Raw genomic sequence first — 1153433 nt, 5'->3', positions numbered from 1 at the left:
GCGTAAATCTCCCTTGACCAATTCCCTAAAATTGCAAGATGTTTTGTTTTGTCAAGGTTTGGGGTTTTTTTGTTTTTAATCTGAACACGCTGATCTGAATTGATGGTTCCTTTTTTGCTGCTTTCACATATTTGCTGTCGTCTGTCACACATTTCATCTGGAAGCATATGAGTAACAGTTTGGCTAGAGCGTAGGACGACCAGAGAAACCTGCTTATAAAGAAAGATAATTGACACAGTAAGAGTTCAGGACAAATCCCTTCCACAAACAGTCCCGCTGTAGTCAGTGTGACTAGTTGTGTGAATAAGGCAAACAGGATTTGGCTCTTGCTGCAGTCCCGGCCACCTTTTATCATTGGCGAGAGAGAAAAACACCATAAAATTAAATAGGTATCATCCTCCCCACATTCCTAGTGTAACTGTTTTAACTGGAATGCCTCATAAACAGATAAAGGCACTCCTGAGCTTTGGGATGATCATTTTTTAAATGACCATTTAGGGCTGGATTATGGTTTTACATTTTCACCTTGGAGGTTTTAAGGGTTGTTTGGGACATTAAGTGCTAACCTATCAAAGCCTAAACTGAAAGGCAATGTTGCTTGGGGTCGTATAGCCCAGTGAAATAATACAGTTTTGCTGCTGCTAATAGGTAAATACTTTCATTTGTGGAAGGAAAATGGTGATTCAAAACCGTTTGATGCCCTAAAACTCTCACAGCAGCTGGATATTTTACATTGGTTTCTATAATATTCTTATGATAACATTCCTATCCCGCAGGGGTCTGCTTGAATATCAGAGCACTCATCTTTTTTAAGTTTTGCATAATGTGAGATATTAAAATTAAGGCTGGTGTTTACTGTTCAGTTCTTACACACATATTCCACATTCACAGCTAGATATTATTTCCCTTGGAAATGCTTTCTGTCCCTGCCAGTTACTGAATGCAATCAGATAGCTTTGCATGGGCCAGCATACCAATTAAGTACCATGCCTGGGATGTGCGCTGTTTCCTCCATCAGAAGCGCAGTGGTTCATCGCCAAGTGAGCCGTGTATATTGATAAGGAGAAAGCCTGACTCCACAATGGAGGCAGAATCTATTTCTTGAAAATGCTTTCAGCAAGTGGTTTGAGGAGGAAAGGGGAAAGGGGGCAGGCGACACGTAAAATGGCTAGAAAAATGAAACAGGAGGAAAGATTAATGGAAGCGGGATCAGAAAAATATTCAATTAGAACTTGCAGGCCTGGTCACATTACTCTATGTTACTGTACATCTTGTCATTATCCAAATCTGTTGCTAAACTGTTGGCATTTGTCTTCATTATGCAGTAAAATGGTATAATGAATAGGTTACAAATATGATGGAGGAAATGCCCTGGAATTATCACGATGCCTAAGAATGAAAAATGCCTTAATTTAAATTATTGGTGTGCGGCATCTGCCAAGTGCACAGACAGATGTGAAGAGTGGAATGTGATTTTGTTCTGATGCTGCCTTCAAAGTTTCTGTTCCACTTCAAAGGTGTTTTCAGGCTGAATCCTTCCTTGAAAGCCAATGTCAGGGACGTGATACAACAGAGAGCAGCATTTGACATATTTTGTAGCTGCGAGGAACTGCGCAGCCTGATAGCTGAGGTCCGGTTTTGGAGCCTTCTGCAAGCAGCACTCCCCCACATGTCAGGTGGAGCGCTAGTTAATGTATAGATTATGACTTTTAACAATGAAGTGAGATATGAGGTGGGGAAAAAGCTACTATCTCAGCCTAGTTAATTAGACATAATTTAGTCTTCAGAATTGCACTGATCCGTACAGATGTGTTACCTTTCAAGCTCAATTTTACATTTGACTGATTATAATCTTCTAGAAAGACATTTTCAGGGTATTTAAACCTAACATTTGGCCTACTTTAAAACTGCGAGAGTCTGAAAATCAGTACCACTACATAATAAAGAATTTTATATTAGGATCAGGGTATGAATGAATATTTTACTAAAAGTTCAAATAAAATCTCAAATAATATTAAAGTACTATTTCAGTAGCCTAATCTGGAGCATAGCCCTCCCTTTCCTAGATGTGTATTAACTTTAATAGAGCTTCCTAATGACTGCAAGGACTGCCCACCCAGTCTGAAGTCCAGGCTTCCAAACTCCTTAGGAAGTATGTGTCGTAAAAATAATGTGTGCGTTATAGAAGGAGAATGAGAAGTCATCCAGCAAGGATGCAAACCTGGAGCTGGAGGAAGTCTGTCAGCTTAGTCCTCTGCTAGAGATTTTGTGTGTGATCTTCAGGAGGTCTCGGTAGGTGCCCAGACTTCATTTTTCCATCTGAAAAATGGGCATAAGGAGGGATGGAAGAGGGAAGGCTGAAAGGGGTGTCCTAGCAGGAGTTGCTCTGACTAAGCTGAAGTTTGTGGGACACTCAACAGTTAGAGCAGTGACTGATGGAAACAACCTATTAAATTCTTTCCTTCAGTTTTTGGAGACTGTCACGTACTGCTGCAGTTCGTGGCACACAGATCGTGCAATACGAGAGAAGATGTCTTCTGCCTCGTGTGTGAAAAGTGAAGCACTCCGATGGAGATTTGTACAGATGTTCTTACTAAATTCTTTATCTTGTGTTGATATCTTTACCTTGATTTACATGTGTTACTTTGACATCAGATCAAGTATTTGGATGAGATTTCACTTCCCTATGAGCATCGTTTTATATTGCATTAGATTTAATGGTATACAGCTATCTTTGCTTCACTGTGAATGGTAGCTATATTTTAAACTCGTAATATGCTGAAGCTGATAGGATTGTATCTATCATTCAGAGGATAATTCTAGTCTTAAACTTCATAAATGCCGTTAGATTCTTCATGGTAATGTTTCACTGTTAAATTGCACATTTGGAACCAGATGGCTCAGAAAATTGATAAGATGATACCAAATCTCTCACCTCTCAGTCATTGTTGGGTTGAATCCAGCCCTGGTTCAGAGTAACCAAAAGTTGCTACCGTCTGACAGCTGTTTTGTGGCTTAGAGGTTTCCAAGTGGACAGGTGTCCACAACAGAAAAAAAAAAAAATTAAAAAATCACCTGCACAAATAGAGGGTTGCAGCAGAGGAGAGTTTATTGGCACTGAAAACAGAGTAACTTCTCTGATTGTTGGATATGTGTGTTGCAGAATGGAGTCTACACCTCTTTCTGGAGATGCCTAAAATGTCTAAATTCTGCTGCACCACTTTGGTGCATCAGTGCCTGTCAGTAAGCTCCTGTAACTTCTTTCGTGAGTTATAAATTCACCTAAATGCTGTGCTGGTTTTGGCTGGGATAGAGTTAATTTTCTTCACGGTAGCTGGTATGGGGCTGTGTTTTGGATTTGTGCTGAGAACAGTGTTGATAACCCAGGGATGTTTTCTTTAACTGCTGAGCCGTGCTCACACAGAGCCAAGGGCTTTTCTGCTTCTCACCCCACCCCAGCAGCGCGCAGGCTGGGGGGCACAAGGAGTCGGGAGGGGACACAGCCGGGACAGCTGACCCCGACTGACCCAAGGGATATTCCAGACCATAGGACGTCATGATCAGCATATAGACCTGGGGGAAGGAGGAGGAAGCTGGGACGTTCGGAGTGATGGCGTTTGTATTCCCAAGTCACCGTTACATGTGACAGAGCCCTGCTTTCCTGGGGATGGCCGATGGGATGTGGTGAATGAATTTCTTGGCTTGCTTTGCTTGTATGTGTGGCTTTTGCTTTACCTGTTAAACTGTCTTTATCTCAACCCATGAGTTTTTTCATTTTTACTCTTCCAATTCTCTCCCCCGTCCCACCAGGGAGGGAGGGAGCGAGCGGCTGTGTGGGGCTTAGTTGCCGGCTGGGGTTAAACCACGACAAATGCATGTAAGATGAAATGCTATAATGTTTTCCATCCCTTTGAAATAAAGCTCTGATCTTTACAGCTTACAAGCTAGCTCCCTGATGAACAAATAGTTCATTACAGAACCCGTGTAACGGCAACAGTGTAGGAAAATATTTATAATGATAGCGGGATGCCAGGACTAAAGAAGCAGGATGATCTCCATGTTTTTTTAATCATTATTTCTTAGCATAGCGTGACTGGTACAAAAGGGAAAGAATAGTCCCCATTCTGCAGATAGGGCCAGAGGGGACAATCTATCATTGATAGGAATTAGATGTATATTTACAAGAAGGATGCATGGTATGAGATCTAAAACAGTGATTCTGACTACTTATCATTAATGCCAGGGGGAAACTTGATGCACTGATTCAAGTGGTAGCCTGAAACACGGGAGGCTCATGTCCTCCTTCTGCTTTTGCCCAGAGAGTCTTTTTGCGTGTCTTTGAACTAGTGCCTGTGCTTTAGTTTCCCTAATGCAGAAGAGGGAGGATATCGCCCCGGTTCCTAAACGCAGCAGCGTGAGTTAAATGCATTCGGGTCTGCGTACGAGTGCCTCGTGGTGACGGCCCCGGCAGGAGCTGTGGCTTGACAGACAGAGCTCCCGTCGGACCTCTGAGGATAGAAAACATCAGCGAGCCCGGCTGCGTTTGCTTCGCGGTAGTATTTGTATTTCTTTTCTTTCTCACGCGTCCGCGTTGCCCCTGCACAGCGTGGTGGTGGCGTCCCCAACCTGCAGGCACACAACCAGCGGTGACCGCCGTCCGTGTGCGGCACTGCCCGGTTTGGCCAGAAATGCCTTGAGTCTGAGCTGGGGCCGCGAGTCTCCTGCCGGGATGAGCCAGGAGCGGGGATATGTCCCGTGGTGCCTGGGGTTGTCCCGCTGCCATCGGAGCCAGAGGCACGCAGCTGCCTGGCGTAGCCGGTAGAGAAGGTGCTGCTGCTGAGACGAGGATGGGTGCGGGCAACAGCAGCCTGACCTGCAAGTTCAACATGGTGTGCCCTCTCAGAGGTAAAGCGTGACTTTTGTACTGGGGGCTACCGGTGGAGCGGGTACCAAAGTGGTAAATGTGGCATGGAGGAAAAAGTTGCGCTCTTCCCAGCCGTTTGAGAATAATTATATACCGATTAATTGAAGAAAATGGCATGTGACACTGTCAGTGTTCTGAAATGTCACATATTAGATCCCCAAAAGTAAATGAGACACATATTCATTTTAATTAAAATGTTATCAAGAGGTGCTGTTGACCAAGAAGCCCATTAACAATAATCTGCTTTAGTAACAAGTGAGCAAGTCAATTTATTGAACTGAACTAAAAGGCACACCCAGTAACAACTGCCCACTGAGCAAGTATTTGATCTTTCAGCTTTCTCTGTTTAGCAGAGGGAGGCGTTCCCTGAATATTACAGACTTTTGTCTTCTTCCTCACTACCTTGTGCTAACTTGTAGAAACTGTCTCCACGGTGCAATCAGCATTTGCTCCTCAAACTTAAAAGGGAGCTTTGCTAGCAGATCCAACTTGGAAAAAAAAACATTTAGAGAGAGATGAGTTGCCCGGTACCATTATTTTCTTTTGTGTCTCAGCTGTTAAAATCTTTGTACAGGATGGACCGTTTTCCTTGGCGATCTGGCTATTTTACACACAGAGGTTAGTGCACAAGATTGGGGGTTGCAACAGAGGCTACGTGCAATGCAAAATGACAAGGTTGCACAAATTTACCTTTTTATGTTAAATTCATTACTCCACTCCTTTAGATTGATTACTGTGTGCTGTGTGATTAAACTGGCTGGACGTTCCCTGAGAAGAATTCTGCCTTTATAGGAGGTCTCAACGTGGGCATAAAGCTGGCAATGACGACCTAGTTACTGCTTGTACTGGGAGCACTGGGAGGTGGCAATTGGCCAATAATCCAAGCTGTGTGGTGCGGTCGACACGCTGCAAGGGAAGGGATGCCATCCAGAGGCAGGCTTGAGAGGTGGGCCTGTGCGAACCTCATGAGGTTCAGCAGGGCCAAGTGCAAGGTTTCATTTTATTTTGGAATTTGTGTTTCTTGGTGTCTCTTTCCACGGATATCCTGATCCAAGTTCAGTGGCCAGTTCATTTCCCACACATGTGCGTTTTATTTTTAGGACCAACGGGTGGTTCCTCGCAGAGGGAGCTGGAAGGACAGAAACCCAGTGGGCCACCAGCTCTTCTTCAGCCTGTGGGGATGGGAATCCAGCCCAAAGCTAAACTCCTTTAGCTTCACCAGAATAAGCGATAGATGTGAGCACCCAGCAGTGCTGTCACAGGCTGGTGTCTGGTGCAGCGATGTCTCCTTACCCAGCCTACATGGTGATAAGCAGAAGAGTGAGAGAATTTGACTTAGAGGCTGCAGTAGTCTGTGGTCCCAGTGGTTACTCCCAGCTCAGGACAGGAGTTGGTTTGAACATGTTGCAGATGGTGTTTTCCTTCTACCGTCAAGAAAGGATTGCCTGCTTAAGCCTGCCTGGTTATCATTTGGAAACGACAAGCAGAAGTAGAGCTCACTGAGGATGCAGACAGTTTATTTAATTTTCCTGGATTTTTGTGTGATGACTCAGCTAGCATTTAGCAAAGACTCATAGGAATTAATTAGGCTTGTTGCTGATAATCAATGGCTGGCAACAAGTTATGTAAACCCTGCAGAATATACCGGGCATGGGAGAAGTTACGGCCTGTGATAGATTTACCATCTAAGGGCTAGATTTTTAAATCTTAGTCATTGCTTAGTATTGCAAGAGTAGGGAACTTGGGTGGCTCAGCCAGTCATTCAAAATGTAAGTGCTATTGATGGTAAACACACAGATAGACTTCAAGGTCCGGGCAAGGGTTCTGCCTTTAGAGGATCTTCTATTCCTTTCTATTTGTAGCATAATATAATTTTAGTAACATGGATCAGTGTGTTTGGGCTTTACAGGAATTTTTTTCTTAAAAGATAAAATAATGTTAAGCCATCCTAATTAAATAGCAGGGCCATAATCAAATGTTGCTTTCTGCCAAGAATCTCTTTGAGAGGAATGCCCCTCTGGATTTTTTTTTTTTATTGTTTTATGGTTGAGAAAGCAAACTTCAGAAGATAAATGGCCTTCAAAATTGTCTTATCTCAGTGAAGCCCTTAAGTGTGTGTGGAGGAGGAGATGAGACCATTCAGAATGAGGACTAGAATAGTCAGACACCGGTTTACTGGAAGGACTTTGAAGATGATCGCTCTTGTCCCTGCCCCCAGGTGCAGCGTTGCTGTGCTAGCAATGCAATTCTCCATCTCAGCCCTGAGCACTGATTACAGTAATGTCGTCATGCACTTGTTTGCACTGTGGCAGCGTGTGGCCTAGTCACACGAAATGTTTTTTGTGTAGCACATAGAGGTGACCAGGCATGGCAAAATATAAAAACATTCTCCTCAAAACTTCTTTTTTTTTTTTTTTTTTTTTTTAAATGCATGAAAAATTTAGGGTCTTAGCAAGAAGAGGTAATCTGTATGAGTTCATTGGAGCCAGGTATAGCTTTCCAGATCCTCTCTGGGGAATCAGAGCCCCACTAAACTGTACTGAATAAAAACATCCAATACACACTGACTGCTTTTATTACAGTAAGTTCCTATATTACCAAGAAAACAACACCCAAAATGATAGTAAATGTAAAATTGTCAACATTGTCCATCATTCATACAGGCTGTGGCAAGAATATATGGATTGTAACCATGATGAACTGAAAACAACATTACCAAAATAACTGGAATTTACTCATTACCTGTAGGAGTGCAGCTATTACAGTCTACTATGATGAGTGTAGCTGGAGGTGTAGACATGTTTTGAATGCACAAAACAGCTTCAAGATTGGGCATCTTGCAAACATACTTCTGAAATCTGCTTCTCTTTGTTTCGGTTTCTCTAGTAAAGATAAAATATTTAGGTTAGAGTCAAGCCAAATATTATTCCCTCTTTACTGCTAGCCCTTTTTCCAAATATCTCATTTTCTCCACACTTGTGGATGCTCCCTTGTGGGGCTTTTCATGGCATCTTCGACCTCCTTGTCTTGGGGCTAGTGGAAGATGACATACCACTCAGTCATAACACCATCATCTTTTAATGTGCATTCACAGTCTGGGTTGCTGGCTACTGAATCTGCAAGGGGGCCAGTATACTTTTGTGGGTTTTTTTTCTCTGTTGCTTCAAATCAAGGCTTATTTACAATCATAGGTAAGTATCTCTGCTGACCACCTGCAATCCTTTGGCAGACATCTAGTGTGAATAAATGATCTCAGCCTGGCGCCAGCCTTCGGTTTCCCATTTGCACTTGTCTGCTGTACTTTTGAAGATGGAAGTGGGAATAGCTCCATGGCCCTTCTCCTGGTGCACTGAAGCAACTTCTCTCATTGCTTCAAACTACTGAGGAAGAGGCACTTGATCTTCTGTTCATAAATGTGCCAAACTTCACCTTTCCAAATTTCATGTGCTCTGGCTGAATGAAGCGTTCCTTTCCTGGAAGGTGTTCTGGTCTAGCCCGTTTCAGAAGAACTCATTTCTTTTGGCAAACGTACATTTTAGGAAAAAAGAAAACAGATTCTCAACTGGACACTGCACCAGATGGGTAAATGCTGGTGTCTACCTGCCTTTGAGAACAATGATGAAACTTAACAGTGAAAAGTGAACATTAACATGTTTCATTTTGATACAGAGCATGGAAGTCAAACAATGATCTGGAGGTACAGTAAAAACCAAAGAAAACTTATCTAATGTTCTAGTTTTCTAATGTTTCTGAAACATTATGAATCGAAAAAAAATGGAATATGCAACTTTTCCCTTTATAACAGAATGTATTATATTTATTTGATAAAGCAATTAGCACAATTAACTAACTTTCTTTTTTAAGAGTCAAAATTGCTTTGACAATGCTCTTTAATAAATAGTTTTTTGTTGAATTTGACATTACCTGTCACCAAGGTTAAACAAGGGAAACACTGCCTACTGGTAATACAATGGAAAGCTTTAATCTAAAATCAATATTGTTTTAAAGACAATTTGCTCTAATTAGATTGAGATGGTAACATGACGGATCTCTCAAGAAGTAAATTAGCTTTCTGTATATATGCAGAAGTTTAGTAAATGTCTCATTAAAAATGGGAACTCAGATCAGATCAGGCAATTTGAGTTGAAAAACATCAGTTTGCTCCTGGCTGACCTGGTGATATAAGTAGCAGGGTTTCTAATATGCAAAGAATCAGATTCTTCCCTGGTCTTTTTTTTTTCTTCCTCTTCTTTTTTTTTGTTTTTTTTTTTTGGTTTTTTTTGTTTGTTTGTTTATTTATGTGGATGATTTAGATTTAAATATAATCTGGTACCAAGGAAAAAGAATATGTCAGTGCACTGAAGTTACTGTCAATGTGTGCTGTGTCCTTAATGCCTCTCTGGCCTGAAGAGGAATGGTTTTTTGTTTTATGGTGATTCATAATGATGTGATATAAAATAATATTGGCATAGTGTTGGCTGTAACTTGTAGCAGTCTATCTGAAGGTAGGTATCAGAAGACAGTGGTTAAGTGAAGAGGTTGGTGGCAGAAGCTTCTTTCTTAGGATATCCACTTTGAATAAAACCTTTGTTTCAATGGTGGAAATACAGTGACAGGTGAAGACATGATTTGTACAGATAAGTGATGAAGATGAAATAAAATAGATACATTCCACAGATGTTTCTGGTGCAGGAACACAGAGATTCCTTTACCTATGAGTTGCTGGAAAAAAAGAAATAGGCGACTTCAATATAAGGACATAGGGCTCACCAGAATTAATGTTTTTCCTGTGGCAAGCAGAAAAACCAACTCATTTTCTACAAGCCATTACCTCCCTCACAAGCAGAGAAAACTGCTGAAAGTCCTTCCCAAAACGGGGAACATGATCAGAAACTGCTTCAAAAGAAGGGCATGGTTTTATTGTCATTCGTACTATAGGTAACCCAGATTTTTTAGCCCAAATTGTTGACTGACTTACCAACACTGGGAGGATCAATTTTAAAGCATTCTTGTTCAGGCATCACTACTCGAAGAACTGCAGGAACAGGCTCAGCCCTCCTCCCAAGCACAGGAGTGCACAGTATGCACCTTAGCATCTTTGCATTCTAAAGATAATTTTTTTCAACTAAATACCTTCTTCTCTGCATGATCAAATAGGGAAGGCAACACTGAAAATCATTAGTTTTATTCAGATCTAAAAGATGGTGCTCAAAGTTGGATGTATCCACGTATCAAAGATTCAGTGAATGAAAGAAAAAACAATGTACAATTTCTTACAGCACGGGAGAATTTGTTGTCTACTAGTTCTATTTGCATTTATGATTGAGTTTCAGTAGCAGATGATTGTTGAACATATGTTAATAATCAGCCCTTGGATAGTTCCACAAATATACTGGAAATCACTATCACATTTATGAATGTAACTTGTTGAGTAGCTGATAAATAGGCTGAGAGACTGATCAAAACAAAGCCTTGATGGAGAAAGCGTGCACAGATTTTCTTGAGTTTTTAGTGAACATTACATCTGAACCTAAGTATCTCTTCAATCTCCCTAGGGCCAGAGGAAGAGAATCAATGGAGAGTGTGACTCCAAATCTTCTGAGAAATGAGGTGAAAAGGGCAGCAATGAAACCAATTTCAAAATCAAATTGCTATAGCGTTTAGAGATACTGATAACCTGCTAATACTTCAACAGTAAAAAAGCAGATAAGCAGTGCCACCCCTTCCTGTCTTTTCTTTGTCATCACGTAAATAAAGAAGTGTCGTTATCTCACCGGATATTTAAAATGCTTAGACATTCAGGGACAAAACCAGAAACAGTGGTGTAGGTGACACTGATGGTGGCAAACAGTCAATTGAGACAAGGCTTTGGCAGGGAAAAAGATTTTGCAGGACACCCAGCTGTTTTTATTCCTTAATGGTCCACAAACCTTTTTAGGTTAATAAACATTAACATCGCTCCATGTTAATATTGCTGCGACATTCATCTAATTTTACATTGTCTCAGTAGCATTCATAACAGAGTCAGCCTAAAACATCACATTAAATGCTGTCACCGAAGGTGTCTGTTAACTCTTTCAGCGTCCACTGCAGAGCTGTGACAGATGAAGAACCGCCTTCCAAACTGCAGATGGGTCAGACCCTGCCCTGCTGGTCAGTTTGGTTGACGTCAGGGACAACTAATCCTCAGGTGGGAGTTAGATCCGTCATACACCTTCCTTCGCTGTGCCACCTTAGGGCTGTCTGCTTTAGGAACATTAAAATAGCAGCAGTTGCCAGTGTAACTCCCCATCTTTGGGTTCAGCTCCAGCCTCTTTCGCACACGGTCTGTGCGACCTTGGACATTCACTTAATCTTGCCGTACATTATCCTTTTTCTCTCTTTTGTCAGTCTTGATTGTATTGTCTCCAGGGCAGAGGAGCCTGTTGCTTATCACAGTATGAGGGTATCTGGCTACTATTATTATGCAAAGTTAATTATGAAGTGAAGTTATTAATACTAAATGACTTATACTGGTGGAAATTTAGCATTTAATAATTGTTCGCTGTTTAAAAATGTATTCCCTATCCAGTTGTTTTCATAGCAGTTTACGGCAAAAGGGCATACAGTGGAAGCTGCGGTTGGGGGGAAAGCAATGCCAGCTGCCGGGCTTTTTGGCAGGCCACTGAAATCGGTTGGGACTGTGCCCTTGGAAGATTGAACCGAAAAGTTTTACCACCTTGCCTAGCATTTAAGCAGTATCTATCTCAGCTATTTATATGAAGTTACGCTGTGGTCATAAACCAGTCAAATGGTGCCTCCAGGTTCACCTCTCATCCTGGCAAAGCAGCGGTTCAGTGGATCATCACCACCTTTTCAGCCATCAGCAAAAGCTGTTCTCCTCTTCCAGACATCTTTCCCTGAACTTCTGACAAGATTTGACCCTGGTTATATATCTGACTGGCTGCTTTTTGTGTTTCCCTGAACCCAATTCCACAGAGACTGGAAGAAATCTGAAAATAAAAGTATTTTTTACAGGTGCAGACTCTTGGATGGTGGTAGGAGGGAGCATCATTGTGTCTGGAGCTGGGTGCACTTTTCAGTGCCTGGATTTTCCCCTCATGTCCCTGTTGTTTTCCCTCATTTCCCTACTGTACAATAGAACATACTGCTTTGCAATTATTGACAAACAAACGGGATAGATTTGAGTAAAACATCAATCTCAATATTTGATGAAATAAATGTGCAGGCAAGCGACATTTCCTGGGGCTCTAGTGCGGCAAAAATGTAGGAAATGTTACTTCTCAGACCTAGTGTTGTTTGCAGCCTATCACTACCTTATGAGCAGAAGTGTGAAAAATGTTAGTGGGGATAAACCATTGCCGGCCAGGGCTTCCTCTGGCATTGCGATGCACGTTGAAAATACTGCACCCTCTGAGCTGACCCACTTAAAAGTTTTCTTTTCTTTGATTAATGCATTTTGCAAATCTTAACTCTTAATAACTTTCTGCTGCCAGTACCTGCTGGCCTGCCAATGCACTCACACGCATGACCGAGGAGGCAATTGTCTACTTTGCAACTGTAATTCAGCTACATCTTTTTGAAAGTTAGCCACCGTTGTTTCTTGGGGTTTTGGTGTAGGTTTTTTGATTTTTTTTTTTAATGTTCTTTCTGCAATGCAGCTGTGTCTCGCTGGCAGTCAGAAGTGTCTGTAAGCTACTTTTTTCTCCTGTTGTTCAAGTATTCATTCTGCATCTGGCATCTCTGCAACAGGGACTGTCCAATTTGCGAGTGGGCACTGTTCCATCTGAACAGACGGGGAGGAGTGGAGACAGACAAAAGATCATATGGAGTAGTCAGCTAAAAACTATGGCGTTGAACCCGATCAAGTGGCGTGGATTTTTCTTTATTAGGTTTTTGTTTTTTGGTTTTTTTTTTTTAGAAAATCTTTCGCAAATTCCTTTACAGGGCAGCCATCAACACAATTGACAGTTACACTGCACCCTGAACGAATGTAGGGTTTGAAAACTGAGTTTCACCTCCCCTCTCAGCCCGTGATTTCTTGTTCAGGGGATTAAAACAAAAAACCTCCTACTTTCTGTATTTGGTTTCCATGCCTGTGTCTGAAGTGTATTCAGAAGAACCCTTTTCACTGGTCATGACATAAAGGCTTATACAGCGGTATGAAGAACTGGTGTCTAACTCTGTAAGTCTTCAAAGCGGAGAAAAGCTTCCAAATTTTTAAGCTAGTTACACGGCTGATTAGATTGGAGTCTAACAGGTAACTTAAAAATCAACCCCTGCTTCTGCTTATGTTATTACAATGTAATCTGGGGACAGAGCTTAGAAAAATGTTTTCTCTGGAGCTGTTTTTTTCCTTTGTTTTACAGTATTTGTTCTGAGCTTTTCCAAAACCCTTTCTGTTTTAAGTTGCACCGTGTTAAGTGTCATAGGGTACAGAAGGTTTTAAAAAAATAACCCAACTTCTGTTTCTTGCCTTTTTCATTTCCTTGCTTTTCTTTTCAATCCTAGCCAGTTCCATCTCCTCTTTCCTTTGCCCTTCACTAAGCAAGCACAATTTAATCAGATTTATTGTGAGATAGGAAAGCAGAAATTGAGAAAGAGAAGTGATTCAGCATGGTTACAAGTTACTAGTGCATCTCTCAGCCAATGTGAGCACATATTGGAGGACTTGTATTTCCTCATGCAGTCCTGTGGGCCACTCTAAATTGTTATGTCAGGTAATGTTTCTGGTGGACCAATTAAAGTATTTTCCTTCTTTCTTTTTTGTTAAGGGTTTGCTTTGTCTTTCCAGAGCTTTTGGAAGACAAGCTGTCTGTTTGGTTCTTAATGGCCTACAAAAACTCCATTTTGGTAGGTTGTAATGACCTAAATTTGTGTGTTTGTGCATAGAGCTTACATTCCCAACAAAAATAGATTAGAGCCCATTGCACTCCTCTGTTCTCTGAATTTGACTACTCTGTACAAATTGTGCGCCTTGTCACTGTATCTGTTCACTGATAAGTGTAACAGGTTGTGTTTTTATTATTTTTAGCCCTGCACTACTTTTATTCAGAAAGGTTGCTGGCAAAAATGACCTGCCTGGGTAGAAGAGAATTTAGCCTCATGTGAAATCCTGTCTTGGTAAGATGGACAGCAGAATTTGTTGCCGATTTTTTTTAAACTCCAGACCCTGGTGCATACCAGGTCAGGAGGGGGGCTCCTCTACCAAACCCCCAAATGACTTTTCTTAAAATTAAACTTAAGCTTTTTATTTTACTGGGTAAATTTAGAACCCGTTATTTAAAAAACAAAACAAAACAGGTTTCAGCAGAGTTGACAATGCTTGTCCCTTCCTTCCCGCTAAAGTTTATTAACTAGGTGGATTTTGACAGCCCTGAACTGCAGAATTGTTGCCTCATTCTGTGTCTCAAATGTGGCATATTTTAAAGTTCCAGGTCTGTGCCTCTATTTTTCTTTCTAATGAGAATCTCAGTTCTTCCAAAATCTAAGTGGTTTTTTTTTTTATCTCTTCTGCAGGGAAAAAAATTGAAAATGTAACTTGAATGCACCTTGCAGGCTTAAAAACCTGACCTGCAAATAAAATCAACCTGAAGCTTTTTAGGAAATCTGACAGAGTGGAATCCATACTCTGTTGAAATCAAATCTGCCATCTACTTCACTGAGAATAAGTCTTCATCTCAGATGTTTAAGCTGAATTTATGACTCCTGAAGGTCATGCATTTGTGTGTGATTTTTGAATGCTTGGAGCTGATATGCCCATGGTTTCTTTAAAAAGTTTCCTTCATATTTTCAGCCAGCCAAAAAAAAGAATTTGCCCTCCATCACAGAATGTAAAGAAAATATGCTAACTGCAGATACTGACCCTTAACTTCTCCATATTGTTCCCATTTTATATGGCTTTTGGACAGCTGTTACAAAAGGTGGTGGAATACCTTCCCTTTCACAGTGTTTTGGGTTTGTGTGGCCGGGTTTTGATGGCAGGGGAGGGGCTGCAGGGCCAGCTCCTGTGAGAAGCTTCTAGAAGCTTCCCCGGCTTCAAGCCGGACCCACCTCTGGCCCAAGGCCGAGCCCATCAGTGACAGTGGTAACACCTGTGGGAGAGCAGATTTAAGAGGGGAAACCTGCAGTGGGGGAAGAGATTGGAGTGTGAAGCCTCTGTGCAGATACCCAGGTCAGTGAAGAAGGGGAGGAGGGTTGCTGGAGGAGGGGATGCCCCTGCAGCCTGTGGTGAGATGGCAGGCTGTGTCCCCCCAGCCCATGGAGGGGAGCGGGGGAGCAGATGCCCGCCTGCAGCCAGGGGAGAGAGGAGCCCATGCTGGAACAGGGGGGACGGATGCCCCCCAAGATGGCTGGGACTCCGCGGGGAAGCCTGCACTGGAGCAGGCTGTGCCTGAAGGACTGCAGCCCGTGGGAAGGGACCCACGCTGGAGCAGTTCGGGAAGAACTGCAGCCTGTGGGAAGGACCCATGTTGGAGAAGTTTGTGGAGGGCTGTCTCCCGTGGGAGGGACCCCACGGTGGAGCAGGGGATGAGGGAGGAGTCCTGCTCCTGAGGAGGAAGGAGCAGCAGAGACAACGTGTGATGAACTGACCCCAACCCCCATTGCCCATCCTCCTGCGCTGCTGGGGGAGGAGGGAGAGAATTCAGGAGTGAAGTTAAGCCCAGGAAGAAGGGAGGGGTGGGTAAAGGTGTTTTGAGATTCAGTTTTACTTCCTATTATCCTTGTTTTGATTTGTTTGGTAGTAAATTAAATTGATTTTGTTTTTTCCCCAAGTTGAGCCTGAGTTTTGCCCCTGACCATAAGTGGTGAGTGATCCCTCCCTGTCCTTGTCTCAACCCACGAGCTTTTCGTTATATTTTCTCCTCCCCATCCCACGTGGGGAGGAGTGAGCGAGCGGCTGCATGGTGCTTTGCTGCCGGCTGGGCTTAAACCACAACACACAGATGCAGACAGCGGAGACTCTTCTCTTTTGACTGGAAGGAGGCTTTTTGACTGTATAGTCTGGCAACTTTGCTGAGCTCCTGAGCCTTTCATCTTAATTCCTTAAGACAGCTTTGCAATTGTGATTTGCAGTTTTGACTGACTGTGTTTTGATATTTGGGACTCTAGTGATTCTGTGGCTTCCGAACAGTTAGCATCAGACCTGATATGTGGGGGCCATTAATGTAGATTTGAAACCTTGGCATTATGTAGCATACCAAGCATAACTGATTTCAGATTTACACTATATCATTTGTCTCAGCTGCTGCATCCCTCTCCTTCAGTAGGCATGAAAGCAGTAAACTTCAAGGAAGATGTGGTTTTATTATATGTGTCCTGGTTCATTTTTCTTCCTTCCTGCATCTTTCCACCAGTTCCACCTACATATTTTCCAAGTTGCTTCAGATTATAATGATTTCGGGAATCCATTTTATTTTTGTTGAATTGACTAGGGAATGTGCAAAAGTTTGGCAGCTGTAATTTGGAGTTTACAGAGTTCCTTGTGTGTATTGCAGTCAACAAGGGAACAAAACAATTTAGTTTTCAACTTGCATGATAAAACGTACGGTTCTGTGGTAGTATCTCCAGGCAATTCATAGCATACATCTAGTAATACAGTCTCATTTGTTAGAAATATGTGAGCTGTATCTTTTGCTATGTAGACATATCAATAGTTTCATATATATAACTATATAAATAAAAAATATCCAGGATGTCACTACAGATTATAAAAAGTCTTCTGTGTAGCTTTCATTCCAGAAAGAAGTTTGGCAGAGAAGATCAAAGTATTTTTACAACCTTGCTGATACATGACCCCAGAAGTCCTGCCCAATGAAGAGAGATTCTAAAATGTATTAATACAGGTCTAGGAAACGAGGAGGTTTTGTTTCTCACCCATTGAAAGCAAGAAATGTCTCCTTCCAGCCCAGCAGTGACAAAGGAGGAAGACAAATCCTTGGTGCCTTGGGAATTGCACAGGTACTGTCATTCTGGAGAGCACTAGGCTTGTTCTGCGTGGCGGGGAGGGGGGGAACAGGCTGTGACTGCTGCTTTGACTGGGTCAGAAAGCTGCAGCTGAAGTCTGTTGGCTTACAGGTATGAAAGGGAGGACTTGTACATCCCTTTCTGGGCCTGTGTTTTTCTGTATCGAAACATGCGCAGGGGAATAGTAACAATATGCTGCATTTGTACATAATGCATAAAAGGCAGGAATTTACTCGCAGTACTTTTGCTTTCAAAGATGCTCTCAGAAGAGCAGTGGATGATTTTGGACTAGAAGCCAGGTGTCTGTGTTGGCAACTGCTAGTGCTGGGCAGGGGGGGAGCGGGGAGGGAGCAGCAAGTGGTTTCTGGCCAGCCTTGTCTCTAGTGCAAAGCTGCAGCCATCCTGCAGTTCGCAGCGATGCTGGGTGCGTGTTCAGTACCACAGCTGCAGTCATGGGGAAGAAACGGAGCTGAATTCGACCTCTTTCCACACTGAAAGCTACAAGCGGAGGTGTCGGGAGCACATCATGGGCCCCAGTTTTATACTATTTAGTGCTGGTTGTTAAGCAGGACATGCTGCCGAAAGATACTTTGGTTACCAGATGTCTGGTCGTCGATTTAGCAGCCCACACGGAACAGTGGCCTTGGTGTGGGCTGGTAACGTTTCAGCTAGGGGTTTGGATGGGGCTTTGCAACCTTGGTGGAGGAAGGGAGAAGAAATTTGATGTCTGGCTCAGAGTACGTTGAAAGCAGGCCCTTCATTTAAGGAAAAGAAATAACTGCAATAAGAAAGTTTCAGTTCATTATGATATTGATGAATGTGAAGAGTGTGGCAACTTCCACCACCTGTTTTGGAATAGTAGCCATTTTATTTTCACTGTCAAAAATGGCCTAATGAAAGACTGGAAGCTCTTTGGAGGTATTGAAATTCAGTGATGTAAATACGCTGCTTTTTTTTTCTTATTCTCTCTTTCTTTGGGGGCAAGAGGCCACCAGATCACAGGATGTCTAGGTACAGTATTGTGCAGTTTACTTACATGCATATTGGCCCTTAGGCCCTTTAAGTTGCTATTGGAAGGGCACTGCACTGGAGTCTGCGGATATTCTTATATTTATGAGGGGAGATTACATGTGATCACTGGGAAGCAGGCAGGGGGGGAAAATAAGAGTAAGAATTTAGGAAAAAGAGGTACAAGAAAAGAAAGGGTAGCCCAAGAGTAAATCTCCTGCAACTGCAGAAAATGAAAGAAGCACGGATGGCCATCACAGAAGATGATCTTTTTAGAATATGGTCAGTCAGATGGTGCTTAAATTATTAAAGATTTGCAAATACACTGGCATGCTCATACAGCAGGAGACAGTTACCATGGTTGAGATTAGAGAAGAATTAACAATACGGAAGTAGCCCAGGAATTATCAAAGGAAAATAAGTTGGTATATTAGCAGCTGGTGTGTAGTGCTGGTCATGGTTCTGTAGGTGATTTGGTTGTCTGGTACCCCAAAAGCGGATTACGAGGAGGTACCTTCTGATAACGCTGTGGATTGGGGATGGTGTTCCTTGGGCTTTCCCTACCCCACGCTGGTGTTTAGCACAGTGAGGAGACGATGCCCTCCTCATCCTCTAACCTTGTTGCTAAGTTGCTGGAGCCCATTAGAGGGCTGAAGCCAGGATGATGGGGTGGAGATTCAGCGGAGCTATACAGAAGAAAGACGACCTGTGCCGGATGAGTCGCTGCCTACGTAGTTCCCAGATTCAGCCCTTCCTGTAGAAGTCAGGGGCAAAGTGCTTACTCATTTAAATAGAAACAGGATCTAAACTCTATGCACTTTTAGTGCCTTATACATGATTTGGTTAACATTCTTTTAGTATTTTGCTCTGGCTAATAACAGCAGCTTTAACAATAGAACTTCTAAATTCTAATCTAGCTTTTATGTGCAATAAAAAGGAGCCAGAGATTATTTAGTATTACTTATAAATAAAACTCTTATGTTTCATCTTTTTAATCAGAGTTTGCCATGTAATGATGATACCTCTGAAAACATACCAGCTCCACAAACAGTAAGTGGTAATCGTAAAAGCACTTTCAGATTCCAATTGTTCCCATTCTCACAATTTATAGCCTGAGAAGGCAATTGCTGCAGAGGTTGGAGAAGCAGCTGAATACTCTTTAAGTCTAGCCAGGTTTCTCCTGCATATTACCTTTTTTTTTTTAAGGCATAGCTATTAGCCAGGGCTTTATTTCCTTGAATGCTACTTTCTAGGTAATGAAAAGAATGATATCTTTTGTCTCTTTATGGAGGATAACCTAAGCAGCACAAACCTAGATGCAAAACATTTTTGGATTTAAATAAGCAGAGGTTGTCTTTTGTTTGTGAAGTCTATGTGAAGTAGATTGTTTTTCAATCTGAATTAATGTACCCTATCATTCCTCACCTACCTAGGCTGCATTGTCCCCTTTTCAGGACATACAATAGCAATAAAATTGGTGCAGTTTACACTTTTTCTGCAGGGCAGCTTCCATTCATTAATTCATATTTCTCTTTCCAAGATGTGTTCGTTCTTGCCATTTGCTCTTTAGGTTCGTACCGCCCCATACTGCAGTGTGAGCCCCTTCTTGCACATGGAGTCAGAAAAGGAAATGAGGAAAAATATATCGTTTCCTACTACTATGGATACCAGCTTTCATTGCTGTTCTTAGGCACTTGAGACTTCTTATTCTTCATTTTACACTCTTGGCTACTGATTTAAAAAGAAAGGAGATGTAGTTGCCTCTAAAAGAAGTAATTTAAGAGCTTTTTCTTTAAAAAAAAATAAAAATCTTTTTAATCAAAAGTCATAACAACACAAATTCTGGTACCCAAACTGAATGGCAGATACAACAATACTTTTATTACTTTTTCTGGTGAATTTCGGAAATCTTAGAGGCTTTACAAATACCTTCCCTAGCAATCTTGAACCATTTTGACTCTCTAGTTCTGCCTAAGGAAGGCTTTGCTGCTGCCAGCTGGACTCTGTGCCTGGCTGGGGAATAGATTCAAGCAGGTCCGTCCTTCCCTCGCTTGCTGGAGAAGTGAGACCGACACGATTGCCTTTAAGCTGAGCTGGCTGACTTCGTACCGAAACACCAACAGAGCACGCGAAAAGTCGAATTTGGGTCTTCCGTGGGAAGCAGCAGCCGGCAGCATCCCCTGCCAGCCACGGCCAGTGCTGGCTGCGACCGTGGGAAAGGTGCGTCGGGAAGCTCGCTGGGCTGAGCCCCGGCGCCTGGCGTGGGACCGGACCTGCAGGATGCTCCAGCAAACGGCCAGCCAGGACCGAAAACCGTAAGTACCTAGGCAGATCGGCAAAGGTTTTCTGCTACCCCGGTCTTCCATCCTTGGCACCGTTGCTTGGATGGTGGTGGTTTGAAGGTGTGCGCCGTGCCTTAAAGCGCGTTAAAGGAAAGCGTCGGAAGAGCCCAGCTTTGCCCCCGGGCCAGAGGGAGGAGATGGATGCCTGCAGGGGTGGTGAATCAGAGCGCTTCAGTCGGACACCTGAAATAGTACTGTTGATATCCAGCCCATCTTCTGCCAGTATAAGACGACATCCCTGCAAAGGTTAATCAGTTTGAATGTTAATATCATTCTTATTTTCCAACCAATATCTTTCAAATGTATGGCGTGCGCTCATTGTCATCCAGGATTAACAACGTGACAAGTTTGAACTTTTAAAAGCAAGACACTTTGTAGTTATTGGAGAGCACAAAAAGGTCACAATGCTTTGTACAAAACAGAACCATGTAGATTTTCAGGCCCATAATTTGCCTGCTTTTCTCAATAATTTCTAAAGAAGTGTGGAGTATAAATAGGCCAAATTAGTAAAAGGGACTGCTCTGCTTGTGTGTACAGTGTAAGAGGCAATCAGATAAAAGGAATTGTCCACATAGGTTGGCTCTTGCAGCCTTGTTCTGGTTGGCACAACATCATAATTTCGTTTGTTTCCTAGGAACAAAACCACACTGGGCCCAATTCACCATTCTGCCTGACTCTCTCTACTCTTTTGGCTAGAAGTTATGTTTTGGTTGCAAATAATACTCAGAGAAATGGGAAAATGCATAGGTGTCATTGTTTCCTTGATCAGTGTAAGGCAAAGGAAAACTCAGGTATTTACTTTTCTGCTGTGGCTGCTATTGTCCTTGGGGACTGCTGAAACTTTAAATCAGAGTCCTAATTGGCACTCGGATAGCCATGAAATACCAGAAGCTTCAAAAGGAGCTTAAGAGAGTAGTTGCTGCCTTTTGCCTGCTCTGTCCTGTGCTACCCACAGCACATACATAACAAGGATTTGGGAGATACAGTTATCGGCATTAAATCTTGCTGTGTGACTAGCTCAGACTTTGTAAGACTAGGCGCCCCTGAGCAAGGAGCTGACACCAAAGTCATAAACTTGGAGCAAATTACACTGTGCAAGTGATTGGAATTGTGACATGATTTGCCCTGATTCATCCGCTGGTGGTTTTGCTGCTGTTCAGGTAAGCCTGCAGTGCTTTTAAGAGTTGTGTTGTCATTTACAGCTCTTAAAAATCGAGATAGCTTGCCAAAAGTTAATGTGTTCTTGTGCCCATAGCCTAAGTAGTGAGGAAGGGTGGAATAGCAGCTAAAGGGATGAATGCTACTTGTGTGAGACCGGAGGCAGAGAGGGTCCATGCTTGGCTGGTACAGTTGCTCATCCCTGGTTTGGAGTTTGCCAGTTCAGAGCGACTTGTTTGACTAATGGCTGCCTCCGCTGCTCCCATGTTTCTGGTGGACACTGGACATATTTTGAACCTGTTGTATTGGTTTGGTTTTTTTTTTTAACCTGACACCAAAACCTGTTTTTATCAGAAAGCCCCCTTCAGAGTTGTAGCGATCAGGGTAGTACTCAGGGTAGTAGCGATCATGCAGCATTAATGGAAATTCTTGCTGATCTGTACAGTGCTGGTCCCAGAGCTTTTGAATCCATTCTGTTGCCCTGTGCTAGAATGATGAAGCATGAACAAGCAGAGCTGGAGCTGTCAGGATGTTTTAATCTAGCTGGATGCAGACAGCAATGATAATGGCTATTGGAAACTAGAGAAATGGATTTTTTTTTTTTTTTCTCTCCACACCAAACATTTTCTACTCCTAATTTTACAGTGTCTAGCACAGTTTCATTTCTCCAGGACAGGACTTCTTTCCAGCTGTTGCAAGCTGTTCTTGCTGACCATGCGTACACCATGCTGGAGGGACAGCACAGCTGGGGTAGCTGTTCTTCTCCTTCCTGCTGGCAAAATGGAGAAAAGTGGGGAAGAGACTTGTAATCTCTTGCCAAGACAATGAAAGTTGTTCAAAATTCACTAGAAATAGGTGAACCTTTACTTCCAATAGAAAGCAAAGGCTCCTTGCACAGTGGTGGGGTGGTTCTACCGCACTGCACTTAACAAAGCAGGTCATTTTATGCCTGGGCACTTCAAGCAAGTTTTGCTGGGTTTTAAAGAATCCCCAGAGAACTAAAACCCAAAGCTACCCCCAGAGCTGATGCCCTACCACCCCAGCCACCTCAGGCTAGCATATAGCACTTAGGTACACTGGGAAGACATCAGAGAAATATTTCCTGGTTTGTTCTTGTTTCAGCTGATGTGGGCATGAAATTTGAAAGGTGCCACCATCCCCTACTGATACCCAAAGAGTTTTGCTTCAGTGGTTAGGAAAGGGAAGTGGCTGGACCATGTCCTGAACAGCCTTTGCTCGGAACCTCCGGCTCCAGCAATCCCAAGAAGGGCTATTTAGAGCAGGGAAGACTCAGCATTTTAAGAAGCAGCCATGAAATTTGGTAAGAGAAACACAGAAGCTACAAGGAAAAGCCAATACCGTTTGTACGTCATTGAGACTGGACTGAAACTCTGCTGTTTACAAGCAGATTGTTTGGGTTTGAGTTGTATGAAACAGTTGTATAAGTAGCTATGTCTCCATTTAGAGAGGCTGATCGTTCAAGAGTTATGCCATGGAAATGGCATTTATAGTTTTGTTGATGGAAGAGCAGAGAATGCAGCTTTATAAGATCATTCCCCTTCCTGCACGGGAGCGGCTGTTTCGGCACTCACAGGGTCCGTACCCCCCTGAAAGCCCTCGCTCTGCAGTGCTGAGACTGGTGCTGAGACATCCCTGCGGCCGTGCTCCCATGTCAGCGCCGTCGTGATCTGCAAGCTCACCGGCTTTCTCTCCAAACTCTTCCCTCGCCCCCTTCTGCCCTAACAGTGTGTGTATGTGTGCAGGTACATACAGAAATAATATCAGCAAGCATAAAGATAAAATAATTAAATATAGTAGTAGTGAAAAATAGTGGTGGGAACTACTTACTAACCCTCATATAATTAGTCCTTTGTGAATTCCCAAGTATCCTTATTTTACTAGCATTAGCTTGTTCTCTGAAAAGGAACTTAAAGTGGGTTCTGGCTTTTTTTTTTTTCTTTGCACTTGACTAATTTTGTGTGCAGTATTTTTAGTCTGCGTCAAATGAGATGGGTTGTCCCTTTACCTTTCAGCTGTGGAAGTTCAGCCTAAAGTTGGAGTTAGGGTCAGTTTTCCTGAGTAGTATCAGTTTGGTAATATCAGTTTGGCAGGCAAAGGGCAGTGACACCTGGGCAACCTCTCTGACCAGCCAGGGTTTGTCCATGGGGGACAGGCTAGAACCTGGCAAGCAATTCGGATGGCAATGTGGAGTGACGTGGAGAGAACAGAGTCCATCCATCCCTCCGTCTGTCTGTCTCTTTCAGTGTTGGAATTTCAAGAAAAGTAACATGCTTTTAATTTTGTATAAGTGGGAAGTGCCTGTTTCGCACAGTCATTTCCTGAATGAGAGCTGCATTTTGATTCCAGGTTCCTTGTTAGAGGAACACTTTGATAGGTCTAATCAGTGTGGTGGTTGGGGCGGGTGTGAGTTAAAGCATTATACCTGTATTTATTATATAGTTATGTATGTATCCATCCATTATGCAGGAGTAACTTAGTTTTACTTCCAGGGTTTTTTTTACTGGAAACTTAGAAGCCCCACTGCACAGCTGGAATGAAGAGTAAGTTTCAATTATTCAGTACCTTGATTCCATCAAGAAATATGTATACCTTCTTTCATAATAGTACAGTACCTTTGCAAGAAGTAATAATATGACAAATATTGCTTTTTGCCAAATAAAAGAAACAGCATTTCATAACACTGCAGTCATAAAATATCTGTATTATGTTAAAAAGTTTTACACTTATGAATGCATTAATTTACTAGAAACTTTGTTAAATATTTCATGTTTGTTGGCACAGGCTCTTGTCTGCTGCTTTGTTAGAAGACATCCACTGCAGCCGCTTCAACTTTTGATGTTGCTCTTATTTTTAATCCCCCAAATGCTGTTGGCAGGATTCTTTACCTTGAATCAAGGTTATTATTATAAAAATTCCACAATTCTGCCAATGAGAATGAGATAGTAAGCTATCTTGGCATGCTAATTTAGGTAACTTTTCAGGTATGCTTATTTAAACAAGAGAGGCATGAGAAATGTGAAAAATGCTAGCACTTATCGGAAATGCAAATGTGGCATTTGTTCAGCTTAATATGAATGCCTCTGCACCAGGCAACAACACCAGAAGTGCCAATTAGGATGCAGTCATGGTTCCAAAAATTCACCCTTTCTTTTCAGCTAATATGACATTTATGTGTTGGGTCTTTTTCTTTCGAAGAGTAGCTGTGCTTCAACCTACCTGCACAGAAATGCCAGTCTTGCTTGAATTTTATTTTAACTAAAAACCTGTTATTGTGCCAGGCATCAATACAGAACTGTTATGCCTGTAATGTGTTTTATTATGGCTAGAATTTAAAGAGCTGTGCCATATAGGTCAATCAGTGTTACGAATGACAGCAGTTGTTATCTGCTAGTGAGGACAGCAGTATAATAATAATGTTTATTGCACATCATTTTTCAATGATTTTATGCTATCGTTTAGGAGATGAATGAAATGGCTCTCTAGCAGACATGAATGTAAATAAATTAAACATTAAGAACCAGTGAGTTCTAATCATCTTTCTTTAAGATTGCACTAAATGGTTGCAATCAGTGAAATAGATGAGAGATTGCATTAAATTGCTCTTCCAGATACTATATCATGCCAGCTCAAACAAGGTTCACATGCATTACAAAACAGCTCAGGTTGAAGGAGCAGCTGGAATGCCTCATAGGCATGCATTAGCTGAGAGTAATGCACTGGTTGCGTACCACTGCTTACAGTCTTTTATATTAACATACACCGAGTGACAAAGAGAAACCCAAACAAATAACAAGGGAAAACCTGTACTGTTTTGTTCCAGGGCTTTACTCTTATTATAGATTTATATGAATATATGCCATGGTTTAGGGGATTATGCAGGACCATAGCATCGGTTGCAGTATTTTCTCAGCTCTTTCTTTCGGTCTCTGCTGGTGTTTTAGGACATTATTGGAAATTCACAGGGCGAAAAGATGACAGGTTGGAGAATGAAAGGAGGTTTGTTACTGTTATGAGGAGAGAATACAGCCGCTGTGATATGGGTAGCAGATAGGCAATATCTGAGAAGCTGTCAGCAGGACACGTTAAGGCTGGGTTTTCAGGGGCTGACCTCTTATTCTGCCAGCACAAATCCACAAATTAAATTGTGTGAGCGGTTAGGTCACAGAGAGGGAGAGACTTCTGTATCCGTCTGACCTAAGGTACACGCATGAAAGCGAACCTGAAATAGGGAGGGCCTCAGGGTCAGCAAAGACAGATTGGAAATCTGTCTCTTTAAGTCGCAGCACAGTAAGCACAATTAAAATTGTGGTTGCTCAGGTCCTCTGCTGCCAACAGCAGGAGCAGCGTCCCTTTTCATTTAAGGGTAATACGGCCCAAAGTTATTTCCTTACCGATGGTGTGCTAGTCCCCGGCTGCGCGGCACTGCCTTGGCGGGATGCTCCAAGCATCCCTCCAGCAGCTGCTCTGGAGCCAGCTGCAGCCCTCGCCCTTAGCATGAGGCTGTGCTGGGAGGCAAGGGAGTCTGTCACATTTCCCAGCTTCTGGGTTCAAGTCCTGTTGGACAGTTGTCCTATTAAGAATTTAAAAATTCCATATTTCTAGATTTCCTTCCCTCCCTCCCCAAGCAGCAGCTGTTGACCGAATACTACTCGCCTTCCTCCTCAGCCCTCTTACTTTCTGTGCCGGAATTTTCCCCATCTTACTGCACGGTGTGTGTTTTGAGAGGATTTTCCTGGAGTGCAGAGAGGAGGGCAGGAGTTAGCAGTGTGCAAACCGCGCAAGGTTTGGCATTCACCTCTTCCCCAAAACATGCCTTGAACTCGCTCTCATGCTCTGCTCCTGCCTCTGAGGGAAGTTGGCTGCACCCTGGACAGAAACACTCCTTTTGGGGAGGTTAAAGTGACATTTCAGTTTGTCTGGGATTTGATATCTTCACCTTGATCTGTAGTTTTAGACCAAATTCTGAATCCAAATAACCTGGCACTCAGGTTTTTGAAGATAGGACTCGAGGTTTCTTCAGGTTCAGAAAAATGTGTTAATATTACTATATTGTTTGTCTTGGTGTTTATTCAGAGCATTGTGGGCTTTCCCATTAACAAGAAAGGGAAAGAAGTCTGGGAACAAAAGAAACATTTACTGAGACATTTTTTGTGAATGTGAGAAACCTATGGACCACCAAAAAACTGGCTGACATCCCCGCCCCCCAAAAATTTTTTTTTTACCTTTTTTCATCATTGTGGTCTTTGTTTTCAGTGCTTTTACACTTTTTCCTGTTGTCCAGCTCACTAACTTCATTGGTGAGTTTGTTTTGTTTCAAATCCATGTCAAACTTCAGTGCTGACTGTGATGCTGGGGGCTCTCGGGTGGCAGGAGGAGCCGTGCTGGGCTCCACGCTCTCCGCTGCTTCTGGTACAGAGCTACAGAAACCAGAGACGGAAGAAAGATGTGCTCTGCCCACTGTATGGTACAGCCTGGTTTACGGTAATGATGCACTTTTTTTCCTGGACTTTCATTTTTAGTATTCATATCGCTTCCAACAGGAAAACCAAAGATACTGACGAAACATTCCTTGAGAGTGCCAGCTTATTACTTAACTGAAATAATGAGTCTGTGTTGAATACTTAGATGTAGTACATCTTCACCACGGTAAGAGAAAACAGTGGATGAAAGAAAAAGCTCCATCCTCAGGTTTTATCCAGCCTTTTCAGTGACTACTCAAATTATAAAGCATTTTTTTGTTGGTTTGGTTTGGCTGTTTTTGTTATTTTTGTTGTACTGCACATTCATTTGGTAGCTTTTACTCAGGAGCAGACAGGAATCAGCCAGGTCATATCCTACACAAATATCAAAACAAACACTTGAGTCAACATCTGGGTATGTACCTCATAATTGCATGCTCTTCACAGTCCAATATTCTTTTCAAAGAGTGACACCTAAATCTTTCCTTAAATGCCTTAAGATTCAATAAAAAAAGACCTGCAGTACGATAGCTCTTTCAAGCCACAGTGGGAGAAAAAAGGAATCATTCTGGATTTTTTTTGTAGTATTACTCATCCTTATCAGTGGGCCAAAATTTATGGCAAGGAGCAGCAAGGTTAACAGAGTACTTCACCAAGTGTTTCAGAACAGATACTGAGTCACTCCACAAAGGGGAAAAACTTAATCCTTATCTCATAACTGCAGGGAAAAAAAGATGGGAGCCCTTAAGTTCTCCCTGTGGCTCCCAACTTTACTCGTGATCACCACAAACTTCCTTATCATTGGAAGTCTGCAGCATCTGCTGCTTTTAAAATCCTAAAATACTCCCAACAAAAGCGCTTTTCTGAATCCAGCAAGAATTTGCTCTCTAGGTTCAGAGATTCTTCAGCCTACAGAGGACTTCCCTTCTGGCACAGGCGGTGTCTGAGGAGCGAAGATATCGGTGGACTACGTTGCAAGGAGACATCATCTGTATTTGGTAAGTAACATCTGAACCTGTTGCCTGCTGAGCAATACCACATTTTGCCTGTGCCTTTCATATATGAGGTGAAATTTTCAGTGCTGCAGATAGCTTCTGACTCCAGTCTCTAAAATGGGAAGCTTTAAGACCCTGCAATTCTCACTGAAGTTAATGGAAGGTATGAAAGACCTGTACTTTAAACTATAAAAATTCTGGTACCCAACGGGTAGTGAGACTTAGGTTATCTTACCATTAATGCTAGCCATTACACTTGGGTGGCCTGCTGTCCTTTGGTTTATTTAACTCTTCAATCTTTTAACTTGCAGGCAAAAATATGCTTTAGTCCTAAGCATGAGAGCTGGCAACATAACCAGCACCACTTAACCTATATAGATGACAGTTAGCTGTCTGCTGAAGAGAGACAGGACAGGTAATCCTGAGACCTTTTTAGGTTTTTTCCTCCAGAATTTAACTGCAGAAGTTAGAGACTTCCTCCCAGCAGGTATAGCCAGCACTGTTCAAGTGGGATTTTGCCCCTACTTATTAAGTATTTTCTCATATTCCTCTGAATTTCAGAGGTTTATTGCTTTAATCACTGATCAGGCAAATGAGATCAAAACTAGAACAATAGTGTGATGTATAGAGGAATTCCAAGATGATTCTGTTTGAATTATTAGCCAATAGTTGAGATAACGGCTGTAGTCCAGAGCAGCGGGATGCAAGACTGACTTGATGGATGTGGTGACCGAGGCTGAGATTCAGACTTGGTGGTTGTTAAAGTTCTTAACAGAGCCTCTAAAAGAGGTAAGAATCACCAATTCCCAAAGTCTTACGGTTTTGTTGTTGCAGTTTGTCATTGTTTGAATGGTTTCTAAATCCTGTCCGGGTCAATTCTGACGCTAGATACCCATGTTCCCATAGTTAGCAATTTGAAGGTGGTGTCTGTGCTCTGCAAAGGGAGCTTTTCAGCCAAACCCTGCTCTGAGGGAGAAGTGCACTAAAAATGATGGAAGGCACCCCAGCAGGATAAGACAGTCCATCTTTCATTTACCTATGTAGCACGTAGGAAGAGAGCGGGAGGAATCAAGGATACTACTGGTGTCTTGTGTTCCTGTAGTAGAAGTGATTTTGATAAGTGAAACTGTGGTTAGACTGCAACAGAGGAGTAGAAGAAGGGCAAATATTGCCTGAAACTATGTACGGGTTTTGCTGACTGATATTCTAAGAGCTTTGTGATACGCATCCAGGTACTTGAGGCTGTACCTAGACAACTAAAGGGAAAATGCATAAAAAGGGATATGCAAGTTCTGTCCCCTTTCTGAAACAGGTAGAGAGCAGTGAGGTGGGATGTGGGGATGAAAACCTGTTTCTACAGGGCTAAAGAACTTGAAATACACGCTCTGTTTTGAGCGGGGCAGGGGGGCACTTAGCGTGGAAATGGAAGCAGGTCTGCGTCTGGCTAGAGAGGCTAGCAATGCATCTATATATTGCGACAGCTTGCGACTTCACGGTGCGAAACCTTTGCTAACAAAACAGGATAATGCCCCCCAAAGGGAGTGTCCTCCTGTCCAGCGGTGCCAGCTCAACTGCTTACATGTGACAGCTCTGCGAGTTGAGGCAAAAGACCCCACAACTTTCTCTTCCTCTTTGCTTTCTGGGTTAATTTTTCAACCAATTAACCCCCAGGCTGGTTTGCTGTGTGGTGCAGAAGCAGCTGTGCTGATAATGCTGAAATGTGCGTGTGTGATTAGGTTGGGAGGTGGCCAGGAGAGCTGTGACTGTTTCAGGGTGCTGGCACCAGTCATCCTCCCTTGTGCATTCCCAGCTGGCCTGAGATCCACAAAAGTAAAACGTCATCAGCTTTTGTATATGTGTATTGCTTATGTTGGTCTAGGCTTCCACTTGACTGCAGTTTTTTAATTGCTGTAACTCTGTCTGATAAGGGTATGAGCTTTTTGTCTCCTAAAGTTGTAACTCCAAGCATTAGACCAGCATCACAGTGCCTTCTGCCAGTACAGTTTATTACCCTGTGGGAACTAAAAACAAAATAACTTGTGCTGATAAAAGCATTTTCTGTGGGTGAATCTGTGTTCACGCCCAGTTTTGACCCTGGTATATTTAAGACCGCACACATGTCAGGGCTTTATCCTTTTATCCCCAAATGACTGTCAGGTTGCCTCACGCTGCTGGGAAACTGCATTAACCAGTTAGGGTGGACAGACCGGTCCCCGGCAGTGGCTCAAGGGGTGGGTGATATCTGCTGGGGATGCTGCTTTCAGGGTGAGCCTGGTGCTAGGCTGAGACCCAGGTCAGCTGTGACTGGTAAAGAAGGTGCGACTGTAATGTTGATGCCATGCTCCGAGATGACCGGTCCAGGTGTGTGACAAGCGCAACGGTTGTAAATACACCTGAGGGGGATGCTATTGGCTCAGGGACCATTGTCATTCCTCACAATTCATCACAGAACCGCAGGAATCCTTATTTTCCAAAGTTTCTGTAACCTCCTACAGAGGGGTTAGACATTTCTATGGAGCGGCTGCAAATGACCTGTAGCTGGTGTCCGCACCACCGCTGGTTTGCAGGCGTAGAATCGTTTAGGTTGGACCAGTCCACAGCCTGGAGACACTGCTGGCTCCGTGCTGTGCTTGCAGATCTGAAAGTCGCCACACTTAAGACTGTCCTGAGATGTCTTTAAGATCCAGAGACCTTCACATTTCATCTCGCCAAAGGAAAACGAGAGACCTCGGAGGCTGCATGATTAACCTGGAAAAGATTTGTGTCTCATGCTGTTTTCAGAGTAGCAGAAATCCAAGTTAAAATCAGTAAAGGGTATTCTGGAAGGAAAAACAGCAGGGGTTGGGTTATGTGGGGGTACCAAAGCAATGTTCCTGCTAGCTTGGGTAAGTTATTGTAAGTACTCCAAAATCACTGTCATGATGCTATCAAAAATATCCCCATCACCTTTTATAAAATGAGCGGGTCAAGTTAAATCCAGTGATTTCAGGACAATTTGCTAATTGTAATTAAGTAAAATACAGAGGTCTGTTTCAGGTGTCTCTTGCTTCTGAAATTTATTTAGCTTAGAAACAGATGGAGAGAGAGAAGAAGAAAAAACCACTTTGCACTGTTTTATGGAGTGAAGGTCCTTGCAAATAATTATTTTGACTAATTGCACATTTTCCATGGGGTTATTGTTGAGAGAGAGTAGTTTTCGGTAGCATATATTTTAAATGCAAGGAATGTGAAACGCACTGCTAAACCACAGGCTTTGCTGTTGTATTACACCAACACTGGGAAATGATGTTGGATGGGTGATGGAAAATGTATTTTGAAGACAAGTAATAGTGCTAGTAAAGGAACTGAGGCTTTAAGCTGGTAAAGATGTTTCTCTCTACTGCCTGCTAAAGAATAAAAGGTAGGAATTGGAAGCTCCACAAGTCATCAGCTGGAATTATCTTCCTGGAGATCCAGGAGAAAATAGAAGTCTGTGGGCAAGACCACTTCTAAAAAAACTGAACAGTAAAAGCTAACTGAACAGGCTATTTTCCTTGCTGGAAAACTCTAAAAGAGTTTTATTTTACCATCTCTTGTTCCTGATCTTTCTCTTGATTGAGCAGATATTTTTCAAGGGGCAAATGAGAATAAACAGTTCTTTTATTTTTCTTTGATGATGGTTGTCTTTACTCGACAATAATCTGTATGTAGCAGGAATATAGAGGTTCTCAAACATTTTACTCTTAAATCAATTAAAAGAATAAGGAAAAGTCTTACAGCAGACAATCAAAATGGCTGGAGGATTGGTGGCAAGCATACCCTCTACCTCACTGTAGTTATTGTGAGGTTTTTGATAATATGTTGTTAAATCTACACTTTTCTTCACTCTGTCACAGTAGTCAAGGATTCCAAGGATGCAATGTTTCAAAGGGGGTATTAATGGCTTCTGATATTTTGAATTGTTTACACAGAGTGGAAGGGCTGTGGTGGTAAACACTGGAGGTAATTTCAGTGAGAACCCTGAGTGGAGCCAAGTTACACAGAGCAGATGAACGGAGGCTGATGCGGTGTCAGCTGGGACCGGGAGAGCTGACTCTCCTGCTCAGCTTTGGGAGTCAGCTTTTGGGTATCAGTAGCAAAAGTGCAGACACAATGAAAGTTATAAGCAAATTCTTAATGGCTTGACCTTTCAGAAGACTGTATCTACGTGACTTTTGCCCTTTTCATTGTTACCATCCAGTAGCCTTTTCTTAAAAAAAGAAAAAATAAAAAAACCCTCTAGGACAAAACAAACAAGCCCTGAATTAATTAATGTGAATATGAAAAGTTATAGGATGATCTCCTGGGAGACAGGCAGAGATATGGCTGGGATTTTGAAGCATCTTGCTTGCATGTAAAGAATGACATTTCTACACAATCCTCATCATTGTGTATGATGAACTTTGTATCCAGGCTTAATGAGACTGTGTGGCTCCTGTATTTGTTGTCTGGTGGGTTGTTTGTTGTTTTTTTTTTTTTTTAACAGAAACAGTTAGTGGAAATAATAGAGGGAAGAAAGTAGCAACAAGGAAAGTCAGAACCCAGCTATTTAAGAGAGAGAACCTGAGCAGAACCCTAATGGACTTTGGGACACAGCTTTTGCAATAACCAAAGGCAGACTCACAGAGGTTTCCTCTGGCACAAGTCCACAGCTTCGGGTTTCTTCACACACATCATTCCTCTCTGAGCACTTGGACTGAGAGCAGGCACAGCATGATCAACTTTCCAGCCTAAAGCTTTTGCTAGCATAGTAGGATATGCCAACTAAATTCCTGTAAAATTTTCCCAATGTTTAACATTTTTCAGGTGTTTGTAAAAATGGAAACCTAGTGGATCCTCTGCAGGGTTCTCTTAGTAAATGCAGCCAGCAGTGAAAACATATATCCAGTAAGTACATACCCTATAAAATGTAGCATGGGACACTGAAAGGCGATGTAGCTAAACTCCTGGGAAACAGGCTGCAGGCTGGGAGCAGTGGGGTAAGGAGTAAATCAGTTGTGATATGCAGCAGGACAAGAGAGATGTACTATGAGAGGTGTCCGTGAGGTTTGATAACAGTATTTCCCATGTAGTAGTTGGCATATCTGAGCATCAAGGGAAGGATACAATTGCTTATGGCATTAAAAAAGGGCAGTAATGCTATGGAATAGTGGGCTGGAAAATTCTGGCTGACTCCTTGTAAATGCTGATTCTAGCAGCTATACCAGATGAGGAAATGACCTTTCGAGAAGCAGCATAGTATCACTGTTGTATGGTGCATTTACAGTTGCAGACAGACGCTTGGCGCTATAGAATCAAATACAGAATTCAGTACAGTATTGCTCTTTATTTTTCAGTGATTAACTCTGAGAGCTGGGATGATATACCACCTGAGGTTTTCTCTGATGCTAAATCAATTTTCTTTTGCTCATATTTTATTGTTATAGTTATTGGTTCTGAATAACCCCTGAAAGCTTACTGCCATATATGAAACTGTTCCTTCATTAGTGTCTGATGATCCACAGGGATGTTTTCATGGAAACTTCTACATATTGACCTATAATTTTTCTAGGATTTGAACAATCTTAATGATAGCAAAAACCCTCTGCTACTACAGAGAGGGGCAATTATTTATTTGTAGAGTCAGCAGTGACTTTACCCCTAAGCTATAACAAAACTGTTAAAACCAAGTGTTCAGTAACTTCCCAGCTAGGAAACATTTTCTGAACCTTCCCCTGTATAGTTTTCTGTGGTTTGAATTATCATTTGTTAAATATATTATGACATACTATTTACCACAGACCACAGCTTTGAGACCTTTGTGTGGCTATGTCCCCTAGGAATTTCATAAATAAATCACTGAAAACTAGACATGTACTTCAATCCCTTTTGCTGTATTTTACGTCTTCTGAATGATATCTGCTTTGACGTGGATGAGACCAGGTTTATTAATGTTGCTTTATCAGTTGCTAAGGGCTGTGATGTGCTGAAGTGGAATTTGGACATAGCTGCTTCTTAGCATGTGTGGCTTGTAGATCATAAAGCTATTATCCCAGCTGGAGCGGGGGGGAGGGGGGGGGAACAACCCAAAACCAAAAGAAAAAATAAAAGAAGGGGGAAAAAGGTACTTATTATTCAAGACAGCTGAGCAAATTGAAAACTCTTGGTTCATCTGAAAACCTCTACTGAACTTTCCCCAAACAGGAAAATTAATGAAATGCCGCTTGACTATTTTGCTTTTTCTGCATTGTATTTTGACATTAATTTGATCTGAAATTTCATCTTGACTAATAGTCAGCATCCTTAATATTCATCTTATTTTGGTGGCCCAGGTCTGTGCACTCAAGGATTTGCTGCTGAAATAGCAGTGTTTTGTAAAAGTCGGTGTTTTTCCTTGGTTGCTTACAGAAAGTAAATCTAAGAGAATTGGTCTGTTACTGGATGTGCATCTGATTCTGAGTCAGTGAGAGCTGTAGAGGTTCAGCATTTCTCACTATTGAGCCATACAAACAAGGAGGTGCCTCAGACTAGCTCATGCAGACTTTTGAAAAGAAAAAAAACCCAAACAAAACAAAAACCCTCACTCTGAGTAGCTCTGTTCAAATCTTGCTGCTTATCCTTCAGGCCTTGTCTATTCAATAATGTAGCCTTATTATAAAACACATTTAAACACGTATGTGACGAAACCTTAGTCCTTTCTTTGGTGCAGTACTGCATACGGATAGGCCTAAAGGATGTGGGTTTAGATCTTGGTGCTGGAGCAGACGTGAACTCTGTGCAGGTAAGACTCAGCGCTAACAAATGCCCGTGCTGACTGCCTTGCCACGCTGGGACCAATTGCTGTCACCCTGTCTTGGAAAATGCGTTCGCTGTCCTGCTTTTTGTTTGAATTCAATATGATGCCTTTTGCACAGCTTTTGTCTTATTCATTTTGTGAGCAGAAGAAAAATTTTTAATCAGAGGGCCCTTTTTTGTCCTACCTCCATTAAATAGCCAGCTGAAAATAAATGTTTGGAAGTTATATTTACTTTTGTAATAAAAATTAGATGTGGTCCTTGGTCCTTACCTACCATAATTATTTTTTAATCATGCACCATGCTATGCACCTCTTTGGCTATATATAGATTCTTTGACTGTATATATATGCATATATACATAGGTTTTTCAGCTATACTGAAATAGAAAATTATAATTTGTTCTATTTCTTGTTACATACAAAAATTTGACTATTTTTCATGTGTGAATTTGGGAAGTTCTTTTTGTAAATCTGCTTAGTGTATCGTTACTTTATGTATTTCAGCAGAAGGCATACTAAAGTGCTTTGGGCTGTGGTGTATTGAGATCAGCCATCCATTTATGAAATGCCCTCCTGGCATTTAGAAGCAATATCCATTCTGCAAGAGCAACAATGTGTGAAAACCTGTAGGAAGGAACATAAATAATGGTTTATCCAGTTGAACCGTAGAGCCACTGGTTTGTAAATAGGACAGATGTAACTAACGTGCTATAATTTGGAGGCTACTCTGTCATAAACCCAACTGACTTTTGCTATGTCTGAGACATGTATGTCACATAGTGTATCACCTGCTTTGTGCTCTACAGGTGGTGGATTATCTTTGGTGATCTCTGAGAAATTAATTATTAGATCTAAGGGCTTTATGAGATTAGATAAACTCTCAAGCTGAAGTAGAACATCTCCAGTGTATCTCCCTCTGCCTTGGGCCCTCTGAGTTGCCTCTCAAATAATAAGTATCCTATTTATTCTTAATTACAAGTAGGTGATGTGTATTTGCATTAACCTTTGTTTATTCTGCCATTGGACAAAGTAAATTAGTGGCATTGAGACTATAACCTTTATTAAACAGTGTAGCCAACTAATCTGCTCTAATCTCACAGTACGAAGCTGACAAAGGTGTTTATGGAAACTTGCTGAGATTTCGAAACTTAACAGTAGAGAATTAAGCTTTTTGTGTGCTGTGGAATAATTTGTCTTGTAATTTAGCTTTAATTCACATTTTCACAATTAATTAAACATCAACCTAATCATTATACACATAAAGCATTTAAATTGATGTATGAAGAATGATGGGGAATGAATAATGCTTTGAAGATCCATTTCAAATTAGTTGTTTGATTAATGAATATTCCACAAGGGCATTTGTGTGATGACCTCTGTTGATGACTTAAGGAAAGGCATGTCTGTTTAGATAATGAGAAGACGAAGTGAGTGAGAGTTATCTCTGCAAGTAAGCAGTGTAGAATTACAAGGATTAATCTATAGGAAGTATATTACTTTTTTGCATTGCTTGTAAGAGATAACATAGAACTGTAAGTTCAGTAAATAAGTTTGGCATCTGAAGATGCTACTTTACGATAAAATGCACTGGCTGTATATGTCAGTCATCTTTCTCTGGTTACGGAGGACCATAGTGGAAGGCTGTTCTCTCTTCCTAAGCCCATTACTGCCTGCCAGTACCTAAAGGGGAGCCTACAAAAAAGCCAGAGAGGGATTTTTTTTTACAAGGGCATGTAGTGATAGGACAAGGGGTGATGGCTTTAAACTGAAAGAGGGTAGATTTAGGTTAGATGTAAGGATGAAGTTCTTCACTGTGAGGGTGGTGAGGCACTGGAAGAGGTCACCCAGAGAGGTTGTGGCTGCCCCATCCCTGGCAGTGTCCAAGGCCAGGCTGGATGGGGCTTTGAGCAACCTGGTCTAGGGGAAGGTGTCCCTGCCCATGGCAGGGGGGTTGGAACTAGATGGTCTTTAAGGTCCCTTCCAACCCAAACCATTCTATGGTTACAATCCTTCACAGCACTAGACTTTTTGTTTTCTTGCATGCAACAGAAGTAAAATGCTTCAGACAGTAGCTCATTCACTTCCTATTGCTTCTCTGGTTATAGAGATGAAATACAAATGTTTTATCTGGTAACCTTACTTAATAGATTGGGTTTCCAGCTGTTTTACTTCAGCAGTGTACAAAACGTGTGTATAAAAGTAATGGTAGTCTTATACATCAGAAATGCTATGTGCTTTGGCACCTACGGGAGTTTCCCCGGTGCGGGGTTCTGCCCCTCGCCTGGCACCCTCTGAGCTGACTGTTCGAGGCAGGCTGCAGCGCTGGATGGGCCGAGCAGATGTTCAATCTGATCATGCCTACCTTCCATAGTAATGAAAATATGGGGGGAAAAATGTTGCTGGGTATCAGTCTGAACATTTTTTAAGTTTGTCACAAGATCCCAATGAAATATTTCATAAATACTTTGGGCAACAGTTAGCCGTGTCTCTGCGCTCTGCTTTCAGCTTGTAGTATTGGAGCGGTGTAGGGACAAGAAAGACCACCCTGGAAAGTGCTGGAGCCTGAGGAGCTCTTCAACGGGCGAGGGGTACATGGCGGGCACCCTGGCATGGCCACCGATTCCCAGGTGCCATTTCTGGTGCTGTTGGGGTCACTTATTGCTAGTGTGGCTGCCTTTGGTGATCTTACAGAAGGTGTAATTCAGGCAGAAAACCCAGTAGTCTTAGCTTTTCCTTAGTTTCCCTTCTCCTAGGCTGTCCTGACTGTGAAAAAAGGGTGTTATTTTTAAGTAAGAATTCAGCAGGGTTGAGAAAAATCCAGTCCAGCCCCTCTTGAAGATACCTCTGCGTTTCCCAGCTGACAAGAATGTAGACATTAGATCTGGTCATGAGTCTTTGCATAAAGTACTTTTTAAATTGTAGAACGTGGATTTGATGAAATAGGGGGTTTTTTTTGCATTACTAGGCAAGATTTACCAATTTTTTTTTTTTTTTTTAAGAGATAATTTTTCAGGTCCAGGATGGAGCTTGTGGCCCAACCTTACCCTCTAAGAACACAGAAAAGAATGCAATGGCTGAGATCAATAATACCCCAAGTCCAGTAGTCTGTCTGCAGCAATGGCAGGTAGAGAAGCAAGGAAACCCTGAGCAGATAGCTCACATTCCCTGAGCTTCCAGTAGGCCAGGGGTTTCCTTCAGCAAGGGTGATATCTTTGTGTTCAAAAAGATAGATAGCCTGCTTGGTTCAGTGAGAGATTAGGATGGGGTGTCCCACATGCTAGTCAATAATATTTGTGTTCAGACTTTCCCTTTGGTTCAGGGAATATTGGATAATGGAAAGAAAGCCACAATGCTGCTCGTGCACAGATTGATTTAGAACAGAGGTGTGAATGCAGGTTTCAGACACCTTCTCTCACATTTTTTCCCATTCCCGAGTCCCTTTCTTCTGATATGTTTTGTTCTCTTAGTTGCAGTCTCAGCAAAAAATTGAAACAAAATTCTAATAATTCATCTTAACCCAGGCAGCCACGGAGCAGCCAGGTTTACTCCCTTCTCTTTCCCCTGAAGTAGAGAGGGCAGCCAGCACAACACAGCACCCTCTCTCCTCTCCAGCTCATTTGAGCTTGAGTTGACAGCGCAAGGAAGATGTTTTAAATTTCCTGTCAAACGTAAGATTTTTTTCCTTAACCTGTGTGATTTCAAGGGCCACATTTGAGAATCTAAAAGGGTTTGTAAGCAGTGGGGACCGGGACCGGGCGCTCGTGGTTTGAACATCCACAGCTTTTAAACCATTCAGAGTCAGAGAAAAATTCCATCGTTCTCCGGTGCTCGTCCTCTCCGCTTCCTCAGCACAAGGGGAAAACTTTGCCTGGATGTGACGTGCACGTGTCTCTCGATCGAGAGGTAATATTTCAAACAAGTTAATCCTGCTAGGATGACTCCTTTTGTACTGGATGGGTTCTGAGGTGATGCATTAAATTGAGACAGATCCTGTCCTCTTCCCCTTGGCATAACATCTGCCTGCTGGCACCCCTGCCCTCTCAGGCCCGGGCAGGAGGGGTTTCTGCGAACTCTCCGTGCGGGGAGAGCAAGAGCTCCCATTTCCCCAGCTTACAGATTATTAAAAATAATTAGAAGGCAAATTAGAGCAGGCTTGAAGTAAAGGCTAATGCAGTGAAAAGGGTGAAATAAATTTAGAAGTAGAGAATATCAGCACACAGATGTCAATCACAGCAGGATAAACTGCAGTATTTACACAAGAGAAATCAGAACCGTGCCCACTGTGCTGTCTGCCAATATGCTCCTTTGGAAAGGCACTATTTATAGCATGGTACTTTTACCAACAATAGAAGCCCACAAATATTAGTACTTAAAATATAGAATACCTTTGCAGTCATCAATGGATAATCATGATTTGAATTTTATACCCCTAAAAGTGATCTCTTTTAACTTTGTCATTATTCTTTGCTATATTTCTGAATTTTGTTGTTGATAAAATTAATTGTGTTGTGATTGCAGTGAATAAGTGAGAACAACAGGAAAATATATTTATTAATGAGTTCTTTTTAAATAACACTTTGAATCAATAAGTACAGATGAAGCTTCACTTACACAGAACATGAAGCTGTGACCAGAAAAAGCTTTAAAAATAATATGACTATAATGTTAACAATAGTTCACTGCTAACATTCACTTTGCTTTGGGTAGTAGATAAGTTATTCGGATACATCTACATCTACTTTTCAATACAATGAGCACTTAAAAGCTTACGACTGACTTTTGGTGAGACTTAAGGGCATATATTGGAAACTGGAGCACAAACTTATAAGTAAAATATTAACTAATCTTTACCTGGATTCTGATATAGAGCCCCTCAACAAAATTTAGGAATTTACTACATTGTGGAAGTTAGAACACCTGCGGTGAGATGCTAGTAAGTAGACGTGTTAGGCAAGGGAAATGCCATTTCTTGATTCATGCTGAACACCTAATTCCATCTAGTGTAATGTATGGCCTGTCATATGGTATTGATTCAACTGAAAGAGCATCACTAGTTAAATAAAATATCTTTAAAACATTCTGTATAATTAGTTCATTTCTAATGATCCACATACCTACAGGAAAAATCCTAGGAAAGAAAGAAGAAATCTTCTCCCTCAGGAAAAGAGAAAGTGAGTACTCCACTCTCAGTTCCCAGCTGGTGTAAATCAGTGTCCTTCACTGCTCTGGGATTTGTCCCATTACGTACTTGTCTTTGCTTGTGGTATAGCTGAAGTGAAAAGAAGGCAATCGTTTATCTCTAAGCTTCTTATCTTGTGAATAGTGTGCTGGAGTGTGCGTGCATGTGTAGATTCAAAGTTATCGCTGGAATAATGAAACTACCATTTAACTAGAGAAGATTTTTATAAAATTGTAAGCCCCCCCCTGCCCCAAAACCGCAAAACAAACAAACAAAACCCCTCCAAAACCAAAAAACCCACTAAGTGTTTTTAAAGCCCCATGATAGAAGATCAATTGGAAGTTTTCAGCTCCCAGTGCCCAGCGGCAGCTGACTCCCCCGTGCGAATTGCCCTCCTGGTCCCCCCGGAGAGACAGCTCCGGTGGGAGCGATCAGAGCAACCCGGCTCGGCTCAGCCAGCAGCCTGGAGTAACAATGGGCTGGCATTAGTATGCCTTCACTGAAGGATGAAACTCTTCTGCAGTTTCTTTGCTACCTGTGTATGTCGATTTTTTTTTTTTTTTTTTTTTTTTTTTTTTTCCTTCTCTCCCCCTATACAGGCTTCTCCTCATTAGTGCCCTAGAAAGAAATAGCCTTTCTGTGAAAGTAAAATGTTGAAACTCTACTTCTAAGTGTGTACTGTTCCACCCTTGCATTTTTAGTGGTGAAAACTGGTTGTTACATCTACAGCCGAACGCTTCAAAATCCTGAGCTTATTGAAAGTAAAGGGATCAATTTTGAAACTGTGCTGGAAAGAAAAAAAAAAAAAAAACCCCTGAGAAAAAGTATTCAATGACAAGGTATCCAGCCGTGCAAAGATGTTTGGAGAAGAGAGCTGCTCCCTTTATTCTTGAATGGCACAATTCAGAGAGCTTTTAGAGCAATAAAATCACACCTTTGGCAATCACGGGGGATGATTTCTGCACAGAAGCGTCGCAATGTAAAAGTCTAGGTGATGTACCTTGAGCTTGTTTTCCCGGTCCACCTTGAGGAATCTGAGCTGTTGTTTATGCATCGCTGTCCTGGGTCTCCAAACCTACCCACAGAAGCCATTAATTTCCAAAGGGACAAGAGGTTCACCACCTGCCTGGAGGGCCAAGTAGGATCTACTTCCACACTTTGCAGACCCTGGTCCGAAAAAATATTTAGCTTTCCAGGCAGGTGGATTCCTAAATTCTCATCCAAACTTTCACTGCATTTTCAGATTAACCAAAGGTAATACATCAAAATGAAATTCATTGAATCAATGGCTTTATTTTGCCAAGCCTCGATTGAAAACTGTGTGGACCATGAGGCATGCGGTCTGTCAGGTACCTGTCTCTCAGAAGAGAATAAACTGTAGCTCCTGTGAAGCGCTGTGGCAGCTCAAGGAAAGATTAATGTTGAACTGTCCTGAGACAAGATATTTTAATTGTATTTAGCAAACTAAATTAGTTCTGCATGGATCAATCCAACCTAAGCCAATCTGTTTCATTTTCATTTTGTACACTGGAAATTGAAACATGACAGAAAAATTTCAGTTCTCCCAAATTTGCTTTCTATTAAAAAAGTCTTCCCCCTCAAATTCTCTATAAAATTCTCAACGGACATGTAATATTTACTTTTTCCTGGTCGTGGCTAAAAGCCAGATTCCTTCAAGGTTGCTGTTTGCAAAATCCTTTTGCTGGGCGGAAGACATGCAAAGATCAAAGCTGTCCCTGAACTGACTGGTTTCATCAGGGAAAGGTGCCTCTCCAGCTCATCAAAACATACACTCTAAAATCAGGCAAACAGCTCAGAATAAATATTGTATGATGGTTTCACTCAAAGGGGCAGGTTTGGGGTTGTAGCCACGCTGCCATGAGCGTGGATAGCTTTTGGTCAGCTTGGACAGTCGGTTAATGGTGCTTGCTTCTGTCTGCAGTAAAACGAGCTGTTCTGAAGAATCACAAGCCAGCAAATTCAACAGCGGGAAGGAGAGAGAGGGCATCGCCGAGTCGTTGCACAAGGACCGGTAGCTGCTGCTTGCTGGTGAGAGCCATTCCAGACCTTATGCTTGTAATTGGCACTCTAAGATGCTTTTGCTTTTTATGTTTCCAAGTGAGCCATTCAGCTAACGTTAATTTCATTCAATGGCAATAAAGGTGAAATCTCTCTAAAAATAATTCTCTTCCTTTGCATCAAGATATGATCCCTAAGTAAACAGGCTTTAATTAATGGCAGAGAGTATCCTGTCAGCTAGCAGCACTCCCTTCCTCTGTGGAGCTACACTGAATTCATGGAGCTTTTAAAATTACTCTTCAGGCACAGCATCACTGTTTCCCTTTCATCCTATCCCCCAACACCCCTCTCTGCAGTGAGACGCAGTGGTTTTGAGCGATAGGATACGAAAATAGCACCTAAGCAGCTGTACGAAGTGGGTCTGCTGTGCCATTAAAAAGGAGAAAATCTTTCCAGTTTGCTTTGTGGAGGTTCGTACAGTGGTGGCATTTCAATATTTTTTTAAAAGCTGTCATCTTTTTGTGTGCCCGTACTGGGAGGTGATAGCCTCCAGCAAACACGGTGTGCATATCGTCATCGGCTTTGTCTAGGAGTTATCCTCACCAGAAGTCGGGGAACAAGATTGTTTTGGTGACTCACAGATTAGGTAAAACAGCGCTGGACTCTTCATCAGCTGTGGGTTGTCTCTCGCCTTGGTGCTGCGGGGACCGGAGAGACGCAGGAAGGGTCATCTTAGCCCTCAAAAATGTTTAGCAGCAACTTGCTCCTGGCCCGAGGTATCCCACTCCCAGCTCCCTGTCCCTCCCCAGTGTGCGTGGAGTTGGGTAGTGCAGACCCTGGTGTTTCTGAGCATTTTCTCACTGCTTACGGCTATTTCAAATGAGCTCGCTGTGCTGCTAATATTTCTAAACTGATGGTTGGCTGCCTGCTAGAGTGCTGCCGAGTGCGTGCAACTTGCCTTGCAAAATGTAGCTGGAAGGATCCTATCTGTCGCCACCGAAGGAACCGAGCCATGCTAACTCCCCTCTGCTGTGGAGCACCCACGTAACGCAACTGAAAGGGCTTTGGGAAGTACTTCATCCCTGAAGACTTCAACGCCTCCCTTCTGTTACCTCTGTAAGGGCACCTCATTGACAACCTGTGTGTGCTACCTGCTGGCGAGATTGATCTTTACCCTGTGTCAGAAAGATGCTTAATGATCATTCAGATTAATTTCCAAATGTCCTTGTGATATCTCTCAAGGAGGAAGACAAACAGTGGGTTTGCTATATTTAACTGGGTTTCGTGAGAGGTTTGTTTTGCTGATAGATCGAGTCAGTGAAGAAATGTTTGCCGGCAGTTATGACCTCATTGATGCCGTTGACCAAGCGGAAGGACGGCTATTTCTGCTGACTTGCCTGCGCGGGTGCTGGCGCTTCTCCCTCTGCACGGAGCAATAGGGGCATTAGTGGTAAGCGGAGCTTAAGCCTTTACACACTGAGGAATCGCTCGCTGAGAAATCCAAGGAGACAGAACTTCAATTAGAGGGAGGAGGATGAAAATCAAATAGGCGACAGGCATGGTGCTGTGGGCACGGCGTGCTGAACAGCTTTTCGGTGGCCACACCGGCGCAAGCAGCAGCTGCCCCTGCTGCTGGCTCTTGCCCTGCGTTTCGTGCCTCCCTCCTCATCCTGCAGTCCCATGCTGGCACAGCCTTTTTTTTCCAGGCAGGCAGTGAAGCAGGCTGGGAATTAAACACTTTTTTTTTTTTTTTTTTTTTTTAATTTTCTTCCAGAGGGTATTTTTCAGCTGGATCAAGTTTCTGCAGCCTACCTGACCATTTGGACACAAGGGCAGCGGCAGGGACGCAATGATTCACGGCCAGGAGCAAGCCATTGGAAAGGACGGCTGGATGGGGCAGTGACTGGCCAGAGCAAATCTGCCACCAAATGCCAGAGCACAGCTTCGGTCCAGGCGGTATCATGGAAATGCTCTGTCTTTTGATTTAACATGCAAAAACCTGCAAGGTAGAAAGTATGCCAATTCACTAACTGGATTTCTGGAAAGGAGCCCCTATTGTATTTTAAAGAGTTTTGATCGTACAGTCAAAGGAGCATATACACATAGCTTTGGTTCTCCTGTATCTTTTCCCAGCAAAGAATCAATATGGTTGCTGCGGATTTTCAAAGAAAAATGATAACCCCGTGGCAACCGGTTGCTTGTAAAAATGTTTTATGGTGGTTCTTGCCTTACTTGACTATGATGAATAAGAAAGAGATGGTTCTTGCCTTGCTTGACAACTACGAGCAAGGAAGAGATGTATCCACCACACACTCTGTTAACTGGGGAATTCTCCGGCGTTGCAGGCAGGCTCTTGGTCTGGCCCCCCCAGTGCCGCAGGGAGCATCCCCTTGTCCCAGAGCTGCATTTCGGCTGCTGGGCGGAGGTCAGGCCAGAGGGTTGTGAGGAAAACCTGAGAGCTCCTTAGTCCTAGGCCAGGGCAGAGATCGTGAACTGGGATTGTCTAAACCAAAGACTAAATCTTAAATGAAAGCAAACCATAAAAATGGCTCTTTCTGACCTTGTCCAGAAGACCGCAGAGGAGTTTAAAGGGGTCATTCACAGATGGCATAATCGCCACGTAGCAAAATAAACCAAAATTGTGGCTTTAATATCAGAGAGATGATCAAGACTTGGTCTACTTGTTGCACATTTCATTTTATAGGCAGAAGTTATGGGTTTATGTACTGGAACTCTCTTTATAACAGCTTATCAAAAGTGCTTCACATGAACATATGTTTTCCCATGGTTGTGTTTTCTGAGCATGCTGAACGATTTAGTAATACCAGCTAATGATGCAAAATGGGTTTCAATAGCAATTTTAGTGGCTAAATGAATCATACTTAGATAAGGGAAATCTGAAACATTCCAATTTATGCAAAATTGCTAAATGACCTATCCAACATATCTCTGAGGAGAAGTTAACACAGGGTGGTACAAGGAACTGGAAAAATACAGCGATGTTTTCTCCTTTACAAATGAATGGGATTTTAAAGAGAACTTTAACATGCAATACCAACTATTTCCTTTATGCTTGTTATCTTTAAAAAGATTCTTGTAAGTCTTTGGAGATGAACTCTTTTCTTCCTTTCTGCATGTAGTCTGCTGAAGTACTGGTTTATTGTCATTTGTTTTCTTTTTTGTGTGATTTCTCTGTCTTTTTCTCTTTCTTCTTTTTCATTAGATATTAATAAACAGAGGAAAACAGCAAAATACAAGTGATGTGATTAGGCAAACAAATGCTGTAGTGCATGTTTTACCCTGCTTTATCTTATACACTTATCAAGTGAGGTGGTTTCCTCCAAAAAGAGGTTTTCAAATCTGCTTAGAAAATATGAGAAGATTTCTTACACTGTTTTGGACATGCCAGTGTTGATTAACAAAGGCATTCATATCTGTGCAACTAAAATCAAATTACCATAAAACCTACAGAAAAGAAAAATGGAATTAGCTGAGTTCCATGCCATGATTTTTATCAGAAAATTATTGGGACTATCCATCTGCTTTGTATTTTTCTTAGGTCCCTGTCCAAAAGACATGATCTACTAGCGTGTTTGGGAAAACAAGAAAAAAGGAAGGGACAGTAAACCAATGGAAAATCTTGTTGACATAATACCAGGCAAGCTGTCCAGAAAAGTAAGTGTTACTCTTGAGGCACTAATTACTAACGATATTCATGGTATGTGAATTTCAGCCAGTCTTCCAGTACTGGTAGGTTGTATTTCTAAAAATGGTGCCTGAAGAAGTGCTTTATTAAGGAAGCCTATACTATTTACTGCTGCACTGGGTAGCATTTTATATTGCAAAACACTTCTTAACTTTTAAATAAATTTTATCCCTGGTGACAAGTTAATAGATATCACACTAGGCTATTTGCTATGAATTGATTTATGTTGGTAGTAGACAGAAACGGTAGCCTTCTTATTCTGAGAGAAAATTGGGAGTGGGATGTGGAGGAGGAAGTAGAGGAAAAATGAATTTTATAGTGATCTTAATTAGAAAAATATTACAGCACCAGGGTCACACAACGGGAGTGAAGCATTGTTTCACTTCATGGCAGAAAGATTGATAGATTCTGCCTAGGATTTGTGGCAAAAGCCCATTGTAAATTGCTGTAAACGGCAAATAAAAATTACAGCCAGAAACAATTTTTTGTGAAACTGGTCTGCATTGGTCAGGATTTATTTTTTTCTTTCTTAGGATATTTCATATACGCCTATCTAAGGAATCTCCATATTTCCAAAACAATCTCTGCTGAGACATAAAACAACTATCCATAGAATACAGGACTTAAAATGAGTCCGTGAGGGTACGTTATCTTCAGTGCACATAAGGAGAAAAATAGAATTTTTAAAGTTGACATTGACCTATTTTAATTATTTCTGTGCTTCTCAGACATCGAAACACAAAGTTTGGGACCAGCAGCACCTAGAATGTGTCCCCTCAATAGGTTGGAAGCATACTCAGGGACTCTATTCAAGTGTAAAGGAACGTTATAGGGTGGCACGATAACTGATAGAAGATTACAGACTCTGATTAAATTACTGCAAGCCAAAAGCAGTGAAAATAGCACAAGAAATTAATTTACAGAAAAATCGGTCTTGAAATGTTCTCAAGCAACACTAATTTAAGCTTTTCATTGCTTTGAAGAAATGGTGTTACATGAAACTCAGAACACATTTCAAAGGCCTTCAAAAGCCTATAGAGGCTAAAATGATTTTCAAGTCACAGCCCTTCCTACCTCTCTTTTCTTTTGGTATCACTGAGGAACATGGTGGAAAGGTGGAGATCTGCATCGGGAAGGTATGTGTACTTCTTGTATCTGGGAAATAAAAAAAAATCTGCTAGAAATCTCTGAGCTCTAGACATAGGCGTTTCAAGTAATACCTTCAAATATTAAATCTGACTGCCAGATAAGCAAACAAATGCCAGCAAATAGCTCCATGACAGGAAAATTAAGAAAATTCATTATATTTGTGGGCTTCCTTTTTTTTTTTTTTTTTTTTCCCTTTCCCCTCAAGGCTGCAACTTGCATTACTTCAACCATGACATACCCAGGCCAGATCCTTGTTTTGTTCAGTGTACCTCCAGGTGACACACCACAGCGTGTCACGTTCAATGTCCTAGTCTCTATACTTTGACTCTGAGAAAAGGGCACCTCAAATGGGAGATAATTTAGAGGATTGTGTTCTGAGGTAGTGGACACCTTAGATATACTATAGATGGAATGTAACCAGTCTAAATTCAGGTGTCTACATTTAAACACCTAATTTCATATGGCTAACTGTTACCAACCACTTCAATGGAAAGGGTAGGGATTCCTTCCCGAGGCAGGCACGGTATATTCCGCCCTAATAAGTTCCCTGCCTGCTTCCAACAGCTGGAGGCTGACTCCCACCTTGAAGCCTATTCCTTGCCTCCAAGATGCTTTTTATTTTTCAAGTCTTCTATAGGTTAAATGTTCATCATTTGGAAAGGATCTTTCCTTGAATTTGTTAAATTTGATGTTATCATATTCCCATGCCTTCTTTCTCTTTGTTAGTATTTTAATACCTGAGACACAGAAGCTCACAAACCAGGTTATTCTGTATCAATATGTTTCCAGAGAAAAAAGACATCTTTGAATGTCAGGACAGAAATTGAGAGCGTAGATTTTAGTGCAAATCTTATGATTAGGTCTAAAATCAGGAGTTAAATATGTTTCTTAAGAAACAGATTTACAATGTCATTAACAGCTAATTGTACAGTGTTTATATTCCTACTCTCTTAAAGCAAATTGTTTTCTTTAAATTTTTTTTAAGTCTCAAAGCAGCAGCTGTCTAAAAAGAAGACTTACGTTTTGCTTGGAAATTAATTCTGGGCATAGCAAATATTAGAAAAATGATAAAAAGTAAGGTCGCATTCTTCTCCCCCCCCCCCCCCCCCCCCCCCCCCGAAATTATACAAATGACATTACAACATTTCAGAGTGTTTTTTGTAAATAATTTTCACTTTACATTGAATATTTACACATTAATAACTTGAGGATTTTGTCATTTTCAGTGTACTCTTCTTTCATCAACGCTGTGTGATTATTCATAATGAGCAGCCGGTGTCTTTGAAAGTACTGTAGACTGTGCAAGTAAGATAAAAAAAAAATTATTTTTGTAGTGACTGCAAACGAAAGACCTCATTAATCAACTAGATTCCATTTAAACATTAGCATTAGAAGCTTCAGTATATCATCATTATATGTTTAACCCCTTAAAGCTGCACCCCTCAAAGTCACCCCCTGGAACCTGCGCGACAGCGTCGCACAGAGAACGCGTACCCCGAGCTAACGAAACGTGTGCTCCAGACCAAGAGCAGAGCCGAAGCCTCCTCCTGGATGCATTCTCAGACCTCTCGCTGCGTTTACTAAAAGCACTATTTGAGCACTGACGGGAGAAACAGCTCCCTTTCCAAAGCATTTGGATGGGTTAAGAAACTGCTGATTCCACCGTAAAGGGTACGAAGCTGATGTGAATGGATTTTTGTACTATAAAGTTAGCCCAGTAATGCTGACCGCATTTCCCTTTCTCTGTGTGTGTATTAGCATCCCATTTTATATAACTCTTGGAAGAAATATTTGAAGTATTACAGAAATGTACCACTTTTCTCTGAGGAAGCTGTGGAGGTATCTGTTGCAGTCCATGGTTAAAGCTGAGATGCATTTTACATTTATTAGCCGTTCAGCCCCTGTTAATTCTGAAATGTGTATTTTGGGACCATATTCTGGAAACACCATAAGCAAAAGGGAAGACAGCCTGAAACTGTGTATCTTTCAACTCAGTTTAATCAGGAGGTATGAACATAAAACACAAAGTTCCTTACTTGCAAATTTTGTGTTTATTACAGGGTGTCAGCAGAGATACTGCTTTCTTTTTTCTTTTCTTGTTTTTTTTTTTTTTTTTTTTTTTGAGGGGGGTAAAAAGAAAGCCTGCTGGAAGTATTAAAAAAATCCCTAAAAACTTCTACATCTTTCTCAGTTTGCTGTGTTGCATCTGTATATGTTATACTCATCTGCTTTTTCTTGAACACTGCTGAGCCCCACTGGATTCAAGGTTGGATTTTGCCACCCATTGCATCCCTGCAAGAGACAGTTACTTCAGAGGACCAAGGGCTCGGAAGTCATCGAGCTTATAACTTATGTGCTCACTTAGCGGTCTAAGGAGAAGAACAGAGACCTGAAACTGTCAGGCTAAAGAAACACTTGCTGCTGGTTAGGTAGCCACTGTCAATGGTGCGGTGCTGGGTTAGACTCAGATCCAGCTGAGCAAAGCTGTGGCTTCCCTAAAGACCTGAGTTCTTTTGAGGACTGAAAATTAATGTGATCCTTCTGTGGTAGTATAGGGCATGCACTTTATATATGCTAATATAAAATCTGTATTCCTGTGTGATCCCAAGGTGCTGTTTCTAAGCTAGATTCTCTGAAAATCTTTATTTTCACTAACTTCAGCTGGACTCCACAGCTGAGAAGCTGCTGGGCAGAGAAGTCCATGGCCCCAAGGCAACCCATAAACCGTGTCTCTTGCACTGGAAGAGGTGGGAGCTGGGACAAACACTGTCCTCGCACCCTCCCCGAGGGAGCACGCTTACCTGTATCACCCATGCAGTGTCATTTCCTCCTCCTCCTCAGCTTCCCACGTTATGAGACAACAGAAGTGTCCATGCGGACAGGCAACTTGTGCTTGATGTATTGTCGCTGATGCTGACACAAGTAATAAACTCAAAGGAAGATGAAAATTGCCTAGCAAGAATGATTCGAATAACACCTGCCTTCCTGGGCAAAGGAGCACTTATTTGCTTCTCCTCCACTGACAACATACTCACTGACCTTTACAGGAATGGTGAAAACTGCACACATGCCAATATTTAGGAAATTAATGCCTTTTTATATCTAGTCTCTAAACAAACATAAAGGAAAGAGCAGGATCTGTGCTCTGGCACTTATTATATGGCAAAAATATGAAGATTAACTCTCCTTCCAACAAAGGGAAGAAATCCTACTTACTTAATAAAAATCTAAAGATGTATTTGAATGATGTAGAAGATGTGTCAATTCTGAAATGTTGATGAATATTTTGAAATTATGTGTTGAATAAGTGATTTTTGTAACAGCCAGCACTCTCAGAAAAATGGCAATAAGTTTCTGTCCACATATTAAGTGCAAGTTGTGATTCTCCCAAGTGAATGAAATTAAGATTTGAAGTTGAAGAGCAATTTGCATCTTAAAACCACTATACCTCATTGAGCACAGTTGATAGTAGCATTCTGCCTATTCGAATGCCTTCTGGGTTTCAAGACAGGAAATAATTGTTGGAAATGTAGTAAGTCTTTCTGTGTCTTTATAGCTGGAGATACTCCTATATAAAAATATAGACAAATGCTATTTTACACCCAAAGGCCTGCAGAGACGGTGGTACCTCCATGCCAGAGATTCAGAACTCAAGTTGATGAGACCTTGAGCAACCTTCCTTCGCTGGACCAGAAGACCTCTGGAGATCCCTTCCAGCTACTTTGTCCTGTAAGTCCATGAAACACTTCGTGTTTCCTTGCGAGTTCATGCACGCGTTGCATTAAGAATCATGTGATTTCTGAAGGCGTTAAAGGGCTAATAGACGATCCAATGGAGGGGTGAGGGGAGAAGTCAAAGGTACAGATTTGTTAGGGTTAGGGCTGTCAAAATTTCTAGTACCTCCCTACCCCCTTTTTTAATTAGGACCAAAGTCTGGAACTGAACGTCTCTAGGAGAGTGAGGAACGGTGTTGTGTAAGAGGTGTAAAATGGGGATGTGAAGCTCACTTGAGGGTGGTGCTGTTGGTGGGTAGTGCTTAACTTCTGGACCGGTCTTCCTGAGAGCTCGGTGCAGGAGCAGCAATGCTCTGGCACGTCATACACCCAAGAGGGGTCCTTCGAGGAGCGAGATAACCAGCACGTCGCATAGCCGCCTCGTGGGCTGATCTGCTTCCTGCTGTGTCCCAAAGCAGCAAGCGAAGGAAGGCAGAAGGATCACCAGGACTTTTATTTGTTCTCCCCTTCTCAATTGCACCATGACTGCTATGTTGAAGAGGGTGATACGCTTAAGCCATTAAAAAGTCGTCTAGTAATTTTATTTCCTCTTACAGGGACCCTGTCTCTACTAAGGGGATTCTTTTAATGCACACATTTGTTAAAGGTGTTTCTTTAAATGCAGAGTACTGTTTGGCTATCTTCTTTTTTTTTACCTTCCAGGATTTAGGTCAACACAGCTATAGTCATGTACAAGCATTTAAGCAATTAGTACCAGGCATGTTTTAAAATAAATGGCAGTATGTTGGCTCAAGGTAGAAATGCCGGCACAGAGACGTTGAGGTATGGGTAGTACTAAGCAAAGCTCAAAGTATTTTTTACTATTTTATGATAAGATAATATGATTTGAGGGAAATCTCTGTAGCTGGGTCCCTACCTTATTCAGTTGTGAAAGCTTGAGATGGCTAGAGCATCAGAATGAAAAGAAATGGGCTGCCAGTCTCTCCAGTCCCAGTAGGGTTAGAGATGAACAGCTCTTCACACAGCTACAGCTGCGCACCAGGCACGTGCTTTTCTTCATTTAACGCTTGGGACTGACCAAACCTGGAGTCTGATGGACTGCTCAGTAGATGAGTATAAAAGTTCTTCTTTATCATAATTTGCACTGCACTGTTTGGTCAACTTCCATTATAGCTGTCTCCTATGATGATAGATAGCCCATAACATTTGAGTCACCCAATATTCCTTCCCAAATTAAGTAAAAGAGGAAAAGAGCTTAAAATATTTATAACGAAAGCCTGCATATCAAGTTATAGATAACCTCAGTTCTGAGATGGAGTCAGATATCGCCATTTTTCTTGTGTAATTCTGGACATTTTGGTATGAGTCTGACACAGGTCATAGCCCATGGGTTTCTGAGCAGGAGGCTGATAACACTATAAGTTGTGACTGTGGGACCGAGAGATAGGAATATCCTTTAGAGTGTGAGTAATAGACAGAAATGTTTTCTACAATGACCAAATATTATTTTTCATCAGCCCTCTAAAAAGTTTCAACCTGCCCTAATTTTCTCCATTGAATCTAATAGAACTGGATTAAACTACAGGGGAGATGAGAACATAAATTTGATTCCTTTCATTCCATGTAATATTAGGGTTTGTATTCTTTCAAGCTGTAATAACCTCTAGACTTCAGCAAAATTGAAAACCTTTAAATAGCCTTTCACAACCTTTCAGCGTAGTAATGAAGTTTTAAGTGCTCACTGGAGATTTTCAGTTCAGAAAAATCTAAGCAGCAGTAGATATTAAAATCTAATGTTTACTTCAACTCTTTTACAGCCTAATGGGTTTTTCTGACAGCGTAATTTTTAAGAGGCTGGGTTTCATTTATTAATATAGTATACTCACCCTGGAAATCTTTCTTCTTTAAGGACTCTGGTGGGAGCCTTATACTTATACTTTGTTGGAGCACCTGAAAAGCCAGCTAAAACAGAGAAAAGAGAAACTTGCTAAGACTCAACTAGAACAACAAGCAGGTTAAAAAAAAAAAAAAAAGCCTCATGATTTAAACACCACAGGAGGCAAAAAACAAATTAAGGATGTAGATTCCCTGTGTGCACATAATTACAAGTGTGTGAGTCACTGGAGTCAGCACGGTTGCTCATCTACCTAAAGACCTAGAGAGGATGTCTGGCTGCACTCAACTCCGGGAGCAGCTAAACGGATTTTATTTATTTATTTATTAAGCTGTTGCTCAAGGGGGTAGCAATGGGGAGAGAAAATTGCAGGGTGAATTTACACTGATTAAAGAAACGCAGTCTGTGTACACAGGCGTTTCTGAGGCACAGTGTGGGACTGGAAGGATTCGGGGTTTGTGTGCTGCTAAATTAGCGGAGAAAAGAGGATCTGAATTTCATTGAGACAATAACAGTATAAGTCCCAGAGGGATATTTTTCATTGCTGTATTGCTCTATATACAATGTTTTATACATACATATTTTTATTATGCATACAAACAGTTATTAGTATTTGCTGGGAACATATAGTAAAGTGACTGGGAGCTTTGCTTCCTCTTATAATAATGCATTCAGATGGCACTTAGGTATCTTTTGTTGATAGTTTTTCATCTTCTTCTTAAATCTTAAAACAAAAGCAGAAGGAAATACAGAAATAAGGACACAAGGAAATTATCTATAATTCCTCTATCCAACAGAGAGAAGTCCAGTGCTTCTAAATCAACAAATTACAATATATTTTCATTAAGAAAATAAACATCTAGGAGAGGGAGGATTTGCTTATGATTATCTCTTAAGTACATAAACACATGCAAATGAAAAGAAACAGGTCCCAACATAGACATATATGTAATAGCAAAATATCCCATGGCTGGTTTCTAATTTCTAGCTAATTTTAACTCATCAGTGTGTGCTTAACTTTAAGAGCATATTTATTTCTATTGGTTAAACAAAATGCTATCGGGCTAACTACCAGTGCAGTGTCCCCAGCCACCTACTGAAATCCCTGTTATAGGTCCTTGTTTACCCATTCAGGCCAGTGCTGGCTTCTCCAGGAAAGGAGCTTCCTGACTTGTCTGTGATGCTCTGCTGTTGCTTCCAGCCTCTACTTCATGGAGAAGTGTGAGGAGAGTCACAGATCGGTGGTTGAAAGGAAGAGCCAAAAACTATAACTGAAGAACAGGAATGCCTGTGCTCAGCAACTTGCTCGTCCAGCTCCTGGCAGACATACTTCAACTGTTCAGCACTCCTTGCTCAACAGCAGCAAAGTGTTAACGTCTCAGAGGATGTCAATTGTCGAGCAGTGCAAAATGGCACAACTCTTCAATCTTCCCGAGTTGAAAAGAGACTAGAGGCTTTAGGTAAAGGGAAAAGCTAAGAAGTCAGAGAAGTGTTCACAATATGGGGAGAAAAGCACGAGAGAGAGAGGGAGAGAGACAAAACATACACTGAAAGCAGTTTGAGAGAGACATTGCTGGTTCAGAAAATGCAGTCATACAAACATTGGAGAGAAAGATACTTCATTAGAAAGTCTAAGAGACTGAAACGTGGAATTTCCCGTTTCACGTGTCATGTGACGTTCAGGATGAAATACTTTTGTTGGCTGAGACATCTCCAAGCAGTCATTTGAGCCCCTGCCACTGGTATGGCTGGGGCTGCTGCTTCTGCGAGGGACAAAAAGCTCTAGTCAGCTTTCCTCCTTGTCTCCAGGTACATGCACTTTCTGACCATGTGAACGTAGCTTTCTGCAGCACGTATGGTACAGAAATGCAGTGCCAGTGGAGCAAGTCACCTGCTTTTAGTTTTGCAGGCAAAAGTCCCATTCACATTACTTTCCCATGGATTTATTTAAATCAGTCTTTGGCAGATAGGAGAAGGAAGAAAACAAAAGGTTAGGAGCAAGAGGAAATGCTGACAGAGAAGGAAATGCTAGAAAGAATAATTGAGACCTAGAAGAAAAAATGACAAAATGGATCACCGACACCTCTGTTCTCACACAGTTACAGAAGGAAGCAGGGGAATGAACAAAAGGGAAAATGCAATGCAAAGAAATGATAGTTGAGGGATATGAAAAGCTCAGAACAGCTGGTAACACATGCTGGGCTAGCTCTCTCACTTGGTATTGTAGGTATTTGGAAGTGGCTTTATCAGAGTAGGCATGTGTGTCACACCCACAGAGGAGAGCAAACCCAGGTCTACTTCTAGAGTAGTGATGGTGATGTCCTGGCCTTTCCTCAGAGTTAAGACATTGGTGTTCAGTCTCCACTCTTGGGAGATTTGTGTGCCTCTGCCATTCCTGTCGTGGTTTCAGCCCAGCTGGCAACAAAGCATCATGAAGCTGGTTGCTCGCTCCTTCCCCCCGTGGTGGGATGGGGAGGCAAAAATATAAAGAAACACTCGTGGGTCGAGACAAGGACAGGGAGGGATCACTCCCCACTTATGGTCACGGGCAAAAGACAGGCTCAACTTGGGGAAGAAACAAAATCAGTTTAACTTGTTATCAATCAAATCAAAACAAGGATAATAGGAAGTAAAACTGAATATCAAAACACCTTTACCCACCCCTCCCTTCTTCCCAGGCTTGACTTTGCTCCCGATTTTCTCTTCCTTCTCCCCCAGCGGCACAGGAGGACAGGGAATGGGGATTGGGGTCAGTTCATCACACGTTGTCTCTGCTGCTCCTTCCTCCTCAGGGGGAGGACTCCTCCCTCGTCCCCTGCTCCAGCGTGGGTCCCTTCCGTGGGCTGCAGTCCTTCAGGCACAGCCTGCTCCAGCGCGGACTTTCCCACGGAGTCCCGGCCATCTTGGTGTTACCAGATAGGTCTGGGAGAGGTGTTACTGCTGTCTCGGCCTGGGCCAGTGGCGGGTCCGACCTGGAGCCGGGGAAGCTTCTAGCAGCTTCTCACAGGAGCGGCCCCTGCAGCCCCTCCCCTGCCATCAAAACCCGGCCACACAAACCCAAAACAATTCCCCACTGGTCTCCAGCCCTGTGCCCTGCTGGAGCAAAGCATGACATTCAGGCAGACCAAAACAAAAGCACCAGGCATCACAGGAGCAAATGAAAACTCTCCTGATGAAGACAGGCTAATGGACTTCAGAGAGAATAATCTGAGGTATTCATGCACATTGCTGCTTTGAAATTAGCTGTAACCACCAAGGAAAAAGACCAGGATATCACTATGGACAGGTCATTGTAAACCTCTGCTTAATATGCAAATGTGGAGCAGTCAATTAAGAAGTGACCCAGCCAAACTGGTTATCTAATGATCTAGATATAGAATAACACTGAAAACATCAACAGTGCCATGTGTTGAAAAGGCTCCCTTCTCCCTCCAACTCCATGCTGTTGCTCAGCTCAAGCAACTCTGTCTTGGAAAGATACTAACAACGAGAGGGAGGGGCTTCAAAAGACAAATTTCTGGCACAGTTTAAGACAGAGTGAGGTTTTGGGTTGACCAGATGGTCTTTCAAGGTCCTTCCAACCTAGGCTGTTCTGTGATTCTATGATTTTGAAATGACAAGAGGCCGAAAAGTATCAGGACTCTTATGTATGGCAGGGGCATTGCCCAGAAGAGGTAGTTTACTCCTGTGTCCCCTTTTGCTTAAAAACATATGTGAAAAGACAAAGTAAAGCTGATAAACAATGAACTTTTAAAAAAAAAAACCAAAACCCAAACTATTTTATCCGGTATATCCAGTCACTAAAGATACTTCCAGATCCTGGGAGCTGAAACAAGAACTGAACATTTGCATGGGCAATGAAAACCTCCATCTTATCTCCAGATAGGATGGTCTTTTTACACAGTTCTTATTAATTGGGTTTGTAAAAACTGAAGTCATCAGGCATGAACTAATTGCCAGGTGCATGTCTCCACTGCAGAAAGGACTGCTGTGCAGATATGACTGAATTAACTGAGCAAGAGTTGGGGCAGAGATCTCACCCAGAATTGCACTCTCTGTGACTCCAGGCACTTGGGATTACTGTGTTTATAGAGAGTTTGGGTTTGTGTCCATGGCACTGCACTATGCCTGCTGCCTTAAAACCGACGATGCAAGGTATTAACTTCTCTTGTCAGAGATCAGCTCGTATGCCTTGCACCTTTCTCTGATTTTAGAATCATGTAAAAAGATAGACTGAGAAAAGAGTTCAAGATCATCCTAGTCTCCCTCTCTTTGACAGAGGTGGACCAACAAAGTCATGTGTCCCCCTGCACATTTGTCTACCTTTAAGACCAAAGCATGGGCATTCCACAGGCTACTCATCTGCCTCTGTCATGAAAAATAGATTGTCTTTTTTTTTATAGAAGCCTTTTTTTTAATGCTCGTTATTGTCTCTTTCAGTCTCGTGAAATGATCCACTGTAGAACATTCCCATTTCTCTTTCCAGATGTTCTCCAGTGGTATACAGTTTTGTACGTTTTCTTCAAAACTCAGCACAGTATTTTAGCTGGAGATTCTTCAGTGCTGGATGACTATTTTGTGAGCATCTCTATGCTTCTTGGCCTCTCATGACAGCATTTTTGAAACAACAGGGCTTTGGTTATTCACATTAGTAAGGTGGTATGCTTTTTAAGTTTTACGCTCTGTTCTGTCATGCAGGTGGCTAATGGAAATACCAGAGAACAGCAGACTCAGGTGCAATGCACTGCAGAGCCCTGCCTCATAGAGTCCTCTGATAATCAACCACCGGTTGCTACATTTAAACTATTGTTTTTCCAGCAGTTATACCCAGCCTGAAATAAATTCCCCCAGAACACTTTTCCATAGCTTTTTCCTGAGATGGTGTCAAAAGCCTTACTGAAGAGAAGGTGTGTGACATCTACTATAGCTTCCATACCAACGAGTCATTCTCCTGTCACAGGAAGAAATTAGATTGTTTTGATGTGATTGTTCCTGACAAATCAACTCAGACTGTTGCTTATCTTGTTTTCTTTTCAGGGCTTATGAAAAGGCCTTTGTTTAATTGTTCCAGTGCTTTTTAGGGGATTTGAAATTGGGCTGGTAATTCTCTGGCTCCTTCTGTATAAATATCAGCTTTCTGTGGGCCCTTCCCAGTTTTCTAATATCTCACTAGTCACCCATGAATCCTTAAAGGTGGTGGGTAATGATTCTGACATTGCTTCAGCCAGATCTTTAAATACAATAATTGAGCTAATTACTTTTTAACCTCTTATTTGCCTGCATTAACCTGAGGTATTACCCCACTGTCATTGGTATTGCTGGCTCCTATATTGTGGCTGGCCTCTCTAGTAAAGACAGATGCAAAAAAGTAGTAAGCTTTCATCTTCTCATCACTACCTGTTGATAATTTTTCCTTTGCAATTTGTGTTCCAACATATTTTTTCATCTCCCGGTATTACTAATATTCTTGAATGATTTCTAGTTATGCACCATGTCGCTTCATAGTTGTATCTCATTTCATGCTTTTGCAAGCCCATCTCTACTATCTTTTGCTATTTCTGTAAGCCTGCCTGTAAGCTGACGCAATTTTTGCCTCCTGTATGTCTTCAAGTATTCCTGGTAAGTGAAAAGATTACTGTTTACTGAACTCTCTGTTAGTTTCTCTGTCTTAGAGTTTGCACTTGTGTCCTTAGTACAGTCATGTCGAGGAACTGCCATTTCTCCTTGCCTATTTTTCCCTTTCAGCTTAGTTCCTGGAGAGCTGACCAGTCAATTTTTTGAGGTTATCAACATCTTGAAACCCATTGGTTTCTGTTTTGCTGTTCTTTCTCCATAAAGATGCTCACTTGACCTGTTTTCTATATTCAGGTTTTCAAATTCCTTATGCGATTAGTTAGAATCAAATATAGAAATACTTTGTTTCTGGAGCTTCCTCTGCCATCTGTATCTAGCAGATGTTGCCAGAGTATCTGAAGAAGAATGGGATTCTGTGTCCTGGTATATCCAGTTTCCATTAGTTGCCTATGTAGCTGAAATGCTTGAGAACCACCAAGTCCTTTCATTTAAATGCTTCTGCTTATTGCTCATAAAAGGCTCTTCCACCAGATCATCCTGTTTCGGTGAACTTTAATAGATTCCTGACATGGTTTAACCCCATCCAGCAACTAAGCATCACATAGCCACTCGCTCATTCCTCCCCGCTCCCAGTGGGTTGGGGAGGAGTATCGGGGAAAAAAAAAACAACTATTGGGTTGAGATAAGAACAGTTTAATGACTAAACTAAAATAAAATACAATAATAGTAATAATAAAAGATAATAATAATAATAATTGTAATGAGAAGGGCCATAACAAAAAGAGACAGAAATAGAATCCAAGAAAAGACAAGTGATGCACAATGCAATTGCTCACCACCTGCTGACGGATGCTCGAGCAGCGATCCCCGCCTCCCGGCCAGCTCCCCCCAGTTCATATTCTGAGGGTGACGTTCTGTGGTATGCAATATCCCTTTGGCTGGTTCAGGACAGCTGTCCTGGCTGTGCTCCCTCCCTGCTTGCTGGCAGAGCATGGCAAACTAAAAAATCTTTAACTTAGGATAAGCGCTACTTAGCAACAACTAAAACATCAGTGTGTTATCAACATTATTATCACACTAAATCAAGACACAGAACTGTACCAGCTACTAGGAAGAAAATTAACTCTATCCCAGCCGAAACCAGGACAATTCCCCACCACTTGTATTTCCCTTTAATCATTACTTAAGAGCTCTCCAGCTGCTCCAAAGGTCTCTGCATTCTGTGATCTCAGAGCAAATAAATATGTCCTTAATATTTGAAATATCAGATCCTTCCTTTTTCCTCTACCTCTACTTCTTGAGCGAGTTTTGTATCACCTCATATACTAGTTCTGAGAATGTGATTGGCTTGAGCCTCTTGGGCCAAGTAAGCAATAGTTTTGATCGTGTATGAAGAGTTCAGTCTTCTCTTGTTTTTTCCATGTACGTGTGTATTGGTATGCGGATGTGTAAGATAATGACTAAATTTCATCCACTCTTCTCTTCTTTGTCTCGTCTCTGACCCTATTTCCAATAGGTCCATCCTCCCAAAATTTTACGGCTTGACCAGATAACTCCCGTTAATAGGTATCCATGGTGGCTTGCTTGCTTTGTCACCTCTCCCTTTCCATCCCAAAGACAGCTCACGTAGGCTTTACTGGCTCATGTGCAAAGATTGACCTCTGGTGGATTAGAGGGGCTACTGGTGTGACCCATTTGGGCTGTTCCTGCATCTCCTATATATGTATATACTTGGGAGCTGAGGTTCCTGAGAGTGGCAGGTGAGACCCTACTTGGTGCTCTCTGCCTCTGTATGAGCTGGAGCCTGATGGCCCCTCAGGTGATCTATCTGTCAAAGTCTTTCTACTTCATTTGTCTTGAAGTATAAACCTGAGAGTTTTAGACGTGTTTTATTTATAAGCAGAGTCCAGGGAGGGAAGTGCAGCAAGTGGGAAGCCAGGAGGAAATAACTTCTCTGCAGCTGCACTGGATGTCCATCTGCGTTACCCGTTCGCCAAATCAAAAGCGGTGGTTACTTGTGGAAGAGCTTGTGAGTAGCTGTCTGGAAATCACAACGTGGTCTTGAGCTTGCAATGTGAGACGCAGAACTTTACTTTCCTTGTGATGTCTCTTTTCTGTGGATATATTTGAGAATTTTATTCTGAACAGTGTATGCACCCCAAGCAAGTGCTGCGCTTTACTCTAGACTACACTGTGTGTTGTCAAATTAGCTTTGACACCAGTGGTACAGCATTCACCTTTTCACCCTCTGCACTCTTCAACCCAGCTACAGCAGCACAACAAGTATGCGTCCAGCACAGCGTAAATCAGCATGTTTATTTTTAGATTTTTTGTGTCTTATGTCTTTGTTTCTGTAGGTATTTTAACTTCCACAAAACCACATCTGTGGGCAGCGATGTCTTCTGCTCGGTCTTCAGGAGATGGTGCGTATTCGTTTCCAGGATGGTATAAAGAACACAGAGCAAAACCAATGACTTGAAAAATTCAGGGAACACCTGGGTTGCTCTATTGCTGGTGTGTCCCCAGGGGCTGCCAAGGAGAAGTGCCCAACCCAGGCTGTGCCCAAAGAGGTACCTCCCCCGGGGCTGCTCAGCTGGAATTGGGCTCCTCTCGGGATGCTTGGTCCTTCTCAGGCTACCAGGCAGCCTGGTGGGAGAGGAAGACGTGGGGATGGAGGAGGAGGTTAGCTCTCGCCCAGGTGCCCCGTGGTGAGAGCAGTCACCTCACCCTGGTGGGGCTTCCTTGTGCCAGCAGAGAGAGGAGAGGAATCCAGCAACCTCTTTTCTCCCATTGACTTGTTCAACCGAGAAGCATTCCTCCCTTACTTGCTCACTAGTTTTGGAGGGGTTTTTCATCTTTTTTTTTTTTTTTTTTTTTCTGAAAGTTATGTGTTTTCTTTAAAAGAATTGATTTTTTTATTGATGGATGCTGAGAAGCATGTTCAAGTGCAGGAGTTGGGTGGACATGAAACTGCTGCTGCTACTCTTTTAACTTTGTCATCCTGCTGTTAGAGATTTATTTTTAAAATTGTGTGTAAATGCAATTCACATGCTACTGTGAAAGATCGAGTTAGTTAAGAACCGCATGAGCTGCTTTTATATTACAGACTCAGACTGGATAAATAAGGAGAAATTCCGGGGCTGGGGAGTGGCGGTAGGGGAGGCCGAATTATAGGCAGTAAAAGTAAATGTTGCCAAATCCTATACATTTTAAATAACAAAAAAATGATCTTTTTAAGCTCTTTTCTTTTGGCAGTGCTTTGTGTTGAACTGTTCTGATGGACAAGACTACAAAGCCATGGGGAAATTCTTCAAAGGTCTGGCACAATCTGGACCCTTGGTGTGCTTTGATGAATTTAATCGTATAGAGCTGGAGGTAATTGTAGTTCCAGTTTCTTAGCAAAGTTGGTATTCAATGGAAGTGACAAGCTTGACAACTTCATTAACAGTACTGACATTAAACAACATTGACTGAAGCTTACTCTTAAATGAAAAAAAAAATACAATTTTAGTACATTTTAATCAAACTCAACTGGTTGTCTATGCCAAATCTTTCCTTGTGATTTTTTTATGGTTTCTGCATTCTCTACTGTAAATAATAGCCAGAGAAATATTGCTGTTGCAACCTTCTCAGCACAGTGACAGAGGAGGTTTGTGGGGAGACATTGTATTTTGTTCGTGATAGATTAGCGGCGAGATTTCTCTTCCGCACTGGTATGCAACCTGCCACTCACAGTGTTTTGAAAGACAGGAGTTAACTTTCATCTACAGAAAGCTCACAGCCAGGGAGAGAGACTGCTTTAATACCGCATTTATTACCTTGTTGGGGGCGGGGGGGGGGGGAGCAACAGAAACCAAAAAGGAACCCTGCAAAGAGGGATCTGCAACAAATGAGAGCTCTGGGTTTCAAGAAGGTAATTTATTACACTTGCACAAAGCATAATTAAATGTCCACACAGGGAAATACTGCATAACTTATTTTCTTGCATAAACTGAGGTGATCTGGTTGATCTTCTATAGATCCTACATTTTTCTGATATTTTTTTCTTCCTTTTAAAATCGCAGCTAGTGACAACCCTTGGTAGAAGGTATTGACATTGAATTAGGTTATAAAAATTCATTTAAATTTCTGCTTCTAAGGTAACACCGAAACAGGCTTTAAAAATACAATATGCTTGCTGTATTTTCCATTATCTTGTATTAGCCCATTAGAGATACATAGCTATTTCTGGAAGATGCTATGGCTTTAGCATTTTCATTCATTTAACAGGTTATCATTTGATGCATAGGGAATTTTCCAATGCATTGGGCAATTTATTAGCTGAAGGGTGTGATGGATTTTTGCTTTTATTACATTTAGTAGCACATTAAAACATCATTTTAAAGTTTAAAAACAAATGTGCTGGTGTTTTCAAACCAGAAGTGTGTTGAAGAGCTTGCTTTGTGCTTCCCTTCAATGCTCTTTGTAGCTGTTCAGCAAACGTTGACCCTTCAGACACGGGGTCTGAGCAGGTGCAGGTGTAGGACGATATGGCTGGACTCGCCCCCCACTACGTTTAACGTCAGCAATTTGGGTGGGCTGGTGGAGTGGAGCTGTCGAACAATCCAAAGGAACAATAGTAGAACAACTTTGCCGGGGTGGACAAAACTATAGGATCATTTCTTCCTTATCACAGTTTGCTCTCTGTTAGACTTAGATTTTTTCCCTAGATTGCAGTACCATGAAGAGCAACTGTGCCTGCATTGGTTCTTTTTCAATAAAAAGGCAGCGTGCACGCCTTTTTATGTTAGAGTGCAGCATACACCAAGCAAATGCCTGAGTGAAATCTCTTTTGCCTTTGTGCACTTTTTTCCTCTGCCCACTGACAGGAGATCCCTCAAGACCAGCACTAAGCTCCTCTTCATTAGAACCTGGTTTTCAATTTAAATTTTAATTAGAATGGATGACTAGGATAGTTACCATTCGCTGTAATTTCTGCATGCCACTAATCAACAACCAGAAGTATACTTCTTGTTTTTATTTCTAAAAACTAAGTTCCTTTTCTGTAAAAGGTTTGTCGCTGGCAGTTAAAATTATTGTAGCTCATCCCATATAGTTTCATTTTTGATCAGGATTCATGCTTGCAGAAGGATAGTCTTTTTTTCACTCTTTTAATGTAAGGTCACCTAGAACCTGGATTCTTACATTAACTTAGGGCTAGGGTGCAGTTAAGGTTAGGGTTAAAATGCATACATGTGCAGTTCTAAATGTGTTTTTTTAACACTTTTTTGATCCATTATGATATATTGTATTATGCTATATTAATGTATTATCATACACTGGATATAATGATATATGCTTGATGAGATTCAACTGGAAGATTACACCTTTCCAGTGTTGATTTTACTCATCTTTTTATCCTTATTTTTTGTTTGTTTTAATTCTGAGACGTAGTTTGAATTCTAGATGTCTTCAAACTGGAAAATAAACTACTAGATCTAAATATTACCTATGTGGAATTTCTGGTCCTCAAACTGCTGAAGAAATTTATTTCCAAAGAAAGAAGTGCCATACAAATGGCAAAGGATTTTATCTAACTAAAAGGCAATATACCTGATTAAGGAATTTCTCAGCCCCTGGCACCCAGAGGCTGCCATAGACGGAGTGAGCTGGTACAGGATAACTTTGGTAGAGGCCACCCAAACATTTGAATGGTCTGATATAATTTGAAGGCTTTTATCACATATTTAGATCAGTGCCTGGAAATCCATCAGAGGCCAGTAGGTATCTTCTTCTGGTTTAGGTTGCTGGTCAATCCCCACAATCGTTCCCAGCCACCGCTCATTATCACTGTAATTGCCTGGCAGTAAGACAGTTGGGTCTGTGTCGGAGCACTAACATCAGAGCTGTGAGTCAGCTTTGGGGTTTCTGAGGCTTTTTCATGTCCTAAAAAGAGCTCAGATCTAACGCAGCTTCTAGTCGGTAGACTTCAATACCATCTCTACATGTCTGGTTTCTTCCCTCAGTCCAATACCGTGACATCGGTCTCCTCTGCACAAGCTCGGCTAAGCTGCTATCATCCACTCTTCAATCTAGAAATTCACAAAGTTATTCATCCCTTTGTAAGTGTCGAAACAGGCGAGAGAAAAACACAGAGACTGTAAATGTCCTGTAGGGAGAACCATTGGGAATTCCACTGGGAATTTTGCCATTGAAGTGAGTAGATCCAAAATTTTGCCTCATCGTCTTTAATTGCTCTTCAAAAGCTCTAATACTCTCACTCTTAATTTTGTATGAGTATTTGCACAAGAACATCCAGAATACATAGTGGGGGTTTTGAAATTTCTAAATATTTTTAAAGTCACACACTTGAAAATTTTCTTAATGACACATTGTAGGAAAGAATAAATGGCAGAAATGGGAAATAAAATATTCCCTTGCAATTCTGAGTACTGAGATCTAAATAAGTTCACCACTGGTGTGTTACTGGGCCTGAAACTGTGTCACAGGGGTAAGTATGTACAAGAATTTCAGACTGTAGAGGAAGCTAGCTAATATGCCACTGCATCAGGCCAGATATTACATTATAATGGATCACACAATTCAAATAACTTCAGAGTTTCTCTCATTTCATAGAAAGATATTATGCTGCTTCTGCGTGCTTAAAGAAAGTACACTTTGACACAGCTATAATCACAAGAAAAGTAATACTCTAACAGGAAAATGAAATAGGACATTATCATGCTGGTAGATAGCAAAAGAAGTGAACTCATCTTTTCTGCAAGTGCATTCCCCAAACTGGAGATAAAAACAGTGATTTAATTTCTGTAATAAATATTCTAAGAGAAAGAAATCCAACCTTTTGCTTTCTGACCCCAACAATATTTGTTATTCATAATAAAGTGTTTGGATTACTAGCTTCAGCTATTTTTCCTTTTTTTTCTTTAATCTCTTCCTTCGTGTTCTGTCCTTTTTTTTTTTACAGTGCCTGAATAAGTAACACAATTCCAAGTGTGGAAACAGTAGCTGTGAGGGAGCTGTAGAGAAATAAGCAATACAGTCTTACAGCATCTATCAATAGTATTTCTTTGTCATTCTCCTTCTGGAGCTTCCATAGGGTGTCACCCACCCAAGCACCCTGCTTGGACATGAGGGAGAAGGAGGCATTGCATCGGGCCATGCGATCACCATGAAGGCAGCACACCTGGATGAATCTGGTTTTCTCCTGAGAGCCAGCAGAAATGAAGGATGGGTGTGAAAGCTGTTTCACACACACTTTGGCTGAGCTAGTGCAAAGATGGTCATGTTATGAAGTATTATTGAAGAAGGTGGTATCCATCGATGCAATAATTTCTTCAGCCCGTCATCGAGCTGGTGGTTGGTCTCAAGGTATCCAATATCTGCTTTGTTATTGGCATTTATAAATAAGAGAAATTGGTGGAATTATCTTAAAGGAGGGCTTTACTCCCAATTCACATGAGGTAAAACAGGAAATAAATCTCTTCTTTTTGTCTCCCTGCACCTACTTGATTTGAACCCCAGCATGTACTTTCCCTCATTGCCAATTTTTGTATCCCCGTGTCCAGCAGTACCCTTCTCTTCCCAGCTTCCTAACCTCACCTGCCCATTCTCTGCCACCAATTAAAGTCCAGTTTGGGTTCCTTATTTCTGTATTGTCTTGTAGAAGCTGAAACATGCCCTCAGGTTCAGATTTAACACTATCTTCATAGCCACGTGCTCTATTCTGGGACAATGATAGAAATGTTAATTTGAAATTTGAGAGTCCTCCAAAGTTGACTTCTTAGTGCTTCCTCCCACGTCGGAGGAACAGGACAGATTCTGCCTGATGCAACCTCCCTTCTCGGTTCCCCCGAGGTGACAGTCCGCTCCCAGGGGTGCGATTCAAACTGTCACACTGAGGTCTACAATAGCGACATGTGTTGCATGCAAAGACTTTTGTATTACAAGATCATCTCTCACTTTTAGAAACATTAATTTTTAGAAACACAAATGCTATTTACTGGAAGGTTCTTACTTCCAGCCTGTGTCTTCCAGACCAAAATCAACAAGAGTGAGACAGCTCGTATTTTTTCCTTCACTGAGACAGAGGTAAGGGAAGATCCATCCTGCTCTCAAGTGTGATTTCCTGATCTATAACCAGTTCCCTCACTTGCAACCCACTCTGGCACATTGATCTTTGTGCATTTAAAATATCGGTAAAATAGATTTCAGTTCCATCCCCAGTTTTTCCGCCATCCTGAAAAGATGTGACACCCTCCAAGTATAGGATGTGGCTAATCGAAGGCATTGAGTTGAGCAGGCAGAGTGCTAAGGGAATCTTGCACCAAGCCCATACACTGCCCAGCGCTGGTCCTGTAAATTTTGTGCATGAATTCTTTCAAAAAATGTGCTTTTCCCATCAGTCAAGCATCTTCTGGTGTGTATGTCTGTATATCAATGATGGTTGTCTATTTCTGTGAATTTTACAATACTTGTTTATTTTATGGTAGCTTGCGAGGCTGTTCAATTTTCACTGCTGTTATATGACATTCTCTTGTGCAAGGTATCACTTTACTATTGTTCTTTTATTTTTTTTAATGTGCATGTGTTCACAGAGCAGCCTTGAGAACAGCATGCCATGATCATTTTTCCTTACAAATGAAGGGAATAGCTGACTTTTCCTATTCATTTTCCAAATGTCACTTCATAAATTCAGCTGGTTTGTAACCACTGAAACCATCCTGGGTAGGTTCTGCTGTTTACTTATTTCCATAAGCAAACTTTTAAACTCATTTGTCCTGTTTCTAACATTTTCAATGCTCTTTCTTTGAAAGCTTCAAAGACGACTCAGGATAATTAGTTTAAATCCTGAAATCCCATTTTAACTTGTGGGTTGTCTTGATATTCTTGACTATGGGGATGAAATGTCAGCTATTTATAGACTTTTTTTCAAAAAAAACAAAGTATGAAAATATTTATTTTATCCCTAAAAAAAATTATGCTTAAAAATAATCCTTTACTATACCCTCCTAAAATTCTCATGCAATGTACCTCTCACTCTCTTTTATATCAAATGTGTTCAGTTTAGAAGACTGAACATGAAGCGTCTTAAGATCTAACATTTTCAGATGGATCTGGACTTTTTTCTGCTACTTAAAATTTTATGCAGTGCAAAGAGGGTGCTCTGGGAATGCTTGCCAGCACCTTTGCTAGCAATGCAGAAGAGAATTTAGCTTGTTCCTCCAAAGCTCTGCACTAGCTCTGCAGTACTAGTCTTGGTAAAAATGCTTAAAGTATATGTAGTAAAGCAACTTGAAATCCTGACCTTACAGCAGTCAAAGAAAGCCTGGCCGTTAATTTTGAAAATGTTATATGCTCTCTTGCTAATTTAGCAGTGCATGTTGGCATGTGACTAATGAAAAGAACTGCTCAAATTGGTTTACTTGACTGGGGCTTGGATCTGTGCAGATTTCAAAATGTATGTAATATATGTGCTTTTACATTCATTTTTCCCTTGTGACTACAGTACTATAAAACATTGAACCTTTATTGGACAGTTGTTTTGTTTAGGACGATGGTCTTATCCTTAAATGAATAATTCACATATCAGAGTGGTATTTTCTTCGTGGACATATTGCCAAATTTATATTGAAATCCACTTTAATATCTATTCTTCACTTGCTTTATTTTTGCGTGTTTATTTTATGTGCCAGGAGTAGATATTCTGAGTGGCCCAGAGATGATATTGTAGCAGAATTGTTATTACCCTGGCCATTTTAGATCTAACTGCACACTAATTTTTCAAAGCTTTTGATTATTTGTCATTAAATGTATGTGAAAGTCGCACTTGGGTAATGGGACTGATGTGTTTATAACATGTAAAAGACTCACTTGCATTTCAACAGTGTATTTGACTATGCTGGTATTTATTTCAAGAATATAAATTTCCCAAATTGATGACCACACATCTGTGTGTGTATTTCATCCTGGTGAAAGGTTGCAATATTTTCCCCAAAGAAAATACATCCCATATTTCATTTCCTCATGCAGCTAATGTTGAGAGAGGGGTTGGGTTGTTTTCAAACTAAGGGCTCAAGACGATGTTTGTTTTCTTATTTGTTTATTTGTTTAAAAGAAGAGTTAGGTTGCTATACTTAAGTGTACTGCCCTGTTTCTTTCAAAGTGAATGGTAAACCAAGCTTCTAGTTAACTTGAATGTTTGAAAGGCTTTCTTCTGAAAAGGCGTATTCTTCTGTTGGAATTTTATATTTCCTTATCTTCAGCAGGGTCAGACTTTAAAGGCCTGAAAGCAGCTCCCATTGATTTTTCTGCAAGTCCCTAATCAAGTATCCGAGAAAGAAATTTGACCCTAAATAAGGATTTCTGGGGCAAGGGGGATTTGTCCGGGCAGTCTGTTTCTGAAGGAAGAAAGCTATATTCTTTCCTCTCTTTGAAAGGCAGTTGATGAAAGAAACATAAGGAACGGCTTGGCAAAAGGAAAACAAAAAGGTTCTAAACTGCAGGTAGAAACAATATATCTTTTGATAAAGCTAATGTTGCTTTGTGTTAAAAGCAGAGTTCAGATTGCCGGGAGTTACACTCTTTGTGCGATGATTTCCTGCCTCGCGCCATCAAAGACTCGCAAGCACCATGTTGAATAAACTACCACTCAAAAAGAAAACCAGGGGAAAAAAAAAAAAAAAACCCAAAACAAACCCCGAAGGTAAGAGATGATGAACAGGTATTGCACTGTCTTTCAGAGAGAGCGGGATGCCGATCTCGAAGAGCGAGGTGGCGGGGACAGAGCCACGGTGGGCTGGCGGGGTTTGGCCACCGCAGTGCCTTGCCTCCGAGCAGAAACGCAGCGCAGCTTCGAAACACTCGCCTGGTGTTCAAGCAAAAAGCCCCCAGACCATCATGACCCCAGAGAGAAGGTAAAAGAAGTGTTTGGACCTGGATTTTTGTGCAGAGGCATACCCGCAGAAATACCCCAACTAAGTAGTTGCCCGTTTCCCTTTTTTTAAATGGTTTCTTCCTCTTTGGGGTTTGGTTTTTTTTTTCTTTTTTTTTAAACCACATTCCTAACCAAGATAGTTTGTGATGTAAAAATCAACAAAACAGAATCCAAAACTTCTGAGTAAATATTCTATCTGCTACCCCAGCTTCGATAAGCTAACGGCTCCATTTCAAATAAGTAATTTATTTTTGCCTATTATGGTTTTAAGGAATAGGTTATATTTAGCATGCTCGTATTAAAAAGGGGCTATTTATCTATGTTCTTTTTAATACAACATGGGGAAAGTGATTAAAAGTCAAAATAAAATTGAATATTTATTATTTTTCCCATCTGTTAGTTACATTTGTTTTTTGCATCCCTGGACAAAGTGGAAAATAAGTTTGCATTAATTAATTCAAGCAATTCGCTGTTGTACTATCCAAACATGATGTGTAATATTTGCAGCCTATTTCAGGTCTCAAAATATGTGAAGGGAAAAGATCCAGATATATTTGAACAGGTGTAGTGATAATTTTGCAGGGTATATTTTAGGGGTGAGGGAGGTTGTGGTTTGGGGGTTTTTTGGTTTGGTTTTGGGTTGATTTTTTTTTTTTTTTTTTATTTCCTGGTGTAATTGCCTTCACACACACACACACACACACACACACATACACGAAAAAAACCTATAAAAATAATCACTGAACTTCCTCCTTGCTATCTGCAGTTAAGTTGGAAACAATGAATTCTCTGTACTTCTTGCCCCTGCCCTGTATGACAGCACCATATCTTTGATGCTAGATTTCCAGTAGGTAACCTTGTTACTTTGATGAAATGTCTTTGAGAGGTGGGTTCACAGTAGAGTTCGCTAGTCTTACTGTCATAAAATGGGAATTTTGAAAGAAACAACAAAAATGTAAGCTGCTTGCTCTTTAGGCTTAAGGAAGGCTTTGTTTCACTCCAAAGCCTGCAGATTTCATGCATAACCCAAACAGAAATTATTTTCCCATTAACTGGGTCTCCTTTCCTGACAATTTTATTTTATTTTATTTTATTTTATTTTATTTTATTTTATTATTTTATTTTATTTCTTACTAGGTTATTTTAGAGCTGTGTCCAGCAGCTAGTACAGAGAGCAGGTCACATCACCACTTGTCTCCACATACCACTGCCACTCTCTAGGTTGGAAGAAGAAAAGGACCCAGTATGGCTCCTACTGGGATCCTACCAGTCCCCAGTAGGGTGTCAGGATGATCTGCTGGTTGAAAATTTGGGAGTCAGCAGAGTTCTAGCATCTACAGTAAAGAAAGCCACTATTTCATTACGTGGCTTGTGGCAACTCTCCAACTTTTCTTTTTAGCAGTCAACCTTGCCGTTAAATTGTGGAAAAGCAAAACCTTGTGGAAGAGCAAATATTTCATCTAAGCTAAATTGTCTCTGGTAAACAAATTTTTTAAAGTTAATTTGCTTGAGGTTTGCCATTATATTCAAGAGAGATTTGTCAAACCTTTTTCTTGTTTCCGTGTGTAATTTTAGAAACTCCAACTAGTGAAACATTTTTACAGCTAAATAAGTAGTTCAGCTTCACTGGGGAGTAGGCTACGGAGACTGCAAGCACTGACAGTTTTGCTGAGATAGTTTCATGGCCCTCTAGCACAAAGTGATGAGCAAAGAAAACACCAACTCTTGATTAAAAAGAAATCCACTTATTTAACAGTCTTACTTTTAATATCAATTTAACCTTCAACTAGCCAGTGTGAAAGCAGATGCAATGTGGCATGTCTTGCTGGTATGCATTAAGCCCTTGAACGCTTTCATTTTAATTTGGAGCTGAAGTTTGACCTCATTTAAAGTTTTCCAGTCTTGTAATTATAAATTGGATGTATTCCAATGGCTAGTGTTACATCAGATATATTTTTAAAATGAGTTCCAAATTTTTAGTTCTTGTCACAAGATCTGTCTTTGCAACCCGTGGGTGACAAGAGTAAAGTCTGTTCCCGTCCTCACTGGAAATCTGAAAGTTAATTTCCAGATATAGGAAGTGCTGGTTCCCAGCAAAACATTCAGAGATGTCAGCTTGCCAAAATTAACTCATCGTGCTGGTGGCAGAGGGCATTTTACTTGGAGGCATCTATTTTATAGTCACATTCCCTATTGTCTGCTTGTTCTTGGGAGGAACTGGTGGAGTGAGAGCCGAGTTCCTCCTGCCCCACTGCCGAAATGCTTTTTCTGACCATTACAGAGAAAGCAGCTCAGTGAAACTATTTCAGTTTCAAGTGCGTTAGCACATTCAATCATGACACATCAACTACTCCTTTACAATAGAAGGCAGCACGTTCAGTCACGACACATCAACTACTCCTTTACAATAGAAGGAAGCACGTTCAATCACGACACATCAACTACTCCTTTACAACAGCAAGCTTCCTTGAATGTTTATGCTGTGGTTTTGCATTGCAAACCAGCTTCCTTTTTACATGGGAATTCATAGATTTAGCTTACAAAATTCCTCTATGCGGAGGGCAGCGGGTTTCTGGGGTGCCAGGCTGGGAAAGGGGGAGCGAATGCCCTCCCACAGGAGCACAGACCATCTCCTCACCTGCTGCTCCAGGGCAAGAAGTGTCTCTTGGACCTCTCGGCCCTTGCCATGAGCATGGAGCAATATGTCTGTTCAAAACCAGAACCAAACCGAAGGCCCTGACAAAACTGAGCGCTCCGCTGCACTCCCTGCTCTCCCCTTGGAGAGAAGAGCGGAGAGGGAATAAAACATAAATAGCAGGTATTAAATGTGGTGCTGAACATGTGGCTGGAGGGTATGCCTATGAGACCTATCATATATACTGATAAAGAATGTAAATACATAGTAGATAATGAAATTATATAGATAAATATATATTAACAATATGTTTGATTTCCTATTCATGCTATGCAGTAGTATTATTGTTAAAAAAACTAGTATGATGTGTTGTTTAAAAACGAAAAGCGGGCACGTTTTGTCAGGATGATTTAAGACCATACAGAGTAAAAATAATCTATCATAGAGAAGAATTAAGCTTTGGCTGGAGACGAGACTAGCATGCGATCGTCAGAGGTTAAGTACTGGCAGTGCGATGTGTTACCACCCGGCAGAGGAGCTGCCGTGATTGCCCCTGCCAGCAGGGTGAGCCTGGCTCAACTGGGAGGTAAAGTGGGTTGGTCCAAACCTCGATAAAATAGACTGAGGTTAATGCAGGTAGGAAGAAGTTTCAGCCGCTGCGTTTTGGCTCATCATTGGGGAAGGCTCTATCAAATCAAAGTTGGGGTTTGGTCACTCAACCGAGAGGCGGTAAGTTATTAAGCTGTTGTAATTTGGTCTCGTTCGCTTGAGCGCTTTTGTCTGTGGGTGCCGCTGTGGGCGGGTGGGAACCGACTCGCCGGTCCCGCGGATGCTGAGCAGGATATGTGTATGCAATACCGTGCTTTCTTACAGCCCAGCCGTTCGTACAAGGTTACTTTGCCCTCATGGGGTTTTTTGTTTTATTAGTGTTGCTCCCCCACTTGTTTTTGGACAATCAAGAGTATGTTTCTTGGTGTTTTTCTCTGGGAAAATGTACACAAGGTTTTCTGGGAAGAGAACCATCCTAGCAAGTCACTGGAAAAAAAACATGCCTCTTGCATGAGCCAAACCCCAAACTGGGATTTCCACTATATTTAAACAAGCTATGATCTCTGCATATCAGAAATCATATCTCAGTGGAGACTTTATCAGACATACTCAGTATGGCCCATTATGGTTGGCAATATGACCCTTTAAATCAAAATTATTTTAGGAGGCTATTTGTTGCTGGAAATGAAAAATGATATATTCTAAATGGGCTTCTAAACTAAGGAAATAAAGGACTTGGTGTCTCATTGCTGGATTTGGAAACTCTCCAAGGAAGATTTTTAAAGTCTATATCTTGTTTACAGTGTGTTCTCACTCACATATCAGATAAAATGTTATGTTTTCTTACCTTAACAGTGACTGATGGAAAATGTTTAACAAACAGCCTCACACAGGAATTTACAAAAAATAATGTCCAGGAGAATACAGAAGACAGTTCTATCCAAGATGAACAGTGTAGCTCATCAAAGTAGAAGCATTTAGTTTTATTTATTTTTACCATCAGTTTGGATGTAAATTCATGAAGCTCACACCAAGTTTGAATTTGGTTCATTTTGTCTTATCTTTTTTTAAGACAAGAAAATGAGAACAAAGCCATTAATATCTCCAGTTCATGTTCTCCTCAGTTTATAATGACATACCAGGAGACTCATAAGGACTAGAAATAAATGGCTGCAAAACCCCTCTGTGTTCTTTTTCTTCTTAGTAGGCAATTGTACAGTCAGAGTTGACTTTTTACTTCAACTGGTGTATGAAAAAAACCTGTCTAAAACATTGAAGATTCTATTCTAAAATCAATCAAGCAACTTCCAGACATGAAACCCCCAGTTCACATCCACCTTATGCTGTAAATGATAAAGCAGGAGCAATTTCACTCTCTTGTTACAGTTTTGAAAAAAATTTGTGAACTTTATGCAGTAAGATTTTAACACCTATGTTCTGAAGGTGTAATCCTTACAAGAGTAGCAATTTGCCAAACTTGAGTAATTTTTATGGTTTTTAATAGAGCTGATGTTTTTGGTTTGTTTTGCAGTCTGAAAGTGAGAGATGAAAACGAAGATGGAGATGGAAAGGGGTTGTCCGTTATAGTTGTAGCTGTACCGTATTTATGAAGCCTTCTCAAACCAGTATGTACAGAGCCATCTTTTCAACAGCTATTAAAAAGTTGCCAGTGAGTGGCCAACAACTACATCGACCTGCAGACTAGAAAGTGGAGAGGGGTTGCTCTATCCAGGGTGAAAAGCAAACAAATTCAGGGATTGTGGAAGAGGCAGGGCATTATCCAAAAGATTTTTGTTAATCGCAGATCTCCCTAACCTCGAGCGTATGCATAATAAACCGTGTCTAGTTAAGGAATCTCTTTGCTGAGCGTTTATTCCTTGTTTGTAACGTAAGTAGTACATGACTTCTGGGTTAAATACAGCCTTTTTGGTATCTATTGTCAATTCTATGTACAAACACGTGGCCGGTGGTTGGTTTTAGTTGGGACAGACTGAGAAAGATGTATCTTTTGGGCTGGGGACATCAAGCACAGTATTCTCAGTTAAAGTAGCTAGAGGATCTTTTTGACGTGATGCTTCTTTAAATCCTTATAGATTTTTAAGGTGAGACTTGGCAAGGAAGCTCTATTTATAAACAGGTTATAAAAGATTAATGGCTTTTTTTACCTAGTGGTTAACCAAATCTTACAGCATACCTCCTGACAGGTTACTTATGTTGATTCTGTTTGTGTCCTTGTTACCATTTGTACTTTGTAGCTGCCTTTGGCTTCACCTCATAAACATGTGGGACATTTTACGCTCATGCATCAAGTATGCGATTCATTAAACCCTCTGGTAATCTCTTGCAATTTGTATATAAAAATGGGATGCACTGAACCCCCCTGAGATTCACCCCAAATAATTCTGTGGCAATAATAGAATTATGAACACCCACTTATATATAATTGATAATAAAATCTTATCTAATTTTGAAAGATGCTGTAAATTCTGTATTAGAAACATTTTAAGTGATGATGCTGTACAAAAAACCCCCCCAAACTCCTCCCAAACAGTATATAAATCAGGTGTTTTTTCTGTGAAATGCTCTCTACCTTTTCCATATAAGGAAATCATTGCCTAGTTAACCAGACAACAACGCTAGAGCATTAAAAAATGTAAATCGTGTAAGTACTATATGAAACGATGGCTGTTGCTCCATTTTGAACTGGGGAAGAGAAAGAATAGTCTAGTAGCTAGTTGGGCTTGAAAGATGAGATCTTTTTCCCAGTACTGCACTTTAGGTAAATCACTCTTAGGCTGGGCTACGTTTCATCGGACTCTGATCTAATATTAAGACGTCTAAGTCTGAGCCGATGACTTTGCACTGCCCTGGCAGGAGAGGTAGAGACAAGGATGTTTCCAGAGGGTTAGTCAGCGGATGAGCCTGGGGTGACATCTAACTTTAGCTACTCGAATTAGGGCAGACAAACATCGTGCTTTGTTTCTCTGACTCACAGGATAATGGCAGAGAGAGGCTGGGCGGTAAACCTATTTAATCCAGAGAGGTACTCAGGAAGCCTGCTGTTGGAGGCAATATCAATATCTCAAATGGATACGCAGACAGATTTTGCCAGGACATTCCCAGACAGGAGAGCACTTCCAGGTGTTCTGGGATTTGTTTTGGTTTACTTTTAGGGTCTGTTTGTTCAAAGTATGAGTGAGGTTTTAATTGAGCGGGAACTTGGGAGAATAAAGCTCCTTTGGTAAAATAATTAACATTAATTAATGTTAAGTAATTAATGTTAAGTGAGAGAAAAGAGATTTACTCCTCATGCCCTGATTATGAATTAACCACTTTTGTGGGAACTTTAAAGAAATGTTCACAATTTCATTAAGAATGTAAATCTTGAAGGTGCTGAGCTGCTGTGAACTAACTCAGCTGGAGTTGGGGAAAAAGAATCGGTAGCAGCGGTTTTGCACTGATCTGGTTCTTCTTTATTATTCACATACCTGATCAATTTACAAAGTTCCCACCCCACAGACAAAGAAAATTCCTCTTAGAATAGGTGTTATCAGATTTATAATAACTGAAAGCAGATTGCAGCATTCACACGAAGCTAGGATTTTTATTTTAGATAAAATATTAAATAGAAAGTATAGCATTTAACATTTCAGTTTGTATACATTGATTTAATTTTTATATCACCATTTTATTACCATTTTTGATACCCCTGTGAAGCTGTTCCATGAAAACCCTTTCTTTCAGTTAGAATTCATTTTTCCTCTTGGTTTGCATGGTAAGAGGCATAGTTACTTGTATTGAACATGAGTATTCATAGCAACAGATTTCAATTTTGCAAGGAAATTCCAAGTACCTATAAAGAACCTTAATATGATATACTTTAAATTCTAAGGAGGGCACTATCTAGTCTGGAGCACAGTTTAGTGGTTCTGGAAAATAAATTGATGGAAATAAATTAAAAGTTAACTGACTTTTATTTAATTATCATGTTGCTAAAGTTTTAAATGGCAGATGTCACTTGGAATAGATCCTATTCTCCAGATCCACAATCAAAATAATCAATAAAACACATTCGCTTCAATGCTTTCTCTGCATGTAGAAAATAGAAATTCTGCCTCTCGTCTGCAATGTGCCGCTCCTGATTCTTATGTGTTAAAGGTGCTGTTTTCCATGGTGAAAATTAAGAAGAAAACGTTTTCTGTATCCCTAGCTATTTGAGCCTGCTCCAAAGAGCCGGCTGGCTCCAGCATTTTCACACAGATGCAGGCAGTGATAGTCAGATGGCTCCGTAAGTGCTGCTGCTCAGTTTTGGGTGCAGTTCTGGCCACGCTCAGGCTGGGATTTTTCCATACAACAGCACTGTCCTTTATCACCTCTATAAATCCCAGAAGGAGTAAGAGGGGATAAGTGGGAGAGGGGGATGCACACCCGGGATTTCATGGGAATAGCAGCCATTTCTGTACTATCTGTCTTAAAATGGAGACCAGTCAAGGTTTGCTCATTCTACAGAGAGATAATTTTCTGCTTGAGATCCCGCAAATTAATTGCCAAGTGTCTCGGCTATCCCAGGAGAGGCGGTGGAAGGTGTATTGACAGTACCTGCAGATAGCCGGGAGAGATGAGCAGTTAATGGGATTCACCAAGTCACCTCCCCGACGGGGGAACGCGCTTCTGGTCTTAACTTAAAAATCAAATTCACCCGGCGGAGAAGCTCTCCGGCTTTGCAGGCGAGGAGTTTCTCTCCACACCCAGGATTCCTAGGCTTAACTGCACGATTTCTGCCCAAAGTCAGGGGAGTTTGTCTTGGCCGAGCCTTGTCCCCGTCACGGCAGTGCGAGGGCGAGCAAGAGCTCTCCTTGGGATAGCCAGTGGAGACTGCCCTGCTGGGGCTCCTTCCCATCCCAGTCCTGGGGATGGGGTTTGGGAAGGGCTGGGAAAGTTCCCTGTGGTGATGACACAGGCTGTAAAAGGTGGACCTAACTGAGTAGACGTTTCAGAGCTACCTGAGCACCCAGCTGGGGCGCGGGAACCGCCGGACTCGCCGCCGCGTGCTGCCGCGGCGGGTGGGAGCGCTGCGTCCATTCCTCGTTAGTCCCGGGAATGTATCAATTAAAAGCCGGGAAACTACTGTCTCCTAGGACTTTACTGGTGAGGCTTGCCAAGCGAATGAAGGAGCATCGCCCATTTTAGCACGCTGGTGCCTGTGAAATCTGCGACCCCTTAAGAATCAGGGTAACTTTGCACAGCCTCTGCCCCGCTGGGTGGTGGAAGTAATTCCCCACACACATAAACCCGGTGCCACTGCAGACTCCAGCACATTTCAGGGCCAGGGTCACACAATTTGGGAAGGTTTAAAGAACGGTGGAAGCATCTGCACGCACAGGGCTGACAGCCAGACATCAAGGTAAGATGCTAACGCTCGCAGGTTGTATTCAGCAGTGCAATTCAGCAGAGAGCAACCTGGGGGACTTCAGCAGACGGTGGAGTAAGGAGGTGCTGAGCATTCAGGTAAAGTGTGTGCAGCTGGGCAGCCAAGCCTGTGTAGCAGTGATTTGGGTGAAAACCTAAGTGTGCTACAGATTCCTTGTTCACAAATTTTACCCAGAAAAATATATATAAAAGCGAGGTCACTGTCAACAACTAATTCAAGCAGAATGAAAGCCTTAAGAAATCGGGATTGTTTCTTGGATAACAAATAAGACGCTTTTCTCATCTTAATATTTTTATTAATGTCCATGAGATTTGGTGTCTGGGGCTGTGAGAGAGGGGTGATAGATACTAGATTGGATCAGCTGAACATATAGAGAGAAATGCTGCAAATCAATTTTCCTTGATACATGGACACGTATACCAAGTGCTATAATATTGCCACCCCAAATGAGTGCCTGTAAGTCTTAGCAAATACTGCGCTTACCTGTGTGTGGGGGTGCCCAACGTGTCTGATGAAATAAGAAATGTTACAAGCTCTCATCTGCAAGTGAAAATGAAGTAAAGTCTTTCTCAGGTTTGAAAAGTTCCATTCTATGAATTTTTCAAATCATCATTGCCTTTTCAAACCGCTCTGCACCGTCTGGGAAGGGGGAGTAAAAACGTTCACCATCTCGCACTTCGGCTTGTTTACATGAGATTTCAGGTTGGTCCTGCAGGCCCAAGGGGCTCGGCTGATCACCTGGACCATATAGTGAAACAACCCCCAAACTGTTCGAAGTTCATCTGTCGCTACTCCTCAGCGAAACTAACGAGCACGATTACGTCTTTGTTTGCAGCTGGGGAGGGGGGCAGCGGCACTTGGCTCTGCGCTGTGTTTCGTACCCTGCCAGGCACGACGGGCTCCCCGCGCCAGGTTCTCCGACCCCCCCCGCTGAGCCTTTCTCTCCGCTCCCAGCCGCCCTCCTTACCTGCTCTCCCGGCTCTTCCCAGCTTCTTCTTCCAGCTCCGAGGCTGTCGTTAGTCCCAGCTGGGGCACTCCACACCTCATGGGTGCCAGCCAGCGTGTTTCAATTACTAAAGCTAACAAGTGATTTGACACGTTTCCCAATTATGATGTGCAAAGACGTCACGCAAAACAACCCCCAAACTCTGTAAAAGTTTTGCTTTTACAGAAATAGCAATGGAAAGGGCAAAACTTTCCAAGAGGCAGGAAAGGGGCCGTGGGAAGGAGGCTGAGAGAGGTGTGAGGGCATGGAGCAGGACCGTACATCTGGTCGGGCTTGCCTCGCACCACAGCTGGGCCCCCTCTTTGTATCATCAGCCACTCCAGCAGCTGCTTTGGGGATATGTGCGTGGGGAGGAGGACATTTTAAATGTCTTAGCCTATTTCCTGCATGGAAAATGACTAGACTTTGGAAATTTAAGATCGGGTCTCTGAAGAACTTTGCTAGCTTCTTCCCTAATCACCCTCTTTCACACCCATACCCTCCAGAGACCCCTTTGTATTTGGATCTTTCCTGCCAATGGGCTAAAGACGGGTTTATATATGTATTTGGTAAATAAAGGTGGGAAGGAGCCATTTCAGCTGGGCTTAGCCGCATCTGTCAAACAAAGTGTGTGTAAGCATAGCTAATTACAGAAAGAGGACCCTAATATTTGCCTAATTTGGAGGTGAATTTCCTTGGCAAAAGGGGAAACTAACCGAGATGAATCTAGACAAGGAAAAAGGGTCTACACTAATGCATCCTTAATAGACCTCCCCAACAGATGTGTAAGAGAATCTATTTCCTTGCTCAGATATCTATTGTCTATGTGTATGTATATATAAATATAATCAAAGCTTTATACCGTACCATGCCATGTTTTCCTAATACAATTGCCTACTACTGTCCTGCTGAATTCCTGCCCCCAGCTCCTGCTTTCTTCTCTCCCTGGGAAATATGGATTTGCAGTGCCTGACAGGTCCACATTGACCTTAATAGAATTGCTTCCAATCTATGCTGGCGTCGATGAGAGGGACGTCTTGTCCTTTTCTGTGCCTATTGTCAGCAAAAAATCGTTCTTTCATAGTTGCTACAGTATGTGATTGGGGAGTGTCTGGGATACTGTTGCAGGTATTGGGAATTTGAAAGTGAAAGGATTTTACCTATGTGAATCTAGTCAGTCTAATCTATAAGAGAAATAGAATTTCTTTGCCGATCAAACTTAATTTCATTAGCTAATGACTCATGTAATTAAAAGCAATGTGTCCATTTTCCTGTCTGGCCAGACAGCTCCTGGTAGGTGTTGCTGATGCCACCAAACGAAGGGGACTGCTGGGAGCACAAAACGAGTTAGAGAGGAACTGAATACTGACGGCCTCTTTGCAAGACAAGTTCTCTGCACTGTAGACATCTACAGCTTCTTTTTATGAAGTACGATCTCCGTGCCGGGCACCTTCTCCGATGATAACCCTTAATTTAAGAAGCATGCTGTCACGAGAGAGAGGAGCGAATAGGAAATTGCTAAGGATATTTTCTCTTCCTAAAACAAGAGGTATTTTACTGTGAGAGAGATGTAAATCACAGCAGGGAAATTGGCCAACTAAACTACCGGGGGGCGAGATCTGGGGAAGAATTAAATTTAGTCTCTTTATTACATACCTTATGAAGACGCAACATTTGAGATGCAGGTACGAGGGTGGGAACCTCGTGTCTCCTGTACCCCCAGCCACAACGAGCTGCTCCTCGGGTCCCTTTGGAGTGCCGGCTGCCCTGCAGGCTAGCTGCCCCAGGATGTGCCAGCCTCCCCGGAGGCTCACTGCCTGCTTGGACAGAAAGTCACATCCCCAGGGCAGCTCCAAGGCAAGTTTTGTAAGCCAGTCCAATTTCCCATGGATCCCGCAGCTTGCAGTGCCTCCAACCTGCTGCTGCCAGGGCCGTGGAGCAAAAAGTGAAAAGTTTGTTTTCTATAGCTTTAGCCAACAGAGTCCTAAAAACATATTTTTTTACCTTTTTGTGATCTTGCACAGAAGGAGATGACTTGCAAATATGTCCCTCTATGCTAGATTCTATTTCTTTAGTTCCATGACGTTCTGCATTGTGTATTTGCCAAGTAATTCCAGGTTGTAATTCATTCTAAACAAAGGGGTTTGTGTGGTGTTTATTCTTTAATGATTGGACAGTGGATTAGAGCAGACTTTTGGCAGAGATCCTTCAAACTTGTTTACATTTCCATCTGTCTCTGCATCTTCTTGAGGTTTTTCAGGTTATTGTGCATGTACCTTATTTCATATTCCTAAGAGGAAGAGGCATTTTAAAAATAGAAGTAAATGAGATATTTCAGGTTTTGAAATTTCACACTTAGGTATTCCTCAGTGTCTAACAGGCAGTTTTTTAGTTGCCTTAGAATTCTGAACACTTTTGTTTCTTCTACAGCTAATTTATTATGCCCTCCTTGAGAAAACCAGATTGCTTGTTTTTTAGCCTTTAAATGCTTTGGTATAGCTTTTAGTCGTTGTCTTGCATTAATGCAGTGGATCTATAGTTAGGGAGACTAAGAAATATTTCGCTTTCATGTGTTGGCTTCAACACTTTGAAAAATAGATCTTAGACTTGGTGTTTCATATTCATCTCCATTTTGCTTTTGAACACGCATGGAAAAGTGGCATGGTAATTTAAGTTGTTTTGGCAGGGAATTTGCTAGTAGCCTTTACTCCCTGAAATGCATTTGGAAATGCTTTTTTATTCTTTGAAAAATCTCACAGCATCATTACAGCCATGTAGCATTATTAAATATATATTTTAATGGAAACTATGAACTGTTATTTTCCCTTGGATGCACATCTGTATGTGTATGGGGGGGGATTGACAGGCTTTTCTTCTGGAAGTTGCCATTCTCCTTGTTGATCTGAATTATTGTGTAATAAATTTCTTTTTTTTATGGCATGAAACCTCCCTTCCGTGTGTTTATACTGCCTTGCAGCAACCCAAGTGTTTTAAATGTCACAGTGAGCAGTTCAAGGTGTCTATGCGATTTGATCACAGAGCAGTTTTCAACTGTTTCTTTTGGGCATGATAGTAACCTAATCTCTGATAGGACTAAAGGCACGCTGACAAACCAGATGGTTTTTGCCATTTGAAATTTGGATTTTAGAGATTTTTATGTGTTGAAGTAATATGGCATTGGCAATCTTAGAAATGCGAGTAATGGAATTTTTACGTACTTTATCTGAAATAGCGTTCTTTCAAACTACCTGTTTGTGAAACCCACTCTAGCTCTGCCAGCTCAAGAGGGGAGATCAAATTAGGACATCTCAGAAAGCTTACTGTTCAAATCAGGTCTATTTAAATGTCATTCAACTGAACAACCAGAAACAATTCGCTGTTGAGAGTCTTCGGCATGTGTATCCAACACACAATACGCACATACACTGTGTTTTGCTCTTTGTCCTTGCATATAAGGGTACATCGTTTAAAAGAAAGAGATACGCAGCATCTACTTCTGGATTGCAGTGGTAGAAACAAGAGATATGCCTGTTCAGGTATCCCGCTGAAAAACGACAGCTTGCTGGTGCCGGCCATCTTCCATAGCTGCAATATCATCACTAAAGTAACCTTAGCTTGTTTAACGGTCTCAGGGGACACCCCTGCCGGGGTCCCTCTCTGTGCAAGCGGTTGTCAGCAGGAGTGAGCCTCCCCTCCCATTCCCGACCTCGACCTCGTGCTGATGCTGCACATTGGGAAGATGAGGCTGGAAACTAAGGATTAGAGACCAAAGAGGTTGTTTGGATCCAGGTAGGGTGTCATCTGCTTTCAAAGCTACAGGAGAAAACCTCTCCAAAATGCAGAAACTTCTGGTTCAATTTCAAACTCGCTGTTGAAGAGAGATGGGGAACTGCTTGGCTGAGTCGACTGATCCAGAGTAGATTAATTTATTTTCCTGGGTGCATACATCTATCTCTCTCTATAAAATAAGAACAATAGAAATGACGAAGAGTAATGATGTCTCCTCTCATGTTAAAACAACGCCATGTCCTAAATCTCTCAAGGCAGCAGCACTGCTCACTCCGTAGGTCATTCTGATGGCAACAAGTTTAGAAGAAATATCATATACGGGGGAAAAAAGGACAAACTTTTAGATGCACAGGTTCTTTTCTAGTTCTGAAACAGAATCAAGAAAGGGTCTTCTTTACAACTATTGTTGTTGTTAAGCTCTTTGGGTTGGATTTTTTTTTTTTATGTATTCCCTCCAGAAACTCTTACTTCACAACAAGACATTCAAAGGTGGAAGAGGTAGTCCTGGCTACACGACAGATGAAAAAAACCAATCAGATCAAAAGCAAATACATAGAGAAGAATGGAAAAGATCTTTTCTCCTACGGCATTGTAGCTCTGGAGCTGGTCCATGGTGCCTGCAGCAGTGTCCTCTCATTAGCCTCTGGCTTTGGTCAGAAGCGGGACCCCATCTTGTAGCCCTTTTGGCTCTTCCCTGCTCCCCTTCCCTTCAGTATTACCATTTCTCAGGCAGACTAGTGAGCAGGGTGGGCTATGTGCCCCCCCCGGGCTGGCTGTGCCTGCATGCCCACTACTCACCCCACTGCCCCTTCCCATCCCCGGGCAGAGCGGCACCAGCTCCTTGGCCAGGGGTCTTCGGTAGCCAGAGATATCTGAGCAGGGCTTGTCCCACCGTGCATCGCCCCACCCGACAGCCAGGCTGGAAGACAAAGAGGGGATGCGGCGGTTTTCCGCTGGGACCTGCACGGGTCTGCCTTAGGCTGATACAGGGAAGGCACGCAGGCTCTCGCCTCCCCTCCATACGACGTCAGGCTTAGCCCTGGGTATTGAACAGGACTTTGTTTAGCAATCCAGGGCTATGAAAATAGCTTATTTTGTGTGCGAGTTGCATGTGCAAATATCTCATCTGGGTCTAAAAGAACGCAGAATTTATGTATGCACAGTTCCTTTTTTATACTGTTATTCATTGCTGTTATGAGAGTCCACGCTTAACATTAATTTGGGGTCGTTTCCCTGTACATACCGCTTCTATCCTTCCATGTACCTGGTCTGTCACTATTGGGTAACAGAAAGATAATCTTTGCACCTTTAATGGGTTTCCTTTTATTTTAAATGAAAAATTATTTTCCAAAATAGGTGGAACGCTCACTCTCTTTGATGCCAGCTCAGTATACCACCGAGTATCATCTTAGCTTATATCTTCACTACTCTGTGGTGGGATTTCAACAATAAACTGTTCATTTTTGCCAGTTTTTTAACTTGTCACCCTCAGAGATGTTTGAAAGAGACTTTTGATTCACAAAGTTTTATATGTATTTTAGATGATGAAAGGCCAGAATTTTACTTTTATGTTTCAGCAATAAATGTGGAACCCTCTGAACTTTTTTTAAATAGCAAATCTTATTAATTGTAGATGAAGGATTAAAGGAGATTTAAATAAGAGAAGCTAAAATGATTACATTAGCGGTGGCCCTGGCCACACATTCCTTATCTGTTTTGTTTTTTTTTTTTTTTAATTTTCTGTGTCTGTCCCACAGCATTCTGTTCTCTGATAGCATCATTTCTGACCTCTTCCCAGGGGTTGTTTTACCAGCTCCTGACCACAGCATCCTGAATGTATCCATCAGGGAAATCACAGAGAAAATGAATCTGCAGCTGGTTCCCTGGTTCATTGGTTAGATAATACAAACCAGGACATCTTTCTATTTAATACTTTAAAATGTGAATGCAGAATTCTTCAGTTTAAGAAAATAATGTGAAAGCATTCCAGTGAAATCATACATAGCCTTTCACATCTTTAAACAGTTATTGTTCTGAACTATGTATACGCACTGTTTAAGCAAGCTGATAAATGGACCTCCAGGGCAAAAGCTTTAGAAATGAAAACAGGTATCCGTGGAAAAAAACAACCTTTCCTTTAAATCTATCCTCCTCTCCTTGCTTCCCCAATATCCCACTCTCTTTATTTAGGAAAGTTGCGATATATTCCTTAGTGGATCTGGTACCTTTGTATATTTTTTTTATCCATTGAATCAATTTTATGTATTGCATATTATAACTTTAGGGGTGTAGTACCAGTCCTTCTGCCATCCTCCATTAGAAAACAAACAAACAAACAGACTTTTTTTAGGACTTAATATAAATCTTGTCTTTTTAGGGGGGTAATTTAGACTATGCATAGCAACTGCTGTCATGGAAAACCGAATGATCTCTTGGTTAAGCATTTTATCTCCATAAATAAATGTGATTTTTTTTTTTTTTTGTCTTTGAAAGGTCTATGAACAAGTGCTAGTTTGGTATGGTTTTATGTTGGTGGAAAGCCCTCTAGGGTACATAAACCTCTGCTTTGAAAGTACTTGCTGGATTCTTGAACAGCAGGAAGGAAAAGGTGTAATGGATGAACATAGAGTAGAGCATGCTTTCATATGCCCAAGAACTATCACTATGAAGCAGTTGTATGGCAGATTTGATCCAATTTCACATGAATGGAGCAATGGCTGGTGTTTCAGAGAGCAGAACAGGGCTCCTGTAGTGAAAACTACTAACCACTTTAATTATATTTTCATGCGTTGCCTATTTTATAGTGCAATTTTCCTGAAAGGCTTACAATTTGATTTCTCAGACTCAGGAGATTAGTTTGGTTAGGGTTTTCTTTGAAAACTAATGGACACCTGGCAAGCTTTTTTTTTTTTCCTTCATGCGTGAATGTAGGTTACAAATAAACCTTACAGATAAACCCTTAAACCTATTTTAAGATGTGATAATGAGCAAAAGGCCAGTCTTAACCAGCAGTGTTCAATATGAATAAGTGAACTGCAAAAGACTGAGGAACTGGTTGTGATGAAGTGCCCGGCTACTGTTCACCTTGGTTCAGACTGTCTTTGTGGTGCAGGACTGAAGTGGACTGGATGACCGTAAGCGTACATGTGCATATCTCTCTGTCTGTAAAGCAATGGCCTCAGCTTTCTGGATGGTCCCTGCTCTGACTTACAAGCTGGTGTGTCCCTGAGTAATAGCACAGTTAAGCGAGCTGAAGATCTGAACAGGATTTGGCTGGGGGTGGGAGAGAATAAATTCTAAGCCCATGTTTCTGACTATATAAATATTGGAGGAAAAACTGTTATGGACTCACTCTATTTACAGAATGCATCTTCCTTTCAGTACAGTCCCTGTTAGTATTTGCTGTGAATTGGATAGTATAAAGAGATTATTTTGCAGTATAGTTTAATCTGTTTCTGAAACAAACTGTCATAAGGGAGCACAATGCAGAAGCTGTCCAGAGATATCAAAAACAAAGACATTTAGCCAACATGATTTTCCAAAAGGAAAACAAAATTGTGTCTTGAATCAGCAGTATATAATCATGAACAGACTCGTTTTCATAATGTCCTTGAAACAAATCTGCCATACGAGATAAAAACATAATGTATAAAGATACTGTGGCAAATGCAATGCAACAAGCTACTTCGGCATAACCTGGATCCAGGAACCTGAGACAACACTAAATAACAATATTAACATATAAAATTATATTGCTGAGAGAAAGGAGAAGGAATTAAGGAGGGCAAGGGAGAGAAAATGTTGCCAGCAGTGAATTGAAGTGAGATAGAAAATGGGTGAGACAGCTGATATAGGAAGAAGTTTCTCGCAGATGGTGGGAGCGTGGAGGGGGGGCTGAATGCTCCTGAGAGTAGCAGGCATTTCAGAAAAAGGGGGGATGGCAGTGCCAGCTCAGTGGAGGGAAGGAGAGCACAACAGCAGAAAATAATTCCACATTCTATTATATGCGCGTTAAAAAACTGGCTCTGGTGTAATTTTGTGGCATGTCTGTGTGTTCATCAATGAAGACCCTGGTTTTAGTGTTGTAGGGGCAGCTGCTCAGGCTCTCAATAGCTCTCCCACATGAGGATTGCCCGCTCACAAAGAACTGCGAATAATAGTGATTTTTTTTTTCTCCTATTTTCAGGAAGATAAAAATCCATGGAGAACATGTTCATTTTAATGAGGTCACAGGTTTGCGAGTGGGACTGCTCTGAGACTTATCTGGCAAGAAATGGTTTGTTTGGTGTGGGTCGTCTTTTCTGCCCCAGACCCCTCACCTGCTATCAGTTCATCAGCCAGCTGGGACTTCACTACCCACTTCCACACTGCCGGGTGAAGTGGCTTACCTTTTCTCCTGTCGTGGCTGAGGGCACCCAACCGGTTTCTTCAGCTCCGGTTTAGCGGGGCAGCCCGTGTGTTTCACGCAGCAGCCTATGTAGAGCAGGGCAGAAGGACCTGACACGTAACTTGTGCAGGAGCAGACTGCCCACTGCCTGCTGCAGTTTCCTCCGGGCCAACTTACCCTGCCAGCGCCGGAGCTTCTCCCCTCTAACCAAATGGACGTATCCTAGACCTCTAGTCTTTAAGTGACTTTATTAAAGTTTGCTCAGGAGTCTGCACATGCAAGCAAAAGTGCCTTTTGGATGACTGATCCTGCCCTCAAGACCAAAAAAAAATTCATTTGTTCTTACTTTGAGGAATCTGTTCCATTCTCCTCCACTTCTCTCTTCTCAAGGATCATTGAGATGTACGATCTCAATGGTTGTACAACACAGACTCAGTGAGAGTAGCTATTAGCAGAGACGTCTGTCCTTCGCAAGAAGGTTTCCAGGAATTCTAGAGTGGATACAGTGAAGTAGACCAGTACGATGCAAGGAGCCATGACACAATGAGACAGAGGAAAGACAATTCAGAGACAGCAAGACAAAGGAAAAACAATTCAGAGGAAGACATGACCCCAAAGGTGAAGAGGAGGCCACACAACCAGTTTTCTTCACGCGAGAAAAGTCTTGCTAAAGAGAACTAAAATCTGTAACTACTTCCATAACACGTCTATTCTGCACACACAGCTACGGCAAGTGCTCCAGGGAGGTTGTGTAATCGTGACTGGGAGGCTGGGAGGGAGGGTGATCACTCTATTAGAATGTGGCCCACACTGTGAGAAAATAATAATAAATGGATTGCTGCATCTTCAACTCTTAATTTAATTTAATTTAATTGCATTTAATTAATATGATTTTTTAATCAAGAAGCAAAATCTAATGTATGATAATAACTCTGCTCTTCAGGAGAGGCTGTGAAAATCATGCATCTTGTTTGTAGATGGTACCAAAAGCTGTTTAGCCTGGGGGATAGATGCCTTATATTTCAAGGATATTGAGTTCAAACCCTATGTAGTTTGTACTTTCATTAAAATTTCTATTAACTTTTTCCATTGGTATAGGACTTATGATTTAATTCTTTCTTTTTTTTTTTTCAAAGCAGAAATTGATTTATAAGCTAACTTATTTCTCATGTAAGAGAGGCAAATTAACTGAGAGGTAAAGTAACTGTTCATCAGCTAGTGACTATCTTCATGCCATTTTGGTAGTTTATTTGTTTATTTCCAATATTCACTTTTCTTTCAATACATAAACTATTCTTTAAAATACTCAGAAAAGCTAAGATCCAATTTGGATGTTGCTCCGTTTTTTATCTTCTCTTGCTACAAAGTCCACAGCTCTACATATGTATAAATAAGTATATAACAGGCTTCCATGAGGTGTCCAATACCTAAACTAAAATGTCATGATGCTGAACAAATACCTTCACTTCATACCCTGGAACAGGATGGACTGTCAGTGAGAATTGTCTGTGATAGTTCTTCTGTCTTTTTGCCTTGAACACAGTGAAATGATAAACCTTCAGAATGCTAATAAAGTCTGTAGGACGTGTTCCGCACTTGCTGCATTTGCTGACACCAAACTGTGAATTTTCATTACCATGGGGCAAATGCCAAGTCCACATTTGTGAAGCTCTTTTCTGGCTATGTAGATGAACATCCTGATGGGGACAATTTGGCCTAAAGCACCCACAACGCGCTTTAGACTTCTGTTCCATATGGCCCAGTTGCCTAGAGCTAAAATATCAATATAGAGCTGTAGGATGTCTTGTCCAGATGACAAGGGTGTTATTAACATGTTAGAAGAATAACAATAACTAAGTATTCAGTGCTGAGACAGTTCTTCTCATATACTATGCATAACTTCTTCTTATTATTGATATTTAAAAATGCACCTTTCAGGCTTGGTTCTGATTCCATTTGTCACAGTGCTGTTTTTCAAGGTCTCTTTTTCCTACACTGATGTATTATTCTCCAGTCTGAAAAGTAATCGCAAGTCCTTGAGGCTCATAAGGGATTTAAATCCTTTGCTGACTAAGGATGCGATTTAAATAAATGCTCATCATTAAGCAGGTATGTAGAAGCTGTGTTACACTGGAACCTCAAAGTGCTCTAAGTGGAATTTGGTACTATAAAGCACAAAGATATTTTTCCCCAAAGGACCCTTCTTGGAAAGGTTTCACATGAAGAAGAAGAAATGAGTGGGAACAAGTGACTGAACTTTCTGAACTGCTCTTTCATAATCCTCCCTCTGTCCTTTCACTCCTCTCATCTTGAAAAGAAGTGACACGGTTACCATTTTATTGCACTGTGAACAAAAAATGGCTAAACTCCTCTTGGTTTCTCTGGACGCGGCAGACCAGCGATGTAGGTACCTCCAGAGCACAGGTATGTCTGAGGACCTGCGCAGCCAGGGTGACCTTCGGTCACTCCTTACCTCTACAGGTTAGAGTTCCCTTCTCTGGGTAAATGCAGCAATGGTTTGTAGTTTGTGCTCTCTGTTCATATTAAACATAAACAAGAGTGCTGGGTATTATTATTATTATTGGTGGTGGTGGTGGGTTTATTATTATTATTTTGTATTATTAGTATTAGTATTCAGCTTTCCAACCCGCCCTTGGTTTTTCCTGTTGTCTCTGTGGCTTTCCAGGACTGTCAGCAGCAATTCTGGCTGCTCTGTGAGAAGAACGCCACTCTACGCCTGGCATCAGGTGAAGCAAACCGCAAGAAAAATGTTCTTTTCAACAGCTTTGCTGAAAAACGCCCCTTATTGTTCTAAACACAGGAAGGGGTCGTTGGGATGCAAAACAGAGGAGCCAGCCATGTACTTGTGCACTGTTTCTCTCCCTCACATTTGAGCACTGGCATTTCTCCTTTCTCTTCTGCCTGCAGGGTTTGTAAAGCCAGAGAAGAGACGAAGAAGTCCCTCAGCTGCAGACTCTCCGGTCCTTTCCCTCCTTGGCCCTGCAGTATCGGCTGCTCAAAGACCTGGGTCCTCGGTGACCACAGCGAAGCGTGGGCTCATCCCTCCACAGCAGAGCAGCGCGAGGTAAAGCCCATCAGCTCCCTCCTCTCTACCTCTGTTGCGTGTGCTCTGCTCAAGCTGTCCCCACGTTCTCCCTCCTTCCCCCATGAAATCTGTGGTTCTCCCCACCTCGCTCAAACCCTGACTTTGGTTTCGCTTGGAAAGACATTAACGCGCCTCTGAGCGCACGCAAGTGGCTGGCGAGTGCAAGGAGTTTTGCAGAACCTCTAAAGTAGTCTTTGCTATTTGCAGTGAGATCAGTAGAGTCTGGGGAAAGACCCCGGCGGGCAAGTGCTCCTTGGTGTCAGGCTGTGGGAAGTCTGGAATTCTGTAATTTCCCGTGTCAGACAGGTCGGACCAGAGAGCAATGTCCGCTAGTAACTAACAGCCTCTCTCTATCATCTCTCTGTACCTTTTCTTTTTCTTTCAGTTACCTGGCTCTAAGATATTGAAATCACGTAAATGTCTCGGCACCAGCCAGCACCGCTGCCCGGCCCTGAGCCGCTGGTTGGAGGCACGGAGCCATCGGCCGCGAGGGAGCACGGATCTCAGGTGAGGTTTCTGCATTTGGCCACTCAACTGGTGGTGGTGTTTCCAGGGGTAACTGCTGGGCATGCTTCATTTTTACATTTCCTTTCGTTTCAAGCTGCCCGAGCTAACCTGAAGATCCACAACCAGGAGAAATTTCTGACTGCGCCTGGACCTCGGGGAAGGTAGTGCTGCAATTTCATAGTGGTTTCTTTCAGCTTTTCTTGCCCTCAGTCTTAAAAGCTCTTGGTGATGCTGCTATGACCAATAGCTGAAGGAGATGGTGGGACAGGCATTGACTATGTGATTTGCGTCTAGATCATTAAACCATTTCCTTCTCAGCATTTTAACTGCATCCCAAAGATTCTCTAGGCTAATGGTATCTTGACCCTGCTTTCCTCCCAAAACAAGGTTTCTGTGACGCTGTCTGCATGTTTCTGTGTCTAATGACTTGTGAACCGGTCGGTCGAAGTCAATCAGATCTGCCGTAGAGGCACTGATCAGAGAACGCATTCACAGACAGATTCACGCTTTCCTGCCCATGTGCGGTACAGTCTGACCTGTGATCCTCATACAAGAGCAGGAATTCACGTTTTCTCCCTCCATACAGGTTTCACCTCCAAGCCCAGGTGTTGCCCTGGTGCATGGCACGCTTGCACCACTGACCATGGAAAGCTTCTGTGTTCCATACTGCAGACAGGGGAAAAAAAAAAACCCAAATCTTAAAATCCTTCAAGTTTTATGCAGGAGGAGCAGAAAAAGGGGACCAAGAAGGAGCAGGAGGGGACCAAGATTTCTGGAGTGGCTTGAGCTGGAGGGAAGGCTAGTCCTGTGCTAGACTTTAGCAGATCTGTGTAAGTAGCGAGACGTCCTTGCAGCACACCATGCACGCATGAGCCTCCAAGCAGAGGACACAAATATGTTGGAAACTCATCTTCATTAGTTCACAAATACTTGTCTGAAGGAAAAAAAGCACAATGCTGTTTCCTTCCTTCTTTCTTCCAACTCATATGATTTTAACTTCACACTGTGCTAGCCCTAAGCCTCAGCATGTGCAATATTTTGTTAGAGACTATAACTGTTTTAGAGGCTGAAAGTCAAAAGCTCTTGAGATTTAACCTCAAGCAATGTTTTCTTAGGAAAGGGGAGACTTTCAAAGGGGTTGAATGAACACTAGAATTCAATATTAGAAGTTAAATTTATTGAATTATTATATTCAAAAAATTGTTCTGGTAACTTCTATAAGCTTTCTGTTCCCTCAAGGCCTATTAAAATAACATTTGGAGTATTAAAATATCTCTTGCTTTATAAATAAGTAAGTGGGAAAACAGTGTATTTAAAAAGCAATGATTCAAAAGACTTCTGAAAGAGGTAATCTATAAAATATGTGGTGTATATAAAAATATATTACTAAAGAATGATGTGTCAGTCTAGAAACTTGGACTGGAAACCAGGGCTTCCTTAGCTGGGGCTTGAGCTGAGAAAAGTAGGGTCAGAAGAAAGCCCAAGGTGGGTTGGGGCCACTTCAGGATAAATTAGACTTTGTGCCCAGCTGGAAAGTTGCTAGGCAGCCATTTTCTCTGAGCTAGTTACAAACAACAGATTCCTCCTCTTGAAATACAGAAAGTTCCCAGTTTGGTACTGCTGACCAAAAAAAAAAGTATTTGCATTTTAAGTTGAGCACCCAGAGAAATCCCATGAGCAGACGCTCATGACGAAGTAAATAGTTGCAGAGGTACTGGGACATCCTTTGCTCAGCCAGAACATCTGGAGGTCAACAAAGGAATAAACTTCCATTTCATAAAAAGCAAAAGTAGTTCCACTGGAAGGGCAATACACGGAAAGAGGAGGAATTTTTGTCATTCAAGTTCAAAGAACTTTATGGAGTTGTTTACTGCTATGACCTTGTCTGTGTGACATTAACATTCTTTTAATATCCAGTTTATGTACGTGTCAAAGATGTGTGTGCATATGCATACATGCATGCATGCGTTAATATAAATATATTTTTACAGTCATTTTCAATCATTTTCATACTGCTAGATATGCATAGGTATAGAGACACTATCAATAAATCAAGGAGAAATAGTGCTGATAACAAGCAAGATCACCCCAGGGCAGAAAATGAGAAAATGTGCTGCAATACCTTAAAGACAGAGAATAAACATAGAAAATTATTTAAAATTTCTTTGGGATAAGTGAAGTATGAATGTGATTAAAAGAAAGAAAGAACAAGATAGAAAGAAAAGTGTGGAATGAGTAGGACATACTCAAAGCATATAGAGTTTATTCAATAGAAGATTTGCTAGCTAAAGTTTGTAATGATATATAACGAGATTGACAGTGAGGCAAGACGAGGTATGTACAAAGATCCAACCCTGATGTGCATCAGTGCCTGTTATGTGCAGGCCACATGCACATAATGGTGATCCCTGGCCCTCAGACTTTCTTGACCTTGCTTGCAGATTTTCAGTCCTACTCCTCTCCTCCTTTCAGCACTGTTCTGGGCTCTTCAGACACATGCAGTGGCTTTAGTTTCACTCCATTGGCTTGAAGTTATTCTTATTCTTGTTTGGATATGTGGTTGGAAAGACTATATTCTGCTATCTCTTACCATATGTCTCCACCTCTTGAAATACAGAAAACAGTAAAAAAAAAAAAAAAATTATATCTATATATACACACACACATATGGCAAAAGGAACATAAAAGTTGTAAAGTCCAGCATTGAAAAGTTAGGCAATGTCAGACTGAATTTCTCAGGGCATCCTTAATTTTGCCTCCTGGTGAATATGTATTATGATACAGTTTTAATTACAAAGTTGCATACTATTACTTGTCCCCAGGACACCTGCTTCAGCAGGGCACAGGATGGATGGTGTTCACTTAATGAGCAGCTCTTCAATATGTTCTTTTATCCTCATTGCTTGGCCTTTGGCCCCAGGCCTTATTTACTGCACACTGCTCAGGCATGGTTCTAAAGACAGAATTATTCATTTCCTACTCGACTGGTTCTTCTCACTCTATCTGAACATGTTACAAACTTCAATGAATCTTTACAATACCCTAGGAAGAGCAGGGTCAGCTACCTTTTATAGGTAGGGACCTGCAACATTTCCACTTATCCTTGGTTTTAACATTCATTTCAATTGCTTTTTCCTCCCTCCTTTCAAAAGAAACCTTTTTTTCAAGATGGGCTTCTCCCCACACCTTATCTGCTGAATGTTGTGGCTGAAAATTTCAAAAACCAGTGCAATTTAAGGTAGCAACCCCACACAGAAAACATCGGTCCCTTTGACAGAGCAATAAGCTCTGCGAAAACACAGCGCTGTCCCTACAAGACCCACGAGTGACACTCTCGGTGGCAGAAGCTGCGCCTCACCTTCCCTCTAGTATTTCTGCAGGTGGGAGTTTATGTACACGTGCACGAGATGTAGGCGACATGCAGACCTCCATGTATAGGGGTACGTATAGAAAGTCCTGCGTACAGAGAAACGGGGGGTATATGGAAACAAGGCTGAGCCCCTTCCTCAAGCGACCCTTCCCCGGGCTTCAGCGCGGCTTTGCCCAGTCCCTCCAGCTGAGGAACTGGTCGGTGACGTCACGGCCGCTTCCTTAACGATAGAATCGACAGATTTGCTTACAAAATCTAAACCTCATGAATTATATTTTTTTTTAAAGCCTGGACTCTTTGCCTGCATATTACACTCTAAAGCCTTCTGTAGCATGCCTGTTTCTAGTAACACGTGGAGTTTTAAACCACCTTTGTCTAAAAAGAAAAGGAAACTGGGCAGAAAAATTGGATCTTCCCTTTCCTTGCTTAACCTCTTCTGTTTACCGCATAAAAGCAGTAAGTTAAAATAAAGACCTGGTAATATTCTACCCTGGGCCAGTGAAATTCAATATCCAATATCCTTTGGTGGATTTTTTTACTTAAGAAGGTGGCGGTTTGCAGGTGCGTCAGAGAGATTAGCCTCTGTTTAGGAATCACTGAGAGGAAAGGGTGGAAATTATAGCAGAAACAATCTCTTTGGTGTGCAGCTGGAAGAAGATTAAAACATTGACAAATTACTTAAGCACTGATGTATTTTTTTAATATTCTTTTATAGAAATCAGTAGAGGCCAGTTGGGCAACTTATACAATTTTTTAGCTGAATATGTTTGCTGAAGTTCGGCAGAAAACTCAGCCAAGTTGAGATTAGCTGGAGAATTACTGGCATGCAAGATGAGAACATCTGAGCCTCCAGAACCAGGTGACCAGCTTTTTTAATAAGTAGGTAGACAGGCATGAGGTTCAAAGCCAACTGCTTTTTGCCATTTTTCCTTTTTTTATTTTTTTTTTCCTTTTGGCTGGTCAGAGCCTTCAGGCACTTTGAATACCTTGATCCATCTTCTCTGCATTCATCATGCCAGTCTGTGAATCTATGCCTTTAAATAGACCATTCTTATTGATGGTTTTCTGAACATCATTCTCTGTAGAAGAATATATTCTTTTTCTAGACTATATGAATCTACCTAGTAGGAGACGAGGACTCACTACATTACAGAACAGTGTCTGTAGCTAAACTTTTTCACTTTTTGTGAATGCCCATATCTGATGCTGCAATTTTGAATATCTCAGAGTTCAGATGTGAATTCAAATGTTCCCAAGTTTTGGGTGAGGGCATATGACTTTTGGAAATCAAGATTTGTTTGAAAATCATAAAAGCATTCCTGGAGAGAAGACCCCAAAACAGCCGTACCCTCCGTGGCCTTTGTGCAAAGGTTTTGTAGTCACTTTGGTTTGCCGGTGGAGGACCTCTCCTCTTCTCTTTTGGCACTGAGGATACGGTGACATTTTTTTAGCTTTGGCAACTAATGAACACTGTCTTCTGAAATGCCATGAGATCAAGGAGAGAACTTTGGGTGAACTAGATTAATCAGGACTGTGTTGTTTTTCCCTTTTCCGGTTCATGGCATATTCTCATTTAGTTCACAGTTTACAGTGCAAGATAAATGGGCAAAACACAATCACAAGAGACTGAATTTTCTTTCTTCTCTTGCCTGCTATTTGTTGTGTGTACATTCTCTTTCTATCTTTCCTGATCTCAGGCTTAAAGAGAAATTGAGTCTTTCCCGAGGGACTGATGGGAGAAGGAAAATCTGTTCTCCTTAAAAAAAATGTATATTCAAAGACTTTATTAAAAATTTCGTAGTCTGTAATTACAATTACAAATAATCTGTAGAATAAGTGTAATTTGATTTTCAGGTGGTTCAGACTTCCAGTTGGAATAAGAATTTCAGATATGCTCCATCTTCTTCTCTTGTGTCCCATTCCATACAAATCTTTCTTTGACCATCTGCTGAACGACTTTTCAGAATGGCGGCCCAGATTTTTTTGGCTTTTGTTTTTCCTCTTTTCCTTTTTTTTCCCCTTGGAATCTTAACAGACTGGTTTTTAAATTATGGGGCATGTAACCTGGTTAGAAAATAACCTCAGTTTGGATAGTAATATAATTCGCACTGATTCTGCACCATTAGATATAATATAGCATATCACTGTGGTAGAGAAAAGGGCTTTTGCTCCATTAGACTTCCTGGCATTTCATTGTCCTTCACCATCAAAGATGTTCACACCCAGGTAGTTCAACTACCAAGGAAATGGCAAAACAGAGGAATAATGATTGACAGGAACCTGGAAATAAAAAGGCAACTTCACTGGGCAGGTACTTCACTGCTCTGCTCTTCCTGTGATACGCCTTAGCAAGTAAGTGCTTACAACAGCAACAGGTTATTCTTAACATTGATCACCTCCCTCTACTTCTACCACTGTTTAAATCTTTAATATATTTATCCCAGACTTTGCCACGAGACTTTCAGCAGACTGCAGACTCCATTTGCAAGGACTCAATCTGTTTTCTGTGATTAATACAATTCTGATACCAGGTATGGCTGGTTTTTATTTGAAAGGGGAATACATTAGTCTGTCATAGTACTTCTTTTTCACCTGAGCAATGAGAAAAAGGCAGACTCTGAGAAGGAAGGGGAAAAGTTTCTGTCCTGGTACCTCCCCTCTGGGGATGCTCCAAGCAACAAGATTCAAAAGATACTCTGAAAAATCCAGCAAGTTCAACATCAATTATCTTCCTGTGGTGTTTTCCCCATCCTGGTGACTGGTGGCACACAATATGATGCCAGAAAGTCATCAGTCTGGCAGCTGGGGTGTTTTTGTTTTGTTTTGCTTTGCTTTTCTTTTCTAACACTGATCCAGTAAATATTTGCTGGGCCATTTGCACCATCTGCCATGCAAATGTTAGTCCAAGGAAGAATGGCAGACATAGGGGAATATCTATGTTAAAGCGCCATTTAAAGTGGAAATGCTGGTGCCAGTGGCAGGAAACTATGAGAACAAAGAAGCTGAGCAAGAAATACAGAGGAGAAAAGGACACAGCCTCTGCAGCTTTTTAGAGAATCATCTGCTTCCCAGCACCTCTGACCAAAAGTAGGGACCACACATTTAACATGCTTCTCTTTCCCCAAGACACTATGAACATGGAAATCCAAGGACCTACATGTGAGTGGCTTGGCACTAGGAGAGAACAAACTGGTTTGGCTCAATTAGAAAACAAACTGAGCCTTTGTCCAATATCTGCAACTAAAAATACAAATTTATGTGGCTCAAAACCACTTTGGTTTCTGTCTGTTGCTCTTGTGTGCTCAGGGGTTGCTGTCTGAGTCAGAAGCTGGAGGAGGTGTGATTTACAGCCAAGTAGGGATCATCTCGAGATATGGCAGTGTTGTTATAAACAAAACGCCGTGAGATGCACTGATGTAATGAAATGCCCGTGTTGCCTCAGGCCAAAGAGGAGGACTTGTGATATGCTTATGATAAGTACCTGGGTTTTGGTCGCCTCCTCAATTGTGTGAGTCAGCTCTACATCTAAAGATTAAAAACTCATCATGTTTCTGAACGCTCTTCCTCTTAATGGAACCAGCTTCCTTTTGAGTTTCTTTGATACCCCCTGGATCACTTCAGATGAACTCTCAAAGAAAAAAAGAGAAGAAAATACACCTTCCTTTTGTTTGACCTGTGGTACAGAGAAAGGGGAAAAGACCATGATATCGATTTTCAGATGGCGTGTACCTCACCGCAGGTCAAGTCAGCTTACAGTAAAACACAAGGATCTGTGTAACACAAAAGGAAACAATAAAAGGTGATTTCCTGGGCATCAGCCACTCACAGCTATTGTTGCTGCAGCCGTACAAAACCCTGCGTGCTCCTGATGCTTGACCTTCAATCACTGTAACAATGACATGTGGTTATGAAAGCACCGAATTTCACTTTCTTCCATTGTAACATTCTCCACTGGCATTTATGATAGGAATGATTGCTGTCAGAGGAAATGAGGTGTCAAGATGCTTGGACAAAGCCTCACAGCCATCCGTAGTGTTAGGAAATCACATAAACAAACCAACAATGTCATGACCAGTGTACGTTAATGGAAGAATGATTGTTTCAACAGGGGGAAATAAAAACAACCCTTAAAACAGAAAACGTCTTTCTCCTTTGGCAAAGTGATGAAGTGATTACCAGTGTTGTTGTTCTAATTAGTGACTCCTGCTTGTATATTTCCAGCTAATATTTGATGCCTTTTTGCAGCCTGGTGGTAGTTCTGGTCGTTTTTCTTCACTGTGGTGAAACCAAAAGGATACATCTGTGCAACAAAATGCAAAGTACCGACCTTCTGGCTCAGCTCAAGTCATGGTAAGAGTTCACAGACAAAGGGGACACCGAGCAGCTGTATCTTTTGATGTTTCAATGGAAAGTAAAACCAAAACAAAATGATCCTTCCTATTGGGAGAAAGTATAACAAGTCAGAGTTTGGAAAGCCAGGGTTAAATGAAATTACTTACTTACTTTCATTGTATAAATGATAAAATTATTTTCCATGTGCTTGATTGCATTGGGTTGATATTTCTCATTTTGTATGTGCACAACAGTGAGAGAGAGTTTGAATTTTTTCTTTCCCATCCATTTTCTCAGTGAATTCACTGACTCTTTCAAATTTGAAAAATACAAATTATACTGTCAGAAGGGAAATCAGGATGGCATTTCTTGCTTCCAGACTTCCTTTGCTGCCATGTAGGTTATGCTTGCATGTGCTGGAATGGGGAGCGTTATACACTGTATCAGTGATGGAGTTGCTGTTGTGGATTTGCAAAAAGACAGTGATGTGAGTGAATCTGAAACTGTCATCTTTTTATTGTTTGGTGAGACAAAAGGTAATTTTTAACTCAGTCCCATGTGTCATTCACATGTGCTCAGCGTTGTCTGCAGCATCATCCATCTGGCACCTTCACCCAACCTGAGGACTGGGAAGCCCATCTCTAGCAAATGGAAAGCATACATTAAAAATAATGAGCACTGGTTTTGCAGCATTCCAGAGCAATTTTTTTCACTGAGGTATATGTGCAGGCTTATTTATTTCAATTGAATTTTGTTTCTGTTGTTTGACTTTCATAATAGGTATACCAGCTATCAACCATCAATTGATTCATCATAGATGTATTGATTAATCTCAGATGTCGAAGAAGGTCAGTGCCCAACTGTTTCCAATTTTAATTCCAAATGATGCTTTTTACCATCTTGATTTAGTGGGCTCCCACTATATTCAGTTCGTTGTGTCTTGCTATGAGAGGGATGCATCTTCCTTTCCTTTCAAGCTGACTGACAGCCACTTCCAGGCAGGAGATAGCAGCTGCAGCAAACGCACATTCTTGTCTTCCTTGTTTGCCCTAAGTGAGATGAAACTATATAAAGGGAGTTTATTCTCTGAGATCACTAAGGCTGAGACTTGGGGCACTGTTCTCTTATGTGCCACAGGACTGCCATAGATAAGCCATACAGTTTTCAAAGACAAAATTTCACATGTTTTTCTGAAAGGGATTTAAAGTTTTGGAAGGATGAAACGTATTTCTGAAAGTACCTGTGTAATGACCAGATCTAGGAAGATGACTTTGATAAAGGGCATATTGTTACATTACAATTTGCAGTGTCGTTGCTACTGGGACACTATAGATGTATGCAGCGCTTTAAGGGGCCTGCATAGTTTAGTGGCTCACATACATTGTATTTCTCAGAGCAATTGCCTGTTGCCTGGAGGAGAGGAGAAATTTACTCTATTAAGCAATAAATATAATGTGTAATTGTGTTTAAATGCAAACTCATATTTTTATGTTATTTTTCTTTTTTAAGGGCACACCCTGAAGGTAATAATTAATTATAAAGAATGGCTGGACATCCAGAGTGACTTTATGAAATTGTAAAGCACCCCTTGACATACAAAATCTGTCGGTTTGCGGTGCCGGCACATGCTTGGTTTTCGTTTCCCTCACTTTTTCTGGATATTTAAGTTGGGCACGAACTGAACAACACATGATATCTCTCGCAGATGCACCCAAGGTGCCAGAGCATCAGAGCATTTAACCTTGTCAAAGTGAGATCTATGGCAGGAAAGATGGCACTGTGAGGATCAGGTAGGGTGTTTGGCATTCGTTCGGTGCCTCTGCCACTTCTGCGTGCTCGTTTTCCCTTTCAGACAGATGGACCTCAGCACAGCTTCATTTAGGCCAGACTCCAACGTTTATATTCTCCAGGTAGATTCTCACTCTCTGCAGTCCTCACCTTGGGGCTTGAGAAAGGTCAGTCACACTACCCTTATTAAAAATGGGAGTAGCTGAGGATGCAGCAAGGTTTCCCCTGCTCCAAGAGTACACGCTACCCGTCAACATCGTGGAGTTTCTAGAGGTGTGCACCCTTGTCTTCTCCGGTCGGGCGATGCGACAAAGTAATCTCTTGCCGACAGAGCAGACCTTTGGCTCAGTGCCGATCTTGGACTTTTCTGAGAGCTGTGCTGTCAACTTCGAAGGCAGAAGGAGAAAATTGCAAAACTTCTGGCTCCATTCCCCGGAGGGGAAACTCAGGGACTGGGGTTGACGTGCCGGAACCTGATGGGGCTTTCTAGACGGCACGCTAACGCGAAGGAAGAGGTAATTAGTATTAAGCCTTCAGGAAGTACATTAACTGAGTTAGGTTAAACAGTAGTATTTCTGAGAGTTTTTTGTTTCCTGATACCAATCAAGAACAATTAATCTGTATATAAATATTATAATTATGTAGGAAGATAAGGATACATGAATTGCACCTAGCTGAAAAAAAATTTCTGAAATATTTCTTGAGAAGTCCCTTTTCTAGTGGTTGGGGGGTTTGGGGCTTGAAAATCAATTTTCATTCATGTCTCAGAAGGTGGGGGAAGGTGACTAAAACACTTTTTGACATTTTTTCTTTTATTCAGTATTTTTGCCTTGATTGAATCTAGTCAGTGAGCAAGCCACAGGTGACTCAGGGCTGACTGTATGGAAAGGATGCTGTTGCTGGGAGGAAGGGCTTCTGAAGCAGAGGAACGGGAGTCTCATGTAAGTACAACTACTCACATCCTGATGTCTTTGAAGCTCTGGGCTTCAGTCCGCTACATATTGCAACCTGCAAGGCAGATCATTTAGCAACTGATGGAATTCATTAGAGTAGAACAATGATGACATTTGTATTGGCAGCTGTCTAGCAGCAAATATTTTAGTTTCATGCTAAGCATGATCAAGCCAAACAGGAATTGATTATAAACCCAAGTCAATATTTTGCTGGCAAAAGTAAAATATTCAGTGAGAAAAAAGTGGCCACTTTTCAGAGAAACTTATTGTAATGTATTATTAATGCAAAGATGATCAGATAAAAACTGGAACTTGGCAAGCTGTCAAAAACTCGGAGTGAATAAAAAATTTATAAAACACTATTGAGTTATAACAATCCTATTATAGATCCCAGCAATCATTTTTGCTGAAGCACGCTCCTTAGATTATTTTACTGTTGAGACATTAGGATACAAGGATTTAAAGCTTTGAAGCTTCTCTCTCATTCACTCTCTTTTCTTTTGGAATAGCATAAAATTAAAAATGAAATTTACACAGTAAATTATTTAGCTTCACTTCACATTTGGATTGAATAAGAACAATAGAGTTTAAAATAATGGCAGTATTTTTCCTTTATGGATTGTATTTTGCTGACTTACATGAAAAATTACTGCTATTACATTCAAGCAGAATGAATTGCTTTATGAAATCTGTAAACTTAATTTGTGCATGCACTCAACCACTAGCTGCAGACATGATGCTTTCAGGGAAAAAAAAATAACCCTGGTGAAATGCTTCTCCATCTATGGATTTTCTCTGCTTGCGAATGTTTTAAATTTTTATTACCTGTGTCATTCTTATATATGAGATCCATTCTTCCCAAATGCTGGGCAGTGACATTAGGTGGATACATTCTGAAATGGGCACCTATAACCGTCCATATCTCTGAGTGTCTGTCCCTTTCTGCACAGGGATGTCTAAAGTGCCTGTATCACTCTTGTATTTAAGCTTCATTTTTCTTGCAGATAGCTTAAAGCAAGGGATGTCTTGAAATATCGGTTCTTCTGCTAGATTTCAGCTTTGTCTGTCTCACTTAGGACTAAGCAATTTTTGTTCCCTAAAAGTAAGGCCAGCCCTGAGGTTTGCTAGTTTAAAGCAATGTAGTTCTGAAATAAGGATAAAACTTCACTTTCTTTCTTAACGCAGGTGTCTCAGAGCAGAACATGAGCTTACCAGGTCCTGCCAGTCCTAGGTACCGCAATGCAACTGCCGTAAATGCATACAAGGGGGAAGGTGTTACCTGGACCTGTTTTTTGTCAGATTGCCAGCTCTTTCAATTCGTATCCATATATTAATTTAGCTAAGTGACAAGGTAGCTGCTTTGCAATAATTGACTTTCAGCACAGGGAGCAAGGTGTTCAGAAGGGACCTGGAGGATCTTCCTTTTAAGCAGCAGTTCTCCCACGGCCGAGGCACGCCGTCACGGGAGAGCGCAGGCACACGGCCAAGGTTTGTCTGCGGGGCGCAGCACGGCTCCCATAGAAAATCCAGGGATGCACTGGCGCGATGCTGGGACCGAGCCGACGTCCCGGCTCCCGCAGCTGGCTGGGTAGCCACCCTAAGCGCCCTGCTAGCCACGGGCTCCCAGCGTCCCGCTCTGGGCTAATGCAGACCCTGCAGCTCAGAGTGCGAGCGGAGCCCACCAGCATCTGCCTGCCCCGCACTGCGCAGAGCATCTTGCGTTCTCATTTGAGGAACATGGGGGAAATGAAGACTCTTTGTAGGTATTTGAATAATTGATAGTCTTAGAAGAGAATAGATTAAGCTTTTCTTCACTTACCAGCTCACCTAGAGTCTGAACGCCAGAGCACCTTTCGTCTGCTCACAGACGTAATGTAATGAAACCACATTTGATACCATGACCCATGAATTGTTATTTTTAACTTGACATTTCTTTCACGTCACTGCAGATGTTCTGAGGAATGGGAAATAAATGAAATTACTGGGTTCTTTTGAACTAACAGTCTATTGTCAGGTTTATCATGTTACAGTGGTAACAGCAATTGCCTTAAGTGATTTTTAATGGATAACAGTACACATCAAGTTATGATCTTGTCAGATGTGAAAACTAAGCAGGGTTAAGTTTCATCAATATTTGAATAGAAAGCTAAAGAAAATCCTGAGGGCTAAAGAAAGCTGGGAGAACAAGAGGTTATTAGGAAAAGAAAATAACAACAGGAAAACTTAGTACAGTTAATTAAAATTAATTGACCATCCTGTTTTCAAAAAAATAATGATTGCAGCTGTTTATGCAAAATACGGGTGATTACTTTGTAATTAAAAAGAACGGAAATTTGATAAGCACAGTCACAATTACTTCATTTAGATATATACATGTGTGTGTTTGTATATACATATATATAGATCGGCTTCATATTCTCCAGTCTGACATCTGCCAAGCGAAGGTGTCACACTGCGATTCTAAGTACACACATCATGAAGAGCCACGTTCTGCTGTTCTGACATCATATAGGATCTAATATGTAACCAGTAGCTTAGGATCCGTAATACAAACATTGTGATACAGTCCAAAAAGCCAGTTGGTTCCTGGATCCCATTATGCTAGACTCTGACAAGCATAAAAAAAGAAACTATCCCTAGGTTTTCCAGTCAGACAGAGGCAAAGGGGCTGGAGATAGACCGTACAAACAAAGAAACAAGAAGAAGAGTTAACTTCTGCTAATTTACATGAATTACAATTTTGGTCATTTTTAACTAGGGTGCATAAGGGCAAGAGGATAAGGGCAGCCACAAGGGAGAAGAGAAATAGTCCTAGTGCATGACATTCAGTTTAAGGCGCCTAAATTTAGCTGGCTACCTGTGTCTTTTCATCTGCTCTGCATGTCTAAGCTCCCACTGTGTTCAGTGGAGATTTAGCTGAGACAGGGGAATCAAAAGAGCCATTCAGCTCGCATACCTCGTGGTTTGTCAGCCAGATTGCTCCCAGAGACAGTGCTGTGGGCATGGAAAGGAACCTACTCCTCCACTAGAAGGGACTTATTCTTCCAGTAGACCATTATACTGAGTATGGCAATCACCTTCCTACCTGAATGCATTGCTTCGTAGCATTCAAAATGCCCTTAATTTATCTTAATTCTTAGTTGAGGCAATATCTGTATGAGGCTGCAGTGCCACAGAGGCTTTCCTCTCACTCTATGAGGTGAACGAGATCCAGCTCAGCCATACAAATCTTCCCCAACCCTTCCATAGCTCAGGTGTGAATTTCTGGTTTGGATGTAACTGTTCATTTTTATTTATTTGACCTTTATTTTGTCTTATTTGGACTGCTCACTTGAATGATGCTCCACACACGTAAACTTAAACAGGCTTTTTGTATTTGGGCTTTTCAAAACCACTCTGTGCTCTCAGCATCTGAACTCGGCACCCATGCAGAGCGAGTGAGCAGGAAACAATCTCCTGGAGTAATTTTAAGAGCCTTTCTGTAAATGATGTTGTACCAGTTACCTAACGGTGCACGAAAGCAACATAAAACTGGAGATGCTCTTACTGATGTTTCTGTGTAATCACAGCATTAGGACGTCAGGTGTTTGGGCTGGAACTTTTTGAGTGGCATAGTATAGTTCAAGTATCACTTGATGCTCAGTCCTGAGTCATGTCCCTTCTGCAGAGTGAGTGCATTAAAGTCACGGTGGGATTGTAGCTGGTGGTTTTCTCAGATGCTGCTTCAGCGTCATGAATCAGATTTTTATCTGGGGAGAAGAGTAGTTGCATGGACAGAGCTGTCTTCTAACACCTGAGGTTAATCTTGGTTCTCTCCATTTTCTACCTGTATTGCAGATAAAGTGAATTGTTCCACAGGTACTGTTTCCACACGGGGAAGCCACCAGCCACGTCATTACCGCTGAGTTACCTAGAACTGTGTTTGCAGCTTCTTGAATTCTTGTGCTGGGCTTGCTGCCTCCTTTCCCCCTCTGCTCCCCTCTGTCCTATTTGGCTGTTATCTGCAGCTCTGGGCTGTAGAAAGGACATGCCATGGGACTTAGGAGCAGACTTTTCAGCTTATTAGCATCTCAGCCAGTAAAGCATCTGAGTCCAGAAGGGCCTGTCAGTAAGCCTAAAGGAAGGTCTTGTCTGCATTAGGATCTATTTGGCTATTTGTAAGTGTTGGCCAGCCCATTAAACTATCAGTAATAAGAACTACCAGCTGCATTTGAAGCCCCAGTACTTTGCAAATCTTCAAAATTCCTCCAACGTGTATGGTGACCCATTATCTCAAATGAGCTCATTGCAAATACAGTGTTTGGTGACTATTACCTCAGTGTGATTCACTAGAGTGCTGGCTAATGTGTTGCTTACTTCTGTTAGTTTCAAAAGAACAACTGTAATAATCAATTATCAGCGGGCGGTGGTTTCCTCCATGTTCAAATGCATCAATTGCCAGTTGCTGCCAAGCTCGGCTGGGTGCATCACAAATTGTCATAGCCTCCCGGTGCTTCTGTCTCTGGTACTTTGCACAGTGGCAATGATTTCTGACCATTTTTACTGTCTCTGCGTTCATGTTGGCCCAATAAAGTCTGCTTGTTGCCCAGTCTTTTGCATAACGCCATCTGAGGTGTCCTCATGAATCTTTTCCAGACTCTCTTGGTGCATTTTAATTGGAGTCTCTGTTTTCCCCTCTTTCTGCACTTGCTCATTCTCTCAGTCACCTCTGGGTTTTTTCCATTCCAAAAGTCTCCGGTAGTCAAGGGAACTAGTTTCTGTGCAGCCCAGTCTGAGCTTATTATTTCTTTTAAAGGACTCATTGCATTGTCACTCTCAGTTTCTCTCTGTTTTTCAACTCGCATGTTTTGCAGATCTAGTAACCATTACAGCAGCGTGTGTGCTTCTTCTTCCAAATACTTTTCTTTGGCTTTTTGTTTCGTTTTGTTCTGTTCTGCATTTTGTCCTTCTTTGAAATTACTCAGTTTTCTATTTCGCATTTGAGAAGTACTTTGATAACTCTAGCACTGAGCATGGAAATCACTGTGGCACAAAAGACAAAGCTTTGTCAAGAATGTCCCTGTACTCACATTAAATAATATAAGAGCATCCAGACTGGGTTGAGCAAAGGTCTATCCAGTCCCGTATCTTACCCCCGGCAATGGCTGACAGTAGATGCCAAAGAATGAGTTTGAAAAGCTGTTGGCCATCTATGAGAACACTGAAATATTCTCCAAGTGTCCTACAAGTTGCAGGTCAGTGGCTTCCTAAACCAACATATTGGGGGGTTTGGGAATCTTATTTATTTATTTATTCTGCGTTTAATTACCCTCGCACAATTCTTCTTCTCTTAATTGAATCATAGAATCAAAGACTGGCTTGGGTGGGAAAGGACCTTAAAGATCATCTAGTTCCAACCCTCCTGCCATGGGCAGGGACATTGGACTGGTTGCTTTTCAAATCTGTGTAAACTTCTATGTAAATCCCCAACAATCTGAAGTGAGAAGTTCTGCAGCTGAAGTATAAGCTGTGTGAAGAACAGCTTGCTTGCTTTTTTTTTTGTGTGTGTATGAACCTACCACCTCTGAGTACCAATAGATGCTTTCTTGTTCTTGTACAGGAATAGGTGGCAAATAGTTCTTTCCTGGCTGTTCTCTCCCTGCCCTTCACAATTTCATAATCTTCCATTATATGCCTCCCTCAGTCACTGCCTTTTCAAAGCATAATGTTGTTTTCTGTTTTGTTCTGTGTTCTTTTCCTGATAATTCTTTAGGTTGGTTTTTAATTTTTTTTAGCCATAACTCCACACCTTGCTGACATTTTCACGGAATTTTCTACTTATCCATTAGAAGCCTAGGATCTTGGTCCTGAATGGTAATATCAGATAAAATTGCACAATTATATATCAGAAGTTCTTCCTCATTTTCCTCGTTGTACATTTCTCTACATTGAGTTCTGATGTCCAGTCATTCAGCTTTAAGAGGTCCTTATACAGTTTTCCACTGTTGGTCTTCAACTTTCCTACCCTGCATAACCCAATATTCTCAGTAAACTTTGTCACCTCACCGCCCACCCTCTGTTTCACAGCATTTAAGAATATGTTAAACAGCGTGAGTCCCAGCACAGTCCCTGTGGGACTCCATTGGTGACCTCCCTCCACTGTGAAAATTGGCCATTTACTCTTACCCTTTCTTCCAATTGTTTAATCAATTATTTATTCATGCAACGACCTTCCTTTTTATCCCATGCCCGTTTAGTTACTTTAGGAGCCTTTGTAGAAGGACCTTGCTGAATGTCTTTTGGAAATCCATGTAGACTATCAGCCAGATCTCTTTTATCCACATGAATGAAATAAGCAGTTTTTAAAGTGTGAATAATCTGACCTATTTCCAGTCACCTACATCAGGATGAAATGAAGTTACCCTTGGAGTGTTTATTCACTCCATTGACTTGAGAGGGAATCTAGACATACAGCCATTGGCTTCAGTGAGCTTTCCACTAGACAGCACAGGTATCCCTGCCTTTCTCTGTAAAATGTATAAGGAGATATATCTACCACTTTCTGGCCCACAGATCATTTATCCATTGCTGTCCCACAGAGTCAGCTCTTCTCTCCAAGTCCAGTTTTCTGAAATAGTTCTTGCTCCAGAGTCCCTCCATTTGTTCTCCTGTTCCACTTAGTACCCAAATTTTGTCATTTTTCTGACGTTGTGCCTTACTTTGCTTTGAATGCTCACCAAAATGCAGAATTCCAAGCAGGACAGGGAAAACTAGTAGAGAAATTTTAATAGGGCTTTTAAAGGCTGACTTCACTCAGCTCAGCTCAGCTCCATACACCTGGACACAGAAGCAGGATCCCAAGACACTTCCTTTGTGCCCTCGAGGGTTCCAGTCTGGCAACTTGTCACATAACTCTGTCTGAACACATGCACTTTCCATTATTTAATATGTTTGTTTTCAAAACTGTGAGGCTTGGTTTTAAACTGTTTTTTTGGTTCCTCTAGCTTGCCTTTTTTTTGCATAGACTGTCTAATTTTCTTTCAAAATGACCCTTTTCCATGAGTGAAAAGGTACAAATTCACATGTTCGATATCTAGCTTAAATATTTCATCCGCTCATATAAATTGAGAGAAGTATTGATATATCTGTCAGATATTCTTATTGTAACAGAGAAATAACCATTCATTTAATTCATTATATTACTATAACAACTATTACTATTTGACCTTGCGAATATGTTTCTGTAGATGCTTGTCGTTTGAGAGTTTCGTTACTCAAAGATTTCAAACAGTTGTTAGAACTAACCCAATCAGTTTTCCTTTGTGTTAATGATATTAATTATTAGAACTCGGATAGCTATGCTTCTCTGTCTGTATCATCTTAGCATACCAATTCAGGTTTATGTAACAGTTTGGTTGGCTGCATTTCCACTGATAAAGAATTTGTGTGGAACGGCTTCTTGGTCCTTCTGGTCCACCGTTTTTTGTGTTTTCAGTTTCCTAACAGTGCCTGCTTATTTACATTTTCTTTTCCTTAATCTGCTGAGTATATTATTTAATATGATTAATTCTGAAGTAGTTTTTTCCATATCTCAGATCATATAGTAGTACCTATTTCAAAAGCTTGCTGGCAGTTTGTGATTAGGTAATTTTAGTCTGAATGAGCTTAAAGTCTTACATGTTATTCTGCGGCAATAACTACAGCTGTCTTTCTTGATTTAGAATAAATGCCTATAATTCTATAGCTAATTAAATTAAATCTTTGAATGCCCTATCTCTAGACTTAAATATCAGACTACTTTAGCAATATGAATATTTTAGGGGGTTAAAATTAGATGATTTATAGTAATGTGTCTGGGGATTTTATTATGCCTCCTTTGAAATACGTAACATTATTTAATTCCAGATTAATATGTTTAGCAGCAAGTCCCTCAGTGTTTCTGACTTGTTCTTCACAAGCCCTTCTCCCAACATCTGGCTACTGTTGCTCTTGCCCATGCTCCCAGACCAGGCCCATCAAATGTCACTTACTTTTGGCCTCGGCCTCACACTCTTTCAGGGTGGTATTTCTTCCTCACATGTTGCATTATAGCGCTGAGGCATCTCTCCTGCTTTTGAGCCTCAGGAACGACTGTGGAGCCCAGGTCTTCTACCGAGGTGTGCCCGACATGGGGACCTCCCTGCGGGAATAGACATCAGTGCAGAGCTCCAGCCTCCATCAGGGCTTTCCTTGTCAAGGTCACCCCTGCGGCTTCCCCTGGGGTACCTGTCACTTTTTGTCATGTGCGCTCCCACACGCACAGGTCGTGGTGCTCAGTCCCACCACATCGCCCCAGCCTCCCAGAAGGTGGTTTCCCAGAGCAGGAACAGTCCCCACCAAGGGTAGGGCCACATCGGGATGGATGTGTCCAAACACATCACGTCACATCCCATTTTCTGCTTGTTTGACAGAGCAGGCAAAGGCTGGAGGAAGTAGAGGCTCATCGCTGCCAGGTGTGTCATGGGGGACGCAGAGTCATGGAGAGATGGACTTACTTCCCCACGGTTGCACGGGAAACATGTGGCCGAGTGGGGAATTAAACCCAGACCTCCCAGCTGCCCAACAGTGCCTTAACTCCTAGACTGAATGTCTCCACTGTGATGATGAACTGTTTTTCGGATGAGTTGCAAAGCAGTCAGCTTGCTCCTCTGCAGTCCTTAAAGATCTCAAGATTGCTTTTCATGAGCTTCCAGTAGCATTACTTAGCTGAGTGTCCTGGCTGCAGTCCAGCCTGGTTTACTGCAGACTGCATCTCTAGACTTCTGTCATTTCAGCTGTGTAACACAAACCATCTTAACACCTCACTCAGCACCGCTGATGCTGCTAAAAAGTTCCGTAGGGTTGCTCCGTAGCCACTGTAAAGCCATGAAGTGAAGCAATCCTTTTATGTAAATGCTGTATGCCACGTACAGTCAGTCTGTCTGTCTGCACTTCCAGTGCATGGAATTTTTCGTTGTCTTTACAATTGTTATTGTTATCGTGTACATTCATATATCATCTCATGGACCAAGGAGCTCTGTGAAATGGCAGTCTTTTGCCCTGAACTTGGAACTGATTGTATACGCAGAAGTCAAGGTCGTGTTTCAATAACAGCTTTTTGGGACACTCTGGATACAGACAGAAAGGGATGAATAATTGTGATGGCTCTCCAGACTCTTAGGCAGAGTCCTAAGAAATTTCTGAGCACCTCTTGAGAATTTTCTTTTCATTTTCATATTAAAACACCCATAGGGTCTGAATTAATCTGCTTCCTTTTCTGCTGGATGGTCCTCTCCAGACAAGCAAAGCCAACGCCAATGAAGCTCTGTATGTGTGATCCTGGCGCAGTCAGATCCAGTAGATCTGTTGTGTAGTTTCCTAGGTTTGACTGGCCTGTTTAATCCCAAGGTGAAGTCCCACACGGTCAAGGATTTTCACTTTTCCCTTCTTTGCTAATGGGGTAAGGCTGTGTTTTCAACACTTCACCTTCTTAGGGAGATAGTCAGGAAATAAGTCCCAACACAGGGTACAGCCTCCCTGGCTATAACTCACACCAGGCACACCTTAGGCCAGCATTTACCAATTGCTTGCAACATGTATGCTAGCCCCAGAACATGTTATAAGCTTTGCATTTTTTGGTAGTTTTATTAGTTTTTAAAATACGTCATGCTAATTTTATGAAAGTATTGCATTGACTCCATCTGACAGTTTTACATAGTATGCTCTTAAGCACCAGCAAGATATTCATCAGCTTTCTTGAGAATTTTTGCCCATTTTCCATGCAGAGACTTTTGCCTCCCAGTGCTTAAAATAGCGTTCAGGTTCAGCTTGAGTTTCTTCCATGGATTTTTCCACTGTTCTATTTTTATGTACTCATTTCAAAGCCAGTAGAGTCCTTTTTCAGATATGTAGAGTGGGCAAAATATTCTCCAAGCACAAGACCATCAGTAGACTTCAGTTGCTTGCTTTCTTTCCAGCTAAGTATATATAGTATGTCAGCACAGGGTTTGGATGTAAAGCCTTGTGTATGTTGAGCTGGTTTAGATTATCTGATTTTATTCCCATCATTCCTTCAGAGTCTAATCCATTATACCAATGCTGTATGATATAACTGGAATAGCGTGTAAGACTTGATTGGAATATTAATTGTCCCTGAGAATTATTTCTTTTCTGGGACACATATTTTGAAACTTTACTGCAGAAGAAGTGGTTAGTAATTTTTTCTTATTATCCTATTCCAATTGTATTTCTTATATTAGTTAGAAGTGTGAGTTAATATTTGAGACCTCTCAATAGGTCTTTTCACTTCCTAGAACCCTGACAAAGGTGCCATGGCATTGTCAGCCTGCCTTTTTGTTATACATCCTCAAAAAGTTTGCTAAAGATATCCATTCCTGTTAAATGAAATCCAACATTTGTTATATATACTCACAGAAATGTGCTCTAGAAATTGCAAAATATAACCAACTTGAGAAAATGAAATCAATCACTACCTCATCCACTAGATTATCAGAGCTTGAGTTAAAAAAAAAAAAAAGTTGCTAAAAAGAAAGGCCCAGAAAACCAAAACGTAAATTCCCCTTGTCACGTTCCTGTATTATTGGCAGATGCCCCAGGCAACTCTGCTTTCTCTGTCTCGGAAAGTGGAAACTATTACCCCAGAGCACGGTGTCTGAAGAGATCTCGGAGCTCAGATAAACTCCAGGGCAGCAGACTGGGTTAACAGGGATGAGGGATGATGAGGGCAAAGATTTCCAAATCCCACCACCTGCAGTTCTCTTTTATTGGAAACCTGAATGCTTGGGTACACGTTTCAGTTTCAATACTTTCGCCCCGTGGTCGAAGGGGGTATGGAGCTGGTCAGGGCTGTCGACACAACCAGCTCTGTCTGTCCGTTTGTGCTGTTTGTCCTCCCAGCAGAACGAGCTAGGGACAAGCGTTGCCAACTAACGGCAACAATTTGCTCTTAACACCGCATTTCTTCCAGCCGCTCTTTATGCTCCGTCCTTCCAGAGAATATGGGTCTGCTTGCTTCAATCCATCTGCAGTAATTTGCGATGACACCAGATACCGTGGGGGGGGGGAAGCAAGCATGACCCCACCGCAGGACTCTGGCTCCTGCCTAGCAACAGCATCCACCGGCGTGCTGGTGGTACGCTCTTCCTCCCCACGCTAGAAGAACAAATGCTAATATTCTTCGCATGTGACTCCAGAAACTGAATAATAGGAGCTGACCTGACCAGAAATGCCAGGATCACAAAGTCTCAGGAGTTTAGTCGCTAGCATAATGCATCATTATGCTGGTGAACCAAACTCCTTGCTTGCTGTTTGCAGCCACATTAAATATAAATAAGAGAACTAAACAAACCACTGAAAAATAGTCTAATTAAATTGTGCAGTGAGATAGGCCCATGGCTTTTAGTGCTTTTAATTCCCCATGAAAAAAAAAAAAAAGCGTCTTCTCTTTCCTTCTTTTTCATGACATTTGTTCCCACGCAGAAAGGCTAAAAGCAGCTGGCGTTGGCTTGTCGTTAATAAAGGACTTTCTCCTGCGAACTTGCTTGTGAATGACTTTGCAGGGTTAAGCAAAGTATCTGCAGGACCGAAACAAGACTTAGATCAACAGTGAATACGATCAAACTTCATCTGTGTGGCCGCTGACCTCCTCTGCAGAATAACCCCGGTGCCTGGCAGGGCCCTTTGCTCTCCGGCCTGAAGAAGGAGGGGAGTCAGGGGCACGGCACGGCACGGCACGGCACGGCCCGGCACGGCACGCTCCCACCGCGCCAGGTCCTCTTCTCTGCCCGGGCTGAAGACCATGCTCAGCTGCAAGCACGTCCTTTGGGAGCCGGCGTTCCTACTCACGGGCTGAAAGATAAGCAGGTGCGTAAATGCTGTGTAAGCCAAGGTCTAATGGGGAGTACTTGTATCTCCTCCGTGTGAAGCGTGTCCTACGCAAGTTTTACAAAAGTTTGAAGTGCCAGGCTCCATAAGTAGCAGTTACAGCCTTTTAGTTTTCAGGGCTCCTTCTCACTTGAACGATTCGTAAAAACAACTTTCTTCAACTCTAGCTGTCTGCACTTCTCCCTAAAGGAGAAGTATCTATTAAACTTTTTATGATATGTAAACAAGTGCATTTCCTTTAAAAATGACAGTGTTTTCACAAACAGTGCCCCAGTCCCTGGATTTAGCTCCAGAGAGGTATTTCATGGAAAATACCTTCCAGTCACTCTGCTTCTGATTACAATAGCAGATCTGAAAAATGGCCACTTGCCACATAGTCCTCCAAGCACTCGTAATATCCCCCTTTTCCCAAATCAAACGCATTTGAATTTCTTTGCCTCATAGAATCCAGCAGCTTTTTTGGGTGAGGAAAAACACGTATTCTGGAAAATGAGAGGCTGAATATTTCCCTCTGGATTCGGGTTGATAAATATTAAAGAATGGCAGCAGTTCTGATTCGCAGAGAAGAAAAAAGACACTACTCCAATCTCCTGAGCCATATTGGAAAGCTTATTTTATTTAGCAAAGAGAGTGATGAAAATTGCACTGGAGACGTCAACACTTTGGTAGCCCCGAAGCATTTTGGCACTCTCCGATTACAGGAACTGAATCGAGGGAGACTGCCCCATTGCTGTGCTCGCTGCCTGTCCTAACAGGTGTATCAGGGAATGTTTGCCAAAAAGGCGGAGAATGGTGCATTTCTGATGAGCCAGTGGATGCCATGCAGCCAGAGAAGTAGCTCGATGATAATAATATGTCAAAACACAAGCAAAACATAACCTTATGTGAATCTCTGAGTGCTTTTTTTTACTTGCCGTCTGTAGCCTCTTGAAAATATTAGGATTAGGCAACGTATTTTAAATCACTTCAACAGCCATTTTTAGAAAAGAACATGCTGTCTGGGCTCTACGACTCACCAATCACGTAAAATGAGATAGGCCACAAACACCCAAACCTAACCCCTCTTTTGGTCCTTAATCAAAACGTGTAACATTTCAAAATTCTCTAGCAACAGCTTTTCTAAAAATAGGCATTTAGGCTATCAGTGCAGAGTATTCTTCTAACCTTTTCAAAAGTGTTTGCAAATGACAAAATTGTTCCTATTGTAATTAATGGCATTATGTTGAGGAATATTGGGGAAACATACCTAAAGGCTCTGACAATAATTTTGTTACTAATATATTCCCCTGGTTTGCCTTTGAACTCTGTTATTCCTTGCCTTGCAGCTGTGTTTAATGAGTGGTGAGATTATTCAAATGAGCCCACAGCAGAACATTGTTTTCTTAGTTCCTAGATCTTGAGAAGACATCTCCTGCCACAGTCAGTAGGTAAAACCTGATTCACAACCTTAGCATCGAATTCAATTTTATGCTTAAGGGTTTGTAAGTACCTTTGTACCCTATAAATATAATTGTGCTCGGTTGTGATGGAGCTGATCTCTACTTACAGCAGCTGCCAATGAGCCGGCAATAAAACAAAGGGAGAAACAGCTCAGCCTGTCACCGATGAGTGAGAAGCCAAATGTGACTGTGCTTATGCCGTGGCATACAGGCTTCTGCGAGTAGATTGCAAAGAGAGCTTACAGGACACTCAGATGCAGCAGATTTGTATATGGGAGCTTGTTGCCATCTGTTATTTCCCATTCTTAACCACTGGGTTTAGTCCCTGGGAGAGAAAAGGGAGACAGAAAGAAATTTAATTCCTTACGAAGATATATTGCATGAGAGACATTTTCCAGCATGGAAAAAAAATTAATAAGGTCCAATTTAAAACTGATAAATAGTCAATTCAGTATGGTAGGATTAAGGATTTTTCCTAAGGAATTTACCAAGAGATAAGCATCTCATGAATAAATAAATTCAGCTGCAGCACACTAATGTATTTATTGATTCACAAGCCATTTGTTTGAGAGTTTGCCCCTGAGGAGCAGAAGGTACCCTATTATTATTGATAATATAAGAGTTACAGTTATATTCAGAAACGACAAACTACATTTAAATGATGTCTCGGGGTTAGAACAAGAACCCACCAAAGCCAGGAAATTCAAAGTTAAGTGTGACACTATGTCAGAATGCATGGTGTCAGGAAAAATGACAGTTGTGTCTTCGCATATGTTGGCTTCTGTGGTTTATATCTCAATTTTAATGGCATAGAAGTGATATCATTTCCCTCTAAATTCATTTTTGTTTTACTTTATCATAAATAAAACAGAACAGGGCAGGACTGTGCATATGGAAGGAGGCCACAACAGCTCTCCTGAGGTAATATCTGCCCGTGATAGAAATGACTCTTTACCACTTGTCTGAAGACCTACTTTCCAAATTGCTTATTATTTATTAGTTGCATGTTTGCCTGGTTAAACAATTTACTGATAGCTTTTGCAGGCAGGTATAAGGACAAAATACCTGGCCAAGAAGCTTACAGAGAGGATAGGCGACAGAAAAACAAGGTTTGTAGGGAGGTTAGGGAAATCACAGGAGTGCGGCTCTGAGCGGTGCTGGGACTTAGAGCTTTTTCAGAGACAGAAAGATTTTTATTTTTTTTTCCCGGTTGTCCCTTTTGCTAACATCTTCTGGGGGAAAACATCTTGAAAACGACATCCACCATGCTGGAGACTCAGATGTCACATCCGTGCTCTGCCTTGAACAGCGGCTGCTGGTGCTCCTACGTCCAGTTGGGTGCTGTGTAGTCAGGGCGGCTGAGCTGGTTCCTACTGCCCGTCCTCCCTGAGGAACGCATCCCCTCTCCTGGGGGGGTCTCGGGGGAGATCTTGCAAGAGACCTTTGATCTTTTCATAATCCACATCCTTGAAGGAACAGAAGGATCTCCTGCCTGTGTACTAGCTAGCTGTGCTGTACGCGTAATTTCCTTGCAGGTGGAAAAAGGTTTAGCTAAAACTATGCTTTCCTAGGTAGGGGAAAACCCACATTTGCCTTTTACCGTGCCCTGGTAGGCAATTCATGAAACTTAAATTATAATTAGTTGGAATAAGCTATGCTCCTAATCCTCTTTATTTGTGCAGCTCACAGGGGTCTCCCAGGTTACGGAAACTTTTACCCTTCTGTATCTCAGCTCCTGGATCCAAACGGGAACCCCACACCGTGAATTTGTTGCACGTTGCAGAGGACACCGCATCTGCTCATCAATGGCAGGATAATATTCGCAGATCAATGTATTCGTAGAAATTACAAAGGTTACACTCCGGGTTAACTTCCAGGCAGCAAGTTGGGGGATCCGTCCACTTTAGGGAGGGCGGTTCAGGAATGCTGGACTATTTAAAGGGCTGACATAACAAGTGTTCGGTAGGCTGTTTCTGACACGTGTGACAAAACTGACAACCTAGCCCCTTTCTTTACGTATCTTAGTGCAGTGAGAGATGTAAGGTAGATGCCCAGGTGAGGATCCTCTGTCTGAATATGAGGCTTGATAATTATATTTCCCTCAAAGGTATCCCAGCCGAGGCTTGCCTTCAAAAACAAACACAGTACATATATATATTTTGCACACAGCGGGCAAATTCACAGGCAGCAACTCTTGAGATGTTTGTGTTCATAAAAGTCCATCATAGTAATAATGAGATTTTTTTTCAAAGGTTGAAGAAATAAAGCCATAGATGTGATGAATTTCAGGTGGCCATTAATAGTTTGAACTTGGCTAAGTTACAAAACTGCCAGAAATTCTCACAAAAGAATATGAAAAGCTGGTGCAGGTGAGATCTGTTTGATCTGCTTATTGGAAGCGGGGTGGGAGATAATGTTCTTTGAAGGCAATTTTACAAATAATTTCTACTCTCATAGACCTGGTCAGCATTTCAGCATGTGACTAATAACTAGGCTCATGGACAGGGCCTTCTTTTTTTTTATCCCTGATACCCTTACAGCGGTAATCATGCATCTTGTCAGTTGTTATAAAGATAAAGACAAATGTTCTCCATTGCTGTACTGTCAGCGCATTTCAGTACAAGCAGAAGGGTAGCACAGCACACCTGTTAGATGTGTGGAATGTACCATTTGTCTTGTCAACGCCGCAGAATCGGGTGTACCCTGAGATGACAGGATCTTCGGCGTAGGAAAAAATTTAGGTCTGCTCTTTACATTGCCGTTGACCATTCTGCTGCCATCTGTGCACCTCCCCAAGGCTCATCAATAAGTTAGGAGATAGGGAGCAAGATTCTCTCCAAAACCGATTCTTTTTACATGCGGAAAAAACTTGCCTTTTAATTTGGCACACCTCATATAGAAAACCAGTGAGCTATACATTCATTATTAAATACATGCAGTGTGACTTGGAGGCAGAAGTTCATGATCGTGACCTTTCTTCTTTTATTACATTCAGCTTTTGAAGAAACAGATGGGGTTTAGCTTAACTGTTAACATAAATTGCCGTATGGAACAAAACACAGCTGATTATTATATTAACACTGATTTTAATATGTTTCATCATGTTATTGCGGCTCCAGTTGTCAGGCTATTCTGTTCAGTATATTCATTCAAGAAATTTAATGTTGTATCTTACAAATTGAGATCCTATTACAAACATATGGTGTATAAATAGATTTTGCCACCTGGTGACTGTTAAAAATCTGTAAGGAAGAGATTGCCATAGTGTTAACTCCTCCCTGCTGGAAGTCAATTTTCCAATCACAGACATTTTAAAGAAATGCGAAGAGGTGGAAGCTCTTGATTTGCTGCTGTGACAAAGGGTTAATTGTGCTAATTGCATTGTAATACCTGCTCAGTTTAAAGTCTTTCCCTGTTGTGATTGTCTTGGGAGTCAAATTGTTTTTAAATTGGTTTGTCACTTGAATGCATTTGGAACTTTGTGATTAGGGTTGTGGAAACCAAGATAATGTCTAAGTTATATAACAGTTCCTTCCATAATCAATCACTGTCTCGTTTTAGATCTACCTAAGAAGGTTCCTGCACACATGGGAATACGCCGATTGAGGTAATGGATGAGGTAAGCTAGCTGCTTGCTGGCTGTGAACATTTGCGTTTCTTTGCACCAGTGAGTGCTGTATGGAATATTTGTGGGCTCTCTGCTTTCTAGAGTCAGGCCCATGACCTCCATGAGTTATGGTACACCATGAAATGAGCAGTTAAAAAAAAATCCTCTCCTAAATCTCAAGAACGTTTGCTTAATCGTGTTGCTCTTGTCTGCTCTAACAAACAAAGAAATAAGGCAGCAGACCCTATTCATTGACCATTCGAGTCAATGGACAGATTTTTATGGGCCGAGCACCAGGCCTGGGGATCTGGCAATTTGCAAAGCAGGTGGGGAGCATTGTTACTCATGGCAGCCTGTTTAGCTGCGCCTGACAGAAAAGACCTACAAATACAAGTCCTGCAGGTTTGTTCCTTTGTTTACAGATTGGTAAAGGTATTGAAATGTGTATATGAGGTAGTGAGAAAGGGATGAGGTTGCTAGTAAGAATACCTAATTAATGGGTTGAGTTTTAAGGAGGTGGCTCCAATGGTAATTGGTGATCTTGGCAAAGGTAGCGGTGCCTATGCTCTGTAATGACCCGAGCACCATAAATGCTGAAGATAGATGGGTAGACTTGATAGCAATACAGTTACTCCAACAGTGTTATAGGGGCCAAGTAAAGGGCAAGTAATTCCCTAGGGAGGAAACTGATAAAAGGCATCAGGGTAGATTGATGGAAGGAACAGGAAATGGGTTAGCTGAAATTTATTGCAGAGCTGGGCAGTGCTTGCTGCGGATAGAGTGGAAATATGAAAGAGAATTGAGTGGCAGTAACAGCCAGATAGACAAAGTGGAAGCAGCTAACGGGGAAAGGAGACTGAAGAGGTGATTCGGATGCTGGATGGAGAAATGCGTATAGGTGGGAGCTGGGTGCACAAAAGCAGGCGTGGGAGGCTGGGATGTGGGCGATCTGAGTGGGACATGGGTGGGGGTTCAGGGCCACGCGGGGATGAGCAGTGAAGAAGGGAGCAATGATGAATGGGGCCAGTGAGCGTTGCGAGCAGGCTGTGGATGTAGTGAGCTGTGACAGGGACAGAGGGATGAACTGAAAGCCGTAGCATCCTTAGCACGCTGGGGACAACGAGCAGGAAACGCTCTCTTAGACCTGTATGCAGCTCTGAGGTGACGGGGCCTTTGCCCGTGGCTATGGTGTGCCTAATAAAAAGTCATTGCCTAAGGTACGGACCGATGAAAGCATGGGGATTGTCGGTAGCAAAAGATAAAGCAATAGCAGCACAGAGAAGTGAATTCTCTCCCCAGCACATCCTTAATTCACTGCACAGTCAGCCTCCTTAAACCAGCTGAGCCAGGCGACCCATAGGAGGACTATGGAAAAATTACTGAAGCCTTTTGTATCTAAAGCAAGTATCAGAGGTGCTGTCAGGGCTGGAAACAAAATGGATAAGATACAGAGGACTTGTCAGGCCATTCATGTGTCCCACGCCAATGCATTAGTGTCCAGTTGCTGCGTCACAGCAGCTTCTGGTTACCCAACGGTCCTGGTTACCCCGTGACGTATGTTCATTGGGTTTCCTTGGCTGTTATCCCACAACTGAAGGGAAAGTCTAGAGATCTGGTCATCACCAGAATTTCTGTCTTCACTCTGGAATAATCAGACCTCTTTCTGTTTTGATCTTGCCATGGGCAAACTATTTTAATTTTGACTACTGCAAGCAGGAGTGTGTTTTTATCCATTCATTTTCTTACCTTCTCTGGACCTGGTTATTTTGCCTTGGCTAAGATTTTGTTGAAAATAGGTACAAGTTTGTCCTGCAGCCTTCTATTGTGCATCTGACCCTACTTGTGCTATTTCTTTTTCCTGTAAAACTGCTTAAATCACTACAGTAGTTAATGATGAAAATACTATATAGCATATGATATCATGATGATCACATAGAAATTTACAATCAAGATAAATTATTGTCAGTATTTTTTCTAGTATTTTTTGTCAGATAGAAACTGCATAGAACACAACTTGTTAGTGAGACAGAAATGTACTGTATCAAGCTACTGTTCTGTGGCTTCTAAATGACTTTAAATCACATTGTATCCGATAATTACTAATGCTCCATTAAAGATCGGAAAGGCAATTTATTAGGGACTCCCAAAAGTCTTCTTTAAGCAGTGCAATCTGTGTTTGGTTAAAAGTTTACATAAAATCAATACAAAATTATAGCAGCATAAATAGTTAAACAGTTCTCCGTTAATGTTATACTTGAATCAGTTCTGCTCTTGACAATTTGGAAAATGTAAGCTACAGAGGAAGGGTAGCTGAGATCTCAGGGAAGGAGGATGCAAATGATTTTGCTGTTCTGAATGCCATGTGGAATGGAAGACCATCAATCTATTACTTGCCAGTGATGTCTTTGTAGTCTTTTTTTCATCTCCTGGAGGAATCTTGAAAGTGTCATCAAAATAATAGCAAGAGAAAGTTTTTACTGCATGTTAGTTCTTGCTAGCAAAATGTTTAATATCATTCCTTGGTCAGAAGTGGTTCTAATTTTAATTAAGGTCCAAATCATCTCCTCTCTACACAAAAATAAGAACAGTAAAGCAGCAGGTGCTGAGGCTGGGGAATAAGTGTTTCATCCCTTAAAATAAAATTGAGGACAAAAAAACCCTCCAAACAAACCACAGGTGAAAAATAAACTAAGGAAAATTACTTTCACCTCCACCTACTCTGCCAATTTATTTACTAGGACATTATTTACCTCTGTCTAAAAGTCTTATAACCTTAAAAAAAAGAAAAAAAAAAAGCTAAACCACTTGTCAATTTTCCAGCCTTGCAGGGTAAATTCCACAGTTTGATTATGAATTGAACATATGTTCTACTTACTGAACTAAAGCAATGGATTAGTCATAGCTGGTGTCGAAAGTTGGTTTTGTTTACAAAGTGGCGGTGTTGGGTATACCTAAAGAAAGACTCCCAAAAGTCACATTTGTACCACAAACAAATGGTTCAAACCTCAAGCTGGAAACACACACATTAATTCTTTTTCTCTCCTTGGCAAGTAAGGTAAAAGAAATCATCTCAAAAGTCAGTTCAGAGCACTGCTGCTGAGAGGGACATAACAACTGCACAAGACAGAGCAGGGGCAGAGGCGGGTAGTCTGTTGATTCCCATTGTATTAGTCAAGAATAAAGGAGGGGTGGTTTGTATCTGATTTGGAAGGGCGTAAGCAGCAAAGTATTTGCAAAGGATTTAATCGGTGTCCCATATTGCATGTATCCCGTTTGTTTCTCTAGCTGGGTCTTTGAAAGCCTCCGCTGTCTGGGCTTTGAGAAACCCAGGCAAAAGGACTTCCATTCTTTAGGGCTTTTCATCCCACCCAAAAGCAAAGCGACCTGTGACTTTGCTCCACAGCAGGTTTCATAACTCTCTTCATGTGAAGAACTTCTTCTGCCCATCAGTACTCTGGACACCAGGGAGACATGCAATTTTAAGGCAAGTGAAGGATATGCTGTTTGGCAAAAGCGTTGCTTTTCCTGGTAAAGCAGACTGAAGGCGGTGGTGTAATGAACTTGCTTGGCTTACCACAGATCAACCTTAGGAAGAAAGGTCTGTATTTAGGATGTATGAAAAAATCAGCAGGCCTTCCCTACCTGAACATCCTATTTGCTTTAGACATAAAATCTAATTTCTTAATGAGGGTATGTGTGGATCTTATCAACCTGCAGTTAATGATAAAAGCAAATCTTATAAACAGGCAGACTTTAAATAACACATTAAGCCTTATCACTGATGATATCTTTAATTACAGTAAAGCAAATTGTAAGACAGTCTAATGGGAAATACAAATTACTTGTTAAAATTATTAACAGAGTTAATGTGCTTACATTTGTTTATGTGTACAGGAATCATTTCAAATATTTGACTGCAATGACAATATGTGTAAAGATCAATTAAAAGTCAGGAAGATGAGATATTGGATTTTCAGACCTTAATAGGATTTCATCTGCACTTGTTATATTATGTTATCCACTTATAATTGAGCTTCCATCATATCATAGAATCTGTCACTTCACCAATTTATATTTCTAACCTCTAATGAAACTTCTATTTGCTAAGGAGAATTTTTGAAACCCATGATCCTGGTGGAGCTGCCTGGTACAAGCATTAATCTGCCCCACTCAGAGATTGGGGTTTCAGGCTATCGACACAAAAAACAAATGTAGCAGTGGCAATGCCTAGGTAGTCGCCGACTTCACAAACATTGCTACATTCACAAGTTGATCTCATAAGTAGCTTAGGTGGAGTAAAAGGCAGTTTTACGTATAAGAAGCAAGGTAAACTGGTAAGATGAAAATTGCTAGGAGTCCGTCTAATATTAGTTTATTAAATTCAGCGGAATGAAAGTAACTGCCGAAAATGCAACAAAAATACTTTCGTTTACTTGTCTGCTCTGTCGGCCCTGCCCCAGCTGAGGCTTTGTCCCTGGAATGGGTCTGTGATAATCCACCAGCACCATTTTTGGGGTCCGCTTGGAGTTGCTCAAACTCACTGGTGGTTTCCCGCCATGCGACGCTGATGGGGACCCCCTACAAGTCCTGGCTATGGCCCCGCTTCATCCAGCCCTGTCTATCCTTTGCCTTGGCTGGCGAGATGCAGTCACTCCAGCGGAGTGATCTATTGGCACGTTGCCTGGGGAAGCGCGAGTGCTAGGATGAGCGCCCTGTTACGTGAACACAAGCTCAAAAATAGTGTAAAGCCAGGGTCTTTCAGTGTTCTCAGGCTGAAGCTCTTGTAAACAAAAGGGATCGCTCTAAACAAATACCCTCGTAATTTAGCTTATCTTCTAGTTTCCATGCAGTATTCCAAGACAATAATTTGTGCATAAAGTGGACCTTGGCCAAGGTATTTCTATGGAGAGCTAACATTTTAGCAGTACTTTATTGTAACAGCAAGCTTAACCTTGAAACCAACAGATGTTGCTTTGAAATGATCTGATGTAAGGTAGTCTGTAAGACCAAGCTTAGATGATAATGATGGGAAAAACACCAGACACAGAGGATATACTGATGCTGTGTTTGAAAGCACCTATCCATATTAAATTTTCTGGCAAACAATATATATATATTTTAAAAACTTTTTAGAAAGCAGAAGAAGTTAAGTTTTTCCTGACATCAGTCTGACCCTTATTTAAACTCTCCACTGCTAGAGATTTTCTCAATTGATTACACCTGGGACATTAAGTAATGTGCTACAAAGATACCACATTGCACTCTGTCTTCTCTGGTATTTGTTGCTTAAAATAAAAAAATATTTTCAGAAAAAAAGCATGAGGAGAAAAAAAAAAAAAGGAGAGAATATGAAAGAATATATGCCAGGTTCTCTGGCGGTATAAACTGGTATTGCTCCTAGCCTAGCCCCAGGTTTATTTACAGAGCCAAATACTGTTGCTGAGCTGATTTTTAATGACATGAGAAAAAGCTGAATAGAAATAGACTTGCAAAATAAGCCAAAGCACATACGATTAAAACTACAACAACTTTCAGGAAAACAAGTCTCTAACCACGGGTTGTCCGCGCTGACCGGCAAGCGTTCCCTGTGGTGCCCTGGTCACCAGCTGTATCGCCGTCCTCCAGCTGAACAATAACCCCATTTTAAACACTGAACATAGAGTAGCAAAAGTTTTTGTATGAGCGTAGGCACCCGCAGCTGCGAGGACCAGTTGTGTGCATGCTCGTCCCCCCGCAAAGGCGGTCAGGGAGGGCTCTGAAAGCCAGCAGGAACATCCGAGACCACCAGGCAGCTTTACCAGTGCTCTGATTTACGCCTCTCCTCTCTGAAGTATTGGGGTCCCCGTTCCCAGGTAAGTGTCCTGAGCACCACAGTTGCTCTGGGGGTTTAATGACTCGGCTCCCAGCGATGTGTTCCCCGCTTCAGCCAGGGTGAGCACCCCGCAGCAGACAAGGTTTTGTGGGCATTGCCCCCTCCTCACCCCGCAGTGCTCCTGGCTGGGCGCCTGGGGCAGAGACCCTTGTCCCAGGGATCACCCTTTTGGCATCTCGCTGTCCCCCATGCCGGCGGGCTTGGGATGCTCCCTTCTTGTCCGCTGCCTTTTTTCAAGCAACCCAGACTCGCCGTGCCAGCTGCGACAGTTTTAGGTGCTGAATTTTCCTCAGGCACCAAACGGGAGTTCATGTTTCAAGCACAGGGCTCTGATTTTCACTAGGTGGTACAAAAACCCTACTCTATTCCTTTAGTTCGTTTCACCCTAATTGATTTAATTGCTTTGGAAATGCCAAACTATGTATCCGTATCCATTTCCACAAGAATGTGTTATTTGAAAATCTTCTCATTATCGAAATTTCTTGATTTGGGGTGCTTTGCTTTTTGGCCTTAGTTTTCTTTTAATAAAGCATTTTGAATGGAGCTCTCTAGATTTTTAGAAAAAGAAAAGAAAAAAACCCATCTCCACTCATTGCAGGACTAGGTTCTGGGTGACTCTCAAATACCCATCTCATGCAGCATGGGGCTCAGTGAGGCAATTGCTCCTGCACTCCTCTGAATGCTAAAAATGATCGTATGGGGGGATTCAGGATCATGCAGATCTGGTATGTTGCACGTGTAGGCATAAGTTAGAGTTGCCTCAGAGTGTACGAAGTGTTGAACTTCCAGAGCCAATAGGCCAAAATTTGTAGTTTTCCCCTTAAAAACAAGGAACTGCTTTCATTATTTTATTTGCTGGCTTGTTACTACGGCAACATTATATGAATAATTCATTCCTTCTTCAACTTTCTCTTAACAAAGTCAAAGACTGCATCCTAAATATCTAAGCAGACCAAACTCTTTTTTTTTTTTCTTCCACTTCTTCCAGCTAAAATGGTGTTGCAATCCTTTAGTATTATTATGCCTGAGACAAGCATTATTCTCAATTATTATTGGTCATGGCCTCAAATTATTAAGCATTCAGTCCTTTCCATGATGCTTTCACTTAGAGATTATTTTAGTCTATTCTTTTTGTTAATTGATCTTCTTAAGCCAAAACATTTTAAAAAATTATATGTGTGATATTAGCCTTTAAAAACCCTATAATTTCTCCCAGTTATTTTCCCCTTGCTGATACTTGCTAATTTAATGAGAACGACTAGCCAGACATGGTCATCGAAAGCCCCAAATTTCACTTTGACTACGAAGTGCATCCCTGCATCTGCAGTGAAACTGCCGGACGCGTCAGATGGTGGCTGCCTGTGATCACACCGAGTCGGCCAGGAGAGACGCGCTACAAAGCTCCAGGTCCTGCAGAAAGCGCCGCAGACCTGGCCGGCAGCCGAAGGCAAAACGATTTTGCAGAGGAAGCGAATAGCCTGGCAGAGGACTTGGTGGCACACAGAGGGGCAAAAGGCTTAATGAAAAGCAGGAGAGATTCCTCCCGAGATCAGCCCGTGGGCGACCACGGCGGTGGGATGGCAGCACAAAGGTAGAAGGCGAGCGGCACCACGCAGCCGTTGCAGAAACCCAGCATCCTGGTTACCCCCTTGGGTTGCACTTTGACAGCATCCTAAATTTTCTGTTGGTTTTAATTTACCGACTGTTTTCACCAGAAAACTCATGGGATTGCTAGGAGCGCCTTTGGCCCCCCACTAAAATATTTCAAAGCCACTCGTACCTACAGTTGGAGGAGAAAGATGAGCTCTTCAGATTGCCTTTTGCAAAATGTTTTTTATTGTTGAAGGGATGTGGAGCTGTTTCAAAGATTTTTTGAGTGATTTCCAGTGTCTCAAAAATTTTGTTCTAATTTAGTAGATCTTTGAAAAGAAGCAATTCACTTGATGACTCTTCAGCTGCTTCACTTTTCATCCCATTTCCTCTGCACATAGCCTGATACTTATTGACTTAAAATCATACAAAAAAAAAAAGATTTGTGGAACTTTCCTAGAGTTGCAAATGAGGAAGCCTGTCAATACTTTTCATAATCCAGAAAAAAGCCACTTAGGGATAGCTGACATTTTACGAAATCAAAGCAACTGTTCTGCTATATTTTTAAAGATTTGGACAACTCCTGAAAAGAAAAATGAGAAAAAGTGTTCCCGACTCTGAGCAAATACAGATTTTTTTTTTTTTAATGACATTCTCAGTCAATTTCCTATGTAATATGAATGATCAGCAAGCAGAGTTGTCTGATTTTTGTCATATTTATTAATGATGTACAATACTAGCATGGTACCTTGTGCAAATTATAAGCTGATTAGTTTTCAGCCGTGTCAGCTAGTACTTTGATCCTGTCTGAATTGATATGCTAAGCAAGGAGAAAGTAAATCATTGCTTAGGTGGGAAGCCTATATCAATACCACATGCTTCTTAGCAAGGCAGGAGAGGAACAACATATAGTTCATCTAGGTTGTTTCTTGTGCCCGAGCCAGCCCAGCCAGAGCTGGCTCAGGTACACTGAGCACTGTTAGCCTGTGCTGCATAAGAGTATAGAAAAAATATCTCCGTGCTGCAGAAAACGGCGATGGGCATTTGGTAGGTCCAGGTTGAGTCAGTACCAAGTCCAAATGGCAGCAGAAATCGTGCTGCCGGCAATGCTCTGGTTTAACTGGGCCGTGAAGCTGAGGGTCTCCCCACCTTTGTGCACTGCAGACAGCTTTGTCTTTAAGCCTCTGACTATTAATCCTGATGGCTTTGCCAAATCTCAGTTTGTGACTGCTTTGCTCCTTGCAGCTCCCCCTGTAGCCAAGCCCCCAACTTCTTAAAATTAATGTGCATGACTGCATGCCATTAAATAGTTGCAAGATTTCACCCTCGAAAGGTCATGTTTTATCGGTAGACAGGGCACTTCTGTTGACAGCTTGAGTTAGGCAATGTGTGTATGCACATCTGGGCGTGTATATGTCTATGACGAAGTGCTGTGAGCAAGATATAATCGTAACGTTGGGCAAAGGTTCAAGAAACTAGTCTGTCTCCATTAGGTCAAAGCAACACTGTCCTTTAATGTAGCATTATAAAAGTGTGACACAGATAACTAGATTAAGAATGCGAACTCGAAGCTAACTACTCTAATTCAATAGTTATTTGAATTACAATACTGTGAAGATGCATAACATGTCTTGTGACAGAAAAGAGAAAGGCTTTAATAGTTTCTATTTAACAACTGCAACACATCCTACAATTTAACTCTTCTCATTATGGCTTTTATTTCAATGCACTGTACAATATTTTGCTGTGAGAGATCTGTATATCTGTGTGTATGAAGTAAGGTGATGGCTTTACAAATATCTCATTCTGACTGCGTCCTGCAAATCATTGTGCAGGGAGGGAAGAAAGAGGGAGCAGACGGGTTGCATGGGAAATGACTGTAGAGCATAATCTTTTAAAGCACCTTGTCACGGAAGCACAGTTAGGACCATATTGATCACAAAACTCACTACCTTGTAGGAATGATGCAGGATATGCTAAGGCATTGCAAACAACGGGAAATGAAACTTTCCATCGTTAGACAAATGGTTTTATTATTCCTTACTGCTTTGTGGAAAACAAATAGACGACTTTGTCAAGGTGGGAAAGGAAGGCAACAGAAAACACATTGCATTCTCATTATCAGATGAGACCGTTGTGTTTATTTCTCTTATTTTATGTGTTACAGTTTCAGTCTGCTGGTACTTTCGCTGCTCAGAGGCAAGACCCAAAATGAATCTGATCGTGCCTGGCACCAAATATGAAAGCCCTTGATATATTTCTTTGCTCTGTTGGGTGCCTATAGTGAACACCATTTTATTTTTTAGTCATCCATGTTATACACAAGAGTCCAATCTGGTGAAGTTTTCTTGCTCAGAAAGCCATATAGGCATGGACTTTAATCAACCGGATTTAAAGTGGGCTTTAAAATAAGTCTTTAATAGTGTAGTCCGTGACAGCAGTGTAAATGGACTTATGTATATACTTAAATGTATTCCTGAGCTAAAAATATAATTCATATGAGAAATCTCTGAGACACCGGTAAGCTCTCAGCTGCAGTTATGTCCTCTGTAAAATGGGAGTAATTGTACTGATAGCATAAGCCTTTCAGGAAATCCGTGATATAATGTTGAAAGCAGCTTGCATACAGCAGCCTCCCGAGGGACGTGATTCCCTTTGCTGTCCGAGTGAAAGACGTGGTCCCGAGGTGCTGACAACGTTGCGGGTTGCACATGAGGGTATGAACACATATGCTATAGGAGAGGGACACAGAGCGAGGGAGCTTGGCTTCGAGAAGGATCAGAAAGAAGGGGGATGAAATTTTGCCGGCGGTGGTCCCAGAGCTGCCCTCCCTGACGTTTTTAGCCACAACTGCTTTCCAAGCCTCCTTATCAGCAGCTGCTCCCACAGAAGAGAGAGAGGGCGACCAACTTTGCCTTTTGCTTGCTCTTTCCAGTGCCTTCCTGATAAGGCTTGGCTTATCCATTGAGTAGTGCTGGTTGAGGGAGCGGGAAAGTAACGGTGGTGTAATCACAAATTTCCTGCTCAGTGGGAACTTGGTGTGTTACTTCCCCAAAAGAACCTGTTGGAGCCATCTCATCTGCAGCAGCTGGAGCAGGAAATCTCTGCTGGGGGGATTCAGTCTCCTGGTTCCTGGAAGCCGTATGCACCAGCGGGAGCAGGCAGAGACACAGCGGAGGTCAAAACGAGCTGTTACCTCAAGTGCTGTCAAGCGGGGTATTGCTTGCCTGGCAGCCACATAATCTGTGAAGCAATCCACAGATTTAAAGTTTTGCTGAGAGGTCTTCTTGGTAACTTCTAAATTTAATTTTTAAGTCAAATCTTGAGTTTGAATTCTGTGATTATTGCTTAGGGGTCAATTAGTATCCCAGATACTGTATTTTTCACAAAGAAGGAACATCTAGATTCAAACACAATGTCTGAGGGACCCAAGTGGGATGCCTGTGCGATAGGCTAGTCCTTCAGTATATGCATACAGAGACAGGAAAAAAAAATTATACCTTTTCCAGACAATTTCCACATCATTTCCCATTCCATTGTGACCATGCTGATCCCATCACTTATTCCTCAGTATCATAAACAAGTCATAATATATTAGTCAAAGCAGTTGCAAAGAGTTCATATAGCTGACAGGAATCCTGAGAAATAGGTTATACAGCATTGATCTCCCAGGAGGCCTTAAATAACAATCTAAAATGTATGGGACAGTGATCACTGGGTTTGTTACTGCCATTTCAGCTTGATATTTTGCAATTTATAGTTTCTTGATAAATTGGAATCCATTCAGCTGGTTCATATTATGTGGGACTATGGAACTGTCTACGTTACACTGAAGGATTAAAGTGAGTTGCAAATGACTTGGAGGTGCCTAATGACTTTGCTTAGCAAATTAATGTAGATGGGAAATCATCTCTGCCCCATTAGAAGGAATAAGATGCTACAAAACATCAACATGCAAACAATGCATTAGTTCAGGGTGCTTCTCCACTCCAAGAGGACATTCCAGCCCCTATTTTCAGGATTTCCCACTTGACTGTTTGAAACTATTGCCTTAGGCTAAAACTTGTATTTGTAAAACAAGGTTTCAGGTTGGTGATATATTATTTTCCAGTCACATTTTTAACATTGGAGAAGGGGGTGGGGGTTGAAAATCAAGTTGTCATTCAATTTGTAATGCTCTGGGAGTACAAAAAGGAATATTTGCGGTTTGAAATGTACTTTCCCCTCCTAATTAGTTTCTGGATGTTGGTAACAATCTGGTTTTTCTGTTAAAGAGTTCCAATGGTACAAGTGGACATACCATGAAACGTTCACAAAATATTTCGGGAGGTTATGCTTTTCAAGCCAGCACCTTTGAGACTCGCAAGATTGAACAGGGATTGGTGCCTTGGGAAAAGTTTGCTAAAAACATAAAAGTTGACAGAGTCCTTTTGTTTGAAAATCGATCTGCTACATGTGAGTGATAATTTTCTTTCAACGTGAAATACTTATGGATTTTGTGTGTTCAATATGGAAACTTTTGCGGAATGTAACTGGTGATCTGCCACCATCAAGGGTTTGCAGAGTTCCTCTCTGCAGAAAGGACTCACTCCCTGATCCAAGGGACCCCAACACTCAGCACTGCAGGACTGACTTCTAGGTGTCTCTTTTTGGTCACTTTGGGGACATCCTGCTGCTGGAGCAACTGACTGGCACTATCATTTCGTTTTGTCCTCCTTTGCTCAGCCACTGCACTGAAAATCCATTTGGCTGCTTTCCTGCAGAAGTCAAGTGGACAAAAGCCACCCAGCAGCTGGCAAGCTGTTGGCCATCATTTGCAGCAGAGCAATATTTTGCATAGATTTTTCTGCTTGGTTATTTTTAATTTGGATCATTTCAGCAACCTGTTTTACAACCTGGCCGCACAGAGAGAGGTGCCAGGACAGGTCTGGAGCAGGGCTGGGAGGGCTGCCTGCCCTCCTGGGAGCAGAGGGAGGGCAGCAGGAGGTCTGCTGCCTTCAGACCATGGTACTTCACTAGAGCTAAGATGAAGCACCTTCACTTCCCCAAACCAGGTACTGAAGATGTCAGATCTTCAGCACTATGTTTTATTCTACTGGTCTGGTCCCATGCCACAGCTTGGTAATTGTAGGTATAGCCGACAGCAAGTTTTGGCTGCTGTCGACGAGAAAAAGGGTGAAAATGCTGAAAAATTGCAGTCTTTTCAAAGCAGGTGTTGTGTCACTCATTTGAAGTATCCAGCTGGTCTTGCCATGATGCTGCTGCAGAATTGGGATATCGCTGGTGACAGCAAGCTACCCATGAAGTTCTAATGGATTAAAACCAATATCTTTGGTGAGTGTTTTGCTCATTTAGAGATGTAGTTACTAGAAACCTCGCTTCCCTGCTTCCGTAATGATTCCTCTGTTTTCTTGCCGTCTCTTTATGCAGCGATGCATTCTCGGCTAGCACCACTCAGAGAGAGGGTACGGCACTTGGGACAGTTGTAAAAGACGTGCCACTGGTGGGACTCTCACATGAAGTGGAAGCTGGGGTCAAGGCCATTTCCCTTCTGCCTGTTTCATCCTCTCCCCAGTGTGAAGGAGATCACTCCCCCTTCATTTTCTCCATACAATTCACGTCTCTGTAAGCTTTAATCTTACCACCCCTCAGCCGACTCTCTTCCAGGCTGAGGAATTCTCATCTATTCTTCTCTTCTTGAAAGGATGCCATACCCTGGCTCTCTGTTTTCTTCTTCCTCCCCGTGTTAGTCAGTTCTCTCACATTGCTTCTGAGGTGACTAAAATTGCACACAGTCATAAAAATGTGTGTGCGCCCTGAATTCGTAAGTGACATAAGGTCTTTTCTGTTTTGCTCTGATAACTTTTCCAATAACTCTGAATGTCTGATTTGCCTTTTTTACCCATGATTGTGCTGAGGTGCCTACATTTCTGAGTAATAATTGCTAAGTTAGAGCTCATCCCTGTACATTTATAGTTATATAGTGTATAACACATATGCCGCTTCATATTTATTACCACGGAATATCATTTGCTATTTGATCACTCAGCCACATAGTATCAGTAGATCCTTCTGCAATTATTCACAATCAACTGTAGTCTGCAAATGTGGTCACCTCGTTCCCATTTACAGCTCAGTTCTACATATGCTGAAGAGCACAGATGCATCTGGGACCTCACTGTAACATTTCTGCACTGTGAAAACTGGGCATCTGTACTTACCTCATAGTACTTTGTTTCCCAGTACTAACTTTACCTTTTAATCTCGGGTAATCCCTTGCAGAAATTTAAAGCAATTTCATATCGAAATTATTATAGCTCCTTGCCTTCAGTTTGGAAGGCTGAGTCTGGGACTTTGCTTGTAAGTGTTTTTCTGAATTCCTCTCTAGGTTTTCTGGTATTTGTTTGAAGTTCTGATACTTGTTTGGGATTTCTTAATGATTTCTGCAATGCTGCATTTTTATAGAGAAACAAAACAAAGTATTTTTGCACTTTCGTGATGCAATATATAGGTATAGTGTTTATTGGGTTTCTATTATTATTATCAGTATTATAAGTAGTTCCATGACTTGCAGAAATCACGCAGCCTCTTTTTTGTAGATTCTCCTAAGTCTAATAAGGATTGCCCTTGTTAGCCTTTCAGTGGGATCACTGGATTCCTTCTGCATAGCTGTTTATCTTTGCAAACCTTGTGGGAGATTAAAAACCTCCTCTCTTTGTCAAATTTGGTTGAAACTGGGTTCAAAAGTTGCGTGGGAAAGACAGACACACAGGCATCTGCACGCAGTGTGACGGCATGAGCCCTTTCCTTAGGCAGCTGGGCTAAAAGCAAAGTATAGAGGATGTACTCTGAATTCTCCTGTAGTCTTGTATGCTCACTCCATTGCCATGCATCTGGCTCTTTGTAGTCTTTGTCAGAAATCTGACATCTCCAGGTATGCATAATGCATACTTCAAGAAAAGACAAAAACCATGTTGCTATATATACAGGCTTATAATAACAGCGATACATTAATTGTTTTGTGAGCTTCCGAAAGTATTTCTATAGTGTCAACTAATGTTGAATGGAATAATGTGAGTTTAAGCAAAAGCAGTTTCCATGGTTACACTGGAGGTATTCTAAATATAGCAGATGATGTAATCAGTTACAGGGACTAGATACAAGATTGCTGTGTATTTCAGTAAGAAGTTTCTTCTCTGGAGATACCTGTGAGAAAGTGTCTATATTACTTGAGGATACTATTTTTCAAATTATTTCTGTTGTCCCATGATTTTCTGCTCCTCAGAGCCTTTCCATTTTTCCATTTACAGGCTGGTAGCTTCTTTATAGTTATTATAAATCATATACATCAGATCACTTTAATGCTGTTACAGAATCCTTAACACCAAATGTAACATTCCAGAAAACAGTTTCCACATCTGGCCAGAGGAAGATTGTAGGTTTTGTAATCTCTTCTACCCATATATTAAAACCCTGTTATCAGCATCTGTCATATCTGTCTATCCATCTTATCTGTGTATATGTCCATCTATCTTTGCTCCCATTGCTGTCATGTCTCCAGTGCCCTCTGATCTGATTTTATCCAGAGAGAAAAGAATGGCTTAATGATCCGAACACATCTCCTTTTCCAAGATGTGTAATAAAACATTCCCCTTCCTCACCCCCAACTGAGCAATTATTTCCCAATGGAACAAATTTCACTCTGTGAAATTTGGACTAACTACTTAGCACGCAATACATAAGAATGAGTAAATAGGTAGGATGAAGATTTGTTGTCACTGGGGAGGAAGAGGGAGCAGGAGAAAATACTCAGAGAATTTATTCACAGTTGTTTGTCCAGCTCTCCTTTGTGTCACTTTTCTGGCCCTACTGCGTCCTGTTGAAATTCTGATTTCTCTCTGACAGTGTAGTTCATAGTAAGTGCTAAGGGAAAGTAAGTCACTTGCTACAGACAGAGCAGTTTGCTTCCACAGCAAGCTTTTTTAGTATATCTAGCTTCAGTCATTCCTGCTTTAACCAAGAATTCCTTTCCATTCCCGCTGTTTCTTTTACCGTTCTACTCCATTTCAACCTTAATTAATTTTAAAAATTACACACTGCATTTCAGGAGTGCTAAGAAAAAATACAGTAGGTTAGATAAACTGGAAAAAATGTCCTTCTCAGAAAGCACTGCTATACTCCAAGTCAGGGTTTCTTTGTTTATTAATAGCAACTGGCCAACAATTACTTGTCTTCTCAGAGCAGAGAGTTGCAAACGTGCTGCGTTTCCAGTATCAGCAGAAACAGCATTCCTGTTTTCCACAGGCAGAGAGTGACAACATATGTAAGATGCTGCATTAACAGCTAGAGGCTAAAAATCATGCATCCTATTGCATTTTCACCCCTTCCAATAAACCTGTTATTAATCTTAGCTCCTAAACATTTTTTTTTCTGGTGCAGATAGCCTGAAGACGATGATGTGACAGTGACGAAAGACTGCAATAAAGGGCCGCTGAAACTTTTGGGGAGAGGTTTCTACTTTCACAAGGCAACAGGCAGTGGCAGCATTCAATGAACAGAAATTAATTCTATTTTCAAAATATGAAAGCTCATAGAATTATAGAAATTATGGAAGAAAAAGATATATAGGGTCATCTTTTCCATACTGGAGGCTGTGGCAGCTTTGTCCCTGCCTTATAAGGTACTTTTTGAGTCTAGATTTAAGGTCTCAGGAGAAAGGGCTTAATGGTTTACTGTGAAAAACTGTTCCCCTGTATAGCAAGTTTCATTATCAAAGCTTGGTTTTATATTTATCTGTGAATGTATCATTTCTGAAAAGATGATCCTACTACTGCTCCTGCTTTTATCTGTGATACCACTTTAATCAACTCTTTTCCGTCCTTAGTGTTCAGGTGTTTCTGGTCCTTCTGGATGGTTCGTGTATCCTCCCACTCGTACTTGGTGCTTGGCCAACCTAGTCATATTTAGGTTTCTTACCTTTCCATACAAGTCAGGCCCTCTGACTGTCAGTTAACCTTTCTTGGCAAATGACTCTTCTTCCAGATAGGTTATTGATGCAGTTGAGTAAGGTTTTACCTGAGAGTAAAATTGTTTCTGCACTAGAGTTAACCATGTTTAAGGCTGCAGCCAGTGCTGTATTCCTGAGTGGAAGTTGATAGTAGTAGACTTGAAGTGAATGAAATGTAAAAAGTATCTGAATAAGGTAAATGTCAATTAAATAGACTCACTGGGTGAAATCCTAATCACACTGAAGTCAAAGACAAACTGCAACTGGCCATGATGTCTCTTTGCCCTTGTAATCAAAGCAGAGCTGCCCCTGAGAAGTCTTTTTTTCAACAAGGTTGTTAGATAAAGTCCAAATTAGGGCTGTTAGGTGGGCACCTGCCTGCCAAGGATCACTTTCAAAAACAATAATACCTTTTTCTTTTGCTCGTTCTTTTGAAGGTCTCCTGGTCCTGCCTCTCCATAGGTATCAAAATTCCTGATTTGGCATTTGGCACCCAGGAGGGAGGGAAGGAGGAACAGGGTGGAGGGAGAACTGTCAAAGGCAGGCTTTCCTGATGGAACAGTCTTCCTCCAGCAGCCGCCGATCTGCCCTAGAAAACTCCCAATGCAAACCACTAAGTCTCCATCCCTTTCCCTCCCCTGTGAGGTCTTTCTGCTCCCCCCTGTAGCTGTGCCAGTTCAGCAGTTTATGTGGTTGAACTCTGAAGGCACAGACAGAATACCTGTGATTTTTATGTTTTGTGGTGAGATTTTTTTTTCAGTTGTGCCTACAAGGCAAAATTAACAACCCCAGTGTAGGTTAACTCAGTTCTCTTACAGCGTATGTGCTTGATTCAAAACCGGGGGGACTCATTTAGTGACTTGTAACCTAACAGTGATTTCTCTAAAACTTACCTATGGCTCCCACATGTGGAGTTTTGCCACTAATTTCAGTAGGGTAATCATGCACCCTCCTGTGTGTCAGTTGGGTGAATTCTGCTCTCATTCCAGAGTCTGTGCAGAGAAGGTAATCAGAGTTGTCATGCAAGTCTATGCTAGAAGATGGCCCAGGAATCTTCTACATGGACTGGCCATATGACAATTAGATAGGGATGAAATTGGGTACCTGGCCCTTTCTGCCCAGCCAGCACATTTGTACAACAGCCATCAAGGAGTTTGGGAACATATTACCAGCCTTGGAAGGGAGCTGAGAAACAGAATCATCCTTCCCATCCAGTCTTTCAATGTTTCAGAGGCTCAGGACAAGGTGGGAGATACATGGTTTAGTCAGCAAGTTTATTACCTTTCCTCATGATCATTAAGCAATCCAGGAATGGCTCTACGGCAATAGGTCAGCCATCCTCCTTCATTAATTTCAGCCACTTTGAGGGCTGCCGCAACCACTCTTCAGGCATCATGCCAACCCGTTGCTGGTATCCCATTTTCCGCTCTTCATGCATGAACTATCAGGTTGGAGAGAGGTGGGTTTCTTCTTGCTTTGAAAGCAGTGCAGAAGAGTTTGGCATGAGGCAGGAGTCCACCTGTGGTGAGACAGAGGAAAAAAGAAGGAAGGGAAATGCATATTATGCTCAAGAGAAATTCATTAAATAACAATGAACAGGGGTTTGCAGCTGAGACAAGGGCAATGCAAGGCCATGGCACTTAGAGGCAAGAAGTTTCCAGAATGGCCCCAGCCCTGTCCTCCTGCTATGCACAGCAATACACAGGGGTCTCACCAAGCAATGGGGTTATTTCTTTGCTCACCGTGTTCCCCCAGTCCCCAGCTGCACAGTGTCTCCATCAGCAAAATGTCAACGCGGACCACAACTACCCACAGGGCAACGGCGAAGCCATCAACCTGAAACTAGTTTCCTGCTACCACACGTAAGGTGAGTGTTGGGAGGCTTCAGAGGGCAACAGTGACCCTCTCCTCTGTGAAGATGGGTGCACCCAAGCCCCCCAAACTGTTCTGCATGCTCTAAAATTCCAGAGCCAGGCAGGCTGCTACAGGTTCATATGACTAAGTACTCATCCCCCTGGCAAAAATATCCTCCCAGTATGGAGGGAGTGAATTAGGCTACTACCTATGGGCAAGACCTGTGAGAAATATCCCTTGGAAGCATGCTTTCCATTTCCTGCAGATCAGGGACCGAATGTATGTGAAGGCAGTGGTGTGTGTGAAGACAAGCGCGCCGAGAGGCCTTAGCTTGCCTCTGATCTTACGCTACCTGTCTATTTGCAGTCCTGCCCTAAACCTGCCCATGGTACTCCTGGATGCATGTGAATTTCAAGTTCTGGAATATTATAATCATCTCCTACAAGTCTCTGTCAAACATTTCCTACAGCTACTCTACCTAAACCCAACCTCTGGCTCTCGTAAAAGTAGCCTACAGTTGCAGCCTCACTTTCCTTCTCTGACTTCCCCATCTGTTGTGAAACCCAAGAGGCTAAGACTGGAGCTGGGGGGCATTTTTCTATTGACAGTAAAGCCTGTGTTACCATTTCAGAAGTCCCAAGCTGGTGTAGCTATGGTTTTGGCACAACGAATAAAATACCAAGTACAGTGTTGATGGCCAAGATGGGCGCCAGACATACCGAAGTGGAGGGCAGATCATGAGAGGCATGGGTCTGGTTCAACCTCCTTGCCTTTGCAGATGTACAGGGTGTGAGCTCAAAGGAGGTGCAATGTTCTTGCATGGTTGGGTGTCCACCTGCATCTGGCAGGCAAGCGGTGAGACTGAGAGCAACCTTCCCACCTTTCCCAAACCACTGCTCTTCTGGCAGCTAGGGTGAATGGAGTACAGACAGCAGCTATCCCAGTTATCTTCTGGACCAAGGCTGTGGAGAAAAGGGATGCCAGAAACCTGGAAAGGACCTTCTTCAGAAGGAAAATAATAGAAAGGGCACTTTATGGAAAAAAAGTCTTTTCCAGAGGAAAAGAATGAAGTGGAAAATTCCAAGCGGTTCTGCTGGTTTTACCCATCAACTTTCTTCTGGTGTTTCATCTGGGGGTTATTTTTCTTTTCCGTACGCACTTTGCTGTTTCTGACTCCTTAAAGCCTATCTCTCTATTCTGCTGTGCAAAGCATCAGGGATGCATAGCAAGTTGATTATCCTCATGAAGCAGCTACCATAACGTTGAGATTCAGGCATTTTCTTTATCATTAGCCTAACAAAGCATATAGAGTTGTAGCTAACTGGAAAGATACAGTACATTATTGTTGTTATTATTTCTATTTTTGAAAACCAGGACACTGTGGTGTGGGGAGGGGGTGGGCTGCATGGGTGCGTAGACAGACAGTCATTTAATCTGAAATGGAGAGCAAAATGTAATTGGTAGGCTTAGACTCATTAGTATGCTGCAGCCTGGGTCTGTGATTCCTATTAGAAAAAATATTAAAGGGCCACTGTTCAGGGAATTGAAGGTGGCACAAACAATTTAGTGGAGTTTTTCATCGATATCTTGCAGAGGGGTTGCACCTTTTTTGACTTTTAAGACTAGAATGCAATATTTAAGCAGAATGTACTCCATCAGCTGTACTTGCAGCATAGCACATCATCCTTTGAAGTATAAATCTTTTGAAAACAGAATAATTTCTTTGTTAGTCTTCAATCTGTACCCTTGGGCTGGAATAGTTATTTGGGCTTTTGGTTTTATGTGGCTTATGTGCACAAAAGTAAAACACAAACAAAACAAAAAGCCAAAAGGAAAACGCCATTCATGTTCTTATGAGCAGGCAGAAAGAAAAAACATTAAAAAATCAGGATGTGTATGTTTTTCTTGCATACTTCTAATCAGAAAATAGGGTGAATTATAATCTTTTCATTAAAATAGTGGTGCAATGAAAAGTTCAAGGCTTCAGACAAAATTAAACTCCTTTCTTTATAAAAATATTAAGTATTTAAAAGAATTGAATTCATTATGTATTATTTATAGTCAATAGTTCATTTTTAATTGTGACTGAGTTAAGTTAGATTTCTTGCCACACTTAATGATGAGCCTTTTTACATGAGGTATTTTCTCAGTGTGCTAGAAATGATCATAAACTCCCCGTTCTCATGAGAAAAATAAGCCTATACAAAACTTTACATATATGACAGTAGTGGAGACACATAGCATTTGAGCACTTCATTGAACTGCTGTTATGAAGTGGGTTTGTTTTAATACACCAAGGTATGACTTAAAAGAAAGCAAATGAAAAAATTCTGTATTGAGTCCCCAAAGATGGAATGTATCTATGCCAAAAGTTACAGTTCAGAAGATCTAAAAAACATGGTATAATTTCTTCCCTATTAATTATTTACATGTTTTAATGATAAGTTTTATTTGGAAGAAACCCCTTTCAATTTTCCAAAACTATCACATATGCAGTAGCTAAAATATGTTTTAGAAACCCTCACACAAGCAAAGACTAAAGAATCACCCTAATTCCTTTCTAATACAGAGATGCCAGCAGAGACATTTTAATGTATTATTACATTTAATCACAATATTGTAATCCATTCACCTAGAAATTCATTAATCATAATCATGCTGCAAGAAAGCATATTAAAATATAGTGATAGTGGGCAAGCAAATCTGTGTTCACAGCAGTGTTATTTAAACAACCATATACACTTGTAGTTATGCAATTAACCTGCAGGAATAATCTCTGTTACTACTAATATACATACCTCATCTGGAAGACGGCCTAAGCTGGCAGTATAAATAGCACTGAACTAAAGGTTTTACCTCGGCTGGCGCACTGTTTCTCCCCTGTAAACTGAACAGGCAACTTTTGGGGACCCCTGAAGTCTTCACATTTAGGCAGAGTTTTGGTCCCGCTCACTTCACACTCTAACTCTGGGCCTGAAACAGAAGTGCTTATGGCTCATGGGTCAGAGATTCAGATATGTTAGAAAGAAGGATACTTTTGCTTCTTTTGGTTTCTGTTTATACTTTTCTTTGTTATGGTGTTTTTCATTTGGTATGGATGAGGCTTCTATCTGCCTGTTTGGCTAGGATGAAAATGACAATTGTGAAAATTGTGAATAGTATTGTCATGTCATTAGGAACATTATGAATTATTTATACAGCATGCACAGGGTGCTAGACATCTTATATGCACATAATCAGACAACTCCCTCTTCCTAAAGTCAGGAGTTGTTACTGAGGAGTTATTACTAATAAGTTAGAGGAGGCTGCAACAGGATACAAGCATACAAACCCATGACCGAAATATTCATTGTAAATTCTGTAGTCTTTTTCCTTTTGCCTTTTTCAGGACTCTCTCTCATTTCCCCATCCCAGCTAATTTCACAGCCAGCTGTGCCCCCAGCTGCCCCCATACTCGGTGAAAGCAGCCAGCAGATACCACAGCGGTGCATTGCTGGTCCCAGCTCTTCAGAGCGCTTTCGAGGCACTAAGGTTGTTCTGGGGTGTCCTGTGGGCTGATAAGTTTTTAACAAATGTCATCTTTTTGCTCGGAAGATGCTGAGCTAGTTCAGGCAGGAGCTAAGACCGTTCTTAGGGGATCCGCGGTCTCCACCATTCATTTCCAGCGCTGGATCTCACAGCAGAGTCTAGAGGTACATCGTTATGGAGGGCCTACCACACCATCCAGCTCACGAGTGCTGGCATGGTCCTTCCTCTACACGTGAACCGTGCCAGCCTGGGCTGAGCCTGAAGTCCACCACAAGCAGGTCCTTTGAGCAGAGGAGATGAAGCAATGCCACTGGCATGGAAAGGGGGTGGGTTGATGCTCAGCTCCGGAGCCCTGAGGACCTGAGGTGCTCAGGCAGCTCCCAGTGCTTAGGTGGGAGCTGGTTACGCCGAGCCGAGAGGAGAATAAAAAGCTCGTTCACTTGGTAGGGTGAAAAATTAGGCTTGTGCCTCTCCCAGAAACTGTATGCTAGTAGGGCGGTTGACATTTAGTTTATTTGCAGAGACAATCTTTTTACTGCTGCCGGTCAATGGGGCACACTTCAAATGCTGCCTGCAGACCTGGAGGTGCTTTGTAATAGGTGACTCCTGTAAAAAATGACAGAAAACTCATTCGCTGACAGCTGTGGGAACAGAGGTTTGTAATAGAATAGCAGTTTCACAATACATTGCTTATCAAGTGATTACTATTTACAGTCAAGGAAATCAGCATCTAGCCGAACATGGGAGGTGTTGCATGATATTGGTGTGAGGAGGGGAGAATCTGACATTTCAGGAGCATCAGGCTGGTGCAGCCTTGACCAGGAGGCAGCGTGGTGAGCCTGGCCGCAGGGCAAATATGAGATGCCAAAAAACGTAGGGTGGGTCAGGTTTTTTTGCACCAGTCCGCTACAAAAAGCCCTCCACAAATACAAGTTCCAAAGCTCTGTAAATGATGTGAAAATCTGACAGATTCTGGTAATTTCAGTGTCGGCAGAGGCATGGAGGTGACCCAGGCGCAGCACTGGCGGCAGAGATCCAACCATTCCCGGTGTTTTCTACGTGAAATCTTGCAGAAAATGCCGGACCCTGGGGTACAACTGTCAGGGCCCTGCGGGGGCCGAGGACTCTCCATGGGAGACCCAGGACCCGTCCCACCGCCCCAGCCAGGAGCAGGGCGGCTGGGGGCCACTGGGGCAACCCCGGGGGTCCAGGCAGGGACTGACGGTGCCGGGGATGCCCTCAGGGCCACGGCAACAGTCACTTGGAGCTGTTGGAAAAACGTGTTTTCTGTGTGTACATTCAGAGAAATGCGGGCGCGTGTGTAAGCACCCAGTCGCCGGTTACAAACCAGACCTCAGAATTACGACTGTGAGCACTTAGAAGTAATGATATGGTGGGAGAATCACCATATGCCGCTATTTAATCCTGTCTCTCCTCCCTGGAAAGCACCTATTTTGACTGTGAGAGTAATATATGTGCTGACGTTTGGAGGAAGAGACACCTTGAGTGTATGTGTGCTGTTTAGATAGCTTATACATAAAAGCTTATGATTCAAGGAGCTGACTGTCTAGCTGAGATAGGCAGTACCAGAAGAAGCAGCATTAAACCGAGAGATGAGATAGCGTGCAATAATGCAAAGGGAGACAAGCAAAATCCTCTTGGCTAGCGTATGCTGTGGGTGCAGATGTTGCGGCGTTGAGCTTACGCTTCCCAGGTTTCCTTACGTGCGGGCTGATAGCCGAGCCTGGCACTGCAGTGATAGCAGAGGTTGTCCAGGGAACGGAGCACTGCGCTGGCTGAGAGGACCTGGACCGTAACCACAAGGCTACTGTGCCCAGTGGAAGAGAGAAGATATTCAAACCGCAAAAAGCGCTGTTAGCAGAAGTTCAGGCATCTCCAATAGGAAGGGGAGTAAGAATCGATAGTTGATAAAACACCGTGACTGTGAAGTTGCAGAGGAGGAGACGAGGGCTATGGGGCAGAGGGTGAAAATAGAAAGGGTCTGGAAGAGGAGGCTGAGCCATCTGACGTAGAGGGAACTCTCAGGGACTGAAGCAGAAGACTGCAGGTCCCTGGATGTCTGGCTTACAGACAGGAGAGAGCCACCTGCAAACAGTAGATTTTGTGGTTGGCTGTCAAAATGAGTATCAGCTTTACTACGGAAGGAACGTAGGGGTCGGTGAGAAAAAGGAAAGCTGCAGCAGATGCTGTTATGAGGATGACCTGGTAGCTAAGTATGTGGGGTGGGATACAAAGGAGGAAAAGACAGGAAAATACGTGAATGGTACAGTCTCCCTCGGAGCAGTGAGAACCAGCCTGGTGGAGCCTGCAGCTAAAACCAGAGCAGAGCACAGTAGGTCAGACAGGCTGGGAAAGCTGGCAAAAGAACATTACTGTATTTAAAATTTAAAGAAAAAAAAAAGACAGCTGTAACTGTGCTTTTGACAGTTGATTTAACTACTCACTTTTAATTATATTTTGTCATTTGAAGTGAAACGTATTCGCTTGAAACATTTTATTCACATGGCTTTTAGCCTTTCTTCCAATTACATCGCACCCATCCTCTTAAAGATTAACAAGCTTTAATGAACTCTATTGTTGCTAATTCATCTCCCTTTTATTTTGACAGTGTGACTTCTGTTTACAATTAGTACAGCTAACATTATGCAGGGTCATGTGGGTCGAAAGAAGAGGATTTCTATTCAACACGGTGAGAAAACAAAAGAGTCCTTTCCTCTGGAGTACTTGTTACTTTTGTTTTGGTTTGGTTTTAATGAAGAAAAATCTCCCAGAAATAGATCTTCTGGTGGGACTTAAACTTGAGCATCTGATTCCAAAAGATATCTTTGAAAACTCCCCTTCACTGCGACCTACCTCTGGAAGTACCTAAGGCTCACAGGTACTGTGGATTTCTGCCTAGTTTCTTAAGGAAGTAAGACTGGTGTCATCATCCAGTATACATTTGTTTTACCTACAGATTCTCTTCAAGTACATTTGGAACTCATTATTTAGTTTCAACCAGATTTGAAAGTAGAATGACAGTCTTAAGTATATTAAATTCCAGACGTTTGATGAAAATAAACAGCTGTGTAGAGGAGTAAGACTTTAATTAGGGTGCCCACTATGAGAAAGCCTGCAGCATGAGCTTAATCCTTATTAGACACTGAAGACTCTGTGAGGGAGAGAAGGAGGGAATAACAAGTCCCAGCTGTGGTCTCAGAAATCTCCAGTCAGAACTCATATTCTGTCAGAGAGTAGATAATCCAAGAAAGAAACCAGCTTTTGGATGCATTGCTCACAGAGTTTCTCCTTTTACTCTATTATTACTTTAGTTAATTATTTTATGCATTTGACTCCGAAAATGCCTAAAGACTCATGTGTGATCCCTGTCAACTTCCCCCTGCTTTGAGAGAGCTGAGCAGCCCATCCCCAACCTGAGGTCAAACCCAGAGGAGACTTTCCCTCTGAAGGTTCACCTGTGCACCAGCCTGACCAGCCTTCGGAGGCCATGGGCAGCCAGATCGAGCTCCCTGGTGCTCCGAGAGCACCTACCCCCTCTTTACCTTCATGTAGAACCTTCACCGTGGTTACTGTGCTCATCTGCCGAGTGGTCCGCCGATCACTGCTCAGGTCCGCTTTGCCCAAAGCGCCCTCCTAAATCCTCTAACCTTCAGTCCCAGGACTGCTCTGGGGCAAGGACAGAGGTGCCTCGGAGCCTGTGCCAGTGTGCACTGAACAAGTTCAGAGGTGTCGTAGACTGTACGGGTCCTGAGGCTCGCTTGGGATGACTAACTCTACATTTTGGTCCTTGTGCTGAGGTTATTGGATTAAACAGTGCTGGAACCCAGGCCTCTCTTCTCACAGGTGAGCATCCTTTCCTTAAGCTATGGGGTTTATAAAATCTTCAAGTTTGCTCTTCAAATATCTCTCATCAGCCCCTTCTTCCTAGTTCCTGTACCTACCTTGCATTATTTTTTATAGAGTGGCACACCTTCAGCGTAGGGGCTGCTTAGCATCCTTTCCCAAGCTAGCCTACAGCTTCCTGCTTTTGCCTTTGTGCGAGGAGTAGAAGAAGAATAATAAGAAGTAAGAAGAATAATAAGTAATAAGAATTACCTCGGCAGTAGAATTGACATCAAGAACTGAGATCCTGCTCAGGCCTTGGGCAGAAAGAAAGAGTACAGATGTCAATCTTCAAGGGAGAGTTCTGGTGGTGACTTCTGCCTGAGGGACAGGACTTAACACTTATCGTTGTCATTAGCTGCATATGTCAGTTAGCTCTAGGCAGCTTCCTGCCCAGCATGCTGGTTATTTCTGAGCCCGTGTTGCATGTGAGAATGCCTGTGTGACGCGTGGCTTTGTGGTGCCCTTGGAGACCAGGCTGGATACACCGTCAGTTGGGGAACTGGTGCTGGGTGTCGTGCAGTTAGGGTGTAGTTATTGCACAGGGCACCCCATGGCCATCTGAAACTCTACTGTGCCGTGTTGGATCTGGATCTGTTGTTTACCCACTGCAGTGCAGAAGCCCAGTAGCTCATGCCAGTTTGCCCTCTTTCTCAAGACTGCTTCAAATTCTAGAGATAGCTGGGCAAAACTTTGCGTGCTGTTGCCCTGCACGGCAATGACATACAAGATCACCTATGCCAGCAACCTTTTAGGTCGCATGAGGGATCTGGAATCTCAACAGGAGAAGGCAGCTAAGAGTTCAGCACTGTGGGATCTGGCTTTTAGTCCGTTTTATTTTGAACCTAACTTTTAGTCTTGGTCATTGACCATCTGTCTTTTCGTTAATTATTTTGGGCGTTCTGAAACTCCATATTCTGTCAGTCTTTGTAGTTGTATAATGAATTTAAACCTCCTGTAATTCAACCTGAAGAGCTATAAATAGATTTTGCTTTGGGCTGCCTTTCATTTTCAGCAAGCCCAGTATCTGTGGCTAACTGCTGTCTGCCTATTTGCATTTTTACCTCTGAATATAATCAAGTAGGTACCGTGTTCTGACTCCTTTATTGTTTCTGCTGGTGTTCTGCATTCCCATGCAGGGAGAAGTCTTTGCTCTAGTACAAATGATAGCAGTGCATCTTGTTCCCTGGCACGCTGCTGACTCTTCAGGAATGCATGGGTCGTACAGTCCTACCGCATCACCTCCTAGGTCACACGCACACAGAGGCTCTGCGAGCTGCTGAGCTCCTTTAGTTCCTGCAGGAGCCCTGGTGTTAGAACTTGACTAGGATGGGGAGCTGGCACTTCAACAGAGAGCCCCAGGGTAAATAATGATCACAAGGAGCACAAGTATGTGGCTTTTCAGACCTCTTCTGGATAATGTGAGAGGCTGATGAATGTAATCTTTTTCTCTTTAATGTTCAACTATCCTTGGCATAAAAATCTTCTCAGGCCTATGGCATCATGGAGGTGTCTGACTCAGAACAGCGAATAGCATGAAAAATGCAATGTTCACAACTTCTATTTTTATGCATTCATGCAGAGGAGGTACCTTTAGATTCCTCTGGCGGCTGGTGAAATCTAAACATAAAACAGTTCCCGTCTTTGATAAAGTCAAATATCAGACTCCTGAACTGAGATCAGACTCCACAGAGGAACATTTAGATGTAGGCACACACAACTTTGTTTGTTGTAAGTTTTCTCCCAGGAAAAAGGAGATGATCAGTGGTTTCAAACTGAGCATAGATTTTAATTGCTTAGTTATTTGCCAGGAGGTAGTAGTCACTAATATGTGACTGCACTGTACAAATTATTCCTGTAAAGTAAACTGGTATTTTTACAGGAACGTGAATGAGATGCTCAAACTGCATTTGAATAGAATCGGAGCAGCTGACTCCTTAAATCCCTTGTGAAAAGCATGGGCATAGCCTATTACCACTGTACCAGAGCATGTTGGGAACACTAAGGATTGGGATTTTTTTCAGAACCTGAATAGCGTTAAGTTTGAGCCATTTCCCATTCTGTGACAGCAAAACAGATTAATTGTATCTCAGGCTCCATTTTCGGTATGTTTGTCACCAGATTGGGTGAATAGGATCATAATCCTTCTATTCAGCTGAACTGCAGCTTACTGCATGACCTTTTCAACAAATGTATTTTAATTAGCTGTATGTTCACCTTCTTCCTACTGCTGAAAGCAGGAAAAATGGATTATTGACAGTATGGAGTATTATATATTTAACCTTTTAGGCGGAGAATTTGGGCTGGAGTGAAACCAATCTGTAAGGACAGCTACCAATATTGTACAGGTCAAACTGTGGCTAATTCACAGCTTAATTGTATACACTCAGGTGTATACAGTGCACATCTCTGGAGCCACAAAATATCTGTGGTAATTAAATAGTCTTTGGAGTTTTCTGTTCTTCCCTGATTCTTCTCTTTCCCCTTTTCTATGGCAGCCTCAAGCTCTGCATCTAAGGGGCACGACAAGGGCCCCTCTTAGGTGATTTGTGCAGGGGTGAGGCAATACTGAAAACGTTTGCCCATCTGCAAGGACGTCTAATTCCAGCCCATCGGTAACGAACAGCCAGGCCCAGGGCCAGCTTCTGGTCAGGGAGGGGGCTGATTAGAGAGACGGTACTTCAGGACACACTCCAAACAGAACTAATTCGGTTTTTACAAAAACGGGTGGGAATCCCAGAGGAGAGGCCATATTCTACTGCGGGAGCATTGGCCAACTGCTTCCTCTTCAATCTGCAGCTTTAAAAGGCTTCAAAGGCTTCTCATTAAAGTAAAAAGGACGTTGTTAGATCCCTATGCACCGATGTATTTTGTGTATTTGGCCATGGCTCTCTGTAAACGTTACAGACATCCTCACTAGAGGATCGTGCGTCTTATCCACCTCTGCTGTTCACCGCAGCATCCCGCTGGCAGGGACCCTGGAGTAAGTCACAGGCAGCCAGGGACTCTGTTAACTTTTTTACCCCAGAATTGCGATTTTGACCTTGGGACATCGCACCACCTCTCTGACTTCCCTCCCCCCAGCTTTTATCTGCCTTGTCAGTTCATAGCAGGGGCTCTTGCAGGAGGTGGGTTAGCTTTACCCGTGTGTCTGCGTGCTGCCTAGCAAAATGTTGCCGCGCACAACATAGCCAGTGTGGTGCAAATGCATTGTCAGTGCTAATCCGGGACAAACAAGGGAGGAGGTCTGAGTGGTTCGACCTCAACCAAAGAGAGGGTTCCTATGAAAAATACAGCATTACGTGACAGCTTGCTTTCTGCAGTCCTCTGCACTTCCACGCCTTGACCTAAGGTACGGCACCAGAGCCCACGCTGGTGCTGGGAGGTCTGGTAGCGGTGCTGAGGCCAGGCTGAGGCGGGAGGAGAGCTGCCAGCCCGCACGCTGAGGCAGGCAGCGCAGCCACCACGCTGCTCGCAGCCCTGGACCGCCACGGAAAATGAGGTACTGGCAGCCACGGCTGCTCAAAGCACAGTTTGGACCCCAGTAGAGGGGACTGTGGATAGCTTCTGGTTTTCAGGAAACATAAGTGACAAGCTATCAACCCCAGCAATTGGTTTCTATCAGCTTATATTGGTTACATTTTCAAAGCTATGTTCAAAAGGAAAAGGGCAGGAAACATAATGCTTCAATGATACTGCCATTTGCTAGATTCCCTTAATAAGCCAGCTGTGAATAGATGAAATTGCTTTGTGAACCTGCTGCATGAAGCACGCGTCCCTTGTAGCTTTCTCACGCAGAGGAATAGCCGCTGAGGTCAGAAAACGCCCCACGGATCAGCAGAGCAGTTCTGCCGCCGATACCCGAAGTTAGGGTAACTCCTTTGGAAGGGTGCGAGGGAGGAGTGCGTGCAGCGAGGTCATTTTGACCTCTCTCCAGCCAGACACAGGCACCTATAGCAGCGATGAGGGCAGGAGGCTAACCCAGATAAGGGAGAACAAAATAAGTGCCAGTTTGATATACGAGTACACACCAAGCTTTAAGCCTGGCTCCTGCCCTTTTCTGTGTGTAATAAATGAAATGACCTTCCAGTTAAAGTGTAAGAGATTGGAAAAGACAAAGCAGAGCAGCGAGGCCCTTTTTCCCAGTGTATACTTGCATTAGAATTCTGCTCTCACACTCCTGCAAAGGAAAACTGTAGCTTGAAGAGAAAACAACATAGCATTAAGCCATCCCGGTGTCAAATATTGTAAAAGAAAACAGTTAACGACACTGCATTCTCATTACCAGCTTTGGGTATAATAGCCTCCCTCCCTCAATACCAAACAGGATTTCTTAGTGCTCTTTTGTGCTTAAGTCTCCAACTTGGCAATTCCACCCAGCCCGCTGCTCATAAACTGTAACTCCTTTGTCATTCCTAGGTATTTTCTGTAGTTTTTGCTTTTATTGTGACCCGAAACTATTTTACGACTGAGTTCTATTGTTGTTCTGTGTACAGTGGGTAATGAAACACCTTTATCTGCATCTTTTGGTTCTTTCTTTTATTCTCCCAGCTTAATGACATTACTGTGAGCACCACTGGGACTGTTATGCAGATGTACTGCATACCGGAGAAGTTGCTGCTTCAGGATAAGCCATTACTTTTTGTTGCCCCCACAGGCCTGGGAAAGATAGCTATTACAAACAACTTCCTGCGACAGTTACCTCATGAAAAATATGTTGTATGTCAAATTAACTTCTCAGCGCAGGCCTCAGCTAATCATACCCAGGACATCTTCCTAACGAAACTCGAAAGGTACCCAGAGTTTTAATTAAAATCAAATATGTAATTGTGCTTAGTTTACTCCACAGAGATTATCCACAAAATAATATGAAATGCTCTCCTTCCATTTCTGACAGAATAAATGAAAGCTGATTTGTTTCTCCATGTAATGTTTATTACCGGGGAAACTACACTTTAATTGATGTTGAAATATATTCTGATTTATGGGGTATATAGAACAGCACATAGTCCGGAAAGCACGTCTACTTAACTTTATCTTCTTAGCTGTTTTTGCTTTAGGAGAATGAATCAGCGGCTTGTCCCTGGGTATTCTTCAGTCTAAAGCATATTAAAGGGAATCACCAGATTGGGTCCCAACTAGTAAAGAGAGCCATCTGTTAGGGAAAGATCTGAGCAGTAGGCTATATATGGTACTCGCCAACACACGGAGGGCAAAAAGATCAACTGGAAGAATGGCAGCATCCAGGGGATTATATCTAGAAAATGGTTAGCTCTCCAGCATCTAAATCATGCATTTTTAATTCATCACATGGCAGACAAACAAGTCAAACATTAATTGGCATGATAAAAGGGAGCTCATACTGTATTCTGCACCTTTCAATAAGGAGAGGGTTGCTTGCCAGCCAGCCTAGACAAAACTTCAAACTTTGTATTTGCAAGCACCAGAAATGAGACCTGTGGGCAACATCCTGCATCAGTTAATGCAAAAATAAAGAAAGAAATAAAAGTGAAGAGAAAGTGCTGAAAGTGCTTAGTGTGGGCATGAGTCATTAAGAACATTATGGATTATATTTTTGGTGTTAAAACTTACTGTAATAATTGCAGTAAGTAATAAAAGCAAACAACTAAGATTTTGACTCAGCTGTAACATAAATAGTCCAACTACATAAAGAATACATTTTTATGCACACTGGAGTTTGATAAATGCTATTATGAAAACTGACAGACATTAGTGAATGAAGAAATATATCCTACCAACAGTACAAAGGACTAGAAAATGCCATGAGGGTATTTGCCGAGGGCCTTACAAGTCACAATCATTTTAATCTCTGGATATTCAAGGTCAAACCACTTGTTCAATGTATTTTTGTTTTATATTTATGCTTTTCTTTAAGCTGTGTTTTCAAACTTCTGTCATTAGTCTAGGCAGAAGATTTGGAGTAACTAGACATCCAAAAATAATCAGTCCCAATCCTGGCAAGGTCACCATAAGCTTTTGCTCTCTGAAGTGGGCACCTGCACTGGTTTAGCCCACACTAAAATAGGAATTTTCTCTCAAATGAGGAAAATTCTCAGAACGGGACTGTTTTCAATTTATATAAAGTACATAGGCAAGAGCAGAGCAGACTCTAGGAAAGGGCTAGTTCAACACAGCGATGGTCAAAAATTGCCAATTTTTGATTACTCGCATTTTGATTTTCCAGTTCATAAAAAAATATTTGAAAAGTCTTTCTGTTTGGGTGAAGGATTGCAGTGGACTAGCTATGAAATGAGTGAGAACATGCAGCTTCCGAATAACGTAATAGATGTCTGGAAAAACTGTTAAATATTTTTTAAAAAGTGCCTTTCATGCTCTTTTTATATCTGCTTCTGAGCCAAAAGCTGTTGAAGAACCTGAAGTGTAGTGTTCCAAACTGTATGAAAGAAATGTACTTTTTTTGAATGAGAAACACCAGCTACCCAGCTTAGACAGTTTTATGGACTAGATGAGGTTTCTTCCCTGATTATGCCTGGCCAGGATCACTTGGGGATTATTTATTACAGGCCAGGATCATAGTGGTACAACTTGTAGCATAGTTTCCCAGAGTTACTTTGGCCCCCTCAACTGAAGCAGATAGCGAACATTTCAGAAAGATTTACTCAGAGTGAGTGAATCTTTAATGTATGCATCTACAAGCACTTCCTGGGAATGAAATCAAACTGTAGTACAGATGTTGCAGAGCTTCATTTTAAGGTTTCCAGTTGATCACAGAGACTTGTAAAAGCAAAGAACAGTTTAACTATTCTTGTAAGAAAGGTCATTGTTTGGATTTTATTAACTTTTTAATTGCTAAACATCTGCCACTAAATTGGAAGCCCCAGCACAAAGCATTTTGCATTTTATGTACAAATCAACACAATCTAGTGTAGTAAAAGTCAATGCCGGAATGACACGGTACCCGACTTGGTCCACACGGTGTAGGTGGCTGTCATCTCGAGGTGGGTGCTGTGAAGGTTAGATGTGTGGAAACACAGGTAGCAATTTGGAAAACGCAGCCTAGCTATTAAGAGAAGGCTGTGGGTGGTCGTGGCATCATGGAAATCCCCCCAAAACATCTCCAGTGCAGACGTTCATGGGTGAGGATCAAAGGGAGCCTGGGCAGGGTGCAGGGCTCTCCTGGGGGCACAGAATACTGGAGTAAGACGAAGGAAGCCAAACGTATACGGGTCCATCTGGACAGCCATGGGCTGAGACGAGGGAGGAGGGAGGTGGTGGCCCCAGGGGAGGGAGGAAGGACGGAGTCAGTCGTATATACATGGTTTTCAGGCGGAGCGGAGGCAGCAGGAGGCTGTGACAGCGATGCGGGGCGTACCTTCACCGTAACAAACGCTGCCAAACTGCCTGATCAAAGAGGCGCTTAAGCTACATGCAGCACAAGGCAACTTTCTGGTCTATAAAGAAATCAGCTAAAGGAGAACCCATCCTGGATCTGTCAGAGTGATTCAGTCGGTGATTATTTCAGTAGAGTATTTGATCAAATGACTCAAACTTCCAGGCATTTTGTCAACTGACTGAAAATGAACACCAGACGTCTGACTACATGCCTGAAGTCACGTACTGAATTAAGCAGTCAAATAAATAAGGGGACTAACAGTTAGTGCCCAGTGTGCTCTCAGAAACGAGATTTCTTTCATCCCCTGATGACAAAGATTGGACTGCCCTTCTTTCAACTGGTGGGGGAGGAGGGACAACCTGTACTTCTTTGCCAGTGTCTCCTTGGTTTGTAACTTGTCCAAACCCTCTGCTGAAGGGCAGTGAGGGGGAGGCGAGGGCTGCAGCGTGCCCTCTTCTGTGTCAGTCAAAACACTCTGGCCTGGAACACGAGATGGGGAAAGATGCTCTTCAGGGGCTGGAGAAGCAAAACTTCATCTTCTTCTGTGGAGCTTTTCTTGTGCTGACTCTCTCTCTCGGAGCAGAGTGCATTTACCCACCTGCTGGAGCAAATGTGGGTTGAGTGATTTTTGTAGTTTGATTACAGCTTCTGTTTTGAAGTTTTTTTGCCTGAGCTGCTTCACCATTCCTTGGTGACCACATTTAATTAATTCTTGAAAAAAAGAGGGAGATCTTTGCCAAGTAACTTCTCTCACAGACAGGGTCTTTTCAGGGTGTACACTTAGGCCCCTGAGTGGAAACTTAGCTGCTTGCAGCCCTATTTTCCATCAGGGCAGATAGGCAGGTTGCACTGTTAAGCACATCACTTCACGCCTGCTTGGGGAATGTGAAGTGCTGTACTGAAAGGCAAGAAGCGAACTAGCACTTTTCCATGCTTGTCTGCACAGCCCTCTGGTGAACGAAGGGAACTCCAGATCCAAGTTCTCCCCGGAGAGTTAGTGATTAACGCAAACAGTTCCTGTGCTTCCTCCAGGAGAGAGATGAAGAGACGAGACTGTCCTTACGAGCATCGCTGGGCCCATTGGGCACTGCCGGAGCTGATGCTTGCTGCTGGCCCAGAGATGCAGCCTTACGAGCGATTAGAATATAGAGAGAAGCTTCGTGGCAGATCTCCCAACGTGCAGAAATCTAGAAAGGTACTTTGTGAACTGAAAATGAAACACGCCTGTCTTTGGGAAAAGGCTTCGCTTATCTAAACATATTCCTGTGGGTTTGTTTTGCTCAGCTTCAAGCAGAAAACAGCTCTCTGGAGCCCTCCAGGCTCCCAGTCCCCCTTTTCCTTTGATGCAAGGAAACTGCCTGAGAATCCATGGCTGTCCAGCTGTTCTGCGTGGAGGAAGAATGGCCTGCTTTAAGTACTGCAGGCGGTTCCCTTCACTGCCGGAGAGAACCCCCTCACAAATGGCATCCTGTTGGTATTTCTGCAGGGTTCCCTCATCCAGAAGGTTTCAGAACAGATCTTACTCATCTGTGTGAGTTACCGCTGCCATTTATTCCAGGCAAGAGGCCTAAGTTAAAATGGAAATTAATGTATTTGTTAACTTTCCTCTCATTTATGTTTGTTAGCTTTTCTCTCATGCACAGTGTATATTACAATGAATTAAAAAATAATAATAGCTAATCGCAGCCTGGCAGGGATTTTTAATGGATTTAATTTTTCTCTATCGTGCTTACATGTAATCTCTAACATTCAGTGTTTTATGGGCTTGTTATCACTCTAGTAGTGCTTGCAGAGTGTGCCTGGAGTGCTTGCAGAATAACTGTGGGAAATACAAGCTCCCCCAAGACCAACAGGTGCCGGTTCCCGTTCCCAAGCCAAGCAACACGTCCTGTGTCTGGATGGCTGATTTAGCATGATTCACATCATAGGGGTTTCTGTCTTTCCCGCAACCACTTTGAGGGAAGGGAGCACTTAACGGAACGACTTACATCACATAATCGGGAGGTGGAAACACGCTCAGGCTCAGCCCTTGAACTGCCCTTGTTGTGTTGAAGCTGACAGACTCTCCATGCTTTTTGTCAAAATGAAAGGTGGCTACCTTTCACTGGGTTGTGACATATTACATATGAAATTATGGCATTATTACACGTGAAATGGTAGAACCTGAATGTTGCCCATGTGGGTACGAGTGAGGTGCGTGTCAGCTGCGTGGGGGATCAGGACCAGCTGGGGTTCATCACTCTCCCCACACAGGTCCTGCCGCTGCCTGGGGGGGATATTTGGGTTTCACCACTCAGCTTCTTTTTATAAAGCATGAATCCATTGTAATGCTCCAAAATAGTGAGGATTGTTGGTCCGTGCAGTGCAGGAAGCACTGTTGCTATGGTAACCAGTCCTGTATAATTTTTGTGTGTTTCTGTAATAAAAACCAATATATATATATATGTGCATTACTTTTATTAGATTGTTGTACCTTCGAAGAGCATTGCTCAGCTTTTTACCTCAGAATCAACAGTTTAATTTCAGACTGGGTCGGTATCAAAATGATGATCATTATTATTCCAGATGCTTTTTTGGTGGCCTTTGTGAATTTACTGATGGCCCCAGCTCAATAGATAGTGACAGGTGTCTACACTATTAGTGTCTACTACAATTAGCACTAATTGGTACCTCTATTGGCAGCAGAGGTTGGCTAGGGATTTAATGGAGATGAGAGATGAACATGCTCTCTCTCTGTTCTTCCCTTCTTTCCCCAAATATAGAGCAAAATGCATCTGAAATAAGTCCTCATGGTCAAAGTAAAGAAGAGAGAAAGTTTCAATATTTATTACTTGGTTTGTTCCTGAGTGGTGGCTTAATGGAAGCATTCAATCTCTGAGACTTCCAATTTGGCACTTTTCAGGTGAAATTTTCATTACTAGCCTAATTTTTTCCAGGTGCACTTCTGCAGCTGCGATGTATTGTGCCATAATTTAGCACCTGCAGTTCTTTCTAACAGCAAGAGTTTCCAACCAGGAAAAAAAAGGTTGGGTCCAGCCTTGATTTAAGTAAGTAAAATTTAAAAAGCAACCCCATCATGAAAAGGGCAACAACAAGCTGCTTTTAAAGAAGGTTTAATCAAGCAGAAGCATTAGTGATACAATATTCTTTGCTGATAAGCATTAATAAAAAGAGGAAGGAATCTCTGTGTATTGCATTTTGAAGGATTTTCTACAAGACTGTTCATTTGCTTAATTGTTACTTCCCTTTGTAGGAAAATCTCCCCCATTTGTTAATTTGTTTCTTTTCTTCTTATGCCTGACAAACAGCTCTAACCATGTTAAATTGTTCGCTTGTGATAGGGGAAAGGGGTTTTTTATTTATGCCTGTGAAGTTAGTTGAAAGTCTTAGAAACGTGAAATTTATAGCAAGTTCAAAACAGGTGAATTACACTCCAAGTAAGTGTTGGCAGCTCTTTATCTTTTCCTTGTTTTCCATATTTAATTCCACCCTTGAAAGATGGAATATGCATCATTTCCCCATCATCTCTCTCTGGTTCACATTGAGTGAAGTGTTTTGAATTAATTATGTTAAATTATTAATAGCTCAAGATTTGAAAACATTACAGGATTTGAGTAATGTTTTATCAGGCAGTAGCTGTATGATAATTCTGACGTTTTCATACAGCAGAGTACACTTCCAGCTGACTGATAGGTAAAAATGATGACTATATGTTGGAAGCACCGAATTCAGTTCATTGTGAAGCATAATGAGGTAATGAACGTTTAAGCTGCATATTAGAAAAAAAAAAAACTGTTAATGAATAGACTCTGGGAAAAACAATGAAAGCAGCATTTCTCAGGTCATGTAAAATGAACTGTACAGAAATATAGAACACAAACCAGCTCCATATTGGTAAGGACATGAATGACATAAGAGGCCTTTTCTGCCTCTAATTCCTGTGATTGTCTAATACAAAATATTATCTGATATATCACCTCTATCTGTCAGTAATTAACTGATGGCTAGCTAACAGTTCATTTGTCAGGGAAAAGGAAAAAAACTGCTAACGCTAGGCCCTCAAGACAAGGCATTGAGCTGCTAGAATTCTTCTAGCATAAAGGGCCAAATACAAAGTTTATCTTCTGTTAAATCTCCCTGACATTTTAACTAGGGCTATAAAATAAATGGTCATCTAAATCAAGCTGTATTAATTTCAAGTATTATTTTGAACCTGTTTTATGGCACTACAACCATCCGACAGCATTTAAGGGAGAGGCAAGACAGCTGACAAAAGACCTGAGAATTAGTTCTATAATTATTTGCACAGGGAAAATGGCTTCTTTCCACATTCAGCCCACAGTGTAGCTCTTGATACATTTCATCGGCCTCGCGTAATAAACCCTGCGGAGGAATTAAAGAGCCAGGAAATATAGGTTAGACTCACAAGACAGACGCCGGCACTTAGCGCTCGTTTCAGCCCCCCCCGGGCGTTTGCAGCCCACCTCCCCTGCTCTGCCTCCGTCTCCCCGCGCTTCCCCGGGTGGGAGCCGAGGACCGGGGCTCGGGCACCCTTCCACCCGGGCAGGGATGGATGCCGTCGCTCAGGAGAGCTGCCCTACCCAGGGCATCTTCCCGGGCTTGGCACGGTTTCGGTTTCTTGTACCAAGCAACGAGCTGTTCTGTGGGCTGACGAGAAAGGAGAGCAGAGGGCTGCCCGACTCTCCTTGAAAAGTGGGATTTCGCCTGCTCTGATCCTTGCAGTCTCCTGGTGGATGAGGTCCTTGGATGGTGGCGTTGGCGGGTGGGAGCTCTGAACCTGTTCTTCTCCCCACGGCATGGAGAAACCTCGAGCATCCAGCTGTGGTTTCCTTAAGAAGGCAGAGTGCCTGTACGACATGACCTAAATCTTCCTTGTGGATCTAGACCCATCTGAGTAACAAGCTTTAGTGTAAGAGACAAAATATGTATACATCTGTCCTTAGATATCTAACCATAAAGGGTTGTATTTCCTAAGGTATTTAGACATCTGTTGAGTCATGTAACTGCTGGAGTGATTTTCAAATGTACCTTAGTAGGTTTGACAGCCAGTTCTTATTTCAAAGAGTTATTTAGACAGCCAGAAAGACTTTCAAAGCATTTATCTATTTCTCTGAGTATTGCACATCTACTGAAAACCCAGACCACAGTCTTTTGCAGGGAGAAGCGTGATGCCGTTCATATGCATCTATAACATCACTGACCATTTTATAACATATTCTATAAGCCTGGGCGTCTGATTCAGTGCTCGCAAGGACTCCTGCAGGACTGGGCTTCACTAAGATGATTAACGTCTTCTCCAAAAGAAGCAACGGCTTTACTTTTCCTCCAGCCAGTAGGTTTTCAGCTTGTTTCACCACTTTCACTCTTGGTAGCTGGTATTTCAACACTGCCTCCTGTCCTCGCGCTGCCCAACCCTCCTGTCTCTTCAGTATGTTGGACGTTCCCCAGGGACCCAGCACAACAAATCCAGCTTGAGTAGAAGTAGGACCAATGTCTTATTTTTGACTCCTTAGCTTACCTAGTATCCACACTGGAGCACAGTATCCATTTGCTGACAGCCCAACCAGGTGCTTTTTTTTGAGGGGGAAAAGAAAGGGGGAAATTCTTGCAAGGCCTGTAATTAAAATTTGTTGTCGTACTACACGCTGAACTGCAGGGTGTCATATCTCAGCTCTCTTCCATTTATGTTGTTATTTCACAGTGTCACAAGTGTTCGTGGTGTAATCAGGATACAGAATGGCAGAACTGAAGCAATCTGCTCCGTAGTTGCCATTAGTTCAAGTTCTCATTGTCTTGTAATTAGCTGGAGTGAATGCGGCTCCCCAGCAGCACACTGCACACCGTGACATGCTTTGGAACGAGGCACAGGGCTGGAAATAAAAGCCTTTCACTCAGGGTGCCAAAGTGCCTACTGTAGGTGCAACACCGAAGTTCGCTTATTATAATCCCTCTTGCCTAATTAATTCCATTGATACATTCACGTTCATCAGAGTTTTGTTGACAGTCTTTAACAAAGATTTTTTTCCTTTCCTTTTTTTTTTTTTTTTTTTGTTTAAACTGGAATAGTTTTATTAGCTTGTTTACTTCAGAACAACGTGCCACCTTTGATTAAACTCCATGTGGATTTATAACTATGTCCTCCCCATGTTTCTGTGACCTTTACGGCACATCTGATAAAAATAAAAGGTCATGGATTCCAAAAGAACTGGTTCTAATAATAATGTCAGGCAGGCTCCCCTGAAAGTGTGTGATTTCCCTTCTTTCTTCTCTTCTTTTCTTCTCTTCCTCTCTCTCTCTCTTTTTTTCTGCTTTTTCAAAGTAAGATGAAAATTAACATGAATAAAATTAATGGTTTAATTTTGCAGGAGAAAGAAGAGGGTTTACAGTGCTCCACTGGGGAAAAGGGCTTTTGTCTTTGTTGATGACCTAAACATGCCTGCCAAGGAGAAATATGGTGCCCAGCCTCCCATTGAACTGCTGCAGCAATGGATTGACCATGGCTACTGGTTTGACAGGTGCAATAAATATTAATTAGTGTGCTTGGCTACAGAGGAGTAATGATATACACTGTTTCTCTGAAGCGTTAAATTGTAGTGTTAGTCTTTTATAATTCCTCATCTTCTCAGTCACAACAGGAAAACACTCCGAGTTACATGACTCCCTGTATAGGAAAAGGAATAAAGGCTTATATGTTGCAGTGAATTACAGCATGAGAAAGGCAAGCCTATATGGGAGAGAGGCACAACGTGCATTTTTGTGTGTTTGAGAAAACATCATCAGTATTTAAGCCAGCACAACAGAGTTTCAAATAAATTTTTAGATCTTGGTTGTTAAGGACTAAAACAAAATAATTTGTCTTTCAGCAAATGACTTTGAGGTTAAAATGCAGTTGAAGATGCTTTTCTAACATGCAGTCAGTGTTTAGAGGAAGAGTGTGTAATAGACTCAGGCACTTTTCTGCATGATTCATGTTAATACTGGTTGTTAGAAACACTTCAGATTCTCCCTTGTTTATGTCTCATATGCCTGAATTTAAAAGAAGTTTCTGTTGTTTAAGAGTAAGCCTAGTTAATCTGCAGCTTTAAAAAAAAAAAAAAAATCTAGATTTTGAACAGGAAAAGTAAAAAAGCACCTAGCCATGGAGGCTCCATTACAGTCCTTGATTATTAGACAAATGTAACCATACCTTATGATACACTTAATTATATACACCTAAGGTATAAAGCAGCTGCATTTTTACAAAAGAATGGGCCATTAATTAGGAACTGGTACTTCTTGTATGTTTTATTATTATTATCGTTCACAATTATGCTTAAACCAGTCATTACACACATTACTGTACTTAAGACCTTGTTTTCTAGTAATATATGTTTAACATTGTATTACGACTTTACATGGCAGTCTCAGCCTATGTTCCCTCTGTGCTTTTCAAAAGAGAGGCATGAAAGATGGCAGGTAGTGTCTGCATTTTAATTGGAACTCCTACCTTTCTCTTTACCCTTAACCAAATAAAATAAAGGCTTCAGCTTTTCTGTAGTACAATACAAAAGAGCAAGGAAATAAAGGAGGAGAAATGTGGGTGTTTTCAACTCTGATGTTTTCTCAAAACTATATTTCTTAATATTTTCAAAGTGAAATTGCACTAGAAGCCTAAAGCATTAGGTAGAATCTTTTTATCATTTTATACTGAACTCAGGAAACGGTGATTGAAATGCATGTGATTTTCCCGCTCCAAAATCCCTCATTTTCTAACAAATACAGCAGAGTTTCTTTCCTTTTAGGAACAATAAGGCTTTTCATTGTCAGAAATGTTCATACTACCCTACCCTCTGTATAAACCTTGAGAGGGATGTTGGGAAGAAACAGTGGGGACAATGAGAAAACAAACTCATGCCATTTTGAGTACAAAGGTTTCGCTCTTTTATATACTCAGAATTACTTCTGCTTGTGGGTGCAGCTTGTCACTTGTCAGCTTGTCTGGATCAGCAATATACACAGAAAGAACAATTCAAGGAAGACGGTCTTCGCTGGATAAACAACAAAGCATTAGTTACCTGGAAGGCAAGAAGACTGGCATGTTTTTTCCCCCAATGACAGTCTATAACAAGCAAATATTTGCTGATAACGTCTGACAATATAGCCACAGGAAGAAGCAGCTGAGGTAATTCTAGGTAGTATCCTTTACTGTCAGAGGGATCCATGACTTTCTAAGGTGATTAAACTGTTGGCGGCAAAGCCATTGAAAATGCTAAATAGGAAAGATTTGCTAGTAGGAGACCCAAGACTGCCTCAGAGCCTGCTTTCTGTCACACGCTATCTGCGTGGTTACTGCAGACAACGAAAAAGGTTCCTGATTTCATGCAGGTAAGAAGTCCCAAGGAAACCGTGCTCTTGCGTTTGCAGTGTCTGTCAGCCCCTGCTCCCTGACAACTTGTGAACCAGTTTTGACACAGCTATTGCAGTCCTGGAGATGAAAAAGCATCCTGAACACACAAGGCGTGACCCCAGTGAGGAAGACAGGAGTGGTGCGGGAGCAGGACCAGCGTGTGCTGGGGTACTGGGGTGGGAGGGCTCTGGGGGACACGCTAGGGAATCCGAAGCTGTAGTGCTGCATGAAGGAGTGAAAGCTCCCTTGGTTTCCCAGTCTATGAAACAAGTTATATTTTATAATAAATAATCAGAAGAGCTTTGCAACTACTTGCCTGGACAATCTGTTTCATGGCATATTTTCATTTCTTTACTGGTCTGAGTCCTTCTATAAATTACAGTCCCCTAAAGATCCCCCTCCAGACCGCTGGAGCCCAACATACCAAGCTCTGCACTCAGACTACCTTGAAGATGCCCAAATACCTGCATCGGAGGGAAAAGCAGACGGTATAAAGTCATTCCTACCAGAATTATCCCACATGGAGGCTCCTCAAATAATTCCCAGCTGGATGTGAGTAGCTCCATTGCCTTTGCGCTACCCAAGCAGAGCAAAGAAGCAGGAGCCAGGAGCTAATATGTGACCTCTGGAATACCTCCACCTGGCAGAAAACCACAGCTGAGGGTCCTTTGGTGAAGATCCCTTCATGGCGTGAGTAACACAACACTCTTTAAAGGGGATGGTGAACTGCCAGAAGGAAGTAACAAACAAGACTCACTTTCTTACAGCTAAAGCTGTTATGACTTTTAATCTCCTTTATGGGAATTTGTTTAAAACCTGTTGCGAACCCACAAGGTATACTTGTGTTTGCTCATCTAGGTTTATTTGTTTGCGTCGGTGCGTATCGCATTCAAGTCTACTGGGGGTATGTCTTGAATACGCTAATGAAATGTTTTGATGAACACGTAGATGCCCCGTGCAAACAAGGTGTGGGAGGGGGAGTCACGGTGCGCTAACAAGGGAAGGAAGATCTAAGTTTAGTTTTGGATGAGGAAGCCTTGCTGGCTGGAGCTGCATGTATCGCCAGCAGAAGACAGGTGTACTCCACAGGAGAAGCAGAATAAATCTGATTCTGAGCAGTATCATCATCATTTTGTATCCACAGCACGTTCCTCCGCGTGTTTGTGCATCTGTTGTATACTTAGGTCTTTGTACTCCAGCAAGCCTTAAGTTATGTAAGTGGTTGCACGTCTACACCTAATAGACCATATGTTACAAAATGGCTCTGAGGTGGCAAAATAAGGATGGGCTCAACATGAAGCAGAAAGCTTAACTGTACTAGGAGTGGAGAAATGGAGGGGACGTGTAGCAATAAAAAGGAACAAATCCTGCCTTAAGATACATACTGTGAGGTGGGTAGCTTTCCCCATGATGACACAACCCTGTTATTTCCTGATGCTAGTAAAAAAAAGAAAGAAGAATTACCACTTGCGTGAATCTCTCTTTCTCTCTTTTCCTCTCTCCTTTGTCTTCCTCCTCATACATGGGCATCGATTTCTTTATTTACCAATACTGTCCCTGAGGAAAGACTGTATTAAAAAGGTTAATTTTAAATGCAGTACAGCTCAGTCTGATTTCTTTCAGAAGCAGGTCCTACAGCCAGTGCTTGGCCAGACAGTCTTGTGTACTCAATTTACATTACTTTAAATCTTTGGCTTTTCAGTGGCACAATTCTAGTGATCGATGAAAAACTTAGTGGATGTGTTCCTTAGATGGATCAGTCCTGATTTTGGAAGTTTTTTCATTAAGCAGGACTTGGCCTTTGAACTTGGTTTGAAGGAATGCGTAATTGGAGAATTTTATAAAGAAAGAGGAGATCTGTTCGCTTGGCCCTTTGTAGATCATATGGGTGGTTGAATTACTGGGCTGTTTGACTGAACCCATCTGAAATAGTCACGTTCAGCTCCAGGTAGAGTAAGAATCCGTGCTCCCTCCCAGGGCAGGCAAATGGGTGGACAGCAGTTCTTGCTGGGGACGAGCAAACAAAACTATGTCAGCGAGTCAAAGATGACAGAAGGCTTTCCTCACCACTCTTCTTCCATCCAGGTATACCATAAGACCCAGAAGATATTACACATTTGATAAAGGTCAGGATTCTGGCACATTTTGTGTAGTATTTTCTATTCCTGTAAATATCACACGTTTCCTGGATTAATCAAGAACCAGCTGCTTCATCTGCCCACTACTTGCTTCTGACCACTTTAAGGAGAAAGACACACGCATTTATCTGTCTGTTTGTCTATCTATCTATCTATTTATCTATCTCTGTGTTTGTATGCATATATATATGTATGAATATATATAAATATAGTTAGTATACTATCATACAGGTAGCAAGTAGATCTGGGGATACTTATGCCATTTTATGTAGATAAGAACACAGTAGGGAAGCAGTCCATCATGTGAGGCTTTCCATCATAACAGTTGTTCAACAAATCAGCATCTTTTCTTTCATTTATCTCATTAGGAAAAGTCTCTGCCTCCTCCCTGCCCATCGTTCAAGAATCCTGTGACTTCGGCTGTTGGAACTCTGAAGACTGCAGCAGAGAGTAAGCCAGATATCACTGCAGGCTGTTCATTTTGGTAAGGGATGGAAAAATTCTAACTCACCGGCCATGCTGAATGAGGACAAGAGGTCTGGAGCATTACAGTTTGCATTACGGACCTGTGCGACTGTACGCTGAAGAGTCAGGCAAGTGTCACTCTGCACTGCTGTCAGGGCTGAGCCCAAGGGCTGACTGCCTGGGCTGGCCCCGCTGATGCTCACTTGAAGTAGCTTGAAGCTACTGGAAGGGCAGTCACGGCAACACAAGGCTTTGCAGGGGCTTTTGCCCAAGCTGCAAATCCTGCCTGAAAATCTGTGCAAATGCTTAGTTGTCTGTGCCAATTTGTTGACTGCGCTGCTTGTGCTGTCCCAGTTAAACAGTATTACCCAAGCTAACTCATTTAATATGGGTTCAAGCATGTCTCTGGAGGCTGTAGTCACAGCAGTATCCGTGGAGCAGAGCAATCCTAAGGATGTACACATCTGGGGTTTGGCGTTTCAGTTCTGCTAATGAACAAAAAAGGTCGTGAAATGTGGAAAATTTGGGTGGAGATCGGCTGAATTCTCTGCAACTTTTCATCTCCTACATCCTGTCTCTACAGCTATTGCTCCTCTGTTCCTACCCTGCCAATTTTCCCCCTCGTTTCCTTTCCAACCTCTGTTTTTTTAAAAATGAACCCCCTGAGTCACACTTTTTCAATTTTAGATATAACATTTCATACTCTTCTATCTCAGGTGGTTCTGAGAAGTCATAGACACGTGAAACCAGCAACATTTGGTCCCTAGCAATTGTCCCTACCTTCTCCAGGCTGAAATCAGCCCAAAGCGTTAAATCCCTGATGCGGACAGAGAAAATGAGTTGAGCTACCTGCAAAAGGACTGTTGCAAATGGTTTGGCTTCTCTGTAGGGCACAGAAGGAGAACAGAAAACATCTTCCCCTTACTCCTCACGTGATAGATGGTATGAATCTTCCTACAGCAATAAAATATTCCAGCAGCATCTGAAGATGCATTACAGGGTGTATCATTTATTATTTCTTCATACAGTCATACTTATCATGAGATTATAAAGTTAAATTTATGTATATCATATTTTGAAAATTACCAGAGCCAACTGTGTGGGCTATTTATGCTTGATCTATTAATGAAAGAACTCACTTGGCAGGCACAAAATAAGAAAAGAAAAACATGTTTCAGTCCTTTCTTGGATTCTAGATCTTGGAGAGTATTTACATGTAGAAAAGTTTCAGAGCTTTAATCTTTTTAATGCCCCATCGTCTAATACATTATTTTAGAAAGGCAGGAGGGAAGAGAGCGCACCATTCTTCTGTTGATCGCAATTCGCCCTTAGAAAGTTCATTGAAATTGTGCAAAGGATGGAAAGGGGAGACAAGATTCAGCTCAGAAACCCCTTTCTTTCTCTTGATTTGTACCTCACCATTGCACTTGCGAAGTCTTTCTGTACATCACAGAGAACACCTCCGAGAGGGAACTGTATAATGGAAACAGACCCATCTCCACGGATTCCTTAACTGGTGATTTACAGGAGGTTTGAATATACTTGTCCAACCCTGCCTATGATGATAGAGTTTATATAGACCGTATGAGATTTAGCTGCGTGTTTTTCTTCTGCCCCTTTTCTCAGTGGCCTTATCCCACACAAATCCTTCCTTACATGATGCAAGATGACATTCTTCCTATGTGCTGTCCTGGTTGATTCTTCAGACAGCTACCGGGCAGTTGCTGACTGTTTCTTCCCCTCAAATGCAGACCCCGAAGGGCCCCTTGGTCCTTTGCACACTCAGTGCAAAACTTTCCATGGAGCCTAGGCAAGGATCCTAGCTCGCTCTCCCTCTCTCGCTTTCAAATTCTTTCAGATTCCGTAACATATTATACCCACCACTCCTTGAATGATATTTACTTCCCACTGTATCTTATGGTCACTCCACGGTTTGAAAACACAGACTCCTGGAGGTCGCCGATGAATGAATGGAGTTTAAAAGTTATGCATAAAATCCAGAATTGTTGTTTCTGAAATGATGGTTTCAGAAGTGTTAAGTCTAACATTTTGGGAGTGTTGCTATTTCCACTCCTTACATCAGAGCTCTTAGAAAACAGCATATGCATTTATCAGAAAATTGAGCTATGCAAACAAGACCATATCTTTGGCCCTATCACAATTATTTTAGTTCTATTACTCACTGAATAAGACCATGAGTGTCAGACATTTCTAACAGCAAAAAAGTTCTTGCCAAGAAATTAAGGTGTTTTTTTCAAGAAATAAGGACATCTTAAAAGAAATTCAAACCAATCCTGATAAACAACAGAATTCACTAAAATGAGTAGCTGGGAAATTTTTAATAAATGTTTTCTATTGAAAATCCTGAAACATAACTAATGTTATTTGGCTTTGGTTTATATTATGATTTTATTCTATTTAATTTTTTTAAACAAAATGCTCTATACTCACTTATTCTGTTATTGTTCTAATACCTGCTGGTTTATTTCTCCATCAGAAGTGCTCCCAAAGTTGATAGTATAATTATATATATATAGCCTGTACCCATCATGCAACTCACATTTTGAGTCAGGGCCTTGTTTACCTTCTCCAGTGTGTTTTCATCTTCAGCTTGGGAATATTTCGGAGAAAAAGAAGGGGATTGACTATGGAGAAAGGTTACACTTCGATAATTTTCTGTTGACATGAAGCATTCTTGGTCAGAGAGTAGCCAGCTTAAAAAAGTCACTCCACTTACAGCCTCATAACAAGGTGGGGGATTTGAACGAGCCTTCCTAGGGATGAAGCCATGGGAAGCCATGAAGGACAGGTTTGTTTTACAGCCCAAGAAGAGAAGGAGGCAGAGGGAGCCCCAAGGATGGAGGAGAAGATGCCTCCTGAATGCTTTAAAAGAGTCTGACACTTCAGATCGGTAAGGAAACTGAATCAGGGAAAAGCAGGTAGGAGTTTGACTGTTTTGCATGTATTTCTTTATTTCTTGTGCAGACTTCATGTATAAGAGCAGCAGGGTTAGAAGCCTCTGCAAAGCCTGGTGGACTTTTTGATTATTGCATATTTGTGGAGAGCTAAACGGCAAATCAAAGAGCCTGCAAGGCTTGAACACTGGTAAAATCTCGGGTTAAGCAGTGGAGAGGCTGTCAGTGGCCCCGAGAGCTCGGCAGTCACGCCGCGGGTCCCTGCCTCTGTAAGGGGCAAAAGGGAGCCTGTGCGGAGGAAGCCTGAGAAGGAATCAGAAGACGGGGAGTTGCCAAGCGCACTCAAAGCAGGAATCAACTTTTCCATTCATTTTATGTGTAAATTCTCCCCAGCTGATAATAGTCATTTTCAGGGAAAGGATGGTTGTCCAACAAACACTGACGACTGGGGAACTTGTGTGTCAGTGAAGAAAAGGACATCGGGCTCTCACCCCGCTTCGGGTTTTGCTACCCCTCTATCACTGCGCTCTGCCTCTTGCCCCCGTAGGTTGGGGTGATTGACGGTGGCATCAGACAGCATCGCATTTCAGATCACAGCGGCAACCCTCTGTCTTCTGCTTTTTTTCATGCGTGAATGGAGCGTGCGATTCTCTCACAGCAAGCCATAAAGAAGCTGAACCACCAGATGGACTGGTCTAGCACCAGTCACGCTGCACTTTTCTAAGGCTCAGGCTTCATCCACTTCTGCCCCCCATCCCACCCCCTCCCAGGGTAGTAGCTTTATGAACTGGAACAAAAATGCGATGAGGCTTTCAAGCCTTCTGACGCTGCAGTTCAGGCTCTTTCCTTACCCGCTGCACATTTTCGGTTGAAGTTTAGCAGCAGTTTTTCGGAGAATGGAGTTTGAGATCTGTGACATGGACACATTTGGATGACTTGAGATGGGCAACACGTTGCTACTGTGGCAGCGGGGAGAAGGTGCGAAAAAAAGAAAAGTTGCGCCGAGCAAAGGGAGAGGAAAGAGACAGTGAGTTGACAGAATTACTGCCTAGGCTGTTTAAACAAAATAAAAGAAGCAAAGGAAACAAAAGCAAGGGAGAAGTACTGATTTTCAAGAGGGAGCCTGAGAATTATTAATAATCAGGGACTAAGTATCGGCTCTGTTAGGCTGGTGTAGCTGGGGGCACTGGTGATGGCAGAGGTCCCTAAGCAAAGTTCCAGAGAAAGGAGTCAGCTCCCGCGTACAAGCAGAGGGAAAGAGGGTTGCTGGGCTAGTGCAAACACTGAGGAAATGTTGCGTGTGCGGAGGGTCCCCTAAACTCACCAGGTTCCTGCGTGTTACAAAAGAATGGCCTTTGGGGGGGGGGAATAATGCCCATCTCGGACGACGAACCTGAGCAAGGCACGTTCTGTGGGGCAGCGGGTTTGCCTGTGCGGAGGCAGGCAGGAGGACCGGAGACAGCAATTTATTCCTGTAATGTTTTTCTTGTTCCTGATTGGCAGGCCAGAGATTAGGCCTGTTCCAGTAATTTCTCTGAGAATGCAAATCTTAATTTGCTGTTTGTTAAATTCTTAGCTAAAGTCTGAGGTCATTATTTTAAACTCAAACTGTTAGAATAAACACTGTCAGGCATGCATTTGCTTTAGAGAATAGCTCTTCCTGACAGCGGCGGAGATGCAGTTACCTTTTAATACCAGGCTGTGAAAAGCTCACCCCCCCAGCCCAGCCCCCCCGCTTTCATCTGCAGTAAACAGCATAGCCTGTCCTTATTTTGTGCTATGACTCTATTCTGCTTTCTGAGGTGCATTTAATAGCAGAGGGATAGCGTGGGGTGCTTTACTCTATCCGTTAAAGAGAGCTTGTGGAGGGAGAGCAGGCAAATTCATTGGGTTTGGGGGTTTGGCAACGACATGAAAAAAAAATTAAGTCATTTTGGGGTTTGATGGAGGAAGACAGGGGTGTGGTACAAGTCAAGGACATGCTCTTGGTTGCAGCTATGGCCCCTCCTGGTGGTGGACGACATATAGAGACTCCTCGGTCTCCCTGTTGGGTTTTGATGTAATCTCCACAGAAGCCTTCCCTAATGAAAACAGGACAGGTATCTTTCCATGAAGAGCTGATTGAACATTTTGATGCAGAGTTCAACGCTTTTCTGAAATCATATCCAAGCTTAAACGCTTACTAAGTTTACTAACTATGTATCGTGCCTTGCCTGCCCGTATTGCCAGCACGATGAGCCAAACCCTGTGCCGAGGAGTTGCACCCCATGGAAGTGAACGGGACTTCTGCATTTGCCTGCAAGGGAGAAAACAGCACTATGATTATACCATTTTTCCAATAAAGATAACAAAAAGCCCTTATATGCATTCATTAAAATAATTTCTCAATGGTTTTCAGGGCTGTAAGTCATGTATTAGCTATTTCCTACATTTAGGTCAGAACCAAGGTCTGTTTAATGCACTATTCTATATCCAAAAGTAACTAAAAGCAAGTGTTTTGATAAGAAGGGATAAGACTTTCGCTGTAGGCAAACGCAGCATGCCCTGCTAAGCTCTTAGCTAACTTGATATACAGCCCTGTTCAGGAAAAGGGAATCGTCACTAAATTGTTGCCTTATTTTACCCTTCAGTAGGAATAAAATTGGCCTATAAGAATGAAAAATTTTAATACATCTCTATTACAATACAGTCTCCTAATTGGTATTGATCTTCCCTGTGGTACCTGAAATGCAAGAAATTATTTCAGCGAGATTTGAGCTAACACAAATGGGAAATGGAGAGAAAGATTGACACCGAAGAAGGTGGTGGGGAGGGGTAGGGGCTGGCAGAATGTATGGCTTCAGCAGCAAATAAAGAAAATGCTTTGTACAAGGGGAGCGAGCATAAAACAGTCTGAGATTGAAACTGAGATGATAAATAGCCTTAATAGGAGAGAAATAGATAAAATACAGAGCAAGGAAAAAAATTTAAGAGTCTCTAAAGAGGAAGGACATCTTTTCAGTGAACTAGCTAGGTGAACAAGCTTCAGGAATGGATTTAGTTGGGAATGTAGCTCATGTCCAGCAAGATCAGATGAGGTGTGACAACTCCCTGTTGGCAGGTCAGAGGCTCAGGAAAGCAGCCAGTGCCAGAACCCTGCCAAGAAACGCCTCTGCAGGTGGCAGCGTCCTACAAAGAGGTAGGATTAAAGGAATTCCTGAGCTTAGTCGAAGCACATATGTCTTGGGATTTTTGTTTAGTTTGTCTTGCATCCCCTTCAGTTCATGAAGTTCAAATTATCCTAAACTCCATCGCGCCAAACAAGCAGAGACACTCTTCTCTAATGCACACGGTGGTGACAACCCAATGGGCTGCATACAAGATAATGTTGTTTGCTAATAATACAATCCCAAATGTATTTATCTCGCAACAGAGCACCAGGTAAGTAATTAATTAAAAAGTTGATACATATGGCTTTCTTGAATTGGAGAACAGCATTAGTTCTGAAACATCAGATTTGTGATTTAGTGAAGATATTCAGCATTCTGTGGAAAGCCTGGTTAATCACAGTTTTTCAAAAGCCTAGTCCCATCCTCGTAAACAGAACAGAGTAATAATGAGGCTCTCTGTCACGGTGTCATAACAGAGCAAGGAGGGCAAAACTTCATTACACTCTTTTGACTCACCTTCCATCAATGTGAGTGAGATAAACACAGGGACCCAAAATATTCCATCAGTTTCCAGATGTGTAATTTAGTTCCTTGGTGGAAAGTTCTTCATTCTTCTTCAGCAAGTGAGGGGGAAGCCCCTGAGACAGTATAACCCTCAAACCTGAGCAAACTGGGCTGTATAGAAGTTTTCACAAAGTGCTATGCAGCTTTGAAGTGCAAGTTGTTCTTAAACAATTTGAACAAGATGCATTTTTTCCTGTTTTAACCTTATCTGCATGTATTCATCCATATTATTTTGCAGTTGTGGAGCTACTTGGAAGATGGTACTCCAGCCAGAATACAGGTGCTGAGTTTTGTCTCTGAAACCTTCCTGAGCTGAATTTGGGCACAGCCCGAAGTGACATAGAACAAATTCAGTTCTCAGCCTTCATTCAGTATTCAACAGCATCAGGACGTGAAAGGTCTGAATTATTTCTCTTCTTTGCCAGGTAAACTTCAAATTCTATAAATTATTTCTGACTGACATGAATGTAGAGAGGGAAAGCAGTTTTGGCATGCACATTCAAAAAGGAGAAAATTATATTTTGCGAAGAGTTCAAAATTATACTACTCATTGTTTTGTAATGTTCCCAGGCTGCACTGAGTGAAGGTGCTTATTCAGGACCTAATTTTCATTTGCAAGACAACTGTAACACTGTACTTTGGGATATCCTTTGGGCTCTAACTCTACTAGAGTTTGGTTTTTTTTTTCTTTCTCAAAAAATCAATGCAATCCTTGGCTGTGCAAGTCCTTCTTTCGGGGCGCTGACATCCAGCCAACAGAGGGAGCGCTAGCTTAATTAGCAAACCCAATTTCCGGCACTGCCAATGTTGCTGCTGGCTGCACAGATAAGGAGGTCATTATGGAAAAGCTATGCAAGCCTTTTCCCCTAAGAACTGGAGAACTGGAGGAGGACAAAACGATTGCCAATGGTACAAAAAGGAAACCTAGTGAGGAATCATTTTCAAGGCATTGTGTGGATTTGACAAAAAAAAAAAGGGGGGGGGGGGGGGGACATGACACAAAAATATGAAGCATTACCCATTAAAACAAAAGGCACCTCCCAGGGTGCAGCCTAGTCCTGGGGTTCAGCTGCTACCTGTGAAAAAGCAGAGCCCTCTGAGCCAGCGCAACCTTGTATTGAATCTGGGGCCATCTGTCACCTCATTTATTAGAACTGGTTTAAAAAAAAAAGATTAAATTCTTTGCAAAGAGTCCTGCTGGTGAATTTTGGCATTTTTTTCAGCGAGGACTTAATTGCAAATCTTATTTATCCAGTCGTCAGATCTGCCAGTCTCTGTCTACATGGTAATATGGCAGTACACTGCTACTGTGAGCTGGAAAACCAAACCAAGCCAAATAAAGTTTTGCATGCTTCTTTGTTTTCTTCTTTCTAAAAAAGGTCTCTGGCATTGTTTTGACAGGGAGTTGTACTCAAAGATTTGATCTCCCTTAACAAATTTCATGTTCAGGGTTTACTTGTCAGCATCTTTAAACTCAGGTTTATTCTTTCCATAGCTCTGCAGAAGAAATTCAATACATCAAATCTGAACTTAAATATATATATATACATACATGTATGTGTGTATATATATATATATTTCCTAAGAACTGTGGTTGCACGAAACTGAGAACTTATAACAAGGCAAACTCTCTGGTCCTGAATCCTACTGTGGAAGTGAATAAGGAAACTTTTCACAGAGGAGCCCCAACACTGCAGGGAAAGAAACGTGCTTATGTCAAAAGAGCCCTGCGGACACTCATCTCTGCTTGCCTGGCTTTTTTCCTGGTGCAGGCCACTGCACAAAATAACCCAAGTAGGAGAATAAGGCCCTGAGATAATAAGGGAACTGCAAATGGCCAACCCTGAGGAAAAGTTAGGTTTTATTTGGGTTTTGAGTCTTTCAGAAAAACCTTCCCTCCTGCTGACAACAGGCTTATATCCCTGGCTTCTCTAGTGTACCTTTTCCAGTCTTTCCTGGCTGTAAAGGCTGGTAGAGCCCTTTAAAATACCTGGAAAACATAAAATGAGAGGGAAAAATGGGGAAGATGCAAACAGAGGCTTTGGTAATGTAGGAAGCAACACCTAAGAGCAATGAAAATACCAGAGAAAGCCATGGATGAATTAAAAAGATAAAGTAGTCATCATGTTAAATTTTTATTTCCTTTAATCATTGACTTTTTCAAATTGATTCCCTTTCTCTTGTGTTTTGATTACATCCATGTTTAGTCCTGTTGTCTGATCCAACTTACAGCTTCCCTGGCTTGATTGTCTAGAAATATGATCAAAGGGCAGATGTTTATAACTCTGGAAAGTTTCCTTTCACACAAGTTTATTGCTCTACTTGGAGGCCAAGGACACAGGAAATGCAGGCTACGTCCAAGCTCACTTTATCACCAAAGGATTTCTAAGAACTGCACACTATCATAAACAAGATTTGGCTGAACTCTTGACTGACAGGCCAGAGCTGCTGTTTGATATCGGTGTACCCAGTTTCCTGCTGATAAACCTGAGCTCTAAAGTGGTGCTTTGAAACATCAATATAGGTGTACTTTTAAATTCTATTTTTTTATTTTTTTTATTTTTAAAATCTCCTCTTATTCCATTTCTCACCTTGCCTCTGTTCCACAACATTTTTGGGCAACAACATACATGAATGACCAAGCTGTGGCTGCTGTTTATGTAAATCTTCTTACATCTTCCCCAGAAGGGATTTTTCAGCATACTTTCTGGGTAGCATGTTCAGTTTGAAACAGCTAAATATAATCCATGTATTTTTGTGACTCCGTAAAGATGTAAGTAGAAACCCGTGTTCCCAAGAAAAAGAAAAAAACGGGAGAGGGAGGGTTGGTGGGTGGAAGAAGTTGTTTGTAAGGTGCTTTTTATATTCCTGGACCTGAGCATACTTGAGGGGATGAAATTGCAGAGCAGTTTAGAGGTCCATTTTAAGTTATGCTTCACCAGCACAGGGAGGACTGGGTTGCTGAGGGTGTCTACTGCATTATGCTGCACTTAGGAAATGGTCAAAAGCAAGGAAGGTCAAGGTTGTGTACCTGGTCTTTCAGTTTTATGCACCAACCCAATAGAAAGTAAGAACACCAGAAACTGAGGTTAGACTCGAACGAGCACTGCTGCTGCAGTGTGGGCAAATGTGAAAAGACACGCTTTTGTGCCGGCCACCCTTATCTCTCATCATTTCCTACTGCCAAACTCAGTACTTTCTTTGTAGGAAAGCAAATGCACGCGAGTGTGGAGCTCAGAATGAGTGCTAAGAAAGACTTTAAGAAATCCAGTCATAGCCTGTAAATATCTCAGACTCAGAAAAGCCTCTGTATTTGAAAAGGTTGTACAGTTACATGGAAATTATTTGATATCTTGGAATTTGAAGACTGCAGGCTTCTTAAAAACACATGACATCGATGTATTATTTAGGAAGCAGTGCATTCCCTAGAGCACCCACCAGCTAACTTCATAATATGAAAGGAAAAACGTTGTGAAAAAGAGCAGTACCCCAGCCCTTCACCCAAGGGAATAGCTCCTTGCTGAATGTGGACTTCCCAAGCTGCCTTCAGCTTGCATTATTGCAACCATATCTAACTAGCCTCGTGATTATTCCTTCTATAAGGCTGCCTCGTGAATCCTCTTTGTACCACAGAAATGGCTAGTGAGGGGTTAGCGCTCCCATACTCTACTTTATTCTTTGCCACCTTGTCTGAACTCTGCCATTTCAATGGGCAGCCAACAGGAGAAAGTTTTTGATCAAACTGAAAATCCTTGTGTTTAAGTGGAGCCTGTTTTGTGAAAGCTGAGGGAATAGGCTGAGGAGTTAATACACCCACTCATCATCTAATGTTGACACTGGCTCCTGCAAAAGTACAAGTGAATAAAACTGCATCATTTTCTGCTAGTTTCTGGAGGTTTTGAGATCATGGGTCTTGGGATTTGCTTTGACACTCTGGCTGTCACTAGCATACTTGTGTAATTATTGTACGTATTATCGATTTTGAAAGATTCATATTCTCTGCTTTTTTTATTGATTGGTAAGGGGTGATTTTATTGAAGGCAGAACAAGTACCTCAAGCTATTGAAGGAACATGAAAATTAATGCAACTATGGGTACAGGAAGTCTGCTGGGCCCTTTGTGATGAAGTTGTAGACAGTCAAAGCTGGTAGAGAGGGAAGTTCCCTTCCAGACTGTGAAGGTAATGAGAAAATCAGCTAATGATTTCAGGCAATTCTTGAAAGCCTTGGAGCTTCTAACAGTAGAAATATTATGAAAGATGCACTGACTCTTCTTTCTTTTGCTTGCTTGATTTTTAACTTGATGAGCCCCAAATATGTTCAGGTTAATGAAATTCTGCCCTTGGAACATACATTGTACAATGCAAAGTCAAAATTGCTAATGGTAGCGTAGAAATGAGGTGTTCAGTCTAGCTGGCTGTAAGCTTAATTTCATTTCACAAGTGATTACTGCTAGTCTGCTCTCTGGTTTCTGAGACAGAAATAGTCACCCATTCATTTAGCTTATAATAATAAGCAAAGTCTATATTTGATGTTATTCAGAACTTGCTTTGAACTGTTAAATGGTCAACAGTTACCATGCAACTGAAAGGTGGTAACTTCCCTGTGATTCTTGGTTTAAAAGGAGAGAAATTCTTTGGTTTTAACTCAGTGATGCTGCTTGTGAAACATGCAGCTCAAGGTGTGAGCTATGAAATTCCCTCCCCTGCTGAGGACGAAGAGTCAACAAATGCTGCAACCGCACAGCCTCTTCCAGTCACGTGTGAAACAAAACCTCTCCGGCTCTGTCAAGAGGATGTGTTCAGTGTTCAAAATAGGTTAAAATAGGAGAGAGAGTTCATCTTATTTTTGCGAGTCCTTGCAGTGGAGCTTAGCATCATGCAATGATGCAGGAGGAGACAAGCAACATGAGAAAAAATATAACTGAAGAGAATTTGTGTCTTCAGGCAAGCTCGCTGCCAAGAAATGAAAGCAGGCATGTGCAGTTTGTAAAGCTCCAGAGGGCCCCTTTTGATGAATGAATAATGGGGCAACATCAAAAGCAGATTCCTGGAAATTAAGGAACACCTGATGCAGGTTCCTGCATTTTTGAGATTTCATTATATACAAGAGAGATTTTGTACAAAAAAGTGAGTTGACACCGTATTCATAGCTCACCAGCAAACACACTGAGGCTAGCAGGCCCTCAGCTCACCGTCAGACTTGCTCACTGGGAGATCACAGAATCACAGAATGGTTTGGGTTGGAAGGGACCTTCGAAGGTCATCTAGTCCACCCCCGCTGCCATGAGCAGGGACATCTTTCATGTTTCTCAAAGCCCCATCCAACCTGGCCTTGAACACTCCCTGGGACAGAGCATCCACAACTTCTCTGGGCAACCTGTTCCAGTGTCTCACCACCCTCATCGTAAAAAATGTCTTCCTTATATCCAATCTAAATCTACTCTCTTTCAGTTTAAAATCATTGTGCCTTGTCCTGTCACTACAGGTCCTGGTCAAAAGTCCTTCTCCGTGTTTTCTATAAGCCCCCTATATATATTGAAAGGCAGCAATAAGGTCTCTCCAGAGCTGCCTCTTCTCCAGGCTGAACAACCCCAAATCTCTCAGCCTTGCTTTATTGGAGAGGTGCTCCAGCCCTCTGATGACTTTTGTGGCCCTCCTCTGGACCACTCTAACAGGTCCATGTCTTTCTCGCGCTGGTGACCCCAGAGCTGAACGCAGTACTGCAGGTGGGGTCTCACCAGAGTGGAGTAAGGGGAGAGAATCACCTCCTTGACCTACTGGCCACGCTGTTTTTTATGCAGCCCAGGGCATGATTGGCTTTCTGGGCTGCAAGCGCACATTGCTGGCTCTTACCAGCAACATTAACAGTGGAGAAGGTGTTGTGAAGCTGTGATTCTTTTTTCTGAGCTTTAAATGGGCATATTCCCTGAAATTATTTTCTCTGCTATTTTATTTTCTCCCCTCTTTCAAATCTTGCTTCTTTTCCTCTTTACCTCTGCTTTTTCCTCTCCATTCATCACCTCTCCAACAACCTGGTCTCCTTTAAAGAATGGGGTCTCATTTCTTCTGCTTCTAAGGTGTAGCTGCATTTTGTCATTGCAAGGAAAGAATTTCCCTGCAGTGGAAAGTTGACAGATACCAGCAGACTGAGCTGCAGATATACACGGATACAGCTGTTGCTCATCCTAGTGGCTTCATGAGCTATCCTAGGTGATAGCTCTGGGATTTTGTATCACTGGGGTTTTTTTGGAAGATGGTGACTTTATCACAATGATGCCATTCTTCTACTTGTGCTTTAAGTCCTTTGTCTCATCCAGGATACGGGGGAAAGGCTGGACCTACGACTAGACATCCACCACAAGTATTGCCATATTGCCCAAATAAAATGTCTCTGAAAGACAGTGTAGAAGTATGGAAAAAGAAATAAGAACACACCAAAGCTGAAGCTGGATACAAAACCAGTCAAGGGGGGTCGGAAGAGCCTGTCTCTATGCCAGCAGAGCAGAAAGGGCTGACAGTGGGGACATGGTCCTTCCAGGGCAACACCACTGATGGGGAAGAAATGTAATTACTTCTCAATGTTTATCACAGACCTAGTCTTCTTTCCTCCTAGGTGTGTCAACGCTGCAAAATGGCAAGGGGAATTACTGGAAGCTGCATTGTTTTATTAAGATATTTAACATACTCTGTTTTTTAGAAGCAAATGAACGGCTCCAGCCAAAATTTTGCGTTTTGCACACATAGTACACCGGTATTCACAAGCATGAGGTTCATTTGCACGGGTTAGCTGGCAACACTCATGCTCCTGGAGATTAAATCTTAGCTGTAAAACCCCTACCATTATAGTGCACTATAGCTCGTAATTGTGTCCAGGTGCGTGTGTCAAGAGCAGTCTCAGGCATGTCCATGTACTTTTCATCCTTTTATTGATTCCTTTGCACCTAAAAAGTCACAGCTGCTTCCATTTCAGGAGATGTACTATAGTTCTTTTAAAACAGTATGACACAGTTCAGTAGCTGGAATGTGCTGCAGAGCTGGGACTGCTAGATAGCTTGTTTTTAATTTTCTCCGCAGGAAAGAGTAATGTGTAACTTCTCAGCAGAGTAACTGTCACAAAGAAGATAGAATAAAAGGCATATTTTGGCTCATGTCAAGATAAAACTGAACCAAAAAAAAAAATCTCACAGTTCTGTCTTTATAACTCTGAAACTGAATTTATATCAAGATTTCTGGTTTGAATGAGAAATCGGCCTCAGACACTCATTGGAGACATTGAGACAATTCAAACTTTCCAAGACTTTCAGTGTGTTGAATTCTAGTATTTTGATTGAAACAGATCTCTAATTAATACTGTAAAAAAATTCATGTAAAGAAACCACTATCTGCAGAGAGTGCTGACGCAAGCATAGGGATGAGTAGTTAATTGGGGAAAAACTTCATTACACTTTTACATTTTGCAAACTGCCTTTCACAAATTCATGGGTGGCAATCTTAGCACTTGTAGGCAATGGCTAGGGGGGCACTCTGAAGCAATAGGAACTTGACCTCACTGCTTTTATTTGCTAAAAATATTTAACAACTGCTTTTAGATATTCTGCTAGCATTGGAAGTAGTGATTTCTTTTAATTAAAATCTCCTAAAAACTGATGTGACAGGGTTCTCTGAAAGAAAAAAAAAAAGAAAGAAAAAGAAAGAAAAGAACTGGCAAATTAATTAACTAAACTAGAAGGTCAGTTTTAAAATCCTGCTGCAGACTAATTAAATCCTAGACACTGACATTTTTGGCTAAAAATTGCAACCATAGTAATTAGTGTTGCAGGAAATTTCCATATGCCATTGTGCCAAATGAATGAGAGTATTTCATAATTGTTCCTGTAGGACTTCTTGCAAATAGCTGTGAGGGACATGATCCTATTGTAGGAAATATGCGAAGGCATCGTGGCACTTTTGTTCCAGTAATAGTGGCTCCCCAGGTCAGTTGTGTGAAGGAGGAAGAAGTCTGACAAATGTTAGGAATATTATAAATTATTATTATAGCAGTCTCTCCTTCTTGTTGCCTAACACTTTTATAAATTTTGCTATTTAAAGAAACAGCCACTACTTAAATAAATAGGGCAAGCTATTAGTCAAAAGGCTGTGGATAAATATATGCTGAATATGCAATTAAAAATCACCATAGTGCACAATTTTATATGATAAAACAAAAGGTGCTGCTAATTATTTTATTTTATTTGCATATATTTAACTATGCAGAGAGATTTTTTTTTTTTAAATCATTAACTTTTTCAGGACTACTAAGGATTTGTTAAATGTCAGGCAGTAAAATTAAAATGTCAGTATATGACATAAGGGTCAAGTAGACTTAATAAACCTGAACTACATCATTCCACATTTATTTCTTTTCTACTGGAAAATATGGTAAAAATGTGAAATGTTTTTCATACAGCCCATGTGCCTTTTGGATACAATAGATTGAGTGAGTTATTCAGACCTTTATCTTTTCACAACATTGTGCAAACTTCACTCAAAGGGAAAAAGACTTCTCCCGTCTTGAGGGGCACTGATACAAGACGATGATTTGGGTAGCTTTTCCTTTAATAAATCTGTCTCTTCAAAGAAAATTAACATGTCAGAATAAGAAAATGACCAATTTACCCAATAATTAAAATGAGTAAAAGATAAATGACTGTTTCAGATGAGTATCAAAAAGAGATAGTGCTGCTGTGCTGAAGGACCAGCCTGGGCTCATAGACCTTACGTGCGTGCCTGAAATGGTGCTCCCGGTTCGGCCAGCTTCATCCTCTTGTTCCAGGGCACTGCTCGTTCCTATTATGTCCCTCTTTTATTCTCCACAAAAGTGTCATGATTAGCACTTGGAAAAATAGTTGACGGTCTCCTCTGTGGTCAGCTAAACTGCAAAATGCTCAGCAGTGCCGCACCATATGAGCGGGGAGAGAAACGTTCAGAGTGTCTCCAAGCCCTGCTGGCCTAATGTCCTCAAGCCTCCGCAGTTAGTCTGCAGTTTCTTCTTTCAAAGACTAATGTGATGGTCTGTGACTGACTGCAGCAATCAAAGAGCATTCAGGTGCATGTAGAGAACAATTTTCTGGTTGATGCGTTCTTTCAGGTGAACTCATTCAGTAAAATGACGTTTCATACTTCTCTTAGAAAATTTCAGTATTTTTTATCTTATTGCAGGTGGAGAATATATGTCTCTGAAGCTACTGTTTCAGGCTCTATGCAAACTTAAGTCCTCTCCTGCTAAAACACAGGGTGAGACTGAATAGCAGGGGGATATAATCTGGGCTCATAATGGCAGAACTTCAGACACATGCGGTCTTATAATATCGGTCACCTGTACAGCGACCAGTGGGCAAGGGTGTTCCAAATCCTGGGTGCCCCAAGTTTTGCACCAGAAACTTGAAGTCTTGGGGGATTCACACAAAGCCCGCTCCACGGGGTTGTCCAGTCCATAGTCTAGGAGCTACACTAGCAATCTTCCTATCCAGACAGTCTCCACTGAACCTCAGAGCGGTTTGGCTTTGGGGATGCTCCTGCTAATGGGATGGGCTTCCTTCTCCTTGCAGAAATGTAGTTTGGAGTGAAAAAAATGTGTGTTCCACTGCTAAATACTGCACAGACATACATCTAAGTAGAAATAAAGATACAAACATGATTAAAATACTTGTTTGAACAATGAGACAAGCCTGGGCAGGTTTTACAAATATAATGATACCTGGTTTTTCTGGGTGCCTCAGCACTCGTTTCCCTTGGAAGAACTTACTTCAGCAATGACCTCTCCCACGGCCCATGAGACACATGTCCATCAGATCCTCTGCTAGGTCAGTGGGACATTATCCTTCCACAAAGGAAAAGAAACACTAAGTTGTAAGGAAATTTCAAGTGTTTTGCTCTTGTGGCACCAAAATGAGCTGTTGATCACAATAAATCATGGAGTTCCACAAGAAGGCCATCATTTTCGTTCACATTGGCAAGCTAACAGCTTTGTCCTCTTCCAGAAATAACCTTCCAGGCTCTTTGAATGTTCAGGCAGAGGAGGGGGCTATGCTTTCCCTTCGCTTATCCCCAGAACTGGAGTGCTGAATTTCTGTAAGGATTTCAAAATCTCACCAAAAAGGTGCTTGTGATCTGCAGGGTCACGGAAGTCCTGTAGTCAGGACCCAACTTGCGATAATAGGTATTTGTCCAGTGGTAAACGTTGCTGTTACCTTGATTTAGCTGTCTGTGTAGACATCGTCACTGGAATGCATTTGTCAGTCGTTTAGGAATATTTAATTAGGACACAGAGCAAGGAAATTTTTGATAGATATGCTGTACAACACTAGGGTAGGTACCTTCCATCTCTAGGGTTTATTTCCTCAGCCCTAAGTGGCAATACTGATGCTAAGCCACCCCTGCATTAACCACAGTATGTGTATGATGAGGGTACCTATACTGTTTTTACAGGTTTGAAGTTTGGGAGGAGAAGAGGAGAAGACCGTGGGAGGTCTTTGTCATGCACAATTTGTCCCGTCGCAGCTTTCAGAGCACCACAGTATATTTGCACGAATGACACATTTATATAAAGCTCTCTGAAAACATTTTCAGCACAAGTGTATATCTAGCGCAGACGTAGTGGTATAGTCTCTGGATTTTGAATCCATATTTAAAATTGAAACAGGCTTTCGATATCTTCAAATAGCAGCAGGATGCTGGATAATTTACATTGTGCCTCATGCAGGCAGGCATGTAATCCAGCACCCTGAAGCTGTGCATGCCACACACTGAGTACTAAGAAGTTACTTGTGCTCGTAGCATGTTGGAGAGGAGAGGAGAGTCTGGTAAACTCACCAAACAACGGTGCTTTTCTCAAGACGGAGTTCATCCTCTCTAAAGGCTTTGGAGCAGATGAAGCTGAGCTAATCATCAAGAAACCCTCTCATCTCTATCATTACTTAGGTTTTTATATTGGGCATTGTGACAGCTTTTTCCCCTTGTCATCAGGAGGAGAAAGCAGTGGTTGGTGCTCTCTGGCAAAAGCGGAGCCATTTATGGCAGGCTGAGTTTTTCCACGTTAGTATTCAGGAGTCATACGCAGTTGGTGAATGGAGAGACGATCTCAAAAAGGTGTCGAGAAGGGTCTGGCACAACGGGGGTCTTACGGCACGTTCCTCTCGGCTGATTGTCAAACAAAGGTAGAGCCAGCCATTACTGAAATGTATTAATTTGTGGAAAAATACAAAAATAAACCGGCTACTTAGGGCACTAACTATTACAGACAGAGAAACAATACAATAAATCACTGAAATGAAGAAATGTGGCAAGAGGCACTGAAAACCGAGAGATATTTTGTCACTAAATTGCAACATTAATAGTGTTTTGAAGCCTCACATTTAAATTGCCTATTTCTGACACTCAAAATGCACATTAGGAAAATGATGCTTATTTTATAGTTACTCATTAAAAGGAAGGGGATAAATAAGATGGAGTTTTAAACTATAAATCTCTTTCATAACGAACAACCAATAAGAAAGTGTGGGGCAGACAAATAAATGGATAGTGAAAGAATGATTTTTAAAATGCTTTTGTAATCTAGGGTATAAATGAGCAACTGTCTCATCTGATCTAGGATGAGTCATTTTCAGAAGATCTGAGTATGATCCTCAATGCGGGAGATACTCATATGTTACTTGATAATGAAGAAGAACTAGAAATAATAGAACAGGTTATTTCTTTTCCCTTGCAATAATTCAGGCATTGTGCAATTATACTATTTGTCTCTTCTTTACATGATTGCAATTCTACATGTATTTCCCCACCTACAAATACATCATCTTTCCCCAGCTAACAAGGCATAACTTCAGATTACCTCATATAGACTGTATGACAAATTCAAGGGGAGAATCAGAAGGAACTTACACATCACGGTGGCATTTAGTCTTACTGGAAAGGTCTTTCATGATCACCTGTGTAACTTCCCAGTACTTGTTAATGGCTGCTCAGTAACCTGCTGCTGATCGACTATTTGCATAGCATCTGCATTTATCTAATCTTTATTTATTTTTTAAAGACTGCAAAGTTACAGCTCATTTGCAGTGCTTCAGGATTTGAGTATTAAACAAAAATGCAAATACAGCAGTAAGCCCTTAATGAGATGTATCCAGCTCATTTTTTTCAGCATTAACTCCATTCTTTATCTTGTTTGAGCATCCACAGCATAAACTATTCATCAGCTCCAAAACTTCATTTTATTATATCATCAGCCGCTGCCATATATTTTACAAGTTTAAATTCTAATTTTATCCACAATAAGAATAATAATGATGTTTCAAACTGGCATTTATATTCCAAAAGAAAATAGCTCTAACACTGCAACAAAACATCTTTTCTTCTGCGCCTTGGAGAGTTACCAAGGCAAAATGCAATGATACACGCTTCTGGCTTGGTGGTACTTGACTGCTACTTTGCACTGACTTGAAAGACGATAAAGTCACAAGGTAAGGGGGATGCTAGTTCCGCACACTTGAAGCCATAAAAGGAGGTCTGCTTGAGGCAATTTAGATGCCCTGAGGGAAATCCCTACCTTTGGAAGTATCTGAGCATGCACCACATTTTAGCTCCTAATTTTAATCTTCTGAGGCAAAAGATATAAAACAAACTTTTGCCTCCAAGAAAGGGGAATGTAATTCTCTGCTTAATACGGCAGTGTGGACAAAACCCTCGGGTCTGAGCCACTGGATCACTTGTGTCTCACCCTTGGACCTCTGCTCAGCCTCCCAGCGTGCAGCAGCCCTTCCCCAGAGCCCTCGGAGACCTCCTTCACCTCCCTCACTTTTGGGCTGCATTACCAGGGGTAAGGAGAGGGGATGAAAGGGAGCATGGCTTCCTCTCTCTCTTCAGTACTAGCATTTATTTTTTGTCTCTCCTAAAATGTTAACTGTCCCAGGGAGAACAGCGTGCGGTTCTGGTCACCCATAAATACGACTTGCCAGTACCATTAGGGGTCACATCCTCTCCCCGGCACTGCCAACAGCGCCCATCTTTTTTCATCCCCTTGAGAGCTGCGTGAGAGTCATGGCACCCATAAGGTAGTTTGCTGCCACTGCTGCAGTCGCCCGTGCCCAGAAGGATGACGACAAGTCTTTCATGTCTGGCTTCCTCAGGATTTCCTCTCTGATGATGTGGTCTGCAATAAGGACCATCAATCTCTCCACCAGCTTTGGGAGATCGGGTCTGTCTCTGATCGTAGTGATGGTCCTTATTCTGCTGCTTCCCCCCTGCAAATCAAAAACGAAAAACAAACATCAGAGCCAAAAAATACCTGAATGCTTCATGAGTGCCTCTATTGCAGCAATGACACCATTTAAGCTTCCATGCCAAAGTCAACTCCATTATGAACTACAGAAACCCTTATTTTTTTGCTCAGAAACTGTGCCCACATTCATTAGGGTTCAGTTTTATCCTTATTTTTTAAGAACTCCATCCCCATTCCTCCTGTTCCCTCTACGTCTTGTGCTTTAGCCTGTGGGTTTGTAGATAGTGCAGTTTTGATGAACAGACTACACTGTGTGGGGTGCATATTGCTCTGCATGCCTCATAGCAAATTCCTATTCACATTCATTACAAGCAAAGGTTATAAGGCTCTGTAGGTTTTTCTTGCAATTTTAAAACATGTTCATATGAGTTACTGAATTTTATGCCCAGGTTGGCTTTTATTGTTAATGGGTTTATTTGGGCAACAGAGGCCAAAACTTTGTCACTGTGACAACTTTTATGGCATCTTTGGTATCTTGCTTAGGAAAGAACAATGTTTTGCAATGTGGGGTTGTTGGTCTTAAAATCCTCATGAGAAAGACTTCATCAATGCATCAGCTATAAAGCTGATAATATAATATATATGGTAATATAATAATACAATAAATATTATAACATAAGTAATACAATAAAGATGGTAATATAATACAATCCTGAGGTTTTTAATCTTCTACATTTTCTTTGGATGCTACAATGTTTCTGAATTTTCACAGTGGAAAATTTTATAAGTGGCTTGTCTTTATTGTTAGTTCATTTGCACTAAAGAATTATCAGCTTCACAAACTTCTTTGTAGCTCCCAGTGGAACTAGTGCAATTATAAAGTTGTGCCAATTTGGCTTCTTAGCAGAAGGTATCTGTTGGAAGAAAACAAATCTCTACATTAGATTCCATCATGAACAAACAAATCGTTTTAATTGGCTGCGTAATGAGATGGCCTTTTGTAAAGTACGTACTTGGAAAGTTCACTGTTAAAGTGGATCTCTTAAGTTCTGCACAGGATGAGTGTTGCAGCAAAACCAATTGTATGAAGTACAGCACAGCTATGTTTCAGCTTTTAAAATGTAGATCATTCATGTATTGCTTTTTATTGTCTGTTTAGCTGGTTTTAATAATTTAGCAGACTCTGAAATCCCACTATTTTACAACATTATGTACTTGGTTTTTATTTGTTTAAGAGAAAATGGCAAAGTGTTACACTGCAGTTATAGGTCAGCTTCATTTTAAAAGCATGTTATATTTCATTGACTCCTAAAACATAGCTGATTTCAAACAGATAACTTTGGAGTTTCTAAGACATTATGTTTAGACTGCTTAATTCTACTGCAACTTTTTCTTTCTGAGGATGACTCTACTAATTGTGCAAACCTGTATCTTTCTGGTAGTGGAGCAGAGGCAGCTCTTACCTTTGAGATTATGGGATCCATCTCCACAATAACTTCATAACCCTTTGTAAAATCTTTCTTATCCCTGCCCTGTGGTGAGCATGGCTGGTGCCCACGCCAGCACCCAGCCCACAACACAGCAGAAGTGGAAGAACATGCACGGTGGCAAATTCCCCGGCTATCCCCAAGGTCACAGATGTGGGCATGTGCATGCAGCTTGGGCTGAGTGAAAGGAGGCTTCTAGGATATAATTAGAAGGTCCCAAACCCCCATCTGTCCTGTGATTTTGTCGATGAGGTAAGTGGTAAGGATTTCTTGTATAACTGAGTGCTTCAGCTGTCCTTTTTACAGTGAAGCTGAACAAAGTAGATTGGCTTTGTGTTGGAAAACAAGTTCAATAAATGCATTGCAGAGCTCTTGTGCATTGGTGTGGTAGGTGGCTCTTATTGGGGATTTTCTTGGCTGCCCACAAGCTCACAGAGATGGGCATGTGGCAACTTGGCTGGAGCTTGAAAAGAGGTCAAAGAAGAAATTTAGAAGGGTCTTTACAGGATGTAAAGGAACATTTTGTCTGTTTTCCAAAATCTACCACTAAATATTTTTGTCTTGTTAGGGTTATCTTTCTAATGAAAAACTCTACTGTTGTTTTGTACAATCTTACTCCCTTAAACTTTATTTGCGTAAAGCATATGCACGCACTCACACGCATCTACTACTGTTGAGATCCCCACCAGGTAAAAGGTATCAGCATCAGCACTGTGGTGGATAAGCGTGGTTTCAGAAGACTTGAGCGCAAAATATTTCTGAGGTAAAGGCTTAGAAATGTCTAAATAATGAAAATGAGTCAAGGGAATTAAAAATAGAGTTGTAAGTTTAATGCAAGTACTTCCATCCAGCTTTTAAAACATTTTCATAAGGTATCTTAAGCTATCACATTTCTCTTTTCATTATTGTTTTGGTTTAACCCAGGCAGCAACTCAGCCCCATGCAGCCACTCACTCACTTCCCCCAACCAAGTGGGGTGGGGGAGACAATCAGAAGGAAAAAGATAAAACTTGTGGGTTGAGATAAGAACAGTTTAATAGAACAGAAATGAAGAAACTAGTAATGATAATAATAACAATAATAAAATGTCATTACTAATAAAAGGATTGGAATATACAAAACAAGTGATGCACAATGCAATTGCTCACCACTCGATGACCAATGCCCAGTTAGTTCCGAAGCTGCGATTCACCCCCCCAGGCCAACTCTCCCCAGTTTATATACTGGGCATGACGTCACATGGTCTGGAATACCCCTTTGGCCAGTTTGGGTCAGCTGTCCTGGCTGTGTCCTGTGCCAACTTCTTGTGCCCCTCCAGCCTTCTCGCTGGCTGGGCATGAGAAGCTGAAAAATCCTTGACTTAGTGTAACAACTGAAAACATCAGTGTGTTATCAACACTCTTCTCATACTGGACCCAAAACACAACACTGTACCAGCTACTAGAAAGAAAATTAACTCTATCCCAGCAGAAACCAGGACAATTATGAACAATATATCAGAATTTTTTAAAATTCTGCTTTACTATATATTTTTTGCTACTTTTCTATACTCACTTTTAGTACTTAGAAGATATTATCCCTGCTTGGGCTTTATTACCTTCTCAAGGAGGTGCTGTAGAACATAAAAGCAGAAAGTGAGAAAGCCATATTTGAAAACAAGGTCTTTAAGGTAGAGGTCTCGGTGAAGTCCTGATCCACTGAGACACTTAAACACATATAGCTGGAAGCACATGAACAGTCCCATTAACACCAAAGAGAGTGTGTGTGTGTGCTCAAAGCTTAGTTCGAAGCTTTGCTGGTTCAGCAGCACATGGTGTTCGGGTTTGGGTTTTCAGCTGTAGCCTAAGTTGGTGTCAACAACAAATTGTTATTTTTCTGTGACTATTTTAGTGCCATGTCAGACATGGGATTACTTCCTTCATACCATTCGCAAATTTGGGTTTGCAAAAAAACCCCCACTACTGCAATCTGCATTAGTTAGTGCCTTTTAGTAGAAAAGTCAAAGATTAGATGGGCAGTAGAAATGAGCAACTTTCATGCCTTCGAAGTTGCTCCAGGGCAGCTGGCAGCACACTGCTGGGCCGGCCTGGCTGCTACCTTTGCTGGATTCGGCTGGTACCTTTGGTGCATTTGTTCTGTGGGGGGGAAAAAAAAGTCAGTTTCCATTGTGTCTTTCAAAAGCACTGTGTTCACCACCATTAAATACCTCTCCATTTTATTTCAAAAGTACCTGTTCCTGTGGTAACTAAATGCAATACCCATCGTCATAGTTAGCATTCAGCAGACACTCGCCTTGACCTCACCTCTGCAAGCATCCAAGGTTCGCTCCTCTCCTTTATACCCACCGCACATCCCACGGCCTTTTGCAAAACCTCAGCTAAGCTTCTTGCTTGACAAATGCATCCTTCTCCCTTCAGTAATGATTAGATACAGGTATGAAGTCTGCATTAAAACGGAGAGATTGTTTGAACCATACTAATATTGGGTTGCTGTATTGCTGCTGAAGCCGAGGCTGCACCCTGCCTGACAGCAGTACGGAGGTGCCTGGGCCACCGGGGAGCTTTTTGGCCCCAAAAGTTCCCAGTGCAGCAGCAGTCCCTGTTGCAGCCCCAGTGCTTCAGAAGAGGCAGAAATCTAGGAACTGGTATCCCAATTTCTGTTTTGTATGAGATGACTTCTACGGGGAGTTTGGATGCATGTTCATGAATCAGATATGTTTGAATTATTTACAGAACCTGCTAGCTTCAAAGAACCTAATTAGAGTAGAGTAGCATGTTTTAGGACCAAAGAAAGCAAGCTCTGCTCCTATAAGTAATTCCTGCTCTAATGAACAAACTCAGGAGAGTGAAATGCATAAACAGATTCCATGGGATCAGGGCACAGAACGTATTTTCAAGCCCAAGGAGTTTGTCAGTGTAATATCTATGAAATGCTACAAATATTAGTGGCAAAAGAAATAACAGTACTAAAACTTTATGGTGCAATGTAGTCTATTCAACATCGAAGAGGCAAGTATCTTTTTTTCAGTATGACTTAATACAAACCCAGTATTTACTCATCTACAATGGAATTCAAATATTTGCAGAAAATACTATATTTGAATTTCACATCAAAATGGATCATATTTAGCCTCTGTGCTGCTGACACACCTGTTATCTCAAGTTCTTTGTCTTCATTTCAGCAGTCACAAACTCTACCATAAACCTTAAGGACTTTCATATTCCATAATTCAATTTATAGCAGCTTCTGTTACCATAAGAAGTATCCTTATAAAAATGACATCCAAACATTCCCTACATATTTCTGCACCATAAATTCCATATGAAATTCACTTGGTTTTAAAGTCAATTCAAGATTCTTTGATCAGAAGTGGAGATTCAGCCTGGTAACTTCAAGTTAAACTGTGTTATTTCTGTACTTTATGTATCATCGCTGACTATAAAAACTGTAGAATAAGAACTTAACTGGAAATTCTCCAGGGAAGTGTTTGAGACAGAAAGCAGTATGTTCATGTGTAGCTATATTGCTTCTACTCTGGTGACAGAAAGAAAAATATGTTTTTTTCAGTAAACTGAATGCATATCTCTCAAAAGTCTCACAGGGAATGGTTATTTATAACAGTGAGCTGCCATTTTAAGATGGGTACTTTTTTGGGGGTTTTGACTGCCACCAATAATAAGGATTCCAGGCAGCAAATCAGATCCCATAATGAATATTTTACCACTTTCATTCTTGTCGATGATTTTGAAGGTAATCTTGAACTTCTGTTGAGATACTAAGGCTGAAATTTGGACCAGTTCTTCTCATTAAAAAAAACTGGTCCTAAACATACCAGATCTGTAAAATATAGCCGTATTGGTGATCAAAAAACCCTCACCTGTGGACAGCTGTAAACCTATTTACTTATTACTGTTCTTAAATCCCTGCAGGGTGAAAGAGAAATGAAAGATGTCATAGCTCTCCTCTTTTTTTTATTCGTGGTGTATCTGACCTGTACCTCAGCCCTTCAGTTATGATTTTACTGTGCACTATTTACTAAGCACAGGTAACAGCAGCCTACCTTGTATACTCCCAGTCAAAATCAAAGGCCCTTCTGTATGTCGGGGATATTCTGTTATTAAACCCCAACATTATTAGTTTTTCTTTCCTTTTGACAACAGAAATAGAAACGTGTCAGTAAGAGAAACTCTTCAATTATCTGGATTTTTTTGAAGGGCAGATCTGAGCCTTCTGAACCTTATCCTATTTTTAACAGAGTTTGCTACAAATAGGGAAGAAGTGGCTTGGCTGCTTGCCAAATCCTCCAGATCCGACTTAAACACCCCTTCCCTCTCACTGGCTTTGTCTAGACTAGGATCTGTAGGGGGTTCGTTTGCAAATGTTTGCTCACCCTTTCTAACCTGTGGGAAGGTTCAGGCACTTTTAAGGCAGATTGCCTTTAACAAATACCGATCTGACCCAGCTAAAACTTCCCAGATGTCCGTGGCCATGGTCAGCCACTGAAGCAGTGCCCGGCACCAGCTGCTTTTTCTGAAAGCATCACGTCGGGGGATTTTTCTCCCTCTGAGTGCAGCATCAGCTCAAGGTACCACTAACTGTGGTCCAAACTAAGCCAGCAGATGCAGCACTGAGGCAGACGAAGAGCACGGGCATCCGCCGTGCGTGACTCAACCCACAAAAAAAGTCTTTGTGTGGTGGCTGTTCGATCAGCCTAGCAAAATCCATAGACCTTGGCGAGGGTTTTCTCTGAGACAGAACTGCAGGACTGTACCTGAACCAAATATTTGGGAAGGGAAAGCCCTCAAAGAACACGGGCGCACACATGTGCAGCTGGGGAGGAGATTCAGAAAAAGCACATGTGATGCTCTGTCTTGCGATGTGCATGATCCTCAGGGATTCATTTAGGCACCCTTCAGCAGAGCCAGACTTTGGGTCTCCCGAAAGTTGTATCCAAAGCCTGCAGGTGCCCAGCTTGTAGAAACTGTAAATGTTGAGCTGAAGGTCAGGTTCCATGTTTTACTGTGAGTTTCTGGTCTTTCTCTTGAAAACATGGCCTAGTTATTAAATTCTTATCACAGGTACTTGTTCCTAAACGTTAGAGGATGTTTATAGTCTCCGTCCACTACCATTGCCCTTAGGATCCCAGTATATAGAAACAGGCTTTGTGAGGACAGTGTATAAGGTTTTTCTTCCTTATGAAGACTCTCATGGATGTGAGTGGGGAGATGTTTATCACTGCCATGCAGAAACCCTCCTGCCAAAGAGAAAATTGTTTGCTGACTACCAAAGCCGGAGGAACAGAGAGAGATGGATCTATGGAGGAGCGAACAAAGGGAGAGGGAGAGGCCAGCCCCGAGATCGATGTCATTCTTTTCCAGTGTGAAAGCCACACTCCTTATTTTAGGAGTCCAAACAGTTATGTAGCCGGACATTCTGTTGACCAGCATTTACCTCATTTTTAAAATACAACTTTCATTACGTGTTAGAGCTCATACAATATTCATAAACACAAGTGTCTGCATCGCTTCTCCTCCGACCTAACCTTCAAGCTGCTGAAGTGGAAATTAGGTTCTGTTCTTGTTGCAGTTTTTAACTTGGCATAACGTTTGCAAATGATACTTGCTGGATTTGCTGAGGCGCAGAAGACTGGTTCTGTGGATCACACCCTCACTCCAGAATCGAAAGGATGGGCCAAACAAAAGGGTGGTGGGGGGGAACCTTTGTTTCTCTGACAGACATAATTGTCACTCCAACATGAAATTTTGGCTCATCCTCTGTTTTGAACAGGTGGACGGGTTCTTTGAATCCCTGCTGAGAAAAAAACTTACATGATTCTGACTCCTTACCTTGAATTAATTAAGAGGTTTTCAGAATGCTGGAACATAAGGCTTGAGCTGCTAAATAAGACACATGGGTAAGACTTGAAATATTACACTTTTCTGCTTTACAAGTATATCTGAAAGGTTAGCACCCAGTGAAGCATGCAGATTCATCTTGTAAAAACAAAATCTGAGGTGCATCCATAAAGATTTTTGGCCAAATTAAGACCTGATGTTTAAGCAGGTGCAGCTTCCCCATTGTGTGGGTAGAGTTTGCCATAACTGCAGCCTAGAGTTATTGACATTAAAAAGCAGGTGGAATAAGTTTATCCTGTTTTAATTGGACTATAATATTCTCTCATTAGAAAACAAAGCAGCCACCTTGGCATCACAGGCACAGAAATCATCACGACTTTCTGCTGCCCAGAGAGGTTAGGAAGCTGCTGCTTTTTTCTTTTCTTGTCTTCTGATCAGGTATTTAGAACAGAAAGCTCACATTATGTTTCTTTCTCTCCCAGACCTGGTGATTTTTAATACAATTTTTTCCATGGGCTGTGAAGCCTAAGCTCTTTTCTGGAAGAAAAGAGTAACCATTGTCCCTTGGTGACTATTCAGGCATGTCTGCAGCTTGTGTTGCTATACCCAAATTAGATTGACCTGAGATGCTGGGCAAATTCTTGAAATACCATACACTCATTCTCTGAATTACGAATCCACTGGTGGTGTTTAATTTATGTAGGGTTTTTTATGTACAGATATTTATACTTTTTTATACTGATGATATATCTGAAAGGCGAGAAATGGTTTGAGTGTGAAGAATGTGACTGAGGCTTAGGGGATCTGTGTTCTCCTCCTCCCCACTGCCACTCATTTCTCATCTGACTTTTGAGCAAGTCATTTACATCTCTTTGCATCAGTTTCCCAGTGCACGTAAAAGAGATTTTTACAGCTACTTCAGAATAATTCATTAATAACACTAATATTGTTTCCTATCTTCACCTGTATTGTTCCACTGGGATAGAGACTCTGTGCCTACACAGTAACTGGCAGAAGAAACCCTCTCATAATTGGGGCTCTTTAAGTGTTTGTAAGTATCCAGTTAGTGCAAGCTGGTTTGCCTAAACTATCCTGCCACACATGTGGATGTGGCACATACTCTGGCAGTGAGACACCTCAAAAAGAAGGTGATTTTCCAGCTGTCACTCATCATTCATCTGCCTCCATTCCACTTTCAGCCTCCCTTCCAATGGTAAGTAGGGAGACAACCCTTCCCATTTACAGCAAATACAGGCTACGCACACAGAGTGCGTACATCTCCAGTTTCCACGCTACAACCGTAGTGAACAACCACTTCTCCTGACCTCCTGCAATGCTGCGTGCTCTCTGCTCCACATGAGGATGGAGACAACTCAGTGTTTCTTTGGAGTCCTTCAACACCTTTCAGGTTTGGCCCCTTGGCAATTAATGGATGGCTTGAAAGCTTGCTAGAAAATGTAGTTCTTTAGCACTGCAGCACTCCTTCATTTAGTACTTTGCAAGTGAGTTGTAAAAATTTGCCCTGGAGACAGGGAAATGCAAATATAAATTAGATGGAGCACTAATAACATTACATTACAGAACAATGCAAACCGTTTTGGACACCCCACAGAGAAGAAATCCATGCATTCCTTTCTGAATTATCTTTATGGAAATTTCTGTAAACGTGCTGTTATTAAAAGAGAGTAGCAATTATTTCCTTCTTTGGTTCATCAGTTGCAGGGAGGGGGAGAATCGGCAGGGGAATTAATTTTGTTTTCTTCCCTCTTCTCTTTTTCTTCCATGTGCGTGTCGGAGAGCTCTCGCACGACAGGAACCGAGAGCGCGGAAGCCTCCGCTGGTAGAAGAGAGCAAGAAGGATGGGAGAAGTGGTCAACATCGTTACAGATGGGGCTCTGTAGGTGGAAGTAGTTAAGAGAGTAGCAGAAGCAGACAAGGTTGCGGCTAACAAGGCTACTCAGGAAGCCAAAGCTATTAAGATATGTTGACATAACATTTGCAAGCTTCACAGGGGCCATCATTATAAATTAGATTTAGTATTGATCAGACAGTTCAGCATCGGGGCTGGAGGAAGACTGGACACAGAGTTCTTTACAAAATTGGCACTTCAGATTCTGCCTTCTGATTAACACAGAAGAGCAGAAAACCCCCGTCTCCTGACTGACCTCAAACAGCGTGACTGCTGTCCTCTTCCAGGGGGCAAGCAGAAAGTTGCAGTCATTTGCAGTTGGTATAATCTTTCAAAATTGCAGTTGCAGTCATAACAAGGACATTAAGAACAGGCCTGTGAGATACAAGTTAAATCCAACACGTCTGCAAATGCCAGCGGCTCCTTGCTAGTGAGGCCTAGTAGAGGTTTTGCAAGCATATCATTCAGGATGAAAACCGGCTGGCAGCGTGTGACAAGGTGTACTGGGGAAGGGATCTGGTGATTTAACACACAGGGAGAAAGCAGCTTGTGAGGCTTGTAAGATCAACAGGGACTCTAGCCCCATACTTCAGACTAAATGCCCTCTCTTCTAGCATTCACCTTTTGCTGTGCAACACCCACGCCTTCCTCTTTTTTTCTCTTTTCTCTTTTTTCCTCTTTTTTTCTTTTTTCCTTTTGTTCCGGCCGTCTATTTTCATGGCCTTCCAGTAAGCACCACCAGAGCAGAAAATACCTGAGGTTTATAAGAAAGCCACAGGTAATTCACTTCAACTGAAAGTTTCTTTGTCCAAAATGAAGGTTTCGCTGCACTCTCTATCATTTGGCAGTGTTTAAATTCCCAAAGAAAATTGCTGCCAGCAGCTTGACAAGCATGCAGGCACCGGGCGCTCTCACCATGCCAAACCCCGAATAAAACGCAGTTGGCAGGGGGAGAGGATGGTGATCCACCTCGTCCTCCTCCAATCGCCCAGCGGCCAAATACCCTCCTGTGGTGCCAAGACTGGTTGAGACTTTTTCCCCTGCCCGTCTGACTTGATTTCAAAGCCCAGATCTCCAAGGGACATGCAGGAGTGTGATGGTACTCCCTCCACTCGCTCCTTCCTCGTGCAAGAAAACCGTGATGTTGTCCCAGGTGCGAGCTCTGCGCCGACCCCCTGCCCGTGGCATTTCTTGGTGGTTGGCCTTGGCCTCTCACCACGCGGACTGTAGGTGTTGTTGGTCCTATTTCTAACGCTCCCCGACGCACGGTTTGTTTGGGCATGCCGGCCACCACGCCGGCTGTGTAGAGGTTGCGTGTTGTGTTCACGGTGTCCCGCTGTGTGTCCGGCTCCCTGGGGCTTGCTTTTCCCACCTCTTCCCATTCCCAGACATGGCAGAGGGCATCTCTGGCCCTAGGCAGACGTTCGTGGTCCCTCAGACAGGAATGGTGCTGGTCTTTCCTTACTCCTCTCCCCTCATCCTTCTGGACTGCTGCCTCCACACAAACGTCCCGTGCTTTAAAACACTTCACGTCCATTGGCAGCCAAGAGTCAATGTTTGCTCTTAGGCAGCTGTGAGCTGCTACCAGGTCCCTGGAAGCAGCTGCTGTTAAAACGGAGGAACCCCAGATGCCACGTCAGCATTTAGCGATTCGTACTGAATGAAGTATAACCTCCCTTCTCCTTGCCGGTGAGGAGGGACGAAGCTCCAAGGACAGTGAGGTCTTACTGGGCTCAGCCCTGGTTCCTGGGGATCTTGTCAGGCCACTGCCTTTCATCTGCTCCTCCAACCTCTGCCTGCAGGAGAAAGAGTCTTCCCGGAGTCGCTTCCCACCTCTCGGGTCTCTGGTGGGGACGGAAAAGTGGGAAATGCCCTTCTGAAGAGACAGAGAGGAAACCAGGCCTGCTCCGGGGACACAAGGGGTGGCTCGAAAGTAAATTAAACCTTTCATTTAGGAAGGACTGACTCTGTGCCGATCCCTACATCGTCAGGCTTCAATAACCCTTACGGGATATATTTAAACGCCCCTTGGCTTTAGAGAAGAAGCGCGGGACGCGTGGCCGGCGCCCTGGCAGCCATGGCCGGTAGCCAGGGAGGGGGCCGGGGCGCAGGACGGCCGCCTCCTCGGGGGAGACGAAGCGGAGGAGACCATCTCCCTCCGTCCGCCAGCCGCGGCGACGAATTATAGCCGAGCGGCGTGGGGGAGCGAGCGGGGGACAAAGGCGGGCGAGGGTCCGCCGGCATCCTCCCGCCGCCGCGCTGTGGGATGCTCGAGTGCAACGGGGGTGCTCGAGTGCGCGACCGCGGAAAAGCGCTGGGAGAAAGAAGCTCCTTAAGTGAGGCTGTTCAAGCCTTTATGTCTCATCTCTTCACCCGCAGTGCCCCAGTAAGGAGCAGAGACTGCCCATAAATTGCGGTTTAAATCCATAATACCCCTGCGCTAAACTGTCATCAAATGGTTGCAGGTAAAATAACGAGACAAAAATGAAGGCTGGAGAAGGATTTTTATTGCTTTTAAAAGGTCTCTCTTGCAAGATGCTTGCCTTTTATTTCAAAGATAGTGCTGAAGAGTATTAAGAAGGTGGGGGGAAAGAGACCCCCCACATCTGAAGTGGGAAAAAACAATACTTTAATCACCACTCCTATTTATAACGTAATCTTTCCTACGTTTTGTTTCAGGGCGTTTTATTCAGTACATCTTTTGTAACCATTTCTCTTTTGACTTTCTGGAAGATTATGCTAAATGTCAAAATGTCTCTTTGGGCTCATAAAGTGATGCCATAATAAAGCATCATTTTAACTTAGAATGGGTAAAACAACCTATAAAATAAAATGGAGCATTTTGACATTAATTGAAAAAGTTACCTGCTTTTCTAGTTTCAGCAGATTCATGTCAGCATTAAAAAAAATAAATTAGGTTACAGTTTATTACAACATGCGATGACCTTTAAGTAACTTTATAGCACTTTATGGTTCTGTTGCAGTCTTCTAATCAGCATTGTGTCTGAAGGAAATGATAAGCAGACTTTCTCCTTCCCCCAAAGTTCTGTTAATTTTAATCCCTATGCACGGAGCAGGATTCCTCCTGCAGCTAGGTGAGTCAGTTTATTTTACAGTTATTTGAGTCTTGTAACGTCCTCCTGGCAAGGGGTTTTTTTTATGTTTAGTAACTTTTGAGAGTTTCAGAGCTTTTTTATTGCCACCTACATGTGAATAAAAACTAAATGTGGCCACTACAGCATTCAGACCTGTTCCTCTAACTTTGAACACCAGTAAATAGTTCTGCTAGAAACTGTGCATAATTTTCCATTGGAAGACTTTCTTGTACTAGCTGCCATTTATACAATGAATATACCCTCAAGGTAAATTTATACTGGCAGTCTTGACGCATGTTTACAAAATGCACAACACCGCACAAGCCCATACACAGAAACACACTAGGAGGGTGTTTTAATAAGGCTAAAAAATTATTTTCGAAAGTCCCTGCAGAAAGGTACACTGCAAGTTTTCCTAAGTGGATTTTTCAAATTATTTTTTTTTAAAAAGGAGAGAAAAATACATTAACCAAATGTTTCTAGCTGAAATTAAAATGTCTATGATACATTGCTTGAGTATAATAAATTTACCCCTTCTGTTTTTCCTGTGATTTAGTTATAACTGTCTTAGAATATAACAGAAGATACATGATTTAAATTAAAGAGGTCAGAACTGAACATTTGGGATAGTTCAATAAAAAGGAGAAGAAAACGGTGATGAAAAACAGCAAAGCAAAGAAGCCAGCAACCAAAAAGCCAGCAAGGGATTGGTGCTGCTGCCTTCTTGGTAACAGCTCCTAAGCCAGGGGAAACCTCAGCTGGCTGCTTAGATCAGTTTTCTTCCCAGCATATATCTCATCATTTCTCTTCATGTGTTGGATCTATTATTATAAAGCATTGTAATTTCCACTGTCATACGACTAAGAGAAAATATTTCTAAAGCATAGCAGTAAGAACACGTAATAGTTTAGATGCTATTGTAGTCTTTAATCTGCTAAGCATTTAGTTCCTTTTGTTACAATGAAAATAGTATATTTCTGTTATCGTGTCCAGAGAATTCTGGTGCAAATTGTAAGTTTTCTCCGACAAAGTTGTGTTTGACTATTTCTCTGATGAGGTGAAAGGTCAATTTGCTTATAGTTTCCATGCTTCATTAAAATTCAGCTTCTGTGCTGTGTAATGTGGGTAATATTAATTTTCTAAACATTGATGTACAGCAGCTGCTAACTAATTTCCATAATGGTTGTTCTATTCTAAGGGCATTAAACCTGAAACAAGGTGGATCCAAATGGAAAAAAATGTAGATGATTACTGGCCATCTGCCAAAAAGACGCTTGGGGACGTGAAATTTCTGGAATCACTGAAGGTTCATTTTGATCAAATATTCATATTCTGAGCCATGTGTCAACAATTTTACTGTTTAAAGACAAGGAGGTTGTGGAGGGGAATATTGACACCATCCTTCACGTGGGAGTTTGCTTTCAGACTTCTTATATAAAGGAAAATATGTTGTTAAAGAAGAATGGAGTTAACATTAAGATGCTTTCAAAGGAAGGTGCAAAAGTATCGGAGACACAAATTTCTTCCCTTGGGAAAAGGGAGCGTGGGGGAAGAGAGGTCATAGTAATGCACTCAGCTTTGAAGTCAAGCATAACCATATGCATGACCATTTGGGAAATGCTTCCTGTATTTTCATTTCCACGGATTCATTATACTAATGCCAGTAGACAAGACTACGTTTTTTTAACTGAGGGAGCTGCAGTCCTACATTAATAGACTCACATGCCCAGGTGGAGTCCCAGGCTTGGGGACCTGAACTGGTAAACCAGCCAACACCTTCTGATTGCATCCACTCCGTGACACTTTACTGCTCTGCTCCCCAAAGGCACCTTCTTCTGGGAGAAATTGCCTGCTGTGTCCCATTCGGTCCCGTTTTGCTTATTGCCAGATAGCTCACCCAGATCCATCTGCGATCAGCAATGACTTTCTCTAGCAGACTATTTTTCTATTCCTCAGCATTCCACAAACCGCCCCTCATTTTCTCCAGTGGATTTGATAAGCGGTGTTACTCGAACGTGCATCAGCTCACGAGCTATGCAGAGTGTGGTCGTGCAATTCGTCTTCATTACTGCTCCAGTTTGACTGCACGCCTCCGTTACGTAGCACCGCACATGACGGAGCGTTTTCTTCCTGGTAAGCTGAGCCAAAATGTGATAAACCAGGGAAGCTCTGTGCACAAACGAAATGGTGATGAGGGCTGTTTTGCCAGTGGAGGACTGATCAGTGCTCTAGCTATGCTAGCCCTGCTTTCTTATCGCTTCCATTTCCTCAACATATGTGCTATGAATATAAGTGTGAAAAAAATTAATAAAAAGACAGCCACAGATGGAGGAATTTCTACGGCTGGGAGATCCCTCTGGGCTTACTAAATGCCAGTCTGAGTGCTGTTTTCTTCGGTAGGAGCAATGAGAAGGGAACCAAGACAAGGCCAGGCATTTGGGGCCGTCCCTAGAAGAGGACAGTGGCACTGCCAGGGCTTATTAGCTGGGGTTCATCACAGAGACGACCCACCTTCCACATCAGATGGTGGGCAGAAATGAGGTTTTATACCTGCTCCTGACTGTGCAGACCCATTCTAACTGCCAGGCATTTGCATGTGGGAAATGTCAAATACAGCTTGGCAGTGGTCTATTTTTTACCTTGAATTTCCCTGCTGTCTAGGCTCCCCTGATTTCAGCCTTGTCCCCCTCCCTTATCCCCATCCCAGCAATGATTAAGTCAGCCATTGATAGGATTTGGCTGTGTGTAACCCATGATGAGAAAGTGTTAATGAACATCAGAAACAACTACCCAGCCTGTCTGGGAACTGCACTCACCCCTTCTGAATATTTCTGTGGCCTTCCAACTCACTTGTCAAGGCCTTTCCCTGCACGTGTGCAGACCTAATGAGAAGTTTCTCCATTGCCCTTTTTTTTTTTTTTTTTCTCTAACCTAGACAGAGCTGTGTGTTGCGGTGTGAAACACAGGCTTCATACTCTCTGCCCTTAACAGTGTGTCTAACAGGGACAATCTGGCTCTTCTGATGCAATACATGCCAATGAAATCCCCATGACAAATACTTTAAAAAGGTATTTTTGGTTCTTTGTGCTCTGGTTTTATGACATTAAAATGCCAAGCTGCATGCAATAGTGCATCTAGACCAGCTCCGTTTGATCTAAAGCAAGATTAAATCAAGGTAAGAACCAAGTGATATTTCAGTTTCCCGTAGTTTTAGTGACTTAGCTTAGTGGCTTCCTAAGCCAAAAACTGAGTTTGCACCTTTGTGATTAATAGTCCTTGATGGATGTTTCTTCTGTTAATTTATCTAACTGTCTTTTCAACTGCATTATACTGGGCCCCCAGTGAGACGAAATGGGAAATGAAGACTGTCTTTACTGATGAGAATCCTCACTCTTGGTTTTTTTTGTATTGATATCATTTAAACACAAGTGTAACACTTCTTTTTCTAATCTTTCAGAATAGCTCATTTCTGAAATTAGAAGAAACATAGCAATTCCCAGCCGGAAATGTAGTATTTCAGGAAACGTAGACATTGCTGTAAATAAGGGCTTTGAACAAGAGGGAAAAAAAGACTTCTTAGCTTTAAATATAGCACTGTAATGAAAGATTATCGTGTAGAAAATTAATGACTGTGTTTTGCCAAGCTGAACTGACTCTCCCCTTCTGCCCTCAGAATGGCCATTTGATTTTAACCCTGCTAAGAGCACCACATAAATAATTAAGGCTACCTGTTGGGATGAGCCTGAGGAAAGGGCAACGGGCAGGCAGCGCTGGGAACACTGGTCCTGCCGTGCAGGGCAGCACTGGGGACACTGGTCCTGCCGTGCAGGGCTGCATCCCCATTGCTCTCTCCAGATGCGGAGGACTTGGGACGACTCCCCATTGGCCCTTAATCCACCTCCTCTCCTCCAGGGTGAGACAGGTCCGGAAATAATATCCCCATTTTATAGGTTGGAAAAACTGAGGGGTTTATATTTATCACAGAAAAATAAGGACGAGCCGCACGGGCATTATTTCGGCAGAGAATTAACGAGCTGGGAATGCCAGCACCCGTTCTGAAAGATGTGGTCATGAGCTACCCAAAACAAAGGTGTTATGAAAGGAGAGGGAAAACACGGTTTTCTGTACTCCATTAAAAGTGTTGTTATGGTGCTCTCTGTTCTGTTACTCATTTTATTAGGAGAATAATTTCAGTAAACTACATCTGGCTTTCCTGAGGGCTGTCCCCTCAGGTTAAACAGGCTGTCTAAAAATATCTCCCCTTTTTTTTTAAATGTTCTTCCTTTTTATCTTCCTTTTGATGGCTTTTCATTTGAATTATTTCTCTTTTTTTTACGATTACATTAGCACGTTTTTCCCCTTAATTCTATAATCTTTTCAACTCTAGGCTCCTTTGTACTTTGTGCTTTTGTGCCCTTTTCTTCTCAAGTCCTTTTCATGTTTTCTCCCTTTTGTTTTTCCCTGGGAGCCTTTATTGTCATTTTATCCTTTATTTTTAGTCTTCAGCTGTACAGTAGGAAGTAATGCTAAGAAAATTGAAAAGGAAAAAGCTGCATAAGCCAATGTAGTAAAGAACAGTCATATACTGAGCCATAGGAGAACTTACAAAATGAAGGCACAGTGGTGAAGCCCATATACTTTTGGTCTCTGTGGTGCAATACTCATGAAAAATAAAACAGTGACATTTCCTTTAAAAAACAAAAAAGGAAAGCCAATAAACAAATAAAAAATCCACACCTGTGTGCGTCTATGACTTTGCTATAAAAATGGCCTGGAAATGGACCACTTTGCGATGAGAATCTGAGCTAAATCCCCCACGCATTGAGATAAATCTATTTTTAAGGCACAGATGTGAGAGAATTTGCCTGGAGACTCCTACCAAGTGAGCAGAACCTGACAGTGACTGATTTTGGCTTGTGCTGGAAGCTGACTTACTGTTTTATGAGTTAACAACTTATTGTTTAAATGCTTTAATGCTGATTTAAGCCAAGAGTGCCTGCTTTGTATAAAGAGGTATCAAACCAGCTATCTTTTATATAAATCACGTTCCTGATAAAGTCTCTTTTCCACTGAGGAGACAAACGTGGCCAATTAATATTGGGAATTTGGCAGATTGTTGCTACCAATAAACTGAACTATCTCTGTGTGCATCAAATCCCGTCCTCCTATTTTACTTTTCCCTGCTGCAACTAAAATTGGAGAAAAATAGAAGTTAAAAAAGGGAGGCTCCGAGCAGCAGCTCCCAGGGACGAGTGCTGAGCGCTCGCCCAGGCTCCCAATCTCACCTGCCGCGCAGATGCCAACAGGAGCTGGGGACACTATGGGGCTCTCACTGTCTCTGATCTCCTCACCAGGGCTAACAGAAAGACCTTGTTTTCTTTCTTGCTTATTGTTTTTGTGCCCCTCCTTACGAATTGCTCCCTTGGTGCTGTTGGTTGCCACCAAGCCCAGAGCCGTGGGCAGGTCCAGCCTCCACTCCCCTTGGCAGAGCTACTCCTTTAGTCCTGTAGTCTGTGAAGGTCTTTGTAGCAGAGCTTATTTTTAAGTATTTGATAGCATTAAGTATTGTTAAGAACTATGTGAAAATAATCTCACTGTTTCAATATGACTTGGTGCAAAACTATTAGCTGAAACTATGAACTGGGAGGAAAGAACAGAATTGGGTTGTGGGGTAAAGTCAGTTCAAGAGTTTTCTCATCAGTGTTTCAACCATAAAGATCGGGCAGGTTCTAGATACATCTAAAGCAACAGGCAGGGGACCTGGACTGGAATTCAGCTTCCAGTGTCTAGAAAGAGTCACTCACCAGCCCCAGCACTTGTAGCCAGCAGGGCAATGTCGAGGTAGAGCCAGTGTCCCATCCACAGGCTTGAGCCGGAGCTCAGGCTCAGGCTTGTAACCACTCCACTGCTCACCCCTTTTTGCACCAGGCCACTGTGGGAGGCAGGAGGCGCAAAAAAAGGTCTAAATGTCTGCCACTATGGACTTGCAGGGCTCATGTGATTAGCCAGCTGCATCCAACTGTTCTACAAATATCTCTCCCCCACTCCCAAAAAAATCATAAATTACCATCTAAGTTAAATTCTTCAGTCAGAAGCCCTGGCAGAATGATACTGTTATAATTTTTTATGGAAACATAACCAGGGATGATGAGTTCTTGGGCTGTGATGTTTATTAAAGTGTTTATTGGAACCTTGCGGTACAGTAACAAATGATATCGTAAAACAAATTGGGCTGTTTCTAATCAGCAAAACAACTCAAAACTGAGATATCTGAGGCAGATGCATTTCTTTCTTTCAATTTCCATTCCATGAAAAATTACCGATATCTTTCTGAAATCTTTTCAATCACGCTAAGTTTAGAGCAGTGTACTAGCAAGAATGTCCTTTCTCCTATCCTATATATTTCACCACCTATTCTGTAATTATTTTGGTCTACTTCAGAGTCGACACATCCCTGAAGTCAATCCCTCTGTCTTTGTTTTGAGAGTCTAAAATTTTCAATAGTCATGGCTTATAAACTCAGAGGGGACCACTGCAGATATTTAATATGTCTTAATGTTTTATTCAGACTGTAATTCCCTAAATTATTTTTCATTTGAGCTAGGTGTTTAGAGGGTTAAATTCAACCTTTTCGAGGATCGCAGGGTCGATCATAAAATCTTGGTAACCCTGCTTTCTGTGAGTGATGGTCCCCTAGCCATACCTTATTCTTTTTGAGATGCAGGTCCATCTTAGCACATCTAGCTCTGAAGACGTTACTGATGTCCTCTGTGTTGGGCTGTCATATTTCTTCTCTCTGCTCTCCTGTTTCCCTCCTCGCAAGCCCCTGCTCGTCCTGTCTGCTGAGACTGTAAATTCTTTGTCGCGGCGGCTTTCACGGCCGGAGCTTCTGTCAGCTTTGCGCGGCTGCCGTCGCGGTGCCGTGGGGCCGGTGCACGGCTGACGGCTCCGGTTTGTTCCCCGTGGCCCCGCAGCGAGAGCTTGGGCTGGCAGCAGCCGTGCCAGCACACGGGCAGAGCTAAGGCGTCAGGGCTGGGAAAAAAGGAGTACTTTGCTCGGAGGTCAAGAGTCTTTATGTCAAGTGCACAGGCAGAGGCGTGAAAGGCTTGCGTCGGCTGGGGGAGAGAGGTATCAGGGACCGGGAATGGGAAATGCCTGGGGAGAAGGGAGAGAAGGAAGAGGGCTGAGTGGTGCAGAGGGCTGGAAAGTTTCGGTGGTTTGGGGAGGTTTGGGGACACTATGGAAGACTTTCGGTGGTGCTGGGTGACAGTACAGGTCTGCTCCCTCCTCCTCCCTTCTCCCCGTGAATCCGTGCCCTTGCACAAACGGCGTGGGGAGGGGGTGAAGGTAAAGACATGGAGATCAGCGGTGCAGCGAGCCCGTCCCTCTCTTTCCACCCTGGAGAAATCCCCCCCCCCACGGCACCACGGCTGGAGCCCAACCGCTGGGCAGCGGTGGATCCAGCTGTGCAGGGAGACAGAGGTGTCCGCTCCGAGGGTAGCTGGGGTGGCTCGGACAGCCGGTCCCCGTCCCTTCCAGCAGAAAGGACAGGCAAAAGCGGGCAAAAGAGCCAAAGCTGCGGCAGCCGGTGCCGATCATAATTTTGCAGCCACCGGCAGTTAGCCGTCCGAGGCAGCTACGTGCTCTGCCTGCGCCTGAACTTTGCTCCGGCTGATCTCAAGGTGAAAGGATGATTCAAAATGATAAACTGTGTATGTGTATCTACTCGGAATAAGGGATATCTTTTAGCTTTGGAGACTGGCGAGCGAGCTGAGGAAAACCACTTTAAATAACATGAGATGGGGAAGCATATTTTACCTGTTTATCAGCATTTGATCTAAACCTACTTATATCTATTTCTGCATATTCTACAGATGCAGAATTGAGGCTTAGAATGAGCGGTGGTTTAGGCTGAGCGTATTTGTCCTAAAACACCTCATCTTCCCCACAAACAATCCCTTCAAAATGCAGATCTGTGGAAAGAAGGTTCATGCTCACCCCAGCATGAACGAACGCTGAAGCTGCTGTCACACGCACTGTCACGTCTCCGGCCACAGTCTTGCACGGGCACACAGTGCTCATTTTTCAGCCACAACTTTTATAATTCCCTGCCTAACACAAGCTGTGAGAGGGAGCATCTTCCTTTGACACGCAGATTTTCTGTTTACACAGGTAACTTCTACCTTGGAGACTGGAGCAGGGGGGGGCAGGGGGTCCACCCCCATCAAAATTTTATAAATCTTGCTAAGATTTTTTCATTACTGTTCTGTTTTAATAGTAATATGAATAATGCAATGGAGGTAACGACAAGCTTCATTCAAACTTGTTGCAACATGTAACAGTTTACAGCATGTCGTAACTATTATATAAGAAAACTTCCATAGTTTTTCTTTTCTCTTTATTTTTAGGAGGCTGGAGGGTGTTACCAAGTTCTCATGAGTTTGTGCACTGGCACAGTAGTCTTCAGTGGGGATTTTGCTGGTTAATCCTAGCAGAGATCGACATGTGGTGACAGAGGCTGAGCATGAAAAGGAGCACATTGGAGAAAGTTAAGATGCTAAAGGCCTTTTTTTTTTCCTGACATACAACAATTTAATATTCTCATCTTGTTTAGTATTATCTTGATGATGAGTAACCTATAGAGAATGCCTTTTCTTGTGCTTTGTGACAGAACTCTCTTGAACCTCCCTTGTGTTCAACATGCACACACACACATGCACCAAAAACTTCCTGTTGCCATCCCTACCAGCTCAACGTTGTCTTTGTCCACGAGTCAGCTTCAGTGTGAAGTGGCAAAGATTTACAAAACTCAGGATGAAACCTGGCTGGAAGGCAGCACGTTGTAACTGAGCAGAGAGGCCAATGCCAGCAATCTCTCCGTGGAGAGAGATGTTTGATTTTCTTAACTTGGACAACACAGTAGTCAACCAGGAGGCTCAGGGTTGACCCAGAGATACCATGTGAATATGTCATTAAAAGCCAAACTTTCGATAATCCTTGATTTTAGCATTGCAGATAGAAAGACCGAGGAAATCACAGCAATATTTGCACGTTATTCTCTAAATATTTCTTCACTACCGCAATACACTCGTACCCGTAATTTACTGCCCTCTCCAACGAAAGACAAACCTGGCCTTTTTTCACAAAATGGGGGCACGGGATGGAAGGCAGGGACATAACTGACAAAACCAGAGAAAGGACAAAGTTGTACGCCGACTCCGAGACACGAGGCAAGGCCAGAGCTTGCAGAGGCAACGGAGAGCTGGGGGACGTGACAAGGGAATTCCCGGTGGAGGTGGCGTGGGGAGAGGCATGGGTGAGCCAGACAGGACTAAACAGCTACATTTGAGATGGTCCAGAGGGGAGGGAGTGTAATCAGTGTTAATTAATTACGCTGTGTTTATTTTTACTCTGTTATTCAGTGCCCCAGGTGCTTTACTGGTGGAGAGGGAGGGCACACTAATAAATTGGTATTGCTGCTTATTATTATGTACTAATTTGTTGCAGCAGTTTGTGGGATTTTTTTTTAAAGCAAGTCAATAAAGATAATATTCCTCAAAGGTGATTTCCAGATAAGAAGGCAGTTTATCAGTACTCCCAAATTTCAGCCAGCTGTCATTAAGTGTGTCTCGTCAGCTTGTGAAGGGCTTTGTAGCTGGGTCAGGGCTGCTGGAGACGGCTGCAAGGTTGCTAAGGGAACCGCTCTGTCCTGAGATTATTCTTATGCATCAAACTTTCATCTTGCAAAATTTCTGTAGGCAAATCACTGTGAGATGAATGCTAATATGCTGCACAACTGGGACAAGTGGGCTGAGGTAGCTAGAAGGTCTGAGTCACATTTGTTTGATTTCATTTTCGTATTAGGTGTGTGCACAGATGCATATCTAAGAGGACATAAATATATGGTATTACACATGCATTTGTGCTTCTGATATACCGTACTACAGGGATTGTCATTAATAATATTTGGGTTTGGTGGGGGGGACACCTAGGGTTTTTTGGAAGGTGCTGCGCCAAAAAAAAATCAATGTAAAGGTTATGAGAACAACCTTAAGTTTGGTGGGCTTTGGATCAGGCTGAAGTGCAGGCAGTCTCACTGGAGCATTTCTGTCTCTAAAACAGGAGGCAATAGGCACTCAGACAAGCAATACGGCTTGAACTGCACAACTCTCGGAGCTGAAAAATTTTGGCTAAGAATTTGAAACAAACTTACCCCTAAGAAAAAGGCAATAAACCCTTTAATGTGTGCAGAGAGTAGATCACATGTCTCTTTTTCAGGTCTCACCTTATCAGAGAGGTCCATAGATAGTCTAGCACACTGCACACCATTTATCTATCTCAAAAAGTAGAAGGGTTGAGTGAACCCTGCTGGGATTTAAACCTTTGTTTCCAGGGTGTCTGGATATTTCAAAGCTGATACTTATACTACTAAGCCAACCCCTCTGGCTTAGTTCATTATACAGTGCAGCAGCTTATAGTGAACTCTGACCTGTAGTGAAACTCTTGAAAGTGAAAATCCAGAATAGTTCCAATCTTGGTGCTAGCTTCCAGCAAGAGTATAATTGGTTTATAAACAATTACAAAAGTTACAGAATTTAGTGTACTTTAACTATTGCTTGCTGCAATTTTTTAAGGCAATATTTGAATTTTACACAAGCCTTCATCTTAAATAAGTCTTACATTGGAATGACATGTCTATGACATGGGATACAGTCCATCAAGAGAGGAATGTGATTCCTTTTTGGTCTCAGAAGTTCCCTTGTATTTTCAGCAACTAGCTAATGGGCTGATTTAACATCAGTAAAAAAATTAAAAATTAAATGTTTGAAAAGATTCCTTGTCAACCAAGACCACTACCCCTAAAGAATACAGGCTTGACAGACCATCTGACTATTATAAATTGCTCAGCTCTGCAATCTGCAGGAGCACAGAAGTCTGCTACAACATAGTCTTGTTTGCGTTTGTACTGACGAGTCTGAGATTGATGCAGTTCATAAAGACGAACAGATAACTTTCAATGTCTGACTTAGATCAGCCTTCAGCAGACTGTAAGAAGTAAGTTTTGACCTATATCAGGATTAAGACCTGCAGCATTCCAAATTAAAGTAAATTAAACTTTTGTCATATCATCTGGCTCCACTAGAAAATTCAGTTTACAGGCAGAGTCTGGGCATGCACTTCCATATAGGGAAATGGGTGGCAGTGGAAGAGAGGATCATGCATTTTTCTTTGAAAACATGGTTCTTTGAAATTATGTAATTCAGAAATGTGGCATTCTTATTATAGCATGACAATCCATGGATAGAAATGAGGCAAGGTTTGTAGGGGGAGATAATATCTTTTATTAGACCCAGCAGATTGTTGGAAAAAAACAGACAGCCTTCCAGCTACAAAAGCCATTTTTCAAGGCTGAAATAAAAGCAGCATCTTCAGTGTTAAAGGCAACTGAACAGTTGGTCTGAGTTTAACTTGATTACGTTAAATAGTTAGACTATCTGGGCAAGAAAGTGGTTGGTACCTGTGGAGCAAAAGAGTGGTGTAAGCAAGGATAAAGTTGATAAGGTCATTAGCTCCTATTGGGCAAAAAGAGAAAAAGACAGATAATTCATTGTCTGTGAAAGATGGAGGGGCTTGGAGAGGGAATTACAATGTGCCATAAAGCCAGTCTCTCTATTTAGTCTGTAATTTTTAGTGTCCAGCAGGGGTGTGCCTTTTAGTTCCCCCACTCCTCTTCTGAAGGGGGTTTGTACATCTCCCTGGAGGGTTAGGCCTGAGCAGTTGCAGGTAGAGTGGCTATTTTGTGAAAAGAGTCCTTCTGCTAACTGGGAGCTTCTGTCCTTTACTGACGATCTCTGTGAGTTTTTTCCAGTGTGTGGTTATTGTGATTTTACTGCCATGGAAACCACATGGGTATCTGTCTCACTGGCCAGCGCATAGCGTGTGCTGGGATGTGCTTGTGCAGGAGCCAGAGGTTTTGATGCTTCTGTAGTGGTGCATTTACCGTGGTGGTCATGGGGATGCGTTGGCAAGTCTCACGTGTGTCGCTCAGATGCCGTATGGTTCACAGAGCCATTGACATTTTGATTGGAAGAGTGCTCACTTAGTCCAGAGTCCTGCTTAAGCAGGTCTATGGCAAACACTAAATCAGACTTTGTGGCTTTGTCTAGCCAAGCAAGTATTGAAAACTTGCAAAGACAGAGATTCACCACGTCCCTGGGAAGCCTGTTCCACTGTTGCCCTATGCTCCTAGTGAATAAGTCATTCCTGATGTCCACTCTGAACCTTCAAAGCTGTGATTTGTTGCCATCGCACGTTTTTATACCATCTGCTGTCTACTAGAAAATTGTGGATCTGTTGACTTTGTAACTCCCCTTCAAGTTGTTGTAGGCTGCTTTTAGATTCTACCCTTATGGATCCTCTTTAGCAGACTAAACAAACCCAGCTCCTTTGATCTCTCTTCATTGGCTATAAGCCCCGTGCTCAAGACTGTCACGGTGCACTCCACCAAACCCTCCACAGCTTTTTGAGGGTGCATTCTGTGTCATCATCCATGTTGTTCATGAAGATATTGGACAGTATCAGCCTCACAAGCGCATCAGCCATATCTTTCACCACCTGCTGAGGAGTCCTATCCAGTCCTATGGATTTCAATACATTGTTGGCTGTCCTCCCCGTATAGCACTGATGTGTGCAGAGATCTGGGAGCAGGTTTTCCCTGAGACAAAAAGTCATTGAGTACTTCAGCCTTTTCCATACTGTCCATCACCAGGTTTTCTCCCATTCAGAAATGGACGCACATTTTCTCTGAGTTTCTTTTCACTTCTGTCATGCTTGTACAATCGCATCTTGTTAGCTTTTATGTTCCTTTCCAGTTTTAGCTCCAACTGGGCTTTGGTCTTTCTGGTTTTGTCCCAACATGTCTGAGCAATACTTTTATACTTTTCCTTTGTTGTCTGCCCTTGTTTCCACTTCTTATGTGCTTTGCATTTTAGTTCATTAAGAAGCTCCTTAGTTAGCCAAGTGGGCCTCCTGCCAAAATTCCCAGTCTTCCTGAACAATGGACTGAACAAGCAGTGCATGTTGATCTCCAGAAAACTTGCTTTGGGCAGTGAACTTAGTGAGACTGGAGGGGGTGGGGGTAGGGGTGGGAGGCAATGTGCTGCCAATTTATTTTCCAAGGAAGGAAATAAATTCCAACTTTCTTCAAGTATGGATGATAATTCAGTAGTATTTTCAAGGCTGGGGTGTTACCCAGGCAGCTGCATACAACTGATGTGACTTTTTAAATGAAGTGACTTTGTATATGGTAGTGTGGTGATTTGGTTAAACATGGGGTCTATTTTCAGAGTTGTCTCACACATGATGATCCTTTTTTGGTAGCTCTGGGGGGCGTTGGGTAGATGTTGTAAGGAGTTCCTCAAAGCTAATACACCGGTGTTTCAGAATCTGAGTGTATACCCCAACCTTTTTGTTTTGTTTTAAATGATTGATTGGTGATTAAATGACTGTAGAGGTGGGTGCGCTGGCCTTGGCTCTGGATGTATTCTATCTATTCTTTATGTTCCTGATTGTGACCAGGAAATTAGTGTTTGTACAGAAAATTATTAATGCTGTGGTGGAAATCGATAGGGATTCTAGGTTTTCAGTCCAGATGATGAAGCTTTCTTAAGTTTGTTTGTAGTTATTTAGAATCTCTTTTTCATTGTGACTCCTACAGCATATTGTGGGAGCATGGTCTTCCAGCTGTGAACATGTCTGAAGAAAGCATTTGTTATTGAAGGCAAAGTTTGGGGGGCTAAGGGTAAAATGCATAAGCTGGTCTTGGTGTTGAGGTGCTCCTTCTATCCTACAGAAGCTTCTCTATTCTAGTCTAGCATTCTTCATTGCTCTGAAAGTACCTACTACCTTTTTTCACCGCTAAATATAAACATAAAATCTAGAGCAATTTTTCTCTACTTGTTTTCAGCTCTGAAGAACACCACTTCTTTTTCAAACCTAATAAAAGATATACTTGTTTTTCTCTTCCAGCTACATCAGTTGATCTAATAAAATGTATTACTTCTCTCTACAATCCTCTTCTTCCTCTGACTCAAAGAACGTAGTGGAATGGATGTGAATAGCTGCTCCAATCCTCTCCTTCATTTGTGTCTCCTCTCATTGAGCCACTTGCATGGCAGGAATAATAAAAATCACAGAATCGCAGCATAATTTAGGTTGGGAGATTTCTTGAGGTCATCTTTTCCAATCAGTTACTCAAAGCAGATCTAACTCAGATTAGCTAAAGGTCTTGTTCAGTTATTTTAAATGTCTCCAATTTTCTCCATGCTCCACAGCTTTCTGAGCAACCTGTCCCATGTTTTATTACTCTCACTGTAGACCTTTTTTCCTTAATATCCAGTCAGAATTTGCATTATTGCAACTTGTGTCTATTGCTTCTCACCTGCCACTAAGCACCTCTGAGAAATCTGGTCCATCTACTCTATACACTTCCCCGAGGTAGATGAAGGCTGCACTAAGATCACCAGGTAGCCTTCTTGTCTTCAGACTTGACAAATGCATTTCTCTTAGCCCCTCATACATCATGTGCTCCAATAGTCAGTCATCTTGGCAGTCCTTCACTGTCAGCATCTTTCTCCTACTTGAGACTCCAAAGCTGTATCCAGTACTGCAGATATGGTCCCACTGGTACTAAGTATGGGGAGACAATAGCTTCCCTTTCTAGTCTTGCTAGCTACACCGTTGCTAGTACAGCTTGTATGTGGTTGGTTTTTGAGGGTTCACTGCTGACTCATGTTCAACTTCTTGTTCACCAAACCCCACAAATCTTTTCCTGCAAAGTTGCTTTCTGTCCACTTGGTCCCCAGCCTGTACTGGACTTGTGCAAGGGATTATTCACTCCCAGACGCAGGACTTTGCACTTACCTATTTTGAATTTCATGAGGTTCACCTCAGTCCATTTCTCCAGCCTGTCCAGGTCTGTGAGTGGCAGCCCTGCTCTCCAGCATATCAACCACCCTCCTGCTCCCCATTTAGTGTCATCTATAAACTTGCTGAGGGTGCACTCCAGCCTAGTGAGCAGGTTGCTAATGAAGACGTTGAACAGTCTTGGCACAGGTATCAATCTCTGTGGGACTCCACCAGTAAAAGACCACCGGTTGGACTTTATAGTGTTGATGACAACTGTCTAAGCCCAGCAGTCCAGTCAAATTTTTATTCACTGTATTGTGCACTTGTGCCATCTGTGTTTCACCAGGTTGGCTGTAAGGATGCTATGGGAGACAATGTAAACAACCTCCATTGCTTTCAGGTCATCCACAGATCTGTTCATGTCTTCATAGAAAATTAAGCTGTTTAGGCAGTTTTCCCTTGGTCAATCCATGCTGTTCTGAGTCACCTTCTCATCTTGCCCGTGCTCAGAAATGACACAATCCTCCCAGGAGAATTTGCTTCATAATCTTCCCAGGGACTGAGGTGAGGCTGCATGGCCTCTATTTACACGGATCCCCCTTGCCCTTCTTGAAGACATGAGTGACATATTGGCTTTTTTCCAGTCATTAAGAACCTCCTCTGATCAAAGTCTTTTGAGGGTGATGGAGGCCTTGCAATGACGTCAGACAGACCGCCTGGCACCTTTGCCTGCATCCCATCTGGCCGCATGGACTTGTGTGTCCAGCTGGCTGAAGTCATCCCTGACTCGATCTCCTTCTACTGTGAGTAGTGTTTTGTTCACAAAGAATCTGCTAGTAAGCTCAGGAACTTGGGAGGGCAAATCTTTCCAATAAAAAATGAGGCAAAAAAAGAATTTAGCACCTCAGTCTTTACCAAGTCTTCTGCCACTAGGTTTCCAGGCCCACGGTTGCCTTTGCCTTTTTTTTGCTACCAATATACGTCTTGTTGCTCTTCACATCCCTTGCTAGTTTCATCTCCAGTTGGACTTCCTTAACTCCATCCCTGCAGGCTCAGGCAATGTCTCCATATAACTCCTGGGTAGTTGTTCCCACTGTTTCCTTCTGTGCCCTTATCTGCTGCACTTGAGTTCAACCAGGAGGTTCCTGCTCATCCACGCCAGCTGCCTCCTTCATTTGCTTGACATCCTGCACATCAGAGTGGCTGTTCCTCTGCTCTGAGAAGGTCGTCTTGGCCATCAACCAGCTGTCCTGGGCCCCTTTGCCCTCCAGGACAAATAAGTAGTAGGACCAACTACTAGATTTATAAGAGCAAGTTAAACTATTTTATTGTAGTTTCAGTTGATTGGCATGCAAAAGTAAGAAAGAAATCAGCTCAGTGGGGCTAGAGGCAAGAGATAAAATGTCAGAGGGGACTCGTGTTCAGAAGAAATCTTTCTCTTGTCTTCTAAATCTGAGAAACACAGGCATCAAGCAAGAAAAATTTTATATTAAGAACTTTCTTTTTCTTTTCAATTTACTTTGATCAATATACTATTATCTCTACTAAAAGAAACACTCTTTCTATAAAAAGGTGCAGTATGGAACTGCCCATCAACCAAGAAGCCAAGAGTGATTCTCTCCAGAAGAATATTTTCTAGTGAAGACATCCTAAGTTGAAAAGTATCTTCTATAAAACTTCAAAAAATTGATGTGGAAGAGACAGCTATGCTGATGTCTCTTACTTAGGCAGGTTGGTTCTGAAAAGTCTGCTGAGACCCATTTTATTTGCCCTCTCAGTTTACTTTCCCTTATGTTTATACATAAGTTTTACATTTTGAGTCTCAGTGGCTTCTGAAGATGTTTAAAACATATTCTAGTTTCGCACCTAAAATAATACTCATGCCACTATATTTAAGACTTGATTTTGCACAGCAAAAATCCTACAAATTAAGTAATAGGAGTGAAAAATTTAAAAAATCTGAAAAATCACTTCTGAGCGTGCTTGTATCTTCAGCTGAATATAAGCAGAATAGAGTCAAGTCCCAGCTCTTCCGTGATGCCATCCCACACCCTTTGTCCAGGACCAGGTTGAAGAATGGTGAAAACAGTCCCTGAGAAAATTCACAGGATGACAATGTAGGTCTCCCATCACAGGCACACATGAAAGATTGCTTTGTCTTAAAGAAGTGAGAGCGGTTCTCTGTTATAAACCAAACTACTTTTATTTACGTTCTTTAGCAATTTGTAAACTCTTGACTGTGGCACTGGGATTTGGGGAGAGAGGGAGAAGAGGTGTTGCTGGGTTTTTTTAAAGTTAATAATTTAAAGTCTCATCTATTTTAAGTTAAACCCTATAAGGGAACTTCAGCTCAGGCTAAAAACCTAACAGCCAAAAGGAGAAACCTGTGACATGGGTCTGAGGATCATTGTAGCCCACGTTAGCATATAGAGACCCCAGTATAGCAAGAGCCTGGATTTCATCTCAGTATGCATTGTCAATGTTTCTACCTCCACTGCTTTTCTGTCCTCTTGACTTGGTGACGTCCTTTCCTTACTTCTAACCCCCTCCTCCAGTTTGAGGGCTGCATGAATCTGCCCAGTCCTGTCACAAGGGTGCCACAGGTAGAAACGAATGTCCTCTCACTGCATGTTAAACCACAAAGTTACTTTCTTCCCATTGCACCTACACTGCTTAGGAACAGAGTAGAAATCTTTCATCGAGTATTTCAAGGTTAAGCAAGCGGTGGTCTGCTGGCAAGTTCAGATTTCAATGACCTTTCCTGTTTGGGTTGGCTGCCAAAATTATAACAAAGCCAAAAACTTTGAAGAGGGCAGGCCAGATGGCATACGGGTTTGCAGACCTCTGCTATGATACTGGTCCTAGCTGATGCCAGACTCTTGTGCCTTAATTCTCTAACATGGCTACCTTGCAGAGAGCATATGTGCCCAGTTCCAGACCTTCATGGGAACCAGAAATGAATGCAATGTATCTCCTGAACCAGAAGCCATCTGGCTTCATTTTGCATTCTGCGATTAGCACCTCAGTGTCCATCATCCCAAGTGTGGAGGATGATTTGGTCCCATTAAAGGGTCTTCAAGCAGCTAGCTGCAAGATACAGCTGGCACCAGCTGAAAAGTCCCTGAAATCAACTAATTGCTTGACTCTGGCAATGGTATGTTCACTCCCTTGCTGCGAGCTCTGTGGATTGTCCTGCTTCCCATGTCATTCATCCACCTTTGGTCTTGCAAGCTTCAGCGCACTCATCCGCACTGGTGCAGGGAGGACAACCTCATTCAGCACCATAGCGGTTCATTCAAGGCTGCCTGAGAGTGTTACAGGCGAGCACGTTGCAGACCACTTAGAGACAGGACAGATGCAAGAAGGTCCTTGCTAGCAATGGTGTGTTTCTGGGGTAGATATCAGACTTGTCGGCAGCCCAGACGCCTTGCAGCACGAATACACACGAGGTACCCTTGGAGGCACTGCAGGGCCTGCAGGAAAAACACAAATTATCATCTCCGGAGTGCTGTGTTGGCCATCAAAAGCAATCTTGCAGGTGCCTTGATACCCACACACCAAACTGCCTGCCTGAAAGCACCACCACATACCCAAGCGTGCTGAAAACCTGCCAGTGCCTCCGTTTTGGGTCAGAGTTCCCTGAGCGCCTAAGCAAAGGCTTCCAAATGTACTAAAAACCATCATGTCCAGAGAAATAAACGTCCACTTCAGGTCCATTGCACTTCCCATAACTCGACCTTACTCCTCTCAAAGGCCCCAGCAGGTTAGCTGTGGTCTAAGCGCTCCCGGGTCACTTGGACCGCAGGGAGATCAATTAAATTCACAGCTGTGCCCACCTTCGGCATAGTCGCCAGTGCCGGGCAGCTCCCCATCCGGAGGTGGGATGGCTCCCTGGCAGAAGCCCAGGCCGTGCGCTGCTCCCCCGGAGAGATGCTCTTCAGCCGACGTTAGGAGCCATCTCCGTTCCCATTCGGCCAAAAAGCTGTCTCCAATAGCTTCTCCTGGGGCTGTGCACTCAAGACCTGTTCAGTCCATTTGGTGCTCCTTCTCCCTCCTTCATCCTTCTCCAGCCATCACTGCTTCTCTCTTCTTCCTCTGCTTTTTTAAAAAAATAAATAAAATCAAGTAAATGGAATGCAAAAAATGTCCCTGCAGTGTAAGATAGTGCAGTTAAATTCTCCAAAAAGGCAGAATTTAACTTTCCAGATTGACTGTTCCCTGCTACAGATCTACTATTCCTGCTTTTTCTAGTACTGAGTAAATATATTAAGGTTGTAACAACTACAATACTTCTCTATTAAAATTTTAAGAAATGCTTATGCCTTTGTGCATCACAGTTCACCACATTATTGCTTATCTACCTGCAGCTGTGGTACAGAACATATCAAAATGGTACAGTGAATCAAAAACGGTAACAAATGACCTGTCCCACTGTCACACCATTTAATCCTAAGATCCAACTACATATGTGCTCCTTTTTAAAAGTTTATCCTATATTCAATCCATAGTCCAACTGCTGTGCCTTTCCGGTTAAATTAAAGCAAACAAAGATTGTTCGTTTCTATCTATAAATTAACACACAAGGCAAATCAGAAGGTAGGGCAATGCTCTCTGTTAAAGACCTTGTAGATATAAGAAGCAATAACATATTGAACAACCTGGCTAAAACTCTGTGTGTTTACCTTCAAAAAAGAAGCAAAAAATAATTTAAATAGCTCTCAATTAAAAGAATAATGAAGTTTGCCATTTATAGTTGTATAATTATCGAATTTGCTCCACCTTGGACCATTCTCTAACTGTCTTTTATTGTTTGGCATGACTGACAGATTGGATATTGATAAAACAGTATCTCCTGGAAAATCCTTTTAATTGTTCCACAGATAATGTAAACACATGCCAGATTTTGAGATCTTTTACTTGGTTTTCACTAATCTGGTTTCTTTTAAGTAGGATTTTTAAAACCCTTATCAGAATATATTACTGAAGGAAATCTAAAACTGCTCCTCAAGCTTGTATGTCATTCTGGGCAAGAGATAATTGCTTTCTACATATATTTTAAAAAGATCTCTGCAAAGTGACAGTGATTGGAAGTTCAGAACCACCTCAAACACGCAGGCGAAGAAAAACCAACAAAGTGCCAGTGGCACTCGTAGGAACTGAGTGGTGAAGTAGTGTCCTCCAGGCCCAGCTCGCTCAGATGCTCTCGGAGAAGAATGCTGGGGGAAAACATTGAACTGAAAAAGTAAGTGATTTACAACCTCATTCTCATAAAATGACTGTCATTGTTCTTGCAGGCTAAAAAACTAGAGCAAGCACAATGGGCCACTGAGCTAAAAATGCGGTACAAACGAATTTCCATAATCACAGCCAGAAAAATCCTGCAGCTGGGCATATCTAACCTAGTCCTGCAAAGTACTAGGCTACCTTTGATATAGGTATCATGAAAATGGATGAATGATATGGTTGAATGAAATGGTACTTCAAAAATATCTTTTTTAATATAGAGAAACCACAGGCAGGACTTGGAGATAAGGGAAAACATTAGAATTAATTTTGTGCTCTTTCACCTTCATTTCATTCGCACTTTCTCTGCCATTCTTCTCCTTCTCAATGACTTGGGCACTACAAACCAGTGTAGTAATTAAGACTATTTTGGCATGGTTTGTGTAGATTTTTTTGCCCCTCTATAACCTGCATGTCTCACAGATAATGCCTGATTCCCAATCCTTTCCTCTCAACAGCATAGTTTAAAAACAAACAAACAAAACCCCAACTACTTCAATATTGCTTTATCATATGTGTCAATAGGGTTTAATCCACTGCCATCCACTGAACTGCTGAATTTGGTCTTGGAATAAAATTGTAAGATTGTCTGGTGTAAAACATATGAACCAAACAGCGATGATACAACAGAAGAGCATCAAAACCACCCCTAATCAAATATTTTGTGATGGTCCCTATGGAGCTTCTGCTCCTCAAGCTTCACCAGAGACTTTTTCTTTGAGTCATTCCTGCAGCCTGTCCCAGTCTACAGTTTAAGTTCTTTTGTGGAACACAGCTATTCGTGTTGCTTCAGATCCTGCTGATTTCTTATTAGTGCACCTGCAGATCTTTAAATCTGCCAGCACAGAGGCCCAATGAGCAACTGATTGCTTTGCAGATTTGAAGATAGATTTTATTTTAGGTGCCTAAAAATGCAGATGGGTATCTAGTGAGATTTTCAAATGCCCATCATCACCTAGCTCCCATAGCTTTTATAATTTCTTCTGCATTTTCAGAAGATAGTTTTATCTCTTTGGCAGGGCTTCAAGGTCAAGCTGGCACACAAATTAAAAACACAGGGGGAAATTAAAATCCATTTCTGCAAAGCTTATGATATTTGAACCTTGGAGCTTCTATTTAGGCATGGTTAAAAATGGAAATGCCCTACTTCTTTTAAGTCATATTTTTTACCTAATAAATAATCTGCAACTTCTGGTTTTAGAAAAAAATCCAATTTTCTTACAGTTTCTCATAATATCTGACTTCCTGCAGAGCTGCTACATTGTTCATCCAAATTCAAAACCCACATAAAGCAGCAGAAGAAAACATAAGTACATGAGTAATCAGAACTGTGCTTATTAAATCACTAGAAATTGTCCATCTGCTGATGACAAAGAGCTGATGTAACTTGGAGGGTTGCACTTTGGCATATATCAGGAGAAGCCAGGATAACAGCCTACGCTCTGCAAATGTGTATATGTGTAACTGGAACTTCTTACAATGATAGAAACAGATCCATGAATAAATTTGTGCAGATTAGGATCATATAAAATGCACAGGCTTGTGTAAAGTCTTACAAAGGGACGTAACTAACTTGTACTGCAGTCTCTGGGCTACTGAAGTGGGCAGAAGGTTGAACGTGCTTTGGACCACCAGACCTTTACAACAATTATTGCTCTTTTGGTAGCATGTCAGGATGGTACCTGGCAAACCCTGGTACTTAACTAATGAATAGCAACCACCCCATTTAATTTTGTATAGAATCCCTGAACCATTGCATTACGTCCTGGGCACAGTTTCAGCTGATAGGTCTTTCCTCTGACATCTCTTGGTGTCAGCTCCTTTTTCCTCTCCAGCCAGTCAGTGAGGAAACTCTGTTGAGCTTGCTAGCAATCAACCACTGAATGAAAGAGATTACTACAATCAAGCATAAAATATCAATGCAATTGAACAGAGTAGTCTAATTTTACTCCTGCCTTCAAACATACTGAGTATATGCAATATTTAAGTCTGAAATTCTTTTTAGCTTCGTTTCCTTGGGAAATGAAGCTTCTGCATATACACTACATCTTCAGACATATTTCCTCTCTCCAAACAACATCGAACCCCATAGGCCAAATTTATTTAATAATAATCCTATCTAATAGAAAGATGGTGATTGCAAAACATTCAGCTTTGGTAAGAAGAAAGACTCCACTATTGACTCTTTGGGGAAGGACTGCAGTGAACCTACTTCTCCCTACGGACAGGGGCAATCCCATGCCTCTGGCTCCTTCCCTAGCCCTCTACCAGCATGGCACCAGACCAGAGCTTACCTGGAAACCTCTCCTTTCCAATGGAGTCGGATCACCAATAGTTAAGGAGAAAGATTTTCCTCAGACCTACCATGGGAGTTTTCTTTTCAATTGGCAATTTCATTTTCTGGAAATTTCGAACAAGTGAAAAGATCAGTATTGGACTATTTTCTGCCAAAAGAATGCAAAGAATATAAGCAAAACAATTCAGACAGGGTAGAAAATACATCTATGTTAGGCACATTACTCCCAGGCCCTCAGGAGCATGATTTTATTTTAAACGTGGTATTGCAAAATAAGCATACATGAGCTCATCCCTAATATTTCTTTTGCCTCTTGGCTTGACTGCTCCTTGCATTGTCCTTCAGTTTCCTTGCACCATCACAGGATGGAGTGCAGCAAATTACATCCACCAACAGACAGTCAACTCCAGATGCTAACAGCTACTAATTAGTAAGGGAGAAAGGGAGAACGCTGTTTTGCTACCTGTTGCCATAGCATTTAATAGACTCTGCTCCCTCAAACCCCACAGTTTTCCATCCCTCCTGCTCCCCAGGTGCCATTAGTAGAGAATAATGGTTCCCAAGCTGAGGTCTGCAGATCACAGATGGGCTGCAAAGCCACACTTTGAAAGGTTTCCTAATTGGTAGCACACGCGTGTTTTCCCGGCTGCCGCAGAGTATTAATGCTCGCTCCCTGGCTGGGTGAAAGCAGGTATATTCTCCAGCATGTGAAAGGCCCACGTTAGGTCCAGCTGCTCCTTATTGGTCTGGGGAACTAACAGGAGAGGAGTTCAATAGATTAATTTCTGTTGAGCGGTAATATGTTGCTTCAATAAAAAGTTGTGTCTACAGGCAGTACTTCAAAACTTTCCCGGTTCCTGTTGCAAGCTTTCAATACTATTAAACCAGGACAAAACCGGTACTTTGTCACGTACTTCTAAAACTCACTCACAGCATTTCTGAAACATACAGCTACTGTTTGTTCGTGCGTTTGGGTTTTGACTGTGTCTGTTTGCTGAACATCCATTTGTACCCGGGGAAAGTGATATTTATTTGAAAGAAGCTTATTGCTGAAAGTCAAGGTAAACCTGCCAGATGTTGAGACTTCAAGACAGAGAGGAAAGGGGTAGATATTATTGCCACGTCCAGTGACACCATGAAATCTTTCGTCTACTGAACTGGTTTACATGGAAAAGATTTATTCAGTTATGTGTTAGGAAATTCAAAGGTTGGCTTGTTTTCTATATTTATTCACCGATGTTGGACCCTGCTACTGTTTTCTATCCAGAAGATGGAACATACCTGTTTCAAAATGCTTATCTTAATTGCATTTGCACAGTAGCAAGAATTTTGCGAGAAGTACTAGTCACAAAGAAATACTAAAAAAGAGCAGGAAATCCTCAACAACTTTTATCACCAGCAAAAAATGGACAGTGTGTAACTTTATCTAATAAACCTGTTTTATTATTCTGAAGACATATCTACTATAAACATAACTGCTATAAATGGAGTGCATTACATTCACCGCTCTGCATGAAGAAATTTGCTCCACTAATTTTTCAGTGCATCAAATGCCTAACTTTTCAGGCCGTATTTTTATATTCCCATGACCAGGTGAAATTTGCGCCACTTCAAAAAAACATTTTAAAGAAAAGTTGTTGAACAAAACAGTATCATCCTCCAAAATCCTGCACGAATTTTCCTTCCATATTAAATGGGTAATTAGGGCAAGAAATGGCTTTCCTTCTCCAGTGCCTACAACACAGTTTGGATGTGTAACTGCAGCTTTCCCTGCCACTGCAGGCACAGCGGTGTTCTTGGCAGTCACAGCGGAGGATGGAAGGATTTCCATCTTTCCCCGTCCATTCTCTACTCTGGTTTTATGTCTCCAGTTCCCACTTTGTTGCATGATAATTTCATCCACTCCCCTTTGTCTTACTATAACTATTCCTTCATTCTCTCTTTCTTTTCCCTTCCTCCTGTTCCTCTTCACCTGTGTGCATCTTCATTCAATCACGGGTTTTTTTATCATAAACCCATGGGCCCTGGGGTGTTCAAGCTCCTCTCATGCCCTCTGTGGCTCCTCTGGTCTCTTGGCACATGTCCATGGCACAAACGGTCACCACGCATTGAGGGAGTCTGAAGTACATAAGCAGGGGAATTAACAACTTCATGACATTGATTTTAAGAGTCAGCTGATAACAACCCCTGCTTGCTTTCCCCAAGTCTCAGAGCCAAGTGTCAGCTGTGATAATTCTGGTTTTTAATCAGCTAATTTTGCTGAAAAGGTTAGCTGAGTCCAAGACAGTTGCTCAGGAGGAAAGGACACCAACATTACCTACCTTAACATCTGAGCCAACAAGAAAACACTGGAGTTTCAGGAGACGCCTGGGCTATTACAAGTGAAAATAAGCCCCTCTCATCACAGCAGTGAAATCCATTTAAAAAAATCTTATGCCATAGCTTTTCACTGTGTTGAAAATCTCTTATAAACTTTATGGGGTAGGCTGATGAGCTGTCAAGAAAGAAGGAAACGGTGTCAAATTCGGATCATCTCTCCAAATTCCTGTCTGCCAGGAAGCTTTTCAAGATGATGACAAATGGCTGCTCTGTGCAGAAAATTAGCCTCAGCCAATATCTCAGACCCAGGTTTGGGACGAGGCATAAGAAGATAGAAAAAAAGGTCACCTCCATAAAGTTCAAGAGCCCTGCTGAAGAGCATGGCTGCAAAATGGTGTTGGCTGACTTGGGCGTCAGCCCCGTGGGTTTTCATCCCTAGTGAGAAGCAGTACAATATGGCTGGAAACATCTCTCAATTCAGAAGACAAGACCTTTTTACCAAATTTCTTCATGTAGGTACCAGGACGTTAATCTCTTGGAGCCTTTCCTTTCAGTAAATCAATGCCTGCTCCTGTTCCCACTTGACGGGACACTGCAGAAGGCCATCTCCTAAAGCCACAGTCGGGCAGTCGTCAGTCATCCAGTGTCAGAGGGCTGTGTTTCAATCAATATAATTACCCTTCTCATGCCAGGAGCTCCCACTTCATCGAGTAGTGTAAATGCAGGGTCCAGCCTCCTGCATGGCAGGTGGTGTGCTGCCATCCCATGCCCTGAGGTTTAAAAAGAAGGTAAGCATCCAAAGTTGAGAAAAAAAATAATTTCTGGAGCATTGTGAGTGGATGTAATACACTGACACTGAGGAATGAAAATCAAGTCATGTTCTCACACAGGAGGAGAAAGCTTTTCATCATCTGCTGATGCAAAGGAAATGTTTTCTCCTCCCTGTCTTTTTTTTTTTCTTATGCTGAATATACGAGCTCAGTTTTCAATTAAAATGTTTCACTTATTTCTGCTCACTGCTTAGAAATAAAAGCAAAGCGTTGTATCAATTTAAAGGGAAAAAAACACAACGCTTGACAAGCACAGGACTGTCGAAATTAGTTCATTAGGCTCCATTCAAATGTTGTTTCTTGCTATGCTAAGCAACCAAAGTGTTTTAAGGCTTTTGAAATAAAATTGTTAATTGTTTGCTTCCCCCCCTCCCCCTCCTTCTGATACATTTTTGCTTTGATAGTTTGGGAACATGGTGCTAACTGAAAATCTTTCAAAGGAACTCAATCCTACTCTATAGTCTGTGAAGCTGAGACAGACATTTAAACAAAGTGAAATGGAACACATCCAGTTGGGGAAAGGCTGTTATTCATTACAGCAGGGATTTCAAGCACCACATGACCACCCATCTCCAAAATCCTCATTATCTGCCTGAAGTATCTGTCAAAGTATGTTTTCTCTATACAAGTTACTAGGAAAGGAAATCACAGGGACTAATCAGATACTGTTGTTGTTGCAAAATACTTGATGGAAGAGATAGAAAGGAGAAGTTACCCAAGAAAGGGGTAAAAAGAAAAAAAAAAACGAAAGGAATAAGTAGCTGGAGACTATTGTTTAGGAGTTACAGAAAAAGGCAGAGCAGAACAGCAAAGCTGAAAGGCATAACCAGGATGGCAGTGATGGCAACAAAGCGATGCACTCAGAAAGTATAAAACATTCATTGTTTTTTTGGGGTGGGGAAAGAGGAGAGATAATGTTTGGAAGAACATATAAAAGTGCACTTCATAAAAAGCATCATGGGTTCTTAGAATTAAAGGCTATTGACTCTTTCCAGGGGCTAAAAGGCTGAGTTGTTTCTCTGCAGTGTAGGTCCAACAGTTAGGTTTGGGATACATAAGAGACTTTCAAAGGCGAAAACTTGGAGCAGCAATACTGAAAACACAGAAGGACTCTTGGGTTTTTAACAACTGTGTGCACCCATCGTGGCGCTGTGCATCTACCTTGTGTACAAAATAACCCAACATGCAAAGACAGAGAGTGTCTGTGCATAATGAGGGATCAGGGAGGGCGTAGAGACAGAATATCTGTGATTCCTTCTCAGCTCTAGAAGCACAAACGTATTTGCTCCGTTGCATAGCACCAGAAGCACCAAACCTGACTATTCTGACTCCGAAAGCATCCTGGAATTAAAAAAAGAAAAGGAAGAAAAGAAAAAAAAGTAAACCACGTATAGAAGGAAATCTTTTTTTAATTGTTTCAGTTTTAATTATTTCCAGTTGCTGTGACTAACCCAAGCAAATGCAATCTAGAAACATTTTTCCCTTTAACACAGTGTTTAATGTTAATCTGCTATTCTCGTCACTATGTGGTGTTAATGGATACACCATCTAGTGTGTTTTATGGTACATTTAAACCAGACATCTGGAGAAATAGCCATCAGAGTACTTATCTGTAACACCTATTGTAAAAACAGACTTAATAAAATGAGAACAAATAACAGTGCTGGCAATTACCCTTATCGTGTGTATTCTGGCAAGGAAGGTCAAAAGGTTGTTGGTCTGTATATATATGAACTGATTTTCTCTAATACAGTTTCTCACCTGATTTCCCATAGGTTTTTAGAGGCTTTTTGTTTGAGAGGAGAGGGGGAGGAAAAGTTGGGTTAAGCTACAATATGCTAGACAATAATCATGTAACTAATATGAGAATCTGGTCCCCCTACCAAGTAGTCGTTTATATTAACAAAGAGAGAAAGAATCTGTCAGAGTCTCAGAAGATAAAAGGTTCAGCAATTTCAGAGATTTTACAGATATGTACAGATGTGGGGAGGGAAGTCACAGTCTCAGCTGCTATGCATTACTATCACACCAAACTTCAGATATGATTTTAATACTATTTTTTGTTATAGATCTGTTCCAGGGAACATAATTTTATTTATTTCACCTTTTTCTTTTTTTTTTTTTTTTCAGAGCTTATGTCTGTTGTATGCAGCTCCAAGCATCCTGATGCTCAATAACTCCAGAAGTATAACCAGATAGGAACTGAAGTAGTAAATACAAGGAAATAGGTTTAAATCAGTACAGAGGTAATTCTCCTTTTCCCACAGTTCAGACCCAGGTTTAGAGGAACTACTATGAAGTCCTCTTCCTAAAAACAAAAAGAATGGGTTTTTTCCCCAGGTTGCCTGTAAGGAAATGAATCTGGATTAAATTCAGGCATGAACAGAATGTGGAACAAGTTTGCAAGACTCTTTCCATTATGTATACACTCTAATTCTGGAACAAGAATGCCCTTTCTCTGTTTGATATTAACTCAGCATCTGTGTGGAGAATTAATCCAGAATAGCTATCGTAGTTAATTTCCCCTGGTAGAAATGCCCCAAACAAAAGAAATTATCTTCTCTTATAAATTGCAAGTAAAGAGGTAACGAACAGATGCTTTTTCCATATATTATATCTTAGAAAACTTAAGCCCTCCACCTAATTCAAGTTTATTTCTCTCTAGAACCTATCTAGAATACAAATATTTGTCTGCATTCATGCTCATATTTCCCTACCTTTGTTTTTAAAACTATGTTTTTAAATACTATGAACATCACAGCGCATCCTTGTATTGCATGGGCTAAGAAATATCTTATGGTCCCAGAAAAATAGAAAGTAGTTCTTAAATAAATATTCCAGCAAACTAACCTACAGGTACACAAGGTTTGATTGCAATTTTGATGAATATGTTGGTGAATTAAAAAACAAAACAAAGCCCTTCTCAGATTAACTTTGTCTAGCATCTACACTACTCTGAACTAAGTGCCTAAAATGGTCTGGAATTTCACTAATGGATTTTTGAAAATTATAATCTATTTTAATATCCCTTTATACAAACCAAGCAAAACCAGGCTGCTATTACACAGCAGCCTTATTCAGATGATGTTCATGTTTCTTGAAATAACTTTTTTTTATTTTCCTTGATTTTACAGAAAAGAGGCAAAAAAACTAGATTAAATTTGGGGAGTATTCTCATTGTTGCGAGGAAACATCCTGGAGGATGAATGAGCTATTGACATTCTCTCCTCAAGCAAGAAGCTGTCCCAGGAGATCCATAAGAAACAAGAAATAACAACAAAGACTGAAAAACAAATTGATGAAACCAGAGATGGCTGCAGACCTGTAAATAGCTTTTCACACCGTTGCAGTTACTGTTTGAATTGGATAGTTTAGATTTGCAAATTGATGAAGAAATCCACTCATTTCTTAAGAAAATCCTTGTGAAGAACAGATTTCACATTAAATCCAATTTTAAAATAAATACCAATGCTTATATTTAGCCTGCAAAATCATACCTAGTGTAATATTAAGGAGTGTTGAGGGGACAAGCCATGGCAGAATTTGAAACATTGCTTTTAATACTTCACCTGGGATTCACCGTTTCAATGCTCACAAGTTTGGTTTCCAATGTTTTGTTTGGGATTAAACTGTAAATCACTCAAGCATGTTAATTAGCTTCTCCTCTAACCTGCTTTACATCAGTTCCATGTATCAATACTCTTTGGCTTGGTTTATTAATCCCACATCAGTCCTATTTACAACAGTGAAAAGTGTAATTCATTACACAGAGGATCAGTGACTTTAAAGATCATTATATATACAGATGTATTTAAACATACACACCATTATAGCAAATTTGGGAAATCAAAGAGCTTGTAACTATTGAAGCCTTTAGCAGACATAAAAAATGCAAATATTTCATGGAAATTATTTAAAACCTAGCAGTGATTAAACCATATTGGGATTTGTCCTTGGTGAAACCTGCTGTCGACAAGCACCCCCCTTTAATTCTTTCTTGCTCTCCTCACCGCAGGCTGCTGTCAATGTGCACGTTCAAGTCATAAGCTTCAGCACCACTATGAATATTTCCTTCCTCACAAAGGACACCCTCACGTAAGATATCTTCTCAACATCCTAAAATATTACAAAGAAACAATAATTATGGCTAATTACTCACTCCCAGTACACTTATTTGTGGTCTACAATTTCAAAAGAGTGAATAGAAGACAGGTGCATAAAATAGGCTTAATGAGACCACCAGAAAATAGTTGCTTTAGCTGTAAATTACTACTTTTACATGCTGTATTTTTAAAAGTGAATGTGTTGCTCATAAAAGATATAAAATTAGTAGGGCTAGAAACTGAGTTCTTTTATTTCACCCCGGAAAAGGCATAACATACTGCCAGTGGTACTGAAAGCTTGCTAACGACATAATATTAATATTCACTAATACCTGGTGGGGTAAATTAATATTGCTTGGCATTAGCTGTAGTTTCGTTCACCTCCTGTATTTAGTGCTTGCTGTTATGGTGCAGACTACATCATTTCTCCCACTATGACTATTTTTCCCTCCCTAACTGAGCAACCCTTTCTTGGTCTCTTTCCTTCTGCTTTTTCCTTCCAAGGAAATCCTTCATTCAGGATAACATTTCTGCCTTTCTCCTGGCCCAAACAGGGGGTCCCTTCCTTCACGATATATAATCTCCCTTCCTATTCTGCGGCCGCTTTAAATATTGGGCTTTTTCTCAAGGCTCCCACCTTCAGGCTCTTCTTCTTTCTCCTAGCAAGGGACGAAGCCCTCAGACCGCACGCCCATGCCTTCCTCTCCTCCCCGGCACTGGGCACAAGCCACCCACGTAGAGGGAAGCGATTCCCCTCTGTCTCCTGGCTTTGTTATGCCTCATTTTGCAGGGTGTCTCCGACTGTCAGCTACATGCTAGATCGGACAACATGAGAGGAGAGACAGCAGCTGAAAGCAAAAAAGCTTTAACCTGTGTCGAGAGGCTTGCCTTTTGCCTGCAGATAATTCCTCCTTGCTTTCCTCCTTCTCCTGTTTGAGCGCTTCTGCAGCCTCAGGTCAGGTCTGTAGATGCGAAAACCTGACCTTCGTCATCGAGCAAAGGCCTGAGACAAAGGCGTTCTCTCGCCTTCTGAGGGTAAATATGTATTTTGATCACGGTTAATCTAAGCCAGACTCAAAAACACTTCCCAAAAGATAGAAGACTCTTCAATTTTATCAGCTATACTGAAACTCTCTTAACTTCTTTTTTTTTTTTTTTTTGCTTATGTAGTTACTAATAAGCTAGATTAGCTTTGTTTCCCTTTGGGGGAAGGTGCTAATATCTCCTGAAATCATTGCATAGCTGAGTGCCTACTTAGTTTGCTGGAGGTCCCAGGGATATCCCCTGCTCTAAGGCAAGGATGAAGGATCCTAAGATGTAGAAAGTACTGCCTGAAATTCCCTGGCTTATGTACTGGTGTTGGCCTGGGTGACCAGAAAAACACTGCGCTGGTCCCCAGGTGTATGCAGGTATGCAATAGTCCTCAATTAAAAAGAAGCAATGAATTACCAGGAAAATTATGAAGACTGCAGCCTGGTTTAGTACCTCCAGTCATGTCCCACGCACTCCTGGTTACCTGATGTGGCTGCAAGTCTTCCCCATCAATGTTGATGCTGGATTATCTTTAAAGCTTCTGTGCTTTGTGTATATATATATATATGTACGTGCGTGTGTGTGTGTTATTTTTTCCCTAAGCTAGTTTCTCTCTCAGAACAGTAAGCACTTGAGGTTGAGTTTTATTGCAACACTCTCTTCTGACTACCTATAATCACATAATACCTCTGAACTTCATCAGGTAAGAAGTTAGGTTTAGGATTCACTTTTCTCTGTCTGCCATACAGACCTGGCGTTGTTTCTTCAACATTTCCATCTCTCAGCGTAAGTAGCAATGAATTATGTCCTCTTAACTATAGGTAACCTTTTATACATAATTGAAAATTCTAGTTTCTTTTAAATTGTAGTCTGCCTGGATATTTAATTGGTCCTAGATTTTAAAGAGTCTATCTTCAACATTGGATATTTGATAGATCCCAAGAGCCTTGTTGCTGGCAGCAAGAACTGTCTCTTTGCCTTGTATACACTCAGGCTTAAATAATATCTTTCTAATTGCTTTTCTCCTTTAACTTAACTTTGATTGAGGAAAAAGTCTGTAGCATAATTTGGAAAATAATTTCCTATCGTAATTTCTTATGGCCAGCCTCTTGTGGCTTACAGATTAGTGGTTGACCAAGAGTTTGAATGTGTTAAAAATTCTCAATGCAATGAATAAGGAAGACAGAAATGAATATTGTGTTCCCAGCTGTTGCCTAGATTAATCTGGAAAAAAGGTGTAATGTCAATATGTTTTACAGTGGTTGTATGAGTGGATCTGAAACAGATCCTAGACGATGAAAAGCATTATGTAGGTGCAAGTACTGATAGCATTTCAGCAAAATTCTCTTACCTCAGGTACTATGTAGATGTTCTAGACCTCTAATACAGTCCTTGCCATAATATCCCATTACTAAACACATATTTTCTATCAGTTTCCTCGCAAAAGCAAGCCAAATCCAAACTCTTCTGGAGATCATTTCAGGATGCATTTTCCAGATGTCATTGCACGTGCTCCTGGTTTCTTCTATCAGCTGTCAGAGATCAGGGGGAAGTCTTTCTTGTCCTGAAGGTTTCTGCACACCTGGAAAAGGACATCAGAGGCCCCCGAGCTAATGAAGGTCGATATGACTAGTCTGAAGCACGGCGATTGTCCCAGTGTGCTCCAGAGGACCGCTTAACACAGACGTAAATACTGGGGAGGGTGTGAGGGGATCTCAGCCCAAGCGGCATCTGGTTTTTGCAGGGCGTCCTCAGCTGCTCCGCAGAAGGGCGAGCGGGTCTTGGCTTCTCCGCACGCTGCTGAGGTGCAGACAGTCAGGGCCTGATTATCTGGAACATCTTTCATGGCATCGTATTTTACTGTCTGATTTACTTTACTGTGCTAAGGACATTCTTATTTTTTTCTATTTTTAGTACCGATGTGGCCATCAGTAGGAAGATTTTCCTATACGGAAGGATAAAGGTCATAGGTTCAATAGAAATTAACACCAAATGCTGCACGAGGCTCTCCAATCTGTCCTTGTGTATGCTGTGACCTATTAAATGTCGCTCACGTAGTTTGTAAAATCTCATAGACTCTAGCTTCACGTATCCCACGGAAAGCCATGCTGTGGTCACAGAGGGAAGCAGCTGAGATCTCCCGGCTACCCAGGACTGACAAGAGCAAGGATGGATTCAGAGAAAAGCCCTCGTAGCTGTGGCTGAGCCAAGTCCCAGGCTGTAAAGGGACCAGAAACCAAAGAGCAAAAATATTTCAAGAAATCAAATGTAGCCCAAGAGGAAAACTTCCTTATTTACCCTGAACCCAAGCTTTTCAAAATTATTTCTGCCTGCATGTGGAGCTGTAAGCACCAGTGCCCCAAAGGGAGTGGGGAAACAGGGGGTCGTGCATCCACAGGTCCCAAGGCCAGGAATAAATACCCCAGCCCACCTCTGTCCATTCAAAAAAAATAAACCAGAGCCAGGCATTTTAAAATTTGGTATTTTATCAGATGATCCATTTTAAACAGCAGCTTGAGCTCGAGGTAGTCATGTACAGCAAAAAAAGGAATTAATTTCTTTCTTTCTCCTCCATGTGCCACTGAGGAGTTGTTTCAAATAGGATTATTTTGTCATTCAAGTTTCAAGGTTAAGATTTGCTCCTATTTATGACTGCAACTCTAAAATCCTTCAAACCAGTAAACTATCACAGTAATTCCAGAAACAAAGGATGCATAATGAAAAAACTGAACTGAGAATTGAGAATCCTGTGGGCCACAAGGAGTGGAATATATTAACATTCACCTCTAAACACTTTCCTCGGTTGCTTATATATTAAAAATATAATAATAAAAAAAAAATCCTTGAAGCATCTGTGAGATTGCGTGTTGGTCTCCTTTTGAGAAACACAAATTACTCTTTATATTTCTTCTCTGCGAGGGTTTGCAGCAGAACAAAGGCCCAGTAAACAGTGATGAATGGCTCTTCCTTCTCACTGGGGGAGCAGCTTTGGAGAGCCCACATGCTAATCCTGCCCTTACCTGGCTGAAAGATAAATCGTGGGGTGAAATTCTCTGACTTTCAACCCTACCAACCTCCTCTGGCTGAATGAGCCACTTCTGTTCACATGTGAGTTGTTACAGCATTTTGTTTTCCTCTTTCATTTTTTGCCTTTGAAGAGGGAGTGAATTGCAACTACCCATGCCTATTATTAAGACCTGAAGAGAAAATGTTTAAATTAAAGATTGTACAAACATTCAAGCAGCAGTGTAATAAGCTCCATTTGGGAGGCAATGTAGCAAGTTCTGTATTTTTTATTTGGTTCATTACTTAAAACTAAATAACAATTGCTAGTTTTATTGCTACCATTTAACAATGCTGGGATTTTCTCTGTTGGTGTTGAAATGTAGTATGATTTCAATTTTTTTTCTCCTTGACATTTTACTCTACTAGTTTAATATTGATCAGCAGATACATATTGTAATCTCTGCTTTCTGCAAGCTGTAACAAAGCAAGAAAACACAAAAAAATACCCTCTGGAGAAAGCCTAACCAGACTGTTCTTTATTGTAATATAAGGCTTACATCTGAGACTACTATATCCCTCTGGCTTTATTTCACTTGTTACCTTGAGTGAATTACTTAATGATGGGAGGCAAACCTTTGCTAAAAGGTAATGTGGTGCTTAAATAGTTAGACCAAAATTCTAGCAACCTACATTTATTATTTCTGAAAAAGGACTGTAAAAGGAAGTGCCATCTTCCAAAACTGCTATTTTGAAATATGTTAGAAACAGATGAGAGTAAAGGACCAATTTTATCACCCGCCCATTTGTCTGTCTATACATTTCTGTCTGTCTGTTTACTTCTCAGAAGCTCATTTCATTCTAGTCCTCAGAAGGAAAATAACATTTGTTCACTTAGAAGTGTTTTTTGCATCAAACACTTCCCACGATCTCAAACATTTAAACAGAGACCCTGACAGAGATGCAGCATTACTTCGGCTTGGGTTATGAAACGGAGTGCCATGAACGGCTGCCTGGAATAGCCCGTCTTGCATGCAAGCAATGCGTCGTATGGACAGAAAAGTGAAACTTCGGCACAAGCCAAACAAGCCAGGGGACTGGGATAGAAGAAAATATTTCTGGATCTCTTTATTGCCTTCTTGTTGGCTGGGACTGTAGGCAAGAGACTAGGTGTGCGCGGCGAAGCTGGGGGCTGTTTGGGCGCAGGACCTGGCAGGAGAGCCGGGAGGAGGGAGGGTGCCAGGAGGTGTGGACTGCGTGCCCAGGAGTAGCACCCATTTAACATCAATTACTTAGCAGGAAGGAGATGGCTCTTTGGGCGTAGTTTGTTCAGAAGGCAGAACTCCTGAAACCTTGCAACTTTGGGCAAACACTCCAGAAGGCTCGTGGAGTCCCTCTTACCATTTTTATCCGCTTGTTGAAATCTCAGTGCTGGTAATGCCAGAAATCTTGCGAAAGGGACAAAGTCAGTTTGTCTTTCCAGAACTTTTGTTCAAATATAGCACTACCAAAATTTCTCGGAACATGTTCCCTTCCTGAAGCCTTCAGTGGAAAGCACCCTAGAAAGCACTGTTTGATGTGGTACAGGAGACAATGGTTTGGGAACTACTAGAATAAGTGATTTAATTTTAGGCAAAGAGGGAATGAATGAACAACGGCTATAACTAAGAACTTGTTCTAGTTAAAAGGCAGGCAGGACAAGAGAGAGATCTAGTGCTCCTCTGCCCTGGGAACAGCAAAGTCATTCCTCACAGGACTTCTCTGGACTGTAAATCACTTTATAAATGCAAAATGCCTCGGCACAGTCCCAGAACAGAACAATTCTTGCTGCGAGGAGCTATCAACTTGCTTTGCAAAGAAGAACTTGACATCTGGGATAGTCTATAAACACCAAGAAGAACAAGCTGGGACTGCAACCAAAAGCACAAACCCATTCTTGCGATGTACAGATGGGGCCTACAGAAATATCAAACCAGAAGGATTGAATAAGTAAGTCACTCCTCTCTCTCACCCTCTCCCCCTCTATCTGTCTCTGTTTTTAACAATACTAAGCTTTAGAAATGCCAGTTTTTTTAATCTATAAAACCATCTGTGTAGCTTTTCTCAGTGGTATCCTTTCACTTACATCCTGTGTCATTGGTTTGTCTGTCTCCCTTGATGTTGATAATGTTGTTGGCAGCTTCTCTTGAAGGTTCCTATGAGCATACTCTGAATGACAAAGAGGTGGGGGGGAAGGACAGGCAATGCAAAGCGACTACAGAGCTGACTTTCATAGCCTTGTGCATATAGAATAGAGTTTAGTTCTGTCTTGGTCCATTTTTCTTCAGCAGCAAAATTTCTAAACCACAGAAGATTTTGCAAGAATGGGCGACTTCCCCCTGGCCACCTCCCCTCTGCCCTGCAGCAGGATCCTCCAGGAGGACCTTGAAGCGCTGTGGAAGTCTGGCTGTTGCGATACATTGTCCGTTGTGGATTTATTTGACGAATAAGTCTCCACAACGCTTTCACAAGCTTTGTAAGAAGAGGGCCCTTTGGCTAACCACCTGAGACATGGGATGCACTTAAAATCAGGTGGATTTTTTTAAAGAACAAATTAACTCTTCAGTTGTCATGTAATCCTGACATTTAAATAATACTTCCTGAGCTGCCCCTCTGTGTGTCAAGTCTTTCTTTTTGTACGGACTAAGTGCCCCCCAAAGCCACTTAACTGTAGCCCAAAGTCTAGGGGGACTAAAATCCCTTTATTTCCCCCATGCTGCCAGGAATCCACACTAGCCCTTTTTCTTGAAAATCGCTCATTTTGCTGTTTATGTCTCTCTGGTGCCGAAACTGTGCTGGCTGTATGAGTGGTTAATTCCACAGTTAACCTCTCTTGCTCTTTCTGCCACAGCAGAGGAGTTGGCCTCAGGATCAGGAGGCCAGGGAATAGGATGGTGAAGCAGCTATCAAAAATATATTCTGTTTTAAAAATATATTCTGTTCTGTTCTGTTCAGTTCTGTTTGGTTCTCTTCTCTTCTCTTCTCTTCTCTTCTCTTCTGGCCACATCATTTCCATGCCATCCAGTTTGTATCATCAGCCTGGTGACTTAACTCTTCCCGATCAATCTCCCTTTAGCCCTTGGTAAAATTAGCAAGTCAGACAAGTGCAGTGGGTCCAGCAACTGTGTCAGGGCTAGGCAGCCTCCTCCACAGAGAGGTAATAAAATGGGAATAGTGAAGCTGCCCAGAAGAACAGTTGTCCATCTTTAGCACCAGTAATCTCTGTTTCAAAGGATAATAGAGGACAAGACCCCTTCACGGTCTCTCATCCCGGCACTGGGAGGTCTGTGCACCCCTGGAGCAGGACTGGGCAGCAGAAGGCAGGTGTCCTGCCCAGCACCAAGCCTACAGGCAGCCCCTCCACTTACCCTCCCATCCCGGCAGCACCAGCGGCTAGGACAGATGTTCACAGCTGGACGCGGACGTTGCCCCAAGCCCTTCTCCTTGCTGCTCCTGGTATGCATGGAGCATGTCTTACTGTGTCTCAGCCTGCATTTTGCCTGCCAAGAAATGGACGCTTCTTTGAGGAAATAATAAACTAGTTGCTCTCTGTGTCTTCAGCTGGCTGCATGCAGATGAAAACATAGACAAGAAAAGATTTGGCCGGTGTTTCCTCTGTCTTGGGTATCTCCCAGTGTCCTGCGACATTCATGCTGGCTGTAAGGAGTTTGCAGCTGGATGGATATGCAGAAGGACTCCTCACTCTCCCTGCATCTCTACAGGTCTCTCTCCATTTCTTACCCTAGATTTATAATAAGCTTTGGAAACTCCTTCTGCCTCACTGGCTAGGAAATAAGATCATTCTCATGGGAGTGACCTACCACAAGCTCTTCAAACTCAGCAACCCAGGGAAGTCAAGATTGGCTTTCAACAGCAGGGACTCACAAAGCGTTTTCCAAGTCCCCTTCTGCAATGGCAGAAACGTGGGAATTGACTCGGGAAGTGGCTTGGGAAGTGACTCAGGTGTCCTCATCCATCCCCCTGCACAGCTGCTGGTGGCCAAGAGCATGAAGGAAAGGAGGATATTTGTGGGGGACCTACAATTCGCAGAAAAAGATACTTCACTTGTCCCACCTATCCACAAATTCAGGAAGCTCAGGAACTCTTCTCCAACACACAACAACAATAGCACGGCTGAAGGTTATTCAGAGCTGCTGCACTGTCCTGAAGGACACCACAGAGATGGATCTCCTGATGGACAATTGCAGGTTAGCCTACACCAGGACAGGCAGACTGGTGGGACGTATTGCACGCATCTTATCTGTGCATTGCCAAATGATCTACAAAAAGAGATAGGCAAAAGAATTGTGGCAAATGAAAAATTTACTCCATGTTTTTTATCTCAGAAATTGTCATACAACAGGGCAATTTCAAAGGGTAAGAAGAATCTGGTCTTCTTTCCTGAAGAAGTCTAAAAATAGGCAACTACTCCTCATTCTTGCATGTCCCAAAGTAAAAAGAAAGAAAAAGAAGGTAATTCAAATAATGCCATGGTGATCCCAAGTTGTTTTCCGAGGCAATGGATTCCATCTTCCTATGGTCTAACACTTAGGAACATCTCCTAAAATGCACTGCTTTTCTTTATCCTCAGCTGGAGCAATCCATACACTTAACAACTTGCTTCCTAAGAAATCTTATCCTAACAGGATAGTTTAAAATTGCAATTATTGCACACAGGGGTTGATGCTCTGTCTCCACGGTATTCTATAATGGGAATAAACCCTCTTTTTCTAGACCAAGGGACAAACCCAAGGCCCTGAGACCTTGCTGCCCTGACATATTTAGAGTCCTTGCAACCCTCTACTGTCAGAAGTCCATGGCCTTTTCCCTTGCTTCCCAGTCACCCCCACAGTCTAGGTTTTTGCAGTGAAAAGATCCAGCTCTCCTCACAGACATCACAGAGTGCAGAATTTCAACCCTCAAGTTGCCTTCGCGCCGTGTCTTCAAACACCTGTCTGATCTTTCCTGACAATACCGTTGTTACAGGTCTCCAGTTGTGTAGTTATCAGCCATGTATTTAATTGGAACATGCTGGTTTAAATTCAGCTTCTACCTGCGTGCCTGCCATTGTACTTCCACAACTCATTGTGAACACAAATACCGTTGCTCAGCAGTTAACAAAACTGATTGCACCAGCACAAATTCATTTTAAAATTCATTAAAAGTCAGGTTCATTAATGTGTTGCATATTTTTGCACAGCCTGGAAACCTTCTGCTGGCACAATGTTGTGCTGTGCAAAACAAATCCCATGCAACAGCTTCTGTAACTTTGCTGACTGGTCCTTCCCTCCCCCTGCAAAACTGTGCTCCTAGCTCTGATGTGATGGCCTTCAACAAGAAGAGTAGATGAGATATCTCATATTTGTGGGTGCAGAAGGCAGGGAGATGGAGCATCTTCCTGTAAAAGGCAGATATTTGCAGTCAGTTCTTGACAATGATTTCAGCAATATTTTTCTGGCAATAATTCATCTAGTCAAAAAAAGCTGAAAAATACAAGTGCAGAAAAGCAAAAGTCTCTGGGCTGCCCATCTGTAGATAAGCAGCGAAACTCGTCCTGGTTTCAGCAGTGCAAACTCACCCTTATATTACTGATTGTGGGATACAGGCTCTCCTCCACTGACAAGAGTCCAAACTCAGAGCACTTGCTTCCCCAAAATGGTATTTTATCTGCTAAATTGAAATTCCTCCCATTTGAAAGAATTTCTCCAGCTTAATGTGACATCGCGTGTTACTCCCACAATGCTGATAAATCCAGTTAATTCCCTTCTTCTGTGGAGCAGGATGGAGGCAGACGGACAATGAACTCCAAGGAATCAGGGTAGGGCTGTGGTTTTCCAAAAACTATGTTGTGTCCCTTTGATTAATGATAATCTGAGAAACAAGCCAGGTGTTATGTGTCATAGCAGAGGGTAAATACCCTGTTCTTCAAGGCAAGTAACCAAAAAGAAAAAAAGGGGATGGAGAGACCCACCTTGGGCCAGTGACAGTATAGGGATGGCCTCAGAAGCACAGGACAGAGTTAAGCACAGGCCAGAGGCCACAGTTTAAACCAGCTTTGACTCATCTTCTCATCATCCCCATTTTGAGCTTTTCAGAAGCCAGAGGGACTTGCCCGGGGTGCCCCGGTGACTCCGCAGCATAATCCCCGCTGCGCCGGCAGCTCCCGAGCACTGCAGCCCCATTCCACCCCATCCAGCCCGGACGCTTCACCCCCGAGAAACTTGCTTCCATCACACTTTGGTCATCTCAGGAGCAACGCCGGCCCCTTCGCTGAACAAAACCCGGCTCCTCGAGCACGGCTGGGCTCACGCAGGGGAGGCGGTGGCAGGCACCACGCAAACTCGCGGACGGCCGTAACGTTGCTGTCGGGACCTCAGTGCACTCCAAGTCCAAAGAGGCTTTTGAGGTCAGTGCCTGTAACCTGCTGACAGGTTTATCAGTCAATAAACTGCTTGAGGGGCAAAAACTGTTATCATTCTGCAAAAGCCTCCTAAAAAGCAATGATCACGCTAGGAAGATAAGCAGAGCCATTGTGGCAGGATCTGATCTTTCTACCTTGTGTTTGCAGCCCGTATTGCTCACCATCTTTGGACCCAAGGGTCTAGCCTGCCTTTTTAACTTGTAATTCCCTAATATACATACAGCTCATCGAACATTTGAGATCCCCTCTCAGAATTTAGTGATGTGATCCTACTGATGTCTAAATGTTGCTATAACTTGTATATGTTGATCTGCAGCAGATAAAAGCATACAGGCATTTAGCAGTGAGAGACTTTTGGATTTGAGAGCATCTCAACAGTTCTCTGCATTGAAATCTCAGAGCTGCAATCCAAACTAAGGTTTTAAAATACTGAACAACTTTATTATTCTTTGGTTTGTTTCATTAGCAGGAAAATTCAAGTTCTTTCATGTAGAGTTACTGATAACAAAAGCTGGCTAGTTCCGAATGCCCCGCTGAATTCACAGTGGGGCTTGTGAAACGGGATTGTAAAGCAACAAATGCCAACCGCTTAATGTCTCACTGAATTATAGATTTTGGAAGACTGTTTAATAAGAAGGAAAACAGTTAAGATGGTTTCCACTGAATTTTGCACATGTATAAAAAGCATGGGACTGACATTGACAACATATCTCAGGAGGATTAAATTATTGTTTCACACTCCTTGTAAATTTGAGCCCTTACTGATACATGCATTGCCCCCACTTAGATTATGTATAAAGATATAATTAATATACCAAACATCCGGCAGGTCACATTTTTAAAAGACCTAACACCTTTTTTTTTCCATAGGCAATTGATTTTTTTTTCCCTCCATGTCACACAGTTTTTCCTCTGAAGGTGTTACCACATTTCCAAAAGAGGAATGACTGCAGTGGGTTTCTTTGATTTGTACTTCAGTTGTTTGTATGATTCCATGTTTACCATTTAAATTCAATTAATTTGAATTAGGCCACGACATGAAGCTTTAAGCAATTCTGCATTGGTGAAACATGAGGAGGTCCTAGTTCGTTCAGGATCCCATCCATCACTGGGGTGGGAGTCACCTTCTGCCGCAGTAGGTATGCGCAGCACGGTGCACAATTAATGCCATGGTATTCCTCTGGATTTATTCAGCATTGCCTTCTGATAGGTTCTGCCCTCAGTGGCTGAAACTTACACCAATTTTATACAAACTCCTGCCGTTTCCATCCGCTCAGGATTAAAGCGAACTGTCTGCAAGATTAAGCTCTACAGAAAAGAACAAGTAAAATAAATGAGAGGGCATCCAGCGTCCTGCTAATTATTGTGCTTGTGTATGCACACGTAGTCTGTGTGTGGGTGCATACGTGCATGTATATGCTGCCTTATTAGCAGCAAGGCCACTACAAGAGCTACTCAATAGTAAAGTCATCCAGGATTTCCCTGCTTCATCTGCTAACAATTTTGCTAGACTTTAACCTGTTGGACTGAAGTATTCTAGGCGGATTTTCCTGCAGGCTATATACTTAGGGAAATATCCAACTCCAGACTGTTCTTTTATTTTCCTGAGAACAATTTTAAGGAAAAATATGCCCTGGCCTTATCTTCTTGAAAGGTTAACAGGTCTTTTGCTACTCTTTCGCAAATCAACCCAAATTTGCCCTTGTTACACACCTTCCTAAGATCACAGTCCGAGCACACTTAGCACAGGGAAGCAGTTCAATTCCTCAGAGCCTGTGTTTTCTGGGCATGGTCCCCACTGGGGTGCCCCAGCATCGCCCGGCAGCTGCTGCCCAAGGCTGGGGACGGTCACCAGGGCTGGCAGCAGAGCCCCGGCTTGGCTCGCTCGCGGTGGCACCGGGACGAAAGAGCCTTCTTCAGCTGGAGGCCAGGATGGGGATGGGGGAGCTGGCCGCCCACGGATCGTTTGCTGTGGAGGGGATGAGCAGGCAAGTCTGTGTCTGTCTATGGTACGTTTGCCTCAAAGAGTTTGGGAGGTGCTGGGGGTCCAGCCCCCCCTGTCAGCAAATAGCTGTGACGGCCGCTGGCAAGGCTTTGTTAGCACTGGACCACATAAAGGCTATTGCTAATGCTATCAGCTTTCCACAAGGGTAATTAGCAGAGATTTTTGGTGGCTGAAATTAGTGGAACCTCTGGACTTTAATCTTGCTGCGTCTTTTCGTTCCACCTGAAAAATGAAGATAACAATGTACCCTCATCTCAGAGAGGGAAAACAGAATTCACCGCTATTCACGAGCCACTTGAAAACAATAGCAGTGACTGTCACCAAAAAGCTGCTGATGAAATTAATAATTATGTATCCAGAACACAGACTGAATAGAGTGCAATACCCAAGACATGGGGCCATGTGCTGAACTATGAAGATAAAACAGAATATTGAAAAGCTGCCCAGCAAGTGATCCTAATCCATCCCAGGCACCTGTGGGTAAAAAAACATGTAGCTGTACGATCAAGCGCTCCTTATAATGCAAAAACAGAACAGAACTCAATTAAATGTGCACAGGCAAACTTGATTCTGGCATTTCCTAAGTTTTGAGGGCTTGCTTTTGTAAACAATCATATCCTTTCAAGGTGTATTTTTGAACATGATATATGTATATGTCTTGTGGTGTGTACAAATACAGGTATGTATGCACACTTACTTCCCTGATTTGGCTTTCACCTCATTCTGGAAAAAAATATTGCCTACAATTTATTCCTATCAGGAAGGAAGGAAGGAAGAAAGGAAGGAAGGAAGGAGAGACAGAAAGAAAGAAAGAGTAGAGGGCACTACTCGACCTATTAAAGTGAACAGTACAGCTAGTGATCTCCAGTGCTTTAAACAGAGTAAGGAATTAACAAGAGTGCTCATTTGCATGTTCAGCCTACTTCCAAAGCCAGACATATTACGTGCCTGGGCATATACTTACCAACGTGATTATCATAGCAATCTCAAAATCTTGATCACACAGTAAATTGGTGCAACTGTCATGAATATCCTTGGGTGCACAGTTGCTTATGCCAGTAATTTCAAAGTTCAGCACATCTTTAATTTCAGTACACTGAAGACCACCAGGACAATCACTTTCAGCTGTAGAGACAGTTCATCCTGGCAGCTGAAACCATCTCAATAGATTGTGTTTGCAGCCCTCCTAAAAATTCCCCAAATTGGGGTGCTTGTTTTAGCTACTTGGAAAATCAGTCTTGGGAGAAATTCAACTCCTCTCTGGGTTTTGCTGCAGGGCAGCAGTGGCAGATTAGCCATCTGCATCAGAAAATTGCCAGCTATTGTAGCTAAGGCAGCAGTAATACGAAGGGGGACAGTTTTCAGGAAGAGTCCAAGTGTGCCTGCAGGGGTCCTGAAATATGTAGCTCCACTGACTAAAAATCAGTAAAGCGTTTGCTATTCACAGTCACTGCCACAGTGGCTTTGCTGGGTTTCACAAGTTGCAGAGGAAGGATTTATTCTTTACTTGACCCCACTTCTCTCAACTCCGCAGAATCCTGATTAATGTGCAGCTAAGTGTCTCATTAGTGACCACCCCAAACACTACGGGGACATCCTCGGTCTGCTGCCCACAGCGTATTTGTGGAAGAGGACACCTACAGACATACACCGACCTAAAGTACCACACCTGGGGGAACTGAGAAAATACCATTCCAACACAATTTTTTCCATGCAGGAATTCTCTAACTGGCCGTAAATGAAATGGTATTAATGAAAATGGCCCAAAATAAAAATTCAAAGTCATTATTTTGAACATCTTAATGATTTAGGATTACTAAGCAATTTGCACAACTTAATTGGAGGCAGTAAGTTAAATGCAGTTTTCTACTGCTAAATCAAGCCAGGCCTTTTGGTCAGGAAGAATTCACAAATACCTGTAGCAAGCACATACCTGCCTTGCAGTCCTGATGCTGTCTCCAGTACTGAAATATCTAGCAGTTGAAGCAGAAGTGACGTGGCAGTGCCGTACTTACTGAAAATTACTGCCTAGGTAGGTTTGTCCAAAGTTTCCCAGTGAAACTGCTGACCATCCTATAATCCAACTATGTTTACATTAAATCCTAAAGCCGCCTTCATTATTGGAAAAAGAAGAAATCCTTCCTTTTTCTTCTGGACAGAAATTAAAGCTTACCTTGTAAACACCAGTGAGGATTTATTGTCTAAATGAGTTCTTTCTGTGGTGAAATTCTCAAAGACCTGCCTGTCAATACTAATGAAATCAACCCATCTTTCTTCTTTTGACCAGTGGCTTTAAATTCCTAATTGAGTCCTTACGGCCATGTACCATGCCTGACCAGTCAAAACTCCTATCTCTAATGAGTTTAGACCATCGCAAACTTTGAAAAAGGGTACAGTAGCTACCTCTGAACTTGGTGAAGGCAATAAAGTTGAAAAAAAAAAAAATCTAAAATAAATCTGCTTACTTTATTGGACTGAAACAATTCTTGATATTCCTAACATGAATCTCACAGATATTTCAAAGGTAAAATACAGATGACTCATTGCAAGGTTCCTTATCAGAAAGCTAATATTCTGTGCTAAAGCAATGGAGCAATTTTTACACCTGAGTAATATAAGTGGGCAGTGAGAACACCTACAAATCAAGAATATTTTCTTAAGCAGATGTCTTCTGATTAAGGTAGAGATTACACTATTTTCTGGCTTCACTTACTATACCTAAGTATAAATGTAATGTGAGGGTATCTGATTTACAGTTATTTGGGTCTGTAATTGACACCCCCTCCAGCGAAGGATTAATATGTCAGAAGAAAATGAAAACACTCTATTGGTGATGTAGGTCGTTTGAAATATAATGATTTTTCCAAGCTGCCAAACTCCTTATTCCATATGTTGCTGTTACAAAAGCATGTATAATGTGAATCAGAGAAAGAAAAGGAGGGTTGTATTCACATCCAGACTTCTAACTGTTACCATTTAAAAGGGCCATGAAGTACCTGTAGGTACAACTCATTCTTTTTCTACCAGTGCATTCAGCGGTTTATTCATCTTGGGGAGAGTTTATTTGTTATTTTGCAGGCTGGACTGCGCTGGAACTTTGCGGGTTGCTGTTCTGAGTGGAGTTTGATTTCCTGCTGTCTCTCTTCATCACCTCTCTCCTTTTGTAGATTCCCCTGCCATTCTCCCGCTTGTATCTCTGAACAGTGGGCATGCTTTTCATTTTAAAAATTACTCCTACTGTGAGCTCACTTAACAGGATTGAACATTCGTGATTTTGCTCTTCAGCAGGTCTTTCCGCTTTTGAAGAAAGAGTTCAGGGCTAGCCACTGTGTTCTGGCCATTGCTGCTTCCCTCCAAAATGAACTTCATTTACACTTTTTTTCCCTGCTGCCTCCTTGTCTCATCGGTTTTGAGAAGTGCCACTGTTTCTGGTAGGCTATACACGCAGATATTTGTTTTGCCTTTTAATTCTGACTCTCCACCCAAGAGATGCCCTGGGCCTGGTAGCCAGCAGCACTGGGACGTCACACTGGGGGTCCTGTGCAGCAGAGTCTTTCCAGGCTTGGGACTCCCATGGAGACAATGATGTAACTAGTTTTGGGGTTTCTGACCCCAGGACCTGAGCGCTCCCTCTGCGAGGGAGCCTGCTTCTGACAACCCCTCTGGTGGCACTTCTTGCCAGGTGTTGCATTGTAGACATGCCCTAAAAAACCATGCACTGCTGGTCTTAAGAAGCAGTATCACTTCTCAAAGGACAGTTTGTGGTCATTCCTCATTGCAATATATCAGGCAGGGAGAGCTGGCAAAATTGCTATTGTTTGCTCTACGACCTACCTATTCATTACCATACTGGTGGTAACCGCAGCCTGGTAAAGCACCTTAGTCCTCTGTGACTAAATTTTATTCTGTTCTTTTGGTCCTTCCTTCATTCACTGTAAAGTCTAGCATGTTCCTTAGTCAATGCTCAGTTGTTCTCCTCAGCCTAACATGCTTACATAGGATGAAGCGTTTGAGGCACTGCATCTCATGAAAGAAATATTGGAGCCTTGGACCAGAGATATTATCCTTTCACCCCACTTTTTACTTATTGCATGGCAGTTATTTCCATGGCGGTATTGCACTGTTTTTTAAAATGCAGGAATGTGGGTTTCATTTCGCAGTTCAGAGTCAGGAACATGATCCTGGGAAAGCAGAGGTCTCACAGGGAGTGCCATGCACAGAGATCACTGTGATTAAGCAGGTTTCAATCCTGTGTATCGAGAGCTCTGAACTGTTATGCCCAAGTCCTGAATAGGAAATTAAAATTATGGTAGCACTATGCTAAGTGGAACACTTTAATTCTTTTAAATATCCTCCTAGTGTACCTGTGCATTTCCCTTCTTTACGAAACAGAAAGCTTTTCTAACAATTAGGAAAGTGAAGAAAAATTAGAATGTGGAAGATGAAGGATAACAGAAGAAACCTCAAAGGGATAATAGTTTATCCCTTTTCATCCTCATAGAGTAATATGTTCCCTCGTGATGAAGGTGAGGGATTGTTATTGCCCTCGTTTGCACAAACCTAGGTGGAATAGCATGGGTAAAGGCTTCTCGCACAGCCGTAGAGAGGCATGAGTTCAGGGCTTTCTGAAACATGCTTAGACAGCACCTCTTCTAAATAATGTTCTTTATGGGAAGAGAGTTGTCAGCTACATTACCAAGTACCACACGGTACAGTGGAAAGAAATAAACTGGGAACTGTGAATTACATGTTACTTGTCACCTCCAGGCCACGTATTCAGGCAGTTCTTTAGCTTATCCATTGGTTTCTGAAAGGTCAAAGTTAAGCTGGATGTTTCCACCCCCTTTACAGTAATATTACAAATTTTGGTGCGATTTAAGGGGAACTCACCCTGCTTTCTGCAGGCTTAGGATGCAAAATTAAAATATTTTTTCTTTTATATGCCAGTTACATTAAAAGTAACATTGGTGTAGCGGCACTATTTTTGAAACCTTCTGCTAGAAGGTCTCAGGACTACAGACTCAGTTATCAGGCTTTTACATTACCCAGGAGAAAGTATCTACAAAGCCAGAGGTATGAGTTGTATTAGGGACAAGATCAGAAGAAGAAAAGACTCTACTCTTCGTTGCATTCTCAGCTGCTGACTTTAAGCAGCACCCACGCTAAGGGATCACTCCCTGGGGCTCTATGGTGTGTGGGAGCAAGAAAGATGTCTGAGGATACACACTTCAGAGAAATAGCAAGGAGGGATTTGGGACTCCAACTATAATGAGCTGAACTCACCTTTGTTACACCAGTACAACTTCCTCGGATCTCAACAGGTTGCACAGGTGTAACAGGAAGCTGAGCATTGCACTTTGCACGTTAGCAGCAAAATTTGTTGCTCCAAAAGGAACCTGTGAGAAGTGATGATTAGACAAGGTATAAAGCTTATTTTGAAAAGAGAGGGATTTTTGAAAGCTAGGCTAGAGGTTCCGACAAATAAGAGTGGTATCCAGATGCAATAGCTATAGAAAGATAAAGAAGAGTTGAAGATTTGATAAAAGAAGAGAGATGTACAGTAGAAAGCTGACTCCTAGCATAGTGCCACGTGAGGAGGCTAAGAATACTTTACTGCACAATTAAAGTTACAAAGGATAAGGCAAAAGTAGCTTAGTGTGCTTCAGGTCAAAGCTAAAGGTGGTGTCCATGATCACAAATGATATCACTTCTCCATGGAAATAAGATTTAGTGGAGACTTTTAATAGGTCTGCTCTGGAGCATTCTGCTAAAATAAGCACATAAAAATCAGGTTGTCCTGTTTTTTTCAGAGGTGCTCTTGTCTTTTTACAGAAAAGCCCTCCTTGTCCTTCTTCAAATTGTTATTGTCTGTCATTGGCCACTGCCATTTAAAAAGCAGTTTGTTTCTCTCAAGTGCTTTTTGTTCCCAGAGCTCCTTGAACCTAAAAGAAATGGAGGCCTTTAGAAAGCTAATGGAAGTTTCAGGTGCTCAACACCTGCGAAGAGAAGGCTCTGGTTTTCTAGTTTCTCTCCACTCCCTTTTAAGCTATCTTTAATAAAAACATAATGTTGAATTGTTCACACTAATGTACACATACAGCACTCTGGTTCAGCCATGGTTCTCGTCTTCTGTTTCTGATGTTTGTGACACAGCCCTTTATTTCTTTTTCAGAAAGCTGAGAGGTAAGAGCGAGACTTTCTGTAACAACACAGAAAAGACAGTAATGTTAAAAGCTATACAACAGATTCAAAATAGACAGTCACCCGATGCCTGTTCCATTCCTGGATTTATGCTGAAATATGGGGGAGAGTGCCAATGCATTCATTGAATGCATAAAATCTGTGAGGCTGTCTGTCAGGTGAGAATCAGTCAGGAAGCCTGGAGCAAGGATACCCATAATTATGCCGTCAAAAGGCTTGCAATAAGCAGCAGAATATTTTATTTGCCGTCAATCCTACAAAAAGTCTTTTATAACATCTGTGTCAGCAGATTCCAGGTCCCAAGAGGTGCCACTTTTTGAAAGCAGCAGAGAACTCAGTAAGGATTTGTGGTGTGTTTGCCAAGTACATTCTGTGGAAAACCTCACTGGTTTAATGAAGTTATAGGTGGCAGAGGACATCTCAGTTTTGCTGTTGTTTGAGGCACTGTTTCTCAAGGTGAGTTGGATTTGCACGTTGATTGATGCTCAGTTAATTTTTATTGTTGGTGACTCCCGTTATCTATTACTTGTGCTTCAATAGCAGCTAAACCCTCTGGTCAGGCCCCTCTCACCCCAGTGCTCTTCAGCCACCTCCCAGCTGACACTGGGAAAGGACGTGATGGTGGGGCACTGCACCACATGGTCTTTTCCCCCAGATAGCAGAGACCTGAGCCAAAACTTCCACACAGGGATGCTGTCAGTATTTACCGGTGAAGGTTGTTCCCGTGAGGTGCAGCACCATGGCATACCCACATCACCTCCGGGTACAAGCCAGCTTGCATCTGACGAGCGTGCATCCCTCTGTACGTCGCAGCCTTTTGCATGTCCAGTTCGGGAACTAGCTCAAAGGAAGCCAGTATTTCCAAATTAGCCATGCCTGCTGAGATGCTTTAACAGAGTGGAGCGGTCTAATATAGCCACCACGAAACAGCCAGAAAGTCCAGTTACCGATGCTATTTACCAGAACATTGGTTTTGGCCCAGAAGACTGTTTGTTGCCTCTTCTCTCTCTGATATTGCAAGGCGCATCCATATTAGCGAATAGGGATCGTTCTCTGGCCCTGAGGTCCACTGGCCCAGCACCGCCATCATCCATATGGCTAAACACCTTTTCAAAACAGGGGCCACATCTGGCCTGCAGTCAGGCAGGTCCTTAGCCTGTGCTAACCCTCAGGCTGTATCCAAAACCTGGGAGGGACGCTAACCGGCACAAGCCAAAACCACGTCAGAGACCTTGCTATGCAACTTCCAGTATGGTTGATCCCAGGCCAACACGCAGACCCATGCCCTGGCCTGGTCCACTGCCATAGACAAAGCCATATAATGTCACTTTGTGAACCTTCTGGCTCTGCTGTGCTCATACATGACAGTAGCTTGAAAGTCTGAACTTTTCATTTTGGTGACTGTAAATCAAAGCATCCCACCTGATCTCAAAGAAGTTGAAAAGAAGTTGGGAAACGCAGCTTACCATTTGTATTCAGAGTACTTGTATCTCTCTTAATTTATTTCTCCTGCCTTGATAAACCACTCTGAGGTCAATAGTATCTAATTCAGCTAAACTGTGTCATAAAACGTCTCTTATGACAATTTGTAGTTACGATGCAATTATCTTAATTTTGTCTCTGATGAGGCTCTTTCATCGATCAAGGTTTTGATCGACTGTATCTGTGCCTAAAAAGAAAAAAACGTGGCTGTGCCTTGCTGAAGCTCTTTTCACTGGCTGTTTCATATGGTGCCTGCTCACTGGAGCTCTGTAAGTGATATGTGAAGCAAAAGATTCTGCTTGTCAGCCTGCTTCACAGATCCACTGAAAATAAACACATCAGACACTGAGCTGAGCTAATGGCACACTCGCTTCTGGTTGCTCATTTTTGTTTCGGGTTAATGTCATGCCCCTGCATGTACCATCTGGAGAGGGGAAAGAAAGATTTAATCAAAAATAAAAATAGCTGGTTTAGGTTTAAGTTTTTCTTTTGTACTATGAAGTGCAGGAAGGGAAAATGAAAGGGTGTCATTTACTGTGACCATTGAATAGAATAAAAGCTGTGAATGCCAGCAGGTCTGCTTCTCACCCATGAATCTGGTGCTTCATTTGTTTGGGGGAAGAAGCTTCGCACACCTTTCCAGTGAACCTCAGCAATGCTTCTCGGTATAAACAATAGCTCATATTGTTGAGGAGGCTTATCGAGAAAGTTATGTCAGTAATGATGGGGATTTTCAGCTGGCGTTCCCCAGGATTTGTGAAGCATTTGCTGCCCATAAATGTGTGCTGATAATCAGCTGCTTGCTGATTAGAATATTCTGTTTGCAGTGCAATCGGGCTCCCGTTTCTCTGACAGGTCTCCTCTGAGTCTTAAAAATACCACTAGCACATCAACAGCTTATCACAAGAAGCTATATGAATTCAGAACATGATTCTTTCGCAAGATCGTTCAGGTTAGGTGTCAGCATAGACTGAAAAAACAAGGCGCTAGCAAGAGGTGAACATAACAAGCATATCTCATAATCTTTCAGTGTTACAGCCCTCATTCTCTCATTCCTGCATTTTTTGAATATTTGTAGCCTTCACTGTCCTGGTGTCTGCTTTTGACTGTAGGCTCCTCAGGGCAAGTACGTCTTTGTGTCGGTAATACAGTCTACCCACTAATGGCACTGCACGAGCAGTAATGAGTGAGCCTATTACAAGCAGCTGCAGATACAAATATCAGCAATAGTCTGGATGCCCTGCTCCGTATCTAGGTGCTTAAAACAGGAAATGAAATGAATCACCTGATTGCTCATCTGAATAATCACACGGGAGACCTGTATGTTTAACAAGTTTAAGGCAAATCCACCAGTAGTTGTGCAGGATACTCTCCCATCCTGATGACGGTGTGTAATGAGAGGAGAGCCATGAATGACTGCAGAGATGACTCCCACGTGGAAAGCTGCTGTGCCTAAAATAAGCAGCACTGTCTGGGTTCACTTGGACATTGTGGTGGACACTGCCAGGCTCTTGGAAATTTCACTGCTCCTTCTCTTAGTAGGTGTGGAGAAGGCCAAGGAGAAAAGGATGTGCACACCAACATACCCTTGGCGCTTGTCGACGTCATTTTCGGTTGCAAAGGTAAAACATCACCAGTGTCAGAGCCCTTGTCTCAGGACCTTACAGCTGCTCACTGTTAGGGCTTTCATTCCTTTTTTTTTAAAAGCTCTTTTAGAATTGGTAAAATTTTGCTTCAGAATTGAAACTGTCATAATATCTTCATTAAGCCAGGGGCAGTGTCTAGCAATGGAGCTTTCCTGTGTTGTCTCAACAGCAAATGTCTTCTTGTACAAATCTTGTTAAAAATCCATTGAAAACACTTATTTTAACACATGTTTAAACACTCTGCATTTGCCATGTGTGTGTACAGAAAAACAGATTGGCCCAGCCAGATACCTGTGGTTCCATTGTATCTGCTGTATTTTAGCTGCTCTATTTATATTTTAAATAATTTATGCAATTTTGGATATATCCAAATTCCCTGAAGCCTGTAGGGTGAGGATTTACCTCACCCTTGACCTCTGAGGGCACTGAAGTCCTAACTCAGGTATGCGGAATCGCCATGGGGTTATGTTGTGACTCGGATAACCTCAGATCAGCTCCCACTTTGTCTTTTCCTTCAAGCAGAGAGACCTTGGGCCAGTCCTGGAAGCAGTGAAGAGGATTTCCCGTGCCAGACCAGGAGGGAGAGCCACCACGTAGCAGCAACCCGGAGGGAATTCCCTTCTCTTGCCAGCCCCTGTGCAGAGCCCTGATGAGCGAGCTGCTCTGCCTCCCTCCTCCAGCTAGTGATATGAGGAACCCACAGAGGAGGAGGTACCCTGACATGAGGGGCACAACACAGAGGAAGAGATACCCTATTTCCTTCTCAATATAAGCTAAAATTTCTTCTGGGTTTATTTTTTTTCCTCAGACTGCTCAGGCCAAAATTTCCATGAATTGTAATATGAATTTTTATTGTATAAAATATTAAAGGCCTGTCCCATCACTATTTGTATGCCCATTAAAGGAATTGTGCAGGAAAACCATGCAACATGGTATCTCAAAACCACTTTTAAATTATTGGTTCTGGTTTTGAAACACTTTTACATAGGCTCTGGTTTCGTGTCATGAAGACAAAAACCTCTGAAGAAACTTTTTTCTGTGAAAAGTTTTTCATTTAGCTAAGGAAACCTTAGAGCTTTATGTATTTATTAGTGTATTTATTAATGGCAAGCACCCGTACCTGCAGCAGAGCTATCATGAACAATATGATATACCCTAAAGCAATTTAGTTCAGCCAAAGTGCAGTGGGGGAGGACAAGTCGTCTCTAACTGATACATAGACTTTTTTTGTGAGAATAAAACTAGGACGTCTTGACTGCACAAGGAACTTAACGTACTCAGACTGGCTCCCTTTGTTAAACCTTTTCACCTATTCAGTGGCCGTACGAAGAGTTTAGGCTGTTCTCTATGCACTTTTCTCATCTTGCCTGAGGTCTGGGAACATCTGCCCTGAGTGGGAGTGGCCCAGGTTTAAATAGGATTCCTAATTATCAACCCTTTTCTTCTTCCTTTTGTTTTTAGTTGTAAGATCAAGGTCATCTTTCCATTAAGTTACCCCTGCATTTGAACAAAAAAAAATCCTTTTATTTTCCAGAAAGCAGAGGGCTAGATCCACACAGGCATTGAAATGCTGCTTCTAAAACTCAGGTCTTCATAAGACCCATTCCCTTTACTCCAGAAGCACCTGAAGGCTATAGCTTTTATGGTTTGAAAATCACTTTTTTCTAGTCCAGTACCTGACTCTGCCTCATCCCAGAGAAGCCTCTCTCCCAGCCCCGGTGAGTGGCTCAGCTCCGTCTCAGACAGGGGCACGGCTGGGACCCCCAAACTAAGGACTGTGCTTTTCTGCAGGACTTGCCACAGCAGAGGTTCCCCGAGGGGCTTTTTCTACCAGCACCAGAGCCCCATTTCAGGGATTCAGCTGGGTTGTTGCTATCACTCACCTGTTCTGGAAGGGATTAACCCACTGCTCTGCCTGACAGCCCTGAGGCTGCCCTGACCACAGGCAGCTTGGACTGTCTCCCAGGCTGGATTTGGACTAACTCTGCTCTGGGCAAGTTCTGCTCTGTACAGAATAATCAAATACTTTTTGGAAATGGGAGAGCGAAAGGCAGCACTTGATGTTCTCTTCGTGTGCTTCAGCTCTCCTTTGAAAGCAGAAAAGATGTGGTCTGAGGTCCCAGTTAGTCATGAAGTATTTAGTAGTCAGTACCCAAGAAGAGCTTGGGAGCAAGCTACCCAGAGCACCCTGCTATTCAGAAGCTTGAACATGGCTTGCACAACCAAGGGACACTCAACAACCTATCTCCAGAAAGGAAGACCCTTCCTGAATGCTCAAGTCTGAAGGAGCAACAGGCTATAGACATGTGCACGATTTGTTAGTGTTTGATGTTGCCTATCTTCATCTTCTCACAGCAGAGCAGCTCCCTGGGCTCCGTCTCGAGGCAAGCGCTTCCATGCACGTGCTGTATAGGGAGTCTAACACAGATGTTGAGGATGCTACAAGGTGACTGGGAACAAGGCTGTGATCCCCAAGCACGCCTTTTGGCACCAGAAGTACTTCTGATAGCGTTTTGAAACCTTGTCAATGTTATGTCCATTTTCACAGTTTTCCCAACTTCAATAAATACTGGACAACATTTTTATATTTCATTTTTCCTGTCTATATGAGAAGGTGATAATTTCTAGACCCACATGACCATCAGTATGTATTGTTAGATTAATATTCATGCAATATGCATTCAACAAGGCAGTTATCTGAGCTCTGCAACATTACCATGCACAAAGCAATCATTTTTGAAAGAATAGAGGGCTTTTAGCTTGAATCTCATTGAATCAAAATTACTTATCTACAAAAATGGATACTGTGTTTCAGAAAATGTAATTGCAATTGCAAAACTATTTACAAAAAAATTAGAACGGGGTTTATTTTTCACAACGACTACATGACTTTAGCTTTTGTTTTGTGAATTGTTGGCAAACAATATAAAAGTTTTTCACCTCAATGTAATTCACTGCTAGAATTTATTTGTCATATAATTTAAGCATATATTCTTGATTTATAGTTTGTTCAAGAGAAATTTACAGCAGCATTCAACATTCTTTGTTGAGCTGTATTGGTTAATATTGATTGATAGTGCATATCAGATGATACTGTTCTGTTCCCTGATTAGATTACATTCTTATAGTAAGAGTTTTCCAATGCCAACTCTAATGCTTTTTAATTCCAAAATTACTTTTGATGAGAATTCTCTTGTAATCATCAAAAATGTCACTTGTTTCACCTATCACTCTTGCTAGCTAATATATATCATAGAGTATTCAAACAAGGAAAAAAAAGGGGAGCAAGCACATCCGAAACAAATGCATGCTAATGGAAATTGCTGAATTTTTCACCTCTATTAAAAAAAAAAAACCCTAACTTATTCACTTCATTCTACGCACTCATATGGTTTCAGAATTCTGGATTTAATAAGTCTCAAAAAAATCCCTATATGGAGAAGAACAATTTCCTCTTTAACTCTTTAAGAAGGGAGTATTTATAAAGGGAATTTTTCACAAGCATAAAGAAGTTCATATAAACCAGACCTAGCAGTTTTCACCCAAGAGGGCAGGGAGTCAGATGTGAAGAGTCCCTGTGTCTTATATGCCTGATCAAACCAAAACTAGGAGGGGGAGAGAATTCTGGCTCTGGTCTGGACAAAGCTGAAATCCCAGTGGATGTGCATGTTTGTGAAGTTTTAGTCCAACTTGGCAGTAATGGCGTGAGCGAAACTGATGCAAGCGCAAGCTGATGCGAAGTGAAACACCTTGCAAAACAGTATTTTCAAAACACCAATCCCTAAATCCCACGCAGATCACACCTGAGTCTCTTCCCTGTACACCTCCCCAACTTCAGAGGGAGAAAGCCATGGATGTGCTAGGTTCCTGTGCTAGGTTTTCTGAATGAAAGCCTTATATGGCCATCATAAACTTGATTCCAAAGGTGATTTAATAACTAACCTGGGTTCCATGTTTGCCAGACTAGAAGGTAATTTCAGATAAACAGCATCTTTACAAAGAGAGTGGAAATGGTTTTGGCAAACTGTGGTCCCATCATGCAACCTAATAACCTGGTCATATTGAGTCCTGAGCAGCTCATCCCACCTCTGGAGCTGGGATGGAAACAGAGTCAGGGCTGATGAAGGCTGTGAAGCTGCAGAACAGCCCTGCAGAACCATAGTATCTCCCCCTTTTTTACCCTCTGTGCAGAGTATTGCAATCCTCATTGCTACAGGCAGCGGTTGGTGCACAGGACTGGACCAGACTGGCAGAGGGTAGCTTCGGTAGTGACGGTCACCTGGAAAATCATCATTCAAGGACAAATGGCTCAGAAGCCCTGTCACAGAAACACAATACCATTTCTCCTCAGGGCTGGATGTGAGCCTGCCTGAGCCCAGATGCTGGACTTTGTCAGCTAATGATGCTAGACTGAGTGTGGGGCATGAAAAAACCCAAGTGCGGGAGGAAAGCAGCCTGTGAAAGGGCAGTCATTTGTTGGTCAATCAGGCAGCTGAGAAGAGGGAGATGAAAGACTGCTGGAGGTTACTGTGTAGGCAGATGTTTCACATGTTATTTGTACAGCTGAACCATTGATTTGCTGCTGCTGTTGGTTTTTTTTCCCTAAATTAATGTTCCTTCCTCCTCCTGTTAAAATTGTTTTTGTTTCAAACACAGGCTCATCGTTCGCAAAGGGGAAAGTGTAGTTTCCTAAGGGACACCAGAGAACATACTTGTTTTTCCCAGTGTCAGAATTTGGACATCAGGCTGAAGGCAACAGTTAACTTTCTGAAGCCAGCCCTACACCGCTGCTGCATGGGTTACTCTTGTCATTCAGCCAGGGTCATCCTCCTAGAGGATAAACTTCTGCAGCAGATCCCTCCGAAAGGCCTGATGGGCTGTAGAAAAACTGCCAATATCCAAGGACGTCCATGTGCTGTGCTAGAAGCCATATGCTGTGGTTGTCTCCATGCAACAGTTCACTGCCCCTTTATAGCCCTTTGTGCTTAAGAAACCTGTTGGCATGGGCTTCCACTCTCAACCATCCTGAGCTTTCTGCCAAAGTTGTCCTTGTTCTTGACTCTAAACCATGCTTTTTTGCCCATCTAGCAAACTTCTTAAACAGGTCCTGATTTTCAGGCATTTTCTTCTGCCTTGTATCTACCCTCTGGTCAAATTCTCTTAATATTCCTTAATGATGAGAAGTTCAGTTCTGTGAAGCTCCAAATATAAATATTACTAGTTAGGACTATCCTTTGTTTGTTCATAATGAATGTAACCAGACCCTATAAGCCTTAGGCAATCAACAACTTGTAGTCTTAGAATTAATCTATTATTATCTGTTAGAATGAGTCTCCAAATAGATAGCTGTCAAGTGCAATCTCTTTTTGTAGAGAGAAAAAAAAAGGACAAAAAAAAGATTTAAATCTCTGAAACTCGTAATGTTTTACTACCAGCTGCATGAGATTTTCCAAACTTAATTTCCCTATAATAATGCAATTTTCACTCTACAGTGCAGACAGATGCTTTAGGAGTAATTCATCCTACTTTCTGGTTTGATTCAGTGTTTTGTAGCAGACATCATCTCTTCATTCCCCCTCACTCCCCCAACATCCCTGCTGGAGTTTATCGTTTGCATGTTTTCACACTCCTCCAGCTACTGATCACTTTAAAGGGGGTAGTGCAGGGGGCCATCCCTCCCCCTCAGTCCTACCTACAAGAACTACACCCTGAGATTCAAAGATTTCACTCACATGAATCACCCTGTTAATGCTCTGCAATGACAGTTACATCAGACCTCCTCTCATCAACAAGAATTTCCAAATCCTTTTGCACAATAACTATCCAGGTAGTACTAACGCATGAACTATTCAATTTCTTCCCTTGCCAGCCAGCTCCAGCACTGTTCAATACAAACGTGACTTCCTGAGACTGAACTACATTTTCCTTCCTAGTACCCTTCATCTTTCACGCCCTCCTAGTTGCTTCCCTGATTAGACTATCCCTTTCTCCTTTCCTGCTATATTTTCTTGTCCAAGGGGAAAGTAGCACTGCAGCCCTGAGGGATGATTGCTGCCGTGGGAGAGCAGCTCTATAGCTGGCAGGGAAGAGTTGCCCATGCCCCCACTTGCAGGTTTTGGGAGGTTACCCGACAGCAAAGTTTGTCCGTGCAGGGTAAAGCTAATAGCTGTGCTTTCCTGCTGAGGCTGTGTTCTGCATGGCACACACGGTATGCTGGGCTACTCCACTGAGAGTAAAGCTGTGAGAGTGCAGTGTGGTTATTTGTATCCTCGGGAGAGGCTCCACTCCCAGAGTTCAGGCTCTTCCTTTTGTTAGGCAGCGCATGGGAAGAAAGGGAATGTCTCTCCATCAGCTGCAGCAGCTCGTCCACTGTGCCCCAGGACCTCGAGTCCTGCTCTGCCGCTCCGGGCTGTCAGCAGCTCCCTCCGAGGCTGCTGACACCAGCTCTCTGCTCCACTTCCAGTCTTTGTAGTTTCTACTCAGGAGCCCATGGGGGAATTAATGCCGTTCCTAATACAGCACTGCCCAGGGCTAAGCAGTCTCTTGCAACATGATGCAAAATTATCAATTTGCAAATATACATTCAACTATAAACCGCTTGTGGTTAGAAGGGTCCCCTGAGAAACTGTGGAAAGTGTGGAATGCCATACAACCTGCATAAGCAGGCAATGGGGGAGCTTGTAGGGAGCCTCAAGGCAGCTGGGTAGAGAGTGATCAGGGACTAATCATAAGAAGGGAAAGATGGTGGGACAGACCTGTGGGGAAGACCATGGGAGTCAGTCCTCCAGCCCCCTTTTGGGAGAAAAGGGCTTTTCTTTCCTCCCCTCCTTGCCACCTCTGCTGCTCCCTGCACAAAAGAGAGCAGAAAGGCTGCCTCCTCAGCAGAGGCACGTCTTACCTATGGCAATTAAATCTTCCAGTTGGCAGATCCCAAAGGGTGAGTGACATTTAGCCTGAGCAGCACAAGCAGAGCAAGAATAAACATGGCAGGTGACAACTCGGTGTCTCTATACACAGCCCCTGTGCTGCTGGGGTAAACAGTGTCTATTTGGCTTCCCAGGAATCTGAGTCCTTCTGAGATCCCCCAAAAATAGTGTTTTGGAGGTTCCTGGGTAGGCTATTGTGCCCTCAAAAAGGCAATTCTTCAAAGTGATACCCATGTCTCTTTCCTCGGCCATCTATATACTGGCTTTTAGTAGCTGGTACTCTATAGTTAGGGCATGACCAAGACACAGCTAGTGCCTGAGGGATATTACTCTTTGAGCTGCACTGGTGGCAGCACAGACTCTCAGATTGAATTTGACACTTTGGATCCTCAATACGGTCTATTATATTCACAGAAACTTCCTTGAACTATTCAGTGGTATTGTAAAGTTTAGTTTAAAGGTTTATCTTAGACTCGCATTGAAAATATTTCAGCATGCAGGAGAGAGAAATTCAGAATTCATTCATTTTCCCTGTCCCGGCTGTAAGTCAGCTGTTCCACAGTGGGATTTTCAGAGCCTTATTATGTTTCCCTCCTCTCTTCTCTGTGGTCATTTGACTGAAGCAGCTCCCCAACTTCACATTTACATTTTTCACATCTTTAAATAGAGCTCCATTTGCCTTTAATTGGCTTCACGGAAACACTGGAGTCTTCTGTGAATGTGCACAAGCAATGATATCTAGTAACCCCTCAGAAATCTCCAAGAGAAATGAGCAAAGAGGCCAATTTGGATAATCCAGACTGTGGATTTAAGGCCATGACGGATGAACACACTACAATTGGTGGTGTAGTAAATCCTCCAGCCTACCATCAAATTGTTTTCTATCCTATGACGGCTTTAGTTTCTGACATTCTGGGTGACCAGAAGCTTGTTATTATGAAAAGAAGATATCTTCATTTGGTGCAGGTGTCAATACTTCTTGAAAGCTTCCCAGTGAAGCAAATGAAGGCCCTAGCCTTCTCTACAGGCACTTTTATTTGTTCAGCTGTTGTTTTCTGTGGTCTCTGACTTGGAAGAGCTGAGAGGACTTCAGCAGTTAATGTCTTCTAAGATTTCTGAATGGCTGAAAGCACAGCTTTGTATCAAGCATCTGAGAGCTGGGACTCCTGGGCTCCACTGCTTCCTGATGGAGGTGAAGCATAGGGGTCAAACAGGGACTCAACATTATGCTTTATTTTTGCATCTGACAACAGTCTGGAGCTGTTGATCTGACTGACTTCGTAGCTGGTCACTCTCCCTTTCTTGGTATCAGATAATGGCCATAATAAAGACACTTCAGAGGACATGGTAATTAACACCTATTCATCTTCCAGCAAAGCAATCTCTTATGACTTCTGCTTTGGATGCCGAATTCTGCCCCACATCTTCATGAGATGCAGCAGCTCTCAGGATGGTCCACGTAAGCATTTGGATTTCAGATCACTTTCAGAAGTTAGCTGTTAACAGGCTACTCTCAGACTTAAGTGTGGAGCTGTTTGTTACTGCCCTGCTGCAGGACTAAAGCTTTAAATAATGACTGTACAACAAAACACACACATATCCTTGGGTATATGCAAAATAAATACAAAAAATATCTGACATTTTCATGGTAATAGGATGTATGTGAATACCAGTCCACAATAAGATGACTGCTGCTGGTTAAAGCATGCATTTTTCCCCATAATATTATCCTAGTGTTTGATAATTCATTTTAAGAGAAAAATATGTCAAGTGAATTTGGATATGTTGGAAATTTGCATTTGAGCACCATTCTACATAAAAGTCCTTCCAAAGCCCTTGAATATAAATGAATCTAAGTTATTTCCATAACACGTTGAACCATTATGCCAATGAATGAAAAGCTCCTCCTAATGCTGTCAATTTATGTTCCAGATTGTGTACCAGGAGAGTAATCATACTGCAAAAGTTTCCAAAGCAGGAATACTCACATACACAGTGTTGTATGCTAGCCTAGTTTAAAATGGATTTTACTTATTCTTGTGCTGATAAAACTGCACCTCACTGTAAATATATCTGCAGTGATGGAGAATTTCTGTTAACCACTTTATGATCAGTCATATAAGATTCAGAAGAGAGACTATTTCTGATTTTTCCCATCCAAAACAATAATCCTATCAGGCTTATCAGTAAATATTCTGAACATTTTCTTCAGAAATTACCTGTGACACCTGCAGTATGTTCTCACATATAAGGAGCAATAACATTGTCACTAGAAGCCACTTATTAATAGTGCTTCATGTAATGCAGAGTTATATTTATTACAATTTTGTGATACGCTGCTATCCATTAGTCTAAAACTAAAACAAGGAAAGCTATTTAAAACATATCTCTAGCTGAAATCATCTGTGTCCTAAATCATTAAATGCAGTTTTCTGAATAACAATGCTAAGTCCAAGCTTGCTTTATAGCCTCTGGGGCTATTCTGTCAGAAGTTCAGCTCTGCTAAATCAGCTTAGCCTACTTGTAGGTCCCAGGGATGAAGAAAATAGAGGGAACTTTAAGTCTGCCAGCACAAGACCAGATATACTATCTTGTCCTGCAACCTCAGCTCTGCTGTACAGCTTAAGAAGCTGGGATTAGGACTTTGTGAGTGTTAGGAGACTTGGGGAAATGGCAACTTTCTAAACGTTTATTGATTAGTTCACTTTAACCTTCCTTCCTGCAGATTCTGTTTAAGTTCCTGATAAATTTCTTTTCTCCATTAAATTTGGTTCTCTGCCGAGACATCATTTCTCTTCGGAGATTTATTTCACTTATTTGACTCTCATTTACTTTGTTGTTCCTTCACTTTATTACACTGTTTCCCAGTTTTTTCTATTACCATTAAGTCTGCAAAGCCTAGCACTCCAAACCCATCTTCAAAGACTCATTCCTGAGGCAAATGAGAAGTCCTATCATCTGGAAAGTCATTCAACCAGGACACCGAGAGCCATTCCAAACCTACCACTTGAACAAGATGTGATAAACTCTTCCACCAAGTGGCTAAGGAAATGGTTACCTCCACTTGGGGGTCTGGAAGCATGGTGCAGGTTAAACATCTACCATTTACCCATTTTTCATAGTTACCATAATAGGTGAGGTTACTAACTTTTTAAATAATCATTGCTGGGAGCCCAAGAGCACTTCTTTGGCAAAGTGAGGAGGGTGACAAGTTAAGAGCTAATGAGTCGTGCATGGATTCTGCAACAGAGCTTTCCCATACCAGTTTTGGAGGCAGCTGCCCATCAGCCAAAAGGCCAGTTCTTGTTTCTCACTTCTGGATGTAGGGTCAGCTGTCTCAGCAATGCTGCCCTCAGCATTTGACCATGATTCCGCTCTTCACTGCAAGACTGCAAGTGGGAGGCTCTGTTCATCTCTCCCATTGCCATTCTCCAGTTCCTGCCTGACCAGGAAGACGCCCATCCCCAAATCTCTCCTCTTTTCCCTTTAGGACAACACCAAGGAATCAAGACTACAACCAGCCTGTCTTCCCAAAGGGGATATGAGGAAACTCAGTTCTGCTGTCACAATAAAGACTCCAGTAGTCAGTATTTTACCAAGAAGTGTCTTCTCCTTCAGTCTCAACAATCTTGTTACTTATCTTTGCACACATAAATCTTTTGGCATAAATCTATTTGTATGGAAACTATCTTCTGTGGGCCAGATGGCCTTTGTGTGTATTTTAGCACTACTGCCAACAATCTGGGGAACTGGACAGAAATGAAACTCCTTTTCACAAGTCCTATCAGTGCATTTTAATGATGTAAGACTTCTAAAAAACATCTACGATCAGACGGAACAAGGTTGGTTGGAGTTCTCTGAAATAAAAAAGAGCATATTAATGAAGAGGAGGAAGGTACATGACACCCAGACTGTGCACCATCTATCATTGCTTCTGATAGTGTATGCTTTTAGAAAGGAAATTGAAAATGGGCTTACTTTTGCATAAAGATTTTTCAGCCAGCATCATACATTAGTCCCCAGGCTAGATCATCACCAAAAAAAAAAAAAAAACCTATCAAGTGTTATAAATGTCTTAAGTCAGGATAAAAAAATCTTGAAAAATATTTGGTTTTCCTAAACTTTAATATGTCTGAGAGGGGCAGGTAGCAATTCTGATGGGTGCAGAAAAAATGCTGAAATTGGAGAACAAAAGTGAATTCAAGCCCTGACTACCTGAAAAAAAACCAAAACAACCCTACGGTACCCCAGGGTCTGATTTGTTAAAACCATTTCAGTTTAACGCTAAATTATCTAGATTTTTAAAAGGCAATACAAATAAGATATGATCAAGAATAACAGGAAGAATATATTTGTTTAGGATATTAATGTAGACATTTCCTGCAATTCAGCAATTTGTGAGCAACAAAATGGGTCCCATTTGCATTGAGCTTCTGACCTGCAATATAGCTATAAAGATACCTTTGAGATTTGTCTGTTCTCCTGGAGCTAATCTGCTGGCTTGATTCCTGAATTTTGTTGAGGAACGTGATATGTATTGCATGATAAACACCACACAGAGGGTTTCCTGAGAAAGTTCTATCTCAAAAATAAAATAGTGACATTTTAAATGCCAAGGATTATCAACAGGTGGAAAATAATAAGTTAAGATATCACTCGGTTGGGATTTCTTCAATGCCTTTAATCCGGCAATGAAAATTCAGGACAGATGTGTATGGTTGGGCAAAAAAGGAAAAGCCTGATTCTTTAGCAAAAAATCTACATGAATCATTTCCACATGCCATTCTTCTTGAAGAATGTTTAATATCCATTTACTTGATGTGCACAGAAATCCTAAAGTACCTGGGGGGAAAAAAAAAAGGGTTCTTATTTCTAACCTGATTGGAATTGGAATTACTAGGAATGCTATGAGAGAGCTTGTACTCAGGAGATCCGTGGACTGATGTCTTAACTGAAGAGGTCCAGAGAAGAGAATTAGAATTAGCCATAGACCTTCTGAACACCTGGCAAATCAACCTCCAAAGCTTTGGAGATTTGTCTATTCCTATTTTAATATGACAAGACCTGCAATGGCAAGACATTTCACACCACCAAGCATTCTTAAGTCTGTCCAGTGTGGAGAAGCCCTCAGACCCCTGCACTTCACCCATTCTTAGTCTGGACTAAAGGACTTCAGACTGCAGGGTGACTGCCTGGTTCCACCAAAACTGGTGGCAAAGCTCTCACCGACTTCTGTGGAGCCAGAATTTCAGACTAGGGATCTCTATCACCATTTATGCACAGCATACTGCTGCTTACTTACATTTACACACATACACACACACACTCACACACGACTGCACTGACTTTGTACAAAGCCATACTAGGGATTGGAACATTACTGGCCAGAGAGAAAAATCCTTGGTTTTCTAAGGCAGCAAATTTCCTGAAGTCCAGCAAAAACAAAATATTGGCATCCTGAAACTGTTGCTTTTGATTTGCATTTCAGCCAAAGCTAGGAGGAGCTGCCTTGTTTCCTGGTGAGCTTTTAAAATAGGAAGCTTGAAGGGCAACAGTATATCTGTGTAAGAACCCAGGGCAGGGCTCGTCACAGTACGGGTGGGAGTCCTTCTGCCCTGCGACAATTTCCCGCATCAGTTGGTGCTCAGACTTCAGAGATCAGCCCCATTAGCATGCATACCACCTGTACACGTTTTATTTGTAGAAGTAATGTAGAAGCAGAAAATGCATAGGTTCTCTGCTTGGGGAAAGAAGAGGGTGTGCTGTTCAATGCATTCAAATTAGACTGCCTTTATGGACAGAAGTCCTACTTGTGTGATAAAAGGCAGGGCATTTATCAATGTTCCTCTTTCCTATTGCTATTCAATCCTTTATGAAACTCAGCCTGAAAACATCTGCTGAAACTTTCTTCCTCTTACAGTTTACCTGTTTTAAATAAAAAGGACTTTGGATGAAGCTAAACCATTTTCTTCTTTCACTGTTAATACTGACTTTGCTTTCCAGTTGCTGAAATCTGTCTGCAGCTCAGTGCTTCCCTTTCTGAACATGTAGTTCCAAGACCTCCTTTTTTAACCAAGGAAGATTCACCTGGGGACTGTCTCCTAGGAGATTTAGATGAAGATTTAAGCAGAACATCACATTTTAATCAGATTTGTGCATTTCGCATACAAATAAATTGTCATGTGACAATGAAGGTCTTTCTATTAATAAGAAAATGTATTAATGTTAAAATGGAAAATACTAGCACAGGAGGCTGACAGACATTTAGATCTTATTAAAAATTAAAGCAATCAACAAGTTCACAGTTATTCCAGAGTGGGAATCTGATTTATATAGAGTTTTGATCTAATGCAATACCACTAACATCATTATCTGCAAAATAAGCCTATGAGTAGTATTTATGTTATAAGACAGTCCTGTATGCAACACTTTGGCCAGGTAAATACAAAATAAACTAATTGAACTAAACCTAAAATTCCTGGTTATTTAGTGATTTCATTGCATTTACTGGGGTTTATTTCATTTTCCATTTGACAAAAATTTCTGTTAGTTAAGTACAAAGACCCTGCTGATGGAAAAAATATTAAAATAGCATATATCTGTGAAAAGGATTTTAAAAGACTCTAGACTTTTTGTTAGTATGAGGGTAATGAAGTTGCTGTTATAGCTTTTTTACCTGTTTTTTTTATGATCTGTTCGTGGCTACAGTTGGATTAAAAGGGGATTTTGCTTTGAATTGCCTGTTTTCCCTCTGCAAAATTGGCTCCCTATGCCTCCCGCAGTTTGAAACAAACCCCCTTCTGAACAGGAATTCCAAATCTTCCAAATCACATTAGGAAGGAAGAACTTGGTATCAAAAGGCCAAGCTGCCACTATTTCTTCCTGATGACTCTCATTTAACAGCCATTAAAATGCAAATAGAACTATGATTTTCAGATCACAAAATTAACATTAACAGCTGGAATGATTGATTAAAGGTCATGGCAACTGTATAACTTAATTTCTTATATAATTGTGTTCAGTTTTCTGCAGATTGTTTGGATTTGTGAATTAATTTTAGCTGTTGCTGAACACTGACAGGTGCATTTAGTGGTCTCCCATTTTTGTTAATATCTTCCTGTGTGAATGATTCCCTTCTTTCCAGGAACCAGAAGAGTACCCAGAGGGGACACTCCAGAATTACTATCTTCAACTAACAGGTTTCGCAGCTTATTAGCGGATCTCTCAGAAGTTTTTTATTGACCCAGACAAGACCAAAATGACAATTCATGTGTAGCTAACAAGTTACTCCTCCAGGAGCTTTCTCATGCATGTGTTTACAGAACAGAATAAAAATGGCACGAAGTTCCCAAGAGGCTTTGAGCTAACGGCTCAGATCCTATCTGAGCAGACCATCTTAGATCTGGCTTGCTTTAATGGATGAAATAAGCCACAGGTAGACCAACTTTCATATTACTTTTGAGTCAAGACATCGATAGGATGAGAAAGGAAAGATTTCAAGCAGTACCTGCCTGTACTGTTCCTTAGATGTGCAAAAATGAAACTCAGCTGTAATTCTTATTCTACAGCAAAAGTCGAAGTCATTTTTCAAAAGCTCTCAGAGCAAGATCTGCAAATACTCACCACCCACAAATGCAGCCCGCATTTCAGAAGAATTCAGCCCAAGAGTTTGAGCTTTTTTGAAGTCTACCTGCTTATTTCAGTGCTCAACTGGAAGCACATCTAAAAACTAGGTCCCAGTGACAGGCGCTAAGTGTTTCCGAAAATATGACCCTAGTGAACATGACTTGAGGCCAGAGAGAGTCTAAGCTAGCGTAACTTGTACCTGATCTCGCTCCCATGTCCCAGCAAGAACATGACATCAGCTCCAATGCCTGCACCTCTCCCCAGTGAGAGCTCCGTTCACCATCTTCGGTTCCTCCGTCCCGAGTCTGCTTGCTAAGAGGTGCAGTTGTTGTGTCTGTTGGGAGCCACATGGGATTACCAAAATATTTCAGCACTTGAAAAGATGGGGAGAGTGTGTCAGTCTGAAATCAGGGCGAGACAAAGTGGTGCGGAGATAAAACATGGCATTTTTTTTTTTACTTCCTTTGGTACCACTGCAGACAGACCTCTTTCAGGACCATTGAGACATTCTCACCCGACAAACTCTTTGTTTTTGGAAAAACGCAAGGCAGTGCTGATGCGCTTGCTCCCTTCCTGGGGTAAAGAGTAGCTTCTGAGGCTCCTGCTCTTCCTACTGAAGTTTGTTGTAGAGTATTGGAGAAGGTTTATAGAGCACAGGGGAGGCAAAGAGCCCAGGCTGCGTGTGCCTGCAGGTGACTTCTGATCCCATACTGGGCTTTTGAGTCCTACGTTTTCTTGACAAACTCCCTCTCACACACTGTCCCTTCAGAAGGAGAAAAAGCAGATCTAGAACATGTGCATCAGGGCAGGGAGTGTTGCAACAGCAGTAAGCTAAGCAATCCCCCACATGGGGGAAGATGCTGGATAGTTTTTATTTTTGTAGGCTTCCGCAGCCCTTCAAGTATGAATGTTTAGCTGTAAAAATCCAAGCCGCTTCAGCAATGCCCAAAGGTCTAATTGTTGTTAAAATCAGGAAACGGAGAGCCAAAAATTACCCTGTTCAGGCAAATGAGAGCAAACAGGAATTAGAATGGTTAGTTTTCCACAGGCAGACAAAAGGACTGAAATGAAATTAGCCTTTAAAGTTTTGTCACAGATGGCAGGATAATGAGTCCTTTTCTGTTTAAATGAACTGAGTGTTCTCACAGCAAAAGTCTCATCTCAAAGCCACATCCCTGCTCTCGTAGTCATTATTCTCTGCTACCCACCTTCTGAGATGGCTCATACAGGAGGCAGAACAGAGTATCTTGACACGTATGAGAAGAGGATTTTACCTTGTGGGTTTACAACTAGCACTTGTAAAAACCTGAACTTTTGCCCTTGAAATTCTTTGTTTGTCAGTCAAATACAGATTGCATGAGGAGCATAACAAAAGCAGTCCCATAGCCATTGTCCACATAGCATTATCCCAGTACTGAAGGACTATCTCTAGTGAGGAGAAGGTAATTATTTTTAGGCGCACTAAGTCTTGATTTCTATAGTAAAATTGCCAAAGGGGGGCATCAATATAGGTTATAATGGACTTGACTGCTCCCGCATCCCATCTTTTACGTATGCTATTCAACAGCTGTCAGGTGGGATCCTTTTGGGTTATATAACGTTATCATGGATAAACCAGCCTCTCTTCATGTGAAATTCAAATAAATCAGTTGTATTTTTCAGGAGTTCATTAACATACAGAGAATTCCACCCTTTTAAAAAATTAAATGTTATCAGCATACATACTTTTCATTATGTAGCTGTTAGAGAATGTTAGTAAAGTACCACAGGGGCTTTAGTTCACATCAGTCTAGCTTCATAGACCTATCTCACATTATACCTTTTTTTAATATACAAAAATTGTATTTTTAAAATTAAAATTTTAATTAAATGTTTAAATATCAATTATTAATATATAGGGAGAATTGATCTGTATAAAAATAGCTTTGAATTTTTACAGTACTGCAGTTAGTGGACAAAAGGACATGTACTTTTGCCTGCATGGAAATACTTGGCAAAAATACACTTGTGAAAAATGCACTTACTGGCCCAAAAATATTTTGTGTGTAGCTAACAAAAGACAGTGAGAGCACCTAAGAACATGCCTGAAAAGAGGTGGTTCAGGAACACAGAAAAACTTAAAGAAAACTGTCATTTCAGGGTATGAGATCAGTACTGGTTAACACAGAGTTTTCTCTAAGTGCAGAGCAATGTTTTGCCCAATATCGGTAGGATTGTAAAACAGTTTTAAGAGTCCTCCCAATTCAATGAAAATGTCCTTTCGGCTTAGTCTGTCTAAGTAAATGATTCCTCATTTGCAAAAATGTTAACGCTAAAATTTTGCAAGAAGGTGCAGTTATTTTTTTATATATATATGTGTGTATATATATATATTTCAACAACCGGAAGGATTAATTAGCTATTAGTAGAGCACTCTTGTCGAGCCAGAAATATGGAAGATTCAGACTCATAAAGGGAAGTTTTTAATTTCCTAATATGAAATCCAATAACCTTTTGATATGCATGTTGACGATGCTCCTTTTTCTTCAGTCACAATTTTGCTAAGTTGCATTAGTACTGAGCCCTTGGCAAAAATGTTTCCTTCATTATGTAAGTGATAAGTAGTCATATTATTATTCATTGAGATTCCCTGAATGGTTTTATTTTTGCAAGCACCTGCTTGCTTTGAAATATGCTTCCCCCTTTGTTTTGCCAATATATTCAGTACCTGTGGGTTTTCTGTGTATGTGGGGCAAAGTTTTCGTATGGCAGGCATTTGGGCAGTTTGGATGTTTTATTGCTTTTCTTCGGTATGCTTACATATTTCATCTATACTCCTGCAATATCCCTCTTTCTAATTGAATCTGTAAGTCAGAAGTCTAAGTGCACTTATAGCACACTTTATACCTATCATCATCTTGCTGCTACTTGCTTTCAATTAAGAAAAAAAGCCCGTATCTTTGTGTTGTTGGTATTGGTTCATATTTCTGGAATTGTTCGTATTTTCATTTAAGGTTTTGACACTCTTCTGAAACACTAACTGAAGCCTCACAACCATTCCAGAAAGAAACGAAGGCTATAGAGTAGAAATAACTTGCCCAAATTTACAGACAAAGTGAGGATCAGACTTGAGATTAGATGCCCTGGTTTCAATCCCACCCCACTGAAGCTCGCAGATGATCTGCCATTGATTTCCTTTGGCTTTTGACCAGGCTCTGTATCATCTGTCTCTTCTCACTCTGATTTCATAACGGTTCATTACTGTAATCTTGCTAGGGGTTATGAACTTCACTCTTTTCTAACATGGCAGTTAGTGCATGCCTGTGTTATGAGAGTCTTCAACTACTAGGTTAAAAAAAGAAAAAAAAAAAAAAAAAGAAAAGAAAAAAAAGAATTTAAACTGATCCTTGCATGGATGGAAACAACCCTGGCTTAAATGGAGGGTACTGCAACCACATCAGGTTATGTAGGAGTCTGCATTTTGCCAGCCAATGCTAGCAAAGCCTCTTGAAGCTTTCTTTGACTTTGCTGGTAATTCTGAGGCTGATCCTGCCTCTGAGTGCCAAACTATTCTTGCAATTGGAGAAGATACAGACATTTTTTTCCCTTGTTATTATTTGACTATGGATTTCTTGAATGTATGCATTATTTCAAACACTATATTGAATACTTCCTCAAAAATAATTCCGTCTGCAGTTTATGCTTAAGTAATCCATAGAAGGGATTCACTGTTAAAAATGTCATGTTCTAACTCCTTGGATTGAGCATATAGTTTTCCTGGCATGTTTTTATGCCCTGATTACATATTAAAACTTTTAGACTAGTATTTCTACTTTAAAAGCTCACATTTTTTAAATCCAGTATTTTTTTTACTTATGAATTTATTATTCAGTTTATGAACATTGACTTAAAATATGAGCTTTCAATAAGTAATCTTGCCAGAAAGTTCAGTGACTGAAGTTTCAGTTTTGAATTATTATTCTGGCTGGAAGGTTTTAAACAGAGTCTAAAGAGTTGAATAGTAAGGTTGTTAATATACATAGAAAAGTTTTAGGGATATTTTCCCAACCCTCTTACTTATATAAAGTACCAAACCCACTATTAGAGGTGATAGATTTCCATGCTGGCTCTAAGAGAGAGGACTTTTTTTTGCAGCAGATCCCTCTGCAGAATGAATTATAGAAGTGTATCAGAAATATAACCAAACTTTTTGACATCACAGAAATGTGATCAGTGTGATTTGATTCCTCTCTTCTGTCTAAAACAAAGCACTTGTAGAAGTTAGAGAAACTAAAAGCTTTATGCAGCCCTATCTTGGGGAATATATAGTAGTAACATTAAATCAATTTTTTCATAGTGGTTCTTACAATTGGAAAAAGAGTATTTTTGTGTGAAAGAGACAGCAGACGGGGAGAAAAGAGGGAAATTCTGCAAACATTTGTTCCAAAGCCAGTAAACCCCCTGTGTTTTATGCTTATATTGTAATTTCTTTGAAGTTCAGACTATCACTTAGTTGTATGCTTTCACTATATTTTGAACACTGAAAGAATATTAAGTAATACTGTCATACAACCAGTTATTATTAACAATAATAACAAGCAAACCCAAATTTGATTCATATGATTTGCCAATCTGACAACTTTGCTGTCAGTAAATATTCATGCAGTCAAGCTTCACTTCCACTGATGTTCAAAACATTGATTTTCACCTCTGAATTCTGAGATATTCAGAAAACAAACAAAAAAAACACATTTAAGTTTGATTGTTATAATTTTCATTGACATGGTTGATTGCCTAAGTCACTCAATCAGAGAGCAGAAACAATGCATGCGACTTACATAATTAACACCAGGCTGGAACATAGTAAATGTTTGCGACACCTCTTTATGAGCTAGTCCAACGCAGAAAAGATTTTGGGAGGAAATTCTTAACTATTAAAAACATATGAAAAGTAGACCCCACTCACTCCCTTTTGTTCACTGATCTTTGGATTAACAGAAATGCTGTTGGAGCTAGCCATGAAGTAGTCAATCACTCTTCTAATTTGCTTCAAATTTTTAAAACAACAGGGTTTCTCCATGTTGCTTAATAAAGACTGGGCTCCCAAAGGACCCTGTGTCTCAACCTTGCAATTGGCAGAGGCTAGGAGCCACTAAAGCTGTTTGAAAAGAGGCAGCTGCCGGCATCACATAACCTGCCATGACCAGCTGGTCCCATTATGCAAACAAGAGTGTCCCTTGGCAAAGCAATCCAACAGGCTCCAGAGTGTATGGCTGTATTTCAGTTGGTAGCTTTGAATGAAAAAAAAGAAGTTGCTGAAAGGAAAAGGTGCTGTGTACAAGTAGTTTTCACCTATCCTCTCTCCAGTGTTGGTGGGTGAATGTTGCTCCAACCTTTTGCTGGAAAAGAGAGCTACTAATTACAGACATCAAAGGGTTGTCCTGCAAGGCCAGCATGGACCACATGCTGGTCTGAGGAGTGAACTGTCTTTGGAGCGCCTTAGCTGTGACTATAGTCACAGTGATCTGTTAATTTTCTCATGAGAAATACCTTAAACCCATTTCTCTCTCCTGTGAGGCTCTTACAGAACTGCTAACAAGAAGTGCAAATGTGTGATGATCAACCTTCCCCAGACCCACCAAACTCCAGACAAGATATAAAGGCAACATTTTAGGGGGCCAATAAGACACCCACTGATTCCCCTTCTTAGTTTCCAGCACACAAATTAAGCAAATACTAAAAGTAATGGTGGCAATAAACAGTGTAGTTTGAATGAAAAACTCAGAAATATAGGAAAAGTAAAAGCAAGATGTAGTAGACGTCTGGACTCGCTGAACAAGATTGTCTTTTTCCTGCCTAGAATAACCTCATTTTTTCAATGGTATTTTTAAATTATATTTCCCTAACAATCCCATAACTCCACTAGTACAATTACCAGAGCTGCCCTAGAGAGTTATCTGGGCGATCCCCAGTGGCTTCAACAAACCTGTTGGCAAATCTATCATCAGCATAATTTTGTACAAAAACATTGAATTGCTATCAAGAACCAAGATGCAAATTCCTTACACGGAGTAGGACTAATCAATAGAAGCTTCTGCCTCTCGATGCTTTGCCTGAGACCACTCCTCACACAGGCTAATGCTGGTAATGCAAAAGAAAACTCGTTCTAGCATTTCAATGTTATCAACATGAATTTTTACCTCTCACTGTCCTGATCAGTGAAGGCATTTTGTTTGTTTATGCAGCACAACAGGCATATGGCACCTCACAGGAAAGAAAAATAGAATCAAAAGATCAAGATTCCTGCTGATGGAGCTTTCAGGAGCCACTGGACCACTATCCTCTGGCTCTCCCAGGGCCTCAGTTCAAATTCTGTTGCCACTTAAGCATCCAAAACCAGGTTGTGATTGTGTACACTGAGTATGTCTAACATTAGGTTCTCCAAAGAGCGTATCCTCTTTGGTTTAATAAAAAAAAAAAAAAAGAACTATTCTGTTACGAAAATAACTAGGTGTATAATAACAAATACATTTCTTGGACATGGTATAGTAATTTTCCCTTCTTTCATACAAGAAATAGTTCCTCAGATCCAAAATAAAGCCTTCCTAAATATATGAACCTCTTTGCTTGTTTCTTCTCTTATCATCCTATCATCATAGAGACTTCATAAGTCATAATGCAACAGATGATGTTCCCTGTAGCTCCAGACTGAAAGATGTTTTTCACTTTCACAACATTTTTTTAGATTCTGAAAATGCTGAAGCTGGTGATTTTAAACCTCCTACTTACTTTCAAAGTTGCTGAGGCTGCAGAATCAATCTCTGCAATGGTTGCCTTCTTCAAGTCTCTCATATATCAGTAAAACAGGTATACAGTCTTCTCTTTCTTATGTTGAGTCTGGAATTAAGGTGGATATTAGGCTTGCTTTATAGATTTACAGCTAAAGGTTTTTTCAGGATGTTGTCAAACAGAGCTAAGAAACAGTACAATTCCACTGGGTGTTTAAGAGAAGCCATTTATTGGATTAAAATTTAAGGGATTGTTTTAAAAATTATGAACTGCTAAGTGGTATCACAGCTAGAGATTATGCCACTGCTGGTGATATACTATAGCAAAATAAGATAGCAACCAGAAATCTTGTCTATTCTGAAAACTGGATGCGAATACAAAATCACAGGTATAAGCAGGAAAGAGCAGTGAGAGAGGGGACACAATCATTTAGCATTTGATTCTCTGACACTTTAGAGAGAAACTGCTTGAGCCACCTTCTCTTTATAAACCTAACAGAAGTTCTCTGCCAAAAAAACATTTCTGTAGGTCCATTTTGCAAAATTGCGTGTGGACCAAAATAATGAAAGCAGGAAACAGCAAAATAAAGCAGAGTTTAATGGAGACTGTTGCAAGGACATGAAAGTAAATGGATGAAAACATTTTGCTAGGAAATGAAGGTGCATAAAACAGCTGTGAAGGCTTTTGTTTCCTAGTTAAACACACGGTTGCTGCTGACAAAATAACCAAGTCCAAAAATATTCCCTTTCAGCCTTCAAGACATTTGATCTTTGGCTTACAAACCCCTAAAACATCCTCTCTATTGTAAAAGTTTTCTGAGGAATCCTCTTTTTTTCTTTCCCATCAGGAAAAACAAGCTTCTGCCAAGGCATAAAATATTTCATGTTTCCCACATTTAATTTGCAGTGCAACTAAGAAAACAAAAAGCCAGCTTCCTTGTGAACACTTTCAAGCTTCCAGCTCTCTGCGTCCCGCTCTTGGTGCAGGACTGGCCTCACAGGATTTCCTGGGAAATTTGCTTCTGACCTCAGTGGGCACAAGGTTTCACATTCCACCTCTTTTGCTACTCTGTTCACAAGGATTTTTGTCCTCCCCATCTCCTTGCGAGGTGGTCTTCTTGTTTCTCTCCCACCTGTCACAAGGCAGGGAAAGGACGTATTTCTGACATGCACTCATTGCTCACAACCTCCCTTTCTGGTCAAAGAGAAGAAAAGCTGCAGAAACACTTGACACTGAGTGGTGGATGGGACAGAGTGCCTTGTGGTGGGTGGCATCAGGCATGGGATGAAGGTGTGGGGCAGGCCAGGGGGCCAGAGGACAAGCCACTGCCGCCCAGCTTTGAAGGACCACAGGTCTAGACTCCTGCTGACACTTCCCAGCCCCTGCTCAGCCTCAAAGCGAGGGGGCTGGTCTGGCATTTGCTAGTGACAGTTCCCTTCAGTCGCGTCTTCCATTAAAAGGTCTTTGTAGAAGACACAGGTGTCGACATCCCTGACACCCAGAGGTGTCACACTTTGAAAAGAGAAGCACCATTTTCCTAAAGCGGCCTAGAGGGCAAACACCGGTCCTGCATTAAAAAGGATAACTGTCTTCTAATCTCAATCTTTGTGCAGAGCTGACAAGCCAGCAGCTCATGAAGCAAAGGAAGACATTTGTCTAAAAGGTCAATCATTCCCTGATTATCACATTTCTTGAAGCTTCCCTCAAAGCCTCAGGCATGGAGTAGCTGTCAAGTCCTGGAATAGTTGAGTCTCCATCCTGGCAGTCCTTCTGTCCACCCAGCTCTACAAGCACACAGCACTAAACAGTATCCTAGGTCTCATGTGTTCTCCCATGCAGTCTTGTTCTTCCTTCTCCTTTTCCCATTATTTGATGAGCCCTTGGATTTGACAACTATTATCCCTAAACACATGTCAGTGAACACAAAATTAACAAATCTGATGTGGAGAAAGTATCAGGATATTGTCATATTCAATAGGAAATAAAAGCAATCTCTCAAGTCACTTTGATGTCATTAAAATTGGCAAAAATGTTAATAATGACAATTTATATGATTATTTCACTGCATTTTCAAATCCATCTATCTCCCTCACATCTAGTCGACTTCATAGCACAATAAATGTTACCACACTGAAAAATTCCAGTCTCATTTTACATACTGTTTCACAGTGTCTCTGGACCACTTCTGTGTTTGGCGATGATGTACTACAGAAGGTTTCCTTCTAAGGAACTCTGACTACTGCCTCAGAATACTTATACTGGGACATTAATTTCCCAAAGTTGTTTTAATTTTTGTAATTCCATAGGAAATACAGTGCTCGTATCCAGAAGCTTCTCATAAGTGAACAGAACTGTTTTCCAGATATGTTATTTTAAGTGCCCTCCTTCTTTCTGTCCTAAAGTCACCCCCAAGTCTTACTTGTGGAAGTATTGTTCTTCATTGTTCTCTGTGTTTCCTTAATTTCATTTTCTTGCTGAAAGCTGTTTATGTGCTTCTGCAGGGAGGGTATTTTAGAAATTTATTTCTTGATGACAGGAGAAAATTACTTGTTTGTTTGCCTTACCACAAAGAGTGGAGAAAATCTTGCACTCTTTATTCAGGAAAAGCCCTGATGACTTCAGTAAGAGGTTTGCTAAAATGTAAAATTGAAAGTACCATATTTTGGAAGTCTGCTTAATCTGAGCCCACCACAACGTACTGAAAGAACTCCAGTGTTGACGTATAAGCTTGATGCTGAAGACTTAAATCTGTACGATTAGCTTCAAGCATATGCATAGTTAATGCAGGAACTATTCAATACTTGAAGGGATACACCAGGACAACTCTTGTTGTGATTTGTACCCACGTGTGTCAATATGCAGTCTGTCCTGACTTAAGGTCCCAAAATAAGATATCCAGAGAGGCAAACTTTGATGTTTTTGAAAAAGAAAAAAAGTTACTTAAATCTTTTGTTATTTCAGTAGCACAGAGTATGCCCTTGTCCCTGCCAAAGAGGTCCTATCTGATTTTGGGCAGGGCATTTAGACTAAAATGTTAATAGGTGATCACTATTTGCCTCTTCCACATATATAGAATGTGTAATGTGAATTCCTGGGGCCAGATCTGCATGCACAGCTGCAGCTGTATATTAGACCTATGGCTTGAACTCACTCATTTGAATAAAATCATACACTTAAAAAAGTCAAGCCCTAGGTATTTTGAGTAGGTTATGCAAACGGCTGTTGAGTGCTGTTGAGACTTACCCTTTCTGTATGACTGACCTACTGCATCAGCCAAGAACCTGAGCTCCTAGGCCAACAACAGATGCTTGTTAACAAAAACTCTTTTATGATATACCCTGTAAAACATATTTGGGTAAAGTGTTCAGGGTTTTAACAATCTGCTTTAATTGCATGAACACTTATAATTATTTTTAAAAGATTTCCCTTTTTAAATAATTGACTTAAATATATGCAAACTGATGAAAGTCCTGTCAAAACAAATATTCACACTCAGCTTACTAACACCTGAAGCAATAGCTCCTTAGAGAAATGGTGACCTTATTAATGAATTTCAGTGACGCAAATGGTATCACTATGCTACTGCTAGGACTAGGTTACATCATTTTCTCAGCAAGGTCTAGGCAATGTAAGTCTAATTTATTTTCTGTCTTACTGCCTGGCCGTACCTCAGTTTTGTGTCACAACAGTTTATGTACTTTTGCAGCATATCATTGTTCATGATCAAAAAAGGTGGAAGTGCCAAGTTTGAAATGGCTTGATCAAATACAGATTCACCTTCTGAATTTAGCTCTACACAGCAGCAAAGAAGTGATGTACTTCCCAGACACAAGCTTGTGTACAGCATGAGAGTGCCTGCCAGTATCAGAGAAGTAAAATGTAAGAGCACTTTAATTCTCTAAGAGAGCCATTACAAAGTTAGGGAACACATTGTAAGACTAAACTGAGAACGCTTGAAAGTGGAAATGATCTTCAGATGTAGTTCTAACCTTAGCTCTCTTCCACAGCAATACCAGGCTTTCAGTCCTCCTCTCTGTGTACCTTTTTATCTGTTACACAAAATCTGCTAGGAGCATTCTCTATGATCTTTAGAAGTAAAGCAGAGGATTCAAAGGCTGTGCCAATATAGGAATGAGATTGGATTTTTCCCATATAGAGCAATTCCGAATTCTCTGAGGGCAGGTATGAAAAGCTTGTTGCTCAAAACCAGTGGCAGAGTAGAAAGTGGATCCATTCCTTGATGATTGCAGCATCAAGAAATATCTCAAGAGACAATCTTCCTCCAAAGGAGTCGGTCTCCTCAGAATGAGTAAACACCATATTAAATTGGCCCAGACAGGAATGAATGTACTGTAAACATGATTCCCACAATTACTGCTGAAACCTGCACTGAAACAAGAAGCAAAGATTTGTGAATAATTTCCTTTGAACAGTGATTTTCTGTTTTCTTGCCTGGCATATGGCATACCTGTCAGGTATGTGCTGGTCAGCAATAGATAACAAGAGCTGGTGTATAGAGAGAAAGGAGGCTTTTGTAACATGGTAAGTGAAGCAAAGTAAATAATATCAGAAGTAATTTTTAGTATTCTGTTTTTTTACAACAAATACTTCTAATGATGAGCATTCTTCAACTTTCTTATTTCATTTTGTCTCCCAAAGTGTTACATTTTTCTTTTTAAAAGAGAGAAAAAAAAAAGTGGATTGATATGCCATCTTAGTTCTCTAAGCATTCAGCGTTTTCTTTTTGAGCCATGTTGGTCAGCTGTAATTTGCCAGCCAAGTCACCCAATTTGTGCTATGCTTGTTTCCTAGCTGAATCCAGGTGTGAGTGCTCCCAGCACGAATACTGACAGATGAGTGTAAAAAATTGCTTCCTGAGAATACCTGCACCTGTCACCATGTTACTTGTCACTAGGTTTTCTTTTTCTGAAAATGTTCAGAAATGTTAGGTGAATTTCCACTGCAGGCAAACATAAGGAAAGAAGGGTGAATTCAGCTGGAGGAACTTCACTTCCCATTCTACCCGATAAGCCTTTCAGCCCCAGCACATGATGTCCTTGGGGTCTTGAATTTCATAGGAAGTTTCACAGAGGAGACACTGCAAAGTGTGGCAAAAAAATTTAAAACATATTTTAACACCTGCGTGTCCATAGACCTGAACCAAATGGATAACTTGCCTAACTTATCTGAAATGTGAACAAAACATCTCTCTTTGCTACTCATTGTGGGCCCAATATGTGAAAGAGGAATGGTCTTTACTGAGAATTTCAGAGGTGAGGCCAAGATTGAGTTTACAATGGAAAACAAGTTTTGACCTTAGCTATGCAGAGCCAGTAGCCTCTCCATAATACAACTGTCAGTTCAATTTTTGTCAGCGATATAAACATGGAATTGAAATAAGTGTTAGACTAGGGTTTGGATGAAAGTTTTAATCAGATGAGCACCTGCACTCCAAGTTTTATTAAACCGTTGAGACTGAAATTGTGTGTGAAACATTGCCATCCAGTGGCTGCTTGTACAATTTCCAACACTATCACAAAAACGTTTGTGGAAGAGAAAAACGTTATGGGTTATGGCATTCCTCCTCTTTTATGAAGCCACAGTGGTCTCTGCATTAGCACCACAATGCTAGACAGAAAGTTCAAATACCAAGGGTCTGCAGTTTTTTTCAAGTTGTGCACTTTTTAAGTAAACATTGTTTCTTATAGCAATGCATTGTATTGACATTTAGGTCTCAGAAAAAAAAAATTCACTTCTGCATCTATGGTGTATCCCTCAGAAGAGGAGTTTGCAACTGAGAGGTGAAAGCCCAAAGGGGTGAAGTGGCCAGCCAAAGGCCATACAGCTCAGATCCTGAAATGATGATGAAACATCATTTTTTCCAGCTGAATGTCATTGCTCACTCCCCTTTATCCCATCCTGTCCTGTGCCGTTGGTCCCCTGGAGTTTCCTCCTTCCTGAAAGCTCCACCACTGATTTTTCCCTCTTACAGGGGATTGAAACTTTTGAAAGCTTCACATGCTGCCCCTGGGAACTAACTCCTCTGCTTTACCAAAGGACATCTAGAGCTTGGGCAGATAGTGATTTCTGCCACCTTGTCACCCACAGTCAGCACTGATCTGGAGGGACCACATTTGGTCTTTGTCTCTGATAAATCCTCTGTCCCTCTGTGGAGCTACCCTGAGATTTTTCAGATGGCCAGAGGGAGTTAGAGGCACAGCTGCAGAAATTCAACTGAGAGCTTAATTTCTGTGGAGAACACTGCTGGTTGTTAATAAAAGCATCACCAGCAGTAGTCACGTCTTTGCAATGGAAGTGCTAATCCATAGGAAATGAGATTGAGAATAGCTGTATTAGTTATTACTGTGACTCAGCTCCTTTGAGTCATGGCCCACATTGGATGGAAATTAAGAAACTCTGCTCTTCTCTCAGGTCCATAAACCACCTGGTTCTACTTTCTTCTTATCACCACATTCATCTGATTTCCACCAGGTTATATAGATCTGTTTTCTCATCCTACACAGTCATCACATTGCTATGTCTGGAATCCCATGACAATAGAAGTCCTGATCCCCATTAAGGGAAACTGATGCCCACAAGTACAGGCATTATCTCACCAAGCTGCAAAGTAGTCCTTGTAGCATAAGATTAAAACTTATTCCTCAGCTCTACAGAGTTGCAGCATTTGGACTGGATGGTACACATCCCAAAGGACACAAGACCTTTGCGGGCGGGTAAATACTTGCTCTGTCTGTGGTATCAGGCTGGACTGTATACAGCAGCTAAGTTAAAGGTCACACTTATTACTAAAGATAAAAGGGTTAGTACAAAAATGTAGCTTATTTTGTTAAAAATAAAAGTAACTATAGGATTGCAATACTCAGGGCAAGAAAAACAAAGAAATTAAAAGCTTGAAATAGGCCTGTACTCCCAAACTGTTTCTAGTTTTTCCTTTTGGAGATCTGCCCTGGCTAGCCAAACTCAGGAGCAGTCTGACAGTCCTGTTAAATGGTATCTTCATGGAATAAATCAGAAGGACACTAAATAACTTGCAGCTCTGGGACTGAATCATGAAGCATTACCCTATCTTATAAGTATACCTTATAGATTATTCAGCTATGCATCTAAAGAGTCAAATTCACCAAGCAGTAGCCCATCCCCTACATTCTGCCATAAAGAAGAGGAATCCATGAGTCTTGCTGTAAATCTGCAGAACATCAGAGGATTATAGTATTTAAACAAATCATCAGAGCCTTTTTAGGCTTTCTGCTTTCTTTGCTTTGCTAATTAACTTTTATGTAACTCATTGTATTACCTAGCTGCAACAGGGAGCTGGCACACTAATCCATCTGCAAGGTGACCCCGGTTGTGTGCTATGCAGATTGGGATATTGATATGCTGTTGTGGACTGCAAGACATATCTGTTTCTGTCCCTTGTCTGTCATTTGTAGACACAAAGGGAGGAATGGCTGAGAGTCTAACAAGAGAGCTTGATCCTACCATATCTCTAGACTAATGCAGGGAACAATGAGACTGGGATAACCATCCTCACTTGGACATTATGGTGATTGGCTTCATTACCGTGCCTATGATTGATCTGTGCTTTGAGAGACTTAGTCAAATCAAAGCTCTAAATAGATACAGCTTTTGTGATTGTTAATTTTAAGGCAGCATTCAGTGCTTTTTAGCTCTTGGGCTTATCTTTGCTCTCTCTGCATTTGAATCTATATAATCAAAGCCCCTTTGGGAGCTGTGACTTACTGCAGTCAGACTCGCTGCAGTTATGGAGGCCCACAGAAAAGATCAACACTTTTTCTTAAGTCCTCTGGATTTATTGTAAAGGCATCTGAAATGATGATCACTATAAATATTTTTCAGCGGGATTTACTCTGCTATGAAAAAAAGGCGGGTGTTAAAGTTATTAGAAGTACGTCAAAAGTTTGCCACTTAATACCAGCCCAGAGGTATGTTTACCAATGATAACAACAAAAATGAGAAAAAGAAAAAAAGTTCTACAGGAATTAGGATTTGTCAGGTTATTTCAGAAAGTTTGGGATCATTTTGGGAAAACCAATTTTTAGAAGAGAAGGCTGTATGAAAGCAGCATTTCAGCAATCAGACTCTCTAAATCCAAAATGTAGGAAACCTTTCTTGCATGAAATAGTGTGTTTCAGTTTCTAGTGATATCTTTTAAAGAGTCAGTCAAAGATTATAGAGTTTACTTGCCCTGGGATCCCCAGGTGACAGCAGAAGTGTGGACAATGACTTTTAAAAAGTCATCTTTCACCTGCACAGAGGCCCTGCAGCACCAAGACTTTCCTGCCATTTCTGACACACCATTTAGAACATGCGCCTGAACCTCTTCCTTGCTTGTACAGCACCCCGCATGCTTTTATGCCTGCCAGAGAAACAGGACTAATAACAGATTTGAGAGCCTGTTTGTCATTACATACAAATTATTCCCATATATGTTATGTCCCATCAAAACAGTACTGCATATTCTTCTGTCCCCAACTCAAAAAAAAAAAAAAAAAAAGTGTATTAATTCAAAACAAGCTATGCACAGATTTTGCAGGGTTGAGTTTTCCTGCTGCAATTGCTACAGCAGTCTTTTGAGCAGCCCAAATTTTGTAATTAGTTGCGGGGGGAGGAAGTTAAAAGCCAGAGAGATGTAAATTAATTGTCTGGAAAGTTCCTAAGTGGGTTTTTGAGTGTAGATTTCCAAGAATGTGCTCTTTTGGACGAAAGAAGTGATTTTTGCTGAGAGCAGTGAGTGTTACTGATTTACTAAAGTTGATATTGACTAGCTGCCTGGTTACAGTCCCAGGCACAGAATTATTTGCCTTCCAGGCTGCCAGCATTAAGTCCTTCAGCTCATCTCTATTTACTTCAGACACAGCCCAGGAGGTAGGAAAATAGATGCCGGCTTTCAAAAAGGAGTCAGGCAGCAGAGAAACTGGCAAAACAATGGTTCCATTCACTGGCAGTCCCAATTTTCACAGGTTTGTTCCAGATCCCGCAAGTCCATGTCCTGATCCTATGAAAGGATACAGGGGAGTATTGCCACGTCTCAGGGAGAAGTGGGGTGTCATGCAAGCAGCTCTTTGTAGGTTGGTTGTGCTTATCATGGCAACTGACCTGGTAGTTTGAAAAACCTTCAAAACCACCAAGCATATTAAAACTTCATAACATGAAGGTATTCCTGCACACAGTGCAGTGGCCCATATCAAGATGAGGAGCTGGTAACACCATGCACTGATGCAGTTTCACAGTTTGAAGAGGCTTTTGTCACAGAGGTAACCCTGTAGTTCTTACTGGCATTCCTACTGTAGGCTTGGAAAGGACCTGAGGACATTCAGTACAGCCTCCTGTCATGAAGAGGCATGCATTTATATAGTCTACACTGGAAAATTTTGGTAGAAGACATAACGTGCCTTGATAGCCTGTTCCAGAACATTAACGCCTTTATAGCAGGATTATTTTCCTAATATTTAGCCAAAGTAGCGTTTGCTGAAACTTCAGCTGCTATTTTCCTTGGTCTGTGCTGATGAACAGAGAGAACGATTGATCACTGTCCTCTTTATAATAATCTTTTAAATTATACAGGGTTGAAAGGTTATCAGCATTACCTCTCCCCAATCAGTTACCTCTTTTCTGAAAGCAACAAATCCTTTCCTCTTTCATTTCTCACAGATGTTTTTTAAACACCTCTGACTATTCTCATTGCTCTTTTTGGGAGTGTCTTCCTTTTAATGTGTGGTGCTTTGACCTCTCCGAATGATGTCACACCAGCACTGCAAAGAGTAAATTCTGCTCAGTTCAGTGACACTCTTGCTAATACATCCCAGAGGGAGATTGATTTTCTATGCAACAGTATCTCACTGACTGATTTTTTTTTCAGTTTGTGATCCAGTATAAGCCTCAGACCCTGTTCTGCAGCTCTGCTATCTTGTCAGGCATTGGCCATTTTGTGCTCAATTTCACCTTATTATCATCTTCTGCATTTACTTCTACTAAACTGCACTTTATTGACTTTAGAACCCAAGTTTCTCCACTCAGGCTGGTTCTCCAGTTAGTACAAAGCCACCAATTGCAGTTGCAGGCACTGTTTTTACCTGTAGAGATTCTGCTGGTCAGCAAATGTCCCAGCAAAGTAGGACCAAGGCTGGAGTGGAGCTCTCCAGGATTAGGGTCCTTCATTAAGGAAGGCCCCCCCAGAAGCATGAAGAGGAGAAATAGCAGTAATGTTAGAGACGCAACACTTTCTCTCACTGTATTAGTTTCCTTTCATTGTACCTCTAACACCAAAAAAAAAAAAAGAAAAAAAAACACAAACCCCACCTTCTTTCTTCTACTGGTAATGTCCCTCAAGTGCTTTGGTCTTTAAGATACTAGCATCTGCCTGCAAAGGGCTGGATCCCATGCATGCTCAGTAGGTCATAGCTGAACTGATCCCTTTTAACCAGCAGCCTTCTGAAAGCAGTTCACATGCTAATGCAAAAGACTGTCATAGTCCAGGAAAGTCTTTGTACCTCGATGTACCTATCAGCTCTTGAAAGCACGCTTTATTGTACCCATGAGTAGAACGGGTTGCTTTTAAAACACGACTGTTGTTAAGACCTGTAGATACCAAATAGTTAATGTACAGTGCCTTTTAAATAGGCATAAACCAGCAGATGCATAAATTAAAAATAATACCAATGCCTGTATTCAGATCTTTGGATTCTAGGAGAATGGAGATTCCATCAAAGAGCAACAACAGAGAAAAGATACTCTTGGACTTTCTGAGAAGACACAAGCTGAATAATATTACAGTAATAGGCAGGAATCAGCCTAGATTACTGTCCCAGTGGCCAAGTGATGCTGCTTAATAAAATACCTGCAGGGCTACCATGTCATAGCAGATGACATGAATATTTCACAGTGCTGAATGGAATGTTCTCTTTCTCCACCCCATAGCAAATAAAGATACTGCTTACTTAGGTACTTGTTGCATTTGAACTATGCTCACTCAACACTAAAGAGAAGCCTTTTTCCTCTTTTGACTCATCCTAACCTCCTTGTATTGTCTTTAATAATAGCTACCTTCAGGCATGTCCTGTACATAAGTACCTGAGCCAAGTGTGTTTGACCAAGGGAGCAGAGTATTCATTTTATGAAGACAATTTATAAATAAAAAGTTATGTATATGTTTCCTTTCATCTATAAAATGTGCCACAATTTAGTCTTTTTGGACTGTGTTACACTGGCCTAAGATCCAACAAGTGAAAAACTATCCACAACTGCATTTTACTTTATCACAGAGAACATCCCTGGTATAAGCAGGGGATTTCCAACACTATCTCTGTTCCTCATGACTTCCTTTCATTCACTGCCTAGGATAGACAGTAAAGTATCCACACATAATATTGTTCTACTTTTAATTTTATATAGCATGCTTTGGAGTCTGACTCTTGTTTGGATCATAGACTGAATCCTCTGCAGCTGATAGCAGCTGAAATTCCACTGCAGCCAAAGTAGAACACCTACTTTTGCACCAGCCAGGGGCTTGATACGCCCCATGAAACAAGGACTCAGACTCTTCTTGATATGCATGCTCTGCACACACACCATCGCTGCTTCTAGTTAGAATGTGTATTAAGAATGGTATGAATTTTATTTTATGGGTCAATCATTATTAAAAATAATTACACAGCATTAGGCAGCAGCCACTTTCAAAAATGTCATTATCACAACTGCTGGATTCATCTGAAAAGGAATACCAAAGTGATTCATTTACATTATGGCAGAATAGGCTGCAAGCTTTGATTTCAAAAATCATTTTTTTTATACAGAGAAATAAACCAAATGTATTAAAGAACAGTGGCTTGTTACAAAACAGTCTCAGTTCTGATGACACATCATTAACACCACCAACGGATGAGAAGAGCCTGGTCAGTGGTCCACTCCAGCCATCAGTACCCATGCAGGCAGTACTCTGGGACCAGCAGCAGTGGCAAATATTTTCCGGAAAATCATTGTGCAGGTTCAAATATGCCAAAGGGCTCTGATTCACAATATATGGGGAGTTGCATTCTCACAGATCTCTGCCCCATCACTTTCTGGGAGATTCTCGCCCAGAGGTGAGGCAACAGAAACAGCTGTGTGATGGCTCTCAGCCATTGCACTTCAGACTCTGGTATAGCTATTCCTATCATTTAACTAAAACTGTGCAAACTGATGTATTAGGCTATGAACCAGGTCAGCTGGGAAGCCATAACATACCATATCCTGAGCTACACTGTGTCCACTAGTGCAACTGCTACAGCAGCTCCCACTTGGGATGGGCAAGGCAGACAGCCCCAGGCAATGCTTCCAAAATAACCGCAACAGCTACGTCTGCCATGGCACTGAGATCACTTCATGCTTTAGACTCTTGTCCTGTTATGGTGGAAAGGGGTGGAAAAAGCTACAGGATGGCTATAATGGAAGTCAGATTAATGGAGAGCTAAATCAGTGTAGTTATTTCCCTACCTGTAGGGGATTAGCAGTATAGTCTGAAACACCATTTTTCCTGTGAAAGCACATAGACTCGAACTACATACAATTGTACACTGCAGGCATTTGAATGTTGTCTGGTTTTGATTCATAGGCCAAATATATTACAAAATGCACAGAATCTGTTATACGGTACTTGAGACAGAACTACCAAACTTCACGCGTTACTTTTAGTTTAAAAGTGCAAGATGCAAAGAAAGCCATTCCTGAACCTAATGGAATATAAGATATACCTAAAGATACATTTGGGCCCTGACTCTGCAAAATAAGTCTATTTTCTGTTCCAAATCTGATTAGATACGTGTTAATATGCGGATATTGATAGATATGCTCTGTGTGTTATTAAGTTGGGCAATAACAGACTATCAGAGAAGCTACTGTTCTCTGCAACTAGAAGAATTTTTGTTTCATTGCAGTTTGGTTTCACATTTTCTTTTCTAGCTCCTATGGTTGCCCTTCTTGCTTTGGCAAAAGATCACCTGCGGATTACTCCTATTTTTTCTCATAATGAAATATACAACATCTCACTCTGAGGAGAGAAATGTATACCTGCTCTAGATGCAAACTGTGCAGACTGAAACAAAATGGTTTAAAATACAGACACTGGAAGAAGAAACTAAAAGCAGTCCTGGAATTTAAATTGTTTCTGGTCATGGAGAAAAACTCGTGTGGTTTTGGGGAGCCTACTGAATGATAAACATAGAGGTCTAGAACTGAAATAAGGCCAAAGGGCTTGTTAGTGGGATAGTCTTTCCACCTGCAAAATAAGCAAAAATATTCTAATTTTAAAAACCCAACTCAAAGCTTAATATTCAAAGATCAAAGACAAACCAAGAAAATGTTGCATTTCATTGTCATATGAGGAGTTCCAACAGTAGAAAATGGGTATGATACAAAAAAAACTGAAAAAGGAAATAGAAGAAAATGCAGCCATAAAACAAAATTGCCCATGTTCATGTGTGCATAGCAGTATCAGAGGCAAATCTTGTTTGCCTCCCTTAAGCTAGTTCTATTTACTGAAACTGAATCCTAGATGGAAGTAGGCTGAGCAGAAATTTTCTTTTCATTGGTATTACTGTGCCTATTTTTCCAGACAGATTAATAACAGCTCCTACTTCTTCAGCAGCTGAGCTACATCTGTACAGAATTCTAAAGAAATGTTCAAGTTATTTTAAGCTGCAAGGATGAAGATTTCAAGGTAGTCTCTTAGGCAGCAGCAATCTCCATCAGAAGACTGGTTTCTGATTTCTGTCCACAATTCTCAGCTGCACAATGCAGCAGGAGCTGGACATGCTGCTAAGTGCACATCATGTCAGCAAAATTCATGGCCACTAAGTATATTACTGGTGTTACTGTAATTACTTCTGCCCTGCTGTGGTAGTGCCTGTAGCCTCGGGACCTCATTGCGTTAGGTATTGCATAAGAATATGAAAATTAGATGGTCAGGTGTTTACATGATGTTAACAGAGGCAGTGGCACAGGGGAGTGCAAGGAAATGGTTAGATGGTAGCACTCACTGAAATGAAAGGTGTGCACAGTACAGTGGATGTCTGCCCGATCTTGGAATTTGCAGCAAAGAACATAAAACAGGATTGTGGGATAGAATTTTAAACAAAATACCTGTGGACAACAAATGACCTAATGTAGCATCATCCCAACAGATTTATCTCTATTTTAGTGAGCTGATGTATCAAAATAAATGTTTGATTGCAGTGATTAAAAGTCAAGTGTGCATCTGCTTACCCCATATATGGAATTAAATTGTGATAAAACTCAAGGCTTTACATTTTTTTCATGTTTGTTTCTGTCAGATCCATAAAAAGCAGACTTTACCAAGTTCAGTCAGCATGTCCTTCACGTGGCTGATCTTACGTTTCTACACTAGAGTGTCAAGATGTGGCAGCTGATCGTTCTTAATCTATTTTTAGAAATAAAGTCGATAAAAATCAGCCTCACTGTGGCAGACTTTGCGCAAACACAATGCAGATACTGCTTGACCCAAAAGGGGTTATAAACAATGGGGAGAAAGCATACAGACAGTCAAGTGTAGGTTTAGCTAATACTTTTTAAAGCACAGAGCAGGGCTTTCTATTACCTGTTCCCAGAAAAGCCCAGTATGCTTTTCACCGCTGTCCCTTCATTTTGCTCTTTTCCTCCACCCTTCTGCAGCCCTTATTAAAACTGACAGACACCTGTGTTTCCCCAGATTCTCCTTTTCCCTCTGGACATGTTTACCCAGTGGATTTTGAGGATTTGCTGTATTTGTTTGGGATTTCCATGTCTCTGGGTAGACAGAATTGGCGGCACGCCGTTGCACATGGTCCAAAAGGAAAGCTGTGAGTGGAAATCTTAGCGATTTCCCATAGTATGAGTGTACCGTGCCGGTCCCTGTGCAATGTCCGCGCAGCACATCTTCAGCGTGTCTGACGCGAGTAGCAACAAGGGACTCGCTGCTCAGCCCTCCTCGGCCAGGCCACGGAACGGCACTGCTCTCAGTGCGTCCCTCCCGCCCGCGGTTTGGATCACACAGCGCGGACGGGCCGTTCGGCCTGCTCCCCTTTCAGCCTGGCCCCCTTCGCCTGCAAGGCCAGCCTGGGTAACGCCTGCGTGACCGCGCTGCAGGCCCCGCTCTCGGTTCACAGTCATCGTCCCCCTGATCAGGCTCTGATTAGTGAACGCTAACGGCATCCAGCTCCGGAGGCTGTGTCCCGCTCCCCTGCCTCAGTTGATTTCAAGGCAGGTTTTTATTCCTGCGTCCTGACGCGAGCTGCCGGACTGTCTGCTTGCCTGCTGACACAAAACGCCACACACACAGAGCAACGCCGTTCAGGCTGAGGGCTGCGGCTCCCAGGTGTATATAAAGGTATATATATTCTCTCACACGAGAGACTAAATCCCCGTCAATGAACACCGATGGCAGAAACGCGTTTTTTTCAGAAGCCCTGGGCGCCCGCAGCTCCCCGACCTGGGCTGGGAACATGGATTCCCAGCTCGCTTGCCCGCCGCCCTCGCTTCACCAAACGGACACCAGCTCCAGATGGCGGGAGGCTGCTCCCCTCCGCCAAATGCGGCTAGGAACATTACGGAGACGGCTCGAAATTGCCAGGCGGGACCCCAGCGAGCGTCCCGCTCCCGGCAGGACGCCGAGGGCTGCCAGGCTGCTGTGAGAGGGCGAGTTCTCCTGACTGACCACAAGATGTCCTCCCTACCCCAACGCGCGGCCTGCGGCCCCGCGCCAACGCGCCAGCCTGAGAGGGGCTTCGGCGCTGAGGCGGGGAGCTCGCGAAACGGTCTGAGAGCTAATTAACTCTTCGCTTTGAGATTTGTGATGATTTTTTGTGGGTTTTTTTTTTTCCCCCCCCCCCCCCCAAACTGTGGTCCAATTTGGGAAAAGACGGGCAGCCTCTAGCTGGCGGGCTGCAGGCCGGGTCTGAAGGCTTCACCGGAGTATCTCAGGTGCTGCCGCTCATTTAAACGGTGCTGCGTGGATTTGGACATCGAATCGGACAAAAGAAAGACTTTATGCTAAAAATAATTAACAGGTAGAGAGCAAATAGTGTGTCTGCAGTACTAACATTTTGGCAAAATGTTAATTAAAACCAGAGACAACATGTGACAGACGGGGGGGACAGCACGAAACAAAGAAACGCAACTGTTCTGTATGTTGGGTCATATCGCAAGCGCCGCATAAGGGTGAGAAGAAGAGTAACGAGAGCATGCTGAAGGTCAGCGTCAATGTAGGCCACCATCTGTTTTTTAATTCCAGTTTTAAGTTAACACTGTTTGGCTTCCATACTCGGCAACCAGTCTTTTCTCTCTCCTCAGGCTGATACAAGTAGGTGGAGGAAAGTACGTCAGTTATTTTTGGATATGGTCCATGAGTCCAAGCCCCAAATGGATGACATCCACTGACTGTGAACTGTTCAATTGTATGGGTTCAAATCAAAAAAAAAGGTAGTTCTGCCTAACCTTTTTAGATGATTCTCCCACAGCTATGGAAATGCCGCCACGTTAGATTTAGCTGCAGTGCAAAGTTCGTGGTGTCGTTACATGACATTCACAGCATTGGCTTTCTTTGAAAAACTTATTTGCATTCAAGGATAGAAAAGGGAATATAGGTGATACTAAAATAGTAAAATATGCCCAGCTGTTTTATAATTTGGAAGTCAAATATCTTTCACTATTGAGGAAAATGCAGAAATGTAGCTTCATTATCCCAAATCTAAACACAAATTTGAATACAACTGACAATATTTCAGCTGTAAAAGCCCAGTAGTAACAACACTTACACAGATGTAAGAGTATCATGGACAATATGAAAATGAATCATTTAATTACTAGAAAGATAGAAAGGGAAGTTATAAAATCTAAAATTCACCTTTGAACCTTAAAGGGGTTCATTCTAGTTCCTACTATGTCAGTATTAAATTCCACATATAATTAACCTTTAAGGACCATAAGATATTTCCTGAATAAGTGCTTTCCAAAATCCTGGTTGAGAGAAGAACCTCATAGCCTGACACGGACTATGGAAATTTTGGTTCCTATTAAAGAAGCAAAACCTAGACCAAAAGTGAAGAACCCACATATACCCTTCCGCTTCTCCAAACAGACTTCTACGTTCATAAAAAGGTAGGAATACCGCTCATTTTAAACACCGACACCATACAAACTGTCTTAAAACATGCATAAACTTCAGATTATCAGAAGCCAGGAGCATGTACTGGGAACTACAATTCTTCACATGCAGTTTCCTTCCCAATTTGCCACTTTACAAACCAGCATATTTTGGCCAATCAAGAAGGAAAATTTGTTCATTACTTTCCATTCAAAAAATGGCTGATAATCATGGCAGGCTTTTCAGTATGACTGTGTGATGACTGGGAAAGCAATATGAGGTTAGAGTAAATCAACGGCCAGCAGCCTCAGGAAAGTGAGCAGCCCCCTTTTGACACTTGTTGCTCTTCTCCTGAGGTTGCCCACTGTAGTCTTCCTCCTGGCACTTTATAGGATGTTTTAAATAAACTGGGGCTGGGTCCTGAAGCGTCTTGAATATAGACACCAAGACAGCAGACTGAGCTGAACACTATGGAAAGTGCTTGTAGAGACAGGAGGACAAGTCTGAGAGGAGGCACTGATCCATCCTCTTCATATCAATCCATTCCATCCATATAAATCAAATTTTCATTCTTTACTGATCAGAGTACCTAAACACTGAAAGTTTCAAGTCCTAGCAAATCCAATACTGTAATCTAGCCAAGACTTACATCATCATACTGCTTTAAAAGAGATATAGAGCTGCAGGGAGAAAAAACCCAGACACTTATCCTGAGTGAGTAATACAAGTATTACCTTAGCAGTATAATTATACTAGTGTAATTATGTAGACAAGTACTGAGGTTGCCTTTGTCAGTGTCTCTCTTCTTTTATATAACCCCTCACTATAAAACACTATTCAAACCAATGCTTTATAGTTTCAGAGTATGTTGAATAGTAGGAGGTTGTGGTTTGGCTGCCAAGCAAATTAGAGAGATGACTGCTCTCCCTGGGTAAGAACAAAGGAGTCAGTTCAATAGCAAGCTTGTTCAGGGAATTGAGAGTAGTTATTTCACAGCTTCTGACCCTAGATCTTTAGAGTCACTGTTCAGGGGAACAGAGCAGATGCTCTGTTTGTGCTTTGTCCAAAGGCAAATACAATGAGGTGAAACTGCAAGTCTTAAATGTAGCAACCTAGAGCTGGAGAGAGTGGGACGGGGGTGTGTATGTACCCCAAAATTCCCAAGAATGGCATCTACTAATGCACGCATTCTTAGACTCCTTTCACAAAGCGGTGTAACTGCAATGTGGGATTTCTATTTGGCTAGTTCATCCCATGCTGCTGTCTTAGCATTTTCCCTTGGTGACTGCTGCTGTGTGTCTCAGAACCTGTATTTCCATGTTTGAAACAGGTAGGCTTTAAGAAGCCCTGTGGAGACAGCTTCGGAAATGGGAAGCTAATGCTGTATACATACATTTGCAGATATTATTATCTAGAGACAGGAATTTTTCTGCTGAGAGAATGTAGAAAAGCCTCTTCTCTTTCAGACTAAAAACTCAAGTTGTCACAGCAAAGAAATTCTGAAATCATGGTTTTCAAAAGTCCAGATCTGTTTGTGTTTTTACCTTTCCACAAAGTTCCCCCATGTTCCCCAGGCCTTCCTATGCCAACGTTTGGGGTGGCTGGCCAGCTCAGGGCTGAATACTGAGGATTTCCCCATTGCTGGCTCCTGGCAGCCCTGAGGTGAGATATTTAAAAACTGAGAACAGAGAAGCTGAGCCTGCGAAGAGCCACACATCTGGATCCAGGGCTGCATGCTCTTAACTTGCCATTGCCCCTTGCTTTGTCAAACTGGCAGGTTCTCACACATGCCTCCTCAGCAGACAGCTCTATTCAATTTTTGCTAAAACATCTTCCCACAAAACACTTCAGTTTTGATAAATCAGTACTTTCAGATGAAAAATAGTTCTACCTAAAAATAAACAACTAGCTTCAGCTTTGAGAGATGTGGATTAGTTAATTGTATCAGTGAGTGCTGACTTTGAAGCTTAGATATAATCACATCCTTAATACCCAACCAAGCTCTGCTAAGAAGAAAGGATGATTTATAGAGCAATGCAGAAGCTGGCAGAACCTGAGGCTTGAGATTAAGCCCTAGCTTAATACTTGTTGATATTACTGCATCCTATGCCTCCCAGAAGGGATGATACAATACAGCAGAGAAGGACCAGCTTTTGGTCATGTTGTTTTCTGTTCCTGTCAATTATCTCCCAGGTCAAGGTGTTCGTAGTCTGCACCTGTGTCTGCTAATGACAAAGGATCTGTAACAGTCACACTAAAAACATTTAGCAGTCTGTCCTGAGTAATAAGCTAGAGCAATGTTTTGTCTTGTTTCCCAAAGAATGCTCTTTGGCTTGGGTTCACTTCAAAAATTACATTCTAAATGCTTTTATCACAGTATTTTGACCCCTAAAAGTGAACTCTAAAATTCATAGCTGTCTTCCCCTCCTCTTTCAACTAAAATGGTTTCTTTGTATGCCTTCTTTGAGCAGTTTTCATGGGAAACAGTGACAAGCTATTTGTCTTAGAAACGGTTAAAATGACACCTGGAAGGTTTAAAGTTCATGCCACCTGCTCACCATGTGGATTATATTCTTAACATCATGAATGTAAGGTGGGGAAAACGCATCAAGAGCAGCTGAATAGCTGATCCTGATTCCCCCCAGTTTCATGCAACCCTGCACAGAACAGGGAACACAGTCAAAGCCACTGCAGCCCTTGGCTCAAACAGACACCAATGCTGAGAGTATGTGAAACTGCACTGGCATCATATCGGCTCAAAAAGTGTAGGTTAGGCATATATGGTCCTATGATTGTGAACATAGAGTGAGTGCTACTAGGGCAGTGGTTGGAATATAGATTTATAAACTCTGAAATATTTCTGTGAACTGCTCTGATCCCATAACTGGGAGTTGTGCAGCTAACTGGCTACATGTCTAAGTGCTGGCATTTTGTGTTTGGATAATACGCAAAAGCCTACTCTACAAAGTGCATCCTAATCATCCAACATTTTAAATTGTTTTTAATTTCAAAATAAATGCAATTGAAATTGAATTTGGCAATATCATATGCGGTTTTCTTAATCAAATGCAACATCTATTATATACATTATTCAATGTGCATAATCTTTCAGAGCCTACAAGCAGCGTGCCAAAATCTCCATATTGCAAAGACCAACCCCCATAACAGCTGAAGAGAAGGGACATCCAGCACTGGTCCACAGACAGGTGGTTACAGTAGATCCACAAGATCCCACCACCTCCTTCTCCCGGTTGAGGTTGTGTTGGATGGACAGCTGAATGCTTCTGTGGTCCAGGACTGTCTGTCCCACCACATTGGTCCAGTGGCTGAGGGTTCAGATCACCGCCCAGACTCATTGCCAGTGCTACCCTGTAACTCACCACATGACATAGGAGCAGCAGAGCAAGTTCACATCAATAGCTCATGAGCTGTCCAAGGCTCAAAAATCACATTTGGACATTCTGGCCAGAGGATATGAATTATGAGAAGTTTGGGTGCTTAAGCCAGTGTTAGTACTCACTAATGAGCAATTTCCCAGCTGAACACTAGGCAAAGGACAGAAGGAAGAATCTTCTGTCCCAAAGCATCCTGTAGTTCAGCCTACTCACAGAAGCTGCACTGGTCTAAAGGCTGGAGTATTCACTTTGGTGACATTATTTCTTTAGAAAAATCTGAAGGGAATTTGATGAGCCTCTCTGACCCCCATTATCCTCAAGTTTGTCACAAGACTATCTTCTTCCAATCCCTGTAAGCTATGGCAAGGCAGTGTGTGCTGCTTAGGTGACACTCATATGCCAAGGTTCTTTGGGACTGTGCACCGTAGCCACCTAATCCTCGTTGCACAGCAAAGCTACATCACTTGCTGCACCTGCTGCAGTCATAAAGAACAGCTTGGCCTGAAGCATACTTGGATCTCTCTTGGTATTTTTTCGTTCTTTATTCAGAAATTTGTTTCTGTTTCTCCCAGCTTGCAAATCTCTCCTAACTACTGTCTACAAGTGTAACTACTGAACAATTTAACTATCCCTCTGCAACATTTTTGAAGCTGTAAAGCATGCAGAGATTCAAAAAAGGGAAGAAAATCTGGTCCAGGAAATGAGAGGACTGTTGGAATTCCAGTGTCATATTTTGAAATTCTCCTTTGAGAAAATACGTTGTTGAGAACAGCAAATATATGTGCTAGCTATTTAAGAAACACCCCCCCCTTATGTATCTTTGCCCCTGCCACTTAATACATTCAAGTTTAATCAGATTCTTATTAAACATTGCTACTTCCTTGCCCAAGTCATATTAAAACTTAATTGGCAATGCTTCTTTCCTACATATTTTTATTTATTCTATTTTTCTCTTCCTCCAGGCCAGCTGAGTTTAGCCATAGAGCCCCATTCCCCTAACCTCAAAACCAACCAATTCCTTTTTATGTCTTCATTTTTTTCCTGTTATTATGCACTTTTATCCTGTTGTGGTTTTGTTCCTCTCCAGCCACTGTGTAATTTTTCCTGAGCACCAGCATTACACAGGTTCGATTCTTGACATAAATGTAATAACTCCAGAGAGTTTGTACATGCAGATCTGTGTTCTGAGGCTTTACTCTAGAAATGAGCACCAAATTTAGAACAAATCGGTTACACAAATCAGCTGTTCATATAACTTTTTCCTAGTTTCCTGAGACAGTGGTGCCCTATGCAATCAACAGAAGCCAGTTATCTCTCTGACACTCACTGCAGGTGAATAAAAAACAGAAGGAACACACTGAGATTTCATTTTCTCCTCATCATCATCCAGGTCAGCAGTGAAGAACTGGTTATAATTAGAACCCTTAGATCTTCTGAATGTAAGTGTTGAAGGACTCTTTAAAGCTTTGGAAGGAGTTACTTGGAAGGATTTGAGAAAGAGCTGGGGAATAGTCCTTCCTCCCCATAGCTTGTTAACTAGTACCACTATGGAGGGAATGTATTCCACGCTGGTAAAGATCTATATGTACCTTCTGTTCTCCCCAGACACACGGGTGAATATTGAAATCCTGACTCAGCCACACAGCGGAATGGTGAAATTCTTAAAACATGTCTGAATCCGCTGGTACACTCTGAACGTCCCCCCCTTCCTCCTCCTTCCCCCAGCTTTATATGCTGAGCATGACGTCCTATGGTCTGGAATATCCCTTGGGTCAGTCGGGGTCAGCTGTCCCGGCTGTGTCCCCTCCCGACTCCTTGTGCCCCCCGAGCCTGCGCGCTGCTGGGGTGGGGGGAGAAGCAGAAAAGGCCTTGGCTCTGTCTAAGCACTGCTCAGCAGTAACGAAAACATCTCTGCATTATCAACACTGTTTCCAGCACAAATCCAAGCCCCATACTACCTACTATGAAGAAAATTAACTCTATCCCAGCCAAAACCAGTACAACTGACTATACAGGGAGGGAGTGTTCACAGTATTCTCATTAAGTGTTGCAGTTAGGAGCTAGGAGATAAGTGATTGCAATTTGGGGATCACCGTTATGTGCATGCAGAGTGAGAGAATCAATGGAGGCACCAGAGCTTGCCGAGCTGCTGCATTCTCTGACCAGTAAACTTTTGACCATGTGCATGGCACACCAGCTGTTATTGGACTGCCCTGATACCATCACCCGTCCCCATCCTTTCTGTGCACCGTATCCGACCCTTGAAGACTAGCCATGAAACTGCTGGTTTTGATGTGTAACTTCATGCTGTTTTCCCTTTCAGAAAGTGACCTGGCAAGGGGAGAAAGCACACTGCACAATGACTGTCTCTTGGCTGTATCATTTAAACACATGAAGGAAATGTTGTGGTTTATGGGCTGCAGAAACTGGAGTCGCAACCTTCCAATTTTCATATCCTCTTTCCATGAGTTCTGTGCATATTTTCCACTCTATAAACATAGCTTTCACTACCTTGTCTTTTCAAAAGCCATGAATTCTCTTTATTTCACTCACCAAAATATCAAACTAGGTAATTGTTTTACCACAAGAGGAAGTTTAAATATGGAACTAGCACAAGGCAACACCCAAATTCTGAATGCATCCTGAAACACAAAGGTATTCGAATCTGCGATATGTATCTATCCACAACATTCTTCTCGCAAATATCTCAGCTGAAGTTCTGCATCCGGTCTGCAGAACTGCAATGCTCTTCTGTCCCTCCCTAAATTGTAGGCAAACTCAGATCTAGATCTAAACTTTACACACAGGCATGTCTCTAGTTAAGAGAATAGGGATATTATTAATTGGCCCTGTAGTGCCCATTTTTTAATACAGTTGTTCTTTCACTTCCAAATATAGGGAAAACAGATGGCTACACTCTGCATTTACAGGAGGTAGTGTACGATAAGAATGCCTGTTGTAATAGGATATCCACAATTCATTTACCTGAAAAACCTGTACCATTTTGCTGTTTTAATCTTTGATCCTATGAAAATACAATGTTATTCTACAGGGACGGTCAGACTTTAGGAACTCTTTCCCGTGCATACTAGGGATTTTTTTCTGAATAAAAGTGATGACCAGAAGATTGATTGATTAATCCGTTGAGCTCTCTTCTGAGATATCTTCTGCCCCAAATATACATCTTTTGGTCAGACTCCCAGACTGACTTAAATAGTCTCACAAAGCTGCATCCCATCAACTTTGAAATCTTCTAGGGAATTGTACCAGATGATGGGCACTGTAAAAGTGATTCCGTACCCAGGTTTAAGGATTGACACACCCCTAAGAGTTGAATGCCTTGGTGCTTGCCAATTATACTGAAATTATCCTTAATATAACCCAGATTAAGACAGAAGCAAAGATAAAAAGCTGGGTTTCAGCATTGTTTTGGAACAGACCCCCTCTGCAAAGTGTTTGCTTTCTCTCCTTTGTTTAAAAAAATGCCTTCAGGAAAATATACATGTATTAATCATTATTTATTTAACAGGGGAGGGTTATTTATTAGTAGTAATTAACTACTATTCAAAATATTAATACAATTATTTGTTAGAAGTAAATTTTTATGCATTATGAGTCTACATTTTTAAGTCTCTATAGGAAGAAGAGCTGCTTTACAAATAGCTAGAAAGTGAAAATTTTATCTACTTTAGCTCTTTTTTCCTCTGATTTTACAATTTTGTGTATCTAAGCAATTTAAACATGTTTTCCAGCTTCTAAATATTATCTTCACTCTTCATGCCTTTTCTGGCACTGTACAGGCCTCATTAACATGCACCTTATCTAGGAATGTACTAAAAGTCAGGTTCTCTCATCAACACATATTGCTCTTGACAGTGCTTCGCTATAAATAGTCATGCTTAGCTTTTAATGATACAATGCAGAGTTATGAATGACTTTCCATTCTTAATGCATAGTTTCAATCATTTTTGCCTTTTAAACATGGCTGAAATTTCTTACATTCTTTCTTGGCTCAGAAGCTAGCTTTATTTAAAAATTGGTAACTTATTACTGATTTAATTGATTTTAAAAACAAAAAGGCATTGTCCAAAATTAGTGGGTTTTGTAGACATAAAACAAACACACATTGTGGAAATGCTGAATAATACAGGACTTCCTCGTGTGAAGAAACAAGATTTAGTAATACTGAATTTTGTATTAAATGTTTTAGAATAACATGCTGACACACACAATATATTGCTTATCTGATGGTGTGTGTCTTACAGGTTAAAGAAATGTTCCAAGAACTTGCAGGTATGCAGAATTATGTAAATAGGCCTTAAGAATGCCAAGCTATTATGCTTAAATATACTAGTAAGTGAATCATAGAAAATTCTTCATTCTGTAGTAGACAAATATATATATACTATTCACAGATGTACAGCTCTTACTCATAGTATTGTTGGTTGTGGGTTTTTTTTAAAAACCTGAAATAAGCTGCCTGAAATAATTCTGAAAAGCTCAAATTTCAGGCTCAGTAGACCAATAAGTTCATTAAAAAGTTATGTAATACATTTGTTTAAATTCTTTTGCTTAAGCAGACAAGTTTGTAGGATCAGGATTTTGCCCATGTCAGACTGGGCAAAAATTTGATATCTTCACCTGAATTTTGTCAGAAGTGCAAAATATTGTTGGTATTTAGCACTGAAGTCATTTCAAAAAGCTTAGTCTTAATGCCATTTAGGAAACAATGGTTCTAAAAAATATCTTTAGCATTTCCCTTTTTACTTTCCTTAAACTATGACAGAAAAGATTGTGGCCCCCTCATCTATTTAAACAGAAAAGCCTACACAATTTCTTCCAATATGAGTAGTTAATCTACAGCAAAACTTGACTTTTTCCTGTCTTCCTCTTTTCACAGTTTCTAAAGTGCTGTAATTAAAAGTATATCAGTGTATCAACCCGAGAATGTTCACAGCAGAGTCAAATTGACCAAAAAATACTCTCTCTCTGGTTCCAGGCAACAGTCCTTCAACTGTCAGTTATTATTAAGTAAAAGAAGGAGAAGGAGCATTCATTCATTTGGGAAACCTACCATGTTTGGTAATGAGAACTTACGCTGCAGAGATAGGGGACTGGGATGCAGTGATGATGCAACTTTAATCATTTTCTTCCTCTCAGTCAGTCTTGCTACACTGAGAATGGGCAACTGCAGAGTTACCCAACTCTAGGCAAAAGGGTTCATTTCATCTTTTGCAAAATCCCCAAAATGTGGGTCCTTTGCACATGCATAAGCAGGGGAAATGATCTAACCACTTCCCCATTTCCTGTTCCTCTTTATCCTTTCTTTCCTCTCTTTTCTATATTCATTATTAATAACAAATGGACAAAACCAGGCATCAACTGCACATCTGGTTCAGCTCTGGCAAGAACTCTCAGGATGAAAGTGGCAACAGCTGCCAAGCGCCTTAATTTCAAAATGGAAATTCTCTTATTAAAACTTGCTGTAAGAGACTGATTCATTATTGCTGCCAAGTGAAACAGGCCAGTCCCATAGTTAAGACATTGTTGTAACTCCTCTCCTTTCCAAACACATACTAGCAAAATGCTATCCATGAATTCTGTTAAGAGCATGTGAGGGAGAGGAAATGAGTGATGTTTTTCTCCAGCTATTTTGACCCAGATTTCTAGAATTTCATTTTATGAGCTGATTTTGTGTAAGCTGAATTGGATTTAAGAGATATGATTATTTATGTAATTGTTATATAAAAATAGGAGAAACAAAACAGTAATCTCAAATTTCTGCTATCAAACTGATTTTGAATCAGTAATCTTACTGGACTATAAAGTAGAGCATTTCAGAATGCCACGAGAGGGAGCCAATACAATTGCAAACTTGAAATTCTAGTTCTTTTGCAAAAAAAAAAACCTTACGGAAAGATCATTATCCTGCAAAATAGCAGTAGGCAAAGAAATAAAGATTATTGTTCTGAAGCACAGTGTTTGTGCCTTTTGAAGTAAAAATCTACACAGTCCAATCACACATAATTAGGAACACTAATGCAAATGAAAAAAACCCTTGCTTGTTTTTTTTTTTTTCCCCAGGAATAGATGCATTATTTTCCTCTATGCTGCACTTTAATAACCCCTTATTTTAATTGTTTATTGTCACCTTGACAATGTTTCCCTTCACATTTGGCCCCACGCCAATTCCTCAGCCTTTTTCTCATCTCTTTAAACTGACATCTCCAAACCAGTGATTGCAGATCACCATCTCCCATTCTGTCAGCTGTGAGAAAGCTGTAAAATGTCCTGTGTTCTCAGAATCTGACTCTACCTAGCAATGCATCTGAGATTTTTTCTCTTGTTGCTTTTTCTTTGATTTTACTAGAATTAAGAGCAATTTGCTGATTGTCAGGCAATGTATTGCAGATATGTAGTAGTGGTAAGCTCTTACTTCAAGCAACTGTGCTCTAAGCACATCATTCTCAACAGTTCCTCATTTGTGGTTTTGTCTATTCAACTGACTAAATATTCCTCTCTTGTTTCAAATTTGATTCATTTCTGCACCTTTTTTAAGTGTCAGGGGTTTACCGTTGAGCGAGATGGTTAACCATCCATCCCATCTTGAACAATTGCTGGTGAATGTGAACATTTGCTTTTCTCTATCATGCATAACATTGGAAATGGCAATTAATTTCTGTAAGGGCTTATTAATGTTTTATTTTATACCATCTTCCTTCTTCCATCTGCTAAATCTAAAAATGTGTCCACTTCCCTTCTAGTGCTTATCCACTCACTGAAAACTGTGTCAGAAGCAAAAGAAGCTAATCCCAGGATCTTCTCCTGGCATGGCTGAACAGGACCAGCAGTTTCCTCCAGCCTTCAGGTCGCTTTTTTGCACTCCCATGACTTGGACAAGACATGGGGCATCCTGTTTTTTCTTAAGAAGAAAGAGTAAAACAAAAAAAAAGGGGAGGAGGGGCAGAAGAATAGTGAAAGGGAAGACAAAAAGACTGCAGAGTGGAGAAGCCAGCAGTAGGAGTCATAGTACAACACATGGCAAGGATAAAAACCAACTATTGAAATGAGAATTAAGCCTCACTGGGTTTTGTTAGTCATGAGGATCACCTGGGGTTTCTCAAGGCTTCCCTATGCACATGGATTAATGCAATCATTGGAGTACACCCCTGAGTAAGGAAAAGAATGTGGTTTCCATGCCATGTGGCCCTTGTACCCTAAGGAAAGGAGAAGGGAGGAAACTATTACCCCATCAAGTCGTAGTTTTGCCTGGAAAGGGAGCTATTCTTTTGTTCCCCATGCAAAACACAATGAAGTAGTAAATGGTGGCAACTGGATGATCAGGAACCCACAGTGAAGCCAGCACTACAACTAATTGCTAGAGTGCTAGTAGCTTTGATCTAGTGCTTGGCTGTTAAAATAAATGAGTTGTCAACTTTGTCTTTTGCTGAGACTATTCTTAGCACTTTTGGGTTTTTTAACATCTATCATAATTTTTTTTCAAAACATTCATCAAGCTCTGAAGGTCTTCTCTAATCAAACTCTTAGAGGAAGATTGCTAACAGACATTATATTGTTCATATAAGCTCCATTAACTCAGATGCCATTTAGATGATTCCAAACTGTCATTTGTTATGCCTTCTACTTAATACCAAATGCTTTCACAGACAAAATATACCCTGATGATGCACTATGATGTTTCAGTATCTGCTCACAATGCTGCTTTCTCTCTCAGCTACAGTGTTTTCTAAACTCTGGATTTTGTGAGTCATCAGTACATTTTTCAGTGATGCATAGCTGTCTGTCATGCTGAAACTTCTCAAAACCTTCACAAAAGCAGCAAAACATACATAAATTTTCCTTTATACTTCCATGACACATTCTAAAAGTGTTTTCAAGGTGAGGTCAGTTTTCCTTGTGTTAACTACTAGATAAAAACTAAACTGACTCCTATTTGTTCTTGGCTCAGCACACTGACTTTTTTTTTACCCACTGTTTTTTCAGTACTCCAGCAGTACAATCTGTCAAAATTAGAGAACAGCAAGCGCTATTCAAGGTCTGGGGCATTAGTGTGCTCTGATGTGGGAGCATACAATTTTTTTTTCAAGTCTTCTGCAGGATCTTTTGTGTATTTCTAATTTCATACTGTAAGCAAGCACAGAGGTTTTGGTTTTAATAGCACTTCCTCCCTGTGCTCATCTCTGGTTTCGATGTCCAGTTTCCCCATCATAATTACATGGCCTGCACTTGTCCATGACGTCTATATTGAGTGAGCATTGGAATGCATAAAAGAAGTTTGTGATGATCAGCTTTCTAAGATAAAGTTAAATTCATTGCATATTCCCTCATTTATCATTTTGCAAACCCAATATCTTTAAACATCTCCCCATGCTTTTTACAGTATAATTAATTTCTTTGTATGATGCCTTTATCTCAGGACATCTTTGTTTTGGTGCTTTTTCCTGTATTACTTTCTGTCGGTTTTGCTATCCCATGTTTCTCCTGTCGCTACACTTCATTTTGCTTTATTAGGTTCATGATTCCTTTTTTTTGAAAGACAGTTGTTCACTCCTAGAACCAATACGATGCGAGAGTCAGACCCGATAGTTATATTATAGCTGTATATGACAGTGTTTGATTTTTTTTTACATTTGTCTCTAGAATTTTCCTTCTTGGGCACTACATGATTTGTTTATTTTGAAGCAAATTATTGACAGTTTCAAGATTCTAAGAAATACCCTATTTCAGACCAAGTCAGACCGATGGTGAAATTGTTTGGGTCCACTGTAGACTTTCATCACAGCTAGAAAGTTAGGACTATTCTTGCAGTCATATGGTAGGCATTTTCTAGTATCCAGAACTGCATTACACAGGAATACTTACATTAGTACACAATCTATTCAGGTTTTAGAGTGTCCTGATATGTCTCTAGAGGCTTTGCTGCATAACCACTCTTTTGAGATTACTCTGAAACAATACATCTCATACGCCAAAAGAGGTGTATTCTGCATACAAACTTGATCAATCTTCTTCCTTCTAATTACTGAGTTCTATCCTCTGATTTATAAGCAGGACATCTCTCAGTTTTTGCTATTCTAAAGTTGAAATTATTCATTAAAACCAGCCAGCCTCAACTTTTCCTAGTTTGAATTTTCCAGTTTTTTATGGTATCTCTTCACGACATTTGCTTGGCAATCCCTTTTGAGGGGAAAGGTGATCAGAATGCAGATTCCCTCTGAGAAGGAATTTATTCTTATTGGGAGTATCCACTGGATTTAAACCATGCTACAGGAATAGAAATGGCTAGATTCAACTATTCAACTTTTCTTTCAGAGTGCTTTTTACCTAAAGAGAAAATGCAGTTCTGCATGGGCACTTCTTGTCTATTTTATTACACAATTCTTAGGACATAAATTTTCAAGCCCTGAGATTTCTCCAACAAGTTTTTAAAAGGCTCCATTTATTAGACGGTTCACATGATGCAACACAGAGAGGAAGCTGCCCAGCTGCATGGCTGCATTAATACGGTATAAACTATACTAGGCATGCTAATAGGGGAAAGCCCCTCAAATCCCTCCTCCCACTAATCCACCAGGCACTGGCATACAATGTCATAGTCCCCTTTACCTTGAACTTCTTCATCTCTTCAGCTGTTGATTTTACACAGGATGTCTGATGGCTCATTCCCTTAAGTGATGTAAACTGATTTTTCTAATAACTTCTAAAACTTCATTTTAGCTTGATCAAAATACATTAGCCCAGAAAGAGATCACTAAGTCATACAAACCACACAACAAATCCATTACACTGGACAGAAATTGTGTAAGGCCAAAAACTACACAGAAAGAAGTCCTGTGACTTCATATGCCGTTTGATAACTCATACATTCTTACTGAAAAGCTCATTAAATCCTGTTTCGCAAACTTCACAGGGTGAGGGTTAAACAAAAACTAAATGGAAAATAGAACACAAAGAGCAGACGGAGCGTCGGATATGCATGAATGGGCAGCAATAAGAGCACACAAATAGCTATGAAGAGTAATCAGAGTCAAATGCATCCAATTTGCAGCAGCTCTTCTGGACTGGGGCATCCTAAAAACCACACCAGTGAAGGGCTTCGCTTCTCATCTAGGGTTCGTGTTTTTACATTGATTTAGAAGCATTAACTTCTGCAGCTATAGAAGGTTCTTCCCCCCACGCCCTCCACTGCATATAAAATGACAGTCATTGGGCTGAAATGACTTGTAAGGATAATTTTACAGTCTGGCAAGGAGATGAGGGCCTGACTTACTGCTCACAAAACTTACCTGTCAGCAACTGCTGGTTCTGAAGGCTGTCCTCATTTCTTTCAGGCCACCCAGATTATTGTGGCAACTACAGTTAGGAGGGAACTGCTGGTGCAAGGAGCTGCCCTAACAACATTTTGTCCTACACTTAGCACATTCCTGCTGATGCTTTCTGGATCACTCTATAAACTTCAGAAGAAGCAAAAACACTTCTGTAGTTTTTTTTAAATTTTTCTCGGTTTGGACCCCTAACATTTTTCTAATGGGGTTATAGACCTTTGTACAACAAATATAAACCCACTGACAATTGGTTTGCTTTTCTTACCTTCCTTCACGGGCTCTGGTTTCAAAAACCCAAAAGATAACTCTTCTGTGTCAGGGCAGCTCTCCAGAAGGCTCTAGTGCTTTAGAGGTGACACTGAGCCGGTGTCACTCAGTACTCAACTTGACTAATATGAAGCAGATATATTTTAAAGTATGAATATATTTTAAGCTAACCAAAAGCTACCACCTCAAGAAAATGGAAAGTAATCACAATATCAAATAGCTTCCTATTTGTATAAAATATGGTCAGCAGTGCAGTTGTTTATGTGAAAAGGAAAGCTTAACATATTTAATAGCAGGCATAATTTTCAGAGTATGGTTTAACAAGCAGCTTATACTGAGAGATGCCCTGGTGTAAGAGGCTTGATCTAGTTCAAGACACTGTCACGCGGCCAAATTTTAAGTGGCTACTTCAAATTAGAGATCCTACCTTGACTTTGTACCAGTGTTACTCATGAGCGTGTTGCCGGTCTCCTGCATCGCACTGTGTCAGATCTACTGCTTATGGACTCTGGGATGCCAGGGCAGCTGCACTGTGAGGATATTTTGTGCAGCCCAGCCTTCTGCCTGGGGGACCAGACAGGGCCTCCAAGGCAGCACTGCTGCATCTCACAGTTCGCGTCTCAGCTGTGCAAAAGGAGACCATGGTCTCAGCGTCACACCTGGGCAACCATAGTGCTAGAAGCAGGGGTAGTTCTGCGTGGCAGGAGAAGTACGAGCAGCTGCCGTAGCATGGATCCATCCCAGATCACACTGCCAAGGATGATATCAGCTGTGCTGAACCTCAACATGCCAATAACAACATGTGTTCTTTGTCAAGGTAAATAAGTGGTGACACAGGTGGATGACATCAAATTGAGGGGAGCAACTGATACACTCAAGGGCAGGGCTGTCATTCAGTGGGACTTTGGAAAGCTGGAGAAATGAGCCAACACAAATGTCTTCCAATTCAATGAAGGCAAATGTGAAGTCCTGCAACTTGGATATAATAAACACATAAAACAGCCAGGAGCTGACTTGGTAAAATGCAGCTTTGCAGAAAAGGTCCTGGGGGTCCCAGTGAACAGCAAGGATGGACTTGAGTGCGCAACTGCTCTCATAGCAATGAAAGCTAATCATATACTGGGCTGCGTTAGTACCAGCACAGCCAGCAGATCAAGGGAAGTGATTACTACCCCCAGCTCCATCTGGCACTTGTGAGACTGCCTGCGGAGTACCGTGCTCAGTCTGGGGCACTGCGATACAAGAAAGATATCGACAAACTGGAATGAGTCCAGTGGAGGGTCACCAAAAGAATAGGGAGCAGGAGCATGTGACAAACAAGGAGACACTGAGAGCACTAGGTTTGTTCAGCCTGAAGAAGAGAAGGCTACAGGATGATCTAACTGTTGTCCTCAGCTACCCAGTGGGAGGGAATAGAGAAGACGGAGCCAGACTGTTCTTGGAGGTGCACAGCAAAAATGACAAAAGGCAACTGATCAAGTTGCAACATGGCAAATTCCAAGTAGATATAAGGGGGGGGGGGGAAATTCTTCACAGTGAGGGTGGACAACCTGTTGTGGCAAAGAGGTTGTGGAGTCTCCCATCTGTGATGATATTCAAAGCTCAACTGGACAAGTTGCAAGCTGAGCTTCAGCTAAGCAAGCTGAAGGGGGGGTAACTAGCTTCCAGTTACAACGGTGCGCTAGATCCCAGCCCTACTCCTGCTTATGGTCATAAAGGGCCTCTTGCAGATGGCTGTTGCTCCAGGCAGCAGGTCTCTAGTAGCTAGCTGCTGAACACAAAGCTGGTGCAATGATGAGGAAAGCATGGAACAAGACTGTTAGGTCTGGACGCGTGGAATAGCTGTATGCGAATCCTGAGGAGAAGGCAGGTGCTTCACAGACTTTGGAACATTGATACTAGTTCCTAGTACCTGTTCTGCTTTGCGCTTGCATGTCTCCATGACAAATCAACAAGGAATGCATTTGCTCTGTAACTGCGAGTCATTGCAGCCTTCTAGTAGTCCATCCACTTCAAAACAGCACTTCTGCTGTGCTGACTCATACCTCAATATCTCTTCTTGCTCCCCTTAGACAGCTTCGGATAAGTCATCTGCTTGGTTGGGGTACACAAGGATGTCTTTGAAAGTCTGGCTTCAGAAGTGGGTATAGGCTTCACTGAGAAAACAAAGGTGGTCATTGTTTTCGCCATAGGAGGACAGTTGGTTAACCCTTCCTTAGGGTTGTTTAAGAATTGCCATCACCAGCTCAGGTCAGAGTACGTATTTTTAGTAGATACACTTGCTCTCCCTGCCAAATGGGGAGGGGGAGGAGGTTGTACAAGAACACGAGCTGGCATATTGACTGGCACTTTTGGTTCAGGGTTGCCCTGGTTGGAAGAAGGTGTGGAGAACGTACAAGACGGCTGATGCAGTCAGAAGTAGCTGTCCCAAAATGGGAATGGGTGTGCAGAAGCAGAGCAGTGAGCTGAGGCATGACCAAGGACTCTTGTTACTAAACTAGCTGCTTTCTGATAAAAACACCCTTAGCAATGTACTGAGCTATCGAAAATGGTGCTTCCAAGAGTCTGTCACACCGTGGGCTTTCCCCATATCCCCAGCAGGTCCAGAACTCCCAGCCAGGTCTGCTCTTGCCCTCATGGACTAAGTGGAGAACACAACAGAATGTCTACACAACTTGTTGTGAGCCTGGCGCCGGTATTCTGAAAGTGCTTAGCAATGCCAAAAATTTGCAAGGGATGTTACGGAGATAGCAGAAGTCCTCTTCCAAGAGAAGACAGCCCAAGGAGAGGTCTGTGCAGGAACCTGAGGCAAAACCAGCTCTGAGGTAAAGAGCAGCAGCTGAGGGAGGTGTGACTGCAGCAAGCACCACCACTTACACCAGTGGTCACATCTCAGCTACCTGGCCGCAGTGATCAAGGAACAGAAGGAACTGAGAAGGGACTAGGGAAAAGGTCGAAACTAGCCAAGTGTGAGTGGTCCCACAAAATGCAAACAGGCAATGTTTGATCCACCAGGAAGCCTCCAGGCTTAAAGTTAACCCATCAACATCTTTTGAATAAAATTTGAACCTGCCCAGCAAGGCTGGACCAGCCTAGCAATACTGGTTTTGATCCTGCTCTTGGAGGTTTAGAGCCTATCATCTGATCACAGCCCTACCAGTTCATCTTATTATACTGCCTCTGAAGTAATGAAATTATTATGAGACTAGTTGCTCTTTTTCACTTGTCAGGACAAAAGTTGAATCTGTTGCATCCCCTGAGAAACACATGTTTCTATTCAAATGCTTAAACGAGTAGACCAATTTTTAGAAATGCTTCATTTACGGGTCACTTATATTTAGATGTCTACATATAGATTGCTGTTTGTTCTTTAGCTATGCTTGTCTGAAAAAGCTAAGCTGGGGACCTTTTATCCGAAGAAATATTAGCAGTAGCAGAGACCATCAAAAGAGAAGACCAGTTGTTCCAATCGCTTGTTTATTATACGGTGTTAATTCTTCATCTAAAAAGCTAGCAAATTAAATAGTTTCCAGTCTAATGTCACTGTGATACGAACTTACAACCATGTTACTGCTGACCGAGTCAGTATCAAACCATATGGTCAGTACATGTCCTTCTGCCTTTTACTCTCCAATCCCCAAGTAATTGGTTTCCATTTCTCTCGTTCCCATTTTAGGTAGGTAAGAAGCAGGTGCTCCAGCCCCTTCACCCCAAGGACTGCTGACTCCAGGGCTTCTCGGGTTCCCGTCAAAAGAAACTTGTCTGCGTGAACGAGATGCAAAAACCCAAACGCAAAGACATCCGAGCCGCCGCTTTGCTCCTCACCGCCTCCCTCCGGGCAGCTGCCTTGCGCTGCCCTCCTCGGCGATCCGCGCCCGCAGCTCCCCGACGGCTGGGAGGAGCAAGAAGACAAAACCCACGCGTGTGGGGGGGGGCACAACGCCTCTCCCTCCCCACGCCAGGTCCGAAAGAATCCACGCAAACACGACCCACGCCTAGGAAGTCCTTCCTCCTCCCACCGCCTCCCCTTGCCGGACAAGCTGTAAAGGAAGGACACCAGCCGCCACTTCGCCTTTCGCACATCCCGCACTCGGCTCGCCCGACCGCTCCTGCCCAGCCGCAGCCCCCCCCGAGCCCAGGAAAAAGGAGGGAAGGAGGGATGGGGCGGGCGGGCTCCGGGCAGCGCGGCCGCGGCCACGGCCACTTCCCCGCGGAGCGGCTGCGGGGACGCGCTCCGGGGGCGCGCCGCGGGTTCCTCGTTAGTATAGTGGTGAGTATCCCCGCCTGTCACGCGGGAGACCGGGGTTCGATTCCCCGACGGGGAGAGGCGCGCTCGCGCGCGCGCGCTTTTTGTTTCCTCGGCGCCAGCGGACCCACGCCCGACCGTCAACGTCTGTGTGTCCCCCCCACTCTCCCACCGGGGACCAAAATAGCCGCGGGGCGCCGCGCCCTATCCCGCAGAGAAAAAAACATTCTGCGTGGTCTCCCCGTCGGGGAATCGAACCCCGGTCTCCCGCGTGACAGGCGGGGATACTCACCACTATACTAACGAGGAGCTGGCCTTAATGTTTAGTGTCGCGGGGCTGGCTTTATCCGCAAGGCAGCGCCCCGGCGGGACCGCAGGGGCTCGGGCAGGAGCGGCGCCTCCGGGCAGCGGGAACCGGGACCCACGGGCCCGCGGAGGGCGGTCATGTCGCGGGAGGCGAGCTCGGCACCACGGCGCGGGGGTGTGAGGGAGGTCGGTGCCAGTGGCCGGTGGCGGGGGTGTGTGTGTGGGTGGGGAGAGATAACGTACTGGCGCGGGAAGGCGGGCAACGAAGCAGTGGCGGGGGAGAGGGCCCGGCGCGGGGTCGGTGCCGTCGCCCCCGTCCCCGTTCCCCCCGGCGGCGGCCCGTGGTGGGCGAGTTCTAACACTCGGCGTGCGGGTGCCCAGCAGGACCTCGTGGCGCAACGGTAGCGCGTCTGACTCCAGATCAGAAGGCTGCGTGTTCGAATCACGTCGGGGTCACTTGGTTTTTTTTTTTTTTTTTTTTTTTTCCTCCTTTCCCTTTTGTTTTCCTTACCTCTACCGGCTTCGTCACAGAGGGACGTTAATTTTTCTTTTTTTTTTTTTTCCTCTGAACCTTAGGGTCTCCTCTTTTTGCTTGAACCTGAGAGGGAAAACAGAAGTATAAAACAAGGACGGTCTGAACAGTGGTCACCGATGAGACAGCGGAGAGAAACATGAGAAAGAGGTGTTTGGAGAGCGTCTGGCTTTCAGATTTCAACAGCACCAGTTTGAGGGAAGTACCGGGGTGAAACAGTGCCTCGAGGGGAAAGGAAAGGAGGACACTGCTTTCCTTCCCCGCTGTTGGCACTGGAGGCGGGAGGCCCTGGACCAGGGGTGGGAAAGAAGGGTGCGTGGAGCTAGATGGGAGCAATGGCGCGGGAATACTGGTATACCAGTGTCACTGGAGTACTGCTGTACCGGTGTCACCGTAGAGATCCCCTTGGGTAAAATAGGCACGTCTTTGTTTATGGTGTGTGTGCATACGGGAGCTTCTAATATCACGCTTAAAGACAAAAGGCAAGGACGTGTCAAAGATCTACTTTAAGTTCTACAAAGACAACCCACTGTGTGGAAATGATGAGAAAAAGTCAGAAAGATGTATAGGAAGGTAACTTTAAATTTTAAATGGGACAGAGGCCCCCAGAATGGGAGAGAGACCCTGTTTTCAGCACAGAAGTTCACATGTGAAGGAGTGGAAGTCAAGGCAGGGACACAAGTGGTCCGGACCAGCCAAGAGCTCGGACGGATGCAAACACAAACCTGATGGGGAGGGAGAGGAGAAGCACTTCAGAGGGTGATGGGTTTAGGCTGTGGAACAGACGAGTTTTCTCCAAGTAGACGTTTCTGCACACTGAGGTGCCAGAAAAGCACATAAAGTATTTAGATTTGATCTAGATATGAGACCGAGTCCTAGAAGTAATACTTTAGTGATTTGGAGGGACTGGAATGTTTGACACTTAATGAAATTTAATTAGGAGGGAAACAGAATAGTTTGTCAAGGGCCTGAATTTGAGGGACAGAGAGAAACGTGCCAGAGAGACAATTCTAAGTTTGTAAGAATTGATTATTACTGTTGTAAACCATGGCAGAAAATGAAGAGAATACAGAAGTATTAGAAACCAGACTCAGCAAAGTCATCAAATTATGTGGGGTTTTTTTAAGATAAATACCCTTACAACCTTTCAAATACAAAAATTCTGCATCTTCCTTAAGTCTTCTGTTCCAGTGCTTTGCTATCCTTACTGTTACGAAGCAACTATGTGCAGTTTAACCCTGATGTCTCTTTTGGTGTAACTTAAATCCAGCCCTCGTGCTATTGCACTGGAGAACAGTTTATTCCCTTCCTTTTTATAGGTACTCCTTATGTTTTTGAAATTCGTTATGCCTCTCCATAGCTGTTCTAGAGTAATAGACCATGTTTGCTGGGCCTCTGATTATTTGCATCGCTTGCCTCTGGAGTCTTTCCAATTAAGGTGCATTTTTAAGTGCCCAGAACTGGTCACAGTATTTCAGCTTACTCAGATTTTACCAGGTCTGAATAGAAGAGGAGGACTGCCTCACACGCTCTGCTGACAGGACTTGCATTTATGTGGTTAGTCCTTTTTTTTTTTTTTTTCTTTTTTTAATGCATAATCTGTTAGATGGATGCATTTTTTGTTGGATGCATAATCTGTTAGATGTTTCCCTGGTCCCACAAAATACCTCAGACTCGGCTTGATTATCCATCTGAGAGCTGGATGGAAGAAGTGGTGGCAATCTGCTTGCATTCCTGTACCACTGCCAAAGCAGGTGCGCTGCTCTAGGCATTCCGCGTTGTTGCCAGACAATATCTCTGGCTTGCAGTAAGGGGTTCATCTAATCACAATACAGAAGATCTATTAATAGGAGTGAAGTTTTCAGGGTGTGGTTTCATTTCACACTGATACACCTAACGTAACGCGAGTGCAGACTGTCACAAAACAGTCGGTCTCGCTCTGCCCTGTCCATCCCCGCCTGCATGTTTCCCCCGTTCCACTTGGATCACATCTTGCAATCGTGCAGCAGCAGCTGCTGGCACAGCGTGCGGATCTGGTGGCGCAACTACTAGATCCAACACAAGGAGAGCGTCAGGAGTGCATGGCCTGGGACAGGATAGAGACCAGGATCATCCTTTTCAACAGCAACCGCAACTACCAATGGTTCGGTTAAATTTTTTCTTAGCTGTTCTTTGGAGGGAGAGCCTACTATCCCTAAATCAAAGTAATCTAGTGATGTTTCAAAACTAAATGAAAGAATTAAATGCGCCTTAGCTACGTGCAAACTCTCCCTCTCAATTTCCTATTGGTAAAATGGTGTCGTGGTTTAACACCAGCCAGCAACTCAGCCCCACGCAGCCGCTCACTCACTCCCCCCCACCCAGTGGGATGGGGGAGAGAATCTGGGGAAAAAAGTGAAACTCGTGGGTTGAGATAAGAACAGTTTCATAGGACAGAAAGGAAGAAAGTAATAATGGTAACAATAACAATAATAAAATGACAATAATAAAAGGATTGGAATATACAAAACAAATGATGCACAATGCAATTGCTCACCACTTGACAACCGATGCCCCGTTAGTTCTGAAGCAGCGATTCACCCCCCCAGGCCAACTCCCCCCAGTTTATATACTGGGCATGACGTCACATGGTATGGAATACCCCTTTGGCCAGTTTGGGTCAGCTGTCCTGGCTGTGTGCCCTCCCAACTACTTGTGCCCCTCCAGCCTTCTTGCTGGCTGGGCATGAGAAGCTGAAAAATCCTTGACTTGGTATAAACACTACTCAGGAACAACTGAAAACATCAGTGTGTTATCAACATTCTTCTCATACTGAACCCAAACCACAACACTGTACCAGCTACTAGGAAGAAAATTAACTCTATCCCAGCTGAAACCAGGACAACTGGGGATAATAATTCCCTTTAATCTCACCGCAGCTGTTTTGTCGACTTGACTCCATTAATTCTGAGGCACTCAAGTATGCTGGCGGGTATTTGTCCCTCACCAGTGTTTCTACAGTATGCGTGCTTCTGTGCTTTTGTCCCTGTCTAACTTTTAAATACTTCATTTGTAACCTGACTGATCTCTTAACACAGATGTTTTTTCTTATGAAATTGTTACTAGCTAAATATAGGCAATAACTTAAGTCCACATAAGGTTTAAAAATCTTGGAGCTGACGTAATAGCTTATATATGGTAAATATAGCTTCTGCACTATCTCTGTCCATATATGATAAAATTATATATCCAAATAATTCTTGTTTGGAAATGATTTGGTGTGGGAAACTGCCCTGTAAACTGTCCTTTTCATTTCATTTCTGTCAGTGTACTTAAGCAGGAGCTGATACTTCTGTTTTCAATCCTTGTTGGTACAGGCCTTTGTCTCTCACAATGTCAGCGGTAAGACGTTTTAAAACAGTTATACCACGCAGTTGTACACATTTCTTTCCCTGCCCGGGGACAGTCGTACGGACCACCCACAGCACTGGGCACCCCTGTATTCACAACGAGGGCAACCACCCCTCTTGTCTACCACGTTTACCGGCGACACAGACACAGCAGCATTCCCCAGCCAGTGCCAGTGAGAGTGCAGTCGCCTGGCCTGTCCCCCCGGTAAAACTACGTCCACTGTCAAATTCAGCAGGAGATGGAACTCTTTCTGTAAGAGAATTGCGCTAGAAGCGATATGCTCCGTTATAACAAGGCATGCTTTTTTCTTATTGCTTTGCCATTTCTACTTGGATTATGCTTAAAAAGAGATGTTTCTGGTAAGAAAGCTAGAGTTACTAAAAAGCCACCTAATTTTTCTAAACTAATCAAGAACGTGGAGAAGAAATGAGTGATTCTAGAAACTATAGTTACACTGTGCCATAATGGTTAGGCAACTGCTTATTTTATTTATAGTAATCCTTTCCGGTTTCTATTGCCTTTCTCAGAGGGAGTATTATTTTCATTGTGAAACTCGCTGTGCACCAAGACTGAATTAATGTTTCATATAATTTTTTTACATTTCCATTAGCTAAGAAGATTTCCATATCATCTCAGTCTAAGACAAGAGCATGTCTGTAACACTTCCTTAAATGCCTTTGCCACGAATGGATTTATAGCCTTCACAATGTTGTTGTGTATTATGAGGCAAATGTCACATGTGAATGCAAATTACACATCTATACTTCATTACAAATTAAATGTGACCCAAACCCTCCACTGAATTTAGGATACTTTTTTGAGCACACAGACGTAGAAAATTCATTTTTTCAGTGTAGCACAACATAAACTACCTGTCTTGTTTTTATGGATGGCATTAGAGGTTAGGAATCATAAACTTGGGGAAACTCACACCTAGAAATCTGAGATAGTTTAGGAGGCATTCAGTGCTTTCATGTCAAAGATGACTGTATGACTGAAAATCTCTTTCTCACGCTCAGGAAAGCTAACAAATTCCAGACATTTGGGAGGGTCCTACAAAGGAAGGATTTCTGGCTTCTGCTTTCAGCATATTTCACATTTTTAGGCACGCTTACAGCAGTTTTTCAACCACTGAAAATGGCCATAGTCTCACACCATTTGCGCTTTTTCCCTAAACTTTCCTTCTGTCACCGTTTATACTGACAAGGGGTAAAACGTGACTACCCGTTTCTCAGGTAGAGGCAGGTATTCTGGTCTTTGAAAACCAGAACTTGCTGTTAGGGATAAACATTTAAGTACTGGAATGCTTCATGGAAGGCAAGGCAAAACAACAGCTTTGTACTCCAACCTTTAAGACACAAATTGTTTAATAGGCATATGGACCACCTTGTGGTTTTGGGGGTTTGTTGTTTTTTTTTTTCCTATGTAAAAACATTAGATCTTTTGAGCTTGTTCATAATGAACTCATTCCCTTATCCTCTTTGACTGATGCCTTACGCTACACAAAATGCAAGCTTTCTTTCCTTCAAACAAACCAAACAACAAAGGTGCCGATCCTCAGCTGTACTAAGGTCTGATTGTGGTGACAATTGCAGGTTCCAGTGTTAATCATTATGTATGTGCACATTTTGGCACTCTCTCATATTACTTGCCCTGTCTTCACCTTGTCTGGAGAACACCTGTTGTTCCCAAGGAACGACAATGAAAAGTGTAGAACCAGGGAATAAAGGACAGTTTTCTGCCAAGGATTTTTTTATGGACTTGGCTTGCCAGAGAAGTCTACTGCTCTGAAATAGAGTGACACTGAAGTGTTATACAATGCTTTTTTAGCTTTTGTCACCTTGGAAACAGTTAAAGGTAAGCCAATAAAAGAGACCAGTGTCCACACTAGGAAGTTATATCAGTGTAACAATGTAACAGAGAAAATCATTAATGAAAGATAATACATATTTCTATAGTTAGGGAAATAACTTTCAAAACATAAATGGACTGTAAATATGAACTGTAAGTAATGTTAATCTGTGGCTGTGGCTCCACAACCACTGTATTGGATTTTGAACAAGTAGCCAAACTTACGATGCTGAGTGTCTTCTGTTTTTATGCTTCTATGCCAGTTTTGCCTGACAACAAAAAGACAAAAAATACAGATCCAATGTAAAGCCAGTTAACCCATCTATTTGTTATGACCAAAGCTGAACTGGGAGTGTAACTGTAGTGATTTACTACTTCATACCATATTGATGTTGCATTTTCATGCTACACTTAATGCATTAAAACCAGACTTAACCACCCACGTACTTAGATTGAAAGGTGTAAACTGACTTCAAGCTCAAAAGGTTTCATTCCTTCCACTCCTAAGGGTCACTCACAAGAAAAGTGAGCGCCAACTGTATTGCATATTCTGACCAGTATAATGAGTTGCAAATGGCAGCTGAACTCCTCTAAGCAGCAGCATCAGAAAACAAGCTTCAGGCCTGGAGTATAGCACCATTATTGTCTGTGGGGATGTTAGATGGTGCCTGCACCAACTTTTTAGATTGTATTTCCACTGTTAACTTTGGTTAAAATTTCCCAGACCCAGTTCCCCCTTACATTGCTTTAAAACATGTTAGACTTGATAGGAATTGAGGTTATTTTTCACATTAGTACGATAGCTGAAGAATCCCTCTGCTGCTGCCTTTCTGAAGCATGCTGTGTCAGTCTGCAACTGGTTTCATATCTGGATAAGATGTAAGTTCTTAAAGGTGTGGGAAAGGCACCCAGGGCACCTAGAGGCTTTTCAAAGTGAAACATATTATCTATACTTTAAATTATTACTGTCAAATTTGGAGAGGAATTAAATTCCTTTAAGCATTTCCAAAACACTTGTCACATGATACCCATGTTGTGGGAAAAACTTTGGGTAAGATATGCTGAAAAATAAATAGAACCATCTAATTTGTTCTATTCAGGCTTAAAAGTAAATGATAGTAGTCAATCCACATTGGTATATGAATATTTGCTTTGTATGTGTATGCGATCAATGGAAGGAAGACATTTCTACCCACTGTTCAGCCTCATCTAACAAACTGGAAAGATAAAGTATATACAACACCAAGAACCAAATACTTTCAGATCTAAATTATAATGAACTGCAGATGATGGCCACCTTGTATCACTACTTGCACTACAAGGTAAATTCCCCAAGCTAAGCTTCTCCCTTGTATTAATTACTTTGTTACACCACACCAATTCCTCAGTTGGAAGCATAGGGCTTCTCCTGGGTGGGTCCTTGATTAGCCTCAAAATCACCTTCCACAAAAATAACCCTGAGTACCTTTATCTAGCTGATATTGTGCTAATGGCTAGGTAAACAGGAATGACAGCCACCATATTTTGTGATGGAGCAAACCCAGAGAGGAAATGCCCTTCCTCAACTGTAATTTAAACCTCTTTTTGGAACATAAAGAGGAGTGGGTGCAAACACTAACAATCCTGTTTCATATCCATGATTGATGGGCAAATTAAAACATTTACATTTCAATTCTTATCTCTGATACTGTAACAGAGTGCTCAAAAGCATAGGATATATAGTCAGATCTAAGTATTAAACCGTTCCCATCGTAAAATACAGGAAAATTTATAGCAGCGTTATGTTCCCAGCAAGCCGCGTGTGAGCACATGAAGATTTAAGTCGCTTGTTTAAAGACGGTGCAGTCTTAAACTCAGTCCTACTTCCTCAGCAGGGACACAATGTGAAATTTCTGAAGTCGGCTCAACAGAACGACTATGCACCTTTCAAATTTTGCACTACTATCGAAGCGATCCGATTTTTTTGTTGTTTGTTTTTAACATACAAGTCACCACAACGGCAGCAGTTACGCTAACAGATTAGCTGCCGATTTCCCGGTTGGATTTCTCCCGAAGCCCGATAGCGAACGTATCACGTGAAGTTCCGCACTCGGCTGGCGATCGCAGCAGCTCGGTTCCCCTGAGAGAAAACTCCTGCAAGTCTTCTTTGCCCGGCAGCCGCTTCAACAAACTGAAGCTACAAGCCGGCGGCGAGCTCACGGCGTGCCTGAGGAGCAGCGGCGGGGACAGACCCGGTGGCAGATGTCACAGCAGGTCACAGGGATGGCAGCAGGTTACAGGGATCTCCTTAACCGCCTCCCCGCCCCCGCCTCCGCTCCTCACCACAGGCGCGACGCCGGGCCTTGAACCGCCGCCCTCCAGCGAGCCGTTCCCGCCCCTTCTCCCGGCAGGGGAAAACAGCCGTTCGCCGGAGAAGGACGGCGGCGGGGGGACCCCGCGGAGAAGGCGGCGGTAGCGCTGAGGGGAAGAAGCGCGGTTCTCCTCAGCGGGAGCAGCGGCCGCCTGAGGCAGCGCGCGCCCCGCGTCTTCCCGCCGCTGCCGCCGCCTGAGGCAGCGCGCGCGCCCCCCGCCCCCCCCCGCGCGCGAGCACCACCCCCCGCGCCTCTCCCGCCTGAGCCGAATTTAAACTGCGTTACTCTCCCTCGCGCAAAGCACTAACGCGGGTGGGTCCCGCGCGCCTTCTCCCCTTTTACCGCCCGGCAGCCAATAATAAAGCCGCTTCGTTCTCCTCTCTGCCAATCGGGGCGCGGTTTATTGCTGGCTGGGAGAAGCGCTCGGTGTGCGCGCCCGCCCGCTGTGGAGCTGGGTCCCTGGCGCGGCGCGGGGCAGGCGAGTCCTTCTTCTTCCCCTCCTCCTCCTCCTCCGCCCCCGCCCCTTCTCCCCGCGCTTTGTTGGTGCCTCTCCCGGGAGGCTCGGCGGCGATGCCCGAGTTCCTGTCGGATCCGTCGGTGCTGACCAAGGAGAAGCTGAAGAGCGAGCTGATCGCTAACAATGTGAGCCTGCCGGGCGGCGAGCAGCGCAAGGACGTCTACGTGCAGCTCTACCTGCAGCACCTCACCGCCCGCAACCCGCCCGCCGCCGCCCAGCCCGACTTCTCCAGCGACGAGGAACGGGAGCCCACGCCTCTCGGCGCCAGGAACCGCGGAGCTGCCGCCGGGAGGGTGAGTAACCGCCGCTCCGGGACCCCCCGCCCGCGCTCCCTCAGCTTCCCGGCGGCCTCGGGCCCGTTTTCCCGCCCGAACGGCTCTGTCCGCCCCCCCCCCGCCTGCCGGCCGCGGCTCCGGCTCCCTCTCGCCTTAACTTGAGGCCCGGCCCGGCTCGGCTCGGCCCGAGGGCGCGATCGGTCCCCATCGCCTGGGGCGGAGGGGCCCGGGGCGGGGGGGGGGGCGCGTTGCCAGGCGGCCGCCCCGCACCGGGAGGCGAGCTGGGAACCGCGGGGGTCGGTGCTGGGCAGCCGCCGGCTTCGACTCCCGCCTGTGAGCTTCTCAGCCGGGGAGGGGCAGCGCGATCGCGAGTGGAGCGTGAGGCAGCCCCCCCCCCCCCCCCGACCGTAAATTGGGAAGCCGTGACTTTGATTTGGCGGTCGGTCTCGTCAGTGAGATACTCGGGTGTCGGAGGAGTAAAGCGAGAGAAGCTCCGCACGAGGCTGCAACTTACTTTGGAAAGACGACTCCCATCAGCTGTCCCGGTTGTACTGAAGCAACGCTGCTCTCTGTAAATACCTCCAGATGAAAGGACGAAGCTGTGAAGGAACAGCTTGTTTGTTTTGTTTAACGAAGTGGACTGTTTAGTGCGAAGAGGGTCTGCTTAATGTAGCTGTCTCCCTCGTACCTCTAAGCATATGTTTTATAGCAGAGTGCCTCTGCTGCATGTTCAGTTGCTCCACCGTTGCTTGCTTAGACAGACTTTCTTTTATCATGTAAGGAAAGGGGGGGGGGAGCTGATGCCGTTTGGAGTTTTTGCCTTTGGGAAAATGTGATTTCCTTTTTAATTTTTTAATAAGTGGTCTGTAAATTTGCACGTATGGAGAAAGCAGTCTTTTAAGTCATAGTTCTAAGCTGTCTGGCCTTCCATAAAGGCTCGTGTAATGATTGCCAGCTACTGGAGTTGTAATGTGTGTGATATTACAAGTATTTAATTGTATCTGAAATACTATCTTTCAAAGCTCGTTTGTAAAGGAGAGTGTGGAGAAGGGGACTCCTTTGAAGGTCTTTCATATTTTAACCTTTAAAAAACCCCAACAAACAGTTCTTGAATTAAGAAACTGAAAACTGCATCTAAAAGAGGAAGAGATTTCTAACCAAATTATTTACCTCTTTTTAACATCTGTCTAATTCAAGTACTTCACTGGCATTCACTGGAGAAACTTTACAGTGAACTAGACATTTCTCTGTGGTCTGCCTGTAACATTCGTAAGATGCTTTTGAGTAAAATAGGATGAGCTTGAATCTGACCTGTTTCCCGCTTGTGGGAGAAGGAAAGTCTCATGACAGCTAAAGCTCCTAGATCTGATTTTTCCTTTCCTTTCCACAGTGCTTAAGCTTAAACAATTACGGGTGACTCTTTTGATGTTTACAGAATGGGTGGTACTCCTACACTTCTGTTAACAATGTTTGGAAGGCTCTCCTACTTCTGCTAGTCTTGTGTATTAATATCAGAGCACTATATCATCATAACTTCTGAAACTGAAGCAAATATTCTAGTGACACCTGCTTGGATTTGGGTCCATTGTGCTCCCCCCCCCCCCCCCCCCCCCCCCAAAAAAAAAAAAATCTTGGTTGATGTATGCTTGTTGTCTGCTTAGTGCAGCTTAGGTAGTTCTTCAACTGCTTGTGGCTTGGGTAGCTGTTGTCCGTGTTCATGCCTTCTGCCATAAGGGTGCGTCTCTGGTCAGCTCTCCTTCCAAAAGAGTAACAGACAGACGGGTCTCCAAAGTGACTTGCCCACAAAACAGCTGGAAGGGAAAGGCAGAGTGAAGGAAGTCTGACATCCAGGGAATTGGGATTCTGGTGTGGAAACAAAGTGAAATATCTTGATAAGATTAAGAGAGGACAGGAGGGAAAGCAGTCAGACCTCTGAAAGAGAGGAAACTAGAAATAAGGGGCAAAGGTAGGAAGCTGGGACTGCAAGGCATTCCGGGAAGGAGGAATAAAATAAAGGAATCCCGTATTTCCTGTAAGTCACTTGGTAGGCTCCAGAAACAAAGGTGGATTCAGCAACCTCTGTCTTTTACTCCTCTGTGTACCTTCATTGTTTTATCTTGGGTATTGCTTTTATGGGTATATTTAAAAGGACCAGAAAACAATTTGCACTGGGTGCGTAAGGAAACAAAAGTACTTTATAACATGTACTGGTATAATAACATGGCTCTTTTCTGTTATTGGGTTGAGATCTGAGTAACAAAATTGCAATGGTTTATTAGTTCCATTTTAATGTGTATTACAGGTCTTGGAAATTGTAGTATCGGTTTATATACATTGCAGGGGGTGTTGTAAACTCGCTATTTCAAACTTTTAGGCAATCAACTACTTAATATGTTTCTAGAACACCAAAATACTTGACTGTATTACAAAGCTATTTGGAGTGCTCTATTTTTCTGTATTTCCTGCATCACTCTAAAAATTTGAATACTGCTTAACTTGAAAGTTGCAAAAGTCTTCAATCCAGATGACTCAGTCAAGGCTAGTATTAACTTGTAAAAACATTTGAAAGAGGGCTTACACAGGTTTGGTTTTTGGAGGGTTCTGTCCCACTGTGCTTTCTGCTATTCCTTATTTTTTGGTATTTCTTTGGATATAGCTTAATATTCTTAAAAAAAACCAAAAACAAACAAAAAAACCCAAACAAAAACAAACACCAAAAAAACCCAAAACAAAACCAAAAAACAACCCCCAAAAAACCCCAAACCAAAAAAGCTCCCAAAACCCAGCAACAACAATCAATCAAAAAACCAAACTGATTTGGGAGTGAAGACTCCCTCTCACTCTTGGGATGGATGGATGAATGAATGCCAGATGCATAGAGGGAGAGGTAGAAAAGGGCCAGAATCACTCTTGGAGGAAAGAAACGGGTACTTTGGAATAGAGAAGAGCAACACAGGTGAGAGATGTCACCTCTTTCTTCTTGAGTCTGTGTTTATTCATTAGTAATACTGGTGCAACAGTTGCGAGCACTTAACTTTTTGTGTGCCTGCCTGCTGAAGTCCAAGTGCCTTGCGCGAGTGAGCAATCCTCTGGGTTGCTCGAGTCCCGTGAAAGGATTGGGATCACAGCCAAAAAGCAGTCTGTCCTTACTTACGGGCGTAGGCTGTCGAGGGTGCACAAAATGTATTGTTTAATACGGCTTTTACTGTGGAAAACGTATCGTAGCCGGGATACCCTCGTTGGTCCGAATAACGGGCGGTCCTGACTTGTAGATCCCTGCGGTGACCGAGTGGTGGCGGAGCGTTCCCCCGTCCCTGTGGGAAGAGCAGAGAGGTACGACCGACACCCCCTCTCCCCGAGCCTGCGGTGTGTGTGCCCGTGTGGAGGGGCTGGGGGGGCTCGATTTGAGGGAGTGCTCCTGTTATGTTCGAATCGATGCCTCGCTTGATCTGTCAGCTGACTTGCGGATGCCGAAGCGGGGGAGAGTAGTGTGTTTCTCAAAATGGATATAAGAAACAAGTTCAAAGGAGTATTCCGAATATCCATGTTGCAGTCATTGAACAGGCAGGAAAGCTAAACCAGGTCCCTTGATACTGACAGTTAATGTTTTGACATTGCTGTAGTCATTAGTAATTTTAAACTGCCTACACTGTCATTTTAGTGCTCTTTTTGCTGAAGTTCTGGGCATTTGATAATGCATTAAGGCGCACGTCTTCCATTGATAAAAGCTGTGCAGCAATGAGGCAAAACTCCATAGTTTTAATTCTACTACAAATTATGTCTTTTAAATCCATTGCTCTTCCAGCACTCACTTCCAGAGCTCACTTTGGCTATATACTCTTACCAGGAGAGGAAAAACTTAATATCATGCTTGTTTGGGCCTCAGTCTGATAATATTGTCTGGAGGAGCCAGCTTCTCCAGCTCTACTAATGTTTTTGAGCAACTATTTAGCATAGTGGTACGTGAGGACAGTGGCTGGTATGTGAGACACCTTTTTGCTGCAGGGGGAACCATCTGCATCTGGATGCTCCTGGTCCTTGTTAGTTATGGGCTGAATATCAGGACAGATAGCTCAAAGGAAAAATAACTATGAAATAGCATTTTTTGCCTCTTTAGGAACATTGTTTTAAAGCACATACCAAAAATATCATCTTGACACTGTTGCCAAACAGGAGCTGTTCAGAGCTCAGAATGTGTAGGTTTTTATGACTTAGCTCATCTGGACCTGAAAGGTCTGTTCGAAAGGTTATAGAAGAGACCTATCAGGTAAAGAAGTTTTTTTGTTTTAATCAAATAGCCAAGTAAATGAAGAGCTAGCTTCAGCTCTTTATGGTCAGAATGGTGTGGTAGTGATAATATCTGTAGCTGAGGTAACTGTAAGGTTTCAAGCCCTTCCCTATTGGAAAAGGGAAGGTAATAGTAAAACTGGTAGTTTATGAAGGTTAGGAGTATGGAAGGTGAAACTGCACACTCCAATATGTGAGAGAATGTGAAGCATATATGCTACCCGGTGAAGGAAGAGAATCTGTTCAGTGTTTCCTGTGCGGCTGTGTCTCTTAATTATGATGTGCTGTACCAATGTGACCCAGAATACAGATTAACACCTTTGTGGCCTTTTAAAAAGCACTCATCTGCTGTCTGGGTGACAGCTGTGGGCAGTAGGGGTGAGGTGACTGAGTAATTCCCACTGCAGTGAGAAGTCCTGCCATGCTGTTCTGCACCTTCAGACTTTCTGCAGTTCTAGACTCATGAACTAGGGAGATATGCTTGTTAAGAGTGCTGGTGTAATAATGGTGGTTATAGTTAAATAAAATAATCCCATTGAAGTAATTTTGTCTAGCAGTGCATGTCAGTTGTTCAGCAGGGACACATACACAAGCCAGATCTCCAGGTCAGCATTCAGCTGATTGAGCCATGAGACCATCTGTTAGTTTGGTTTCTTGATTTGTTTTTTGTTGTGAATTTTTACTCTTTCACTTAGGTTCTCTGGAAACAACTCTTCATTATGCAGCATTCATCTGTTTTCAGAGTGGGTACATTGCCTTCACTGAGTAACATGGAATTTAGTGTCTGGGGGTGGAGGGGGTGGAAGGGTTGAGTAGTCCCCAGTCTTATAATTTAGGACTGTTACCATACATAGGCTTGGAAATTCTAAGTCTGGCACCTTTTTAACTAAGGTTAAAAGGTAAAGAATTCTTAAAGTTGCATGTATCAGTATCTCTGAATTACTGCTGCATAATTTCCTTTCCATTGTTTATTTTGTCTGTCTTGTAGCTTTTGGTAAATATTGTCTCGAGGTGTTTGAGGTTAAAAAGTTCAATAGGACTTGGTTTAAAAAAAATAATTCTACTGCAGGAAATGTTTGTGTATGATAAAATAAAAAGTGCAAGGGGACTAGAGACCTCTGTATTTCACAGTATAAGTCTATTATTTAGACTTGGCATGTGCAGTTCCTTATCTCCCCCTCCCCTGAGAGAAATACAGTTATTTGTTACTAGAGAGGACACTGTACAAACTGGAAAATTAAAGACCATTCTGTTGGTGTGGTTTGGGCTTTCTTAGCCTGTCTTAACCTCATTCAGAGAAATAGTAAAGAAGCCCTGAGCCTTTCTGCTTCTAGTGGTGAAGCTGCACCTGTTTGGGATTAAAGACCTTGAATGTCCTAATGTAGGTGCCATTTAACTTGGGATTTTAAAATGCTTCTTTTGGTGATGTCCCATAGTTGTCTGTTATATTATTTAATGGCTTCTTCAAGATGTTACATATGGTTGTCTTTGGTGGAGTAGTGCTAGAACTAGTAAAGGTACCCATAAAGACTGTCTGATAAATTGGTCTGTAGCTGATGGACTTCTATTCACCAGGAATGCCAAAGATGAGGTAAGGGATAGCTTCCAGGTCTGAATTCTCATCACTTGCATTTGCTGCTCCTCTCATTAGTGAAAGAAGGTGAAAGCTTTTTGCTGTTGAGAGATGACACTCTGAGAAGACGAACTTCTTTTATGCTCTTGTTTTCCTGTGGCCCTAGAACGAGAATGCTATGTGGGAGACCCATGCTTATAATTCAGTTCGGTACTTGTTTGAAGGGTTGGGTTCTAGTTAATCTGAAACTGAGCCTGACAGATACCACTACCAAATTGCTACCTCTTTGGTGTGAACAAATCTGTCTCAAGTGAAGTATGCAGATCCTCTTCCATCTTCTGTTTTCTAGAAAATGGCAATGACTAGAAATATTTTTTTAATGCTGCCAGCTCTGGATGGAATGAGAAGATCTTCAGATAGGGATTTATTGGTCTGGGTATAGTGTTGCAAGAATATTTTCGTTACGTGCAAAGTGGTCAGCTGCACCACCTTACTTCAGCAAATCCTGGTGTTTGCCACAATTTCATTTTAAGCACTTCACCTCTGCACCACAGTAAGACAACTTTAACTTTACTAATGGCCATCGGACCAGGGAAATGTGGGTGTGGGTTTGTTTGTTTGTTTTTGTTTTAATTTGCAATGATAAATTTTAAAGGTAGCTCTTTTGATCTGTCTCACGGGCTAGTCCCATGGATAAGTTGTGATGATGCATAGAAAGTGTAGTGGTGCTTTATACTATAATAGTAGTGGTAATTAAAGCTAATGTTGTTGCTGAGGTTAATGCTGTCGTACCACAGCCAAGGTACGGAATAAATTTTTCTTTCCTGCCTGAGGCTTCTAGGTATGGATCTTACGGTCCAGTGAGTGGTTAAATGGCAGCTTTCTACTTGTACAAGTGACATAATTTGCTTCTGCTTTAAGGACAGTAGTTACTCAAAAGCAAAGGTTGAAGACCTCACAGAACACAAGGTAATCAATGCATCTGGCCATATTATTGAAGAACACAGATTACCTTCAACTTTTCATCCTCTCCCTGCCCTTTTTCTCTGCTGAAACTGACTATTCTGATGGTCTCAATGTATGGTAATACTGCAGGAAAAAGTGAAATAGTACTTGGAAGAAAAAAAGTACCAAAGATCCTATGAGATATGTAAGTTTACTTGTGTTAGAGGATGGTATTACACATCAGTTGCAGTTAGATTTCTGGTAGTTAAGATTTCTGTAAAAAGTCTAGTAGGGTGCTGAGTAGTTCTTCTGGTGTATATTCTTATAGTGTCTTCTGTGGCCTCTAAGTGATACAAAGGCAGAGATACATTAAATTAGGTTTCCAGTTTCTCTAAAGTGCCATTGGAATGTTGATTTCCTGCGCCATGGTGGTAGTTTTCTTCTGAAATATGGAAGTAGCATCTTGGCATCTGCTTGGTGATGTGTGCAAACACCAGAGCTGTCAACAGTCTAAACAGATCCCAACAACAAAACCCAGCATGTGTTTTGGAACGCTGTTCCACTGTTTGGACAGTTCAGTAGTCCAGAAAAAAATGCACTGAATACAAATTTTTTGTTAATGTGATACCTAACTTGAAACAGTGTTATGAGCAACACGTTTAAAAGTAAATATAAGTCTCCTATAGCTGCAGATTGGTTCTTTTTTGTGTACTAGATAAGTAGGCTCAGTTGCTTCAAAAACTAATTGGATTTTTGTGTGATAAAGGAATAGAATTACTGATAAAGTGAGTTCTAAATCTGTCATTAGTGAAATCTGCCACTTTAGTGATCCTGTCCTTTCTTCAGAATGCTTGGAATCTATATCTTAGAAATAAGAAATAGCATGAGCTCTTGGAGATTCTATTGCTTTTCAGCAGCTGATTTTAAGTTCATCATGCTGGGATTTTCACAATCCAAGAGTTAGAGGAAAATAATTTAATTGGGGAGTCAGTTATATTTGGGAAATCCTCATACAGTCCAGGTTTAGCTTTAAAATATTAAGACACTTGAGGCAAGACCAAGCTTGCATGCAAACCGGTATTAACTGACATTAATGGCTAGGTAGATAATGTTGACTCTTACCAGTCATCTTATAGCCTTTTAGTGCTATCTTACTAACTAAATACAACAAGAAAAAAAACCCTGTTAACTGTGAGTGAGTGTTATAACATATTTGTATTTGGAATTTTAGTCTTTGGTAAGTACCAGAAAACCCAGATAGTCCCTCTGGGGAACCAAGTTGAGAAACATGTTAAGTGTAGAAGTTGTATCTGTTTATATCCTACAATTTTGAGATACAGATATGACTTACTTCAAAGCACTATCAAGATCTTTCTTAGTTGAGAGCAAGCAGATCCTAAGCATATTTTTTCCTGTCTTACCTCCTTACTCTCTTGCAGATCTTGGAGCTTGAAATGTCTATTGTAGTAACAAAGGCTTCCCAAGTTGAACGAATGTTATGATCACTCTGTTTGAATATAGCGGAAACTGCTAATTTAGGAGTAGCATCTTGGCAGATTATTTTGATAACCATCTGTATGTGGTGGTGGTGTGTTGCCAACTGTTCAAGTAGTGTTGCCAGAGTTGGGTTTAGGATTTGTTAGAGCTACAGTAGCAGAGGCCTAAGCAGACAGGCAGGATTTTGAAAATTTGAGGGTGTTTCTGGTTTTGCCTTTCCTGCACTCGCTTTGTAACATCCTGTAATCTTACAGAGAACACCAGGATAAGTGGGAATGGGGATTTTGGGAACTTGGTTGAGAGGGTGTAGATACTGAAGAACTTGTTCCATGTCATTAGAGGAAGAAGCGTTGACCTACTAGGTAGAAGAAAAATGTGAAGAAATGCCAATGGAACATAAATATTTGTAGCTTAGTATAGTGATGGTGAAACAGCTAGAAGCTTACCTCTCCGGTCATAGGAAAGAAATCCTCTCCTGTTGTATACTTGAACTTCAAATTAAAACACAGGATCAGAATAATGAGTAAGAAATTTTTATTTTTTTTTTTTTTTTACTATAAAGGAGGCTTGTAATGGGTATTTCCTTATGTAAGTAGGAAACTTGTGCGTGTTTGTTTAGTAGGTGTAAATGTTTGAGGTGTTTCACGTAGGCTTTAGTGGTGGTGATGGGGGAGAATATAATTACTATTCCTGGTTTTGTATGTTCAGGATTCTAATATATTCCTGTTACCTTAGAAGAAAAAAAAGATGTGTTCTGTATTAATTGGCAACACTGTGTCTTGTTTCTCCCTTGCACACTCACAGAAGGCCACAAAGAAAACTGACAAACCCAGGCCAGAGGAGAAGGATGACCTAGATATAACAGAGATGAGTAATGAAGATCTTCAAGAGCAACTTGTGAAGTATGGACTAAACCCTGGCCCAATTGTAGGTAGGTCAACTGAACTAGCAAATATTCATCTGTTCAACATATTTGTCACTAAGCCTCAGTTCTGAGTGCTAAGCTTCTCTGATACAGTTACTTACTAAGTTTAGTACCAATACTCTTGCAATCCTACTTCCCACTTAATATGCTTTCATTGAACTATTTACATTGGGAAGACTTGAACCACGGTGGTGTAGCCAAGTCCACAGTTTGTTCCTCTCGTGTTCTAGGCCAGCTGGAGATATTGAACTTCTGCTCTGAAGCTGCGTATCCATTAGTTAAAGTTCAGTGCTGGGGTAATTAGGTCTTCTGATACAGAGGTTGAGATCTGGGGCCTGCTTAAATAGAAAACACATCTTACATAATAACCTCATAGCATCGAGAGCAGAATGAGAACAGAGAACTTCCCCTTCCCTAGAGCATTTCCTACTCACTGCATTGTGCAATAAAGTTTTCCTTTACTAATATTTTTTCTGGCTCCTTGAACCTAGCATTCTATCCTGCATGCTAACCTATCATAGAAGTCCTGACCTCAGCTTAATCTTCTGCCTTGGGCACTCATCTGTGATGTGGGATCAAAGCTCCTTGCCTTTCAGATTGCACACTAAGCCAATGGCAAAGGACTTCGATTTCACAACTCTTCAGAAAAGAGATGGTTGCCTGTAGCGTGCTGAGCCTTTTGTGGAATGTCCTTGAAATCCTGGGTGGATGGAAGTGTCAGTGATGGAGCCTGGAGTCCCATGTGTATTCAAAGTCATGCATAATATTTTCTGCTAGCTGTTTCTGTATGCCTTCCCATTCAACCTATTCCTCTTGAATAGTGCTCAAATCTTCTGAAAAATTCAAGTACCTATGTAGTCCACTGGAAAGATGTTCAAATTTGGTCTAAGTAAAAGCCTTAGTTCTGGATTCTGTTTCTTGTGAGAGTCTGCCACTTCTTTTTAAGGGTGGCTTCCTCTTATCTGAAGTCTTCTAAGGTTAGACTTCTCTGCAGCTAACAGCTCAGGCACCAGTTAACCTCTACAGATTTTTGCCAGCACAGTCCTGACATGGAAGTATGTGCTAGCCTTCATACAATTTAGTTTTAAACAGCTGTCTTCCTAGATCAAGCAAGCCAGCCTGAGGGCTAGGTGCAGCAAACAGAAGTTCCGTTGTTGCTGCTTACTTGCACCACCTCTGATCCTTATTGGACTGAATTTGCCAACAGGGCAAAGGTTAAACTAAGGGGGAAAGGGTGCTAGTTCCAGGGTAAAGGGATTAAGAGGATAATAGTGGAATATGCATGGAAGCTGTCGCTCTTGCAATATCAATCTCCCTAAATTTTCTGGGAGGGCATAACAACTTGTATATTGCCCCATATGAAACAAAGCACCTAAGAAGCAGGTAAGTTCCCTTTTTATAGGTAAATGCTTGTAACTTTCAGTGTGCTAAGAGGTCTAAGTTTATCTTAAGAATTCTCTTAAACCAAAAAGAAGCCTTAGAGGTAGAGTTATATACCTAGAGGTGTATGCTTTGGGCCATACAGATGCATTAAAAATAAAAAACACACTTTCAGAGATTCCCAAGGGATATATAACAGCTGAGTTCTAGCAATCAAGTCAGGAAAGATGAAAACTGTATCTTTAGCATGTATCCTTCCTTGTTACAGCTACTACTAGGAAACTTTATGAGAAAAAACTGTTGAAACTGATGGAGCAAGATCCAGAACTGAAGGCACCTGTACCTCTCCCAGTGATTTCTTCAACTGCTGAGAACACCAGACAGAATGGAAATAATGATTCTGACCAGTACAGTGACAATGAAGAAGGTAAGACTCAAGAGGAACTTGCCTGTGAACTATTCAAATTATACATCAGTAATACTTACAGTAGAAGAAATACCTAGAGGGCATAATCTTCCTGTTAGGTGAGGCTTTGAGATACTGCTCTAGGTACCATGCGAGTCATGTACTTGATCATGCAGTACTACCACAGTGATCCAGGTGCCTGTTCTGGGAAGGGAAACTTTTTGCTACCAAACTGTTCCCTTTTGTCCATTTTCCCCAGACTGGAGCCTGTAAATCTGATAGGTAGGAGAACTGCATATTAAGTGTTCCAGTGTTCTTTGCAATTCATCTTTAAGTGCAAGTGCAATTTTGTCTTACAGTGCTCACAGTAGTTATTTGCTGTGGGATAGCGTATGAATGTTTATTTACTAAAATTCTGTACTTCTTTTGTTTAATGTCTCTCATATGACTCAATCCCTTTTATGCTCTGTTCCTTATGGACTTAGTTTGGGGTAGCTTGATTGATTGGTCTTGGGTGTGGGTTTTGTGGTTTTAATATCAATTTTATATCAAAAAAGTACAGGGGCGGGGGAAGTGGAACCTAAAACACACCATCATACATCTTACCAAAAGTAAAAACAGTGTGGGCTTTAAAGAGTGTCTTGAATGGAATGTTAGAAGATGCTTATTTTCTGTGGTTTGGTTTTGGGAGTGGGTTTTTTTTTGTTTTTACAGGAACTTCCATGGAGTTAGGACAGAAAGGGTTGAAATACAGCTAGGGACTCAATGGATCTCCCTTGTATGCTTGGGCTTGTGTTTGAACTTTAATCTCTTGCACTTTTGGGGGGGAAGGGATGTTAGAGATTTATTTATTTATTTTTAGGGCAGTCAAGAGCCCAGTCACAACTGACAGCTATCTCCTTATTCTTACATATGCTTCATCTAATTACCAAACTGTTCAAACACGGGGGTGGGGATGGGACCAAAACCAAACAGACACTTCCCTCTGCAAAAAAAAAAAAAAAAAAAAAAAAAAAGTTTCTATAAATAAACTCTAAATTTGTTGGTGTAATGCTATTAGAATTTTAGAAAGGGGGTGGAAATAATACATCCTCTTACTGGTAAGATGACTGCTAACCACTCACCCTTCGGCATCAAAAAGGAGTTTATATAAAAGGGCCTATTTTAAAGGAAACAAAACTAACAGCCTAAACAATGTTGAAAAGCTTCAATACCCTTACTACAATCAATAGTATAATGGTACTTTGGTTAAAATAATTGCAACTTGATACCAGTTTCTAAGTGGAACTGCTGGATTGGTCAAAGCATAACTGAAATGTAAGATTTTTAGGACAAAACTGAAGTACTTGGGTCAGTGGTTTAAAATAGTTTTTAAGGTTATTCTTCAAAAGTCTTTGTTCTTCTACATTCAATGGAGAAACTTACCTGTATCTCACAACTTTTTAAGGAAATGGTAACTCATAACAGAGTTATGTTGCCTCTTAAAATGAATTTTTATTAAAATACAATTGATTTAAACTAGTACAACAACCAGTATGTATTATAGAAACTAGTTCTATTAAAACCGGTTACAGATCCGAAGACTGAGCTGAGGCTTGAGAAGAGAGAACCATTGAAAGCCAGGACGAAGACTCCAGTAGCACTCAAACAAAAAAGAGTTGTTGAACACAACCAGGTATGTTTAATTTAGTGGCATCTGGAACAGCTGCTAACTGCAGGTGATGTGTTCACTAAACAGCTTACTACTTTTAACATAATCACATTTGACTAAGTGGGCTATGCTGTTTTTTAAAAGTTCTTTCAGAAAGCCTGTTCTAATACAGCATGAAAATCTTGTGAATTAACTATAGCTGCTGGTTTTAGCCTGTCTGATAACATTCAAAATTATGGTCTCCTAAAAGCTGTTTGTCTGACTTGCCAGCTGCTGCAGCACCTCTTAGAGAAAAATAATAGGCAACTTTAACATGTTTAGTTCTGGAAACTTGACAGGTTTTTAAGTCAGATGGGCTGATGTCATCCTGTTGGATGTTTGTAAACAACTTGATTCATAAAAGAAGCAGTTTCTCAAATAAAAAAAAAAAAGAATTTGGAAAAAGGTTGGGGTTTTTGGGTTTTGTGTTTGTTTTTTTAGAAATTGTTTTAAATATGTATGCATACATCATATTCCTATCTATCTGGCTTGATATCTATAGATACATGTATGCGTTTTGAATACATCTGTTTAATAGCTGTGGTTTAAATACATGAAGTAATGTACTTCTGTTTACACCTATATTTATATATATAGAAGTGTGTTTATGTGTGTACACACATGGACTAGCTATCTATATAATATTTTTTTTCCTCAACTTTGCTCGTAGCAGCAGTACTAGAGTAGACATTAATGAGTTGGAAAGCTTCTCCTAAGAGGAAAAATAATAAATAACAAGTTTAAATCTTGCTGTATGTACCACTTGTCCTTTACTTATAAAAAATATTAGATCTATTGTCTTGGTGAAAGAGGGATTTTACAGAAGCACCTCATGTTTTCAAACTGCTGGCTGAATGCTGGATTCAGTAGTTGGTGGCTGATCTGTCCTTGTGATGTGACAGTGTCACTAAATACCCTGTTCCCCAGCTTAGGTTACTTAGCATCTTTACAGTGTTATTCATCTGACCAATAACTAGTAGAGTTGTGCTACAGTAAAGGACTTGTATAGAAAACGTTCAGTGACTCAAAATCCATCCTGTTAATAGTTTGATGTATTTTAGCAGATCAATTACTTTTCTCACTACTTACACTAAATGCCAGATACTTCCTATTTAGATAGTGTGTATGTATGTATAAACATGCTTTTGCTATGGATGTCTTAAAGCAGGTAACATTGCTGCTATGTGAGCTTGGGTAATACAACACAGTTATGGAGATCTGTAGCTAGTTCTGCTTATTTTTAATTGGATTTTTATGCTACAAGCTGAACAGATTTCACTTCTACAAATCAAAACACACACTTAGTTCAACACACAAAATATTCCTTAATTTATTCGGACAACTCCTGCTCAATGGTCTTTATAATGGACATCTGAATCTTGAGGTTCTTGTATTTAAGGTTTACTTTTTTCTAAATTGCTGTTCACCCAGAAATCCTTGCCAGCCTCAGTGTAATAGAGGTATTTAATTCAGCTATCAACAGACAAAGCTTCCTAGTTTTCAGGAACCCACTTACAGAATAAAAGGGAAGAGATACAGTGATGTATTTTTGTGGCATTTCAAGTGATGAGCGCTTACTCAATTTTTGGTCATCCAATTTCACTGTAATAACATTAGGTCCTTTCCATGTTTTGTCTTGCAATCTTTTATATGTGCAGTATAGATGCAATATGTTGTTACTTGCATATTTTAATTACCAGTAGTTAATCAAAGGAATATCACTTAATCAAAAAATGATCTAATTTCAAAAGGATACCAAATTCTTCAGCAACTTGCTCTCTAGCTTGTTAAACCTTTTACCTTTCAACTCCTGACTGCTGTATTTAAAACAAACAAACAAAAAAACCCAAACCAAAAAAAAAAACCAAAACCCCAAAACCCAAAAAAACACCCCACTGACAAAAAATTACAGCCGCTTGAAGCGAAGAACAGCTCAATGTTTTTGGCTAGCAAATATGTGTAGTCATATATTTTGCTGAGAACAAAAGTGGAAGGTGGGAAGATGTATTTTTTTTTTTCTTTCCCTCTTTCTGTGAAATTGGATCTTAAGTTTGCAGCTACTGTGTCAAGTGACCATACTCATTCTGCAGAATAATATGCGGCTGTTGTGCAGTGTGTGGCATTGGCTCAAAGATTATGAGGCTCTGAAGAGTGGTGGGGCTGAAAACTGGTTGGTAGAGTGGTGTGAGCAGACTTATTAGTCACTTCTTGGTCCTGTGCAGCACTAGTCTTAGTCCAGACGTACACTGCTGAAAATATTGTCTGTCATTTGGCATGGATGGATGTTGCTGTTCTCTTAAGAAAAGAGTGCGAATAGATAGTCTTGAAGCAGGCTGGCACAAAAGAAATTGGGTGGGGAGGTTGAGCAGGCTTATGGGTCTTATCAGTCAGTTAGCAGTGGAGGGCTAGATGAATTTCAGCTTGGCTGTTTGTGCTTAATTGCCTCATCATAGTGAGCTGGAAAAGTTGGAAGAAAAACCTAATTCGAATGCCCCCCTCCAATCAGGTAGGTGAATATAGAATTAGAGTTCAAAACTGGGCCTAATGCCTCACAGTAAATGGTGCTGAACAGAAAGAGGCAGGCTAAACAAAGTAAATGTTAAGGTCTCCTAGCAGTGTAGAACTGCTCTCTCTCATTGAGACTTTGTGTAGTGACATTCTGCATGTGCTGTGTTCCCCTACTCCTCCCTGCATTTTTTTGACTACCTGTATAGCTGGGCTTCTTAAAAATAAAACATGCAGTGTTGCAGCTGCTGGCATACAAATTTCATGTGGCATACACCCAATAAAAAACTTGGTAGGTGATAGCTGAGGTAAACTCATAATCTATAGCTTCACTGCTCATGATTAATACAACAGTTAAAAGCACATTCTGAATGGTACTTGTGTACCACACCATTGTTGCTTTCTCTGGTTATATGCAGGGTGTTGGTGTACCTAAAATGAGGCTTACATTTTGATAGGGTTTAATTAGTTCAAATATTTGTGGGATAAGCAGACAAGGCCTGCTCAATTGACATTGAGGATGACTGTAACTGTAGACAACAATTTTTTTTTATTATTATTATTTTTTTTTTTTTAAATTTTGTCTGTTGAATATGCTCTGCTGAAGTCTGGATGGGTCTTCTGCTGTTTTTTTTCCTGGACTTTTCATGCCAGAAAAAACTTGAAACTTGGTACTTAAAACACATGACTGACAAGCATCTGAAGAACTAGGGAGAGAGGTGGTTACTTACTGAAGTACTTCTAATTCTTCATTAGAAGAAAACCAGTTCCTAGTCAAACAGCCTGGGGCAGGGGAGCTCTCTATTAGTAGGATGAGGGAATTGCCTTACTGTTTTCTTGAGTGGAACCACTCTGAAATTAGTGTTTTTCTCTAAGCTTCTAAGGAAGAACACCTCTCAAATGGAAAGTGTATAGGGGTGAGATGGGGAGTCATGAGTGAAGATTGCAGGTTAAGCTTTTCTTAATAGGGAAGGGAAGCCAGTGTCTGGTGAATATATAAAGAGGGTTGGGAGATCTTTCATCAGAAGTCTGTTTAAATTTAATATTGGAGACTTAGGCTGAAATCTACAACTCTATACGAAACATCTGAATCTGTTTGGACTTGAGGTCTGTGCATAAATACACATCATTTGGCTTTCAAAGTATTTCAGTGACTTTGGAGTAAAGCAAAACGCTTGTGCTCCCTCTGCTGGATATGTAGCAGCTGTAATACAGGACTTAAGAGCATAAAGCTGCTCTGCTTCTAGTTTCACTGGAGTAACTTTGAAGATGCAAGTGGGGAATAGATAAGGGCATTGTTAGACCTTTTTTTCCCCTCTTGATAAATAAATGCTTTCCAGCCTGCTCTCTTAACACATTGTTTTGGGGCTAATACTGTTCCAGTGAAGTTGTCTGCTGGTTAGACCTGTAACTGACAGTTGCACCAGTCTCTCTAACTTCCATCAGCACCGAGTGTAACTTCCAAAAACTTGGTAATACATCAGTGCATGAGGTGTTAATGTGCAAAGATTTCAGTATTAACAAACTAATAATTTTTATTTTTAAACTTAACCAAATCAAAAGGAAAATCTTGTATATAATCTAGAAGAAGCAGACCCTCATCTCCCTTTCCCTCCAGGTCTATGTTTGGAGTTAGGTTTGAGGAGGATTTTTTTCTTTGAGCATAAAATTTGCAATAAGTCATGGGGAAGGGTCTGTGTTTGTTAATGGCTATAAAAGTTTGGCACTTCATGTTGTTACTCAGATTTGTAAAGATCTGTGTCAGGCTTGATTGTTTAAACCTACTGTTGTGTGAAAACTGTGAGTTTCATCTCTGTATGTGGAAACTTTTAAGATTATAAAACATCTCCCCCCTGCAGCTGGAGATTAGTTCCTGTTGAAATGTAGGTGGCTGTGCCCAAAACCATTCCCATCTCTGCTTGAGAGAATAGACCCCTGTCTGGGTAGAGAACAAGGTGATGCTTTCTGCTTATGCTTATAGATTAATTTTTTTGTGTAGGCAGGTAAGGTAATGGGCCTGGAAGCTAGCATATCTGCTGTCCATGACTTGATGTAACTACTTGCAGCATTAGTTACTTCACTCTATTGCAGTGAGCAAATTACCAGTTTTTCCTGTTGTGCATTATCTAGTCAGTTCTGTATTTGAATAATAATGTGCTCTAACGTAAGTATTGTGGTCAACACTATTAATCTAGCTAGCTATTCATTATTGAATGTATTGGGATCCACTTTTTTTTTTGATTGTAAACACACTGCTTCTGGCGTATGCATGCTATTCTGGCTTTTGGTTGTGGGTATCCAATGTTGAGAGCTGGCTTTCATGCATTTGATCATGTGTTTGATGCTTGAATAGACCTATTCTCAAGATGGAGTTACTGAGACTGTCTGGACAAGTGGATCTTCAAAAAGTGGACCTCTGCAGGCATTTTCTAGGGAGTCTACAAGAGTGTCAAGAAGAACACCAAGGAAAAGGGTGATGAGAGGCTTTTTACAATAGACAAGTTTTTTTTTCTCGCTGTTAGGGTCCCAGTGGCTATTTTATTCAATTGTTTTCTTTTGTTTGTTTTAAACAAACAGGTGGAAGCTACAGCACAGTTGCCTGTAGATGATGCTGTAATATCAGAGAGTACTCCCATAGCTGAAACTATATTGACTGCAAGCAACGAGACCCTAGTAAATATGCTTAGTAAATTTGTTTAATAAATCATGCAAGTGGTATTTTTCTGTAATATATCTTTACTGACAGAATCATTCTGTTTTGAACAGATAAAAGACTGTTTTAAGGAAAGTAAGACTAGTCAGTAGTCTTTGAAACCACATATTTAGTATCTGTATTGATACCTAATGCTGTTCACTTTGAAATGGGACTAGGTAGACACCTAGGTCCCATCTAATGTCTTTTTGGGGGGAGAGCTGAAAAGAACCACTTTAAAAGCTTAGATCTTTTCTTAATTTATTTAAATACATGCAGAATATCTGCTTTTAAGTTTGGCTTTTCGTGTGAACTAAATAGCTTTTAAGTTTCTAAATGGCTTAAAAGAAACTACTTGGAATGATAAGAAATGTGTTTCCTGTGCTTATTTCAGAGTATCCGTTACACAACCTTCTGGAGTTAACTCCTAACATGCATATATTCAATGCACGTAAAGGTTTTGTTGTTTGGTTCTGCCACCTTCCCCCCTTTTATTTTGTTTTTTGGCTGATTCTGAGTTTGAACAATTTTGAATCTCGGCAGGTTGTCAATAGGGTGCCTGGAAATTTCAAGCACGCAGCTTCTACACTGTCAATCAGTGAACTCTCAGACATGCCCAGAAGAACACCAAAGCAACCATTGATGACAGCTGAAGTAAATAAATTAAAGCTTAGATTGCTCTTGCTTACTCTGTGAACAAGATCTTGTGTGTATGTGCTTACTGCTTAGTACAGAAGGGGTAGAGGAGATCATTACCCAGGTGGCACTAGCCAAAATAAACTAGTGTTGTCACATGGCATAAAAGAGAGAATATAAACATATGTTTACCTTCCCCTTTTGGATTTGGGATGGGGGGTGTGTGTGTGTGTGTAAATCCTGCTTTTTTTCTTTTTTTCTCTTTCTTTGTTTCCTAAGCCAAATATGTTTTGGTGTGTTATTTCTCCTTGTGCTGCTATTTTATTGAACAAAATGTAGAATTTTTTTTTTCCTTTTAAATTCTTTGAATAGCTCAATGATAGAATTGGGTTTTCTACCTTTTGATCTTGTAAATTAGCCTGTCCTGAAAAAACACAATGTGCCTTAATTTAGGGAATCAAATAATAGGATTACTATAGACCAAAAGCCTGAATTTAAAAAGCATCCGTAGATTCCTGTCGATTATCAAGAAAATGATTCTTTAATGTTAACCTATTCAAGCTGCTGAAATTATATACCTCTTGGAGAACTGTCTAAAGCACTTGCAAGTATATGTAATTGTATTAATGTAGTACTGTAATATTGTGCAATTTTACATTACAAGATAATGCTTGGCTGAATTTAAATGGAGTTCATTGCTACATGTAGTTACTGTAGATAAAACTTGTATTAACAACCGTGAAGCCTATTCTACCAAAGGGTCTGAGACTATGAAATGTGCTGCTTTACTTATTTATAATGTGACTGGAATGTAGACTTAGTTGTCAAATAGAAGGTTGTGGGAAAACTTGATGTTCTGTTTCAAACTGCTGAAGTTTTTTTCAGTTAGTATTTTACTGTACTGTGGCATTGTTTATTACAGCAAGAAGAGACAGATTGCCCACATCAGTGCTTTTTTAATCATGTTGGCCACAACCAATCCTGTGATCTGCTCAACACAGCCATGATAGAGGTGATGGTTAAGTTTTTTTTTGATCATCTACATCATTGGCTGGCAGGTGTATTGTATTTATACAACGTATTCTTTATCTTAAAGGAAACTGAGGAGAGCACTGAATGCTTTAAGACGCCAAAAGTGACCAGACAGCTGCCACTAACAAAGGTTAAACTAACTTCTAAAACCCAAGAAGTAAACTTCTTGAATGTCACTGGGTGACTTGTTCATTCTTAAAATTGCACATGGTTACGGTCACTGAGATAGCTATGCAGGAGCTTTCTGTTTTGCGGTTTGTTAGGTCTATAACTGGTTTTGGTTTCCTAGGTGGCGGAGAGAACTCATACAGAAGAACGAAGAGTAGAAAGGGATATTCTTAAGGAAATGTTCCCTTATGAAGTCTCAACACCTACAGGAATTAGGTATTTCTAAGGTTTATGGGGGCTTGTTTCTTGGTTCTTGTAAACCTGTTTAAGCTGAGAAGTATTCTTTGTTTATATTGGTAGATTTCTGAGGAACAGTTTTGCACTCTGGCTCAATGGCAGTTGAGATGACCACCTAGCTCTTCTGTTCTATATACATAGTTTTGTTAGCCAAAATAGCCTCTTTATTTAAATTTGGGGTGGGAGAACAGGGTAGTAGTATAGTAGGAATTATTACTGGAACTTCTGGACGTTAAATGTAAAGGGCTTCTCTGTGGTAATGGGTCACAATATTTAAATTTTTGGCTAGATGCAACTGCTTTAGGCCTGCTGTTAAATTACGAAAAGGTCTCCCAGCATATATTTGAGCTTTCTTTTTGAGAGCCAAAAAGAATTTTCAGATACCCTATTTTTTTCCTTTAAGTAGCAGTCCTGTTGTAGTCAAAGATTACTCTTAGCATGAATAAGGATGGCACCTAGGAAGGGCTATTACACTTTTCTTTGCAACTTTGTATTTAAACAAAAATTGAAACAACCCTCTGGATAATTACACAATTCACAAAACTTCATTCTGTTCAGAGAATAGGAGAAAAACTTTCCCTATATTAAGATGTGAAATCAACTCCTGTGTTTCCAACATGTTAATTATAGCTTCAGTTTAAACTGCAGTTGCATAAAGTCTTACCATAAGGAGAATACATGGTACCAGTTACTACTGCTGTGGTGTATCTGCTCTCTTGTTTTGAGGTCTTATCAGCGTAGTTAAATCTATACCACTTTTTGAATAAAAATCATGCACGTGTGCTCCTTGTATATAAGGACTTGGCAATGTATGTGGTTTTCTTAACCCATACCGCTTTGTCTCTGGCTCTGTGTATCAGCTTAGCCATCAGTAGATATTCTAATGGCCAGGGACAATATTAGGTTTAGAAATCCCAGTGGGGCTGCCTAAGTGATCATTAAAGATGCAAGTAGAGAGAGTTCCTAGAGTCTTATTGCCAGTTATGATCCACTGATTATGTGGATAGGGTGAAGTGGCATTTGAGGTTTTTTTTTTAAGGGGTGTTTGAACACTGAATTATTAACTTTAAAAATAGTAATGATAGACATGTTACAGTTTGAGACAGATATTTGAGGTACTGCATTCACTAGAAATAATTTTTAGTTCTTTAATTATACTAAAACTTTCCTGTATACCTTAGATTGCTCTTTTAAATATGCAATATTTTAATTTTAATTTTTTTTTTTTTTTTTGGATTAACAGTGCTAGCTGCCGTCGACCAATCAAAGGAGCTGCTAGCCGGCCTATAGAGCCCAGTGACTTCAGAATGGAGGAAAGTTACTCTAAGTATGCTCCAAAATATGGTACCTCAACTGACATCAAGTCGGAGAAGCCACCAACAAAAAAAGAACGCTCCATTCCCCTGTGGATAAAAGTTCTTCTCTTTGTTGTTGTTTTAGTCTTCTTGTTTTTGGTTTATCAGTCTATGGAAACTAATCAAGGAAATCCTTTCTCTAACTATCTTACTATTGGCTCTCCGGGTGGTGCCAAATGAGTATCTTTCTGAAAGGCACACCCTATTGATCTCCTGTTTTTAATTGTAGAGATCTCTTCTGCCCTCTCATCGGCTCAAGGACTTCTTACAAATAATGTGATTGGATCCTGATAAATTGGATAAATGAAGAAAGATAATATTAAATGGACATCGGTAACTTTCTGGACTTTGGACTAGTAGGAGATCACTTTGCCATAGGAGTAACATTTTTTTAGATCTTTGAACTTTTTGTAGGCTTTATTTTTTTAATGTGGACATCTTTTAAATTCATTTTTGAGAAACTATATTTGTTTTTGCAAGAACTTGGAAGCTGAGAAGGGCAAAAATGTAGTAAAATGTGAAGCTGTGTTTTTAAAGCTTTTCCTTTGTACAGAAAAGAAGTTGTACTTTTGTGTCTATAAGATTATTGTGGAGGAGGATTTTAACACAGGTGATAAAGGGAAATGCATCTTTGTATGGATTTTTTCCAGTAACAATGTAACTGAATTTGATCCCTTTTAGGATGTTGGGAGAGTACAAGGACAACCTTTTCTGTAGATTTACTGTAACTTTTTAGTAAATGTAACTGTAAACCTGTTCACATTTCTGTAAGAGTCTTAGTATCATATTAGTAACTCCGTTTAAGCGTAACATCATTTAAATGTATCCCTTCATTTTAGTGCTTAGTGTTGTAGGAGCAGGATATGAATCTAATTGGCAAGGGATGTCTTAGAGGAACTTATTTATTAGTAATATGTGTGGAAGATTAAAATTGCATCAATATAATTTGCTACTAAAATACTTTTTTGGGTCAAGGTTGTTATCTGAAGTAGTCTAAATTCTGACTTTAGCAGTGGTCTTTTTTCTTTTTTAAAAAAGCGAGGTCTTTCCAACACAGCTTTATGTGATTATCTTTGAATGTTCATGTAGAGAAGTATTCTCAAAACGTGAAAATTCCATATGAAGTTTTATTCTTGTATGAAGAGGGCATTGCTGCATTTTCTGCTACAGTTTCATCTTCTAAGGTGAGATTTACTACTTTCATGCAGTTGAATATTTTTCTCAGTGGAAGCATGCTGAAACACTCTATATTGTGTAACTTAGTTGAGCAGGCAGCTGACTTCACTACTACCAATGAAGAGTGATAAGCAACAATTTTTTAAAGTGAATGTATACATTTTGGTGTGCTTAAATCTGCAGCATACAGATGTTCAGTCTTACTGCTTGGTACAAGATCGCAATAAATCATACTACTTATTCTTAAAGTGCTACTTATAAAAAGCTGAGAACATTAGCTAATAGTCAATATCTTTTTACTCTAGGTACAATTATTGTGTAGACTATAGCTATGGGGAAGCTTTATTTTCCGTGAACTTTGGGACAAAAATGGTAATTTGTAGCAAAGCAATAGGTCTTTTTTTCTGTTAAGATTAATGTTTTTTTTTCCTTTTAATCTGCTTTTTTGAGTAATCCAAATAGCTAAACTTGTGTCCATCCTATAGAAAACTGTAACATAAGACATTCACTTTTGATGTCAAAATGCAGAAAAATAAAAATGACTTTAATGTGTGTGGATTTTCCTTATCAAAATAAATGCATTGCTGAAAAGCAGCAAAAGCAAGACAACTGATGTATCAGTGGTGTCATTTTGTGCTGCTAAGTCTTCCATGTTTAAAAAAAAAAAAAAAAAAAGAAAAATCTGATAGTAAAACCAGAGCAGTTCATGTCAACACTTGGTGGGAGGGATATTCATCATAGTTGCACTATAACAATAGTTTAAAACCATATTCCTTTAGCCTATGTTAGGCCTTTAATTCGGACGGGAGGAAAAGTTAGTCTTCATTTGCTTTTCAGTGCTTAAGGAACTTCCTTTTCACTTTGAATTATTTTTCACCCCGCTTTGCTATATGTTTTAACATGAAATATATCTTTCTCTTCTAGTTACATGAAATACTTTCAGTTGACCTCCTTCAGGGATACTGTTAGCATCAAAAAAACCCAAACCAAACAAACAAACTCCAAACTGAACTGCAATGCAATTAAATGTCGTCATTCTTTCATTTATGCACTGTTTTGGAGAATCCTCTCAACTTCAGTGTTACTTCACAGAAGGTAAAGACTTTTCTATGTAAGTCCTCAAAGTAACCTACGTGTAGCTCAGTTGCAGTTGGAAGACAATGCGTCTTCAATAAATGAATGAGCTTCTTGTACTTGAGGCATTTAATGGTGTGAGCCCTGAGAATAATCTCTTCCTTCTTTATTCCCTCTCTTCCTTCCTCCCCCAGCCCCAAATATGGATTTACCAGCATTCCTAAAGCTATTCACGTTAGTTAAGAGTAACACATGTAGTAATAGTGCTACTAGCTGAATAGTTGCATGTGCTTAAAGCCTTCTAAATACTGCTGTATAAGTTACACTGAAGTATACTATAGTCTTTGTATCAAAGTGCTGAAGCAACAGGAACTGGCGTTCCTTTTTTTTTTTTTTTTTTTTTTTTTTTTAAATAATCTCACTTTTGTTCCATTAGTTTATCTTGGCTTCTAGACAGAGCCAGGTTAAACTTCCAGAACCAATCACAAAATAGAGCAATTTTATGGACTTGGTATTAGTATCTGAATTCCAGTTGCAAAAAATTAGTTTAGTTCTGACGTAGTAAATACTGCTTAAGTCCCTTTTAAGGCAAGGGCTACAAGAAGTCTGGAAAAAGGCCTGTGTAAGTTAATAGGCACGACAATGTTTTATTGGTTTTGTTCTCATGATAGGTCATACTGCTTAGAATGCTGTGCTTGAAAACATGGCAGATCTTGATTTGCCTGTCTGAATGAGAGCTTTCTAACACAGAGCTTGTGCTTTTCCCTTTAAATTTTGTGCTAATCTTTTATGATGCACCCAGTCTCAGGAGTCTGGTATTGGGCTATGAGTCACTAGAGGATATCACTTGCAGTGTTGAGACTTAATTTTATGGCACCTGATCCATGGTGAGGCTGTGAGAGCTTACCTAGTGTCTGAGACAAGCTCTCAAGGAGGATCTTAAATTTAAATTCTGTGCGTGTTTTGAAACCTTGCTTTGTATTTAAGTAGGAAACAGTGTGAAGGAACTTTTTCTTCTCCAAGTTTACTTGCTAGCAGTAGGCTCAGTACTGCCCTGCAGAATGCTTTCAGGTCCTTCCTTGGCTTGATCTATGTGTGTTTTAGTTTGTTTCTGGTGGCACAACTTACAAAAATCTTCATGGTATTAAAATCCTCAGTTCCTGCTAATTACCTTCTCAGATGGTTCTGTGGACAAAATATCTTTTAAAAAAAAAAAAAAAATTAACAAGTTTGTGCAGAGTTAAACTAGAAAAGCTGAGTACAAAAAGAATGCCTTTAAATAACAGAGCTCCAAAAGGAGACTGGTCTGCGGCGAAAAATGCATAATTGCAAATGAAGCTTGTAAAACTGCGTGGCATGTCTTGTGTGTGGTATATTTGGCTTGCTTTGATATGGCTGAAGTTGCATATTGGGCTGAACAGATTTAAAAAAAAAATTTAAGAACTTCATCTGACTGATCAAAATAGACACAGGGGTGGATTGTGATGTGTAATTTTAAATCTTGTGCTTACAAACTTGGGAGTTTCAGCATACCCTTTGTTGTCTGTTAATATAGCTTTTACTGTATGTTTGGTAAGTCTACCTACCTTTGTCTAAAACTTTCCTATGACTTTTGCTTTTCTTTTTCCTTAGGGAGTATACCAGGCTGCTTTGCATCAGTGCAACAGCAAGCTACGACAAGTATATACATGCATGCATGTGTTCATACAGCATAGGGTCTACAAGTTAATTCAACTTGTAAAATAGTCCAAAGGTGGCATATACACGTCTAAGTACTATGTATATATTGATATCAAAAAGAATGATTCCTCAGATTTTCTGTCCCACCTCACTTTGAAATTTTTTGTCGGTATTGGTAGTTTGTGGTTAAAAATTGCATCTGCATCGCTGCCTTTATTTGTTATTTAGGGGAAAAAATGTTGTGTTTTATGGAGGAAACACATGTAACGTCTGGGGAGAATTTAGCTTTAAAAAGATTATCAGGTGAGGACACTTACGGCAGTGACTAATAAGAATAGGAGAGGTTTTGCTGCTTCCTGTTTTCAGAGGATATGACGGCTGTCATTCAACCTAGCTAGCTGGGATCCTGTTGAAGGAGATGCTGCAGTGTTAACGCTTCCCTTGGGCTGTGAAACCTACTTACAGCTTGAATTGATCTGTTACTGATTCTCTAGAATCACAGTCTAGTAGTTCTGGTGTTGATACAGTGAATGAGTATGTAAAATACATGCTTACAACAGGAGCAGATGCTACTTGTGCTAACCTGATTATAGAAGGTGTGGATGGTTGTTTCACTATCTCATTGTATACTTCTGAAAACAATAAGTCAGCTGGAGACCAAGCTTGTAAGAGCTTTGATTTTACTTACAGGCTTCACCAAAGTCTTAGAACTGAAAAGTTATTGCAACACAGGACCTAGTCTACAATTTCTTGATTGTATGCTGCTTGGGGTGGGGGGAATGGAGGGTGTGTGTGGTGGGTGTTAATAACAGAAGGAGAGATGTAATTACAAAAACTTTGGAGTTGCCAAACTGACATTTTCCTAAACTTCCCAAATTTGAAAAGCTACTGATTAAAAAGATGGATTGAATTTACAATAGCTCTTTTTACTGTGAATCTGACAGATGGACACCAAAAGGTAATGTCTTTCAAGTCTTCATCTGTTACTACCCTCAGAGTGTGTCAGGAATCAGATTAATCTAGATGGTTCAAATTACAGGCTACTGCTATTTTATTCTTTCACATCTGGGAAAAGTTGAAGAGATTTTCTATGTAAAATGATACGCGTTCAGCAGGAACATATGTTATCCCTGTATTTTCACCGGGATATGTTAGGCTCTGCTGTTTAATAGTACTTGTTAATAGCACAGCTGTTAAAGTTAATTGTCAGCTAAAACCAAAGAAACTGATTGTTCCACAGACTGTAACTCCAAGTGTCAGTACTAGTTGTGCACACAGATTGCCGTTAGATGCATATAAATAAATATAGTCACATGTTCATCCTTCATAATTGGAAGGAGCAGAGGTTTTCTATATGTTAAAAATCAGAAAAGTCTGCAAGAATTGCCATCATTTGTATGTAATTTCAAGATAAAAGCCCAAGTCTCAGTCATGCTTAGAAGTTACTAGTTAATGAAAAAAAAGTATCAGTGTTTGGCTTTTAAATAAAACAGTACCACCAACCATTGTTTAGATGCAAGTGGGTAGAGCAGAACAAGTAATGGCTAAATGAACAATTCTGGCCTGTCTTCGTTGCTGCCAGTGGCAGTGAAGTGAACAGCGCTTCAGGCTCTTAGCTGGTTGCTAAATCAAAGTATTTAAAGAATGCAAGTTTCAGCTGACCTTTTCCTACTTGGCAGCTGGAGTCTAGTTTACTCAAGAGGGACTTAGCCAACCTAGACTTCTGTGACAGTGCTATTAGGCACGTGTCATTTTTGCCTGTGTTTGACAGTCTGCCTGGATCAACTTGGTTGTGAAATACAGCAAGTAGAGCCAAGTCCTAAGGTTGGTGCGGCAGGGAAGTCGATGGGAGCCGCTGAGCTGATGACGGGGTCTGTCTTCAGTGTGGCCGTGCAGGTGTGCTATCAGTCGCATTATGGCTCCGTGCCCAGAAGTAATAGCTGGGGTACTCCGTGTGTGCCTCCTGCTTTGCTGTCCTCTGTGCTTACCTTGTTACAGAGCACTGTAGCGGACAGGATGGTGATGAAGATGGTGAAAACGTGGGGTTCTTATCTCTTTGGTAACTGGGGAGCTGAACTGTGCTGTGCCAGTTCTGTACTTATGTAAATCCACTAAATGGAGTGGACATCACGCTCTGTTAGAAAAGGCATAGTTTAAGGTAGTTAAGGCCAAGCACGCATGCTGTGCTAAATAACACCCTACTTTTAACAAACCAGTAGCTGGCAATTCTTCCATAAGCGGCTGCAGCCGTTGTAGCACAGGCCTTGTCACGCTGCCTTGCCAGCTTGTCCTCCAGCAGTGAAATGCAGCTTCGGCGGCCTGCCTCCTGACCTTGCTTCGTCTGGAACCGTGCTGCGGGAGGGCTGAACCTCCTGCTACGAGAGCAGAGTCTTGCATTTACCAGGCTGTGATTAGAAAGCATTCCTAGATGCAAACTGGAACGTGGGGCGACGCAGAGGACTTCTTCAACCTCCTCTTAAAACCGGGGTGTGAGGCAGAAGCGCTGCAGAGCACGGTGGGGCGAGGTCGAGCAGGAGTTTGGGAGTGTCTCGGGTTTTTGACATTGCCCCGGGCTGTAGCCCAGCTACCTGAAGCCTGCGGGAAGGAAGGCGCAGGAGTTCTGTCAGGGGCTTTGACGTGGGGCGGGTGCCCAAGAAGAAACGTCTCCCTCCCGGCGGACCGCGTTTCTCAGGCCTGTCGCAGCTGCGGCGCACAGCCGAAAGGGCAAGGGCAGCCGTGGGACGCAGGCAGCGGACCGGGCCCGGGCCCGGTCCCGGCCGCGCGGGCTCTGCCAGCCGGGCCCGGCGGCCCCCGGTGTGACAGACGCTGACCGCCCTCCCTCAGGGCGGAGGCGAGGGCCGCGGTGCGCAGGCGTGAGGGCGGGAAGGGCGAAGGCCTGGGCTGCGCATGCGCGGCGGTGCCGGCTGACAGCGCGGCTCCGCCAATCGCCCCGCAGCTTTCGGGGCGCTGGCCCCGCCCCTTGCGTCGGCGAAGGACAAAGTGACGGAGCCGGCCGCCCGGGCAGCCTCTAGCGCCCAGCAGCGGTCCGCGCGCTGCCGCCATCTTAGGAGGTGAGTCGGGGCGGCGAGGGGGCGACCGACCGATCGACCGACCGCCGGCACCCGCTGCTTCGCCCCGGCGCGACGGGCCGCCCGGCGGGTTGTGGGACCGTCGTGGCGGGGCCCGTGGCGGGCCTCCCCGTGCCAACGCCGCTCTGCTCTTCTCGCCCGCCTCAGGTCGCCATGTTCTCGTCCATCGCGCCGCTCGCCCGGCTCAACCCCTTCTACGCGCCGCATTTCCAGCTGGTCCAGGATGGCGTGAGGAAACGCGCGGAGCCAGCGGAGGCGCCTACCGCTCGGCGGGGCCTGGCGGCCGCATCCGCCGCCGAAGGTGAGGAAGGGAGGCGGCGGGGAGGGGGCTTTGGGGAGGGGGATCGCGGCGGAGGCGCCTGTGGCCGTCGGGATGGCGGAGGGAGGGTTAGCGCTGAGGGGGGCTCGGCCGGGCCGGCGAGGAGCCGGCGCTGGGCCTTGAGCGCCCGTTTGGAGGACGAGGAAGGGCACGGGCGGGGGAGGCGCTGGCAGCCTCTTCCGCTCCCCGTGCGGTGAGCGCCGGGTGGCGGCCGGGATCCGGTGGGACCGGGAGAGGAGGCGGGAAGGCTCTAATTCGGAGTAATTGCAGAGACATCCCTCCGGTGGAGGCAGTCTGGGGGATAAGAGAGGGCTTTTTCTGGCTCTGCTGGGCCTGCAGCCTCGCGGACGGAGGCTGTAGGCCCGTAGTTCGTTCTTCCGTGGAGGGGAGCGGCGTGTCAGTCTGGATGGATTTGAAAGACCATCTCTCCCAGCCTTTTTTTTTTCCTTTTCTCCTTATTTTTTATTCCCCTGTTTAGTCGCAGCTGGACATCTGAACATCCAGACACGTTAGAGGCGTCTGCAGCTGTTCTAGTTTCTTTTTGGGTGTTGTGACTTTGGTTGGTTTTTTTTTTTTTCTTTTTTCTTCCCTCCTTCGGAGTTGTGGGGCTTACACCAGATAGCTCTGGTGTCTAAGATACAGTGATGCATTTTAGATTTAAGTGCAGGGGCTTCCTGTATGTTTCTTGATCACTTTTGTGACTTCCAAAGGTCAGACCTTGATGGTACTTTTAATAGCAGAGGTAGATGTAAAAATTCTAATTCTCTTAAGCTGTTAAGAACTTGAAAGCATCTCTGCATTTATTCTAAAAGAACGCAGTAAGAAGTACTTTCAGCACGATACCTCTTCTGAAGTACGACGGTTATTGAAGTATGTTAGTGCTCTTGCATGAGCATTCATGTAATATGTGAAAGAGAGACAGAACTTGGTGTTAGCTTTTATTAAGTTTTCAAGAAAGTACTTCTGGTTATCAGCGTAGTAATCTTGTTGCTAGCTAACTAAAGCCCTAAATCGCTCTTTGGTATGCTAAATATATTCAGTAGGTGCACTTATTTCTTAAAAGCATTATGCTTAATCTTCATCCTGTGTTTAGGCAGATACAGTCAGAGGTGACTAGAGTTTCTTAGTCTTTGTAGTCTTTTCAGCTGTGTTCATTATTTCACGTACCAGTTGGTTCTCTGGCCTTGGTGTTGGGAGAGTAACACGTTGCAGAAGATATCTGAGCTTATGCAAGGTCACACAAAGTCAGTACAAACCACAAGACCTTTTGAGTTCAGCTCAGGGCATCAACCATAACACAGCTTGGAGACAAAGTGTTTTGTGGTCAGCTCTTGGAAATCATCCTTTGTTAACATGTCAGATCAGAAGCAGAGAAATGAAATGGTTACAATGTAGCTGTCTTAATAGAGTAGACATGTTTTTGTGCTATATGTTTATATTTGAGTAGCTTCAGGGTGTTTGTTTAAGCCTAGAATAACTTTCTTGCCTTCTGTACTATGTGTTTAGCCAGTTCTCTTTTCAGGAAAGAGTTTCTAGGAAATTTGACTCTACTTCTGAAATAGAAAGTCTGGGATCTACTATGGCTTTTTTTTCCTAATACTGCTATACCACTATGAACTTAGGTACCTGTAAGACCTCAAGCCTAATTGGTACTGGCTTGCTTTTCTTAATTACTGTTTTGATACCTAGCTGACAGGTCAGTCTGAATAGCATTGTAATAAAGCAGATACATAAAACTACTTTTCAGCAGATACATAAAACTACTTTTTTGTGGCTTCTACAAATGTCTGTCTCTGTCAGTTGAAGAGTATGACTTCTAACAGTAAATTTTTGTGAAAAAGAGAGTGTGAACAAACACTTCTGGTATCTGGGCAGCATGGTAACTACTGCAGTACTGTTGTGCTGCAGGCCAAAGATACAGCTAGACAGAGCTGCCCCGTAATATGGACCCAGAGTCTGTTCTCTGATTACACCTGCATGGAAAGCCTTGTTTGTGTTTGTTTAACCAGTTATTCTGACAAGTTGTAAATGGAGTATTACTGCTGTCTGAAAATCTGCTAGCATAACCAAGCTATTCTAGAGGTATGTGTAAGTCCTGGACCAGCATATTTACAGTCTTGAGCAGTAGCTCAATTTAAAAAAATTCTCGTAGGTTATGCATTATTCTGACTGTTAACTGATTTCTTGCTTTAAGTTTAGGCTTAATATGGTATCTGTGATTTGGTATTTGTAACTTTAGAATAAAGAAAAAATGTCATTTTTGTTGTCTTGGTGATTAATTTTGAAGAGTAAGGTGAGAAATATGAATGTAAAAGATAATGTAAACCCTGGAACATTTCAGGGAAGAAGTTCCCTTATAATAGCGAAGTTAAGAGCAGTATAAGCCTGCTAGTGTTAACTGGTGTTCTGTTGATGCTGTTGAACGTAATTGTAAATTTTTGTTGATGTTCATAAAGGAATTTATTTCAGAAGCAAAAAGGGCAAAGAAGCTCTGAATAAAATGGGGTTTTGCTGTCTCTTGATTTTCATTAGTGTTTCTCTGGAGATAGTTCTTACTAAGTTGGTGTGACACTTTAATGTCTATTCCGTTATATTGAAGTAACACCGCTAGATTTAATAGCAAAAGAACCTAGATTATCCCTTTCTAGTCTGGGGAATATTTTCTACATAACGTATTGTTTTCTCTATGCTTTTTCAGTATATTAGTTTTGCTTATATATTTAAAATGCTAAGCATAGTAGCAGAACTGTGCTGCTACCTTACGCTTATTTCATACTGTTAATTGTAAACGTGAGTGTTTTCTGGTTGCAGATAATCATACCCTCTGTAGCTTCTTCAAAAATGGAAGAGGGAAACTGATTCTTGTTTTTCAGCCTGAGTAACTTTGCTCTATTGGAATTTGTGAAAATTAATAACTTGTTCTTTTTAGACTGGATGGTTTTATACACAGTACTGTATGGAACACTGCAAATGAAGTATCCCTTGATTAAATGTGATCTGAAAGATTCTGTACTGAACCTTGTTTATGAGCATTGAATGTGATGATTAATTTAATAATATTCTGCAATTTCATTAAACAGAAGCTGTAAAATCTGAGATTCTGTATTTGAAAGAAAATTAAAAAAAAATCTGTATAGAGAAACTGAAAAATACCTGAAAAATATATCTGCATAAAGAAAGATCCAATGCTGATCTCGTAGATCTGTAAAGTCTCTACTTAAATAAAGAAGTTGAACTATCACAGAATATTTAACCAAAGCAGCTTTGTCTCCAGAATACTGGAGGAACACTATTCTTGTTTAATTCTTTGATACAAGAGAATGTTGGACATTGCAACTTTGAGTCGTAATTTCTAGTAGCAGCTTCTGGGATTAATTTCTATGGTTTAAGTATGCTGTGAGCGAAAACTTAACTGTTTCTTCCGTTGCTTTTTTAAAGGAACAAACTCGGTTTGGAAGGCTTAGAATCAAATCTTGTCAGTCTAAAAGTGTTAATTTAAAGCACAGGAATTACTTTTGAGTATAACCCTACAGTTGAATAATACAGCATGGGAGATTATTTCAGTTTAATACTTTTGAGAAGGTAGCACTGAGTCAATTTTGTTTCTTTTCTGATCTTTGTTTCCATTTATGATTGACCATATATATGTAATTTTTTTCAATTAACTAGAATACAGCTGTGCATATGGCTCGGGCAGATTCTTTATGCTTTGTGGCCTTGGTGGGATTATTAGCTGTGGAACAACACATACAGCACTGGTTCCTCTAGACCTGGTTAAATGCAGAATGCAGGTTTGTTCTGCATGTTGGTATGTGGTGACATTGACAAAGCATGTTTAGTGTGGTATATTTAATCTACTAATGAATTGGAGGCATAAACTATCCCCTGGACATAATTGTCCAACAGTGCATGAAGTTTATGTAAAAGCATGGTGTGTCTTTATTTTTTGCTGCAGAATACAGTTGTGAATATGGCTCGCTCAAGTTTTATGCTCTCTGTGGCGTTGGTGGGGTCCTAAGTTGTGGCCTGACACACACTGCTGTTGTACCTCTGGATTTAGTGAAATGTCGTATGCAGGTTTGTATTATCTTAAACATCTCTTAAACATCTCTTTCTCTGTGTAGCCAGCATATTAAGAGTTTACAGTAGGGATGCAGTTTTTTCTGGATGACAGGAAGTGAGTAAACTTCAATGCTGCTTTATCAAGTCTACTGCTGTGAGACTAACAAAATACCACTTTCAAGAGAAGCAGAGGCATTTAGGATAATCTGGATGAATTATTTTTGACTACATGTAAGGCACATTTAACTGACTATATTTGCTAAAAGGCACCCGCCACAATATTACTCTTTGCTGGCTGGTAGGCTATCTAGCACTATTCGTGTGCTTTTGGAGAAGGGAAATAGTATCTTTGGTGTTTTGAAGGTTTACTTTTTTTAGCCTGGAGCAACATGCATGTATAATTTGATCCATTAACATTGTGGATATCAATGCATGGCTTATGGACTGAATACTTCCTAATGATGCCACTTTGAATAGAATGAGTAAAACTTGATATGGTATTGGTAAGGCCATCAGTGCTTGGGGCTAATTTCCTTGAAGTGGTTCTTGATTGAACTGAGTGTCATCACATTGCACTTAATTTGTGATACCAGCTTCCGCATTAAAATCATCTAGTGAACAGCCACGGACAAATCTGTGCCTCAAGAAAGAAGCAAATTAAAGCACACTTCTAAATTTCTGGAAATATAGTAGTTAATGAATTCCCCATTGCATAGGCTGACATTGATTATAAAGGTGGCAATTTTGTAATATAGAACTCCTGAAATGAGGAGGGAACTATGAATTAGTTAGACCTACTAGTCACACTAGGAGTACTGCATGTGATATTCTTAAAAATTGTGTTCTTCTGGAAGGCCTTTATTTAGCATTCTTTACAAGAGAGGCTTTTTCACATACTTGAGAGCACATGCAATTCTGGTCTCAAACTAGTAATTCTGTAACACATTGGACAAACACAGGGTGCATCAAATGAGGGTAACACGCTGCTTTCTACAAAATTTGCATTGAGACCAGGCTAACTGTAAGAATTCCGTGTTCCTACTCGTAAGGAATAGCTGTATCTGAGTATGTGTTTTATTTCTGAAAATGCAGCTTAAGTGCACTCTTCTAATTGTTCTTCAAAATCCAAGATCAGTAGCTTGACTACCTATGCCTAAGGTTGAGTTTTCTGAGAAGGAGATTGATCATGGGTAAAGAGGATGTAGCATCTCAAACAGTTGTTAATCTGACTTTAAATTGGGTTAATGGGCAGAAGGCCTGGGAGCTATACAATGCTTCATGTACAACTGGGGAGCAAGGCCTCATACTTCCCAGGCTTCAACTGCTTGGTAGGTACGCTCGGCTTGGGCTGCCAGTCCTGGGCTTCTTACGTGCTAAGGGTGATGATACTTCCCCCTCCTTCTCCAACACTTAAAGGAAGGTGCAAGAGGAGTGTTCCATGTGGATTCCAGGTGTGACCTTGTAAAACCTGTTAGCATTTATCTCTTTACAGATCCAGTACAGAGTATGTTATTAATCCTTCCTAGATTCTGCAGAAATAAACCTGTTGCCTGCCCTCTCATGTCTTTTTAAAAAGAGGTCACCTTTTATGTAGATGATAAGTAAGCATGGTTCTGACACGAACAGAGTCTCATTTTACAGTGACCAATTAAATATCCAATTTTCTGAAATTCTGAATCTTTTAAAATTGACATGTTTAGGTGAACTCGTTCCCAACTAGGTTGTTGCTGGACTGCAAGACAGAATATCAGTCACTGCAGGTTGGCATGCATGTCCCATAGCTCTTTCTGAAAGCTTTGGTTGGCTTCTCATTTGGTATCTTCCTTCTTGCCCTCTGAGGAAATGTTGGATGACGTCAAATATGAAAAGTAACAGTGTGATGTGACTTAAAATTTGTCAGAATGACCTGTTTAAGAATTTGTGTTAAATGGTTTCTTTCCTTTCACATGAAACAAAATTATTCAGGTTGGTCTTTTATTTAATTTCTGATAAGTTTATAATGTAATCTCACTCAAAGTTTTGTGTGCAGAAAATAATTTATATGTAGCTTTTACTGTGAAGTCAAAGTACAAGTGTAGAAGTTCTTGAGTACTCTTTGATCTGCTTTGCTCCATCTGTCTTTGACTGTGTGGAGGGATCAAACTAACAGTGGACAAATAACCTTTTCTGATTAAGACTTGGGTGAATCATCAGGCTTGGTTTGTGGGGACGCTTGAGGCTACATAGGTGTGATGTGTAGAGTGGATGAGATTGCTGACAGAAGCTGTCAAATTTTTAAAGACACTGATCTAAACATACCAATATACTACTGACAGTGTTAGAATAGTGATTTCAGTAAATCCTTTTGATACGGAAAGTTATATTGTTGATTTGGAGAATAAATGTAAAGCAAAATTCAGACAGTTCGGTGGTTTCTGAGTATTGAGGAACATACTGGCTGTTAAAATAAGTTAGGGTTTGAGACTAGCAAGTAACCATTATGGTTACATTAGTGTAACTTTGTGGTGAGTACATGGTCTGTCCAGGGAACCTTAGGCACCCAGCTGTATGAGGAATTTAAGAATTTTATATTTTGGATGGGGGTGTGAGAAGGGAAATAGTAAGCTATATCAAGCACTTAACTGCCTATTCCGTTTAGGTTGATCCACAAAAATACAAGAGCATCTTCAATGGATTTTCAGTGACAGTCAAAGAAGATGGTGTTCGTGGCTTGGCTAAGGGATGGGCTCCAACCTTTATTGGATATTCCATGCAGGGGCTTTGTAAATTTGGTTTCTATGAAGTTTTCAAAATCCTATATGGCAACATGCTGGGAGAGGTAAGCCTTAAGTCGTTTATATGAGGCTACATATCTGCAACATAATGGTATTAGTAATGTAGAGTAATTGCAAAAGCACAATTCATTAATAAAAATGTGTGTTTAAATTCACTTCAGGAAAATGCATATTTGTGGCGTACTTCGCTATATTTAGCTGCATCTGCCAGTGCGGAGTTTTTTGCTGACATTGCTCTGGCTCCAATGGAAGCTGCTAAAGTTCGTATTCAGACACAGCCTGGATATGCTAACACTCTGCGGCAGGCTGTACCTAAAATGTTTGGAGAAGAAGGCATCTGGGCGTAAGTATCTCTTGATTTTAATTTTTATTCAGGTTCTTGATGTTGAGTATGTTTTCCTGATGAAAAACTGTTGCTAAAACTAATTGTGGCTTTAGCTTATAGTACTTTTTGGTCTTTGTATTTTAAGATAACAACTGAACATACTTCAGGGGATCTGTGCTGAACTGGCTGTTAATTCCACATGCTCCTTAGATCCATCTTTGTGAGTATCTTTGTGCTGAGTTCTGCTGGATAACTTCAGTTTCTAGCAGTTCCAGTCAGAGATACTCAGCAACTTTTTGGTTGTACAGTCAAAGATGCTTGAGTCATTGGCATGTAAGAGTACTATAACTGCATGTTAGCTTTCTGTTCTGATAGAAGTGGCTGTAAATATACAAGTCATTTATCGCTATCGGGACTTGGCTGGTATGCAGACATGAGCCTTACTGCACTTGTAGTATCAGTACTGCATTACTGCAATGCTTTGTAATCTGAAAAGTGACTACAAAAAGAGCTGTGCAGTTTAGGGGTCAGGTAGATTCTAATTTGTGTTGCTGTTCCCAAGTTAGCACTTGGGAACTAATAAAACTTAAATTTCTGCTCTGTAGGTATTGAGACACTTAAGCTTACAGTGTCAGTGTTTAGAAGTTGTATTCTCGATAGTAACAATAAGCTAACTAATTTTTTCCAAGTCAGAAATGTACTTTAAATGCTGCAGAAAATGAAACTGAGTTTGTCTCTTCTCTGGTTAAGTTTCTATAAAGGTGTTGCTCCACTATGGATGAGACAGATTCCATACACAATGATGAAATTTGCCTGCTTTGAACGTACTGTTGAAGCTCTCTACAAGTACGTCGTTCCCAAGCCACGAAGTGAATGTACAAAAGCAGAACAGCTGGTAGTCACATTTATTGCAGGCTATATTGGTAAGGATTCTTTAAGTCCTAGACTTCGTCAAAGGACTACCACAACTTTAGAAACTTATCCCTTTTCAGAATATCAAATAGATGTAACTAGAATGGGAGAATTACTTGTAACTTTAAAATGTTCAGGGGAAAAAACTATATTCAATCTGTCAGTGGAAAATGGGTCTGTAGTAGGACAATGCTCTTTAATTGTTCCTATGTATTACCGATGTTAATATCCAAGTTTAGAAACTGCAGATGATTTAAGTGGAAAAAAACTTGCATCTTTGCTAGGGTGGGGAAGGGGAGAGAAATCTGGATGGAAGGGACATTTTCAACATGCAAAGATTCGGAAGGAGTTTTGTTTTAGCAGAAGAGGTGCCGCAAGAGCAGAACCGAGGTGTTTTCTAGTATTCATGTACATGCTGTCCTTTTAGGATACCAGGAGGCTTGCCATAACTTCTGTGCAATTTATTAGCAGTTTATTAGAAGGTGTGGTTTCAGTTGGGTGTATGTAGTGTACATAGTAATGGTACAGCTAAAACACCACAGAACTAATGTCAAATTATTCTTTCAGCTGGTGTGTTCTGTGCAATTGTTTCCCATCCTGCTGACTCCGTGGTGTCTGTGTTGAACAAAGAAAAGGGCAGTTCTGCCTCACAGGTTCTTATGAGGCTTGGATTCAAAGGTATATACATGCTTACTTTCATGTATTTTGGATCAAGTGTTTGTGGTGTTTTGGGGAGGATTTCTTTTTTTCCTGGCTTCTTAACGCTACTCATGCTTTATTTTTTGCTCTACAGGTGTATGGAAAGGTCTGTTTGCTCGTATCATTATGATTGGTACCCTGACTGCACTACAGTGGTTCATCTACGATTCTGTGAAGGTTTATTTCAGACTTCCTCGTCCACCTCCACCTGAAATGCCAGAATCTCTGAAGAAGAAGCTTGGTCTAACTGAATAGACAACTCATGGACTGACTATGCTGGCTGTCCCAGTGATGAGTTTCATGAAACTTTTATATATTTCACTATGTAGAAAACAAACTCTATATGATGTCGTTATTGGCTGTGCCCTCATCCCATATGAGGGTTTAAATTCTATCACTGTCATTGCCTGAAATAAATGAGAAACAGAGCGCTTAGTGTCTGTTTACTACTGCGTATGTAAGCTTCATTTCATAGCAGCAGATACCTCAAATACTCTTCCCCCCACCCAAAAAAAATATATATAAATTAACCTGTTCTCCACTTTAGGAACTAGGGAATTGTGAAACAATCATAATAAAAATAGGCTTTCCCTGTTTCCAGAGAAGTGCCAAGAACCTATCCTTGCAGAACCACAGCAACTAACTGCGGTTCCATGCACTTTGAGTCCACTGTTTTATTTGCCTATAATAAGCTGTTACAGTAGGATAGCTGACCTCCCAAATGGCTGAGATGAGACTGCAGTCTGATAGGGCATCCTGCTCATAATATAGAGGTTGTCCAAAGGAACCATATGCATAGTAGTCCTGTTTCTGCTTTGGGGTGGTCACCCCAACATAACTAACTAATGCCTACTTGACTAATTTCTGCTTCTGTTGGTTTTGAACCACACCAAAGAACTCAGTCCTTTTAGTTGTACTGTGGAATTAAACAGTAGTTGCTACCTTAACAAAAGAAAAGCTGATGTTAACAAGATTCTCAAATATATGTGACCACTAAAAGCTTACTACAGCCTTACAGTAAAATAAAAATGGCTTGCCTCTTACTGTAGAGTTTGACAAACTTGCCAGCTATTCCCTACACTTGGTACTCCTGTAGTTTGATTTTTTGGGGGGTTGTTTGTGTTGGTGTTTTTTTTGTTTGGGGTTTGTTTTTTTTTTTTTTCTAAATTAGATTAACTGTAGTGCTGTTTTGGTTGAACCCTGCACTTCTGCAGTGCAAGAAGCCATACCAATTTTTTTTGGACCTTACTTGATGTGAAGAAATCTAGGCTCCTAGGCCTGCAAGAGGAGATACTCGCACAATGTTTTGTTAAGGCAATGAATTTGTTTTTCCAGTCTTTTACAGAAAGACGAGCATGCTGCCTTCCTGTGTTTTGCCTGTTCAGGAATCCACAGTTGATAATCGCATTGAGAAAATCCAGAAAATGCCTAACGGTATATAAAGGGTTCACTGTATCCAGTACTACTTTGCTCACTTAGTAGAGCTGGAGCTTAAGTGTCTTTTGTGCAAAACTGTTTGGATATGCTGCCTTTCAGCATGTGAGCTGATGATACTGAATTTAGCTTGGCATTCACGTATGTTGTACGGCTCCTTCCTCTTTCCTTGTGTCCCTTGGAGTCAAAAGAACAATTAAAGCAGGCGCTGTTGGAGTAGCATAACTATACTGACTGCTGCATCTTACTGGAGTCTGATGTTCCTGCTACAATTTTAGGTAACGTTGAGCTTCTCACCCTCTGGGAAAACCTTCCAACTTTCCAAGGTTTTGGATGGTTATGCTAAACAAGCAAGCTGAGCCTTATTTTGAATTGCTACCTTTCAAAATGAGGAGTAAAATCTAAAACTGCTCTGTTTCCCTGTTACCATGACAGTAAACACGTTCTTAGAGTGGTTGGTATCTAACTGCATTATACAGCAAAGTCAAATTCTGTAAGTCTAAATGAAACATTCATAGAAGTACTTTGGTGTTGAATTAAATATATTTCATGATATAAGTGCATACATCTTGTTACCCCATTGTGAGTAGGAAGCTTTGAAATTATTTAACAAATCATTAAATGCTCCTAAGAGCTTCCTTGGAGAACAGCATTAACTATGACTTCATCTTGTTTCAAGACCACTGAGGTTAAATCAGCTTTTGAAGTTAACTTTTGTATGTGGTTCAACTTGTTAGAAAAACAGTATCACTCTTGTGTACTGAATATCGTCGTTTCTTCAAAGGCGTGTTTTAACTCATTAGACTTTTCTTTGCTGGAAAATATCTCAAGTTCCTTTTAATACTGGAAAAATGAAGCACTTTTGTCAAATTTTAAGGCCAGCAGAAGAGTGAGACAAACTTGGCTTATGCAGGGAGGTAGTCTGATTGTGAAGTAATCCGATGATAAGCTAAATTTCTCAAGACTCTTGTCATTCTATGTGTGGAGCAAAATTGTGCAATTTTTCTCTAGAATTGGGTCACCTCTGTGCAGCCGTTGTAAATATGTGCACTAATAAGAGAATCTTAAATCTATTTTCTCATTGCTTATAGGCAGACCTGAAACTTACCTTTTTAAAGATGGTCAGATAATTTTATCATGGTAAATCTGAGATAAGACTACAAGGGCAGCTAGCTGTTCCCCTTTTCTTCTGTAACTGAGAAAGGGAAAATATACTTAGTGCTACTTCTAGTGTTGTGTTTCAGTGGAAAACTCGAGACGGGGAGAGAATTGCCTTGCAGCTGCTGATTTCATTGACATTCAGCCATAGGCTTGTTTGGATGCTTGAGATGAAGGGGTTTAATGTATAAAATGCCATTGCTTAAAGGGTCACCCGCTGATATTTTAAATAAACTTCAGTGGGAAAACTGTAGTATTAAAATGCATTTAAAAGGTCAACTTTGTCACTGATAAATGCTTTATAGCATAATGTATGGTACATTTTCCAGAAGTCAAGAAGGTGGGGCAGCGGGGCAGTGGTGCTTTTGATGGACTTGTGCTTTCATTGCAAGGAAAGTCCTGTATTGAAAAGGAGCACGCCGTTTTGAACTTAGGTCCTAACTCCAGACCAGTCACTAAACCCCAAAGTGCTTTGTAAAACATGGATTATGTATATGCTGCTTGTGTGTATTGTTTTATGAAGGAGAAAACTTCCTTTCTTGCTATTACTGGAGCTGAGATCTGCTTTCTGGTTTAAAGCATACTGTCTATATAAATTTGGAATAACAACTCCATTCACACCCTGTGTATCAGGTTGTACTACAGATCAAATGTGCTGATACTTGCTGAAATGTTTGTTGCATATCATTTTAAAATGGGCTGTAATAATACAAACAGTTGTAATTAATTTACATTTCTACATAGAAATGATGTAGTTCACAGTGAAAACAATAAACATCCTGCTTTTTTATAGCAAATATGAGTACTTTGGATAGCTGAGCATAGTAGCTACATGGCCTTGTTACAGAATATGATTTTTGTAACTCCGAGTGATGTGGGAGGAGGATATCGCTCGCAGAAACGTCTTCCCTGAGCTGATGTTCTGGGGCCTAAAAGTAGATTTTAATGTGTTGGTATTACTTTGCTCATGTCACTTTTCAGCATTAATCACTTAATGCTGTTGCTGGTTCATTTGTTTGTTTTTCCCCTGTGAGTTGCTAGCTAGAATATAATTAGCCAGTTCTGTACCTGCACCTGCATACTAAGTTAAAAGCAAAGATGTCCTGAGGATCACTGCAGGTTGGGCTGCGTGGGATGATATGTTTTAAGTAGCATAGCTGTAATTTTCATTATTACCTGGATCTCTCAATCACTGAATAAAATTGCAGAGAGCATCGTTGAGTGCCCCTAGAAATAAACTAAGTAAGGGGTTGTAGTTTTACTGAGCTGATACCTTCCCCGACACTGACAGTACTGGACCAAGGAGGCGAGGTTAGTAGTCTGCTTTAAATTTATGAAAAATACCTCACCCTCTGCCTCATCTTTTCCACTGTAGAAAGAGCTTTGCCTCTGACCTTAGACTGGTGTAATTACAAAGCTACTCTCAAACTTTCATTTAATTTTTTAGTACAGTGGAGGCGTGTGCTTGAAGGGCAAACGAAGATTTGTAATACCTGTGCAGATTATGGGGGAATCACCGATGACTCGCCTTACTTCTGAGGACAATACAGTGGGTGCGTAAACTTTAGATTCAGATTTTTTTTTTTTTCCAGTAAACTTTACCTCTGTGACTTAAACTTTTTCTCTCTTGCTTGTAGCAACGAAGTTTCTGAAAGGATCGTAATGCTTTGGACCTGCACTTCCTGGGAAGGAAGGGTAGGTGGTCTGCATATATCTATAGATAAAGTGAAATTAATGGTTCTGTAAGATTTTTTGCATACTTAACTTCCCATGGAGACCATGAACAGGACTGTATACTTGGCTTTTCACTGGTAGATATGTTGTAAGATTTGGAGGTTATTCATTTGGGGGTTGAAAGTGAAACCAACAGTTGTTTACCCTCACTTATTTTCTGTTCTTGTTCCAAAGAGAGAGTGTGCTCTTTTCATCCAGAAAGACTACTTTGCTGTTAAGACTTCTCTGATTAACTGTGCAGCTGGAACATGTTTTCCATTTCTTTGCACTCATGTAGATAGTGCTCTTCTGGTTCTCCAGTTCCGCCTCCCCAGATTTTTACTGGCTACTGACCACAAATGATTTATTCATGAAGTTGAAAACAGAATAAATAAAATTACTATAGCCCGAGATGCAGTTAATCCACTGGTAACTGTTAACTGTGTCATATGGGCCATAGTGAAAGACACACAGGATAGATTCCTCACACCGCTGTATCGATGTTCTTTTGGCAGCCATGTCTGTTGTGCCAAGTGCTCTCCTTGACAGGACTAACGTGAGCTTGTACACACACAAAAAAACCCAGGGTGGGTGGATTCAGTGAATATCAGGCTTTAATATACGAATGAGATGTAATTATTATGTAAACCCCAAACCCTTATGGTGTTTGTATGTGTGTGTGTGTATATATATATATTTTTTTTTTTTTTTTTTTTTTCAGGTTTGATACACAACACGTGCTTTAGCATGGCTGATCATTCTGGATGTTCTTTAATTTTCTGTCTCCTTCAAATGCCACTTGATTATTTCCAGGGGCTCGCTTAAGAATTACGTGAAAGAGCAAAGGGATGCTGGTTGGTAAATAGTATCTGTGGGTGCTTTCTAGGAAAACTTGTCTTTTGATGGGTTTATCCTTGTGGTCTGTCAGGTGGACTGGAAAAGGGTGAAAGAAAATTGGGAGGTAGGAATGGACCTATACCAGAAGGAGGAAAACTTGATGAAACAAAGCATTTGAGGTTGACTGAGGGCAACGAAGCAAGGAAGGTACGGAAGACCAGCAACATGAAAAGAGCTGGAATGCTGAATGAGGATGAGAACAGTGAGGCAGAGGAATGGTTTTCTCTTCTGTACAGTCAAGAGTCTGGTAGCTGCAAAGTGTTCAGGTATGACCAACTAAACCATTGAGAAGTTATAAAGGCCTTACTGTATGCTTATACTTCTTGATGTAATTTAATTTACAGAGATTTTCTGAATTGCTGTATCTCTCCTAATTGCTTTTTATGGTAATTTTTATTCCTATTTAATGCACTTTCCCCCCTTTCCTCTGCTAAACCCATTTCCATCATCTTGTTACTTCAGTCTACCACATTTTCCAATGTCTCGGATCTCTTAAACTCTTGCTCTTCACCACAGAAATACTGCCAGTGGCTCTGATCAGTCTAACCTTTCGGGACCCGAGCAGCTTCTCTTCGCGAATTCTGCTGCTCCTTGTAGTATTTTACAGGCTGAGAAACAATGAATGAGTAACACTGTTAGGATTCCTGAACAGATACCGTGACACTGGGAGAAAGCCATCGGGGGGTTAGTAGGTCTTTCAAAGCACTGTCCCCAAATAGAGTTCTGTGTTTTAAAGAGTTAACAATGCTGCACAGTAATTGCGATTTACAATTACAAAGCCTCACACAAAAACTTAGATGGAATAATTTGTTTAAGCGTGTGACAAACTTTTTGCAAGGCATCAGCAATATTTCTGGGCATTGCTTGCTTCACTGCATTTGCCTCTTTAAATAAACAATATTTTAAAAAAAAGGGAAAGTGCCACAGTTTACAAAAATCATAGAGTGAATATATTGAGATAAATATTAAATTGCTACTGCAGTTTGACTAACTCTTGTTTAACTCCATCTGGAAACCACAATTTTATTCCTTCCTTTGGAGCAGGAAAGGAAAGCTGAAGCTCTGTCAGTCTTAGGTCCTGCTTTCTTCATGAAAGCAAACTCTAAAGGCAAGAACAACATTTTATGCTTTAATGCTGTTTTATTGTACAAAACAAGCAATTTAGTAAATACAGCACCTGCCATCCTTCAGAAAGACAAATACATGCACAGAGATGTGGTTTTTGTTCACTTTATAGTTTGTCCCTTGAAATCAGTGTGACTTTTTTTCTGTTCTTTTCAAAGGAAGAGGACAAATGTCTAGTTAAGTTTTGGTGTGCTTCTAAATGAAGCCTTTAAATACTGTCTTTCTTCTCAGTACTACACCTGATGGAGTTAACACTCCTCAAACACTACTGTTCTTTAGGCAGTGGCATTTCACAGCTATCAATTCATGTCTGAAATCTTGGTTATTTCATCTTTCGTATCTTTGATCTCAGTTTGAACTCTTGTTAGATTGGCCAATTTCTCATTCAGTAAAGCAATTTCCTTCTCCCGTCGTAATACATCCTCCACTAATCTTCCTATTCTCAGTGTTAGGTCATTTATTAATGGCTCCAAGATGGCAAAATCCTTTTTAAGCTTGTACATCTTGGGTTTTAAATCATTTGCAAATGTAACCGTCTTCAGAACTTTTGCTCTGTCACCTTCGAGATTCAAAAGTCTATCCGAATGCTTGTTAAAATCACTCCTTAACTCAGATAATGCTGTCTTAATTTCCTCAATTTTCCTTGCGTTACTGGATGCCAAGCTCTGTAGTTTTGTACTTCGATCAATACTACTGGTAAGCAGGTCACCTATATTTTTTACCGTCGTCTTTTCACCTTTTTCTACTTTATCTTCGAGTGTTTGCAAAGAATCTGTTAACACAGTCATATCTGAGACTAGGCCTGAAATGCGCCTTATGTCAGTTTTTACTGTCACAATCGTCAAAGTTATGTTTTTTGCTACAGAAGCTGCATTCTGTTCAGCACTTGACACTGCATGAGAAAGAGTTGTTAAATTCTTCTGCAATTCTTCTTGTTTTTTAATTATGCTGCTAGACTGTGTTTTCATTGTATAAATATCTTCCTGCAGATGTTTAATGTGAGAAATTATTTGAAGGTCTTCCAGATGGTCCATTAAGTTCCACGTCTTTTCACACTACAGGGATACAAATAAAAATATTTGACAAGATTTCTAGCTTAACAACTCACATCAAAACTAAAGCTATAGTCTAATGAAATATCTTACTATTCTGATTTGAAATTGAGTGCAAATCCTGTCTTTAGGAAGTACACTTCTGTTGCAACACACACAAAAACGTACTTTTTTTTCTTTTCAGTATACGTAACAAATTCCAGTGTTACTACTTTTTCTATTACAACAGAAATTACAGGAAGGTGCTATACAACTTTCCAGCATGACCTCTGAAAACACAAGTCATCAAATGCAATCTTCTTCTGATTTACAGAAATTTTTGTATGAAGCCTGTAATTTGTGTGAACCAGAAACACACATGTAGAAAGATATTCAGAAATGTTTTAAAAAGATGCCTACTTTAAAATTCTCTTATCCCAAAATCATGGACCGTTTTATTTTGGTAATCATAATATGTATTTTGAACATGTTGTTCACAAAAGAAAACGCCAAAGGAATTAGGCGTGCTTCCCTTTTGTTTAATGTTTTTCCTGTGAAGTATTTTGGTGGCTATTTAAACAGCCTACCTCCATAAAATTACTGAGGGAGCACTCATGCTACTGTTGGATTTTTGGCTGAATTTGCTAGTTCACTTTTTTCCTGTTTTTTTAACCATTGGTTCTTGGTTTTCAAATTTGAGAGGAAGAAAGGAAAATACCTGAGTGATGCTATCCTGTGCAATCCCCAATAAGTCAGTGTAGAACATGGAGAGAAAAAAACAACACTAAACGGGCAGGTAAAACGCATTCTAAGAGGCTATAATTAGTTTCATACTAATCCTTTTCTTGACGCTAGTAGTAAAAATATCACCAAAGAAAAAAGTATTTTTAACTTTTTGATAGCGTTGGTCAGTCCTCGCTAGCACAGAACTGTTTGCTTAATAACAAAATACCAAAATTTAGGTTGTGGGGAGTTGTGGTGGTTTCCTAGTTAATGCCCTCTAAGGATGAGAATTTCCTGTTTGATCTCATGTACATTTGGCTTTCAGTAGGGTTGAGGTTGATGAAAGACATTAAATTGGGGAGCATACCACTGGTAATTTAGCCACCCTTCCCCAAAAATATATGAAGTAGAAACACCCTGGAACACACTTCTGAAAGGTATTTAAAAACCACTTCTGTACAGAATAGTATTTCTTAATGGAACACTGAAGTATTTATTCCATACCCTTTCTGGAAGAGCAATTTATTTTTAAATAGATTATGTACCAGGACAATCCATTACATCATATTTTTATTGAATATTACTAAAGAGATAGAAATCTATACATAAGTAATAAATATATGAAACTGACAGACTTTATAACATTGAGAATTACTGGTTTAAAAGTCTCTTGACTGGGCAGCATTAACTGTTTAGTGAAGACTTCAGCAGAGTTCTAGATAAGTGAATGTACAAAACCAGGATAATTTAACTTAAGCCTGATTAAGTCATAAATGTTGTGGGTTCATACTGCCTACTAAGCAATCTGCTTTCCTGAGTTCAGAAATAAGAAATTATCAAGACGTTAAGTCTGTAGACACAAATTTATGGTGGTCCTGAGATTCAAGTTTCAATGAACAGGTATCAGGCCTATTAGGTAGGACTACATCCTGTGTAAACAGATCTATTAGATCTCAGGATAGATTAGATATTCCCTGCCCTCAAGTACATAACTCCATGGCTGTCATTAATTGCTTTTGCACCTCTTGGTTCACCAAACTTTTGGAAACAATGTCCATGACACTGTAAAGTTTTTTTTTTCCTTTGAAATGCAAAGCAATACCAGACCTGTCATGTAATGCCTAGCAGAGAACATTCTATAGAAGAAAAGGTTAAAACTTGTTTCTAACAGCACCAAAACAAACAAAACCAAAAAAACCCAAACCCCAGACTAATACAGTGACTGATCGCACCAAACTTGCAAATTAAATGATAGGAGAAGAATCTAGCAGGAATATCTGTTAATAAGAACTTCAGTCTATATGTAGTCCAGCGATTTCAATGGCAGAACAAAACTACGCCCGTGATTTTAGGAAGTTTGAGAAGGCTGGAAATGAGGTCTAAGGAGGCTATTTGCATGGGGTCAAAGAAATAAAAGGTAACACCAGCTGCTATGTAAGCCCCTGCTTATAAATACCAATACAAGAGAAGGTTGTCAGTAAGGGGTACTTTACTAGTGTTTTCTGTAATGTTGTTGTATCTCAGCTTCAGCTGTTAAAAATGTACTTGGTGCTTTCTTGCACATAATAAAATATGTAGATCCCAGTACTACCTCTGACATTGAGAAGCCTGTACCGCAAGCACAAAAACATTATGGTATATAATACGTTAAAAGCGACATACATGTATATCTGCCTAGAGATAATAACTTCATTGTGTTACAAGTCCATGGAATATAATACCATGAGTAACAATATAAAAAACTAAGTAGTGAAAACTAAATATAAATTGTTATCTGATGTCTCTGGTTTTGACGTTTTTTTTTCTTAAATCTAAATACTTTGCTTCAAATTCCTTTTTAATAAAAAAATGAACTTTTAATAAATAAGCTGAAAATAATCCTTAATTTAAGAAAGTACTCCTCTCCTCCTTCAACACAGTACTTCTTGCTCTCTAACCTCTTTATTATAAGTTTGCCTTTCAGTCTGATCCAATCTCTATTTAAATTAATGAGAATATTTCGCTATCCTTAACGTATGTTGGAGTCACATTATGTATAATAAATTAAAGTGCTCTTTCATCAGTGAAAGGCCCAAGTCCAAATTTAGTTATCCCCATTCTGGTCAATTTCAAAGTTATAGCTTTCTAAAGTGATTTCTTTTGCTTTTGAAGGTACTTTTATGTCATGCAGTACTTCTTTTAAAACTACTACTTCATTTTGCACTTTCAATATGCTGTCATTGTACTGTATGCCTTCAAGAACCTTTTGCATTGCCATTGTATCAGAAACAGTTTTCAACATATCCTTTTCCACAGTATATAGCTGTGTTGTCAAGTCCTCTATCTTTTTCTCCATACTTAGCAATTCACTTGATAATCTAAGAATAGAGTGAATAGCGTTTTCAATTGTTGGCAAACGGGTCTTGCACTCCTCAATTTTAGGTTCATAGTTCGCAAGTTTCTGATTCAGGTCTGTGTCCTTGGCTACCAGGCTATTCTGTTCTTCTTCTAGTTTTTCAACTGCCTTTGCATGCAAGTCCATCTTTTGTTCAACTCTAGAGAATTCATCATCTTCTTGCCTTTTTAATGTTTTAATATTTCTGGCTGTACTGTCTTCCAAATCTCTTACTCTTTCTGAAAGGGATTTAATTCTTTGTTCAACTTCATTAATTTGGGAAGTAACTTCTGCATGTACGAACTTTGCTTCAGATTTTAAACCACCAGTGTTTGTGTTCATTTCATCCAAGCTTTGTCTCCAGGAATTTGTAACATTTTGGAACTTCTCATTAATACTCTGCATCTTTATAGAGAGAGTCTGTTCATTGTTCTGAATATCATTTATGATGTTATGAAGAGAAGGTATTTCCTGTTCAAACTCAGTCATCACAGAGATGGATGAGGCAGCTTCTCGTAGGATACTTTCAGAAGACTCAAGCTGCATTTATAACACAAAACAATGTCCATGTCTGCTTAACGGAAGTAAGAGTAGAAAACCATTTGCTTTTATTCTCTGTTAAATAAAGTCCCTTAAAAGCCACTTCACTTGTTACAAAGCTCCTATATGATTTGTTTTCATATTTCAACTTTAAAATATTGTTGATTAACCTAGCATGAAGAAGTAACAGAAAAGGGTATGTTTGTTGTTGAATTTCTATAGAATACATGCCATTTGCTTTATTGTCAATCCTTTATTTTCCATGGTGGTTTGTTGTTTGTTTGTTTGTTTTGTTTGGTTTTTTTTTTTTTTGTAAAATGTATCACACTATGTAAATCCCATGCAACATTTTGCAATCTGAAGTGTAGTATATAAATATCCAAATTACATCATGTATAAATGACATCATTATGAGATCAGTGCTAAAACAACATCACTGCCTAAGCCATGCTGTACCCCCATCACCATCTGTAAGATAGAAGGGATAATTCAGCAGCTAGCCCAAGTTTTCTACTTGATAATGTCACACGCAGATAAGAAAATAAAATAGCAATGAAAAAATATTACTATCACTTCATTATGTCTTCATATTATTAGAACAGGTCTACTACAGAAAAATGCCTGTAATTTTCTTCAAATCAATGTGTATTAGAATTATTCACAGAACAGTACTGGTAGAATGAAGTATGTGCACAAATGTACTTTTTTAAAAATAGTTTAGTGTCTAAAAAATAATACTGAGATACAACTGCTATATTCACATACTTGAACAATGGTATGGATTGACATGTTTAGGCACATGAAATATTCCCCAAAGGCCTATTCAGAGGCAAGTACAACACACTATGAAAATGTATTTTAAAACAGTCAATGGAATTTAACTAAATGACAACAAAGTAAAACAACAGCATATCTTCACCAGAGATTATCCAATTAAGATGTTGATGATTACCTTTTCAGAAATTAAGTTAACTTTATTTTCCACATCCAGGAATTTTTCAGCTTCTTGCTGTAAGAAATTGTACTTTTTTTCCATATCAGCAAATTGACCTGACTGCTGAAATAGGAACCTGCAAATTGCAAGTAAATAAACAGTAAACACAACTAGATAATTAGCATATATTAAGTGTTCCAGGACCTGATTCACAGCAATCTGTTTATCTAGAAAAATAGAGTTTATTTAAAACACTTGTGCTTTCATAAATTGATATTTATTAATATATTGAATAGCAATAAGAAGTTTCAAAAGATCTGCAATATTCCATACAGATTAAGTTAGGCAATAAAAGCTGAAATGCTAGCTATAGATAGATGATAGATAAATGCAAACCAGACTTAAACAGATATACACAGAACAGTAAGCAGAAGCATCACTAATTTTATTCTACTATGTCGTTCTGTTTCTCAAAGATTTAGGTAATAAAATCTGGGTGATGTTAAATAAGAACAAATTTTACCTTAATTTTCAGATTGATGTCTAGATTATAAGAATCTGGACTAATTTCTTGCACTAGAGTTCTGAGAATTTCATCATCTCATTTCTGCATGAAGCTCAGTTTCTGATGGAACTAAGGCGGATGCTGCCAAGATATTCTAAAACATCTTTTACAAAGATATTTGACCTTTACTTGAAGACTCCACCTGATGAACAATTTACCACACTGCTGAGCAAGTTATTTACAGAAAACTCTACTTCACTTCTACTGTTGAATTATTTATTACCAGCCAGATGAGCCTTGTTGTACTTATTGTGAGATTAAGTTGCTCTTCACAGTTAGATGTAGTCTCCAAAGCAGGTATTTACAATTCGTGAGGAACGCACCTTTTAAACTTTCAACATGATAGAACAGATCAAGCTTCTATAATCCCTCACTGCATACCAATGTTTCCACGCTTGTCAATACTGCTATTCTCTCCTTGATCGTTCTAGATTTAAAAAGTTTCTACAGTCACTTAACCCAAACACTATATTTAAACGTAACTAATCATATTGCCTGTGGCTGAATACAGTATGGAATACAAAAGAAAATATTAAAATCCACTTTAGAGGGTTACCTACCAGGTCAGCACCAGGCAAAAAGCAAGGGAAATTATGCTCAAGCTTGTCCGTGAATCCATCCAAAAGCAACTCCGATTATTGCTGGTCCTCGGACTTGCCAGCTTCCCACAATTACTGTGCTTCTCAACCTTTTGTGAGCCATCAGTGGTCTTGGATGAAGAAATACCTTTTTTCCTCTGCTTAACTTCAGACATTTTGTGTTTTTAAAAAGCAGAAGCAAAAGAGAGAGCTAGGAAAAAAAACAAAACCAAAAAGGACTAGTTACTTTTAAGTATCTTCAAATATAACCTCTTGCCCTTTAGTTACACAAATACACCCCCAAAAATGTTTCCTTCAGCACTTACTATGTTTTCTAGTTACGTGAACTTTTGTAAAGTCTCATAATACTTTCATAAGACTTTGTGAAAATTTGTTTTCTATACCACAGAGCACTGCTTTCATGTTTTCTCAAACTGAACTGACTTTTGAAACTTTAGCTAATTTCACCTTTCCAGAAATATTTCATCTGTTGTGCAATAAGCCATTTTGAAGATATGTTTAAAATCACAAGGACTGAAAGCATGGTATTTCTTTTTATAGTTGATTACTGTCACAATTTTATCAGCGGTTTCACTGTCCTCCTGTTTTACTCGTAGATCTAGAAAAAAAATTACCTACTCCACATTAAAGGGGAAAATGAATCTTCTCATTTTTAAAAAAGAGATTGCAAATCAAGCTTTAACTTAGAAATGGTTCTCTTGCAATGATTTCATGTCATCTGTAAAACCACGGACACCAGTTAATAGCCATTAATAGAAAAACACAGAATATTGATGAAATACGCATCCAGATAGAAGCCATAATTTCCTCTTTGCTAAAGTTAAGGTCCGCATGGATTCAGGCAATATGAATCTCCAGTTTCGAAGAACGCAAAAGCTCACATTCCAACCAACCAAGTGGAAGTGCAGAGTTGAATTTTTAAGCCTAAAATCTTCCACCACACTGCTCAAAATAGACTAGATCCTTGGTGGGTTTGGTTTAGCGCAAGTTCAGACAAAAACGTTGTGCTTCTTTCCGGATCATTCTGCAGTATTGCCGCTTAGCCACATGTCAATATATAAGTATTTAAATATTAGAGGTACTTACATAGTCTCATACATGTGTAAAGGGCGTTGTTTAAAATCCGAATCTGTCACACGAGTGTGAAGCTTAGAGACGTTTTGAGTCGCAGGACTAGGAAGCGTGCTCCGAGTTTGAGGTACGTAGGGGAAAAACCACCTCTGGCTCCCCCAAAACCCAGCAAAACCGCTACTTCGTAGCTTTTAAAACACCTTTGGGATTGAGAACACGCGTTACGAAGTTAAGGTGAAGAGATCTGAACGGTACTTGGGGAAATGGCTGAGCGCAGGGACAACAACTCGGCTTTAAAGGACAACTTGGCGGCGCGGGGCTGAGGGGGACGAGCCCCTCACCCCACAGCAACCCTTCCCGTCCCCCCCCCGGCCCTGCCTCCGCTCATCCCGGGCCACCGAAAGCCACCGGCTGCCCCCTCCGCCCTCAGGGCTCTGTGGCGGGGGGGGCCCCCCCCCAGCCCAGGAGCCCGCGGAGACGCCGGCCAGCCCCGGCGGCACCCTTCCTCCCTCAGCTCCGCCGACCGACCCAGCGCTTCGGGCCGCCTTCCTCCCGCCGTTACCGCGTTTCCACACCCGTTAACGGCTGGTCGGCGGCCCCGCCGCCTCAGACCGCGGCGGGAGCCACGTCAGGCGCGCGCACCCGCCTCCCCGCCGCTCACCCGCCGCCGAAGCTGGCTCCCGCTACGCGCCGGCCGAGTCTCCGCGGCTCTCTGCGCCGGCGCGGGGAGAACGGGGCTTTGTTCCGTGAAGGGGGCCGGGTTATTGCCGGGGAGGGACACGGGCTGGGCCGGCTCGGCCCCTCATCCCACCCGCCGGGCCCGGAAGGAGGAAGTGTTGGCGGTGCGGGTTGCTCCCCCGGTGCGGGGTAACGGATTTCTCCTCAGGACGAGGCGGGAACTTGTTGCCCGCCCGGTGAGCGGCGGTGGGGGAGAGGGGGGTAAGGCGGGACGGGACGGGCTGTTCCCCGGGAGGTTTCGGTTTCGCCGCGGCCCCCCCCCCTGCCCCGAGGCTGACTCCAGCTCACGGCTCCGGAGCCGTCCGCTGGGGAGGCGGCTTGTCCCCCCCGCCCCTGCCTCAGGGGAGGTGGCCGGGGAGAGCCCCCCCTCGGCCCGGGGCGGCCGGGTTTGAGCGCTCCGGTTTCTGTTTCGTTCGCCCTGCGGCTGGGGACGGCGGCTCCGGTGAGGCGTTGTCTGGGTGTGAGGTAACCCTTTGTTTTGTGTGGTTGTGGGGTGCTTTCTTTTTGTATTTTGCTTCACGTGTGGACTGGTTATTATTATTATTTTATAACCTGGGCGTTTTTCGACCGGGGAGCTTTCACGTCCCCTTCCCGAAGCGGTGCGGTGGGGTAAAGGTAGGGCGGAAGACTTTCTAACCGCATAATTTTCAGTGAAAATAGGAAATTCTGTCAGTACGGCGGAAGAAACACTCCATCGGGTTATCCAGAGGCAGCTGTTCTGCATCTACCCTGCTCCTGAAGGAGGGACTGAAGGAAAAGGTGAGCTTTTCTGCAGGCAGCTGCGTGGCTGCACCGTGGAGGAGCTTGCAATCGCCTTCGGTTTTATTTTCTGTTGTAGTTCTGCCCGGTGCTGTCAGCTGTGAGACCAGTCCTGTTTCTCATCCTGTTGTCCCAGTCACATGATCCAAGGATTTAAAAAATTTGAGGGATGTAGTGGGTGGGGAGGAGACCTTTTCGTAGAGACATTTAGCAAGTTCCTAGTATACGAGAAGCTTGCACAGACTGTGATTCTTTAGTTCTGCAAGTGTTCATAAACATAAATTCAGAGGAATGTGGAAAAATACTCAGTTTTTTTTTCCTTTTTTTCAGAATTAGCAGTATAACATCTGCTTTTTTAATGAAAACTTCCATTCATATGAGCACAGATGTTTTACTATGAGTCTAATTAATTGTTAAAGATTGAAATTCTTTTTATACCTGCTTTATACACCTCCAGGTGGAGCAATCAGAGAAATACCATAGTCAGATTAAGTATAATAATGCTCAGCTGGATGTTTTTATGAAACATAATAGCATATGGCATCTAAACAATACTTCAAGAATACTATTCATATTCACAGTAGCTCATGAACTATTACAACTTAACTATATATATGCCTTTTTTTACTCTGTTGAAAAGGAATATTTGATTTCCCCAGTGTTTTCTTGATGCTGCTGTACTGTCCAGCCAAGCTAGACTAATGAGTCATAAACAGTATAATTAAATTCATATAACAGTGGTATGAAAGTCTCTTTATCACAACAGAAAGTAAAAAACCAACTAAATAGTTTAGCTTTCTGCAGTTTGTAGTATGAGCTTGCCTGAAGATTCACTGTATTTTCCATTAATGCAACTGCTCTGCTCCTTTTTCTGACTTTAAAAACAAAATTGTACTTGGAAGTAATGTTCTGGTTCTGACTTGACTCCCCCCCCCCCCCCCCCCCCCTCTTTTTCACATTGAAGAAATATGGACATCAAGAGTAGAAATTATTTACTTATGAATCGCCAAGCATTGGAAAAAGACATCAAGACATCTTACATTATGGATCGTATGATTTCTGATGAAGTACTAACATTACAGGAGGAGGAGAGAGTGAAACAACAGGTAGAGTTGTCTCTCACTTATTTATCTTCCTAGTCAACTCATATATTTTATCATCGTTTTTAATAATAGTCATTTCAGTCTATCTCATTCCTGGATTCAGCAAATTCTTAAGCGTATGCCTAGCATGCAGTTTTAATTGCACTTTATAAGGTTGAGTTAAGGGCTTGGTCAAGTTGAAGGCTAACTATAAACAGTTTATAATTGACAGAGTGATAGATTAGATGGTTTCTAAGGTCTCTTAGTTCTGTATAACATCTCTTTTAATGTTTTTTCTAGAATACACAGAAGGAGCGAGCAGCTATGCTAATAAACATTATTCTTACAAAAGATAATAATTCATATAGATCCTTTTATAATGCACTACTTCACGAAGGGTACAGAGATCTTGCAGCGCTTCTTCAGGACGGCATCCCTGCCATCTCCTCTGGTAACGGAAAGAGTTCAATGGATGGAATGACTTCATACGGTCAGTGTAACTACAGCAATCCCTGTGCTTGAAAGTAAAAACAAGTTGCCTTTTTTTATTCCTTTCTAAGTGACTATAATAGCTGTTCCAATGAAAAAGGAGTATTTGGTGCATTCACTTGTTTTGGTAGTGTAGTAGTCAGTATCTTTGTATTTCATGTAATTAATATGGCAGGAGAGTTACAACAATTGTGGCTTTTGTAGGTCACCTTGAAAATGTTTATATTAAGTAATGTTTATTTTAAAAGATGGGAAACCTGAAGCTCTCACAGTTTTCTCTAAATTGTAACATTTTTGTTGTATGTGAAAGAAAGACTTCTATTTGTATATATTAAAGAAGTTGAATCTAACATAAAAAGTTGTAGCCTCCAAAATTCTGACATTTATCTTGAAGAGTAATCTGTAATCTCTCAGCCTACGTTCCAATAGTTGATCTTGTTCTTATGTTGCTTAATTCTCTCCACCAGATCTTTTAGTTACCCTACATAAATTCCTAACTTTTACCTACATTGTCATCAGTATCATCTTTGATTGACATGAAATAAATTGGTAGTTTTTAATGGGAAGAACCTTCTAACTGCATATGACTAACTGCCATATTTACTGGCACTCTACATTTTAAGAAGTGTTGTAGGCATGTGGAATTTTGATTATCTGAGTAAGATTTCCCAAAGCTTATTAGTATTATATGGCACTGCATATGGCCACTTTGTGGCCAGCAGTGGACAGATAAAGTGCACGTTTCCTTTCCTGCTATGCTTTATCTGCTCTATTGCAAGTTGTGCTATCTTAGCTGGAATCAAGGGGAGTCTTGCTTGGACCAAAATGCTGTGCTGTTAACTGCAAAGTAAAAGCCTTACACAGCATGCTTTCTTTTCTGCTGCATCCATGGGGCAGTAACTTCTGGCTGAGAAAGTGACTTGATAGTTGGGTATAGTAATGTTGAGCTCCTGTCCTTGCCACAGTTTCTACTGGAGCTGTTAATTATTTTTCACTTCTAGGGATTGCTGTAACTAGCTTGCCTCATAGGTATTCCATTAACTGGAACACTATTGTAGGTGGGAGGCTAGTTACTTGTTAAGTAATTTATTTCTAAAAAGCAGTATTTTTTCAGTATTTGGTGTTGTGAGTCCAGTAGTTTTTAGAGCATTTGTATGGGACATGAGGTGGGAGGGGAGCCCACTAGTTATCTGGGGTAGGGAATCATTTGCTTTGAAGAGGCATCACATTTAGAAGTCACTTTTTATTTTCATGTTTCTTGTTTTTAACCTTAGTTAAGACAGTTCTCTGTGAAGGAGGTGTACCACAGAGACCAGTTGTGTTTGTCACTCGGCCAAAACTGGTAGATGCTATTAAACAGAAACTGTGCTGCCTGGGAAGTGATCCAGGCTGGGTCACAGTTTATGGAATGGCAGGTTGTGGGAAGACTGTTTTAACAGCAGAAGCTTTAAGGGATCATCAGCTCTTGGAAGGTACGTTTAGAAAAACATCTATATTTTTATAAAAATTACTACAGGTATACGCATATTGGACATATACGGCAAAGTATCTTATGTCATCTTGAAAGTAATTTAGGATTTAGGTTTCTGAATTCCTTAGGTGCTTCTGAAATATTTGCTTGCAACTTACAGCTTTCATAACCCTTTAGTGCTCTAGGACCACTAAGTATTTTATTAATTTATGGGAAAAGATTCTGAATAGCTTTTCACCTTGGAATCTGCTTTGGTTTATGAGAATAGATGCATCCTTAATTACACTAGTATTACTTTAGCTTAAAGCAGATCATAAGTTAAAACATTTAATGGGTTTTTTTTGTTTGTTTGTTTTTTGTTTTTTTCCCCCTTACATAGGACACTTGGAGGAGAAAGTGGGACTCAGACTTTAGAAAACATGATGTAGGGATAGAGACTATGGCATTCTCTGCTACACCTGACTCTTCTAGATGCTGCCTTGTTCACTGTTTTGGGATAATTTTCACATTCCAAACTCTGAACTCCTGCAGTAGTACAGAGTTAAAAAAGTAAATGCTAAGTCAGACTAGCAGGAAGATGGATGCAGAGGGGATTGTTAAGGGACAGGCAGGAAGGTGTGTAGAGAGGAGGGACGACAGCATCAGTGGCAGTGTGAATTCTTTGTGGGAACTTGCCCTGTAGAGCCTGTTCCTTTAAAAATAAAAAGTAGTGGTCTTGTAGAACCATCCTTCTGTGTTAGTGGTAGAGTTGCAAGGCTGGCTTGCAATAGACTTTACAGTTTTATGTTTTAATTGAAATTGAGTTATTGGTTGCTATTGTAAGCTGCTATTAAATATTTACACTTTTAAATGTATAGCATGATTAATATTGCTTTTCTTGTTAGATTACTTTCCAGGAGGAGTTCACTGGATCTCTGTTGGAAAACAGGACAAAGCAGGGCTCCTAATAAAACTTCAGAATCTCTGTAGCAGATTAGAACATGACTCTAGTCTTTCACAAAGGCCACCACTCAACATTGAAGAGGCTAAAGATCGTCTTCGTTTGCTGATGCTACGCAAATATCCCAGGTGATGTCAGTAAAATGAAACACTTATTTTAATGGAAAACTTTGCAGAGTAACTTTGGTCTAATTGTCTAAGGTGTCTGTGTTGTGGTTGCATGTCTCTGGTGTGTTTGTGGTTTTTTTTTTTTCTTTTTAAACCAACTTCCTAACTCTTCCACTTTTTCTGTTTTACTGTAGATAATTAGGAAGAGTTATTCAAGATGAAGCTAACAATACGTCTAGAATTTTAATTCTTGTGTAGAGGTTCCTGTTAAAATTTTCTAAATTACTGCCTTACATATGATAAAAGAATAAGTAAGTCCAGATAAGTGTACAAAAGCTGAAAGGTAAACAGATGCTAGAGGCAGATGTATAATATACGTAGTATAACTGTTCCTGTTTAGAGATATTTTTTTTTTTTTTTTTTTTTTTTTTAATCGAGTAACTTAAGGGATACATTGTAGGCTTGTCCTGGGTGTGAATATATTTAGTAGGCTAATAAGGCTTCTGCTAACAAAATATGTTAACCAGCTGTGCAGGAGTCACATTTGCTTGAAAAATTATTAGACGTTGAATAATGAAAGTTGGGAACAAACAGTTGGAAATAAGAATTGCTCTAACTTTCAGTGTTCTCATTGTGTATGTAGAGTGCTTCACTGATGTGTGAGGATCATACAGCAGTAAACGGGTGTGTATCACTCCAGAAGATTTTTCCTTTCTGGAACAGCTGATGGCTTTTTAAAGTGTTTGGTCTAGTTACCAAAGCGAAAGCAGGTTTTCATATGATCAATTATCGCCAAGAAACCAGTTGCTTTCAAACTTCAGGAAAAGTGACTTGATTTAATCAAGCAGCGTCTCAGTCACTGCACTTTTTGTTTTTCATATGTGGGTAATAGATTTTGTTATTTGTTGAGAATTTCATTACTCTCTGGGAAAATCTGTACTAAACTAAACAAGCCTGCACCTGAGTGAGATATCCCAAGAATAATACTCCGACCTTGTGATCTTTATAGATGACATAGACTAGAAGAATATTGGCATTTTTGTACAGGGAAAAAAAAAATCTTTCTTCTGAAGAAAAACTTCGAAAAACACTGCCAGGTCCTCCACGAGAAATCTTTAATTTTTTGTGGAAGTCTTATATGAAAAGTGCAAACAAGACACTTTCAACTGAAAGTGCAGGTTTCCCTGAAGTATGTTAAGTGGTTGTCTCCATTGACACAATTCCTGTTATTTTTTGTTTATTAACAAACAAAACAAAACTCTTCAATACCGAAGAATTTGGATGTTTGATGCACAACATCACAGTCTCTTCTGAATAGAAGGGAGAACTCCGTGTTACTTTCTTGTATGATGTATCCCTATGGCATCATGAACTGTTCCAGAAGTTGGCAGCTACTGTACAGCCAAGTGACATGACAGCCTAACACGGTCGATATACTATGCTGTGCTATACTGTTTGTAGTGCACAAAGTGACTCATTTAAGATGTACTTACTGTGTTTTGTCAAAAGAGCACCTTTATGCTGAGGAAACTAAGGGGAAAAGAGAAAATGCCAGCTTTGGAAACAGTTAGGCGCTTGGTTTTATTTAAGGGCGTATCAATGCCAGCTGTGGCAGTGTCTTCCTTATAGACTGTCAGGTATCTCATGTAGGATGTGGTTGACCTGGCAATGTTCACTAATCTGTTTCAAGATAAAGTAACAGATGTTAGATAGGAATATTGCAGAGGATGACTGCACCTCAAGGAAAAGGGACAAGAATTGATTATAAAACTTTTCTAGTCTGACTGCATTTCACCATTTAGAAACCGTGTTAATGTGATCACACTGTTCATCTTAGTCCTGTTTACCCGTTCCCTTCTCCTTCTCTATCCTAACCACTTGGAGCATATTGCCAGAGTTGACTCTAAAGGTAGGAACTTTGTATCTTGGAAAATTCTGTAAGTTTATGAAAATTGACAGTTGGATAAAGAAGAGAAATCCAAGTAGGTGCCTTCAGTGGTGAAAAGGGGTATACAGAATTAATTGAAGGGAAACATATTTTGTTGTCTTGCTAACTGGCCAGCTTGGACACACGAGCTGGGAACAGGCTACAGCCTGTGCTGCATCCTGCGCAGTTAGAGATATGTGAGAATGTTGTAAGAACAAACTGAAAGCCTTGCTGATGATGGGTTATCTGGGAAATCATAGTGGGCATGGGAGGAGGTAGGGGGGAATGTACTGGGGAGTAAGGTTCATAGCGTGCAAGTGTATTGGAAACCAAGCTTCACTAGTTCTGCATCTTGTGGAGGAGCTTGCTCTGCACTGGAATTCTCTTTGATGACAAAAAGTCACTTCAGCTATTTCTGGTTTCAAACAGTCAACCCAGTATATGTCTTGGGAATCAAGTGTTAGTCAAAGATTTCAAATTGTGAATCCAGTACATTTCTTGGGATTAAAGTATTAGTCAAAGGAAAACTTTCTGAGCCAACACAGCATTATTTATTTTGTTGGATTGTGGTTGAAGAAATTGAAGCTATGATATTCTTTAAAGTTAGAAGTTTCAGTATTAAATGCCCTGTGATTGTTATCACAGTGTTTTGGGGTTTTGTTTCTTGTTTTGTTTTGGGTTTTTTTAATTTTTTTTTTATAATCCTAATTAGGATTTAAGGTTTGTTGGTATGGTTGGAGAAGAAAGTCACTGGTACCAAAAGATTGGGAGGACTTTTAAGTTCTCAGATTAATTAAAAACATAAAGTCAGGCTGTAATTCATGCTGCCCGGCATATTTTCAAGTGTGAAAGTACCACAGAATTAGTTGTTTATGGCTGTGATAGTATTCTTGTAAACCCTCTGATTTATCAAAAGGGTTTTAGTAGAGGAATTGTATAAAAATGAGGTATGGGTATCCAAGACTTTTATGTAACTTTGAAAATGGGCTATAATGTGTATGTGCTTGTTTATGAAGGATAAAATCTTTATTTATAAGCATTGATTGCATAAGTGTCATTTAGCTGAAGAAAAATGAGGAAGTCTTTATACGCTTCAGTGGCAATTGGACAATTTAACCAGTGATTCGTGTAGCTGAAAATTCCATCCTTTTAAAACAAACAAACAAACAAAAAAGGCAGTAAATGTAAACAGTTTGTAGAATTTGGTTTCAATAACTTTCTTTCCACCACAAAACACACAGAATGCAAATAACTGGGTTTTTTTTCATAACTCTACTTGCTAGCCAATCTTTTTAACTTCTTGCTCCCTTGGAACCAACCTTTTAAAAACAGTTTTCACTAACTTCTTTGTCAGATACAGGCAGGTACAGGGAAGTCTACAAACATTATTATGGTGGGATTGCATGTAGTCACCTACAAACGTCACTAGCCACAGGATTTGAATATGCAGTCACTATAAAATGTTGTTTATGTAAAAAGAGCCTCATCATCAAAGGCACTTCCTTCACAAGAGGATTAGTCTCATATAGCTTGCTGAAGATAGAAGAACAAAACTGAAAACTCTCCAGTCAAAAGGATACTGATGTGGTTTCTCCCACAAAGCTTATCACTAGCCTGTGTCAAGCAGAGTTGTTACCTAGTTGTATACAACTTTTTTGTTCATTTATGATACCACATGACTTGAAAAACAGAGTAAATATTTCTGCATTTCCTGATATCTACTAATGGAAATATTTCTCAAAACTTTATTGTTTACACTTCAATTGTAGCTATAAAGCAATAAATGGTAAAAACTTTTTTTTCAGAGACTTGCATTCAACTTCCTTGCACAGTGTTTAGTGCCCTCTTAAGATATTTTACATATTAATATAAAAAATTATGCAGTGATACATTGTAAATTCTTAAAATGTTCTTTCATTATTAAAATGCAAAACTGTATTTTAGCACTAATAGTTGATCTGAAATCTGCAATATTTCTTCTTGCACTAGATCTCTCTTGATCCTGGATGACATTTGGGATTCCTGGGTATTAAAAGCATTTGATAATCAATGTCAGGTTCTTATCACCAGCAGGGACAGGAGCGTAACAGATGCTGTAGCTGGTAAGGAGCAGTTTCCTCTCCTGCACCACAGATTGTGTGTGTATATGTATGCAATTTGTTCTTGTGAACTTTTAAAAGAATCTGATACAATCTATGTCTATCAACTTGTGCACAAGTGGCAAAGTTTTAGAATTCTGCTCTGTGAGACTTTATGCTCTTTGTGAAATAAATGTTATATGTTATCCTGAAGGTTATATGTCTACATTAAAGAGTGCAATGATTCTCAACAGGGTAAATTAACCTCTCTCACACCGCTGCTGTTAGGCCGATTATCTCTACACTATTAAGCAGTCACTGCTACGACATGCCCATAATTCATTTGCAACTATTAGATTATAGTCTTAATTTTTTTGTCTCTGTAATGCAAACTTGATTCTGATAAGTAGAATTTATACTTTTCTTAGTACTAATCATATAAAATACTATGCAAAAAATCATGAGCCAGGTCCTTTGCTCCAGATTTTGCTTGGAAAATACTCTCAATTTCCTTAGGATTTTTTTACATTCTTTTAAATTTTTTCCATGTTCCTATGTCTAGGCAATAAATATGAGGTTCATGTGGAAAGTGGACTAGCACATGAGAAAGGACTGGAGATTTTATCCCTGTTTGTGAATATGAAAATCTCAGAACTGCCAGAACAAGCTAACTGCCTTGTAAGAGAATGCAAAGGTATACATGCTGCTCTTTAACATACCGTTTACCACTGAATGTCTTTTTTTTTTCTTCTAGGTTTTGACTTACAAATAGAGGAAGGAACATTCTTTAATACTGTATGCCTTAAGTAAAACACAAGTGCTTGTTAAAGGCTTTTTGTTTTTTTAAACTAAATAGAAGCATCTCATGTTGGTTTTCGAGTAGTTTTCTTCAGCATATCTTCCCCCTGCCCCACTATTCCACTTAAATTTGGTGAATTTGCAGATGTCTACATGGATGACATGTTTTGTTTGTCTGTTCTCCACACCTCAAGAATTTAATCAATGTATTGGGAAAATTACCTGATTTAGTCAACCAGTTGACTGAATTATTGGATTGTGTTCCTTGAAAACCTCTAAGATTAAATTAATCTTTTCTTTCAGGTTCTCCTCTTGTGATATCCTTGATAGGTGCATTATTACGAGACTTCCCCAGTCGTTGGGAATACTATCTCAAACAGCTGCAGAATAAGCAGTTTAAAAGAATAAGAAAATCATCTTCTTATGATTATGAAGCCCTTGATGAAGCAATGTCCATAAGTGTTGAGCAACTGAATGACAATTATAAAGACTACTATAAAGACCTCTCTGTCCTCCCAAAAGATGTTAAAGTACCTACTAAGGTAATAACAGCAATGCAGAGATCTCATCATTTTTAGTGAGATACAAACAATAACTTTAAAGAATTCTTAAAATTTATAATTGTTGCATATAACTTGCACTGTATGTAACTTAACGGTAATTGCCAGATTGGGTAGGTCAGGTCCATTATTGTGTCATGACTTTTATTGTCAGTAATGAAACTAAAAAATTGTAACTGAATAAATGTATTCATAATGTTTAAGTTTAATGTGCATTTCATATATAACTCTTTAATTATATTGTAATTGAGCTCTCTGAAGGCTCTAAAACTGTTATGTGAAATCTGTCCCATTTAAGAAAAAGATATGATCACAATAAATCAGCACAAATAGACAAAAGATGGGATAACTTGTATTATCTGTCCTGTAGTCTGCTATGGAAGAATTGGTAACTTACTGAATTTATTACCATTTATAATATGTCTATATTTGTTAGCATGTGTTTTGTTGTCAGTTAACTGGTAGCCTTATATGATATTCACACAAGTCATATTACCCCTTAGTTCTGACTCTTTTCTGTCTTAATGCGTTTTTTTTAGGTTCTCTGTATTCTTTGGGATATGGAAACTGAAGAAGTTGAAGATATACTACAGGAATTTGTTAACAAATCGCTATTGTTCTGTGATCGTAATGGGAAATCATTCCATTATTATTTACATGATCTTCAACTTGACTTTCTTACAGAGAAGAATCGCAACCAGCTTCAGGTAGAGTATTGACTAATCTACTTCCTTTTAACTTTGTTCTCTAAAGCTGGGCGTTCTTCAGAAAATGTTCCTTTGTTAAATGGTATCCAGAGTAGCTTCATAGAATAGGTCCACAATGCAGTTAAACTTAATGCTGACTAATTAAAAACATTTATTTTCAACTTGAAACTGTGGAGTGATTTCACAATGGTTCCATTTGGAGCTAAGAAACTGAACTGAGAGAAGACTCTATATCCATTATTTCTCCGTCAAAGACGTTTCCAGCAGGAGATGGAATGTTCCACTGATGGTTCCAAAGGCATCAAGACCCTACCAGAATAGGAAGTTTCTTTTGTAATACAGAGAAGTGCTTTTTACTCCTTTTTTTTCAATTTAAGGCAATACTTGCAGGGAGAGGACCTGTAAGTCGGGCCCAATAAATTTATCAGTTCTGAAGGACAGGGCAGAAAGACGGGCCCAATAAATTTATTAGTTCTGAAGGACAGGGCAGAAAGAGTAGATATGAAGAAAAGACAAGTTTTTAGGCTTGCTTTAGATCCACTTATGTAAGAGTCTTTTTTTATTGGCTACCCACATTTAATGTGCAGAGTGATTTGATAGCTGTTCTCAACTGAAGAAGGAAGGTTAACAGCTTGCTTTTCTGTTTTTTAATATCCAGAGAATGTTCTGGAGAAGTCTTAAGCAATAAATTAGGTTAAATGTACAGTTTTGGAAGGTAAGCTTTTCTTATTTCATTTGTTGACGTATTACGATTGAGAAATAATAATAATATTATTCCTCAATACTATATACAATGTAATGTTAATAATAATTCTAATTCCTCCATGCTGAAAACAATCCATACTTTGGTATAGTATTAACTGAAAGTGTGTTTTGATTCACATTGCAGGAGCTACATAAAAACATAGTAAATCAGTACAAGAAATATTACAAACTTAATACTCCTGTTCCATCTCAAGAGGATTGCATGTACTGGTATAACTTTCTAGCGTATCACATGGCTGGTGCCAACATGCAGAAGGTGAGTTCTGACAAGTGTCCTCTCTTTCCCGTCTTGACCCACCCTTACCCCTCCCTTTCCCCCCAGGCTTTTTCCCACTTGAACCTCTCTTCTCCCAGGCTTTTGTGCAGATGGGTAAACACTCAACATAGAGTTCTTTAGGGACTCCACTGATAATCACTGTCTGTTATGAAAACTACTTTATTTCTACCCTTTGTGTCTTGTTTTTTTCAGCCAGTTCTCGAGAAGATTTCTTATTTTTTATCATAATACCTTCTGTTTTTCTTTTCCTTTTTAAGAAGCTTTGATAAAAAATCTTCTCTAAACCTTTTTGAAAACCCAGGCTTGCTTTATTGTATAATACAAAAAAATTGATTTCTTCAGAGAATTTGATTAGATTATTTACTTTTTTTCTACAGAAGTCTTGTTTGTTTTTTCCTCTTATGTCATACTGATTTGTGTGTAAAAGTTCATCTCCATATTACCAGATTTCAACAGCCACAAAAATCCAGCAACAGTTAGATGGGCAAATCTCTTGTTCCCAGGATTGCCTTGGTACATCTAAAAAATTGCTGTCATTTTTGCCACCTACTGTTCTTTAGGTACTGAGCTAATATAAGATGCAAGTCATGCAGGAAGATCAGTATTTCAGTAGTTTCACTTGAATATCTTTAGAATTCTTGCCTTGAATAGCATTTGGTCCTGGTGGCTAATTGCTTTATTTCACATATACTCAAACCTTTTCAATTGAACCTCTTTTGAGATGGTTCATCTAATTCATCACATAAAATACACTTTGTGTAGTTATATTTTATAGGAACCTTCGTAATTAATGTGAGCTACAAATCTAGTTTTTTTGGATCATACTTATTTCTTTATCTCAGTCTCATTAATTTCAATGTGTTGGAAAAATGTTTTTATTTATTTTGTAGAATTAGCTTCTCAGAGTTCTTTAGCCTGTCTCATTATGACTGTATGCTTCCCAGAGTTTACACTGTTTATATTACTTGTTTCTCAATATTTAGACATGACTTCTATTTGTTGGAAGGGTAATAAAGATGGGAGGTGTTCTTTTTCTTTGTTTAACCACGATAAGCTTTTAATCCTTGCTGTATTTACTGATTTTAAATTGGAATATATTTTGAGCCTGTGCAGTGTTGTCTCTAAGCAGTTTTTTTCCGATCCCAGCAAGTATGTTTTTTTTTAACAAGAAGGGCTTTTTTAAGTATGTTAGTAACAAGAGGAGGTCTAAAGAAAACATTGGGCCGATAATTGTTGGAGATGGTCATCTGCCTAACAGGGATAAAGAAAAAGCGGAAGCATTCAATGCTTTTTTTGCCTCACTATTTAATAATACTGACAGACCTTGGGCTGCCCGGTCCCCTCAGTTGGAGGACCACGAGCATGGGAACAGTGACTTCCCATTTGTGGACGCTGAAATTGTAAGGGGCTGGCTGTATCAGCTGGATGTTCACAAGTCCATGGGGCCTGATGGGATTCATCCCAGAGTACGGAAGGAGCCATCGGATGTTACAGCAGGACCCCTCTCAATCGTCTACCAAGGTTCTTGGAGGTCTCTGCTGACTGGAAGCTAGCCAATGTTATTCCAATCCACAAAAAGGGCGTGAGGGAAGACCCAGGAAACTACAGAGCTGTTAGTCTAACCTCACTTCCTGGAAAAATTACGGAGATTATACTGCATACTGTTGAAAGGCATTTAAAGAATAATACAATCATCAGGCACAGTCAACATGGGTTCACAAAGGGAAAGTCCTGTTAAACTGATTTGATATCCTTCTATGATAAAGTCACCTGCCTAGTGGATGAAGGGAAGGTGGTGGATGTAGTTTTTCTGGATTTTAAGGCTTTTGATACTGTCCCTCGCAGTGTCCTTCTGGACAAGTTGTCCAACTGTGAGCTGAACAGGTACCTGGTGTGCTGGGTGAAGAACTGGCTGAAGGGCAGGGCTCAGAGGGTTTTAGCGATTGGGGCTGCATCTGGCTGGCGGCCGGTCACCAGCGGTGTTCCTCAGGGTTCAATTTTAGGGCCAGTCCTGTTCAATATAGTTATCAATGATCTGGATGCAGGAGTTGAATGCCCCATTAGCAAGTTTGCTGATGATACCAAACTGGAGGTGCTGTTGACTCTCTTGAGGGACAAGAGGCCTTGCAGAGGGATCTAGATAGATTGGAGTGTTGGGCAGTGATTAATGGGATGAAATTTAACAAGTCCAAATGCCAGATTCTGCGCCTAGGACAGAGTAATGCCGCACACAACTATAAACTGGGGGAGAAGTGGCTGGAGAGCAGCCCTGCAGAAAGGGATCTAGAGGTGCTGGTCGACAGCAGGGTCAGTATGAGCCAGCAGCGTGCCCTGGCAGCCAGGAGGGCAAACCCCATCCTGGGGTGCATCAAACACAGCATGACCAGCTGGTCAGAAGGTGATTATCCTGCTGTATTCAGTGTTGGTGCAGCCTCACCTCGAGTACTGTGTGCAGTTCTGGGCCCCGCAATTTAAAAAGGATCTTGAATGTGTCCAGAGGAAAACAACAAAACCGGTGGCAGAACTGGAAGGCATGTCCTAGGAGGAGCAGATGAGGACACTGGGTTTGTCCAGTTTGGAGAAAAGGAGGCTGAGGGGCAACCTCATCGCTCTCTGCAGCTTTCTGAGGAGGGGACCTGGAGAGGGAGGTGCTGAGCTCTGTTCCCTGGTATCCAGTAATGGGACGCATGTGAATGGTGCAAAGCTGCGCCGGGGGAGGTTTAGACTGGATGTTAGGAAGCATTTCTTTACCGAGAGGGCATTCAAACACTGGAAGAGGCTTCCTAGAGAGGTGGTCGATGCCCCAAGTCTGTCAGTGTTTAAGAGGCATTTGGACAATGCCCTTAATAATTTCCTTTAGCTTTTGGTCAGCCCTGAATTGGTCAGGCAGTTGAACTAGATGATCGTTGTAGGTCCCTTCTAACTGAAATTATTCTATTCTCTTCTATAATTTCTGATTACCTTTTAAGTAGCTTTCTCATTTTTAATTTAAATGCAATTACAACAGATCGTTTTGCTCTCATCCAAATTCAGCATCTATTAGGAAGAACAACAGATCACTATTAGCAGAGTGATCTTTGCTAGACTGGACTAGAAGAAGCTTTTTCAGAATTGTATCTTAAACCAGGTCTTGTGTGCTACAGAAGTCAAGATTTGCTTTGTACCCCCATCCCTTCTCTGACTAGCTGTATCAAAAAGCAGTCCTTTGCATTAAAATAACAAGCTTAGCCTTCTATACCCAGAATTTTAAAACAGGAAATTGCCTAAGTTTCTAACTAGACACAATTGTACAGAGGCGTATTAAGTACCTAATGTATTTCCTTTGCTTTTCTTTTTCCCCTTAAGTAGATTCTGTTGTGAAACTTATGCTCTGAACTTAGATTTGTATTTCTTGTAGGAACTCCGTGATCTTATGTTTTCTTTAGACTGGATTAAAGCTAAAACAGAATTGGTAGGGCCTGCTCATCTGATTCATGAATACGTAGAATATAGTTCAATCCTGGATCAAAAGGTATGGTACTAAAAGGTAAATGATCAGTCTGTTTGAAATATATTTTTCTATTTTATAATTGCATTTTGTTGGATGTATGTGTATATGGGAGATACACAGAAAGCTTAAAAACCTGAAACATAAAAACAGTACTAAGTTAAACTTTATCTTGGAGAAAAGTGAAGAAAACTTACTTTTCAGTGTGTGCCCAAGTAACTGACCATGGAACTCAATAGCTAGGGTTAACAACGGTACCTAATGGTTGGTAGATATGGTACTCTGCTTTTGAGGAGGTGTAGAATTTTGTTGGCCATTTGGAATAGTCTTTCTGATATTTCACATTGGCTCAATTTGCTATTGAGTAAATCACTGTTGCCAATATCCTCTATTTGAAAAATAAGGATAATATGTTTTCCTGAATAGGATAATGAAATATTTCAGTCTATCATATGTACTTGCTAATAGAACTAAACAGAAAAATAGAACTAAGTGCTTTTGTAAGGATATTAGCTGTATAGAAAATTTAAAAAGCAAAGGGCACTTAGGAAATAAATCCACTTTCTATGTTGCCAAATATTATCTGCTCTGTACATAGGATAGCACAGTGCGTGAGAACTTCCAGGAATTTCTGTCTTTAAATGGGCACCTTCTTGGACGGCAACCGTTTCCTGACATTATACAGCTGGGTCTTTGCCAACCAGAGACATCAGAGGTGTATCAACAAGCCAAGCTGTATGCACAAAGACAAACAGGAACATTTTATTTGGAATGGATGTAAGTAGCTGCAGTCCATCTGCTGATATGCTGATCCCTTGATCCAAAGAAATAATTTAATGGACAACTAAATACAATGTATGGCTAATATAAGGACCTTTTTAAGATCTGCTGTGTTTTTTTCTGGGGAAAGAAAGTGAAATAATTTTCACGAACTTGTGGGGGGAGGAAAACTCTGGATATACAAGGCCACAGATAAGTAATAATTACATAGAAATAAATAGAGGAATATATTTACTTCTGAACTCAATGATTGTTCCTTTTAAATAACTGTACAAAGATGAAAATAAGATACTCTGAAACTTCTCTAAATACTTTTTTCTTTTTTTTTTTAAAGTTAGAGTCATAGTGCAGGTATTGGGTATGTTACAGTATGGTTTTAGGTTTTCTAGTAAAATGTACACTTTAAAAAGGAGAGCATTTGTGTTAACTTGCAAACTTTTTGAAAGCAGCGAGATGGAAAATACTGAAAGGCTTTGTAATCTCTACGCAATCTTGAAATTTCTCCTATTTAAATAATTCTTTGCTGTTTTCATATTTTTTGGAAGTTGTTTAAGGAAAAAGTATACATATCTAAACATTTTCCCACCACAGTCCAGTAGTCATCTGACCATGTAACTGTCTGTTAGATTCTTCTGTTTGATGTTTCTGTTCTGGTATCTGCAGTACTTGGTAGTTGCAAAACAGAATGACTCTATGTCAGGTGATTATGGTAATAACCAGGCAGGTTGATCCAGGCATGCTTGAATTCAGGTCTTTTCTTTGAATATTTGGTTATTGCATTTTGCATAGCTAACAGAATTCTAACAGAAATGCTTGGAAGTTGAAACAATTCAGAAGAGTTAATCTCCAGGTAGTTAAGGGCTTTCGCCTTGGATGTGGGAGGCTTATGCTGAAGAACATGACTGAAATCAACAGAACACAGATGTTTTTGTCTGCCGTCCTAGGGCAAGGTTCTAAAAATGGTTTGTAGGATATGTAAGTCAATACACTGCTCTCTTGACCAGCAATTTTAGCTTTATTAAAATACGCTAAAAAAAAAAAAAAGTCAGCTTAGGTGAATCAGTATTTTGCAGTGAAAAATTGCTTTCATTCTACAGCGCAGCTACTTTGTTTGAGGTATTTTACCCATTATTTAAATGCTAAGTCTGATGATTGAAACTGGTAATGATAAAAACTTGAAATACGTTGATTCATTTTGACTCTAGAAAAAAAATTAATCTTGTAATAATCTATTCATCAGCAAAAATCATCTTATTACAGTGACAGCTTTCTGTATTAAGATCTGGCTAAACAGGATGATTTTGATTGCTACTAATTCTAAGTTTTTGTTAAAGTAAGGCAAGAGTCATCTAAGGTGTGTTAGATTCTGTACATAATCTCTGACTGAAATGCAGTGATAGTCATAGATGTTATTTAAATATCTAGTGATAAGAGTTGAGTCATTGCTGTGAAAATTAAGTAAATTTACTAAGATCTAAACAAATTTTGAAATGTTTTTGAATAAGCTTGAAAAGGAGCTGCAGGAGAACAAATTCTCAGGAATAAATTTATATTTGGAAATAGCACATACCAGTTCATAAAAATGTCATTAGGAAGGCTGTGTCTTGCACTGTAACAGCTTTGCCCGTGAAGTAGCATGTGAATTTCTGTGCATGTATTATCTTTCTTGATCTCCAAGCTGTAACTATTGGAGGGCAATAAAAACTCTGAGTGAATGTTGGAATTTGTGTTTCCCTTATTACTTCAGCGTGAAGGCTGAGAGGTAAGGTATAGTGGGTTGGTTGGTTTGTTTGTTATAAAGCTTGCTGCTCAAGATGTGTGAAAAAGTGTTATCTTTTTTAGAGAGGATTTTGAATAATAAAAAGGCACTAGGAAATCCTACTCATCCAAAATCAACTGTCTTACCCTGTAGAAATAAGAAATCCTTGAAAAACCTCTACCGTCTGGTTGTTCGTCCACATAGAGATGCAGTTTACCATGCCTGCTTTTCTAAGGATAGACAAAGAATAGCATCATGTGGAGCTGATAAAACACTTCAGGTAAGATACCTATACATGAGTGAAGAGAGATGTTGTGTACCATTTTGATAACATTTGTTAACAGTCCTGTCGCTTTTTTTTCCGCTGTTATGTGGAGATGTTAGGGGTTTAGAACATATTGCAGACAAATGATTGAAAAGGATGTATTATTACATAAACATCAATTTGCGTGTTTAGAATAGTAAGCATCATCTTCTAGTTTGTAAGCTAAACAGCGTGATTTCAGGGTTTATACCCTCACCACTGTAATACGTGAATGTGAGATACCTTTTAATGATACGGAAGAGCTCACAGCTTAAGTAATGCACCCCAGCATATTTAATACTTGCTTACAAAAATGTTATTTCCAGTCAGAGTAGACCTTCTACAGAACTGAGAAACAGTAAGATGTTTTAGTTACAGCTTTACTATTTCTATGGGATGGTAATGGACATTATGCTACATACATTACTTAATTAATAAATTGTCTTATGCAAAAGAAATAAATCTGGGGAGAAAAATGAACCCCTGAAGCTGAGGACAGTATTAGATTGGAAACAGGCCCAAAGTGCTTAGGAAGTGGATTAGGGGAGAGAGGGAGGAAAGTGACTAATACAAATTTGCCAGCAGTCTGCCTGCAGGGGAGCCAGCCAGCTCTCAAGAAAACTAGCAATCAGCCAGCCAGTAACCTGGTAAAGTATCCATATTCCAGACAGCCAAAGGTAAGGGAAAAGAACAACTTTTCTGCAAGCCTTTGGTATTGTTTTGGATGCTTGATAAGTTGAGTACTAAAGTAATAATATTAGTGGTGCTTAGCTGCTGTTCATTTGGCTACTTAATGTGTTGTTACTGTGTTTTTATTTATTTATTTTATTTGCTGGCTTCTACAATATTATGATCATGGCATCCACTTGAGGAGATGCCTGGTGGATGTACTCATTTTATGCTGTGCTGAAGTTGCTGTGCTGGGCTTCTGTACTTAATGGCCTCATTATTGAGACTGCAGATTGCTTATTTTTCTCTTCATTTTTTTACTCAAAAAAGTAAAATCTGTGGATTGCGATTGCATTTAAACTAAACTTTTGTTGAAGACGTAATAGAAAAATTAGTAATAATCCTTTTTTCATTGTTAACTTTGAACTTACTCGTGTTTTTTCTAATAGTGGCCTAAGCTTTTCGGTTTTCAGGGCTACTTCTGCTGTTTCTGTAAAATAAAAAAAGAATGATTGCTAAATTGAGGACAAGTATTCTGCAGAATTTACTGTAAATGTAGATTTCCTGTTACTTCAGTACTTATGTTCTTATTTGGACAAATACCAACCATTTCATTGTCATTGATGCTGCCATTCAATGAAAAAGTAAAGGAAAAAACGGGGATTTCACAACTCTAGTATCCTGAACGCTGCTGTGAAGAACACTGTGTGATTTGTTTGAATAATTAAGAATATGTAACTTAAGGAGGAAAGGGACACCTGATTATTTCCTCCCCCCTCACCGCCCCCATTGTAAAGTTAAATCCCAGAATTTTTGGAAATTAATTAATGTGACCCTTTTCCCCAACTGTCTTTTTATTGCTTATGACTAGCTCAAGACTGAGACTTGTGTCATCCTGTATGACTTTTCACTACTTCCATTTTCTTGTTTGTCCCCCAAATCATCAATTGCTGCTGAAATTCTTACTTTCCACAGAAGGATATCATATATATTTATTTATATTTTTATACATATATATTTATATATATATTTATATATTTTATATATAAATATATATAAAAATATAAACCCTGGAATTTGTAGTTTTAAGAATAGTTTAGATTTTGTTAATAGATACAGTGTTTTGCAGTTGCTATTAAAAAATACTGAGAAAGGACATGGATTTAGGCTTAAAGAGTGAGGATAGAAAAAGTCATTAATGAAACACAAATTACATACAAAAATCTTTTTTAAAATCAGTTTTCACCGTTTCTCTCCCTAACAACTTCTACCATCCTTACAAAATTAAAGCTCAAATTAAATTAAATATTTTTATAAATCTTATGTTAATTTCCCTGAAATTATAAATGCTTTCAAAAGTAAACCAATTTTATGAAGAGCTTATAGAAAGAGAGCTGTTTGAGAGAAATCAAGCTTATATTTGTGTTTTAAAATTGTATGCAAGTTGTAAGATTTTATTGTTTATTGTTTTAGGTGTTTAAAGCAGAAAGTGGAGAGAGACTCCTGGAGATAAGTGCCCATGATGATGAAATACTATGTTGCGCTTTCTCTGCTGATGGTGAATTTGTAGCAACTTGTTCAGCTGATAAAAAAGTGAAGGTAAGGAAATGGAGAGCAGAAAATTTTTTTTTCAAATTAATAATTCTAATTTCAGTTTTAACCAACTCAGGCAGAGCAGATTCTTAAGACTAAAGGGTTTTTTAACTGTCTTAAACCTTTTTTCGATAATTCACTACTTAACAAACAGACAAACAGAAAAGTCCCACTTGTTACATGATGTAAAAGATGCTTAATGTTAACATCATGCTTACAGAATTACCACTTATTTTACTTGTATTATCAGATGATTCTTTTTAAGTAGAAAATAACGTGAGTCCAATCCTATAGATAACTTGAGATGAATGTATCCATAATTCCTTTTTTCATGGTTTTTTTCTGTTACATGTGAATTATTTGGAATGTTTAATTCCTCAGCATTGTACAAAACCTTGGTGAAATGCCAGTATTTATCAGATTCCAATCTGAATTATTACCTTTCATCTCACAACTTGTTTCTAATCATAAATATATATGCTTTCCCTTTATCCTCAAAACATTTTTGAGGTGTTATTAAGAATGTTTTAGGGCTTTATCTGTATTTCAGCATAGTTTACAGTTTGTTGTTTTTTTTTTTTTAATATGAAGTACTTTAAATATATTTAAAACTATTTTTCATCCTTCAATTCTGTCTAGATCTGGAATTCAAGAACAGGCCAGCGTAAGTGTGTGTATGAAGAACACTCAGAGCAGGTCAATTGCTGCCAGTTCAATAACAGAAGTGGTCAGTATCTTTTAGTCACCTGCTCGAATGACACTTTCATCAAAGTAAGTGGAAAAGGTTGATATTATTCTCATGCTGCTTATCATAACAGGATGATTACTGATGTATAAATATATTTAAATGCTATAAATTAAGGGGGTTTTATGAGCCTGGTAGAAGAGAGATGGCAACAGGGTACTGACTACAGCTCTGTAGTTGGTTTTCAACAAGGCAGGAGTGTTTATGCTCAGTAAAGGAGAATCAGTAAGCCCTGTATAGATGGGGCATGAAGGTGAGGGCTTTGGCAAGACTTCTAGAGGGTGGGATGGGAATGGGAGAGTATGGGAGTGAAATACCTGATTAAAAACAGCATAAGAAAAATGAAGGCAGAAATTTAGGATTGAAAACATTAATAATGTAAAAAAATGATGCTGAAAGATTTAAAAAAAAAAAGCATTATGGAAGTGTAGCAGGTACATTTTTTGATTAAATTCATTTGGAATAGTAAAGAAATGAAGGTAGAAGCCAACAAAATAACAGCAATCAAAGCAAGAGGTTTGTCAGGTTAACCAGCTGGCATTGTTCAGATTAGGAGGCAGTATGTATACACAGAAAGAGCAGAAACCGGACAACTGAAGTCTGCGTCTGAGGGAAGGGGGAAATCAGAAGAATCAAGACCCAGACTGTGGCAAATAAGAGTGCAATTTCACAGTAGCACTAAGCAAATCACATAGTTAACCTGCACGGAAGATGCCCTGGCTGTGTATCCTTGCCTTTGTTGCGGTGCATGTGCCAGTCTTGTTCTGCAGTGGTATGGTTCAAGGACCCAACTCTGCAAAAACCTCTGTTTGGTGGGATTGGTTTTCTGCTCGTTTAGTTCCCTGTAGTGGCTGAAATGCCCAGTTCCAGTGCAAGAGAACTGTTGGCAGTAGACAGCAAGGAGTGAGATTGTTAGTGTGGGGGACAACTGTCACTTCCAGCTATAGCTAGCAGGATGTGAGGTGGTGTAATGGTAATGTGAAGTCTAATCTGAAGAGTTCTTGCAAGAGCTTGTGTTTGTGTAAATTGGAGGTAAAATACAGTTAGGATCCGATGTCAAGGTAGAAAGAATAGGCTTTCGTGCTGACCTCCTGGAAGTCTCAGGAGATGCATTTTGCTGTCTGAGGCTGACACCTTGGAACAGGTAGATTTAGAAGGGGCTTGTTTAAAATGATCATTTTTATACTGTAAATGTGGTTAAGATTTTAGACAGCGTTTGACACTTTCATGAGTGAATAACAGAAGTATGCACCTTAATCAAAACGGCCTGATTTTTTTCAGAGAACACTGTACAAAGTGACTGTTCTTGTTTTGAGCTCTCACCTGAACACTCAAATGCATGGTTTTGGTTTTTTGGGGGTTTTTTGTTTTTGTTTTTTTTTTAATATAGGAGAAAGGGAAGAAATTTGGAAATGGAAAAAGGAAGTGTGGACTATAGGCTTGGAAAACAGTGTGTGTGTGAGAGGGGTGGGGAGGAGGATCCCTAAACAAAAAACCATATGGAATGTTCTTTTAACTTTGTTAGTATGGATGTGGCAAGGATGATATTCAGACTGTCCAAGATTAACCTGAGAAATTTCATTTTTGTTATTATGTTTAAGCTACATAATTCTGAACTTCAAAGTTGAAAGGGAGAGAGGCAAGAGGAAGCTTCTTCCTCAGTCTGAGGAAACTTTCAGTAACTTTGTGCTGTTTAAGGGCCTTGTCTGCACTGTACAGAAAATTTAACTACTTCTATGTAATTCTGATATTAATAGTTCTCATACACGTTAGCAGATGAAGGTAAATTGTGGTGTAGCCCAGGCCATAGCATTGAGTCCATGAGCATGTGGGTAAAACTAAGGAAAAAAAAAAAATTGTCATTTTGGTTGCCAGTGCATGATTTTGAGAACAGCATGAACAATCTGTCATTCAGTAATTCATGAATACGATGATATTTATATGTTTATTTCTTATGCAGCTTTGGGATTTGAACAAAAAGTATTGTAGAAATACGATGATGGGTCATGAAAATTCTGTCAATCACTGTAGATTTTCACCAAATGATGAATACGTTGCTAGCTGCTCAACAGATGGAACAGTAAAGGTACACAGTGTATTTTTAAAGCAACTGTTTGTTTTGATGATGGATTTTTTTTTTATACAATGCAAAATAGGTATAAGAAAACTTTGTGTCTCCATGATCAGCTTCAATGAATTAAATCCTGAAACAATTGATTATTGGTCTCACTTTTAATGCGAGATTTTGAAATGGCTTGTCAGTACCAGGAAAGAAAACTTGGGTGCCTGTAGTTGTAAATAAATCCTAGCTAGCCTCATTTTGAATCCTTTACTTTTCACCATATTTTTTTTTTTCCCCTCCTAATGTACTTTGTTAAGAAAACTTGAGGCAGGGAGTGAAACTTAAAAAAAAAAAAAAAAAAAAAAAAAAAAAAAAAAAAAAGTTGCTTTAAGTTTTTAAGTTGATTGAAAGTTCTGTCATCTCTGAAAATGAATCATCAGTAGACATAAAAATTAAAAGCCATTTCTATGTGCTGTTTTTCATGTATGCACTAGAAGAGAATTGAGAGGTTAATAATGTGTTTTCCCTCAGAATGTAAGTATTATTTTTATTGCCTTTGGTTGCAACAGAACTATGCTATTTCAGAACTGCAATTTTTAAAACACTTGTCTTTCTATAGAGTAGCTAAATAAGGAAAGAAGGGTTGCTGTAGCTGTTGTCATTCAGAAGGAAAATTGTGGTGGAGGGAACAGAAATATTCAGTAGTTTTTTGGCAGGTCCCTCAATGAATTTAAGGTGCACAGCTAGATGTATACCAGATTTCTCATGGTGAGTGGACTTTTAATAGCATTGCGGAGCAGGTATTATTTTTGTTTCTATTTTGTTAAGTAGAAGTTGAGATAGCATTGTAGCTGGAATGATACGAGGGAAAACCCCAGGGAGAGGGTTCTGCTATAGTGTAATCATATTTTTTGTGTGGTTTTTTTGTTTGTTTGGTTTGGGTTTTTTTATTTGAATTTTTTTTGCCCCTTAAGCAATCTGGGCTTCTGAATATTCTAATGCTATTACCTCTGCCCCTCTTCTTTCCTAGAAGTGATTGGGAGTTAGCTCTCCCCTGTTGTATTCTGTATCCACATCAGTAAAAACAGGTTTTGTGTATTTCCTTTACTTGTTATTGCAGCTTTGGGAAGCGCGCTCAGGAAATGAACTGAAAAGTATCGAGATAAAAGATTTCTTCAAAAATGCAGATGAGCAACCAGATGATGTGGAGGTTTTAGTAAAATGTTGCTCTTGGTCCAGAAATGGTGACATGATTTTGGTGGTAGCCAAAAATAAGCTTTTGGTAAGTACCTCACCTTAATAATTTTCTGGAGGCACTATATTGCAATGTAGGTAGAAATTGTGATTAAAGATAAAATTCCAGCCTATTAAGATGTTTCAGATATAAAGTGCATGGTTTCAAGTGTGTGTAAAGTAAAAATATGTGGGCAACAAACTTGTTGGCTGAGAGAAATACCTTCTAAATTCAAGAATGTACGCTGTTGACCATATAAGCTATTTGTCTATAGTGAAGTCATTCAGACTGGGTGCTGACTATTGTAATTATGTGTTCACAGCTTTTTGATGTTAAAACATGTGGTTTACTATCGCAAGTCATCGTAAGTCATCACAGTACAATCCAATACTGTGACTTTTGTCCTGATGATGAGTTAGTAGCAGTTGCTTTGTCTCACTGTTCGGTTGAGGTAAGTGAGTGTCTTTGTTACAGTATACTAGGAAAGACTGCTTGTAATATAAAATGTCACATTTGTCTTAATAGTTTCTTGCATGCAGGGGTAAAACAAATGTAGCTACTTTAGCAGGCTTTCAATGTGCTTCATTCTTTTTAATTTTCATTCGCTTCTGAAATGTAAAATATCAATTGGGAAATAACATTTTAAAGTTATATGTTCATTTTGGACAATAGAACTCACGTTTATATAAAAAGACTAGTTACTAAATTTATTTAAAGTTACTGTTGTCACTCTCAGGAGTATTGCTTAAAACAAACCAAACCCTCTCTCCTATGCTGCTACAGAATGTGGCAACTCACTAAAAAGGAATGAAACAGCTAGAGTAATTTTGGGACTGGCATGGCTAGAGTAAGCCTGTACAAGTATCAGTTTTGGGGTCGGCTTTTTTGTTGTTTGGGGTTTTTTTTGGTTTTGCAATCTACATGGTCAAGTTGAACTTGCATTTCTTTAAACTGTGAGTGATTTTTTTTTTTTTTTTTTTTTTTTTTGGTTTATTTTCTTTTTTTTTCTCTCGTCTTACAAAATTCCAGCAGTCAAAGAGGCTGCTGATTCAATTTCCCTGACCATCGAAATGTGATAAGCAGGCACAGTTCTTGTTACGTCTGATTTCAGAATGAGAAGTAAGAAAATCATAGAAGAAATAGTAATTAAGTATGCTGCTTCTTGTTTTGCACTGTTTTCCCTGTAAATGCAATCTAAATCCACTTGAGTTCTTTTTTCATATTTTTATTGTAGTTATGGAATATTAAATCTTTATCAAAAGTGGCATATTGCAGGGGACACATGAGCTGGGTTCACTGCGTGACATTTTCGCCAGATGGATCTTTATTTCTGACATCGTCTGATGACCAGACAATACGCGTAAGATGACATCTTTCTTTTTTGAAAAATGTGAATTTTTATATATATATATATATAATTAAATTATTCATTTAAGAAATAATTTATAAAATTATACATCATATACAATATATACATAATCTATTTATAATATGTATTTAGTCTTTATGTATGTTTATAACCAATATAGATTTGAATATTTGTTACAGAATTATTTAGATACACAGTAAAATGAGCAGGCTTTTTTACTGTTTATTTAAATTTACTGTGTATCTATATGATTTTTTTAAGTCTGGTGGCTGTTCAAGAGTAATTGTAACCTTCTGTTTTGCTTTAGATTTTATCTGAATCTGGAATTGTGAAGCTTTTTGAGGATCCTAGCAGACATGATATTACTTTCATTGTTAGATATATTTGCATGTCAATATTTAGGATAGATTTCTGTAATTGTAATACCTCATTAAAACCTGTGAAAGTAGAAATATAGTTTACCAAAGTAACCTTTCCTTTTTTCCCAAGTTAACACTTATATTCTTGAAATTTTGGAAGCAATTTAAGTATAGAAATTTGTACTTGGTGTTTTTTGTAATTGGATTTCAACATTCTTCTTTGGTTTAGAAAATTGTGGACTTTATAGCTATGACTCTAAACACGGGGAGTCTACTAGTCAGCTTGGAAAAAATTAGTTCTGTTTCATCTGTTGGAATCACTGTAGTAATTGCACAATGTTCCCTAGTAAATAAAAATAGCAGAAGCATAATTTTCACTGATTTAAAAAATCAGTGTTACTTGCAAGTTTATAAGACTTTGGTTTACAGGTACTCTTACTCAGCAAGTTTTATATCTTGTCCTTATAAAACTAATGAAATACTGTGTTCTTCAACAGATTTGGGAAACAAAGAAGGTGTGCAAGTCGTCTGATGCTGTGCTAAAAAGTGAACTAGATGTTGTATTTCACAATGGTGAAGTGATGATTTTAGCAATTTACAATCAGAAGCATTTGCAAGTAAGCTGTGTTTCTCAATATGTTAGTACATATGAATGTTATCTACACATCTCAGTAGGAAATGGAGGAAGCACTGAAAGAACTGCTTGTTCGTGGCTTTCAGCAGTTGAATCTGTAGCAGAAGACTGTATGTATGATAACATTTTTATATCTAGAAACTCTGCCTAGTTTAGTAAGCAAAAAATGAAGTTTGAGGGGGAGTTTCCATACTGATGTTGAAACTGAAGCTGGATGCAGAGGAACAAAACTGTTTTCTCTTCATGACTGGGAGGCTGTGGGCCCTCCTAGGCGGCTTAGATGTGCGCAGCAATGTGTAATGTGTGCACACGTATAGACCAGGTGTTACACAGCATGTGTATGTAGTGCATCAGAACTACTGCGTAATAGCTGAAGCAAACATCTCAAATTGGGGGAGTGAAAGGTGCGAGCCCAGGTCTGCCTGTAGCCTTAGGAGAGCATGGGTCCTAAAGAAAATATTAATAGTGGATACACTTTTATTGCTACAGGCCCCCCCACCAAGTAGTAGAGTACACCAACATCCAAAATATATTTTTACATTCCATGATAGCAAATGCATGCACATATTTTTTTTTTCATTATGATTCTCTAATAAATCAAATAGAGTCAGTTGATAGGACTTTCTTTGAAGTGAAGGCAATACAGTTCATTTAGATTATGCTTCTACTTGATTGTAACTGTTCAAACATGGAAGCACTTTCATATTTGTTGCAAAATACTGCTTACGCAAACTGATTGTGTGTTAAGCCACAAAAGAGGCAATGCCATATCTTTGTCCATGAGAGAGCTATTTCAGGTGTTTAGCCTAAAGCAGCATCTGAATAGGAACGAATCTTTGTTGTGGACTGTGAAAGCAGTGAATTCTTATTGCTGGATGTATAGGTAGGTGAGTGTTGCCTAGATTCTGCTGCCCTGCACTGAGGGACACTGTGCAGGTAATCTTTTTGTGTAGGGTCATGTCCTTTCTCCTAATTTGGCCAAAGGCAAACATGTAAGCTATGTAATCCTGGCTAATCAGCATGACCATTGCCTTTATTTCTAGTTCTAGAGATGCTCAGCTTTTCCTAGGCTGCTACTAGAACGAGAGCTTTCTTTGCAGAAACTTTTCTTGTTTGCTCTGTACTTCCTGTTTCACTCTTCCTGATTATTTTCTGTCCTCCTTCTTTTGTCTGTCCTGTCAACAAGTTAGCCATTTCTTACTTTACTTAAAAATTCTATTAAAAAAACCTTAAGTGGAATGATGGTGATATTTGAATAGTGGGGAATATAGATGTGGAAATAGCTAAAATGTCTCCAATGGGGCCTTGGCAATAAAAAGATTTCAGACTTTGAGCCAACAGAAAGCAGTCAATGTCGAAACTAAAAATTATGTGAGCAAATAATGTGTGAGAAAAGAGAAGCTGCACCTGTTGCAGTGAAGAAATGGGAGAAACCACAACGAATGGAGTTATACCTATTTATGTGGGGAGCAGTTCAGGATAATTGCTACTTTTTAATCTTCCTGAATTGTAAACTCTGTAGCGACTACTATGTAATGGTGTAGTTTGGCTCTCATTTGAATTAGTAGACCTGATCTATTTATTTATGATTAGTATATTTTTGTTGTAACTTTACTTCAACCATTTCCGAGAGAAAAATGGTGCTTAGATTTTCTGCCCTAAATACAATATTCTGACATCCTGTAGAGGTGCAGTCATGAGAGAAGTCTCCATTGTAGAAAGAGAATAGATTTTTCACCCTTACACAAGAAGAGAAATTGACTGCGAAGACAAATTGCAGTTAAACATCTGTGCTGTAATTTAACAGTATATCTCTGCTATCACATCTCTAAAAGTAGTTTTTCTTGCAGCCGTGATGTTTTACCCTTTGTAGTCTGTAATCTGTCAGAATTGGGGTCCTAGTCACCTTTTGATGTGCAGTATGTTCATTTTTAAACACTTTATACTGGTAGCTTTCTATGTTAAACTTTGTAAATCATTGTATTCTAAAGATTCCCCCCCCCCCCCCCCCCTTCCCCTGGGGAATTGATTTGAGGGCGATACTGAGTTGAGATTTGGTGTATTGTATGTGGTATTAAGTTTAAAGTCATGCTTAGAGGATGCACTTGAACTGTTCAGTCTAGAAAAGAGGAGGCTGAGGAGAGACCTGATCGCTCTCTACAACTACCTGAAAGGGGGTTGTAGTGAGGTGGGTGCTGGTCTCTTCTGCCAGGTGGCTGGAGATAGGACAAGAGGAAATGGCCTCAAGTTGAGGCAAGGGAGATTTAGGTTAGATATTAGGAAAAATTTCTTTACTGAGAGGGTTGTTAAACATTGGAATGGGCTACCCAGGGAAGTGGTTGAGTCACCATCCCTGGAGATATTCAAAAAGCGAGTGGACAGGGTACTTAAGGACATGGTTTAGTGGGCATGGTTAATGGTTGGACTCGATGATCTTGAAGGTCTTTTCCAACCTAAATGATTCTATGATTCTATTTTATGCTCCATTTGGCATGAGCTGTAAAAATCTGGCTGGCAAGGTAAATTTGAGCATGGAGCTCACTATATGGCTTTTGAAATTTGGGAGTCACATCTTGAGTTAGATGTAGTCAGACAAACTTTAGAAAGCCTTCTAATACTGAGATGAGTCTCCTGCTGCAAACTCGTCCTGTTCAGAGAGCATTCTATGAAGATAGTTACACTGACCTTAAAAGCAATTGGTTTATGAAGTAACTGATCCTTATAATTCAAAGTCTGAAACTGGTACACTGTTCCTTTAGCATTATAAGCTCTGTATTGTAATCTATTTAAGTTTAAATTTTAAAATATTGTAATAACTTAATTAACTTCTTATCTTGCAGCTTATAAATGGAAATACAGACAGTGTTATTATGCAGACAGCAGCTCCAGAATCCCCCATTTCCTGCTGTTGCTTAAGTGAAGATCTTAAATTTGCAGCTTTTGGACAGGAGAGTGGAACAATAAAGGTATTAAATCCTGAATTTGATTTTAAAATTAGCAGGAAAACACCCTTCTTGGTGCTTTTTCCTTTTAAAGCAGTGCAATTTGAATGACTTTGTACAATAATATTCTTCAACGTAGTACTTTAAAGTGTTTACATTTGTGAGTGATGCCTAAATGACAATAATTTAAAGGTAGTGCTAATAACATAGCTCTGAATTTCATTTTACCAAGGACTAAGCTAATATGAATTTTTGGTTGTTCCAATCCATTGACTGAGAATCAGGTATTTACAATCTCATGTTGTTTAAAAAAGAATTTGCATATTCTTTTCTTCCTTTTCCTCAAGTATGTAAAATAAATATAATTACTGCATTCTTCATTGCAAAGGTCTTACATTTGTTGGATGGGAAAGTTCTGAAGTCCCAGGAGGCCTACAGGACATCCGTGCAGCATTGTCGATTTACCTCTGATTGTCAGACTCTCATTTCAAGTGCTCATGATTCAGTTATACAGGTTTGGAAGATATTTAAAAAGATTATCTTATAATTTATTTATAATTTATTTAAAAAGATCTCTTACACTATAGATAATGTAAACTCAGTAAATGACTACTGTATTTTGTATTGCTCTATCTTGATGCAAGGGACTGTAGAAACTGTAGCTTCTATTTATAACTTATGTGATAACCAGTATTACACAACTTCCATTTTTAATGCTGTTGATGGTAGAAAGGCAGCAACCCCTTTAAGATGGGCGAAAGGAACATTAATCTTCAAACCAGATAACTCAACAGTTCTGATTACGTAAGTGAAGGGTTTGGGACATGACCCAGAAGTGGCTATATGTGGTAGGTCTGTCAGTGGGCTTGCTTACAGTGTCTGAAGGAAGGAGGTAGAGACCTGTCTCTGAGAGGGCTAGTGTGTCCACCTAGTCCAGTACAGTGCTGAATACAGATACTAGCTAGAAATAGAATGGCTGCACTAATGTGGTCTCAAATTAATAAGCTCTGCCTCTCAGCAAGGTAGATTTGCTCTGGAGAAGCATGCTGGTGTGTCTATATGAGCATTTTAGCTCAGCTCAGGGATGCATTTTTGAAGTAAATGTCCTGGTCATTTATGCTTACTGTGCTTTAGTTTGCACTGCAGAGCAGTTGCAGGCATGCTGACAGGATTCCTAAAGTAGAGCACATGCTCCAGCTACTAATGAGCATTCAGCCCACACAACCAAACTTGAGCTGGTTTGAAGTAAAACCTCCAAAACACGAATGGGTGCTGGTCCTCAGCGCTGTTTTGCTCACCAAATCTATTCTGACATCAGTGTTCTACCTACTTGCTGATATACATGTAACCTATGCAGCATCCCGCTTGGGTGTTTGTTTCGATCTGAAGCTAGCTTGAGTGCCGTCACTGGTCAATTAAGCAGTACAGACAGCTCACCAGTTTATCAGCTTTTGGATCCTTCTTTCAGGTCTAAAGTGGGTAGCTTTTCTTCTGGGTCCTCGGCTCGCTCCAGTGGACAGTGCCTCAGTTAAACCTCCAGAACTGTCATCTGAACAACTCTGCTTTCTGTCCTTTCTTTGATGCAGAAAACCTATTAATTTGAAAACTATTAAATCATTGTCATTTAAATTAAATTGATGCTTAATAGCTTCTGTAAAATAAAATTACACTTCTTCAGTTTTCAGTGAAGAGTTGAATTAAAAATAGAAGTGTCATTTTGATATAGAAATGCAAAGCAAAATGGCATTTCATTAAAAATATGCTTTAAAAATAAAAAAGTAAGTTAATTTAAGTATGGAAAATATGAGGTCTGCCAGATGACGGAAGTTTATTTGTTGCAATAATCAAAGGTTTAAAACACAAAACTTCTGGGGTGCCTAGAAAATTATTGTTTTGCTTTTTCTTTTTAAATTACCAGTGAATTTTAAGCATCAAATTCACTTTGAAAATCAGATTATGTGTGTATTATAGGGAGCTCTCTCGTAGGTTGACTATTAAATACTGTGGCATCCTCAATTGTCAGCATCTCTGCTATGGGTATCTTCAATATATCTAAGCTTTTAAGTAGCTGCCATCTCGGTAAGAACTTTTTACGATTCCTGTGACTTAAAAATTAAACAGTTAGTTCATTTGTAACTTATGTTTGCCATTAAAATGTTTTTTTTTAAAAAGTATTTCATCTTTACGATCAGGTATGGAACTGGCAGTTGAGTGAATGTGTATTGCTGAGAGGGCACAAGGAAGCAATCAAGGATTTTAGACTTCTGGAAAATTCAAAGCTTCTTTCTTGGTCATTTGATGGAACTGTTAAGGTAAATAAAAGGCTGTCGTTGATCCTAAAGTGTAAGCTGACTTTTAAGACACATTTTTGCATTTTTTATTTCTAGTAACATTTATACTCCTCTTGTATTTTAACTATACCAGTAAGTGTAACAAAATGTTGGCCATATTAGAACTAGGTAGCTGAGTTTTATCTCTTAATATATTGTTGTGTAAGATGCAGGTGTGTTAACCTTTTTGTAGTGTTACAGAAGTAAACTGTTTTTCCTGTGTATTTGGTAGGTTTGGAATATCACTACTGGAAACACAGAAAAAGATTTTGCTTGCCATGGAGGTGCTGTTCTTTCCTGTGCTGTTTCACCTGACGGTAGTAAATTTTCATCTACTTCTGCTGACAAAACTGCAAAGGTTGGTTGCTTTCTGTACAAAGATAAAAATGATGCCTTATTTGTCCTGAAATGTAGGCTATATTTTTTTTATTCTGAGGTAACTTGCGATTATTTAAGTTATCCTGTTGTATTTCTAGTATTAAATTTCCTGTATCTGTGAATATGTTTCTAAAGCTGTTATACAGTCATTCACAATTGATCTTGGACATAACTTGAAGCTGTCCTGGTGACTTCTGTACAAATAAAATGCACGTTTAATGCACAAGTTTGTGCAGAACACTTTGTTTAGTTCTCTGTATTGATTTGTTAATAGCCTAACATTCTTAATTTGGAAACTTAAGTTAAGAAAAATTTCTGAAACTTCCAGTGAAAGTGCTGTCCATAGGTTCTGGTATTCCTGTTCAGAAGCAAGTGAACTGTTTAATATTCTGGGGCTGTCCCATTAGATTTTTAAAGTGTCCCATTAGATTTTTAAAATACAGCTTTAAACTGGTTGATGAATCCTTTTTCTATGAACAGATTTAAACTTTCTTGTAAATCAGTTTCGTTAAAGAGTATATTCCAAGGAAAAAAAATATACTCACGGTTGTTTCAGTAATTTGTAGCAAATGCATTCTTACGTGATTCAGGTAATAAAAACAGACTACAGTATAATGCATACATAATGCACACATGTATATGCATATATACAAAAAGTCTTATGTACATTTGAATACTAATGCCTTTTTAGAAAGAAGTAATAATTGTTTTTGAACTTACCTTTTTCACTCGTCTTTAATGTTTTCTGTTTAGATATGGAGCTTTGAAAGTTCATCTGTTCTTCATGAGCTGAAAAGTCATGAAGCCTGTGTGCGGTGCTGTACTTTCTCTCCTAACAACAAATTATTGGCCACTGGAGATGACAAAGGAGAAATAAGGGTACTGCTTTAACTTTACTGTTTATTTTATTATTCAATCGGTAGTCAGTTCACAGACAGAAGAGTTCTCATAGTTTGTGTTCTGCATGTCTAATTTGTTAGCATTTTGTTGAACATCGGAGAGTTGAAAAAAAGCACAGTTTGCCACATGAGACAGTAGTTTGTAACCATATTGATGGATTTATGTTCCATGAATGCTGAGGAACCAATTCACATGATTTACTAATAATTCTGCAGTGAATTGCATGTGTGATTAAATCTTCCATATATGATACAGTTCTAAGAGAAGAATTCATTTTTTGGATTATACTGACAGTTCAAGTAGAATGCTTATTTACCAGGTTTTTTTCCTCTAATACAGAAAAATATGTTTCGGCTTTCCTTACTTGAGATTTTTTTTCCCCATTCAGTTTATTTATATACATAATCTTCCCTCTCTTTTAGATCTGGGACATTTTAACAGGCGCATTACTTCATTTCTGCTCCCCAGTTACTGTAGACGAAGGAGAACCAACACATGGTGGTTGGGTAACAGACCTCTCATTTTCTCCTGACAGTAAAATGCTTGTGTCATCTGGAGGCTTTCTTAAGGTAAGCCACGAAATACTAAAATATCCTAACATACCTAATTAAATGCAATACCCTCATAATTCTAAAGGAAAATGCAGACTAATTCAAAGAAACAAACCTGAAACATTTTACTTAACACAAAGCTGCTTCATTTTCATGACTGTCTAGCACTTTTCACTTCTTTTCTTCTCAAATCTGAAAGCCCCCTGAAAAGGTCTCTTAAGATTTCAGACTGCAGACTTGGAGTTTGTTTTCAGACTCCATATATTCCATTTTTATTAGCTTCAGATTTTTATTATCAACGTCTTTCATTAACATCTTTAATATTAAAGATCCCGGTAATTTTTGTCTGCCTTAATATCCACTCAATTTCAGCAGCAATTGTGTTCTTTATAATGAGCAGAAAAATGCTCTATGTCAGGCTTTTTTTTTTTTTTTTTTTTTTTTAAAAATACTGAGTTTTAAATTTTTTCATAAATAGAAATTCAGAAGGAATTGCAAGTGATAATTTTCTGCCTTGAAAGACATTCTATAAGTAATCTTTGGAAGAGGGCATGTCAAAACTGAGAAAATCAGTCTTTTCATCAGTCTTTCATTGGTTCAGACATCTACTGAGCATATGTTTTTTGGGAAGGGGAAGAGGTGATCTGTCTTTCAGTCTGTGAATTGATTCTTTGTAATTGTGGTGATCTGTTTTTCAGTCTGAATTGGTTCTTCATAATTGCAAATTTCTCATGAGGTTGTTGTTTCTTTTTTTTTCCTCATGCGATAGCTAATACCTGTTAGTAGAAACTGTGTGTGTATATGAAATGACAGGTTGTGGAGTTCTCATCTCACAGGGTGCTGGAGGTTAGTTGATTGTTGGTCAGTGTTTAGCTGTTAGACATGCTACCAGACTAATTCTTTGAAGTCAGTTAGTAACCGTTTAACAGAGACTGTTGAATTTTCTAATTTAGCATTGAAAACATCTTCTGACGTTCACTTCATATTAAAGAACAAGACATGCGTCCTGTTTCTAGCTTCCTTCCCATTTTGTCTTGTGGTTATGCAGTATGGTGGTGTGATGCTTCTTAAACCATTCTATGACTCTAGGATGTCAGGGACTTCTGGAACTCATCTAGTCCAGCCCCTTGCTAGAAGTAGTTTGTAGAGTTAGGTAAAGTTGCTTAGGGCCTTGCCCTGTCAAGTTTTGTCTTTTGTCCCCCACTCCAGCAAGGGTGCCTCTGGGCCCTGAGAGGAGAGTCTGACTCGGTCATCTGTAACCCTCTTTTTGGTAGTTGAAGACAGCAGTTAGCCGCCTTCTCCTCAGGCTAAACAAATTCAGTGCTCTGTCTCTGTTCTACGACATCTGTTCTAGGTGTCCAGCCATCTCAGTGACCATGTGCTGGATTTACTCCAGTTTGTTAGTGTCCTTCTTGTACTAGGCTGGGTCTCAACACACAGTGACTGAACTGCTGACTACTACTCTTCGAATCTAGTAGTCCGCCCAGTTTGTCACCTACGTTGTATTCCACCCATCAGTCTTTATCTCTCCAGTTTGACTATTAGGGAGACCATGGGAGACCACATTGAAAGCTTGGCTAAAGTCAAGGTTAATCACATCCACTGCTCTTGCCATGCTATTTGCAGAGCCACCATTATTGTCAATAGAAGTCAGTTGGGTGGTTCTGCATGATTTACCTTTGGTAAATCTGTGCTAGTTGTTCACAATCACTTCTTGTCCTGCATGTGACTTGAAATGGCTTCCAGAAATCTTGTTCCATAATAATCCCAGACACTGGAGTGAAGATTACTGCCCTGCAGTTCCCAGCATCTTCTTTGCCCTTTGTGAAAATGGGTATGCATTTGCCTTTTTCCAGTCATTGGGACCAGATTCAATCACCATGTCTTCTCAAAGTACTGTTTTTCTACTTTTCTTTCGAGATCTACAGGTGGATGTGTATGATGTGCATGGAAACACATAGACACATGCACCTTTTTTGTAGGGAGATACTAGTCAGTGAAAGTCTAAAACATTTGAGAAGTTTGGACCTCTAAGAACTGGACTGGGTTGGATTGTAGAGTTACACAGAAGATACCTTTAAACAAATGAGTCACCTTATTCATAGATGAGGTGCATCCAGCTATGTACTGTTGAACTTGCTGTGTGAGTGGTACCCACTGGCCCAGCACCTGATCACTTATCCACCAACAAAGGTTCAAGAGCTAATTAAGATCCAGTTTTCAATTTGTTTGGGTTTTTTTTTTTCTGGGTCTCCATCACATAACAGACACTTTAGGAAAGGTGTTTTTAATCAGAACATTATAGCTGTGTAGTTGCAAATCTGTATTGTGCACACAACTATAATGTTACATATTTCATGGGATGAGTAAGCTAAAAAGTAGTAGTACCACCTGCTTTTATAGATGATCAAAGCTGAAGGTAATCTGTTTTGGTATTTTGCTACTGCACTCAAATGTTGCAAGAATAGAAGGTAGAGTTCTTATTGGAACAATCAAGTAACAGCTCTGTGCTGGATAGCGTTTGGTTCAATTTTGCATTGGTCTACAGTTTTCCTGAGAAATGTGAAATTTCAGTCTACATTCATGGAGTAAACTGATGGTTGAAGGTTTCTCTGTAGCTTTGTTATTAGTGCTTCCTTTATATTCTAGAAAAAAAAAATTTAATCTCACTGAAAAAACTCTGTCCCGCTAACAAAACTGCAAATGGTTTGAAATGTGTACATGATTGATCCTCTTGTAAGTCCAGCTAAGTGTTGTTTTTTTTTTTTTTTTTTTTAATCCAGCTATAGTTTCAATTATATTGTCTGGCAATGTCTCATGTATTCATTTGGTTATATAAAAATACATAATCTTTTACATTTTGGACATGTTACGGTTTACATCTATTGATTGCATTTTGTGATGGGGTAAAGGGCAGTACCTGAATTTATTATTTTGTGTGCTTTCTTGAAATTAAACAGCTTCAGTCTTTTTGAAGTTTCTTTTTATCTGAAAGTCTTATACCCCTAGTAACTTACACTCTAGTAAACATTTACTACTTAAGATTGCTTGTATTTTTATTTTTCATTCTACCTCTTTGGGGAAAGCAGTCAATTGGGCTTGCCATGCGAAGCCTGTTTATAGAATTTATTCTAAGCTTTCTTCAACTAACCGAAAGTGTGTTGGTTTGTTTTTTGGTTTTTTTTATAGTGGTGGAATGTAACTACTGGAGAATCCTTACAAACCTTCTACACGAACGGAACAAACCTCAAGTCAATACATGTGTCCCCTAATTTCAGAGTGTATGTGACTGTTGATAATCTTGGTATTCTTTATGTATTACAGAAGTTGTGATTAATGTGCTGAAAACTGCAAAGATTCATTTTTTTTTTAAGCTGGAGACAAAATTCTGCTAAATGATTGTCTGACACTCACTAAGCTGTGAATTATATTTCATTGTTGTATTCATGATGTTTTCAGGTATATTAATGTACATTTATGCATGTTTTTTCAAATGAACTTGCATTTAATCTTGTTTTTAATAAGAATTATTATAATTCTTAAGTCTTGATTTGCATCTTAAGTATGTTGCTTCCAATTTTGTAAGGAAATTTATATTAAAATTATTCAAATGAGTTGACATTAATATTAATAGTGAAAAAATACTAGGAATCTAATACTTTGAAATTGTATTTTGTGCTAAGGCTGATGGCTAAATGCTCTCTAGCCATGAACACAACTGTGTAAGATGCAAAAAAAATTTTTTTTTTTACTGTGATGCAAGGATTTTCATTTAGTACAGAATGGAAAGAATCAGGGACATCCTTCATTTGAAAAATGAAACTAGCTATCTTGGTGCTTGACGTTCAAAACAAATCAAGTAGCTGTTCAGTTTACAGCAGCAGTGCTTCCCACTTGCGGTAAGAACCTTCATGCTTCTAACTTTGTGGAGATAAAGTGCATTGTAACACATATGAGCTATTCCTATTAAGGGGAACACCTTGAGTCTTGTTTTCTCAAGGCAAAATCTGAAAGGATATTGCAATTTAAATGGAAGAGATTGTGCCGCATTTCCAGTCAAAGGGTGAATACAGCTAACCAGCTAAACTGAGAATGGAAATGGTTTAAAAGGTATATATTGAAAAATATAAGGAGGTGTGAATTTTAGTTATTTTGCCTTTCAGAATTAGCATTCAGTTCATACTATGGAGACATTTTACTGTTGTCAGCTTTGTTTACATGGGATTCTATGCACAGGGATCTCTTGCCTGGTAATATGTGATTTCCTTATGTGATTTTCTGGGGGTTTTGTTTTGTTGTTTTTTTGGGTTTTTTTACAGTCTATTTATAAATTCAATATAGGGTAGAAATGTTGATGTTTTGTACTAATTATACTTGACATATCTTTTGTGAATAATTAGATAACAAGTTTTCTTAGGTGCCTAGTAAACCTTGTTTAGTAAATTGTCTCTCAACTGCTATGAGCAACTGCACAAGCATTAATATGATTTTCATATTTTTGTAGTTGGCAGTAGAACACTATCTAAGTACTTGATTGTAAAAAGTACATTAGCAAGTGTCTCAACTGGTACTGAACAATGAAATTCTCACTTTAATTATTTTTTTGTGTGCATTTCAGAAGATTTAATATACATTCTTAGTATTTTCCTGGCTTTGACAATCACCATTTTTTCCTCTTTTTTAACTTAAAATTCAACCATTTCTAAGGTGCTACTGAATACGGGTCAGTATAATTAAAGTACTGCTGGCAGAAATTTAAAGAGAAGAAATTCAATAGAAAAAACATGATGTTTTGTATTCTAAGTATTTACAGCATTCAATAAAGATAATCCAGGCAATATTGGCCAAGTTGTAAATTAATTTGAATTCCTAAGTGTTGTTTGGGTTTTTTTGTTTGTTTGTTTGTTTTAACAAGGTAGGAGGGAGGGGGAGCGATGCCTCTTTTATTGTGGTTTTATTTTCAATCTAAACGTAGGTTGTAAAGCATCATTGTATCAAAAAATACTTTGGCAGGTAAGCAACAGTATTAAATATTAGGACAGAGAAAAAAGTGGACAAAGGGAAACTGAAGTCTTGGAACACACCCTGCAACGTTCGGGACAGATTTGCTTCTACTGTCTAGTTTGCACAGACCTCACCAGTTCCCTCCCCGAATAGCTGAAGATTCAAGCAGCAGGAAGCTCCACTTAGCCAGCGTCCCTTGATTGCGTAGGCTGTGCTGTCCTTATTGCACAGGACCGCGTCGGGCTGAACTCAGAGACCCAACAAGGTAAAAAGGTAACAGGATAAATGTTTCACGTGAGGAACCAGGACAGAAAGCTGTCTTTTGTGGCAATGCTAATGAAACTCTGATAGGAAAAACCAATCATGGTTTAACAAAGAAAGTGAACGGTGTATGAGCGGAGTTCATAGACGATTTCAATTTTGAAACGAGTAGGAAGCAAGTAGCACAGAAGCTTGAAGTGTGAGATAAATAGTGCATTTTTGAATTCTTCTGCAAGAATGACAACACAGCAGCATTATACTTGTTGCTGGAACTGAGGAAGCTGTGCTTCATAGAAGGTAGTGTTAATAGAGTCAGGATGGTTGCGTTCATGTGCAAATGTATGGAGTGGGCTGTAAGTCTTTGTAGCTGAGGTGGAAGAAGAGAAATAGCAATGAGAAAGTCTGAAGAGCCGAAGAATAGATACGATTTGCAGGAAGAGGATGACAAATTTTAAATGAGAAATTGTTAACATAGGGGCCAACCGAGACAGCAACTTCTTTAGTTTAGAATATTTAAGAAGGTTAAGGCAGTTTACTGTAATAAAAAATAAAGTCCTGCTGTGTCATCAGATTTAGCTGTTCTCTTTGATGTTAGATGTATTTTAAAGGAAACAAGAGAAAGTTTGGCCAGAAGCAATTTTTATATAGATTGAACATTAGTGCTTCCATTATCTCTTGTACTTCAGATCAAATTGAATCAGTCTGCATTCAGATTTAACTAATGAGCATTGCCAATTTCATCTAGTACTTTAACTGAAATTATAATATGCTTTTGTGTAAACAATTTTTAGGTACACTTCCTATGAATGATGCCTATCAGTTTCTGTAGAAGTTTCAAGTGTCTTCACTTTGGCGATTAGACCTACAGCTCCTTCATAAATCTTTTTTCTCTTTCCTTTATTAACAAAGAATTGTACTCACGTGCAATACAGCTGCTCAAGAGGTTGCTTTATATTGCCTTGAACCGTACCATTCCTTTACCTACAGTGTCCCTTTCCCCCTCTCATCTTACATAGCTGTTTGAAATGGAACTGTGCCATTATTGCCTGAGGCTTTTCCATGTAAAGGTTTATAGATCTCTTGTAGGGCTGGAGTGTGTGGGTAGAGCTGGAACTGGTAACCTGTTGCCAGTAGAGGAACACCCTCCACCCCAAAATTATTCTGCCTGCCCTAGAAAATGATGCAGTTAAACTCCCTATTACAGAATGCTGTGTAAATTGCTGATTTTTTTTTTTTTCCTCCCCAATTTTTTGTTTAGTGAAGTCTCTGTAAGGGACCCATTTCCCCAGGTTGTATCTGGTTATGACAGTCTGTGTCCTTGTCTCTGCGCTCCTGAGGTGTTTTACAGAAGCTGATGCTTTTGCAGGTTTCAGGGGAAAGCCAGGCTGAGAAAGCAGTCTGACTCGGGTGGTTTCTTCTGCCCTCCTGGAACAGAACATTGCAGGGAGGCCCCTCTGCCCCATCTTCAAGAAGCCAGTAAATCCAGAATACCAGTAGGTCACAGAGAATTCAGGTATGTTCTTGCACTTGCCAGTAGAACGTGACCCCCTTACCAAACTGATTGGTTGCCCTTTCTCCTTCATAGCAAGTACAGATGCCATGGCAGTGCTGGGGAGCGCAGAAGTCAGCCTTGGAGCTGAGAGACGATTTCTGGTGTTTCCCTCTGATAGCACACTCTGGTGTGTTTGTCCGCATTTTGCTTTCCTCCTCCTTCTGTCTGCTATGAAGACACAAATTTATTTGGGCTCATAGATGGCGATGATGATGCCCAAGAGCTCTGGCCACCTTATTTCTGTTGTGATTTCAAGAAGAGCTGAGGCCAAATAGAGAACAGGCAGTGTGCCAGATAGCTAGAACATTTTCTGTGTGATTTTTGTGCTCAATTCACTTTGCTCTTTCAAGCTAGGAACAGTGGGACACGATCACTGGCTCTGCTGATATGCAAGAAGATGTTAAGCTGAGACTAGGCTTGTTTGTGGCATGAACTCTGCAGTAGGTTGACCTCTATTTTTCAGCACTTCCAAAACTGCTGTGCAGTGTGCTGCTATCCACGTCTTTGCATGTTGGTGTGGGTTTGGTTTTTTTTTTGGGGGGGGGAGGAGCTGTGGCTTTGGAGGAGGCGTGTTGGGTTTTCTTGGGTTTGGAAGGGTTTTTTCCCAAATTAACTTACTGCACACCTTTCTTCTAAGGGGGCTTTTTATGAGAAACCTTGCAACTGGGTTTAACAGATGCCTAAGCTGGGCGGTTAGGGTGCATCCTAAAAGATCCAGTGAGTATAAAGGAGTAAGATTTTTCAGTCTGCTTGTTTTATTGACAACTTCAGCACTTTCTATATCATCTCCTACAGTCACACTCGTGGGACAGAGCACAACTGTGTGATAGTTGGGCTAGTTGAACTCTAAGTGGCATGTGTGTGTTTATTCAGGATGAGAAAGCTAAAGTATCTTCTAAGTGTTTCAATAGGCAGTTTCTCTCTTGGGGCCTGACTGTTAACAGAACAAATTAGCTTCCTGTGCTTGTTTCCACTTAACAAACCATACGTTGTATGTATAACATGTGCTCCGAGAACGGTTAGATTCAAGTCCTTCAGGCTAGAGAGGATTCTTGTTCTGTACTCAAGAGGGATCATCTCAGTACTTACATAGGATGCCACTATTAGACTCTGTGTTTATGTGTGTGGTATTTTTCATTTCTTCTATTTACTTCTTCCAGTTTGTGTCCCTCTGACTTTTTTTTTTAGCTTTGTCCAGTTTCTCTAATAACATATGAACTCAGGTGAACTTTGAAAATCATAATGTTTAAAATTACTCAAAATGAGGCAAAGACAAATTTACCCAATCCAGCTGTGTAAAAGTAAATACGATGCTGTTTAGATAAAGCTCGTGTTATTTCTAATGCATAAATGCACACACAGTGTGCTTAATATTTAAAATAACTTAAAAAAAGGTATTTTGCATTACTTGCATTTCTAAAGCAATAGGATCTTTTAATTGTTCTCTATATATTTGTTCTCTATAGCAAATTTCATTTCTTTAGATAACCAGTATTTTCTAGCAAATGAGAGCAGGGTTTTCCTGTAGTTCTAAAAATCACATTATTTGTCTGTAATATTCTCCAAAGATAGTAATAACTGTCCATACTCCTCTTCCTCACTAGAGTCAATGTTCAGCTTTATGTGCATTAAGACTTTGTAGCCTGCTGGTTCAAACTCATATTCCAGAGCTGAGAAATCTTAGTCTTGTCATGTCCTGAGAGCAAGTTTTCTGGTCCCAGAGAAACAATGACAGGGACATTTCTTTCTGTGCTTCCCAGTTAGAACCACTTAAATTCATCTTTTAATACTATGATCAGTATTGGTTGTTGTTTATAAGCTCCTTAGCAGAAAATATACTTTTGGTTTAACAGCATTGCACTAATGCATGAGAGGAATGTCATATTTTCAATGTGAGATTTGGAAATGCTTGGTTTTGTCTTTTTAACACTTCTTGGTTTGTGGTGTGGGTTTGGGGTTTTTTATGATTTTTTTTGGGGGGGGGGTATTTTAGTAGAGAATAGATGAATGAACAGACACAGGCATAGGTCAGTGAAAATCTGTCTCTAAATACAGATCAAACATTTTGCTTTAAAGAATCCAACCCGAAGCCGATAGTCATGTCTTGATGGTTAAGCACTCAGCACCTAGACAGTAATGTAAGATATACTTATGCAAGTTGGTAGCTCCTAAATATTTCAATCTATTTGCATGATTTCTTACAATGTGCTGTACGCATATTCAGTACAGGATAGCAATTATGCATTTTATACTTCCACCTGTACAAAGGAGATTGAAGAAGTTGTGTGGAAGGGGTCTTATCAATATGTGACTTAAACTTCAGAACTGAGAACTGTGAGGAGGAACAGTTTAAAGAGTTTGAACATCTTAAATGTTGGTTAAATTTTACCTCTATTTGAGTATATATTTAACAATAGCATGAAAAGAGGTCATCTGAGTCCATCTGAATTTTCAAAGCATTTAAAGAAATATTTTGAACATCTTGCAGATGTTGCACTCTCAGTTTCTCAAAGCCAAACAGTTGTGGTTTTGTCCACTCTAAAAATTATAGAGCAGATAGTAATTTTTTTTTTTTCTACAGTATCAGCTATTAAATTGCTGTTCTGACTCAGCAGCTGGTTTTTCATAGTCTGGAGCACTGGGTTTGAGGTACATCTTCTGGGTACACGTTCATTCAAAAAGAACGGTAAGTGGCCAAACTGAATCTGTGGAAGAATAGTTTTTCACTGCAAGATGGTAGCAGTGAATACCTGTCAGTCAGGTACAGTTCAACTGAACTACATATGACCTGGAATTTTCTTCATAGCATATCTTGAGCATTTAAATTTGGTTAAAAATACATTAAACACAGTAGATGTCAATAAGCTAAAAGCCTACCAATTTGATTGTTTTATCTCCTTTTTCCAGAAATATCTTTGTTCAAAGGGTTAAACTTTTGGTTATGTTAGACATGGAAAAAAGTCTATTCCTTGAAGTTATGGTCTATTTTTTCTCTTAAACCTCTGCTAGCTGTAGAGCTCTTTACACTTCGCAGTTTCTCAAGCTGCTTTACCCCTCATTACATCTCATATTTAGTCCTCAGTTCCTGTTGTCAACATGCTTTCAAGGGGGGGTTCCACTGTTCAGGGTTCCAGTATTGGTAATGTTAGGGGAAGACTTGCTGGAACAATGTTGTACTTCACTCGCCTTTCTTTTATCACAAAATGGCTTTGTGGAATGGAGCATTTTCTCAATTTGTGTTCTGGATCTTTCTGGTTTCTTCAGCATGTATTAGTGGAAAAAAAAGAATGATCTTTAACAAGCTGTTAGCTAAGTGTATTATGCATCATACTGCTTTTTTTGCTAAAATGAATCTAGGAAATTAAGATCACCTTCTCTGAAAATGATAATCCTTCCTATATTTTTTAGTATTAGTTTGCATACACATTACATTTTCTGCTTTTCAAAAAATAAACCACAGTGCCTCCAGTTCATACAGCTTGTACTCCATTACTTATTTTGCTCCTTATTTGAGTTCTGTCATGGGTTAGAAATCATTTTAGGATAATACTATGTATCTGTCCATGTGTTTGTTTTGTTAAGCAGGAACCTATCTGGAAAATGAGAATTTGATCACAGTGAATACTCTGAGCAGTTAGCAGCAAATACAAGAGGTCTTAACTTTGATATATTCTTCTTTCTCACAAAAGCAAAGTTTGGATATCTAAATTGGAATTGATAACTATGACAAGTAGTGAGGGGCTTTGAGCTTGGGTGTCTTGGTTTGAATGCGTTTTGTGCAACTTTTGAGTTCTAACAAAGTGGTTTTCCCTATTGAAATGACCGCACCGAGATATTTTTTGCTATTTCTAAGGTGACTGTCCATTCATGGCTGTTGAGAGCCCTTGAAGGGAAGTACTGGAAGTTCCTAAACACAGTCAAAACTTCAAAGCGAGAACAGCTGAATTAGGTATCGTAACCCAAGGACTTACTTGGTCTGAATGGGAGGACTGCAAAAATTCTTCCCCAGAGGAAGCAAAGGCAAAATTTAAGTGACTGCAGTCAGAGATCAGTAGCACAGATAATCCAGTAGCAGTGGTATGTTGAAGGTGTAACTGTGGCGGTGGTGTTTGTGCAGTGGCTGACAGAAGCAGTACTTTTTTTAACAGTTAAGTGCTTTTTGCTTTCCATTTGAAATACAAGTTTTGCTCTTGCAGATTCTTGGACTTGCTTTTTCTTCCTCTAAGCCAGTTTTAGAGGCTATTTTGAAGAGGATATTCAACTAATTCTGGCATTTTTCCTTAAGAACCAAGTAGAGATTGAAAACTGGGTACCTTAATCTATCCTTCCCTTTCAGAGTTGTTTTTCCCGACAGATTCTTGCTGCATTAAACAAGTGAAGCCATATAACAAACATCTTGGTAATCAGGCCAACATAAAGTACTCATAAATTATCACCAGGCAGCTCTAAATCTGTCATAAATTCTTACTGACTTGCTCACAGGAATGTTTATGTAATTGAAAGAAAATATAGAGAGGAAGTTAAGTCTCCTTTTTACAAGTTAAATCAACTACAGCGAGATGAAAAACACCCACACACTTGGCTTTGGATCAGCGGAGACGTTCTTGAAAAGCAAACCTTTATGAAATCTTTATTATGAAATCAAAAGATGAAGTCAAATTCAAGGTGTAAAAATTAGCAGTTTTCCAGGTGTCACTGGTTGTACTCTGCTTGCATAATCCGTGTATAACAGGGTATCACCTCGACCAGGGAGTTACAGGTTTGGAATCATTCCAGCAAAACAATTTTTGGCATAGCTGGGAACAGAGATGTAATGTAGGATGTGTTAAAGCCGGGAATCATTGAAAGGCGTCCAAGGAGTCATAGTTCTGCAGCTGTGAGAGAAAAAAAAATGAAACCACGACAAAACCCGCTGAATGAGATGCTATCTTACGTGACATCCCTTAAAAAGAGGTGTAGAAGCTGCAGTGAAACACAGATAAGTATATTAGATGTTTATGATACTTTAGAGTGTAATTTACAAATTACGAAGTAAAGTATAGGAGCAACTGATAGGGATTTGTTTGATCATTTGTCCATGATCTAAAACCTTTGGTGATAATGCTGCAGATGATATAAATTGGCTAAAGACTGAATTGCAAGAATAAGTAGCTATCGCAATATGATGTGTGTCTGCTTTGAACATCCAACAGCATGTTTTTGTTACCTTATGGACAAAGTATAGCTTTGTCATACGTAGTAGACTGAAGAATGCCAGTGAGACCACCTTGAAAACGGTGGTGTGGAATCGCAAGTGGATGTTATCATCCACACAAACTCCAAAGCATCTGCGGTGGTACGTAAACAGGGCTTGTGGGCACATAAAGAGGGTCTGTCTTGAAGGAGTGAGGAAGTGATCTATGTGCTTCATTAATAAGACATCAGCTGGAGTAGTGCCTATAGCTCCGGTATTTGTATTTCAGGGACAAAATGGATTCAACCGAAATTTAGAAGAGGACCACAAAAAGTGATCCATGGACTGGGCAAAAGTCTTGCAGTGTAAAGTTTGAGTTGAATTTGTTTTGTTGAATTGGAGAGATGGCTGAGAAATCACCTGTTAGTGAGGTGTGGGAGAGAGGCAGGACAGTTCAGCCTTGCTGACAAAAGAATAACAAGGTCTATTGGCTGGAAGAAAATAATACACCTTGGAAAATCATGTAAAGCAAGGGAATTCTTAATTTCTACTTCTCTACACAAAACTGAGTCTAAACAAACATCTAAAAAATACTCAGTCTCTACTTAAATGCTCCCAGCTGTTCTTATGCTTCAAATGTTATGGATTATTATAAAGCTAAGATCTCTATTCCCTTGCTCTGCATGTCTCACCTAAAAATAGATACAGAAAGGAACTTAAGAGACCCTCTGATAAAGTTCCTTGTCTCAGGTCTGCATAGTCTGTGCTAGGAGAGTGATTGTAATGAAATACCAAGATTCTGGGTTTTTGTTGGTCATCTGTGGATCAGAAAAAACTTCAGTCTTGTAAAGGCCAAATTATACAGTACATCTTTTCACATTCCTTTGAGATTGGCCACTTTAGGAAGTGCAGTTTTGAACACAGGTGAGCTGTGCCTTCAGGTGCGACAGGTATTCACTCATCTTTTTGTTTTCCTAGTGCAGTTTCCTTGCAGACTGCATCACGTAATGACTAGACTGCTGGTTGGGAAACAGATTTCCCCAAAGTCAGATTGGCAGGGATAGCTTTCCCCCTCTTCTTTCTGTAGTATAGGGTGCAGGCTATGCATTATCACCAGCTGGAATTACTTGGGTACTTCTCACTAAGGGGCTTTCCTGCCATGTCAGGGGCTGGGGTTAATGATGACACTTCAGTAGTTTCTTTTCTTTACTTCTTGTAGCAATCGGTTTAATTTTCTAGGTTTGAGGTATTTGGCATAGGTAATTCTTGAAGCTGTACAAAATATAGCTGAGTGAAATGTAATGGCTGTGACAGAGGAATGGCCGTGGTGAATGATCTAACATCTTTTCATATTAACTTCCACTCGTGCACAGCATTCCCAGATACTTGGAGGTTTCAGTAGATTCACTCAATTCCAATGCAGAATTGTTTATCTAATCTGTCACTGATACCTTCCAGACAGTATATAACAATGTAAGTACATAAAGCTAACTTAAAGAAAAAAATACTAATCATCTTTGCTACATAAACTCAAGAAATAAGTAGTGCTAGCCTCAGTTATATACATAAGATATTTTTGCTTAGGACACGCCCAAGCCCTTGATTCGGCAACCTAATAATTATCATTATCCAATAACCACAAGCAGAAGAATGAAGACCACACTGCATCTAATGCATTTTTTAAATTTGTGTAGTCTATTTCTTTTTTCCTCATGGTGTCACTATAGGATAAAGTTAATGCTCTTTGGGTATTCTCTATACTGGAGCATATTTCCATTTCCTTTGTCTCTGACTTTCTGGGTTTTCTATTACGTGTTTAGAAAAGATGACAACAAATATACTGCCTTCAAATTTGGACATGTTCTCTCAAGCATTGACCATCCTTAACATTGTGTGTGAATTTTTCATTTTGTTTTTTAAAAGGATTTAATATTGGAATAAATTCAGCTTTCAATAAGGACCTGGAGAATTTGAGCAGTTCTTCTAATGACTTGAAGGTAGGAATTGCCATGTTTAAAAAAAATGACAAAAAGACATGTGTCTTACAATTAAGTGAGCTTATGATGTTAAATCTGTGTATATTTTCTGTGTGTGAAGAAGTAGTCTAAAGCCCTCAGTTTCTGTCTAAGCTTCACTTTTTCTTATGTGATTGCAAAGTGTTTTGAATTCAGCTTTCTTGATTGATAGAAAAAGTAGTTTTCTTTTCCAAGCTCTTGGTGGCAAGAGGGGAGGGAGAGAATTTTGTTTCATTTACATAACGATAGCATTTTTGTCCCCCTTGTTGTTACCACTTTACCGAGACCCACATTCTCAAAGGTACCTAGGTACCTGACCTCCACAGTGGAAAGGTGAAAGATGTGGCACTACCAAATGCATATAAATGTTAGGTAGGACTGAAGAGAAATTTCCTTGTGGTATTGTGTAAGAGCGGGAGCCAGGCATGGAGGTGCCATTTCCCATTCCGGCATTTGGAACACACCCTTCCTGAAAGGCAAGGACCATGGGCCATTTCCCTGATTTCCCTTTTCTGCCTCTTCAGCAGGACAGCGGTGTTTGGGCTGGCTGCATTCAGGGTCGTAACGAGCATGAGTGTGACTGTCTAGTCAGTAGGAAGGAAATCATCCACCAGTTCCACAAAATCTACGTCCTAGCATGAACTCTGGCTGCAAGTGGATCTTGTACGCTTGTCTGTTAGCTGAGCTTGTGGTCAGCCTCGGACTAGCTTGGGTTATCAGCTCAGAGGTGTGGAAGTTAACTAGAACCAGTGTATTCAAGGGTGGACTCGATAGCAGTATGGTCAGTGTGCTAGTTTAGCAAAGAAGTTGGTTCACCTAAAGAAGTTACAGAGCTCTGAACAGTTAACAGAGCTTTTCAGCAGCAGCCTAAGCGTTATCCCCCTGTGCTTTCCAGCGAGCTGAAAATCCCATCAATATTTCCAGCAAGAGTCCTTTTTTCTCCCACTCTATTCAGCTGGTCTTTTTACATGAGATAACGGATATCCCTCTTATCTAAGTGCCCACACCTAAATATTGTCTCTAATCCTTACGCCACGTCTTTCACTTACATGCTCATCGCTGCCACGCTGTTCCTCTGTACAGTCAATTGCTCTTTGGGCTGGTAGTTTGGAGACAGTTGAAGTTACTATTTCTAGACTGTTGTCTTGATGACATCCTAGACCTATCATCCTCCAGTGAAGTGGGACAGCTGAACAGCACACATTGAAAGAATCTAGGGCAAAATTAAATGAGAGTTCTGCACGTGGCACAAACTGCCTGGTTTGATCTAGAATGGAAGCTATAAACTATTTCACAGTGGGATGTGAAAGTTTATTAGTTGTCTAGCATGCTGCTTTCTTTTCCAAAGGACTGACACAACCTTCTTCGTGACCTGCTAATTCTCTTCCCAACGGTCGCCACTTCATGGCCATGCCAGTTTTTGATGCTGAGATGTTGGCTTCGAGCTGCAGGGCATGTGGAACATTTGAGGTTCTGCAGGAGAAGCAGCCTCTCATAAACTTCTGGCACAATACTAGGACCAGATATGCTGAGTGTCTCCTCCTGCCAGCTGCGGGCAGTAGCTCCTCTGGCTTTTAATAAACACCAGGCCAGGTTGGAGGAGTCACAATGTCCAGTCTGAAATGCAACGTCTGCTTTAGGAAACCCTCCACCTCCACCACGCAGAATTTCCCCATTGTTTTCCTCAGGAGTTTCTCCAGTCTTCAAGCCTTCTCCCAGCAGCAGCTTTTTTTACCTTGCATTATTAGAGAGCTCACTACCCAAATAATTCTCAAAATCCTTTGTCACCCACACTTACCTCACTTGGATTCCAATTTCCTTATCTTCTCATGTCAAATGCAATCTACTCCCATATCATCTCTCTTCTTTTGCCCGTTCTCCACCCTCCCACTGTAAGGCAGTTGTTGCAATTAACTCCTGGTTTTGTAACATCCAAATGCTCCAATTTCTTCACATACTCTCCTTGACTGCCCCTGCTTCCCTCTTACCTTGAGCAGAGGTCAAGAATAGCAATTTTCCTCACTTTCTGATCTTTTGGAGGTGTCTGGCTTTTTCCCTACCTTCACTTTTAAGACTGACCATTGTCCCCTTATTGCCTATACACTTCCAGGAGACTAGGAACTTGAATGGAAAGTCACCTTGACCAAAAAGGACTAAAGGTCAAGTGGTAACTGCTTTGGGTTAGTGCAGGTTTGTAGAAGTCTCTTTGGATCTGACGAAAGGAATGCTGAACCACTGTCCCATGCCGGGGGGGGACCCCGTGGACTTCTCTCCAACTGGCTTACACGAGTATCAGTTAGTGAGGGAAACGTTTCCCTCCAAAATCCCAGGTTTCTGCAAATACAGAAGTGCCTTATGCCTGTTGATTCTTATTTCTCCTTCCAGTTTCAATTTATGTCTGCTGTGGGGTCTCCAATTGTTCACTGCCCCATTGCGTCCCAAAACTTTTCACACTCATTCCCTGCCCCACCCGTCTCCTCTTTCATCAGTCTTGCTAGCCATCCTCAGTCTCTTTTGCCCCAATTATCTCTGCCAAACAAGTTCAGCTGCTTACTGTGCCGCCTTACCTGCTTGACATCTCTTTGATGCAGGAAGAATTTGATCTAGGTTCAAGTTGCCCGTTCTTCCCGTTGTTTCACTCCTTTCCCTTACACCTGCTTTGAGTTGTGCTGCGGCTCCCGTCTCATCCTTTAATTTTAGGGGTCACTGAGCTACAGAAGAGGTGCCCCAGTTTTATAGCCTGAAAATCTGGCCACTTTGTACTTTTGGTGCCTGAACGTGTTTTACCGTAACTCCCTGTGCGAGTCATTACAGGGTGCAATTAAATACAGGAAGTCAGCAGATCAGTAGTGCACTGAAGAACCAGTTAATTAAGGACTTTAAAGTATTCACCATCTGTAAACAAAATCTGTATTTGAAACCAGAACTGTCTCCACAGCAATGCCTGGGTTTGTGTGGGACAAGATCCAAAGCCCAGTGAACTCGGGGAAAGGGGAGGGGAGGACCCTACGCTGATTTCCATATCCTTTGGATCAGGCCCCGTGTTTCCTTTGGCAATGATAAAAGGATGCACAAAGCATTGGGACTGTACAACTTCATTTTATTTTGTGTGCTTTTATAGGATATAAATAAATGACAAAATTACAAAATTTATAACTGGAAGCCCAAGCATATTTACATAAGTATTTGTTGCAGTGAGGCTACTATTTACTGTTCTCCTATACAATTTTCCTTTTGGTACCATATTTTTAGTGTTTATTTTTTTTACTGTCAGTTGACTACGTACATATCAACAGTGAATAGGCAAAAATATGTACAAGGAACTATTTTGTTCAAGTAAATTGAATACTGTATTAAAAGTATGTCATCACTCAGCGCTATGATTAGGTTTAACTGAACCATATACAATTATCAGGTTTAAACCAAGTTCAATTATCCATTTTTTTGGAATTTACCAACTGATGATTCTAACTGAAAACCTCAGCTGGATATGAAATAATAATTAAAAAAAACATTAAGACAACCACACAATTTATCAATATCTCTATAATGAACTTCAAAATGATTCACAATTTGACTGGATAGAACAATATACGTTAAAATGTCATTTTTCTCCTATAGTGATATTTGTACTGTTATAATTTCAGTTCTACATAAATATACATCATGGTATTATACAAATACTCCACAGACATTAAAAAAATTAAAACACTTCAAAGAAAATGTAAGTAAATCTTATTTAATCAAATCTTAAGCAAATGCTTAACTATTTTGTTCCATGAAAACATTTTTATTACTTTGGAATTTTTTTCTTTTTCTCGCTATTTTTATTTAGAAAATGTTTTGCAGTAGAATTTTATCAACACTCTTCCAAACAAGCTTTCTGTGACAGAAATCTTGATAGCAAAATCCATGGTTTTGACTTTTTTTAGAACCACTGAGATTATTTTTTAAAAATACTATTAGAATTCATGGCTATAGCAATGTTGAACTGCATAAACTGTATGTAGGTGTAGTAGAATGACCATTCCACTTTCATTCCAGACTGATCACACGGAACATCCAGTGCACTGATGCTACAACTCTCATAATTTCCATAATGCTGCAATAGCAGTGGTTTACTTAACTTTAAAATAAACACTATTTGTCATAATTAATCTGGCTTCCTTCCATAAATATTCATATGTTTTCCTATAGTACTTCTCTTCCATAAAAATATCTAATAAATGTTTTCTGTGCATTATTAATAACTTTTTCTAACCATTCATAAAACTCTGATCCTTTGTTACAATGCAAGAGGTTCCTATTTCTGTAGAGGATCAAAGGACACCAATGATTACATATAAAACCAGCGCACACAGAAATCAGGGTGCCTAATTTCTTGTCACTTTAATGAGTTCTTTATTCAACACAGTAATTATTAATGAATTCAGTGGTTTCACAAATACTCTATTTATTAATTCTGGTTCTACTTCAATTAAAAACTGCCAAGATTTAAATAAAAAACCAATCAAATATTCTACTCATAGGCAGCATTAGTGTTAGTTTAGAGACCTTTTGTTTTTCTTAAAAAGTAGAATTCTAAAATAAGAAATCAAAGAAAGCACTGTGGCAGAGTCACAAGGGAGAACTGCGTGAAAAATAAGGTTTCTCACTCCTCTTGTGGACTGTAATTTGAAAAGTCTTCATATAGTGTCATTCTTCTGTCAGTGCTGCAGGAAGAAGAACATCACCAGAAATGACCATCAGCCTTTTTTGTTAGTTACAAGGCCACTCATATACAGTGCAGTCTTCCTCTCTGCTGGATTGAAACGTTGCCATAAAGGAAAGGCTGTGCTGTGACTGCTTGGCGTGCAAGGCACAACAAGGAACAGGGGGACAGTTTTGTATCAGAAAATGGTAGTTTCATACTTGGTATTAATGCCTCTTTTGGCTTCTTGTCCAGGTTCAACAATCCATGGTAGGTTCGCCAGAGTCTTTTGTTCAGAGGGATCTATCTGCTTTAAGACAAACGCAAACATACAGACGGGTTACCATCTCTGGGCACAGCATTGCTAGCAGAAGTTTTTTCTTTAAACGAATAGAACACAGAACACATCCTGTATCGACAACGTCCTACAGCAGCCAGTGCGGTGGTCTACGCTCCCACGTACCCACGGTTGCCCTCTTTTTGCGGTTTAGATCAGAGCTGTGTCCACCCCCAAGCTATAGGGCATCATAGTTCGTTAAAGCCATCCTTGATCCTACGAAGTCCTTTTGCTACCGAGACAGATGATGGCATCAGGAAATGTTCTTGCTTAAAATTTTATGGAGGAAGATTCTGTGGCAATGGATGACAAAGTGTACAGTCATACATTTTTTTCCCCTTCCTCTCATCCAAGAATTAAATATCACAGAGTATGGCTCTCACTTTATAGCCAGTGAATATGATACAGTGTGCAGTCATTTTTCCCCTTTCCCTCCCAGATCGCTTGTTTTAAAATAGTTTTCATAATTTTTTTTAAAACCTCTACCATAAAAGAGTATTTCTCTGTCACCTATGCACTTCAGGAGGGCACTTTAAAGACAATATGTAGGTTCCAATGAGCTTGGATTCTCAGGCATTTGGGATTCCAAAGAAAATATTGAATCCCAGTTTTAGAACAGGAGGGTCTGCTGAGGGTCAGAAAAAAAGAAAGGGAGGTAAGAAAAGAAGTTGCTTGGTATGACAAGACAATTGTAAATTGATTTGGGTTTGTAATTTGATTAGGATACGTATGTAGTGATTGTGTACCAGAGAAGTTTGGTGGGGATTTTATTTCTCAACAGGAGATCAGGAAAGTCCATGGAACCGCAGAGTTTTAGAGGTCTGCATTGGCTGTGATCCTCAGCACTTAAAAATTGAATTTAGACCGAATCAATTAAAGCTCTGCAATTACTATAAAAGATATATGCACAACACTAGCCAAGCAACATCTTAAACCGGAGGAATCTGAAATGATCAGTTGTTCGAAATGGCTGCCCATGCTGCAGAGACACAACTTATACTGGCTGATGAGCAGAGGTGGCATGACCGAGACACGGAGCGTTTCTGACTCGAGAGGTATATTTATTTATACAGCTTCTAGTGTATCAACTCTTAACTGTATAGCTGAATTTCATTTTTTTGCATGCACGACTACCTTCTACTTACCACTGACTTCCGAATACTAACTCGTGGTTTGGGAATAGGTTTGGAGGGTTTGTTTTCAAAGCTTTCTGGGAGGGTTGAAGAATGGCCCCCTTTTCGTGCTTGTAGTGCAAGCTGATAGGCCACCTCAAATGCTTGTCCTAGTGTAAGAATGATTTCGTAAGCTAAATTCTGGAAAAAAACCAAAAACAGTTAAAATTGGTGTGAGGTTGAAGTATTGTCAGATACATGAAGTGGGGTAGTACTGGCTACAGAAGTGATTTCTAATGTAAATAATTAAAATCACCCTGGTAATAACTTCCTAAGCCTCTGCAATATTTACATCTGTCATTTGATTTCTCATTGATGAAAACCAATCTAAATGTAATCTATTGTACTGAAAGTCATTACTTCTAAAAACCTTGAAACACATTGTCTCACTAAACATGAAACCAGGAGCGGGTGAGTGTGTGTTGTCTCTTTTTAGAACAGGTACATTAACCCCCCCAGCTCCCACCCATCTTGCACTATTGCACCGACGTGACGTTCCGCCTGGCTCCGTTTCAGAACTCCTCTGCTGACCCGTCCTCCTCCAGAGCTCTGTGCTCCCCCCGAACGGCCCGGGAAGCCGATGCAGCGTTGGTGCGATGCTTCCAAAAGGACAAAAAGCAAATGTCGCGAGTGCGCGCTCTGCTTCACAGATGCAGGGCACCTATGCGCGCATGAAAGTCAGCGCTCCGCTTCGGATGCACGTTTCCAGTGCTGGGGAAACCTTCTCGTGCTTTTGTTTTCTAGAAGTAGAAATGTTTGAGCTTAAACCGGCACGTCAGAAGACTCTTGTAAGTGTGGGCAGGGGGGTTAGTGTGTACCTCCAAAGAAGTCAGGCTCTTAAGACTAAGACCAGTTTAGTGGTACAGCTAGAATACTTTAAGTTCTCATTACATATGTGGAAAAAAACCTGTTGAAAGGTTTATAAAGCATGAATGAGGAACCAGGGGGTCGGTATAAATATTTCTTCAGTACAGTTTACATCTCTGAAAAAAGCAGCTCTGAGTTTCAAATTTGACCTTGTCTAAACTGCAAGTGAATTTTGATGGTAGTTTTTCTTCAGGTTTGTGTGTTTGTTTTGGTGTATTTATTTCTAGGTTCCTACTAGAGCCTATTTCTAGGCTACTAACTTTGCAATAATGTTTTGAAGCCCTGCATAGCAAATGCAAGCCTGCAGGCTTGCCTCCTTACATCCTACAGTCTCCTTTAGAATAATTCGTAAATCTTTGCTGTAATTCGGAAGTTACCCTCTGCTTCCTCAATCTCTGTAGCCCGTAGTTGGAAGCAACCCTGCATTGCATTGAAACTAGGTAATCCCTTAAAATTCCCACGTTTCTGATGTAATTTTAAATGAGATGATATCTCTTTAGCTAGTCAAGTCTAATTTTGAGTTTGCAATAAGCCAGAAAGCAATGTAGGACACTTGGAAGGACACTTTCTGCCCTCCCATCGTTAAAACACAGTTAAAAGGATAAGCGTTTTATTTCATGCCCTACACTGTAACTTCACTGCAGTCATGAAGAAATTCCATCCCTTTGTTATCACACATGTATACTGAGATAGTATAGGCTAAATTCAGCATTTTTAGCTCGTTAGAAGAGCTTCTTACAAAGGTGCCAGGTCTGGTCTTTGTTAGGTCAGACAGAAAACAATTATACTCCTCCACTGGGATATGCTCTCAGCTGTTACGACTGCAGTCACAACAGCAAGCTAGCCAAAGTTTCATAGCTTCCCAAATAAAAATGTCTGCCTGATTTGATAGCAGTAGTCTCCCACTTGTCTCCCCTTTAACTTAAGGGAACTGGCCAGGACTGAGAAACACTGAGGATGCAGTTTGCCAGTGGAGTAATAAATGAAAGACTAAAGCGACTATTATAAAGTGCCCTGCCTTTTAGCAGAACGCTGGCTATGGAATTAAGACCAACAGAGAGTATAATTGTTAAAAATGTGCAGAATAATGTTATTTGAAATGGAGTACGCCTATGAGTAGGACAAGAATATTATTCTAAAGACATCTTAATCAGCTGTCATGACAGTAAGATAGTATACTATATCATCATGGGATTGTCTACAGTGGATATTATTATTGCTAAGGAATACATCAACAGGACAGGGTGTAGTAATGGCTTGGAGAAAAAGCAGACTGTAATACTAGTGGGACTGAAAAAATGCACCATCCAGTGTGGTGTACAAAAGGGTCACAGAGACAGGCCTGAAAAAGCTCTGAGATAAGAGCGGAGACAAGCAGAAAGTTTGCCATGCTGAGCCATAAATCTAGTCTGGGTCCTGCATCTTGTCAGAAGTCACTATGATTTGTTTTCTTTTGTAGTCTGTAAAATGAAAAAATAGGCCTGCCTGGAGCCTGAAAGCCATGGGAAACATGTAACTGTTTCTATGGTTAATAAATATTTGAAATATAGCAAATAAAACAGAACATTCACCGTTCTGTTCAATATTCAAAATGTAAACTGAACCATAACATGTACATAAATTTCATACATTGTGTACTGTGGTAGAGCCTTGCCAGAGAGAAATCTGCAGATGGAGGCAAGGAGGGCTTTAAAACTGTACCTTGTAAAATTTACGAAAGTTATCTGAAAAATTGTATTTTGAAAAAAACAGCAGTAAGTAAGTAAGTTTGGTTTGAAGAATTTCTCCACTGTAGTACTGGGAGAGGATTATGAGGATTAGAGTTGGTACGGATTCTTGCAGGGGCTATACTGGAGAGGTAAGAGAAGGATTTCCTTGGGGATAGGGGCGGAAAACCAAAACCACAAAATCCATAGTGGAATTTCTTCTGAGAGAGTGAGGAGACTATCTGAATTTTTTACATGTGGCATAAAAGGAAGGAAACAGGTCTGCCTCCCCAAAAGACGCTTAGCACAAAATTTGTAGACCCTGTGCTCGCTGTAGAAGACATTGACCCTTACAAATCCCATCGAGCTCCTTAGAAAGGCGGCAAAACTTTTAGGACCGCGGTGCTTCTGAGGCTGCTACAGTCCTGCTCCTTGCTTGGCACAGCAGAGAAGGAACGTGAGTAAGCTAACGCCTTTTAAGCAACAATTTCTGGGAGATGAGAAATTGAATTCAATTGCCTTGTTTGCCATGTAATGTTACAATTCAATGCCCCAGCACAAGCCTGAGTCAGGATTCTTCAGCCGCTTTAACTCAGCCAACCTATTACAACTGCTAATTGTTTTCTTACATTTTAACTGGCTTTTTTACTGTGTTAAGTTGCAGCAGGCACTGCTTCTTCATTGCATTGTAATGCTTCTATAAAGCTATGTTGAGGCTTTGAGAATATTTTAAGAAAGAGAGTAAGATCTCTGTCTTCTGAGCTATAAAAACTTAAAATGTCACTTGCAAAGGAATTTTTGGAAAAACTAACATTTTGCCTTTTTTGGCTAGCACTTTTGATGTAATGAGGATTTTATGGGTTTTTGCTTTTAAGTGATGATTTTTTTTTCTTCTTTAAGATCAATGACAAATCTGATCTTTTTTGAAGATTGAATTTACTGAAGAAGCTTCCTCTGGAGTTCCACAGATGATTAGTGTGAGCTACCCATCACATCGGATATGTAGGAATGTCAATTAGGACACCCTGTGTTCAAGGTACCGAACTTAAAATGGCAGTTGGCAAAATCGAGCAGAACAGAGTATATGGAATCTTTACTTGAAAAACCTGAAAAAACCCAACCCAGTTCAAAATATCCATCCCTTGGGATAAAATCAGTTGCCTACTGTTTAGTCATACTAGAGTCTTCAAGGCCAAATGTAGAGGAATTCTACTATAAAAGCCTGACAAGAAGGGAAGGTTACTTACTAGTAGTGGGAGTTATGAGCGATGCAGAGCTGACACACCTATACATTAACAGTGTTAAGTACACATATGCTTTATCCTTCCAGACCACAGATCTTTTACTTTTGGGTGGATCTAGAAAGGGCATTTGTCTGCACTTTCCACCGTGTCAGCCTTTGTGCATTTGAGGGGAAGAAAGCTCAGCTCGCCAAAGCTGGTGTGATGACACCAACGTAGTTGGTATTTGCTTGCGATGGCTGTGCGCTCCTGGGCTGCATGAGGCTTTCGTGATCAGGCACTCCGGCAACTTAAATTCTTGATCCTTTCTCAAACAGATCCTTTAAAGCAATCGTGGATGGCAAACTCTTCTGAATCCATCTCTCTCTTTTAATACAGCACAGAAAGAGATCTTGTATGCAATGGGAGGATGGAAACAGGCCTTCAACGTGGGCCTTCATGCTGTTGCAAAAGCCATCGATGTAGATGAGAGGAGCGATTCGTTTGCTCATGAGCTGAAAGTTCCTTGTACCAAAGTGTGCTCCACCTCAAGAAGTTTGCCAGGAGCAACTGAAATGTTTTACACATTCCACCTAATATGCCCCAGAGAGGGGGCTGCATGGGCACACTGTCTCGGGGTACTGCGAAGGAAAGACATTTTCTGTTCCGGAGACATGGGGATGCCATGCTGATTGTACCTGGATGATCATACGAACAGAGAAAAAGTCCCCTAATCCCCTGGAAGAAGGCAATGAACAGAACTTTGAAACTTGAATGCATGCTTTTTCTTCTCTGCTAAGTATGTATACTAGCAGTTTCCAATTCTTATCCAGCTGAAGTCTATGCAACAAAGGACAAAAGAACACAGAAAAGAAGAAAAAAGTCTTTGTGTTATGCAGAGCACCAAGTCTAATCCTTGGCACGAGCCAGAGCAGAAATTGTTCCAATTTATGCTGGTTGTCTTCTATTCATAGGTGCATTGGGCAATGAAGGAATATCTGATGGAAATTACTTTGGACGTCTCCCACTTATGAACCGGAATTCGGTATAGGACCTGTTATGGTTTGTTTCTCCAGAGGAATCCTTCACTGGTAGTTTTAGGGCTGGTTTATAAGTGAATGAGAGTGAAGCAGATTTCAAATATTGAGCAATAGATCCTCTTCTTCCCCCAAACCTGGTCCCCTTCAATATTCTTTAATCAAGTCTGATGTTTTTGCAATTTTGATTGTAGAATTTTAACTCTGAGTAGACAAGTTACATGTACAGTCACTCCTAAACAGTATCAGTATCAATGCTGGTAGCTGACGTCACTACACTAAAATGCTTTCCTATCTGCAAAAAAATTGTTCTTGCCCACATTTCCTGAGGAACTGAAGGACTTGACTTAAAAGAGTGAAATTTCTTCATACCATTGCAGGTATTGTATTACCATAATAGATACGATTTAAGATGCATCTTTTTTACACCTTAATGTGGATTTCTACCATTTCAAACCTAATTTTTCTTGACGTCATTGGACTTCTATCCATTGACAAATGGGTAGGATTGTTTCTATTAGCAAACTGGAAGATCAGGCTAATATATGCCTTTTAGACTTTAAATAGAAACTTTAATTTACTGTATGCTTGCATTCTGAATACCTAGCTATTTTTTATGGAGCTTGTACTTGCATCAAAAAAGCTAGATCCTGAGATATAAAACAACACAAAAAGAGAATATTTGAGTAGGTAACACATGCCCCCCCCCCCCCCCCCCCCCGCCCCGGATTATGTTGCAGGAGAAAACTAAGTTAAGACAGTTAGACATTAAAATTTCTGTATTGCTTAAAATAGCCATTTAAAGTGCTTGGGGTATTAAATGCTCCTCCTAAGGTATGGGAAGTGAGCAAAATGTTGCAATTATTCCTGGATTGCTATTCTTTCCTTGCCAAGCAAGGAGAAAATGAATTTCATCTGCTCTACCTGGGTCTACGTTTGTGCTTGATTATTAAACCTATAAATGGAACTGCAGTACTTTGAAACCATTAAGAAGTATTTAAATGGATCAGGAGAAATAATAACCTCACTCAATCAGTCTAATTTCAGTTGATTCACTCATCGCTAAAATCTATATAATGTAACATCTTGTTGACCATAGTCTATTTTTAACACAATTTTGAAGTTTTTTCTACTCCCTGTGGACACAAAAATGTCAGCAGAGAATTTCAACAACAGAAGCACTGAACCAAAACGCTAAAATTCCTCCTAACCTACCTTCCTGTACATCTTGTTATTTTAACTCTCCTACATGCTATCGCTCTGCAGTGACTCTTTCCCCAGTCCCAAACAAAACGCCTCAATTCAGACAGCTCTGGGGTTTTTTAAACTTAGATTCATGTAAGCATGTTTCAAGAATTCATACACATTATACCGTATTAAAATAATTTTTTCTTGAATGATTTTAAAGTTTTAATAGCATCTCAAATTCCTCTTGAGCTTAACTCAAAGGGTAAGTACTCCTGGAAGTTTTGGACAGTAAGCCCCCTCAGTCCTAAAAATTAGAGCCACTACTCATTTCACCAAATTTAGCTGAAAACAGCATGACTGATTAATTGACATGTGTCCATGATTTTTTGAAACACTGGTAGTCCGTGCATCACCGTCTGAGAAGCATACATGGAGGAAGAACAGTCACTTTCCACCAAAAGAACAGGAGCTGTAAGGACTTCTGCTGAATTTTTGAGATTGCTAGGCAAGAAGATTGGAACAACGAAGTAAGAATTGAAGCATTAATTTGCTATTTTCAAAATAAAGGCAATCTTTTTGAAAAGGTAAAGGTGCTCTTAAAATAAAATGTCCTCAAATTCTGTATCTGCATTATTTGTTAAGCTAAAACTCCTGCTGACATGATAGAGAGGAGAGCAGAGCAGAATGGAGGGACCATCTAACAACAACAACAACATAATAATAATAAATAAAAATAATAAAAATAAATAAAATTAAATAATAATAAATAAAAAATAATAAAAAATAAATAAAATAATAAATATGGATAAAATTAAATAATAAAAATAAAAATAATATAAATAAAATTACTAAAAATTAAAATTAAAATTAAATAAAATAATAAAAACTAATAAAACTAATAAAAATTAAAAATAATAAACGATGATAAATAAAAGAATAAATAATAATAAATAGTAATGAAGAAAAATTAATAAAAATAATAAAAATTAACGAATAATAAAAAATAAATAATAATAATCTGTTGACGGTTACAGGGGTAACCTCTTACAGAGGAAGACAGCAAGGACAATGCACAGATCTCTGTTTTCACAGACGTTTCAAATCCTTCCGGTTCAGTGTAGCAGCCAACTATTCCTAGGAGCTCTTGAGCTCTCTAACTAGCTACCTGGTCTCTCTCTGTGGTATCTGTAAGTGGTTTGGGTCGCTGGTTAAAGCAAATACAAACCTCTTCATACCTCCTCTACACATCGGCAGGGGGAGCTTCAGTTGTCGGGTTTATTCAATATAAAGTCAAAAAGTCTAAACAACACTTCGGGAGACGCCCCTTGAGTTACGGGGACGGACCCCGCGTAGCACCGCCGCGGGCGAGCGGGGTCCGCAGGCTGCAGAAATCGCTGCTGACCTCGCGGCGGGACCGAGCGCTGGCTCTGACGCCCGCCGAGCCAGATTTCAGAACGGGTGGGCAAACTTCGTGGAAGGCTATCGCTTAGGCTGGAAGAATTACTCGTCCAGCCTCGTACGAAAAGCTACTCGCTAAGTTTACAGCCAACAGCTGAGAGTATCGAGGCGAGTTATTTCAGATGGGAAAGGAGGTAATTTCAGAGAAAAATCTTTGCTCTTCTCCAGAAATGTCCTTTTACTATCCCATAGCAGATTAGTCTTTTCATGTGGTAAACGAATGACACCTTCCATTAATCACCATATACCCTGAAAATGTTTTAACAGAATTAAAGATGTATTACTGTTACAAAGAACCATTAAATGAAGGATATTCTGTAAACTGACCACATCAAACGCAGTGAATACATGGCAGTAGTGGTGATTAGTCTTCAAGTCTTTAGTGATGTACGCAAATGTAGAAAGGTCTTCAGGGTCTTGTGCAGCGCAGGAAATGTTACGGATTTCATGTTCAGCAATAATATTCTGTTTAAAAAAAAATATTTTTCAATCAATTTAGGAATTAAATGTAAAAGAGCCATAAAAGGGGTGGTTTTAGATTTGCATTTTGCTGTGCTGAAGTATTTCAGAAGTTTCTTAGCAAGATGAGAGTCAACACACCCCACGTGTGATATTACAGAGGTCATTGGAATTTTGACCCTCTCCAATGATGCCTAAAACTGCCAATAATCTGGTAGGAAACAATTACATTCTAGCGTCTTCCCTATGAGTCTGCTTGAGTTCCGTACAATTTATTCAGTGTCCTATGACAAAGGGACACCTCTCCTGGCATACAGCTGTAAATACAGTTTCAAAGCACTACACGAGCATCTTACGATGCTGCTGGTTTTCTGTTTAATGATCACTACATGACACTGGTTCAGTCTACTGATGGACAGGATCTGGTGAAACCCAATAGGCTCAATATCCAGGTTTTTGCATTTGTTTGACAAATTTCAGCTATACTTTTTCAAGAGGAAAAAACAAACCACCAAACATCACTTATAACTGAAACCCTGAGCTCTTGTAAGGCTTCTGCTTAGTAAAAAGATAACTACAGGAGGATCTGGCAACTTTTCTCCATTTACTGACAACAGCATCCTGTAAGAGAGATGTAGAAAAATTAAACCATTCATGCACCGAGCAACACTACTTGCAACAGCCAATGTAAGCTATAGCATACTATTGAGATAAAGGTGGGGCATGGCTGTCCAATGAAACAAAAAAAAGCTGTCTTAAAGCTTTGGAGAAAACTATGAATATTCATTATATAAATTGCTGATATGTAATTATTGTGTTCAGGCCAAAGGAACCATGAAGCCAGAGAAGAAGATACTGCAGAGCAGCTTATGATTAGGCCTTGCTTCAGCAACACACGCATTTCCAATGATTTACTGAAACAGAAGGAGGATTTATTGAATATGAATTTACTTAGCCGTTAGTTTATACGCTTTTCGGAATTGTGGCCCTGCTGGCTGTAGCTCTGGCTTTTCCACAAAACCCCAAAGTGAACAAGCCTGCTGCAGCATGACGTCGCTATTGCACCACAGAACGTGGGACATCTGTAGTGTCCCGGTCCCTCGCAGAGCCACCGTTTGCTGCTGCCTCATGGCATCTGTCCAAGTTAAAACAATCTCTCAGCATCTGTGGGTTCCCTCACCCCTCTCTTTTCCTTCCCACCTCCTCTCCTCCCCTTTTTTTTTTTTTGTTTTTTTGGGGTTTTTTTTAAGGAACAGGAAATATATGCAACTAAGTCACTGAAGGTGCTTTGCCATATCTTCTTTCATTTGCTAAGTGGCAACCTTCCCCCTTGCACGTAGGTGTCAAGTTTTCAAAAAGACACATTAATATATCTAATTGAAGAAATCATGGCTTAGGAAAAATCTTAATAAAAAGCATTCCAAATTTCAAATTATGGAGAAAAACGAGATAAGGAAACCATTACTGAAGAAATTAAATAATCCTCTTAATCTTAAATTGTTGCAACATACTTGATTATTTCTTTTTAATGCATTATTCATAAAAATGACAAAACCAGTACTTATGTTTCAATATATGCCAATTTATAATGACACGTATAAGCTCTGCTTAACAATCACTGGCTTTTTATGTTACTTTAAGCATTTTATTTGCTTTTTTCTCAAATTGATAACTTTTACCCTCAATAAAGATTTTGATGAGAATTACAATTATACGAAACCCAGGGATTTATTTAGATAGCCACAGATATACTTGTAATACACTGTTGTTGATGTTGTATTGGCAACATTGTAGTTTAGAAGACAGAAAGAATTAAAGCTTGGAAGGTCTTAAAATCATGTAAAATATTTACACCAAATCATGAGCCACAAAGTAATCAGCTGAAGTTACACAGGGTACGTGAAGAGAGCTCTGCTATGCTGAAACTTTTCTGAGGTGACCTCGGGTTGACACAGGGCTTTGCACTTTAGTCAAAACTCATTTTAGTCAAAGATTATTTTAATGTTTTAACTTTAAACCAAGTGAAGTTTGGATACGTATCCATATCATGTTTGTTTCGAATAAAATAAGCTATACCAAAAATAAATCTTCTGGATGAAAATCAGTAGTGAAATTGAGCTTTTACCCTAGCTTCTATAGGATATCCTCTGTGATCGCTTTTTAAAATTAAACATGCTTTCAGTGCACGTGTTTACTGTTTCCTGGGGTCACTACTCCAGCAGACCCACGGTCTTATTCCGTGGAAATGACAAGGCTGTGAACCAGCTCGCTGCTCTGGGTACGCTCCTCAGGCTTTGACCGACACTGTACAGTCGTCATTCTAAAAACTGTCACTCCGTTTGGCAAGAGAAACCTCCGGCGCTTCTCAAAAAGCAGGGAAGCTGAAAGCCGGCTCTGGTTCTGCCAAGGAAATACCTTGGAGAGATCAGGTTTTTGCTAAGCAGCCTTCCTTTTGCTTGCCTACCTCCTGTCAGGCAATCCCCCTCCTGGCAGAAACCACCCAGAAGTTAGGGTTAGCTGTGACCCACGAGAAAATTCTGCAAGCCTGCTTTTTTCCTAAGCAGCAATTTCTTTCTGGCCTCACTCGCAAAGAAATGGTGTCATGTCAAAGTGGTGTCATGCCAAGCTTCAAGGCGCCACTGAAATAGCTGTCGTGGAATGAGGTCAGGGCCCCTTTGTCACCTGAAGCTTTGCCTGCTACGACTCGGAATACAAATTCTTAGCTTGGTGGCATAAAGGAAAAGGATGAACAGCCATGAAAGCTGAGTTTTCAAGCACATAACTGCTAGCTATTTTTGTCATTAAAAAGTATGCATTTATTGCTAAGTGGTGCCCAGCGCTATCAACTATAAGCTCGTATGGAAGCGGTACAAGTCTGAATAGGATCTCACCTTATCGCTAATCTGTTTTGGGTCTTGAAGGAATTGGGTACAGCACACTGTGGACCAGGATGATAACAACGCTCCTGGGAGAGTTGCAGGCTATTACCTGGTTTTTACAGAAGGGAAAGGCAGTGCAGATTTTGAACTGGAGAGAAAGCAATCTACCACTTGAGAAAAAACACAGGACCGTGGCATTTTTTACCTCCATCAAATACATCTATTGCACTACTAGGCACAAGATTTCAGTGGGACTGGTCTAGAGCCACCTAATACAATTTGCCAAACTTCTTTCAAGTTTCCATCCTACGGAAAGTTATATGTACTGTGCAAAGAGATACTGGAAGCTCCTTTTGTTCTCCTGATTTTTTTTTTAAACCTAAGGACATTGCAGTTACATCCTTTACACTATGGAGGAGATTTAAGAGCTGAAAACAGCCTTATCCAAGTTAGAGTTAATAGCGTTACAATGTCCTGATTTATGCCCTGCACATCAGAGAACATAAAGGAAATGAGGGTTGTAGAAGCTCAATTTTGAATCAATGGAAGAAAAAGGAGCTGACAGGAATCCCTGGCCTCTCTGCTCTGGCAAATTTGCCAGGCTTTACCTAACAGTAATTTCACCTCTGTTTTTCTTTCATGCCATCTTCTAACCCTAGATATGGCTTCCAAACTCTAGCAGAAGTTCACAAATCTGCTTTCGCTCCTTCACCTAAACCCCAGTTCTAGTTAAACACCTTTAACAACTGACTGATCTGGCAAGTTTGACAGATACTGGGCTAGATGTATCGTGTGGTCTGAATGTTCAACAACACAAAGCCGTTATATACATTATTAACCTGGTTTATATTGCTTAGTGAGTTTTAGTCACGTAACAGAAAAGATAATTTCTTTTCTATTCATAAGCAACCATCAGTATGGATTGCATTTTCGTGCCATTTTAGACACCTGAAGAAGAGAAATTCATGCATTACTTTACTCCTGCTTACAGAGCTTGTACATTTTACTTTGGCTAAGCAATAACCCATTGCTCTATCCATCACTGAGTTCTCTGATCTCTCAATTTCTGCCTTTTTTTGTAAAAGATGTTGGATGTATTTTAAAATGTAAGAAACAAAGCACAGGGGCATTGCCACACAGGAAGATGAAAAAATATGGAATAACAACTGTTAAGAAGCTGATGCAGTTCAGGGAGTCAAATGGCTAGTACCAGGAAAGCAGCCCTCAGAGAGGCTCTGACATTTGAAAAGGACATTCACGGCTCATGTTTCTTATTCTTACAATGGCTGGCCCTCGATAAAACCTTGCATCTTTATTCTTCATTAAGACATCTTTTTTTTTTTTCCCAAAATTATATTAATGAACAAAAATATATTTTTTTTCCTGCATATTTAAGGAACTATATAGGGAAGAACATGGTAAAAGATTCCACAGAGGCTTCCTGCCAAATACCTTTTGTGATAAGCTTGCCTTTTAATGGAAGAAGGTTGGACACAATGTTCCATGAGCCATTAAATGAGCCATTAAAGCTGCTTCACTTGTCCTCCAGACTGAGTTTCTGGAGAATGACAATGAGATTACACCAATTTTGGAGAGAAGAAAAAAAAGAGAGGAAAACACAAAGTGCAAGTGTCTCCTCTCTGGCCTGGTGCTCTTACAGAGCCAGCCTCACAGGTATTCCTATTTGTAAGAAACACAGGCTAATAATGAACAATTGCACATACCTTATTTGTTGCATCAATAAATTTGACTCCCTTGTAAGAGACAGACAGGACAATGGTTGGTACTTTCTTCATCTGTTCTGTAGACTTCTGAAATCAAAATGAAGATGTTGTTAGAGTTGTGTTGCATTGCAAGAACAGTGCTCGCTCTTCTCTTCTGACAAACTAAGTTAAACAAAAGGTACTTATCCAAATATTTGACTTTTTCTTGAGCTGACTATGCTCCGAGCTTTTGAAAAAGCTGCCTTGCAGTTACAAAACTAAAAAGAGCCTTACAGTTTGTTGAGAGGATGGTAAAAATTGTCCTTTTTCCTAGCACAATGGGAATAGAATGAAGTAAGTTTGCCAGGCTTAAAAAAGACCAGACATGCAATCAGGGGTTTCCCAAAACATGCGTGTTTACGACATCTATCTGATACACCTCATTCATCGCTGCCTCCCCTCCCCTCTTTCTGCCCTTCCCACCTGTAAAAACCAACAGCGTGGTACTTCTCATAGTACTGTTTCTTTGCTGCAATTAGTTGTTATTTAGAAATGTTTCACACTCTTGCCTTCTTGCAGTTGTATTTGTGGCACGAGGTAGCCCTGTAGCCCTCTAGGCCTGCCAGTCAATCTGTCAGTCCAACGCCGTATCTTGTCACGTCTGACCGTCTGCACTTCCTCGAGTGCAGCTGCTACTGGAAGCTGCTTTACACATGAATTAGCACGGAGGCTTATTCTGCATTCCCTCCGTGCCAGGTTCTCCTACTTACAGTTCATGTCTTCCTATAAGGCTATTTTTTCTTTTATGCTAGTCCACTTCTGTGTGCCTTCAATGTGACGCACACAGCAAAGATATTTCCTCCTGAACAGATTAGACAAATATTTGGGATAGGTTTAAGTTCCCTGCAGAAAAACCTGTTGATTAGTTTACAGATTAAATTTACCAAAACAGCCCCAAAACCAACCAACCAAAAACCCAAATATGGCATAATAGTTTATAGCTGATCTGAATTCTTTTAAGGTGGAAGGCAATAACAGACCATTCTATACAACGCTACTGTAAAGAAATAAATTAGATAACGTTCAGAGAACACTCACTCATGGGAGTATCTGCAAACAATCACAGAGACCAATCAAACATTTTCTTGAAAGGCAAGAGTAAGTTCAGTTACAGCTAAACATGAAGAAACATCAGCACACAGAATGAGAGTGTAAAGACATTGAAAGGTCTAGAATTGGCGCCTAGAAAGATCTTTAGAGCAGCTGAACAAAAGTAGCAGCGGTGGTTTTGTATTCTTCAAGAAAAACAAAACAGCATCGATATAAGCTTGAAAACACAGACTGTATCTGAAAAAAATATGTCAAAACCAGGTGATGCTAACACTAGAGAGCAAAACGAACAAAAGCTTAAAAGAAAAAACCCTGTAATCAAGTTCCCTTATCAGATCTTGTTCCTTCCAGAATCAAATGATGCTCCATTTTTGCCAGCATAAAATTCAAAGCCACAGATCCAGCTACGTTCTGCAATTCCTGTCTGTGCCATGAAGGCTAAAACCTCTAATTAAAGTTTCAAGGAGAGCCCCACCCATCTGTGTAATAGAGAAGCCCATTGCATCTCTCAGTATCAAACGACAAGAGACTCAAGATGACAATCAAGTGTCAATTTATCCTCGAGAAAGCTTCTTTCATCCAGAAGGCTAGGCATTTTTAAAAAATGAAAGCTTAAATGGTAAAACATTCTGAAGAATCTAACAAAATCTGAAGGAAGACACTAATCTGATTTGCATGTCTCTGAACTGAGCACAGAAAGAAATGGTAACCCTGCCAAAAAGCAGAGCAAGTACATACCTGTGTGTGTCTGTGTGTGTCTATAACAGATCTCAAATGACCCTTTTCATAAAATTCAATTTCAATGCACAGAAAGCACAACAGTGACTGTACGGAAGCTGCAGTACCTACACCTATCAGAATAACAAGCAAAATACCCCGAATATGCTCATAAACAGACAAAATATTCACAAATATGACAACATCACTTTAATCATCTGGCAACCCAGCAATCATCCAACTTTTGTCCTTTCTTTCTATCCTGACAGCTACACTCAGGAGCAGTTTGTCTCCCATTTTGATCATTGTAATTATCTCCTTCCTCACCTCCTTAGCAGCAAAATTCCTCTTCTCCTCCAACACGCTATACAAACACGGCTACTAAGTTCATTTATTTTAGCTTTTTGGTGTAATTTGCGCTATCTTCCATTTGCCATAGAGGTTAAGCTTCCTGTTGGCAAGGCCACGTTGTACTAACAGTCTGGGAGTCCTCTTTCATCTAGACCAGTAGTTTGTAATTTAATTATCTTCCTTATCGGTTCCACATTCACCTGGGTTTGTCTAGAGCAGACCTGATCTTTAGTATTTAATCAAGGTCGTGAACTGCCAGAAGACTGTATCTGAGTGAAATAGCTCATCAAGATACTATTAAATTATAGCTGGCAAATTAGGAAATGAATCAGAGACTGATGGACATCTGTAATTTATTAAGCCAAACTGTCTCAGCTGGTAAGGAGCAGCAGATGTCTCTTATCAGCTTGCAAACCATACAAACCCCAGGATTTGTGCAAAGGTGTTCTGGAAGACCATAGTCCAGTGTAGAAACATGATTTTGGGAAACTATTCTGCACTTGTACCCTCATTGCAACAAAGAGTTGGGCAGTGGCGTAACATCCTTCATTATTATGACAGTATTATCAGGAAAAACACACAGCTCTATTCCCCGCCGCTCAACTCCCAGTGACTGAAGTCCACCATGTAATTACTATTTCCAAGCACCTTCCAGACTTCCACAGTTCTGAGTTGTCATGGAGAGCTCATACTATACGCTTGTTGTTCCTTTCTTTTTAATGGAGGAGGTGGCTGCCAGGATGTGTAACGTGAGTTTTCAGAGCTACAGTATGAATATCATTCACTCAGGCACTGTAACTGCTTTGGCTCTAAATTCTAGGATGTTGAGATGAAGCCCCACAGCTTTCATGGTCAGACATTTCACACCTCTGTGCAGGCCAAGTGGGCATCTCTGCCCAGAATCTGCGAAGAAGGTGGGATGCAGGAGTTACTATTCCCTTTCCTTGGGCTTTTCAGGTTCTAGCCACTGTATCAGCTCTGTGAGGACACGATGAGATGGCAAAATATTCTTGTCCATCTGGTGCCTCTATGGGAAGCAGATGGACCTGAGCCAAAGTTAGAGGAGCCACAGCTGAAGGCTGGCATTGGATGTCATGTGCATGTTGACATATGGTCTAATGCTCCAAGGCATGTTCATACCATGGTAGCAGGATTAGATTTTAGCTCATGTAGAAGCAATCATAGTGACAGGACCCTGTCTTTGGGCAAGTGCTCACTAGCCTGGAACTGGTCATAGTCCCTACAAACTCCATGGCTGGTGACTGCAACTTCGGCTCTTTGTTTTAATACACTTCTTTAGGAGAATCATCTGGATGAACAGCAAGCGCCTTCTAGGCTCGTTGCCACCGCCTGTCTCCGATCAGCTGGTCGTCTCTGTAAGGACAGATGTGCATGCCCTGTCTCCTCAGGTGCACTGCTCCTGCAGCGAGGAGTCTCAGTGCTGCAGTCTGCGTGCCAGAGACTGAGCTGCGGTCCCACTTCGGAAATGCTTCCTACGGGCAGGTAGGTGACTATGTGGAGGCAGGCCATGTGTAGCTCAAGAACCATAAAGCAGGCTTGACTGCAGGCATAGGAAGATGGAAGAAAACATCACCATCCTAAATCTGATGTGACATTTGTTCACATAGAGCCTCTTTTTCTTCAGAATAAAGAGTATCGGGAACAGCAGCCTCTCCTGTATTTTGATGCAGTTGCTGCGATGAAGCTGCTTCATCCCCTCAGCACCCAGAACAGAGATCCGTCCAGTGGAAGGAGGTAGAAGGCATCTTCTGCAAAATTGCCTAGTTACTACAGTGCTTGCTCTTACAATAAAGGTCTGGATTTACAACCCTTCTGAGTTTCCATCTGAACCCACTACTGCCATTACGCAGGACAGTGCCAAAACCCTGAATAGCCCTGGAGAGGACTGGTCCCAATTCCTCCTTTTGAAACTGGTCATCAAGGGGTGCAAGAGCAATGGTGCCAGAAGGAGAGCACGAGAAAACAAGCTTCCTTCTGATCTTGTTTATGAATTTTCTTTAGTTTCACTGAAAAAAACCACCATACTGACAAGCAGACTCTAAACAGATTTCTGTAGTATAGTACTACAAATTGTCTTAAGTGGGTAAAGCATTTCCACCTGTATTTTGATTTTGAGTTAAATGCTGTGCAGAACTGCTAGACTTTTATTTAGAATATAAACTAAACTCCAAAGAGTTTGAGATCCATCCAGCAGTGTACCTAACAAATCAAGATAATTAACGATGGCTTAAGAGGCAGAAGACTTTGTTCTAGGAATAAAGCAATATCAACTAGCTGTTTATTTTTAAAAAGGCCATACATGCAAATATTAAACATATAACCTAAAGGGCCTTTAATCCTTTCAAGACAGGATTGTACTGCAATACCTTGTTCTGCGCAGAACTGAGAGCACTAATCCAACATTTTTGAATACTCCTGTGGTGTACAAAACATGGTATCTCTGTGCACGCACACACACAAAGCAACTGAATGAGAAATTCAGGAGCACACGTAGAACGGTGTCCGAGTAAGATGCTCACCCATTCACCTGATATACTGTAGCACATGGTGTAATCCAGCCCGCACTCACAATGCTTTCATCTCATCTATTTATTTCCTGCCAAGAGGAAACAGGATACACTGGTACTTCTACTTTGTCACGTTGACCACTTTCATGTACTTATATATATGTTTATAACTGGATTACTCAGCTTTCATACAGCAGCCAAAATGAAACCATGTTCGTTTGTAGGTTTTCCTGCATATGTAATTATACTTGATCTTGCAAATACACAGTAAAAAGACATTATTCAACTATGCCAAGTCACTAACAATTCCATATACAAATTTTGAGTACAAGTTTAAAAGCCTGTAAAATCTTAAGATTTCATCTTGGCTTTTTACTTTTGCAAATGAATCTGCTAATTCTGTCTTATACTGTTTTTTAATAGCTATCTGAAGACTGTAGCTGGCAATTTTACTATTCAATTATGTACGGGAATCCACTTCACTAAGAATCTGAACATTTTCCCATACTGGTAGCAACTATTAATTCCAAATGGCATCAAAATGCACATTTTAAAATATGTATTGGTACCACCTACCATCCTACCCATAAGCCTATTACTTATGAAGCCTCATGAAACACTTCCTTTTGAGTGAATCACTTTGACAATATCATGCATGAGATGAAACTGAAATAAAAAGTCAAAATTCACTTTTGCCCAGTTAGTTTTAAAGCCAATTTTGAAACTACAGTCTGCCTTGTAACAAAGATTTACTAACTTTTCTCGGTTCAAAAGGCTTAAAAATGCATCACTGATGTAATTTAATACCTCTTGGAATAAGATAGCATCTGTAATCCCTGTGGTACAAGACTGTTTACTTCTCTACAATTAGTGGATGCCTCCAAGCTACATCATTAATATGAACATGGCACTGGGGATGCACCTGCAACTCATCTGCTTGAGAATGAGAAGTTTTCTGCTTTTGCAGTATCCGTACGTACTCATCTGCTGCTGAAAGGGCAGTGCATCCCTCCCGCACCTTGGACTCGTCTCAGCCACAGAGTTCAAGGACGTACAATCCTCTGAAGGAGGATTTGATGCCATGGATGCTGAATCAAATGGATCCTATCCCATGGGATGGCATGATGTGGATGTGCATAACATCTTTAAGACTTCCCACCACTTCTTTTTTCCTTTTGAGTAATACCCACATGCCTGTTCCACTGCAGGCCCTCCCAAAGCAGTAGCCACATGAGAGAGACAAAGCTGCAAGCCCTAAGAAAGCAGAGACCAAATAATCTAAATTCTCATATACAGTATTTGATCCTGACATGATATTTGCCTGCCTAGTTTCACTATGGAGGACACTTCCACTTCGGGGGGAGAAATCAAGACTGAAAAGTAGAAAGGGATTAGCAGAAACAAGGAGACTGCTATCTATATCCAGCTCCTCCTTCTTTATCTAAGAAGAAGTGAGGAAGGAACGCCCCAGACCCTGCCTATATTCAGAGAGTCAACTCTGCTTCATCTTCCTCTCCAGAGACAGGAGAAGCAGATTTTGTAACAATTCCAACTTTGACATTTTGGTCTTAAGTCAGCGAGATATTTTTAAACACCTGCTTTGTGAATAGAATTATGTTGCTGGTTCCCCAGAACTTTGACGTGAAATGTAAGAACCCCTTCTCCAGCAAGAAAACATTTAAGAAAGACACATAATATTCAGGAAGGTGGCAGGATTCAAGAACAAAATCGAAGTTCTCTACTGCTGCAGTAAATATCTGGTTGGTTCAGACTGCACAACTGGTGTATGCAACATTAGTGATTTAACAATACTGCAAGGAAAGAGTCTACCTTGCTGCTGTGCTCGTGCCAGTAAGTATAAAACTGTCCTCTTCCTATCTGGTCAGGGAATCCAGATGTGTAAATGCCAGATGGGGTCTACTGTAGACAACAAGTCTCCTCCTAGCTCCAATTAAACTTTATTCCTTTTCTTTATTTTGATGTAAACACATTTTATTCTCGCTTCATGTTCCTATGGTGATTTGAAGAGAAGGCAGTAATCTGATTGAAAATAGAACTTGTAATATTTCCTATTCCATGCTGAGAAGGATGAAAGCTCTTAAGTTCTTGAAGGCATCTCTCAAACATAATTAATAAATCTATTCTGGCCAGGACAGCAAGATTTAATCTCCAAGTAGCAAAGGTCAGTTTACAGCAGGTGGGAAGCGGAGATAAGAAGACAGGGCTGTCGACTGCAGAGGGAGTTTGTGAGAGAAAATAGCTGGAAACAAATAGGAAACCATAAAATATAAATCCATCCTTGGAGTGCAAATATGTGAATGGAAAAAGAAAGTATAATCCCTTTAATAGGCACAGTTCTTGCCAAATATCCATAATTTTGGATGGCTGCAAGAGTCTGCAATTTGGGTGGGAAAAAAAAGCATGTATAACCTTGACCCCCATGCTGAGCTCAATCTATTGCATCTGCATGATTTTCCCCAAACAAATCCATCATCTGCCCTGCTGGAGCACGCTGCTGCACAATGCTGAGAAGTACAGTGGAGAGCCAAGAAGAGTTATTAAGATGGAGGTTCCCAGTTGTTTTTTTGTTGGTTTGGGGTTTTGTTTTGTTTTTTTACATTATAGAAGATTTAGGATCTCCCTTCACTCTTAAGCTATAAGGGAAGGAGGCTGCTGTAAGCGCCTCTGCAGAGTGATGTGAGGGATATCAGCGTGATACGTCCCTTGAGAACCAAACCCATCAACTGCAATAACTGAAAGTACAGGAGGCGTCTCCAGCTAACAGGGAGGGATCTGCAGTCAGTGAACAGGTCATTTTGGTTGTTTCTCTGGATCTATGAATGATTAAGGAAGATTGAGACACTTTTTTTACTGATAGGCTTATTTTGTCCTTGTGCCTCTGCTGACTGGAAGGCATCCAGTGAATATCAACACTTTTTTTTAGCAGCATTAGGTTAAAGATGGAGAAGCTAAAGCCACATTGACAGAAAAATTAGCTACCTAATTTTCATACATTCTCCTTAAAAACTATTGTGCGGCTGACTCCAGAAAGATTAAAAACCTGTGGGGAAGGACCTCAACATGGTACAAGGTTATATGTGATGCACTCCCCCCCAACATGTTTCAGATTATAGCATGTTACAGATTTGAAATATATAAATGGAAAAGAAAATAAATACTAAAATTAAAAATCTTGCTCTATCATGTTAGTCCAACCCTATGTAAAAATCTTACTGACTCTTAAAGAGACTGGACAGAATTCAGTACCTGAGAAGCAAATAACATATCTAGGTTTTCACTTCTTTTTTGTAAGTAAGTGAAATGTCCCTTCCAGTACATTTAAAGTAAAATGTAACTATAAAAGAAGCCACATTTTCAATGACAACCCAGTAGTACTTAAATACAATAATGAACAGCACATGAGAACCTCAGGATGGCTTAGGACAACGTGGACTCCCAAGTCATACACACCAACTTTCAGAACACAACCAGAGGGAGAAAGTTTTGGAAAAAGATACATTTTTCTCACTGGGAAGCTTACGCTCAAATAATAATCTGTTCCCATTAAGTCAATGTTTTTTTGCTTCTGACTTGAATAGGAATATGATTAAAAGGACTACATCGAAGGAATAGATGAAATCCTGATTAAAAACTGTTTTACTCAAACCTCTTTGCAATAAAAAACTCTCAAACCAGAAAATAAACGTTCTCACAGCACAATGGTTTCAAAAGGGAATGTAAAAAATAAATTTATATAAACTCCATCACTGTATTATATAAGTGCCCTGTATGGCACTATAGACTACTAGTGCAACGCCATTATTTTTATAGAAAAACTGTATTTTAAATTAAATTTGTTTTCAAACACTTGATTTTTCAGGTATATAACTTAAATTTGCCACATGTAATACTTTAAAAAAAAAAATCTTACCATGGCCATAAATTATTTAGCATGACTTTTTTGATGTTAAGCTTTCTAGTTCAGTCAAATAACTTACTGAAGTTGTCATATGCTACTATGGTGTCAAATTCTGCCCCAAGATCTGCACAGGCATATGCCTAAAAAATTGAACTGCTAAGTCTGACAGTTTGAAAACTGGATGGTATGCTTGCAGCCTGAATTAATTCCCCAGAACACATGTATGTGACTGTAGATCCCTCTGTGTCAAGTTGTTGGATTTTTTTTTTAGAGGAGTTTAAGCCCAGGTAAGGAATGATTAGCATGTAATTAGCTGAAAAGCCACAGATCTTCAGGCAATCTAGTAAGCATGAATTACTGCCAGCCCTTAGCTAAAACAGCTTGTACAAAAGTCTGTGTGCTGCAGATACGTAACCAATAGGAAATAGTTGTCTGATTGCATGAATTTTACACACCTTCCAGCTTTCTAATTGATCCGAATGCTATGTCTAGTGCTCAGAGGCATCTTTCCGTAAAAGACTTATGATCCACAGAAGAAAGGATTTCACTCATTCATCTGATTTTACACGTTTGGTAGATTACCAAACAATCACATTCTTCATTAATTAATCATGCTAGATATGATACGTTCGCCATCTCTATGAACAGGTGCATTCTTATTACAACTACAGTTGGAAATAAATGTCGTAGCTGGCCTGTGGCTTGTTTTGAGTTTCCAGCAGCAGTATGTTTCTTGGAGATAGACTGAGCCTCACTGTAATTTTCTACAAACCATTATCAGGCCAAAGGGCCACAGGAAAACATATTCTTACCAGTTTGAAGGAAACCTAACCACTTTTCGACCATCAGGTGACACTGAATTAGATCCCTTTTTGTCCCTCAATCAGTATGCATGTAAGTAACTCAAAATTAATGGGAATACTTGTGTGAGTAAAAGCATCCATAGGATTATGTGACTGTAGGATTAGACCATACGTAAAAACAATGGCTTTGGTAACATGTCAATATATTTACTAGTACATACTTTCACATAGTAAATTCAATATCTAGACTATCACATACGAGCTATAAATTCTGTTTATAAAAGCAATGTGATATGGGCACATTTAAAGTGTGGCGAAAGTACTTCGAAACATACTCAAAGATTCAAGAGAAAACGCATAATTTGTTTTTCTCTTAGATATAACATGCAAAATAAAAATCTACCTTTAAATTTTGGAATTACTTGAATACAGAACAGAATTCCTACTGAACACCAATATAAATGCAAGGGAAATGGAAAACAAATGGGTAGCAGAACATTACAAAAGCAAAAAGGGCACAGTACAGGTAATCACAAACTGATATCATTTAATATTATCATGCTAGAGAAAGGAGTAGGTTTACTAACTTACCCTCATCTTTGCACATGCATCCTGTGTTGACTCTGTGCCTCTTAACTCTTTTACCAGCATAGAACCTAAATACTAAAATAAAAAACCATTAAACTTAATTTAACTAAAATTCCAGAACAGACAAACATCTGCAGAAATGCACTGAAAATGCCTAAAAAACCCATAGTGGTAGCAGTCAACTTAATATATTGCTTTAGAGTTTTTTTTACTCTGCAGTTCTCTGATAAATCACTTACACCAGTGTGTTAATCAACCTATGAAACAGGAATGCACAGCAACAAGTGTATTGAATCAGACGGAGCCCTTTGAAACGGTATCTGAAAGTCTTCTAGCTTATCACCTCAGTCACTCAAATGACAAGCAAATACTACAGATTCCATTTTAAAAAAGCCATTTGATTAAAAAATGGGGAATCTGCTTTTTTTAGCTGCCATCTGCCCAACTCATATCGCTATGTGTGCAATCACGTGGACGTGAAGGCCAGCAGCGATGTTAACCTCTGTGTACACAATCTGTAACTAATTTATGTGCAAATAGCAGAGCCCGATGTCAGCAAACAGAGGAAATAAATCTGAACTGAAAACTGGTTCAAACCATTATTTCTTCCTAAGAAAAGGCTGACCCTGAACGATTATTTTGAAGCCTTTACTGATCTGAAGGAGGGCTGGGTGAGAAGAAGCAGCAGGGAGCTGGTGCTGGGTCCTGGCTCTGCTCGCTGAAAGCCGCCGTGCTCTCGGAGGAGCCCGCTCATCTCCGAGGATACACAAGGCAGCGAGTGCCTCACTGACACATCCCCTTCCCTACCGGCCTCTTCCTCGCTATGCCACTTGCTGGCACGTGCAGTCTGAGCCCTCGCGTACCCCGAGAGCAGGCGGCGAGCAGCCCTGTTACTGCTGACAGGGCTGCGCGGGAGCCGCGCTCTGCGTTTCTCCTAGAGACGCTACAGGCGTGCGCATTTGTGGATGTGCACAGGTTCATAGAGCTCTCTGCAAACGGGATGCTTCTGTATTTCTGTACGGTGTCACATGCCAGTCTGGCTTAACTGGGAAAAGAGGACAGCAAGCCACCCCTGCTCTTCTCCTCCCCAGGCAGAGAGCTGTCTCTCTTTGCATTCTCACTGCAGCGCAATGCCGCGGCTTCTCTTAAGGCTTCAGCCCTAAGAGAGCAGCAGAGGAGTTGAAGAGAAGTCATGCCACCGGTGAGAACAGGAGCCTCTTCCTCGGGGATGCTGGAGCCCACCACTGCTGCCTGAGCCCTTTCATTCTACCACACTGACTCCCCTTGAAAACAGCCCAAGCTGAGCCAACCAGACAGTGAACCAGCTTCATCTTAAACAAGAACCTATCAAAAATAACTTCATTTACAGCTAAACGCAAGCTGGAGCTGAACAGAAAGTGTACTGGTTCAGCTCTCTGGTCTCCTGATCTAAACGGAGATATTTCTTGAAAACAGCCCAAGCTGAGCCAACCAGACAGTGAACCAGCTTCATCTTAAACAAGAACCTATCAAAAATAACTTCATTTACAGCTAAACGCAAGCTGGAGCTGAACAGAAAGTGTACTGGTTCAGCTCTCTGGTCTCCTGATCTAAACGGAGATATTTCCTTTAAAGCCTTCAGTTCACACTGTGTACCGCAGGAGTCTCTGACCTGCAAGAAAATGCATAAATATTTCAACGTAGACAGTAGCCAACACGGTGATTAGTGAGAAACGCTTTACAGGGCATTATAAATGGAAGGGTGAGCAACACCAACACTACCAGATAAGCACAAGCAGAAAGGAACGAATGAAGGGCATTCCTGGGGGCCTGCAGATGTGAAAGATTCATAAACCAAGCAGCTGCGAGTCCAGCTGGGGGCTCGATGCTGACATGAATAGGGCTTTGGGCACTAATTTGATGGGACGGCTTGAGATTGCCCTTGCAGAAGAACAACAAATTTAAAGCAAGCTCTGAAATTAGAAAATTAAATAAAAGCATATTCAGTTGAATTGTATCTTTCTCCGGATCCTGCTGTCTGACAGTTTTGGCATCCTTAGCCTTCTCTGGGAAGGATGCAATAAATTTCTTCAATTTTTTAATTTTATTATTTTTTTATAGACTATGGTACAACAAATTGTTATTTCCTTGAAAGCTACCAGTTGGTCAGGCACCAGGGAAAAAAAGCAGTGCTTCTGAGCTCAGGGCAGAACAAGAGAAAGAAAGAGAAGAGACAGGCAGCTCCTGTCCCATCTGCACAACAGCAAAAAGCCTCAGCTGCAGGCATTCAGAAATGCTTCCCATGGTGGACTGTGGAATAGACAAACAAATCACAGAAGTACTGTCCAATTTAGCTGTCAGAAAAATCTGAAATTCTAGGAGGGTTTTGCTTTCCTTTGACTTGCTGTACTTTTGGAAATGTTCCTTCTCAAACACCCAGAGCATGCAGGAGCAACACAGAGAACATCCAACAGTTCAACTGAGTGATGTGACATACAACGAAAGCTGCCCTTGTTATAACTTCCAAGCCAGGGTTTTACTCCATAAGGCTGAGGTCATTACGGCTCAGGGAGCCGAGACAGTGCAGTGATGCACAATCCTTAATTAATCAACAATAACTTGGATATTTTGATTTGGTGATTCCTTAATCACCAGGAACTTGGATATTCCTGGTCATCCCAACTTCATTTCTTTAATGATCCACATGCCTTCCAATCTACTACAAAATTACATCTGATTACGAATTTACTGCTGGATCAAGTAATGAGATAAGAGGCAGTCTTGAGATAAACCTGTTCACTTCACTGAAAACTATGAAAAATATTTAAAGAAGTAGAAGTCACTGAGCTTCCTTTTCGATTTGAGGTGCTGCATAGAAGAGATGCAAGACCGAGAGCAGGAGAGGTGGACCTTGACTGTGACTTGCTGAGGAAGGCAGAGGTTCAAGTTCCTGTCCAAGGACAATCACTGCATTCATGGCAGTTTCTACCCCACGAAGGTCTGATGGAAGGTACAGACATGCTCAAGGCCTGTGACACCCCTTCTGCCCTTCCTCAGTGGGAGCCACACTCTTGTCTCGCCTGCGCTTGGTCTCTAATTCCTACCTTTCTGGATATGCTTTAAATCAGATCCAGCAGCCCCCAACTCTCCCCCAAAATGCTCCAGTGTTTGGTGAACAGAGCATTATCCTAAAAAGGAGTGAGGAGTCAAGCTCCTTCAGGTGAAGAGGATCTAAACCCCATGCCCTGGACAAGCGGTTAACCCCCAGCTATCATGCTAAAGGCACTACAACTACTGAGCCCCTTTCCTTTGTAAAATAAGTCAGCCTTGTTTCATTTGGTGGCCACCTCCAAACACGGTGGTCTGGGAAGCACCTTCAGCAACTTTAACAGTGTTTTCCAGCAAAGTCGGAAGGGGAGATGTCAGAGTTTAAACAGGTGGGCTGAGGCACCCCTTCACCTCCCCAGAAGCACGAGCCACCCCGTCCTGTTGATGGGGAACTCAAGGCTTCAGAAAAGTGTTTTTCATTTAAAACCCAAAGTCTTCCAATATGACTTTCTGTACTTCAGGAGACCTTCCTCTCCTTCACAAGCATTTATAACAGCCAAAGAACACTAATTGTCTTTAGCTGTAGAGGGAAGCTCCGTTTCTCCAGGGATGGGAAGTGGGAATCAGTTACAGCTATCAGGAGGTAAAAATAAACACTCCCTGCCCTGAAGGAACTGACTGCTACTGGTACTTCGAGTAGTCATCAGTTTGGGAGAGGTCTGAATGTGCCCTTGTCCCACGGATGGAAAACACTGCTTCAGGACCCTGATCTCCACCTTCCTCAGCTCCCTTCCCCCAAACCAGCTGTACAAAATTCAGGCAAGGCAATACTTACTTTAACTACTGTGCACACAGCATTAAGGTAGGCATGAGGATCCCATATTATGTTTTATTATTTTTCCATAAGTACTAGACAGGGATTTGTGACAGATGAGAAGTAGGGCTGTTTGCTCTCACTGTCACTTCTACAGCACTTAGCCACTTATTCATAATGTCATTTCTCTTAACACTGTTGCTACATGGACTGCAATATATCACAAAATTCATAGCAAAAAGTACTGTGCATCCTTGTTTCTCATTTATTACAATTACAGTATTTCAGAGGAAGTGGCATGTCTCATTAAAAGTGACTGAAAAAATATTATAAATTAAAAAAACAACAGTCTATCAAAATCTAAGATTAATATATCTACCCCAAATCAAACCAATAATTTATCAACACTTACAAATGCTTTATAATCACATGACTGGAAGATGAGTTTCTCTGGATGATGCTGCCAATATTGCACAGGCGTTGATGCTGTGGCTTCATTTGGAGGTCGCAAGGTAATTGAAGGCTCTCCCCAGTCTCCTGTCTGAAAATCACAGTTCGAGATGTAAGAGAGGTTGCAGGCAAATTCGCTATAACGTAGCCCTCCATTGTGCTCAATTAACAATAATTTATTTTTTACACTTAGAGCCATGTTACTAAAATAAGTAAATACAGCTCCTACAACATTCTTCATGATTTAATTTATAATCCAAAGTCATCTACTGTAGTGTTTAATGAGACTTTAATTAAATCTATTTGCTTTGAGAATAAAATCATTAAGCACCGGAAATGTTCCTTAAAAATAACTGTTTACAATACATATATGAGGATGAGAGCACTTGAAAAAAAATCATGAGATGCACAAAAATGCCATTCACAAATTCCACTGCGTGTTTTACAAGCTTCTCTACAGAGTTAATAAGTCTTCCATTATCCAGCACATATAATCGCTAACTAACTTTCCTAAACGGCTAAATAACTGGGACTTTGCTTTGATCTGAAGACTTATACACTCTTCAAACATATGAGGCATTCTTTAATCTCTTCACGAGTATTTACTTTGATCACCCTCTCTTGATGTCTCGTTGTAGAGTTACTAACATTGCCCTTCCACATCCATCAGTCTCACTGATATTGGTGATCGCCCTCCTGAGCTGTCATCTCCCCTCTTTCCTCAAAGCCCTCAGAGAACATGGGTAGGATGGCAGTTTGCTGCCAAATCCCTTCACAGGACACTCTTCTCTCTTCCAAAAAGAGCCAACGCAGGCATCGGTACAGGAACACCCCCAGCACAGCAGTGCTGGTCTGGGTCTCACCTGCCGTTGTGTACTTTTGGACACGGCTTTACTGGACCTCGACTGAGCTCTGGGCTTTTGGGGGCTCCTTCCACCTTGCAGGCCCATGCAAAAAAAAAAATCATTATTTTGAGGTTATTTATTTTTTTAACTGTGATCTCTCTTACTTTTGGTTCACATGTGCCCGCACTGCCCATGTCCTCGACACCAGGGTCACTGCCAAATCAGCGTGAGCTCACTCTAACTGAAAAAGACCCATGGATGGATCCTTCTCCTCTTCCCAAGCCCTCTTGCCCCACTTCTCCCCTACTCTGTCTGGTCTGATCTGTCTCTGACTTCCCCTCTCTTGCCCACTCTGTCTTTTGGGGATCAGATTTCTCCTTCCTGATTCTCCTTCCTCCCCTGCTTGCTCTCTCTCAAACTATTTTACACTCACCTATATGATTATTTCAGTTTGGATTATGCTACTTCTTTCTTTACCTGCACTTATCTCTGTGTATTTTCCATGCATGTCATACTGTTTAAAATACGTGTGGAAGCTGGCAAGGAATTGTCACCAGCATTTCACACAGAATATGGCTAGAAGTTAAGACTTTTAAAGCAAAAAGAAGTTAAGCATCAAAAACACATGAAAAAATTCTTATCAAAGACATTCAAAAGTCTGGCAAACTATCACATCCTACTAATTAAATCAGGACAGAGTAAACAAAACAAGTACATCATTTTCATGTGTCACAAAATAATGAAATGACACACATTTGCACAACTCTGCAATGAAAAGCAAGAGATAAATCTGGAAACATCAACATTATGCTGCCGATATGGTAACTTCAAGCAAGTGAACATCATAAAACAAGTCGAACCTAGTTCATCTTGGCACTATTAGCACATCTACAAATTATACAGTACTGTAATTTCTGTTTTGCCTAGTTAAGTTGCCTATATGCTATGGATATGACTGCAACCTCAAATTTTGAAAGGAAAGCAGCAGGAGCAATTGTTCCAATTTTTGGCATTCTGTATCCACAGAAATGAATCCTTCTGACCACTAATGTATAAAAACCTTCTATCATATTTAATCTGAAGTGGGAATTTGATTTTTCTAGGAAGGAATTCTCCTTATAAAATAAGGTTTCAATCATATTACAAGGGGTAAGGATCCACGTCCTTATTAATGGAGTTTGTATGTAACTACAAGAGAAGATGGATTGCACCCATCACAAATTCTCACAGTGTGCTCAACTGTCTCTTATGAGCTGTTCAAGGCCATAGCTAACAGACCACTTGAAATACTCCTTTTTTTTTTTTTTTTTTTTTCCTAATAAAGATACATTCCTGCATGTTCTATGTGAGGAAGCAGATCTCGGGAGGTACATCCTATCCATTTAGCAAAAGGTTACTATGATGGAACAGGAGTAAATCCAGGACAGAGAAGCTATAAAAGTACATCTTTTGACCACTGGTCTTTCCACTGAGAAAGCATGGGGATGGCCATGAATTTTTATGGAGTAAGTGACCCTGGGTAGTGCTCCAAACCCTTTTGCTGCGCTGGTCTGCAGGTGACTTTCCTCGCATGCAGAAAATGGACAGTACTGACAAATTAAGCAGGGTACATAAGGAATGAAATGAGCACATCATTTTACAGTTTGACTCCCTTTTGCATGAAAGATTAAAAAAAATGGAGAATCACATTGTTTCTGTCTGCAAATGAAGGGCAGTTAACAAGAGGAACAGTGATTACCGCTCATATTGGTTCAGTTTTATAAAGGAGCTAGGAAGCAATAATCACGAGGAAATGAGAAATAATCTTCAACCAGGCTAATAAAGCTAGACCCCTAGACAGGGACTGTGTGGAGACCATTTGTTTGTATCCATTAATTGCTCTATAAATATATACAATCATCCTAGTACCTACTCCTTTTAAATTAGACAAACCAGAATTAACCAGATTGCTGCACATGTCTCTAGGATGATCTAAGCATGCAATACAGCTGAGGTTAAGGGAATGCAGAGATACAGGATTTCTGCTGTTCCTGACAGACCACTGCACCTGAAGACCTTTCATGTATTTCAGTGTGTGTTGTAGAGGGAGCAGCTACTAAGAAAAGCTGCATAAAATGAAACATCATAAGGTATAAATTATTATGATGGATGAAGAAGACATGTTATACATAGTCATAAAATTTTCTTTTGTAACTGTATTGTAAGTGGTTTTTTAATATTCAGCAGAAGTGGCTTCTGGTCTCCTTTCCTCTTTTTTCTTACCAAACTCCTTAGATTTTTAAACCATACTATCGCTAGTATTCATTACCTATGTAGACTGAGTCGTACCAGGGTAGTCTCCAAAGCCCAGATCCATGAAGATGTTTAGAGGTGTAATTCCTATTACATATTCCACATGCAATTTCCTTTCCTTCCTTTTTTAAAGGGAAAAAAGGCTTTTAAACAAGATTTAGACAGCTAAATACTTTCATAAATCTGGGCCTAAAACCTCTACAGGAAGAAAAGGTGCTCCTCAGCTGACTGACTCTAGTCAGATACTGAAATTCTGAGATTTAGGATGTGATGATGGCAATTAACTTCAGGTAAAATACAAAGTAGGAACATCTTTGACCTAGAGAAGACTTGAAATGACAAGTCTCAAGTCTGAGGTAGAAAAATATGAATTACTAGTTGTTATAAATCTGAGGAATTGGTGTGGAACAACTCATGGGTGATGTATTGAGATTCAGGACCTTCATGAGCACCTAAACCACTTCCAAGTAGTATAGAAAAGTTTGCAAATTGCCGTGAAGGACCAGCTATGATGTTTGATTTCATTTTTAAAATAGATATGATAGGATAAGGATTTTCTGGTTTGAATATTTAATTTGCAATTATAAGAAATAATCAAACATTTAAGCTTATGTATGTTTTATGACACAATATACGTATGGAGATTTTTATCTCTCTGATGAAGTAGAAAGGCAAGAGATAATTTATTCCTCATCTAACTTTACAGCTCATCAGACAGCTGTGCAATTTATCACATGGTTTTCGCTGTACTGCCTGCATTTTAGTATTCTAACCTCCCCATGCCTTTAACCAGTGCCTTTCCTCTCTGGCCTCAGTCACCTTGAGAAAGAAGATTTTTTTGCTCCACATTTTGCAGATAAAGAATTTACAACCACAAAACCATCTCAAGTCAGGTGCCAGAGTGGTAAAGATTCAATCCTTTTACAGTGACAACTTTTAACCATAAAGGTCATAGCCTTAAAGACCAGTATCTCATGCTCTTGCAGTGCTTCATAACCCTGAAAATGGGCAGGTGTGTACTTCTCAGTGCTCTAGAAAGGGTCAGATGCTTGATGTCAAATGAGCTACAGAAGCAGATTACCGCTATTAGGTAATTTTTTACAATCATTGCACATTTTTCTATCTCATCCCATTCTCTGAGAACTGTATCTGACTCACATTAAAGGCACCTGGATGCAGAAGCAGTCACAGGTAAGAAGTAATCTCAATACAACTTCTACAAAATCTAACACCTGCCTCATCTTTTTATAAAAATGTCAAGTTAAAAACCCTTCATGCTGGGGGAGGAGGGGGGGGAAGGGACTGGTTTCAAGTGGCTTGAATGTAGTCATTTTTAACAAGGACCATGTGTTACAACTTTTCACCTGTTAAAGCCTCATGCCTAGTTACGGTAACATGCATTAGTCACCATGACAACAATAAATTTGAGCACACATAGATAGAACGCTTCTGGCTGAAAAATTAATGATTTTCTCACTGTAAGAATTTTCGGTGGACCAGCCAAATCCTCATTATTTGCTTACGTTTTAATTCCTAAAGCGAGAGAAATTTTTTTAGCTCCTTATATCTGGCATTTGAAATAATGGAAACAGGTTCGTGGCATATTTACATTTTAAAAGCTTCTAAAGCTCGGTAGCCAAAATGGCCCTCTCTGGCAGAAATGCTCCGAGGAGGCAGTTGTATGACAGGAATTAGGAGAAATCTACAGCTCCTCTGAAATACTAGGCTTAGTGAAACCTGAACGACTGGCTGTCATCCATACCACGCTGCAATACGGATCACCATGTTTGCTCTCATGGGCACAGCACGTGTGCCTCTGTCCCAGAAGTGATGAAAATTCAGAGCACCGTCAGCGTTACCTCTAATTCCCCAAAAGTGCCTCTGCAAACACGGCGTGCTCCTCCGCTAGGCAAAGCCTACAGATTAACACAGAAAGGGCAGCACAACACATTGGGGGGGGTGAAACTGTGCAAACCGAGGTGTTTACACGGTTTCTCGCTTTGGAAAAGTGAGCAAACAAAAACATCAGGAACAGAAGTCAAAGCTCCCCCCAAGCGAGACTGCTGCTGGCAATCCCCCCCGTCCTGTATGTACACCATACAGCCAACAGATGCTAACCACATGGCACGATACACCAATGCGCGCACACAGAGTCCCCAAAGAGGGCGGACAAGTTACGAACTTTTGTTTGTCATTTCAGCGACATGACACCCGTAGATAACACCACGGCAACAGACTGTACATCCATAGAGTGACAACATAGCCATTTATCACTGTATCTTACATTATGAACCTGATGAATCGATGAGAAAGGATATCCTGCATTCTGGTTGGTCCAGATCTCACAGACAGAGGACTGCTAATATAAACAGAAAACTACATCTCATCTTGTAAATATTAATGCACTGCAACTGCCAAAAGGCAAGAATAATTAAGAAAAGGCTTGCAATATCATTAAAGAAGGAAGTAAAACAGCTGTTAAAAGTAATTTTTTATTTATTTGCTGGCAAAATATTTTTGGACTGACTGGAAGGAAACATAGCTTATTCAGAGACTTTAGACGAGGTTTCAAACTGTGAGTACAAGAAAACAGTTTAGTCAGAAGTGCTGGTGATGTAAAGACATAAAGTTATGCAGGCTTATAAACAGCAAATGCAGAAAGCACAAGAAATATTGGTTACTTTCAGTTTTTGGCAGGGAATAAGTTTGAAGTCAACATCCCAATTAAGTTTTGAGATTTGAATCTCTCTCTCTGTTGGAGACTTCCACAGGGAGAGAGGAAGGGAAAAAATCTGGTAATACAGCCAACAGGAAAAATACGTTTTCTTTGTAACAATTACCAGGAAAGAATGCATTGCAATTAAGTGAAGCAGTTGCCCACCATCTCCTTCCAACAACGGTTCCTTTGCACACAAAGATACAGATAATATTACCTTTGGTATTGACCATGACCCCGCTGTCTAAATGAAAGGTTTCAGTCTACCTTCTATGTTATTGTACAGATAGTCTGTAGTAGCAAAGCAAAGTAAGCATACTGTAGCATCTCTAGCAAAAGCAACAGAACCAGGCAAGCATAGCATTCGCCAGCATCTTTTACATATTTCCTTGTTTGGACACTCATCAAGAAAGCATCTGTGACACCTCAGCAAAAGCTAAGATAACATTTTACAGTAGCCAGGCAACTAAAACAAAGCATCAGATGTAGGATCTGCCCACAGTATCTTCGGCAGGCAGCAACAAAAGGCAATAAACACACATCAAAAATGCAATTGCAGCATCCAGAATAGATAGCAATTAATATATCAGTATTTTAAGAACAGCAGGAATGTGCATTGCTGGTTCTTGTCAGCAGCAGCAGCAGCACCGATGCTCAAAACAATCCAAAGAAGTGCAAATCTTCTTAGAAATATGGCTCTTGCTCTTACCTTTTGTAGCCTGAAACCTGGCTGCCTGGCAGGTGACAGACTAGGTTATCGGTTCTGGTTACTGTCAGGGCAGGCTGGCATCCTCTGGACTGACTATCGAGCACTGCCAGACAGGCTGCTGGCTGCCTAATGTTGTTAATTGTCTCTTATTTCCTTCATGATTTGAAATGCATGCGCACACATCCCTTCCCCCAGCTTCAGTAATTCTTAAACTTCCCTGTATCTGGTTAATTTCTTCTCCCTCATCTTGTTTTCCAAGATATTTGCTTCTCCTTCGTGATGTGCAGGGCTCTAAATTTTGATAGCATTAGCTAATAAAAACTTCAACTTTGGTTCACCATCTTCTACCTCATCCTCTGCAACCTGCTACAGAACTGTCCTCCTCTGTGTGATGGACACACACTCTCAGTGCAAGGCCAGTAGCAAACACTGCTCCAGCTACTTCTGCTAGACATTAGAATTAGGACATTTCACTGGTTGGCACTAATGACCTTTTTTTCCGTGTGTCAAGCAAACTGACTTCTGGATGCTCCAGCCATGCCCATCACCGTGATGCGTACGTTTTTTTTGCCTGGAGGTATTCCTGAATGGGAATCCATGGCAGGAGGTTGTGCCTCTGCTTCGCAAGAGAAGAGTAAAAGAGAAGGCATTTCCGTGCCAGGTGCAGCATCCCCAAGCATCTGGTAATCAAGAAAACATACTGCAGGGCTATTTGGACACACGCACTGAGGTCCTGAAAGGAGGAAGGTAAAGCAGCATGGTACCGTATGCTAGCAGGCATCTTATTTCTCCCTGGCACTCGCAGTGCTGGCACGGGGTTGCCGTGATGCCATCATGTCGTACAGCCGGTTCTCACCATCTTGCTATTCTGGAGACAAAGGTGCATCCTTAAATCCTGTCCTTCCCGAGGACTTGCCCTTAGGGAGTGGTGCGGTGCCTCGGCCGGATCAGCCAGGAGCCGGTGCCTGTCCCCACGCAGCAGCGGCGTGCAGGGCAATCCCGGCAGAGCTGCTGCACTGACACAGCGATGCTGCGATAGCGGCCCTACCGTGCTGCAGCGTGCAAACGCAGAAATACACCAGATACATCTATCGGCTGCTTTGGTGCTAACTCAGGAACAGGTATCACGACAATCACGACACTGCAGTAAGTGCGTATGCAAGCTTTAAGTTGCTCCATTTAAAAAAAGGGCAGGAAATCAGTCCTTTCTTATCCATGCTGATGGTACCCACCCTGCCCCTCCCTCCCCAGCTCATCTCCTCCCAAACACAAACGCGGGGGTTAGCACCCTCCCCCCCCAAGAGTTAGGACCTCTCAATGTGATGCCCTTCTCTGACTGAGGGAATTCACACCTATGTATTTCACCTTCCTCTTTCACAGGTTAAAGCAGCAGAAGATAGGCTGTCTGCAACCCCTTCTATAAACGAAGGAAGCCCTTCTTATTATTTGTAATTCTTTCAAGAAAGAAGAGGGCATAAAAGCAGATGTCCGGAGTACTCACCTGCAAGAAACAAGTTCTGGGTCCAGGTCTCTGCTCCAAGGACCGTTCAAGTGAACTGACCCCATTACACTGACCTACCTCCAGAATTAAAGGTTTGGGGGATCTAGGCTTAAGCTAAATCATCTTTAAATACAGGTGACTGAATTTATTAAATCAGTAATACATCAAGCGGACCAGCAGAGACCGAGAATTTCCCATGACTGTATGAATGCCCAGGCAGAAGGGCAGCAGTACAAAACTCATTACTCAGTTCTGCACTCATTAATGTTTGAATGACTAAGGTACTGAAATGCAGTACAGAAGGAACATTAATTTCACAGAAGGTAATGAATTCAAATTCAGAAACCAACCTTTTCCTTGCACCACTGTAAAAATATTTAGCATTTACTATCTACATATTTTATGTCTTCAAAGTGCTGAAATTTTTTAATGAATTATGAAATCCCCAGGAGAAGTACTTAAAGTTGCATATGCTTGCACTGGAGAGGAAGGAACCAAGGAAAGGAAAAAGGTTAAGTGAGTATCTGAGGCCAGAAAATAGGCAGTAGGCGGGAGAATTGGGATTAGGCTTCAAACACTTGTAATTTTCAGCTCCCAAAACATATGCCTTCAAAAAGAAGGAAAGGAATTGAATCTGTGCATGCACCTCCACCATAATCAACACAAATACACTTGGGCACTTAATACCACTGACACAGAGGTTCTGTGAAAAAGAGTTTAACAAAGAACATTTTCTTAAGTAATAGGCTAAAGAGCAGCAACAAAATAGCATCAGCTATTGCCTGATTAGTATCAAACATGCGCTTATCTTATTCTTCCCAAAAGATAATGCTTACTAGTAATATTGCGACAAGACTCTGCTATCACAATGCTATTTTTGTGATAGCTATAGATGTCCCATGCATCAAAGATTTCCCTGCCCGGTCACCGTGGGACACACCTCTGACGGGCAGGAGGGGCAAAGGAAGGGGGAAAGGGAACAGCCGGCACTGCACAGCTCCTGCCTTCTGCTACCCAGGGTACAGGTTAACGGTGTGAGAGGGACGGAGGGAGGTGAGGCTCCGCGTTACCTGCTCTCCACTCATCCAGCTCCCTCCCCTTCCCAGCAATCACAGTTCTGATGTGGTCTCTTCATCACTTTATGATTGTGTTTTAAAAAAGAATTGTTTAAAGACATTTTAACTTCTCCTGTTAATCCTGCTTGATTTGAAGAAAATAGTTCACATAAGAAATAATATTTCTTACTGTTCTCGCTAACCCCCTCCACGACAGAAGACAATAGGGCGTAATTACTTCAGATGCCTGTAGTAAAGTCAGTAGCCAATCATGTTACAAAGTATCTGCATATTTCCATCTGCTTCAAGTCTTTCTAATTACTCCTATATTTACTGGAAAAGCTGTAGGACGGTACACATACAGGTCTTCAAGGTCGTGGGCTGTGTTAGAGACAACTTAGTGTTTCATAAGGTGAACAAAATTAGCTAAGGAGAACTCTAGGCTTCATCCCTATAGACAGGGAAGGCTTGGTTGATAATCTGAAGACAGAAAGTAACTGTACTGAAAGTGATCACAAACCAGTAATATACTGGTATATATGTATATACACACTGATATACTTTCTAAGGAGAGGAAAGCAACAGAAGAGAATACCTGGACAGCATATGCAGAAGAAGCAGGAGCTGGGTGGAAGGCAGTCCTGATGTATTCAGCACAGGTCAGCAAACTTCATTTGATGGCACTTTAGGAGGTGCTAAAGATTTACCTAAACTAGGAGCAATTACCTTCAGAGTGTCATAGAAGATACTGAAAGGACAAAGAAAGGCTAAAAGAATTTTTAAGATGGGAGAAAAGGAAGATTCAGAAAGTTATAGCCAGCCTAACTGCAGGGACCAGCAAGTTACTAGAAATGTTGTTTAAAAATCCAGTCAATATCCTCTGGTGCTAGCGGCCTATGGGACCTTCCAATGCTGCTCCCGGCCACCTGAAATAAACGCTTAGGAATATATGCATGTATGTGCATCTATCTATATCTATGTATATATTACTGAGAATAACAAAGAAAAAGCATAATATTGCCTGCCATGGGTTACCTGAGACAGCTTCTATGGGCCAAGAAAAAGTCAAGATGTTTATAATCAGGTTGTTCAGTATCAATCATCTCAGATCAAATTTCCTTCCTTTGTTGGAAAACTGGCTGACTGAAGCAGCAGCAGGGAGAAGCAGCACACCAGGACTCGGACACCAACTGCGTGACTCCTGATGTGACAACATACAGGACACATGCCCCATACACAAACTAGCCTGAGTCAAAATGCAGAGGTTGCACAAGAAGTTGAAATGCTCTTTTAGAGAATAATTACCGGTATTTAAGCACAACTGATGCTGAGGCAATCTGCAATGACCTGCTCCATGCCGTGGCTTGGAGGAGCGCTCAGGCTCTCTAGGGAGGATCCAGAAGTAAGGGACTTCCCAGAATGGGGTAAGAACTGAAAATGGATTTGATGAACTACAGAAATCAGTCAGATGAAATTCAGTAAAATAAGAGTATTCCTTGGGAATGTAAGATTAAATACACAAATAAAATAGCAAATAAATTAGCAGAGCGATTTAACAGGCAGGTGGGGAGCGGACACAAAAAAGATCTGGAAGTTTTAGTATACTCAAATTAAATACATCAGTCTTGCAAAAGAATAAGCAAATAAATTACAGGATAATTCAGGCTGCAAGGGAGCTCAGGAAGATTTCCATTCCAACCCCAGCTCAAAGCAGGAGCAGCTGTGAGATGGGACCAGGTTGCTCAGGGCTTCATTCAGTCAGGTCTTGAAAATCTCCAAGGACAGAGACTGGACAGCCTCTGTGAACAACCTGTGCCCCTGCCTGCCTCTCCTCATGGGGAGGAACTTTCTCTTGGCTCCTCTGGGCCTCGCTGCAGGGCTGACCCGTGGGAAACGGCTCCCGTCTCCTGGCACTGCAGCCCCAGCGAGGCGCCGGGGGAAGGAGAGAAACAGCGGCAAACCCCGCTCCCTCTGATGCACGTTATCTAGCAGTGACTCGCTAACTATAATTCAGTCTAGCTCCAGAAATGAGGAGAATTTTGGATCACATCCCAGAAAGATCACTCTTGGCATGGCGAACAATCTTTGAAGGTGCAACAGCTGAAAGAAACAAATGAAAATTGGATAATGGGGCTGTCTGGCCCCTTTTGTAATCGTCGCTCAGAGCCGTGGGAGAACAGTTGTGCCGTCTCAGTAGATGCTGCTTCCCTGAATGTTCCCAAAGCTCTGGGGAGAGCCTGTCTTACCGGCAGGAATAATCACAGATCCTCCTTCGAAAACGAGATCTTCAGAGATGGAGAGTGAAGTCTGAAATCAGTATTTCTTTTAGAGAAGCAGAAACTAGCAATAACACTTCTTGTTAGAATAAGTCTATATGTTTTGCATTGCTGTATTTCTTTTGCTTCTCCTGAAAACACTTCACATGAAGATTTCCGGAAAATCACCAGCCGTTTTGGAACAGCGTTCTGGCAGGCAGGCGGCGGGTGAGAGGTGTGAGCACACACTCCGGGTCAGTGCCCGCAGCCAGGTTTCACAAGAAGGTGCGTGCCACAGCCTGCACACCCCGCGAAGGGAGACGACCGGCCCAGCACCACTGACTGTCCCCTCCAGCCCCGCGGCAGGGCGAGAAGCAAAGCCTCCTCCCGCGCCAGGGTCGGTGCTGCAGGTCTCGCACACCTCCACCTCCTGCTTCAGGCAGGGCCGTACACCTTGCACGTTTTTCTCCGAAAAGACTAATAATGCAGCCGCGCTTCCCTCTCAACCGGCCGGCACCCTCTGTCACGCGACAGCGATCTTCTTTGATAGGCCCGCAGTCTTCATTTGACTTCCATCCAGCAACCCAGGATTTGGGTTCCCGCTGGGGAGGACCCACTGAGGGTCTTCCTAAGGATTTCCCAAGGCTACGGCTGCGCTGCCCGGCTCCTGGAAGGTCCAGCTTTACAGCCACAGCTCCGGCCCCGCCATCGGGGCTGAGCAGGCAAGCCTCTTCCGATGGACAACAGCCTTTCTGCTGGTGCTGCCGGAGCCTTTGAGCCTCGCACGGAGGACACAAGCCTCTGGACAAATACCACCAATAAAGATTATGAGGCTGTGGTCCCTGAACATTAGGTAACGGTATCTACATTTTAGTGAAAAATAACAACAAACCAACAACAAAAAAAAGCAGGCGCTTTCAGAAAAGCGCCCCAAACTCTAAGTACAACTTTTTTCCAGCAGCTCAAAAATGTAAATGTTAGATATTAAAATGCAGCTTTGACTCTGAAATATTCAAGTTTTCAGTAACAATAGTTTATTTGACAGTAGAAACCACCTCATCTTCTCCATTTTTCATACAATCCTCCTCCATTTTTCATACAGTCTTTCCAAGGTTGAGCTTCTAGCTCACAAGACTGAGTGTGAAAAACAGTAAATTAATAAAGAACATCTGTCCCCATCTTGAAAGAACATCTGTCCCCTTCTTGGTGTAGTATTTATGGCTTTAGTTTGGATCATTAATACCGAATATAGAAGCGGCTTCCTTAATTCCATATGCTGAAGCAGCATGTAGGTATGATCCACATCCCACGACTTTATTTCTAAAATGCTAGCTTCTGTAACATTCTTGAAAAAATTGTATCTTTCTATTCAGGCAGAAATTACTTAGATTTTTCACAATGTCTTTAACAGTTTACTTGTCCATTAAATACACAATACTCAAGGGATTTACAGATGAAACTTTGCTGAAATTTACAGTTCAAGATAGAGCCCTCTATGGCATTCATATCTGTCTGAATTAAAAAGGCAACTGTCAGTAACACCTATACCAGGCAATAAAAATAGATTCAGTTAAGCATTTTTCTTTTGATGTTAAATTGAAGGTCTTCATAGTTCAGTCATCCTTCCATATTAAAAATAAAAAGCACCTAAAAATATGAACCTTAGAGCATTTTGTTTGGGTTTTACATACTTGTCTTTAAAATGGCTGTCTGTTCACCCCCACAACATATACTATTTTATGCTTATAAAAAATGGAAGAAACCTTAGAAATAACAACAGAATGAAATAATCTAGACAACCGTATTTTTGTATTTATTGCTTCTTAAATCTACTAGTAAAGAATTCTGCTATTTCACTAGTAATTTCAACCATTGATAAAACCCATTGTTCATTGCTTCTTAGATTATCTCATTTTACACACCAGTATTCTCCTGGGCATATTTTCCTTCATTCACTGTAATCTTTAAATCCTTCCAAAGCAGAGCAGGAGACAGGAAAACAAACAGGAAACAAGCAAATAAAAAAAGTCATACTGTGGTTAAAAGTTAAAAAACTGAAGGTGGGTCTTATGAGGCAAGAGTTTTATTTTTGGCTCCTTCAAACTTTCAGTGTCATCTTAGCAAACCTGCAACATCCCTGTACCCCAGTTTTCTTAGCTGTACAATGGAAAAACATGATTTTAAACCACATAGCCCCACAGTGCACTGGAAATATGAACGCATTAGTATCCATGAAGTATTTGGAAGATATTATTGAGTTGAAGGTATTATTTCAGAAAGCAGCAAAATTATTTCACAATTTTCCTATAAACCTGCCTTCACGAATTCTGTCTCTTGTTTTTATTACACTTTTCTCCTATTGTAGATAAAGGATCTCTGGTACTAACTCCATTTAAATGACCGTCTCCTGCACATCAATCCTAATCCTGCAATGAATTATTATATCTCACAAAATAACATTACAAGGCAGAATCCCAACAATCGGGGTAGCTTTACTTCAAACGTACTACCCAGTCATTACAATGACCTTACATTTAACTTCCATTTTAGGAGAAAAAAAAAAAAAAAAAAAAAAAAAAAAAGAAAATAGTAAGAGCCCTCAGACCATGGGACCAAAGAACGCCAAAAGGCGTTCCAAAATAAGTCTGGGTTCAGTATCTTTGGGAAAGAACCTCTCCTGCCAGCCTTTGTGAATAATTTTTCCAACCCTCTGAGATCTTAAAAGGATTCTCTTCCTTCCATCACAGCCCACTGGGGTGCCCCCCATACGGGCCACAACTAGCTTTATCCTACCAGAAAGCTTACTCTGACTCACGACCAGTTTTTTCTCCCAGAGGCAGACACAGCCCGGAGCTTTCCCCGGAGCCCTGAAGAGGCATCCACGCACCGCCTCCCGAAGGGAGAGACCTCTCCCATCTCAGGGTGCAGCACGATGCCTGACCCAGCTGGGCTGCTGCAAGGAACGGCGTGGAGGCTTTCGGCTCGGGGCAGGATGCGGCACGCTGACCGCCGCGGCGACAGGTCTTACGGACCACGGTGGCTAAAAACACCCTATGTCATCGGCTGGAGCAATAAATAGCAACAGCCTCGGGGCTGGAAGCCTGGGACATGCTTGCAGCTAGTACCTAAAGCTTCTCTGCGGCCTGGAGAATTGCAAATCCTAAAGACCTGACATTTTAACTCGTGTATTTTAATGAACTTAGCTATGCTTCCTTCTAACCTCCAAAGCTCTTCCCTGCAAATATATATTTGCACCCCCGCCCCATGATTTCAAGGGTGAATGAAGAGCCCAATCCCTCCAATGGGACTCCTCCTATTGATTTTGGTTCCAAAGTCCTTAGGCTTTGCCTGTATGATTTCAATTCTATTTTAAAGGTTTAGGCAATCTTAAGAACAGCTTCAGCTATTTTAAACTACGTTAATTTGGTCATATTAATATACAGTTTGTAGGCTCAGAATTCAACATCCACAAAGATGATTCAGACTACTAAACCCTTTCTGGATTTTTTTTTTTTCCTTTTTAACTGGAAAACAAACCATCTCGCAACCTTCTGTATTACCTTTTTGGCAGTTGTGATTTATCCAACCAGACGTCAAAGACTTTCAGAGTTGGACAAACAACTGGAGAGCTGGATGACCAAACCTATTCCAGTGGGGAATCCAAATTGGTTAGACTCATTGTTTATATTAGGATTTTCCCCTCTCAGGTCACAAACAGTCTGCTAGGGAACTGTGAATGAAGGTACATGCTGGCCTTGAGACAAAACCACCCACATTAAGTAAATTTAAATCAGTGCTTCCTCCAGGAAACAAAGTGTTGTATTACTTACAAGCAGGTTTGATTATGGTTTAGATAATTGTTTAAACCCATTTAGCAGATCAAAGGCAAACAAATTTAAGCTGATGTGCTCACTTTTAACAAACACTGGTTGATATCTGATGCAAAGATCAACATGCTTGATGACTCCCATGTAAAAGTTTAGTGAAAACACAGGCCATAGTAAAGATGAAAACATCAGAGCTCACCATTTTCTCAAAATATCTTCAGATTTTAGATTTTAAATTGAGACTAAAAATAGTCTTAGATCCTAACATTTCTGAAATAAAATCAAGTTCATGAAAGCAATACCATGAATAAGCTCTCAATACCGTGTCGACCTCTCTCTTCAAGGCTATAAAAATACCTATTAATCTCATCGTCAAGAACATACCTAAAACCATTTAAAAAAATCACAGCTTCAAAGAAGTCTTTATGCACATCCGTCTACTATAGCATCCAGTAAACATGCAGATTCATAGAGCGGCATGCAAGCAGCCTAGCAAAGAAAGGGTTAAAACAAAGAATATCCTCAAAGCAATTCCAGTAATCCCTCTAGATCATTCTGCTTGTGAGAAGTATTCTAGCTGGAAAGCTGGACTGGTATCAGCTCAGAAGTTGTTGTTGATCTGACATAAGCCAAAGGAACCTGCAAACTGCAAGGAGGAAGTTGCTAGGTAAAAAAAAACAACCACGGAGCAGAAGGCTCATGTTAAGAATCAGTTAGACCTCCTTTGTCTTCCAGAAACAATTATTTTACCTTTAATTTCAAAGGGGCTTTGGGGGAAAAGATTGAAGGAAATATAGTTCATTTTAGCAAAGCACATATTGCAAAAAATAAATTTAAAAATCTATTTTTGGGCTAGAATGGTTGAAGAAATCCCTGATTAGCCTCTTAATGGGGTGAGTCCAATTTAGTGAGAATGATCACCAGAGGGAGTCATTGACTTTCCCATTAAAGTCAAAGGGAATTTTACATACATTAGGAGCGCAGAATTTGGGGGCACAGCTGAGAAAGACTCCAAACAGATTGGAGTTCAGGGACTAACACAAAACACTGTTTTATGGATTTCATCTGAATCCATTTTCCTCTTTGGAGTCCCAAAGGATGACTACTATATTCCACAGTGAAAGTTAGAGAGAAGGCACTGAAGTCATTCATTCAGTGGGTACATACTCCCACCAAAAAAAAAAAAAAAAAAAAAAATCCCAGCACTTAACTGGTTTTAAAGTGGTTTGGAGTGGTGTAAGTAGGTACTAAGTGCTCAGTTTTCTCTTTGGATATGCAACATACCACAGTCCTTCTGGAAAAGCCATTTTTAACAGTCCAAAGAAAATCTCCAGGTGCCATATATGAGAGTGTGTCATACCTCTTGGGAATACCAGAACTTCAAACAGGAAAAGAAAAGAGTGAAAAGGAGACAGCTAGTATGCTTTTCGGGGTTGGGTTGGGTTTGTTTGTTTTTTTTTTCTTCAATGTTAGTGACTAAAAGAGGAAGTGAGAATAGGGATTTGTGAACCAAGTGATAAAATGAACTAAGTAGACGAAGCAGCCTACTCAGCCATGAGCAAGTGTGTATTTCACGCTCGAACACCTAAATTTCACGACCTTCAAAGAAATATTTTCATGTTCAGGACTGGGCTTTTCCTTGCTGGACTTCAGCTCAATCTTGTTCTTGCCACAAAAGCCCAGCACTTTGGTTTGAAAACAAGCTCATTCACTAGGCAACTTTCCCCTTAATTCTGTACAATAACATTATACAGCAGCAAATTAGGAGATTAAAAAAAGGCAAGGAAACAGCCCCACCCAACCAAATGCAATTTCACTTCCCCAGAAATGTCCTCTGAACAAATGGAATTCAATTTGTTTCTGTGTGCCCAGGTAACGGCAGCACCTTGTTTTGCTTGTTTACTTAATTACTTCTTGTTCATGCAATTAGCTGAGAGATTGCAGCCTTTTGTTCATTATGTTAACCATAACACAGTTATTTGCATAGCTGTTTCCATTTTGAGGCTGAATTTTGGATAGAGGCTCTACTTTGGGCTGTGGCAGGCAGAGAACGGCTGGGAAGCCTCACGCAGAGCAGCATGCAGCAACCTGCTCCTTCATGGGGTGAGTCGCTCCGGGAACCACACTGGCTGCCCATCTGCTTCTGACAGCAAATCAAAGCCCCATTTCCAACACGTGCTGCAAAGACCTGGCTGTCTTTCATCGTACGTACCACCAAAAACCAGCTGAGTTCATCCTAAAGCATTTTCGCCAACAGGCTGCCCAAGCTTAACTTTACTGCCCTTTAGAATGGTACAAGACATCACTCTGGTCAACGTATGCTGGATTTAAAATTATCATTACTCTTACTGTGGTTGGGTGAAAACATTTAGAGAGGGAGGCTACTTTAGGCTTTCTTTCATGAACAGTTTGATTTAACATCCTGTTGAGTCTAGCACTGTTGCAATGCTCAAATGAGTTGTTGCGCAGTTAAATCTTGTTTTTTAAACACTCAAGATATATCCCCAGATCACAGAATTTAGCAGAATGCTGACCCTCTCCATTAATAAATGCAGCAATCACCAGCCCCCAAGTCCACTGAGCTGCTGGCAGTGAACTGATGTCAGCTTATTTTTATCTATATTGCTCAGAAATTGAGGAATCTGAACCTTCTTACAGCAACGAGAGACCGAGTCAGTGCCGGTGGGAGACTGCATGCTCTGGTGCGCAGGAGGCACCTTCATCTCAGCCTCCAGGCACCTAAACACTCCCAAAACTCTACCTCTCAGGAGAAACTGCACACCAACTTAGACTAGTTGAAATAGAGAGAACTGGAACAGACAGCTTGTAAAAATTGTCAATCTTTGTAGTTTACAATTCAGGCTTCATATATGACCCACAGCTATGGTTAGGATTAGTTCTGTAACAAATTGCAGCAAGGAACAGCCTTTTAATGGCATCGTTTTAACCCTACCTGTGCCATCTGCCTCTCCAGCTTTGACCGGGGAATGTCATCAAAGTAGTTTTCATTTCTTCTTCTCCTCGCATCGCCCTGCATGATAATGTGGGGAACGTCCAGGGAGCCACCAGTAGTGAAAGTGCTTTGGCTAAGTGATGGAGACAACTGAGGAGGAGTGTGGTTACCACTGGGTTCCTGGACAGAGAGGAGAAAAACGCAGTGTAAGAAGAACAGCGTATTGCTGACTTCAAACCACACATTTAAAAGTGTATTTGAATTATTCATACTAAAAAAATTAAGGAACAATTCCTGAAGTAGAGGTTGCTGTAGATGAACTTTTGAGATTTGCTACCTAAGGCACAGAACCCATGTGGAAGGAAAAATAATTCACTATTTACATGAACTAGTAGCAAATTCCCTCTCCGAAACCTCCTTGTGTAATATATGCTCCCTTCTAGGACTGCTAGAGAGATAAAACAGTGAGTTACTTCTTGTCAAGGCCCAAATAAAGCCATGATTTAGGGCTAGCTATTTGTAAGATGAAATACATTCTCACCACTTCTGAGCAGCCACTCTGAGCTGTGAAAGTGATTTGAAAGTGATTTGAACTCTAGCAACATCTCTTGCTGGAAAAAAGGAATGCACAAACGTTTACAAAATATAGACACTTTGTTTGCAGTTTTTATAGGTCTTGCAGAACATCCGTTTAACTTGAAGTACTGGATATCAGAAACAAGCTAAATAGCAATTCCTAGACTGCACGAAAGCATCAGAGTACAAATATTTTACCAGGCTTTTCTTGTAATCTGTGCTGAACTGTGACCTTGTATCAGTCAGTGTGCAAATACCACAGCGAATTGACACATGAACTCTATTCTAATAAGCATCTAAACACGTCCTCCTGATCATACATTTTACCGGGATCTGCCACCACACCGCTCACAGCCAGCCACCGTACGTATGTTTGGAAACACCTATTCTCATGCACATCACATCACTTGTTCAAACACCAGTTGCAAACACTGGTGCCCAGCTCCACCATCTGACACTCTCTTGGCGATGGCAATCAGCAGGAGCAGAGCTACAGCGTACTGGCCAGCCGCACCACCCCAGTCCGGGCTGCAAACCACTGTCACAGCAACTGGGTGGAGAAACGTGTTCCTCTCTCATGATGTAGGTTACTGGGCTCAATTTATCTGACACTAGAGATTTCTCTGATAGTAAGTTCTTTGGAGGCAGAACAAACCCGGGAGTGTGGTTGCACAGTGCAGACCTTGTCTAAATTACCTATTGCTGTAATACTCTATTTCAATGCTGAACAAGAAAAAGGGACCTGAAGATATTAGAGGAAGCAAAGACCTGCTCCAGTGTACATGGAGGGTAAAAACCCCTGCCTTTTTATTTAAAGAAAGAATTAAAGTGGATATTTCATGCATGATTACATTGAAGCAAACCTAATGCTGAAAAGCATCAAGGTACTTTACTCCATGCTGTTAAGAAACAAGGTCTGGTGTAAGAAATCAGAGAGCTGTAATCTCTTCCAAATGGAAAGGAAAGTTGCAATTCTCTGTATGTGTTCACGTGATAGCAACATCTGGTGATAGTATTTGAAACGTAGGAGTCTACGTGACGTTATTCCTTGCAATCACAATAACAGATTAATATTTTCCAGGTTGGTTGACTAAAACCAGGGATACACAGCTGTTTAGCAACTTTTAATTAACTGGGATTTTTTTTTGTTTTTTAGTTCTCTAGCTTTCCTATGATCTGAGACAAGCACTTGACATTTCCCAGGGCAAAGAAAGGAGTGTTTTCCTCTTAGGAATAGTCTTTTTCCCTCCTTCACAAAAATCCACCTACATTTGGCCCAGTTAAAAGCTTCTGAAAAGCTGTAATCTGCACATACTCAGAAGGTTTGGTGAGGCATAATGTCTAAAGTCTCCCTCCGATTCTTCCACGGGCCCAATTCTGACTAGATGCTGCAGGCACCTCTGCCCTGAAAATAACCTGAGTAGAGAGGCACCAAACGAGGTCCTTTCTAATGACCGGTACCTGCTCCTCCAGCAACCTCTCTCTGATCCGAATCCTGGTTCACCCACTGTTAGCAGACTGACAGGGCCATCAGCGCATCAAAGCGACAGATGACCGTGCAATGGACATACAGATTCCAGCTCTAAACGAGCTCTTCATATTTTATCAAACTGCATATAAAGAGGAAATTCACTCAGAGATCTATTATTGGAAGATTGCTGGCAAGGCAATACAGGCAAGAATTACAAAGTCAAGGAATAAAAGAATTACGATGCTGCTGCATTATGGAACAGTATGTAATTGTATGATTTTATGCTATTTTCTCAAAGTCGTCCTTCACAGCACAGATGGATCCTCTACTGTGCAGCATGTTGTCATATACTCAGCACTGTGTTATCATTAGTTATCGTGTAGTCAGTATTTTATTCTCACCTCATTTCATGGCCCCAAACCCCTTCCCTAAACTCTATTCAATTCCTGCTCTGAAGATAGGATGACTAATATTGTCATTTTCATGATGCTCCTAAGTGCTTTACAAATGTCAATCAATTTATTTTCACAACACCCTGTGACTTCTGGCATTTTATAATCACCACTTTAGTGTGGGGGACCTGAGACACACAGACAAAGGTTCAAAAATATCAGTCACTTTGGATGTCCAATTACAATATCTATTGGCTGATTTTCCAAGTGCTTGTATTCAAAACTCCACTTCTATTGATCTAATTTGCAGCACTGTGTGCTCAGCACTTGTATAAATCAGACTCCAGACTCCAGTCAAATATGCAAAATGCCAGTAACATACAATTAGTGACTGTTTATGAGGCAATTACCTAAATAACTTACCAAGCATTATCCAAGGGCTTTGTGGCAAAAGCAGGTGTAAATCTGTATTTTCATAGCTACAGCTATTCCTCTAATCACAAGTCTTTCTACCATTCTTCCTTCATTCCTCTTCCTCACTCCACTTTCTCATCTCCATAACAGATCTGCAGACCAGGCACAGATGCCTGTGCAGGTGCTGTCATGTCCTCAGTACCATGCTACTCTTAGTCACCAGATATTCCTATCATGTTTCCACCTTGTTGTGAATGCATGGATACATGCCCTGCAGGGACGCCTGATCATATATTTCACTATTAAAATCTGCTTCATCCCCACTTCTCAGTCCTACCAGTCACGTAAAGCTGGAACCACACAGGTCGGGGCTGGAAGGGAGCTTAAGAGATCTTTCCCAGGGTGCCTAGGTGCACCCCATGACCTGCAGGTGTTTGTCTAACCCGTTCCTAAAACCAGGAATTCTCTCTAGTGAATTAATTCTTGTGTTAAAATCCAAATTTTCAGCCTAAATTTTTATTCCTTCAGTTCAAATTCCAGCCTCCAGTGCTGAGCAGGTAAGGATGGTGTTCCATGAATAACATGGAAACTGGTCCTGTAATTAAAGATTATAATGCACTCAAGGAAGGAAAGCAAGATTGCATAGGTAGCCTGAGATCCAGCATTTTCTAACTTTTGAGTCTGAAATCAAAATAACTTTTCCTTAGTACACAGTTATTGTGGGAATAACGTATTTTGTGGATACTTTTAACGTTTGTTGCTTTTCCTCAATATTTAACCATTCTTTCCTTTGAAATATTTTAAAAGCTAATACAAAAAGAGTAGAAAAAGATCGAGTGTTAGCCATGCTTAGGCTGACCTCGGGACCTTAAAAGTAGACTCTTTAAACAACAAACTATCTTTTCTACTGATCCAGAGCAACCCGGTCTAGTGGAAGGTGTCCCTATCCATGGCAGGGGGCTTGGAACTAGGTGATCTTTAAGGTCCCTTCTTTAAGGTCCCTTCCAACCCAAACCATTCTCTGATTCTATATAAATCAATCTTCTAGTAGCAGCAGGCAGTTTATTTAAACCAATTTTCAAGCTAAAAATTATTGCAAACTACAGACTAAATACTATGTCCTCATTTCATGTGAAATGACACAGTAGCAGTTGATGGGAAAGAAAACCTTAATCCAAACTGATGTCCTCCTCTTTAGGATTCTGTGTGAAGACTCCAACACCACAAGGTGATGAATGACATTTAGCACTTGCCCGTATCAGTAGCTCTAGCTGTGGAGCAGCAGACTACTTTTTATCATTTTGACTGCAGATGGAGGACATCCAGTTTTCTCTTCACTATTGACTGAGAATATATAGTCCTAACCAATAACATGGGCTGTGGAAACTTTCCCACCTGCTGAAGAGGAACTAATTCCTCAGTCCAGAGCATTGAAAGTATTGAGCAAAAATGTGCGACTTTCAAATGATTCCTCTTTCTTGGGAGTATTTTAACACCTGCCATGCATCAGGAATCATTCACATAATACATAAAAAATAAAATACAAGAAAAATACCCACACGTTTGTGCAACATGCCTTAGAGCAGGACGTTGTAGACTTGCGAGACCTTTTTCAACATGGCATTAGGAATAGGTTGAATTTGGGGTGGGGGTGTGTGTCTAAAATGTCTATATGTGGCATCTGAGAATAAGCGTGGTGAAAACAGACTGGTCACAGAAATTGTAAGTGTATGTAAAAATGAGCCCTCATTCTGTCTTTCTCTATTTCTCTTTACACCAGGAAATTTAACTGGGGAGCACAGACACTCTGACATTTGGAAATTTAGTCCCAAACGCGATTCCAGTCAGAAATGCAGCCCCTTGAAAATAATCAGATCCAATCAAATGCAAAAGGTGTGACCTAAAATATCAAAATACAAAGTGTTGATACGAGCTCCCTTGGAGAGAACACAGTAGGAACGGATCATCAGACCACAACTCGATAAGGGTAACAGACAGCAAGGAAGCAAAGGCATTGGATAGGAGAAACCAAGTGAAGGTGTTGTAATGAGAGGAGATTAAATCTGGTCAAGTGCGGAAAAACCCCACGGACATTGCAACAGGGTTTCTGAAAGAGGGAACACAAATGAAAGTTAAAGACAAGCGGGAACTTTTGATACACAGAAACATCTTAATGGCATTTGTAGCTCAACAATTTCAAGAGTCTCTCTTTAAAGAAAGCATAAAGCAGATCTCTGAAAAGTAAGTGCAAGCATTTGAAAACGTGAAAGGAAAATGGTAACTCTCCTTCAGCAACATCGATCGGCTGGGCTGGGGATTCCTGTGGGCAAATGCAGTTGTGCAGCTTGTACACACCTGGTCCTGAGCTAGTTCCTTGAGCAAAGAAGATAAGCTGGTACTTCTAAGATACTAATCTCATCCTGAGGTAGACATCTGAAACAGATCAGACGAATGACCCTGCAAAAATGTCCATTTATATCCGCTGGCCATACGGGGAGGCACGACTGAGCAGGTCACCCTAAGGCATCTAGAACCCCACTGAAAGCAGCCACTGATTTCATGTGAATGTTACGAAATGCTTGCTGACTTTTTGAGAAATACAAACAAATTTTCATGGGGACTCACCCTGAGGGTTATTGACCGAGGTGGTTTCTGAGGAGGGTCTTCGTGAAGCCTGTCTCCCAAAGATGCCAGAACGCGCTTCCGGTGGCCAATCAAGCTGATTTTTAAGACCTGAAATAATGACAAAAATACCTCATTAAAGAGAACACATTGCAATCATTAAATGAAGAGCCATTCAGAGTGAAGCCATTTTCTCTTTAAACCTTTTAACAAGTTAGTCCACTACACAGGCTAAGCAGACAGAGAGCAGTGCGAGGCAAACAATCAGCAGAGAAAATGAGAGGCGAGATCAAACAGAGGAAAAACCCTGTAAAATGAAGGAAGAAACCAAAGCAGGTACAGATGTGGAAAACTGGAAAAAAAAAAAAAAAGTAGGCTCAAAAATTAATAAGAAGGAAAGGAAAATGAAATAGGAAGAGAAGGCAGCAGACCGGGAGCAAAAACAAGGGAAGGGGAGGAAGAGACTGGAGAAGGAAATGTAGAGGTGCAGGGAAACAGCAAGTGATGAGGATTAAAGGGATTCATGGGATGGATGAGGAAGAGAGTGAGGAACAGCCACTGAATGCTTAGAGAGGGCAAGAAGGAAAAAAAAGGAACCACACAATGAATTAATGTTATCACTTGTAGATCTATTCACCATGCCTTTCACTGGTAATCTCCAAACGACACACACAGTTTGCACAGTTTGCATTATCGTGTAGAATCATCCTTGCATAAGAAACACAGGACAGACAAACTTTGTCCTGGAGGTCTACTACTTTTATCAGATGCAGTGAAAAAAAAATCTCTGTTGCACACAAACGTGACCATCAGTGGATAGGTTGAAATACCTTGCATCTGTCCAAATTCCAAGAACGCTGCCAAAAAGGTGTTCCAAATTTACTGCAACCACTCCCCACTTGTATCTTTCTGTGTCCCTGCCACATAGAGAACCACAGGATAACAGAGAGGGCAGGAGAAGCAAGTTGGAAACTTAAGCATCAGTGGAAAAATAATCTTATTTCAATGCTATTCTTTAATGACTACAATGGCTTCAGAGTGTAAAGCTGCTCTAATTGTAGAAGCAAGCCTCTGCTCTGCAAACAGCAGTGTCCTCATGTAACTCTTCCAGACTGTATATAAGGCTTCATACACCAGAGCTGCCTCCATTCCCTTTCAGAAGACAGTACTTCCCACTATATTTAGGACCACCGTGTGTCAACACCCTTCAGTTGAGAGGAATTTCTCACTCAACCTAGAAAAAGTAATAGTCCCCAAAAAACCCTGAAAATGCTACCTCTTAATTGAAAAATTACCTCGGTTTAAGCAGTACCACTAAGAGCTACCATTCACGAGAACAAGCAAAAAAAACCCAAACGCCAGCAACTCCCCTATGCCATCTCTTAGATCCACTATCTCAGGATATGGTACAGCAACATGCCGTCATTATTCTGGTGGGTGAACTCCTGCCTACCCGTGGGCGCATGAATTCGTCCACACTTCCTCTCTTGGATGTCTCTGCACTATCTGATATTGTTGAACATCAGGAACATCTTGTTTGCCCGCATCTACAAAGCGATGCGCTATGACATGAAACAGATGGAGGCCTTCCTCCGAGAGGCAGATTACAGGGATGCTGCAGACCCTGCAGCTCAAGAGCAGACCCAAGCTGCAGAGTCCCACAAGCCTGCAACGTGCTCTCCTATGAGTCTAAATCTGGAGAAGCACGAGTGAAGCTGAGATAGCGCAGCACGTGCTGGAGGCATGCAGGAGACTTAGTTATGTATTCAGTCTACATTGAATGTTAAACAGAAGGGTGCACAGTTTATCTCCGTATTTAACTATATGAAACACGTGAGTGAACTACAGCTGCTTTAAGCATTACTCAGGTAATGTACTTCAGTGAACTTGCTTCTTTCATAATGCTTCCCCATCACCAAGAGCATTTACCCAGAGATTTTTAAGTCAAGCTACAGTCCTTGGGTTGTTTCGAGGTCCTTACTGCTCTGAGTGCCTTCTTAGCTATATCAAACCACACACAGCAATTCTCTTTGACTTCACAGAGCTGTTGAACAACAGAGAAAAGGACGCGAGTCTTGAGGGACTTTGCACATAAGAGATCAGCAGATGGGTCTAAATGGTTATTATTATTTCAAAAACTGTGCTCAATTTGAAAGAAATACAGATCTTTAAACACTGTAAGCGCTGCTAAGCTTATTCCACATTTTGTTTTTCCATTACAATGGTGGTCACCCCAAATCTGAGGTGGTAGGGATTTAAAGATGCAACCTACAGAAACACATGGTCCTCAGCCAACAGGCAGCTGGAGCCCAGGCTCACCTGGACCATATACCCTGTTACCTGAAGACGGCTGTATTCTTCTGGAAATGGACTCCATAGTAATTTTCTTACTTGGAAAACCTGTTACTCAACTTACAAATATAAAATGCTGTTTTCTGAAACATTTCTGTAGTTGAGTTAGGAGAGTTTAACAAACACCCTGAAACCTTGGTCTGTGATGGATTATCCTTGACAGTATTTATCAAAAATGTCAAATATCATAAATATAGGTCAACGGTGTGCAATGGCAAAGTTGCCTAAAGCAGTATCTTAGAAACATCTTAAAGTTGTGTATCAGGTAACCGTTAAAAGTCTTGCACTTCTTTAGCCCACAAGTTAGTTCCCCATGAATATTTTCTATATACCAGGTAATGGTGAACACAGTAACACTGAGCTATAGGGACAGTCAATACAATGCATGTAAGTGCTATGCAGTGAAGCATTTTGTCAGCTGGATTGTAGCCTACTTAATACAGGACAGTGAAATGAGCTTTGCAGTGTGGCTGCAGGAATCAGCTACAACATGTCATGAAACTGTTCAGAGTAGCTTGAGGTCCTCCACAGCCTATTATTTTGTTACTGTGACAAAAAAAAAAAAAAAAAAAAAAAAAAAAAGCACGTATATGACATGCCTCTTTCCACACCAACAGCAGGATACCTGAGACAAAAATAATACAACTCCATCTCATATATTTGCTTATATTTGATGCTGTAGTAAAATTAAAGGACAATGAATGGGGCAAGTCATTTGTCCAAAGAAATTACACATGCACACAAATTTAATCCTATTTTTACCTCCATATTCTCCAATGATTAGCATACAAAATGAAATTCCACTAGGAAATGTAAGAAATCCACAAATGTAACCAATGTAACACTTTGCATTTATATTTCTGACTTAGTTGACAGATGTTTTAAAAAACAAACACATGTAGCCCAGTAACTCCCTGATGACTGTGTATGTGCGGATGCTGAAATTAACAAGTAATTCCATTTAAAACTGAGCATTATTTTTGCAACGTTCCTCTGCCTGATCTTTTCTTCTGATTGAATAATATGATCGAATACTGTATTTTATAATTATCCTACTTGTTTTTTTTTAAAAATAGTATTATAAAGATTGCTGAAATTAAAGACATCAATTCCCTTTCTTTTGGAATAATCTGGAAAGTTCCTGTATGGGCTAAAATTAGTACCATAATAGCGCAAGCAGTTTGGACTAAAGACGTATCAGCAATCAGACACTAGGAACTAGCTACAAAGTGGAAAACTAGAGAGTGATCAGAATAGTACTAGTGATTCTCTGGTAGCAGCATCAGACACGTCAGAATTTAAGAAGAAAAATGGTAAATACAAGCCAACCAGGTGTGATCTTCCTATCTCTGCAAGTAAACAGCCCAAAACACTAGCTAAATTTGATTTTATTAACCAGTTTACTGCTGGTTATATTGGAATAAACTCCAGGCTATCTGGAATTGCAGGTGAAGGATACACTGAGTATTACCACAGTGCTGCCCCACAGGGCTAATCCAAAATAACGGCAGTGCCCGGAATACCCAGGAAGGGAGCCCAGACTAACCAGTACAGCTCACCTGATCACCATGACTGGTTTAACTGAAAATTTGAAAAAGCATTAAATACACTTGCTATCTAAATTCCCAGCATGGACAACTGTTCAAAATTTTACAAATCGTATTCACAGAACTGCTGTCAGTGATGAACAGTTAAAGCAAAAAAAACCCCATACCAACCAAATAAACAAAAAAGCGAAAAAAAAAAAAAAAAAACCATGCCACCCATGCTGACCAAGATTACATGGTGTAATAATGGGCATATTTTGAAAGATAAATATGCCTGAGTCAGCTGTGATATTGAATGCCCATTGGCTTACCAATACCAGACACAGCCAAACCCAGTCGCAACCATATTAAACTTCTGCTGTGTTTTTCACATTGGGATACTTTATGCTCTTTCTCATCCTGACTGCAACTGCCGATTCCTTCCAACCCTAAATTATCACAAACTCTTACCGTTTTTTAACAAAGCAGGGATTTTCCTATAGAGCCTTGACCGCCCAGCAAAGCACAGGCAGGTGAGAACCAAGCGGCTCCAAATGACCCTGCAGACCAGAGACCTGGTGCAAGGCATCTCTGGTTTCCACGACTGCACTGGAAGCAATTGTTTATCACACCTCTGAAGAGGCTGGTAAGAGACTTATGATTTCGTATCATAATGATATGAAATATTCTCTAAATAAAGGTAATCTTGGTCCCCGGGTTGTTACACTCCTCTGAGCTGCAATGCTGCACATTGCTTGCTGCCAGAGCAGGGGTGTTACAATGCTGTTCAGCTGTTGCCATCCCAGTCAGATTCAGGTGGACGAGATTTATTATTTTTTGCAGAAGTTCTCAGGACAGCCTGTGGTACTACCGAGGCTGCTGGAATTTTTGTCCTGACTTCGCCAGACAAGCCATTTTTGTCATTAAACTGTTTTCTGAATTCTCATTAGTTCAAGAATTGGCGGACTGAAAACACTAGGTGCTAGTACTTTTGGCTCCACTAGAGATAAAAAAAGTAACAGCAATTTTGGGCTTGTAATCGATAACCGTTAGTATTTCAGTGGGAAAATATTAATTTAACTTTTCATTAATAAAAATCAGGAAAATACAATGAAACAAGACCTGGCCAATACTGAGACATGGCCACTTTACCTCCTGAGGATGTGTCTCAGGCTACCTGCTGAACCGCTTTTTAAAAACAAATTTTTAATAAAAAAGAAGTTAAATCCATGGCCTTCAAAAATAAAGTTAAATCACAGTTTAATGATTTTTTAAGCTTCAGATGTAAGGACAAACATTACATATGTGCATTTTTATTACATGAGGCTCAAAACCCCATAAATCAGAAATCCTAAAAGTCTATTATACATACAGACAAACACAAAGATTATTACGATAATGATTACCTATTCCAAGAGACAAGGCTGCAAATATTATTTATGTGAAAAATACCAAGCACTAAGCAGGTCTGTACATAAAGCGAAAACAAGCCTTCTGTTTTCACAGGCAGTAAGTGGAAAAAGTATTGGACAGTTTGAGAGGTGGAATACATTCCTAAACTGAATCCTAGGGGACAGACATCTCAGACTGTTCCCTCCGCTGATGACTTGCATTTCCACCTCTGTGCTGAGCTAATGTCCAGTCACTGGTTCAGGGGTATTATTGCTGGCCAACCTCCTTGAGGTCTTCAGTGTTACTCATCTAGCACTATGAGAGAGCAACTGCAATACCAATATGTTATCCCACAATATTTTGCAGGATCACTTACACAGCAGATAAATTATAATTAAAGTTACTGGTACTACAACACATTTCATAATGAGCTAATCATTTATTTATCTATTTTTAATACGCAATTATCAGCAAAGCACATTAATCTGTACACAAGCATGAAATATAGCTAGTGTAACAAGAAATAGGAGATAAAATACAAATCTCCGTAGAAAATTTTAAAAGCTCTAGAACTGATCCTTTTTCTGATCTTGATTCAATTTCATCACGGACTTAACTCCAAGCAAAAGGAAAAAATACACATTCAAGTCCCTTTAAAGAATGGGACATATTTGTCTACTAAATAAATAACTTTTTTTTTTTTTTTTTTAAACACACTCAAGGTTTCTAATAACATACAGTAATGAATGTCTTCATAATACCAGAAGCAGCAAACAGCTATTCGCTGCTAGGAGTAAAAATGCAGATTACTTTAGCTCACAGTTATAACTAATGCAGTCATTAAAAGGTAAGCTCTGTAATGTGAGAATACAATCAGTTAATTACACAGATATTAATATCTTAGAATTGAAAATTGATTGTTTATTTCTATATCTTGCAATTATATACTCTCATAAAAATGGTAGTAAAAATAATGAAAAAAACCTAAGATGGTGTTAAGTATCTCCTTCTAACAGTACAATTTAATGGAGGTTCTTCTACGCATTTTGGAATTTTAATCATCATCATGTAGATACACAACAACTACAGAAAGAATGTCTTCAACATACAGAAAGAAAAGCCAAACACTGGACAGGAGCACCTGGACCACGCACCAGAACAAATGTTGTTAAGAGATGATATTTAGCACACACTCAGTTTCACAGTATACTTGCAAGCTACCAGCTGTATGCGTGAAGATCTAATTATTATTGTATTAAAGCATTTTCAGTTTAATAAAATTATTTTGCTGTATTGTAAAACATTCACAGTAAAAGCATGGGCTCCACCCTTGAACACCTAGTTCAAGCCAAGCCGATGCGCCAAGGCTACCTCCAGCTTGCATCCAGGCTGTGCTACGGAGCGGTTCGCACAGAACTCCGCACACAGCGGTCCAGAACACACTTATCCCCTAAAGTATTAAATAGCCCAGAGTTACAAACTTGACCATGCGTTCTTGTCCTGCTGCTAGCATTAATATTTATCCAGTTTTTTTAAGGGAAGAGCTGTAAAAGAATCGTAAAGATAAAAATGCGAAAAGCGTTTGATCCCACCTGCCTTACAAAGGGACCTGGGAGCCAGGCGGGAGCAGTTTTTTGCACGGCCAGCTCCTCATCAGCTTCTTTACTTGACCACAGAAGAGCTAACACTGGTACAAATAAATGGGCAGGAAAGTACGACCGAGGATGGGGGAAGAGGAAGGGGTGGAAATCTCCTCTTCAGCAGCTGCTTCTGCTTACAGAGGTGCAAGCCAAACGTGAGATACATCCACCACAGGGAGATCTCAGCTTCTCTCAAACTGGACCACCCGAAAGAAGAGACCAGCTAGCACACACACAAAAAAATAAAAATAAATTTGTAAAGAACCCTAATGCCAAAGTTTTAACAGAAAACACGGTCTATGAGCCTATGCTTTTTAGTATTCAGCAGTTACTAAATTTAGTTTTCTAGCTTGTCTGTCAGGTGTCTGCCATCTTCCCCCTGAGGACTGGAACAAACCTGTCAGAGACAGGGTAGTCATTTCATGAAGAATGTTTTTGTTTCTCATAACTGCTTCCAACTTATCAGTAACCAGTGGAGTCACCCTACTGCAGAGTGGCTACTCAGCCTTGGCCCCACTGCTTCCTTTGACAGCATTCGGCACACTGGATGTAATAAAACTCATTTTGTGATGTGCTAATATAGGCGCCGTTGACTCTCTTTTAGGTACCATGTGTTATGCTGCCCAGGGATGTCACCTCTGTCAAGATCTTAATTTCATGACTTTACAGGAAATAGGCACCTACATACACGACATGATGGAAAGAGGGTCCTCAATTATCGCTCCATCTGCTCTGCAGCAACAGCCAGCTGACCAATTTCATCGCTTTTCTTTCAGCAAGGACACTCCCCAAAAGAATAAACTTTGAATGACTGATAACCTCAGGATAGGTTATGACATGACATACAACCTTCGCATAAAAATAAAAAATCCTCCACCAACTTATCTTCCCAATTGTCTTACACTATCCTGGTTTGCAATCCTTGCTCATTACATAATTATTTAATTAAACTCATTAAAACAATTACTACAGGTTCTGGAAGAAAATAATGGCTTGAAATAAATTGTACCAGCCCCTCTCCCTGGGTTTCACACCTCCCTCCACCTTTGTCAACCAATCTCATCCTTTAACACCAAATGGAAGAAGCTACTACATAGGTAAAAGCTACCAATTCATCTCAACTGCAGCTGTCATAATCTACTGTTTTCTTTAAGGCAGTCTAATTGATTAGCATAACTAAAATAAATTAAGACCAATTTTGTCTAACCTACATTTGGTTTGGATTGTGACGCTGCTTGTCAGATTCTGAACCCCAAACCTTGTCCATTTTCCAACTAGATGATACAGCTTTAAAAAAAGCTATCAGTTCTCCCTTATATCCTTGCCTCGTTTATATCCTTTATGCTATCATAACTGTAGCAACTCTACTACTATCTTAAAAAAAGGCAACGGCCACCATGGCAGAGCAGAATCATACATCATAGCCAGAGCCGGCATCATGCTGTACTTTGACTCTTAATCTGTGAGGAGGAAGCACCGTGGGTGGGAGAGAACAGGCTCTATGAGCACAGCAGGACTGCTGGATTAACTCTGCCAGGGGCAGCAAGGGGACAGCAAATAATTTCTCAAAATATCTTTTTCTTTCATGCCTTGAGGTAAGAGCAGGAAGGAACACCATCAAAAAGTGGGGTTACAAAAGGATACAAACAAAGTAGCAAAAATATTCATCCGTCAATAGCTCAAGTAAGTTCTTCCCTTGTGGCTCCGAGCAACACGACAAATTCCAACATAAAAGATTATTGTCTGCATGATCTGAGATAAATTGAAACCGCAAGGCCGTTCGGATCATACCCATCTTCTTATGCAGATTCCTTCATTAAACATTCAACATTAGTCTGGCTTAAGGAAGAAACATTTTTGTACATAACCAAATTAGAACAAAGCAAGTGGGCAAGCTGTACTGAAGAGCTCTCCAAACAGGAGGCTGATTTTGTAATACAGTTAAAAAAAAGATAAACTGAGCTTCATATTAACACTGAAAACCAGCAAAACTCCGGTCATCTCAAACTTCTTATTTTATAAATTAAAAAGAATACAGATGTGTGTATCTTTTTGAATTCCACAGTTTGGGCAGATACATTATTAATGAAGCATTCTGGCAAAACCCACCAGTGAATGGGTTATCATGGGAAAGGCTTTCTTGCTATAAATTCTATTTGAATTTTCTCAGTGAGAAGGGCTGCACAGGACTCCTCATACAGGGTAGTGTAGCATGTTTTCTTCACCTCTGGTCTTTCTCTCTTTTTTCTTCAGCCTTATCAAAAGTTCCTGAAAAAGGAAAGTTCTCTTCAAAGGGAGTGTCAAAAAGAGGATAAACCTAATGTCCACGGCTCAGGCTTTGCTCTTCTGGTTCTTTACCTTAGGCCCATCCAACCCATGCAATAAAGTTGAGAGAAGGAAAGACAGTGCCAAGGAGTTCATTCTCCGCTTTCCCCATCAGCAGTAGTAACACCAACAGTCGTTATTTTGCAGAGAGTGTTCCGTGAGGGCATTTTTGGACCTGCACGAAACCGAAAAGACTTAGCAGACCTGTGGATGCAGCCAAGTGCAGGACAGCAGCCCCACGCTGCAAGAAGCCAGAGGCCCCAAATCATGTCTATAATGATTCCCAAACCACTCTTAATGTTGTCAAGAATCTCCCCAATGTCTAGTCATGCCTTTTAATAATCCTAAATATGGCAATTTAGCAAAATATCCTTAACCCAACGATTAACCATTCTGATTCTTGAATTATGTTTTCGTTAATATTTAACCTAAATTGTCTCTTCTCTAGCTCTTGTTCTGTCTTCACTGATTTATCAAAATAATTCATCATTATCTCCTTTATAACATCCACTTACATGTTGGCAGAAAGTTATGTTTGCTCTCAATCTTGTTCCCACTGGAAGGAACATGCTCAACACACCAGCTATCTTGTTACAGGGTGAGACACAGCCATGATTTCTAACATACAACACAAGCAGAAAAAAGCCAGCAATCCCTCTTCCCCTCATCTAAAACACAACATAAACACGTAAAAATTTTACTTTAAAAATAAAAAATATAAACCAGAAAAAACCCCCAGTTCGCCTTTCTTTTGCAAGTCACGTATCATAACACACGAGTTTCGAATAACTCTCCCTCCTAAATTTGTTTTAACTGGACATAAGGAATCCAATGTATTAAGCACATTATCCCAGCTGAAACATAAAGGGAACCACACCAGGGGACAGAAATCTCCAAGTTTTTATACACACCCCTCTTGTTAGTATGCACAACATACATTCATATATCACTGTCCTTTTTTTGTGATATGCTGTTGACTAATGTTCAATCAAATACCCAGTAGCTCTACTCCTCTTGCCCAGATTATTCCCCCACTACTGCTGTTCAGTAACATACTCAGAGCTCATTATATTCTCTCATGTGATCTGTACTTCCAAAATAAATCACTTTCACATTTCTTCAATTAAACCTTACATAACTGATTCAGCCCATTTATGCATTATGAAGATTATACTCTCTTTTAATCCTATTTTACAAATGTTACTACAATGTTAAATAATCACCCTTCAGATCAGAAATAATGCCATGAAAATCCACCTTCGTTTGGGACGACAAGTTTGCAGACCTTTAATTTTGCTAGAGCTTGAAATGTTTAAAGCAGAGAAGAGACTAGTTTAAATGAATATTTATAGCCATTAATTTACAGTATTAGGTATAATAGCCAGCGGTATTATTGTGAAGCTGAGTAAGTTTCTACATCATCTTGTCACAAATGTGATCTGTACTGTAGTGCACATTAACTCACTATAACATAAGAAATCCTGTCATGAACATTTTACACCAAATCACCACATGAACTATGATTAATAATGAATCAGAAGAGTAGACTTATATGAATAACAAGCAAAGAGAAAAAACCCTCTTATTACAGACAATTAGATGATAACGTAACTCACATATTTGCTATGTTCTAATACGTAGCCACTTGGGATATCTTCAATGACTTACTTAGAGTTAACATGTATTTCTGAGTTGTACTAAAGAATTAACTAACATTTTGGGTTTTTCAAAAGAATAAGTAAGCCTAAATTTAGTCACTGTTAATTAAATGTAGTTTTAGAAACTCTACTCTTGAAGTACACATCTCATTTATGTGGGGTTTTTTAATTGTCCCCGTATTTGTGATCCAGAAAAGTGTAAGGCTTTTCTTATTTTAAGAACCCTGACATTTCAACTTACTTGTTTCTGCTGTAATATGAAGCTTTGAATCATAAAATATTTTCCATTCATGATTTGTGTTCATATTTTCTTATCAACAGATTTCTCACAGATACTCAACAGCGTAAGCAAACCAAATTTCTGCACAGAACTGAAAGTAAATGACTGTGTTACTTAGTAGTAGGAATGAAAAATACTGAAGGAAAAGGTTAAAACATGCTTTTGAAATGTATGTGATACAGAAACATAACAACAGGCTTACTCAGCTGCAGGCAATTTCTTAATTTTCAGGAACTCATTCGGTGTTTCACCCTAATTTGGTCCGAGACAGGTACAGCTGATCTTTTGTGAATTAATACCTATTACAAGGAATTTACCAAGTGCTGATGTTCCCTCCAAGCCCCCAGGACTCGGGTGCACTCCCTGGCCCTGAGCCCAGAGGACAGGACCAGCATTAGAGCGGTGCAGCCAGGTTTTCCCATGGAAGCGCAGCACGGATGGACCAGGAAAAATTCTCCAGATTCTTCGCGCTTGAAGAGTTGGAACAATAACGTAAAGCTAACAAAACTTTTTAAAAGAAAACACTAGAAGTACTGGCAATTCAGAGCTGCCCAGGAGGTAAAAAATCTGTATTTCAGTTTGGAAAACAGCGGGAGCAGAGCGTGGTGTGCCCACTCGCCCCCTGAAATTTCGAAATGTGTTCCCAGAAAACAGCTCTCCACTGGCAGAGCCCGCTGGGGATGGACACAGAATAGCCAGTTCACAACCAGCATGCTGCGATGCCGCGGGACAGAGGAGTTTGAAGCACAGTGGATGCTTTAATGGACGCATTTCCCCACCACCGTCCCACTGCAAACCAGCGCTGCTCAGGGGCACGCTGAATGTGTCCCTGCGTGCTTCATCGCTGGGATGCGCGGGCAGCACTGAACACCTTCCAAGAAAGCTACAACTATATAACATTACCATCTACATTCGTGTTACAGACCAACATGAACTAAGACGTCGCGCAGGTCAGGAATTCCTCTGCATCCATGGTCAGGGAGCAAAGGGGAAGGCAAATAAATGACAAAACACGGTGTGCAAATCATCAACCAAAAGACGGTGAGAGACACCATGAGCTACAACTAAGTCTTAACTGTACAAGGAATTATATCTGTTGAGAACTTAAAATGCAAATGTTAAGTTTTATTAATCTACTACTTAACTGCAGATACAACCCATGCAAGCTCCTGAAATAATACGGTAAAATGGGAATTTGGAACCTAAGAAAGATAAAATGAGTGCCAGAAATTTTAAGAGGATGAATAACACAGGAGAAGAATACGAAGACCAGAAAATGGGTCATTATAGTAATCAGCTGAGAAATAGCTAATAGAAGGATTTACATGTTACAATAAAATTAAAAGGTAACTATTTGAAGGATACCAGTAGGTGACATCACAAGGCACTTGTGAAAACCAGAGTACATGATTTTATTTGTTTGTTCTGGCTGTTCAGGTAACTTTCCTGTTTTCTTCTTTGCAAATTCAACTTCCTTCCCTCTCATCCATCAAACCTCCCTCTCTCTTTTCACATCTTATTTTCAGCTCAACAGACCCCAAATTCCTTTTCCCGTTGCAGCTTTGCTCCAGCTCCCCTTTATTTCTTTATCGCCCTCCACTCAGCTCAGCAATTTAATCTGCATTTGCAACCATATTCCCACCTCATCCAGCTGACCACTACAGAGGTGACAGGGAGAAACAACAACAAAAGGATGAGCAAAAACTGCTGACCAACAAGCAAAGCAAAAAGCCCGGGGAGAAATGGAAAGGAAGCTGCTGGATAATATCAGATTTGATTTAATGGCATCTGCTCTCTTCCATAAGCACCAAAATAACCATGTAATAAACATTTTTAATGTATGTTTAATGTCTATTATAGATGTCATTTATGGGATAACCACCCAAGCTTGCAGAAAGAGACCGCCTCATCCTTCAGCAATCTCTGTCCTTATTTTGCACCTCTAGGATACCGTTGAAATGGAGAGAAAAAACACCCACATACGTTTCTATTCTTTCGTAGTCTGTACAGTGAGTCTTCTGTACAAGCAGTGCTGCTAGGAGCACTGCAACGAGCTCCCCTCATCAGCTGTGACCTAGGACGACTTAGTATACTACCAGGCATAGTATGACTGTTTAATTATTTATTGAGATAAAACATCTAGAGAAAACAATGTTTTACCAATAGGAAGCATTTTGCAGAATGGCTATTCAATAATGTTTTGAAGAAGTGATTTTGTGAACATGGGCTCCTGCTATGGGATTCTTTTAAATCGTGCATCTAATTTTTAGCTATCTAAAATCTCGTGAAATCTGTTCACCAGGATACATTTTCTTACTGTCTCAACCAAAAATGATTACAGTGTCACGATGCAAATAATATTTGGAAAATATCAAATTTTACTTCTGTATGTTACCATTGTATTATTTTGCTAATAAATTTTGTAAGCCCCCAGGAATTGGCATATATGTTAAAATCATCTAGGGTCAGCTTTAGCAATTTACAAGCTTCAGTGGTTCAGAATTTCATATTTTTAAGAAAACATAGCATGTGTTTGTATCAGCAAGTTTCATCCGTCATTATCCATCTCCCTCCTACACCTTTCTAGTATAAAAAACCCCTTCTGCTTGCTGACAGAATAGTAATTTGGCTTCATTTAAATGCTAAAGCAGCATAGTCCAGCTATCTCATTTAAAATATGTGTAAAGCTGTGAAACAATTGACAAGCACAATGAAGAGCGTCTACCCTAAGATCTGCATGGAATTATTTTTCAATAGACACTAAAAAGCCAAAAGCCTAGACTAGCCAAATTTTTCTTCCACACATCAGGGAAGGGAAAAGGGCAATATTTACCTATCAGCTCACCACTTCATACCACCTGTTAAGATTAAAGGCCAGGTGATGTATACCCAGAATATATATATATATATATATATGTAGGCTTCTATTTGTGCAAGGGCAGTCACTCATTCTTGTAACTTCAAGCACATATTTATTCTGTGTGTCCAATAAGAAAATGTGCATTAACAAGGCCTGCATCAAATATAAAGTAAGGCCAAGAGGAATTTCCATGTACGAATAGTACAAAACCCCTAAATATAGAGCGCTCTATGGACAACAACTGGGCTGGTATCCCTCAGCAGTACCTTCCAGTGACCTGTGTTGACGAGTCTCCCAGACTTCTCTCCTCGTAAAGGTGTAGTTTTAAGGCATAAAATGAAGAGTATAATGAAACTTGAATTGGCATGATTCATCAAGTTGATTCCAAATCTTTGGTGTGCAAGTACACGGAAGTGTGTACATGGGGTTTAAAGAAATACACCCAGCTTTATGTAAAAATGCATGTTGTGTGCTACCATCTTTGCACACCCACACACGAATAGAAAGCAGGAAAGAAAACTGTGCAAGGGACCCCTCACACCACAGCTAGCCACAACATGCCTGAGAAACAGTGACCACCAAGGCCTGGATTTGATTAGCATCAAACTGTTCCATGTCAGAGCAAACTGGGAGCCGAGCCTCGTTATTTCTAGGGTGCACAGCTGAAGAATTATTCACTCGGATGGTCTCACACAGTCTATTTCAAGTTCCAAATCAAGGCAGCTTAGCTTCCCTCCCACAAGCGAAAATGCAGACACAAGCTAGCGTGCTAAAATTTTCCTCACAATGGCAGAGAAGGTACATGGGCAAATGAGATAGCAAAACCTGTTAAACTTTACAACTGAGACTAAGATGAGAAGAAAGCAACCGTCTTTTCTCTTTAAACTCTCTAATTCCTGAGAAGCTAAAAAACCGCAGAGATTTAGCAGCAGAAGAGTCACTAGTAAAATAGTTTGTTTCAGAGGGTAAACATAACTTTTGTTGTGCTGACTGCAAGAAGACAGTAACTGCCATTGGACACATCTATATTTCTAGATATAACCATCTCATTTACAGTTCAGTATTTTAAAGAAATGAAAACATGGAAGACCTGACCATAGTTCTAAACCTGCTTTGTACAACAAGACTAATGCAGGACTGAGTTAAGGAGCTGACCCATATACTGAAAAATAGGATCTAAAATTAAATAGGAAAATGTACATCATTATTTTAACTTAGCTCAAAGTTGCACAGCTAAAATCTCTGTGCAGCAAACTGAAAAGTTATCTACACACTGCAGATTATTATGCACTCAGTGAACACCCAACATTTATATCATTTTTGCTATGTTAGTGGTATTGAATTTTTCATGCATTTTAAAGTTGGATAAATGGTTAGGAAAATAATTCAATAGGTCAGACATTTCATTAACTTAAATATTAACAACAAAATCCTCCAAGCAGAATAAAAATGCTCTTTCCTGTGGACCTATGTACTTGTCCAGGGCAGCAGAACCCACTGAGAATCCTTCTCAGCTTGCCAGAAGGACCAGGGTGCCAGACGCCTGGGGCTGCACAACCTACATTCCCTGTTCAAATTGCTCGTGTTTAGTTCCTAGCTAACACTTTACTTTTCATCTAGATTTACACTGACACTCTTGGTCCAAGGGGCCTTGCTCCCAAAGGAACCTTTGCTTTGCTTTAATTTCTGAATGGACACTGAGTATCAGCTTAACACTGTTTAATAACTTAATCAAGCATACATACATTAGGATTTTGATAGTATCCAAAATATTTTCCACAAATTTATAAATTACCTGTCTGCAACGATCTAATGCCAGTGAAAGAGTCTCTTTCAAATACCACTTACTGGTAACAAGGATGAGAACCTGGTTGTCTTGATGTCAATGGCAAAATACCATTGACTGCAATGAAGCCAGTGTCTCACTTGGACATGCTGTATTCCGATAAAACAGGGATTACACTGCATTGCAGAACTGAAAAGGATGGGTACAGTTAAAATGAAATGCTAGAATGAAAGCTGACTGTATAAAAATAGTATTTTCTTATTCAGCAGACCTACCCTACAAATATATTCAATCTCATAGCTGCTTATACTCACGGCTAGAAAAAAAACCTAGGATTACTTTTTATTTCCATTTCAGAGATGGCACATTTATGGTGAGAGTAAGCAGATTCTGTTTATATTGTCTCTCACTCTTGTGATTTCATCATGAGTCTTACCAAAGTCTGTCTTCCTCCCCAAACCACAAACTTCTGAATCTCAGCTTTTGTTAGGAAGACAAACGCACAAGTCCCATCACTGCATAGAAAGATTTGAATTACTGTATCGGGGGGGTGTGTGTGTGTGTGTGTGTCTGTGTGTGTGTGCCACCCCCCCCATCTTAATTTTCCTATGATATCTGAAGCCCTGAGGTTGACTAGCTTTTCATCATCTGTATAAGCACTAATTAAAGGACAACTGAACTTCCAAATTCTACACACAGGCAGAGCCTGAGTAAGCTGGAGCAGCCCTACTGTAAATACTGCCTGCAGAATCCTTATTACCATGTAAAAGCGAGAAAGACAGCCTTTACAGACACCAAATTAGACTCGCAGGCAACATGCATAGTGTAGTTAGGAGAAACCATTTATTTCCAAACTTGACAATTTTTACCTTGTGGTCCCCAAGACAAAATGAACACGGCACTTTGTTACCCTTCAATAAATCTTCAGCTTTTCACACTGCTGGGTTATGAAAGGTTCTAAGTTGCACTTAGGTAAAAGGAATTCATAATCTCTCAGGGATGCAAAGAAAAGCTTGGACACAACCCAAGTGTAATCAAACTACTAAAACAAAAACCACATGCAAAGGCGAATGAGAGAAGTTGTATGGCAATATTTCTAGCTGGCTGTGCTCCGTAAAGGGCTGTTGAAACTCAGGTGTGAAGGACACTGTTGTTAGTGCTAATCATCTCTTCCCAACCCACTGATATAGCATGTAAAACTGAGGCAGATCCAAGACAAGCTGGGAACAACCTGCAGTTTTGACATGTCTCTCCTTCCTCTTGACCCTAGAGGAACCTCTCCCAGCTGTTGGTGATGGCGGTAAGCAAGAGCCACACATCAGCTCTTCCCAGTCACAACGTTAGTGACATACTAGTATAAGATGCAGATGATAGCAACTCTTACTAATAGCTGCTCTGGATCCTATATTGTCAACTCCCAACTTTTCTAGCCTGCTTTGTTAACACCTGTGGTTTCCTCCAGCAGAAGCCTACAAGGAACTAAAGCAGCCCAGGTCTCAAGAAGAGCGATGCCCATGGTGGAATGAAGGGAACTGGATGCATCCAATTTGGTAAGACTTGCCCTTGCATGTCAGGCACCCAAGACTTCTATCACTCTATGGCAAAGTACGAGAGAAGACACAGCCCAGCAAGATGAAATGAAAAAGGGCTGTAAACTGAACATCAAATGAGTTTGGAACTGGAGAGAGCAGGGAGCAAAGTACATGTGCTCAGACATGGCCTCCTGCTTCACTAGATAAGTAAGAATAGGGTGAGCAATGTGATTCAAGAAGAAAATTATATGACACAGTATGTTTTATTTCACAGCATGCTGAAAAATGATTAAAGAAATGTGAAGAAGAGTAAAAGACTTGCTCTTTTAGCTTTACTTTCAAATACAGCAATATAACACAGAACCATCCTGATATGCTGCTGTATGCATCACTTCTATGCCTATTATCCAGCTTCTTAGAAAAATGAAATCCAAACCTACACATTTTATCTTACAGCAGCAGCACAGGTTTTGTAGAGTGAGAGCTTATGAATGGTAAAACAGGAATTTAGCGCAGTGAAAACACAGTCCAAGCTCAGGGGTCTATTCTCTTCTGATTGCTTTTATATACTTCCAGCACTCAGGAAAATTACGCAGAAGCATTAGGAGTAGAATAGACTCCTGTGAAATGAGCTCACAAATGAAATTAAGAGAGGGAGAGAGCAGTGAATAACTGGATCCCCTGAGCCAGAAGAATGCCACGCTGGAGTCTCACAGGAGGACATGCAACACGTGCTGCTGTGCGCCTACTTTTCATTGGACCCGTGTAATTTATGAACCTGACAGCAATGCCATACATACCCACAGGCTCTTCCTAACCTCCCTCCCGCCCATCAGCATGCTTCCACAGAGAACTGCCAAGGAGACTGACACAATGAAAGTGCAGTGGTTTGGCTGCCTTTCAACCTTCTATATACCCTGGAGACAGAAGGATTACTTATTATTAGCAATTATGAAATTTAATCCACTATACTGCATTGCATATGATCAAGCTTTATTGTACTCTAGTGAGTCTTACCATAGTATAAACACCAGATTATAAACCTATTTTTTAATGCATTGACTTTAATTTTATATAGAGTCAACCTTCTCTGTTGCAATGTGGTCACTTCATTCTGTACTTCTGATAGTGTGGCTCTTGAGTCTGTGAACAATTTAAGTGTATGCTTCTATCAGTGCAGAGGAGGAAAAAAAAAACCACTAACCTGATTTCTCTTTCCTACCTTCTTTTTAACAAATGAAAACCTGAAGAACACGTGGATTAGCTGATAAACTTAAGGCTGCAGATGAAACTTGGCATACTAATAGGAATGAAAACCACTATTCCTAAATCCTAATGCCACGCTATATTCACAAAATCATCCTGGCCTTACTTGCTGTATCCACACAATCTGAATGGGTGAAATAAGAGCCATAAAAAACATCCACCCTGTGTGCAGTCTGGGCAGGCACTCTAAGAAGTGGTTCACAGTCTTCACTCTCTGCAAGTCTAAAATCAGATGTTCCACACTGTTTTCTTATAATGCTCTTTGTTCTCATAAACTAGTGATGGTATTTATGAAAATCACAACACCCTTTCTCACAGACTGCTAGTTTAAGTGAAAAATGATTATGATTACATAAGTGACATTGCATTTACTGATCACATTTATGAAGGAAAAAACATTATAAAAATATGTACTCTTTGCCCAATCAAGGGTTAGCAAATATTAATCCTTGTAAAACAGTAAAATATCTAATTAAAAGAAGAGAGAAAGCAAAAATGAATTTTTAACGTAGCCATCTATCACGACACACCGCCACCTTCCATCCCGGGTGGAAGGTGTGTTTATCTGCCTTTGCTTTCCCTACCCGCTACATAGCGACACGTACACCAGCGAACCCTCTCCCACAAACGCTCATGTTTTGCTAAATCCAGCTACCCTGTGGCATAGGCTTTTCCCCTGGGCAGCAGACAGGAGTGCTTGGTGATCCTTGCCCTTGTCAGTCACGTTGCGCTACCGGAGGGCACTTGGCACAGTGAGGAGAGTGGTACGCGTTGCTACTCCCAACTGAGCAAGTACTTTTACTTAAGCCAATATGCCGCTCATCACACAGTGACTTATTTTAAAGAGTCATCTGATGATTGACGAGTGCCACCAGGAGCGTAAGTAACAGTACACTTTCCTATAGATTTTCACTTATGTCTCCACAATCCTCCCCTTGACCCAGACCAGAACTCCGCCTTTCTCTGTACCTCTTTCTCCTCTGTATTATTTCCAGCTTCCCCAACCCTCACAGTAATTTCAGCTTTCCACCATGGCTCTACTACTCCTTACCTGCAGTTTTTCCCACCCAGCACTGCAAGTCACAATATCCTCGCCACAACGAGGATATTAAAAGGGTTCCCTCTACTCATTTTCATGACAGTTGGGGGAACTTAGTACCTCTGAAATAAACCATTCTTCCAGCTCAGATGCCCAATCGGTTTGAAAGTTCAAAAGACTGACAGCATAGTGCCAAAACCATACTTCTTTAGGTTAAAAAGTATTCCCCAAAAGGAAACTTCAGTGGAGTAAATCAGTGACCAAAAATTCTAAAATACATGTCTTCTAATAATAATTATAGGTCAGAGCAAGAACCTCAGATCTTGTTTCTTATGTAACTAACTACAACATAACCACAGTTAATCATCATTCACCTCATAAAATAAAAGGAGCGTGATACTCTTAGTACTCTTTTGCTACAAACAGAAAAGTTAAAGCACCCCAAATTTAGACTCAATTCTGTCCTTCAGCAGCGATAAAACACAACTCGGTGAAACAAACCAATGCTGTGCATTCGTGTCTACGTAAATGACATGATGTTCATGTAGAGTGAATGTCATTCCACACTCATGTCGGAACAGTGATTAATTAAGCAAGTGTCTTCAGTGATTTCTCTCACCTGAGCATGCACATCCAGAATTTCTACACAGGATTCTTTCGACTGAGATTGCAAAGAGAGGTCTGCTGCTTAGGACAAGCAAGCAACAGATTGATTTCTAAGCTTATAACATGCTCATATAATCATATTAAAAGCATTTTGAAATTAGAAACAATCCAGTTCTTTGATGATTTATCCACTAAGGAAAGCATTTTTATCAAAATAGCCATACAGATAACCTTCTATTCAGGGAAGAACCAAGTAATGAACCTGACTGTTCAAATAACAAGAACATCAAGCAGGCAAATGTTGTCCTCTACAAGAGTCTGATTATTAAGACTGGGGAATTTTAAATAGCAGGGAAATGAATTACACAAAGCTCACTAAATCTGGGGAGTTAAGGGAGTCTTACAGTCCAGGTTACCATGCCTCTGTGTGACAATAATGATCCAAAGACTCTCTAGATGCTCACGCTCCCGCACACCGAGCACCGACGAGCTGCAACTAGGTGCTGTCGTAAGAGCTGAAACTTCTGAAAGTGAAGGCGAGGAGGCGAGGATGAGCAGACAGTTAGTGACCGACCCTGGATGCAAAAGTTTCCTTAATGCACAGCTTTCACTTGATAGTACAGGAAAAAATACAAAAATTATTTCCTCTAACTTCAAGACAATAGAGTTGTATATTCTGAATGCCTCATCCTGCAGAGGCTCCAAATACCTTCCTTTTGATGATTCACAGAAGAGTGCCATCCTCGTGTGTCCTTTTGACTCATGCTGAAGCATAATTGCTGCTCTTTTTTTATTGCTGCACCTATTTTCTCTCATCTGTCCTTTCTGTTTTCCTTTTATTTCTTTTAATCTTCTAAATTTATAGATATAGAAATAGTTTTCTAACTTTTATTCTTTTTAACTCTCTTGTGCTTTGGCTCTTCTTTCTTTTCTGCAACTTTTCAGGAAGCCAGATACTGTCAAAAGTGCCATTTTGCCTCTTTTTATTCAATCTACTAATTTCTTTTGCTGAAATGAAAGTCAAAGGATCAGGAATACTTTAGTTCTTAAGATACTGTCCAAGCCTGCAGCTATTTAATTACGAACTAATTATGTGAATGACTGTGTTAGAAGTCATTAGAGGTCTAAGGGATAGTGTCATGTATGATAGAATATAAAAGCTACAAATAGGTTTTCAAGCAGCAACACAGTATGTTACCCACAGCTGCAAATGCTTGTTAGCACAGGTGAGGCACCTCGAGACCAACTTTGCCATCTATACTATCCTGGTTTTGCCTGCCCATCAACTGTCACTTGCAGACTAATCTTGCTCTCCATCACAGACGGATAAACACCACTTTAATTCTGCTTAAATAAAGCAGGATCTTGCTTTGTAAAAAAACCAAACCAAATGATCAGGACTATAGATAATAGCCTTTTGAAAGGTAAATCCACCAGGATGAGAAAATCAGTATAACTCCTGAGTGGAACTGAACTGTAGCTTTCTGGAGCAACGTGTGAATGTCTGAGAACCAAGATCAGAGTCCAACAGGTGAGCTTGAGGGTTAAAATGATTTGCAACTGCTAAAAATTAACTGACGTGGGGTCAATGTTTGCTCTAAAAATAGAAGAATTATACATGTGATGTATTCTTAAACTTCTGTCCTTGCAAGGAGGAAACGTGTCAAAAATTTAGGCAAGGGTGACTTGAATCATACTAAAAAAATGCTCAGCCATACTACATTCACTAATTTGGCAAATACTGAAGACAACTTTCTTCTAAGCCAATATGGCTTCCATCATGCTGAAAGAACAACTGTTCTTCTTCAGTATGACCACAGAAATCCTACTCCATGCACTCAGACGTAGTCTTCCTGGATCCATGAACAGCAGTGAGACCTGGTTAATACATCTCACCTATCAGACGGGGGTGAAGGTGTTACCTGGCTAAGAGGCACATCAAGACGATCAAGAACCTAAGAGGAGCATCAAGACGATGGGCAATCCACTAGGACCGTACACGCTTCCCTCTCCCAAATAACAGCAAAACCGAACAAGATGAACGGCAGTGACATTTTTGGTCCTGCATACAGCACCCAGCACCACCCAGCCAGTCACCGGGCCAGCCCTGGAGGCAGGTGGCATTAGCATTTGCCCTGAAGGCAGCTCTGGCCATTCTGAATTTCCAGACCCGTGTGAGAAAGGAGATGGTGGAGCGGCCTGCAGATCACCTGCTGGGTCTTCTTGGAGGCAGAACCGAGATGGCAGCCTGCCACCAGGAAAGAGCCAACTTCTGCCCCGGTGACTGACAGGTTTGGTCTTGATCCCTGGAGGAAAATGTATTGCTGCTGGAAAAGCGAGCCTGTCTGTGAAAGGCCAAAAAAAAGTATGAATGGACAATTCAGGGAAATAACTACTCCTTATAACTCCCCTTTTTTCGTTAACACTTTACTTCTTGCTTTGTCTTTGAAATAACTCATTTTAAGACACTAAATAAACGATACAGATTCTGCTGCTTCACTAAATAACTGGACATTCTTAGTAATTAAGCAGGTTTTCTACACACAGCGGAAGGAAATATTCTAATGAACTGATTATATTTTTTTTTTTCCATGGCATGGAGCACATAAAAATAAGCAATTTCAATAATCATTATTACTGCTACAGTATATATTAATACATTTCAGATAAATCACTGCCTCTACTATCAACTCAGCTACTGCTCCTGCAAATAAAGCAATACCTTGTTACCTAGCAACTGAGCAAGTCCCTGCTACACTGCAAAAAAAAAAAAAAAAAAAAAGAAGAAAAGGAAATATATATATTTATATATCCCCTTGGTTTCACGTTGAGAGAACATCCATAAAGAACAAAGAATAATCCACTCAAATGCCCTGAAATTCAATATTTAAATAAAATGTTTGATCCTCCACGTTTCATGAGTATCTTCAGAAGCTAGGTCTAGATTAAACATGCATTACCTCTTACTGACAATGTTCTTGCTATGCATTTCTTGGAATATTTTATTAATGCATATATAAGTACACAGACATTACACGTATAAGTCATGACAGGCTCTTAATGCTACATCTGATCTGTATTAGAATAGGAATAGTTATCACAGGGCTTTTCTGAAGTCCGTTTGCTTATGCTAAATCAGTTCCTTTCCCGTTTAACATAGCAAGGCACAGTATCACCTCTTACCGATGCAATGTCTCTTTTTAGGGTACTGTCATTTGTACAAATTATTCTTTGCCTTGCATAAAAAAAAAACCAAAACCCATATGTACTACAAAACCCACCACTTTGTTGCTTTATATTTCATGTCTGTTTGTGACAGATAGCCAACACTGCGCGGGTCAAAAACGAACAAGGGTACCTTAGGAGTCCTACTTGCGCAGACGAGCTACTGTCCCGGGCAAGACACGAATTTGGCAGCAGCCTCTGAACCCCCTGGTTACCAGCATGTGCCTGCTCCACACTTTACTCTGAGTTGCAAAAGGCAGCAGAAGTATTCACGGCCCCATGACTGCACAGTACGATGACATACCCTTCACTGCGACAAGGACTGCCAATAAGCTTGTGCAACAGAGAGAATACAAAGTCATGAAAATTGCTGTCCTGAAGGCCCACAGTTTCATCAGTAGGTAGCTGTTCTCAATTCAACGCTGTCTAGGTCATCCCGCTGCCCCCAGATCCAATATGAAATACATCTGAAGACAGTGCAAATTTCACCTCAAATTTAGTGGCTCATCACAAACCACCACTGCTAATCACAAATTAGATGATCACTAAACACCATGCAAAGATTTTGAATGCTGCTCCCAGTAGCAACATCTGTAGTGAAAGTACTCCTGAAACATGCTATTAATGTTCTCTTGAAACTTTCTGAAGTCAGGTATCTCTTAGTATACAAGGATATTGGCTCAGTTAATCGTAATAGGAAAGTATACACACTCTATATCATGCTGCCACAAACATCTGCTGCTGCTGTAATCCTTGATAATTCATAGCAAAAATATTCAGAAAATGATATGCTTGCACCCAAAGGCACCTCATTTTGCATGGCTCTTACCATTACTACTTTGAAATCTTTTGCGGCTTGGTTTTGCCCATTTGTTTAACATTCTTGCAGCCTTTAACAACTAGGTACCATAGTTCACCTCCCAGATGAATGTGTGGAGTTCAGTAAAATGCATAATGCATATGGACGGGCAAGGATGAAGTATCAGCTACTGTGGCATTCAGAAGCCTCTTGCAATAACAATTTTAGAAGTTAGTGAAACACTACAACTTATACATCTCACAAGGATAAAGCAAACATCAGAGACCATACCCTACAGGCTTTGCATGACGAAGTCTGTGCATATTGTCTCTCCCTCTGGAACACAGTCTTTAGTGACAGATGGCACAACCACTACCTACAGATGGCTCAAATAGGGGCTCCATAGCTTTGATAAATACTGCAATCAACTCCTAGGATAGGTACAGTTCAGGCAGCAGAGCAAACACAGGGAATAAGTCCCTCAAAAACTTCTTAACTGTCGAATAATCACACATATAGTATTATCCTAAACAGACAGATGAAAGTCCTGGGCTCTTACTGAGCTGACAGAAACTCACGACTACTTAAGAGGAGGTCAGTAGTTTAGGATAAAATTGTTTGAAACGAGCATCACTCAATTTCTTATCTACTTCATCCAGAAAACCATTTCTACTTTCATCATGGACCAAGTGCTCCTGGTGAAAGTATTCTTGCTTTCCAGTGGGATTTGTTATACTTTGGAGGAGCAATCAACCCTATCACTGACAGGGCCTTGGTTTGGTTGGTAGAAAACATCCTTGCCTCAGACGGATGATTCACTACAGTGAGCAGAAGTATTTGAATCACTACTCTAAGAAAATCAAAACTCGTGGACCGATACTGGGGCTATTTGTAGCAGACTAGCATAATCTTTTCTAATCTTCTATAGAAAGCTGGGAATAAGAGCAACTGGAGTGATTTCATAAAGGAGCATTTGCTTTAGTCGAGTACACATCTCGGAGACCCTGCTCTCTCATTCCCTACTGCTGAAAAAACAAATATGACTTTGCAATGCCTTTTGTGGCAACACAGGGCTAGCGATGGGCCACGTTTGCTACATATCTTCAGCCACTCGTGCTCTGTGCCATTTGGGCAAGTTTTTCTACCAAGTGGCATCTTCCAGAATGTTCTCATTGACCAAGCACTGCAATGCTATGGGCAGCACGTATGCAATACAAAATACACCGGTTCCAGAAATTTGTGGACGTTCAGCTAAATAATAGGAATATTGCATTTTCAAGTTGATGTCAGGACACAGAAGGGATGCACTCTGATAAAACTATGATGCCCCTTGCTCTAATATGCATACTCCCTGTTATGTAGAAGTATCTTACGTATCCAAGATAAACATACAAAGGTATAAAAATATCTCCCAGATACATTAGGGAGGGAAGACTAAAGGTCCATTCAGAGTCCTTGGATTACATGGCAAGTTCCCCAGCCTGCACCTGGAGTATAACAGAAAATAATTATCTTTGCAGAATCCTCACAAATACAGGTCAGTAAGTTTTGTATCCCAAAGAGTAGAACAACTCCACCCCACCATTAACAGGCAATATGACGTCTCAAAGCAGCCCTTCCGAAATCTAAATTAGAATATGCCTACTGGATTCTTGTCTGTGGAAGAAGATGCCAGAAGACAAATAAAAACTGTAATCATTTAAACCTTGATTACAGTCCAATTACTACAGTATCTAGAATCTCTCCTGCAGACCTGAAGTTTCTATTCCCTTCTGCCATCGCTATCTTTTCCAGAATACAAACAGACAACATTAAAATTGCCTGTTTTCAACTACTCCTGTCCACAATTTAACAAGTTTCACAGCCTGAAAATGTACTGTAGAATTAGGAGGGAGTCCACTTTGTCAGAGCTTCAAGAAACAGAAAAAAACTATCAAAATTTTTCATTTATGATGAACTACCTCAACTTTTACCCCTTTTCAGATTATAGAAAACCATGACTGACATTCTTCTTTTTGAGGAACTACCATGTAGAGAAGGGAGACAGAGATTGCTATAGTGTCAATGTAATTTCTGAATGCATCACACAATCTTTTGTAGTATGTCAAAAGTATAAACAAAAACACTCCATGTGTCATAGTCTACAAAAGGTATCAGGTTTTATAGCATAATAATGCATGACAGCTCTCTTAATACTTCTGATAATTCAGTAATTATGTAAATGCCTTCAAATTTGATTACACACACACACACCCATTAAAGTTGGAGCCAAACTCCAACTGCTTTACATGTGAACGTTGCAACATGAAAACCTTTAGACTGAACGCAGTTACGTCAGTTTTCATATTGCTGGACTCGACCCTCCCTCTGCTCACTGCAGCCATGTGTGACAAAGAATGACTTGACGTTATACTATGATCCCCTAATCCTCAGTTTGATGGGGTAGAACGTGGGGATACCTCAAGGCTGAGCTAAGCCTCAACCACCCACTCCCTCCCATGTGCAGGGAGATCTAGACCATCATCTCGTCCTCTTCAGTGGGGCCCTGTGTTGAGGTGGGAGGGCAGGAACCGGAGGAATGACGGTAAGCTGGATGGCGAGATCCACCTTGGAGACCATCAGTCAAGAGGATTCTCCACGCACACTCCAGTATGGCAGTTCCACCTCTCCTTCGCCCATGGAGAAGCACCAAGGCACCAGGGCAAAAAGCTAGGATTTGGGTTTTGGAAATGGTAGATGTGAATAACGAAGTATAAGATGCATAATATGTGAAAGTATAAACTTCAGACTCAAGAACCAAGGGGGAGGCAAGTGGCAGAAAAATGTAAGACAAACCAAAAGTGCTAAATTCCACTTAATTTACATGTTTGAATCAACTGTTTTCCTGCTATTACCACCTCTTTAGGAGCACCTGACTTGTAAGGATTTCCTACAGTCCTAATAAATTAAAGTAATACTTCAGGGACGTTACTAGTTTTTAACTAGCTCCCTCACCCTCTTAGTTATGTCATCACTGCATTAGGATCAACATAACAGGCTTTTAACCAGAACAGGTTGTGGTGGCTGAAATAAGATATTCTAAAAATAAGATTTTTATAAATGTGACACATCAGCCCCTAGCAATAGCAACAATACCAGATATAGCTTCTGTATAATGCACGAACACAGACTTACTTCCATGAATCAACAGTTTTGCATTAAAGTATAAAATCATCATCACATACAGATAACTAAAAGTGAAGACTGGTTAGAAAAGAAATTTTATTTTACATGAGTATTTGTACCTCCAGTGATATAATGCGATTATGGAGGTCAAATAACAATTCTATTACTTAAGTTACATAACTCAAAATAGGATGCATGTCAATGCAAGAACAACATGGAAAGACGGCTGCTGTTTTCTATTTATTCACTGCTGCTAATTCAGATTGTTTCTTTTACAGTACTTCTGTTCTAAACTGCTTTTGCAAAAGAAATTTTCTTACAAAAAGTCCAAGTTCTTATACCATAAGGCATGAAAGACGTTTTTTCAAAACCAATTCTATGCTATGCTCTGTAGCTAAAAAGGGATTCTTCTCTTGCAAAGGTCCCAGCATAGACTACCAACCTAGGACACCAAAGAGCAGCAAGCTGGGGAATCACTTCCCAGTCTGACCCAAGTTACTGTCCTCAGCTGGTGTGGTCCCACAGCTACAGGGCATTACCAAGTCCTCCGGTACCACACATGTACAATGCTGCACCACACCAAGAGTCAGCAGAAGCAAGTGGTAGCTTTTCTTTACTTGTGAAAATAATTAGGAAACTGTCTCTTCAAAAGTAAAGAAGCTTCCCAACTTTCTGTTGACTGGAGTGGTCTTTGGTATACATAGTAACAAAGAAAATAGAATCTGAATGCAATCAACTATTTAAACAGGAAAAATTGCTATTTTGGGGGATATGACTTGCTCTTCAGCTTATGTTTTAAATTGCATTTATTTTTTAATGAACATTACCAATACTCTTATTACAGAAGTATAGTCCTGCAGTACTATCCTTAAATATCAAGACCAAAGGACTTCAACAAAATTTTTGACCTAGGAAGGTCACTTGCTTGTTTATGTAGTAGAAAATGGCACCTTTAACGAAATAGAGTTCAAAGCGAAACTTAACACTCTACAGCCAAGCTTTCCAGATTAGGACTGCCTAACGTCAGTTTCCTATTTCCACAACTAGGCATTTCCAGAGAATATCAACTATACTAATGCTTCCTCTAAAGGCACCTTTCCTTTTGAAAACCACACAGTGAATTATAAAATTTAGAGCCTAATTTTTAGGCCACAAAGATGGAAAATATTGGCCTCGAGCTTTCCTCTTCAACATTTCATTTTCTCTGAAGTTTTAGCCAATCAATTGGTCAATGCAAATGAATCAAGAAGTAAATAAAATCATATTAAAAGATGGCATCTTTAGCAAGAGTCCATGGGGCTTCTATCAGTGTTGGGGATCTCATGACAGTGACAGCAATAGGGGGGTGCTTACTACCTTCAGAGAGCTATGTCAGGAGCTGCCCAAACATTGCTTCACTGCAGTTACAACTGAATGTAGTCTAGTGCTTGTCCTTCTTCCTAGCACCCAGGAAGATTACTCCTGACAAAGTACAGGAGACATGATCTTCGGTCTGTGCAGTCACTGAAATCAATGGTGCTATGACAATTTACACCAGCTGAGAACCTTGTTCAAAATCTCTGAGTGCAACTCCTCAGGGTATGTGATGCTTTCTTCTCCTGCCCTACGCTTCCTTGCTCGTATTGTCACTGCAGAGCTACCGCTTAGTCCCACGCAACTCTGTAAAGAACAAAAATGGTGACAGCAAGCCTTAGAGAGGGAGCAGGAAAGGGCACAGCCAAGTGCTAGAGGTGGGAAGGGAGTATTTCATCCAGGTCAACACCAAAGGTTGTCCTGCACTGGCTGGTGGATGCTTATGAAATGAACACGATGCGGATGGCACCAAATAAATACTTGTGATTACGGTGCTGTGATCATGACTAACACATACACAAAGTATTTACAGGCCAAGTATGGAGCTGTTTGGCAGTGTGCTGAGATGGTTGGGTGCAGACACCAGTTTAGAAGCGCTCAAGTCACAGCAACACATGACGACCCCAAAATTAATATCTTGTGCTAAGGCAAAGGGCCTGTTAATGTCTCACACACGTCATAAAAGTTCTTTCAGTATCAACAGAATCCAAGCAGAAAATGGTAGTCACAATTTTTAGTGCTCTTCCCATACTTTCATGTTTAAAGTAGTGCAACTTTGCAGGATTCAGACAATATTAAAGATTTATTGCCATTTTGCACAAGTACATAAAAATCACATGGACAGTCAATTAACTAAATTAATAAGCAGTGGTGAAACCCCTAGGAAAAGGTTAGTGCAACAGGTTTTTAATCCTGTGAGCACCTATTAAACTTAATACTTGTACTGTGAATTTTTAAATGAAGATGAGGTTTGGAAGCCTTTTTATAATATGCCTCCTGTAAAGACAATCTTTGCTTCTGAGACACCTGAGCTGGGCATAACCTGGATGAAGATTGAGAAGTACTCACAAAGGTCTATGAAAATCCTTGAATTCTTGTCTTGCTAGTGATAAGAGCAGGAAACCCACCACATTCAGGTTTTAAAGAAAAATAATAACTTGCATTCAGTTTTGTAATGGCTTCAGTAAAAATACAAATGAGTCATACAATACTTCCCTTAGATTTTGCTGAAGTATTTTTCTGTGTGAGAGTTCACTCCAATATCCACTTACCTCTGTGGTGGTTTATAAATATTAGTACAGAAAGTTGAAGTTCTGTGTATTTTTATCATATAATAATAATGCAGGTGTTCACAAACCAATTGGGTACTCATTGATAATGAGCTTTCCAGGTGACTGCACTATTAACAAAGTAACACTTTTTCCTACATGTTAGAATTACCTCTGAAAATATACCTGGAAAATAAAAGCATTAACAAAGCATCACAATGGTATAACAGCTCTTTGGTTACAGGATCCTGAAGGAGATAATTAGACAGTTTTCAGTTATCTTAAATTTTAAGTGTTTTAACTATTTGCAAACTGACACCTACCCAGCATATTTATTTATGCAATAAGTGACATTATCTAAGACTTTATAAAACAGTAAGAAGTTGCTAGATTATTTCTACAAGCACTTTTTATGAAGCTATTTAAAATTATGAGAGCCTTAATACCAATTTCAAGGAGGTAAGATGAAGCCTAAAAACAGTCAGATGATCATGCACTGCAACAATTAAAACTTTAATTATAAAAGTTACTCCTATTATACATGTATATACACACACCTATACATACACATTTCAGTATTATATAATAAATCTGGATGAACACTGGAATTGACTTTGCATTTTCCTGTATTTGGAATAATTACATCCAACCATTTTTGTGGCTTACCAATTTACCAGTGGCTTTTACCATCATTCACCATACTTAGAAATAAAAATAGTGTTCTTCACTGAACAGAGATACATGAACAAGAAAGAAATTATCTTCAGTATACCCTTGGTAAATGAGACATATATTCTCACTGACATCTTTGCAAAAGCTTTACTTCAAAGTATACGGGACCAGCCAAGGCTGCATACATGCTAATGCCCAAAAGCGTCAAAGGTCTGACTCCACTCTGCAGTCTGGAGGACCAGTCAACTAAATGAAGATGATCATCCACAGCTGGACAAGCAAAACAAGTGTTTATCACCTTCGTGTTTCACTATGTTTAAATGTACTGAAAAACTAAATGTTTATTCTCCACTGTAGAGAAGCGCTTCCTGGAAAAAAGTTCTTCAGAAATTAAAAAACGGGCTAAAATCTGCTGTCAAACAGGCAAAACTCCCTGCTGACTTCACCTGCTATTACTGCAGCTACTATTAAATTCACCCTTTCTACAGCATCAGAACTTAAAATATTCTAAATAACAGAAAAATCTCTTTGGATACTTGCTGACTGCAGGAACCAGGGACAACATGAAGAAGAACAAACCAATTACATGTAACAAACGTCATACAAATCACTTTGGATTTCCTGCATCAAAAAGCTGGAAAAACATAAGCAAAGAGATATATCCTTCCTTAACACATCCCAGTTCCATGTTTCCAGTAAGAGCACACTCCAAAGGCAAAGTCCTGGGAGAAAGAACTTCCATCTCAAGCTTCCTAAGGCCTTTTTTCCCCACCAGACACTTATGTCGGGCACTGCTGATAAGCATATAGCATGTGTGATAGGTTTAGAAAAAACAGGATGGTTGCAATTACTTTGTTCTGGACCAGCTGGAATTTCCAACTGGTTTTCCCAAAGGAAAACTGCCCTTCTTTTTGGTTGTTTAGCAAGGGATCATGCAAGTCTTGGAAACAAGTCAAGATATGAATATCTGCAAGGGGAAAAAAAAAGTACAAATCTTAACCATCCGCAGAGCGAGCATGTCCCAGTGTTGAAGACCACTTTATAATGTCGAGCAAGTGCCCTCAAGTGATAGAACAGCCAGAGACTTTAGAAGATCCTCGAATACACTGTCCTTGCTCGCTACCTCTTCTCTTGATCAAGCTGCATTTCAGCCATTTGACTTTAACCCAATCTCAGTTCTCGGTGCAGGGATATATTGGGATACGAGTCCTAATGAAAGAGAGAGAAATGCTGGGTATTGTCGTTATACTGATAACACAGCAGCCTGTATGTTCTTGTGATTTCTCTAGAGGTATCACAAAGATCCTGTCCAGCCCCACAGAAATGCGCCAAGCAAGGACTATGCAAATATTATCTGTCTTTTAAGAAAGGTATTGCAAAACTCTCTCAAGATGTTCCTCAGTCAGCTGTGTTAGAAGTATCCCACTAGTAGGAGGTTGAAGGCAGTAAGGACTGGAGGAAGACCAGAGATGGTCCTGGATTTTCTCCTTTGTGCTTGAACATTTCCATGACAATAAGAACCTGTTTCACCCGGTGATCCAAGGACAGAGAGAGTCTCCAGGAGGCCTGCCAGCACTTCTCAACCCAGAATCACTTTTCTTTTACCAAGGAAGAAAGGCTATCTCTCTGATGATTTTCCTTTGGTTAAGGCTTGTTCAACACCAGTATCATCACTCCCTTACACTAGGCGTAATGACTGTTATCTGCAGCTAACGTGAAGTTGGGCACAAATGCCATTTGCAATGTTGCAAGATACTTCAGAAAAATTCATTGGAGGGGGGACAATGTCAACAAGATGCTTTCCTTTCTTTAATGCTATGCTCAAGCTTGTGAGAGTGAATCCAGCCCAAATTTGAGGGTTTTTTTAAAATGAAGAATCTTTGGAGAGAGGAAGAAATGTTTCCCAGTTGACTGAAGGACCTTTAAAAAAATTCTATTGCTCCAGAGTCCATAAACAGAAGGCAGGAAAAAAAACCCGAACACCAGGTATCTCTTCTTCTTCTTCCAGACTACTGAGAAGTATATAACTCCATGTCAAAAGCAACACGACCACTGAAACTCTCCCCAAAAATGCCCCACTGTCTTTACATGTAATCCATAAAGAGGATCTCTGACAGGAATTCAAACAAGGGAGCAGACTGATAACATATAGAGCTAAATTGTTAAGAATAAGGTATGAGAAGACCTGCGCCTTTGACTCTCAATGCTCAAAATACTCAATTTAACATGCTCAAAGACTCTACTGAAATTATCAGATTTCGACACTTTTCTCCTCAAAGGCAAAAAAATACAGAAAGACTATGGATAGAGACAGCAATCAAACTATGACAATGAAATGCTTTCCTCAGCTTGATTACCTTGTCAAAGCCAGGTTTATCTAAAGCATAACCCCTTGATACTTGGAACCAAGACTACTGTCTTGTAGACAAGCTGGCATAGTTGGCACATGAACTAAGAGATCAAGTACAAGCAGCCCTCTGTTATTGCCTACACAAAGGGAAAAATTACATTGGATTGTGAAGAGTGCCAGGCTGGTACAATTTTCTGAAGGTGTTATTCTCCAAAATTTGACTGTGATTTCTTAAAAATAAGCTTGTAGCTCATATAACTGTGAAGACAACATTGAAAATGTGAACTAGTATAAAACAACATGTTCCCAAATGTGAAAACAATCCCAAATCATACCTCTCAGAGTAAAAACTGGCCAGTTCATCACGACAATTGTTGATTTGGAAGACTAATATAAATTTTCAACGTTTAGTAAGCAAAGCATTGTGATCATAGGATCATCAGGAAAAAAGTCCAGTCTTATAAATGTAATACAGTCATGCTTGGTATTTGGCAAATGAATAAGATTGGACCCAAAACGATACCATTCACTCTCATCTCTGCTGTAACTTCCAGTCTGCATGCAGAGCAGGTCTCTCAGGACCAAGAGCCAAGACAGCTCAAGTCCAAGGCTTGGCAGATTCTCAGTCTGCTGAAAGCAAGGTGGAAGTCTACTATTTGTGAAGAATATTATACATTATGCCTACCACTAACATTTAACAAATAAATACAAAGACCATTACCAAAATACGAGCTGTTCAATGTTAAAACAAAGCAAAATCTGCATCCTCCCGATTGATGGAAATAAATTAAAATGAGCATTTGCAACATGGAATTCTGATTCCTCCAACATTGAAATGTCTTACTTCTTGGAATGTAAGTCAAATCACGACTGAGCTGGGTCACAGCTCCCTCCTCAAGTTCCTCAGTAGCAAAACTCTTACCTAGAGCCGATCTGCTTTAGTTTCTTAGTTCAGCGCAGCTTTCTTTGATGGCAGCTTCATTGACAGCTCTGTTCCTAATTTTCACATCCTCTACCCTCCCTTTTTAACTCCCTGTGCCCACTTCCAGTTAGAGGTGTCATTCCCCCCCAGAGAAAAATGCTAAGAGAAAAAGCATCAGGCCCTCAGCTTTCTGAATTAATTTTGGGGTACTGCATTTGAATGTCTTCCAAGTAGAATGAATATGTATAGTATATTTTAATTTGCCTTCTTACTGGATTAATTTATCTCTTCCAGACTATCATATCTCCTTTCTCTGGGAAAAAAAAAAAAAAAAAAAAAAAGGAGCTCACCAGCCTTACAGAAAGCAGAGGTTACTTTGAATACATCAGCGAGTTCTTCTAATTCTCATCTGTCAACCATTTGCACAAATTCTTGAAATGGAACTTCTCAGGTGTGGAAGGTTAAGAGGCTCTGTGAGCGACCGCACAACCACGGCTTGTATGAGTTATATACACGTATCAAAAAGAACCGATCTCGTAGTGAACAAGTGTCGCCAGACCAAAATTCATCAGCTAAAATACCTTAGTCTCCATTCTTTTCAGACTATCACTGAAATTTTTAGGATGCCATCAGAATGGAGTTTTAGCTCATTATGGTAATTACACACCGTAGGATCAAGGTTTTGTACTTGGCAAACAAGAATCCACTTTACACGAATGCTTACAATTTGTATTCATATTTATTCAGGAGAAAATGTCCCCATTATCACGCGACAACCTTCTACTGAGTTTTTTTTTAGCAGATTATTATATTTTATATTTTGGCACATACAGAAGATGACACAAATTGGTTCCTCATGCGCATTCAAATGTGAAGTTACTATCCATCACGTCAGGGTCTACTTTAACACTAGTTTGTGTCTCATTAACGGAGTAAGTTAAAATGTTCTTTGAGGAGCCATTACGATACGTTCTATCACTAATTCTGCCACAGACGGACACTCTAGTTTTCCTCATTGATGCCGTTGCTGTTGAGAACAGTATGAAGCACACCTTGATTTCGTGCGTGTGGGCATGCATTGCCACTGCTCACGGAGCAGAAGGAATCTTGCAAGGCATATGGCAACATGCATCGGTCCACATGCTAAAAATCCTCAGGAAAACCGTTACTGCACGTGTGCAGCAAATTGAGTTCCAAATGAAATTCTCGGGTATCATTTTCTTCTCACCCAATACCAACACTGCCTTCTTGCCACAAGGTAAAATAACTGTTCGTTAAGATGCATTTTTCGAACACGAGCCTTTTCTGAGACAACCGAAGCATAAACCATCATTCTGATCTCTACACACTTCTGCTTTTCATCCTTTTTCTCTCCTAAACAACCGTAGCACTTCGCTCAACGGACCTTCCTTAAACCACCGAAAGGACAAACGGCGGTGCCTGGAAGCCGAGACCTCCCTCGCTCGCCAAGTTTCAGACCAGGGCACACCGTGGCCAAGTTACAAGACCGAAGAAAACCGACGTCGGCAATGCCAATACTGACACAACACCCCCCCCCCCCCCCCCGATACCCCCTCCCCACCCCGAAAGCAGCAGCTACCGGCTCTGCCCTCCGTCCTGCCGCTCCCCCCGGGGTGCAGCACACCGAGGCGGGGTGCGGGATGCCCACCTTTTCCCACCCCCGGGATTAACCACAGCTCGGTAACGCGGGGACGGAGCACACCGGGGCAGGCGGGGCTGGCCCGGGGCCGCCTTGCCCCCCCCCCCCCCCCCCCCCGGCCCGCTCAAAACTCACCAGCCGAGAGCACCGGCTCCGCCGGGCGGCTGGAACAACTCCGCCCGCTCCGCTGCCCACCGCCGACCCCCGCCCGCCCCGGGAGCGCGGCGCCCCGCAGCGCCGCCGGGAGCCGGAGGAGGAGCGGGGCGGGGGGGGGGGGGAACCGCCGCCCGCCCGCCCCAGCGCCGGCGGAGGGGGCACCGGCGAGGCAAGGGCTGACATAATCCTGCGAAAGCGGTAACCGCAGGCGCCGCCGGCTCCCGCCCGCCTCCCGGGGTCCGCCGCCGGCGTTTCCCCTCACCGTGGCGGTGGAGGGGGGGGGGGGGGGAGCCCGCGCCGTGTCCCCCCCCCGTCCCCCGCTCCGGGCTGTACGGCGGGGCGGGGGTGGTGCCCGGCTTTCCCCCACCGCGTTCTCCCAGCCCTCCCCTGTCCCCCGGTCTCACCTAGGAGCAGCAGCGGCGGCGGCGGCGGGCTGAGCTGCCGAGCCCGGCGGGGGCGGGGAGGGAAGGGAAAGGGGTGGAAAGGGGGGGGGGGGGGGAGAAGGCCGACGTCTGCTCCGCAGCCGCTACCCCTCCGCGCTGAGCATCTTCCCCGCGGTGAGTCAGTCAGTCAGTCAGTCAGTCAGGGAGGGAGGGAGAACGCCGCGGAGCCGCGCACACCGGAGCCCCCGCCGCCCTCCCCGTCCAGCCGCCGCCGCCGCCGCCGCCGGGCGCTTCTCTCTGTCTCTCCCCCCCCCCCCCCCCCCTTCCCCGTTTCTCCTCACAACTCCCCGCCTTCCGCGGGGGCGCGCGCGTCGCGCGCTCCCGAGGCCGCGCTGCTCCGCGGCGGTCTGTGGTAAAAGGGGCGGGGGGGGGGGGGGGGAAGGTGCGCGCGCGGGCGCGCGCGCTCACCGCGGGCTCGGTGCGGTGCCGGCGTTTGCGCGGGTCGCTGCGGAGCGGAGCGGAGCCGCCGCGGCACCTCCTTCCCCTCCCCTGCCCCCGCCGTTACTATGGATATAGGCCCTGCCGCTCCTCCGCGCCCACCCGCGCAAGGCGGACCGGCAAAACGCTCCCGCAGGGGGAACGCTGCCCCGGGGCCTCGGCGGGGTCCGCGGTGCGGAGCCCGGTGGGGAGGGGGGGGGGGGGGGTGTCTCGGGGGCCCGGTGGAAATCCATCCCCGCCGGCGGCTGGCGAACGCCTTCCCTTGCTCCCTCGGCAAGACCGCTTTTTTCGGTGTTTTTTTTTTTTGGTTTTTTTTTTTTTTTAACACCAGTGTCTAAATAAATCTCGGCAGAGCTCGAATTCCTGCGTTAATACGAGCAAATAAGCATCCCACGGGACCGCTTACTTCAGCGCCTGCATCCCATTAAGCGGCACCCGCGCCGGCTAATAAGGGAAATAAAATACAAAAGATAACGCCCCTGTAATTTAACTTTACAAAATGTCAGAGGACAGAGTTGCACTTTCAGTCCCCCATGGCGGCTCTTATCTCTGACTCCGCTTCCCCGAGGAAGTTACACATTTGATGGCTGAGCACATTATCTGACAGCCTCAGCCAGCGGAGGCTGGAAGAAACATTTTACCGAGTCAAAAAATTGGACTCGGTTCCGGCAGGTGAAGCGATGGGGAGCACAGGGTTTGTCACGCAGGCTGCGTTTCGCTGGCCCGCTCCCAGCAGACCCGTCCGAGACGCCGGCCCGGGGCCCTGAGCCTGCCTTTGGAGCTACCAGGTCTCCAGGAGAAGCGGCTTTTCCGTCTTCCGTGGAATAAAAGGCTTCATAAAAAAAGCGAAGGAAAAATTAAGTGTCGCTCTGCGGGCGCGGTTTGACACAGCCGATTCACAGTGCTGAAAATCGCAGTCGGTTTCAGCCTCTGCAAAGAGGAAGAACACGGACGAATGATGGAGAACCTGCAGACCCGGTACACCAGCACGGCAAACTTTCCAAGCGCACGTACAAGTCCACGGTCTGAATTTCTCAGAGACCTCACATTGACTAAATGTAGAAACCTAATTCACGAGCCCTTTTGTTTGGCATGTCCAACCGCATGCGCTTATCTAGAACTTGAAGTGTGGACGGCTTTGAGCACCTAAATAAATCCTGTTTGGGGCTCTGAGTCTATGTCCCTCAGAGCATCAATTAGGTCTTAAACGAGTGCTAAGCTGCATTTTTTCAAAAGGAAATCTTTCAAGAAGTAAACGATCGTGTTCATAAATGGTTCTTTTGGTTATTAACAGTGTTGATTAACACCTTTTCTCTCCAAAAAGCACTGCTGTAGCATGCGCACAGCCCGCGAGCTCGGCGACGTGTAATGGGTCAGCTGGAGTGACTCAACTCAACTCAGCGCCGACTTTGAATGCACGAGTACGTGTGTGAGGGGAGGCAGAGTAAGCTTTGCTATGAACCACTAAAAGCAACTCTTGATTATTTAAGAGCTGAAAGGAATGCTTAAAGTAGTGATGCAAACTCCTAGAGATAGAGTTTTCTATATCATAACTGGTTTTAGTTAATTAGCCCTGCCAAATCGGGGAACCCCAAGCATTAATTCAAAAGCACATCTTAGGGTGAGGTTTGGAAAGTTATTTTGATTTTAACTGAATACTCTCTGCTGCTTCGCATAGCTCCATTTTTTTCAATAAAATCTTATAGATGCAGTCTGGTGTTTACATAGATTTGATGTAGCCCATACGGAGGAGGGCTGAACGGAACACAAAAGTTTCGTTTCATCCTGAATCAGGAGAAAACATAAACATCTCGCAACGTTTCCTGAATACAATTCCAAAGGTTTAGACTGTAAATATGAAAATGACCATTTCAAAACATTTCTTTTTCATCTTTTCAAAACATGTTGATGCAGTATAAAATATTACATCTGAATTGTCAGTGTCATTTTTGTTCTGAACATGAACAGGTCTTTTCAAAGCAGGCGTTGTGGCAGCATTTCCTTAAAATGTTGAATGATGTTTATGGATTTGTCTAAACTTTTCCAATACCTTGGATCTCTGTCCCTCCAGTTAACAAGACTTTCTGCACAGTTCCAACTGACTTCGTCCTGGATTTTGTGATCTGCATCTATAAATTGAAATCAGATCTTTAGTATAGGTGGGATGTGATCCATTAACAGCTTTCTGAGTTAGGAGCAATACTTTAATGGACTTGCTAATCCGGAGGAGGAACAAGTTAAGGATGTCAGCGTGAGCCCGATGTGATGACGGCAGAGCGCGGTAGAAGTGCCGGCCGTTTTCTATACCTGCCATAAACTTCATTACTTCCATTGATTGTAACATATTGCAGACTATAGCAGCTCTGCATGAAGGAAGCAAGCATGTAACAGCCAGCAAGTCCTAGGGAAGGATGAAGGTTTCTAGCGAGGTGGTGAAAGAAAGGGCATTTTTTAGAAATTCAGAAGCTCGGTGAGGAGCTCAGACGTGAACCCAGACTGTTGTACTATTCTGACAGGGGAGATCTGCGTGATTTCAGCCCAAGGTACAGCTCCCGGTCCGACCGTCTCACCTTCACCTTGCCTGGATGCCTTTCCAGCCAGCAGGTCTTTCTCCAAGGTCTGACCGCCCGTAGCGGTGAGTGGGACATGTCTGCACCTGCATGACGTCATCAGCCCAGACAGTTGTACCCGACGCTGTCACCCGCCTCCTGTTTCGGAATTGAAGACAAGGTTGCCTACCCTGCATCGTGACAGGACCAGATCATGAAAGATAAAACTAAACGAAGCGCTGGACCATTCACCTCTGTCAGAGCGGGAATGTGCGGTGGGATGCTTCACTGTCTGTTCTGTTGGGGAGATCTGTTACTATAAAGAGAAAAATTTTGCCTCCCTCGTAGCCGTGAACGGGCCATTTCTTCAGTTAATGTTCTCGTGGAGGTCACAGGTTGGGCAGAAATGGGGGGTGAGAAGTGGGGACTGGTTTGAGGGCTGTGTGGGCCACTGCGTGTTTCAAGAAGCGTGGTGAATTGTCTTTTCCTGAAGGCAGATTAACAACTTATTTTAGTAATGGGGATCTAGTTAGAAGGGACAGGGATCCATTTAATGAGTTTGAGCAAGTATTTTTCGAAGCTCCAAAATCTTAGATGTATATGTTGAGGCCAGACTCGATCAGTGACGGTATGGATGGATCTGATTAGATCAGAAATAGAATTTTCTTTTCTTAAAAATTCCCTGTGTTTTTCATTGAACTGATCAGCGAAGTATGCTGATGTGCTGAGCACAGCGATCAAAGCTTGGTCCAACATTTCATTTATCTGTTGGTCTGTAGATCACTATGAGGAGCTGCTCTGGTGGCCATGATTCTTCTTGTAAGGAATTGGGCAGCCATGGGACGATCCTGTCAGATTGTTCTTGTGAGTGGCTTCAGAATTTTGGGGGTGCCATTACACATTTCAGCAAGCTTCATCCATTGCGGTTGATTTGTGGACCTGGTTCTCTTAGCTGACGTGATGCTAGAAGGAAACTCGTAAGTCCTAAAAGTTGGAGAACGGTAGACACCATGGGATTCTCCTAACGTGGCAGTGGCTTAGGCTGAGCAGCAGTGGTTCGACGAGGGTATGTTCAGGAATTTCAGATGAGCAGGGCTAGTTGTTAACTAGCCTCATGGGAAAAGACTACCATTATCATATTTGTCTGAATCAAAAAAATATCTGAGCAGTGGGGTAGTATGACGAGGAGGTCTCCATTCCTAAAGGATGGCTAGAACTGGATTTGGTTTCCTATACTTGTAGTTGTACCTATATGTACCTTAAAATCAGGTGCTTTGGGGCATTTGTCATCATTGTGGAAACCGCTTGTAGGCAGAAACATTCATGACCACAGACTCCAGACCTGAGTCGCTTCCATGTGAAAGGAACAGAAATGTCTCACACAACTGACATTTCAGAAATTGGAGTGTTAGATCATTTCTGGAAAAGGATCATCTTAATCTAGAGCATAAAAGACCATTTTAAATAAAGAAACCAGTTATCACATCCATAGAGTTAATTACATCCCAGATTTCCCAGGCTCAAACCACGAGTATCACCGCACTGCTCTTTGATGAACAAGTCAAAATAGACCTAGATTTTTAACAAAATGGCCCGAACAGTTACTTGTCCTACTGACAAACAATGTCACGCATATTTTCAGGGAAAATGATATCTGTCGGAACAAAGGGAGGAAATTTGTTTTCTACTTAAACTTCATTGTTAATAAACAGTTAGCTTCATGCTGGGAATTTTTAGTCATAGAACATTATTGTCCTTTACCAATAAAGTTTATTTCTGAAAATAAGCTGAAGCAGCTTCTTTTTAGTAAAATTTAAAACTATTATATCCTGATCATTCGAATAACTTCTCCAAAAGTTTGTGCTAATTTTTTTTTCTTTCAACAGCACTGAAAAGTTCTGTATTATAAAAATTTGACTCTTTGTTACAGATAAGTATTTGCTAATTTGAACGGCTTTGCTGATATCCATACCCTTACTGGTTGATACTCTATCAAGGGATCTAGAAAGTCAGAGCAAGATAAAATTAATTCTTGTTTGCAAGTAGGGAAGTGATCTTTAATAAAAAGGAAGATAAAATGATTTAAAATACTTAACAGGACTGCTTTTATAATCCTTTCTCAGAGCCAAACACATTCATTTTGAATTGCCCAAATAGGGACCGAGCAGATTGACTGCATACCATAGGTTATTATAAATACACATAAACATTATAATACTCCGATAGTGAGGTAAAATAATTGTTTAGGTATGTTTACTGAGCAAGCAAAATCATATTGTGAATCCAGTAGACAAACAAAAAAGGTATTAGGAATTTTTCCTAGTAAATTATACTTGCCAAAATGACCCTATAGCTGGCTCAGGGTGAGTATACAGGGGGGAAGGGACGCAGGGGAGAGGGAGAGCTGCAAACAAGAGTCACAGAAGTCTGTTACTGGAATTGTGTGCTATGCACGGTCCTTAAAGTTAAGCACGCAATGAAGACTATGCACTTGGTAAAATATATGTACATAATTCTCCTAATAGGTAACACTTCCACCAGTGCCGTAGCAAATCAGGGCAAAGGGAGTACACCAACTGAAGACAGACGAAGGAGCTGTGTTGGCTTGGGTAAGAAGCAGGGAGTTAAGTTTAAAGTGGGGAAGAGAAAGGGAGTTGTCATCTTTTGAACGCAGAAAGCTAACAGAATGCTGGTTTAAGTAGGGAAGTCTCAGGGGGAATTTACTGCCAGTCCTGCAAGCTGGCTTTATTTTCAGCGGTGGGTCAGCACTCAGAGGATGGGATCTTGCTGTATCGGACAAACACTTCCGATAGCTTAAATATTCTAGAGGAGAAAAGTTAAGAACTAGAGGGAAATCTAGCTATTTTCCTCAACCCAGAGTGGTCTTTACACATTTCTTTTAACTCCAATCTCAGAAGCTCAAGTGCCTATGTTTCAGAATAATTCAGAATTAATTTTGATTTTTATTCTTAAAATTGTCCAGTGTTGGAGAGAAGTCCAAAGAAGCTGATAAATTTGGGCTATACCGTCTCTCTGGAAACAGCAAGTCCAAATAAAGTTGTGTGGGCATGCAGTTATTGTGGGACCCACACCCAAACAGGTAACTGGAGCTGTCTTCTGGAACCACTGGAGTCTCTGCAGGGGCTGGTGCTGCAGTGGGGTTTGGGGAGGAATTCTCACTGGCAAACACAGATTGTGCGCTTTTTTTTTTTTTTCCCCCAGGACAATCTCATGGATCTATTAAAAAAATTAAACATCAATCAAACAAGAAATTTAATATCTGAAGATCACCTGATTGGGCAAATAGAGATGTCTCGTTCACGCAGGCTCACCCATCTGGTTCTTGCTTGCTGAGAACTAGCTAGTACCTGAGTGCCAAAGGAACGGAGTAACTACAAACCACCTTAACCCGCCGCTGAATACGGTGTCGAGAAACGAACCGGGAAATTACTGCTGGCGGTGGTGGTTATATACATGAAATATTTGTAAAGACAGTTTCTCTGAGAGCAGACGACAGCACAAGGGAGTTCCTGAGATAGTACAGGTTTGAGGCTTTTCGGTTTTATTTCACTAAAACGACCCCAGAAGTGAGGAGGCATTGCAACCCAAATTGATGTAAAAAAGATACAAAAATAGTTTCTAAAAGATCATATAGAATCTAGTTTGAAGCATCTTTAATTTTTCACATGGAATATCCATATGAGTATAAAGTATAATCTGGTTTCAAGGAGGTTAATGATTCTTGAAATCTTTAAAAGAAACAAAGAAATTTAGGAAAAGTACGTAGATCCATTTTATTCTTGTGACTACAATGGTTATTCTACCTTTGACTAACTAGAAAAGAAAATAAAGGGATGAGCGAACAGATATAATCTAATGTGTGATCAGAAAGCAAAGCAATGAAAAAGAGTGAAAATCTGCTGTTAATCCTGACTAAGAAATGCATAAAGCAGAATATTACCTCAGAATTGTAGAACAGAATATTTGCTTCCTAGTAATCAGACAAGTAAACAGGGACCCATGAAGCGAATGTATGTGAACGTTAGTGTGTGTGTTTTTATTGGGAGAAGGGAAGCAATAATGGAGTATTGAACTGAAGGAAGGAGACACCTGGCTCAGCCCGTTGGCAGTCTTCATGTAGAAAAAGAAAGCATAAAATCTTAAAAGTTGTTTTGTTCTATTATTTTTCCTGTAATAGTACTATCTTTAAAACTTGTAAGTCACAGAGGAAGGAATGAATGGTTCACAGAGAGTTAGAGAGAGAAGGCTAGTTGAGAAAATTAATTTTGAGCTGGACAGTATAGTTAGTCCAAAAATACCATGAGATGATCAGCTTTGAAAAGAAACTTCCCTTGACTTTAGAAATGCATGTGTATGCATGCAGAATGTATATCAACACTAAATATATGGCTTCAAATGTATATTTAGTGGCACCGTAAGTTGCATATGCATGTTTTAAAAAAACCCTAAATACTGAATATTTGTATTGGTGTCAAAGGCCATGCTGCAAATAATTACTGTATTGTAATGGTGGCCATAATATATTGACACTCGTCAATTATTAGATACAAATGGTCTGTTTCTGAGACTCTGCAGGGTGAAATTTGTCAATATATTATTAACAGACTGATAGATGGATTATAGAGTGATCAGAAAAAAGTCAGAAGAGAATCAAAAGATACACAGTATCATTACTAGGTAGCCTATTTAGTTATCCTAATTTACTGATAGGTGTAGTTTCTTCGTAATTAACATATGCCATTAAAAATACTGAATTTTCATTTTGAAAATCTAGTCGAAGCATTTCTTCCTGGAATGGTGTGTTTTGAATAAGTAAAACAAAATGAAATATTCCATTTGAATAACTTTTTTTTTCCTAAGTCAAAAAAACATTGACTAACTTTCCAAATCAGTGACTTTCTCACGGGATCTATAATTAAGATTTCTACTTTTTCCCAGAAAGGCAGAGTCCCTCAAGGTCTGTCTTCCACTACAGTACGAAATTCCTTCTGAACAAGTACCGTGGTGAAAAGGAGGAGGCACTAGGCTACGGACTGTTATGAAGTATGTCTATGAAGAGTGATGCCACATGAAAATGAATGCAGTAGGCTTTTAAACTACAATGCTACTATTTTATTTAGACTGAAAATTAAAAAAAAAATCTGGCTATGTCCAAATTAAACTTTTTCAGAATATTTTCTGCATTCAACATTTTGTGACTTCAGTTTCTTGAATAATAAGAAGAATGAATAAAAGAAATTTGAAAGTTATAGAATATTCACTGGATGAAAAATCTTTATTTTTATCATTTTAAGAAAAAAATCTATTCAAATTTTAGGAAGTAGTCAAAGACAAAACATATGTTGTAAAAATACAAACCCACATGAATGATTCAGAAAATGCCTATCTTCTAGGGCCAGATGGGATTGCTACATAACAAATGCAAAGCAAAGGTACAATGACCTTTAATTCTCTCCCCAGGATCAAACATAAATTGATCCTACGTTAATATTCCACACTGCTGCAAAGGAGAGAAACGTGTTGTTTTTCTGTATTAAGATGCTGGAATGTCAGACCATAAGACAATTTATGGCAAAGGGGCTGATGTAAGGAACCTGTCTCCGATCATGGGAACGCTTGTCTTGCAGAAGGGCGATAACACACCCCCTCCTCCTGGGCTCATCGGCACAACATCAGCTCCTGCTGTTCTGTGGGTACACCTGACAGACACGGGTAAACCAGGAGAGAGAATTTCCAGACCCTCCCGGCTCCTGCCCCTCTCAACGTCACTCTTAATTTTCCCCTTAAATTGGCCTTTTCCTCCTCCTTGTTTGTAGGGTTCCCTTTAGGCTCAGATGTTTTTTTTCCTGCACTCTGGAAAACCACAACCCAAATACTGCGCAAGATGGCTATGCAGTACTCGGCAGTGATTAAAGATCAGAGAATTGTCTAAGGACACGGTATTTAAAAGGATGCGCTCTGGCCAAGGATGCTGGGTAGACTGTAGCTGAACGGAGATGTTTAGGAAACAAGATCTACGTGGTATTATAGAGTTAAGCAAGTGCCATCCGGAGGAAAATGACATAACAGGAACTGTCTACAAATAATTAAAGGCATGTCATAAAGTAGGCCATTTTTTGGATTAATCAAAGAAGACCGAGGAACTCATTTAACATGTAGAAGGGAAAATTTAGGTTACACATTAGGAAAGACTGTATAATATCTGAACAAATAAGAGTTCATATACAAAACTCAGTGTGCTGTCACTAGCTTAAAGTGAAAAACCGTTCAAGCAGTCTTTAATTTCTTGGGGTGATTTAGAAATAATTAAATAAACCCCGTGCTTTATAAGAGAAAGTATCAGGTGACCTCTAGAGGTCATCTCAAGCCCAAGCAACTCTGTAGCTACAACAACCTATGGCTTTTGGTAAAAGGCACCAAAAATGTAAGACCGATTTACACCTTTGTATTGTACACAATTAGACTGTGTTTTAACCACCCTCTAGGTACTTTAGACATTTACCACTATGTATGCAAACCATTCATTTTCATAAATGTTTTGTTTCAAATGCTGTTACATTAAGGACATTAGTGTAACCTTATAATATAAACAGAAAAAGGTGACTTACGGGCATAAGTGAATGAAAAGCAGACTGAAAAGCCACATTATGAAAGAATGCGGGTTTGTAAATTACAACTTTTGCAAGGCTGTGTAAATTAAATAAAAACTGCTATAACATTGAATTGTGCATGACAGTAACTACTTAGTCCCCAATCTCATAATATGCATTGCAGTGAGACAATCACCCCCAGCATGCTGCAAAGCCCAGTCCCTGGCAACTGGCACTGGATGTTGCGTCTTTTCATCCATTAAAAAAGATTTCTAAGAAATTACTTTTTTCCCTCTTCCATTTCATATTCTTTTCTTTGGAGCCCTTACAAATTTCTTTCTCATTTCTCATGAGCTTTTTTGGACAATGGGAATACACTTTTTTTCCTTTTAAATGCTGCCTATTCCTCCCAAATATGTATTAGTCAGTGACTATTTTACCGATCGCATTTTCGTCAAGGTAGAATCTTGTAGATGCTTCAACTCATTATTTTTAAATAGCATTCATAATTACCTACCCAAATTATTTCTTGTATTAGGCACAGTATTAACTACAAAGGCCAGAAGGGCTGTTAATTAGCTGTTAATTAAATCGGAAGGTCTGATAGTTCTTATGAATATGGTTCCAGCATTACATCAGCACTCCACGGTGTGCATGGCAGTAGGAATGTAGAAAGGGTCTCAAAGACAAAAATCTCTCAGAAGATGAATACGGGACATAATTCTCTATCCGTTCATTTGTGACGGGGCAAATGGACGTATCGGAGGGTGGAGTTTTTAGAAGATGGCTTTGCCTGCCTGGAAGGAGGCATAAGCAAGGCAGCCAGGTCAATTCAGTTTTTTGCTATCAAAATTCTGCCAGATGATAAAGTATCCTCCCCACAGTTAGAAAGAAAATAGAAAGGAGTTTAGCTGGCTGTATGACTTAGCTTGATTCACCTGTTTTATGCCAGTTTTTAATGGTACCAGTATCTAGATTAATGACACGAGTGCATAAAAAACCTCAAACTCCAAGTATAAGCACAGAAAAATGTAACTCTGGTAATCCATCTTCCAGGGCAGTTTAGTTTGAAAGATTTTTCGTGCAACAGCCTGAAATCTGCCCACACTTTTGTGGTCCAATACAGCCTCACCTACAGCAATCAAAGGGGTTTGAGTTCCTTTTTGTGAAAGGTTTGCTCAGCCGTTCTGTTGCTTTCGTGCTGTTTCAGGCAAAATGGGGCAAAATACCAGTAAAGCTTGAGCCTGTTCCTGAATAGATACTGGCTTTGTTGCACTCAGGTGAATCTGGACATGCCAGAAAGAAACCTTGCACTTTTTTTTTTTTCTTTTTTTTTTTTTCCTTCAGTAGTGCATGATTTTGATAGTTATTTTTTCATTAGAATATGGGAATATTCACTGGTTACAATTTTCATCTTCACCTACGATCTATAATAGCAATGGCAGGTGGTGATAATGAAACAAGAGCTTTCAGGGTGTCAGAGAAGGTAGCTCTGGGATAATCAGCATTTTGAAGTTGTTTTCCAATCTGGAGCATGAAATCAAGCTGCTTCTGTTTACCATTGATACAGGCAGTTTTGTTGTTGATAAATAAATATAATGTGTATAACCTTTTGCAGCATTTAAATAATGGCTATATCAACTGGTATTTACTCAAGTAAAGCACCATGTCTTATCAAATAAATGACATCTTTTAGAGGCCAAATCACTAAAGCCAATTATAACATGAAATCAATTTTAACAATATATTTACTTCTGCTAAAATAACCTAACAAAAGACAATCTTAAATAAACATGTTGAGCTCAAATAGAAAATCTTAATGATATTTGTATTACTTTCAAATTTGGAACCAATTTTTTCTCTTTCTTTTTCATAGTACCTTGCATTTTTGCCACATGCACACCACTACAGATCTTAGCAAATAAAGAATAATGGAATTACAGGACAGAATAAAATTACTCTTTACCAATCTGGAGTGTAGTAGAGTGATTAAAGCAAGTGGGCCGTGCCACTGGAGCAACCTACCACAACTATAAGATTAGTCAAAAGCAAAACACTTTTCTTAAGTCTGAGCCTAGAGAGGAGCGGAGGCTTCCTGGATAAAAATAGAAGGAAAAATATGCTAATAGCTCGGTAAAGATGCTCAATCTGTTTTTGGTAGACAATTCAGGTGAAGAAAACTTGTTCCTGCAAAACTATTTCTTTTCTTTTTAACTCTTATTTAGAAGTTACTGCTCTCTTGGGATTTATGTAGAAATTAATTCAGCTTTACTATTTTTGTATACCATTTTATAAAAATACAAATTGTTGTGTTATCTGTAATTATTTTTTGCTATCTGCTGTTGCGTAGTCAACAGTGGATAATCAACATCTCTAAATTTTCTCTCCCCTATGTTAGCAGCAGCTGAAACAGTGATTAGTGGAATGAAATAACAGATCTATATTACATATAGATATATATATATTTTATATATATATATTATGGGTGAAAACTTATCTAGCTTCTGCCACCGATACGCTTAGACCTAACTATAATAGCTGGTTTCCAGCATTACCGTTCTCATATGAAAAACTTTTGCTGATATTTTAGAGATATAAAAGTACATTTCCTTACCTCTTTTAGCAGAACGGAAGCCCAGTAAACTTTCAAGCTTGAAAAAGTGATTTGCTGCTCTGTATTTTTCATATTCCAGGACAAAAATTAAGTTCCTTTTCCACCTTTCTGCATATTCTTTGTCACCTGTCTAGTGGCAGACTTCTCTAGCTAGGCCTATTGCCAAACATGCGACCCCCCCCCCCAAACCTGTAACCAAATAACGCAGCCTTCTGGATTTCAGGGATGCTACAAGTGTCTTTACAGTTATGTGCTTATCTAATGTATTGGGTAAAAAAAAAAAAAAGACGAAAAGGATGACAGCATCAGGGTAAGATTCTATCTTAATGAAAAATGTGTGGTCAGTAAGGGATACTTTAAATTAGGTCTTATGCAATGACAGTTATTAGGAAAGGCTAATAACATTGCCTGACTCCAAGATCTGAGCAAAGAGTTGCCAAGAGCAAGAAGTCCAGGCTGGGGCCGGGGTGGTCTTCATGAAGCAGAAGATTGCCTTTCCAGGAAGATAATAATTCAGTTAGAGGGATAAATTGGATGATTCATTTTCATGGAAATACTTTGGTTTATCAGGTTTGGATAAACGAAGGCAATCACCAGAAATATTTACTGTTCTTATTCTCCAGGAAGGACTGCTGAGGAAAAAAGGCTTCAGATCAGTTAACTAATTGCTGCTATGGTTCTCCAATGAAAGCCAGTTTTGAGAGAAGAAAGGGAGAAAATCATGCACTGAGAATGAACTTCCAGTGAGACGTTTCCCTGAAAAAGAAGTTCCTGATCCCAGTGGAAAGACTGGATTAATAAGACAGCTTAAATACTACTGTAAGGCATTTTGGGTGTGTTAAATGACAAGGAACTCCCTAGCCCAGCTAAACGAGCGTTGGCTGAGCATCATTTCCTTACAGTCCCGTCAGCTGCGCAACGCTTTTGCCTCTCTCTGCTGAAAATGTCACTTGGCTTGCAGGTACCTGACCATGGCTCGTCCTGGAAATGGTGACTCAGTCTGAGGCCACAGTCACATATTTCTTAAGGCTATGGAGCGTTGATTTAATGACACAAACCCCCCACCAAAACCACGAGTGTCGAAGTCATTAAAAAACAACTAATGCCAACTTCATACACAACAGACTTTTTCAATATCCTTGCCTCAGTTTTTACAGGATCTTTTCTTCTGAGCATCAGGGAAACGGGTGCTAAGGCTGTCCAAGCTGACAGCCTACACCCTGCTGCAGCATGAGTAAGGAGATTTCACAGTGCAGAACAAAAATTTTCTTTTTTTGATATTATATTTCTCCCCCTCGGGTCCCCTTCCTTATGGAGCAGCTGTCCCTCGCTGCACTTCGACAAAAATAAGAAACCGAGAAATGTATCACATGTTTTCTGGGTAATATTTACCTTCCTGATAGGCCTCTCAAAATTTCTGAAAAGCCACATGCATTCAGAACTGACCGTACAGGATGAAAATGTTGAACTGCTTTATATTTTTAGAGATTATTGCAGGTTGCAGTCTGCTGGAATCATAGTTAAACAGCTTTTAAATTTATCACTTGGATTGTGTAGATGTCAGATCTTAATAATTGCAGTCCTCTTTATTGTGATGGATCTCCTGTAAGGAAAACCCATAACACTGCACACAATGCTTCTGGGGGTTTAATGAATGGTGCTCTTCCTTGTGAGTAAATAACAAATTAGTATACAAACCGCAGGCCATATTACATAAACATTATACCTAATTACTTGCAGTTGTAAGGGGAGAAATACTTTTTAAAAGTTTCCCAGAAAACAGATAAATTTTGCTGACTGACTCTTTATTTTGGATAATTTGCTTCACTTTACTCAATAAATTACCTAAACTGTGTAATTCTCATACTTTTTTCATTTGATGCATCACACTGATCATTATCAATTTTTTTCTGTTACCTCCCCTTCTTTTTCTGCCTATTCTCCACATTTGTTTTATGCATCTTGCATTCTCTGATCTGCACTTAAAACTTTTATAAAAAAGCTATTTCAATTAAAAAAAAACCCCATTTGCACTAGTGTTAAAATACATATGAAGTAAGTATATTCCAGATAACTGAATGAAACACTTGATCTTAATTACAAGTCAGAATTTACTAAACTTCCTAATGAGATATCATGAAGTTTGGTGAAAATGTACTAATATTTTACCAGTTCTACTAATTTACTAGAATTTTAATTATTACATTTATCTAGAAGCATTTTAGTAAAGGAATACGGACACTCACAGGCAGTTATTCTATCATGTTAATCAAAGGGTTTAAGATTCAATTTCAGTACTGATAATACACAAAAATACTGCTAAAAAGATCAGAGCATCTAAATTAAAAAGATTAGAGAAAAATCAGCAGCAACGAGACCCTACTTTACAGATTTTCTGGGAATAAGCACTGACATAAACAGGACTGATTCTGTGCGTGGTTGCAGGACAGAAGCTTGAAGTGGTGAAAAAGTACCAGCAGTAAAGGGCAAACTGAATCTGTATGAAATATTGCTGGGAACTCTGTATTAGTCTGAAATGAGTTTTTATTACATCTTCCAAACTATTAGAAGGTTTAACCTCTTGGGAAATTTTCATTAGTTGTAGAAAAAAATGCCGTCAGCCAGCTTCTCTTTTCCAGTCAGGGATTCCTCTCAAGAAACACTGTGTAGCTGCTGGCTTTGATCTTTGTCCTATTATTTCAGTCTCATGCTTCCTCTCAGAGAGTCTGATAATATCCACTTTATGATAAAAATAATTTAACTGCCAAATGAGAACTCCCCTGATAAATGCAGAGTTTCTGGATGTTATTAAAAACATGATAGAATACAGTAAAAATTAGAATAAAACACACCCTTTTAATGTCTGAAATAAGCAAGATGAATTGTATTACAAAGTAAAGGACTAAAAAGGGGGTCTGGGACAAAAGAGCAATCATGGTAAATATGAGCAAGAGTTACAGTAACATCACCTTTGGAGCAGCATCTCAAGATTTGGTGGTATAAATTGGAAAAGTGAAAAGGAGTTTGTTAACAGTGAGGAAGCCTGGCATCCAGGATGCTTCTACATCCAAGATACTGTCCTAAATTTCATGGTAGGAACCCTAAAAAGGTGATGGTCGTGGAAACCCAAGCAGTAGACATTTGAGGTCCATAAATGAGTGTCCCAAATGGAGACTAGACTTTCAAATTAAGACATTTAAGAGACAAATTTTGTGAACCGGAACTGAACATGCTTACATTTTTAGTATAAAAATCTTATTAATTTTTTTTTTTTCTAAGGAACATCACCATAACAATAATGTCCTCGTAGGTAAGGGCTTGCTCACCTTTACAAGCCTAATTTCTGTCTATAGTTAGTGCCACTGGCCAAGCAAAGTACTTTAGGATTGTCTTACTGAATCTCTGTGTAGTGGTTTCTTCTGGTTATTGCTCTTGTGCTCTGCTGACACATCCCTGTCATTCATTTACTTTCCTAACCACTATCAGATACTGCATCAATGGCTTGAAGTTTCCATCCAGCATCCACTTTTTAATTTTTTTTATGATCAGTGTCCATATCTGACCATTTGAAGCATAATCTCTTTTGTCATTTTCTGTCTTTGACATCAACGTTTTGAGGTTTCCTGCATTAAATTCATTCATAGAAGTTAGAGCTGGAGAAAATCTTTATTAATGTCCCATTAACTCTCTGCAAATATAAGGCTATTCCCTATATTTTCTAGTTTTTGTCCAGTCTAGATTAAAAGGTCCCAAATGAGAAAGTTTTGACTACTTCCACAATAGTCTTATACACTGTATCTCAATGATGTTTTACCTCACTGATACTGAACTCTAAGGTGTTTTTTCTTTTACTAATCTTATGCCTTTGCAGCCATTTATTCTTTTGTGAATAAAATTCTTCTCCTTCTTTTGTATTTCAGTCATTTGCAGACTATTATGTTACTGCTCATGTATGAAAAGTTACGCAAATATTCCTAAAATCTGTGCCCTTAGTTGAACCAGATCTATTTAGTGCTTTATAATTTTTGTGTTTAGTCTCTCAAGACCAAGGTTTATTTGCTCCACTGTAGTTTTTGTTATTTCCCTGTCAATGTTGTTCTCATAATAAAGCTTGATATTATTTTTGCACCCCGTTTCTATAAAGATGGTTCAAAGTAAGACAGTGGCCATCCTAGAGTCTAATAAAATTTTCAGTTTGGTTTAAATAAAGTATTTATAAAGCTGAGTGAAACCACTGTTTTATCAGATTGACCAATAAATACAACGTAAGGAAAAAAAGACAAAACCTAGCACCTAGCCAACCACTAGAGCCAATGAGAATTACCACTGAAGAAATTACAAAGGAACTACGGCAGAAGAGAGACTACAAAGTGAATGCAACCAGCTGCTTCCAATGCAAATAGGTCTGTTAGATGTGGAGCAGGAAGAAAGAAAGAAAGAAGTAGACAATAATCCCTAATAAGTATGCTATACATACTAGGATCATATCAATTCCTGATACTCATCTCTGCAGTAGGAAAAGCAGACATTTAAATAAAATCATGTTGCACACTATTTGTTGAGGATTTCCTGAACACAGATGGCTGAGCCCTGTCATGGCTGTTCTCCTCAAAGTCCCATATTCATTTTCCCTTCCCCGTTCTATTCCCGTTTCCTCTTCTCTGTTTTCCTTCCTCTTCCCCACAAACCTTTTGCTTGTGAGCAAAGAGAGATTCTCTTTGCCCAGGGTAAACTCTGGCTGCACGGAGGGCAAAGCAGAAAATTTCTGTCATTGTGAAATGGGGTGGGTTTAGTGTTCTGAAAAAGAAGGCAAAAAAGAGAATTGGCACAAATTAGCTAGCTTGGATGATAATAATAATAATAATGAAGTTTAATAGACTAGTCCAAAAGTGACAGTTATTTTTGACATGTAGTGGACAGTTGAGGAAAAGCAAACGAGGAAGGAAGTGCAGACCCAGCAATTTGCTACTTTGTGGTGCTTAATTACTACTCCCGGCTTATTTCCTGCCAGAACAGGGAGGAATCGTGCTGCTACTTACGGCAGAGGCTCTTGTTTGACAACACCAAATGGAGCAGCCACTTTTGACAAGTCTTGTAACTTCTTTCTGAGAAGTTTTTATACTTCTGCCAGACACTTTGCATAATCTAAGTCACTTCCCTCCCTATGCTCGCTACAGAAGGGAAGGGATGGTATTCACCTGTCCGTCATATTGAAGAAAACACTTGGGATTTCCCCCAAATTGAAGATGACACAGAAAGACAAAGTGCTGGAAGTATTTACCAAAAAAGTCACAATCTAGACTTGTGAGGGAATTCTACGAGAAAGCATCCTGGGTTTTTGTAGAACAAATCTTGACTGAAAACTTAATTCCTTTCTTGTTAAGGTACTAGGAGAAATAAAAGCACAACATTTTCCCTGAGCCTTTGCTCAAGTCATTGGAAAGATTGCAGGAAAAAAAAAAAAAGTTGTCTTTGGAGCAGAACTGCTTCCAATACCACATTTGCTATATTGTTTATGTTGCTGCTATAGCGGGGTCAGATAGACAGACAGCTACACAAACCACCCACGAGCACAGATTTCTGTGGTAGCCCAAAACTAACTGAAGAAAGTTGAGCAGAAACAATATCCTCCAGCAGATACCTGTAAATTTCTGACCAGAGAGCAAGCTGCAGGAGACGTTGCTGAGAAGAGTTTTACTACCCAAGCACACAAACCGCTTGACTTAAGCTTTTAAATTAGATTACATCTCTTCACGCTACTGCATGGATAGCATAGTAATGCGCTGTTTTTTAAATGCTTAGGCAAAAGTCTGATATATTTGTGAAACTGTACACTGGATCAAAAAAGGGGTTTTTGGTCTTTCTTTATGAAGGAAGTAGTCTCTTTTAATGTGAAGAGGTTGTTTTATGGTAAAAGGAGTATACCATTGAATATAAATGGTGCAGTGACACGTAAAACCTGAGGTTCTAACATATATTCCCAGTTGTATCTGAGGACTTTAGTATGGGAAAACATATTTTTCTGGTCCTGTTTCCTCCTGGGCCTCTCAACCAACATAACTGAGGAGGAGGGAGCTGGACAGTGTCCACTCTTAGGAGCTGTTAGTAAAGCTGTGTGAGCAGTTACCCTTGCACATCAACCCTCCCCTTGAGCAGGGGCTGCGGGGACCGTGCTCGTGCAGTCCTGGCGAGAGCAGGGGAGGTGGGGATGCTATTGCTATCTCCAGCAACCTAACGGGAGCGTGCAGAGCAGATGTCACCTTACTCTTCTCGGAGGTGCACAGCGATGGCGTGAGGGGCCAACCGACAGACACAGGTCGCAACACTGGAAATGCTGGATAAGAGGAAAAAAAACGTTCACGATGAGAGTAGAGAAATACTGGAACGGTTACCCAGAGAAGCGGTTGAATCTCCATTCTTGGAGTTATTTCTACTCGACTGGACGAGGCCCTGAGCAAGCTGATCTAACCTGGCTCTGCTTTGAGCAGGCGTTTGGCCCAGATGGCTTCCAGAGGTCCCCTCCAACTTAAATTACTTGTGATCCTATGAAAGAGACAGGGCAGCACGGGAGTCAAAGCAAATAAGACCTGCGGATATTTTGGTGTTAATTATATGTTAAAAAAGAAACTCTAGCTTCAGTGTTCGCAGCTGGCATTTAGAAAAAATGTCTCTATTTGAATGATGAATTTATATGAGCCAAGTTCTGCCCTCAGTTACCCAGGTACCTTCCCACTGACTCCCTCGGACACTGGAACTTGTTTAAGCAGAATATAAATTAGTTCAGTAAACATGGATGCCACCAGGTCAATTCATTCTGGGGTATTTATATAGTGTCTTTTAATAAGGAAATGATTCGGGGTCAGGCACTGATACGTTTACTTCGAAGGCTTTCAGTGACATTACCACTGAAAGAGAAACTCAGCTCACCGTAACCAAGAAAGGGAGAAGGTAACTTTGGAAGACTTTTCAAAATAGCAAAAAATAGAGTTCAGAAAAGTAATCTTCTTTGTAACTTCATGTAAAAATCTTATCTGACAATTAGCAGTCATATTATTCTCAAATTGCTGTTCCTTGTAATATTTGCAATTAGATGTGAGCATTATACAATACATTTATGTTTATTATATTATAATCTCTATATGAACTTGTGAAGGTTTGCCTATCAGTAAGTTATACAACATCTCAAGCAAACTGTAATGTGCAATAACAACTACCTTAGTTAAATGACAAAATATTTGCCGCATTGAATTGTTATCGCATGATAATTACCAGAAATTAATGTAACTCATTTAAGATGCTATTCTTTCACTATAAATCACTCTGAAAATGGCTACAGCACATTTCTAATCAGCACGCTTCATCTTGTGAAAATTCTGCTGAACGTATTACTTGGCCTGAGGCATTAAGGCAGGTATGCCTCAAGGACTCAAGCCCAAATGGCAGGCGGGGTGTTTGGATCTAAGCAGGGACCACGACCAGGTCTGTTACAGAATGAAAACTCCCCGCATTCAACACGACAAACCCCACAAATCCAAGGGATTTGCCTTTGCCGGTGACCTTTAGCCAAGTCCTGGATATGTCAGAATAAATTATTAAAGGCCAAATGCTCCTATCTGAATAGATAACTCTCTATTTTTTTCCTCATTTCAGTAATGTATATCAAATTTACTGTGATAATTCTACCAGTGTGTGTAATTCAAAATACCTTCATGGCAGTAAAGATATTTGGGGAAAATACCTTGACTCTTCCAGTCTCTATCCATGGGGAAATAAAGTAATGTGATAACTTTTAGCAGAAAGTACTCTTAAATTATGTCCATGGGTGGGTGTTCTCTGTCCTCTGCCAATTAGCACTGCTCTACCTTTTCCCCAGTAAGGCTCAGATGGTTTGCTGGACTTCACTTCATTCCTTTTGAGTGACAGTAAAAAGCAGTAGCAATTCCTAAGTCCAAACTCCCATACCAACAATGAGCTGCTGTTCAGGATAAGATTTGTAACCTTCACATTGTAGTCCTTCACTTCCCTTTTTCCTCATTTGACAGAGTTAAATGCTGAGGCAAACTGCTATTCATGACTCTCAAACCTTAAAATTAAGAACTTCTTTTAAGTACTCTTTGCAAACTTAGGTAGACTTGCTGCATTGTTTTGCTTCTATTTCACATATTTGTTTTTCCACACAGCTTTTAGGTTTTGTGAAATAAAATTCAAGTTCTGGTAAAGAAGAGCTGTTCAGAAGAAATACTAATTTAGCCAATGACCATAAATACCTTAAAAATCAAGCTGAAAAAAAATCAGTGCATCCAGTGGCACAAATTTACAAGTTCTGTGAAACGCAAATTTAAAGATGCTAGAAGTTATTTCTGTTGCGTCCACTAGCGTGCCACAATGACTGTATTTTGTAAACTACTATATGTAAAGTGTTACTATTTGATCCTTCAGTGAACGCATTAATCAATGATAACCTACATATACTACATATAATCAGAAACACCTGGCATTTATGCTTCCAGACGCATAGGGAGTAACCAATGCCCTTTACAACCCAAATACATCCCATAAAAGGGAAGCAGTCAAAACACCAGGACACCTACTAAATATAAAACATACCAAGTAAGCCAGATAATTTCCTACAGCAGAAAGCATTATCAGTTCCTCTCCACACTCTATTTAGCAGTCACTTTCTCTTATTCTCTGTCTTTTACAGTCCCGGTTTCAGCAGGGGTGCAGTATCTCTCTCTGGGTTTATGCCTCTGAGTGTGGTGACCCAAAGCGAGCCCACGGGAGCCACAGGTACTTGGGAAATTGCTTAGCACTTTGCAGAACTGAAATCATTAAAGAGTTCCCAGGCAAGCACTCTGACAGCGTGAAGTACGGGTGATCATCCCTACAGAGTACATCTGCGCTGCCGACAGCGATACGTGGCATACTTAGTCGAAATCAATCTGGTTTTGATCGTTTGTTTTTTGTTGTAGCTGGGTTTTGAATTTCTGCCACATTCGCTCTCTTTACTATAGGAAATGTTTATTCTTACATAACTGTCAGAGGAAAACAGCAATATTTTGTGGGAAAATAGTGATTTAAATGCCTAGGGAATCCACCTCCCACCAGACTAGAACACAAGGTCTAGTCCCCCTCCATCGATGTCTGTGGAGAAGCCAGTGACCCTGAATTCCTCCCTTTTGGACCAAATTCTAATAATTTTAGTTTAATCAAGTTACTGCTCTTAAAAAGGATGGTCAACGAGGTCTGATTCATTATGTTTTAATGACACTTGTTCATACCTGGACTGGACATCGCAAGAGCAAGGCTCCTCTAAAATACCTTAAATTGAGCAGTAGCCTTCTAAAATATAAGATCAATGGCTTTAGTTTAGTAACATTTTTGAACAAATGAAAATCTCCAAGCTACTATTTGCTTTTACCCGAAACCATGCACATGCCATTAAAAAAAAAAAAAAAAAAGAAAAAATGTTGACAGTTGCTCCCATAGCCCACCGATAATTACTTTCCTTGCCTTATCATGAAGAAGATTTAGCATCAACCTCATGCCCAGGTTTCTCAATTTAAGCATGAATGGGTCTGCAGGTGCCGAATGCTTAATCCCTACAGGTGAGGAGGTGTCTGTATTGCCCAGCAGTAATTCTTTCGGGTAGCTACATGGTGTTAATGGGTTCTCAAGAGAATCCTGTTTTCCTAGATCAGGAGTCAGTGATCAACATTAAAAAGTTATTTAGGGTCTTGTCCACAACAGCAGAAAGAACGAAGCAAGAATTTTAAATTGGGAACTTGAGAAGCTCTTCTGAGGCACATTTTATTACCCATATATTCTGAAAAATACTCTGCTCAAGTTTTCCTTGAACTTCAGGGGATTATGGATAAATCATGAGGAGAACACAAATGTTGCTTTAGCTTTTTCAAAGAACGAAAGCATAAATGAAAAGTTCTGTCACTGGGGGAGGAGAGGAAGGGGAAGAGATGACTAAGCCCTGCAGTTCTGGCACATTAAGGGGAGGGGAGGACTGTCCTGCAGCAGGAAAACAATAACCTAAAAAATAAGAAGAAAAGAAAAGTTATTAAAGCAGGCAGAAGAATTCTTCTTTATTTGACTGTTAGTTCAGTTCATAATCAGATTTTTTTTTTCTATTTAATACTGATTTTTAAGAAGAACTGTGTTTTTTATGGATTTAGAATAACAGTAATATTTCAGTGGGTCTTTTTCTAATTCCAAAGAGAGTTCCAGGGCACACACTGGGCAGAATGTCACCGGAAAGGACTTCAATAGTTTCAACTGTTAGCTCAAGGTCCAGGCATAGCAGCCTTTCATAATGAAATATACACTACCATGCCTTCTTGCAGAAATTTCAGCAATAAGGAATGTCTTCAAAAAGAAACATTCAGCTGCTAGCATGACAAGAGTTAGTTAAGAAACTAGACAGAGCACGCTAACAAGAGACTAATTTACAAAAAGATGGATGATGTACAAAGAATAAACTGACCTTTTTTCTTCAGAAAAGCTTTTCTAATTAAAAGTAAACAAACTTGCATTTGATAAAGCAGACCAATTTCTTTAACAGCTATATTTATTATCACCCTCACTTCATGCTTGCAATAGAAAACTCAGTAGAAAGGGGTTCAGATGTCATCTCCAGGGAGACTAATTCCGTAATGAGCTGATGGATTTCAGGAGGATACCATTACTTTTCCTTCCTGTTGCCATGGGCTTTGGATGATGCCCATATTGAATTATGAAAAAACACAACAGTGATACTTATTGCTGAAAATTTTCCTATTATTTGATTAACTACTGGAATAAAGAACTGTACAGTTAACAGTTTTCTGCTAATAAGATAGTATGTCCAGTGTGAGGAAGGAAGAACTATTTTAAAGTGCTCTGAAGTGAAACATTATTTTCTATTTGGATTATGTTTTGAATTGATGGTATTTTGTTACTGGCTGACACTCTGAGATAGCCAGTTTCTCCAGATTTAAGAGATGCTTTTGATTTTTTGTGGAAGTGCTTTTGCTGGCTTCTCCTGAACGATTATACTGAATTGTGAAGTTTTAACAAAAACTGAAAGTCTGTTATGCACAACAATTAAATGTATATATTTGATTATGTGAAATTCATAGAGAGTTTTTTTTCTGAAAAGTTAAAAGTAAGCCTTTCGGCAAATGGAGTCTTTTCTATCAAAATGCAGCTCTTCTCTATACATTGAAGATTTTCATAAAACAAAGTGATCATTTTCACCGTATGTAAAATTGTGCCCTAGGTGGGTCTATTTCATCCTGAGTTAGGTTGTTATAACTATTTCAATTATGTCTTCAAGTAGTCCTCGCCACTATTAACACAAACTGCATTGCTCTACGTCTGGTCTTCTCCGCCTAGAGAACTATGTGTTCTCTTCCATTCTATGATCCCTCTCACCCCATTTATTTAAATGTAGACATGTTCAAAACTCGGCAGTTGGTAATTCCGGCTCATGACAAGGTCTTTGACGGTGAATCAGCTGCATGCAGAAGTCCTGTGCTTCTGAACAGCCATGACACAAGACCCGGGTGTTTCATGCCTTTGGGAAGAGGCACGTCTTTAACTCTGCTTCATGTATGTCCCAGCACATTACAGCTAACGGAGCAAACACAGAAATCCTGTTTCCAAGGGGCAAGTTCCTTGTCAAAGTGCTCAGGGCAAATTACCAAGCACCAAAGAAAAAATAACCTTTCTCAGTGCACCAGTATATTTCCATTCACACTGCACGAGAAGCTGGACCAGATTTTTACCTGGCAGTCACCACAGAACCATGATGTGTGCTGAATATTTTGGGTCTGAGCTGCAATACATCAAACATTTCTCTGAGACCACGTAAGCCCTCAGAGAGTCCAGCCAAGAGAAATATCTGCTTTCAGCTGTCTTCAGCCTGTTATCTGTCCAGTGAGAGTCCCAACATCAGATAGCCTATGAGCAAGCCAAGTAACAATACTGCAGAAAGTCTCTAATCCAGTAGGTACAAAGTGCTTTAAAATAATTCGGTGTCCCATTAGTGCTTGTTGAATAGGATTTGAAAACTTCTGTGCTACCTCCATGTTTTGTAAGTAACAACAGGACAGAAGACATATATCCAAGACTCCAATGCCCTTACGTCCTCCAGCTGCTTAGATTTTTTTCTCATGCTATAGCACATTCAGAGTATTACTCAAGCAAGAAAACAGAGCAGTAAAAATGGTGACATTTTTTTCCCCACTACGTATTTTAATCCGTTATCTGTAAATCAAAATTTACTACTTCTCCCTCCTTTTCTGATTTGCTTGACTATTTCCTATCTTATGACTGCTTCTGATCCTCATTTTTCCACTTGGCAATGTAACACCTTCAGAAATAAATATTAGTGCCCTTGAACTTACCATGGCCGTATATTAAAACAAAAGAAAAGACGTCCAGGAAATATACCAGTAGAAAATTAACAAAAGGTCACAAATTTGGTGCTGTCCTGAACTTTCAGAGATAATAAGATAATAAAATGAAATTAAACTGCACACTTGAGGTTGAATTATTTTAAGCTTTCTTTTAAAAACCATATAAGTGCTGTAAGATATTATTCTAGCAAGGATTATAAATGTTTTTTCAACAAACATTCACTTGTAAATAACATTTAAATTTGTGCCAGGATATATACACCATGATAACTAAATAATTGCTACAGATATTACTACTTCACTTTGCTTTGGAGCTGGGGTTATAAAAGAAAAGTTCAAGGAAAGAGATCTAGAGGCTTGGCTGCATGCTGCATAGGTAGACTTTCCCCTACTTCATCACCATCTTGTGAAAATGGAGGTTGCTCCTGCAGTGTTAAATCAGACTTAAGAGAGAGGCTAAAGTTTCATACTCTGTCCAGGCTTCCTTTTAACAGCCTCGTGTGCCCCCGTTAGCACCCCCTGCCCCAAATTCATGCCTATCTTGAAAGCCAGGCCACTAAGGGAAGGCCATGGTATTTCCAGTGTGTCAGCTCTTTTTTTCTCTGCCAACTTGTGGACCTCTTTTGACCTTATTGACGTTCTGGCCAGAATCCCTTTCCCTCCCACCCAAAAAAGATAAGGCGAGTGGAACCTGAAAGTACATGAATATGTCACATCTATTCCTTCTTCAGGTGTTCTCTCCATACACCGCCAGTCCCAGTATATTTCAATCATTGTTGAACGGGTATTGAGATACTGTTCTGCCAAACTAAGCAGCTGACCTAGAAGCCAGATCTAATTAATACTGGTTTGTATAGTATGAATAGAGATCCTTCAAGAACAGGAATATGCCAGAGACATGCTAACTATATGTCCACTGCTGCTGTCATCAATTTAATCCAAACTCTCAGGGAAGGAAGAAGTGATACTGCCCTATATCTCTTTTCTATATCCTGACTAATCCACCTATATAATGACCAAGAAATAATGTCTTTCTACAGTTGTCATTAAAAATAGGAGATAAAACATAATCATAAGAAAGACAGGTCTGGGTTGTTTTAGAAACTTCTCTTATTCATATTGTAAACTAACTGTTGATTAACCTGAAATGTGTATTTATATTCTCCTTTATGAATAGGCAGTCTTAGAAAGATAAATAGATAAGACTAATATGATACTCAGATCCTGCCTTATCAAAAGGATTCTAGGGAAGGTTAACTTTTTGAAAAAGAGCATCTGCCACCATAGCTAGCAAATTCCTCTAACCTTGCAGATGTCATGGGTCTTACAAAAGCTGTTGAAAAGTAGGTATATGAAATAAAAAATAATCCACCCTATTTCCAAATGGTTCCAGGCTATATCCTTGCCAAATTAAGTTCCCATGATGAGAACTTCATCTTTTACTGGTAGCACAAATTAACAAGACCTTTCATACATTTTTAAACTATATCATGTGCAAAAGCAAATTTATTGTCTGCAGGGATTTAATGTGCTGCAGCTGCTCAGTGACATTCTGACAGAAGACAGAAATTTGTCTAGACCCTTTAAATAGAGTAAATATGCAAAACCGCATTGTACTGGCACTCACATGGGATCAAGGTGCCGGTCAGGGTCTAGTTTAAACATTTAGTTCCATGATACCTTCCTGGAATTAATCATTCTACATCTCAAAGAGAAAGGTTTTTCAAGGACCATTTAAATACTTTATCTCCTGTATAATAAGAGAGCCTGGGTGATAAATGTTCTTGTCCTGTTTATGAACTGCATCTGGTATCACTGGCAGAACACTGCTGGAGAAATGAAGAAACTTCACGTATCTTCTATCTTGTTCACAGAAAATCAATTAGTAATGCTGTAAGTTATGTCTTAATCATGTGTTGTTTAAAAGGAAAGGGCATTTCTCCAGTGTAATGTATTTCTCCCCCAGTTCAGAAGAATCAGATAATGGCAGCTTATCTTTGCCAGTTTGGGGCTGAAGAAAAGGTTAAATATATCTCATTGAACTAGATCTCTTTAAGCCTATTCACGTATATGTGTTGTTCCCTGCTGACTTGATCCTCTATGTCATTATCCTTGCCTACAAAAAGCAGGAAAATGTTGTTTAACGCTCATTGGTCACTCTCAGGTTTTAGGCCATTTGCTAAATCCTTGTTCTCAGGACACTGAGGAACTATAAAGGAAGAGCTGGAAAGGATTCGTAGGAACTAATATAGTAATTTTCTAATGGTGCATCCCATGGTCATTATTGTGCAGAGGACATTCAAACAGTACAAATGCAGTGCATCTTTCCAATTTTCGCTTTTTTGATTAAGAGCATACTTTAATTCTGGAGGTGTGCTGGCAGGTACTATCGTCAATGGAAGGACAGCCTGTCTTGGATGGGTTAAAAAGAAGTTACTAGTCTTACTACTTTTGAATCCTTTGCCTCTCTTTAGGAAGATGTGTGGTAGTCATTGAAAGGCTATTGTTAGACTGTATTGTAGGGAAAACATACTAGAATGAAAAAAAACCCTTTAAAATCTTACTCTTCTTCCTGGAGAATACACAACAGAAAGGGAATAAAAAATGTTCCTTTTTTTAGCACCAATCACAGCACAACATGAGGGGAAAAAACTGGTATCAGTAGTTAATAACTTGCTACATCTCTCAGGGATGAGAAAGGGAATGAAGGAGGAGAATTGTGTTGCTTTAACAAAACCCAGCTGTGCCTCCAAGTCAGCAGGTGAACAATAGCAGAAAAGACGACTTATATTAGAAGAGAAGAACGAGAGAGAGGAACTAGAAAAATGCCAGAAATAGTCAAGAAAAGGAAGACTGGACAGAAAAAGGTGTATTCCGGAGCGGAGGCTGGATATGATGCAGAAGAGGTGAGCTCACTGAAGAACAGTGATTGACAATGCCTAAGTGTATTGGCCTATCTACCCCTGTCCTGAAGCCTACTGAGAACACAGACCACTGAAAGCCTTTTCATTCTTCTAGTTGCACGGGGACAGACAGACCCTCTCCATGTTAAGAATCACGACATGAGCAGCTATGGTCCCTCCTACAAATTGTTGTGGTCCACAGTTGTACAAGTATGCATTCGTCCTGCACATTGACTATTTCTGTGTTACTTTAGTTTTCCAGCCTACTATGTTGTTATACATCAAAGCTATAGTTTTATTACTCTAGAATTGCATTTAACTGAAAAATGCCATTAAGTTGCATATCTCCCTAATAATGTATTTTACTGACAAAATCAAAGTAGATACCTTAGTGTGGAATAATTTAATATACAACATTAACCATTCACAGCATAAAATCTGCTTTCCAAATAAAGCACAGTGTTTACTTGGTCACAACCCCAAAGTCCAAGAGGACATCTGAAGAAAGAGCTTTGCAGCCCATTGAGAGCGTTCTGAAAGACTCTGTATACCTGGTCCCCATCCACCACCTCTGTGTAAACATCTTTCTGATGTGCAAACGCTACAAACATCTACCATATGAAATGAATATCACCCTGTAATTTGGATATAAGTAAAATCTTTCAGCATCCAAATAGCAATTATTTTTGTGAAACAGGGCAGCATGAGAACAGGTGGGTCTTTTAGAATAAGGTCTGGAATGATAGCACCGTTAACACCTATATCAGGCAAGAGTTTCATTTTTCATTGTGTGGAGCAGGGTGAAATTTCAAAATGTCATGGTACAATGGTCCTTTTCAGATATTTATTAATGTTAATGGATCAATCATACCTGATCAACTGGAACTTGCTGTGTCTTTTGCCCGGTGGGGAGAGGGCAAATACTAGCTATGTATGACTATATAATTTAGGGACTAAAAACTATAATTCATCTTTTTTTAACCCAAGTTTTATGGCCAGTGCAGACATATTTTGACTTATCAGAGTACCTGCTCTTACTAAAACACCTTCAGTGGTTGACTTACCAACATTAGAATGGCTGACTATAGGCTGATGCAACTGGAAAAGAAGCAGGTTTCCAGACGGCAGTGGCTAAAGACTTTTCACACCTAAGACGACACAAAAAGCACTCCTATTACAGCTTCACCTAGGTTGCCAGGCCTATGTTCTGTGTTCAGCCTTCTATGTTCTGAAGTGTCCAAAAAATAGCCTTGTCCCGCCAGCTGAAGCCACTTCAGAAAAATATCCTGTAGAAGGAATAACTGGTCTCACCTCCATTCTCTTCTCGATGCATGAAAGTTCTAGTGATCTTCCATGCTTTCCAAAGTCACCAGTCATCACGATTGCTAATCTGTCCAGGGCAACCTGTTCATATGAATTGCCCTGTTGATCACCAATGTTCCCACCCGCTGTTTAACATAATTTTGAAATAATATTTTGAAATCTGTTTTGAAATAATTTGAAAATATTGCTAGCTAGGCGGAAAAGAACGAAGGAATCAGTGGAATTTGATTGTAATTTCAGGAATTTCATTCTGTAGATATTTCAATATTCACTAAGGAAAAGATCCCTTAATGTGTCAATATCCGTCCAGAATATTATGTACTTGTTCTTAAAGGCACTCTTCAAGAGATACCAGCTTCCTAACAGCATAATTTCTAATAAGAAGAGGAGAAATGCCTGCAAAAGTTGAAACTTGGTAAAATTAGTTCATTTGGGAAAAAAAAAAAAAAGTAATCTTGCTGGATATCCCCTAAATAAACTATTGCTGATTTTAAGTGTGAGTTTCTGTACATGTGAAATTTTTTTTTATAATACGAAACTTGATCTACCTTTACTAATGGAAAAAGTAAGGTCCCATACTAGGATCTTATCACCAGCTATCACTTTATCACTATCACCTTATCAATAGCTTCAAAAATATGCAAACAGGCTTTTGTGGCCAGAAAAGATACCTTTTTAAAAATTATTTTTGGTCGTCAATAAGAGGAAAGTGAAAAAACTACCTTTAATAGTTACAATATACTTGAAATGTATGCTGCCAGGTACCATAAAAATGCGAAACAGACGATCCAGCTATCTAGGTATACAGTATCTGTCAGTAACAAGCTTAGAGAAAAAAACACAGTTAAAAATAATCTTCTTTCAGGGGTGTAATAGCAATTAATTATATAGTAATTTTCAGATTTTCTCCCTTTTGATCCTATTCATTATTCATTGTCCTGTGAATTGTTCTTTCTAATTTTCCCTATAGTAATTATTATTCAGTTTATTGTTATATTTTCTTTTTCTGTTCATGTTCACACTTAACTCAGCTTTTCTCTTTTAACTGCTTCCAACTGTCTATGTATTTCTTCAAACCTTTTTTGGTCATTTTGCTCATTCTTTCAAGTTCACAGTCCCCCACCAGATAAGTATATCAGTTCCCATTGCAAACTTCCCCACAGCCCTGCCAGCACTCTTCAAGCCATTTTTGGAAGCATCAGCTCCACAGACATGCGAATAATTTTGCCTTTGAGTACACATAGTCTTTAACCAGCAACACTGACAATTTGTGACAAATATAGAAGCTAGAATGGCAGCCATGAAATACATTTCACGTAGTCCACTCCAGAGTCATCAAATGGCAGTATTAGCAACTCAGTATTAACAGCTTGTGTCAGCTTTGAAGGATTTCAGATCCAAAAAGAAAGAACAGGCTCCATATGATGCTCCTAATTCCTCAGCTTATCTAGCTGCAAGAAAATGTGGATGTGTATGTATGACCTGAAAGGAGTTCACTCTTTCTTGCTACTCAAAAAAACAATATCCTCATCAGTGTAGACATAATATCACCATATATTACCATACTACGCAACCAACAACACTGAGATTTTAAACGGATGCAATACTAAACTGTACCAGAATTATTAGGCACTGATACTACTGTAGCATCATGGTCACCGCAACATGAATCTTGTTCTCGGTTCTGTACAGGACTCCCAACGCTGTTCATCTGCTTTTGCTCCCTGGACCTCTTAATACATTTTTTTTTCCTGAAAGCTGGGGAGATGCCACCTCCATAGTTACCCTACAGAGGGGATGTAAAATGCCTGAAACACATCGTTCCCCACACGCTGCAGCGTTCCTCCCTCTCCCTCCCAAGCACCGAGGCTGATAATAGCTGTGAGCTGGTGGTGTAACGCCCCAGGAGAGAGGGAGTGAGAAACGGTCAGGAGCCCATATCCCAGGAAAGGAGTCTAGGAGGACACTAACAGGACTGCATACAAACAGCACGAGCTTTAGCCTTCACCATACGGTCGAATTCCTCCGTGACCTTACTCCACCGAGACCAGACTGGCTGGACAGGAGGAGAGGGGGAGAGAGAGAGAAAAATCCCACCTATGGCCCCTGAAGCCTTGGTGACTCTGGCCAAAGATTTAATAGAACTGGGATAACTTAAGGCTACCGTGATTCACTTTTGTTACCATCTTTATCAAGAGAGCAGCAAGTTATATAGTTCATTACTAATCCCATGATGCTCTTCCAAGATACTAATGCTTATCTACTGTGCTGTGCTCCATGAGCCATTTGCCACAATTATATATCGTATCAGAATATCTTGCTACAAGTCCTAAGCATTAAAACGGGAATGGAAACAGGAGTAACACCCTAACGTTAAGCAACTCTCTGTTATAAGTAGATGCAGTGTCAAGGCCTAAGCAGTGGAATAGATGGAGGTTTTACTACGGATGTTTTGTTGGACTTCATGTTGATTCGTACTGCCACTTCTCCTCTCCCTCTTGAAATCTTTTTTTGCTTATCTTTATGTCTATTTTTACTTTACACTTTTATTTCTCAGATGTTCAGCGTACCACCGTTCTTCCTACAGCTTCTCAAGTGACAGCAAAAGTAAAGCTATTTGGGCTCTGCTCCTGTACAACAGCACTTTCCCTTTGGCAAAGAAACGGCAATAAAGAAAGGCGCTCATCAGCATCACAGCATTGCTACCGTGCGATCAAGGGCGCCTTTAAAAGTCTGAGGTGGGTTATCACGCCCAAGAGAAAAAAACACATGTGCCCCACTGTATACCTGGCAGTATTTATACTCATTTCACTGCTTCTTGATTTTTTTTTTTCCTGGTGAAATTCTATGCCCCTGAAAGAAAGAGAATGGTATGATTTCTCCCATGAAAACAAACAAAAAATGTTCTCTCCTTCCTTTCTAATGAACATTTTTTAGTAAGCTTAGAGTTTTACTGAACTATTTTTCTTTTCTTGTATGCCCCTACAATTAGGCAATAGCGATTTATGATTTCTTTTCTTGCCAGTCCAGTCCCTAAGGAACAATGCCTTTCAAACTTCTCATTTTCAAAACTTTACTGTTTTTTATCAGTGCAAGGAAGTCTAAAATGTAACCTTGCAATGTGAATCCATCAAAATTACTGCCACCTCAAATAAAAGGAAATGACAGAACATTCAGAGTACTTATAAAATAATTTCAGATATATTTTTGGAGTCATCTGGGAAAAAGTGGCACTACAGTATCTAAAAATACCGATTTTTACCCTGAGGCAGACTACCTATTGCAAATGAGAGACTTTTACTTTGAGAATGATTTTGTATTTTTACAGTAACTGTATTGACTAATTCTGAGCCTTATTTGAAGAGAAATGGAGGGAAAAACAGGAAGGAATAACATAAACAGTCCAACTGAGTAGCAGAAATCCTAAGATGAGAAAAGGAAATGTGTGCCATCTGGAAGAGAAGTTTCTAAACATAGACTATTAGGTTATATGGTTCATGATTAAGATCTGGCAAAAGCCTTCTTTTCTCTGGCAGAACAGACAGTATCTTGACTCTTGAATAATAATCATGATACTGCTGCAGAACAGAGAAGAATATTAGCTTCTAGGGATATGAAGTTCTGGATCCCCTGGGAAGAGGCCAGTCTCTTGTTTGAGTTGAATACATTTCACAGACGAAGAGGAGGAAGAAGAGAGAAAAAGATCTTGCCTATTTCCCCTGGATGTCATCAGTTGAGGAAAGCAGTTTGGCATAGCTCCTTACAGTGGGCTGACATCGCTGGGCTAGCAAGTGTCAGTAATAGTTTTATTTCTTTGGTCAAAAGGACATGACTATCTGAGTCTGTCCTATAAATTATTTGAATTTGTAATTAATCAATATCTATAGTCCAAACCGGAGCAATGAAAAAACTGCTTGAAATGTATTAAAAAAAAATATAAACTTACGGCTAATTTTTTTTAGCTGTGTTCTGTAGGCAGCTGTCCCTTATTAGTGAAATTATGCAAGATAATCTCAAAAAATCTTCTGGGTATCACAGGGGATTCGACAATGACGACACCTGACAAATCATTTTCCTAGGCACTACACCAGAATTTCCTCTATGTGAGGAAAAAAGGAGACTAGAATGAGGAACAGGTAATATCACTCAGAATAATGTATGAAAGATGAAAATCTTTTATAATTGCTTATCTTCACATTTTTATCTGAGAAGAAACCTCTTCAGTTACGACTGCGCAGCACAATTCAGCGCACAGTAGATCGGTGATTAGCAGCATCATAGTCACACCGGAGCGGGGATGTGCCTGGTCCAACATACACAGCTCCTTGGCAGAACAAATTAAAGCAAGCGGAGTGCAATAGTGCAGCTGTATTGCTTCTTGCTAGGGAAGTTGCCACTGTCTCTTGTAAATACCCTCGAGGTTAAGGCTTCACAAAGCCATCTACGTCAGGGACTGCAGCTCCCTTTAAGATTATGTTCCAGGTTTAACTATTACCTTGATTAATCAAGAAACAGAAGTACTGAACTTAGGGAAATGCACATATTCTTCTATCTAATTCTTTTATTTTTATAGAAATTTTTGCAATAATAATGTCAATTCTTTTTTGAGATCATTCTCAGTTCACAAATTTAAAGTATCAAAGATAAGATACTCTCGCTATGTTTTACAATCTCATCCTCAGATTCTAAATAAGTTACTTATGGTGGTAATATTTTCCATTAAATGAATGTCTTGTCTTCCTTAATCAGTCTTAATGTGCACAATAAAATATGACCATAAAGTGGATAAAAAAGGTGCGTGTGGGATAGTTTATTCACCTTGGAGACATTTGGACAAGATCTCTTTTAATACTTAACTATTTTCTTAAACTTCCCAGAGGCTGCAGGATATTCAGGGTCACCTTGCCTTTACAAGGAGGACAAGCAGGCTAGTATCCCTCAGGCCATGAACTATCACAAATGAAGAATCTTTTTCTAAAACTGATGTGAAAAAAAGATAAACCACAACTAATGCAACAGTGCGGTAGTCTAAAGTTTCCAGCATGCAGGCTGCATGGAGGAATTTTCAGATCATGCATCTGTTTAAGAATCAGAGGAATTAGTTCCATGAATTATAAGAGATGGTTGGATAGATTAGATAGCATAACTGTTAAGTAAAATTTGATGAAAATAATTTAGGAAGATTTCATGAGCAGATTGGCGTCTGTTAAGAATGTCAGTAACGTTTTCTTCAGCCAGAGTATGGAAGCTTTTTCCCTTTCGAGAAGAAATGTTGGAGGTTTCTGATTTACTGCAGGCCAGCTGGGTGCAGGAGGCACCTTGCTCTGGAAGATTGCAGAAAGCCATTTTTCACTGTAGGCCTTGGGCAGCTGATTTAGCAGGGAAGTGAAGAGAATGAAGGTAAAATGAGCTAAAATAGCTAGGAAAGTAGCTTCTAGTATTTGAATGCAGAGATACACATACTGCAGCTGTGGCATTACAGAGGCAATTAAATGGGTGTTCCATAATCTTCGCTTGACTCACAAGCCGAATGGGACGTACCATTTTAAAATTCTGCCTTCATGCACTACATACGTGAATAAGTGCTGTATAATAATGTTCTATCTCCAGATTAGTGGATACGACATGACTAAGTGTGCTATTTTAATCACCTTTGCAATGATGATTACTCTACTGTAAGACAGTTTTGAGAATCTTTAATCTAAGACTAGTCATTCATCTCCATTTCTTCCTTGTCACAATCCACCCAGATGCTAACGTGACCTTTCTGCTCTTATTTCACCATGCTGTTTGCCAGAAGATTATTTTTAATCTGTATGCTCCTTCATAACAAATATGCCTTATCTCTCTAAATAGACTGAAAAAGAGAGTGGTTATCGTGATATCTATGATAAGCTGTTTAAAGTAGTACAGTGAAAGGGACTGCACAGGAAATACTTTTATGTCATTTCGTTCTGCCTCTTCTATCCACTCCACCTTTGTTTTTAAAGAAGGGGAAAAAAAGGAGGCACAGGGTATTTTTGTGGAAGGCCAGGAATATTGGATAAAGCTGCTCTGTTCGTTAAAGGATCGTCAGTGGGATACTATCTCTGCAAAGCCATTCGCTGAGGAAATAACCTTTACATTCTTTTTGTGCTACCAAATTTGTACGCTGATAAATAACAATGATCTTTAGCTATTGTCTGAGGATATGAAGCTCATACATGAAAAAAAATTGCAAAACCTGCGTTCATTTGGTGTCAGTTAGTTTGCTCCATCTTCACTACTTCATTTTTACTTAATGTAATAAAATAATGATGATCACAAACTGGTGATCTCAGAGGGTCTCAGGTAAGCCAGCGACATCCTTGTATAAGAATTATGTTAAAGGGGCTTACCCAAAATTCAAATGGAGGGCTGTGTGTTATCTTCTGTTCTTTACAGAAAGTGTAGAAGAGGTGATGGACCAAAACCTCCTACATATGTGGGAGCTCCCATTCTGCTATGCTCCAACAGGTGGCAGGGCTTCCAGGAATTTCTAGGGTTTTTCCTGCTGGGATCCTATGTAAGGTATGGTTGTCCCTCTGCGTGAAAAAAAGGCAGAAGAACAAGCCATCATAAAACATAAGGGGTAGCCTTCTGTTTATTTTCTTAAATGAATTTACATAGTTAGAGAAGGAGAAAGCTATAATTACTCTTTTTGGTTGCTAGATAGCATTGCTGATTTTTTAAGCACATCTCTACAAAGGGCAAAATACAAAAGTTCATCTTGTTCCAAAGATAGTGTTTGTTGTCAGAGCATTACCTGTTTTAAGTGGTGGAATAGCTCTGGAAAAATAACATGCATTTAATTGTGTCTATTGGGTATTCAAGACAGTAATTTATTTACTGGGAACAGCTTCATAGTTTTGTGTAAGGTTGCCAGAAGGAGCATCTGCTAACTACTTGAAATAAAACCCAGGCAATTAAGATACACAGATAGGAGAGGGATAGTGGTTTGTGGAAACTCTGGCCATACTCTGCCCTCAGTTACCTTTCTGTAGTTCCAGAACAACTCTTCAGAAAGTTAATAGTTACTTTGAAATGAGAATATATAACTGAAAGCAGTATTTGCTATACGGTTTGGAAACACAGTGTTAATTTCTACCTGAGACTACAGAAGTGAATGAAAATGGAGGTTAAAATATACCAACTTCAGTAAACCTGACTGGTATTATTTAAGACCCCACTTTACTATTTGTCTTGCTGATAACCATAGCCCTAGAAATGCTACTTGAAGAGAGTTTTTAAGATCATTGGCAATTAAGATGTATGAATAAACGTTTCTGATGTAGCAAACTTACAGAATATTGGAAAGGGTTGAAGGAACTCCATGGAACACTTAAAGCTTGCTGTAAAATATATGTCATTTCTTCTGGTTAGACTAGTATATGCTTGTTTTTAGTTACAACAGAGCAGGAAGAGCCATAGTGGAAATCATAGAGTATTTGCAATTCTTATACGTTACAAGTCTACAAAGAATTTAAGCATATTCTGAATTTTGAATTAGTCCCACTGAAGTCTTTTTTATAAATGTAATTACTTATGGTTAAAGTACATGATATTAAATGCCATTCTGGATGTGACCCTAATGACATCAGGGGTATGAGTCTATACTGATGAGCATATTCTCATGCATAACTTTCTTTTTAGATTATACTAACCACTACACAACTGTGGAGTATGTAATCAATAGATTTTGTTTGTTTCTATCTCTTCCACAAATTATTAGCGGTAAAGGGCAGGTCAACCAAAATGTAATAAAGTATTTCATTCCACTGGGGAATACGTGAATTAGGTAAGCAGGCCAAAAGTGACCGGCTTAATTCAGCATGATGTATCAGCAAAACAGAACAGCTGCCTTGGGGTATTAGTAGGTCAGAGCTTTAATTTTTAATCACTACATATAATTACTCATATGTCAGAAATACACTTTTAATTTAGTTATAGAACTTAGAGTAAGGGAAACGTATATACCTCTTAACCCTACCGTAGAATCAAATATTAGTTCAAGGGCTAGTTCCTTTAGCAGTATCAGAGTAGGCAAACTGTGAATGCAAAAATGAGTATATAGTTGCATCCAGACATTTTGGGCTAGTATTCAGTGTTGATTATATGAACTCGGACACTAAGGAACACTAAATACCTTTCCTTAAGCACAGCACAAAATACCTAAGAATTGCAAATGACCTCTTCTACCCTCCCTCCTCCCCCCAGTTTTCAAGATCTAAATACTCCAGTCATAAAGTCACTTCAAACCAAGTATGTCAAAGCACATTTGAAATGGCCAGTTGATGAGAGATATATCTACCTGAGTAGAATTTCCAGAAATATTTACTTGGAAAAATGCTGACTCTACTGTGGCTGTGTTCGGACTCATTTTGAGTATAATTTTGTGTGCTGATTCAGGCAAAGGAGTCAAAGAGCAGAAGAGTTCACAGAGAAGGACCTTTTAAAATGAATATTAGAGAATAAGAACACAGCAAATTTTGAACTTGTGAATGCGACTAGTCATAAAAATTTATAAGTTTCTTTTAACCAGTCCTGGAACAGAAAAATACTATGTGACTCATACATCCAATCAAAGCTCTTTAAAACATCTTAGATGTTGAATTACAAATATTTGCAGTTGTGAACAATATATACACTAAAACTTACTCAGAGAAATTATCTCATGAATACATTTGAGAAAATTATAAGATGTTCATGACAAAATCACATGCAGAAACAGAGCTAAAACTAATTAAATCTATTATTCACCATGAATTATTTGAAACTTCTAGTCATCACCAATATCAGATACCAAGCTTGTGAAGCAAGAGTAAAAATACTTTAAAGCAAGAATAGTATCATTCCTAGTAGCCAGCATTCACACCTTTCCTCACGATTATATTATTTACATGTATTTTTAGGTATGACAGAATACAAATAGTCATTTTTACATAGTCTTCCATTTTTATTAAAATCTTTTTTGAAAGAGCTCAGCACTGTTACAACTGCTGGAAGCATGCTGCATGACTTACAGTACAAACAGAAGAAAATTAACTTTATGCCAATGAGTTTATTGTAAGAATGCTTTTGCTTCAGCTTTCTGGCAATTTCTTGTAAAGAAGAAAAGACAAAGTGATTGATTATTTGCATATAATCAATATGCACTATATATTTGGATAAACAAGCTTCTGTGCAAACAGATCATGAAGCACCAAAACTTAACATGTTGAATTTGATAATGTGCAGAATAGTTACTTGTAACCTTTAAAACCGTTAATTTAGCATGAAGCCTTAAATCTTAACGTAAGCCCAAGCAGTTACGCTCCATCAACCCAACGGCTTTAAACCTACAATCAGTGAAGTGGTCTGGGCATGGATCACTTAACCTCCACTAAAACTGTTTCCTGTTGCTGGGTAGTCACTAGAGACAGAAAGAAACCTGAGAAAAGCAACCTTTAAATTGGAGATGTGCTAATATTTCCGCACCTAATCAATAACAAATGGCTAACGTGACAGTGCTTTGAGAAGGAGCTGTGAATTCCCCCCAAAGAAATCTATTTAGGATGTGCTCCAGAGGAAGGAGGAAAGTTGTTGCAAGAGCCAGGACCTCAGTTTGAACTTTGGGAATAATGGCCCACAGTAGGGCTTTTGAATATTTTCTCCCTCTACCCAAGAAACTGTGAGGAGACCACTCTCCCTCAAGTCTACAAAACACAATTACATACAGTTGCAAGGTGGAACAACTGGATTAGTAGTCATTAAAAACAATTTGTCTGAGTAATCTTTACTTCAGTGCTTGCAATTTTTAAATTCACATTCATAATTCAAGTAGATGACTCAAAGGCTGGCCTGAGAGACACAGTAATGGAGGAAGGAGAGGAGACATGATACCAGGTATCTCATACAGGTGGAACCTTTTTGGAGTAAAAGGTAAAGAGAGAGAGAGACAGAGAGGGCAGTGCAATGCACTGCAAAGACAGCACTTATTAACGGACTAAATTATTGAAATGGATGTTAATTGTTGCAAAATGTGAAAATGGATTATTTCTATAATTCAGGGCTCTCCTGTAATTCAGTCTCATGATTCACCAAAGGACATAAACAATAACATGAAAATTTGCCGATAGGTTACTTGTCCTCATTCACCCTTACTTCTCCAAGAGAAGACAGAAGGATAATATGAAGGGCAAGCAGTCTATGGAAATAAAGAATGTGTTTCAGAGAAAAACTAGTCGTTGCTCACTAGCAGCAAAACTGTGATTCCCTCTTCATGTTTTGTTACAGTGCTGACATAACTCAGACAAAAAGAGTGAGTCTCTGCTTACCTTTCTTATAGTCATAGGTGAATGAGGTTACCAAGAATAGAAAGTTCAGGATGTCTTGAAAGACTTACTTTTATTCCCTGAAGAAAGGCCAGCCACACTATGCTGGATACAGGGTAAACAGGCAGGCATATGCCACTTCAGACTGGCATGTTGGCAGAAAAGCACAGTGTGGAGACAAACATGGATACCATTCTCTGAAGAGCAAAAAGCTAGATATATTACAGCAGCTTGAATGTCTTAAAATACAGACACCTATGTTTGTATGACAGCAGGAAAGAAAGAAGAAGTTTGTTGCTTGTATTTTTGTTTCTAATGAGAGAAGCCAATAAGGAAGTGTTACAGGAGCTTGGAAGACTTTGCCTTCTGGAGGGTACAGATTCCTCCAGAAGGTTCTCAGAGCTTTTTAGTTTCAAAAAGCAGAACCAGGATACACATGGAATATCACATGTTGCAGAAGAAACAACTGTTACGCATGTTATTTTGGCATATTTTGTTTGGTAACAGGCACTTTGGTTTTAAAGAAAATCTTTTTCCACCTTTGCTTTTTTTTCTTTTTCCCCTACCACTTTTACAGGGGACAGAAGTGTTCTGCTTCTCTGCTAATTCCGGTTTGATATACAACGCACTTGACCAGGGACATTGACAATACAAGAAAATTGGCGAAGTATTTTGCTAAGTGTCTTCATTCTTCAAAAAAACAACCCTAGGAGAATATTTTCTCTTTCTATCTTACTTTTTTCTGCAGTATTTCTTTTTGTTGTTATTGATCCCCCTTTTTTTTCAGTACTGTTTTGATATGCTGAGCATGCAATCATTATGGAAAGTCAAAGGGGTTCACATCCTATTCTTGCTTACTCTCTTCCCCTTCCTTATTCTCCCGGGCTTTTGCTATTCAGGCTATCTTCATGATTCCTTGCATAAAAGGAGGAAGACATGGTCCCTCAGTCTTCTTTTCTTCCAAAACTTCAGTTGCTATGCAGCTGACCTCTCCTCTGGCCTCTTTCTGTTGTTGTATGACCATATGTAATGTCTTCTTACTCTCAACTGCAACATCTTGAAAAAAAATGAAAGGTATGAGGGGGTTAGTAGTGATATTGTGTACTCCATTTCTCAAGTTTTAGATATGCGATATGTGAAAGGTAAGTTGGCAGTGAAGCAACACTAATTCAGATCCTCTGAGGACCTCAACCTTAGTATTGATAAATCCCCTCTATGGAAATGCTCCTTTTTAGAGGATCAAATCAGAGTACAGCAGTAGCTACTGCAAACCTGCACGCTCAGTCCTAATCCAGAAGGTCCTGTTTGCACTGGTTAGCATCAGTTACAGAAGATGTGGAAGACCTCTTGGCCTTGCAAGCTTTAGCTTTCAGTATTAGTAAATTCAGCAAACAAAAGTCAAACTTACTAAACCAGCACAGCAAAAAAAATCTGGATAATGTGAAGCAGCCAACTAAGCAACTACAGACTGAAAACTGGATAGGCAGCTATTCCAGTGCCATCATCTACACATGTTGGTCAACTCATTAATAGTAAGTAGTAGATAGGCAATAAGTAACTAAGTAGGCCAGTTACTTTCTAGTAAATGGATTTAATGTTTCCATTTCTTCTCTGCAATACTGACATTCTGCAAGGCATGTATCTTTTACAGTAACAGTGAGATTCGACTTTCACTTTGGGGGCCAGCATAATTCTTACATCAAAAGTGCATATGAAAAACCCAGCAGCTTCTTAAAGTGAAATGTAAAACTAAGAAATAGTCTATAAAGAATATTGCGATTGACTTATGTGGGTGGTTGGTAGACACATTAGCAAAAAAATATACCATGTCCTGGATGCTGTCTGCTGAAGTTATAAAACATGGCATCCATTCCCACAAAAAACACACACCCATAAGAGCTGTGACATTAAAAAGCAAAATACCTGGTTTGGTGGCTTCATTTTTTTCGACAGCTCTCTGTTTCACTTCTTATAGTAAGCTCTCCTGCGGGTCCAGAGAGGTGCTTTCCCTTCCAGAACAGGTGTGCTCTTTTTCTTGATCACCTTTTTGAATGCTTTCTGTAATACCTGCCCTCCCCTCATTATACAGCAGATTGTTCTTTGGTGCTGCTCAATAACATGGTAGGCTCTGCAAATGCAAAAAACTTCACAATCTATTCCAAATCATTTAGGAAGAAGCAGTTCTATCACCCTACCACAGATATTCATTTGTTTTCCAAACTGAGAAAGACAGGGCTTAGTATTTGGTCCCACGACTCCTTGTTGCTGTGACCAACTTCTGAGTGATACCTGAGGAATGCTTAGAATAATCAAAATGAGAAGTTGCGAGTGTTTCTTAATGTTCCTCCAAGATGCGAGAGCCACCGCATCTTCTGGTTGGTTGAGGATTTTAGTAAAACCAGCTTATATAGTCATTACTGACATGTAAATAGGCCTTTCAGTCAAAAGGAAACAATCTCTCCTACAAATACTGACAATACAGGTTGCAGAACCCAAGTAAGTAATTAGAATGAATTCATTAAGCCCCAAGAGGTAAGCATTTGCCTCCTCCTGGCTCAGGAAGGACCTGTTGCTGTAAACCATCCAGACGCAAGAAGAGTCGTACCATCCTGGAACTCCTACTATGGCACAGGAGAGCGAACTGGGGCAGAGTCTGAACAAAAGCTAAAGTCTGGGACTACAGCGTCATATTTTCCTGGTGTTTTTCTCTAAGCTCTTCTGGGAAAATAGTCTTTTTTGTGCAGCAGGGAAAGAAAGAATTATAGTTCTCATAAAAACAAATACAGACTGCTGCAAATCTAATTCACCCATTGCACCCAAGAGAAAAAGATCAGAGATCTGGATTTGATAAGCTGCTGTATATGTATTCAAATATTTAATTTTTTTTTTCTTCCTGTAGAATAAGACCTGTGACTATGTGCCAGGTCATTTTTTTCTGTACACACAGAACCAGATTACTTGGCTAGGTTGCTCAGAAGTTGTCTTTATCTTGTAACAAAAATGCAGTAAGACTGCATGAAAGAGAATGAGGTATAAGCTGGCACTTATGCCATCTCAGGCACCAAGTTCTGCCAATGCTCCAACAGAGGGGCTCCCATCAATTTGTGTTATACAGCAAAGCAAGAGAAGCAGACCAACAACCCGCTGAACGAGACTAAATCACAACTTGCCTTTGGATCAATCAGCAGTGCCCATTAGCGAGCCTGAAGCCTGCAGAGAAAAGCTGCTCGCTCCAGAAAGGATACCTCTGTTTATGGCTAAACTGCTCAGTGGAACGGAGCCAGGGAGTGAGCCCAGGCACCACACTGCTGATCATCCACGTTAATTAACTGATAGCCTTCTCCCTGGGATGGCCAGTTAGCACTCTCTGAGGTACAGTTCACAGGACAGCCTGCTCCAGGGGCCGTTCTCGCTAGCTAGTTAAGACATGATCACCTGTTTTTGGCGGGGTAAGAATGAGATTTTTGCTGAACAGATACCAGTCAGCTCATGCCACTTAATTTCAGAGCCCACAAACAGTCCCTAACCATGTTTAGTTAGTAATCTAACTCAGCCTCCGTAACACTAGCCCTCTCAAAAATCTTCCTTTAAATAATCTCTGACCTTACCAGTACCTACCTTACCTTAGCTAAGTCCATCAGCTGAGAATGGCCTTGACAGCTTTCTAATACCTATACGCTGTTGCATCATACACAGGACTTAACTGCTTTCCTGAAAAAGCTCATATGCTCTGCTAGTCTCTCAGTGCTCTTAAGGCAGCTGAAAATAGGAAGGAAGGAAGAAAATTCAAGCTTCCAAGCTGTAAATACGACTTGAGAGTAAGAAGTGTTGACCAGAGGATTTCCACAAGCCTGTTATATACTGTCAGCATGAAAGTTGCAGAAATATCACACAGTACTAAATTTTTTGGAATAGGTATCAATTTTCAAATTCAGATATATCTCCACAACTATATGTACATGACTGTTTCCTGAGCGGGAGTATTTTGCTTCAGAAATAAGTTGTTTTCAAATCTTTTTAGAAGAAACTTCCTGCCCTCTGAATTACCCCCCGAACCAAAATCCTTGGAAAACTTGACCTCAAAAAGCATACAGATTCTGACTCCTCTGGCTGTTGCTCGCTTCTGTTAGTGAGTAAAAACATTTCTTTGCTCAACATATATGATGTACTTGATGTAGTAGAAACTTGATTACAAAAAGCTCCTGGGTCACTTCAAGATGATTACAGGAATGATCAGAAACGTTCTGAAATGCTTCCTGCCCTCCCCTCCAAATGAGCCCAGAGGACCTCCACACCACTCAGGTTTGGTGACTCACAAAGCTCAGAGGATTTCTGGCATATTACTCAACACTTAGTCACTGCTATGATGCAAACATTGCTCTCATCCCCAACCACTGCAGAAGTGATCACTATCCATGGGTAATGAGGTAATTTTTCTTCGGGACAGAGCTCAGTAACACAGAATCTGGATATTTTCTTAGCACAATTTTTATTCCCCATCATATGGTAGCCTTTGAACAGTAGAGGTCAAAAGCACCATCTCAAAATAAACCAACAGTTTAGCATAGGATAATTAGTCATGGGAGGTACCTATTTCCCTCCACTGACCTTGGGAAGTGCCTACAACGTAGTGAGGATAGTAAACTAATACACATATGTCAAAGAGTAAAACCACCAAATCATCTATCTACACTTTCACGAACTTAAATATTACAATAACTAACAAATATCTTGTTTTGTTAATAATGAACACAGAAGTTCATCTAACATAGCTTATCTTCTCATCCTTCAAACTGAAAAAGAACTAAATGGTAAGGATGTGATATTTTGTGGAAAGTGTCAGCTTTCTACCAGCAAGCATAGTCTGATCAACTTATTATCTAGAAACCTATGACTAAGTTTGAAATTAATTTGCAGAAATGCAGACAGAACAAACAAGAACAAAATCACCATGCTTCATATACAGCTCAATTAAACGAGCTAGACTGTCACACACAAAGACAAGACAAATAAAAGTCAGATAACCTAGAAATGACTCTTGAGTAGAAACACTTAAAATGTTCCTGTATCATTACTTATACCCTAAAGAGTTTCTCAACAGAAAAAGGTAACCTGCTACATTTATGCACCAGTGATCCTCAGTAAAGTCATCTGTGCTATACCCAGGTTTTGTCAGAAAGGATATAAGCAAGTGGAGCACTGCCTCCAACTCTATGAACTTGTCGGAAGATCTAAACCACCTGGAATCACCAATAAAAAATCACCGATATGTCGTAAACTGTATAAGCAGCGAGATTATCCCATTCTGGAGGAATTTAGCGACGGGAGCAAGAGAAGAAGTCACCACGCATCACGTCACTGTCAGGTGTCGCTCAGCCATCTCTGCGCTTGTGGTGAGGACCCAGAGCACGTCCCCTCCGGCGCCCACGGGAGACCCCCAGACAGCGCTGGACGACCATCTTGGGGCCACGTCTGACCCCAGTCCCCCCACCGCGCCTGATTCTGACACCCACCCGTGGGACGACGTCCCAGTCCAGCCTCGGCCTGTCCCTGTCCCCAGGGAGGTTCCCGATGCCGGGGTCCTGCTGGAGCCCCTGGCCCCGTGGGACCCTGACGCCTCTTGCTAAGTCTTGTTCCTCCGTCTACCCTCAAAATCCGTTCTTTCCTTTTCACCACCGACGGTAAAACATTGCTTTAGATCTTCTGCAAAGTGACTCCATAAACCAGACCGCGGATCTCCGCGGCGTGCGTTACGCGTCGCCTTGGCTCGGCTCTGAACTGCGACGACTCGAAACGACCGCGCTCAAGACTTCCGTCCGCGTCGTGTCGAAGAGTTGAGTCGTTTCTGGCCCAGGCGCTGCCCGCAGTAGGAAAGCCGCGGCGGCCGTCTGCACCCCCAGCACCCCGCCTGCGAGGACCGCCGAGGGGCTGCGGCGCGGCCGGCGCGGCCTCGGGCTCCCCCGGGACGTTCCCGCCGTACCGCGGGACGGGAGCAAGATTCCTGAAGGAAGCAAGTCCCGGGTCGAGACGTACGCGAGCACCAATTTAACAGCTACCCAGACGCGTCACCCCGGCCGTGCCGATACCCGGGTACGCGGCTACTGACAGCGCCGTGCCCCTGATACCACGGACTTCAGCAGGTATCCCCCCGGGTAAAACCCGGGATCGAACGATTCGGTTGTAAAGGATAAACCAGCCTCCGCCGGGTAAGCCAGGATGTACGAGACCTCTGAAATCACACCTTCGCGCTGCAGTGCAGACAATCAGAGCCACCCTGTTGACGCAGAACAGCAGGGAGAGTCCGGCTCGCTTGCTTTTTGCCTGATCGAATGGAAATAAAATTAAAATCACCCGTTATAAAGGAGGGATATAGCTAATTTTTCTTCTGCTAGAGTGCGTAGAAACACTGATCGTGAGTCAGGAACTGACTGTGTGAAGTACTGTGCAGACAACAAGGTGATCCCTGCTCTGAGGAGTTTACAATATTAATGTAGTAGTGTCTACAGAGTGAGCAACAGAAGAAGTAGCCGGCTTTAATTTACGGTTGATGTCAAAGTTAGAAAGCAATCCAAAAACCTCGGTATCGTAGAGCATGAAATTGCTGAAAAACAGAGGAAAAAATGTTGGAAAGAAACAAGATGATAATGGAAGATGTATCACAGCAAATACCTAGATTATTCTCACCCGTACTTTGTATCAACTTTTAAAGTAATTTTTTTTAAAGTTATGTATAGTAATAAAGTAAAACACAGTAATAAGAGCAGGCTGCCAAATAGTATTTACAACACAAATCAAAGGGGTATGCTGGAGTACACATTAAAATTTAAACCTCTCATCTGCTGCTTGTACGACAGTATTGCGAGAAAGACAGAAATGGAATACTTTTGGCACTAATTAAAAATCCCCGTTGAGATCCAAGTCGTTAGAATTTCATATAAAGTGTTGTTATAGCAAGACAGTAATCAAGATGAGTTTTGGTATAACTGAGACAAAAAGGACTGGGAGTTAAATATACATGTTTGTCATTGCAGATAGCACAGGAGATTTTTAAGGTGGTTTAATGCATGTATATAAAAATCATGCTGAGGGCACAAATGCTCCTGCCTTTTCTGAAATACTAGGATGCAACGCAACGAGTGGAAAAATAGAGGAAGCAGCAAAAAAGAATCTTCATTTTTTTCAAGCAGCTCTTCCTAAAAAATATTCTAAGAAGAACTAGGCTTGAGAGGACTGTAAAGAGGAAAAGTGTAGCTGTTTGGTATCATTTTGACCCTTCCTGATAAATTAGTGGTACTTAATTGTTTTTAAATACCTACTTTATGTTAGCAATTTTATAGCTTCTCTATGGTGGCCTGAGAACATTTAGGAAACTGTTAAAAAATGATATAGCACAAAACCCAAAAATTACAGTCAAATAAACTAAAAACGGGCAATATTCTAAAAAAAGATAGTTGAAAAATATCATTTTCAGGTTGACACTGTCCATGTAAGTTCATAACAGCGTCAGGGTTGAGATCCACTCTGAGTCTGAAGTGTGGATCTGTAGCCACAGCAATACATTAAATATGCCCGAGAACATTCCTGGGCATCAAGGCAAAAGTGTATGGAATGGTCTGCACCTGTGTTAGTAAATGCTGACTCTGCAAAGCCGAGGGACAGCACGGCTGCTGGGAATGGCCTCTAAAACATCCCAGCTCCGGATCTGTGCCTGGGAATTGCTGGGGAGAATGCTAGGTGGTATACGCCAAAAGGGTACCTGGGTCCTTCTGAATGTGTGCTCTAGTGCCCGGAGACACTTTCTGAACACTGTTTAATTTACTAATATAGACATAGCTGGGGAATTCATTGTCCTAAAGTCACAACTAATTTGGTAAGGTACCATAAGCCAGAGAGGCTATGTCAGCTGCTTGCTTATTATTGCAGCTAGTACAAATCCATCAGGAATAACAGAAGCTTACATGGAATTTAAGAGGTAATATTCTGGGTGGTCCTGATGGAAATGCATGCAATAATGGCTTTGCAAAACATGGGTGAAATCAGAATTCTAATCAAAACCATTCTTCAAAGTTTTCTGGCTCTAGTGGTGTGCTAAGGTGTCTTGGTGGGTCAAGAACAACCAAGACAATTTAAAATCTGCCAGGCTGATCTGTGCCATTTTATGTGTTCTCCCGAGAAACAACATAGCATAAGAGATTACTCTAGAAAAAAAGTGCACAATGACAAACACCGTTTAAGATCTAATAGAAATATTCTTTTGAAATACCAAGAGAAAAGAAATATACTTTCAGGCTTCTGAGTTTGAGGTCAATTCTGGTACTACCGATTATGAGCCATATGAAATAGTTGTTCATGCCAACATGACTCACCTCTGTGTTCTTTATGTCGAGGAGTAAGATAAGCTTGAAATGTCCAAATGTTGTCAGAAAATTATTTTGTTTTCACATAACACATAAAGTTTGTGGATCATGAATAATGGCATTCTAGAAGTATGTACTATTCCTTTGTTTAAGGTAGGGCTTGTGGGCAGAACTGAAGCACAGTAGTGTTGCTTCACCTACTGTACTGCTTAGAAAAAAAAAAAGAAAAAAAAAAAGAGAATGCTCCTTCCTAGTTCTTCACACCCACAAATGCCTTAGTATTGGTTACAATGATAGTCCCTGGATATGTCAAGCCACAGTAGTCAAAATATTTGAGAAGTAAACTTCCACTAGTTGTTAACTCAGGAGCTTCTGGGTTTTAGTCATAAAGACTGAGTAGTTTTTTTGTATTTCAAAGGCACGTCTGTTCCAACCTCACTAACAAAACTCTGGCAGAAATAAATGTTGCAAATCCACGCATTCCTGCACCCAGAACTGGCTACTGAGTGCTTAATTACATTACACTAAATGTTTGGGTACAAAGAGAATTAATTTCTCTCCATATACAAATTTCTGTGTTGTAATATCTAGTTCTAAGTGGTCTTACATCTTTCTAGAATAACAGAGGTCACAAGGGTATATCACAACCCATTGCACGTTTGATCTTCTATTTATGTGGCATTTTTAGGTGAGCTTTCTAGAGCTTAGAAAGCATTTACATCGCACCTTTACAATACTTCTGATATGGATGGCTGGCTATGGCAAGATGAAAGAATGAGTATGAGTTTTAGAAAAAGTGCACCACTTTTTCTGATAAGCATTTTCCTAAGGTGCCTTCTCCCTTTGTATAGAAAGATGAAGCTTTCTTTGTCTGCCAGCCAAATCAGAGCATTTTTAAATGTCATAACACTTTTCAGACTGGTTTACTCTTCTTGATGTATGTTTTCTGGATGTCTTTGCTGTTGCAATCGTTTGAGATCCTTGTGTATAGGGAAATACCTCTAGTTCTAGTCCTGTTCAATGACTGAAGTAGCTCTCCATTCTACCCCTATCATGAAAAGAAGTAAGAAGGTTATTCTGGTAAAGTGAGGTACCAATCCAGTTTAAATTCCTTGCATAGGTTGTGCAGCATGGCATCAGATGAATGTAGCTGTTGAGTAGATGTTCTGCAACTTTATATTTAATAGCAAATGCACAGCCTGATTTTACAAGCTTTCTTAACAGTGCGTTAAAGAAATAAAAACATCACCTGTAGAAAGCACCCACAAGTTCTGGAGATGATGATTATGTTACTTACAGGAGTACTATTAAACGTAGTACAAACCAGCACAAACACGAGCTCAGAAAAGCGTGGCCGCAAGCACAAATTAGCAGTGATTGTGTTATACAAACTGTTTGTAAAATGGACAAGCTCTTCCAAAAGGTTGGTTCAAGAACTAGAAAAGGCAGAAAAAATGGAAGAATTTATGAAATGTGCTTGCTTTCTGCTTCCTACTTCTTGTGAAATTTGATCCAGGGGGTTTTTAAAAGTCTCATTTGTGAGTACTCAATATTTAAATTGGAAAACTAATGGCAGATGAATTGTAATTGTCTGTAGTACATGATATGAGCTCTCACGTCTGGCGTGATGGGAGTTTGTGTTGCATTGTGGAGCTCTGTGGGTCTGTCAATGATTTCTACTGGCTCAGCAGGGTTATTGTCAATAGGCTTATATTTGCTGCATACGAGCCTACATGTCCACCAGAAAAAGATATAAAAGCACGTATACTGAAGTAGTTTAAAAAACATTAGTTATCAGAATTGGTTTTCTGGTGTGCAGACTTGGAATTTATCATATCGGTTCTGTTGTATTCTCTGTAATATTCTCCATAATATTCTGTAAATTTCTCCCATGAACACTCCTACGAACCTCATTAATTAGCATATTAGGAAAATGCAAACACAGCTGAAGCAAACTTAAGTTCTGTAGTCTGTTTGTGGAAATATTTGCAGTAGTTACCTAGCATTAATAACGTGTGCCACGGTAGCAAAAATAACCAACTCTGTAACATCAGAAATGCCAAAAAAGACAGAAAAAATTTCATACTCTTTTTTAAAATTAAAAAACCCCTTTTGTAGAACCAGCAACACACTCTAAGCCTACTCAAAAGGGCAAGATTTGTAGTAATGAATAACACCTTTTACTAGACCAGATTGACACATTTGGGAGATACAGGCGTTTGGGCACAAAGGCCTTTCTTCAGGTCTAAAATAGCAACAGCAGCCTTTAAAGATGAATACAAGCTAAGAATATGCAAGCTGCGTATCTGAAGTTGCATATCTCAGGCCATCTGAGAGAAAAAGTGGTTGGTATTTGTGAAACAGAGGAATTGCAAAGGGAAAAGGTGATAAGTATAAGCTGATTTCAATAAAAATGCAAGAGTGGCTGCGCTGGGCCATAGCAGAGCTCTAGATGCAGAGATATGTTTAAATCAATATCCTACCTTAAGCAATGGCCCATACAAAAAGAAAGTTCCTGTGATTGCACAGTCGTTCCTGTTCTGTTGTCACATACCACCTTAGCTGATGGCAATGTTTTACATGCAATAAACACGCTCATTTAAAATTCTACAAGACTGATGATACCTCACATAAAAAAACCCCAATTACAAGTCCATTGTGATTACAGTTCAAGAAGGTAATTTCAAAGGCTGAAGTAAAACATAGCTCTAGCAGGTGAACTGATAAATGCTACCTACCTACCAAAGGAATTTCACAATATTAAAGTCTCACACCTTGGCCTTATTTTACCAAGGGTATTTTATCCTTAAACAAGAAATATATTATTAATACCACCATTCAGAATATAAGTAAATGTTTGGATTCTGACATACTCAGAATAGTTAGGAAACAATACAGCAAAAAAAGACCAGAGAATTGGTGTGCACCGGCAGTCTCGATCCTTGTTAGAAGAACACCAGAACCACCTAGTGGAATTTTCATTTATTACAATGACTCTAACATGCCATCTTGTAAGCACTATAGCAATATATGCTGCTTTGTGGGAAAGTTACTACGTGGTATCACCACTGAATGATGGAAGTTAGGGCTGAGGAGACTCCTGCGAGGCTTCCGACCCACCTTCCTGTCATGCAGGGCTATTACTCTATCGTACACTGGTTTTCACCCACTTTAAATGTATCAAAGGCTGATGTTTACACTGCTCATTCGGAGAGACAGGTTTCTAACATTTCATGTCGTGAACAATTTTTTCTTTTAATTAATTTAAAAGTGTCTTTTTAATGTAATCTTATTTTTTTAAAATTTGAATACATTACTCTGACACCTTGCTGGTTTTACACTTCAAACCTGTAAAGTTCTGTCATGTCCCTTCTGTAGTCCATAGCAGTATTGGTAACAGTATTAAACTCTTTTACTGATATCTTCTAAATTGGCTTTGTCAGCTATCTGGTGAGCTTTTTGTTTCAGTTCCCAGAAGCACATCTTAGTACCTTTTTGTTGATGTGTGCAAAACTGTACAAAAATGATGCACAGAAATATCAAGGGAAATTTAAAATATATTTTGATAACATGTCTTTTTATAACTTATATACATTTTTGTATTCTAAACTATTCTCAGGGATATGAGCAGGAGTTGATGATTCTACATGTATGGCTCCTCTGTCTTCAGTCAGCAGGAAAGTATAATCAAATTACATTCCTTCTTTGCCATATATGTACACATTTTCTAAGAGACCGCTAGAAAAATGTTTGTGAAAGTTTTCTAGGTCTCAAATGTAAAGCAGATATATTAGTTGAACCTAGGAGACATACAGAGCTATACTTTCAGCAAGTGCTTGGTTTAACTGCCAAACACAGAATTAATTTTTATTATCTTGCAATGAAGTTTACAAAGTATCATTTTATATAAAACTTATTCTTAGGAAGTGCCTACAGGTTCAAATATGTAGGCATAGCTATAAAGAGCTCAGCCCTTAGAAAATCAGGGTCTGTGCTATTTGAGTGGGACTTACCTTGCCTGAATAAGAAACACAGGTCCTGGGTAGAACACAGAATTTTAAAAAGAGATTCTGGAAATCTGTTTTATATGGGATTATTCTACACTTTTTCCACAAAAATGGCATGTCAGAAAAATGAGATTATTTACTTTGGCTACTCTTTCCATATATAACTAAGAGTGTGGGTTTTGAAAGATATGGTGAAAGTTGTTCTGTTTTGTGATACAAATGCCATAGAAGTAAATGAGGCATATAGTTGCAGGACTGAAAAAACCCCAGAGGTATGATACATGACGTTCCTAAGGAGTAGGCAGTACTCAGCAGTCTGGTACATCCAGTGGTTGTTAAGGATAAAATGTGTTGGTATACAATGGTGTGCTACAATAACCTTCTCAGAACATACCAAGACTTTCCAGTATGTTTCCACAACTGAGAAACAGGTTTCTACGGGAAACAGGTTTCATCTCAGAAGTTTTGATACGGGGACTATTTTATTTTCTGATTATAGCTTATTATTTTTCCTGGATATCACATTTTTAGTCAATAATTTCTATTGTATTTTCTCGTGTACGAGGCCATGTTCAGATTTAGAGTGATATTCATCTTATGGAATGTAAATATGCACAGTAGAGACCCCACTACTCACATAAGGATCCCTTTAATTTAGCAGAGAGAAACAGGCACCTTTAAGGCATGACTCATTTAAATTTAAGCATTTGCTTAAGGATGAGATGAATCATATCAAAGAAATGACTGCATATCTTCAATGATTACAGCAAGAAACTAGACATGTATCTTCTATGACTATGTCTGAGTTGTAAATATGAATTTCACTGATATAGCCAGCAACGGAAATTTTATCCCTTCGTAGGTGCCTCTTTTGCTAAAGTAGAATATGACCTAGCATTTTCAACACAGGTCAAAGAAAACACTAATGACTTCTTTCCAGTTGTCTGAAATTTCAAGTGATTACCTAGCTACACGAAATATAGTTTCAAGATTACACTTTAGTATACTTTAGATTTTTAAATGTAATTTTTAAAAAACTGTATATTTTAAATAAATTTTAAAATTTTCTTTTCAGAACTGTGATACTGTTATGAAAAACAGTGTCTGTTTCTTAAGCCAATTTGTTTTAGCAGAAATAAAATAATCTGGAAAGTTTCCAGTATAGCCATGATTGAATACTGTAGCACCAATCATTGCAAGGAACTTAAAAATTAACACATGTATGTGAAAAGCATAGGATTTTCCAACAATGTGATGTCTTGCTACACTTTCACCCACTTAATGAGTGAAATATGTAAAATGACTAATTAATATAATGCACAGATGAAAGACACAGTTAGGAATTTTGCCCAACATTGCCCTTTTTTGGCATGATTTACTAAAGATGTGCTTTAAAACCCTTTTCAGAAACTCGAAGCATTTTGGGAATGGCTGGTTAGCTGATGCACTCTAAAATACTGAACAATGTAACGGAGGTTCCTTCTGTTTATTCGTGGGAAGAGAGAGACTGGTTGGGTCAAACCACAGTGAGAATATCATTGGTCTTGGTTTTTATTGCTCGTGCTGTAATACCATACGAAGGCTGGCAAAGGAAAAGTCTTAGAAAATAAAAGCCAGGGGAGGGAGGACATGAACAAGTTAAACATAGCACAAGAAGCAGATTGGATAAATATATATTAAATTATATCACCCTATTAAATGATTGTGTAATACTTCTTTTTTTATATTACTATGTACACAGATTTACATATGATTTAAATACCTCATGGTACCTTGCTGCAACAGTCACATCAGTCCACACGTTTAAAACGTTCTCAAGAGCCTCATGGCAAACAACGCACCGAATAAACACGCTGAGTTACAAAACTATCAATGAGCTTTGTGAGGAGATACAGAAGAACTCCAGAACTTTACAGACACACGCACAATGACATATGTACCACCAAGCCAAGATTTCAGCTACTTGCAAGACTGCTTTGGTGACAGCCCCAAAGGTACAAACCCACCAGATCGGTCCCGGGACGGACATCGCACCGACCCGTGTTTGTTCTTTACATAGCGTGACAACTTACTTTCAGCGTGTCAGCTAAACAGGATTGGGAACTCGGGTGGGAAACTCACAGTGAGAGCAAACAGAGCTCCGAAACTTTTTCATGGAAACCGCCCTTGAGATAAAAAGGATGAAGCAGAAAACAAAATGACTAATAAAAAGAATTGATTCCACATGGTATTTTTCAAAGCCAAGCGTCCGCTAGCTTCTGAAATATATAAAGCATGCTACATTCTTATTACTGTTTTACTAGTTGCACGTAAAAATTGACCATGGGTATTATCAGTAACACTCATCTCTCTTACAATTCACTAAAATGATTTCTTATACGGATATCTCCTTTACCGCATCATCCTACACTCACTTTGACAGATAACTGGGAAAGGTTTTTTTTTTTTAAAATAATTTTGCCACTTTCAAGACATCAGTAGGACGTGACAAAGATTGAATCTGAGTACAAGATTTCAGATACTCAGAATTATGTCTGTTGTGATTCTGATGACAGATTTCTGCAGTATCAGTAAACACATTTCTGACTGTCTTATTCATTTAAACTTACCTTGACATTTTCCCATCAGAAGATTTATATTTCAGACCCTCTGAGTATATTTACTGTCTTGATAATTGCTACATGCACAGTCAAACCAAATAAGTGAGTTTCAGGACCAAATAAAATTCTTCACTGCCCTATTAATGGGTCTGTACTGAATTATAAGCAATATCTTCTTTGATTCTCAGAAGAAACATAGAGTAGCTCATTGCACACTTGTACAGAAAAAAATACTTAGGAGAAGAAAACCAAGTGGAATGCTAAAATACTGTTGCTTATGGAAATATAACAAATTGTCAGCAATAAACACAAAATCTCAGCCATTTTGCTTAACAGCACCTCCTGCAAAACAGTGAGGGGGTTTTATCCTTGACACATTGGAATAATCTGTGTTAAATCCCTGGGGAAATGCAGAGACGATAGCAGCCAGTTTGCTTCTCTTCCTTATCTGAATTCCAGAGACCATTAGAAATCTTATGCTGAAAAGCTGAAGTACATTATATCAAAATCCCCAGGAAAATGTTTTGCCCAGAACCTTAGCTTAAATGAAACATCTTCAAAGAATCTTTTTTAAACTCTTTCTCATGTCAAGGTATTCTTGACACAAATCTTACCTGAAACACTACCCAATGTTTTATTTCTTCTATAATATATAAGACATGTGGTCATCTTTCACATTTTCTGTAAATCATCATTTCAATATCCTGTAATTGCTTATTAATAACAGTAGTAAAAATACTGAGAGAAACTATAATTGTAGATCATATTTTAGAGAGTGTTCTAGGAGCCCTCTGTCAATCCCTGAAGATGATTCCCTGCTGCAAAGAGCCAGCAAGCTAAATTGAAGACTAAAGGAAAACAGAAAACCTAATTGTGAAAATAATTTTGACTGTTTGAAACTCTCTATATAGCTGTGTAGTCATTTATTTACATTTTAGATAGACATAAAGTAAGGACTTTAACTTAATCTTTTTCTGTTTTATATGATACTTACATACTCTGTGTAGGTTACTTCAGTATGTATTGCTAGCCTTTCTTGCTAAGCCCATTAGCATCTAATGGCAGTTGTTTCCCACTCTTGACATCTCATCCTTGCACAGAACTCCCTCATTTACTACTAACTCGCTTCAGTTCTCAGTTTCCTCTTTCCCACGCTTCGGTTCTAGAGAATTTCCAAAGCCAACCACTCCATATGCTTAGAGGCTTATTAAACTTCTGTCATTTTTTTTTTTCCTCTCACATTAAGTCACATCTTATGCTTCTGCTTCCCAGGGAGCCACAAATTAACAAAAAAAAAATGTTCACAGATCAGAGCAGATAACCCAAGATAATGAACTTTTTTGGTGGATGTCATGTGCTAGTGCTACTGTATACTTTGCTATTAAAAGCAGGCAAGAAGAATTATTTCTGCTTGCAAATTGTTGCTCAGCTTCAACAAAAGAAGCAGCGTAGATCTATCACTGCTCTTTAATAATGTAAATTTATGAACTAGCCCAGTGTTTAGCCATCCATCCTCCTTCGCTATGGCTTTGACGCTTATCTACTGCTTATATAAATCTTACATAAATTTAACTCGTCAGACAGGAAGCACAAACTACCTTGTGTTTGGTTACGTTCACTGCAAACACAGTAGAACCATATTGCGTGTGGGAACACAAATGTCTAAAATACTTAGCTCTGCGTAATTCTTGTTCTTTTGCTTCATGTGTGCATGTGAGCGCATATGCATTTCTTTGTGGCATACTGGAGGGATAAGTGTTTTAAAGGAAGACATTATGACTGTGTTTTCCATCTTTAAGCAGATCATGCATGTGGAAGAGAGGACGATGAGAAAACCTGTTTGATGATAGACTGCCAGACAGTCATTAGCAGCTCATCTGCAACTCCCCAGTATTATTATTATTGAATTTGTTGCTTAAAATGGTAGCATGGAGTCTAGACCCTGAGAAAATCAGGATGGCTGGGAGCTTGGGCTGACTCCTCCAGAATGATAAAAAATTGCTATTTGGAAAACTGATATATGTCCTTTCCTGATGGGTGTGTTCATGTAACCTAACTGGCTCACACAGGTTCTGATCCAGCTCTCAATACCTGAACAAAAGTATTAGTAAGGTCTAACTATATTTTTTCCAGTAGCTTCTGTCATTCCTGCATCTGAATCAGGTGCTTAATTCATGGAGGAAAAAACACAGGAAAAACCCTGTAAGAGATTTTAGAACTGACTTTCTGTTTTGAACCCCATAAAACTAGAAGGATCTCTGATTTTCTATTAAGAGAGTAACAGATTTGCAACAGCGATATTGTAATTCATTATCTGAATACCATTTGGAATAACATTGCAGAGAGAAACATGTTTAACTGCATTTTCTCAAATTCTTTTTCAAATTATGGCAGTGAATTCAAATCCATACCACATACTACTTTTGGATGAATACTGCATTTTTAAGATCTCTACATGATCTGAAGAACATTCTTTAGAATAAGCAATGAGTAAGTACAAACTGAGGTAGGAATATAAATTGGGAGTTAAATGTACTTAACCTTGCAATGACTTGATCATTATGAAAGGGGTCACAAATACCTGCCAATAACTATTTCAAGGATGTAAACATCGGGGCTGCCAATATGTTATTTACATCTGTAGAAAACTGATAACTGGAGATAAAGGTATGTAATTTTGAAAGAATACAGAGCGAATATGAAACGTTTCTCGGCACCACCAGCTATTAGAATGTTGAATTGCCCTTAATGGAAAGTGACTGAAATCTTATTCCTTTGAAAGTTAAAAACAATGAAGGACAAAATCCTTGAAGATGACTTTAAGGACTCAAGCCCGGTTGGCTGTAGGCTGCAATAGAACCTTTTATAGCTAAGTGAACACGTCCCTTCCCCTCATCTTTACTGTGTTGAAAAATTCTGACCTTACTTCTATTAATAATCTCAGTATAATACTTTTCACTCTTTTTTTTAAATCCAGGACTGCGTCTGTATGATACAAATGCAGTGGATCGCAGGGATATCCAGGCTAGCTCTGAACAACGTGAGAAGGGAGAATCAGGCAGAAGACCCAGGATAATGCTGCTGTCCTATTTCTGGCACATTGATCGCTCTGATAGGTCTATATGGCACAGCGCTGCATTTGCGCCTACACCTTGGAATGTTAACAAAATCTGCTGTACAGGGAAAATATTTCTAAAATGTTTCTGATCTTCAACATCCTTATAGCTAAAATGACTGTCATTCAGTCCTCTTTACCTTCAATTATTAAAACCAGTCGTGAACAGAAGACAAATGATGCTAGTCAAGATCTGATAGACTCTTAGGAATTTTAATTGGAAATATCAGCTCCTCACAATATCCTATAAAGCAATGAAGAAGCAGAAAAAAAAATTAAAACATTTTAAGGAGGAATTATTTCTCCTTTGCACACTGCTGAACGGGAGAGTTAGTTGAAAAAACACAGTAGTCTTTTAAAAGCATCAAAATAGTACTGCAGTCCTTGAAAACATTATGTAATAAATTCTGCAGCTTTATTTCTTTGCAAACAGCAGATACTTCTTTTTTATCACTGCAAATTTCTTCAAAGTAAAGGCAGAAGTATTATTGCTTTACAACATTAACATTACTGTGTTCTTGTTTGCTTTTACCTACCATGAACTTCAAGTATTTTAAATTGACCTTCAATCAACATAATCTGTTTTAAAATGCCATAAACTAGAACTATTAGAGGTAGGTTTTGGGGGCAGCAAATGCAAACATTCGAAACAAGCAATTTATTCCAGCAAAACTAGCACAAATATTGTCTAGAAAAGAAAATTTAAATACTCATACTGAAATTATTTTAGAGGAACTACCTTTTATTACAGTCTACAGTTATTATTGTAATGAAGGATGCTATCCTAAGACTGCACATTTGGGAGGCCAAATGCAAAATAGGATGTGTCTAAAATTTCTAAATTACTATCAGATTAAAGGATCTGAAAAAGGACATTATTTTAAAATAGAAATGGAGTTTTCTCGCTGGCTCACCAACACTGAAAGTGTTAAGCTGGTAAAATATAACTCTTTATCCAGGGCTCTTCTAAGCTACTGAAGGCAGAACAAGTTGTTGCCTAGGACAACAAAATATTTAGTGACTATTTTATCTGTTTTTGTAGAGAACTTGTGGGCTAGGAGGAGAGGTTATTTTCTCACTTTTTTAAAGGGAATAAGAAGTCTTGGGTTGGGCTGCTTCTGCTGTGCTCCCTGGAAAGGAGATCACATTCTGAAACTTGAAATATAAACCTTCTTATAGAACACTAAGATTTTAGACAGAAAATCAGATGATAAGGCAATTTATTTGCTGCCTGAATGGAGACAGATTTTGTTAGGATACTTCAGAGACAGTACCCTCTCTAGCACTAAGCAGAGTAGGTTGCTTTAATAAAAAAATTATCTTGCATTATAAATCAATCATTTGTGCTACCTAGTGTGTTACAGGACAAGAAAATGATCCTGCAGGTGGAACACAATAGGTGCTAAAATTGCTCAGCTTTGATTATTAGTGCTAAAAATTGCTGCCAATCACCACCTGATTATAATTTGTTTTGAAGAGAGCGTGGGGCAGAGGGAAAGAAAAAAGAGAAAAAGAGGAAAAAAACCTCTGGTTTTAAAAGTCCTAATAAAAGAGTAAAGATTTACCTCAGAAAAGAGGTAAAAGTGATTGTTTAAAAATTATACCATTTTGATATGACTAAAATCCTTACATTTAAAAATAAATGCAGGAAATGGCAAACTTATTAAAAGAAATCTGCAAATTTCAATGGTTAGATTTACTGATCAAACATGGTTATTTTACTATCACTTTTTACTCAGAAAACATAATTTTGTTATTATTGCCACAATATAAGGAACTATAAATACAGAATTAGGGAAATTATTTCAAAGTACTTATATAATGTCTTCTATTTAAATAACCTCCAGTGCAAAATGACACCAGATGGATTGCAAAAGAATCATTATACTACCAAAAAATGAATGCCATGAAAATGTTCACAGTGCAAATGTTTTCTCTTTCTTTCTTTACCATGTTGTACTGTAAACTGAATAAAGCACTGTATTTGAACTAAAAGAAGTGTTTTTCCTCCCACTTCTCCTGAGTCTGAGCACTGCCGTGATACAAGGTGGGAGTGGGAAGAGGTAAACAGTGGATGGTTTGAAAAAATTGCCATGGTTTATGTTGTCTCCTGATCTTTTGCAAGTAACAGTATAGAGGAAAGAGGATGACGTCTTTAAAAAGTATTGTGCATTACCATGAGGAACAGATGGAAGTTTGCACATCAAATCCCTCAAAGGCTACAAGATCGCTACCTATGCAAAATGATACATGCAAAAACTGTACATAAGAGTTAAACACGTTATGAAGCTACAATACTGGCACATGGATTTGTTGAGGATAAAGAACTTCCAACAAGATTTCTAGAAACAGCCACTGCAATACTAGCACATAACAACAGTTTCTAAATGATCAGTAACATCCACAATCGTTTAGGAACTGAGTGACTGATGGAGCTGCTGCCAGTATTCAAAGCAGAAAGAATCTGACTGCAGAAAGAATAATTTTCAAATGCAAGATCCAATGGAACAAACTTACTATATGATTGCAATTGGTAAGTATTTCATTCTTGCAAAAGAAACGAAGATGTGCATTATTAAAACCGTTTTGAGACCTCTGTGAGTGCCCGGGATTAAAAAATATCTACACAACTATTGTGTATGGAAACAAAATTGCTATTTGTATAATATCTCATAACTTTTTGCAATGCAATGAACCTACTGATTCCATTTCAAAGGGAAATAGAGTAATTCAGAGAGTTATCCTTTGTATTTACAACTGCAGCATTGTTCTACTAATGTAGGAGCAAGTGAGCACATCCATATATATGTCTTACCTCATGAAGAAATAATGCATCATGATGAAAGCTATTCAGTTCTAGACCCATCTGCAGAGTATTTGATTTGAAACATATAAGCAATTATCCTGTTGTCAAAAAAATGCTTAATATTTGGTCCTATTATTTATAGTAATCAGGACAGTTTTGCAAACAGATGAGCCAAAGAATTTGAAAGCATATTGAAAGTTTCCTTCATATTTCCTCAAACCAATCAAGGTTGTGCATTAACCATTTCAAAATTGTAGTTACTTAATATAAAACCACCACAAATGTAGTAGAAAAGATTTTCTTAAATGTCTTAATGCATCTTATACATAGACTACTACTTTACACTAATGAGTGAGAAGACCCAATGTTCAGTCTGCCTGACAGAGAATTTGAAACATTCCCATAAAACTTTCAAAGGCTAGAAATATCTGTTCCTCAGTACAACAGACACATTTGTTTTTGCAGGATGTCAGAGACATTTTCAAGCATTTTATGCTACCTAGAAACTTTGAAATACAAGACTTCTGGTTTTGCACCGCACATCAACGTGGTTGTCTCCACAGAAGTGGCATTTGCATTTGAAATGTAATAGTCTATCATCTGGCTTGCTGGAGAGTTCATTACTTTCTATTATATACATTTATATATAGATACATACATACACACATATATGTGTGTCTGTGCATAGCTGTTTCAAAAGTATTGGTTCACATAAATTAACTTCAAGTACTTTATTAATCAAGTACACTAGTAATATGCTCCTGAATGTTTGGAAATAGTGAACAAAGAAAAAGTCATTCAGGGAATTTTCTAAACTCAACAACTACCGAAGTTATTTTTAATAACAAAATACCTAATAACTTGAGATCCCACAGCCTATTGCTAATGCAGACTCACGGTCTTGAAAGCTCTTCTGATTATCAAAATTGTTGGAGCCGCTTCGAAAGCCACTACAGGAAGAGCTATGGGCATTTTTATCAGTCAGCAATGTCTCTGAGAGATCAGAAAGAACTTTGGTCCAAACACTCTTAATTCTTTTCAGTGATCTGAAATCAGGCACAGGGCTCTGAGGTAGAGTGGAAAAGGAACAGGAATTGTAGATCTGCAGTCGCAATGTCAGAGAATATGTTACTGAGATGTAATGTTTCACTCCTCTTCAAAAACTGCCTCTGCAGAGTGGCACGCTTGGGAACTTAAGTAATAACAAGAGAAGAGTCGTCACAGGGTAAGATGGCAAACAGAATCTGAAGGACAGCCCCCCTCAGAAAAAGGCATCGTTTGATGCTATGGAGCACGGGAAATAAAGCTGCCAAGTGAGCACGGTACAAAATCCATCCGTTTGGTGTGTATTACCAAATCAAGCTGTGGAGTTGCTATTGACTTTGCTGGAGTAGATGGGGAGGATGCTAAATGAGACACGAACCTGGTCAAGGAATCTGAATGCATTATGTGGTCCATTTTTAAGTTCTTTAAGCAGAGACTACAAGTTGCACTGACATTGTAAGTGCATTAGTCAGGTAAGGCCTCATGAGAGCTTTGAGAACTAAGTTCAATACAGTGGTTTCTATTACTTAGAGCTATAGGCTCAAGCTAAATTTGTATAAAGCAATTCTGACTTTGAAATTAGACATGTATAGCTGGCATTCTGCATATTGGAGCTGCACAGAGAAGGACTAGAAAGATACAGAACAAGGATTTCTGGAAGTATGAAATGGCTAAATGGACTAAGACTCTTTGGTTTGTGAATGAGATGGCTGGAAGGAGAAATGATAGAACTGTGTAACATGAACCACAGCACAGAAAAGATAAATGCATAAGGAATTCAAGGATGAACTTGCTGAATTGCCAGCAAGGATGTGTAACTTTTCCCTTCTTCTTATCTGAGGACTGGAGAGTGACAAAATTGATGTCCATTTTTTAAAAGAGTTTCATGGAAGATTCATGGAAATACTGGCCTCTAAGCCTGTCCCAGGTGAATTAGTAGGAATTTAATAGTGCATACAAGTAGTGGACACATAGATAAATACAACCAAGAAGAGTTAAAGTGACTGTATGTAAAGGCACCGCATATTCAAAAGCCTATTGGTGTTCTTTGAAACAGTCAAAAAACATGTAGAGAAGCTTGATGATCTGTTTGATCTGCTTGTTTGCCTGGACTTCTAAAGTCTTTTGATGAAGCCACTCTTAAATGGCTTTTAAGAACCCCCCCCCCCCCCCCCCCCCCCAAAACCCAGTCATGGCATTAAGGCATAAGAAGAGGTTCTTTCATGGATAAATAGCTGCTTAAACCAGGAAATTGCAGGAGAAAATGCAGTTTTCAGAGTAGAAGAAGGTTTCTAGTGAATTCCTGAAGAGATCTGTGAATGGACCTCTGCTGTTCAATATATTTATAAATTCCACAGCAAAGAAGACTAGCAATAAGATCACAAAACTTGATGATGATAACTCATTCAAGGTAAAAAAGACAAGGACCAGTTAGGAAGAACTGGACCAATTCCAGAAGTCCCTGAGCTGAAAATTATTAATGATTAGAAGAAGGCTATGCAGATTATTCATAATATGCTTGTCCTACCCATCTGTTTATGGCCATTTTTATAGACAGCACAGTGGGTTAGGTAGAGCCTTTGATCTGTTTCAGTATGGCCATTTTCATGCTCTTTCATTCCTACAGTATAAAACCTAGTGGGCTGCAGTGAAATGATCATGTAGCAGCTTTAAATAAAACTAAAGAATCACTTTTTCACACAGCACCTAATTAAATTAAATGGTGGAACTTGTCAATGATGTTGTGGAAGGTCCAAAGTATTTAGCAATGGAACTAATGGAAGGCAGTCCATTGGTAGCTATTTTCTCTCTCTAGTATCTTTGATCTGATCCTGAACAGCAATCATTATATCCTGATGTAAACCAGGAACACTATTTGTGAGAGAGTATCAAGAACACCTCCCCAAAACCTCAAAATCTGGACAATAATTGAGTTTAAAAACTCATTTGGTAAACATTAATTTTACAGAAGACAAAGACCGAATCACCCATGTAAAAGACGGATGTACAAAAATAGAAGCTCACAGTGCAAGATGAACTAATTGAGAAGAAATGTGAACCAGGCCACTTCCATGTAACCCTCCTCCCAGGAGTTCAGCTATCTGTGATTCAAGGCCTACTTTCAGTACAGCGCAGCTGTGCAACCGTTCTCGGTTTTCTTCTGACAAAATTGCTAGGGTGTGAGAAGGAGCTGTGAGAGAGTGCACAGGCTAGAAGCATGCGAGATAAGAAAGGTAAACTCGCAGGCATAAGTAAAATTGTTGAGACAGGGGAAACTGGCACCTTGAGGATTCAAGGATAACACCACTCATATGAAAAGGTATAAAATACCAAGGAAAAAAAGGGAAATCAGAAGACAGCAACTCAGCAACATCACAGATCAGCCTGTTCCAGGGAGCAACAGAGGCCAGCCCTCCCCTACCTGAGTGATGACTACTTGCCCATTAGACCTAGTGACTCATTTGGTGGGGGTTGATTTAATGCCTAGTTCATTAGTCCTACAATATATTTTGTGTGTTAGATGATAAATAACTTGCTTTATGCTTTTAAGCTGTTTATATCTTGCCTGAAGATGTCTTTGGTAAAAGTTCCCTGAAGAAAGTGACTCCCCGAGGGGGAGGGTTACGTAAGTAATCTAGAATAACAGACAAGAATAATATGATTAGTCATGTAGAAGAGCATTTATACTTTAAAGCACAGGTGCACACTTTAGATGGGCTAGGGGATTTCAGAACATAGTGGACTTTTTTTCAGCAGGTTATATATATTTCAGAAAAGTTCCATGTAGCTACAGCATCGATTAAATGATACCTGAATCTGGGTACAGAATCCGACCTCTCTAATGAGCCAAGAAAAGTGGCAGACAAAACTAGAAGTTTTGGGAAAGCCCATGCTGGGAGAAGGAATTCTGAACACTTACAATCCCAGGATGAGGAAATTGGAACAATGCTTCCCAGGAGGCACATACCTGAGAAAGTAATGAAGCAAACAGATCTGGGAAAATTCTTGATCTAAATGACAAATGAGTTAGTGAAACAGAATCTAAATTTCAAAGTCTGGCTTGTGGAAAAAGGACTGAGGATGCTGGTGGGAGCTCACAAGAAACACAAATTAATAACTTTTAAAATTAATCTTCTGATTCAAATGCTTTAAGTAATTGCTGCTTGATTGTGCTTGAAGACACACATAGACTATATATGTATACCTAAAAGTCTGAAAGAAACTAGCATGTAAGTTAGAGCAGACATTACCTTGCTGGAATAATTTGCAATAAAATGCAGGAAGCTGCATATTAAATTTGTTTCTTAATGCCAATGAGGTAGCTGGAGGACCAGAGAAGCTGAGGGAAGATGGCCTTTGCCACCGGTGTCTCAGACCTGCTCCCTCTCTCATGTGCTTGGCATTCTTCTCGCAGTTTTTTTTTTAAAATGTGCTTGCCTAGATGGTAACTTCCAAGGATGGCAAAACACTGTTGGAAATAGAGTAAGAACTGTTCTTTTTAGGAAGATAAGAAGATTCAAAGCTCTGATCATTCCAGCGTCCTGCGGGAGTAAGGGGTAACTCACAAAGGTTAACTTTAATCATAGAGTCATTTAGGTTGGAAAAGACCTTTAAGATCATTAAGTCTATCTGTAAATCTAACACTGCCAAGTGCCACTAAACCGTGTCCCGGAGCGCCACGTCTACGCGTCTTCTAAATACCTCCAGGGACGGTGACTCAACCGCTTCCCTGGGCAGCCTGTTCCAGGGCTTGATAACCCTTCCAGTGAAGATGTTTTTCCTAATATCTAATCTAAACCTCCCCTGGTGCAACTTGAGGATATTTCCTCTCGTCCTATCACTAGTTACTTGATAGAAGAGACCAGTACCCACCTCACTACACCCTCCTTTCAGGTAGTTGTAGAGAGCGATAAGGTCTCCCCTCAGCCTCCTTTTCTCCAGACTGAACAACCCCAGTTCCCTCAGCCGCTCCCCACAAGACTTGTGCTCCAGGCCCCTCACCAGCTTGGTTGCCCTTCTCTGAACACGCTCCAGCACCTCAATGTCTTTCTTGTAGTGAGGGGCCCAAAACTGAACACAGGACTGGTGCGGCCTCACCAGTGCCGAGTACAGGGGAACAACCACCTCCCTGCTCCTGCTGGCCACACTATTTCTGACACAGGCCAGGATGCCGTTGGCCGCCTTGCCCACCTGGGCACACTGCTGGTCATATTCGACCGGCTGCTGACCAGCACCCTCAGGTCCTTTTCCACCGGGCAGCTTTCCAGCCACTCTTCCCCAAGCCTGTAGCGCTGCACGGGGTTGTTGTGACCCAAGTGCAGGACCTGGCACTTGGCCTCGTTGAACCTCATACAGTTTTCCTTGGCCCATCGATCCAGCCTGTCCAGACCCCTCTGCAGAGCCTGCCTGCCCTCCAGCAGATCAGCACTTGTACTAAAGCTAATCTTCTTAGCATCTCTGTATGTCAGTAGGGAGAGGCAAACTCCCCTAGGAAGCAATCCAGATAATAAACCATAATTTACCCACCCTGAATCATCCTCTGGATGACCCTTTCTTTCACCATCCTTTATAGTTTATAAAGGGAATTTAGGGAGGCTAGCTTCATTCAGCTGCAGGGAGACTTTCAAAATATGCTTTCCTCTTTCTGTCTTTAAAAAAATGAACTGTATGCTTTAATAACTTAATTGAATAGATTTATGTCCTGAAGTAGAAGAAAAGTATCTTGGTCAGCATCACACATGGAAGATCAGAGGCATGTGATAAGTAAAACTCACAATAGTATATTGAGATGCATTATGATAAGGGATGGCCTTATTAGTAGTTTAGATCTCAGAAAAAAAAAAATCTAAAACTTCATGAACCTTATCCACAGGCATGTGAGTTGATGATCACAAAAAATGTAGAAAGAAGATAACAAAGAGTTTTCATTTTTTAAGATGTAAAGAAGGGCTTGTGAAAAATTAAATGACTCCTCCTCTCCTCCATCCTTTCCGCTACACTAGTTTACCTAATAGAAGATATTATCTCTACCTTAATCTGTTTCTACACCTCCAGAAGCCATGGATGATTTCACATTGGCTTAATGGAAAAAAGCACCAAATATGGACTAAGGGGTTCCTTGCACCAAAACAGGAATGGCTTTTATGTCAAATTCAGTGGCTGCAACTGTTTAAACTGATGACTAAAATGAAAAAGTTACCATATCTGTAGCCCTTGATACATTTTTATTGCATATTTGGTGTAAGTGCAAATGAACCTTCTAGCTCCATCTACAATTTAAGCACCAAGAGCCACCAAACCAAGGGTACTTTGAGTTCTTTTCAGGATGTTGAGTCTGTTTTTTCTCTTATTTTTCAAGTGCCTGGATTCTGACCTACTCAGGTCAGGAGTCCTATCCCAGAGTTAGTGTCTTTGACCTTTATGCATTCCTTTATGAAAAACTTTCTGTAATAAGCTCTTGTTTGCCATTGCCTGAATGGGAAGTGAGACCTTTGAAATTGATTTCAGACAGCAGGCCTGCTGGTCAGAGATAAGTATCTTGTTCTGCCAGACTGTACAATGCTTCAAACCAATTTCGTGTCCATTTCTGAAAGATTCACCTCAATTGAAACAGAAAAATAACAGTAAATACTTTTCTAAGCTACAGATCTTCTCAGTGAACATTATATCATTACAGTTAGCTGCTATTGATTGGTGGGAATCAAATATATACTGACTGGACTAAAATAGAAATTCTGTTTTATTTACTATGCTTTTGAATAACATAATCCAATATTATATCAGGTGGGAGAAATATTTATCTGTATAGCTATCTATATCTATACAAATACTTAAACAACTGTCTAACAGCTTCTTCTTGCAACTCATGGCAAAAGGGAGTGTTTTCCCAAGAAGTACAGGCCTTCAAAAAGAACATGATGTTAAGCTTTAAAATTAGAGGGATATACACTGGTCTGGTTTATACTAATATTACAGAAGTGTATTCCTGTTAACTTCAGTGCAGGTACTTCCCTTTTCATCAGTTTAAGCAAGTTTGAAATCAAACCACAAGCCTTTAATGAGGTTTTAATGATCCACTTGGGGGAGCTAAAGGGTAATTTGTTTCCAAATTGATTATGGCAAAATGTTTGGGATGCAAAATTAAGTTTCAGGAGACAATGTGAGCCGAGTCTTCCACTTTTTTCAACTCAGTGCTGGCTGTTAATCTATATTAGCTTCTGGAGCAAAGGGGCCCCAGTTCTTATCAAAATTCCAGCCCCTTATAGAAAAAAGAATTGCAGTTATAAATAGCTTAGAAGCAGACACCCATAATAGTATCAATCATATCCTGACTTCAATTATACACCTACAACATACATTGAATGCAACAGACATAACATGTAAGGCAGAGTTTGGTCCTTACTCTTCCTTGACATTTTTGTGCTAGTTAACATTAACTGTAATGCAACAGCAATTAGAGGCAGAGATGCAGTACCTCCCATATTGGAAGGAAGAGCACAGCCTTTTGTCTGCGAAGAGCCAATAAAATATGATGGTTGGGCTTTTCTCCATGTAGGGATTGCCCTAAAGTTCAGAAAAACTGACAATACAGTTGGTTTCAAATGCCACAGCAGATCCAAAGCTATAATCATCTACCTTTTATAAAAGGAAACACCACCATTTCAGACACATGAAAATTCCATTGGCAAAGCTGTACTGTTGATGTCTTCACTGTAACAGTACAAACTTCATCTCACTCCAAATTACTCTGCAGTGCAGTCCACATTAAAGTCTATGGTAACCATATGTGGGCATCTGATTTAACTGACTCATGTAAATAAAGTTTCAAGTAAAAGTGATAATTAAATAAAATATTTTGTTCCTCTAGCATAACTTATTAACTATAGTTAAGGTTTCCTTATTTAATGTTTAATTTAGCCAGAGCATGCGGAAAAAGTAAACTTTACAAGAAGTACTGTTGCTAGGCACTTTAAAAGCAAAAAGACTTATGCTTTGTAGCTATGAACTACTGAAATATATTTTTAAATGTCATTCAGCATCCTGAAGGCAGACACAATCCTGCTGATTGAATACCATACTAAAGACAATGGCAAAGCAAATGGAAGCAAAGGGTACAGTCAACCCAGGTATAGGCATGAAAGCTGTAATCAGTAACAGTACTTGATGACAGTATTTGCAGTGCAATTTGCTTTTGTGCTTTCTCTTTGATATGTAAGGACAAGTACTAGAACGTATTTAGGAGGAACTACTGCTATAAATTGATCAACTTACATTAATTAATTCAATCTCCCAGATTTTTTTCACAAGGTCCATCGATGTATAGCCATTAATTAGAAAGGATTTGGTATAGTCACCCAGTTCAATGGAATCCAGCCATTCAGCTACAGAGGTGGGGTTGTAGCCATCATGACCAATCTGCTTCATCTGAAAAACAGAATGAATAAGAATTACTGATGATATTCATTAAGCATCTTTCAGAACAGCAGTTATGTGTATTATTTTCTTTGGGTCAGAGTTATCTTATTCTCTGATCAACATTCTTTTAATGATTAGTACAACACAAAACAATTTTGTGAGCAAAAGCACTAATAAAACTTAGTGGATCTTTTTCTTATGGCTGCTTGCCTTTTAAGCCAGAGTATACTAAGACTGTAACTGGAGTTCAATTCTTACTAGACATCAGCGAATCCATAAGTGAGGGAAGGCAAAAGGGTGAAAGAGACATTATTACTATCCTGACTCCACAGAAATGTCAGATTTGCACCTAAGATTTCATAGAAGGGGAAGAAATGAGGCTGAGGAACGGATCTTCCGGTATCACACTGAAAATGAAATATATTGCCCTGGTTATATTATTCCTAATTTATTTCTCCTACTAGGTTATCGGATATTTTATAATGGTTGAATTCGCACTGTATTTTTCCACCCCCAGGGGAGGTTTAAAAAAATCTCTTTCCTCTACCTGGTCACATTTTTCATAGAACTCCTGGGAATTTTACATATTTTAGATTGCTCTCTGTCTGTAAAGTTGCTTGAGATTGGACAATCGAACCAAATATTATTGGAATGGAATTGACAGAATGACGTACACAGAAGGGCACTGCTTGCATTTATATAGCAACACAGGCACAGAAAGCATAATCACATATATCTTGTTTTCATAAATAACTAAGAAATACCACTGGCATCTTATTTTTTCTGAATTTTGTTAAGTTACTAAGAAGTAAAGAGCTGCAATTTCTCTTTCACAATTGTCTCTCACTGACACAAGTGAAGATTTTCAAGCTAGCCATTAAAGATAAAAAAGTGTAAAGCCTCTACCTGTGCAGGTTGTTATGCCATGCTGTTTTTGTGAATTTTAAAGTAATTTGCAATAGTGGCAGAAGTAGAACAAAGTAGAAAAAATTATGCAATAACCTCAATTTTCAACAATATTATACGCGTATCATCTTTCTATAGCAGTGTAACTATTGCTAACTTGATAATACACTGAACTGGCAAACTGTTAAGAAGCTTTAGAGGTTTAGACACCTCGTGTTTTGCATGGGATCTCCCGACTGTGCAAGGGTGACACTGCACATGGTGAAAGCCAGTCTCCCATTTCTGCCTGCTTATGTACATTCCTACTTTCTGAGAAACAAGGGAAGTGTGACAGAAACATAATGCTTTGAGCTTGAGTTTGAAGTGAGTGACAAAGTAATTTAAAAGGAGAGAATACTGATCTTAATATCTTGCCTGAACCAATTTATTTCTCACAGTTTATTTGAAATACAACTTGAATTCAAAGCAGAGAAAAAAATTAAAGTCTCCATTTGAAAGCCGCAGTAGTGTTCGTTGATCTGTCTGTTCAAATGCAGAAAGCCAGCATGTCATGATCTTGATCTTGATTTCCTGCAGTATCAGAGAGGAGTGATGCAGGCACACTGCATCGTGGATATGAGAGTTTACGCTTTGGTCTTTTGCTGCAGATGTTGGATATAAAATATTAATGGAAATATTTAAATGATGTAGTGAAATCATTATCTTAAATCATAAAAGAGAGACAAGAGAAATCACATAATTAACAATGGCAATCATAGCCTTTCAGGTCACTTCTGTAACAAAGGAGTCATATTAGAAAGAGAGAGTCCAGTTTTGTTGTTGAACTTGACATTTTGGAATTTAGTTTCATCCTAATTTAGAATGAAATTCTTAGATGTCAAACGCATGGCAAATTCTTCTTTCATTGTCATTCAGACTTACTTCAAATCTTAGATTGACAGTAGTCTGTCCAGCAGATGGCAAAAACATTGGCGGACCCTGGGAGCTCTGACTCCTGGGAAGCTTATTTCAAGAGCTAATTTGAAACGAGGTATGCTTAAACAACTGACACTTGAAAAGAAAGGACCCAATAAACTGAAGGAGAAAAATCTAATACAGAGAAGACATGAAGAAGATGTACAGGGCCCACAGGGAACACATGACTTTTGAAAGATAGAAGGTATTTTTGTTTCCTTTCGCTAACAAAGAAAAGCAAAGCACCTTTGAAACAATTTTCAATGTATCCAGATGGGACACATTATGCAAATTATTTCTTTTGTTTATTACTATTTGATCTTTATGTTTAATAAATCCTGATTTTAACATGATTTTTTTTTTTTTTGACCTGCTGATTGAGAAAACTTATGCAGTCTGGTCCGTAATTCTGGTAACTCATCAGCCTCTATGAAAAGCAAACACAGCACGGGAAGTTTCTGAATTCTCAATTCCCACCGGAGAACTCCATCAACAGCGTTGTTAAAATAGATATCGCTCTACTACGGTGTGTTGCAGGGGGCTGCAGGCAAGCAAACGCAGGCGAACAATCCAATAAGCAAGAGGCTGAGAACAACTGAAACGTACGCAACAACTTCACCCTTTGGATTTGGTGCCAATACACAAAATCGCCATCGGGTCAACTCTAGCCTACCTGAAAATACCCTGGCCTGCTGTTGGGCAGCAGCAGGCTCTGCAAGCATTGTCCCTCTCCCTGTCCCAGCGATTTGGCTGCCTGCGTTCGAGGGCACGTCGGGGACAGTGCAGCTGCGTAGCCTTGGATCAGACCCGTGTGAGAAAGAGCAGCGAGAAGCCCGGCCGGGGCCCCCCACCTTCCGCAGGGGCTCTACGTCAGCTCAGGTCCGTGTCCCTGACTCCCCCAGCTACGCCACAGGTACGCCCGTGCCCGGCCGCGCGCCTTGCTGATCCCCCCCCACCGACTCGCCCTCCTGAAGCGACCTTGTCCCATCCTCTTCCCTGTGGATTTGCCCTGGGACGTGACTGTTGACGGCCACCGCCGCCATCCCTGCCCCACTCGCCTTGTGCCGGTGCTCCCTGCCTGCTCCTGCTGCAGAAAATTAATCTCACAACTAGAATATTTGCCAGCAGTTTCAGCACAAATGCAGTATTTTGTTTTGTCGTGAACCAAGAACCGCTCTCTTATCTAAAACATTTTCTAAAATGTGTCTAATATACGAAAATTAATAAACCTTCAGTATCCATCCTCTTGTATGGAAAGTTTTGTTCTGTCTGTTAATAACATCAACCAGCTTATTAACTGTCATTCATAGCTGGCTGTTTTCCTTTCAAATATCTATTGACAGACAGATTGGTTATCTAGATGCGACGGTATCATTAATAGTATCTGCTTTTCATATAAAATGATATGGAGTTTTTAAATAAAAAAAAATACTTTGTAATATCTGTCTGGAAGTGCTGCCCCTTACTTTATTGGAGCTCCAGTTTAGTTGCATCTTATCCCAGTCCTCGTTAATAGGTCATGGCTCTTGGACTGTTAGCATTTTTTTTTTTCTATACTGCACCATGATCTTAACCTCTCACAGATCATTTACACCCTGTAGATTTCCTTGCTGATGCTATTTGCTGATTGATTTTTTTTTGGAAAGAAAAAAACCCTCCTACCTACTGACTGTATTTCCATGTATAATATTTCAATCATTTCACACCAGCTACAACACATGCACGGGTGGTGTCAAACATCTAAGCAGCTATGTGCATACTGTTTGACTCTGAGCGGTATAAAATCTCTAAGCTTCAGGTCATGACAGCCTTTCAAATATCAACTGCTCATAAATAGAGGCAGTGTTGTTCTTCCTTCCGCAGACACTGCTACTAGTTCATTCGGTTGTTATCTTTAAAGAACAATATCAATGTTAGCTGTTTCACTGCAGAGGATTTTAGCACACTGACTATGGAAAAGGCCAGGAATGAAGCCCATAATTTAGAGAAAAAGAAATGCTTAAGAAAATATGATATAAATGAAGCATAGAAGAAGACACAAACCATAGGAGATTTCTCTCCCGGGTCCTATTGATCTATCACTAGTATCGCTTCCTTTGAAATGAATAGAAAGCAGAAGCCAGAAAGAGCTGTTTCTCATAATAAAATAGTAATATCAAGTAGCATCCTAATGGGTTGAGAAATCCTTTACAAGAGACTGTACGTCAGTCTTTTTACAGGTGCATCACTGCTATATCTATATCGTATTTTACATTAGGATAGAAAGTACTTGAGTTTTTTCTCCGAAGGGAAGAAGCCCAAATAAACATGAAGTAATCACATATGCACCAGAAGCATCAAGGTGAATTCAGTAACATGGACTATTACCAGTTTTCTCTGATCTTCTCAGACAGATCTCAACACTGTGTGTATTAAAATCAAGCTTTTTATCTGCTATATAAAGAGAAAGAGATGACTTGACTTTCACAGCTTTTTAAATGATGGCTATGATTACAGTGAATTCACGCTTGTGTTGGTTTGCAAGAAAGATCTTTTTAGCAAGCACATAATGCTTTCTTTTAAACTGCTGGCCTATCTGAGAGATTTAAGCAGCACTTTTGGGAACTTGTATGAAACTATCAACTACCAATCTGAGTACTTCTGGATGATTGTAATGGGGCGGGGGGTATCGGGTCTTTTTTTCCTTTGTGACTCGTCTGTTGTACATTGTGTACTTCACAAACGTGATCGGTTGGACTTATGTTGTTGGAAGAGGAAAGCATTCCTCCTCTGGAGCGATGAAAAAGGCTCAGGAGAGTGACGCTTCTGAAGACCCCAGGGCTTGGCTGGCCCGGGGCAGCACGTGGAGCCGGGGGACAGGCACAACTCCCTAAGAACCCGAGAAGACTTTGCCTTTGCTGCTGTTGAGAAAGGCACGGAGTGAAAATAGGGACCTGCCTGCAAAGACACAGCGGGTGAGGAAGGGCTGTGTATAAACCTTTTGGTTTTCTATTCTGTCTACCTTGTCACATATTTAAAAAGTTGCCTATTCAAGCTTGTGTTCTATTAATGTTTGACTTTTCTTTCCGCTAATCAAAAGCCTCCTGTCTTCTTGTGGAGCTTACTATAAAAAGACAGTACAGGCACGTTCACTTCACAGCGCTGCCTGATTCAGGATCCTGCCCCAATGGCAAATCCAGAAGACCACAAACTGAGTTCAGAGTTTCCTACCTAAGATCGCCAGCATTGCAATAGGCACCCTTTGTATGGTTTTTGCAGTTGGAATCTGTCTTCTGAATTTAAAGTAAAACAGATGCACACACATATTTTTCTGGAAATATTTAAACAGATCCACATCCAGAAGACTGAAAAGACCTCCTAGCTCTTCATCAGGCAGAATGTCTGGGAGAAGGGAGGAACAGGTCTCATTCAGTGTTACTGAGGATGATGTACGCAACAGTTCAGGACATTTCCATTGCATATAATGTAATCTTAAGAAGACCTAAATCTGGAATTTGTGGACCAAGTGGAAGCTATGGCCTTTGATCTCATGAGTTTCTAAGTATCATTTCTAAAAGCACTCAGGGGTTGAACTAGTGGTGACCTTTTTGGCCCAACAGTACTATGGTTTGGTGCCACAGACTTAAAAGTAATCTGGTGATTGTCTCTCCTTCGCATTGGTTTGCTTTGTAGAATAGTCTGGGTACACACTATCCAGCTTTCTGTTTGGAGGAAAGTAAACTGGAAGATCAGCACCAGTGATGCACCAAACGCATTTCAATCCCTAACAGGGACACAAAGATCTGAATCAAGTGGTTGATAACCTTATCACCAAGTCCTTCAATGGGAGAGAACACACATGTGCACATGGACCAAATGGTGGAAGTATACCCTTGTATTTGCTGTCAACTGCCCTTAACTCTTCATAACTTGTATCCTTTCCTTCCTTGATACTTCTTCTGGTTTAATTGCCTCACTTTCTGTTGCCTTGCCCAGAAGTCTGTTTGCTGAATTTCTTTTTGCTTCTATAACGATTTTATTATCATCCACCACTTACTAATGCTATTTTTTGTGATGTTCAAAAAACCCATCAATCTCTTCAGCTTCACAGGACATCCCATAGGGTGCTAACTAGAGCCCCAAGGAAATGATGCTGTTCATCAACCTGTGCTGTAAGAAAGCTGAAAAAGCTTCCTGATAGTAGGGTAACCTGGTGTCAGTACCAGGAGGCTGCTGACCTCGTACCTGCTGTGAGGAGCCCAGGGGTGTCTAACTATGCTTCTGTGCGGTGACTGGTGGGCCAGCTGCAGAAGCAGCCAGAAACAGATGAAGAAGGAGGCAGGGCCAATCCTGAGGAAGAAACGCTGCTTCCATGGATAGGCACTCTTATGTATCTCATTTTTGCAGACCCTTTCTGGGTGTTCGAGTTGCAACAGACCGTGGTGACGGCTGGAACCTCTTCTGTTCTTCCTACAACTGCAAGTGCTGCTCCTGCCTGTTTTCTTAGGCCACACTGGCCACTTTCTGTCATTGCTAGTCCACTGTGGGCTGTGCCAGCCCTCAGAAAAATGTTTGCGTCATTAGTCACTACGATTTTTAGCTTTTGTTTAATGCTGGATGTCTTCCTAGAGAGTGTGTTCTCTGGGACTGGGCAGCAGCGATTGTGAGCCCTGGGCTGTTCGTGACACCTCCGGAGGCCACCTTGGTGCCTCTCTGGAGACCTCTGAACCTCTGCATGTGAGACAGCTATGGAGAACTTGGCCATGGCATGCTGTGCAGGCAGAGATGTTTCTGAGACTGAAGAGGTCCGGCTGGGAACCCTCTGGGGCACAATGCCTTGAATACAATGTACTAACAGCCCGTTATAAGACCAAAAGGGGAGAGTCATTCTCTGAATGGAGTGTTTCAACCAAAGGCATAGGCACAGGGGAGATGAATCATTGGGACAAAAGCTCTTATCTCACTGGAGGAGGGGGAGGAGGACATAGAGAAGGGTTTCTTGGTGAGAGGGAACACAGAAAAGTACCCTCCGACCTAGCCAGCCCTGACTCTCTAGCTGTCTTTGCGTCTTACTCCTCCTCCTTCCCCAATCACGGCAGTCGCTTACACAGGCTTTGTTAGCCTTTCAGTCCTCCCACCTCACCGACCATCTTCTAGCAGCTCCAACGGGAATTTTTTTATAGTGAAATGGCCTGCAGAGTTTCCAGATGGCACTGGAGACAGCAGTTAGCAGCCACACACCAGTAGGCAGAATAAACATATCTATCAACCCAGTGCCATTAAGGAGTGAATGGGTGAAGCGAGGAAGCCTCAGAGGCCATAAAGACATCTCCACTCCCTTTGTGTGGAGGTGGGAGTGGGGATAGAAATTCAATGACACAAGGAAACAGAGATCAATTTCTTTGCAATCTTCCCATTACATTTGAAACTCTGCAAAAGACATTCAGTGTTAATCACATTTTGCTTGTCTTACTCCAGTCACTCCTGGTTGGCCTTCCCTTCATCTGGGAAGGTGCAGCGACCTGAGGACAAGCACCATCCTTGATGCTCTGAGACGATTCAAAGAGAACAGAGGGCCATGCTTACGGGTGTTGAAGAAACTGGTCTTTGCTATTTCAGTCTGTGAAAAAGTTTAAAAGACTTAACTGTGTCCTCGCAGGGGCTGAGCAGAACACAGCCCAGACCTATAGTTTGGGAAACGCTGGAAATGTTTGTGTCCAGTCTGTCATGCAGCCTGCTATCTTGCAGGCAGGTGGCGAAAGCCATAGTGTCCTTTTACACGGCATGTGACAGAGTTACAGTTAAACTGGGTACTTGCTCCATGTCTGGGTATGTATGGTGTCATGACGTGGTGATGCAGAGGGTGCATAGCATTCCCCATGAGGCAGGCAGTATCCAGATGCTGCTAATACTATTGCTGCCCGTAGAGAAGATGCTAGTGCTCCCTCTGAATCCTGCGCTGGAATTATGGACCGTATGGATATCAGAAGTCCTTCTGATGACTTGAAAATATGTTCATAAATGTGCCTCAGTGAGTAAAGGTGTGGGACAACTGAGTGGCAGTCTCTGTAGCTCATAGCTGCCTGCGGACAGGTTGCAGATGGGAATGTGGATCCCATCAGTGGCCCTTGTGGAGCTCATGAATGAATACATGAAGGGAGAAGGTCTGGGGCAGAACAGCCACACCAGCAAAGACTCCCAGAAAGAAATTGTCCATGTCTTCTTTCTCAGAAAAAAGGATGTGCAGAAAGTCGAAGTCAGCTCATTCAGGCTGTCATCCTAGTCTAGTTGCCATAAAAAGAGAATAGCGCTTCCTCTCATATAGCATATTTCTTTGCCTGCTGACTATTCTCAGAGCAGTCAGTAGGCACTGTGGAGTCAACCACAAATAAGAAAGTATAAAAGAAGCAGGAAGGGAAATAAGACTTAGTGTATGGGCAATGGTGGCAGGACCAGTGACATGCTACTGTTGTCTACATGATACAGATAAATGACAGCATGCCATGTCTAGAGTGCTCACTGATAGGCTCAGTTAGGAAGGAAAATGTTTGTGAGACTGCTTTCATCACACAGTTTTGAAGCACATGCATGGAGGGGATATTTGGTCTATGGGACCAGTCTAAAGCTAGTCTGAAGTAAACACCCTGACCTATAGCATGGATGTATCTAACTGCCTTGTTTTACTGATCCCTTCCTATTGTGCTGCATTACTTAAATAATGTAGACTACACATTTGTGTTTCAGAGTTAAAAAATTCATGTGTTATGCTGGATTTTAACACTTTTTTCTGTCCTTATGGCTAAAGGTCTTATAAGCAGTGTAATGAGCAGCTGAGTGGCCTCCTTCCAAACCAGGAAAGTAATTCCCAGAGGCATTAGAAGGAGGAAAAACAGCACAGTAGAAAGCACTTCCTTTGAATCCTGTTATTCATCTTCACTTCCAGAAGAGCAGAACCAAGCAGTCACAGCCAGAAAGGGTCATAAATGTTATGATACCAATTTGCAGCATCTCCTAATTTGGACACTGTCTTTAGGAATGGAAGTTGGAGTGATCTACCTTTTAGCTGTGCTAAATGGGAGAGAATTAAACACCAGATTCAAATCAGCTTGCTAAGATCTGGGATGTCTAAGCCAATAGCAACATAGCAATAGCAAACAGATGATGTGGTCTTTCTCCGTTACATACACAGCATAGTTAATGTGCATATGCACAGTAGTTCTGTTTTCCTAAATGCCAGACTTACTGTGCTTGCACAAAAGAGTGTTACATATGAGTAATAGATCCAGCACTTTTTGGAAGCACAGCTTTACTGCTCATATAACACTGCTCACAGAGAGCATGTGCTCATAGCCTGCTCATACCCTACTTCTTGTCTGGTTCTGCAAAGCACCCAGGAAAGAGGCTTGGCTGCCTGCACACCACTGCTATGAGATTCCCAAACTTGCTTTGTGCTGAGACCTCTCCGTGCAGGAAGGAACAAGCTGCATACTTTACGAATAGCTCTGAAGCCAGGAGAAAGCTGCTTTCAGCTAACATCTTTTTTCCATCTGTCAAATGAGAGAACATGTTCCCATTATGCGCTGGGAGAAGGAGCCATACACTGAGCATCCCACACAAAACCAATCCTTTTTCTTATCTAAATTCTCAGATAAGCTAGGATAATTCTTATTTTCAAAAACATTTTAGCTTTGAGGAATTCATTGAGAAGTCACTTGCACATAGGTTTTGGATGCTGAAATAACTTGACAATGCTCCTTAGGTTTCCTATGTCACTTAAGTGTGGCTAAAATTTTATGTCATGCCTACTACTATTTACTTAGTCAATTAAGAATATTCTGCACACAATTCTTTCCTCAGTATTAACTTTTTTCTCAAGTCCTTCTACTTGCAACTTCAGTATCTTTTTAGACATTGTGTCTACCTCTTGACATGTTTGAACTGCCTTTTAATAAAACATATAAAATCTTTCTCCAAACATTTATTGATTTCATTCTTTTCACACAAAAAAATATTAAATGCAATATCAAACTCTGCTACCAAAGTTGTTCTAAGACTGATGTCATGTATAAAATATTTCCATTTTAAGAACTAACTTTACAAATGATATTTCTACTGGAGTGTCTTAACCTTATCTAATAATAATAAGCCATAAAGTGCTTTAGTTAATATTAATGTGAAACTTGAATAACTTAAATTACATCAGTGCAAGATGAGAATTTGGGCTACTAGCTCTAATCCAACAAAAATAAAGGGTATTTTGAAAAGCAGAAATCTAACCAAAAGATTTCAACTCTACCTATCTCTTACAAACATACCAGTTTACCCTCTTTGGAAATGTTCTCCTCAAATTCAGAATCATTAGGGAAAAAATATTTTGAGAAATCTGGGTAAACATACGTTTTTATACTGGTTAAAGACTGCATAAGAAATTACAATTATTAATTCATCTATATTTGGAGAGATATGTGGGGGTTTTTTCCATTTAAAACAACTTCAAGCTCTAGAAAGTGGTTCCTAAACAGGCTATTGGTGTTTGAAATCTAGAAATTCATTCTTCAGGAAGCCAGCAATTATGAGTGAAACCAGACAGTGTTTCTTATCAGCCACTAAATGCCTGTTGCATTTTCAGGCTGCAGAGATGAATACTGATGAGAATAACAAAAAGAGCTTTAAAAAAAGAGTATTTATACTTACATAAGGGTCAAAACCTTGACAATAGATTTGTTGCTTGATTTTTGGCCTCTAAGCTTATTCAATACTGCCTGAGTATATGGCTCTAAGGAAGTGCTGTTCCATAGATGTTTTTTAAAGCACTTAACTTCCATCTCAAAATCTGAGTTAAAATGTATCACAAGACAGGAAATATTAATAGTGAAACTAAAAATAACATAATCAGCAATGCTATTAAGTACTAAAACAGAAGGAGTCATCAAATTTTAAATTAAATGAGGAACAGAAAAGAGGTACATGTTCAAAACAAACAAACTAAAAGAATTTTTATCTAATGAGATTCAAATTAGCGAGACTCCAATTACAGTTTGAGATCTTAAAGTATTTAGACGGTATGCCCTATTTTGAATGTATGATGACAGAGCTGAACTTATCAACAAACAAATAGATGTACAGAAATGTTTCACAGTTCCTTGCAGGATGTGAAAGTTTTTTAGATCTTCAGCAAGCTGTTGTGAATACAGCAAGGGTGGGGTTACATTAGATAAAACTTACCATGATCCCAGTTTTGGGGCCCCATAACTATTCAGACAGCTGTGCCTTGAAAAGAACTTGGTTTTGAATAGGAAATTATGTATTTCTACTATGTAAGCTCTCTTGCGTTGCTGAGTCATTTAAGTGAAGAAATGTGATGCACAGCTTCAGCTTTCGACTGCCTTTGTTTTGGCGTAACAGTCTTGCATCAAAGACAGGTTAAAAACATGGTCCCTGAGGACTGTTTTTTCTAGCTCAACAGGGAAGCTGCTAAAGACTACCTCACTGCTGTTCAGCCTGTGCTTAAAGCCGTTCTGTGTTACTTAATTATCTTTGGTTCAGAAGATGTTGATTCTTCCAAGTAACTGCATAACCATCTTGTTCTCAACTGGTTTCAAGAGTATCTCTGGATCTTGATTCTGTCCTCCTTTCTCACATGAAGCACATTTTAAAAAGACCTCAAGTTGGAGTTTTTTGACAGAATCTGTTCTCAGCATTAGTATACTCTCCAGAAGCAGACGTTATTAACAATGTTTTCATAAACACCAGTTACTGAGTGCAGGTAGCACTAAAATGATGCTATATTAACAATCCATTCATTAATTTTGAAAAACTTAATTAAAAAGACAAGAAAGCTGATCTAAGAAGTATGAAAACCAGAAAAAATATTTCATCAGCTAAGAGTGGGGATTAAGATTACAAAATTTTGTTTGAATGATAGCATTGCTGAAAAATTCATAAATTCATAGTTAAACCTTAAATATCTATTGTAATTCACCACCTGCTACTTTTATATACCCTACTACTTGTATCATTTATCTCACTTGTCTAATATGGTATGTGGAACATTGTTGTCTTTAATAATATTTGGTGCTTCAGTGCACAGACTAATATCGTAGGATATATGGATTGACTAACACATCCAGATACAGAAATTGTTCACAACTTCTGATTTTTGCCGTACAGAAGAAACCCTTGTTCACTTTTACAAGTGATCCATCCTGTAAGTTTTGATCCATGAAAAAGCCTCTTCCAGCAATGTCAGCCTCATGCTCTAGACTGAGTAGTCCTTCAATAACTCTTCTCATTCTCCAACATTATCAAACTGCAAGCAGACTAATCTCTATTTACCTCAATTATTCTACACATGCTGGTCCCAGAACACTCCATGCAATTTACACTAGGTTTTATTCCTGCCCCGATACCTTGCACTAAGTATCTGCATCACATGTAGCAGCCTTCTGAGCCTTACTGGTGTCTACTTCTCCTCATTCATCCTCCTTATACAGCTTTCCAAAATCAAATAGTAAGTTTTCACGCTAGGCCCACTATCTCTCCTGTTTGGAATGCTAGTTGAAGCCTCCACTGATATATTCTGGTACGCAAAATATAAGAAGAATCCCTTTCTATCACTGATTTTAAAATCCATAGTTTAAATCAGCTAGCACCAAAAATGATTGGAGAAATGACTGCAAGCTATTCACTCTGCAGCTGAGAAGCAAGATTCATGCACACAGCAGCAAATCAAATATGAAGCCTGCAGGAAGTCTCCATATCTTACATGAAAGGCAGGTATTAGGAAAGCAGTGTTTCATCCAAGGCTTTTAAGAATACTTATATAAGGGGCAAAGTATTTCCAGGCCAACTGCTATGTAAAGACAGGCATCTGGGATTCATCGACAGCCTTATTTACACATATGTAATGACAATCTATAAACAGATTGAAAAGCCAAAAATAATCAAAATACCTTCTAAACAGCCATCACTTCAAATTACAGATTTTACTCTCCTTTGCTTTGTTTCTCAATTACATCTATACAAAGTGAGTCCAATGCAATGACATTACTTTATGCCACATTTGCATATGCAAAAAACATGTCTACAAAAACAATAGAGTTATGTTTATCTCCATTCAAAGAAGTGTTTTAAATAATGTGAAAGCTGTAGGTGTTAGTTGCCCTGCTTGGATAATAACAGAAACTGTACCTTTGGGAGAAGCTGGATTGCTTGGAGTATTCTCTGTCTGTGTCCAGAGTTAAGGATTCCTATTTCCAAGAGATCCTGGTCCTCCATTACATTGCTTCCCTAAAAATGAAAAAAAAAAAAAAAAGGTGGAATAAAAATGAAAAAATAGCAGATGCCTTTAGTAGCCTGCAACAAGACCTTCTGTTGCACTTAAAAAAGAACACTTTGCTTCACTTATAGTACCTGACAAGAATCATCAATTACTGACGATTGCATTCATTTTCATGATGACAAAACATGGTGGAAGGTGACTGAACTCATGGACAACTACTATACTGCTGGCAGCATTGCCAGTGGAGAAATTGTAGCTCTCACTCAAGCTAAATACCAGATGTGAACCTTCCTTCATTTGACTGGAACCAAAGACATGACTACAGAAATGTTCAGAAACTCTTCATTTTTCAATTCCCCTCCTCCCTCACCCAGCTATACATGATGCTCATTTTTCTCCAGACTGGAAAATACTTAACACAGAATAAGATGAGCAGAGCGGTTGAGGATAAAATTATTGTTAGTAAAATGGTGAAGAAAGGGAGTGGTACCAACAAACCCCATACAGTCCCCATCCCCCTAAATTTAACTGTACCAGTGCAATCCTAACTTTACCTGTCACTGCTCTTATCTCCCTGCTCGTGGGCAGGTCAAATAATTCCTAACATGCAAATAGCTGAAGAAGACCATGTGTTCAAACAATACACAAAACAATTGCCCCCCAAAGTCCATAAAATAAGCCTCCACAATTCAAGCCTCGATTCTTAGGAGGTGCTAGCAGTAGGAGAGGACGTATAGCTACACAAACAGGGTAACACGTCTCCTAAGTTGAAGGAGTCTGACGCAACCTAGAGAGTAAGTTCAGCATCTGAAGGTTAAGGGACTTGATTAGCTGGCAGTGACTATTTGGAATCACAGGAGGCACAACAGTAGCTCAGAAAGGGAATTGCAGTCAGGGATCAGATCAAGATGGTTCAAAGTAGGCTGGCAAGCTTGTATTCCTTTTTTAGACCACCTTGTTTCAGACAAAACCTCAGCTTTTTTGAAATTTATTTCATTTTTAAAAAGCTTCTAACTATTACAGTTGCAAACAAAACCTGCAAAAACCAGATGACCTGTCTTGAACTCTTACCCCTGTTGGAGTCTCATGACACTAATTTGTTAGAAGCAAGAATCCTTATTATTCATACTCATTTAACATCATCATGAAATAGCCTTTATGTGAGCAAATCCGCGAAAACTTCATCTCCCCCTTTCCATTTGGCTTGCTGCTTCTGACTCAGTAGAGCTTTCAAGCAGCAGCCAAATGAAAAGCTAATAGGCACACAACAGAACATGCTTAAATACTTTGCTGAATCAGGGCTTAATAATGGATATGAATTCTTTCTGAGTATCAAATCTCCTGTCCCCCAGCAACATAGCTTTCTTTCAAAGAGCACACTGGAATATGCAATACTTCACCCTGCTCAGCTGCTAAATCTTCAGTCTTTTCAGATGGACTGATTAGTTTACAGATGTACTCTTGAGGACTCTCAAGTGCTACTCTGCAGAGTATCCTGCAAAATCTAGGGGATGTCTTTTTAAGGCAATCATGGAAACTTTGCAAAGCTATTACATTTGAAATTATATTTCATAGTAAGTGGTATGATTTAAGGCTACAAGTCTGCAAATCATATCCTGAAAGATTTTGCGTGCAGCATTCCGAGCAGGGGCAGGCAGAGACCTGCTCCAAAGGGAGAAGCTGTGCAATCATGCCGGTTTAAGTGGATCACACGGTGTAAGAGTGCGCGCAGCACAGGCTGTGCAAACAGTGATAGTGATGAGGTGGGTTAATACCCCCTTCAGCTCCCTGGTAAACAAATACAACATCTAATTTCCCCTTTCTTCGTTTCTCCTTTAAATAACCTAAAGGAGGCTGTAAACTTACGGGAAGAACTGGGGGAAAAAAACTTCCATTTTGGGCTGGATTCTCCAGCTGCTGGAAATAGCTAGAATGAATGGATTTAAGGGAACTGAGCCAACCGAGGATCCAGTCCAAAACAAAGGCTATACATTTTCATTCATTTTAATAAATGCAGCTATTTTTTTTACAGCTTTCACTTCCTTTCACTGTTTTTCAGATTTCACCTTTCATTGCTGGATAACGTTGCACAAGCATGGTGTACTCATCACTGAGCTACTACACACTGTTTACTGGTGTCAGTCACCTTGGCATCCAGCTTCAAATATTGCAATGTTTAAAACCCAATTCAACTAACACTTAGGCACAGGAAAAATCCTGTCTATTTGAACATAGTTGCTGCATAGCAGAGAAAGCATTATTTTATTAATTATTTACTACTGGTTTTTCCTTATATATTAGTTCATATATTTTGTTTCTTTGCAGCTGGTATTATGCATTTTTTAAAGTATGTCAAGGTTACAAAATCAAATATTTAAAACTCAGGAAAGCCTGGAATTCATGTTGCCTCCTTGTCCCCAGTCTAAGAAGGCAACAACCTGGTCTTTCAATGTGCTCAGGTTTTGGAGCTTTTGCTGTGCGTTACCATCAGTGCCAACAGTAGCAGACACTCATCTCTCCTGTAGAACAGACTTCATTGTCTCCTGCCATGGAGCTAAACCAGCTCTTCATCTTTCCACAAGGGCAAACCAGGAAACTTTAGATAGTCAGCATAAGCTACTATTGCTTAACACAGAAGAGTAAAACTGATAGTAATAGGAAGCTGCTGTCTGCTTTGCAGGCATACCTGTGAAGAGAAAGAAAGTGTTCCCCGTATTCCTGTCTCCCTGGTGTCTGTTCCCATTCTCCCTTTAATCCCAGTCCCTGATTCTTTTTTTACCTGGTTACTCTTCTTGCACTCCTCCAGTCGCCTTCCACAGGCTCCTGTGTTGAGAGTGAGGAAAACCTAACTCCCTTTTGCAGCAGATCAGAGGCAAGAGGAGAAATTCTCCCCCTGCTCTTAGCTGCCATGCACACACTTATTATAAGCTGGGCAAAATTTAACCTCAATTAACTTTACAGAGATGACATGGTAAATGTAATTAAAATGAATATGAATGCAAGAGTGCCTTTTCACATTATTTCAGCCTTAAAAAGAGCTGAGCTATATTAGCTGAAATGTTCACCAAAAAGATTATTCTAGTAGACACCTAGAGAATTTGAGTGCAAAGATTTAACTTTGATATGCTTATATACAAAACAGGTTCTTATAACAGGAAATATGGGACAGCAATCTCTACTGGGGTTATTATGCTTTTATTATGTAATAAAAACATAAGAGGCTTTGTGATATTGTAGTGTCTTAAGTCTATAGGAAAACTTAGTTGGAAGGAAAACTTACTCCTTGGAATTAAAGCAATAAGAATAAATCAAAATTGCTTATACTAGGACAGATTCAGATCTCATTCACTTCAGCTTACGCTGTTGAAATTCCCGTCTTCTTAATACATAAGAGATAGTCTTACTTATGAATTAGAAAGATCCTGCTTCTGAAGTTCCACTTAGGAAAAAAGTGTGGCTGACCCCCCCCCCCCCCCCAGATTTGTGGTTCTGCACAACTGTCAGGAATATCATCTTTTTCCCTGTAAGCACATACAGGAAGCCAATCTCCTGAGTAAGAAGGCAGTAGTTTCACAGAACAGTTGGGCTCAAGGAGGAAGGAAAAACGACTCTGCATGTGGGAGACTGGAGGCATATGAAAAACAACACAATTTTAAAAACCCAGAAATTTTGCCAAAATCTGAGATAATTCCTATAAATAAGTTCAGAACAAAATACATAATGGTACAGTATGAGATAAAGATTTTACTGGCATTTATTTGGGTTGTTCCACACAAAATCACCTCTGGCACTCTCTACCTGAAGTTAATACAGTCTTTCCTCCAAATGCTGGATTAGACCTTTATTCCAGATTCCAAATGTATAGAAGTACAGATATATGTACACGGAATCTTTAGAAAACAATTTAATCTGGAATATGTCAGAGTTATAGCAAAAAAATGCTCTCTCTATTACAAATAGCCTAATTTTAATACATTAAACAGTTCAAAGAACATCTAAAATCCAATCAAAGCATAAGATTCATAAACTTGTAGACAACTTCATTTACTGTCAAAACAGAACAACTTTCAAGATTCTTAAAAAAAAAAGACCAATACTCATTCTACATCCTGAAGGAGCAAAAGCACTTTGAAGATTTGTCCCTGAATATAATAAAATACGGTGATTAGAAAAACATATTAGGATGGCAGGCATGACTGTATGTTTCTCATTGCCCCCTTTTTGTACCTATGTTTTTAATCTTCCTTCATATATTTTCTGTGCTGGAGACCTATGGTGAAAAGTTCCAATGTTTGGTTCTGTCACCTGGTGTATGCATATCACAGACAAGGCCTGGTGGGTGTTCAAAGGGCCTTGCCAACTCTCTACCGATGCGTATTGCACCGAGTCTCACCCTGGCTGACTGAGACTTGACACTGCAGGAGCACAGCTGGGGGGATCTGAATGGAGGTGGGGCAACAGGTCTCATACGTGGGCTTACAAGGCTGATGGAAATATGACCTGGTGCAGAAAGGAAAAAAGAGAATATGAGAGGCGGTACACTTAGCTGGAGTATCTGAGAGCACCATCATTCTTGCCGCTCAGATAAGAGAGGTGGGAGCAGGGCAGGAGCCGTTGGGAATGTTCTTCCATTATACATGCTTGGAGTCTGAAGTCAGAGATCGAAAACTGAGACCAACAGCACCAAAGAGCTCTATTCTCTCTTATCCCTTCCACCCCAAGTGCATAACTGGGAAGGAAGGGAGCAGGCATCTGGTACAAATGGGAGCAAGGACTGTTAAGAAGCACGTCCTCAACAGCTCACTTAAAACTGCCCCCTCCTCAGTCTGAATTGCTTTGCTTCTCACCCACTTAATCCTAATATCCTTCCAAAGTGCATCCCCTTGAAATAGCTGACATCTAAACTGTCCTCTGTCTAGGAACAAATCAGAGACATCTCATAATGTGGTTAAGGACACATTGAATAACCAGGACTTTTCTTTTTCATTGTCTAAATCATATGCCAGAAGGTTTATAAATTTTCACCACAACACAGCTTTTCCACAAGTTAAAAGATTTTATTTCTTAGAGACTTGCAAGAAATGACTAGAGAAATGTAGCTTTCAATAATGAACACTGCCTCTTATTAGTGCAGAAATTTCAGGCAATGTGTCACATGTTTCATTTCCAAACAAGAACTGGCAAACGACCAGAATTTAGCAAGCTTCAGTATGAGTGAAAAGGTTGCCTCTCACTAGTATTGCCACTGTTAACAAGAAAACAAGATCTGTAAGTCTGATTATTGAGTGAAACGCCTAACTTGTACTTTCAGGTCAGAATGATTTATCAGACTCCTGGAGATACTGCAGAAATTGTTATTTCACCTACAAACTTGACAAGACTATGTTAGAAAAATCCCCTGCAGCAACATGAAATTTTGCCTTGGGGGAAAGAGATTGATTATAAAATATGTTAGGAAGAAAGGACCAAGCATGTTGCAAAATAATAATTTGATAACGTTCTTCCAAAATTATTTTGCTTTTAAACTACTGATACTGATACTCATTCTCAATCCTCACCTTGCTCTATTGTCAGTCTTTACATTTATGAATTTCTTAGCGATTAAAAACCCCACAGAACCAAAGAGAAAACTGGAAGAAAGTTTTCTATGTTACTGTCATTTCGTCAGGAAGTAATAATAAACTGCTATTGAAATGTTGACTAAAAAAGGCCGTTTCACTCATAGCTAAGAGCGGGGTGATAGCAGTTCAGAGCCCTAATTTGCAAACTATGCATAAAGATAGAAGGTGATGTTAAGTAGGGTCAGTTTAAAAAGGGGTCCCAACAGACCTGAGCCCCACTCTACCTAAGTTTTAAAGATCTCTCTCTGGTTCACATTCAGTTCTTCCAGAAGTGAACCTCAAGTAACCACTGCCGTCAAAAGCTTTTCAACTATTGATATTCAAATAAGCATATAGTCACAGACCTTTCACACAACAGTAATAGTTAATTAAAGTACAGTGATAATTAAACTATACTGATAGCTGGGACAAGGATCCTTGTAGGAAGAATTTCTGCTATTTTAATCCCCTCTTCCTTGTAGCACTGATTCATTACAACCAACACAATTGTCACATGCAAATTAGCTGCACAGATAAGGTGGCAATTGAAAAAATTACCTCTGATGTCGCACTTGGCCCACTTAATTACTAACGCTGTTGACCCAACTCTGCCTATTTAGTCATAACAATTCAATAAAATAATTATTAATACTTACCTAAATTACATCTTAATGTCTTGAATGTATATTGTGAAGATAATTTCACTTCATTTGAGTAATGAAAATTCCAGAGAGTCTATATTGTACCATTATTCAGATTACTTGAGATAAATGCTAGTTAGCTTAGATGCTAAATTTCTCAAAGGACCCACTTTAAAATCAATATTACTGTGAGCTAATTAACAGACTTCTAAATTCTCAGAAAAATATTAATTTCTCCAATAAGTGTGTAAGTTTGGGCAGTGCAGAAGGGGGCAAACATGATATTTTCAGACATAACAAAAATGCTGAATACCTGCTCTGCATGTAACATGGAGTTCTGTTTAACCTTGGAGCTAACACTGGTGTTTTTGTAATAAATGTAAGAACTCTGTTCACCTCCCCAAATGTCTCACAGAACTATTTCCTTCCTCACATTTTTATCAACCCTAGTCACGTTGTTTAAAATGTGAGCCACCCAAATCAGGCCGGAGAGGACAAAATGCAGAGTCAAAGACTTTGACTGTAAAATTCTGGGCAGGATCCATGTCTTAAAAATAGGTTACTCACAGAAAGGGTCTGTGAAATTGCAGCAAGGAAAACACACGCTCAAGAAAATACTTAAGCCTTGACACGCTTACGCCCTAAAGTTACAACCGAGGTCTTGGAAGCTCTTGCTCCTCTCCTGCCTGCAGCGGAACCCCGCTCACGCCGGCAGCTTTTCCTTTGGGCTGGCCGGCGTTTGAGCTCTCCGCTCTGAGCAGACAGAGCAGCTTGGAAACCACGTCAGACCTTCGAGTGAGTCTAGAAGGTAAGGCCTCCTCTTGGATGCCATCAGAGCTTGATCTGGTAGGAAGTCTCAGAGCACGCCCAAGGCAGGAACACAGGAGCACGGTGTGAACTGGCAGCCGCTCTTTCTTAAAAATGTGACAGAAGGAGGAAGAATGGCTTTATCTCTCTTAGCGCACAGCCCAGCCGTTAGAGGATTCGTGCAGAAGGCTGGAGATCAGATTCACGTGTCTTTCTGAAACTTGAATTTCCTAAAAAGAGAGCAAGCTATGCAACAGCTGACTCTGGGACTGAGGAGGAATCGTTCACTGGTCCTGCTGAAACTAAATTGCTGTGAAGTTTAGTCAGTAAGCCAGAAAGCAATATTATCCTTTAAACCAGTGACAGCTGGCTGTGGTAAATCAATCTTCTTGTGCTGTTGCTAGAAATGTTTCTGGTTTACATCCAGTGACTGCCAAATATAAAAAGCAGAGAAAAAGCTAAAAATTCAGGACTTTCTATTTCTTTCAACCAAGTATCCTAACTTCTGAGCTACAGACTCATGCTTCTGGTGCATACTGTTATTTGAAAGAAAACAGTGAGCCAGCTGTCCTCATTCAAAGGGACGACTTGGGTGTCAAGATCCAGGGAGCAGCACGGGAAATCCAGCCTCCAAATGGTGTCTAACGCAGGGCTGCAAAGGCAGGCAAAACTTTCAGATATAACTCCTGCTTTGGAGTATCTTACTTGCTTCCTCCGCTTAGCATTGCAACCCCCTTTCTTAATTGCCTTTCTCTTCCTCTTAAGTTACGCAGGGTCTTGTGGGCCTAATTCAATTGCAGGGATCCCGCTCCCAGAGACAGGAACGGTAGAGTCAAGCATGGCGATGCTCCCTGCAGCGATTGCTGTGGCTAACTGCATTTTTAATATCCTCTTGGAGGCCTCACCTGGCTGTTTGGAGTCCGCTCTGTGCGCTGCAAAATGAAGGCACTGCCTGACTTTCAGGTGCCCAAACCATTTTCAGGGCCTACCTGCTAGTAATTGGAGGCTTTTAGGTCAACTGAACTTGCTGTTTTGTTCGGTATTACTAAATATAATAAAATATGAAGCAGTTCCCCAAAATGAGAAATACTGGAAAATGAATGGTGTTTTCTATGCATTACTGATTTGCTATGTTTAAATGCATTTCACGTTCCACCATGCTGCTTTTGATCTGCAGTGGTGAAGCAAGGGTAAAAGGTAAGAGAGCTTGTAAGCTAATAAGGAACTGGAATATACTAACTTTCTCTAGGTGAAAATTAAAAGGGTGTGGGGAAAATACGCAGTCAGGCTTGCCTGCTCAATACAGTCGTTATGTTGAGACCCATTTTAACGTATTCCTACAGATTTTGTTTGCTAAGGCAGGCACAACGAATAGGCGGACTGAATAAGGTGTTGTCGTCTCCCACGGCACACAGATGAGATTTCTGTTGCATGTGATATTTCTTATACAAACCGTTGTGATTTATTTCCACGGTATGTACAGCGACATTACGAGCCAGGCCCCCGAAGCCCGAGAGGTAAGCGGAGATGGCCTCCGTTTCCTTCAAGCCCTTTCTAAAAATAAGAGAACGTTCGATTAAGGGTCGACAATTTTCTTTTCTTCCTGTGCTTGTTCTTGTAATTCATTTCGCGTGGGGAGTGGGCTGTGTTTTTCTTATCCCTTCCAATTCGGCAGCCGGGCGGCTGGCTTTGCGGGCCCACTCCCGTCGCCACGGCAACCAGCGGATCGCTGCGATGCGATCCCAGGCGCTTTGTGTCACCACACGGTGCTATTGTTCTCCGGTAACAACGTGGGAGATGCCTTTCCCTGTTCTCGTAAAGGAGGATTAATTATCGTTCCACCGGTCACCCCACGTGTCGCGCGTGGACTACAGCATCATTTCAGGATGCGTTTCGCTTCACGTGTACCGACTTCAGGAACGGCCGGTTTGCACCGTGAAGCCTGTGTCCAGCACCAGGCAGAGCCTGCTCCTCAGAAACACGCCAGAGAATCTGAATCGAGGCTGTGGTTCTCAAGAATCATCAGTATGACCATACTAGGTGAGATCAAAGGCCCCTCTAACTCATTGGTTCAGTGTCTCTGCTAGTGGCCAAAACTGCCCAGAAAAGCAAAATACATAAGTAATTTGTCTTATATAATTTTTTTCTCGCTCTCATCTTTGGGCTAATTTAAAGTTAAGCATATGGGCATTTAACTACACTAGAGACTGAGTACTGGATACATAGCAGGCAGAAGACCTGATTTTGCTAAATACTAATCGACCGTAGATTTTGACAGATATGTAAGACTCAGCTGCTCTTCAGCATTCGGAGGAAGCCGATTTACCATCCCTTTTCTAGATTGCAACAAGTCATCCCTGCACTGCAAAGCTTATTTCTTTTTATGTGTTGCAGAGATGGCAGAAGCCCTGGACTAGCCTTCTTACAAATTAACTTTGGTATGATATATTCCACATGAATCAAAATAAGACCAGTCCCTTCAAAACTGTGTTATGATGACAGGCCCAAACTTGTCATGTGCATGGAAGAAAGGATAGTTGGAATCACAGAATCAGAATCACAGAATGGTTTGGTTCAGAAGGGATCTTCAAAGATCACCTAGTCCAACCCCCCTGCCATAGGCAGGGACATCTTTCATGTTTCTCAAAGCCCCTTCCAACCTGACCTTGAACGTTTCCAGGGACGGGGCATTCACAGCTTCTCTGGGCAACCTGGTCCAGTGTCCCACCACCCTCATTGTAAAAAAAATTCTTCCTTATGTCCAATGTGAATCTACCCTCTTCCAGTTTAAAACCATTCCCCTTGTCCTGTCACTACAGGCTTTAGTAAAAAGTCTTTCTGTCTTTCCTATAAGCCCCCTTTAGGTACTGGAAGGCTGCTGTAAGGTCTCCCCAGAGCCTTCTCTTCTCCAGGCTGAGCAACACCAACTCTGTCAGCCTGTCCTCACAGGAGAGGTGCTCCAGCCCCCTGATCACCTTTGTGGCCCTCCTCTGGACCTGCTCCAACAGGTCCATGTCCTTCTTGTATTGGTGACCCCAGAGCTGAAGGCAGTACTGCAGGTGGGGTCTCACGAGAGCAGAATAGAGGGGGAGAATCACCTCCCTCGACCTGCCGGTCACGCTGCTTTGGATGCAGCCCAGGGTATGGTTGGGTTTCTGGGCTGCAAGTGCACATTGCTGGGTCATACCCTGTTTTTCATCCATCAGTATCCCCAAGTCCTTCTCTGCAGGGCTGCTCTTAATCAGTCCCTCCCCAGTCTGTACTGATATTGGGGATTGCCCCGAGCCACGTGCAGGACCTTGCACTTGGCCTTGTTGAACTTCATGAGGTTCGCACGGGCCCACCTCTCAAGGCTGTCCAGGTCCCTCTGGATGGCATCCCTTCTATGCATAAAGGGGATATTTCATGCTCTGTCCTTTACTGATCCCTAAAACACTTAAACAAGGTATAACTGGACAATGAGTCCAACGAATGAGGGAAAGACATTCCCTTTATGCTAACTTTACCTAAAAATTAAAGGTTCCATTTTGGAAAACAACTGGGTAGCCACTGATATGTAAGAAGTACGCTCTGGAGTGATTCATTGATCACTACATTTCTTAGTATTTCTTTGCCAACCCATGACAACATATTTTTAATATTAAACAGTAGCATTTCATGGAGCATGGTCTAGCTATGTCACCAATAATACAGTAACTGTCACCCAGAACCTATAAAAAGACCCTGTGTAGCTATTGACTGGATCTCATATAAAATATTAACTACCACAGGCATCAAAATAGTTTGCCCACAATTTTTAAGTATCTTGTCATTGAACAATAACATTTATAAACCTGAAATGTAAAAATAAACAAACACGTTCAATAAACAAACAAACAAATGCAAAATCAGATTTCTGGCTGTGTGAGCCAGATAGTAAACTGTCTACTTTCTGTTCACTTCCTCCCTTCATATCAGCTTCTTCTCCTTGTGCAACTTATTCCCAATCCACATATTATATTCAGATATAGTTCTAATACTGTGATCTTTCTTTCCATTCACGTTCTCTGCTTTATTTACACATTTTTCACTCTTTTGCAAATATTCTTGTAATGTTTATCTCATATACAACACAAAAGCAGTAACTAGACTACCATAGTTCTGTATTTTCTACCCATCACTGAGTAGTTAGAAGTTACAAATACTCACACAACATGACATTTTTATACCAATCCATAAATTATTTGCATATATAATGGCAGGCATAATCTTTTATTACCAGTGAATATAAGAAAAAAGCCCATGCATTTGAAGAAGTCTGTTCTCCGAAATTGAACTGTGAAACTTGACTACAGGCAAAGCAAGTACCAGCTGTGAAACTTAAGTCACATATTGGTCTCATACAGACAGTCCGAGCATCTTGATATAGCTCTTTGAACTATCCCTCCTGCCTAGCAAATAGTATTTGGTTTCAAGAATCTTCTACATAAAGGTAAACTTGTTCTGTTTTTTGTCTGAGGGCCTGATTATTCTTCCCATAGACATACTGCATTTTCTTAAAAATCTGAATTAACATGTTCAAAATTAACGAGAAGACAGCTTGATACATTCTTAGGGTAGTCTTACCTGTATGCAGACTGATCCAGTCCCAAAACACTATGGAAGGGTTCTGCAATGTTGCTACATAGCTGATTTTCCAAGTACGCATGTTGGGATATCTACTGTCAGAGTCCAGCAAGCTGACACTCTAGTACTTCATTTCCCTCAGTCACAAGGAAACCTTTGTGCAAGTCAGTCCACCCTTCTGCCTGATGCTGCTGTGATGAGCATTTCCACCAATCCCTTTCCTATACAGGAATACTGCATTCGACAACTAACATTTAGGGAGTCTTTGGGGCCTCCCCCTATCCAAATTCAAGCAGTTCTTTTACTGAAGCTTTGCAGATTTCTTCGTGAGCAAGCTTTTTCAAATTTAACTTTTGTTTGTGATAAAAAAAATGCTCCTAACGGTCCTGGTGAACACTTATGAGTCTCACTGGTCCCTTCTGCCTCTAATGTCAGGTCCAAACCAGACCAACACTACCAACAAATTGGATAATAAAACTGTATGGTCCTGATCTAGTGACACAAGGTTCTGGGAGACTGTAACTTCGCTTGATGCAATTTCTAGATTTCAGTGCACCTTCTTAAAAGGAAAAGTTACTGCAATGAATAGAACAGACAAAGTAAGAGCCGCTGATTCCCACTACACATTAAAGGAATGTTGCAAAATCACAAAGCTACAAAATACCAGAATGAAGACTGTTCAACACTGGCTAACCACCCTTCACCCCAGGATACATATTCTACATGGCATCATACACACAGTATAATTATATTTCTGAATAATCCATGAATTCAGTGCAGGGGGATGGGTGGTACTTACAAAACAAGATAGCTGATATTTCTTTTTTTTAGCCTTTATCATTCTCTGTGTGGGTCCATGTCTTATATATAGTTTTCCGTTGAAGACCTCACCAGTAAGAATGACTCACTTCAGACTTTTTTTAGACATTCATTGAAATAATATTAGACAGCTCCAAACCCAGGAATTAATATATTTTATAAGACTCCTTCAAGGCAAGGTGGCATTTTTATACCCATTATACAGATAAAGAATTAAAGTAGGACTAATTAGGGCCAGAATTTAAAAAAAAACCCAACAATCTATTAGTTCTCAGTGCCTAAATGCAGGGATTGTTTTCTTCCATCTCAATGAGTACTTAGTATCTATCTACATATGTATTCAAAGGACAACTGTAGTCAAATTCAGTTTTAGCTGTGAGCACTCACACTTCAGCAAATCCAAATTCTGCTCCTTCCCTTGCACATGTGTATCAAAGGGCTTTCAGTGCAACAGTTTTATCAGAAAAGCTTGTCACAATTTGTAGCTAGCTGTCCAGGTAAATTGGAAGCCTGAGACACCTTGGAAAATGGAAAAATCTGAATAATATGATACTACAAAGCATGCTGGAGAGCACGGCCAACTTTCCATAAGAAGTCAGCTTAAGCCCAGCCAAGCAAACTAGCTCTCGCTGGGCACCAGCTCTGTTGGGCCAGAGCTGTCTCCCAAAGAGTGACAAGAACATCTCTGTGAAAACCATCCAGTTAAATGTCCCTCTGCTTTTGTTTCAGGACTCCCTAAAATATTTTAAGTCAGTAAAAGAACTTAGATGTGAAGCAGATATCCTCTGTCTCCCTCTCTGTTTTCTTTTATCCCTCTACTTTCTTCCTCTTCCTCCCTCCCTCCTTCCTTCCTTCGATTTGGAGACAAAAAAGACACACAGTAATTTCTACTGAGGAAAGAGGAGATGGAGCAAGGGAGGACATGGGGAGCACAAGAAGAGTCCAGCTTGCAGGGACGGTGAGGCAGGAGGAGAGCTCAGAAAGACAAATGCATTTGGGGGGAGAGGGTCAGACACAGAGAATCTCAGAAATAGAGAGAGGAAAAGGGGTACCCAGGTAGCTCCAGGAGAGACGAGAGGAATGCTGAGAAACAGCTTCTGCCATGAGTTTGGCTTATAGAGGTAATAAAATGCACGCCTTGAAGACTAAAGTAATGATAAATTACACATAGCTAGCTTATACACAAAAAATGTTCTGGACTCATTTTGCTTGGGGCATAAAAATATTAATAAGTATTAAATACTTGTTTTGGTTTTTTCTGCACTGTTTTTAGCTTGAGTCCAATCCTTGCCACTGAATTTATTCAGAACTTAACTGAAGGTACTCAATGAGATTCCTCAGGCAGTCTGGTTACCTCTGACTCCCTGCTGAGAGACTGTGCTTTCCAACTACAGGTACTTAGAAACCTGTATTATCAAGGGACAGGCTCAAGCAGATAATTGGCCACAAGATAGCTCTTAATATACAGATATTTCTAGCCCAGGATCCTCTCTTGATTTCATGTACATGGGCCAGCAATGTTTCATAATTTCCTAGCCAGATAATTAAGGGAAGAGAGAAGCATCTTCCGCAAACTCATAATCCAAATGAAAGGCTGACTGCAGAAAAGACCCTTAGACACATTGTCCTATGCATTCTCCATGGACCAGGCTGCTTCTGCCTGTGCTAGCGTGTCCTTTATTCTCTTTTCCCCTGAGTCTTCATTTCTTATTGTTCAAGAAGGAAGGAAATCAGCATGCATTTTAAACAAATACATATATGAAGCAAGATGCTATTATATACATAGCAGAGTTAAGAGACAGAGAGAAATCAAACCATACAAGCAGGGACAGCAGAATTTGCTGACAATATTGCCTGATATTACAGGGAACCAAAGATGTGTCTGTATCTGGGTTCTTTGGCATAATATTCCACTCTTGCTGCATAAAGTTATTTTTCTGGGCAGAAAGTGAAGATCTACTATTTCTACAGGCAATAAAACAAGTACTTAAAAAATCAGAACGTCAGGAAATGAAAAGTTCATGGACAGAATAGACACATTTCCAAATTCCAGGAGAGATGGAAAATGAAATAAAATAACTTGCATTGTCAATTTATAATTCCTTTCTGGCAACAAGAGGGATGCCTAGGGAGTTCAGAGAAGCTAAGAGAACTATAATATTCATACTATATTTAAAAATGGATCAAGGCTAAAAATCAATTCAGTATTGTGCAATCTTTTATCCTAATGCAGCATAGCAGCTAAGAACTATTATTTCTTAAACTTACTTCAAGAAGTGGGCTTTCTATGTTATTAAAAGGGGAGCTGTTCAGAGAGAGCATACCTGAAGCAGTGAAAAAGCTGTTGGATAGTGTGGCTACTGAAGAATAGAAGCTATCAATCATTTCAGAGATTTTAAGAGCTGTAACCAGCTGCATATATATTTGTTTTTAGTATGAGCTGTAAGATTCCAGTGAGTAAGATGCAGATATTTCCCCCCATCTTCCTAATTGCAAAGGGGGACTGTGCACAGAGGGCCACTCTCTACCAGTTCATGGCTGCTAACTAGGCACTTGGAGAAAAGGCTGTTTGGGATTTGTATCAGAAAGGTCATTTGATAGGTGTTTATCCAGCACACTTTTATTCGTGGTATTCCAGTTTTTAATATTTAAACTGACTGTTAGCACTTGTATCCACAGTAACCTTATCCCTCCACATCTGCCACCTGAGCAAATACTGTGGCTTTTATATTTCAAAACTTCCATCTAGATCTAGTCTTTGGATCAAAAAAAGTTCAAGGAATTATTATCCAGTCAAAGACTTTCAACACAAATCTAGAGCAGGTATGGTACATCTTGCAAATTTAACCCATTGTTGTTCCCATCAGTAATGTTATTAAATCATTCAGTTTCCAATAATTCAACAAAATACTGCATAAGTTAATACTAATAAATGTCTGAAACATGAGGTTTCAGATAAGTCATGGGCTTATGTACAAGCATATATACCCTCAGTTTCATCAGTACTAGCCAGTCTAAAACAAATACAGTGTATTTTTGCATGGAAATTTTATCCCCTATGCACAGTAACTGGAGCTTAATGAGGGACAGCAAAAGATACAGAATATAATAGGTTCCATAGTGAATAAAATGTTTGAAATGTTTAATGTAGTGTTTTAAAGTCTACAGAAGTAAATTATTTGGGGAGTAAAGTAGCATTTGTATTACTTGTTTTCCTGAAAATATATTTCAGTCAGGTGTGAACTAAGAACAAGACCAGAGACCAGGTGTGAATTTCATTGTGTGACCTTGTATTTACGATGAATAAAAGCTTGTTGTTAATTCAGTCAATTATGCTTATGTGGAATAAAATCATAGTTAAGACAAGGCAGTTTGCTTTGTCTGCACTGGGCCTTTACCTTGCTTTCAGCAGTTGAAGAATATATCTTTTTTCCCATTGAAAGTCAAGAACATCAAACTTTCTTAGAACTGAACCTGTGCTTAGACCCATGTAAAACACTTGGGCAAAGTGTTTGGAGGTGACCGCTGATGCACAGTGCTCAGCTTCTGAAAAATCATGACTAAAGTGTCTCTAACTGAATATATTCATTTTTAATTGTCTAAAGTTATAATCTGAAGTGTTAACCTTTTATCTTCTCTAACCCTTTATAACCCAGTTTCTAAAACGCAAATGCAGATGAGAAGCATGTTTGGATGTATAAGTACTTTAGAGTAATAACACAATTCTAATGTTCCAGATGAACAGTACTAGACAAGTGTAAATCACTGCTGAATAAGAAGGAATGGCAGTTTGAGGGTCTCATCATTATTTTAAACAATGATTGGGCTAAGGTTGTAAAATCATTAAGAAATGCAACATTAGAAAAATAAAAACAGGTTTTATTTTTAACTGCTAGTTCTTTGAAATGTGTGCTTGTACGTATTCAAATCTCAGTACATTGAATGAGGAAGGAATATTGAGGGGAAAAATTAGTAGAGAAACCTGTGATTGAAGACTATCATAAGGCAGATGAATGTGAGGGATGAACTGAGGCTGCACAGCTACTGTAACTCTCCAGTTCTTTATTTCTGAGCACATGGAATTTTTCAGCTTAGTGAATTACCTTTATGTGTAACGTGTGTACGTGTGTGTGCACGTGTGCGCGCGAGTACGTGTGTGAACAGGCGGAATGGCCAGCATATTGTGATGGGCCGGCAGAATGGACAACATGTTGATAGGGGCTTCAGGGGTTTCATTGCTTTTGTCATTACAAAGGTTAAAACTGATGCTGGGGTGTTGGTACCATAAAAAAATATATGGGTACGGTGTGTGGGAGAAGGAAACATTTTCACTAACGTGTGGGAAAACAGAGATCTCTAAACTGAAGGAGAGAAATTTTAGGTGCCCAGGATGTTTAGAAGCAGTCAGGCAAACTCTGTACCAGGACTGGCTTGCTTGCATGGCAATTCTGGTACATCATTCTAGAACAGCTTTTAAAAGGTATCTGTAGTTTTACTAGCAAAATTAAGCTTGCCTCCCTTGTCAAAATTTTAATTATTTTTGATGGAAAAGGAAAGCTTCTCATCTACATTATAAGAGGCACAATGTGTTGTACAATACATCTGTTTCTTTACTGGTTTCCCTTAAATACTTCTTTCATCTCCCAACTGCACAGGTACTACATTGAGCTTTATTCTCTTCCCATTACATCCCATTGCAATATTCCGTTCACTTCCCCATTTTCTCCCCACCAGACTCAGTACTGATGACAGTAACTCTCTACTGCTAATAACATCACCATCCTTCTCCAACAAGGCGTTAGTTGTATGGTGAAAGGTTGAACACAAAGAGGTCAGGAGTCTGGAAATCTATACTGAGGATGAATCCTGTGATCTAAAATACATATTGGTACTACATTTGTATTGTATGTGTCCTCTAATAATTCACTCATTCTCCAGGAGTTCTCAAAGATGATTGGTAAAGGATCTAGTATTTCCTCTTCAGTTTCCTAAGACTCTTTGTAAAACATCACCTAACCTAGATGATTCAGAGATTTTAATTAACAAAGTACTCTTTTACCTACTTGCAGAATGATAGCTTGTCCTCTCGTTCTTTCCCTCTCTCTCTAATATCTCAGTTCTCTTCATTAACACTGTATTTCACTAATTCTCGTACTTTTTTCTTTATGCTAAAACTAAAATCAGTTTTATTTGACTTCTAGTAATGGTCATAACTTTCTTAATAAAGCCTTTTCTGAATGTATTCTACTCACATAGTTAATGAAATGTCATTTTCTCTCCTAATTTTTTCCTTTTTGTATTTTGGTTATTTATCTATACTTTCATGATGTATTCTCTCATTTCTTTATTTTAGATTGTTTCTATTTTTTTCATCTGCATTAATACTTGTTCATATAACTACCTGAGCTTTTCTTACATCATCCAGTCTTCCTTCATAAAGGATAACATGTCCAAGAATCTTATGTTTATTTGCAGTTATCTGTTAGTACCCATTAATCTTTACCTGATAACTCCTTCAGAATCCCACAATGTAATTATCTGTAATCAAGCTCCTCTGTACTGCTGTGTCCTTCAAACATCTTTAACTTAGGGAAGTCTGTCATTGTTTGAGATTAGTTTACCTACTGGTCCAGATTCCATTTAATTGTTTCTTGTTGGACAATGTTGTTCTAAACCAGTAATATACACAACTGTATACTGTCTTCCTTTAAAAATTCCTTTTATTCTATTTTTTTAAAAATTTCATTAAGAAGTATTCCTATATGAAATAACTAAGAATAAGCTGTAACTTTCTATTACAGAGAGGCCACAGGTTTTAAGTCTACCATTGCCTTCCATTGCAAAGCTTTCCATTATTTACCTACAATGTAAATGCAATTATAAACTGGTGGTCCTTTGAATCTTCAATTTTTCACTCTGAAGAGTAAAAACTCTTAGACTTTCCACCTCTCTTAACCTTTAGACTTTCTGTTACTTTTAATGACCTTTACATATTGCCTTGTTTTCCAAATCTTTCATTAGTTATGAAGAATAGCATTATATGCATCATTCTATACACAGACATTTCTAATTCTTGAAGTTTTAGAATTGTTCTTTTTGGTAACAAAATCAGCTGGAAGGTTTTGGTCTTAAATAAATACATAGCAATAACACTGTATCGGCATTACATCTCTTATTTTATAAGTTATTAAAATGTCATGCTTTATTCCAATTATTAGAATATTCATCTGCTTTATCAACCTAACTTTCAGATGAGTTATTTGCAACTAGTTTCTAATAAACTTGTATTCAGGGCCAATAGACAATTCCTCACACATGTAGTCTCAGAATACAGTTCATTGGTGTTTGTACATCAAGATGAAGGCCAGTCTCTGCACTAGGAAGGCTTTTAGCTCAAGCGGAACATTAACATTTAACATACTAGTAGAACAGATGGGACTACTTCCAGTCCTCAAGTACCGTGCTTACAGATAGGTACCATGAAATAGTTTCACTTTTAATGGTGACTGTACATGCAATGGCTTTCAACGTCTGGATTTGGCCCTCTGTTCTTTGTGAGGGTAAGAGTGAGCCCAATACGTCGATATATACATTGGAAAAGCTCTTTTCTCTCAGGCTGCTGCAGAGTGATCTTCCCAAAGAGGCACATGTACACCAGGTGTCACCCACATGAATGGCAGAGGTGAGTGGAAGGACACCCCACCGCACATACTGGCACCTGGCCTGTCTACCAAGTGTACAGCCTGAAGTCTTGTCTGCGTGCCTTGTGTGGAACAACATGTAAATAGGGATGGCCAAATATCCCAGAACAGAGAAACCCTCACCTACAGGTTAACTTAGCAAAACCTGGCAGACAGGCAGATGGACCCATCGCTGATTAAACCTTCAAGATACAACTGTTGAGACAGGTTTAGATGAAAACATACTCCCTCTGACCCTCAAGGAATCCACCATACCCAGGATGTCTTAATGAAGTCAACAATCTGTTTGGAGATGGGTTCCTTATGAATCAATTGTTCAAATGAAAGACACAAAAATTATCTTGTTTTTCTTTCCTCTGTTGAGCAATCGTTACTGCCAAAATTTTCATAAAGCCCTTTGTCAAGTGCAGGATCAGTCACCAGCCTGCACTGCCTGCGTTTTTCACACACACGCGTTACATATATAAATATATAGACATGAAACAGATTCCTCTAAAAGCCCTTTCCACAGGGGAATGAGCACGGCCTCTCCAGATCTGCACGCACTCACATGGGATGATGTAGAAGGGTCTGAGACCTCAACACAGAAAGACAGTGCTTATTTACACATGCGATATTGAGGAGTACAATTAATAAGCCCTTCTGTCTCTCAAACAGCTTGAGGAATACCATGACAGAAGCATTAACTGGAGCATGTGGAATGGGATTATTTGTTAGACCTGCTGCTGTTGCAGGATGACAGGCACAATCTTCCTCTCTGGCACCCACCTGAGCTCCAATTTGCAGGTTTTATAGTAAGAATCTCTACTAGGATGAAAAAGAAGATCTTGAAGCCTCAGGGATGGATGTTCTGAGGGAGGAGAAAAAGCTTTAAAAAAATACTTTGTGTTTCCTTTTCAGTGAACCCTGGATGGATTCTAGCCCAAATTGAGCCATCAAAATTTTTGTGTCTACATGATAGCTTAAGGAGACCTCGTGAAAAAAATCAATACAGCCTAGACAGTGATTCAGCTGACCAGATGAATCTACTTTAATTTATCCTAAAATAAATACCCTGATAGTTAGTCAGCCAGTCAGCTAAATTGCATTCTATGCTCCATTGGCTTTAATGGCTGATTAGGTGCTTCACCTGGTTGCCCACAGATACAAATTTAGAGTCATTTGAGGTGCTGCAAATGTACATTGCCTGGAAACCAACTGAAGCTCCAGACAGTTATGGGTTTTCCATAAATTCTGTACCATATATTCCAGGCCTACGCAGATGTCTCAGACATCTCAAGTGGTTCCAGTACGTGGGCAACTGAACTGAGTCCTAAACATCTACTGACCGGTACACATGTAGATGTCTATAGTTGAACTTTTTCTCTGCCCCACTCTGTTTTTGGCTAACAGGTTGGACTAAGGGAAGAGTTGGCCTGCCTCAGGAGCCACAGTTGCAAAGAGTTACCGAGGTGAAGGAGAGGAAGACTCAGAAGAGAGCAGGGTGACAAAGAGCCACTTTGCTCAGGGAAGAAGCCAAGGCCACACTGGCACAGAGAGGAGCTCCACAGTTTTAGTGTCAAGTTCTGTAGATCTGCCATGAAACTAAAAGCGAGTCCTGGGGTTTGCAGGTAAGGTCCAGATGAGGGGATTGAAACTCGTGGCTCCAGGCATATGTTCTCAGATTTTACTAGATGTACAGAAAATCTTAAACCACAGCTTATTCCAGCATCAGTGGGACTCGTATTCCTTCCACTCTGCTAAAAATGTGGCTTGCTGCATATCACTGACTGCTAGTTTTAAGGTTGCCTTAAACAGTTCTTCATTTCTGGGTAAACTACGCACAAGCAATGCTCTCTAAATCTTCTTACGCTTCAGATGACGCATGAGTGCCCTGATGAGTCCCTGCATAGCCATTATGGGCCCAGAGAGCTCAGAGCCTGGATGTTGCAAAGGTTGATCTGCTCTCCTAAGCACATTAGGAGTTGGCTTCTGAAAGTCACTAAAGTCACTACAGACTAGAACCCTTGTCAAACATTGGCCTCTTTTTCATCATCTGTAGCATGGCTAATTTAAGAAAGGTGTTGGCAGACTGACTCACTCTTTCAAGCTTTCATCTAATGCCCAAATCATCAATCTCTGCACCAGGTATTTTTGGATAAAAGCTGTGGTGGTCTCTACAAGTGCAGGACTTGGAGCCAATGCACATAGACTATTTCTTTCAGGTGCATTTCACTCTAAAGAAATAAAATTGCTTCTGTCCTTTATACTTGATACAGAGTTTAAGATCCTCCAGAGAGTTTAAAGGCAAGAAGAATTACTGGGTATTCCAGGACAGCAAATCCCAGGAATGACACCTGAGAGAGGGTAGTCTCCGGATAAACTTCAGCTGACTAATAAACCTCCAGACCTAGTACAAAAGGAAAGAAAAGAAACAAAGAAAGAGAGAGAGGAAGGGAAAAAGAAAAGTCAAAACTTAACTCAAAACTAAATCCAAAAGGATTTAGGCAGCTGAGGAGAATTGAGAAGGTAGTCCATGCCTAGCACTGTGAAACCAGGTAAATACTTGTGCAGGTAAGTTCACTGGATGAATACAAATACAGAAAATTTTTAGAAGGAAAAGAAATGCATATGCAGCTAAGATATTAGGTGGAAACTCCAGGCAGCTATATTCAGTTCCTAGACATGTCACAAGCTCTGTCTGACCTACAACATTTAAGATTAATTTCAGCTGCATAAGCATCACGACTCTAGAGCCATCTGAGATGCTCGGTGGTATCCCACCTAGACTCCGGCTGCTAAGCGTGAAGGGCCTGGCTGTCTCCTGCCCTCAGTAATACCGGTCAGCCCTGTATGGATCTCCTGGATCCCCTACAGTATCGCAATTGGTACTAGATACCTATGTTTAAGCAACTGAATTGATCTGTTAAACATTACGTTAGTAGCTATTTTAAGAACTAGTGCCTCTTATCTCAAATGTATAAGCAATTTTAAATTCCAGCCTGCGGTCACTCTATGCCTCAGTTTCCCAACAGTGAAAAAGAGAGAATTAAAAAAAATACTTAGGCAATACTTAGATCCTCAGGCAATGCAAGCCATTTAAGTACTTGAAAGGGTAGAGGTGCATGTCTGTAAGTTCACAGCAGCAATGAAAGTCTAGTGTCTAATGCCAATTCAAGTTATTAACTGTTACCAGTGAACAATATTTTAGAATGTCAAAAAATATAACAAAATGCTTCATATTTTTCTGTTAACTCATTTTGTTTGCCTGGTCCCTGTTTCTCTCATAAAGTGTTTTACAAATCTTTTTAAGATATATTATCTTCATCAAATTGCAATATTAAGCAAATGATAAAATTTCAGAATATCTTAAACAATTAGAACAACCTATAAACAGAGAGTCATACGCAGTCCTTAACCAGAACTAGTCCCTACTGGGCAGTGATTTGATTGAACCGCTTTTACCTCCGTGAATCCAGAATGGAGTCTTTGATGAAGCTCCAGAGTTGTAGAAAGCTGCATGCAAAGATCTAGTGACCTCGCATTTATATATTTTCATCTGTTTCTCTGCAATTTAACTTTTTCTTCCTCAGCATACTAAGTTATGTAGGCCTGCAAGTCTGCAAAAAGATTATAGCTTGTCCCAGGGATATCCATGGGACCTATGCATCAAAAAGATGTTGACTGATTCATCAGGTTTCCTTATTGTTTATATCTAGTTCATATACTGCAATTTATGACTGATCTAATTGTTTTCTTGCACTTTAGAATTAGTTTAACCGCAAAATAGCCTTCACATTATGAAACTGCAGTACCATCTGCATCTTCAAATATAGAGCATCTCTGCACAAAGTCACTACAAATTTTTACATCTGAAGGACAGTGCAGCCCATTACACAACAAATTGCCAAAGTTAATAATGATTGCATATAGATACACACACACATATTCAAGTATGATTCTACTCCTACAAGCACATATGAACCAAGTACACTGTAAGTAGAAATAAAGTAGTTCACGAAAACACAAATAATTTTTTAATACTCTGTTTCAACATATTTCAAAAACATATATATTGATAAACTATGGAAAATTATTCATATTGTAAAGTTAATAGGAAACCGGCTGTTTCTTACTATAAAGTCCACACACTTCAGGTAACATAAACAAATCTTCCTAATTCTAAGCCCAGTCTAGTGAATAACTTTCCTAAAGCCCAAGGGGGACTAAACACAAGGAGTTAATTTCTATGATCTAATGAATGATTAACCATGAAATCTTTTATCTGAAAAACACCTTTTTATTAGAATGCTAATTTAATTAATAGAATTTTGCTGTTGAGAGTAGTATAAATAGGATATATTTGTACTCCGATGCATGTTATTCCATGGACATTAATTATAACATTGTGATATTCCCTCTCCTGTTCTGAACATCTAGTAAGACCTATACTACTAAATCATACTTAATAGGAGTGTGATGGTTGTTGCTTAGGCAACAGAATGAATAAATGCAGGTCAGAATGTGCTTCCAGAAAAACAGAAGCAGGAATATGATAGAGAATGAAAAAGAAATATGTCTAATTGACTTTTTACTGCATTGAAGTATTGGAGTTCTTCAATGTAAAGTAGCTAACCTACCTGAAACACTTAATTTAGTAAGATTATAAAACATAGCTTAATATGTAAACCACTTTAATAAAGGTAAAGCAGTTCTCTCATATTAAGGAAGACTACAACACATTTAAGTTTGGAGTAATCTGAATTTTTGTCTTAGCATAGCAGGTCTTTCTTTCATTTTCCTATATACTTTCCAAGTTTAATTTTCTCTAACATTTTGGCTAGAATGGAAAATATTTTTAAAAACACTCATTTAAATTTTCAGGATAGCCTCTCCTTACATAATGCTGATATATTCAAAACAATAATGTAAAAAGAAATTTGTGTTTTCTGATCATTTTTGATTCCAATAAGATATGGGAACTATTCACTTTCTGGTACAAACAAAAACTGAAATCTGTAACAGCATGATGAACAGTGTGAAACCAATAAATTAGGAATTATTAAATTACTGAAATTATATATTTTTTATTACGAGGCAATTTTCCAGCTTTTTGCTTAATCAGTGCATTTAAGAGTCTAATCTTCCATTCACATATGCATGCTACCCCAACTAACATTAAGAGTAATTATGTATTTTACCTACAATATATATTTAAAAACAAACCACTTCAGAAAAGGCTTAAATTAAAATGAAATTACATTAAAACATTAGCTAACACACAAGTATGCAGGCATAACTTAATCTGCCTGATACCTGAAAACTTTGATTTGCGTATTGAATAAGAGAATCTCGTATATAATTTGTATGTTTATGTAAGTATCCTAACAAGAGACGTAGGAAATGAAAGTCTTATAAATTCCCCCCGAGTGTGGTTCAGGCCCCTCCAGAGCCAGGGGATGACTGGAAAACCCTCCGGGGTGGGGTTTTTGGCTCCTCTGGAGCTCATCAGTTACCTGTGGAAGGTGCACCCCTCGGCATTTGTTATGCCACCTACAGCCTCTTGTGAACAATTTCCTTCTGTAATCTCTTTAATACTAAATGATCATCTACTTATGTAACTAAGACTACAACATATAGAAGAATATGTAGTTACATTTTTTGGGAAACTGCAGCTTGAAAGGTATTTTGGAATTTTTATTTTACATTGCTGGGCTGACAGCACACCCTTGCAGCTTTGTTTTCAAGAATATTTAAAGGTAAAGATTCTCATGATTTTTACTGATATAAGCAAAAGATCACATGGCAGCCATGTAAAAGCAGGAAGAAACCTCTACACTATTATAATGTGGAAATGGCAGAGATCTGTGCCTTAATTTTCTAATCAGTAACCCAAAGGCATATAATGATGTTGGCAAAAGAAGTTAAACAGGAAAAACACAACTCGTGATGATTTTATAGCCATAATCTTCATGCTGTTTCACTTCTGTTTCTTATATGCTAGGTGTAAGTTATGAAAAGTTAGAACTGTTCCAATATATTCATGTTTACTAAAAATATCTTTAAAAGGGGCTGATTAATAATATTTTAAGCTCTGATACTTTATAAGAAATGTAGTCAGGATTTTTGCAAGAGGTTTGAGTGATGGGAATACCGAAGCAGGTAAAAAAAAGATTATATAAGAACCTTCCAAGTAAGCTTCTCCCTTTACTGTCAATATTCATTTCAATGGAAAGTTTGTGCGTGACAGGTCTCTGTTACTTTACACCACATGACAATACTGTAAATCCCGAAGTACATAAAATTTTATTGCATTCATATGTTCCTGATAAATGCCTAGAGTTAAAACATGAAAATGGAACTGTTGGAAGGAATGCATTACTTTTCCACACAGGGCATAAGTTTCAACAAGTGAATCCCATAGCCTGATTATCTAAGATGCAAAAACATTTAACTGAGACATCCAGAATCACTTGCATAGAGAGCACACTTCATTAAATAATTTTCTGTTATTAAAATACTTCTCAATGCAAGAATGGCATTGCATGTTATTTAATTATTATTACAATGATGTTAATATTTAAAGAAAAGTAATAATGTGATGTATTGCAGATAGGGGTGTTTACAGCTTTTACATACTGTGAAAATCCTGCGATGGATTAAAAGAACTGTGCATTTTTCCTTTTTAATCTGAAGATTGATGAGGGGGAGAAAGAACCTTAATATTCAGTTTTTCTTTTACCATATTTCTGGCTAGAATATTTTGTAACGTGTACAGCTTGGAAGTTTACACAAGGACAGCTTATATATTAATTTAGCTAGACATAGAAAAGTGAAACACTAAACAGATTTTCTTAGTGCAATGCAGAATAGCTCTAAGGTTTTTATGAGCACAGAAGAGACAGACAAAAAAGGCAGCTACAGTGTATATACAGAGCTATGCACGGAAGATTTCTTACCATAAATTGCACATTGTCAAATCCATTAGCCAGCAAGTGGTTTTCATACTGAGGTAGCCCAATATTTTCCAACCATTGTCCCACTGTCTGGACAGGGCATCGGGGTCCTGTAGGAGGGTGAAGAGGGAGGCGTTTAAGCAACGAATAACCATCCACTGGATAATAGCGGTAGTCCTGGGCTGAGAGGTGGCATTGCCACATCGTGTTCCTGGGAAAGTTGGTATCAAAGGAGCCCGCCAGCTTGACAGATTAATGTTTTCAGCAAGCAGAAAAGTCAGAAGTAAAACATAGTTTACAGGGCAGTATATAGCGTAAGATCTGATCCTAGCTCTACATTTCTTAGTTATTAATCTTTACTACAGACCAGTACGTCATACAGTAGGAAAAAAAAAAAAAAGCAAGCATATCAAGCTGTCAGCTAAGCTGTTCTCCGTTATATGTGATTGTTGGAATACTCCACAATGAGCAATGCACTGCCAGCAGCAAGAATTCTTTTTATCAAGTACTCCTACACTCATCAGTATGCAGCTCCATGCTTCTTGCTCCCCCTCGCTCGCTCCCCTTCATTACCCAGCCTAGGCTACACCTCGCATTTTCAATAATAGCCATCAGATAAGGCAGATTTTTTTTTTGTCTGCAAGCTGTAAGCCTGCTGCTGCTGCCTCCTCCTACACACCCATCCAAGCGTCAATCTTGAATGATGAGAGCAGTCAAAACAAATGCAGAAAATAGCAAGATTCAAAAGCAACCTAGAGCACTTAAATCTGAATAGAATCTTCATACCGGTTACGCTTTACATATCTGTTTGTTGTAGATTTTTACGTTTCACAAGACATTAAGAAATGCAATACATAAACCGTAGCCTATGGCGTGGTTTGCTGTGCCTTCCCCTTTCCCCTTTTAATACAAGATAGGTAGTGGTCTGCATCTCTGCTTATATAATAGCAAAAGCCTTTAATGAATCGATAATGAATACGTTTCACAGTTTCTCTCCTGTAGTACAGCAAAAGACATAAACGGCACAACAATTTTAGTCAAAGTAATTAGATTATCTGCATGATTTCTTCAACCGTAAAATATTATAAGACACAAGAAAACCTTCACGCCAGCATATAATAATTCAACTTGAAAAGGTCACCATTGCAAATGAATAATTAAAAGAATATTTTTACTAAGTAAAATTTTAAGCTTATATCCTTTTCTTACAAAAATGTGAATGATAGCAGGCAGACATATAAGATTTGCATTATTTCTAGAGAGGATGCATATTTTATCATCTGTAACTGGAAAAAATTTAATAAAAGATGATGAATTTAAAATGAAAGCAAAGTTCATTTTCTGCACAAGAAACCAAATACCTCACGATGTAGTTTCCATCAATGTTCCATTTTTGAGACAGTTTCTCTCAAGATGGAAGGAAATATTTAACACCTTTGTTCCGAGAGGAATGTTTACTAAACTTTTACTGTTCATAACAGGATCAAAGGACTTAGTAAAAAAGGCAGAAAATGGGTATATTCAGGGTACAATTGTAAGAAGAATCCTGTCCAGTAGAACTTCACTTATTGAACACATTAATTACTTTTCTTTGTTTTTCTTGTCCATTGTGAATCTCAAGCAATGACCATCTCTAAGGAGGAATTTAATTCCAGGCATAAGGAAATTATAGATATCTGTCAAGGGCATCATCTGGGATTGATGATACTATGGCAGAAAACTGTTTCATAGAAATCCAAACCTACAGTCTGACCGACACGTTATAACACAAAGTCTCTGCAAGTGATGTGCAGAGGCTCCCTGAGCAGTCGCAGAACAGACTAAACTTAGCTGGATATTTAAAATCAAGAATATTATAAGAGTTTCAACTCCAACTTGACTAGTCCTTGGACTAAAACAAGATGACCTTTCACTCTGATATTGCTGCTTGGATTTGTGGAACAACTCACGCAAACTGAAGTCCATAATGATTATGTAGAATAATTTTAGTTGAGCCATAGAAGATATTTCATGAGGTTGGAAAGCTGCCTAAGACAGGTCTGTAAGGAGATCTTATATTACTCCAGGTCTTCTTACTGATTTGATACATTACTACCTGAAGTATGAAAGGTTCATTAGGTGTCTCAAAAAAGTACTGAAGGCTTATCAGGCACTGGTAAATCTGTAATTGCTGAAGAAACTTTTAGGAGTTTTCTCAAGTATTTAATAACAATAGCACGTGAATATATGCAATATAGAGCATATATTTTTGGTAAGAGTACGCTGTGCACAAATAGCTTAATGTACCTCAAACAAAGTAATGGATAATGCATTTTTTTCCTCAGAGAAAGTAGATATACCAAATTGATGGGAATCTAGGTCTCATGGAAATAAAAATGCATTTGTTCACACCTGTCTGTAAATCTTCCCTATTTTGCAGAGTTTTTCTACTGTGAATCAATATCTTTGTACATAGACGGAGTATAATCCCTTCAGGGTTGTGCCCAGTTAGTAGCAAGGCTGTAAGGAGAAGGGTAGGCTATGTTGAGCTGAAATATACTGGACTTCCCTTGGGTAAGCAAAATTGAAAGGCTGGGCAAGCTCTTCAGAGAACAAATTGAGAAGAAAATTATCTTAAACTAGCTGAGAATTAAATCCTTGCTGAATTTTTCTTAGTTGACTGAGAAGTCATGAATTTCTTTGGAAAGGATTCCTGACATTGTCTTCCCCTTTCCCCCATAAGCAGAAAAATTGATATTGGAAAGAGACCTAGTGAAGCGTAATCCCACTCTTTGAAAGGATTGTGCATGATTGGCTCGTGTATTTCCCATACAAGCATAGACACAAATGTGTCTGCATCCTGCGTCCCCCACCAACAAAAATATTCTGCCCACAATAAGGCACAGCCAATAATCAATGTACCAGTTTCATGGTCAAACTGCTTCTTCCTTACCTTACTATAAACAGCATGGAAGTTATGCTGCCAGTGACGAGGAGTGCTTGGCTCAACGCCTAGCAACAGTGTAGGCAAAATTCAGCTTTTGAGTGGCTCCCCAGACACATTTCCTCATGTAGCTGTTGGTACTGTGTCTAACTATCTCCACGGCCCCAGTACGGGATGATTATAGCACTGCTGGTCCCACTGCGCACTCTCCTCCAACTCTGTCCTCTGCTGCTATAACTACAGGTCTGGACCCATCAACACAACATAAGGTTGCTCAGCAAGGGGAAAGAAAATAAGGAGAAACACAGTCAGCTTGCCGCCTTGTCCTCATCCCTGACTACCACCTCATTGCTAAAGTATCCCGTTATCTGCAAGACGTTTTCCCTCTCTCTTCTGCCAAAGATAGTACTAAGGCAAAGGCAAAGGCAGGCACAGAGCAGAGCCAGGAATGCGGGGATTAGGGTCAAGTCTTTCGTTACGGGAACGTGCAGCTCTTTAGATCTCCTTGTTCTTTGCCAGCCCAAGAGACTTATCTTAGGGGGGCTGCTTGGACAGTTTTTCTGAGCCAGTGCAAGTGGAACCTGGAGCAGGTGTTATTGCTTTGAAAGTAGAAGGCTCTCTCTTCATTTTGCTAGTCTGTGATTCAGTGCCAGCCCCACCAGTGTGCCGCTGCAGGCAGTGCCTGCTTTGTCTGTGCCTAAAGCTGGTCCTGGTATTGAAAAACGCCAGGCAGACTGTACGAGATGGTCTCACCTGCAACACATTTACATACTACTGTGTCTTCCTACGATTTCAAAGAACATAAATCCCATGAAAATCCTTCTGTGATACCACAATCAAAAAAGATGTACCTATTCCTGCATGGAAAAACCGACGCATAAGTCTCTTACAGGGATAGCAGTACTTGGTTCTTTCTTCTCCAAGGCAATAGAAGAAGCACATTGAAGTGATGTCTGCAAGAAAGATGCCATCTGGTATGCTATACGATAATTTCTACAAGACGTCTCGTTCCCAATGAGACTCAGAATATCTTTATTATGGCGCTTGGAGTTGACTGAATCTGTGATATCAAAGAGCACATGGTTTCAAACATGTTGTAAGGCAGATTTGCTCTAAATGCAAAGGAATTTAAGGTCTCCTCTATTTTATTGTCTCTACTGTTGACAATGTGGATTTTTCTTTCTTCATTTTTCCTCCTTTATTTTTCGACTGAGGAAAAGAAAGAAATGTAGTGATTATTTGTAGAGGAGGTGCTCCCCAGTCATCACAAATAGATTATTATGAACCAGTTTCTTAGGTAGGTCAATACCTGTCAAACATTGCTAAACACTTGTGGTATTAAGGAATCAAAAACTGGAGAATTTTAGTAGCTACTGACCAAGAAATTTCTGAGTGGAGACTATACCACAATATGAAAGGATGAATTGTTTAAGTTGGCAGCCAGTTTAGCAGAGCTGGAGAAGAAATTGATGCTAGAGTAAGTACTGTAACCTTTTTTTTTTTTTTTTAACTAAAGCTTTCAGCTTTATCCAACACTAAATGGGATATCATTTTCCTTTTTGTATTTATGATTTCAGCTGGATAAAAAAGTTATCTCTCGACAGTGTGACAGAACTTGTGCTATAGCAGAGTTAGTGTGACAGAGTGTTCTAGTGAATAAACTAATCTAACAACACGTATTCCTGGAGAGGAGATAAGAATAGCTAGGAACAGGATGTTGTACGAGAAAAACTATGCCTAACATCCAGCAGACCAATATAATTAAAGACAGTTTATTATGGGAGAAGTACAGTAGGTTCCAAGAAGTGTATGCAAGGTTCTGCTTTATCTTATGCATTTCAGTTAGGCTACTCAAAATGCTTAGATTTTAAATGATCTTTTCCATAAAACTCTGAAAAACCTGGATGCCTTACATAATATCTAACTTCTGTCAGCAGCCTAGCTATTTGGATGATGATGCCACTTTAGATGATCGTGTCTGGTGATGCCGAATATTTTCCTGAAAGTACTTTTAGAGACATTTTTCATGGCATATACAGAAACAAAACAAAATCAATAGAAACAGCTTGAATTTAAATAACACTATCTAGTAGCTATAATCTAAAGGTTACATTCCATTGCTTATGTGTGGCTCATAATGCACAAAAATAATTCTCAGACCACAGCTAACGCAAGCTAATGGAACAACCCTCATTGACTAGGAAAATCATCCTCACAGTTCTTTTCTGAATTTTATACCAATATTTATTATAACTTTACATTACCACTATGTAAGTACAATAACTGTACTTACAATAACTGTAACTACAAAGTCAGCAAAGACAATTCATTTTACTTGACAGATGATTTGTCAACAGTGAACTGTACTTTGTGAACCCCACTGGCCTTTCTACGAGTTTGTGTTTCTGACTGGTGATGTATTATTTACCCAGGAATAGCTCGGTCGAAGCACTCCACTCCATCATCAAACATATATTTATTACAGACACTTCAAAGTTAGGGTATTTTTCATGTTCAGTTGATTGCTTTGGCAACTTTGATTTAGCCTCCTTCAGAACCCATCCTGTACAGTGAATGAGGGAAAGATCTTACTGGAAAATTAAAAGATCTGTTTTCTAGAGTATGGCCACTAGACTAGGACTCAGGGCACCTTGTTCTATTCAAGACTGCCATTACTATGATGCTGAGCAATATATATATATATGGTATATGGTAACATATCACCATACAGTAAGATTTCTTGAGATACAGTTAGTCTTTCTAGATTCTGATTTTATATTTTAAATTAATAAATTTAGGGGATAATTTCTTTCTAAAGACAACAGGAAAATCAAACTCTATTATATAGCATTGCAATAGCCAGGACTTAAGTCAGATTTATATCCTTGTCCTACAGAACAGAAATACAAGATGCAACATACTGAATTGCAAGAATTAGTTAAGAACAGACAGGTGTTTCACTGTGAGACCACAGGATCAGCTGCATTGGATCATACCACAGCTTCATCTAGCTTCATCTGGTTTCAGCCATTCACCAGCTTCATCTACTATTAGATGCCTACAGAAGAGCGTAAGAATAAGATGGACACACAGTGATCCTTTCCTAGCGTTTTCCCAGTTTCCAGCAATTTGCAGCAAAATGCTTTCCTGAAAGAGAAATGGTGTCTATGCTTAATAGTCCTTCATGGATTTTTCTGCCTGTTTGGTGGTTGATGGAATATGCTGGGAGAAAAAGGGTTGCAGGGAGAGCTGGATTCATCTTCCACCCTCCCTCTGTAACTCTGTTCCATGGGAAATGGACGAAATGGAGGGAATGTCTCTGCATTTTGGATGCCACCAAAGGGTAATAGTTTACTGTAACCTTGTATTGCACTTAGGAAAGATACAGTTAAGATGCAATTAGAATTCAGCTGCTTTTTTTCCTCTCTTCATGAGCACTGGAGGAGCTTCTACTGCTGGAGGCAGTGTTGAGCAGGTGATATGAATCCAAATCTCAGTGGATCCCCACTATACTATGAAATAATTCTATCTAACACAAATTCCTTTGGTAGGACAAAGAGCTTTCAGCTGCCTGGCATTTTTTCAGGAATCATATTCACATCCAAAGGGTAAATGTGTACATCCTTGTTCTGGCTTCAATGAAAGTTAATAACATTTTCTGAAAAAAGAGGTTAGTTTCTTAGAGCAATTTCTGTGCTTGCCTCAGGAACTTTTACAGGATAATAGTAACACTACATTCACCACTTATGAGTAATCATTTTCACTGTTTTCATCTAGCAAGAAAAAAAAACCCTTGAAAATTTACATGAGACCATGACCAATCAAAATATTTTATTTAATTCAGTAAAGATTTTAGACTACTGTTAAAAACTAGTATACTAAGTGTGTATATATATACATGTATACTCACAGTCTTGCTAAAAATACTATGCAAGCCCAACCCTTTATGCTATAATTCCTGGCATCATAAAAACAAATTTAGGTAATTTCAAATTTGAGCAAATCTTTGTACAGCTCTGTGCTAAGCAACACTGGACTAGAAAACAAGTAGAACTGGGTAACAGAGAAAAATTTGAAGAAACTGTTCAAAAAAGGTTTGAAAGAACACTGACTGCACAGACCTTTCTCAAGAAGTTAAATACAGCCATTAAAAAATGGTAACCGTAATTTCATGGATTTGGTAACTGCTGCAAGGTTCTGTGGAGAGCTGTGGAAATGAGATGCCTGTACTGACAGTGCAGTAAACTATCTTATCTTTGAAATTAGGAATCTTGAAAGTACACATGATGGAAGGTTAAGGATTTCTCCTGGCGTTATTTTACAAATCAGATTCAACCTGAGACAGTGTGGCACTTTGTCTACTGTTTTCTTTTGCCTTGTCGGGCTCAGAGGCTCCCTTGCCCCCAGCGCACCAGATTTTAGAGTGAACTCCTCCTTGAACTGCTGATCAGGTGAATTCCCTTCTTTCCTTCCTGTTCTTTCTAGCTCCATTTTCTAATTCCTTTTCTACACTCCCAGTTTATCCCACTTCTACTTATTCTCCTTGTAATTTAGGATCACTTGCTCTTTTGTCATCCTTCATCTGCAGCTACAACAATCTGTTGTTTTGTTTCACATCTGCCTTTTTCCTTTTACTTATTTTTTTTTCTCCCACTTCCCCTTACAAGCCTTTTAAAACAAGTAAAAAATGTTCATTTTAAAATTAAATTACTTATCTAAGATTAAATTACCCCCTGAGATTTGTCTAGAGTTCAGACTAGGTTGGATTTAGGTATTTGAGGTAATCCTAACTTAACATGAGCATTTTTATAGATTAGATACAGGGCAATATCTGCTACTTGCATTAGCTCTTCAATGTTAACAAGCAGCTAATTATAAAGATGATACTCTAAATCCATACCGGAAAAAGTGTGTTTAAATGGGAGCAAAGGTAACTTGAAGCTCTTTACTAAAAAAATAACACTGAACTACCTCTCATCTGTTTCTTTCCTAGAACATTCAAAATCTCAGAAAATAATAATAATATATAAATCAGACACCACTCACCCCATTTCACTGATAAGACAAAGTGATAATAATGAATAAAACCCAGAGGTGTCAGAGCTCTGAGGGCACCCATGGGCCATGCTGCCCATGCCCAGCACCTCCCCAGGCCTCCCCCACCCTGCCCAGGACTCCATTTCAGCTTTATTACATAAAAACTCTATAACCACCTTCTGTAATATTCATCCCCTGCTAACACAGGCTCTGCAACACCAAAAGAAAACTGCGGCATCTTTCAATGAATAATAAAGACGTTACTTGAGTGGGTGGCATGCTGGCACAGCTCTGGCAACTCGCTGGACCGTTTGCATATGGATGAGGTTACATAAACGCCGATCGTCCTGTCCGCGAGCTCCGGCACGCCGACTGCTCCGCTCTCGCTCTCCCACCTCCGGAGCAGGAACTCTCAACTGGCCTCCCCTCCCCACAGACGGAGCCCAGGATCCCGTTCCAGGAATCGGTATTGGTGCCTACAGACAGCGCAAACGCCTCTCGTGGCATCGTACTTGGTCCCGTATGGCTTTTTGTTTTAGAAATTGGGGTGATAGAAATGCAGCTCTCCAGACAAGTTTAATAAACTGCACTCCAGGCGTCATTCCTTCCATCCTTCCTTTGTCAAGGCTAGTGGATCGCAGCAAGAGCTCAAGTGGTCCTACAGGTACAGGTTACCTGAAGATGTACTGGTCAGACTGGTTTTGCTAACGTTTTGTAACATGTTAACGATTATTTCCTATACTACAAGCAAGATCAAAACTAGAGCTGGTTCAATAAACCAAACCAACACCAAGAGTTGTTCTCTAAAATTCTGGTCTAGAGCTGTTTAGCTACATTCCTTGCTATTTGCTGTTTGAAAACTTTCTTGAACATGGATTTTTGCTTGCATAAATTTGAGAAGAATGGCTGGTGCCTACATGAATGCCATATTCATACACAAATAGGGGCATTTGTGTACCGACAAGATAATTTATTCTTTGGAATTATGCTCTATAAAACATTTCAAATAGCCTACCAGAAAACAGAATTAGCAATAAGTAACTGAGATGGTCCATCACATCCCATAAATAGAAAAACAGTCAAATTGCAGAGTTCATAAAAAATATTTATCTAAACTCACGCATGAAGTCATGAATAATAAATATACTTTAGAAATAGATACCACAACAATTCACAACTTTACACTAAATGCTATTATTAGCATTTAATTGAAAATTCATATTAGCAATCAATAATTTAACCTCAGCCATCTCAGATTTGTAATAATGCAATAATCTAAAATAAAAAGCTAAAGGCAGTACTGGGTAAAAGTAGAAAAGCAGTTTTGGGAACTTCCTTGTATCATGGGTTATGAAGTAGGGGTGGTAAGTAGTAAATAGCAAATAATTTTTGAAGGATTTGAAGGCATTCAAATACAATATCTTCCTGAATATAGGGCAATGAAAGAAGAAAATACTGATTCTAGTGTTACGATCATGAACCCAGGTTAACAGTCTGGGTTAGAAAGCAAATGAATACACTTTAGTTAGTTCAATATTCTAAATTCCTTCATTTTCTGTAGGTGGAACTAAAAGTAGAAACAATTCTGCGTGCTGTAAATCCTATAATAAGCCAAAGATTTTTAACTACCATGTGATGTTCTTGTGATTACTAGAAATGTGAGTTTCCAAGGATTCATATCTATTTAAATCTAAAGACTACTAGATTAAGAAGGAAACATGAGTGAATCAAGTGAACTTTCAAAAAACTGTTATTAATTCAGTTTTAGTAGACTTAGATCTCTATATAATTTATGAAAGATAAACTTCATCATAGCCTCACTGGCCACAACATCTCTAATCCCTAACATATTTGTAAGAGTATTACACATATCATCTCATGCAAAAGACCACCAAAGATACTGAACAAAGAGATTTGCCCTCAGTAATCACTTTAAGGTTTTCATGCAGTCTATTTTAGAAGTTAGGAATGTTCTGTTCCCTTTAAAGTATTTCCTGGCCACAGGTTGTGAAAGCCTCATTTTTGATCTGATACTTTTAACTTCACTGAGGTGCTAATTCCTATTCTGCATACATTGTTAACCTGGTATTGAACTTAATTCTGCTTTAAGGAATAAATGCTGTTCAATTTAGTGACATCAACTGAATTAAATATTAATATACATGGGTGTAAATGATTACATAGTTGCAAGGTTCAGATTAAACTGCAAGGAAAAAGCTGAACCTAAGCAAGTGACTTATAAAACTCTCAAGCAATCCAATCGTTCTTTTCATGTCATTTATCACGGCTTGAAAAAAATATCACTTAACCTCTGGAATTACAGTAGGATGACTATGAGAGCATTATAGAATGAGGGCACCATTAGCGTCTCACTTTTTAGGCACACCAACAAACACTCTGGCATTAACTTTGTGAAATCCAGCCAAACTGTCCTTGTGGAGATGACATAGATTATTAGTACTCCCCTGGACTGTTGTGGTTCAGTGGAGAAACAGGTAAGACCTCAGTCCTACAGGAAATAACTTTGAAAAATGTTTTAATCTATTTTTTTCAAGTTCTGAAGTCTGCAATCTACCTTTGTTGATCCTTTTATCTCTTATCTAGATGGGCATAGCTCAGCAATATTCAACCCCGTGGTGCAAAAAGATACAGTATGTACAGCTCAGTGACTTCAGGGGTGGGTCTGACAGAGGGGAGAATTGACCAGGAAGAGGAGATGGCAGCATTATCTTCCTCAGAAATGTTTTCAAATCCACTTAAGACTGCAGCATTAACGTTATCATCCCCAGAAATGTTTTCAAATCCACTTAAGAATTAGGGACCCATTTACTACCAATGGAATCCAGGAGGTAATGTGAGTAATGTTGTTTTTAAGCAACTTTCACAACCAATTACTGGTTTTTTTTGTATCAGTGCAATTTTGTAAGGCTAGGCCATAGGCAGGTATATCCAAACTTTTAAAGTGAGAATAACTTTTATTCACTTAATTTGATTTTCTGTAATGTATAAGGTTCTTCTTAGCATTGTCCCCAAACATGCTTATGTATCATACTACTTCACTCTCCATTTTACTATTAGTTGTCAGTATTTCTGAGCTTCATGCCCTTGGAAGTAAAGGAAAATCTGATTTTCTGAGTTTTGTGGTCTGTGTATTCATACCATTTTGCACTCTGTCTCAAAACAAATATTATGGGTGTATATGAATATGGTACAGGTCTACCTCATGCCTTATGTATGTAATGTACTTATTAACATGCATATCTTCTTTATAACTCAATATTATTTAATATAACTCAAAATTATTTAATTTGAGAAGATTTTAAAAATACTCAAACAAGGCTCTAAGAACAGTGGTAAGTACACTATTTGAATTTTCAGAGATTTGAGTAGTATATTCAAACTGCACGTAAATTGTTCATGTCTGTGGTCAGATAGACTTCTATTCTAACCATATTTAACAGTGGAATGTAAGGATCGGATATTAGGTTAAAAACAAAATGAGAGAAGAGATGGTAGGGATTCGGTTTACATTACTCCTCTTTCTCAGATTAAGTCTACAAAATAGAAAACAAGTATCTTTAGGTCTGACAAATGTTTTACTATATGCTCTCCAAGGAAGAACACATATTTTACATTAATTCTGTGAGAAAAAAATACAGTTTGGTTACTCAGAAATAACAGTACAGTTGATCAGACTGTGAAGGTTTAAACTTTTTCCAAAGGAGAAAACATCAGTACTGGAACAGGGTCTGAATCTCCTATGCTATTTCACTAAAACATTACATCTGATGTGGGGAAAAACCCTCTGAAAAGTCTCAGTATCTTAAGTCAGTCAAAATTACATATTAATCCTCCAATTAAAAGAGAGTTTGTAGAAGATTCCTTTGCTCAAGCAGTCCTATTGCAGAGTATCTAAATTTAGCATGACAAGATCTGATGGTCACAAGCAGACTACAAACAAAATTGAGAAGAATTAGGCTATACATTTACTCACTGACTAATGTCAATATTTATGATATTACAGTTCCATTTTCTTAAGTTTCTCTGTTTGCTGTCAATCTTCACTATTCCTTCTAGAAGACATATGCCAGAAATCATTTATTCAAGTCTGTGACTATAATGATTGAATTGCTTTACAAACAGTTTTGGAAAAAGAAGCCTGACATTGAACACAAAAAGCATGGACAGAGATAAAAGGTATATGTTGATAGGCACTTATAGAGAGAGTGGAAATGTAAAAAAAAAATGCATCAGAGTTAGAGACTACATGCATAAATATAGTCTGATGACTTACATTTTACTGTATTTTCAGTTTAGCCTGTGTCTTCATTTGTAGTAGGCTGTTTCAAAACCAGCTCTGATTAATTGGTGTATGAAGAGCATATAGCTGAATATTACGTTTATGACACTACAGGGTAAAACTGCCAATATAATAGGAATACATCAATAACAGAAAATAAAAGAAATGCTTGCAGCTTTTTGCATCCAACTCCCATTGCTTTTATTATAAAACATAGCTAAAAGCTCTACAATTATCCTGCAGTTTGCCCAGTCTTCTGTAAAGTTTGTTTGGGGATTCAATGGATCATTAAAACAGATGCATCTTTATCTCTTGTTTAGGCTTTTACAATGTAGAAGTCAACAAAACATTAATCCAATTATTTGTTATTTCTTCTGTAGAATTTATATGATCTTTGGGTAAGTTCAGTGGCATGCAATGCATTATGACTATCATGTCGTCAGTAAATAAATGCCCCAAGTATTTCTTCTACATATTTTACAGCTGTAAGGCTTCTGTTCTTCACTATTTTATAATCTAGTCTATTACATACCCTTAAATCACCATTCATATACTTTGAAATGCAGAGATTTGTAAAAGAAGTATGAAGATTGATATGAATAATGCATTAATAGAAATGTATGTGTGAAAGCACCAGAAGAAACAGTACTACGAAGGGTTACAGGTGTGGTCTGTACTGACAACCAAGGACACAGCTGACAGTGGTAAAACACTAAGGAATGTATTACTGTCGAGACAAGAAGGAGTGTGCTCTGATAAAACAACAGCACAGATGATTTATCAGCAGAAGACCCTATGCTACATAGGAGGACAGCAACAACATTACAGCACATTGCACGTGATGTTCATCTTCCTGTTATTCCAAAAGGAAGACAGACTGTAGCCTTAAAATATCCGAGATAAGGAAGCAAAACCAACGAGCACCACTGAAGTAAACAAAATTTTGGATCAAAAGGACCATACCACAGCAACTGCTGACTCCTAAAGATTTATCCAAAAAACAGTTTGCTATTGCTAATCAAAAGGAACCCAACAGATGCAATGAGGTCAGCCTTCCATGTCATACGCAAGTGACCATGGACAAGCAACCTGGACACACACACGTGCACACCTTGATGCTTTTGAATATTGAGTGTGAGACTGAGTGACATTCGTAAGAGAACGCGAGTGACTGTAAACAGGTTTGCCTGAAACAAGAATCACCTTCGCCTTCTGTAACATTTCGTACTGACTTTAGCTGCACGAATTCCCCCCAGCAGCTCTGCCATTGCGACTTAAAATTCCACGGTCGGTTTGCAGTTGTTAATAATATACAAGGAAGTGCAGAATCATCCCCGAATGTGTGGCTCTGTTCCCTACAGTGCAGTCCTATAATTGATGGTAAAGACTTCATAGACTTGCAGTTTAAAAATTTCAAACTGCATATGCATTTCCGATTGAGGAGGCATCAAACAGCACTGGGAGCAGAGACCAGCTGCTGGAGCTGTCTCCTCTCATCATGTCCCTCTTCTATCAGCTAGAGTCAGGTTCCCTCTGCCTTTTCTTTTTTTTCGTCTTTATGATGCGACAGATATTTTGGTCTTTTTGCACAGCCTATCAGCTTCAAAGGGAAGGTGGAAGTTGGGAGGGAAGTGATGTTATCCTTATTTTACAGTCTGGTTGTTGTGGTTGGCTACTGCAAAATTAGAGTTGTGGGGTCGAAACTGTAAGCTTAAGATGTCTCCCACTTTGCGAGAGGGTGCATGGCTCATTTTATTAAAATCTATGAATTAAATCCACTTTATCAAAGTGCTTAGTTTAACCACACAGAGATTTAAAAGGGGAAGTAACTGCTGCAAAACAGACAGTAAATTACAATTAAGGTATATACTTTCAAATATATAACTTACCACTGTGAAAGCTGCCTTATGCCAACATGCCTACACTTACCTAATTAAAATTCTGCCTTAATTAAGTACTTATATCTGTTTTCTGCCCTTGGAGGAGGGAGGATATTAACAGCTTTGGAGGAAGACCACTTTGCCAAAACTGCAACCATATGGCAGCAAACAGAAAAGGACCAGCCTAACAAGGTTTCATCTGCTAAAAGAAAGTTTGACTTCTGAGTGAAATTTTAGCTTTTATAGGCAGAATCATACTAGGGAAGATGAAGGCTTCATGCCTGAGTAGTGGCAGTGGAGCAGATGGAATAAAGAGAAGAAACTGAGCATGTAGCTTCTGGCAGTCAAAGGTCTGCGCAATTTCCATTACGTGTTGCAGCTGTGTAGGGCATAACGTGAACTCTCCCTCCTCTCATTCAGCTTTTCTGGCTGTGGTCCCACCTGATTACATCTTTTCCTAGTCTGCTTTACTTTCCCAACCTTTGTGCTCAAAATCACATCTCTCACAAATCTGAAGAGTAAAATTTTTTGCAATATTCCCCACACTGTGAAGGAGGAGTCATTGATGACAATAGCCTTGGTCATATCAGTAGAGAAGGCAAAACAAACAAAGAAAATAACTTTTGTATGATGACTGCCTACAACTTTCATCCTGATATGAAAGATCAGAAAAAATACACTACAAAATGCACTCTAATACAGTGCTCAATGACTACTATCATTCCCTGGCATTAAATATGTACTACATGAACTAGAAACATGCATCTGTAGTGGGCACATCCAGAAGCAATAAAGTCTTGCTTGCGGAAAAACTTGATGCAAACTGCAGTTGCAGGGTTTCTTCTGAACACAGCACAACCCACTGCAGCTCTACTACTTTCAAATGAGATATGGTTCACGTGCAGTGAACTCAGGCATATCTGTCAGTGTCCCAGAGTCCTTCTGGTTTTAAAGTAGCTCTAGAAGAGCCAACTCATAGGTTTCTCTGAAGTTGTAGATGTGATAATACATACTGCTAAAGTAAATATTTTAGAAAATTTGCTAGCTCTGTTCAAAGTGATTTTTTTAGTCTGGTATAATTCTGTTGCATACACCCCTTCCAGTAACAAGCAGCATTAGTCTCTGAAAGGCGCTCAGTCAGGTAGCCTCACTGAGCAAAGGTTGGAGCCTTGATATTGATGCTTAGATATAGATGCTGAATGTGATGCTAGGATTACCTCCAAGCATAAGGAAAAGCACTGTTCTCACAGAAGGGCAACAAATAAACTTTGTAAAAACCAAACTTGCTAAATGTAGTAAGAAATTTGCTTATTTCAGCTGTAAGAAAAAGGCTTGCCAGTATATTATGTTCGAAGCCAAAATTGTAGATCAAGAAACAGAAGATAATTCAGTAAATTGTACCCTGTATGCCCCTAGGTGGAACAATGAGGGCATTCGGCGGTAGGTACATGCTCAGCTGACCAGAGAAATCCTGACTACAGTGCACTTGTGTGCACACAGCAACTGGATAGTGCGTTTATGGATAGCATCCAAACAAAAGGATTCACGATTAGCAGAATTATAAAATCATAAATCACCCTCCATGTGCTAGAACATATTTGACAGAAGTAGTTCTCTCAAAAGCCCAGCAGAATCCTAAACTGATTGTAGTTTATTTTGATACAGAATGACCTTCAACAATTATTTTCCTTGTCATTATTTTCATTGCTCTGACTTGAAACAATTCTTGCTTTAATCATGATGATATGATATCCATTACCCATGTTAAAAAAAAAAATTCTCTGAAGTAGATAATTTCTTGATTATTCCCTTTCAAGTGACTTGCAAATGTAAATAAACTCTGAATCACACACCTCCGAACAGCTACTGAACTCCAACTAACACAGAAATGCTGCTATGCATGCCTTGAAAGACTTCTTTATTGTAGAAAAAATTGTTTATAATGAGGCAAAGAAAATATGAAATTGAAGTGTTTCTTCTTTTTGCTTTACCTTGTAGACAGGTTCCATCTAAATCATGTTATCACAGTGGTCACAGAATCATTACAAAATAGGCTCAGAGTGACTGAAAACAGTGACCTAATCCGTTCAAATGTGTCCCCTCAAGGGACACAAGGTCAGCCAAGGTCAGTTATACCCCAACAATTTTTTTTTTTTTTTTAAATTCTGGCAAATATCCAGAAGTCTTTAAGACTCTGCTGAAGGTAACAGAGGTTATAATCTCCCTAATAATCTATTTGGATGCTTCACTACATTGCCTTTATAATTTTGTCCTGGGGAGAAGAGGATGAGATTCATTTCAGCTAGTTTTAGACAGCTACGTCTGAGGAGATCCTCTAGGCTCTCTTTATAGATACTTGTAGTGCCATTTCCCATGCTTCAGACTTTTAGATATGATGAACAATACCAAAGAAGTGCTGGCTTATCTAACTCAGTATTAGTGGCTCAGACGTACTCAACGCAGTCTACACTGCAGAAGTCTGAATTTAGACATTAAGAATAAGATTCATCTGTCTGACCTACCATTATTTTCATCAAGCCCACATTTCCTTAACTTGCTTATAAGAAAAACATGAGACAATGTCAAAACCTTAACTGAAGTCCAAATACTGGGCATCTACTGCTCCTTCCTTACCTACAAATTCTGCTATCTGCTCCTAGCAGGGAATTAGATTGCTTTGATAGGTTTGCTCTTGGCAAATCCATGTTGTCTCTTACTTACTTCTTTGCTATTTTCTAGCTACTTTGAGTAGTTTATCTGTTCAGTGACTTTTCCATGAACTGAAAATAATTCCCCACATTCTCCTTACTTTCCCCTTTTAAACATAAGTTTTACATCATTCTCTTTTAGTCTGCTGGTACCTCATCCATTCTGCAAGAATTCTCACAGAAACCCACTAACAGATCTAAGTTTTTCAGAGAGTTATATAACACAAAATAAAGTTCATTAAATCAATTTTAAGATACCTAACCTATATAACCTGTTCTTTCCTTATCTACAATTGAGGTTCTCACCCTAGGATTAGCTGGGCATGTCACATGCTCACCAATGACCTTTTCAGTAAACACGTGTGATAGAAAGTCATTGTACGTTTCTGCCTTCTCTGCACCTACTGTGAGCAGCTTTTCCTTTCCTGCAGTACCTCTCTTAGTTGCCAAAGATTTCTTTGTTCTTCTTCCCCCTATTAATGTACTAATATAATTATTTTATATTAAATCTTCATTTCACTTGCTAGTTGCATCTCACTGAGTGCTTTGGCACTTCTGACTTGTCTCTACATGCATGTGTTATTCTACCATGCTTCGTAAATAGAGAAATTCTCCTCATTATGTCTAAGGCGAAAGAAAAGATGACAATTTAGCCAAGCTGATCTTTTACAGTTTCTCTTCTTCACATTGGTGAAGCTTGTACTATGGTCTTTAGTAGTGTTTTGTTGAAGAACTGTCCTGGCTTCGGCTAGGATAGAGTTAATTTTCACAAGAAGCTGGGACGGGACACAGCCAGGACAGCTGACCAAACTGGTCAAGGGGATATTCCATACCACATGACCTCATGCTCAGTACATAGACTGGGGGAGCTGGCAGGAGAAGGAGGAGGGATCGCAGCTCGGGAACAGGCTGAGCATCGGGCTCCGGGAGGTGAGCAATTGCATCATGCCTCACTCGCTTTACATATTCTTTCATTAGTGTTACTGTTATTATTCTCCTTGTGTTGTCCTAGTAAACTGTCCTTGTCTCAATCCATGAGTTTTTACCTTTTTCTTCCAGTTCTCCTCCCCATCCCACCGGGGGTGGGGGAGGAGTGAGGGAGCAGCCGCGTGGTGTTTAGTTGCCAGCTGGGCCTAAACCGCAACAAGAACCCACAGATTTCTCTTTAACTTGCACCCTAAAGAGTTTTTAAAATAAATTCTCTGAATTTATTGACATCTACCTTCTTGAGACTTTTTTTCCTGGGCAGTCTGTAACTGTAATTTCTTTCCCAACACGTGCTGTGGTAACTAAAATCTCCCACTACTATCAAGTCCAATGACTTTGGATACATACCAAGAACAACCATGTTCTTTTCTGCTTTCCTGGACACCAACAGATGTTTAACAGCTCTAACTAATCCTATTTTCGAGATCTCAACTCAAAGCAACCATTATATATTTGAAATACAAGCCAACATTTCCTCCCTTCTTCCCTTCTTACTGAAGAAGTTATGTCCTCTGCATGACTGGACTACTGGTGTAATACATATGATAAATTCTCTGCAATGCCAATTTTGTCATAATCTTCAAGTAATTCTTGTCTATTCCTCATTAATTCTTCTGTTAATTCTTCTTTACTCCTCTTTCTTCTACCATTAGCATACAAACAGTTAAGATACCTGGCAAACTGACCCATGACTCTTTGTCTAGTCACTTCTTTAATCCTGTTTTAAATAATCCTGTCTTTCTCAGAGGTTAGACCTACGTCCAAATTGCATTATTTAAGATGAAGATTTTTGTCCTTGCCACATGGTTCTTAACTTAAAGTTCTCTTCTCTCAGAATAGAAGCCATGTAGTTATATTTAGGGTGTATCTGACTGATGCTTGACTTGGACGTGAGAGGAGAGAAAATAATGTCTCTTGAATCTTCAACCTCTTTATCCACTGCCACAGAGCCTTATAAGTGCTTTGGATTTGCTTAGGATCATTCTTGGCAGTATCATTAGTATTCTTTATCGCACACCAGTGATCGGTAGAATCCTTTGTAACCTGGCAAATTTGGAATCTTGTGAAGAAACGTGCCAGCCATAATGTAAGTGCCAGGTAGTGCAGATGTCTCCGCATCACCTTGAGCAGAAGGTCACTAGCCAGCACCATCTTTTATTTCCTCTTGGTAACAGAGGTTTTGTACTCTGTGGGCTAGTGGGGTGGGTGTGGGGGGTGTTGTTTTGGGTTTTTTTTCGGGTTGGTTTGGTTTTTTTGTGGTTTTTTTTGTTGTTGTTTTTGGTGGGGTTTTTTTTGTTGTTTTTTGTTTTTAAATCATTGAGATTAGTTCTTACTTGCTCCCTGGTCAGCACGCCTGCTTTTGATTTCAGCGGTAAGCTATTCAGATGTTGAAAGCTACATGCCCTCAGAGAACATTGGCAGCCATCTTCCCCTCCGTAGTTTCAAGTTTACTCCTCCAGTACCTGTACTGCTATCAAACTCAAAGCTCTGCTATAATTTTTTTGTTTCTAAATGCATGCTGCGGATGAAGTCCTCACAACCATACTCAGCCGGTTTTGATTCTCTCCTTTCACTGCTCCTCTGATTGCTTCTTAAGAGATTCCCCTGGAGATCTAAAAGAAGTCTTTCCAGATTTCACCAGTAGGAAAATATAGGTCAAAGTTCCTGTAAATCCATTCAAGGATTTCATCACAAGATGTCATCATTGTCTAATTTTAAATATAGCTATTGAATTATCAGTCTATGATATATTTCCTCTCAAATATTTTTCACTGAGCATGAGATACTATGTAGTATAAAAAGCTCTTCATGCCTGGTAGATTAAGAATATTTGTGCTTGAATTTAATATATTTTTGTTTTTACTAACAGTACATAAAAACACAGAAGTATTATATGAAATACAAGACTAAGTAAATACTAAAATGAAGGATTCCATATCAAGCTACATTTTGTCTTCAGTATTAGCAGAAATTTTACTGTTTCCTAAAAAGTTATTAGGCAAGAAAAGTGAAGTTTCCTGAATATACTGCTCAATAATCTAGATTTTTTCAGTTCAGCCCTAAGAGAAATCTCTTTGACTTGTACACTCTGAACATTAAATACATTATTTTTAATCTCTACTGGATAATCTTTTTTACACATATATTCAATTAAAACTAACAAAACTCATATTTATATATAAACTGACGAAGTATTTCAAAATGATATTACTTGATACCATACTACTTAATTTTTATTCCTAAGCAAAAGCCAGATCTTTACATTTGGCTGTGTTATGCTTAGCACAGAGCCAGGAAGGAGAAGAGAGAAGGTGAACGAAAAGTTCTGGGATGGAATTTAGGTCCTCAGTACTCCAACACTTGGACAGATAAAACCCTAAGTAAAACACATAGGGATTCAGACAATCCTAGCATCTGTAAGTAATTAGAGAGGGGCTATGTGAGGCACCTCTGAGGAACACCGAGGCACCTGAGACGCTTCTTGCCAATAAACTATAGGAGTTTAAATAGAAGAAGCACACACACAAAAAGTTGATTTGCTGCAGAAAACTTCAAAGTAACCCCTTCACTGGGGCCAAAGACCTATCAAAAAATCTCTTAGGTTGTATTATCAGTAGAGAAAAACTTGTGTATTGCCTTGTGGTAGTTAATAAGTGGTAATTAACAGAAGCTAAAATCTTAAGTCAAGTAAAACCTGTTGTTAAATATATAAATATCACTGCAACAAGTCTCCGCTTGATTGGTTACTCCAGTCTAATGGTGAGAAATAAAGACTCCTTATTTTCTGCTAGATAACCCTATTACTTTGTTAATAAAACAATAAGAATATACTTGAAATATAACATGTTTGGTCTAATGCATTTAATGCATTTGATATTATAATAGTTCCCTTTGCTGCCTAATCTGTGTTTGACTGAACCTGGAAAAGGCATAAAGGTATGAAAAGTGGAAAACATACATGTGAGCCTGCATATACACCAGCTCTATAGCAGAAAGAAACGTCTTTAGTCCAGTCTGTATGTACAGCAAAATTGACTTAAAGAAAAGTAGTTGTATTTTGATTAAGAGTACATAGCTTGATTTCTTCATTAAGAGCAGAATCAGATTATCGTTCTAAACTAGCTAAAGACCATTAAGAATTGACATAAAAGAAAACGTGTTCGTTTGCAGGAAGCTGCACAACGAATAGAAAAAAAGTTGGGACTCAGAGTCCCCTCTGGGAAAAGAAGAAGTGAAGAAAAGAGTGGATCTCCTGCCAACTGAAAGAGCTGAAGAACCAAATGCCACATTTGAATGCCAAGAAAAATAATGCATGCAGAAGCCACAAAATGGCTGATGACAAGAGTCTGAGATATTTTCTGATCTTAAAAGAAAAAAGTAGAAAAAGCAAAGCAGTGATCAGTCATAGGAAGGGAAAGAGTAGTGCTTATACATCACTAAGTTATGCAAATTTGCGTACGCACACTCGCTTTTGTCTGATGTTGCATTTGGTGCCTGTGTACTACTGTGGTGGGTTGGCTCTGCCTGGATGCAGGTGCCCACCAAAGCCGCTCTATCGCTCCCCTCCTCAGCTGGTCAGGGGAGAGAAAATATAATGAAAGGCTCATGAGTCGAGATAAGGACAGGGAGAGATCACTCACCAATTACTGTCACGGGCAAAACAGACTTGACCTGGGCAAATTAGTTTAATTTACTACCAATCAAATCAGAGTAGGAGAAGGAGAAATAAACCCAAACCTTAAAACACCTTCCCCCCACCCCTCCCTTCTTCCTGGGCTTAACGTCACTCCCGAATTCTCGTGAGTCCTTCCCACAGGCTGCAGTCCTTCAGGCACAGCCTGCTCCAGCGTGGGTCCCCCACGGGGTCACAAGTCCTGCCACAAAACCTGCTCCAGTGTGGGCTCCTCTCTCCATGGGTCCACAGGGCGTCTGCTCCCCCGTGGACCTCCCCGGGCTGCAGGTGGAGATCTGCTCCACCGTGGACCTCCCTGGGCTGCATGGGGACAGCCTGCCTCACCGTGGTCTTCCCCACGGGCTGCAGGGGAATCTCTGCTCTGGTGCCTGGAGCATCTCCTCCCCTCCTTCTGCACTGACCAGGGGGTCTGCAGAATTGTTTCTCTCACATATTCTCATTCTTCTTTCCTGGCTGCAGTTTCTGTTCCACAGCAACTATTCCCCCTTCTTAACTATGTTCTTCCAGAGGCACTACCACCACTGCTGATGGGCTCGGCCTTGGCCAGCGGCAGGTCCGACTTGGAGCCGGCTGGCATTGGCTCTATCAGACACAGGGCAATCTTCTAGCAGCTTCTCACAGAGGCCACCCCTGTAGCCCCTCCCGATACCAAAACCTTTCCATGCAAACCCAATACATTCCACCCCTCGCCTCTGTGAATCACATATTTAAGAATTGTCATTAAAATCCACATTCTTCACACAATATTCACAAACTTCACTCACATCACCAGAAAAAAGATTCCCACACCAAAATCAAAATGTCATTACAACACTGAATGAAAGTGGACAATTTACACACAATCCACCCCTTGTCTCTTCACCACAATTACAACAATTGAGATTCCCCACAATCATCCCGATCTCTAACATTGTTCGGTCCATGTTTTGCCTGTTACCTCTCCCAATTACTCTCCTTGTCTCGAATTCCTGCAGCCCTCCATTGGGCACCAAAAAGGACTTTGGGGGGTTGACCCTGGCTGGACACCAGATGCCCACCAAGCCGCTCTATCACTCCCTTCCTCAGCAGGATGGGGAGGGGAGAAAATGAGATGGGAAAAAAACCCCTCGTGGGTCAAGATAAAGGCAGTTTAATAAAGCAAAAGCAAAGGCCACGTGTGGAACCAAAGGAAAACAAAATATTTACTCCCTACTTCCCATCAGCAGGAGATGTCCAGCCACTTCCCGGGAAGTAGGGCTTCAGTGTACATAGCGGTTGCTCCAGAAGACAAACGTCATAATAACAAATCCCCCCCACCCTTTCTCTTAGCTTTTATTGCTGAGCAGACGTCCTATGGTCTGGACTATCCCTTTGGTCAGTTTGGGTCAGCTGTCCTGGCTGTGTCCCCTCCCAAAATCTTGCCTACCCCCAGCTTGCTGGTGAGGGGGAATGTTGGAACGACAGCCTTGATGCTGTGCGAGTAGGCAAAACGCTGGTGTGTTACCAACACCTTTCTAGCTACCACTACAGAGCACAGCACTATGAGGGCTGCTGTGGGGAAAATTAACTCCATCTCAGCCAGACCCAGTACAACTACCATGATAAAAAATAGTAAGCAGCAAATCCTGAATTACTTATAATATCTTCAGAGATTATTAACTATCTCCTAACCTAGAGCTTCTCTATGAATAATTCTTTTCAACACTGTAAGTTTCAGAAAGAAAAAGGTAGCCTGCCAGGACAACATGTCTAGCACTTTTCATAATATTGCCCCTTACTCCTTTAGAAAAAAATAATCTGAATCTGCTTGTTTGATCTGCAATTATATTTGTATTCACAGCAGTTATTTTCTCTTTTTCCTAGATTCCCTTCTCACTGTCCAGCTACTGTTAAAACAGCTGTGTCAACTCTAATTGGTAAGACACGGTTTTGTCCTGTACAGGTACAATGCTCCGTGAAAGGGACGGTTGTTAAAATACTTTTCTTTTTAAATTTTAAGCGATAAGGTACATAGTCTCCTGCCCAATACATAAACCCAAGTAACTGCATGCAGTTGCTAGCAAGGATGTATCAGTACAGGTGAGTTCACATAGCTTTGCCTCAAGACCAAATTATTTGGACATAAAACTCAGTTTTCCTTCCATGTGTTAGGAAGAAGACATAGTAAAATACTTCCAAAATTCTTACTAGCACAGTTGCACAGGTTTATGCTGACAAACCAAGAGGCTAGTCATGACTTAGAGTTCTTAGAATTCACCGTGGTAGGGGAGGTTTGCAAATTTTCCCATCATCGCTAACACCAGTCACTGGCTATCAGCAACATTTTCAGCCTTGTGCCAAATATTTGCTCAAAGCAGCATTAGATAATATAATGCTTTAAAAAGTGTCAGTAGCTATTGGATATACTCAGGGTCCCATCATTCCAAACAAAAACTCAGCTAAAAAAGATTGAAAAATATCCCCCTAGTAGAAAGGCTTCAGTACAAAGACATTAATGGAATATTTTTTCTGGTAAGATTTCAAAACAACATTAATGACTCCAATATGCTATTTAAAGTAACAGCTCCAGGATACTGGGCCTAATGCATCTCTAACAGTAAACAACATTGATTCTGTTCATGGTTATACAAATACCTACAAATTATTTCAACACAGTGGGTTAGTTAGCAATATCTTATCCACAGTTTCCCTATAGACATTTAAGTCAAAATTAAACAACAGTTGTTTTTCCTTACTTGTAGTGTGATCATTCATCTCCCCCAGTCCAGTATTAATTCCAGCATCTATTGAACTCATGATTTTATCAATCTACAAAAGAGAGAACAGTGAAAACAATTGATGGGCCCCATCTTTGTTACTTTATTTTAGTTTTGCATGCATAAATTTATAGCATTATTACTCTCATTAGGAAAACAACAATCAAAATTGCAAAGTGCAGAAATCAAAAGGTAGACAATTAATTTCTCCACTGATTTTTATTTTGCAACATTTCTATGTTAGCAAAAGCTAAAGCTTGAGACTAGTATTTCTTTTTCTACAGTACAGTTCCTTTCATACTGACAACTCTGGTCATCTAGGTATAACCACTAGAGGTCCATTTAAGCGGTAATATTAACACATAAGAATATTGCTTTGTGTGTTATAAAGTACTAAAGCAATTGTTCAATTAAGATTTCCTGAGAATTTCCTAGCTCCCTTTTTTCCATCTGCCCCAAGGCCAGTGAATAGGTATGAAACATAGCTGTGTCCCACATACTGCAGAATGGTGGTGTTTGTGAAACAGCACTACATTGATCCCAAAACTCATTTGCACACTGCTAAATTACATTGAACTTACTATGTGAACACTATTTTATTTGCCATAAGAACAGGACAAAACAAAAAGTGAATCAAAAGGCTGGCGTTGTCTAAGGATGCAGACACAGAGAACCAGGTTTTACTGAGCTTAATATTAGGACTATTAGGAAAACTGTCTCCTTTTTAAAAACTATGTATTAGTCGCTGGTGACAGAAGAAAATCTGGGAATTATGTCAGCACCTGCAGATTTAAAATTCATAACTTTTTTTTTTTAAATAAACTACATTTTTCTTACTCTTAAGATCAAACCTTGATGTCCCCCTAAAAAGACAAACTTGGACCTGACTGGTATCAATATTTCATAACAATATATCCAAGTTATTGAGATCAAAACCTGATCTTAAGCATCTTTCAGCTGAGAAAGTATCTCCTTTACAACAACAACTACCTTCGGATGCCCTATCAAACCCAACATTTAGATAAGCTGGAAACCATTTTCTACAAAAATAACCAATCACACAAACAAGCTCTGGGGTCTTTCTGAAATAAAATAGCACTCTGGAGATATATACATTTCCCCATAGCAGTTGTTTTAAAGGGAAATTCTTGCTTCTCTGTAATAGCAGTAAAGATCTAAACATTTCCCACTCTTAATTTACCTCAGTAAGATGGGAACTTTTGTGTCTATGAAGAATCATTTACATTCTTGAAATTTAGCACAGGAGAAAAAAAAAATTAAAAATAAGGTGTCTAAAAATTATTTTAAATCTAGTTCTAAAACTAAAATGAAGTCTCTTGTATGAGCAAGCATGTGCACTACAAACTCAGTGTGGACATTTCTTTTAATAGTCCCGAATTCATCGTAGCTATAAGTGTATTCCCACTTCACCCAAGAGTCAGGTATATGCCAAGCATTCTGTACACAGGCTACATACCAGTTAGAGGATATATGTTAGATAGGGGGGGTTTGTAGAATGCATAATCAACCTAAAAATCTTAGACTCTCCATTCCTGCCCTTTTATCTCTTGCTGGCAGGCATCACCATAGTGGGAATTAATTAGCAAATATGTAAATAATGGGCATAGCTACTACGAATTTTACCAATTTTATTAGTGTCAGTGGCTCGGGCTTTAGTAGAAAATAATTTCAATGTCACAACAAATTGTAGAATTACTTCTGGTTAACTTCATTCACTATGGAAACAATAGACTTCATTAAGTGTGCAGCATTTTGAACAGAAATGCATGGCATTTTGTGCCAGCTGTCAAACTACCATGCATTACACTATGACATATTCTCTGAGGATTTGCAGTGTGGAAGATTCACTTTTTATTTTATGTCTGAAACTGATAACAATAACAGCATTTTCACAACACCATATGTTTGCTTGTACTTAAAAATGAACAAAACTTACTTCTTCCCATTCTGATGTAAAGGAAGGTGTTCTCTCTGAATTCCCTTTGGAGCACTGTTGGTTTGGTGTGGGTTCACTCCAGTTGCTTCTTGCTTTTTTGTCATTTGGTGGATGGGTGATAAGATTAGAATCAGATTTTGAAACATTTTTGCACAAATGCATTTCAAGCAAAGTCTTTGGTAACGACCGTATTCTCCCAAGTGTGCACGCTCGCTCCACAAATCCCCCAGCGGTAATAACCCATTGTTCACTTATCCTTGCTGACGTGCCAACCAATGTATGATTTTCGACTGGTTTAGTTTTAGTATGAAATATGGTTCTGTTTACAACTGGTGGCTTTTTTTTCTTAACGGGAGGATCAGCGTTGCTTTCTTTCCGTAGCTGTATCTGCTGCGCTGTGCTCTTGCTCAAAATGCTTTTCTCCAGTGGACCACCGCACCGGTTTGCTTTGCTGTACAGCTGGAGTGGATTTTCAGGTGGGTCACACACAGGTGATGATCCATGAAGTAAACCTGCAAACTGCTCAGCGGGGTGTCCTTCAGGAAGCTCACTTTCGGTGGATGTTTCTCCCTGGCAAAGACACTCTGAAACGAGAGAGTACCTTGTGAAAAAACAGGGCGATAAAATACCACAAACAGCAAAACCCTTACTCTCCGCAAAATGACTTTGGTATGCTGCTTGGTTCTTTCTTCTGTATAGAAACAAAAGACGCTTACGCCATGAATTGATTTATTAGTCTCTTAAAAAACAATTCTGTCCCTAAACTTGACTATTTTATCCTGACTGGTTGAAAAACAGCTGAAAACACTCAGTGCTACACATAAATTCCAGGAAAAAACAAATCTATAAAATAAAATAGGTCATTGCTATTCCATCAACTTGATGGTGTCTCTTAATTTGTTATTGAGTTGAAATGTGTACAAATTATACAGTTTAGTATGATGAATTAGCTAGTTAGTTTGTAGGTAGTAAAACACATGAAGAACCATTATTGTCAGGAGTATTGTTAGTAACTCTTCTTTTTATAGTCATTATAATAATAGTGAATTTACACTATGATGCCTTTTTACTGACAGTCTCTAAAGACTAGATCTGAGCATTGTTTTTATTTCTGGGAACTTTCGAGAATAGATTCAGAGTAATAGTAACCACTGAAAAAAATGAATAGGAAATCAAGACTTTTTGAAACAAGTTTTATATGCAATTTAACACACACACACACACACAAAAGAATCTACAGAAAAAAAAATGCACTTTTTGGCACAGTTCAGAGTGGATTATTAAAAATTTATAGCTCTTTTTATGTCTGTGGCTGTAAGGACTAGGAGGGGAAAAAAAAAAAAGATACTTTTTCTACCTGTGCTGCCTCATTTAAAGTGTTGGTGTGTGTAGCAGAACTCTATCCACACAGCATTAAGTTAGCATATTCTACTCAGAATAACTGTGTTTCCACTAACAGTCACATCTCTATAACTACTTCATTAAAGTTAAATACATTCATCTCATTCCTGCTAGAAGTTGTATGTTCATATGCAGACTCTAACTGTAGGACTGTACGTACAGCACTAGCTACCAGAAGGAATCAAACATAGCATCACGTCATAATTTGCAAAGAAACTGAGCAGTTTCCTCCTATTTGCTAAAATATCTGCTTGTAAAAAACCCCCACAAATCTCAAAATATCACTTCTAAAAGGAAGCGGTATTTGATTATATGAATGATAGAAGAAGGATTTTGGTGTGTACTTCAAAACACCATCAGCTTTTTTACTAGTCAGCAGCTTAAAAATGTAAAATCACATGTTTTTCTTATTTGTTAAAGTATCACAATAAAATTCTAATCAAGATTAGGAGTGCAACCTAGAAAATCTACTTTTCTTCTTTGGGAAACCACTGACTAGAATATACACTTAAGACATTTTGCAACTAAAGAGATGTGGGGTGTTATGGCAAAAGGTTGAATGTAGGACATGACAGAGCTTAAGGAATCAATAACACCAGAAAAGTGCATTTGGGGGAAAAAAGCAGGGGAAGAGGAGGACACAGGACATTCTCACTTTCTTTGATTTCTGAAAGTTGCTGAATTAACTGTATGTCTGCAAATTTGAAGGTGAATTTAAAATGAAAAATAAATGATGCAAACAATGATTGACTCTGGTGTTTTTCTCTTGCATGAAAAACTCAGTAGCTGGGATTCCACACCAGATTATGACATCTCATTTTGCATATCTACAGGGGTAAGAAGTATGTAAACTCCCACCATAGTCAGAGATCAGATTGATAAAGTCAGTGGATCCTAGAGAGTGACGCTGCTCACTGGATGTTGTGGCTGGTCAGGTGAATCACTCCCTGTACTCCGCTAACTGTATTGACTAGACTGCCAATGACTATAAGGGGAGACAGCATCCAGTTTGTGTTCAGATACCTACATTTAGATGTCTTAATCACGAACTGAATCCTATTCTGCTGTTCCAGAGATGTGTTTTACAGCTATCTATTGAACTCATTTAAGAGAGAAATGTTTTTGTCAGGACAAAGTAAGAAAGAAGAACAAATCAGGAAAAAGAAAAGCTTAGACACCTGGATTGCAAGGATTTCACTAATAGCTACATTATCTTCACTAATGTCTTTGCTACATCTATACTACTAAATAAAACCAGCCAACAACTATTGGGAACTAAAGGAATTACTAGGCTCACATCCTTTAAGCTAAACTCTCCTGCTTCTCAAGACAGAGCTGGCCCATCCAAACAATTACTGGGAACGGTCTCTGGCCTCAGCTAAAACTTGTGCTGTGCCTGGGTGCTGCCTGGGTGGGTACCATTCAGTACTGCCCAAACCTTGCCAAAACCCACACACCAATTTAACAGTACAGACTGCCAAGCACCAGTGTTGTCTCATGCCCTGATTTGTTCAGTTTACTACTGTAAACAGAAGACGTTGTTTCTGAGAACTCCCATTCCTCTGTGGTCACTAAATAGATGTAGTGACCACTAGAAAGTGTGTGTGTGTGTGCGTCTCACTTTCTAGCAGCAAGGCAGTGACAACATATCAAAACATTACTTTTGGTTATTGTTAGTTGAAGTGGCAGCAGTTTGGAATGTATTCAGAGACTCTAAGTATATTGTATGAACATTTTCAGCTTGATCTTTCAGTACAGTTATTGTATTGTGCATATATAAGTATATATATTCTACTGTAGGTACAACTTTCTTCTTTAAAATACGTACACGAACACTTTAAGGAAGCCAGGAAAGATGAAAACAAAGGTTGCCTGTGCAACCTTTAGTCTTCTTATGTGTTAGCAGCATTGTATTTCACATTTTATATGATCATCTACTATTTTTCAAAAAACCACTGCCTGTTTCATTTAGTGTTCAGAATGAAGTTTGCTCAGTGAAGGAGAAGCTCTTCAACATTTTATATTCTCCTTGTTCAAAAAAAGTTGTCCTATTACCTATTTACTGCACAGCATTCAAATTCTTTGAATATCAAGTTATTCAGCAGCTCCTCAGATTTTTTATGATGCCCATTATCTAAGGGGTTCACAAATATGAACACACATATCTAGGGTGAGGCTGTAATGTGATAACATCCTAATTTGATAAATGGGAGATAAGGCACAAGTAGATAATGCTGAAAATGTCCAAAAATTTTGGGCATCCAATTTGAAATTCTTTAAGATTTGCTTTGTTCAGAGTACTTAATATTGTATAACACAGAATATTTTCAAAGCACAGTTGTTATTGACTTCAATAGTTCTATAGGTCAGACCTCTAATGTCTCAAATTCAGCATTTGAAAAAACATGGAACCCTGTTAATGACTACTTGGATAAAGTTTGGTCTGTCTTGATCAGCATAACAAAAGCTCTGGCAGAGATAGAGCATTGTCTGTGCGGTGTTCAGCTGCCTCAGCTGTCAGATCTTTTCTTTGATACCTTTTGCTTTAACCAAGAGCTTTGTTAATTATACGACAAAGGAAGCACAGATCTCATAGCTATGCCTTCTTCACCCCATGATTTTGAGCAATGCAAACCACATGTATATTGGGCAATGAAGAAGACTGGGATTGTCAGGGAAGAAAAAGTATGTGGTCATGATAAAGGTTAAGAAGCGAGCACCATTGCAAGCAGCAAGAAGCAAGTGCATGCTGCACTGCAGCCCTACAACAGGTTGTCCAGAGAGGTGGCATCTCCATCCTTGGAGGTTTTAAGACCTGGCTAGGAAAAGTCAGGTCTGCTCTGATGATGACAGTCCTGCTCCAAACAGGAAGATGGACTAGATGACCTCCAGACCTCTCTTCCAACCACCACTTCAATGATCCAATTATAATTCTGAATTTTTTGACTTTTGAATTGATAACTGTTAAGTCTAGTGCTCTTTTAATACAGATTTGTATTATTATTTCAGTTTCCTAACGCAGTTAATGCTTAATACTTTTATGTTCAGAGAATAATGAGAGTACAGAGACGGACTATACCACTGCTCTGAATAGTATAGTAGCCTACCACTCACTGTATTGTTCTAAAGAAATCATAGAAGGAAAAAAATAATCCATGCAATAGATAGTCATAAAATAACTTGCCAGAGTACGCTTTTCTTTCTTATTCCAAGACAGTATTTGTTGACCTAAGACCTGAAGCATGAGAGATTACATAACCTCTTCAAACTGCACCATATCTAAAACTGCAACTACATGTCTTCATTGCTTAGGTGAACATCCAAGATCTCAGTCTCAAGAACTTAAAGTATGAAAAACTCTAAACAGGATAATATAATACTTCTTCTGTATCCTTGCTAAAATAGGCAACTTTACCTAAAAAAAAAAAAAAAAAAAAAAGAAAAAAAAAATCCTTCCTTAGCTTTTAATAATTACCCATATCTGAGATTGGTGTCTTTTTATTGTTGCATATTTCTGCTATAAATTTTAAGACAACTGATACTGAAATCAATATTTCTTCTGAGGCTTATTAGTGATGCACAAAATGTGATATTTTATGTATTATTTTCTGTCTGGTTTTAAACATATCAAAATTATTCTTCTTCTTTGAATACTGCTGTGCATTGAAAAAAATCCTTTCATTAAGTTGTCTATACTGATGATCAATGTCCTGTGTCGTTAGAATTAATCCAAAATCTACTGATATATCTGAGAAATTCAGGCTCTCCATTCCTATTGCGTCCTATTCCCTAACTTTATCATATGCTTTTGAACCTTTTCATTAGATGCTTTTTTATTTGTTTCAACCAACTTAACTGGCACTAAGAAACGATATGATATGCAATTACACTGCATAGGTCTATGCTCAGTGAACAGTAAGTTAATGATACCAGTTTTGCTTTCTCATGGGCTTTTGAGTAAGTCTGAGAACAGACTTTAACAAAGAGCATGGGGATACCAGGGAGAGCAAATAGGTGGAGAAGTTCAAGCTCTTGGATTGAATCCCAATGGAGAGAAGTTTTCTGTTTAAGATAAAGTATTTTTTCTTCTTTTTGCAAGAACATTAATTTTTGTATTCTTAAGAAAAAGTCAACAGAAAGAGATCTTGCTTCCTCAGCAGATACTGCTTGTCCTACCACCTTATGTTTTCACTTGTAAATAGTATTCTAAATACCAGAACACTAAAGATTTGTAAAAATGTCACCTGTTTATATTATTACAAGTGCATGCAGAGCTTACCCATCTGAGTGGATCACTTCTGAAAATCACTGTAATACTGCCATATCTGTGTTGCATGGAAAACATTTACAATTGGAACTACAAATAAATTCAGTTCTGCCATAATCTAGAAGCCACAGATACATATTGCTATTATCACCAGTTTATATACAACCAAACTGGCATTTAGGCAGTGGGCTGCAATTCAATCAGCTATTTATTAACACACTGGTGCACCCCAGCACTGTTGCTTGTGGTACATATATAGAACTCTGTGGAATACAATTTCTCACTTTCAGTATTTGAGAGTTATAATTTACAGATGCTTCATTAAACTCACGTATCTATTTTCTGAATCTGACTCCAAGACTGCAGAGAACATGAAGAAAAGCAGGAGCATACTAAATACTGTGAATTTTGCATTCATGTAAAGTTGGAAATCAGCTTATTCACATTTGTATCTCAAGAGATTCCATGTTCAAAACTAAAGTACATTCAGGAGAATAACAGTTGTTAATAATAGTAATGAAAAGAGCTGTAATAGATAAATTATAATGACAGAGTTACATCTTTAACAGGCATTGCTGTTGCCATGGCACAACTTTCTAATGTAAAATAAAAAATCCACTAGAAATTTGTTCTATAGCTATGGTAACAACTGTATCGTGACACCTGCACTATTAATCTATTCAAGTTCTGTTATCACTTGATCCAGAAAGACGTTTTTAGCAGCACACTCTGCACATGTGTAACATCTTCCCCAAAATGTATTCTCAACTCCCTTTTCCACACACTCGGTTGGCTGATTAACAGTCACAGCTGAGTGATATTTGGAGAGTACCCTCTCATAGAAGGGTGGTAAGCAAAGAAATCATCTTATTTGCATGATAAAGATTGCTTTGGACACACTAGAATACCTCCAGTAGCGATGATACTGGTTGTATTCCCAAAGTGATATAAAATGGGATGATCAGCAAGAAAAGGTATAAGACAGAAAAATCATAGTGTATAAAAACTGAAGTAGCAATATTCAGGAAGGCATTATTTCACACAGAAAACAACATGGTGCTCTGACCAAGCTCCAGCTCTTTGATGGCAGTATGTTGGCTGCAGATATCTTTGATGAGGCAGCGCAATGTTTTCTCACTCTAGTAAATGTTATAGCAAGGTACCACGGACCTGTGTGGGAGATATAACAACACAATTACTAAGCAATTAATGAAGAATGTGCGCTCCTACTGTCACCAGCAACAACAGAAAAGGAGCAACAGTGTCCAGCCAGACTGCTGCGTCTCCTTCTGCTTCCTCCTAAATCTAAAGGAGCCACCAGAAGGTGGTTTGCAAGGTTGGTGTTGGCAGTCTCCAGGCTCCGTGCCCAAGTTCCAACATTACCAGCTTCAAAAAGCCGTACAGCCCCTTAGAAATCACAGTAAAAGTCTCTGCGGATTATGTGTTTGCTCTTACGAGCTTCACAACTGCCAACTCCATCACTTAACATCCCAGGCTGCACTGGACTGTGTACTGAAGGATTTTACTGCCTCACTATCGCTACCTTCTTGGTAGTTTCACTGTCCACATTCTACGCATCTGTTTCACAATGACCCATCAGGATCTGCAATAGATGAGAAAGATTTTGGGGAAAAGACAGTTCCGTATGGAGCTTTCTGAACATTGCTTGCCAGCCTCTAATGAAGAAAAAAAGCTTTCAGTGAGAAAGGATATTAGTTGGTAATTACTGTTAATCCTAACCACATTATAATATCCAAATATAGGTCTTGCCCAAAATTTCAGCAATAGCAGTGTAATCTGGTGCAAACAGAGTTAATTTTAACTCTTATATAGATGTGTGGACTCTCCTGTACATTTTCAGAAATTTGTTTTGATACTTGTAGAGTATGTTCCATATTTGAGGGGGACATAAATGTAATTTTTACGTAGATCACATACAGGGTTAATCTTTAACTGCAAATTTCAACATAGACAAAAACATAGAGCTGCAGCTGCCACCTCCATAATGCCGTTTCCATGAGAATTTCTTTCTCTATGACTATATAAGGCATGCTTCCTAGACATCTTAATGACAGACAGCCTCCCATGAACCATCACATTTTGCAGCACAAGAATCTGTCTTGTACCTACTCGTCAGAATAAGAATCCTTCAGAAAACTAACATGTTAACATGTTTATGGACTAAAAATTTCAGGCAGATAAAATAATGTTCAACATGCCCCAGGTGAAACACTGGAGTAATTCAACACCCACATTCAAGCTAAAATTCTACTAGAATATTTCAACTCTACCATGCAGCAAAAAATTTAAAAAAGCCAGTATTCCTTTGTAACACTCAAGCAATCTTTCATAAGAAATTCTGAGAAATGAATGGAAACTGATGCAAAATGTAATTTTGCAGAAAGATCACATATAATTGCATTGAGAAATTCTGTGGTAATCTCTTCTTGCAGGAGAAAGCTAGCAGTTGAGTGGGTTGTGGCTGTGCTCAGAGAGTACATGTTAATTTGACAATGTAGTACAGCAGGGAAGAGTAATATAAGAGGAAAATTTGGTGACACTTAATAACCAAAATCAGCACAAAGCAATATGAATGTGACAGATGAGCTCCTGAAACCGTACCCTTTTGTTGAAGACTCTAATGAAACTTCGTTAATTGTTCCACTCCTGATATTTCATATATCAAATGCAAAGAAGGAATGACAAAGTCCTCCACCAACTGGGAACAAAACTTACTAATTGTCAAGGCAAAAGAGACTAGAAAAATAATGGATGATTTTTAGAATGCTGTTTCTAAAAGGAGATATTGCTCAACAATTTCAACACTTCTGTTTGGAAGGAAGGATTTGCCTAAGTAACGATTCAGTTCCCCCAAGCATGAGACAAAAGCAGAAAGTATACAAAATATATGTTCTGGCACTTGTACTGATCATACATTTCTGTCTCTCCTAACCTTGGTAAAGAACATATTTCTGATCTGAGCAGTATTTTTAAGATATTTAAGATGTGATACAAAGTAGTTTGTCTCTCCTCATTCCACATACAAGCTCATCTATGTTCTGTTTCACCTTATAATTATGTTTCAAAGCCAGCAAGAATGGAATCAGTGCTTTCATAAGAAATAAAGTAAAATAAAGCGCATGTGTGCCCCCCCCCCCCCCCCATCCCAAATGGCCTCATTTAACTTTTGCAAAATTTCTTCTTAGGTAGTAGAAACAAAGCTGTAAGGATAGAAAGTGTATAAATATTAAAAATGTCTAGAAAATACCTATGGCTGTAGAATCACAGTCCAGATGTAGATATATGCAGTCATGGAAGATTACGTCCAGAACTGCAAAGTTTTTCAACTCTGTGGAACATTTACTGAAATTTTATATAACTACTTACATGTAACTGTTTTGAAACTAATCGCTAAAAATCAGTCTTTTAGCAAGCTTGCAACTCACTACATATTTTTTTATTATAACTAGTGGGTGGGGAAAATTAAGGAATAAAAAAATAGATTCTCCATCTTCATTTTCCCCTAATGATTTATTTGGGGGTTGCAAGTGTGAAAGGATAACCATATAAATTCTTTTGAAAAGTATTTACAAAGCATAAATGATATTAAAAAAAATTCAATCTAAACAATTATGTGCAAAAGAATTTAGCTAAGAATATGAATTTTCTAGGCAGATTGACAATCTCTAAAAGATGTTTACTTTTCACAAATAACTGTAGTTACTTCAAAAAGTAATGTCACACAGGATGCTTAAAAGCAGATTTTGTGAAAAGAAGGAAAGAGATTCAGGTGACTAAATACAGACATATATAGCTATTCTAGATACAGTAGGGTATCCAAGGTGACTGTAAGGGCTGAGACATGACACACAACTTATTGGAAACCTGGGTCTTTCTGGAAAAGTAGCAAGAAGCCAGAAAGGCTATCTGGAGTGTCCAAATTGGTCTAGACATCTCTGTTTAGGCACTTGAATTGTTTCTTAGGGATCAAATGGTAGCAGACAAGGAGTACTGATGGTAGTACCCATGTAAACAACAGATCTCAAAGAATCCATTCTTGTAGAATAGATAATTGCATATGTGCATATACCCCACTTCAGATGACTCAGATACACTTACTTTAGATAGGAATTGAAAACTTGTCAGCATTTCAAGTAATGATTGTTGGATACTTCTACCAAAGTAGCCATCAAGTTAAGAAGCCAGATCACCTGAGTGGCACACAGCATGAAAGGCTGGCTGACCCCAGATATCAGCTCAGGACATTTTAGAAACATATGTGCACTTGGAACATAGAATTAACCTGCTAGGAATTAACTATGACTGCTAGGAGAGTCAATGCGTAGATTTAGTAAGCTACTAGGATGCAGAAAAGCACTTGTTCTATTTCAGATTTAGTTATAGGAAAAACGAGCATTAGACTACAATAGCTCAGACATGGAAGAGCAGTGAATGAACCTGGAAGGCAATTATCAACTTTCAGGCTCCATCACAAATGACACTTTAGTAAGCTCTCATATTAAATAAATAAAAATAAATAATAAAAAATATGATTGTGAAAGACTGTCTGAATCATCAACTAGTTGCTGGTCAGAAGCTCCCACAGAGATATTTCTTTGCTATTTCCAAATATAGGTCAGTTCTCTTGGTTAGAAACAGAGGGTCTGCCATCTACATTTCTGAACTACAGAGTTTGATACAGAGAGGCAAAGTTTAATCCAATTAAAACCCCACTTACATAACTGGTTGAAAAGTCACACAACGCAAGGGCTACACATAGAAATTCTGAATGATTTATCTTCTGTTAGGCTCACGTGAAAGTTAGAAGACAGAGTTTCATTTAGCGAATAGCTGTGGCAACAGAAAACATTACCACTCACCCTGCTGCTCTTCAGCCAGAAGGTATCATTCAGCAGCTCCACTGCCAGAGCTGTTTGTAGGAACAGCCTCTGATCTGCTTAGGGCAAATCAGCTGGGCCAGTTTGGGTAGTTGAGTTCATCTGGCTTATTTTGCTCGAGATGGCTTAGAAAGTTCTCACAGAAACCTTTCTGCTGAAGCCAGATCTGGGAGTGCCCACCTATGGAAGAAGTGCAATGACAAGGAGGCGCTGGTAACATCTTCAGTTGCTTCTGCAGAATTCTGCCATTCACGAAAGGTTGATACATCTCTGCAATGTAAGGGTCAGCTTTCCTCTCTGAAACACATCACGTGGATACTTCCCTAAGGCACCAAATAGCTATGCTTTTCAAATATGTTACACCTACTGAGAATAACATTTTCTCAGATAGGTGGAATAATGTGCATGATGACAATAAATATTAGCATAGTCGAATAAAGAGGACTAATTTACCAAGCTAAAAGGATTTAAGATAGTACAGCTTTCAAAAATATCCCCCAGAGTGGTAGAAATACATGAATAAAGTCGTTTTAAGAGTCTAGAACTGTAAATAGGAAAACCGAATGTGACTCTAAGGGATCAGAAAATACACTAATATTGGTGGGAATTATCTCATTATAGGTCCATAATTGATAGCCCAGATTCTGCTCAGGAAACAGCCTGATCAGAATATCAGGAAGAATAGGTTGTAGAAAATCCTTCCTCCCCAGAGAACCCCATCCAGTTGTTGGCCCATCTTTAATAAGTACATGAAACTTCCTTACTGTGTAATTAGATACTTTGGATTTAGAAAGCAACTTATTTTCAGAGTTAGCTAGTTTTTATCTACAGTGTCAGAGGAAATAAATGCTTCAGTATAGGTTATAACAAGTTCATCAGGTCCTTAAATCCAAAATACCTGAAGCAAGACAGGCCTAGAATGTTATTATTGCTTCATTCTGCTCTAATTTATTTGTGTTTCACCCAGTATGAAGACCGATGAACAAACCGATAATTATGTTTACCTCCAAATTAAGGACTCAGATCAGCCAGACCTGATCTTCCTATCATATATGTATTTCTGCTGTTTAAGCAAGTGTGCTTACATTTCACCTGAGGAACAGCTGAGGAGAGAAAAGGTCACTGTGATCCTGTTTTGTTGATATGTAGATGGGCAGAATCTGCATCAACAGGGAATTTCCCTGTGAATACCAGGTAAGCTGATACATGAACATATACCTCCTGCAGAGTTGTGAATTCTGTCTTGGTTTACCAGTCTCACAACCAGGGATTCCCATTTTCAGCTGGAAACATCAGATGAAGCTGAGGAAGATTACACTTGCCATAAGAGAAAGAACTCTGACAAAGGGCAGGGAATTGCAACTACGAAAGCTCAAAAATTTCATGGAATAATCCATATTTATGAACTGTAATATGTAACAGTTTAAAGTGATAGCATTTTTAAAGAGGGACTGTATATCTAAGAGGGCAGGGATAGAGGAGAGTCGAAAAAGTAGTACAGATTTCCTAAAAGCTTTGTACAGCTGTGACTGCTATTCAGACAGGCTACTATGAAGTGGACACTTGTACGAATGCAGAGAAATAATTAGGGGATCACCATCATCTAATTTTTCTATTCTTCTTCAGAAGAATCCCTTCAAAATCTTTGTAGACCGAACCAACAGTTAGAAGACTTACATTTGAAACAATTTGGTAAACTCAGCTATCTCCCTCAAAGATCAGGGGAGCCGAGAATGGAAATGACAGAGATGGCAACTTTTTTTCATTGGATGAATCACAATCTGTTGGACCTCCTCGGACCCATCATTTTATTCCTAATCCAGTGGATCACTAGGACCTTCCTCTAGTGGCAGGTCCACAGGAGATACCCGGACTTCCTTTGTACTGAAAACAACAAACAATGAAGTTCTGTTCACAGCAATAGGTTTGTCGATTGGGCACACCAGAGTTTTGTACACGTCAGATGCTGCCGACAAAGGTGTCTGAGTGACCAGTTGCCTTTTGGGTATAACAGTCCCCCATTCTTCTGGACCTGGTCCCTGTGGTCAGTCAGGAAGTAGATGGTTCTTCCCATTTGCGGTGTGGTTCCTGACTGGAAGGTTTGTGGGGGTAAGGTGAAAGAACATGCTACATTTCTCTCAGCTGTTCTCACCGAAAACTTAGAAGTGTTGCTTTTTCCTTTCACATAACAACAAATTTCCAAACCTCAGTATTTTTCATAATAGAAGTATCTCCCAGACAATGATTTCAAACACTTCCTCAGTATTGGATGGCGGAGTCAAAACCTTCACATTTCTCCTTTGAGGTTTTAGGATATCTCTTTCTGTTGTTTCTGTTTTGGAAGGGGACTCACTCACAGTGAGTCAGGTGTATATTAATTTTGGTGAGAGTGGCCTGCTTCAAACTGTCCCTTCTGGAACACTTGTTTTCAGTCACTACAGAAAAAAGGTCTGAGATCTTGGGCTCAGCTTCCCCTCACACACTCCTTTCTTCCCTCTCTTACGCCCAAAGCAAACAGCAGTTATTAAAACTGACAGAGTGGCTAAGTCCACCAGTCAGACATACAAACGCAGTAGGAAAGAACAGGCCTCCTGTTTTCTCACACGTGTCGGTCTGTAACTTGGGTGCTAAATTGTCTCTTACTTCCATAGATTAACACATTCGTACTGTGTTTAAGCCTCAACACATCTTCCTGCAGAGTATTTCTAAAACGTGGCCTCTGCCTGCCCAGCTAACAACTGCTGCCCAAACCATTGTCTTGTATCTATTAAACTTCAGGCCGCCTGCTCTTGACCATTCAAGAACTCTTCAACAAAAGTCACCTTCTTGGTCCATTGCAGTGAGCATGTTACATGCTTTGGCTCTCGCTTAATTTTAAGGCAAGTTGTGGCATACAAATTCTTTCTTAATAAACCTTCAAAGTCATGAAATAATTGATTCCTGTCTTTCATGTGCTAGCAATGCTCCATTATTACTGTTTTGCTATTTTTACTTCTGCTGAGAAGTCATGTAGCAGAATTTAATTGTTCCGGTATTTCATGATTCAAAGGGATTGTAAAACAACTGTATATTTCAACTAAATTGACAGCTGTAGAAAAATTAACATTGGTATACATTATGTTGCTGAAAAAGACAATTCCTTGCATTGCCTGAAGCCCACTGTTGCTGTTACACAGATCGGTGGAGGTTCAGGGTCAACTTGCTTTGAAATAACATTGATTCTTCCAGTGTTTTCTTTGATGAAGTTCTGCTCCGGCAAATTGTCTAACGTACCAAACACACTCAGGAGAACTGAGTATGCAGAAGTAGTTCATTAAGTCAATCATAATTAACAAATAATTGCAGAAACAATATTACGATTGTTTTAATTAGCATATTCTTCATTTGGAATAAACTGGAAATCAAATGATCACAGTCTCCTGAGAAATTTACTCAAGTCACCTCTTCCTCTCTTTAAAAGGGCAAATAAGCATCACTAGCAGCTCAATATATGAGGCAGCACTGTAACAGATACCAGAACAAAACCTGGCAGCTGTTTTCTTTTTTCTTTTTATTTTTTTTTAAAAGCTTTTATTGTTAAAATAATGAGAAATGACAATGAAAGCATTTTAATCACTTTTCTGATTAAAAGTGGGCACACACCTTATTGCTCTCCTTTTGTAATAATAGGAAAGAACAAAGACAGGGAGAAGAAGGAAAGAGAGAGAAGAATAAGAGGAAAAGAAAGGAGCCATCCTGAAGACCAAGAAACTTCTGATGAGATTCTCAAATGGGTCCTAAAAAGGACTTTTTTTAATGTGCAAAGTGATTTTATGATTTTTTTTTATTAGTTTTCAAAAATCTCATGAAGATACAAAGATGAAGTGCCAAGTATTTAGCCAATACTTGTGTCTTGAAAGCATTTTTATATAAGCACCTAATGTAAAGAAGCACAGTCAAAAAAAGTCGAGACGGTCATGCCTGGAATAAGTTACCTTGAAAATTATAGTAGTAGTAGCACTTCAGCTTATGTTATTTAATTATTCTGCCTATCTGCACCAACTTAAATGAACGAAGGTTGATGAGGGTGGTGGGAATAAGTGACACGCATTAGGTATTTCCAAGGAGAATGACAGGAGTTCTTAAATGAACAAGGAGTGAACCACCGAGACACGTAAAGTGGCCTCCTCCTAGCCCCGTTAACAGGTAATTGAATTTTCTGATCTTTCCATCTTTAGATGGAAAACAAGGCATTAAGCTATTAAAATCTTCTCTGCTCAGAGAATAAAGGGTGAGCCAAAATTTAAAGTAATTGGGATAGCTACAGTACTCGTAAACAAAGAATGAATCTGTGGAGAGAACAGAGGCATACAGGCTTTTTTTTTTGAAAGCAGTTTCCTTTCTTTCAATCTTCTCTGTGGATATTTATTATAACTGGTACAAACTTAAAAAAAAAGTAAGCTACAAACATTTGAGGAAATATGCCATGTATTTCCAAACCAAAATTAACTCCACAGATAGGACAATTGATCAGTGAAATTTAAAAGTAAATTTTAAGTGAAACTTGATTTAAGTTCACCTAACCTCGCAGTCTGACTGTCAATATAAAGACTAAAAGTCTGTAATTTGCAAGTGCCATCAAAATATCTCTAATCAATCTGACCTTTAATTGGCTTTATCATGTTATAGCAGCCCAAGACATGCAGTAATCACCATAGAGAAGTACAGAAGTCTGAATCAAAGTAACTGCCTGCTTCTTAAAATTGGCATCTTTCTTCTACTTCAGTTAAACCATACTTTATACTAAAGCCAACACAGCAATGTTTTTACCACATGAAAGACAAAGATTCAGCATAAATCAGTCATTTCCAAGGTCTGATACTTTTTGCCAGTTTTTTAAGTCGATTCGTTGATAAAGACTATTAAAAAACAAAGACCATCACAACTTTACTTCACAATTCTCAGGTGAAGAGTTGCAGAGCAATATGATTTTTTCCCTACATGGCTAACTCTCCAAGAATTCCTGTTGAAAAGTAAGAACTCTAAGCCTTTTTGTGGTATGAGTTCTCCTTAAGTTATCTTGACAGTTAGAGAGACTGACTCAGAGCAAGTAAAGATATTTCATCTTCGTTGTGGGTGTGGAAGTATCACTATCCGCCAAGATGCGAGAGGTGTAGAGTGGGGAGGGGATTCTGCCCCCTGCTCTGCTCTGGAGAGACCCCACCTGCAGTACTGCCTTCAGCTCTGGGGACCCCAACATAAGAAGGACACGGACCTGTTGAGGCGAGTGCAGAGGAGGGCCACCAAGATGATCAGGGGGCTGGAGCACCTCTCCTGTGAGGACAGGCTGAGAGAGTTGGTGTTGTTCAGCCTGGAGAAGAGAAGGCTCCAGGGAGACCTTACAGCAGCCTTCCAGTACCTAAAGGGGGCTTATAAGAAAGATAGGGACAGACTTTTTAGTAGGGCATGTTGCGATAGGACAACTGGTAATGGTTTTAAACTAAAAGAAGGTAAATTCAGAAGAAATTTTTTACAATGAGGGTGGCGGGACACTGGAACAGGTTGCCCAGAGAGGCTGTGGATGCCCCATCCCTGGAAACATTCAAGGCCAGGCTGGATGGGGCTTTGAGCAACCTGGTCTGGAGGAAGGTGTCCCTGCCCATGGCAGCGGGGGTGGAACTAGATGATCGTTAAGGTCCTTTCCAACCCAAACCATTCTATAATTCTGTGAGTCTATGAATTTTAAAGATAGGCATCAGACCAAGGCTCTTGGCTGGTTAAAGTGGACTAGAGTTTAAGGCAATGCTAGCCTGCATTCTCCTGAAGCTGATACATATGGTACAATAGCTTTAAAAAGAATATACACACAGCAGTTGGTAACTCAAATTCATAAACTTAAGGTCAGAAAGTGCCATTTGTACCTGTCCTGCATCTAAGAGCATAGAATAAGGAGGTTCCTCTCCCTGAACAAAATGCATATCCAATAGTAGACGCATGGGAGTTAAAAAAGAAGATGAACCCAGTTCTTAGGCATTGTACAGATCAGCTTGTGCCCTCACTCCAAGGCCACTAAATATGAAAATCAGTTTTCAGTTTTAATCACAGGATCATTCTTTCACAATTTTATGTTTATTGAAGTATTTGTAAAAGGCAAAGCCCCTATGATCACACTTATTTCTATTTCACACTGCATTCTAAATGGAATATACAGAAAAGCTGCTTGAAGATTTTGAAAAAAAAAAAAAAAAGAAAGAAAAAAAGACAGCACTTCAAAGAAGAGCTAAAACACCTAAGAAATAGAAAATATTCAAGAATAGTGAATTAGAAAAGCAGAGTGGGAAAACACAGAAGCAGAAGCTAAGGGGGAATCTGAACTCTAATTCCAGGGAACTATTGCATGTTACCAGAACTGCACTGCTCAGCAAGTGCTTTCAGTCTTTTTGCTACATCTGTATCTCCTGTCAGGAAGCTCGTTTGATCAAGATATTGAAAGTAGATGTCTCTGTCTTTCATTTCTGCCATGTTCCTCTCCCATATTATCATAGCTGCTGCAAATCCAAATTACTGCCCAGGTGCAAGCTGAGGTTTTCAAATACTTGACTGGACACTGCTGTTTGCTATCTGTATAGATGAAGTGAATTGCATGGAGTTTTACTGCATACCTTGCCTGAGGTCAATCATGTTTAAATGCAACTTTTCTTACTTAAATAACAATGACATTATTTTGGTATTACATTTGATTTTGCTGCTCTAATTAGACCCATAGATTTGTCATAGACAATTTCTGGACTAAGTCATAATAATGTTGTCAGTATCACAATCATGACAATCATGCGAAAACTTAGAAAAAAAACAATGACAAGTTTACAGTAGCTGAAGTACCTTTGAAAAATTATATACTGACTCAAGTAAAAATAATAGAATAACCCCAAATACTTTGTAGTTATTCTATGACAGGTAGTTTTTCTTTGCTAATCATAATTACATGACAGATGTCCTTTTTGTATTAAAGCTTCATCTTTCTCAGATGTTTAGCTGTGTCAACAGTGAGTTTTCTTAACATTTTCCATATTCACTCAGCAATCCATTCAGCTATGCCATGTGGGAAGCCCAGCCATGCTGTTCTGAGTTGTAAACCAGGTTGTAAAGGCCATTGTTAAGCCAAGATAACCGTCAGCCACGAAGCCAGAATTTTTTCAGAGTCATCAGAGACACCTTCTCAGTCCTTATACACTTATTCCTTTGCTGTACAATCTTACATATGGCCTATGTTTTGACTCCTGAACAAAGATCACTGTATTGATGGGCCTCAGCTCAAAATATTCAGTCCCACGTACCTTCTTCTCCTTCAGTCGTTGTAAGTCTCCAGAACCATAGGAAAACAAAGAAAGAAACAACATCCCAAACCGCAAGAAACTGTACGAAGCTCAAGTAGTAAAAAGCTGGAAGCCAAGCTTCCAGTACGGCTGGAAGCAAATACAAAGATCATAGCTGATCTCTGGACTAACACAAGGAGAAGTCACCACTTTGGGCCCTTGAAGAAAAATCTTCAAGAATTCCAATAATATCTGAAAAACTAAGGGCAAAGGAGGCAAAGCTCAACCAAGCAACAGTCTGAAAAGAAGATAAAAGGGGTCAAAATGAAGGAACAGAATACCAAAGGCATTTTTGACCTGCTTCATGAACCCCTGCCTTTCTTGTGAGGAGGTGGCCTATGCTAGACAAAAAAAATCCCAAACACACATCCCCATTACTATATACTTATTTTTGGCATCACAAACATTGTAAATCAGAAGATAGTCACGCATACACTTACAGACTCTACTTTTCCTTACGCTAACTTTACAGAGGGAACTCTAACCTAAAAATGTAAAGGTTTATCCTACATCCTCAGGAGACTACAAACGCATTCATGGAGGTTACACCAAAGAATCAGAGAAGGGTGCAGGGAAAAAGGAAAATAGTTTAATCAGGTAAAGGAGTCTTCAGCTTCTATCACTCTAAAGAGTATTACAAAATCTAAGGATGAATTTTAGCCTTTTCCCAATGCTTTTCAGCCTTTTGACAAAAAGGTTATTTGATGAGCTATGAAATTGCACACCCTCTCTGCTGCATTCTTCAGAAAACAGAAACACTGAAAATATGCAAGTCCAATGTTTGTGACAGAGCACAAGAAAAGTTTAGAAGCATTATGCCTGAGATTGTTATTGTTCTGCTTCCTCTACAACTTCAAAGACTGTTAATACAATTAGGCTCCCACATATTCTTAAAATAAACTGGTGAACTAGGCAGACTTCTTTCCTAATTTAATGTATAAACACTATGATTGATTTGAAAGCACCAGCCATAACTGAGTGCTAGATGTAGCTATCAGCCTTTGCACACCCTCTACGTGACTAAATAGTAACACAAGGATATCGTGTAGAGCCTTTTCAGTAGCGCTCGCAAAAGTATCAAGAGCACTTAATTGACAGCTGGGATCTTAGAGACACCAACAATCATTTTTTTAGATGTAGTTCATCTTCTCTCGTAGCCCACTCCAACAACACATCTGGCATAAAGGGCACCACTCTCTACAGCGGCCTCCAAGCAGTTGCCTGTCTCCAGCTTGAAGCTTTCTATCTTCTTACAAAAAAATTCCCTTCCTACAATTTCAGTGGGAATACTGCAAATCTGTCAGTAAGTACATTGTAAACGTTCCTCTCATAAATCTGCCATCACGTCAAATTTCCACTATGCTAATTTAAGAGTAGTTTTCAAGGTAGCAACTGCTTTTGTTTGAGAATTTGGGAATGCAAAGGTGCTTTCTTGGAAGGTATTTTTTCACATGACACAGACTAGCTGAATAATAAAAATGATACAACTACATTCACCAATATGAAGCCATTTTGTGTTGGAATAAAAAGGTAGTTCAGCTGATTTTTTTTCACAGTAGAATGTTCGAAACCTACCAAATCAACACCTGAATAAAGATTTCACATGTTTAGAAAGAAACTTGATTTTTACATATGCCACTGAAGAGGAATCATTTTTTCTTGAAAGAGAGCAATTATTTATTAGAATTTTACACACTGTCAAGAATTATGTAAATCAAGAGATTAAGATATAGGTCATTTATTTCTGAAGAAAACTTTTTGAAGTATGAAGGAAGAAAAATTGAACATAATTTAAGCTTCTAGTCTTGGTATCAAACGAAGGCTGAGTCATAAAATCACTTTGAAGACAGCTGTAATGATATAAAATGTTACTGTGTACCAGCTGTTCACTGAGAGTATTCTGTTAAGAGATTGCCCCTTCCAAATATAAATTGTGGTATCCAGTGAAAAAATCTGAACTACCTGAAGTAGTAATTCCCCTTCCACTAAGGGAAAATGAGGTTTTACACAACTCCTTCTAGATACAAAAGAGGATACATAGACCTTGTTTATGAAACACAGACAAAGTTTTCATTACCAAGGTCAATGGCAAATTTGCCTCTTGTCTGAAAGGCTCTCTAGATGATGGAAGAAGTGTAAGAGATGAAAACCAATTTGATGAAAATAAGAATATGTACTGAAATTCTGTAAAATGTCTCTCTGCTCTAAGTATTAATACAAGTGTACACTAGAAATAAACTCTGCAGACATATATACTTCAACACTGTCTTGTTTAATGGCTGCATATCTGCACGCCTACAGAAAATCCATAAAAATCACTCTATTGGAACTTAAAAGGAATACCTTTGTTTGCATCAAGTTCTCTTATTAATATTTAACATTGCAGCTGAATCATGGTAAGGGGACGAAAAGAATAGGTGTTATGAAAAGTCAGCAGAAAGGAATAAAACCAAAACTACTTAAAGGGACACGAGATGTGACCACATTGCATTCATAACAATAACTACAGTGCACTGTACAGACCAAGATAGCTTAAAAAAACCTCTACATAGTTACAGAAATCTTGCAATATCATTGCAACACATAGAATAGGCTGTGAAACTGGCTCCAAATCCCAGAGCAAATTAGCCTATGCTACACTGTATTTTAATACCAGTTCTCAAGCTAGGGGGAGTTCAAAGATGGCACAAGTGCCAGTTTTGTAGCAATATTCTCTACAATTTAAGTAAAATACTGGGGCTGCCAAGAAAGACTAAGGGAGTTAGTTTTTGCCTCAATTTGCCTACCTTGCTCAGTAACCTTTAAAAATACCACCCTTCATATTTTTTAATTTAAAAATCCACAAAACCCATGTTACAAATTATTAAAAGCAACCTATTTCTCTTAATGGAAGACTGCATAACTAAAGCAAATCAGAATGCAGAAGAGAACACTGTAGTCTGAAGTAAAAACTGCTATATTGTGACACAGGAGGTACTCCTGACCTTTTCAGTAGTTTACCAGGTGACTTTGGAAAATCAGTTTAGTATTAGTTTGCCTGAATTTCCTTGGCTGCAATAATACCAATCCTTCTAAAGGGCTTTAAGACCTGCTAATGAAAACAGCACTATATGAGAGCTAAGTATTATCAGCATCTTTTAAGATGCTTATCAGATTTCACCATAAATCCTGAATTTTTCAGAAGTCCTTTAAAAATGCTTATACCGTGCTTTTATACTTCTCTGCTAATGTTTGCAGGAATCTTTTTTAACATGAAAGGAACTGAATATATGAGAAAACAAATTTAACTATAGAGTATACAAAGTGTCATTATATATATATATATAGTAAACTGAAAAATTAGAGAATGTTTTATAAAGCCCTTTGGCTATAATAATGATGTGTTACTTCTAGGCACATATACTTCAAAAGAAAATGTGAAGTTTCATGATTATGGTTTAACTCTAATGGAATGAATTTAAAAGATTTAAATGATTAAATATTATTTTGCAAGACATGACTTTTCACACAGTATGATACAATGAATTTAAATCAGAGGCAGATCGTACCTAGTATTCTTACAACTGAGAAGACTAGTATGTCAGACAATCTACTGTTTTGTTCTGTTTAAAACAAACAGGCTGTCTAGGGTCCTTGAAAGCCATGTTTTATTGGAATTGGAGCTAGTGTTCATTTTAAAGTTTATTTATTGTGCTTGCAGCAGACACACAGAGAAAAGTATGGAGAAAAATTGTATCAGGAGTCTGCAATGTTGTCATGATTGCCAAGTTCAATTCCCCATCTTTCCTGTAGGCCCCCTTTAGGTACTGGAAGGCTGCTGTAAGGTCTCCCTGGAGCCTTCTCTTCTCCAGGCTGAACAACCCCAACTCTTTCAGCCTGTCCTCACAGGAGAGGTGCTCCAGCCCTCTGATCATCTTGGTGGCCCTCCTCTGGACCTGCTCCAACAGGTCCGTGTCCTTCTTATGTTGGGGTCCCCAGAGCTGAAGGCAGTACTGCAGGTGGGGTCTCACTGGAGTAGAGCAGCAGAATCACCTCCCTCAACCTGCTGGTCACGCTTCTTGTGATGCAGCCCGGAATGCAATTGGCTTTCTGGGCTGCAAGCATGCATTGCTGGGTCATACTTGGTTTTTCATCCACTAATACCCCCAAGTCCTTCTCCTCAGGGCTGCTCTCAACCCACTCATCGCCCAGCCTGTATTTGTGCTTGGGATTGCCCCGAGCCATGTACAGGACCTTGCACTTGGCCTTGTTGAACTTCATGAGGTTCGCACGGGCCCACCTCTCAAGGCTGTCCAGGTCCTTCTGGATGGCATCCCTTCCCTCCAGCGTGTCGACCGCACCACACAGCTTGGTGTCATTGGCAAACTTGCTGAGGGCACACTCAATCCCACTGTCCCCATCACTGACAAAGATACTAAACAGCGCTGGTCCCACTACCGACCTCTGAGGAACGCCACTTGCCACTGCTCTCCACTCGGACATTGAGCTGTTGACTGCAACTCTTTGAGTATGACCAGCCAGCCAGTTCCTTATCCATTGATATTGTTTTACTACTACTACTATCACTAAAGATTATCAAACTCTCTTACAAGCCCTTTCTTTACTGAGCACCATCTGTTTGTCTTTCAATTCAGGGAAAAAGGACAATTATATTAACTCAGCCAGAGTGATTGCTTTTTATTTCCAGGTCTTTGTCTTCTGGGTTTCCTGGACTCATTTTTTTTCTTATTCCAATAGTGGCTAGAACTTCATAGAGAAGATGCTTGCGCTGTGCCAAAACAGGTCATTTGTATTAACTACCATCCATTAACTTCAGTTCCAAGAGGAGAATGTGACACTGATGGAGGAATACTATCATTAAATGGTACACAGAGGAATGCAGGACAGCATACCGCATCTAGTCCTTCATAAGAACAGGCACTGGTGCTGCAGAACAGCAGTACTGAAGAGTTCAAAGGCCATCTGCAGACGTGCCATGAACTACAGATCCCAAAACAGCTCCTCAAAACAATTTAAGACATATAGTACAAAACCCAGAACTTATGCTGCAGTAAATTGGCAGGGAGATCAAGAATATTTCAGATGTCCTTGGCTCTTTCATCCCCACAGAATTCTTTGGGGATTTGGAAATACCCAGAGGATCCTCTGATATACATAACATCCATGAAGCTGTTACAATAGCTCCTGACTAATCCTTACGGTGTTAACATCTGCCACTTTTCAATATAATATTCATTATTTCGAGAGTGTCACATTCCTCACAGATAGCATGAATGACTACAAAATAATGATTTTTTGATAATTCTTCTTCTGAGAAAACATAAAATGGTGATAAACTGCCATTAACTTTGGCATGTAAAGCCTTGTGCAAAGCCTACCGAAGTAAATGAAAATATGATGCTGCCTCAGAACAAATTTCAGGACTGTATTTCTCAACATGACCATTTGCTTTAGGTTTTTTTTATGTTTCAGTGCTAATACTTTTTATTACAATTAAAATTTGTGTCTTTAATAAATAGCTAGTAAATAAAATAGATTGTCAAAGTATTTTTAGAAGCAAGTCATTTTTTCCTAGCAATACACAATTATAACTGCCAGAAGTCTCTGGCATTTTTTAGCAACAGATATGTAGTATTCTAACTCTTTATTTTGGAAGCCTAGTATTATATTAAGCTACATTTTTTTATTCTGTTCACACTACTAATATGTAGAGTTTAACAGGATGCAAAGCCTTCTGTTTATTTATTACATTTATTTATGTCACATTGTGAAGACACACAAGTCTTTAAAAAGCAAACCGTATAATGAAACTGTTCAGAAAGGGAATGCGTACCTGCACATGGTTTAAATGCCATTTATTAAGCTTTCAAATATTGAAAACTAAATAAAGCTGTAAATCCAATTCTGTTTGGTATTTACTTTTGAGTATAGATCTTTTTTTCAATGTGGTCTGCAAGTGATTAGTCAGTGTTTTCCCCTGCAGTAAGTGTATTAATATTTCTCATTAGCAATCAGAAGCATAAAACAGATTTGTTCATTCTGTATGTAGAAGAAGCTAATAATAAGATAAAAAATAAGAGCACTAATTTTGCTGTCAATTCTATATCCTGGCAATTACCTCTTAAATAGGCTGGACTTTTCTCATGTTAATTAGTGGTGTTTCAAAAACCTTAAATTGTGGAAAAACATTTTATTTTTTTAAGAAAAAGCTATGTATTTTGACATTTTTTCTAGAAAAACACCAGGTTTATACCTAATTATGTATATGGATAACTTCTTTCGTTCAAGTTGGCCAATTAATTTCAACTTACTTATGTGTCAGCAAAGTCACCCATACATGGAACTGTAACACGGATTGATCTCTCTAAAGACTGTCTTCTCCTGATACAAAAATAGCCACAGGTCTGGGTTTTCATTTTAGCTGTAAGTGTTTTAGAAGACACTCCCCCCCCCCCCCCCCCCCCCATAAAAAAGATACAGTTTATACAAGCAAAAAGCAAACCCATCAGGTACTTTAGCAAAAGGGCTGGTTTAAAATAATAAATTGTCTTTGTACACAGTCCTTTGGTAGCAGAGACACGTTGAACAGAGACATGACTTTTTCATACTCCCACCCAGCCTGGCTATGGAAGAAAAACTTGTAGAAATCCCCTGTCACAGTATTTTAATGTTTTGGCAACTGCAAAATGTTCTCTGTTACAGTACGGACCATTGTGGTTCATAGCTGATGGAAGGTGAGGAAAGGAAAAAATGGAACCCCCAAACCCATCATCTCTCCCTCCAGGTATCAGAACTGTGCACTCAAACAAGTCAGCTTAAAGCATGGGAGTTCCTTATCTGCATCTGCAGGAAACTTACGCTCCGTTAATTTATGCTAAATTCACGTTTTATTTTCTTCACCACTAAAAGGAATAAAAAAAGGAATAAAAGTTTTCATTTTTCCTTTCACTGTATATAACCATCTTCTTAAAATACCTTCTTATTGCCTCAATTTTTACTGAAAATGAAGTAAATAAGATCTGCTATTACAGCCCTGTGGAAAATATTCATAAAAAAATAAAAAAACAAAATTACATGACAAAAGTTGCTTCAAAAATGAATGTGAGATATCAAGTGCAGCCAGGAAAGCCAATGTTCATGTAAGAATTTCAACTTTTCTCACTGTATAAACTCAAACCCCCCAAATCTTTTTAATATATCATTTCTCTGTTTTTCATATTACGGCATCTGATCTGAAGGGTTCTTAATCTAATGAATACATTTAAAAACAAGTTAAGACCATAACATGGTTATTTCTGATTTTCCATCTATTTCAACATAAACTACCAATGAAATTGTGCTGTAGATTAAACAGAGGTAGGAGACTTACTTCAAACAATTAGATATTTTCAATTTGCAGCAAAATAAATCAGACTGATACATTTTGTTGAAGTATTGGGCCTACCATCCACTTTCTGTTTAATCCAAGAGGAGGAGCAGTTAAGTGCCTCTTTACCGAACAATAGCCAAAATGCGGAAACCACCACCAAGACTCCCAAAAATATCCTGCCCAGGAACGCTGCTTCGCGGAGCTACACATCTTTTGGGCAAGACTTGATCTGTATGCAGAGAACATGAAGCTCTAACAAGAGTTTGCGATTGTCTGCACATCTCTACGTTATGCGTATTCTGCTTGTGTCTCCCACCAAGTCACGCCACTTCTCAGTGCTTCATTTTTCTCCCTGATGAGAACGGAGCTAACGAAGCTTCACGTCCTCAGATGTGCACCCTTGGCTCTCTGACCTCACCCAATGCAACAGCTCCAGCTCCGTATTTCCTAGGAGACCCCTCAACATGAAACAGCACAGGTTTTATCTAGTCCAGGGGATTTTATTCACTTTACGCTTTGTAAAGTGTGATGGGCAATGCTTCCCTTACACGGGCACTCGAGACTGGGAGCTCTGCGCAGCACGGACTGCCTTCAGGCTGGGAGAGAGGAAGAAAGCATCAGCCACGTCCCAGTCCTGGTATTTTACTGGTTGCTTAGGCAACCCAGCTCCACTGTGATGAAACAAAACATGGAAAAAGTAATCCCACTGAATGGGAATCCACTTAATTCAGAATCAGTATCCAGTTTATGCAGTAGTACGTTTTTACATAAGATCAGAAAAAACTGTCTGGTTTTGATGCACATTTTACGCCAACAAAATTGGAAAAGAACGGATATCAACAACTTACATTCTTTCCAAAATGCTTCGAATCATTAAGGAAGCTGAATTTTAAATTCACTGTTCAGACAAAAATACTCATTGATATTTAGCAACATCTTCATAAGAAGCAAGAATTAAAATATTTTGGATTAATTTCTGTGATAACATATGCAAGATTTATGGAAGCCACTCTCTTATTAATTTCACAGGAAGTTTTATGTCAGTAAGACATAATGGAGAAGCTCTTCTTGAGCTGAATTACCCAGCTGATGTCCTGAACAGCAAAGCATAGGCTTTATAAAATCACTGCAATCTAAACACTAGTAAGTACTGCAGTACCAGGGTATCAGGGTAGTCATAGCAGAGTTGTGGTACCACCCTTCATTTTGCTGATGTGGTTGTGGTGATGTCTCACCAAAAAAAATTGCAGTAATCTACACTTGCACTATTTAAAAATGCATTAGTAATTAAAAAAAAGAATATTAATTGTAGCATTCATATTACTTACCCCATAGTATTTTAAAAGTCGTATTTACAATAAAGCTAGCTCTAATTTTAGCAATCATTCTATAGCTGCATCTTAAAGCTGTATTCCTAGCTACTCTGAATTTCATTCGAACAGATGAACATCATTTGACACAGAAGGAAATGTAGTCCGGGTATGTTAAGCTAAAAGGACAATACAAGCAATTGAAGAGTTGACACAGGTCCACAGCTAAGAGCTCAGTATTTAGCATATTCAATTGAATTAGAAAAACAGCAGATGCATGGTCACTCCTTATGTTTTAGAAAGGGAGGGGCTCCATCTAAAGACCAGAAGATCAGTGGTAAGGATGTTAGGAAAACAATGATTAATTCCCAGTAACTATGTCCTAGAATAAGTAATTTTCAAAACATCAAACACAGAGGAATAATCTAAATCATAGCAGTGAGGCAAACATTAAAGTAGATACTGAAGCTCCTAACAGCTCTTCTTTACATAGCTTAGTTTAAATGTAAAATTCTAAGAATCAGCATTTAACCCAGTTTCTCAGCTACATGCTAAAAATACATACTTGATTTTTTTATATATGATTTGCACTAATAAGAAATCTGAAAATAAATGTGTCACCTACTATAGTGCCTGCATTTCGTATTTTATGCTTAATGTAGACAGGAGCTTATGTCTCTTTAAAGATAAAACAATTATTAGTTTACTGGTGTGTCACAGGTTAGCTCATAGTCAGACATATTCCTCTACTGTTGGATGTATGCCTTTCTTGCCCTCTTTATTTGATATAAATGCTCAAGAAGTCTAGCTCCATATTTCAGCTTTTAAGAGAAATGGAAATTAATACTTCTGTATATTTTTTTTATTTATAAATATGGTTGCTGTGAGAACTTCATCTTTGGCTGCTTTATAAAATGAATTGGATTCATCTCTCCATTTTTCAGGTTTTCCTCTAGTATTTTACTGTCAGCTTCAACAAAACAAAACCAGAACAATCATCTTCTTTAAACAGCACCTTCATTTCTCAATATCACAAACTGAAAGGCTTACATTACTTGCTTTCACAATGCTGGACTATCTGAACACAGAAAGGTATGCAATAATACTCCTTGCAAAATGCACCGAACTAAATTAATAATTAGAAGCACAGTCATTTGTACAACTGCTTTGATCCAAATATCATGAAACACATTTTAACTACCACTTACAGGCAGCTACCTCTGAAGAACACAATGGAAAATATTCAGCAGACTATGGGCAGCATCACATATCCTTCTGCCATGGAAATTAAAGAATATACTTCCCTTGCTTAGCTTAGCATTTTAGATAGACAAACTATTGTGACCTATATGGGTGAAACTGTGATCAGCTTCTGAATGATGCATGAGCAAGGAGAGAATTAGGATCAGTCACAGCTGAAGTCTTTTTGCTCTTGTTTGTTTTTCATAAAACATTGAAGTTCTGTGTTGGAAATCCTGGGGAAACAGGGCATGTCTACGCAGAAGCATGAACAAGTACTTGCTTAACTCAGAAAAATCTTTCTCTGCATTGAGTTTATAGACATTTCAATTATGGAGGTGCTTAATTTTGTTTTTTCAGTGTTAGTCACATTTGACAAAGAATGTGCCATTTATTATATGAATTAGTTCTGATTATCATGCTGATAATACCAAATTAAATCCGTGTGTTTCTGTTTTTTAATCAAGTAAGTATGACTTGCATTGACTCACTTTGCATAAAGCACATAGCAAGTGCTAGATAACAAAATGTTATGCAAAATTTAAAAAAAAAAAAAAATTGGTAAGCCTCAATTGGGTACTTTAGACAGCAAAACAATTTAAACCGTTAAGACTATTGCAATGTTAAGGAATTTGAAGAAGGGTTATTAGATTGTTATCCTAAACTGACTTGGATATTTCAAACACAATAATGAATCCTTTGATTAAAAATAGTTTTTAGAAACCAATACTTACATCAAGCGATTAGAAGAAATCTTACTTACACTGAAGGAAATGTCTCTGTAACTAAATTAACACTGACAGTTGTTTCATAAGGGCATGATGTTTTACTGATATTTCCCTGAAGAAAGCTCAGTTTCACGATAATATAGCAAAAATAGGTCAAAACTTGAAAGATGAGGATATTATACTACAAGTTTTTAACACAGGAAGAGATCAAACTTCAACCTGCAATTTTTGTGTTCAATTAATCTTCCCTTTAACAAATTACAGTACAATTGGCAGTGATTAGAATACATTGCAATCTTCTTTTTAAAGATGCAAAAGGAGCTTCATGAACACAGCAACATTTTGAGTATCAATTTGAATTCCTTGGAGTGAATTTTTACCATCTGGGAAATGCTTCACACTTAACTTATTTTCAGTAACTCTTTGCAAAATATCAGGGCAGCACAGTTTTCACCAGATCTTTCTTTATCACAATTCTATAATTCCAATATGCTATCTAATTATAAAAAAAATATGCAGAATCACACTTGAACCGTAATTGGGACAACTTTTGCATCTGTTTTGCTTATTCAGGCTTTGAGCTTCAAACAGCTTTGGTAAATACCTCATTGGAAAGGTACATTTCTATTGTTAACCACTTTTCAAAAAAGCCTTCACATTTACTGTGCATTTCTGGGTCCAGACAGAAGTTCAAAGTCACCAAAATATAATCCCATAAGACAATATTCTATATACTTTCATTTCCCAAACATTACACCACATGTCATTACACAATGCAAACACCTTTCAAATTTTGGATAAGCATCTTCTATCCTATTACACTTCCTCATACATGGTATTCGAAAGCATTTAGCAATACATCCAGTTTACTCCATCCAGAAATCTGGACTCTCGGAAAAGAATGTCAGATTAATTTCCACGTTTAAGATATTTATTCTCAACTGTACTTTACATTTTATATCATCAACCAGATTCACTAATGTTTTACACAGACAAAAGCTCCAATGGTGGGTTGTTAAAAGAAAATGTGTCCTCCCAACCTCAAGGCAGGAAGGCATTGTGGGATTTGCACTAAATCTGGGAAGGCTGTGAATAGAAGGGTGGCAAAATGAATGGCTTCAAAAATCCAGTTTAGTCACTGGTGAAACCCTTTTGGTATCCTGGACAGCTCTAGAACCGTCTCCAGCATGATCCAGAGATCCTACCCTTAGTGATAACATGCCCTGCCTTCACTTTATTTGAAATCTCCTTATAATCCGTACTAACATAGGAAGATATAATTGACCCTCAATGCCTCAGCAATAAAGATGACGATGTAACAATCTCATAATATTTCTGAATTCAGCGTTATGCAAAAAATTGCTAGGAAAATGTCCTGAAAACCAGATAGTAGTAATGTCACTATAGCTGTAATGGTCTGAAATACATGTCTCTTTCAAATACAACATAATTCTACATTTTCTATTTATAGACTGCTCTGAATCTACACAGGGCCAGACTGTGTACTGCTCCGGATCTTCTGCGTATGTGTGAACGCCTGCCATAACACCTTACACCAGCTAGCAAGGCAGCTGTTCGAGAACAGCAGACAGTAAGTCTCCCTGAACTCTTTTCGTGCTAGGGACAGAAGAGATAAACCAACCATCTTTTCTTTCGGCACGTTTTACATTAAATATCTGAGAATACCAGGCAAGGAGGTAACAGGCTCAAATTATTTTGCATGAACTTGCACTCTTAAGAAAGGGTCAAAAATACTGGAAATGGAACAACTTTTTCTAACACCCCCATGCTTTTCTAATAAACACCTATCCAGCAGGATTCAGGTAAACTTCTTCATTGGCATAACGTGCCGTGGACAACAGACCCTCCTCCTTCTCCTATTTCCCAGAGCAGACTGTGCCCAACGGAGACAGATCATCTCTGATGCGCCTCCGTCAGAAGAGCTTGTGACTATGTGCCACAATTTAGCCCATAATGTTTTCTGAACGTTAAGTGCTAAACTTAAATTAGGAGTTTCATATTATTCTATTTTTAAAAATGATATTTTTCCTGAGCAGAGATTGACTCCACATCTGAGGAAGCCACAGAGGATGAGTTATTTCATCTATGGGCAGAAATAATTTTGCTTCTGGCATATACTTCAAAGCAATTTTTAGATTCTGAAACAGAAATAAGTGATGAACTGTGCTAAAATGTCCCAAATTGATCTCTAGCCTTAGAAAAACAGGAAGCACGCAGATTTAAATGCTTTTTTAGAGCACAGAATAATCCCAAGTCTTGTCAGTTAAGTGTGCCAGTCCAATTCAAATCTGTTTTAAATCACTGTTCAGACCTATCATGCACATGTTCCACTTTAGAATTATGGATTTAGTTCAGAATGATATCCCACTGGTTTTGAACTAATGTATTTGCCTCCAGTGTTTTTAGAAAGAAAAAGCTCTTCCACACTAGTAATTTTTAATGTGTTGGAGTCTGATTCTATCTGAAATCTGCTAAACTCAATATGAATATTTCCATTAATACCAATAAGCTTTGGATCAGGCCCCTACAGAATTTTAACTGATACTCAGCATTCTAAACACATTTCTTACTGAATTGCATATATTGTCAGTATCAAATAATCTATGACATCTTCTGAAGATAGTCATAACCATAGATATCTTACCAAATATTTTATTTTGCAAAATATATTTGCACATTTGGGTCTATGCAGTGACTTCAAAGAATAATATAGATGTAGTTATTATATAGTTAATATAATATGTAGTTACATATAATATGTAACTACAGCATGTAATTAAAATTCCTTTATAAAAGGCTATTTTATTTTTCAGGTTATGAATGAACGAGTGGTGGTAGCATGCAGCACAATTTGCTATATCCATTAAAAAACAGTGGCAATTTATTTTGTCTGCCTTGTAAGATTATGTAACTGCCTTTATTTGATTTTACGGGAAAGGATGATTTAGGACTTCTTCACATAATTTTCTGCTCTTTTTGGTGGAAAATGTTGATTCATCTAACAAAAGATTCATGAGATGTAGTTGTTGGTTTCCATAATGCTTTCCTGACATAAGATTTCTCAGCTCCAGAAAAGAAATGTATGGATGAAACTAGAGAACGTATAAACAAACAAGACCAGGAGTTTGAGGTATCCATTGGTGAAGTGGAAAACAGAGGTTTAAATCCCTGCTCAGCCCATGTACTTGAAAGAAGGATTTTATAGCGTAGATAAGTATCCTAACCACCAAGCTGCTGACTATTTGCTTTCGCTTTCTCTTCCCTCTTCTTTTTTTGACCTATCTCATTTTTCTTGTTTTTTCTCACACAGTTTTGACAGGTGTCAGTATTCCTAAGTCAGAATAAAAAATACTTTGAAATTTTTCATCAGATATTAGTATAATCATATCATTGACATTTACTTAAGAGAACCACTGGACCTAATGCCGTATCTTTAGTTTATTTCAAGCTTAGCTCTCAAGTTTCCAGGGAATAAATGAGGGGTATAATGAATGCTAAGAAATACATTTCTATTAGATGAAAAATTATTTGCTCAGAAACATAAAAATACCTTTTTTTTTTCTGTATCATGAGTGTTGTTATCCTTGGGTTATCAGATTCAGGACTAAAATGGCTAATAGCTGTGAAATACAGTTAATGTCCTTTTACTACTTTGCATATTTATTTCCTAATGCTATTTCAATGACAGTACTTAGTAATTAATTCTTTAAGCTTAATTTGCTTACAGATAGGATGCTAATTGTACAAGATCTGTTGTCTATGGCGTTGAGGCAGAAGTGAATTACACACAGACTGATGGGTGGGTTTTCCTTTGGTTGAAATTATTGTAGTTCAGTATCAGTACATGACCATGGCGTTTAGTACCGTGAGTGGTCTTACTGGTTGTGATGCAAAAGAACAGAACAGAAGGAAAGTGCATATCCAATGACCAAGCTTGGTTTGTAAGTCCTAAGAAGAGTGCGTATAGCTCCCATAGAAAGAAATAAAGCTCCCGTAAGGAAAACACAACACAATATCTAATTATAAAGAGAAGTTTAAGACATAATAATATGTGATTATTTAAATCCCCAAAGGTGAAGAAAGGAAACAACTATATGATACCGTCTAAAGTAATTGTGCTGATTATTTAGGTAGCTGATATAAGTATTTAAAGCAACCCAATATCATCCATGGAGTAATAAGAGGCAGAGTAGCCTAGACCAAAATACATGACATTATTAAACTCAAAGAGATGTCATCTAAAAAACTAAAATATGCATTAAAAGCATATACTTCATTATGATTCCAGGTAAGCACCATCATGAGATATTTTTGCTTTGATATTATTGTATGTACTACATTTTGTGAGAATGGTTTGCTTTCACTGCTGGAGAAAAAATATTTCCCCATGGCTACTGTTGCTATAGGTGACGTTTCAATTGCTGCTATACTGTGGAAGAATGTTCCTGAGAGAAAGAATATATCAGTTGAGAATTTTCTGAAATCCTGAAATAATCATGTCTGATTATTTCCTGAAATATTCATAAGTCTGATTATGACACTTGATTGGAACTTGAAAAAGGTCTGTTCCAAAATTTTTATTCAAAATTAAGCAAGACACTTAGTACTTCAGTGCTACTTACCTTATCCTTAATTGAGATTAGTGATATTTCCAGTTCCTCATCTTTTTTGAAGTATAGGTACATGATAAGGGGCAACATGTCACTTGAGCATCAATGCTCTTATAGTAACTGGCCACGTGTATACTCTTAGCATTCCTACGTGGATGGTAAGGAACAGTATACTCAGTCCCTGTTCCACTGTGAAGCAGACAAATTCAACACTTGCTGTAGAGTAAAAGCATGAAGGTACAACAGATCAGGTGAGGACCAGCTACTTGTTAAACCACAAAAACATAGCTGCCTGCCTAAATTCTCTGAGTACTTCCGAGTACGTGATATACTGTCCAAGGAGAACTTGCCCTGACAACATGTAGACACAGCATGTAGGAAGATATGGGCTGTCAGTTCCACTGACTTTTAGCGACATCATCGGGGGGGGGTTGCCTATAGGAATTACCAGACTATGGTAAGCTCTGAAGGGGAGTACATCACTCAGAAAGGGAAAGCAAAGATGGACAGACCATAGCAATTTACAATACGAAAAAAAAATTTGGATGAATATTTATTATTCTGTGGTCATAATATTAAACTACCTCCTAGGCTACAAAAAAGCTTGGGGTAGTATAGTCCATGCAGTTCATGTTGCTCAAGAGGAATACTCTATGTTTTTACCTTTGTGAAAAATGCCTAGTAATACAGGAAAAAACAATCTTCCCTGTTCTCTGAACTGGTATTTTTAGCAGTATTTTTCTTTTTTATGTTTTTACCTCATTTATTTCTTTTTTGGTGTCACCTATCCCTTGCCTATGAAGGTGCCATAGGATACCTTCCACAGGAGGAGGGAGAGGGGGGCAATTACAAGTATCATCTCACTTTTTCAGAGAGATGCAAGTGAGCTAGCAAGCAGGTGGGGTTATTCTAGTTGCTTGAATAAACAGAAAATTATTCAAATAACTGAATATTTATGGGTTTAACAATCGGCTTCCTGGAATTTATCTAAGAAAAGCAAAACAATAAGCTTGGTTTTACAAAACCTGTATCTCATAGTCAGGCTTTCTGATATCTGACATGGTAAAAGGGCCAATTGGAACTTTTTCTATAGCTGAAATATTCAGAATCTCTCCTTTCTCACTGTTTTCATTCTTCTGATTCTTTTGTGATTAATAGGAGCTGGTTTATACTGAAGGCTTACAGGTGCATCTACGTTAGTGTTTTAGTTTGGATGGGAAATCTCCTGACAGCTCCCATTTATTGTGTTTTGGTTTACATCCTGGAGCAATCTCAGAGTCCATAATCTGTATTCCTTCTGGCTGAAATTAAATGGGAAGATGGGCTTCAATGCGAGCACTATACCGTTGTTGACTTTTTTTGTAGAAAATACACGATTTGTTCTTCCCTGATTTTTAAGGTGCCACTAAACATTCTAAGACAATATTTAAAATCCAGCAAGTGTATGATATACAGGGTTCATTTGAAGGATACCTGGTTTTTCCTTTTGCCTCAGTAATAACAATATTAAACTGCCTCTTAGAGGACTGTTGCATATGTAAACGTAGCTTTTTCATAGTTTAAACCCATTTATCAGAAACAAAAATCCCCAACAACAAACCCACTCTCCTGTTATGGGAAACACCAAAACTAGTAACATAAAAGTAAATTAACTTCTACTCAATTAATATTGAATTATTTCTATTGAAATATTGAATTAGTATTGAATTATAGTATTGGTTTATAGTATTCTGTGGAATCCAGTGAACATTAAAACTGAATAAACCCACATCTAACTTTCTCCTGATTATAGTTCATGCAAGCTAAACATAACAAGACAGCTCTCAAGCATGAATATATATATGTCTGATACCTTGATAGCTTAATAAATTAAAAGCTGCTAGGGGACCATTATATTTGAAGAAAAACTTAAATTTCAATTTAAAAAAGCAAGCATAGTGGGCCCCAAAGAATTCAAAGAAGTTGAATTTAAACTAAACTAGATTTTAAACAAAGTGGTACTAAAAATGCTACAATGAACTTACTTTTTGGATGTGCTTGGATTTTCACATACAGCTTGAGGTTTTGCATGGATATTCTTTCTTGACAAGTAAGCATTTTGCAAATTATTGTGCAAGGACATACTTCTCTACAGCCACTTAAAACCTGACTGATACCAGAAGCACGGGTCTTACTATCAAAGCTACAAGCTACCTGATACATTAAAAAAGAGACTGTAGATAGCATTACAAATTATTGATCATCAGAAGTGTGACTCAAACTCCTTGGTAAGACTATGTAGAAGTCTACATTTGATTTTTTCTGATGTCCTGGTTAAACCACGACATCTGATAACACAAGATGTGTGTTGCCTCTACTGTTGCCAATATGGATTCTGGAGAGGGAGGATTATCGAGAATCCTGACATTCCTATGAGGTATGTCTGGAGACATCAATTCTTAAAAAAAAATCCTTAGGAGATGAGTAATATTATTCCTTGTGAGCTGTACAAGATCGACCCAGAGTCCTTTCTTAACAGGGTACTTCAGTATGACTTGAATACTAAGAGATAACATACATAAATAATGCCTCTACAGAGTAAGTCTTCAATATTTTCATTCTTGTAAATGTACAAACAGTAAATAGCCACTAATGAGCTCTACAAGACATCAACAAAAGTGGGAATAAGACTTTTCTTTCAAATGATTTAAAAAAGGGCTTCTCTTGATATAAGAAAAATATCCGTAACTAGAAAAAAAAAAGCCACGATCCAAAAGAAAATTATTCTATGTCTCAGGAATTAAAAATCTGAGTTATATGAACAGTGCTGCTGAAATGCAGAAAATTGGCATCAGCTGGTGTCACAATCTGCTGCGTGCAAGTCACACAAATGAAAGCTCTAGAACATAAACAACGGACCCACTTTTCAGCCTTCTGAATTTGTAAATGATGGGAAACAAAAGGTGCAACCCCCTCATGGGGATTAGATATTTAGTTGAGTATGGAACTCCTTGCAATAATATCTTGTGGGTGCAAAAATTTTACATGGGTTCAATGGAGAACAGATAAATCCACAGAACAAAAATCTACTAAGGTTATGTAATACACAGGAAACATCCAGGAGGACCTTGGGCTTTGGAGGACCTTGGGCTGCAAATAGTTGAAGGCTGTAAAGACATTCTGAAGAAGTGTTGGTATGCATTTTTTTTTGCAATTACATAATTCCCAAAGGCATTCATATTTCGTCATTGTCAAAGATGATACAGGGTAGATAAAACTATACTCTTACTCAGGCCAGCCTTTCTAATGCTTTTTATTTTCTGTCCTTCTGTTTTGCTAAACTCATGAGAATTTATTCATTTGGGTCTCTGAGAGTTCTGACATATTTTCAGAGTACAGCTTTGTATCTTCCCTAGACTTGGCCATCTGCCCCTATCTTCTCCATCTGAATAAGTCCAAACTCTCAGTGAATCCTCTGCATACCTCGAAGAAGATAGTATCTCTCACTATGTAACAATTAGAAATGGAAAAACCCCACTCCTTTCAATGTATACAACTTTACAATTAGAGTTACATTACAACTAGAAATACAAAATGAACACTCATATACAGAACTTGTATGACCAAGTCCAAAATTAGGTATGATATATGGTGTTTTATAGATTTTCAAAGAAACCTTTGACAGTTTCAATTTATATTATTTATTATATCCTCAATTTGTGCAATTATTTATTTCTACCAAAGCATAGAAATGCTCCTGAGAGCAAGGAATATTTTTAAATTTTTTCAAACTTGCCAGTATCTTTTTGAATTCTTATCTAATCACAAACTATCAAACTAGCTACTGTGTAGAAGTTATTCACTAACATAGGAAAAAACAGATGTAAATATTTCATCTTGGTTTATAGTAAGATCTATTCAGTCATTCATGAAAGTGTTTCAGATTTATTGACTAGTTCCTGCTAAAAAACGTTTTTTGAGGCTAGAATCAAAAGTCTGGAACTCATGGTGTCATCCCCACTTTAGACAAAATGATGGTGGCTATTCCAGAATGAGGGAGATCTAGGTTCACTTTTCTCCTTTCACTAAATAGCATCAAACTTTCATTTTCCACAAGAATACTACCAACTGCAACGTATTCTGGTATGTGTTTCTTTTACATTGTTCAACTAAAGCTGGTAATAAAATACCTAGTTAATTAATTAATGAGTGAGACTGACTGCCCTAGTTGTTGGATATTCACCAAAGTTACAGAAGGTTTGTTTTCCCACCCATATAGACCATTTTTTTCTACAGAGCACAACAACATAAAAAGAGAGATTTATTACAGCAAATGCTAGTAGCATTACAATTGGATAACAAGGAACAGCGAATAGAAAAAGATGAGTTGAGTTACATCACAGAAAGTAAGAAAGAGAAATGAAAATTGTCTTTTGTTTCAGAATGGTCTTAGGAGTAAAGAAAACAAAAGTTCTTCGTTACTGGTTGGTATGCAATACAGAGAGATTTTGTTTATTTTTTTTTTTTTAACTGGAGCTCACTAAGTATGCTTGGAAGACTAAAAGTTCTTTAAAAAAACAGGCACTTTTTTGCCATTTCCTTCAGTTCTAATCATCTCACATAGGGCTCAGAAATATAGCAGGTGAGCAGAAAGCTTCTAAAAGATACAAACATTCTGCTAAGGAGAAGAAGCAGAAAAGCTATTAAATATGAATAAGAGGACATGATAACAAGAAAAGAAAAATAGATTGAAATGTAAGATAGAATACTCTAAATAATGCTACAAACAGTTTAAATACATCCACAGAGTGAAAGAAAATTGTACCACAAACAGTACAGTGAGGAACTGAAGACTGAAACATCCTAGTGCTCTTTTCTCCTAGCCCTCATCTTGCAATGGCAATTCTTCTGACTGATGAAGTTTTCATGAGCATCCCTCCAGAGCTTGGTCAATCTTATTTACAAAATGTCCAAAGGAAAGATAAGGGAAAAATATAAGGCATGCTGATAGCATAAAGACTAGAATGATCTGTCTCTGCAAATGGTTCCACTACAAGTTAAGGAGTTATTTTGCCTCCAGCTTAGTAAAAAAACCACCAAAACAGCAAAGCACAGAGTTGACTAAGATGACAATCAGATAAATAAGAGTATTGCCTATAGTTACTGTGCTTCTAGAAATGGCTAAAAATTGTAAATGAAACATTACAGAAAATACTTTTTCTCTTGACCTTACATGTCAGGATAGTTATTATAACTGGAAAAATTCACATCAGATACATATAATTAAAAGTGTAATTGTATTGCTTCTAACAATCATAACCTGTTCCTCCAAAGAAGCTCTTTAAAATCTGATGTTCCTTCAGGAAAACATTTTATGATGTGATGAACCACTGTTACCTCTGTCATCTCCCACAGAAGAGGACATGTGCAACTAAATGAAGTGTAGTAGATTTTAATAGCACAAATAGACATGTACACAAACATGCATACATTACTTTATGTTTACTTTAGGAGCAAAAAAAGAGTCAAATAAATAGCTAATACCTAAAGCAGATTGTAGTGTAACGTGTAGTGTTCCTAAGGATCATGAGGGAAATCTTCCCCAATTTTAGGACAGTCTCTAAGAAATTCTCATCTCCAGCATCATCATAGCATTGCTCTATTTCTTACCTTCCTGCTTGCCAGATTGAGGCTTAAGAATTTAGGCTTTCAAAATTAGTAAGTGCATTTAACATATTACATGGGATTTTTCCCCCCTTTGTATTGTCAACAATTGCTAATTGGCTTTATTCATAGTAAGCAAATAATCTGGGGGGAAAGAGCAAATCCTCTGAAGAATAGCCATCTGAATAAAAGATAGGCAAGCACATTGCTCAACACATGCCTATCCACATGTGGTCAGATGATTCAGAATTTAATTTGAAAAGAGATTAGCTGTTCATGTCAGTTCTTGGTTTATTAACATATCCAATGCTATATCTGACAACAGGGCTTAGAGACCCATCTGCAGTTTTAGTCCTCCAATATGCCTGCTTGAAATTTTTTTATTTTCATGGTAATTTACTATGGACTTAGCAATCGGAATATCCACATAGTTAGTGACACGTGAGACAGTATGGCTGGAGAGCAGGTTCACACTAACACCTTCTAAGTGGTTTTAGTCCAGATAATTCATTTAAGCCTGTGAAAAGACTGAAAGATAACACCGTACAGGCATTACTGAAGAGCTAGGTAACACTATCATGAAGTTTAAGTTGGAAAAATATATCTCCAACAAGATTATTTTTAAGTTCAGGTGGCATGGGATTTAGGGGTTTATTGTATCTAACATTTCATGAAAGCACTAGTACAGAAGATCAGTGTCTTACAAAAAAACATATTGTTTTTGAACGGAACGACAGAACTCAGTTTCATCTACAGCTTTCCAAGCATCCCCTCACTTGAGCTTTCTGCTATCAGATCCTTGTACATTATATACTGCATGTTGACATATTTGTAACAGTGAGATACAATTACAATGAGCTTCACGAAGTAGGTTGTTTTGAAACTGGAAGGTGTAAAGACAGTAATAATTAACAAATAGGAGTTTATAATATTAATTAACCCTACCCTACAGTCTGTTCCTGTGGGACAGACTGTATCTTTGCTTTGGCTAACTGTGCAAAGGCTGGAATTAGAAGCAGCAAAAAGAAGGGCAACATAAGGAGACCTTAACATGCTACATCTGCTGGACAACTTAATTAGAACAAAAAAGAAATTGTTTGAGACAGTCCCGAGTATGATCCCCAGTAGCAGTTCCTGGAATAGCTCTACTATGTCTTACTAATTGCACTCAGTTGAACTTGGCTATAAACTGAAGGGAAAAAAGAGGAAATCTTCACAGAAGAAAAGGCCGAAATTAACCTGCTTTGAAGAATGCCTTGGCACATTTTGTTGTATTGTAATCAAGAAGATGATGAAGAAAATTAAAAACCAAGGGAAAAAGGACTTCAATTTGACCTTCTCAGGCATTTCATCCGGAAAAGAGTTCCCAATCAATGATATGTTGATACAGGCTTGTAATCCCATTTTTTTCAGATGTTCCCTCACTGGAGGTGCAGTTGTCCATACACAGGAGATGGGAATACTTTATTTACCAGCATTTGTTGATTATGCTTATTTAATTACATGCCAATATTTTGCCCTTTCTCTGTCACTGGGAAACTATGTGTTCTTTTGGTAATTAGTAAGGTATTGTTAACAGAAAGTGTACCATGAACTTGCATACAGCACACCTAAAAATACCCTCTAGCAGTAAAAGGTATTTTCTTTTTTCTTTGCATACCTTTCATTTCGTATTTCACTTCTAGTAATTCCAAAAATTTATAATTGAAGAAACAAGTCTTAAAGAGTCTACATAGACATCACAGTTTGATCTTTTCATATCAGATCTTAAATGAGATATTTGAATACGAATGTAATGTTGACAAATATGTGACCTACTTCAAATAGCAACTTTGCTAATGTCATGTAAAGGAACATTCCTGCAGCAGAATAAATTTTGACTGTGTCTAGGAATGCAACATAGCCAGGAATTTTAGACCAGACCTCTGAACCAAGTTTCTAATACTTTCTAACAGCCACAGTAATATGCTGAATGTCTTGATTCTCTCAAAAGAGAAAGATAAAAGTGCAAGCTTATCTTCAAGTGTAGGGCTGCTTTGTGCTTCAGAAAAATTGGGCTTGTGAGACAAAACAAGTTGATCAGATACTTACTTTAAAGAAAGATCGGAAGACACTTCAGAAACCTAAGGTGTGACTCAAATATTACTTTTTCAGTGTAGAAGAGAAAAAATTATAGTCCACATATTAAAGACTGAGTTCTTGAATTGTACATTCTGGGTTGTTCTAAGGAACAACATGGCCTTCTTAGATGAATGAAATAACATTACTCATAGTCAGAAAACAAGATATGTAAAAAGAGTAGGAGCTACATTAAGGTCCTACAGTGGAGACAGATTTTGTAACTAAGAGATAAACTCAGTAAATACATTTAGGTACCACAAGAAGATGAGAGAAAAACTGTATGCTCTTTTACAATGAATGGTACATGGAATTTTTTGAAAATTTAAAGATTTTCATGGACTATTGCCATGATATTACCTACAGACAACTGCTGACATTTTTGCTGCATACATGCATCTGAGTACAGATCTATTTTCTGATCTGAAACAGAACAAGAATATCTGCAGAACTGTCTTTTTAATTTCACAGCCCAATTATACTCAGTACGAGAAGACATAATGAAGTTAATATTGGTTAGAGAAAGATCCATTATTCTGACTGATCAAGCAGAAATGAAAAATAAAATAATCCAGAGTGACAATTTCAGCTGCAAGTTTTGATTGTGCCAAGCTGACGTTACCAAGATGGCCACAATTTTGCTGCCTTCAATCTTTAAGATTTACAGTTTCAAAAGAACTTCAGGGATGTATATAACAAGGTACAGAGCTATGATATTAGAGAGGCATCTCCCTGAAAGCCCAGAGTGCCCTCTCCTGGAGTGAATGATCTTGCACACCCAGTGGTCTTTGTTCACGGTCAAAGTTATATGAGGAACACCTCACAAATTAAACCATTGTGTGATTATCAGGTCTTTCGTTTTTCATTTGGGTCATCATACAAAGCCCCTACTAAACATGTATTCAGATGATCAAGAAAATGACTAGCATCTTGCCATGACAGAGTTACGTACAGTAATGACTTCCTTGTGCAATGGAGTGGACTCACTGTTAGTATAGAAAGTTTAATGGTAGTAGCCGACATTATTTGGATCCACTGACCTCCAACGTGAGGTGAAATGCCATGCTATAAAAGTATGATCATTCACTCTGAATTTGAGAACACTTCTGTGAAGTCAATGTTCTTGCTGCAAATAAAGCTGTGAAAATAGGCCGCACCAAAGCTGCGTTTACAGTCTGCCCTATGTATACTGGAGTGAGAGAAGAGTTTCCATCAACTTGTTGCAGGTTCTTCTACCGGTTAAAGTTCAGAACAAATAACAGAATCTTTATCCTTACATTTTAGTTGCAGGCAACCTGATGTTAAGGTATCTTCTGCCATGCATGCAGGCAACATACATGGTTTTGTTTATAGTACAAGGCCATCTGACCCCAAAGCTGAAGCACATACTTACCATTACACATGGACTGTTCAGCTAATTAATCAGAAAATGTTGTCATATGCTGTCAGTTGGATAACATAGTGCTGTGGTAGAGTTCAGTGGTTTTCTACTTGACAGAAATACACTTCTTGAAAATCAGGATCCCTGTTTCAAATCAGGGGATGTAGGGAATTAGCAAACACCAAGAGTAAAAAGTGCGATCCCCAAATACAAAAAGGAATTTTCTCTAATCCACCAAAAGTTACAAGAGATTGATTCTTCTTTGGTAGCAGACTATTGACGTAGAGGTAAAATGATGAAGATTTTAGAATTAGAATTATTTTGTTGTATTCATCTTCACTCTGATCTGAATGAAAACGAATCATTGCAAGTTTCCTGAAGAAAACATAAAAGCACTGAAATTGAGTAGGGAAATACTAATGCCTTATTTAGATGGCAGTTCCTGATTTAGAAATCCTTTAAAAAGCATTTTGATTGTTTCAAAGAAGGCAACAGAAAACTACTAGCTGCAGTTACTATGCCAATGGGTTCCTTCTGCCTACTGTTTCTTTCTGGTCAGCCACAAGACCCTTGACCTCAATAAGCATGATAAAATAATTTGTTGCTTTTTGCTGATGATGCTTTTTAAGGAAAAAAAAAAGACACATAAATGCCCAAGAATATAAGATAGAAGGAAACACTGAAATGCGCACAAATCCTCAATTATTATTGAACTAAACATTCTTTTAAGGTATAGATCTTCCATGAATTTTCAGAACAAGTTGGCAATTCAGAGGATTATAATCAAGACATATGATGAATTGTAATTGTCACTATAGATCTGGAAAAGGAACAAGGAACTTTTCAGTGAATCAACAGCTAGCTAAAGTAGAGAAAAAGCCGTAGCAGAACACTGCTTCTGCTACTCCTTGCTGACCATTTGTATTCAAGGTTCTGCTTTTAACAATCTAGGTAAGGCACAAGCCTCAGAGACTTTCAAGAGACAATTCTGATCTGTTCTTTCTGGATTTTGCTGTTCTCTTTACACATTAGTGCTCCCTGTCTCTTGTAGAATTACAGTGCATCATCTATCATTAAGGAGTCAAAAGGATCTTAACGAATAAAATAAAATGTCGTTTTTTTCATTCAGACTAAGACTGTGTCTAATCTGTGATCCTATATATTACTTAAATAATTCTAGGATAGAAACCATCGGGGGGGGGGGGGGGGGGATATTGCACTTTTACTATAATTATTTCATTTACTGATGGTAAATTAATGATTTACTTATGGTAAACTGTACTCTTGAAAAACCTGTAGAAGACGCCCAGAACTTCAGAACCAGTCATTTTGCCTTTGTTATTTTTTCTTAGCTTTCTAGGCAGAGACAAGAGGAAATTCAGCTTCCACTCAATCCATAAATCAAATCATCCACAAATTAGAAATGTACAGCTCTAATAAGCATGAGATTATAGTTCCAATTTCAGACTAAATGAAATGCAGTGATTAAAAGTTACTGAGTGCAGTCCATTGTAAATTTAACCAAAGAAGATAAAAGTAAAGGAAATCCACATATTATGAAGAACTTAACCAGAACTGTGCAACAGCAGAAATCTGGAGAAGTTCCTTATCTAGCTCCAGTGAATGTTCTTTCTGTTTTCTTATTTTTGCTTTTAAACATCAAGACATATATAGTATCATTAAACTACCCAGAATAAAATTGTAATCACTGAAGAGAATTTACAATAGAGGAAACAAGAACAACAAAAACCACCCAAAAAGCTAAAGAATCAAATGACCCCAGACCTAGGAATAAAAGATACCATTCAAATTAATTATTTCAGTTAGGCTTGAAAAGATTTGCTATATCCATGAATATAAGCACATACTTTTAGTTTCAAAGATAATGACACAGCCAGTCCAAGAAAAACAATATGAATAATTTCTGATAATTTTAACTTCCTTCATCATAACAGACAAGATTTCTCACTCGTAACTTATTTCATGACAGTTCTTTAACAATATAGTTTTGCTTTGATCTAACTATGAAATTAATTATTTTTTTTATCATTTAAAAGCAACAGTTTTCAGAATTTTCAAACCCTACCAACCAAAAATATAGTGGATTCATCTCATTTGAAGACCTATGCTACAGAAGCCAATTGATAAGTTTCTACTGAATTTCAACATTTGCATTATTTTTTTATAGTAATCTACTTCTATTTATACCTTAAATACAGTATCCATTTAAAAGAAACAACTCCATCTGCAGATCACATAAAATAGCTATCAAAGACATTTGTTTCAATATATCAGCTTTCCCAAATACTATACTATTCTGCTACAAGTTTAGCCTAGGTAAAGCAACTCGCATATGAAATTTGAAAGGACAGAAGTAACTAAATGCATGGTTTACTGACACTTTCTTGGTCCTGAAGTTTTGATCTATGAAGAAGAAAATATTTTAATCTTTCTTAAAGCATTTTCATTACGTAAACCTCTATATACAGATAAAAGCTTCACAGTTACAAACACACTATCACTCTAAAGTTTTGCTTTAATGAATCCCATTACTACTGCAGAAACCATGTCAGGTTACTTAGAAATCTCCCCGTCCTCATCTTTACTGATGGTTACATAATCATTTCTAATTACATTTTTCCATTTAAAAAATCATAGTAGAGTACACTGACCACACAATGATGAAAGTAGAAGTGTACCTGAATCATCATAATTTCAAAAACTACAATACCTAAATTCTAGGCATTTCTGTAAAACAAAGTTTGGTTTAATCAAAATAGAACATTCACGAAAAAGTATTTTTAATAATATTGGTCATGAAATATAAGAACCCTTTGTTGAGCAGCAGAAAAAAAAAATCAGGAATGATTTTGTGTATTTATGATAAATGTATTTCACTACCAAAGACAACAGCAATTCCAGCTTAAACCCACAGACCTATAGTTTTATAAAGCTTTGTTGATAGGCAAAGTAAGCTTTTTTTTTTCTATACCTGGAAGTTCTCTCTCTTCAACACTGTATTCCAGAGATCCAAAGGAATAATTAGCTGGACTGATTGCAGGAGTAGAAACAAAACTTGTACAGCCAATGGTTGAGTTGATGTCAAAATAATTGTGGCTGTGTTTCATTCGGTGAAATTCCAGAGAAGATACTATTGAAGTGCGCTGCTTGGGCTACAAGAAAAATAAGTTTGGAGTGAAAAATACAGACTTTTTGTATTGTTTTCATTACTTGACATTTAATAAATTTACCTACAGTTTCTCTCTTTTTACTGTTTTTATTTGGCTCAAAGGTTGTACTGGTAAAAATCATTTCATATGACAAGCTGTGGTGTGTAGAGATAATTTCCTTCCAAAATTTGGATTAATCTTCATTAGAAAAAATGCATGTCTTCATTCTAATCAATTTAATTCAAAATAAAATAGGGCTTTACAGCCTTGCATATAATAATTGCAATCATCTTTTGATAAGAAAGGGAGCTCTTCACCAGCTGCATTGCTGGGTACATCTTGCAAAACAATTAGACCGCTGATGCCTGTATAATGAAATTTACAAAATAATACCAAGCACTCATCACTCGAAAGCAACCCTCTGCTGTTTATTCAATTTATGAAGGGCTGCTTTAAATATTCAAAGACTGAAATGTCTAAAAGCTTAGGGGAAAAATGTCAGCTTAAAAAAACATACATGAAAATCAGACTATCTTCATGAGTTTTCAAGGATTAGTGAAAAACTTGATACTAGTTTGTACCAAGCATTTACTTTTGAAGTGAAACTCTTCATTGACTCCACTTAATGGCTGTGCTTTGGATTGCAAGGCAGCTTCAGAGCACGAGAAACTCATTCCTTTTGGGTGGATCTACACCATAAGGTACATTACAGGATTGTACAAAACGTGCTCCAACTCCTTATGGCCTTTTGACCATGGGACCACGCTAAAGCTAGCCCAAATAAAAACCAATGACATCTATATAGTGTGATCGTCAAGGCAGCAACAACTTTTTCACTACACACATCTGTTCCCATTGCACTGCACTACTTATCAACGCAGACGTCACCTTAGTGCTCCATGTCATGGACTATAAGCCACAGACCACTGATGGTTTGCATTGTCGTGCTAAATAGTCTGTTGCAGCACTCATCTGGCTCCATACTCAAAATATCCCAATGCCACGATGCTCCTTGCTGCTTCAAGACCAATGACCTGAAACATTAAACGTCTCCTCCAAAATAGAGGAGGCCCCGCATTCAGGTGTATAGCTGTCTGTATATTTATTTCCCAACAGTGAAAAACATCTCAGGAGCTGCTGCCTTAGATAACTAAAGCTGGGAAAAGTAAATAGAGAAAGAGAGTAAAGGGTGCTTTAACTCTTCTTGGTTTAGCATGTCAGGCTTAACAGGTCAGAATATTTGTAAAGGTCAGGAATTTGCTACTTATTAGTGTCAAGGCCAAATTATTGCGCTGGGAGCAATAACACCTTCCTCAGACCATGAAGCTATTCACCATCCCTAACTTAGAACTATGTGTTAAAATACAATCTATCCCAGCGGAGTAACTTCAGTTTCATTTGTGGACTATTTCATTTTTAGGTTATGAGCCCTGCAATGTTTGTGTTACAAATACAGAACTAGACTGGTTTCAGTAAAAATTCACTCTTTTTATCAGAATGACAGGAAAAAACTTGAATACACTTAGGTTTGCATAATATTGATTGTTAAGGTTGTGTTGGGCACCATGTGAATTAACTGTGTCCTGTTAAAACTGAGAAAAATTGCAAAGCGTAAATTTGGGCATTCATCTGGAAATCATCTATGGTCTATTGAGGGGATTTACTTTCTTTAATAATTAAAAACAGCGTCTGCTTTGAAAGGCTGATTCCTAGGGCTAGTAATTTCATGGAAGAGTTCAATGAACAGGGACAGACTCCAACATCAAACAGTCTGGGTAAAAGTCATTGTTTGGGACCTGAGCCAAAGTAAGTCTCTGATCAGACCAAAAATATTCATGTGTACTAATTAAACCTAAACTTTTGTAGACAACAAATTCATCAATAACCTAATTATTTCTAAAACTGAAAAAGATCTCTGGTCATTTAGAAACATGTTCCTGGCCTTTTCCCAAACAATGATGTCTTTGTGGTTTTCCAGGAATTCAGCTTCTGACTTGAAAAGGTGACATTTCAAGTAACATGATGTGTGGGATCTCTGATTATTCCTAAACTGAGACAGTACCTACCTAAAAAGGCAGCTGGGATGGTCCAGCTCCGTCTTCCTAAGCATCTTCAAAAACTGCTCTGGCCTTTGTCCGGTCAGGTCTCCAGCCACTGCTTCAACTGTGTGCCCCCTTCTGGGAGCCAGAATTGCAGCATCTGATGCATCATATGGCCTTTTACTAACTTATGGATGATCAGCTCTTTCACTACACCGTAGCTACTGTATCATCTCTTAAAAGTTTCACAAAACCACCCGCAAGGTCTTGGTAGGGGGCAGAGAGAGGGGGGAAACAAACCAAAAAAACCCCCCAAACTGTTCTGAAGTGTTTTTAAAGATCAGTTTCGTTTGCAAATGCTCACATATTCAGAAAATGTGTTTATCAATAAATAGCTATGATTTGCTCTGGAGACACGGGTTAGTAATATAAAATAAGTTTAGAGTGATTTTCAAAGATGATTATGGAAGTTAGAAACATGTTTTCTGTTTGTTCGTGCTAACATGCAACCATCTGCTGACCTGAGTGATACAAAATACCTCCTATATTACTTGGGGCTTTGACATTATTATTATTCAGACAAACATATCTCAGTTAAATATGTCTTTCCAATCTAAGGATTCTGCACAGAACCTCACGCAGCCTCTAGTGCTCTACAGCATAACACTTCCGCTATATTGTTTGGAGTTAACAAGGTCCGTCTGTCCATATGTGCCAATAATTTTTCTACATAATTACACAGGAATCTAGCATCTGAGCTTTTGCAGCTAGCGAGAGGAGCCTTTTGCACCTTTGCTGGCTCCTGTAAAATACTATGTTGTTAAAGTATGCTAATCGTTCATTAATATATGCTAAGAGAGATGCAGTAAACCAGTTTGTGTTGACTGCATCCCTCTGTCTCTCTAAAGTACAATTTGCAAAAAAAGGGTAAAAAAAAATGTTTTTTTCTACACTTAGGATTAAATTCAGTTCCAGATTTAGATAACTAAATTTACAGCATAGCTATTTACATCTACACTAGATATCTAAGCTCCCATTGCAGCCAGTTGACATCTAGTCAATACAATCAATAGAGTCCAGAGAACAACTCGCCTCACCCCAGTCACCTTGGTATTAACTCACTTGCCTTACCGCAGGTGTCTACCATCACTGGAGATTCCCTGGGGCATCCCACCTGGCCTCCAGCTGCCATCCAGAAGCATGCAGGTCTCCCCATGTATGTCCTATATCATACCTGACAGCCTCCATATGCATGTCAAAGATACCTTTACAGCACCTCAGGTGACATTAGATGGCTCTTTTTAGGCACCTGCATCGAATCCTACATCTCTCCTGAGCACGATGGGAGATTTGACATCCAAATCAGACAGAGATTCTTATATACAGAGACAAAAACATAGGTGGTTTTGTCCCAGACTGAATCCCACCTCACGTGTAGACACACTCTGGATACCTTACTTCATTTGTTAGAATCTGGAGTTAAATTCCAGACTTACTGGCAGAATATGTAGCCAGCAATTATCAAGTCACTTACTGGAGTCTCGTACCTTGGTTTCCTGGATTGTATCTGCCAAAGCCAATTCTAAATTACATTTACCAAGATCTTTCAAGATAGGTCCTAAATAAATCTAAGATTATTTACTATATGGGATACCATAATGTCCAGGAAATGTAGTCAGGGGTCAAGGTTTTATAGCTGTGGAGATTGTACAAACACAAAAGTCTGTCCCAAAGAGACGATGCTTCCTTCATTCTTTGCACCAAAGCCAGCTTTGTCAGTCATTACATGTCTGTCTCATACTACTCAGAAGGCGTGCACACAGTTAGATGACCCCTGTGAAATTGTAGCATACTTACGGCTTAACTCCACCCCAGTATGCAAGCTACAAAATCACATGCAGATTCATCCTTAGGCAGATTTTCTTTATTCGTTACATTCATGTATTTAATTTACTTGTTATATGTAAATCTCTTTAATGACTGATTTTGTTTACTTTAAAATGTTTATTCGTTACTATTATTTCAATTGTCATAATCCAACCTAGAAAACCCTAGACTATCCTAAAACAGCATACCACATCAGGCCAACGAGAAACCTTATCATCAATGCAAAAGCAACAATATATCAATAAAAATCTTTAAAGATCTTGCAGTAACAAGATACAGATACAAGATATGAAATAACTTTCAAATCAGGTCTAATAAGCAGAACATTTTCATGGTAAGTCAGTAGTGAACATATATCAATGAAAGATACCACTCTGAACACTGCAAAACAGGAAAGGCATCAAAATACACATACTGAATTGCCTTTCTATCAAAAAGACAAGGACTTAATGCTCCCATGAATGGAAGTTGCATGCAAATTCTGTAATGCTACCATGACTGGCACGTAACACTATGAGCATGCAAGGGATCATTCAAATATTCCTCACCGCATTTAGCAGAGAGAGTAGGGCAAAATTCCTTTCTCAATTTAACATCAAAATATTTCTCCAGCCTAGAAGTACTCTGCAATACAAGCTTATGACTCCGCCTTCGCTTATCTTTGGGATTTGTGTACATAGCACCATCACAGTCTTTAAGGAATTAATTCTCACCACACTCCTCTGCACTATGGCAGAGCTATTAGCCCCATTTTACAGATGCTGAACGAGGGTATAGAGCTTTCCCAAGGGACAGATGTGTGGCTCATTAAATCACTGAGAACCAATCAGCCTAGAGGAAATTCTGCAGCGTTCCTGCCAAATTCCAGCTGCCCTACATAATGTAAAAATGGGTTTCAATTGGTTTGTACCATGCAGCAAACGTATGATAGAAGAGAACTGAACCCACATCCTCAAATTCCAGCTAGCACATAAAATACAGACTTACCAAAGAAAGTAAGAGGCTGTAGCCCCTTCCCCAAGCTCATCTCACATACATAACATAGTATGAGCATAGCCATGTGGCCACATAAATCCCTCATTTTGGCACCTGCCCAGATGATTCCATTATTCTCATTCTCTGATCAACTCACTTCTGCTTCAGAAATTTTCCTTTCTCCAGCTTCCTCATTTCGTAAGATCCTGTTCTCTTTCTACACCGTCATTTTCCCTTTCACCCTTTCCTTTTCTCAGTTTTCTCCTGTCTGCTGTTATATTCCCTCCAAAAGTACTTGTTTTACTCTAAAACACCCTTCACAGTATCCTAGCTGATTCCAGTTCTACTTGGTCTTCCAAAACTTGCTTCTCTGCTTTCTCTATGGTTTTGCCATCAAGGCATCTCAAACAAACTCCCTAACGGTTCTATCTCCCGCTGACTTGATCAGTCACTACATCCCTCTCATAGTCCTTCAATGCATCCAATTTTAACCTCTGTCCTCCCTTTCAAATACAACTTTCACATAATTTTTACAGTTTCTTAGTCTCTGTTCTCTGCCTCAACATCCCACCATCCCATCTCTGTTTCTATCTTTGTCTCTTTTGCTCATGTACACTTACCTAAAATCCCACAACATTCATAATTTTCTTGGTAAAATACAGCCTGCGAGAGTACAGGGTTCCTCACTCACTCCTGTCTCCAGTACCTCAGTTTTGATTTGCAGAAATCAGCAGGCCTGATACATTCTTATCTGTCAATGCTGCTGCCAAGAGTTATTTGATTTATAGGTACTGAACTAAGATGATCAAGTAGCCTTGAAACTGCAAAAACTGGAGATTACAATGGATCTGGGTTTCATTCATCTATGTCACCTAGAAGTGAAAGACTACACTGAACTTTTACTAGACTCCTGAATCAATTATTCTGTCAAGCCTCAAAATTCCATGTTACATAAGCTTTGGCCTCCTCAGGGATGTGCTTGGTAGGGTACCATGGGTTAAAGCCTTGGAGGGAAGAGGGACCCAAGAAAGCTGGTTCAATATTCAAGGACCACCTCCTCCAAGCTCAGGAGTGATGCATCCCAACAAAGAGCAAGTCAGGCAAAAACACCAGGAGGCCTGCATGGATGAACAAGGAGCTCCTGGAAAAACTCAGACACAAAAAGGAAGCCTACAGAGGGTGGAAGCAAAGATAGGTAGCCTGGGAGGAATACAGAGAAATTGTTCGAGAAGCCAGGGATCAGGTTAGGAAAGCTAAAGCCCTGATAGAATTAAATCTGGCCAGGGATGTCAAGGGCAACAAGAAAAGCTTCCATAGGTACGTCAGTGATAAAAGGAAGACTAGGGAAAATGTGGGCCCTCTCTGGAAGGAAATGGGAGACCTGGTTACCTGGAAAATGGAGAAGCCTGAGGTACTCAATGACTTTTTTGCATTGGTCTACACTGGCAAGTGCTTCAGCCACACTGCCCAAGTCGCAGAAGGCAAAGGCAGGGACTGGGAGAGTGAAGAACTGCCCATCATAGGAGAAGATCAGGTTCGAGACCATCTAAGGAACCTGAAGGTGCGCAAGTCTATGGGACCTGATGAGATGCATCCGCAGGTCCTGAGGGAACTGGTGGATGAAGTGGCCAAGCCACTATCCATAATATTTGAGAAGTCATGGCAGTCTGGGGAAGTTCCCACTGACTGGAAAAGGGGAAACATAACCCTCATTTTCAAAAAGGAAAAAAGGAAGACCCAGGGAAGTACAGGCCAGTCAGTCTCACCTCTGCACAGCAAGATCATGGACCAGATCCTCCTGGAAACTATGCTAAGGCACATGGAAAATAAGGACGTGATTGCTGACAGCCAACATGGCTTCACTAAGGGCAAATCACGCCTGACAAATTTGGTGGCTATCTATGATGGGGTTACAGCACTGATGGATAAGGGAAGAGCAACAGACATCATCTACCTGGATTTGTGCAAAGCTTTTAACACTGTCTCTCATTACATCCTTGTCTCTAAATAGGAGAGACATGGATTTGGTGGATGGACCACTCAGTGGATAAGGAATTGCCTGGACGGTCGCACTCAAAGAGTTGTGGTCAACAGCTCGATGTTCAAGTGGAGAGCAGTGACAAGTGGGGTTCTTCAGAGGTTGGTACTGGGACCAGTGCTGTTCACCATCTTTGTTGCTGACATGGACAGTGGGATTGAGTGCGCCCTCAGCAAGTTTGCCCACAACACCAAGCTCTGCGGCGCGGTCGACACGCTGGAGGGAAGGGATGCCATCCAGAGGGACCTGGACAGCCTTGAGAGGTGGGCCCGTGCGAACCTCATGAAGTTCAACAAGGCCAAGTGCAAGGTCCTGCACATGGCTCGGGGCAATCCCAAGCACAAATACAGGCTGGGTGATGAGTACATTGAGAGCAGCCCTGTGGAGAAGGACTTGGGGTTATTAGTGGATGAAAAACTGAATATGACCCAGCAATGTGCACTTGCAGCCCAGAAAGCCAGTTGCATTCTGGGCTGCATCCAAAGAAGCGTGACCAGCAGGTCAAGGGAGGTGATTCTCCCCCTCTACTTTGCTCTCATAAGACCCCACCTGCAGTACTGCCTTCAGCTCTGGGGACCCCAACACAAGAAGGACATGGACCTATTGAATCGAGTCCAGAGGAGGGCCACCAAGATGATCAGGGGGCTGGAGCACCTCTCCTGTGAGGACAGGCTGAGAGAGTTGGGATTTGTTCAGCCTGGAGAAGAGAAGGCTCCAGGGAGACCTTACAGCAGCCTTCCAGTACCTAAAGGGGGCCTACAGAAAAGATGGGGAGGGACTTTTTAACAGGGAGTGCAGTGATAGGACAAGGGGTAATGGCTTTAAACTCAAAGAGGGTAGATTTAGGTTAGTTGTAAGGAATTTCTTTACTGGGAGGGTGGTGAGGCACTGGAACAGGTTGCCCAGAGAAGTTGCGGCTGCCCCATCCCTGGCAGTGTTCAAGGCCAGGTTGGATGGGGCTTTGAGCAACCTGGTCTAGTGGAAGGTGTCCCTTCCCATGGCAGGGGGGGTTGGAACTAGATGATCTTTAAGGTCCCTTCCAACCCAAACCATTCTATGATTCTATGTTACACTCGCTTCTCCTTCAGAAGTCCTCTACTGGAGCATGTACTGAAGGTCAGGGGATTGCTGCCCCTTTCCCTCTTCCACCTCTGGTCTTATCTCAGATGACAAACCAGACTGGGAATAAATAAGGGAAAAAAAACAGAACTTCTCCCAGTTTCCATTTTCCTTGGCTTCTACTTTCATTTTAATTGCAACCATATTGCAGCTGTGGGTTGTGAGGTATAGCAGTCCTGAACACTAAAAACTGTAACACCTTTGTAGTGGTTCCCCTCTTTGACAGATGTGACCAGATTTTGAAAATACACCATTATTCCTATCCTGGGAAATAATTGCTTGAAATGAGCTCCAAATTGCGAGAGAGAAATTTGATAAATAAGAGGAATATCTTATTCCTCAGCTATAAAAAGTTCCTAACTTTCAAAGATTAAAAAAAAGTTTTATTTTCATTGAAACAGTTGGAAAATAGATGTAAGGCCGTTTTCTGCAAAAAAAAGCTCAGCTTCCAGCTGCAAGCAACATCCCAGTTTGACCTACAGACTATGAATATTGCTTATATCATTACATTTGTGTATTACAAATTTTGAAAGGTCAAGGTGATAGGTGTTTTTTAAGTTCCACGCTATGGATACCATGGATGTGTGAAAATGTGGTGTATTTTCAGATGATGATGAGATTACTCACTAAGCTGCTCAAAACTGCCCAGTACTACATAGAAACAAAGGAAAATGCTATGAATCTGGTGAGATACCCGTCAAAGAGCTATAGGTAAGACTTCAATCTTCCAGATTCTGTGTGTGTTACTGTTTCCAAGCATTATATGTACTAGGGCAGGGCGATTGGCATGGATTGGTTCACACTCTTACTATTAAATTTCATTAGTCTTCAAAGCAGGGTCTTCAAAGCAGAATTACCTACTAGGAACGGTCCTTGGCCCATTCGAATTCCAAATCAGGCCTGACAGTGGATACTTTTGGAGAGAGAGAATTGTAAAGGGCCAAAACTATACCCAGGATTGTGTTAACAATTCAACAGTAGAGATGACAACCTTCCAGATCTCAGAAGCTTATTTGATTAGTGGAGATGTACATACCTACCTTTCAGTACCTGAACTATCTTTATGTGCAGTATTTCACCAATTTGGTCTGTTACAAGTTCAGATATGAAAAATGTTCAATTATTCTGTATTATTTATGTTTATATTGAATCAGGAAACACAACCTAGAGAATCTTTCCAGGTAAGCAACCAACTTCAACCAGGAAAACACACACGTGTAGAAGTGATATTCTAAAAACATAACACTGCTGACAATAAAGAGTGTTCTTCTGCTTTAAGTTATACTTGTGCTTTAGTATCCTGTTGAACTGCAATTAAATGCACTCACACATACTGTTTGCTGTTTTCATCAGTACTGTGTATTGGGCAGATGTGTTTATGTTTTCATATCATCTCAGCTCTTATTAAAATAATCTAAATAGAATTATGTTTTATAGTTACTTGTAAAAGGAGATCTTTTACAATGCATCTCTTTAATAATATTTTGGTTAATGTTGTTATTAAATAGAGCATAATAGATACTTTGTGACTAAGGAAATTTTTAAAAATACCCTCCTCTGGAGCTGTTACATGTCTTCTACCCATTAATTCTGCAGTAATACAGGGGGGAAAGAATCAGTCCTGTGAGACAATTCCAACTGTAACAGTTTTTTGTAATTGGTACTCAGTATTTCAGGATAACAGAATTTCATAATATCTGTCCTATTTTCAGTCACGCATCACATCTTAATAGCATTGACAGTATATCTTTTACTTCTTTGTTTTCCTTTTTTTTAAGGACTATTTAGGAGCTTTATTTATCTGTTTGTTTCTTTGTTTATTCATTTCAACATCATTAGAATGAGAAGATATCAAACTGTGTGCAGTAGATTTGCATAGACACTTTAAAGGCTTACAAACAAAATATATATAGAGAGAGAATTTTCTGAAATATATCTCCACACCTAGAATCAACGTGACTGACTGTTGTCAACTACCTTAAAGTCCTTGCAGCCCTAATGGATATATGCCACCTTGGAAACACTACATAACACAGGAGAAGTCTCAAGACCAGGCACACTAATGATGAAGGCTAAATCTGCCCATCTGTGGACCACAGAATACATCTTTATTTTAGTGGGTTTGGGGAATGCTCAGCACCTTTCAAAACTTCATAAAATCACGTACACAAGGGTGGCTTTTACCTTGGAGATGATGGCTTTGATCCTCCACAAAATCAGAACTCTCAGTAAAGTCTTTTTTAAGTCTTATTTGCCTCTTGTGCTAAGCATGGACACTGCACATGGTCGCACAAAGTCCAACACCAAAACATACCAGAAAAAGAAGTGTTCACCCGAACAGGAAGCATAGTGTGCCTGCATGGTATTTCTCCATGGTGATTTTCCTGGTTATTCCCTGACTGGCTGAGGTGGTGTAACTTGGACTGAGCACAGAAAGCAGTTCATGAGAGGAAGAGGGTCCTTACATCCCAGCTGTCCTGGGATCTCATTCAGAAAGTGAGTGGTGAGAATTTATCGCATAACTGTGTTCTCTGGCCCTCTTTTTTATGATAAAATGTAACAAAGCAGATTTTTTGTGTTGCAAAACAAGTTCAGTAGATGCATCACAGACTTCTCATGCATTTGTGCACTGGTGCAACAGCCTGCAGTGGGAATTTCACTAAGTTTGCACACAGGCACGTGCCAACTCAAGTTAAGCGCAATGAAGGATGCGTTTCATTTGGGAAGAACTAAGTGTACTGCAGTAGGGTGTTGACATAGGGGAGGAAACCAGGTTATTTCACCATGGGGAAATAGTGACACTAATCCACTTGAAAATTCTGTTCATGGAACAATTAGTTCTGAAAATTTCGTTTCTGGAACTGTGATTTTCCAGAGTTGCCTCTAGGATGATTTTTTTGTTTGTTTGTTTTTATTCAGAGTAATTCCTGCACCTAACTGCAAAAAGGATGAGATATAATTTCCTTGAGTGTAAATTACTATCACTATTTAGGTCAACTAGAGAGGCTCTGCAGCACATATCTCCTATGGTTGGTCTGTCCATTCATGTCCAGGCTGCTAGAGGGGGTGGAACCTCACGGTCCCTGTCTTTCCCTATGCCTAAGGAAGTACATCTGCATAGGTACACCAGGCTCACTCTGCATGCACAAAATAGTTATACATTAGTCAATGCACACTTGGTAGCCCAAATAAGTGGGATAGGTCTGTCAGAGGCTACAGATGTCCTGCAGGATTGCACTACCACTTGCAGAAAAATGAGACAATTCCTTTCTTCCTCTAACGTTTAAACTATTACCTTCTATTATATTGCTAGATGTCTTAGCCAGAGGAACAATGAACCATAGATGGAATTGTAACTTTGCTTAAAGAGGTTAAAAAAGATAAATAGAAAAAATTATGTCTAATGTAAAGACAGCACATCCAAACCCACAAGAAAAAAAACCATATTATAATGAATAGATTATTACGGATCTTAGCAATAAAGCCAGCAAGAACAAGATAATGAAATTTCATTGTCAGAAACACTTAAATTCTCTGTTCCTTTGTCTTTCTACCAGAAGCCCTCTTTATATCATTGAAATAACACTCTTAGGGAGTTGGGTTATTCACATAAAATGGGGAGAATACTAATTCATGATAGATAAAATCCAAGTCACTTTTAAATAATCCACATTTAGACATCAAAAGCTGTACCTACAGTTAGCCATTGAAACCTATCTTAGACAAAAAAAAGAATATGCAAATGCTGGATTACATTTAGTAAAGAATTTAAAAGGCGAGAAGTCAGAATTCAATTTTATGAGAATTGGCCAATGACCCACAAGTGAATAGCACTGGCAAAAGAAAAAGCCTTAGGAAAAAAGGTGCTCTTTCTCCCTCTATGTATATAGTTTACTTGTTCGAATGGAGCTGAACAAATAAATAAGTAAGGAGAGTCTTATTGAGTGGCTAATACAAAAAATAGGTGAAGCATCACATGCAGTCCAATTTTGTTCAGGCTTCATCCAGACTGACAGCTACAGGAAATGTGGTAGAACAAGCTCAATTTTACTATTACTTTCTAAAATTCCAGTCTGATAAGGTAAGTTATATTTTACCATATGTACTAACGTAACTAAGCTAAAACTTGAAAGAGAGCTTAAACTTTCAGATGCCTTCAGTTAACTCACTAACATACTTGGTCTCCAGCCACATCTCATTTTTAATCCCATGTGCTGTTAGTATACTTCAGAGAGGCATGTGTCTTTAACGTGAATCATAGAATCATGTAGGTTGGAAAAGACCTTTAAAATCATCGAGTCCAACCGCAAACCCAACACCACCATGCCCACTAAACCATATCCTGAAGTGCCACGTCTACGCGTTTTTTGAACACCTCCAAGGATGGTGACACCACCACTTCCCTGGGAAGCCTGTTCCAATGCCTGACAACCCTTTCAGTAAAGAATTTTTTTCTAATATGCAACCTAAACCTCCCCCGGTGCAACTTGAGGCCATTTCCTCTCGTCCTATCACTAGTTACTTGATAGAAGAGTCCAGTACCCACCTCACTACAACCTCCTTTCAGGCAGTTGCAGAGAGCGATAAGGTCTCCTCCCAGAAGCCTCCTTTCCTCCAGGCTAAACAGCCCCAGTTCCCTCAGCCGCTCCTCACAGGGCCTGTTCTCTAGACCCTTCAGCAGCTGCGTTGTCCTTCTCTGGACACGGTCCAGCACCTCAATGTCTTCGTTAATTAGTAATTCATGACTTAAAAACTTACTAAAGCTTGTCTGGACAATCTGGAAAAAAATATCAAGTGATTCAAACCCCGAACTAAATTCTGTTTCTTATCTGCATATATGTAACTTTTCAACAAACCCTCTTTTTCAGAGACTGACCCTGTGAAAATTTGAAAACGAGACACATATTTGCAAAATGTGAGATCACAGGTACAAGCCGTAGCTAAGGTACACAGATAAAAGAGCACACAGATCCCTGAATTGCTGTTAAGTGTGCTAGCTTCAGGGCTGGAAGCACTAGAGGTGGGTGGCAATGGGGCACTGAACTTAATACTGCTTCTGAGATCTGAGTATCTCTCCAGAGTGCTGCACCGTGCCAGGGAGAGACACCATTTCAGTTAAAATAGGCTTCAGCTTTAGTAACGGTACACTGAATTGAATAGTTGAGGCATATCCAGAGAGTTTTAGATGGATTTTAGAGAGCAATGGGATCTCATAAGGGATGAGTGGTAGGGTCACAACAAACTGCAGGTTTCCCTCCTCAAAATTCATCATGATTAACTGAAGAAAGGATAAATTTCCAGAAAAATGAGTGGAAGGTTGGGGGAAAATAGAAATTCCCAGCCAGGTTTGTGATGGCATGTTTTTAATATAAAAAGGGGAATAATTATGGCCAGGTTAAGAGACGACTAGAAGGAAAAAGACAAAACAAGTTTTGAGTGCACTCTGAAGAATCCCTTGACCGTCCATGACCCAGACCCCTCAGGATTCACACTTTGTGTATGGGATTGTTCCTGTCTCACACTTCCCAGCTGTGGTACTTTCACCCCATGGGCTGGCAGTGCAGCATCACAGCCTCCCTCCTCTTCAGGGACCCCACGCAGCAGGGGGAGCCGACAGGGCCCCCCCCGAGCTGGTTTTGGTACATGGGAGCATCTGGAACAGGGGAGAGGAGAGCCCACTGTGCTGTGCTAAACCTCACGTTCATACAAACATCTTCAAAGTCTGTCATGTGCTGAAGCACGCAGGTGCGCTGCCATCATGTGAGCTGGCGTGCAGTCTTGGAAAGAAAAGGCCAAAGAAAGCAGGAGGCGGAATGACCCCCACCTCTGCCTTCAAACTCGGCTCTCCAGGTTTCCCTTTTTCCACTCTCTGCCACCTCCTGCCCTCCCCAGACTGGCGGGAGGGAGGAATCTTTGGTCCCCTCTGCCGCTGCTTACGCAGAAACGCAGTGTTTCTCCTCACTGCGGGTAAACTGTTATATGCACAACCCTCCAGGAAAGATAAGTAAGATAAAGATAAATGAAAGATAAGATAAAGATAAATGAAAATAACAATGGGAGTTGAAAGGCCGGACTTCCCTGGCAGTTTCATCCAAGCTACCAAAGCCTGCCTAGTGCAAAACTGGCTGCTGAAGAGTTTCCCATTCTGCCTTTCACTGGCACCTTCTTGTGCTGGATGCACAAGACATATGAAAAGGGGAAAGGAGTGACAGCTGTTTTGGAAATTTATACGATCCCTGTTTTAGATCTGTTTAAAATCTGTTTGCTTTGCTAGGAAAGTGCAAAGAGGCTCTGGCAGACAACAGAACATTAATTATTTTGCATGCATTGTGTAACACTGTTCATTAGTTTTACATGAGTGGTGAGAGGTCAGTCAAGAATAGAATCCCATTGTGTTAACCTTCAAAGAGCTTGCCATGTAATTGAATGCAGCAGGCATGGAATAAAGGAATTAAATATGCAGGCAGAATTAACACTAACAGTTTGCAAACACCGCGTTGCAAATATCTACAACTTCTTTGTCTAAATTCCTGGGTTGAGATCCTGGGGAGAGGTGATTAGGTAAGCAACAAAAACAAAGAAAAGGAAGAATACTGAAGGAATGTGCATAAAACACATGGAGAAAGGAGAATCATAATGGGACCTGAATGCTATAGTGTATCCAACTTCTCATGCATAGCATAGATTTACAACATACATTAAGCACTAGCCGACACGTGCCTTTCTGTTGTCATTTTCTGCATGGGAAGTATGCCACATGTAGGTCCACATGAGAGACATTTTAGCAAATGTGGTAAAGTTCTGACCATATATATCGCACAGCTAGCTTTTGTTCTGCAGAATGATGAGAATACTGGGAGTCAGTGAATGGTACGATTTAAATTTGAAAATAGCTCCCCGGAATCTGCTGAATCCATTCAGAGGTAACTAGCAGGAGAACATCACCATTCAGTGTTCTGGGTCCATCTGTTGGCAATATCATGATGGAAACAGCTTTTAAAATGCTATTTTCAATAAGCTATCACACGACAGCTTGTTCCAACAATATTCCGATACCTTTCTGTTTGCTTGCCGCCTACTATAAAAAACAGCTTAGAGGGAAGGAGGCATTTCAGTATTATACTGATGTAGGGTGGGAGGGACAAAGAGACTACAGGAACAAGCAAAATGAGAAACAACTATAAAAAGAGAAAAGGAGAAGAAGCTGTGATTTTAGACCCCCTCTGATCTAGATTTAAACCAGGATGTGGAACCCAAACTACTGTAGTGTAAAAGAGGGGTGGTCTGCACCAGCCAGTCTTTAGAATTATTGTGCATTGACAGTGTCAGCCATAGGAAACCAATGGCTCCCACAGAGAAATGCAGGTGCACCTAGTAATTACCTTTAATTCTGCAAGACCTTCTGAACTGCGTGCTCCAATGAGTACCGAAAGGAAGATCCACCTCATCACTGTAACACACTCACTTGTGCGGCAATAAAACAATCTGTCCTATGTAATTCTTACCAAATATCGTGTATCCATCAGCTTACTTCTCAAATAAAATAAATGCCAGCAACATACTGATGATACAAAGCCTGCATCCGCTAGCATCAAAGTAGCTCAGTTGCAGAGATGAGCTGAGCAATGAAGACAGATGGCTGCATTTGAACCCAATGACTGGTAGGAGAGGAATAGATGTTCTTTTGGTTCACACCAAAAAAAGCTTCACAATTAGTCAATTCAGAGTGTAGTTGTCACACCTAGCTTTGACACACCTAATGTCACGCCTTTTTAAGCGGGGAACTAGATAATCCCCTGAGGATTCTTCTGACCTGTGTTATCCTATGATCCTGTGATTCTAAAACTAAACTCCTCTATGCAGATTACCTCTATACTACTGAATCAAGTTCAATGATTTATTTTTTTAAAGCTTTTATTTTAAAAGGCTGTACTCCTTAAAGAATTACAAGGGGCACTCAAGTTTTCCATTCATTAAGCATCTTGTTTACCAAACACTATTAGAAATACATATAGTTAGGAAGGATGAAAGTTGGGAAGGAATGCTATACGAGAAGGTAAACTAAAGAAGGTATGAAACATTATGGGACTGTGTAAATGGAGATACAGAAAGAGGAAAGAAAACCTGAAAAAGTAACAGGGAATTATTACTGATAAAAACAGAACATAAGCTTGGAAGAAAACTAATAGTACATAAAAATACAAAATATTGCATAAAGACTTCATTCATCATTAATGCTGTAAGAAAAACATACTGATATCTCTCTGTACATTGTTAGGGTCATTCATAAAATATTCTGTCTTCTCCTGCTATCAAGATTGCTTCCTAAGTACAAAAAATATTTTGTGTTCTGTTTATCTATCTTTGACTTATTCATATGTGTATAGTGATAACATCCTCTTAGAATACATGCATCATAGCCTGCTTTTAAAATGAAAAATACAACTAATAAGAGGATGTTTATGGTGATAACCTACCTGAGGACGTATAACTTTCACTATATTTTTAAGTGCAGTGTCTGGTGATGGAGGAGAGCAGTCAGGTGTTGGGCCTGTAGAGCTGTTTCTATGGTTACCAGATCCTGGTGCGGTAATTGCTACCTGAGGTGCATTATCTGTGAATAAAAATAGCGTTTATGTGAACTTACAAATACTTCATACATTTTAAAATAAAAAATTATTTTGAAAACAGAAAGCTACTCAGAACACTATTTCAACTTACAAAACCTATTATAATTTAAATGTATTTGGTAAGGAATATATTGCATACCTACACTTATTTTGTCAGCTCAAATATTCATTCTGTGTTAAGGCAGGATATAGCACTCTCTTAATACCTAAATAAAATGAGGCACAAACCAAACACAAATCTTTTACTTTTGTTACCCTGAATTACTGATTGTGAATCCAAGTACTATCACTGTAAGAGGGGTGACTTGAAAGGGAGCTTTATAAGGTAACTCATATCTCATCCTGGAAAATCCTAACACACACGACCGTGTTCAAGAAGTTATATAAACCCATACTTGACGTAGAGCATGCTAACAGCTACCAGTGACAACTTCCCTGGACATGGTGAGCAACTGATCAACAAGGATTAATTACACAAAAATATACCCAGCTTCTCAGATGAAATTTGCATTCTCCATAGAGCTCTGCACTGCAGTAACTACCTTTCTAGCAGTATCCCAGCTAGATAACCTACAGCTGGCTTAAAAACATCTACATACCTGCAGGTACATAGGAAACTGCTGTTCGGACATATTTTGTGATGCTGTTACCATTTTATGGCACTGTGAAAGACCATCAAAGGGACTTAAAATATCATTCTTACCTTCTTTAAATGTTCTTAATGCTGCTTGAACAATGTAAAGTTAGTGAAAATCAGGTCAGGGGATAGAGAGGACTATGAAATAAGGCATAGCTTCCCAGCTGTGATGGTAACCAAGCACCAGAATGACGTAGCAGGAGGCCAAAAGCTCCACGTTACTTCATGCCTTTAGAACTGTATTTTTAAAGAAATACTTTAGTTTGTATTCTGGGGAAAATGCCATTGCCTGTGCATGGTTATGGTAGTCTTTAAGGTGTCTGTGAATTTATAGAGTACCTTTCTTTGTGGGTCACAACGACATGTGCTCCATGTTCCTAAATGTGTTAATAACACCTGCAGCTCTGCATTAAGACAGCGATTACAGTCAAATCTCATGTCTGTGGGCCTCAACTGACAGCCTGCAGAGTTCACAGAAGAAAGCCTATTTATTTGTAATTGAGATGGATCTCCAACATGTGCTTTCACTCTGTGGGCAAATCCTCTCCAGAAAAACCCAAACTCCAAATAAACAAAAGTAGCTCCAGTGCTGTAAGCTGGAGGATTTTTGCCTAACCAACTTCTGCAGGAACACAGATGAGCTCGTCCATTTGCTCAAGTCACAAATGCCTCTGTGAAAGCAAGGACAGAAGCTTCTCCCTCTCAGTCCTACTGACCTGAAAGAATTCTTGGAAGTGTAACAGAGGTATCAAAGGGAAGGAAATACCCAGTTACATTAGCATAGCTAACACAGGATAAAGAGGAATAGTTGCAAGAATGTAAACTTTATGGCCTTTCCAATTTAGAGATACTTTCATAGCATAGATGATTCTAAGAAATACTCCTGCAGAAACGCTACATATCTGGATGAGGTCTGAAAGTTTCTAGTCAAATATAGACCGACAAACTGTTCTTCTAAAGCAAATACCAGGCTGGAATGTTTCAGCAATACTGTTACGCTTAATGAACGTGTGAACAAATGTTCAGGTGGCAGCTTGGCAGACATCCTGTAGATAACCTCAGATGTTACCTGATGTCTGACAAAGTTGAACCCTCCTTGTCACAGAACCAGACAATTCCAACTTTTTTGAAAAGTATGTCATCAAGACTGCCGGTCCTTTAAGTATGCAGTCTGTACACATAGAAGGGCTCTTCCTGAATCATTGCATCACAAGTGTGTGCAGAAATCTTGGATCTAAATTAATTTAATTCAGAAAGTAATACATACATGTTAATATGATGAATCAAACAAATTTTTACACAGCCTTAGAAAGGAACTTAAAGTGTATTTTCATAATAACATCCCTGACACAGAACAACTTGGGTGGCATTCCAGAAAGCCTTGTATCTCTGTTATGCTTTCCAGTCTGACCTGGTATCTAACTGTAAAACTGTTCACATGCAGCATGTGAATGAGTATCCTGTGATTTGACAGCCTAGCTCATCGAAGGAGGGACAGGGATTTGACCAGACACCCCACCAAGGCCTTGCCATACTCTTTGGAAATCTCATAGTGAGGATGAAGGTTAAATATGAGTGTTAGGAGCATCTTAATTGAGCTGAAAGTCTCATCCTCTTTTGCTCCAGAATATGAAATATCGTCTTCTTTCACTCTATGGACAGACTCATCAATAGATAATTATCAGTGAACCTCCTTGACTGAGGAAACAGAGATTTGCTTTGATAGAGCCCTGCACTCTGTTTGTGGAAATACCAAACAAGGGACTACACTGCTGCTGAGACACACGGCAACACAGGCACCATCTACAAAGCTAAGAAATAACTTCTGGAGTGAGAAGTGTTCCACACGAGCCTAGCTAAGTGTACTCAGTGCGCTTATTTACTTACTGGTGTGAGAGACAAACAGAACGACTGACTGACAAAGAGATAAAACTATAAAGAACGCAAGCCCCGGTACTTCAGCCGTCCCGGCCGTGCTTCAGCACAGCTGCCCCTCGGCTGTTTAGCACATGAAAGCCTTGCAAGTGAAGTCAGGGAGTCTTGCAGATGCAGGAGTATCTCAAAGATGCAGCACTCAAAGGACAGATGGTTACAAATACGGATTGGTGCTGATGGCGACAAATGGAGTTTTCTGCCCACCGTTTCATTCTGTTTCAAGGCCTTGTCGATATTCACCTCGGCTTAGTTCACCCACACTTTAAATACGCAGAAGAAGAGGGTAACAGAGCGGTCAAGTTATACGAGCAAGATTTTGGTCTTTCCACAGGAAAGACTTCTTGTCAACCCTGTTCAATGACAGGTCACTGAAGACTAGGTTTTGCCCCTACAGTCCCACCTGAGAAGCATCGAACTGACTGGGAGTGATGTTCTTGGAATGAAATTTTATTGGAAGATATTCCTGAGGGGAGGCAGGGCTGGCGTATGCTCCACTAGATAGGGCTGAAAGGAACTCCTCCAGCTACAATGTGTGCATACAACTATAATCAATTCAGGAACATACATAATAAGCAGCAATCTCAAAAAGGAGTAGTTGCAGTCTTTCCTTCCAAGCAAAATAAAGTGGTAATAGAAAAAAAGGATCATGCTTTTCAAATCTAAAAATAAAGCTTTGCAATAAAAAAAATCCAAATATTTTTCTTTGAAATAAACATCTCAGAAAAAATCCAACTGCTCAGTATTTCATGCCTTCACTCTTTTCTCAAGGGAATAAAGTGTCTGACATGTAATGGTTTCTTGTAAACAATTTCTTTATTACGGACAGCTGTTTATTTTCACAGTAGGATCTTCCCATTAGGCAACCAATAATGATTTACTACCTGGGTCTGCTCCATCAGAGAGAGAATATCGCCATCAAATTAGTTCCTGCAACCAATTTGGGCGACTTCTCTGTTTATGTATGCGGTACTCATAGTTTCATTAAGAATAGTTTTGAATATATTTTCTTTTGTAATTAAATGATACAGTAATTGTGTTTTCATTTCCTTTTCTCTTTCTCTGGTAACAAAACTAAAGCAAACATTTTTTTTTCCCCTTTAGGTCACTGTAATGGTAATATTGTAAGTTTCAGTGGAACATTTCATGGCAAAAGGAACTTGGAAACTTGAGAACCTACCAAATTTACCTAGGAAAGATTAGGTCTCATGCTGAGTTTCTGATTGGTGCTATAGATGGGGCCAACAGGGAAGTATTTATGGCCGTCATTCTCTTCTAGTTCCTGGCTCAAGTTGCAATAAGCTGAGACGTTTCTGTAGAAGTCAGATAACACCAGGCTCCAGGGATCATCTGGCAGCTAAAAATTACTGAACTGCAGCATGCTCTAACAATATTCCTTCCTGCCTCCAACTTGCATGAGAAACTGTCACAAGGATTACATAATTGGAGCTTATTCTGATTTTTAAAAATGGTTACTGAGGACTTTCCATCCTCCGTTTCCTTTGTTTCAGGGCAAAGGAAATGGAATAGAATAGGATAAAGAAAATATACTATATTGTTTTCTATGTCCAGAATAGCCAAAATAGTTTTTTAAAAGGTTAGATAAACTCAGGTTTTGGATTAATTAGACTCATCTAGTGTGGACTATAAAAATAGCTATGCTGATTTACATCCTGGCAAATCTTACTAATTTACTTTGTTAGTTGACTGATTGGCACAGCATACAAGGTTTTAAAGGACAGAAAGTGTTACAATGCCATCATGATCACATTTACCACTAACCATCTCATGGACATATGAAAAAAGATGGTGATTCTTAAATTTCTTGCAGGATTAGACAGCTTTCCACATCTTAATCTTAATTTCCAAATCTTAATGCCTCTTAAAAATCTATTTGCTACTTTTCCTAATTTTTGAAATATTTACAGTAGAAGCAGACTCAGTATTTAGAGCAATGGCCACACTAGTGCTTCACACAACTTCTCTGTGCATATTAGTCTTCTTATGCATCAAAAGACTGTAATTACAAATGATGACATCATTGCTTGGAAGTTGAAGGTCAGATTGTTCCTACCACCATTTGAAAAATTTTTACTCTCAAGCCACACTAGCATTATTTAAATTAGAGCTACACCCTTTGATTGTAGACAGGTGGCTTGATTTCAGTTACACTAAAACCATTTATAATATATAAAACAATTGGAAAAAAAAGAGATGCTTTTTGCGCATAGTGTTCAGTTTTATCTATTACCCAGTTCAATATTATTGAAGCCTAATTAATATAAGTATAGTTATCTTGTTCATAAAAATGTTTAACTATGAAAGTACACTAACCTGTCTCACACAAAAAATATTATATAAGAATTAACGTCAAAACCAATCCTTTCACAGGAAGAAAAGTTGGGTCTACAATTACCAACACTATAGTACTCAGTGATTCGTGCGCAATACAGTCTTTCAGTACAAAAAGGATTTCTGAATAAAATGAAAATGACATTATGTAATGTGTTATATATGTCTATCTAATAAGACTGATTTTTAGAACAAAATTTTAGGGCCTGAAGTTAAACTTCTGTATTCATATGCTAGTAACTAAATTGCTATCCAAAGAAATGGCATTAATTTGTTCTCAGTCTTGAGCAATTTCAGGAACTGATCTTCAGACTTGCAAGGTGGGATTTCTCTAAATACAGCTACATTTCAGTGAGCATGCTAAACTCCTCTATAACTCAATGAAAACTCATTGAAACAGTATTAATTACAATTTAGAATATAGTCTATATTTAGCTATATTATCCTGAAGAAGTATTAGGTCAGAGGAACAAGCCCTAAGCTTCATTGATTATACTAAGATATGCATTAGCTTTAAACAATGTCTAGACAGGTAGCTCAGACACTTTTGTCGTAGACAAACAGGACAAGATTCAACTGCCAAAGCATTGTTAACTAACGCCATCTCAGTGGTCCAAGGAAATTCAGGGCATCTGCAAGAGGCTTGCAGGAACTATGGAATTTCACTGCCCTTCTAAAGCATCAGCTTGGGACACCCAAAAGCATTTCAGATGTCAATAGACAGCTATGTATGGGCAACTGAATCAAGGTCTAAAATCTTGAGGGCTGAATTCCAACTCACAATCTTAAAAACTGTAACTATTGTTTCCAAAAGATCTTTGTAAAAATGATACTTAATTTATTTCTACCCTCATGGTAAAAAATTATAGTCACTTTTTTCTGAAGTGTACAGGATAACAGGAGGTCAACCAAAGAGGGGAGTGCAAGGAGCTCCTATTCATGGATATGGTGACTGCTTTACACTTTTAAGGGTCACTCAGATTTGAGTCTGGAGAGATCAAAATGAAAGTGAATATTGTCATCTTTTAGTATATTGTAAGAGCAAACTATAGTGTTCTTTTACTGCTATCTTCTACTGAGATGTCAGACAAAGACATAAAAATGTTAACTATTTAACTGAAACTATAAAAAATCACATACTGGGAACTTGCCTTTTACTGTGCTGTGTGACAGCAGGAGTCAGTTAGTGAATGATTGTCCCCCTTTATATGGTACACTGCATAGAGAAAAATGCCCTTATGGGTAGTAACAGACCATGTCACCACAGTTCAACAAGTGTTTCATCAACATTTTCATCCCACTATCCATGTACTGTGAGGACAAACTGCTCACTGGAACTTTTCTAATAGGTATTTTTTTCTCATAATGTACTCAAAGAAAAGGCACTATATGTATATAATGCCACAACATTAACTGTTGGGCAGATACCAAGTATACGAAGCAGAACACTTCCTACCACATCTCAGCAAGCAAAATATCAAAAGCCAAAAGTCAGCCCATATTCCAGAAATATAGTTATAATTAGATTTCACCTCAGAAATAAATCTGCACAATGGAACACACAGTTAATCTGTAGTTTTCCACTTTCATTACAGAAACATGCTAGCGTCCCTTTCAAAATCTAGTTATGCCTGTATTAGCTATTACATCAGTTATTTCTACAATTTAGTGTAATGACAGTGGATGAGCAGATCAAAGCAGTTGATCCTCATGACACTTCATTTAGAATATATGTGGGTTTGAATTTTTAGCACTACATAGCATCTTATTTATTCTACCAGACACCCCCACCATACATGTACCTCACAGCTTCCAGAAGGACCCTATACTTTTGGTGCCCACCTAAAATGGAGCTTCAGATCAAAACGGAATCTGGTTTATGTGCTCCAAAACCAGCCTGTGACTGAAGCAATGAATAGTAACTGGGAACAATGATTTATTTCAAATTCACATCCAGTGCTCTGAACCAAAATATAAATGTATACTCAGCCTATTTTATTTCCACATTCCAATTATTTGTGGAGTCACTTAAATACTATATGCTCAGATTTACAATTTGCTATAAGAACAGAAGAAACATGTATTTAACTTCAGAGGTATGGACCAGTAATAATCTAAAACTGGATTATATGCTACACATCTAATGTATGTGTGTATAAATACACTTACTAAATTCTTAAAACCTCTGAAAATATAAAACCAGACACGAACAAAATACTTCAAGCATAAAGCCTAATCATTATGACCTGGTAGAGCTTTATACTATAACCTCAGGACCTGGATAGATTTGTACACTGCAACTCCAGAAGAAAGAAAAACAAGGGTGGAAAATGAATGTGCACATGTATACATATGCATAAATATATATAGATACACCTGCATACATATATAGACAACAACTTCAAAGGCACCCTATTACTAGTAAATAACTTGCTTTTATTCCTCACGCTCTGCTTAGTGTGGAAGATTTCATGCAATGTTTCAAACTACTTGACGGTAGGCCAAAACCCTGCATCTTTTTTGGATACCCCAGCATCAGGATAACGCCAAAATGCAAATAAAGCTCCAGATGGCTTGGTGTTGTCTGGGATCAAAATGCTTTTTAGTGTGGTATCAAGACAGACCTAAGTTTGATCAGTTATAGCAGACTCAATTTGCTAGACTATTAGAAAACTACTACAGAAACACTTTTCCACTTATCCAGTCTGGCAATTTCAATGGTTTTGGATCTGTCTTTAGGAAAAAAAAATATTGGAATGCCTTCGTCTGTACTTGTTATATGTCCTCTTAACATCAAATGTGTTATATGGGGGCACAAAACTCTGAAAAGAACATGGCAATGCTAATCATCTGTCTCGGACAGAAATCAATCATAACCACAATAGAAATCTTGGAAGAGTACAAAAGGAGATCATATGGAAATAGTACTATTTCTGGAGGATCAGTCACCAGTGACTGAATTTACATACATGTCCTCACAGAGCTCACAGCCACCAGAAGAGCTAGTTTCGTTGACTGGCTAAGAAAGGAACATGTTAATTAACATAGGTCCCATCATTGATGGTACCATAAGATGCTCTTCAATAATGGGCGAATGATTATCTAGTCCTTTAAAAAGCTTCATAACCGGAATGAAAGAAGACTTGCTGCTTATAACCACACTGGAGTGATAGATAAACCAGCATTTTCTGATTCCACGGTGTCCTGGTTTTGGGGATAATCAAAGATATGGAAGTTTTATCGGGGATATGCTGATATCCTCCTGCTGAGAAGACGACCAAGAAACTTGCCCAGGTTATGGCTCAGGAAATATTTCCTACCGTTCCTGAGCTTTATCTAAAAGTGAGAGAGAGACCTAGACCCACATGAAGAATCACCTGAATCCTACTCCTTATAATAAAGAGAATTGGGGCACAGTGATCTTCCTGAAGCTTACAGAGGGCTCATTAAAACACAATTAACCCTTTCTAAGGCAGAGCAAGGAGAATCGCCTCATTACACTAAAACATATCCATAGACAGATTTCAGTGCAAGTCTTAAAACAAAATATCGGAACATTTTGTATGGAGCCAGCACTACTTAAGCTCAGTGCATTCATTGTGGGTCAATCTAAGCTGCTGGATTCCACCAGCAGTAAATTTACAAGGCAGGAGCCCAAGTCAACAAGTAAGAAGAAACTAAGAAAGATCCAAAAAAGAGCAGAGCAGCTCGCAAAACAGTAGAAATTGCCCTGATTTGATACAGAGCTGCCCTGTATAAGATTTCTTGGGTAGCATATGTGATAAAAATGTGATGTCTCCTGTACATGGTGGACCCATTGCAAAGAGTTGCAGCAATTGCATACAGTAAATTAAGCCAGGCTGCAGTTCATACAGAAATCCAGAAAAAAATTAGAAAATCTCCTATTTCGTCAGGCAGGTAACAAAAATGTTCGTGTTTTATAGTAGCCCCAATTGAGGGACTAGGCAATTTTCCATAGTATAGGATTCAGCTTTAAAATTGTTTGAATTTGACTAAATCCCCAAAGCAAATCTTCTCCCCTACATGACTATTCAACATGGCATAAATCTAGGAACTACAGATAAGGACAATCGTGTATTTCAGGATTTAAAGGAACGAACATTACAAGAGACATTTCAAAAGAGCAGATGGAATACTGAATAACAGAATCAGTAGGTAGCTACACTGGATGCATCGAGAGAACGGTTGGACTAAACTGTTTGAATTTGCTCTTTTGAATTTGTTTTGTTTCCCACACACTTAAACCTGAATAACCATTGTTCTGAGTAGGATTGTAAATATATATCTGCAACTGTCTTGTTGAAAGCACTTGAAGCTATGACTGGCCCAGTCTTGGATGTGGCAGCTATTTCAGGATTGTGTTTGGAATTAATTACCAGTGAAGTGCATTCCAGTGGCAGCAGGGGGTCTGCTTCGTTGTTTCTGCATGATCCAGGAGAGTTGGGTATGACTATTAGCAACTTTTTATTTCCTCTAATCACCCACCTGCACAAATAGACTTTGGAACTGCTTCAAGCTTGCATAACCCTTGTAATACCAGGCAACTGTCTGGAAAAACATCTCTCATTAAGTACTAATGAGAGATGATGGGTGATTTCCACCATTTCCTGAGTAACCTTTTGAGACTGCCTCTGCAAGCTGTTGATGTCTAATTGAGCATTCAAAAACAATGCTACATGTTGCCACATACTTATTTTTTTGTGAAATGGGTTTTTTTGTTGGCTTTTCCATGTTTAAAAGGTTTGTAGTGAAATGACTGCACTTGCCTGTGACAGATATTTCGTAGATTTTGACATTTGCTTTGTCGCAGCATGTAGTCATGTTTCTGGAAGTTCAATGAAAAGCATAGGGTGTAGTTACAGGTGCCAAAATATTTTTGTTTATTTCAGTCATTTACTAAAAACTGGAATGCCTAGTAGTCTTGTAAAAAACAAACATCCTCCAAAAAAGAATGATACACATTGGGGATGTCTGTGCTTACTTTTAAATTTAACTCATCAGTGAGAGGCCACTGAATACCATCATATGCACGTCTTGGTATTTCACAAGGCTTCTCCTATAATCCAACAAGAATAACCAAACTGTGCTGTGCAGGGAAAGTATACTTCTTTTGCAAATGCAATAGATGATTTGTGAATTAGGATACATTTTCAAATTATCTCAGAATATAAACTGCAAAAGGTGATGACAGTAAGTGCTCTCAAATCATTTAAATAATACTGATGGGAGCCATATTCCTCAGGGATCAGACTCAGTTAATAAAATAATTTAAGCAGTCTTGAAGATAAACCTTCCAATACACATCTATCTTTAGTTGCAATGAAATGCAATTTATGAACAAAGCTGTATTTTCATGAGCTTCAGTTCTTCTGAAGTATCAATTAGTTAATAAAGTTCTTTATCAGAACACTGAAGTCAAAAAGCTAATCAAAGTATCTTAAAGCCAGAGACCTAGAAATGATGTTTTAAGATGTTTCAATATCCAGTTACTCTTATTTAAAGTATCTAAATTTTTGAGCAACTTCAGAGAGCTCAGCTCTCACTCTGAAAATCTACATTTTTGTTTTTAATATATATATTTACATGGAAAAAAATTATTTTGTTCCAAATCTGAAATGTATGTTGTGTCCAGTGTAACAGTACACTCATTAAGCACAAAGAATTTGTCCAACAGATAGTGTGCACTACTAATACACAGTCAAAATTCAGGGAAACTTAAAAGTCTTTGCTGTTCATTTTGAAAGCAATATGGAAACATCTGCACCAGAGTGGACCAGCTACCCAGTCCAATATGTTGCCCTGACAATGTCCAATATTTGGGAAAGATAAAGGAAATACTGTGGATAATTTTGAAATAACCCAATCCAGTTTCCAACCATTAACAGCTAATTTGTGGCACGACAGTATTAGAGTTTTTAGTAACTAAAAAAACCGAAACACTTGATTTTTTTTTAATCTCCCAATTATCTTTTTTATAATTAACATGCCAAAACAATTTTGCCATATATTACTTTTATGTATTTTTATTTACACTTAGCATTTTCTTCTGAAAAATACTCAGATTTTACCCTTTTTACTAATATACCTGCATTAACTTATTTTCTACCTGCTGCAATTTAGATGAAATTTAGGTTACAACAGTATTATATTTTTACACATTATTAAGCTTACCTTCTCACTGACAAAACAGGATTTACATAACTTCTGATCTGAGTGTTTAGAATCTTCTATACATTTCAGCATATTTAATTTAGTTACTGTCACATTGTGCAGTTTGTCTCAGTGGTTTTCTCTTCTTTTTTTTTTGTTTTAGGTTCTCTAAGATCCACAAGCTAGCTTTGCAGATTTCTTAAAATTCTTCCTATTAAGTGTTCCCACTAATGCAACCTACTATATTTCTTACAGAGACTACAGATATGGAGTTTGGATAGACCCCTGGAATTTTTGAGCAGCTAACTATATAAAGGAACGATAAAGATAGCACAAAACGGTACATATATTGAAGACACATGCTATTTGTATTTGCTATTGATAGCAAATGAATAAATCACAATTTCTAGACCATGCAGCCTTGGCGCGTTTGTTTGACATAGAGCCAAATGAGGATATTTAGACAAGAAGGAATATTCCAATGCAGTGGGGCAGAAATGAAGTAGCTGATCCCATCCAACCACTAATACCAAGAGAGGGATCATAATTAAGTATGTGCTTTTTTTTTTGCCAAGTTTTATGGAGAAATATATGGCTAAAAACTATCCAACAGTCCTTAAATTTAAGTCTTAAACTACAACAAAGAATTACTATTAAATTACACTGGAATACAGGTAAGTATTTAGCCAAAACAAAAGGGAGGATTCGCAGAATTCTTGTCACTCTTACTGCCAGAGCTCGTAACCACTAACAACTTCCTATTGCAAATGTCATTATTCTGTTAGAATATGAGTTACAAATTCATTCCACGTTGCATTTATCAGGCTGATATCTAGCAGTTGGACAAGTAATTTATAAAATGTGTTGTTTTTTGTTTGCAATGGCTTCACAAGGCATTTAATACTTTTGTTAAATTTATCAATGGCAAGTCCTTGTTGAAGTTATTACAGGTTGGATGAGAAAAACTCTGAAATGCACTTATATAATTGATCAGAAAAAAAGTATTTTTTTCAAATTTTACTTACACAATATTAATAGAAAGCTTTGATATTTTTTCATCATAATGTAAGACAGAAATAGATATCAAAATAATGGAAAAGCTCTCAGAGAAAAATTTAGTTTCAATCCCAACTCTACCGGTAAGAAACTGGTTTTAATTGTGCTATATTATTTAAGTATCTTCCAGCAGGGTGGGAATGTTATCTGAAAGAAAAAGGACATGGAGTGAACAGCTGGAGCTAGAGTGGAAAGAATATTTTTACTAACAGCTGTTTTTAATATCCTCATCAGAACTGATACTACCACATACAATGATATATTGTATTATAGAAAGAATAATATACCCTGCCCTGGAGAAAAAATATGAAATGGTCCTTCTGAAGACTTTTCCTGCTTTCTGAAAGCAATAAAGCAACTGAGTTTGAAAATACTCTTTCATATGGGTTCTTCCAAATCTGCAGTATTTGAAGGCATATCAGAAAAAAAGGAAAAGACTAGTTTGATATCCTACTTTGCAGCAGAAAATTATTCTACCATTAGCTGCTAGTAAAGGTGTGCTGCATCTATACATTTGTGGATTGGCAATACAAACCTATTCCCACCCTATTTTGATAATACAGCAAAATCCTACATCTCTTCTACACTTCAAATTTCCTTTTGAGGTGGCACAAAGATGAAAATGGTATAAAAAGAACAAAGATGAAATCTCTGTGAAGTAATAGAAGGAAACTTTTTGGCAGGGAGCTACATACTGCCATCAGGACTAGCAGATGCAGAAAGGGAGACAGAAGCAGAGAAAATGGAAGTAAATGAGTGTTTTTTATTTAACTTAAAATAGAACAGGAGGGAATTTTTTTTTTTTTTTTTTTACAGAATGCAACTCTGATTACCTTCACTAGCAATCAATGTTTTTCTACTTTTTAATCATCTCTGACACTGAACAAAACAAATAAATCTGTTCGTTATGTACAAAAATGGTTTATTCTAGTAATTGCTTAATATTTTCACAAATATTTTGATTTTAACAAAATTTAGCAAACTCTGCCAAGATTTCTGCCTTCCAAATCTAGTAAAGTTAGTAGAAAAGTTTATTTAAAAAACTCATAAAACATATCATATTCTCATGAAAAAGTGAGTTCCCAGTAGAACACAATTAAAGGTACTGAAATATTAAATACAATAACTTAAACTTTTCACAAAATTACAACACAAGTTGTTACTTACTGGAGAAGTAAAGACAGTAGAAATAGGGTACGACTTTTTTATCCTAAAAGAGAGTATTTCAGATATGATTCAGGTCAGTGCTGAAATAAAATTATTAGCTTGCATATTCAGTTGATTGTATGATATAAGCTAAAATCATAGCCCAATTTTGATGCAGTCAGTCACAAAAAAAAAAATTCTCCCAAAGATTGTCAGCCAGAAGGACCAGCAAAACTTTTTCAGGTTGTTTGGTGGTGACTAGAGGGGGGAGTTATTCCTATGCTACATCTACCAGGACTGTAAAAAAGAGAGCAAGGTTACTAATTGCGTTCATAACAAAGCTGGTGACTCTTCACTACAACGTTTGAAAGAGCAAAGTAGCTGTGTGGCAGCGGATGATCCCTACAGAGAATGAATGACGTGAAGCGGGCAGAGCCGTGATCCAGAGACCTCAGTGTGTGTCTGTTAGCAGAACCACCAAACTGACGCGTGAATGCAGCGTATAGCTGGTCGTGAAACTTCGGGCAAATTATTTTTTTCACCATATAAAAACTGATTAATCCAAACTGATTTTCTTGGGGAAATGTATCATCTTCAGGATATTTTCATCAGAAATCATTCTCGGAGCAGGATGGAAGTCTGGTGTGTATTTGCAAGAAAGACTAATGGGAAAAAAAAGACAAAGACTGCGGGGCAGGTATCCTACCAAGCTGATCTTTTGATCATTCAGTTCCTGGGTCTGGCCAGAGCTCAGCCCTATTCTGACAGAGCAGGGCAGGGACTGAGTTCGTATTTCTTGGTCTGACAGGGAGCTGGGATGGAGATAGGATGTGAAACGTGGGCCCAGCACTGAATAGAATTCTCACGTCCTGCGATACAGATATAGTCACTCATATTATAGCCTGGTACTTCGGGTTCTCAGCTTGATCCCCCACATCCCAGGTAAGTGCCCTGATATGGGACATAGAAATAGAAGGGATTGCCCAAGTCATCGAATCTAATACCTAAATCAAAGGCAATCGCATAATAACAACTCTGCTACAAGGCACCTGTAGGCTACACATCTGTTCACCATCTACAGCAAGTCACAAAACACTCCCTAATAAACTGTATTAAACTTGCAACCTTTAATACAAAATATCAAAAAAGCCTGGAAAACTACACAAGGAGCAGGAGAGATCAGGAACGCTGTTAACGTCCTAACTTTCTACAACAGCTCAGAATATTTAGATGATCTTAAGATATGTGTATTGCAGTGTCTAATGAGTAATCATTCAGAGTTGAGCAGCTTTATCACCTGAAATTGAGAGACCAATCAGGGGAGAAATTAATCTTCCACAAAAGACAATTCTTTGTGTGATTCAAGACATATGTATATTGCATTTCCAGTGTTTCTGAAAACCAGTTTAGCTTTCTTTATAGTACTTGAACTTTATTGCATTACAGACATAAGTCAAGTGAAACACTAACTCTTCAGCAATGGATCTCAAATTTTAGGACTCAGTTTCATCTGAATACAAAATAGGACAATATGCAAAGTCTTGAGTATAACAGAATAAAAAGTATGAAGTCAAGGCAACTAGTTCCTCCCAACTTCTAATACGGAGTAAGATTCAACCTGAAAAGCTTTGGAGAAAATTCAATTTAAGGTTTCTAGAAAATTCACAGGTGCACCAGGAGGCATATAATATTAGCTAAATGCCTACTGAAGATCTCCATGCAGTACTATACCCATTACACAAGCTTATATTCCTCTAGAATATACCAGATGCATGTCAAATGTAAACAAATTAATGGTAAGATGAAGTTTTACTGTTACTAGTAATATCAGCAATTTGATGGGTTTTATAGCAATCTTACATCTCATATTTATTAAATTATTGCCACTTACAAAAGGTACTATCACTTAGATCTGCTCAGTTATACAACAATCTCAGCAGCATGTTGAAGCATGGATTACTTACTAGAATAGAATATGTTGTATATGGTCTGTGTATATTTCACTCCTGACTCAAAAGTACTTGCAAAGGGTGCTACAACTAACAGTCATTTAACAAAGAAAAACTCAAATCCTGCTAAAAAATATTTGCATATGGGCTTTAAAATGCAAAATACCTCAAAATAATTATGTTCCTTTGAATTATTGTCTTGATTTGAAAAAGGGGTTTTGTCTGACAGCATGCAGTCAAGTGTATAATGAGATCATTCTAGCTGGTAATCACACCGGGATGGATTAAACTGAGTGTTGGTCAGAATGTGTGCACTTTGATGAGCACTCATTTGCAAAAATTGCCCAAAACTCCCATGAAAGCTAATTTTTTTCAACTGTACTTTAATGAATAATAGTAAAAAGCAATGAAACATCAGAAAATGTTTAACATATGTCAAGCAGCAGCCTTTTCCTCTCACTTTGCAGAGAAAATGTAAGCTAGTCCTTTAGAAAGTGGAATTACTTTAACAACATAAACTTGTTCACTAGAACATACTGGATGGGTGGAGACCTGCATGTATTTTGATAACGAACCGGTCACGTGGTATCAGTCATTCCCATGTGCTTTAACTTCAGAAATGACAGAGTATTTTTAAGAATAACATTCCATTGTTAAGGATGTTACCAGAGATGTTATCCAGAGGAGCATAAGATGGGGAGCAATTATCTTAATTATATACTAAAAACCTCTTAGAGGGATGATAAGGTTGTAAAGGAAAGTACATTAGAGCTTCAATATGTAAGAATTGACGTGGCTTGTGCAACCTCAATTCAGCCTCCTGTGCATGTACGTTCTGAAGAAGTCTTTTATTATAATGCTGTTTCTCCGCAAGAGCTCTGCTGCATCAAGGACATAAAGGAGTGGGGGAAATGGACAATGGAACAAACCAAATCATGGCACATTACTCTAGAAATGTGACAGGAGAAGTAATATTATAAAATGAGAGACATAAAATATTTTCCCTAAATATCAAACGCATATGAAAATATCCTCGCATGAAAATATCCAAAGGGAATGTTAAATGAGAGTTACTAAAGCTAGAAATTTTTAATCAACAGATCTATCTAATTTGTATCCAAGGGTTTAAAAAGATCTGGCAAGAAGTTATCTCAACAAATGGTGCTGTTTCTTAATAGCACTTGGAATATTGATAAGATTTGAGAAGACTAAAAGGAAGCTAATGGAGTAACTTTAGTAGTTATAGGCTTTCAGCCTGACATCAGGAATAATGAATAGCTGATATGGATCACCATTAATAATAAATGAAAGGCGCATAAGTCATGCAAATCAGTATTGCCTCAGAGAAACTGGACCTTATTAGTTAACCTGTTTTTTTAAATGAAATTATAAGTTTGTTTAATACAAGTAAATAGAGTTAATTTGACATTCACTTTTATAATACATTTGGGTTATTAAAATTTATTAAAATGGTCTATGTTTGCAACTGAGGTAATTTTAAAAAGTTAATAATGAATGGTTCCAGATGTATGTGCATGAGAAATATCCACTGTATATATCACTCACTTGCTCTTTCCAGACTACCCAAATGAAAAAAAAAAAAAAAAAAGGTAACAATTTTACCCATATTTATCCTACAAATACCACTGAGGGTAGAAGGAGAGTCAAAAAGCCTGTATGAACCTCATTCCTCTTAATGCTCTTCATTGGGATTCTGAAAACCGCCAGTTAAATGGGCAAGAATCAGTCAAGAAAGTACGACACCAGAAACAGCGATCATAGAATGCTTCCACTGCCTGCTTCTCAGTTTGTGATACGGAAATTAGATTTTTCCTTTGCTGGATAAATTCTGCTTTTGTCAAAAGGCAAGAAGGGAAATGAAACAAAAAAAGCAGGACTTTTTTTTTCCCAACACAGCAGAGTCAATTTTTAACATAGTGGTTTGCAGTTAGAGTCTGCCACTCAAGTGATGGCAAATCAGAGGATTTCCATTTTCTAGTTATTGTTTAATACTAGAATTTTATGATAACAGAATTTTGTCCAAATACAAAATTGCTCTGTTTAAAATATAGAATAACTAAGGGAACAGCTGTGTTAGGGGAACCTATGGCTTTATCTCACGCTGCCCAGGACTGCTTAGAGTGGAAGCAGACGGTGGATGAACTATTACTGAAATCTTTTATCCTTCATCTTCTCTCATTTATTCATTTTTCTGTTAATAAGCTTATAATTCGAGTCACACACTAATAAAAATGGTGCTTATTTTGCACCACAGGAGTTAAATTTTATTTTTCATCTTCCTTTGTAATTTCTATCAAGAAAGCTGATTCTCCCATCGTACAAGAAATTGAAACGATGAAGAGTGGCTATGTTTTCTTCTTTAAACATTAGATAGGTGATATATGCACTGTTGGTATAACTCTACTGACAGCAGGCTACAGCCATACCAAGAAAGAATAAGGAACAGGACCTGTATACATACAGTGTATACGGATCACCTGGATCTGTTTCTTAGGTGATATCAGAGACCGATCTTACCAGAACTACCTAGGAATGAAACTTAGCCTGAAAATTCTTTCTACGGTGGTCTCACTCACCTCCTGAAACCTACCCAAAGATAATTAAAATGGGTCATAGCTTTCACATGCTGTCAGAACGTGATTTTAGGGAGGCAGCTAACTGGGCAGAAATCAGAGATGCACACCGCACTGACCCATCTACAGCCACTTCCAACAACAGCAGCATTATAACACCTTAAGAGGTATCCTCTCCTGATTTTAGACAAAATCAGAAGAAAAGGGAAATATTCTCACAGGCAGTACCTCATGTTTCATCTTATGCTACAAGACACACATTTTTTCCTTATCTTATATCAATACTTAATTGACTAATTCCTAATTTTAATAAAGGCCTTTCTTCTGGAAGAAGATATATACAGTGAAAATCTAATCCAGCTGAAATCAACGGCAAAACATGTCGTAACATCCGTGAGGTTAGGAATATATGCCAGCCTCTGAGACTCAGATCACTCGAACACCTACTGGTCAAAATCGGGAGGTTAATAACACCTGTCAACAAAATAGTAATCAACACAGGACCAGAAACTCAAGTGAACAGTGGTCCTCTAAGTGCTATAATACTAAAAAAGCTAATAAAAAGCTTCCTAATTGTACTCCAAGAACTATGATAATAATATCAGAAATACAGAAAATAGGTATGAAAATGTCATTATGTTAAAACAGAACTCCCGAGCTGCTACTATTATGGGGATTTGTACTTAAAGACAATAAAAAGGACTATAAAATGCCAGAAGACTTAAAAATAGAAAATAAATTATAAATCTATAATTTATATTATAGGAACAACTATATCAGCAAGCAGTCTCCAGGCATAATTTTCAGAAATCTTTTTTTTTACTTTTTTGAAGGGTGCTTAAAACAAGTACTGGCTGTACTAAAGAAAAAAAAAACCAAAATGCATGATAGGAGAGCTATTGTATATTTTATTCTTCCATCAGCACTCCCTTAACCTTTATTGAAATGCCATGTGAAATTAAAAAATCTGAACTGCAAACATATGCTAGTGCATTAGACAAAATTGCTTCTGATAAGAAGTGTGCTCTCTATCCTGTGGCAGTAGGAATGACAAATATGAAATGTGTCATCACTGAAACTCAGTCAGGAGAAGGTTAGTTTGGTTTCTAATACACTATGTTCTGGCAAAGATTTGTATCTTGAAGCTCTGTGATCCTTATATCTTTATAAATTAACCTGTTAAAACAAGTAAATGGAGAAATTCTGTACCACAGCCAAATTCTCTCCACATGGCTCAAACACAGGTTAAAAGAAGACAAAGAGCAGAGCAGAGAAAAAAGTATGTATAGGTCTTATAATTAAGGCTGGGCATTGTATTTCACAATGAATAAGTTATTGACTGAAAAACACGGCTGAAAACTGTTTGGTAATTTCCAATTTTCACTTTAAAGTAAATTTCACTAAAAAGCAGTTAAACAGCAAAATAAAAAAAATATTTTCAGCTGGACTAAATATAACATTTAATTGAAAAAATATATCTGTTTTTCAGTTCAACTACTTCAGGTCGTCTTATAATCCTCATAACTTCACTCTCCTCTTCTTACACAGAAAAAGAGAAGGATATTAGGGCAAGGAATGTAGATAGTATCATCCAGATTTCTACAGAGGCCAGTACGTCACATGGATGCATATGTACAGAACTAAGACAAAATAACTTGAACGTACTGTGATACAGAGTACACACCTTTGGAAGACCTCTATGCAACGCTTTACCACCCTTTGGAGCCACCATGACAAGGCAGTAAATATAGACACGCATGAGGGCAATAAGAGATTTTCAGAATCATTCAGGGGCCGCCCAGAATTGCTTCTTGAAGAGTTGCTGGAGAGCCCTGACTTAGCCAAAGACAGCATGTTTAGGGTTCCTCTGTCTTGACTTCAGTTGGCCATGAATACACTGAGGTTGGGAAACGAGAAGCTGCTTAATCATTAGCACAGAAATCAGTGGTTCTGAAACAGGCTTCTACTCAGAGTAACAGGCACAAAACCCCACCTATTTTTAAGATACATCTTGAGAGGTTTATTAAAGGAACTACACAAAGGCTAGAACCTAGCTTTTCTCCGTTTAAGGGGAGTATCCTCATCACGTCAGGTCACCGTGAGACTCTCTTAATTGTTCTTCTCATGGCCTATGAATCTTTTTCTGTGCTAAAGGTAAAGGGGGTTAGACTGTATAAAACACCCTGAAAACTGGGAAGCTTTACTTAATAATGGGAGCATTTCTCTAAGGCCAAAAATTACTTAGAAGAGAAACCACTTGCTGCCTAAGAAAGACTTCAGCTATTAGGTTGTTATGGAAACACAAGCCTCTTTTGTGAGTTACCTACTCCACTAAACCGATGCATGGCTCCCATTACGATACACACCTATGCTTTGTGGTCCTTATTGACAAGCTCTGAGTGGCTCTTCACTTCTCACTCAACATACAGATGAGTTATACTTTGGAGATATTTTCTCCTTGAGTAATAGATGGAAGAATAAGGGACATTGATTATCATTCATATATCATGTCAGGCCCTGAGGCACTAATAAGCTTTGCTGGCCCTGACCAGCCTTCTGAGGTCCTCCGTTCACATCCCCCTTCCTGGAGACACCATTTCGGCTCAGTCCGGGGCCTTTAGTTCCTGGCCGAGCTATGCGGAAGGACGGCCTGTCTTGTGCTTATGCCCGTGCCCTGTGCATCCAGACCCCAACTCGTGGGCTGACTTCCCAGCTTGACCTTGGACCTGGTCTTGTCATCATGAACCTTCCTGGCCATCGCTGGACCTGATCCTGAGCTGCGCATTGACTTTCTAGCTTGACTTTAGATCTACCTCATCAGCACAAACTTGCTTGATGATCTGGGCTCTTGGCTGAACCTGGCCATGATCTCTAGGTCTGCCCTGCTCTTGGGCGGTGAGATAGGGCCCTGACTAGTGAGGCCCCTGCCCTGTCAGCCACAGTAGTCCCCTTCGCTCCTGCCTCCCCGTCCCTGAGGGAGCAGCTGGCCCTTGCTGCTCCCTGACGCATCAGGGCTGAGACTTAGTACTTCGGAAATTCAGCACTCTTAGCAGGGAGGTAGTAACGATCTCGAATATGCACCACACCACCAAAAGCTTTCATGGACAATCAGCTGCTGCAGAAACATTGGTGTCAAATCAGCCTAATTTCATAGACTGTAGCTATTTTCAGATGGTTCTAGACCAACTGTTATATATTGCAGTCACTCTGCTTGATAAGAGACTACCTCCTTTATTATGTTCTTCTCTCTACACAGCCAAGATGATCTTTCCTGATCACTGAAAGTATTTAATCCTGAGGAGTTAGACTGTGGGTCATGTATTTAAGTGCACTATATCCTGCTATCTCTGGTTTGAAAAGCGTGCTTAAACGAAATACGGCTCTACTAGCAGTCCTTCTGCTTGAAGCAATTTGGCTGAGTGGACTTTGGAAAGGTTAGTGCATGATCCTTCAGATCAATTATAGTTTCAAAATGATGAAGCATGGGTGTCTAAGGCTACTCTTGAATTCTATTCATCCAGGCAATTTTGTATATCTGGCAGTGTGATGGTTCCTTTTTGTGGCCACTTTGCACAAGTTTGCTTATAGCTAGGAAATAGCACAAAAGGGAAGGCATAAATTCATTAAACAAGAAAAGATGCATTTGCTACCTTAGTCTCAATCCAGAGAACTGAAATGTCCAAATATTCAGGACAGATGCTGCAAGTATTTGTTACTGAAGTCAGTCAGAAACTGATGACCTGACAAATAGCACTTTATTTACCAAGCCAAGTATTTAATGATTTTGGCAACTATGTAGAAGTTTCATATTTTAATTTTGATAAAAATGTTAACACAGCTAAGCTATTTTTCAGTTCAGGTTTCTAAAGAACTGTCTCCTAGATATCTGTATGAGACTACTGACACAGTGTTATACAGTAGACACAAGAATGCAAGCAGAGGTGAGCTGACACACTGGATACAAATTTTCAGGTTCATTTTCACTGTTATGACAGGAGAGGGATGCCAGGCTGAGAAAGCAAAAATCCCCTAACGTTGCAGTAGATAGGCCAGCTTGGGGACAGTTTGACATGTTGTAATAATTCAGTGACAAGCATTTTTTGTTAGTTTTCCTGCTGTGATTATGAGGCCATAAGAAAAAGGTATCATTAATTACAGATTTATTATCTTGCATGGTCCGCCTTACAAGTTACTAGCATTTAAGTGCAAATTAAATAATTTTTCTAAATGAAAAAACCATCATGACTGACAACAGCAAGATTTCTCCAAAGTACATTTAGCTGGGTAGATGACCAGAATAGCTGCTAAGATATCTCTTTCTTTATGTTTCAACTCCTTGCCTTGTGTTTGTCTGCTACAGGCTAGTGGCAACACATCACGTATCTGAGGACATTTTTATCCCCTTGACAGAAGCCATTTCTTAGATGTACCCACGTAGAGTAATTGTACCAGAGCTAGCCGCCTTTAAAATTGCCGACTTGGGAATTGCTGACTGTGTGGTGGCTGAGAGCTCAGCATAAGTGAAGCCCCTAAGTATTTACCTTACTTCTCAGGTGGATTTTGCAGCCCACCCTGAGCTCTGCATTGCTATAGCTGAGCTGTTTCCAGAGTTGAAGATGGCTCACTAAGGTCTCCTCGACCTGCAGGCACAGTAAAGTAACATAACTGGAAAAAATAGCTCCTTGATCTAGAAATCCCTTATCCAAGGATGATTTTCATGCAGTTTAGGAACAGCAATGTCTCTTCCTGTTATTTTGATTCTGTATTAAAACCTTTGTTAATCTGCATGGACAGATCAACTTTCCCAAAGGAGGATTTTTTTTTTTTTTTCCACTAAGTTATTCATGACAAACAGAGTTTGAAAAGTCCTCTCTAATTCCTAATGACACTCAATGACACCTAAAAATATTTTAAGTAGTACTGGTCATCAATCACTATTATCAAAAATTTAACAAGTAGACTGCCACCTGGTCTCACTCCTAGGGAGTTTCTGCAGTAGAAAATAGAGAGGCAGACTGAAAGAGATATGATCTCTCTATTGGCTATGGACACACACTTAACTCCAATTAAAAAAATATATTTATTAACATTTCTTCTGTAACATACCTCAGGTTTCATTCAATTTTTCTGCTAAATAAAGTGTATGACATTATGAAGTATGGTACAAAATGGCCAAGCTACCAAGGGTGAAAGTTAAGCCTGTAAGGGTCTTCAACAGCACAGGCTCAAATGCAGTATGGTGCTGCACCTAAAGTTCTGTTACCAGTATTCTAGACACTAGAAAACTGATCAAAAACACACTGTCGTGGTTTAACTGCTGCCAGCCACTAAGCACCACGCAGCCTCTCACTCACTCCTCCTCCCGCCTGCAGTGGAATCGGGGGGAGAATCGAAAACAAGTAAAACTCATGCGTTGAGATAAGAACAGTTTGATAATTGAAATTAAAAAAATTAATAATAATAATAATAATAGTAATGAAAAGGAAGATAATAAAAAGAGAGTGAAATATAACCCAAGAAAGACAAGTGATGCACAATGCAGTTGCTCACCACTCGCCAACCGATGCCCAGTTAGTTCCCGAGCAGCTATCCGCCCCTCCCAGCCATCTCCTCCCAGTTTATATACCGGACATGACATCACATGGTATAGAATACCCCTTTGGCCAGTTTGGGTCAGCTGTCCTGGCTGTGTCCCCTCCCAAATTCTTGTGCCCCTCCAGCCTTCTTGCTGGCTGGGCACCAGAAGCTGAAAAATCCTTGAGTTGGTCTAAACGCTACTCAGCAACAACCGAAAACATCAGTGTGTTATCAACATTCTTCTCAGACTGAAACCAAACCACACATTTTACCAGCTACTAGGAAGAAAATCCACTCTAACCCATCCAAAACCAGGGCACACACTAGCTTCATGAAGATACTTGACAATGCCTACTTTAGCATTAGAATTATCCAGTGCCTTGAGCTCTAGCCATTTATTAAAAGTTTACACCTTTTCCAAGATGATTTGTTGCTACAGTTCACAAAATTTAGTTATATCCTTAAGATCAAAAGGGCAATACTAATGCATGCCTTATGAACGAATAAAATTTTATGGTTATTTTTCAAGGTTAAATATATCATGTGATTTCTTTTTTTAATGGAAGGGCAGTCTGAAAATTAAAATGACTAGTAGAAATGTCTGATTTAAGGAATGAGGATACTGTTCTGGAACAGCCCAACAGAAAGATTAGTAAGATCAATTCATAAATCAATTCATTTATGAAATTAATTTTATGAGATTGATTTATGAAATTTTAAATCCAAATGTATATTTTACTTACCAGAAAAATTCATCTCAGTGCAGTATTTCAGAATATTCCTATCAAGTCTTAACTGTTAGTTTAAAAGCAGAGATACTGAGACAGAGATGCTAACACACTCTGCCAACCTTGTCCTATCAATCTACCACAGAAACAAAGAACAGCTGAACTTGAACTCAGACACACATGCAGTCTTTTTTACTCTTAGATTAGTCCTAATTAGAAGCAATTATTTTAACCGCCAGCATAAACCAATAATGTAACTGTTGTTCTTCCCATATAAACCTAATTTCTTGCAAACAGACGTTAACACACGACATAGGATTTCAGAAGTGGAAGTAACGAACTTTATGACTACTTTTATTTCCTTTCTGTTCAGTTTTTCTCCCTTATATCCAACAGTCCTTCACCATTTGGTGCATGGAGTTCTCATCCTCTGCTATTCCCTACCAGTTCATATTATTTTTAATTTCCTGAATCTTATTCTGGGAGAACTACAGAGCAGTCTGGTTTTTTCCCCAGCAGATCAGAGAATGGTGACTGACAAGGTGACTGTTCCCAACCTGTTAGGAGTTTACTGGCAGGGCGGATAATAGTTAGAACATGCAGCTCTACAGCTTGAAAGGCCAGCCAGAATGACCTTTCCTCTCAATACAGGAAAGGGGAATTTTCAATCACTGTGTGCAGTCAGTCTCACTCCTACTGCCAAGAGGTAGTAATGCCCCAGACAGTGGGGAGAGCTGATCAGTGTCCTACCACCTAGGGAAAGGAGACTGACAGATGCAATTTTATGTTCAAAGTGCTGCCTCATGCTCTGAAATGAACTCTACACATGACATAGTACAGCAATTTGAAACAGTATTCCCAAAGTCAGCGTGTCTCAGAGATAGAAAAACAGGGAAATTCAGGAAAAATGGCATGCAAATTAGATATGTTTTAAATGAATGATCTCTGTAATCATACATAACTCGTTCAAGCAATAAATCTGTACGAACTGAAGAGGCAGGCTGACATGCACATACAATTATGCGTAGTGTTAAGTACCTTATAACTGTGAGCGACATGGTTCATTTCATTTGGGCCATTTGTAGTATAACAGCCAACGTGATTACAGATATGGCTTACAAGCCAGACCAGTTAGATAACTACTACATTTATAGCTTAAAATAAAATTACATTTTGGAATCTGCTTATCTATAGAGCCAAATGTTCTTCCCAATAAAATGCCGAGGAAAAGATCATAGTGGTATATGGAAAACTAAGACAGAAGGAATTATAGCACATTTGTATTGTGAACTCATTGACCTTGTTATTATAAAGATGATGGGTCCTACAGCTTCCTTGGTTATTCTCTGGGCCTCTGATACACACCATATTTATATTTAACCATACACAAAACATATTTCCAGATTAAGACCTAAAAATGTCCTTTTTAGGATCTGTTTTTCATACTGATCTTAATGGACTTACTATGCCTAAGAAAAATGCCTATGTTCAGCAGACAGCACACTTCCAAAGCCTGGTATTTTAATACTAATTACAATGGAAAGCTTTGTAGTTGAGCCCTATTGCTACAGAGGCAGATAATGAACTCCGTTGGCCAATTTATGGGGTAGGGGTATGGCAATCTTCCCATTGCAATAAGTATGTTTATGGTGATTAATCAAGTAGAAATCTGAAAAACAAGGATAATTTGGCATTTTTTGCCTTACTGAATGACAACCCGTAATATTGTCCTGCACAGTCTGCTAATTTTTTAGATTATCAGAGCCAAAAAGCCATCAACAAAATAAACCTTCAGTTACACCAGTAGTCATGCTGATGTTCCAGTCAGATTCTGGCCCACTCTGTGCAACTATGCTATAAAGATGCTAGCCTGTTTTGTGCCACCTCTTAGATCACAGTTCATAATGCAGGTTCCCTCAACTCTTCTTTAGCCCAAATTTTATGGAGAGGTGGGAATTATGATCCACTCCACCTCACCTTGCAGATTCCAAAGCTGTATCTGGATATCTGGCCCTTATATACTCTGCCTGATATAGCTCTGGCACTCTTCCAATACTAGTTCAGCTATGAAATCAAGAAGGTGCTTCCCCTTGCACAGACTAGATAGGTAACATGATGTTAGTCAACAATCATCTGTCATTCTTGTATATTTCCCAAATCATGATTCATAATCAAGATAGCACAGGTCAAAAAGTCAATTGCCCATTTCAAATAGGTCTGTGCTGCTGAGAACTGTCGTTTGTCAAAGCAGATCTCAGTCCAATTACTTAAAGTGAAATGATTATATTCTGAAATTCCTGTACCAGGTGGTGACTAATGAAGAGTTCAAACAAGGGTAATGGAAGAGAGCATATAATTTTGGAGAACATAAACAGTCCTTACAGATAATATCATTCAGCTGACTCAGCCTAATCCTATTGTTTTTTAGCTATTGTAACTCATTGCTATTCAAATCTGTATAATACAAACAGCAGTCTGCCAAATGGTCATTTAATATTTCTATCAATTCTCATTCACTGTTTCATTTTCAAAACTGGAGCAGATCTTCCTTTATGTAACATGAAAATACAGAGTACTTTAAATTTTGAATTAGTTGTAAAATGTTGTTGCTAAGCATTTCATTAAAAAAACAGAAACAGGTTAGTAAATAGAATCCTGCAAAAGGCTGGGCTTAAAGAAATTGGATTTCTAATTTGGTTTTTTGCAATCTTATATTTATCCTGGATAAATATATTTAAGCCTCTGCTTTGTTTTCCCTTCTATAGCATCTTGCTGTTAATCTTAATATCAGAATAAAGCTCTTATAGTGGCTATAGAAGACTATAATTATGCTGTGATAAGTAAAGACAGTAGCGTATTCTTAAAAATATAAACCTATACCTTCTACATATAATTCTATACCTTCTGTAACGTTACACTTACACCAAAGACTATGTAAAGGATTATTTGGCGATTTACCTGGTCTCGAGGAAGGAACTCTTGCTATCTCTAGGGAACAAGGTTTTTTGGTCACTGCTATGTCTATTGAATCACAAAGACTGCTGTCATTTTCTGAAGGAACTGCATCCAGAGGTACAGAGGGTATTGCTTCCAATGCATAACCTCTCTTCTTTGAATAAGATTCCTGAAATGCAAAAAATTTAAGTAGGTAAGAGATGTTTCTCAGATGACACACGAAAAGATCCAGGTTCAATAACTCTGGCTAGCAGGGTTTAAAATTCAGCAAATTAAATACCACGTTCTGCTGAAATCCAAACTGTAACAGACTGGAAGAATTACTTGCATGCTAGAAGACAGCACTTGTTTCTTTAAAATTTTCTGCAATATAGTTCTTGTTTAGTTACAGATATGTCTTTATTCATCAAACTATGTATTTAGCAAAAGCTCCAACATAAATAGTCTTGCCACACCTGCTTTGCTAGATTATAATTCAGGGGATGTCTCTTATTCAATTTTTTAATTATATTTCATGAAAGTGACAATTACATTAACCACTGCAATTACTTTCTCTCTGGGGATGGTTTTACAATATATTTATATTATATAAGAAAGCTAAAGATAGGCCATCTACATTTTGGTGGCAGAATCCCAGGTTGAGTATGAAGATGAATTACTGCTCTATATTTGAGTGAACAGCAATAATGGCACAAGATCCTTTAACAGTGATACATATATATAGTGAATTCCCATCATTAGCAAATGCTGAGGGAGGGGAAAAAGGGAATTAGTCAGAAGTTTTGCTGGTACATTAAACTGTCCAATCAAGCAGACTGTCTCTGCTTTAGAACATGAATAAGAAGATACTATACAGTTTCACCAGAGTTTCTTGATTTGTGATTTATTTTTTTTAATCCCAGCAGAAAGCAATTGCATGGGCAAAGACATATTTCCACAACTTTCTTACATTGGACATATGGAAAGTCAAGCACCACACAAATCAAATATGATGTAATAAAACGCAAAAGGACAGAAAGCACCCTGACAGTTACATATTATCATAGACTACTCAGAAAATGATTGCAGAATGTGATGACTAGAACAGGGTGTGGAATAACAATTTCTTCAACAAGAACTCCTCATATTACCTAAGGTAAACTATGGCTGTAGATAACAGTCCGTTTTTTAGGTAAATGATTTAGACTGTTAGTGGATCGTTATACTACTGAACTTTTTGCAGTTTTTCCTGCTCATTGTGTTGTGACCTGACTTTTATCACAATCTGGTAATAACTCAAGGCCTCTTGAAGGATAGGCTTGAGATGACAGCAACAGGAGCTCTGCTTCAAAATTCTACTTGATGACTTCAGTAGAACCAAATTTTAAATCCTAGGTTAAACCACCACTGAATAAAGAACTTGAAAATGAATACTGGAAACAGTGAACAGGGAAAAAAAATATACAAAATAAACAGAATACTAACAAGAATTTGTAATAAAAAATGAGTATGTACTAGCAAACAATACAAGATTAGAAGCCAGTGTTCAAAAAACATGCCTAAAAGAGTAATGTGATTGTGTCTCTACGTCTTTTACCCTTTCCTGTCAGTCAGAGTATAAGCTCTCTGCATTAGCAATCTTACTGGTATGTAATAATAGTAACTAGTTTCAGCTAGCGGACTCTAAAGATGTAACAAGGAATTGGAAAAGTTTGTAAGTGGGCTTACTACAGCTCCAAATCCAACTTTTTAAACTTAAGTGATCTCATTCCATAAATTAAGTCAATAGAAAATTATTTCTGTAGCCCACATCCTCAAAAAAAAGAAGCATGGTTATTAGGAAGAGTACAACTGAAATCAAGAAGTTTACAAATACAGTTTTATCACTAGAATGTGCATGAGTTGAAACCTTAGGTTTAAATCAGAGATGACTTTAAAAACCTTGTAGTTTATAAATAACAGCACTTAACTCTGTATTACATTCCTGCCTTTTTATCACAATATAGAAAATATTTCTCCCTAGACTGCGCTGTGTAATGTGGAGGCATCAAAGCAGCTGAACTGCAACTGCAGAACAAGAGGAGGATTCCTTCCTACCTTGAAAGAAAGGAATTTCTACTTTGTCCATTAAGTCTGCTGTAAAAAGTCAGAGGCAAAAATTTATTTACCAAAGCAATGACTAAACCAGCAGACTTCACTTTAATCCTTGTAGATGCAAGTTTCCATAAGAGTAAGTCAGAATGCCAAACCCCTAGTAATAGTAAATCTGCCTAGAGAAGCCCATGAAGAAATACCACGGCCTTAAGATTGTCACCAAACACCAAAGTGAAACCCTGCCCAGCTCCTGAATTCAGCTACATTAAAAAAAATTAAATATTGATATAGGAAACATAAGAATAGACATTGGATCCTACTTTATGTCTATGTCACCCAATATTCTGTCTACAAAGGCAGCCAACAGTGCTGGCTTAGAGAACGGTGAAACCAGCACAAGACCAGGACAAGCACGTAGCAGGACTTCTCCTACAGCCCTCTGAGGGTCCCACACTTCAGAATCAAAAGCTGATGACTTTGTTTTGCACGTCCACCAATCAAACCTTCTAAAATTACCTTCTCAAGTTGCCTTTACAGCACATTACTTTACAGTTTGCATGCATCCCATTTGTTTTTAGCTATCTCACCAAGCTTGAAATCCCTAATTCTTGTACTTCAGAAGGCAACGAATGGTTGTTCTTTACTTATCCTCTCCTTGTGATTTCACAGACCTCTGTCACACTTCCCTTGTCCTCTCCTTTAGGGAATGAGAAATTCTGATCTACTCACCCAGCTGTTTCAGGCTTTTGACCATCCCTGTCACCCCTCACCCTCTCAGTCTTCAGCGATGTGACAAGGATCAGATTTTCACATGGCATTCAAGGTGAGGGCTCACCAAGTATTCATACTGACATAGCGATGTTCCCTCTTTTGTACTCTACTCCTTTCCTAATTGCTCTTAACTTCCAATTTGATCTGCTAAATGTTATTCAACATTCTGTAATTAACATTCAAGAATATAAATGTCAGAGAAGAATGAATAAAAATGATGGTGTTACTGAGAAAATGGTTGGAATGTAAATTACTGACAAGTAAATTCTTCCCAAATCTCTCCCTAATAAAGCAAATATGATAATAGTATGCCAAGCAGAACTTAAATAAGCTAGAGTCAAAAAAGAATTACTAATACTTTAAAAAGTCTGGAATTCTATCAACTGATTAAGTGAAGACGATAAGCCTCAATTAAAAACTGCACAGGTAGCAAAAAACCCCAAACTTCTCAAGCAATGTGAAGTCTTCTGGTTGCTGCAATGTGTTCTCCATTTTGCAGGTACTGAGCATATTCTAGAAATTTTTAAGTTCTAAACTAATTTAAGTTAGATGTTTGCAGATGACAAAATTATGTTAATATCAGGCATCAAGCAATGCAATTCTGTTTTTTTCTAAGATTAAAAGCTCTTCAGCATTCTTCTCAATATCAGTTCTGTTGTCTCACCTCACCCACTGCAATGAGCAGTAACTCTACAGTAATCCTACATGTCCTAGATATTTTCATCTACATAATAAAACCTTCTAGAAATACTCTTCCATTATAGTTGAATAATCTTTAGTCCCAAAATCAAAATAATCTGAATTTAATTTTTTTTTAAATTAGAGATGATTCAATCTTGAATTTCTGTAAACTATTCCAAAAAGTTGAAGATGACACACATAACTGGCCACCACTATTAAGTCAGAATTAGTTCTTATTTGAAATTACAACTTCATAAAGGTAATGTGCTGGGCTGCCGGTACATTAAAATAAGTATGTTTGTGGAAAAGATAAAGCTACATACACAATAGAAGTGACAGAAAAAGAGAAGAGCAAGAGCAGGTGAGTCACTAGGAAAGCATTAAAGAACAGTTGCCTGTACCAATAAAATACAAATCAGATTTTTGCCTTGTAGAAAGAAGGCCCTTAACTCAGAGACCTCCAGCCAGCTGGGTCTCTTCCGAGCATATGCTCGGTGGTATAATACCTATCGTATATAATCCGAAACCTAAACAGGGCTAGAAAATATAAAGGGTGGCGGGGAGGATGTGATTGTTGATCAGTGGGAATGAATTTGCTTCTAAAAGTATCTATATGGAGATTGCAAATGGTTATATACAAGTGTGAAACAATATTCCATAACACGAGTAAATCTTCAAAAACTGCATGATGTTGAGTTAGGCCTTTTCTTCTACGTTTCTGCCAAGCTTCTCACTACTCTTGCTTCTGCCTTCTAAATACTCTTGCATTCCTTTTAAGAATCAATCTGAATGATGTATGCTCAAGGACTGAGACATAAGCAGTATATACAAATTTGTGTTTGTATGCCCTAAGAATAAAATGATAGAGGCTCAGTAGGCATCTAATCTGAACTGACATTCTGACGAGAGAATTTGTATTTAACTGAAAGTTTTTCCTATCATCCATCTCCTTTCCTACAGAAATCAGGTCAGTTGAAGTTTTATTACTTCCCTGGAACATGGGACAACACATCAGAGTCAGACATAACTGCCGGAGGAGCAACAGCAGAAAAACTGTTCTTTAAAGATGTACTGTTACATCTCATTCATCACCGTGATAATTCATGTAGGTATGTTGTGTCTCACCAGGCAGTTACTAACTTATTTATAACTTATAAATTCTAAATTTATGAACCTCCTGGAGTCTAGGCTACTCACAGTTGAAGGCCACACTGTATCCTGTTATTTGAAAACTTACTAGGTCTGGATTTGCTTAAGTCTCTCTTTTGATATATTACTTCCTTGTCATTAAACACTAACTGTCCTCACAATTTATGTAAGACACCTAATAAGAATCACAAAGATTAGAAGAAATAGTTATTTTAGTCCTAAGGCACTTTTTTAGAAAGTATGGTGAGCAAGAATGCCCCTATGCATATTTATACTTGAAAACATAAATTAAGGACACAGGTTTAGAAAGACAATGATTAGGGGGCAGTTTCAATGGTCTTAAATTGTATTTTCAGATAATTCAGACTTCAAAGAAAACTTTATGGCTATAATTATTGATTATCTGCAAACATATAAGAACAAGAAGTGAAAGATACCCAGGGTTTCCTTTCTTCTGAATAATAAACTTTAAAGGAGAAATATTTTCATAAATGTAGAAAGGAAGAATGCAATTTATCTGCCATCTTCAGAAAATTTCTTTTTCATTTATATAGATAATGAAGGACTACTATTCAATCCTGACATAGCCCTTGAGACCCACCAGAGTATTGTATCTTCTCCCCTGGCTTGCTGCATGCCAGAGGACCAGCATGAAGAATCCAAGTGGCTCTTCTTTCATCATAGTGGGATAAATTCTGCCTAGTTGTTCTTCAGGAGACTACTATGATACTTCTATCAATAAAACTTTGGAGAGTTATTGATCCTAAATGCTCTGTCAACCCAAAGCTAATGATTACCATGAGGGTGAGCAATGACTATTGCATTTATGCCATTTATGTCATAGAATTCTAGAGTAGTTTGGGTTGGAAGGGACATTTAAAGGTCATCTAGTCCAACCCCCCTGCAATGAGCAGGGACACCTTCCACTAGACCAGGTTGCTCAGAGCCCCGTCCAACTCGATCTTGAACGTTTCCCAGGATGGGGCATCGACCACCTCTCGGCAACCTGTGCCAGTGTTTCACCACTCTCATAAAAAATTTCTTCCTTCTATCTAGTCTGAACATGTTTGCATCAAACATACTTCCTGATGTTTGTAAACAGACCGATATATAACATCGTTGGATTGGGACACTTCACACTGAAATATTCATGATAAGTAACCAAAGGCTGCTGAGAGGAATCAAGAATTCAAGCAAGAAAGAAGTCCTGACCAGTGACTGAAGAGAATTAGGATAGTTTTTCTGACGTGCAGCAAAGTGGTGGGGAGAATGCCCAAACCTGAAGGGTGTTGTGTGACTTTGTCACAATAATGTACTGAACAAAAACAATTGAAAGTATTTCCTATGTCATCATAACCCCAAAACACAATTAGGTGGTGAAATATTTATTTTGACCGCCTCTCATTGAAAGAAATCAGGAATATTACTATAATTTTATGGCTAGTAAAAACACTTTTATCTATTACTAATAATTTAACCAAAGTAATTTTTATAGTATCGTGTAATTAGAATAATTTTTCATGAGTCAAACTATGATAAATGTTCACTGTTATGACAACTAGAAACACTTGAATATGTAATTTGCCATAGAACAGATAATAAGATTCACTTCATAATATATTACAGAATCTGGAAAATCCCCAATAATCTCATTCAAGGGTAATGACACTGGAGGATCTACTCTGGTCTGCACAAAATATTTATAATATAGATTTTAAAAGGGTATTTTCTTTTACTTTCTCACCAAGCATCTAAAACAGTGAGTTTGCTGTTGTAGGAATAATACATGTTCAGAGTTATCTGAAATAATTCTTTCCCTCCAGCACCTGAAACAGCCTTTGTGAATAAGTTTCAGTAAGCCTTCCACAGAGGTGAGAAAAATGTTCATTTTAAAAAACATGCTAATTTGTTGTCCTGTATCTTTATATTGTTAGAAATGTAAAGATTATGCGTAATTTTTCAGAAACCATTCCAAAAAGTTAGCTCTGCTTTTTCAAACTTTGTGTTTGAGGAAAAGTGAGCATTACTTACATAGCACCCCAAATGTAGATTTATCCTCTCCTTTTCAAATGCATATTTTCACATACCTTGTTTAGAATCTAAAATTTCATATGAAAACTCTACAGAAGTCAATCCCCGAAAGCTGAAGGTTCCTACAAAGCTTTACAATACAAAACTCACTAACGTAGCCTAAACTATAAATGTCTGAAAATACGGGTAAATTGTGAGCATAATGAATGCAGTGTAAACCTCAGCAGCAGAACCATATCACTATATTTTATGCAGAGTTTTCATAATTCTATCTGGCTGATATTCAGAATTTCAAATGAAGTTAGATTGTTGTAGTCATGTTACATACTTTCCCATGCATACAGCACTCAGGCCATGAAAAAGAGCAGATGCTTCCTCTAATAAATAACTCAATGTGACAAAGAATATACTGCAAGTCTACATAATCTGTTTTATGCAAATGCTAACAGTTGTGTGTGACAACATAGCATAATACAACAACTGGTTTAATAAATGATTCTTAGTTTAGATCAACAAAATGCAATTACAAACTAGAAAGTAATTTCCAGGTTAAATATCCTCCCATTATTTCACTGTTTTCATCCACAACATTAAACAAAAAAACCACATGTTGTTTGCATATCAAGCTATAGGAAAATACCTATTTAAAATAAAGGCTATTATATTAAAAAGATAAAATGAGCTGAAATCTCAGCTCCATGGAAACAATACTTCTATGCAAGTTGCTTATGCTCCAATGCCTAGGTTTTAAACACACACACAAGCAGTTAGCTGAATAGATGGCGCAAATTTTGGTAAATTAAATAAATCAGGATGAAAAAATTAAGAACAGAATGTTATGCATTACTAAGTATGATATTAAAACCACTAATTAATCTTTGTCAAAGTATTCAGATGATATTTCATAGCCAGAACTTCATATATGAAGGAGGGCCCATAAAAACATTTATTTTCATACAATACTTTCTCTAGTAAGAGATAAAATAATTCATTGGAAAATGAGAAGTTTGGGCCAGAAGTTGTCTCAGACGGTGAATGAAGAGGCTCAGAAGAGTGTCACAGTTTCAAGGGCATCAGCTTCAAAGTTCAAAACACACAGAACAGGAGGAAGGCTCTTCTAGTACCTACTGTGGTCAGAAGAAAGAAACTGCTTTCTACTTTCCCAGAGACTGATAAACATGTCTACTTTGTCAGGCTCTGGACTTCATTTGGTAACAGCCCAAAGGTTTGAAGGTGGTTCTGAAGGGACATTTCACACAATATCAGTTTGTTACATAAACAGACCTCTTCACTAAAAAAAAAAAAAAAAAAAAAAAAAAAAGGGTTTTCTTATTTGTAAGAAAAGGATCACAACAGTTTTATAGGAGTGGTAGATCTCTTGACTTCACAGTGATCCCAATAGTATGTGAGTAACAGCTGACTTTTTTTAAAGTCACCATTAAATCACTTTCCCCTAAGCCAGTAAAGAAATATTTTCGACTTTGGGTTAATGTTTTTGAATGTGCCTGAGAGTAGGTGTGAAATATGCACAGAAAGAGTGAATGAGAATTTCTAGTTCTGCCTTTGGATCACAAGGCAGTGAACTATTCATGCTGCCTCTCCCCAGCCGAAAGACCCGTAGGCTTGGTCCAGCTCTTAAGTTTTGTCTCCTACTCTGGTAGAACCTACCAGACTTAGGTTTCCAACAGAAGCAGTGAACATGAAGTAAAAATAATCCCTCATATTATAAGGATCAAAACCATAGAAAATGTTAGATACTGAGAAACCCTGAAGGGGAGTCAGTATTTACTAGACAGCAAATGCAGAAAAAAAAGTTATCACACTATGTTAAGCAGACAGGCTGACATTTTCTCCCATTTTATAGCTTCATTCCTATCAATTACTGTGCCAGTAAATGAAAAATATATAGGTTGCTATGGAGGCAAGAGAGGAATTGAACACACCTAAGTAGGTCTGGAAGCAAAACACATCATCTGTGTGAATAGCAATTTTCACTTTTAACAAAAAACAGAAAAGATCCCTAGAACTGTAAACTGACTTGATTGGAGGGCAGATAACATTACTAAAATGAGACATTATAGAGGACATTTTCTTTGAAAAGAAAGTTTTACCAACAAAGTGTGTTAATCCATTATACGTTACAAATAATCTGTGCCTTTTTAGAAAATATTCTGTATCTGCCCATGCATCTTGTTATGAAGTCATGGTAAATACTTTCACAAATTTGCACAATAGAAACCAATTACTTGATGCCACACACAATGGATTTAATAGAAACTACAAATAAATGCTTGTTATTTCAGGAAAGGGAATCTCCCATGTTTAAAAGTTTTCCAGTTTGACACTGAAGAAATAAAAATTTAATTGTTTGGTATAAAAGTTATTATTGCAATAGTGTAAGCCACAACTCTCTTAAAAGAAACCCCTCCTACACACGCTCCCACAGTAAAACAGAAAGAACAACAAAATGTTTTTTCCAAATATTAAAGTTACTGAAAGTCACATTATCAAAAATGAACAACTTTGTTGTGAATCATACCTTTATCTGGTACACAACTGAAGAGAAAATGAGATACAAAATCAACAGAATAACAACATCTTGAAATTGTTCTTTAAAGGTCCCAGGATGCAAGCAAAGTTTGTAAAAGTTAGTACTTTCTGATTAAATAGGACCAAATAACCTTTGTCGACAGTAAGCATGGTATTTCAGCAGTATGAAAACTGAACCTAACAGTAAGAGACAATCAGAGGGAAAGTAAATTCATACTGTAAGTTAGAATCAATATTTAGAAACTATAAAATAAATTATTCCATTACAACAGGAGAAATATGCACAGTAGTAGTAGACAAATGTTAATACAATGTGATCCGTATCTCTTTTGTTCTTAAAGAACCCGGTAATTTTCTGTTTCAAACCACAGTTCAGAGCCATAGTTCTGAATGGGACCCTGTGAACTCTGCTGTTTCCTGGCCAAAAATGTGCCAAACCCCACTAAGATTCAGAACATGGATATTTAGCTTTATGGATACAAAAAGTTCCATCATCCAGTACTATCTTATCATGCTACCTACATACTTGGCAATTTTATGAGGACTGTCTTGGCCATGTTGAACTCAATTAGCTAAGACTGAAAAATAAGGACAATACATGAATATAGTTACCTAATTCACTACTCATGACTGAAGCAGAAACATTCAGCTAATAAACATGTTACTTCCTTATGGCTCTTTAAATAAGGAATCCCACTGTTTTATGTCAAAGCTCTACTGCTTTAATTGTTACTATAATGATTTCCATGGTACGATAAACTACTTATTTATTGCAAATACTCAGCCTTACTTATTGCATAATGGAAACTGAGAATGTGGAGATTATATAAAATGAAGCGGATAAGGATTATAAGGTAACCAATGTCACATTGTCAATGAAATTTGAACTTAGAAAACTTTCTATAGGTTCACTGCAAGATTCCAGTTTCAGAACAGCTACCACAAAATCATATACCTATTTGGCCAGAATTAAGGAATCTTGCCCCAGATTTGCACTCACACTAGCTGTATGTAATACTTTCACTACAGGTATTCTCTGTTAATGCTGCGTGACCTTCCTTCATATGCAAACTACTATGTCAGTGTTTCACACGAACAAGAAGGTAAAAATTACTCAAAACTCTTTGCCTACTAATGTTGTTGCTCTAGGTTCTGATTCAAGTAATTTCCTATATATCAACAAATGAGTAACTCAACTTCAAAACAGGAATGTAAATGCTTGAAGTTAACATACACTTAAGTAACCTGCAAACTCAAGATCCGTTCATAATTTCGTAATGAGGAAACAGAGTTGGTCAGGAAAAGCAATCTGCTACTCGGAGAGCCTGCATGTCATGTGGAACCACCTAAAGCCAGACAACAGGAAACACTTGCCAGTGGATCTTTCATTCTGGGTCAAAAATGAGATTCTAGCCACTTACAGTCCAAACTGTGGAGTGCCTGCAGTTCTTCTTTGGTCATACAGTCCTGATGAGAAATAATTGTCCTTAGGAGAAAGATGTTAAGATAGCTATCCTTAAGAAGCAGCTCAAACATTGTTTGTGCACTTTACAATAGAACATTATTACATTCAAAAGAAACAAAAAAAGACGCACTCAGTCTGTCCACTTTGGAAGTGGGCAGAGAGGAGTGAAGGAAGGCTGCCTGCTTTGTCAGCTGTGTACCCTCTGTAAGTGCCCTGGTATTTAATTTGTGCACAAATTCGACTCAAAAGCTAGGCAAGTAGTCAAACACGTCCCTCTACTTTGTGTCTCACGCTGGCTGGCTTCCAGTGGCTTCTTGTTCAACATAAAAGAGCAATCAATTGAACATCTTCAGAGATGTCCACGCTTTCTCATTGATGCAGGGAGCACAAGCACCCAGATGGGTTTCTGAATGAACTTTTCTGCTGTCAATATTTATTCATCACAATGCAAAACCAGTAACTCTACAAAAACCAATCTGAATAAGGCAGAATTTAGGCATCTATCCACATACAAACAGACTACAACAGTTTACTCAAAAAGCTTTACATGTATATAGAACTTAAGTATCTGCTAAACATAAAGGCTGATCAGGGACGAAGCTAGTGGGTTGTAAGTACTTAGACAATTAGGTAGGCTAAAACACTGCCTTGAGAGTTATGGACTCAATTTTGCCAAATTAAAAATTAGGTAGAATTAAACATGACTTAACATTGCCTACAGATTTTATTTCCTCTCCTTTTTCACAGTATAGAATGTTGTGAATCAAAAATTAGGATGCTATAAAAGTATAACACCTCCAAAAATAATACAGTCAACTTGATACTGTCAATTTATTAATTTACCTCAATTTCTTCACACTTACATCCTTTATGTTGAAAAATGCTGCAAAATGCAAGGTGGACTGTTATGATTATACAGAGAGACATTTATAACGTGTTTTTTTAAAATGCTATCTCCCTCTTTTTCCAAAGTAACACAACTATTCCCTATATTATTAGTAGTATCACTGTTATTTCTATGTATTATAGTGAGATTTTATGGATCAAGACTGCTTATTGCGTCTGGAAAGTGAATAGAGTATTTGCATTCTACAGCAATACAAATGATTAATACCATTCTAGGTAGAATAACATAAACCACAATGTTCCTCATTTCGTAGCTGAATTGCCTTTCTGAGAGACCTTAAAGTGGAAAGACTTATTTGACTAGAATTGGCAGACCACATTTTCTATCAATAAACAAATCCAAAATACTTTATCATGAACACAAGCAACAATGTAGTCTTACATATTTCCCTTTGATATCTCAAATAGGGACTCTCCTTAAATTCAGTTTCATTTTATTTGACTTCCAATTCATGAGTTCATCTTAATTATGAATTATTAATAGTGGAAAAATCATAACAATCAGGTTTGGATTTTAAAAAACTCTTAGCCTTAGACTGGGTTTGGATTTTTGTGAACACATAAGTGTCTCCCGATAAAGTTCTGTATGTATGGAAGCCCAAATGGGATTAACCACATTAACGATTATGCTTAAGTAGACTTAAGTAATTTTTTGAAGGAGGGTTTATCTCATTTTCAGACTCAGTATAATGGATACTGGTAATAAAAGTTTTCAGTGAAATACAACAGCCAGACATGACATTAAACTCAAGGCAGGCAATTTCTTTTGTACAGCAAGAGAGAATTCACAGTTACAGACTACAAAGTTGTTCTTTTTTAAATGCCCAGTTGTCAGTGGGGTGTTTACTTCAGAAGGAAATCAGGTTCTATCAATTTTACAGACTTCTCCAGGGACTTACTCAATGAAGCTATGAATTTCCCTACTACTAAACCAAAGTAAAAGTAAATAAATAAATAAATCCCTCGCAGTTTCCAGTATTAGCTTGTCGGTTGTTCTCAAATATATTTGTACCACCATCAAAAAACAAAACAAAACAAAAACCCCAAAACCAAAACAGAAAAAAAAGTTGCTAAGCTCAAAAAAAGTCCCAAAATGTCAAGTGCCTTTAAACAGCCCTTCATAGAACTGTAACCTTACCACAGCATGACTTAATAGCTAATCCATGTAGTAAATCCATGTAGTAATCACAGTGCCTAGATATCACCACTCAACTGATCTCTTAACTCCAGATACCTCAAATACCAGCCTTTTGTCTATGAACGCTTTTCCTCCTGTTACTATCATAGAAACAACAAATACAAAGTATCCATGATGGTTTTTTTTCCCCAAAAATGTAATACTAACAGTAAACCCAATTTGGTCAGAATAACCAGGAACTTCTACATAAATTTTCAAGTTTCAACACGCTGCTTTAATACTTCTGATATGAAGCAGCTGAAGTTCAAACATGAAGTTTTTAATACAAAGTTGAAATTCGTTCATGTACAAAACTATTTGCTATGCGTTATTGCTATTCATTTGCTGTGCAATTCAAATTGATTTTTTTTTTCCCCCCATTTTCCCATAATTTGTCAGGCACTACTGGAAGCAAAAACATTCCCTGAAAGCGTGTCTTCTGGTTACCACTAAATTGCAAACCAGAAAATAACAAAATGTAACATACTTATACTATTTAAGATCTCCCCAGTTGATCACTGTGCCATATTTCAGTTAGGAATGTGACAGTGTTCAATTCAACATTAATTTCTACATGAATTTGAGTATCTTTAATAGTAATTAAAGTCCATCTTGAAAACCAGCATGGTCATCAATACTTCAGATGATTTCTGACATGTATCAACAATTCCAGTATTGTTTAACACCTCTCTTCTTTCTCTATCTCATCCCACTTAGTTTCGCTGTTTCATGATCACACCAAGAGACAACACAGACCAGCAGTGCCCAGATTTACACAGGGCTGGACAGGGATAGCCGTGCTTTCACAAACAGCAAGTTACAAACTGAAGAAAATGGAGTCAGTCCTAAAATTTTAAAGAAATTAGCTCATCTGAGGTCACGTATCTAGAATTTTACAGAGAATTATAGAATGTAGATGTTTATGATTATACAAAAGAGATCTCTGGAAGTCATCTCGTCCAAACTTTCAGTCAAAGCAGAGCTATCTTAACCATTAGGTTGCTCTGGCCCTTGTCCAGTCAATTCTGAAAATACCCAAGGATAAATAGATTACAACATCTCTGGTTATATTACATACCTGTGTAGTGGTGTACAACTAGTACAGTACAAATGCATTTGCCACAAGACATCTGAAGTCACGGGCAACTGGAAATGTACACTGGAAATTAAGAAGCTACATACTATATGCAAGAACAAAACACAGCTTCATTCCTTAAAACACAATCAGAAAATGTAGCCTAGCACTAAAATAAGCCACAATTTTTTTCAATATACTTATTTCCCATCACTGTTCAGCAGGGTATAATCATCACCTGCTGATTCTTTCTAGGCAGAATACATATGGCACTTTTCAGTAGCTGCTTCTGTGTGTGGGTGGTGTGTTCCTGAAATTACCAATAAAACTTCAGCTTACTGCAGAAAAGACAACAATGCAAATCCAAAGCTTAGCAGAAATATTTTTTTATAGGTAATATAGCTCTCCATGTCAACCCCATTTAAGTAAACTCATCCTTTAATCCACTAAATTAAGAAGATAAAAAAACTAATCATATTTTTCACTGAAGGATAGAAACCATAGGAAAATATCACAGATACTATAACAATTTTACTCTGGTTATTCGTGTTCCAGATATACTGCATGCCAAAGTTTTCCTGACCAATGGTGGTCCTCCCTGGAAAAGAATTCTGTCTCTACCATGTCTGTATCATCACCCATCAAATTAGTACATCACCAAACAAGATAACAGGTTTCCTCCCCTGTAACATATACATTAGATAATGCCACAAGTCTTAATATTTCTAATTTTGGTGAACATCAGCACCAAGTAATATTAGCCAAATCTGTTTCTTCACCAGTCTAATTTGAAATTACCTTTCAGTGCATTCAGTGGAAGTACAAGTTGTTAGTGAAGGATGACACCATTTCTTGTGTCCAAATTGTTAAAACACTTTAGCCAGTAGTGTTTAGTTAAAAATATGCTCTTTGTTTTTCTCTGTTTTTATTAAAAAGCAAAGAAGAAATACTCCCTCTTTTATACTCCCTCCTCAGCACCTCAACAGTTAAAAAAATTACTATAACACTTGCACTGAGCTTAAAATCTAAGAAATTTTTTAGAGGCAACCAAAAATAGGAGGAGTTCAAACTGGAATATGTTAAAATGAAAATAAACAATGTCTAATAAATTTCCCAATATTAAAATTCTCCAGAAGGAGACAACATAGAGTCATGCTGTCTCTCTCCAGAGAGTACCAGTACAGAGATTCTTTAGGAATAGACTTGATCTCTGTGTGAAACCTGAGTTAGCTCCTTACTTAATTTCCTCATTCATCTCTCAGGTATCCAGAACCGTCTTTGCAATTTTAAACATAATTGCAACACAATAATTTTCAATGTCATGTTTTCTATAGAGTAACCTTAGCCCACTTCTACTATACAAATAAAACACAAAACAAAATTACTCCCCATTAAAAATTACTTTTTAAAATTACGTAAAAAGAGGTACAGACAGACACGATGAACTTCTGGAAAAGTTGGATATGAAATACATAACCCTATTAACTGATGCATCAAACTCCAAACTAAATATTCTTATCACAGCCTATACTGATAAAGAAACAGTATTGTATACAGTTTATCTCCTAAAAATGTAGTCAGGAGTCCACTTTCTCTTCCCTCCCTCTAATAACAGACATTTTTTGGGGAAAATTTCTCTCCCATAGGAGAACCTGTGACAAAGTTGCTAGACTTCCTACCTCTAGGAATCCTGGAATTGTATAAGCAGAACATAGATCAGCCTTACAAGTAAACACGAAGGTCTCCCAGCAGTTCATTGCTTCTAAAAAGATGAAAATCTGACATTAAGCTAGAAACGTAGTGCTTCTTTAAATATTTAAGTAAATTTTCTATATCTGTCTATATTTTTGTAAATAGCCATGCTTCCTGGCAACTGGCAACATGATTTATACTTATGGCTTTTAAATTGAAGTTCAGTTTTTCCATAGCAACTGCACTGTTCTCTTTACAGATATTACTTTCATTTTGTAATAGTTAGACAAATGTGGTGTTCCTGGTCGGCCGTCATGTCAAATATAGGAAATAACTGTCAGGATTTTTAAGTTATACATACAACACTTACTTTAAGAGATGAGGCAGTCAAGCTGATCCAGCAACTTCCTAAATGGGACATACCTAAACCTACCTTATCTCACAATTACTTTATAACACAATTAGGAAAATATGCTGGCATGGCTGTCAAGATTAAGGTGTGCAGACTGCTTGCTTTGAACTGATAATATTGCTATGATCACACAGGACTCTGCACCACCCATCTCTGACATAGCAGACAGCCCTGTATTTATCCCGTACATCAGGCCCTGTTTGCCCCTTAGCAGAGAAATATTTAAAGCACACTATCCATGAAAAAGAAAATGGAATGAAAACTACAGAGTTTCATACAGTTGGAGTATGCTGCTTCATTCCAAAGAAAGTGTGAGTATGTATGTGTGTGGGTACTGATAAACTTTGTAAAATAAATATATTAGGAGCTGAATAGTAAATTAACCTACACTGCAGAATAGAAGATTAAGACCCAAGAAACAATTCTATTACTGGCACACAAGAGTGCTCTACACTTACTTACCATATTCCTTACCCCTTCCTTACCTTGTACCCCTTAACCAATTGATAAAGCAAACAAATGCCCTCCCCAAACTGGTCATTGCTCAAATTGCTTCCTACCACTTTACCAAAACGTGCGTTTAGGCAAACTAGGAGAGAGAGGAGCTATCCCTTGTTCAATCTTCTACGTTTCTGCCACAAGGAGACGTTATGGGACAAATGGCTGAAGCATTCCAGTACCTTCACCTCCAGACCCGAGCTGCTTAATGCCTATTTCACATGTAAATATAATGAGATTGCGGGAGTTAAGGTTCTGTCTTCTCCATAAGGCAGGAGTGAGAGCCAGGAGCAGACCAACACACACAGCACTCTTCATAGCTCGGCCCCTACTCTTACCAGTATTGTTCCTGTATTTGGTTGAAACTCAGACTGGGAAGAAAAATCAGTTGAAGGCTGGATTTCAGAGGTGTCAGTCTCCCAGTACAACCACAGGAGTGATAGGGGTTGCAAAATAGGACCTGGGGCACATGTATTCAGTAACTGAAGGTCTGCCTGCTAGCGATGCTGTGGCTGTCCCTCCACGGTTACACGGTGGCTATCGCTGCAGGCTGCGTGGTGGCACAGCCTCGCAGCCTGACTCCACGGCTAGCCGCCTCGGCACGTGCGTCATCGAGGTCAGTCGCTGTGCTGAAGCCTCTGTTCTTACATCTCCACTGCTCTCGTTATCTGTGCTGTGATCATTCCTCAAGAAGAGCACAAAGAAAGCCGTAGTGTCAGCCCAATTATCCGCAGAACTCTGTCCTGGCAGCCTGTGTTTCTTTGGACATCCTAATAACATGTCCATATTAAGCTGATTATGCTATTTCTACCACTAAACTTTCCGACTCTGTATTTAGCTGAATTATGAGTCTCTTGACTAAAGCTTCCTCATTTAAGATGGTCAATAATAATGACACTACAATGCTTCCAGCTTTTTTTTTCGTTAGCTGGCATTGCTCAAAAATATTGTTTAAGGATCATATCTCCGTTTTCTTTCCAGTACTTACCTACAGCATAGTGAGATCTCTCCAGCTAAATATTATACTTTGTCACATAACTCCTATTTTTGTGGCTACTCTGACAGAACGCTATATAAGAAATATCATATTGTTTTATTCCAGTTCTTGGACAGGAAGACTGTCCATTAGTATCATATTTTTATGATGGCCAGAAATGCAACAATTAAAGCATTAAAAATCTTGGTAGTTACTGTAGGAAGATTTTACAAGAACTAGAGATCCATGGAAGAGGGTCTAGTACTATCACACCATTTATAAAAGCGTTCTCTCAGTTTAACAGACATGTCATTGCAGAGTAAACTCTTTCCAATGAAGCCTGCAATGCTAGAATTTGAGAGTTCTGTAGAAGCACTTTTGGGGTTTTACATCTTTGGAAGTTTTCAAAACTGTTTTTACCCTGCTGGTATTTAAGATTATTAGGAATTCTGGAATCTGTAGAAGATAGTTATTCAGTTATATAGGTGGAAAAAAGGTTTTTCTATTGTACTGACTGACAGTCAGAAAATATAGAACCTGGAATTTCCTAAGAAAGGTTTCTTCAGATATAAATAACTCATTTGTGGAAGTCAACATTTTTTACAAAAATGTACATCAGTATTACCAAGGATGGAGTTTCTAGTTTCTGCCCCCTAAAAAAGACTAATTTCAGAAAAAAGGAATAACCCCACATTAACCATAAATCATAACCTAATGTGAAATTGAATTCACTCTCTGCTAAAATAAGAAGCAGCATTTAAAATGTCAGTCTCCCAAAATCCAGCTGGGTATCCTTGCTCTCTGGCTTTTTTTTTATTTTAGGGGTGGGTGAAGCTGGTTATTAGCTCCATTCTGATGTAGAATTGGGCACTTTCTAAAACCCCTGAAGTTTTTACAAGACACAAAGATTTTCCATCAAGCTCTTCCAGGACTTTACCAATTGTGAGACTGTAAAAGAGAGCTGTTTATTCTGAGAATCCAGGTATTACTGCTATGTGAGGTTTTAAAAGATATCTGCAGAACAATTTACACAGAACTTTCTATAACAACCCTTTCTAAAATGACACTTCCCAGCACAGTACAGACAGAAATGACATACGGCATGTCAGAAGTACCTCCAGCCAAGCCTTTTCCATAACTGCAATAAAGAAATCAAGTTTGTCAAGGAGATAACTGCCCTTTTCTTTGGCATATTGGAAACTGTTAGCTCATTAGGTCACAGATGGACACTATCGTAATTTCACCTAAAATTCACTTGCATTTTACTATTGTACCTCTGACTGTGTATATAAACCAAGAATCAATCTTTATATTTGTTCTCCTTTGATGTGTAAACACAGTATATTTATATTACTGTAAAATCTATTTTTAGCTACAAAAGAACGGGAAAAATGAACTTGTCATTTGTGTTCAAGAGTAATTGATAGACCCTTTTCCCTATTTTGGTATCTTTGGTAGTGTATGGATCTTAAGACATGGTGTCAAGTACCCTTATCTCACTGTTTCTTCATGACGAAGTCTGCATTTTCTGATATGTTAGTGGACTGACACGAGTATCAGAAACACATTTTTGTACTTTTACCTAAAACATGCTGTTGCAGATTATATCTATCATGATTTGTTAGACCAATTCAAGATATTGGGCTTAATCTAAAAATTGAAATAAATACTTTGTGTTCTCGATCCCTTAGAACAAGATGTTCTCTGCTGCATTCTGAAGTAAATGTGAAAGATCCAACAGATTAGCTAATAGCTTGAAAGATTGCATACAGTGATGGCAACACTTTATAAACTGAATTCACCGGTTTGTAATTCCGAGATTTTTCACTACTTAGTTTCTTTCCTTTCTTCCATAAACAGAAAATCAAGAAAAACCCAAAACTGTCTTCAATTTTTATGGAGAGAAACAATCTAGAAAAGTGATCTGTCATTTCATGAATGAACATAGAATGACTATACTCTTTTTTGTACCCATAATTAAAAATCTTATTAGTTCTCAGAGCAAGAAAGATGAGATTTGTAAGGTTGAGTTTAAAATTTAAGTACAATGAATAAAACTAATTGAGGAGTCACTGTCTTAAAACTTACATCATTCTTGAAATTAATCTCTCTTTATAAAACGGAAAAAGAGACCAACCAACAAAGCTAACTTTATCCTATTTTTCAAATGCATTCCTCAGTTTTATAACACACTTTACATATACCTTACATTAAAAAGAAACAAGGAAAACAAAAATGTTTTTTAAAATTAGGAAATCACTCCAAAATGGCATATATGTTCATCATAGGAAAGTTTAACAATAATTAAACCATAGGTGATACATATTTAAATAAGAAAAGTTCCATTTAAGAAATATTTTTTGAAACAAATTCTTAGAAATGAGGAATTAGTAACTATGGCACTCCTATTGTAAAGCAGGATAATTCCAACAGCTCTGCACCTTGCCAAATGTCTAAAATGATAGATAGTATGAAGTAGAAAACAGCTGCTGAAAGGGGAAAGGAATATAAAAGCTCCTTATAAAAAGACAGGACAGCGCTCATTGTTATTCAAGCACATGAGTTGCCATATCCTGTTTCCATTGACTGCAGTGGAAGCTTTAGCATTGACTTCAAACAGGTGCAAGTCCCGTGGGACTAAAGGGAATAAAACCTACAGTCACGGTATGAAAGCAACAGTGTATAAAGTGTGGCAAGACAGGATATGTAATTCCAATCTGGTACACAAGAATCTGACAAAGCTATTTAAATGCAGTGCCAAGTAAGGATGCAACTGAAAAAACCAGACTTTTCTAAATAAAAATTCGGCAGGCCTCCATTCAATGCTACAAGAAAAGCACAGGAAAAATGTTACAGAAATTAGAGTGCTAAACCATAGTGGGGGGGGAGAGAACAAGGGAGACCCAGAAGCAGCAATAAGCATCATCCTGTTCTGTAGCAATACAATATCACTTGTTCAGGACACAGCTGTTGGCATGCCTCGGTGGATGCTGCAGACTGGCCTGCTCTGAGAACTGTTGGGACTTAGGCCCAAGCGCATTACCCATTTTTATTTATTCTCCTCTGTACTATCATGAGCATTTGAAAATGTTTGGGGACTTGTCTTTTAACTTACATAATCTTCAAAGAGAAGTCTCAGGCTACATTCTTACATCAGTTGAGTTATGCATGATGTCCTCAATTAATTCTATAAAGAAAGTAGCTAAGATGTCATTATATTAATTAGAAGCTGGTCAAAAATAGAGTACTTATCCCAAAGGAAACTATGTGACTTCAAAATTTCTTTCCAGATGGAATCAGAAGAGAAAGCTATGCAACACAAAATCTAAAATGGGGGTAATAAACACCAAACAATCTCAACATTAAACTTATCTGGAAGACTATTACAGCAGGATGACCAAACCTCAATGTTTAATTTTAAAACCAGATTTTGATGTTAAAATGAAGACAGAAGGTAACAATTTTGAAGGGAATAAGGCAAGACTAAAAATGACTGTAAGAGGTAAGGCAGAGAAGAGATTAAGCAGCTCTTCTATAGTTAATAAGTTTTATGATTAAAAGGTAAACATATACCTGTGCAAGCATGGGAAATCCAAGGTTCCTGCATCCATTACAAGGTGTCAATGCCTCCCATAAACCTGAAGGACCACAAGTATTTTCACCTGCATCGTCATCTTCTTCCTCTCTTGGTGATAAACATGTTGAAGAAGGCCTCTGTACACAAAGAAATAGCACTTTCAAATTAAACACAGTGATATGTTGTAAAGAAATGTTTTACTTAATGAAAAGAACTTAAAAGATTCCCATTTATAAATTCCAAAAGATAAACTTCTATTTTAATACAAAGTAACTACTCAACTGTCATTCTGCTCTACAAAAATCACACTTTCTAAGGAAGGTGCATATTAACCCATCTGCAATCATACTTTAAATATGCATGAACATAATACACATTAAAAATATGCATTTATTTTCTTTATTATCAAGTAATTGGCAATTACTACTTTATTTTACTTTAAAATTTGCTTTAACATCATTAAGCTTAGGATATCCCACAGTGAATAAAAACTAACATTAAAAAAAACCAAACTATCCCCAAGAAGGAAATAATATAAGCTAAGGGGAACTTGCTTCAGTAGTTATCTGTTGTGTTCAGAAAAGTACAGCTGTATTACATTTGCCTGGATCAGTCCAAGGTTTTGCAGAAAAAAAGATCAATTAAATCAAAATATGATGTTTCAATTTTTATTTTATATCTACCAATAATAAATGTGTTAGCTTATTTTGTAGGCAAAAATTTTATTTAAAAATGACCTGTCTTATTTTGTTTCATTGGCTAGAAGGGATGAAAGGTACTGGGAAAAGTCACTCAGTCATGAGCTTTAAGGCTTCCATATTGGTCTCAGTGATAAGGGAATAATGCTGATTCTCGCTTAAACCAGTATCCTAATTTTCTATGACAGCCAGAAACAGGAAGAGCGGACAGTTCTCATTTATGTTATTTTGCTACACAGGATAGGCCACCGCAACTGAATGAATTGCAGTGGCAACTTTTATTGATTTCAGGAGGAGGAGGAGGAAAGTTAAGCCAGAAATGAATGATTTTTAAAATATCATCATGTTAAAAAAAATTGACAACAACAACAACAAAATGTAAGTTTTACTCACATCTTCTTTGTCCATATTTAAATTGGAATACACAATAGCTGTTCTAGCCTGCTTGGCATTTGTTTGTGCAGCCTACCTGATATTCAGATACTAAATGCTGTCTTTAGGAATGCTTGTTTGTCTTAATCTTTCAGTAGTGGCTGGATTTTTGCTTGATCAACATAATGCTGTTTAAGACAATAGCTGACCACATCTGTTAATCTGGTGGTAACATTAGCTCTAAAGCACTGCTATGAGGCCCATATGGGGAAAAAAAAAAAAAATCAAAACCAAAAAACCACTTAACTGCAGATTATTTTAGCCAATAGAATAAAGAAATGCGTGGAGTCTGCTGCAAGACGGGGAATGCAGAGGTGAAGGAAACGTAGAGGGGGAAAGAAGCAGAGAAACAGCAGCAGTTCTGAAGATGAACACAAGCTGATGGAAACTCTAAGAGAAGCAAAGGCACTGCACAGACAGGCACTAACTCAAACTGTGTAACGTCTGAGGATCATTTAATCTTTGACTTTTGTGCTAACTTCTTATACACAGATGTGGTTGGTATACCATTAATTTCAGCAGGAAAAAATTTTCTAAATTCTATTTCAGCTCACTCACCAAAGATGAGATAAACAGTATATCTGTCGCCACTAGTCCGATTCCCCTCGGTTAGGAAATGGTTGTTCCCTTGTTGCAGATTTCCCGAATCTAGCCATATCTTCTAAAGTTAGGTGGATTTATTTACTTTTTATTTTAAAATCAAATTCTAAAACATTCTTAGCATGGTATTTCATGAGGTTATTTTGACAGTCAAGTGGTACCACAGAATGTGTTGCTATAGCGACCAATATTCTTACACAGATTATTAAAAGGATCGGGTTAACTCTGCAGAGTGTGGGTCGTGAAAGACTATTATTGCTATGCATTTGCATAGACAAACGAAACAGACTACAGGTCTTTCCCTTCTATTTATGACGCCATCTTCCATGGCGGTTGCCCTACGTTTGTATTTTATATCTCTGAATTGTTGTACCAGAGAATAAAGTGCTTCTTGCCCCCTGGAGCAAAAAGCAAAGAACTGCAGCAGTGCTGGGTACAGGAAAGCAGGTAACACACATTAGCTGTGACCTTACAAGCCAATGTAAGTGAACGAAGACAAGAGTCACAGAAAAATGTCAATGTACCTTCTAAAGGCAAAAATTACACACACATAATATTGAAGAGAATTTTTCAACACAACTAAAGGAAGATGAATAATGAAATTCAATATATTTCAATCATTCAAAGGAGAACATATGAGTATTTAGCCATTACAGGAACAGAGTAGAAAAAAATCATACCAAAAGAAAAAATACACAAGCAGAATGAAAGAGAGTTGTATTATTTCCATTAGTTTTTTTTTTTATAAAAATAGCCTAAAATAGAGTGGGGATCACAGGAATTTAACATCAGTATGAATGAAAAGAAACAGGAAATACTATATAGCCAGATCTCCCAATCATTCAAAAAAGGACCAAAGTCAGAGTTCATTAGACGCACTATTGGAATAAATTGACTAGTACTCTTATGCAACTAGACAATCCAGGCTTGAGTAACACAATACAGGGTAATTTACTGACTGCTGCAGAGTAGGGTTGGCTCTTTTTATACTAAAAGACCGATTCCTGTCTTCTTGCCCAGATTTCTGCTGCTGATAAAGCACTAAGAAGGAAGCATTAGGAGAAATGTATGCGAAGGGTCAGGAAACAGTTGCTGCTATCACCTTTCTCATCCATCCCCACTGCCAGAAGACCAGTTCTTCCCAGCCAACAGGCACAAAGGGATAACTGGGAGTTGCTGCAGGGAGGGAGCGCTGCATTTGCAAAGAGGAGGGAAGGAGTTAATAGCTGATGAGAGAAAGGAGAGTCAGAAGTGCCCCAAATGGGGAAGACTGGGTTTGCATACCCTGGGGAGAGGAATGCACCTGGAGGAGACTGGTGAGATACAGAAAGATCTACGGTCAACCCAGGGACCTCAGATTGTCACACAAGCCCGTAAAACTGCCAACCTAGACCACCCAGGTTCCTGCTATTCTGTCCCAGACTTCATTCCTTTCCCAGAACTCCCCCGTTTTTCAGTTCTGTTGTATGATTTAATTTTGCCTCCTTAGAGATCCTTTGGACATGAAAATCTAATTCTGTGTGTGCTGCTGGGAAGCCTTGAAATAGCCCTGTAGGGAGAGTTTTAGTGAAACCAAAGTTATTTATGCCCACTTCTCAGAAAAAAGAAATAAATAAAGAGAGAGGAAGAGATTTCTGTCACCTAAAGAAAAATAGACACAATCGTGAACCTTTTATTCATGCCTGTTTTGACTCAAAAAAACCGAAAAGTAAATGTATTTAGAAAATGCCACCTAGATCACAGTTGCTCAATTAATTGAATTTGACATTGTGAAATGGTGAAGTCAATATAAACTGTAACATTAAGCTTCAAAAAGGCCAACTCTGCCTAAGCGAGAAGAGACATGAGTATAAGCATCACATATCCTCACACAAAACAGACAGAAAACCTTAAAAGATATTAGATATGATATGTAAACAGGAAAAAGTGGTGGGGAAACCACAAGACATTGATACAGAATAAAAGATTTAATAAAAGTTCTGGGTTTTACCGGAACACTGAATTAAGTATTAAAAATTGCTTACAGCAGTAAGAGACTAACAATATAATTTCTCTATGTATAAAAAAGAGAGAATAATAATATAGCAGTAAGATCTAGCATAAGGACAATGGACCATTACAATTAGTGGCAAGTTTTCCTCTGACTACTGGGCCTGACACATCACCTCTGATTTTCATACCTAACGAGCATTTAGATTATGTCTTTGAAAATTTAGGTATGGAAGTCTTCCTCTTCACGTCTCCTTCTACACAAAAGGCAAAATTTGCCCAGCAGGATACTTTAGACTGAAGAATACTTTATAAACAGGCTATTTGTTCTCCCAGAATATGTATGTACATCAGACTGGCTATCACAGTAACTTGACATATCTCTCCTGGTCTAAGAGAACAAGCCAATATTTAGCAACAGACAGAATGATGAGTACAGACAAAAAAAAAAAAAAAAAAACACAGAGAAAGTCTGTTCCACTTTTAAAAGTCAACAGGAAAGAGAGCACCTTTAATCTTAACTATTACTTAAAGCTACCAAGTTCACAGATCATTACGCCATGTATAAAACATACATAAAGTTTTCACTTTCCTTTTCACAGATGCCAACGATTTCCTGGCTACCATATGACCTCATTATCTAGACAAGTTTTCTCTATGAATACAGTAAGTCATACAAAGCCTCTTATTTCCTTTTATACCCTCTTTTTCTCAGGTTTTCATTAAAAACTGGTCTGCTTTCCGCCTTGGCATTGGTAAGCAGCCATTGCTAGGCAAAATGTGATTTAATTCCCTCATTTCAGGATACAGAGAAGACTTTCCTGTAGTAGTCCAGTGGAATCTAAAACCAAACATCAAAATCTTTCTTTACTTTTTGTATCTCTGATCCTTCAGAGCTATCATCCCATTGCAGAAATGTTACAAATACCCTTTCAGAGAGTACCCACTAGAGCAAGACAGCACCAGCAAAACTGGTAAATATGTAAAATAATAGGACTTTTACTGTTTGCTATTGCATCATACTTCTGGACACTAATGTTAACTTTTCATTTATCTTGCAGCATATGACATACTAAGAAAATAAGCTTTTTGAAATGGAGCAGCAAAGACAAAATCCAGAAGGCAATCTCCTTCTGCTTGTGGAAGGTAAAAAGCAACCAGACATTTGATAAGCTAAATACTACCACTCAGTCTGGAACAATGAAGTCAGTAGGAGGTTTCTTCCAAAAAAATAATTTGTCAGACATAGGACCACGCAAATATTTCATATGATCCTAACAGCTGGATTACAAAGGCGTGCCTCTATCTCTCCTTTGCCTGGCCCAAAGGATACGTAACTTCTCGTGAAATATTGTAAGATATTGTACAAAGATACTGTACTTCTTGTATAATACATAGATATTGTACTTCTCGTGAAATAGAAGTAAAAAAAATACAGTTCTATCGTCAAATATTCTCATTTTACATTACACTAAAACCAAACAGAGAGGGGAACTGTTCCTGAAGAGCCTCTATAACTCAGGACGAGCTGTCGCCAGCAGCTGCGGCAGCCAAGCCAGGGTCAGCGGAGCCGGGACAGGCTCCCGCGCTCTCAGCACTCCCCCTGCTGCTGCCCAGCCTGCTCCCCGGGGAAGATGCCTGACGGATGCAGAAGAGAAAAAGCAGCATTTGGGCAAGAAATGTAACACCGTCAGTTGCTATTTTTCCACAGCAGGATGCCTACGTTAACCAAATGTACCCTTTGGGGATTCGGTAAGAGTCCCGACAAGGAGCAGCCTCAGTGAGAAGACACACGCTATTCTTACAGACAAAGGACAGTGAAACGTTTTGGCGGCCTGGGCACACCTTTCCTGTACATCCCAAGGCAACCTTCTCCCTGCTCGGTGGTTTTCCCTTTCCCATCCTCATTACCTTGCCCGTCACCTTACGCTGCACACCCGCAGCCATCCTTTCACAAATGCGTTCCTAGTTTACATTTCTTTCATAATTTCATTTGCAATGAGTCTGGTTCAAGTTTGATTGCACCTCCTGTATTCAGCAAGGGAATACCAGGAGAACAAGGATGGCCTTGTACCTAAAGCAGCTGAATGTTGGAGAAGCATATTCTGTATATTCTCTGCCATAATCCCAGTGGGATGCTGGGCATGTCATGTAAACTTCTGAGATGGTCACTAAGTTTGTGTTCCTTATTTGCTGACTATATTGAAATTGTGAAGGCAAGTTTGCCAAAGTGCCAGGCTACATCAGGAATCAGCATGAGATACTGTGTGACCTTTTTCGGCAGCATGTGAGACTAAGTGCTCTCAAAATCCAAGCTCTAGCAGTCCCAGACAGGGAGAATCTTGACCTCTACACCACTGCACATCAGCCAAGCTGCATGTGATAGTATTTTCTGACTGGGGCTCTGTAAAAAAAAAAAAACACCCTTGTCTGAAGCAGTCACACACTTTGAACTCAAGACCAGTAATGTTTGAACCCAGGAAGAAATTCCTGTAACTTGAAGTTAGCAGAGTCACAGTAATTGACTATATATAACAACAGTAAAATTTATTAACTTTAGGCAAACATGATTAATTCACATACGTGATGAAAAGTACATGAACGTGTAGTTACTGCCCCTCAGTGGGCAAGTGCTATTGACACCTATGACGGTGAGCACCCCAGGAATTAATCATTCTGTCTTCAGAGCAGGAACTGACAGTATGCAGTAAATATACCCTGGAACTAGAGGGCAAGTACAATGCACACTAAATAAGGTCAAAATTGTAAGTAAAAATGAGATTATAAAATGAATGAGTACATCTGAATGTGTATTCAAAGCAGAATATGCAAACATTTCAATTTTTTAATTCATCCTTACATGTAACAAATAATGACAATGAAGACAATTCTGAATCTCTGCACTACTCTCTTAAAAGGTTGCATATATACATATGATATGACAGAAGTTCTAGGATTTAAAAATCTAACAAGCTATTAATCAGAAAATACCAGGCATAAGCTTAAAAAAAAAAAATACCTTTCCTTCCATCAATAAAGGGATCAATATTTTTCAAGACTTAAGATAGCTTTTCATTTGCTAAAAAATAACCATAAAAGAAAAAATGGCCCATCAACAGACTGTCATTTATTAATAAAAAGGTTGATGTTGGCCAATTGATTTTTCACTAAACAAAAACTTTTGAACTGAGTGCTGTAATCTTCATATGAAGAGAATTTCAGCTATATATAAAAGCCACTACTAGGACACTCATATTTAGTGATCTGATATTTTGTAAGTATATGTTAAGTGCAAAGCTAAAGACATCTCAACGTATTTCAGTAAGAATCTTCAACTCTTTTCTAACTCCTGTTTAATTTTGCCATGTGGGTGAAGATTTTCAAATGACAGAAAATTCAAGAATTCAATAAATGAAAAAATTGAAAAGAATGGAACACTAAGTGCTTTTACTAATTATAATTTAACCATAATAAGAAGGTATTTGTTAAGAATGATGTAGTAGATGGAGCCTACAGAATTTTCATGAAGTATCTTGGGAAGCATACACAGCATTTGCTTTTCAGCGTAAAATTAACAGGATGAAGTATTAGCTGCTTGAAGCTGCAATATGCACTGCCCTGATGCCAAAAAGCACTTACAACATCATTCTTTTAAACTAGTTTGAACTCTTTGAAAGCTAGGCATTTAATATAAGCTATTTGTTTAATCTATGGATTAAACTAGTTGTCTGTAATGCATGGAAGTATAGGCACTTCCACAACTTATTTACTCCACCCCAATACCTGTGTTTGGGACAGGATTCAGTTGCCTTCCAAATTAATTTCTCCCTCTTAACATTAGGTAAAATAAAGCAAACCTGTGTTTTAAGCACTCATCTAACTTTGAGCATGTACCTGATACTCGTAAATCAGACTATTTGCACACTTAGTATCAATTTCAAGTCCTTACTACCAAAGCACTGTCAGTGCTTTGCTTGACCAAGGAAAAAGAACTTAGCACATTGAAGCATAAAGCCCCAAGACAGAATTCAACCCAGCAAGCCATGTAGACTGCAAGGACATTCTATGCTACAGAAATGTATTTCTAGGGATGCCTTTCCATCCCACAGGCACAGTAGATTTGAACTAAGTTGGTTCAAGTTTGTAGGAACGGTATACACAAATGTAGGCTGTGCAAAAATGCAGGATTTTGGTAACTTTTTTTTGAGTCTTGAAGTTTAAGCACACGAATAGTTCCAGTTAAGTTAATGGGATTTCTCATGTTAATGACAGGCTTATGTGTCTCCCTGAATCAATATGCACATGACTCATTCCTAAATGTGACTCACTGTGAAAAACTCATGTACCAGTTGAAAAAGAAGAGACTGATAATGAAGGGTATAGGAGCTTGCAGAAAAGCAAAATCAAGTGTTAATATTTTTAGAAATATTAACTAGAATTAAAAGCTTAAACTTATTTACCTTTGCATAAAAGAAAAAAAATATAATTCAAAGTAAAGACCAGCATTTTTTGGCTTTAAATGTCACAAAGAAAATACTGCTTGCAGAATAACTACAGAGGCATCTCTGTATTTAACATCCCTATACTATCTGAATGTTATCATATAACATTTGAAAAACTCAGTGCAATGTAATTGCAAAGCAAATCAGCTGTATAACATGTATTTTTCTTTTTTAAAGTTGTGAAAGAGAGGGTGGATAAGTGGGTGGCAGAATGATGAAACTTATAGAAAATACATTATTTGTCATGAAATAGAGCAGAAGGAACAGAAATTAAAGAAGGGGAGAAAATCAGGTGGTAAGTGAGTAGGCAGAAGTCACCACTTTATTACTCCTCCAGTGCACTGTTTTTTATTTAGCATATTCTCAGTAGAAGTGTATTACTGAAAATACAGTTATGATTCCATTAAGTTGCTGTTGGCTTAATGAAGGACATAAGAGAAATCATACCTGAACAGACAAAGCCAATCTAATGAGGAACTATATACAGCACTGAATTAGTCATCTGAAGATGAACGCTGGTTAAGAGTGGATAATCAAAAAGGCCTTGAAGAACATTTGTACTAGATTATCCACAGATCCATCAGTAACAAATTGCTAGTAGTTTGCCGTATTGTCACCTAAGTGCTAAATATAATATAAAAACAACGCAGTAGAATGCTGACAATCAGTTGAAACGTCTTGACAGGCTATAGACATTGAAGGCCTAACTGGAAAAGATCAGTCATATTGTAATCTACCTTTTGATCTCATAAAAAACATGCAAGCGCTCAGACTCTTCTACAGCCAATAGAAAAAAGGATGACAACCCCCCCCCCCCCGCCCTGTGAGAGATGCAGAATACTATCAACTGGACAACAGCTCTCAATGCAGCCTGGTTTACATGGCAGGTGGAAGTAGAATTCAAAATCATCTTCACTAAGAAGGCAAAGGTTTTGCTATGGCTGGTAGGAAAAACTGCCAGGGTGAAGCTCACATACTGCAAGCTGCTGCTTTTTCCTGTCTTACATAATGAAAACAGTGACTTCACTGCAGTCATCTCAATAACCAGTACTACCAGAAGATTTATGACAGTGGTTGGTCTCCTCATCTGTACTGTTCTTTTTGGCTGTGGTAGATTCAACATATATAGATGTATAGATCTACCGCAATACAAGCACACCTTTATGTTGTTTTCCAGACATACTCCTAGGTAGCTGAAGAGCTAATACTTAAATTCTTTCTTCAGCCAGTCATCATATAGTGTCTTAAAGGTCCTGTAAAATACAGATAAACAAGTCAGTCAGTAACATGCCTTTGTCTATAACTCCTGTGTAACACTATTTCTTATGAAGTACCTGTGGCTAAATAAGTGATCTGTTAAAATCATTGAGATTCCTTAAAGGAAACAGCACTTTGGACAGAGACAGGGGCGAGGTAGTCAATATTCCAATACCCATAAGGAATCAACTATTAATAATTAAAAGACAGACAAGCATAGGAACCAAACGTTTTTACATTTTAATATTATTTTTGTCAAGATTGACAGGCAGTGCTGAGGTTGCTGCTTTGCAGGCTGTGAACAGTTCATATTGCAGAGATATTAGGCAGAGCACCAATATCAACAGAAATAATAGCAGTAGTATTAATAGAAACTGCTCAATCTCAAATAACTACTCAAGCAAATAAAATTGAAGAGCCTCTTCCGAGATTTTCCCTCATGGCACTAAACTGACTTATAATAAGTTTAGGAAGGACAGATGCCAAGAGAAAAGAAAATAGATGATCAAAAATGGTATAAATCATTCAACTCTTACATCCCTCTGGAAAAGCAAAGAAACTGGTGTAAAAACAGATGCATGCGTGGTCAAGTAAGCCTGGTTCCTGCTTCTTATGTCAATTAAAAAACTTATACCACTGAACTCAGCTGAGGGTTTCAGTATATAGTGAAGTTGCAGAAAAGCTAAGGGGTGCAGTTATAGCACACTGTTGATCTGTGTTAATTCCATGGGCAAACATTTCTAATGCATAGTAAATATTAGGCAGTTGCCCCTTAACTCTGAATTACTCCTGACCTTATATTTTATAGAGGTGTAAGAATCTGGTCCAATATATTTTTCTGCTATTTATTTTTCTACTTGCTGAGCTTATTCACAGGGACTGAAAAAGTCTGCCAGCAGAACTGCCAACAGTGAAACTCTGTCATGAGTGGTCAACTACTTCAAGACTCAAGGACAAAAATACTTAATCTTTTTTTATATGCCAGTTATAAAATAAATGTGATTGTTGACATTAGGATAGAATAAAAATGAAAATAAGCAAGTAGTCCAAACAAGTTGCCCAATGTTCTAATTTCAGCTACTAAACAATTTTTAAAGAAAGCGTTCTTTTTTATTAACTTATCATGGGTGGTCATTTTGCCCTGTGAACTATGGCAGAATATTTACCATTAGCATTACTTGTATACCTTTTACTAAGAAGCAGAAAAGGGAAACTAGGACAGCTGCTGCTAAGAGAGTACCTACTTATTCAACTTCAAAAGAATCATAGAATACAATATAATGAAACCATACATTTACACTTATCTCTACCCCTTAATGGATCCTGTAGGGGTTCACATAGCTCTAATGGATTAGTAGGCTCCATCTTCTGTTTACGCCATAGGAATAAAACGGTGCGGTTCCCCTCACTACAGAAAACAACTGAGAGACATACCCATATGGCTCTCTTCTCATGCATTTCCTATCAGATGGTGATCATCAGGCTTTACTGTCAGTTCCAAGCTTAATGACTTTATTCTTATACTAATAGAGTAGACATGAAATCAGTGTTGACTTTAAGTACATACAAAAGATATTTATTTTTTTTTTCCCCTCTACAGTTTGTATCCTGTTGTGTAGGTAGAATACTCATTTATTCTAAGGTCACTATGTATTAAAAAACACAATCAAACCTGCATTGGTACCTGCTGACAAGAGTGATAGAGTTGTAGAAATATTACAGAAATACATACCTCTGTGACATGCAGAAACATCAAAAGCTAAAAAGTTCTAGAATGATGTATTTCTTCTTTAAGATCGCAGGATAGAAAGAGTATATTTTAAAGCATTCTTTCTCATTCTTTCCTTATTAACTCAGTTATCTTCCCCTAGGGTAAACATCTACTATGACTGTGAAAAATAAGTCTCCCACATATTCAAGCTCAGGCTTTTTACAAATGATAAAAACTAATTTTTCAAGAGAGCAAAAGTGTGTTTTCAGAAATTAAAATCTAATCGTACTTAAATGTTGGAGAAGTCCTTCATATTCCTTACAGATCTCATACATTGTTACATACTCTATTGCTCAAATGCGATAAACCAGAGTACTAAAGTTTCACAAACATTTCTCAATCCTTAATGTTAACACTGCCAATCTACCAGAGGGACATTTGGATCTTGATTAAGTTGCCTCTACACTGAGGTGCCTGCGTTTGGGCACCCTGCCCAGCCTCTACCTGCCACTACAGAACACCATGATTTTCCAAGTCCTTTGTCACATCTGCCAGCCCCACATAGATGTCTCAGCTGCTTCCCAGAACAGCCCTAGATGCCTACGTTTATGCACCTGACTTGAGGGCTTATGGTGGAGTTCAGCTGCCAAGCATAGGCAACCAGCGTCATTTTAGATACTACAGAGTAGCTGTTGACCCTTAATCACTGCTCATGAAGGAATGACTGCACCCATGTTAGCCCCACACAAAAAGCACCTTGGGCATCCACAGTGACATGAGATATTTGATGTTAAGGCAGCTGGACCCCACCTTTGGTATTTCAGCACCCATGCTGGCAATACGCTGATCAAACAGGGAGAAAATGAATTTTAAGAGAACCAAGGAAGATCAGGATAAAAAGAACTTTTTGTTCTCTTGTGAGGGAGAAGTTGAAAACTTGATTCTAGCTGGAACACTGGAGAAAAGTCTGAGGAGAGAAGAAACACAAGGGAAACGCAGGGCAGGAGTCCGTGACAAATTTTTGGCAGACCTCTAGGGAAGGTCAGGGCTTTAAGGAAACATCTCTGGTGATCAATATCCTGGTAATAGCAAAAGTCATCAGTCTTCCTGATGATTTGGTTTTGTAATAATGTAACAGAGAGTTGAGGTTAATACTGCAAAATCACCTGTCTGGGTGGAAATCTCACAGTATTATCTTTTTTTTCTGTTCTTCAGAAGTGACTGAAATGCTCTCAGAAGATACCAAATGAAGTTGGAGACTGTAGTTAAAAACAGACATGTTGTACACTATTGCACACTCACAGGATGATGGACACTGAGGGTATGGAAGAAATGGAAGAGACAAGTGTTCTTCTATGCAAGCCTGGCAATGGTGTCGACAATGGCACAGGCAGCTCAGGGATGTTAAAAAAAAAAGCACAAATAGGAATGAAAAAGAAGGTTTTCTGAAGCACTGAATAACGCACAAAAAAGATTTAATTAAAGCAAATATACTTCATATTGGGAAGATGATCTCAAGATCAGTTCTGATAGAGTCCTCAGATCCTGGCTAATCCTCTTGAGATTAGTAGATTTCTTTGGTACTCATCTAAGCATAATGAAACAGAGGTTGGTCTTCGAATTAGATATGTGCTCAGTACTACAACATATGACAGTCTCTGAACTAAAATGGTCCTTGGGAAAAAAAGCAAAAATCTACTGTGGTTAATTTAATAAAACATAACTATCCAATAGGATTCTTGACTAGATAAAACACTACTAACCATTTCCAGGGCACCCCAAATTTACATACAGCTTTATAGCCATAAAGACAAACAAGCTCTTTGATCTGAAAAGCTTATATTATAATTACTTTATATGGAAAAAATGCTACACCCATATCTGAGATCCTTATGTAAAAGAGATTTAGCTAAGATGAAAGAGTCCACAGCAGGGCAAGTGAAGTGGTTGGTAGCATGGCAAGATTTACATAAAAAATAAACTTGAAAATGCTAGGATTACTTAGTCAGGAAAAGGAAAGCTTTAAGAAAGAACAAGTCTGAAGTATTGCAAGTTATGGAGGGTGTGCACAAACTATTTGTTCTTTTCTACTCTGTCAGATTTTGCTATATAAGAATAAATGGAAGCATATAGTCAGCAAATAGAAGAAAATGCCTGTACATACAGCACATGTTCTGCAAAACATAGTAATATAGGGTCATTGCAGTAAACAACGTGACAGATTGGAGCAAAAGGATTAGATACATTTAGGATTCACCAGTGCAAGCTAAACACATAACAGCAGAGAGATTCATTTGTCCGTAAGCTATTTTCCTGCAAGTATCCGATAGTCAAGGAATTTGCCACACACATACATAATTGCACAGACTATTTAAATATTCCAGAAAATCACTCTGGTGTAAAAGGAGTAGGTACTTTTTAATGCAGATTAGATGAACTGGTGGCTTGGCCAGCACCTTCCCCTAGTTATACCTTACTCTATGTAGTTTAAATCATAGTAAGTGTCATCATATTTTGGGATTTTATATTCCTAAATAAGTGCTGACTGTCTCACAGGGTAGGTCTATGCAGCACGCTGGAGGATTGTCTAGCAATACTTCTACCAGAAATCGCAGCAGCAGAGCACTGCAGGCTAATTTAGTTGGCTATGAAGCATGCCACCGGGCAAATTATTCTGTGTAGAGTTCCAAATGGCTGCTGTTAGGATCCCTTTAACACAGAAATCTTTACAAAACTGCACTGAAGCACAGCATAACCTATGGATAGAAAAAAATAACCTATTTTAATAACTCTAGAACATAGGCTAGGGAAGGATACATTAAAAATGTCTGAACTTCCCTTGGCTAGGTAAGCTACCTAACAGAAGGGATAAAAATTTGTATGAAGTTGGTACATTTCCCCCCGCTTCTTTGCAATAACCAGCTCATGTTTAAATAGAAATTAGAAATCATTTTGTAAAGTAGCTTATAGCAAGTATATCATTCTATATTGACCAAGTGGATCCTTGGTACTGGACGTCACATTAGAAATATCTAATGAAAAAAACAACAGCAACAACAGCTCTTCTCAGTGGGAAATACCACTGTGTGCATTAGAAACTGGGACTAACAGATGGGGTTTAGTTGGGTGGTAGCTTTTAAAAACAATTTTTAAAGTTATATAATCTTATCTTCAGAGAGTGGGTAGACCTTTGCAACAAGGGAATCTTAAAAAGTAAGGTTTACATATCCTGGGAGAGATGGCTTTCATTTTTACTTCCCACAGAAATAAGAGTCAGTATATGCTTGCAAAATAAGATTCATAACTGAACTAGGTATAAAAGTTAAAGAGCAACTTAATACAAAATTCTTGCAATGTCAAAATTTGGCAATACATAAATTATCTATCACAATTATAAAGAGGAACTTTGTAAAGCAGCAATATTCCAAACACTGACTCTCAGTACAACTCTCTTTTTTTTTAAAATACATCATAAATACCTGTAAAATACAGCAAAGCTGTATTATCAAATTCAATAAATTTACTCTATTAAATAATTTAAGACTTATCTGCTTCTCTCCACAGAGACCCAAACAATCAGCCCTTGATTGTCTTACTACTCCCTAACGAATAAGTAACCAAAATTGTTCCTGGATGCGTTTTTAATGTATCCTCATTAGCTAGCCGTTGTATATACTTCTGGCTTGCTCATCATCATTGCCATGTGAAATTTTGCCTCACTCCGTCAATAATGCCTATATGCAAGTGTGTGATATTGTTAAAGGTTACCACATTTGACCCAAGATAGTAATCATTTTACTCCAGCATAGTTGGTCACTCTTAGCCATTATATTTCAGCCCAGCCATTATTTGTTTAAATGTTATGTTAAAAAAAACCCACAAACTAAAACCAAACAACAGTATTATTGAATAATGTTACTAAATTGTTTACCTCAAAATTCTTCAACAAATTCCAGTGGTTATTACTTTGTAAAATAAAAAAATCTATTTCTATATGTGTGCTTTTTATCAAAAATAATTGTTCTTTGCCTTAGAGAAAAAAATTAATCAGAATAATTGACTTCTAAAGGCCCATGCATAAATTTTATTCACCTCTAATATATACTTTCTTAGCCATCTTCTTTTGAAAACACACAATTCTATGCTTTCAAGTCTCCCCTTATGTATAAACCAAACCTGATCATGGTTTTACTGCTTTTATATACCCTCATCTTCTCAATATTCTGACATAAGAGAGTAAAAAGTGAATCTTCTCTTTGAATACGTACCATCGCTGTTTTCAACAATGTTAATAAGACATTTTAAGGGGGTTTGTGGTTTGGTTTTGGATTTGGTTTGTTGTTTGTTTTTGGTTTTTTTTTTTTTTTGTTCTCTCAACATACATAAGTATCAACTTTCCTTTCTGGATGACAGAATTAAGCAGAAATTGACATTTATTTGCCTGTGATGAAATCCAAATCTTTTTCCTGAGACTACACAGAACCTTTCTTCATGTTCAAATTTAAATTACTGCTGCCAGCCTTTATTATCTATTACATAACCACATTAAATTTAATCAGATCTACTGCTGCCACTTCTGTGAAATCCCTCTGTAGTGCAGTCATTCTAATCCTACATGGTTTTACTATCTTCAGTTTTATTCTGTAAGCAAAAAAAAATAGGGGCACCTTATAACTTGAGATTCTTAGTATTTATTCCAGGTAATTAAGTAAAATCCTTTAACATATAGTCTGCTGTTAAAAGCCCAGAAGCACTTGCTGGAACTATGGCTTTAAACTCACATCACATATCCAAAGACAGCAAGATATTACACTTGCAAGTGCAAATCAATAATGTAGTTTATGTATTATGCTTGTGAACACAATAGCATAAATGTAAAAGCAAACATTGCAAGCAACCACCCAGTACACAAGATTAAAGGGACTGATCTGAAGAAAATACTTCATTTAGAGCTTCAGTTTTATTAAGTGTATATGGCAGATTATTATTTTAAAGTTAGTTTTAGTTCAAGAATTCTCATGACTTTGCCAAAAATATGGAGAATAGTTATTGTTACTAAATGAAAACACTTTTCAAATTCACTCTGAAGGACTGAACACAGAATGAGACGAACCTTTTTTAAGAGTTAATTTAAAAAAAAAAAAATCATTAAAAGAAAATAACAAGTTTATGAAAGGAAAAGATTGAGAAGTATTGTATCCGATACGTACATCTTGCAAATATAGATATACACTCATACACACACATATGGAAGCGTAGAATTTCTTAATACCCTGGTTTTTGTTTTGCAAGCCCAGGCTGTCCAAAGCAAATAAGTAACATATTCTCCGGTATCCACAGAAATTTTTGCTTACATGGACAAAATGCCCATATTTCTCTTTTCTGAATTTTTTAAAATTAAGAAACACAATGAGCAAATACATTGCAATAAATACAGCATATTTCTGTTTTTTATATTATATTTAGAATAATTTGTTCTCACATGAACCTCAAACCTGACAAGAAACCAGTAATGACATTAGTTAGCACTCCAAGGACAGAGGAATCCGAGTTAAAGCAATTTACTTGCAGGAGCTCAGGAAGATTCCTCACAATACACACTTTGACATTCTTCTGTTCAGTTTCCTGACACAATTTTTCTGGATCACTGCTTTGCAAGTCATACCTGTTTAAATTTTCTTGTTTGCTCTTGGATTCACACAGATTGTTTGAATACAAACTTGATGTGTAACCTGTGTGTTATAATACACCTCTAAATTTAGCCCTGATATTTTAGTTTTTAGTTTAAATGTATGCCACGATGTTCAGTAAATTTTCCTCTTATGAGAATTACAGGTGCTTGTTTTGAAGCAGTTTGTACTATCAACCGTGTTAAAAATGCATGATTTTAACATAGCAATGAAAAAAAGTTGGAAAACTCTTATATAAGATGGCTGCTTTTGTTCTTGAAATTACTGAGCCAGACTGCCATCTATTGGAAAATAAATATTTTTTAAATTATACTTTTAAAAAAAAAAAATGAAACTACTCTAAGTTTTTGTCAAAAGCTGATTTTGGTAGCAATCATACTTAAGACAGCTTGATTTTTTTTAAAAGGACACACCTAAGTTAACTAAACTGTGATACAATCAAGGATTTTCCTACATCTTTTTCCACCTCATGATTTCTGGAACATGTCTCAAAGCACAGCTCCTTTTCTGACCTGCTGAACAATCAAATCCCAGTTATTTGGAGTGAAAGTTTTGTATTTAGCAAACACAGAAAAACTACTATGTCAGGACTTAACAATCCACAAGTATAAAGCTTTCCTAGCTTGCCTGTGCAGCAGCTATCAGGGCTTTCCACGTCTTCGCATACACAGGGGAACTAGAGAGTGTATTCAAGTCACAATGAAAAAAAATGGGAAAAAGAGGCAGACAGGAACTGGGAGTTAAAAAAAAAAAAAAGAAAATCCATGAATCCACCATCAACCCCACCCCATGTACAAGCCTTTGAGAAAAATGGGCAATTCCAACTGAAATTATGCCTATGCGTATGAATGCCTTTTTGGAGCTCTCTCTGAAGTAGCATAATAACCCACATTTCCAGCTGCAAAACTATGTTCAATTTGGCCTTTAATTGTGAAGCCGATGAACAGGGGATTGTCATCTGATCTCATAATATACATGTTTTAATGACTGGTGAAGATAGACTAGCAAACACGGAATTAATATTTTACACGACAGCACATCAGAAGTACATTGAAACACAGCTAGAGTTGCAAAATCAAGCCGTGAAATTATAAAGTTTCCAGTGTATCTTTAACTTGACTTTCTTTAGTTTATTCTTTATAACGTACTCTTCAAATAAAAGATCACGTTAACTTAGTCTCATCTGACTTTGTGCTATTCAGCAAACAAGCATTCACAGTATTCACCCTCTTCATTAATTGCTCTCCTCATTCAGGGGACAGACACAGTCTGCTTTGAGAACCCCCAAATTTTCCCTGATTCCCTTTCAGCTTTTGGAACAGAAGTGTCCTGTGGGGACATCCTTCCTCATCTCCAGATCTGCTCCTATTCACATCTACACTGTGGTGCCTGTTCTTCTCCTTACTTTCATACTTACTGCTCCATTGTACCCTCCCTCTCCCAGATGTTCATGCCTTCCAGTCCTCAAGAACCTCTCCTTCAATTTTCCCATTCAGCTCTTTCCATGTCCTGAGGAAACTTAAGAGTCAACACAGAGGTGACCAGTAACTTGGAATTAAGTTGACCAAACCCAAAATTTTCATCCAGAAAGCTTTTTTTCAGTTTCACCTAACCTCAGAGCTCTGCAAACTCTGCTTCCTGTTTGACTTTAAAATACTGTAAGCACATAAACCTCTGGGTTTTTTAATGTCTTATGTCACACATCACACACCTCGTCAACAGAAACACATTAAATAAAAAGTGTAGTGTTTTCAGTGCTACACTAAATTTGATGAAAAGAAGGAAGTCCCTTAGGCCAAACATACCAGAACAACTTGCTAAGTGGTTGGGTGACTAATTGTCCAATAACTCAGCAAATGGAAGAATGGATTCAATTCTGTCCTTGACCTAAGAGAGTTCCAAGTCACAACTTCTTCAAAAGAAAATGTATTCTACAGGTGCTGTATCACTGAGCAACAAACAATGCAAGACATCTGAAGCCAGAAAAGGAATGGAATTTGCTAGTGAATAGGCAGTCCTAAGTCCTGCTCTCAGAATTGCACTGGTATTTTTCCAGTGGTTGTAAAATCCAGAAAGAATACTGGAGGGGACCAACAGGCTGATGTTCAGTCCTTTCATGTGGAAGACTACAAAAGTGATGTTAAAACCCACCCTTATGCCACAGAGAGAACCGAACGCCACTCTTCCACTTCCCAGATAAAGCCTTTTACTGTCAAGTCACTGCATTAAAAGTCAGGCAACCCCACTACCCTTACACTACACAGTGAGCCCTGCTCTTTCAAATAAAAGCAGCTGACACTTAAATTCAGGAGAGAATTCCAGGCTGTGGATCATAGATAGACAGACACTCCCTTCTGCAGTCCTGAATCAACCAAAACCTTATTTAGCCAGAGCAGTACCACAGGCGATTTGGACCTCTTCAAAAAAGCTTCAAAAAAAGTTTGGGTTTTTTTTTTTAAGAAAAAAAAGCTTTGAAATACACTCTGCTTCCTGATGCTTTCTCTTTCATATGCCCATGCTATCCTCAGGAGGTGGCTCCTGATGCTCCTTGCTCCAACTTACTAAGTTTTTGACCCACGAGCTACTATTCCAAACAGAAATTCCCATGTCTTGGTTTCCTATTTCTCTGAACAATAGCATGATGCAAAAAATGCAGATGTCTCCTAGCAGCCAGTTCCTTTGCAGAACCTCTCTAGGGGTCACAAAGTGTCATGACTTGGGGTTTTGGAACCTGTTCAGATCACTGGGCTACAGGAGAAGTTGAAAAGCCTGCACCAGACATTGTCTCCGGAACCAACATTTGTCAGGGAAATGGCATCACCTGACACATTACCAACAGGGACCCGACTCCTACACCTCCTCAGAGCTGATGCTGGCACAGTCAGCAATGAAAGTTAGGGGAAAAACTGCTGATTTGAACCTGAAGTAACTGCTCTCTTGTAGAGGCACACCAGGCGCAGTTCTCAGCCCTGTGCTGGAGCTGGTAACAGAGAGAGACAACGCTGGGTCCTGCAGGCACAGAGAGTCTGTGCTCCAGTGTCACCACACGCCTGTGCTGCCCCGGCTTCCAGAGGGTCTTGGCATGTGCAGCAGCAATGAACGTGAGCTGAATGAACGCAGACAAGAGAAGACCCCGCTTACCCTACTGAGACTTTTATGGAAGCTTCCCAGGGCTTCAGAAGAAGCTGCAGGAATTTTTCTCTTCTTTAATACATACCCAAGGAATCTATTTCTGACTCTCCGTATCTATATATGTCTCCACATCTCTCTCTCTCTCCATGTTCTTGTACATAAATATTCATTTAAGTTTCTTCAATCATCACCCTGCTGTCACACATCTACCACCATGCTCGCTGGTCCTGCCCCCAGAGTAGTTTGGCAGCATTCACCATTGCACTCATTTTCAGAGCTCAACAGAACTCTTCATTTTAGTGCTTCTTCCCGATTACTCTTTGATGTCTCCTTACAGCACGTGTGCGTTTTCGTATCACCCGTACACTGTACAGGGAGTCTACACACCAAGGGAAAGCAGCACTTCCCCAAAACTAAAAGACAGCATGTCAAAACTGGGAACAACTTCCTTTTTTTTGATGCAAGGCAGCCAGGTAGCAACTGAACAGACTGAGTGACCTTAAAATACCTTAAAAAAACCAAAACAGATGTTTTACATCAAACAGGAAAATCCCACATCACAGCAAAGATTCCTCTCCATACAGGCCTGCATAGTTGGGTTTACTCTAGGGGAAAACACGCTCTGCCCTCCATCCTGACTTCGTGTTGGGAGTGTATACCCATCATCCTGATTGTAGTTTTCTTTGAAAGAATAGCTGGGTGCACTAGTAGGAGAGCACCGCAACATGCTTTAAACAGTCCCCGTTTTTGAAGATCTGTTTTCACATCTAGTTCAATATATAAATAGATGAAATCTCAAAAACCACATTGCCTAATTTACCTTTGTATTTGCCTGCTGCACGTAAATTACAGATTTAGTGTCTGAATACTTCCTATTCACATTGTATTTCACTTAGGTCTGTAAAAGTTTCAGTCTGAGTAGACAGAATTATATGGATTACATTTTCTGCAAAACAGCAGCTGAGCAGATTTACATAGCAGTTAGCACCTAAATACAGAGACACTAGCAATATATATAAAAATGCTTAAATGGGATCGCTACCTTGTTCAGACTGACTTCAACACGGGTTATGTATCTAATCATTCAAACATCTAGATGGGCTTTACAAAAGTATCTACTGCATTTCAAGGCAGCTAACCATCTTTGTAAATCTCATTCTGCCTACATATATTGTAATAAATCCTCTAGAACATAAAAGTCCTTAACTTGCCATGGTTTTCCCCACATATGAGAGCATAATTTTTCTTAACTTATGAACTACATTAATTGAAATTTAGCACTTAGCATTTTCCCTCTGTTCTGTGCTTTATTCCCTGGGCAATCCCATTTACTTTACTTATTGAGGAAGAGAATTCAATTTAAAAAAAAAAAAGCCTCGTTACACTGTAAAGAAAAAATGAATCCTAGAGCACTTTATTCACAGGATTAGTAGTAATGAAGTCCTATTTTCAACTGTAGTTGGAAATCACTGAAGTATCACAACCACAACAATTTTCAGTATTAGAAACTCAGGCTACTGGGAAAGCTATATTGTAACAATAAGAATCATAACTGAAGATGCTTAGCTTCTTTTTGGGGGACACTTCTGATGACATTCTGCAAGCATTTAGACTTCAGTATGGTACTAAGCATACTGATTTCAACTGCTTTCTCAAAAACCCCTTCCTTGCACTCCCCACACTCAAAAGAACAACTAACCTGAACTTTTGGTCCTATTAGCAGTACCATAAAAAGCCATTCTGAGGTGTGGTAAGCAGTATCTTTGTAAAATAATGGGAACATTAAATTCTAAATCTGTAAGGACCACATGTTATCTCATTTTTTTCTATTATAATGTTAGACTTGTACTATTCTCACACTTGTACTATTTCTTTCTTGAATGTGCCATAAGTAAAGCAGATATAACTGAATATATTGTCTTTGTATCCCATCTTACTTACTACATTAAGCTTGGTTTGGCTTCCACTGGTCATAAGTTCTTCCTCTGATACTTTACTAAAATTGTCCAGATAATGGTCTGATATTGTATGAGACAGATCTTCAAAAGAGTATTCCTTTTCTTGACACAATTTGATTTCATCTAAGAGCTTTGATAATTCTCCAGTCACAGCTTCACCTTTAAAAACAGACACACCATTAGTCAATAATTAGAATACCGGTGTAATTTATGCCTAAAAAGGAAATGCACATTCTTTAAATTTTATTGAGTATCTGTTATATTCCATGCCTTATCATCTAAACAGTGATCTTCATGCACAGTTCTCCCCTCAAAAATAATGGCATCTCATTCCAGAATGGGAATCACTGGAGGTAATCTACACACTTCTGCATTCCCCTATACCTTGCATTTAATTAGGATTAATTACAATATATACTTACCCCTTCTCTGTTTACTAATCCTCAAAATTGGCTAGAAATAGCAACTATCCAAGAATGTCAAATTAATCCAGGAAAGGGAAGTTTCTACAAACATACAAAATCAGTGTCCCATACTCTGCATTGGGTTCATGTTTGCTGCTGTAATCAATTAATACACTACATCAGTTCCATAAACCATAAGTAGGTTGGAACAGTTTCCAAGAATGCACATCTGTGCCATCAAAGTAGCCATGTTTTATAAAGAATTCTTGCTCACTTTCCCGGGATTAAATGGAATGGTGGAAGGATCTACCCCGCAAAACCCACAAGTTCAAAACATGCCTCCCTACAGCAGTCTATCAGAAACCCACATTTAGTCCATTCTGCATTGTGTTTTGTGTTTTCTCCTTAATTTATCAGACAACTTTAGTTAAAAAAATCTACCAGAATAGTAAGAAAATGGGCTTTATACATCTATACTAACTGAGGGGCACTATTAGAAATACTGGTGGTAATAAGGATTAGAATCTCATTGAGTGCTAACTTTTCTGCAAATAGCCCAGTGCCAGCAGCAAGACCTCCATAGAGCAAAAAGCTGCTGGTTACAAACAACTGCATTAAGTTCTGATAATCTATTGCATGTGTGTTACACAGCTACCTTCAATAAGGGCAATGAAAATGAGTTAAAGCCTAGTTTTTCTAAGGGCAAATAAGAAACCCCTCCTCTTGACTGGGTTTACAAGAGTCATACTGTTGGAAACTACAGTCCTTAGACTTGATAAAATAGAAAGACAATTCCATTTTACTCCATCTTTGGGAATAAAATGCTGAAAAGGAAAAACAGAGCGAGCATATTAAGCTCAGCATACATATAATGTACATATGTACGTTCATGTAACTAAAGCAGCCCCGGATAAGATTCTAACTGCTCGGTCTAGAGCTCTTTTTTGTGTCATTTTTCTTCATAGTCACTGTTTGTTATGCTAGGTAAACATAAATATTTTAAAATATTTTTTAAATTACAAATATGGCCAGTTATGACTGAAATTTTCAGAGCCAGGAACAAAAGCTGTTAATTAAAAGCATCTAATTGCCTTTTAATATCCAAGCAACAGAAGTGTTGCACTCAAAATTCTTGTTACTCTTAGTCAATGGTAACTTTGCACAAAACTTGTAAAACTAAACAAAAATATAATCAGGTTTATTTATATTCTGCTTTTTAATTGGAAATTTGAAATTATTCCATATTATAATAAGTAAAAATTGGAAGTAAAATACCTAAAAATTAAGACCTATTCTAAAATCATGATGCAGTGCCCTGGAAAGAAACAGGACTATTTTTTCCTAGACAATTATGTTCATGTCCCCAGTCCCATGTTCTCCCACATACAGCCTGCAATATTTCTTACTGGGCAAGAATGAATTGTGTGACAAAACTGGAACTGCAAGGGTGCTGACCAACCTGTGAGTAAGTGTATGCTAACTGGCTGGCCGATTGCTGCCAGAACAAATACATGAAAGACAACTTTTGCCTATCTCTTTCAGTGCAGGTACTAATTAAGGTCTCTCCTCTATCTAGGTACTTATTTTCATGAAAGTCACAGAAAGGTAATTGATACTGCTATCCCTCTTCCAAATTTGGTTTAAATTCTTTGAAATTAGATTGTGAGAGAATGGCAGACAGATGGATGGGAAACAGAATCAAGTACAATTTCTTTCCTTCAGAATCAGATTACACAATAGACACGCAAAAGCCAGCTAGCACTTTTTACAGTATTTATACCTTGAAAGCAGAAACAAGAAACATGAGATCATGCCCTTATCGTTAAGAAGTAAAACATATTTTAAAAATATTTACTACTTAATTTCAGGACAGGTATTTCTATTGCATAGGGTAGTTGACTTCATGATTCTACTAATCTCAAAGGAACTATTTATCTTTTCACACCATATGTCTGTTAAGTACCCCAACGGGAACCATGAATGGAACTAGAGCATTCCTTTACTATCACCATGAAGATCATAATCTGGCATGCAGCAGTAAGCTTGGTTTTCTCATGAATAAAAATTCTCCCTGTAAACATGTGTTTAGTTTTTTGTTTTTTTTTTTAAAACAACACACACACCCCAACAAAACCAAAATAGTGAGGCTTAGTTATTTGCCAGCAGTCAATTACATTTACTGTGGATGATTACAGAAGGCAGAAGTCAGGTTTGGTTCTACAGGAGGATGATTTTCATGGAAGAGCAGGACGACATCACACTTGGGAAGTGCCCTATGTGAGTGGCTGTGGTGCGTAAAGGGTGAATCAGACCATAAGATGAAAGTACATGCACACAACAGTGATAGTCACGGTGTATGAAAGATATGTTACAAGATGAATGGAAGAGCAGTACACACATGATCTCTGAAAGAGGCATCCAAATCTAACACAGTTGGAAGAGGTACTCACTGGGAAAGATAAAGGAAACAATCTTTAACTTGAATGTGAACAATGCCTGCAGAGTATTTTGACACATCTAGTATCTTGGTTTACTTCATTAAGTGTGTAAGGTCAGATAAATTAAAAAGACTTAAGACCACATAATGTAATACATCATAATCCATCAGTGACTTCTCTGAGGGTACAGTTCTTTGCTTTCCTATATGACATGGATTACAGTGTATGTAGTCAAGATAGGTAATTCATGACAGAAAAAAAGCTTCTCAGTATCAATAACTTTCTTAATCTTTTTCATTTTGTATGTTTGTATGAATGTGTCAGCAATGTAATTTTAATATTAGAGAGAAGTTCAGTACAGCTTCTGTATTCACAGAGTACATGTATTTACTTTTAGCCTTTGGAGACGGAGGAACTTCTGGGGACAAAATGCAAGACTGATGTTCTGCACATTCCAGTGGGCGTTCCTCTGAAACACTTGCATTTCCCGTTTCCATATATTCTGCAATTTAAAGATACACATACACTTAAACTCCTGAATTAAGGGGGTTTATTCCAATCAAAAGTATATTTGCTACTTCATTTTTCCTTAAAGCCTTTCCAATTTTTCATATTACAACCTTGTAATTATTCATAAACACTGCTGCAAGGCAATCATTTATTGAAAGTATTATAAAACACTATAATGGCTAATTCTTTAATCTGCTGAAACTGTTACAGAAATCTCATTGTAGGAGTAATGGGTTGTGACTATCCCTGTGTTTTTCCTGTCCCCTTGAAATATCTGTGTAACTGTTCCATTATATTATTACCATTGAAAGAGTCTTCTTTTGTTCTAAATTTGTGAAGAGTTCTTGGACAAGATATTCAGAATATTCAAAATAAGTAGATATACTGATACTGTTAAGAAAACCAAATATTCTGCTTGCAGCACAGAGCTAGTGCATGAGAAAAAAGAATGCAAACTCAAAAATTTAGTTAAAACCAGCAGTCTAAAAAGCAATGTTTTAAAATGTTTGTGCTTTTCCTCCTTAAACTTCCCTTGTCCCACCTTCATGCTGATGTTTATAAAAACAGAAAAACATGGAATGCTGAATGTGCTAAACTTCAATTTCATTACTATTATTTTTGTGTTACTATATACATTATTTTCACATGCTTTTGTACACAGGCTAGCTCAATGGGACACCAAAACCTTAATGAATGTTATTGTAGGACAAATATTTAAATAATAAATTAGAAATTAATTTATGCAATAGTGGTGCTTTTTTCCAGCAGCGTGACTGCTTCTCAGTTCAGGCAGTTATTCTGCATCTGCATTTTCTTGATTTTCTGAAGTTGCTGAAACAAGTTCTTTCTGATACCAGATAGTAACCACAACAGTACATGTTACAAGACACATAATAGCAAACTAAAATAACTGCTCTCATCAATATCAAACTGAAAGACTGAAGAGTTTCTGGGAAGTGAAATCTCTCTGATTTAATTTCTACAGTCTACAATGCGCTTGGTTAGCTTGCTGTTATTCCTGATTAAATGACAAGTCCCAAACCCCAAATACAATCTGTGATAAAATAGACATCTGAGAAAATTAAAATGGAAATGGCAGAGAACAGCATGCAGTTTCAGAATGCTTTGCAGGTTGTTGGGTTTTTTTTTAAAAGAATGTATGATTTGAAAGTGTCATATATTTAGTTTGATAGTTGGCAATGGTCCCCTGGATAACCTGTCATACATTTCTTCATATGAATGTGGGCATTTCTATTTTTTGTGTGTAGCACTGAAAGCAAAGAAGAGCTGTAAGAGGCCATGAGAAAACCAGCAGCATGACAAAATGCTCTGGTATGTTTTCCAGCTGTCAGCTATATTATTTGTCAAGTTAATGTGCACGATGGAGGAGAAACAAAAAGGAAGCTAGACCCAAAGAAAAAGAAAAGGAAAAAAAGCAATTCACGCCTGAAAATATTTGTTTGATAATTGTGCAACCGTCCAAAAGCAAACCTAAAATGAAGTTCTACCAGGTTGGAGTGTTAAAATTATTAGATCAATACAGATATTATTAGGAAAGGAAATGCAGGGGGGATTGCAAAGGACTAACTTTGCTGTCCAATATCATTTAAGACTGTGGTTTTAAAATAACACTCCATTTTTATTCTTTTATTCTTTGTCAGGCCCCACTTTCAGACCAATGCACTTACCTGCTAAAGGCTAGTTCTGAGGAGGAAATCCCAAGTTCAACCTAAGTCTCAAATACTTACTTTACAAACTGCAGAGTTCCTTCCAGAAAACCTCTACAAAAGGCTCAGCACAAGGTATGGTGTAGAGGTTTAGAAAGGGCCAGCAGGGTGCAACCCTTAAAACTTAGACTTCTGTGGGACTTCTACCCCAACTTGGTTTTATACTATTGAAAATTCTATCATATACGTACAAGACAAATAAAGACATGGACTCAGTTGCGAGAGGCTTATAGTCTAGGTAAATGCATACTAACACACAATATTATCAAAGAAACCGATGCAAAACAGGTGATCTGTGTTAGGAGCCAAAGGCAAAGTACATACAAGCCCTGGATGCTTTCATCAACAACCAAATTCTATCCACCTGCAGCTGGCTAGAAATTCACCTTCAAAGCCTGCCCAAACTTATTGAAAAAGGTGTCACTGATACCATCACCTGCTCTGCCTACAGTATCCCTTTCCTCAAAAAAAAGAAAGATAATTCAGAACAAAGCCAAGCTTAGTCAATTATACCACTTAATGACCAGCACAGTTTCCCCAGCTGTGGTCCCACAGAGTTTAGAGAAAAGCCTATCATTCTCACAATCGGGGAGAATAAAGGCTATTTGGGACACAACCAGATTCATAATGTTTCCTTCACCAGCTTACTGTCACCCTGGTCCATGTTTCACAGCCAGCCAGCATGACTAGCATGGAAGGGGTGAAGGAAGCATAGGTTAATATACACCTCGGAGATGTTGCCTCACCGTACTGCTTTGGGAAGAATGGAGTGTTTTACTTCGACTCAAATAGAACATTACAGTTCAGTAAGGATTAATACTAAGACTCTCAAAAACTTTGCCTGTTTAATAGCATTCTTTCCTACAGTTACCTGATTTTACCATAGCCCCACTCAATCTAAATAGCACACAAAAAGTGATAGCATGAAAGGGGTCACACAGCAGCAGAAATAAGAGCAGTGAGGAACACGAACCCCAGAAGGTAACAAGCACTGGAGTGTTTGAACAGCTGGAACTGCAGCTTTTGCAGCTTCTGTGACACCAATTAGGCCAAAGCCAAGCAGAAGGGAAGGTATTTACACGTAAGCGGGGCAACACGGCTGCCTCCTAGCAGAACAGCTGGAGCTGGGAAGGTCAGCCATGAAGAGAACACAGCCCAGCTCAGCTGGAGCTGCTGTTGAACTTCCAGGAACGGTAAAAGCTCAGGCTCCAGAGCACAGCTTGCTTTAACTTCAGGTCCTCTAGCTCCTAATTTCTCAGTGAGGTGAGAGGATCAAGATTTTTGCTTTATTTATTAACCTTGGCTTTTAGAGTAATGGCTACATTAGCCTCAAAGAACTTTTTACTTTTCCTTTTAATGGAAAAAAAGACAAACCCAAAGAATTTTTTTTTTTTTTAATTAAATACAAGCTCCTTTCCCTTTGTTTTTAGAGCCTACTTTGGCCATGCCATGGGGTGGATTCTCATAGAGTTCCTCCCTAGAGTGACTTCATCTAAAGAGACCAAAAAGGCTTTTTAAACTCTAAAAAAGCCAAATTTGGTTAGAATAAATCTGAACACTCACCTTTTCAACCAGAAGGCTCTCCAAGTAACTAGATGGGAGGAATAAAACTGGTTTAGAAGCCACTCCCCTCCACTGCCAATGTCCCTGCAGGGGCATCCTTCTTCTCCTTCACTCCGTGTCTTCCTGAAGGGCACCCACATCCAGAGCACCCTCGGCCCTCCCAGGGGCTCTCCCAGAACCTGGCTGAGGATCCTGCAGCTCACAGCTACTGAGTCCTACCCCAGCCCAAGAGCTCTCAAAAAGCTCCACCCAAGCCAGCTCATTTGCTCCCCTGACAATGAACCCACCTGAGACTCAGTAACCCCATTCCTCTTCTCTTTATAGCAGCAGCAGTTACCAAAAATGACTGGCAGCTGCTACCATCAGGTGTGCTAAGGTTACAAACGAGCTGAGATGGAGGCTGGGCTGACTTCAGTATCCTAAATTTTGGAGGACAATTCTGGATGACTCAAGTTTAACTTAATCCCAGGGAAACCTGAAATCAGTAAATGTTTAAGTTATAGGCACATAAGAAGACTTTTGTGCACGTGTTCAGGGAAGATAAACGGAAACCAGCACTCGAGTACTGCTATGATCCTGAGATAGGTAAGGGCGCAGCTAAACTTTCAGTCCCCAAAACAACAGCAGTTAAATTAATTCATAAACATAGTTAATACTCTACAGCTTTTGCACTACAGCCTATAAAAGGAGCGGAGAAGTCCCCAGGAAAAAAAAAACAACGAAACAACAAAACAACACAGGGGGATTGAGATCCCAATTCTTTTCATCCCGCACAGCTGTAATTAAATCCTTGACTGGAAACCTATTCCATCTTTCCAGTGAGGCTGGCCTCCTGCACTCAAGGGAATGGAAGATCTACTTGTCCAAAGAAAGAGAGGGAGAGAGAGTGAGAATACAAGAAAGCAAGCCAGTGCTAATAACACCAAAGCTATTTAAGTAGAGGGGAGGAGAAAGGAGTCCTGGTTCTGCAGCTGCTTATGCATTTTCCATTTATGAATAATTCGGTAACATGTACAAACAATGTTAGGTTGTTAAGCAGCTTCAGCAGAAGAGAGAGGAAACAGCTTTCCACTACATCTCCCTCCATACTGTCTATGCAGCAGAGCTTATTGTGCCTTCCTGGGGCTCGTGTCATTTTTCATCTGTTTATCTACTAACTCCTTTTTTTCATAATAACAAGAATTCTGCTTCCAGAAATAGTAAAAGAGCAAGACTCTAACAGAGAGCATAGTGGGCTGTGGAGAAAGAGTTGAAAGATGGTATAGCATGCACCTGCATCACGTTCACATGTGCTAAAACTAAAACACAGCTGGTCGGTTTAATTTTAGGCCTACTAGCCTTGGCAGCATCCCTTTTATCTTCAATGCCTAATTATAAAGCCCTAAGTGCCAATACTGTTAACTGCTTCAGCACTGAATGCCGTTGTTTCACTACATCTGTGAAATGCATCCCGTAGACTGGCCTTACTTGGCACAGTATTCTCATTTTCCACTTTTTGAGTACATAATGCCTAAACAGCTATTTCTCCATTACCACAATAAGAATCTAAACTGTAATAAATATTTTTAATTGAGAACAATGCAACTCAGACCTGAGCAAGACACAGAAAATGATGGGACATATATGAAAGAAAAAGAATTAAAACTTGAACTGTCATTTCTAATAATTCCATCTCTAATTAACAGGAAGTTAAAAAAATTCAGGTGGTGTATAGCTTAGCCTTTTTCAGGTTGCTCTTTAAAGTGATTTTGTTATTTATTTTCCTTCTATCAGATAACGTGTCAAAATCTCCAAAAAGACGGCAGACTTTGCAAACACACACAAAAAATATTTTTGCAGAAACTTCAATTACTATTTTCTCAGGATAGCGAGAAAAGATGTAAAAATCACAAAAACACTAGGGTCACTTCTAAAACCTCACTGCAAAAGGTTTTGTTTCTTCTTAACCTATAATCTGTAAAAAGTAGTTTTGTAAATATTCTTAAAAACAGGGAGAAAACCAACGGAAACTTCTATCCACAATTCTTAAATTCTGGAGGCCTCATTCACAGGAGGCTACTCGTCCTGTAGGTTTTGGTATCAGCTGAACGCATTTACTATTACTGCCTCCATGAACTGCTTCTAAAGACAGAAATTACTTTCTTCTCCTTCAAAGAAGTTTCTCATAAATATCCTCAAAACCAAGTCGTTTTCTTTCAAAACTTTTCTTACAACTCCATTACCTCTCTGCGTATAGGACAGAACACTACCTATCAGGCCCACCAGTAATACCAGCCACGTTACTTCCTTGTCTAGTTCTGCCAGTCTATTTAAATACATCCTTCAGTCTTTGTTTTATATTTTGAAAGCTAATGTCTTGTGGCAGGGACAAATATTATGCTATGTTAGTACTATAAACTGCACAAAACCACTCATAACAATGCAAGGGGGAAATGGTAAAAATTAATGAGAATGCTAGGTGATAAAATCTTACTCTACCCTGGCAACAAGGTGAAAGAATCAATTCAATGCCATTGTGTCTGCATAAAGAAAAAAATTAGGAAGAAACTTAGAAAATGTGGTCAGTAATTGTCTGACACTATTAATGTACTTTCTTTTTCCTGTAAGTCTACATGAAGGAGACATGTAAGCTCCTCTAGACAGCCATCTGAAGATAGGAGCTTTACCAGGAATGTATTTGGAAGCCACTGACTCTCTCTCTCAGCAATTGCCCTTTCTTTGCATGGAATTCATTACCCACTGAAGTCGAACTCAATTACAGTACATTCGGGTTTCCCAAAATCCCAGTGCTTCACTGATTTTTCAGCTACAACAGGATAAATGCTCACACTTCAGTGAAGAGTATACTCAGCTGGCTTTTTAGAAGAGAGTAGGTCTACTGTATCATCAGCAGTGCTAGTACTGAATCCTGTCACTCCTGATTTTATTTTTCAACTTCAGCTCACAGTGCAAACTTTATCTTTGATAGTTAAAACTTCAGTGAACCCTCTGCTGATGAAAAAGAATCTCAGTGGGTTCCGCAAGGGAGCTCTGAAGGGACTCCTCAGGTTTTCTTAGGACTCAGAATGACATTTTTGTAAACATTTTTTGTCCTTGCCCATCACTTCTAACTATTAGGCAGACAGAGCAAAAATAAAGAGCTGCTCATTACAAGCACAGTTTCATCACACTAATATGAGCTGAAACTACTAAGCAGTCATCTTTATATCTTCAAGGCACACATGTGAAAAAGATTGCATGTCAAAGCACCAAAAAGCCTTGAAATTTATATATTTCCTTTTTGTGGTAAAAACTAAGGGCAGGTACTGATCCATCAACATGACAAACCCTTGAGAGGGGTTTGGGTGCTCTATTTTTCATAGAGCAAGGGTACTTTGAAGAAAATTTGTTCGTCAATGGGGTTCAGACTGCAAGGTTATCACACTAAGGAGAAAAATGAAACAATACAGAGATACTAAAATGAAAATTAGTTTAGTTGGTGAATGGACATTACAATGAATCTTAGATTAATATCTGAAGGATGATTGATTTGGGTGTCTAACAAAGTGGAAGCTCTGACTGACCCTTTTCCTGCCGCTGAAGAAGTTTAAGTATGATATTAATCCTCTTTTCCTCTGCATAGTGGTATGTTCACGCTGCAGCTCAGTGAGGACATAAAGGTCAAGGTTTCACCATACAGTCTGAGTCAAATTAGGAACTCCCTTCTGCTGATAGGGGGAAGTCCGACTCCCCTCACCCATATCTTCCTCCCCACTTTTTGATGCACATTTCTGCCAGTTACCTGGGATAGAGCTAACTCTGGGACCTGAATCACATAGGAGGCAAGTTCATTAAAACAAGCAAATGTATATTTATATAATTATAATCTTATTTTTATTATTGTTACATACAATATAAGTAATATAAGTAATACAATAACTTACATATTTTTTATATTACTGGCTCACGAACTGAATCAGATCACTTTGCAGTCTCCTGTAAGCAGGGAATATGGAAAAGAACTGTGTAGCTGGAAGTAGGGGAGGAGGAAGGGGTGGAATGGGAGAAAGGGAAAAAGAAAATAGGAAGGAGGGAGAGAGGGAGACCTCAAGGCAAGCTGTTAATTCAGTTCAGCTATAACACGAATCTGCTACTTAAGAGAACACCTCTCCTCCAGCCTGCAAAATTTTTCTTATACTTACAGGAGCTTTGTATCTTCAGTCCATCATCTCACTGGAAAACTTTACTGAAGGTGGCTAACAAGTTTGGAAGTTATTCAGAAAGAAAACCTAAAGGACACAGTGTGGCCACATGACCTCATTTTTCTAGGAAATGTTCTTATGACATAGAGTTATGTGGGAGACTAAAGCATGAGCTAATTCATATGTAGAACCAACACCGAACTGATTAAAATGCCTTATTTAAAGATGGGAATAATCAACACAGGTGGAGATGCAGCAATGGTACCCGCAGGGAACTCCTCTGTCAAACACAGTTAATGAAAAACTAATCTGAAAATGCAGGGAACAAATTCCATAGAAGAGAAGGAATGATATCTTCTAGAGTAAAAAATTGAAGTAAACAATGGAGTTCCATCAGTCTTACACCATGAAAGTAAGATGAGGAATGAGAACAAACATACGTACAACAAAATTATATTATTTCTGCTATAATGACAAGAATTACTGCCTGGTTTAATTTTTTTTTTAAATTTAAGGAAAATGAGAAAAATGCAATGAAATGTTTGAAAAATTTGTCATCATCTTTCAGTCATAGTTGTTATTTATGAACAAATCAAGCATTTCAATTGTAGTTTACCATCACAATTTAATGGAACCGCAGTGAAATATTACAATATGCTATTTCATAACGAAGAATGTACAAAGAGTAACTATAAGTGACACACCATGCTAATGTCTATTGTCCAAAAAGAAGAAAGGGTTTACTCTGAAATTCAGATATTCAACCACTTATTTTTGTGTATCTAGCAAACAAGAATTTTGTCTTTTTAATTCAAAAGACTACTCTTTTGTAAAATGAAATATTTAAAGAGTAGAAATTACTATGTATCTTAATATTCCTCCATGCTATTCTGATTTGTCTCTAACAAATGTATAACTGAATATGACTTACCCTGAAGTAGAGCTGCAATTTGGAGTGACTGCTGAGATGGATGCTCTTTAAGAATATCTAAAACAGTTCTACCCAGACTGTCCTTTATGTTGGTATCAATTCCTGAAAAAGAAAATGATCTGTGGTGGAATTTTTAACCCCAAGTACTTCGGATTATAAATGTGGTATATCAGACTCAATTATGTGGCAAATTGAATGCAAGCGGTTTTACAACTGTAGCAGATTAACAGCTGTGTTATAGCTGAAGTACAGCATCCATTTCTGTTTAAAGCTTGAGTAGCCTAAAATTCACATGCTGACATGGATTGGTTTTATGTTTCTGTAACTCATGGGGATATAAAGTAAGCTTCTTAAACCAAATTTGGGATTATTTTAACAGACTGTTCCTAAGAAACAGGCATCCTGAAAATAATATTTTATAAAATCAAGAAATTCTCTGAATGTTTTTCTTACATTCCTGGATTCTAATTCTCCCCAAACTGCTCTGATTCATTGGGGATTTTCTAGTCCACAGTACCAGTATGTGTTCTGGGAGCAATACTGAAAAAGTTATTAACCTTAGAAGTTTTGTACTTCATGTCGACATGTTTGAAATTCATGGTCTGAGTAGACTGAAATACCCATATGTAGCATAAGGGCTCTGTGAACAGCCAGAGTATTTCCTCACAGACTGCTCAGACTGTTGACAAAGTAATTGTTTGGCTCAAACTGTGAACGTAACCATAAATACGTTTGAGGCTTATCCTGGATAGGTCTCAGAGAACCTGTTGTACATGACACTGCATGACTCTCCACCTTTGTCTTGTAGGGGCTACACTGGAAATGTTTGCCTTATGCTAGAAGACTGAAGTTGGTTTTAGTTTAGATGTACTTTCATAAAAAGTAAAGGCATGAAAGGTCCTAATAAACAGAATGAGATTCTTCTCAGGACACTGAATAGAGGAAATCAGAGGAAGCAGGATTTATAAGGACATTCTGGAAGCAGTGGCAGCTGATTTTCAGAGGCCAGACACACCAACTTACATCTTCCCTTTGCAGTAGCTACTTATAACATCTTCTGAGTCTTTTTTAAAGAAGAACTAGGGAAAAGGGGATTGTTAGATAAAAAAGGCAGAAGGTGGGGAGTGTTGCAGAAGTGCAGAGCATTTGGGGTCGAAGGATTTCACAGTGAAGATTCTGCTCCGCTGTCTTGTACAATTGTACGCTGGCAGAGGCTATAATGTGTACTGTCTATAAGAGGTATTCTTCATCTGTGGTCTAAGGGCTTCCTATGTTTGTGTGATGTTCTCCAGTCCTTCCTCTGTCAGGTGAATTAATATAAAAAGGCCCTGTCTTTTTCAGGTCAGGTGAAGATCCCTTTCTTCCTCCTTCTTATTCATCCAAACAGGAAAGCATCTTGGACAGACCTTTTTTCCTGAAGACAGATTTTAGGTCAGGTATGCACTAGCTGAGATTCAGACGAGGAGCTGTGAGTAGGACATACTTTCTTTAGCAATATATAACCCCACAAGCACTGATAATAAAGATCAATGAAATCCCTCAGTGTAATGGAAGTTCACATATCTCAGAGAAGTAATTTCTAGTATTTTCATTTTCATTGGTCTTCTAATTTATGTGAGAAGACAGTTGTTTAGATGAGTAATTTAACTGCAACAATTCTGAAACTTTTATGTAGTAGACGGGTTTGTAGGGACTCTGTCTATATCCCTGTTCTCCTGTCCTTTCAGGACAAATGCAATTCGCGGAGACACAGTGCCTTCCCCTTTCTTCACAGGCACTCAAAGTTTATCCAGGAAATGAAGGAGCAAGCAGGGTGGTATGTTTGTTAGGAATAGCTAAGTGAAGGAAATAAATGTGAACATGAGTCTTCTGGCCTCTAGATCAAAGAATATTCTTGGCTGTCTTTCAGAGTGAATAGCAAAATTTTATATAGCTATTTTGTCCTCAGAATACATTTATTTTCAGAATACAGTGGCATACACTGAGTCATATATGGAATTTCTGAGTCTTAGTGAAAACATTCCTTTTGTTCTCTGTGTATAGTAATTTCTTATTCTAAAAGAACACTATTTTAAAGGAGAGGTACATGCGATTAGATTTGCAAAGGCTGAGAAAGATAACAGTAATTTGTATAATCAAAACTTGAGGAGGCATACACCAGATTAGGAATATTAAGGATATTTGTTCAGTGTTTCCTGTAAATCAGATTTACCTGTTTCAAGTAAAATGCGTACTACCTCCACTTTTCCAAATAGGGCCGCTTCATGTAGCGCACTCCCTTTTTCCGTCTAGAAAAACAAATATTGTGACATTTAAAATGCAAATTAAAATACCAATAAATCCTTTTGAAAAGAATACATTTAGAAAAGAAGTATTTATTTTTTCCCCTCTATTTTATCTACACATAAAAAACATTGAATGGGCAAGAACAAATACTACCATAATTTTTTTTTAATTATTCAAGATAACAACAAAAATGCTGTCAGTTCTACGATGAAAATTAATAACTATGTAAGAAAATATAGTAGGGGTGTAATACAACTCCCAATTAACAAGCCTGCATTTGTGTAAAATTTCTAAACTCTATTTTAGGCAGTGAAAATCTAGTCAATACCATCAGTGGAACATAGCTTTTCAGCAGAGTCAGCAAGTTTACGTGTGGACATCTACACTTCAGTGTTTTAATCTGAAACTCTATCACGCCCTAGAAGGTCAATTCAGTTGCATGGTGAGAGATGCCCTAGGATATCCCGCCTGGCCTCCAGCTGATGTTCCAGTTGATGGTCACATCTGATCTGCATCATATCTGCCCCATACAGATGTCTTGGATACCCTAAGGCACCTCCAACAGCATTAGATGCCTATGTTTAGATGGTTTAAATTCCACCTTACATGTCTGTGAACCTGATTTTGCAGATTTCTGTGACACAAAATTCTTTGTGAATGGCCTTTTGCTCAGACAAAATTTACAGTACTGAAAACCAAACTACCTCTCTTAACAAGCTACTTTTCTTAGTATTTTATACTGCTGACTGTTACTGAAAAATCTGAACAGAATGCCTTTCCATACAATAGCATTAGCACTAGCTAAAGCACTGCTGGATCTCACTGAATCTCTGGCTCATCTCCTTTTTTTGATAGTAAATTAGATTTTGAGTGGGTTTTATTTGTGGGCACATGTTAAAGGTTTTACTGCTTGAATTTTTTTTTCTATATTTTATCCAAATGCACCATTGTCATGCTTGCTATGGTGGAAAGACTTTAAAGAAACACAAAAAAATTAACTCTGAAATAAAATAGTGATTCATTATTTATTAGTCGTATCAGAATGCACCAGTGTTACAGCGATGCAATCACAGAATATTTAGAAGTAATCAGAGATCCTGAGATGGGATGTGAGAACACAGTAAGTGTACATACGTCCTACCAGTTGAGCCTAAAAACTCTTTGTTATGCCCATAACAGGAACACTCACTTTTTATCTTTCTTCACACTTAGTACATGGATGTATAAAGTAGAGCATGCCCAATGTCATTTACATCCAGCACATCAGGTATACTAACATTATAACGGAGAGGAGAAGGAAGTCAGTAAGAGAATATACATATGAAAAACATATCTCAAAACAATTTCTAATCTTTCTATTTTCAGAAGCAATCCAGATGAACATTCACAGACTTATTCTGATCAAGAAGACTACATATTCAGATTTATTTAGAGATGGTTTCAGAATCCTTTACTCAAACAATATCTACAAGTTTTCCAGTAACTGCAATTGACTTTAACACTGGACAACTCTGCAAGGACATAGTGCAACCGCAAAGGTATGTGCAGAGCTTAAGGTGCAGCTCAGAAATTTCTGGGAATGAAAACAGTTCTCAGAAAAGTCACTGATAGCTATAGTTCTGATTACTGAAAAAGGCTTGACATCAGCAATCTTGAAAAAGGCTTTGACGCAGCCTATTGTCCTCTTTGGTATTTGAGTGGATATGGCATTTCCTTTGGATTGGTCACTTACTGACAGGAATAAATCTCAAGACTATTGAGTCGACCTGGTACTATTAGCATAGAGTTCCCTGTGAAGTCCAGCTTTGACTCCCAAAATATTTGACTTTGGAAAGACAGGTGGTGAAATTCAAAAGCCGCAATGGGGAGAAGTTTGGCACAGTAACCTGCCAGAGAAGAACACCAAAACAGGGACTCAATCACAGATGGTCACTCACTGTTTTGAGAAAAGAGGAATGTCTCTCTCATACTTGAGCATACTCACTACAGTTGAACACATTCTGTCATATCTGAACATACGCCAGCAATGTGTCCTTGCAGCAGAAAAGCTAACCATGTCCTGGGCTGCACGAGGAGGAGTGTTGCCAGCAGGTCGAGGGAGGTGACTTTCCCTTCGGTTCACCACTGGTGAGGCCACTCCTGCAGTACACTGCCCAGTCTGGGCTCCCCAGTACAAGAGAGATCCAGAGCTACCGGAGAGAGTCCCTAAGGTGATTAAGAGAGTGGAGCATCTCTCCTATGAGGAAAGGCTGAGACTGTTTAGCCTAGACAAGAGAAGGCTCATGGGGGATCTCATCAATGTGTACAAATAGCTGAAAGGAGGGTGTAAAGAAGACTGAGTGAGGCTCAGTGGTGTCCAGTGACAGAAGAGGTAATGGGGAAAACCTGAAACACAGGAGGTTCTGTTTGAACATAAGGAAACATTTTTTCCCATGCAGGTGACTGAGCCCTGGTGCAGGTTGCCCAGGAAGGTTGTAGAGTCTCAATCCGTGGAGATATTCAAAGGCTGTCCGGACACGGTCCTGGGCAATCTGTTCTAGGTGACCCTGCTTGAACAGGGGGGTTGGACCAGATGACTTCCAGAGTTCCCTTCCAACCTCAGTGCCTTCTGTGATTCTGTCAGGGATAATAATTAGTGATGTATACACCAACAATGAAATCCACAGAGGTTCAAATGTTAGAGGAGACCTGAGTACTAAATTTTAGTCCTACTGAGGATGAACTGCAGAGACGGGAAGAAGCTGCACCTTGACTAAAACTGTGGAGATCATTCTGTAATAATATTAATAAGGAACCTTTTTTTAATGGAAAAAATGGACATACTTTAGTGACAACAGCTATCTAGAATCCATTGCTGTGGCGTGATCTGAGACTGAGAAAGATTAATGTTCCAGCATGCTGAGTCAACAGCTTTGAGGACAAAGAAGAGGCTCTATCTTCAGACTCCTCAGTTAAGGGGTGAAAAAGATCCTGATATGGTAATTGTCAGAACTGGCAGCTGTCCTTTCTATTGATCAAAATTCCCCACTGGAGGAAAGGCAAGTAATATTTTCCTTGATGAAAGCATACATCTCATAAGAAATGGAATGAAAACTAACATGAGAAGAGGAAATTTCCTGCAGATGTCTAAGGCAAACAAATCTATTTGGGGGCAACTTGAGAGTCAGAAGATAGTTCTGTAACAATGAACCAAAAGCTCAGCTATGCATAAAGGGAGTAGACTAACTTAAGCCACCTACATAGGTAATTCGTAGTGTTGGGAGAGGAATCCAAAGCCAAATGCCAGTTTTTTCATTTTATACTTTCTTGCTGCTTTGTCTATTCTACCATGATATTTCCTGTCATATCTGAACATGATCCTGAAATGCTTTACAGGCACTCTGCACTGCCCTGAATTCTGGGGCAGTCTTTGCTTTACAACTCCAAGCTATCAGACAATGCTAATGAATGCCATATCCCAGAAATGAGATATATATTACAAATAGTCTGTTCAAAAGAGGAATTTGAAAGGCATACCATATAAACAGTGGAATGATCTGTCCACTATATAGGTGATTTTCTGAGCAAAAGGGGAAATATTACCATGAAACTGAACTAAAATCGGTCTGGGAATATGGAGATTGAAAGCACATTTGTAAAACGCAGATGCGTAATCCTGCATGAGATGTCACGAAGATGAATGCTGATGTAAATCTTAAAAGCCCTAGGCAGAATTTCATGGTAATAGTGAATAACTAACAAGTGAATCAGATCCCTCGACCCAAAAACTGTCCAGAAGGCAGAAATGTCCTTGTTACCAGAGAGTTCAGTTACTAAACTCTATTTTAACAGAGGGAAAATACTGAGCCTCCGGATGAGCAGGGCCAGGAAAAACTTGGAGGACTGGCTGAGTAGATACATATCTCTTTGTAGATGTACATGTGGCCTACTACTTGAAGATAGAAATAATGTTGGGGGGGGGGGGGGGTGTCTGGTGCAATAGAGCATGTTACACAAATTGGAAGGATTAAAAAATGTAGTTGCAAATAATTTCTATATATTATTTAAGATGTGCTAGAGTTTTTAGGTAGATCTTTTTCACTTATAACAGTGTACCTATGCACTAATATACCTTTGTTGTCTATAGTACAGCAAGCAAACTTAAAATTTATACACAATATTCACTGCTTTACTTCCTGAAGCTATCATTGCCTTGGATGATGTTTTCCTGGCAAAGTGAAGACTACCATTATATTTGGAAATTCTTCCACAGTGATATTTAATGCAAAAAATGCTGGTAATTTTTCATGAACACAGTGATCTAAAGTCTGCTTGAGTTTGCATCAACGGATTATATACTGGTTCCCTGGCATAAGTTTTCTGTATATGAAATATACAGAACTATAGCACAAATTGTGCTAAGCGTATAATAAACCAGCCCCTGCCCCAAGTAGCTTACAGCTAAATGCAGGTACAATGTCACAGCTGGACACACAAAGCAAGCAAGGATAGAAGGACATTGTCAGTAGGAACACCAGGATGCACAAATCAACTTGGTGTACAATTTGCAGGCTCACATAAAAGCATCAAGGGTTTCATTAGTTACAGACTTTTTTAACCATGTAAATATGCAAGAGCTTGTAATTAAGTCACTTGGCTAGTCCTTATTCATAGGCAGTTGACTATAGTTTTGATATGGATTTCAGACATAATCTGAAGGACGGAATGGTAGCTTTGCAAATTGATTCACGGAATATCCTCCATACATAGTGACAGCAAAAAGGAAGGGGCATAGCTCTTTGCAGAAGAACTACAGTGATAAGCAATGGAAATTGCCATCGTTACTGGAACAGACAGGGAAGGCAAATAGGGATAGATGGAAGTTGGATAAGCAGAAGGGGCCAAGTTTTTAAGGTATTTACAATTATAAAGTTACTGATTACATGAAACACACTGAACTGTGCAGTATCTTATTTACTGAGGGCCCAAAATCTATCACTCACCCAAAACCTGTGTATTTTTCATATGTTTCAATTTAAATGAAACCTTCAAAGCATAAAGAGATGAAGCAGATTTGTATTGCCCACTTCTAAATAATTTCAGATTGAAGGATATTGGATAGACCTGGGAAATGAATAAAATGTGTGATTAATTCAATCAAAAATTAAATGCTGTCTATTATTAGTCCAAATATTTGCTATGATTAAAAGTGCTCAGGGAGTACAGAAGAGAAAGATAACATGGCTAAAGTAAACTTCCCATTTAAACAAACAAATATTTACAATTACAGAGTGATAGCAGATAGGCTACTTCTATAATTGTCTCTCAACATTCTGAGAGCTCTTTACTGCTGATAAACTGAATTTATTTAACGTGTATGAATGTGTACAATTTTATTTACCATACTTTGTATATTGTTCTTTCCCAATCAGTGATGCAGAGCAATTTAATTAATATTAAAAGAGCTGAGTTCAGTTTTAAGTAACAGGCTGATATTGTATGCTCTGCTCAGTTTAATAAGCTGCCAGTAATCATCAACAAAGAATTTTTCAGAGGTTATAGAAGAAATAAGTTAACAATATGTGCAGAGCCAACTTGTCAATATGCTAAGATGCTGAATGAAATGGAACATATTGATGGAGAATATGTATACCGGTGAGAAAATAAATAAATTATATTTCCTTACGGCAAGTAGGACAAACACAGAAGAAACAAGATTATCCAGTGCAAAAAAACAAAATAAAATAAAATAAAATAAAATAAAATAAACCATGTGCCTAAGAATAACTCAGAAAAATAATATAAACTACTTAAAACAAATTAGAATTAAAAAAAAAGAAAAAATCCTAGAATTTTAGTGTAGATGGCAAACGGAACAACATTTCTAAAAGAATCTCTCATTTCTTAAAGGAAGATTGTACAAAATTTGCAGCCACTATATTTTTTAAAGACCAGCAAAAAACTTTTGGTATAACTATAGATAGAAATGGCTTAGGAGAATTCACAGTCGTGCTAAAATTATCTAGATTATATAAGAGGAAGAACACATTTCATAAAAGTATTGTGTAATATTCAACCCTCATGTAACCCTCGGTTTGTAAGTTGCCATGACAGAGGCTATTTTTCTTCAATTATTCTATTTCTTAAGCATCAATTCAGGCATCAGTTTCTTTCTGACTTTTTCCTCATTCATTTGCTAGAGATATTAGAGAAATTATACATTCAGAAACATCTATTCAAGGGTTCTGTTATATGTTGCTTTAGCATTAAACTTTTCTAAATCACTGAAGATATAGTAATAGTAAAGGAGACCTGAAACAAAAGAGCTGCTTGTATTAACCTTTGGAAGTGTATCTCTTTCTAGTAAAGAAAACCAAAAACAAATTAAATTGGAACCAGAATGGTAGGCAAATACACAAGTAGGCAAACTGCAGAAAAAAAAGTGTTTCAGTTTGAAATAGTTTGAAGCAAGTAACAATGCTAACTCAAAAGATACTAGTGCTAATGAAAGTAGCAAAACAGTTTCATCATATTTTCATTTTGAAGGCATTTGAGATTATCCATTTTTAATCTTAAAATATGTTAATATTTTCTGTTTTGCTTTGTTGTTATTTTTAAATCTATCTTTTCTTTCCCACTTCACATTCTTTTCCTCAAAAGTTGAAAAACATTACCTTGACGGAGGAATCCAGAAATAACAAAAGTGCATGGAATCCTATATAAAAGGGAATTATCTGTACAAAGGTGTTTGATAAAATGCACCTAAAGCTTAAAATGGTTATAAAACTCAGTCAAAATTTAGGCAAAGTTCACAAGATTTATTAAGTCACCTATTGGTAAAGAATGCCTGGATGTGACTCTAAAACATATGTAATTATGTTTGTTTGGTGGGTTTATCTGAAAATAGATATAAAGCTGAAACAACCTTAATTCAAAGCATATTATATACACCCAGACAGCAAGAAGGCTACTTTAAATCTGAAGACAAAATACACTTTAAACTCAAATACAGTGCTGTCAATCAAATCAAGAGAAATCATAAGACTGAGGTGAGAATTCACACATAACAGAATCAGGGCCTCTGTAGTTAAAAGGCTCGGACACTTTCCACTACACAGAATTGGACATAAAATTTACTGCTGCTGCACCTTGTATCTGTTCCCATCTATGTCTCTTTCGTTTAGTTACCCCTTTTACACCCTTATAACGTACTGTGCATAGAACTAGATGCACCAAACACCTAACAGGTTGGAGTCAGTAGCTGCAAGAGTGTATTGCTATAGAATTTTCTTTTAGATTTATACAACAAGTGTTTAGAAAAACAGAAAATCAAAATTATTATTACTTAGTAACCTTGGGTTTAGAATGGGATAACCCTGGGAAAATGAGTTCTCAGTGAAGCATTGTTTCAGATTGCTATGACCATTAAGGGCCATAGCTTTAGCAAGTCATCTTAGTATCATTAAAGCCAATGTTGTAAAAAAAAAAATATATATATACACACCTACATGAACAGTTTATATGATTTGTGTACCTACATGTCTCAAGGCAACATTAAAATATACACTCAGCTTTGAAGACATGTATCTTTCTTGAGTTATCCCTTTGAACAATCATTTGGGTCATAAAAAAAAAATCTGTATTATGTATCACCTTGCAGCACTTCTAACAAAGTAAATGCAAGTGTATTTTAAAAGAAAAAATGTAACAAGTTATTTCATTTTAATCATATTCTTGTGATAAAGGAAAGTAAGGAAAGAAAGGAAGAAAGGAGGAAAGGAGGAAAGGAAGAAGGGAAGAAAGAAATTACACACTAACTTGGCAGCTGACATCCATTCCAGCCTCCAGAAGCACCTGTACAACCGCTTTGTGGCCATTACGTGCAGCAAGATGCAAAGGAGTGTGTTTTCTTGTATTACAGTTCATCAGGTTTGGATATGCTTTGATGATCATTTTTACAACACGCAGACGTCCATAAAGTGCTGCCAGATCCAGAGGTGTTTCTAGTTTGTTGTTCCTTATTGTAGGGTCTGTTAGCTCTTCTAACAGAACAGCAACTACTTCTGAATGACCATATTGAGCTGCACAATGCAGTGCTGTTTCATTTTCATTGTTCTGTTGAAACAAAACAAAAGCTTCAGAAATTCATGTTTAATCGCACAGCAGAACTGCTCGGCTTCTATAAATTGTCTCCATGAGATCACTAAACAGGCAGGGTTTGCAATATAATGTATGGTAATGTATGTTAAACACCTCAGAATGACTCCACTAAAATTTTACTAATAATACATCAATACTTCAGCTTTGTGGCTCTTGAGCAGATCAGGTTCCTGTGTGTCCACATTGTTCCCAATCTATTTTTAACACCATGCCCCCAAAAACTTTGTTGCTCATGATATGCCAAAATCTGTAACCATCCTTGATTCAATTTTTCCTGAAATCATGAGTCCTTCTTTCAGAAATACTCTGACACTTATCATAAGTCTCTCTCCTCAGTTGAACTGGCATTAAATCATAGCAGTCTGTTATTAGGGTGGTGAATTTACAGAGAAAAACTGTAATGAAAATATATCAGACACAAGGCTAGTTTCATATAACACTGTAAAAGTTACTTTCAAAACAACAATCCAACCTTGCAAGAAGGTAAAATAGCAACTGTAGAAATTAGAAAGACTTAGCATATCATGTAAGCAGCTAGTCTTCTCAGGGCTCCAGGGAGATGTATGTGTGCATTTTAAGGCATATGAGTATTTTTATGCTGTGATTGAATAAGTTTTTGCTTTATAAAGCAATGACCCCCAAGTCTTTCCCCAAACACTATTTAATAATCTTAATAATAAATAAATATTGAGAATAAGCAGTACCTTTAATTGTTTTCTTCCAGTTCTGCCTGTATACTTGCAAACCCAAACAAATAACTTCAGGCAGAGAGGAAGGAAATAATTTATAGAGCTCTCTGAATTCTATATGCCATCTATATTATTAATATACCTTATCTAGTCTCTATGAAGCCTTAAAATAGACTAGACACTATAAATTTTAGAAGTATGTACATTGAATGCCTCTTCTGATATATGATTTACAAAATGTTGTGACAGTTTTGAAAATGTTGTAAATGTAGAAAGCCAATAAGCTAATATGTCATATAAAGAACTAAAAAATTAATGTAAATTCAGAAAAGATACTAGAGAAGGGTAGAAACATAATTCTAAAGAAAGGAGAAGAGATAAATCTGAATCCATAGGTTGTATTTCTCAAGGAAACAAGTGAAGAAAGTTCTGGGGACAGAGAACTGAAAATAGAAAAAAAGATTTGTCTTTTCAAGGACAGAAAGGGTGAGAGATTCAGAGAAATGAGGCTTTGGCCTCGTAGTCAAAAGCTAGCCAGGATAAGAAAATCCATGTTGCACAGTACTGCCTAGAAAGGTGGAAAGGGAGGAAACCGTTTTTTTCTTTTTGGTAACAGTGTTTCTAATTCTATAATCAAGAACTTAATTCTTGGGTTTGTGGTTTTAACAACATTGCTGTCATTTTCATCTTATCTGGTAATTTAAAACAACTCAGATGGACCTGGGTGACAGAAGAGACAGATCGATACATTCAGATGAATTAATGCTGCAGATAAACTCTTCAGGTGTCTGCAACACCACACAAGATTCCAGAGACTGGAATGTGTTTCCTGCTAAACTGCAGGACCGAAGCTGGAGAAGAGCCAGGTAGAAAGTGAGAAGTTTCCATTGGCAGACATGGCTTGATGACTAATAAGTATTTGAATCATTGTGCATTATTCAGACCACCACATGGTCTTTCTCTGTTACACAGACAGTAAGTTCAGGTTAAAATACGTACTATCACAATACTACATGGCTACAATGATCTATCAACTACCTGTGATATGCTTTTTGTGCTTTCGTGACTTCTAATGTATCCTTCATACAGGACTGGGCAAAGCAATTTTTTTATGTACAGTAGTATACCCACAAATCACAAGCATAGTTTATTAGAATTTATTTTTAGATTTTCAATATTTTGTGGACATAACTGCATAGATGAACAGGCAACTGCAGTCTAATTTTGTGTACAATTACCACAATTAAGTATGAAAATCAGATAATTGCACATAAAATGGCCAATTATGGTAATTTGTGCCTACAGTTACTGTATTTACATATCCATGGGAAATAGTTACACAAAGAAATTAGATGTATAACTATATCAGCATTCTGTGAGGTAAATAGCAAAATACACATTTACTATACAATTGTCAAACAGATATATCTGTCTATCCAGTAACTGCTTATGTTTGAATTTTTTTCAAGCATTTCTGGATATTATATAAAGTATCTGTAATCTTGTGACAACAGTCTAATATTGTAGTTTCAAAGTATTCTGATTAAATTTTCAGACATAAAAATTAAATTGGCTATGGCCTTTTTCTCAAAATGTAGTGACTAGCCAAAATTTCAGCCACATAGAGACCAACCAGTCCAAATCACTGCTGCTGCTGCACAGCAAACCAAAATTTGCTCCCTCTAAATAAAGAATATCCAGCTGAATTTTCATGCAAGGGGGCATATTTACAGAAAAGTATATTTTAAAACAGCATGGTGCATAAAAGCATCTGTAAATCTGAACAAAATGTTATTATTTTCAAATGAACATTGTTAAACATTTCTGTATGGTTTGTTTCTTTCCATTTGCCAAATTAAAGCTACATTTTGGTTAATGACAAATCAAACTGATTCAAAATTTAAAAGAACTAGGTATCACTGAAATAAAATAGAAGAATGCAACCTGGACAAACATGATAATTAAATTACCTACACATATGCAGTCATAACAGGCATTGTATATATTGTGTTATTAGAGCTGAGAGGTATTGCCTAATTAAAACTTAATAATACAACATCCTTCCCTCTCTAAAATGTAAATTAATCAACTCAATTCAGGTATAAAAGACAGAATGATTTTTCACTTTCAAAGAGAGAATTAAAACTTGATTAACTGCCCTCTAAATTTATCTGCCTTGACAATTTAGTACTACTTACATAAAATAAATCACCTTGGAAGCAAGAGGTTTTACTGAGGAGAGAGGATAGTTTTTAAGTAGGTTTTGACAGAGTCTGCCATCTTCAAATTTAGGAAAGGAGGGAACGCCTACCAGATAGACACAGTTAGTTCAGCATTCCCAGGGAGACCCCTAAGATGGAGGAGGCTATGACAGTGTATTTTCTGGACTGGAAGAAAATTATCTTCCTCTTCTCACCCCTCACGGCAAGATGGACATGGATAGCTCAGTGTTGTGAACTTCCTCCTTAAGGCATTTATTTATAGAAGACATACAGTAAGAATAACCGCCGCCCCCCCAACATATGATGATATTTTAAGAGTTGAAGTCATGTGATTTCCTCGCTCCTCAAAATGCTGTTACTTCTGACTTGTCTTTTGTGTGGGCAAAGCTAACCCGGGTGTAACTCTATTGATTTTAAGGTACTGTTTGTCCTCATATCTCTAAAATAGCCTATTATTTTGAAGAAATATTTGAAAGACACGAAAAAATGTTCTTGAAGAAATGAGTAATAATTTAGTGCTATAGCCTACATTTTCAGTCCCAAATGTAAACAGTTGTTTCTGGAGTACAGAAAGTTTATGCGGTAACATTCATTGCAGTGAGCAGTTAACCTGCTATGAAAATACAAATGTCTGCGTGCGAGTTACCATTGTGTAATTAGATCTCCAAATCTGATATCCAAGGGCTAAATAATGCATCTAGTCCTGAAGAAAAAGACTAGAATGCTTTTAAAAATTTCAGATACTTCATTACATGTTAGAAACTACAAGATAGACCCTAAGACTGAAAGAGTCAAGAAAAAGAAAGATCTAGAAATAAGAACCAAGTAAGACACAAAATGTAAGACAAAAAGAGAAGACCAATATTATGCAAAAATTAGTATAAAACAGAAGTCCCTAGTATTCATAATCAATAATATTTTAACCAAGTAGTTATTCATATGGCCCAATGGACCTCTTTCAGAAATAAGGAAGGCATCTTATGATTCAGCTTTAAATCTTTTGTAGTTTTCTTCTTCTTTATTTGTTACATGGGTCTCTTCATGGGCATGGTCCTGACATTTTCTAGCCTTTCTCTGAATCTGTTCTCTTCCACATACAGCCAGAACTCAGACTTCTGTTGCTGCAAACTGAATTATGCCTGCACAGCATTGCATCTGCTCAGTATTGCAGGCTGTACGACATCATTTAGCTACTAAGAATGCGTGCCACTGCAAAATGTAGAACGTATCTTAAGGTCTATTCATTAGAGGACAGATTACCAAATAAGTTATAGAAACAATTACTGTAGCTTGGCAGTCTGATAGAGGTACAGGAGATACCAAGGGAATGAATGGCTCTCATGAATATTATATAGGTCCTTGTGAAGCCACTGTTAAACAGTGGGTATATTTAGGACTTTTACTGCATAGTTGTGTAGTTCTTTATTTTTGCCAAGGAAATTTTAAAGCTCCTAAAGTCCATGCAAACACTGTACAAGCAATAACGACTCTCAAGTAGTGATTTTACAGACCTTTCCAAAGAATGCTCAACTCCTTTATTATCTAAACATTTTGATGATAAATGTGAAAAGGGAGACTTCCTAAATCACCGAGCCATTTCTTTGTCATGTAATCCCAATGTCAAGTAACTGAACAAGACTTTTTTTATGAAAAGCTTTGTGCTATTGCCTCACTTATGAAAGAAGAATTTAAGTTAAAGAAGGATGGAGCAATGGGAGAGTTTGAAAAAGTCTATCTATATACTCAATATACTCAAGAATAGTTAACTAGAGAGGAAAAAAAGATACAAAAATAAGGCTTTAATAATTAAAGAATTAAATAGACAAAAAAATAAACAATATATCCAAGACAGAGAAAGGAATGGTCTCAGGATGGTCTTACTTCATCTATTAAAACAGGAAGCCAGTTTCCTGAGAAGAGAACACCAATATAAGTTAATACTTCTGAAAAAAATAAGGAAGTTTGCCTGACTGATTCAGCAAGTACCATGCCACTGTATTTAATTACTGTGGGAATTAAAATGCTTTCCTGGATGTCTAGGGCAAAGGCTGAACAATGTTACAACAGAAATACAGCCAAGAATGAGGAGAGCTCTTGGGAGCAGCATTGTGACTTTATTGTCCATTCTTTTTGAGGAAGGAAATGGGTTTTTACACTATGCACAGATTTTTACAGTTTATGTGGAAAAATAACTACTAATACCCTTCTTCTTATCACATGACATCAATAAACCTGTCTAATCTGAAAGCCATGAAAGAATTAAAAACCCCATAAATTTCCTTATCACGTTTTCTCTTAAACACAAAACCAAGCATTAGAATTTAGGCATCCCTAATATTTCCAGATATATTTTCAAAATGGATTTAAAAACCAAAGCATTTAAGACAAGACTAAATATTTTTCTTTTTTTGTTCTGCTACAACTGTAATTGTCCACAGATGAAAATTTATTCATAACTTTGCTCACATCCAAAAATTTAGAAACCTGAGAGTTCATACCTATTAGGTGTTTAAAAGAAGGTCTATATTTTATCACCAGATGTGTTTCTCTAACTTCATTGGGGTTTTTTTGAGACCTACCATTCCTGATGATTAAATTTTTTCTTTCATGAGGTCTTGTCCTGTCACAAAATAATATTCCACCAGTGTCTAAAGCTGTCTGCCAAAAGTCTAGCAATATTTTTTGACATGCGGTCCCCTGATGATTTTTAACACAGAAATGAGAATGGGTTTAACTGTAATTTTGAAAAGGCGCTGCATTTGCACAAATGTTTCCAAGCAACATTAATGAGACTGAACAAATGCAAAAAGGCATTTGGGGAGATAAACCTTTTTCAGCAGAATCTGAATGAAATTCTGAACATGGCTCCAATGGGTATCAAAAATCACCCATTGTAGTTTGAATGTTGAAATTATGTAGTTAACACCAGAGAACTTGGCTACGTGCAGAATCAAAACTGAACACAGAAAGTTTAGTGCATGGGCAATTGCCAATAAAAGCAAGTCAAGTAATCAGTCAAGTCAGAAGTTTCAGTTTATCAGACTATTTTAAGAGATACAAGTAGTTTACAATTATTGGCAACAGAAATGTAATAAAACTTAAAGTATTTTACTTAAACTAGAAATATCAGTTGTAAGAGGAGAAATATTCATAAATAACATAGTTGGACATTTCCTTCTTCCTGTAGCACTACTACGTTTCTTTATGTTTTTCTTTAAATCTACAACAAATTGATACTGAGGTACTGAAACTCTTTACTGCATGCTACCCTGCTCCATTTCTATTTTTATCTTCTCAGTGCAGTTTAAGCCTCTGTATTCTAATGCCTAATGAACATTCCAGTAATGAGTGGTGTCCCCCTAGGGTCTGTACTGGGACCAACACTAATTAATATGATCATCAATGACACAACAAGGGGCAATGGTTTTAAACTGAAAGAGGGTAGATTTATATTGGATATAAGGAAGACATTTTTTATGACTAGGGTGGTGACACTCTGGAACAGGTTGCCAGAGAAGTCGTGGATGCCGCATGCCTGGAAGTGTTCAAGGTCAGGTTGAAGAGGACTTTGAGCAACCTGATCTAGTAAAAGATGTCCCTGTCCATGGCAGTGGGGTTGGACTAGATGACCTCTGAAGGCCCCTTCTGACCCACCATTTTATGATTCTATGATTTTATGATTCCATGAACATGTTCTAATGAATATCTTTACCATACAAGAACAATATGATGACAAATAAAGATGTCATTGTCCCATAATTTAGAGAATACTTGGATTTAGACAGTGATATTTTTTCAAAAAAGACAATTTTTGTAAAAGTTATTGGGAAAAATTCTGCTGCAAATTACCTAGTGTGAATCAAAATCAAATCTACTGACTTCCCATTGAAATTCACCTTTATTTATATGGAAACAAAATTAAAAAGTAATTCTGTAATTTGTTTGACTACTTTGAATAAATGTTTTCTTCAAATTTATTGCTGCAATCAGCTCAAATCAAAAAGATTTCTTCTGCATATTTTTTTCTTCTAAAAAGACTATGATAAGAGTTTCAAGGGAAATTCTGAAATTCATCCACATAGTCTCTAATTTAAGGGGATGGGGTGAACATTAAATGCAGAACTTGAAAATTATTGGTTTTGCAGGCTACTTTGGAACTCAGTTGAACTTCTGGAACCCCCTGAGATGTCACTGAGAGAAGCATATAATATCTGTGCTTCATTTTGATGATTTGGGGAAGTCAGTAAATGTTAGATGTTTTTACAATATGTATTTACATATTATGAATGTATGCTGAACTCTTTTCCTTCACATTTCAGAAGAAGTGTGAAACAGCATTAAGGAAATATGAGTGTTTTTTATGACAATTACAATTTGATGCCCAGGCAAATTCTACAGTACATTAAATACATAAATGTAAGGAAAAAGATGTGCTATATGCATAAAGAAAAGCAGGCAGACTCACAAAACAGAGAACATCACTGAGAAATTTCAGAAGTGTTCAGATATTTTCCTCTAAATTTTTCACTACACATATTCTGTATATATGTATTAAAAATTTATTTTGAACTGGTATTCTTCATGTCATTCACCTTTCTTGCATGTGATTTCCTGCATTAATACGAAACACTACATATTGACCTATATGTGGCTGTTAGTTATTATTTATTTTTTCACAGATTAGGATTTCTTATCAATTATGTAATTTTATGATGAGAGTTGCCATAATAAATGTTTGTGCCACCCAGATGTCTTTACATAAACAAACATGTAAGTAATTTGACTGTTAACAGCACAGCTTTATATTATATTTGGTATTACTAACAAATCTTGATCTCATACTACCTACTTGATCTTCATTCAGTTCATAATTTACATATTTTCAAGTCTTCATCAATGAATTTTGAACACGTTTTGTAATTTCACCATATTTTGTAATTTAAAACATACATCATGCATGTCAACTAAGATTCCTGTATTAACATATTTATTGTGCTGTAACCATTTTCTGTGTGTAGAGTTGCCAGTCTACATTCCACCACCCCCATAAAATAATTGTCATTTAACTGTTCGCCTCTTTACTGTTTTTTTCAATTTTATGTAATAGGAACAGTAGGGGGCATTCAGAGCTTTAGATGCTGGATATGGCTGGATATGATCTTATGATGTTAGTTAACTACATTTTAAATGTGTACAATACAGTTCAATTAATTTACAGTATACCATATTAAATCCATTAATTCATGTAATATACATTTATGCACTGTGAGCTTCTCATTTACTTCTTTGTTGTGGTGTTCATTATTTTCACTTAAGTTTTTAGAAGCATTTCTTTTACATAGAATTTTAATAAAATAGATGAAAAGCAAAGATATATGAAAAATTAGTTGCAACAACTTTTAAATAATGAGTAAAATTATTTTCTTAAACTGAAAGCACATACATTCTTAATGTGATCCTTACCCAAAAAAAAACAGGAAAAAAAGTCTGACTTGAGTATATTACTTGCTGTGGTGAAAAAGTGAAAAATGGCTATCCTTCTCCCCAAGTCTCAGAAGAAAAAACAAGGAAGAAAAATAGCCCAGGATTTCTTATAGGCTGTAGCTTCAGCTCCACAGATCTGAGAGAAACTGAGAGCTATGAGGAGCCACCTGCCCTACAGAGCCTTTCAGCAAATAAGCAAAAGCCTCAGAAGCCTCCAGACTCATAAGAATGTACAACAGGTATTAGGGTGAGGATGCCACTCTGGTGTTATTTGAGGATATGTGGGTGGAGATGGCTTTATATCAACATGGCATTTCCCTCGTTCTATGACATGGATAATATTCTCCTGAGTAGAGTCCTAAGTAGCAGGGGAAAGTCGGTGCCGGCAAAGCGGTCCACGAACTAAAGGTGGCCATTGTCTAGAGTGGAACCCCAGGGGATTTACAAGGTCAGAAGGACTGTGTACGCTTAATTTCAAAGTTTAATATGATCAAGATTCCCTTAAGAGACTTAAGGTCCAATGTTTCTTGTGAGGACTGCTCACACATTTTCCATTATAAAGTTTTTGGGCAAAATCCATAAACAGCAGGAGATCTGATGACAAGACCTTTTTTGAGTCAGTGGGGTATAGAATCAGATGTATCCCTGCTTACTTGCTCCAGTGATCAAACCAGAGAGACTGGACAGCACTCCTAATCAAGCTCCAGAATATTCTAGAAGTTTGGATGTATATGTGGGATTGGGGAGAAGTAGGTTCGAATTTACATTTCTCTCTCTGATCTTACTGAAATACATCTTTCACTATCCCCCTCTCTGAAGTTCCTACATAGCTTCCAGTTTTCTGTCAGTAAGTATAAGGAATCTCTTCAAGCACATGGATAACATGCAATCAGAAAGTTGATTTTTTATTTCGTAGCAGAAATAAAACTGAAAAAAACCCCTTCCCCTTGACAAAAGGTAATCCCACAGTTCAACTGGTTTCTTCCCACATGCAACAGCTGATGAGAATGAGAAACACGGAGAAACTCCTAATCTGCAACTCAAACCACAGAATGACTAATTTTGGGTTTTGTAGTTTTTTCTTGGATTAGTCAAGAGTATTATAGGATTTCCCAGAAGACTGTCACATGGGAGCATTTTATTACTTTATTTTCCTATATTCCCTGCACTAACACTTGATATTCATATCATAGTTATTGTATGGATTCCAATGGCTAAGTGTATAACCTTAAATATCAAAGAGATTACTCAAGCAATGGCATCTCACACTGATTAAGTGTTTGCAATTTAGGTCTAACATTTCTTATTTTCTCACAGTTTGCCTTGTGGCCACACTAATGTAGACACTGAGGGTGCAATTCATTTGTTAGACCGTGCTTTGCCATTGTGATGCTGTAGGGTACCATACCTGGAGTCCCTCACCCACTCCACAAGGACACGGAATTTCTAAGCATCCTCTGTCATACCTTCAGGGCCATGCAGATGTCTCAGTTACTGCGGGGCCTTAGAACGTACTGGATTTCTGTGTTTGGGCAAATGGATCCTGAATAACCCTGTTGGCTCCTGTGATTACACTGACTAGACGTCTGTGGAATAAAATGGTGCATATACAGGCAATGTAGACACTAAAATTTAGGTCAGAATCTGGAGCTGAGTCCCACCTTTACATTCCAATAACTTCCTGATTACCCTGGCAAATTGAATAGCTTATGGTCACTACTTATATTTCACAGCCTTCCAGTCCTCAAGCAGTTCAGCTGACTATAGATGGTGTCAGATTTTAATCGCCTTCTTTCTATTTCTAAATACTAACCCTACGAATGGACCATATAAGAATATACAGAATGAAAACAGAAGGTGTGCCATATGTTTGAAAACAGAATGCAACATACTTATCCTGCCCTTACTCTCATAATTTTTCCCTAGTATTTACATGTCCTTTCTGCTGCACATGCATACATGCAGTCCATCTGGTTTGACATTTATCTCTGCATATCAGTTCATTTACAATACACTCAAAATATACCAAGAATATTAATTTTATCTCAAAGTTTTTCAGGAATTTAATATCTAATAAAGTAAAAAAGACACAGTTTATGCAAATTTACATTAATATATATAAGATGCATAGTTAGAGTATGTCTTCATATGATTTTCCAGAAACAAGCAGAAGGTTTTTTCATACTTTTTAAATCTAATATCCTTTAGGTCAGTGCCCATCCAGAAGAAAGATATCTGGTATGCTTATATTGGAAGATTTTATCAGTCTTGGAGAAGAAATTACTGAAACAATGGAAAATAGATTATTTTTTTTTAACTTGGCTATAAATTTGCCAGACCTAAAGAATATGTGCTGTTCTTTTCTGATGATGTATACAAATATTTTTTATCACTTCACCTGTTCATTCACTCTGGAGTGTGATGGCCCATGATGGATGAGAATCTTCACAATGTCTACATCTCCTCTCCAAGCAGCCAAGTGAATAGGAAAATAACCTTTATTATCTGCCACATTAGTTGATGCTTCATACTGAAGTAATTTGAGAACTATATCCCTGGAAAACAGGAAGTAGATCTAAAAATTGACAGGAAGCTTATTTTATTAAGTTTTTCATGAACATACATATTACCAAATTTTTTACCCTGAATAACAGAAAAAAACCCTGTATTTCAAGTGAAACAGCTACAAAAATGAAGACCAATCATTTCTAAGAATGAAACAGATAGTAAAACATAGCCAAAATGTTATTAATTGTAATGGTTCTTACTTCTTATGAATACCCATCAACAATATTATCATCAGTTCTCTGAATCTGTTTCTTGCAACAGGATCACCTGGCCACGGAATCATTTTTAGAATTTGCCAGTCCAGGCCATGTGCATGTCCCTCAAGACAAACCTTCCAGGCACTAAAGGCAGAGAAGTACTCCTGTCCCCATCATTGCTGGGTTCTGGAGGCAGGAAGACAAGAGGGTAGCTTTATGGACACGGTTCCTGCAGGAAGGCTTAAGTCACAGTTTTTCTTCTTGTTTAAGGCATTATCTCAAAGATGGAGGAACCAATTTAATCATGATCTAGTTAGATATATACTATCTTCTGTGGAATAACTGCTTCTCTTTTCATTTCCCACATCCAGCTGCCTGAGAGCAGTGAGGAAAAAAGTGACTTTTATTATTTTAATTCTTATTATATTCCTTTCAGTATTTTCAGTGTGGCTTATCATACATTAAATGAAAGATTAATATAAGCTGATATATTGCATCCCTTATTTTTAAGCAGTCTCCTGTACTTAACTTCAAAAGTTAAATACAAAAATCAGCTGTGTGGTATGATCATGTTATCAAGTATGTCAGAAAGTAAATAAATTCTGCCTTATCTCTCCATTTGTAATCTCATAGTTTGACACAGTCAGGCCTCATTAGTTATTAAGTTAATAGCATCTATGATCCAGTGTGGGCAGTTCTACACACATTTTTGCTGAATATGGAAACACTGGCTCTTACTGATTTGGCTCAAAAACTTGGGTGGGGGAGGTGGGGAGAGGGAGCTCAATGCAGCTTATGTTATGACTAAAAATGAAGCTCTTGACTACAAATTAAGACAGAAGGTAAATCCCAAGGCAATTGTTCTCTCAATCTTGATGGAATCTTATTTAATTGCCTATTGAGAGAAAAACGTGGCAAGTAAGAGTGAATATATCCAGGTCAAAAGAAACTCCAAGTTGTCTTCAAAAGAAATCATAGAGATACCAGAGTCACCACATCTAAGCTTTGAGGGAGACTTTAAGCTGGGCTTTGCTTACTCCTTACAAGGTCAAATAACATGAAAACAACCAAAAAAGAGCAGCTCCACTACAAGAAGACTTTTGCTACACAGAAAGTTCCAGAAAAGTGACACCCGAGAGAAACTTTTTAGTACAGATAAGGTTTGAGAGACTTCTCATGTAATTAATAGTTGGTCTTGAAGTAGATGGTCTAATGAAGGCTAAAGATACGTAGTAGTTTGAAAGGGACACAAATCAAAGGAAACAGAAATAGAACTAAGTGGGAGAAAAACAGCAAAAACCCCTCCACAACTGAAATCTATAGATAATGATATACAGCAACTATTGGGAAGAATCTGTTGCAAGATCCAAGCTACAAAATAGAACCTAGGTCTCCTTCATCCTTCAAGAATGCCCTGACCCATCTCACTTCTCTAGGGTGAGTCTTTTTTAGCGTGCTGTCTGAACTGTTTCATTTTGTAGAACTAAATTTCAAAGAGGAGAAGACTGAGAGTCCTTAGCCCAGTAACATTACCGGGCTAAGTAAAATTACTTAGGGAGAGTGAGATTCAAGTGCCTGCCCCAGATATAATTTAATTACTTATATAAAGCAGAATAGTTTCAAAAGTAAAGAGAACTATCCCAAAATAACCAAGGAGAAGGGAATTCATCACATACATACAATGATCAAGCAGAGACTTGAACACTGGTGTCCAACAAGTATCCCAGCCACAAATTATTGTTTGGGTCATTAAGTCTTATGTTCTCACTTTTCCTGAAAACCTTTGAAATGTCTCAAGTTCATCCTAATGTAAAGTGTGAAAAATTAAAACCCCAAAAGTCTTCAAAGGACAAGAACTTCTCCTCAGTGGGAAGGCTCCTGTGTCAAAAGACTATACCCAATATTGATTTTGAATATCAAGTTTTAAATCTGAAACAGAGTGTAAAGGTATTTATTTGTTATTTGTGGTGACTAATGAAATTACAAACACCAGGTGTCTGTCCAATTCCTTTGCTGACAGTGCTACCATTGTAGCAGGATCAGTATGATGGCTTGGATAGCAGGTCCTGAACCATCATGATTTATCATGAAATACCTCATGATGTATTTCAGTTTACTTTAATATAACAAGCTATAAATGTGATGTCAGTAACTGCTACTTACCCTGCTGTGTGAGGGTAAGGGGTCATAGCAGCCAGTGGCCATTACGACCTTTTCAAAAGCTGCAGTTATATGGCTGCTGTACATGAGTCCACATCTTGAAGTTCTCTCTGGCTTCAGCAGAAGTTTGGCCAACACTGTGTCTGAAAACACTCTCTGGTTTTTGTATGCTTTGGGATTTTATAGTTTATATTGCTAGGATTCACTTGACATCTTTGATAGATTCAGTGTTGATACAGCAACATTTTTACTTTGCTGGGTAACTATTGTCTTATAGTCAGTATTAAACATACTAAAACCAGTCTTCATCTATTTAAAACCAGCAATCTTTGCAAGCTAAGGCTTAGGCTTTTGTCAATCAAAAATGCGCAATGGCAAAGGAAACAATCCATAAACTATAAACAAGAGAAATGTGATTTTCTCCCTTTTTAAAAAAGGCTGAGTTTAATAGACCATATTAAGGACTTAGACCTAATTCCATGGAGGTAAAATATATTAATGGATGATTCTGAATCTTGCTACAGAACTGAAATTTTGGAAAATGCACAATATCTAGTTTAACAGTATTTTAACTTCATTTATTTATTCAGAAATGGAATATCCTATATTCACCAAGGGATTAATCTTGTCTAAAGAAAATATGCAGGTTTCTAGAATACAATCAAAGATACATCCTAAAGTTTTAATTTTTCCAAGAACGAATGCAAAAATTGTGAAATGAGTAAACAAAACATATAATTATTATGGATTTATATGTTATCTTATGGACAGTCCAAAATCACATTAAAGTCAGTGCAAATCACTCTTAAATTCAGTTGGGTTTTGATCAGTTCCTTATCTCCCACAGCGGAATAACCCAAAGCCTTACGTCAATGTTTTCTTTAGTGAAAATCCAGTCAGTGTTAACATGGTCAGTTTATGAACAGGATAGCTGGACTGCATGAAGTGGGGCAGCTCTTACCTTGGTTACAGTGGGGTCCATCCCACTAGAACTTTACAGACCTCATTAAAATCTTTCTTTCGTGTTCTGCCTTAATAACACCATGCAGTCGGCAGCATAATACAATGTAGGTAACATGTAGCAAGGGACAATATGTAATAACAGAGGTAACACAGAACAAATTACCAGGTGTAATAACAAAATATGTAGCAAGTTTCCACATTTTTTCACTGACAGGTCAATGCCTTAAAGCGTTCCCCGCACTGGTATGCCTGTGCAGTACCCCTCAGGGGGGATTTTGCAGGCTTTCCCCAAGCTTGGTGAGACATGCATGTGGTAACTTGGATGGATGGCAGGGAGGGAAAAGCTACAAGGTCCCATACAAGGTAATAGCCATTTTTTTCCGCCTTCAAGTGTATAACTACCAAATATTCTTATCATGCTACTTTTACTTTGATAATGATTAATCTATACTGTTCTTTTGTTTCACAGTATTGCTTCCTTAAACATTCAATGCACTATACGTGTGTATACACACACAAGTATACTACAAAATTTTCTGTTGCAATTTCCCACCAGCTAAAAAGCACTAGAGACACCATTAGCAGCAACAACCATAAATTTACTCAAAATTGAGGAAGAATTTAGAAGAACCAGTATAAAATCAATAGCTTCTAAACTGCATTTCCCATTTGTCTTTACTACATGCTGATATCAATGACAGTATCAAAAATTCTTATATTAATATATCCCATGGGAAATGAGATTATTTTAGTAAGTCAGGGTTTGTCAATTTTCTGTGAAAATCTCAGTGCTATGCTACATATTTTTAAGTTACGCAGTTAAATACCATTCTACATAAAAACTAAATGAGGCACTTACTTGTGTCCATTTAAAGCTGCATGATGTAAAGCAGTATAACCTGAACTGTCTGTGCAGTTTATATTTGGTCCTCGCCAGATGCTGCAAATAAAGCACAATTGTAAAGTTAATTTTTTGGCTTGGCAAGTACAGCAATGTCAGAAATCTGAGGTATAAATAATCTGAAGATCTCTGCAACACGTATGATTAAACCTTAAGAGACAATTTATCCTGAAAAGAACTTAAAATAGCAAATGTCATGTTGATATCAATATAATTTATTTATAAAAATAATTTTACACATTCATCTTTATAGCAGTCATGAACTTAATGTAGGGCAGTCTCAAAGACTAATAACTATTCTGTCATTTCAATTAGATCTGTTCTCCCAGTATTACTCTGGTAATTACACTGAGGATATAATCTGATTTTGCACTACTTTTTTCACAGGTATATATTCATTGAGTTTAGGTCAGTTAGTCTAGATTCATACAAATGTAAGATTAGTGAGAACCAATCATAGCCTTTAAAGGGACATTAAATTTATTCTTTTTACTTGGCCTGATATTTTAGCTCCCATTTTAACCAACTATATTTTAAAATAAATTACTTATATATAAACCAAAAGTTTAATAAACAGTGTTTCTTTTTTTTTTTGTTATCTTTCTGTGTTTTACAGCACTTATTTTACAGTCAGCTTCATTATACGTCTCGTGTAACCAATTTCACGATCTATTATGGACTCTTCACAAAACAGTAAAGTAGATTTTTTGTTTCAAATTAGAAAAATGAGACTGCTAATCTACCATTCCTCACTGCCCCCCCCAAAAAAAACAACAACAAACTCAAACCCTGGAAATGCGATACCAGAGGCATATTGAGTACCAGCAGGTTTTTCTTCTAACTGACTACATTTGAAGCTGACTGTATCATTTGTGGAAACAATTTTTTTATTCCATAACACAGTTTTCAACCATTATTATTACAACAAGATTACAAGTCCTGAATTACAGTCTGTTTTCTTTGGCTTCTAATACAGTGTTAAACAGTCATTGGCAAGCCATATTTTCCTTTCACTTCAACCCTTGGAATCAAGTGCTGTAGTTTAAAGAAAACAATCTGAAGCTAATAGGTAAAAAGAATTTTTCATACTCACATTTTTCATGATCTACATCAATAAAATGATGTCATGCTTAACACATGCTTTTTAAGAATTCTTTACTACTGAATCTGTATTTTATTACATATGGAATACTGACATTGTAGAGTGGTGTCTTTTTCATTGTGTGTGTTTGAATGATTAATTAGCTCATGAATTTAAGCAGTAGTTTTCCCATAAGTAATACTGCATGCATACAGAATTATTTCTCTGATACATTGTGTTCTGCAGCGACTATAATTCTACATAGTGCTGGGTACCTCACCTCTCCCTGCAATTTAATTTCTTGGAAGAACAGGACTGAAATATTTTCTTGGGTGCAAAGAAGCAAAAAATGAAGTATTTTCTTTTTTTAATCTGCTCAGAAGTCTACAGATGTTCTTTTCCACAGAAGGCAACTTCCAGCTAAGAAAGGCACTCTAATCTTTCCAATTAAAAGAAATTATTTTAACTTCATGAAGTAGTAAAAATTGAGTCCTTGAAACGATAGCTCCTCCATAATTGTCAGATGTTATTTACATGGCAGACAGGATGTCTTTATCTATTGGAAGGAAAGAAGTCCTTGTCTATCGACATTCTATAATCTCTTTTATACTTTTGCACAATACTTTGTCTTTGTTAGTTATTTTCTTATTTATTGGATTCTACTTTCTTCCTTTGATTTGCACCAGCTTATAGGAGAATGAAGCAGAAAAAAAGAAAAGTGGTATAGAAAGTCATATTTTAAATATTAAACTAAACACATAAGTGACTGGAATATTAATTTACTTGGTTTTGCTAGCTTGCTTGCTTTGGCTTACAGTTGTTAGGATTTGCCTGTTGGTTGTTTTTTCAAAAAGCAAGGGATCCATGAGTTCATCTATTATTCATGATGCATTAGGCCTTTAAGAAAATTAAAAAAACCCAAAACATCACAGAAACCCAACCAAAACCTAGTTCTTTTCTCCCCTAATTTTCTCCTTTAATCTAGGCACTCTTTAATGTATTGTTGTACTTCCTGACTCTGGTCTTGTGAAATATTTTTCAACTGAAACTACACAGATTTTTTTTTTCTACAAACTGAAACTTTATTAATGAGTATATAAATGCATCTATGTGAAGCTCCTCAGGACACTCACGTTGGGAGACAAAGGACAAAGGAGCGTGTGTAAATCCTGCTGACTCAGAGAGATGAGACAGGATGCACAGACTAATCGCTGTCAGCTCCCAAACGGTACAGAAAGACACGCTCAAAATCAGAACTCGGTTAGCAAACGAAAGAACACAGCAGACATGAGCAGGGCTCGGCTGCAGGCATCTCTTTTCCCTTGGGCCAGTGCAGAAATCCCCTCCTAGGAGGTCTTGCATTGCTACAGTATTGCAACACTATTTCCTACAAAATGAACTGCAGGTTCACTATATACACTGGATATTTATGCTTTAATAACTGACAATCAAATTCAAATTGGGCAGTCTGTGAATAGAAATTCTTACACCCTAAAACTCCCAGCTGTGGTGAATAGTTCACCTAAAGCTTTTCTCTTGTAATCACAATAGAGCAAGGCAAAAGTCTAGTGGTGTATTAGCTCCATAAAAAGCATCTGACTTCAAAGAGAAATGGGGTGGAGAAAGAGAAAAAGCCTAAAGAGCCTTTCTTTGGCATCACAAACATATACAATATATGAGGAATTATCATATTGATTTATCTGTGTATTAAAACACTTCAACAGTTACTGTGAAAGCAACACTGAGAACCTGGAACAAAACAAATTACCATTCAACCCCCAGAAAAGGATATTTGTTGACAGAAGATTAGCAGCTCTTTAGATTACTGTTAATATTGAATTTTCTCAAAAATGTTTCTCCTAATTTTTTGATGCAGTCAATAATCAAGCTTCTTAATTTTACATGCATTAGTAAGTAAGGAAATTTTTTTTCCTATGTACATCAGTAAATTAGGAAAACCTTTCTATGACTTAATGAATTTTAAGAAAGTAATTGAACATACTTTTTGTGCAAAAAAGCAGTTTTCAGTCAATGATGAATTAACATCCTGAATTAAAACATGATCATCAACTAGTTTCTTCCATTATAACTTGCCAAAGTGAGGCACAAAGAAACTGATTGCCAAAAGCAGAAAGACCTTCTTATTACAGTTTGCTTTCACTGTGGACAAAGAATACTGACCTTTTGAACTGATGTCAAATATTAATGGGAAATACTCTTTACTTGGTAAGAAAATTAACTTTTTTCTTTTTTATGAGCTGAAGATAATTACATATAAAGAGCAGCATTTCAAAAGTGATATGAAAATGACAGACTAAAGAAAAAGATGGCTAGTTGATTGATTTGTTATTTTGCTATGCTTTTCTCTATACGGAAAAAAATAATTGTGAAGTGGCTGTTGTTACACACATATGAACACAAAAGCAAGGAAATCAGAAGTTAATTCAGCTATCTTCATCACACAGGCACACTCCCTATCAACAGGACAAGAACTATGCATACATGCACAGAATTTCCATCACAACTTTACATCTGTTTCCATTGTATTTCCCCTCTGTACATATACTTTCATTATATTATTTCATTATTATTTAATTATCCATGAACTAATATTTATGTCTTTATATGGTAGTTTTCCTGAGGTGAAAGGAAAATATTTTAGCAAAACAATGATAAGAGTCTTTAAAAGCCATAAAAAGCTGCCTGACGACATCAGTGTCGATCTGCCCATTGGTTTTACTTAAACCTTATCTGATAACTGACTGGTAACTCTCTTTGGAATTTATTTCTTCTCTGAAATGAAGTGGCAAGGAAGAGGGTGACACTGTCTGGATGGAATCAGTTCCTCTAGCGGAGATGGATACAGCATGGTGGTCATGCCTGCATATTTGAGGGTCAAAACCCTGTTGAGGGCTGAGACAGGCTTAGTATATGCTTAGTCCTCAGCCCCCCCCTCCACTCCCCACCTTCTTTCTCAGGTCTTCAATTTTTGAAAGCTCTTCCTAGAGACCCCCTGGCTCTTCAGGACTGCAGAAGTAGTGAATCTCATCTTGCCATGTCAGTTTTAATAGTGGGCAATCCTAAGCTTCATCCTGTTTCCATTGATGTTGGTGGCAAACACCAACCAGCTCATATAAATCTAGTTTCCTTATTGTTCCATAGAATAAATATGTATTACAGGAATTTGTGTTGTTCTGAGCCAAAATCTTCCAAAATTTCTGTCTATTGTTGTTAGTCTGACAAAAACACATTGCCTAAAGTTATTAGAGCACATAGCCAGGCTCCTATATTCATTAGTGCTCTGCCTATATTCATACACATTTTCAGTCATGTGAACTGAGCTTATACAAAATATATGGACAATTTTACAGAGCATTTTTGAAAATGCAAACTTTTACACAATAAGATGTATCATCAGTTATTCAGACACAAAATAATAATGTTACTTATAGCGAACAGCAGCAAAATAGCTCCCATTCTCTATTTGATGTACAAATAAATCATATAATTGACAACAATGTTGCTCTAACCTATAAAAATTAATAATGTTACTTATCAAATATAGAAGTGTTTCATTTTAGTAAATATGGTATTTTTTTCTTTCTACAGATTCCTCTTTGATGGAATCCAGTGTTACATAAGATATATTATCCTGTAAAAAGAATTTATGTCTTTTGCATGTATGGTTTTACCTATTATTTGCACTACTTCGCTGAATTTGAGATACATTTTCAATACTTCAAGGAAAGTAAATTTAAATATTTACCTTTACTGACAGTGGGAAAAAACCTTTTAGAAAGTCATATTTTAAAGCATAATAAATAATTAATGAATAATAATAAAGTACTCAAAAGTTGCACATGGAAAAACAACATAAAAAAATTCATTTTAGGATTTTTTTTGAGCAAGTGCAGCTATAGGTCTTAAAATGACAAAAGTAGAAGATGTCTTGAGTAAGACTATCTTAGATCTTCTTTTCAGTATTAAAAACAGCTGTTGCATGTAGCAACGGAGAGTTAAAGATTCAGTATTAAAATAATAACAATAAAAAATATTGTTATTATTTTAATTTAAAAAAATTAAAAGGAGAAGGGCAGAGGGATTATCAATTCAATTAATATTAACTGTATTTTTAAAGCTTATTGTATATATAATTCCAATTGTTTATTTAAGTGCTTTTGTTGTATCAGCGTGAAATGTGACTCAAAAACATTTCATTTTTGAATGTGTGGAATGTGCTTATCTCATTTTGATTTCTGCTGTTTAGTTGTCTCAATATAAATAATACAACAAAATTTATGGTCAACTAATTCACGGGATTAAGTATGTTGTTCAAGTTCAGGCTCTAAAGTGGCTTATTCCACCTGTTTTCTTTAACCTTGATCTGTTTACAGTCTTGGCCATAAATAGTGTAAGTCTGGAAAACTGGGGCACTTCACCGAACTGTGATTTTATTTCCATACTGATTCTGTTCAACTGGTAAGTGATTTCTATTTAATATGAAATATTGAATATAGTAAATATTATGAGTTTGATTATTTATTTTACAACATTTACTTCTTACTATGCTTAGAGTGGCTTCTATAGAAGTAGGTCTCAATCCTACACAGTGGTCTGATAATGAGGTACTTAGGTACATAAAGCTCCTTTCTCCTTCAATCACTTACGCAAAATTTTATCTGTCTCCATGAGAAACTGTGAGTCCATATATCTAGGGACTGTTACCTTGAAGTCTCCTAATAGCTGGATAATGAATGAATTTCATTGCAAGTATGCATTGCCTGTGATCAAAACAGAGAACATGACAAACCATAGGTCGCTCATCCTCTCTATAGGTGCACGATCAAGTTAATCCAACAAATCTTATTTCAGCAAAAGGCCTGGGTTTTACAAGATGGTTACCTCTACAAGATCTACAGGTATGGCCTATGTTCCATAAGTTTAAGATTTATCATGATAACATGAAATTACTATAAGAAGGGAGTGCAGAAAATAATTAAAGGTAAATCCAGCCTCCACCTTTCTTTGGCAATGAAGATTTCCAGAGCTAAAGTAAATTCTCCTGTGCAGCATGTGTGTGAGATACAAAGATTCTGCTCAGATATCTCCATTCCCTTCCTATCAAGGAATTATGCATTTCAGCTTGGAAACTTGAAGAACAAGTTGGGATAAGCTATGAAAGGAGCATATAGAGAGCCATTTGATTCCTAATTAGGGAGATATAGTAGATATTCACAAAAAGTACTACTGGGATCCTTCCGGGGTGTCTATCTGTGATTCTACGCTTCTCTGAAAGGCAGAGAAGGGTTTCTTCCTCCCAGCTGTTGTAGAAGCCTCCAGTATACATATAACCCCTTTTGAATGTTAACTGGGAACAGAGATGTGAAGACAAATTAGGAAGAGTCATTCACTCCCATCTAGTCTATCTAAGGCATAGGCATCAATACCTGTTGTGATTGAATTCCAAATTTGGTTTTGCTTTTGAAAACCTGTCTAAGGAATGATATATGCAGTATTAGTAATATCCATAAAGATGGATATCAAGCAGTAGAAAAAGAGAAAAAATTCATAAACTCACAACATTATGAATTTAGCACTACTGTTATGTTTATCTTCTGTCTATCATGCTTCTTTCCTCCATGAAAAGCTACAACAACAGTTGGGTCGAAAAAGATCTTTTTTGAACTATACAAACAGCAGGATCAACACTTAAAGTGATAACATAAGCATGGAAGTAAAAAGGGTAATTTAAAAAAGCACGTAGAACAAAGGCAGCATGTCCAACAATGTAAGACTCAAAACCCAGTATCTTACCTGTAATTACTGTTGTTCAAGTTTTGTGAAATATCACTGCTAAATGAACAGTAACAGATTTAACAGACTGCATCTACCCAGACTAAAACTTGGATTAGGGTGCCAGCATTTAAAAGTGTACGAATAACCTTAATACCAAATAGATAACCTAGTATACTTGCCCATTACCATTCTTGCTGTAACTAACTATGTTTTTGATTGGGGATGGATGAGGCTAGTACAGTCATTAATCCAATCTGCAATCCCCACTTTCTCCAGTGGAAAGAACTAAGAAAAGGCTGATTATAAATGACAGAAGTTCAATGTGTGGCTGAGGAGGGGCAGAATCCCAGACATACACACACAAGTCCTGGATATCCAGAATACCCTTAGCCATGATGAGTCTCACAGAGTCAATGTGACCCCTCACAGAGACAATGTGACCTTATCCTTTGAATAACCTTAGGACAAAAGAAGAATTGCAATTGAAAGAAACAGAAAACGTCTTATAAAAGCATATTTTGATAGAGTTAGGACTTAAGAAGTAACTCTAAATGAACTTCTGAGGCAAGAAATTACAGGACCTGTATATGAGGACATCGTGATTGTGAAGTACCCAAAGAACAGGCTAGAACAGTACTCAGATAAATAGAAACTATACAAAATTTCACACACATGAGTGCTAGGTTATGTGATAAACATCTCCTGTGTACATCCCCAAAGGAGCACAAAGAGACAACAGCAGGTGGGAGAATCAGGTAATACCCTGGCCCAGCTACTCTCAAGCTCATCAGAGAAGAGCCATCAGCGCATTAAAGTCCCATCCCTACAAGTCCAGCAGAGCGGACCAGCACAGGAGCAGGCAGGAACCCAAATTACGGACTCAGGGGAAGAGACACCCTGTTGGGGCCCCTCCCAGGGCTGTCCTGTGAGACCCTCCACCCCATCGTCCGGGGGTGACACTCGTCAAGATGAGGCAACGCTGGAGCACATTTCAGGCTGAGAGGCGCTACTGCCTAGGGGTATGGGACACAGGGGATTGAGCAACACTTCCTACGGGACATTTAGGGGGGGAACCAAAGGCAGGGAGAGAGAGGATTTAAGTGATTTAGGGAGAAACAAGTGTGAGAAAATAGAGGGGTAAGGGGACAAAAAGGGCAGATCACATGTATATAGTTGGCTTCACAGTACAATAGCCTGGCCATGTCCTGCACACAATCTTATTAAATTCCATTTCTATTTTCCTGGGTGAGGGACTCTATTCTGTGTGCATGCATTTATATGAGGGTCCGACTGCCAGCAACTGGGTCAGCTGACAGGCTAGTGAGCACATGTGTCTGTGTTGCCAGAAACTGGAGCAAATGAGGGTCTGGATACCAGAAACTGGAGTGGGACCATGGGTCAGAGGGCCTGTGTGTCCATGGAGCCTGCAGCTGTAGAGCGTGGGTGTGCGAGACAGTGTGTGATTGCTACCGAAGATAAGCTGGACTAGACAGCAAGTAAGTGAAGTAGCCTGGGAGCCAGTTGTGTGTCTGCATGTCTTTCAGGTTGAGACGATGCAAGGAGCTGGCTGTCACATAAGAGCAGGGTGAAGGTTAAATTTTGCAGACCAAAAGACAAGCAGTAGACTTCTGCAGAAGCCACAAAAAGTATTTTGGTTTTTTAGCCAACTTTGAACATCTGTATTAAAAATACTAGAGAAATAAGTGGTCTTGTATGACAGATTTAGGCCACTGGGAGGTATGTTCTAGGATTCTGCAGATTAGACAGTCTGCGCATGTGTAAGTACATGCAAATTTAGATACATTCAGTTTGGGAAATAATCTACCTAGAAAAACATGTTGACAAGCACTCAGTCTCTCCAGTTAAGTACTTTGTGTGGTAAAAACTAAATAAACTAAACCTGAACAAAAGTCACATGAACTAGTTTAACTGAACTAGAACTCCATTTCCTTGAAGTTGGAATCATTTGAAGCTATGTCATTTTATTCTGATAGAGTTAATAGTTATATCAGTTTGAATGTTATTAAAAAATCAGGTAATATGCAAAAACATAAAGGAGAAACACTTTGACTTCTTGATGATGTCACGCAAAGGAATAAGCAATAAATTAGTCATGCTTTATTAAAAGAATCTGTCACATATAAGGTCACTTTGCATTTGACCTTTATCTAACCAGCTTGGTTTCATCATTCTTTGTGGACTACTCATCTCGAAGTACACTGGCTGGGTATAGTGTATAATACTGTGGCTATATTCAGAGAGCAATATGTTCCTGACTAATACTGGTAAGCTTTGCCTTATCGTTACAGTCAAGACCAATTTGCCTGGAGCAGCTAAAAGAGAGAAAGCTTTCATCAGTTATGACAGCATGGTTCCTCTGTATTCCAGTTGTCTATAGGGACAAGCTGGGGTTTTGCTTAGTTCATAGTGAACCTTAGGAACTCCAGCTTGTCAGTGATGAGTCAGACAGATCATTGGATCCACTCCAGAGTTCTGTCCTTGACAATCCAGTCATCCCAACAGGAAAAAAATGTTAACTCTCATTTGGCATCATCCTGCACAAGAACCCTGTGAGAACAGCTACTAACTAAATTATGTCCAAAACCAGATCAGCAGGCAGTATCTTTAATAAGTAAAATCATTCATGTTTAAGCAATGTGAACCATGTTGTCAATGATATCTCCATGTATGATCTTACGTGATGTGAGCAATCTTCAGGGATGCCATATGGCTAATGCTGAAGATCAGTGCATCAGATTAACTGTTCCTATGGAGGGCAATTCCACGCCCTTCATCATGATTTTGGGCTCCCTACATATATGAGGTAGATGGGTTCTACACATTTGTTATGAATCAGACCTACACGCTTTGTATAAGATCTATAGATTGACTAAGATCAGCAAGGAACAGGGCTCCACTGTGTTAGGTAATATTAGGCCATACAACAGAGAAAGACAAAGAATCAGACATACTTGACTGTATCTTTTTCCAGTGTACATATAATACATATATACATATAATACATATATACATATGTACATACCTATATTGAACTTCCTTTATAAATAAATGCTGGGTTCTTTCATCTCCTCCCAGACAACTGCTATTTAGTGAGATTATATAAACAATAATTAATTTTCTGTAAGCACAGCAATGGAAGTGGATCTTCTGAAGGGTTTTGAAAGCCCTTGCATATCTTGTGATTGTAAGATACACTTACATGAATATACCTATGAACACTGAAGTATAGTATATACCATCAGTATTTTGACTGGAAGAAGAGAACACATTCTAAGATAGACCACTGTGACTTCTTCTTTTGTAAAAATTAGATGGCACTAAGTTAAAAAAATACTCTAGTACTTCTCATATCAGAAACACACTGAGCAAAGTCCTATTTCTCTTTCTCTCAAGAATCATAGAATCATAGAATGGTTTGGGTTGGAAGGGACCTTAAAGATCATCTAGTTCCAACCCTGCTGCCATGGGAAGGGACACCTTCCACTAGACCAGGTTGCTCAAAGCCCCATCCAGCCTGGCCTTGAACACTGCCAGGGATGGGGCAGCCACAACTTCTCTGGGCAACCTGTTCCAGTGCCTCACCACCCTCACAGGAAAGAATTTTTTCCTAATACCTAATCTAAATCTACCCTCTTTCAGTTTAAAAATGTTACCCGTTGTCCCATCACTACACTCCCTGATAAAAAGTCCCTCCCATCTTTCCTGTAGGCCCCCTTTAGGTACTGGAAGGCTGCTGTAAGGTCTCCCCAGAGCCTTCTCTTCTCCAGGCTGAACAAATCCCAACTCTTTCAGCCTGTCCTCACAGGAGAGGTGCTCCAGCCCCCTGATCATCTTGGTGGCCTTCCTCCGGACCTGCTCAAGCAGGCATATGTCTTTCTTAAGCTGGGGTCCCCAGAGCTGAAGGCAGTACTGCAGGTGGGGTCTCACGAGAGTGGAGTAGAGCAGCAGAATCACCTCCCTCGACCTGCTGGTCACGCTTCTTTGGATGCAGCCCGGAATGCAATTGGCTTTCTGGGCTGCAAGCGCACATTGCTGGGTCATATTCAGTTTTTCATCCACTAATACCCCCAAGTCCTTCTCCTCAGGGCTGCTCTCAACCCACTCATCGCCCAGCCCGTATTTGTGCTTGGGATTGCCCCGACCCATGTGCAGGACGTTGCACTTGGCCTTGTTGATCTTCATGAGGTTTGCATGGGCCCACCTCTCAAGGCTGTCCAGGTCCCTCTGGATGGCATCCCTTCCCTCCAGCGTGTCAACCGCACCACACAGCTTGGTGTTGTGGGCAAACTTGCTGAGGGCACACTCAATCCCACTGTCCATGTTGGCTACAAAGACGGTGAACTGTGCAGGTCCCAATACCAACCCCCGAGGAACGCCACTCATCACTGCTCTCCATTTGGATACTGAGCTGTTGACCGCAACTCTTTGAGTGCCAGTTCCTCATCCACCAAGTGGTCCATCCATCAAATCCATGTATCTCCAATTTAGAGACAAGAATACAGATACGATGACATATTTTGTTAGGAGAGATATTCCTTTAGCTGTTCTTTTTTCTAATTCAACTGACCTTGAATCTTTAGTAAGAAAAGTTATAGAGGGTTTTTCCCAGAATACATTTTTGGAGGTCCAACATCGTATTCCATCCATCATAAATTCATAGTTTTGCAATTTTAAACACATTCTTATCACAGACAGGCAAAGTCAATATTTGTTATAAAAGGAGATTTTAAAGCCTCTAAATGATTAATTATGCATCCTGGAACACTTACTGAACTTGTTTAAGTGGAATAAAAATTCCTGAAGCTCTGGCACTGGAAGCAGCACTGGGAAGAGTCACAATATATATCACAAATTTTTGAAATATGGATGCTCTTAGAACTATGACCTCATTCCAGAATTAAAGATTGTTCATCCTAGAAACCAACCTGAGATGAGACTCTTTGTTATAGCTCTAGGACACACAGAACAGAATTTGCTATCTATAGATTCCGCATTTCAGCTGGCTTTAATACCTTGTCCTTCCTAATCTGTGTTTCCTCAAAAGTAGAGTAATTCTACTAGACACCAGTAAAATAGGCACCAGAAAAAAATACATGATTCCATTTCCTCTTGGTTCTTGAAGGCCATTCCACACCTCATTCTCAATTTAAGCTGAGATTTGAAAACGAGATTCAGAAATCAACCTATAGTAAAGTCTTAATCCCTGCATCAATGAATCAATCACTAGTGCTCTTGACATATGAGAACGTGACAGATGTAAGAGTCTCACATCTTATGTCTGCATCTACATGGTATTACATCAGCTATCCACATGATCTCCCATATTCTCAGTCCAAAGCTTCTGTATCTTCCTCTCATATCAGCAGCAACAATATCCAACCCTTTTGGACAACCTGCCATAAACTTAACCTAAACTCAGAACACTGGAAGAGTGCAGCTCCAGCAACTAACTTCCAAAATATGGAACGTGTGATATTGGGGCTCTTGAAGTCTATCAACAACCTATAACATACATACAACATATACACAACATTTGTACTTTCTGGTAGAATACTTCCTCAATTACTCAGACTCTGTAGCCCTAAGCAGACAATGAACAAGGCAGAGAATATTAGAAGCCTGCAACAGCACATTTTTGCAAGATATAAGGTAATTGAAAGTAACCTTGATCAAAATGTATTCAAAATAGTACTAAAAACCCTTCCTATCCGTAACATAAAATATTAAAGAATTTGAGTCTGTTCTCTGGAGTAACATAGTTTCAAAACAGAGGTGCACTTAATGTCTTTACTAGAATGCCTAGCATAGAGTATCTGCATGTTACCTGTCTCCATTGAAGTGTTAACACTCATTCTTTCTATCAGCATTATATTAACATTGTTAATATGAACACAACCTAGGAAAGGCATTTGAAAGATATAGATATGACAAATATATGATAGAAATTATAGTTACTGCACAGAAAAAAAAATTAGCACCTGTTAGATTACATCAATTCAATATTTCTTTCTTTACTTCTCTTAACTGGATTAACACATTAAATAAGAAAGTTGATTAGTGTGGAATTAGATATTGCAATAAGTAGAACTGAGTAAAACCAATCCACTCATCACATTTTCTCAGAGGCTTAAACATTGTATTACAGAATGGTGGCTATATCAGACATACTGCATAACCTAAAATGGAATCTTTGCAACATCCAATCTTTAACACATAGAGCTATTATAATGTGACAAGTTTAAATGTTGTTGGCATAGTATAGAAAATCTGGATAAGAAAGATACTCGATGAAACTGTGTTCTCTGGTACAAAAATTACTAAACCAGGAAATGTTATTAACTAAGGACAGTTTGAGCATAAATCCTCTATCCTATGCTCAAGCTAATCAGAATGGTAGGGCAAAAAAGCTTTCCAACAATACAAACATAGTATTAATGCCTTAATTTCTCCTCTCAGCAACATGTCATGTCCAAAATAAACAATATCAAAACAGAATTGTCCTACTGAGCACACATTTCATTTGCTGTGCTTTGCCAACAGAGGTCAGAATTACCTCAGGAGCATCCAAAGCATTACTATGATCATGACTGGAATTACTTTATCAGCACAAAATTACTTTCACAAAGACAAATAACATACTTTAACTAGAGAGGCTAAAGTTTCATAACTTTACATATTACAAAGGTCTTCCAAAGCTTTTGGGTATGTAACAAGAATATCACCACTTAAAATTTCATGAACTCCATTACTGAAATAATTACAAAGGTCATTTCCATCACATCACCAACAAAATATTTGGTAAGATGTACTACTCATCACTTGGATCACTCAGAAAAAATAAATCTTCCAGCATGATGCCTTTTATTGAACAAAATCATTTACGACACATAGTTTAGAAGGCAAAATGTAATTACAGTAAAATATTCACTAAATCTGCAGTCTATTTATGTTAGAATTCCCTATTCAAATCCATTAGAAGTTATTGTTTCTATTCTATTTAAAAGCCTTATCAAATGTAGAAATGAAACCCAAGACTAAGAGGTTTAAATGACACTGAAGCTTCTACTATAAAGGAATATCTGGCTGATGTAGAGCTTTAAACAGCTTAAAAAGAACAAAACCCTCCACTTATTTATAGATATATCTAACGTGAACACTATGTTTCTTAATTCTACAAAAACAATGAAATACTAACAAAGAAACTAAACATTCTTTGCACCTCAAATAGTTCTACTGGGGCATGTTTTCCAGAAAATGAAGTAGCCATCTACTCTATAAGTATTGCAAGTGCTCTGTTCAGTTGCAGCTCCATGGATCATGAACTTTTCAGCAATCTTAAAATAAAAATGCTAAATTTGGGGAAAAATATTTCAAGAATGTTAACTGAATAATCTTGTTATCTTTCTGCTCCTTAAAATAGAACTGATAGGATACTCCACAAAATCTGTTTTGGCAGAAACCTTTATGTAAAATATAAGACTCAGCCATTACAGGAATAATTTAATGTTCTTTCTGAACTGCCTCTTTGGTAAGTAATATCTGAAGAACCCAAATTTGGGTGCAAATATTCCTCCCAATACCACAGAGTTTGAGAAACATTGGAGAAGAGATCCCAGTTCCAATAACAATAAGACACCATGCAAAATGATTCATCCCAACTCTCTCTCCCTATAATCTACTATTAGCTCCACGGTACATACAGGACTCATGAAACCATTACTATGATTTGTTCAGCTGTGTTTAATGCAAATAGTGTTCCTAGCTCTTTATATAAGCAATAAAAGAACAATCCCTAAATATCTAAACTAAACATAACATGTAAGGATAGACTGGCCTACAGCACAAAAAGGGGAAGTGATACACCAAAAAAGGTTATGAAATGTACTTGTGAGATGGCAGATTCCATCTTCTTTTCCTTTATTATGTGTATAAATCATATTTATTTTGTTGTTTTACATTAAAGGTCATTAAATTTAGATCATTTGCAGATCCTTGTTTGCGAAATCTCTAGAAAGGTGTAGATTTTTAGAGAATGATGGAGATGGAAGGCCTGTGACATATATACAGGCTAGGGTCTCTAGAAGCTACTTAATAGTAACTGTTAAAAGAATCCAGACCCACCCACCCACCCCTGAAAAACAGGCCCCTGTTGAAATTACCTTATACTGAATTCACTTTAAATTTTGATTATCTTTAATCTTGGAAAGAAAGATTTTTTTCTACATCTTATTTTAAGGGCACTTTCAACAAGTAGATTTGATTGTTAGTTCAATCTTGACAGTATAATTATTCTGTTAAATGAAGAAATAATCATTTCACCAGAGGGTGCACAATCTGATTTCGAGTAGCAAGAAGAGGGATGTTTTCTTCCAAGTGTTGAAGCCTGTCCAAAAAAATACTTATCATACGTGGAGTCACATCAGAAAAAAAAAAAAAAAATCCTTCTAGTGGAATTAAATTTAAAAAGTGGCTGAGGCTTCACCCAGGAAAATATTAAATTGAACCAAGACTTTGTTTAGGTCAGCTTTCCTGAGTAGCTGGATACCCAGCACCCAGCAAGAACTATAGAAAAAGAGATTCATTCTTTAAATTGCCCTGCTCACATAAGGCCTGACTAGGTGCTGGTTCATGGCTGGTCTCCCTTGGTCCCACTATCCAGACAAAGAACCTCATATAGGTGTGTCTGACATAGCTTAAGTTAGTGCAATCCCAGGAACACTTCTTTCTCAGTGAGGGGGACGTTACAGTAAAAGGTAAATGTTTAAAAACCACCTAGTTACTAGAATATCCATCTCTTCTGGATTTTCGAGAAGCCAACTGAAAAGAGTACAAAGTGATCTGAAGGAACCTGGCATCCTAAAAGGCATGAGAGCTCATCCCAGATTTATATGAAATACCTGCATTGATAATGCACTTAGGTTCAAAAAAAAGATTGTACCACAGCAGTGCTCCTTTAATATTGATAACCGAGACACTGAATTAATTGGGCGTACGTTACTAGCATAAGGAATTGCCAGCCACAACCAAAATAATTCCATACAGACTTTGATCATGCCAGTTCAGAGGAGTCTGAATGCACAGACAACCTGTAAACATTTTCAATAAAAGAGTAATCAAACAAAGCTGAAAGGTTAATTTCTCCTTGGGCACAGAAACAGAATACCAGGATGCAGTTTATGGCTGCAGAAACTTTAAAACTATACCAAATCTACAGCAAATAGAAACAAAACTTCTGACCTCTTTATAAAACAGAAAACTTTAACAGTTCAACATCCAATGAAGGAATAGATTCTCATTGCAGTGAAATACAACTTTTAACCTAGTTGATCATATAGTTCTGCCACGTAGGAGACAAACATTTAGTAACAAATCCAGGCCATGAAATCTTTTCAGAATGGCTTTGGAAGCTTTTTTAAATGGCAAGATGAATTTTACAACTTCAGTTTTGTAGCCACCATGGTTACAAAAATCTTCACCGAAAGGTAAACTGATACTGGATTGTCTCTTTAAGTTTGCAAACAGAAACTGTTTTTCTTTTAGGCTTTCATATATCCCCCAGTTCACTCTGAACAATCTAAAATCCATAACAAATTTTCCAGACAATCATGTTTAGGTAGTGGAGTTTTGTGTACTTGTCTTCCGTGTAACAGAGGTACAATTGTTTTAGTCCTCATTGCACAATTTGATTTACAAAATGGCAGTGGGCAATCATCTGGGATCTAGAATGTTTATATACTGTTGCTCTGCTTAGCTCCCAGAAGTTACGTCACACATTGTAAGTAGGTTAGGACTCTCCATTCTGCCAGAGTCTGAATGCCACGTCAGTTCCCTTGTCACTTCCAGTCTGAACCATCTAGGAACTCAGGCTGCATCAGCAATAGCAAATTAAACATGTTTGGAACTATTTTCTGGCATTGAGGTCACACTGGCATAGAATGCTCCACACCTACACTACTCAAACCTTCCAAACAGGATAGCTGCATCCAGATTGTCTATCAGGCCCTAGGCCCATACTAATTCTTCAGCTGTGCCGGGTAGCTCACTCCTTGGGAGAATGCCACATGGCATGTTCCAGTACCAGAAACGTTCCCTGGCATGTCAAAGTTAGATGTGGCCTCACATTCCTGTCACAGGTTTGGCAGAAGCCTGTCTCCCAACAACAGCATTTATCAGCTTAGAGGATAGAAGAGCAATACTGTCTGAGTTTCGGTCCAGAGAGATCTGATGAGCATCTGTCCACGGTTCACGTTTGTGCTTTATGACTTTGATCCTCCTAGCAGAGGGCACAGAAGAGAGGAATGTTAAACTGACCCCACCTCCTTTTTCAGCCCTTTGCCTGACTGTGTGATAGAGGGGAAGGGGAAGGAAAGTTGTATACATGAATATCCCAAACAATATACTGTTGCTGGTAAGTTAACTTCTTTACTTCTTTTCTCCTTCTTCACATGCACACTCATATTGAGGGAAATTCCTAGCAGTGCATCCATAATTGCACAGTTTACCGGCAAGGCAGTCTAGGAGTCTCATTCTGGTATCAAGCTAAGAAAGAAATCCACAATGGACTCAGAGTGACCTTATTCCAGGAAAAGATTGTTAATGGCTACAGCGGCATGAATCTCCTCAACTCCTTAGCAGAAAGAATACTTACCAAAAAAAGCAGTCTTTAGAAAATGGTTCAGAAAGACAAGATAGGCATAGACCTGAAAAATTCTCACATGAAATATACCCAAATTTCAGTTCTATAGAGGAACAAGAGCTCTTGGAAAAAACTCCCATCCAAATTGTACAGGAGGAACCCAGAAGTGACTGGGTGGGAAAAAAGAATTACTTCCACCAGTACAAAATGAGCTGAAATTAAGGACAGTCAAAGGTCTTACTAAACTAACAGATTTCTCACTTCTGATTTTCCAATCATCACAAATCAAAGAGAAAGAAGCCTTCTTAGCTGAGAGGGACCTACTTAAACATTGGAAATTTGGCCTACTTATCAAAGATAGTATCTCCTGTAATTAATTAGATGGTCTTTCCAGTAGGAAGGACAAGTCCGTGTCTTGTGTGAACAGGTCAAGGATGAAAGTTAGAGTTGGATATCCACACCCATGATGAAGGATGTCGTGGTTTAACCCCAGCCAGCAACTAAGCACCACACAGCCGCTCATTCACTCCCCCCACACCCAGTGGGATGGGGGAGAAAATCGGGAAAAGAAGCAAAACCTGTGGGTTGAGATAAGAATGGTTTAATAGAACAAAAAAGAAGAAATTAATAATGATAATGATAACACTAATAAAATGACAGCAGTAAAGATGAAAGGATTGGAATATACAAATGATGCGCAGTGCAATTGCTCACCACCCGCCGATTGACGCCCAGTTAGTCCCCGAGCAGCTATTCCACCACGCCCCCTTCTCCCCCCAGTTTATATACTGGGCATAACATCCCATGGTATGGAATACCCCGTTGGTCAGTTTGGGTCAGCTGTCCTGGCTGTGTCCCCTCCCAACTTCTTGTGCCCCTCAGCTTTCTCTCTAGCTGGGCATGAGAGGCTGAAAAATCCTTGACTTTAGACTAAATACTACTTAGCAACAACTGAAAACATCAGTGTGTTATCAACATTCTTCTCATACTGAACTCAAAACATAGCACTGTACCAGCTACTAGGAAGACAATTAACTCTATCCCAGCTGAAACCAGGACAAGGATGTCCTGGGATTAGGCACTTCCATGGTGCCAGCCCATCATACTTTCTCTGAGAATCCCTGAAAAAATGGAAATGAAAGGAAAGTATAAATCAGGGAATTTAATCAGAGAAGGAATCAATAATAGAGATTCCAAGGCCTGACTACAGTTGAAGCAGGGCAGGGGACACTTTCTACTGATCTCTGAGGCAAAAAGTATCAGCTTCTGGAAGGCTCAGGTCATAAGATTAAATTATAGAACATTGCCCTAAACCACCCGCTCACAGTTCACAAGCCTAAAATAGGTCAACTTGTCTGATAGTGTATTCAGAGCTTCTAGGAATTCCAATCTTACACTGGATATACCAATCTAAAAGATTAATCAGCTCTCAATACAGAAGAAAGAATTTCCTATCCCCTTGTTTATGTATCACATTGTGGTAGTGCCATGTGCAAGCTCCTGTATCTTTTGATTTGGTAAAGAAATATTTGGCATATAGTTTGAACAGGATATTTGTATAGAGATGAGTCTACCATGAGTACCAGAGAGTCTTTCCTGCAAGGCTTAGGCGCATCTCCAGGGAAGGAAAGAGACATGGGCAAGAATTTGGAATAAAAGAGCATCCGTTTAGAGCCACTGAATGGGATGTGCTGCCGTTATGAAAAATTTAAAACTTACAGGCAAAATTATGGCCTAAATAGTCTTAAAGTGCTTTTCAGTGCCACAAGCAAACAAAAATCAAGTTTATAAAGTCTGTGGATTCTGACAGGAAAGGTCATTAAATGACACCAAGTAGTCTAGCACAACCTGACAGAAATTTGAAGAGCTGTTGGAAGCTGCCTCATTTTTAGAAATTATGAGGAATGTAACTTTTATGAACTCTTACAAGATTTTTGCATAGCAACTCTAGTCAACTCTACTCTATAGAGTAGAGGAAATGCAAATTAAAACCTAATACCTGTTCAAGAGAGCAACCTTTCCATACCTAACCATCACAGTGAGGATAAAAAGGCACTCCAGTCCACCCGAGAATGGGAAACTGCCACTGAGGACACTTGGAGTCACGAAGAATCCAAACTGCAGGATTGTATAGTGGAATTGGTCACAATCAATTTTAAATAAAAGATATTTCCCACAGATAAATCACACTACAGAAAACCAGTCCTGTTGAGATAAACATAAAACAGCATTGTATTTTATCACTTGAACTATGCAGCAAAACAGCTGATTTCTTGGCCACTGTCACCCAAAGCTGAAAGAAAATGGGAATGGTTCTGTACAATAATGGGACTGGGAGGAGACACTTAAATGGATGTTTTAACCAATGCCAGTGATGTCCAGTACAAATATATGCAACAAAAGTAGAGTCCCCCTATTTTAAACATAACTTTGATGAAATCTTAATGAATTATATCATTTCTCCCTGTTTCTGAAAAAAAAAAGTATGACAGTCTCTTAGTATATTAGGCATATAGCAGTATTTTATGCTTCAAATATTGTTGGCAGCTTGGCTGTGCACAGAAACACAAGGGAATCTTATTCTGCAGTGTGCTTCCTTGTGCAACCAAACTGCCAGCAAAGTCTGTAGCACAGAACAGTACAGAACAGTATTTTCCTGGAAAGGTGAGACAGAACCCTGACCCCATTTACTAAAGGGCAACATTACAGACATATGAGCTCTCCTTGATACAGCATTTTCCTTGTGTTGATACCCTTTAGATTGTGAGCTTTGTAATTAATGAGACAAGCTATCATTCATATAACCTAGGGGAACAGCCATTTAATATTATAATTGCCTGAAAAACTCCAATGTTAACATTTCTGGCATCAATAACTAGAAACTGGAAGTACTCATACCTCTTTTTTTTGGATACAGATGAGTGCTGTGACAACACCCTCGGCCTTGGCATTAAGAATGACTATGGTAAGCCCAGGATTCTTACAGTTTTTCTCCAGTATCCTCTACATGCTGCAACAACTCAAGAGTATCTGATAAGAGACGATGACATCACTGTCCTGACCACCATGCACACTGGAAATATGTTCCTAAAGACTCCTGATTTCTTCCCAGACTGTGAAGAGTTCACAAAAGTGGTATCACTACTTGGTTCCAATGAAAGCGATCTAGCAGAGAGAAAGGGCTGAAGTTTTACAGTTCTGCCTTCTCTTCTGATGAAGCCCTAAAAAGTACATAATGGGTACAAACTAAAACACCTATAAAAAACTAAATGCAATTAATATTGTGTATTAGAAATAAACTAAATACAACACAAGAAAAAGGAAGAAAGAAATCAGAAATTCAAATCATTTGAACTGAGCTCCTACTAGTTCAGTCCTGTAATTACAAGGATTAAAAGAACATGAAGACATGTTTGCTGTACATGGTGGATGTAATGAATTACAGACATTGCTGGTCAAAGACTTCTGATTTCAGCTGCATGGACATACGTGTGCAGAAGTCAAGCATGGAGCAAAATTTAGGAAGAGTAATATTTTCAAGTGCTTAATGGATGAGACAATGGAGTAGAAGTCAAGCCCTCATAGATGGGATTGGGTGTTGTCTGTGTAAAGAGAAAAAAGAATGATAAAGGATGCTAATAAGAGAAGAATAATGAAACAAAAGAAGGGAAGGTCCTACTCAGCTACACAGAGTACTGGTCAACCACAAGATTACAAATAATAATAACTAAAGTTAGTTATAGTATAAAAGTCATATTATTTTGTTATTCTTTGTTTACACTTTCTACTGATGTGAATTAAAAGAAGTGTACAGTTCTAAACTTAGACCCCAACCCATGGATCTCAAATGAAATATAAAAGAAGAACAATAATCCATACACACACAATCCACAGTTAGAAATTACATATCTCTTGGCACACTGTATAATGTAGCCTTATTTTAAATCGAAATTATTTTAAATTAGTTATTGCTATAAGCAAAGAAAGCCATCTACAAACACAGGATAAAATAATCTTCTAAATGCTACATACTGTGGAGAGTTTTGTAAATAAGAAGTATATGCATATTGTATGATTATTCACTTCTTCCCAAGGCCATTTCCCTGCTTTGGAAATCATTTTCATACTTAGACATTGAGCTACATGAAGCAGAACACATATTGGTAACATATCTGAGGAAAAAAGTTTCATATTATCCAAAAGACAGTAAGTGGATTTTATTTTTATAAAGGTGCCCATTTAAAGTCTTACTATACTGAACTCAGTCTAAGCTTTGAATGAATAAGATATTATACAAAAGTCAACATAGTTACTATACAAATCATCATCAATATTTCAGCATTGTAAAGACAGCAATATAAAATTATTTTTTACTACAACATTTGGTACTATCCTATTAAACATAAATTATGCATAAAATATTTTGAAGTTGAATGAGCGAAGTTGCTTTGTCAATAATTCAGGCAATACAAGAACAGCAATTCCCCACATATCAGTGCTTCCAACAGCATTTGTTTCTATTTTTATTGGTTCTATTGCTATTTCTTTTTTCTTGTAGTTAAGGTGAAAACATAAAATGAGGTAAGTTATAGCTGTGTAATACATAAATAAAATAGTGATTTTTTTCCTGCTAATTCTTTTTACGTGAAGGGATAAAGTTTATTTAAATAAAGCTACATTTCCAGGATAAAAGAAAACAAAATAAAAAGATTTTACAAATTTAAGTCCAAACCATCAGCATAGTTACTTCCCAATTGTTACTGAGAGAAAAAAATGATTTGTTTAACTTCAAAAACTAAGGGACTGGAGTATCTTTCATAAGAGTAGGGGCCGAGACTGCTGGGACTGTTTAGGCTGGAGAAGGCTTGGGGAGGACCTTATTGATAAGTATTGATGGATGTAAAGAAGACAAAGCCAGACTCTTCTAAATGGTGCCCAGTGACAGGACAAGAGGCAATAGGCACAAACTTCAACACATGAAATTTCATCTGAAAATAAGAAAACACTTTTTTACTGTAAGGGTGGTTGAACACTTGAGTGGGATGCCCCAAGACGTTGTGAAGTGTCCATCCCTGGAAATACTCAAAACCTGACTGGACACGGCCCTAGGCAACCTGTTCTAGCTGACCTCTGCAGATGATCTCCAGAGGTGCCTTCCAACATCAACTGTTCTGTGATTCTGTAAATTAATTTTACATGAAGAGGTATTTATCGTTTTTTTACTAAGAGGTCCACCTCTTGATGTCAGCCATAAAAGTACACATAATAGAAAATGCATCTGTAATCTTTGTTCTTCAGATCCAGAGAATTCAAATTCTCATCTTCAACTATACTGAACTTAATCTAAAAAATAAAGCTAGACACCAGTAAGCAGATTACATCAAGATTAACTCTCATATTGTAATGATGGACTAAATACACCCAGTCGTTTGAAACCAGGGAGGTTTTTTCCCTTCTAACAGATGTAAGGCAGGTGTACCACGTGTCCCATCCTACCTACACTTTCTATGAAACTTGGAGCTAGGACACGTGATGCATTAGTAACATCTAGGCTGCTTTTGGCTGTCCTAGAGAGAAATGTGGGAGATGATACATTGAACTGCATTCAGTACTGCCATAAAGTCTTCCCATTAATTGCTGGGATAAGAATTACGAGACCGGTCAAGAATTGGTCAAATGACTTGTACCAAAAGTAAAACCACAATACCTGACAATATCCAAGCAAACTTGCAAATGTGCTTATTTCTTTTCTCCTGAAAATCTAAATATCTGTGGTCAGGATAGTAAGCCAATTTCAACAATTTCATCTTTTCAGAGTGTCTCTGACAATGTAGGTAATAGGCTGACTGGGAGAACAGAAGCTCAGCCCCACTAAAAGATAACTCTCTAATTTTCAGAGGCTGAAGGAACTTCTAGGTACCAGAACTGCTCCACCATGAAATTATTTGTAGACAACACCACCTTTAACAAGACAGACTTTGCAGCAGAAAACAAAGGGAACATGCAATCATCTCTATCAACTCTTAATGAAGAAAGTAACAGATGAGGAAAGTTCCTAAATTAAAGCACCTTAAATTAGTCAATGAGAAAAAAAGACTATCAAAAGATAGTTACAGAGGAGAACAGCACTCTTGTCCAAGAGTCTCACTGCTTAAGAAGCTAAGTAACAGTAGCAAGTAGCGGACATGATTGATCATGATGAATCCTATGCACGAGCATGAGCACCAAAAGAACTTGGCAGCTGTAGATACTGTTGCCAGAAAAGACACAATGCTTATGGTCAGAAAGCACATTTTGGAAATAACACGCACAGAATGTAACCGTGAAGACTAATAGAATATATGAAATGGACCTTTGCGATCATCTGATTCAACCACTTTCTTTGAGATGGGAAAACTTCAAAGTTGGAGCTAATTTTGAGGTTAGATCAGTTTGCTCGGGATATCGTGCAATCAAGTTTTAAATATCTTCAGTCATGGAGATTTCACCATCTCTCTTGCCAATCTTTTCCAGTACTTGATTACTCTCACTGTGATTTTTATCACTAATACCTCATCAAAATTTTCCTTGTTGTAGTTTGTATCTGTGCCCCTCTTCCCTTTGCTGTGCACACCTGATATGAGTCTGGCTCTTCTCAGCACCAAATGAAGCAGTTGAGGACACTTTAATGAGAACCTGTTCAGTCTTTTCTTCAGACGGAACAAACAGCTTTTTCAACTTTTTGTATGTGAGTGCTCCAGCCTCCTAAAGATCTTCATGTCTCTCTCTGCTGGATTCTCTCCAGTTTGTTTGTGTCTTCTATTGTGGAGTTGAAAACTGTACACCTCTCTGAATAGAGGTGAATACATACTTCCCTCAACTTGCTGGCCATGTATACTGTTGGCCTTCTCTGCTGTGAGGGCACACTGCTGACTCATGTTCTCATCACAGATGGCAGTCAGGTTAGCCAAGTACAATTTAGTCTTGGTAAATCCATGCTGATTCCTTCATTTACCCTCTTGTCCTTCATGTACTTGGACACGGCCTCCTGAAGAAAATACAGATACCCTGATGGGGCTGAAGATATTAAAACAACTGAAGATGATTCAAGAAAGGAATAATCATTTTACATTCTTAATTCTATACATGGTTTAATAGAAGTCCATGACCATAATGATTGGCTTTCAAATCTTGATCTTACTTCCTTATTGACAGACTGAAGCCTAGATACTGTCCTTCAATTCACTATCGGAAAGCCCTTTTATTTTCCTAAATCTCTTCTAAAAAGAAGGGCATACCAAATTGTAAGCAAAAATTATCTGGCTGAAGCTGAAAGGCTTCTATGTTCTGTGCTTTGTATTCAGGTTCCCATGACCTGAAATTCTTTTTCATTCATTTTAAAGTGCTGTTTTGCTTTTTCCTGAGGCCTAGAATTGTGAAAAGGACAGTACATATGAGATAGGTAACACATATATTTTAGATATCTGCCTCCCCAGGATGAACCCTGAGTTAAATACATATGTTACCCACACATATTTTGCATTGCCAGAATTAGGCATCTCAGCTAACACTTCAGCAGAGAATCATCTAAAATGAGAATACACAGTGTGCAGTTCCTTAAAACTAGTCAAGAGGAAACACTGAAGACATGCGTGTTTCTGAAAACCCCTCTTATTTCAAGGATGAGGCATCTCAAGACTAAAGAAAAATGTCCTCCATTTAACACCTATAGTTCAGAGGGTCTTTCATGCTTATAAGCAACCATCTTCTCTTCCCAAAGAATTGAGAAAAGCTGACTTCTTTCTTTCCAAGGTGCTCAGTGATGGTGGCAAATCTTTAAAAAGGGAGATTAGAGCATTCACCTGGGAAATATCCTAGCCTCCAGTCCCTTATCTAGTGAAAGGCTCTATGTTTTACCTTTGGGAAATTCTAGATAAAATACAGAAACAATCACAAGAATAATAGATCAGTTGACACTGGCTTTGCAACAGAACATTTCAAGGATAAAGAAGAGCAAGGATTTTCTCTCAGTAACTATGACTAGTCTCTATGAGAAAGCCTACATGGAATCTCTGAATATAGGCTAGTATCTTGCAGAAAATGCTGCAAATGTCTTGTGTTTTTAAGGACAGGTAGTTTAATGAAAATCAGTTAAATAAAAATAACAAATACACAGTTTGTGGTAAGATATCGATTTTAAAAAAATGCAAAATCTATGGAGTAACACCAAAAGAAAATTAGAACATCTCAATTTTGCCTGTAGTAGCTGTGAGAAGTTATTCCTGAAATGCACCATAATTTCATGATTGACACATTTCTTGGATTTAAGGCTGATAGATTACTACATATCAGAAAGGATAAAATAATTATCCTACACTCCATATGATCTGAAATGTTTCCAGACCCAAATTACAATTAATTCCAGGTTCTGCTACTGGTGGCCCTCCTTGCAGGAAGCAGGAAAGGATGCACATCCCTCAGAGCCAGCTCAGAAGGGAAGAGAGGAGAACAGTCAAAGGATCCAGAATACTTCAGCATTAGGTGGTTGCTTGCCAAGTGAGTAGAAAAAGCAAATGCAGGTAAACTTCATGTAGTTGTGTAGATTTTATCTGGGAAAAGAGCAGTAGGCATCTCTCAGAAGGAAAGAAGATTCAGAGAAGAATAAGATTATGCTGTGAGAGCATATGAGAGAAAGCTGGGAAAAGGTATGGGTATTGTATTAACTTAGAATTCTAAGGGCTGAGACACTTGTCTTATAGGATTAAAGGGTTAAAGCAGCAGATATTCTCATTGCTGTCAGCCTGGTCTGTCAGAGTTCAAATTTACCAATTATCCTGAAGCCAGCTGTCCCTACTATTCCGTTCTAAATTTAATAGTCTTGAGAAAATGTTATCTTTCTAAATTAAAATGATTTGCAAAAGACAGGGTAAACCACTGCCAAGTAAGATATCCACTTAGCCACACACATACATGCTCTTTCACTGTCACTGAACACACTCTCCCTGCTTTTACCATCTCAAACTGTATGCTTGTTCCTGAAGAGCATCCACAGTTTTAACGAAGACATTTCAGTACTTTTATACTTTCCACCTTTACTCCCTTCCTCCTACTTTATTTCTCCCCATGATAAATCTATTTTGATAGAAGCTTCCATTTTCCATTATGCATATACTTAATTCTATGACTTTGCATGCCTACAGAAGTATGAAATTTGTTCAGATTTAATTAAATTCTTGCTTTCTTGGTTTATCATGAATTCTGCAATTGCCCATCAACTAATACATTTTTAATTCTGTGCTCATAAACTAATGGACAGTCTTACATTTTCGTCTTTAAAACTGACTAAAATTGAAGTTCAGTTGAAAACACTGCCATTAAAAATTTGATTTCAGGGCAAAAGATCAAGATAAATAGAGAATAATTTGATAATAACTTGGTATGATACTATATTAATGACAAAAACTAGAAGACAAACATTAACAATAATTATTATCCTTATAGGAACTACTCAAATCTTATTAAAATGTATTCCTAAACAAAAATATTTGAATAGTTGATTTATCTATTAATAAGAAATCAATGACAATTTCAAACTGTCTTCTGATTTTTGTTCAATTTTAAGCCTGACAAAGAATGAGAGATTTGTTTTACTTTGACCACAACTGCCACAAAATCACTTTAAAAGGCAAACTACATGCATGGAAGATTTTTTGGGGATGGGTAATGGTAGGTCTGTTTAAATTAAGTCTTAATGTATTTGATTAATCTGCTATCAGTCAACTGCATGATGTTTCACTGACATTACTCCTTGTCATTTGTAATTCACTGTCTATTATGCTTTCCAGGAATTTTCAGTAATGTACTTCACTAACCATATTCATAAACACCTGAATAGGAAATAATCTAATATACGTGCAATGGAATAATGTCATTCAAAACTAACACATGATGTGCCCATTCCAACTGTTTAAATACAATACTCTTCTCAGAATGTCAGTGCAATACTCTGAAGATTTGCTTAAGACCCTGTTGGCATCAGTAGACTTGGTAATGTACTGAAAGTGAAACTTATATCTCTTGAAGTTCATAGAATCATTTTTGTTCTCAGATTCAGGCTCAAACACCACCAGCTGAAGGTGGGTTTGTAACTTCATTGCAAATTGCATCTTCAAGTGAAAGGACAGAGAGGACAGTTGTCACAGATCCAGTATAAACATAAAGATCTTTTCCAAAACATGGGCACCTGGTTGTCAACTGTAAGTTATAAATAAACATGTTAGGTACTGCCTATAGTCACTAACTTTCACTATAGTGAAAGTCAGCTTATGATTACATTTGATACAGCTTCTGAAAATGAAATGGCTAACCTGTAGATGCAGGGCATAATTTCGTCAAGTGAAAGTAGCACGGATTAGATCAGCTCTCTACTATTATGAGAAAATTTTCACCAATCTGAGGATCTGCTTTAACCTCAAATTATTTAAAAAATTATTGAAAAGATGTCACAACTTACTGCAAGTGATAATATGCTAGTCTTAATACACCATTTAAGTAAAAAAAAGTTCATTACTTGAGATGTCAAGGATAGATCCTGGCTTATTGTGGTAGACCAGCTACATGGCTAAATAACAGATTTTGCCCAACTACCTGCAGGTACTGCCAGATATGAATTCCTCTGGGTGTTTCAACACAAAATGAACTAGGCACCACGATATGTCCCAGGCACCAACTGTATCAGTGACACTATTTTTATTACAGACATCAAAGAAGAGGAAAACAAATACCAAGATGCAACAACTCCTACAGGGCAGTTGGGAAAGACTGAAATTAGAAAAGCTAAAGTTGAAAGGAACTGAATACCAAAATGCAGACATCTGAGGAACTCTACACAGACTCAAAAATACAAGAACCACTTGCCCACACTAAAACGTGTGAAAAGAAATCACAATTCTGGCACACCCTCCTTTTGTAGCCTTGAGAAAAATACAGTATAAAATGTTGGGGTTTTTTCTATGACTTTTGTTTGCCTCTGTTTTTGTACTTAAACTGTTTGGGATTAGGAGTATTCTTACTATATGTTGCTAGAGAATATAGGTACCCTGAGCTTTCCTGAGATCTCTCAATTTTTGTGATAGTATAAACAGAAGTATCTGTATAGAGTAGTTATCTAAAGTATCTGATACCGACTTCTGCATACTCAGTATTCTTTATATACTCTGTCTTTCTAATTTTATTTGTATTCTTACAAATATTCTTTAATTATCAAACTGTTTTATTGAGCTCAACCCATTCCCACAGATTATCAAGGTTTTACTATAGTCTAATTCTGTCCTATAAAGTATTTTGTAATTGTTTCCAGTTTTTCAGCATCTGTCAATTTGACTAATGTCATTCTGGTTTCTTCCTCAAAATGAAAATACTCAGCAGAATCAAGCTTCAGTATGTCCCCAAGTGATAACTTATTTCAAGACACTGAACAAAGGAGAGAAACAGGTTGGACAAACATGACAGCTTTCATACCAGACTTTCTTGAGGTTAGCTTGGGAGTCAGCCACATTTAAATGCATCTTCCTCTTTGTTTTACTGTTAGAGTAACCTTCTAGTTACTAACCTTAAAATTTGGTAGAATAAGCTATTGTTTATAGTCTCTATTTTTAAAGTCTCCTATCTAGTAAAACTTTAATCCATTACAACATTCATATTCAAGCTAAGGCAATGGGTTTTTTTCATAAGTAAGGTTTTAAGAATCACAGTGGCATTTGGTTTACTTAAATCCAATTATATATTTAAAATAAAAATGTTGCATATTCTGTCCTCCTTTCATTATCTAATTTTATAATTCTATTTTAAAATGGAAGTGAGTTTTTCATGAATTATGATTCATGAATCATTAATGCTTTCTGCCCAGGTTCTAGGTAATTAATGATTTTTTCCTTCATATTCAAAGTAAAATGATAGTAAAATATTATATTAGGCTTATAGAAAGCAATATTTATCAGCATATTTTTCCTTTTCGAAAACCATACTGTGGGATTATTTCAGTTCTTCACAATTTTCTTTAAAAAAGAATTCTCAGATGTGGAGAACATTTTCAAGCTCATATCCTTAATAAAATAAAACATCCAGCCTATGTAACAAAAAAGTACTTAAGTAGCTATGCATTCTGAAAGTTGCTCTTTTTTTCAGAAACTTTACAAGGTCTCCTCCCATTACTTGTTAGTTAAATACTTTGAAAATGTATCTTTCATACTCAAGACTGATTTGTAAAAGTGTTCAATGTACTGGCATTCTGAAGCTAGTTCTCCACTTGGAATGTTACCAGTACAGCAGTACTACTGTAAGACAAATTGCCTGTAACATGCATATATGCTGGATGTTAGCAAAATAGTGCTTTTAATGGCACAAAGGAATTCTCCCATTCACTCTCCAGAGTAACTAGTTAAACCAATTAAAATTAAATTCATTTACTGAGGGATTTAATTTTTCCTTTTATATATGGAGATATATATATACACACACACACATAAATAAATGTTCTTTCTTACCCTTTCAACCAGCACATTTTTAATCCACAAATTTTCATGCACTCTCGTGCATGATTTTTTTGAAAAGTCTTAAATCTTAATATTATTTTAGGATTTCTCAAACTATTTCCATACTACTTGACTACAGTATTTCACTCTACTATAATAATCAGATTGTCTTTTATAAACACTAAGTTCCTTGAGTGTATTATTCCACATTAATGTATTCTAAGAATCTGTTCATCCTACCATGCAGAGTTAAATAAATCATGGTCTCCTGTACCAACCATGCTAAAAAGTTACTGCCCATCATTAAAAAACAAATCCGGCATGCTCTTTCTCTTTTTTATGGACGGTAAATTTAGCAAGTGCCCTAGCAACACTGCCTATTCTTAAGCATTACCTCCACTTCCCAGTATTAAATCACATTTGACTTTGCTTATGACTACAACTGCTTTATTTGAGTTGGAATTTCATGTCAGACATCTACCTCAGACTAAACAGTTCTAAGAAAGGAGATCTAGAGTCATAGGAGAAAATATGGGATTTCTGAGGGCAGGAAATGTGAGTGAGCATACAAAGGGAAATTCACAGGAAATTAAAATAAAATTAAATAAGAAGACAGAAAAGAGGACCGAACTAGTACAGCCAAGACCAGAAATTTGGAGAGAGGGAGTTGAAAGAATTAAAATAGCTGAGTAAAAAGACTGGAAGCATCAGCCTCCAGGGTAAGACTAAGAGCTGTGAAAGGACACGAAGACTCACAAGATATTTGGAGTAAAAGCTAAAGCTAAGAAGGCAGTTGGACAAAGCAGAATAGTTGAACTTCCACTGAGTGAGCAGAAACATTTGTTAGAAACTCTGCTAGAACACATTTTCCTAAACTGAATCCCATGGTAACTGAGCAAATGTCAGCAACACTTTCGGCAAAATAATAAACATAGTATCATAGAATGATTTGGGTTGGAAGGGACCTTAAATATCATCTAGTTCCAACCCTCCTGCCGTGGGAAGGGACACCTTCCACTAGACCAGGTTGCTCAAAGCCCCATCCAGCCTGGCCTTGAACACTGCCAGGGATGGGGCAGCCACAACTTCTCTGGGCAACCTGTTCCAGTGCCTCACCACCCTCACAGGAAAGAATTTTTTCCTAATATCTAATCTAAATCTACCCTCTTTCAGTTTAAAAATGTTACCCGTTGTCCCATCACTACACTCCCTGATAAAAAGTCCCTCCCATCTTTCCTGTAGGCCCCCTTTAGGTACTGGAAGGTTGCTGTAAGGTCTCCCTGGAGCCTTCTCTTCTCCAGGCTGAACAAATCCCAACTCTTTCAGCCTGTCCTCACAGGAGAGGTGCTCCAGCCCCCTGATCATCTTGGTGGCCTTCCTCCGGACCTGCTCAAGCAGGCATATGTCTTTCTTAAGCTGGGGTCCCCAGAGCTGAAGGCAGTACTGCAGGTGGGGTCTCACGAGAGTGGAGTAGAGCAGCAGAATCACCTCCCTCGACCTGCTGGTCACGCTTCTTTGGATGCAGCCCGGAATGCAATTGGCTTTCTGGGCTGCAAGCGCACATTGCTGGGTCATATTCAGTTTTTCATCCACTAATACCCCCAAGTCCTTCTCCTCAGGGCTGCTCTCAACCCACTCATCGCCCAGCCCGTATTTGTGCTTGGGATTGCCCCGACCCATGTGCAGGACCTTGCACTTGGCCTTGTTGAACTTCATGAGGTTCGCACGGGCCCACCTCTCAAGGCTGTCCAGGTCCCTCTGGATGGCATCCCTTCCCTCCAGCGTGTCGACTGCACCACACAGCTTGGTGTCGTCGGCAAACTTGCTGAGGGTGCGCTCAATCCCACTGTCCATGTCGCCAACAAAGATGTTAAACAGCACTGGTCCCAATACTTCAGCAGATGAAAATTATTGTACAAATATAAAACTTCACCATGGACAAGAACAGACTGATGATACCCATCTGAAAAGGGAACAGTTTTAAATCTTGTTCAGTGCCTAAACAAATCAAATGTATGACTGATACATGCATAATTGTGTAGTTCTTGCTAAGTCTATAAAAATATAGTCATAATACTTTGAGAGGTTCAGAGTTCTGTACTTCTTTGAAGTCCACACCACAGAGAAAAGTGCAAGTCCACTTCAAACAGTGCTAACATTTCTGAAGCTACTGTGGAAGCACTAACACATTTCTTATTCAAAAATGTCATCACACAAAAATAATGGACTTGAGAAGCGTACTTTAGAAAGGATTCAATATAGTACAAGCAGAACACTCCCTTACTTGGCAACATATTGCCTTTAGAATCCAGTAAAGTGTTTGACTTCCACTTTTTGAGTTTTTGATAATCCACTTCTCTAGGTGAAACTTAAACTAAAAATCATTCTGAAGTGGGTTGGGTTTTTTTTTGTTGCTTCTACTTTTTTAAACAGGAAAGACTAGAATGTGAAACTCAAGACTGCTGGATTATGACGGGAAGATTAAAGTCCCCCTTTACCACTGTTATCTTTTCCAAGAAAGTGTCCTGACCAATAATGCTTGTAAGCTTTGTTTTTAATTTTTTTAAACTATTTCAATACGTTTATGTAACTATATATAATCTTTGGACCAGGGAAAAAGTGTGTGTTGGGTTAACTAGTGGTTAGAAAACTCTCTTGGGATAATGACAGACCGGAGACTTGAACCTGCGTCTCCACATGAGAGGTGAGTGATATGGTTATCAGCTTAACTACTGGTTTGGATTCTCTTACATTCCAAGTCATTTCTATGCTGAGAGACTTAGATCACTACAAGTATCATAAAAACTAGCACTCTTCAAGGGAAAAAGCTGGTATTTCTTCATTACAGCTGGCTTAAAAAAAAAAAAAAATCTTTATCCACTTTAATGTTACTACCTGTTTCCGTAGGTCTACCTGCCCTTCATGGCTATGTCACACATTCATGCACACCTACAGACATACAGACAGACACCTCTGCTTTCTTGAAAAAAGATGGGGGTGGGGGGGGAAAGGATATGTACCTTCAATGTCCTCGTATCATTTGAGGAATGTGTGTCTCTAGGGAAAGGAACTTGTTCTTTTCACTGAAGCATAGATCTATAAAATGGACACAGAGCTACCTATCTGTGACTGCGCTCATCTCCAGAATTTTCAAGGTTTCCTCCATAGGCAAGACATCACTCAAATCTATTTGCAAAATTTGTTCAGTATGATTTCTCCTACTTGCATTACTTTCTTTTATTACCAAGCCCTGTCTCATTAGCATTTAAGTAACATTCCTCAACAGAAAAGAATATGATGATAAAGTGAACAATTATTTACATTTAAGTTTTTAAGCTGCAGTGGAAAATACTGACCTATTGAGAAATTGATAGTCTAGCTCACTATTGATTAACAGTGAAACACATAAACACAACTTGATAGTGTTTCAAATGGAGAAGAGAATCTAATCATCAAAACTCTAACAGAATTTAAGATGTGTAATATTTGGCACAAATGGGAGAAGTAACACTCAGTTACACAGTATCATTTATATGTTCAGTGTCTAGTTACAGAATACATTGCTGTTAGCCAAAAGACATTTTGTTCACTTGGAATGTGAATTAATGTTTAGGTGTGCAAGTCTTCAGCTGTTATGCTAAAGATAAATGATCACAGCTTAAGCCTGAGAATCAATTTTAAGGGATGCATGGCAAAACTCTCTTTGGGTACAGTAATTGCTACTCAGAGCATATGCTTACTGACCAAAAAAATCTGTTCAAAAATCAATCACTTCAATATGATGGAAAAAATCAGATACTGTATCACATACGGCCAACTTCAGCACAGGCACACAATACCAAATTAAGAGACAGATTACATTTCAAATGAGAAGATAAAGTCAGGCCATTATTTCATTTTCTGATAATTTTTAAGGTGGGTCACAAATCACTAATCTTAGTCCAATGTGTTTGTTTACAGTTTTTTTCAGCACTTTGAAATCTAGCTAAAAACTCTTCACATGACGCCCATCAAAACTAAACTGAAAACACTTTTAGAAAGAAAATAATTCTTCATAAATTAACCAAGAGCACTTTAAATACCAACTTTAAATGAAAAACAAATATTTTTATCATTCATATTATTGTCAAGTTCTGTATGTTTAGATGTGCAATAATGTGCCCTAATAGAGTTGCAAAGGGAAAGAGATTTGTCATTAAAACTATAATGCATCTGCCTGTGATGATCCAAATGTGAGGCCGTGTGACTAAAATTGCATATGATTAAAAGAATGCACTGAGACAGGACAGCCCCCTTTGCTGCTCTGATAAATCAGCACTCATTTAAAATAGTTCCTGACAACTCCCTATGTGAGTGTCAATCCAACTGCTTTGAAAGGTAGCATCTGCCTTTTAGTTACAGTGAAAATAAAGCAATCCTTTACAGAGTTTCATATGCTCTGTAGGAGGCTCATCTGATGCCCAGTAAGTGTGGTAGTGCAATAGTCTGAAATGAATCTTGTATATAGATTGCTTTCTATGGAGCTGAGAAAGGAAATCCCCAAAGACCCCAAAATAACTAAAGATACTTTTCAGGAATATAATGAATTGTCAGTTTTACCAAGAGGTTCATTCTTCTCAGGAAGATCTCAGCTGTATTCTGGACTTTTCCAAGAATCCCAGAAGACCGTAGCAATGCATGCTGCATGATGGTTGCTGAAACTACTGACAAGGCCACAGCATCTCGCAAGTCAAGTGAAACTTGGACAAAGATGTGTACTATGAGCTGACCTTCTGGAATAATTGTTCTTAATTCCTCTTTAGAGTTTATTGGGAACTTATCCAGAAATGGTGACATCTTGTGTCATTTAAGAAAGTCATATTTTCAAAGGAGATTTTGTTAATTAGCTACTATGAATTGAAGACTAAGCAAAGTAATATACTTCCTTCCAAAGAGGTCTAGACACTCTGGCTCCATCCTTTAAAGAGTAATCCTGAGGCCTGCTGTCTCATTCTCTCCTGAGTTTTTTTTAAACCCAAGAATACATTTAAACAGAAATACCACAAAGGGACTCAGCTCCTTCCTTCTGCCTTTTTTCAGAGCTGGTGGTTTTGGTTTTGGCATTTTCCCAAGTAGCTAGGCAGATTCATTCACATGTGCTACAGGTCTGTTGGGCAAAAACCAGATGACATCCAACCACTCACGTGTATCTTCTTGTCACTCTCTAAATAAATTTATTTGCCACTTCTTAGCTTTCATCAGTCTTTGAGGAAGGTTCTGAAAGTGGATCTCTACCTCTCTGTCCAGCAAGTTATCATGCCCCACTTCCCAAATCAATCCTGTATCCCTGATCTTATCACTTTTGCCCAGCATTGTGTCTGTTCTTTCAAGCTTCCCAATGAATTCTGCCCTGATTATGTTCAATTTTTCCATGGCATTGTTAAAGCTAGTGCCTTCTGCATTCTCCAAAAGCATTAACTTAGATCTTCAATTTTTTCATACTGGACTCCCTGGCCTTGGGGTGAGTATCTGCAGCAAGCTCCTCTTTTTCAAGGTTGGCATAAGGAACTTCAGGATTCTTCACTTCCTAACTTTTTCCCCCTTTTCAAGCTGGTGTCACAGTGAGAGAAAGGAAGGGGAGAAAAACAGTTATACTGGGAAATGGAGGGATAATGATGAGAAAAAAATCTATGAAAACAATATGTAGTTACTGAAGGAAGGGAAAGAAAGCTCTGTTTGTCTCTTACCAATATCATAATTAGCTGATTCATTCCCTGGAGGTTGTCCACTGAAGTAGGTAGTCTAACAGAGAGGATGTTCCCTTGGCTGTTTAAAAAGCAGACATTTCTTAGCAACCACACTTGCTTTTCTCAAAACTTATTTCCTGAGTCTATGCCCTGTTACAACCAGATGAGCTTTAAAGCAAGAGGAGGAGAAGCAACTGTTGCAACAGTTTGTTTTGTGGCAAAAACTATTTATGCATTGGAAACACATCACAAGATTTCTGTTGCTGTTAATCCTTTTCCGACATTTATACCTATGTAACTCTTACAGAGTTTTGGAGCACTTAAATTATTTCTGTGGCAAGGATACCTTGTCATAACTGCTGCTGAGGGTCTAGGTCTTGGAGTTCTTGTACACCCTCAGGCTTGATCAAAAGAGTGAAGAAACCATATGATTAAAGTCAGCTCCAAGTATGTTTTGAAAACTGACAACAAAAAGCCCATTTTTCCATTATATAATCCTCACAAACAGAAAAATTAAGAGTTTGAGTATCTACCATTGTTAAAATAGTCACATCACAAACTGGCTCAATTTTGTTTAGCTATGAGATGAGTATCTAGTATTTTCTGAGAAACAGTACTAAAAAATTCAACCAAATAAAACTTATTCCTAAACACTAACTGAAGAAGTCACTGGTCTAGTTTGAGTCAGTGAGCAATAGAAGCCAAAGATTTTTCTTCTGATTGTAGGAGACACATTCAACAAGGGAAAATACAGGATGAAAAGAAAATGTTCTTATTTCAGCATGGCTGAGTCTTTTTTTCGCAAGTTAATGCTTTAGAAGTATTTCTGAAATCTAACAATTTTTTTGTTTTGATGCTGAGAGCCCTTTAATTATATAAATTCCCAGACCTTTCAGCAAAAAAATTACTTGTTTTAAACTATTATCTTTATTTTAAAAATATATTTAAATATATTTTTTTAAAAAAGAAGAAAAGATTGCAGTATTTTCAAATCTAGTGCAACATACTTCCATCTTAATATGAAGATTTTGGCACTCTGCACACTTGGAGTGGAGAAGCAAATATCCCAAAATAAACTACTATCCTTTGGGGCAACTCATTAAGCAGTGGCTTGTTAGATGTAGAAGCAGGTGTAAAATACACATACAGATCACTTGACCAAACATCTGCAACTTTAACCCTATGAAACATTTGCCACTTCAGTCCTTGAACTGAATAAAGCATTAAGATGTGTGCTTTTTAAGTACATGCTTCCATCTCTTCAAAGTAAATTTGCCTTTCAAGCAGTGTATTTTTTTAAATAATAGACATATGTGATCTTGATCATAATGAGTGGTGAGTAAAGGAACCCTAACCTGTGAGGTTCTCGAACTCACTGCATTTCTTATGATTCCACTCCCTCTTTCTCAATAGTCCCCCTCTAAACCCAGCTGATGCCCAAGCCTGAACCTGCTCCCCAAGATCAGTTTCTTGGGATTTAGAAGAAATCAGACAATGGCATCATACTGAGTACGTCCCATTGTTTCTCCAGGATTTTCTGCAAAATCTGCATCTGGATCCAAATCCTCTTTCTTGGTTGCATTTCTGATAATCTTCACCATAATTCAAGAAGTGTGCAAAACCAGTTATCACAATAATGTCACAATCAAGTAGTAACATTTTTAGACGGTTATAGGCAGCTCCAAATCAATGACATATATTCTTCTTCAGATCACACGGGATGGGTGTGCCTTCAAACACTGGCATTATGTCAAAATTCTTGGGCCTGCAAGTGTCTAATGAAATTTTCATTTTACCTTTCTTTCATCTATTCTTGCCTGAATGACAGAGACATGGAGGCTGAATGATGAAGTATCTCTCTTTTTTGGTTAAGCAGTACCAACGTGGTAACAGTGACCAGGACTGGCTTCATCTACTGTAAAGCTTACTCCTGAAGTAATTCATTAACTCTAATTTGTCAGTTTAAGTGGGGAAATGATACATATCCCATTTGTGCCTCAAACTATCTTTCTAGGGCATGATATATAGGAGGAAACATTTCATCACTGGGGAGTGACCGTGCTCTTTCTGCAATAACTGTTTCCCACAAGAGAAGAAAGGAAAGTAACATCCTTCCCCTACATGCAGCTGTTTCATTTCCATCTTCACAAATTACTTTCAACAATTAAAGTTTGATTTTCCTTGCCTCATCTTTGCTGCTTCAGGTAATATAATGGGAATCTTGTTCAAATGCATATCATTACTTGCCAAAAAGAAAAAAAGAAAAAAGAAAAAAGAAAAAAAAAATATCCTCCAATATCTTTAATTCCACATCATTTTTTTATAAGGATATTAGATACACATTAGGAGTTGTATTTTTTGTAAATTAATAGAGGCATCTGCAAATTCATTATGTTCTGTTCACCACCACACAGGCAGTCTATATCTATACTCTCAAAAGAAATATATTTTTCTGTTGAAAAATATTTTTTTTCCATGGAAATATATATATAAATATATACAGAAAAGCGCATTAAAGTATTGAGGTTGCAAAGGCAAGGATTGAAGTGCTGGTGCTAAGTCATCCTGCTTACACATATGTATTAGCCTTAATAATTACATGATTCCACATTATTTTTCCCTGTGCAATGAATGCTGATCTTGGAACAGTTGAAGGCCTATCCCCTATAACGGGGATGACTGAATAAGAACTCTCTTCTTTTTGAAAAATCAAAGGTATTAAAAGGTGCGTTGGTACTTACTAAATCAATTAAACAAGAACAGGAACAGCAGTTTAATGCTGCACCACAGAACTGGATTCTATCTGTGTCTGCACTCCAGAAACAAACCTCTGAACATCTGAAAAGATCTTGATACATTTCAACATATAAAATGCTACTTAATTTATAGAGAATGTTCTTCACATAATACTTCATTAAGATGTGAAACCCTTGCTGTGAGATGCTATGAATGCTAAAAATTTGCATTGCTTCAAAGACCAATTGAACAAATGCATGGAAGAAAAATCCACTGGAGCTATTAAATACAAAGACAATACATCTGCTTCAGAAAGCTGCTGTAAATTGTTGGAAGCTGTGAGAGTACACTGGAGGAAATATTACTTACTATATGCTTGCTTTGCTACTATATTCTTCTAAGACCAGCCTCTTAACTCCCAGTCACTACTGGAGAAGAGTACTTGGCTAGATGGACCTTCATTCTGAGCAAGAAGAGCCATTCCTTTGTTTTTACACTAGTTATATTAATACTGTGAAAAGTGAGCTCCTTGTAGTCACCAGTTAGAAACACCAAGTCAGTGGATATTTCTCACCTTAATGTAACTGTGCTTCAGTTAGCATTTGTGAACTGCAGATATTAACACCCCTACTCGGTCATGGTAGTACTGTGACAGTAAACTCATTAATGTTGTGAAGCAGTCAGATACCATAGTGACAAACACCCCACAAAAGCCCAGGAGAAAAATTAATCATTCTTTTTCTAGAGAATAGTTTGAATTGTGTGCAGTAAATAAGGCTTGGGGCTAAACATTGAATACTAAGGATAAAAAATATTTAATAACTGCTTATTCAATGAGCACTGTCTATCCTGGGCTGCAACTGAGGTAAGAACCTTGTGAAAGAAAAGACTACAGGACTGTGTCATTAAAAAAAAATACAATGTCTACATTCAGGCAGCTAAATAAAAACTGCACCAGCAACCTTATTTTTACCACTAACAAAAAAGCAAACTAGAACTCCTGACATTTCCCCCATGTGGTGTCATCTTGGCAAAACTTTACCAGATGATTTAGGATCTCTATATCCATCACAACAACCTCTTCCACTGAAACTAATGGAACAACTGATGGCACTTTATTAGCCACTGCCTATTTTAGCACTAAAAGAAAATAAGACAGTTTGCAAATGCATTTCACAAATATTTGTTATAACAAGGAAATATGAAAATGTCAGGCTTTGAATGAAAACTGTATTTCAGTGGATATACATTTTCTCTTTATTCTGCTGAATGTAACTCCTTTCACCCTGTTCTTTGTATCTTGTCTCCTAAACTTGCTTCTTCCACTCCTCACCAATGCTAACCTCCATGGCCAGCCGGTCTCATTTCTTACTCCCAGTCTCAATTCTTATACCCATTTCCTTTACTAACCATTTCTAGCACTCGAGCCATTTCAGATTTTTATATACAGCCTGCTTGCTGAAATACTCCAAACACTCCTATTCAGGTCTCTCTCCCTCCACCTGTCTTCTAGCCACATCTCCTCACCCAGAACACATGCCTATTCCATTCTTTTAGAGGCTTCATTTTCTGCTTATGTCATGATTTCTATCCTTCTGAAATCAAGACTTACATAGTCTACATGAAAGTAAAAATAGAGGGGATAGATTTAACTATTGTGACAGGCAAACAACAGATTTGTAACACATACATATACTATATACCATATGCTTTATTTCTACATTTGGTATATTTGGTTCTCTGAAATGTTACTTGTGCACATTATGTGAGAAGATCCCTGGCAGATCATTAGACCACTTGGTTATGCAAGATACTGCTCTGCAATAAATGTGCACAAAACAGGAAGCATAGTGATTGCAAATTACTTACGAGCATAATCTGACAAATTAGCTATACAGATGACAAGGAGGATATGGAAGTGGATAAATAATTACTCAAGAAAATTGAAAACTAAAAATAAGTGTAAATTACATTTTTTAGGAAACCTTATCAATGACTTAATTGAGATTCTGGGGTCAAACTGCTAATACTAATATGTTGGGGGCTTTAATCTGCAAAAATAACCTAGACACACAGATTCACTACTCATATCTAGTATATCTATAAATAGAAAACATCAATAAATAGAAAACAATGACCCTGACAAGTCAGCAAGTAAACATGGAAGACATTAAACTCACAGTTAACTCTCAGAACTACCAGTAACAAACACACCATAAAGTTACATCACAAAAGTTTGAAATTCCGGCAATATGCAGAGGGAAAATACCTATTCCAGAAGATATTCCAAATTCTAATTTATAAAACTATTCTTTTTTTTTTTTTTTTTTTTTTTTTTTTACCTTCTCTAAAAGGCATCTATTTCTTGAACACTTCTCACACTGTGACAACATGAATACTTTACAACTTAACCTATTCCAGCACTTGTCTGGGCTATGAAGGGTTAGGAAAAAAACCCACACACCAATCACACCATTCTTACAGGAGAAAGAAACTACTAATGTGTAAACTCAAAGAATAAATGTGATACTGATGTTTTTGCAATGACTAATATGACAGAAAAAGAAGAAAACCACAAAAAATTGTCCAACCTGACATAAGAGCCTGTAGCGGTACAAGAGGTTATTCAGTCCCAGCTGCAGGACTTCACAATGGCTTCGGCTGAATTTCAAGCGGCTCCAAGCAGCCCATTTCTCAACCCTGTCCAGGTCCCTCCTCATAGCAATTCTTCTTATGAACTGTTTCTCCCCAGTTTGGTAGCATCTAGAAACCTGCTATACTTGACATATTGCAATCAATACTGGCCTTTGAATCCTGAGGAAACCCTCTAGTAGACACCAACAGTTGGAGTTTTTACTGTTGATCACAACCCTCAGAGCCATGCAGTCCAGCCAAGTTTCCACCGATCTCATCATCCTCTCAGTCCATAGCTCACTATTTTGACTGAAAGAGACTGCTCTCAAGTAAAGTTGAACAGCATTCACAGTTCTCCCCTTGTCCACCAAGGCAGTTATCTCGTTGTAGAAAGCAATTAAGGTTGGTCAGGCATGATTTGAGCTTGGTAAATCCATGCTGGCTATTCTCAATCACATTCTTGTCCTTCATGTGCCTAGAGGTTACTTCCATGAGGATATGCTCTGTAACTTTCCCTAGGACTTCAGTTAGACTGATGAGCCTGATGACCCCAGAACCTTCCTCTTGCCCTTTCTGAAGATGGGCGTGACATTTTCCTTTTCCAGTCATCAGAAACTTCCCATGTTTGACATGATCTTCCAAAGATAACAGTGGCCTTGCAGTAACATTGGTCCCTTGAATTTAAGTGTTCCCCTGATCTTCCTCTACTGTGGGTAATGTTTCATTGCCACACAAATTTTGCTAGTAGGCTCAGGAACCTGGGAAGGCAAAATTTACCACCAAAAAAACAAAGCAGAAAAGGCAATGTGTCTTGCCTTTTCCATGTGCTTTGTCACTAGGTCTCCTGCCCCACTGAGCAGTGGGTCCACATTTTCTTTTGCTGTCAACATACTTACTTTTGCCCTTCCCATCCCTCACTAATTTCAACTCCAGCTAAGGTTTTCCTAACTCCATTCTTGCACACTTGGCATATTGGTAACAAACCTCATGTGATACAACATCATGCATTTTATGTATTTTTCATGCATGTCTAAATTCAACCATTCAGGATTCTGCCTCTTGACCAGATAATCAATAGAGTACCTAATAGTAATAGTAGCTAATGCCTACTACTTCCGAATTCATTCAAATCAGCTATAAAATACAAACGGAGATAAATTCTACCTGGATTTTGTCTTAACCTATGCTCCCTAACTGTATTGGCTAGATCTCCATTGGCTATAATGGGAACTTAGACACCTAGCACAGACATCAACACCTATAGAAACATAGCTACCACTGGGTCTTTTAAATTGGAACGAAATTGCACTCAAGATGTCATTTTTAGCATTTTTCTTTCTTTAGAAAACGTATGTGCAATAAATGGGAAACAGTGTAAAATGATTTTAATAAAAGCACAACCTTATGGAATTAAATCTCACAGAACCTTTCTTATATTAGATACATGTACGTTATTAGAAATTCATAGATGTTAAATTAGGTACAGAAGAGTTGTTGTATCACTTCTTAAATGCAAAGTGAACATACTGAAAATTCTGTCACCAGGAAAAAGTAATTAAAAAGTAATAAAAGTCTTCCCATAAAGGCTATAAAGTTCAAACAAAATGTATTCCCTACTTCCCAAAAGGATCCATGTACATGAAAATGTCATATCAGTAGGCAGGAATTAACACTGCTTATTATGCCTTACACATTTAATATTAAAAGTTGTCAAAATATTTTACCTGGAAGTAATACACAGGATTAGGATCTGTACTCTGATTGGAAGTGTCCAGCAGAAAAATTCCATGGCAGAAGGGAATTCCAGCTGTGGAACTCTTGTATATGTCACCTCCCCAGGCGAGCAGGATGAAGGAAAGGGAGTGTAACTGCACTCTACACTGTATTGTCCCTTAGGGATTATATACCAGTAACATAAATTAAAGCAGTTTATAGGATGCTTCAACTAGTGCCTGTGTCAGGGCAATAAAAAAAATGGCCTAGAGCCATAAGCAGTTCCTTAATAGCTCATCCATGAATACCCATACAAACTGAAACTGAGGCAAATACAGAATTTACCTGTAGATTTTTAGAAACATGGTTATGTTCTTCTTCATCACTAGTGCAGTGACTGTGAAAATGGTTGTCTTAAAAGCATCTGTATTTGCTCACCATAACATTTCCAACCTTGACAAGTCACAAGATAGCAGACCTTTCAGATTACATCATTCTTCATTTTATTTCATTTATTGCCCCTCTTAGTTCTGCTATAACACTACCACTTAAAAGCAGCAATGTCATGTATCAATTTTAAAAATGTATAAAGCAGCATTAATTCTATTGAATTACCAAACTACTAAAATCATCAATGTCAGACAAGAGGGAAAACAAGATGGTGATCAAAATGGATTTATATGGTCCTCTGCAGAGTTAGACACTAGCTATCTAGTAGCCAAGAATTCTAGAAGAATTCTAAAAGAATTCTTTTAAGTTACAGACATTTCAGCTTTCTGGGCATTTTCCTTACCTTCTCCTTAACATGTTTGTAAAATTTCTCTTATTATTTTTCCTGACTCCATTATAAGCTCCATCAGTCCTCCCAGTACTGCTACATCCCATACCTTGATCCTATCTATGGGCAGATAGTATGACCTCGGTAGATTATACACTAGATACAGTTCTTGCTGGTCATTTTTTACATTTGGTCTAACATTTTAGAAAATTAATAGAATGTATACTTGAACAATACTCAGAAAACAAGATCCAGAGTAAGGAGAAGTGAGAAGTTTATCCATGGAGATTAACTACAGAGCTGTGAATCCCAGATCACACTGAGCTCCTAGGGAGGATTTATTACACAAACTTTGGGAATTGCCTTGCCCTTAACAATGAGATTTCTGCCAGATGTCCTGGATACTGCCCACATTGCTACCTTTACATATGGTAAATGTTTCAAACTTGTGAAGAAATCTAAGGAATTCCATAGATAAAATTTTGTTTACACTTCGATTGAAAGCACTTATCAGAATAAAAATAAGTCTAAGAAAGGTAGAAAATAACAAAATGAAGGTTAAGTTTTAAGAGAAGCTCTTACATTTGAAGGGCAGACATGCAGAATCAAGGCAACAATCAACTATCACTAATACCAAACAGCACAAACTAAGTGTTGCAGTGATCATTAATTTGCATTTCATACTGAAAGACAAAAGGAAAAAAATATGTTCCCAAAAGACTTTTAAGTTTCCTACTCTAACAGGGTAAAGAAGGTAATTGGGGAATCTGGGAATGCTTGTCTCTGCTTTGGACATCAGTACAAACCCCTCCATCTATTAATTAAAAGTAGTGTAACTAAAATTAGAAACAAGCATAGACTAATTGGATGCCCTATTGACCTATATGTAACAAATACTTGCCATTTTATTACCTGTGCTGGTTGTCTGAAATAAATACCTTCTAACACAGAAACAAGTGACCTCAGAAGTATGTAAGCTCAGAACCCTGCTACTGCAAGCCTCATATAATACAATCTCTTTATAAAATCAACCTAAGAAAGTTTCTCTTACTTTAAACAACGCTATTTGTAATGAAAAACAGAACTAGTGCCTTTATTTTTGTTGATAAGGTGATCCATTTGTTATTTAAATTATAACGTGAAAACAACTTTGTTAAAATTTTAACTAAAGCTTCATAAAGTATTTCCGTATTTTAAATACTTTCTGCTCTAGAAGCCATATCCAAGTGTGATCTGATTTTGCGCAGGAAGCTGAATGAATCACAGGGCTCTGCACAAGGATAGAAGTAGATTTGTGTGGTTCTCAGCATGCACTGAGGCCATCAGGCTAAACTGTGGCTTTGCTGCGAGCAAGACACTGCTCTGAGAAACAGATGAGGAAACAGATTGCAACTCGCAGACTGACAATCTGCTTGCTGGGTTTCTTATACTTTAGAGGAAAAATATCTTGGGCCAGGCCTATCCATGGTGTAGCTGCGCTAAGTAAGGACAAGCAAAGAATGGAGCCATTCCCTGCCACAGTCTGCCAAGTGTAGAAGGGGAAAAAACCAGCTCCATGCAGGCTGCTCCGCCCTCCCATGCTGTGTAATGGCAGGAGCCAACAAAGAGCAAGAAGGGGCCAACTCACCCTTCCCTACTACTCTCTGCCAGTTCACATTAATTCATATCCTATCCCACAGCCCTGTTAAAAATCCAAAGCTCTTTTAACACGGAAAGTTTAAAAAGACTAAAAATTAGCATTTAAGAAAGAACTACCCGTTTTTCTTTAGGTTATAACACATTAGTAGGGCAAAAAGGAATGTACATGACTGCACATGGCAAAATTATATAAGGTCTCTGAGATACACAAAAACCTTCAAAGCTATTTTTCCTAAAACACTTTGAAAGAAACGAAGTCTGTCTCTGTCCAGCAACGAAAAACTGGTTGGTCAATAAAAACATGTTACGTATATTCAGATAATCAAATTAAGTAAATTAAAAACACTGGGTTTGTTAGAAGCACATTACTCTTTTTATGTGTTAAATCATTCAATGTACATTTAGGGATTTGGGATGCAGGAATTGAATGATACATTCTGTTAGAGGGACTGTGGGATTTCACTCTCAAGTTTTAAAGTTTATACTGGAATAACACAAAAGCCAGTGAAACAATTTAAAAATCTGTGAAAATTCTCTTTGTAATCTACTACACACCTAAAAACCACTTTTTTTTTTTTTTTTTTTTTTAATATATGAAACAGAGAAAAGAAACTTTCCTTACGCTTCGGTCTTCTAAACGCTGAATGTTTTATGAGGTGTCTCAAAACATCCTTGTTTCATAGTAAAAGAACAGATCCCAGCCCTGCACTAATTTTTTGGGTTGGAGACTGTAGCCTACACGCACGTGTAACACAGCTTTAGGTGTCCTAGTGTATCCCACCTGGAATTTACATATATCTCCACAGGTCATGGTTCTTTGTTAATCAGCCCATGCAGATGCCTCAGAAACTAATGGGCATCTAAAACGCCACTAAACACCTAGGTTGAAGCAACTAAATTACTCTATGCTGGGTGTTTACTGAGGATTATACTCACTCTAGTATGTTGCAATGCCTTATGCTAACTTTTGCATCTGAGGAATTCACCGTCAGTATATTCAGCCACAATCTTTATATTCCAGAGCAAAGTATGGAAGTTGAGGTAGGGGCCCACAGACTGACCCAGAGCCTTCGAATGCTCCTCCTGAACTGGAACAAGTTATACGGTCCACCCAAACATCACTGATCTGTTGTCATTGCTTTAGATGAATCAATTTGGGCATGAGGTCTTACATAGAATCTATTACAGATATCTGGGTGCATATGACCTCTTAATTAAGCATATATCATTTTTATGCACTTCCCACATGCTCTCCTTTAAGCATGTGTTTAAATCCTCACAGGAATTCATTCACATATTTATATGCGTGCTTAAATAGCCTTCTGGAACACTGTTGTCTTCCTGAACTGTTGTCATAATTTAATATAATGACTTATAAGTTAGAAGTCAGCCCTTTAAAAATTAGATAATTTACTCTGCAATTAACATCAATGAATAGGTTCAGCTATAAAACAACCATACATAGCCTTGCCCTATTTCTCCCCCAAGTGCCATAAAATACACCAAGAGTCAGAAAAAAGTTGTTACAAAAATGTAAATAGGAGATCAGAGCTCAGATAGTTTGTTCCTTGTTTCAGATAACAATCGATGCGCATTTGTCAATTCATGAATATTAAATTTCATTCACAAGGTACATAATTACTGCAAAGCAAATTTCCACAAAAAAAGGCATCAAGCCACGGAGAGTTCAGCTGCATGAACTGAGTTGTCTCCAGCACTTAGAAGAAATCCAAAGGGATAGCGTACTGCTACTTAGACCAACACATCAGGCACAGTATTAGTCCATTCTATGCTGAAAGACTTGGACTTTTCCAACCAAATGCTAGGAAGAGCATTGCCAAAAGGAAAAGAAATGGCAACATGGACCTTTCTCACCAGAAAAGGACAGGTACGGTTCTGGGGCACCATTTAGGAACTGAGCAATAATTATGATAAATGAAACACCAGGAGTTACTGTCAAACACAATGTCTCCTGAAGATTCTATAAAAAGAAGAAAAATATGTCCCTATATTTTTTTCTGTTGATTTCTGTTTATTATAACTTTCAAAAGCAGTTTTTAGTCTAATAAACTGTATGCAAAAAATACTAGTATAGCTCTACTAGTACGCTACTTCAGTTGGTTTTCTGTTGAAAAAAATCTTCAGATCACGCCCACCTCAAATTTAGACTTTTATACTGTACAATTATGGCTCTTTTACAACTTTGCTATTTTCAGTAAGTGTTGATTTCCTAAACAGGATCAAGGTGTTAGTATGATTTCCTTTCAGTACCTCCTTCTGTTTCCATGTGTTCTGTACCAAGATAGATCCAACCTTAATCTTGCATGTCATTCTGAACTTAATCTATAACTACTGGCATCAGTTAGATCATACAGTTTCTCAAAAAAAAGCTATGTTAAAATACCTAGCACATATAATTCTTTCTTAGAAACACTTTCTATAATGCATAGTAGCTTCTACTTTGACCATTCCTGGTGAAGTCAATGAAATTATTAAGATTCCCTCTAAAAATCATTATGTTCAATAGTGTGTTAGATTGTGAATGTTTATGCATCAATCCATTATTGAATTGTTTTTAAATGTTTTCAAATGACTTCTTTAAAATTAGAAATATTTTAGCAGCTGTATGCTAAATATTTACTTTTAAGTTACATTTACAGAAGCCATAGCCATTCTTTATAACATTAGCAAGAAATATCATAAATAAAACAGTGCATGTTTTACTTTGCTTTACTTCTCTTTAAGCTAAGTGCACTTCCAGAAAAAAAAATAAGACTGTGGTTGAGTTTACAACCTAAAATACTTAAATTCTGAGTAAAAAACAATGACTGTCGTGATCCATGTTTATATACAAAACACATGGTCAACATGTTCTCTATATACAAAGTAAGACACTGCTGTATAATAAAAAAGAAAAACACAAGCAAATACACTCCCTCTGGATATACAGAACTTATGATATACAACATGAAAGTAACAGTGCAAGAACATAGCACAGGCACTAGCCCTGCAGAAAGTCACTACACAAATCATGCAGTAGAACTGGATTATAAATGGCTAGTCATTGCACTGAAGTGAACTTACTCCTGTACTTACAAAAAATGGGTATCACATTTTAAGACGACTCATATTTTAAATTCAACCAATTATCTGGCATAGTCCTTGCTAAGCAGCCTATTCAAGTACAGCACTGAAAGCCATCGCACAGTGTGTTTTGATTTTGGTCAATGGGCTGGTAATTAAACAATAGTGCAATAACTAATTGAACTGGGGCACCACAGAACTTTGGCAAACTATGAATATCTGAACTGTTGTTGTTTACAGCACCAAAACCAGCTTTAAAATAACAAGACCTTATGATAGAGCTTAAACAGGTGCAATTTGGACAGTTACACTAAATTTTCTCTGATAGGGAACGCTGAAATAACATATTGACGAGGAGGTACTGGCAATAGAATCACAAATATATTTTCATTTAAGCAATTTCCATTTCTCTAGGCCTTTTCCTTCTTTCCAGGAAAAACAAACAAACAAACAAAAAACCCCAAACCAACCAACCAAAACAAACCCCCAGTTTGTTCAATTTCTAGGTCAACAGTGTTTCAGTCAGTCTCCTTTTGCTATGCCTAGTATAGTGTTGAACAGTAGCACTGGACTGTGTGCTGCAGACCTTCTCTTGTTCGAATACTGTCAAATGTCATAAATGCTTGTGATGATGCTCTCACTTAAGAGCACGATGAAACTTAACATCAAAGCCATGCTGTAGATTGCCCGAGATATGACTAATGACTAAAGTTAAGTCCTTTCACCCAACATGGCCAGTAACCCAGTTTCACTCCACTAAATCCAGGTACCTTGAAAGTAGCGCTGCTCTTACCTAACCTGCTCCGTAAGTTTTACACCTCCTCTGCCTTGATGATCTCTCATAAAAAAGATTCCCCTTCTTTGTTTTGTAGGCTTATTACTACAGCATGCCTAATTTCTTCTGCAAGTGAGGGTAGCAACTATGCGTGAGGGTATGGGGTGAAGCTAGGGGGTTTTACACAAAATTCCACAATACAATGCCGTGATTGTGTGATTAACGCTTCCACCTGTGATTAAAAGTAGTGATTTGAAGGTGAAATATCAAAGGGCAAACAATTAGTATATTGTGCATATTAGCCCAGCAATAAAAACATTAAGTTCTGCACCACAGCTAGTAACAGAATGAACGAGTACCTTGCTGACGCATTGAAGGCAAGAAATTCAGTATCGCTATATTAATAAAATGACTGCCTGTGACTTTAAACACGGGCACACTTGTACTTGGCGAGAGAGTGAACGATTTATTGTTACTATGAAGGATGCAGGAAGGGAAAGGAAGATGAGAGGGGCGATGATGATGACAGGGAAGAGGAGGTTAACATCCCCAGGTCTGATGGGGAACGATGTCCCTACCTCAGTAAGCTGGATAAGGGAATAGCTCCAGATCCACTGCCCAGGATCCCTCCTTTCCTCCCAGAGAGGAGTTTCTCCACCAGAGCCACATTCCCAGTGCGAGCAGCTTCCAGCAGTTCCTGGTCCTTCCCCATGGTCAGCCACCGAGCAGCCCCCCACGCACCCCGCCGCGCTCCGGGAGAGCTGCAGCCCGGGCCCCCTCTCCCCACAGAACGACCCCCCCCACCCCAGCCCCTGCCTCCGAGCGGAGCACAGCCAGATTCCTGCAGTCCCTTCCAGACCAGCAGGAGCAGCAGCAGGAGGGAGGAGGAGAATCACCTCCTCCTAGTTTCACTGGATCATTTCTGGGTGGAGTGTGGAGGAGAAGGCGGGGGGGGGGGGGGGGGGGGACACACGACACACACACGACGCGAACGAGGCCAATAAAGAACCTCCCCACACACACACGCTCCCGTGCACACACCCCGAGCCCCGGCCCGGAGGACGGAGCGGGCAGCCTCAGCCCCCGAGCCCGGCCGGGCTGAGGGAGGGAGGGAGGGGGAGAACGACCCTCACGGACGGACAGACGGACCGACCCACCGACCGACTGACGGACGGACTGACTGACAGACGAAGGGAGGGGCGAGGAGGGGGGCGGAGGCTCAGCCCTGACTTGCCAGGCCCGTTGCTGGGGCGACGCGGCTGGCGCTCTCTCACTGGCTGCCCGGCTCCGCCGCCCGCCCCGCCCCGCCCCGCCCCGCCCTTCCCGCCCTTCGCTAACGGCAGCGCCTCGCGCTCCACTGCGGTGCCGCGGGCGGGCGAAGTCTGTCTGTCTGTGTGTGTATGTGTGAGTGAGGCGGGGGGGGGGGGGGCACGCGCGCGCCCTTCCCGCCTCCCGCCCCGTCAGGTGCATCGCCCCCTCAGTCCGGGCGGCGGGAGCGCCAGCGGGGCCGGCTGCTGCAGGTGCGCCGGGAACGGGGGCACGGAGGGACGGGCGGCTGGTTCCTCCCCGCGCTGCGGAAGGGGAAGGGAGGGACGTGGGTGCCGGGGGGTTCTTCCCGCCGCTGGGTGCGGCGAGGGGCGAGGCCGCCCTGCCCCGTCGAGGTGTGTGTGTGTGGGGGGGGGAGAGGAGCGGAGGGCGGGCTCCTGAGGGGCGCGGGCAGTCGGAGGGGGGTGCTGAGGGGCACACGCACACATATCCCACACACGCACACACCGGCCCCCGAGCCGCGGGTGGGGTTGAGGGGACCGTGGCGTTCTGCGTGTGTGTGAGGAGAGCCCCCGAAGAGGGGTTGGCGCCCGCCCGGGGCCGCGGGGCGGGGGGGGGTGGTGGTGGACACACACGCTGCAGCCGAGACGGGAGCCCGGTTCGTTGGGCAAAACCTGGCGGAGCCAAAAAGGAAAATCCGGGCCCCGCGGAGGTCAGGAGCAAAACCGAGTTGCCGGCTCGGCGGATCAGGCAGGCGGGACTGCTGATACCCATCAGATGCCAGGATCGTGGCTTTTTAGTGTTTCAAGGGACGAGAGGTGAAACTGAACATATTTGGTGTCAGATCCAGTCATCCCTTCTGGTACTCTTGGTTCTGGTATGGGTTTCAAACGTGTAACCTTCTGAATCATATGACTTTTCCGGGCACCAATATTAATCGTTCCTTATGGCTTTCGGCTTCTTACAGGCTGTGCTGAAAATCATCAGTGCTGGCCAACTCGTAGGCACATGCTGGTTTAACGCACCATTTGGTACCGTGCATGCGTGAAAAGCCAAACGACGGCCCCACGTTCCTGTTTTAGTTTAGTGATTTCTGTAGGTAGAACCATAGGTACCACAGGCAAATAAGTTAAGACCCCTTACCGTTCCCCCACGCGCATCAGCAGCACTCTCCCATAAACTGTGCTCACAAGATGTAAAGCACAGCAATGGCAAAATAACATTGTGGTAGGCAGGATTTTAATGTTATGTTTTCAGCGAGAGCGTTAATTACTCCGGACATATGGTATGTTCAAGTCAATGGGAAGATCCTTGATTCCACAAATGATTGGGTTTAATCCCTGTCAGTAACAGTTTTACAGGTGTTTTCATGTTTTTATTAGCTAATTCTAATCTCTTAAAAACTAATAGATATTTCTTTCTGGGGTCAGATTTTCTCTTACCAAGGAAAAAAATTATCATCCTGGCGACTTACTGTTCCACAGCAACAAAACAGTATCTGTTTTTTAGCTTAAAAATGTAATTTGCATAGTTTGGCACTTTCAGGATGTGAAATGATGTCTTCTCCAGTGTTGTCAACAGGACACAGAATTGAGCACCAGCATAAAATTATTAGGTGGAGAGACTCTATACTACAGCCTTTCTGGTTGAAAGAGTCTGATACAAATAGCAATTTTAAGGTCTGAATCTGTGATCACAAGTGTTTCATTATAGTTTAAATAAATAAATGTATAATCACATGAATTAGGATTTACAGTTTAAAAGTCCTTAGTCACAGCAGAGCCACAGTGGAAAACAGTAATTTAAAGCTGGAGTAGAAACTTACGTACCTTGTTACCAGCCACTTGAGCATTAACTAGTTCCAAAGAAGTTAGCCATAAACTAAGAATAGCCCTGCATTCTGAAGCTTCTTGATGTCCTCTGTTAAGGCAGACATAATTTCCCTTTATTTCTGCCTTGCGTTTGATTTTTGCATGCGATCACATGCATTGCCTGATAAATACCTTCTCACATGTATCCTTTGCATGAGTAGATTTCTTCAAGTTTGCTAAGAGCCTCTGAAGAGGTGCCAGTATTCTGTGAAGAGCTAACCACAAGGCAGGGGTATGTGCATAAACCTGCGCATTTGTGAAAAATCAGATTAGAAGCAGATACTAAAGAAAACTCAGGTTTTTAAGAATTTGTATTGTTTATGTGGTTGGATCAGCAGATGGCAAATATGACTCAGTATAAACGTTACATAATTCTTCTTGGGAAAATAAAATCTCAAGACTGTGCTCTAATTGAAAAGATCACCCAGAAAGCTGTTGAAGAACAGTATGGAGAATCGGGATAGAAATACCAATGGAGCAGATGCATACAGTAGCCAGCAAATTCAGGAAGATTTTATGAATATAGCAAGGCTCAAAACATACCCCAGTAAACCCATCAGCCTAATGCCCAACAAAACTGCAAAGGCCAAACAGAGGATTTAGTTTCATTAGCAAATAGAGCAGAAAACAGTTCTTCTACCAATTTGAAAAGTAAAAAGGAATTTAAGCAGCATTATTTAATGGAAGGGTTAAACATGGATAAATTCTAAGGGCCACTGAAGTGAAGAATTCAGAACATGGGTTGGTCTCTTTCCAGAGATGAAATCAATAGTGGACTGTAGTAAGAAAAAAAAACGTACCGAGACCGAGTTGAATGTAAATGGTCAAACTTATTAGATCAGGTGGACTCCTTTGTGTTTTTAAATGTCTAATGTTCTTTGTTCCTGGTAATATCAGGTCAGCACTGTGGAGTGTTAAAAATTATATGTACGATGAATATGTTAACTAGACATAGAAAGTAGAAACACAGCTTTATAATTTGCAGCGGTTACAGATGAGAAAAATAATTTGTAAAACAGCCAAGATCTTTCAAAACATGGTATGCTTTTTGAGCAGTGCTGTTCCATACCACCGCAGAATTTTGATTCTATGATTTTAGTATTTGTGAAGACATTTTAAGTTATGACCACTGCAGCTGTCAATGTCTTAAGTGCCATCACACCTTCAATCTCAAAATTTCTCTTAACACAACATATGCCTTACCTTCTGTTTTCTTCCATTTTCTAAAATACCAGAGAAAGCAGTTAGCCTACCTAGAAATTCTTTAACTGGTTTGTCATTTGAAAGGACTGGGATTGACTGTAATAAGCAGGGACTTTCCTTAATGTTTTTACAATGCAACTGTCACTTGGCTTTGTTCTCATTTCAGGGTGACAACTTCTTCATCTCCTCCTCCTGCAGCCTCCCATACTTAAAGGCAAATTAAATGGGTGCTTTCTAACATTTTGTGACTTTCCCCTCTCTGTTTTCAAGCAGGAACATGGAAAGGATCTGAAAAACTGAGTTGCAAGTACTGGAAAAAAACAAATCTGTGTGATATTAAAAATAGCTGTGTAGAACAGCAAACATATTAACATCGTATTTCAGGACTGTCTGTTATCAATTCTCCCATGTAAAGATATAAGGAAGGTCTAAGATCCCTATTACAAATTCTGAGGGATATTCTGAGAGAGCTCAAAATGCTGGAATAAGCCATCGGATTGGTTTGGCAGTAGAAAATAAATCAGCATTAAATAGGCCTAATTATTATTCTCATTTCTGTACACCCATAGTAATTCAGGGACAAAGGCTGCGAAGTGCCCAAGAGAAAGTGCTGTTTCTCATGCACCTAGGTGGCAAGAGTTTTTTGGGCTTGATACTATCTTTTGCTCTTTACAGTATATACATAGTGTAAAAAAGACACAGTGAACTTCAAACAACCATGACTAGCTTTGTGTTTGCGCTGCTCATCTAGGAGATACCTATGCCTCAGGCTCAGAGGCTAAGTCCAAAGCGGAGGCCCTGGTAGCACATCTGAGCTCTTGAGGCCAGGCGGGAATGCCCATCGTGTCCTGGTTCCCTGTCAGGGTGAAACCCAGATGCACATCAGCCTTCCTCTGATGGCCTTCCTCAGGGATGGGGTCAGAAAGTAGATAGGCACAGCGGACAGATCCTCGGTTGAGGTAACTGGGACACACCAGAATACTCACATGCTGCTTAGTTTAGCTCTCGCCACTGAAATATGCAAAAGGCCTTACATCCCTCTCCACTGTAAAAGAAAATTATAGAAACTGAAGGTACTAAGCCTAACTCACGAGGAATATAAAAACACAGAGTGCTATGGTTTCAAAAGAACGTGTGAATGCCTAGACTCACCAGATTAAGTAGAAGCTGAAGTAACATGTAAGGAAAAAGGCATTTTTGATGCCTGTCCTGGTTTTGGCTGGGATAGAGTGGATTTTCTTCCTAGTAGCTGGTATAGTGTTGTGGTTTGGGTTCAGTCTCAGAAGAATGTTGATAACACACTGATGTTTTCAGTTGTTCCTGAGTAGTGTTTATACCAAGTCAAGGATTTTTCAGCTTCTCATGCCCAGCCAGCAAGAAGGCTGGAGGGGCACAAGAAGTTGGGAGGGGACACAGCCAGGACACCTGACCCAAACTGGCCAAAGGGGTATTCCACACCATGTGACGTCATGTCCAGTATATAAACTGGGGACAGTTGGCGTGGCGGGGGTGAATCGCAGCTTCGGAACTAACTGGGCATCGGTCGTCAAGTGGTGAGCAATTGCATTGTGCATCACTTGTTTTGTATATTTCAATCCTTTTATTGTTATTATTGCCATTTTTTAATTATTATTACCATCATTATCATCATTATTATTTTCTTCTTTCTGTCCTATTAAACTGTCTTTATCTCAACCCACGAGTTTTACTTCTTTTTTTCCGCAATTCTCTTCCCCCATCCCACTGGGTGTGGGGGGGAAGTGAGCGAGCAGCTGCATGGTGCTTAGTTGCTGGCTGGGGTTAAACCATGACAATGACTTATCCACAACAACCCTATCTCTGACTATACAATTCTGACCAGATCACACTTTCTGGAAACAGTTACTTGCTTTCAGGCACATTGTCGCGGTATAAATTTGTAATGGAGAAGAACATACAAGGAAATGGTCCCTTAGTGATGTTGCACAGCAGCACGACGCTGTCTCAGCGTTTGCACTGACTGACCCCACTAGATCATTCTCATGGGGCTCCCAACACACTGAAGAGAGCAAGAAATTAAACCATTATTCTGTCACCCAGACACTGACCTACCGTCACCCGAACGTACCGTGGGAAGTGTGCTGCACTCCCCAGAGGGCTGTAATGTCCCACTGCTCCGAAGTCTCGAGTACATACGGGCTGCAGGTTGTGTCTGCGCTGGAGAGCTGAGCCTCCAGAAAACAGTGATGGGATTGTACTGACAGTAAGTCAAATCTGTCTGCCGTGCCATTTCCAGTGCAATTGCAGTTTTGCTTTGATGGCAGATGCCGAGATTAACTGGTATATCTATACATTTCTTTACATGTATTTCTTGCGTGACAGCAGGTGGGATTAGCAGTATAATTATTCATCCAATCCTTCTGCTCTGTCATAGGTTTACATCAGCTTGCTATCAAAATATGCCTAAGCCTGTTTTTCATGCATTAGAGAGAAATGTAGAATCAAATGTGAATACCCGTTGGTAAGAGCAACATGCTGATTAGAAGCCCCAATCCAGTGTGTGCTGACAGATACAATACAGTATTCCAGCTTTGCCTGTACTGCTCAATGCACAGCTTGTTGCAATAAAAATAACTTGTTTCCACCTTTGATACATCGCAACCTCTTTCGGACTTTAAAATTTTTTCCGCTTCTTATCTTCCCTTTAAGATACGTACAACATTGCCTACACATCAGGTTTTGACTGCCTGAAAGAAGGATCATAGGGAAATCTCAGCTGAAACATGCTGGTGATGAGGGACCGCAACTGAAGGTACAGACAGCTGTTAAAATTGCGCACAAACGTTACCCTTCTGCTCTTGAACAGCAGCACACAGGAATGCCACCACAGGGGAACTGCCGCACTGAAAGGCAACAGCATAGCTAGAGGTGTTCTGCCAACAGCTTCCGCTCTGTTTGTGACTCTACTAATAGCAACTATTATATAGGAATATATAGTGGTAAATCACGCCTCAGGATTAACAGAAATGGTTGAGCAAGCACTTGCACATCAGACATCCTTCAGGTATGTTTATGCTTGTGGACACACACTGTGATGACCAATAAGGCAAAATGTATTTGAAATTCCAACTGTGCTGCTCTGCAACACATAGCTTCAGACCTCCTTGGGTCCAAAGAAGAGGGTGATTACTGGAAATGAATCGTGCACAGAGAAGAAAATGGAATATATTTAGGTAATGATCTGGGAAGGCTCAGAACTGTCTATATGTATTTAAAAGGTATCAATCTCAGACTGAAAGCTGGGCGGTAAGAGGTTGATACAACTGGGAATAACAGGAAGACATTTGAAAGGAGAAATACATGACAGAAGTTTATGATTAATGTTGCAGTGGGAATCAACATGGAAGCAAATGGATACTGCGCTGGTTTTTTTCCTCAAAAACCAAGTGGATATAGGGCTGCCAAATACACAGTGAAGGACAATCTTCCACTGATTCTCTCACTAGCTGTAATTGACCAATCTTTGCAATTTCTAATTTTGATTGTTACTCTTAACACAAACAATGCAGCTAACTTTGCACTGGATTCTTGGATCTGGCCAGTTCTTTTTTGAGTGAAGATAACTACTTGTGGTGAAAAAGTGGTGGTCGTTTCAACTACCAGGGCCTTTCTTTACAGGTCAAGTCCAAGGGGTTAACTCAAATTACAGTCCCATAAAAAAAGTTTTTTTGAAACAAATCAATAAATAAAACCAACTTGCCTGGACCAGATTAAATTCCTGAAAGAGTCTGAAGGAACCTGAAATCTAACACTCATGAAATTAAAATGGTGAGGTGCAAGCTACTGTTTCAATTGGCCTTGGTAGTAGATGAGTGGGAGGTAGCAAATGTGACGGTAATAAATTTAATGGGCTTGAAGGGGGATTTGGAGAACTACTGAGTCTGGTTCCCGTGCCTGGCAAATTGGTAGACATCTGGCTACATATAAGAGTGAAGATTCAGTACAGCTTCTGGAGAAGCAAGTCACATCTCATGTATCTATCGGAGTTCCTTGAAGGAGTCAAAGAGCATATGGAAAATGGCAGTTCAATCAATAGATTGTATTTAGCTTTCCAAAAAGCTTTTGACAAGGTCCTTACTGAATACTTCTAAAGAAACTAAACTGTTATCGAGTACAAGGGACGATTCTCTTGTGAACGGACAATTGCTTAAAAGGGGGAAAGTAAAATGGAGGAATGGCCAGTTTTCACAACCGTGAGAAGTTTTCAGGACAGCTGTAGAGATCTCTCCTAGGACCTGCACTGCCCAGCAAACACATAAAGAGTCTCTGAAGAGAGTATGAAGTGAAGTAACAAAGTTTGCTAACGAAACAATAGGTTTCAGAATAGCTTGAACTAAAACTGAGTATGAAAGAGTACATCATGGCATTGTTCTAGCAGACAGTAAAACAGGAGGTGGAATTCAACATTGATAAAAGAAAATAATAATTTCTCTGTTGCAACATAGGAGGGGGATTTTGGATTCCCCTTTTACAATTCCAAAAACTGCTGTTACATCTCCGTAATCTCAAGTTATTGGGGATATCTCTATGAAAATGTCCGTTTAATGCTATATGGTAATCAAAATGACAAAAAAAAAATTGGGAATTATTAGGAAAGGAAATGAGCATAATTATGTCAATGTATAAAACCATTGTGCTTGCCCTGTCTCAAAAAGATTACATCAGAACTAGGCAAGATACAGTAAAGGAGAAGAGGCATAATCAGACGTATAGTACAGCCTTCGTATAGCCTAAATAGACTAGGCCACTTCAGCTTTAAAGAAATTATAACCGTAGGGAGATATAATAGAAGCATACAAAATCATAAGTGGTATGGAAAAGGTAAATATAAAAGCATTATCCATTATTTTTTTCTAAACAAGAACTAAGGAAATACAATGAAATTGTCAGGGGACAAGCTTAAAACAGTTTAATGTATTTTTTTTCATTCAAACATTTTAATTTAGAATAGGCTTAGCATTGCTTTCTATTACGCTTGGTTGCATGTGGTCTTATTCTGATAAATCACCTTTTAGCATGAAGACTGCTACCTATGCGTGCACATTGACAGTAACAGCACAAGCAATAGGTATGTAAGCTTTGCTTATCATCTCACTGACCTATCTTGACTCAGGATACTGCCTTGTGTAAGAGTGTAGTTTAATGTAGTCTTCATATGTAAATTTAAATACACAGAGTATTGCTTGCGATGGTTTTGTACAGGACATGTACAACCACACAGTGATTCTGATGTTAAGGGTGCTTCTGCTATCTGCCAAGAGGAACAATTAATACCAAATTTGTCAGAGAGTGGTTTTGTGAAGCTGATACTTTGCTCCCAGCACAAAATTACGGCCCCTGACATATTTTACTTAGTTAGCCCAACAGTAAAAGGTTCTTCATTCTTAATTACTTCTCCAAGCCCCACAAAACAACATTCTAGAGTGTTTATTAAAATTTGAAAGCCAGTCCTGTACTGCCTAGGGAAGGAAGTTATTGCTTTTTGCATGAGAGGATGTGGTTATGCAGTGAATTTCTAAATCTCATTTATATCTTGTGTAACTGGATTACAGAAGAAAATATTAGCATGAGTAATTTGTTTGCTAATGTGACAACTCTCTCATTTTTGGCCTTCAGACAATACAATAGGTTTTGGTCAAAAATATTAATTGGTAAAGTCTATGGCTAAACCAGCCAATTCATTTGATTTACGCTCATTATTTATCTGAATCAAAGGTGACTATCAACCCCGGGCAAAAAGCCCTACTAATTTTCATTCAGTAGGTAAGTTAAAGCTGAGGGCTCAGAGGCAGAAACATACACAAAAAATATTAAATGTAAGATAAACGTTTAAAGGACACAATAGCATATTGACCTACACCAGAGCATCAGTAGCAAAGGTAGCAGAGAGGATTACAGGAATATCCAGGAATTACCGGCATATCCATGACACTCTTCTAACGGGAGCTGATTCAGCAAAACACATTTAGGAATTAATCTTTGGATTCTTTTCCATAGGAAGAAAACTGGTACGGCTATTCGTGATAGATGTTCTATTTCCATATTCTATTAAGAGGATAGAGAGACATACTCTGCTATGGATATGCAAATAGGCTGGCATCATCCGAGAAAAACATGCAATAATTAATGCAAAGTAATCTTTAATCAAATAATTAAGTAAACCACAAATTGGAGCTAAAAAGATCCCCCTCTAATAAAGAGATGCAGTGTAAGGAAAGCGTATGAAACTGTATTAAAGCAAGGTGAATAACTTAAGTAGGATGAATAATTCAAGTAGGAAAATTCTTAAGTCACATAAATCTGGTAACTGCTGTGATGAATTTTTTCTTACATTTGTTTCTCCTTTCACACCTCTGAACCTGCCAAGCACTGTCGTTTCTTGAAAATAGGTTTAGTAATGGCAAATTAACGAGCTTCTGTGACACCACTAGTTTATCACATCATTCCTTTTTATGGTGAAGATACCATAAAACATTTTTAAAATTGAAACAGCAAAATCTGGAACTGCTCGGTTTTATTTTTATGTTAGCGTTTCACCAAACTATTGCTTCTCTGAGCAATGACTCCGTGAAGACACTACCCTGCATTAGCCTAACACCTTTTTATGACGGGGTCTGTTTCCCCACCACTGCCATTTTAGCAAGGAAGCAACAATTCAGATCTGCTGTAAAAGCCAAGTCAATTTCTTTTGTTTCAGGTAGGATTGTTTTCACATCAAGTCATCTTTTCCAGTTATTTTGAATCTTTTAGTACACTTTGTAATGTACCTGATCTGACGTACATTGTGTATACATGTCTTTGTGGTATCTAAACACTCATACCACCTCATTTAGCGTTCTGCATGTCTTCATTTATTGTGCATTTCTCTCTTGCCAGAATTTTTAAACTTTCTTTCATAAAAATTCTTTGTCCCTCTTTTCTACTTCCTTCTCTTCTTTAATATCACTCCATATTTCTCGCAGGGAAGATGACCCCGTTGGGATGACTGTAGTGAAAACGTACATCATGCTCACGGCACGTTTGAGTTACAGCTCCGCCTCATCCTTTTTTGTGTGCAGCTTCAGTTATCTTCACCTCCAGTGCTTCAGTCTCCGATTCTTCTGGCAGGCCCATTTCTGATGGATCTCCGGAACAGCACTGTGGGCGAGATCTCACGGTATCTGATATAACCAAGTCTCCTGTTATTCATAAATCTCATTTTATGTAGGTTCTCCTGACCGAGGTAAGAAGTTTCCAAGTGCCCTTAAAGTGAAGGGACATCAGTGAAGTGGGAGGTTATGGCAGCGATACCCTAATGGCAGCATTTGTCAGTTAGTAGCCAGCTACTACATACAGTATAGTGTTGCTCCAGGTGCAAGTTTCTCTCACCAGATGGAGAAGAGAAAAAAAAAAAAAATCTGTTCCTGCCTATAAATCACTAATCCCTGCTAGGTAAAAATCTTGCTTTTGACTCCAGCAGCTGTAGATTTAAAGGCAGGCACAGTAACATTAAGAATGACAGCTATTCAACCAGATAGGAACAAGTTTTTGTGAATAAGGTGCCCAGAATTTGCTGTAGTGTATTGTTTTCCCTACACTTATTTCAAATACTCTCCCTTTTTCCTCCTTCCTGACAGCAGTGACTTACAGTAGCTAAATAAGGGACATGTTTTGCATAATGGAAAGGCAAGAGATTAACTCTACGTTGTCTTTGCCTGTTGAAATATTTTGTCAAGTCCCATTTCAAGGAGTCTTTTTAAATCTTCTTAACGTTATGACTTTGAAGGCATACTTTCCTGTTGCATAAGCTGAAAATGCTTCTGATAATTGCAAAGAAAGGTTTAAGAACCTCACTCTCAGATATATCTTCAGATGAGTATCAGTTGGAAACTTAACTTGCAGTTTTCCATGAGTTACATGTCACCGGCTGTTAGTGATTTGGAAGGATTTAGGATCCAGTTAAAGCAAACAGCTTTGATACTGCTTTGAAGAATTTCTCAATGACTGTTTGCAACTTGCCGTGCTTCTGACATTATTCCTGGATAGGAAATGAAATGCTGGAGATGACTTTTTTTTTTTTGTAATTTTTAAGAAAGCTGTTGTATAAACATTTTTAAGTACTCAAGAAGTCTGTAAATAGATATTTTTTTGGTGAATATTGCAGAAATAGTGAATCTTATGTTTTAGATGAAAATGATTTTTCAGGACTTCCTGCCAGGTTGGACCAGAGAAGCCTCATTTCTACACCAAATTCAGTTCAGGTAAGTGGCTGTGATTGTGTTGGTGTCCAGTATATTGTCAAATTCTGCAACATGTTCTAGTATGTGGCATTGCAGGATGACACCTTAAAAAACTCTCCATTGTACCTATCCTGAGTTGCAGACTCTTATTAGAAATAAAATTTAAAAATAAGTCGAAGGAACAAACCACATTAAGATTTCAGAGGAATGAAAAGACATCTGCTTTCTATGCTATTTTCTCTAACTCTTTGACAAAAATAAAGCGACCCATTCCTACAGTATATTTTATATAGATTGCTTTTCTCTCTGCTTAGTCATTCTGCCTATCAGTTTTTGAATAACCAAACAGGATATAAAAAGGAATGACTCCAGATCACTTACCACACACTATAGTGTTAATATAGGCTGTCTTGTTCGATTACCATCTGGTGAAGGTGGGTAAGGTAAGCATTTGTAAAGGATTACATTTGGTCATTCGCAAACAAAACAGGAAACCTCTATATATGCTGCTTTTATTAAAAATGAGTAGAATAAAATCAGAGTTTTTTCTAGTTAGCAAAGAAATTCAACAAATAAATTGATGATATCAAGGTGGAGTTGTTCATCTATGCAATGATAGGAAAACCAGAAAAATTTCCTAAACTTTTTATTTTAACAGATAATGATGAAGCGCAACAAATATGATAAATGTTTTGCTATAAAAGGGACAATATGTACAAAAATATATTTTTAGAATTTATTTAAACGTAAAAGGGGGAAGAAAGTCTTTCTTCTAACAATGTTCAGGCAGTTCATATGATGTATTTAAAGAGGAAAAAATTAGTATGCCATAAAGAAGGCAGCAGTAACAAAGATAAGCTTTCTAAATGAAAAGTGAAAAAAGCCCGATTTAAAATCATGTTTATGAAACTCATCACCAAAAGTTTATAAAAACCCCAAATTGTATCCCGACATTTTCTAGTTTAACGAGACCGTTCGTGAGTCAAGAAACAAGAACTGCTGGTCCCCAGGAGGCAATGAAGCCCCAAGTGACTTCTCGGAGTGCCATCTAGTGCTGGCTAGGGGAGAGGAGTGCTGCTCACCATGTCTTCCTCCTGTTTAAAAGGAGGATGACTGAAAAATTCGTAATTCTGAGAACTGGTTAAGCACTGCTTTTCTTATTAGTAAAACATCATCCACCAGGGACCTCAATATGATAATTCGCATTGCAAAAGTATTTTCCAGTGCTCAAAAACCTCAACAGTTACTAGAACAACGTAATTACACTGGGATAAAAGTATTTGACAGTTGCACCTTCCATGGTAATGGTGTATTGAGGTTTGCAGACAATGTGAAGACGTCCACGTTTGTTCCACAGATAAGTTGTTTAGAGGCGGCTTCTTTATTCAGCACTTACTGGCTCAGACTACCCCTTCTGAAGTGCTCATTTGTTCATGTGTCTCAAATGCTTAAAATACTTACCAATTATCTAACTCAAATCAAATCACGGTGCTTTCAAACATACTCTAACCTAGAAGAACTGCACTAGCCAGTTCATGCATTACGCTCCACACACTACCAGCTCACTCTCGCAGAAGACACAGCATTAGTCCTTATCTCACGCACCTTATAAAGTGATCAGCATTTGCAATGGTTTCTTACCTAGTTGTGATGCATCTTATTTTTACTTCCAACACGATGCTCTCAGAAATTCTGGGGCAACCTAAGATTTAATGCTGAGATTCTATGGGGAAATCTTTAGGAAATATATATACTCCACTTCTGCTCATAGTAAAGTAAGTGATGGCAATAAAAAGAAAAGCAGGAGATAGCAAAGAAATAACAAAATACAGATACTTCAATGTAACTGGTTAGGTATGGCTTGGGCAATGACAGACAAAACCAAAATGACCTTTAAACAAAGTTAATATTTACCCATTTCAGTAGCTGGCAATATGAGAGATTGATCTTTTTGGGATGCAGAAGTTTCCCCTGATTCCGGGAGAGAACACAGGCCATCAAGAGTTCAGCTGATTTTTGAAGATTCACTTCCTGCAACGTGTTTCAACTAGCTAGTAGTGTGACACACTTGTAAAGACATTCCATAGTATTTGAGAAGCTGGAAGTTGCAAAAATATTTTTTAATATTAATTTTGAAGTGTTCCAAAAATACCTTTCATAACTAAAATTGTTCTGATTATATCCCAAATACACAATAGCCAATAAGCAGATTTTAATTAGTAACCAGACAATTCAAAAATAAAATGTCTAATTTCAGAGAGAAAATCATTTTAGAAATGTGAGCTTTTAAAGATTTATGTAAGAATGCTAAAAAATACATAGAACTATAACTACGCAGCTTCTATTTACTATTAAGATTTATGTTTTTTCTTAATTTGATTGAGAAACATTTCCTCCAGCACAAGGCCAGTACACCTCGCGTTTCACTCTACATTTTTTGCATCCCTTCATACTGATTAACATGCTCTTTGTGCTGCTCATGCTTTCAGATTCCATGTCGTTAATAAGTAACACAAGATGAGGCGGTACAGCGCCACAAAACTAACTGGAGCACAGCTTAGCGCCGACTGCCTGCCCCGTTCGAAGCCGCGTGTTTGCCTCAGTACGTTACAGATGCGCTTCAGCACTACAAAGCCTGCTGCGAGGGTCAGTGACAGATGTCTTCACCGAGGCAAGGAAACGGGGCTGCTAGTCAAAAGACAGCGAAAGTGAAGTGGCACAGGTTGGAAGGAAAAAAAAAAAATGGTAAGGTTGTGTTGTAGGACTGTCAAAAAACTCATTTCCCTACTGGGAGGGATGCATGAGTGGATTTCACAGCAAGTACCCACAACTTCATTGCTACTTAACCTATTAGCGAGGTCATTTTCTGTTCCTACAATAGATAAAAAGACATTGATTTATATCAACAGCTGAATCGGAATCTGAAGTACGCTCTAAAGTTTGCAGATAGCAACAGTGAGCTGAAAAACTACTTCAAGCATTTTGTGATGACTGGTTTAAGAACTAGACCAATACAGGCACATTTTTTATATGGAAACCATTTTCTCCACTGTTACTTACCTGAAATCTGGTCGCTGCAAGGAGTTTGCTTCTGCAATACATTCGCACATTTTGTACTGTTGGAATTGTAGATGCTTGATAAAGTCTTTACCTTTATTATCACATTCCTCTTACATTTATTATGAATTTATTATGAATAAAGGTAACCATTATCACGTCAGACTTGGGAAGTGTTCTGTAGCTAGCAATTATCCTTTAGAGATCACTTATGATCCCAGTTTAAGACTCCAAGTCAGTTCCTAGGGGAGACAGTGTACAAACAGACATGGTTGATGGGACCAGGAAATAAAGGACTTAGGCAGGGGAAAAAAAAAAAAAAAAGAAAAAAAAAAAAAAAAAAGGAAAAAGCCGTTCCCTCCCAGGCAGTGCAGTGGTCCCCCGTGCCAACAGCCACGGTGGGTTTAGTCCAGGGACTGGAATACCTACTGTCATGAAGTCAGAGCAGGGACATCGGAGAACAGGCATCACCTCTATGGAGCTGCCTCTCCAACAGGCTTTTTACAAGTAATTCTGTAAGGCCACGTCATTTTGATTTAAAATTGGTGCTTACCAACAACGTCAGAGTTACTGTGAGAACTGGAACAGAGCATGCCAGAACGATTCAATGACCTAGCCCGGGAAAGGGCACAGCCTCAAGCTAACTTGAAAGCTTTATTAAACATTAAAGCAGTATTTCTAAACAAGCTGAATGAGCATTAAGCTAATCTGCAGACCAGTTTAAATTTCCACAGCAAATGTAAAATAAAACTTCTTAACAGTTTGCCTGCAAGACTTCAGGAGTCAGTTTTCTGTATACATTGAAGTTCTCCAAACTCTGTTCCATTTAGTTCTTTGCAGAATAAAAGTGGTGATTCGTTCAAGAGGCTCTACCAACGGTACATATTTCATATCTAGGATTTAAGTTGGTCATGAAAACTAGCAGAGCCCGGAGAATGAATTAAGCTGTTTCATTTAATCTGAGGCCTTTAATCGCTATTTTTAGTATAACCTATTAAGGCTTAGTTTAACTTTATACTTTCAAGCATTAATAAACTAACTCTCCCTCTGCATTTTTTCAAAAGCAAAACTCATTTCAGAGTGACACAGTACTATCACTCTCGGTAACATCAAGTCCACAACCAAGCACACCCGTCTCTTCTGAACTGTCCGCAGATGATGCCCATTACTGCAAATCTGCCACGAAGTAGAAATGTATTCGGTTATAATGAAGTGCAAGAAAGTGATACCCTGAATTTCAACACCTGTACTGAGAAGAGCTGGTTTGGGCTGTTGTTTTGGGTTGGGTTTGGTTTTTGTCAAAAGAAGCAGGTAGTAGCTTGTGCAGTAATAAGGACAGGCATTTGATATTGCTGTTTATTTCTTTTTAAAAATTAGACAATTCTCAATGTATTATTCCAGCAACATGCTACTAAGCACTCTATACATTCCTTTCTTCAGAATAATTCTAACTAGTTCTTGGCAGGGATAAACCGAGTAAGAATTACTGACTTTAATAGTACCAATCAGAATTAAACCAGTTGAGAACTCCTCCCCTGAATCTGACATGGTATTTGTTTGAAATTGGACTACTCATATTTAATACTGTGTTGTCTTGAATACCTTTTGAAATATAAATATTTAGTTTCTCTATTAGAAACAGTTATGCGTGTATTTTTTCATCTTATTCAGAATAATAAGATAAAAATTTCCATGGGCGTTAAAGGGAGTTTCAAGTAGGGGGTCATAAAGCAGGCTTTAAAATAGTGCCTGAACCAGTTCTTCCACAGACTTCTTGATTAACATCTACATACTTTCAATAACTATTTTCAGCAGTGTAAATTATGTGTCCTCCAAAAAGTTTTAATGAAAACCATTTTAATTAAAACTAGTTTGACAGCCTGAATATGCAAAGTCAAACCACAAGATACTAAATACTTTGAGATTTGTCTGCATATCTACAAACAAAACTTCCCTCAAATATCCCATGGAGCAGAAACAATTGTGGTAGCAATTAAAAGATTTTCAGTTGTCAGATTCAAGGTCACTAGTTAAATTATTCAGTCATTTTTACTTCTAGCAAAACCAATCTCTTCCAGGCATGTATGGTTTTGTATGTTGTTTCCTCAATTGTTTAGAAGCACACACTTATATTCTCTATTTTACAATGTTGTGCTTTTTTTATTTATTCATCTGTACCAGTTTTTAGCTGAAAATTATTGTTCAATTTGTACAAATCACCCATGATTTAAACTGTATAATTACATTTCATGTAATCTCACAATTTCATTGGGTAATTAAATGATTCTCTACAGCTTTTTTATCAAAAAAAGCAATATACAATTAACGAATCCCTGTAGGATTTCCCCCCCTCCCTCACAAGCATTGACATTACATATTTAAATACATCGGACCAAATCCTTGGGCATGTCTGATGAGTTGTGCAGAAATCAGACACGCATGCAAAATGGCTCAAAGCTCACCTTTCACAAAGGGCTGGATCCTACTGCAGGGCTATATCCTCTTCACAGAGAGAGGAAAAAAAAGTGTGAATGTGTAAATTACATCAGCTGTACAGATACCCTGGTCCTTCGTGCACAAGGAGAGCCCAGTTGTACGCCCTCTTACTTAAATTGTCCAGCATTTACTGTGGTATTTTAGGAGTGCATATGGAAAGGGTATATGGAACTCTATAGCACCAGAGGATTATTCTTACAATCCTCTCCGGGCAAATTACACTGAATTTAGGGCCAGTTTAGGGCTGGTATTTTAATTTTCAGTAGCTATACTATTCTCGAGGATCTAGCCCATATCATCATAGTGCAAATATAACCTCCTGTATAGATACCTTCTGGTAATAATAAAACAACATAACCTTAACAAACAGAGGTACAGTTCGTTAATGAGGCGTGGTACATTTTACTCCATTATGCACCTAGGCACCTTCTTTCATTGCTGAGCCATCCACTTTTCAGAAAACATTTTAAAAATAACATCTCCTTTGATAATATTAAAAGTAGATGATAGGATTTTTTTTTCTTCAGTAAATTAATAAAAGTACAGTATAAACTGATTTTTTCCAAAGTCATTTCAGTTTAAGATGGGCTGAAAAAAGTTACAATGTTTAATGATAATTTCGGAATAGTAACTAGTTCACAAACATTTTGTTCATAATGAGAAAAATTTGTCTGTGACAAAAAAAATAACCATGTCTTCCAGCAATTTACAAACAGTATTTTAGATGCCACCATCACCTGAAGTTCTGTTGATGACGCCTTCCACCAGAACGCCGTCCTACTGATGATCAACACTCATCTTCTTTATACGATGAAGCAGGGCGTCTTTTTCCATTTGCACCTCAGCAAGAGCCATTTTGGCTTTGGCTAGTTCCTGTTTGAGACATTCATTTTCTTCAATAAGCTGAAACGATCGGGTTAGAAAAGAGCGTTATTAGTACTCCTGCATACTGACCGCCCTTTCCTTTACAGTAACTTTTAAAATACCATATGCTCACATTCGTTGCTGGGTGCGGGTTTGTTGGGGCTGAGTCAATTGCGACCGATTCCCGTCAATGAGCGTGGAACATGGAGGGAGTTGATGCAGTTAGCTCAAAAGGCAAGACACCCAATACCCGATGTTTTAGCTACGTCATTTCCACTCTGGAGCGGAGTAGAAACGACACCAGGTTCTGAGCTCTAGGAACGGATTCTTACCCAGTGAAGAAAAGAGCCAAATCGATACACGGGTTCTGTCATCATCAATTCAAAATCCAGGTATGATTAATGGATTAGTAAGGGTCTGACTTAACAGTCTAGTCCTTTGTCTTTGGCAGTTGTGTGGTACAGGGATGAGGGAGAAGGGGAGAAGAAGGGACTTGCTCCCTCATAAAACTCCCTCTGACGTAAAGGAGAAGAATTAGTCTGCAGTGTATTATTACCCTATTTAGAAAGCAATATTAAATGTATTTTGCATGCCTAAGTGTTGAACCATACTATAATATCCATAATTCATATTTTCCATCTCAAACAGATTTCTAACCAGAAGTAACCCCCAAGCCCACCCCCAGATAATCTAACAATTATGATGATTACTGATTGTAACAATTTTTTTTTTTTTGGGGGGGGGGGGGGCGGGAGTCAAAAGGAATCCTTACTACCTCATTTTTAAGGAAGTCAGCTGAATCACTGCTTGATTTAGAAGGTCTGGGAATTTCACAAGTAGTCTGTGTTGCTTGGTCCTGTGTTTTATGTCCAACAGGTCCAGCTGCTTGCTGCAATGCACTACTTGAATTCTTCATCTTTGAAACATCATTTACTCTTTGATTGTCTATATCACAGAAATACATAGGGTAGAAGGTAGGGTTTTGTGTCTTTTTTGTTTTATAAACTTTGATTCTCATCAGCACAAAAGTAAAACCACCTAAACAAATATACTTGTAATATTAAGTACATTTACATTTACTTCCCAAAAATCAAATATAAGAATAAAAAAATAATTAAAAGTCATATATCCTTTTTGAGGAAGAGAGAAAGGAAAGGAGGCATGAGAAGAAGCAATATGTAGCTTCCAGCTTGAAGAAAATGATCACAGTATCATCACCACAGAATACGCACTCTGAATAATTAGAAGTTTGAGAACTATTAATATTGCTATTAATACACTATCTCCAGCTCCAAATCAGATCTGAAGACTGCAGTTACATTTGAAGACACAGTGAGATAAACCTGCAGGATCAAGCAAGTTTTTAAATTAGAAAATAATTTAAATGACTTGGCATTAAAGAAACTTTCTAGCAGTTATAACTGAAGTGCACTGTAGTATCTATTAAAATATACTGCTGTACACCAAGAGAAAAAATGAGGGTCATGGTTCTTAGTAGTCTAAAAAAAAAAAAACTGGGTTGGTTTTTTTTCTTTTTTAAACATTTCCTTCTAAACAAGAGTTTTCTGTTCATTATCCCCTCCTCCTACTACACACACCTGTGAGGACTCAAAAATGTAGCACTGCAGATACATCAATCACTGCAGCGCAGGCAGCATTTGACCTGTGCTTTTGAAGTCACTGTACCTGAGCAGTCCATGACAAGAATAGGGATCAAAGCACTTCAGCAAAAAGGGGAAAAAATGAGAGCTAAAATGAACCTTAAAACTCCATATTTTCTCACTACATTACTGTTTCTTGCAATGTTTAGTATAAAAAGATGACCAAAATGCATTGAACATCTTTAAACACTCGAACAATGTATTAGATAAGGTGGAGAAACTAAAATACAAGCAAATCATGCCACAGCATACCTCGGAGAAGTCTGGTCCACCTTTGCCGTACCTTTCCATGAGGTAGGTGAAAGGGCCATTAAGATCACCCTGCAGCCTCCTCTTCCTCAAGTCATACAATACACTGCATACTGTTGGATTAATATATTCAGGACCCGGATGAAAGCGGGGCTGCACCCTCTGCAATTTGGTGAACAATACCGAACTGAAGGGTGACTGACACACTGAGGGGCAAGGCTGTTTTTTGGAGGAACCTGGACAGGCTGGAGAAATGAGCTGACGGGAGCCTCGGGAAGTTCAGCTGAAGCCCGTGTGAAGTCCTGCAGCTGGGACTGAATAACCTCTTGCTCCACTACGCGCTGGGGACCAACTGGACAGAAAGCAACATTGCACGAAATGACCTGTAGGCCTCGGTCAATGGGAAGATTTATCATGAGTCAGCAGCGAGCTCTGACAGCAAAGACCAGGCACGCACAGGCTGTACTAGCAAAGGTATAGCTAGCAAGACGAGGGAAGTTATTATTCTCCTATACTCGGCACCAGTGGGACCACGCCTGGAATACTAGATCCAGTTTTGGATTCCCTAGTGTGAGAAAAACACCAACGGCAGAGGACCACCAAGATAATCGTGGCCAGGAGCACCTGATGTACCAATGAGGGGCTCGGAGAGATGCACTTGTCAAATCTGAAGATAAGAAGGCTATGGGGGGATCTTAATGTCGCCTTTGCCTACCTATAGGAAAGGCATTGAGAAGATGGACCAAACTTCCCTGAGGTGCTTGGCAAGTGCTCAAGTGCCTCTGTCTTGAGGTGGCAGGACAGGAGGCAGTAGACACAAGCTGCGACAAATGAAATTCCAATTAGACAGTACCAAAAAAATGAACCATAAGGGTGATCAAACACTGGGACGGATTATTTGGGGCAGGTTGTGGTATCGGCTTTTTGATGCTCAAAACTTGACTGGACAGGGCATTGAGCAACTTGATCTAATCTGCCCCTGCTTTGAGCAAGGAGTAGGACCAGATTAGCTCTAAAGGCTTCTTCCAACCTAGATTACTTTAAGATTCTTTGATGTATCTGTGAAAGACAACAGTAAAGTTCCAGCTCTAAATGTATTGATATCGAGATATCGGGGTGCAGGAACATACAAACCTCTAATAAGAAAAGAGCCATCATCATTTCTTTCTATCCAGAGTATGTCAATGTGTAGTTTTATGGGTACCAGCTCAGATGCCTTGAGATTTTCACGTGGACTGTCATCCTAAAAAATACAAGTATTGAAAAACGAGTTTACCAGGAAATCAAAGTAGCCAATTAAGATGTTCAATTAAACATGGGTGGATTTAATGAAACTCAAAAGGGAACATTTCAGAGTAGCATTTTCTAATGGGATCTCCACTAAACTTTTGCTCCATTTTTTTTCCCAGAGATCATATTAAAGGCCCAAATTTATCTCTGGAGTAAGTCTGCTGAACTCAATACTTCAAAGTATTTTTACAGACATCTCAATAAGATTATATCCCAACTCAAGACATTCTTTAGCTCAGGAGCTCTCAGAGTCAGAGATAAGAAGCCTGTACTACATAGTATCTGATTTTCCCTTGAACTATTTAAAGATCGAATGGGTACAGCTATCATTCTTGAACAGATTTTGCCTTTTTAGAATTGAGTTTGGGATGACACCAGCTGCAGTTCAGTTATATTACTGTACTCAACAGAAGAGAAACTTCACAAATTACTTCTTTTGGGGTGTCCCTAGGAAGTCTTTATAGTTCATTATCCCTGTCAAGCAGAATAATGCAGCCAGTATCATCAGAAACTATACACATCAGCATTAAGCACATAGCAAGAAAGCTGTTGAGATATAAGTGCCAAAGCTTCTCGAAACAGCAATGAGATTGCAGTAGAAAATGCAAAAAATAAAATAACCTTTCTTAAATTCTTCCTCCCCATGAAACACACTGCATCAAGTCTCATGCAGAAGAAACAAAAGAATATACTGCATTGAACAGGCAATGCAGCATAAATTTGAACCATATCCTTTTTCTCTTTATTACCCAACAACTCTATAGAAATGAATCATCTGTATGTCAAATTTGCAGTTTGTCAACCATCATGAGTAACTTCACTGTGACTCGTGTGCACTGCTGAGTGAGCACTTCAGTGCTTTCACTGCCAAGCAGACTCTTATCGCCGGTTTATTAACGTGTATTTCCCACCTCAAACAGCTGCTTCCTCAAGAACATTTTGCTGAAGCCCGCCTTCTTGCCAATAAACCAGCACAATCCTGTTTTTAAATTTAAATGACTATATGTTAAGACTTTCCTTTTTGCATTTGGGCATTCATGTTTGCGACACATGAAACCCAAGGAACAGATCCACAGCTCTCACAGAACGTGCTTGTGCTACTCCTGTAGTAGAAAGGGCCCTAAAGGAGTGCCTAAGGACCCTCAGGGGGTGGAAAAGCTGCATCATGGAGAGAGGGAATAGTGATGTACTCCAGTAGGACACTGTAGAGATAACAGTTGCCCTTCCAGTCAAGAATGATCTTAGCAGAATCAAGGCCTTAGCCCCAGATCCAGAACTGGAGCTGCTGCTCCAGTCCTCACTTCGTTCAAAGTTTATATGGGCAATTATTAATTTCCAAAGCAATGCTATAATTATCTTATCTTCATGTTTGGTTTTTTTGTTGTGTCCCTGCCTGACCCCCACCCCCAAAAAAAAAAAAAGTGTCCTTATCTTTATATTCAATGTTTGTGCAGCACAAAACTCACCATCTCCTTTAAATGTCTGAAAGAAAATCCCCTAGGAGACTTAAGCAGGAGTGTCCTCTTAATGTTACTATTTTAAGCTATGGTGGTGTGAAAAGCTTGCATTTCTTAGTATCTGTTTCCAAGGTAGGGCAGAACGTGAAATCTGGGTCCTAAGAAACAGCATCCAAGTGGTTTGAACAGGAATTCCCATAACCTTTTTCCTTTTTTGTACTGAACTTTCATTGCAAGAACTATCCTCTAAGTAGGAGAGAGAATTAACCTCTAAAATTGTGTTTTGTGATTAGAAAACCATTACTATGCTAAGCAAAAAAGCCGAACCAGAAAAACCCACACTGTGCCCCTAGGAACTTGGCATACCTTGCCTATAAAACTCCCAGACACTTTCACTCTACAGAAGAGACTTGGAGAGGAGAAAAAAAGTATAAAATATTAATTCACATAAATAGCTTTTGTCATGCAGAGAATTCCCTTGTAGGCATACCACAGAGCTAACCAAATCTATGGATTTTTAAATTGGTTTAGTGTTATCTAAAGACCTTCCACAGCATGATAGAAGGTTCTTTGAAGTTAACTGTATCCAGATTAGTAGTTCATCATCAAAGAAACAAGAACACAATTTTTTTAGAGCAGCCAAATAGCTCATTGTTAACATACTTTTAGGTTAATCCTTGCATTAGAAACTTTTATCTTCATAGGCATCACTTCTGCAACAGTTTCGTCTTCTAGAAAATGCTGAATGTTTGTGAGGGAAGATGTTAGAAATTCAGCACTGAAGTTCTCTACATGACACTGAAGAAAACCGTTTTTTACAGCCAGCAGAGAATGTATGACAGCACTAGGCCCACTTTCCCATCTCAAACTAATCTCAGGCGATGAATTAACTGGTCCAGCCACAGATTTACAGTCAGAACCTGTTGCAAAAGGAAAACAAATTTGCATTAAAACTTTGCAATGTGCAAAAAAGCAATTATGATGCAATTACTTCTACCTCTATTGTCCAACTGATTTTCCAAAAGTACTTTTGAAGTATTATCCACAAATTATAGCATTGCAAATACAGAACTTCAGAGCAAATTTCTAAGTATATCACTTCAAGGTACTAAAGAAAAATAAACAGTACATTCAAGGACTAGCATCTCACTGAAAAAGAACAATATAGAAGTATCACCATGCACAAAGAATTTGTTCCCTCAATGTCTTGTTGATGGAAAAACAATTATTTTGCATACTTTCCCACTAACTTCTTCAGTTTTTATTTTAGAAGAACATTTAAGTCAGTTCACTCTCAGGACAGCAGGTATTCTGTTGGAAAGGCAAAATTTCCTGACGCAGGAACTTACTTGCTAACTCACATGAACGGCAATGCAGTAAGATGGAAAACATGAGCACAGGGTGCCTCCATTGTTTGGGTGGCAGTAGATTTGAACCTTAAAAAAGCCCTAGCAGTTTCTTGTTGGTTTCAGTATCTTCAACCAGTAGGGAGATGGAAAAAGAGAAAAAAGGGCAAAAAAAGAAAAAATTTAAGGTAACCAGACTGGGGGGGGGGGGGGGGGGGGGAGGATGGCCAGTATCTGTTTGTTGTACAAAAAAGAGGGTTCACCACCAGAAATAATTATCCCATGCGATTCTCAAGTCATTTGGTCACTATGATGGCTGACCCACAGAAATTATCTGTATGACAAAAAGCATATTCCTAGTGATTATATTAAGAAGCAAACACTGAAACTTGAAAGATAGCTGAAATCAAAGTAACTCAAGTAAAATGAACTGAATTATGTCAATTTGTATTAGTAGAGCATCTAACTGTTAAACAAATCTGAGAATTAAAACAAACAAAAAAATGCTTCTTGGTTTAAACTCTGGTTCCCTCAGGAAAATCCAATGTTTACAAGCTTAGAAATTGGAAAAAAGAAGTGGATACAGTTAAATTTAAAGATGAAGTAAGACTTCCTTTTTCTATTTTTGTTTCTTTAATACTATTCTGTCTCCTCTCCCCATACTACTTACACGCAGTTTATTGTAATCTCCCCTTCTTGATTTCTCCTGGTGCATGTACGAGCAATTACCAGAAAGCTGAAGAGAAGGCACACGGGAAATCTGCTAGCAGCCTTCCAATACCTACCATGAGGTTACAAAGACAGAGTCAGGCTCTTCACAGTGCGGCTCATCAGAAGGTGGAGAGACAACAGCTCAAATTGCAACGAGAGAGGTTCAAACTGAATGTAAGGAATGAGGAAAATTAAGCAGTGGTGCAGGCTTCCTAGAGAGTTGTGCAGTCTCTGCCCTTGGAGGTTCCTTCCAAGAGCTGATGGGATAAAGCCCTGAGCAGCCTGGCCTGATCCGAGAGCTGACCCTGCTTTGAGAACAGGATTGGACTACAGACATCTTGACATCGCCTCCACTCCTCTACCCTCAATTATCCTGTGATCCTATGAAGTGCAGGTTTCCTCTGTGGTGGCTTCTCTGCTGTGTACTATCTAATGCTAAGTAATAATGCGTACTCTCATGAATACAGCGTACTTTACCCCTCCATTTCAGACAGAACCTACTCTGAATAATCTGACTTGTACTGCAAAAGAAAAACACAGTATGCTGGTGGGCTGCAAGTTACATTGCTTCTCTTCAGTAAAGCTTATCCTGGATGCCTTCATATAAAGGAAAACCATACTTCACAGAGTTAGTGTTCCTTCTGAATTACACAGCTGGTTTACAAGGCACTTGGTTAAAAGTCCAAGGCGTCACGGCTGATCACATTACATTTGCGAGACACGAGCTTTTTGATATATCAAGTCTCTATATAGTTATACTCAGGTATCCTGTTAAAGAGAAGGTATTTGCAGCATGTGAACGTATTTTTAAAAGGTATCGTTAGTATGTTGTTAATTGCTACTGCAATGCTATAACAACTGTTCACAGCTCTAGCATTTAAGGATTCGGGTTCTTGATACGCTAAACCAGATGAAGCACAGATCAAAACTGTATAAACCAGATGACAATTCACTAAGTCACACTGACACTATGCTGGGTCAGACTCATTCAAAAGGTTAGGAAGTTAGCTTTGAGTGAATAAAAGTTACGCAGATGAGGCAACGTGTCCACGCTGAAGTTACAGCAGCCTCCCACAGGTATCCCACAGGTCTTTGCAACAATCCCTTTTGCATTCTCCCCAGTTCTTGTCCCCAGGATCAGTATCTCTAGATCCTCAAAGCCTTTTCGAGGTGGGATCATAGAGCATAAGCTTTCTTTATGGATAGATAAAGATTTTCTGTGGTTGCAAAGTTGCAGATGCACTTAGCCTAGTCACTGGCCAGAGGCAGACCCAGAGCCAAGCCCCAGTGATGACTGGTTACCAGTCACAGCAATTTTTCCGCTGGACCTAGGAGGAATTCCTGTTTGCTCTTGGGAAGTAGTAGCAGGGGAACGTTACCTTTCAGTTCCTCTTAAGCAATAAGTGATGTATTATTTTTCAAAACTACAGACCAGATCGCTCTGAGATGCCTCTGCAACCTTCAGCAGCAGCAGCTTATAAAGGGCCTAACGAGAACCTACAAGACGACAAAGGACATTGGGGCAAAACTGGCTTGGTCCAGGTTCCTAACAACTGGAGAAGTGGACCACATCCCTAGTGGGGATGCTGCTATGGCGCCTAGAAAAGTTAAACACCTACTATGTTCCTGGACAATGTGCTTCCTCTGAGAGGGAGCCAAACTAAGGAAAACAGATGCATGCAATGCTCATGGATACCAACTACAATTAAAGATGCTGTCTCCAGGAAAATGGCTCCAGGAGAGTACTGGGAAGAAGGTTTTGAGCAGTCAGGAGGAACTGTATCAGTGTCTGTTTTGTACTTCTCTATTTAAAAAAAAAAAAAAAAAAAAAAAAGTGGGGTAAGAGGAGGGGTGAGAAGAAGGATAATTAACTTTCTATATTCATCCCAGAAAACATGCAGGCTAGTCAACTGTTGCAGACCAAGTGCAGTCAGACAGACATACAGCAAGAGGCAGTACTTTATTCAAGTAATACTGTCACAGCCTGAATGTAGTACAGGTCTGAAAATTGTAATTTCTAGTTTCAGCACAGCATGCAACAGACACTGCCTGGAGCTACAGCAGCCCGACAGAGTAATTAATTTGCTTTCCTATCTGTAGATTAATTGGGTTCCCCCTTCTGTATGGTGCCCAATTCTCATGGATGACCTAGCACAGCAGCAGAGTCAGGGCATACGCACATATCTATTGGCACTAGAGTCACGGCAGATGAACATATCAATCGATCTAGGTTGACAAAGACCAAATGAACATGAGAATCTTCAGCCTCTGCTGTGAACCAGAACCTCTCCCTTTGCTAGCTCTGTGAATAGAGGTTTCCACAACAGCCATGACTCCATCCTTCAATCCTTCCAATGTTTAAGAAGTGCTAGATCTCACATTTCCACCCCCCCCCCCCCCCCAAAAAAAAAGCACAGTGCAAGTATGAGGTACCTTTTGTGGCTCTAGTCCAGACAGAAGAGATTAGCTAAGCTACCAACAGTCCTTGAGAGGAAGGGCAACTCTCCAGATGGGAGAACAATGACCACTCTGTCCAATGAGTCTCTGCAATTGGTTTGGGAAACTTTGTTACCCTCAAGGATCTATATTCTTCCCACAAATACAGAGAAAGAAGTAAGCAGTATGTGCCCTAAGTACTTCCAGACCAGAAAAGAGTGCCTGCGTCATTGCCAGAAGAATCCACTAAAGTGTAGAAAAGTGGCAGAAGAAAAGACCACACATTCAGTCTCAGCCGTGAAGTCAATCTTGTTTATCTGGCAGATATCTGGAAGGGGCACAGTCAGAGGATGGAGTAAAAATTGCATTAAACAATTCAGAAGCTGCTATGAACTTCTGCTCCCTTCTCCTCCAAGCACAACAAGGTCTTAGTAAAAGCACTGCTCTTCCCAGAGTACCTCTGCCATACTCTATCCCCCCTTCTTTTGTTATTGCTGCCAGACAAGATCTGATAAAGGCATGGTCCTGCAGCCAGCCCTGCAGGGAAGTGCACAGCTGCCATATTGCCCTCAAACTTATTCCAGCTATTAGGCACACTCTTCCCTTTCTACACCTACTCCATTAACAGTATAGTAGGTTTTAAATGGTTATTTTTACCCAGAACACCTTTGTAGACTGTAATTATGACTTGATTATTCATTGCTTTGCATGGTTCCTCAGTTTACTGGTTACAATTGTTAATTCAGCACTAGAGAAAGTTTTATTAGAGGTCTTGGGCGGGGGGGGTTGCTTTTATTGGGATATTTTCTTACGCTTTTGCTCACTTGTTCTTGTACTTGTATTTTGTTACCATTAACTCATTTAAATTGTTCCTTTAGATCTAATTCTCACGCTTCTTCCCAACCTTGATCCTCTGGAATTTTTTTTTTTTTTTTTTTTTTTTTTAAACCTGCTTTCTCCCTTAGTTCTTCTATTAGAATAAATGTGGAGATGGGGAGCAGCAGTGGCTGCAGAAGATTCCTGACTCAGTACAGAAAGAACAGCCCTACAGTGAAGAGAAAAAAAGATCAGCGGAGAGAAGATGCACATAACAGAATGGGAGTGACCAGCAATGTACAAAAAAAAAAGGCACTGCTGGCCCACCAAAATTCACCCATCCAGATAGCCACCAGAAAGAGAAAGGAAGAGATATGAAGTGGAAGTATTTGGAGATTCCAATCACATTATAACCTTTTGTCCATAAAATAATCAGCCAATGCACAAGCCTCTCATAATCAGCTGAACCAGAGGAAGCAGGTTCTAGTTTTAGATCCACATGAGAGCAGGAAGGTGGCATGTTCTTACTACTTACTCCCTCTTGCTTTTACAGAGGATATGACAGATAACCAGAAATCAGTTTGCCTGCTGTATGAACTGAAGGTCAGCCATGAGTCTTCCCTGCTGGACCTCCCTCTTGCCTTCAGATGCCTGAATGCAACTGCAGCATCATGCAACAGCTGCTCAGGCAGCAGCTGCTGGCAACCGCTCAGCTTATCAGCAAATGGATTCTTTAGCTAGGGCATCAGAGGCTGCACCACCAAGCACAACTTCCTGAAGAAAATCCATGCTGCTGGAAGGCTGGAAATAAATGGGAGCCAACAGCTGCTATAGCTCTTTCCTGGGAAAGCAGATGAACCAGAAGCAGGAAGCAGGTGCATCAGGGATCTGCCCCCAAACCCCTACAGCGCAACAGAGCTGGCATCCAGCAGTCTGTGTGGAAGGCTGGCAGAGGGGAGCAAAGCAAACTGTGACGTGAAGTGGCACGCCAATACATCATGCCAAGAAAAAAACCTCACAGTATGTGAACTAGGTTTTCTGGCAGAGAATGTGTATGTACTCAGGCCCCAGAACAGCTCTGACAATACACTGGCTGATATAGTTATGCAAATATCTGGCATGGAAATACACCCTGCGTTACTATCAAGCTTAAAAAAAAAAAAAAGAACAAAAGGAAAAAAAAAAGGCTGTCCTTGGAGCTCATCTTTCCTGACACGGAGTCAATTTTTACCTTTTCTTAAACCACAGATTATAAATCTGTTTAAACTGTGGGTGTTAATTTAATCTAGAGAAATAGATCTTGAAGAAAAGAAAGATCCCTTCAAACCAAGGTACATTTAAGCAAAGTATCGTTAGAGCAGTAAGGGAGTTCCATCTTCAAAAAATAACAACATAGTGTAATGCAACTTATTTGATTTGAAAAAAGCAAACTAATGACCAGAATTCAATGCAACACATTTTTTTACTCACACTATCAGAAATAGTTCCATTTTTATTTCTTTCCTTTTTAATGTACAGCAATTAGGAAAGAAATCAGAGTAGATATTCTAAACCAGCACGAAAAGGATGCTATTGTACTAACATAAAACTGGCTTTGTGCTTTACAGCTAATACAGTGTTCTTATTTACTTAGAACAAATGTTTCCAACTCCAATTTCACAACACTGAGATCTAATTGTTAGTTCTTACCAACAGTTCTGTTGCAAAGATAGTGTCGAACACTGATATTTCCCAACTGATTTGGTATCACTTGGTTGACCTGTAGGCATATTTCTGTGTCTTCACCTCTGATGTCAATTTCACCATTAATGCCAAATATTTGGAAAACCACAACAGACATCTGTCAACAAAATCAAGATAAAACAATATGAGATTGTTTTTTAAGTTCTGTCGAAACCTTTTCTCCCACAAAAGGAAAAGAATCTTTGTATCCTTAACCCTTGCTCACAGAAAAGCACAAAGTTTTCTCATTTCTTCTTCTTTTCTTTTTGTACCCATTGGCTTGACAATGGGTTGCTCAATTGTCTGTCCAAAGACAGACACTTGTATTTATAACCCACTAATACCAATTCAGAATTGGACAGAAAAAGCCATGAGAGTGAGACAGACTTTCCCCACTCTGACAAAGAAGCATGTGACCTATGTGACACCTGAAATTTTCTAAGGCTGCATTCAACTTCATGCATATCATAAGCACAACCAAGCATTTGCGGTGCTGAATCAGACCAGGTTAAAGAACCAGGATAGGCTACTAAACTTTGGCTATCTGCATAGTAGTCAGCCCTTTTTCTCTATTTATTGGATTGCTGTATCTTTCAAAAAAAAGTAGCAGCCAGTTTCAAAAGCCAGCTTTGGTATCAGAAGATATATGTCCATCATTACTACTATTTTGAGCTCATTTTTCTAATGACTTTTTAGTTATATTCTACAAGTAGAAAAACATATGCTAACATGCATTTGCATAACAATCTGAATGAATTCTGGTTTCTCCATATTACCTATATGCACAGATGATTGAAAATTTATTTAAAAGGAACCAATCATTGAAGTGAGCTGCTTTTTTTTCTCTCTTCTTTTTTTTTTTTTTTTTAAATGAAGGTGATCCACAAATAGTTTAAAGCAAAGGTAGGATTACATGACTAGCATTACTAAAAAGAAAAATACGTCAGCAAGCACACAACAGATTTCAGTAAATTCACTGTCTTTCTTTGGGCCCATATACTCTTAGGTTTCCAGTTCATGACTTTAACTGATAGAATAATATAATTTAAGAAGCACTGATTAGGGCAAGGATCAGCAAGGTATAAGTAGATAGGCAGATGGAAAAAGTTGGACCCTGCATAATGTCTCAGGGAGGGAATCTCTCTCTACATGCACTATTCTTCTAATCTTCTCAAAATGCTGGGCATTCTCTAAATACTGACATAACCCTGGACAAGAGGCATCTCTGATCTGACCCAGTAGGGCTGTTGTTACACTCCTATTTGCAAATACTACAGAATGCTACCAGTGCTAAGGAAACATCTCCATATAAGAGATGTCAGAGTTATGGTGCTTTCTTTTAGATATACTTGATGATGTTAAAAAAGCTCATTTTAAATATCATATTCAACAGAGCATAGAAGAACATGATGATATTACAAAATATTGCTATGTACTAAAGCAGAAATATTTTCTGACATTTTTAAGCAGCTACTGTCATTTATCAACAGTGGCTATAGAGGAGATAATAAGGACAGAGAATGCTCAGTGTAACTTGGATTATAATCTTCATTTGTACTTAATACAAATGCACTAGATTTATAGGCTTACATAATACACTAACAAAAGTTCCCCAAACTACTTGAAAAATCACCTCTAGAAGCATGAATTTTAGCTCTATTTTAAGGTTTAATTTACTGAAGCATGTATTCTAATGGAATTCAATATTACCATTTCTTCACTAGTCTCATGGGCATTCTCTGAAGCAGCGCTCATGGCATCTGGAGATGACCCATCACAATTTTCAATCACTGTGCCTCCTTCATGGGCATTTTCTGATGGGCTTTGATAGTTTGTGGCTGTAATACCTTCCGTATATACATCAGAAAAAACGCAAAGTTAGCATAGCATAACCTGAATCACTCCTGCATTAAGAATAAAGTCAGTGTCTGTTACTGTATGCATACATTAACTCATTTTTTAAGATGAGTTGAACAACTTATTAAACAAATATTTATGACTGAACTGCCAAGTCCATTCCTCTAACAGAGAGTTCAAAGTTCTAGGTGCTATGCAAGTAAGACAGGATATAGTGACAAAACCAAAATGGCACTCTACATGCATTGTTTAAAAAATTGTGAAGGGCCTTTTTTAGTCTTTCAAATCAAATATAAAACTGATCCAGCAGAAAAAAAGGTTAAAGATTCCAAGCCATGTATCTAAAACACTGCACAGTGCCTTTAGAGCAAATGCTTGTGGTTTTATGTTTAGAGAAATAAGCTACATATATTTTCGTTAGAGTGATCATGGTAATGTTTCCTTGACAACTAGGAAGCATGCAGACTTAACCTGCAGTTAAATATTGTTTAACAAGCTAAAAACACATATAAAGGTTATTTAAAACGGAAAGTATATTTTATGGCATGCTCCCACACAAGCACATGCAGGAATACTACAATGCAAATATATAAGAAGTTTGCAAGTAAAGCATTCTTCTCATTGCTCTAGACTGAAAAGAAATCCTACAGAAAAAAATATTGTCATTCTTTATTCAAAGTAGAATTTATCAGAAAAGAGGTACCAATAGTCGTCTTATCGTATTTCCTGACATTAGAAAATTATTTAATCAGTTTTGCCAGAAAGCTACTAGATCATTACAATTGCATAAGCCCACAATACTACAGACTATATAGACATAATTACCATATGCCTGAATTTCTCCCTCAGATCTGGAGTAAACGCTCATGCACAGATGAGCAAAAATTGGACAAATACCTGCTGTTAGACAGTCGATAGCTAGGTACTGCTCTGTAAGGAACAAGCTGCAAGGAGACTACCAAATCTATCTGCCTGGTAACGAGCATGGTGAGTATTAACAAAAATCCATTTCTTTTTCATCTACTTGTAAAATTAAAGCTTCTTTACCACTTCAAGCATAACACTGATTCAGGGTACAAACCTGTAAACACTTACAGCCAAAGCAACAGCTTTCAAGCAAAGCAGGGAACAGTTCTGCTTAATTCAGAGTTGCAACATAGCACTGCAATGCTTTTACTCTCCTCAAGAGGAAAATTACTTAGTGTTTAATTAAGTAGCACTACGTAAGTAGCATACCTTATTGCTTTCCCTGAAAGCACATGATATGCTGTGAATATATTTGACATTACTGACTGGAGAAGCAAACAGAAATAGTGCTGTAAAGTATCCAGGATTTGCTGTGCTACAATCCTTTTGAGTATTATTTTAGTAACAAACAACATTTTCATGTATTGCTTAAAAATATTTTGTTAAACCTACTTACCTTTCTCCAAAAAGCTTTGGCTGTCACTTCCATCACTCTCTATCAAATGATCCTCTAGCATCATACTATCAATAGAAATGGTATCCAGAGAGACTTGTGATGGACTTCTCTTCATATTCTTGTAAGAAACAGAGAATGCAGGGAGGTTGGACGGGCAGCGTTCCTTAGGCTTTGCACTTTTTAAATATAAAGATATCAGGAAATTATTATTTCAAATTAAAGGAATTAGATAGAAGTTACTTTAAAAAATTCCTCTAAACCAGGCAAGATACAAAAGAAAAAATCTGATTATTCAATAATCCTTTGGCAAGAAAAAGATAAAAGCATAGAAACAACATGCATTCCTGTAGATATTTGTGTCAATATTTTTCTCAATATGTATTAACATTTAAACTGAAAGTAAATAGTTTAAACAATTAACAGCTCACTTTAGCTTTGATTGAATGCTGGATACTGCGTATCTTATATCTTTACATACTTTTAAAATTTTCATCTACTAGATGTTCACTTCCATTGACCATTACTAAAAGTATGTGGCCAAGATTGATAAATATTTTCAAATAGAAAGAAAATTGATTGAATCTTCTGTACCTTGATGAAGACTGGGATGCAAACATTCTAACTGAAGTCACCTTCTCTTTGTTGATTTCAAGCTCTTCAGATTCTAAGGCAGTTTCTGTTTCCAAGTCAGTGACTTGGTTAGGACAGCCTTCAGTTGTGCCTTCCTGTTCATTTAACTTATTTGAGAATATGTTTTTGTCATCCTCTTTATCAATGAAAAATTCTGTAGAATCTTCTCTCTTATTTAAAATGGATGTTGAATCTCTAGGATGCAAGCTACTTTTCTCACTTAGAGGTCCACAGACCTCCTCTGAATCACTTCTACTAAAAAGTCCACTGCTTCCTCCTTCACTCGTATCTCCCAAGCCTTTATCTGACGCATCATCTGAAAATGACATTCCTTTCTGAAAATCCATATTACTGTCCGATTTAAACAAAAGAGGATCTATTAGAATTCCTTTATTAAGTTCAGCATTCAGAGGCTTGCAATCATTTACATAATCAAAATTAGTAACACCAGGTTGCACTATCTTATTGCCAACTAATTTACTCTCTGAAGTAAGAGCTTCCCCATTTCCCAAAGGGGAGAGTTCTGATGCCATGGGACTTCCTTCTTCCACAACTGGAGACTTACAAGGGTTTCCCTGAGTCACTGGATGGAGTAGTAAGGCTAGTTCTGCACTTTTCAGCAGGATCCCAATGCAGACATCAGTTTGCTTTGCAGGTTTTCCTGTCACTGCTTCTACATCATTCCTTAAATTTTCTAGGAGCAATACAAGAGATTCGTGGAGAAACAGCAAAAAAAGATACTGGTAATGATTGATCTGCACGCTCACGTGTTTCTGAACATGGACAAGAACATGTACATCTGCATCAGAGGAAGAGCTTTCAGAAAACGCTCCTGAAGTGTCTGACATCTGAATGCCATTGGTCAAGGGCTCTGTCTCACTGCTGTAATATTCCTTTAGAAGTTTTTTACGTTGCAGTCTATTAGCAAGATCACTAGATTCACTTTTTGGAATGTTCAAAGCTGTCTGATTATGCGATAAAAGCTCTTTTTGTGACTTTGCAAATCTTACTGGCTGGCAAATCCAAAGTGAAAGTGGGAATGAGTCCACAAAGCTTATTGGTCGGCCTTTCCCACTTTTCGTTCCTTCATAATCTATCCAAAACTGGGAAAAATGCAAGGCCCAAACATCAGTAGCTGCAGATGTCTTTAATGCATATTTATTCAATTTTGGGATGATATAACCTTTATAAACATCATGCATTTTAGTATCTTGTTCATGAGCATGTCTTTGGAAGATTGGATGCAAGAGATTAAAATTCTTCTGGGACTTAGGAAAAGTCGTGAAAGTTCGACTGAAAAATTCACAGTCTTTGAAGTTCTGAAACAAAGCTTCTAGATCAGAGTGTCTGCAGTTTGGTGAGTATCTTGTATTTGTAGCAATCATCTCTGAACTTTGAATGGAAAGTGCACGAGGTTGATCTTTATGAATTTCAGGTTTGTTTTCAGACGGGATGATGAACTGCAAGAAAGAAATATATTTTGTCTAGTTAGAAATGTGTAGATTAAGAAGGTATACAATTAAAGAAACAAAATAATAGCCATGACAGCTAAAATAAAGGAACATAATCATAGTTTTATGAGAACTCAAGTACACTAACACAGAACAGGGATAAGTCAGGCTCACAGATTATCACTTATGTTTCCTTTCATTTTTAAGAATGATGCTGTGGCATTTAAAACTCAGTGTTTGTACAAAAATGTAAAGGTCTCAGGCTTTTCTTATGTGAAGGATTTAGATTTAGGTCAGCTATATTAGGCTGAAGTGTCTTATTTCTTCAACTCAGAAACAGCTTGGCAGAAAGTTTCTTCAAGTGTTCCAAGTATTTACAACTTTGAACTCCAAATTATAATTCTCTGGCTTTCAATCTGATTTGTCAAATAGGGTTTTTCACTAGAGTGCTACAGTATTTTATTTCTATGTTAAGATACAAAGAAACAATTAAACATGCTAACAGAGCTAATATTCTTAATGTTGCAGAACACAGAATAGGTATTTTGTGACCATTATCTGATAATCATAATAATTTTTTTCATAATAAAAAAAATACTCCAACTCCTAAAACCCAACAAAATAGTTCAGCATACTGGATTTAATTTAACTTGCATATCTTTAGTGCAAGTTTTAAAGGAAATATATATTTTTATGCCAAATCCTGTAATGGATGTTGTTGACATGGACCTTGGCCACACTAGTTTTGCTAGTATCAGTGACTCTACCTTCTGTCACAACATCTCCATGCTGAATCTAGAAAGATCGGAGTAAAAAAAAGTCATCCTAAAGACACTTAAAAGATGGGAGTGAAGTTTCTTCATGTAAATAAAAGGATTTAGAACAAAATAATCAAATAAGTAACTATGTCATAATTAACTACATGATACGTAAATATCAAGCACACCGATAATAAAAGAGTCATAATTTTCTAGAATAAAAATAATGCAGTTAATACAGGGATGAAATAATTAATATGAATCAAGGTCTGAGGGATCTGAGAATACTTTTATCTTCTCTGAGTTTAGTGAGCTATTCACATGTAGTAACTCACTATTAGATCAGTCTGTATTTGTAGTTGCCTGGTTGTTAGCTCTCAATAATTGTCTTCATTCAGTACAAACCATGTCCTTTTAAAGTTCCATTAAATATGCACCACTACCTTAGGAAGATAACTATGTCTCCATATGTTACCTTTTTAGAATCCTTGAAACCTCTCCTGTGGGCACCATCAAAAAGACTCATTGTTTTGTTCACCTCTGAACCTTGGAAACCAATGCCCAATGCAAATCGGAGGGGGCAGAAATTGTCTGCTCAATAATCCTTCTCCTCCAAAGGAGGAGACAAGGGAAGCAAAAATCTGACGTTCAGCTGCATTAACAAGCATCACTCCTCCGGAATAAACATATAGAGAACTTCTATACCTGAACTACAGCCAAGGGCCAGCGTGAAACAGAAAATGGTGAGAATAGGTTTTGGAGAAGGAAATAAACCTTTGGTTCAACTGCTTTCTTTACTCCAGGCATTCACTAACAAGACAAAAGTTTTGATATACTACAACCAGAGTAACAAGGGAGGGCCCTTGCATTAATACAGAGTGCAAATAGGAATTTTTTGCTAGTAATTTTTACTTTAGTGCTCAATTTTTTTTCTTCTACTATGTCAGCTTCATTGAACACACTGAAATAATCTGTTAATACTCCCATTCAGGTCTTCAATACAAAACCAAAATACCCCTAGGACATAGACGAAGTAGCATGGTAGACAGATGTCTGTCTTCAAACCATCATATTCTGCATAGCTTTCCAGAGCAGCGTTGCTTATTGTGTGGGTTGTTTGTTCATTCATTTGTCCATTTATTCCTTAAGCTGCTTTGCTCGCAGCTATTCAGAGTAAGAGAAAAAGTATTTTCCTCCAAGGAACCACAAAACCCCTCCTCAATGACAGCGTACCTTTAACATTAGTCCATCAACTCTAACATCAACATGTTCATCTGATTTTGAATTGTCATTTAACTTGTACATGGCCATGAACTGAATAAGACTCTGTTTCAAATCCAGCACAAACTGATTTAGCCAAAGAATACTTCTCTCATCCAGGGTGAACTGTAAAGCATTCAGCTGGCCATACAAATTTGGACATGGAACTAAAAGAGAAAACAAAACAAAATCATGAGAGTAAGTAAAATTTTTAGGGGTTGGTTGATTTTTTTTAATTTTTTTTTTTTTTTTTAATGAGTACAGACTTACATTTTCACTGGTATTTTACATCAGAGAAAGAATGGAAACCCACTCCTTTGGTCCCAAGGAAGAATAAATTGTTAGGGGATACCTAAAGTGATGCTTCTTTCTCTCACTTCAAGCAAGTAACTGAATTTTTGAATGTAAAAGCTAATATTAGAATAGAACGAAGTCTGAGGAGAGGGGGAGACTGTCCTCATTACAGAGGGAGGGCAGGACCAATGAGATTTGCTGTCCTCAAGTCCTATCCCCAAGAAATCTACTGACATTTCTGTATATAAAACAGGGCCAGCCCCATAACACATTAATAAAAATAACTCCAGCAGATCTTTGTTGCATCTTAGATACTACTGCAACAGTTTTGAGTTCTTTTATGTAGCCATTGAGTTCTTTTATGTAGCCAGACAGTGGAACTGCAGAAACAATACATGTATGTTGGAGAACAAATAATTTATGTCAGTAAAAATGCTGTGAGTGTTTTCAGACTTAAAAACCATATTTATAAAAAACAGTATTTATAGAAGTTTGCCAGAAGTAAGCACTGTGGAAATGGAGCAGTGTTGTGTTCTTTCCATTTCAGAAAGCCATTACCTATTTCCAATTGTCAACCTGGAATCAGTATTAAGCTTCATAAAGGTGAAAGTAACACACAAAATTTATGGTTTGGTATCAAAAAAAAGTCTTACTAGGAAAGTCCTTTCCATCTGGGTAGTAATATTCAGTGAATTCAATATGAATAGCTGGCATTTCTGGTGGAAGATAAAGTGACTTTTTATTGCAAGAGATCAGAGCTTTAGGGGAAGAACGACATTGGTCTGCTGTTGAAACCTGTAAAAGATAAAAGATTCATTTCATTAATACACTACATTTTTATGAATCATTAAGCATTTGTAGTTGCAAGGCACTGCTCCTAGTAAGGTAACATTCCACTGCTCTCAGATGTAGATCCCCAACTACACAAAGTGCTAACAATGAAAAACCTAGTTGCCTTGTAGTAGAAGCAATCTCCATAGAACAGTTTCACAAGAAAACTACATAGTATTAACAATACCAGACCCCCTTCCTTCATGCCAGGCAGGAGACAGCAGGTCACTTTCAAAGGCATTCAGTAGAAGCCTAGAGTGATCTGGTATCCTTACTGCAAACACTACAGGTACTGTATAAGCAATTAAGCTAGGACATGGTATATTTGCATACCGTCTGTCCAAAAGGATTCCATATCTTGATGATAAGGGATAGATAAGCTAGATAAGTTTATTACACAACTGTTAGGAAGTCCTTGTACTGTCATAAGGACAGATTCCAGTACATGTGCCAACTCTCAACTTTACACTGCTAAGCAAGGTGTTCGGCATGCACCTGGCAGAGGTATGTGTGCTTGGCTATGCCCAAAGGTCTACTTCACAGGAGAATCAAGACACTATAGAACAGTAATCCTCCATTTCTGATTCCTTCCAATGTAAATTATGAAACAAGAAGAGATGACCTTTTGATATATATTTGACCTTAAATTTCTTGGAATGTGCCCTAGTTTAAAAAGTACATTGTCAAAACAAAGTTCTTTCATCCAACGCTTAGTAGGTCAGACTACTAGTTTGAAATCAGCCAACATATTAATATTGAATATATGATGATGTCTACTTGTGTTAGTTTCACTGGAAATAATGAATATATAACCTTTATAAGCCTGCTTCACTCTACGTAGCTGTTTTCAAGCTGCAAACATCTCTGTATTAACACACACAAAAATTCAAGTAATAACAGATCTATTTGGAAAAAGAGCTTTTTGTAGATTGTATAGAAATGATGACAATTAAAAAAATTGAAAATATATTTGTGTAGGGAGGAGGAGGAGACAAGCATCTGAAGAGTAGAAGGCAAATGAAAACACTGACAGTACAAAATGATATTATAAAACCACTTCAAACCCAGATGAAGGCTTCTGGCAGCAAGCTGCAACCTCCTACTCTACCAGAAGCAATATAGCAAAAAAGCACTGAAAACTGGAACAAGAGCAAGTAGAAGTCACAATGACTAAGGGCACACACTAAGCATTTTTGTTAGGACCTAAAATTTAGTAGTAGATCCTCCTATATCACTACCATTCTGCCTTAGAGATATACTCCTCCTCTATCCCAGTTGCCTCCTATCTGCACCAAAGAGTGACTCTGGACCACAACCAGTAACTAAAACTACTCAAACAAATGGGGGGGGGGGGGAGGGGAGAATGATTAAGGTGTCTACTCAAAATATCACTGAGGGAGGGAGGGAGGGGCTGGAGAAAAATTTTAAAAAACTCTTAATTTAACATGTAAAAAAAAAAAAACCCAAATCCATGTACTTTGAAAAAGATAATAAGAAAAGCATGAAATACAAAACCACATATTAAAATATTGGGTACCTAACACAGTACAATGAAAAGATGAAATTCCAAATGTCAGGATTTGGGGAACAGTAGAATTTGGATCAAAACCATAGTTATGATAGGGTATCATCTAATACAAAGTCGGTAAGAAAATATCCACCAATTTTAACAAAGCAGAAGCAGGCCCATAAAGGTCTAATCCAATAAGGAATGGAAAGACTTCTACTAATTTCAATGGGCTTTGGAATTGTCCCTTAAAAACCATAGTTATGTAACAGTCAAGGGCGAAGAAGCCCCAGTTTTACTAACTTGAAGAAATGTACCTGATATATATTGAAATCTGCAAGTCTAACCACAATAGGACTAGACATCAGTTTGCCCTTTGGTTGTTGGGAAGATACAGAGGAAGCCCTAGATGTTCCTTTCGGTATCTGCTCCTTGCCTGTAGGAAAGAATAGTGATGAAATCATTGAAAAGAACAGTCTTTTTTAGAATAGTTTTAACATTTCATGGAATTAGAGCATTAGTGATGCAAACAAAGTACCTGTTTGTAGGTTCTGAGGACATACAGCAGGTGGTGATTTGGGAGGAGAATCTAAGACCTGGTCCTTCACAGCCTGCTTAAGCAATTCAACATTGCTTTTGAATTCATTTAATAATTCTTTGGCCCATCCACTCCTGGTTTTAGTGGCATCACTATAATGCATCCAGTGATTGCAGCTGTCTCCTGCAAATAAGAACAACAGGGGAGATACTAACTCATTTGAAAGTTTGCTTCTAACCGGATAACAAGTTTCCACTACTTCATAATTCTTCTTCAAAATATAATCTCATTGTATGCTGTAATTATAGAACAACAGAAGTTATAACAGACATTAAAACAGAAGTTATATATTACATAAAAACAAGTCTCACTGCTTCACAAAATCACTCAGAAAACAATGTAATATTGCCACCTGCCTTTAAACACCACTAACTAATGCTGAAAATATCACTGAATATTTCCAGTTCAGAGAAATCTGATAATGTTACTGTCACACGTGAGAACATACAAAAAAAAGTTTCACTGAAAAAAAAAAAAAAAAAAAGAGAGGGCAAGTAACAGAGCAATGTTCTCACGCTCATTTTTTCCAAGCTTATCTTTCCTGCCAGAACTGTGTCCTAAGAAATTCCTGGTCCCTTTCCAGAGATATGTTCTTTTTGTCTTGGCTCTCTAGCACCTTTATGGCACACAAACAAGAAGGTAAGTTCAATCAGTGCTGCAGCACACGCAGCCTTAAAAATCAAGCCCAGTGGAAATTCTTTTATTCCTAACATGTTTCTGTTGGTGAAGCATTTAAACCTCTGAAAGAATGCAAGGATACAATACAAGTAACTTCTAACAAGTGGTACCTCACTCTTCAAATACCAGCATGCGAAAACTTACTTTATTTAGGACTTAATAAGGTTTTGAATACTTACACTGGGGATGACTAGATATGGTTGCTATTAAAACAGGAAAATGCTTTGGGAAAAAATTGTGATTTCAAGTCTAAATGCAAAGATGGAAGAAACTTTAAAGGAGCGGCGTACCACAAGAGACAGCGTTTTTCCCATGCCTCACAGTCTTTTGATGGTTATTCATATCTTTCTAGCTAATGAAGAAGAGAAAGGAACAGGGCAGAAAACAGAAAGAGAGCAAGAGGGCAAAGATACGTTAAATTCAAGTCCATGACACTAGGATTCTACAAAACACGGCTGAAGTGGGGTCACCCCAAGCATATGTACATAAACTCTGATGTACCTACAGGACAGTTATAGGGAAAGCTCTCATACCCCTTCTGGGAAGTCAGTATGGGCAGGAGCCTCTCTGAAGTGCTTGTACACTAACACACGCAGCACAGGCAACCTGCGGGAGCAGAAGGAATTGGAGATCTGCATGCAGTTGCAGGGCTGTGATCTCACTGGGATCACAGAGACACAATGAGATAGCACACCCACTGAAATGCTGCAAAGGATGGACACAGGCTCTTTGGGAAGCACAGGCCAAGAAGGCAAGGCGGGCGAGTCACCCCTTCAGTGAGATTGGTGGGAACACATGGAGCTCTGCCTTGGGATGGATGATCAGCCAGCTGAGCCCTTACAGGTCAGGATTAGAGGGCAGACCAACATGGATGATGTTGTGGTGGATGTCTGCTACAGACTGTCTGACTAGGAAGATGATGAGGCCCTCTTCAGACAACTGAAAGAAGTATCATGTTCACAGACCCTGGTCCTCATTAGGAACTTTAGCCACCCCAGTATCTACTGGAGGGACAACACAGCAAGACACAAGCAATCCATGCCACTTCTGAAAGTGCATCAATGACCACCTCTTAACACAAGTAATCAAGGAGCCAAAGAGAGCACATGCTCCGCTGGACTCAATTCTTACAAAAAAGGAAGAACTGTTCAGGGATGAGAAGGTCAGGGGCAGCCTCGGCTGCAGTGACCATGACATGGTGGAGTTCAGGATTCCGAGGTGAAGGAACAAGGCAAAAAGCTGAATGACAACGCAGGACTTCAGGAGAGCAGCCTTTGGCCTGCTTGAAAGCATCTCATGGGATATAACCCTGGCCAGAAGAGGGGCCCAGGAGAGCTGGTTGATGTTCAAGAATCACCTCCAAGCCAAAGAACGGTCCACCCCAAAAAGCAGGAAATCTAGCAAATATGGAAGGAGGCCTGTGTGGATGAACCAGGAACTCCTGACTAAATTCAAAGATAAAAAGGAAGAGTACAAGATGCGGAAACAGCATCAGGCTACCCAAAAAGAATATGGAGGATGGTGTTAGGAATGCCAAAGCCTATCTGGAGTTGAATCTAATGAGGAGCATTAAGGACAACAAGAAAGGCTTCTACAGGTGTATCACCAGCAAAAGGAAGAGTAGGGGAAGCTTGGTCTTGCTGCTGAATGGAACATGGAACCCGGTAACAAATAACATGGAGAAGGCTGAGGAACTCAATGCCCTCTTTGCCTCAGTCTTCACTGGTAACACTTGCCTTCAGAATTCCCAGGTCCTTGAGACCTTTGGGAAAGTCTGGAGCAAGGAAACCTTCTCCTCAGCAGAGGAGCATTACCTTAGGAAACATTTACACTGATGAGGCATGCACCAGTCCATGGGATCCTAATAAGATGCAAACAAGTGCTGAGACAGCTGGCCAATGTCATGGGGAGGCCACTCTGAATTATCTTTGAAAGGTTGTCATTGAACAGTGATGAGGAAAGACTCCTGATGACTGGAAGAAAGCAAATGTCCTATCTTCAAGAAGGAGGATGAAAAGAACAACAGGCCAGTCAGCCTGACCTCAAAGAAGGTAATGGAGGAAGGTAACAGAGAGCAACAGAGCAAATAATCCTGGAAACCATTTCAAAACACATTAAGGACAGGAAGGTGATTGGGAGTACACATGCATGGATTTATGATGGAGAAATCATGCCTGACGAATTTTACAGCCTTCTACTATGAGATGACCGGCTTGATGGATGAGGACAGAGCAGTGGATGCTGTTTATCTCAACTTTAGCAAGGCTTTCAACACCGTCTGTAACATGCTCAGTGACAAAATGAATTATTGACTAGGTAAGTACACAGTGAGGTGGACTGGAAACTGGCTAAACTGTCAGTCTTCAAGGGTTGGGAACAGCAGCACGAAGTCTAGCTGGAGGCAATCATCTGTGGTATAGCCCCAGGGCCAATACTGGGGCCAATATATCTTCATTAATAACCTGGATGATGGGACAGAGTGCACCCTCAACAACTTTGCAGATGGTACAAAACTAGGAGGAACAGTTGATACACGAGGTGGTTGTGCTACCATTCAGAGGGACCGCAAGAGGCTAGAAAAGCAACCCAGCAGTAATCTGATGAACTTCAAAGGGACATCCAAGTCCGGCATCTGGAGTACAGGCTAGAGGCTGACCAGCTGGGAAGCAGCTTTGCAGAAAGAAACCCAAACCTGAGAGAGTAGCGTTCAATATGAACTAGCTATGTGTCCTTGATGCAAAGAAAGCCAACAGCACCTTGGGCGGCTTAGGAAAAGCATTGCCAACTGGTCAAAGGAGGTGACCCACACCCTTTACTTAACCCAGGTGAGTGCTGGGTCCAGTTCTGGGCTCCCCAGTACAAAGCAGCCATGGACTTGCTGGAGTGAGTCCAGCAAATAGTCACAAAGATACTTAAGGGGCTGGAACACCTTTCAAGGAACGGCTGAGATAGCTGGGATCATTTAGCCTGGAGAAGAGAAGGCTCAGAGGGATCTTATCAACGTGTATAAATGACTGATGGGGGGAGTAAAGATGAGGGAGCCAGATTCTTTCTCAGTGGTGCCCAGTGACAGGACAAGAGACAATAAACACAAATCTCCACCCTTGGAGCTATTCAAAACTAACTGGACACAATCCTGGGAAGCTAACTTTAATTGACACCACTTTAACCAGAGGGGTTGGACTAGACAATCTCCAGAGGTGCCTTCCATCTCCAACTATTCTACAATTCTATAAATGGAGATGCCATTGCCACATTTATCTGTGAAAAGTGAAGAGCAGGCCAGATTGTAACAAGAAAACAATATTTTAGTGGAGCTGGCACTGACGTTCCTACCATCTGAATTTATTGCTGGTTGTCCAGGAAGAAAATGCTTTCCAATTTCTCATATTGTCTCAATATATCAGCTTGATCAAGAATTTCCTGTGCTGCAAAATGTCCTACATGATGGCAAAGCAGCAGCTTTCTCTGATCATCATCCAGCAACACATCAGCTGCACAGATAATGGGTCTGGATAAAAGATTCTGTGAGGGCAGGTCTGGGAGGACTAATAAAGCGATGGATTACTGTACAGACAGGTTTACAATATCCAATAAGTCTGGCTTATGTTAGGGTTATCACAGTCAATGGACATACAACCTGCTTCATTTTTGTTAAGTACTATGAAAGGCTATTGTTGGAAGGCTTGATCTTCCATGGGTTAGAAATTTACCCTACAGCAAACATGCCTCAGACTCCCTTCAGAGTCCTTCTATGTGGGGTCTGTTACAAAACCAAACACCACCACCCCACCACCCCCCAAGAACCCAATCTGCAAAATAATTAACTGTTGAGGGCTTTTTCCTGAAGGTTTAATCGCAATTTCCAAGAAGATGATACCAAAAGAGCTATTTCTAGATATTCCGTAGGCCAGAGAGGCACAAAACCAGAAAACAGTCTGGTAACAGTCACAGAAGAATATAGCTATTTCCTCCTTCCCCACTATTATAGAGTATTAATTTGGTGTTGTCCTTCAGTATGCAATATTGCAGAGCCTCGCCTTCAGGATAGGAATGCTCTGCATATCAGGTGATAGCCTGATAACAGCAGTATATAGAGGCATGATACCTACAAGGCTAGAGAACTCCCTTTGAACTTTCAAGACTAATATGTGCTCCTTTGAGTAAAGGGACTCTCCTCTCTGTGACGATAGTTTGCCCACAGAATTGCCACACTCTTCTAAAACAGTGACCTCTTAAAAAGGAAAAAAAAAAAAAAGGATGACCTCTTAAAGTGGAAAAAGAAACTTTCTGGCATGTTGCCTTCCCCTCCACACATCCACCCTATTGGATCAAACACCACCACCTTTGGCAGTTTTTTGTCATAGCTTATCAATGAGACCTAGATTTCTGTTACTTCAACATACTTGCACAGAAAACCATTTAAGACTGCAGGAGAACACTACCTTTAGAGGCACCACCTTTGCTCTGCAGCTGATCTTTTCCATCTCTGGTTTCATGTAGTGGGAGTTATGTCCCATGTAACCATTACCTAAAAGCAGTCTCAGTGAGCTTCTAACATGCCCATCCAAGAGCCTAGAGTGCATGGTTCAACCTAGCTAAGAATCCTTCCAAAAGAAACTATTTATTTCCCTGTTTCTCTACATTTTCTCCGAGGAGAGCTCACAGAAATCATAGACAAATGAGACCCTCACTTCGACATAGTAGAAATCAGAAGTGACAGTAAATGAAAAACATAGCTGGGTCACAAGACAGGCATGTGTTAAACCTCTGTAACTTAAGGTCCCACTTTCATAGGACAGGAAACCAATATCACAAATTTCAAACCATATTAGGACAATCTATAGCAAGGAAAGAATATTGTTTTTCTTAAGCATATTCTTTCCTGTGGCTGTGCATGTTGATTTGACCTATGCTAAATTACATTTTTTAAGGTGCAAAAACTATACTTGCTACTTATGAATGAAATAGATTGACATTACAGGATTCCACCTGCAACCATGAGTGACAACAAGGACATGAGGCAAGCTATGGCTAATTCAATCTTTAATGTACGTGAATAATCACTCCAAAATGAGTGGTCTGTGTTAGTAAGAAGCAAAACAAAACACAACCAACCCTCCCCACCAACTAAAAGCCTCTCCACTGTACTGGATTGCCTTTGATCTCAAATTCAACAGCAAAGATATTTTGTGTCTTCTAAATCTTTTACGTTTCTATAAAACCTATTTACTAGGAATTATTTGTAAGAAATGCTTGTTTGGAAATTTCTAACATCTGTTTAATAACAATTCCTTAAGAAAAGGCTATACAATTGAACCTCTACACACTGGGATTCTTGTTTAGCAAAATAAAAACCAAAACATTGCTTGGAAATGGACATAAAATAGACTTCTATATGGAAAAAAAAATCTAGCAGATTGACTCTTGCAAATATCCAATTAGTGAATTCTCAATCTGCCATACTGCCTTCCTCTGTCAACAGAATTCTTTTCATGTCAGAAATGTGTAAACACCGTTTAGTTGACCAAACAGAACAGCGAAAAGGAAAAGTGTTTGGCCTAAAATAGCTCATTCACAGAAATTAATTGGTTCTCAAGTTGTTGCCTTTGTTGGTTTTTTTTGCATATAGAAGGAAATAAAAAGGTGTGCATTTCAAATGCTTAGAACGTTATTATCCAAGCTGTATACACATACACACACAATTTTTTTAGTATTCAAGCAAGATAGTTAATTCACAAGTAATTCACAAAATGCTCATTTTCATACCTGCTTTGTGAAATGGATAATAGTCCACTGTTAAATAGCTGAAGGAAAGCTGCATTGCCCCTCCTGTAACACGCCTATTTGAGTCTGTAAAATAAAACTACGCTCAGTTCTGCAGACATTGTATTTAGCATGTTAGTTGTTATGTTGCTGCATTCCTTTAAACAGCTACTTCTTCCTCCCCTTTCCTGGCTCTCCTTACAACCTCATTATCTTCCTTCAAAATTTTCATTCAGATAGTCTTCACCGGCTTCTAAAGATCAGCTTTTAGAACTCCTGTGTTCTGTACTCGGTCGTTACTAACAAATTGCATATTGTTTTAAATGCTATTAAAAAGTAGACAACTCTTTGAACACATATTGCTGCAGTTTTTCTGAAACAAAACTTTTCACACTGAATATATGATTATGATCAGTTATTCAAAGTCAACATTTACTTTCAAGAATATTGTAAATACAATTTTTTTATTTTATTTGACAATTATCGCAGTGAAGAGGTCTTCTCAGAGTCTTCTCTTCTGCTTTTTCCACTGCTAAATTTAAACTTCATGGCCAAAAATAAAGGACCAATAAAGAGATCTCGCTAAGAATGATAAATCCCAACTGCAGTAGATACACCACATGTAAGGAAATATGTCTCTAGCCAGTGAGCCTTATGCTCTACTGCTCTGCAAGATTCTTCCCCAATCAAGGAAATACATTCACTAAAACCCAAGTTTCCCATACTCTTTTCTTCAGCAGACCTTGTATGCCTCTAAATTTTTCAGTGACTAGCCAGCTCCTTGGATATACACCGATATGTCATTCTCTTCTGATCACTTTTAAGAGGCGTGAAAGAAGCGTAATTTGTCTTCTTTTTTTCTGATTCTAAATATGGCTATATGCAATAGCCTTTCATTTAAAAAAAAAAAAAAAACCAAACCCCAAAGTACAAGTATTACACACAAAATTATAAAGCCACAGAACACTTGTTCCATTCTTTCCATGTGCTGCAGAGCATACCAAATTCTTTAAATTACTAACAAAAAGAGGACTGCTCTTTTATTAGCCTACATTTTATAAGAGTAATACAGAAGCAGATTGTACAGTGACCCTTTCAAGCCACAGTATTGTTGCCACTGCATTCTTCATAACCCAGTTAACTTATATTATAAAAGAAAAAAACAGCAGTAACAATCAGACTGGACAGAATCAGTTTCTAGAAGACAGGAAAAGCACTGAAGCTACTAGCACTCTTAGCAGTTTTTACTGCGTTTATTCTAAAATAATTACATTTAATAATGAAATGTTGTCCTAATAGAGGCATCTAGTCAATTTTAAATGTGTCTACAGACACTGAAGACAATTCTGAATACTCCTTTAAAATAAAGACAGACTCTTGATTAACATTATCGTATTCCCCCAAATGTCTTCTAAAAATGATTATGGTTCACAAGCATGTTACTTTTTTTTTTTTTTTGAAAGTTACCTTTTTCTTTAGCATGGATATCATCACATATATGTAGGTCCAAATGAGAAATTACTAAGTGATGAGAAGTTTCCTTAACATCAAAATCATTAAACAATTTTACTATTGCATCGTTTTGATCAGGTGCTGCTGTTGTCTGGTGTGCTTTCACCTGCTGAGAGCTGGGTGCAGGGGCAGAGCTCTGAAAAAAATATTTAGTCATGTCAATTTATAAAGTTTATCTTTCCTTTCAACCAGAAATATTCTTTTACTTACTCAAAACAGGCCTTTGAAATAAGGAAAAATCTGCATCGCATGCATTCACCTTGGATCGTTATTGAGATTTAAGTGTGCTGTTTTAGAATAAAGCTAAGTTGAGTTAATGCCTAGGTGTCACAAAGAGGCAATACCAGTGCATCCCCCATTCTCCTCCTCTTCCCCCACACTTCTTTACAGCCCTGTCACTTGCAGCACTGGTATTTTTCTAACTTTTGTTGCAAGCTGTTCAGGGAGCTAAACCAGCAGAAAACTATCAATTTTTTGTTGGGCTTATTTCTGCTAGTTTAATTCCCCAAACTACTTCACAATAGGGTCAAACATGAGCTGGTGCCAGTACCAGGGAATTTGAGAATCAGGACCTCCCTGCTCAGTAACAGCTAGCCATTAGATTGCTGTAGCTAAACCACTGACTCATGCCATAAGTCATCAGCACCACCGCAGGAACTGAACTCTCCATTACAGTACACTATCTTTATTGTAAGAGATTCTATACAAATGAATTTACTCAATCAGCCTTAGTAATAAATTAAGTTTTATTTTTATAGGACTATCTTTTATCAGTGTATTTCTGCTGCTTCTTCACAGACAAGAGGAGGTCCCTACCCCCAACACTCACAAAAGCCCAGCTGGTCTAGTCTACTGTATGTGCTGAAAGACCACCAAGATTTATGTAAAACTATCTTACATGCAGCATCAATATCACACCTATGCCAGCAGAAATATGTTAAAAGCAGAATTATTTTTCACTGTATATTCCAACAAGAGAGCTGCATGATGGAAAGCTCTTACTAAAAGCTAATTTTCTAGTAGCACGAAAACAAACTGGACAAGCACTTTAAATCACTGTAGTAAGCATATCTATCCACACATTAAGGCTACTTTAGTATGTCTTAATTATATTTTTTTTTATTCATAACCAGAAAATATTTGGAGAGCAAATTCACTAAACAGTTAATCAACTGTTAAGTAAATACAGAAGTCTAAATACTCTGTACATGGATAAATACAACTTTTTTCTTTCCTGCAATTAACATCAATACACAAAATCTTGTAAAATAAAGTCTATCTTGTACTACTGTGATTCATTCCCAATGTAATTTAAGATATACGGCTGAATGAAAATGAGTAACTGAACATTCTCCAAAATAAATTAACACAACAAACCACATTGTGTTGTATTTTAGAACACCTGATAATGATAATAGTGAGACAATCAATTATCATACCTGTGCTGTTTCAGAAGCCAAGCTTTTTCTCTGATCTGTTGATTTCTCTATGGCTTCACTAAGAGATTTGGCATACTGCACCATAGCTTTCAACTGTGAATCAGTCAAAACCCATAGCAAATCATCCAGAATCAGAACCAGTTTTGATGCCACTACATTACAATCCTTTAACTGTGGAATAAAAATTTAAACAAGTCAAATGGATTCATTAAATACTTACATTTCTTATACCAACTATAAGAAAAAAGAAGTTGAATGCAAAACCACACCTCCCAAAAAGAAAATTTCTTCCATATAAATAACAAAAATATTTTTTATTTTAAATTGTAATCCCCTCATTAACTAAAAAGTACCTAAGATATAGTATATTTATGCCTCACTTTTTATGTTTGGCATGCATTGGATATTAAACTGATGCATTTCTCTAAATGCAAATAATGTAAATATTGCCCGAATCTAGAGAGGTAAGACAACATGCATCATCATAAACAAAGCTCTGCAGATCAAACGATTTCATTAGTAGGACCTGTGCAATGTCTTCATCTTCAAATTCTGCCTGCAATATTTCTTGTAAACTCTACAGTCTTACCGATTATATGTTATTAAAACTTAATTCAGGGAATTCTACATTATATATGGCCTAAATTTAAAACCTTTAATATGTGCACATATGCATTAAGAGCATAAGTTAAAAATGAATTCATAAAACAATAAAAGATTTCAAACTTTTCAAGTTTACCCTTCTTTTAAGCGTGACCCTAATTTTTGATTGGTTAGTAATCAGTCGAACTGGAGCACTCATGATTTCATGCTTAGAACTCTGGATTGCATCTGCTTCTATTCTGATCATCTGCCAGTTGATTTCTTTAAAAGTCAAAACCTTTAAAGAGAGAGAAAAAGAGAAAAGCACCTTTATGCAATATGACAGTTTACTTGCACCTAAGCACATGCATGTGTATGTATATATATGCACATATATACACACACACACTTACATGTATCCTTCACACAGAGCCATATAAACCGAACAAATACAAGTCACTTGTTATTCCACTTACAGGTCTCAGGAAGTAAAACCCTGATCCTCCCCTCTACCTCTAGAATGCCACAGAAATGTTAAGCTAGTTCCAAGCACACAGAGGTAACAAGCAGCATTTAAAATATTCAGAAGAAAATAAAGGTCACAATCATTGCTTACTAGGTTGCTTTTGGTAGAGGAAAAAAAGAAGATTGTGTAGTTTAGTTTCAAAATGCTAAATCCTAGTATATAGGAAAAGAGCAGGGAGGGAAGCAAAGCTACAGGATGGGAGGTGTTTGGAGTGTTTTATTTCAATTAAAAGAGAAAGTTACACATTGAGCACGTTGTATGCCATATAGACCCCACAAGCTTTGAATCCATTACATGGATATCTAGAAGACACAGCAAGGAAATGTTAGAATAATGATACAAGAGCAGCAAGTACAGCTGGATATTGAAAATCGAATATGGGAAAAGGAGTGATTGTCCAGCAGCAACATCATGGAGAACATCAAACGAACAGGACATCAAGAGGAAAAAATGTTTATACTAGCTTCCCTAAAACTCCTTCCTACATTACTCTGAAGAAATAAAGTTCAGCCATAGGGAAAGTGGAAGAGGGAAGAGTTTGTTTGGTGTGTGTGTTATTTTTCAGCCGTCATTCTCCTTTTGTCAATTTGAAAACTGCACAGCCTATGTCCTGCAAATGTAAGGAAAGACTTAAGTAAAACAGACCCAATGCGTTTGGGAAGGAGGCACGCACAATAATTCACCAAGACGGAAAGGCACAGTGTAAAGCAGCCTGTAAAACACTATTTGCAGAAAAGCAGAGTACCTACCTTCCTCATCCAGAAGATGCAGGATGAATGGAAGCTTCTAAAAAAATTCTAAGGAGATTCCTTATTACATTAAGAGTGTAGCTACAGTGCAAAGCTAAAAGCTTACTCCCTTAAAGTATAGTTTTGCACAAGTTATCTTTATAGTACCATGTTGGTTTTGTTTTTTCAACTTTTCATGCAATTTACTGCTAACAAATCATTCACTATAGTTTCTAGAAATTTGTGTTTCCAGAATGCATTGCAGTAAAAGGAACACGCCCCAGGGAGAGTTCTGTTGTGTATGGAGTGATTATTCAGAATAAAATTCTTCCTAAAAAGCACAAAATCAAAAAATACAGCAATACAAAATTCCATCTAGTCAAACTTCTTCCTCGTTAGATTTCATTAACTCATGAGCATTAGCATACAGATAAGCTCCAGGAAAGACAAACTGTCAGAAAAATAGTTTTCAACTTAGTATTTTGGGTGTATTTTTACCTAACATTCTCTTGGGGTTTCTTTCACTACATAAAAAGCAACTACCTGACTCCTTAACTCTCAGTAAACTCTTTGTTCTGGAATAATCATCTTTAAATGGGCAAACATGGGCAAAATTTGACACACCTATTTATCCAAGGCCAGGTGCATGCTAAAATAAGTCTTTCTCAATACAACATACAGCATTTAGAATCAACCTTGCACTCAGTATGCATTTTACTTTGGTTACATGGCAGAAAGCAAAAGAATGGTATACACCAATCTAGGACTTCCATGTTAAGTTCTCCCAGATAGTAGAAAAGTATGCACTTTACTGCTATTACTTTTTTGTATATGTATGATTTAGTTATTCCAAGAAAAATATTTAATTCTTGCATAGGAACTTGATTAAAATTCAGTTAAAACTGCTTAAAGAAAAAAAAAATCCTTATTAGGCAAATAAATAACCAGTTAAAGCTTTAAAAATAACAAAAATAATAAAAACCCCCAGCACAATGCCTTATCCTTCCACACTTAATATACCATTCCTGTTTTTTTCAGTACTCTTCAAGTCTGGTCCAGTTTGCATTTTAAAATCACAAGCTTGGAGAACATAGGAAGGGAACAGTACATATGCTTGCCCTGGTCTTCGCTCTTCCCTAAGCATCCATTTTGGCCACTGCTAGATACATGACATTTGATCTGACTCACATCTACCACTTTTACATCCTTGTGTTTCTAGAGGACAGGTGAAATTACTGGGCACAGAATGTCTCCATAGCCAGTAACAGCATGTTTCCTAGACTGTATAAGGTTGCAATTCAACTTCCTACTCCTTTACTACAAAAACAAGGGAAAAAAAATTAGCAAAAGATAGTATTTACCTCTCCACGCTGAGCTTCTTGTATTCTGGTAAATCTGAGGTCAGCATGTTCCCAGTTTGCATTTACACTATATATTCTCAGCTGGGAAAGTTCAAACGAAGCATTAAAGGCTTTTGCGCCAATCCTTATTATAATGGAGTTCACAGAAACCGAAATGCCTTCTACCACTTTTTCAGCAAAGCCATATTCACTAGAAAGTGAAATGCCAACATATTAAATACACACCTAATGAAAGGGCAAAAAAATAAATTTAAACAGCTGAAACACAACATGAAACAAACCATAAAATACGTTCCTGATGTATTCCCAGTTATGATTTTTTGTTAAATATACTTGATCTAGTTTACAAGAATTTCCATCCTATGATCCTAATCTCAAAATAGTCATTAAAGAAGATATTTTGGACCAAGATCAATCTCCATGAAGTATAACAATGAATGCAATTTTTCCAGATAAATATTTTATACATATATATAAATGTATAAAAAATAAAATATATATTATACATACATAAGAATAACAGTCTACAGCATTACGTAGAAATCTTACTCTTCTTTACGTATACATAAGGAGTAACTCATGTCAAATCAATTATTTGGCAATTTCAATCTGGTTAGTATTTATCTCTATAAGCTAAATTATTCCACCTATTAAAACTAGTGTCTTTCATGTCTACAAAACAGTATAAAGTATTTGCTTTGTTTCATTCTATAAAAGAGAGGCATCCTAAATCGTGGTTACACTTCTACATCAAATGCATTCTAGTATTAAAAAGATAAAGCAGTTGGAATTAATTTTTTAATAAAAATCTTATGCATTCTGAATGTTTTAGATTAATGAATGGAAAATTGTATTTTAAATCTTCTCTTAACATCTAAAATTTTTTGCCTTTTTTTTTCTGCTTCTTTGAAAAGTAGATTTTATGTGGTTTGTCATTCCTTTCCCTTTTTATAACTTCCATCCTACACAGAATCTCTATGGCAATGATTTTCAAGCTGTACCCTAGGAGACATAGAGGCCCATGGACTGCTTCTACATATTAGGCAGAAGTTAAAATAAGAAAAGCAATTGTATCATCAAATTTGTTTCTCTGTATATGGGTCCCTATGCCCACTGAAAAATGCTTTGGATCCATAAAAAGGAAATGACTGGGGGAGTGGGCGGATGGAAATCACTGATGCAACGCTGTATTGTCCCACCAAATTACTTGACTTTTGGGCTATATAGTGTGCATGAAATCTTTCAGTAAGATTTGCCTGATACAATAAAGGAAATAGAACTTTAAAACACCACACTAACAAATAGCCCTTAATACTGTTTTTTAGACCAAACAAAGGAAAAATAAATTTTTTTTAAAACCCACCCCAATATTATATATATTTTCCAAATAGGTTGAAGGCAAGATGTCTTTAATTTTCAAAAAACTTAATATCAATTAAACTTGGTAAATTTTTGATGCAGTAGTTGCACCCATATGAAACGTGCCTAGGAAGCTCCATACATAGTTCAGATGTTCTCTCCAGGCTTGGGTCTGCATAGTTCCATTATCGCTATACATATGTAACTCCACCTACAAGTAATAAAATTTTGGAGAGAAGGAAATAGCAAGCTGCAACACTACATACTTCCGAAAATTTGCCCAGGATCTAACTGTTTGATATTAATTCAAAATGAGTAATTTAAATTTTTTTTAATTAATTACATGTAAGTATCATCACTGACCTCTGTCCAGATGCAGTTGCTATAGGAGAGGGTCCATTAGGGGCACGTGGCTCTTCACATGTGCTCATTTCCATTACGACTTTATCCAAGGACTTGAAAAACAAAACAAAACAAAAAATTGGAGACCTAAGAGGTAGCGAAGTAAATATATAACATATGAAGAAAAAACAAACAAACAAAAAAAATCACTTGAGAACTTTTTCTGAAATATACATAGAACAGTTCTTACCATGTCAATTTTCCCATAAACCTTTGTAACGTACCCAAATTATCTATTTTTTAATTTGTTCATATAAATTTTTAAGTTTTGTGAATTCTGACCTTCCCAGTCAAATATTGGATTACATAATTCTTGATCCCTGAGTATTATTTATACATCACACACATTTTCAAAAATTCCATTTCGAAAAGGGCAGGATTTAACATGTGCTTAACTCGGTTTTTCTTCCTATACAATTGCTCTTTCAGTGAAATACTTAATACCTCCTGAGTTTTCTAAATGGTTCAGTAAGTTCAGAAAATTTTAATGGAAAATATTTGAAACTAGTCTACTAAAATTCGTGATAGCAGATGAAGTTTTGTTCTGCATCTTTAAAACAGAATCTGAATATATGTAATACATACACATATGAGTGTGTAAACATTCTGTGTATATGCATCTTCAGTAGATCTAGTAAAACAAGTAATTTCTAAAAGATATATTCTAGCATAATTTGCAACACATTATAGTAAAATTGTATGCTATTACTGTATTCTTTGTACATGAGGTAGGACCCTTACAAAAGGGGCTGGGAATTAAGGGAATGAGACACCTAAATCCTATTTTAACTGAAGGCTATATTTAAATAGTAGAACTATAACACATAGATATAAATAATGCATACTAACAGGGGGGTGAACAGAATGGGAACACACCAAATGCAAAACCTTATTCCCAGCAACTGAATAAATCCAAGAATCTCCTAACTTACATTACAATGCTTGTGACCTAAATTTATCATACAACCTGGGAAGGCTCTTAATTTAAGGCTTATAGCTCTGAAACCTTGTCCCATTGGAAGCTCATCAAAACACAAAACAAGCTAATACTACTTCCCTGTCTAGTTCTGACTTTATACCACCCCTTCTGAATTCCTCCATTTACCCTCTCTTAGGTCAGACAAAGCACACTAGAAAGCTTTGTCCTCAATTTTAGATTTTTCATGATTCAACCTGCTCTACCTACTGGACTTTATTATCATATTGTGTTAATTGCACCTGTCTTCATAATCCACTTGCTCCACAACATTTTTCTGTGCTACTCTTATTCATTAAATGCCCTGACTACTACCTAGAAAGTCATAAACTCTCTAGTCCAGATTTATTTATACTTCACTATATTTTGATGCTTAAAGGGAAGCGTTTGCTGTTAACAGTAAATTTGGACATTTTTAAATTATCTTCTCAGCTGTCTCAATGAATAACTTGCCTTGCAAAACAACAGAGGAAAAAACAACACAGAAAAAACAATCCCTTAGTTTGAGGATACTGGGGGTTGGGGGGAAGCCAGGATTTCTCGTTTATCCTAACATTTTTAGATGTTTGACTACTCTTCTAAGGTTTCTTAAATTAAGAGCTTCAGAACAATCTCCTTCACTACATGACTAGTGCAAAGAACAGCAGTGCAATGATTTAAGGAGTTTGCATAATATAAATAGGAGTTAATGAAGAACACCTGGATGTAGATACCTGTCCATTCTTTTCTCACTGGCAACTACTGTACTTTGATAGAGGAAAAACTGCTGCACAGCCTCCTTAGGTCCCCAAAGCACTCCTCAAAATTATATTGTTTATCATATAGAAACAAAAACTGATTATGAGCAAAGATAACTTAGTATTGGCCACTATGTTAACAGACAGATTTTCACAAAGGGCAACTCAGCTCAGTGAAAGTACCTTTGGCTAGACAAGTGGGTTCTAGTTACCTCCTAAGCTATGCAGACAGAGGATGCTATTCCAATTGAATCGAACTCTCAGTAGCAAAAATATCCCCAACAAAATAGTGTAAGTTCAGTGATGTAATAAAGGGCTGAAGTTGGACATTTAGGCCATTGAATTCACCTTGCTTTAGAAGTCAAAAAGGCTGTTGTACAGTGTACTACTGAAGAGTGAACTTTTGTTATCAATTTAGCGCACTTGTTCAAGGAAAGCTTTATGTAAAAAAGGTGACTTTGAAAGCTATATTAGCAATCTCTGAGGCTAAGATAAGTTCAATAGGAGCAAAACAAACAATCAGGCCTTGCTACCATGGGTCAAAGTATGTAATCTTTAAGCATAGCACAGCTTAAGCCGATTTCCTAATTTGGCAGTTGCATCTTACAGTCAAGAGGTTGAATCATCTCACCTCAGCATTACCACGCTTTAAGCTCTGTGTGTCAGGAAGAAGCGGTACAGACATTAGTACACTACAACTGGGTCACTAGCAAACGCATCAAGTATTTAAAACAACATGTCTTTCCGAAGTCTGATTCAGAACTAAGGCATTACAAGCACATTCAGGAATTCAGTGCAAGACTAGGAAGCATGACAGTTAAAGGAATATTCATTCCTAAATAAACACAATTAAGAAAAGTTTAGCCATCATCAAGCAGATCACTTCTGGTGCCACCACATTTCTTAGCATACTTAAAAATGAACAAAATTAAACAAATGCAAGAATTAGCATTACTTCTAACTGTCGCTGAGTCCTATTTACACATTTTACATCCTATTTATATCCAGGCTGAATCCTAGGCTGTTACAGAAACCCTGAACTGTTACACGTATCAAACCTGCCATAACTGAGACCATTGGGTGGAGTACAGATGTAGAATAGAAAAATCCTTCGAAAAGATAGCTCCAAAAGACAGGCAGGAACCTGTAAAAAGGTTAGTTGGACAAATAACCACCCTTCAGGTAAACCCAAATTAAGATGTAAAGGCTGAAGAACTTGACAGAAAATAGCTAACAATCAAACATTATAGTGATGATGCCCAAAGCCATAGGTTAAGAAAACAAACCTACCAAGAAAAACATTAAGGCATTTTGTCTTGATCTGCCGCTACCCAGAGGACACTTAATAAAGGCCCACTGATGTTTTGGTTATTTCTAGAGTCAGGTCAAGAGAACTATATAAATATTTGAGATAAATTCTGCTACACAGAGTGTATTTAGGAGTTGATCTCAAAACTCACCAAAGAGATGGGATGTGTTTTCAATTTTGTCCATGGTATCTGCAAGGGAAAACATTATTCTAAAGCAAAGTAAATATCAAAAATAAAGTGAAATAAAGCATTTGTTTAGATTGTGTTTTATATATACAAATTATATTTATAACTCCTGAACTCAGAATACTCCTTTCAAAATATCAAGTTTATCTGAAAAATATTGTATAGTAAATTTATGCACACACGAATTTATTTTAGGTGTTAAAAACAGAACTTCAAAATCTAATCTACTTATCACTGAGCAGAAAACAGAGGAATAAAATAGCATCTGTCTCTAATACTGAGTTGTCAACACTGTCTTCCACATTCTTTCCTTTAAAAGGAAAGAAAATCCACATTTGCTCTGTTGGCCTACAAGTAATTGGATGCCTGCAACAAAGCATCAAGTTCACTGCATTCAGAACAATCAGGACAATCTCCCATTAAGGAAAACAAAACAAAAACCCCAAAAGACTGAAGAGGTGCCAAAATTTGACCAGATCATAACTTCTGTCAAAAACAAGCCATAACTCCATTTCTTACTCTCATATTAGTATAACCTAGGAGACATGATAAACATTGCTTCAATTCTTAGCAGCCACAAGGACCAAAAAAGCAACGTCTACTAGATTTAGACTGTTTCCACATTTCCCACAGAGACCAGAATCCCTCAGAAAGATATTTTTTGAAATAGGAAAGGAACAAGAGGGAAAGCAACAGAGAGAGAAGGGTAAAGAGAAGAAATAACACATAAAAAAGAGAAAAATAAATAATTATAGTAGACTAATTACCATGGGCAAATACAAGCTTTTATCTCTACCCCTATTTCAGAACATGCAGGAATAAATTCTACTCAGAGAGAGAAAAAAAAAAAAATTAAAAAAAAATCAATACTTATTTTCAACATTTCCATACGTAATCACATGAGAAACAAAAATTAGTAAGAAATTATTGCTGGTAACATCTTTGTTTTTCTCTAAAATTTTATCAAGCACACATCACAATTTTCTACTAATAGAAAGTTGCTTGAAAGTTTACAGAAGCAGAAGGAAAAAAAGAAAGATGTGACTAATTACCATTGCAGCACAATAAAATACTCACCCTAATGGATGCTTTATTGCAAAAGACTTTGTTTATAGCAAGCCATGTTGGAAGATCCAGCATGTTCTGAAGCACCTCTTGATCCAGCTCTAAATTGGTCAGCTGACCTTCGCCCTTTAATGTGCTCAGGTTGATCTTGTCAGGTGACAAATTTTTGGTGAACCTAAAACCAAACATGCACCTTAAGTAAATGCATATAAAGCAATCAGCTGTCCCACATATAGCTGACAATTTAACTTAAAGCAATGGTCTGGGGGTGAGGAAATCATCTTAGGTGCACTTAGGTCCACCCTGAAAAGAAATGGTACCATGGAATTGCTTAGTCCCTCTAAATTTTTGCATCTCATTAACTCCATTTACAAATACATAAACAAAATTAAATATGTTATGACGTATCTTCTAATTTGTCTATCATCCAGAATAACAAATCCTTGATTCAAACTATTTAACAATTTATTTTAAATTATATAAGGTAAAAGTGAATCTATTTCACTCTTTAGTTTTTCAAAAGGAGAAAAAAAAATCCAAAACCTCTACAACTGATACTGTCATTCTTAGAGCAAGCAGGAGTGGCTTAGAATTCACTCAGGAGGAGTAACAAAAAACTACTCCTTACAAATAGTACCTTTCTATATATATTTAAAGTTAAAATCTTGAAGAGTTTTGTTGACATTATTCATTAGGTTTAATCATAGAATTTAATAACATAAACTAGAAATATACATGCACACACATAGCAGCATGGTGTATATAATATATTGGATGAAAGGTCAATCTGATACACAAGGGCTAAAAAAAAGTAACTATTTAAAAGAGTGCATGTGCAATAAATTTCATTACACTTCAAAGGTGCTATGATTTGCTGATACCACAGAACAATCCACGTGACTGTGTCAAATGGTTCACATACTTGTGAGAGAAAAATCATAGGTACTCCACCCTCAAATCAACAGCTGTAGCATTATATCTACCCCAAGCTGAAGAATAGGCTATACTTAACCACACTTCCATTCTGCCATGGAAAATTGTTTCTGCTCATGAATGGGGTCTAATTTTACAAGGTTAGGTAGTAGAAAATACTATTGTTTGCATTACGCTTTGTGACTTTTCCCACCAAAATCTCCCCACGCTGATATTCTGCAGGCAGAGAGCAAAGGGGTTTGTTTGTCCACAAGGATGGAACACCACCCCGAAGCAACACCCCAGGAGGTGCAACTCCAACATTTCCTTCCCATTAGAAACCAATTTCTAACTGAACTATGAGGTCCTTATGAAGTCAGATACTCAGGGGGAGATGGTGGAAGAAGGTGCAGAAAGCTGGCAAGCTTTTCCTCTTAACAGTTTTCAAGTGTGGCTCGAAACATGGCAGGCATTTTCTCAGTCCAACAGCTTTAGTGCATTCTTGTGATGGTAAGCTTTGGAAATGCATCTACCTAGCCTGACAAAATGCAAGCGTCCATTTTACCATAAAAGCGTCCTATGAAACATTCAGCCAGACATCAAAAACTTACAGAGCTTCATCACTTGTCCGTTTAATCACTAAGAGGAACTCTCAAAGATCAAGACATCTGGGTGTGGGGGTGCACAGTGGAAGAAGCTTGTTCAGAATTAAAAGTTCAGTTGTTTATTTTTTTTAACTATACCTGAAATTATTCAGGATGTATTTGCAAATAATACTAGACAAGTTTCTTATGAGAGAAGTGTTGCAATTGTTTCTGTATTGCTTTCAAGGCGTAAGTTATCTGGAAGAAATGAGCTTTGATTCGTGAATATTTTAATAATTTCAGTACTAAAAATACATTAAGATAAGGCTATTAGCAAATATATTTTCCTTGACAACTAATGTGCTTCCAAATGCTCCATTTAGAAACATTATGAGGGGAATAAAGGACTTAAAATTATTTAATTTTCTGGTCACCCTTCCTTGTTCCTTTTAACAAGAAAGCGTAATGAGAAGAGCTGAGTAAGCTGCCTCAGTAAAACATCCCATCAGTAACTGCAAAATATAAAGCCTCCTATCTCAAAAATCATATTGCCAAGTCTCATCTGACTCAGCTAATTCAAATTCCTAGAAGAAAAAAAAAGCAACCATTGAATGTTTTCAGTCACATCATAGTAACTCTTCACTCTTGACTTTCTAGATGAGGGTCAACAAAAGAATCACGAATTGGTGTTATTTTAAAGTCACATTTATACACCGAATGCCAAAATATTCTCCCATTACACACACACACAAAGTCTCCTGAGACACATGCTCTGTGGAAGAAATCCCCCGTTGCTATGCCACACCAGAAATGCCACTCAACTTGGAGGCAGATCTAACGGTCGTCTTGATCTCAACTGCAGACACATCACAGCGAAAGCCAGAGGATCTACAGGAATGGGTTTCCAAACTTCATAGTGAGAAAGACACCAAAATACCATTAAGGAGGAGAATGGAGACCGCAAAGCCGATCTTGAGTTACTTCCAACATCCTTCAGACAAAATAGGAGCCAGTCCCTCCCAACAAGGAGCAGAAAGACAGGGAAATCAATTTCAACAAGGAGCATCATTTCCCCCCCCCCCCATTTCTATTTTTTTTGTAATTTTCTGAGAGCATTGCTTTGAATTTGTTACCTCTCCTGCAGCCAGTGAAAGGAAAAATGCTCTGAGTGCTGCTTCATTCAGCACAGACTGACATAAGAGGATCTCCACCTGTGAGACTACACCCTTCATTTCAAGTCACAGAAAAAAACTCTTAACAGGTGAGCTGTGAGAAGGTATTTCAGGTGGAGGCACCTGTAGCAGCAGATCTCTTCATTCCACTTCCAGGCTGGAATGTGACTGATGAGCGGATGCTGAGGAGACTGTGGTGTTTCCCCAACACCCATAGTAACTTCATAATATACAACAACCCCATCTGCTTTGTCCAGAGCTGATTTTCCACCGAGGATGCCAACACTTTACGTTTCTGTGCCAGTTCCCTGCTCCTTCTAAACTCAGTTGTTCCATAGAATACATTTTTGTTTGTCTGTTGGATATTTTCAGCACCTTAGAACCATTTCGTACTACTTGATATAACAGGAAAAGCTTTTAGTTTTATACAGTGGCCTCTAACTTAAAAAATAAAAAATTAGAAGTTGGCCTATTTGGGCAGCTAGCCCTGCAAAACACAATGTGATCACACCCATTAGTTAGAATTTACAAGAATTCAGATCTTCATGCATAAAATTAAAAGAAGAGCCAAATGACAAAAAGAACAGCATTTTGAATTAAAAATTTTAAAAAACCTTAGGGCAACCACAGTTCTCCAAATGGTATTGTTCTAGGATGCCATGGTACATCAAACAAGGACATGCCCCACTGAGCCAGAGTGCTCTGACTTTTCTTTCTGGTGTGTTTAGCATTCAGTCAACAGAGACTGGAGGAGAAGACATACCACAGACACATCGATGTGTGTCTAGTGCAAGTTCTACTGAACTTGCTGTGATTTGGTATAATCACGACTGACAAAACTGCTACCCACATAAAATCTGCAATTTAATATTTTAATGCTATTAACTTTTAATTTTATTATTAAATTCAATGTTAAAATTATTCTAAATATTCTAGTGTTGGAGACATTTTCTAATATTTATTGCCAGGCAAAAGCTAAGGAGGAGGCAGCACGGCTTTGTAGGTTGGCAAGTTATCTCTATATCTAAAGAACTACTGTGTCTCTTAGTACTGTAACCTAGAATGTTTAATTGCTTGAACTTTGAGAACTTATTAGGCTATCATATTTATGATACCATTTTTATGTAAAGCAGAGAGGTACCGCCCATAAAGTTAAGGTAGAATCATGTAATTCTGAATATGTAGTAATTATAGATCTTTGATTGTGTCATAATGTTTCATGATTAGAAATCTTTCATCAGGGAAAACCATTTAAAAATTCTCTATGAGCTTTTCATATAACTACTCAGAACTAACAACGTCACTAACTTCATTATATGCACACATTCTTCTCTTTTACTTGGCACAAGCAAACAGCTCCCCCCCTTCTTGCCATTTGTTTTTCACCATGGTGTTCATTCCTTAGAATGAGTTAATTAATCCTTAAAAACTGGGTCAAACTGGGAGCAGAGGCCTTGACAACAGGGCCCTTTCCCTGCACAACATCCCATGAACTCCTGACTGATGTTCCTTTTCTAGGGAACAGACAGAGTGCTAATACCCACTACTCGGTACAAGAAGTGAATAAAACAGAACAGAGAAAAGTAAAAGGGAAGGGCAAGAGGAATGTAAGTAAAGGGCATGGCTGAGTTCACCAAAGCTTTACGTTACACTGTTTTGCTGTGGCAGTAAGACATCACTGTTACTGAGGTAATACATACTTGGTTTGCTAACACCACAAGATATTCTTAGCAAAACTGTTTTCATGGATTTAGCTTCAATTTCACAAACTACCCTTCCTTCCTCAAAACATACGATTTGAGGTTTGAATTACTATATCTGATAGCATGAATTTCAGTTCAGTTTTAATACTCAATTCTATGAGGTAGATTAATGTTATAAAATATTTTACACTTTAAATGCAAGAATCCAGAAATATGAAGCTACCAATACCACAAGCAGCCTGACATAGCTCCCTTGGGTACATATATACATACACACACACTAAGTACTACCATGCAGTTAGACAGACAGTTCAACTTTAATTTACAGAGAACAGATTAAGAGTTTAGTGAAAAGCATAAGACTGCACAATAACAGCACAGTAGTAAGAACTGTATGTAGAGTATTAAGTTACAATCATTGTATCTTGTCAGGAACACAACAGTTCTGTTCTTTTCATTCTTTTCTCTCTAAAACAACTAAAAATCTACACAGAAGATTAATTTTCTTCCTTGCCCAAAATATTTATTTTCTAAAGTTTTGTTTGTAACAATGCAGGCTTGGAGGTCTGAATGGAGCACTCCACTACGCTTGCAGAGAAGATGGCCAAGAAGTAAAACTAGAAACAAAAAACAACCCAAACCCAGTAGAGAAGACAGGGGAAAACACTTCTCTTGAGAACACATGGTTTATGGTATATGGTTTGTATAATGAAGGCCACAGACCACATGAAGCTTAGAGTAGCGGTCCTCAAAGGTTTGGAGAGAATACCAGATGCCTTGTCAAGTTCATCAACAGAAACTCCAACCTCTGGTTTTAACGGAGAAATAACAGAAGTCTGGATTGCATATGGACACAGGATTCTCAGCTGTTTTGCACATCTACTCAATAGACAATCTCTTCCACCTGACTCTACCATATGCCTCCCTTGATTTTAAATAAACTTCCTTCAGTGATTTGATCCTGCATGTATGCTTTAATCATGACAGACTATTAAATCATAATACGTGCCACATGTTTTGCTTATCTCCTTATTATGAACTAGAACTCCTTAAAAAGATGTATGGTTCAAAACAACCAGCTCTGAAAAAGGGAAGCATGACCTACCAAGCACTGGCAACTGTATCAATACAGCAGAAATGGAACAGAAAGATAACTGGTTTTTTTTCCTGTTTCACCTGGCTGAACCATGTTATCAGATCACAAAGGAACTCTATATTTCCGAAGCAAGAAAATCAGTCTTTTATCAGTTGAGTTTCTAAGAAGATATCGGCTTCTCACAGCTCTAGGTAACAGAGAGAAGGAAGTCTACTATCATTCTGCTCACTGTACCAGTTCAAATTTTAAGACTTTGCGTTTAAATAGAAGAGGAACAGAACTAACTCTTTGTCAAATCTGCCACAGAAACAAAGCATTGGGATCACCAGAGTGTGTACTGTTATAAGTGACTTCCTCTCATCCAGTGTAACACCACAAATCAAAGCTGATTTTCAACAGCAGTTTTGATCTTAAAAATAAAAATAATAATTAAAAAAAATCTAAATCCCTCTCACCTTTAAATAAGAAAAAAAAAAAAGTCACAGCAAATAGCATGCTGCAGGCAACATAACAATTTCTTCTCTTGTATTTTCTTTCCTGTAGCCAGAAGTATCAGTGTCTCAGGAGCAAAAACATCACCTGCAAATACTGAGTTCAGGAGCATTGCTATACTTTTCCCCAAGGCAGCACATCATTAGTTAAGTCCAAAGTACCAAGATGCTTATATCTATTTAGATGGCAGCAAGTCCTAGATTTAAAAACAACTCCACATACCAGAAGCATTAAGCACAATGACATTCAGAAGAGTTCTTAGTAGCATTCCCTTCTTGATCCAGGTATGACAGGAGAGAAAAGGTGAGACAGACTACAGTCATACAGGATTAAAGATTTAGCTGCCGTTAAGTGAACGGCTCACAGACCAAAGACAGACTTTACAGATGCAACAAGTGATTGACCTGTATTGAAACGGTAAGGCACTAATGAAAATTTTGCGTGGATGTGATAGACCAGGAAAAAAAAAAAAACCAAATACAACCCCCAAACTTCTGTAAAAGATGTCTATTTTAATCCTTCAGACCTATGAAACAAGATTAGAATCAAGCAACTGAAATCTTCTCTTGGTATTTTAAAAAACATCAACCAAAAAGCATCACAAAAGCTGCTACAAAAATTAACTATACAGCAAAGGCTTAAGGTTAGTAGGAATTGGTCAGAAGACTGCAAGAGCAGCAATATCTATTATGTCCAAAGGATACGTAGAAACCCAAAGGCACTGAGTATACTTAGTAATGCCCTAGAAAAACTTGGTGAACTATGAAGTAACAGAAACCTTTGAGTGAATCCTGGCTGTCCTAGCGACATTTTAATTTTAATGCAGTGTATTGAAGTAGTATTTCACCCAGAAAGAAACCATTAAGTATGGTTTATGTAAGATGTGGAGTAAATGACTTTTAGCTCTGCAGGCTGAGTTAAAATGTGTAAAAGTTGACAGATAACGTTAAAGTCACATTCATCAAGTCCACAGAAAACTGACCTTCCGAGGAACCCAAGACATCAGCAAATGGCTTTGCAGCAACAGCTGACTCATTGATGATGCAAAATACTGAACATTTGAAGGTACAATTCATGGAAACTACTGGGTTCTAAGTGAAAGGTATCTTTTTAGGAAATAAAGCTGGAAGATAAGAGAGGGTAAAAAACTGTCTGGGACACATGAAGGTTAAAGTACTTCTATGTACAAAAAACGAATGGTAGGTAGTACTAAATATCACCACAAAATATGATGGCATGCCCTCATCTTGGACACTGCATCCATTTCTGAAAATATTGAAACTAATTAAGAAACAAAGAGGATAAACAAAAACAATAATGACAAAGTAATGAACACTACACAAAAAGTTAACTGGATGCTCATTTATCTTAACATAAGACCAAAAACACATGCAAAACTAAAAGAGAACACATTTAAAGCCAGTAAAAGGAAACACTCATTGCAGAACATTTTAATGCCCAAGAAAACATCAGGATAGAATATAGTACCAAAATCAGAAGCGTCAAAGAATTTAAAAAAAAAAAAAAAAAATTAAGGTACTCGTGGTAGGGTTTGTAGGGAGAGGTAATGCCTTTTATGCCTACAACATAGTAAGATTAACCAGATGCACTCTGACACATAAACACTTAAGTTCTTTACTTAAGAATATTCACAGTACATTAGGTTGAAAATAAACACTTGTGAGGATAAAGTTTAGTATTTCTGAACAAAACCAGTCCCGCAAACAATGGCACTCTCACAGTCTGCACCAGGAAGACAGCACTGCCATAGCACTGTAAAATCTCACCACCACTGTCAGTAGACAGTGGGTAACCAGTAGGCAAATCTACAGCGGACAGAACTTTGGTGGTCTGAGAGACTATCTTCCAACCTTTATCCAGAAGTCATCTGTATCAGCAATGTTGTGTCCTGCATAGATTCCCAAATACCATGCAGTTTCCTCCCAAGAAGCCCCTATCAGTAGATGAACTGCAAGGGCTATCATTCCCTCGTTCTGCAAGCTATAGGGAATCACAAGGGACTCCTAAACGGCAATACCCACTGCAGCAGCTACACCCGTCACCAGACTTTACAAGTACACCCCTCAGTACCTATGATACCTGACTGGCACCTTCTTACACCCTCCAACATCGATTTGTACAGGAGAAGGGTATCACCCCTTTACCCGTGGGTAATGTGGCCACCCCACACGAATGCCTGCATGCTCTATTTAATCACACCTTGAACTTCTGTAGAATCAGGTCAGGTGTGCATTTGGTGGCTGAGTGCAAGATGGAGAACCCTGCGTGGCCCACTGGATGTCCAGCATGGAGAGGATCTGCATGATCTGCTGTGCAGCGTCTCGCCAAGGTGCTCCCAGGCCAACCCTCTGGAGCAGGACAGGACATTCCAGTTTGCACACCCAGCCTGGACCTACTGCTCTCAGCTGGCCACAACTTACAGCACACTAGTCAAGTCCAAAACACTACCTACAACCCTACAGTTTCAGGTGGGACTTTTCAGGCTACTCTACAGGACCTGAACCACCTAACACTCATCAGGCCTTTTGACTTATCAAAGTCCGAAGACAGATCTTCCTTTCCAGGCACTAATTAGGACCCTGACTCAACAAACAACCAGCACTTGTGTGACGCGTCTGGTGTGGTGTCACACCACCCCCCTTATCTCTCCCATCCTAGGAGGTGAAGCACTGAATGGTACATCTGCTTTGCTGATGCTTTCCAAATAATTGCTTCCATTTCATCATGACACAGGACGACCTCGGTGTGGATGACTACTCCAGCTGACTTCCTAAAGACAGCTTAGTACACTCATCCATTCACTCTAAGACCCATTCCATACCTTCTCAAATACTGACATTCCCACCAACTCTCTTGACAGTACATAAAGTTTCCCCCAGTTAATTCTGTAATAATACATACAAGAAATTATTTTCTTTCTATTTGGAAAAACTGTATTGGTGCTTTTTGGGTACAGGCAGAACTGAAACAGCTGCTGTCATCAATGGCTATTATCTAATTATGTGTCATGCAGCAGATCTGCTCATAGCCAAGCACTGTGCATAAATGAGGAGCTTACACTGCATGAATTATAATCATCTTGCAAGTAAAATATTGCTCAAGCAATTTCTCTTTCCTTTATGGTAAATCCTCACACAGACCGATACTGGCTTTTCTATTCTGTGAGTCTTTTCACACACCACTCACGCAAACATAGAAACGGTCAGTATTATCGAACCCCAAAAACTTGTTTCAAACATGACAATCCTATACATGACAGACCTTAATGCATACTTTGAGTACAAGGTAACATAAAATCCTCATGTACTAAACCATATGTAGCCAGGTATACACAACTTCCACATTGCAAGCAGCAAAAATAACACCTCACATTTTGAGAACTTGCTTATACTTGGTAACTATTAAATTCCACTCAAAGTACAACATTCTGCACCTAATGCAAAGAAAAGCCACTTGATGCAAAATAATTTTATAAATTTAAAATCAAGAAATAACAGTGCCATGTAAAAGCATGACAACATCTGCCTTTTGGAAACCACATCATTTACTTATGTGATATTAGCAGATATCTTTTTAACGCTAACCGATCAGATGTCAGAACAGAATAAGATTTTTCAGCAAGACATTAACTAAAAGAACTATTTTAATAAAAAAAAAAAAATCAGCTATTCTCTTCTGTAAACTAGGTAAAAAGCTGACTGATCCTTCAAATATCTATCAATACAGAGGTAATAAACATCAAGTTACAAAAAGGAATTAAGTAGGTGTAAATGATAAACAGCAAATGTCAAACAGCCTAAAGAAATCGAGAAACACCTAGAAGACTACCTCTAGAAAACATACATAAAGATATGTTTATAATGGGATTGCTGATTTACTTCACAAACCAGTTTTGCAAATTTTGTTTAGGACTTAAAAAAAACCAAACCAAAACAAAACAAAAAAACCCAAACCCAATACACATAGCTGCACAGCAAACAATTATTTTTTGCAGAGTTGTAAGTTACAAAACCAAACAGGAAAGAAAACGGAATTAATATTTTATAGAGCTCATTTCACTCCCAAATTTATATAAACACATACCACCTCTTACATTTACTCTACAAAGGTGGGAGAGGGGAAGTTACCTGAGGGCAAGGTATTCAGACAAAAGGCCCCTATTCCTGGTGAAAGCAAGTGGTCAGTTGCCACGGCTTCTGAGAAGCTTCTGGTACTCATTTTGGTGGTAAGGATATTCACAGCAAACCAATCTCCACCAGAGCCAGCTGGGATCGCTGCAGGGAACGGGACACAGGGGACACACAAGGGATCAAGTTCAAAGGGAAAAAGGAGTGATACAATAACGTAAGAGAGTTTTAGCTAAAGATAACTGCAGTTACAACAGTTTGTTACACATCATGACATTATAGAACTAAAAAGGAAATGGATCTCTGTAAAATGCTAGATTCCCATAAGAACACCCCCTGGTTGTCTGATACTACAATACTGTAGCCATGTTTAAATGAACAGCTTACGGAGAAACTTTTAATCTTGCAGAAAAGGTCTATATAATACAGCCAAGTGGTTTCAGAGATACTCAGTAAGTATATTTGGAATGTGAGAAGGAAGATAGCCTGGAGACATAGCATAAGAGGCTTTTATTTTATTTTGAAATGGGAGACAATTTTTCAGTTTTGTTTTGCCTAGCCTGTGATTTCTCAGCCCACATTATTTGTCCCTATTCATGGTGTCTCAACTTCACTTATTCAAAATTCACACTGAAGAAACATGACTTTACAGAGGTAAGGGAACAGGACTCCTCACATTTGTTTTTGTATTTGAGGCAGTACTACAAAGACCCGCACACGTTTAACATTCTGATTTTGCAGGGTATGAAATTTTAGTACATTAAGCTTCTCAAAAATTGAAAGTGAGAATCTTTAATTCGGCAAACCATGCAGTAATTTGAAGAATGAAATTTTGTAAACTGTCTTCACTTTAAAAAAATGCCTCAGCCTAAACGTAATTTCTACCCTTTTACCCTTTTGGGTACAATAAAATCCAAGCATTTGGACAGTGCCCTTAGTAGGCAGTTTGTTGGGATATTTGAACAATGTTTAGGAAATTTATCACTAAAGTGAATTACAGATACTTAGTTAGAAGTGATTTTTTTTTGGCAGACCTCCAGATCCCCAGCAACGGGAGCAACTACAACACAAGAATTGTTCCAGGAGTAAGCAACCACGTAACTTCCAGATTCCTGGGTAGCTGGATCCCAAGGTTGCTTCCTTGGGAGTCAGATAACAGAAGCAGCCAACTTCTCCGAGAGAGTAAAAGCTCTGGTGTTCTCAAGCTACATGGTGAGCTGCGTGACAGAGCTACCACAAAACCTGGGCTGGGGGCATTCTTCACGCAGCAAGGCTCGCACATCCAGAGGGGAGCCTGGAAGTACTAAATGCCACACAGCCTGAGTTGCAGCTCTTTTTTTACTTTTCCTCTCCTGTTTCTTCCCATGAAAAGAGGAGACAATTAAAGAGATCTGAACCCTGGTTAGCACCAGCTCCACAAAGGTGTATGTAGGAACTTCTGCGGGAGCTACCGGATTGAGAAACCTGGGTTTCCCTTCCCTGCAAGCAGCCAAAACCTAGGTATGTTGTGTAATTACTTGGTAGCAATTACTCTCATGATTCACAAAAAATCTGTGAAACAAATCACTTCATGTAAGCCTTCATAATTCCATTAATGTTTTATCAGAAATTATCTGATCTCCTTTGCCCAATCTGCTTGTAAAAGAAAGCAGAAAATAAAGCAAAATACACTTTAACAAGCACCTCTCACTCCGAAGGTTATTTAGTACATACTTTTATAACCCTTTGATGTAAAAAAAAAACCCACGCTAAGGCTTCAGCAGGAGAAATACCAAATTTAAAAAAATGTAACTGTGGGCTTTGTTTTGATACTTACATACTCCATAACCATTTGAACATAAGACACAATTTTATTCCTCACAGGCTTTATTTAAATACCCTTTTTCCTGAGAATGCTTCACACTAGCGTATCACCTACTTGAACACAAAGTAATCTTCAGCATCATTTTAATTCTGAAACTTATTTCCCAGTAAAACTATTCTGAGAATCGTTTAAAGAAAACGATCACATACTATACAAGTAAAATGCTGCTCATTAATTCCTATTGATTCTGCAAATGCATTAATTTTTATTATGTATACATAAGAGTTGTCTGACTTCAACAAAGCTTCAGCAGAACTTTAATTGTACCAATAAAATGTCTGCAGAATCAGCATCCAGGTTTATAATACATTTGCAACATAAAGTAAAGCAAGCTGAAAACTATAAGTCAAATTCTGTGAGTTTATTTTATTAACCCAAATGCTACAGAAAGCTTAAGAGATCTTTCTGAGATGTAACACAAGATTTAATATTAAATCTTAATAAACGTAATGATTAACAATGCTACCAGCAAATACATTATTGCTGGTTTATCGCCAAAATACCTTTATAATTTCATAAAGCACCACAGCAATTTCAGTTTGGCCTTTTGGAAGATGTTCTGTTACAGAAGCTTAAAATGCAATACCACGCATGAAGCTACTAACAAAAGAGAAGAAAGTGAAAGTTTTTTTTATTTTTGTTGAAAAAAGCATTTATTGACTCCTTTATGCTCATCAGAACACGACCAACACATTCACACAGAAAAAACTGTTGGCATTAAGTCTCTATGTAAATACAGAAAGTATTGAATTTCAAACATAAGGGAATTTAAGAAATACAGGATTATAATGAAACTTTAAATTGCTCCTTCTCCTCATTCTCTTCTGCTGTCTCAAGCACCTCTCCTTTACTATCTGTCCTTTTTCAGACTCGTTCTTTCACTACGTGCAGCATTTGTTTAAGATAGACACTATGCTAACACTTTCTGTAAGCATTCAGATTCAACATAGATTCATTCCAAACAATGTAGATTATGTCTGTCTACACTGTGTTTTGCAATTTTCCCTGCATACTACACAAGCCAATAAAGTCAGTTGCATAGAATACACTCTAAAATCTTCAGTACAAGCAAAGAGAGAAGCTGTTTTACACTTAGTCTAGGAAAAGGACACACTGTGTGTTCTATGGCTGGCTAAAAGAATCGTGTAACTTCCACAAAACTAAAGTGACATAGAAGCGGAATACACAAAACTGACAATAAGCAAAAATTCTACTCCTTTTGCTACTAGCAGAAGTTTCAAAGTTCATCCGAACAATTTTGGTCATCTAGTTACAGGAAGGAATGAGCCCATTCTGGCCAAATAAAGATGTTACATTGGTAGATTCTAAAAGGAATCACCTCAGATCTCTTGAGATGGCAACATCCCTCACCAAACAGGAATGTCTTACTGCTATAAAAGCAGGGTGATATGCAGGTCAAATATTTAGGTAGCACATGTATCAGTGAAGTTGTACCAGATGATGTAGGATATCAGTGTTTATAGCAGGATCAGCTGATTCCTGATATCCATACAATTAGTATGCTATTCTTTGTAAAATCCATCTTCATATGCATTTTAGAATGATTTCCCAACTATGAGGTGAAAAAAATTGTCACAAAATTTATTGCAATTTTCTTCTATTGAAATGTTAGTATTTTCACACCTATTGCCTCAGGTGAGCAAAAGCAAGGGTCTAAGTTCATGAAGAACACTACATAAACTGAAAACAATTTGGGTTTCTGCCATACCAAATACTTTTAAACCTCTTACTGTTTTCTTTGTGAAAATAGCAAATAAGGTTCAAACAAAGAATGTATTTTTTTAAGTTGAAGTATGTGTTATCATTGGTAAACTTAAGAGTTAATATCTAATTGAGATGAAGAATGTTATACTCAGTGGAGCTGTTTAACTCAACACAGAGGCAAAGTTTGTAAGCTTTCCTTCATGCTGCTTAGACATATTCTGATAAACAAAACTGTTTTTCACAGAAAGGCATGGATATTGCAGATACTTACACAGAAGAGTCAGACCACTCATTAACTAGAACGGGAATTTCAGACAATGATACTAAAAGCCAAAAAACACCTGAAAAACCCTTATACAAGTCTGTGTCAGTAATACCCAATCTCTGTCAATATCTTGGATCCAAACAACTCAAGATTCAAACCCCTGTGGTGGATATGATCCCCTTATAGCCACAGATAGTATAACAGGAACACTATTGTGAACTTGCATAGTGCAATCTAGAGTCCTACTGGAAATCTTTGACACCATCATTTTACACACTTGCCTACAAAGTCTAACTAAGGAAAAAGAAGTAACGCTGAAGGGTATCTGCTCTTATCATAGCAGAGCAGTGCATGGAAAATGCTGCAATAAAAGGTGCTGTTCAACAAGAAATCTTTCACCTGTGAAAGCATCTAACAGCACAGATGAAGATTCAACACAGGTTTCAGTTCACTGGGGAAAACCTTCACAGTAAGAGTAAGGGATCCCAACACTACACAGAAGAGTCCTAGGCACAGTGTCTCATTCCTACCTTTGTAAAGGATAATGTCATGATCCAGATACTTGTTTCATTTTAGGGCACATGTATTATGAAATAAAGACGCTCCACCATCCACATTCACAAAACCCCCACATCTAACACAATACGGAGCTGACAAAAATTAAAGCCTCCAAATGACAAACTCATCTCTTCAGATTATGTGGGGCTTGGCGTAGGATATGAAACTAATGCTATCTGCTAGAGCTGAAGAACAACAACAACAAAAAGAAGTATTGTGTTCCCACCCCCTTCCCTCCTCATTTTCTTCCACAGCCTTGGAGAAGAGCAACACATGTTGAAGACAGAGGACACAGCTTATATTTAAAAAGTTTTTAAAAGACTATGAGAAAGCTAAAAACTCATCACCAAATCCTGACATAAGATACAGGTTTGTTAGAAGCTGAGTAAATAAGCTCTACTACCTTCACTGTTCTTAAGCTGTAACACAGCAAAAAGAAAAAACTTTTACAAAGGTAAAAAGTCATTTAAGATACCAAAACTGTTCCAAAATGCAGTTTGGATCTTCTTCTTCTTCTTGATCTCTGACTTTAAAGACTCATACCTGCATAAAAAGTTTCCCTAGCTAACAGGCTCCTTCACAACACCAGTGTCCGTATCAGTTCATCTAAAAACACTGTAAACTGCTAAATGGAAACTACGCTGCTGAATGACACAACGCTTCTACATTTGCATATACAGCATCTAGATGGTAAGAAAGCTGAAAATTGCCAACAGATCAGTAACAGATATTGCAGCAATCTTCATGGCAAATATTGCTAAATCAATGATGATTTGGGGGACAAGCTGACCTCCAGAGATCCCTTCCAACTTCAACCATTCTGCAATTCTGTGATTTGTGGCAAAAAAGGAAAGTACTTCTCTGTAAATGAAGGTACGCGTTCGTATCTTCTGTTTTTTGAAGTACATACTAGATTTGGCATTCTTCAAACATAAATACAATCATCAAAAATGAAAGTAAATTGAGATAACAGGATAATTCTTTCCACTCTTCCTTTATTATATATGGACTTCTTCCAGTACATTTTAATCCTGCCACTAATACCTGCTTTGCTGAAGATGGCAGATAGGCGTCAGTTTTGAGGAACTATGAAAACTGCAGAACAGGAACCAATATAGTAATACAGTACAAAGTGAAAGTCTCCTTTGGCACCCTCTTTATTACAGGAAATTGCTTATGTATGTGGCTCCACGCTGAAATAAAACAGTGTGTGAAGCCTACCTTAATCATGTTCTTATAAAACGTATTAAAGAAAAACCTGAAATAACGAACAACATTATCATTTTTGTTGGAAAACCAAGTTCCTCAAATTTAAAAAGCCACCAGATTTACAGGTGTTCATGTCATTTGAATTCTGTTTTCTTGTGTAACCAACTTCTGGAACCACTGAAGCACCAGTTCTGCAGGGAGAAAAGATATTATCTGATCATATGATTAAGAACACCCATAATAAGGGGCTAATAATACTACTATCTGTATTTTAGGTAGCAAACACACTCTTTTAATGTCGACATAGTGTAGATCATAAGGCTCAACTTCAGCTTGCAAACCTCAGATTGTTAGATATATTCCATAAGCTTTTTAAAAATGATGAAACTTGTCACAATCATTTGACTCAAGGCTGATGACATCTTCGTATTGCGTTTCCATTCACACAGTGCTCAGTTATTTTCATGTGAAAACAAGATTTCTCTACCAGCATTCCCAGCCACAAAACTCAGGAGTAGGGTGAGGGAGAAAAATTATTCTACTACTGCTTCATACATCATCTTTAGAGGATAGATATCAAAGGATTTGGGATGAGAATTGTGTTTTCCTTGTGCATCATCAACAGGTTAGTCAAATGACAATCTGTCATTTAATTCGGTTTGATTTTCTCTATTTATTAGCACTGATGAAAACAAACACCTGTCAGAAATACCACACAAAAATAGAATAAAACATTTTGAAAAAAATAAGCAAATAAGGGACCAACATTTCAGGTTGTATTTTTTAATTTATAAAAGTAAACTCCGAAGAATAACAACGCTGCGGTATCATGACACATCAAGTACTTAAGAGGTTTTTGTCTCTCTTTAGAAAACGGGAGAAACCTAAAGTGGCTTTTCAAAATTGTATCAATCGGGTTGTGTACGTCCTGTAGTTTTTCCAGCAGGCGACACTGACAGCTACAAGATTTTACCGTAGAGGGTTTTGGGTTTTTTGGGGTTTTTTTTTTCCCCTTTGTTTTTTCTGTTCTAACCCACGAGGCACATTAGATAGGATTCCAGGCACCCAGAAAACGTCGAACTTACTTCACCCCTTTGGCGTACACCGGAACGCGTCTCCTTTGTCAGGAGCCCTCACCTGCGCCTGCGAGAGCTCGGATGTCGCGACAGGACACACCCCGAGCCCCCCGCACCCCCCCCCAGCGTACCGGCCGGGACGGCGCCTGTGAACACCCCCACCCCCCCCCCCGCCGCCTTCGAATCACGACGGGATTTGGGGTTTCTTCCCCCCCCCGTTCTTTTCCACGCTCCCCCCTCGCACGCCTTCTCGCCGCCACGGGCTGCTCTGGGGCGGGGGGGACGCCCCGCGGGCCCCCTCAGCTCCCGCTCCCGGGGGGGGGGGGCTCGGGCCCGCTGCCACGGCAGCCCCCGCCCGGCTCGGCTCGGCTCGGCGCTGCGGGGGCGGGCACCGTCTGCCCGGCGGGGAGGCGACCGGAGCCCGGCGGTGACTCACTCCTGCGCCAGGCAGGCCGAGCCCCCTCCTCGCCTCGGGCGGGCGCCTGCACCGCCGGGGACCGAGCGAGGGGGGCTAGGGGCCACGGACGCGGCTGTCACCGCCGGACAGCCCCGCACAAGCAACCGGCCGCCCCGAGGAGGCGGCTCCAGCTCCACCCTCGGCGGGCTGAACGAAGCCCGGTCCCCCCGCCCCGCTCCAGGCCCCGGCGGCCGCTCTCCGCCCGGAGACGCGGGAACGGGAGCTGCCGCCGCCGCCCCCCGCCTCAGCCCACCCGCGGCACGGCGCCGCACTGACCTGGAGAGATGCTTCAGGATCTGCTTCTTGATAATCCCCGCCATGGTGTCTGCCGGCCCGCGCCCCTCACGACGACCAGCCGGCACCGGGGACTCGCCTCATCCCTCCGCCTTCCCCTTCCCGAGGCGGGGAGACCGCCGGGAGCGGGAGCCGCCGCCTCCGCTCTCTCTCACTCAGCGCCCGCCGCCATCTTGGCTGCAGCATCGCCTAGTGACGGGGGAGGCGGCGGCGGAGGCGGTAACGGGGAGGGACGGACCCGGAGCCACCGCCCCGCGCCGGGGAGCGGCAGCCCCGGGCAGGCGAAGGCGGAGGCGGGGAAGGGGCTCTGCCGACCCTCGCTTGCTCGCAGGGTACCCCCTGCCCGCCGCAGCCGGGGTCCGCCTGCTCAGCGCCGCCGTCCCCCCCGCCTCAGCCCCGGGCCCCGCCGTCCGCCTTTTCCGCGCTCTCCTCCGCCGGCTGCTTCTTTCCTCCCTCTTCGGCTTTCCCGTCTCCAGAACTCTATAAAGGCGTCTCTCTGCGTCCCCGCCCGTGGAGCGGGTCCCCCGTGGGCCCGCACTCCCCCCTCACCCCCATGGCGCCCAGCCCGCGCTCTCCCCCCGCACCCCGAGTGACCGACACCGGTTGTTATTGTTTGTTGAAAATCTGTTACAAAGTGCCCACTAAAAGGGCTTCTGCTAACAAGAACAACAACAACAAAAAAACAGGTTCTAGCATCCAGCAAGAATTCCTCTTGATAAAATGCTTAGTTACCTGCGTGCGTTAGTACCTGCGCGTCATGTTCTTCCCAAGTGATCTCCAGAGCTTGTTCACAGAAGCAGTATTTAAAGTTTTTCAGATAAACTCCTTTACTCTAGCTCTTTCATAATACACTCACCTTGACTAGCCAAGTGAGACGTTTACCCTTTTTATGCCTCTGTTTTATAAGCAATATTCATTTCCAGTTACAACAAGCGTTCCTCAAATTTGTTTCCGTCTGGGACCCCTGAAATCGTTCCGAAATGACACACTGAGCAAGCAAACAACCCCAGAAGCAACAAATTCGACCCTGCCATCTATTCTTCCAGAGGAAGGTGGAAAAGTTGCTCAGGCAGCAAGCCTTGCCCGAAGAGCCGCGTGCCTGATCTTGGCCCAGCGGAAAGCCAGGACGGCTACGGCTCCTACAGCACCACAGCAGAGGAACAAGGCCAGGTAAAAGGAAGAAAAGCTTACTGACAGAAACTTATAATCATATGGCAGTAAATTCCTATGTATATACACATATATAATGTTTCCCTTAACCCAAATTCCTCAGCAATTACTCAAACCCACAGACTTGTAAAATCAGGTTGTTCCCCAGGTGCTTACATTTCGCTGGGTATCTGTGGCAACTATAAAGCCTACAAGTTATTTTAATTTTGACAGAATAGCTTCTCATGCTGTAGCAAAATTTCCAAGTCAGTTAAAAAATAAATGTCTTGTATTAGTTCTGTTCATCCAGTAACCCTCTTCTCTGGGGGTCCCTCATTCAGAAAAGGTATCTTGAAGAATTTCAGTGGTGGGTAACCAAGTACCCTAAAGAGCAGTATTAACTGGAAAAAGAAAAAAAAAAAATCAATTGTAAAACTAACAAGCTTTTCAGATGTGACTTCTATATGAAGGATGGCTTGCTGCCTCTATAATATAGTCTAGGGCTGCAGAGGAAAGACATCAGATACTATTTTCTTTGCTTCTCATATACATAACAGATTAATAATTTACATGCAATGAACCAAAACCCCAAGGATCTTTAAGTCAGAAATACGAAGCAGTAACAGAAAAAATAGGTCAGGAGATGAACGTTTTCAATTGATTTTTGCAGGCATTTAAAAATCAGTCAGTTGTGTAATACTGACCTCATTATATTCTTTAAAGGGATTTATAAAGTGGGAATGAGCTGTGTATGAAGCTAACTCTTCTATTCCTGTTTTAAGTTCAATTTTCTCAACTAGAAAACATTCTGCCAGTATCTTGGAGAAACGACTCTCATCATCATGATGGATCAGCTTCTCATCAAGAAAGAAAATACGAGGCGCAAGGAAAGCAGGACCCATGCTGTGTGTTCCCATTCAAGTGTCCTGCAAGCGTGGCCCTGGCACAAAAGGAAAAGTCCAGAGGCTCTTCACTGACGTGAGAACTGGAAACCAGAAATATTCCTGTCCAGCAGGGTTGATCTGAATCGTGACCTCATGTTCTCCCCCATCTCCTGGAGCACACTGAATGGAGGAATGGAGGAAAATAGCACAGATCAATCCCCCACCCCAGGGAACTAGAAAGGCATGTGATAAGGAGCCCAGCTTATCCCTTGGTTCCAGCAGAGCATGTGACACTTCTTTTTAGAGCCTGATGCAAATTAGTATCAGGATATCTCCCGACTATGTTTATTAAGACTTTGGACTGATTCTCCAAATCACAGTCGCATGTTTGCCAGCAGATGAATTTCTGCTAGCATGTTCATGATAATTAGACCACTCCTATGTGAAAATGGTCCTTGATACAAAGTCCCAAAGTCTAACTCCTGCTCTGAACAGGGGAAGACAACCATTTATGAAGGACCTCGTGTCATTAGCTGTCACCTTAATATGATAACCTCAAAGACAAAGAGTGGCTTAGCTTTCCTGACTACTTTGCACTTGCAAACATTGCTATGTAGGATTTCTTCATTTAGCAACCAAGGCTCTTTGCTCTTGATTTACCAAAACGACTCTCCACCCAGTGAGGAGAAACTGTGTCACAGGAGAAGAAAAGGGGTGGCTGTAGTGGCGGATCATCCTATGTGTTGCCATGGGTCCCGCTGATCTGGGTCCTGCTGATCTGGACCCTGACCCACCAACTTTCCATGCTGACTTCAGACCTGCCTGGTCACCATGGACCTGCCTGGTGACCCCTGGGCTATGCCTGGCCCTTGTTCACCTCACCAGACCTGATCCTGATCCTGACTTGAGGATTGACTTATGGGCTTGACCTCAGACCTGCTTCATTATCACACACTTGCCTGCTGACCTGGGCTCTGGGCTGCCCTCCCACCCCTGCCTGCCTTGCTCCCCGGCTGGAGCTGGTGGGACAGGCCCTGGCTGGCAAGGTCCTGCCCTGCTGGATACAGTATCCCCCTCAGCTCCTGGCTTCCCTCCCTTAGGGAGCAGCTGGCACTCATGCCAGCAAGAACGAACCTCACTTGCGAGTGTATCCAGGATACTAAAACGATCTCAAAGAAGAATTTTGGCTTATATTTACCAGAGGTAATTTCTAGGGCCTATCTGTGAACTCTTCCAACTCAATAGAAGACCCAAGAACCCAAGGATGTACAGAGTTTCCCATCAGGCAGTCATCTCATCCGCCAGCCTGGCCTTCACCATCACCTATAAAAAGAAAGGTGCGTGGAGTTCAGTTTATGGATGCTAAGTTGAGGATAATGCCCCCCTGTGTCAGGGTCAAAGAATGCAGTAACTTCTTCCTCAAGGGTAACTTTCTTTGGAAGCTCTAAAGAACCTGCAAACTCTGTAGTTGACACCATTCAATCATTCTGAGGCTGCACATTCCTGCAGAGTTGAGAGGAAAGAAAAACAAAAACAACTAGAGCCCAAGCGGCTTCAGAAACGTGAAGGTCACAGAATTAACAAAAAGTATTTGTTGTTTTCCACATTAAATAAAGCAGTAGCAAATGTGACCTAAGAAGTTCTGATTTAGTTTCAGTGAGTAGTTTGTTTCATAAATGCAGAATGAGAAATTCAGCATAGCTTCATATGCATAATGCAAAAGATGATGGTCTGCCTTCAAATGCAGACGTGCAAGGCTTAAGTAGTCTGGCAGACCATTGCTCAATGTTAAAGAGCATCACAAAATATCAATTCTAAGCTATTTTAAGGGTCAATGTATGAGGTTTACTACCATGTGCACATTTGAAAGTCCTATTTATTTGTCCTTGCTATATTATTGACTTTGTCTTTGTTAGGTACTCATATCAACAACAACAGAAAGCATTATCAGAAGAGTCATTGCAATACATGGGTGAATATGTAAACAAACTCAATAAATATGTGAGTTGCCCTCAGTTAGCAATGACAGTAAATATACTAACTTTAGCTCCCAGAGATTTTAAATATTTATGTGTATCAGCACTACACATAAATCTACGTGAACTGTTAAAAGCCTGGGACTTGTCCTATAGGTCCTAAAAAAAAAAACAAACCAAAAGTAACTCTGAATTCAATACAAGTCATTGAATGATAACAGATGAAGTCTCATAGAGCTGGAGCTAGTATCTAGAAGAGAAAAAGTGATTCATTAAATTCTGGCTTTCCCCTTCATTTTCACAAGGCAAAAGTTAGCAATAGCTATAACAATCTTTTGTGTCTATTATTCTAAAAACTTTATATTATTAATAAAAGGATAAAGTAAAAATTATGTGATTTTAAGAGTAATATTTTATGTTTGTCTGTAACGCTGTGAATACCTAAAGCATTTGTCACAACTCTAAGTTTTGTGTATTTTGGGGTTTAGTTACAAAACCAAAATTTACTACTACTATACCTGTTGGTGGGCAGAGAAGGAGAACAACCAACACTTTACAGTGTTCTTTAAAATCCATAAACTCCTGAACCGGAAAAACAGGCTTTTGATAATTCCTGTGACCTCTCCTCAAGAACCAAAGAATGTATCTGCTCCAGCGGGGATTAAGGATGCTGTCCTTAAGATACTGACAAGCATGTAAAGAGGATTGGTCTAAAATCAGATTGCCATGCGTTCTGCTGAACACCCTGGCTCATGGAAAGACATTTGATATTTGTTAGGGTAAAGAGTCATCATACAGAGTAGCAGTTATTTTTAAGTTCTGAGATTTCCGAGAAAGCCAATTACATACAGATACAAAACCGTAATGCACTTTCTGTTTTATTGGATAACAACAAAGATACTCGTGATGGTAAGTAAAACATGTAATAAAGCAAAATTCATCATAAAGACAAGCGCAAGATCCTGCACGTGAGACGACATGACCGAAGAGCCCAGTGCAGCGAGGATCTGTGTGGCGGGGGAGCAGCCTGCTGAAAGGGACCTGGGGGTCCTGAGCAAGCTGAAGAGGAGTCAGCAGCGTGCTGCTGCAGCAACCGAGGCAGATCAGATCCTGGGCTGCATCCACAGGGGCATTACTAGCAGAGACAGAGACATGATCATCCTACTCTGCTCAGCGCTTGTGTGACAGAGGCACTCGACCCCACCTTAACCAAACCAGCAGTAGTTTGGTACAGGCTCCAAAGGAGGTAAAGGACTGAGCCAAGAACTGCTCTAGGAAACCCACAAAGGAGCAGAGCAACGCAGTGAGAACAAAGAAAGTTGCAGATACAAGGACTCTCGTGCATACCTCTCCCATTGTATGCAATTTGACTACAAGCCGACCACTTTGTCCCATAAATACGACAGCCTAAGCGAGCCTGCTTTGAGCTCTCCCTGCTAGGCAGGGTGGCTGCATGGCGGCGATATCCCCTCAAATCGGGACACCTCTGAACGTTGCTCCTCAAAGCAAGGAGAACTTCTACCAAGGACGCATTGTTGAATGAGCCCAATTTGAGTTCTCCCTGGATGGCAACTGGACTGCACGCCAGGCAACTCTGCCCTTGAGCAGGGACACCTCTCAATGTTAAGAAATATTAGTTGTTTAGCTTAAATAAGTAAGTTTTAAAATAGAATGAATCACTTAGAGTTATAATGTTGTGTGATTTAGCATGCTGTTTGCTTAGCTTCACTTAGCATGAGTAGCTAGATTTGCTGAACTTGTACTGAATGTGTACCTACTTAGTCAAAACAGGGGCCTCCAGAGCCAGCATAAATCACAAAATAAGGAGGTTTCAGGGCTACAACCATCAACAGCAGCTGCAACTCAACAAGGTAACAGCCTGTCTGGAGACAGTGAAGGAATCCAACAAAGGGTCAGAAGATCTCAGACCAGAATCACTACTGGACCAAAGGGTGCGTGGAAGGCACGTGAAGAGAGTGTGAAGAGTACGTGAGGGGCAGGTGAATAGTCTGTAAGGGTATAATTGCCCAGGGATTTCTTTGTTCCGGTCAGTCCCTCCCTGGAGGCACCCAGCTCCAGCCGATCCTGCTGCTGTACCACTCTATTAAATTATTTATTTTTATAAGATTCAATGCCTGAGACTGTTTTGGGAAACGTACGGTTTGAGCTTTGGAGCAAAATAACACCGGACGCCTGGATGGAAGATAAGTGATGAACAGCACACTAACCTTTGAAATCCTAAGTGACATAAAGGATTGACTGTGCACATATAATTCCATTAGCCATAAACTGCCAACCAAGCCTGGGACTAAGTCTGGATCCAGCCACACCTACACTCCTCTCTGAGAAGGAGTTTAGAAAGCAAGGGGGTCTGCTCTGAACCTCGTGACTCAACGGGAGGTTTTCCTTACCCTTTGTACCTCTTCCATTAGACATAAGCTGTTGCCCAAACATGAGACTAGGATTGGACCTAGCCACCCCTAAGCTCCATCAGGAGTTTATAAAGCAAGGGGGTCCGCTCTGAACCTTGTGACTCAACGGGAGGGTCTCCCTTGCCTTTTTGCACCTCCGGTCTCTGTGTAGATCATTCTAAATCCATTCTACCTTGACTTTCCTTTGTATATTTCTTCCATGTAGTAAGTTACAGAGTGAATATTGCCATTGAACTCTGTTAAGTGGCGCTTTTAATAATTCATGCTAAAATCACTTTTGAGAATACCTTTGATGGTGATTCTTTAAGTGATCTAAACCACTCCTAAATCGGGATCTGCGACAGCTTGTCAGGCCACACCTGGAGTACTGTGTCCGGTTCTGGTCCCCACAATTCAGAAAAGATGTGGACAGACTGGAGAGGGTCCAAATGAAGGTGGCCAATGAAGGCCAGGCAGGTGATCAAAGGGCTGGAGAACCTGCCCTGTGAGGAAAGACTGAGGGAGTTAGGTCTGTTCTCCCTGGAGAAGAGAAGGCTCAGGGGGGGGGACCTCATCACAGTATTCCAGTCCCTAAAGAGTGGCTACAAAGAGGATGGAAGCTCTCTCTTCACAAGGAGAAGAGGCAACAGGTATAAGTTGCAGCAGGAGAGGTTTCCTCTTGATGCAAGGAACTTTTTTTACAGTGAGAACAATCAATCACTGGAACAACCTCCCCAGGGATGTGGGGGAGTCCCCGTCGCCGGAGGTTCTCAAGACGGGGTTGGACAGCGTGCTAGATCACCTCCTCCCGGCGCCCCATCCCACGGAAGGTTGGACCACATCATCTTTTGAGGTCCCTTCCAGCCTGGGCCGTTCTACGGTTCTGCGATTCTAGGAAGCCACGTGGTAATCGACATGGACTGCAGTAAAGCAAAAGCTGGTCAGTGACAGCAAATACCAAGAGCACTGGGTTTTATGCTATTTACAGTAAGAGCGTTAATTACAGGGCACTTAGAGCAGCAGTAAAATAATGATGGTGGATCGTACTGCCTTCTCCCTTTTCATTTCGCGCCATTCTCTTGATAGCATATTTCCATACATTCTGTATGGTAGGTCTAAATATGTTAATGGTTTTAATATTTTGTACCAGCCGTGGGAACTGGTTTGCTGCTAGGTGACTGTAAAAGTGAGATTTGGTAAATAATTATTAGAACTCTTATACTAACACTATGATTGAAACAATAGACAAAAGTATAGCCAAGCAATTAACCAGTAGAGGTAGTTACTCGTAAGTTTTGCAGTTCTTTGCTCTTATGACTAGATGTTCCTGTACACTAGGTGAGAACAATGTTGAAACTGACCACACGTGATTGAAACGGCGTTAAGCTTCAAGATCAAAGAACAAGGAGAAGAATAAAGACTTCAAGGACAGCCAGCAAGAACTTCAAATGGGCCGGTGGTCGCAAAAGCAGCCCTTCGTCTCAAACGGATCCTTCATTGCGCATGATCGGATGTAGGCAGTACTAAGATAATCAATTGCAATCATTTTTATGTATATGTATCCTAATCTGATTAATATGCAATTCGTTAGTCTATATAACCTGTTAGTGCTAAAGCTGTGGCACGCACGCTAGGTAGAATTATCCCCCGTGCATCCAGCGCTGCAATAAAGAATGCCGGCTTTCGAAAACTCCAAAACGAGTCTCGGAGAGTTCCTTCGACCGGCTTTTCGTCATCGCTCTCACAGAAAAGGCCCCCGCTGCCCTGCCGCCTTCTCGCGCGGGGCGATTTCCACCCACCGCCTTTCTCCCCGACGCGCCGGGTTGACGGAACGACAGCCGCCGCCGCACTGAACCGCACGGACACCCGTGACGGGCCCCGCCGCGGCCACCGCCGCACTGAACCGCCACGGACACCCGTGACGGGCCCCGCCGCGGCCACCGCCGCACTGAACCGCCACGGACACCCGTGACGGGCCCCGCCGCCGCCGCACTGAACCGCCACGGTAGCCCGCGGTTCTCCTTGGCGGGAACTTCCGGGTCACGTCGCCAGCGTCAGCGGCACCACGTGAGCGGCGGGCGCGCTGCCGGAAGCGGTCCCCGCCGCGACGCCTGCGTCCCATCAGGCAGCGCGGCGCGCGCGGCCCCTCCGCTCTATGGTAACCATAGAGATCCACGGCGGTGGCGGATCAATACTGGGACGGCGGCGGCCGCGGCGCCGCGGGGAACATGGCGACGCTGGTGCTGGATAACGGCGCCTACAACGCCAAGATCGGCTACAGCCACGCGAGCGTCAGGTGAGGACCCGGGAAGGGGGCGGGACGGGCGGGCGGCCCCTGATCTCATCGCTCCTCCGGCATCCTGCTCGCCGCACCGGCCCCTCCGCTCCCCGCCGCCGCCCGGGCCTACGGGAGCCCGCCCTTCCTCTCCCTCAGCCCGCTCCACCGGGGCAGCGGGCCGCCAGCGCGCCTGCGCACGCCGCGGAGAGGCCCGGCATGCCCCCGCCCCCTGCGGCCTGGCCACGCCCCCCCTGCGGCCTGGCCACGCCCCCTGCGGCGAGGCGGCCGGCGTGGCCGGGATAGCGTGTGCGAAATTAGCGATGATTTTCCTCGTGGTTGGTTCCCGTGAATGGATTACAACCGAAACACGGCAGCGAAAAATGTACCGCTTATGAAAGCGGCGTAAAGACAACGAGCGTGTCTCGTGCCGTGATGAACAGGAAACTTCCCCCTCTTTTCCAGCGTTATTCCCAACTGTCAGTTCAGATCCAAGACTGCGCGCTTGAAAACCTTTACGGCAAATCAACTGGATGAGATTAAAGATCCCTCCGGTCTTTTTTATATTCTCCCTTTCCAGAAAGTAAGTAAGATATCCTGCGTTTAACGTGATAGCCAAATGTAGATTGTTTTAAGGAATAGTTTTCATACGATATGTCCTGACTGCAGGGTTATATGTAGCATCATACAAGAATCAAATTCAGCAATGTGATGTTTAACAATCATAGAATCATAGGGTCATTAGTTGGAAAAGACCTTTAACATCATCACGTCCAGCCGTTAACCTAACGCTGCCACGTTCCACTAAACCGTGTCCCCAAGGGCCACGTCTACACATCTTCTAAATACCTCCAGGGACTCAACCGCTTCCCTGGGCAGCCTGTTCCAGGGCTTGATAACCCTTCCAGCGAAGACATTTTTCCTAATATCCAATCTAAACCTCCCCTGGTGCAACTTCAGGCCCTTTCCCCTTGTCCTGTCGCTTGCTACTTGCAACCTCCTTTCAGGCAGTTGCAGAGAGCGATAAGGTCTCCTCCCAAAAGCCTCCTTTCCTCCAGGCTAAACAGCCCCAGTTCCCTCAGCCGCTCCTCACAGGGCCTGTTCTCTAGACCCTTCAGCAGCTGCGTTGCTCTTCTTTGAATGCGCTCCAGCACCTCAAGGTTGGCCTTGGAGTGAGTGAGGGGCCCACAACTGACCACAGTACCTGAGGTGCGGCCCCAGCAGTGCCAAGTCCAAACGCACAATCACGTCCCTTGGCCTGATGGCCACGCCATTTCTGATACAAGCCAGGACGCTACTGGCCGCCTTGCCCACCTGGGCACACTGCTGGTCATATTCGACCGGCTGTCGACCAGCACCCCCAGGTCCTTTTCCGCCGGGCAGCTTTCCAGCCGCTCTTCCCCAAGCCTGTAGCGCTGCACGGGGTTGTTGTGACCCAAGTGCAGGACCCGGCACTCGGCCTCGTTGAACCTCATACAGTTTTCCTTGGCCCATCGATCCAGCCTGTCCAGACCCCTCTGCAGAGCCTGCCTGCCCTCCAGCAGATCAACCCTCCCTCCCAACTTGGTGTCATCTGCAAACTTACTGAGGGTGCACTCGATCCCCTTGTCCAGATCATTGATAAAGATATTAAACAGAACTGGCCCCAGTACTGAGCCCTGGGGAACACCACGTGTGACCAACTGGATTTAACTCCCTTCACCACTGCACTGGGCTCGGCCATCCAGCCAGTTTTTTGCCCAGCGAAGAGTATGCCCCTCCAAGCCATGAGCAGCCTGTTTCTGCAGGAGAATGCTGTGGGAAGCGGTGTCAAAGGCTTCACTAAAGTCCAGGTAAACAACATCCACAGCCTCTCCCTCACCCACTAAGTGGGTCACCTTGTCACAGGAGGAGGTCAGGTTAGTCACACTTTCACAGACCCACGCTGACTGGGCCTGATCACCTGGTTGTCCTGTACGTGCTGTGTGATGGCGCTCAAGGTGATCTGCTCCGTAACCTTCCCCAGCACCGAGGTCGGACTGACAGGCTTCTGTCAAAGAGAATAATGTATATAGGAAAGACGATTTACATCGTTTTTGTAGTGTAGCAATTAACATACCAATGGGGAACACTTGTAACTTTCTTTATCCTATATAACATTTACTCCTTAGCGTAGAAATGTGAATTTAGACATTTTTACTCTCAAATTCCTTTATTTTACCAGTTTATCAATCACTTGACATTTTTTGATTTCTAGTAATTTTATTTTTTGTAAATATTATTTTATTTTCTAAATAGTGTAAATTTTTTTTTCTAAATTCCTACAGGGTTACTTGGTGAACTGGGATGTCCAGAGACAGGTGTGGGATTATCTTTTTGGAAAAGAAATGTATCAAGTAAGAGCCTTTTTCTAATTACAGATTTTGTGTAGGTTAACTACTGACTAATGGAATCGACATAAGTACATCAAATATTAAATAGAACTGGTGAGATTACTGTTCTTTTCGAAAGTGCCTTCAATTAGGATCACAGGGATTTATTTTTTTGCAAACTGAAGAAAATTTTTACTTTGAGGTCTGGTGTAGGAATTTAAAAAACATTTAAACTTTTTAGTCTTGTGTGTATTCATACTGAGTTCAGTTCACATATGTTAAGAAATTCACACCAATATAATTAAGAGTTCAAGTTAGTAAAAATAATAATAGACAGATACAGTGTGGTTTAGAGATCAAGAAACTGTTGATGTAAAAGAGAGTGATGAGCTAGGTCAGTAGGCCAAAAGACTTACACGTTAAGTAACAATCTTTGGCTAACCATTTTCTACCTATGAGTAAGTTGAATGTATAGAATATAAATATCTGATACTCATTTTTTCTTATCACACGAACTGGATTTAGCACAAGAAGTGTAGTAAGGCTTCCCTTTTATTTTTTCTTTTAAAAAAATGTTATATACTCTGAAAGTTTTTGGCTTTTTGTAACACCTAGGAGGCAGAGTGGTACTGAGAATGAAAGTAATGCCTCAAAATATCTTAGTCTGCATACATAAAAATATACAGTGCTGGCTTTTGATACTTAGCTTTCATTTTAGTTTTGGAACTAGGTTCAATGTAGTCATGGCTTCAAGGAGAATTTGTTTTTAATTCTTTTTCATGAGTGAAGACTACCAAGAGATACAGCTGGTAATACGTTTAGGGCCGTATCCAGTTATGATTGCAGTAACCCTCTGAAGTCCTCTCTAAAGGAGTTTGAGATACCAGTAAATGCAGAAAGCCCAGGATCTTTTGCTGGTCTCACTTGGGAGTTTTACTATTGATTCTACTTTGTGCAGGACTTCATCTTTGGTTATTAGATAAGTAGTTTTGTGATGCAAGTGCTGAGCTGTTGAAGAGACTTACCTTTCTGTAGTTGACAGGATTAGTGTAAAGTATCTTACATTAGTATTGTAGTGTTCCTTTGTGGGTATCTCTTTAAAATGTTGGATTACGATTTGTAAGGATGGCAACAGGAGCAGAATATGTATGAAGGTATTCCCTTCTATTACGTTTTTACTCATTTATTTGATAAAGTTGTATCGCTACTGATGAAGTGTTTAAACAAACCTAAAACTTTCTAAGCTTGGCTTCTACAAACAGATATGGCAAGTGGTAATCATGTCTTCAAATTTACACCATCTTCAACTGCTGCAAAATATGGTAATGGAATATTAATCTCTAAGTTTTGTGTAATGACAGTCTTAATGTATTTTTCATAGGTGGATTTTGTAGATACCAATATTATTATTACGGAACCTTATTTTAACTTCAGTTCAATACAAGAATCCATGAATGAAATTCTATTTGAAGAATATCAATTTCAAGCAGTTCTTAGAGTAAATGGTGAGTCTGTCTCCTAGTTTGCATTTATATATTTTTGAAGGTTAACTTTATAAATAAATAAATGAATTTGCATGCATGCACACACATGCATATGCACGCACCTGTATATATAAAGATAGTAAAGAAATTACTTCATTTCCTTCCTGGATCTTGAGTGATATGCTCCTATATGTACTCTAACTGGATTAAACTTTTTAATTTTTAGAAATTCCAGCTGTACTCTTATACTACTTTCTTAAGAGTGTCATGGTATATAATTAAAGGACATTAGAGGAGAGTCAGGATGACAGAGATAACGGATGGATTTTGAAACAGGATAGCATTTGAGAAAGTCTACCACAAATTTGCATGAAGTCTTTGATAGATTTCCTTTTTTGGGGGGTGGGGTTGTTTTTTTGTTTGGTGTTGTTTTGTATTAGCAAATAAAATGCAGCGTTACGATAAAGAAATGTATCTTACAGGGAATGTGTAAATAACATCACAACCCTTCTGAAAGATAGCTGGACATAGGATACTCCTTTAGATAGATTTGATAACTTGTGGTGTGATCAGTCTGCTTGGACTTCACGAGAGGAAAATGAACATGGACTGGAATTATTGAAAAAGAATAAATGGGGGCATATACGATACTTCATTTTATCTACTGTCAAAATTAATTCATGTGTTGGCTGTAGTATTATGTATTGAGGTCTTAGAAGTCTGTCAAAGGCATTTAAAATATGAAGCAAGTACACTTTCATATCAATGTAAATTCTAAAAATGTATGTTCATATAAAAGTTGGATGAAATTTTCTGTATTTCAGCTGGAGCTCTTAGTGCGCACAGGTATTTCCGGGATAATCCATCTGAGCTATGTTGTATCATTGTGGATAGTGGATACTCTTTTACACACATTGTACCTTACTGTAGAAGTAAAAAGAAGAAAGAGGCAATCATCAGGTAAACTGCAGTGTGTATTTCCTAGAAGAATTGTTTGCTATGCCTGAAGTTAATAATGACAGAATTCCTTGTGTTACTCCTTTTCTTTAGGATTAACGTTGGAGGAAAACTCTTAACCAACCATCTGAAGGAGATAATCTCTTACAGGTAAGGCATGTTGATCATCGTCTTGAGACCTGGTATGAAATGAGCTAGAAGTTTGTGGGAATATTCTTACTGGTTCTGTGAATTTTAGATTAAATGCTGTTTAAAGGAGAAGGGAATTTTTGTCTGTTACAATCTGCTAGCTACCATCTTGAGCTTCAGCTCAAGGTGAGTTAAGATGAGCTTAAGCTCTTTGAAGAATTAGGCTGTTAGTTTTTAAAGTGCCAGTGCTTTTGAAGTTGCTGAGGTTACCTGTGTGTTCACAGTTATACAAGTCCTTACATATTTTCTGAGATGTCTCAGCAGATCATCGTTCAATTTGCAAACTGATTCTATCAATACCACAAATAAAATTCAATAGGATCAACTTTTCATTAGGATGCTTTAGCTTGGAACTTTATCTAGGTAAAGGTCTTTGCTAGTAGAGCTAATTGCAGGATTATGGCTGTACTTCTTATGAAGACATTGGGCAAACGCAGGTAGATGTTTGTATTGAACGGTGAAAAAGGAAAATACTAAACTCCAGTAGGCCAGGAATGCTTTTGTACATTGAATACAAGTTTTAGATATTGAGACAGTAGCTTTCTGTCATTTGAAAACTATGGTTGTTCATCTCCAGTGGAAAACTGGACAGGTAATGCTAAGACTTTATTCTCAAACTTCTGTGGTTTTGGTTTTTGTTCTTCACAGGCAGCTACATGTTATGGATGAAACACATGTAATTAATCAAGTGAAAGAAGATGTGTGTTACGTTTCTCAAGACTTTTACAAGGACATGGACATTGCGAAGTATGTACACAATCATACTAAATTTAAAAGTTGGTACTTCTGAATAATCTATTTGTATATACAAATAATGCTATACTCTTAATCAGAAAATTTTGCAGTTAAGTCAAAGGAAGTCTTGTCACTATAAACCAGTTGGGATTTAGAACTTGTTTTTTATTATGTTATATTTTACATTCTTCTCTTTCAGATTGAAAGGAGAGGAAAATACTGTAATGGTAGATTATGTTTTGCCTGACTTCAGCACAATCAAAAAGGGATTTTGTAAGGTAATGATAGCATGGTTTTTGAAGTATATTTGTTTGGACTTCCCCTGCACAAGTCTAGTAGAGAGGTTAAAAAGACTTTCTTTTTTCTAATGCTGTATGGTAACTTCTTTCAGTGCTATGCATTAATTGGTAAAGTTTTCCTCAGGAAGTTGAGATGAAAATTAAATACTGTTTTTCCAGCATAGCATTTTATGTTTTATTATTTAATACTTGTAGCTTTCTATGCTTGTGCTCTGTCATACAACCTACCCATATCATTATTGTTGGGGTTTTTTTAAAGTTAAGTTGGAGGATGTTTTCTCTGCTTTGATACTTTTTTGTAAGTCTCTCTGAATTTCATTTAAATACCCTAGTAGGTAGAAGGTTCAAAGTCATGTTATAGAAGAGCCTGAAAAGTCTTCATACCAACAAAGACAAGTTAACAATTTTATCTCATTTACTGAGTTGGCCATAGTTTCGAAAGCAGTCCCGGTATTTTAAGGCCACTCTCTTGCATACCTGTTTTATTTTGCTTTAGGCAAAACTGCAGTTGACAAGAGCAAAGTCACTTCAGATTTAATACAAGAGTATGTATTATTCTTAAAAGATTTGTTTATAATACGACTTAACATAGACTATACTGCCTGCCTCTGCAGTACATGAAAAAGATCAGCTGAATACTCTAGGATGTAGTTTCTTTTCTTAAGCAGTGGCTACTATTCATGTCTTTAATTTAGCCAAGGGAAGAGATGGTGTTAAGTGGAAAATACAAGACTGGTGAACAAATACTTCGTCTAACAAATGAAAGATTTGCAGTTCCAGAAATACTCTTCCATCCTTCAGATATTGGTATTCAAGAGATGGGAATTCCTGAAGCCATTGTTTATTCCATTCAGAATTTACCTGAAGGTATAACCTAAAAGTATTTTGAAAAGTGGGTGTGTGTGGGGGTTGTGTTGTTCTGTTTTGGTTTGCTTTAGGGTTTTTTTTTGTTGTTGTTTTTGTGTTTGGTTTTTTTGTTTGTTTGTTTTAAGCATCCAAAGTGTCTTAAGAAGCTGGTACCTTCAATATGCCAGTTACTAAGTTGTTGTGAACTGTTCTGTCTTCTGGTGTGTGTCACATACTCTAGAACTGACTGGCTACAAGATTCTCTGTTAGGCAAACACAGTTTTGTGGTGATTCATTGATTGGTTTCTCCTCATTTCAGTTAATTGCTGTAGACTTAATTCTTAACATCCTTTCCTAACGTGACCTGCCTTTGACACTGATGGTGCAATATACTTGAAATTAGTTTTAGTTGTGTTTTAAAATACCTTTCTTCACTGAAGAAGAGAAAAATGAAACTGACGAGAAAAATGAAACTGACGAAACTCAGGAATTTAAGCATCAAAGTATAAAACCTTTCTGACTGCTGTGCTTGTCAGAAGTAATACAGATGATGTATGTGTAATTGAATGTTGTTGCTACAAAGAAGACTTTCATAGGTTTTGTCATACCACATAAGTATGGCAGCATTAGGGCTATTATTTTGTACTCTTTAAAAGAATGTATCATTTAAAATCCCTTTTGAGAGGGGAATGGTGTTGGCAGACATGACATTTAATAGACAATATAAGAAAACAGTAGTTATCAAAGCCAAATTCTAAAAATCATGAAGAACAGAGGGTGATTGATCACTTTTTTGTATTTCTCAACAAAACCATTTAACTGATGTGATCATTAGGTGATCATAAAATTCTTCTATGTGTATTTCTTACTTCTGTTCCAGTTCATAACAAAATTGGGAAAAAACCTTTAAATATACATTCAGTCTCTCTCTACAGATTTACTTATTTTTTTTTACAGAAATGCAGCCTCATTTCTTCAAGAACATAGTTCTGACTGGGGGAAACACCCTTTTTCCAGGCTTCAGAGATCGGGTTTATTCTGAAGTTCGATGTCTTACTCCAACTGATTATGATGTTTCCGTTGTTCTTCCTGAAAAGTAAGTTCTAAACTGTACAGGACAAGCTCTGTCCTTCTGGCAGAACAAACTGTAAAGTAGGATTTCTTTTGCTGATTAAAAAGGTAGATTGAGTAAAGGGGTTAATTTAAATTCTAAGTGAACCAAAACTGTACAAGAAGGTTTTAAATCAGTGAAGTGTTTTCAGGATCAGTCTTTTTACTGTGAACAGATAAATAAGACTGTATTGTCATTAAGTGGCTACATAAGTATGCAAGGTTAGAGTTTAGGCTTTTACTTAGAAGAATTTTCAGGATCTGAATGCTGCCATGTCATTATTCATGTAGCCACTTCAGGGATTTGGAAGGGGTAATATCTTTGCAGAGCGTATACAGTTGAGACAAAACAAGTATGTCTTGAAAGTACAAAAAACTCTTCACTTTAAAAGTATTATTGAAGAGTATTTAAAAATATTACTAAAGAATTATTACCTGTGCAAAGTAAATACAAAGACATCTCCAGGTCCTGACCTCTTCACACGTGCCCCCAAAGAGGCACTTGCTTTTTATAAAAAGCGAAGTCAGTTAGCCCTGCTAAAATTTCAGACTTTGTCTCATAACTTGTCTGGAGCTGGGTGGTTTGATTTAGCAATCAAAAATATATTTTTAAATACATATGGCTAAGTAAAAGTCTTGGAAATCATCACTGCGTACTTCTATTTGAAATGAACTTACAGATGAGTAACAATAACTTTGTTCATTTTTCAGCCCTATTACTTATTCTTGGGAAGGTGGGAAGCTCATTTCTGAAAACGATGATTTTGAAGACATGGTAGTAACTAGAGAAGATTATGAAGAACATGGACACAATATCTGTGAAGAGAAATTTGATATATAGGTAGCATAGTTGGATACATTGTTATTCCATTGTTTTACTCAGAATGGAAGTCTTTGAACTACAACCTGTTTTTTGTCAGTTAGGATTGTGTTTTAGCTTTCCTGTATTTAAGTGGGTTGGGAAAAAATCATTTTCAGAGTTTAAAAATAAAGTTCTACGAGCCTAATACTGTGAAATAATTTTTTCATTGTCATTTCATTATGTTCTCATCTTTTGCTGATAGCTTCATTGTATTCTTATAGCAGAAACCCTCAATGCATGAGGCAATAAAAATACTGAATGCTTGTACTGGTGTGACACTAATACACAGTGAGAAGGAATCAAGATTTCTTTTCCCAAAATATTTTTCTAACTCGTGCATGCAATTGAATGGACATTAAAAGAAGCATATTCGCAATAAAAAAAATCATGGTCATAGTGGAGCTAGTCTAGCAAAGGGGCCATGAAAATGATAAGGAATTGGAGCATCTGTCATACAAGGAAGAGGCCGAGAGAGCTGCGATTGTTCAGCCTTGAGAAGAGAAGGCTCAGGCCAGGGAATAAAGACGACTGAGCCAGACACCTCTCAGTGGTGCCCAGTGAAAAGACAGGAGGCAATGGGCACAAACTGAAATGCAAGAAGTTCTACTTAAAAGTAAGGTGGGTGGCTTTTTTGGTGTTTTTGTTTTGTTTTTAAATACTGTCAGGCTGGTCAAACTGTGGACCAGACTCACCTGAGAGGTTGTGGCATCTCCGTCCTTGGAGATATTCTACACTCAACCGGAAAAGCCCCTGAGCAGTCTGCTCTAATTGACTCCACTTTGAGCTGGGTGGTGTGACTAGACCAAAGGTCCCTTCCAACCTCAGTTCTGTTTCTGTGTCCAATACATGACCAAATGTCTGTCATGAGGATGGAAGAAGTAATTTAACCCCTATAACATTATACTGCATATTTATTTAATGATTTGAATCAGCATTTCCTTGTCAATTTACAGTTAACCATCATCGTGTCAAGACAGGACAACATGATTTCTAGCTTTGCCCTATGAATCCAGAAATGCTATCAAAGTATTTATGACAAATAACTGGACACTATCAAAGTATCCTCATGTTAAAACAAATTGTTTACACCAAGAGATCTAAAACAATATTATTACTCCTCAAGTTTTCTCAAAATGTAATTTTTTTTACTTACTTTTGCATAACTGCCAGATGAGCAGCAGCTCAGTCTGCCAGAGTGGGGAAGGAGTAACAGGCTATAATTACTGACTGCAAGCACACACAGCTCCCCTGCCTAATGAATCTTGCCTGCCACAGATTCAAAACCCACTGACCAGCTCCTAACATTTTTGGCACACTTTGTACACTTTTACAATACTCACAGGAGTCAATCTACAGTTTAAGATTAGATTACAGTTTGATTATGAACTACAGATAGAAAAGATTAAAAACCTTACTGATTATCAGCCCAAGCATGGCTCTGAATGTAGACTTAGGTCAGCTAGAAAGCCATGGGGTCATGGGACAGAAGGAAAAAAGTGCCAAACCTTGAACTCAAAGCAGCACAAGCAGTGTGCCATTATTACTAATTTAGAAGTAATTAAGTACATTTTGTTTAAAAGAGTCATTAATTAGAATTAATGCTTTTGAACAGCATAGTAATTTTGATAGTTGTAGTGTCCAGTTACTGAATATGTAAGGACATAAGAAGAAAATGGTTTATATAATGAGCAATTTTCATATGCATCCCCTCCTTTTTACAAAAAAAAAAAAAAAAAAGGCTGTATTGATGTCTAACCATTTAGAGTACAAAATTCACATGTAGTTTTAGATGAGAGAATGGTATTTTCGGAATTCTTTAATTAATTTCTTCTTCTGCTTCAAAGTAATAGTGGGGTCATTGTCCATCCCTTGAACCAATGCAAGAAGATACTGATTTGTTTGTTGTTTTTGATCTTCATATTCTTTAGTTGTCACGCGCTGACAGAAGGTGAAGCCTTTGTAAGAAATCAGAGGTTCAGTTTAAGTTCAATGCATCATATAAGAGCCTGATTAAAAAATATGATCAGAAACATAGGTATATTGATATTCCAGTTCAGATGTGATTGCAATTATCTACAAATAATGTGAAACATATAGCCCTCCACTGAGCATGGATGAACATCTAAACATTAACTGCAAAAAAACCCCCCTGAAAAGCAGTGTTACAATTGCAATATCACAGATGATTTTGTATTGCAAACACAAAACCCGCCTGCAAGACGAAGAGCCAACACCGTTCTTGCAAACAGAAGCCATAACAAAGAATGCTACACAACAAGAATGGCACCTTGTAGTTGTCATGATCCAGTGATTCCCTGTGAGTGAATCAGATCCGTAGCAAGGCCTAGTACGTAATGCAAGTGAATAAATACTTTGAAGAAACAGTTGCCTCTGAATTCAGGAATACAATTCAGGAACTTCTAGGTGACTAGACAGCCCAGCATGGTTTGGTCACCAGAAGCAGAGATGATGGAACAGGCAGCAGTTCAGGGTGAGAGCAGAGCAGGAACTGGTGCCTGAGAGATACACAACTTAAGCACTACTTAGATGTAAAAGTGTTGTGCACCTACGCAGCAGAGTATTGCCCTGCAAGGATTCAAGCCCCATCATTGGACGGTGACTTCTGGCCAGAGGAAAGACTGGCATTCAGCTACTCCACATACATGTTGGTGAGCAAGTTGGTTGAACAAATGTCAATTGCCTAAAGGGCAAAAAATTCTTACTATTCCTTCTGTACAAACACCATTTTCTTAAGGCTTCACATAGAGAGTGGTAATAACCTGAGCAGCCAGATTTTTCATGTGGACCTGTCCTTCCTTCTTTTACAATGAGTCTGTTAAACACCAAATATGAAATACTTTTTATGGTTTAGTAGAGTCAGATCAAGAAAACATAGCTCTTCTGAAAGGGAAAGCTTAACAACTTCTGGCAAAGAGATTAACTCTTAAAACTTCAGGGTGGATCCTTTAGTCCAGTGGTTTCAAGTAGCTTGCTAGATTAAAACCAACCCCAGAGTTCCCTTGGTGTTTTTAGGAATGTTTTACTTCCAGCAGACCTAATGATTACCTTCCTGCAATAGACAGACCCCTTTTCTGGGGTCTCCCAGCCTTCCGTCCTGCTCCCACCTCAACTTCAGAAGTTCACCAGCTAAGAATGCTCTGCAGCTCTAAGGAAACATTTTCATCCTGTCTCCTCCATGAGAAAAGGGAAAATGACACCAGAATACGAGGCACACAGGAAAACAGGAATATGTGATGCTGGAGAGCTTACAATCAGATCAAACTACCTGTTTCAACAAGTAGATGGAATCTATATGCATTTACAGATTGAAACTCCAAAGCTTAGTAGGGAGAGTATAGTATGAGGCACTTCAGTTGTCTGTTCAGTGTGCTGAGGGCAATAACACTGGCTCCAAGAATACTGTAGACAGGCAACTCCTTCCTCTGTTGCTCATCTCTGTATTCTTTGGCTACACAATATGCGATACTCAGAACACTGAGCTAGAAGCAATTTGGACACATTCCGGAACCCAATACAGATGGTAAAAGATTCTGTACCAAAACTACTTCTCAGAGAGCTGATCTATTAAATATAGTATTGAACAGTACAATAACTTAGAGTATTATTCAATTCCCTTATTGCTTCTCTTCAATGTTTAAGCACATAATGCACTGGCAATACAGAAGTCTAAAGGAAGAAACTAAAGAGTCAGAGAGAAATTAAATTATTTAAGCCAATCCTTTTAATCACAGTGCTGAAAGACATTTTTGGCAGCAAGGCCAGATGGAATGTTAGCTTGTAGAAGAAGTGAGCTGGAAAACACTAATCCCACATACACACCAAGTGTCAAATGCCTTCCCTTTAGGCTACACTACCCTTCTGTAAGTCTTAAGCTCTTAATAAACTTCGTGCTTACCCAGAAAAGGAAGAGAGTTCTTCAAAACACTAAGCAATCAAGGTCTGTGTTCAAGACATCTATTAGAACCTCAAACTACTGAGTTCTATGAGAACTTTTAGGTGTCTTGTGGCAGAAATATAAGAAAGCTGTTCCTAAATACAAAAAAACCACATCAAATTCACAAGCCAAATTATAAGCAAGTCACTTCAGGAAGCACATTTTGCATTAACTTCTCCAGAAGTAATTCTATAGTAAAAAAAAAATTTGTAATGTGTTCAAACTAGACAATAATAGACACTTTGTTCTTTAATATTCAGAGGTCACTTTTTTGCTTATAGCAGATAATTTAATTATTTGGTGAATTAGTCACTTGTTGCTTTAATGCTTCACTTTTAATAAAGGAAAAGAACATAGTCTATGCAAAGTTATAGTCAACTGATGATAAATTGATTTTTATAGAAAAGTTTACATAAAAATGTGTATCACATCATCTACCTGAATCAATATCTGGATCTTGTCCTTCTAGCAAACTCTGAAGTCTTCTACTAGTTAGTTCCAGAAGAGTTGAAGGAGTCTGAAAATACAATCGGGCAAAGAAAAAAGTTACAAAAACAATACTTCTGTATTTTGAGAATCTAAAGCTTTTAGATGATCAATTAAAAAAAAAAAAAACCCACACATAATTACATGCAGAAGAATCTATTCCTACATTTATTTAGGTACCCATTCAAAACGTCTCAAAAAATTGCACTAACACACATATAATGATATTTATTCCTGATATTTCTGACCAAAGAAATAGGAGGCAAGATGTTCTAGATGTTGTTTTCCACTGAACTACGGCAAAAACTGTAGTGTAGACCTTGAACTGATTTCAGCATATATAATACAAAAGGCTCTCAACTGTAGTTGTGAAAGAGTGAGCCACCATCCACTCTGCTGTCACTGCTATGAGGCAGCAGGCACTTGATTTGTCAGATCTGGCTCCATCTCCAGTCATGAATCAAAGGCCTAACCCTCATGTCAGAACTCTTAATAACCAAAAAAAGTATTTGGTTTTGGGTGTGTATTAAGACATACAAAACTCACAGTAACCACACTACCTCACTGCAGCTAATTAAAAAAAAAAAAAAAAAAATCTCCCATCTCTCTTTAGTTGAGGTCAGAAGTGGAAATTAATGTGTTGTATAAGAACTAAAAATAGTACTTTACTGAAACCAAATCAATGTTTCTGTGATGCTTATTTGTAACTGGACAGTAAATGTCCAGAGCATTTTACAGCTATCTTACAACAGCTGAGATAACTAGTTCATCTTCATCTAGTTTAGTGTTTTAATGAGGAATTTTATAGTTGAGGGAAACAGTAGCAAAGCATCACAACTATAATGCACTGGTTGAATTCAGAAAGTCAATATCGGGTCTGGGAAGGTTGCATCTCACATGTGTGACAATATGATGGAACGTAAATAAAGGAGACTATAAAATATATCTGAATATTTACATAACTGATCAAGTTAAATAGAAAGGCCATTTTATTTTGTGGTTCATTTATTTTCTTTAATTTAGAAGTTAACGTTTCAAAGTACCAAAAGGAACTCTTCAGAGTTGTCAAAGCTGTATGCTAGGGCACCAGAGCATGCCATCTAATATATCACTCAGAGTATGTCAGCTGATTTCTAAAGGAGAAGGACAAAGAAGCCTAAAAATTTAGCAGACAGCCAACAGAAACAACGTGCCAAAAGGCCTCTATAAAAATTTAATACTTCAAATATTTTCTTAGCACAAATGATGCAAATAAAGGGAAAGAATATTATAGGTAAAGGATTGCAAAGCTCTCAAAAAGCTGTCCTCCATAGCCTGAAATAGATTCTGACCCTACTTGACTGTACCATTAAACTGTAACAGGTGGAATATTAAACTCTGCTCCTCAGACCTCTCATCTCCAAAAAGGCACTTCATGGCATTTAACATTTAAAATGACAAAGCCAATGAGGTAAGGAAAATGCTACCTTGAAGAGCTCAGAGTGATTGTCCATCAGAAACTGAGTCAGCAGTTCTGCCTGTGGTTTTGACAATGTCTTATTTTGCAAGATGAACTTTGTGCAAGTCTTGATGATCACAGCTCTGTTATCAAACTGGAAAAGAACAACCCAGATCTGGCATTAGATTTACTTGCAATGTGTCAGCAAATACTAAGTATAACAGGATGCTATCAGTGGGAAGAACATCTTGATATTTGTTTTAAAACAAACCACATTGGAAGGCAGTAAACAATACTTCTAACTAGAAAAAAAACAGTCAGTCTTACTATATGAAAGTGCTATTTCCCACACTAAACAAAACAGATACTTACTTGTTTTTGTAATTTGTAGCCCTCAGATTCAGATGCAATTGCTATGAATGCCAGGAGTCTGTGTAGTTCTTCTCGGATATTTGGTGCTAATAATTTTAAATAAAGTTGTGATGCCTCTAGAGCTTGATCTGTATTTCCTTTTTCTGCAATGGAGTAAAACAGTGCATGCAGTGCAACTGTTCATTTTCAGAGTCAAGAACACATATTTAAATTCCAGTATTAATCCTATTTTTGGGGGGGTTTCCCTCCAAACAAAGCAGGTTATCTCAGTGACTTCTAAAATCTTTTGACAAGACTCAATACAGCATTTAATCAGTATAAGCTTTAAACCTTTGTCCCATAGCTAGTCAGGGAACAGACATACTTGGACAATATATACAGGACATTACTATGTTCTGTGTACACTGTGCAAACACTGAAGTGATGTTTGCACTGTTTGTGTTTACAAATCTTTGTATTATATTCCTGGATTCATCTCAAAGTAATTAATGAGCTGAACAATTCTAACTTTCTCATTGCTTTGAGGCTTTGTTTGGGGTTTTTTGTTTTGGGTTTTTGTTCGTTTGGGTTTTTTTATGTTGGTTGGTGTCCTGTCCATGTCATCGTCATCCCCCCCACTCCCCTTTTTAAGCCATTAGTTTTTAAGTTTCTCAAGGAAATGTGATAAATTGGAAATAACCTCCTATAAAAACCCCTTTAGATGATAATTCTAGTTAACTTCACTTTGAAAGTGAGGAACTGTCAAAAAGCCAAGTAACTTTAAGGCAAGAGCAAGATGAGGGCAGACACAGGAATAAAATCTACGTATGATTTGCTGGCCTCTACCCTATTACTGGGACAGAGATTTTATTTTACAAGAAATAATCCAGGACTTTCAGGGGTGTACCACAAGCCATTTGAAACCATCTTTGATTAATAAGAACACCAAAAGAGCAAGTAAGTGACTCTTTTCCAAAAGAAGCACAGACAAAAAAAGCAGGAAACAGAATTGCCAAAGGACAGGTAAAAGTGTAGCTATGAAGACAGGAAGTTAAATTATTTCTAGAGAAAAGTTTAAGAGTTCCTCTGATCTATGATTAAAGCTTTACTGAATTACTTTAAAAGACTGTAGGGAAAAAAAAAGAAAAAGTTTCAATGTAGAAAGGTTCAATAAACCACATGGACTAGTTTGACCAACTGCATTCATCTGTAACATAAGTAAAGTACTCTAGATCTGTTTACTTTAAAGCAACGAGCACAGCAACATGTTTGCCTTCACAACAGATCTGTATTATCAGCCATCTTAAATCAAACTGTTTAACAACTGAGGAAAATAGTTATAGCCATATATACATTGATAACAAAATGAAGTCATACTTCAGCTAACTGCAGCATTTCTCAAATTAATTTTCAAAATGTTTTAAATATGTAAATGTTCATAGCTAGTTTGAGCCCTCTCTTGCACTAGGGTCAGAACAACAGCACTTTATCAAAGTAAGGTGAGCTGCACTGGATTCTACTGGAAACTTATTATTAGAATCCAAGTTGTTAGGCACTGATGACCATAATCTATTCCACAGCACTGAGAGGGAAAAATGGTTGTAGAATAGTTAAGCATAATCTCCTAAGAGCGATCTAGTATGAACTAGAACACAGCTGAGGACCCAAGAACACAGACTAATATATTCAATATTTTCAAAATTCAGCTGGACCCAGCCCTAAGCAACTTAATCTAACTTTGTACATGCCTTGAGCAAAGGTTCTGACTAGCAGCCTCGAGCATTTCCCTCCAACCTATAAATTAAAGTGCATCTGCAATAGCGTTGCAAATGGTGTTATAATTCAGTCAATTAATGCTTAGTAAGTTACATCCTTTATACAGTTTTCACTTTTATTTTTTATTCCAGGTTGCTCTTACCTATAAGTTCTATAATTCCTGAATGAATATCGAGATCCTGAGTGGCAAGAAGGGAGTCCTTCTTTTGACTATAATACTTTATTATAATGTCAAAAAGAATCTTCTTGTATGTATTCAGACTGCTGGGTTTGTTAGGGCTTTGAGGTAACTGCTGACTAACCATCACTATGAATTGGTCTGGGAAATACTCCAAGCATTCAATTGCAGCATAGAGCCATTTGTCAAGCCTGTAGAAGGAAAAGTTAGTTTTAGTGTTTACTTTAAAATGCTCTGCCTATTCTTATTTAATCCTTTAAAGAAAATTACATAGAAATAACCATGCAGGTATAGTCACATATTTGAACCACAGCATTAAACTTGTTGCTTATTAAGCAGTTTATGTAACTTATTTCACTATAGCAGTTCAAGGACCCGCTCAAAAGAAGCGACTTCCACGGTTTTCCTATGCTACAGACAATACACCTGAGGTATGCCCAGATCAAAACAAGCTGCAATCATGCCAGACTGTCACTGACCCCAGGACACTTGCCTGATTCAGCTAGTATTTAAAACCAAACACCACCCCGCTATTACTCCAACACACAATGAAGGCCCACCAGGGCTAACCAGGGTGAAAAAGCAAGGGACTGGATCTTTACAGATAAGACACAAGACAATTAGTTTGAAAACAGAGAACAATAAAAATAGTTTAAATCCCAGAATACTGTGGAAGAAGTTTATTATATGACCTACCATAAACACATGAGTTTTCCTAAGCATTTGTTACCTGTATGACTCAACTAGGGAGAGAAAAATGCAAGGAGAACCTAAAATTCAGGTAGACAACTCACTGTTCAAAGAGGCTGGAAGGTCAGAGGAAAAAAAGTCACTAACTCAACCATTTTGTACAGAAGAAATCTAAAATTATAGAAATGTCGGGGGCAGAGGGAGAATTACTTTTATTTGATGCTCTGGATATAAAATAATTTGAACTGAATCAATAACGTGTGAGGAGATGCAGTTATTATTTAGGATCCATAGAATGTTATTTTAATCATGGAGAGCAGAAACAAAGATTTTGAACTTGCTGCTGGACAGCTAGATAAACATGAACTTTTGTTAGAACTGCTGCAGCCAACAAGGATTGTGTAAGTCTTGGATGCATAAATGGGGTAATACAGTAAAGTAGAAACAGGATCATGACCTTCCTTTAGTTATGATCCCATGAGCAGTGCAATCACTGCAAGCAGGATTTGATTACAGTTTTTAAGTGCCTGCATGGAGAGCAGGTATTTGATTATTTCAAGGGTAACATGACACTATTTGAAAACTGAAGACAGAAAATTTGAGATATAAATTATGCTTACTCCCCCACCTTCATACTGGGGGCAATTAATCCTCCAAATTCTTGTAATACTGGTGGCTATTCTTCATACCTGAAATTTTCCCATTTCTCAAGCATGCTATAAGCCAGACCTAAGTAATATACTGTCTACAAAGACATTACTCCAGCCCCCCACTTAATTGTAGAATAAAATAATGAAGCAAGCATTTAATTTTCTAAACACTCATCTGATATATTAGCAAAGACACAAATGTTAGAGACAATTAACACAGAATAATAGAGTAAGAAGCACATATAAGACATTTTAAGAGACATAAACCCACCAATCACCCAAGAATCAAGCAGAACGGGAGTATAAAGCTCAAAAGAAACAGTGTTCTTTAAGCCGTTTTGGGAGGAAAACCCCATGAAGTTCAGATGCTATCCAGCAATAAACCTACTTTGGAACCAGGAGTTTCATTATCTTATGTAAAACTCTAAACATATGTAAAAATATTAATATTTTCTCCCTAAAGCAAGAATACATAAAAACTGTAAGAAAGTCTCTTTAGGTACACAGATTGACCTCAAATCTCACAAACAGATAAAAACGGTATTGATTTGACAGAAATAAGCATTACTATGACATACACACAGGAGGAGACATGCCTTGACATATTCATTAAAAGTACATGCTAAGATAGAGATCAGCCAAAGTGCAATCAACAGGAACACTACAAAAATAAGAGAACATTTAAAGAAGATAGCCACTTTCATTTTTATATTCTTGTGATATAAGCATTCTTCAGTGCTACAGCTTAGCTTCTCCTTTTCTGTTGCTAACAATAGATGCCTTATTGACTTTCTATCTTCACAGCACCACCACCAGGACTGTGACAAACAATCAAAGTCTCAGAATAAATTTTTTCAAGTTCTAGTATCTGTTGTAGAGACCTAAGAGTGAAGTGTCTGGTCTAGAAACTAGGAGTGGTTTTGACACTTGAGGTTAAAGTTTTTATGTATACTTAAAATCCTCAAATGTCCAATCCCAAACATGTATTTTTTGTGAATTCCCTTACCACTTCTGAGAAGAAGCCAACAAAGGAAAGCACATTAACACCACCCCCATCCGCAAGTATAATGATGTCTATTTTGTTCACTTAACACACATGTCTGGTCAAGAGTAAAATAAAGTGTTTACTAACAAGTACATTTCACAGATGTGTAACTTACTCAGGCAAGTTTAAGCTACATGTAACCTCTCTGTCCAGGAAAGTATTTGAGATAATCAGGTCTTCTTCTTTGCCAAAACAGTCTAGTTTTGTCTTCACTGAAGACACCAAGATATCTTCTAGAAGTGGAACATCAATCAACTGCAGCAATCGTAGCAGAGTTTGCTGTTTCCAGACATCTTCTATTACTGATACCATAAACAAACAAAAAAAAACACCCTCAGAAATAAGATCTTACATAAAACACTAACCTTTGTTTTTACTCACTCAAGAATGTTTTAAGAGTTCAAAGAAAACAAGGTAACAGCAGGGGAAGAAGGGATCAAAACAGGAATGCTAAGAAAGAAGGCTTTAAAAAGAACATCTCTCTCCATCATATTAGAATTAGTAATAACCTACTCTAATTAGTAATACATACAAGCAAAGACAAGTGAAGAGCAAAAGAATCATATAATACAGAAGTACTTAATCTTAAAACCTATTTCCTTCTGAAGTGGTATTTGCATAAATAGAATAGCACCATCCTGCAAAAACTTAAATCCTGTTTTGTCTCCTTCAGTTTACTTACTATGAGCATTTACCCATTTAGCACTCATTTTGCTATTTTGTCATTAGTGACATGTTAAATTTAGGACTCTGAGGGGCAGTGTTTAACAGAAATGAGGTACTCACTCCAAGTAGACACAGTGAAGAACAATCAAGTTTTAAAAAGAAAAATTCAATCCTCACCTCTTTTTGAAAGCAGATGAGTCAGTTCATTAACCATGATCTTTGGAGGTAAAGATGCATGAACATTTATTGATCGAAGGAGCTCCTCTACCCTCTTTTTATCAGCTGCTTCTAATGCTAAGGGGTTTGAACGTGTTGTTTCACACTTCGTTCTGCTTGGGGGGGGGGGGGGTGGAATAATAAGTTAGATGTATAACAAATACAATCAGAACACATTTATCTCTGTCACTTCCCAAACTGCTGTTAAATCGGGACTTTAGGGCTTCTTTGTATCTGGGGTCTATCCTGCTGCTAGAAAACCAATTATCTGCATCTGCTTTGTGGAAAGGGCAAGGATATTGATTCCAAATACTGTTTATTGGTTCCATTTCTTTTACCAGCTTCCAGCTAGTAGTTCATTCATGTTAATTCTCAGATTTCAGCACAATTGGTTGCAAAACAAAATGATTCCTAAGCTTATGCTACTGTGCCAGACTCTATTCTAAATAACAAAGGGAAGATCAAAGCAGTTTAACATTAACAAGAAATATTAGGTAGCACTTGCTATTTAGGCATAACGTTTCTCAAAACTGGCACATAGTTTCAAAAGCCCCCAATACCTGGGCTAGACAGACATAACTTCATCTGTAGTTAACCCACAGTATCTTAAAAAAAAAAAAAAAAAAAAAAAGAGAAGAAAAAAAGAAATCAAAATAGTTCAGAGTAACCCACTTGGAACGTCTTTTTGTCTTCTGTTTGCAGATTTGCTCAGGAGACAAGCTCTCATTGTCTTCATTCTTTCTTGGAAGAAAAGGAGTAAGACTGCTATTTACAAATTTATAGAGACTAGTGTTTGTGTCTTCAAACTCTGGTTCTTTCTCATTCTTGAATAAGTAGAGCTTTGCTCCAACTGGCTCAAACACCTTGTGATCCATCAACACTTGGCATACACGGACTCCCTTCAGCCGAGAAATATCATTGCAGCTTAGGTACATGCTTTGCATAAGATGGCTCAGTACCACATCAACAGCATTTGAGCCGGTGAAACAGTTTTTGTATGTTTTCAGATGCTGTCTACGCCTTTTGATTTCCACCTGACTGTGAAGAGCATGAATAATACTGTTCCACAGCTGAGTTGCTTGAAAAGGACCATCACAATCTGCAAAATATTTATATGAAAGTTTTACAGATGTTTATAAAGCTTTAACATTTTTAAAAATACTTTACTCTGTGAAATTTGGGTTTTGTATGTATTTATTGAAAACCTCTCCAGAAATCGGCTTAATTTTACAAAGACAGAGAAAGATAACGCATCATGAATCAGTCCTTCTTGCAAACTGACTCGCACCCACTAGGGTAGAGTCAACAGAAGGGAACAAAGACACTAAAAACAGGCGAGGAAGGGTTTTTTCTTACTGTTATTACCACGCATACTGTACATAAGTTCACATCCACATTAATTCAATACAGAACGACAGAACGGCCGAGGCTCGCAGGGTCCTCTGGGGTCCACCTGGTCCAATCCCCCCTGCTCAAGCAGGGCAGCCCAGGACCATGTCCGGACAGCTTTTGAGTGTATCTCCAAAGGTGGAGCGTCCACCCCTTCTCTGGGTGCTCCTGAGGAGAGCCTGCCTCCGTCCTCTTTGCCTTCATTGCCTTCAGGTACTCGTAGACAGTGATAAGACCCTCCCTGAGCCTTCTCTTCTCCCACCTGAGCAGTCCCAGCTCGCTCAGCCTCACCTAGGGGACATGTTCCCCCTGGCCCTCAGCCTCACCTAGGGGACATGTTCCCCCTGGCCCTCAGCCTCACCTAGGGGACATGTTCCCCCTGGCCCCCCGGTTCCTCCTCCACACACCGCCCTCAGCTCAGCCACAAACCGACACTTGCCGCAGACGAGACCCGCCTGCCCCGCGACCTTTACGCTCCCAACACCGAGACACAACTCCAGGCCCAGCCGCGGCAGCCGTGTGTGTCCCCCCCCCCCCCCCTTCACCACAACGTCCCCCCGCTGGCGGCTCCGTCTCCCCTCAGCACGGCTGGCGCCTTCCCGCCGGCGGCCCCTCAGAGCCCCCCCCCCCGCTCCGCTCCCCCGCTGAGGCGCGGAGCCGCCGCTCACAGACCCTACGGAAAAAAAAAAAATAATAAATAGAACAACCCGCGGTAGCGGAGAGACGGGGACGACTCTCCTCCCTCACCTCGCCGCCTCCCCCGCCGCGGCTCTAGCTCGCCCTGACTGCGGAGCCTCCTGAAGCGCGGAGTCAAATAAACCGCCATCGCGGCGGCCGCGGGCGGAAGGTGCATCACTTCCCGCCCTCCGCCGCCTCCCCCGGCCGCCGCCCCGCCGGGGCGGAAGTGAGGCGCTCTCCGCCGGCCCTCCGCCGTCGCTATGGAGTAGCTGCAAGCGGGACGGGGCCGGAGCCGGAGCCGGAGCCGGCGTGAGAGACGGAGCCGGCGTGACGGGCGGCCCGCCGGGGCCCCTCAGGGCGACGGGCAGGCGGACGGGCGGGCGCCGCGCCGGCAGGTTTCCGCGGGCTCAGGTAAAAGAGGCCTGCGTCGTGTCCCGCCCCGCGCCCCGGGGCAGGAGCGGCTGCCCGTGGCCTAGTGGCACCGCAGGGGCCGGGGAGGGAGCCGGGAAGCCCGGCGCTGAGGGGCTGGAAGAGCGATCGTGGCGTGAGCGGTGGACCGCGGAGCTGCCCGAGGCCGGCGGATGACGGATCACCTGCCGGCAAAGGCCGCTCGCCGCCGGTCACCTCTGACCGCGGCCGCCCCGGGCCGGCTGCCTGCCGGCTCGCCCCGGCCAGCGGTGAGGACGGTCACCGGGCCCTGGGGGGGCAGCGGGAAGGAGGTGTGGGGGGGTTTGTCGGCGGAGCGGTGGCTGGAAATAACAGTAAATACTTTGTCCGGGAGGGCTGGCCCGCAAGAGACAAGGCAGGGGTTTGTGCAGCGTATAGGTTAGGGTTCGCCTGGCAGCAGGTGACAGACAGATCCCCCTGCAGGGACCTCGTTCGGTGAGTTTTTGGTGGGGTTTCGGTTGCAGCTCGGTGCCGAAACGCCGAATGAAAACGATGGAAGGTGACTCGCTCTGAGGGCAGTTGCCTTCGATCCTCCTGTTGGTTTTGTAACAAGTGCAAAAGGTTGGTTGTGCCTGAGAAACGTTTCGGGGTCGCTTGGGTTTTTGGGGTTTTTTTTCCCTTTTGTTTGGTGAGACTCGGTTGTTCTAGCACCTGTTTCTTCTACGAATTCATCATTGTTTGGGTCAGAGGGATAGGATGGAAGTTTGGGTTGGGTGGCATGAAGTACCCATGCACCCGCCTGCTGCTTTGGTTCCCAAAGGGGAATCCCAGCTTGTTACAGGTCAAAATACTGGCAGAGTGTATGATGCACTGCTGTGCGGCGGGCACCCATATCCATACGTCAGATGAAGCTATGGATTAGATCAAGGATAAATTAATACTTTTAGATCATGCAGTTGTCTTGTGTGAGTGAGAACTGAGGAATGGTGAGGAGTCTTTGTTTTGAATTTACCTTTATCTCAACATTTCAAACGTTTTGCCTCATTTTTTATTGCTGTGTTGACTGTTGCTTACTACCTTGCCAAGTGATTGGGTCATCATCGTGCAAACATGTTGTTGCTGATGTACATCAGCATAAAGACCGCTATCGATTGTGAAGGGAATTCATGAAAACAACACATTTTGCATCTGGATTTCTTTTTAGGATAGTTCCAGGTTTCATGGACTTAGTATCAGTAGCATTAATATTGCCAATGAAATTCAAACAGGAAGAAATCAAAGTTCTGAAACATTTATTTACTGCATGTCCTGTGTTGCTTGTCTGAACACTGTTACTCTTAAGGTCTTGTACTTTTCTCGTTTATTACCTTTCAACTTGAAATGAAAGTTTCATTGTGGGTGAATGACTGACTTTATTGTCCCATGGTTGTTAATTTTTCTATAAATAGTAGTTCAGTCTTAAAAGAACTGAACAAAACAGTTTTCATTCAGTTGAGAACCAAAGTTGTATATTTCAGATATGGTTAAATCATCATGATTTGTGGTGTTATAGATAATACCCAAAATAGATTTATTTTTTTTTTGGCATGGATTTTCTAGGTACATTGTTCCTGTTGACATATATTGAGTCTTTACTAAAGTTGGTGACAGCAATTGTTTTTATAAAGCAAAAATAAACTATTTTAGATTATAGTCCAAATGTTGACATGAGGATTTCTACAAATTTACAGTGTTAGATGAACATAAATGTAAAACCCAAGCTGCTTATTGAGAAGTTTCTCAGTACTCCTTACTCAGTAGCTAAATTAAACAGTAGTTTGCATACTGTCAGGCTGGAGAGGAACAGGTTGGACAGGGCCTACCAGGCTTGATTTTTAAATCCTAACCCTTCAGACACTGGAATGCTGTTAACATTCTCACCTAGTGGCTTTTCCAGGCTTCTCACTGCAGTTAGTCTGTCACCCACAGCAGAGGGCACTTCTGGTTTAATCAATATTGCACCATTTTTCTACCACCTGTATAGAGAAGCTCCGTTTCAGATTTATACAAAGGAATTTGAACATGCATGCATGTGCATTTTTCTTCATAATATCTCCGCAATTAATTTTGCAAAGCGTCTCTTTAGTTTTGAGAGCTCTTAACATGGGATTGTATTGCATTGATACTAGAGAAGGTTTGCTGGCTGGGAGTGAATGAAACAATGCAAAAAGCACAGGATTTAAAACCAAATAAATTAGATTTGTGGTTATCCTAAACTCATTAGGATTGATTTTATAGTCCTTTAGCATATAGAGTTTGCCCCATGGAATAGCTGCAGAATAAAATCTCTGAGAGCTGGAAATACCTTTAGTTCCTATTTAGAATACTCCATGATCCTTGTTTCTACCTATTTATCAGGTTAATGAAAAGTTCCTTTATACAGGGCTATTAGCCCATGTCTAATAGCTGTTTGGTCTTGGGCTGCACAGTTAGGAATTGCATGCATTTTTCCACAGCACAGTTCATAAAGTAAAATTAATATATTGTAATAAAATGTCACATACTGTAATAAAATTACTTAATAAAGGAATTCTATATTTCCGTAATTTATTTCCAGCTATGTTCTCAACAAAACACTTAGTACATACCAAGCAAGGACATAATTATTCTTAAGATTATCTCATTGTATTCAGACTGAGCTTCTCATATCTAAACTCACAGTCCCTATAATTAAGACCAACTCCACCCTGAACATGCTTGCAGTCATATCTGGTTCTGTTCCTGAGTAGTCCCGTTGAGGCCATAACTACTATTTCTGATTTTAAAGTTAAGTATTTGCAAGGTCGAGATCTGTGCAGCTGGATACCTTTCTTTTTTATGATGTATTTTCTTAAAACTCCTAGTCTGGTTCTTCATTTAGTAGCGCAAAGTTGCGTCACTCAGCTGACACGGAAATTGGAGAAATATCTATGGAGCCGCAGCATTAGTGTATTTCTGCATTTCACAATGGAAGAGTACTGAAGGTGGGATATACCTGCAACAATAGTCAAGGTAGAGCAGCATAGCTGTGTTGCTTCTAGCGCTGTGCTAGAGTTTGCTTAGGACTAGGTTAATACTGTTACATACATCTGCACTGGAGTGAATTGTTCAGTAACTCATATAACTTTTTAAGAAGTTTTGTTTAGTATGTTTATTACCTCTTTTAGAAAACAAGTCTTATCTTTCCAATTTAATACTAATCAGATTATTTCTCTTGATTTCTAATGGAATGAGATCTGTAGTATCAGGGGGAGAAGGTGTGCATGTCCAAATAACTTTAGTGTGGTTGATTTCAGTCAAGTTTGACTGAGGTACGCAGGTGTCAAAAATAAGTTGCTACAGATTTTGTGAGACTAAGTTGCTGTAAAGAGGAAAGAAACTCTGTCTCTGTCTCGAATGTGGAAGAAGCTGTGGCATAAATGCATATATTAATGGACACCAGATAATCTGTGTAGACTAGAACGTTGACTTATAAATGTATATAATACAGTGGGAAGAGCTTTAATTTGTGCAAGCAAACACCTAACATCCGATCAGAAGGACATGGGGCTGATCAGTCCCAGTGCTCACTGGATTATTTGTTATTGCTTTCTGCTGCTTTTTTTCCTTGTTACCATGATTTGGCAAACATCTTCTTTATCACAACAGAATCTTGTCTTGTCGGTTTGAATAGGAGTTACATTCTCTATTTTTCAAAGAAGTAGTTTTACACAAATTATATGCGAATGAGTTGAGTATATGACAAATAAGGCCATAATTGAAAATAGTATTTCTGCAGGTTTCAGTACATTTGCTGATGTGCTATCTTAGGTTTATTTTACTATAGGTTGAAGAAATAGCACTCTTCACACCTTATTTGAAAGAGAGAATGAAGAAACATCATTAAATGTTGCTTTTGAATATACCACATAATGCTGATTCCAGTAATAATTTCTTCTTGCATTCTCTCTTCATCTTTGCTCATACTGATAAGGAAGATGAACATTTATCTCTTTTTTTTCACTGTTTGTTTCCTGTCTTCATTCTTTCTTGTGTATCCATTACCAGAGAGACATTGTATAAATGGGACATAGGCTTCAGAACTTCTATCTGGCAGAATAAGCAAGTCAGATTTTTTGGAATTAATTATGTTAACTTAGGAAACTGGGAGTACACACAACAGGAGAAGATGAACTAAATTGTAAGCTGCCGCAGTCTTTTAGCTCTTAAATTTGCAAGGTGATGCAAAAAAACTTCCTTGTACAATTTTCTTAAAGCATAAAAAGATGGTTTCTTGTTTCCTTTCCGTGTGGCAACTGATTAATACTTAAGCTCATTAATACTTAGGTCATACAAATAGTAATGTCAGCAATCTGATGCATAAAATACTGAAATTTGAGCTTGTATTTTGGCAAGCATAGTGTAGGAAAGAACACATTTTTACTTGTCTTCTGTATATAATACACATCTATTCTTTTGCTGGTCTGGGATCTTAAGCAATCCTTCCATTCAGAAAATGTGTAGTTCTGTGAGCAATAGAATAAAAGGAGCCTGGTTTCCTTCAGATTTGGTTCTCTTTATTAATTGATACTGATACACAAGGTGTGAACCTTTCCCTTCATGGGAGCAATTTATAGATTCTTTGCATTATTCAGTTACCTGTTTTCAAGAAACGGTTTATTTTCTCAGTCCTTAATTGCTTTATTAGATCTAATGAAGAATGATCAAGAGATTCAGAAGTTTTTGAGGAGTAGAAGCAATGACATATAATCCCGAGGCATGCACACACAGATACATTTGTGCAGTGTGAATATGTGTAACTGCAAAGCCCTGGAAGTTATATTTCAGTATTCTTTCTGTCGGTTACTCCTGTATCTTATTGGATCCTTGGTTAGATGTTATAGTTTTCAACATGCGTCTGTGTTAACAGAAATTGTGAGAGGACTTGTGAAGCTGTTTTTTTTTCTTGTCTTTGCAGACATTGGTGCACAGTTGAGACAATGGAGTCCATGCTGAATAAATTGAAGAGTACCGTTACAAAGGTAACGGCTGATGTCACCAGCGCAGTCATGGGAAATCCTGTTACCAGGGAATTTGATGTTGGCCGACATATTGCCAGTGGTGGTAATGGTCTTGCTTGGAAGATATTTAATGGAACTAAAAAATCAACAAAACAGGTGGGTTGTCAAGTAAAGACCTACGTTTATAAGCATTAGATAACAGACTGATAGGTAGCAGTTGCTATGTGGCATTTAAAAACAAAATCAAACTGGGCAGACTAATGGTAAGGGTAATACTGTGAGTAAAATGAAATTAAGTACTCAACATTATTTAAATTTAATGTTCTCAGCCACACAGGTGATAATTGCTTTAAGCCTTCACTGCTGGAGAAAGAAGTAGTTCTGCATTCATAGCATACAATTCGAGACCAAGATCAAGAATTAATCTGAGTTAAAAGTGATCTGACAAGAAGGAAGTAGTTTGTTTTAACATGGACTGGTTCCCTAATTTGTTTTACCTTGCAGCTTTTTTGGCAGCACTACTGGCTTTTTACAGTTTAAGGTAATCGTGAAGTATGCCATCATTTGTTCTTGCAAAAGAGACTATAGCTGCCATGCAGAAATTGAGGGGTTAGAAATGTTAAGTCGTGAGAATCAGTAACAGGAAGGCATGGGATAGAGGAGGAGGTTGTGGAGGAAGTGAGTTGTGGCTTCCCTGTGCTGCTTTCAGATATTGTTCCCTTCTAGTTTCCTTAAAGTAGTAGGTTTAGAGCGCTAGTTTATAAACTTCTGACTCACTTGAAGTCACATGTGTAAATGAAAGTGGGATTGTGACTTTGGAAGAAGGTTTGCCAGAAACAGAGTTTAAGAACTGTTATTATAGAAAATGATTTTATTGTACTGGAGAAATGTGAAAAGTCTTTTTTCAGTCCTGGAGAGGAAATAGAATATTCAATGAGTAAATAGAAGTGTTACTAAGTTATGGCCTTCAGTTAAACTTGATGCTGAAGTGATGTGAAGTCACTTAGACAATGAATCAGCTTGCTACAGATGTACCAAAAAGAAATGAACGCAAAGGAATAACTTTGGAAAGCATATATACAATCTGTTAGATGGTAGGAAAATAAACTGTAGCAAATAGAGAAGAAATGTACTATGCAGAATAAAGAATCTGTGGAGAATGTGTGATCTGATTGTGACAGGATCTGAAAAATGTTACACGGGTTCTTTTGCCATATTCTCAAGCATCTGTCTAGCTGTTGCAGAAGTCTATACATCTAGTATTTCCTGAATTTACCCAATGTACCAACTGGGGTTTTTTTGTTTTTATGCAACTATACAAAGAAGTGATAACATTGAAAGTATGGTAGTTTTGATAGGTTTTATACAATCTCTGTGCCCAGTAAGCATTTGACCTGTAGCAGGTGTAGCTTTAAGGTCTGGAGAGTTGTAGCAAGTTTCTTTCACTGCCTAATTGACAGAGTGTATGTAATTTGGTTCCTGTCGATCATGTTTTTCAAGCTTTGAATGGGTGTTCTAACCACTGATTTTGCAGAGTATTTGTTCAGGTGTTACCACATGTGATCCTACAGTATCTCTGTAAACCCTGATGTAACATCTGTACATTTGTATACTATCATTAATCATTAAAAATACAGCAGCAGTTGTACTGCAGGGAATTTCAGATGGCTGGTGATTTGACATGCAATTACCATCCATTATTAATATTACCAGTTAAGTAGCATCATGTCAACATTCAGTTTGCCATTGCAAAATAAAACTACGCAGCAATACAAACAGTTTATGTTGTGTTGTATTGCAATATATCTGTTCTTTAACATTTTTTATTTCTTTTGCATGTACCTTTTGAATGTTAGCTGGGCAATATGGAAGTGGCTGGCTGCCATTTTCCAAGCAGTAGCAGTCATTTTTGTGAAGTGATGCACATATTTGCTGTATTGCAAGTGTGTATATCTAATTTGAAGCTACAAGCACTCAGCTTTATTACAGTAAATGTGTATTGTAATCAGACAAGCAGGATGTAAGTGCTTAATTGCCCATGGTGTTGTCACTTTACAATGCCACAAGTAATAATTTAAGTCATTGTAGCCAGATAAAATAGCTAAATTTGGAGGCTTAGCATTACAGCAGTAGAACTGATCAGAAATCTTTGTTCTCAGGACAAATGGAATTCAGCAGTCTTACAGAAGTTGGTCAGCTGAAGTTAAGATTTCAAATACAGATTAATTTGGTTCCTATTTTAAGTCAGTGGACAGTTACAAATATTCCACCTCTGGTGACAGTAGATTTGTATGATTTTATTCCTCTTTTCAGAGTTCCGCCTGGTTCCTGCCTTGCTGGTTTTCCTGGATGTCTGAATGTTTACGTTTTGGGTTTTTTTTTAACGTGCCTTGTCTTTTCTTGCTTACTTTGTAGGTGACTGAATAACAATGTAACAGAATGCGAGGAAATTACTTACCTGTGTGCATATGTTTGTCTGGTGTTATTTGATAGCTGATTTGCAGCTGTTTGTTTGAAAGATTTATGAGTTTCTGGTTATATGTGTATATGTGAAGTAACATTGCTAATTTTACAGTATGTATTTCTGCTCATCTTGGATTTGTTAACTTAGTCTTTATGCACTTATGTTTTTTTCTGGCATAATATGGCAGTTGTCCTTTTTTCCACTTAGAAAGTGCGATCGTAAAGAAATAGATAGGATAAGGTCACTTAATGTTCTTGTTGGCAGCTCCGCTGTAAAAACCAGCAGAATTAAGGAGATAATGGTTTGCTCTTCAAGACTACTGTAGTTGTGTTTAGGTGTTATTGTGGTAGCACTAAATATATTAATGGGAGGTAAGTCAGCTTTCTGTTGTTTTGGCTGTGCATACAGTAGCTTTGAAATGAAAGCTTCCTACTATTCAAACTTTAAAGGCTAATTAATTTTAAAATTGAAATAGTTGTATACCTTATGACTGAAACAAACTGATGAGAAAGTAGGGTTATAAAAAAACATTGGCAAGCTTCTGAAAATAAACCCCCCAAAAGCTGGAGGAAAATCTTTTTCTGGCAAAAGACCAGAGTAACACTGGAATGCTTTCCAGTATTTTAGTTCAGAGACTATTTTGCTTTGCACAGTGGGAGGCTTTGGTAAAACATTGTGTGTTTGCATATTGAGTTACATTTGATTATTCATTAAAAAAAAAGCGTGAAAAGGAAAACAAACATAAAGTTTCTAAAATCACTCTGACTGCTACCTTAAAATTTCCTTTGCTTTTATGTTCATGACTTAGTCTTTAATATGATCCCATTTAATTTTTTTCCACGAGAGCACTACATCATTCAGTTCACAGGATAGATGGTTATTAAATATTTTGTGGTGGGTTTTTTCTTCCTTGTTGTTCTGTGCTTAGTCTCTGGCACTATTACTCCACACTATTCAAAATGTCATTGAAAATAGAAGGATTTGAGTTTCTGTAGCATTCCCCACTATAGTGCTTGAATGTTTTACAGGTATTTTTAACATGTTTTCTCAGTATGCAATGAGATGACTAGGAAGCAGTATTGCTATTCCATTCTCATTACATTTCCACAGCTTTTAGAGTCTTCAGTTTAGAAATACTTTCTAGTTTTGTGTGCATCTTTTTTGACACACAAACCCGATATGTTTCTGAATTCTTGCCTTCCTCTTAGGGGCAGGAGAGAAAGCGTGACATGCCTTGGTTGCCTTTTTCTGGTTAGGGAGAATTGTTTCTCTCGCTCTCTTCCCCCTTTCCCCCCTTTCTTTTTTTGGTTTTTTTTTTTAGCAGTTGCATTGGCTAAGATAGGAGCAGAATTTTTGCATTCTCTTTGGTTTATAAGGTGTTTACATGGGTAAATAAGGACACGTATTTTAAAGTGTCAGTGTGTGTTTCAAACTGGTGTGTGTTTCATAAGGAATGCAGGATTGCAAATGGACTTGGAGGATGTGGTAGGTTGACCCCGACCAGCAACCAAGCACCCACTCAGCTACTCACTCACTTCCCCACTGCCAGCAGGATGGGGGCAGAAAAATAGGAAGAAGAAAAGCAAGAAAACTCATAGGTCAAGATCTGGACACTTTAATAGGTGAAGGAAGGCGGGAAAAAATCAAGCAAAGCAAAGGAAATTGCCCACCACATCCCACAGGCAGACTGGTGCTCAAGCTAGTCTCCAAACAACAGCCACCTTGGAAGCCAAAACCCCCCTTCTTCTTCCTCTACCCTAGTTTTTACCACTGAACATGATGTTATACAATACGGAATAGCCCTTTGGCCGGTTTGGGTTGGTTCTCCTGGCCGTGTCCCATCCCAATCTCCTGCCTACCTCCAGCCTACTCGCTGTGGGGCAGAGCAGGAAAAAGAGAAAGCCTTGACCCTGCGCAAGGACTTTTCAGCAACAGCTAAAACATCGGTGTGTTATCAACACTGTTTTAGTCACAAATCTAAAACACAGCACCATATGGGCTGCTATAAAGAAAATTAACTCCATCTCAGCCAGACCCAGTACAAAGGAAAACTGCCCAAAGAAGCTGGGACAAGGAAATTGGGGCATTTGGTGATTAAAACTACAAGGATAAAAAACCTTTATGAAGGGGTATATTAGTGAATACCAGGTCTTTGGGACAGTGGTCAACAGGATTCCCCTGAAATACACAAGCACAATCAAAGAGAACTGATTTACACTTTTCTATTCAGTGTCTAAAAGCATTCTAGATGAGTTAATATTATTATAGCCCAGTTAAACCATGTCCTGTGTCTTGCATGTTGTGGACAATGTTTACTCCTCTTTGCACAGGTGACGTTTAATTCCTTGGCAAAGGCATTGTAGAACTGAAACACTGATCTTTTCAGTGATTCATGTTAAAAATTCTGAATTCTTGGCATTAAAAAAAGGTGTTTTCTTGAAGGTCTTCATCCTGGCAAATATTTGCATGGTACACATCATAACATACGGCTGTCTCAGTATCATCCCTGAGCTTTACCTAACCCCACTTTGAAGTAAAGCGCTTGGCTTAAACACGTGGGAGGTGAGGTGGAAGGTGTGGACTATGTCATGTTTGTGAACAGAACTGAGATTTAAACTTAGATCTCTTGAGTGGCCAGTCTAGTCCCCTACGTACTTGTCCATGCTTCCTAACGCAGGTAGAGGCATGACCAGTATACTGTGCTGGGACAAGAGCTTGTCAAGCTGGGTGTGTATACTTCCTATCACAGAATGAATGAAAATTTGTGTCGTTAAAGATAAGGGTTGTTTTGTCTCTACTTTTTCACTTTCTTTGTGGAGAGCAGTCAGGGTTTTTAAATATATTTTAGTCTTTTTATGTTAAATTTATTTTTATATCATGAAGTTGGCATTACGACACAACTGCAGAATTAAGTAACAAGTAGTCTGCAGGAGGAAGCTACTCTTCCTTCAAACCTATGAAATGAAAAAAACAAAGTGGAAGCTCCCCTAGAGCTTTCTGGGGAAAGAAGTAGTAACTATGTAAACCTTTCAGGTTTTCCTCTGGGTAAGTTTCCATCAAAGTAGTTACAGGAAATAGAATCCCTATCAGCTACAGTCAGTAGCCCTCTTTTTTGGGGTCGGATATCAGTTCTTGTGAAACAGAAAAGGAATAACAGAAATAATGTATTCATAGTAAAAATTTGACAGGGTTATTTGGTTCACGCAGCATAAAACCATGAATGCTTTTAAAAGTTTCCAAGCATACTCTATGGTTTCAGTAATTTTTGTGCATTGAAACTGTGTTCTGTGGCCCGTGACTCAGCTATCTCTTAATTATTCTGTACAATAATGTCTGGTGACTTATGGGGGTTAAGATATTAAACTGTTGATATGGCATTCTGCATATAAAAATCAATGTTGATTATGGAATTGAATTTCAGAATGCCATATTTTGAATTAATATCAGAACACATTTAACATTTTTATGTCCATGAGCAGAGATGGCTGTATGCTTTCTTCTTGTATGAGATGTGTTACATGATAAATGAAGGTATTGGAAGCAAGTTGTCACACAGCTCAAATTACTTTGATTCTTGATACTCCACAATAACTAAGTCTACGAAATCAATGTGATAGCAATCATTTTCATACTTAGAATACTACAATTTCATATACATAGTTATATGTGAGCTAATTTTGGATATGTAAAAGTTCTGTCAAACTTCAGACAAATGATGCAGGATTGCAGCAAGCACCAATAGAACTTATTTATAGCTATCATAAAATATTCAAACCATAGCTGATGTCCTACACTATCTGATTTAAATATTCACTTTCTGATTCTTTTGACTTGTCATTAAAGAGAATTGCTTTCAGAACTGCTGTATTAATTTGAAATTTTGTTATTGGGCACACATTCACACGTCATACTGGAAAATGTGTATTTTTTAAATAGTGGGTATAGTGTATATCTTCCATCCCCTGTCATTGGTTCCTCCCTGCCTTGTGTCAATGTTAATGTTTGATCCATTACACTTGAAAGCTGGAGCAGGGAGCTGGTATGGATAGAAGCAGGAAAAGTGTACTGAGTTGAGTTAGTTACAGACGTTAACCTGCTAATGGCTTAATGAAACAGGTACCAGCTAAAAAATATAACCCAATTTTTTGTGTATTGGACTGAATTTATTTTTTTATATAGCCTATTTCTAGAAGTCTTTTTTTTAAATTAATAATGTAACTGTTCCTGGGAGATTTTAATTAGAATAATGGTTATAAAATATGCAATACAAGAGCATAGACTTCCTCTTGGGACTGAAAGCTGTATTTTCATATTATTTTGTACTGGTTTCTAACCTTTTCATAATGCTGTTGTAGGAGTATAAGAAAGTCTCTGTTTCATTGTAAATTTTTTAATTCCTTTTTTCTTCAATTGATTTATTTCTCTTTAATGGCTTCCAAGATGGTGATGTAATCTAATTTTTTATTTCACATCCACCTCTGTAATTTCAGAGTTTCATATAAATTTCTTAATTTTCTCCCACTCCATTTGCAGAAGTTGGTTGGAAGAACTATTTTCTGTGGTTTTAACTTTACTGCATTTCTGGGACTTCTTTTTAGACATGTTTAAGCATTAAAAAATTCTTAATGTTTTATCATGTGAATGGTCTGATCAGATTAATTGATTATTAACTATAAATTATCTTTCATGAATGTCTAGTTTAATTTAGATCATACTGGTTTGGAGCAGAACACTGAGACAGGGTCTGGTTTAATAAAGCACTACTTGATATATTTAATGCTAAAATTAATTTGGATCTTCTGCTTTGTCACTGTGTAGATAGTGGTTATAGTTTACGTATTACTGTTTGTAACATAAGGAGCAGTAGTACCTTGACTCTTAAAATGTATATTCCGAGGTTATATACAGTAACCTGTGTGATTATGACTGGGACAAGTTAAGGACAATATGTATGTATAAATATACTTTGAGATACTTATTGCATTGGTGGGATTGTACTGTTGATTCGAAAAATGTGTGTATGTAATTGTGTATAGGCTTGGGTTTTGGCTTTGTTATATATTGAGTGAATTTTGTTGCTTATTTCTAGGAAGTGGCTGTTTTTGTCTTTGATAAGAAGCTAATAGACAAATATCAAAAATTTGAAAAGGATCACATTATTGATTCTTTAAAACGAGGTGTTCAACAGCTAACCAGGCTTCGACACCCTCGACTACTTACTGTGCAACATCCATTGGAAGAATCCAGGTAAGCTGTAGTACAGTTGAGAACAGACTTTCTTAATCATTGTTTTGTTATTGGACGTAAAATACCTGGAACATTCAACACATACATCTGATGAGATTCAAGTTTACTGTATTTACCTACTCATGTATTCACCCCACCCTCAGATTTTTTTTCCCCCAAGCCATAGGATCCATTTCTGATATGAATCTGATTAATAATCTATTGCGTGATTTTACTGCAGTTGCAGTTATAAGGCTAAACATGACCCTTACAGTGTGAAAATTTGGTAGTTCAATTAATTTCACTTTTAAAGAATGCTCTTAAAAATTGTTTTCTTTGAAAAGGTTGTTGACACATTTGTTCCATTTATGAGGTGTATGTACTTAATGCATGTGAGACTGGAGATTTTTGGTAAATTGTATGTGTTGTGGCCACGTACATGTTTAAAAGGTCCTCAAATGTCAATCAAGGGAGACAAAATTCAGTGTGTTTTTATAGTGCTTATTTGATTTATGTAAGGTTGGTCACTAGGCACAATAATGGTTTAGTCTTCCAGATTTATTGTTCAACTGTACTGATAACTGCACACTAAAATCTAACAAACAAAATGAAGGTTTCATGTTAAAATAGAAAGCTTTTTTTGGAAAAGTTTTTTTCCAAAGTAGTTTTTCTAAATGGTAGCCTAATAAAGGTTCACGTACATTACTTTTCAAAAGTCTGTGTTTTTGATTGTGTCTGTTAACCTGCATTTTTCGAAATGTACTGGCTTCTAGGAGCTGAGAATACTGTAGGAATGCTTCTTCATCTTTGCAATGCCTACTTTGGGAAAGATTTCTTGGATTAAATGACACTTGCATATTCATATACATCTTTCCTCCAGTACTAAACACATTTCACATTAACAAGGCTTCAAAGCTGTCATTGCCCCTATGGTTCAGTATGCCCCTCAGAAGAGCCTTAAGGAAGATCAATTAGGTAATTGAAGACAGCTCTCAGTAGTCTGCAACAGTGAATAAACTATTACATGCTAAATGGCCTAGGGTCATCTCAGTCATACTGTATGCAAGTGAATCCCAGATTATACCCCAGGCTTCTTCCTAAAATTGTCACAGTATTTTGATTGACTCAGCAACTGCATCTGTAATTATTTTTTCCCTGAACTCTGCACTTCAGAAGAAAAGGCTAAGATTCATTCCTTGGAGTGTTAAGAAAGCTTTGGTGTTCTTGTGAAGAATTTAAGCCTTTTGAGTAAAATAAACAGTGTAGTTCTGTCAGAGTTCTCGTTCGTGAGTTTTTAGCAATGCCCTATGCTTTGCTCCAGTTGTTCTTCTTTCCATACTCAGCACACGCAGCTGTTGGTAGAAACACTAGTAGCACAAAACCTGTCCAGTTGCTTGCTGTGCCAGAAACCGGTAACGGTTTTTGGAGGGGGTTCATAAAATAAAAGTTTGCTTAGAATATTTGTGTGTGTCACCTTGTGCAAGCATGCTGTAAGATTTCTTTAGAATTGCAGGTCTTTCCAGAATAGTTATTCTTCAAGAAATCTGTTATGGGCTCCTTCTGGTTCGACTGTACCTTTTTGTGTCTTCAAAGTAACATACAGTTGTGTTGAAGTGCTTGCAAGTCACCCTTTATTCCTCCTTTGCTGGTCCAAGGGGTACTTGGTGTACCTGCACAGGTGAAGTAGACATAGAAAGAAAGGCCATACCTTTCTGACCCTAGTGTGTAGGTAGCTTTTCCACTATTAATAGAATGTTTCTACTCCAAATTATTGGTATTCAATATAATTATATTTAATATAAATATATATATTCTATATATTATGATGTATACATTTTTACATACATTTGTATAATGAATAACTATTTATACTAAATATTTAATATAAATACATTTACTTACAACTGGTCTTGAATTCCAGTAACAGCACAGATAAGCAATATTATTCTATATTTAACTGGTTATTGGAGAAAAGGATGAAAAAGCCAAATAAGTTCACTCATAATGTCATTACTACCCTTTAAAAATAGTAGTAGTGTGAAGAGTCCCAGATACTTAGTTTACTAGACATTCCATCTGTTGCTGTTTTTGCCAAAGCGTATGCACTTTTGGCCATCACTTTTATTTTTAACTTGTTTTCTTTTTATTATGTTACTCTGAATTTCATTTTGATATTATTCAGGGAACTGTTCAGCTTCTGCAATACTCAATTGCTTTAATTAAATTTGCCGCATCCTTCCATTACTCTGGTTTGGGTCCTTATTTAATTAGCTCCTAAAGTGAAAAATAAAAAGCCATCCCTCAAAAAAACAGCAATCAGAGAGTTCATGTTACGAAAGTCACTGAATAAGTGTTCCCTAGGTATTTTTTGTCATCTCTGCCTTAACAGTAACTAAATGTATAAGCTCTATGGTGAAGTTGAAGTCAGATTGAAAATGTAGGACTTTGTCTTTCTGTGCTCTGATTCTTCCTTGTGTATAATACAGAAACGAGTTTTATAGCCCTAGTTGTGTTAATAGAAACACAAAAGGGACGGTGTTAACAGAATGGTAGCAAAAGGAAGTTCTGTCAGGTTGGCTGACACTTGCGTTTCAATGTATTTTAATTTTCAGTTGTTTTTCCTTCAGAAAGGCAGTGGATAAAACTAAAGTAAAAATAAAATCTAGATGAGTAATAAGAGGTTTGAATGTTTCAACAGCCTTACTTTACTTCAAAGAGCAAGCTTGTTAATTATTGAGATACATAAAAACTATGTGGTAGATTCATGCTGAGGCATTGTGTCTTCTGTGATGCTTTTATAGAATGAACAGAAAGTTAGGCTTCTTTCTTCTTGCCTAGAACTTTATATTCAAAAAAATATCTTTATTACTGTAACTCAGTCTCAGTTTTCTGTGTTCATACTGATGCAGTATTTAGTGTTCTCATGAATTACTCATCCTTAAACCAGGTATGTAAGCTATACCATCCATGTAATGCTTTCTCCAAAAAAACTTTAAAACAATTAAGAAGTGAGGTGCAATGACTGTCCAGGGCCTCCAGCCTGTGCAGACCAGTATGAAGAATTTAACAAATAACTCTGTGTTATCATTCACATGAAGTTTGTGAAACTGAGACATACATTGTTTTCAGGACTTTGAAGTTTGAAATTTTGAAGCACAGTGTTACAACCAGTCCACTTCATGTGCAGAAGTTTGCTTCATCCGTGCTTTTCAAACACTGTTGACACAAAAATGCATAAACAAGACCTGTAGTTTTTCATGAAGAAAACCATAGATAAAGTAATTTAGAAAACAGTCACTTCACATGCAAACTGCAGTTCATACAACAAGCATATTTCTGTTTGCACCTCTTCTATTCATTTGCAAAGTAAAAGAATGTTCAGGTGCTACCTTACATTTTATTAATTTTGTTTCTGATCATTGTCTGACCAGATTAAGTATTGCTTCAGTCAGGGATGTGTCAGGTTTAGGCACAGCTAAAAGCCTGATTTTACGATTTTTAATAATAGTAAGAATTATTTGTTTGGTTTTCCTGGATCAGGACAAGAAAAGCATTGTTTTGTTAAAACTTTTTGTGAAGCATTGTGTGCATCATTAGTGATGTATGTGAATGTTAGAGAATAAAATAACTTAATTCTAATATTTTTTAATACTTCAAATATATATATATTTCTCTTTGGTATTATATTACTTACAAGAATTCAAAAGCTGAAATACAACATGGTTTTAGGTAGCACCAAGTGCTCTGGTAATGTACAATATGATGTTTGTATGGTTCTTTATTTGCAGTCAAGAGATTTATTACATTTATTTACAAGAAATGTTTTTATGTATTTCCTCTACAGGGATTGCTTGGCATTTTGTACAGAACCAGTCTGTGCAAGTTTAGCTAATGTTCTTGGCAGCTGGGACAATCTACCTTCTCCTTTACCATCTGACATCAAAGAATACAAACTTTATGATGTGGAGACCAAATATGGTTTGCTTCAGGTATGACACAGGTTGTCCTTATAATTTTCATGTGCTTTTAGTATTAATGATTGTTTTATAAAGTTTGTAAACTGCCAAAGTTTTGTCTGCCTATACAGTAAATCAAATAATTGGGAAGTGAGAGATGATAGTGCCCTGATCACTGTAAGTACAAGAGAGGATGAACACGGGAGGGTCTAAGTTGCTACTGGTTTTCTTTATTCTGACATGGAAAATACAAAATCAAATGAATTTTTTTTTTTCATATGAATGTCTACACTACAGCTGTCTCTCCCATATGTGAATCTTTTCTTTACCTTCTGTGGAGGAACAGTAGCTCCCAGATTTTATTTCATGAATATGTTGATCAACTTTGAAAAGCATGTGTCCTTATGCTGTGGTAGTTAATCGGCATTAGTAATCTCATCTGCTGATTACTTATCTGTGTTTAGTTTCCTTCATACATAATTTTTAAGACATAGCCTAAAATAGTGGTGAAAAATTGTTTCTTAGTTAACATAACAATTTAACGGTGACCACAGGAACAGAATTTTTGTAAATGTCTTATAGAATATTTGGGGAAATATTTAACCTGAAATAATAATCTTTTATTAACAGGTTTCTGAAGGCTTGTCATTTTTGCATAGCAGTGTGAAAATGGTCCATGGAAATATTACTCCTGAAAATATAATTTTAAATAAGAGTGGAGCATGGAAAATTATGGGGTTTGATTTTTGTATTCAGTCAACAAATCCATCTGAACAGGAGGTAATAGATCTTTATCATCATTAAATTTCAAATTCAGATCTTTGTCTGAAACCAGTTTCATGACCTTGCATTTCAGTACAGAGTCATTTATTTAATTTTCACCTCTATATTTTGTTGGCAGGAAGTTTGAACGTATGGCACAGGTCTGGGTTGAAGTGCCGCCTTTGGTCGTCACAGAAAAAGAGCCTGAGTTGGCTCAGTGGAGTCAAAATAGACTAGTGATGGTTTCAGACAGAGTCTGAAGCCTGTGCCACTTCTGCTCACCTGAATGTTGGATGACATGCAAAACTACCTAATTTAGTCTGTTGCATCCACTCAGTGCCTAGCTGCTACCTCCTAAAATGAATTCCCATCATAGCTAGTTTCCCTCTTACAGCAGTACTTTGATTTTACATTACACTTCCCGACTGGAATGTTCAGACTTCAGCTAATCACTCTGCTGCAGACACAGATTCTTAACAGTTTTGCCTTACCCTGTTTCTGTTTCATTCATAATTGAATTTGAGTGGATTAATTATTTTTTGCTGCTTGAGTTTCTTATTTAAAATGTTCTTTAAAAATCCCTAATAAATGTACTTTCTTTTACTTCTCTTATAGCCAAAGTTCCCATGTAAGGAATGGGATCCAAACTTACCATCCCTGTGTCTTCCAAATCCTGAATATCTGGCACCAGAATATATTCTCTCCGTGAGCTGTGAGACAGCCAGTGATATGTACTCTCTAGGTGCTGTTATGTATGCGGTGTTTAATAAAGGGAAACCAATTTTTGAAGTCAACAAGCAGGATATTTATAAAAGCTTTAGTAGACAGCTGGATCAGGTATTTGTTCTGTTTGTGACTATTACTCATTGATTTTCATATTTGAAAAGTTACTGTTTTAAAATAGATGTAAATAATTAGAACACAATACCAGTGCTCCAACACAATCTGATAATGGTATCTCACCTTGCATGCTATCTTAATAACAAGAAAAAAGAATCCTACGAAAATACGGGAAATAAAAATATGTGTAGAGAAGGTTACATGTACCAAGTTCATAAACTACAGATTTCATTTTTCACCTGATTTTGCTGTAAACCTGTTGAATGCTGATCTTGTGGAATAAGTACTCCACCTGTTGGGGTGGACGATGTGAAACACAAGGCAGTGAATGACCTATGTAGGACCATTGAAGATGGCTGAGTTTAGAGTGATTTGATCACTTGACATTGTAATCAGTATCTACTCAGCTATCAGCTATTTCACATTTTTGTGAACTATGCATATTAACAGAAGACAGTTACTTGGATCAGCTGACATAATGTATGTTCATATGCAAGTTTCCTTTGTCGTAACTTCTTTGGGTGTCCGTTGCCTTAGTTGTGTCTACTGTGTTTTGATGTGTGTAGACACCACCTCAGATAATAACGTGTACCTGTTTAAAAATACTGGGTTTGTGTTCTCTGATAACCTGAACATGATGAGAAGTTAGAAATAGGGGAATGTGACCTGAAGCAGGTAGGCTGTTGGGAGACAGAAAGAAGACTGAGGGATCAGAAGCAGCAAATGGGTTATAAAAGGGGAGAAGGGAGGGATATCAAAGGTGTGGGTAGAGAAACCATCAAGAGGACAAAGTATAGTCCTGTTGTGTATTGGAAATAGTTATATGCAGGATTTTCTGACTTCATGGTGCATGTGCTTAAATTACTTACACAGCTGAGCCGTTTAAGCTCCAGTACTCTTCAGAATATACCAGAGGAGGTGCGTGAACATGTAAAGCTACTCTTAAATGTAGCTCCAGCAGTCAGACCAGACGCAGATCAAATGACTAAGGTCAGTTCATGGAAAATACAGTAGCCGTAGCAAAGAGGGAAAATAGTGTTTGATTTGTAGAAACAATAGAGCTTTTTTAAAGTGTTTTCCTTGTTAATCATTTTAGTTGAAATGTTAAATATTTTTTAACTATTTTGGAAATAATGATGTTAGTTGATGCCAAAAGTTGTCCTTAGCTGACCTTTATTAATATGGAAGAAGTGGGTGCTGAGACAGAATTTAGAATAGTCATTCAATGCAATGCTATGTTGTTGCTTTCCAATACAGTTGGAATTATTTTCTATGCTATTGTTTTTATACAATTCAGTCTTTAAAACTGTACTGGAAGGATTTTAAAGCCATAAAATGATAAAGGGCAGTAAATGTAAGGATTAACTTTTGGCTTATGATTTTTGGTGTATTCTTAAGTATGCAGAAGAATAGCTTAAAATGTATTTGGAGCTTACTTGCCATAATAAAGCAAAAATTAATTGCAAGTAGGAAAATTTAAGTTTTAATTTGACAAACTCTTCCTCCGCTTTCCCATCCGAAAGTAGAACTTAAAAGCATGATTCTTCCTTTGTCTTATGGCCTATTTTCTCATATCTCATAGCCTTTCAGGTTCCTGCTTATAGATTTGCTTAGCTAAACAATTTTCTTCTTTTCCTGTCATGTAAAAAGATTGTATGCAGAGAGAAAAATCAGTGTCTTAACAGTTGGAAGAAACAGTGAGTGAAGAAGGGAGGGGGAACAGGTAATGGTTCTGCCAACATATGTGCTGAAAGATGGGTAGTGAGGAAATTGGCAAATACTACTCAGGTATCAGCTCATTTGTCTGAAGGACTACAACAAACAGATCTGTAAATGGTTGTATTAAGCAGTATGGTTTTATAAAGATGTTAATTCTCTTTTACCACGTCTGCACTGCAGACTGAATTGTAGGGTAGATATTAGAGCTTCAGTTTTAAAAGCAGTTTGTTATGGCCAGCATGACATGAGCTAAAATGGAGCTTGACATGGGCAAGTTTACCTTGCTAGTTTTAACTAGTTTGTGTTAACCTGTGTAGAATTCCATGATCACATACATTTTGGTGTGTGATCTAGAAGACAGAATATAAGTTTACAGTGCAGACTAACTTGAATTCTCTGCCAATAGATGCTTCTCTTCTGTATTGCCCTACTCCAGTCTGCTTTTCTGATTCTTTTTTTCTTTATTGCCCTACTCTTATTGGCTTCTCTTTCTGTCTTACAGCAGAGCTTCTTTAAATGTTTTTATAGCCTTTCTTTGTGCACAAATTTCTGAACTGAAAACAAGTGTCCAAATAGACTGAGAGACCATGCTTTGTCTTTAACTGTTGTGAGCCCATGAGGTTTGATATATCCCTCCCTAAAACTGAGAGCTAGCAGGAGGGAGGAATCTTACCCGTGCAAATTTTTGAATGCAGAACTTTTCATTCCAGTCTGTGTAGGTCTGGGATAGGCACTCTTTTACTCTGTTTGTTCATCTGCTAACTGAAGGCTGAATATTTGGGGATGGATTTTTATAAACAATCTTGTTATCATCATGCATTTTTATCAGTCTTTCATTTACGATGAAGCAGCTCTATCAGTATTAATATGATACACCATGGCTATAGATGAACTCCCCTGGTATTTTATTGGTGCCATCTTTATAAGTCTGCTCTGTGCATATGCATTGTTAGACAATACTTAAGACGGCCTGTGCCCTCTTTGCTGAAGTAATGCAAACATGGGAGATCATGTGAGAAATTATAGTGGACTGGATTTACACATGTGTCTGAACATTGCAGAGAAATTTATGTAATTACATATTTATTGCATATAAATGCTTGTTCATTCATTGTAAGTTTCCACATCTGGATGGCCTAGTAGGTAATCCTTTGTTGTAATATTAAGTAGCATAATTATTCCTAGCAGAACTTTTAATCAAGGTTTTTACTTTTCATTCCATTTTTTGTAGACAAAAAATTATTTCACATACAGTAAGTTAACTAGGTGCGTATAACATGCATGGGTTTCTTTAAAATGCTAGGAAAATTCCGTCTTAATAATTAACTTTTATCTGTGAATATTATACTACTTAGTAAGGTAAAAATGTACTTTTCTAATTGTTAGTTGCAGGTACATCATTGTAAAGGTTTACTATAGTGCATTGAAAAGGTGAACAGATGATTATATTTTGGAATCTTTGTAACAGCATTAATGTTGTCTCCCTCCAGATCACAAGCTTTTAATCTTATTTTTAGATACCATTCTTCGATGATGTAGGAGCAATGACGCTTCAGTATTTTGATTCATTATTTCAAAGGGATAACCTTCAGAAATCACAGTTTTTTAAAGGGCTACCAAAGGTTCTGCCAAAACTACCTAAGGTATGTCTGTATGATGTCTTGAAATAGTTTAAAAATATATGAACATCTGTTAACATTCTAAATCTTGGAATGCTGAACTTTGTGTAGCACTGTACCATAGTAGACTGCCATGAGACTGTCAGAATGGAGTAGTAGGAAAGAAGGGAAGATTAGAAAATAATTGGTGTGGAAATACTCCTCAGCTATCAATAATTCTTTAAATGGAACATGTCAAATTGTGCTATCAGTATAAGGCACCATCATTTGCATGTCCTCTTGTAGTTCATCCTGCTTTGAAAGGGAGTTGTCTTCCCTCCACTTACAAGGCTTTCCCTTTGTTTCCAGATTTTATCATAGCTCTTTGAAGTCATCTTGCCACCTTTTCTCCCAGTAAGATTGCTTCAAGTTTTTTCATAGCAAGGCAGTACTTTAATGTTGAATGATGCAAAGCTTCCTTCCCTTAACAGACTAAGTGCTTTCTTGTGCTAGCAGCGCCCAGAAGCCTCAAAGGCAAATGTCTGTCATTACAGATTTCTTCTGTGTAGAGTTAGACACTATGTCTAGACTGACTCCTTTTCCTTTTGTGGTATTCTTTAATTTATATAAGGCATAATACATATGTGATAGAAAAATAGTATTAGTTTAATACATAATAGAATAGCTGAACTTCTCAACCATTGTGTTAAATTTCTTTATTTTTAATTCTGTTTTGAACTACACAGTGCAAAATTCAGACTTCATGTTTAATACTCTCTTCTTTTTAATTTAGTAATTTTTTCCTTTGATCAGAAATCGTTGATCCTTTGAATTTGGAAATAGATGGGATGTATTTCACCTAACTTTAGACAGCCACTGACAGACCTAATCACCTTTAGGACATTCTTTTCTTTTTTTTTTTTTTCTTTTTTTTTTTTTTTTTTTAAAGTATATTTTATGAGGGAAGGGACTGTGCCCTTGAACTGTGTATTTCTCTTTATTGATTTCAAAAGCATTTAAGGATGTCTAACTCTGCAGTAGACTTCCACAGTGTAAATACTTATTTCTTAGCAGAATCCCATTTAGGGAATGTACCTGGAGTTTTACAGGGAGGTATAGTAGGATTATGTGTTTAAGTGAGTGATGGGGTATAGAAAAACTGATTATTTTCTGGGGGTGATAGGGTCTTTTTTAAGGGTCTTTTTTAAGAAAGCGTATAGAATAAGGTTTTCATAATTCATGTATGTGGCTAAAAGTCCTATTTTCTGTACAGTTAATTGCTTTTTGTTGACCTTCGCAGTTGTTACAGTCTCCAGTTACATTTTCAGTGCAAACAGAGAAAAGTAAGCAAAGTAGCACAGTGTAAATTAGCTAGAGTATACTGTGAAAATAAGAGTTCAAAGTTGAAAATTGTCTGTCTGCTTTTTTTGTAAATAATTAGGTTAATACAAAAGCTGTTGAGCTGGCATGTTAGTAACTTACTGCAATGCAGTACAATGTGATGCATTCTTGCTTTTTTTCTTTTAGCGTGTTATAATACAGCGAATTTTGCCTTGCTTGACTTCTGAATTTGTGAATCCTGATATGGTACCCTTTGTCTTGCCTAATGTTCTCCTAATTGCTGAGGAATGCACCAAAGAAGAATATATCAGGCTCATTCTGCCTGATCTTGGTCCTGTTTTTAAGCAGCAAGAACCAATCCAGGTATGTTAATATTGTTCAGATTACAATTTTTCTCTTTGGTGTTTTTTCCCCTGAAAAATGACTAATTGTTCTATTTCCCTTTTCCAGCTTCACACTGATTGCCCAACCTGCTCTATAGCTGTCCAGGCAGTCAGTCTTGATTCATACAAAATAGATTTTTTCCAGGAAATTCACAAGGCCTCTACCCCTGCTTTTTTAGATGGGTTTTCTGAGGGTATATTTGCATTTAGAGATGAGATTAGATTAGCAAAAAAGGAAACATTTAATTTACCACTCAATTCTTATTTTTGGTTGGTTGTAGAAGGTATATTTGTAAGCATTTTATCACTTACCTAGCCTAACTGAGCAGGGTTGTACAGTACAGTGTTTGCACATACTCTACCAGTAGCTGAACCTATGACTTTTTTCTTTTTTCTTGTATCCAGATTGCTGGCACTGGGATCATGGGGTGGAAAAGTTATAACTTTGGGACTTCTTAAAAGTGTTGTTTATTGATAATACTAAAATAGTATTTATTGGAGGGCTGTGCACAAATTTCTGAATTAGTTTCATTTTGACAAATGTATTATGTGAGTAAAATATGCTTTTTTCTGTTGTTTACGTGCATAAAAGTAGTAAGACATTATCATTACTGTAAAGGAGCAAAACATTTGCATCCTTTTGTCAACACCATGTGCATGATGATTCCTGAGAACTCTGTCACTAAGTTAGGCATTGTGCCTCCACAGATAAAAGGCAGCTACGCATTCCTACTAGCTCACCTTGTTTTACTGCAGGATGCTATTATTTCTCTGCAGAGCACTTAAGGGGCAAGATAAACATAGGAATGAACAAGAAGATCTTTTATTTCTGGGTTTCAGAAAACCGGATCAGAGAACTCTCATTATACTGCGGAGGGGGGGAAGGGGGACAGTTGTGTAACTGAGAATACCTCAGAAAATTAGAATTACTTAATGCTGTTTACTTTTGGTACACTGAGGCTTTATGTTACCTTTGTTGTTGTTTTGAAAAAATTAAACATCTAACCAACCAAAAGCCAGTGAACATCTTATTTGTGCCGTTTCATCCTAAAAGGTAACATTGTGTTTTGCTACCTTTAAGGGCAGATTTGTGAGACAATCCTCACAGCAAAAAGTTTGTCTCAAAGTTATATCTGGAGCATAATGGGCACAAAAGCTGTTTTATTTCTTGAGAAATAAGGGAAGCAAAATACAGACTTGGGGTCTGCTCATAAAGAGCAAGCTTTGCAAAGTTTTTCTCTAGCTTTCTAGATACTATATATTAAATTCTTATGTTGACGTTTTTAATGCACACTAAGTACTAGATGGCTTTTTCTACCATTATTTCTGTGGTCTTTTTAGTATGGCAAAGTTTAAGTAATCTTGGACAGGTTTTCAAAGTTGATATACCAGCAATTTAGGGGAAAAAAAAAAAAATAAAGGTTCAGGCTGCCAGAGGACAGAATTCTAGATCTGACTGTCTTTGTGCAAGGCAAAAACGTTCAGTTCCTGTGTGTTTGTAACTCATGGAGAGGGGCGGATGAGGAAGGTGCCAGTGTTTCTTCCAAACGCGCTCTCAAGAGGTTTTAGATTTGTATGAGGGGTCTGTTGCTTGGCTTTCATAGGCTACTTGAGTTAGGAAGTGAATGTATCATAGGGAAGCTGCTGTAATTCAGTATGAAGAAATTATTATCCAGTGTTCATAGTGTCTTTGTGTGAGGGAATTTATAATATGAAAATGGAATATTTATTTAAACCAGTCATTCACTTCGTACTCTTGGAGTTAGCATGGAGTAACGGGTGTGCTGTAAATTAACATCCTAACTTACTATGACATAGCTTCCCAGTGTAGACAAACCCTTAATTTATATGTAGGGGAATCTATAGAGAGTTAGCATATGATGTGCTGTGAATTCATATTCTAATTCAGTACACCAAAGCGTACCCTGACAAGTACCGGGCTCTGTATTAATGAATGAAGCACATCTTTAGCGTTATTGTTTAGAGTGCAACTGCTGCTGCTTGCTTATTAGCTGGTGCGTGTGAATCTGTGACTGTTAAAATCTTAGTATCTATTTAGATAGATAGAAAGTATCAAATATGACCTTAGAAAGCTAAAAATAAAAGGGGTTCATTGGAACAGCATGAACCACTTTCTAGTTAAAGACGGTAGAGAGAGATATCAAAAGCGATTCAGCTTTATGTTATCTTAGTTGAAAAGCATTGACAACCCGTGGAAAACAGCTGAACTGCTTCTGTGAAATCTAAATAACTATATAGTACAACGTTTAACTTAAAAGCAGTCTGTTACGTGTTCAAACGTCTGGTTCTTATTTTAAAGGAGCTTTTCTAGTTGTTAAATAACAGGTTTCATTCATGTCCTTTTCAAATTTGCAGGAACAATCAGACTATCCTCCAAAACTATACATTTAACTAACATAGAAGATGTCATGTCACAGTATTACAGGGTTGCTACATGAGAGAAGAACAGTGTTATGAGCGCATGTAGGTTTGAAAAAGCCAAGTTTAGGACAAATAAAAATTCTTTATTCAAGAATAATTGTAAAATCTTAACTTTAGAACTGATCTGGTCCATCTCACCCTATTCTCCCAAATTTGGGGATATTGCATCAGAATTAATGTTCATGGAATGATTGAGGGAGTATGTGTGTGTATGTGTACAGTTTAGGTAATTATAAATAAACAATAAGCAAACACACATTAGCTGCAGTTTAAAAGAATTTCTTTTTCTTCCCTGTAAAGGAAAGCAAATGAAAGGGGGAAACTTGTAATGTGGTCTTGGTACACTTTTATTTCTACACTTTGATGCTTCTGTTTATTTGACATAGAAGCATGAAATCTTTTCCTCCTATTAAATACTTGGCTTTTTATTATTAATGTGGTACCATTCACCACGATTTATCCACCTCGACTGACCTATTTTCTAAAAGGAGTCTAGATACCAATGGATAGTCAAAGTCACCTGTAGCATGTTGTCTCGCCTATCTGAGATGAGACATGAGTCTTAAGAGTTACATCACGCTCTGTATTGGAGACTGAGCCTGGATGAGTAACTTAGAATAGCAGCTAACTTTTAGATGACTAAGCCTAAGCAAGATGAATCCAATATATCCAATATGCTGTTCTAGTGTTGCTTTTTAGGTTAACGTGATGTGAATTTTTTTGTTTGGGATTTGTCATTTTATGATACACAATTTCCCTGTGAAATAGAATAAAGGTATTTTGTGTCCATATAGTAGCTGTAACAGTCTTTTCATTGTGTCCCTATTTTGATTCTAGATACAGGTGGAATACCGCTTTTATATGTGAAGTTGTGATCAAATGCTTTGAGGGGACAGCATTTGAGCCATAGTTTTTTTAAAGTTTAGCTTTTTCAATAGTGATGTGTGTAAAAAGATTTTCTGTGGGTGGATTTTAACAAAAGACCATGTTGTAAATAGAAACAAGAACTCCTTCCGTAGCCGTTATGATTTCTTATTCCAGAAGGTTTAGTCTAGAACATGCATATTTTGTTTGATTTTTATTTGCTGTTTTTAAAATGCAATAATATGTCAAAGTGTTTTTTGTCTTCCATGCCTTCAGGCAAGCAACATGGTAAGTGATCACATTTACTGAGTTACAAGAAAACTTCTGAAGTTTTTATGATATGATACAACACACTTTAAATTTTAAGTATGTGTTTCTGGAGTTAAAACTTTTGGCTTCTGAATTGTCTTTCTTTTAATAGATCTTGTTGATCTTCCTGCAAAAAATGGACTTGCTTCTAACCAAAACTCCACCAGATGAAATAAAGAACAGTGTTCTACCAATGGTTTATAGAGCCTTGGAAGCACCTTCAATTCAGATCCAGGTATAGTAACTGCAGCCTTTATTTAAAACAATTTTTTTCTCTTTTCTTTAAGCTGATGTGCCAGCTTTTTGTATACGCATGTGTTTGTTTACTTGAAAAAAAAAAAAGCTAAAGCTGAGCAATAATCCTGAATGTTGAAAGAGAGTAATGTTTTATTAAAGAAAACTTGTTTTAGTAAAATGAAATTTAGTTCCCTTATTTTCCAGGGAGTAACCACTTGACTGTTGTTCTACTGCTCTTATCCTAAATTTCTGCTAGCCACGATAGCAAAAAGTAGGATGTGCAATTATACTACATTGCCTGTGCAGCAGAGAAAGTATGCAGGCATGCATGCTCTTACCAGTCAATGAGAGGTGGCTTATTCTGAGGTCCTACTGGTAAGAACATGCGTGCTGACCTTGGAAGACCTGATTTGCTGTAAAATCATATTAATATACCTTCTGGTGACATTTTTATGTATCCATATTTTAATTTTTCTCTTTATGCTTTCTCTACCTTTCTAACGTTCTTCTTTTTTTTTTTTTTTAAAACATTCTTCTGCTGGAATTAACTTCCAGTTACCCAAAGGCATTCAAGAGTGGGAGGGGGAGATACACAAACAAAATATTTCTTAAAGAAGGATTTGGATAATCAGATGTGACTTTTACCTTTGCAAAGCCTTTGCAATATTATGGAGAAAGGGTTTTGTTTCTAAATACCTCGCGTGAGTCTCTCTTCTGCATTAGTAGTTTGGTTACTCAGGTATTTATTTGCAGCATATACTTAATATTGCTGTCTCTTATTTTTTTTGAGATTGGTCTGAAATTGGGTATTTTTTTTTTCTCTGTTGCTTTAGTATATTTAATCTAGATATGCTCCTTTATCTTTCAGCCTATCATTATGCTGCTGCAGTGTTGTTGATAGTAGTCATTCAAATTTGCTTGACTTATGTAGGAAAATGTTAAAGTTCAATGTAATAAAAGCAGGTTTTTATTTAAAGGTGTTTTGTGAAAATGTAAGATATTCTTGTTATCCAAATATTTTACTATAAATTTATGAATACTCTTTCTGAAATCTATTTTCCAGTGTTCTATATACATATCATGATGCTTTATTATTCTGGCTATTTTTAAGTGAGTCTGATAGATTAAGGTCAGGTTAGTTGAACATGATATTTCCTTAAATATTTCCTTAAAAGGAAAGCTTAAGAAGACATTTTAAACTAATTTGATCTTGAGTAATATTAGTACTAATTTTGTAATAAACTTGCATGTTTCTTTTTAAACTTATGCAGAATTTTTTTTTATAGGAGCTTTGCCTAAATATAATTCCTACGTTTGCCAATTTGATAGATTACCCATCAATGAAAAATTCATTAATTCCAAGAATCAAAAATGCATGTTTGCAAACTTCCTCTCTTGCTGTAAGTATCTTAATAATTTTATCTGTCACTCCTCAGAAAATGTTGTTACCTTTAACTACTTTGGCTTTTCTGCTGTTGTGTCTTTAAAGTAAAGCCCATCAACGTGCTCCGTTTTCTTTTTGAGATTTTTTTTTTTTTTTTTTTTTACTTTTTACAAATACAAAAGCACTGTTTACTTTTTTACTCTAACAATTTTTAAAGTTGTTAACAACTTATTGTGTTAATAATACTGTAAAAAGTGTTGAAGTGTGTTCCACAATAATATATGTTAACAGTGTTTGTCATGCAGAAAAGCCAAGGATTTGAGCAGTGTGTAACTATATGTATTTTCCTTTTATGATACAAAAGAGGTTTTTTAACTTGTCTTGAATTTTCAGATATAAAGGTTGTAGTTTCAGTAGTGCCTGTTTTCTTCCAAGTATGAGTTCTGTAAGGGGTTTTTTTCCTTAGGCAAAAATATAATAAAGAGTTTGTTTAATTCTTATCATACTTCACAGGTCCGGGTAAACTCACTAGTGTGCTTAGGCAAGATTTTGGAGTACTTGGATAAATGGTTTGTGCTTGATGATATTTTGCCCTTCCTACAACAAATTCCATCCAAGGAACCTGCAGTGCTAATGGGAATTTTAGGTAATTAATACTTTCAACTTTCTCCTCTTTTGTGCTTTGATGTTGTAAATATGAAAGCTTTCTATATTATCATTGATAATGTTTACATAGGGTATCGCTAAAATGACTGCTAAAACCTTCCTGTAAGTATGCCCCTGTTCAGTTACCTTATGTATTGCGGGTGCTTCCGAACACTAGTACATGTATTTGTAGTCTTCAAGGCCCAATGCAGTTCTGAGTACTCATTGCAGTTCTTGGGCTGTGACACTTTCATGGACTGTATGGTCCATGCAGCCAGAGAGGCTGTTTTCCTCAAAAGAGTATATGGTCTGTCTTCTTTCAGACGCTGCTGGAGGTTTTAAGATGTTACTATTGCCTTCTCTTACCACCCTTGCATTGTACACAAATCTACTGCTCTTCACTGCAGGTTTTGTTAGACTCATTTGGTTGGACATGTAAGCAAACATGGCTGCCTTTGCACTGAAATAGAGCATAGTCTGGGTGAGGTTTCACAAAATAGTTGACAAACCCTAATGGCTTGTTACTTCTGGAAGGGGAAGCCTCACTCCCAGTTGTGCTTTCCTTGTGCCACTCTGGTGCTTGCCTAACTCAGGATGTGTGATTTTAACAACTGGAATGGGCTCAAGGAATGACCAGAATCACTGCCAAGAGGTGTGACTACGTGGCCAAGTCTGGAAGACAGTGGCCATTTCTCTTACTGACAACAAAGTAGTAGGCAGAAGACCATTTGTAACAACAAGCTGAGCTGTACTGGCAGCAGCCCCCATTAAACACTGTAATAATATGTGATGGTAGCATTATTTTGATTTGCTCAAAATCAGCAAGACGGCATCTCTCAGTACAAATTTAAAGCTGCCCGTTTCCCTTAATCCTTGCAGCTTTGACTTGTATTTGCTGTCTGAGAATGAGGGACGGTATATCTTTTACTTCAGTTGTATTACTCCTGAATTCTATGTGGATACAGTGGATAAGTGAACCGTAATTTGGAAATGATGGGCTGAAATCAATTTTATATACTTGGGCTACTTTGTTCACACCGTTTACTAAACAATTTTTGCTATTTTGATGTTTTATGTCAGGTATTTACAAATGTACATTTACTCATAAGAAGTTGGGAATTACCAAAGAACAGCTTGCAGGAAAAGTATTGCCCCATCTGATTCCTCTTAGTATTGAGAACAATCTTAATCTCAATCAGGTAGGAACATGACTATGTTGCATGCTTTTACTTGATAAATTGTCAGAAAATAGATTTAAACTGTTGTCAGAGAAAAATTCATACACTACTGTATGTTTCTGTCTGTTGTAAAAGCAAACAAACAAAACCAAAAAACCTGCCAGTATTACTGTATTTGCGTGTTTAAAGCTTGATATTTTTCAGTGGATTTAACTTATCTAGTATAAAATTTCAAAATTAATACTATCACCTTCCAAATATCCTGCAAAAGCAGTTAGCCACTAACATAATTACAATGCAGATTAAAAGCTAAAGTACAACTTAATGTTTCTTCCCTTGCTCTTGTTTGTAAATGTTGCAGATAATGTAGGAATGCAATCATAAGAATTTTTTTGAAAATTAATCTGGTAATATTCATCTGTGGTTTTTTTGTCTGGGTTGCCCCACTGTTTGGGGTTTTTTTTGCAATACATACTTTTCACTGTTTTGGGTATACACTCTGCTTGTAGTTGGGTATCTAATGAATGATATGAAGGTGGATTATAAATTATTTTAAAATGTGCAGTTTATCTGAGACTGTGTATTGTAAGTTTTATGAGATATTGCCTTTTAAGTTATACATGTCTGAATTCCATCACTGCAAAATCCAGACTTCTTGTATATTTCTTTTACAGTTCAATTCTTTTATTTGTGTTATAAAAGATATGCTTAATAGATTGGAGGCAGAACATAAAACAAAACTGGAGCAACTTCATGTCATGCAAGAGCAACAGAAGTAAGTGTTTATTTACATGTGTATTAGGGAAGGAACAAGTGAGCAGAGATAAATTTCAGTTAATTTTTTAGCAAATGAGAGAAAACTCTAGCCATAGCAATAAAAAATCTAGGTAATTCTTACTTCAGTAGTTGAGAATTACCTCAGATAAGCACGGTTGTCAGCTAAGATTTATTAGTCCTAGAATGATAATAATATTGTGATGTCAATGGTATTATAGAATAAAATCCTTTACTTTTATACAGTTCAGTCACTGTTTATTATTTTGAGTCAATAATTTTTAATTAATTCATTAAATGTAAAACTTCATACTGAGCTCCACTAGTACAGTTTAAGTCTTGCTTCTGTATGCTAAGTTGCTTTTCTGTAGTTATTGAGAACATTCACCATACTGGAGAAACATAAACATTGCAGCCTTTTAGAAGGCAGTGATACTTGAAGATATTTAGAGCTATTTTATGGAGTCTGATACGAGGTGAGATTTCTGAGTCAAATTAACTTGGGCTACCCAAAGTCTGTGTCACCCCATTCAGAAGGAGGAACTAAGACTGTGTGAAATGATCATTAGGAAATCTTTACAATTTAGAATATTAACATTTTCCAGTCTCCTACGGGCATTCTGTAAAAATGGTAGTGCTCTCATAATGCAATTTTTTGGTATTATTTAAATGCAGAAGAATAATCTGCATTGCTGAGTTAGTGTTGTGGATGTGACTGCAAAGTTACCTTTTTGTAAAATGTATACTCTGCATTATATAGATCTTTGGATATTGCTAACCAAATGAGCGTGTCTGAAGAGGCAAGATCTAGTAGTACAAGTAATCAGGTAAGCAACAATATTTTATTGCGTTACATATAGAAATTTGAAATTTAAAATTACTTAGTCAATATTTATGTTATGTTAAATTAGAACATTTCAAATAACTAAGTTTTGTTTCTTTGAACTTAAACAGATTGACAAGGTGTTTAATACTAGTGGAACTGACCTTCTAACTAGTGCATCTGATAGTAAAGAGAATGAGATGTCATCAAAACAGAAAAAGGTGTGTTTTACTTTGTTTTGGAATCCTGTTACATCTGTCTGTTTAATACAAGGCTGATACTGTTGCGTAAAAAGAGTATGTGTAAATATTTACCATATTTAAAGCTTTAAAAGAAAAACTAACTGCTTTTGTGTAGCACAGCACCATACATAGTCACGTGTGAAGGTCCACTGGAAAATGTTCAAATCATATCCTTGAATTTCTGTGAAAGCCTTTGCTTGAAAATAGCTTTGCACAAAGTAGGCAGCATTAGGATTATAAATTTTTGGTCATTTTCTTTCTCCTTAATTATAGATTTCAATGAAACTGAAACTTCAGCAGTGGATTTAGATAGGAAAATCAAAATAGGCAACTTTATGATAAAATCACAAACAGAGAAGATACTAAGATGAAGAATTTCATGTAGTAGCAGAGACTAACATTTACCTTACAATTCAAAGTTAAGTGAAAATGAACAGTCAATATGGGGATGAATACAAAAAGCAAAGAAAAAGCATGACATGACAGAGAATATTAAACATAAGTATAAACTATTGTAAAATTCTTTTCATACTATTAGTTATGTAAATGGCTCCCCAGAATCTATACATTTTATCATTTCCATTTCTAGTTATCTGAACCCTCTCACTAATTTTAGACTAAGGCGGAATGATTTTATGATTTTATCCTTCATCGTTAACGAAAGTAGAGTTAAAATCCTGAAAAGCCTCTTAAGCAATCTTAGAATAAAATTCCCTTTCCAACTCCATGGTCAGTTGTAGTTCTGTATCAAGTGCCAGTTGGTAACCATGAAAAAACAAAAACTGTGAAGAACACTTTTTCTTATGTCCAACATTAAGAAGACAAAGCTAAAATAGTTTTGTTGTGATGCCTCTTTATTTGACATCTGCTCAAATTTCTCATTATGCTACTTAATACTGTATTTATTTGCTTTAAGTACTTTTTAGCAATATGATAAATCTTATAATAGATTTTGTGCTTATCCACTTTCCCTTTTGTGAAATAATATGTGTTGTTCTACCACATATTATTGAAATGGCAGTGCTATTTATGAAATAAAAATATCAATGTAAGAATACCCATTCTGTGCAACTTAGTGTCAGTACTTTCCCTTTTAAAGGCATCACTTACACTTGAAGAGAAGCAAAAGTTAGCTAAAGAACAAGAACAGGCACAGAAACTGAAAAGCCAGCAACCTCTCAAGCCACAAGCAACTGCAATAACACCTCCAGTGAAGCAGGTGAGAAAGAACAAACTACTGCAGTGTTTCCATTGGAGCTGTGGTGCTTTTTCCTTTCAAGTCTGTATGCATTTAGCATGTTTTTCTCCTGTGAGTCACCTTTATTTTCACTAGTAGTACAATGGCACAGCTGAGAAAAACTAAAATAAATTTTAATCTGCCTTCCATTTGCATCATTAGCAATATTTCCCACTTTTTAAATTGCAGGAGTTTCCAAAGGAATAATTATTATTGGAAGGCCATTGTTCTAGATAAGGAAAAAGCACATATTAAAAAAGGGTTTTGCTCTGAAGAGTTCATTAACTAAATATATAAAGGGCTTGGGGATACAAATGGGGCATGTAAGCAAATGTCACAGTAGTACTTAGTGTATTGTCTTAGCTGTCAAATTAAAGCTGCATAACGATTAGTTCTAAGTAGCAAAGAATGAAAATGACCTAATTGCTTTTGTGTATAATTACATTTCATGCCCAATTCCATGCATTAAATTCTAATTTCTGAAAAATGAATGCCAATTCTGCAGGAGCGATGATAAAGACTGCTCATGTTTGTACAGGAAAAGCGTTTAACTGCATTTTATGTATTTTGCAGACAAAAGACTTGACAGATACCTTGATAGATAATATGTCATCTTTGACTAGCCATTCTATCAACAAAGCTAAAGTTGCATCTTCAAACAGCTTCTCTTCTGTCCCTTCTATGGGTGTTGGAATGGGATTTTCATCACCTATTGACAGCACAAAGAGAAATATAACAAATGGACTAAATCCAACTATGGGTTTTCAGACTGCTGGATTCAGTATGGGAGCTGGTCCCACCACTCAGAATTTCTTCAGTGGTCCAAGTGCAACAGGAACAACCAAGATGAACATTGTACCAACTGCCAATATGCCAAATTACAGTCCTATGAATGCTGCATCTGCGATGTCTCCACTGACGCAACAAAACAGACCCCCAGATATGTCTGCTTTAGATAATCTTTTTGGTCCTCAAAAACCCAAAGTTAGTATGAAACAGTTGGCTCAACAGAAATCAAGCCAGTGGGTTAATCAGTTTGTACCCCCACAAGGGTCCCCAAGTGCGAGCAGTTCAGTCTTGGGACCTCAGATGAACATGATAGGACAGCCTGGCTTTGGTATACAGGGTAATCCTTTCTTTGCTCCTCAGAACTTTGCACAACCGGCGAACACAATGACAAACAGCAGCTCAGCTAGTAATGACTTAAAAGATCTTTTTGGGTAAAATGTTTTCTTCTTTCAAAGATCGATGAAATTTGGATCATGGGTAAGCTGATTAACATCTTTTTTTGATTAGTAAAAGCATGACTTGGGGAAACTTTCAGCCCAGCAGAGTAAAGGCTTTTGCACTGGAAAAAAGACTTGATTTTGCATTCACCTGGTACTGCAGTGGAATTGCGTAAGTGCAAAGTCATCTTACATGCTAAAGATTTCCTGTCTCTTTACCGAACATCAGAGCACTGAAGGTAGGATGCATATACTCAATCAAAAAAGGAGCAGCTAAGTATTTCAAAATTATTCAGAAGTGCACTCAATCAACTTCTATGAAATTTCCTACAAACTTTTGTTTCTTAAATTGAACAAAAATGCTTAGGGGGTAATAACACTAGTGAACGCAATCCTGCAGGCCAGTCCTTTCAGTGTTCGCTAAATTCTTACTGATGATTTGTGTTGCATGAATTTGGTACAAACTGTCATTTTGCCATATGACAGTTTGCAAAAAGTAAATTCTTAAGCCGCCTCAAGAAGTTTTGTTAGCCATGTTACATAGAAAGATCTTTAACCAGTAACTGTGTAAGAGGCTAAGAAGAGAAAGTATTTTGTATCTCTTCTCTTATAAGGTGATTAAGGTGGTAGTAAACTACGAGAAGATTCAGGAGGCATAAGAAGTTTTTTTAAAATTTGGTGCAAGTTTGGGACAGAGTAAGAACACTGCTCCAATGGTCATGCTGTTTTACAACCTGTTTTATAATGCCAGATCCTTGTTACCAGCCCCACAGCAAAAGCAACATACCACTTAAGCAGGATTTTAAAATACTTGTGGTGACTTGATCACATCTATTATATATTCCAGTGTTTTGGCTAATTTGATACTGCTTCTAACTGGTGTGAAAAAAGACTATGAGTAGTTATGGAACCTCCTAAAAAGAATGTTCTCTGTAAAATTCAGATGTTGACTGCCCCAACTGTGTAACTAAGCAGTTCAGTGTAAATAAACATACACTGTTTAGTTACACAGAAATATCTTGAATTACTTCATAGTTTTTGGCTCCGTTGAGAAGATGGAAAAGGATTGCCTCATGCAAGTTGCACATGGTTGTGTGAAAAAGCAGACTGCCGTAAATTGCCTTGACTAGAATAAACTATTTAATTTTAGTTTTGTTTTAACTTACGTCCTTATGAAGGATAGATTAATATGAAGCAAGTTCTCAATTACAGATTTGTAAGCTCTAGAATATATGGTAAATACACAGGTATTTCAGATCCTTTTTATTGTATTACTCCAAATTTAATAAAGCTCTCCAGAAAACCAAACAGTGGTTTCTACTACTTCCCAGAAGGTGTATGTTCAGCTTGCCCATGATAGAATCTGCTCTGTCAGATACTACTGTTGGGTTTTAACTTTTTCTTTCCTAGGAATTTCAAGAGCTTTCTTACGTACTATTTTGAAGACTATAGCTGGCTATTTTGAGAAGGAAAGAACTAGTTACCTTTTTTATGGAAAGCCTACATGCTTTATTTTTCAAAGCCTTTCACTGAAGAAATTGTTCTTTCATTTGCTGCTTAAGAAACCAAAGGGCCTTATGCTGTAAATGTGACTTGTATTTTGTTATATTTCCCCGGTTCTAAGCGGTAATAGCGTTAAGCGTATTTCTTAAAGAATTGTTTATGTATTATAGCTGCTGCCTTAGTCCTATTACTTTAAAGTACCTGGGACCAGTGAAATTGTGGTTTAGAAAACAATACCTAACACATTGTGATGCTTATGTGCTGTTAATATTCAGGGCAAACATTGTAGGTTATGTTAAGATATCTGTGTAAACTTAAGACAATACTAGAACTGTTAAACTGTTCAAGTTCATTTACAGTTACTAGTACTCTATACTCTCAATCACACTAATGTCTTCTTTCGTGTCAACTTTTGAAAGCTACATTTTGTTAGGATAACTTAAGGCAAGCCTTTGAAGAATTACTTGAATCTGTATTCCTCTAAATTATGTGGAAATACAAAAAATAGCATCTCTTAGGACTCTACAATGTATTAAATTAATACATCCGTGGTAAAGGCAGTCTTAAATGTCAGTGTCCTGATCTGGGGTTTCAGTCCCTGATCCCCCTGGACTGGGGGCTTTTCAGAACTGGATATTAATTTAACCTATTGGAGGGAAAACTAAATGAAAAAAATTGATCAGATTTTATATGGTAGACATTCTAAACTGCGGGGGTTGGGGTATGTGCTTTTGGCATGGGCTATCTGAGAATATTATCTCATTTGTAAGAACTAAGTCAAAAAAATCCTGCAAGTTCAAATTAAGAGAGGCTTTTCTATGCAGTGGTAATGTGATGGAATAAGATCTTTATCTGGCTCAAGTAATACGATTTCTTTTTCTACTTATATTTGAGAACATAATTTTGATTTCTCTTGTTTGCTGCAATTTTCAGAATGACGAGAGTAGAAGAATAACGACAAAGAAAACTGAAAAGGGTGCTGATGAAAGTTATAACAAAATTTTCTAGTTATTTAAAAATAAAAAAGAAGAAATAACTTCAGTTAAAATGAGAAGGTCAAATCCTTCTTCCTTGTAGATGCTTCCTGCTTAGTGTGTCAGGAAACTGGCTGTGTGTGAAGTTCCCTAATTATTTCTTCTTAACTTAAAGGAAAGAGGAGTTGCAAGAGCTAAGTCACCCTAAGGCCATGTGCCACTTGGCTCCTGCTACAACAGTTTTTCTTTAGGAAGCCTTGTCCAGCTCTCTCTCCACTTACAAGTCATCGTTGTGAGGCCCTGCAAGAGGCTGGAAGACTCATGTTGTGGCCAGAGTGAATAGCATGGTTTGAGAGCAACAGGGGTACTTCACACCCAAGTTGTTGTTTGCGAAAGAGTGAGAGGAAGGGACGATGTTACAAAATGTGGGCATTCCAGGGACCTTCTGTTTCTGGACTTGGATGGAGAGCGGCGTTATATCTAACGTGGCCTGAAGCAGAGGGACTGCCTAGCCCTAATGCAAAACAAAATGGAGAACGCAGGTTTGAAATTGGTATCTGATTAAGAAATTGAAAATTCTGTTACTGAAAAAGTAACCTAAGTTCTTTTTACAATGCCTTGAACAATACTATAAATTACACAAAATTTCTGCCCTTTGCAGTCAACCTAATTTAAAGGAAAAAATGTGGAAGCCTGGCAGGTCATATCACCGCCTTACAGCCTCCACCCTGTGCACCTTCTGTGCTCACCCACTGCGAGCAGATCTTCATTCCACTGTGGAAATGAGAGCTGGGTCTGGGCTGGACTGCCTAGCCCACCTGGTTTACTTCACATTCATTTGTAAAGGAGAGGTAAAGAGAAGGGAGTAAGTTCCTATTCTTTAATTGGTTTATCTATATTATGTTTGCTACAGAAGGAGAAAAGAAGAGAAGTGGAATTAGCTGCATCTTAAGTATAAGCATCAGTTGTGCTTTGGCTGCTCTGGTGTTTGCTAAATGAATGTGACTGCACCAAGACAGCGGTGTTTTCCATGTTAGGACTGTTGGTTCCATTTGGTTTTAAGTATGAAAGTCTCTGAAGCATTCTCTGCAAACTCAGTCTTGGAAAACAGACTAATCTTGCTAGATAGAAGGAATGTATTAAAGAGGCTTGAAAAACCTTCTCTGCTGGGTCTGATGGAGAGGAACCTTGAAACTACTGACTTACAGATTAGATTAGGAGCCCCTAGGTCTGCCTCTCTCAAGAGGAGAGAAACAGGGAGTGAAATGGCACAAGTGTCATTTCAAGGAGGGAGGAGGGAGCAGATTTTCTGTTCCTTTTTATCACACCAGTGGTGTGAATAAGGGACAGAACAGCCTGTGGAACCTGCTCATGCAGGAGGACAGCAGTACCAGAGGAGTCTTTTGAAAGGTAAAGGAGCCCACCAATTATTTGGGAGATGGGGAGAGAAATTTTACTGGGAACATGGGTAGAATGCCCTAGTTTGTTTTAAGGAAGATACTATGTCTTCCTCTCTCAATGGTGATGTGAATTAGAAAATTGTGGAGAAGTTGTGGCCTTACAGGTCTGCACAGATGCTGAGTACCCCAAGTAAAAGGCTGAATTTTTGGATGTATAGGTGCACAACATTTCAAGCCTTATTATTTAAAACTTTCCTTTTCTGTTAAGTTTTGTCTTTTTAGCAGCACCTGATTCACATTTATGTGGAACTTTAACAAATACCCCAATGGCCTTTTAAAGTAAGAAAAATATTTGTTAACTTTTGTATTATATCCCCTGTTATAATGTTATCTATGTCTGTAGATAGATAAGTAAGTGTGTGTATAGATTACGGGATTTTTAGATTTTTCAGTTCAATTGCACCAAAAGAGCAATGAATAAATGAGAAGTTAGATTTGAGTCAAATTCCACAAGGCTTCCATACAGGCTAACAATTATATGATACTTTTGTTGTCTATTATAAATTTACATGCTTGGTCTGCCTACACCTATGTGAATTGAGCAGAAAAGGAAAGTTTTTAAAACAAGTTTATGAACACTGGATCTCTCATTGCAGATGAAGTTTTTGGACTTTAGAGTGAACTTTGTTTATTGATTAGGAGTTTTTTATTGGGGGTGGGTGGGATAGCGCTGATTTGTGCCATTTCCAATGAAAGAAATGTGGGGAGGGGGAGTACAGAAAAAATACCCTGTTGTATATGTGACCCTTTTTTGTTCTTTGTTAAGAGATATGCTGCATTTTATATACTCATTGTGAACTATTACTCTGAAATAGCTGTGAGGGAAACCTGTCTGGAGAACTTCAGGTGAGTTAGCTGATTTTCAAGTGAGGTTCTGCCTTGTACCGTACTTTCCACTAGGTTTTGACTGCTTTACAAGGAGATTACACAAGGCAGTAAAACCTTGGATTCATACACCAAATCCCCTTGCCTTCCAGGCCTCACATTTGTATCAACAGAACAAATAAGCCCCTGAAATTGTATTGTCTTTAAGTTCTCTGAAACAGTTCTAACTGCTGTACAGATTTCTGAGATGAAGTTGTAAATCAAAATGTGTTATAGTGAACTCAGGCCTTGTGCAAAATATTTAATACTTGTTTATTTGTCTAATCGTACAGTCTCTGTACTAGTGGCAGTTTTATGTTTTGATTGTAAAATATTAAAATTCTCATGAGATTTATAAAGTGATGTTACTGTAGTGTCAGCTGTGATTCATAAATAGAACTGTCATAGCATGGCATTAGTGTATATCCGGTTTATTGGACAGCTCTTCAAAACCAAATTTATTCTTCTATCAGCTTTTAGATCAGTTACTTAAAAAATATGTAAAAGGTACAGTGACAGTTTTGAGAAATTCATATCACTTTGTACTCTGAATGAGGTTGCCTATAGAAATAAATGAACTTTTTGTATTTTCATGTTGGAAGATATTTTTATTTAAAATTTCCGTAAAATCAACTTATGTAGAAAACTTTGTCACTGTATATTTTGTTTGAAATGCATTTTATCCCACGTAATTTTGAGCTCATTTCTTAGAGTGGTTGCTGTCCAGACATTTGTAAAATGTGATCACATATTGCCTTCATGCAAAGAATAAAAGTCCTGGGGAAAAACTGACGCACTAGATGTCTCTAAAATTAGCATTTACTTTTCCTGAAAGCACACTAAGCCCGTGTCAGAATCTGGGGTTCTGATGCCCCACAGTGATCTCAGTTTATATTTTCACTGCTCGTTTACCCAGAAACCAGCCCTTTCTCTAAACCTGGGTTTCAAGATACACTGCTTTGTCAGGCTTGGAGTTTGCCAGCACTCTGAAGGAAGCTAGTTCTCAGCTTTTTGTCTGGTATAAATTGATCAAGTATGAGACATCTGAGGTCTGATCTGCTTAGAAGCATCATTGTTGGCTGGACATGGTATGGGAGGAGAGAGTGAAGGAAGAGATGGATTAGGTGGAAGTGGAAAGGCAGCGTCAGGTGGCTCCGATGCCCTGTTCATTCTCATTTGCTGAGGATGACAGCATCCCCATTCCTCCCACAGCTGTATCCGCAAGGCAGTGCAGCCTTGTAACGTGCCAGCTTTCAGTCAGCAGCAGCAGAAGGTAAGAGTGAGCTTTCAGTACGGTGGAGACATACTTGATGGCACCGTGCCGAGAAAATGCCTGCCTTAAATTGCTCCGCGGATCCCAGTCCTGATCTGACTGGAATGTCCTTCGCCGCGGTAATGTTCTCTCTGTCCCCTCCGTTTCTGGACATTGGTAGGATCTGTAACTGTTACCTGTTTCCTAAGCAGGAAAGTCTCAAGTGCTGAAATCCAGGTGTTCTGGATTGGTTTGTTGTGGCTTAAAATTGCCAATGTCATAAACTCATGAATTAGATAACCTAAGACTGGAGATGTTTGCAGTTGATTGTTCTTTGCCTGGAATACTTTGATATTGGCAGCTAATTGTCTCTGCTTTGTCACTTAAATATCTCTAGTCCCCTCTTTAGGTATGTCATACACTGGAGCTTTGGGTTAATCCTTTTGATATCAGTGTAGAGCTGTGTTTCCCTATCAAGTTTGCAGTTGTGAGGAATGCGGCTCAGTTGGTGTAGGAAATGAGCCGTTTGTGAGGAGTTACGCAAAAAAATGGTTCATTCGATGTTCTCTTCCTGTTGCCGGGCAGAAACGCGCTTGTCCTGCATCTCAGAAGCTGCCTGCGCTCGTGTCACCGGCTGGAGACCGCTGCAGTTGCTCGGTAGATTGGAAAACTGGCTCTTAGGGTGACGGGGTGGGTTCCAATTTGTTGTGCCGAACTTACAAACCAGGAATTCGGAAATAAACTCCTACCCATGCACAAACCCCAGAGCAGCTAAATAAATACTAGTTATTCAAGCTCTAAAATAATTTACTAAGTATTCTAGGCATAAATTTTAGAGTTAAACTATAAACTTAAAAAAAAAAATCTTTCCTTTTTTCTTCTAGGACGCCTGCCTATGAACAATATTATTACGGCTCTAGAGCAGTTTCTTACTGCAAATTAAGGCAATCGTGGATGTGGAGCAACTTGGAACTTAGAAATAATAGAGATTTAATGGCCTGCCTATATCTACTTAGCAATTTTTAAATTTTTTTTTGGTCAAGCTTTTTGCTTGCGTCTTAATCGTTATTTGGCCTTTTTTAATGAAATTTCTTAAAATGCATCACCTTTTGCACAACATTCAAAAGGCTAGGTTTTACACTGTTCTGCAGTAATTAGCTGTTCAAATCAAGGGTAATCAAAGCAGAAGTTCCATTTGAAACTACATCAATGAAAACCTTATTATCTTTGACCTGAAAACAGAGGGGTTTGGTGTTGGGGCATGAAGTTACTACACAAGCAGCATTTGTTCATGTCTGTCTCAGTGGCTCCTTAATTCTAGCTTAAGGCTATGGTTTGTAAGAGTAAACAAAACCAAAACTTTGAAGAGCTTCCTTTCCTGCAGGTGACTTAAGAACCAGATACCACAAGGAAGGGTAACTGGCTTATTTTCCAAACAGAAAAATCAAATACTAGAGAATAGAACTCAAAAAAATTAGAAAAGAGAAACCAAAAATTAGAAAAGAGATTCCTGCCCCTGCCATGCTGATAAAATAATCGCTTACCTATGACACCAAAGCTGTAAGTGCTTAGCTGATGTCACAAAAGTGACTTCAAAGAAGCAAAAATGCTAATGAAGTCATCAGATACATCTGTAGCTACAGCAATAAATTTTATCTAAAGAATCTATCCTAACATGGCACCAGATAGATTTATTTATTTATTTTAAAGAATAGTTTCTAAAAATAATTGTATCTTACAACAATTGTATCTTACAAAATCAGAGCAGGAGAATCAGGAAAAATAAAATTACACTAAAATGTCATTTTCATACTTTTGTTGTTAAGCAGGAACTTTAAATGTAGCCTTTCCCCAAAAAGCATACTACAAGCCCTGGCTTTACTGGGTTACAAGATAGAAAAAATCTGTTTAAAAAATTAAAAATATAATTTAAAATATTTGGAACACACTACATAAAATTTTGATGCCAGCTGTGCTCAAAGCCTTGATCTGTTATATAAAACTAGCAAGAAAAATAGGTTTTTGTGCGGATTTCTGACTTGAGAGATACTAAATGCCATTTCTGCAGTCTGAATGTTTTCAATATAAAGTGCTAGTGTATTTTCATTGTTATCCCATGCAGGATTAAATTATTGATTAATCCGTTTTTATTTTTTGGCAAGCAGGAAACTCTTTAAAATTACTTGAGTTTTTTGTAGTTTGTGCATATATGCCTTATGTTTCCTAAAGAATTCATTGCTTGATTCTTACTGATTGACAACCATTACAAGAAGGATTTGCTGTGAAACACACCACCTTTGCATTATACTCACTGCCACATTTTGCAAACCAGAACCATACAGTCGAAGCTCTTTGATTAAACAAGCACTATAACTATTAGTTAAGCTTATCAGATCATTAACTGGCTGCTGGGTAGGAGGTGTTTCCTTATTCTTTTCATGACATAGGTAGTACAAAGCCTTGATTTTCTGCACATTGGAGAAACTCAATAAGCGGAGGTCTCTTTGTGCATAATTGCCAGCTTAACTGAGCTCAGTCCCATGTACTGCACTTCTTCCGTCAGAATTTTTCCTAGGACTTTCTGCCTGCTACTTTCCCAGACCGTTTCTGGCGCAGCCATCTCTTGCAGCTCCTCTCGCTTCCATTTTCTTTCCTACGTCAATGCCCACAGGCAGCGCATGGCTGTGTAAAATCGTAGAAGGGCAGCGAAAATCAGAGGGCTCTGACAGATTTGATTTTTTTTTTTCTTTTTTTTTTTTTTTTCCCCTGGTGATCCTTAGTAAGAGAAAGCTGAATTTAAGACAGTGGCAGCCTGAACTTTGTGCCTGTTGCTCTTCAGCTGGAGATGGTTGCTTTGCCATCAGGGGCTGCAGAAGGGACCCCACCGAGCGGCTCTGCATCCCCGCTCGACGGTCCGGCTCTGGCCAGCGGCCGGCCTGTAGCGGTGGCTGATGAGCGGGCACGCGTCTCCTTGGCTACCCGTTCTGCGGGCAGCGTGAGACCGAGGGAGAAATGTTAAAAGCAGCTGCGGGTAAGGGAGTGATCCAGAGGATTACCGAACCCAGATCCCGGAGTGATACAGCAACCCTCCAGAGCAGAGAGGTAGATTTCAGGGAAGGGCTGGGAAAAAAAAAAAAAAAAAAAAAAAAAAGAAGAAAGGAGAGTGGAAACTGTCATCTGCCAAAATGACAGAGCATGCAGTGCCGGCCCCGTAGGCATGGACCTGTTTTCTTTGAGAGAGGGCCCCCCGCCCACCCCATCGGTTCAAATTCCGAAATTGCCTGTGCGGAGGGTGCTGGCTGCTGCTGTCCCATCAAAGAGCGTAACTGGGCCTGGCTGCTGCTGCCGCCGGGCGGCTGCTTGGGCTCAGGTTTAGTTTAGCCATAACACACTTATGGGAACGTTTCATTCCTGTGTGTTTGTTTTTGTTGGAAGTGACTGCTTGGTTAGATTGAATGACTGTGATTAGAAAGTTGAATAAATTACTCTTTTTCCCCAGCTGTTTTGCTGTAGCAGGCATTTTCTGGTGAAAGGTAGGTAAAATATTCAGTATAGAAAACTACATAGAGGTTAGATTAATTAAAAAAAAGGAACTTTATTAATCCTGTGTGTTTTAAAACAAAAGTATTTGAACAAAAGTATTAGTAACTACAAGCACTGTCCTGAACTGTGCATTACTGGTCACCGTGTCCTTCAAGATGCCGCAGCTGATGAATTGCATTTTTCTTCGGTTCTTTTTTATGCATGCATTGTAAGGGACGAGCAGGTTTTGCTTCTTTAGTGTTGCTCAGTTTCTTAACCTTGAAAAACTAATGCTTTAAAATGGAAATAGAACTGATATCCTTTCTACACTTTCAAAAAAACGTGCAACTGGTGCTAGGTGCTTAGCCAGTGATTTTCGCTAGCTTAGCAATATGAATATCTGTAAAAGTCTGGCAAAAACGTGTTTTTTGAATTTTCTAATTTATAGATTGTAAGAGATGACATACTTAGTGACTGATACAGGTTGTCTGGATTTAAAATATTAAACAGACTTATTTTGCTCAATGAAACAAAAAGTTGACTTACCAGTTTAAGCTGTCTCTCTCTCTATGCCGTAATCATTTTTTTTAGTGAGAAGGGGCTACATGAAAGGTATTCTGGAACTTATTTTATTCTAATATAAATAAGCATTACCTGCAGTTCAGCATAAACACAACTCCCCCTCCCAAGGAAACTGTAGCATATGTGGATTTTCAGCTCTGTTTTTAAGATGAAGGTGACTGCTCAGTCATCCTTCTCCCTCGTTCCCACTCAGCCCTTTCCAACTTTGAACCTATTGCCCACTTTCAACCCTTGTTTGATGAGAGTGTGATTAAAATACTAAAGGTAAGGAATTCATGTAAGTTTTATGGGAACCATTGGCTCATTAGAGGGGCCAACTTTGCACTTCAAGTGAGGGAAGGGCTGTAGTGTGAGATAGCTCCTATTAGAGACTAGAAAATTCATGTAAGGGAGAGCCCCAGGAAGGCAGGTTTTCTAAATTCTGATCTTCACGTAGTAGCTGGTTTGGATATTTACTTACATATTCCACAGGTCTTTCAACAGTATTTGAAAGGAAAGAATTTTTTCATTAACTTCTATCATGATGTTTTCTTTTAAAGAGTTCAGATCTGGCATTAGAGGAACACAAGGAACTGGTATAATGGTATAATTTGGTGAATCAATCCAGTGAGAGACTGTACTCACAAATTGGGTATCACCACAGATAGTTTTGAATAGCATGTATGCATGTACTGGCATGGATTATCTGTTAAACATGGAGAGAAGACAGTACCAAAAACTATTCCCCTTTAAAATCTATTTTCCTAGTAAGGGCAGAAGGGAAACCAGAAAAATTTGAAGAGATGGAATGACCTGTTGAGTAACTTGTAACAAAAAGATTTCTAAAAACATCAAAGCAGTTCCTTGCTGATAGTGACAGGCTGTAAAAGGCTGCAAGAGATCTTAACTTCCAAAACGATCTGTAAAATACAATAAAACTACCATAAGGTGTCACTATAACCCCAGCAACTCTCAAATAAACCGCAAACGTTACAGACATGTTCTTAGCCAGCTACAAGGCTTTCCTTATACTGCTTTGTGAAAGTAAAAAGGACTTGTTTTTAAATAGCAGAGTATTTCTGTATGCACAGAAATAATCATATACAATACACCAGCTTTATATTTTCCTTTTTTTTTTTTTTTTTTTTTTTTTTTTTTTTTTTTTGTCTGGTAGGTGTATTGTCACCCTTTCTTAGCATTTAGACCTATTCACTTTTGGGAGAGCAGTGAAGAGTGTTTGCAAAGTTAGCCACAAAAATATCAGACTTAGGAAACTACATTTTACACAGTGGTTGTTGGCTTTATATACAGAAGGGGTTTTTTTGCCTTAGAGAGAGCTTCTATTGAAGAAGTTCATGCTTAATATATTTACTTGTATGAAGTGGAAAATAAAAAAAAGTTTTCTAGCATTAAATATATCTGTAGTAGTTAGTGCAATGATATGGAAGCTCTGCGCTTTTGAGGGGAAACAGATGTACTTCACATAATAGCTTTCCACACAGAAATGCTTTAAAAAGCCCTCCTACTTACTGTGTAAGGTGTAATTAATTACCATTTAATTAGCAGTTTCCAGTAAGGAAAACTATAAATAAGAATTCCTATTTCCATTATTGTTTTATTTGTTGTTAGCATCCCAGGAGCCTCTGTTTTTATTTCTTGTCCAACTGTGATCAAATTGCTTTCCTATCAGCTACCTGATCAGGAAGCAGAAACTAGAAACTAAAGATGAATTTTTTAACCATTTGAAATTAATGCCGGTTTTGCCACAGACATCAGGGAAACAAACATAGCATCTGAAAAATTGATTTGGGCTGACTCAACACAGCATTTAGACATGGCAGGAAAGGACTCAGTTCTCATATATAGTAAAATAGAGATCAGAATCCTGAAGTCTTTGGATCCATCTTCATTTATGGAGGAAAAGTGCAGATGTTGTAAAGCCATAGATTTCAAACCCTGAAGGACCATTTTGATCATTTAATCCAAACTCTTGTATAACATGGGGTCCCAGGTCACCCCTTTCATCTTTGACATCAGATGCTGTAGATCTCGAAGGCTGGTTTTATGTCCATATTGGCTCTAAAATACAGTTTTAATACAGCCTTACTAGAGGTCTTTGGGGGATGTGAGTCTGTAGTTTCAGCGGTAACTACAAGTTGAATGAGCCAGAAGTAGTTTTAATTTTGCAAAATGTTTCTTTGCAAGTGCAGGCCCAATCATGCTGTGCCTTGGACTTAGATTCCAGCTTGCAAGCAGCAGACTTACAATGATATGACATAATACAATGTGTTTTAAGAAGGTCTGAGACAAGGAGAATCACAATGGGGGTAATTTAATTTTTGCAAAAGAAAATTAAGGCATAGGGTTAAAACAGGAAAGGAAAAAGTAGGAACAATGAGAGCTGGGTCCATAAGGGCTATCATGTTCGGTCTTGTTAAGGAAAAGAGATTTCTTCAGCCGATGCTCCAACACACGTACTGGGATTAGTCGCGTCGGGATTGCCGCGGCCTCATCCAGCCCATCCTTGCTGGGAACTGGGTGGTGTCCCAGCGGATGGTGCCCCAGCAGGAGCCGGGCACTGCGAAGCTGCGGTGACACTCTCTGCAGCAGCGTTTTGGAGTCCAGGCGTTTTACTGCTCCTGTCGAGCAGCCTCCCTGCAGGGAAGCAAGAGTGAGTAAACCCTTTTCTTTTAAGGCTTAGGGACCGGGTCAGTGAATTTCAAAAGGGGCCACCGCTGCAGAACTGCAGGCAGTGGAAGGATCGCAAAGCGTAAAGGGGAGGGAGAGGTGAAACCTCTGTGAGAAATGTACAGTTGTGCTAGTGGGGAGGTGGGCAATATTGCTCATGTGAGCCCCTCCATCCGAGAGGGGACGTGCCAGCGGGACGTCTCTCTGAGCGAGCCGCTTGAAGCATTCCCAAATGCACGAAGGACAGACTTGAGGCTTCCGTGCTAAATGCCATTAGAGAACGTGTGGATAAGTGAAAAAAGCACTAAATTTGAAGCACGGCTTCTTTCTCGTGCCTGCTCTGTGCTCTCTTTAACTGAAGCAGGAGCAGAAGTCCAGAAAGAAGGGCAAACTGAAAACCTGGGTTCCACAGCTGCTGGGAGGTACGGGGGGTTTGAACACCGCTTCCCAACCTGAGCCCCAGTCTTCCAAGGTGAATTCCTTGCACCGGGATTTGCACCATTTCCAGTTTGGAGCTGGGTTCTTACATGGTTTCAAGCGTTCAGCTGCCTTAAGAGCATTCAGGAAACTATCCCAAATGCTAGCAAATACACGTTTGTTTAAATGGAAGACAATTTCCTTGTATACTTCTACGTGTACACATCCCTAAAAGCATACCTACCTCTGATGTCTGGCAGTTAGCCTGCGAGAGTTCGTTTTCTGCGTGCCCTCCGAAAATGGGAGACCCTGTTTTCCCGCATGCGTGTGATTGTGTTGGGCTTGCGCTCCCTCCCACAGCGGCGACCTCGCTGCTCCGGCTGCCGGCACGTCCCGACGGGACAGGGCGCACCAGGGCCGGGGGTCGGGAGTGAGAAACCGGGAGGAATCGCCTCCTCTCGCTCAGCGGTGGAGATGGCCAGATTCGAGCCTGAGGAGGAGGAGGAGGAGGAGGAGGAGGAGGAGGTGGTACAGCTGCTCCCAGGGCAGCAAGACGTGCTGCAGGGAGGGTTTACCGGGCGGTCTTTGAGTCGGCAGTGAGAGCAGTTGCTGGTCAACCCAACTAGACAGAAAAACACCCAGAGAAGCCCTGCGACAGGCGTACGGGTCCGTAGTGCTGGGAGCTGGCTGGCCCCACGGCCCTAGCCGCGCTTGCTGCTCGCTGTGGGAGGACTGTCTGCTGGAACAAACCGGGGACCGAGCTGTGTTGAGCCTGGAGTTTTCCGACAGCGCTCTACAGCACGTGAATTACCCAAAGATGAGAAACAACCTGTAACCAGTTCTGCGACAAAAGAGACTCCAGCCAAGCAAAACTTCCTCAGCTCCCAAATATTCCCCTCCTGTCTGTCCCTCTCCCTCTTTCTCTCCCTCTTTCTCTCCCTCTCCCTCTCCCTCTCCCTCTCCCTCTCCCTCTCCCTCTCCCTCTCCCTCTCCCTCTCCCTCTCCCTCTCCCTCTCCCTCTCCTCTCCTCTTTATACCAGGAATAAAGGATTTCGGTGCAGGCTGCTTGCCTGCCTCACGTAACCGTGAGGAAATGTTTTCTCCAATATTCTCTTCCTTGTAGCGGAGCTGGGACAATCCAGACATTTGGTGTTTGTATTACGGAGGCATCGAAAACCCAGAGACTGCTGGCCCATGCAAGGAGCCAGGGGAGGGATGGAGGGAGGGCTAGCCCTTGCCCTGCTTTGGCCCAGATTTACATCCCCCTCAATCCTCCTCGCCCCGTTCAAACACCCAAATGAGGAGTCCGTAAGGGAAATCGACTCCGATCTGCTTTGTTTCTCTGGAGGAATCGCTTTCTCACGTTCCTTTTCCCCTCTCTCTCTCGGCAGAGTCTGGGCAGACCACGCTCTGAACAGAATTGAGGGGGGCAAAACGTGACCCCCGTGCCTGGGAGGGTAAGGACAAGCGTAGGGCGGGGGGGGGGCCGGGGTTCGTGGGTGGGCACTGCCTGCCCTCCTGCCCTCCGCACAGCACCTCGCAGCTGGGACCTTCCGGGGAAAACCAGTTCTTCTGCTGGTGGTGCTGGTGGTGGTCTGACAGGCACCGACATTTAACTGCCCTTGGGAGAGCAAGGGGAATGTGGGAGACGCAAAGCTCCCCGTTTTTCTAACAAACTGGAAGGTTTCTGCCTTCCCCTCCACCCGGGGAACAGGGAAGGGGTGACAGGAGCCCAAAACTAATATGAAATGGGGCTGCTTTTTTTTTTTTTTTTAATTTCCTCATCATCCATAACCCAAACCCAGTAACTGAGACCTTGCCAAAAGCAGAATTTCTTCATTTGACTCCAGCCAATGCGCAGGCTTGACAAGAGTACTGGCAGGCTGCATTTCCATGAGCGTTTTCATTAAATACTTTCCGCCAAGCTAGGAAAAGTGTGTTGTCATCACGAAGTCACACCGAGTTGGACTGGTTCACCTCTTTCAGCCACTTCGTGTTTCAAAAATGCAGTGCGTTTAATTTATAGCTGGTCTTTCGTTGCTTATTCAAACGGCATCGCACCAATGCACCTCTGTGTCTGTCTGGGCCCAGGAACATCAATAATAAATGACCCGGCTGGGGAAGGCGGCTCCGGGTTCAAACCAGCAGGTTCACTGGGGTGGGGGGGGGTACTTAGTGAATGGGAACTGTAGCTTGCAATAATTCCCTCCCTGCAGAAAGGACTCGTAAATGTTTAATAAACTTCTTGCCCTTGCCATAGAGGAGGTCTTATTAATGAAGTGGAGTGGCTTGAGGACAGGTATTGTGCCCGTTACTATAGCACCACCTCGCACAGGATCTGGGAGGGACGGAGGGAGGGAGGCACCGAGGATGAGCCCCAGCCAGCCAGCCTGAGCTCGGTCCCTGGGAGCAGCCGCCGTGTCCTGCCCAGGGACCCCGGCCCGCCGCAGCCCCCCCAGCCCCGCACCAGCTGCCCCGTACGGGTACCCGACCCGGCGCGGATGCTCGGCGGAGCTGCTGCAAGTGCATCGCCAAATGCCTGAGCGCTTCCGAGGGGCTTTCGCTCCAGAGCTCTTCTCGACTGACTTTCCGGCTTTGGAAGATCTGTTTTGATTTTTTTTTTGTTTTTTTTTTGTTTTTTTTTTTGTCTTCCACGCGCCTTTCTCGAGCAACTGGTTGTTATTGCAGAGGTCACCGAGGGGACCGGCGCAGGCTCCCCAGTCTGGCATCGGGAACTATGCCAGCAGAAGTGAATGCTTGTTAACATAAGGGATTTCCTGAAGAAGAAAGACAAAATGCCTTTCAAAGGGTTCGGTTCGCTGAAGGAAAGATTTTTTAACCCAGGGAAGGAAGAGGTGAAGAACACCGTTAGCGACTCGCTGGGGAAACTGAGAAGGTAAAATCCAACAGGAAATTCCCAGACAGGTCCATTGGTTCAATTTATTAAAGAGAAATGAAGTGTAGAAAAATGTATAAACACTAAACAGAATTTAGAGTTGCGAAATTATTATCTGAGTTCAGATAGTGAGACACCCCTTGCTGCAAGACAGAAGGTGTAAAAGGAGCACTGTTACAACAGCAAGTGATTATAGATGATAGAATACTTATATTAAACAAAAAAAAGGTGAAAACAAGTTATAAAATAGTGTTCTAATATTACAAAGAGCATGAAAAAGTGTTTTAATTAAAAAACTCTTAAATAATTAAGTGTGAATAATTCTGTAGTTTAGCTTCCATGAGAAAAACTGATGATTTAATGGGAATTAACACTCTCAAATGATGCCACTCTTGAAATTAGACTTAATGTTCCTAAATTACAGGGGCTTTTTTGAAAATCTTGCTCCGAATCAGTAAGAAAAAATGTATTCAGCAGAGATGTGTATGTGTGTGTTTACTGAGACTAACAAATTAGAAAAGGGAGAAGCAGCTGTTTGCTAGCAAAAAGAGAAAAAAGGTTAAAGATTTTTATCTTAATCTGACAGTTTACAAAACAACAAACTGAAAGATTTTTATTTTTTGAGACATGAAAAGACGATGTAACAAATGACCCCTTTCATAAAGGGAAAGAGATTTCTTATTTAAATGGAAGATTATTTCTATTAGTAATGGCCACTGACAACATTTATTTGTCTAATCAATAGATGAGAGCCAGAGGGTTCAGTGGCATTTCTTGCATGCTTGATGTGAAGTGTTTAAAATCTTTGTATGGATCAGGCCAACATTTTAACTGAATGTATTTTTAGTGATTGAATTGTATTTGCTTTCATATCCATCCCTTTACCTTCTTTGGGGAATGCTGTTTTCGAGATGTAGTTCTTGGCACATCTAAACATGCCTTTGATCACAAGAAAATGTATAATAATTTACATGTATTATACTACAGCATGTATATACAGGAAAATAAGCATGTACACTTTTAAAGAAGTTGCTAATATGAATTGGTAGATTGCCAGTTACACTATTTCTGTACCATGTGAACAGAGTGTGTGTTCCACACAGTTTCAACTTAACTTTTCTTCATTTACAGTGTTAAAGTCAGACATTTTGGTTTTTTTACCTTTATGATACACTACAGTAACTCCAGGGATTCCATTTTTCTTTTAAAACATCAAGTTAAGTCATTTATTCAATCATAAGTTCTCTTTGCTGTGGGCTCTGCTGGCCAATTTGACCAAATACACGTAGGGTTTGTATTTAGTGAGTATGTGATGCGCCAGTACGCTGGGTTTGCTGTGTGGAAAAGGTATGCAAACTTTAAATTATCCAGATTACTCTTCTCTTGTAGCCGTGTATCAAGGATGTCATGCTGGTTCCTACACAGCTGATCGATAGTACTGGCATCCAACTTCAGCAACATTGCTACTGAATCAAACCAGACCAAATCTGAGTTGAGATACAAGAAAGTTTGCTGAACTTAATTATTTTCTGTTTTAAACATATGTATACCAGTGCCTTTCTTAGATATACTAGCCAGTGGAGGAAATAATCCAAACAATAAAAGTTTTTTTACTATGTCTGCAATCAGATCTAAGTAAGAATTGCTGCAAGCTGAGCAGTCTCTTAGGAAATATGCAGTCATATTTGAAGGTGTCTGTAAGGAATGAAACATGCATATTTTTAACTTGAACTTCATTCTTTACAGTTTAGCCCACAAAAGGGAGCATACGCTTCCTTTTTTACGTGATGGTATATAAGTATATATACCAGCTGCAACCTCGACTTTGCTCTTCATCCAATCCAATTGGCCTTAATATGGTGTAAATCAGCAAAGAATTTGGTTTCTCTTCTAGCATTTGATAGGTGATTAATTATATTAATGTGCATTTAGATTAGGTCTCCAAGTGTGATTTCACTGACTGCTGTGTGTTGATGTGGGATCCAAACTAGCAAAGTGGGTAGAAAAATACCCTTTAGCTTTGGTAAATACGACGAGTCTTTGCCTTCCTCCCACATTTCCTCCGTCTCGCAAAGAGCAGAGCAGATCCAGAAGTCAGGGTCTGGCAACGCCGGCTGCTCCAGAGCCATTGGCCACAGACAAGTTCAAGTGCTAAAGCACAAGCAGCTTTAGCTGCAGAAAGCAACTTACTGCCTCCTCACAAGTGTGCAGCAACCTCAAATTATTCTGTGGGTGCTACAAAACAAGAGTCTGCCCACAGGAGCTGAATCCTGGAAGGGAGGCAAGGGACTGAACTGGTGAGACCCGAGAGGCGTCCGTCCCTTAGGCTGTTGCCAGCGGTTTCATTTGTGAGAACTTAGAAGACGTTTTAGAAAATGTTTTAGATGTTTTGTACAAAATAATTTTTTAATGCAAAATGGGGTTTGCTCTTGATTAGTTAAATACAGTGAGGCAGCCAGAAAAAAAAATAAAAATTTAGAGGATTCAAGGCTTGGGTGAATGGATATCAGAGCTGGTGCTCTGCAAGCCTTAGAAGTTTCCCAGAAAAGAAAGCTTTTCCCGCAGGCACAAACACTTGGGGGCTTCTGTGAACTTAGTGCAGTCAAAGAAAAATTCATGAACTAAAGAAGAATCTCAGGCTCTGCCTGCTCTGAGGATTTCAGGAGTTTTGGGCCAGCTAACGGCAACTGTGAGCTTACTGATGAAGTGGGAAGTGACTAAGTGGGTTTACAACTCAAAAATGTCCCTGTTAATGTGAAAAGTCGTATGGGCCATGTCACGCAGCTGCTGTATGCAGTCTGACGTCCCTCGATGAATTAGCCAGCCTAAACTGCAACTTAAATCTGGGTGGTACACCCTTGCATTGGACAGGGCTCCTCCGCTGGATCATAGACTTCGCCCTCCCAAATTTTCCCTTTGCACACAAGTCCGCAGAGTTTAGCTCCCCGCAGACCCGGCAGCACTCCGAACACCACGCGGGGTGTCCGGACTCGGGTGGTTCGCGAGTCGTACGCCCGTGTTAGTGCTCCAGCACCCACGGGGCATCCCGTCCCCGCCGTGCGCCCGCGCTGTGCCGAGGGGAACCCGCGAGGCCGCCCGGGCGAGCAGCGCCTCTGAGGTGCGGTCCCGCGGTGCGTACGCCTGAGACGCGCCACGGGTTTCACGCGAACACCACGCAAAAAACCAGGCAGAGAGGTCCCACGCGCTGGGAGACTTAAGAGGGGTTTTGCCTGTCCGTACTGGGATTTTGTACCGAGGCACCAGTGGCAGGGTTTGGTACGGAAAATTATCACCTGGGCAAATCCCCAGAGAGTTAATGAGATTCTGGAAGATTGTATCTGATTTTGGATAAATGATCTTTTTCAACAGTCATTGTGTAGGTTTCCGAAGTTACGCCAGGGTCGTCAGTAATTGTTGCGTGTGATGACCGATGCTGGATTTGTAGGCGTGAGGTTTGAACGCTGTGTATGATTGTGCTGCAGCTGCCTGTGAAAGACTGTAATTATCTGGTGAAAGTCGTTCAAGGATGTGCTCTAACACGTGGCAAGTATTAACATTTGCCCGTTATTGTAAAATCTATGTGTTTTTAATCAAATGAAATGAAATGGTGTGATTCTAGCCCACCTCCTTTATCATTTCAAGAAATAACTATGTATTTCCTATGCTAAAATCCCATAAGTACAGATTGCTGAATGTATACGTGTTCTAGGGATTTTATTTATTAGTGATAGGAATTTTGGAAATTTCTTTCGTTCTTCCAAAATTCTGTATATGCCAGACTAGTCATTCAACAAAGAACAGAAATTTTTGCATACAGTTATTACGACATTTGGGCACAGAACATGGGTGCAAATATCCTCAAATAGCTTAGCTCTTCTTACTTGCCAAGTGTTGTAAGTTTGCTGAAAAAAGGAAACAGATTGATATAAGGACTGAATATTTCCTGTGCTGCAAAATGCTCTCCTGCATTAGTCAGATAATTACAGGAGAGCACTGGCTCCAAAGCAGTTTTGTTCTAAATCATTGGTGTACAACAAGTGAAAATTTTCAGTGGCACTACCAAAATACATAGGTCAATTGGAAGATATATTTCTCATCTTTCATGGAGTTGCCATACCTTCATTATGTACCTGGTCAATAAAATAAAGCCAAAAAGCTAGGTCAGACACTGGCTCTGTGAATGTCTGCACTGCTAATGCTTCATCCCGGCTCCATTTTTGGACTGCTATTGGAAAATAGTTTTCTGCAAGACAAATCTGCTAAAGAGGGGTTAACATTAAGCTTTGGGGGTATGAAATATACTGTGTGGATTTGGGGTCATGGATCAGTCCTCAACTTGCTTTTATTAGTGAGGGGTTGAATACAATAGCAAAACAATTAATTTCTCCGCAGAGGCAATGTTGGCCCACAGCGCTAGTCCTGGCTCACCACTTTGAACAGTGAATTTGGAGCAGACGGATGTTTTCATGCCTATCTGAATTGACAGCCAGCTGAAAATGTCCAGATCAGAACAGATGTTTTGGCTTTGCATGATGTGTCTAATCTTTGCCAGCTGCCCAAAATAATGCACCAATTAAAGCCTAATGTCTCTGTTATAAATAGAGAGCCTGGTAAAGGTATAAAAATTTGAGAAATTGTGCTTTGATTTAATTCAATCAATATCTTAGATTACGTTAGAGGAAGACAATTAAATTACTTCTTTTGGTTTGCTAATAACTCTTTTGAGATGACAATAGTTCTAAAAAATAATTATTCAATTGTCTTTTCACTTCCTGAAATTGTGCTTTGATTTAATTCAATCAATATCTTAGATTATGTTAGAGGAAGACAATTAAATTCCTTCTTTTGGTTTGTTAATAACTCTTTTGAGATGACAACAGTTCTAAAAAATAATTAGTCAATTGTCTTTTCACTTCCTGAGGTCTTTATTTTTGATATATTATTCCGTTTACACCTACCTATATTAGCACACAGAGCATGGAATATACGGTGTCTTCTTTTTTTAAAGTGCCTGACTGCATTACTCTCTGTACTCTCATTTCACTAACAAATGCTGTTTCCTTGCCAGTGAATCATAAGATCTCAATCACCTTCAATAACACCACAGTAATATCACATTTCCTGTTTTTCCTTGCTTTAATGCAAAGTCTTCCCTCCAGCCTGACAATGAGCTAATGATCTAACTTCGCAGTTAGCACTGATTTGAGCAAGGGATTAAACCAAATAATCCCAGGAGTTCCCTTCTGGCCCCAAACACTCTGACTCCAGTATTTTTTGGAAATATGAGCTGATGGACTGTAACATGCTTTTTTTCTTTTTGCTAAGACTAAGGCTGAAGTAATGGTTTTATGATGCGATGTAAAAGGAATAATATAGTAAATGATGCACCATAGCCTGTAGCTCTAAAGCCTAGAAATGCTGAGATTTTTAGGTGAAACTTCATAGTGGAAAGATATATTTAAGTCCACTGGAAGCACCCCAGGAAGCCATACTTACCACCTGTATTTGCAAAACCTTTAGTATAGAGTGCTATCTGTTAGATTATGGGTAATATGTTAGATTTAGAACAACTGGAGAAAGCTGTGATTAAACCAACACTGTTCTCCCAAAAGACCCAACCAGCTACTGTGCAGATCAGCCAGGTGTAGCCCACCCATGTATGCTCTGTCAACATTTCTTTATAGCTGATTTTTGTATGGAAAACCTAAGTGCATTAGATTTCAAACACACTCAGCCAGATGTGTGAAAGAAGGAAATAAGTTACTCCTTATCAGAAAAGAGTGAACAAAGTCATTTCATCATCTTATATGGCAAGCTGGGCTTCCTTTAGATTAAGTAACTGTTTATATTTTCAGAGTACTGAGAGTAACTCCATGGCGGGCACAAAAGGAGCTGGATCCTGAGCTCACTGCTTCAGAGCAATGCCAAAACTGAACGGCTTCCTAACGGAGCTGCTGATCGAGGTCTCCCTTAGTAAACAATTAACTTTAAGCTCGTGAGTAGTGTTCAGCGGGCTAGTTACGTATTCACAGCTAAGCATGTGCTTAAATCTCAGCATGTCAGAAACCCTGTATTCTGCATTTAAAACAAATGCATGGGAAGTTCATGTTAGGAAAGGACGTATTTAGCTCCAGTCCAGAGCTGCGTGTTCAGTTATTTCTCGCCTCCCCTTTTCTACCAGAGACATCCCTTGGTCCTGCAGCGTCCATGGGACGTTAATAGCTCCAATCGGATTGGGAGACCAGATTAATTTTTAATTGCACTATCATGCAGTTCCAGATTACATCGAAGTGCCATTTTGTTTAATATGAATCTCTCAGCCAGGGTGCTTGTGAGAAAAGGAAAGGCTGAGTACGCAAAGCTGGAGGAGCTGCACTCCCGTGTTAGTTGGTAGCTGATGGGCAACCTCTCTCAGGCTGAAATGCCTGGGTACCATTTGCTCCCATCCCGAGTAAATGGGAGAGCCTGCATCCCTGGCACCTTCCCTCCCAGTTCCTCCCAACCGCACTGCCGTTGCCACACCACGTTTGATCCCAGGCAAAGCCCTTTCAGCCTCCGCTGCTGAGGAGTGGTGAATCTACAGCCCGGAAAGTCGCCGTCTTCCTTCAGACCTCCTTTCGCATTAAGTATTTTACAGAAAGGGCAACACGTTTGACAATAGGAGTTTCAGGGGTTTGCTTTGAGCAAACCCATGCTTTGTGCTGTATTTGCCCATTTCTTGAAACCCACTGCCAGCTCTGCTTAGTGGATCTAATGAGAAATTACGATTAATTTCTTCGTATGTATATTTTCCTAACAACCAGCAGAATTTATCACAACAGAGCTCTATTTAGCTCACATAATTATGCTCATGAATAGCCTGCGAACATTTTTGCAGCTAGCTGTCCGGCTAGGTAGCTCGGATTTACAAACTTCAGAGGTCGTTCACGATAAAGTGTAGTCTATGCTAACCTTTCAAAGCCTGCCCAGCATTAACTCATCACACCACCAAGAGACAAACGCCTTGCAAGGAGATGATTTAGCAGCTGACTGGAGCACGTAACTGCCCATCTACATTTCAGCAAACTTTACTGAGACAATGAGGCGTTTTCATTTTCTCTTTCTTCATCCATTTAGGAAGATCGATGGCACCAACGTCGAGGAGGATCACATTGAGCTGACGGCAGAGGGGCGGCCCGTGCTGGCAAGCACCCGCAAGCTGGCACCCTGCGACTGCTACTGCTGCGGGCTGCCCAAGCGCTACATCATTGCCGTAATGAGCGGCCTGGGCTTCTGCATCTCCTTCGGAATTAGGTGCAACCTGGGCGTTGCCATCGTGGAAATGGTGAACAATAACACTGTTTATGTTAATGGCAAACCAGAGCTGCAGGTGAGAAAACGTCCTCCTTTCGCTGTTCTGAGCAGACCCCATTGCAGAATGGTCAAAGTACTGCGTATACGTAGATCAAAAACTGAGGGAGGGAGACACGTGAGTCTCCACTCACACAGACGCGTAGATGCTTTATTCCTATTTAGGTGTCAAAGTCACATTGAAAATCTGTAAGATCTGACGATTTGCAAGGTCATAGAGAATGTAAGCAGCAGAAATGAGAACTGAATTGGCTGGCATTTCTATCAGGTCACTGATCTTTCAGTTATAGACAGATTTTTTTGCAGTGGCAGAAGCTTTTACTATTTACTATCTCTCAGGGAAGTGCGCTCTGATGCTGCTACAGAAGGAATTATTAATTGCTGCATGTAGCGCTGCACTCGCTCTATTCAGATCAGTAGATGACTTTCAAGACCTTAAAGTAGTCACTGGCAATAAGGCAACAGGTTTTCACAGGTTATTGACAATGTGGATTGCTGTCTAGAGGTATTCGGAGGTAGGTGCCAAGCTATTTTCAAATTTGCAGTAGATGGCATGTGGTTCGCAGCAGATGCCTACAAACCTTTAACAAAGCACCCAGGGAACTGCAGGTTCAAGGCATACCTTAGTTTCCCCAGTCCTGCCTTGGTAAATGGCTGAGATATCATAAGTCCCTTTATGGACTTAATGAACTTGAACCTTTACATTTCCTCTACTTGTTGACTTTTTTTTTTATATATTTTGGAAATTTTTGTCCTAACAAATTATTCACAGCAATATTGACTCTGACCTGATGATTCCCCGTGTGCTGAGGTCTAGGGGAAAAGCCACTACAGAAGGACAAAGTATCACCAGACCCTCCCAGGGAACGGAGGCTTCCCCCAGCCCATGGATACCCTTTGTTTGTCAGCACATTCCCTAAAACAAAACACGTCTCCCAGCGAGGCAGATACCTTCTGTCACGTTTCTAGTGATGAATGAATAGCTGTGCAATTATTCACCAGCTTTTCTCCCAGATATTTTAACTTTTGGTAAAGAAAAGTGCAGAAAGTGTCTATAACAAATTTCTAAAGTTAAAAATATGCCTGCCCGCATGACTCATGGTCATAGGAGCTATTGAGCTGCAAAGACCAGAGACGATGCTTATGATTCTAGGGCTGTGGGTTAAATAAATCTTCCTTCCCTTCCCACATTATGCCATGGCCAGTCCTTCAGTGTTTTTCTCTCCCCTTCCTAGCTATCAAGCAGACTGTTGCTAATCAGACTCAATAAACCCCAGAAAGATTTACCAAAGTGAGCGAAGAGTTTCCTAGGGGGGGAGCAGCTCTGTGGAAAAGGACCCGGGGGTCCTGGTGGACCACAAGCTCAATACGAGCGAACAGTGTGCTGCTGCGGCAAAGCAAGCCAGCAGGATGCTGGGCTGCATCAACAAGGGCATCACCAGCAGAGGTAAAGAAGTCATTATCCCACTCTACTCAGCGCTTGTCAGGCCACACCTGGAATAGTGTGTTCAGTTTTGGTCCCCGCTACACCAAAAAGCTGTGGACAGGCTGGAGAGGGTCCAGAGAAGGGCCACAGAGATGATCAAAGGACCGGGAAGCCTGCCCTTGGAGGAAAGGCTGAGAGAACTGAGTTTGTTTAGCCTTGAGAAAAGAAGGCTGAGGGGAGACCTTATCACCATGTTCCAGGATTTAAAGGGTGGCTACAAAGAAGATGGAGACTCCCTTTCTACAAGGAGTCACATGGAAAAGATGAGGGGTAGTGTGTACAAGTTACTCCCGGGGAGATTCCGACTGGACACAAAAGGAAAATTTTTCACAATGAGAACAATCAGCCATTGCAATAATCTCCCCAGGGAAGTGGTGGATTCCCCAGGACCGGACACTTTTAAGATTCACCTGGACAGGGTGCTGGGCCATCTTGTCCAGACTGTGCTTTTGCCAGGAAAGGCTGGACCAGATGATCGTTGAGGTCCTTTCCAACCTGGTATTCTATGATTCTGTGATTCTAGTTCTTCCTCATCCTCAATCTCCTCTCACTAGTTCCTGCTCCTTAGACTTGCTGCTGAATTTTTATTTATTCAGCCTGATTCCTCTTCCCTGTGATCCCGCTGGGACTTCGTGGTTCTATACTTCACCCCGGAGCAGGAGAAAGGAGGTGCCTGCATAGGCTGGGAAGCTCACAAGAGGTAGTTTGAGGAAATACGGACAAACTCCTCTCACAAATCTCAAATTATTCTGTTTGGGCATGAGCACCTCCTGATACAGGGACTTTTTCCATGTCTCATGGTGTTTCTGCCTTCAGAAATTAACGCTACCTAGAAACTAAGCTGGAAATGACTAGTAGAAAATTAGGTATTTAAAACAGAAATGTAACTCAGCACAGGAAAGTGGGTCTCTTGTCAGAATGCATATTGATGGGGGGAAACCCTTTAGCCCTCTGTAAACATCTCTGGCTAATTAATGCCATCTTTCTCCCTGCAGGTCAAATGATGTGCTGTTTTTAAGTTTGTTTGTTTGGGAAAAAAAAAAAAACAAAAACCAACCAACCTACTGGGGAAAACTGGTTCTTCTTTTTACGCACAGAAAGTAATACAAAAAAAGGGATGTTGAGGTGTATCACTCTAGTTTTCATTTTTTCTGTAGTGTTTTAGTGACAGTTTTACTTCAGAATCTAAAAGACATCTGTGCTGCTTCCTCACGTGATGCTTATCCACCTTTCCCTGCTTAGTGATTAGCATAAAAATGATCGTGAATCAAAACACCGTGGTTTCACTTTGCTCCAAAACAGTTCTTCTGAACTGAGGGTTCCAGGAGAAAAAGTTGATGCTGACCTTACATTAGTGTGAATACACTGAGCCAGGCCCTGTCTGACCTCCCAGAACGGAGGGCAGAAGGGGCACCTTGGGTCACCTTTCTTTTCTTCACTTTGTCTGTGGTTTGCCCTGAGCTTTGGCTATCCCTCCTCTGAACGAGGTATGTCAAACAGGGCCGTCAGGGAACAGGAATATTCTTGTTCAGGAAGAGCCTTGAGAAGACTGAAACTGCTTGGAATCCAAGGATGAGGTGTATGGCGAAAGCATTTCTCTTGGCTGCAGACATTTCTGGCTAGGAACCATCAATGACCAGCCTGTGGCTGGCCTTCTGTATCCAAATCCAGCCCTACAACTGGCATCACTTTCAATAAAAGATAAACTAGTCAGTTAGCTAGTGTTACCTAGTTTGTGTGGATACCATGGATAAGCCTGACTGGGAAGCTGATCAACCCAAAGGACCTAAGCAACCTTAGGGAAACCAAGCAATCCTGGGGAAATGGATATCTCCATTAAAAGGCATCGCGTCCTTGTTATAATGCTGAGCAGGCTTGAAAACAAAGGTTTCAAGACTAAGCAGCCCCGGGGGAAGCAGTGACAAGTGGCAGAGATGAAGGTCCAGCGTTAGCTGCCTTCTGGCTGAAACCTTTCTCCCTCCCATCCACCTGACGGAAAGCTAAGAGCAAGAGCAGTAATCTCACGTGGGAATCTGATATCCTTTTGCCTTAACTGGGGGGGTTTCAAGCTCAGCAACACCAGCCAGCGTAAAGAGGTTGCTTTGATTTGGAGGATGGGGTGACTTCTGTATGACTTCCAAACAGTGGTATGCTTCGTCTTACAGCATTTTTTTTCTGTTTCCTTTACAGAAAGCCCAATTCAACTGGGATCCAGAGACGGTGGGACTCATTCACGGCTCTTTTTTCTGGGGTTACATCGTGACACAAATTCCAGGAGGGTTCATCTCAAACAAATTGGCTGCTAACAGGTAAGAAAACAATAATCAAAAGAATTAAGCTTTACAGCCTGATGACTGTTTTACACTGTTTAAATGATGACTACCAAAATAGTGAATTAATGTGTTTCAGGAATACAAATCTGAAAGTGAACATGCAGTATTTATGTCTATAACCAAAATGGGACCAGACTTCCATTATGGGTCTATTGCTGATTCTCCCAATTTAGCTTGTTTACCTCAAATATTTACACATTTCTTTAAACAATAATGCTTTCTGGAGAGTGTTAGGAAAATCACACCTAATGCTTCAGACAATAATTGTAGCATTTGTCTTTCAGAAGTTGCCTTAGTGCTTTTTAGCTCAACTTAACACCAAACAAGAATTTTCCAACAAAATTGGACCTTCCTCCTTTAAAAATTCCCTATGGTCTGAAGCTGGGCACGTAGGAATTAGAGAACTGTTTATGTTCTGAAGACACAAATCCATCCTCATGCACACAGATATCCTTGCCATGGCTGCATACAGTACTGACTGTCATTAGGATTGCCTAGAATTTCTAATAGAGCCTCATGATTTCTGTTTGGTGAACTCTGAAACATCTGTACAGATTTCTTCTATGCTCATTGTGTTTGTGAATTTTTTTTAATTCAACTGCTTTTGGAAATGAAAGTAAGAAAAGTAGCTAATTTTGCTAAAGCTAACTTTGGTTTTGGACATGTTCCAGAACTTGGAACGTGATCATAAGAGAGAGGCAGATTGTCTGAAGACAGCTGGTTGTGAATGAGATCATGAGATGTGCATGTTAAGGGCGCTTGGGATCTTCAGATAAAAAAGATGGTTGGTACTCATTTCATTCTCTGCAAACAAGACATGACTTATCTACAAATGCTTTCAGAATTGGAAAAGGTCTTTAAGACCCGTTATATAGTGTTTTGCCCCAAATCAAAGTACTTTGCTCTCTGCATTCTGCAAAGAGCTCTAGGGGTTCCTGGGCTTCCTGGGCGTTCTTCCCACCCATATGCCCTGACGGAAATGACTCCAGGACAGAGTCATCCCATAGAATTGCCCAGAAGTTCAGTCCCAACTCCCCTCCGTAACCAAAAGTTACTCAGACTTCAATTTGCACTGCTTCTTCAACACTACTAACATCCTCAATTATTCATTTCTTTACCACACAAAAGTGCCTAAGCAGAGTATTTTTCCACCTCCTGAATAAGCCAAACAAATTAGCTAAGCTTAATCATTTCCCCAGCCTTTCTAGTCTTGCCACCAGCTTTTGCAGCAGAAGGGCCTCAAAACACAGATGTGCACGCTGTTGGCTGAATAATTCAGCATATTATTAGTTTGGCTTTTGTTTCCTTAATTTTCTTGCAAACAGTAAAATCAACTCTGTTTACACTGTAACTCAATGTATTCTGTCAGCGGACTACTTCCCTAGGTATGTGTTGTGCATGTGCACAGAAAGCTGTATTTCTGTCCCCACGAGAGTTTCAGACTCAATCTAATGCTGTATTACAACATCACACTGTAGATTAGACTATCGTAACTGGGTTTAAGGGTAGAATTTGCTGAGGAGCAAAAATATCCCAAAAGCAGAACTCAAAGAGAATTTCTGTTTGCAGTAATAGGATTCACAGGTCTGGCTAACTCCATGTTTTTCCTTTATTCCTTGTTTACGCACCCAATTTCAGCTGGTGGTGCTGAGTTGCTGTTTCAGAGGGGTTACTTGCTAAGGCACAAGGCAGGAAACCAGGAGATTGGGGCCAGTCTGTGAACCCACCACCCCTAGAAAGACAAATGCTTTCTTTTCTCCCAGCTGCACTCTGGCAAGGAGATGTATTATTCTATCCTATTACTGACATTACAGATTTAGGTACAGACTCTTTTGTCACCTGTTTAAATCCTGCTCAGCGCTGTGCAACCTTGAACGTACATGGATGCCCCCACCCCAGCCACTTCTGTAATGCAAATAATTATCTGTAATAATGTGGGATTCAAATGGATCTCAGAACAGCTGAAAATATTGAGTGCTTTATGGTTTTGCACCAAAACCATCTAACACCACATAATTTGCTTTATGCATTTGTCCAAATTTGTGTAGGTCTGCATTCCACCAAAAAGTTCATGAGCCATTTAGTAACACTATCCCTTTACTTCGCTGCTTATCCTCAAACATGCATCTATACGTAATTTTGTCATTGTTCGGTGGTGACAAGGATACCTGAAACATAAGGCACCTCTTGATAGCAGTTTTCAGTAACAGCATGCTGCTGGGCAGAGTCGTCCGTCGCTGAAGAAGTCTGTTTTGATCCCAAAGGTGCAGATGGCCAGGGATCATGCCAGTGAGGAAAGAAGAATACACGAATGAATTGAAAAGAACTGGGCTATTTTTAGCCGTGGTGGGGACCAACTTCTTTGGGATAAATGGCAAGGAACTGCTGGAAGGATGCTGCCTCTTTGTGGAAACACTACTCAACCTCTTAAATAGTAGCAGAAGAGTGACTGGTTCTAACTCAGTATAAGCAATGCATTTACTACCTAGGCATATTAAGAGTTGTTGCTAAATGAAGTAGCAGAGATTGGAAACTCAGTCTTCAGAGCTAGCTGTTTGGAGAATAAAACACGTTCTCTTTCTTAGGGCTTGTTCTTTCACGTACTTATTAATTTACATAATTTGCTGTAGCTCCCCGAGACTGTCAATAGTGTTACAATAACAGACCTGATATTTCTATTAGTGGCAAGGAAGCAAGGTGCAAAACTCTTTTCTTCACTGATCATAATAGAAAACTAAGTAATACTTATTTCTCCGTTAAATGTTTACTTGGCTTTGAAAGCAGTATCTTAAATGCCAAGATATGACCATCGGCTTTGTATTCTACTTCAGATTTTCAGACTGCTTTCTATATAAATCCGTTCCTTTGTCACTTCTCCCTGCCAGTTTACCCAGCCTCTTTGCTTTTGTGTTCATCTGTTGAGTGCTTTCTTGTCATTCAGATTATGAGCTGTCTAGGCATGGACTGCTGTTTTTGTCAATAGGTGTAGAGAATTTAGATAAAACGGTGTTGATCTCTGACTGTAGATTCTTTGTGCTATAATACTACCATTAATCCTACTGTGAATAATAAGACCAGATTCAAAAAATGAAGTGATATTTATTTCCTGTGAATAATTTTCAAAAAGAGACTGAAATGTACACAATTGAAAACTTTATTGAAAAAAAAAAAGAAGAAGAAAAGAATAGCAACAAAAGGTTTTAAAAGTTTATAAATATTTTGAAGTGGAGCATGATAAACAGCTATGCCTAATAAGATCTGTGTATGTCTGGCAGAAAAATCAAAAGGGAGAGAAATACTGCTGTTGTCCAAATCATATGATTTCTGATCAAGTATCTGTCTAATACCATTCATATATCAGAAGGAAGTTTAATGTGTCTTTCTGAAATGCCACACTCATAACAAGACAATTCAAAGCTTGTTAAACGTCGCCGAATTTGAGTAGTTCGAAAAAGGAATGTCAATTGTGGTCCCCACACAGCAGCATGTTGCTGGCTAACATCGGTGTAGCTAGGAGTTGAGGGCCTTGAACAAAAGAGGCAGCTTTATTCTCCGGGTGTCACCTTGAGTCCTGGAGCAAGACGGGGCAGCTTTGGGCTGCCCTCCCATGTCCCAGGTGCTGTGGTCCCCAGGGCCACCGACTGTCTGCAGAATGAAAGTTCTCCCACACCAAGGCAGTCCGCAGGGAGCCAGGCATGGCTGCTTTGAATTGCAGACAACACAAAGAAGACAGTAAACTACCGAAGAGTAGTAGTAATCTGTTCAACTTAAGTAGTGCTTGGCAGTTGTGGAGAACTCCTGCTGCCAGGTCTGGTGTTTTTCAGTGCTCTCACAGGACCTTAGAGGGGATCCTCATGTATATCAGCCTCCCCAGCTTGGAGTAATGAACTCTTGACATTCAGGGAGTGCGTGACGCAGCTATTGAACCCCGGTCCTTGCACAGAAAGGAAACCGGAGGCTTCAGTCAGCCAGATGTGAAGATGCATGAAACCTAATCTGTCCAGTACAGCTCATTCCTACTAAAGGTAGTAATTTCAATGATTGTTCCAGCTGGTTGTTCCCAGCCTCTTTCTTGGTTTCCAGTGGTGTTTTTCATGGCGCAGCAGCCTCAGTTTTCAAATGAACTCCCCAGATGTCCTTTCACGAGCTGGGCACCCTTTTCCCTTGCACTGCAACTTCGGCGCCCAGCAAACCTGCCGCCCATGCTGTGCCAAAATGACTGCCCTGTAGCCCAGCTCTCTTTCATGTCTAGTGTCACCATTGTTTATTACTGACACAGGGCAGTAGGTCTGCGCCACTTTTTGGTTAAACATAGGAAAGCCCGTGTCCACGCTGTGAAAAGCTCCCGCAGACTGCGGTGAGTGAGGCAGACGCGGCTTTGAGTGCTACCCCAGCGCCTCTGAGCAGCCTGGACTTTCAGGGATGCTGCTTGGATCCATTACCACTACACAGAGGTTTCTGCTGCCTGTTTCTCTAATGGGTGCTGACATTTGGGAGGCTGCAAATGATTTCCCAAAGGCACTGGGCCCCAGGTGCATTTAGAGCTTCGACTGACTTGTGCCCACCTGCGGCAAGTGCTCTTCCCAAGCAGGGTAACAAAATGTTTATATCATGTTTTTCACAGAAGTTGTCTTGTAGAAATGCGCCTTCTATGTTATAGTCACAAAGGACACGTGTAGCTGTTATTTAGAGAAGTGATGTTGGAAAGGAGTTGACCTTAAGCAGCCCTGTTATACATGATGGCAGCAGCAAGTGGGGCTAACCAACACACGCCCATGTTCAGAGAGGCACTGAACTGTAGCTGATTGAAGTTAAACCCTACTGATAGAACAGAATTTAAGTACTTCCCAGAATAGGACTGCTTCTCTCAGGTCAGGACTCATACAAACAGCTTAGCCTCCAGTACCAACACCCGTATCTATTCCTCTGATACAAAGAAAAATCCAGCACCTTTGTTTAAGTATGTATAAAACTTCTGTTCCGTTCAGAGAAGAAAATGTATTGACCATATAGGGATTTATCCCCTTTTGCCAATAAGAGGACTTTACAAGTATTTGGGTTGGTGAGATTGTAGTACATGACACTGTCTCTGCGACTGTACCCAAGAACAGCATTACTTCTGAAAAGTAGACAAAAATTATATTCCCTTTCATGTTACTTTTTTCCATAGGGTATTTGGAGCAGCTATCTTTCTAACATCTACACTGAACATGTTTATCCCTTCTGCAGCCAGAGTGCATTATGGCTGTGTGATGTTTGTAAGGATTCTGCAAGGTCTGGTGGAGGTAGGAGCACTCACCATTTTGGTCCTTTCATACATCATCTGTTCTTAGAGATTTGGCTCTAAAAAATCATAAGATCTTTTGGTCAAGGTTTCTGATCAATCTACATTTTTACTTGTTACTCATATTTAGGGTGACAATTTATTAATCATACCAGTTTATATTTTAAGGTTTACTTGAAAAGAAGTAAAAAGTTTAGGTTTCTGGTGCTGCAGTTCGTTCTATTTTGGTTTACTTTTGCCATCCTCTGCACGTACCAAACAGCATTTTTACCCCAGAACACATTACCATTGAAGTGATTATCCAAATTAGTTTGACATCTTCATACCCAAACAACAGAGCTCTTCCCGGCTTACCTAACCCTTCCTACATCATTCCGCGGTGACAAACAGCTAGACAGGTTAGACAGTATCAGCAACTGCTCAAAGGAGGAATGCCGTGAAAGCAATTCATATGATGTGTGAAATGTCTGCCAGGGTGTCACCTACCCAGCCTGCCATGGGATGTGGAGTAAGTGGGCTCCTCCGCTGGAGAGAAGCAGGTTGGCCACCACATCGTTCTGCGGTAAGTTCCTAGGCTTATACAGTTTATGTCAGTACATATTCCTATTAGACGTATTTTATTCGTTTCGTGATTTAAAAGAGAAATGCAAACGCTCTGCCCTTTCCTGCACCTGCCCACATACCCATTGGGCTTGTACTCCGAGCTCAGGAACCTGAGAGTCTTTTTGTTTAATAGGTCACCATTCTATTGTTGAAAGCCAACCTTCAGAATGGCTCACATAGTAAACTAAAATGGGTCTAGAGGTGTCACGTGAGAGAAATCACACTTGTTTGTTTTTTTTTTTTTTTCATTTGCTCCATCAGGATTTCTGAACACCAAGAAGGCTTCTGAAATTTGGGCTATTAGCTTCTCTGGAGCTCACCTCACATGCCACAGGGTTAGGAGGGATTCCCCACTTCAGTGCGTACAGCCTGCGCGGTGGTTTACCATCAGTTCCAGCTTTGCAAATCCCATTTAGCTACAGGGCTCAGCCCTTCTAGCTGCAAAATGAGACTGGTGATTCCACACCAGTGAGGGCCAGTCCTTCCCACCACCCCAAGCTAAATTTTACAGTTGCCATCCCATTGCCCACGTTCACAAGAAATCATGGTGCCCATCAGCCAGAGGCGTCCCTCCAGTTCTGCCCCCGTGGGCACCTGCCTGGATCATCTGCACTGGAAGCTGGGCTCACCTATCGTAGCTGACAGGTTTTGTTAATCCTTTTTTCTCCTCAGGGTCTTATGCAGGTGCGGTGGTGGCCATGCCACTGGCAGGTGTGCTGGTACAGTATATAGGATGGTCATCAGTCTTCTATATTTATGGTGAGTTGCTTAACGTAAAGGATCTCTGTGACTAGACTGGTACTGCCAGCAGTTTTGTTAAACTTGTATAACCAGTATGGATCAAAGTTGTTTGGGGGAATGAAGATGTTGCAAATGGGTATTCCAATGTATTCCCTACTTATTGCAGCTTCTGAAAGCTTTTATTTTGTAATCATCTGTTGTAAAATGTTTTGAAATTGTAATGACCAGGCTACAGCCCATGGTCTCCCAGTGACAGGGTTGGATGCAGCTGCAAAGGTTGCTCTGTAGCACAAACGCTCACGCGATGGGTGTCCCGGAGGGCACGCTAACAGCGAATGCTGCAGCGTATGCTGCTGACGGGGAGCCCAATGCCTCCGAAACCTCCTGCCCCGAGACACCTGCCCCACGCTGCCCACCCCGGTAAACGCGGCGCAAAGTGGTCTCATCACAGGGGTACGACCCAGTGCTGTGCTGGGATGCCTCGCGCTTCCCCCCCGGCACATGACGGAGCTGTCTCAAAGCCGGCCTCGCACATCAGCAACCCAGCTAAGATGGGTTTTCTCTGTTTTCTCTGGAGACACATAAAGCTTTGCTTCTGCCTCTTCGCTGCCCCGTGCATATCATGTAATACAAGTGACAACATGCTCAAGTGCTTTGCAAGCAGGCATACAACACACACCGAGTTAGTTATCATATTTTCTTACTTCCCTGGGCATATTTTCTACACAGATTTGGTTTAACTGGCTCTTGAAACAAACTTCAAGGCCTGAAGATACTGAAGTGTGGCTTTACTGGCTTTTAAAACCAAGATTTGCTTTTCCTGCCTCTGCAGGAATGTTTGGGATTGTTTGGTACATGTTCTGGCTGCTTCATGCCTATGAGAGCCCTGCTGCACATCCAACAATAACCAACGAAGAAAAGATATATATAGAAACAAGTATCGGAGAAGGAGCCAGCCTAGCTAGTGCAAGTGTAAGTAAAAAAGGCTTTTCTGGTTATGATTTGTGAGCACTTTGCACAAGACGAGCCTATGACTGGATGGATACTATTAGCCACTTAAGAGCAGCAGAACTATTTGCTGTTGATGTTTAGGGGCTTTTCCTTTTATGAAAATTACAGGACCAGGCTCACGCAGCTGGACAGGATGAGTTCAGCTGCGAGGAAAACACATAGTGCTGTTTCAGCTCTTGGCTTATAGATCCTCCCTAAGCTCGGGAGGGAAAGGAGTGGGCAGGGAGGGGAAACACCACGCTCTGATCTCCTGCTCTTGAGTTACTGTCATGTTTGTTCTAAAAAATATTAATGGAAATGGCTAAATAAGAAACTGGCTGCAGATGTTAAATTATCCAGCTGCCTTCTGAGCTCTTATTAAGGATGATTGAAATTCTGAAAGCTTAAGGACAGGGTTTCTGCCCTGCTCACTCTCACAGCAGCTCAGCTCACTGTCCTAGGACTTCTCTCCTCTCTCTGAGAGGATCCCGGAAGATCCTGGAAACTCAAAACTAAAACCTATTTTCCCATCAAACTTCTCTCCATTTCCTCAGATAACTCATTTTTGCTAGAGGTGAAAAACAAAGCTGTTTCTTGATAAAGTGTTCCTTCTTGGATTTTACTCTAAAACATTCTGGAGTAAAATAACTCCGAATTCTTTTCTCTACACTTTTTGTGTAATAGCCTTGCTGAGAGTATAAAGTACCAGACTCTCCTCTGGGGCATGCTCCTGAAGTTTGGCTGAAGTCACTCAGGTCGTGGCTGGAGACACACACACTCATTCCAGATGACGGCTTTCCCCTTGCTGTACAGTGGTTTTACTGCAGAGGACACTGCCACCACCACCATATGTTCACACACGACCACAGGCATACGGTTGCCCGTAGAACACAACTACCATTTAAAAAAAGAAAGGAGAATGTCAATGTATATTGCCATGGTTACATATTTCAGCTTCTGATTTGAATTCTATTATAAGTGAATAGGGCTCTGAATTGGTTTTTGTTCCTGCTGTATGGAGTATTGAGGCATAAATAGACACTGGAAATGCCAAAAGCAAATTACAGAAATTAAATCCTCTGCCCCAGACTTTTTTTTGGTGAATGAAATTAATTGGGTTGAAGCAGGTAGCTACCTGGTGCTGCGCTACCACATATTCCTTAGCTGGGATAGTCCTTTCGTCACAATCCTTGCAGTGGAATGTCTCAAACTGCATCATGCCAAAAAGTGGGGAGTAACACAAGGTTTTCCCTAGTTTTCTTTGATTCTGTTATTGATCTTATTATCCCAATAGCAAGATTCCAGAAGACTTTGTGTAATTTCAGTTAGTAGAGCAATAAGAGTAGAGTAGTCATCCTAAAAATCCTAACGATTCTAAGAAAGTTTCTTTACTTGTCTTTTGCCACTAATCCAGGAGATATCTTTCACTTGCATTGTAAGTAAGTGACTTGCAGTGTAAATTGGATGTAATGTACTGGATAGTCCTGATACTAAAAGATACTGGGCTCTTTATCCTGCCTTCTGCCTACTCAAAAATGTCTTCAATTTTTTTTTTTTATTATTTTTCCTAGAAATTTAGTACTCCCTGGAAGAGATTTTTCACTTCAATGCCAGTTTATGCAATCATTGTGGCAAACTTTTGCAGAAGCTGGACCTTCTATTTGCTCCTTATAAGTCAGCCTGCTTACTTTGAAGAAGTCTTTGGGTTTGCAATAAGCAAGGTAAATGTCTGAAATGAAGCAGTGACCTTCAGACCTTACCCTAGGAGATGCAGAATGCTTGAAGATCCCCAGATCTCTCTGGAGTCATTACAGTAGATTATTCACAGTAGTTGGGATGACATACTTCTGGTGATCTGCTAGAAATAAAAGCTTGCCTGCATCAAATTATTAGCAAAAGGAAAGAACTGAAAAGCTGGTTTGGGAAAGAGCTGATTAAAAAACCCATATATCATGAAAAACACAAGGTAAGTAAATAGAAATGCACATTTTGTTTAGTGCTGGCAGTTTAGCATTACTTGCCAGGTAATTTTTATCCTTTTTTTTTTTTTTAATTTGTTTTCTTTACATTGACAATGAGGGGTCAAATTCTTTATGGATTGATATTCCCTGCCACTGCCATTTCATTAAAGCCAGTATTGTTACACTCCCTCGTCAGAGCATGAATGAGGACTTCAGAATATTTGTTCCAGAACAGTTTTCCCAACATTCCTTTAAAAGAACTACTTGCTATATGGTAAATTATTTTCAAGCAAGTGTAATCCTGCAAACTGATAACAAGCAACATCATTATCTGTGTGGTCTGGGAGCACCAGCATGCCCAGGTTCTGCAATGCTGTCATGGTAGCAATGATGCTCTGAATGGCCAAGCGCAGCATGGACATGAGGAACAGGGGTATTAAGACAAAATAGGTTGGTTTATTCTGAATTGCCTTTCATAAATGCTAGAGCTGCACCTCTGTGCACCTCACTAGTAAAAAACTAATGTAAAACTGACTCAGCGTCAATGTAAGGAGGTTGCACATCCTAGAAAATAAACTCAACTTCTCACTAAATTACTTCTTCAAACAAAAGCTTCTAGAACGTGACATGCTGATCACTAAAACTCCGCAAAATCGTCTTTTTTGCATGTCTGGGATAAGCACCAGAGCTAACAGAAACAGTAATAACCCTTTGGCAGAAAATTCACCAAGGGGAAGCCACACTTGACCAACTTGATAAACTTCTATGATTAAACGACTGGCCTGGTAGGCAAGGGGAGAGAGCAGTGGATATTGTCTACCTAGAGTTCGGTAAGCCCTTTGACACCATCTCCCGTAAGATCCTCATAGACAACCTGTTCATGCATGGGCTGCTTGAGCAGACAGCGAGGTGGACGGAAAAGTGGCTGAATGACCGGGCTCCGAGGGTGGTGATCAGTAGTACAAAGTCTAGTTGGAGGCCAGTAACTAGCAGTGTACCCCAGGGGTCAATACTGGGTCTGATCCTGTTTGACATCTTCATTAATGATCTGGATGATGGGGCAGTGTGTACCCTCAGCAAGTTTGCAGATGACACAAAACAGGGAGGAGAGGCTGATGCTCCAGAGGGTTGTGCTGCTGTCCAGAGGGACCTCGACAGGCTGGAGAAATGGGCTGACAGGAACCTCATGAAGTTCAACAAAGGGGAAAGCCCTGCACCTGGGGAGGAACAAGCCCATGCACCGCTACATGCTGGAAGACCACCCAGCTGGAAAGTAGCTTTGCAGAAAAGGACCTGGGGGTCCTGGTGGACACCAGGTTGAACATGAGCCAGCAATGCGCCCTTGCGGTAAAGCAGGCGAATGGTATCCTGCACTGCACTAGGCAAAATATTGCCAGCCAGTAGAGGAAGGTGATCTTTCCCCTCTACACAGCACTGACGAGGCCATACCTGGAGTACTGTATCCAGTTCTGGGCTCCCTAGTACAAGAGAGAAATGGACATACTGGAGAAAGTCCAGTGAAGGTCCTCAAAGATGATTGAAGAACTAGAGCCTCTCCAGTTCCTATGAGGACAGTCTGAGAGCTGGGACTGTTCAGCCTGGAGAAGAGAAGGCTCCGGGCAGATCTCAACAATGTATACAAATACCTGAAGGGAGGGTGCAAAGATGACAGAGCCAAGCTCTTCTCAGTAGTGCCCAGTGACAGGACCAGAGGGAACGGGCACATTCTGAAACACAGGAGGTCCCATCTGAACGTCAGGGAACACTTTTTTACTCTGAGGGTGACTGAGCACTGGCACAGGTTGACAAGAGAGGTTGTGGAGTCTCCATCCTATGGTCACCCAGGTCTTTGTTGCAGGCTCTGTTGGAGGAAAGCTCTGAAATCCTCCCACACAAGGATTCAGGATAAAAACATGTCCAATGGTGGGGGGTGGCGGGAAGAGGTGAAGAAAAGGTGTGGTTCCTGTTCTCTTCCCCCTAAATCTTGAGGGAAGACACGAGCAGTTAGCACTCATTTGTCTAATTGCAGGTGGGCCTTTTGTCGGCAGTTCCTCACATGGTCATGACAATCATCGTACCCATTGGAGGGCAGCTAGCTGACTTCCTACGGAGCAGGAAGATTTTAACCACTACAACTGTAAGGAAGGTCATGAATTGTGGAGGTACTATTGGATTCTGAAAATACGATATTTCAATTGTGTGCTGCAGCTGATGCAGATACCATAGTTTGGTCCATGTTTAATTGTAACAAGAGAAAAATTACTCTAGATTGCATCTGCAGCTGGTTAATCTGAAACATTTAATGGAGAGCTGATGTTAGATGTCCTCATGGTATAAATAATAATATAGTAATAAGAACTGGCCCAGAACTGATGAAACAGGCCTCATCCTGCAATTTCATACAGACAAAGCTAACCACGTACTGTGGTGCTTGGAGAGACCCTTTCCCAGTGGATACAGCCTTGCAATAACTGGCCATCTTCCCGTGTGCTACTTCCACCATAACCCACTGGCAAGTTCAGGTTGGAAGAGTTGGGTAAAAGAAAGGCAGGGGACGGACAGACTCATTTTTACTCAGCACAAAATAATTTGTTTCCAATTCAGTCACTGACATCAATGACATCTACATGTAAGGAAGATACTAAATTAGAGCAAAAATTTCAAGCCAGGTAGCCTGTGGAGTCACTCTCCTCTGCCAGCTCCTGGCTTACATTATTTGTGGATGGCACCGGCTGCCCGAGAGGGCTGCAGTCAGAGATGCGATGCAGCTTGGCTATGCATCTTCACAAAGGATTCTCAGATTCATTGTATTTTCAGGGCATATTTACAGTGTCATTCAAAAAAAAAAAATAAGCAGAAGGATTGTAATGTTACATACTAGAAAATGTTAATTTGCAGCAATGGCAGAGACTGGAAGTTTCCTGGAACACTCAGGGATGCCCTATTGTGTTGGTGGCACACTTGTCCAAAAAATGCTTTTTTGTTCCATTTGCCAAGAACATCTCACATCACTAAAACCATGAGAAATTGAAGGCAAGAAGTATTTTTCTCCTTTCCCTATCACGTTTGTGAATTTTTCAGCGCTTTGCACAGAGTCACTTTCTCCTTGTTTCCCTGTACTGCTCAGTGAGTTAACTTCACCAACTGCTTGGGTCATTTACACAGCAATGAGGAGAAAAAAGTACATTCTCAAACAATAAATATTCAAATATTTCTGTGAATCAACAAAGCTGTCAAGTATGTTCAAGAATAACTGTAAGATATGAAAGAATTTTGTCTCATTTTAAGTTGCTATTCTGGCTAGATATTATTAATATCTCTATGACCAGTAGTAATATAAATGTAATTTATTCCCCTGTGTTTCCTTTGAAGGCTTTGGGATGGAAGCAACCTTGCTTTTGGTGGTTGGTTATTCTCATACAAAAGGTGTAGCTATTTCCTTTCTGGTGTTAGCGGTAGGCTTCAGTGGCTTTGCAATTTCAGGTAAGAATTAATCTTATTATTGGTTTTACTATTAGTGATAAAAGTGATGTTATTATCCTCACTGTTGTTACTGTCATCGCTTCTATTATTCTCTTTGCTCTTAGTGTGGCTGCTTATGGGGTATTCCCTACTTCTTTCCATATCAGAAATCATTTACTTCAGTATCTGTGAAACGTGTTGCACATAGGACATGAAGCTATGAAAGAACCTGCTCTATTGATTCCAGTTTACATCAGCTTTGTGCTGTTATTTCCCAATCTACTTTCACAGTGTCAGCCACCTTTTCTTCTTCCATAAGCAGTATCCCTAAAAGGAGAGAGAGACTTACTCTGGAACGAATAGTTTCTCAAAGGCTATCAGTTGCAAACCTGCTCCCAGCCCTAGCTGCCAGTTTCTGCTTTTTAGGTCAGTCCTCTCCCTGTTGTGTCCTGTAACCAGCCCTGCTCCAGAACAGCAGTTTCCAACACTTTCATGGGTCTCACCAGTCTCACGCTGACTTTTGTAGCTCCACCAGTACCATCGTTATTAAAAAAAACCCCTTTTGTTATGAAGATGGAAGGCCATCAGCCAGCAGACTGCCAAGAAGATGGATCTGTTGAGCAAAATTGACCAGTAAAGTAACTGCTGGTTTTCGGTTGTTTCAGGATTATGCAGATGGGAAGTAGTTTTGCTGCTCAGTTACGAGGTGTTTGCATAGCAGGCCATTTCTATCAATCAATTTTTATTGCAGGATTTTCCCAGTACTCAACTTTTACTGTATTTAATCCCAGGGACTTGGAATTCATCATTCTTTCTTGTCATCATCCGTAGCTTAGATGACTAATTTTCATTACCTAAAGCAAGATAATTATCTGAGCTGATTTTTACTATTTGTTTTTATTTCTTAATAAAATATGTACCCAGAAGATATGCTACAGTAAGGGTAATTATTTTTCCTACTGGTTTATGTTCTGTTTTTTTATCATGTTGTTAAACTGCTATTTGAAGTACTGGAAAATGTGTATTAAAAACCACTGCTACCTAAATAAAAATATATCAGACATTTGACAAACGTGAGGCATTCATCCCTTAATAAAAAATGTTTGCTGAGTGCATTGTTTCAGTCCGACAAGATGGGAAGCACGGATACTTTAAACGAGGCCAAACCAAACTGTATTTTCTATACAACGTGATCCCCATAGGTGGGGAAAAAAGAGGTTTTGAAAAAGAATAAAGCATTGCAACATATCTTCCATCTTTATCACCAAGAGAATACTACCCTTCTTTCTCATATATTTGGTAATGGGGTTTCCTACCTTTTTCAGGCTTCTTCACCCAGAACGGCTGGTGAAGGCCCTGTTGGCCTGGCAGCGCAAAGCTGCATAGTTGACCGTTGCCTCTCATTTGTTGTAGGATTCAATGTGAATCACTTGGACATAGCCCCGCGTTACGCCAGCATTCTGATGGGGATCTCCAACGGTGTGGGGACGCTGTCGGGCATGGTGTGCCCGCTCATCGTTGGTGCAATGACGAAACATAAGGTAACATTTCTCCATGTTTTCTAGGAAAAGGATTAGGTAATGCAACAAAAGTTAAGACATTTCAAAGCTTCCCGGGAACTCCATTTCATTATTGATCTCTGCAGCTGTTTTCTGTTGTTGTTTGTTTTAAACGTTCACTTTTACAATATCACAGGGGCCAGATTCTCAGCTATTATAAACTAATTATCTGTGTAGGGAGATGTTATTTTATACAACCTGAGGCTGGGTTTCTGTAATATGTCCATACTACTGGGTAATGCTTACAGGACTTGGGAAAGTCCTCTACAATGCATCCTTGGTAGGGTTCCTAAGCAATCACTGATCTACAATAAAATTAAATTAGTTGTTAGAGAAATCCCTGCATTTCCAACTCCATGAATATCTCACATCCAAAAGAGAAACTTCACTGTGAGAAAAAAAAAAATTCCCATGTTTTATCTTATTAGCTGTTATGAAAAAAAAAAAAAATCTTCACAATTACTCATAAATTGTTCTATCTGTAACATTAGGAATCAAACAGTGATCACAGTCATTGTTCAATATGTGCTAATTTATGGTCTAATTCAGAGAGCAATATTTCTTTTTACTGCAAACTAATGAGACCTGCACCATTCTTTCAGACCCGGGAAGAATGGCAAAATGTCTTTCTGATCGCAGCCCTGGTGCATTACAGTGGAGTGATATTCTACGCTATCTTTGCTTCTGGGGAGAAGCAGGAATGGGCTGACCCTGAAAACCTCAATGAAGAGAAATGTGGCATAATTGATCAGGATGAGCTAGCTGAAGAAACAGAGATGAACAATGAAACTTTTGTAAGTCCAAAGAAAATGTACGGTGCTACCAGTCAAAACAGTGAAGTACAGAGAAGGGAATGGAGAAAGCAAAAGCAAGGAACTCAAGACATGGAAGAACAGACTTCTTACCATTATGAAAATGGAAATTTTCAAGATTTGTCATAATACTTGAAATTGTGAGGTTTGTACAGCAGCTACTCCCATCCCCACTTCTGCCTAGCTGCCCAAATCATCTGGTATCCATATTTATTTTCTTATTCAATCGTGTAACATCTGGCCATGCGGCTAGATACAAGGGGTGGTAGTTCCCCTCTAATAGCATGGAAGAGGGCTAACAACAATGGGACCGGGAGAAGTGATACTAAATCCTTGCTCAGCCGTTGTATCCCCCTGGGAGGAGCTCCTGCCCTCGTTAGGAGATGACCAGCCCTGGCAGGGCTCCTGCCTGGTGCAAGCCTACGGCTGTAGGAGCACGGAGTGCCCTCATCTCTCCTGAGCAGAGAAGGGACAAGGTCGTACCAGATGGTGAATCCACAGTGATATATGTAATTACTAGGGCTCCAGTGGCATGAAAGTCTGCCCCAAGTGGCCCTGATTTACCGGTTTAGGATTCCTGTAGGTTGGCATTTGGGCTGCTTAACCCATGTCAAACTGCAAGCTCGTGCTGAAAGAAAAGCAGTTTTATGGCAGTAGGCTGTAATTAATTACTGACGGTCACTCAACTACAAGAAGAGCAACATGTAGCAGAGATGGCACAGTGTTGCTTCAACAGTTCCTTCAAATGGATTGACACTCAGCTTTATATGCATAGCCCACCAAGTCTGGATAAGGCAATAAAATTGATACTTGTAAGATTTCTCCCCCTCCGAAGATTTTGTGCTGGCATGAAATAATTTTGAATACAAAATCATCGTTAGTGATGCAATATTATTAATCCTTATGAAAGGAAATCTTAGTCCTGGTGGGATTAGATTTCTCACTCAATTCATTATTGTGAAGTAATTTAAATATATTTTTCTAGTATTATACTGATAGAGTTCCTGGCCTCAACCCCAACAGTCCTCGTTTAGGTGAATGAGCTTACTTACTCGAGTAAAGTCTTTAGTTCTGGATCTGTAACTTTTCAATGCCTCAGTCTTGCTGTCGCTACAAATGAAGTCCTGTACCATTTGAGAGTTAACAGAGTATCTACGTCTGAAAGCAATCTTCTTTTGTCATCGGTATATGTTTGACAGTATAAAGTGGCTTTAGCCCTTTTCTACCATTTTTAGAATCAACCAGTGGAGCATGCTGTATCATCTCAAGCAGCTAGCTGCAACTCAGAGACTCACTGTGGCATTAATACTCTTTTCAGAATGGAGAATTTCAGTAAGCTGTGATTTAATTTGTCTTTCATTATGATTACTGCCTCATTAAATTCAAGTGCAAGCTATCCTGTCTAGCCTACAATGTGCTTTGTGATGCTTCAGTATTATTGTTCTCATGTACCATATATAGCCACTGTGATGCACACGAGATTTGAACATTTCTAACATCCTTTTTGCTATTTTGTTGAAGTGCAATTGAACACCATGGGTGGAATTACACTTGTACATTCATTTGAATCCATGGATGATTTATCTTCCCTACAAACGTAATTAAACAGGGAGACCAGGAAGTTAGCTGGTTCTCTTTTCATGTCTCTGGTTCCTTTTCTACCCAGCAAAATCCAATCTACAAGTATGTATGGATAAGAAGCAAAGTGAGGTGAATGGATGAATGCCTAATTGGACTACAGTGAAGATTTTTAAATTGATATCAGCAGATAATTTAATGATAGGGGTATTGTTAGTACAGCTCAATCCTACCTTGACACAATGCAGTTTATTAATAAGGCACTCAAAAAAAAAAAAAACTTACAGTTTTATTCTGTTAGGACAGAAAAGAATATTTTTTTTCAAAATTCTAAACTTAGTTTAGACTACAGTTGCTTAATTCACTACTGACATTTAGAACAGGTATAAGAAAAGATCTTTCTTGCAGGTTATAGTCAACATTTGGGGATTTAAGTGGCAGGAGCTTGAGGCAAATGTTCTCACCAGTCTGTCACAAAAGCTGGACCAGCTGCAGTCAGACTACATTGCAACACCCACCACACCTTAACGAAAGAGAGAGGGCCACTTCTTTGCATGTGTGCAAATCAAACAGCTTCTTCCTCCCTCTCCAATCACATAGCATGCATGTAGTTGCTACAGGAACGCTTAATAGGGAAAATCATATTATGAAAGGATTTATATAAGAATCTGTGTAAGTATAGTCTGGTAGAGAGGAAAGAGAAGACCAGACAGTGGACTATTCCAGAAACAGTAATGTTTTTTGAGAAGAAGCATCATTTTTCCGGTAATGATAAAGGGTAACTTTCCTGTCTCGCTAAGAGGAACACAAAGGGAGTGAATGTTGTTGTTATGGCAAAGAACTACAAACATCCCAAAAGTTTGGGAAATGGCCAACTGGCACACAAGAGCTCGGTTGCCCCTCTGGTGAATGTAGCTGCTATTTCTCACTGTTACAGACACGTGCCACAGCTGTCACAAGTGATGCAGTGAGGAGCTCAGTTTAGCAGGACCATTCTGTAGCCGCATAGAGACTGCACTGATTTAGTTCAGTGGAAATTTGACTTCAATGGATGTTTGAGCATTATTTAATGCCCTGAAAGAAATGGTTTAAAAACATTTGGACAAGCTTTTGCATTTAAATAAGCACTTCCTTTCTTTTCTAAATTTAACTGCTTCCAGAGGCAGAATATCATCTCTGAGCAGTTGAAGTTCTGTACAGACCACAATGATTTTCCAGGCAATCGCATTCAGATGTTTGGGCTGCCTTTCTCCCTTTCCTTTTCATCTGTTTAAACTGTTCAGGTGCATTGCATGAAGGGTAAACATCAGCACTGGTTGGAAGTTAGTTTTCTTTCCTGGAAATCTTTGTTACTTAATCAACTCTTTGATCTACACAGTGTCTTCCACAATACTGTATGACCAAGAATAAAGCCAACTTGCTGGGATCAAACAGGCTTTGTAACTCCAGTTTTGCTGGATGTCTCTATCTGCAACCTGCTCCAACAGCCTTTTCTTGTGGGATCTGAGAAAGTGCAATCACCGAGGGTGTTTCTGCTAAAACTGCCTTCTTAAAATATGTTAGAATTTGGAACATTTAAACAATCAGGGAAACAGCTGGCATATCCCAACCTGCCTCCAAATAAGTCATGGCTCTAATGCTAGTGGATGCAAATAACTCAAATGATATTTTCTAAGAAGAAATATTAGCTTGATTAAAATTCATTTATTGCATTAGTTGCATATTTTTCTGTCCCCATGTCCAAAATATTTTTTTGCATATTTTCAAATATAAGACAGTGCTCATACACTCAAGAGTTTGATTTGAAAATGGCTTTCTGATTGCAGAAGGAAGCAAAATTTGGTTTATATTGGAAAAGAGGAAGAGTCAGCTCTCCGTAATGTGAAATGGTAGAATAGATAGGCCACAGAATATTAACTTAAGTCTGAGGAGAGAAAGTAAGTACGGTAAGTCCTAGCTATATGCTGTTCAGTGTTGTTATCCACTGATCTTTCTTAACAAAGCAAGTTGCAGCTTTTATTTCCTTGACACCTGATGTTTTCTACGCACTACTAGGAAAAGTTTAATGGTAAGCAATACTCCTTTTATACTTATGTAAGAGTTAAACAAAATGTTCCCTGCAGTAAGAAAGGAAAAATTAATGACAGAAACAATGAAAATTCACCTGAGTAGAAACTTATGCAGGGAAATAATCACTTAGTCCAAAAGAATATACAGACTTTTGGGTAAAAAATATAACAAGGGCATCCAGATGTTAAAAAAGTGCCAGGAGGAGTGTCATGTGTGTAACATAATTAATTTGAAAGTAGCAAGGCAAAAATTAATTCAAGGTCACGCAAAATGTATCATGGCTTCGCATGAATGTTTCCAATTGACTCCTGTTGTCAGATAGTTAGAGATCTATAAGTTCAGTCATTATTTTAAGGAAAATTGTGTAAACACCAGATTTATTATCTTATTTTTCTTCCCATTTTCCATTAAAGACCTTAATTTGAGAGTGTTATTTAATTATTCATATTTTAAGAGTGAGTATTTCTTGTGGTTAAGAGAAAGGGGAAAAGAGAAAAAGAGAAAGCAAGTTGCAGCTAAGAGCCAATGCAGACAGAGGGCTGAGGATGGATAAGAAATCAGCTTCCAAATCCTGGAAAAAGAACTTGGAGTTCTCTAGATTTCTGAGTTAAAAACCTACAGGATGCAGATGATGTTCTGCATCATCCCAAGGTTCAGCGAGTTCACTCAGGTCTCATTTCAAAGCTTAACTCCCATGAAATCAGGAATAAATAAATGGAGAGATTAAAACCTCCTCATACTTATGTCATCCAAATGCTTATGTTGGACTAGATAACACTACTAGTGAGGCAACACTACTAACACTACTGCAGCTCTATATGTACGTGCAGAAGAGAGTCTGGCAGGCTTCTTTGCAAAAATGCTTTTAATTACTCACATACTGATATCAGTTATTTCTTAACTTCCATTTGATAACAATGTTTAGCTGTGACAGGAAAAATAGTCCCTTTTTTATCACAACCTTTTTTGGTTTTAGTGTTTATACTGCTTATCATTTTACAGCTCTTCCATATGCAAAATTATATAAGTAAAGAAAGAAATTTATATAAGAAATGTAGTAAGATTGTACTTCTTCGTGCTGAATTATCTTTAAGATAACATTATAAGAGCCAACACATTTTTCCCTGAGACCATACCATTTTAAGTCTTGATCATAATAAAAGCTTGACCCATTTAACTTGTTCCCCCCCTTCATTTAATTAGTGTATTGGATATCTGCAGCAGCTGACAGACTACATTTGTTTATGTATAACCATATTTATCTGCTCAATAAAGTCAGTGCTCAGACTCTGGCTGTACAAACTTTTGGCATCTACTTTGCTCCTTGTTTTAGGCTTAGTTCTACCTGCACAACAAATTCAGAGCTCCTTTGAGCAGGTCATGGCTGTTTTGTTAAGTATGTGTTAGGAAAACACCAGAACTCACGAAAAATAAATCTCCGTTGGCTCAGAGTTGTGGTTGCCCAGAAGCATCTCATGAATCTTTGGAGCACCAACCTCAGGAAGACAACAACTTTTGTAAACCAGGAAATATTTAAGGTAGGCAATAAAGCTGGCAGTCATCACCAGCAGCACCACGCCAGGCGCTTTCTCTTTGCTGGGCACAGCTGTAATGAACAGCAAGGGGATTAGTCAGAGAAACTTGCTGATGCCATAATTAAGATAAGGGGAATGGGACTTTCTCTCGGTTTAGGGAGGGGACTTTGATCCCATCTGCTTGTATAATCAAAAGAAAGATGTCTGCATGACCTGAGAGACCAATCTATTTCCTGACGGAGATCGGTTCTGTAGTTTGTGCTGGTAGAAATCTGCGGGGGGATGGAAGGGGCTTACGGGTCCCTGCTGATTCATGGTGGGCAAGGCAAAACCACAGTACTAACGTGAAACTCGAATTTAGACGTGAAAGACGTTAACGTTAAGGACAATAACAAGTGAAGGACAGTCAGCCGAAGGGGTGCGACGTTGCTCCTGTGGAGTACCGCTGCTCTGTGCGGCAGGCAGAGGCAGCTGGGAGTAACCCCAGGTAAGTTTTCCCTCAGCAAGGGAATACAACATCCTCTGTCCCGCGCTGTTCGCTTCCCATTTCCCATCGCTCTGCGCTGGCTGCAGCTTCACCTGTTACAATGCTTTGGGCACAGCGCAGAAAAGAGCTGCAGTTCCACAGGACCCTTACCTTTACTCTGTGTTTTCTCGTTTTCACGTGTGGCCTCTCCCGACCCTTGCTAGCTCGTGGAATGGCACGTGAGACCCCAGGGCAACACAGAGTTAATAATAGCAAGGGTTTGCTTTTTAGCAAATTCCCTATTTTGATTTTTTTCCTTTTTTTTTGCTAGAAAGGAGGGCGTTTTGTGCCGAGGTTCCTGCTCGCCGCAGCAGCTGAAGCAGCCGGGCCGTGGCGGGTGGCTGAGGCGTTACGCCGGCTGGCCAAAGGTGAAGGCCGCGGCCTCCGCTCCGCCAGAGCAGAGGGAAACGTCGCCCTCGGACGGAGCCGGAGGGAAAAGTCGCTGACAGAGCCGGGAGGGAAACCGCAGTCAGGATCCCTGTCCCCTATCCTTGTTGGCTGCGCTGGTGACAGGGACTGTCGGAGCGTGGGAAGCGGACGGCGTTTCTGAGTAGTTTTCTGCATCCCTCACCCACATTCTTACTATTTCCAAGCGACTGCCTCTATTCCAATTTCATGGAAAGCTGTGAGCAGCTTAAAATGCCCCTTGCTGACTGGCCCCCGCTGCTGTTACATTTACTTATGACAAGGAGCAGCCCACCGCTAATTCCTTCCGTCTCCTAAGCTGTTCTCCGCAGTGAATCGTAGAATCATTTAGGTTGGAAAAGACCTTCAAGGTCATCGAGTCCAACCACCCTCCGTGCCCACTAAACCGTAGTGCTCCCAGTCCATCCCGCCTTCAGCCCTCTTGAGCTGTACCTTTGGCCCAAAGCCCACCGACCTGCTGGCTCCCTCACGCCACGGCTCAGGCGGGAGGATTATCTAGCAGTTGTTGTTGGGCAATTTTATGTCTTTCGGAGAAGATATGGCACCGAGTAGTGCCAATTATTGGGAAAGACTTCCCCAAAGTTTAACAAAAGAATCTGCCTCTTCAAAAAGGCACGTAGGAGAAGTTTGCTAACAGGTTGTTCTCTGGTTTGTGTCAAGGGTTGGGATTGGTTTTAGAGGACACAGGCACGTGTTAGTTTGAAAAAAAATCACAGGATGTTTCCTTGAGCCATCAAATACTGCAACAGCTGAAGGTCAGCAAACCACCCAGCCCAACACACCACACATGCAGATTTCCTCATCAGGAACAGTTGGTACAAATCCTTCTAGAGACCATAGTGTTTCCTTCAGTAATGTTTTCATTAGTGCTTCCCCCAAGAAACTATGAAATAGCTAAGGATGAGCGACTAAATTCTGCCAACCTTGTGCAGAGTTTGAGTTTCCGCATGTGGTGTGCTCCCCAACATGTTGGTAGGCTTAACATTTTAATTTATTTAGTGATGCTACGTTTTCTTCAGGGAGCTAGATTCCTCTAGCTAGTGTCTTACTGAAAGATGCCCAGGTAAATTTGGTTACTCCACAACACATCACTTCTTACAGCATCACAGAATAGTTGAGGTTGGAAGGGACCTCTGAAGATCATCTAGTCCAACACCCTGCTGCTCAAAGCAAGGTCAGCTAGAGCCAGTTGCCCAGGACAGGATCCAGCTGGGTTTTGAATATCTCCAAACATGGAGATGACAAAACCTCTCTGGGCAACCTAGTCCAGTGTTTGACCACTCTCACAGTGGAAAAAGTTTGTTTAAATGCTTTTTCCTTTATTTCAATTAATGCCTCCTGTCACTGGATATCACTGAGAAGAGTCTGGCTCCGTTTTCTTTACTTCCCCCCATCAGGTATTCATACACATTGATGAGATCCCCCTTGAGCCTTCTCCAGGCTGAACAGTCCCAGCTCTCTCAGCCCCTCCTCACGTGTCAGGTGCTTCAACCCCTTAAACATCTTCATGGCTCCTCGCTGGATTCACTCCGGTAAGTCCATGTCCCACTGTGGCGGTACAGCCCCCCAGACACTCTGAGATCTCAGAATAAGCTATGCATGCTGTGGGAAAACCTCCCATCGTGCTGTTATCTTAATTACAAGTGCAGCAACTTTTGGGCTTCAGGCACTCTTTGGCCACACCTGGGCCATCTGCTGCCTGAATGGTACATCAGGACCACCCTGATATTTCAGGATAAGCTATGCATGCTTTGGAAAAACTCCCATTGTGTTGTTATCTTGGTTGCAAGAGCAGAGACTTATGGGCACCAGGCACCCCTGGCCACACCTGGGCCATCTGCTGCCTGAATTGTATACCAGAATGACTCAGCACAAATTGTGGCCAGAACGTAAAACAATGGCCAAAGCCAATCATCTCGAGACCCTATAAACACCGATCCAAGGAGAGACACTTTGGGCTCTCCGGGGCTGCAGTGGGCTGTGTGACCCGGTATCTCCCCCTGAGCTGGGACACCTCTCAGCGTAGATTTCACCAGGATTGAAAGATCGTCCGTCGACAATTTTGTGAGGACTTAAAGACCTGATTTTGCGAGGTTCACTGACTGTCCGTTGATGAATGCCAGCACATAAAAGTGAGTAATTCGTGAAACTCACAAGAGAGAAATTTGAATCATAGGTTAACCTCTGTGTATGCGTGTGGGCGTGAAATTTGGTTCAGAACTGTTGTATCTGAGCGTGTGCCCTTGCAGTTTGGTTTGGAACTATTTGTCTGTGTGGTTCAGAACTGTTTTCTCTGTGTGCGTGTGATTTCATTTAACCTCCATCTATGTGCAACCCTGCTGTAAGTTTCGGGTGATCCTTGCCATTTTCAAATCTTTAAGTTGCAAATTTGATTGCAAGAAATTCCATCAAATCACTCTGTTAAATTGGCTAAGTACTGTTAAAATTATACAACCTAATCTAGTGATCTATCTCAAAAATATTAATAAATCCTACATTGCTGGTAAACCAAAGCCGTGTAACAAAATCTCCTTCATGACACCAACTTGCACTGGGGAGCCCAGAACTGGACCCAACGGCCCAGATGGGTCTCACCAGGGCTGAGCAAGGGGGAGGAATCACCTCCCTTGATCTGTTGGCAACACTCTCCCTAATACAGCCCAAGGGGCTGTTGGCCTTTTTTTTCATGAAGGCAGATTGCTGGCTCATGTTCAACTTGTCCACCAGGATGCCCAGGGCCTTCTCTGCTAAGCTGCTTTCCAGCCCAGCAGTGTCTACTGGCGCACAGAGTTGTTCCTTCCCATGTTCAGGACTTGAATTTCCCTTTCTTGAAGTTCATGAGATTCCTGCCGGGCCATTTCTCCAACCTGTCAAGGCCCCTCTGAATGGCAGCACAAGGACCTGCTGTATCAACCACTCCTCCCAGTTTTGTATCACCTGCAAAGCTGTTGAGGGTGTGCTCTGTCCCATCACACAGGTTATTAATGAATGTAATTGGTCCCAGTATTGACCCCTGGAATATACCACAGATGACTCCCTTTGGCTGGGCTTCATGCTGTTGATCCCAAATCTTTGAGACCAATGGTTTAGCCAGTTCTAAATCCAGCTCACTGTGTACTTTACTAGTATGTACTTCATCATTTTGTCAATGAAGTTGTTATGGGAGACAGTGCTGAAAGCCTTGCTAAAGTGAAGCTCTCCCCTTGTTCACTGAGCCAGTATTCTCATTGTAGAAGGCTGTCAGGTTCATCACCTCCTTCTTAAAGATAGGAGTGATGTTTGCTTTTTTCCCAGTCATCGAGATTCTCTCCCAGTTGTTATGACCCTTCAAAGACAACTGAAAGTGGCCTCACAGTGACATCAGCAGCTCCCTCAGCACTCTTGGTACATCCCACCAGGACCCATAGACCTGTGCATGTCCAAGCTGTTTAGACGATTGTCTTCCATGGAGGGTAAGGCTTTCTTGCTCTGGACTTTCACACTGGTCTCAGCGACCTGGGATTCCCGGAGGCTGGTCTTACCAGTGAAGACTGAGGCAAAGAAGGCACAGAACACCTTGGCTTTCCCTATGTCCTTTGTCACCCGGTCCCCTGCCCCATTCAGCAGCAAGCCAAAATTTTCCCTCGTTTTCCTTCTGCTGCTGATACACCTGTAGAAGCCTCTCGTTGCCCTTCACATTTCTCACCAGATGCAATGTCAGGTGGGCTTTGGTTTTGTTAACACTGTCTCTGCATGCTTTGCATGCTCTGTATTCCTCCTGGGTGACGTGACACTGCTTCCACCACTTGTATGCTTCTTTTCTATGTTTGATTTTAGTTAGGAGCTCCTTGTTCATCCATGTGGGCCTCCTGATGCCTTTGTTTGATACCCTGCTTTTCAGGATGGACTATTCTTTAGCTTGGAGGAGGTGATTTCTGAATGCTAGCCAGCTCTTCTGGACGCCTCTTCTCTCCAGAGCCATATTCCATGAGATTCTTCCAAGCAAGTCCTCAACAGGCCAAAGTATGCTCTCCTGGTGCAGTGTTATGATCCTGCTTTTTGCCTTGTTTCTGCCTCTTCAGATCTTAAACTTCACTGTCCCGTTGTCACTGCAGCCAAAGCTGCCCATGACCTTCATGCTCCCAAGCAGTTCTTCCTTGGTTTAATGAATCAGGTCCATCAAAGTGTGACCTTTCTTCAGCTCCTCAATCACTTGTTATCAGTTATAGTCAGCTACCAGGTATCAACAATGCACTCCAGAAACTACCTGGATTGCTTGTCCCTGCTGTGTTGGCCCTCCAGCGGATATTGGAGTGGTTAAAGTCCCTCATGAGGACCATGGGCTGCACACAGGAGACTTCTTCCAGTTGTCTGAAGAAGGTCTCACCTACTTCTTCCTCTCCAGACAGTCTGTAGGAGACACCCACCACAACATTGCCCTCCTTGGTCTGCCTCTAATCCTGACCTGTAAACTCTCAGCTGGCTCAAACTCCATCCCAAGGCAGAGCTCCATGCACGCTTGCTGCTCTCATGTACACGGCAATTCCACCTCCTTGCTGACCCAGTCTGTCCTTCCTAAAGAGCCTATATCCATCCAAGGCAGCACTCCAGTAATGTGAGCTATCCCACCATGACTCCACGATCCCTATGAGATCAGAGCCCTGCAATTGCACAAAATTACATTTATTTCCCCCCGCCCATGCTGCGTTAGGGAGCAGCTAATTTTTCAGCAGGAAGCATGTGAGTATCTACCATCTAAAGGCAAAGAATGGAGGCACGCCAAATTTTTCATTAATTTCTAAAGCTTTGGACTAGGAAGTTGATTGCTAAAATACTGTTAAATTGTGACATTAAGTGGAGGGATCAAAGGTAGGTACAGGAAAACTGCTTTTTCACACCTCGGTTATTGCTTTGAAGTAATCCAAGGCGAGGCGTACAGGCAGTCAAGGTCTCATTTCATTTTAGCACCTGCTGGCTGGCATTTCTATTACAGAAATCATCATGTCTCTGCCCACTTTTACTGGTAGTCTCAAAAAAGAGAAGGACTGTATCCAGGTCATCATAGATCAAGCTTTTCCACTTGAAGAAATGAGGAGCAGTATATTTACAGAACAGAGATTTATTACATTCAAGAAGCCTAAAGTATCTGGTTAATTACAGTTAAATTCCTGGAATAAATTGACAATATTCCAAACAAGACTTTATCAGCTTCTTTGCAATACTGTCCATTTTACTGGCATGCCGTTCAAAGGTTTCTGTTGCAACTCATACTTAGGAGAGTTACGTAAAACTTGATGTAGGAATGAGTGACAAAGGTTTTATTTATTTCATATTATTATCTGTTGACTTTTAAAGACCTAAGTAACAAGACAGGTTAAGCAACAAGTCAATGATTAAACCGATAAAATGAGTATCAACTATGCTAGTTTTAAAAGAGATTTAGAAAGTATGAAGCAGAAAAAATACAGTTCTCTGAGTTGTAAGTTGAAGTACTAAGATTTTTCTGTTCTACAGCTTATTTACAGTCTCTATTTGTTAATTATCATCTTTCTCAGGCAATTTATTTTTGTATAATCTTTAATGTCAGAGGAGAGGCCTATGTTTGAGAAGTTTAATTTTTAGATCAACTTTACAACACGACTGGGTTATGCTTTGTCAAATTTTCCTAAAAGATTTAAGAACTGATGTTTCTTCAGAGAAAACATTTTTGAAAATAGAGGGTATCGTGCTGTAGCAGTGACATTAAGGTCTTGCATAGTTCATCACCTACTTGAATAGCAGTTCCATCACTGGGAAAATAGCAGTACCCTCACATTTTCTAATTTTGTGTTGTCTTTCTTGGACTACATTGAAAGCAGTAAGAGCTAGGTATACCCTTCCTTGGCCCTCTCTGGAATGAATTGGATGTGGAGAAAAAAGAATGCAGTTCCAGGATTTATGTAAATTTTGAGGTTGATATCACATATCCAGGAGAAAAATATTTTCTGTTTTTAAAAATTGGTGCTGCTACATGCATTTTTTTCCCTCTATCAATCTTTTATTTGGCAGGATGTATGTTTACTGGCTGCACATTAATGAGACACAATCTGAAATACATAATCATCTGCTAGTATCTGGGTAATTTCCATGCATACAGGAAGGAATCTTTTTTGTTGTGTTTACATGAGGATGGCTTTCTGGCAGCATGCTTTACATGTTGGAAGTCATCAGTTTAATAACGTTAGAACAGCATCAGTTGTATCTAATAATCATAGTATTACTACAGTATTTGGTACCTTTGGTGTTCCTGTCAACTTCTACTTCTGTGTTTAGCATCAGCAGGTATTACAGGGAAAAGACTACTGGAAAAAAAATAAGGCATGATTTTTGCCCCTCAGTTGTCCGTGACATTAATTTCTTTGTTAATCGCATGTACAGATTCTGTTTCCTTCAAGTAGCAATAGCAACACTTACACCTAGGCACCCACATATGCTTCAGCCAAAAACAATTTCACGTATAAGTTTGCCGCAGCTAAGACTCAGCTGTAGTCCTCACGCTAACCAGAACAGCAGGTCCCTAGTTATCAATCACTGGTGCTGTCTTGTTTTAATTTTTCTCTCCAATTTGAGAGATCAGAAGCTGGAACTTCATTCTCCATGCTACATGGCAGCTGGTTCCTGTGGGCTGGGGATGTTTTTGTTAAGTAGTTCTGTACATCAGAGAGGTTGGTAGGAGGGCTCTTGATTCCTCCTGGAGCTCATTTCTCTGCTAGTTCCTGCCAGACAAGAGAGTTAACACCAGGGATGGCGGCTTGGTCCAGTCCTTGCTCCCAAGAACTTCCTAGCCATTATTTCTGTAACAGTAACACCTTCCTTTCCGCATTTGCCATTATGGTAATCAGTTTCTATGTCCAAGAAATAGCTAAAATGGGCTGGTGAAACATAGGGACTGATCCTACAGGCTCTTGGGGATTTATCCCACCATGGGTTAGCAGCTGAGAAAGGGCTGTCTCCTGTATGAGCATGGCACAACCTCTGGATGGGCAACTCCATTGCACATGGGAAATACCTGTTTTGGGGGAAGTCTTGTAAATTCAGAGAGTTATAGCCACAGTCCCCCACAGCTCAACACCATTCTGAGGAAACCTTGAGGGAAAGGATAGAAACCTCTAAGTTGGCTCCAGATTTGTGAAGAGCCAGTGCAGAGGGAGGAACGATGGTTATGCTGCTGAGTAGGTGAACCGCCATGCTTTCAACTGATTTTTGCCCTTTTTCACATAAATTGTCTCACCCTACACACCTATTTAAAGAAATAGTTAAAGCCTAAAATTCATTAATTTGTAAGACTCCCTTCCTTGTGAAGGTTTGTCACCAAAGGCAAGAAACAGAACTAGACAAATTTCCCATGCATGTAATCTACTCTATCTATTCTCTAGATAACCTAGTTTTATTATAGGTTTCCTGTTGTGGGATGAGATGGGAACATGAAATGTATCTGCCAAGTGAGATTTGAGATAAATGAGGGATCTGCCAATGCAAATGATTCATATTTTGGGATATGACCCAATTTTGGACAAAAAGGGTATCAGATTAGGTTTTGATAAATGAAGCTTTTCTTCAGATTGAGCCCAGGTTAATACTGCTATGAGATAAGTAACCTCTCCATTTCCTGATTTGTGTTGTTTAAATTTGATAAACTTTATACTGCATTTAATTTCTCTCTTCCAAAAAGGGAAGTAATTTGTTTTCAGAATGCAATGATGTAAACTGAAGATTAGGAAAGAAAGGAAAATAAACTAAATCCTTTAATTCTCCCAAGATCTATTGTTTAACATCCCTTTAACTTTGTCTTCAACCACCACACTTTTCTTTGGCTTTCAAATCCCTTTTTCTCCTCAGTACCAACTGTCTTCTAGGTGGAAACCAAGAGGATGATCTGACTGACCTGGACCCTAGTATATGAAATAAGGATCCTCTGCCCCGTTGTCTGCAGTCTCCCTCACTCTCCTCCATTTCACCTCTGTGTTTCTTACCTCCCACTACATGGGCACTGCCTGCTCATTTGCTTGTTACTGCTAATTATGGCAATAAGTACCTCATGCTTTGTTTGCACCTCCATGGCTAAGGAGACCACTGTCCTAGGAGAGCTGTGGCTGTTTCAGAGCTCTTTGCTGTAATATGCCCAGGAGCTGCGCACCAGTTTCACCAGTCACCCCACCAACATCTTCTGCAATGAGGTGGGAAGGGCTCCAGCAACACAGTCATGGCTGACTTTGTAGGAATTAAGATGGAGGCAACTGAAAGATAAAATTATATACTTTCTCACTTTTTGGAGTTTGGCGATATCTCAGCTATGTCCAGGACTCAGTGTTATCTAACTTCCATCCCCTTTCATTTTTCCTTAGCTAGGTGGAGTCACGAGCACTCTTCAGCTGAACTTGTGATGTTGACTTTTCAATATCTCACTTTTTCCAATGCAAGTTGGCCGTTAAGAGTTTAGTCCTGCTGCTGCTCCTCTTGCCTGCCACAAGCGACCATAACCATATTCACAATCTGTCCAAATTCCGGTAGGGAACAAGGAAGAGCCAACAAAAGCTGTGAAAGCTGCTCTACATCAGGGTCCTGAGAACACTAACGGGCTTTCACAGCCCTGATCACCCTCACCTGGGGCCTCCCACACACCTTGCCCTTGGGCTCAGGATGCTATTTAAGCTCAAGCCTGGGCCCCCAGTCCTAGCCTGTGATGAGGTGGAGGTGTGTTTGGTGCCGACTCCTTATGTCCCGGCTCACTGGTGGATTTTTCCCAGGTGGACCGCAGGTGTAAGCTGTAGCCTGTGTTATCTCCAGTCCTGCTTCTGCTCTGCCTCCCGGGTGGACCTCAGGCTGACGCTGCAGGTAGCGTGTCTCCAGTCCCGCATCCACCCCATCTCCTCCTGCTGCTCTCGGCTCATCCCCGGATGGCCCCGGTCGTGGTTCAGCACCTCGCCTCCCCATGGCCTGTTGCTATCAGCACGCTGGCTCTGCTCGGGTACTGCGGGACTATTCCCTGTTAGCGGGGCTATCCTCAGCTCCTGGCTTATCCTCATGGAGCGGTCCTGCTCCTCCCTGATGTACAAGTGTCTTCCTTGCAGAAGGAAGAAGGCAGCCTCTTCCAAACTGAGTCCTGCATGATTTCTCGTAGCCAAATCTGATGTCCCCCCTCCTCCTGGATGTATAGGTGAGTGTAATGAGCTTTCCATCAGCTGCTGAGTGTGTGATGTCCCCCTGTTCCCTGGGTGGCCGTGGACTTCTCTGGGCAGGATGGGGCCGTTCCCCTGAGCTTTGCTCTGGGTATTTGTCTGGGGTATGACGCCTGCTCTGCAGCCCTCCCTCTCAATAAGCAATGAGAGGAGTCGTCTGCCTGCAGTGCTTCAGAACACGGGAGACCCTCCTCTAGAACAACAAAGTATAGCACTGAGGGTTTAAAAGGCTAACAGTGACTCTGGCTTGACGAGCAGCATTAGCAGAGGCTCCTCCTGCACCTCCAACAGCTTACACTGTCCATTCACATGACGCCTGGACTACATTTCCTCTCCCATCCTGAAAGAAATGGTTTCTTGTTAGTTACTGAGCTAGTCCTTTTAAACACCTTTCTTTTTCCTTGACAACAGACACAGTATGAGAAACAAGTAGACGTTTAAATTTTGCAGAATGAATCTACTTAGTGTGAATATTCTAGCAATTCAAAAGCCCATCTAAAAATATCCCAGTATTTATTTATTAATAATACTTCACTCATCACCTTTGACATTTAGTTTAAAAGAACTGCTTATTAATGAAAAGACAGTGCATTCATTTACTGGAATAAATCAACATTTCATAATATTTTTATCTCTCCAAATATTTACATAAATGAAGGCTAACCCTTATTGAACTCAATCACTATCATACTGTATAACATCAAAATGTCAAGAGGAAAAAATTGAAAGAATAAAGTATGTATTTACTCTGAGGCCTCTAAGAGAACTTCTTATCAGCTAATACTGTGCTAACATGTTAAACTTAAAGCTGTGATTCCTCTAGGAGTTTTTTAAACTTGTAGCCCCTAGCAGGAGGTGGGGTGGGGGGAAGCGTGTAATATCAGTACCTTAATTAAAATTTAAAATAATGAGAGAGAATCTAATGTGGAATAAGCAGAACTTACTCATAGAAAAAACACATTCTGAATTTCAGTTAAAGTCAGCTAGAGGGAAGTAGACCAAGTTCCCCGTACTGAAGTGGAGTATCTGATACTGCAGCTGGTTCCATATATGCTCAGCTCTGCTCTTGCACCCAGGCAGCTGTAAGACAGTATCTTCTTAATAACCTATATGCTCTTGCTAGGGCATGTTGGCTAACTATTAACTGCCTGCCATTAGGGAGGAATTCCCCCTCTTAGGACAGATTGTTCCATAGTCATTTTACCCTTTGTGACAGTCCACTTTAAATAAGTAAGTGATAAAGACAGAATATTGGATTTTATCAGGCACAACACAGGTTTGTTGAACAAATTTTGCCCTGTTCAGAAATTGAATGACTGGATAGCAACTTATAATGAAGAGGCTCTAATTAAAGACTTACTCAATAAGCTAAACTAATCTTAAAAGTGGAGTTATTCCTCTGCTTTTGAAATGCAGGAGGAAAAAAAAAGAAGGTGAACAGCTACTAGAGTTAACTCCCTGAAACTTTGCACCCCATTCGTTTCCTATTTTAGCCTGTACAGAAGCAGCTTTATCTATGAAGATTGCTTAATTACCTTCCTATGATAAAATTTCCTGTAAGCTGGTGAGAATTTTGGCCATCCTTCAAGAAATGAAAGGCTTCCTTTATTCATTAGAGTGGTAAATAGCTATCTTTCTGGGAGCACCTAAGAGGAAGAAATGGCCGGTCCGAGGGACAGACCACGATGCAAAGCGGTGTAGATGATGTGTGTCCTTTGTAAAGCAATCATAAATAAGGGGTGCTGCAGGGATGAAAGAAAAGCTGCAGGTGACTCTGCTGTTTAGTGGCAACTGTTTATAATCAAGTTGGAAACACTTTCCGAGCTGTAACTGATGGTTTGTGCTGAGGCATGGTTTGGTTCAGATGAGCCCTCAGGTGTCTGCAGTACCATTCGTGCTGGGAGCTGTCAGCACGGGGGAAAGAGGTTCTTGAGCATGAGCAGATTTCAGTCAAGACGCGTGTCTCTTGACCTGTCAAACAAGCGCAGACTCAAGGTCTCTCGCTAGTTGTGACTGGTGGTCATCTGTACGATGCTGCCGGAGCTCCAAGCAACTGGCTGGGAGTAGGCAGAAAGTTGTACAGCTGTTGACAAGATTTCCTATGCCAAAAGAAGGTACTGGTCATTTGTGGGTACATTATTTTCATATTTTCTTAATGTGTGGTGATGCATTCATAGGGGGGTGAAGAGAAGGAAATGTTGAAGATGAATGCCCAACCTACCTTCTACCTTTTATTCCTTTCCCCCTATCCTCTTCTGTGCTAGACTTTCCCATCCACAATTCTGATGACAAACTATTTTGTTGCCAGGAATTGTCTTGCCTTTCTATGGCTGAGGCCGTGGAGCTACCTTGTCAGTGCGAGCATGGGATGGCAATTATTTCAGTGGAGAAAAGGCAGAGTAGCAAGAGGAGGAGCAGCAAACAGGAGCTATGACAAAACCTCCAATTCTTTCATGGAGTGTGGGGTTACAGGATTAAAGTTAGTATTGTCTAGAAAAGTTTTAGGATGTCAATAAATTTTCTGAAATTTTAAAAATTATAGCATGCAATGTTATCTTAAAAAGATATTCTATTTATAAGTAACTGGATTTGAATCTTTTCCCTTCCTCTTCTCTCCCTTGATGCTGTGTCGCTAGTCTCTTGTAACACTAAAGGAGATATATTTGATTTGCTCTAATTCCTTTCTGTTCAATTTTCATTTGCACATCAGCCACGATAAAATATGAACACCTGGCTTGAACTAGTAATGCCAGATGTCGTTGCCACAGGCAACATCTCCTCTTTTGATCATGTGGATTCTTTCTTTGCTTTTTCCAATAATGTCTTGAAAGTATTGATTAGTGGACAAAGCACCACTTTGCCACTTGCCTCTTTATTATCGTCAGGAAAGGAAAAAGGTTTTAATGCAACAAATTTGTTAGTGAATAGGGCCATTAAATTTGGTTTCCTTTGTGGTGAGCTCTTCACTGTCTGACAAACAGCATCCACACAGAGGAAAATGCTTTTTGGGGAAGAACCTCTATTGAAAGCTGGTCTCCAGGGACTTCTAAATAGCAATTGCTCTGTGCCACCAACTCTCTAGGACCAATGTTGCAGGAGGCTGAAAGCTGAAAAAGAGATTTAAGGTCTTCAGAACTAGTTGAGACATGGAAAGCTTCATGAGGCATAATATGCCACTTGTTGGACTTCTTGTCTCAGCCTCTGCTGCTTCAGCTGGTAAGGGACAAATCCCATCACTGGCCTCAGGATGACCAAGGACAGAGGGGTTTTTGGCATGTGTTTCCTAGGCACCACTGGACTGGACACTTACTGGAATGTAAAGACGGGATGGTGGCATGTTTGGAGTTGCGGAGACCACCTGTCTCCTGCGGGCAGGGTTGTTTTGAAAAAAATTCTCTTATTTGAAAGTGCTTTGTCAATTTTGCTAAACGTGAATTTGTAAACAATGAGATTTCTGTTTTACAGGAGTGATGGCTTTCAGGAAGTCAGAAATGAGGACTGAGAGAACCTTAGTCTTAAATGTACTTATTATATGGCCAGTGCCTTCTGGAATGAACTGTAGGCATAAATCCCTGAGAGCAGTACCCCCTTGGGAGTGCTAGTGTCCAGAGACAGCCTTATGGCATCATTCTCCCATTGATCTCTTCAGAAACCTGTCATACCACGTGTGTTTGGCTGGCTACCAGGTGAATTTGCAAGGGAGACAACCCATGAGAAAGACCCTTTATTATTACATTTAAAAGAGAAGGATAGAGAGTTTCAGTTTCCTTGATATAAGCTTAAGGATCAATATACCTTTTAAAATTTTTTTTTTTCTCTTAAAGCTGGGGGAAAGCAAGGGAATTTTACTCCTGATAGTTTCAGGGCCAGCAACTGTCACCTTTCTCCTAGAGAAGACTGTGTTTGCTGCCCAGTGCCTCTCTCTTCTGGAGTAGGAGGTACAGCTTGTGTCGCTGTGTATTCACTCTTTATCAGACAGTGCAAATATGTAGAGAAGGATGGAAAGCGTATACCATGTGGCAGACATGAACTTGCTTACCACGAGGGATGCTGCCAGCTCTTTCTTCCAGCTGAAATTTGCCTCAATACCACTGCCAGATCAACTCACCCCCACTGGATATGTTTAGCAATGCAAAACAGGGCATTATTACCCTTGCTGTGTAGGTGGGATGTTGAAACAGAACAGCCTGGATTCGTTCCACTTTAAATTCCTCTACTGGGTAAGTGGGGATGTATCGGTTCGAGGACCCCTTTTTGTCAGTGGCAAGAGATCAGCATTTTCAGATGAAGTGCAGCCCACCCAGGTCGTGATTCACCATCTAAGGTACTAATTTCTTCCCCTTGTGCACAAAAGTTGCATGAGACTACTAGGTTTAAAGTTATGGGCCTTGGTTTCATGCCTAAAGCTTTATGGGACGAGCCCAAATCAAAATGATGCAGTTTGTTAGAGAGTGAGGCAGATCCGGGAACCGAACTTCAATGTCCCCAGATCCCTGTGATGCTGTAATTTATAGCCCATTCTGCTTCTTCAGTACTCAGTGTGATGCTCAGTTCCCCTAAAAAGTGTAAAGAGTAACAGAAATACTTAGAAGTCAAGTATATGTCCTGGAATGACATCTGGGCTCCTTGGGTGGGAAAGACAAGGAGGCTGCGAGTGTCATAAAAATGTGCACGTGCAAGAAAAGTGTTATAATCAGCAGCAAGGTACTATCACCCCACTTTTTGAGCCAACTTCCCCCCTGCACCCAGCCAGAGTGATAACGAGCATCTCAAGTCTCTGATGATGGACAAGCTGGGATACACAATGTTTTAATACAGCCTGTGTTTGGAGAGTTTCGCAAAGAAAGAATTGTTAATGAGTAATCCTTGTCCATTAGGGCACTGAGACAATGAGCCCAAGCTTTGATTCATTGTGTTATCACTACAGGCTTCTGCTAAACCTAAAAAAAAAAAAAAAAAAAAAACCAAAACCAAAACAAAAATGTTCCTGTGTAAGAATCGTTAGGATACTGAACTGAGTGCAGAACTGTCTTACATCCTGCCATCTGCAGTCTTCCAGAAAAGAACAGTAAGTAATAATTCCTTAAACTGATAGCTCTTGCTGTTGTATAGTATAAAAGCAATTTTCTCACTTGAATTATTTAGTGGATGTTAATGGATTTTTGACCAGAAAAAAAAAGATTTTTAAAGCTAGTATTTTATTGAAGAAAAATATAGAAGTCATCTCATTTACAAAACTGGCGCAACAGCAGGAATTCCCCTTGGGAAAAATGTTAAGGTCATGAAAAATAATGACGGTGTTGGAATTTGTCTTTAGAAAGCTGGTTTCTGTGTCTGTGTGTCACTGGAAAAGAAAGCATAACTTTGATACTGAGTCTTTCCTGCAATAACACTATCTAGTTAATTATGTGCATCAGCTTTAAAATTGTACTGGTTTGTTAATTTCTTTTCCTTTTAGGAAGAGTAAATGTTTTAAATGTGATTAAAGGCAGAACAGACGACAGTCCAGAAAGGGAATAGTTCTATTTGTTTTATGCAATTTCTTTGTTTGACAGTTTTGGGTACAGATTCCAGGTCCATCTTCCGAAGTCCAGGACTTTAGCACTTATTTCACATAACTAGCACAAGCAAAAGGCGGTTTCACATTTCAAGTGATTACTATTTGAATCCATTGCCAGTTTTTAAGAAAATGTCCGTTTATTCTGAGAATTCCTGCTAGCCATTTATCTTCAGAAAACTAAAATCATGGTGGGACACATTTGGCTTTTGTTATTTTTACTGCTATTGCTTGTATTACAGAGAACCTACAAATCCTAAACTAGATTGGGATCCCACTAGGCTAGACAGGAGTCCAAAAACTGGTTAAGAAAGGAGGGTTTGCTTTTTTATCCGGTGAGACATGAAAAAGGAGCTTGGGAAAGGAAGACACAGAGAAATGGTGTTCAGCAGGTCATCCCAGGGACAGTCAGAAGCTGGCCCCACTCTTTGAAGTTACTTGCCTACTTACAGAAATGCCATTGAGATGTCTGGTAGAGTTTTCAGTTCTAGTTGTGACTGACTTAAAGATATTTATTTTTTGCTTCAGAATTAAGCTGTAAGAATATCCTATATTTTTTTTTTCTGTGTCCTGTGTCTCTTTGCTGCTCTGATTTTAAATGTCACATTAAAAAATCTAAACATTAAATTTCAGACCAACACAGTAACACCAGTCCTGCCTCTGGTTCTCAGACTTGCTCATATTGTTGCTTATATTTTGCATCAGTTGCTGTGTAGCTGCCCGCGGTGCCACGCATGCCAAAATGATCTGGCAGCGAAAGGCTAGGAACAAGGAGCACAAATCTTCCTGATGCTTTCATGTCTCTTTGATACACTTTGAAACAAACAAACAAGCAAATAAAAAAGCCTCTCAAATAAGCGAGGCACTGCATTAAATATTCTACAAAAAGGCTATGAGGCCAGATCAAAAGCCTGTGAACTAGATGGGAATTTTCCTATTGATGTTAACAGTGTTTGGATCAGGCCATAGATTAATGATGTTACTGAAATTTCTCTTTGAGCAATTGGCAGCCAGATGTGTAAAGAATAGGACAATATTATGGGACAGAAGGAGGGAAATGTACCTCACTGATATTCGTGAAAAATTTTGCCAGTGCTTTGATATATCTTCCTTTACTGAGTAATTTAAATAGATTCAATCATTCTTCTTCTGAAGGTAAAACGTAATTAGACTATCATGGAGATTTCCTGATGATCAAGCATATTTTTACTTTACCTGAAAGTATGGGGCTATGATCCTTTTGTCTTTCAGTGAGCCCAGCTGATTTTAACTTTAATTATTTCATTAAGAGGCTTGGCTTTGCTTACACAGAAGCCAGGGGAAGCTTTGCTATTGACCATATAGGGTCAGAGGTAGTCCACTGATAAGAGTCCACAACAAATCTGAAACCTACACCCACATGCATATGTGTATACATATATATTTGTACCCTCCCATGGACAAATATCCCGAAAGAAAGCTGAATAAACATGCATGCACATACATATGGTGAAAGAACAAACCACATATGTAAAAACATACATCTCGGTTTTCTCAGTTACACGTAGAATACATAAACATGCATTGATTGACTGTTCTGAAGTATGCTAAAGGATACATGTGATAAAATTTTATGTAATTCAGAGCTCTTAATATGCAATTCATGAAAATAATCTCAAGCAATTGGGCATATATTTTACTTTACATACTGATCTCTGTTTTTCTTTGCTGTATATTTTTGGCCTATGAAAATAATCTCAAAAGGTGCTGGAGTAAATAGCTTTATTAACAAGTTAACTAAAATAATTATTTGGGGGGAAAAAAAAAAAGCTTTGTAACTTATCCCATGCCTCTTAATTTCTCTTGAGGGGCTCTTATTTTGGAGAGCAATATTGAATTCCTGTGCACCTATTGCCTTTATTCCAGCTTTTACCCGTCATCTGATGCATTCTTTTTTTGTTGCATCTCAGGATGGAGTATCAGTCAAGTAGGCAAAGGCAGTCTAGATTCATCTTGATAGCAGTAGCTAAAAGATACACTTCATGAGGTAGAAATACCTAAGAATGTTGAGTCATGCCAAAGATGCCTGCGAGTATCAAGAAGCATTCCACTATTATGTGGTTTTGGTGGCTAAAGAAATCTGAATTGAGAGTGGTTGCTGATCCCAGGTCACGTAGGTGAACGTGTTCTGGAAGCTGAGATGATATAACTTTGTCACCAGCCAAAAAACCGCCTCAGACCCTCTATCTTTGGAAGGTATACTTTTGCCAACAGGTTCTGTGCATCGGTGCCGCACATGGAACCCTTTGTCACCCGGCCGTGTTGCTAGCAGTTTGGGTGCCTCTGTACGTCTGCTGGCTGTGACCATCCCACCGGCCGGAGCGATGCTCCTGCTCCACGGGAGCTGCAGCCGGCTGGGACCACAGTTGTTTAACGGCAGCACCAGCCCAGGAGGGCTGGGCTGAGAAGAGGCTGATGACGGGGTGGGCGATCCGGAGCCGGCCCGTTGAACGCGACGGGGTGGGCGATCCGGAGCCGGCCCGTTGAACGTGGAGTCCACCCCTGTGATGCCTTGTCACACCGACTTAGGGTGACCTATACTATTTCTCAGAATGGAACAAGGTGTGGAATAAGTGGTGCTTGAATGTTCTGTGCTGTGTACCTGGTGTAGGTCTGAAAGCTGGAAATCAGTAGCTGCTGCTTTTAAATACCGGTGAAATTAGTTGGATAAATCTAATGTAGGATAGATGGCTCACAACAGGCTGGATTCAGGGACAAATCAAAGCAACGTGTCTACCAGTATTTAATGAAGAGTTTGGTGTTCAGGCAAATTTACAGTAGCAAAGCTACATGTACTGGAAAATATATTTCCAGCCTTTTTAATGGTGATCATGTCTTGTGCCTTGCAGAAATCCCCAGAAGACAGCATTAATTTCCTCCATGAAATCCAGTAAATGGTCTACATCAGCTGAATATATTAAAGAAAATGAAGTATTAAAAAAGGTGGGAACTGTAAAATTGTAATGAACATTTGACTCAAACTGAATCTAGCCAGATCAAAATTAATGTGGCAGGAGGGGTAGAGTTACAAAACCTGTAATGTCCTAGCATACTGGGAGGTCATGACAAATATATCCTCAAGTTTCTTACTATAAACAAGGCAGTATTAATAGCACCAAGGGTAGGTTTGTGTGTATGTAAAGAATAATAGATTCTAAGAAGTCTATCTTGAGGTTAAAGAGTGACATTATCCAATGACGTGTTAAAAAATGGAATAGCCTCAAAGAAACAAGAAAGAAGTTTATAGACATTTCAAAGAGACCGTAAAAACACAGACACTATATTAGCATTTAAAAATATAGCTTGCTTGCTTTCTCCTTTATTTGCAGCGCAGACTAGACAGATGCAGGTTATATACCTTACAAGCTAATAAGCTATGCATTGAAAGTCTGACCGTGTACTGACAGTCTAACAAAATACTTTAAAATGGGTGTCATCTTGGGACTGTCCTTAAAGTATTTTGATATAACATCCAACGTTACCTAAGCAGATAAGTTCCAGTCTCTGTATGAACGTATGGAAAATCAGAATCCCAACGCTGACATGTTAGCTGTTGCAGCGTTAGCTCCTCATATAGGGTCTGAGGAGGAAACACAAGAAGCCGTAGCAGTGACGGAACACAATATTCAAGTCTGGCTGCAAGGAGAGCTAATCCTGCAAGGAACTGCAAGGGTTGCAGGCCTGTGAGCTGTAAGAAAGCTATCGAAGGGCTTGGATGTGAGGAGAGGCTGGAGACGGCCTCTCTCCTCTGGTCTTCAGCAGGAAAATCCGGAGAAACCTTCAGGAGCCCTCTGAAGATGCCCCATTTTGATGTTTCTCTTACTGACCACTGTTAGGGTCTTGCTGCTGTCTTCTCCCATCGCAGAACCCTTGAAACGGGCTGTAAGAGGAACCCCCTCCCAAGGGTCTCTCGTGGGCAGTTCATGAGAAAACTGGCTGTCAGGAATTGTAGGACCTTTGCAGCCACGTGAGCAGCACCACTTCTCCAGTCCAGCAGATACCTTCCCCAGCAAACGTGGTGGCGAGGCCGTAATGTGGTTGGAAGTAGATGTGTGCCTACTGGGGTGGCTGGGCTGGTTGTCTACCCCCATCCCAAGATACGGGGAGGTTTTTTTGCTGTTGCAAAACTGTGTTTCTGAGCTAGGTTTGAGACTCTGTGTTTACATGTTATTCGCCACAAGAACCCTATCTGGTCTGTGATACAAGTAGCTTTTGACATTTCTGAGTAAACTGTTTAAATTATCTGTGGGTGGACATTTAAAATGCATCTGTCTAATTAGAGGGCCTTTGTTTATGTTAGGAAAGAAATTAATGAATCCTTACGGACAAATCTGAATATAATTACACAGTGTGCTTGCCACTCTCACAAGCTACTTCCCAGTCTGCTCAGCACTGGGGCCTCCTGCCGCCTTCACGTTTTTGTCAGATGACTTCACTTCTGCTCGAGAAACATGCTGAGCCCTCACTGGGAAGCAGGCTGGGCTATAACTCTCAAATGCCTTCCGTGAGTGGAAACGCAGTCCCAGGGACAGTCCCACGGGAATAAAACCGAATAAAGAATCAAAAGCATAAAACAAAGAAAAACAAGATTTCTGTCAACTTTACGCAGAATCCCCTTGGTGTCTGCATAAACCCTTGAGACATCTCCTTGTTGGAGCTCTACGTTCTCCTGTTGCTGACGGTCCTGCCTCAAACGCAATCTCGCGTTGCCCCATCCCACCCACGTGAGCCCAACCTGGGCAAGGGAGCCTCTTGCCCGCCTTCCTCCTGGATGCGGTGCTGCTCTCGCTACAGCCTCCGCTCGAGTAGGAGGCAACGGCAGGTCTCTTGCCTCTTATTTAATAGCCCGGCGGTCGGAGCGGGAAGAAGACGACCTGGGTACGGTGCCACTGTCAGCCTCAGGAGATGAAAGGTTCTCCATCTGACCTGCTAGGAAAGTAGGCTGGTGAGCGGGGACAAGCGTCTCCCGACCCTCCCCAGCGGGAGTTATACGGCTGCTTGAGACCACAAAGGGAGCGGGTGGGCGAGCCTGGTTATTAGACTTTATTAGACGTTATTAGAAGGCTTTGCTTTCTGTTTTTGCCACCGTTGATCTTGTTCAGACAGTAATTACTGAAGGCAAGATAAAGAGCCAGTCACTGGAAATTAAACTCAAGTCTCCTGGCTTGGTTCTTCTGACCTAACCATAAACTTACGCTTTTTCAGTAAGCAAAAACCGTGCGATGATGAAAGGTTGATGAAAAAGTAATGCAAACAACTGGTATTCCCTGGAAGGGGGGCTGAGCAGCATGCCCTCAGCAGGTCAGGCCAGTGCTTCAGTCTGTGAATATTTGAATAAGGTTGAGCATAAACTGCCATTAGTTTTAAATGAACAGCAGAAGGATGGCAAATAAAATATACCACAGCAAGGAAAAAACAAACAAACTAGATGCAGCATTTTATTTAAAGGCTGAATTAGGGATTGTAACTTCAAGCCAGTGTTTGTCACAGTAAATATTGAAACAACCTCCTGATTCCTGCCTTATAATAGGTACACAAAAAATAGTTATCTTGTTTTAAATATTATTTTTGCTTTATATCTTTCAGGGTCTCCTTTCAACCTATTTCTTAATTGCCATATTCCTCCTGAACTGAATAATAAATGGGATCTGAAATGAATTTAATAGGACATCACCAGCTAGCCACTGCTGATGGATTTTCTCTTGCTGAAGGTCCTCATTTGTTTGGTAAGTCACCAAATTAGGTTAAAATAGCAAGCTATCCTTTACTCAGAAGCCTAGAAGAAAACGCACTGAAATCTCAAGTCAAGGATGTGTGGTTGACACATGCCAACCTTCTTGAATCTTCAATACCTATGGAAGGAATGACAAATAATGGGTCTGTGGTGTTAATGTAATCCTGCACACTATTGCTCTCGTCACTGCTCATAACAGCACTTCTAGTTGTTTTTATAACACTATTCTAATACCTGAAACCATTCCGCAAAGACAGACCTTTGTATGTAGGCTGGATGTTTTCTTCATGTGAGTCTCTTAAATCAAGCAGAGCAGGTATATTTTCAGTTAATTTGTAATAAAATTATACTGCAATGTATTTGCGTTGCCATATTATGCAAATTTATGAAAGTAATTTCACCTAAATTAAAACCATTGTCTTATTGAGACCATTAAAAACTTATGCTATTAACTTCAATGCACAAGAAAATTTATAATGCAGGCTGGAAAATTCTCCTTGCTCCAGTTCCACTGAATTTTTTAAGGCTAAGCATGTGTGTGTTAATGAATGAAGAATTCTTGGTCAATATTTTATAAGCATGGGGAAGCTGTCTTCTGTTATATGCACTGCTAAGGAAAAAAAAAGAGAGAATAATACATTTTTTAGCCTTTCTTTTGGCAGCAGAGGGGGACCTTCATTGAGTAACATGATACATTCAGAGCCTCACACACAATACAGACCCCCACAGAAAGCTGCAACACTTCAGAAGTTTCCACTCCAAATAAGAGCAGAATTCTGTCTTTTTGAGTGCTGGAAAAATTGAGAACATTTCAGTTTCATCTATCTGAAACAAGAATAGTGGCTTGGGCATGGAGGAACTCTGACGCATGGAGCCATCCCTGCTGCAGAGCCCTTAGAAGTCAGGAACATCTCCCCAAATCAGACCACTTCCAGTGTCCTGGCTCCGTACAGCTAAACTAAAGCACTTTCACTAATGATAAGCAAACCACACTGCATTACTGTGTGTTATTGTTTTTTTCCCTAAATATGTTGGGTTTTGGTGGGAGAAATGTTTTTGCAGTTGTTTAAAAAAGTATGTGTAAATAGCTAAACCACTTACTTGCTACGTGTTAATTCCAATGTCAGGCCATGATATACAAAGAGGAGAATGATGTTCAAATCTAGGGTGCCAAATTTTACATCCAGTCATCCCTTGAAAGTCCCACATAACTGAACTACTTCAGATTTTTGTCAAGAAGATTTTCCCCCGATGTCTACTTTTTCACTAATTATTTCATTATTTTTAAAGAGTAACAATCAGGTAGCTTCAAAATACAAGGAAGCATGTTAATGTAAAATACTTTCCCTCCACACTGGAATCTTACTCAGAAATTGTGAGGTCTTCAGAAGAGGGATTGTGTCTCCCATTATAGGTATTCAGAGCTTAGCACAATGGAGATTTAATTCAAACTGACATTTCTGTAACAGAAAGAAATAATGTATTAAGGGGTTGAATCAGGGGTCCCATTAGGAAAGAGACTTAGCACTCCTGCTGTGTTTCACTTAAGCTGACTTCTGTTTTGTACGGCTACTTGGTCCGGTTTTGTGGGATGTCACTCAAGTCTCAGAAGTGAATTCTTTACAAATTTAGTGTCTTTTGCTTTTATAGCTGGAAAAAACCCATCAGAAATAACATGCAACTGAGTCCACAGAGAAAATTACTCATTGTGAAAACATGATTCCATCTCTTCAAAATGCTTATAGGAAATGATTTTGCCTCTCAATTTTATATTTGTAAACTATTTGCATTTTTTTTGACATTCAGTTTTGGTAGGTAGAGACTTGTGAACCCAAAGAAACAGGAAGAAAGCTTTTCTTTTAAATGAGCCTTAGAATATACATTTCTCCCAGGACTTCTCTCATATTACAGCTCTGATGTAATACAAGTGAGAAACTGCTGGCCTACAAACATCAGCCTTTATCCAAAAGTCTCCTTTTTCAAAGATGCATACTCACATTCTGTAAAAAGCCTTGGAAATATATTATCTTTTCATTATGCTTCACTCAGTCTACGGGGAGAGTGTTCTTAGACCTTCAAAAACAAATCTAAGTGCATCTCCAAACATTAGCTCCAGGTTTCTCAAAAGAAATGTTGTCAGTAGTGAGTTGCTTGTGCTGTGAGACTCATCACCATGGTAATTCCAGGGCACTTCTAATGTAGTCACCCTCAAGATTCCTAGTTGCAGCAGGTTTCAGAAGAGCTTAAAGGGAAAAAAAAAAAAAAGGTTTTCTACCTTTCAGTAGTTGGAAATTTTATGTTGCTATTTTAACAGTGTATGTCTAAGATGAAGTATCTCTTTATGTCTTTGGAGTTAGCGTGTTTTAACTGTAGTTTTTCACCTCTGTAGTTATGAGTCCCTGGAAAAGGCGGCTCAAAATGCAAATGAGGAAGGATCTTTAACCCAGCAGAAGTGAGGGTCCTTCCCTTCCATCCTGTCTTCTTGGAAAACTGCTTCTATTTTTCTACCTCACTACTGAGGACATTTAGAAACATCCTAGATCTCTTTATGGAAAATATCTTTTTGAAGAAGTGGCCAAAATAAAATGATACATCCTCTATAGCATCTGCCTGCAAGATCAACTTTTTTCTTCCTTGTAGCTGTGGTTTTCTCAGTGAGGGAAAGGGACTCTGGATGACAAGCAATCCCGGGGGTGCATGCATCTCGATGGGACCTATCCTGTTGAGATGCTTCTCCTCCTCAGTCAAACCCTGTTTTTATTTCACAAGCCCCATTGAATTGAACGGGGCCGGCTATGTGAAGACTGGTCCAGTTCCATATCCTGAACTGAGAGAGTGACACGCCTACCGATCTGCATTTTTGAACCCCTGTAATTTAGGACTGAAATCCTGGTCTCCTTTAAAACCTTTGGGAGCTCTGTAGTTCACTTTAGAGCCATGAATTTATTCCGTGGACACTTCTACCATGATAGACATAGACTGACCTGAGCTCCTCCGCTTTGCTCCAAATTGACTGGACACAAGCTGTGACCTAGAAGATGCTGAGGTGCGTTAGCTGAAGCTGACAAGCCTTGCTCTAGGGCTTGGCAATTCTGCTGGGACAGCAAGACTGTTGCAAAAAGGTATTTGACAACATCTTCCAATTGCCTTTGAAAGTTTTTCATATTAGGGCCTATACATGTGTTAAATACCTATATATCCATTATCTTATTTTTTCCAATGGTTATCACTTGCCCTTTTTCACAAGGGACTGAACTAATTTTCAGACACCAAAAATGTCTCCTTCATATTTTAAATGTGGAGGGTAAACTTATGTATTTGTATGGCATCTGAAATATATACAGCAGTTGACTCAAACTGTCGTTTATATAAGTAAGTAGCAGGCCTTTAAAGTGATAGTCCCATTCTATTTTCTGTGAGAGCACCTTATACAGGAGTTATTAATATGCAAGATATTAAGTGTGAAACTTCAGCTATCAGAGATGGAATTATTTCTAAGAACCTGGAAAGATAAGTCAGTACTATTATATGCTTAAATTGAATAAAGACCTATTTTAAGTATTTTTTGATGGCCTGATAATGTCGTCTTGTAATGTGACATCGAAATAGAACAAGACAAGAAATGCCACCCTCGTTGTACTTATCCCTAGCTGAGAAAGAAGTTTTGGGGGTGAAAGAGTGCTCTTAAAAGCTGTATTGAAACGAACAAGGAAGAATAAACAAAAAATGACATGTAACAAGACAGAAAAGATAGCAATACATCTAAACTTGTCTTAAATATTTGACAATGTAAAAACAACAAAATGCCATTGAAAATTGTTGTAGGCCTAATTGTTGTGCCTAAGATGAGCTTAAAAGGCTGACTCCCTTTAGATAAATTTGTATTTGTTCTGGTTATGCTTTTTTAAAATAAAAAGATAGTAGGATCAAGTGTCCAAACTGATTAAACAGCTTCAAGATCATAAGATATGTTAAATAACTACTTACCTTTAGCACCACCTGGCAGATGATGCAACATCTGGCTTCATCCCTGCAGAGAAGATAATTAGCCCTGTAACAGACCCCCAAATCAAAAGGAAACAAACCAACACAAATTAAAACAGAGTATCATGTATGTATAATAATTATGAAGAGCGCCAAACCAAACAGAGTGGCAATCTGAGAAAAAAAAATAACGAGAAGGGATGCAAGTGAACAGGGCTCTGAGGGTGAAGGTTGCACCGCCGAGCAAGGCAAAACCAAAATGCATTTGTGCGATGCTTTCTGTTGTGCACGTGTGAGTCATTTGTGGATCTTAGCCTGGGAAGGAGACCATTTTGTGAAATAAGGGGATTCTTGCGGTCTGGGGCTTGATTCTCTGCCTATTTACTTCCAGGTGTGATCCTCAGACCTACTTCTGGTCACGATGTGATGCTGGGTCTTAGTGGGCTCATCCACAGTGCTAAAGGAAAGAGGCTGGAGACTGAAAGGGGCACAGCATCCTTGACTGCCCATCTTGACACTACTCTACTCTTATCTTGCTCTGGGGCTCTCTTTTGGATTGCTTTAGTAGGTGTCTTTAAGACGTGGGCTTACTCCAGGGACTGCTTCCAAAAAGGCAGCATGGCCAAGACTGCAGTAGGTTTGGGTCCTTTTACCCTACGCTCTCCTCTGACCCTGTCTCAGTGGGGTTTGTACCTTCGTACTTCAGCTGCCACCAAACCAAGGCGTGCCACACGATCTTGACTTCATGGTGGCATCCAACACAGCCCTCACAGTGTTACAGATGCTTTGAACTGAAATGACATACATTAAACACTAATGGCTGTGTGGGCGCAGAAGAGCGAGGTCAGCAACAAAGACTGCGTAGTGCAGACGCATCCTGCCCGCCCTGGAGAGAGGTAGAGTTACCCCTAAGCTACGTGGATGAGAAGTGGTCCTTGGCGTTTGGCCTCGGGGCAAGGACATCTCTCTGGCACTCTTCTACCTTGTCACGCAGATGTGTCCAGCTTGGCCTGAGCACTTTGGCCTTTTTTTGAGAATAGATTTCTGTGCTTAAAAAAACCTCTGTTAATCCAGTCAGCTAAAATGTGCTTCTTGTGATATTGAAGTGGTTAATCTATTGCACAGAATCACCTGACGTTACTACATATTTACTGATAAAAATTTTGTTGTAAATAAACCACAATAGGTACAAAATTACAATGGCTAGGCTACTTGGAGGCATCCCCTTAAATGGCAACCAAATTTTATCCAGGTAAATCCACACTGGGAACAGACATTGCTATTGTTTCAGACATTTACAAACAAGTTTCTCTGTAATGAAGTTAATCAGTAAACTATGTAACCTCTGGCCTGTGTCACTCCTTTGCTAATCTTAAAGAAAGTTCTCACAGTAAAGAAGGCAACAGGATACGGACAAAGCAGAATTAAGAAGTTTTATTTATACATAGTCTTTAGGGGGGGGGGGGGAAAAAAGAGAGGGAAAGGAGGACTGGGTACCTCAAGGAGAGTGTTTTTCTTCAAGAAATGGTCAGACTGAAGACAGCCTAAGGTAGGATATTGTCATGTTCTCACTTGGACGTGTTTGCCATCTATTCTAGCATTCTTCCTTGAAACCGTAGGATGCTAGAAGGTTGTTTAAACCAAGTGATCTTTAAAGATCTGCAGCAAATAATTTGTTTGGAATTAAATCAGGATTTCATTAATGGTTATGCTATGGTTTCCAAATTACTTTAATCCTGAATCTTGTTCTTATTTCTTTAAGTTCCTTCATGAATACCCTATGGAGAGTCAGAAGTTCATATTTTAAATGTTCTTAGAATTTTTTTCTCTTCAGTTAGCTTTATATTAGTGGAACAATAACTTTTACATTAAAATGTGATCTCGTAATTTCTGTAATATTCTGGATAAAACCACCTTCAATCTGCATGTAACCTCAATATAATTCTGCAGACTGAAAAGGCTCTCTTTAGTTCCTACAAGGAAAATTCCCTTTCATTTCTACAAGTGGTTAAGCCTACATCAAATATTTTTTCAAGTCTTATGTAAAATATTCTGTGTAAAATTTAAAGGAACAAAAGCACAACTCTCTGATGAGTTTCAGTTGCAAGTGCTATTGTGGAAAAATATTTGTAAAATGATGACCACATCTATGTGAAGGTTTCACTTTGATACTAGTAAGCTTTCCAGATTTCTGTAAAACGTTTTTCATTGAAAAATATTTATTTGCAAAACACAGTCTAAAAGATGTACAGCTATAAGTAACATCACATTTGTGTGTGCTTAAGCAGTCTCTCTTTAAAAATGTAAAAGGTACGCTTCTGAAAGGAAAAACAGATAAATGTTTCAAAATAGTGAAGACCACGCAAATGTAAAACATCGCTGTATTCCAGTGAGCTTATTTCTGATTTCACTTTCACTGCTTATACTACTGCCACTCCAGTGATTCCAGTGGGCTGGCTCATCCTTTACAGCGGCATGAGACCTCCCGTCTCAGACTTCCACTGATATATACCTGGAGAAAGGCATATGTATGTTCCGGTTGGCAAGATAAGATTAGTTTTCTTTTGCGATAAGAAATTATTTGGTCTAGATTCGTATGTACTTTGCAAAGCAGAATTCCAAAAATCAGTGTGGTTTTCAAATGTGGCGTGGGACAGAGCAGTGCACCGTATGCCTCTGGAAGCAGAACCCCTTCCGCTTTTGTTGGAAGCCTCGTGCACACAGAGGGCTGGGGAACTCAGCTCAGACCACGCTTTTTGGATCAGGTCATAGAAATACTTTGTCCCAATAATTTCAAGGCATCTAGTTTCTATTTCAGCCTCATCATTTGTTTCAATTTTTTAAGATAATATTTCAGAGTAAAAGGACATTTCAACTAAAAAAGTGAAACAGTTTCATTTTGAAATCATCTTTATGGAACACCTCTGCAGTTTTAAACAATTATTTTTAGGAATGATTTTGGATTACTAATGAGTTGGAGCAGACCATTTCTTGCAAAGTTTAATTCTAGACTCATTGACAATTTTGTGGAAAAGAAATAATTTGACAACTGGTTTAGATCTGCTCTGGATAGAGAATGGTGTCTCACTGAGTCAGCCTAAGTTGGCTGATTTCTAAGGATGAAATACAGATACCCACCAAGTCCTTCAAACAGGTCTATTGGGGGGGGGGGAGAAAAAAAAGCCCTTTAAGCTGAAGAGGGAAAACCTACATAGTTACAATCTAATTATCTTTACAAATCAGTCTGGTCTCCGTAACTAGAATCTGAGCACTTCCCAGAGTTTCAGCTGTAAACCTGTTTTACATATACCAAGCCCATGTTCTCTCAGTCTCTCTCGACCCTGCCTGTTCTTCCTTTTCCCTTCCATTGCTCTGAGCATAGACTTAATTCAGCTGAATTTTTTAACTATGTGCCTGACACAGGAGGGAAAAGAAGGACATACAGGCTGTTTGGTTCCCCCCCCCACATTTAACTTCATACATTAAGACTCAGATTTTTTTTTTGTTTCCTCCAGAAGCAGAGTAGAATTAATGATTGTGAAGACTTTCCTAAACATACCTGTAACCCCAAGGGATCTACAGTGGTTTAAATAAACACCCAATATTGTCTCAGGATGTGCTGCAGTTCTTTAGCAGACCTGAGTTTTTTAACAAGCCCTGAGATTATTTTTTTTACTGTTGAAGGAGTGTTGCCTTCTCTTCTTGCTCTTTCAGAGGCCCAAGCAGTGCAGGAGGCTGGCGTAGAGCTTTTGTGGCATTCCCTGTGGATGGCATAAAGTTAAAAATCAATAGCCTCTTCCTTTTCATTTTGGGATTGTCCTGCTATCTTTTAGAAAACTCAATCAACCAAGTAATTACTAACTAGCAAATGACAACTTAGGTCTCCATGGTGAACAGATTCCTTTCCAAAGAGAGACCGAATGATTTGTATAATGATTGTGTGTCTCACAGTTAACACCAGTTTTTGTACCTGTAGTACCTTGACCAGTCTTTATGAGTAGCAGTCTCAACAAACAGTAAATATAATTAAAGAAAGACCACCCGCTCATTAAACCTATACCGAACAATAAAGGTTAGCATCAAATCATTGCTGTCCTCACCCTTTACGTGTTTTGTGACCGCTGCAGCTGGCAGGTATCAGTGACAGTTTGCATTTGATGAATGAAGCTGTAAGTTCACCTCCAGGCTCTTCTGTAGAGTCCCCAGGTGCCTGTATTTTGTCTCAGGACTCTGTATGTCTACATTGTTTATTTAAAGGGCATAAACTTGGGTTTGGAGAGTGCTGTCTGCTATTCTGCTTCTGCTAGTGTAGTACTTGGGGCTCTGGCCTCTTCTGGAGCAACTAAATGCAACCATAATTAAACTAATTGTTAATAATAAATGACACCATATTCTCATCTGGTTCTGTGTCACATTTTTCCAGACATACATCTTGCTGCTTACTCTTGAACTGGGACCTCAACATTTGCTATTGGCAAAGATGTGCTGTGGACAATACAGCAATCGCACAAATCCAAAACACTTGCATGGCTTCTGCAGCACGGTAAAGTAGGAAGGGCAGAAGGCTGCAGAACAAGACCATGAGACCTTGAAAGTGAAAAAGTAGGTGAAATGAAAAAGGTTAGTTTCTGGCACTAATTGAAGTGAGAGAAAGGAGAAGGAAGAATCCCCTGCCACAGATTTGAATTATTGTTGTCATTACAGATGTTCCTTCTTCTCAACTGTTAGCATTTCTTCATTGTTTCTGATTCCTCAGAAGTGAAGGAGACTTGCCAGGGAACCGATTTGATGTCAGCAAAAAAGTTTTTGGAATGCTTCTAAAGCGCTGTTAAGTAATGGTCACCAATAAACAGTAGTCTATGATTTCTTTGTACTGCTGTTGTCTCCAATAAAATGGGACTCAGCATCTTCCTGGAAATATGCACTATTTTTCTCAGATTCTCTTCTTGAAGTGAATGAAGGAATTGTGTCAGTGTGTTCATGAAACGGCAAGATGTGGCCTTCTCCAACACAAGATAGGAAGTAGTTTGCAAATAACTTTTAAATTACTGTTTTCAGCTGTTTGACATGGGCTTGATTTTAATTACACCACCCAGGGACTGCTAGATGGTGGTGTCCTTGTAGTATAGAAAAACAGGAGACTTAAGTTGTTTGCATTTTTAAACCTGTTATTTAATGGGCAAAGTTAAGGTAGTCTCCAGATACTGCGTCGATCCCGGCAGGAAAGGTTGCCGTTCCTTGCACCGCTGCCAGTTTGTCGTCGGCTCAGAGGTGAACGGTGCCGGCTTGCGGAGGTGCTTCCCACCAGAACCGCACAGCTGCGCGGAGCGGCGGGGCTGGGGCCAGGCTGGGAGCCACTGGACGTGGGATGGCGAGAAGGTCGCGTTTCACCACTTATATTAGGAGTATCTTCCCTGTTCCTACATGGTAACCTCACTGTCCCCTTTCAGGCTCTAGTGGAAGGTTTATTTCAGGTTCTTGGCTTTCTAATTAAGCCTCACTCCTGTCATCCAGTGCAGTTTTTCCCTGTCATGATGTATTCATTGAGAATTAAATAGAAATTAACATGATGTTTGAGTCTTCATCTAGCTTTCACCAACGCCATAGGGTTTTTGGCTTTTGTTTGGATTTTTCTTATTCTGCTGTGAGACCTAATTCAGGTTGCTAGCTTCTCTGTGGTGTGGATTGCTCGTTCTTGAACATTTGTACAATTAGCTGCATGGTAACTTTCAAGATTTTTTAATGTAAGTGCCAGTGCTGGACATTTCCACCAGTAATAAAGGAGGGGCTGAGAACGGCTAAGTTACTTTTAAAATATCTTGCAACGTATTTGTGTAGGACCGGGGCCACAGCAAATCTGAGCTCAGATAATGCAGTCTTTATGATTATGCCTAGTTTTTGAAATGGATGTCTGGAAGAGGAAACTTCTCTGATAACTGCAGTTTCATGGTAGTAATAGAAATTGGGTTTGCATTATTATTTTCCAGGTGTCCTTTCAGAGCCAATGAGTTCTCCAGTGCAAGAGGCAGATGTGTCACCTTACGCACAGTACAACGGTGTGCCATTTCCCCAAGTTCAGCCTCAGATTTCATCACCGCCGTATTACTCCAACCTCGGCTTTTACCCTCCGCAGCATGAGGAATGGTATTCCCCCGGGATGTACGAGCTCAGGAGAATACCCTCAGAGACCTTGTTCACCAGGGAGACGGAGATGATGGATATGCCTGCAGCCAAAAAGCCTAGACTGGGTCACTCCACGGGAAGGGTGAAAGGAGAAGAGCTCTGTGTGGTCTGCGGTGACAAAGCCTCTGGGTACCACTACAATGCTCTTACTTGTGAAGGATGCAAAGGTAGGATGACATCAATTACAGAATACAATTCAGCTAATAAGCACAGCAGTTTCTGAATATTTTTTTTAATGTCTTGTTAATTTTATCTGAGTCATTAAGCATTTTAGAGATTTACGTTTGGATCCGGTGTACGCTATTCTGTATTTTCCCCAAGACAGACTGACAGCATCTTCCACCATTGTCCTGTGACTACAGAGCACCACTGGCCAACCTACGGCTCTTGAGCCATCGTTAGCTCTTGGTAACTGAAGAACAGCTTCCATGTGGGGACCTGGCAGCCTGGCTCTGCTGTCTTGGAGGCTGTGGAAGGAACCAAACCCACGGAGGCCGCTGGGAGTTCAGTGCTAGGCTGCCCTAGAAATCAGCTGCAAACCCAGCCCAAATGCCTCCTGTAGTGTGCATTGAAAGGAATGGAAAGCCATCAGCTCCCACCTGCAGCCTGTTCCCGGAGAATCTCTTTCCCCCAGCTCCCAAAGGATATGGTGGGTGTCTTCAGGTTTGTGAAGTGAAAGGATTGCTAATTCTAGACTTTCTTCAAGGGATAGCCCCTATCCCTAGGGAGGGAGCTTCTTCAGGAAACAGGTGGTATCTTTAGGATAAATATCTTGCCTCTTAGGAGAACAGTATTCACAAGTTGGCGTCACGATAAATGGCATATCAAAAATCATTACCATTACTGGAAACACGATTGCCAGATATTTTAGCAGAGAGGGACAAAAGGTTATGCAGATGGAATAGCAATTATACCTAAAGATGATTACTCTGTGACAGGGCTGAGGTACATTATAGAAAGAAAAATAATGCCCCAGTTTTTCATTCTACTCTGTGAATAAGTATTTCATTATCATTTCTGTTCTATGGATAAAGGCTAAAGCATGGACATTACTGAAGCACTAAAATATCTTAATGTGGAGCTCACTGTCACTGATAGTGGACTTTGAACTAATTTGGGGATTTTGCTTTATCTATTACAAATTTATTTCTGAGGGCACAACAGACCACACTGGTCAACCACTCTAAACACGGATTCAGTCAAGGGTCGTATAGTTTATCTCAAGAATTCCAATAAATAGGAGATTCATTTCTTTCTGCTGTCCGTGTGAATAGTCTCAAAGCCAAAAAATATGAATTAACTCATATCAATGTTGTCATCATAAACCAGATTAAACTCAATTTTAATGTGAAGATTCCAAGTAATGATACGCTTACTCTGTTAGTAAGCTATTCCTACTGTTTATTAACTTCATTATTAAATGTCTTAGCAATTTTTCAGAGACTTACAATTACAAACTTTGGAATGTTCTTAGGACAGAGGTTAAAACCACCAGATATGTACTCAGACTAAAACCCATAGTGAAAGGAAATATGCGTTCATCTCTCTACTGATTCAGTTTGAATCACTCTGTGTAACCATAATTTTACTGCTTTACTGGGATAATTTATTTTCTGTTTTCGCTCGGCTTCATGACTGCAACATCAATTACAAAGAATAGTACCCTTGATCAAACATAGTAAAAGTTGAATTATTTAAAGATAATGCATTCTGCTTCTACAATAAACTTTAGAGGTGATTAAAGTACCAGCTGATTCAGTAAAAAGATGTGCTGAGGACAGTAATTCTGTTTGACAAGGTGAAGGGGATACTATGTTTTCTCGTCCTCTGATCATTCTTGTGCATCCATGGAATTTTTCACATGGGTATACATTACCCTCAACGTATGGAGACCAGAATTGGGCTTGGTACTTCAGTTGTGCTCTTAGTGCAGTAGAAGAACTACCTCACGTCTCACATCCAAGTATGAGCTTAGCCCTTCTTTTTGGCAACAAAACTGTTAATTCATACTCAGTGTGTGTCCAAAATAATACGCAGATCCCTTTCTGCAGGACTAGTGCTCACCTTGCAGCACCCCTGCTCCATTGATGCTGTGGACATTCTTATTCAAAGGGTGAGGCTTTGCACATATTTTTATGGGATTCAATCCTCTGTGATGAAATGTTAAATGTTAAAATTTTTTTCATTTCTTTCTTGGATAATGCATTCAGCAACAAGCTCCATTCTTTTTGTTTTTCTTCCTTGGGCAGAAGGAACAATAGTAAGAACTTATTTATCATCCCTCATGAGAATATTAATCTAAAGATATGGGCAGGATTATATACTTCTATATGTATTTTTTTAATACATTACCATCCATTAACAAATAAGTATGAACTATTTCATTAATATTTTACATATTATGCAAAAGCAGATTAAACAGAACATTTCTTTCATACAGCATTTGCCTGTGGTACTATACAAAAAAAGAAAAGGCTTCCTTGAGGTTTCTCTCACGTCTAATATATCACTTTAGAAAATGCTGCCTTGGTTAACAATAATAGCACCGCTGTTGTGGTTCATAAAGAATGAGGCAGTTCAGGCATTGTTACAGTATAGGGAGCAATATACTGTGCTTTAAAGCCTGCTGCTGTAGAGGGCATTTCTGAGACAACCTCTGCAGACAGACATGGAAGACTTTTTGGTATGGCCTCAGCCTGCACAGCGATACTGGGTTTTAAGCCTTTTTCAGATGTTACAGAACAAGTGTGCCATAGTATCGCACTTGTTCAATAAACCCACAGAGTAAGTTCTGCTGAGAGAAAAGCTAGTTGTGAAAGGCTGCCGCTATGAGTTTTTGCAATCTTCAAACCACTCCTGATAACGCTTGATGGCTCTCACGCCAGACTGAGAATACCTCCTGCAAAGACGGGTCCCACTTTAATCTTCTCCTTGCACTAACACCCACCATGTGGGCATGCGGGGAAGGAACGCCGGAGCACGTCCTGACAGTCTGAGAGAGCGGAGCAGGTGCTTTGTTAGCAACTGTGAACTTCAAAAACTTTTAAATTGAGAAACCCAAAGCAGCTGGCCATCAGGATGGCAAACAGAGATATTTACAAAGCTTTCATCTACACTTTTAACAGCTGTCCTCTTGAACTGTCATAATTTCCGTAAGAAAAATCAGCATCAGTAACATCAGAGCAGCTCTAGCCATAATTAATCATATTCGTGACTAGCTAAGAGAGAACAAAGCAAATTCAACATTTCCAGCCAACACGAGCCTTTTGTAATTTGGCAAGATCAGGTAAAAGTTAGACTGTGCCAGAAAAACCTTCAGCTTTGGGGGCTACCCCTTCATTAGTTTAACAGCTGCCATTTCTGATTTACCTCTGAATTTTTGTAAAACTCTTTCTGGTATAGAAGGTCACACATAAAACATTTCAGGCAGTTTAAGTTCATTTTGAATTATCAGTCAATAATATATCTAGAAATTCCATTCATACCAAAAAGGTAATTTCAAAATTAATTATTAAGAAGCCTGTTCAAGACAACAGTGATTCAATAATCACTTTATGATAAAACTGAAGCAAGAGTAAGGTTAAAACTACTTTTTGCCAAAACAATTATTTCACTTTTCACTTCACATCATTTCACTTTTTGAAAAACTTTATTTTCAAGGGAAAATATTTAACTGCTTGAATCTTGTTGGTTCCTAGCTTTCGCATCTGTATTTTTCATTCTTCTTTCACATTCTTACATACTTTAAAAAATTCACTTACTAAAGTTCGTTTTCTTTGCTCCTCCATGAAAAAGCAAACGCACACCTTGTGGGTAGGATGAGCGATAAAGTCATCAATCGGACTTACAATGTCACAAATATATGTGCAGAGCTTTTCAACATTTACTACTAATTAATGTGTCATAAATTACAGGATTTAAATTTAACAAATAAAATTCATAAATTATGTAAAGCAGATGCAGTTGCCTTTAAATGACACTGAAAACCTACAGCTTAAATCCAGGCCTTTTTCTCCCTTCCTTTCCCAGTAAATGGTAATGTATTAAACACCACGTGAATGATGAATAAAAATAATGCCTGGGGCTGCTGGAGGTTCTAAGCAATCTGCATTTCAAAAGAGACTGATGCCAGTCAACTGTATTTGTCTGAAAAGCAGCCAATAAAACAGACAGCATGGAAGAGATTTCAAGAAGGAATTACAGCAGATTCAGAGAAATGTCAGATTTTTTTGTGACCAGATAGTGGAATTGTTTTACTGGTAGCTACACATTGGTGCTTGGAAGAGATTATGCAACTACAAAAACATGTGCCAAAGTTTGGAAATTGTCATCTCACAATGGCAAAATCATCACGTCTTCTGTTATCTCACCTACATTCAGCGGGTCAGTGTCTTAGCTGGATGCATTCTGAAAACACACAGACAAATTCTGCAACGGACAAAAATTCAGATTCACATCTGAATTTACCCTAGGATTTGAGTATGGGAGATTGGGTCTTATCTGGTGCCTCTCTTAGTGCATCAAAGTGCCAGGTTGGAAAATGATGGTGGTTTTATTAGGCCAGCCAGCGGCGATAAGAAAGCAAAAGCGTTGTGAATAGCTCTGGTTAATGTAAATTTACGCAGAGCTCTAGTTTGAAGTACACTATAAATCAGTGATGTGCCAGCAGAAGATCCCAGGAGTCTATTTCAGAAACCTGCCCTCAGATGGGGAGGAGACCTGATTCCCTCTGTAGCTGATGCTAAATAGCCTGTGCCATAGGAAGGACAATGTAAAAAGATTACGATGACACAGTGAGTCACACTAAAAATTCAGGAAACGTTCATGTCATCATTGGCAGCAAAGACTCTGTTGTTCTTTGATGACTCTTTTATTCAACTACATTTAATATCGTGAGCACTCCACACTTTGCCCACAGTGCCGCTCTCCGAGGTGCGTAGGCAGCAGCCAAATAGGAGATTTGGACAGGCTGAGGAAAGGTCCTCTCAATTTCTTGGAACAGTTGCTGTTTGCAGTTACCACTGTGCAATTTTGGAGTGAATCCAGCGAGGATACCAGTAGAACTGCCTGTGCAGGTGAAATGAAGTGACTGCTTAACTCATCAGGTGGACAATATTTAGCGAATGTGTCTGGGTTATCTTGTAAAGTGGGGAAGAGGCCACATGTACAATAGGCAGACACGATGCAGCTTCCTTATTAAACCTGGGGATGGGCAAGCAGACCAGTTTGTGGAGCTTCCGCAGCTCCCAGGAGCTGAGGGAATGGTGGCGAGTTACTCAACCCTCTGTCTGCGCATCCTGTACCTCAAGAGACTTAAAAGACTCGTATTTTTTTCACTGGCTATTTGTATGGTATCACCCTACATCTCTAGTGCTGGTGCTCAACCTGCTCCTGGCAGGTTTCAGGTTTGGCTCTGGATTTTCCCAACATTCATAGTTCCAGGACCTTACTTGGGGCTAATATCTAATGTTTGGGCCTGTGATTTATCATGTTAATTTGTTAAATTATATGACTTTGATACTGTTGTCAATACAAATATCAAGAATATAGTCATCCAGGCACTGAGAGAAACTCGCGGTGCAGCAGAACGTGTGTCATTCAGAAAACCCAGATGCTCTTCAACTTGATTACTTTGCTGCTTTGAGTGTTTTCTTTTACCTATGCCACTGCTGTGTTGTGCAGGGTTCTTCAGAAGAAGCATCACGAAAAACGCAGTATACAAGTGTAAAAATGGAGGCAACTGCGAGATGGACATGTACATGAGGAGAAAATGCCAGGAGTGCCGTCTAAGGAAATGCAAGCAAATGGGCATGTTGGCTGAATGTATGTATACAGGTATTTGCATTATATAGTCAGAGTGTGCGTCAAATACTGTATTTGTTTAATTAGGCTGGTTTTAATAATAAAGCTATAAAAGATGTCATCTGGCAGGTGGAAGGCGCATTAAAGGCGATGCCATGCCTGTGCATCAAATCCTGTTGAAAAAGACAAATGCACTGCTAAGCAATGGGATTTAGTTAGTGGTCAGGGACACAAGGGAGTGATTGCTGAGCAAACGGTGAAGGAAGGGCTGTCCTGCGCTAGGTGACAGCCAGTCGTCGGCTTGAGCGGGAGGGAAAAGCAGTCAGGGGAAGCGAGTCTCCAGGAGACTCCCCAGGAGCGAGGAGTTTGCAGTGTTGTGGAAGCCAGAGCAGGAAAGCCCTGGCGCTTTCCTTCGCTACTCTTTCTGGGACTCTCCTTGTCAAGTTCTTGCTAGCCAAGTCCAAATTTTGGCATTCAGACAATGCCATTTTCAAGAAAAGAAAAGGACAGCCACTAGCAGGAAGTTTCTGCAGACTTGCCAAGTGTATATTCCCAGACCTCACGCAGCAATCGGGCAAAGCCTGCTAAGGGCTTGCCCTTTTTTATAGTCTCAATAACTCTCCTTGTGGCACTATAGATTTTCCTGCCTTGCGTATAGGCACATAGGTAGAACCATCTCCAGAAGTGAAACTGATGGACTTTAATAATGTTTCATATTAAAGAGAATATTCTATTCAGACTGAGAGCTTATAAACTTTATTGAGCTTCACATCGGATAACTTAGAACAACAGGGATATTAGAGTGCAATTTTAAACACGTTTAAAACTCCATTTTGAGTCAAATGTTGGCCAATCCATTATTTTTGCAAGCTTGCTCCTGAAAAAACTCTGTAAACATCTGCTCTTCTGCCTTCCATGAACAGGGCTACAATTTATTTTTCTTGATGGCTCCAATCGTTTTAGCATACCCGTATGTGTGAAACCAATTTATGTTCATACAGGAAATTAATCTACTTGGAATTTTTAATATACTTCTATCCCTCAATCTGATCAGAGGATGCTATATTAACTGTTGGTTTTGTGAGAAACAATAAGCTCCATCAATATTTGGAATGCATTGCCAGCATAATGTAATTAATCTTTCATTCTGCAAATTGAACGGGCTACAAAGATCCTGAGATATGACATATTCTCGTGCAATATGTAAATATATGAGCAGACACCACCACTGCGATGACAGCACTCAATGTGTCCCTAAGTGTCGGAGGAAAAGAACTCCCCTGTGGTGCTGATCCCAGATCCATTGTTCCAAAATTTTGAGGGTTCAAAATAGCCCGAGTGACTCAGTAAAACAACAACAAAAAAAAACATCACCAAAAAAAAAAAAATCAGGTCAGCGTAAATAATACTGACTGGGCCCACATGAAACTTTTAAACTGGCCTATCATTTTCACAAACTGGCATATGTGAAATAAAAGCCAGCGAGTGCGACTGCCATCTGACTCTCTCTCTGCAATGGAAACACTGGGTATCTTGTGTTGCTCATGACTTAACCATAAGCATGCTCTAATGCACTGCAATGAGGATGTTTGGCAAGGTAGTATTTAATGGCTTTTAAGTAGGAGTGTGCTGTATAATTGCTTTTAGTTCAAGGCAATCCAGGACAGTAAAACATGAAGCTTCTAGTAGTATAGAGCATTTATTTGGGGGGGGGGGGGGGGGGGGTAAAAAAAAAAAAAAAGACTAGGAAATAAAAGGGTACCTTGAACTTTGTTTCACTTACTCATTTTGTAGGATTGTAATTGCAAGCTCTGTGGATTCTTTTTTCCCCTCTGAACAAGGAGGTAAAGTCTTATAAATATTTATGGCATGGCTACTCAATAGTCCTACTCCTGCCCTTTATACACAAACCACAGACAGATCAAAATTACTAACCATCAATTTCAGTTATTTGCTGTCATTTTGATATAAACTGCAAGTTTCTTGGGTGAAATATCTACCTAGGGAAGACCCAGGTTCTGCCACTCTTCCTGGAAGGTAATAACCATTTAATACCCATTAAAACCTAGCTATCTCTGAGGTAAAAAGTAAAGTCCTGTCTCTCACATGAGTTTTCCAGCTAACTTAAATGGAGCCGGAATAGGATATCAAGGTACTACTCAGTAGCAGGAAGCATGAGAAAAATCTCTCTTACTGCCTAAGGCAAATATAAACCAAATTTTCCCTAGGAAGGTAGTAGACCAGATCCTCAGCTGGTACAAAACAGCACAAGCCCATTAACACCGCCAAAGGAGGCACTGAATAATTTAGAAAAAGAAATCTATGATGCTGTGCAGCAGCACAAATTACATGGCTCGATACCAATTATTATCTCCATCGTTCCTATTCCTCCCTTTCAAGGTATTATTTGCAGGTCTTATTTTAATCATGTAAATTTCCTCTTCTCTCAGCGGTTCAGGTAGGTTATTTTATATAGTGCTTAAACAGGAAATTAAAAACATTCACAACGAAATTCACTGTTTTCATGGTATCTTCCTCCACCATCATATACTCACTGAATAAGCCTCTTTTCCTGCTCTGCGTTTTTGACAGTGAAGAATGGGAAGGATACTTGAGAGAAGCTCAAAAAAGAAAAAAAAAACCACCAAAAAAACAAAGAAAGAAAGAAAGAAAAAAACCCTGTGCTGATAGGTTTATTTTTAGATGAATACTTAGCTGTTTACTTTTTCATTTGTTCTTTCTGGCTGTGTTCCACAGGTTGTGTAGGGTACCTATTGTCCCCTTCTTTTGTTAGCACAAGCAGATGGCTAGTTTTTATGACATCCACACAAGGAAGCTCCCTGGTTCAAGGTACTGAAATGTAGTCTAGAACAAAAAAAACCCCACAAATGCAAAAATCCTTTCATGAGGGCAAGTGAAACTCTGTAGTAAAACCAGGGCTTTATTCAGCCCTCTAATACAATGAAATACAAAATAGCACGACCAACCAGGTAACATTTTAAATAAATACTTTTTAAAGGTATGTTTGCCAGCCTGAGTTACTTCTGAGCCTACATTTTCAGCTGTTGGTCTATCCCTATTAGTGACACTGTAATGGCTAAAGCCCTGACGTCCTCTCTTCTGAGTGGGCTTTCTGTGAGAAGATTTTGCGCTACAGCCATAATATCACTTAAAGATTATTGAAAACATCCAGTGCCCTTTGTGTAAGAACAGCTGCACCTTGACTCCTGTTTTGGATGGGATGAGGGGGAGCACACTTTTGATGACAGTCTTCCAATTGTTCCCGTTTATTGCACTTTGGTTCGCATCTTGGAGCACATGAAGGGGTTTTCTTTTGGATGAAGGGAAACCAAAGACACAGTTCAGCGCGCTCCCATCACTAGCGGGTTTTCTGTCTGTAAGACCAGATTCGAGCTGGTCCAAAGCAGGACCCCTGACACACTGTGTGGGTGCTGGGTCACCAGAACCAACTGCTTTGCTCTGCGGATGGGCTCCCGTTGGGCTAGACTACTCTTGAGTGTGTACTTAGTTTGTCTCATTAGACTCGCATCCAAAGATAATGACGCGTTCAGGAAACGATCTGCACGGGTAAGTGGGTTTGTTAGTGTAAAGGGCATTCACGGGCATGTTTATGTACCTATTCAGTGCCTGAGGCATACATAAATCCAATTGCCATCCGTTGTATTATGTGTTCTAGGTCTGTTAACAGAAATACAATGCAAGTCGAAAAGGCTACGGAAAAATGTGAAACAGCCCCCAGATCAAACAGTCAATGAAGATAACGAAGGCCATGACATGAAACAAGTGACGTCTACAACTAAAATATATAGGGTAAGAAAATTCTTGTAGTAGTTTGTACAGTAGTGGTGATGTTTGAGCTAAATGTGGCTAGTACAGTGAATATAGAGTACTTGCAAACTCTCCGGAGCTGTCTGTATTAATTAAAACTCCAACGCCCACCAAGTCAAGGAAATGCCTTGAGTATAGAAGTAGCTCTGATATTTTTAGTCAAAGCTCAATAAAGCATCTATAAAATCCATAAAGTATTTTTTCTGCGATACATATGTCAGGTATATATCATATACGATGAGGTGTGGTATTAAGTTTGAGCACACCTAGTTATTTGCTAAACATTTCCTTATTTCTAATAACAAACCACACAAACTCATGCAGTTTGGAAGCATTATACATCTCTCTTCTGTACACTTCTATAGAAATCTCAGTGACAAGCAAACCTCTTGTCTGCTTGGTCTCCAAGTGTGAGAAATAGATGTATAGGTTTTGCCTAAAGCAAGAGATGCTAGATCATTTCTATGATTGTGTTTCATGATGGGCTTTTTTTTTTTGCCAGTATAGGAGAAAGTAGAATTTACCCCAGAACAGCAGAACCTTCTTGATTACATCATGGATTCATACAGCAAACAACAAATACCACAGGAGGTGTCAAAAAAACTAGTAAGTACATTGATGAAGTAATTTCTGAGGTGCGGGTACTGAAGCTGAGGATTACACAGCAGAAAATACTTGTACTCAGCCTAAGTAGGTGTAGTAAGTGGTAGAGCAAACTATGGGTAAAAGCTTACAGTTAAAACATGCTGCAAGTGTGGCAGAATCTCTCCCATTCAGTCCACAGTTAGACCACATATTTGTTTATCAAACTTAAATGTTAAGAAAAAGCTTTCAACTCTGGAAATACACTTTTATGCTCAAATCTAAGCTTTGCTGATTGGAGCTTTGTTATTTGCATTGTCAGTACAGGCAGTGATTTGAGTTCAACTTGCAAGCTTCCTTTCTATAAAGACACCAGCCTGGAAGCTTAAAAGTATTTCATTTTTTTGAACTCAAATTCCCAACATTTTCCAGGTTTGGATTTTTGTTTCATCCCCTCTTCTTCCCTTTTCCTCTCTACCTTCTAGAAATTCCATTTTCCCTTTAAGAGCTCCCAGTTTTCATGGTAGAGTGGAAAAATGTTGGGAAACAGGGAGAAGAGGAAAAAAGAGCTTAAGAGAGATTTATTTTTTTTACAAATCTGTCATGTTCAATCTTAAAAAAAAAAACCAAAACCAACCCAAAACCCCTGTAGAAAATTATTTCCTAAGGCATCAACTTTGAAAACTAAAAGGAAGACACTTGCATGGTGAGAGTTGAATAACCCATAACTAACTCGTGCAACTTATTTCCATGGGAGGTTGAGGAGGTCAAAACCAAAAATATATTACAAAAAAAAATAGACAAATTCATGTATAACAAGGCTTTTGGTTAAATATTATGGTACACACAGAACTTCTAGCTCAGGCAGTGCCTAAATCATTGCTTGCTAGAGATGACACTGAAAGTGAGACACATGTTTCAGAGGAAAGGACAATGGCTACTTCTTTTACTTTTTACATTCACCTTCCAAAATACCTGGTTTTGACAATCATTGGAGACAAATTACAGTGTTAGATGGACCTCTTGCCTAATCCAGCCTAATGATTCTTGTATTTTATGCACTTAAATATGAAGTGACAATGAATATTAACAGATTTTGTTTGGTTTGATTTTCAACAGTTACACGAGGAATTCAGTGCTGAAGGAAATTTTCTGATTTTAACAGAAATGGCTACCAGTCATGTGCAGGTTCTTGTGGAATTCACTAAAAAACTACCAGGTATATCCACTGCGTTGGGGCAAATTTTGTTATTGCAAAGTTTACATGCCTTTCAGCTGCCATTTGGTGATTGTTTTGTGTAGTTTGAAGACTATATAAAAATGCTTCCTCCTCCGACACATATGCATTCTTCAGATACTGTTTAAAGAAAAGGAGCTTTGTGCTCGGAGGAATAGTAGGTTGAATAATTCAAACTCTGCCACTCTGAGATACGGCACTCTTTACCTGTTGACAAACAGAATGCTCAGAGAATGGCTTGTGTCTCTAGGGAGATTTTATTTTCATATATCACTGCAATCCCAAATAGTCTGTCTCTACATTACCACTAACGCTTGCCAGACTCTGTTTCACTCGCTTTGCTGCCTTTCTAGCAAAGCCTCTAGGTCATGGCATCCCCTGAATTGTGAGTCCTAAACAAGAACTTTCCCTAGTTGGTGGCACGCATGGTCCCTTGAGTGGCGTGTTACAGACAAGCACTGAAAACCTGAGTTTATCATTAGTATTTTTTTAACTCCCAAGTTGATGTTACCTCAAGAGTGAACACTGGGCATGGTACAGGTTCCTTGTAATTAAGGAAGGTGCATTGTAACACTTAGCTGTATGAAAACATTATTTTCCTGGTACTCCCATCATATTGACCTTTCCTCTGTGTGTTACAGGCTTGCTTCAAAGCCTAGCACTGCAGCTGTAACTATATTTTTTTATGCTAACTGGGATACTGGCTCACAGGAAATGAAGAAGGGAGAAGCTTTGTAACTGAATAATCTACTATCTTCAGTGTTGACTTAGAGTACATCTGGCAGGATTTGTCACCTTTTTGTTTCATTCTCTACTTTATCTTCTTCCATGCTTCCTCACAGAATCAGGGGGTGGGTATAAGGTGGGTACCTGCATTGGCAAATATGAAGAGAGTTTCCCAGGATCTTCAGCTCCCCGTTCTTCTTTAGAGGAGCAGCTGTGTAGTCACACAAGTTACCAAATTTCTCCTTGTTTCTTCAGTGGGTTTTAGAGCCTTTCCCCTCCAGAAAGAGAAATGCATATTTAAAACACAGCTGGAAGCCTCTATATAAAATAGTATATTAGTCCAAAGGCAGGATGAAATATTTAAAATTCGATGCTTCAAATGCTGATTTTTGCCATCAGAGCATGGAAAGAGCTGAAAGCAGCATGGCAGTGGGAGAGTCATACAGAGAGCTCTGGTGGAAACATGGCAGAAGATGTTGGGGAGCAGCATCAGGCTAGAGAAAACCCCTCACTGTTGGTTATACTACGCCACTAGATTTTGCTTATCCTGTTCCTCTTAAAGTAGCATGAACACTGAAACACAAGTCTAATTCTCATAAACTTCAGCGAGGTCCAAATCTGTGTTGTTTTCTGGAATCTGGATTTCAGTTTCCGCAGCACTTGGCAACCCTACTGACATCAACATCAAGGTTACACACATGTGTAACACCTCACGTGCAAGAACTTCAGGGCATGAAAGTAGCGGGGACTTTTCTGTTGCTGCCTCACTTACATCTAATGTCTCCCCAGGCTTCCAAACCCTTGATCACGAAGACCAGATTGCTTTGCTGAAGGGCTCAGCAGTAGAAGCCATGTTCCTCCGTTCAGCTGAGATCTTCAGTAGGAAACTTCCTACAGGACATACTGTCCTTTTAGAAGAAAGAATTCGCAATAGTGGTAAGTATCTTGTTTAACGAGGAAACAGCAAACCACACCATTGCACTTCTGTGTCAGTAGTTTGCCCTTGGAAAGCTAGTAAAATTGTTTATTAGCACTGAAACAGGTTTATCTGAATGTTGTTCTTTATATTAACTAGAACAAATCTAACTCAGCCTTGAGTCTAAAGGTCATAAGGTAAAGGTTTATTTATAAAAACATTGCAAGTACTATGAATAACCCAATATCAAATAAACCCAGTGCAAGTCTCCAATGATAAGCACGAAAGAATGATGAAGAAGAAACAGCACCATTTCAAATTATTCACATAAAATATCAATATTTATGCCTTCAAAGGCAATCACTACAAGAAGGAAAGAAAAAAGATTTTAGGATATTACTGGAGATGACTGAAGGGAACCACCTATTCATAGGGTCAGTTTGGTAAAATTGAATCACACTGCACAAGGTGCATAGAAGAACTGTAAACACAGCATGTTCTCAGTATGTTTTCTGCTTAAGGTCCATCAAAGGCTCAGTGGCTATGATCAATTCTACTGGTTCTGGACATAAGTCTTAATAATTACAAAAAGCCAAAGAGGGCTGGATATTGTTTGTTCCTTAAAGCAAGCAAAGTAATGTTTTGCATTATTACATGTTCTTTGTGGTCCACTGATGCAATACTGAATGTTTTGCCTTCTTCTGTATTGACCAGCAAACTTTATCCAACCCTCAGCTCCCTATCATTCGAAATTCAAAGGTAACAACAATTCTGGATCAGAGAGTCTGTCTATGGCTTCTGGCTTCCTTTTTAATGGTCAGAAGGAGAAGAGACAGGAGGCCTTTTAACCTCAATACTAGTCATAGAAATGGGCTTGAACTCAGTTCTGAAACTCTTAAAATCAGTAATGTGGAGGTACTACTGCTGTATGCAAAATTAGGCCAGTACTTATATATTTGAAACCCTGAAAAGGAGTTAGGAAACTTAAGAATAACTCACTTGCTGAAAGTATATAGTTAGTTTGGCTTAGCACACTCATTTCTGGGTTTATATTTTGTAGTTTTTTGTATTTCTTCCATTTTGATTTATTATACGAGGCTATTGTTTGATGGACTGGAAATGGTGACTTCCAGAGTGATATGAATGGCTTCTGGTCCAGGTTCTGCAGGCAGAGAAGTATGCCAAGAAGGCCAGAGATAATTCCTGGAAAGTGTAATGAGTTGTCATGGATCCAAATGTCTTCATTAAGAGGTCTTTCTATTGGATTATAACCAACATTTTTGATAAAAATAGGTCTTAGAGAAATGAATCCATATGAATACACGACTACTGAAAGCTTCTCTCCTCTGATCTATGGAGTGAGTATCAACCTTCTTGTCTGAGGTGTTAACTGTTAATAAAAAATAGAAGCAGGAAATACTTTGATCTAGAACATTACATAAGCCATTATGTCATACCAATAATTTTTTCCCTACTCATAATTTTAAAATAGCCTGTTAATTCTCTGCAAGGATTGAGTCCAGATGAGGTGCAATATTATTTTTTGCAAGTTTGTACTAGACTTAAAAATAGCATTTCATATCGTAACATGACTAGCTGGAATATGACATTTTATCCTGCAGTAATATTATTTACCTGTCATGAAGCAGGTTAAAAAAATAGCATTTTGTGTAGAAGAAAATTTCAAGACAAGTAATGATTTCAAATGTGGTATTATTTATTCCAAAGGAAGATTTCCTGCAGTTCTTCTTTTCTGGGTGTGGGGAAAACCCCCAAGGTAAATTAAAAATGAGTTCTGGATCAGAACAAAACCTGGGCTGAATAGTTCCCAAGAAATGAAACACAGTAACTTTTTTAGTGTGTATATATACACATACATGTCTTATTGCTCTTGGAAAAGGCTCTCTAAAACATCTTCCCTCAAGCTAGGATCAAGCTGGGGACATAAGAGGAAATACTGCTGCTAGAATTTCTCCCTCCCTATATTACAGGTGAATAATGTATTATCCAGTTTACTTGCTGTTGGCTGCATTCTTTCCTTCCATTAATAGCCAGAATACAGGACAAAATACCCTTTTCCATGTATTTTATTTCTTTACTCTGTGCAAATTCAAGCCTACTTAAAAACATTTTCCTTGGCTGCACTTAAAGGGGCTGTGACAGTAAACAACAAAAGTGGCTTCTAAACCTTTGCATTTGTAGCAGTGTTAACTTAACTGCTGCTACCGATGCTATTTAACTGTTAGTGCTACTGCACAGACCTAGAAGTGACTCAAAATTTCCAGTGTCTCTCATTTTGGGCTGACATTGCTGCATGCTAGAGCATATTTGTCAACCTGACAATGTCCCTTGCACGAAAAGGCTTAAATGTGTTTTTTAAATGCCCCTCTGCCTATGTTTTCAGTACTGGTAACTGCCTGTCACTTAGTGGCATCACTTCCTTTGCACCAAAATACAAACAAATTGGTTTATAAGAGGGAGGATTTTTACTAGGTAGGTTTGACTCTCTTATGCTTCCCAAGTGCATTTCTTAGTGTTCACTGAATTTTCATAGGAATCCTGTTCATAGTCACACAAGCTACCAGAGTTTTTTTGTTTTGACTTTAAGAGCCCCCATTGGTGCAATTTTTCTGCATATTTTGTCTTAGTTTAGGATAAATTCCAGAATGACACATTTAGGCAAACTGAATAATTTCCAGTTGTTTAAAAATATCTGATACTGAAACAGCTTATTTTTGTGGTTTCAATCCTGGTTGTTTTCAGGTATCCTGAGTTTAAACAAAATGAAAGAAAGGCAATCAAATTCTTCTGTTATCATTGCTTATGCATACAGCTTTCAAAAATTTTACATATGCAGTTCACACACCTGCATGTCATAGGACTCAACACCAGGGCTCTAAGTTGAATAATAGCCTGTACCAAATGTGATATTAAGGTAGAAACTTAAGCAGTCTCTTCAGCCTTAACCAGTAAGGACAAAAGCTACTAAAAGCGGCAGCTGGCCATTATAGACTGGTCCAAGAGATAAGACTAGCCAGAAGAGTTTAAACCCAAGTCAAAGAAGAAAACCCAAGAGAATAACACATAAATTTGGAGATAGGGACTTTTTTTTTTTTTTTTTACATACACCTCACTGAAAAAAAAGACTAACTGAAACACCCTGCAAAGACAATAGAGAGCAGCAGAGGAAATGCAGTGATAGTTGAGTGAGAGTTTAGAAATGAAATTTATAGGTAATGAATGAAGAAGCAGCATCAGGATTATTCATGGCTCCCAGTGAGGTCCTAAACACTGTCAGGCCATCGGCCATAAATTATTGCTGTTAGTCAGAACTTCTGTCCACATATTTTTATGTGCAGACAAATGTCTGAATGTCACACAAGTCCTATTGTCAACCCTTGACGTCTGTATCCATAAAATCAGGGAGGGCGGTGGGGATCCTGCCTAAAAGTCACAAGCTGTCCAGACTTCTGTCACCTGCCACCATGTCCACTTTGAAGCTGCTCTCATCTATTAATATTTATGCCTTCCCCAGTCTGATTGTATGGAACGGATTTTTTTATTTATTTTTTTTCCTGATAAAGAAGCCAGAGATCTGGTGCTGATGACCTTTGAGCATTAGCAGCTTTCATTTTTATTCTCATGCTGATGAGGTGTATTATTTCTTTGCTTGAGCATATTGCTCAAGTCCTGGTGCATCTCAGTGACTGTCTGTCTTTGTGTCCTGATGGTCTTTCTCCATAAGGTGCTACGGAAATTCTTTCATTAGCTGCTCCTGAGACTGAAATCCTCTCCTACTCACTCTAATATTGAGACTTAATGAGAATACAGATATTTTATTTAATGTTAATGAGAGCTTGTGCCACTTACTCATCCTATTTGATGCTTCACTACGCATACACCATGTTGTGACTGACTGACTCATTCTGTGAGAGGCTGACATCCTAGTAATTTAATACTTAGTTTCTTTCTGTTGTTTTGAAAGCAAATTCTCCCCATTATTGAGCAGTACAATATTTTTCAAAACCAGTGCTGAGATACTGAATGTTTTCTCAGTGAGCATTTATAGCTTGTTTTCCCAAGGACACCGGCTTTCTGCAGTCATGAAGAGACAAGGATTTTTATGTCATCATTTTATTCTGCAGAGCAGTTCTACAAATTGCAGTATTGGGGAATAAGATACTATCTGATCTGGACAGAAATGGAAGAATCCGGACCCAAATTTTCACTTGGCAGCAGGACACCTGACATTGTGAAATGTACTGTTGTCTTCCTGGATGGATTACAGGTGCTGAAGTACAGTGGGATCCAAGGAAAAAAAAAAGAAATAGCCACAATTTCAAAGCATTGGCAAGAGGCCACCTTTTGTCCTTGAATGTGGGATACAAAGTTCCCACTGATTTGGACAAGAGACTCCTGCAACCAAAGGCAAAATTTGGCAGCAGGATAATAGATACCTAATCACTTCCGTTGCCTTTGGCTTTTATTATTTGATTATTAGTACTGAGTAACGATGGTGCTTCAAAACCCCATTGTGCTGGGGTTCGTGCAGAGAAACCAAATTAAATGATCTTCACTGCCAAGTCCAAAATGTCTAACCCTCCCAATGGTCATGTGCATCCATGTGGAAGGAGACACTTACCATCCTGTGACTCAACTCAAAAATGGCACACTGCCCAAAACGTTTAGAAATTAGGACCACTTTAAATTGCAGAGTATAGGAAAGAGCTTTTCTGTTCGTATACGGTCCTGCACAATCTACCACACCGAGTTAGCCAGTGCCATGTTCCTAAATTACAAATGAAGTTGCGAAAAGTGTTTAAATCGTATCTACAGAGTTAATTTATACCCATGAAAACAAGAACAGATGTCAGGGGACCCAATCTCTTTTCGTCTGCATAAGTGTGCTTCTCCAGGCCAAAAACTTATTTAGACTCGACCTATGAAGACTAGCTGAAGGCAGTGCAGATGCTGCTGCTGTGTGCCAGACCGCACTCCTCTCCTGACTGCAGGCACTCAGGCCACTGCCAAAGGATGCTATGTGGCAATGTCATTCACATCCTCCTTGCAGGTTTGGTTTGTTTGTTGTTTGGGTTTTGTCGTTTGGGTTTTTTTTAACTAAGGTTTCTTTGCTCGCTTGCAATGATGGCTTCACAGTGATCCTATTGATTGCTTTTGAGAAGATGGGTTTTTGCTATCCTGATCGTGAGTTCTCCCTGGCACGTGCTAACCTCTCATTTAAGTTGGCCATTTAATCCCTACAAGATGATGACAGAGGAAATGTCACGTGCACATGATCTGGTGTATCTTCTCTACTGGCTAGATTTTCCCCTTTTTGGTGAATTTGGTCAGTGTTTAAATGGCCACTGATGCATTTAAATAGCTTAGAAGAGAGAGCTCATAAGCAGCATGGAAAGCAGTTCTAGTAAATGAAACACTGTGAAAGATAAGATGTAATTTTGCAAGTAATTAATATATTTTATTTTCATAAAACAGCTACTAATATACCCCTGGTTTCATATCCACTGGCACCTCTGTGTTTATCAAGAAAAAAAGATCTCTTTATCCATATTAATCACACAGTGCCAGTTACGGTTAATTAGTACTTACTCTCAAGCTTTCTTCTTGCAATAGATTAATCTATTCAGTTTTACTGAACAGCCAAAAGAGAAGAGAGAATAGTCTCAAAAAGCCAGCAATACTGAAACGATATCACAGTAAAAACATTTATTCCAGGATTACATTAACTGGATGATTATTTATGGCCTGACACTGCAAACCTTATGAAAGCAACAGTCATCTTACCTTCAGAGAGAAATCATAGGAACAAAACCCTAAAAAAGGCAAGGTCTAAAACAATGCTGTGTCTTAAGCTACAGATAGGAATGAAATTGTGCAAGAAGTAAGGGGTGCTGAATGAATAATGCTCATGGGTTTAAATCTGCTCCAGGCTAATGCCGCAAGGCCGCACTCAGTAAAGCTAGTGTTTCCCATTGCCTACGCTGGGGTTTACAGCCAGTCATGCGTTAACTTCGCGAAATCAATCAAATGAATTGTGGTATCTTCTGCAGATGGTAAGAGTTGGGCGGGTGGTTAGGTAGAAATCTGTGTAATTCAGAATGATGCACAATGCAACATGAAGGAGGGGCATGTTCTTGTTGCCATAATGCTGCATGAAACAAAGCTTTTGAAACCTTCTTGAAAAAAAGTTACGGAGGAGGCACCATCCCCATGGACCGGGAAGCTCTGCCTGTCTGACACGGTAGTGTGCAGGGCTCTTGTCTGATCCAAATAAGGAGGGTTAGACGGAGCTAACTTTTCTGTTCTCAGTGAGGCCAGAAATATAACTTTATCTATTTGATTTTTTTCACTTTTGGAGTGCGATTTGTAACAATGACATTTGAAAAGTCATATAATTCGTTTCTCCTCTAGCCTTTCCAGTTACGAGCACCAAATTGCCTTTAATTCTTTTTCTGATAACCTGAATTGAAGTGACAACATCTTGTATGGTAGATAAGAAAAAAAAAAGCAGAACTATAAACATCTGTTTCCTGCTTTTTTTTGCTTTCTGGTGGAGCTTATTAAATCCAAACTGAAGCGTTTCAATCACATTAGAAAACAGCCCCCTCTTGTGATGGAAAAGCGGTTTGTGTAACGTGCCTACAGGATGATGAAATAACAGGGAAACTCCAGCACAGATGGAGTGAGGGCAAAACTAGTACCCAAGAAAAAAATTCCATTATCCTATTCTCAAAATTGCTCATTTTGCATGGTTTCATTCATAACTGTCTTGTGACATAGATATTTTTAAAGATTTCAAAGTTCTGTTCTCTTTAGTGAAAGCAGTAAATCAGTTGCATTGCTGAAACATCCCTTTTTACTCCCATTCACCTCTTCTGTTTGATTTCTCTGTTTGGAATTACAGTAATGCAGAGAAGCTCTCTGCCGTAATTTCATTTGCTTCCACATCCATGCTCATTTTCACCCACCCATGCTTTAGTTTCTTAATGTTAGATTATAAGCTTTCTGGGGCAAGGATTGTTTTACTGCACGCTTATACAGTGCCTGGACCAGTGAGGACCTGAATTAGTTATTTCACACCCTGTTCACCAGCATCATTTTCATCCCACTTATGCTGTATTGACAGTAGGACTCGAGGAGCTTTGTGGTCAGCAAAACAATGAATTCATCCAGCTGAAAACTAACCTGACCCCCCAAAAAAGAGAAAAAAAAAATCGAATTATGAATATGAGAAACAAATGATGGGAATCTTAGTCACAGCCCACTTCCTCCCATTTCCTGTCTGCTGCCAAGACGATCGTGCCCAGCGGCGTGATACCTTGCACAGAGACTTCTAAAAATATCCAGCTTGTCTTGGACTTTTCTCATGTCATTGCTGAGCTATTCACTTCCGTGAAAGGAATTCGTTTGCTCTGCTTTAGGGCTCAGCTAGACTTTTTTTTCCCTGTTTACAGATTCACGTGAACTTTAAGGCTTTGGTGTGTCATATGTATGTGTTCCTTACGTATGTCATATTGTAAGGAACTTTGGCACTTAAAACTGCACAAGAGAGGCAGGCGGTTCCCCAACAGTTAGCAATAACAAGTGTTCAAAATTTTAAATAGTTAATGCTCATGACTAACGACATAAACCTCACAGAACATTAGATGCTATGACTATTGTTTGCTCTGTATAAAGCTCCAGCTGTGTTACTAACTTTCACAGGAGAGGCTGACCCACATCATATATATCTGCTTACTTGACACAGACTCTTCTCAATAGTATTTATTGAACTTGTTACAAAAACAAGATTTGTGGCTTGTAATCTGAAGCGAACATAGCTTGCTCATGTCACATGTTTAAACACATCATTCAGCCATAAAATAAACCACGCCCTGGAAGACCTTACTTTCACTGTTGGGACACAAAACTATTCCACTGATTGAACTAAGTTCTCACTGTCACAGCAAAATGTGACTGTTTTGTAGTTAAGTCAAGTGACTTCATGTTTCCTTTCTTTGAGTTCCACCTGCTGAGTTTCATTTTGAATTTCCCCTATTGGAGGCACTCCAAACCTCACCAGTCCTGGACTTCAGCTTCGTCTCGTATACAACACCCAAACCCGCATTATTTCATGCGGTTATAAAGGCTTCTCCCAGAACAGCTCAAAATGAAGAGGAAAATGACAAGAAATCCTATGGCCCTCCTCTGTGGGAACAGAGATTTCCATCCTTTTGGCCAAGGAAGTCCAAAAGGCTCTTGCTGCAGAGCCATTACTTAGAATGTCTACACCTCGTCAATGCCACCGCTTCAGAGCTGCAAGCAGCCGTTGTCAACAGTCTAGTGGCTGCTCTGAGTGACTCACCCACCATGTAAAAAAAAAAAAATTAAATAAAATTTGATGTCACAGGACCTACTTCTCTTTTACACCAAAAAGCAGAATGGAGTACATCTGTAATTTAAGGCTAAGTAAGAACATTGTGACCTGATGACAAAGTCAGTAAGAGGAAGCCCCATCGGCATGCCCCAGTTCGGTAACCCCAAAGGGTTTTGCTGATGGTGAGAGAATCACATGATCCCATCCTAAAATTGGGGTGGATTTTAATTGTTTATGGCTCTGTACTTTATAATACACTAGTTTGTGCTTTAAGGTAGTAGTAGTTGCAAGCAAGTTGATCTTGGACTACAGGTAGTCCTAGACCTAGCTAAAGTTTCAGGCTACACAAAGGGAGCAATTAAGTCTCTTTATGGATACAACCGAAGTAATTGCCCAAGGCAGTTGGCTGTAGAGTAGAGTTGGGCTAAAATTAAACCACACATCCTGAGAGGTTTCCATATAACTAATGTAAAGATAGGGAACATGGGGACTGTTTTGCAAACTGCATCCTGGAAACAGAAGACAGCTAGAATATCAGCAGACAGCGAGAAAAACACCTATGAGACTTGTCCTGAAGAGCTAGACGGACAAACCTGTAGAGAAAAAGGAATTGCTTGAAAGAAAGACTTTGAAACCGTGCGAAAAGAAATTGCCAGCACTTGCCTGTTTCTACTCTGATCTGGAAAACAAGGATGTGCTTGCACTTTTGTAACTAATTGTCTTGGATCAGGCCTGATTTGTGTAGTATACTTCTCCCACCACGACAGTCAAGGCTTCAAATCCTGAATAACTGCTCTGTGGCAATAAACCAGTTTATTTCAATAATTAAAAAATATTGTAACTTTTTTTCTTTCACAGGTATCTCAGATGAATTCATAACTCCCATGTTTAATTTTTATAAAAGCATTGGAGAACTGAAGATGACACAGGAAGAATACGCGCTGCTCACAGCCATAGTTATCCTGTCTCCAGGTAACTTCTAATCCAGAATTCAATATTAGTGGTTTTGGAAAGAAAGTGTGAGGAGTGTGACCAAAGACTTGTAAAAACTTACATTCTACATAGAGTAAGTGAGCATACATGCTTATTCAGTATATTCAGTTGTCAAACCAGAAAACAAGTACACAAATCCAAACTCCAAATGTCCTGCTACACTATCTGGTTTTGCATACAAGGAAAAAAAATGCCTAAATACCCTGCTTAAAAAAATTACTGGTGTGTCTTCACTGCTCAGCATGACAGGCTTCTTCAGAAAATCCCAGATGTGGTTACATGCACATCACTACAGACTGTTGTGGAATGTCACATTTTTTAGAGGGAAACTGGGAAACCCTGTAACTTAGAATAGAGAATGGGAATGAAAGTTTTCAGCCTTGAACAAACACCAGCTGTCAAGAGCAGAAGGACAGTAAGCAGCAAGTTGCCCTCTCGACTATGAAGTGTCGGAAACTGCCCTTTCAGAAGGATCGGCACAATAGCGTCTCAGCCCTGAGAGCTGAGCTTTGCTGTAAAAACTAATTCTTTGACAACACAAAACTAACCAGCTCTACCTAACAAAATACGGAGAAATTGTATGGCGCCTCAAACAAACGGACTGTCATAGGAATGGGAGAAGCCTGATGCTTCAGGACAAAAGACAGACACTGAGGTTTCCAAATCAGGTTTCACGGAAGGTGGGAAGGTGAAGCAATTCCATTGCTCTTTGAAACGGTGTGGCTCAGGAAATTTTTTTACACCAAAAATTTCAGTGACAAAAAAACCCATCCTCCTCTTTTCCTCCTTCTCCAAACACCCAAACACGTACTTCCATATGAAGAGAATAAAAGGACAAGTATTTTCTAACAAAGAAATTTCATCTGAGGGTGAAGATGTTTGATTTCTCCCTGGTGACCTGCATGTACGCTCTTCTCTACTGGCCAAATTCCCCAGCTGTACTACCCCTCCAGGTACTCGTGCCATGCTGCTCAGTTGTTGCAGTGCATCGCAGGAAGTACTCAGGTGCAGAACTGCACTGGGAGATGACGATACAAACCCAGAGAAACATTTCCAAGTTAAAACTCTTCAGTTTTTTAAAAAGTTGAAAGTTTTCCCTAGCTAGAAGTGGGAAGCTTACATGAAAACCCCAAACCAAAAACACAATGTTAAGCATTTTTATTCCCTCTTAATTTGAAAATAAATATTCTTGGTAGGTGTGAACATCAGTGCCCAGTGTAAATATTTGAATATTTTTATAATCATTTATCAGTGTAAATATTTACTTTGTATATTGCTAATTACTTCTTTTCTTTTAAAACCATAACCAGATCGACAATACATAAAGGACAGAGAGTCCGTGGAAAGGCTTCAAGAACCCCTGCTGGATATTCTACAAAAAATCTGCAAACTTCACCACCCAGATAACCCTCAACACTTTGCATGTCTTCTGGGCCGTCTTACAGAATTACGGACATTTAACCATCATCACGCAGAGATGCTGATGTCATGGAGAGTGAATGATCACAAATTCACACCTCTTCTCTGTGAGATCTGGGATGTGCAGTGATGGATACTTTTTATTTTATTTTAGGAGAAATACCTTTTTAAAGGACCACATAGCATTTATTTTCATAGAAAAATATCCCACAGTACGTTAAATTTTCTTTACTGCATTTTTATAGGAACATGCCATGGGTTCATAAAAGTCATTTTGTTCACTATACACAGAATATCGTATAGCTATCAGATCTTCACACACGAGTATAACTTTCTCTGTATTTATATTCTCTGATCAGAAAGAGTCCACCCGCTCCTCAGAGGAACCCTGTTAATTCCTGCTGCAACGAAGCTGATTGCAGTTACAGTTCTTCTTGAATAAATGGGGAAATGCAGGTTTCCATTTGTATTTTTTCATTGCAGCGTTTTCCTGCTTGGCCTCCGTGAAGGAATATATTCCAGACATTTACGGTAATAAACCAGCCGAGACGGTTGCGCCGCCACAGTCATTGGCTGTTCAACTGTGAAACGCGTTCACGTAAGAAGAGCACGATGTTGTTTCTTCAGAAGGCGAAAAATTACGTCAGGGAGAACAGCCACACGCACACACCACCCCTTCTCGTGACACAGGCGTGTAACTTCGTTTGCGTTGTTATTTCGAAGTAAAAACTATACAGTATCTACACTCTGCGGAAGCGCATCCCAGGTTATTTCGCTTTGCGACCTTGCTGGTGCTCGGCGGCTCTCGAAGACCACCGCCACCGTCCCGAGACAGGCGAGGGGGTCTGTCCGGGCGGGGCTGGGGCGGGCTCCCCGACGCCACGAGGGGCTGCAGGCCGGGCTGGGTGCCTTCCTTCTGCCCGGGGTCCGCTCCCAGCGAGGTGAAACCAGACGGGACTGGCACACCGCTGCGCCCGGGGTGCTTCTCCTCCCGACCGCGGCCCAGCCGGGGGAAGGCGTCGGGCGCGGACGTGGCTCTTGGCCCTCCTGCCAAAAGGCCTCTCTTCGGCCCCTGAGCCCCCTCGGTGGGGCAGCCGCTTCCCCCCCCACCCCGTTCCCCGTGCGCCCAGCACCCTGCTCCCAGCACCCCAGCGCTGCCCCAGGGAAGCAGAACGGCTCTCCAGCGCGGCCGCTGTCCCACCGAGGGGACGTCCCTGAGGGAAGCCGGGCGGGCGGCTCCGCTCCACACAACCCGGGCGACCGCGGCGGGAAGAGACGGCGGAGGGCGCGGCCCCGCCCCGCGGGCGCTGATTGGTCCTTTCGAACGGAGCGGCGCGGCGCGGGGCGAGTGGGGGCGCCCTGGTGCTGGGCGCCGGCTGGAGCGCGGCGCGCAGCGGCGGCGGCGGCTGGCGGTAAGTACCGCGGTGCGGCTTCCCCCGCGCCGGGGGGCGGGCGGGACGGCGTGGTGGTGCCACGGACCCGGACCCGGACCCGGACCCGGACCCGGACCCGGACCCGGCCCGCGGGGAAGATGAGGGGGGGCCCGAGCCGTGGGAACCGCGGGCGCGGCTTGTAAGGGTCCCGCTTGCGTCGGTGTGTAGTTGCGGCATTCGGTCCGTTCCGCCCATCTCTGGGGGCGAGCGCTGTAAAACGGGTTTGAGCCTCGCAGGTGGCGGGGATAGAGCCCCGTACTAAGGGGCTAAGCGTGTTACTGGGATCGGCTGGGTCACCGTTTCGGGGGTCGGCAGCTCCCACCCGGCGCGGTTCGCCTCTCCGGCATGGGTGTTGGAAGGGAAGTGCCGGGAAGCTCACCCTGGGGAAGGGAGAGGGGAGGGTTTTTGCATAACAGCCTTCAAACCAGTCTCTCCTGTGCCTCACGCAAGCGTTTGAGGATGCGGTGCTGTTTTTGTAGGAGATTTGCCCTAGTGCTCTTGGCTAAAATGCTCATTCGTATTGCTTAGTAAGCCGAAAAACGTCTGGCTCCTTTCTTTGCCCAAAAGCTGGCTGTATTCCAGGGATGCTGTGTGTCACCTTTGGCACAGTATCAGATCAAGACATGGGAAAAAGTACATGTATACCTTTAGGACCTATAAAGCATAGCTGGCCTATGCATTCGTAATTCTAAATGTACTGGGTGGATCTTTCATAATAGGACGGGGTTTTATATTCAAGTCGTAACAAACTCCTCCCGACTACGGCCAGCCAGCAGCCTGCTGCCTGAGCGTCAAGCGATGCTCCCCTCAGCGTGGCTTTGCTGGAAGAAGCGTGGGGTGGAAATGGGAGGGCAGGGTTTGTGAACGTGAGCGAGCGGCAGGGCTAACGCGTGCGGTGTTAACCGGCCTCTCCCCAGACTGGATGCTCCTGTGGTAAAGGAGCCGTCGGCACGTCTCCTGCGGAGATGCCAGCTGTCGAGATGGAGCGCTCCTCCCTGATTTCGGGTGGGTTTCTCTGCCCGACAGGGGAACCCAAGGCCTTTGCCGCCCTTTGGAAGGGGCTCGCTGCCGCGTGCTGTCACCGAAAGGTGCGGAAAGGCAGTCCCCGAGGAGAGCAGTCGGCGAGCCTTAATGTGAGGAGTTGGTTGCCACCTTAAAGCCCATCACCTCGGACTGACTAGTCTGGTTCTTTCTCTTTTGTGCCTCTGAGGCCTCCCCAGGGAAGCAGAGCACCTGCTGACTCAGTAATGCAACAAAAGGGCTCTGTAATTGCTGTAGTGACGGAGAGAGTAGCGCTCTGTGGATGTCTCTTCTTGTGCCTACCTCTTTTCTTCTGCATGTTAGGATATGTGTACCAAAAAAAATCTTGGCTATGCTGTAGTAGGTTTCAACAGATACTAACTTGACAGCTTCTTTCATTTCAGAGTGTTCAAAAACGTCGGTTTCAGTAGGTACTGTCAAGACTAATCTACGGTTTCCAGCTGTTCTGGGTTAGTCTGTTGTGACTGCCTTTGGGTGTTGATGGAATAGAAGATGATGTGTTATATATCTTAAATACAGGGTGAAGATGTAAAAGTGTTTCTACGCAAGGTTTCTTTAATGAGTCTGTGAACCCAAGGCTTTTTAATGAGTCTGTGAATCCCTTTAGGTTCCACTTAAGTCGGGTCAATGGCCGCTTCATCTATGTTTTAGGTATCTGTGGAGTTGTGGATCTTTTTTGTTTGTTTGTTTCTTTGTAAACTGTGCAGTCAAGTAAAATGGGTCTTGGACTCGGTTCATCTCGTGCTACAGTATGGCTTGTAATTAGTGTAGCGTGTCTTGCTGGTTGGGCCCCAGTGAATGATCTGTAAAACCTGATACAACTGATAGTAAGCAGGCTATCTTGCGTAGCATCTAAAAGCGTGTGTTTGGCACCCTGAAGAATTTGTGTAAAGTGCTTTAGTATTTGCTGACTTTGCTGTTTCTCAGATTGCCTGGGGGCACGGTGGCGGGCATCTCTCCGGAGAGCAGAGGCAGACTATGGCCTTGCAAGGCTGTCCTGTGCGGGTGATGTGTGGGATGTGTCTGCATCCCCTTTCCTGAGAAATGCTTGTCCCTACGCCACGTGTCGGTAGATAGGTACGTTTTTCTCACCTCTTTCCTGACATTGATCCGTAGCTCTAGTCCTTTATTGGAGGTTGGACAGTTGGCCAGCCGAAGGCAGCTCCTGCCTTCCCCAATACATCATTTGGGGCTGACCGCCCATCTGGCAGTAAATCGGTGTCTGCTTTCTGGTGCTTCCCCTGTTTTAGGGGGTGAAGTGGGTAGAGAGAGCCCTCCCAGGGACCTTGGGGATATCAGCTGGCCTGGAAATGGGAATGGCGTGGACTGAGGCTGCGCAAGGGACACGATACAGTCCATTTTCATTCCGGGGTCTTTTCTTTCACGACTCTGATCCCTGAACACCAAATACCTGTTGAATGAAGGTGAGTTGATAAAACTGGCAGGTGTAGAAACTGATACGGTTCTAGCTGGAGCTGCCTGAATTCAGTATCAAATACTTAATTCATTATGTACAGCTTTTTGATGCGGGGAACCCAACTGGTTTTAGAAGAAGTCAGATTTGGTTATGATTTGGTTATCTACCTGGTACTGCCATATCTGCCTCACCACAGCACCTTCTGCACCTTTGCAGGCTGACGACTTGAAGGTGCCAGACTTCGGGGTCTTCTCATCCCGCGCCTTTCCCTGTAAGTGATAAGGCTACATTAATCTGTATTCCCTGCGATCTCAAAGCTGGACTGTTTGGGATCTGAAAATGGGTAATTGTTACTATATTAATTTCTCAACTCAAAACTTATGCAGGGTAGTCTGTATCATCAGAGGGGTTTTTGTTAAGTGTTATTTAGATGCCCTGTCAGTGAGCGAAGCTGTTTGACTTTCTAGAGAGCCCTTTGGCATATGGGCTTACAAAATAACTTGTTTTAGAAGAGCAGGCCCTTGAAGTTCAAATGCCACAATTTTCCCCAATCTTTTTTTTTTTTTTTTCCTTTTTTTTTAAGACTAGTTTTTGTTAGGCATGCCACAAAACTGCAGATGCTGAGCATTCTTGTGATAGCTGTTGTGTGAATATTTTGCTTTGTTCGTGTTTTGAGTCCTCCCTGTGAATTAGGCTGCCTTTTGTTTTCCCTTGGCAGTTAGTATGCTAGAGCTCTTGTTAGCCTATATGGAGCTCCTTATTTTAATGAGACCAACTTCTCTACTGGCTGTTCTGCTGTTTTATTTATTTTTTTTAATCAATGAAGCCTCTTACTGCAACTCTCTTGAGACAATAGCTTTCTTATGCTAAAGGAAAATGTATTCCCCTGCACAAAGCTGTGGGAAGCATAACATGCTCATTAGTAATGCTTGGTATATACACTGCCCTTCCCTTGTTCATTCATAGAAGGAAAAATGACATCAAGGAGATGATGTCTCTTCTTCCCGCCCCCCCCCTAGAAATAAAAGGAGGGGGAAAGATATCACTTGGAGTGTCCCTGATAATGTTTGAGAAGTGCTAGCAGTCCTGATACAACGAAGTGGCTTCAGCCCAAAAACAAACTGGTTGCTTATTTGCTGGTCGTAGAGGTAAGTTGGATGAAATGCCTGACGTGTGGCCCTATGTAGTGTGGGAGGGAAAAATGGGGAGGAAACGGCACCGTTCTGCTTTCTGGGTAAGAGGAAGGGGGAGAATTTTTATGAGAATTGGGTCTTCTGTGATGGGCTGTTTGGCCTTTTGTGTAGGAAGGCCAGGTTGTGCAACAGATGGAGGAGGAGAGAAGAATGCCATCTACATATAAAGCTTAAACATCTGGGACAGGAGAGGGAAGTTATTTATTTTTAAAGGAAAACAGATGAGTTAAAACTGTCTGACAATGTCTGCAATCTGGTTTCCAGCTTAATCAGATGAAGTTTTATTGCAGTTATTAAGTAATGGAGCAAGAAAGTTGTTTTTAACTGGCTTTAAGACACAGATAGATACATTTTGAGGTTGTAATGCCCTCCACTATCACTGTGGAGAATTATGCTAAGAAAATTCCTTCTGGTACGTGTACGCAGCTAACCTGGTAATAACTGCGCATCTCTAGACCTGGAGCCTGCATGGAGAGACTTAGTGATGCCCAGCTCCGTGCAGAGTTTGTGCTGGGTTTTCCATGATTGAAAGCATTGCTGGAAAATACTGTGTTAGCTTCAGGAGAGAAAGGGTTGACCAGGTTGCTGCTAAAACTTTCCTTAAGGATTGTTTTGCCAGGGAATTGTCCTGATAACCATATTGCTGGGATAGTTTGCAGCATTCTGTTGAAAACATAGGTGTGTGCTAGCTGACTGGCAAGTCAAAATCCCAACAGAAATTAATGAAAACATTGATTTCTGTCATGTATCTATGCAAGAAGAAATCTCATTCTTCAAAATTATTTCCTTGCTTTAAGATTTTCATAATCTTCGAAGTATATAATGTAAACTCAGGATGCATATGTCTGTATGCATGCATGTACAAGATACACTTGTGATAGCTTAGAAGGAAAGGGTGAATGCCAACACTGTTAAATCCAAGAATGTTTTGAAGTATTTATATTTCTCTTTGGCAAAGTAAATGCCTTGCAGCTCCTTAAAATCATGCAAACCTTTGAGTATTATTTATGCATACAAAGTTAGTTGCTACTTTGTGCTGTAATAACTGCTGCTTTACTTAAGGGCAGAGAACTGAAGTTGACTGAATACTGGATCAAAACCTGAGCTCCTAAGGTACTTCCCTCTTTCCCCCTCCATTCCCGATTCAACTTGTTCTTATTTTTCCAGAACAGCACTGGTGGGTTTTTCTTGGGATTTTCATGAAAGCAGGAGGGATGGTATTAAAGATTTTCTTCTCTTTCCCCAGGGGGAGAAACTAATGTAAATGCAGGTGACCATGCAGAATGCAGTTCAGGTAAATGCCTTTGGTAATGTTTGAATGCTGTGTAATACTTTTTTTTTTAATACAAAAATCTACCCTGAAGCAGATGAAATGCTAGAATCCCCAGAGTTATCTCTAGTTCAAAAAAAAAAAAAAAAGTAATAGTTTTCCCATTTTACAAATGGAGCAATGTGACAAGACATATAACCCAGTGTTAGATCAGGCAGGTTATCCTTCCTCTTTCTAAGCGCTATTACCTAAGAAGGTTTTGAAGTCAAAGGCTGAGATTATTTAAAAACTTGCTTGATGATTAAGAGGTGTTTTTAAAACCCCTATGTTCTAGTTAATCACTTAAATATAAATAAATGTACTTTACAAGCACACATACTTCCTGATCTGAAAGCAAGTAGTTAAGAGTACCGGAGGGACTCTTTCTCTTTGGGGATTTTGTAAATGAAATTTCAGTGTGGTCCTTTTCTTGAAATGTAATGGTACCTCTCAGTTTGAAAATAAGCAATCCTTAAGAGAAATGCTAAGGATTCACGTTCATGATGTGTGTTATGTTGTCGCATGGGAATATGTTTCCTCTTTTACCAACATCATTTTAATGATTTAAACACAAAATGCTTCTGAAATGTTTGATCAGAGAAATCAGTAGTCTGTAGTAAATCATATGATAAACTGCAGATTTCGTTACTTAAAATGTGCTGAGGAAAAAAAACCCGCAAATTTAATGCATTTTTTCTGTATTTAATATTCAGGAAAGTATGTAGTTTTAAATCCAAAGAAGTCAGGGGAACGAAAGTAGTAGTACTTTTGATACGGGAGTTACTAATGAGAGCTGCCCCGTTGGTGATGACTGTTGTGTTGGTTTGGTGTATCTGAAGAGGAATGAACACTTACTCTTTGAATAATAGATCTTTAGCACAGTTCAGCACTGCAGGTTTTCGTCATCTGACTGCAAATATTAGAGCTCGCCGCCTTCAGCGTTCTGGAATCTTCTGCAGGTGTGGTTTGGAGATGACCTTCCCTTAAGTCCCCGGAGCCCCCTGACCCCCAGGCACGGGCCGGGTTTGGCAGACGTGTGCCTGTACGACCAGTGGATATCTGTGCGGCATGAAGCAACTCTGGTGCCTATGCAAGAAGATCTGTCGATCTGGCTGTCTGGCTTGCTGGGTGAGGTTAAAAATAGATCACTGCCTAATAAATTTCAAAGCGCTTTCCAATATGCCAGTCAGTGCTGACACTTAATATCTATAATACTATTAAGATCTGGTGTATTTGAGCCTGAATGGCTAGGAGAATCGCATTAAAATGCGTGCTTTGGTTTCAGATTTTTATTAGCTGCCACCTCTTAGAGGTAGGATGATTAATCTTTCTAATTTATATTTCTGAATCTTGTTAGTCTAATTAAAATCTAATTAAGGGGATATTTGATTTTATTTACTTATATTTCTACTAATTTTCAGTCTTTAACACTGTAGTAAATTATATGATGAATAGAATGCTGATTGAGTTGCCTCTAAGTTCACATGAAACTTCTTTACCTTCTGTGGAGTAACTCTAATATTGACCTTCTTTTTTTAGGAATAGAAATCAAAGCAGAACAACTGCTAGAAGAACTCGACAATGGGGTATTACTCTGCCAATTGGTTGGTGTTCTTCAAAACACAATTAAAAAATGTTGTAGCTCAAATAACTTAAGGGTGAGTCATATTATGATTTTTAATACATATATAAAGTCTTTAATGGTAAGTAGTAGTAAAAGGAAGGCAGGTGAGTGAGGCTTCCCAAAGCGGCAATCCATGGGCTGTGTATCCAGAGACGGATTAACAAGTATGGCGTTATAGATGGATAAACTGTCCTTATGCAACAAATGACTTATGCACTTTGTTAGTCAAATCCTAATGTCCATACTAGTTTTTTAGTTTGATTTCAGTAGAAGTCTTGCCAGAGGAAGATCTAGTCCAAGTCTGGAGTTTGTTCCCCTGATAATGTCAGTGTGGGTTGGACAAGACATCCTTGGGCACTTGGTGGAATGTTTTGTTCCAGCAACTGGTGGCTAAACTCTAGTATATAGGTTAGCCGTGAAAATACCCATATTGAGATGTACCTGGAGATGGGCTTCAGTGTTTTTGTTGGGAACCAAGGCTGAGCTGAAACGTGAATCTCAACCAACTTGCAGTCTGTGTTTGTACAATGAAAAATAGTGATGTGTCACTTTGGAGTATAAAACCCTGTAAGGCTGGTGCAGGTAGCATGTGTTCGATGTGCAGGTACCCAGTACAGCTACAGCAACGCTTGGATTTGTCAAATAGTAGATCACCAGCTAATGTGCCCTAATTGGTAGTGCTTCCCTTGGGGCAGGAGGAAGTGTTTCACCTTTTTTTTTTTTTTTTTTGGTGTGTTTACCTTCTTTATCCAGTAAACCAGTAATTTTAAATAATGGATATTTACTGGTAAGTAATACAATAACTAATATTAGAATTATTATTAACTGAGGGTGGGACAAGACAGCAGTGTTAGGATGCCAAATGGTATTTATATAAATGCAAATCCTTAGGGGTTTTTTTAAGGAGGACAAGATGCCCAACTTGTGTACCTTTGGACTGTTCGTTTAGTTTTGAAGATACCAGTTTAAAAACAAAGAAAGTACTGAATTGTTTTAAAGGAAACTGCCTTTTGCTTCCTTTTGATTCCCTCTGCTTTCTAGAATGGGCTCTAAAATGTTGAAATCTGGCAGCCAAGTACAGTTTAGTTGATTTGAGGTTCTCTCTCTGGGCTTATTCTACTGCTGTGAGCAGAGCTTGGGAGCGAGGAATAACTGTGTAGACCTGTGAAACCACCACTAAGACTTTTAGCCCAGCATATGGGGAAATGGGAAAGCAACTGTCTACAGCAGCTTTGGGAGAGGCTGCAGAGCTAAGGATTGTTCACTCAGTGACACAAAATAGTTACTAACCGCTGTTTCTGTGCTCTGAATTCACGGTTTATTTTCCTTTGCAAATATGCTTTGAAATCTGTTGGCAATGTTGATGTGCACAATGTACTTTTTGTTTTCTTCCCTTGCCAGAATTTTCCTATGAGAAAAGTTCCGTGTAAGAAGGATGCTCCATCAGGATCTTTTTTTGCCAGAGATAATACAGCCAACTTTCTTAACTGGTGTAGGGCCATTGGAGTTGATGAGACTTACCTCTTTGAATCTGAAGGTTTAGGTAAATCTAGCTTTTTGTAAGCTTTGCTTTGATCTGTATGTGGATAACTACCCGGTCAGGGAGATCTCTTGTGTTTAGTCTTTTGAAACCTTTGTCACGACTATGGCTGTCTCTTCCAAGCTATTAATGCTTTTATTTCTTTTAAGGCAGTGATCAAGCAAAAGCCTTGACAAATCAGTTCAGTGACTTCTCTACCTTGCATGATGCTTTTCCAAACTTCTAAAAGTCGCCATGCGAGATGAAGGGGGGAGTGACAGCTGGGCAGCAAACTCGCATGTTTTCCTTCAGTAAAAAGGCCCTCTGAGAAACAGAGGAGAAAAGTGTGGTTTTGCTTTCCCTGTGCGGGAAGACCACAGGGCCATGGAGTCAACTCACAATAAGATCCTTTATTTGGTATTAGAGCTCATTCTTGTTGCAGAAAGCCCTCAGAATAATGCATTCATGACTGCTAAATTTGGTAACTACATCAGGGCGTTGTGCCTGAAGTGGCAACAGTCTGTTGGTAATTAACATTTACTTCAGGACCTACTTGACATGACTCTAAACCATTTGTGTTTTCCCATTTAATAAGATAGTTATAAAAATAAATATTGCCAACTGTGTGTATGCCTGCCCCACTGCACAGTCTGTCCCTTATAACAAACAGCTTCTAGACTGGTACTTCCAGATGGAATAAAATTTTTTTGACAGCTAATTAAGAGGAATTGTGCTTTCATCGCATGGTAAATAATGAAATGCTCTTCTACCAGCTATTATGTCAGTAAAAATTAGTTAATGCAAACCTTTCTGTGGCAACAGCCAAATACTGTTTTGTTTTGTTTTTTTTAAAAAAAAGGCAAAATATCTGCCTGTCAGCAGAATAGCAAAAAAATTGCAAAGTACCTTTGTTTTCCATAATCAAATGAATTCATCGCAATATCTACTAGATATTCGTGAAGTCTTTGTGCCATTTAATGCTATTTACATGGGAGGCACAGTTTTCATTAACTGCTTTACTTTCAAGCTCCTCTTCCTGCTAGTTGGACTGCCCATGCTTTCTCTACTGGATAAGTCATCTTTTAAAATAATTGAGAAAACATCCTCATTTGCATCTGTCTCATTCTGATTAAACTAGTGAGTGTACCTTTTTTCAGTGCCTTGAAATACAGATAAGTAGAAGAACTGAGCTATAAGAAAATTAGTTTTAGTATTTTTTTCAGTTCAACTTGTATGAATTACATTGCTTAAACATCTTTGTTCCTGTGAGTGGATGGGTAACTAGAACCTGTTTAGCTTCCCTGAGATAAGCAGACAGGATTTCCTAATGCTGTGGCTTTTGCTCGTAGCCAAAGAAGTGTTTTGAAGTCTGATTGTAACTCTTGACACAAGCTTGCTTTATGGCATAAATATCTTCTGTGAGCCTTTTTGGCAGTTGAAATGAGCAGACTTGCAGCCTCCTTGATGAAACATTCTTTCCGCTGATGTTCTCCATCAAACTTTCAAGCCATTCTTTATGAATGAAATAAGGGAAAGACAATTTGACAATTGTCTTTTCCCTATCAGATACATATAGCAACACCTCCTGAAAAGTGTGGATGGCTGTGAAGGAAATAAAGTGGCTCCTGAGACAGCAGAAAGGGAGAGTAGCCATCATGGGATGCCCCTTGACATCAAGCCAAAACAAATGTCTTGGTCTCTGCTAGGGGTATATTTGGATTTTTCTCTTCTGGATTCAGGCAAATTATACCCCTTCTGTTATAGCTGACAAACACACGCACAAAAAAGAGATTAAATGACGTGTAGTACCTTTTAGGTTATGGCTGTGTCGACTTTCTATTCTATATTTACCCTTCATAATCAGATCTTTTAAAAAATAGACATACAAACTGGAGTAGATGATGTAAACAAGAACATCTGACTTCATACTCAGCTTATACTTTAGGAAACACTTCAGTCTTATTTAAAGCAAAGTCGTTTTAAATATCAAATTGAACATCAGAAGGATGTTAGATTTCATCTCTAAACATAGAGCTGGCTCATTAGGTTTCTTTTCGGAGTGAATTTCCAGTTTCTACTGAATGTTGTTACTGCAGGGTGTGAAGAAAGCCAGACTTGTTCATATAAATGTTACACGATACGAAAATTGTATCTACAGCTTTTCCCATTTCTTATACTTGATGGTGGTGGGGGAAAGAACTGTGCCTTGTGTGTGGGTTGAGAGGAGTTGAATGACCTTTCTCCCAGCCTTTGGTTTCTGAATTATTAGGCAGTATTCCTAGTTGGCTAAGAAAGCACAGGGATGGTTTGTTTTCTAAAACTTTCATACAACTGTTCTTAGAACGTCTTGAAGGCATTTCGGTTTTGAGGCTTGTATGGGGACAGAGGAGGAAGTAGTTGCTTGTGCGTGAGATTTTACACTATTTTCTTTCTCTGTTCATGGCCTTGTTTCTTTTTCCTTTTCCTTGCACACCTAAAGATGGAAGTTTCAAGAAACCAAAACAGACATTGTTTTCCTTCTGCCTCTTCCATTCTTCAGTGCGGCAGTAGAAATAATTGAATGTTTTCATTTCAAAGTTGTCAAGCAAACCCAGAAGACTTGTGACAGTCATCTTCACGCTGTTTGGCTATCTGAGTGTTTGTCTCTTAAACCAGCGTCATTCTTACCACCTCCTTTCGGTCAGGGGTTTTGACCATCCTTTTCAGATACAGCCTCACAAAGATACCCAGTTCTGAAGAAAAGCTCTGGGTGGATGGGGCAGGAGGTGGGGGCTGATAGGGAGAGGTGAAATGAGGGTATAGCATGGGGTAGGGGAGCTGCCCCTGGCGAAGTGGTATCGTCTCGTGGAACTGGGTGAATCTGCCATATGGATGGACCCTGCTGGCACCCGGAACTTTTAAAGTGAGAAGAAGAAAGATCTGTTGCTTACTGAAATGGTAACAATCACCCGGATTATTCTTTCGCAGCCAAGGGTGTAAACCACTCGTGCTGACTGGCTGCATAGCAATCCACTTGTCACCTAGGTCCCTTGCAGTGTATTCTCCTACGGTTTTTCACCTATAGAGTGTGTGTGCCTATCTGTGTCTGCATGCACGAGCATGAACAGATGGAGTATATTTTCCTATTTGTAGTTGTTGAATGCTTTTCATCTGTAAGACTGCAATAATGTATTTGGAGATAGGGAAGGGAAAAGTCTCAGATCTCTTTCTTTCTGGTTCACATCAAGAAGGAACAGCATAAAACCAAATAATGTGTATTTTTCTTAAGAGGTAGAGAAGAGTTTGATTTCAGGAGTGCCAGGATGGGTTTAAACACTTTATGGAACAGAAAATTAGATTTGGAAAGCATATAGAGTTTTATCCATGATAATGTAGCTTGCCTCTGGGTAGAATGATGGCAAAGTTATAGTCATCTATTCCTTGTCTTCCCTTCTCTGTACCTAATTGCACAGGCCTCCCCACAGTAGAGTATGAGCTGTAATTCCCTCTTATTCTCTTCCCTTTTAGTGTTGCACAAAGATCCAAGACAAGTCTATCTTTGTCTGTTGGAAATTGGGCGCATTGTATCCAGGTATGTGATCCGCACATGCTCCTAACAAAAAGTTGAAGAACACATTCTGTTAAGTAAAAACTAAGACAAAGTTAAGACAATCTGCAGTCATTAAGTGCAATGCAGTAGATGTTAATTCCACACAGAAAGTAATGAGTAGTTTTTCTAGGACCATTGTACAATAGGAGTATTTTTTTCAAATATTTATCAGACTTTTTTCATGGAGAGGTGCTGATCCACACTGCTTTTTATAGCTGTATGTTTAAATGCTACATTCAGCTTATAGGTAAGTGTACATCTTGGAAGAACTCACTGAACATTAAATACAGTTTTAATGTTTTTATTTTTTAAGCTTTTTGGCAGGTATCTCTTTATCACTCTCTAAGTTTAGACTTTTAATTTATTTCTAGTGCAGAGCTGGAAGCTTTAAAGATAGTTTATCTAAATTGGATGTGACCTAAATTGTGTGGTTTTGACAATATTTTTTACTGCTGAGAAGGCAGTAATGTACCAGAGAATGGCAGCTCCAAGACCACCTTAGGAAGGGTTTCTACTAGAAACTCAGAGCTGCTCCTTTGGATTATCAAGGCAGCTATTCCTACAACTGATTTAGTGCTGTGCCCTGTCAGTCAAGCCGCTCAGAATTTTGCATGTTTATCATCATCTGTTTCTTCTTGTTTTCTTTAGTAAATTAGCAATTAAACTCTCTACTTTTGTATTTGAGTTATGGAGTTGAACCTCCTGTACTAGTAAAACTAGAGAAGGAAATTGAGCTAGAAGAAACACTGCTGATGACCTCTGGACCACCATCACCTATTAGCACAGCAAAGTCATGTTGTCACCATGGGGAGCTAGATGAGGCAGTAAGTACTACTTATTTATGGTGATGTGGGCTCTACATCAAACTCTTAAATTTAGTACTTGTATGATCTGGCTCAGTAAGCCTAGGCTGGTTTTCATTTAATATTTGTGAGCCTCCTTAAATAGAAAACAGAAGGGTATGCACCTCTTTTGAACAACTATTTTTTCTGAAAATGTAAGCAAAATGCTGTCCTATATGTTTTGGAGTTAATGCCTCAGTGCATATAACTTGCCTTGACTCCCCCCCTGGCCCTTCATTTCTTCTTTGAGTCTAAGAAATACTCTCATTCAATTTTTCTGGTGTGTCAATATTCTACAACTGTAACATATGCTTCTCTTCAATTTGATGTTTTCATAAAACTTCATCAAATGTTAAAGTAAGCTTTGATGAAACTCTTTTAAAAAAGACTTTAAATAAAACCTCTGTAGCTGTACCACTTGGAAATGAATACGTATGCAGAAAAGGAAATGATTTGTACATCTTGTGAATTGATCCAAAAGGAATGATGAACAACTTTCCTATTTTGCTCAAAAATGCATGTTGAGACTTTAAAATTCATTTATTTTAAAGGTCCTCTGTGTTGTAATGTAAAACTACTACTTCTTTGGGAACGTCAGCCACCAGATCCTCACTCTCTCTGAAAACTCTCACTATTTTCCCTGCTTGGCAATAGTTTTGACTTTCCAATTTGTTAAATTTCTAAGTGGCTGTAAGTGGCACACCTTCTCCAACCCTGGACTTATTTGGGGACTACCTTTCTCCTTTTCTCCTTTTTTCAGTGGTTTCCTTCTTGGGTGTCACATAGAAGGTTAACTTAAAAGCCTTACAAAGAGTTAGGGAGAACACTGAAGTAGCCCTGCGTCAGCTGTGGCAATGGATTTGGTCACAGGAGATACCCAGGCACTTGTTTCAATTTCTGGAGACCATAACAGTGTCTTTACACGGCTGTGGTTGGAATTGATGCTACTGTGCATAGTGTTATGGACAAAGCTTAAAAACAAAAGTAGAAATAATTTAAAATTGAAGAAATCAGGAAAATTAGATCAGAACAAATCAAAATATTTGTATATACTGTTTGTTCTCTCTTTTAATCTTTTATCCTACATTTTGAAGCCCTATGTAGCTGATATTTTCTTGGGAGGGAATAGAATTCTAGTTTTTCCTTAGATTATGGGATGAATATATCAGTATCTGTTCTTGTATTAAATATCTCAATAAACTGTTAAATACATGCCTCTGTCAAAATACTAAGAAATGCTTTCAATTTTAATAACTAGGTTAAACATATAGCAGAAGATCCTCCCTGCAGTTGTTCCCATCGATTTTCAATTGAATATTTATCAGAGGGACGTTACAGGCTGGGAGATAAAATACTCTTCATAAGAGTAAGTAGTTTCTCAGAATTCCAATTTATATTCATAATGGGGAGAGAAAGGCTTTTAAGTAGAATACCTCATTTTTATGGTATGGTTTTAGAATGACAGAATGATTTATATTGGGGCACCATGTCATCCAATCCCCTATTCAAAGTAGGTGTAGCTACTTAGATCTTACAACCATTGATTTTACAACCACACCAAACTAAGTAAGTTAATGCTTTCCTGTGGTGTTTCCAAAATTTCAGTAACGAGTTGCAATATAAAGACGTTGCTTGTACAAAATCTGGACACTTGGGGTTTATAATTTGCAGGATAGTTGAGCACTCTCTTCAGCAGGCACAAGAGTTTGTGTTACAAGGACATCCATAATTTGAACAAAACCTGTGTCCAAAACTCTGTATACTAAATAAAGATGCTGACAGAATGGTTAAAATGTCTTCTGTATGTATGCTTTCATTACTTCCTGACACATAATGACTGTCTCTGCAGGGGAAACTGTCTATTAAAAGAATTGGGAAGCATAAATGTTACTTATCATGTAACTTCTCTCTTTTTTTTTTTTTTTTTTTTTAAGCGAAAGGAGGTCCTATTTTTAGTCAATTTCAATAGATGTTAATGTTAGATGAAGATGTAATGCCGCATAAAACAAACCAGAAATTTCTCTTGTTCTTCTCCTGCTCCCACCCCCTCTTCCTCCATTCTCAGATGCTACATGGCAAGCATGTGATGGTACGTGTTGGTGGAGGCTGGGACACTCTTCAAGGTTTTCTGCTTAAATATGATCCATGCCGAGTGCTTCAGTTTGCAACTCTGGAACAAAAAATCCTGGCGTTTCAGAAAGGGATCACCAGTGACGGCGTCCCCAGCTCGTCAGCTAGAGTTCAGGAGCCTCCTGTTATGAATCCCATGTCAGCTGTCAATATGATTCAAAAGCAGCCATCGAAACCCCCTACTCCTGTTTCAGCTCTCGGGGCCAGTGCCAAGAAGGCTTTATCTAAACGTCCTCAGTCCCCTGCCCTGGCATCACCAAAGGCGCCAGTGCCTCCGTCCTCCACAGCCAAGCCGTTGACAGTCAGATCCAAATTACAAGGGTCTTCAGCGACAGGCGTGCAATCTCCTTTCAAACCATTAACTGGTACTGCCAAGAAACTGGAGTCTCCTGCACACAGCTCACCAGCTTCTGCTCCTTCGCAGCCTGTAAACAAAAGATCTTCGCCCGCAGGAGCGAGAACGGCTCTTGTTCACTCCGAAACATTGCGCAAACGTATTCGGTCTCCCGATGCTCCCAAGGTGAAATTTGCCCTGCCTCAGGGCTCCCCGGCGCCAGCGCTGCATCCTGCCCTCTCGTCCTCTAAAAAACAGCCGTCTGACTTGCCTGGGACAGCTGAAACGATGGCTTCGAAACAGAAGCGTGTCCCTGCTAACTGTAAAGCTGTATCTGTCCCTAAAACCAAAGCGAATTCCGTTGCTCCAAGGGCTGCTCGGCCACCCGTTACAAACCTGCGTGCTGTTGCCAAGTTTGCACATTCTCAGCAGCTCCTTGCAAAATCTCCTTCTGAAAACGCTATGCAGACCTCAGGAACTGGGTCTCGGCATCCTCCGAAAGCTCCACAAACAGCTTCTGACCTGGCAAGGAACCTCAAAAGTGCTTCAGTCCTAAAACACTCAGCTTCTGCACCTTCCCTTGCAGTTAGCAAAGCATCGAAGTCACCACCTACGCTGGTATCCACAAGCAAAACCGTATCATCGGTTGCCAATAAGCAGCCAAATGTCAGTAAACCCCCTCAGGTCGGACCCACTTCATCCAAACCTCCTGAACGCACTCCCTTATCCGTTGTACGGCTTCCTCAAACTTCAGCCAAAGCAGCAGTGACCAAAAAGCCAGTGCAGCCTTCCACAAAAGGTCAGCCTTTGACCAAAAACTTGCAAGCAAATGAAAGCTTGGCCCCAGCGGCCAAGAAGCCTCTCCCTGAGGGAAAATCGTCATCGGCGTGTAACAAAGGAACGCCTGCTGTGTCAAAAGGTCCTCCTATGAAGAGCAGGCAAGATGATCACTACTTTGTTATGACAGGGAGTAAAAAACCCAGAAAGTAAACTTATTTGTTACTTTCTGTGGAAGTCTTAATTTTGTTTGAATGGGTCTCTTGTATCTGCTACACTGAGGATAAGGAAAAAAGTTAAATAACACTACATTTACCATGAAATATTAGGTATAACCTACATTTTGCTGCATAACTTACAGTAAGAACTGTATTTATTTTGCAGTTTAGAAACTTCTATTTGGATATATTTAGAAGTGAGCTTGCTTGCTGTGTAGCACTGTGGAATAGAGACTATGCCTGTTTGCTGCTAGCCTGACCTGCCAGGGGGAAGGCGGGAGCGAGGAAAGGGGAGCTGGGGCTGCTGCTTTTGCTGCAGCTTATTTTCAAGGGATTGAAGCCTGCCCAAGAAACATCTACCCAGGGCAGAACCCGAGCGATTCTGGTGGTTCTGGCACATCTGCATCAAGGCCCGTGGCAAGCGATAGAGCTGTGCACAAGCTGTAAAATTTCTAATACCTCAAACGAAACTGTGGGGTTGGGGTTTTTTTTTAGTTCATCTGTGTCCCGGAACCCAAATTTGGGTCACCTGCATGTATTAGAAAGAGATCTCTAGTCATGTTTAGATTCGACAGCTGCTGTTATCAGCATTCACTGTGCCCCCCGTGTGCCTTAATATGGCTTCAGCTCTCTGGGAAGTGGAGCCTTCTTGGTCTGTGGTGTTGGACATGGAAAATCCCGACGTCGATCGCTCGCTCTTGTTGTGCCTTAGCCTCTCAAGCTCGTGACAGATCCCTTCGGTGAGCAATGCTACTTTTAAATCCCTGGGCAGATAACCTTGCTTAGCTCGTGCTCACATCTGACTGTAAGTGAGCCCAGTCTTCCCTAGAAAGCTCTGGCTGCTCGGAGAGGAGCTCCTGAGCTGCTGGGAAGGTGCTTTCCCCGCGGCTGGAGCCCCAAAGCAGCCCCAGCTCCAGCAACGCAGAGCTGCAAGCACTGACCTGCACTGGCAGGCCTTACTGCTCCACAGGAGTGGCCTTTGCGTGTAAAAATTGCTAAATACTTCTCTCAGTGCTACAGGTTAATTTTTGTGGGCAGTCTTAGTCTGCAGTGGCCTTTTTTTGTTTTATTTATGGAGACCATCTTACTTACCTACTTTCTGGAGGTGAGGAATAGTTTCCCAAAGGGGTAACAAGGGACTGCGTTTGCGTTTAAACATCTGAAAGTGCCAGAAAGCTATGCACTGTTTATGTTCTCAGCTCCTGAAGGCTTTCAGTGGGTTAAACATTTGTGGTGCTCAACACCTCTACCCTTAACAGAAGTGAGTTTCATGGTAGATTAATAAAAACTACTGGTTTTGGGAGTACTGTTGTTTGGGTTACTTTGGATTTAATGAACAGTTTCTACAAACACTGAGGAGTTTCACACTCTTGAGGTCTGTGAAGAGACACTGCTGACTTCCACAGACCATCAGTTCTGCTCTCCATTCCCAGGATGTTTACTTATGGGCAGGAGAAGAGATGCATGGAAACTGCAGCTTCCAATGTTATATATTTAAATTTTTTTTTTTTCCCCTGGAACTAGAGTAAGCAAGCATCATAAACTGAGTTCTCGTGTGCAGTGGCAAAGTCATTGAGCTGCCTTTCTGAGCACCTTGTTAGCTTTTTTTTTTAATTTATGATTCTATTTATGCATATCTACTGTACAATACTGCTTACAACCTGCTGGGAGTAAACAGTAAATACCAATATCCTAACTGTAGGAGGAAAACAGATCAGTTTTAATAACATGGACACAAGTCCCACAAGCTCCAATACGAAGTTGTATGTCTGGGGAGGGCCTTAGGCTTACTTGTTTTATAAATACACTGGTCAAAGCCACTACTGGAAGTGTTAAGAATAGTATTGACTGTAGTGGACTGCTTTCAGGTTTGATAAATTTGGCACACAGTTTCATATGCTGAAAGCATTTTACAGTACATGACTTGCTTTTGATTTCAGGCTTCCAAATAATGAGCTACGATGTGATATATCTCATGCAGATTAATAGCTGAATTTTTGGGGTTTCTTTCTGTACTGGGTCTGGCTGAGATGGAGTTAATTTTCTTTATAGCAGCCCATATGGTGCTGTGTTTTAGATTTGTGACTAAAACAGTGTTGATAACACACTGATGTTTTAGCTGTTGCTGAAAAGTCCTTGCACAGAGTCAAGGCTTTCTCTTTTTCCTGCTCTGCCCCACAGCGAGGAGGCTGGGGGTGGGCAGGAGATTGGGAGGGATGCGGCTGGGACAGCCAACCCGAACCGTCCAAAGGGCTATTCCGTATCGTATCTAGTCACCCTCAGCAGCACAAACGGGGCAGAGGCAGAAGGTGTGAGGGGTTGGCTTCCAAGGTGGCCGTTGTTTACAGCCTGGCTGGGCTGTGGGAGTCCGCCTGTGGGAGGTAGAGAGTGAGTGCCTTTGTATCACTTGGTGGTTTGGGTTTTTTCCTCTTTCCTTTGCTTATTAAACTGTCTTTATCTCAACCTGTGAGTTTTCTTGCTTTTGCTGTTCCTCTTCCTTGTCTTGCTGGGGAAGGAGGGGAGAGAGCGAGTGAGCAGCTGTGTGGGTGCTTGGCTGCTGGCTGGGGTCAGTGCACAACACCTTTTGAACCGTTTACACAGTTTTTAGTAGTAATTTAAACACTGAGACTCTTGGATCTCAGTGTAAAGCTATCTTAATATCTACCTTTTTGAACTGTAACTTCAGAGAAAATGAAGCAGATGGCTTCATCTTTGTGATCCATTATCTCACGTAATGGACTGAATTTTATGGTTCAAAATGAAATAAAAAGTGTAAGCTTTTACAGTTGAAACCTTAACAGCTAATCTAAAGATGGTTCACCTGTTACACGTGGGTAGGCTTGGTTTGGTTTTATTACAAAAATAGTGTATTTGAGCATGGTCCAACTTCTGTGAATATTGCAGTCTCCAACTTCATGGTCATATTCTAACTATGGGTGTCATGTAACATGAGGTGAGCCAAGAATAAGATGTAACAAAGTACCTCCTAATGGAAAGACGTACTCTTTTTGCAACGTTTACATTGCCAAATAGCAAGTCTAATCTTCAGCTTGTATTACTTTTTGTGAGGGAAAGATAACTTGGAGCAAGAATCTGACCGAATTCCCACATGTTATCGATTTCCTTCTGTATAAGTACTTATTTTAAATAAACATATACTGCACCTTTTTTACATGCACACTTTTTTTTTTTCTACTGTGGGTTTGTTGGGGTTTTTTTGCGGGGAGGGAAAGAGGATGTTTATCAGAATGCTTTTGTTTTTGCTGCACCACCATATAAATAGCAGCTTCCATCTCAGGCTATTATAAAGACATAAATAGCTGCTTCTAATCCATTGCTTTGTTTGGAGCTCAAGACCTCTTCACTCTGATCCTGGTTTCAGTATGACTAATTGAGTAGAAAGGAGTTCCTACTCTTTCCTAACTGACAATGTGCCTGAGTAGTTTCAGGTATACCTCTGAGAGTTTTATTCTTTGCAGCTGTACTTGAAATATAAAGCACTTGTGTGCCAATATTTTCCACGCTCGCATCTTGTCAACAAACTTCAGACCTTCCTCTGCATCTGTTACCATCAATAACAGAAACTTAATTGGTTTTATTGAGAGGACAATTGGCTTTTCTCACTGGAGTCACCTAATTAAGGTTTGGGTTTTTTTTTTCCCCTATTTGATTAAAAAAAAAAAAAAAAAAAAGTTTTGATACCTGCAGTTCTCTGCCTATTCCAGAGTGGGTTCAGTTCCTGCCAGTCTGATGCTGGTGCCTAATCATGTAGATATACTTACCCTTCCACTTCAGCTTTGCCTAGTAAGTACATTCTTACAGCATCTACCATACTCGTTCCTACAGGACCAAGCTCTGCAGAGATGTTAAGTTACAGCTTGCTTTTAAGAGATGGTGGCGTTGCAGCTGGCCAATAAAACACAAAGAGAGCCCAAGACTCTCAGATAAGTATCCTAACAATCAAACTACAATGTCGTGCCTCCTTGTCCCAGGGAATCTTAAATCACTTACTGTCCACCAGTAAAGCTTTAAAAGGAGATATGGAAGATGTTTTTTTCCTCCTACTCCAAAACTGCCTTCACTGTTGGTAGGTATTGCACATTCTGGTGAAATCGCATGTTTTATTCTGAATGCCAGTAAAGTGACGTCTCCTCCTTCCTAGGTTAGCTTTCTAGCCTTTAGACCTTAACAGAAAAAATGGGATAATTCACACTTTTTACGGGTAGGTATACAGGATTGGTATTAGCTTTTTTTGAAAAAAGGGCTTCTAGTATCCACAGTCCAAAGCCATTCTTCTAACTCACTGGAGAAGCATTCCTGAAGTCTTAAGCTCTTGCTTCTCTAACTCCATTGAAGAGTGTAATTTCACATTGTGGCCCTGCTCACAACTAGGCAATGGGAAATGCTACTTCCTCGCTAACCCTATAGGAGCATCAAAATCAGAATAGCCTCTCTGGTGCATTATAACTTAGGGCTCTGGCTCCTACTCCCACGTGGAGTTCCTAATCTGGGGAAGTCAGGCTTTTCTGCACTCTACCTCATGCTGACTGTGTACAACTCACCAACAAAATGTCCTGTAACCACATTTCCATTTCCTTTGCCAGAAGTAGATTGCTCAGTGCAACTGTCGTGCTCCTCACAAAGTTATCCATGCTTTTCTAGTAATTGTTTGGCTGTTACATTGCTTTGTACTTAACAGATTTCCTACAGTAGTCACCAAAATGCTCTATTCCTCATTAAGATACTGTAAGTCTGGCTGTCAGAAAAGCACCATTTATTGTATTGTGACAATTTACTGTATGTACTCAACAAAAGTTCAGCTGCTCAGTCAACAGAACACCTTTCTTTTCTCCCTCTTGTTCTCATAGTGATCCCTCTGTCTAAACAAGTCTGGATCCTGTATGCCCTATGGGTTTTGAACATCTAACTGCAGCCCTTAAATGTCTTTTTGGATCTGCTGTTCTGAAGAGAAGTAAGGATGGACACTTGCTAGCGTTTAAGCTGGGGAAGTGCTGCATAGAGTGATCCTGCTTGTCACTACTTCATGATAGTGTGAGTTAGGTAAATAAAGCTTATGATATGCTTCAGTTAGACCAGATTCCCTTTGGTACAAGGAGAAATCCTTGCAATACTCTGTTAATATTTGCTTCTGGAATGACAAGCTGGATTAGATCCTGTTCTTCATGTTGATCAAAGTGTAGCTAGCAGTGATTTTTACTGTACTAAAATTTGAGGGAGTCTAAGCATACTTGTGCTAAAGGTTCCCATCTAGTCACCTCAGTCTAGTTCTTTCAGCTTGGGTAGTTCTCCCATTTGAACCAGCAGAATTGCTTTCTTTGATGCCATTGCTGTCCAAGTCCATTGGTAGCCAATGGTCTATCACCCATTACAAATGTATGAACTGGATCAAGTACCCTGAGGACATATTCCAGAGCCATACTGAAGCATGCAAAAAGTTCATGTGAAGCTACAGATCAATCTTTCTGTTTTTTCCCAAAGCCCTACATATTTCACATAGTGAAATCTGGCTGTGCTACTAATGGGTGTTTTACTTATAATAGACAAAGCCAACTGGACCATCCTGTAGGCAAATTCTGTTCAGAATGGAATTGGCAAAAGGCAAAGGCCTTCGGACCCCAGAGGAAGATGGCTAAAATGTACCTCACTTAGGACAGACAACAAAAAGCTTAAGAAACAGCAGGAAAGTTACTGAAAACTGTAGCCCTCAGACATACACATAGGCCTCTGAAAGCTTTGTTTGCATGGGGCTGATACAAGGGCCCTGCAGAGCTGGGCTGCTCTGTGACACCTCAAAACTTCATTTTCCTTTCTATGCCAGTATCTGACTCAGGAGCAACCCCAAAACATGAGCACTGTATACCTAGTAACATTCAGAAAACTACTGAGTTTGGACTGGTGAAGTACACATGCGTGAATGCACAGTAAAATATGCATGCAGTTCAAAGAACTTCAGTTATGGCTGGGCAATTTCATATACACACACGTATAGAAATCTGATACAATTCAAGGCAGTTTTCCTTCTAAAACTTCAAGCAGCCATATCTTTGAACATCATGCTGTACAGCTTCTTCTCAATTTCCCTACAGGGAAATTGGAATCTCTTTGTTAGATCAGTGAATGCTGTGGGGCCATCTGGTGTCTATGCATTTAATAGAGGCTACTCTGGCAATGTAAGACCTTTAACTTCTAAAATCCACAGGCAAAACCTTTCTCTTTGATTCAAATTAAACCTTTAACTAGCAAAATCCAGACGTGGCATGCAATAAATAATGCAAGAGACATTTAATTTTGTAAGACCCTTTCATTTCATGCAAATACATTTTTTAAAACCGCCTTCTCATTATTTTCTTTTTTTAAGAGCCAAGATTGAAGATCACTTCCTTGCTAAAAGTTTTGAAAAATAAATTGTGTGAAATGTAAATAAGCTCAATGCTTTTATACGTTTCAGACATCTTAAGAAAAAGTAAAACATTAAAATATTTGAGAGGTGAGATCTGCTCACAATACAGATCTTGCTAGCCATAAATCCCTATAAACTCAGAAATGAACTTTCAGGTGTGTGACCAGTTGGAATGCCAGCAGCTGATGGCTTTCTAGTTGGGGAAGGGAAGTGATGCTGTCTGAAACAATGCTGTTACGGCACTTTGTGCAAAGTATTGCATTCCAGATGGAAGAAAAACCTTACAGGACAGGAGCAGCTGGCCATTTGTCTGAGGAATGTAGCTAGGCAGAAAATATTGACAGATTAGTTTTGCTAAGAGTTTTTAGGAGGTAGGATTGCAGCATAGAACTTAGATACTAAATTGGCCTGTAGTGCTGAGTCACAAAGTATTATGCAAAGCCGAAGTCCTACAAAACAAAGCCAAACTTGCATGTTTCCTCAAAAAAGGGCTATGTTTGGATATTCACACAGGAAAAGTAGTATGCATTAGTGTTTGTCAAAGTACTCAGACATGGCACCTCATAAGAACTATATTAAGATCAGTTACATGTGTATTTATAGTGTGAAAGCATATCCTTTACCTCTCTTGCATTTCAAAATAAAAGTAATTGTTGAAATTCAGGTTTAGAATCTTGTAATTTGCTGATCTTTTATATAAGTATTATTATTTTTTACTTTTCTGAAGCAAGGCTGCTGTAACAGAGAGTTCCTTGTACTGGAACCTATATTCCCAGAAGAACATAAATAATTACCATGGTGTGTCATTTTGATGAACAGTATGCTTCTTCACAGCTTTTTTTTTTTTTTTTTTTGCTGAGTATACTATTCTATAGACACCTGTGAAACAAGACCATAATAAATTACTTTTATTGTGTACACACTGCAGCATTGACCCTTGCAGTACCTTGAAGATATTTATTGCTGCATCCAAAGAAAAGAGCAGCAGAATGAGTTTATTTAAAAATCAAACTAAATAGATATTCTTTGGGTCTATAGTCCTGGAATTAGGCTCCTATACATTACTTTAGATTTGGGAGATTTTTGTGAACACAGAGTTGTATTATCTGGATTTTAATACATCCTCAGCTATAATAAGATATTCAGCTATGTCAAAGTATTTACAATTACATACATGAAGAAGCATTTTTGGTATCCACGGATCTATATGAAAATGGTCATAGGAACATCTATGCTAGATTATGCCTGGTTTTGACTGTGTAAAGAAAAAAGGGGGTTGTGATTTCCTGCTTAAAACCCCACTATTTTCCTCTAAGACTTGGGTCCTTAAGTCACAGTCCATTTACATTGGAATGTAAAAGTAACATTAGGACTGTGAAGTCAAACAATTGCAGTTTAGAAAATGTCATAGTTCAGACAGTCAGTACAACTGTTTCACTTGCATACATGCAAGCATGCATTTTGACACACGCTTTCATTTTAAGTTATGCTCTCTTTTGTTCATCAGGATGCTGTTTCATTCAGGATGCAGAAGAAACAGCTCTGACTGCACGAGCAATTCTTCAGCATGTGGCCCCTTGCTGAATTCTCTCCCTGTATTGAAGATAGTGATTCATTGTCATATGAGTCCTTCCAGGATCTCGTCAACAGCACCTGAGTGTTTCTTGAGGTGTAAAGTCAAACAGGCTTATCTCCTTAAACAGAAGGAAAATCAAGGCTGAAAGTCACTGAGATTAAAGCATCCACTCAGCTGAGTTAATTAACTTGAGTTGTCTTGCACTTCAGGGTTCAAAGTAGTTAGTGTGATACAGGACTGAATAACTTAAAACTCCAGGTGACTTTACTTGCAGCTGGGAGTGTTTAGCAGCATTGCAAATTTGACTAATGGGCTTAAGTCAGACACTTGTATAATGAGAAAGGGTAATGGCTCCTCGTGAAAGGGTGAGCTTAATTTATTTGTCTGGTATGATGCAGGGAGAGAGAAAGAAAAGAACATCTAAATCTTGTTCCTAGAGGCTGAAGTTGGTTGCCTAAAGCAAGAGGTGAGAGAATTGTCCAGCTTTCCTGTATTACCTAAGTGTGTTCATCTCCATCTATCAATCCCATGAAAGTGGAACCAGTCTTCAGGAAGTTACAGCTCATCGCATCTGAAATGCACGTAAGACATCTGTGTTCAGGAGCTACAAGCAATTCTGACCAATTTAGTTTTGTTATTTCCTAAACTTATAATGTTTGACTCCTCAATGTTATTTATATTTTTTAATATGGTTTTGTATGTTGCTCTGTAGAATGAAACCTGAAGTATCTCTTGGTGTTCCACAAGCTCTGGATCACACTGTAAATATTGTTGGACTAAATGATTGTTGTAGATCCCTTCTAACTGAGCTATTATACTCCATATGTTACTGCCACAAGTGTTCCTCTTCTAATCAAGCAAAAGTAGGTGCCTGTGTTTGTGAAAGATTCAGCTAGATTCAGACACGATTTGAGTTCTTTAGATGGCCTTGGACTATAAGGGGACAGTACAGTCCCTGTGCCAAAGGTGAAAGAAAGAAAATAATTAAGAAAGAGTAACTGCATACAACATACAGCTGATGTTTTATTATTTACTTTTTTTGGATTATTTATCTTCTTAGCCAGCGATTACCACTTAGTCATCAAACTTCTTGTGAACATTCTAAGGGAAATGGGTACCTGGAAAACTGTAATTAGCAAGAGAATATTGCTCTTAACTGTGCCTGTGCAAAAAGGCATTGCATGATTTGTTCTCCAAGAACTGGGTTTTAGAGTGATTTATGAAGCTAAAAAGCATGTAAAATTATTTTAGGTCTTTTACTTCTTTCCTCCCTCCCCTTCCCCAATAAGGCAATTATATTAATCAGTCACAGATTCATACCTATGGTTTCAAAATACTATGTCGAAGTTTCTGCAACATTGTTCAGACCTTGCCTTCTCCCTCTTAGCCCCTAGAACCACAGTTGCAATTAAAAAGCTGTATCTCTATAGCAACTCTCAAAAAGCAAAAATAATAAACTAGAGACATTTTGACCAAGAACAACCTGGTGACTGCCAATGGGTTGGATTAGAGAGATGTTGCCTTTGTGGTGCTGGATGACTAAGATCTCTGTAAAGCAAAGGCATGCAGTTTGCAGGTGAGCTCGTGCTTGTTCTCAGCTTTTTACTTCTCCGGGAAGAGTCTTCTTTGGAAGTACTCATCACCAAATGTTCTAGTAGGTAATGAATTAAGGTAGTATTTGGCTTAGCTTGCCTTTCACTTGACACAGGTAAACACAAAAGAATTTTTAAAAACAAAGTGGAAATCTGAGTTTTGGAAAATATTGCAATCTCTGCAAAAACAAATTAAGCAGTATTGTGACAATAAAGCATTTGGTTTCAGCTGAACAAGTACTGCCCTCTGTAAAATCCGATTCTGCAGAGACAGACTAATGAAAACTCAAGGGCATGTGCTGTTACACTGCCTGAGTTTTCAGAGATTTCTGTAATTCATAAAGTGTAAGACAAACCTGAGATGTAATGATGTCTCTTGATGCTAGGTCAATGCAGTGTTTTAACGGGAGCGGGATATGTAGTGGTGGTTTGATAGGCTCTTTGGAGACAAGGCTCAGGCTTTTTACCTGCATGCTTTATTCCTGTACAGCAGGAATTCTCCAGCTGTGCTCAGGCCAATGGGTTCCTTTCGTGCATAGAGCTAAGCTCATGCTCAAGAGGTTGCAAAAATGTACCTTAATGAGGGATCTGCCAAGCGAGTCATCTCCTCCTTTCATCTTTTTCCTAGGAGTGATGCCTGTGCGATAAAATGTAGTGAAAATTTAGGCTTGCCATTAAATTCAACAGGTGCAAGTCAGTAATAACAGATGAGAGTTTGTTAAGCTGAAAGCAGCTATTGCATATACCTGTTCTTTTGCTCATAATCCTATGCCAAGAACTAGAAAACAGTCCCTTGATTTTTTTTTTAACAATGTGAACTGCTGAAGACTCAGTAATTTAGGGCTAAAAGATGGAATAATAGGACAGAAATATGTGGTTTGGGATAAAAGTAAAAACATTAGGAGTCTGTGGGTGTGTGCTGAGGTCAGGAGAGCGTTCAGAAAAGCAGAATAATCATTCAAATTTGGATGAAACTTCTAGTAAGACTACATTACCTGGTGACAAAGAAAAACAAGCTGCTCCATTTGCCACCTATCAAATTGTTCATTTTAGCTTGACAAACCTGGGTAATACCTTATGGAGCCTGCTACATTCAGATGATGCTCCTCTTGCAGAAGAGCAAGAAAGATTGCCCTACGTACAAACAGCAGGGTCAGCAATGTGGAGCAGATGTACCTGAGCCTTTGGAGGCAACAGAGACTCTTAGGAGCTTGTAGAGAGCTGTGTGGAGTCTGTTGCAAGCCAGGAAATTGGTAAAAGTTGCTGAGCTGAAGAGAGGACCTGTTCTACCCTGGGCAATGGGAAGGCTTTTAGTCTGTCTCACTGGCAGAGCAAAGTGGTCTCTCTTTAAAGGCTTGGCTTGTATTTCAGTCTCTTGTATCTTCTATGAGGAAACCTTGGTGTGCGATTCAGAGCCCATCTGTGTCTCTGGGTGTGCTTACTTTCAGGCAAAGGTAAGACCTAAGGTGCCAAGGTTCTTGGGACAGGACCCATGTCAGGAAAATGACTGAGACACTAAGGGATAGGGAAGAGTCTGAAGCGTGGAGTGAGTGAAAGGAAAGGGAGGAAAAAGGATGGTGCACAGGCAGCTGACTGTATTTCAGGCACTGAGGAAGGAAAAAGAGGAGTCTCCCTCCCAAGCAGGAGATGAGGAGACTCACCCATTTGTATAGGCAGATAAATTTAACATTTGGATCAGGTATTGATATTGTACCTTTAATCTCACCTTAAAGGTACAAAAATAGGAAGGCTACTTAAAAAAAAAAAAAAGTCTCCCAGCACACTTTTGCCCCTCAATTTTAAGATGCTTAAATGGGTTTGATCACTCTCTAAGCTTTTACTCTTTATTTATTATTTTTAAACACTTGCGGTTATCAGTACTGGGCTAAAAATATGAAGAGAGAGCAGATCTCAATGAAAAGAGGACAGAGGGGAAAATAGTTGAAGAAGATAATTGCTCAAAGTACGCAAGAATTTATGCCAAGGTAGAATTTCTTTTTCTTCTCTTTAAATAAAAAGTTAACTTTAAACTGATGTTTAAATAATCAGTGATGATGTTAGGTTATATGTTTGCGGCAGCTGGCACTCTGCATCTGACTCTTCATTCCTGTTGACTGAAGGCTTGAATTAGGGAGGTGCATTCATAACTTGCATCTAATCCACAGTGAGGTTTCCCAAATAGATTGTGATTGATGTTCTAATTTTTTGTCAAGGTCTGTAGCAAACCCTGCGTTATCCATCTGTCAGCACTTGCAACAAGGCTGTTTTCTAAACACAGTTCTCCTTTTCCTAGATATGAAAACTTAGTTAAATAGAGAGGCCTGGGTGAATTTCATGCTGCTGTGAAGTCTAATCTTTTATTCTCCACTTCCACAGTAAAAAGTAAAGCTTCTAGGATTTATTTAAGTTTTATTCAGCTAGAATATCACAGTTACTGATGGGAAGAAAAGCTGTTAAGCTTGTGCATTTTGGTACTGTTAGATGTCAAAGCATTTAAAGCTTTCTTCCTGTGTAGGCTACAGAAGGCAGCAAGCCGGTCTCTTCTTGAACTACTTGTCTTTTCATTAAAATGCTAATATGTTTTACCAATAAAATATTTTTTTAAGATTAATACAAATTACTTAAGCCTTTACAACCCGCTACTGGGAAAGAGGACGACTAGTAACTCCTCATCTTGGATCATCTAGGTTCCAGACTTTCTGAGTATGTTCTGCTAGAGCCTGTCCTTCAGTGCCTTGACCTTACTTGAATGCGCCTAGCAAATATATGCCACATGTAAGAACATGAACAAGAGAGAATTGTAATAAAATTAGCAGAATGCTTTTTACTGTTAAATGCTTGAAAAAGCCATTGAACTGCAGGTGGAGTGATGATCAGACAAAGAATTAAAGAGCTCTATTCCTGGGCTCTAGCAAATTGCCTGAGTTTGTACTTGGGACCACAGCTCAGTGAGGGGAAAAGTGCTTGGGAGGAAGCAGGAGTTGGAGAGTATTTCATACTGTCTGCAGTGCTGGAGACTTAAGTGGACTTTAGCTCCAGTATAGGAGAGGGGTAAATGGCTTTTAGAGACTCTCTTAGGCAGTGATTGTACTATCTCGGTGAGATACAAAGGACATGAGTAAGAACAACTCCATTAGACTGTGCATTAAGCATTTTCAGGGAAGATGTTTGTAACGATTGTTCTCCTGGGCTTTTTCTGCAGTGGGGATTTTTAATGAAGTTGCAGTCCCTAGTGTAGATATAAATTGTTGTTGTAAATTAAATCTTTTTCCCATGCAGTATGCTCAAACTTTCCCCAGTCACTATGGTATGTCTATAGCAGTGATTTGCAGTGCTCCTGCCGCATCTTGTGTAGCTAAACAGACCATCAAAAAAATCTATCATGTCAATCCCACCACTGTTATAGTGGACATCCATAACAGTGTACTCCATTGCACTAACATGAAAAGACTCACCAAGGGCTCTCAATCAAGTTGAAGTCATCTGACAGATAAACAGTCTGAGCTGATCGGGCTTTTGTTATTGACATAGATCCTTCTGTGTGTAAGCAGAGCAAAAGCTTTTCGTGTTGTTTTCTTTTAGGTGTTTCCAAAACTACTATTTACACTCTCTGCTTTCACAGGAAGCAGTCTCAAAATCTTTAGGTAAGAAGACAAGGAACTATTTTGCAGTTTTTGAACCCTTTGGCTGTTCTGCCTCTGCTGGGTGTTCTGCCCACTGCTCTGCAGCGAGACCTGTGGAAACACCTTGTCCTTGATATTGTATTTTGCCTTGAGCTGTACAGATGGCCAGTGTGATCTCCATCATCTGTTTATGATTTGTACTCTGTCCTGATCTTGGTGCATTCCCTGTGCAGAGGAGGACAAGCTGTGATAGTGGAGGCTCGTGCTGCTCTGTTGCACAGAACTGGGAAATGCACTTGTGGAATCATCTCTCTGTAATAAGCTCTTCAGTGCTTCTTGAATCCAGCAAAAATTGGAAGGAGGCTGAATCACAAAATTGATACTTGGGGTCATTGTTTACACTTCCCATCTTCAGGAAACTAATGTATCCAGCTAAATTAGGTAGCTATTTCCTTTGTGCTGTATCTGTACTTAATGGAGACAGAGAAAAGCTCTTACCAAGAATGATTCACAGACCACAGTTTCGATCTTGCTACAAATTACTCTTGAGTTGGTCCTTGCTCTCTCCATTTATTAGAGAAACTTATGGAGACCAGCCATCTAACTTGGCTAACTGAAGTGAGGCAATGAGAATATGCCCTTCTGCTGTATGCCATACGGTCTGCTCTGTGTCTCTTCTGTGACTGAACCCCAAACCCTGTCCTTGGATGTGCGGGTGTAGTCTTGATGAGAACCATAGGAAATTATTGTGTGTCAGCAGCTGCAATGTGGCCAGAGTATGCAATAATAATAATAATACATTTCTCTTTGTTTCTTAAATATATGCATAAATGACATTTAGATATTTAGTAGAGCAAATGTAAATTGCTGTGTTTATTTTTTTACTAAAAGTTTGCATAAATTTTAGTTCTTGTCCAGTCTAGATGTGAAGCAATTAATAACGACCATGGGAAATCTGGCTTTCCCCTGAGCATGGATCCAAATGAGAGGCACCTAAAGGACAATTCCTGTTCCATAAAGGGGAAAGGATAGAGTGATTGCCAAGATGGAAAAGAAATTAGCCATTTCAAATCCCTGTTAACATAACATAGCCAAGTTGTTCTTTGTATCTGGTTAGGTGTTAAACAGTCTCCCAGTTAACACCAGTATTTGAAAGCTGGGCAAGGAGATGTTAAGCCTAAAAGCTTGAACTGGGGCATATATAGATCGTTTAAGGCTAAAAGCTGCTTTTCTGCTTAACCCAAACTTTGAAAAAGTCCCACGTATGCACTTTCAGTTTTATGCTGTGTGCAAATGTCAAATATGCTTAGCTGGAACAGAATTTCTTGAAAGTAATTATTGTCATCCCATTTGGCTAAATATATCTATATACGTACCAGAAATATGCAAGACTAAAAAATGCTGATATAGACTTCTGAGGTTTTTTGTATTTAAAGCCTAGTACTGTTGGTCTGTTATTGTGACTGTTGGTCTGTCATTGTGACTGTTGTTGCCATGCTACCTGTATGTCACCTATGCCAAAATGTATCCTTCCAGTGGAAAGAAGTGCAAAGGTTTATTCAGCACAAATTACTTTGAGGAAGGAAACTAAATTTGGAAATGAGGTGTCTAAACCCCTTTAACCGCTTAGAAGGGTCAGAGAACGCTTTCCAGAGTGGGTACCCCCGGGAAGTATTTCGGGTCAGGTTTGTAAGCAAGCTGAGCGGGCAGCAAGGCAAGCTCTGCTCACAGACATGGCCGTCCTCCTGCTCTGCCCTCCCTCCCTGCATTGCAGAGCTTTTAATTAACCTCCTGGGACAAACCCAGAGCTGTTACGGGGGCAGTTTTACCTCAGGAGACAAGGGGTGTCCTGCCTTGCCCGGTCCAGCCATGGCACGTCCTCCCCGGCACGCTGAGGCCTTCCAGAAGGTTACTCTGTCAGAGAGGTTCAGGCAGACAGATGGTCTGCGAAGGGGTTTCGGGGTTTTCCAGCAAGCTGGGCGCCCGCAGCCGGGCTTAAGCTTTTGGAGGAAAGCGGCAGAGCGTGGGGCTCGGTGGCCGCAGTCCCCCTCCCTGAACGCCAGGCCCGGCTCGTCGGCTGGGCGCTCTGCCGCCTGCCCCGAGCAGGGGCCGGCGAGGCGGGAGAGCCCCTCGGGTGGTAACGGAGCGGCGGGACTTGTCGTCACCCGAGCGTCTCGGACTCCGTTTCGTTGTAGTACGCGCTACGCGGGGGGCTTTCTCCCCATCTATACGCTCCTCTTTAATGTACAATCTTCTGCGCAGAAGCGTTCGGCCCACCCCGCGGCGGCCCCCGCGCAAGGCGGCTGTGTCCGGTTATCCTCTCCCACCGTCCCTCAGGGAGGGTTTTGCACCGAGAAGGCGTTAGGTGAATAAAAACGCTTTGCAAACCCTCCCACGGGTGTCGGTGCCTCCCTCCCCCTCTCCCCGAGGGATTTCGGTTCCTTATGGAGCAGCCTTGGCCGGAGCAGCAGCCACAGGCGGCGGGTGAAGAGGCGGCAGCTCCCGCTCCATCTTGGCTGCTGAGGGGAGAGGTGTGCTTCGTTGCTGGGGTCAGGGCCAGCTGCGGGAGTGGGAGAGGAGGGAGGGGGGAAAAAAAAAAATTAAAAAAAAAAAAAGCTTTAAATGGCAAGACTGAGCTTATAGCATGTGGCCAGCATGTGCCATACAGGCTTCGGGAGGCAGCAGGAGCACACGGCAGAGGCTCTGGCTGGGCAGCAGCGGAGAGGAGAGGCGTTGCAGGACGGAGGGTTCCCGGACAGCAGCAAGCAGGAGGGACATGGAGGCGCACGGGGCGCGAGCGATGGTTCGCTGTCACCCCGCGGCAAACTCCGCCTGGAGCCCAGGTAGGGCGAACGCGTGGACCGTGCAGGGTATAAATTATGTTTTCGTCTCTCTCGGACGGTTTTGGCTCGTGATGTTCTGGGGCAGAGGCAGGAGTTTGCTGAGTTATGTGGTTGCTGTATGGCATTACTGTGTTTGTGGGGGAGGAGGAATATTAGGGGATTGGGTTTTTTTTTGAGGATTACTGCCTCAGGAGGATATACAAAATTTTAGGTTTTCGGGGAGAATTTTTGGGTATGGTGGCGTCTGTGAGAGAACAAGCCTGGGGGCGATCCAGGCACAGCAGAGAGAAAACAGATGCAAATCAACCACTTCACAGAAAAATGCAGAGAGAAAGGGAAACATCTGTAACAGTCAAGGGAGTGCATAAAAAGTGGTTGTCTGATAGGAAAACCTGAGGGACCGGGGTAGCCAGGTTTGTATCCATTTTCAAGCTTTAAGATTTCCTCCTCGGGGCATTGCATCTGCAAAGCTCTGAGGGACTATCAAGCCCCTTTCAGTCCACTTCACCGGGAGAAACAGTTCCAGGATATACAATTTAATTAAATTTCCATATTGCTAATAAAGGGTGCATGTGCTTGTTTCTCCGCAAAGCGTAGTTATATCTAAACACCTGGGAATGGCATTATGCCTGCAGCAGGAACATTGTCTGCAGATTCATAGGTGTCCCTGTGTTTCCAACCACAAATTCTATTAGGCTGCTAAGCAGCCTCCTTCAGCACGTCTCAGCAACCCTTTCCCTGCCTTGCTGTCGAGAAACTGTGTTGAGAGCTAGATACTGCTTTCCTTCGCCGTTATAATTTTGAAACTCTTGGCACAGCTTAAGAAATATGTAATTGCTGCAGAAGTTTCTTTTTCGGATACTTTCTTCTGTTTCGGCTGTTGTTTTGCTGTCAGCTGGAAAAGCAAAGCACGCAGAAACAGCCTGTGCATGTATCGTGCAGTCAAGTGCATCTGTCTGTGCTGCTGCAGGGTTAGCCACTGTTCCTTGCCTTTTGCAATGATCCATGGTGGTGTGCTTACCTTGAAAGACATGTTTTTGAACTCTGACAACTTTTTAAAGTAGCTTTTGCCTTTTTTTAAAATGATACATCTTTAGGGTCTCCCTCCTGGCCCCCCTAAAAAAAAAAAAAAAAAAGCTTTCTGCAACTTCATCAAGCACGATAGAAACTACTGTTACGGCTTTGCAATTTAGTAATTTAAAAATATTACATTCACTTTCTGAGTGTCCCAGTTTCTCATACATGCACACCCTCTTGTACTTTCATGGGTATGTGTGTATGTATAAATATATTCATATTCATATCTACGTACACTTATGTATCATCAATATATATGCATTTCTGTATGTATTAATTTTTAGACAATCATTTTGATGTGGCTGCAAGAAGTGGTTATGGTGAAAGCTGTTGTTAACCGATGGGACTAATGAGATTAAACAAAGTCAAAAACTTGGAGAGCTTGCCTTCACTCAAGAGTTCTGGGTGGTTTTATTTATAAACTTTTTACACTCTAGCTTAGTTTTTCCTTCTCAGAGTCTGTACATTACACACTTACATCTGCAGCATATGCTCCCTTGCAGACCAAACTGAAAGTGAAGCTGGAGGTTTTAGTATAGGCAAAAAGGCCTTGTACTGGTGAACAGATAAATAAGACAATAGTCTCTTTGATGTGATGTATCTGTATTGGGGTTTTTTTCTCAGAAATGATCAATTCCGTGTACTTTCAGATGAGTTTATGGAATGACTCTTTATTGCTAAAAGTGAAAATCAATGTCTACTGGAGAAAGGAGTGACTGCAAGCGTATTTAAAAAATATGAACATAAGTGCTTATGGATTTTTCATGATTATATCGACAGTTAAAAACAGCCATAAACTTCACATCCTGTGTACACAGGCACATATTAATGCTCTCATTTACCTGAGCGTTCATGATAAAACAGTCAGGCACTATGGGATAACTGCAGTCTTTAGTTATTGGGTATCTATATACAAAGAAATCCAAATTACAACTAGGAAAGCTGAGTAAAAAGCTGTGTCCTTTTAGGTATGGCCAGACAAAGCTATGTGCTGCTAGCTCCATGTTCAGTATTATCGATAGGCTCCAATGTGTTGTACGTTTGCAAGAGAAATATAATAATGTATTGGCAGCTAACTCCCTAGAAATTCCATCAATTTGATATTTCCAAAAAAGCATGAGCCAAAATTTTGTATAAGAAAAAGATGAAAGTAGGGAGGATGGGGGCTTGTTGTTAAACATGATGTCTACTGCAATACTGGCTAGTATTGAACAATATTTTACTATAGTTCACTGAACTTTCTGCAGTGCCACCCAGCTCTTTCTCTGGAGTGGACACACTTGAGAGTCCTTGATGTATGTACCTGTTTGTCTAGTGGGTAGCTCAAGTAACTCTTGGTGCACACATTTCTTTAAAGAGGTTTATTTCCTAACTCCTAGAGGCTCCTCTTCTGAAAGATCTGATGAACAATTTCTGTTCTGTTGTTCCCTTTTAAGGGATCTACATTTAGACAACTGCCAATCTTCATGTGCATTTGTTTGATACTTAGTTACAGTACCTGACAGAATTGTGTTTAGAGCAACTAAAATGTAGTATTATGTTAGATCCTCTCATTGCTCTTGCAGAAGTTATGAGCCAGGAGTATGGCTTACCAGTTCCATTCAGGCATCCTCTACTGTTCAATATTTTGTTTCCTGTAGAAGAATTCATTACATGATCATGTCTGAAGTCTGAGTTGTTGCATCATATTTCAGTGCTTGATGCAGCAGCACTTGTAGTCTCAAGTGAGCGTTGCCATAATTGCCTGAGGAGGCTTGGGGGACCATCGCAGATTTGAAGCATTTGTCTGTATTTGAGAGTCCAGTTTTGTGGATGGAACATTTTGTATTCAGTTGCTGCCAGTCTTGCAAATATCACAACCTGAGAGTTAAAAAGTAAGATAATGCTTGTAGGAGACACATATAGTATAGAAGTCCCCTTATTTTGCAGTTATAGGTAATCAACACTTCAAAGGTGGTGTCTTTCTATTTTTCTGTGGTTTTGGGGGGAGGCAGTGGAGGTGATATCACTTGCAGCAGAACCATCTCCTCAGGGCAGCTTTCCTTCACAGTCTTGTGGCATACTGTCATAATAAGCCCTGTTGTTTTATGTCACAGCGTCGCATACAGTTGAGCTATTAGTAAGATGGAATGTAACTCTTCAGAAAATGCAAAAATATTTAAAGAATAAATAGATCGAAAAAATTCTAAGCCATTGATTGGTAGATAAGAGAATTGCTGAGGACGATAGCAGAAGAACAGAGAGTTGCATCGGGGCAGAGCCTGGGCCCCTAACAGCAGAGCGGGATCTGGAGTAGCCGTGGAGTGGCTGTGCCTCCTGCTTCCTGATTTCCACTGAGCTCTGAACCTCACAGGGGTCGGAACAATGGCAGCAAGGTGTTGATTTTTAAAGTAAATAAATAAATCACCAACATTGGCTTTCCAGTCTTGCTGAGAAACCTTCAGGTTGTAATGCGTGAGCGAGGCCCTGCAGAAATCTGTGTAAGTGTCCTAGTTTCAGCTGGGATAGAGTTAACTGTCTTCCTAGTAGCTGGTACGGTGCTATGTTTTGAGTTCAGTATGAGAAGAATGTTGATAACACTGATGTTTTCAGTTGCTGCTAGTAGTGTTTAGACTAATGTCAAGGATTTTTCAGCTTCTCATGCCCAGCCAGCGAGAAAGCTGGAGGGGCACAAGAAGTTGGCACAGGACACAGCCAGGGCAGCTGACCCAAACTGGCCAACAGGGTATTCCATACCATATGACGTCCCATCTAGTATAGGAACTGGGAAGTGGGGGCGGGGAATCGCCGCTCGGGGGACTAGCTGGGTGCCGGTCGGCGGGTGGTGAGCAATTGCACTGCGCATCATTTGTACATTCCAATCCTTTCATTATTGCTGTTGTCATTTTATTAGTGTTATCATTATCATTATCCGTTTCTTCTTTTCTGTTCTATTAAACTGTTCTTATCTCAACCCGTGGGTTTTGCTTCTTTTTCCCGATTTTCTCCCCCATCCCACTGGGTGGGGGGGGGAGTGAGTGAGCGGCTGCGTGGTGCTTAGTTGCTGGCTGGGGTTAAACCACGACAGTCCATTTTGGCGCCCAACGTGGGGCCCGAAGGGTTGAGATAATGACAAACCTGACCAGAGCTCGTTAAAACAAATTTGTTATAAGCATTCATTATATTGGTCTTATAGTCGCTGGTCATTATGTTGATTTATGTGTTCTTAGAGTTGTTGCTCTGGTTTTTAAAGTTCTGTTATGTATCACCTCGCTTGCTGTATGTAGTCCCTCTTCTCCTGCTTATCATCCGTGGGAGGTGGATTAAGGTTTTTGCTTTGATGTATTGTATAACACTGGTTTATGGTATGATAAAGTCATCAGTTGTGGAATTAATCCGGTATTTGCACTCAGCATTGTCACCTTTATACTGCGGGAGCCATCTGTGGGAAACTATTAATAATTATACCATTTACCTTTCCTCCTTGGAAAACCAGTCTATGAGTGGGATACCTTTCTTCCCCTCTCCTTTCTCCTTCAGTCCAGTTACAATGGTGTTTGGGAATTTTGAAAAATTTGAATACTCTTGGGATGTTGATACCAGCACGGTCCTAGCCCTACTGCTGGGAATTAGCATGCTTCTGAATGTGGTTCAGCTCTTGTTTAAGGTTAAACAACTATTTAAGAAGATCACCCAGAGGTCTGCCCCGAGGCTGGATAATTATGAGTGGCAGGGTGTGTGGGGTAGTATGGGCAAGTACCTAGAAAAGTGGGCACCTCCAGTGTTTTGGAAATTCACCCCTGAACAAATGCAGAATCCAGAAGAACTAGTAAAATATTTGGAAAAGGTATGCTGTCACCCTGGCAGCTCCAGAGAGATACAAATCACTGCAACGTGCTGGGGCCTGGCCCATGCCTATCGAGCCCTGTTCGACACAACTCAGCACCCCCAAGGGGAAGAGAAGGTCTCTGGACCTAACAACAAAGCAATGAGCACTGCGGTCACCCAAACCCCGGCAATGGGCGCTGCGGCCCCTCCAGCCCCGGCGACGAGCATTGCGGCCACCCAGACCTTGGTGACAGGTACCGTGACCCCTCCAGCCCTGGCAATGAGAACTGTGGCTACCCAAACCTCAGCAACAGGCACTGCAGCCCCTCCAGCCGCAGCAACGAGCACAGCAGCTACCCAAACCTTGGCAACAGGCACTGCGGTCCCTCCAGCCCCAGCGACGAGCACTGCTGCTACCCAAACCTTGGCGACAGATGCTGCTACCCAAACCTTGGTGACAGACGCTGCGGATATCCAAAACCCGGCGAGTGATACTGCAACTGAACCAGTGGATCAACCTGCACCAGTATCAGTTGCCCCCGTACAGAAAAAGAAATATAAAAAATCAGCTCGCTTAGCAAAGGATGAAGGTGAACCAGGGCCATCACGGGAACAGGAGGAAGAGGCAGAACCAGAGGTAATAACCCGGTCCCTATCCTTGAGTGAGCTGCGAGATATGCGAAAAGATTTTGGCCGCCGTATAGGTGAGCATATTATCACCTGGCTTCTCCGATGCTGGGACAATGGGGCTAATAGCTTGGAATTAGAAGGTAGGGAAGCCAAGCAGCTGGGATCGCTTGCCAGGGAAGGTGGCATTGACAAGGCAATTGGAAGAGGAAACACAGGCTTTCTTAGGTGTTGTGGGTTTTTGGAGAATGCATATTCCAAATTACAGTCTGATTGTAAGCCCTCTCTATCAAGTGACCCGGAAGAAGAATGATTTTAAATGGGGCCCTGAGCAACAGCAAGCCTTTGAACAAATTAAACGGGAGATTGTTCATGCAGTAGCCCTTGGACCAGTCCGGGCAGGACAAGATGTTAAAAATGTGCTTTATACTGCAGCCGGGGAGAATGGCCCTACCTGGAGCCTCTGGCAGAAAGCACCCGGGGAGACCCGAGGTCGACCCCTGGGGTTTTGGAGTCGAGGATACAGAGGATCCGAGGCTCGCTATACTCCAACTGAAAAAGAGATATTGGCAGCATATGAAGGAGTTCGAGCTGCCTCAGAAGTGGTTGGTACTGAAACACAGCTCCTCTTAGCACCCCGACTGCCAGTGCTGGGCTGGATGTTCAAAGGGAGGGTCTCCTCTACACATCACGCGACTGATGCCACGTGGAGTAAGTGGATTGCACTGATCACACAACGGGCTCGCATAGGAAACCCCAGTCGCCCAGGAATTTTAGAAGTGATCACGGACTGGCCAGAAGGCAAAGATTTTGGAATGTCGCCAGAGGAGGAGGTAACGCGTGCTGAAGAAGCCCCGCTGTATAATAAACTGCCAGAAAATGAGAGGCAATATGCTCTGTTCACTGATGGGTCCTGTCGCATTGTGGGAAAGCATCGGAGGTGGAAGGCTGCTGTATGGAGTCCTACACGACAAGTCGCAGAAACTGCTGAAGGAGAAGGTGAATCGAGTCAGTTTGCAGAGGTGAAAGCCATCCAGCTAGCGTTAGACATTGCTGAAAGAGAAAAGTGGCCAGTGCTCTATCTCTATACTGACTCATGGATGGTGGCAAATGCCCTGTGGGGGTGGTTACAGCAGTGGAAGCAGAGCAACTGGCAGCGCAGAGGTAAACCCATTTGGGCTGCCGCACTGTGGCAAGATATCGCATCCCGGCTAGAGAATCTGGTTGTAAAAGTACGTCACGTAGATGCTCACGTACCCAAGAGTCGGGCCACTGAAGAACATCAAAATAACCAACAGGTGGATCAGGCTGCCAAGATTGAAGTGGCTCAGGTGGACTTGGACTGGCAACATAAGGGTGAGCTATTTATGGCTCGATGGGCCCATGATGCTTCAGGCCATCAGGGAAGAGATGCAACATATAGATGGGCTCGTGACCGAGGGGTGGACTTGAGCATGGACACTATTGCACAGGTTATCCATGAATGTGAAACATGTGCTGCAATTAAGCAAGCCAAACGGTTAAAACCCCTGTGGTATGGAGGACGATGGCTGAAATATAAATTTGGGGAAGCCTGGCAGATTGACTATATCACACTCCCACAAACTCGCCAAGGCAAGCGCTATGTGCTCACAATGGTGGAAACAACCACCGGATGGCTGGAAACATATTCTGTACCCCATGCCACTGCCCGGAACACTATCCTGGGCCTTGAAAAGCAGGTCTTGTGGCGACATGGCACCCCAGAGAGAATTGAGTCAGACAACGGGACTCATTTCCGAAACAACCTCATAGACACCTGGGCCAAAGAGCATGGCATTGAGTGGGTGTATCACATCCCCTATCATGCACCAGCCTCTGGGAAAATTGAGCGATACAATGGACTGTTAAAGACTACATTGAGAGCAATGGGGGGTGGAACTTTCAAACATTGGGATACACATTTAGCAAAAGCCACCTGGTTAGTCAACACCAGAGGATCTGCCAATCGGGGTGGCCCTGCCCAGTCAGAATTTTTACGTACTGTAGAAGGGGATAAAGTCCCTGTAGTGCACACAAAAAATATGTTAGGGAAGACAGTCTGGGTTACTCCTGCCTCAGGCAAAGGTAAACCCATTCGTGGGATTGCTTTTGCTCAAGGGCCTGGGTGCACTTGGTGGGTGATGCGAAAAGATGGGGAAGTCCGATGTGTGCCTCAAGGGGATTTAATTTTAGGTGAGAATAGCCAGAATTAAACTGTATGATACTAGTTGCTATATAACCCTGCTACTGTATATTATCATTACTATAATTGTTATATGCTATATCCATAGTACTATAGTAAGAATCACTTAGATCAAGCAAGAAAAACTGTGATAAAACTGAGCGAAGCGCAGTAGTGATGGAACCAGAACTGACTCCAGCATGCAACAATCCAACGGTGCACACCATCCTCCTGCTGCGTCCAATGTCAACTGCTCGTCATACTGCACTGAAGCCCAACTCTGCTCTACCGACTGAGAGGACTTTGCACCATCCCTCCTGCCCAGAAAGACTGGTATGACGGATGGAGCCCAGAGTCAGGAACTAAATGAACTCAATGAACATTTAATGAACATAACCCATAAACTAAAGGAATGATATCTCTGTGTATGTATATATATATATATATATATCATTGTTCATATGTCTCAAAGTGATAGATAAGGTGTTGATGATTGACCAGGATGTAACTAAAGGTATGGGAACTGAGCATGACGTCAATGGTATAGAATAAGGGGTGGATACTGTCCTAGTTTCAGCTGGGATAGAGTTAACTGTCTTCCTAGTAGCTGGTACGGTGCTATGTTTTGAGTTCAGTATGAGAAGAATGTTGATAACACTGATGTTTTCAGTTGCTGCTAGTAGTGTTTAGACTAATGTCAAGGATTTTTCAGCTTCTCATGCCCAGCCAGCGAGAAAGCTGGAGGGGCACAAGAAGTTGGCACAGGACACAGCCAGGGCAGCTGACCCAAACTGGCCAACAGGGTATTCCATACCATATGACGTCCCATCTAGTATAGGAACTGGGAAGTGGGGGCGGGGAATCGCCGCTCGGGGGACTAGCTGGGTGCCGGTCGGCGGGTGGTGAGCAATTGCACTGCGCATCATTTGTACATTCCAATCCTTTCATTATTGCTGTTGTCATTTTATTAGTGTTATCATTATCATTATCCGTTTCTTCTTTTCTGTTCTATTAAACTGTTCTTATCTCAACCCGTGGGTTTTGCTTCTTTTTCCCGATTTTCTCCCCCATCCCACTGGGTGGGGGGGGAGTGAGTGAGCGGCTGCGTGGTGCTTAGTTGCTGGCTGGGGTTAAACCACGACAGTAAGCAAGACCACAACAAATTGTAGGTTCACATTGGAATTATGATGGCTTATTTCATGTTAAATGGGTAAACGCTGTCTTGCTCAGTACAAGAACATGTAATGAAAGTATACTTTCAGTGTTACACCTGCATTTAACAGCATTACTGATAGTGGACCAGAATAAAATACGGCATTCCTTTTCAAGAGGCAGGCTAACTTAGTGATCAAAACAGGAATTGATATTACCTTATAGCTTCCTTCTCCAAAATTATAAGCTGCTACAGTACAAGGGCACAGGTTTTAACTCCTGATGTTTGTTGTCAGGTTCTGATGCTGTTGGCCCTCTTGCAATAGGACTGCTTCGCTGGAAAAATCCGTATGTGTATGGGAACCCTCGCCTCCCTCTCACCTTCTCTGAAGATGCCTGTGTTCCTGTATTTCAATGTTTTGCAACAGAGTATGACTTCTCATATCCATTATCCTGCCCAGCTTCACTTTCTATCACTCCAGTGCCTTCTTACAGCAGTAGTAGTCAAGAAACTTTGAGTCAAGACTCTACAGGTAAGTCTTTTTTACATGTCAGATCTTAGTTTTTTACATGTCAGAGCTTAGTTTAATCAGCAGCTTTAGTGCTCAAGTTAAATAGCTGTTTCTGCTACTAGGCTGCTTTGACTGTTCCTAAGCAAGGATTAGACCACAGAAACTTCATGAAAGAATTTATGCTTATGCCAAGTAATCCTTATTCAAACAATTTGCCTTATGGTTTAGAATGTGTCAGAAACAAAGAGCATAATGTTCTCACCCACAATAATATAATTAGTGTGTGTTTGCTCTAAAACTGGTAGACCAACTGTTTGATGAGGGTGGATCCCTGGAAGCATATGGAGGCATCTGAGGACAGTATCCTCTCTTCTGTGTCTGCCATAAAACTTTGCATGATGGAGGATACCCTGGTATGTCCACCATGTATCCAAAATGCTATGAGGACCTGGCTAATCACAAAATAGGATGTACCAGGAGCATCCAATTACATCCATGAGAACTCACTTGTGCTCCCACCCTGTTAAAAGGCTTATGTCTATCAGAAGGTATCAGAGACAGCAGCATGCTGGTTGGTGATAAGGTGCTTCCCATCTGGGGTTTGGAGGTCTCTCAGGGTCTGCAGGAAACATGACAGCTGATCACTTGACCTATAGTCTGCTCCCATTTGTATCTGAGAGTTTTTGATCATGATGATGATAGGAAGTGAGTCATGAGCTCAGTGAATTTTTCTGGCTGGCAAATGAGGTCCTGATCTACAGGCTTCTGAACTGAACCCCTGTAAAAGGATTTTAATTCATGCTGCCTTTTTTGTGTTGCTAAGTGGGAGGAATTAGCAAGGTTCTGCCTAGGTGCCAGGTAGCGGAAAGGCATATATGGAGAGCGGGGTCTTGGTGGATCCAGTATTGAAAGGGGTAATGCTGGAAAAGGGCTGGTTTAAATACCTAGTGCTTACCTAGTTATTAAAATGTCTGTAACTGCTGGCAACAGTGGCTGTGTAATCTGTACTAAAAATTATAATCAAATATGTGTATTAGTGCTTTTTTAATTTTAAGTATTGTAATACATTAATGTAACTTAATATAACTGATGTAGTCATTATTGCATGTTGCCAAAAAATAACAGGCCTGAAACTCTGTGGTGGTGCTGAAATCCAAACAAAACAGATTTCTCCCTTTCCAGAACCTTCTGACCTAATGGCTCATCCTCTGGTGCTGGCTGGATGCTTATGGCAGCCAAAAATCCTGGGCTCCAGCACTTCAAGTACCATTCCTAATGCCTGCTCTGGCGGTGACATGTGCAAAGCAGGAGTGCTAGGGCAAACGCTAAACAATTCATGCAAGGTTAAATGTTGTGACTTTCATTTATCTTTTTTTTTTTTCTGCTTCCAATTAAAAGCAGTGTAAATCTGCACCTCCTGCTCACAATTCAGTGTAATAAAACTTGATAAGGAGCTGCTAGCTCTGCAGAACAATTTCCCAGTTCTAAAGTATGCATGCATCAAGCCAAAGGTGTCAGTATGATATTATATTAGCAAGTCAAATACAAATGCCCTAATTTTTATCTTAATTTAAGAAGCTACAGAGTCTTTGAAGAGTTCACAGTGAGATGTTTATGAAAGTATTGCACTGAAGAGCAGCATAGCAGCATGGTGACAGGTCAGCACAGAAGTAATGCCCGTTTCCAGCAGGGCCGGGACGTCCCGGTGCAAAGCAGGACTTGTAGCAAAAGAAAATACAATCTTCATCCTGAGGAGTTAATGTCCCAAATTCTATAGCCAATGAAACAACTGATAATCCATGGGATTATTTTAAATCTATATGTGTCCTGCAGCAGTGGAGAGGGTATTGCACGTAAGCAGGGTGAAGTGTTTCACATATACTGATTAGAACTGCTTTACCCTATCGCATAGGGGTAGAAGAGTGTTGTGTCAGCAGCTTCTCTGTATGACTGGGTGTCGTGTCTGCAACACCAGTGATAATCTATATCACTGGGCCTTATTGTAATGTTTCTGATGCAAAGATTCCTCAAGTTTTTTAAACTTGATCAGTTTTCAGGGACTGTCTTGCCATCATTGAAAAGCTTGTTTGCAGGGAAGATAACAGCTGTTCAGCAGCATGCAGCATGTCTGTGGAAGCTCAGGCAAGAGTGCTGCATCAGCTGAAATGGGGGAGTTTTTGAAAAGACTGAGCGTAACTCAGAGATTGATTAATGAGGCAGGGTATATCCAGGCTCATTTATGTCCAAGATTACTTGATCAGCCCATTTACAGGAACTTGATAGGCAAAAGAATACCAAGCCACAGGCTCGCTGTGCTGCTTCTCTCTTGTGAATTTACATCAAACTCTCTGTAATATTTTAATAACAAATTCTTAAAAAACAACCTATACTAAACAACCAGTATATAAAGCATACAATACATACATTGTATTTTCAAAAGAATTCTTTTAACTACTGATGGTGGGAAGATTCTGGCTGCTTGCTCCCGAGCAGGGCTTGTTTGGGACCTTGTAATAAGCTGTGCTTGGGGATGTCTGAGCTGAATTTCAATGTTCAGAGCAACAAGATAGTGATGCAGAAAATAAGGTATCAACACAATAAAAATCCATGTATTAGGATACACAGTATGAAAGAGATAGAACTGCAGCTACTAGTATTTGGGGAGCAGGTCTTAGTGGGTGCTTTGTATCCTCCTTGAAACATTAGTCTCAATTTAGTGCTCTTGTTGCTTCGCCGCATTCTGCAATGCTAGATGATTTACTGAGTAGTGTCAAATTTTGACCTTGGATATAGGAGTATAATTGACATCGGAATCGATCAACTTCATGTACTCTGGAAGGGAATTCTTGAACTTTTAAAATTACTAGTAATTTGAAATAATGTTTTTTGAGATGATTGCACTGGTTAATGAAAACCACGCTTCTGTTGAGAATGGGAAAAAACATGAGGAATAACTCTGTGCTGATTTCCTAACCTGGAAATCTTCTGAGTGAGTACCAGAGAGGAACGCAGTTTTGATAACTATTTCATAACTACATGTCAGTTTTTGACCTGAGTCCTGAAGAGTTCCTGTTGATTAACTTTCTCTCTTCTTATGAGCATTATTCAATGCTTAATTACATGGAACAATATATTCCAGAATATCCAGAAGAGTTTGCTAGACAACACCAGCTGGATTGAGAGGAGTAGATTTGCACTGGGTAGAAATGAGTCAGGAGCTGAACAATACCTGTCAAGTTTGTGTCATGCAAATCTTAAAGAAACACAAAATGTCATAAGTCATGAAAATATAGAATATACAAGGCCTCTGTGTCTTCTTGAAATGAATTTGCATTTTTACTGATAATAATCTGAATCTTTTCTTTCAACCATGTCTGACCTGAAATTAGTGCACCTTCATCTAGACTGTATTTCTGTTGTTTGTTCATTCTGGGGACCTGTCCCCTTGTATGCTAGATCAGCTGTTTCAAAAGCAATTTTATTGATTTGCCATGAATTGTTCCTGACAAATCTGTTAGCTCTTTGTTGTCATCTTGTTTTCTTCAAGGTGCTTACAGACCACTTGATTTATTGCTTGCTTACTAATTTGTCACCATCTCTTCAAATGTCAATGTTAGACTGACTGGGCTGTAATTACCTAAAGTACTTTATTTGCCCTTCTCCTCTGTTATGGGACCTTAGTCCATCCTTACTTAGATGGAGTCTTCCTTAAAATGTATTTAGGTTTCTAAATCCCAGCAAGGCAACTGAAATGTGAAGTAGGCACCTATATGTCTTTTCTGGGTTTGCGCCTGATCCCTGGTGTCTGGATGTATGGAATAGAGCTGTTTCAGGAGAATTTGTACTCCCAGCAGAGACAGGGAAAATGCAGAAGACTCGAGTCAGCTGGACCCTCTTCGGGGATGCACCAGGGTCCGTCTTGTAGTTGGTCAGAAACATGCGCTTCTGGAAAAAATAGTATTCTTATGGTTGTGGTATGCAACTTTTTGCAAACACAAGAAAATCTGAAAGAGTGTTCCAGCATCATTGCTCAAATCTGTTGGGTGTCTGGCTGCAGCTCAAGTCCCCTCTTTTGTTTACATAAATTCCTGCGACCTCTCCATTTTATCTTGCTGGTGCAATCATAGCATCAAACCTTTCCCCTTTGTTTCTACACTGCAAGATATTGCCACCTGCTGTGAATGCCATATTTGACATCATAGACAAAAACCAAATTAATTTGTTATGTATTTCTTGATTTGTATGTAAGTGCACACTTAAATGGTTTCTTTGATTCTGCAGCTTCCATATATTTTTGACAGAGCTGTCTTGTCTCATGCAGCTTTTAAGGCCTGTTTTAAATCACAAAATAACAGTGAAAAGCTATATAAAGAAATAATTTGTGACATTGAGTACTTCTTAGTATGGTGTAGGACTCCATTTAAATTTATTTGATAAGCTAGGTGCAAAGGAAGTGAGTGCAATAGATCTAATGTCAGCTGACTTTTGTAAAAGCAATAGTATTGGCCTGCCTAGGAAGTTGTTTGTTCACCTGGAGAAAAATGAGACTTGGAAGAATTATAATGTGAATAAGGAGATGATTGAGGGGGACATGACAACAGTCTTGGGCGGGGGAGTGCTAAACGGGAGGAAGATTAATAGTGGAGTTTTCCCAGTACTGGTTTGGAAATCAGGGTTAATATTTTTATGGATGACTTCTGCCTGGAAAGGAGGATTGCACTGATGAGATGTGCTGATGAGTCTAAGCTGGGAGACATCCTTGCTACAGAGGAGAATCTGAATGTCAGGTAGGAAAAAATGGATGGCTTTTGGGAACAGAATAAGGGAAAAGTGATGAAATACAATAGTGCAGGTTTCAAGACTATGCATAACAGGAATTTTTTTTTTTTTTTTCTTCTCCTGTGAGCTGAGTCCTCAGCTGGAAATAGTAGAGGAAGATAAATACAACTACTAATCAGAAGTATGCTGCAGCTGTGAAAAAGCAAATGGAAGCCTGGGATGTCTCAGGTGAAATATTTGCTACAGAGGGAGAGATTAATGTTGTTTAACCAAATTGACTGCTTATTTTCAAAAAGGATAGAGATGTACTGGAGATTAAGCAGAGAAGAAGCACCAGAACAATATGGGAGAGGAGAGCTTATTTTAGCAGAGTAAAAAAGTTTGCCGTGGCTAGACTAGCAAAACAAAAGCTATTTTAAAAAAAGGAAAACCAAAACAGTAGGTTTCAGTTTCTGTTTATTTAATAATTTCATGTTTATAAAGGTTGGGAATTAGCTGGTGCTGAAGAACAGGCATCTGATCTGTTCGCTTATCCTGACCAGCAGCCTTCAGACTCTGAAAAAACTGCTAAGTGACCCCAGGGATGCAACTGCTGGTGTTAGCACTTAGAGTTAACGAGTTAATGGGTTCCAGCTGCAAATCTTAATTCAAGGGGCTCATAAACTGCCCAACTCCTGGGGACTGCGTACAAAAGTGAAAGCCACAAGATGGTGCTGACGCTCCTTACCATGGTTGAAAGCATTCTCAAAGATGCAGAGCAACATGCACCGGCCTGGGTGTAACTGGACAAAATTTCCATGGACCATGGTGCGTATTAACCTGTAAACAAGTAATTAAGTCAGTGGCTCAGTTCGGTCTACAGTTTGTAGTTATGCACTGTTTTTTGTTAAGGAGTCCTAATACACACTCTGTATATTGGAGGGAAAGAGGGAGGTGAAGATAGAAGGGAATTAGAAAGGTGATGGTTATTTCTGAGGTTGTACCCTCTTTTTGCTTAGCTTTCAGCTACAAAGAGATTGTAATTTCATCAAAATTGACAAGTAGAGAGAAAACACATCTGTGTTATCTCTGATTAGAATCTTCACTTGAATTTCCGTGCTTTTTAACTGCCACGGGCAAAATCTGCGGTACCTACAGTGTT

General features: G+C 39.8%; 12 protein-coding genes, 5 long non-coding RNA genes and 4 other non-coding genes across 71 annotated transcripts; 14 read left to right on the top strand and 7 right to left on the bottom strand.

The window, feature by feature from the left end:
• Window positions 1-51286: 51286 nt before the first annotated feature.
• LOC115336255 lies at window positions 51287-53695 on the bottom strand. The gene is made up of 3 exons (XR_003921675.1): window positions 53475-53695; window positions 52341-52416; window positions 51287-51634 (listed from the first exon to the last, which is right to left on the bottom strand). It is a non-coding gene; the product is annotated as an uncharacterized LOC115336255 (long non-coding RNA).
• Window positions 53696-61050: 7355 nt separating this feature from the next.
• On the top strand, window positions 61051-67803 carry LOC115336390. Its single transcript, XR_003921751.1, has 2 exons — window positions 61051-61297; window positions 65019-67803. It is a non-coding gene; the product is annotated as an uncharacterized LOC115336390 (long non-coding RNA).
• Window positions 67804-302306: 234503 nt separating this feature from the next.
• TRNAD-GUC lies at window positions 302307-302378 on the top strand. Its single transcript has one exon. It is a non-coding gene; the product is annotated as a tRNA-Asp (tRNA).
• Window positions 302379-302536: 158 nt separating this feature from the next.
• Window positions 302537-302608, bottom strand: TRNAD-GUC. Its single transcript has one exon. It is a non-coding gene; the product is annotated as a tRNA-Asp (tRNA).
• Window positions 302609-302989: 381 nt separating this feature from the next.
• Window positions 302990-303061, top strand: TRNAW-CCA. Its single transcript has one exon. It is a non-coding gene; the product is annotated as a tRNA-Trp (tRNA).
• A 7997-nt stretch (window positions 303062-311058) lies between these two features.
• TMPO (thymopoietin) lies at window positions 311059-336266 on the top strand. 8 transcript variants are annotated; one of them, XR_005931477.1, is made up of 12 exons: window positions 311063-311539; window positions 320628-320754; window positions 322397-322555; window positions 324109-324209; window positions 329083-329202; window positions 329307-329402; window positions 329965-330075; window positions 330980-331069; window positions 331154-331219; window positions 331379-331473; window positions 332738-334033; window positions 334950-336266. XR_005931477.1 is itself a non-coding variant. In XM_030002668.2 (11 exons), the coding sequence occupies exons 1-11, from the start codon at window positions 311300-311302 to the stop codon at window positions 333027-333029; spliced, it is 1497 nt and encodes a 498-aa protein (XP_029858528.1). In that variant the 5' UTR covers window positions 311063-311299; the 3' UTR covers window positions 333030-334634. The 8 variants fall into 8 exon arrangements, 7 of the variants coding, with proteins under 7 accessions (XP_040976395.1, XP_040976394.1, XP_029858528.1 ...); XM_030002668.2 differs by lacking the exon at window positions 334950-336266 and having other exon boundaries at window positions 332738-334634; XM_041120460.1 differs by lacking the exons at window positions 329083-329202; window positions 334950-336266 and having other exon boundaries at window positions 311060-311539; window positions 332738-334634.
• A 3452-nt stretch (window positions 336267-339718) lies between these two features.
• Window positions 339719-349388, top strand: SLC25A3 (solute carrier family 25 member 3). Of its 2 annotated transcripts, none has more exons than XM_030002679.2 (8): window positions 339719-339850; window positions 340016-340169; window positions 344143-344264; window positions 346888-347067; window positions 347185-347366; window positions 348099-348271; window positions 348828-348938; window positions 349054-349388. In XM_030002679.2, exons 2-8 carry the CDS (start codon window positions 340022-340024, stop codon window positions 349212-349214), a joined length of 1077 nt encoding a protein of 358 aa, XP_029858539.1. In that variant the 5' UTR covers window positions 339719-339850; window positions 340016-340021; the 3' UTR covers window positions 349215-349388. The 2 variants fall into 2 exon arrangements, with proteins under 2 accessions (XP_029858539.1, XP_029858541.1); XM_030002681.2 differs by lacking the exon at window positions 344143-344264 and adding an exon at window positions 343857-343978 and having other exon boundaries at window positions 339730-339850.
• Window positions 347545-347784, top strand: LOC115336392. The gene has a single exon (XR_003921753.1). It is a non-coding gene; the product is annotated as a small nucleolar RNA SNORA53 (small nucleolar RNA).
• A 5893-nt stretch (window positions 349389-355281) lies between the features above and the next one.
• LOC115336112 (IKBKB interacting protein) lies at window positions 355282-363860 on the bottom strand. 6 transcript variants are annotated; one of them, XM_041120465.1, is made up of 4 exons: window positions 362014-363494; window positions 360907-361024; window positions 357036-357050; window positions 355282-356341 (listed from the first exon to the last, which is right to left on the bottom strand). In XM_041120465.1, the coding sequence occupies exons 1-4, from the start codon at window positions 362205-362207 to the stop codon at window positions 355586-355588; spliced, it is 1083 nt and encodes a 360-aa protein (XP_040976399.1). In that variant the 5' UTR covers window positions 362208-363494; the 3' UTR covers window positions 355282-355585. The 6 variants fall into 6 exon arrangements, with proteins under 6 accessions (XP_040976399.1, XP_040976400.1, XP_040976397.1 ...); XM_041120463.1 differs by lacking the exons at window positions 355282-356341; window positions 357036-357050 and adding exons at window positions 357593-357862; window positions 359100-359954 and having other exon boundaries at window positions 362014-363499; XM_041120464.1 differs by lacking the exons at window positions 355282-356341; window positions 357036-357050 and adding exons at window positions 358098-359954; window positions 363785-363860 and having other exon boundaries at window positions 362014-363323.
• Window positions 363861-364079: 219 nt separating this feature from the next.
• Window positions 364080-417989, top strand: APAF1 (apoptotic peptidase activating factor 1). 11 transcript variants are annotated; one of them, XM_030002643.2, is made up of 31 exons: window positions 364083-364620; window positions 365585-365726; window positions 366003-366192; window positions 367466-367663; window positions 368547-368730; window positions 372626-372738; window positions 373277-373408; window positions 373816-374054; window positions 374612-374779; window positions 375669-375800; window positions 379219-379332; window positions 379907-380085; window positions 382001-382127; window positions 384294-384419; window positions 385053-385184; window positions 387119-387244; window positions 388341-388502; window positions 388777-388905; window positions 389689-389814; window positions 390680-390799; window positions 393657-393782; window positions 394147-394272; window positions 395951-396070; window positions 396321-396446; window positions 397220-397345; window positions 397789-397935; window positions 401107-401198; window positions 404549-404695; window positions 407316-407420; window positions 411831-411904; window positions 417731-417989. In XM_030002643.2, the coding sequence occupies exons 2-29, from the start codon at window positions 365589-365591 to the stop codon at window positions 407326-407328; spliced, it is 3858 nt and encodes a 1285-aa protein (XP_029858503.1). In that variant the 5' UTR covers window positions 364083-364620; window positions 365585-365588; the 3' UTR covers window positions 407329-407420; window positions 411831-411904; window positions 417731-417989. The 11 variants fall into 11 exon arrangements, with proteins under 11 accessions (XP_040976389.1, XP_040976391.1, XP_040976392.1 ...); XM_030002645.2 differs by lacking the exon at window positions 407316-407420; XM_030002644.2 differs by lacking the exon at window positions 411831-411904.
• On the bottom strand, window positions 415006-858353 carry ANKS1B (ankyrin repeat and sterile alpha motif domain containing 1B). Of its 15 annotated transcripts, none has more exons than XM_030002651.2 (26): window positions 858190-858353; window positions 808440-808520; window positions 804091-804247; window positions 792956-793252; window positions 785085-785160; window positions 782873-782974; window positions 774352-774462; window positions 771102-771277; window positions 749146-749286; window positions 728120-728285; window positions 700867-701003; window positions 684154-684334; window positions 638822-639405; window positions 636844-636916; window positions 612604-612710; window positions 586402-586500; window positions 573229-573381; window positions 468577-468684; window positions 463099-463278; window positions 450367-450441; window positions 444908-445036; window positions 440658-440729; window positions 430660-430746; window positions 425925-426062; window positions 418095-418262; window positions 415006-416922 (listed from the first exon to the last, which is right to left on the bottom strand). In XM_030002651.2, the coding sequence occupies exons 1-26, from the start codon at window positions 858321-858323 to the stop codon at window positions 416812-416814; spliced, it is 3843 nt and encodes a 1280-aa protein (XP_029858511.1). In that variant the 5' UTR covers window positions 858324-858353; the 3' UTR covers window positions 415006-416811. The 15 variants fall into 15 exon arrangements, with proteins under 15 accessions (XP_029858511.1, XP_029858513.1, XP_029858512.1 ...); XM_030002653.2 differs by having other exon boundaries at window positions 415006-416919; XM_030002652.2 differs by having other exon boundaries at window positions 450367-450438.
• LOC115336114 lies at window positions 418668-424739 on the top strand. The gene is made up of 4 exons (XR_003921619.1): window positions 418668-418909; window positions 420964-421151; window positions 421595-421730; window positions 422314-424739. It is a non-coding gene; the product is annotated as an uncharacterized LOC115336114 (long non-coding RNA).
• An 11308-nt stretch (window positions 858354-869661) lies between the features above and the next one.
• LOC115336103 lies at window positions 869662-873429 on the top strand. The gene is made up of 2 exons (XR_003921616.1): window positions 869662-870230; window positions 872699-873429. It is a non-coding gene; the product is annotated as an uncharacterized LOC115336103 (long non-coding RNA).
• A 1179-nt stretch (window positions 873430-874608) lies between these two features.
• UHRF1BP1L (UHRF1 binding protein 1 like) lies at window positions 874609-935293 on the bottom strand. 3 transcript variants are annotated; one of them, XM_030002631.2, is made up of 21 exons: window positions 935088-935288; window positions 917563-917725; window positions 916450-916488; window positions 913238-913329; window positions 911516-911705; window positions 909058-909198; window positions 908319-908489; window positions 906835-907015; window positions 905371-905454; window positions 898864-899046; window positions 898643-898761; window positions 896641-896782; window positions 895667-895860; window positions 892186-893684; window positions 891595-891770; window positions 890025-890164; window positions 888282-888432; window positions 881947-882203; window positions 879671-879779; window positions 877402-877571; window positions 874609-876665 (listed from the first exon to the last, which is right to left on the bottom strand). In XM_030002631.2, exons 1-21 carry the CDS (start codon window positions 935129-935131, stop codon window positions 876540-876542), a joined length of 4371 nt encoding a protein of 1456 aa, XP_029858491.1. In that variant the 5' UTR covers window positions 935132-935288; the 3' UTR covers window positions 874609-876539. The 3 variants fall into 3 exon arrangements, 2 of the variants coding, with proteins under 2 accessions (XP_029858491.1, XP_029858492.1); XM_030002632.2 differs by having other exon boundaries at window positions 890025-890161; XR_005931473.1 differs by lacking the exons at window positions 874609-876665; window positions 877402-877571; window positions 879671-879779; window positions 890025-890164 and having other exon boundaries at window positions 881993-882203; window positions 935088-935293.
• Window positions 935294-943580: 8287 nt separating this feature from the next.
• Window positions 943581-952900, top strand: ACTR6 (actin related protein 6). The gene is made up of 11 exons (XM_030002635.2): window positions 943581-943821; window positions 944266-944383; window positions 946107-946175; window positions 947533-947656; window positions 948460-948595; window positions 948686-948742; window positions 949430-949528; window positions 949716-949794; window positions 950511-950682; window positions 951619-951757; window positions 952483-952900. The coding sequence occupies exons 1-11, from the start codon at window positions 943754-943756 to the stop codon at window positions 952610-952612; spliced, it is 1191 nt and encodes a 396-aa protein (XP_029858495.1). The 5' UTR covers window positions 943581-943753; the 3' UTR covers window positions 952613-952900.
• DEPDC4 (DEP domain containing 4) lies at window positions 951915-966324 on the bottom strand. Of its 3 annotated transcripts, XR_005931474.1 has the most exons (10): window positions 966221-966324; window positions 964757-965183; window positions 964046-964197; window positions 963318-963504; window positions 960782-961008; window positions 958885-959027; window positions 958541-958666; window positions 957027-957105; window positions 956550-956683; window positions 954502-954588 (listed from the first exon to the last, which is right to left on the bottom strand). XR_005931474.1 is itself a non-coding variant. In XM_030002633.2 (9 exons), exons 1-9 carry the CDS (start codon window positions 966297-966299, stop codon window positions 954419-954421), a joined length of 1590 nt encoding a protein of 529 aa, XP_029858493.1. In that variant the 5' UTR covers window positions 966300-966324; the 3' UTR covers window positions 951915-954418. The 3 variants fall into 3 exon arrangements, 2 of the variants coding, with proteins under 2 accessions (XP_029858493.1, XP_029858494.1); XM_030002633.2 differs by lacking the exon at window positions 956550-956683 and having other exon boundaries at window positions 951915-954588; XM_030002634.2 differs by lacking the exons at window positions 954502-954588; window positions 956550-956683 and adding an exon at window positions 955834-956333.
• Window positions 966325-966375: 51 nt separating this feature from the next.
• On the top strand, window positions 966376-1006799 carry SCYL2 (SCY1 like pseudokinase 2). 3 transcript variants are annotated; one of them, XM_030002897.2, is made up of 20 exons: window positions 966376-966562; window positions 967063-967159; window positions 971514-971712; window positions 979110-979267; window positions 983091-983235; window positions 983833-983982; window positions 984580-984801; window positions 985678-985794; window positions 988041-988166; window positions 989649-989825; window positions 993428-993439; window positions 993573-993695; window positions 994984-995097; window positions 995595-995727; window positions 996807-996925; window positions 997579-997679; window positions 998439-998505; window positions 998633-998722; window positions 999843-999962; window positions 1000554-1006799. In XM_030002897.2, the coding sequence occupies exons 3-20, from the start codon at window positions 971536-971538 to the stop codon at window positions 1001202-1001204; spliced, it is 2802 nt and encodes a 933-aa protein (XP_029858757.1). In that variant the 5' UTR covers window positions 966376-966562; window positions 967063-967159; window positions 971514-971535; the 3' UTR covers window positions 1001205-1006799. The 3 variants fall into 3 exon arrangements, with proteins under 3 accessions (XP_029858757.1, XP_029858758.1, XP_029858759.1); XM_030002898.2 differs by lacking the exon at window positions 967063-967159; XM_030002899.2 differs by lacking the exons at window positions 967063-967159; window positions 993428-993439 and having other exon boundaries at window positions 966377-966562.
• Window positions 1006800-1016838: 10039 nt separating this feature from the next.
• SLC17A8 (solute carrier family 17 member 8) lies at window positions 1016839-1045816 on the top strand. The gene is made up of 12 exons (XM_030003182.2): window positions 1016839-1017343; window positions 1024460-1024712; window positions 1028370-1028488; window positions 1033683-1033797; window positions 1034271-1034358; window positions 1035072-1035158; window positions 1035973-1036112; window positions 1037702-1037851; window positions 1040121-1040253; window positions 1041464-1041574; window positions 1042967-1043094; window positions 1043715-1045816. Exons 1-12 carry the CDS (start codon window positions 1017201-1017203, stop codon window positions 1044051-1044053), a joined length of 1806 nt encoding a protein of 601 aa, XP_029859042.1. The 5' UTR covers window positions 1016839-1017200; the 3' UTR covers window positions 1044054-1045816.
• LOC115336351 lies at window positions 1045816-1048574 on the bottom strand. Its single transcript, XR_003921728.1, has 2 exons — window positions 1046494-1048574; window positions 1045816-1046170 (listed from the first exon to the last, which is right to left on the bottom strand). It is a non-coding gene; the product is annotated as an uncharacterized LOC115336351 (long non-coding RNA).
• Window positions 1048575-1063279: 14705 nt separating this feature from the next.
• NR1H4 (nuclear receptor subfamily 1 group H member 4) lies at window positions 1063280-1105109 on the top strand. 7 transcript variants are annotated; one of them, XM_030003167.2, is made up of 11 exons: window positions 1063280-1063476; window positions 1067702-1067795; window positions 1070439-1070578; window positions 1080558-1080920; window positions 1086436-1086588; window positions 1090253-1090386; window positions 1090912-1091010; window positions 1092106-1092205; window positions 1093739-1093885; window positions 1103101-1103214; window positions 1104546-1105109. In XM_030003167.2, exons 3-11 carry the CDS (start codon window positions 1070494-1070496, stop codon window positions 1104782-1104784), a joined length of 1434 nt encoding a protein of 477 aa, XP_029859027.1. In that variant the 5' UTR covers window positions 1063280-1063476; window positions 1067702-1067795; window positions 1070439-1070493; the 3' UTR covers window positions 1104785-1105109. The 7 variants fall into 7 exon arrangements, with proteins under 7 accessions (XP_029859027.1, XP_029859029.1, XP_029859033.1 ...); XM_030003169.2 differs by lacking the exon at window positions 1063280-1063476 and adding an exon at window positions 1063562-1063580; XM_030003166.2 differs by lacking the exon at window positions 1063280-1063476 and adding an exon at window positions 1064083-1064324.
• Window positions 1105110-1106028: 919 nt separating this feature from the next.
• On the top strand, window positions 1106029-1125252 carry GAS2L3 (growth arrest specific 2 like 3). Of its 2 annotated transcripts, XM_041120577.1 has the most exons (12): window positions 1108322-1108552; window positions 1108762-1108888; window positions 1109565-1109693; window positions 1110801-1110851; window positions 1110985-1111032; window positions 1112007-1112175; window positions 1112587-1112705; window positions 1114073-1114214; window positions 1117698-1117761; window positions 1118465-1118603; window positions 1119880-1119987; window positions 1120687-1125252. In XM_041120577.1, the coding sequence occupies exons 5-12, from the start codon at window positions 1111003-1111005 to the stop codon at window positions 1122073-1122075; spliced, it is 2160 nt and encodes a 719-aa protein (XP_040976511.1). In that variant the 5' UTR covers window positions 1108322-1108552; window positions 1108762-1108888; window positions 1109565-1109693; window positions 1110801-1110851; window positions 1110985-1111002; the 3' UTR covers window positions 1122076-1125252. The 2 variants fall into 2 exon arrangements, with proteins under 2 accessions (XP_029859000.1, XP_040976511.1); XM_030003140.2 differs by lacking the exons at window positions 1108322-1108552; window positions 1110801-1110851 and adding an exon at window positions 1106029-1106066.
• The last annotated feature ends 28181 nt before the right edge of the window (window positions 1125253-1153433 follow it).

The sequence above is a fragment of the Aquila chrysaetos genome, chromosome 26 (assembly GCF_900496995.4).
Source record: "Aquila chrysaetos chrysaetos chromosome 26, bAquChr1.4, whole genome shotgun sequence".
Classification (NCBI taxonomy): Eukaryota; Metazoa; Chordata; class Aves; order Accipitriformes; family Accipitridae; genus Aquila; species Aquila chrysaetos.
The sequence above is the reverse complement of the archived record's forward strand: the minus strand, read 5'-3'. Positions and strand labels throughout refer to the sequence as shown.

Coding starts and splice junctions, on each gene's coding strand:
- TMPO (XM_030002668.2), top strand. CDS start 311,300: ATGCCCGAGTTCCTGTCGGATCCGTCGGTGCTGACCAAGGAGAAGCTG. Junction 320,755..322,396: donor AAACCCTGGCCCAATTGTAG/GTAGGTCAACTG, acceptor TCCTTGTTACAG/CTACTACTAGGAAACTTTAT. Junction 331,474..332,737: donor TCAACACCTACAGGAATTAG/GTATTTCTAAGG, acceptor TTGGATTAACAG/TGCTAGCTGCCGTCGACCAA.
- SLC25A3 (XM_030002679.2), top strand. CDS start 340,022: ATGTTCTCGTCCATCGCGCCGCTCGCCCGGCTCAACCCCTTCTACGCG. Junction 344,265..346,887: donor TAGTGAAATGTCGTATGCAG/GTTTGTATTATC, acceptor TATTCCGTTTAG/GTTGATCCACAAAAATACAA. Junction 347,367..348,098: donor GGAGAAGAAGGCATCTGGGC/GTAAGTATCTCT, acceptor TCTCTGGTTAAG/TTTCTATAAAGGTGTTGCTC.
- LOC115336112 (XM_041120464.1), bottom strand. CDS start 362,207: ATGTCTGAAGTTAAGCAGAGGAAAAAAGGTATTTCTTCATCCAAGACC. Junction 361,025..362,013: donor TTTTGCCTGGTGCTGACCTG/GTAGGTAACCCT, acceptor TGCAATTTGCAG/GTTCCTATTTCAGCAGTCAG. Junction 359,955..360,906: donor TTAACTTAATTTCTGAAAAG/GTAATCATCAAC, acceptor TTATAAATGCAG/CTTGAGTCTTCTGAAAGTAT.
- APAF1 (XM_030002644.2), top strand. CDS start 365,589: ATGGACATCAAGAGTAGAAATTATTTACTTATGAATCGCCAAGCATTG. Junction 379,333..379,906: donor GTTCAATCCTGGATCAAAAG/GTATGGTACTAA, acceptor CTCTGTACATAG/GATAGCACAGTGCGTGAGAA. Junction 390,800..393,656: donor ACAATCAGAAGCATTTGCAA/GTAAGCTGTGTT, acceptor CTTATCTTGCAG/CTTATAAATGGAAATACAGA.
- ANKS1B (XM_030002651.2), bottom strand. CDS start 858,323: ATGGGGAAGGACCAGGAACTGCTGGAAGCTGCTCGCACTGGGAATGTG. Junction 749,287..771,101: donor GCCAAACCAAGCTTAATGTA/GTAAGTAAGATG, acceptor CTTTGTGTACAG/AGGCCTTCTTCAACATGTTT. Junction 701,004..728,119: donor AGTTCCTTCCTCGAGACCAG/GTAAATCGCCAA, acceptor TTTTATTCACAG/ATAATGCACCTCAGGTAGCA.
- UHRF1BP1L (XM_030002631.2), bottom strand. CDS start 935,131: ATGGCGGGGATTATCAAGAAGCAGATCCTGAAGCATCTCTCCAG. Junction 909,199..911,515: donor AAGAAGCTCAGCGTGGAGAG/GTAAATACTATC, acceptor CTCTCTTTAAAG/GTTTTGACTTTTAAAGAAAT. Junction 882,204..888,281: donor TCTTTGCAACAGAACTGTTG/GTAAGAACTAAC, acceptor CTTTTGCAACAG/GTTCTGACTGTAAATCTGTG.
- ACTR6 (XM_030002635.2), top strand. CDS start 943,754: ATGGCGACGCTGGTGCTGGATAACGGCGCCTACAACGCCAAGATCGGC. Junction 944,384..946,106: donor ATATTCTCCCTTTCCAGAAA/GTAAGTAAGATA, acceptor AAATTCCTACAG/GGTTACTTGGTGAACTGGGA. Junction 947,657..948,459: donor AGCAGTTCTTAGAGTAAATG/GTGAGTCTGTCT, acceptor TCTGTATTTCAG/CTGGAGCTCTTAGTGCGCAC.
- DEPDC4 (XM_030002633.2), bottom strand. CDS start 966,299: ATGGCGGTTTATTTGACTCCGCGCTTCAGGAGGCTCCGCAGTCAGGGC. Junction 964,198..964,756: donor AAGACAAAAAGACGTTCCAA/GTGGGTTACTCT, acceptor CCCCCCAAGCAG/AACGAAGTGTGAAACAACAC. Junction 954,589..957,026: donor AGATCCAGATATTGATTCAG/GTAGATGATGTG, acceptor TTTCTTACAAAG/GCTTCACCTTCTGTCAGCGC.
- SCYL2 (XM_030002898.2), top strand. CDS start 971,536: ATGGAGTCCATGCTGAATAAATTGAAGAGTACCGTTACAAAGGTAACG. Junction 971,713..979,109: donor CTAAAAAATCAACAAAACAG/GTGGGTTGTCAA, acceptor GCTTATTTCTAG/GAAGTGGCTGTTTTTGTCTT. Junction 983,983..984,579: donor CAAATCCATCTGAACAGGAG/GTAATAGATCTT, acceptor CTTCTCTTATAG/CCAAAGTTCCCATGTAAGGA.
- SLC17A8 (XM_030003182.2), top strand. CDS start 1,017,201: ATGCTTGTTAACATAAGGGATTTCCTGAAGAAGAAAGACAAAATGCCT. Junction 1,024,713..1,028,369: donor ATGGCAAACCAGAGCTGCAG/GTGAGAAAACGT, acceptor TTTCCTTTACAG/AAAGCCCAATTCAACTGGGA. Junction 1,033,798..1,034,270: donor TTCTGCAAGGTCTGGTGGAG/GTAGGAGCACTC, acceptor AATGTCTGCCAG/GGTGTCACCTACCCAGCCTG.
- NR1H4 (XM_030003167.2), top strand. CDS start 1,070,494: ATGGGATCTGAAATGAATTTAATAGGACATCACCAGCTAGCCACTGCT. Junction 1,090,387..1,090,911: donor CTACAACTAAAATATATAGG/GTAAGAAAATTC, acceptor TTGCCAGTATAG/GAGAAAGTAGAATTTACCCC. Junction 1,091,011..1,092,105: donor AGGAGGTGTCAAAAAAACTA/GTAAGTACATTG, acceptor GATTTTCAACAG/TTACACGAGGAATTCAGTGC.
- GAS2L3 (XM_030003140.2), top strand. CDS start 1,111,003: ATGCAGGTGACCATGCAGAATGCAGTTCAG. Junction 1,111,033..1,112,006: donor CCATGCAGAATGCAGTTCAG/GTAAATGCCTTT, acceptor AATCTTCTGCAG/GTGTGGTTTGGAGATGACCT. Junction 1,118,604..1,119,879: donor ATGGGGAGCTAGATGAGGCA/GTAAGTACTACT, acceptor TTTAATAACTAG/GTTAAACATATAGCAGAAGA.